Raw genomic sequence first — 1,134,624 nt, 5'->3', positions numbered from 1 at the left:
TTCACCCCTGAAGTGGCTGCAAAATGTATTGATGCTTTACAACAAATTCCTCCAGTGACTTTAGCTGCTAACTGTGATTTTATTGTTGACAATTTTAACAGTAAACTACTCATTGCCCTCGATACAGTTGCACCATTCAGACTTAAAAAGATTAATCCTAAACTCCTTCCCCCCTGGAGAAACGAGGCGCTACAGCAACTTAAGAGAAATTGCCGGAAGGCAGAGAGGAGATGGAGGAAAAGCAAAATAACGATAAATTGTCAAATATTCTGTGCTCAACAAAAGACCTACAATACAGCAATAAGAAATGCAAGAAAGAAATTCTTTTCCACATTAATCACCAATCATAAAAATAACCCAAAAGTCGTATTCTCAACAATAGAAAATGTTTTAAACCCTAATTTAAACAAAACTCCTTTTAACCCCACATACGCTCTCTGTGAGGCATTTGCAGACCACTTCAGAGGAAAGATAGACACTATCAGATGCAATATTTTATCTACCCAAAGTAACACGGTTCTAAATACATCTGATGGTCTATTTGTTCCAGAGGAACACTGGACAGTTTTGTCCTGGTTAATGCTGAGATGCTTGATAAAGTTTTCTCCTCAGTGAGGCCCACCACATGTCTTTTAAACCTGGTCCAAACCCCGTTTTTTTAAAACATTTTATGGATCTTTTAGAGACGAGCTTCTAAACATGATGAATTGCTCTATTCAGAGCAATGTGGACTGTAATGATTTTTAACAATTTCAGACCAGTATCCAACTTACCATTTTTAAGCAAAATCTTGGAAAAACGTCTTTATCCAACTTAATGATTTTATTGCTGCACATAATGTCCTTGAGAAATTCCAGTCCGGCTTTAGAGTAAACCACAGCACCGAGACCGCCCTCTTAACCAAAAGACAAGGACGCACTTCACAAAGTTTCAGACTAACAGATGCAGTTCTCGCCACAATCTCTCATCCTCATGTGTACAGGTTCAGGTTAAGTCTTAGAGTTAAAACATTACATAAATTGTCCAGGAAGAAAACCAAAGGAAAATATCCATGATGCTGCCGTACTTCTGCCTCTGAGCAAATGTCTGATCAAGAGTGAAAGTTCTTTTTGGACTTTTTGAGCCCAGGGCCGATCACAGATGGATAAACTATGGCTTATATAAATTAGTTTTGTCTCCCAGCCAGCAAAACAATAAAGACTCTGCTTGGGTTTGCCCACCTGCTTTACAAGTCAAATTTCATTTTTGACTTGTAAAGGTCCAGCCCACATGGGGCCCACATGGAACCTGAGGACAAACCCACTCATAACCCAGGTGGGCAAACCCAAGCAGAGCCCACAATATTTGCTGGCTGGGCTACAGAATAAAAATGTAAATTTAACAAAACATTTTAGCACTTTTTCAAAGGAAGCCATTTTGAACAGCTCTTATAACATTCTGTGATGTTAAAACAAAAATGTCACTGGTCGGACTTATGAGACTTTTTTTTTTTATATAACATGTGTGACTATGGAAGATGAATTGAGTGAGCAGAAGATGGTAAATAAGAAATACTGGTAGTGAATCCTTTCTTGTCCAGGGCCAAAAAATAAAACTCTCTTGGCTATCCCCTAGACACAGCCCTGCTCGCAAAGGCTGGCTACCTGATTGATTGATTGATTTTTCTAGAAGTTGAATAACATTTGTTTGGTCCTTTGCTATATTGTGAAAGTGGGCATTTATGAAAACATCTATAGCCTGTGTACTGTTGGTAAATTTAGAAGCGTGCGCTGTTGTTATGTTACTCTGACACAGGGGTGGGCAATATTGACAAAAAATATGATTTCAATATTTTTGACTCCTGAGACTTTCTCCCCCTTTCATTTTTCTATTCAGGTGACTTGTGTCAAGTGAAAAGTGCTACACAAATAAGCTTCCATTCCGTCTGTAACACATTCTGTGCATTAATATTTATCTTATCTATATTTTCTTTTTCAGGGGGAAACAGACATCTCATGGTGTCCAGTCCACAGACGCTTTCCTTGACTCCAAACTCAAAACCAGTCAAGCATAGTTGTGTTCTCCAGGAAAAGTCCTTCAGTGGCTATATTCTTTCCATTAGTGAAGTTGTTTATGCAGGAGTTCTACCCATTTCTTTTTACTCATTGTAGCATTCAATCCTTTGCCCGGAGTCTGCATTGTATTTCACAGTAAATTTTCTAGAGTAAATTTAACTCTGAGAGAAGGAGGACCATGTACAGTCTGAACAGAGTAACTGTGAGTTGACTCTCCTCAGAGTGAAACTTAAGAATAGGCAATCTGACACCATGAGTGACAGTAACATGATGTTAAACAGAATATGTTCTTTATTTCCATAAAGACGGTGAGGCCTTACTTCAGTCTGTCACAGACCGATAGATGAATACGCTGGAAAATATGTAATTTAACAAACCTAGTCAAAAGGATTTAAGCAAGAAGTACAATTAGATACTGAAAAGCAAGTTGTTATTATTAATAACTTTTATATTAAAAAATAGAAAAATAAAAGATTGTATCTGATGTAGGGTCATGTGTGTCCCTGTTCCTCTGAGTCATGGTGGACCACAACAGACGTGGACAGGACTGTGGGATTCAATTTTAAGATTCAGTCTAAGGAGAGTCGACTCAGTTACTCTGTGAAGAGTGTGACCAAATACCGTCTGAGAGAGACAGAGTCAAATTTACACTAGAACATTTACTGTGCATGTTTGTAACTTCAACCCTGTGATGAATCAAGATGTTGCTGTTGATTCACAAATCTTCAATTGTCAAACTCCCCTCATACCTCATTACCTCTCTGTTAAACATCCATAAACCCAGCTGCACAGCACGCTCTAGAAGTAACTCAGTTTTAGTGATTTTATTCAAGGAAACATTTATTACATTAGACACATAGTAAAATATAGTTAACACAATTATTCTTGAGGTTTTCCAAAAAAGTTTACCCAGTTTGACATTTTTAGTGATGACAGGAAGTGACACACGTCGAGGTAAACAGTGGTAAAAAGTGGCAAGAAATCTCTTTTCTCCTTTTTCTTCACCTTTGAGGCAGACTTCATGAGGTCGACATTGAGGAACCTTTTGCAATTAGGAAGAGGAGCTTCAGCTTCAGCTTCTGCTCCTTCAGCGTCCGGACAATAGGTGTGTTTAAGATGAAGTGCGCCTCGCCTCGATTCCAGACGAGACCAGGCGGTGGCGTCCAAGGGCGGAGAAAGGCACCTCTAATCAAGTCAGAGACATCTCAGCCCCGAGAACAGAGAGGAGCCTCAGATCACTCAGCGTCTCGCATTTGTTAGAAAGAGTTTGTGAATAAAACTATTTTTAAAGTTTGAGGGCGCATTTCTGCTTCTCCCACACACGCCCCATCACTACAGCTAAAATAACAGACTCTCCTCTTACAGTTTAGGATTAGAATAATAAACTTATGCTTATTTAAATGTAGGCCATATGTTGAACACACTGGCACTTTCTGTCAAATATGAAGCATTTCTGCAGATTTAAGTAGATCTTGGTGATGATGAGAAAAAAGGAGGCAGGAGGCAGGAGGCTGTGGAGCATCAGGGCAACACGTTTCCGATCTAAACACAACTCATCCAATCATCTGTCAGTCCTCTGTCGGCGAACGTGTTTACAGCACTTCATTTCCCACAATCCCTTTGGCCTTTGTAGTTTTGTAGGCAGCCGAGCGAGGCGGAGAAAAGCAACTTCGCTCGCCTACCCAAGGCGCTCCAGCCGCCTCGGTCTCACTAGAATACGGGCACCGTCGCACAGGTGGCGTCAGAGCGAGGCGGGGCCATCTTGGACACGAATCTGACCGGCATGCACCGCTCGCCTGCAGCGCCTCGCTCATCTTAAACACACCTATTCTGACCCTTCCTAATCCAGTGAAGGAACAACCAGGAAGTTACACCACATGATACACAACATGAGCACCTACACAAATGTCATAATGATGTGTTAAATAAACAACTCTTTATAAACTGCACTGTTGAATTATCACTGACTCCGAAAGTTTCAAACATTGTCTGACGTTAACACTGAACAGAGTAATTCACATCCCAGCCAGCAAAAACAATGTGGGCTCTGTAATCAGTGTTTCCTCGAATAAAAGCATTAAATCTGAGCTAACCCCTTATAATACCTGAGCCCGTATAGGACCCGCTATGGTCCGTGCATTTGGATGCAAGGTGACACAAGGGGGCACCCTTCTAACCACCTCCGTGTACATGGGAATTGACTTTCTTCAGAGGAAGACTTTAGGTCAGACACCATGAGTGACAGTAACATGATATTCTGTAACTCAACTATGGTGAAAACAACAAATATAAGAGAAATTATTACTATAGCAAACATAATTGATATACAGTAGATGAAGGTTGAAGAAATATCCATTTATATAATCTGATGTAGGGTCATGTGTGTCCCAGTTCCTCTGAGTCATTGTAGACAGGATTGTGGTAGATCTTTCACAGAAAATAGTTACTATTGTAACTGTTGAAGAAATGAACCTCATGAGCTTCTTCTGTAACATCTGTCCACATCAGTCCTGCTGCACCACGACTCAGAGGAACTGGGACACACATGACTCTACAGCAGAAACAATTGACAAGGGTTTGTTTTTGTAGAATGAAAATCATTAATAATCAACTAATATTTGAATTATATAAAGGATTTTTCACACTTATTCTATTGTTACAGAGAATGTAAGAAGTGTAATGTTCTAAAGCAGAATCTACATGACTTCCTTCTTCACTTCTCAATTTGTGACTGAAGAGCAATGAGGCTTCAGCCTTTTAGCAGAAAATAAAGAGCTCACTATTTAGCGTCATGTTTCTGTCACTCATGGTGTCTGATCTAAAGGGCTCTTATGTAAAGCCCATATAGTTTGACTTGTCAAGTTCCAGCCCTAAAAAATCCACTTATAACCCAGGGATTTACACTGAGAAGGTGTGAATCATCAAACACTGAAGCATTTGCTGTGTGGACTGAGCTTATTCCTCCAGTCTCTCTATGTAAAGCAGTCTTCTGTCCAGCGCAGCTTCAGCAAATCAGTGTTGGTTGTCTGTCAGACCTTTTTCTCTTTTGTCACTATACCCAAGGAGGCGTAACTCCGTTCTGGATGGCTCCGGAACACTTTAAGATGTAATCTCTTCAGCTCAAAGTCTTGTGTCGACCGTCCGAGCCACCGTCGCCACTACCTCCTCTCTGTGCTCAGTTTGCCTGGAGCCACAGCGGCACAGCGCCTTCAGCACCTCTTTGGGCCCCTCTGTCAGGAACATGTAAAGGAAGGGGTCCACCAAAGGCCCCAAGTACAGGAGTAAGTGAGAAACCAAGCCGAGATATTCCACAGCCACTCCCATCTCCAGTGCTTCCAACAACATGCTTAAAATGTATGGCAGGTAAATGATGGAGTAGTTTGCCCAAATGGCAGCGACACCGTAGACGGCTCTCCTGCGTTGCGCTGTGGCAGGATTGGATCTGGAGCATACCAGCGCTCTCCACGAATCCAAGGCGAAAACCAGCAGAAATGGAAATGGCACCAACAAGGCTACGGCGAACCACAGAATGTTCTGTAAAATTGCCAGTGCTAAAATCCCAAATGGGGCAGCCCACTTGAGTGCGACAAAAACTCGAGAGCTCCTGCAGGAGGAGGAGGGCTCCACGCACTGAGGGAAGGCAACCAGAAGATGGCGCTCCTGGGCGATGAAGAGCATGAGGCAGATGTTGGAGACCAAGCCGGAGTAGAAGATGAGGTCTGTGAGGTTCATGGAAGTGGAGAGGATTGAAGGGGAAGTGACTTCAGAGAAGGAGGCACCGGCGGCAGGACGTCCCAGGAAGCTGAGGATGTCCGAGATCAGCAGGAGGGTGACGTGAGGGGGGACTTTACGGCCGTCTGTGAAGGGAAATGTCAGATTATAGCTTGAATGTATAAGGTTCAACGTTACTAGATTTTAAAACAACTCGCGAAATGGCAGAAAACGCACAAATAGTGCTGTTACAACGTTTCATCGTCAACAATATACTGGTGTTAGTGTTTTTGATACATTCATGCAGGCTTGAGTAATCCTGTTTACTTTGGTGAACACTTTGACATTTCAAAATGCAAACTATCATACAATATATTTAACAGGGATAATGTACAAAAATTGTACAATATAAAAAGTGTCCATCCATCCAAATTACACAGTACACACATCTGCTCACTAAGTAAGTGCTTTATTTGTCATTGTACAAGCGTACAACGAAGTAGTGTTCAGGTGTTAGTCCTGAACCGCTGCGACTGAGCCATGCCCCCACTGTGGGTCAACCTGACCAGCATGTTTTTTGGAGGTAGAGGAAACCATAGCACCCGGAGGAAACCTGGCTGGCTGCAGTAAAAAAAAAAAATCCACAATTGCCACAAAAACATGGCAAAGACGCACAAATGTATCCAGTAAAACAATGTGTAATACAGAAGTGTAGCATCTGAGGGTGACCTTTGCCCTCTCCTAAAGGAGAGGTGATCCTGATCTTCGCCGGATAAAGCATCCCGTACTTTACCCCCGGACAGCCACGCAGGAGATCCTTCACCTCTTCACCTCTCTAAACGGCCTAGGAGAGGATATGTTTACCGACCCAGCCGCCGCCAAAGCTTACGCCAGGGACCATATTCTACCTGCTTGTGGCCGTCAAGACACCGGCTGAGTGCCTTACGCTGATGCTGATACACCAATGACTGTGTGGACTCCAGGTGATTGTTTGTACCCCTGTGAGGCTTTGAAAACGTTTATATGTTTATATACGTAAGCAGTTATTAATATATATTCATACATATTGTTCTATTTTATTACTATTTATTATTATTATTATTATTTTTTTTATATTGATAACAGGTATTTGTGTGCTACTCTAATTTGCCAGATATCTTTATATTTATTTATTTTATTATACCATTTTTTCATAATGTTTTCTTTCATAATATTGGCGTTCCCTGTTGGGGCAACTGAAGTTCTGAGGGTGAACTGTTTTGCATGTCACTAATACGCTCTTTTGGGGGGAGGGTTGGGGTCATCTCTGTTTTACTAGGAGAGAAGTTCAAGGGGTATTTTTGTTTGTTTTCTTTGTCTATTTGTCTTTTTTGTTATGTTTTCTCAGCTGCAGTGTTATGTGCATTCAATGTTATTGTTAGGCTGCTGGATTTTCGTGACTGTTTTTAAATGGAGTTATGGCCGCTTCTAGTCTAACTCGGAATCCTACATCTGGACCTCAACCAACTACATTCATTTCTTGGAATGTTAAAGGACTTAATAATTTTGTGAAGCGCAAAAGAATATTTAACCATTTGTCAACTCTAAAACCTGACATCGTTTTTTTTACAAGAGACACATTTGAGCTCAATGCACAGTAAAAGGTTGATACAAAGCTGGCTGCCCCAGGTCTACCATTCTGGGTTTAATTCAAAAGCAAGGGGGGGTCGCTATTCTTATCAAGAAAAATTTTCCTTTTGTTTCTACCAATGTGAAATATGATGTTAACGGTCGCTTTGTAATAATTACCGGTAAAATACATAATACCCCAGTCATCTTAGTGAATGTCTATGCTCCACCTTGGGACAATCCACAATTTTTTACAAGGCTCTTCGGTATGTTACCGGGTTTAGTGACACATCGCCTGATTTTTGGTGGGGACATGAATTTGGTCTTCGATCCCAATCTAGACAGATCCAAACCACGCCTCTCTGCTGGGGTCTCTAAATCAGCTTCTGTGCTTACCACATTCCTTCAAAATTATGGCATCTCTGACCCACTACGTGCTACTGAGCCCACTGCAAAATGTTATTCTTTTTTCTCTCCTGTACATCACTCGTACTCGAGAATTGATTATTTTCTTTTGGATAATACTTTTATTCCAAATGTCTCTAAATGTAAATATCATCCAATTCTGATCTCCGACCATGCACCTGTGCAGGTTGATATCCTTTTTCCAAATGCTGGTGTCACACAGCGTTCCTGGAGATTCGATTCAACATTGCTGTCAGATGAGGACTTTTGCAAATTCGTTACATTTCACATTGAGTTTTTTTTGGAGGTGAACACCACACCAGATGTTTCTAAATCTACTATCTGGGAATCACTTAAGGCATATCTCCGTGGCCAAATAATTTCTTATTCTATCCACACAAAAAAAAAAACAGAGACCAGAGACTGAGGGAACTTGCAGAGCTCATAGCTAATCTTGACACACAATATGCTATCAATCCGACTACAGATTTGTATAAACAGAAGATTTTGCTCCAGTCTGAATTTGAAACACTCTCCATCAAGGAAACAGAGAAGCTTCTCCTTAGAACAAGACATCATGTATATGAACATGGAGAAAAGGCGGGGAGACTGCTATCCCATCAGCTTCGTCAGTCTATGTCACAACACACGATATCAGAAATAAAACTAGATTCAGGCCAGGTGGTCTCAGACCCTCAAGAGATTAACTTGGCTTTCAAGCAGTTCTATCAGGATCTTTATACTTCCCAAACTAATTATTCACAGATTGACTTAGATTCTTTTTTGGAAGGCGTAGATGTCCCAACTATTAATCCTGTCCAGCTCGACTCACTTGAGGGACCAATTACAACGGGAGAAATATTACAAGTAATTAATTCTTTACAAAATGGTAAAGCACCTGGCGGTTACTCGTGTGATTTTTACAAGGCATTTTCTGGAAAATTAGTCTCTCTACTTGGTGATGTTTTTTCAGAAATTCATAGAACTACTAAACTACCTCAAACCTTACCCCAAGCCACAATTTCTGTTATATTAAAAAAGGACAAGGATCCTCAAAAATGTGGGTCCTATCGTCCGATTAGCCTATTAAATGTGGATTACAAGATTCTTACTAAAGTGCTTGCTCTTCGCCTGGAAAAGGTAGCACCTACCATTATACATGAAGACCAGACGGGCTTTATAGTCAACCGTCAATCATACTTTAATACCCGACGCCTATTTAATATCCTATATTCTGACCATTCGACCGATCACGCTGAAGTTATTGTCTCCCTCGATGCCGAGAAGGCTTTCGATTGTGTCGAATGGTCTTATCTGTTTTCTGTCCTGATGAAATTTGGGTTTGGTTCCAATTTTTTATCATGGATGAAAATTTTGTATTCATTACCGCTATCCTCTGTTCGTACCAATCACACAACATCTGATTATTTCTCTTTATATAGAGGCACCCGCCAGGGATGCCTCCTTAGTCCTTTGCTGTTCAATCTGGCAATAGACCATTAGCAGTTGCGCTGAGAGCAGATTTGAGAATTAGGGGGATTTCCCGGGGTAATACTACTCACAAGTGCTCGTTGTATGCAGATGATCTCCTTTTATAGATCCGGAGATATCTATTCCCTCAGCTTTGGAGCTATTGACATCTTTTGGGCGTTTTTCTGGTTACAGATTGAATCTGGGTAAAAGCATACTTTTTCCTGTAAATCAACTGGCAAGGGAGCTAGACTACTCACATTTTTCATTAAAAATTGAACTTTCTACATTTACTTATCTGGGCATCCAGGTGCCCAGTACTTTTAAAGATCTTTTCAAACAGAATTTTGCTCCCTTATTGGAGAAGGTTAAATTGGATTTGGCTCGGTGGTCAATGCTACCCATCTCTCTTGCTGGGCGGGTTAATGCTATTAAGATGGTAGTTTTGCCTAGATTCATGCACCTGTTCCAGATGATCCCACTTCTTCTTCCAAAATCTTTCTTTAAGAAAGTGGATGAAGCTGTGTCTTCTTTTATTTGGGATAGGAAAGTGCCAAGAATTCGCAAATCTTTGCTTCAATGTTCCAAACAGGAAGGTGGCTGGGCCTTACCAAACTTTATGTATTATTATTGGTCTGCCAATATTGTGAAAATATCCATTTGGATGCATACATTTAAAGAAGGCAATGGACCACTCTGGTCTATTATAGAACTGGACTCCCATTCTCCTACTTCTCCTGTTGCGATGATGTGTTCTTCATTACCCGCTAGTCGCAATGTTAAGTTTAAAAATCCGGTGGTCAAACATTCATTGAATATCTGGTTTCAATGTAGGCGGCATTTTGGCTTCAAACATTTGCTGACTTGTTCCCCTATTACATCAAATTCTCTCTTTTTGCCAGCTTTGAGTGACCAGGGTTTCAAAATCTGGTTTACCAAAGGAATAATTTTTCTTTCTGATCTTTTTTCTAAGGGGTCTTTTTTGTCATTTGAAACACTGATGACGGATTTTCAAATTCCTAAAACTCATTTTTTTAAGTATTTACAGGTGCGTAGCTTTGTAGTTCAACACTTTACCACTTACCCAAATTTACCGGCCACTGATCCTTTGGAGGAGTGCTTGCTTTCTCGACCCATGGCCAGAGGACAAATCTCCAAAACATATAACTTACTTCATCATATAAGACCTGAATCTTTGGCGAAAGTTAAAAATGCTTGGGAATCAGATTTGAACCAACAGATCTCGGAAGATATTTGGGACCTTAGAATCAGCCGGTTCACTCATCTTCTATTTGCATACGGCATCGCTTGATTCAATTTAAGGTCTTTCATCGGGCTTATCTGACAAAAGCAAAGTTGGCCAAAATATATAACACTACTGATGACGGGTGCCCAAGAAGTAAACAATCCCCTGCTACTATGGGTCACATGTTCTGGGGATGTGGTGATTTGAACAGTTTTTGGACTGAAATTTTTAAAGCCTTTTCTTTTATCTGTAAAAAGACAATAGATCCTAATCCAATTACTGCAGTTTTTGGTGTTCTTTTGAACCAACAAGGTATAACTTCATTCCAAACTAATGCAGTCGCTTTCTGCTCTCTTTTGGCCCGAAGGTTAATTCTTCTGAAATGGAAAGACTCACACCCCCCCTCTTTCATTCACTGGGTTAGAGAGGTAATGTCCTGTTTGCAGATAGAATATTTAAGATATAGTTTGCAAGGGTCTCAATGTAAATATTATAGAACATGGTCATCCTTCATTGAATTTGTAGAGAGTTTGCCATTTACTGATGTATGACTGTGTGGCTGACTGTTTTGAGTAGCCATTAAAATCGCTTCAATGTCTGCAAGATATGTGCACACTGCAGCCTTTGTTTGTTTTGTTTTTTGTTTTTGGGATGTTGTGTCTTGCTTTTGTTTGTTTTTACTTGTATTTATATACATAATTGGATGTGTATGTGTGCCATTGGCTGGCACGATATGTATGTGTATTAAACCGAAAATGTTTAAATAAAGTTTTCAAAAAAAAAAAAAAAGACAAGCCGTATTCTCCTCCCACCGTGACTTGGGTCCCGGTCATATCGGGTTACGGACTGAATCATTGGTCCAAGAGTCCCGTGGAGGGCCGGCCTGGTATAAAAAAAGCTGGAGAGAGACGCTCTTCCTCTTCTTTTTAAAACGCGCTTCTGAGTTGAGTTGGAAGGAGGAGGAGAAAGAGACGGCAGGATGAGCACATGGCTAACATCCCCCGCTGAACTCTGACCTCTCCTTTGTCTCAGATGGACCACAAGAACTTTAAGTTTGAGCCCGTCGTTTGACGTGATTTGTAACTATCTGTTACTTCTTTTAAGAACATTTGCATTTTTCCTACAAGACAACAACATTTTTGATCGCTGAGCTTTCAGCGAAACCAATTTTGAGTCTTGCTTGACGCCCAAGGCCAGAGGAGCTGCAGACAGGGCCGTGCCTGCATCAGCTGGAGAATCGCTACCCAGAGACCACGACCATAAGGCCGACACCAGGACTTTGGAACGCCGGACCACAGTTGGCGTGGAAACCATTCTCACGGTCGTAAGCGTATCTCACCTGGCTCAATAAGACTCACAGATACTCTTCAGATACAATTTTAGAACATTTTATCTGATTATTCATCCTGTTAGCCTTCTAGGTTATTCTGTTTGCACTTTAATACTTAATGCCGTCTGTTAATTGATTTTGATCATTAAACCTCCATAAACCACAGTTTGCTTTGGTAATGACTGTAACTGCGTTTCCATCAAACAAAATGCGAATCTTTTCAAAATGCGCTAAAGCAAAGCGTATAACAAATGCGAATTTTACGTGTTTCCATCAAGCTGTTCTAGCGAATAACGGCACTGTTGTAACTATGGCAAACCAGAGCCAAAGATGGAGACCGGGCCACAATCTCATCCTCTGTCCACACAAACCTGTCCTTCTTATGCTGGGTTTACACATAACGGCGACAAGTCACGAATGCCACGAATCCACATTCGTGGCCGAGGATCACGAATGTGAGTGATTTGGGGGTAGAGGTTTCACGCGCCGCCACGAACTGTTGCGACCTGTTACTGCGTGTTACGATTAGCCTAATGGCACGAATTATTGCGCACGGTCACGAATATGCGTCCCGCACTGTTACGTGCTGCTGCGTGCTGTTGCGTGCTGTTGCGCGCTGTTGCGTTCTGCTGCGAGTTATTGGGAATTGTCGTGTTCTGTCAAAAATCTGTCAAGAATTGGGCGAATGTGGACAAGATCGCCTGCCGCGCACACCGGGGTGGAGGCGGAGCAGAGACGTCTCGCTCCGCCGTGCGCCCCTGACTCGTTGGGCTCAATAGCTGCACGACTTGGGCTGACTTTACTCCACAGAATAAGCATAAAAACACTACACTCACTGTGCACTCGATCTTCTGGGGATCCGTCGGAGAACTTGCTGCTCTTAAACCTCTTTATCCATGATTCTCACTCGTCTGGTCAGTCCTCAGCTCCATTTGGAAAAACGTCATAATCCACAAAAACAGGCGCCTGTCTCCACCTGCCCCGCGCCCACCGCCGCTTGTTTTACGTGTCTAAGGTTGTAAATAAGCCTTAACTTATCTGTGGTGTAGCTGCTGCAACCACGCGCTGCTGTTTTGGTCAGTGGAGGCAGCGTGGGAGATGCATTCAGGGACCGCGAGAAAGGCACACTTCTTACTGTCCCTTTTTCCCCACAAACGCGGGGAAAATCGTGACAAATATATAACAGTGGGGTTCTCCAGCGGGGGGCAATAGGGGTGGCAGGAACTGGCTCCCAAACATCAGGAGGAACGACCGCAGGAGGAGGAAAAGCCGGCACCTGAGGAGCGGCGGCAGCAGGTGCTGTCCCGGGCCTGGAGCGCGGACTGGCCGAGTTTGTGTGACTTTCCTTTTGCTGCTGCAGGTCCAAAAAAGTACTTTTCGGCGTAGCGTGTGTTTCCATCAATTTTGTGCGTGAAAAACAGTGATTCTGCTCAACGAATGCTGTACGAATGCTCTACGAATGCCCTCACGCTGAATTACGAAGCGCCACTCCTCATCACGAAAGGACACGCTCCGCTGCGAACTCCACGAACAGAGGGTGAATCGTGTCATGTCACGAACTGATGCGTTTTGTTAAGAATCCCATTAAGGCGCGTTAAACCCAGCATAAGCAGCCACGTTACCATGGAAACGACGCTAGCACCAGCGTCTGTTTATTCGCTTCATGACATTTATTCGACAAACTGCGTTTCCATCTCGCAAAATACGCATCAACAGTTATGCGCACAAATCAAAAACCACCTCAAGCGAGCGGATAAACTTTTTATGCGAATTAAGAGTTTAAATGCGAAATTTGGTCTTTCCATCACTCGTAAATTATGCGCAACTTCGAAATGCGCATTTTAGTCCAGTGATGGAAACGCAGTTAGTGTTTATTAGTCCAGACTAAGGGTCCATGTGTACGTTAAAGATCTTACTTCCTTCAGATAAATCTGTAGTTTAGCCTCCTATTCTTACTTTTATTTTGTTCGCTTTTCGAACTGGTGCCCCGTTAAATTTTAAGGCTAATCTACAACCTATTAATTAATTAATTAATTAACAAATTAATTGATTAATAAACCCTCATACACTACAGAAGCCTCAAGGGCATTCTCCTAAAAAAGGCAAACAACGCAACCGAGAGACAGGGACCTCCCAGCCAGCAAAACAATGTGTTAACAAAACCAGCCCACATGGGCCAATACACATGGGGGACACATTGTTTTGCTGGCTGGGTTACACGTCGCCATGACACCATTTTGGAGCCCAAACTCATTTTTTATTATGGAAAATGATTTGGTGTGTTTTTAAAAAAAAATTATTGGCTGTAAAATAGTGAAATATTTTCTTATGTTTATGAACTGTGGTAGTTTTGTGCAGAATGGAAGTGGATTAACATAATTATGCAAACTCAAACAAAAGGATTGAAACAACACAACTGATCACCCTCCCGTATGTGCTAACCTGTCAGAACAACTCAAACGCATTTTCTCCAAGCACGGTGTTCGTACATCACTGAAACTTTTCAACACCTTACGCTCCCTGTTAGTACACCCTAAAGATAAGATCCCCAAGGGCAGGAAAGCAGGCATGGTGTATGGCATCACGTGCGGCACAGAGTGGTGTACACTGCAAAAAGTACCCTACTAAAAACAAGGGAAAAAAATCTTAAAATAAGACATTTTGTCTTGTTTGAAGGAAAAAATTCTGCCAATGGGGTAAGCATTATTTTCTTGCTAAGAATTCTTGTTTCTAGAATATTTTTCTCATCATAAAACAAGAAAGAAACACTAAATGTAAGCAAATAAATAGCTAGAATTAAGCAAAATGTCCTCAGAAAATGGAATAATTTAAGGAAAACATTCTTATTTAGTGAAAAATTGTGGGTATTTTACTTAAATGTTACTTGATTTAAGTAAAATGTTCTAAATTACACACATTTTTGAGCAAAATGTTCTTAATAAATAGTAATATTTAAGGAAAATATTGCCCACGCCCGGGGACCCAACTCCATGATGTGGAGCCAGATGGTCAGAATCACCTGGCCGGAGGATTCACCTATTGTGCATGTTTTTAGTAGTACATATGGGGAGAACATGCAAACTCCACACAGAAAGGCCCCGTCTTGGTGGGAATCGAACCAGGACCTTCGAGCTGTGAAGCTGAGGCTCTAACCGCTGTGCCACCGTGCCACCCACTTTGAAGAATGGAATGTATACTCTATCTGTGAGAATCAGTTCTTAGATCAACAGTTGTTGTGATCTTATTTTTTCTTAAAATAAGAAAAAAATATTCTTTGTCTAAAGCTGAAGAAGATTCAAAAAGTTTTTCTTTCTTGTTACAAGAAAAATTAGCATGTTTTTAGCAAATATATCTGGACAAGAAATGGCTAGATTTTATTTCCTAAAACAAGATTTTTTTTCTCAAGAAAACTTTGCTCGGCAAGACATTATTACTTTTTAGGGAAAAAATAAGAACTTTTTTCTTAAAGTAAGACTTTTTTTACTTGCTTAGAATCCACTTTTTGCAGTGTAATAAGATGTACATTGGGGAAACAGCTCAGCCCTTGGAGAAGCGCCTCTCTCAGCACCGGAGGAAAACATCGTCTGGCCCAACTTCAGCTGTGTTCCTGCACATGGAGGATACGGGCCACTCCTTTGAGGACAGAGATACGTGTCTGTGGGACAAGGAGCAGCGGTGGTTTGAGAGAGGGGTCAAGGAAGCCATATATGAGAGAGCCATGCGCCCGGCCATCAACAGATGAGGGGGACTTAGGTTCAAGCTGTCCAACACCTGAGAGAGAGCCATCCAGAGGATGCCCCAGACACGGCCTGGACCCGGGCCATGTCTGGGGCCCCCGCCAGTGACGTCATCTACCGTGAAATGCTCAGGTAAGAAAAAGAACAGGTGTGTCCAGAATAGTTTAGAAAGAGTTCCATCTTCACATCCTTCAGTGCAAACATGACATCTGTTCAGACGCTCAGGGGTGCGTTTGTTTTGTGTTTGCTTTCAGCCCTGACTTGGAAGCGCTTCCTCTTTAAAAAAAATATATATATATTTTCTTTTTCTTTTTTAAAACTGTTTTCTAAATTAAAATCAGGGCGTAAGGCATTACATTACAGAAGTTGGGCTCTTCCTTTTTGACACTATGATGTAAAAAACGTCAGAGTGTCACAACTCAGTGGTTTTCCAGCAGAGGGCGGAGCAGCTGCTCAGAGAGCAGGATTCAGGAGGATTGCTGAGAACTGCGTGAATGAAGCCAAAAACCACTCTGAGGGTGTTTTTGATAAGGAAATAGCATAACAACATGGCTAAAGGCTCCAAAAAGTCGATTTTGCATGATATAACACCTTTAACGTGGATAAAATTGGCCATGACTTTTCTCAATCTAGTGATGCAATGAATTATTACCTAAAGATAAAGTTGAAAGAAAACTATACTTATGTGTATTAAATATGTTTTTTTTTATCTTCCTCAGCAGGATGATCATCTTTCTTTGCTTTGACGCAAATGATGTAGCCCAAAATCTGTGTGCGTTTGTTTTTGCTGCTTCTGACCTCACACCCCAGCGCCCGCCGGCCACAGCAGGCGCTCCATGATGAACAAACCAAAACAGACTTCAGACGTTTTCTGACCAGCTACAGCTGGGGGGTCTGACTGTGAGGACACTCACTAACCTTTGGACAGGTTGTGGAGCGTGTAAATAGCCGCTCCTAAAGCTGGCAGACCCAGGACCAGACTGAGCCAGCTGACCACTGTGGCCGCCTGCACCGACGCTGAAGGACCGGAGCTGTTGGTCTGATTCTCTGTCAGGCTCCGGAACACATCGTCCACCATACTGACCAACATGAACAGAATCACTGTTATTGTCATTGCAACATAAAACATAAGACTTAGAAGAGATAAATAATAAAGTATAAAAACACACCTCTGACCACACAGCACACGTCTGCTCGCTTGGCTCAGGGTTCTGGCTTTTTGTGTTTGTTTTCAACCTTCTCATCTTATGTCTACTAATGCAGTGGTTCTCAAAGTGGGGGGTCTCAATGGCAGTACAGAGGGGCCCCCAAAACTTCTTTACAAAACAAATACTTTGTGTGTATATAGGAATGAAAAATATATTTATTTTCTATAAAGTACTTCCAGCCATTTCTAGGTATGGAGAAGAGGGCTGCAATGTCACAGACTTGGGAAGGGTTGGACTCATGAATTCAAGAGAGAAGGTACTGGCACTGAGAGACTGGTTTACACCTGGTTTACACCTGGTTCCTCTGGAGCTGAGGCGGATGGACCAGGGATGTCATCTCAAGGCTAAAATGAAGGCTAGAATTGGCAAACGCAGGATTTTTAGGGCACCTATTCCCTCCCTCGTGATGGGGAATGTTAATGCTCTGTATAATGAGATGGATAAACTCTTTCTATTATGAGTGTTTGAAAGTGTTGGTGATGCGGGTGAGTTGGTGGGTGTGTGTGGTATTACTTACTTGTCCCACCAAAAGATTCCCCGGTGGATCCACTGAAGAACGTTCCGGGACGGCCCGAGTGGAGGATCAAGCGGCTATGACACATTTATTGTTTATTTAGGCGCTTAGTTTTGCATGGGTTTTCTTTCCTTTAACTTACGGTTATGTATTGGATGGTTACGTAACTTAGTTTTAATGTTAAATTGTTAGACCCAGTGAGTTTTGAATGGTTTTAGACGATGTAATAGGCTGTTCTGGAGGTACAAAGTAACACCATCCACTGGTTTTAATAATCCATTGGGACAGGGACAGCTACCCATCTGCAGAATTAATGTCATAATATATATACTTTGGAAACGTCCTTGTGTCATCATATCCCATCACCAATAAAACATCATGATCATGTTTTCAGCACAACTTGTTTCACCAAGCATTCTATTCTTTAAACATAACCGTACTCTTACTTGAGTAAACATTCATCTACTTCTGAAAACATGCAGTTGGAAAATATCTTATGTCTATCTATTCCACAAAGAAAAGGTTATATTTGAATTAAATAATATTATCTTCCATTTTTACCTGTAGCGAAGGAGTGCGACGTCCAGACCTGCCTGTATCCACATTATGAGCCCTTATCATGAACCTAATGCTTTGAATAAAGTTAGCTCGAAACAGGAAGTCCATATTTGCGTGCTTGATTGCCGCTCTATGGACGACTTGATAATAATTCTGTTGAGCTGGTTATCCCTCGTGGGGCCTTCGGTCATTTTGACCCGCTGTTATGTTCCGGGCATTTGGATGCAAGGTGACACAATGAGCTTCTTCTGTAACATCTGTCCACAACAGTCCTGCTGCACCACAACGAGGCTTGTTTTTGCAGAAGTCAATAACAATTAACCAATATTTTAATTATATAAAGGATTTTTCACACTTATTATGAAGATAAGATAATCAATAGTTTTTTTATTTACTCTCATTCTAAAAAAAAAGAAGAAAAAGCCAAACCATTTGTGTCTGCTGTAAAGTCATGTTTGACCCAGTTCCTCTGAATCGTGGTGCAGCGGGACTGATGTGGACAGATGTTACAGAAAGAAGACGCTTGTGAGGTTTATTTCTTCAGCAGTTACTATAATAACTATTTTCTCCAAAGTAAAAGTAGATCCACCACAGTCCTGTCCACATCTGTCATGGTCCACTATGACCCACCATGACTCAAAGGAACTGGAAAAAACATGACTTTACATCAGATAATTTATATGTTTTTTTTTTAAACATTTAAAAGCATCAATTGTATGATAAAACATTTTTTACTACATACTTTAGTTTTACAATTCTCAGCAGAAGTTCTGTCTAAAGCCGAAGATCCGTGACTTCCTTCTTCACTTCTCAGTCTGTGACTGAAGAGCAAAGAGGCCTCAGCCTTTTTAAATGACTGACAGTAACATGACACTAAATACCGTGTGTTCTTTACTTTCATTAAGGGGTTAAGTACCTTCCATATTCCTCTTGCGTTCTTTTTATTGTCCATCAACATTTCTTTTGTAATAATCCTTCTTGCACACTCTATAATATTTGTTAACTTGTTTTTATATTTCTTATATTTTGCCTCTGATTCTTTTGTTCTGCTTTTCACAAATGCTCTATGCATTAAATGTTTCTTTTTACATGCATTTTCCAAACCTTTGCTCATCCAAGGACACTTTATTTGTGTTTGTCTTTTGTAATATTTTTGGATTGGGCAGTTTTTATTATAAAGGAATTCAAATATACCCATAAATTTATCGTAGGCGCTATTTGCGTTTCTTTCTATGTATACATTTTCCCAGTTTTGTGCCATTAGATTGATTAGCAAAGCGTTAAGTGTTTCTTCATTTCGTAGTCGTTTTAACTGAATTTCATCTTTAGGCTATTTGCTCTTGTAGTCACTGTCATCTACAATGAAAACTGGTAAATGATCGCTTATGTCATTAATTAATAATGCACTAACTTGGTTGTTTTCAATGACATTTATAAATATATTGTCTATTAATATGGCAGTGTTAATTGTTGTTCTGCTGGGTCTGGTAATTTGTGGAAAGAAACCCATACTGTACATTGTGTTTATAAAATAAACAAATGTGACCAAACGCCAAGATCTGAGACCAAAAATAATATTTCAGTGCTTTAACAGGGCCACACGAGGGTGTATCAAGTTTTGGAGACAAAGAAAAGTCCTATAATTCAACTGAAATTAATCATTATGTATTCATTGAATAGAGGTCAACAAGTCAACATGACCATAAATCCAAGTGCACCATCTAGTGGGTATTTTAAGTATTTCACAAAATAACTAATTATATTTTATGCATGCATTGTCTTGGTTGTATTGTATATAAACTTTTTATATAAGTGTGACATATTAAAAGCACATGAAAACAGGTGTTGCTCCTGTGCCGCATTGCTGGTATAGGTTGGTGTAGGTCATGTGACATCACAGTCTGAAGAGCCTGCCCATTTCTAGTCTAAGTTTAACGCTAATTTCTCTGTAATTTCTGGGCACAAAGTTCAAAGTCCTCTCTGCCAGCACATATGAACTATGGTCTAACTAGTTCCTCATAAAGTGGTGACAATTTTCAAAAACATGAGCATGATGTTGGTCAGTAGAATAAGAATAATGTGGCAGGTTTGCTCTGTGATCAGTCTTGGCTGGTCCTTGGGATTCGTCAGGACGCTCCATTCTCAAAGTCTGAGAATGCCACTTATTACAACTCAAAATATACCGACACATATGTGTACCTCTACTATATGTTACTTTTATTTGATTTTAAAGTCCTCGATCACACACTCAAATGATTATTATTCGTTTGATGTTCAGCAGTTCTACATGTGAACACAGTCATGCATCTATAAAGCAACGGTACTACAGCTAGACCACTAGGTGGCAGTAGATAATCACTTTTCTTTACAAGGACATTTTCCAATGGCAACTTCAGAATGTGGAATAATGTGTAAGAACAGAGATATTCAAAACACTACATTTATTTTTTTCATTTTAATTAATTGTAATAACACCAACACATACAAAAGCAGGTGTGCAATAATGACATGACCAGAAGAGAAAAAAAAGAACTTCTTTTAACTTCCTTGAACTTGCTAATGGTCCTGGGGGTGTGCTTGTTTAGTGTATCTTCATTGAAACTCTGTCAGCGTGAGACTGACCGCTGCTCACTCTTCTGGACGTCTGCCAGCTTCTGTACAGTGCACACAGTGAGCAGAATGGAGACAGTTCAGTAAATAACACAGTGGGGACTCATAACTCACAGCACTCAGGAAGTAATGCATATGTGCAGCAACATAAAGCACCCAACTGTCAAGAGCACACGTGCTCTACAAACTGATTTGAGAATCTTTCATGAATAATGTTTGGGATTATTTATTTATTTTTTCAATCAAAAATGCTTTTAGTATTTGTATTTTGGCCTTTGTGCTGGTTAGTTCATGCACACGCGTGAAAGAGGAAGAAATCAGATTATATAAATATCAGATAATCTGATTATACTTTTTTCATGTCTCGTCAATAATCTGAGAACTCCAGAAATCCGATTATGATCAGATTTTTGGCCACTGATAAAGTGACATGTAAAAGATGTGTGGATGTGAGTGGACCTGTGCAGAGGGCTGCGCAGTTAGCACCAAGCACCTGCCTACACTGTTCATCCAGTAACTTTATTTTCCTTCTTTCCCAAATATAATATGCACACATGTTTGGAGTTGAGATGAGAACATCCCATTCAAAGTTTTAGTCATTAATTCATTATTTCCATGAACCAAGGAAAGTAAAGATTGAGATTGATTGATAGTGGTTCTTTGGCACGCCCCCTTTAGCTCCACACACACTTCACTATCTAAACGTACATGTCACCACCCAAATATACAGCAGTTTGCTTATACAATAGAAAATATACCAGCTTATTCATTTTATTCTGCTTGTTTGGATTTTTTTTATGAAACAAAGCTAGACTTTAGTATCTAAACTATCATTAGTGCGAGAGTGCACGGCAGATGCTCCAGTGTTCATCTGACACTGTTTGGTGTTCTCTCATAGAAGATAAAGGCGTGTCAAAGCGTCTCGGTGTGCGTTGGCCTGAACTCAGAGGAGTGTGGACTCATTATAGTGGGCTATGACAGATTTCCATAACACGACACAATGCTGATCCACCTGTGCAGTAACAGCGAACATGAATGTGTGTTTTTCTCACAGTCTGAAGGGAGAGTAGCTCTGAGCTGAGCGCCTCTCTCAGCTCCTCCATCTCTCCCTCTTTAAGCCTCTCCAGCTCCTTCCTCAGCCTGGACACAAAACAAGTCCCGTTACATGTGGTCCACTGAAGCTATAGCATTGTTCTGTGTGTTTTTATGAGTTTCTGTATCGCTTCAGCCATCATTATGTGACAGTATGATTTTTGTGTGCACCCGCAGTCTATCGATGCGGTTCAGTTTCCTGACTCCGCCCCTCTGACGTCAAACGCCATCGGAGCCGGTGTCATGGCGGCGAGACTACTGTCCACTTTACTACGATGATGCGCACTGTTGCTGTATAATAAAAGCGTCGAGCCCAGCGATGTCATAATGCTGCGAGTATCAGACGAGTAGCGCTAAAATGCTGTGAAAGATTTCTGATTTGCGTGTGGCTAATGCCGGTTTGTTTGTAGCTCTTGGGCGGCTCGCTGTGAGGACTATGTCGCTAAAACTACCTGGTTATTTGTATCAAATGTACAAACTGCAGTTGGTTTACATTTCGTCTGTGTTTCATTTAGGCTCCTGCTGGCACTGGGCTTCCTCTTTGTTTTATGTCTGACTTTGGCGTATGGCTGACTACATCACTCATCTGGCTGGGGTAACCTATAGCGTATTAGGAGACTTCAGCCTTGGAGGTAAATCTATGGAGCTTCTGTTCTGGGAGCTCGGACATGGACAAATTAAAACCATCCGATGGACTGTGCTGTGTGTGTTGCTTCTGCTGTCAGTATGATGCTTTGTTATTATGTTGGACGCTCTGAAACAAACTCAAAACCAGCTTTAGTTATTATAAATAAATGAACTGACATGTTATTTGTCTCTGTTGTTTCAGTCTACAAATCACTGATTTTGCATGGTGAACAGCTTATAGTAGCTCCCACTCAGTTACAATTAGCTTGGTTATTATTTTGAGTAAAACAAAACATGACTTTGGTCAAAGTGTTTTCTGAAATATATTACAGTTTATGAAACGGCTTTATTGGGTTTAAACACATCGATGCAGGTCTCACCTGTGAAAGCAAAGTCTGCTCTTTCTTTTATTGCTGGTATTGTTTGGTCTTACGGCTCATAACAAAGGCATTACAGAGCAGTCTCACACTAAGTTGTGTCTTTGAAGTAAATGTGCTTTATAGTTTTAATAAAAGCTTTTCTTTAACACTCAACAGGATCAATAGAATCATTCTAATAAATAATGCTGGGAAAGTCTTGAAAGTGCACATTCAGCAAAACAAGCCAGGCAAAGGCTTCAATCACTTTAATCCCTTTAGTATAAAAAAAGTATATATATATATATAAAATATGTTCCATAAAAACTTCACAAGTTTGTCTGATGCATACATACGGCCTGAGTGCCTCAAATACAATTAGGTGATGCAATATCCACAACACAAGAAGCTACAAAATATTGCAAATCCCTGAGGTCTTCTGAATCTGAATGTAATGGACACATTTTGAAAAAACATCCTGATAGAGAGAACATCAAATACAGGTGCACAAGAGAAGGAGGAGCATCAGACACAGCAAATGGTTAGACACATAGCATAAGTGCCTAGATCCTGTTTCAATGTTGATGACTTAGGCAATTATGCTATGTGGCTAACGCAATGTACTAATGTTCATTTGACACCAAGCTTTAACACAGCTTGGTGTCAAATGAATATTAGCGCATTGCGTTAGCCACATAGCATAATTAACACTGGAACATTTGCTGTACACCTCATTTGGAAATGGATTTGGAAATGTTTTGAACCGTGAGATAGCTGAACCGTTACACCCCTCGTAAGTAGTAAGTACTTCAATTGATCAATATGTTACCAACAATGGTCAACTCTTCAGTAGGTCTCAATCTATTGTCAAGCTCTCACGTTTTTTAAACTGTCAGTCTTATACTGAGAACACTGTTATTGCCTTTTATTATTATGATTAAAAACATAAAAAAATATACCCTTGAGAAGTTTTACTTTCAGTAGTCAATATTCCTCTTCATTTCCGTACTCTGACAATGTGTTGTCCTTATATTTCTTTTTTAAGTTAATATTTGTGCAATGTTTAATATGGTTACCCAAACCATTCCATTGTGGGACTCCACACACCAACTTGTTCTGGTGGATCCCACCAATGGGACTTTAACACATGCCCTTAGGTTATACCCAGATAGCAAGCCGATGTGGCCCACATCAGGCAAAGATGTGGCACTTGTGGCATTGGTGTGGCCCGCGGGAAACAGATGTAAACCAGAAGTGGGCCATGTAAAACATAACAACACATGGCCCATTAATGGAATAACGTTCATGGGCCACTTATGGCAAAGACATGGCACGTGTGGCCTCAATATCTCCAGATAAACCAGCAGTTAACCAAATGTGGCCCACACGCAAATGACCAACTATGGCCCATTAATGAAAACACATATATGGGCCACTTATGGCAAAGACGTGGCAGTTCCAGGATAGTTTAAACCGGAATAACCAGAGGCAAACCAAATATGGCCCATATACAAAATATCAAAAATGGCCCAAAAATGGCAAAACATCTGTGGGCCAATGGTGGCAAACATACACTGAGAAAAGTTGGCTTAATCTGCAAAATGTATAGAAATCATTTACATCTGCATTTTGCTAGTTGTTCATAATGATATATATTCATTAGTCCAACTATAAATGTTTCATCTGTAACTGTGAATATTTTAAATTGGTTCAACAAAAAAAAGTTCCTGACTTGAATGTTCAAAGGTTCATTGAGTCAATTTAAAACTCTTCATTAGCAGATATGAGCTAATTTAAAAATTTCCATTGAACCAATGTACTTTTAGCCCTCGTGTTGCCTTCGCGGGTCATTTTGACCCGCTGTCATGTTCCGGGCATTTGGATGCAAGGTGACACAAGGGGGCGCCCATCCAACCTTCTCAGTGTAAATGTGAGTTGACTTTCTTCAGACTTAGACTTTAGGTCAGACACCATGAGTGACAGTAACATGACGCTAAATACAGTGAGCTCTTTGTTTGCAGTAAAAAGTCAGAGGCCTCATTGCTCTTCAGTCACAAACTGAGAAGTGAAGAAGCAAGTCGTGGAGCTTCTGCTGTAGACAGAACTTCAGACTTCTGCTGCATGTAAGAGTCATATCATATTCTGAAACGCAATTACATAGTAAAAACATAATTTATGGAAAATTATTATTACAATTACAAAAAGAAAATGAAAATCCTGTATCTATTAAATTTTTTTTATTTACTCTCATTCACAAAAAACATAAACAAACCCAGGTCCCTTGTATCTGCTGTAGGTCATGTTTGTCCCAGTTCCTCTGAGTCGTGGTGCAGCAGGACTGATGTGGACAGATGTTACAGGAGAAGCTCGTGAGGTTCATTTCTTCAACAGTTACTATAGTAACTATTTTCTCCAAAGTAAAAGTATATCTACCACAGTCCTGTCCACATCTGTCATGGTCCACCATGACCCACCACGACTCAGAGGAACTGGGACAAACATGACTTTACAGCAGATACAAATTAGGGTTTGTTTGGGTTTTCTTTTTTTAGAATGACAGTAAATAAAATAAATAAATAAAAAAAAGTAGTTGTACATTAAATGTACATTGGCTCAATGAACCTTTGAACATTCAAGTCAGGAACAATTTTTTGTTGAACTGATTTAAAATATACACAGTTACAGATGAAACATTTATAGTTGGACTAATGAATATATATCATTATGAACAACTAATAAAATGCAGATGCAAATGATTTCTACACATTTTTCAGATTAAGCCAATGTTTTACTTTTCTCAGTGTGTGTACCAACAGTGGGCCATGTCTGGACCACCTTTGAATAATCTGGTTTACTACTGGCTAAGAGTTGGCCCTGTTCTGGGTTTATTGTGGGCCAGATGTGGTAACCGGATATGGACCACGTTATGGCCGATAATCCACGCGGTATGTGGGCCAAATCAACGTGTCTGATGTGGGCCACATCTGGGCCATACCAATTTTGCTATCTGGGTACTGCCCTTCATTTTTACTGAAGAATTTCTGAAAATTACATGGCAAGACATTATTGTTTATTTATTTATTTATTGGTTTATTTTGTTGGATTGTTTGTTTCTCTGGGTCAAGTGATCATTCATGTATACGTCTGTGCCTTTCAATGTTCTTCCTTGCTTCAGCAGTGTAATCTTCTTGTTTCGGTTGGCGAATCGAAAGTTCAGTGCTTGTCCTTTCTTCTTCTTGGAAGAGGGTGGTAGGCCTCCAAGTCATCCACGTTGAGGGTAATGCCATTATCCTAGAGAAAGGCTGCTACCTGTTGTTCAGTGGAGTATGCCTCCTCTTCGCTAATGTCCCCTCCGTGTTTTCAGCGTTCACAGCGTTAGCATATGAACGAGGTCTGATCCCATTGTGACAACATCATTGATCCAATTGCTCCAATTCGTTTATTCTCTTTCCAGGTCCTCTATCATCTTGTCTTTTTCCTTGTTTTCGTCACGCAGCTTCTTGACTTCCTCAATTAAACTTAGTATTTTCTTTTGATCTTCTTGTTCTAGTGACCTCCTAAGCTCATCTTCCTCCTCGGCAGAAATGTTTCGCTTCGGTGCTGGCATTATGAAATGGCTCAAACACTGTTAGGCTAGTAACAATAATATCAAAAAGTCCTTGATTAAGTGACAGCTCAAACGACTGTGTGCAACCACACTCGAAGTGTCACTGAGAAGCAAAGGTAGTGACGCAAATATGCTCTTAGGTTTCCTCCTCGCTCTGAAAGTGTGGCGCTGTGTTGAGTTTGGGGTTTGCCTTCTTCTTCTTCTTCAGTTTGTTGGTGGGTGGCAACCAACAGCTTAGGTGCATACTGCCACCTACTGTACCGTGTGTCTCGGGATTCTGGGTTTTGCCCATAGATATGTTTATGTTATGTTTAAATGTTGCTAGCATTTTAAAAAAAAATATTGAACGGATATTTAACCCTTGTGTCGTCCCCAGGGCCACTTTGTCGATGCGTATCTCTGTCATAGTTTTATCAAATGGTCTGAATTTTCGGATATGCGTTAACATCCATGACTTTTACCAGTACATTTTTTTTTGAATTTTTTGATTATGTGATTACAATGTTATCAGAAAGAGTTACACTCGTGGTCACCTGGGGTCATTTTTGACCCCATTTTGTTTCTCTAATATCTCAGCCATAAAATATCATTTTTCAATAAGTTTGGGTTCTATCTTTAGTGTAGCTTCAGACCTTTTTTTCAGTGTGTAGGCCTTGTTTATGTAAAAAAACACAAAATCCTGAACAAACAACAGCCAGAAAATATCAAAAATCGAATTCTGAGGATAACTCGGACTATCTGGTCAGTTTCCAAGTGGAAATAGTCAAAATGTTGTGTTAATGCAATTTTTGAATTTTCTCATACATTTGAATGAGAACAAATAGTTACACTCGTGGTCACCTGGGGTCATTTTTGACCCCATTTTGTTTCTCTAATATTTCACTCATAAAATAACATTTTGAAATAAATGTGGGTTCTATCTTTAGTTTGACTTCATAAAAATGCACTGATAGTAAATTTACCAGTTTTTATTATTTTTTGGGTCGGTGGGACATGTTTATGTAAAAAAAAGTCAAATTTTGAGCCAAAAATGGCCCTGTAACACTGAAAATCCTGAAGTTGATATAACTCGAAGTATTTGGTGAATTGGGCACTGGGAGAGGCTCAAAGGTAGAGCAGGTTCTGTTTTTGAAAAATGTTTCATTTTTGAATGAGAGCAAATAGTTACACTCGTGGTCTCTGGGGTCATTTATGACCCCGGCAAAATCCCATTCATTTCAATGGACATGAGCCGATCCTCCACTTCATTTGTGCTCCAGATATGAAACCATTATTATGTTTCCATCCCAGAGGACCTCCTTGACATGCACATTCATCAGATTTTGAATTCACATATTTTTACAATAGTTATAGGGCCTAAAGCCTGAAAACGGCAGCAGCTCTCCATTCATTTCAATGGCAGTGTCCTACATGTCTGTGATTCCAGCTATATTTTTGACTTTTTGAATTCAAAACTTTATCACAGATCATAAAATCTGATGCATATCAGTGCTCTGAGTAGTTTTGGAAGAGATCATGACCAAAAAAGATGATTTTGTATAAATAAATGTGCATTTGCTTGGTGTTTATAGAATATCAGTTGTTTGTATAACTTTTAAAGCTTTGTTTTTCCAAATTTCCAATTCTGCTCTACTGTACTTTACTTTCACTGTCAAACTGCACCAAACATTTAATAATTTGATAAAAGTTCATGAATTAAGATGTAAACTCTACTTTGAGCAGATTTTTTGATGAGAATATAGAGACTTTCCTGAAATTAGAGAGTGAGAATCGCAGTTTGGCTATATTTCAAAACTGGGTTATAGCACTGGTTTTTGGGTCCTAAAACTATGAAAAAATGACTGAATTCAAAATTTGGTACATGTGCATGTAGTGGAGGCTCTGTGGAGTGTATATTTAAAAAAGTTATGGATTTGGAGTTGAAATGAAGTTTGTATGAAAGGCAAAAGTCAAAAATATAGCTGGAATCACAGACATGGAGGACACTGCCATTGAAATGAATGGAGAGCTGCTGCTGTGTTCAGGCTTTAGGCCCTATAACTATTGTAAAAATATGTGAATTCAAAATCTGATGAATGTGCATGTCAAGGAGGTCCTCTGGGATGGAAACATAATAATGGTTTCATATCTGGAGCACAAATGAAGTCGGTACAAAAGGTCAAAGACAGAAAACATGGAGGATCGGCTCATGTCCATTGAAATGAATGGGATTTTGCCGGGGTCATAAATGACCCCAGAGACCACGAGTGTAACTATTTGCTCTCATTCAAAAATGAAACATTTTTCAAAAACAGAACCTGCTCTACCTTTGAGCCTCTCCCAGTGCCCAATTCACCAAATACTTCGAGTTATATCCACTTCAGGATTTTCAGTGTTACAGGGCCATTTTTGGCTCAAAATTTGACTTTTTTTTACATAAACATGTCCCACCGACCCAAAAAATAATAAAAACTGGTAAATTTACTATCAGTGTATTTTTATGAAGTCAAACTAAAGATAGAACCCACATTTATTTCAAAATGTTATTTTATGAGTGAAATATTAGAGAAACAAAATGGGGTCAAAAATGACCCCAGGTGACCACGAGTGTAACTATTTGTTCTCATTCAAATGTATGAGAAAATTCAAATATTGCATTAACACAACATTTTGACTATTTCCACTTGGAAACTGACCAGATAGTCTGAGTTATCCTCAGAATTCGATTTTTGATATTTTTTGACTGTTGTTTGTTCAGGATTTTGTGTTTTTTTACATAAACAAGGCTTACACACTGAAAAAAAATAAAAACTGAAAAATGATATTTTATGGCTGAGATATTAGAGAAACAAAATGGGGCACAAGTGTAACTCTACATTATGGGGCACACAAGGGTTAATTAGCCAAATCAACAGTGAACACAAACCTGAACACATATTCAAATTATTAGCCAAATGCTCAGGTCATGACAAACCTGTATTTAAACACATTTGGCTGCACGCCAAAAGACCAAGATTCCTTTCAGAACACAAATGAACATTCCTGTCGATGGGTTTATTCTGATTCACGTTTACATGTTAGAAAAGGAGTAGCCCAGAGGTAATATTTGGGTTTTTAAACACTGGAATATGAGCATATTCAGGTTTTTGCCGTTCACATGGCCGTGCGCAACCGGGTTATTGCTAAAATTCTGGTTATGAAAGGGCTTTTGACTGCATGTAAACATAGTGACTGGTATCCCACAGATGTCTGAGATCAGCAATGGGAGGACTTTTATTATTATACTGTATAACTTCTGTTGCTTCAATTTCAAACCCACGCAGTCAATTATACATAATCTATTAAACTTGTGAAACATTTAAACTCACAAACTATCACTTAAAAGAAAAACACATTTGTAAAGTAGTGATCAGATCACTTCATGTGGAGAGTTGTTTATATGAATGTAACTAAATAAGTTCAGTAATGTAGCCAAGCCAATATTTTGTGAAAGAAAAGTCCAGTGATCCTTTATGGTTTTCAGTTACTTATTTACAGACAATCTACTGTATGTAGCATGTTCGCAAGACAAGATAGGATTTTATTGATCTCACAAGCACTCACAGCAGCCACTTTTTAAATCGGTAGATTTTCAATAAACCAGTATTGGTATCAGAAGAAAAAAAAGCTGGATCGATGCATAAACTTTATTAAATGATTTAAAGTTTAAAACATGTCTCTTTATATTTAGTAATAATCTCCAGTTGAAAGAAGACAATCCGTGTGTCGGACATGACTGACTTTTTTATAGACCACTACTGTTGTGATTAAATCACAGATTACACAGTTTGCCTTTGTGAATATCCCCGATGCCCTCCTCTGCTCACTGAACACTTTTTAACTGACTGCTGCACTCATTCACACTGACACACTTTCAATTCCCCCGATCAATAAGCCAAGAGCCGAACACGTGCTTCAGGGCTCAGGACAGATGATGGCCCCTCAGAAGGATGAGTGAGGTGGGGCCAGTGCATGCTCAGCACTTCCTCAGGCTAATAAGACCATAGGGGAGTGAGATTATATGTTATAGGGCTGACGGATAGAGAGGACATGCGAACTGCAGCCATGATTTAGACCCTGGTCACAGGAAATCACTGGGGCAAATAAAGAAGATGGAACCAGCACAAAAGAAAAGTGGTGATAGTACGGATATTTGGATGTTGAGGACAGTGAAAATCACGGCACATTCTGAGGGAATTAAAATGGGGTTTTATGGGAAATATGCTGATTTTCTATTCTGGATCCTGTATCCTGTAAAGGTTTTATTAAAGAGCAACTAACCCCACCCCAAGAGAGGCACCGAGACGACTCTACAGCTCTCTCTACAAACAAGAGAGGCACCGTGACGACTCTACAGCTCTCTCTACAAACAAGAGAGGCACCGTGACGACTCTACAGCTCTCTCTGCAAACAAGAGAGGCACCGTGACGACTCTACAGCCCTCTCTGCAAACAAGAGAGGCACCGTGACGACTCTACAGCTCTCTCTGCAAACAAGAGAGGCACCGTGATGACTCTACAGCTCTCTGCAAACAAGAGAGGCACCGTGACGACTCTACAGCTCTCTCTGCAAACAAGAGAGGCACCGTGACGACTCTACAGCTCTCTCTACAAACAAAAGAGGCACCGTGACGACTCTACAGCTCTCTCTGCAAACAAGAGAGGCACCGTGACGACTCTACAGCTCTCTGCAAACAAGAGAGGCACCGTGATGACTCTACGGCTCTCTCTACAAACAAGAGAGGCACCGTGACGACTCTACAGCTCTCTCTGCAAACAAGAGAGGCACAGTGACGACTCTACGGCTCTCTACAAAAACAAGAGAGGCACAGTGACGACTCTACAGCTCTCTCTATAAACTAGAGAAATGCCTGCCCAATGAATGCTAGTGAAATGTATGATTTATTGGAGATGGAATATTGCGTCCAGATGTGTTGTGTGGACAGATACTTTTTAGGCTTGTAGAAAAATCAGCATTTAAAAAAAACCATCAGGGAGTGCTACATGTTGGCAGGATCTTAATGTAAAGAGGAGCAGAGGCTGCAGAGGGGTACTCTTTGTAATTGTAATAATAATTTTCCATATATTAAATGTTTTTACTAAATATTTCAGAATATGATGTGACTCTTATGTCCAGCAGAAGTCTGAAGTTATGTTTAAAGCAGAAGCTCCATGACTTCCTTCTTCACTTCTCAGTCTGATGAGTTTAGATAATAAGGAACCAATTATATTGCTTACAGGTAATGATGATAATATGTACAATAAATATGTGTGCTAGTGATGTATGTGTGTGTATATATATGTATACATATATCTGTATGTGTATGAGTGTATATATGTATATATTTATATATGTATATCAAAAACAATAAGACAAATGTAATACTTAATCAATAAGTAAATCAATAGAAGGGTGACTGTTTTTTATATAGGTAATGATAAAAATAATAATAATAATAATAATAATAATAATTTCCACACTCGTAAGTTGTCTTGTAAGTCCCATCAGATTTTCAACCTGTGACATCTAAATGCTTCTAATTATCAGTACTGCTAATCAACAATTGTACTATTGAAATCTGCAAGAACATATCTGTAAATCATTGATATGTAAACTCACAGAGTAGTGTGAGTATGCCCATATATGAGAGAAAAAAAGAAAAAGAAAATTTTGCATATGAACTTATTTGCAAGCAATGTGAAATTTTGCCTGCTGCTGGACTCATGCGCTTCAAAAATATTTATCTTATATTTCTACTGGTTGTATTCTCTTACAAAAAATCCTGAAGCGCATAATAGTATCTTGAATATGGGGTAGGCACATATAAGCTTTCTTGCTTCGGCCTACTCCCTTTGAGTTATTATTTTTTCTTTGGCTTCATGTGACATGAATGTAAATATATTAATGTAAATAATGTAAATAATTGCTCAAATAAATCAAATCAAATCAAATAAAAAAACAGTCACAGACACACTTGTTACAGTGAACAGCAGCTTAAGCGCTCGTTTCAGTCACCACACCTCAGTGAACACCCCTCAGTTGACCTCTTTGTTTTTTAGCCATTATCCACAGTTTTTGTGTGCTCCATACTCCAAGCTCCTCTCAAAATCTTATAAGTATTTCTCTCATTATTTCTAGATCTGTAGCACTGTTTATCCCTCCATCTCAGAGCACAGACAGTAACCTCTACCAAAGCTTGTACCATAAACAATACACTGGAGCCAGCTCGATTTTAACATATTTGTATTAGATACTTTTAATGATTTCATAGGAATTTGCTGTGACTATAGAGTCAAGGGAGCTGGGACAAGACAAAGAGACCACAGATGAAGTTGAGAATAGGCACAAAGAAGAATGGATTGTCCTATGAATCTAGCAATTATGGATTCTCCAGAGTTTGTTATTTGTTCAAATTATAAATGTGTCTTTTATTTATTGTAGGTGGACTCATTTAAATCACCTCAAATCCATAAGAGAGGGAACATTATCCCAAGAAGAGCATCAGCAATAACAATGAAGTATGCTTCCTGGAACACTATTGATCTGCACTCATTTAATTAAATCAGCCAAGTTCCTTTGTGCAGAAGCAACAGCCCAGGACATCCCACCTCATATGAGCGCAAACAGCTCTCTATAACACTTCCTACATATCCAACTATACTTTAAATACATCAAGCTTAAATCTGACCTGTTCGACAAGGAGCAGTCAGAACAAGGGCTAGTTGACAAAAGATAAAAAAGATAAAAATATAAATATAATTTGTTTCAATTGCAAATAGATAGACTGTGAACAAAACTGAAATATGAACTGCTATTACAAGAATCCTGTTGCATTTCAAAACATGATGCAAGAGTCACATCGTCTAACTGAGTGGTTCCCAACCTGGGGCACGGGGGATTGCAGGGGGCCCAGAGCTTTGTCCGGTCAGAAGGCCAGTTCATAAGTATTATTTGAACAAATTAGATAGCAATGCAGTCATTAAAACACTCCTATTTTAGTGTTTTGCTTGAATACACTGGAGGCCATGGCCAAACTACAACTACTACTCTAACTAATACAGACTTTGCAATTTGCAAGTTATGACATTGCAAGTAATTAATCAAGCTTAAAAGTTACGAGAACCAAAATGCATTTGGTTGCCACACCTGACAGACGGTGACTGTCACATTTGTGTCATGCTAATATGTTAAGGCCTAAAAAAAAAAAGTTTGGGTTCTTGGTTGTCAGTTGAGGTCATGGGTCGGTAGGGTTTTTCAGCGCTGTACGAGGGGCGAGCGGGCTGGACTGAAGTTTGCACGGCTTCTCCTCCTGACATGGATTTGAGTATGATTTGAGAGATGCCCCCAGTCCCCCAGTTGTAGTTTAAGATATGTATGAAGATAAGTATTTCACAACAGAGAGGTTTTTTGTTTACAATTTATGTTGATCGTGCCAGCTCCCAGTTTGGGCCTATACTCGTGGCTGCACCAGTGGGGCAAAGTGTGGCCCCGGAGCCGCGGGTTGATCCTTGGATGAACGCCTGAACGTGATGCCAATGTAATGCCGACGTGATGCCGCGGGCGCTCACGGGAACACGAGGGAGACAGAGGCAGACAGGAAGTCAAGCGAGGCAAGAAGATCCAGTGATATTTCAAAAGAAAATAAAACAACTTGGTAGAAACCAGAAATGTGTTCGAAAAACGTAAACAAAATACACACGCGAAGAAGAAGCTTCTACAGCGGACATTTGTACATCCTGGAAGAGGGAATGTATTGCTGTATTTGGATTTGCTGTGCATATGGTGAGTACTTGGAACATGGTTGCATTTCTTAAGCTCATAAAATAAATTTGGGTCGCACGTAAATTGACAGGGTCGGTCGGCAACCGGAACCATACTTTATTCTGTTTTTTATGCCTAAAGTCCTATGTTGCGCACACGGTGTCCTCGTCCGGTGCATCTGTGCTTGGTCCTGTTGGGGGCAACCAGGTAGAGCCACGTGTTAGTCTGGCTGCTGTGGCTCAGGAGGAGCTGTCCGGTGCTGAACCTTTTTCCGCGGCTGTTTTTCGGTGAAAATCTTCTAGCTCGGTGGTGTTGGAGAACCTGCCTCTCTTGCTGCCTCACATTAAGTTTTCCCTGCAGGCTAACGTCATTTCTTTGATCCAGTCGTATAGGTCACTGTTTGTTGATATTCCCACTCAGACGCGTGTGCTCAGTCATGAAATCGTTGTTGGTGACTCCAAACCAATTAAGCAACACCCTTACAGAGTGAATCCAGACAAGCAGGGCCATTGGTAGACACAAGTGGAGTATATGGTGAAGCGTGGCATTGCAGTGAAGAGCAGTTCGCCATGTTTCCTGACCATTAAAGCCAATGGGAAGGACCGTTTTTGGACTGACTTTAGGACGGTCAATGGGGTGACAAGGCCGGATTGGTAGAAGTGAGATAAATGACAATCAAAAACTTGTGAAAGTCACGATATGGACATTTTATATATAATATTGCATTTCAAGCAGCGAACAACTGTAAACCCAACACTTCTCTCGCTCTCTGGAGCGCGTTTGACAAAACAGAGCGGCTTCCCATGGAAAGATCAAAACAGTTGAGATTTTAACATTTCTCTGAGTCTTTAAATGGTCAAAATCGGTTCAATGACGGCTGAGAAACATCCTGTTAAAGTCTTCAATCCGAGAACCAGGCTGTTTAAATGCACATGGGATAAAAAAGCGATTGAAAATAAACCATTTCAACAATGTTGTCCTTGAAAATTTCCATAACGTTAGTGCCTGTCCAGAGAGCTAAGAGTTTCACCTTTCACACAAGGTGAGATATGGTCTGGATTGCACTCAACAGCTAAATCCCCAAAACAGCGCGTTACTCAATGTGTTAAACATTGGTGCTCCCTGAGATTAGCCGTGGACGTGGTCTGTGTGTGTGTGTGTGTGTGTGTGTGTGTGTGTGTGTGTGTACGTGTGTGTGTATGTGTGTCCGTGTGTGCGTGTGTCTGTGTGTGCGTGTGTGTGCGTGTGTGTTTGCGCGTGCGTGTGTGTGTGTGTCAGTGGGCCCGATCTTGTGCGTCAAAATGGAGACGATAGCGTGACATTTTGCGCTCAGTAAGAGCGCACTTTGTGATCTTGCCACTCCAGACTTAGCGCATTTAAGTGGGTTGAGACACACACATTTTCCTCCAACCAGATCAACTCCGTGTCCAGGAGAGTGGTTGTGTGGGGTGAACATGTGCTTTGTTTTGCTTCGCGTTCACGCCAAGCGCGGGCCAAACCGCGCCACAGTGGACGCTGTAGCTCTTTTTCTCTCGAGATGTGAACATCGTTTAGCTCACGATGGGGTAAATAAAGTTTTTAGTTTGACCTGTGAGAGCCTAAGGCTTAAGAAAGAACGCAATGTAAACGAGGAAGTGAATGTCAGCCGTGTTTCAATCAGTGCAGTCACCTCCTCTTGTGACGCCCCTCACAGGTGGCGGAGGCGAATGGCACATATAGCGCCGCCACTCGGAAAATAATTCGCCAAGAGCCTGCGCCGCCCCGTGCGCCGCCACAAGATCTGGCCCAATGTGTGTCAGTGTGTGTCAGTGTGTGTCTGTGTGTCTGTGTGTGTGTGCGTGTGTGCGTGTGTGTGTGTGTGTGCACTTGCCTGAGGCTGGTGGGGTCAGTGAGAGGCTTCTGACTGACAGTGTCTCTCTGTGCGCTCAGAGTCTGGGTAAGGGCCTTGGCTTCACTCAGCTGAACATCCACATCTACAGTACAAAACACTGTCAGTCACGTACATGCAGAGAACAACAGGAGCTTCAAAGTGTGCGAGGAGCTAAAGTGGGCGTGTCAATGAACCACCGCGTTGAACCAGTAGATCATGTGACTGTAAAAATAATTAATTGATGGGTTTGTGTAAGCCTAAAACTTTAAAAAGGATGTTCTCATTATATTTCAAGTTAGGCGCTGGAAAAAAGGAACATAAACGTACTTTAGATGGCAGTATACAGCAAAGCTTCAGTTTGGGGCTGAAAAGCCTCATTGGTTCATGAGGCTTCATTTTGCCCACACTGAGAAAAGTAAAACATTGGCTTAATCTGAAAAATGTATAGAAATAATTTACATCTGCATTTTACTAGTTGTTCATAATGATATATACTCATTAGTCCAACTATAAATGTTTCATCTGTAATGTGAATATTTTAAATTGGTTCAACAAAAAAATGTTCCGGACTTGAATGTTCAAAGATTCATTGAGTCAATTTAAAACTCTTCATTGAGCCAATGTACTTTTAAGATATGACTCTTACATGCAGCAGAAGTCTGAAGTTCTGTCTAAAGCAGAAGCTCCGTGACTTCCTTCTTCACTTCTCAGTCAGTGATTGAAGAGCAACGAAGCCTCAGCCTTTTTACTGCAAACAAAGAGCTCACTGTATTTAGCGTCATGTTACTGTCACTCATGGTGTCTGACCTAAAGTCTCACTCTGAAGAAAGTCAACTCACATTTACACTGAGAAGGTTGGAAGGGCGCCCCCTTGTGTCAGAGTGAGACTTTCGGTCAGACACCATGAGTGACAGCAACATGACGCTAAATACAGTGAGCTCTTTGTTTGCAGTAAAAAGGCTGAGGCCTCATTGCTCTTCAGTCACAGACTGAAAAGTGAAGAAGGAAGTCACGGAGCTTCTACTTTAGACATAACTTCGGACTTCTGCTGCATGTAGCGGTTATATTACATCTTATCAAATGTTGTAATCTGTAAAGCACTTTGTGATACCTTTCGGTATGAAAAGCACTTTTTAAATAAAGTTTGATTAATTGATCATATTCTCAAACTCTGTAGGAAAAACATAATATATGGAAAATAATTACAATTACAAAAATGCTGTATCTAATCTATATATTCTTTTTTAAATTTACTCTCATTTTAAAAACAAAACAAAAAAACAAACCCTAACCATTTGTATCTGCTGTAAAGTCATGTTTGTCCCAGTTCCTCTGAGTCGTGGTGGGTCATGGTGGACCATGACAGATGTGGACAGGACTGTGGTAGATCTACTTTTACTTTGGAGAAAATAGTTACTATAGTAACTGTTGAAGAAATGAACCTCATGAGCTTCTCCTGTAACATCTGGCCACATCAGTCCTGCTGCACCACGACTCAGAGGAACCGGGACAAACATGACTTTACAGCAGACACAAGTGACCTGGGTTTGTTTGTGTGTTTTTTTTTTTTGAATGAGAGTAAATAAAAAAACTTTAATAGACACAGGATTTTCATTTTTTTTTAAATCTTTTTGTACTGGTAATAATAATTTTCCATATATTAGGTTTTTACTACATAATTGAGTTTCAGTATATGATAAGACTCTTGCATAATACATGACATGCAGCTGAAGTCTGAAGTTCTGGCTAAAGCAGAAGCTCCGTGACTTCCTTCTTCACTTCTCAGTCTGTGACTGAAGAGCAATGAGGCCTCTGACTTTTTACGGGAAACAAAGAGCTCACTGTATTTAGCCTCATGTTACTGTCACTCATGGTGTCTGACCTAAAGTCTCACTCTGAAGAAAGTCAACTCACATTTACACTGAGAAGGTTGGAAGGGCGCCCCCTTGTGTCACCTTGCATCCAAATGCCCAGAACATGACAGTGGGTCAAAATGACCCGCGAAGGCAACACGAGGGCTAAAAGTACATTGGTTCAATGGAAATTTTTAAATTAGCTCATATCTGCTAATGAAGAGTTTTAAATTGACTCAATGAACCTTTGAACATTCAAGTCAGGAACATTTTTTTGTTGAACCAATTTAAAATATTCACAGTTACAGATGAAACATTTATAGTTGGACTAATGAATATATATCATTATGAACAACTAGCAAAATGCAGATGTAAATGATGTCTATACATTTTGCAGATAAAGCCAATGTTTTACTTTTCTCAGTGTATGTTTGCCACCATTGGCCCACAGATTTTTTGCCATTTTTGGGCCACTTTTGGTATTTTGTATATGGGCCATATTTGGTTTGCCTCTGGTTATTCCGGTTTAAACTATCCTGGAACTGCCATGTCTTTGCCATAAGTGGCCCATATATGTGTTTTCATTAATGGGCCATAGTTGGTCATTTGCATGTGGGCCACATTTGGTTAACTGCTGGTTTATCTGGAGATATTGAGGCCACACGTGCCATGTCTTTGCCATAAGTGGCCCATAAACGTTATTCCATTAATGGGCCATGTGTTGTTATGTTTTACATGGCCCACTTCTGGTTTACATCTGTTTCCCGCGGGCCACACCAATGCCACAAGTGCCACATCTTTGCCTGATGTGGGCCACATCGGCTTGCTATCTGGGCGGTTTATACTGGTTTAAACCTGTGGCTCTGACGCTCATAATGAAATCACAGCAGGTCTGGGACTAAAACTGTACATGAAATCAAAGAGGAAACACCTCCTGCCTTTGTTTTGGTTCTGTTGGTGCAAAACACAAATCAGTGGTGCACAAAACACATATGTATAGTGACTATCATTACACTTTAGTCAGAAATTCTTCATTTTTTTGTTGAATAAAACTAAATAATACGTTTTGAATATATTCTACATAAAATAATAATATTAAATGCCTCTAAGATAACTTTCTTTTTTAAGTTAAAAACAATGTTTATAAGTATCTTCTAAAATATTATTGAAGGTAGGTAGAGGCAACAGCCCCCCCTGGTTTTCACATCACCAGCCACCACTGATATATATATATATAGGTTTGTGACCATGATGTCATCATGATGTGATGTGAAAAAATCATGGCATGCATGTATAACAGGGCAGCCTGATGGGACAGATCCCTCCTGATAAAACAAAAACAATTCAAGTTGGATTTGACCTTTTCACACACATTTTTGACTTGACTTTGAAATCTAAGGTTGTTATCAAGAATAATTCCAAGATATTTGGTCTCTTTTACTTCTTGAATGATTTCATTATTTATGCTTACTTCAAAGGTGCTGCTGGAAGGTCTTGTTTTGATTGAGAAACAGACAGCGACGGTTATCTTTACGTTTATATTGATATAGAAATACTATTAGACAGTGATGATGGCAGTAGTCCAGTAGTCCTGACAACTTGTGTTGTTTCAGGGAAAAGCCTGTGTCACCATCATGAGACTTCTTTCTGCCTGTGTGGACGAAATCCCAGACTTTCTACACTGAAGACACTTTCAGTGGACTGTGTGGAGCTCCTGCAGACCAAGTGGTGATGAAGACCTCAGAAAGGGGACATCTTTCAGTATGGTCATCTCAGACTTTCACATATGGACACAGGGATGATCATGTACTACACTGACTGGTATAACTAAACTGTTTTGTTGAATACATTTGATTACAAATCTGTACTTCACGTTATGTTCATAATGATTATGGTGTTGACCATTGTCTATCAGCTAATCTCACTGACATGGTCTTCGTGTTCTGTAGCGTGCTGGACCTTTACAAGTCAAACTTAACCCTTTCTACCCTTTTAAAAAAATATATTTTTAGTTACAGATCTTGGATCTTGGGGTTTGGTTACACTGTAGGTCAGACACCTTGAGGCACAGTAACATGACACTAAATAGGGAGCCCTTTATTTTCTGTAAAAGGCCTCATTGCTCATCAGGCAGGCTGAGAAGTGAAGAAGGAAGTCACAGAGATTCTGTGATCGAACATTACACTTCTGCTGGATGTAAGAATAAAATATTGAAATTCAAGTATTCCTTAGTAATAGGTGTGAAAATCCTGAATTTATGTGATTAAAATGTCAGTTAATTATTAATGTCTCTTATTCTACAAAAACAAACCCTTGTCAATTGTTTCTGCTGTAGAGTCATGTTTGTCCCAGTTCCTCTGAGTCGTGGTGCAGCAGGACAGATGTGGACAGATGTTACAGAAGAAGCTCATGAGGTTCATTTCTTCAACAGTTACTATAGTAGCTATTTTCTCCAAAGTAAAAGTAGATCTACCACAGTCCTGTCCACATCAGTCATGACCCACCATGACTCAGAGGAACCGGGACACACATGACCCTACATCAGATAATATATATTGATATTTTCTCAACCTTTATAAGCATCAATTGTGTGATATTAAAAGAAAAATAGAATTTTCTTTCCATATTTGAATTATTTATTGTTTAAGATACTTTAGTTACAGAATTTTCCCCTTACAGTAGAAGTCCTGTCTAACGCAGAAGCTCCATGACTTCCTTCCACACCTGTCACTCTGTGATTGAAGAGCAATGAGGCCTCAGCCTTTTCACTGGAAACAAAGAGCACACTATATTTAGCGTCATGTTACTGTCACTCATGGTGTTTGACCTAAAGTCTAACTCTGAAGAAAGTTAATTCACATTTACACTGAGAAGGTTGGAAGGGCGCCCCCTTGTGTCCCTTTGCGTCCAAATACCTGGACCATAACCATAACATGGAAACTGCGGACAAACCCACTTATAACCCAGGTGGGCAAACCCATGCAGAGCCCACATTGTTTTGCTGGCTGGGGAGCTTGTTCAGATTTAGTTCAGTTTAGTTTAGACACTTCACAAATGTATTGTTTGCTTTATTTAAAGCAGAACTAATTAACTTAGTTAACTTAGAGGCCATAAGCGCTACTGCAGATGTCATGTTGCTTTTTTTTTAACTTATTCATTGTCTGTGAGAGTAAATACTATACTGACAGAAACAAACAAAGGGAGAGAGGGATATTGCACATCCAATACGAGCAATCGCTGTTATTGTTTACTTCTGCAATTTTCGCAGGGTTGTTTTGGTGAATGGTCGGCAACAGCTGATGCATCCAGTCCTCTAACTCGGTTTTATAAAATGATAAATCTGTTACAGCGCAAGAGAAGCAATGCACTGTTTATGGACATTGTTTTTGCAGATCATAGGATTTTAATAAAATGTTTATCAAATATGTGACTGATGTGACGACATCGCGATCACTCGTATTGCACAATAGAGATCATTTTTTTCACTCACACTTGGCTGTAAATACTGCTAAAGTAGCGCTAGCCCACCGTTAGCTTTGCCTGTTAGCCTGTTAACTTCTTCATTATTCTATTAGAGTGTATTGCGCCTCCAAGGGTGGTTTTCTGGCCAGAGACACCAGGGGGAGATGAAAGACCCCCTAATCATCACAGTAACACTTGTATTACCCCCAGAGGTACTATGAAAAGGATTTATTATAGTAAACAAGTTACTTAATTCTTCTTTAGGAGTTATTATGAAGGTGGATCCGGTTCCTTTTACCTTCGCTGATGCAGTCCAGGCCTCGCAGCTCCAGCAGCATGTCCTTCTTCTCGTCCTCAACACTGCTCACATGTCTGCAGCTGTGGCTCATCAGCTCCATCTCTGGTGGAACACAGGCAGTGCAGTGTTTGTTATTTAACATAGCACTTTTTTTTTCTCCAGGGATTGATATTTGTGGTTTGTATATCACCTCATTTCAGGAGACTTTTCTTTAATGCCTTATTGCTGCATGTGCAATTTTTAAGCGACATTCAAACGCCTTTTCGGACGGAATTAAAGCCGTGGTCCATTCAGACCTTTCATATTACAGATTTAAGTAAAGCAGGCGGGTTGGTTTGCTAAAATAGAAACACGTTGCGGTTGGAAACCATAGATGCATTTGATCCAGGGGGAGAAACCCTACTACACGCAGACACCAAACATGTTGGTATTTGTGAATGAATAAGCGTATTGGAAAGATGAGGGAGCACCGTGCTGTTGTAGAGACATACTGACTATATCGGACACATGACTCGACAAAACCTCATAAAATAAACAGTGTAAAGGCTGAGTTTAGAAGTGCGTTTCTCTTGGGGGAACGGTGTCTATATCTCAGTGCACACCCATGTATTGCCCCAGTAGCTGTGTGTTGTAACCTTGCTTGAGTGCCGCCTCCTCCTGGATCAGCTCCATCTGACTGCGAAACACTGTCTCTGTTTCAGCTGTGAGACTCATGTCAGTGTTGAACCTGCAGAGCTCCTCCAAGAACTTCTCCTGCTCCTCAGACCACTGCTGCTTTATGGAGGCCTGGCAAACATTACACGCATGAACAATAAAATACAGACAGTAGGTATTCACTCTAAGTGTCAGACACCCTTTAACCCATCCCGGTACAGGGTTTGTCAGAAATTAAGTAGACTGATGCCCCCTGGAGGTTTTGTGTGTGTGTATAAAAACTATTAAAACGTATATTTTGAAAAATATAAGAAAATAAAGTGTTTTCTTCTAATTCAAACGAACTGTTGCAGTTGACAAAAGATCTGACAAGTGACAGTTTTAATCCCAAAACAGTATTGAAGCCACACAGCGGACATTCAAGTCACAAGAGCAACTGAAATGAGCAAAACTCCAAACCTTAGAGAGCAGCATGCCACCCAGATAGCAAGCCGATGTGGCCCACATCAGGCAACGATGTGGCACTTGTGGCATTGGTGTGGCTGCGGGAAACAGATGTAAACCAGAAGTGGGCCATGTAAAACATAACAACACATGGCCCATTAATGGAATAACGTTTATGGGCCACTTATGGCAAAGACATGGCACGTGTGGCCTCAATATCTCCAGATAAACCAGCAGTTAACCAAATGTGGCCCACATGCAAATGACCAACTATGGCCCATTAATGAAAACACATATATGGGCCACTTATGGCAAAGACATGGCAGTTCCAGGATAGTTTAAACCGGAATAACCAGAGGCAAACCAAATATGGCCCATATACAAAATACAAAAACATCTGTGGGCCAATGGTGGCAAACATATATCAGTGGGCCATGTCTGGACCACCTTTGAATAATCTGGTTTACTACTGGCCCTGTTCTGGGTTTATTGTGGGCCAGATGTGGTAACCGGATATGGACCACGTTATGGCCGATAATCCACGCGGTATGTGAGCCAAACGTGAGCCAAAAGTAAGATATGTAGGCCAGACGTGGGCCAAAAAATGTGTCCACGTGTGGTACTCCAATGGGCCAAATGACGACCACATGTGTACCATCAGTAGGCCATGTCTGGACCACCTTTGAATAATCTGGTTTACTACTGGCTAAGAGTTGGACCTGTTCTGGGTTTATTGTGGGCCAGATGTGGTAACCGGGTGTGGACCGCGTTATGGCCGATAATCCACGCGGTATGTGGGCCAAATCAACGTGTCTGATGTGGGCCACATCTGGGCCATACCAATTTTGCTATCTGGGCAGCAAAGCCAAACATGCCCCCAATGCTCAGACAGACACCAAGAGAGGGATACAGATGAAGCCTTTGGATTATGAGCTCCATGGAGACGCTGGTAATGTCCCGCTCCCAGTACACTTACTGATTGAGACACATAATTTAGAAAAAGATTTTTGGCAATTTTTTGGGAGAAATGTATTGAATTAAGATGGCCTCTGCTTTATTTTAACACTTGTTTCCCACTGTGTATATGGGATCTATTATGAAAAATTTTATATTATTTAATCATTAATGCAAACATCATAAAAATGACCAATAAACGATCAATCAAGATAATTTAATTTATGCGAAGTTGTTTTTGTAGTTTACACATGGCTTGCATTCGAGACATAACTTAGTCCAATTTAGATGTATTTTAGAACCGGTTTAGTCCTTGCCCACATAGCAGACCAATGTGGCCCAGATCCGGTTTCAGACCGGCACGGCTGGCTCACTTCTGGTACGGCAAGTGGAATGTGAGCCAGAGGTGGGCCGGATCTGGCATCGATGATCTGGCACAGATGCGTCATGCCAGAGGTGGGCCAGCTCTCGCATTGGTGATGTGGCACAGATGCGGCATGCCAGAGGTGGGCCAGATTTGGCAAAATTGGCATTTGCCTGATCTGGAAAAAGGAACATATAGGCCCATGTGTTACGTGCTGGTCGAATGGTCGTAGCACGTCTAATTAGTGGATCTAATTTGTTTATTTTATTGTAATGAGCCAGGCGGGCACCGTTTTATCTACACCATCAACGCACAATGCCTGCTGGCTTGCTCTGAGACCTCTTTTTTTGGGCCCTCCTCCTCTCCCTTCTGTCTCCTTAGCTCACCTCACACTGCTCTGACCCTGGTCTACGCTCAGCCCTGACTTACGCTAGTGATACACTGCACGCGTCTTTCAGAGCCGAGCGTCCTGAGTGGCCGAGCTCTCTCGCGCAGAGCGCGTACATGTACACTGTAGGCGAGCGCTGAGAAGCGCCACGCTGTTAACTCCACCTGTTTCTTTGTTGAACTGAACCAGTGGTGTAGTCTTCAATTTTCTAGTGGGTATACTGCATTTTTTAGCAGGCGTGGGGGATAGTCAATTATATGCGCTGAAAAAAATAGCCCGTCACATAGGCTACTATTACTAATATCAAATGTATCAGAGAATTAAATAGATTATAAACCAAACTGTGAATATAAATGTTATTGAAATAACAAGCAATAGACCTATAGGAATGTTCTAGAAATTCAAAGGCTGTAGCTATAGGCTATAAGGCTGTGGGACTGAAGCCAAAATGAAAACTTCAATGAATAAAGCCCAGTCTGCTTTCACCAACCCCTCCACCAGTCAACCACCGGGCTCTCGCACCTGCAAACTCCCCCACACACAAAACCATGCGCGCTGCTTCTGGAGAACGACTCTTCAAGGACATTTTTTTTTTATGAACAGGAGCGCGCGTGGCTCGGTCAGCGCTGTGGGCGGGGCACATCCATTTTTCAGTCTCTGTCAAGGGACAGCTTCAGTGTCTGAGAGTAAAACGCACACTTGGAACAGTCTACGCGGTCTTTCCCGTGGACTTCAGCGCTTTGTAATACAGATTGTTTCCCGCCTGCACCTGTCACTGCCTTTGCCCAAAACCGCTCTCACGCGCTGCCGCAGGGGAGGGAGAAATGCAGTTAAGGGTCCGGCATTGTGGACTCCCAGAGCGGGGATGAACAGGGAAAGTGTCTATGACAGGGAGACGTACGCGACTCCTCCAGCGCTGTGAGGACGGTTAATAAGCCACTATCATTATGAGCTATTCTCAGGCCGGGTTATATTTTGTGCACATGTGCACCAGAGCTGTGCGCAACTGCGCACGAGCACAGCTGAGAGGGAACAGTCGGTCTGTCGGTGGAGACAGAGAAAAAGAGAGAGGGATAAGCCTGTGATCTCTTGTTTTCAGGGGAGGAAATAGTTTGTGGTGGAGTTTGTGCTGGTCTCCAAACGGACAGAAAACGCAAAAATAACACTGTGCAAATGAGTGATAGCCTACGTATCTTTCCCACTTTGTAGATGTTATACGGTAATTCTGCAGGCCTTCTAGTGGTTATACGGCGTATACCTGCGTATCACGTAGACTACACCACTGGTCTGGAGACTCAAACACTTTCACCTTTCGCTGTTTCGTGGACTTCGTAAGTGCGGCTATGTGTCATTTCTGATGAATGAATCTTATGCACAGGGGACTGTGTTATGTATCCTGACTGACTTCATCGGGAGGTCGGGAGTGAGCGGGCGGTGAGACCAGCGGTACGCGGCCTGGGGACCGGGGAGACGAGCTGCTGCTGCTGCTCTGTTTGTTCATCAGCGGCACTGACACTATAACTGACTGTATAAATACAGCCCTTTCTCACTGTTTTACCGTGACAAATATGCAGCCGCTCATAAAGCTGCTTGTATCCGTGTGTGTGCGCACAGGCTACATGAGCATCCGTGTCTGCGTTATGGCTCACCTCCTCTAAGCGGACAACCGCGCTGAAGGGGCTTCCAGCAGGGTCTTAGTGCTGCTTAATGAAATTAACACCATCTGCTCTCACCACGCGTGCGTCAAATGTTGTGCGATACGTCGCTAGTGTTTGGTACAGCCGTACATAGGATAGGGACGCACGGGACGCACTCATCCTCGAGACAAACGTAACGTTGACCTGCAGCGAACGTAAACCGTCAACCGCGGACTGAACGTTTGGAGCTGCTGCCAGAGCCTTGAGGCACATGCACTCGCCTAAACGCGTCCACAAATGGTAAGTTGAATAAATTGTCCCATTAAATTTAACTTCTTGAGGAGATTTCATGTTTTGGTCACTTTTTAGTTATTCAGGGATATGTGGCGAATTATCTGCGCGTTTGTGTTGTAGCCGCGGGGGTTAACGTTTGTACCCAACACTACTTTTTAGAGGTGTAGGGCCTAATCAGCCTAGATATGTATCAAACATGGGTAAAATAAAGTCTTCAACAAAGTTTTCGCTTTACTTATTTTTTGTTTTATTATATTTGACTATTTCAATGTTAACGACACTCACAACGAACTTGGAAAGTTAGTCCAACTGTAACCAACGTTTTCCAAATTCTTAACGTGATTGTTGCCATGACAACGGGCGCGCGCTTGTCTTCGAGCTGAAATTTCTCAAACCTCTGAAACCTTTTTGAAACATAAAGGACTGTTTTAAAAAAAAGGAGGGGCGGGGGGAGAGAAATAATGGGCCCAGCCTGCTTGTAACCAATTGGCCTATTCTTTTCAAATGATCGGCTAAAATATAACTGTACAAAAGCCTGTTTGGGAAGTAATCACGTTAGTAAGTAAATTAACACGAAACACATTCAACATGAAACACATTTACAATGCTATTTTAGTCTCTGTGATGTTTAATGCAAACTCGTTTACCTAGGGTCAAAAAAGACACTTGTAATTCATTATTTCTGGTCTGTAACACATGTTAAGCTGCAGACCAAACTTAGTTGGCTTTTGATGATTAATTTTAATTAACTAATTTTCCCAAGATAAAAATAAATAAAACTCACAGTATTTATGTATTTATAGTCTTTTAACATGTTTTCCCTCTCTCTGTTTTTTCAGATTATTAAAAAAGAAGGCAGGAAAATCTGAGGTATGGATAAAATGTGGAAGTATAATGTAAGAGGGAATGCAAGGAGAAGAGCGAGAAAGAAAGTACAGAAACTGATTGAAAGGGAGCATTGCAGAACAGAGTTGACATATGAGAATTCTGGACCAAGTGAATTAGAGGAATCTGAAATGCTAATTAGTGATGAAGATGAATATGTAGAACTGAGCGAAGCTGATGAAGTGGAGGAGGAACAAGTTGGTGTTGTGTCTGACTGTGGTGCAGAATCCAATGAGAATGATGATCTGTGGAAATCTCTAGCTGAGTGGGCAATACAATATAATATTTCTCATGCAGCTGTGTCAGCACTGCTTGGCATTGTGAAAATGTTTCACCACCCATTACCTAAAGATAGCAGGACACTCCTGAAGACTAGGACACAGTACATTATTAGCAATTTGGCAGGTGGAGAGTTTTATTATTTCGGAATCATGAAAGCCTTTGAGAAAACCCTTGACAAGGTGTGTCAAGTTCTCCCAGATAATCATGTCTTTAAACTTCAATTAAATTTTGATGGCCTCTCTCTTTTCAAGAGTACCAACGCTCAGTTTTGGCCAATTCTTGGAATGATACATGGTGTTACAAAGACACCAGTCTTGATAGGACTTTTCAGTGGTACTTCAAAGCCAAATTCGTTGTCGGAGTATCTTCATAATCTGGTTGAGGAATTGAAAATATTAAAAACTGGCTTTGTCTGCAAACAGAAAACCTTTATTATGATTCTAGATTCTGTGGTGTGTGATACTCCTGCCCGAGCATTTATTAGAGGTGTGAAATCACACACTGGTTATAGTGGATGTGACAAGTGTCATCAAAAAGGTGTGCGAAAATCAAACCGCATGACCTTTCCTGAGGTCAATGCCAGGCGCAGAACAAATGACAGTTTTAGACAGGTAACAGACGACAAACATCACATCCAACATTCCCCTCTGGCAGATCTGGGCATTGACATGATCACGTGTTTCCCATTTGACTATATGCATATGGTGTGCCTTGGTGTAATGAGACGCCTGTTGGATTTGTGGATTGGCACCACCGGCCATTTGCGTTGTCGCATGTCATCTGGCCAGGTGACTGTGGTGTCAGAAAGACTTCTTGCACTCAGAGATTTTGTCACAAGTGATTTTTCAAGAAGGCCACGGGCGCTGACTGAACGATCGAGATGGAAAGCCACCGAATTACGGCAGTTCTTGTTATACACTGGTCCAGTTGTGCTGAAGGACATCGTAAAGCCTCAGATTTACGACAACTTCATGCTGTTGTCAGTGGGTGTGCACATCTTGTTGTCACCAAAGCTTTGCAAAAAAATGAACGACCTTGCTGGCACCATATTGGTTTCATTTGTTGAGCACTTTGGCCAGATGTATGGAGAGGAGTTTTTGGTCTACAATGTCCATGGCTTGGTGCATCTCAGTGAAGATGCCAGAATACATGGGAATTTGGATGCCATTTCAGCTTTCCCTTATGAAAACTTCTTAGGAAAACTTAAAAAACTGGTCAGGAAGCCATGCAGTGCTCTGTCTCAGGTGATACGGAGGCAATCAGAAAGAGATAGTGGTAGCTGCAATGTTGTGAAAGAGGTTGAACAAAAACTTGGAAAAGAGCATGTGAATGGTCCACTGCTGGAATGCTTCTCAGAGAAAGCACGTCAGTTTCAGGAAGTCACTTTTTATGACAGTGCCATTAAGACAAATCTGAGAGATGGCTGTGTAAAAATAGGAAATAAGTTGCTGTCAGTACAAAACATTGTTCTAGACCAGGGATGCATTTTCATTCTGGCCAGTGAATACAAACACGTGGACTGCTTCTTTAAATATCCCATGGACTCCACAGAGTTGGGTATTTATATGGTTTCCAACCTGTCAACAAACATCAAGTGCTACAAAGTCGAGAAGCTGCAGAAGTATGTTCGCTTACCGATTCAATCAAAATTTGTTCTGGTTCCTCTTCTTCACTCTGAAGAGTAGCATTGTTTACCTCAATATGGAACTTTATTTTACACATTTTTATGTGTTATAGCTGATTACAACAAAGAAGTTAAACTCTCCCTTTTTTTTGGCCTGGTGGTAGCGGTAGTCCTGTTTTCGCCCTTTTCTTTTGTTCAGGTTAGTTTGACGGTGTCGGATTTTTTTAGATTTTTTTTTTACTAGGGTGGTAGGGATGTTGGCACTGGCTTCTACGGCCCTGTATAGGGTTGGCCCAGTGACGCATCCTCTGTTTGTTCTGTTCATCCATCAGGTCCACCTTTCTTTCTTTTCTTTTTTTTTGGATGCAGGTTTTATTTCACTAACAAAATGAAGTATAATGTGAAAATGAATGTTTAATGAATAGTATTCATTAAACATGAATATACAGTATTGTGGGGTTTGTCCTTGAGTTGGCTTCCATTGGTGACTTCTTTTTTTCTTTTCTTAGATGTTTCATATTGTTGTTTTTGACAATTCCAACGAAGTTGAGGTTGTGCCCTCAAAGTGGATTAAAAATGGGGAGTGCATGTGGCCAGCTGGCAAACTTGACAATATAAAGAACCCCATCAAAAACCAGCAGCAGCCAGGAAAGGACTGGAGGAGGCATAAGGCCAGAATAATATATTCATCAGGTAAACCTGATTTTAAAAAATTATATACTATGTTTGTTTGTTTGTTTGTTTGTTTGTTAACTTTATTGTCCCCGTAGGGAAATTTGTTCTCTGCATTTAACCCATCCTTCGATGCCGCTGGGGCAACCCGTAAGGAGCAGTGGTCGACGGCAGTGCCGCGCCCGGGGACCCATCTCCATGATGTGGAGCCAGGCTGATGGTCAGAATCACCTGGCTGGAGGATTCACCTATTGCACATGTTTTTAGTGGTAGGGGAAACCGGAGTACCCGGAGGAAACCTACGCAGACACGGGGAGAACATGCAAACTCCACACAGAAAGGCCCCGTCCTTGGTGGGAGTCGAACCCGGGACCTTCTAGCTGTGAAGCGGAGGCGCTAACCGCTGCGCTACCGTGCTGCCACTATAGCAACTGCCTATACTATAGCAATCTACAAAAACAAATATTTAACATCACATTTGAAACATATTTTGTATTTTCAGATGACTACAATCAAGCACGGAGAAAGCTGCCAGAGGCTGTTCTGCACACAGACCTGGGAACAGATGAAGAGGAGTCCCCTAGACAATATAAAAGGAAAAGAGTGTAAGACTTCTATAGAGCAGTGTCTGCGTTAAGATGTGGAGGGGGGCGTTACGGTCTAAATCAGGGGAAGATTTAAATCTTCTCCTCTGGCGTACATTAAGACTTGAAGGCCAGTCACAATAGGCCTTAGCAAAAATACTGAAATATTGTTAATTCCTTTATAAAGTTTTTTATATTCCACATTGTTCACACTTTACCATGACATACTGTGTAATTTGAAAGCCTGAAAAGTTCTTGTGAAATCATTCCACACAAACAACCAAGTCAACATGCTTTGATGCAGTTTTTTCTGTCCCTCTAATGCCAGTAGAGCTCAACAGTCTGTCCTGCCCACTTCTGGTCACGTGCTGGGAGCCAGAGGTAAAAAGTCCCTTTCATGCATTGAAGCATTAAAAAAAGCATTACCTTAAAAGCATTACCCCAGCTAATCAGCTCTGTGCTCTCAGCACGCAACCTGAAGTGGGTGGGACTGTTCAGCTCTATGCGCCCATTTAAAAAAAAAAAAAACAATACTACAGCTGCGGTGAGACTGAGACTACATTTGCCTGCATTGCAAATGTGGGTAACACTTTATTTTACACTTGAGACATTGTAGCCTACCCGCCAAATTATATTGTAATTGTGCAATATTATGTGTGGTTTTATACAGAAGCAAAAACATACTTTATCCTGGAGAAGATGAGAACATGGCGTCATCCAAAAAATCAAAAACTAGGTAAGTTATTTTTAAGCATGTCAGTAAATTTGTTATGGATGTTTTAAAAACTATTTGTTATAACATTTTACAGAGTACAGCCATTGCCCCATGCACCCGTAATACAGAATCACCATGCAAACATCTCAATTCCTCCTCCCTGGTCATCAGACCTTAAGTGCCAAATGTCACCCCTACTTTTCCATAGTGCAAACAACTCCCCTGTCCCTTGCTCCAGCTGCATGACCACTCCAGACCTATTCTTCACTTCACCCAGCCTCCTTCGGTCACCAATTGCCAACATTCATATAGCTACAAGCCCAACCTTCACCCCTCCAACCAGGGCAGTCCACCGCAGCCAGTCCACCGTCAGACGGCCAACACTGTCCCCTCCAACCAGGGCAGACGACCGCAACCAGTCCACCATCAGATGGCCGACGCTGTCCCCTCCAACCAGGGGAGACCACCGCAGCCAGTCCACCATCAGACGACCCACACTGTCCCCTCCAACCAGGGGAGACCACCGCAGCCAGTCCACCATCAGACGACCCACACTGTCCCCTCCAACCAGGGGAGACGACCGCAACCAGTCCACCATCAGACGGCCGACGCTGTCCCCTCCAACCAGGGCAGACGACCGCAACCAGTCCACCATCAGATGGCCGATGCTGTCCCCTCCAACCAGGGGAGACGACCGCAACCAGTCCACCATCAGACGACCCACACTGTCCCCTCCAACCAGGGGAGACGACCGCAACCAGTCCACCATCAGACGGCCGACGCTGTCCCCTCCAACCAGGGCAGACGACCGCAACCAGTCCACCATCAGATGGCCGATGCTGTCCCCTCCAACCAGGGGAGACCACCACAGCCAGTCCACCGTCAGACGGCCAACACTGTCCCCTCCAACCAGGGGAGACCACCACAGCCAGTCCACCGTCAGACGGCCAACACTGTCCCCTCCAACCAGGGGAGACCACCGCAGCCAGTCCACCATCAGACGGCCGACGCTGTCCCCTCCAACCAGGGCAGACGACCGCAACCAGTCCACCATCAGATGGCCGACGCTGTCCCCTCCAACCAGGGGAGACCACCGCAGCCAGTCCACCATCAGACGACCCACACTGTCCCCTCCAACCAGGGCAGACGACCGCAACCAGTCCACCGTCAGACGACCCACACTGTCCCCTCCGACCAGGGGAGACGACCGGAACCACTCCCCTGTCAGACACCCGGCCCGGATCCATCCCTTGCATCATACAACTGAGACAAGTAAGTAATCAATCTGTTAATTTCTAATCTGCAAATTTTATCATTATATATTTATTGTAATATATTTATTCATTTAATATTTCTTTCATTCCAGGCCTCCTTCAAAATGTTCTAATTGGGCATGAAGTTATTTTAGAACAACTCCGCATCATTTACAAAACAGTGCAGGGAATTGGAACTACGAATGAGATGGAGAGCAGTTTTAATCTGGAGATGTTTCCTCTGAACACTGTTGAGGATATAGGAAAGTTAGAGGAACAGCTGCAAAGTGCAGACCTCCAAACTCAGTTGGTAGGTTTCCCAACACATATCCACCATTTTCACTTAGTCTATCTGCATACATGTGTTGGAGAGTAACAGAATACTATGTATTTTAATAGTTATTTAGAGTATTTAGAATACAATTGTGGAATACATCACTGTACTCAATCATTGCATTTCTAGCTTCATATTGCATAGAATTATTAAGAAAGAACTTTTAATTATGGTGGCATGGTGGCCCACCGGTTAGCGCTTATGCTTCACAGCTAGAATGTCCTGCCCCCGCCCCAGTGGGGGCCATTCAGTGTGGTTTGCATGTTCTCCCTGTGTCTAGGTTTCCTCCTGGAACTTGGAAATTAGCTCGTGGCTACAATTTGGTGTTGCATGTTAATATGCATGCAACCTATGTGGCTTATTTTGTCAGTGCGTATTACACACACGTTGCATGGCCAGTGGGAATTCTAATGCAAATTTGCGTACGTTATTTCCCTGTAACCAGCATTAGTCCGGCTGCAGTTATTATATCATATTCACTACAGCGGTTATAGTACCAATAAGAAATTGAGCTATGGAATTCTATGTCTTCAGAAAACAATGGATACAATTTTACAAACTAAAGGAATGTGTTACAAAATACATTTTAAGGAAAGATATTCAGTATTCAATAACTAAATATGATTTCAAAGTATTCTCCCCAACATTGTTTGCTTAATAGAAAACAGTATTTGTTTTATATCTAAGTCAGTTCAGTGAGCTCTGTTTTTGTGATGTCAGATATAATCTGTTTGTGGTGCCCCTTCAATGAATCTAATACAAACTATTATTTCAGGCAAACACACTAGCTCTTAAAGGTGGAACGGATGTTCGGGACAGTGTCTGGCGAATAATGCACACTCTGCTATCTACGTCACTTGCCAAACGAGTGAATATCAGGGGCATAAATGGAAAAATTGGTTTCCAAAGGCTGAAGTTAAGGGAGGTGGTAATTGGTAAGTTGACCTGGATGCATTTACAGTTAGAGGGTAATTAGCATGATATATATACTGTATATATATATATATATATATTTGTATTTTTGTAGCTGCGGTGAGGCGGAACAGATTAACCTCTGGAGCAACAGATCAGGAAATTGAAGGAACCATCAAAAGATGGCTCCATCTGGCCCCTGATAGGGCTGGAGGACGAAAGGCCCGAATGAGGTCATCCATGGGTAGCTGTTAAGCTTAAGGATGCACAATAATTGTCAGCTGCCGATATTATTACTACTACTTATTATTACTGTTCTCATAATTTTTAATTTCTAAATATATTCATTGCAATTTATATCTGTTTACTTGTACCTTTATTTGTGTACTTGTACTTTCTACAAATATTTTTATATGTATTAATGTAGATTGTATTTGTTATTCTTTTGAATGTGAAGTTATATTGTGCATATGTTGTGTTACTTTTATCCAAAAAGATTATTTAATTTAGAAATATATTTATCTCAATCATCAGTTACACACTTTGTTGTCTTTTATTCCAGCCTTATCTGCCACCTCTGGCAAATAAGGCTGAGCTCTGGCCGACCTCTGGCTCAACACTGGCAGGTAAGGCTGAGTTCTCAACACCGGCACATCTGTCTGAGATCTGGCTCAACACCGGCACATCTGTCTGAGTTCTGTCTGAGATCTGGCTCAACACCGGCACATAAGTCTGAGTTCTGTCTGAGATCTGGCTGAACACCGGCACATCTGTCTGAGTTCTGTCTGAGATCTGGCTCAACACCGGCACATCTGTCTGAGTTCTGTCTGAGATCTGGCTCAACACCGGCACATAAGTCTGAGTTCTGTCTGAGATCTGGCTCAACACCGGCACATAAGTCTGAGTTCTGTCTGAGATCTGGCTGAACACCGGCACATCTGTCTGAGTTCTGTCTGAGATCTGGCTCAACACCGGCACATCTGTCTGAGTTCTGTCTGAGATCTGGCTCAACACCGGCACATAAGTCTGAGTTCTGTCTGAGATCTGGCTGAACACCGGCACATCTGTCTGAGATCTGGCTGAACACCGGCACATCTGTCTGAGTTCTGTCTGAGATCTGGCTCAACACCGGCACATAAGGTTGAGTTCTGTCTGAGATGTGGTTTGACACTGGCTCGGCTCTGGCGTGACTCTGGCTACCGGAAGTGGCCCAGTGTAGGACCGTAATTCATCGCGGTATCTGGGCCAGAAGAAAGTTGAATGTGTGGCCCAGATCCGGGCCACACAAAATTTGCTATGTGGGTGGTTACGACCTGGTGGTACTTGGAAAGCATTTTCATTTATGAAGCGGTACTGAGTGAATGAGTCCTACCAGTTGCTCTCTGAGGTGCTCCCTGGTCCTCAGCAGCTCGTCCATGTGCCCGTGAACCTGCTCCTCTCTCCTCTTCATCAGCTCCACCTGCAGACGCATCCCACACAGCTGCTGGCACTGAGGGACAACAGAGGACACAGGGACAATGCGGTATGAAACTACAATCCATGAAACCTGTCCTGTCTTATTTCGCTGACAAAATGTGCTCTTTAGTGCTGAAATGTTCCTAAATGGCTGCTAGTCTAAAGAGAAAGTAGAACGTGTCTGTGTTTGACTCCTCATGTCGCCGTCTTCTTGTGCAAGTTTTCTGCTCTTTCTTCAAATACCAAAATGCTGCTCCTATTTACAGTGCTCTGCCTGGCCTCTCTGCAACCATCCATAAGACGCATCTGAAGCAACTACGAGTCACAACCCAGACAGGGATGTGATTGGCAGAAATAACACGCACTGTAAAAAATACTTTACTTTGAACTTTAAAAAAGACTAAAAAGTAACTTTATTGGACCATGAGTAAATGTGATAAACCAAAACAGCTTTGTGATAATATCAGTAATAATGAATCTAAAATAAATTCGCCCAATACAACAATTTACATTTAGTAAAGGCCAGTATTAGTCACTGTTAAGTTATGAATCATAATAATCACTCAAAACCATGTGATAGGTGTCGGCCGATCGAAATGTTTGTGATCTCTCCACTATAGCTCCAAAACAGGTCAGGATAGAAGCTACCAAGCTCTTCCACGTTTTCCCTATTTAAATATGGTTACGTGAAGTGTTACACTACAAAGTATAATTACACAAAATTAAACAATGTGGATTTTCTAAGCGGATAAAAGGGGGGACTATATTGTAAGGCGTGATAATACCAGGAGTAGTTTGGCATCCGCACAGTAAAGTTTAATATAATAGATCCATGAGATTACTGCGCAGTAAAGTGAGGATTACTGCGCGGATGGTAGCTTCTATCTTGACCTGTTTTGGAGCTATAGTGGAGAGGGGGAGAGGCTAAATGCTAACGCCGTCTGCGCTGTGTTTACGTGATAGAAGGCACGGGGGAAGCCCAGACAGGTCCTAAAGAACTCGTCAAAGCTAAGGTAAGAACATATCTCAGTATGTAAAAACGGTGGCCTATTCCTTTAAACTCTAGGCTATTGCTGCCTCCATTCTTTATCAAAAGTAAATAAAAATGCGCACAGGCGACAAGAAAAGCCTAATCACGTGTCGGATCCTCCCCGTTTCTGTTCATATCACAGACATGCCTATTCGCATTGCATTAGTTTTATCACAGGATCTCGGAGTTCAGCAAAATATAGTAGGTAAGTTGCCGGGGAATTTTTACTTCGCAAATCACTGACATGGCGCATTCGCACAGGATTAACATCACAGACATTCTCCGTGATTATTACAAATCGTATGTGGTCCCTAGGTAAAACTAATCCCGCGCGTATAGGGCTTTAGACTGATAAATAGACAAAAAATCAGCACCACAATCAGAACACAATGATCATTTTCTGACAGCTGTCATAAACCTCCCCGTATCAGTAAACAATGTGGTTATCTCCCTGAATGACACAAACCCCCCCCCACCTCCCTCACCCGCAGGGGACGGTGGATTCAGCCTCCCGTCCAATTACAACAAGCATGTTGAACTTGTGATCTCTTGTCCTCAGTTTGTGCTCGCACAGGAAGAGCCGAGCAATATTTCTAAGAGGTCAATGAGCGTGTCCCGGACTCCTCATGTTGCGCACATGCTAAAAGGTTGGCTAATGTTATCTGGTGGAAATAAGCCATTGATTCCACGGCGCACTCCAAATTGATCTGTAGGGCAGTTGATTAAACGAAGGGAGAGGGATCAAGTGATGTCAATCATAAAGGTCAGAGCATCAATGAGCAGCACCCTTCATGCCAGGAAAACATTTACAAATGGATTGGGTTTACTACTACTACTACTACTACTACTACTACTACTACTACTACTACTACTACTACTACTACTACTACTACTACTACTACTACTACTACTACTTAATCTCACACTCCAGATGAACCGTAAAATACTATGGCGTGACGCTGCATGTGAATAGGGAAATCTTTAACAATGACAATTTAAAACTTTTGCTGTAGATTACTGACAAAAAAATATAAGGACAATTTTCATCAATAAGGCAATGTATGTGTAAATGGAGAGAGCCAAGTTTAAATGTATGGTTGTAATTGTTAACATATACGTAGATACAAAGATTTCCTCATAGGGGATTTTGGATCTTGTTGAAATTCAAATTTTGGGGGATTCAAAAATCAGTAAATCCAGAATTAGATATTGAAATTTTGTTAAAGAGGGGGTAGTATGCTTTTTTTCAATCACATAGCACCAGTTTAAAGCACACTACAATGATGACGAAACCTTCTGTTGGTCTGTAAATGCAGTAAATTAAAATAATTGCCTTGTATACAATTGCTCTCTCAAAATGGCAGCACTGAAAGGCCCCTGTCTCTTATAGAACCTCTGACCCTTTCCGACACGCCCCCTCCACATGCTGTCTGTGGCATCATCACAACACTCCGCTCGTTTTCTCCACAGTATTGAAACTACTATCGGCACATTTTAATTTTTTTTGTTGGAAAGGAGCTACGCTTTATCACTTTGTGAACAATGGCCACACAGGATATGATTTGATATCTTTTGTCTGACCCGGAAAGTGACTTTGGAGACGGTGCTACTGCCATGCCCTGTGGATCTTTAACTAAACCCCCAGAAACTACACCAGGATCTGCAGGAGCCCATGCGCCTCAAAAGACGGACATCTGTGCAGGTGGACAATGGTTATTCGAGGTTACCCCCGTTAGCTTGTTATAATCGACTACAGCTCATTGTTGATGAAAAGTCTGCAATAAACCACAAATGTGTAAAGCCAGGCTCATTGTGTGATCATCATAAAGGCTGCTTTAAGTAGTTGCCTGCTTTATTGACGTTATTTGTGCATAATATGTTGCTTGTTTTCAATGAATGTTCCGAGCTGGCTGCTAGCTTGTCGCGGCTAATAGTGCCTTAGCTCCGGGAGAAAACCACTCGGCTACGACTCACTGTAGATGAAATGTGAGCAATAAACTACAAAATCAACAAGCCAGGCTCCGTGTGTGATCATTGTTAAACAGTTCTTCATGTATGTGGTGGTTTTATTGACTTTATTCGTGCATATTTCTCGTTTTCACGTGATGACTCGAGGTTTAGCTTAGCATTAGCTTTCTCCGGAGGCTCTGTGCATCATCAAGGCCCTAAGACATTCCCAGCGCAGAACCAGTCACTGAAATAAGTGTTCTTGTCACCGGTTTTAATCCTGGGTGTTTCGGTAACAGAAACACTGATGTGTCTTTGTAAAAGTCTCAGAGCTGCTGTGGCTCCGGTTCACAACACAAGAAGCGAATCCTCCACGATGACTCTGACTGTTTACATCTTGGGGCTAGACACAGTGGGGAGGGGGTTCTGCTGAGGAGCAGTGGTTGGTTACTCAGCTGGTGACGAAAGGTCAGAGGCGTCTCCAGGAGGTGGGGGCGTTCCTAGGAGGACTCAGGCAAAGCTATCCCTAAAATGGCTGCCATCAGAGTTTTTACAGATTACTCAAAAATATGTGAATGTGCCAAGGCAACACTTCAGGCATGTTTTTAATGAGGGAATGACATAATAACATGATGTAAAGCTTGAAAAAGTCGATTTTACATAATACCCCCTCTTTAAGGCCAAGCCTATAAAGAGTCTGTAGGAGCTAAGTGGAGCTGTTGTGAAAGAGTGAAATGAAAAACACCTTTTGAGAAAACAGGCCCTTAAGTTATGGTTATACGCACATGTAACTTTGGTGTGACTTTGGTAGTTGAAATCTTCCCCAAAGGAAATGACCATATTTGCCATATTTAATGCCTAAATGTTATATTTTTAATGCCCCAAATTAAAAACAAAAACAAAAAAACATCATGGCATATTTTACAAGATTTGAAAACATTCAATTAAACACAGGAATGATGATGATGTTGATATTCAAAACCAAATTGGACACAACGGACAACTTTTGACTAAACGATTGTGTAAGGTTTCAGTCAGAACCGCAGTTTGTTTTAGACCATTGTTTTGTGTTTTTGACAAATATATGCTGTAAAAAGTAATTGTCTTAAAGAAAAACAACACTTTACATGCTCTTATTTTTTCTGAATTTGGACTTAGTGCCACTTTGAATCTGATTAAATGCTTTTTAACGACCTTTAACTAAATTTTGGCATAATTTATTAAATGATTAATGACTTTCTAAGGCCCCGTGAAAACCCGGTATATATTAGATGTTTTTCTACTGCGTTTTTCTTTCCTGAAAACTTGAAATGCTGAGGTCCACAAAAGCAGATCTGCAGCAGCAACACTTCAGACTCTAGCATCCTCAGCGTCTTCTTCAGACAAGGTTCATTCAGTACAATTGAAATAGAACCTTATAATCCAACATAATATAACATCAAAATAAACATTTGAAAGTATTCGAATGAATGTTGGTCTAAGCCTTACCTTCTTCTCCAGTTCTTCACGAGCTTCTTCATACTTCCGCAAAGAGGCCTTTATCTTCTCATTACACCTGATAACAGCTACCTTCACTGAAACATCACATACATTCAGACATTAGTAATGACAGCAGTGAAAAGGAGTGCCATGTGTGCTAGTGTACATGAATGAGCTATTAGCATTAGCGCTGTAGCTAACTAGCTTCATATAGAAGTGAAATAGTGGCATTAGGCCGTCTCACCTTCTTTAAACCTCTGTGTCTGCTCTGCTAGCTGCTGTTCTGTTTGCAGGATCTGTTGAAATAGAGAATCCAAACTCATGGCGAAACTTTAGAGACCTGTTTCTTTACTGCTAAAAGAGGAGCTAAGGACAGTGGAGTAGGCTAACGGCTAATAGCACAGTTGTCAGGTATATACCAGTTCACAATGTTGAAAAGGGGCAGTGCATTGTGGGTAAGGTCAAAGTTGAAGACCCCATAACTCCTGCCAAAATAAACAATGGCGAATGGGAAAGGGACGCTCTGGGGCCATTGTAGTGTTGTAAATTGTAATTAATGGAGTAACCCTCGTGTTGCCTTGGTATGTTCCAGGCATTTGGATGCAAGGTGACACAAGGGGGCATCCTTCCAACCTTCTTAGTGTAAATGTGAGTTGACTTTCTGAAACTCAAATCTGTAGTAAAACATAATATATGGAGAATTATTATTACAATTACAAAAAGAAAAATATTTGAAAATCCTGTATCTAATAAAAAAAAAAGTTTTTTTTTAATTTACTCTCATTAAAAAAAAGAAAACCCAAACCATCTGTATCTGCTGTAAAGTCATGTTTGTCCCAGTTCCTCTGAGTCATGGTGGGTCATGGTGGACCATGACAGATGTGGACAGGACTGTGGCAGACCTACTTTTACTTTGGAGAAAATAGTAGCTATAGTAACTGTTGAAGAACATCTGTTCACATCAGTCCTGCTGCACCACGTCGAGAATAAAACTATTTTTCTGATTAGATACAGGATTTTCAAATATTTTTCTTTTTGTAATTGTAATATATAATAATATATTGTAATAATAATTTTCCATATACTATGTTTTTACTACATATTTGAGTTTCAGAATATGATATGACTCTTACATGCAGCAGAAGTCTGAAGTTCTCTCTAAAGCAGAAGCTTCCTTCTTCACTACTCAGTCTGTGACTGAAGAGCAATGAGGCCTCAGCCTTTTTACTAAAAACAAAGAGCTCACTGTATTTAGCGTCATGTTACTGTCACTCATGGTGTCTGACCTAAAGTCTAACTCTGAAGAAAGTCAACTCACATTTACACTGAGAAGGTTGGAAGGGCGCCCCCTTGTGTCACCTTGCATCCAAATGCCCGGAACATGACAGGAAAGGACCCGCGAAGGCAACACAAGGGTAGGGTTTTGTAGGGTCCTACAAAAGTGGATGGAAGAGAATTGTACAGTCCATTTAGGTACGCTCACCAATGTTTGAGCAAATCTTGAAGGGTTAACAAGCTGTCATTTGGAGTAATTTTACTACCAATAAACTCCGTAACTAGCATGTTATTCCTGAGATATAAGCACCATTGTCCGGCCCTTATCTGGGCTCTTTCTAGTTCATAAGTAAAAATCCGGTAACACTTTACATTACGGGCCGGTAAGTCCTTGGTACTTACAGTGGTACTTATGGTGGCATTAACATTGGTAATTCTAGGTACTTATTGTGGTTCTTACAGTGGTACTTACGGTGGTATTTACAGTGGTAATTCTAGGTACTTATTGTGGTTCTTACAGTGGTTCTTACAGTGGTACTTACGGTGGTAGTTACAGTGGTACTTACAGTGGTTCTTGAGGTGGTAATTACAGTGGTAATTCTAGGTACTTATTGTGGTACTGAAAGGGTACTATAGTGAGAATTACAAGGTATGTACTTCTAGATACAGTGGTTACTCTTAGTAATGAAGGTTGTACTTCTTGTTTTCCCTAATGCTGTTTTATGTTGTTTTATAGTCACACAATCCTAGAAATTACGTCTGTATGTAGAAATACCACATTTACTACTTATGAATTGCTGCTGTAGTATTCTTGAATTACCAATAAGTACCATAGATGTATCACTGAAACTATCATTTAAAGTACCAAAGTACATAGAAGTATGACCTTCATTACTAAGAGTTACCACTGTATCTCTTAGTAATAAGAGATACAGTGGTAACTCTGTGTCTCCCTAACCCCTAACCCTAATGACTAGTAATTATGACTTTTAGTACCACAATAATAACCTAGTAATTATCCTGTAATTACCACTGTAAGTACCACTGTCATTACTAGAAATTACCACTATAAGTACCACGGACTTACCGGCCCGCAATGTAAAGTGTTAGCAAAAATTCCTTTCAAATTCTCCACAGACTTTCGAAAAATTCAAATAGTAACAGACTTAAAGCACGATGGATGCTAATCAGCTGCGTGCTAACTGCTAGCCCTAGCACGGCAAGCAAAGAAAATACCAAATACTTGAAAACACAAAAAAATGCTTTCACATCTTTTTGGTTTACAACATTTTGGATGCAAATCATGACAAATTTATAATTAATTTATTATAATGTCATTCCCATAAGTCATAAGCATATTAGCTGCTATTGTTCTTTTAAACATTAACCTTTTTTTTTTTTAATGCTATGCAATTTTTTAGTGGGATTGTACTGACGGGCTCCATTGCTTCCTTTAATGGTGTATCTGCTGTACTGTCAAGTGTCTATTATATGTCCTTCATTCAGTGCACTACAGAGTCTGTATTTGAGATTCCACTACGGCTTGGCAGCAAGTGCATTTTTTCCCCTTGCTGTCATTGTCTGTGAGCGCTATCTCTCATATATCTCCTCTCTTTTTATAATGTAGTTTTATAATGTCATTTGTACAATGCATTTTTCTATTCTGCTCGGATATGTCTGTATACCTGTTTGTGGGCGGTCACTTATGTGCATGTGACCACACACATGACCATTAAGACCACCTGGTTACACTCTCTAATTTGCCCCTGACAAAGAACATGCAAGTGGTTGAAACGCGTCGGTAAAGTGATGTCCCGGTAATAAAGGATTTTTATTTAAGTCAGAGTGCCTCGGATTGCCTTCTTCTTCTAAATATCCTGAAAAATGCTCTGGATTATTGGCACTAAATCCCCAAAACAGCGCAGCACTCAATGTGTTAAAAGGGAGTGAGTTGAGTTTCTTGTTCCCTCATCTCTAACACTTCCTTGTTTGAGTGCCGACTGCTTCTCCATTCTCAGGTATAGCTTTTTAGTCGCTTTATTGGCTTTGGCCATGGCCCAAGGTCGTTCCCAAATCTTGTGTCCCTTCAGACTGGATTAAACCTGGCCTGGAAAGTGGAGACGCACGCCTAACCAGGTTGACCAGGCACAGGGCTGCATATGCCAGTGGAAACACCCCTGTAGTTGTCTCCTGAGGGTTAAAAAGACACATTTGAGCAGTGATGCCCACCTGGGTTATAAGTGGGTCTGTCCGCAGTTTCCATTGGGGGCCCCATGTGTGTTGGGCCATGTGGGCTGGACCGGTTTTGCTGGCTGGGTTAAGACGTCCAAAACTTAATGAAACCTAAATAGAGGCAATAGGACCGTTGAACTTGGCCGACTTTTGATGGTTTCATTCTAGTGTCTGACGTGCCTGCACCTGAAGAACAGACTTTGCTATCTGTGAAGCCATCATGCTCGCTGGTCTCTTATCCTGCCTCCCTCTCCTGATCCATTACCACAACACTGTTAAATACTGGACATCAGCCTGACTGCAGTCTGAATATGGCTGTATATAGATCACACTGGAGCCTCCTCAGCGCTCCCCACGGAGACACTGAACAGCCCTGTCATCACAATGTGAGGAGGCGATTAGCACAACATTCATCACTGACTTTACATTAACCTCACATTCTCAGGAATTCTGCCCAGACACGTCAGTTCCATCAGTTAATGGCCTGATGACTCAAATGAAGCTGACATACTGTAGCTTCAGAGAAGCATCTTTCTTCATGTGCAATCAAAGATTAATTTTAAAACCACTTTACAACCACAAAAAAGAGAAATTAGTTTACAATGCTGGTGACTGAGACCACACCAATCCATTCTTTTAGTAAAGTAAACTTAAGGAACAACTGACATGGAGACCTCAAACGACGTTTAAGCATCGGTATAAGTATTATAGCACTGATACATGTGAACATGGGCCTGTAGATACTCTCTGTCACTGATACAGGTGAACATGGGCCTGTAGATACTCTCTGTCACTGATACATGTGAACATGGGCCTGTAGACACTCTCTGTCACTGATACATGTGAACATGGGCCTGTAGACACTCTCTGTCACTGATACATGTGAACATGGGCCTGTAGACACTCTCTGTCACTGATACATGTGAACATAGGTCTGTAGATACTCTCTGATACAGGTGAACATGGGTCTGTAGATACTCTTTGTCACTGATACATGTGACTCCCAAATGGCTCTTTATGTTTTTACATATACAGTTTAAATTCAGGAGAGATTTGGATTCATGGCATGTTAAATGAGCTTTTCGACTACTCCCAGCACAAAACAATTATAATCAAGAAAGACATTTTTTTTTTTTTTTTTTTTTTCATTGCTATAATGAAGTGATTTTGGCTTATAGTGGTGTTGTTTTGTCTTCAAGCCTAATCCACGTTGATTGATCGAGATGGTAGAGCCATTGTTTATTATAGCAACACATGAACTTTTAAAGCTGGTCGTAGTTACATATATGTACTCTTTTATTGACAGTCAAAATCCTCAGTGTTTCTCCCCAGTCCCTCTGCTGCCTGTAGCTCCGCCCTGGTCCTGCTGCGTCTGTAGCTGCTGCAGCCTCGCACTGAGAGAGGGACACAGACTCCAGATATCACTGAAGTCCAAACTTTAGCCAGGACTTTTGTTGTACTTCTGCTTTAGTTGCTTTTGCAATGGGCTCATACACATGAGCAGTAAAGGCCGACATTGCGAGTATCGCCGCTCCGCGTGTGATCGCATTGTTTACTTTTCACTCCACAAACCCAGCGTAACCATAAAACTGAAAATATGAGGTGGATCTTTCTTATTTAAGAAGTGGCTAAAAGCTAGAGATGCACTGACTATGTTTATGAATTGCTTTAAGTATGTAGAGGTCTTGATTTTGTGTAAACAGCAGGTGCAGATGTTTTACCTCCTTTCTCTGCCCAAATCACATTGCACCAGCCCCTTATGGCTCCTCCTGCAGGTGGTGGGTCCACGGAAGGACGGCCTCACGATTCTAACCGGGCCTGTTGGTCTCTCATAAGGGGCTTCTGAACCGCTCTTTGTCTGACCCGTCACCTAGGACCTGTTTGCCCTGGGAGACCCTACCAGGGGCACGAAGCCCCCGCCAACAGAGCTCTTAGGATCATTCGGGTGCTCAAACCCCTCCACCACGTTAAGGTGACGGCTCCAGGAGGGGTTTTGTAATAAATATGTCAATAAAATAAACCTATTCATTTAAGCCTGACTATTTTGAGCAACTTATTTGTACTCATTTTGTCTTATTTGTATATACAAACATATTTTTTTTTCTTCATATTTATGTCGATTTCCTCGCTCACTGTCTCCTGTGAGCCCTTCCCTCACAGTCCCAGTAGATGGCGGCAGTGACCCACCTCTGGCTCTGGGCACTGCCTCACTCTGAAAGCGCAGGACGTAAACCTGCCAACCACGAGAGGAAATGACTTCAGTCATCTCACATAAGAACTGAAGTAAACATGCGTGACAGGCTCAAACCATGCAAATGTTAGAAACAATGATTTTTCTGAGAGGATAGTGGATATCTTATTTAGCTTTTCAGTGGGGAAAATACACGGTAAAACATTGTGGCTTGTTTTTGTGGGGTCCAAAGCTCATTTAGGCAGACAGGAATTAAACATCCTTCGGAAAACACGGTCTGAGAGTTTGTTAAGCACAAGAGGACAATGTGCTTGGGATGCTTTGCAGAAATCCCTTTTTTGGAGAAAACAAATTGTGAATTTGTAAAATAATAAAAATCTTACTGTGAAGACTTGACAGTTAGTTTCCAGGTGAAGGTTTATATGTTAAGAGCTAACTGTCCCAATGAATGAATACATCAGGGAGACCGACAGGGCAGGTCTGCATTGAAACTGCGTTGAATTTCAAACTTCGACCTGAAAACAGATGAATGCCATGATCTGATGAAAGTGATTCTTTATTGCACGGATTCAATGCTTCTCTATTGAATTTCTAAATTCCAATGTATTTTTACAACACATACTAATTCAAAAACTGAACAAGATTCAAATCACGTGAACAAATCAAATATAAATTTCAACAAAATAAAACTGCCAATTTAAACATGGCTCTATTAATCTTTTAGAAAATATTTTTACCCATAAGATGAAAGGGCTAAACCAGAGCTTTAATGTTAAGGTAACAGTTTGTCCCATCTTCAAACTGATGATCAATCACCTGGCTGGAGGTCACCTATTGGTCACCTATTGTGCATGTTTTGAGTTGTTGAGAGAAAAACACAGAAAGGCCTGCACGGTCCGGGGATAGAACCCAGGACTTTCATGCTGTGAGGAAGGCTGCTAACCGCTCAGCCACTGTGGCACATTTGTCTTACACTTCGCGCTTACCGGGTCTGAACCAGGGAAAAACTGTGTCCTGAGACCTCGCCCATGCATGTATGTCCTCTGTAGTGGACATTGGTCTTGAGTCGGTAAGTCCAGCTGTTTACATGCAGTCTATCTGAATCCTAATGCCCTGTACAGAGGACATCCAGAGCTTTATGAGAAAATACAATGGATTTTTATCAGATTTGATGGATCCAAAGTTACTGAGAGGCTCGTTTCAGCAGAACCAGGTAAAGACACATCAATCTTATTCATTGTTGTGGAGAAGGGTGTTTTTTTTTACTTTTGTAAATCAAATGTTTACAAATATTTTTACATTTCAGCCCTTTTTGAAAAAAACATTTCTTTCTATGTCCTTTGTAATGGACATCAGGACTAAATGTGTCTTCTGAAAATCAAGTGAAATCTATATCTCTCAGGGTTACATTAACATAGTTTATTAGTGACAGTAGATTCAGACTTGGAGTTGTGAGGATGAGATGAAGGTCCAGTATTAGAACTGAACTGTGGAGGTAAATGGACTCAACCTATATAGCACCTTTCTACCTTTCAGAGGTTCAGAAGAGGAAGCATCACCTGAGGACACAACACTCACATCTGTAACACGCTCGCATCTGTTACACGCTCACATCTGTAGCACATCTGTAACACCCTCACATCTGTAACACTCTCACATCTGTAACACGCTCACATCTGTAACACCCTCACATCTGTAACATACCCATATCTGTAACACACTCACATCTGTAACACGCTCACATATGTAACATGGCCAGATCTGAAACATGGTCACACCCGAAACATACACATCTGTAACATACACATCTGCAACTCACACATCTGCAACACACTTACATCTGCAACATACTCCCATCTGTAACACACTCCCATCTGTAACATGCTCACATCTGTAGCACATCTGTAACACGCTCAAATCTGTAACACCCTCACATCTGTAACATACTCACATCTGTAACATACCCATATCTGTAACACACCCACATCTGTAACATACTCATATCTGTAACGCGCTCACATATGTAACATGGTCAGATCTGTAACACACACATGTGTAACACACACATGTGTAACACACTCACATCTGTAACATGGCGAGATCTGTAACATGGTCACACCTGAAACATACACATCTGTAACATACACACCTGCAACTCACACATCTGCAACACAATTACATCTGCAACATACTCACATATGTAACACACACATCTGTAACATACTCACATCTGTAACATGGCCAGATCTGTAACACACCCACATCTGTAACATACTCATATCTGTAACGCGCTCACATATGTAACATGGTCAGATCTGTAACACACATCTGTAACACTAACATGCGTAACACACTCACATCTGTAACATGGCGAGATCTGTAACATGGTCACACCTGAAACATACACATCTGTAACATACACACCTGCAACTCACACATCTGCAACACAATTACATCTGCAACATACTCACATATGCAACACACACATCTGTAACATACTCACATCTGTAACATGGCCAGATCTGTAACATGGTCACATCTGAAACATACACATCTGTAACACACTCCCATCTGTAACATGGTCAGATCTGTAACACACACATCTGTAACATGGTCACATCTGCAACACACTTACATCTGCAACATACTCACATCTGTAACACACTCCCATCTGTAACACACTCACATCTATAACACGCTCACATCTGTAACATGGTCACATCTGTAACACTTTCACATCTGTGACACGCTCACATCTGTAGCACATCTGCAACATACTCATATCTGTAACATGCCCATATCTGTAACACACTCACATCTGTAACATACTCATATCTGTAACACACTCACATCTGTAACACACTCACATCTGTAACATGGTCAGATCTGTAACACACACATGTGTAACATACTCACATCTATAACATGCCCATATCTGTAACACACTCACATCTGGAACATACTCATATCTGTAACATGGTCAGATCTGCAACACACACATCTGTGACATGGTCACATCTGTGACATGGTCACATCTGTAACATGGTCACATCTGCAACACACACATCTGTAACACACTCACATCTGCAACATATTCATATCTGTAACACACTCACATCTGTAACACACTCACATCTGTAACACACACATGTGTAACACACACATGTGTAACATACTCACATCTGTAACATGCCCATATCTGTAACACACTCACATCTGTAACATGGTCAGATCTGCAACACACACATCTGTGACATGGTCACATCTGTAACATGGTCACATCTGCAACACACACATCTGTGACATGGTCACATCTGTAACATGGTCACATCTGCAACACACACATCTGTAACACACTCACATCTGCAACATACATCTATAACACACTCCCATCTGTAACACACTCACATCTGTAACATGCTCCCATGTATTACACGCTCACATCAGTAACATACTCACATCTATAACATGCTCAAATCTGTAACACGCTCACATCTGTAACACGCTCACATCTGTTATACCGGTGGAAACATAGGTGTGTGAGGGGTCAGCATCACTTTACATTGATTTACATGCATTTATTAAAGAAGCTCCAAACCATAATGCTAATAACTGTAAAGCTGATTTTAACTTTAAATTAAATCTTAATTTAGCCCACATTCATATATTGCCGTCCATAAATTATATTAATAATTATGATATTGATTAATGTCAGATTTATCAATACAGTAAACACTTAATCATTTATGATTGACATATTTCACCTTTATTGACCTCGTGTCCTCTACCATGAAAATCATAACATTTAAACTAAATTGTAAAATGTTTATTTTAACCCTTTCACTCAAATAAATTAAAATAAAAAGGTGCATTAACCTTTTTTTGTTCAGATCCCAGGAGGCTATTTAATTAAAGTCTGAAATGGAAATTTGTTTCAAATTAGCTTTAAGTGTAAACACTATTGCACTGTTTTGTGTGTGTGTCCGATTTGCTTTGTAATATTGAAATTCATGCTTCTGTTTGCAAATATGAAGAAATGAAACATGTGCAGATATGTTGCGTCTAAAAAAAAAGTATTTGGGTTTTGAAATGGGATTTAAGGGAATGACACATGACTAAAGCTTAAACCAGAACTAAACCGGGACCAAAGCCGGACTAAACCTCAACAACGGCAGGAAACAATCCTTTATTTTTGGCCCATTTTACGCACACTCCTATGTCCGCGCGGCTCTGCCTGTGGTGACTGTGGTGAGAGCGAGGCGCGCAGGAGGCTGGCACTCGCACTCTCCTCTCCACGCGCTACAGCAGTAGTGTGATCCATTTGGTCAGGACGTACAGGCGCAGGAAGCATCGCACCAGCCGCGACTACGATCCTCCAACAGCCCCAGCGAAGGGGAACCGTCTTTACGCGCTCGGACATCAAGAGAGAGCGCACAGTGTCGCTTTTATCCGAGAGGGGACCGACCCAGCAGAGTTTTAGAGCACTTTTGGAGACTAAAGGAGGGGATTTGCGAGTGGTGCGGATCATTCAGAGGAGCGCGAGTAGAAGCTCTTTTCGATGGATTTGACCGTGTTGGAAGTACTTGTTTTGGGAATATAACGGCTTTTAGTTTCTCCTCTGGTTTGAGAATTGCTTTTGTTTCGCTCGGAGAGGACGACCATGATCCTCGCTGCGCTTCACGCCGTGCTGCCGCTTTTAGGTAAGTTTAAGACTCACTGTTAAGGTGCCGGCGTTTGTTTGGAAATGTTTACACGTTTAGAAAATAAAGTGAGGGATAAGCAAGAGTCATGCCGCGTTCAAATCCAATCTGACGCGGACAAAACATTGACCAAAAAAAACAAAGTCCACACAAGAAACGGGACGGAACAGGTCTAGTGATCTAATAAATCACGTTGTAATGAGAAGAAACCGCTTGCAAATTAGGACAAATTCAAGAACTAAAGCCAGGACTGGGCGAACACAATAACTATAGCAAAGCCCAAAGTCTGAGAAATGTGAAATCCTGTACATATTTGACTTCCATATCAAACTGTTTCTGTCCGAACGAGCCCCTTCGCGGTGGACGGTGCCGAGGCGAGGCAGTGCGCTTTCCCCTCCGGAGCGCACACTCACAGCGGTCCCGGTCACACGCACATGACCGGCCTGAGCGATCGAGCGCTCGGATCGTTAGTGAGCAGAGCGTGGAGCAAAAAGCCAATGAAGTCACACACGTGCGTGATACAGATTCAATTCAAACAAACTGTCTTACTTTGTTTGTCAACAAATTGTGTCAAAATAAGACTTAAAAAACACACGCACAAAATCAGGATAAAAACAAGGCTACGGTGGAAGTAATTTAGGGAAATTGTGACTAAAACTACACTGCGCATTCATCAATCTATGCTGCTTTTGTTTTCGGCCGAGTTGGCAAAATCGTGTGGCTCTCAGTCCGATGGAGACGCTAGTGATTTGGGATGGACAGTTTATTGCAGCCTCTTGTTCACATGTCAAACTTTTTTTTTTGACATGTGAATATAATATAAACCAACCCAGGACTAACCTAGGACTTAACCAGGACTAAATCAGGACTTCTTTTGTTTGTTCATTATTTATCTAAGTTACGTCTTGTGTTTTATGTGTCATGTTGCAAGATTGAATCGAAAAGAAAAAAAAATCCTAGTTTGTGAACCTGTTCATTAACAATGGCAATAGATACTCTTCTGAAGTTAATGTCGTTGTTTAGTGGACTAAAAGGTCGTCTTGTCAGATCTGTATTAGCTTCTGTCCTCTGGCTCAGTGATCACTGTCTGTGGATAGATCTTTATTCTCCTCTCATTTGGACTGTTTTACAGTTTACTGAGAACTGCATTCACGTGAACATTTATCTGCAGTGAGATTGAAGTCCCTGCTTATGCATCTTATTTCATGAATATTCTACTGGAGTGGGGGGTGCAAATAGTCTGGAAAAAAGTGTAATCAAACACAAGCAGGGTAATGTACAGATACAGGTATCTTTCAATGAATAAAAATGAAAATTAATCTAATTAGAACAGAAACACAAAATATACAAATGCCAGCATGGGCCGTGCGAAGTGGACAGTCCCAGTGCCCGGTGAGCCCCAGGACAGTCCGGCCCGCCTGACCAGCGCATACACACATTCTAAACAAAACAATCACATTCATATTTAAAATGTTTGCTGCAGCAACTTGATTCCGGATCTGATTGAGATTTGGGTGATTTGTATTGGGATTAAGATTAGATTTGCCATTCACTAAACTCGAGACTGATGCCAGTGTGCACATTTGAACGTTTGTAGAGCAGTTTTTAGACATGATCCGACTGCAGGAGACACCATGCCCCCCAACTTTGATTGGAATAACTGTAAAGCTCTATAAACATATTCATACGCTACGTGAGTCTGACAAAGATATAAGGTTTTTTATGAATATCCTCACTCTTGGTCAAGTTAGCCTCAGTCAGGGGCGTGTCTAGGTCTAAAGTGTTTCCTCTTCCATTAAACTGGTAGAGCGCTCCTCATACGCCCATCCCGAGCTCATTAGACGATCACCTTTTTATGTGGTGCTGCTAATCATTGTTAGCATCTTTACCAAATCCATAACAGTCCTGTAATAAAATAAACCCAATCTGTTTTGTCTTCCATACCTTGCCGACATAATCCAGTCTGCAGTCCATGTTTTTTGTTTTGCATCGGAGCCATTTCTTGCATAAGTTAGAATTGAAAATCAAATGAATGTTAAAGCAGATTGACACTTTGTGGTTGTACTGTTAGTATTGGTTAGTCGGACTGAAACTGGAGCTGTGCACGTCCTGTCCGTCGTGTGCGTGTCCTGTATGAAGGAAAGAGTGACCTCTTTGTCAGGCTGGAGAATAGTGGGGCAGGAAAAAAGCCTTTGTGATATAAGCACCAAACAGCCTGTTAGCTGCCAAAAAGAAAATCAATATGACACAAACGACATTTTCAATGATTGATGCCTGTTTTACTGCTGAAACGGTTGACGTTTGAAAATGTAATGATGCTATTAAATAACTATCCTCATCAAGTCTGTGTAAATGTTATCACAAAGTCTCTGTGAGTGACCAAAAGAGTAGAAAACATGCTGTTCAAACATACATGTAATCCTGGCTCTGTGCTTTGGTTTATCATTACGACGCTCGACGAAGTGTACGCACTGATGGTGCTAAACTTCTTCTACATATAAAGACATCTGCCTGTTTTTGATCTACATCATCTCTGATGCTAATCCGAGAGAGGATCCTCACTTAAAGGGATATTTCAGGATTTTTGACATAGGGCCTCTTTTCCTAGCTATCCAGAGTGTTGCTGATTTCTGGAGATATTTTTTTTGTTATTCAAGCAGTTCTTATGTTTGAAGAGTTTCGTGGCGCTAGGCTAATGCAAGGCTAGTGCATTTCTACGATATTAGCTAGTCTGCATTAAAAACAGTCTGACACACTTCACAGTGCTCCTGAGGCAAATCACTTATAACACCAAACTAACCATATAAATGTCTGTGTCCATAGAATCATTTTAACCATTTTGCATTTAAAATACCGTATATTTGAGCAGCATCAGCTTCGTGGTTGTATAAGCTACGCAGCGGCGGAGTGATCTGCTAGAAAATAGTCCCTCATAATGTGATCATTCATGTGATGCAAGGACAGTTATATTCCAAAAAATATTCTATGGACACAAACATATGGTTAGCCTGGCGTTATAAGTGATTTGCCTCAGGTGCACTGTGGAGCGGGTCAGACTGATTTTAATGCAGGGTAGCTGATACCGTAGAAATGCGCTAGCCTAGCACTAGCCTAGCACCACGAAACTCTTCAAATATAAGAACTGCATGAATTACCAAAAAAATATCTCTGGATAACTAGGAAATGAGGCCCTATGTGAGCAATCCTGAAATGTCCCTTTAACATTCATAGTCCTTTCATTAAAGGGACTATAAGGAGTTTAAAAATGTTAAAACTAAGTATTTTCCTCCCCCTACATGTTCCAGCTATGTCCTAATGTGTAGAAAGAGCTCAGACCTGTTCACCACAACTGCCTCTAATCCTGTACGGTCACTCAAAAATGTGTCACTTCGGCCCGAATTGCCGTCATGCACGAGCTTAATATAGAAGGTGCAGTTACACATATGGCCTGAGGTGGCAGTAGTGAGTGTAAAAGGGCGAACTTGCTTCCAGCCCCTTTAAAGGTCGATTTTGCATTTTAGATTTGTAAAATATCACTTTAAAGCAGGTCCCAAAGAAGAGTTTTTTGGCTCCTGGGCCCAACAGGGCCAATAATGGGCTGACTCAACTCTAGCAAAAAGTAATCATTTAAGAAGGAACACATGATTATTTAAACAATTTACCTATATTGAACAAGTTAACATAACATTCACAATAATTATACACATGAAATATGTTCATTTTAAAGGCACTTGGGTCATGGGCTTTTGCACGGTGGAACATTACAGCAGCGTAAAAAGCTACAGAGCAACAGATAAATGAAAAGGTAAGAGCAGATTCAATTAAACAAGAATAAAACATTCGGTAACACTTACACTACCCTTGATACATTGCACTTGCCAAATTTAGTACAATGTATATATATATATATATATATATATATATATATATACAATAGAATAATGTGTATTAGTACTTTGCAGTTACATAATGTAATGCAATGTAAGACATAACACCCAAACTCTAAACCTAACCTTAAGCCCTGACCCTAGTCTAGTCTAGTCTATGGGCCCGATCTTGTGCATCAAAACGGAGACGATAGCGTGACATTTTGCGCTCAGTCGGGGCGCACTTTGTGATCTTGCCATTCCAGACTTGGCGCATTTAAGTGGGTTGAGACCTACATTTTCCTCCAACCAGATCGACTCCGCGTCCAGGAGAGTAGTTGTGTGGGGTGAACATGTGCTTTTGTTTTGCTTCACGTTCACGCCAAGCGCGGCCGATCCGCGCCACAGCGGACGCTGCAGCTCTTTTTCTCTCGAGACGTGAACATCGTTTAGCTCACGATAGGGTAAATAAAGTTTTTAGTTTGACCTGTGAGAGCCTAAGGCTTAAGAAAGAACGCAAGCCAGCGCAATGTAAACGAGGAAGTGAATGTCAGCCGTGTTTCCATCAGTGCAGTCACCTCCTCTTGTGACGCCCCCTCACAGGTGGCGGAGGTGAATGGCCAATGGCCGCTGGCTGCCCTGCTTTTTGACCACAAACGTGGGGGCCGCCATTGCTCCGCCGTTGCTGCAGTACCTCCATATTGCCGCTAGGCCCCCATTGAAAAGCATTGGACTTTAGACACGTTAAAAACTACTTTAAAGCCTGGTTTCAATTGTTTCAACACTAGACTAGGCTAGATATTCCTCCTGAGATAACGCTGGGTTAATAACAATATATGAAACCAGGCTGGTTTTCGTAATATGATTTTTTGAAATCTCGTATTTAACGAGGCTCGGACTGTTAGCATTGGAGCAGCGCGAGCTACACGTCACGCAAGGGCCGAGTCTACGGTGAAAATCCCGCCCGTATGTCCTTTTTAGGAACATGCTTCGTCAGAGCTGGGGAGGGGGAGCCTGTAAATCCGCCATGAATTGCCCCACGGCCGTGGTCATTCTGGTAAACGGGGAGGAGTGAGCATAAGACGTCCATTATTTTTTACAGTCTATGTGAATGGCACATATAGCGCCGCCACTCGGAAAATAATTCGCCAAGAGCCTGCGCCGCCCCGTGCGCCGCCACAAGATCTGGCCCTATGTCTTATTAAATGATGTACCTGCAAAGTACAAATACACATTATTCCATTGTGTATGTACTACATAGATACAAGTTATTACAGATATCTACAAAGCACATTACATTGTACTAAATTTAGTTAGGTCCAAAGTATGATGGTAGAAAAAATAAAGTAAAATAAAGTGATACCAAACATTCATAACACATTCACTCATGACTGTTGGACTGTTCCCACTGCAGGTGATATTGAAAACCCGCTTGGTAAATGGAGCTATAGCTTTGGATTAAGGGTCCTGCAACATGTACGTGAAAACAAAAGGAAGTTTTTTATCTGTAAAGTTCTACACTGTACCTTCAAACGAGCCGGCCACAGTACGAATGACTTTTAGCAGCAGTCTGGTTCAAATTCTATTACTCATACGAAATATACTTCACTGGCCACTCTGGAAAAGTGCTAAAGTAAGTATTCAGAGCTGATAAAACAGGGGTCTTTTACACAGGGAGCTACTTTTACATTCCAAAACCATCAGAGAGCTGTTTATTCTTCAAAGACTCTTGTGTCACTATGAGACGATGAAGAGGAGTTCAACCTGGAGAGTTTGTAGCCATAATCTTTACCTATACTTTGCCTTATATGCCTCACTGGTTAGGGCTGGGTATGCTTCATTTTTTTCTCCGATACAAGTCAACTTCAATGACACTTGCTTCTTTATACTTCTTTATACAAAGAGTATCCTTCTTCTGAAGGATACTCTTTGCAATACCTATACTAATATGTGCGACATCTAGAACCAGAAAACACAACAACAATGTGTCTGCCAATGTACAATATTGGGTTAATCTCCACTGTCAAAAAATGTGTGAAAAAGGAGAATAATTTTGAAAAAAAATGGGGCAAAAATAGGGAAGATTCTTTTTTATCTGATACCAATAGCATCTAAACTTATTTTTCCAATACCGTACTAGTATCGTTTAACGGTATCCAGCCATACTATGTGGAAAAAGAAAATGTAATATGTGTCTTTTCTTGCAACACACACGGCTTCATTTACCTCTTACTGCAGCAATCCAAAATGCAACATTCTACCACAATGACGTTATTTGTGGTGTTGCCTGGTGTTGACGGTCTCCACTCCTGTTCCACAGTTGTCTTCTCCGCGGCGGCTGACTCCCCTCGCGGCCCCTCCGCTCGCCCGGACTGCGTGAGGGCCAGTGAACAGTGTCTAAGGGAGCCGGCCTGCAGCTCCAAGTACCGCACCATGAGGCAGTGCGCGTCCGGCGGCAAGGAGACCAACTTCAGCCAGGGCGGGGCGCTGGAGGGGAAGGATGAGTGCCGCGCTGCCGTGGACGCGCTCAAACAGAGCCCGCTGTACAACTGCCGCTGCAAGAGAGGCATGAAGAAGGAGAAGAACTGCCTGAGGATCTACTGGGGCATATACCAGACTCTGCAAGGTATTATGGGAAATCATGGGAGCTTTTTTAATGGGTTTATTAAACAAGCCAAGTTTAAAACTTAGAGGCACTTAGAGGCATTTAACCCAACTCAAAAAAGAGAAGAAGAACAGGATCTGGGGGTCAGTAGACTCAGATAGCACTCTTTTGTGTGTTTTCAACACTATTAAAGCAATAGACACATATGTTCTTACCTGAGCTTGGACGAGTTGATATGTAACTGTCTGGTTTTTGTGCGTGCGTCAAGTCTTACACAAAATGAAACGTGGATTTTCTAAGCGGATGAAAAGGGAACTATGTTGTATGGCGTAATGACACCTTAGGAGCATCCTAATTCTACAGAATTTTTTAGTGAGTGAAGATATTGCTGCACCGTAAAGCTCAGGTAAGAACATATGTCAGTTTAGAAAAACGGTGGCCTGTTCCTGAAATAAAAGAAAAAAAACATTACATAAAAATAGTGCATTTACAAAGTTATGACCAATGCTGTACATAATATTAATTGAACCGAAACGGCAGACAAGTAGAAAAAACATGGCCTCCGTTCAGTCTGTCGGACACTGACAGGTTTCTCTGCTTTAGTCCCGTTTCGTCAGAAGAATTAAGTTTGTAAAGTGTAACTGTAGGATATGAGCCCTATCATGTCACAAATGTCTGCTTTTGAACAAACTGTGATTCAAAAGCACAGAAACAGTTATACGTTGGTGACCGCTGCCCTAAACTCTGGGAGAACCGCTGTTACACAGGTTGGGTCTTGTGTTCTTGGTCATAAACATGAGTCCATTTAGGCTGTTGCTGTGGCCGTGACCTCCTCTATCGTTCCTCATGAAGCTAATGATCCATGAGCAGCCCTGGCACTGACCCTATCATCTCCAAGTGCCCATCACGGCAGGGGTCCGGCAGTGCGTCCCAGCTGACCGGCCTGCCTAATCAGGCGTGGGGTCAGGGCCCGAGCTTGATATCGACTGACCCAAATAGCCCTGTCACATGGGGGGCACAGCCAGCGCGTAAACAAAGCACTGCATCATTTGTATCTATATCAGTGCCAGAGGGAGACGTGTGGGCCGTCCCAGGTGCTCACTTCACTGTCCAGGCTCTATTCATGTGGGACAATTCAACCCCCTGGTCTAGACACAACATCTGGAGTGATAGTAGATAGTAATAGCAGTTAGTAGAGCGGATTGTCTTGTGATGGGAGGATCGGCGGTTCCAATCCCACAGGCGTACACTGTTGTTGTGTCCTCAAGACACTTCACCCTGCTTACCTCCAGTGTCTGTGTACACTGGTGTATAAATGAGTGTGAATGGGTGACTGGTGACTGGCGCTGTATAGAAGTGACCATTTATTTATCTGTATTGAAAGGATCTATAACATGCAAAATCAACTTTCTGTAGCTTTTAACCATGTTCTAGTGCTATTTCCTTATCAATAACACCTCCAGAGCGTTTTTTGGCTTCATTCATGCAGTTCTAAACAATCCTCCTGAATCCTGCTCTCTGAGCAGCTGCTCCGCCCTCTGCTGGTAAACCACTGAGTTGTGACACACTGACGTTTTTTACATCATTGTGTCAAACAGGAAGAGCCCGGCGTCTGTAATGTAATACCTTACGGCCGGATTTAAATTTGTAAAAACAACTTTTTCATTATTTCTTTCATTAAAAAAAAATGTCAGTGCTGCCCCTGCGGACAAAACAAACACCCCCTGAGCGTCTGAACAGATGTCAAGTTTGCGCTGCAAGTTGTGAAGAAGGAGCTCTTTCTAACCTACTCTGGACTAGCCTGGCCTTAGCAATCCATAAACTCCGGTCAGGTATAATTTCCCTACATGTACGTCTGGATCTGAGCTCAGTAGCTGCGTTACATCGGTTGAATTTCAGTGAGCGGGGGAGGCGGGGGTTGTCGGTGACGTCAAGCATTTGCGCCGCATTTGCTGGTTGTAGTTTGGCAATGGCAACGGATACGAAAGTAATGGAAGCTCTTCAATCCGCTCTGGCTCGGCTCCCAAATATCCAGAAATTAAAATTGAAGCCTTGGAATGTGCAAGAAATTTCCCCAAGAGTTATGATAGAGTTATGATAGAGTTATGATAGAGTTATGACAGAGCTATGATAGAGTTATGATAGAGTTATGATAGAGCTATGATAGAGTTATGATAGAGTTATGATAGAGTTATGACAGAGTTATGATAGAGTTATGATAGAGTTATGATAGAGTTATGATAGAGTTATGACAGAGCTATGATAGAGTTATGATAGAGTTATGATAGAGTTATGATAGAGTTATGACAGAGCTATGATAGAGTTATGATAGAGTTATGATAGAGTTATGATAGAGTTTTGATAGAGTTATGATAGAGTTATGATAGAGCTATGATAGAGCTATGATAGAGTTATGATAGTTATGATAGAGTTATGATAGAGTTATGACAGAGCTATGATAGTTATGATAGAGTTATGACAGAGTTATGATAGAGTTATGATAGAGTTATGACAGAGTCATGATAGAGTTATGACAGAGCTATGATAGAGTTATGATAGAGTTATGATAGAGTTATGACAGAGCTATGATAGAGCTATGACAGAGTTATGATAGTGTTATGACAGAGCTATGATAGAGTTATGACAGAGCTATGATAGACTTAAGATAGAGTTATGATAGAGCTATGATAGAGCTATGATAGAGTTATGACAGAGCTATGATAGAGTCAAGATAGAGTTATGACAGAGCAATGATAGAGTCATGATAGAGTTATGACAGAGTCATGATAGAGTTATGATTGAGTTATGACAGTGTTATGATAGAGTTAAGATAGAGTTATGATAGAGCTATAGCAATGGTAGAGTTATAATAGAGTTATGATAGAGTTATGACAGGGTTATGACAGAGCAATGATAGAGTTATAATAGAGTTATGATAGAGTTATAATAGAGTTATGACAGAGTTATGACAGAGCTATGACAGAGCTATGATAGACTTATGATAGAGTTATGATAGAGTTATAATAGAGTTATGATAGAGCTATGATAGAACTATGATAGAGTTATGATAGAGCTATGATAGCTGCTTCACTTACGCCTCATTTACACCGAGTACGTTTTGTCCAAGGTCCGTTTTACGTACGTCAATTCACGCATTCTAGTTTACACCATGTCCGTCTGTCTTTAATCCGTCATGTAATAATGCAGCCTTTTAATCACATGTAAATCAGTAATGCCAGGTTTTCTGAGTTTAACATGCAGTATAGGAGCTTATATACATTTCCTAGATTATATTATTATTATATTATTTTTTAGGCAATGCTTAGTGTTAACGGGTTTACCTGCGCCTCAAGAAACATCACATGGAGCTGCCGTTGGTCTGTCTGTGTCCTCTCCTCCTCCTCTCTCATCCTCCGCTCAGGTACTCATCTTTCCTCTTCATTCTTCTGCTTGTCTGTCCTCTGTCCTCCTCTCCTTGTCTCTGTACTCCTCCGATCATCCCCTATCCTTATATCCAATGTCTGAAGCAAACATGCCCTCGGTCCCTGGAGTTTCAGATCATAGCGAGTCCGTGTGAGAGAAAAAGAAAGGCGGGCCGTTCGGTGGGTCTCTGTGCAGTCACAGCGGAGAGACCCGGCTTTAGCTTATTTTGGCTAAATGTCTTCTGAAGAGACGAGACACGGGTCGCGGGCTAAACGTTTTCCAGGAGATGTTGCTATGTTGTTCCGAAGTGGTGTTACGCTGTTTAGCGTCCCACCGAAACACAGAGAAGCAGTTCCGCCTTGACGTCACTGTTAAAACTAGGCCATTATCCGGTGTTTTGCCCTTTTGTGGAGCACATGGCTCATTATGCAGGATAAACAACAGACACCTGACGGACAGGTGTAAACCACCACATGAGTTTATGCAATTCCTATTCTTAAGGCAGACGTACGTAAAACGGACCGTGGACGTAATGTATCCGGTGTAAATGAGGCATTACTTGGGCGCATTACATACGTCACGACCAAACGCTAGCGAAAATCAGATTCAGTCATTTGAAAGGAGTTCACCCCTCCCACCTGATAACGGAGCTCAATTGTGAGGGTCTGGTAAAACCAGGCTAACTCTGGACACGCCTGTTCTTTTTTCTTACCTAACGATAATGTCACGGAGAAAAGCACTTTTGGCTACGAGGACAGGACTTTATTCAACCTTCCTAAAGAAGAGGCCACTCGCCAGAAGTAATTTTTTTCTCTCCGGGATTAAGCGACTATCACCAAAATAGTGTTTTTCTGTGACTGTCTCTGATGGATGTTTGGTGAACCTTCGCCAGAATCAAACTGGATTAACTTTTTTATTTTTTATTTCTGCTACAGTAAAATTGCATGAGTGGAGAGAGGGGGCGGAGTTAACTGAATCTAAGCGTTGTGTCTTCCGGGTTTGAAAAATACCTCCAGAAAATACTGATATTTATCACAAAAATGAGTGCGCCATAGTGGTACAATATATATATATATATATATATATATATATATATATATATATATAGCAGGTTCTAACCCGCCCCGGCCCGCCCCGCAACATTGTTCAATTTTTAAAAACCGCCACGCCTCGCAACCATTAAAAATTACTCGTTACAAATATGATTCGTATGAACAGCACCGGCGTGCCAGACCCGCCCCACAATCAAAGGAGAATTTCACAACCCGACCTGAACCGCGGGCAGACCGCGGGGTCCACGGTGGAACCCGCAACCCGCGCATCACTAATACAGTTCCTTTAAAGTATCCTGCAGATTCCACATTTCACATACTTTTCTGTTTGTTTTTTTGGTATCGCTTTAGATGACGGTGTGCTCAGTAAGTATTAATACCCATTAGTAATCATTTTAAGGTTAGGGTCAGGGCTAAGGTTAGGGTTAGGATATTAGTATATTAACAGATAAAAGTATAATACCTTTGTGTGTTAATACTTTACAGGCATATTATTAACGCCTGTTAGTGCCTTATTAATACTTGACGAGCACACCTTAATATGAAACTTATATGATGTGATATAATGTGCGTTAACACTTTATGATGACTGCTACTATTAAAGCATTTGTAAATACTTATTTCATCATAATGAGGCACTGTGAACTTGCAAAAACTCTTTTGTTTTGGCTCAATGCAGTCATATTCAGGGTATTTCTAAAACATTTGCAAATCTTTCTTCATTTATAAGCAGCTAAAGTGATTACTTTTATTTGTCAGACAATAAATGAGTTTAGACTCAGTTATACAACATGTCTAAACTGAACCATCTCTGACCTGTCCCTGACCTTTACCAGACTCACAGACAGTGTGCTGTCTAATATATAATTATGAAAAAAGTGTTTAACACTGCATTACCTTCTGCTTGATAGTTCAGTGGGTCCCAAGTCTGGCGCACCCCTTGGACCTTTCGTGCATACTTTAAAGGAACAGGCCACTCAGTACATACTGAGATATGCTTTTACCTGAGCTTAGACGAGTGGATGTGTACCTGTCTGTCTTTACGCATGTGCTCAGTCATGCAAAACCACCAAACATGTTGTTAGCATTTAGCCTCTCCCAGCATAAGTGTAGCCCCAAAGAGGGGTTTAGTTAGAAGAAACCAAGCTGTTCAATGTTTTCCCTATTTAAATATGGTTACATGATCAGTTACACGAGAAAGGCCAAATGCTAACACCAGCTTTGGTCTTTTTGCGTTTCTGAGCGCACGCGTAATGACCAGTTAGCAACTAAAAAGACCAGTTAGCAGCTAAAACTCCACATACCCCTGGTTGGGAAACACAGTGATAGTTTGTAGTAACTGATTTATTTTAAACACAAAATGTAGCTCATTTTTTGGAAAAGCAGTTTTATTACACAATGTGGCAAAACCAATGCCAATGTGACATTTTCTTTTTTGATGTCACAGAAGTTTCATCTTGCAGTGTAAAAATAAAGTCCATTTTCCACATTACCCTTGAACACAACAGAAATACTGTATATCCTTAAGAATAAGATAATATTATATATGATATTGGATGTCTCTAATCCCCAGGGAACGACTTCTTGGAAGACTCTCCCTATGAGCCGGTGAACAGCCGTCTGTCGGACATCTTCCGCCTGGCCCCCATCCTCGGTGAGCTCTGCCATCTGCCTCTGCATGCTCTGTGACGCCTCTGTGAGCACCTCTCCTCTGTCCTCCCCTGCCTCGGCCCTCTCTGCCCTCTCGGCCCTCTCTGGCCCTCTCGGCCCTCTCTGCCCTCTCGGCCCTCTCGGCCCTCTCTGGCCCTCTCTGCCCTCTCAGCCCTCTCTGGCCCTCTCTGCCCTCTCTGGCCCTCTCTGCCCTCTCTGGCCTCTCGGCCCTCTCGGCCCTCTCTGCCCTCTCGGCCCTCTCTGCCTTCTCTGGCCCTCTCTGCCCTCTCTGGCCCTCTCTTGCCCTCTCTGCCCTCTCCGGCCCTCTCTGCCCTCTCTGCCCTCTCCGCACTCTCTGCCCTCTCCGCACTCTCTGCCCTCTCCGCACTGTCCGCCTCTGCATGCCCCACAGAAGCTCCTTCATGTTTGCTGTTGACGGGGAAGTGTTGTGCCGGGCGCGGCCTGTAGATGGCGGTATTATTCCCTCATTGGTGTCACTGTGGTTCTGATGGCAAACGGATTTTAGACCATTTTGAAGGAATCTTTGAATGATTGTTGGGTTAAGTTATAAAGGCGAGACGCTGCAGATGAAGAAGTAAGAATACATTTCAAATTGAAACTTTATTTAAAAAATATTTACTGTGACAGACTTGGAATAGTGTCAGGCTTAAATGTATGTACTTGACTGGCTAGACTTGGAATTGTGGTGTGTGTTGGAGCTCCTGTCAGATGTTTCAGCAGAGTGACAACAGTTTATCGAGTCTTCATTTCCAGGTGGGTTTAAGGGAGACTGGGGCAAGTCGAGCCACCCATTACATTTTGATTTTATTTTATTTTTTATCTAAGATTATAGATTTGATCTTGACATAAAGTGACCTCAATTTGTATATATATATATATATATATATATATATATATATATATATATATATATATATATATATATATATATATATATATATATATATAAAACTTTTTCACACAAAAACAGCAGTTACCAAAAAAATCAAACCTGTAGGTCACTGCTGTTTTCCTCTGAAAGCAGATGAACAGTTTTGGGAGATTTCCTCTTGAATACACATCATTAAATGGGGGTCAGAGTAAAGAAGAGATAATGAGTAACTAACTACAGAACATTTGAACAGTTACAGTTTTTCACATGGTTTATTTGGTCGAGACACCAGATAAAAATTAAATATTATACTTAAATTATTCATTTTTTTTGTAGAGACGAAAATTCATAATTGCAGATTTTATGATTCTAAGTGTACATTTCACCTTTAAATCTGGTGGTTCAACTTTCCCCAAGACCACTTGATTTGAAAACCAACCTCTTTAAAACCATACACTCCAGCTGATGGATATAAATAGTACAATGTTGTTTGTATATGATACTCTCCTCTAGATGTTAAACTGGACCTATTAATCCAAATGAAGAATCCAAATGAATGTTTTCCATTTCAGCGGTTTTCCCCGTTGTTTCTCCTGACTGAGCCTGGCTTTTTCCTGGACTGCTCTGAAATGGTCAAATGATTTGCTTTGAATGGAAACAAGTGGATTAACATTGACTTCATGCACTGTCGCTTTGAGTTTGCAGTTTCTCAGACATGACATGCTAAAAAGAAACGATTCTGCACATCTGCCGTAAAAGGAAATAACCATACCCATATTAGAAAGAGCAGAAACACTCATTTATTTGGTTACATTTAACAGTAGAATATTTGGTGGTTTCCAAAATGGTGTCAAGTCCTGGGAAGGAAAGATTGTTGCCATTTGAAAATCAATTGTTAAAAATCTGTCTTTAGACTGATAGGATTCCAAAGAAATGCCCAAAGGAGCATGGTGTTGTGTCAGATTTGAGGAAACTCGGGTTGTTTTCATCGTCACATGACAAATGCCATTCATTACATCAGAGTCGACAGCAGTGAGAGGAAAACGGCGCGTGCACACAGGATTAGGGGTTAAACGTTTGGAGATGTAAGCCGTTTTGATCTGGCACATTTACAATTTGTTTTCATTAATAACGTTTGGAGGTGACTGATCGAGTCTGTTATCTACCCATTTAGAGTTTTGATCCAAAGCAGGACTGGTACTCGGCAGTTGGTCGTAACATTCTGTAGCATTGTCCTATTGGTCAGTGATTCTCAACTGGTGGGTCAGGGCCCAAAAGTGGGTCGCCAATCGTTTCCAGGGTATTTTTTTTTCTCCAACATATATCTTCAATAAAGGGTTAGAAACATCTCAGGATCTGAAGTACCATGGTTGACAACGAGGAATCCATCGTGCAACGTGAAAGATAAATCATATAACACATAACTTTAAGTTAAGTAATAAACTATAAAGACGTTAAACTATAAGGGAATGCGTAAGAAGATTACATTTAAACTATGAGAAAGACAACAATCTGAATCATTGTCCATGAACAGGTTCACATACTGGGAATTGTCTTTGGCACAAACGACATGACCCATGAAAACAAAAGCTGTGATAGAGATAAATGGTAAACTATACAAACTATAAGGCATGCATAAAAGTAGATGAAGATCAAATATGACAAAGATAACGAGAGCACCCGAGAGCACCACGGTGTCTGTTTGTCTGTACCATCTTGAAGGAAATGTTTATAAAAAATGTTTTTGCTTTATAGGTTTAAGCAATGTTTAGTCAATGATAATAATAAAAAACACAGTATTACAAATGTTATTCTCATTTTGCCATGGTGGAACACAGCTGTAGGAGGCTGAGTGGAAAGGTCCATGTGACGGGATTCTGTGGGCGCTGTGGACCTGTCAGTAGTATTTAGTTACTCTCCCAAACAGTAACTGTTACTCTGCAAAGTACTTATGAAGATATTTTTATATTATGTACTTTCATATCAAAGCTGTTCATAGCAACTGAATGAACTGAATGGGGTAGAGTGGGGGAGGCCCCTGTGACCGAACGGTATTGACCAGTATCTGCGCCGCTGTTTTATTAATGTAGGAATACGGCCGTATTCAAAGAGAATGTGGAGGAACAGAGTGGAAGAAACATGTGCCAACGATCAGGCAGAGTTTACACACAGGCACTGTGCAAGTCTCACCGGTCAATCATCAAGCAAAATACTGTATAAGTATATAGTGTATACGTATATATACTGTATACGTTTAGAGGCCCTAACGCAAAGGTCAGAATCAGAATCGTTTTTATTGCCATTGTTTGCAAACAGGTTCACAAACTAGGAATTTTTCTCGGTGAGACATGCAACATCAAACATAAAAACATATAACATAGTGTTTAGATACAAATAGGGGCATGCATAAAGAATATTTAAATAAATAAGATTAAAAAATATAAGAAGTTAAATATGGTTAGACGACAACAATTGACGTTGACATTCTATTGACATAGAACAACAATGGGATTGTATTTACATTGTGTAGGTGTATTTAAAGTGATACAGTGATAAGTGATAGCAGCAGATCTACACTGCGTTCCAAATTATTATGCAAATTTGATTTTTGTGTCAAAAAGGTAAAAAAAACAACAATAATAATGAAACTCATGGATGGTATCGTGTCTTGGGGCTCTATGAATCACTGATATTAATCTCAGAGACCTGGGATGATTAGTTTTCAGGTTAAGCCCAGTTATTGGAAAAACTACTGAAAAAGGGTGCTCCACTTTATTATGCAGATCATCATTTTCAAGCAATATGGGAAAGAAAAAGGGTCTTTCTGCTGATGAAAAGCATGAATAGTTGAATGCCTTGGTCTAGGTATGAAAACCTTCGATATTTCATGAAAGATTAAGCATAATCATCATACTGATAAGAGATTTGTGGATGATTCAGAGCAGACTCGGTTTGTGCAGATAAAGGCACAATATGGATGGTTTCTGCCAGACAAACACATCAGATTATGAGAACTGATGCTACAAAGCAGCATACAGGTATTTGAAGCTGCTGGTGCCTCTGGAGTCTCCCGGACATCAAGGTGTAAGACCCTCCAGAGGCTGCAGTTGTGCATAAACCTTCTATCCGGGCCTCCCCTAAACTGTTAATTGAAGCTGATGAACAGAAACGGCTGCAACGGGCTCAGAAATACATGAGGACTCATTTTCAAACAGTCTTGTTCACTGATACGTGCCGTGTAACCCTGGATGGTCAAATCAATGGAGTAGTGGATGGTTGGTGAATGGCCACAATGTCCCAACAAGGCTGTGACGTCAGTAAGGAGGGGGCCGAGTCATGTTTTGGGTCAGAATCATGGTGAGAGAGCTGGTCGGTCCCTTTAGGCCCTTTTAGGCTCCCTGAAGGTGTGAAAATGACCTTTGAAATATATGTGGAGTTTCTGACTGACCACTGTCTTCTATGCTACAAAATGAAGAGCCGTGCTTTCCCGAACAAGATCTTCTTCATCATGACAACGCACCATGTCATACTGTAAAGAATACCTCTGCATCACTGGCTGCTATGGGCATATAAGGAGAGAAACTCATGATGTGGACCCCATCCTTCCCTGACCTCAACCCTATTGAGAACCTTTGGAGCCTCAACAAAAAAAACTTCTATGAGGGTGGGAGGCAGTTTTCATCCAAACGGCAGCTCTGGGAGGCTATTCTGACATCCTGCAAAGAAATCCAAGCAGAAACTGTCCAAAAACTCACAAGTTTAATGGATTTAAGAATTTTGAAGCTGCTATCACTCAAGGGCTCCTATGGTAAAATATAACTTGACCTGTTATTATTTTTTTGATTGAAATAGCTTTTGATTTCAGTAAATATGACCTCCTAATGCTACAAATTCAACAAATGACCATTTTCAGTTAATTACAAGCTTTAAAATGTATTGAAACAATGGTTTTTACTACATTTATTTTTGGAACGCAGTGTAAGTGTGGACATACCACATAGTGCAATAGATTACATCCATGAGTCTGTAACTAAGTGATTGGGTCTTGCCACTGTTCAAGTGGCGGGATCTATGGATCTTGATAGACCGTAGCCTCCTGCCTGAGGGGAGAGGGGTGAATAGTCCGTGTCCAGGGTGAGAAGGGTCAGCGGTGATCCGACCCACACGCCTCTGGGTCCTGGAGGTGAACAGGACTTGGAGAGATGGAGTTCACAGCCAATCACTCTCTCAGCAGCAGCACAATGCGCTGCAGTTGATGCTTGTCCCGGTCTGTAGCGCCGGGGTACCACACGGTGATGGAGGAGGTGAGGATGGACCACACGATGATGGAGGAGGTGAGAATGGACCACACAGTGATGGAGGAGGAGAAGATGGACTCGATGATCGCCGTGTAGAACTGCACCAGCAGCTTGGTCGGCAGCTTAAGTTTCCTCAGCCTGCGGTGTTCTCTGGAGCGGTGAGCGGAGCGCAGAGAGAGGAAGAAGAAAGGCGCTGAGGGAGAGAGAGGGGGGGAAAGATTCTTGATCTTTGGGTTAAAAATAAGTTCCAACACTATTGATAAATGATCACCAACTGGATTCTCCTCCGCACTGGTCACACACAGCAACCCAGTCAGCCAATGTCGGCCATTCACAAGAATTACCGGCCATTAAAAAATACATTCATAATGAATGTGGCTTATTATCAATAACAATCTACATTTAGACAGAGCTACACAAAGTGCTTTAGTGGGTTCAAAAACACAGCTATTTCTAGTGAAAGAATGACATGAGAAAAATGCTCAAGTCCAAACATTAAGGTGTGCGTGTGGAGACGATGGAGACGGCAGGTGTCGCATGGACATACTCATCTGCACTTTGACTGAGACAGAAGGATCTACTCCCCACGCTGTCCAGATCTGACCACATCAGCTATACAGTGAGGGCTGTATTATGATCAAGTCTCTCACCACTGAAATATTACGGAGGGACAAATCGACAGCACTAAAGTCATCAAAAGGCAGTCTCGAGCGATTCACCACGGCCCACCTCCAAACCCGGCCACTCTCTGAGCGGCTCCAACACCGTAACTAAGCGCAGACTGACCGAGGGAAGCGCCTCTAAACCCGGCCACTCTCTCAGGAAGAGCCGCTGCAGGACAGGCGTCAGTCTGACTGAACACAGCAGGCCTCAGAGAGCATTCCCGACAAATTGTTGCTAAATAATCCTTGTTTGAGTTTCTTGAGCAAACCAACATGCAAACACTTCCCTTTTAGCCAGGTCTGCCAAAACCTGTTTTGGTAAAATGTCATCCTTTTCTTTTCCAGTCTGTAAAGCACGTCCCCATTCTCCTTCAATACCCGGATTCTCAGAACACCATCTGTGTGTCCAAATGACCACATCAACCACCACAGTAATCTCCCAAATGATACAGAGCCAGCACTGCTCTGAAACACGCGCCTCTCCACGTGGGATTACGCCGGAGAGTGGCACACCTGAGCAAATACAATACGGCTCCTCCGAGGCGCTATCTGAGGCGCAGTCTGAGGCCAAGGGGGCATTAGACAAGAGCGTCTGTCCGGAGGTGTGGCCGTGTGAAAAAAGATGACCGTGTATCATTTCCTCCAGAGCGCACAGTAATTGGCCCATGATCATCCCAGTGACGCTAATGTTAAGGATATTTTAGAAAAAAACAGCAAGTCAGTAAATCAATTGTGTAAAATGAGGCCTTTAAGGTGAGACGCTGAGGTGAAGAGGGAAAACAAATACACTTACAGATATCACTTTGAAACATTTGCTGAAAATGACTGATATAAATATATAATATAAAAATGAGGTTTAAATGTGTGGTTTTATTTTGTGACATATCAGTAACAAGGATTTTTTTTCAGAGGGGATTTTGGATCTTGCTTAGTTTTTAAATAAGCTAATTAAAAAAAAAAGAAAAAAATATTTTTGTGTGTTCAAAGCTTAATACGTCAGGTTTGTAATTAGATATTAAAACATCCTTCGGAAGAAAACTTGAAAATATGATAACGTCCAACATTCTGTGTACATGTGAATTAACTTTCTTCAGAGTCCCCGGTGCTCATAGAGAGTTCAGTAACATGACGCTAAATACAGTGAACTCTTTGTTTCCAGTAAAAAGGCTGAGGCCTCATTGCTCTCAGACACAGAGCGACGGACGAAGAAGGAAGTCATGGAGCTTCTGCTTTAGACAAGACTGAATCTAAAGTATGTAGTAAATAAATAAAAAATGGAATGAAAATTCTAATTACCTCCTGAGCTGCAGGGACAGATCCACATCAGAACTCAGTTTTCAGCGAAACGTTTGTGAACATGCTGCGCTGTGACAAAGCGAAAGTATTTCACATGTCAAAGATCTTTAGAAGAGTGTGAGTGCTCACTGTCAATAATAATTTACCAAAACTGTACTAAAAATGTCTAACCCAGAGTGAGCACTCATTTTTCCACAAACAGTCTTTGATTCCTCGTGCTACAGCTGGAGTTTAGTAAACAACAGTCATGTAAGGCCAGCCTCCTCCTCCAAGGTAAAGATGTCTTTCTTTCTGTCACTGCTCTGTTTTGCTTTTCAATTTGCCTAAAAACTCAAGTTCCTCATTCAGTCATGGTTTAGTCCAGGGTTTACAACAGGTTTAGTCCTGGCTCAGACTTGACGCAGACCACAGCTCTGCCATCTCTATTTCAAAAGTTTAATAAGTTCTAGCTTTGTTTCGCTTCAAGAGGGGGTATTATGCAAAATCGACTTTTTCAAGCTTTATATCATGTTATTATGTCATTCCCTCATTAAAAACATGCCTGAAGTGTTGCCTTGACACATTCACGTATTTTTGAGTAATCTGTAAAAACTCTGATGGCAGCCATTTTAGGGATAGGTTTGCCTGAGTCCTCCTAGGAACGCCCCCACCTCCTGGAGACGCCTCCGACCTTTCGTCACCAGCCGAGTAACCAACCACTGCTCCTCAGCAGAACCCCCTCCCCACAGTGTCCAGCCCTAAGATGTAAACAGTCAGAGTCATCATGGAGGATTAGCTTCATGTGTTGTGAACCGGAGCTACAGCAGCTCTGAGACTTTTACAAAGACACACATCAGTGTTTCTGTTACCAAAACACTCAGAATTAAAACCGGTGACAAGAACACTTATTTCAGCTGGGAATGTCTTAGGGCCTTGATGATGCACAGAGCCTCCGGAGAAAGCTAATGCTAAGCTAAACCTCGAGTCATCAGGTGAAAAAATAAAATCAATTAAACCACCACACATATAAAGAACCGTTTAATAATGATCACACACTGAGCCAGGCTTGTTGATTTGGTAGTTTATTGCTCACATTTCATCTACAATGGGTCGTAGCTGAGTGGTTTTCTCCTGGAGCTTACGAGCTAGCCGCGAGGTGCTAACAGCTAGTTTCGGAAAATTGATTGAAAACACGCAGCATAATATGCACTAATAACAATAAACAATAAAACAGGCAACTACTTGAAGCAGCCTTTATGATGATCACACAAGTATGATTTATTGCAGACTTTTCATCAATGAGCTGTAGTCGATTATAAGCTAACGGGGTTAACCTCGAATAACCATTGTCCACCTGCACAGTCGGTCCATGTCCGTCTTTTGAGGTGTATGGGCTCCTGGAGATCCTGGTGTAGTCCATGGGGGTATAGTTAAAGATCCACAGGGCACGGCAGTAGCAAAGAGCGACTAGAGCCTCCAAACAGCAGTTATTTTTCAGGCAAGAGCCCCTTCCAAGCGTCTGGTGTGGAAGGTTCGTCTCCAAAGTCACTTTCCGGGTCAGACGCTGAATCAAATCATATCCTGTGTGGCCATTGTTCACAAAGTGATAAAGTGTAGCTCCTTTCCAACAAAAAAAAATAAAATGTGCCGATAGTAGTTTCAATACTGTGGAGAAAACGAGTGGAGTGTTGTGATCATAGACTGTAAAAAATAATGGACGTCTAATGCTCACTCCTCCCCGTTTACCAAAATGACCACGCTTGTGGGGGAATTCATGGCGGATTTACAGACTCCCCCTCCCCAGCTCTGACGAAGCATGTTCCTAAAAAGGACATATGGGCGGGATTTTCACTGTAGACTCGGCCCTTGCGTGACGTGTCCGAGCCTCATTAAGTACGAGATTTCAAAAAATATTTTTACGAAAACCAGCCTGGTTTCATATATTGTGATTAACCCAGCGTTATCTCAGGAGGAATATCTAGCCTAGTCTAGTGTTGAAAAAATTGAAACCAGGCGTTAAAGTTGTTTTTAAGGTGTCTAAACTCCAATGCTTTTCAATGGGGGCCTAGTGGCGATATGGAGGTACTACAGCAATGGCGGAGCAATGGCAGTGTCGTGGTCATAAAGCAGAGCAGCCAGCGGCCATTGGTTGTGATGATGCCACAGACAGCGTGTGGAGGGGGCGTGTCTGAAAAGGTCAGAGGTTCTTAAAGAGACAGGGGCCTATTTCAAAGCATTCAGTGCTGCCATTTTGAAAGAGCAATTTTATACAGGGCAGTTATTTTAATTTACTGCATTTACAGACCAACAGAAGGTTTCGTCATCATTGTAGTGTGCTATAGACTGGTGCTATGTGATTGAAAAAAGCATAATACCCCCTCTTTAAAGAAGACAGCTGCATTTGCACAGAAGTGGATAATTATGTGCACACACACGTTCATGTAGCTTTTTTTTAGACTTGCTGCGAGTCATATATGGAGATAAAAAAAAGTACTGACATGAGGTACCGCACCGGAGCTTTTCGGTTGGTACCAAGTAAGTACCAAGTACGGTGCCCAACCTTAGTCATGATGGACCATGACAGATGTGGACAGATGTGGAGTAGATCTAACACAGTCCAGTAGATCTACTTATACTTTGGAGAAAGTAGGTCCCGGCGCTCATGGAGGGGACAGACAGCAGCAGACATGACTATAGAAACTCCAACGTCTGCGCTGAGAGGAGTGTTCACAGCAGCAAAGCAAAAATGAATTCACACGTTTACAGCAATGACTATTTTAATTGTTGCACAAAGTGAAAAAAGTCAAGAACAAAGGGTCAAACACAAGTTTATAAATGTTGCTTAATGATGTTGCTTGTGAGTTTATTTTGTCCGCTTGCTTCCGTGTTTTGTCAACCTCCGCCTACCCTTTTGTCTGCGTCTGAAAAAGCTCCGTTTGGAGTAGTATGTGGCCCTCCCCCTCCACCCTATGCCTCACTGTAAAACACAATTGGGGCACCTCGTCTCTCGTGGACACTTAAAACGGAGAGGAAGGGCTAAGGGAGAGAATTGAGATTGGGCCTAAACATATCATGGATCCAAGAGATCAACAACCTTTTGGATCCAAAGAACATATTACTCTTTACTCTACATCTTTATGCTCAATAATTAAAATGATGTCTTTCCTTTAATGTGAAGACTGAACCATAGCTGACTCACAAGTAAACCAGTAATAAACTAGCTCAAAACAAATAGCTGCTGTAAAACCAGAGAATGCACATGCTTGAACTAATGATTTCATTCATGTTCTTATTGTGGAGTCTGGTAGAATCTGTTGAATTATTCAGACATCTACAAGGCAAGGTGAAGTACTACTCTGTTTCTTCATCTCTCTCCCATTCTCTCCATCCCTCTCCATCTCCACGTGGCATCATCCACTTAGCTCCTGTGTGTTTGTCGATGACAGGTCCAGCTGTTTAGTGCTGGCACTCACACTGACCGCAGCACGAGCCAACATCATCATTTAGCTACAGTCTCTCCGGGCGGAGCAGTGGCTGCAGGAGCGCTGCGGGCCAGTCCGTTTACTTATGCACCTGCCATGCTTCAGCCATTTGGCTTTTCCACATTCGCACTTACTTAACATTCAGTCACGTATATTTGACTGTGCCCCACACAAGAAACACAAGGAAAAGAGTAGAGGTGTGTAGAGGCGAGTAAAGGCCATTAGAGATGAGTAGAGATGAGTAGAGGCGAGTAGAGATGAGTACAGATGAGTAGAGATGAGTATAGGCGAGTTCAGATGAGTAGAGATGAGTAGAGGCGAGTGGAGTGAGAGTAAAAATAGGCCAAACTCCCCTTTACGATGTACATTTCATGATGTTTTGTGGAACTGTGTCTGGAACAGATTCAACATTTCCCATATTCATTCGGAATCACGGAATCCCCCTGACAACACTCTGTAACCCACATCAAGTCTGTGTGGATGGACAAAATTAGGGATTCATTCAACTCTTGCAAAAACAGCTCCTACTGACGGGACTTATGACGCATTCACACCAAACCAGATGGAAGTGAAACTGTTTTTTTCACAAAATAAAACCGCACATTTGCCTTTTTTTTAATCTAAAAAAATCCATTTTCCAAACTTGTCAGACATTTTTTACAGTTTTCCCTGTTCATCTGCAGCGCCTCGCCTTGATTCATCATAATATACGCACATATTGGTCTAGTATACTGAGTCAAAGGCTGTTACCAGATCTCAGACAGCAGTTGGGACACAGACCTTTAGTTAGCACGGCCTCCACACGTCGTCCGCTCAGTTTGAAAATGACAGGTCCAGCTGTGCGCGCCCTCCCCCGCCCTCTCAGCACGCGCCAACTCCATCACGTGCCCAGTGAGGGATCTGATTGGCCACGGAGTCGAGGGGTGATTCATCATACTTAACGGTAACGCCAGTGACAGGTCCAAGTCCCCCGCCGCTCATGGAAATCTGCAACTAAATGGGATATTTAGACGCCCTTTAATGAACACATCGTATTTGTGAAAAGAGACAGAGTTTTTTTCTTCATTCATTCATTGATTCATTGATTTCTTTTTGACGCAGATGTTTGGGGCTGGGCCGGTTCTGCTTTATGTAGGTCTGGGTCGGATCGGGCTGATCTAAACTCTACAACACGCCGCAGTCCGCTCTCACACTAAGGTCAATAGACTACGGTAAAAAGCTGTTATAGATCAGTGTTGTGTTGATATTCTTGTGTAACACAATGGTCCGACAAACTAATCAGACTTGGAGCCTGCACAGACCCAGTTTCTACAGAGATGATTAGCATAAAAACAAAGCCCAATCAGGTCAGAGCTGTGTGTGCACTACAGCACAGTCTTCTGCAAAAGACAAATGAAACCTAAACTGTAGAATGCGGACTAACATGATGCATAGATTACAATAATAAGAATGTGTATGGAGAGGGTCTCATCATGGAGCTCTGCTGTAGAGACTGTTTTCCCCAGAGGAGCACGCTGTACAGATCGTGCTGGGAGTTATCCAATCATTCAGAGGAGCCAAGCTGTACTAAAACATATAAGAAACCGCTAAATACAACTATGAAGGTTATGCTAACACCAGCTAAAGCTGCACTAATAGCAGCTAAATGCTAATATCAGTAAAATCCCCTTTTAGACCAGGGGTATGATGTTGTGAAATATTAAATCCGTATGAGCTGCGTGTCAACAGTGAGGGCTGTCCACTCTCTCGTTGCCAATCAGAGGCCAGAGTCTGTTTACGTCACATGAGACACGGGTCAGCGCTTTGGCCACTGTCAGAGGTCGGTCCCAAAACCTATACCTGGTCAGACCGGTTTGGCCTTTGTTATGGAAAAGCTTGACAAAGCGGGTGAAAGAGCCATTCGGCTGTGGAAAGATACCTAAACACATCCAGGAGACCTCTAATGGCTGTCCAATTTTACATAATTTAACACTGTGTATTTTCCTTACATATGATTGTTTAATAAGCCTTTGATAAGCCAGCTGAAACCATGATCAAAACAGAATCAAATACAGTCAAACAGTCATTTTAAGTAGTGATGGGATTTATGGCTCTTTACTGGGAGCTGAGTCTTTGGGATCCGTTCATTTAAAAGAGCCGTTCAAAAGACTGGCTCTTTTTAATATAAAATGTCATAATATAATAACACCAGCCAGATAACTCACTATATCTATGACGCGATTGATGAAAAGCATGATTTTTAAATTGAAATAATCTCAAATTACAATGCGACTGATATATACGCTTTGAAAAACATGTTTGTAATAAAAAGAGACTGAAACTGTCTGACTTTGACTTTAGTGAAAAAAAGCTTTCACTTGTGTGGCCTGCTCCATTGTTGGGCTGTTGTGTCTGATCGGGTGAGTTCTGGGTATAAAAGATGAAGCCACCAAGTCTCGAGCTGTGAGGCAAGGAACAGAGACGGCCAGTCAGTCAAGAGCTTTCAGCTAAACTGGTCTGATCGAAGACATCCTGTAGTCCCCAAATCAGAGCCCTTTGGCCCCATGGCTGCACCCAGATGTTCTGTTTACAAAAAGAATGAAGAGAAGCAGTGACACAGAGCAGCCCTGTCAAACAGACCCAAGTGATGTGCCGGTCAATGGCCAACATGAGCATTATAATACCAAGGACCAGCACAGCCCCGCCCCTGCCCTGGAGCCCCGTCTGAGCGAGGGGCCTGTGAGGCTTGTCAGCTGGGCTCAGGTCGGGTGCTCTGGGGTGGAGGCAGCTGTTGAAGGCAGGACATAGACATCAGTCCTGAGCTCCTGCATGTCGAGTCTGCTGATATCAGGTCCATGCTGGTGACAGTCAATCTCCATGTCAGCATGACAGCACCAACTGGATAAATACAGGCAGGAAGTGGAGCTAAGGTTTCAGTCATTTGAGCCAGACAGCCCAGTAACAGTAGAGCCTCTCGGTTAGACACACCTCGCTCCAGTCGCAGTGTGTTTGAGCCTCTCAGAATCAGACTGTGCACCGAGCGGCTCCACCTGCACAGAGGATTAGAGAGGCTTCACAGCAGACCCAGCCTGCACCTGCCTCTGTCGCGCACGTACATGCAGCGGACACTTTATTAGGCACAACTTTTCACACCCAGACTGCCCTGTTCGGCCTCTGCACCATCGCCGTGAGGACACATGACATGTTTTATATTGTATTCAGCCTGCTGCCAAAGAAAGATTAGCCTTAGTGCTGCTGACAAAGCTTCTTGCAGGCGAAACATCTCTAACTCTTACATAATGCGGGTAGAATAGAAGAATTCCACATGTGTCCACCCTACAGGCCAATGCGGAGTATGTCAAAGCTTTGTTGTTTCTACCTCTGCCCTGTCTCTCATTGGATCTATTTATTTTATACAGTACTTTTCTGCACGCCCAAAGACACTTTACCACTTTAATCACTCCGTGGAAAGTTACCAGCACCGCTGACCTTATAGAGCGAGCCGTCTCAGCCACTGTCATCCCAGTGAGGCGTGCACTTTTTTATCGTGCTATGACCAAACATGAATGAATGAATATTCATGTTTGTGTCAAACTCAAACAGTATGTGTTCAGCCCCCATGGGCTCATATGACACTATCAACATTAAAGCAAGACGCCGCAGGTGCAATGTGGAGATCTCTCTTAACATCTTAGTCTTCATGTCATAGTATAGGGAGGATCGCTGTTATTGTTTATTTCCGTGATCTTCACCGGATGTTTTAAAGACAGTCATGGGGAAAGGCGGAGGTGTTCTCTTATGTTAGAGACTCAGTCGGAATGTATTGGTGTAAACTTTCTACAAACTTGATCTTTACTGTTATTTGTATATATCGAAAACCAACAAGCAAAGCTGATTTCTATGATCATTTCTAGATTTCTAAATCTAAGTCTTACGAAGAATAAAAATCAAGAATTAATGTGAGAAAAGGGTTTTATACTTCAGCTTACACCTTTTGAGCTTTTCTGTATGCCTCAGTGTATACGCCGCAAATTATGCCTGTTTATTTATTTATTTATTTTTGCACAAATTGCTCAGATAAACTAAATGAAATGAAATAAAATAAGCATCAATGAAGAATTGCCAAAAGATCCAAATGTAACTGCTGCAGAGTTCAAAAATGTCTTCATAGAGTCAGTTCAAGAAATCTCATAGTTGTTCAATGCCCCCGATTGACACTATTCCAATAAGCCATGCTTAATAATAAGCCATCTTTAATATACATGAGATAACACAAAGAGAAGTCACTGAGCAGCTCCAAAGCACCCATCATTCAACAGAGGGCGCTATCAGTGTGTTTTTAGAAAAACAAAAAGCTTTTTAGATAAGAACGGTTGTGTCGGTGTTGTATTTCTGGACTTAAAGAAGGCTTTTGACACCATTGATCACAGAATCCTGCTAACCAAATTATCTCATTTTAATTTCTCAGAGAAAGCCATAAACTGGATGAACTTTTTTTTTTAGTCTGAGGGGGCGTGGTGTTGGACAGTGAACAGTTGTAAACCCGACACTTCTCTCGCTCTCTGGAGCGCGTTTGACAAAGCAGAGCGGCTTTCTATATACATATCAAAACAGTTGTGATTTTAACATTTCTCTGTGTTTTTAAATGGTTAAAATCGTTTCAAAACATGAGACAATGATGTCGAGAGAGGAGGAGAGAGGAGTTAATCAGAAAGGAGTGTGTTTCCTAAAACATGCAATATCTCAGTATCTGGAAAAAAAATCTGTGATTTTGAAAAAACTAGCCTCTGTTGAGCTTAGGATTTCTCAGGTATTCTATAACATAGACTATGCTGTGGAGCTACAAATATCAGGAAAAATGGTTGGGATTGTTGGCACATGCAGCTAAATCCCCAAAACAGCGCGGCCTCAATGTGTTATTGTCCATGAGGGTAAATACTACGCTGACAGAAAAGACAAAGGGAGAGAGGGATTTTGAACATTGTGCCATAGATCAATTACACAATGGAGATTTTTTTTCACTCAAACATGGCTGAAAACACGGCTAAAGTGGCGCTAACCCACAGTTAGCTTTTCCGTTAGCCTGTTGGCTCAGCCTTTGACCCCTGAAAGCATGTGATATACTGTAGTGTTATTCTGTTGTGGTAAGATTGTGTAACAGTGTAACAGGCCTGTGGTCATGTACAGTTCTGTAGCAAATAACAAGAAGTCTCATATCAGATATGGAATGGAAGCTTTTCACATGACACAGGTCGTCCAAAGCTTCATACAGTTTTAGGGGATTTGTGCTTCATTCACTCCACGCACGGTGGTGGTAAGCAACAAACGAAGCTAGTTTCCTCTGGGGCAGACTGACTGAACCGCAACTGCACATCTGTGCCAACGGTCCCTCTGACCACCCTATGCCCTTCATTCTTACACAGCAAATGCCCCTGTTTGGTGTGTACATACTTCTATCCTACCACTATGTCCCGCTGTGAGTCTACTCTCTACAGAGTTACACCATGAGTGACAGTAACATGACACTTCAACACCATTCAGAAATCTTTAATTAAGAACTTAGTAAGTCAACTTTAGGGGCACACGAGTGCTTTACACTGAGGGAACAAAATATAATACAGTACATTTCATCAAAGTGTCATCATGACAACAGTCATGGCTTTTAAAGGTTTGTTTGAGAAATAAAGTGTATCTAAAGCAGAATCGTCCCCTGTCGTTCTGTGACAAACTGAAATGAGGCCTCAGCCTTTTTGTTGAAAACAAAGAGTACATGTACTGTACATGTAGTATTTAGAGTATTGTTACTGTCACTCCTGGTGTCTGACCTGAATTTAACTGAGAAAGAGTGATTCATATGAACACTGGAACATTTGCTGATGAGACTAACACAAACGGCTCCTCTTCTGCACACTGCTTCCCTCACCCTCTCCTATGAATGCCCTGCCCTGTGAGTGGACCCTCCTCTTTAACCTCTGTTTGGCCCCTGTGACCTCTGGTTGACCGCTGGTTGTGTGGAGGCCTGTGGAAGGCGGTGGTGTTGAACGCACACATCTCTTACAGAGGGAGGGGAGCAGCCTGGCACCAGCCCAGCCATGGACCTCCAGGACCCCAGTAGGAACAGAAGAGCTCACCCCAACTGGGCCGTACTGGGTAAAACACGCTGCTGCTGCTGCTGCTGCTGCTGCTGCTGCTGTTTGCTTGTGTCACTGTGAATGTTGAGTGGACCCTGCAGTGTGTCATTTGAGTGTACCGTTACACCCCTAAATATGTCTTTGTCTGTGCAAAATGCTGATAGTTTCCTTACTGACGGACTGTGGTTTTCGTTGATTTTTAATGGGGCCCTGAAATGGGTGGGACGGTGCTGACTGTGAAGCTGCGGGGGATTGGACATTTGGAAGAACACTGCTGTGGTCGCTCAGATGGATATCTATGACACAGACATTTCCAATAGACAGACCAAGTGAGAGCAAGTCTAAAGTGTGCCCCTTGTTGTGGGTGGGGCAAACCCACATGTGTGCAATGTCATTTATGTCCCTGCAGAAAAGTCTCACAGGGCGAGGACAGCAAATAGTGTTGCAAAATTGCCCCAACTGCATGAGACTGTGTAGACCTCCATGAGACCTCTTGGAGACCATGTGGAGACTCCGATTAGACATCTCCAACTCAAGTCTTTAACTAGTCTCCAGGCCAATGAGATAGGCCTTTGTATGTGTGCAATCAATCTGAGTTGCAAAGACCTTGTGAAGACTGCCAGTCTTTACAAAACGTAAGGGCCTGTTTTCTCCAACTGAGGTTTTCATTCCATCGCTGCTTTAGTAGCTCCTACAGACTCTGAATGTTGTATTTATATGTCTTTAACTACAGCAAAAGATTACAATTGAATTCAATATTTTCCCTGCTCACTTGCAGTGCCTGTGTGAATGAGCTCAGTACACCATAGCGGAGCAGGCAAGGTTAGGAACAGGGTCGTGTTGGTGTCCGAGAGGATATATGGAGGATAGAGTCTGGACATTATACGCAGGAGAAGTTTATTTACCATCAGTGCAGGACCTGGAGACATTGCGCTAGTCCTACCATTCAAGTCTGGCTATGCTTCCACAGTAAGAGGGATAAATACCCTCTCAGAGCTGAGAGAAGGTGCCTGAGCACCACAGTCAGGGCTATTACAGGCTGACAACTGTACAGCATGACCCAATATGATAAATACCAATTTCATTTTATGTGTTGGAAATATGAAGAAATATGTTTATTATTTTGAGAGGGGAATCTGTCAGACATTTGATTATATGAGTGTCAACATCTTAAAACAATTGAAGCCATTTTAGAGCCATGAAAGGCCCTCCTTCGGGAGCACTGAATGCCGGAATGGCCATCAGTATGGCACGCTAACGCCTGGCGCCCTGGGTGAAGCTATGGGCTGGTTACGTCACACGCCACAGTCCGCTGAATCACTGACAGAGTACTTACAGGTCAGCAGGCTTCAGGGCCACAGGACATGGCTATGCAGGGGAAAGGGCAGAGATAACTGGCATTACTAATGAACAACCTTTTTAAAATACCACATGGGTCATTTGTTAGTATATGGTGACACTACATACTTCCCAACCTTTCCTGTTGTCAGATTCAAACCTTTGACTGCATATCATCATTAAAGTTGTTTTACATACTAATTCATAATTCATCCTAAACACAATTCACTTTTTAAATCTGAAGCACCCCTTGCTATGTGATCACCTACCACTGTAGGGATGTTCATGGTTTACCCATTAACTGTAACCGGTTAATAAGGTTTAGGTTAAGGTTAATTAAAAAAAAAAAAAACAAGACAATGCATTGACATTAAGGCAGTGCATTTCAGTGCTGAGCATTTTAAGAGCATATATGTTGCAAAATAAACCTAATTTAAACCTCAGTCCACCGTTTTGATTGGACAATACAATCATAGAATGCCTCAGTGTTGCTCAAATAAAAATGCAGATAACTTACAATACATTTGTTATTTATGTCAGTAAGGTACATCAAAGGTTTTAAATTAAATCTCAAAGTGTTATCCCTACTCACCTGCATCTCACTTTTGATAAAGTAACAAAGATGACATTGTCCTGCAGGATCTTTTGTCCTTTTTTTTTAAAGCCCATGATGTTTTGTGGCTTGCAGTGTGTGTCGAGGGTTAGGGTAACAGCAAATGTGATACAAACTAGGCAAGGCAAGTTTATTTGTAGAGCACAATTCAAACAAAAGGCAATTCAAAGTTCTTCACAGTTGCATAAAATTACAAGAAAACTGATTAAATCAATCAATATTAGCTGATGGCTAGATGCCTTATGTACATAACCTCGGCCACCGAGTTGGCAATGTTTTCTTGTACTGTCCCTGTTAAATAAACAAATAAATAAAAAAATAAAATAAATAAAAACATCAACATTAAATTGATCAATAACAGTAAAAGGCACGAGTGCAGATAAAATAATTTCAGCCATATGCATGGCCAAATAGAACTGTTTTCTGGATTTAAACATGAGGCCTGAAGACTGTGCCGGTTTGGATTTTTTCATACTGCGGGCAGTAAATCACCAAATTCCCACGGTTTTGCGATATACCGCTCACTGGCATCAGAAGCGTTTCGAAGGTGGGGGGACACATTTGAACAGGGGAGGGGGGCTATCCAAGCACCTGAGCTGCTGTTCTCCTGCCAGACCTGGCGCTTTATGAAAAACTGATTGAATTAGGCTCTTATCATGAGCTGACGCTCATGTTCGCGTGATCATTTATTCAGCTTCAGCCTCTTCACTCCTACCATCACAAACAAACATCTCTGCGCTTCTATCTTCATATTTCCCACAAATGCAGATCAAATTGAGTGAAAGGAGAAAGGAAGCAAACATTTACCTGTCAAAGGAATTGTTCTGATATTATTTGGCTAAGTTAGAGTCCAGACAGCGAGGTTTAACACGCGTGTTGACCGGTTGACCACTCGTGCCAGCCCGGTGCAGTTTCCCCAAACTCACGCTACATCAGCTTCATCACCCGCTTTGTAAACACATCCAAAACTAAAGTTCCTTACCTTAAAGTTACTGATCAGGCCCTTTGTACTGATGAAGAAGGGAAACACGTCCACCTGCCGAGGTCCGTGAAGAGTCCTGCTCCTCCATGATAATCCGTGAAAAAGTCCGAAAACACGACGCACGAGTGTCCTTGTGCTTTGGTTTGGTCAAATCTGCCAGTCCGTCCAACGATCAGCCTCTTGTCTTCGTAGTTTAGCCGTTTTTCATCGGTTTACAGAGCCATGTTTACATTTCAGCTGCTCTGAGGTGACGGTAGCAGAGCCGCATAAACACAGCTACACAAAGTGGAGCGAATGCGCCGCGGAGCGTCGTGGCAAAATTATATTTTAATTATATTTTTTGGCATTATCCACGTCGCGAAGTACGTACGTGGCATCATTTTATGAAATGTGTCTTTGTAAATTCATATCATGTGACATGTCCTGCGTCATGTGACAATGACACATGACCTCTGCAATTAAGCTTTGTACATATATACAGGTGTGTTTTGAGCTTTTTTAATTGTCTGAAGAAGGGCTAAGGCCCGAAATGTCACACTACTCGGTGAGCATTAAAAAAGCTTGGGAGCTACTAAGTTGTGCGGATCTTGCATGTCTGTGTATAACACAATTATTATTTCATTATTTCATTTTGCAACTTCCTTATTCTGTCCTACACAAAAGTTTACACCTGCTTCTCAAACGTGCATATTTTTCGTGCAGTTTTCCTCCTCGAAGTCGTGATAATGCGCCTGCAAACAATATCATTTGCGTTTTCCCCATCTCAAATGTGCATATTCATTAGGTCACATGAGTTGAACTTGTGGAGTGGCCTCGCGGCGTTTATTAGGCCGGCAAATCTCCACGGCACTGGCTTTTCCTCTGCTTTAGTACACACTGCTGTGTTTGTATATGCACAAACGCTGAGTCACTGCAGAACCAATGGTACTAAACAACAGTCCTTTAAAGAAATACACAGCTCATTTTACAGACATTGGGCCAGATCTTGTGGCGGCGCACGGGGCGGCGCAGGCTCTTGGCGAATTATTTTCCGAGTGGCGGCGCTATATGTGCCATCCGCCTCCGCCACATGTGAGGGGGCGTCACAAGAGGAGGTGACTGCACTGATGGAAACATGGCTGACATTCACTTCCTCGTTTACATTGCGCTGTCTTGCGTTATTTCTTAAGCCTTAGGCTCTCACAGGTCAAACTAAAAACTTTATTTACCCCATCGTGAGCTAAACGATGTTCACGTCTCGAGAGAAAAAGAGCTACAGCGTCCGCTGTGGCGCGGATCGGCCCGCGCTTGGCGTGAACGCGAAGCAAAACAAAAGCACATGTTCACCCCACACAACCACTCTCCTGGACGCGGAGTCGATCTGGTTGGAGGAAAATGTGTGTGTCTCAACCCACTTAAATGCGCTAAGTCTGGAGTGGCAAGATCACAAAGTGCGCTCCGACTGAGCGCAAAATGTCACGCTATCGTCTCCGTTTTGATGCACAAGATCGGGCCCATTACGTCTTACCTTTCCCGTCACTTGCTATCAGCATTAGCCTCACTGGCCAATCCCACGATGGCCGCCACATCCTATCTTTGATGTTTGGTTGAGCTGTATCGCTGAGTTGTGTTTCCATCACAAACTTTGGGGATTGTAATTAGTCTGGTGAGATTTAAACCTTTGGTTTATTGAATGCGCTGTAATGAGTTGTGAAATGTAATCCAAACATATCTAACCATGAGACAACCAGCCCCAGTCTCTTCCTCTTACTTTGGGAGTAAACTTCACTTCGGGACCTTTCTACCCTTTTATCAGCTCTGTACTTTATAAAGAAATGTGGAACTCTCTTGGAAGTGTTATCTGTTTGAAAGCTAATTAAAGCTTTTCAGGACTAATTTGGGCCATCCACAGACACTATTCTTTTTATCCACATTTCCACTTTTACTGCAGAGTTCTCTGGGCTCGTTGCTTCAGCGGTAATCTCGAAGTGAGGAGAGCTCCCCTCACAAGCCAAATGAATCATGTCTGAACAAAAACTCTGCCAGGGCTCAGTACGACGCCAATGCAGCACTTCCTGTTGCTCCTATTCCGAGAGATTTGGCATTTTGTCGTGGTTCCACCTTGTTTAATAAAATATTTCATCTCTCAAGTGCCACCAGGCCACCTATATCTAGATCAGAGCAGGACAAAACCAGGTCTAAAATAGATCTAAATCAGACTAAATTATTTGGAATGTGGATGTAAACTAGAAAAGAATAAAATAAATGTAAATGAATTAGCAAAACATAAGTGAAATGATCTCAGATTAAAATGCGTACCACCTGGAGAAGCTCCAGGACCACTGAACCACTGTGCTGTGAGTCCACTTTGGTTGACTGGGTCGTCTCATAATGATGGTGTTGTCCTGTTGATGTGGTCATCTGTGTGGGGTCATTTCCACTGCCAGCTCAGCCAAATGAATGGATGTGGTGATGTCAGCATGAATACCCTGTGGGCAAAATGATCTTGGCCTACCCGTTCAGTAGACCATCCAAACAAAGGAAGACCATACAAACCACATCAGGCCTCACACGATTGGGGAAGTGAACCCGGGACCTTCTTGATTGGAGATGTTGGTCTCTATGCCGCCTCTTTACAACTTAGATCTGTGGTTCCCAACCTTTATCGTCTCGCGTATCCCTTGACTCCATTTCTACTCAAAGTACCTCATAAACTCTACGCTGCAGCCAATTACTTTTTAAAAATGCTCCGCTAAACACTTTTACTAAAAATAACAATTGAAAAGAAGTGTTCTTTTAAAACAAAATTGAAAGTGCTCGCTAAGTGCTCGCGTACCCCCTGGGGTCCCACTGACTTAGATTATCCGTCATTAGACAAATGAAACTTTCTAATTGGAGACATTGTTGTCTGCATCTTCACCATGTTCTAATGTAGTATCCTCAACACAGGGATCACCTGTGCAGTCATTCTTCATATTTAGTCCTTCTCCCTTGCTGCGCCGAAAAAGCAGCAAAACATATTTTGAAAAACAGACATTCCACCTGACCTGTTCTCAAAGAGGAGCATCTTAGGAGCCTGTCTCCTTTGCTTGTTCCCAACAGTTCTCATGACAGTGTTCATATCCTGCATCACTCCGCGAGTCCCTCAGCAAGGAAATGTGAAATAATGTCTGTGTAAAGAAAACACAGTAAGAAGTGAAAGACTGGGCTGGTCACGATTTTGAAGCAGCCTGGAGCGCCCTCTAAAGGCAGCGGTGGGAATGACAGATGATATCAACTGGGAATATAAGATTCCTGCTAACAGCATGCTAGCAAATCAGTGGCGACTCAATGACAGCACTTTGAGCACAGAACGTGCCTGGCGATGGATGGCTTTAAAATGTTGAGGACAGTTCTCTCTAGGACACAAGAACATCCAGGAAGTACAGACTGGAGCACAATGCAGTAGAAGAGGAAATGACCAAAGTGAATGGGATTTTTTGTAAATAAACTATGCCCTGGCTGAGGCTTGTAAAAGGTTCACTGGTGCTGTTACACCAAATATGCCATTTCCCCGTGGCTTCAGCCATAGGAGCCTCCAGCTCCAGGCTGAATGAGCCGCTGCCCTCGCTCGCTCACTTCACCTGGGCAGCGCAACAGCCGCCCACATCCACCAGCTGACTGTAGGCTCGTCTACTCGCTAACCCCGCTCCAACAGACGCACCACTGAGGGCGATGAACCACATGACACATCGCGCTGACGCTGAGGTGAAAGTTATACCGCTTTATATTACAACAAGTGAACTTTTACTGCTTTTACTTCGTAGCTAGCGGCAGCGCTAAAGCATCAGTCTGCACAACAAACACCGACACAGCGCGCAACTGTGCAGGAGACTGAGCACAAAACTAATCCAAGTTTTGTGATGCCTGTAGCTTTATATTTGACAACAGCCGCGTGAAATGTGAGAGCATCTACAAGCTAACCTATAAAGCTAACGGATAGCTACATTTACTGTGAGGCTAAATCCTATGGCTAAATTGACCGGGCAAATGCCCGTGGCTCCGTGCGCGCTCTGCGCTCGTTTGATGCGCGGTTGCGGTCAGTGATAGAGGGCTGACCTCTCCAGGTGGACCATGTGGTCAGTGAGGAGAGGGCTGACCTCTCCAGGTTGACCATGTGGTCAGCGAGGAGAGGGCTGACCTCTCCAGGTGGACCGTGTGGTCATTGGGTGCTCACAGATATGAGCGGTTCTGACATGGTTTCTGCTGATCAGAGACGTTAACGTTGGCAAGTTTACTAAAGCTGAACGTGTCCAAAGAGACGTGCAACTATTGAATCTGCCAAACCATTTGTAAGCTTTTAGTAGCAACTGTAGCCAGAAAAAAACGGATTCCCTTTTATTTAGCATGGTATAGGGTGGCATATTCTGCAGTGTTATTTTTCTATAAATAGTCAATAAAAGTTTAAAATCTATATTTGAAAAAATCAAAAATGTAACAATATTTGATCTTTTTTATTCAAATAGAAGACAGTATCTTCTGATGTACAGACCCTGATTTGGAATTCCACATTATGTACAAATCCTTTACTCTGTGATGAAACTGAAGCCATAAGTAGAACTAAAGTTCTTAAACAAAATGAAAGTTTAGTGTCGAATTAATATAGTTTTCCATCATATGCACTACAAAAAAGTGGATTGTTTGAGTTCATTAATCATAGAATCTACGTGTTCTGTTAAAAAATGCCCGCGTTCCGCCACGGCCCCGTGAACTGTCACCGTTTTCACTATTTGTGTTTGCATGTCTGTGTTAACACGAGAACGCCGTTCAAACATCCACAGTTGGATTTGAATGGTGTCCCCTTCAACATGAGGAAACAATGCCAGTCACTTGCCTTTATACAGTCCCAATCTAAGGTTTAAGACCAGTGGGAAAATTGCCAAATTTCACATTTTTCATGGTTGAATCTTAACAAGGTTCAAAGTAGAACAGCCATCAGTAACAAGAAGAAGTAGGAGTGAGACAAAAAATATTTGAGTCAAGCTTTGACTGAAAGCAACAATTATACTGAAATAGTCTGTTTTTGTAGCTGATCAAACAAAAGTTTGGGACCACATGACTGTAAAAGGCCAAATCATTTCTGTCAGGTTTTCACACTGTCATGACTGAGGCCCTCATCTGTGGGAACCACTGGTTATCGGGCAGCTCAGAGCTGGGGACATTTTTTGGGTCTTCTACTTGATTTCTTTGTTCATTACCCTCAAGATGTTTAAGATATTCATAACGACTGTGTTACTTGCTGAAAGAAACACACTGAATCCACATTTTTGCCTTTTGCTTTTTAAAGGCATGTGGCCCAAAACTGTGGATCAGCTTCAAAAACAGACTATTCCAGTTTAATTGTTGTTTCCAAATAAAGATTTACTGTCTCACTGCCTTTTCTTTGTATTGCAGATTGAAGTTCTAGTTGGAACTAGGGCTGGGCAGTGAATCGAAATATCATCAAAATCACAATCTCTAATTTGGTCAATCTCAATAATCGTCATAGGACTTTATAACAGACCACCATTGTAGCCCAATGTGAAGAACCATTATCTGCAAATGCCAATGTTTTACATAAATATGACTTATGGAATGTTCCAGGAAATGTAAAATATACTGACAGTATTTCCCACATTTTTAGAGTACTTCAACAGGTATTTGATCTCTTGTTTGCATAATGATATTTCTCAAAATGATCTTGGCCTATACCCGTTCAGTAGACCATCCAAACAAAGGAAGACCATACAAACCACATCAGGCCTCACACGATTGGGGAAGTGAACCTGGGACCTTCTTGTTTGGGGATGTTAGTCTCCAGATTCTTTTTGTGTGTGCGTGTGTGTTGGTGTGCGTGTATGTGTGTGTGTGTGTGTGTGTGTGTGTGTGTGTGTGTGTGTGTGTGTGTGTGTGTGTGTGTGTGTGTGTGTGTGTGTGTGTGTGTGTGTGTTGGTGTGCGTGTGCGTGTGTGCTGGGACTGTCTGTGCCTGATGGTCTTGTAGCTAGATTAGGCTCTGTTCTCCTCATTGAAAGAGGCTTAGGACTCGGCCGCCCACAGCGCTCTCTCTGCGCTCTGACAGTGTAAAGGTGCTTTGTGCATGCTGTCATTTTTAGAGCCACTGTTTTTGCATCCAGCTAAGCCCAATGAAAATAATCCCATCCATAGATAGAACAATGAAAATCCCATATACATATGGTATATTTCATGTTAACAGCTACGGTAATACAGCCGTCCCGTCATCAGGCACCAGTCACATATAACAGGAGTGTGGGGACATTAATGTGGCACATACGGCAGCGCCAGGCACAAGCCGTAAAGCCAGTGGAATGGAACAATTGAAATATTCAGCTCATGAAAATTCTGTATTTTTTCTTGATGGTATAACTATGGACTTGTGTAATCCAAATACAGTATGTTTCAGCCACAAAACTCTGTAGGGATATTCACACTTTAGCTCCCCCTTTTCTCCAAAATTAACAATATTTTTTACATATTTAACCCCAGCCTGTTTTATTGAGCTTTTTTTAATAACTAGTTTATTAAAGGCCCTATATCATGCAAAATCGACTTTTAACCATGTTGTTATGCTATGTCCTTATCAAAAATACCCCCAGAGTGCTTTTTGGCTTCATTCACACAGTTCTCAGCAATCCTCCTGAATCCTGCTCTCTGAGCAGCTGCTCCGCCCTCTGCTGTGACACACGTTTTTTTTACATCATAGTGTCAAACAGGAAGAGCCTTACGGCCTGATTTTAATTTATAACAGCTTTTTAAAAAAAATATATATACAGTATATATAAACAAGAAAAAAACAACTTCCACTTCCAGGTCAGTGCTGAAAACAAACTGAGCATCTGAACAGAGGTCATGTTTGCACTGAAGGATGTGAAGATGGAGCTCTTTCTAACCTACTCTGGACACACCTGTTCTTTTTTCTTACCTAACGATAATGTCACGGAGAAAAGCACGTTTGGCTACGAGGACAGACTTTACTCACTCTTCCTAAAGAAGAGGCCACTCGCCAAGTTGGAATTCCGGGATTCAGCGACTATCATCAAAATAGTGTTTTTCTGTGACTGTCTCTGATGGATGTTTGGTGATTCTTCTCAAAGTGGATTAACTTTTATAACCAACGCGAGTCCCCAATGTGATGGAGAGGCCAGGACAGAGCAGTGAGTCAAAACACGTGTGTGTTAGCTTGTGTGTTAGCCATTTACGAAGCTGCGTTGCAAATGTCAACTCCTTATAACTGCATTGTGAAGTAACTTCACTTATTGCTGTGATATTTATATTTCTTGCTGCCAATAATGCATGGGCAGATTCGCTCGGAGAGAGGGGGCGGAGTTAACTGAATCAAAGTGTCTTGTCTTCCGGGTTTGTAAAATGCCTCCAGAAAATACTTATATTTCTCACAAAAAATAGTGCTCCATAGTGGTAGAGGTACAATATATCATATAAATGCCTATACTTTACTTTGGAATGGCTAAAATAGCATGATACAGATCCTTTAAAAAAACATCCATAGTCGGAGCAGATGTTTGTTACACATAAAACATCTAAATAAAACTATTAAAATAAAGGGACTATACGGAGTTTAAAAATGTTCAACAATGTCCTAATGTGTAGAATGAGCTCAGACCTGTTCACCACAACTGCCTCTAAAATCCTGCACTGTCACTCAGAAAGGTGTTACTTCGGGTCTGAAGTGCCGTCATGCACGAGCTTAATATAGAAGGTGGAGTTACACGTATGACCTGAGGTGGCAGTAGTGAGTATAAAATGGCTAACTTGCATCTAGCCTCTTTGAGCCTGGCTCTATCCTGTATTAGGTCAAACTATCAGCAATTTTTACACATAAAATGTCTTCATTTTTATATGAAAACATAAAACGTTTGATAACTTACATTTTATTCTTCATGTGTAATCGACAGCAAAAGTCTCAAATGGATATTTTTACACATATTTTTTTCTTATAAGTGAAAATGTTGGTTGTAGTAACTCATTCATAACTTTCCTTACACGTTCCTAGTATCCCAATCCTTCACAGGTGACTTTTAAAAGACACCGTCCCACACTGCACACTTTAACATTGGTGAAAGTACTTGCTTGAAATGGTTTGAGCTCATGGTTTCATATTTATTCATGAATTCCCACTCTCGGAATGAGCGTGTCTCCATCAGGAGCGGAGCTTGAGGTCGCTGAATACTTGTCCCTCATCCATTATTCAGACTGACCACAGCTGCATGGCCCGAGGAGGAACAGGTGAGACAGGCAGAGAGCAGAGGCCTGGATCCTCACCTGGCACTCTTAGGTCACAATGACAAGGCCCCTGTTTGGATCGATGGGCCTGCATATGTTCCTCTCTCGTTTCTGACTGGGTCTCCATTGTTTCTCCCATCAACTTTAACATATGCTAATCCTCGAGATATCTAACAAATCAGCAGAGGTACTCACTTCAACGTACAATTGTGCAAGGACAAATAAAGCACTAAAGCACTTTTTAACCTGAGTAAATATTTGGGCCACTACTTTTTACTTCTACTTGAGTAAAATTAATCCAAAGTAAGGTTACTCTTGAGTAAATATTTGGGCTGTACACACCTGTGGCCCAGCGCTGTAGACAAAATAATGTCACCTGAATGGTTGACACTAAAAGGACAGAATACTTCCCGCTTCCTGTGTGCAATCCTGCTGTGTTTGACGTACGGCCCAGTGGGGCGTGAGTGTAGTCTGCGGTCTGCGGGGTCAGCTCACTCCACACTGGGGACTTTCCTGTGGGCACAATCAGCGCAAGTGTTTAGAGAGCCAGGCTTCAAAGCTGTCATGGGAGAGAGGACTTCTGCCCGGGAGTATAACGCTCTATTGTGTCAAATCCTGCACAAGCCGTTCCTATAAACTGGTTGGGCCGTAGTTTGTGGTGAGTGTGTAGCTTTGTATTTACAGTCAGAGTGTACTGTGACCAAGCCAACACGTGCATCATACAGTCAGAGTGTACTGTGACCAAGCCAACACGTGCATCGTACAGTCAGAGTGTACTGCGACCAAGCCAACACGTGCATCGTACAGTCAGAGTGTACTGTGACCAAGCCAACACGTGCATCGTACAGTCAGAGTGTACTGTGACCAAGCCAACACGTGCATCGTACAGTCAGAGTGTACTGTGACCAAGTCAACACGTGCATCGTACAGTCAGAGTGTACTGTGACCAAGCCAACACGTGCATCTTACAGTCAGAGTGTACTGCGACCAAGCCAACACGTGCATCTTACAGTCAGAGTGTACTGTGACCAAGTCAACACGTGCATCGTACAGTCAGAGTGTACTGCGACCAAGCCAACACGTGCATCTTACAGTCAGAGTGTACTGTGACCAAGCCAAGACGTGCATCTTACAGTCAGAGTGTACTGTGACCAAGCCAACACGTGTATCTTACAGTCAGAGTGTACTGCGACCAAGCCAACATGTGCATTGTACAGTCAGAGTGTACTGTGACCAAGCCAACACGTGCATCGTACAGTCAGAGTGTACTGCGACCAAGCCAACACGTGCATCTTACAGTCAGAGTGTACTGCGACCAAGCCAACACGTGCATCTTACAGTCAGAGTGTACTGTGACCAGGCCAACACGTGCATCGTACAGTCAGAGTGTACTGCGACCAAGCCAACACGTGCATCTTACAGTCAGAGTGTACTGCGACCAAGCCAACACGTGCATCTTACAGTCAGAGCGTACTGTGACCAAGTCAACACGTGCATAGTACAGTCAGAGTGCACTGCGACCAAGCCAACACGTGCATCGTACAGTCAGAGTGTACTGTGATCAAGCCAACACGTGCATCTTACAGTCAGAGTGTACTGTGATTAAGCCAACACGTGCATCGTACAGTCAGAGTGTACTGTGATCAAGCCAACACGTGCATCTTACAGTCAGAGTGTACTGTGATTAAGCCAACACGTGCATCTTACAGTCAGAGTGTACTGTGACCAAGCCGAGACGTGCATCTTACAGTCAGAGTGTACTGTGATCAACAACACGTGCATCTTACAGTCAGAGTGTACTGTGATCAAGCCAACACGTGCATCTTACAGTCAGAGTGTACTGTGATCAAGCCAACACGTGCATCTTACAGTCAGAGTGTACTGTGATCAAGCCAACACGTGCATCTTACAGTCAGAGTGTACTGTGATCAAGCCAACACGTGCATCTTACAGTCAGAGTGTACTGTGATCAACAACACGTGCATCTTACAGTCAGAGTGTACTGTGATCAAGCCAACACGTGCATCTTACAGTCAGAGTGTACTGCGACCAAGCCAACACGTGCATCTTACAGTCAGAGTGTACTGTCGACCTTAAAAATCAATAGAAAGGCTTACTCAAATGTGGTAAAGTTTGCAAATTGTTCCATTATTGGAATGTCTTCTGCTTATGCCTGGGACACATCTCACACACCAGGATGAAACAATCCTTTTTTCTTTTTTTTAAAAGACTAAATGCAATGTTGGAGTGAATTGTCACTTTGTTTTTGGCTAAATATTTACTCAGACCTACTATTATACTTTCACCCATGTCCTCTATTAATGGGAAACAGTGACACTGGGAATATGCTAGGCTACTATTGATTGTATTTTTTATTTAAACATGTAGCCTACCGTGTTGTTTAAGCCAACTTTAAACTAATGAACTTCTCTGAGGACACACAGCTCTGTATGAAGCTTTGGACTTAGCATCATGTCAGAATGCTTTAGAGCAGATACAAGGCAAACAGTAGATTTACAAGATTAGCATGAGCTTTGAACTGCATTGTTTTCAATGATAAATGCGCTAACGATCGCAAATGTGTCTAATTAAATATGCGCGAAAATGCGACATAACCCCTGGTTTTCACGATTCATTAACATGACAAAAGTGGGCAGAGTAAACGTGAATACAGACATTATCATCACTGTAGTTAGACCTACATGATCATCACTGTAGTTAGACCTACATGATCATCACTGTAGTTAGACCTACATGATCATCACTGTAGTTAGACCTACATGATCATCACTGTAGTTAGACCTACATGATGACACAAAGGTCATGTTTACGTACGTCGTAGCCTTTAGCCTGTTAGAAGCTATGCTAGCGCTAACAAACAAAGTTATAAATCTGGCGTCAGGACGGAGAAAGTTTTGCCACACTCACCACTCAGATGTAGTGACAAATAATCCATCTGTTAATCCTGTCTCAGAATAATGTCCATGGAGGCAGTTTAGTCCAGTTTGTTACAGCAGCAACTTGTGGCTCTGTATCTCTGGGTGTCCAAGTGTCCGCTCCACTTTGTTTAAACTTAGTAAAAACATATTTTCTTTTGAAGACGTGTGAATTTATGCTGGAGGTTCTTTTTTTAGGAGCCACTGTTTATTTTAGATAATTTGAAAAAACTGTTGCCCTAGTCAGGTCAGTGCAGCCCGTCTACACTACTGCTGCATTCAGATGCGCTACCACATTACGGTGCAGTAAATAATTCAAGGGAAAAAATACAAATACAAAAACCATCCCTAGTCAGAGTGTACTGTGACCAAGCCAACACGTGCACCTCCATTTGTCCCAGTTGAGTAGGCCGCGTTCTTCTGACTGATCATAGAGCATTAGAGCTACTGTAAAATCATGCTAAAGGCACACTTCAGAACATTTGTTGTTAAGGTACAACTAGTCAGGTCCTAATCAGACCTTTGAAGCGGGACATACAGAGGGCAAAACGTCATACAAGACGTCATACTAGCTGAGGGGGCAGAAAACCTCTCATGAGAATCACTATTTCTCAGTCTTTATAGCCGTTTTCATAAACATATTTATCACACACAACATCAAGCCAAGTTCGGGTCCGTGTGGATGTTGTTCAGTAGAAGAGAAAAACGGCACTGTTGTTAACGTTAGCATATGTTGCATGAAGCTAACCTAACTTTGTGGGTAGAATGGTCTGTTGTTTAAGTGTTCATCCATGACTCTGTGTCTTTCTTTAGCAGTTTTTTCCCCTGTTTTGTTTTCCATCTGGCTGCTTCTAACATGACCATATATGGGCAATTTCAACTGCTTGTTTTCCCGAGATGTGATGTCATTGTCCCTAGTTGGTGGGTGTTCATGTGCTTTTTATATCGGAAAGTGGGGATTGTGATGACACCAAATAGACACAGTCTTTATTATTGATTAGTGTTTAACTGAGATAACTACTTACATTTGGCTATAACATCTCAAAAGCTAAACTTTATTTTGTTAGATTTAAAATCATCACATACATCTTTTTGCTAGCATTAATGTCATCTCATCTCTCTGGTAACACTTTATAATAAGGTTACATGAAATTAATGCATGTATAACATGAAATAATGCATGATTTCATGATGTATTCATGCATGACGATATCATCAACATGACCTCATGTTCTTTCATAGACGACATTAATTAATTTAGTAACTACTGTAATGAATTCATGAGATAATCTTGTTAATCATGATCTAAGAATCATGATGCATTCACTAAAACATTTTTTTTTTTTTAAACAAAAACATGAACTAATCATAATTATGAAGTGTATGCATGAATATCATGATTCATCATGATTTTTAAGAAAATGTGTTTGCGAGTTTTACCTCAATACAACATTTAATGCTGTAATGAACTCATCATGAGCTAATCCTTAGTTCATTCTTAAATTCATGATGATTGTGTCCCCTGTACTAAAGTGATGCACTTTTATGCTTTGGACAATAACTGAGGTGTTTTTAGACAAAACAAACACGAACATCAAAGACATTATAATTTATAACACAATGCATTATGGGTTTGAATTAAGTTAATGTGTTACAATAATACTCAGGATTATAGTCAAGACATATTTTAAAAATTGGCCTAAAAAATATCGGTGGTACATATCGGCATTGGCTTCAGAAAAACCCATATCGGTCGACTTGTAATGTAAGCATTAGGCAGTGTTTATGTAAGTGTATGTAAGTGTAAGTGAAATGTAATGGACCATTAAAACATTAACTTAATTTAAACCCACAATGCATTGTGGACAGTTATAAATTATAATGTCTTTGATGTTTGTCCAAAAGTGCATCACTTTAGTACAGGGGACACAATCATCATGAATTTAAGAATGAACTAAGGATTAGCTCATGATGAGTTCATTACAGCAGTAAATGTAGTATTGAGGTAAAACTCGCAAACACATTTTCTTAAAAATCACGATGAATCATGATATTCATGCATATACTTCATAATTATGATTAGTTCATGTTTTTGTTAAAAATTTAAAATGTTTTAGTGAATTCATTTTGATTCTAAGATCATGGTATAGATTAGATTAGGTAAAGATTATCTCATGAATTCATTACAGTAGTTACTAAATGAATTAATGTTGTCTATGAAAGAACATGAAGTCATGTTCGGTCATGATGAGTCATGATATCGTCATGCATGAATACATCATGAAATCATGCATAATTTCATGTCATTCATGCATGACTTCATGTAACCTCTCAATGATGTTTCTCTGAGGAACAACAGCTCACAGTAAACTCAAGGAAGTAGCAGAGTGTAACGAAGCTCATATTAGATGATAAAAGAACATATCTGCGGTCAGTTCCAGAGGAACATGGAGATGTTACTGCTTTGCTTTGACTGCAGATTGTCAATCATGAGGTCTTATTATGATAACGCACTGTAGAAACTTGTGTACGAAGTGTGCGGGTGATGTTGTGTCAATGGGAGCGTTTGGTCGGAAGTACTAACCCCTGAACCTTCATACACATTCTACCACCGGTGATACTGTGAACAATATTTTTTACCAGCAACACAGTTTGCTGGACAGTATTTGTTAAGTATGACTCGGCAAATATGTGCAGTATTTGTCTAGCAGTACATTTTCCATAATTGTTAGTGCCAGAATAAGGTAAAATGTAGTCCTGAATGCTGAGTCTGGTCTGACTTGTTTTGCCTTGCTGTGTCTAAACTTTTGTTTGTTGTTGTTTACCATAATTATTACTGAAGGCTCAAGAAAAAAACGACGGTACATCCAGCGAATGCAAACGGATGCAGCTGAGCCGCGCTCCTGTCTGAACTCACACACCGCGGTCTGTGCAGCCAAACCATAAATCCAGCCTTGTCCAAACAACCCCTCAGCGCCACATGCCTCTCTGCGGAGATGAAAATTGGTTCTCCTCCTAAGCGCATTTGCTCTGAGTTCATTCCACATTCACCTCCCCGCGCTAAGATGCAGTGGTGCCGTGCATGTAAAATCTCTTCCAATCACTCTACCTACGCGCTGGCTCCCTCCGCCTGCCTGCCTCCAAATCTCACTTCCAACTCGCTAAAAGTCCATAAGTTGTGCTTTTTTTTCTCCGTGAAATAAACTGCGGGGCATTTCCAAAACGGCTCCGTGTGAAGGGTGAGTGCCACGCTACACCTACTCAGGGAAAGTAAACACTCCGCTTGTTAACCTCGGCGGATGTGACCGGCATTTCTCTGCCTGGAGAGATGAGATACATGCTGGCAGAAAACGATAGCATCGAGTATGTGTGGGAACTGAATATTAGGTAAGAATAAATAGACTCTGATTGTAGTAGCATTTCATCTGTTTGGTAGTCTCACTGTCAGGAGTAGGAGTATCCCCGGGGTGCTCAGCCTTTATTAGACAGAAGAGCTCAGGGTGAAATAGATGTTCAAATGTCGGAGACAGGACACAAAGCTGGCTACTTTTGAAGTCAGTCCGGAAAGCTCCTTGTTTCCACCGTGGTGATGGGGTCGGGGGTTTATTCGAGCTGTTATTGGGCAGAGTTGTGCTCTAAAGTGGGAGTAGGTGTGATGGTTCAGTGAGTTGTTGATGAATAAAGGATCCATCACCTCCTCCAGAGAAAAGCTGGGTGTGATGCAAACGACATGTGTAAACAAGGAAGGTAATAGTTTTACAACGGCATTGGCCACTGTAAAACCATCGGAGACAAATTTGAACAATCCATGCCGTTTTTGCCACAAAACCTTAAAGGAACAGGCCACCATTTTTCCATCCTCAGACATGTTCTTACCTGAGCTTAGACGAGTTGATGTGTACCTGTCTGGTCTTTGTGCCCGTGGAAGAGCTCGGTCGCTTCTAACTTCACATCGTTTGGAGCTATAGGAATATACTGGGAGAGGCCAAATGCTAACAACATCTTTGGTCTTTTTGCATGACTGAGGGCACACAGTTCTTTCATACTTTGATATGTTCTTACCTGAGCTTTGACGAGTTGATGTGTACCTGTCAGGTGTTTGTGTCCGTGGAAGAGCGTGGTCGTTTCCAACTTCACACTATTTGGAGCCATAGGAATACATTGGGAGAGGCCAAATGCTAACAACATGTTTGGTCTTTGTTCGTGACTGAGCACACGCACATAGACCAGACAGGTACGCATCAACTCGTCTAAGCTCAGGCAAGAACATATCTCAGTATGTAAAAACGGTGGCCTGTTCCTTTATTCATTCGCAACTGTTCAGGTTTTAACCATAGGTGAATTCAACATGAATGCAAGTGTCAATCAAACAAGAGAGATATTTTCATTGTGGTTCATTCCTGTTGTGACAGATTTGATTGGCTGTTAGCAAAGTCCCAGACAGTCCAGCTTTTGAACAGATAGAAAAATCAGGAGTGGATGTATGGCCAGGCAAGGTCGTCTCTCTAGCAAAAACCTTGCTACTTATGAGTAATGCCAACCAGGTGTTCTGATGTTTTATCACAAGCAATCCAGTGAAACTGCCCAAAAAGTGACTTACTTTGAGAACATTAATAGAAAGTCTGGGGTCATTTCAAATTGTTGGATCCCAGCTCTGTTTTAAATGCGGCCCTCGTCCTGTGAGCGCCAGTGCATGATTATGATAAGAGCAAATAGAACCAAATGTAAAATGAAAGTGTCCGTTTATGTGTCGGACGAGAGCGCTCCTGATCCCACTGGACGCCCAGCTCATTTCCCTCAATTTTCCCACGAATACTCCCCACTGATCAGTCCAGTGTAATGCGGCCCGAAGTCTTCAGATTGTGCTAAATTATGAAAGTTTAGCAGAAGTTGCGGATGTGCCCACGCGCCGCCTGTCTGCCGCTGTGGCTGTGGGAGTAATCGGGTTAGCCGCCCGTGTGCTGCCAAATCAACTTCTACTTTTAAAACTGGGCTGTAAAGCTGTCGTCTTGTCACAGACTCACCTGGAGCTGCGCTTATTTATCACACATGTTTGAGCACCTGCTGATGTCACCAGGTGGAGGTGGCATTGGTCTGGTCATGTGGAAACACACGGCATACGTTTGAGTCATCCTGGTCACTTTGGTCGTTTCCTCTTCTATTGCTGAGGCGCTTCCATTTGTACTTCCTGAGTTATACATCATCTACACCTGGGATGTCACCATTATTGTGAGTGTAAATATTGCAATTTCATGAATATTCACAATGATCAAAATGAATGAAGCATTACAGAGAGTTTCTTCTTTCAGGCCATTTTTATATTTATTTAAGGGTTTGTTTTGAATGAAAAGCCATTGGACATTCAGCTTCTTATCTTTTATCTTGATGCTTTTATCCTTATGAACATTTTTTTTATATTTAATAGAGAATAGAATTCTATTCTTAGCCTCATCTAGAGGAAGAAAATTGGTGTGAATGTTTTGAACAGATATTTTTTGATTAGATATTCCTCTGATCTCTGTCTCATGAATTCACTATCATTACAAAACCTAAACAAACCTGATTTTTGCCGCGACATGAACACAACGCTGCATATGGTTCAATTGGGACAGTTCCTTTGGAAGTAAAAACTGCAAGAAGTGAGAGACTGGGTTGGTCAAGACTTCGACTTAGCCTGGAGCGCCCTCTGTTGGCAATAGCTGGAACTACCTCTTATAAATGGATTTGTTAGCATTTCACTAGCTGAAAGCGAAACCTATTTCGACTTTGAAGATCAATTACAAAAAAAAGGTTCTAAAAAAAAAAAGATGCATATTTTTTACTGTCAATTCAATGAATTGAATTGAAATGGAATGCTGACAAATCAATGACGCAGTGAAGAACACACTTTGAGCACAGAGCCTGGTCCGCAGTCGCATTATGGGCTTTGAAAATGTGGAGGATAGTTTCTTGATCACTCTGTGACACAGCAACATCCAGGGAGCACAGATGGGAGCGCTTTAGCTGTAGAATAAGTAATGACCAAACGGGGTTACCCAACAGTGAGTGGATGAAGCAAATACTTCTGTTGAATTCATTCAACATCTGACAGGGACAGGAGGTAACACTTTCCTAATGGACCTCTGCCTGATTGGCTGCACTAGGCTCATACTGGCTGAACCCTGTGACATTCTGCACATTAAATGGTGGTGTGAGAAACATGGAGGCGCTGTCAGGCGACCTGTCCTCTCCTAAGTGCTGACTGTTTATGCTAGCTCCTGATAACTCTGTCTATGCTAATCCATTGATCAGCCTGAGGATAGACAGTTTTGTCTGGGACATGGAGATTATGTGAAGCCCCACAGACCTGATGTTTGGCAGATAGACCAGCGGGAACTGGATTGTTTCACATGAGCCCTGAGCTCAGTAGTTAATATATGTCAGTCAGTTGTACTTTATTATCTTGCATACAAACTGAAGAGGAGTGCCAGGGTTAGCAGTTTGGAGTTATTTGTGGGATGATGATCTAATGATGCGGTAGTGAACAAGTCAAAGCTAAGCGGACACATTCGATGTGTGTGTCAGTTCATAACACATTCACCACATGGGCTCTGTTCCATAAATGTGATGGAACAGACTCCAGGACAGACTGAATGTTAGAGTCAGTGAATTATGCTAATGAGCATGTTATCTTTGACGTATCTAGAGAGCACTGTCTTCACCTCTGCAGTGACAGTAAATAAACGTGTGTCTGGAAGGTAACTGCTGCTGATAGTGATGGGTCGGTCACCAACAAGAGCCGGCTCTTTTAGGTGACCGGTTTTATTTTCTTTCTTTTTAAAAAAGAAAGACTCAAGCTCCACATGCACCGCTCTACACTACACTTAGCTCAGAGAGAAAAGAGAGAGAGAGAGTAAGAGCAAGAGAATGGGATCAGCGAGAGAGAGAGAGAGAGAGAGAGTTTGTGCGCGAGTAAAGAACCTGCTGTTTACACAGAATCCAGATCTCTACAAACTTATATTAATCCATAATGGAGTTAGCCCATCTCCAGTGTGTAGCCACTTTATGTTTGAGAATCATCCACCACATATTTTCGGCTTTTTGGTCAGATAGAGTTACGCTGGGTTTGTGGAGTGAGTTTGTGGCGATGCGTCGCAATGTCAGCCTTTTCCTCTTCAAGTGCATGAGTCCTAGCTAGAGTTTGGACTTTGGTGATGTCACAGGCAGCAGAGGGACCAGCGAGAAACACTAATGTGGTCATTTAACATGTACCAACATGGTAGCGTGTACTTAAGTGGAGCAACTGCAGTTGATATTTGCGTTTCTAATAAACAGCAAAGGCCAGAGCAAACTTAGTGCATGGATCCTCATGAATATGCAAACCAAGGCAATGTTGCCACAATGCGCCACATTAGAGGTGGGAAAATGCAAATGATTGTGTTTAGAGCATTGTTGTATTTACTGTATCTCGACTATGTGAAGTAAAACTGCACAAGAAATGAGTATGTTGCTAAAGCAGGTGTAAAGTAACTGTGTACTGCAGTTTGTGAACCAGTGTGATGTTATAAACGTGTTCAAATGTTTGTATGATATAATGTTTGGTTCATTTGCTGAGAAAAAATAATAAGTGTGTTGTTTTGATGGTCATAAAGAAAGTGCACGTTACCTGCTACATTGTTTCCCTTGGTTCTAGATCGAACTGCAGTTCACAGCGGCTGTCCATTAAAAAGGCTCCAGAGTCTGTCCCATCGTCCTTTTAAAGTCTGTCATTCTTATGAAAGCGGCGAGGTCCGAGCACAATGGCAGCGACGTTCTGAAGAGGCACGACGAGCACCTGCCGCTCATCCCAAAGTGCAAACATGTACACGTGTATACCTGCTGGATCCATATTCTCCGCTCGTGGAGTCCATGATGGAAAACCTTATAATCTTCGGACAAACATTCTGTTTCCTGCTGGTGTAGGTGACAGATTTGGCTGTGGTGTGTGCGCCTGTATGTGCAGCAGCTCCTCGGACCTGCGCGTGATACCGCTAACCCTAACATGTGCACGCACACGATTAAACAAGACAACAGACAGAAGTCAGACGGTATCTACAGGCTATTTCTTTAAAGCCAAGAGGATTGGTTTGCTATAATAATGAGTATTTTAATGAATATTATAAGTATTGATTGGGGATATGTGCACAGCAGACTTTAGACTGTGCTCACGCAGTAAAGTCATTTACTCACATTTGTGGCACTAATAATACGCACAGTTCCTAATAGTAAATCAGGTACAACACGCCCACTGGCAAACTTTAAGCACTACTCCCAATTTAGGTCCTGTTTTAGTAAATGACCCTCTAAGGGTTTTGACTGTAAATAAAATAGTACATGCTGTGTACAGACCACTATAAACCATATAATAGCACTGAAAAAAGACAATCTTCTGTTCCTCTTCATTTCTTTCATGATTATAGTTGTTGTTTTGTTTAGGGAGCAGTCAGAAGGCTCATTTAACAAGCCATGAATCAAAATCTTTTCTAAATTTAAAATGTATATGTAAAAAAGTTCAGAGCTGGTGTGGTGTTGCTTTATTTGTCATTATACTGTACAGTTGTTGAGGAAGCAGTGGGCAGCGGCAGTGCTGCACCCGGGGACCCATCTCCATGAGGAGCCAGCTGGTGGTCTGCTCATGGTGAAAACTGAGGTCTGGGCCTGGACGCAGCAGGAGGTGAGGGGAGCGCGGGTCTCTGTCATTGGTGCTGCTCACAGTCAGATGAGGGTTTATAGTGACTGAGCTGGAGCGGAGCACCACCCCCCACACACATAGACACACACACAGACACACGCACGCACACACACACACACACACACACAGAGCCGGACTGACCCCGCCCTCATAGACTCCCTGTGACCTGGATATCAGTTGCTGGGATCGGGCTAGAGCAGCCAATTAGTGCAGCTCTGTGCAGACAGCTCCGACTGTGTAACTGACCTCACAGTGTGTATGATCAAAAACAATGCAGCAGAAATAAAACAAGCTACAAAGGTGAGACAACACTTTGTTTGACTTGGGTGTGTGCTCTGTGAATCCACTCTGTCTGAAAGAGATATTTCAGGATTTGGTGGATTTGCCATGTAAAAGGGTATATTCTGCATGACTGATGCTGGCCGAGAGCGCCCTCTGTAGGCAGCAGCAGTAATGAATACAAGCTTACACTTTTGCTCAAACTGCTTTTACTTAACATCATGCTAGAAAATGGAGGGTGAGAAACATGTCTTGTGTCCAGTGATGGGATCGTGAGCTTCAGTCTTGTGTTCCATTTATGATCGTGTACATGCATGTGTTGGCGCAGGAAAAATAAAACATATCCAGCGATATCCACGCGCTGGTTTGCGGAGCATATGTCACGTGCTGTGTGTATGCACAGGACAAACTCTCAGGAAACAGTGATCAGCTGCTGAATGTTTGTCTGAAGATTAGGAGGTTTGGATCATAGACCCCTCGAGAACATCGTTCAAGGAATATGCACAGGCTCACACTTTAGAGACACTGTGGGTGCGACGCACACCCACACACACACACACACACACCACACACAGACACGCACACACACACACACACACACACACACACACACACACACACACACACACACACACACACACACACACACGCATACCCGTTTATACTACCTAGTGGGGTCCCATGTCAAGACACAGCCTTGTGGGATCCACCCTTTCTGAATGAGCTAGAGACGTCATTTCAACTCCTAAAATCATGATATTTTTTTGCTAACACAGGGGTCACTTTGAACTTCAGATAAACACCAGTTTACTGGGTGTTTACGGGGTCCACCCTTTCTGTATGAGTTAGAGACGTGGTTTTAACTCCTAAAATCATGATAATTTTTATTTAACAAAGCAGTCACCTGAAACCTACAACACACTCGTGTTTTCTAGTCAGTAGGGTCACCCTAACATGACACAGTCTTGTGGGACCCACTCACCCCCCATCCCACCCCCCACTCCGGTCCCCATTATGTTACTTTATATCTGTGTTACAGTATTTTTATTGTCATGACTGGTTCTTTGCTTTAATATGAAGAAAATCAGTGCAACACATCGAGTAATCCTTTTGATTACTCTTTGTCTACTACTACAAAGATACAAATTTGATTTTATAAAACATTTTATTTTATATATACAAATAACTCTTTAGTTTTGGAACTTTGCAAACAGCCAATCAAATCTCAGATGGTCTTTTGAACAGAAACAAAAAGCAGTAGTGGGCGGGTGTCCAGGCAAGTGAAAAACTGTAATGTTAATTAATAATAAAAGAGGAAACAGCTGTTACAAATAAAAGGAATATCAATGATAAAATCACGTCCTGAGCCTGTGCTTTCAAAATGTGTATTTCTATTTAAGTGTCAGATTGATTATTTGAATAAGCCATTTAAGATTGATTCTCTTTATAACTCTTTTTAACTCTTTTTTTTAACTCTTTTAACTCTTTATCGAGCTCTTTTTGCGCTTTTTTTTATTACCTGCATGGATTCGATTATTAATGTAGAACTTAATGCCTGACCAGGTTCGATTTTGAAGTTCTTCTGGAGAGGCCTCAATGCAAGCCATGCAATCGTACTTCCCTGGAACTTTTCCTTCCTGTATGAACGACATGAGGGTCTTCTCCACTGCTCGCACTTCATCAGCTGACCAGGTCCTTCTCACAGGTTCTAGAACAGAAAAAAAATGAATCAAAAAAGAATGGGCGAGACAGTTTTCACACAGACACCAGCTAGATAAAGGAGGGTAGAAAAGTGCTATATACTGTAGGTTGAAACCATTTACCATTCGTCAACTTTGCATTTATAATAATATAATCATATTTAATCAATCTTCATGTTTGTTCTCCATGTGAACAAAGCACCGACCTGTTCCTTTGGCAGTAAAGTAAAATGGATATTAGGTCATTGGAAGTTTGGATGATTTTAGTCTTTTCATTTCGATTTAGTCAACACAAATATCTAAGTGCTGTGTTGCTGTGTCCTCCATGATTCAATGGAATTCCAATAAAAGGATTTTATCAAGATTCAGATAATTTTCCAACCCTAGTGCCTGGCCAATCTAAACTAGACAGCAAATAGGGACGGACATTGCAAATTAGCCTTGGATATAAATGTTGTAGATGTTGTACATGTTCATTGTTCACACATGTCCCTATCAAATAAATGAATAAATAATAAAGTACCTGTTTGATGGGCACCTTCAGGGCCCACATTCCGCTGCTCTCCTTGAATGGTTGATTCTGAACACAGGAAACATAAAAACATAACACCACTAACCAAGTGTGGGTGCCTGATACAGGGTCTCCTGTCTTCCAATTTACTTCTTTTTTTTTTACATCAATTCTGCTACTGACTGGATGAGACAGATGGATATTTATAAGATGTTCAATGCGCAAAACACTACAGACCCTAACTATAAAAACAAAGTAGGTTTTCATAAAAAATACACAATTTTCATTTTTGCCCTCTTTGACTCTGTGTTTACTAGAAAATGATTAATCGATTACTAAAATAGTTGTCGACTATTTCAATAATTGATTAGTTGTCGATGAATTGATTAGTTGTTTCAGCCCTAATATGGACTGAATATTGTCATTATAATCTTTGATAAGAATTGCCCATGACCGGCTTTGTCACAATGACAGAAATTATTAGTGAAACCACTAGGTGAGACATTCAAAATGCAATGAGCTTTATTCTAACTATGTTCCAACTTTCTGCTAACCTACAGTGACTTCCATAAAGTTTCACAGCATGAAAACGCTCACCTTGCAAAGTTGTCTCCAGCCTTTTCTCTGTTTCTGACAAGTCACTATCTTCAGCTTCCACCACTTTCTCTGGACAAACACAATACTATAATTGTTATTACGCTCTTTCGATTTGAGGGAAAGTCTCTTTCATTACCGTGTGTACGTGTCAATTGCCTGGACATTTTGTTTCTATAAACTCGTCCACCATCTTTCTTTTTCCGTAGCTTCATGGTGGACACATTCATCTTCTTCTTTACTGGTTCATCATTTGAGCCATCATAGTAGTCACTCTCAGAGTCTTTAGAAGTACTGGGAACGTTTCTTTTTCTGTACTTTTTTACTTTTTTTCCCTTGGCTGCTTTGTTGAAAATGGCGTCTGACACTCGACCTGCTTCTTCTGTGGATTCTTCCCGCATGGACTGTTTTGACGGACTGTACTTTGAGCCACTGCTCACAGTTAGGCTGAGAGAGTCGTCACCAGAGCCAGGAACCACATCTTCAGAATGAGGAAACGCTTTATCCAGGTACTCTTGAGAAAGCTGCATAGAAGGACAGAACAAATCTGAAGATATATCTATATCTATATAGGTGTCCCTATAGCTATAGGTGTAGCTATAGGTGTAGTTATAGGTGTCCCTATAGGTGTAGTTATAGGTGTAGTTATAGGTGTCGCTATAGGTGTAGTTATAGGTGTCCCTATAGGTGTAGTTATAGGTGTCGCTATAGGTGTAGTTATAGGTGTCCCTATAGGTGTAGTTATAGGTGTAGTTATAGGTGTAGTTATAGGTGTAGTTATAGGTGTAGTTATAGGTGTAGTTATAGATGTCCCTATAGGTGTAGTTATAGGTGTCCCTATAGGTGTAGTTATAGGTGTCGCTATAGGTGTAGTTATAGGTGTCCCTATAGGTGTAGTTATAGGTGTAGTTATAGGTGTAGTTATAGGTGTCCCTATAGGTGTAGTTATAGGTGTAGTTATAGGTGTAGTTATAGGTGTAGTTATAGGTGTAGTTATAGATGTCCCTATAGGTGTAGTTATAGGTGTAGTTATAGGTGTAGTTATAGGTGTAGTTATAGGTGTCCCTATAGGTGTAGTTATAGGTGTAGTTATAGGTGTAGTTATAGGTGTCCCTATAGGTGTAGTTATAGGTGTCCCTATAGGTGTAGTTATAGGTGTCGCTATAGGTGTAGTTATAGGTGTCCCTATAGGTGTAGTTATAGGTGTAGTTATAGGTGTAGTTATAGGTGTCCCTATAGGTGTAGTTATAGGTGTAGTTATAGGTGTAGTTATAGGTGTAGTTATAGGTGTAGTTATAGGTGTCCCTATAGGTGTAGTTATAGGTGTAGTTATAGGTGTAGTTATAGATGTCCCTATAGGTGTAGTTATAGGTGTCCCTATAGGTGTAGTTATAGGTGTCGCTATAGGTGTAGTTATAGGTGTAGTTATAGGTGTAGTTATAGGTGTAGTTATAGGTGTCCCTATAGGTGTAGTTATAGGTGTAGTTATAGGTGTAGTTATAGGTGTAGTTATAGGTGTAGTTATAGGTGTCCCTATAGGTGTAGTTATAGGTGTCCCTATAGGTGTAGTTATAGGTGTCCCTATAGGTGTAGTTATAGGTGTCCCTATAGGTGTAGTTATAGGTGTAGTTATAGGTGTAGTTATAGGTGTAGTTATAGGTGTCCCTATAGGTGTAGTTATAGGTGTAGTTATAGGTGTAGTTATAGGTGTCGCTATAGGTGTAGTTATAGGTGTCCCTATAGGTGTAGTTATAGGTGTCCCTATAGGTGTAGTTATAGGTGTCCCTATAGGTGTAGTTATAGGTGTCCCTATAGGTGTAGTTATAGGTGTCCCTATAGGTGTAGTTATAGGTGTCCCTATAGGTGTAGTTATAGGTGTCCCTATAGGTGTAGTTATAGGTGTCCCTATAGGTGTAGTTATAGGTGTCCCTATAGGTGTAGTTATAGGTGTCCCTATAGGTGTAGTTATAGGTGTCCCTATAGGTGTAGTTATAGGTGTCCCTATAGGTGTAGTTATAGGTGTCCCTATAGGTGTAGTTATAGGTGTCCCTATAGGTGTAGTTATAGGTGTCCCTATAGGTGTAGTTATAGGTGTCCCTATAGGCGTCGCTATAGGTGTAGTTATAGGTGTCCCTATAGGTGTAGTTATAGGTGTCCCTATAGGTGTCGCTATAGGTGTCCCTATAGGTGTCGCTATATGTGTCCCTATAGGTGTAGTTATAGGTGTCCCTATAGGTGTCCCTATAGGTGTCGCTATATGTGTCCCTATAGGTGTAGTTATAGGTGTCCCTATAGGTGTCCCTATAGGTGTAGCTATAGGTGTAGGTGTCCCTATAGGTGTAGCTATAATGTGTTTGTGATGGCACTGGGGCCAATCATAAAGTTGTCCATTCACCCGAGACTAAATGGGTGTCAGAAGTGAGAGGAAAATAAAAATGTAAAGTTGTTGCTGTGAGAACTTACAAATACACTTTCAGTTCTCTCCAGGGGTGGGGCATCTGCAGCAGCATCAGCAAGCATAGAGAGTTGGTTTTCTGTACCATGTTGTGTAGTCTATGGAAGAATGCAATGATTCAAGTTTACACCAAGTTTTGTGGTTTCTTATTAAAGACAAACAAAAAGGAATCTGTGAACTTAAATCAGAAAACTGCTTGTTCATTCAATTCTATTGTGTAAACTTACTGAAATAGTGTTGGTTGTATTGGACTGTAGAATATCTGAGTGGTCAGCATCCATGCAGGTTTGATTTCCAGGAGCATCTTGTGAATTCTATGGAAGAAGAACAGTATTGTCAGTAGATGACTTTCCCAATTTAACACAAGTCAAAAGCATTGCAACAGTTTATTATTTTACCTTTGGCACCTCAGTTGTTTCCTGAGCTGGTTTAACCCCTTTCATTTTGGACTTTGCTGCCGCTTTCCAGGGTTTCGCCTTTTTATTCAATTTCTTTACCTGGAACATATAATGGGACAAACTGAGCAAAAAAATACAAGCCTTCAGCCTGAGGGTTGAAGTAAACTCTCTGCAACACAAAACACTTTACTATATAGTGATCGCTCATTCTAAAGTCCAGGTTACAGACTTTTACAACATTTCATTATACTGTGCTTATAGTTCTTTAGTTGTCCATCATTGCATTGTGACATACTTTGTTTTAAAAGTAATTAAATATATTAAATAAATATTCCAAAGTTGAATGGTGAAAAGTCCCAAAATTGTGTACATAACACAGAAAAGGCATGTTCCTGAAACCAATCTATCAGGTCTTGCATTTTGAGAGGCAAGTTTTTTTTTCTTGCTTGTAAATAAAATATATTTCTGGATCTTATCACTAGAATCCTGATTAATAGCCAGGGTTTTTACTGCCCACTTCTAAATATGACATGGCTTGTCGCTGTAACTGCTGATTGTCACAATAAACAGTATTAATGAAATGCTGCACTCATATGCAGAAGGAGGGCACTAAACTTAACATGATGCAGGCATGAGGTGAGCTACAAGCTTTACATTAGAGCTCCACTTAAACAAAATACTTTAGGACTGAGAGAAATCTGAGACAACACAGGTAAAAAAAAAATACAGTTAATGCTGACTCAAAATAGACTAAAGACCACCAAGCTAAGCTAGCCAACTAGCAGTACTGCACACAAGGACCGCATAAAATGTGTAAAATTTGCAATTGCAGAAATCGAAACTCAAATAAGCTAATATAGCTAATTTGAATAAATATAACAGGAACATTATGATTGACTTACCCTGGTTTCATTTCTGTTGCCTTTCATCTCTGTGTCCGTCGTGTGCTGCAGTCTGCCTGGCCACACTGATTGCAAACACCTGTCCTCCCCTCAACGAGCACATGGAGTGGGGGAGGGGAACCAAGGTGGTCCTTGTGGGGACCGCGATGTGTGTCCTTTTAAAATTATTTATTTATTCATTTGTATTTGATGCTTTCTCATTACAGGCAAATGTAACATGTTTAAAATATTTAAAATAGAAAAAAATGTATAACAAAATCTTTCAACTGTGTGGTCTTCACTCTATAAGCACATGGAGTGGGGGATGGGCGCATATGCGGTGTGGGGACTCGGAATCTCAGGAACTGTGTTTCCTTTTTTATTTATTTTTTATTTCAGATTTTTTGTTGCCATTAGCAGATAAACATAACTTCTTAAAATACTAATAATTAAACATTAACAAAAAACAAACAAACAAAAAACAAGTAGGTCTACATAAGCTACACTCTATAAGCACACGGAGTGGGTGATGGGCGCATATGTGGTGTGGGGCCTCCAAATCTCAGGAACTGTGTTTCCTTTTTAATTTATTTTTTATTTCTGATTTTTTTTGCCACTAGCAGATAAATATAACTTTTTAAAAAAAAATAGTAATAATTAACCATTAACAAAAACAAACACACAAAACACGAGTAGGTCTACACGAGCTGCACTCTATACGCACACGGAGTGGGGGATGGGTGTATGTGCGGTGTGGGGACTCCAAATCTCAGGAACCGTGCTTCTTGCAGTCTGCCATACTGAACGCGCCCACCTGTCCTTCCCTCATGATGGAGTGGGGGAAGGGCATCAAGGTGGGTCTTGTGGGGACTCTGATGTGTGTCCTTTTAAAATGATTTATTTATGCATTTTTATTTGATGTTTCCGCGTTTCAGCAAAATGTAACATGTTTAAAATATGTCAAAGGGGAAAAAACATTACATGAACTGTTTCAACTATGTGGTCTTCACTCGTTGAGCACATGGAGTGGGGGATGGGTGCATATGCGGTGTGGGGACTTGGATTCTCATGAAATGTGTTTCCTTTTTTATTCATTTTTATTTCATATTTTTGTTGCCATTAGCAGATAAATGTAACTTTAAAAAAAAATAGTAATAATTAAACATTACATTAAAAAAAAAACTAGTAGGTCTACAAGAGGGGGTGCCCCGTGTCTGGGGCTAGGGGCTGTCTGTTCCCTCCTTTTCCCCCCCGGTTCCGTTCATTACCTTTATGAACAGCATTTCCGGGCGATTTGGGAACCTCAGGATCTCATCTCTGCTTTAGCCGAGATAATGTTGTTCTGTGTGACCATCAGTGTGTCCTGGGGTGGTTTATATTTATATTGTTACCCATCTTAGATATAAGCTTTAGTCATCTCTTTAACAACTTGCAAATTCAGTTTTCCTAGTAACGTGCAATCTAACGATACTTGCATCACCCATGCAAGAGTTTGTTCTCTGTTACGAAATTAAACAAGACGGTGCGCACCGGTGGGTAGGTGGGATGCTAAATAACAAATAGCCCTCTTGTGCATGTGTAAACTAATATTATTATTATTGTGCTCCTCAACTAGCAGCTCCTACAAAACCAACACTGAGCCACGGTGTTTACCTGATACTGTATGTGCTATGATTGAAAGGAATTGGTAATCTAACATATTGCTAGGTGGTGTTAGCTGCAGCTATGCCAACGCTGCTATATGTCTCGATGGGACACATACTGCCTAAAGATTTTGCTTTGCGCCAACAATTTACATATGCATGTGAAGTACATTACATCATTTTGAGGTTTATTTTGTTTAAGTGGCTACTATGATTTTTCTTTTATGATTAGATGCCATTAGCAGCTCAAGCTTTGGCAAACACTGACCTCAGTCCTAGCTAATATTTCCTTGTTTGGCCATGGCTATTGAATTGAGATGTATTTAAATACAAATAGCACATTAAGTTTATATATAGATTTGTACTAGTACTTTTATGTAACACAATATATTCAAAACACAATATCCTTATGGGGACCGTCCAGTTCCCGCCACCAAGTTACACACATCACAAATGTCCTTATGGGGACCGTCCATTTCCCGCCACTGGCCATTAAGTTACACACACAAGGATCCTTGTGGGGTCCTTGCAGTACCCACTGTTGACCACCAGGACATACACACTTACACACATTTAGTCAGGAAAACTGACCTCCAGGGGCCTTTTCCAGATTTTTACAGAAACGGCATCAGGAACATTAGAATTGCATTTTCCATTGATTTCTATGGTGGGACTTGTGGGGTCCGGGGTTCGGGCCCCACGAGGTAAAACTGGTCCCCATGAGGTGAGTCAAATCTCAGGTTGCGGACCCCACTAGAATATAAAAACGAGAACACACACACACACACACACACACACACACACACACACACACACACACACACACACACACACACACACTCTCAGTGGGGCCCCCTCAGACCCTCCACTGTGGGGCCCCAGTCCCTCTAACTGTGGAAGGTGCAAAAGAGAAAAACTTTGAGCTGCTTTATAAACAAAACATAGTTTTAGTCATAGATCGAAGTATGTGTGTCTGTCCCAAACTTCCGCAGCATGAATAACATGCTTGCTCTCCTCCCCTCTCATGCATGTCCACTGGCTGTAGAGGCACTCACAGCGTTCAGTAGTAACTATAACAGAACACTTGGCCACACCACGGGTTCCTCTTGTACAGTCATGGTCAGAGTCGTCTGATGAGTTAGCGACTGCTGCTGAGTGTTAGCTGAATATGAGTGTCCCGCTTTAGTCAGCGTGAATCAAGCAGATTTTCAGCCTAATGCCTTCCACATAATGGGCCGTACATTTTCATCAATAATGCATATAGTAAGTGGAGTGGTTCTTTTGTCAGTCACCTGTCGGCCTTCTTCTGTTTGACAGCAGAAGCAACATGGGAGGTGGCCACAATATATACAATGCTTTTATTCATGTTTGTAGTGTATTCTGTTTAGTGGGTGAAATGGCTTTAAGGTGAAGATATCATTTTGAAACTTTTGCTATAAATCACTGACATAAATATGAGGGGGAAAATGACGGCTTTTGTTTATTAGGCTTTTTATATGTATATTTTTGATGACAAAATATATATAATGGACAGAGCCAGGTTTAAATGTATAGTTTTGTGACATAACAATCACAAAGATTTGCTCAGAAGTATTTTGAACTTGTCATTTGTGTCAAATTTCTTCAAGCTCAGTAAATCAGGCAGGAATGACATATGTAAAATCCTTGTGGATAAAAGAAAAACAAAAAAAATGGTCAGAATCTTGTTAAGTCCTAGACTGGAAACTTTGTTGGAGCTTCTAAAGTCCTCAGAAAAATAAAGATCGTAAAAGTGTTTGCTCTATCTTTAACTCACTAACATAATGATAATTCACCTGTGAAAAATTGCATCAGTGTTTTCACCTGCCGTGTCACGCCTTGGAGTTCTTGCAGGGTCGGAGTTCAAATTCACTGCCCTTTTTGGTAATCTTGTGGGTTTTGTGTCACAGAATGAGTTGGACGTTCTCCCAAACCCTGTGGAGTGACTTCTAATCGGATAGACCTGGACTTGAGTAATAGCTCATTATGACGCGGCGTGATAGTGTGAAAATAGAAAATAATAGGTTTTGACGACGTCTCATTAATCATGAAGATAGTGGTGGTCAGGGCCGGGCTGGCTGTCGTCCTTGGGGCCAGAGGTGTGTGGAATTGCACCCCCAGCCCCTCTGTAAAGAGTAATGTGGCGGGGCCCTCTGTGTCAGCACTAAAGAGGGGAGCGGGGTGAAGGTTAGACGGAGGCTTTTTTGTGTGGCCTGTGATGCTCACGCCGAGAAGCTTTTTAGGGAATAATGAACACGAAGAGGCAGCAGTAATGTCTATTTATTCCATCTATATATTTTCAATCTGTATCATTTATCTGAGCAGAAACAACTACTTCCTCACTTCCTTTAATGCAGTCCCTGGACCAACAGCATCAAAACTTAAATAAAGCATCATTTTGCTTTCGATACTTTTCCCCCGATGCCATACAGGTATCGTTTAACAATACACATCGCACACATCTCCTTAAACACACTTCATCTTCATCCAGTCTTTTAACGTTAAAGGTGCATTATGCAACTTTTATGTGGAAAAAAAGGTCTATATTTATGTCTCACCAGAAAACCTACAACACAATTAATCCTGGAGCATTGTAGAGACCACCGTGATTGATAGTAAAACGTATACAGCTGCTGGGTCACAAAGCCAAATACACCGCGTTCCAAATTATTATGCAAATTGTATTTCAGTGTCAAAAAGGTTAAAAAAAAAAAGTTTTTCAATGAAACTCATGGATTGTTTTGTGTCTCGGGGCTCTTTGAATCACTGATATTAATCTCAGTGTGTGATGATTAGTTTTCAGGTTAAGCCCAGTTAAGGGAAAAACTACTGAAAAAGGATGTTCCACATTATTAAGCAGACCATCATTTTCAAGCAATATGGGAAAGAAAAAGGATCTCTCTGCTGATGAAAAGCATGAAATAGTTGAATGCCTTGCTCTAGGTATGAAAACCTTCGATATTTCATGAAAGATGAAGCGTAATCATCGTACTGTTAAGAGATTTGTGGATGATTCAGAGCACACTCGAGTTTGTGCAGATAAAGGCACAATATGGACGGTTTTTGCCAGACAAATACATCAGATCAATAGAACAGCTGCTACAAAGCAGCAGACAGGTATTTGAAGCTGCTGGTGCCTCTCGAGTCTCCCGAACATCAAGGTGTAGGACCCTCCAGAGGCTGCAGTTGTGCATAAACCTTCTATCCGGCCTCCCTTAAACTGTTCATTGAACCTGAAGCAGAAATGGCTGCAGTGGCTCAGAAATACATGAAGACTCATTTTCAAACAGTCTTGTTCACTGATGAGGCCATGTAACCCTGGATGGTCAGATGGGTGGAGTAGTGGATGGTTAATATGACCATTTGTCTGCGTACACGGGTGTATGGAGGAGAGTGTGAGTGGGTGAGTGGTACCTTGCTGTGAAGTACTTTGAGGTTGAAAAACACTTTGAATGTATAAGTTGAGACCATTTGACCATGTTTGTGTCAAGTTATTTTTCTTCAAATCCAACACATGCTTTGGGCAAAAGTGGCCACATTTTCTGCCTTTTTGGAGTCAGATCCTCGTTCAGTAGCCACTCGAGCCCTGAATAATCTGTAGCTTGTTTTATTGGACCTTGGATATGAAAAAGAATTGCAATTGAAAGAGAGAGGGCTTCTTGTCTTTGCTCTTTATTGAAAATGGAGCTTTAAAATAATGGGTTGTTTTTAGTGAATGCATCCTTTGTGTGTGAGCTCAGCTGTTGCTCCTGTTACCCTGCTGACCTTTGACCCTGGTTGTGGTGTGTAGCGTTGGCCGGGTATTTCTCGAGTGCCCTCTGCTCTCAGTGCGGCCTCATCTGAACTTGCTTCAAGAAATCCTCCAAACAGCACTCCCACATGTGGCCTTAACGTACGCGCAGATGAATCCTCCTAAATCCTCCGCCCACGGCTCCTAACTCCTCATCCCCCCCTCCCCTACTTCCTCACATCGCCTCCTACTTCCTCACCTTACCTCCTACTTCCTCACATCGCCTCCTACTTCCTCACCTTACCTCCTACTTCCTCACATCGCCTCCTACTTCCTCACCTTACCTCCTACTTCCTCACATCGCCTCCTACTTCCTCACCTTACCTCCTACTTCCTCACATCGCCTCCTACTTCCTCACCTTACCTCCTACTTCCTCACATCGCCTCCTACTTCCACACCTTGCCTCCTACTTCCTCACCTCGCCTCCTACTTCCTCACCTTACTTCCTACTTCCTCACCTCGCCTCCTACTTCCTCACCTTACCTCCTACTTCCACACCTCGCCTCCTACTTCCTCACCTCGCCTCCTACTTCCTCACCTTACCTCCAACTTCCACACTTCGCCTCCTACTTCCTCACCCTACCTCCTACTTCCACACCTCACCTCCTACTTCCTCACCTCGCCTCCTACTTCCTCACCTTACCTCCTACTTCCTCACCTCGCCTCCTACTTCCACACCTCGCCTACTACTTCCACACCTCGCCTACTTCCTCACCTCGCCTCTTACTTCCTCACCTTACCTCCTACTTCCTCACATCACCTCCTACTTCCTCACCTCGCCTCCTAACTCCTCATCCCCCCTCCCCTACTTCCTCACATCGCCTCCTACTTCCTCACCTCCCACTTTCTTACCTCACCTGCCGCTTTCGTACCTCACCTCCTACTTCCTCATCTCCCACTTTCTTACCTCACCTGCCGCTTTCGTACCTCACCTCCTACTTCCTCACCTTACCTCCTACTTCCTCACATCGCCTCCTACTTCCTCACCTCCCACTTTCTTACCTCACCTGCCGCTTTCGTACCTCACCTCCTTCTTCCTCACCTTACCTCCTACTTCCTCACCTTACCTCCTACTTCCACACCTCGCCTCCTACTTCCTCACCTCGCCTCCTACTTCCTCAACTTACTTCCTACTTCCACACCTCGCCTCCTACTTCCTCAACTTACTTCCTACTTCCACACCTCGCCTCCTACTTCCTCAACTTACTTCCTACTTCCACACCTCGCCTCCTACTTCCTCACCTCGCCTCCTACTTCCTCACCTTACCTCCTACTTCCTCACCTCACCTCCTACTTCCTCACCTTACCTCCGACTTCCTCACCTCACCTCCTACTTCCTCAGCTTACTTCCTACTTCCACACCTCGCCTCCTACTTCCTCACCTTACCTCCTACTTCCACATCTCGCCTCCTACTTCCTCACCTTACCTCCTACTTCCACATCTCGCCTCCTACTTCCTCACCATGCCTCCCACTTCCTCACCACCCCCTTAGCACCTGTTCTGGTCTCATCTCTGCTCTGCACGCACCACTGCTGCTCAGATCGATAGCACATTATGGATATGAAGTGTACTGAAGGTCAGCCGTGAGATGAGTTTATTTCTCCAATGGCAGGTCACAGATTTAGGACTTCTGTAAATAAACTTTTGGTTTGTATAACACTTTACAGTGAGACGCTGCAGGAGTTTGTTGGGTTGACATTTCTGCGGGAAGTTCCTCCTTGTTCCCCACGGCCTCCTCCTCCTTGTCTCCTATGACCCCTCTGGTCAACGACATCCTGTAGCGTTTCAGCTGGAGAGACGGGGACGCCAGCGTGACATGAAAGCTCCATTAGTTCCTGTCCATTAGTCCGACTGAGTGTTTGGGTAACATTTGCTGAAGCTAATTACATTTACCACTTAAATAGTGCCGACCTGAGAATTGACCTGGAAGTTGTCGGCGCTGGTAAGGAGTCCCTGAACGCACCATTAACTTCAGATAAACTGTTTAGATTTTTTTTTACAGCCTGTAGATGTGTCTGGAAAGTGCCTATAGAGAAAAATAATACACTCAAGTGACCCCAGACAAACTAGTCAGGAGAAAATAATGGACACACATTGGCTGGCTTCAGAAAGTGTTGGCCCAGTTCTCTCTCATCGCATGAACCTTCACCTGAAAACAAACAGTCTCATCTTCACTTTGAGTTCTGAATTATGGTAATGGTAATATAGTGAATAAGGTGAAGAACATTTAGAAACAAAGGTGGAGATAAAATCATTTATTTGAGCTGAAACAACCAAGTCACTTCCTTTAATTCTGTTCCTGTGTCTGCTTTCAATACTTTTATATACCAGTAGTACTTAAGCTTTTTTATTTTCTAATACCATGCTGGGATTGTTTAACAATACCCAGCTCTACGTTTGAGTATTTCTTTCCGTCATTCAAGTCAATTCATGTAAAATATTCAGAATTCCAGACATTTGTTTTGTATGCGACGCCACCATCCAGCCTCCAAGAGGAGCCTTTTCCGTGTGTGTGAGGGAGCGTGCTCATTCTAAGTGCAGATAAAAGAGTGTTAAGGGCGTAAGAAGTGTGGTGGATTTGAGTCTGATGAGTGGAGCTTGAGCAGAAGAAAAGAGCGCTCTAATGGTTTCTAAACGTCTTTGTTCTCCTGCTCACCATGTTCTCCTCTGAAGTCTCCGCACTGACCAGGCAGTACTAACGGTGTTTGAACAAATCTCTGCCTTCTCATAGGCTGCGTGTACATGAGCTCACAGCATTTCTAAAGACCCTCTCCGTGTGTTTCCAGTGGAATTATGCTGTACTACAACATTCAATAATAACTGCTCAGCACATGGCTACGTACACGCAGATGGAGCAGCCATGTCCACTTCCACTCCCAAGACCAAATGAAACCTGAGGAGGGAACAGAGAAACCTTCTGTGTGATCTGTACAGGTTGTAGAGTCACCAGACGCTCAAGCAGAGTCAAAGTTTAAGCTGTTGAAAACGTTAGTGTTAGCATTTAGCCTCCACACTTTAACCTGCCCATCCTCGCGCAGCACACACTGGATTTTAATAAGGTGAACTTCATATCAATGGTGGTTAGTTGGCATGAAATCAATTTAAAAAAATTTTTTTTAGTGTTTTGATGAAAATGTAATTACATTTTAGTCGAGATTTAGTCAAAAAATGATCTTCAATTTTTGTGTAGTGTTAGTCGACTTTGCATTTATAATGTTCATAATAATCATGGAGATTCTCCCACATGAACAAAGCTCAGAGCTGATCCTCTGGCAGAGAATTTATCTGATCATGATGATCTGAGGCTCTTTTCAGAAGTTTGGATGATTTTAGTCTCTTCTTTTCATTTTTCATCTTATTTTAGTTGACATTAGTCTCATGAAAAACTTTACATTTAGTTTTGGTCCAATTTTAGTGTCAAAAACATCCCTTTGACTAAATGAAGAGTAAATATGTAATGCTGTGATGGCATAATATTATACAAGGTTTACGCATAATGCAACAAGTCAAGAGTGCCACAAATCCACAGAATCATCAATGTGGATGGAATTTGATGATTTGGGCAGAGGCTTCACGTGGTCACGATGTTGTCCCGCACTGGTGTGCCGTCCTACGGGGCATTAGGAACGGTCACGTCCTGTAGGGAATTGGGTGAATGTTGTACCTAGTTTAGTTTATTGGTTTATTTGGTCGGGACAGTGCAATGAACAAATGAACAAGCCACACCGGATTGTAGCCTTGTCTCAAACACACTCACATTCATCCTGGCCTATTGAACATGTTTTTAGTGATAGGGGAAACCGGAGTACTCGGAGGAAACCTACACAGACACGGGGAGAACGTGCAAACTCCATACAGAAAGGCCCCGTCCTTCAAACCCGGACCTTCTAGCTGTGACGCATAAGCACTAATATAAAAAGAAAGCACTCTTCCTGGTCCTTTGTGGAGGCTGCTTTGTCTTCCACCTCCAGGTATCTGAATTGTATGTCAATCTCAATAAAATCAAGTTTGTAAAACATAAATGAACATTTCTAAACACTTCTAGTGCTGCTGGCAGGAAGTGCCAATTCTCAACGCAAACCAAATTCTTCAAAAGTAACGGACGGACTAACCAACCTTGAGAGAAAAACAGGGATTCCTACAAAAAAAATGCTATGACAATTATCCAAAGGTTTTTGAGCAACATTTGAGACACACAAATCCACAGATTTCTTCTTCTGAAACACTGCAGGACAGCGGAGGCTCCCAAGAGGCGCTACACAAAACAAAAAAGGGGGCAAACAAGGAGGTATTCAGGCAAGACTCACAGCTAAGCCACACAAGCCTCTATCCCGACTATTGTTCTGAAAAATTTATGTTCACTGCAGTGTTGTTTTTGGCAGCCCTTTTAGTCTTAGTCTTTTGGACGAAAATGCTTTTAGGTTTAGTCACATTTTAGCCATTTCAAAATGTGATAGTTTTGGTCAGACGAAAATTAAAAAGGTTTTTGTCAAGTTTTCGTCTGTTTCATTATAAGAAGTTATAATTAATTTCAAAAAGTCTTGGAAATTGGGATAAATAATAGCTATCTATTGGCTTTCTATAGCTTTTGACAAACAGATGACACCACGATCGGCACTGGCAGAAGTGGTCGGCCTACTGTGAGCAGTACTTTTCCCAAAAGCCCCCGCTCTCCTCGTCCTCTGATCGTTGCTTCTAGATTTTTTATTTTTTTTACCAACAGCGCTGTCTGCAGGCTACCTACCTCAACTTGCTTTCTGCGTTCATACGCCACGGTATTGAAAACTGTCCTGAGAAAAAATAAAGTCCCTGTGACATGGATGTCAGACGCTCCGAGGAGGATGTACGTGAGCAGTGACCGCCACGGGGAGAGAGAGAAAGAGGCGCCGCTGCCCGGCCGCATCATGAACGCCGCTCCGTGTCACGTTTACCGTGTGTTCTCTCACTCCACGCACAAACTCTGTTTGTAAACGATCTGACGAAAAACTTTCTCCCATTTTTGTCTCGTCTCGTCTCATTTACGTAAACTCGTAAATGTCTCGTCATGTTCTAGTCCCCAAAGAGCTAATTTTAGCTCGTCATCGTTACGTTATCGTCATTAAAAAAAAAGGGGCGTCAACGAAAAGATATCGTTATCATCTTCGTTGACGAAAACAACACTGGTTCACTGGAGAATAAACTGGATTATATTCGTCCACTGAAGAAGGCTGTGCTTCCCGTGTTCTGCTCTGCGTGTTTTAAGTGATCGTTTTGTTTTTTCCCACATAGCCTGTAGTTTTAACATTTCAACAGGGAAAGGACATTTTTTGTGAAGACATTGTCCCCTTGATTTTGAATGTCTTCCCTGTCATGGGAAGTTTTGCATTTGTAAGTGAAATTGCACTGTGTTTCTAATTGATATCCTGATTTATTTCTGTTTCTCTTGTTCACCTGCAGTGTCTCACATTCACGTGTAGAAAGTGGAAAACGCGGCGCCTTCAATAGCTTGCATACTTTTGAATGGTCTTATTCCTTACAGTGCGCTCTTGACACCAGCTCTTATGTCATTAGCAAAAGCCTAGCGGTGCGTTTCAAAATGACACCTCATCAGCATCCGCCCAGCCTCCCAATTAGCTTTCCTTATTATCCCGATCTGTCAGAGAGCAGGGAGCGCAGAGGAGAGGAATCCAGCATCCCCGGGCCCAGTGCAGTCAGCGTACACCCACACAGGCGACCAGAGCGGACTGGGAAATGAGCGCTTCATTCTCACACCTGCAGCTGGAGGACTGATGGAGAGGCGCTGTGGTTTATCCCCCTGCGCGGCAGCTCAATGCGGAGAAAATCCGCTAAGTTGGAGTTCGGCCAGAGAAGTGATAGAGTTTTACAGCCTGGAGTGCACTTGTGTGGGACATATTGATATTGTACCGAAGGGCTGTCAGATGGGGGAGTGGGGATTAGATGAGAAAGTGATTTTTTTACTATCCATCCATTTTCTTGCGCTTTATCCGGGGCCAGGTCGCGGAGGCAGCAGTCTGAGCAGAGATGCCCAGAATTCCCGATCCACACACATTACTCCAGCTGTTCAGGAAGCCAGGCCGGCTCAGAGACACAGACCTCCCCAGGGCGGCGACCAGGAGGCATCCGAAAGAGATGCCCGAGCCCCCTAGCGCCTCAACCGCTGAACTCCTCCCGGGTGACTGAGCTCCTCACCCTGTCTCTCAGGGCGCCCCCAGCCATCCTATGAAGGAAACTCATTCCAGCCGCCTGTATTCCACCACCCTTTCAGTCATTACCCAGATCTCATGAGCGTCGGTGAGGGTAGGACTGTAGATACATAAATAGAGAATTCAGCCGGCTTGGTGCATTATTCACAAAGCATTTCTGATAATGTTCAATTGATATCTTTAATATGGTCTTGAGTAATTCCAGTGCTGTGTTTCCCTATGGGATCAGTCTGTTGTCTCAGTGTGTTGTGTGTGAATCTGCATCAGAACACTGTACTGGCCCTGTGTGTGGTGGGAGTCCTGCCTGCGGTCCTGCTCTCATTAATGGTTATTGCTCTCATTCAGACAGTATTGATCAGACCGATGTCACACTGCCCGTTAGTCATGCAGAGTAGTAATTACTATAGTTTTATACAGTCTACTCTGGGATGGGATTTATGGCTCTTCACGGCGAGCCGAGTCTTTGGGATCTGTTCAAAAGGCTTGCTTATTTTTATATTGTTTAATTCTATGATCCAGCCAGAAAACTCAAATTAAGACCTCACCACAGACGGGCACCTCGTTATTCCAATGGTCTAAAATGTGGATCATTCTTCTAATATTCAAATGGTGCAAATGAGGACAGATTTTACCTGCAGAAGTAGAACACGCTTTCTTATGTGGGGCAAAGTGAAGGAATGTATCGAAACTTTAGATACCAAGTTTGATGCCTGGTGGAGACGGCACCAAAGAAACAATCTTGTTTGGTGCAGCACAAATGAATGATCTTTTATGGAATAAAAATAATCCTTCTGTGGTCCAGGTACACAGCAAATGTTCCCGTGTTTGCAGACTACTTTGTGTAAAGCAGTAAGATGATTGTCCTATCAAAGCCTGTATTATGAAGAGTTTGTTGCACAGCGCGGGCTCCTCTGTGCAAGTGTTTGACCCACTTGTGTTGTTTATCCACCACAAATGAAGGTCACTCCAGATCAATGTCCTCACCCTCCATCCTAACCCGGGGTTCCCCTCTAAACATCAGCGCCAAATGACCGTTCTCGCCCCAAAACAGCAAAACACATTCCAGCTTAAACATGCATTCCATATTGACAATTCTTCTCCCAGTGTAATGGCAAGCTCCTTAAATAATGAATGGAGTTGAGAAACAGCTCGGGGTCAGCAGACAGTGGTCGGGCAGCGCGGCGGCTCGTGTGAATATGATTTGAGGCCAAAGCAGGAGTTCTTTTGTGTGCGGAATTGGCTCTGGCCGTGTGTGTGTGTTAATGAAGGCACTGGGGTCTTTAATATGGAAGTGGGAGCAGCCATATTGCGTTGGCAGCCGTTAAAAGGGAATGAATCTGAGGCCCCGACATTGTTTTTTTTTTAATTGAATAAATAAGGCGGTGTGAATGGGAGTTTTGGTGGAGTGTGTGGGGTGGGGGGAGCGTTTGATTCCATGTAGAGGAGAGAGAGGGGATGGTTTACCGAGCGGTCTCTTCATTCACTTTGGTGTTATCTGAACTGACTAAGCCAATTCCGGAGGTCCCGCGGGAAATATTAATGGCTGGAGAATGGTATAGAATTGAAAAGGGCCGCACAGAAAGACCGAGGCAGTAGAGAGGAGATGCAGAGTGTGAGCAGCACCAGGAAGAGCAGAAGTAAACCCATGGTTGGAGTGGAGAAAGTGGCCTTTCATTCTTTTTAACTTCATACCGATCAGTTTGAACTGTTATAGAACTCTTATACATTGCTTATAGTCTTGAAAGGGTGGAAAATTCCCGAACGATTTCTGGAAATGTACTGGAAACTTTTGCTCAGAAACTTAGGGAATTTGTGAGAATGTCAAAATGCTTAAATAAACTTAGTACTGTTTTTTTTATTTAAGCAGTAAGTAAGTAACGCCATAATAAATCCTTTCCGTAGTCCCTCTGGGGGTAATGCAACATGTTAATGGGTTGATTGGGGGGTCTTCCATCTCCCCCGGTGTCTCTGGCCAGAAAACCACAATTCCGTCATTAGAACAATTAAAACGTTCTCTAAACGATCAATGAAACCTTACTCTTTACAAAGTAGTAAGACCATACTACTTTGTAAAGCAGGGGTGTCAAACATACAGAGATGATTTAATCCAGCCCCTGCCCTGTAGAGCATAGTTCCAGAGTCTGTAAAAAACAGTAAGTCTTTAGCCCATTCCTGTGAGTTATGATTTTTAAAGAATAACCAGAATGCCCATTCTAGCCACTAGGGGGCTTTAAATAAAAAAAAAAAAAAAAGAGTTCCACACGTGTCCAGCAGAGGGCACTGACATAATAAGAGCTCAGGATATGAACAACACATTATATAGGCACATGGTAGATGGACAGTATGCCCCAGGGCGGCTGTGGCTTCAACAGCTTACCACCACCGAGTGTGGAGTGAATGAATAATGACTATGTAGTACTTTGAGGAACTTGTGACACAGGCTTGTAAAGTGCAATACAAGTGTAAGCCATTGTTATTAATGAAGCTACAGTCGAGTTGGGGCTTTGACCAAATCACTGCTTATTATTATTATTATTATTATTATTATTATTATTATTATTATTATTATTATTATTATTATTATTATTATTATTTATTGGAAAAAAAATCTCTATTTTATGCGGCCCACGACCCGCCATAGGAGCTGAATTTCACCCCGCGACCCAAAATGAATTTGGCAGCCCTGTTGTAAAGAGTAAGGTTTCATTGATCACATTGATCAGAGCAGGTTTTATTGCCATGGTCTGAGAACAGGTTCACAAATTAGGATGTTTTCTCGGTGCAAACATGCGACATAAGAATTAAGATAACAATAAGCTAAAAAACGTTCACCGATAAGGCTATGATCATTTAGATACTTAATTGTTCTCATGATGGAACTTATGTTACTCAATGAAATGATGACAATTTGTGGCTTCTTTGAGCAACCTTTACTAATCACACCTGACTGTACACACGTTGCTTTTACTCAAAGGAATAACTCAAATTAGACCAAAACTAAATGAAAAGTTGTCCAGATATTTCCGTGGGCTAAAATAAGACTAGATAAAAATGAAAAGAAGAGCCTCATATGATTTCAATTCTCTGCCAAAGGAACAGCTCTGAGCTTTGTTCATGTGGAGAACAAACATGAAGCAGATCAAATATGATTTTAATAAATCTTAAAAATCCACAATCCATCAACAGAATTATTTGACTAAAATGAAGTGACATTTTCGTCAAAAGACTGATTTAACACTGCTGGGATATTTTGGTGTTTAACTGTTCAATCACATTCTTGAATCTGAGTGTAAAGAAGTAACCTTCACTTCTATTTATTCACATATATTCCCATCATTTTGCAACTCCAATCAATTAGCACATGATTTTACCCTCGTCTTTCTACATGACTAATATGATGCCGTCTGGGCCCAAGTCTTAAAGTACAGACCTAATAAGGCACATTTTCATAGTAGGCCTTTCAGCGTCATTACAGAAGACTCAAAATCACATTGTCTCATTTCCCCTTGACAGTGAAATGATGAAAAAGGCTGGAGTTTGACGTCTTCTCAAATTTAAAACCTCTGGGTTTGTCATCTTTTCACTCCGAGTCCATTCTACTCTCCGCTGCCCACTTACCCGCACTAAAGCCCTGTGGAGTAATGACGGCCCCGTCACTCTCCTGCCATACAGAGGGTCAGTGCAGGGCTCCTCCATTGTTCCACCAAGTGCCGGTGTTCACGCGGTGCACCTGAACACCTCAAAAGCCCGACAGGTGGCCAGGGAACCGAAGGAGGGGGTAATTCAGCAGATTCAAATCTGAGATCACAGCGAGTGAGGGAGTCTGGGCTGGAACAAGAGAACGACCAGAGTGTGGAAGTGTCCAACGGGAAAAGGCGGTAACATTCTGCTCTAAAGGAGTGGGCTTATGAGCCCCCCCCCCCAAACTCAATGGAATAAAAATGTTCATTTCACAATAGTACAAGGAACATAGTGCAAAGGGAACAAAACAGCAATGAATAAAAAACAGCAAAAGGAAAAAAAGATTATACAAGCATAATCAGTCGCAAGTATTTCTCAAACACCTCATTTTAAAGGGGGCCTATTATGCAAAATCGACTTTTTCAAGCTTTACATCATGTTATTAAGTCATTCCCTCATTAAAACCATGCCTGAAGTGTTGCCTTGGCACATTCACGTATATTTTCGAGTAATCTGTAGAAACTCTGATGGCGGCCATTTTAGGGATAAAACGCCTGATTCCTTCAGGAAACGCCCTCGACCTCCAGGATACGCCTCCGACCTTTCGTCAGCCGAGTAACCAACCACTGCTCCTCAGCAGAACCCCCTCCCCGCAGTGTCTAGCCCTAAGATGTAAACAGAGTCATCATGGAGGATTAGCTTCATGTGTTGTGAACCGGAGTTACAGCAGTTCTGAAACTTTTACAAAGACACACATCAGTGTTTCTGTTACCTAAACACCCAGGATTCAAACCGGTGACAAGAACACTTATTTCAGTGTCTGGTTCTGCGCTGGGCCTTGATGATGCACAGAGCCTCCGGAGAAAGCTAATGCTAAGCTAAACCTCGAGTCATCACGTGAAAACGAGAAATATGCACAAATAAAGTCAATAAAACCACCACACACATAAAGAACCGTTTAACAATGATCACACACGGAGCCAGGCTTGTTGATTTGGAAGTTTATTGCTCACATTTCATCTACAATGGGTCATAGCCGAGTGGTTTTCTCCCGGAGCTAACAAGCTAGCCGCGACAAGCTAACGGGAAAATTCACTGAATACAAGCAGCATATTATGCATTGAAAACGTCACTAAAACAGGCAACTGCTTGAAGCAGCCTTTATGATGATGACACACGGAGCCTGGCTTGTTGATTTCGTAGTTCATTGCTCACATTTCATCTACAGTGAGTCGTAGCCGAGTGGTTTTCTCCCGGAGCTAAGGCACTATTAGCCACGACAAGCTAACAACCTTCACCTTCACAACATTCATTGAAAACAGGCAGCATATTATGCACAAATAACGTCAATAAAGCCGGCAACTACTCGAAGCAGCCTTTACGATGATCACACAATGAGCCTGGCTTTACACATTTGTGGTTTATTACAGACTTTTCATCAACAATGAGCTGTAGTCGATTATAACAAGCTAACGGGTAACCTCGAAAAACCATTGTCCACCTGCACAGATAATGTCCGTCTTTGAATGGTATGGGCTCCTGCAGATCCTGGTGTCGTCCATGGGGGTATAGTTAGAGATCCATAGGGCATGGCAGATGCAAAGAGAGAGCCTCCAAACAGCAGTTATTTTTCAGGCAAGAGCCCCTTCCAAGCGTCCGGTGTGGAAGGTTCGTCTCCAAATAATATCCTGTGTGGCCATTGTTCACAAAGTGATAAACAGTAGCTCCTTTCCAACAATAACAATTAAAATGCACCGATCGTAGTGTCAATACTGTTGAGAAAACGAGCGCAGTGTTGTTGTGATGCCACAGACAGCGTGTGGAGGGGGCGTGTCGGAAAGGGTCAGAGGTTCTTAAAGAGACAGAGGCCTATTTCAAGTCATTTGCTGCCGCCATTTTGAAAGAGCAATTTTATATAAGGCAGTTATTCTAATTTACTGCATTGACAGACCAACAGAAGGTTTCGTCATCATTGTAGTGTGCTATAGACTGGTGCTATGTGGCTGAAAAAAGCATAATACCCCCTCTTTAACGAGATTTAGTTGAAAATTAACATTAATTTATTCATTTCCTCACAGACACTCTGTCCATGTGGATTGTACCTGCTTTTAGTGGTAGGAGAAACCGGATTGAACCCAGGACTTTCTTGCTGTAAAATAAGAGTGCTAACCACTGTGCCACTGAGCCGCCCAGAGACTACAGGGCAGCCCTGTGGGACATCTTCTGTAGTCACTTCCGTCACTATAAGATGAGTGAGCAATAGATGTTAAATAAAAAGTTGTGGCAGTGAATCCTGTTTGTAGGAACCTTTTCAGATTTAAAGTGGAGCGCATGACTTATGTTCTGGTGCTCCTGACATGAAACATCAGCCTGGAGAACTGCATTCCTCAGGGAGGCGTACATTTTGAGAAGCACAGTATGGGGTATTTGAACTGTTTAAAGCTGCACCACAAAGCAACTCTCACGTCCCCTTTGCCTCTCTGCAACTGTCCATGCTCTCTGTTCTCTCTCTGTGTCGGGGGTCCGTACATCTAACACAGGAAGCTGCAGGCCCTGGTTGATCAAATGACCAATGGGCACTCAGACAGAAACAACTGCCTGGTTCTCCATTGGAGCTATCTCCTCCATCATCTTTACAACCAGGACCCCTCCTCAGCGCCTCAGCGCCCGGCGCTCAGCCTGACATCTGGACTGTGTCTGTGGGGAGGGGCTCCGAGTGCTGACACTGGGAAATGTTAGCTCTCCGATTGTAAAATGGAACCTATCTAAAGAGGGTCAGGAGCAAGTCTATAAATGCTGCAAACTGCTGAGACAGCACAAGAACACTTTCACTTCAAAACATGAAATCAACTCATCTACGTCCAATCCAAGCAGGCTGAGCTTTTTCTTAGATAGATTCTATGAAAACATTTACATTCCCACATCACATAAAAAAGGGTTTAAGATATCTTTGTTCAGTGGAAACAATAATCAGGACAAATCCCCCCTGCTCGGGTCCTCTACCAGAGGCCTGGGAGCTTGAGGGTTCTGCGCAGTATCTTTGCTGTTCCTCGAACTGCACTTTTCTGGACCGAGATGTCTGATGTATTTCCTGGGATCTGCTGGAGCCACTCCTCCAGTTTGGGGGTCACTGCCCCGAGTGGCCCAACTGAGCCCCTGGTATTTCTCTAGTTTCTCATGTTCCTTTTTCCTGATGTTGAAGTCGCTTGGTATTGCTATGTCGACCACAACGGCTTTCCTCTGCTCTTTGTCCACCACCACAATGTCTGGTTGGTTCGCCATTACCATTCTGTCCGTCTGTATCTGGAAGACCCACAGGATCTTGGCTCGGTCATTCTCTACCACCTTTGGAGGTGTTTCCCACTTTGACCTTGGGGTTTCCAGCCCATACTCTGCACAGATGTTCCTGAACACTATACCAGCCACTTGGTTATGGCGCTCCATGTAAGCTTTCCCTGCAGCATCTTACACCCTGCAGTTATGTGCTGGATTGTCTCATTGGCCTCTTTGCACAGTCTACACCTGGGGTCTTGTCTGGTGTGATAGATCTGGGCCTCTATTGCTCTGGTGCTCAAGGCCTGCTCCTGTGCAGCCATGATGAGCCTCTGTGCTGTCCTTTAGTCCGTCTCTGTCTAGCCATTGGTAGGATTTCTGTATATCCGCCACTTCAGTTATGTTTCGGTGGTACATGCCGTGTAGGGGCTTGTCCTCCCATGACGGGACCTCCAGCACCTCATCTTCTGTTCCCCATTGTCTGAGACATTCACTGAGTATGTCATCTGTCGGAGCCTTGTCCTTGATGTACTTATGGATCTTGGATGTTTCATCCTGGATAGTGGCTCTCACGCTCAGTCTCAGAGTGCTGGATTTGGGGTGGAACCCTCCGTGCATGGTTAGGAGCTTTCGCGTCTTAACGCGAATGCTCCTAACCATATATGTATACGATATATATATTATTTCATATATTTCATTTGATAAGGACAATGCACATTTATGACCACCTGCATTGAAAGAACATTTATATATAGAGATCATAATGAAGGACCGAGTGTTGACCCTTGAGGCCCACCAACAGGTAAATCCAGGAAAGACTATTTGACACTGTTAATGCTAACACACTGTTTCCTTGAGTCCACATAAGATTTTATCCATTGTAGAAAACATTGATTTCTTCTTTGTATTTTTCTATCATATTCAGTCCTCTTAACTCGCTTTTTGGAAACCAATGATGAACCGATTACACAATTAGTCAGTAAGGGAGTCGCTTAGACAATAGCTCTATCTTTTTTTGTGCTTTTGGTCTTTTCAGATGGTAGAGTTCTGTTTACCAGAGGTGGGAGTAAGTTACTAAATGCATGTTGGTCATGTCACACCACAGTCGGCACCTCAAGTCGCACACGCTGGAGTTAGGCCAGACATTCAAACTTATTCTCAAAATATGTTTAATCTGCTTGAAAATATGCAAAAGTACAGGAGCTTCCTTGAAATGTTGCTTTTTAAAATGTAGGTTAATATCAAGAGTCTTTTATACATGAACTGCTTTTCCATACAGTCTTCAACATAAATATAAAATAATGTTTTAGATTTTAACTGACTGTTTCGGAGTCAGGGGTTCCTCTATCAGGAAGCTGAACTCCCTTCCTCCCCTAAGTCCCCACCCCCCACTCCACAACAACGACGAAAGAATGAACTATTTCTATTCAATGTGAAATTAATTGACAATTGAATCTTTGAATCTTGAATCTTTGGATCTCCTGCCAGCCCCTGTATGCTCACAGTTGTTTCTGACCGTCTTCAGTCCCGCTGTAACAGGCCTCTGTGTGTCTGCGTAAAACAGCCATTAATGCCACACCAACGTGTGGGATTTGAGCACCTGCACGTGTGTTTGTGCTCAGCTAAGAGAAAAAAGAGATTTGCATTACACATTCTTGTTGCTCTGTAGCTACGGATGTTTTCCTGTCCTCAATACACGCCTCTGAAGTCTATGAATCTTCTCCTCTTCAATCACTGTAGAAATTGTTTTAATGCATCTGAAGAAAGGCACATTTTCTCCGCCCTTGTCCCGCTGTATTGATGAATGAATGAATGGTTTATTTTGGTTGACTGATGCAATACAATTTCCAAACAGGAACAATAACAAAACACAAACATATTCAACCAAAAAAGGAATAGGCTGAAGCAATGCTTGTTTATGCCTATCCTTATTAAAACCACATAACTGATGCTGAAACAGATTTTCACAGATTATCGCATTAACAAAATAAAAATAAACTATTTGGTGACTTACATACTAAAAATGAATGATACATATACACATCTCCATTTTATACATGCTTGAGGTAATCACTCACAGTCTTCTGTTTAATCATTCTTGTAAATGCAATTAAAGAAGTACACAATTTAAATTCATCTTTTAGTCCATTCCATAGCTTAACACCCTCAACTGAAACACATCTGGACTTCACATCGGAGCTCACTTTAACATTTTCAAAAATAAATAGACCTCTTAGGTTGATTAGAAGCGCTGTGTCGGGAGACCGAAAGAGCATGTGGCTGGTTACCATGTGTAAACATAAATGCACTGGTGTTTTACTGAATCCTGTTCTTTCATCATTAATAAATATAATGTTACAGCAGGCATTGCAAGTTATTGCCCTGAAAAAACTGCGACTGAAGTCTGACTCGTGTCAAGTCATGTGACTGGAGTCTGCACGTCTGTATACAGTCCAGAGCTGCACTGTTGGCAGTGCTGCTGACAGTTGCAGCTGTGCGGATCTGTCTGACGGGGGCAGTATTTCAGGATGGACTGGAGAAATGGCTGTGCGCCTTATCTTTGAAGAGTTAATGTGTTTTTCAAGTGGCTGTGCAGCCGGACGCCTCCTGCACGCTGATTGCGGGGCTTAGAGCGCAGAGCTATGCATTTGTTTGTCCAAGCAGCGCCGGCTTAGGCCCGGACGCTCGGAATGTGTTGGAGTTATTTGGTGTTAAGAGAAAATGGCATATATTTTTTAAAGGGGAAACGGAACAGCGTCTTGCAGCTTAGGTGTAGAAGCACATTTATCTGAATTTATGTCGAGCCAAAGCATTTTGGGGAAACTTCTATTTACGATTTGTCTTTGCATTTGGGATTATATTTGATTCAGTTCCCAATGACCTTTTAAATCAACACTGCATAACACGTCCCTATCGAATAAACACAAGCATTTATTTGATCACAGGTGAAAAATCCCTGTGAGGCCTCAGACTTGACATGTTGGAAGGCCTGTGCTTCATTTGAGTGTGTCATGAAAGACAGCTCCCGTGTGGTCAGTCATGTTAATCTGTGAGGTCAGAGATCACAGAGAGGTTCAGGGAGCGGTCAGCTGTGTGCTCAGTCCCGCCCCCTGACCGCTGCAGGTTCAGGAGTGGGCGCGAGAGAGCAGAAGGAGGGAGAGGGGAGAGAGAAAGGCAAAATAAAGGGGAAGTGTGGTCAGATCCTTCTCCATCACCACCGCATGTTTTTTGATTGATTGATTGATTGTTTATTCCGATTATCAATGTACATTACATACACATGTTTTTTACATTAACATGTGCAGCTTTTACGAAATTTTAACATGCTTTCATTTCATTTACATTTCCACATGCTTCCATATAATACTTTACAAAACTCGAAAAGGAGTGGGAGGAAGTAAACTTATAAGTTCCCATCCCTGTAAGTATCATAATTTCATTAGTGTTATTGGAGCCAGTAGCAGGGCAATGTACAAAACCTGATGGCAACAAACAGCCACCGCATGTTGAGACAGTGTTATTTAAACATGTCCCAGGGAACCACTGGTGTGGCTGATGGATGGTCTGAAGTCTTGACCACTAATTTGTGTGTGAGAGAGTCATGTTCCTGTCACTGATGGTACTGACCTGAGGAGTATCTCTGAAGAGTGTCAGTTCATAGTGGTAGGGTGGAAGCATATACAGTGCCTCTCGAAAGTATTCATACACCTTGAACTTTTGCACATTTTGTCATGTTTACAACCCTAAACATAAAGATTATATTTTGATTTTTTTACTGAACGTTCACACACAAGTAACCGACAACTGTGAAGTGGAAGCAAAATGATACATGATTCTGTTATTTTTCAAAAAATAGAAAACCGAAAAGTGGGGCTTGCATAAGTATTCATACAGCATGAATGAATACTTTGTTGAAACCCCTTTTGCTGTAATAACAGCACAAGTCTTTTGGGTTCTGACTCTACAAGATTTGCACATGTAGAGACTGACATTTTAGCCCATTCATCTTTACAAAACAACCCAAGCGCTGTCACATTAGAAGGAGAACGTTTGTGAACAGCAGTTTTCACATTATTCCACAGATTTTCAATAGGATTTAGGTCAGGACTTTGACTGGGCCATTCTAACACATTAATATGTTTTTATTGAACCATTCCATTGTAGATTTAGCTTTGTATTTAGGGTTATTGTCCTGCTGAAGGTGAATCTCCGCCCCAGCCTCAGTTCTCTTGCTGACTCCAGCAGGCTTTCCTCCAAAATGTCTCTGTATTTGGCTCCATCCATCTTCATAACTATTCTTACAATCTCCCCAGTCCCCGCTGAGGAAAAGCAGCCCCACAGCATGATGTTCCCCCCCGTATATCTTAAACTGGGGATGGTGCACTCAGGACGATGAGCAGTGTTAGGTTTGCTCCATACATAACGTTTTGCATTTGGGCCAAAAAGTTACATTTTTGTCTCATCTGACCAAAGCTCCTTCTTCCACATGGAGCTGTGTCCTCCATATGACTTCTAGCAAACTTCAAACAGGATTTCTTATGGCCTCCTTTCAATAATGGCTTTCTTCTTCCACTCGTCCATGAAGGCCAGATTTGTGTAGAGTACGACTTATAGTTGTCCCATGTACAGATTCCCCCAGCTCAGCGGCAGGACTTCACAGCTCCTCCAGAGTTATCTTGGGGCACTTGGTTGCATTTCTTACCAGTGCTCTCCTTGTTCGGTCTGATATTTTAGTTGAACGACCACACCTTGGTAAGTTGGCAGTGGTGCTTTACTCTTTCCATTTCTGAATGATGGATTGAACAGTGCTCCGGGAGATGTTTAAATCTTGGGAAATCTTTGTATAACTTAATGCTGCTTTAAACTTCTCCATAACATTATCCCTGACCTCTCTGGTTCTCCTTGGCCTTCATGATGTGTTTTAGTGACCAATACACTCCGACCACAGCTCTAAGGGCCTAAAAGAACAGCTGAAATTATACTGAGAGTAGATTACACACAGGTGGCCTCTATTTAATGGTTAGGGCAAGGTGTGAACATTCTGGAGTCATTAGGAATGTTATAAAGGCAATTTAATGCACTCAGAAAATGCTGTATGAATACTTATGCACGCCCCACTTTTCACTTTTCTATTTTTTGAAAAATAACAGAATCATGTATCATTTTGCTTTCACTTCACAGTTGTCGGTTACTTGTGTGTGAACGTTTAGTAAAAAAATCTAAATAAAATCTTTATGTTTAGGGTTGTAAACATGACAAAATGTGCAAAAGTTCAAGGTGTATGAATACTTTCGAGAGGCACTGTATACTGTAGACACCCGGCAGTGTCACATTAACACTGGGACATTTGCTGCGTGTGGTGAGCACAGCTGTGTTCTCTAACACTCTATTCCTATCAATAAACAAACAAACCAAGAACAACTGTAATCGGCAGAGATCTACACTGTCATTTTCACAAGCAATTCTATCAGAATCCATTTTATGTCCAACCTCAGTCCAAAGGCGTCTTCATTTTTCACAGGACCAAATGTGTGTGGTGGGCTTCATTTTCGCCACAGCGATTCCAACAGGAAGAACCATGTCAGAAAATAAAATCACTCATTGTTCATTATTTAGGTTTTGTCGCTGATAATATTGGCTGTTTGCATCCCTTGGTTTGTGAGATCAAGACAACTGTATCTAAACTATCTGCAGAACCAATCCTGGACCAAAGCTAGCTGAAGATCTGTTCCTGACAGGTTTAACCCAGGGACACTGGAGGATGGGGCCATGCATAAATATTCCTCTGCCAGTTTGTCATGTATTTGTTGAATGCAGCAGCAGCCGTTTGGAGAAGGCTCGCTGCAGCAGAAGATGCTTGAGAGCATCTGTTCCTGCGTGGCTGTGGGCGGGTGTCATGGCGGTGGGCGGATTGGGTCTCCTCTACATCTGCCGCCGCTAAACCATGCACACAACAGCTTTTTAATTGTTTACTCTTTTGCTTTCTTGAGGCAAAAAAGTTTGTGGGATTTTTACCTTTTGAGAAAACCAATAATTAGCTTAGATTTAGAGCTCCGATGTCAGTGTCTATTCTTCACGGTGAGGACTTGTACAAATTTGATATAAGTATTTATTTCTACATATTTCCATAATTGTCTTTTATGAATAAACAGAATACACACAAAGCACAGCAGTAGCCCAGATGCAGGGCACTTTTGCACTTAGTTTGACTATCAACTCAATTTTACCAACAGCTGAATGTCTTTCCCACTTTCACGCTAAACTGTCCTGTCAGTGAACATACTGAACATATCAGACATAATTGAGGTTTAAAAACATTATTCTGGGTGCCAGAGCATTGATATTTCAGGTTTTAGAAATGTAATAATGTCTATGAGAGACTGTTTGGCCTCTGATTCCATGTAGACAAACATGAGTCCAGCATGAGGTCATGTTCCAAATGCTTCATTTTGAACCTGCTGTAGATAAAAATGTCTGGTGTTGTTCTTATGTCCGCGGTTAGTGCTCGTGCTTCACACAAACACCAACCGTGAAGGTCCCTGGTTCCCCCCCGACACGAGGGGGCCTTTCTGTGTGAAATTTTGCATGTTCTCCCAATGTCCGCTTAGGTTTCCTCCGGGTACTCTGGCTTCCAATACCACTAAAAACATGCACAATAGGCCAAAATCAATATAGTGTGTGAGTGAGTGGTGGTTGAATAGTAGCTTACCACCACTGAGTATGGTGTGAATGAATAATGACGACTTGAGAAACTTGGTAATGCTGGGTTTGCACATATGCTCGATGCATTACGGATGGAATTTTTCCGGCATTCGTAAAGTTCATAACATGACTTCACGCATCTTAATGGGATTATTAACAGAATCACATGCATTACTGTATATATAATACAGAGGTAGGTTTAGCTCGTAAAATACTAAATTATGTCAGGCTGTGATCATGAGCATGTCCTTTTAAGGTAATGTACCCCTGACTTTCAGAAGCTGCAGCAGATCTCACTTGGCTAATCTCCCATGGAACATGAGCTCGGTCACCTGGAGGTGCTCTGAATGGACTCTGACAGCTTTGATTGGGAGCATGTCTCTTTCAGTTATGGGCCCATGGACTTGGCCGCTCTGATTGGTCCTGACAGGTCACATGGGAGGGCCTCTACGGTTGTGATTGGCTCTGGACAGGGTTATCAGTGCTGGGATGTCAGTTCTCATGGACAGTTTGATGGTTAGCTGGATCGAAGTAGAAGAAGAAAAATTAACAGTTTACAGCTCACCCGAACACCCATATCTTTGGCTGTTTTTAAAAGAAGGAAGGTCATTCCACAATTTAGGAGCAACAGCTTCAAAGGACAAGTCTCCTCTGGTTTTAAAGTGGGTCCTTGGGACAGTGAGGAGATTCTGGCCCGAGGGTCGAAGGGTGCGACCGGAGGAGTGGGGGCATAGCAGATCAGACACACATTTGGGAGCCTGACCATGCAACACGCTAAAAGTCAACTAAAATCTTGAATTCAATTTGAAATTGAGGGGAGCCAATTCAGAGAGTATAAAAACGGGAGTAATGTGTGACCTGATGTGTGAGCATGCTGGATGAAGAGCAGGATAGAATAGCATTATAGACAGATAGTGAGATAAACAGTGCGTGTTTATGTCAGACGGCATAAGCAAGCTCAGGACTGACACCTGAACACTCTTTCGTTGTACACTTGTACAATGACAATAAAACACTTTCTTACTTACTTACTTCATTTGTCTGAATTTACAGGGAGTGTCTTTTGATAAATGAATAGTTACTGCAGTGTAGGCCAGTGATCTTTAGACGTTATTGTCCATACGCAGAATCAGGTCCAGTACAGAAACCTGTGCTGTGAAACCGAACATCAGTACACATGTATATATTTTTTAAATCATATAGTCCGATTATAGCTTCCTTTTCATTCACAAATGCACAAAGTCAATACACTCAACAATGACATTCTCAATAACCATGCTGACACAGCAGCTAAAGCCGAGACATAGCAGTGGCTAGCAGTCACAAACAACATTAAGTCACAGTAGCTACTTTATAAAACAATCTAAAACATAATGTGATTCATAAGCATTTAAACCAATGGCACAGAAAAAACTTACAGCAGTATGTGCCATGGAAACATATGTTATGTTATATGAAACATAATATGTTTTATTATTCTCATAGTTTTATTCTCATGTAAACTCTGAGAATGGCAGCGGCTACGCAGACTAGCCTTTGCACATTAGCTTACCAATTCCATTCATTCTCAGCACACAGATCAACAGTGTGGTGTGATCACGGTAAAGCATCTGCTTTAATGGAGGAGCACATATCTTAAAACGAGTACTTGCAATGGGAAAGAAGAAGCTCATTTAGATATTTAAGCTGAGCTCCATCGTGGCCTCCGACCCATCTACCCACCGGTGTGCGGCGCCATGTTTAATCCCGTACAGGGCTAAACTCCAACCACGGTAACAGAGTTTACAGACAGAGGGAGAACTAGTAATGGATTTTACAGCTGGGTTACAGAGGACCAATTTTAGTTTATTTTTACAAGGTGAGACATAAATGAGTTTTTGCACTGCTCTGTTTTCTCACATTGACACAGATCTGATGCAGTGGGCCATAGGCGCTGGTTGCTGGTCTCCTTACTGAGCAAGATGCTACCTCCGTACACCAGCGCAATCCACGCAGTAATCTTCACTTTACTGCGCAGTAATCTTCACTTTACTGCGCAGTAATCTTCACTTTACTGTGCGGATGCCAAACTACTCCTGGTATTACTACGCCTTACATTATAGTTCCCCCTTTTATCCGCTTAGAAAATCCACATTGTTTAATTTTGTGTAATTATACTTTGTAGTGTAACACTTCACGTAAACATATTTAAAAAGGGAAAACGTGGAAGAGCTTGGTAGCTTCTATCTTGACCTGTTTTGGAACTATAGAGGAGAGAGGGAGAGGCTAAATGCTAACGCCGTCTGCGCTGTGTTTACGTAATAGAAGGCACGGGGGAAGACCAGACAGGTCCTAAAGAACTCGTCAAAGCTAAGGTAAGAACATATCTCAGTATGTAAAAACGGTGGCCTATTCCTTTAATATAGAAGCTGCAGTTACACATAAGACCTGAGGTGGCAGTAGTGAGCATAAAATGACTAACTTGCATCTAGCCCCTTTAAGCATATTAAGTATAGTGGTAAACACACAGCACTCAAAGCTAGCGGCGATAGCATGTAGCATGCAGTTAACTCTGTGGAACCACTTTGTTTTTCTATGTCTCTGCATCTTTATTTTAGTAGTTTCTTTAAGTTGTGTAGCAGTATAGGCGAAAGAACAGCTCTTCCCTTCTTTCCCTAATCGAAGAATGGATCGATTAATTGGACTGGGTTCTTGTTGGTGCCGATACCTGATGTTGGTGTCAAATTTGATACCAGTAATCAAAAGTAGTTACTTACACAATCGATGTAATTCCTGTTGCCCCGACCGAGAGTTGACCATGAATTTAGTATATTTATCTTTGAAGATGGCGTTTGTTTGAATTTGTGATTTGCGGCCGGGATATGGGTGTCACGTGACGGAACAAAAATGGTTTCTTACCAGTTATGCTCACATACATTATTTCAAATGATGAAATAATGAAATAGAGCAGGATACACAGCAGATGTATCTGCGCTCTCACAGATAGACACTCCGCTCTGATTCATGTGAGTGCGCCCTCTATGGACATATGCGGTAACTCACTCAATTATTTATGTAGGAATAATGTTCTGCCTGTTTAACACCGATGCTGACTCCCATACTGTGTAGACATCAGCCTATGGGGAGGGACAGGACTGAATCAGCAGGACAGTTTTCCAAACAGTGACCTGGGCCCATGGGGGGGACAGTATAAGTTTATATCTCAATATAAGGACTGTTTATATGTGTAAGTGTTGCTGAGGATGCAAAGGCTTGACTTTGGTGTCAACATTAGGGGGGGGAGGGGTCCATAAGTGCAGTGAGAACCAGATGTTTACATACACTTCATATAAAGACACGCTTGCATTTTTTTTGTCACTGTCATGAAACCAGAACTTTTTTTTTTTTTTAAAGTCAATTAGACTTCTAAAAAAATATTTCTGTTTGTCAAATACCAGAAGAATGATCATCATTTTTTACAAAACCAAAAGTTTACATACATTTCATTAATATTTGGTATCACTACCTTTAAACTGTATAATTTGGGGTAAAATGTTTTGAATACCTTCCACAAGCTTCTCACAATAGTTGGCAGGAGTTTTTGGTCCATTCCTTTTAACAGAACTGGTGTAACTGAAACACATTTGGTTGAGTGCACACAAGCATTGAGATCAGGACTTTGTGATGACCACTTTAAAACATTGACTTTGTTATCCTGAAGCCACTTTGTAACCAGTATTGGTCATATGCTTTGGGAATTGTCCATTTGAAGACCCATCTGCACCCAAGCTTTGACTTCCTGGCTGATGTCTTGAGATGTTGCTCCTATATTCCCACATAGAGTTCTTTTTTCATGATGTCATTTATTTTGTGAAGTGCACCAGTCCCTCCTTCAGCAAAACAACCCCACAGCATGATGCTGTCTGATGATTGGACATTTACATCATTGTTTTAACCAATGAACCTGAACCTTCAAGTGTCTTGAAATTACACCCAAGGATGAACCAGAACTTCCAAGGACATGACATTGTCATCTGGGCTTTCACAAATTGTTTAAACGTATAGTAATATGTGTATGCAAACTTTTGGTTTTGTAAAAAGTAATACAAAATTGCGTAGAAAATTCTATCTCTCATTCCTCTGGAATTTGACAAGTAGTAATTTTTTAAAAAGTCTTAATGACCTAAGAAAAATAAAAGCAATTCTGTATGTAATGAATAAACACAGTGTCTGCTTAAACTAACACCACCCAAACAATTACATGTCATCATATTTTTAATGGCCACAACATGTAAACATTAACAGGACAGGGAGGAAAAAGTAAGTGAACCCATGAATGAAACAGTCTTGAGGAATAGTCCAAGATTCAACCTGATCTAATCTGCAACTACAGGAAAGCAGTTATTGCTGCAGAAGAAGGGTCAACAGTTATTTAATACAAGGGATCACTGATGTCCGTGTAGGCTCTCAGTCGTACAGGAGTTGTCCATCTTCAGTGAAGGCTCTTGGGTTGTTCTGTACTATGTCGTTGAAGTGTTGAAATTCACTCGGGGGGATGCTAAGGAGAACCAACTTACCTTTTTAGACTGAAGAGCGGTCATAGGGCAAAACAGGCAACTGCAGACAGAGGTTTACAGGGAGGCCACACACACCGACCAATATCTGATGTTTGACTCCAACCATCCGACCCAGGACACACTAGGGCTCATTAGGACAGAGCTAAACAGGTGCCTAAAAGTGTTTCTGTGACTGTAAGCATGTATTGCTGTATTGAGGTAAGTGGTTCCATCTGCCTTTTTTGTGTTCAAACAATGTTTATTATTTAAACTCTTCAGGGTGCTAGTTTTGGTAAGGGCATGTGGTTGCAATTGGACACAAGGGGGCCCTTCCGACCTTCTCAGTGTAATTGTGAATTGACTGTCTGAGTTAGACTTTTGGTTTCCTCTCTATCTTTCTGCAGTCGTTGCATCGTATTTGTTGAATTGTTCTTCCTGCTCATTTATATAATGGTTAGATCAGATGACTCTTCTATCTTTTTCATTGAGTTTGAGCAGGTGAGAAGTGTGAGGGATTATGACTGATTGAAAATGATCCCCTGGGCAGTGACTTGAAACTAAAACCAAATGTGTTGCTCATGTGAAGCACTGTGAAACAAAGTGTGAATAATGTGAGGCCCAGCACAGCACTGTGTGTCTGCTCTGTGATGGTGTGGAGCTGTAAACCTCAGAGGAGCTGAGACATTTACAGGGATACTGTGGGTCGTCATGGTGACCTTTCCCCACAAAACATTATAGGGTTCAGTGGAGGTTTCACAGGACACTTGTCCTTGACATTAGCGAACAACACGTGTTTTTGACATTTTTCACACAGAATAAGCCGCGTGAGGCGTCCCCAAGTGGTCCTTTTTCTAAACCTTATGTACACACTGCAACAATATCTTTATATATGAAAGTGAGTGAGTGAGTGAGTGAGTGAGTGAGTGAGTGAGTGAGTGAGTGAGTGAGTGAGTGAGTGAGTGAGTGAGTGAGTGAGTGAGTGAGTGAGTGAGTCAGTGAGTGAGTGAGTGAGTGAGTGAGTCAGTCAGTGAGTGAGTGAGTGAGTGAGTTTTTTTGTGCTTTATTTGTCATTGTACAACCGTTCAACGAAATAGTGTTCAGGTGTTGGTCATGGTAATTCATTGTGGTCAACCTGAGCCGCATGTTTTTGGAGGTCTTGGAGACCGGAGTGCTCCTCTAAAACAGTGGACAGCCTCCTGGGTTTGTCCCGGTTTCAGAGCATGGTGTCCTGCACTGGACAGCTCCTCCTTCCTCTTGTGCAGCTCCGCTCCACAACAGTCTATCACCATAATATCCTTGTTTGTCCCGTAAAGTGACTCAAATGAGGAGTATTGACCATAAGTCTTCAACTTTCCAAGTAAAACAAAATCTGGAGTGGAATAAGAACTTTTGGATTTGTCATTTAGATAACACAATATTTCAAGTTAATATGAGAATTTAAATCTATATTTAAGTGCAATGAGATATCTGTTTATTTATGGACCTACTCAGATCAAGGGCCAATATACTTTTCTTTTTTTTTTTACCCACAGATTTTTTTCTTTGACGGCTTTGTTATAGTAAAAATGCATTGTTTGCACACAGAAGTGAACACATTTGATTTGCATGCGCATGTGTCCATGTGTTTGATGTGTAAACACATGGACTGAACAGTGTTGAGTGCTTTGCTGCAGCGTGTCAGGCCTGATGTGTGACATGAGGGCTGTGCAGTATGTGTACATTGGAATAGTGACATGCTAATACTCAACAACTACAGTTCCCATGATGCAGTGCAGGGCTGCCCCTAACAACTGGTAGCTAATTCTATCAAAAAGCCTCTCTCTCCCCTCAGCATGTTTTAGTCAGCAGTAGAGGCTAATGCCTCCTGGAGAAGACAAACACAGACTGAACATTATGCCCGGGGCCCTCAGCCTGGGGGCCCTCAGCCCGCAGGGGCCTGAGGGGAAATGTCCACATGTTTGCCCAGGGCTATGATATCTGATATTTGGGTGCATGTTGATTGTGAGTTCCACAGTGTGGAGTCGAGCTGATAAAGTGAGACAAAAATCTGTTTCTCAAACAGACCTGACTAACTTGGAGCCTTTTGTACTAATGCTTTCATTCACTTTGCAGATTTACCACTAATAATCTGAGAAAAGATAAATACATATCCATTTAAATCTTGTTTCCCCCCCAAATTTTTTTTAATTTTTGCTACTGCGAAACTAAAGGATTGTGAATTTAGCTGGATCTCAGTTGTGAAAAGAGACAGATATTTTTTTCCAGATTTTCCTCAAACAAACACAAGAATCAGCCCAACAACGGAGCAGGCCACACAAGTGAAAGCTTTCTGCTCTAAAGTCAAAGCTAAATGCACTAAGACTGATCTGTCTGACAGTCGGAGCCTCTTTTCATTAGATGTGATTCACAGACGTTTTTCAAAGCGTAGAAATCAGTCCCTTTGTTAATTTAAACGATTTCAATCAGAGAACTGTGCCTTTTATCGATTGTGTCTTAGATAGTGTGAGTCTTTTGAATGGCTCTTGAAATGAAAGGATCCCAAAGACTCAGCTCCCAGTAAAGAGCCGTGAATCCCATCACTACCACAAATTAATCTTATTTATAATTATATTAAAGGGGCACTATGAAGCTTTTTATGTGAGAAACAAAAGTTGATATTAGCATTTGTACTTGATTTTTATGTGACCCAGTGGTCAGCATGGCGCCTTTACTTTCTGCCACAGTGGTCCATGGCTGACGGAGCCTCTCAGGTCATGTCCCTCATCTGCTAAACACAACCAAGACAAAAGAGCTGACCATGGACTTGATGCAGGAGTTCACACACTGTCCAACCTGACTCTGTGGTCTTAAAGAGATGTACAGACCACATCAGAGAAAAGCTCAGCAGATACTATTTTCTGAAGAAAGTGGTGTCCTTACCGGTGGACGATGATCAAAATGTTTATTGCTTTTGTGGAGAGTGACTTTGTGTATTGTCTGTTGGTACGAGGCACAAAAAGTCACAATCACGTTCCCCTAATGGGTCTGTAGGACATTTATTTACCTCGAGCTCTGGGCAAAGCAGACCAAATATTATCTCACTCCAAACCTCCACTGGTCAGAGAGTTGGAGACACAGGTGCCCAGCCTGAACAAAAAGGACCAATCATTTGTCTCTACGATTAAATTCATATTGAGATTTTAGACTGTCATTATGGAATATCAATGATTCTGACGTTTTGAGACTGGACACATGAGGGTGATGGTGGGGGCGTGGTTTGAGCTCAGGTGTGGTGGACATGTCTGGATTTGTTGTGGAGAATGATTTTGTGTATGTTTTTACTCACTGCAAATCAATTCCCTCACAAGGACATTCTCCAATACTAAGACTATGTGCTTCTGAAAGTCTGTGGTTAACACTTCATATGGCAGATGGGTTCGAGTCTCGGCTCCAACATCTTTTCTTTGTTCAAAGGAACAGGCCACCATTTTTACATGCTGAGATATGTTCTTACCTGAGCTTAGATGAGTTGATGTATACCTGTCTAGTCTTTGTGCGTGCCCTCAGTCCAAAGACCAAAGATGTTGTTAGCATTTGGCCTCTCCCAGTATATCCCTATAGCTCCAAACGGGGGTGAAGTTAGAAGCGTCCAAGCTCTTCCACGGGCACAAAGAACAGACAGGTACGGATCAACTCGTCTAAGCTCAGGTAAGAACATATCACAGTATGGAAAAATGGTGGCCTGTTCCTTTAAGATAAGAAATGACCTCAGCAACCTCGCTGTGGGAGCAGCTCTTAGAAAACGAGCATCAAAGAAAAACAGGGTTAATGTACGAACAACAACAATGGTAAATGTTAAATGTTGTTATTAAAAGAAGACTATTGCTTGCATCTATCATACAGAGTGTTGTGTGAGCTCTATGTAATTATGTGGAGTATAGGCCTGGACACAAAGGGTTTTCCCTTTGTGGTTTGGAGAATTAATATTCAATTTTATTTCATAAAAAAATAATAACAGTTTTTTAGAGCTTGTGGATAAAATTAATCTTGTACGAAGATATAAACCTTCGCCGAGGTCACCTAATGTCTTATCATGGTCAAATGAGTTGTTTGTGTAAAGTGTCCTTGTCCTCGTAGGTGTCCTCGGACATCTACCATGACTAAGCAAACTTGTTGTGCCCAGAACTGCACGTACTCTCTGAGTTTAAGGCCAAGAGGTACATCTGTTTTGGGAGGCAGGGCATCCGGGGTATAAAATGGAAAACATAGGCTGTATTACTCAGACTTGCGTGGAAAGACGTCCGTTGGAATGCATTTTGAGCTGTAACTTGTATTCTGAATAAAAGACCTCTTCGAAAGAAGTTATTCTCCTGAGTGTCATTTTGAAGTCTCGGATTGGAGCAGATACTTATCTTGAGAACCGAATCTCTTTAAGCTGTTAGATTAAAGAGTTTTACAGAGCCGATGGTCCTGCTGTATCAAACATCACCAAGACGGATGTGACATTTCAACCATTCGGCAGCCCTTCCATTGATCTTTAGTAAAGGCAGCAGTCATATGAGCTACTTGGTTTGGAAGTTGTACAGATTTTTGTGACCTGAAAGACTATTGTCATCAGAAACAATAAACAAAAGTGCATGAGCTGACAGACCGCCCTCACTACAACAGGCCGGTCAAACCAGGCTAGTGTTCCACAAGTACTGTAGCATTCAGCTGTTCTGAACACATATATAGCCACATTAGCATATTAGCTTGCTAGGGCTGGGCAATTTTATTCTAATCACGATTTTTAATAAAGGTTATTGAGATCAATAATCGCATGGTGCATTTTAATGAACAGGAGAATCGGCCAGTTCTGTCGCATTCGGGAAAAAATGTCCCTGGGCTTGTCCTGTCAGGTCAAAAAAGTTTACCTTTGAAGAGGAAAAGTATCAATCGCTATATTTGGCCCATGTGGACTGTTTTTGAGGCTGACTTCTAACAGTGAATTCTAAGTTTGATCATCTTTTATATTTATAAATGTGCTGTTTACTAGTATTTATTTACATACATAGTTGTTAGCGCTTCACTCCGTAAGTCGTGGCTTTGTGAGGCTCTGCAGCCAAGCCATGCGTTGTCTGCTTGTGACATTCTCCAAACACTCCTTTGCAGATGTGTGTGTGTCGCTGTGAGAGGATGTTTTACTGTGAGGCTAGACGAGTGGAGCTTGTTTTTGCTGCTGAGTTAGCCACATCTGTTTACGTGCTAGTCCAGGAAAGACAACATTTATAGTTTTTTTCTTTTAAACAAATAAACTGAATCAAAAATTGAGATCGATCAATATGGGGAACATAATGGTGATTATTTCTTTCCTATAGCTTGCCTTTTTAGTCATCTTTGAGTTGCTTCTTTCCTCTTGGTCCTAAAGAAGTGGTATTTGTGTTCACCTCACGGCCCTTGACTTTATTTTGTCTGTCCTTCTCATGTGTAATACAGCAGCCGTCTGTCTCATGTGACCTCCATGGCTCCACCCCTTGAACTCGTTTGTTGCGGAAACAGAAGTACAACTTACGCGTGTTGGGAAGACTCGTGCTCGTGCATTTTATTTCTTCGCAGCAGTACTCGCACAGAGCAGCGGAGGATGGTGTTAACCCAATCCACTAAGTATGTATGCAATTACTTTCAACATGGCTTTGAGGTATGGACCTTCCAGAGTGTTTACTCTCAAGGATGAGTTAAGGAAATTAAAGTCAAGGTCCAGGTTTGATCCTTCTGTCCTCGCCAAGGGTTCAGATCATTAGCTTCGTTTTACTCTCATTATCAACGTATAAGAGGATTTGTTCTTCCTTCACTGCAGTATCTTACCATCACCATTCATTCACGTACACACATTCCTTTTGTACGCATGTTTTTAGTGATAGGGGAAGCCGGAGTACCCGGAGGAAACCTATACAGACACGGGGAGAACTTGCAAACTCCACAGGAAGGCCCTGTCCAGGGATAGAACCTGGGACCTTCTCGCTGTGAAGCACAAGCACTAACCTCTGAACCGCCACAGTGGAGGTGCTAACACACTCAACTTTTATTGATTCTTTGTCACTAAGTTGACTCCCCTTTAAAATGATATAGGTGGAACAAAGTGTGACTGTCGACTTACATGAGGCTTAACACTTGATTTTCTTCAGTTAAAGTACAGAAAGTCAAATATTACTAAAGTAAAAGTTGTTCAATCAAATGGAAGTTTAATGACTCATAGGAAATACTTGAACGTAGAGATCCTGCTCTGCCACTGAACATGCACTGGATTTGATGTTTTATGCAGCATCAGACTCTCTTTTCAGCTCATGACATGACTCCATATGAAGTACGATCCATCCAAAGATCTTAGATTTATGAGCGAATAAATGCAGAATCATATGAGTATTGACATGTTTTCAGATTCCATGTATTAACAGCTTTCCAATGTTATACACCAAGAATGAAATCCTTAAACAGCGAGCCCTGTGGTTACTGTCACGTGAGCCAATCAGCTGTCCTCATCAATACTATCGACCCGCCCACGGACACAGCATTGATCCAGCAGAGTAACAGCACTGCTATCCTCAGCTAATCTCATCTACATCTGTTGACAAGCTCGTACGGCCAAGCTGGTCTAAATCAGCTCTAAACCAGGACTAAACCAGAACTAAACCAGCTCTAAACCAGCTCTAAACCAGATCTAAACCAGGTCTAAACCAGGACTAAACCAGGTCTAAATCAGCTCTAAACCAGGTCTTAACCAGCTCTAAATCAGGTCTAAACTGGCATCTACCCCTTATTCCGGCGTGTGTCCGACTAAACCAGGGTTAAAAACCACTCTTGGGGAAATTCCTTGCACATTCCAAGGCTTCAAATTTAATTTCTGGATATTTTGGAGCCGAGCCAGAACGGATTGAAGAGCTTCCATTACTTTCATATCTGCCGCCATTGCCAAACTACAACCAGCAACTCGGCACAAATGCTTGACTTACAACCCCCGCCTCCCCCGCTCGCTGAATGGTAGGTAGAAAGTCAACCAATGTAGCGCGGCCACTGAGATCAGACCCAGACGTAAATGTAGGGAAATGATAATTGAGCGGAGTTTACGGATGGCTAAGGCCAGGCTAGTATGGTGGTGTCAGAGGGACCGTTGGCGCAGACGTGTGCAGTTGCGACAGCACTTCGGTCAGTGTCCCCCACGGGAAACTGAAGCTACAAACGCATCTTACCACCACTGAGTGTGCAGTGAACTTACAATTATCTCATGGAAAGCGCTTTGTGACCATGTCTGTGAAAGGTTCTATATAAATAAAGATCTTCTTCTTCTCCTAAAAACAGGCATTAGTTCTTTTTAGGTCTATTGGCTCCCCCTCACTTTCTCCGGCGGTCTGCCAGGAGCCACATGGGCCACTGTTTTCAACTGGACATGTGGGCAGAGTTAGGTGTTTAGTTGACCACTCAGTAGGTTTTTTTTTCTGGAAAGTTGCTTAGACAAGAGCTCATCTCCAAATCTTTTCAACTCCTGAAACCCTCCGATCTGTGTTTGCTACCAGAGTAAAGCAAATTGTAGGATGTTTAGTCCCTTTCTTCAGGGCGGGGCCGGGTCCTCTGCTGGGACATGCGTCCTGAGCAATACATAGATGGATTGATACACGGCGAGTGTGTTGGAGTGATTTGTTTGTGGTCATTCCGCTGCAGAGTCGCCTGATGCCTCGGTCGATCCGGGCCTTCGCTGATAGATGCGCTCATTCGCTGGACGTCAGGAGATAACAGACGTGCACGGATCCGTGCACTTCATACATCAGCTGATAATGCACGTGCTCCAGCCTGGAACCTCTGAAGGAATGGAGATGGGATGTTCTTTGGACAGAGACTGAGAGTGGACTGGTGAAACTAAAACCAAGTCTTAAGTCTTTTCAGTACATTTTGCATGTCCTAAAATCTCACCAACAGTTACGTCATAAGACTTCAGACTCCGGATGTTTTTGAATCAAACCTTGTGTAATCACAGGATCGCGATGGACACGGGCTAAAAAGAGCTCGAGCCAGGCAGCCTACGCCTGCATTTACCTGCCTCTGCTGTTGGCCAAGGAATCCACATGGGACATTTACCATGGAAAATGAATAATGGAACCATAGATAGTTTTAAGCGAAGACACTGCAGATGAATAGGGAAACTTTTTAACCCTCGTGTGGCCCTTAACCTGTTAAAGCACTGAAATATTTTTTTTGGTCTCAGATCTTGGCGTTTGTCACATTTGAGCCCAACCCACTCTGAGTCTCTGTGATCTGATTGGCTTCAGAGTCACACTGTAGGTCAGACACCGTGAGTGACAGTAACATGATGCTAAATAGGGAGCTCTTTATTGTCAGGATAAAGGCTCAGGCCTCATTGCTCTTCAGTCACAGACTGAGAGGTGAAGAAAGAAGTCATGGAGACTCTGCTTGAGAACATTACACTTCTGCTGGATGCAACAATAAAAGATTGAAATTCACGCAGTTCTTCATAATAAGTGTGAAAAATCCTGTATATAATTAAAATATTGGCTCATTATTAAATGTATCGTTTTATTTCATTTTCAGAGGGGATATTGGATATGTTGTTTAGTTTTTGTTTTGTTTTGTACTGGCCTATGCTGGTATGCTGGGCTGGTGGTCAGCTTACCTCTGTGTGAACTCTGTCCAAAGGGAGGTCTTCGTACTCTGTGGCTCTGTCATGGTTGCTGTCCGTACCTGAAGAGTTTATTTGAATAAATTGGAAGAGTCTGTCAGTTGCAAATCTCATAAGAACAGTTTTACATGTTTTATTGTCTTTACTATAATGAGAAAAACTGCTGTGTTTTACATTCCCCGCTCCCTCAGAGAGAACAAACCGCTCCATATACAATGTGCAACTTAAAACCAGCACATCAGAGTAAATATGGAAAAATGACGACGTCCAGACGTCTAGACATTCAGCTGCAGTTTGGTAAAAGCCTGATTCAGCGTGTTGGGGGAGTGCCAGTGTGGTTCCCTGTGTAAATACTTTTACTTCCTTTAAACCAAACTATACTTTTGACAGACACCTTTTTACTTGTATTTAAGTATTATTTTGAAGTGCGCCGTGTACCATTTCACTAGCAAGGACCACGCCACAACAAAGTGCAATTAAGATTTTATTCACAAGGTTATAGTTTAGAGTGAAACTGGGCGAGAGTGTGGGTGGGGGCTCCGTCTCAGATGAACCCAGCTATTCGGGACCCCCTTCTAAGCAGGAGAATCATTGCTGAAATGGAACAGACATGAAGGGAGGGAGGGGTCGACAGTTTCAAACAAACTGAGATGACGAGGCTTGGCTTGGCATATATTGGCTCTTGAGTAATTAGAGGCGTGGTTAGGTGAAAGCAAGAGTGGTTGGTGTGCAAAGTGTGATCCCGAACCTTGTCAATAAATATTGACTCCATGTTTTAATATTACTAACGATTTTGAAGTCTTTTTCTTTTTTTCAACGCCTAGTTCAGGGACGTGCACAGAGAGAGCCCAGGTGGTGCTCAAGCACCTGCCCCCTTGTGCCCTTTAAGTGCCCTTCTCAAGACCTGTTTTTTTTTCTCCCCAATGTTAAGTATTATTTCCCGTGTTTCCCCCATTTGAGAAGATGGTACAGCCCATCTCTGTAAGACGCAGGAGTAAAGTAAACAGCAAATTTGATAACTTTATGACAAGCCAGCGCGACATGACTGGATTATTAAGGGGAATGGAAACGAGAGGAAAGGAAAGGAAAGGAAAGGAAAGGAAACAAAAGAAAAGGAAAGGAAAGGGCGCGTGTTGAGACCGTCCGGACAAAGTCAGCAAGCTGAAGAGGAGACACACGCTCCAGACGAGTCCAGACTAAACTTTAGCCAGGATTCCTGACTGTTTTGTTGCTTTTATCCCAGGCAGATTCAGAGGATCAGATCAGAGGAAATAGTTTGTGAAAAACAGCGACATCAATGTAACCATGTTCTGTAACTCTGCACTGTTTTATCACCTTCTCTCTTCATTATGCATTACTGAAACAGTAAATATAAGGCTGATTATTATGAAATAAAAAGTGGGAAAAAGCTTGGGAAGAGTAGACTCTGTAAAGTTCATTATTTCATGATGAATATTGTTATGCGAGGAGTGGTTGGTCTTACAGTTTCTCTGAAGAGTGGACTTCTCTCCAGTGCAGCTTCAGCAAATTCACATTCACATCTTCTTCTTTGTTTATTTGGCATCGTCTGACTCTCTGTCAGACGATTTCTAACATGATCAAAGTCCAGTCCATGTCGACTGTGATCTTATTCAGAGTCAACAGTAATGATCACAGGAAGTCATTGTTCAGCCCTGGAGCCGGGGGGCGCTGTCATCTCATTAGCTCATCATTAACTAATCTCACTTAATCATCCACTCATCACGTGCTCATTAGCCCTGGAGGCAACCCCACACCCGGCCTTTAGACCGACCCCCACAGACAGCACCCAGACCCCCACAGACAGCACCCAGACCCCCCCACAGACAGCACCCAGATCCCCACAGACAGCACCCAGACCCCCCCACAGACAGCACCCAGACCCCCACAGACAGCACCCAGACCCCCCCACAGACAGCACCCAGACCCCCCCACAGACAGCACCCAGACCCCCACAGACAGCACCCAGACCCCCACAGACAGCACCCAGACCCCACAGACAGCACCCAGACCCCCACAGACAGCACCCAGACCCCCCCACAGACAACACCCAGACCCCCACAGACAACACCCAGATCCCCACAGACAGCACCCAGACCCCCACAGTCAGCAATCTTGTCTTTTATGCAATGCAAAATTAAGAGATGCCAACATACAGAACAAAAACAAGTTTGATAAAAAACTCTGATCGTTCTTGCAGTGTTGTGGATTTTGTTTCCACTTTGTTTTAAAAGGTCACAGTGTAACGCCTCATTTACACCGAGGACGTTCTGTCCACGACCCGTTTTACGTATGTCTGCCATAACAATAGGAATTAAATAATGTGGTGGTTTACACCTGTCTGTCAGGTGTCCGTCTACGGCAGGAATACACATCCATCCTATTTTTGACGGACGCCGGAGCGTCATCAAAGGCAGTAGTTTGTTTATCCTGCATAATGAGCCATGTGAGGGCAACACACCGGATAATGGCCTAGTTTTAACATTGATGTCAAGGCGGAACTGCCTCTCCGTGTTTCGGTGGGACAATAAACAGCGTAACACCACTTCGAAACAACAACATAACAGCATCTCATGGAAAAAGTTTTGTCCATGATCCGTGTCTCGTCTCTTCATCTATTATAGAAAACGCTATCTCAATGGCCGCCGCCTGGGCGCCGCCATGTTTATTTCCCACACCGACTTTGAAGCTAAGCAGGGAAGTGCCTGGTTAGAACTGGGATGGGAGACCGTTCCTCCGAAGCTAAGCAGGGAAGGGCCTGGTTAGGACTGGGATGGGAGACCGTTTGGGAACACCAGGAAGCCTGGCGACAGTACTGAGTGTGTGCGTGGACATCCGCGGCCGGCCCCCACGTGACGGTGCCACCGGCCGCGGGCATTGGCCACGGGTCCATATGGACCGCGGTGCTGCTGTCCGAGGACAACCCGCTGTCACAAAAACGCGCGTGCACGCGCTCTGACTGCCGTGCGTGTGCGCGCATCCAAACAGGGCGATGTGTGCGTGTGTGTATGTGTGTGCGTGTGCGTGCGTGCCCAAAACCTGCTCAAACACGAGCCTCTAATCAAACGCGCTGCTCCGACTGATTTCTCCTCCGTGTGAGTCAAAGCGAAAATGAAACCACTTAACGAGCGCATGGCCTGCACTGCGTAGGTTTTTTTCCTTTTTTTTTTACTTTGCTGCTGTATTTTGCTATTCACGTATTGTGAGCCCAGAGGTACATTTTATTCTACAGCAGTTTTGAAAGCATTGCCAATTTTATTGTAAGGTTATAAATACTGTCTAACAACGATCATTAGGCTATTTCAGTTCAAAACCTACTCATTCTTTTTTTTTATTGTACACTACCGTGATGCACCAAACCACGGGTCCTGCACCGTCACCCAAACCGTTACCGCTGACCCCCTAATATTTATCCATAATTATTCCACTGTCTCTTGAATCCTGTTCCCCAAGTTTAGCGAAAATATTGTCGTACTTTATAAGAGAGGAGCACAGGTGCATCAAACACTCCAATTGCAGTTTGTTTGAAATTTTTTTGAGCCTTCATTCTTTTACTCATTTGTAGTGGCCATAGTTTTTGGAATGGGTTGGGAACCACTGGTCTACAGCTAAACTGTCTGACGGGTTGGACATTTCTTTGTAGTCACTCACAATCTCTGAATATCAAATGTGGAGACTAGCGAGGCCTGGCCAAAGGCCGGGTCTCAGCTAGTATTATTATATTCAGCCAAAATAAGCAAACTAAAGCCGGGTCTGTCCACCGAGTCCCATCGCACGGCCCGGCTTTCTTTTTCTCTCACACAAACTTGCTATGTTTTGAAACTCTGGGGAAACTCCGGGGACTGAGAGCACGTTCACTTTGGACGTTGGATATGAAGATGGTGATGATAGGAGGAGTACAGAGACAAGGAGAGGAGGACAGAGGACACAGACAGACAGCTCCATGTCATGTAAACACAAACACACTAAGCATTGCCTAAACATGAAGTTAAAATGATTGATTTAAAGGCTTCATTATTACATGACGGATTAAAGACATTTGGACACTGTGTAAACTAGAATGCGTGATTTGACGTACGTAAAACGGGCTGTGGACATAAGATACTGGGTGTAAATGAGGTGTAAAGCCTGGGCAGCCTGAGTGACAGAATCCACCTTAGCTTTACTTTAACATGTGACATTACAGCAGTCACTCACTGAAAAGCGTATAGAGACCTGTTGTGCTAATTTCTCCAGATGGATTCCTGATCAACACCCGATCCAAATCATGTTCACTTCACAGTGCCATTAGGCCTACTATTTGTATCCTTCCACCATATAAAGCGGATCTTCCTCCCACTCCTCCCCCTCCTCTCACCTGCCAGCAGAGGTAGAGCCGATCTCATTTATCTTCGAGGCAGACCCGGACACGACGCTTTGTTAAATTAAAAACACATACGCCCAACAGAAGAGTGTGGCGTATGCAGCGCAAGTGTCCGAAGACAAAGCAGAGGAAATGAATCTCATCCATCAGAGGCTGTCCACATCTGTGCCCGGGCCGTCTGTGCCCAGGCCGAGACGACACAGCTCTACAGGCTTTTATACCACAGTCACGCATACACCCGGGGAGACCATGACAAGTCTGCCTTAAACTGCTTCACCATTATTCAGACTTATTTTGCCATTGTGATAAGATAGCAAGTTTAGTTTTGACACCACACTCTTCCCTTTACGCTGGATTCGCACCAACCTGGCTCACTGTCTCTGTTTGGGGGGCAGGGCGACTGTTTGTCTGCTCAGGTCTCCTCTCGTCTGCACTGAAGTGACCTGAACCCCAGACTGAGGCCGATAGCTGCACAGTGCACGTGCACAGAATGTTTGTAGACTACATTTAGTAGTAAGTTGAAAACAAAATGCTGCTGTGTGGTGGTCATCTCTGGTGTGAGGGCGCCACATTTAGAGAGTTTAGTAACTCAAAAGCACAGTAGAAAAGCTCTCCTTCTAATATCCAGCTGATTCATGGGCAGCCGTAACACTAGGCCAGACATGCCAAAAGTTTGGCCGTTTGTTTATTAATCCAATATACAGGAGCTGTCAGGTCTTTTTCCTCCTTTTTTTCCCCTTACAAAGCAGCTGGGGGGAGAGGCTGGGGCGGGGAAAAAAGTGCAGTGCTGTAAACTTAGTTCTAAATAGAATTATTATGTTCTAAATGTCCCAAAAAAGTGACAGACTTTCATGAAAGTTGCAGTTTAGCAAATATTTACTTTGTACACAGCTTATTTATGCGGCTCAATGTGTGTTTCACACAAAATTATTGAGATTTCCGTAGCTCAAAAAGTTTGGACACCCCTGAACTCGGCCAATCACAGCGCTCCTAATGCAGGGAGTCACCCATATGTAGCGGTGTCCGAATGTCCTGAGAGATAGTGTGCAGTAATGGTCACGAGATGGGTCAATATAGACCACAATGCATTGCAAAAACAGCAGCAGCTCTTTGAACTTGACAGTTGTTTAATGAAAACATCTATTTTAATCACATGTCACATATAAACCCCTTAAATCTAAATTATGCTCATGTTAGCTACCTTTAGCTTGAGCTGCTAAATGATCTATAGCTTCCTCTCAGACAGAAAGGCAACATTTTATTCAAGTCGTTTTCTTCATTCATTCAAATCCATGTCAAATAAAAACTTTTTTGACTAATAATTATCCATATATATTTAACTGTTTTACATCCTGCCTTTGTTGGAACTTCAGGACAGTGAGAGGAAGGGGCTCATCCAGGCTGAAGACTCTGGCCTGGGGGTCACAGGTCACTTAAGCAGTGGGACAGGAGTAGGGTTGTGTACTGTGTACCAGCTTGGTATTGGAAAAAAAAGTTAGGTACCACTGGTCTTGAAAAAATATGTATTAAAAAAAAAAAAAAAAAAAAAAAAAAAAAAAAAATATATATATATATATATATATATATATATATATATATATATATATATATATATATATATATATATAGTTTTGATGCCTGAAACCGCATTAAGAATAAATCAACATTATTGTTCTATTTCTGGTTCTAGATGACAAATATTTAACTATAGGTATTGAAAACCAAGTATCATTAAAATACAAAAGGTGGAGAGTCGGAGAGGTGGACAGGTGGAGAGTCGGAGAGGTGGAGAGTAGGAGAGGTGGAGAGTCGGAGAGGTAGAGAGTCGGAGAGGTGGAGAGTCGGAGAGGTGGAGAGTAGGAGAGGTTGAGAGTCGGAGAGGTGGAGAGTCGGAGAGGTGGAGAGTCGGAGAGGTGGAGAGTAGGAGAGTCAGAGAGGTGGAGAGTAGGAGAGTCAGAGAGGTGGAGAGTCGGAGAGGTGGAGAGTCGGAGAGTCGGAGAGGTGGAGAGTCGGAGAGTAGGAGAGGTGGAGAGTTGGAGAGGTGGAGAGTTTAAGAGGTGGAGAGTCGGAGAGGTGGAGAGTAGGAGAGGTGGAGAGTCGGAGAGGTAGAGAGGTGGAGAGTCGGAGAGGTGGAGAGTAGGAGAGGTTGAGAGTCGGAGAGGTAGAGAGTCGGAGAGGTGGAGAGTCGGAGAGGTGGAGAGTCGGAGAGGTGGAGAGTAGGAGAGTCAGAGAGGTGGAGAGTAGGAGAGTCAGAGAGGTGGAGAGTCGGAGAGGTGGAGAGTCGCAGAGGTGGAGAGTCGGAGAGGTGGAGAGTCGGAGAGGTGGAGAGTAGGAGAGTCAGAGAGGTGGAGAGTAGGAGAGTCAGAGAGGTGGGAGTCGGAGAGGTGGAGAGTCGCAGAGGTGGAGAGTCGGAGAGGTGGAGAGTAGGAGAGGTGGAGAGTTTAAGAGGTGGAGAGTAGGAGAGGTGGAGAGTCGGAGAGGTGGAGAGTTGGAGAGTTGGAGAGGTGGAGAGTCGGAGAGGCGGAGAGTCGGAGAGGCGGAGAGTAGGAGAGGTGGAGAGTCGGAGAGTCGGAGAGGTGGAGAGTAGGAGAGGTGGAGAGTCGGAGAGGTGGAGAGGCGGAGGGTCGGAGAGGTGGAGAGGCGGAGAGGCGGAGAGTCGGAGAGGTGGAGAGTCGGAGAGGTGGAGAGTCGGAGAGGTGGAGAGGTGGAGAGCAGGAGAGGTGGAGAGCCGGAGAGGTGGAGAGGTGGAGAGTTTAAGAGGTGGAGAGTCGGAGAGGTGGAGAGCAGGAGAGGTGGAGAGGTGGAGAGTCGGAGAGGTGGAAAGGAGGAGAGGTGGAGAGTCGGAGAATCGGAGATGTGGAGAGTAGGAGAGGTGGAGAGTCGGAGAGGTGGAAAGCAGGAGAGGTGGAGAGTCGGAGAGGTGGAAAGCAGGAGAGGTGGAGAGTAGGAGAGGTGGAGAGCAGGAGAGGTGGAGAGTAGGAGAGCAGGAGAGGTGGAGAGTAGGAGAGTCGGAGAGGTGGAGAGTCGGAGAGGTGGAGAGCAGGAGAGGTGGAGAGCAGGAGAGGTGGAGAGTAGGAGAGTGGGAGAGGTGGAGAGTCGGAGAGTCGGAGAGTCGGAGAGCAGGAGAGGTGGAGAGTAGGAGAGTCGGAGAGGTGGAGAGTCGGAGAGGTGGAGAGTAGGAGAGTGGGAGAGGTGGAGAGTGGGAGAGGTGGAGAGCAGGAGAGGTGGAGAGTGGGAGAGGTGGAGAGCAGGAGAGGTGGAGAGTAGGAGAGGTGGAGAGCAGGAGAGGTGGAGAGTAGGAGAGTGGGAGAGGTGGAGAGTCGGAGAGGTGTAGAGCAGGAGAGGTGGAGAGTAGGAGAGTCGGAGAGGTGGAGAGTCGGAGGTGGAGAGTCGGAGAGGTGGAGAGTAGGAGAGTGGGAGAGGTGGAGAGTCGGAGAGGTGGAGAGTAGGAGAGTGGGAGAGGTGGAGAGTCGGAGAGTGGGAGAGGTGGAGAGTCGGAGAGTGGGAGAGTGGGAGAGTGGGAGAGGTGGAGAGTGGGAGAGGTGGAGAGCAGGAGAGGTGGAGAGCAGGAGAGGTGGAGAGTCAAAGAGGTGGAGAGTAGGAGAGTGGGAGAGGTGGAGAGTGGGAGAGGTGGAGAGCAGGAGAGGTGGAGAGTGGGAGAGGTGGAGAGCAGGAGAGGTGGAGAGTAGGAGAGGTGGAGAGCAGGAGAGGTGGAGAGTAGGAGATTGGGAGAGGTGGAGAGTTGGAGAGTCGGAGAGTCGGAGAGGTGTAGAGCAGGAGAGGTGGAGAGTAGGAGAGTCGGAGAGGTGGAGAGTCGGAGGTGGAGAGTCGGAGAGGTGGAGAGTAGGAGAGTGGGAGAGGTGGAGAGTCGGAGAGGTGGAGAGTAGGAGAGTGGGAGAGGTGGAGAGTCGGAGAGTGGGAGAGGTGGAGAGTCGGAGAGTGGGAGAGTGGGAGAGGTGGAGAGTGGGAGAGGTGGAGAGCAGGAGAGGTGGAGAGCAGGAGAGGTGGAGAGCAGGAGAGGTGGAGAGTCAAAGAGGTGGAGAGTAGGAGATTGGGAGAGGTGGAGAGTCGGAGAGGTGGAGAGTAAGAGAGTCGGAGAGTGGGAGAAGTGGAGAGGTGACGTAGGCCCCTTGGAGCGGAGTGGACAATAGGGAATGTTTTGGAGAGTCGGAGAGGTGGAAAGCAGGAGAGGTGGAGAGTCGGAGAGGTGGAGAGTAGGAGAGTGGGAGAGGTGGAGAGGTGGAGAGTCAGAGAGGTGGAGAGCAGGAGAGGTGGAGAGCAGGAGAGGTGGAGAGCAGGAGAGGTGGAGAGTCGGAGAGGTGGAGAGCAGGAGAGGTGGAGAGTCAGAGAGGTGGAGAGCAGGAGAGGTGGAGAGGAGGAGAGTGGGAGAGGTGGAGAGTGGGAGAGGTGGAGAGTCGGAGAGGTGAGAGTCGGAGAGGTGGAGAGCAGGAGAGGTGGAGAGTAGGAGAGGTGAAGAGTCGGAGAGGTGGAGAGCAGGAGAGGTGGAGAGCAGGAGAGGTGGAGAGTAGGAGAGTGGGAGAGGTGGAGAGTCGGAGAGTTGGAGAGCAGGAGAGGTGGAGAGTAGGAGAGTCGGAGAGGTGGAGAGTCGGAGAGGTGGAGAGTCGGAGAGGTGGAGAGTAGGAGAGTGGGAGAGGTGGAGAGTGGGAGAGGTGGAAAGCAGGAGAGGTGGAGAGTCGGAGAGGTGGAGAGCAGGAGAGGTGGAGAGTAGGAGAGGTGGAGAGCAGGAGAGGTGGAGAGTAGGAGAGTGGGAGAGGTGGAGAGTCGGAGAGGTGTAGAGCAGGAGAGGTGGAGAGTAGGAGAGTCGGAGAGGTGGAGAGTCGGAGAGGTGGAGAGTCGGAGAGGTGGAGAGTAGGAGAGTGGGAGAGGTGGAGAGTCGGAGAGGTGGAGAGTAGGAGAGTGGGAGAGGTGGAGAGTTGGAGAGTGGGAGAGGTGGAGAGTGGGAGAGGTTGAGAGCAGGAGAGGTGAAGAGCAGGAGAGGTGGAGAGCAGGAGAGGTGGAGAGTCAAAGAGGTGGAGAGTAGGAGAGGTGGAGAGTAGGAGAGTCGGAGAGGTGGAGAGTCGGAGAGGTGGAGAGTCGGAGAGGTGGAGAGTAGGAGAGTGGGAGAGGTGGAGAGCAGGAGAGGTGGAGAGTCAAAGAGGTGGAGAGCAGGAGAGGTGGAGAGTAGGAGAGTCGGAGAGGTGGAGAGTCGGAGAGGTGGAGAGTAGGAGAGTGGGAGAGGTGGAGAGTGGGAGAGGTGGAGAGCAGGAGAGGTGGAGAGTCGGAGAGGTGGAGAGCAGGAGAGGTGGAGAGTAGGAGAGGTGGAGAGCAGGAGAGGTGGAGAGTAGGAGAGTGGGAGAGGTGGAGAGTCGGAGAGTCGGAGAGGTGGAGAGCAGGAGAGGTGGAGAGTAGGAGAGTCGGAGAGGTGGAGAGTCGGAGGTGGAGAGTCGGAGAGGTGGAGAGTAGGAGAGTGGGAGAGGTGGAGAGTAGGAGAGTGGGAGAGGTGGAGAGTCGGAGAGTGGGAGAGTGGGAGAGGTGGAGAGTGGGAGAGGTTGAGAGCAGGAGAGGTGGAGAGCAGGAGAGGTGGAGAGCAGGAGAGGTGGAGAGTCAAAGAGGTGGAGAGTAGGAGATTGGGAGAGGTGGAGAGTCGGAGAGGTGGAGAGTAAGAGAGTGGGAGAGTGGGAGAAGTGGAGAGGTGACGTAGGCCCCTTGGAGCGGAGTGGACAATAGGGAATGTTTCTAAACAGATAAAATAGCAACGCATTTGCTGCGGAGTTGGGGCCGGAGTAGAACGGGGCGAACATGGAGAAAAGTTAGGCTGTGAGTTGGAGCTGTACCTGTGTCTGACCTGGCCCTGGGCTGTTTCATTTGGAGGACAGGTCCTGAAAACACGCTGCTTTTATATTCCAAATGAAAAGGGAAAATAGGATCACTTGAGGTGAAGACTCCCCACAAAGACAGTCCCCAGTCGGTCAGCCTAGGAACTGAACCCATGACCTTCATGGTGTGAGGTAGGATCGCTCGTCAATGACCAGACTGTGTGGGGCCTTTCTGTGTGAGCACAGTCATCTGAGTTACCATAAGCCTCCTTCAGACAATGACCTTTGAACTGGCATGGGTAAGCAGATCCTCTGTGCCCCACATGGAGACATGAGTGAATATGACAGATGGACAACACACACCAGAAAAAGAATGCTATATTACAGTAACATTAAGACATCAACAAATCATCCAACGCAGTTTACACACAGGCTTCCAGTTCACGATAAAATCGACCTTGTAGAGAGAAAAAACAAACATTAACATAGTCATTTGTGCAATTTGTTTTCTTCCTGATCATATTAGTGATGTCATTTGAAGTCAAAGTATGTTTCATGTCAATGAGGTTCTCAATACAACAAAGAGCATTCACCTCTTCATTCGGATTTTACGAAAAAATCAATAATAAATCCACCCAAATCACAGAAAGCTGAATGTTTTATAACTGCAATTTGTCTGTCATATTTTATCAGAGTAAACAGATGTATGGCCTGTAGTCCCTGAGCAGCTTTCCCTACGGGGTTCAATGAAGTATACCTTAACCTTAACCTGTTTATATCCTGGCACTGACTCCGAGCTGGTTCTCAGTATAGACTGTTTGTGTGAACAGGCTGCCTCCGGCTCCTGTAGGGGGCGCACTAACAGTCTAGGACTGTCCCCTCTGTGTCGGACCAGAGCTGGCCTCTGACATTGCCTAGCCCCGGTTCAGCCCAGACTTTGCTTGTCAGTATGTAGACTGTAAAGAACAGAGTAGTGAATCATTCCACACCAAAGGGAGGTCAGTGATGTGAGGGAGGGTCCTCTCTGCTGTGAGTGGGGAAGAGAGAAACCTCCCACAAACTCATAAAAACTATAAACAAAATATGTCCGCAAAATGAGGGATTGTTGATTGCTTTTACAATGTTATGTTTTAGTTTCTGTTCTGTGACACCATTTGTCATCTCCAAGGCTTTTGTGAGACGCCATTGGTCATGAGGTTGCTCTGTGACGCCATTGGTCATCTCCAAGGCTTTTGTGTGACGCCATTGGTCATGAGGTTGTTCTGTGATGCCATTGGTCGGCTCAACAAGACTTAGCAACCAGTCTGCCATGTGACTACAAGAGCAGGAAGAAGCTTCTGAAGATCGTCCTCAACGTCCTCTACTCTCTAAACTTATTCTGAGGTAGGGATGAGACGAAAATGACATTTTGGGTCACGATTGTCTTGGCCAAAGTAATTGCAATTAACGATATTATCCTGATATTTTCTTCACTGAACATTGCAGAAATTATGGGAATTAGGAAATGAAATATTCCTCTTCATTGTCTGCTATAAATGTCATATTGAGTGAGACCTACATAAAATAAGCATTTTTTTCAGTAAATTATAAGTATAGAACGAAAATCATCTGTTCTTTCCATAGCCATAATCCAGAACGTCATTATTGCTGGTTTTATAAGGCAAAAGATGCAAAAGAACCACATAACATTAAAAAAATAATTCAAGGCTTGGAAGAAACAGAAAGAAACAAGAGGAAACAGTAAAGCCAAGCGGTGTTACTAGCAAGTATCACATTAATCAATGCACTTTGCTTCCTGGTTAGCAAATATGACAAACGTCTGACTGAAGCATGTTTATTTCAGCATGTTCTGTTGCTTACCCTAAGATGCTGTAGCTTTGCAAATTCCAGGTGGTTGTCTCTCAGACGGGCATACAAGTTGGTAGCACTCGGCGCAGATACTTTTCTTCAAAATGCTCCACATGTGGGAGTTTCATCTGAAATTTTCTTTTGCTGACAATCCAAAAAAAAATCACACACCACAGAGTTTTTAGCGTGAGCCTTGACAAAGATTACAACAAGGAAAGGAAAGGATTGTATTTGTACAGTATAGCGCTTTTCACAGACATGGTCACAAAGCGCTTTATATGAGACAATGTAGCTTCAGTTTCCCCTGGGGGAGACTGACAGAAGCGCAGTCTCGACTGCACACATCTGCGCCAACAGTCTCTCTGACCATTCATTCACACGCACATCATTCATACATGCCTATTGTACATGTTTTGGATGGGGAAATCAGGGGTACCTGGAGGAAACATACGCAGACATGCAAACTCCACAGAAAGGCCTGGTGGGAATCAAACCAGGGACCTTCTGGCTGTGAGGCACGAGCGCTAACCGCTGCGTCACTGTGCTTCCTCCTGTACAAAGTGAGGCTGTCAGGTTTGGGACTTCATGAGCAAGTCTCTCTCCTGTGATCTACACCTTACAGGCTTGTGTGGAGGACATCTGCAGGAGCTCTGAGGACCGGGAGAGGAATGTTACTTTTACTGCTATACTCACTGAAACTCATGACATTCACCACTGCTCACTTATCAATACAGGCCTTTGAGCTAGTTGAGAGCAGCATTTTTAGAATACATTTTGCTGCTATACTGATGATTAACCTTGCGCTGCAAGATGAACTCCTGCGAGATTTGTGATTTTACAAACTCATGAAAATACATCTTGGAAAGACTCCAACCCACAGTGTTTGGGATTGCCGAGAGTGAGCGGGTTTTACACCAACGGCAACAACAAGCACTTATCAATACTAACATCAATATGCTGCTACAGGCTTACAAAGAGTACTGTTTAAGAAGAAGAAATATGGTTTTAGTGTTTTGTTTTGAAACTAGGTGTGATTGCCTAATTCAAGGTGCTATTGGCCCAATCAGCAGCAAAGATTCTGTCCTCGTGCTTTCCAGATTGATATTGCAGTGCTCAATCTACCAACTCAGTTCTCAATACAAATGAAATAAACCTTTTTTACAACTGACAGGGTTGTGCAGGTGTGACATCATGGGCTTGGTCAACAGTGCTTTCTGCAGGCAGTAGGGGAACGGCCTTCAGCCAATGGCATGCTAACAAATCACTGGTACTGTAATGAACACACTTTGAACCCAGGACATTGGATGGATTATGGGCTTTTAAAATACGATCAGAGCACTTCAGCTGAAGGAGAAGAATCGACTAAAGTGAATAGGATCATAAAAGTGTGTGAATGAAACAAATGCTCCTGCCTTCTGTGTAAAGTTTGTGAAGTTCTCCCCATGTCTACAGTGCATAGGTTTCCTCTGTGTTCTGTGGTTTCCCATACCTCCAAAAACATGCTGGTTAGATTGGCCCAAAGTGGCTCAGGACTAACCCAACATCTGATGGAGACAATTTTGTTGTACAGTTGTAAAATGACAAATAAAGAAAAAATGCATTTGAAGATCACAGGAAGTGATCAAAACCAGTACAGTAGGTAAACAAACCTTCTGTCTGACTAAAAGAGCAACCTTCAATAGTTTAAACTCCTAAAGACCCTTTGGATTTTTCTGATTTCCCAGACGCAAGGCTTTTTCCTATTCAGTATAAAGAATCCAGAACCTTGTCTTTTTAGCACATTATCCTCATATTACTATCTACCCCACATTTTCTGTTGACTTGACGGTTTCCTTTGTTGTTTGAACACAGGTCGGTTTGCTGAGCGTTATTGTCCCTGTGTTGCATCTAGGCCACAGATGAGCGAGATCTTGGTGTCCTGCCAGACCACAGCTGAATATTTCAAGAGCCTATATGCTGTATAGCACTGTATCGCTGATAGGGGCAGATGGCAGGGTTCCCAGAATGCACTTGGGAGGACAGTTTGTTTGTTTGTCGATGTGCTGAGATGGTACAGTGTTACTTCCTTGCAAAACTGCAATTGCAATGAAAATGAAATCCCAGTTTTTTACAGTTGAATTACTAGATCACAAGGGCTTCTTTATTTTGTGAATATATTAAAAATAAATCATGGTCCCAATGAGGTCTTCTAATATGTAAACACTGCTTATCTTGTAGCTTAGAGCTCTACGCAACATTTTGAAGATTAGTTTAGCTGTTCACATCTCGATCTTTTCTCACAGGCTAAAGTTCCTGAACGTGGTTCAAATGTGCACTGGAAACTGAACCTTGATTTGAAAACAGATTGAATTGCAATACCTAATAATATTTTTTGGGATTGTTTAGCCCTACTTCCTTATGTACTCCATGGAAGAAACAGCAACACAGAAGGGCATTCCCATATCAATTCCTAACCTTATTTAAATAACAAGACTACATATCCACATACAGTGAGAGCCATATGTTTACATACACGTCATAAAAAGACACATTTGCCTTTTTTTTCTTAGGCCAATTAGAATTTTTAAAATTATTTGTATTTGTCAAATAGAAAAAATAGAGATAGAACTGTCTACGCGTTTTTTTTTTCCTTTTCACAAAGTCAGAAATTTACATACACTAATATTACTATACCTTTAAACAATGTGTGAAAGCCCAGATGGTGATGTCATGTCCTTGGAAGCACAAGTTCTGGTTCATCCTTGGGTGTAATTTCAAGACACTTGAAGGTTCAGGTTCATTGGTCAAAACAATGATGGAAATAACCAGTCATCAAACAGATCAGAAAGAAGGCGGGTTCTGTGTCCCAGAGATGAACGTGCTGTGTCTTAAATGTGAATATAAACCCAATAACAAATGCAAAAGACCTGGTGAAGATGCTGAACCTGGTAAGAGTTTGTCATTATCCAGAGTGAAGTGGAGTTTGCAAATAAAACAGGATAAAGACTTTAAATTTTGGAGACAGATCCTGTGATGGCCATAATGACCATGGCCACATTTGGAGGAAAAAGCCTGTCAAAATCAACTGAACTGAGCCTGAGAACACCATCCCAACTGTGAAATATGTGGGGGGGCAGCTTCATGCTGTGGGGCTGTTTTGCTGTGGGAGGGACTGGTGCACTTCACAAAATAGATGAGATCATGAAAAAAGATCTCTATGTGGAAATATCAGAGCAACATATCAAGACATCAGCCAGGAAGTTAAAGCTTGGGTGCAGATGGGTCTTCAAATGGACAATTCCCAAAGCAAACTGACAAACTTGTTACAACGTGGATAAAAAAGTCAAAGTTTGAAAGTGATCATCACAAAGTCCTGATCTCAGTCTCAATCAAGTAATAAAAAAAATAAAATCTCTCATTTTTCTGGCATTTAGCAAAAATACATTATTTTGAAAATTCTGATAAACCTAAAGAATTGTTTGTTTTTTTCAGGTTTCACGTCAGACAGTGAGAAAAAAATGCAAATGTATCTTTTTATGCAGTATATGTAAACATCTGGTTCTACTGGGAGAGCACAAAAAATGATGAAAAACTGATGTAGTACTCCTTTGATCATTACTACAGTTTTCATCAATGCATAAATACACTTAAATCTGTATGAAAACACAGTATTTTAACAGCTTCAACAGCTTTATAGGTTTCAAATAAATGCTCTTAAGCCTGAGGTAAGGTAAACCTATTTCCTTTGAGCCTTTTTTCATCCCTGTTTATTCCATTGTTCCATTTGAATTTCTTCACTCTATTTGATTGACAAAGATGGATATTCCCCATCAAAGAAAGCACAACCATTATCCGGAAATGCTTCCACCACAAAAGAAGGCGAGGCTGAATAAGGTGAATATGAGCTCAATGTATACACAGAATGATTTCTAAGTAAAAAATAACCATCTCTGACAAGCAAGAAGCCCTAAGAGCCAACAAGAATAAGTCTGATTGACTTATATTTACTCGATGTATTGTCAGTGTTGATTTTGAACATACAAAACTTCACAAAGCACAGAGTATTCCCTGACAGTCAGGAATCTAAAAGCCAATATGTTGTTAGCAAACAAACTAACACGCGAATGAAGCTATTGCAGTCTTATCCTTGCGTGTGTGGAGCAGGTCCCAGCGCGTATCATTACTGCGTGTCTGAAGTCACAGCCCATCAGCTCTGCATAGACGGGCTGCCATTGACACAGCTCCACACATCTATTAGGAGGCTCGATATGACTGACTGCGGGGAGCCAGGCACATTGCTGACGGCAAAGTGTCGGGCCCGCCCCGTGCTCGGACGAAAATCCACTAATCAAGATGTTTGCACTTCATAGGCCAGTGACTCTACAAACTTTTCACAACACACGCGCCTGAAGACATGTGGATTTCTAAAAGGATTCAGAACTGAAATGGTGCTCATTTTGATTGACCGCAGACCCTTCTCTCGCTGGATGGAAGATGCTCCACATAGATTGGTAGCACGTTGTCTGGGAATCTTGCCTGTTGCGACTGCAGTGCTTCCAGCTCAGTTCCATCATTTCAGAAGACGCGTTTTTAAGCAACTGGTGCATAACATGCCCAGCCAAAGTCTTTTGAACCTGGACGTTATTTTCGCCACCATTGTTAAACAAGACTGAAAGTGAGCTTTTTTCTACAACAGTCAGACACTTTGTGTCCCCGGTGAACCTTTTCATAAAGACAAAATCAATTTATGTAGTGATGGGATTCATGGCTCTTTAATGGGAGCTGGATCTTCATTTCAAGGAGCAGTTTGGATCATGAGCCTGAGATCTCCAATTGTCTGAGATTCTGAGACTTTATTGAATGACCAACAACTGCAGGGAGTGGACTTACCTGTTGAAATGCTTGTCATGTAAATATAAATGTGTGCTACAATTAATGCACACAAGCTGTTTTATTGCTGTTAATGTACCTGATCAGTTACATTTGTCAAATAAATGGGTAACACTTTACATTACGGGCCAGTAAGTCCATGGTACTTCCAGTGGTAATTACTAGTAATAACCGTGGTACTTAGTGTGGTACCTAGAGTAGTAAGTACTAGTACTTACTGTGGTACTTACTGTGGTACTAAAAGTGGTAAGTACTAGTAATTACAGTGGTACTTGTTATGGTACTAAAAGTGGTAAGTACTAGTAATTACAGTGGTACTTATTGTGGTACTAAAAGTGGTAAGTACCAGTACTTACAGTGGTACTTATTGTGGCAATTACTAGTAATTACTGTTGTACTTCCAGGTACTTATTGTGGTACTTTAAATATACTATCGTGAAAATTACAAGATATGTACTGTGATACCCTAGATACAGTGGTAACTCTTAGTGAAGGTGGTAGCCTACTTCTTTGATCATCAAGTGATAGTTTCTAGTAGTTAGTGAAACATCTACTTGTATAAAGGAATGTGTATAATATAAAAAACATAAAACAATATTAGGGAATACAAGTTTCTTTATTAATATGGGACAAGAAGCAAAGAGAGGACAGTAGCAATACAGAGCTTACCATTTAATGCATATTTCAAAACAAGTTTCAAGCACAAGAAAAACACTGCAATACTTTACAAGAGTTAAATAAAACACCAGTAATTACATAGTAAGTACTAGGTACCCAACACAAGTTACAGTAATTACACATTAACACACCAGTAATTATACAGTAAGTATCAGGTACTTACCACAGGAACTGGCCCATATTATGACAAGGGACTTTACCATAAGTACCAGTGACAACACCAGTAATTACATGGTACTTAACACAGTAAATGGCCCATATTATGACAAGGGACTTTACCATAAGTACCAGTAATAACCAGGTACTTCTCACAGAAAATGGCCCATATTATGACAAGGGACTTTACCATCATTACCAGTAACAACACCAGTAATTACCAGGTACTTACCACAGGAACTGGCCCATATTATGACAAGAGACTTTACCATAAGTACCTGTGACAACACCAGTAATTACACAGTAATTACCTGGTACTTACCACAGGAACTGGCCCATATTATGACAAAGAACTTTACCATAAGTACCAGTAACAACACCAGTAATTACCAGGTACTTACCACAGGAACTGGCCCATATTATGACAAAGAACTTTACCATCATTACCAGTAACAACACCAGTAATTACCAGGTACTTACCACAGGAACTGGCCCATATTATGACAAGAGACTTTACCATAAGTACCTGTGACAACACCTGTAATTACACAGTAATTACCAGGTACTTACCACAGGAACTGGCCCATATTATGACAAGAGACTTTACCATAAGTACCTGTGACAACACCAGTAATTACACAGTAATTACCTGGTACTTACCACAGGAACTGGCCCATATTATGACAAGAGACTTTACCATAAGTACCTGTGAAAACACCAGTAATTACACAGTAATTACCTGGTATTTACCACAGGAACTGGCCCATATTATGACAAGGGACTTTACCATAAGTACCAGTAACAACACCAGTAATTACCAGGTACTTACCACAGGAACTGGCCCATATTATGACAAGAGACTTTACCATAAGTACCTGTGACAACACCAGTAATTACACAGTAATTACCTGGTACTTACCACAGGAACTGGCCCATATTATGACAAGAGACTTTACCATAAGTACCTGTGAAAACACCAGTAATTACACAGTAATTACCTGGTATTTACCACAGGAACTGGCCCATATTATGACAAGGGACTTTACCATAAGTACCAGTAACAACACCAGTAATTACCAGGTACTTACCACAGGAACTGGCCCATATTATGACAAGAGACTTTACCATAAGTACCTGTGAAGACACCAGTAATTACCTGGTACTTACCACAGGAACTGGCCCATATTATGACAAGGGACTTTACCATAAGTACCTGTGAAGACACCAGTAATTACCTGGTACTTAACACAGGAACTGGCCCATATTATGACAAGGGACTTTACCATAAGTACCTGTGACAACACCAGTAATTACCTGGTACTTAACAGAGGAAATGGCCCATATTATGACAAAGAACTTTACCATAAGTACCAGTAACAACACCAGTAATTACCAGGTACTTACCACAGGAACTGGCCCATATTATGACAAGAGACTTTACCATAAGTACCTGTGACAACACCAGTAATTACACAGTAATTACCTGGTACTTACCACAGGAACTGGCCCATATTATGACAAGAGACTTTACCATAAGTACCTGTGACAACACCAGTAATTACACAGTAATTACCTGGTACTTACCATAGGAACTGGCCCATATTATGACAAAGAACATTATCGTCATTACCAGCCAAAACACCAGTTATTAGGCAGTAAGTGCCAGGTATTTACCACAGGAACTGGCCCATATTATGACAAGGGACTTTACCATAAGTACCTGTGACAACACCAGAAATTACACAGTAATTACGTGGTACTTAACACAGGAACTGGGCCATATTATGACAAGGGACTTTACCATAAGTACCAGTGGCAACACCAGTAATTACACAGTAATTACCTGGTACTTAACACAGGAAATGGCCCATATTATGACTAAGAACATTATCGTCATTACCAGCAACAACACCAGTTACTAGGCAGTAAGTACCAGGTATTTACCACAGGAACTGGCCCATATTATGACAAAGGACTTTGCACTCACTGCCAGCGACAACAACAGTAATTACCAGGTACTTACCACAGGAACTGGCCCATATTATGACAAGGGACTTTACCATAAGTACCTGTGACAACACCAGTAATTAACAGTTATTTTTCAGGAGGGTTAATCATTTGCCACAAATCTCTCTGAATCAAATTTTACCATCTTTTAGTGCGAGCATCCATTAGTTTAATCAGACATGCAAACACAAACATGGTGTCATAGCGCGTTGGTTTGTGGGAATTTTTTAAAAGACCACTTACATTTCAGGACTATAATTAGGCTTACATTTTTTTTAAGAACTGCAGTTCTACTTAGGGCTTTGGTTTCATCACAGAGTGGACAGAAACATAATAAAACGGTAAAAATATTATTACTGTTTTGATTTTTAGAGAGACAATAAAGAGTTTAAAAATGTTAAAATTATGTTACATGTTCCAACAATGTCCTAATTTGTAGAATGAGCCCAGACCTATTCACCACAACTGCCTCTAAAATCCTGCACTGTCACTCAAAAACATGTTCCTTTGGGTCCGAATTGCCGTCATGCACGAGCTTAATATAGAAGCTGCAGTTACACGTATGACATGAGGTGGCAGTATTGAGTATAAAATGGCAAACTTGCATCTAGCCCCTTTAAATATAGATGTTAAACTTGTATTGACAATTTGTAGGAATATAGAATATACAAAAAAAATACATTGGTATACAGTGGTCTCTCGTTTATCGCGGGGGTTACGTTACAAAAAACCCCCGCAATAGGCGAAATCCGCGAAGTAGAAAGCTTCATTAATTTCAATTATTATATACATTTTAAAGCTGTAAAACACCCCACTACACTTTTTATACACTTTTCTCACTAGTTCACACGGGTTCTCCCTCATGCCTGGTGTACACTGTGTGATTTCATTTGTCTAATAAGATTTTTAGATGTCACATTACAGATGTAGGGGTGGAAACATTGTGAGCTGCACTCGTCTCTGCTGTGCGCTGGTCAGTTTAGCCTCCACCACACAGTAAATTATAGCTATCTGTTAGCTTTATAATTTAGCTTGTTGATGCACTTACGTTTCATGAGGCTATTGTCAAATATGAAAGCTACAGTCATTGCAAAGCTTGGTGCTCATGTCCCATGCACAGTTGCGCAGTGTCAACGTAACTTTGCAGACTGCATTTCGCCCGCTGCCACTCGATACTTCATGAATCCAAGCAGCAATAAAGGTTAACATGCAATATACAGAGGTATAACTTTCACCTCATCCCCCCTTTTAAATTGCAGATTGACACGATTCACGTGAATGGTATTGCAAGGTCAAAATGGTGAATTTCGCCAAAAGGTGACAGATTTGCATGTATGTACATCCTTTTTCTGATTCTTCTGCTTTTGATGATTGTTGTCAGCCATGGGACTTTAAAAAATTCGTCAGTCGTCCTTCACTCCACCACCACCAAGGAATTGATAAAAGGTTGCCTCTGCAAGAAAAAGGTAAAATGCATGTTAAAACATGATTAGCCAGGAGTCAGGACCATAGCCAAAATTTAAAAAATACTAAGGTTCAGTTCCCGTCCTCATTTAACATCCACATTAGGTTAAACAAGTCTTTTTTCTGTAGATGATGACGCCTCGTTAGAGCTCTGTAAATAACACTATTTTTGGCGGGACTTAGCATCGTAAAGCTTAAAATGATGCTAGTGCCACTTAATTTTGCACTCTTTATGTAATAAAATCGCCTTTTTTTCCAAAGTCCATTTGCGTTTTATTTTATTTATTGGTTTATATGGTTGGGATAGTGCATGTTAATAATACCTTTCTTTTAACCAACAAAATGTAGTTCAGCCAATCAGTAAATTAAAGGAACAATCCTGGGAAGAAGGGTCCTATACAATGAAGTTTTGCTCAAGGCAATATGAACGGTAGCTTTTGAATGAAATTAAATTTGTATTTATTTTCTAACTCTGACGCACAAGGGATCGTTGAGGACAAAGCTCTGCTATGCATCCGAACACTTGTTCGGATGCATAGCGATATGTTTTAAGTTGCTAATAAGACTCTTTTAACAAGAATAGGAATATTTTGTATTCACTTGTACAATCAAAGACTTCATCATTCAACCATAAAACAAGGTGAAAAGCAATAACTAGGTCTGGACATTGGTGACCTTAACCTCTTAATCCCCACCTGAACTGAACACATTATCCCCAGTTTAGCTTTACCCAAATCTAAAGGCTTCTTGAAAAAAGTGTCAAAACAGCGACAAAAATTAGACAAAAAAAAGCATTGAAAATGTGGCTAAATGTAACGAAAACAGTATGAATAAGTATAAATAATAAAAAAAGTAGAAAAAAGATACAATGCGGCTACAACATGAGGAAAAAGTTTAGTTAAAATTAGTTTTGTAGGCCTTAGCTTTAAAATGAGGCATTACACTGGCCTATAGGCTGTGGTGACTATGAATTTGGGTAAAGCCGAACTGAAGAAAATGTTGGTGCTGGGGGGTTAAGAGGTTAATGATAATAATAATAATAATGCATCGGTTTTATATGGTGCTTTTCTGGACACTCAAATATGCTTTACATTGCATTATTCATTAACTCCATACCAGGTGGTGGTAAGCTACTATTGTAGCCACAGCTGCCCTGGGGTAGACTGACGAAAGCGAGGCAACCAGTCGGCCCCTCCGACCACCACCAACCACTCACTCACTACATTCGCTAGGCTTCCTGGTGTTACTAAACGGTCTCCCATCCAAGTACCGACCAGGCCTCTCCTTGCTTAGCTTCCAAGGTCTGACGGGATTGGGCATCGCAAAGGCGGTATGCCAATGATGGCTATGACCATGTTATTAGTAACAGCATGTCGACAATATTCAATGTTTTTCGGGTTGATATTGGTATACATTAGTGATTGCTTTTCAGAGTGGGGTCACCCTCTTTATTTACAGGGAGGTTGCGGTCTTAAAAGACAAACCAAACTAAAACATAACAAAATTATATCAAAAGAAAAACAATACACTAATTATTTATAACGCTGTTTTAACAACATGATTCAAAAATGGAAATATTTCTCATAAGCATTTAGTATATAAAAGTTCAGTAAAATTCTAACCTACCACTCAAGAGATCCACTTGTAGATGGAGTTGACTTGATGAGGTGACTGATGAGGCAGCTGATGAGACTGGAGCAGGGGAGGAGACAGATTCATCGGTTTCTTCAGTGCACGTCTCCTGGCTGCTCCTGCTCTGGAATGTTAAGCCTCGAAGTATTTCTATACCAGAAGTGTCAAATTTTTGACTCTGCAACATAAACACAACAGACATTTGGCCTCAGTTCAACCAGTTAGGGCAAAACATTTATAATATGTTTTCTTAAAAAGTTTTCTAGCCCAGGAAACAGGTCTTGCCAATTCTTCTTAGTGAGGCAGGGCAACACGGCCATCTTCACACCAGCGGCAAATTTTAAAAATAGTTATTGTAATATATATGCCAGCGCATTTTCTCCAATTCGGATAATACAAAATCTAAAAGCTTCTCGGCTGGTTGTTCTGAAGACAGCAACCTGCCCTGGGACAACAGATGAAAATTAGCCATTGTGGCTAACACTGGCATATTTACATGTGGACTTTGAGGACTCATGTTAATTAATATGCACTGTCCCATCTTAAATAAATAAATGAATAAAATAAGCCTCATTTAAAAGCTAAGACCTACAAAACTCATCTAAGCTTCTGCCTTGTTATGATTTTCGTTTTTGGTTGTGTTTTCACTACGCTTTAGCTGCTTATTTCACATATCTTGGTCACATTCTTATGGCTTGATCGCAGTGACATTACACTACATAAAAAAGGCCCAAACCCGACAAAAAAGCAATGAAAAGGTGAAAAAAATGTGGCAAAAATGCAATGAAAAGTTTATTTATAAACGCAACAACAATGACTAAAACGTGAAAACAAAAACAAGGAAGAGGCTTAGAAGAGTTTTGTAGGTCTTAGCTTTGAAAGTAGATCTCACATTGGCCTATATGCTGTGAGCTTGCCAGTCTAGTTTAGTTTATTCATTTATTGGAACAGAGACATTGTGTACAATATACATCACACTCAAAAAGGAGAGATGCTTTGTACCAGTTTGTGCTAATTTCCACCTGCAGTCCCTGGGCAGGCAAATTCTGAGTCTGAATCAAGAAGCTTTTAGATTTGGATAAAGCTGGAGAAAATGTCCTTGGTTCAGTTGGGGGTTAAGAGGTTAAAGCTTAAACTAAATATTCAGCTGTGCAAGTGTACATTAGCTCTGTTGATTGAAAAAGAGCTAATGTACACTGACATGAAAGAAATAATACTACTGACAAAACTCATGAAAAATATTATTAAAAAATTACCAGTACCACACATAAAGTGCAAGTACCAAATGTCAAGGTTAAACACAAATCAGAAGTTCTAGTCTGATCACACAAATCGAATTAGGATATGCAGGGCTGCCAACTTTTCACCAAACTTTGGAGTGAGACTTTGGTCGGTCCTGAGCTGGGTGGCCTTTTTCATGACGATAGTGTCTCATAATCATATTAAATTCTAAGCCAAAAACAAGTATACATTTTACATGACTGAGCACATCAGGAGCTGCATGATGGATCAGAGGGGGTTTGGCACCACCCCACATGACCATCAGAACCAATTGAAAGTGTGGGAGGACACTCTGAAGGGGGGGTTTGGGGGTCCTCTCCCAAGAATTTTTTTTATAATTCAGATATGATTTCCTGCAATCTGGTGCATTTTAGATCATAAATAATAATTGTAGCTGGTCTATTTACTGGTGTTAAAGAATTATATTTCTGGGCCCCTTTCAAACTGGGGCCTCTCAGCAAATGCCCAGAGGCCCCTTCATCGTTACAGCCCTGCCAAAAGGTACAATGACACAATGGGCCAGATCTTGTGGCGGCGCACGGGGCGGCGCAGGCTCTTGGCGAATTATTTTCCGAGTGGCGGCGCTATATGTGCCATTTGCCTCCGCCACCTGTGAGGGGGCGTCACAAGAGGAGGTGACTGCACTGACATGGCTGACATTCACTTCCTCGTTTACATTGCGCTGTCTTGCGTTCTTTCTTAAGCCTTAGGCTCTCACAGGTCAAACTAAAAACTTTATTTACCCGATCGTGAGCTAAACCATGTTCACGTCTCGAGAGAAAAAGAGCGCGAAGCAAAACAAAAGCACATGTTCACCCCCCACTCCCACACAACCACTCTCCTGGACGCGGAGTCGATCTGGTTGGAGGAAAATGTGTGCGTCTCCACCCACGTAAATGCGCTAAGTCTGGAGTGGCAAGATCACAAAGTGCGCTCCGACTGAGCGCAAAATGTCACGCTATCGTCTCCGTTTTGATGCACAAGATCGGGCCCAATGTCTCTGTTTCTCTGCGTCAGTCATTCCAATTATTACCAACAAAAAGCAGCACAAGCTTTAGAAAATATGAAAATGTGATCTCTGTATTTTGCAGTATGTTAGAGCATGTTTGATGATTAAACTTTGAATGATTATTCATTGTAATAACTACTTTTTCGGAACGGAAAACGGAACCCACGCGCCTTTTTCCCTCCCATGGCCCGGGAGAGCTGGCGCTGGGAGCGTTCGGGCGCTCTCTCTCGCTGTTTCCCAGAGCCGCGCTCCGCAGGCCGCGCTCACGTCCCGTGGGTCGTGCACTCGCAGTCCCTCTGCCACTCCTCTCTCCGTCCGCCCCACTCCAGCAGTGACTTTTGTTTTGCAAAAAAAGCATGCACAACTTAAATGATGCCCCTCCTCCGAAAAGGAATAAAATAATAATACAAAAAATGAGCCGTTCACGACCGACACATCACTAGAGCCGCCGACAGACACGCCAGAGGAGCGGTGGAGGCACACAGACGAAGCAAAGCGTCTGCAGCCGCTCACTTCAAAAAGTCAAGGATATTTTTTGGTTGAGCGTGTGATATGAGGAGTGTGGCGTGAGAGCGTGTGAAGGCACGGTGAAAGCGTGAGAGTTGGCATCCCTGGATATGCTACGCGCTAGTTTATTTTTTAATTTAGCATGTTGCAATAAACGATAGTACACAAATTTTACCTTTTCATACGGAAACTGATACACTGTCCACCTCTGGATATGTTTCATCAGCCCCCTCTTCATCCATGGTGGATCTTCAAGTTGTCTAGCAAAAAAAAAAAAAAAACGTGTAATCTGAAAAGATCAAATTTTGAAATTTAACGACTGCCCCTTCTTCGTACACCGCCAAGTCGGCGCTTCTGCTTTGTGTTGGAAGATACCAATTCACTGAGAGGGGGGAGCGTAAAGTCAATGAATGTCATATCGCCATAATCACTACTATGTTAATTGTGATGAAGAACACTTTTTCCTTACACCTACATTTCGTTTGGGTGATAATGTGACAGACAGTCGCATTAACAGCATATCATACTTTAAACACGTATAGCAATATTGTACACCCCCCTCCCCATCAGCTAAGAATGTACGTATCTAGCTTTGGTGAAGTGCGCGTGCGATTGGGACTTCGTGTTATACAGTCTATGGTTATTCCTCACTTTAACTTATCAAGACATGAGCTTGCTCTTTATTGAGCCATATCAACAGACTGCACAGCCGCAGTCCGGGCTTTTGGCTGCTAGTGGCTAATTCCTGCTACCACCGCCACATTAAAAGAAGACACCCGCTGTACTTACGTGATGATATCCAGCCAACTGATGAACAAACGGGAGGTCAGACGTCGGTGGAGGGGCGAGACGCAGGTGCACAATCACCGGAGGAGAACAGATCCAGCTGCTGGTGCTGCAAGTAAGTCCTTTCGAAAGCTAGCGTAGCTTGTTGTGGTAATGAAAAATGGCGCGCGATGCGCAGTTTGTTTACGAATGTGATTTCGCTGTAGCTGTGTTGTCTTTGACACACATTTTTCTTCATTCCTCTTCCTTTTTGTCTGTCCGAACCTGACTTCAAATAATTGACAAAATCCAAACGCTTTGCTCCAATATAATATTTTATTTGTTTTACATGCATAACACCCTTTCTTCAAATTTAAAAATGAAAATACTGTACTTTTCTAAATGTCATATCTTGGGTTTTAACCTCTTAACCCCCGTCTGAACCGAGCACTTTTGCTCCAGTTTGGCTTTACACAAATCTAAGAGTTTCTTGAAAAAGTGCGAAAATAGTTACAAAAAGAGGATAAAAACGCAACAAAGAAGTGACAAGAGAGTGACAATAACAGGAAAAAGCCACACAAGAATATCAAAAAAGGGACAAAAACGCATCAAAAGAGTGACAAAAAGAAAGAAAGCCAGAAAGAAACAATAATACAACAAATAAGCGATCAAATGTGTAGCTATGATAAATACCACTTGCTGAGTGGGAAATTGCACATGAACTCCACCTCATCTCATATTTTCCACTGGGAAGATGTTACGATGCCTGAGTTCCAGAGATGAGATAACCTTTGATACAACAGAGAGCAGCAATATTTTAATAATAATTTAGAAAAATTAGAACATCACAATACAAAAGAGTGCAGTTTTGTTGATAAAAATCTATATCGTTTATATATGTTGCTTTTTCGATATTAAAACATTTAATGTTGTTATATTGTTATTGTATCAATATCGAGATATCTTTCAGCCCTACTTCTACCTGTAAAGCACGAATGCTAACCACTGCCACCCATAAACATAAATGCGGTGACAAAAACATCTACATAAGCATTTTAGCTTTCAAATGAGCCGTTGACATATAGGCTTTCAGCTCTCAGGTCAAGAAGCTTCTAGATTTGGGTAAAGCCGAACTGCATTTAAAGCTGCAGGGGGAAGAGGTTAGAAAGAATCACGTAATTTTGAATATTTCATTTGATGCTGGTAAGTATACTACTGTAATTTTATTCACTTGACTAATGTATTTATGTTTTTCAGACCAGAGGACTTTGTACAGCCTGTCTCACCTCCAGCTGAGCAAGATGATATTGATCAGCCACTTCAGATGTCTTACTCAAATGAAGAGGAGCTGAACATAGAACAAGATGGAACTATTCTACTGAAGAAGTATGTCCTTACATAAGAGACGAAATCTAAATCTCTTGAAACAGTAGTGGGTAATAGTCAGTTTCATATCTAATTTTCCTTTTTTTATTTTGAAATGTCAATTGAGTTACTTTTCCAACATTGAGTAAACGTTTAAGTGACGCAATACCTTAACATTAATTTAAAAATATTTGTACAATTTCTGTCAAATTATATTATTTTAGTAGTGACATAATTTACTGTTGTCACTTTAATGCACCATTGTCTTTACTTGAGTACACATTATTCTGCCTAATGTGCCAACTTATGTAGTTATTTGTCTGCATGTACCTAATTAGATTTATATATTTTTTCCAAGAATCTCAGAAGACTTGCCACACTGTTTGTGATACATACCAGGACCGAGTCTAATATATCACAGGTAACTGTGGTCAATTGTATTCTGTTGCACTTATGTTTTTAACATGACACAACCTGATAACAAATCTTATTATTATTTATCATTGTTGTACAGCAGTCTTCTCTAATGGACAACCTCAAGAAGCAGATGAAGGACCTGCTAAAGAAACATTCTGGAAATGCCTCCTCAACTCAACTGGAAAGGGATGCCCTGGATGTAATTTTGACCGGTTTGCTGATCCATTTGCTGAGGTGGCAACAACCTTTCTACGGGACAGTATCATGAAGAAACGGCTGGATTCTTTGGAAGCACAGTAAATTCCTGTTGCTCAAATCCTATGCAGAAGAAAAGGTGTGGATTACTCTTACCAAGAGCAAATTGTAGACTGAAAGACATCCCAGGATTTGGTCAATGATTGATGGTGAGCTTTTCAAGTAATACCTCGTGTTTTCTGCCAAACCCGATGCACTGCAGATAATTTTGTACATTGATGAATTAGAGATTTGTAATCCACTCGCGTCCTGTGTTTCAATAAAGAAACTGCCAATGGTGTACAACACAATAGAAAATATAAACCCAAAATGCAGATCAAAACTGGATGCTACTTGCCATGGCAAAATCTGTAGATCTTCGACAGCTTAGGGTGGACCTGGACCCCATATTCAACAGAATTAAGGAGGACTATGGTGCTATATGGTCTTTCTCCGTGCAAGTGCAGATATTGTGAGTGTTCTTTCAGGACATGCAGTTCAAATTCACTGCGGATTCATTTACAAAAACTTTCCAGAGGTATGTATGTGAGACAATGTGACGAAATTGAAAAGGCACAAACAGACTTGCTTCGCAACATTACAAAAAACTTCTGGAATAGGTTGCGTTCACGTGACGTCACAACATTCTAAAGAGCCTATAGTTTAATATTGAGGTGGAGCAACTGACGGTAACTATGTTAACTGTGGTAACTGACAAAATGCATGTTTTATGTCTTTGTTTTTCGGCTAATATCTCAGTCATTACTAGAGGAGTCCACATGAAACAAAAACTGTCACAAAGTTCATTATCTCCTCTGTCAGCACATATGAACTAATGTCCAATTGTTTTCTCTGAAAAGCATCAAAAAGTGATGACAATATGACAAATCATGACTGTGATCTTGTCCAATAGAAAGGACTTTCAGACATAAAAATAATATCACAGGTTTGTGAATCCAATCACGATCAAAAACTGATGAGGAAAAGCATTTGTCAATTTTCGTTTTGGAGATTTCTTACAAAAACTGCATTTCTCCCATTGAGTTGTATTGGCCCTGTCCTCCATCTGACATTATGACATCATCACATTCTAAATCGTGAACGCCACCTATTAACAGGAGGAAGCTAGTGGAATTTCCCGTTTTTGATATGTTTCAACAAACACCACAGGACATTATGCATGTGATCTTAAAGGGTGCAGCACCACTTAATAATATGGGCCTGTTCCTGTGATAAGTACCTGGTACTTACTGCATAATTACTGGTGTTGTTACTGGTACTTATGGTAAAATCCCTTGTCATAATATTGCCCAGTTCCTGTGGTAAGTACCAAGCACTAACTGCATAATTACTGGTGTTGTTGCTGGTAATGACGATAATGTTATTTTTCATAATATGGGCCAGTTCCTGTGTTAAGTAGCTGGTAGTTACTGGTGTTTTCACAGGTACTTATGGTAAAGTCCCTTGTCATTATATGGGTAAGTTCCTGTGGTAAGTACCTGGTAATTACTGGCGTTGTTACTGGTAATGATGGAAAAGTCCCTTGTCATAATATGGTCCATTTCCTTTGTTTAGTACCAGGTAATTACTGGTGTTGTCGCTGGTACTTACAGTAACGTCCTTTGCCATAATATGGGCCAGTTCCTGTGGTAAGTACCAGGTAATTATTGTGTAATTACTGGTGTTGTCACAGGTACTTATGGTAAAATCCCTTGTCATAATATGGGCCAGTTCCTGTGTTAAGTACCAGGTAATTACTGGTGTTGTCGCTGGTACTTACAGTAACGTCCTTTGCCATAATATGGGCCAGTTCCTGTGGTAAGTACCTGGTACTTACTGCATAATTACTGGTGTTGTCGCTACTTCCAGTAACGTCCTTTGTCATAATATGGGCCAGCTCCTGTGGTAAGTACCTGGTAGTTACTGGTGCTGTTACTGGTCCTTACGGTAGCGTCCTTTGTCATAATATGGGCCAGTTCCTATGGTAAGTACCAGGTAATTACTGGTGTTGTCACAAGTACTTATGGTATAGTCCTTTGTCATAATATGGGCCAGTTCCTGTGGTAAGTACCTGGTAATTACTGGTGTTGTTACTGGTACTTACAGTAACGTCCTTTGCCATAATATGGGCCAGTTCCTGTGGTAAGTACCTGGTACTTACTGCATAATTACTGGTGTTGTTGCTGGTCCTTACGGTAGCGTCCTTTGTCATAATATGGGCCAGTTCCTGTGGTAAGTACCTGGTAATTACTGGTGTTGTCACAAGTACTTATGGTATTGTCCTTTGTCATAATATGGGCCAGTTCCTGTGGTAAGTACCTGGTACTTACTGCATAATTACTGGTGTTGTTGCTGGTCCTTACGGTAGCGTCCTTTGTCATAATATGGGCCAGTTCCTATGGTAAGTACCTGGTAATTGCTGGTGTTGTCGCTGGTACTTACAGTAACGTCCTTTGCCATAATATGGGCCAGGTCCTGTGATAAGTACCTGGTAATTACTGGTGTTGTCACAAGTACTTATGGTATTGTCCTTTGTCATAATATGGGCCAGTTCCTGTGGTAAGTACCTGGTACTTACTGCATAATTACTGGTGTTGTTGCTGGTCCTTACGGTAGCGTCCTTTGTCATAATATGGGCCAGTTCCTATGGTAAGTACCTGGTAATTACTGGTGTTGTCACAAGTACCTATGGTATAGTCCCTTGTCATAATATGGGCCAGTTCCTGTGGTAAGTACCTGGTAATTACTGGTGGTGTCGCTGGTACTTACAGTAACGTCCTTTGCCATAATATGGGCCAGTTCCTGTGGTAAGTACCTGGTAGTTACTGGTGTTGTTACTGGTCCTTACAGTAGTGTCCTTTGTCATAATATGGGCCAGTTCCTGTGGTAAGTACCTGGTACTTACAGCATCATTACCGGTGTGTCAATGTGTATTTACTGTGACTTTTGTTGGGTACCTAGTACTTACTGTACTGGTGTTTTATCTAATTGTTGTAAAGTATTGCAGTGTTTTTCTTTTGCTTGAAACTTGTTTGGAAAAATGCATTAAATGGTAAGCTCTGTATTGCTACTGTCCTTTCTGTGCTACTTATTCCATATTAATAAAGAAACTTGTTGTCCCTAATGTTGTTTTATGTTTTATATATTTATACAGATTTATTTATACAAGTACCATATATGTTTCACTGTAACTACTAGAAACTTGATGATCAAAGAAATAGGCTACCACCTTCACTAAGGGTTACCACTGTATCTAGGCTATCACAGTACATACCTTGTAATTCTCACGCTAGTATATTTAAAGTACCACAATAAGTACCTGGAAGTACCGCAGTAATTACTAGTACTTACCACCTTTAGTGCCACAATAAGTACCACTGTAAGTACTGGTACTTACCACTTTTAGTACCACAATAAGTACCACTGTAATTACTAGTACTTACCACATTTAGTACCACAATAAGTACCACTGTAATTACCAGTACTTACCACTTTTAGTACCACAGTAAGTACCACAGTAAGTACTAGTACTTACTACTCTAGGTACCACAGTAAGTACCACTGTTATTACTAGTAATTACCACTGGAAGTACCATGGACTTACCGGCCCGTAATGTAAAGTGTTACCAATAAATGATATCTGATTTGTATTGTTCATGTCAAGGAGCTGCTCAGTCACAAACATATCACTAATGTCATGCCTTGATCTACTGCAGTGGAATTCATGCTGGATTCTTGCTTGTTCTTATCCGTTATACTTGAGATTTTAAACATTGCCTTAATTTTTGTTGTATTGTTTTCAATTGTTTGACTTTGACTGTATGTGCCGTGACTGGTATGGTTCATAGAAATGTGGTCTTTGAACAAAATGACTTGCTCTTCCTCGCAGAACTTGCTCAGGACTCTCTGATGGCTCCCTCTTCCAGATACAATAAGCTGGTGACCGTTCCTTTGCAGTTGCTAACCCACCTCCAGCTCATTGGCAATCCATCACTTCACTTTGAGCCTTGAACTTGAGTGTTGAAGTCACAGCTAAAAATACTCTTATTGTGATTGGCATTCTCTGAAAGCCAAAAAACAGCTTCTCATCCTTCTTTAAATGAGTTGTCCGTAAATGGAGACTGCCAGTCTCGCTGGCCTGAAGACTAGTTGGAGACTCAAGTTGCCGCTGGTCACGGAGATGTCTCCAAAGTGTCCCCTGGAGATAAGGCAAGTCTCCAGGTAGACTCGGTGAAAATGAACAGGTTCGATTTCAGTCTCTGCATGGTTTCCGAGAGGTCTATGCTGTCTCTAGCAGTTGTGGCAACATTGTGAACTAGGGTTGTGCCGATATCGTCGTCCATCGGGATGAATGAGCAACATCACGATGGAGAGCCACCATCGTGATGCCACGCCCCCTCCTGTCAGAAACACGCGATGGTCTTCTGTAGGCATTGTAAACCTACAAACTTTGCAGGGATTGCACTGTCAATTAAATCATGGATATAACTAACATGCAAGCTAGTGTCTGTAGCCTGCCAGAAGCCATGATGTGTTAGCCGTAATTATTACAGTAAAGACGCAGCGCTGCTCTATTTCTGACGCATGGGGCTCTCTCTCTCTCTCTCTGCAGCTCAGAGTTTAACAGCGCGTGGTTTTGCTTTGCTTTGCTTCGTACGGAAACTTAAACCGTTTTAAAATTACGAGATGGCTCTCACATCGGAGCTAGCTGAGCGCGCATGGGTTTGGATTATTCTCACGAAGGACTGAGAGAGGAGAGAGAGGAGGTAAAGAGGCGGTGCAGGAGTTACGAAGTTACGAGCACACGGACCGGGCGGCACGTGGAGCGGGTTCAGAAACGTAGGCTACGACGCAAACGTGTACATGTTGTCCCGTTCACCCACTGTTTCTTAAACATTACGTTAAAATTTAGCAAATGCAAATAATAAGCTCCAATTTACATTTGTGCTAGTGTGATAAGAGCCTTGGTATTGAGGAGCCGATGACGCTCTGAATAAGTCGTTCTCCTTTACGCACGAGTTTTAACACATTTCTGTTGCAAAATTTGTGTTCCATGTTCAGATCATGTTTAGTTTAGATCTATTTATCCTGCAATCTCACATTTTCCGAACATAAATAGTAATATGCAGCATATATATAGGCTATGTAAATGTCTTTAAAAAATGCTTATAATAAGAAATCACAATGGTTCACTGTAAACATCGTCAACGGCCAATTAAGGGGACATCGCCCAACCCTATTGTGAACACTGTTTATTGTCCTCAACCTGTGAGACGTTTCTGTGACGTCCCTGTTTTGTCTTCAAGACCTCAAAGAGACCTACAGAGTCCATATGGAGACTGCATGGAGACTTTTTCAAGTCTTTTGCTGTCTCCGCTGAAATCAAACATGTTAGTTTTAACCGAAACTACTTGGAGACTCGCCTTCTCTCCAGGAGACGTCTCTGAGATATCACCTGCGGAAACTCGAGTTTCCAACTTGTCTCCAAATGTAGCCAAATATGATTCTTGTATAAATCTACAGACTAAATAGAAATGGTAGCTCAAGTGACAGACGGTGGGCGGGGTTTGCTGGGTATGACGCATCTCTCCACAATGAGCCATGAAGTCAGCAGAGCCAAAATGGAGGACCGCTAATGGGAGACATTGAAATAATTGTCTTTGGCACGTTCTTATTGCAGTCCGCGCCAATGAAACTCAATAAATTGTTTGGAATTGGACTGAGGTTTGCGCTAGAGGAGGCAGCGGAAGGATAGAGCGGGGAAGAGAAAGAGACTGTTGCACTACAGGGATCAATTACTAGCAAAGTTTGAGTGATGCTATTTGCCACGGCTAGCGTCGTGTGGGTTTATTGGATTGGGAATTTTTTTTTGAGAAAGTGGAGCGAGGGTATAAGGCCAGGGGAAGATGGGAAAGAACCGGACTTGGAGAGAAAAATAGGAAGATGGGTAAAGTGCTCCCCTGGCTCGATGCATTTCTGCTGGTTTTGCACTTCACAGCGTGGAGGCCATTAAAGCGGACGGCAGTGTAACTCAGCGCTGATAATCAACAGAGAGAAGGGGAGAGATTCACGGGCAGTCGACCACAAGACGCCTTTGTTATAGGAGCTTTTTTGAGCCGGACCCAGTGCACAGTCATTTCTCAAAGTGGGAAGGAGGGAGCCATCAAAGTGCTTTACAAGAATAATCAAGACGCAGTTTTTTTACGGGAATGATCAAGGGGCAGGGGGGAGGGGGGACAGTGCAGAAATGCCAACCTGTTACTAATGTTGTTGTAGTCACGGCTGAGTCATTCGCTAACTACACTCGTGACATCAGCTGCATGTGCCTCATCCCGCAGGGGAGTGGAGGCTGAATCAGTGGGGTTTTGTTGGGGTTGTCATTTTCGGTGTATAATGGCTGCATTTTGTAACTGCTATTATGTGATGACATTTCAAAATGTAATCAAAGATTGTGTAAATACTAATTCTCATTTTACATAATATAATAATCATTTCTAAAACTTTCCAAAGCTTTCCTGATCATGTATAAGCACTTAAATGATAATCATTATTTCATTGTTCAGACCATGACTGTTTAAACCTCATAATACAAAAGCCCAAACACTTTTTCTGTCTGTAGCCGTTCCTTCCTTGTGCCTCACCTTTGCACACAGATGGTGTTCACTGATACTAGTTGAGTTATGAGTTCACAATAAAACCAAACAACTGGACTTACATTTGATTGAGGAGTCGACGTATTTCCTCATGACTGGTTCTGGTGGCCGTCACAGCCACGTCCCACACGGGTTCTGGACGTCCTCCACATGGCTCTATCACAGGTGTACAACCCCTGGACATGCCGTCCTCCATGTCTGTTGAAGGCCGGGTGTACATTGACTCTGTATATAACGTTAGAATAAAACTAATCGTAGCCCCACAGCCCAAGAAGTGATTTCCAGTTCTTGTCTTGTCGACACTTGCTACTGATATGAAGAATATGATGAAATATGCACATTTGAAAAGTGCCACTGTAATACCAACGAGACACATGTCCACTCTAAGCTGGCAGCATTTTTAACATAAGGACAAGTCTTTTCAGACCCAGTGTTATGATTGGAGGTGGAAATCAGACCCAAATGCAAAACAGCCAAAAACTCTGAGGTGAAATTAAACTTAATGGCTAGTCCAAGAACTGGCAAAATAGCAAAAACAAGACAAAAAACTTACAGGCAGGCATGGGAAACCAGAACAGGACAAACACTAAACACAAGCAAACAATGAACCGACAAAGACACAGGGGTCTAAATACAGAAGGAGCAGGGAACGGGTCAAACACATGAGGGCAGGCAGGTCATTAACACAAGGGATGCAAAGCAAAGCACTTTAATAAATCTGGAAGATGCACAAATAAACCAGGAGGCTAATGCAGCAACAGAGGGGAGAGAAAGCTGTGGAGCTAGGACAGGTCAGGTCGTCTTTCCATGGAGATATATGTGTTTTGTCCGTTGATAGTTAGGCATGAAGAGCGTCAAAGTAGGAACTGCTGAGCTAATGAGTGATACCTGTGCCAATGTGCTGCTTTTATTCACTTGTGCTGGACTGGAGGCTGTGCAGCCACCGTGAGCTTCACCCATCCCTCAAACGGCCACGGCTGTCCCGTGGACAAAACAGACGGCTGTCTCGTTCATGTACTGATACACAGTAAAGCTGTGTAGATGCTCGTGTTTACTAAGGCAAAACCAACTGCTTTATAGTGTTTAGCTTATTATTAAGCTATTACCTTGAGTTTGTTTCAATGTCTATGGAGAAACAGTGATGCAGCTTAGTAATAAATGTGTTATTATAAAAATTAGGCCAATTATTTATCTCCTAGTGAAACCTTATATGCTGCTGTCAGACTGTACAATAAGACTGTGAAGTAACGCCGACTGTAACAAGTGAATTTCTCCTTTGTGAGATCAATAAAGGTGTATCTTAGCTTATCTTAGAGTACACATGGTCCCACAATTCCAAAATATAAAAATGTGGGTTTTGTCTGCAGTTGAGATGTGTGTATGTGTATGGTGGGATAGCGTCATAAAACATAAATCATACCTTTACGCTCAAACACTTACTCATGTATTTTCAGCACAGGCTTTTTCTTGTACTCTCCTGAGTATTTATCATGGGCTCCTCCACACGGCTGTGGTCAGGCTGTGGTCAGGCTGTGGTCAGCTGTTTCAATGTGTCCCTGTTGAGTGAGTGATGGATGTGACTGTCAGCGGCAGCAGGAAACAGAGGGGCATTATATTTAAATCAGCCTGCACAAGGACAGGTGAGAGAGGGGGAGGAAGCCCAGGGCGAGGCAGGATCACGGGAGAGTGTGGCCACAGTTAGATAAACAATGTCACAACAATGTCACTTTGATGCTTGACTTTGCTGTTTGTTGCCGATTGTGTTTAGTTCCTATAAATATGAGAGCACCCAAAAACTCTTTTGTGTGTGTGAAAATAGCTTGTTGTGAAAATGAGAGAAAAAAGGTTGTTTCATGCTTGTCCTTTGGCGTCAAAATACAACTTTTACATTATACTCTGTGGAACAAAAAAGGATTTCACTGATAAAATTCCAAAAGGTAAGGTCTTGTATGGTCTGTCCAGTTGTAACTTGGTATTGCAGTGTGTGACTGAAAGCGGGACCAGGTGAGTGTTGTGGTGCACGGGTGTACCACATAACAAAGGCAGGGCTTGACAGAGTGCGCTGTGCTGCGGGGCCGTGTGAGCAGACATCCGGAGGACACCCAGGGCCATCACACACAGCACAGGCCAGATGGCAGAGGGAGAGCCCGGTCACAGGAGAGCAGCTGGAGATGGATGATGATGAGGAGACACAGGAAGGAGCTAATGCCTGGTCTGTGTCCAGGAGGTTCTGAGGAGGCGTCAGGGCGTCAGCTTAAGGCCAGACACCAAAGGGGAGTCAGGGCTGGGAACAGTTACATTTTTTACGATACCAGTAGTTTGATGATTCTTGGTTTTCGAATGATACTCTTTCTGTTACCTATATCAAAATATTTGTCATCTAGAAACAGAAAACAGAACAATAATGTGTGGAAGCTCCGCAGATTTACAATATGTTCATTTCCAAAGTCAATAAATGTGTGAACAATGGGGAATAATATGGAGAAAATAGTGGCAACAATGAGGAAAAAATGGGTAAATATGTCAAACACTGAGAAAAAATAATATATTGGGCTACAGTGGGGAGAGAATGGTGGAAGCTCCTGTATACATTATAACACGTGGTGTTCTAGGGTTTTTAATGGAAGGGGAAAGCAGAGTGCCTTATGCGGACACAGGAGAACATGAACACTTTACAGGAAGGTCCTGTTTAGCCCCGGGACCGAACCCGGGACCTTCTTAGAAGAATAAACCTGAAATAACTAGGCGCTGGATGCTACAATGAGTGGAGATCATTTCTAGAGAGAGAAAAGTGCCATTCCAAGTTCCTGTAGTGATAAATCCCATGTGAAGAAGGGGTTCAGCAGCTTGGTGTCTGGAGATGGGTCCTGCTGTGGTCCTACAGTTGATGGAGGGCTCCAGTGCACACCTCAGTGCAGGATTTCAGACCAGAGGTACCAGACGTCCACAGCGCTGTGCCCGGCTGTCCCTGAGAGCGGACAGAGGTCAGCGCTTGTCGGGGTAATGGGGCTGATGGAGATGAGGAGGGGGGCAGAGGAAACAGGCGACATGTTCATTAATTAGACCCAGGATGAGAGAGAGCAGTGGAGTCCAGATGGCCCTGCGCTGGTGTGTGTGTGTGTGTGTGTGTGTGTGTGTGTGTGTGTGTGTGTGTGTGTGTGTGTGTGTGTGTGCTTGTGTGTGCGTGTGTGCATGTGTGTGTGTGTGCATGTGTGTGGAGCAGGAGCATGTGGCAGGGCAGCAGGAGTCCAGCAGACCAATGCTATGACAGAATAACAGTGGTGTGAACAGGAGGGTCCAGGAGAGAGCTGTGAGCAAAGACTCACAGACCGAGGAGGAAAGTGAAGCGCCTCACTTGAATACATCATGATTTAGTGAAATTATTACGTACATGTTTGTTTGAAGCAGTTTCTTCAACTTTCACCCGCAAACAAAGAAACTGCCAAATGTCCACTATAAGCTATTATTATTTCACTGACTGAATGTCCTCTGGAACGAGTCTCCTCTAAGACTAGATACAATATTGAAAATCCACTTTCTATCTAATATTTGAACAAAATAACCTGGATTTAAGCGGGGGTATTTGTGACCTCTTACACTTCGTACTGCATTCATCTAAAACCGCTTGTTTCGCATAAACCTGCTTGGCTCTGTTCATAATTCACATTTTGTTGCTGTGCAATTGTATGCACACAAAGCCACGGTCCAAAGTATTTGAATGAAATGCGGCCATACAAAAGTCACAACCTAACTCCCAGTCAGTGCAGGAAGTGAAGTTCACAGCAGGAGATCTACTGTGGAAAGGCCACAGTTCACAGGGGCCCCGGGGCCCCTCCTCACTGCTCTGGAGAGAGGCTGGCTGTGTTCAAACCCATCAACACGTTTGGAAAAACAAAAGAATGTTTCTTTTGTGGCTTATTTTTACCCCAACAACTAAAACATGTACATTAGGCTAATTGTGTGTATTTGAGAGCTAGTGGTTGGTTGTGGTCCTAGGTACCCATGGCGCAAATTGTTAGCCTCGATTGTCAGTGTACCCCAAGGCAGCTTACCACCACCGAGTCTGGACTGACAGTCATTGTTCCTCGTAAAGACTGTTGTTCGTTCATATTTAAAGTCTCGGTTTCCCCTCACTCCTCTGTGTGATAAAATGTTTGTTATCTGTGCACAGATGTTTTTCATTTGTGAAATGAACTTCCCCTGTGTAAACCCTGTAAAGTTGATTGCGAGTGGTATTGCATTGTTGAGGGAGTCTTGGCTGTTTGTTTGCATCAATCTCATGGGAGAAACAATTTCCAGCAAGGAGCGCCCGTGACGCTCCTGCATGGCTGATGTAGAACAAAAACATCAGGGTGGATGCAGACTGTCAGTGGAGGAAGTAGCTTAAGGAGCGCTCTGGGAGCAGTAGGTGAAAGAACCAGCAGGTGGAGTGCAGAGGTCGAAGGTCACGGAGCTCTGTGGACACACTTGTCTGGTGCTTGGGAGAGCAGCACAAGTGATCAGTGTGTGTTTATACAGTCAAACCCATGTTCAGGCTGACCTCAGCTCCACTGTGTCCGAGCAGCTCAAAGCACCACCTCCACCCAAGAACTTCCTAACCCTCTCAAGCAAGCAGTTGGAATCAGTTAGTCTGAAAGAGGGGAATTGTGTTCATTCATTTCAAGCACATCATGGTCACTATGTTCAGTGCAAGTGACTTGGAATTGTGAAAAATGTAGATGGAGTTCATGCCGTGCACATTTTAAAGCACGATTAGGAGCGTCGCCGTTCTGAATCTGAAGGAATGCAAGTCTCCTATACATTAGAAACCAGTATGCAGAGATCTAAACAGCTTTTAGTCTCTAATGGTTACAACCTATTATAGGGTTTGCAGAAGACATTGACATTGCAATTTGATAATAGTGATCGTTAAAACTGTACTTTAAAAGGAAAGCTTTTCGCCTTTATTTAAAGAAGAAATGACTGATCTGTTTTGAAGATCAAATCTTTCTGATCCTTACCACACCCACTTCACATGCATTTTTGATCACAGCCTAAATGCACCAAAAGACGATCATTAAAACACTCTCCCCTCGTCCTCCTTATTCCTTTTCTCTCCTTCGCTCTTTCCGACCCCGGGGACGTCAGGCGAGTTAACTTATGAGGGCCCGCCGGTCGATCAGAGACTGTTGCAAAACAACATCAACATCGCTCAACCAACTGACTGATGGAGAGAGGAGGGCAGAGAGGGAAGAGCGGGATGTGAGGGAGAAAGAGGGAGACGGGAGAAGAGAATGAAAGAGGCAAGAGGGGATGGAGAGCGAGAGAGGGGAAAGGAGAGGAGAGAGAGGAGGAAGGAAGAGGAGATAGAGGGGAGAAAGAAACAGGAAAGGAAGGAGGCAAGAGGGGAAGGAGAGAGGGAAGAGGAGAAAGAGAGAAGAAAGAGGAAAGAGAGGGAAGAGGAGAAAGAGAGAGGGGAAATGAGAGGAGGGGGAGGAGAGAGAGAGGGGAGAACGAAACAAGCAAGGAAGAAGGCAAGAGGGGAAGGAGAGAGGGAAGAGGAGAAATGAGAGAAGAAAGAGGAAAGAGAGGGAAGAGGAGAGAAGAAACAAAAAGAGAGATGAAAAGAGGGTTTGTTGATTTGTGTTGTTGAGCCACTACAACACTAGATTTCCACAGTGATGACTATTTCTTCAAATTGTAATCTTCTAACATCTAAACAGCTAGACTAACAAGAATCTGTCATTTCACTCCCCATCCAGTTAGCTTTCTCGTGGCTGGTTTAGGTGATCACATGTTTAAACGTAAAGTATTGTTTAATGTTGGAAGACATGTGGTTAACTGTTGTTTGTCCCGCTGTCTTCAGGAGAGCCGGCCGTGGCGCGAGAGAACAACTGTCTGAACGCGGCCAAGGCCTGTAACCTGAACGACACGTGTAAGAAGTACCGCTCGGCCTACATCAGCCCCTGCACCAGCCGCGTGTCCACCGCAGAGGTCTGCAACAAGAGGAAGTGCCACAAGGCTCTCCGCCAGTTCTTCGACAAGGTCTGACCTCCTCCTCTGCTCCGTCTGACCTCCTCCTCTGCTCCGTCTGACCCCCTCCTCTGCTCCATCTGACCTCCTCCTCTGCTCCATCTGACCTCCTCCTCTGCTCCATCTGACCTCCTCCTCTGCTCCGTCTGACCTCCTCCTCTGCTCCATCTGACCTCCTCCTCTGCTCCATCTGACCTCCTCTGCTCCATCTGACCTCCTCCTCTGCTCCATCTGACCTCCTCCTCTGCTCCATCTGACCTCCTCCTCTGCTCCATCTGACCTCCTCCTCTGCTCCATCTGACCTCCTCTGCTCCATCTGACCTCCTCCTCTGCTCCATCTGACCTCCTCCTCTGCTCCATCTGACCTCCTCTGCTCCATCTGACCTCCTCCTCTGCTCCATCTGACCTCCTCCACGGCTCCGTTTGACCTCCTCCTCTGCTCCATCTGACCTCCTCCTCTGCTCCATCTGACCTCCTCCTCTGTTCCATCTGACCTCCTCCTCTGCTCCATCTGACTTCCTCCTCTGCTCCATCTGACCTCCTCCTCTGCTCCATCTGACCTCCTCTGCTCCATCTGACCTCCTCCTCTGCTCCATCTGACCTCCTCCTCTGCTCCATCTGACCTCCTCCGCTCCATCTGATCTCCTCCTCTGCTCCATCTGACCTCCTCCTCTGCTCCATCTGACCTCCTCCACTGCTCCGTTTGACCTCCTCCTCTGCTCCATCTGACCTCCTCCTCTGCTCCATCTGACCTCCTCTGCTCCATCTGACCTCCTCCTCTGCTCCATCTGACCTCCTCCACTGCTCCGTTTGACCTCCTCCTCTGCTCCATCTGACCTCCTCCTCTGCTCCATCTGACCTCCTCCTCTGTTCCATCTGACCTCCTCCTCTGCTCCATCTGACTTCCTCCTCTGCTCCATCTGACCTCCTCCTCTGCTCCATCTGACCTCCTCCTCTGCTCCATCTGACCTCCTCCTCTGCTCCCATCTGACCCCTCCTCTTCTGCTCCATCTGACCCCTCCTCTTCTGCTCCATCTGACCTCCTCCTCTGCTCCATCTGACCTCCTCCTCTGCTCCATCTGACCTCCTCCTCTGCTCCCATCTGACCTCCTCCTCTGCTCCATCTGACCTCCTCTTCTGCTCCATCTGACCCCTCCTCTTCTGCTCCATCTGACCTCCTCCTCTGCTCCATCTGACCTCCTCTGCTCCATCTGACCTCCTCCTCTGCTCCATCTGACCTCCTCCTCTGCTCCATCTGACCTCCTCCTCTGCTCCATCTGACCTCCTCTGCTCCATCTGACCTCCTCCTCTGCTCCATCTGACCTCCTCCTCTGCTCCATCTGACCTCCTCCTCTGCTCCATCTGACCTCCTCCTCTGCTCCATCTGACCTCCTCCTCTGCTCCCATCTGACCTCCTCCTCTGCTCCATCTGACCTCCTCCTCTGCTCCATCTGACCTCCTCCTCTGCTCCCATCTGACCTCCTCCTCTGCTCCCATCTGACCCCTCCTCTTCTGCTCCATCTGACCTCCTCCTCTGCTCCATCTGACCTCCTCCTCTGCTCCCATCTGACCCCTACTCCTCTGCTCCATCTGACCTCCTCCTCTGCTCCATCTGACCTCCTCCTCTGCTCCCATCTGACCCCTACTCCTCTGCTCCATCTGACCTCCTCTTCTGCTCCATCTGACCTCCTGTCACGTTGTAATCTTCAGTCCTCTTCCCGTCAGAGTTTCTGAAGTGGTCACAGGGGGACGGTCTGTCAAAAGTCAGCAAACATAATCCATCTGACCTCCTCCTCTGCTCCATCTGACTTCCTCCTCTGCTCCATCTGACCTCCTCCTCTGCTCCATCTGACCTCCTCTGCTCCATCTGACCTCCTCCTCTGCTCCATCTGACCTCCTCCTCTGCTCCATCTGACCTCCTCCGCTCCATCTGATCTCCTCCTCTGCTCCATCTGACCTCCTCCTCTGCTCCATCTGACCTCCTCCACTGCTCCGTTTGACCTCCTCCTCTGCTCCATCTGACCTCCTCCTCTGCTCCATCTGACCTCCTCTGCTCCATCTGACCTCCTCCTCTGCTCCATCTGACCTCCTCCACTGCTCCGTTTGACCTCCTCCTCTGCTCCATCTGACCTCCTCCTCTGCTCCATCTGACCTCCTCCTCTGTTCCATCTGACCTCCTCCTCTGCTCCATCTGACTTCCTCCTCTGCTCCATCTGACCTCCTCCTCTGCTCCATCTGACCTCCTCCTCTGCTCCATCTGACCTCCTCCTCTGCTCCCATCTGACCCCTCCTCTTCTGCTCCATCTGACCCCTCCTCTTCTGCTCCATCTGACCTCCTCCTCTGCTCCATCTGACCTCCTCCTCTGCTCCATCTGACCTCCTCCTCTGCTCCCATCTGACCTCCTCCTCTGCTCCATCTGACCTCCTCTTCTGCTCCATCTGACCCCTCCTCTTCTGCTCCATCTGACCTCCTCCTCTGCTCCATCTGACCTCCTCTGCTCCATCTGACCTCCTCCTCTGCTCCATCTGACCTCCTCCTCTGCTCCATCTGACCTCCTCTGCTCCATCTGACCTCTTCTGCTCCATCTGACCTCCTCCTCTGCTCCATCTGACCTCCTCCTCTGCTCCATCTGACCTCCTCCTCTGCTCCATCTGACCTCCTCTGCTCCATCTGACCTCCTCCTCTGCTCCATCTGACCTCCTCCTCTGCTCCATCTGACCTCCTCCTCTGCTCCCATCTGACCCCTCCTCTTCTGCTCCATCTGACCTCCTCCTCTGCTCCATCTGACCTCCTCCTCTGCTCCATCTGACCTCCTCCTCTGCTCCCATCTGACCCCTACTCCTCTGCTCCATCTGACCTCCTCCTCTGCTCCATCTGACCTCCTCCTCTGCTCCCATCTGACCCCTACTCCTCTGCTCCATCTGACCTCCTCTTCTGCTCCATCTGACCTCCTGTCACGTTGTAATCTTCAGTCCTCTTCCCGTCAGAGTTTCTGAAGTGGTCACAGGGGGACGGTCTGTCAAAAGTCAGCAAACATAATGCCTGTCTCTTCGGTTTATCTTGGGTAAAGATTTCTGACAATGCGGGAGACACAAAACACAAAGGCGGCGGCTCTGACGGAGTGTAAAACTGATGTCAGCGGCGTAATTATGAGCCGGCGCGTATATGACAGCGGCCGACTCAGACGCTCCAAACAAACATGACAGGGCTAATACGAGACACGCATATTTGGCTTTGTCAAAAGCAAACGTGGTCCTGCTGAAGGAAGACTGCGGTGCGCTGATTGGGCGGGTGCACTCTTCACTCGTGGCAACTTGGATTCGTTTTTATGGGCCCATAAAAAAACATTTACATGAGCATTCAATTAAATCTTTTGTATACTTGTAAACTATAATCTGCTGATCCAAGCACTGATCCATGGGCTTCCTACAAAAAACTATCCAAGCAATCGACCCTGCAAATGTTCCAGTGTTCGTGTGTATATGATTCACCTTCTCAGTGTAAATGTGAATTACTCTCTTCAGAGTTACAGTAACTTCAGATCAGACACCATGAGTGACACTAAATACAGTGTGCTCTTTGTCTTCAGTAAAAATGCTGAAGCCTCACTTCAGTCAGTCACAGACCGACAGGTGAAGAGGGAAGTCATGGAGATTCTGCTTTAGACTTCATTCTTCAGCTGGATGGAAGCGTTCAAATCTACAATTCTAGTGTATATTTGTAACACTTAAAAAAAGACAGACTGGAGTGCAATGAGGCCTCAGCCTTTTTACTGAAAATAAAGAGCACATGGTATTTTCACTGTGTTTCAAATTATTATGCAAATGATATTTTTCTCAGAGTTTCTAAATTGTCAACTCAAATGACAGTCAGCATCATTTCCAAGTCTTTAACTGATAGAGGATAGTTTCAATGTGAAAAAAATCCCAATGATAACAGTATTTTTTTCAAAAATAAATACACTAAACAGCTCAGCTCTGCCAATCATTTCATTTTACCCACATCGGTCCAATCACGCACCAAGAGGTGGAAGCCGTCACCTGCACCACACACTCTTCCAAAACATTAAAGATGGCGGCGCGGCGACCGCTACACTGTTTTCTTCTGCTCTTTCGTCTGTTTTAAATAATGAAGTAAATAATAAGGCTTCCTGCAGCTTGTACCTGCGACGTATCCAGTGTTGCTCTAATTGGTTGATGCTGTTTGTCAATCACACCCACCGGGAAATCACTGAGATCACGCTCACTCCCAGACTACAAATCTTTGAAATATTTTTGTAAAAGCAGGTAGTTTGGCAGGCCAGGCAAGCTGAAACGGACCCCAAATTGAATGCAAAACATCTACCTTCCCTTTTAACTCAAATTTCTGGTTTCTTACATTTCACATAGGACCATTATTTGATAGCAGCTTCAAAATCCTTAAACCCATTAAACTTGTGAGTTTTTGGAAAGTTTCTGCTTGGATTTCTTTGCAGGATGTCAGAATAGCCTCCCAGAGATGCTGTTTGGATGAAAACATAGATGTTTTGCTTGAGGCTCCAAAGTTTCTCAAGAGGGTTGAGGTCAGGGGAGGATGGGGTCCACATCATGAGATTCTCTCCTTTTAGGGCTGATGTTTGGGTCAAAGGCAGCAGGCTGTAGCTGGCTGACAGTGACTGATAGGGGACCGAACCAGGAGATACAGTGCTGAGTTGGTGCTGCTTCATCATGTTGAGGCACAATGGAAGGTCCAGACATGAACCTGGGTGACCCTCGTCTGTGCAGGTCCCTCCCAAGCACAGTTATGGCATGCTGTTCTGCTCGTGTCCGCTCAGAGACCAGACGGCCTGCTCGGAGCGCAGGAGGCAGACCATCGTGCCGGTGTGTTCTTATGAGGAGAAGCAGAAGCCCAATTGTCTGGAGCTACAGGCCACATGCAAGAACAACTACATCTGCAGGTACGGACCAGGGCTTCACACTTCTACTCACCATTACACCATGCATGTTCTGTTTGATGATGGAGAGAGCGCAGTGACAGGTGACGTGTGTGTATGCAGAGTCTGAGTGAGCACGTTTAGGCTCATAAATGATCAGCACTTGGCTCCCCGCCTGAGTTCACTTCAGCAGTAGCAGCAGCTCACAGTGTGCTCCAGTGCGTCCCAACTCAGGGTATGGGACCCCTAGTGGAGGTCTTCATTTAATCCTAATTGTTGGGAGTCCGTGAGCGCTGGGGCCCCCCGCCTCCAGATCTTTTGCTCAGTTCGGGGAACAATGAAACCATGCGGAGAAACTCACTATGATACAGTTTTATTTAGATTCATATACAGTGCCTCTCGTAGGTATTCATACACCTTGAATATTTAATAATAATAATAATAATAATAAATTTTATTTGTATTGCACTTTACATATGAAAACACATCTCAAAGTGCTACAATTGACACAAAAGCAAGCAAAACAGAAACAGACAGAACATATCAATAGTAAAAACACAAGGAATATTATCAGTTTACTTTTGCACATTTTGTCATGTTTACAACCCTAAACATAAAGATTTTCTTTTTCTTTTTTTACTGAACGTTCACACACAAGTAACAGACAACTGTGAAGTGAAAGCAAAATGATACATGATTCTGTTATTTTTTTAAAATAGAAAAGTGAAAAGTGGGACTTGCATAAGTATTCATACAGCATGAATTAATACTTTGTGGAACCCCCTTTTGCTGCAATAACAGCAGCAAGTCTCTTGGGGTATGACTGTACACGATTTCCACATCTAGAAACTGAAATTTTAGCCCATTCCTCTATACAAAACAACTCCAGCTCTGTCAGATTTGAAGGAGGGCGTTTGTGAACAGCAGTTTTCACATTATTCCACAGATTTTCAATAGGATTTAGGTCAGGACTTTGACTGGGCCATTCTAAACACATTAATATGTTTGTCTTTAAACCATTCCATTGTAGATTTATCTTTGTGTTTAGGGTCATTGTCCTGCTGGAAGGTGAATCTCCACCACAGCCTCAGTTCTCTTGCTGACTCCAGCAGGTTTTCCTCCAAAATGTCTCTATATTTGGCTCCATCCATGTTCCCAACTACAGTAGATCACTGCTATTCTTTCGTAAGTGCTTACCAATTTCAAATTTTAAAAGCTACCACTCTTGCTGAGCCTTATGCCAGTGAAGTTGGATTGGTCTGTTTTGTTTTGCATCACTATGTTTCAAATGAGAGCTATTCATTTTCAATAAGAGGAGCTTCATGTCTTCAACACCTTGAAAAACTGTATATTATCAGTCACAGCTCTATGATTAATTAAGGGTGTTGAAAGAGCATTAATTATAATACTATCTTTATTCAATGATTTTGACCTCAATGAATTGTCAGTATATTCAAATATAGATGGTTTTCAATAATAGTTTTCCTTTTGGGACCCCAGCTGAAGTGGAGTTTAGTCTGTCTCTCGTCCTCTCCTTCCTCTCCCCCTCCTCCAGTGAATGTGTCAGTCCGTGCTGGAAGATTAAACCTGTTCACTCCCCTGCTCCCTCCCCATATGTCAAAGGGAGTTTAGTGCAGCTGACAGGCCCTCTCTCTGCACTGCAGCACACCCCCACCCTCCTCCTCCACCACCTCACAGCGGACCCGGAGCAGCAGCGCTGACTAAACCTTGGCTGCAGTTGCCAGCGCACTTGTCGGAGCCATTTGGAGCACGGAAAAGCTTTTGTATTTTCTCTGGTTGTGGTGTATGAGTGATGTAACGCATTACACAACTCTGGTCCTCGCTCACAGAGGCAACTCGTGTCGGGGAGAGTGACAGCAAAGCAAAATAGGTTGGAGAGGGAAGGCGATGTGTTTCATTTCAATTGTAAATACTTTGATAAGTGAAGAAAAAGGAGACAACCCCAGCAGCGATGTGTCAACGCTCTGTTCCATTCCTTTTAATGAGGCGGCGAAATAAAAATAACTTTCACTTTGACATTTGTCGACTGCGGTAACAACAGTTTGCGGTTCATGTTTTTGTTAACATACACATCTGGTTTAAGCTTCAAGATGTGACAACCCACTTCAATTTCTGAAGTGGAATTACTAAAGTCAGATGGCAACTGAGGGGAAAGAATGTAAAACTGCCAACAAGACAAGTGCAATTTTCTTTCCTTATTGGCAAATAAATCAATCTGACGCTATATGTTGAAATAAGTGTGAAACGTCTCAGAATAATGAAATACCCTGAGACAAATACTCCACTAAATCATGACTAGGCAAAACCATTCCAATTCTAAACTTGAGACATTTAGTTTAATCTAGGCAAAATATTGCCTTTTCTTCATGATGAAATGTATCTTGTGTCGCTGTTAAAACAGTGAGTCTAAAACCAAAGTGTCGACATTGAGCTGCTTTATAACGTCTCCCGGCGTAACGATGTCTTTCACGTTGTGCTGTTTCGCTGTGCTGCTTATGGCTCAACCACAAAATATTCTGTGGACTGATTAACTCAAAGAAGAATAGTTTAGGCGGAACACAGAATGTGTGGAGTAAAAATGGAACAGCACATCACCATCAAAACCCTCTCCTCACTGTGAAGTCTGGAGCAGGAGCATCATTGTGCGGGGCTGTTTTGTTTCCTCAGGGACAACCAGGACAACGTGATATCATCAATGGAATTCACAAGTTTATCACCATATTTTGCAGAAAGACCTGAGACATTCACAACAGTGTACCCCTGTATTAAATATCTGCTGATCCTTCTTTTGCAGCAACAACTGCTTTTCTGTAGTTGCAGATCAGACGCTCACAACGATCAGGATGAATCTTAGACCTTTCCTCTTTTCAAAACTGTTGCTGTTCAGTGAGATTCCTGGGTTCACTTACTTTCTCCTCCCTGTCCTGTGAATGTTTACATGTTATGGACATTAAAAATATGATGTCATATAATTGTTTGGGTGGTATTAGTTTAAGCAGACACTGTTTAATCATTCTTATGATTTTGATGAAGATCAGACCACATTTTATGCCCAATTTAAGCAGAAATGTGAGAAATTCCAAAGCGTTCACATACATTCTCCTCCCACTGTATCTGTGTTTATCTAACATTGTACTTAATTCTCCCCACGGTCCTCTGGGCAGCACCCGCATCAGCACCTATTTTGGGTGGAGTAAGGTGCATAGTTGGCCTTTAAGTTTGAAGTCAGAGACAATAGCTAAAAATAGTTTACAAAAGATGCTACATGGCAGGCCTTTTCCCCACAAATGTGTGTAATTGAATATACGGCAGACAAAATGGATCTCTTTGTCCGATGTGAAACAAACGCAGCCTAACCCACATTGTGACAATTTTACAAAAGTGTTCATGACCATTTAGAGTTTGTGCAATCTTTTCTTTCTGTAATCTGTGCAGGTCTCGTCTGGCGGACTTCTTTGCTAACTGTCAGCCCGAGCCGCGCTCCTCGACAGGCTGTCTGAAGGAGAACTACGCCGACTGCCTCCTGGCCTACTCCGGACTCATAGGTGAGCCCACCTGGGCTAAAATATACTGTATGTGCCCTGTGGGCTGTCAGAAAGGGAAAATAGGCAGATCAATCATATACCAAAGAGATTACATAGCTTCAGAAGTGTCTTTTTATTGAGATTTTTCAAGCCCAAAACTTTTCCCTCATCAAAAACCTACCTGTGGTGATAGTTTTTGTTCATTCCCACAGTTGTGTTTTATCACGTTCACTTCAGTCGTTTCTTTGTCTCCTACAGAAGTGCTCCATTGTATGTTTCCTTGCCTCATGAACATTATAAAGGGGTTTACACATAGGCATCATGCATTATGAATGGTGTTTATCCATCATTCGTGACATTCGTAATATTACTTAATGCATCTTAATAGCACTCTTAACATTCGTGGAGCAAGTTTTTGTCTGCCAAAAAATCTCTCTCGAATGTCACGATTCACTCTCCATTCATGGAGTTAGCAACGGAGCACGTACTTAGAAATCAATATTTTCTTTCACGCTTGTGCTCAAAGTTGACAGAAACCCACACTGTGCCGTTTCCTACCTGCAGAATGCCATCGAAAAGTCACACAAAGTTGGCTAATCTGTGCTTCAGCTGCCGCTCCTCAATGCACTAAAGTCATTCCTCCTGATGTTTGGGAGAATGAGTTGGAGCCAGAAGGCCCGGATGAGTCAAGGGGAGACCACAGCGGAGCCAGACGTCTTACTGCACACCAAGCCGACGTGGCGGAGTGGCAGACGGTCTTGTCCACAGTTGCCCCATTCTTGACATTCTTATATCTTCCTGACAGAACACAACGATTCCCAATGGTCCGCAACAGGACCGCGGGACACATGTTTGTGACCGTGTGTAATAGTTTGTGCCATTAAGAGTAACATGTGGTCACAGGTCACAATAGACTGACAGAACACTGCCCCGAATCATCAAAGTCCACCAACATTGGTGATCATTGGTGATCATTGGTGATCATTGGTAATCATTGGTGATCATTGGTGATCATTGGTGATCCTCGGCCACACATGTGGGTTTGTGACATTGGTGACTTATCGTCCAGAATGACCTCACTTCATGTAAGTGAAGGTATCAGTGTTGCTCATCCTTTTTTGGCCAATAGATTTAGGGCTTGGTCATGTTTATGGGACACATGAAAGGGCAAGACAGACTTTAGTTTTCTAGCTGAGCACATTTGGGATCGGTGACATGCTTGTTCATGATTTTGTGGAGTTTTAAGTTTAAATACTCTTGCAATAGGAATTGTCTACAATGTTCTGCAGTGTGGCTCTAACATCCCTGGGTGAAATGCTACATGAACGTCAGCAAATACTCACAAATCAAACATTATTTTCTCGCTATTGGGTCAATCCCACACAAAGTGTGAAATGTTGAAAAAGTGCATTGATTCAACTCGAAAGTTACCTCATTATTGGGATTTGCAAAGACGGGTGTTTTAGGAAGCAGCATTTGGACCTTCAACATTCAAGGTTTGTCTGCGACTTTCCATAACCACCTAAATCAGACGCGGAGATCTCTTTGACCTGGCCTCGCACCGAACTTTTGATCGCTTCCCAAATCTATTATCCACCTCCGCCCCTCATCTCCACATCCAGCGAACAGCCTTGGCGCTCTGTCCCATCTGCAACAACAAACAGGGGGCTCTTTGGGAGACGTGCCAGCCCCAGAGAAAGACGCATTCAGTGGGACTGAGAAATCACTGAGGGGGCCCGTTTCCACTGCCTCTCCGGCTCCAAGGCTGGGAGTCAGAGGGGATGGAGGGAGGAAGGCCGTACATCAGCTTTGTTATTACTGCGGTTATCGCGCAGATCAGGAGAGCAGCGATAATAGGGTTTAAATATGGGCTTTCGGAGACATCGGCGGTATATTGCAGGAGAGAATTTTGTTTATGGGGCAGACAGATCAGCAGAAGAGATTTAGCAAAGTTAATGTTGGAGAAGGATGTCTTTGCACTCGTAATAAGGGCTTGTAGCTGCAGGGGAAAAAATGCGCTGCACTTTTGGAAGTCTGTGGCGATGTGGGTAACTTTGTGATGGACTTTTTAAACAGGACCAAACTGGAAGTTCTATTACAATTAGAAATAAAGCCAGAGAAGTCTGCCAGCAGCAAAGTGAGTGGACATTTGCCAAGTTTATGGTGAAGTTTATGAAGTGCTAAGCGAAAAACGAGAGGCGGCAATAGTTAGCTGCCAATCTGTGCCGCCAATCACTCACAGAGCATTCGAACTGGTGAAGTGTCCTGCCCAACGACACAATGAAAGTCTACAGCAGCAGGATCTGAAAAGGACATATCCCACTCTGTTATCTGAGCTACAACAACTACGTTATAAAACACATTCACTCAAGTCTTCCTTTCCAACATCAAGGAATGTTCTAGTCCTTGGTCTGTAATAAAAAGGCCTATAAAAGAAGTTGGAGGTGAAGTGCCTTTGTGTCCTTGGGTCCTTGTGTCAGTGAAGCTTTGAACTGTGGACTTGTGAAAGTGTTGCCTCGTTCGACCGAACTCAAGAAGAGGGACATCAACTCCAAACTCTGGCTGATTCCTTCAATAACAGCCTTTATTATTACTCAAGCTCTCAGACGTACGATGGACAGATGGACGTGTGGAACAGCCTTGGTGCAGATCGCTATTATTTCATTACATCCAGATTCCACATCCTCCGGGTTCGCCCCGCAATATATTTCTATTTTAATGATTGAGAAACATTCCACATCCTGTCTCTCCGCTCTGTGGGCCCGCTGCTGTTCCGCCCCGACAACAATACCCATCAACTCCATTTTCAGCTCCGTCAGAGTCCAGTCAGAGTTCAGATCACACAGCGCAGGAAAGAGAACGCCAACAAAGTAAAGACCCTCTGCACTGCCTTTTAGTTCACAACAATGCTACTATTTTACACAAAACAACCTCCATATTTCCACTGTGGCCACAAAAACAACCACACGGCCCGAATCAGATTTTATTGCACTCATTCACCGCCTCATAACTTTTCTCTGAGTCTGCTCCTCACATGCAGAAGAAAAGAAAAAAAAACACTTGTGTTAGTGAAAGAAACTGGGGCATCTAAATAACCCCATAATAACAACATATGAAGTCTAATACTTGATTTAAGCCTTGGTTTTATAAGTCACATGAAAAACAGACAACACAACAGTGGTGGGCTTCATCAGCAACAGAGACGAGTCAAACTACAGGAGTGAGTGAGCAGTCTGGCCATGTGGTGCACACAGAACAATCTCTCTCTAAATGTGGAGAAGACAAAAGAGATTGTTGTGGAATTTCGAAGAGCGAGGGTCCAGCATGCTCCTCTAACAATCAACGGTGCTGCAGTGGAGAGGGCGACCAGCACTAAATTCCTGGGTGTGCACATCACAGAGAAGCTCTCCTGGACCATGCACACTACATCACTGGTCAAGAAAAGTAATCAGCGTCTCTACTTTCTCCGCAAGTTGAGAAGAGCCAGAGTCCCAGCCTCCGTTATGTGCAACTTCTACGTAGGAACGATAGAGAGCATCCTGACCAGCTCCATCACTGTGTGGTTCTTCTACAGAGGGACGATAGAGAGCATCCTGACCAGCTCCATCACTGTGTGGTTCTTCTACAGAGGGACTATAGAGAGCATCCTGACCAGCTCCATCACTGTGTGGTTCTTCTACTGAGGGACTATAGAGAACATCCTGACCAGCTCCATCACTGTGTGGTTCTTCTACAGAGGGACTATAGAGAGCATCCTGACCAGCTCCATCACCGTGTGGTTCTTCTACATGACACATACAAAATGGAGTTAAGAGAGCTATATGTTTTCTCCTTCTGAACATCTGATCTGATCACATCTGTATTGGAAACAGCCTGACAATAAGGCCCCAGGTTCCATTCCTGCACTATGTAAGGCTGTTTTGTGTGGAGACTGTGGCCACAAAAACAACCACACGGCCCGATTCCGATTTTATTGCACTCATTCACCGCCTCACAACTTTTCTCTGAGTCTGCTCCTCACGTGCAGAAGAAAAGAAAAAAAAAACAAACAGTTGTGTTAGTGAAAGAAACTGGGGCATCTAAATAACCCCATAATAACAAAATACTGCACATAATGCACACTGAGGACTTTTTTTTTTTTTTATGAGATAAATGTCTCTAAAATTGTGATAATATAATTGTAACATTTCTCTAAACACAGTATGTTTCATTCAATAAAAAAGTAAAAAATAATATTTTTAAAGATCAAATTGTGTAAAAATACAACAACAACCAAACATATCCAAAATCTGAACCAAACCAAGGCTATAATGGAATTAAGTTAGGAAAATCATAACCAGAAGAATTTTTTTTTTGTTCAAATGTTTATGTTTTAGGTTGAAAATGTGTAAATCTACTGTGACATAAACAGATGCTCGTCATATAATTACAATATCATGAAAAAGTGCATTTACTTCTGTCATTCAACTGTGAAACTAATATATGATAGACTCATTATATGCAAATATGTATAGCCTTTATTTGTTATCATTTTGATTATTATGTCTCAGCTTGTTAAAAACCCAAATTAAAAATCAGAAAATTAGAATATTTTTTAAATGTAAGCCATAATCATCACAATTATAACAAACAAAGGCTTGACAAATGTCACTTTGCAGTGTGTGATATATAGAGATCGGCCGATGCTGATATCCACCACCAACATTTTGGCCCCCAAAAATATATTTAAATATAAAGAACTCTATCTGTTGTGTTGAAAATAGCTGTTCCGCTTCTGTTATAAACAGAGTGTGAACATCGGCACCACCAGAGCTAAAGCAGCAGAGCCCAGGCACGAGCAGGACTGCATTTTACTATCCCTGCACTTTTCCATGGACATAAACACAGCTAAGCGTCTGGAGCCTGAACTCGCAGCTGCCATTCTGTCTTTGAATCATGCACGGTGGAGAACACTGCACACTCGTGTTTCTACCACCCTCATGTCTTTGCTCTTTGGTAACTTCTCTCTCTCCTCTGCCCACAGGTACAGTGATGACTCCGAACTACCTGCGCTCCCCAAAGATCAGCGTGTCTCCATACTGTAACTGCAGCAACAGCGGCAACAACAAGGACGAGTGTGACAAGTTCACCGAGTTCTTCACTGAAAACACCTGTCTGCGTAAGTCCTTGATACGCCTGCAGCAGGTGTCTCTGTGTCCTCTCTCCTCCTTTCTCCTTCTCTCTCTTCCTCTCGCCTCCTCTCGCCTCCTCTCTCCTCCTCTCTCCTACTCCCGCCTCCTCTCTCCTCCTCCCGCCTCCTGTCTCCTCCTCTCTCCTCCTCTCTCCTACTCCCGCCTCCTCCCGCCTCCTATCTCCTCCTCTCGCCTCCTCTCTCCTCCTCTCTACTCCTCTCTCCTCCTCTCTCGTCCTCTCTCCTCCTCTCGCTTCCTCTCACCTCCTCTCTCCTCCTCTCGCTTCCTCTCTCCTCTTCTCACCTCCTCTCGCCTCCTCTCTCCTCCTCTCGCCTCCTCTCTCCTCCTCTCGCCTCCTCTCTCCTCCTCTCACCTCCTCTCCTCCTCTCTCCTCCTCTCACCTCCTCTCTCCTCCTCTCACCTCCTCTCTCCTCCTTTCTCCTCCTCTCACCTCCTCTCTCCTCCTCTCGCCTCCTCTCACCTCCTCTCTCCTCATCTCGCCTCCTCTCTCCTCCTCTCACCTCCTCTCTCCTCCTCTCTCCTACTCCCGCCTCCTCCCGCCTCCTATCTCCTCCTCTCGCCTCCTCTCTCCTCCTCTCTACTCCTCTCTCCTCCTCTCTCCTCCTCTCTCCTCCTCTCGCTTCCTCTCACCTCCTCTCTCCTCCTCTCGCTTCCTCTCTCCTCCTCTCACCTCCTCTCGCCTCCTCTCTCCTCCTCTCGCCTCCTCTCTCCTCCTCTCGCCTCCTCTCTCCTCCTCTCTCCTCCTCTCACCTCCTCTCCTCCTCTCTCCTCCTCTCTCCTCCTCTCACCTCCTCTCTCCTCCTCTCTCCTCCTCTCGCCTCCTCTCACCTCCTCTCTCCTCATCTCGCCTCCTCTCTCCTCCTCTCACCTCCTCTCTCCTCCTCTCGCCTCCTCTCTCCTCCTCTCTCCTACTCCCGCCTCCTCTCTCCTCCTCCCGCCTCCTGTCTCCTCCTCTCTCCTCCTCTCTCCTACTCCCGCCTCCTCCCGCCTCCTATCTCCTCCTCTCGCCTCCTCTCTCCTCCTCTCTACTCCTCTCTCCTCCTCTCTCGTCCTCTCTCCTCCTCTCGCTTCCTCTCACCTCCTCTCTCCTCCTCTCGCTTCCTCTCTCCTCTTCTCACCTCCTCTCGCCTCCTCTCTCCTCCTCTCGCCTCCTCTCTCCTCCTCTCGCCTCCTCTCTCCTCCTCTCGCCTCCTCTCTCCTCCTCTCACCTCCTCTCCTCCTCTCTCCTCCTCTCACCTCCTCTCTCCTCCTCTCACCTCCTCTCTCCTCCTTTCTCCTCCTCTCACCTCCTCTCTCCTCCTCTCGCCTCCTCTCACCTCCTCTCTCCTCATCTCGCCTCCTCTCTCCTCCTCTCACCTCCTCTCTCCTCCTCTCTCCTACTCCCGCCTCCTCCCGCCTCCTATCTCCTCCTCTCGCCTCCTCTCTCCTCCTCTCTACTCCTCTCTCCTCCTCTCTCCTCCTCTCTCCTCCTCTCGCTTCCTCTCACCTCCTCTCTCCTCCTCTCGCTTCCTCTCTCCTCCTCTCACCTCCTCTCGCCTCCTCTCTCCTCCTCTCGCCTCCTCTCTCCTCCTCTCGCCTCCTCTCTCCTCCTCTCTCCTCCTCTCACCTCCTCTCCTCCTCTCTCCTCCTCTCTCCTCCTCTCACCTCCTCTCTCCTCCTCTCTCCTCCTCTCGCCTCCTCTCACCTCCTCTCTCCTCATCTCGCCTCCTCTCTCCTCCTCTCACCTCCTCTCTCCTCCTCTCTCCTCCTCTCTCCTCCTCTCGCCTCCTCTCACCTCCTCTCACCTCCTCCTCTCTCCTCCTCTCGCCTCCTCTCACCTCCTCTCTCCTCATCTCGCCTCCTCTCTCCTCCTCTCACCTCCTCTCTCCTCCTCTCTCCTCCTCTCACCTCCTCTCTCCTCCTCTCGCCTCCTCTCGCGTCCTCTCGCCTCCTCTCTGTTCCTCTCTTCTCCTCTTGCCTCCTCTCTCCTCCTCTCTCCTCCTCTCACCTCCTCTCTCCTCCTCTCACCTCCTCTCACCTCCTCTCTCCTCCTCTCACCTCCTCTCTCCTCCTCTCACCTCCTCTCACCTCCTCTCTCCTCCTCTCTCCTCCTCTCACCTCCTCTCTCCTCCTCTCTCCTCCTCTCGCCTCCTCTCACCTCCTCTCGCCTCCTCTCTCCTCCTCTCACCTCCTCTCTCCTCCTCTCTCCTCCTCTCTCCTCCTCTCGCCTCCTCTCTCCTCCTCTCGCCTCCTCCTCTCTCCTCCTCTCACCTCCTCCTCTCCTCCTTTCTCCTCCTCTCGCCTCCTCTCTCCTCCTCTCTCCTCTCGCCTCCTCCTCTCCTCCTCTCCTCCTCTCGCCTCCTCCTCCCCTCCTCTCTCCTCCTCTCTCCTCCTCTCACCTCCTCTCTCCTCCTCTCTCCTCCTCTCGCCTCCTCTCTCCTCTCGCCTCCTCTCGCCTATCGTCATACGTCTCTGTGCATCTGAAGACAACCTGCTCTCGCCCTCCATGTGTGTGATCGTACGCGTGAGACATTAGAGGTAAAAAGAGCCGTGCCCTAGTGCACCACTACAGGCTGAATGTGCCACTCACTATAAGGAAAGTTGACTTTTTGACCAAGGTTTGGAGTGGTTATGATGCTGAACACTGCTTTTGTCACTTTTCCCAGGTTTTCTTTTGTCAGGTTCAAATGACCTGTTCAGCTTCGTTCGCGCTGCTGTGTCATAAATGAGACATGAAGTATTGGTCTAAATCTGTTGTCATAACATACGTGTGTGTGACCAATTGGATACAAAACAGATTACGTTTTCTCAGGCCCCCAGTACAAGGCAAGGCAAGTTTATTTGTAGAGCACAATTCATACACAAGGCAATTGTAAGTTACATCACAGTTGCATAAAAATACAAGAAAACTGATAAATCATTAAAACATCAACATCAAATGAATCACAGTAAAAGGCAAGAGCGCAGGTAAAATACTTTCAGTGTCATATTCATGGGCAAAAAGAACAGTTTTCAGCCTGGATTTGAATATCGTCAGAGTCGAGGCCTGTCTCACATCCTCATGAAGACTGTTCCAGATTTTATCTTTAGCCTCACCGTGTTTATTATTGACACTGGGAACCACCAGGAGACCCCTCCCTGAGGTTCTCAGGGCCCGAGATGGTTCAGACGGCTGTAACATGTCAGAGATGGACTTCGGTGCTAAACCATGAAAAGACTTGTAGCAAGCAGAGCGTTTTTATATTCTATTCTCTGAGGGACAGGAAGCCAGTGCAGAGACCGGAGACTGGACTAATATGGTCGTATGTCCTGGTTCTGGATGTTCTGCAGCTCTAACAGTGAGCAGGCCGTTACAGTAGTCTAACCTGCTGGAGACAAATGCATGGATAAGTCTCTCTAAGTCTGGTTTTGACACTATTCCTCTGATCTTAGCCATGTTTTTCAGATGATAAAAAGCTGCTGTTATTGCTGTGATGTGGCTGTTTAAACACCTGCTGGTGTTTCTAACCCCCACAGGGAATGTTTTCCTATATATTCCAATATGATCTGACAACCACCTGAATTTATCTTTAGGGGTCCCTTAACCCAGTGGTTCTCAACCTGGGGGTCGGGACCCCCAAGGGGGTCGCGAGACAAATTTGGGGGGGTCGCCAGATCATGTAGATAAAACATACATACTTTTTTAGTGTGTATTATAATATTTTATTGTGGCATGTGTGTGCCATTATATGTTCATAATTTGATGAATTTTATTTGTTTTTTCTTTGTTTTTAAAGAATTATGTAGGCTAATGTTCCGATTTCTCACAGTGTGACCCGGGCGGGGGGTCACGAACCCCTTTAACAGTTATAATGGGGGTCGCGGCTCCAAAAGGTTGAGAACCAATGCCTTAACCCATATATCCTGTCCATGACATGTAGAATTCTGTGTCCCAAATACAACTCATTTTGTGTTATACTGTATATCACTGTTCAGAGATTTGCTCAAAGGGATTTGGGATCTTGTTTAGTTTTGGAATAAACTACTTTTTATGTAAAAAATCTAAGTCAATGTTTTTTGGGGGTGAACTCAATAAATCTGGCAGGATTGAGATATTACAAAATTCTTCTGAACAAACCTACCAAATATTGTTACATCCACTGCAGATTTTGTTGAAAGAGTCGAAAGAAAAGCTCATTTAGGGACAGACTTTCTGTAACGTCTGCACATGCGCCCTGTGCATATATCTCCCGTCTTTAGCCACTACTGACTCCCATAAAGGAAATGACCATATTTGGATTACAGCGTGATCACGGTTGCCTTTCCTGCTACACATGGATAGCAAACTTGCCAACATTTGATTAAATAAGCTTCTTAAAGGGAGTGTTTGGTTTATTTTCTATTTTCTAAGATGTTTTGGGAGAAATCTAGCTAACAATCTCAACATTGACCGCTGTTGGAAAACTGTATGTTTCCATGTGTCGTGCGTCGACATGTACTGTATAAGGAAACTAGAATTTAATGATGGCGTCTGACACTTGGCCTATGAACACTATAGGTGTCACTGGAGACTCAAAAGCCAAATAGTCCTTTTTGGAATTGTGTGAATTTGCGTAAAAAACATAATCAGAGTTAGTTTAGAATAGGGGCTTCTGTTCACTAAAATACTGAGTGTTTAATTCCATGAATTGCCCTTTTCCTCCACTCTTTTGCGGCCCGTTCCACAGTGCCGGTGCACGGACCTCCTTTGTTTTGCCTGTCTACACTTCCTCAGTCCATCACACCAAATGTACCGGCTCTGCTCTCATTGTTCGCCCCGCACTCCATTAGAGAAGCACTTTGCAGCGCCGCGTGAAAACGCATGTAACCCGACTCGGCACTCGCTTCATTGACAGAAAGCTGCTATTTTAAACCCAAAGAGCACAAAGCAGCCCACGTTCTGGGAAAGAGTGCAGCGGAGTGGAGACAATGGCAGCCTCAATTGCTTTTTAAAAAGGAGAGAAAGGTGATTTGAGCCATTTTCAAATTGAAATAATGGTTTTCTGGCCAATTCATTAGTGAGGCTTCATATCACTGTGTGACACTAAAGTCTACGCAGTTTAAAGGTCTCATCATATGCCTTCGTTTGTCTTTATCCAGTGAAACCACAGCAGTAGAGTGTAGCCAATGTATTTACTCGAGCAAGACTTACTTAAAAGTCGGTTTACCTCTGAGTAGAAGTTATTCCTTTCATTACATGAGTAAAAGTACTCCTGGAGAAGGTCACGTGATGTGAAGCAGGCGGCAGTGCCTGTACAGGGCACATGTAAGTAAGCCTTTAAATGGGCCAAAATGCATGACTTTTTTGTAAATATACTAAAGTAAAATAAAAATACTGACGTACATGTTCTTAATCACACAAAGGGAATATATTGACTAATATCTACTTTACATCAGAAGAAATGATCCACTCTCTGTGCCTATATTGTGCTTCTTCTTTTGTTGAGTATTTGGTCATCATTTTAACTTGATCACTATCACCCAATCAATTGATTGAAAGTTTTATTGAAAACAACAATTAAACTGAAATAATGCGTTTATGCAGCTGATCACATGCCTTTAAAAAGCCGGTGTCAGTGGCTCTCGCAGCGCACCATCGCTCTGAGGTGGGACAGTTATTATGAATGTCTTAGTAGATCCTGAGGGTTATGGAACAAAACAGTCAAGTGGAAGACCCATATAATGTCGCCAGCTCTGAGCCGGAGGATCTGATTGGCTGGCTGGAGGATCCTGGACCCAAATGAAGCCGTTACTGGAGCCGACTGCAGCCCAATAACCATCAGTCTGAAGGGCCTCGAAAACAAAACAAAAAAACTCTTCAAAGGCCTTGTCTCATTGAGCAGCAGAACTTTGGACTTTGGAGAGACGCTAGCGCATGTCTGTGGTAACTAGTAGCCTGCATTACAAACAGTCTGACCCACACAGTGCACCTGAGGAAATCACTTATAACACCAGACTACCCATATAAATGAATAATTTTTGAAATATAACCATTTTGCATTTAAAAGAGCTTATAATTGAGCAGCATCAGCTTCCTGGTTGTAAGCTACGCAGCGGCGGAGTGATCTGCTCGGTTACCGGATCTGCTACATGGCACTTCTACATGTGGATTTCTCAAAGGAGCTTTCTACAAATCAGATATGGCAACGTTTGGAGGACGACCCCATGATTTTGATGAGGTTTTTAGTACTTCCAATTTTCTCAACCCAAACCAAAAAATAATGCAAGTCTGCGGGCGTTTGAAATCCACTTTTTGAGTGAAAGTTTGCGTAGGTCACAGTACTTGTCCTAAAGATCCCAGCTCTGCCCACCACGGTCACCGTCCTCTCTGACCACTGCCCATTAGTGTCAGTTATGCTGCCTCTGTCCTTTGCCTATCGGAGCGTTCGGTATTCTCTCGCCCCTCTCCAGTCTCTCTTACACTCCTCCTCCCGCTCCCTCGCTCGCTCCCTCATTAGGCTGGCTCAGCAGTAAGTGGAGTTGACAAGTGTGCAGCGTTTGACACTCTGGCGCTAAGGGGTCATGACTGGAGAGAAAGTGGCCGAGGCGGAGGGAGAGATGAGAGGATGGCTTCTGTTGGGGCCCTCAGAAGTGCCTTTGTCATAGTCATGGGAGATAATTAGAGGGAACGCCCCATCAGTTCAGAAGAGAGCAAACAAATCTCTACACGTCAAAATATAGTGAGGGGTAAGTGATACAATATGTGAATGGGAGTATGGAGCTGGAAATGATGGGGCTGCGCAGATCAATCCAAGTAGACCAATTTTCTCATTGACTTGTTCACATTTACAGGCGTGAGCGACACTTCCATCTGTTATGTTTTTATTTTAAGTTGCACAGCAGAGGTTCACCTGACTAAAGTGTGTGCAGTGGTGAATGTTTCCTCACAGCCTCCAGTCAGGCTGAGTTTGATTCCCAGGTTTCCTCTGGATGCTCTCAGTATAGTAACTAGTAAATTATGACAGCAGTAGAGTGCTGACGGGTTCTACAAAGACACGGCCGAGATCGATCGGAGCTATTAGCATTAGCTTTCTCCGATGGGAATGCTCTGTGCATCTATTCACATCTGCGACTGCTGAACTTTCCCCAAAAAGTTCAGCAATCCCTACTCTAGCGGCCGCTGCTTTGGAGGCGCTGTACGCGTGGGAGCAGCTTGAAATCCCAACACGTGCAGCATCCAGTGTGTGAAAAGCTTCAGAACGCAGCGCCTCAGACACTCCTATAAACGCGTCCACCATAGACTTTTCATGTAAAGCAGACACCCCTGCAGCTTGAGAACCGTGCGGTCTGAAGTATATTCTCTTTAGCCTACTTTTAAAACATTTCTGTTCTGTAAAGCTCTTTGAATGACTTTGGTCCTGACAAATCACCTTGATTTTCTTATTGCTGCTTCTACTGCATAAAGTTCTTATGGCAGACAGAGCAATATTTTAGACCAGTGTTTTTCAACCTTTTTTGAGCCAAGGCACATTTTTTTCATTGAAAAAATCACGAGGCACACCACCAGCAGACAATTTAAAAAAATCTAGCCCTGTAGCCTATATTCAGTCGTTCACATCAAAGTGTCTTGAATAGGAACACTGTATAGTTTCGCTAACCACAATGCCACAGTCACCGCCACCTGCCGCATCCATGCATCACTAATTCTCTTGTTTCAAAGAAATTAGCGACCTAATATGGAGTATTTATTACATGGTTACTCTACTCTAGACCAGTGTTTTTCAACCACTGTGCCGTGGCACACTAGTGTGCCGTGAGATATTGTATGGTGTGCCTTGGAAAATTATCCAATTTCACCTAGCTGCTTTTTGAAAACAAATTAATTGTTTTCCGCAAATAATGTACCGTTTTCGAGTGTCTGTGCTGTCTAGAGTAGAGAAACCATGTAATAAATACTCCATATTAGGTCGCTAATTTCTTTGAAACAAGAGAATTAGTGATGCATGGATGCGGTAGGTGGCGGTGACTGTGGCATTGTGGCTAGCGAAACTATACAGTGTTCCTATTCAAGACACTTTGATGTGAACGACTGAATATAGGCTACAGGGTTACATTTTTTTTATATTGTCTGCTGATGGTGTGCCTCGTGATTTTTCAATGAAAAAACTGTGCCTTGGCTCAAAAAAGGTTGAAAACCACTGCTCTAGACAGCACAGACACTCGAAAACGGTACATTATTTGCGGAAAACAATTAATTTGTTTTCAAAAAACAACTAGGTGAAATTGGATAATTTTCCAAGGCACACCATACAAAATCTCACGGCACACTAGTGTGCCACGGCACAGTGGTTAAAAAACACTGTTTTAGACAATAATATATATGTTGCTTAGTCAGTATTTCCCCATGAACTCGTTTGGCATTAGGTTTGGTCATTGATGTCCTTGAAACACTTGAATATGTAGACGCTGCTAATAACATCAGGCTGTTTACACATGTGAAGGTTACATTCATATCGGCCTCGAGAGACAAGTGTTTGTGCTGTAGGGAACCGTCTGCACCAACTAAACTTTATATGTTACTTTATACAAAATGGAAACATAATCAAATGCAATTGATTGAAGAGACGTGAATGGGGTGTCCTGTAGTGTAGATGATAACAGAGTTAAATGTCAGTGCTACTTCCTGCAGCACTAATGCAAATACCGTCTGAAGCACAGAAATGTCACACTGTGCTTTATGTACTTAGTATAATGTAACAATTAATGCTCCAGGAAAATAAGGTTTTAAATGCTAGCTCACTTTTGACATTTTCTTTAAAATCTTTATGGACCTTATGTGTCTGTACTAAATATAGGAATGAATGAACATTAGCCATGATTAAGCCATACTGCTGAACGTTTGACTCAGTTATGTGAAAATATGAGCATCTGCGACCAAAAGATTGATCCCACGCAATTGTATGTTGTTTTTTTTAACCATGTGGGTAGCAGTGCTGAAGGTCCTCAGTTTGAGTCCTGAGCGGGGTCTATGTGAAGAGAACATGTGTCCATGCAGACGGTTCTCCCTGCGTCTGCGCAAATGCATTCCCCTTGTGTCTTCGCAGACTCTTCTAACTGTGTTTGCGTAGAAAGTACTTCCTGTCACTAGTCAGTGTATCTGTGCAAAACCAGACTCTCCCCATGCACTGCTGGTTTTGTAGGTTTTGGGGAGAAAAAAATCCATCTGGGTTCAGGTCGCGGCACAGTACTGAGTCTGCTCTTTTAAAGGTGCAATATGACATTCTGCTTTCTCTGGTCTCAAAGAAGCCTATGTTGTTGGTGATATTGGATTTGACAGCAACTTTTGATACTGTCAACCATTCTGTCCTCATCACTCGCCTCAGTGACATCGGTCTGCAGTGGTTTCAGTCATGTTTGAGTGACAGAAACTTGAGGGTCATGATGAATGACCTGTCATTCTCCACTGTCCCTCTGACCACTGGTGTGCCCCAAGGCTCCGTCCTCGGCCCACTGTTGTCTTCTCTGTACATGCTGCTATTCAGTATTGTCATTTTGTCATTTGTCTTCTCCCTGTGTCTGCACAGACGGGTTCTGCCTGCGCAGACACAGTCTCCCTGTGTCTGCCCTAACGTCTTCTCCTTGTGTCTGCGCAGACACATTCTCCCTGCGTCTACGCTAACGTCTTCTCCCTGTGTCTGTGCAGACACATTCTCCCTGCGTCTGCCCTAATGTCTTCTCCCTGTGTCTGCGCAGACGGGTTCTGCCTGCGCAGACACATTCTCCCTGTGTCTGCCCTAACGTCTTCTCCCTGTGTCTGTGCAGACACATTCTCCCTGCGTCTGCCCTAATATCTTCTCCCTGTGTCTGCGCAGACGGGTTCTGCCTGCGCAGACACATTCTCCCTGTGTCTGCCCTAACGTCTTCTCCCTGTGTCTGTGCAGACACATTCTCCCTGCGTCTGCCCTAATGTCTTCTCCCTGTGTCTGCGCAGACACATTCTCCCTGCATCTCCCTGTGTCTGCGCAGACACGTTCTCCCTGCCCTAGCATCTTCTCCCTGTGTCTGCGCAGACACATTCTTCCTGCATCTGCCCTGACGTCTTCTCCCTGTGTCTGCGCAGACCGTTCTCCCTGCGTCTGCCCTGACGTCTTCTCCCTGTGTCTGTCAGTTTTCTGCAGTTACTCTCATGTAACATGTAACTTCATATGTACTTTTGCTGTGTCCTGTGCAGGTAATGCCATCCAAGCATTCGGTAACGGCACTGACGTGGCGGTGTGGCAGCCCATTTCCCCAGTTCAGACGACCACCTCCACCACCCCACCCTACCGGAGTCGAACTCGCAACCCCAACCCTAACAGCCTGGACAACCACATCTCGGACCCGGGCATTTACCCCTTCTGTGGAAACCTACAGGTCAGTCAGACAAACCATTCGAGCAGAGCAGATTAAGCTCAGTTTTTGACAGAATCACTGACTTTTTCCATACATGTTTTTCTTGGACCTTCTGTTGAAAAGCCCAATAGCCACCCACAACTAATGTATATGAGCTGATAACATAATGCAAGGATGCTATGCATTTCAGAAGATGTTTAAGGACTCGAGCAGTGGTGGAGGTGAGGTCCTGTGACCAGCTGGTGAAGTGCTGCAGTTTTCATTTTTCTAGTGCAGTGTTTCTCAAGCTATGGAACATGTCCCACTGACTGGGTCACCTGCCATGTTAGACTTTGTTCATTGTCATTAGAAATAACTTTTCCTGTATGTCGAGTGTTTTTGACATCTCTATGACCAGCAGTAGCAAGTCTCCAACTATTCTCCAGGCCGGCCCTTTAAGACACACATTAGATCAGGAATAGAAAGCTTTTGTCATTTGAAAGCTGTTAGCGGCTGCGTTAATAACTTGTCCTCGTTCGTATAGGGCAATAGTAATTATGTTACCTGAGGCCCAGCCAGATCTAAAGTCACAAAATTGCTTTTTCTTTTCTAATGTAAATGAAAAAAAAAAAACATAACTACAAGTTAAACATGGTGAATCCTTTCTGTTATGCCTGAACGCCTGAGGATCTCTCTCTAGCTCTCTGGCCTCTGCCTGGTCCTCATTAGTCTGCGGCTGAGACACAGAACACACAGAGCTTTATCCTCTCAACCACTGTACCACTCAACCACTTCACACACTGCGGAATTTAGCCCACAACTCCCCAGCATTCTGACTGTCCTGGGGAAAAGAGGAGAGTTTAATGGAATGAATAAACGTTGCCTAAATCTTGGCAGGTAGAGTCATCAGTGATGCGCTGAAGGGAGAATGATTGATTTGTCAGAGAAAATATCTCCATCAGGGCCGAGACATGGTTGGTCAATTAGTGGGACAATAGAAGGGAGAGAGAGTGCCTTTATTCATGGAATCTCATATCAACCGTTCTGCCAAACCTCATCATTAAAAGTATTCTAAAAACAGCATTTAGCTTAAGAAAAGTGCTGTTGAGACACTGTGGTGCCTCAAGAGTGTGGCATTTGCCCATTACATTCTGGTCTCAAAAGTCACATTAGCATGAGCCATTTCCATATTTGTCCAGGGCACTTCCTGTCTGCGTGAGTCAACTGTATTCATAAACAAGAGAGGGAGGGGAGGAGGAGAGAGCGAGAAAGACAGAGAGAGTGAGGGAGAGAGAGAGAGAGGGAGGGAGAGAGAGGTGAAGCATAGAGAGAGACAGCAACAATGTGGGAATACAGAAAGACACAGATGGGGGGTAGAGAGAGGGAGAGACAGAATAGTTTGCAAGATTGCAAAATGAGGACAGAAAATCGGAATCTTCCCTGGCTCAGTGTTTACTTTGAGCTCCTCTTGTTTACCCTGAGCTCCTCCTGTTTACCCTGAGCTCCTCCTGTTTACTCTGAGCTCCTCCTGTTTACTCTGAGCTCCTCCTGTTTACCCTGAGCTCCTCCTGTTTACTTTGAGCTCCTCCTGTTTACTCTGAGCTCCTCCTGATTACTCTGAGCTCCTCCTGTTTACCCTGAGCTCCTCCTGTTTACCCTGAGCTCCTCCTGTTTACTCTGAGCTCCTCCTGTTTACTCTGAGCTCCTCCTGTTTACCCTGAGCTCCTCTTGTTTACCCTGTGCTCCTCCTGTTTACTCTGAGCTCCTCCCGTTTACCCTGAGCTCCTCTTGTTTACTCTGAGCTCCTCCTGTTTACTCTGAGCTCCTCTTGTTTACTCTGAGCTCCTTTTGTTTACTCTGAGCTCCTCTTGTTTACTCTGAGCTCCTTTTGTTTACCCTGAGCTCCTCTTGTTTACTCTGAGCTCCTTTTGTTTACTCTGAGCTCCTCCTGTTTACCCTGAGCTCCTCCTGTTTACTCTGAGCTTCTCCTGTTTACCCTGAGCTCCTCCTGTTTACCCCGAGCTCCTCCTGTTTACCCCGAGCTCCTCCTGTTTACCCTGAGCTCCTCCTGTTTACCCTGAGCTCCTCTTGTTTACCCTGAGCTCTGCATGGGTTTGCCCACCTGGGTTATAAGTGGGTTTGTCCGCAGTTTCCATGTGGGCCCCATGTGTGTTGGCCCATGTGGGCTGGACCTTTACAAGTCAAACTTAACCCTTTCTACCCTAAAGAGCCACATCTGGCTACAGTTATGGTCCCGTTATTTGGACACAAAGGGACACAAGGGGGCGCCTTTCCAACATTCTCGTGTACATGTGAATTAACTTTCTTCAGAGTTAGACTTTAGGTCAGACACCAGGAGTAACAGTAACATGACACTAAATACAATGTGCTCTTTGTTTCCAGTAAAGGCTGAGGCCTCATTGCTCTTCAGTTGCAGAGTGACAAGTGAAGAAGGAAGTCATGGAGGTTTTGCTTTAGACGGAACTTTAGACTTCTGCTGTAATAGGAAACTTCTGAAAACGAAAGTATGTAGTAGATACATTAAAAATGGAATGAGAAGTCTAATAATAATTTAAAAATAAATTCACAGTGAATGCTTATAAAGATGTGCACAGGACTGTTGTAGATCTACTTTCACTTTGGAGACAACACTGAGCTCTTTATTTTCTGTAAAAAGGCTGAGTCCTCATTGCTGTCTTATCTGTCACAGACAGATACGTGAAGAAGGAAGTCATGGAGATTCTGCGTTAAAACATTAGACTTCTGCTGCATGTAAGAATGAAAAGAATGAAAGATTGAAACAATCCTAAATGTATGTGATAAAAATGTCAGTTAATTATTAATTACTCTCATTCTACAAAAAAAAACATTGTCACCATGACTGATGTGGATCTACTTTCACTTTGGAGAAAATTGTTGCTATAGTAACAGTTGCACGAATACGAGCGTTGTGATGTCGTCACATCCGTTGGCCATGGAAGGCATTTTATGTTTTCATATTTGATAAAAATGTTATTAAAATCCTATGATCGGCAAAAGCAATGTCAATAAACAATGCATTGCTTCTCTTGCGCTGTAACAGATCTATCATTTTATAAAACCGAGTTAGAGGACTGTAGGCATCAGCTGTTGCCGACCATTCACCTAAACATCCGGCCAAAATTGCAGAAGTAAACAATAACAGCGATCACTCATATTAACCTCATGAGCTTCTTCTGTAACATCTGTCCACATCAGAGGAACTGGGACAAACATGACAGTACAGCAGATACAATAAATATACATACATTCAGGATTTTCACACCAATTACTAAGGAATACATGAATGTCAATCTTTCATTCTTACATCCAGCAGAAGTGTAATGTTCTAACGCAGAATCTCCATGACTTCCTTCTTCACTTCTCAGTCTGTGACTGAAGGGCAATGAGGCCTCAGCTTTTCTACAGAAAATAAAGAGCTCACTATTTTCTCTAAAGTTAAAGTAGATCTACCACAGTCCTGTCCACATCTGTCATGGTCCACCATGACTCAGTAGAATTGGGACACACACTACATTCACCTTTAATAAGCATTTATAGTGCGGAAAACAATATATAAAAGTGTCATTCGAATTTTCATTCCATTATTTATTTATTTACTAGATACTTAAGTTTCAGAATTTTCCTCTTACAGCAGAAGTCCGAAGTTCTGTCTAAAGTAGAAGCTCCATGACTTCCTTCTTCACCTGCCACTCTAAGCTCCTCCTGTGACAATGACCTATATTTTTTAATTTCATTTGCTCAATGTATGCCCCATTTTCCCCTCATTTTTGATGGTTAATATGTTTTATTATTTCACCCCATTTTTCCCTATATTTTACCCAATTTATCCCCTATTTTTGTACCAATTTTGTTTTACACAATCATTCCTCCAAATTTCTCCCCTTTTTCCCCTAATTATTCGTTTTTCACACATTTCTTGACATTGGGGATGAACCTGATATTTGAAATTTGCAGATCTTCCACTGTTTTCTGGTTCGCGACGACAACTATTTTAATATAGGCATGGGAAAAAAGTAATGTTAAGGTATCGGTATCAAAAACCAAGGATCGTTCAAATACTGTAATCTAAAAAAAAAGTACTGTATCCAACCCTGGACAATAATAAAATGCATAGAGCTACATAACGATGTGAATGATTTCCCATTATTTCCACTAGGATACAAACGCCTGTGCTCACTCATCACTTTCTGCTCACTTTTACGACCGCACACTTCTTGTTTGCCGAGTTTGGCGAATGCCCTGTGATTTATAAGCATCGCTCTGCAGCCTGTAGCACTGAGGCAGTGCAGTCTTTCGCTCCCCTCCGTATACCATTGGCCTGGATTCACTTTGACTGAGAAGCAGCTCATCCATTACACTGTCACACCTGCAGCTCCAGGGCAGAGGCCGCCCTGTGTTCACTGACAGTGTGAAGAAGTTTACGAGTGGCGTTGGAACGGGGCTTAAATACAAAGTGCAATGTAAAGTCCGGAGGTGTAAAGAGCAGCTTGGTAAAGTCTCTATGCCTTAAAGAACAGGCTACTGTTTTTCCATACTGAGATATGTTCTTACCTCAGTTAAGACGAGTTGATACATACCTCTCTGGTCTTTGTGCGTGGCACACTCTTTCATGGGCACGCACAAAGACCAGACAGGTATGTATCAAGTTCAAGCTCAGGTAAGAACATATCTCAGTATGGAAAAAAGGTGGCCTGTTCCTTTAAAATCAGTCCATGAATGAATTTTACATTTGTGATTAAAGCCACACTGTGGAACATTCAGGCTGTATGTTGCCACCAGACTAAACTAAGTCCTTTTAAACCCTAAACATAAAGGTGGAAAGTCCAAAAGCATTCAGAAGTCATTAAAGTCAGTGGATCCACCTATTTCATTGCTACAAAGGCACCCACACTTCTCATTTGGTTTGGTGTTTTCGGACATTTCTCTGCCCAGTGTGGCAGGCTTTTTGTTGGTGTGATGCATTTTGTCCCATTTTCCAGATTGTCGTCCGTGTCGTTCTCATCACAACGTCTAGTCTGGGCCTGTTGTATGTTTTTGTTCTCCCTGGATTTAGTTGGAGGAGTGGTGCTCTTCGCTTTGGAGCGGAGTCCAGCAGGCCCTCGTATAGAGTGTTTATGACGGCACATGCAGCCTGTGCTCTTGGCTTGTCCCCTGGTACTGGCTCAACAGTAGTATCAGCATCATCATGCACGAGGACAGGAATCTCCAACCAGTAGCTCTCCAGCCCTTTCTTGGTAGCTCGCCAAAGGCTTTCAAGATTTCCACACAAACTTGATGAGTCACAGTTTAGACACATTTTCTTTTTGTTCTTAACATTTTGACCAGAATCTGCAAACATTTTGTTGAAACACCGTTTGGCTACTAGCTCTAAGGCAGGGGTGTCCAAAGTGCGGCCCGGGGCCCAAATGCGGCCCTCAGACCAATTTATGGTGGCCCTCGGCCTCTTGCTGTATCGGTACACATCACCAGAGATGGACCTTTTTATCTGAAATGTAATAATTCTATACAATTCTAACCTAACAACTAACAGACTGAGCTGGCATGAAGGTTTTAAGCTTAAATAGAGGTATGGCGCACAATTTAAACCTCTGCTAGTCTAAGGTTTTGCGGCACTAACTACCGATCTACGGCCCTTCACCCCGCGTACGCTTCAATATGCGGCCCCCCATGTAAAAAGTTTGGACACCCCTGCTCTAAGGTGAACTTCTCCAAAGTCGCCTTGTTAGAAAAGTGTCTTCAAAGCACCATCTCTGATGGTTTTACATTGTAAAAGTAACTAAAATAGGTCGGAGACCCCTTCTCTGGGACATGGGTCCTCAACAGGCGGTCGGCGGGCCTCTTCCGGACCGCGAGATTTTTCAATCTGGACTGCATCTTGTATAGTCCTAACTGCCGTCATGCACTAGCTTAATATAGAAGGTTCAGTTACGCGTAAGACCTGAGGTGGCAGTAGTGAGTATAAAGACCAATAAAAACATATTTTACTAGAGCTTTTGTTTATGGACCTCAGCAATAGACTTATATATATTTTGGCCATAGAGAAAGTTATATTGTGGAGTATACGCTCTGGCCTCTGCTCAGGACTTTTTATGACTCTGTGGTAGCCTCCACTACGCTGCCGTGTGCTGGGCCCCGGGCAGCACAGAGCGGGACAAGAACAGACTGATCAAGCTGGTCAGGAGGGCCAGCTCCTGTGCCACTCTGTGGAGGAAGTGAGTGACAGGAGGGTGTTAGCCAAGCTCACCTCCATCATGGACAACACCTCCCACCCACTGCACGGGACTGTAGAAGAGCTGTGCAGCTCTCTCAGTGGAAGACTGAGACACCCTCAGTGCAGGACGGAGCGCTACCGCAAAGCCTTCGTCCCCACTGCTGTCAGACTGTACAATAAGACTGTAAAGTAACATGTGCAATAATCTCTGTATCAGCTGCACTTTATTAACTCTGAGTGATCTTCTTGAACGCCGACTGTAACAAGTGAATTTCTCCTTTGTGAGATCAATAAAGGTTTATCTTATCTTATCTTATCTTATACCCTGTGGTTTCAGTCATTCCTGTTGACCCTCTTGACAGAGAGGAAGGCAGTTCAGTTTTTCATTTAATAACATTAGTGACAACATCCAATATTTCATATAATAGAAAACAGTACTTGATTTGACCTCAGAGCTGTGGACACGGATAAATAATGTTTACAGTGAGTATTTACAAAACATACGGTCCTCTCTGTAAAGAAAGCTAATGCAGCTTCAGCCAACTCAGTCCATTTCATAATCATTCATACAGAGCCACAGGGTTTTCCGGAGCTGATTACGGGGCGGATGTGTGGGTTTGCAATCTACACCAGAGCTAATCATGTGTGGTCTGTCGAGGAAAACAGCAAACAAAAGATTCAAGATAGAAATTATATTAAAAATACTGCTGTGATTGCGAATTTGCATATTATTTATTGACATTAAAATGTGTGGAGGAAAACATCAAAAACATTGTGTGAGTGTGATGGAGGTTGTGCCATTGTGTCGAACAATAAGGTTACAGTGGACTTTTTTTTGTCCCCATTTGGAAATCAGTCCTCTGCATTTGACCCATGTCAGGAGCAGCAGAAACTGGCTGGACGATGGATCTATGGGACAGTCCTGCGGTGAGACAAGACTGCTGCCCCTCCAGGCCCCACTGATCAAAACAACAACACACTGACAGAAAAGGCTCACGCTTCGTTTGTGTTGGTCATCATAGACCCATTCAATATCAGAATCGGCTTCATTAAAACTGGACATTATTTCCACAGTGGTCAGCGTTCTCTGCAGAAGGAGCCACAACAAACCCTGGACCACCTGTGAGGGAAGGGCTTCTCCTTCTTCAGTGTAGTTCTCCTGGAGGTTTCTCTATCCTCCTCCTTTTGAAGGACAGTCGAAGAACAGGCGACTGTTCACTGCTCACTTCACTGCTGACTGTTCATTTGGACATTACATTTGTTTGTCTCTAAAGCCCTTATTGATACGCCCTCTCAGGACAAAGACAGGAGTCAGGAGATTTTCCACAAACTCTGATTTTACTAGGAGACAGTGCAGAGGAGGGCGTTCCATGTCTGTTTGATGTCTGTGTCTTGTTTCGAAGCATTTTTTGGCTTCATCAAATCAGCAATAAACTATAATGCTAATGTTAGGTTCCTGCTACATGCTGTGTCAACACATCAACATGAACTCCATTTTGACATGACTTTCTTTGTGTGTGCTAAATATGCTTAGAGTCCACCAGGAAATGTGTAAAAAGAGTGAAAAGACGCACCATTTCTACAACTGACTTCCTTCCCTCTCGCTGGGCCATGCCCCCGCTGGGCCACGCCGCCTTCTTCGTCTGTGTCTTTTCTAGACCAGGATTGTGGTGAGGAGTGTCTCACCAGAGGATCGGTCTTATGTTCTGGTTTGGGTGTTTAAGCTGCACAGAAAGGCCACATTTGATTCAGAAATCAGCCAGTGGAACCAACCTTCCTCATACTGAGAGTGTGCAGTACTTTGGTGTGGTGGTGGTGATGGTGACTGGTGTAGAGCTCAACCAGTGAGTGACAGACTGGGATTAGAACTGATAAGACGCACCATTGCTTTGGTATTATATCAATAATTCCGATTCACCAACAACTCGCACCAGCAAGCTCTGGGAACAAATGAACATCCTTTCAGCCCAGAGTGTCTGGATCTGTGATGAATTAGGACCTGCACCCACACTCTTGGAGCCTCGCATTGTTCATGCAGCCGGGCTTATTTTTAGTACGTCTCGTGCAGTGGTTGGTTTGTGCAAGTGCCCCATAATGATAGTTTCACTCACTGACCATGGTGATATTTCTCCTCTTTTGCAGGCTCAGAAGCTGAAGTCAAACTCTACTGTGGATGGAGTCTTCTGCGTAAGTATTTAAATCAGTAGTAGTAGTAGTAGTAGTAGTAGTAGTTAAATCATATGTGAGCTGTGGCTATTCATCTGAGGACTTCTGGATCATTCATGAGTGAGCAATGGTCTGAATAATGAAAATAGTATTAAAATTGAAAAAAAAAAAAACATTTCCTTTAAGCAAAATATAGTAATGAAGACGAGGTTGAGCTGTTTGTTGATTTGTCTGATGTCTGCACTTCTCCTGAGTGACTTCAGAGGCCTATGTCTGTTAAGTGTTCAGTGTGACATCACACATGATAATAAGCTGCTCCCGGGTCCAAACTACCAAAAACACAACTTTATCTGAATCTCCTGCTGAAATAACAACAGATAAAAACTGTTTTACACCTAATTAGAATAATATGCCTCACCCTTTCTCCAGGCATTTTTATATTTAAAATAGATTATTATAATTAATGCCTGAAAAGCATTACTAAAACAAATGTGATCTTTCTGTGTGATCAGAGGTTTAAAAGACCCTGTATTCGGCTCGACAGCAGTTTACTACCAGCTAAATACAATGTAAAAAAGCCTCATTACTTTAGAGTAGGTGGTTCCCACACTGGAAAAAATGGCACATTTCAAGGCTTGAAATATGCAATAATGCTGATTTTGAGCATTACTGCACAGTCTTGAAATCAGCAACAAGCATTCATTCACTTTCAATAAGAGAAATGACAAAAACACTTGAAATGAGACAAAAAAAAGTTAAGGCAAGAACACTTTCTAGCTCCCTTGGCGATGTGATCGTCCGAGCCCAATCCAAATTAGCAAGAATTCTTCTTCTCAAGCACTTTTAAAGGGATGTTTCAGGATTTTTGACATAGGGCCTCATTTCCTTGTTATCCAGAGTGTTGCTGATTTCTGGAGATATTTTTTTTGTAATTCATGCATGTAATTCATTCTTATATTTAAAGAGCTACGTGGCGCTAGGCTTGTGCAAGACTAGCGCATTTCTATGGTATCAGCTAGCCTGCATTAAAAACAGTCTGACTCGCTCCACAGTGCACCTGAGGCAAATCATTTATAACACCAGACTAACCATATAAATGTCTTTGTCGATAGAGTAATTTTGACCATTTTGCATCTAAAATACCATATATTTGAGCAGCATCAGCTTCGTGGTTGTATAAGCTACGCAGCGGCGGAGTGATCTGCTAGAAAATAGTCCCTCAAAATGCGATCATTCATGTGATGCAAGGTCACTTATATTCCAAAAATTATTCTATGGACACAGACATTAATATGGTTAGTCTGGTGTTATAAGTGATTTGCCTCAGGTGCACTGTGGAGCGGGTCAGACTGTTTTTAATGCAGGCTAGCTGATACCATAGAAATGCGCTAGTCTTGCACAAGCCTAGCGCCACGTAACTCTTCAAATACAAGAACTGCATGAATTACAAAAAAAACTATCTCCAGAAATCAGCAACACTAATTTTTGTTGAAGATATGGACATTTTTTGCCAGTGCAGCCTGAGGCGCAGGTCAACAAACCAAACAGTAAAAAAAGAATATTGGCTTAGGTAAATGCTTGCTGCCTTTAAACTGGGGGACCAAGCCTGGCTCGATCAGGGGCGCTTCAAAAGGGCTGACTGGGTAGGCAATGTCAGGCCCAAGTCCCAAACCCAGGCCCCCAACCTACTAGAGTTTGAATCTGCCAAAATGTAGCAAAAAAAAAACTGTATTTCTGTACTATTTCTACTGCACAAGTCATTTGAACATCCTTTAGTGGAGGCTTTGCACTTTTCCCGACCCACCAATAACCCACATATTAAGAAAATATTGTGCAGGCTTTTAAAAAGGCCCTGCCTGTTTAAAAATGTCTGTTTGTTCTATAGTATTTGCACAAAACGATGCTTGAAGTTGAACCGTTATGATGAGGCTCAGAGTCAAACATTGTCCAGTCTGTAGAGATAGTGGATCACATGTATGTGGAGCTGCAGGTCAGTTCTACACTTCACACTGACGCACGGAGCCATGGTCTCTGTGTGATTCTGATTTGGTATTTAGATTTTCTTGTGCCATTCCGCCGCAGTCTTCTCCCTAATATCGCACAGAGTGACAGCTCCAGATATCTGCCTCAGCCCAACTTTCTCTGGGCTCACCCTGAACATTTAAACCCTTTTATCTCCAAACACAAATGGTCCGTTTTGATGCGACCCGTGTTGCCGAGGCTGATTGCCCGGGTCCTCCTTTGTGAAGTCTGTTCTCTGTAGTTCTTTGAGCCTGGGAGGGTGCGCTGCTTATCTGTGGCCTGCTAAAGTTCACTGGAAATGTCACTGTGAAATAATAAGGCGGCGTGGTGTAGAGGCATGGCATTTGGAACAGGCAGGGGTCCGGAGGAGATGACCCAGACGTTATTAGCAAGACTCAGGCTGAACACGCACACGCCGGGAGGACATGCTAGTTTACGTGTTTTAGACCATGGTGAGGGAGGGGGAAGCATCTGTGTGCGTCTAATTAAACACAAGAGAGGGATGCAGAAATACTATTCAAGACACTTGTTTGTTTGATTCTTTATTTCTTTATCATGTACACAATCATAACACTGATAAAAAGGAAAGAAAATACAATTCAATTAAAATAATACATGATCGAAAAGTAGGAAGAAGTTAAACTTATTTGATCCTACCCCCATTTCCAAACGTTGTCATAACATTCTTCAGTATTGAACATGATGGTCTCTTTGTGTCTATTATACATCACAGTCATTCATCCATCAGTAACAGGACATTACAACAGTCAGTCTTTGAGACCTGGGCCATTTCTCCAAACAATATCATTGGCAGCTCTTCATTGCATTTTATTTTTTTTTAAATTGTTTTGCTTTGAGCCTGTGCTGAGTTTGTTCCTGCAATTTCACTCCATTAATTGTTACTCTTTTTTTTACGTGTTGTTCTGTAATTTACAATTTTAAAGTTTGACATGAAAGTCATTTGTACATATACTGAATAATGTGAAATTCTACAATATCCAAGAGTTTCATCACTTTGTATTTTAGATAAAGAGGATTATCCATGTATCCAGCATGATTGATCAGTCTAATTACTCTTTTTTGTAATACAAAGAGCTTCTGTATGCACTCCCCCATACGAGTGCAACTTATATGGGGTCAAATGTAGACGTAATGCTTTATTTCTGAACTGTTTATCCAGGCCACGCTGGTTTCTCTTTTGGATTATGGTGAAATCCCTGCAAAAACACACCTCCTTAATACTGGATTAATAAACTTGTTTTTACTAGATAGAAATGAAATGATCTGAATTTTACTAACTAAGATTTCTTGACATAACAATATCAGGATCTCAATTCAGCTAAAAACACTTACTCTGCGCAATAAATCAAGGCCAATGATCAAAGTAGTACATTCAGTCTTTTAAGACATGTTTTCTTCTTGAATGTAGCTAAAAAATCCTCAAATCACTGCTTTAATATTACATGTTAAAATACTTCATCTGAAGCAGAGCACACATGCAGTCTGTCTGAGTGCAGTTTCCATTCCGCTCTCTGGTTCATCACAGAACATGGTTTGTTCACGAAGCCCTGAATAATTGTACTGTAATACACGTCAAGTCAAAGGCTGACCGGTTGAGGTCTCAGGACACTTTACACCACATGTTTGGAATGAGGCACAGAGAGCAGTCCTCTGACCCTTTAAAGCTGCATTATGCTACTTTGTGGGAAAGAAAGTTGATGATAGTGAGTGTTTGACCTTTCAGTGACCCAGCGGCTGTATGGGTGGTTAGTATGGCGTCCTTACTTTCCATCACAGTAGCCTCTAGGACTCACCAGGGTCAGTTGTATTGAGGCTTACAGATACACTCCATCCACTAAACCCACCAGGATCCTTTAAAAACAAACCATTCATCCTGGAGCATCATCGAGGAAAATAAAGGTGCTATGTAAGCTCTCATTCAGCCGCTGGGTCACTGTCAATGCATTCACATCAACCTTCTTTTTTCATTACACAACGCACCTTTGAACAAGGGAATGGTAACTTTAGCTTTCTGCAGTGCAAATAGACTCATGGCTCTGACTGAAGGATAAAACAGTGGTCGTGACTGATGCTGGGATTGATGATGAGTGACGCCTCATGGACGTATCAGAAGATCTAGAGTAACACTTCCTCCTCCAGGCAGTACAACATTTCAACAAAGGCTCTTTAGAATGAGGCCTTGCCCTGGTGTATAGGCTGTAAACAAAAACGTGCCAAAAAATTTAACAGAAACATAACAAAGAATGTGACAAAAACATGGCGGAAAAAAGCAATGATAAAAAGCAATAAAACATGACTTAAAAGTAACTGAAAAGCGATGAAAAAGTGACAAAAATGTAACAAAAATCTGACATAATGTGGCGACCACACAACAAAATAGTTAAGTGTTGAAGGTCTTAGCTTTCAACTGAGGCATTACACTGGCTTATTAAAATCAATTAGACGGCACACACATGTTGTTTCAAACGGTTCAGATGCCAACGTTTCCCTGTGTATCTGGAGAGCCTCCTCTCTCATATCAAACGTGTGTGTGTTTTCCAGGATCCTCAGATCGACGGGCCGAGCTCGTCCAACGCCATCCCGCGCAGCGCTGCAGACCTGCTGCGGCCCGGGGCTGCCCCTCTGCTGCCCCCTCTGCTGCCTCTGCTGTGCCTGTGGGCCCTCCCTTTGGCCGGACACTTGTAGCCCTCACGCTTTACCCCCCGCGGGCTGACTGACACATTTGTACAGACGAGGCTGCACAGATCCTCCCTCACTCCTGTCGTGCTTTGTTTTACCTTGAGTCAGTTTTTTTTGTTGTTTTTTTAATCTGTTTTCTTGTTCATTTGATATTTTTGTATTTCAGTTTGCAGCTATGTGTTCACAGTGTTCTGTAACATATGTGTAAATTGGTTGTGTTCCTTAGTCTGAAAAATGAATTTTGAACAGTGGAATGTACAATGTGTATAGTTAGGTTTTAGGGCCACAACTGAAACACAGCCACATGTGTGGGCACAAGTTCTCAAGTGTGACATGGCAGGTTGAAACATCCAGTATTCTATTGTTTTCTCAAATCTGCGCTTTCATTTCTAATCAGAGTAAAAACTCACCCTGACTTTATGGCCTTTTGTCGACTTAAGCGTCAAATTGAGTTTGAAATAACTACAACATGGCGACGTCCGGAAGTTTTCTCACTCTTATTTATTCTCATACATTTACATGTGTGCTATGTACCACACTCTGCAATGACTCTGTGATCCAAATATGGTCATTTCCTTTCTGGGAGACGGCAGAACAGATACAGACGGCATTGCGTTATAGAAGGGGGCGTGGCCTCGCCAAGGGGGAAACAGAATCTTCTAGACATTTTCTGGTGGAATATAAACTTATTTATCACATACAAATGAAGTCAAGTCTAAATCGGGTCCATGTGGATGTTTATTCACAGCAGATTGTTCAGTAGAAGCGACAAAACAGCAGGCGTAGCTAATGCTAGCTAGCGTTAGCACAATGCTAACATGAAGCATCGTGTTAGCATTCTCCGTTATTTATGTATTAATGGGCTGTTGAACCACTTTGCTTTGTATCTTAGTAGTATTATCGTAGTCTTATCGTAGGAGAAAACTATATCCATAATTCAGCATTTGTTAAAGTAGTTTTGGAATAATGATATGGGCGATTCCACAAATGCCGTCTGTATCTATATCCACAGGGCATGTGCAGAAGTGACTCAACTTTAGAGGCGTTCTGGGTTTTCATTCCACACTTTAACCACATCTACACTGTAGCCGCTCCCACAGACTTGGACTTTAAAATTATTTGAGTTTTTTTTCAGAGGGATTTTTGATATAGAAACTCCTTCAAACCCTAAATAAGATTGCAAAGATTTTTACACTAATAACTAGTGTTTTCGAAATCTAAACGAGATCCAAAATAGCTCTGAAAAAGTATTTGCAAATTATAAATCAATAAAACCAAACTTAAATACATTTATTTTATGACATATTATTGACATTTCATCGCTGAAAATATTGGCCATCCTGATGCATAAAATGGCTTATTATTTATATGAAAACAGTACATGACATATATTTACAGCACATCTGTAATCTCTAGCAAAAGTTTCCAGTTGGTCTCTCTAAATGTATGTTTTTTCCCTCCACACCTGCAGTGGCTCAAGTCCTCATCTGAACTGGGTTGTTTTGTGTGGTGAACTTTTCATTTATAATGCTACAGAACATACACCGATCATCTAGGGAGGGTCCAACATAATTTACAGTTTACTTAATGATGCACTTTAAAGCCTTCCTGTGCTGTAAATGAAGCATAGAATCAAATCAATGTGACAGAATTCTGCTGGTTCACAAAACATGTTCTTTTCATTCATCCATTTCTTTGGCAGATAAAACCATTTCAGAGTCCACTGTGGTACCACACTGCAGACGTTTAGATGAAACCATGAGGGTGTTCTCAAACTCTTGACTTGTCGTGTGCATGAATCTCTTCTCATGAACGTGCAGATGTGTGTTGTGGTCCTAATAAACAACTATTCCCTTGTAAGAGTCCACCGGCCCCAAGGGTGAAGGGCTGCTCTCAAGGGGCTGAAAACAAGCTGAGCACAGTAGAAGCAGGACTGGGCCACAGGCAAAAGCACATTATACAAGTATATTTTAGCCTCGTGAACATGATCACACCTGGGGGGTCCTGTGGAAGGTTCTGGCCTCTCATCAGTGATATTGTACACGCTGGAAGTGTCGGCCAGAGCTTTATGGAAGGGAAGGCATACACAGAGAAAGCCAGACCTCTACTGCTTGGTTTAATGTAAGAATGCAGCTGTTGCAACCTTTCCTCATCACAGATACAGGCGGAGCAGGCTTTCACTTCAGTTTGAATAATCCTGTTTACTTTCAATTTGGACGTCCTGAATCTTCAACATCCACAAGTCATCACTGGATGTAATGTTTCTCACTACTAAGTCTTTTCCTTATATAGACTTCATGTGAGTTAAGTGACAAAAACACATGATACGTCCAAACAAAGAGCTGTGGATTCACTTCCAGTCTTCCACAGCCTGTAAGGAGTGTTAAAGACAAGGAGAAAGTCGCTCGACATGACCGAGGAAGTTGTTCATCATTGTGGATAATGTTTAAGTAATTGACAGTGTTTCTCACATGTTTAGTACTTCAACTCTACACATGTTAAAGTACTTTCTGATTCACAAAATCATCTTTAGGGCCAGAGGTTCCATGCTTGGCCCCTGGACCGGACGTTGCCTACATTGTAGAGCAATGTAGAACATTCAAAGATTACTCAAACAGGAGCAAAGCCCAACTCCAAGTGGGTTTTTTGATGAGGAAACAACATAAACTACACACAGTCACATTTACATATTTGTACGTTTACATGGAGTCAAAAATCCTTTCATGACTGGAATATTAGCAATAACCCAGTTGCGCACGTCCATGTAAACACTGGCAAAAACCCAAATATGCTGATTTCACGGTTTTACAAACTGTGGGTTACTCCTTTTCTAACCCGACTATTTGGTCATGTAAAGGTGTATTGGAAATACCCACTGATAGGATCATTCATTTGTGTCTGCGCAGGTTCCATCCATTCAGAATAGACTTTTGAGTACAGGAAGCACACAAAGCACCACACTGGTGCTGCGTCTGGAGGAAACCCATGACTGTATTAGTGTGCTGAGACATGGATATCATGTCTTGTTGTTGTTGGTAGAAAGCATGAGATAGCGTCATGATGTTCTTGTGGAGACGTTGTCAGTTCGTGCTTTGACTACAGTGACCATCTAACAGGTGTTTCAGAAACCGGAAGAGTGATGGCATGTTAACATAGTCAAACTACACACAACTTAAACACCCTTTACAATGACAATTTGTGTCAATCTGTTTGGAAATGTTTACAGTTATTGATGGAAATAACTCTCAAAAAGAAAATCCCAATCAGAACAATGAAAAGTCACTTGATTTAGTTTGGCACATGACTTTTAACGCCTGAATTCTCATGACATTGATTGTGGAGGACATGTCGGGGTCTCAAGGGATTTCTTCTGTTCGGTGTGGGGTCCCCGGGCCCAAAACGATTGAGAACCACTGATGTAAACCATCCTCTTGAACGTGGAGCTCGTTCACCACTGCTCTGGGCGGACACTACGGAAATGCAACGGGACCACGTGTGGCAACCGGGATTTGGACCTCCAGATGGACAAGCTGGAATTGTGTTTTTATAAGCATATATGTATATTTCCTGTATGTACATGATTATGAAATATTACTGCATCTGACAAGTATCAATGTAACTCTCCTACTGTAGGTATTGTTTTGTAACATAGGGCCATTTATGCTTAGTCGGACTTGATTTTGGCGAAGATTATTTTTCTATATTCTGTTAGGATTGAAGGAGCAGCCGTGATAAGCGACTATTTTATTCCTCTAAGACTGTTCGGGGCTGCTAGATTCATTCGTAATAAGAAGTTTTGCAAGAACTGAAAATGTGCATGATGGCGAATTGATTGAACATATTCGACACAATTTCGAAGCTGACTCAAATATTCTCACAAACGAATGCTGGAATGAAGGATTTTGGATAATTGTCTTGACCGTTTTTGTAAAGGTTGTCATTGAAGTCCTACAAGTGAACGTTTGTCGACGGTTCATTAGCTTTTACTATGAAGAGTATGGATTTCGGGACGATGAACAATGCAGGTGGTGACGAATTTTGACTGTGTGTCTCCATCCCATTTGTGGTTTGAAACTTTGCAGAAAACGGCTTTCAGTGGAGCAGCTATCTGCCATCATAAACTTCTTAGCTTGTGAAAATGTAAAATCTACTGTACAAAATTATAATTAAAATGGTTACATCGCCTACAAGTCTCAAGAATGGTATTTCATGTGACGAGGTATACACGACCAAGCACACAAGATGGAGGGAATGTACGTCAGGTCCGTAAATATTGGGACATCAACTCAATTCTTATGTTTTTGGCTCTGTAAAGCATCATAATCGATTTCAAATGAAACAGCAAGCTTAAACTGCAGACCTTCAGCTTTAAAGGGGCTAGATTCAAGTTAGTCATTTTATACTCACTACTGCCACCTCAGGTCATACATGTAACTGCACCTTCTATATTAATCTCGTGCATGACGGCACATCAGACCCAAAGTAACACCTTTCTGAGTGACAGTGCAGGATTTTAGAGGCAGTTGTGGTGAACAGGTCCGAGCTCATTCTACACATTAGGACATTGCTGGGACATGTAGGGGGATGAAAATACATATTTTTTACATTTTTAAACTCCGTATAGTGCCTTTAATTTGAGAGTATTTACATCAAAATTGGATGAACGTTGTAGGAATTACAACCGTTTGTATATGGGACATTTGTCTGCTCAGCTGTTCCATGGCCTGGTGTTTGCTCTTCCCTCATTATCCCATTTATAAGGAACAGATAAGACGTCCAGAGTTCATTTCAAGTGTGATATTTGCCTTTTGGATATCGTTGCTGCTATTTTCATTATGAGATCCAAAGATCAATCACTATCAGTGAAGCAAGCCATTATTAGGCTGAAAACAAACTCATCAGAGAGATAGTAAACACAGTACGCGTGGCTAAATCAACAGTTTGGAACATTATTAGAAAGAAAAAACGCTGTGAGTGCAACAACACCACACTGAAAAAAGTTTTCAGTTGAACCAACTTAAAAAAGCGTTTCAATTGGTAACAACTAATAAATTATGTATTTTCAACTTTTCATTTTATATTGAACCAAACTTACATTTTTAGTCAGATTAAAGTTAAATAATCATTCAATGTTTTCTAAAATATTACTTTCTTTCAACTTACAAAGATATATAAAATTTGATTATTATTTTCTAAAAATTAAACTTAAAAGTCAGATTTATTCTAAAGCTAAATTTTACACAAAAACAACTTAGTATTTTTGACCTTTTTCTTACAGAAACATTGTACATTCTAATCCACATCTATACTTTAGTTCAACTTAAAATTTTGCAACTCCCCCACTCTAAACATTCTCACAATCCTATTCAAACGTTTACGTTGAATCACCTTGTTTTTCAACATTCATCTACCAAAATTACAATATACAAGTTTGTACGTTATTTGCTACTAAATAACTGTAGTCAACTGAAAATATACATGAACAGTGTTTCTCAAACTGTGGTACATGTGCCACTGGTGGTACTCGGGCTTCTTCAGGTGGTAGGAGATCATTTCCATTTTTGACCTATACTTGGCACCTATACTTTGACATTTTTAGGCAATCTGATTTATTATTGACCTAGCACTGAAAAAAAAGATTGTACTGGGTGTGGAGTTTGAGAACCACAGCTTTAAACAGTATACACTTGTTTGTAAGTTTAGTAATGATGTGAAGATGTAAAATAAAGGTCGTAGCTGCAAATTATTTATTTGTAGTAGTAACGTCACATTGATCTCACATTTTTCAGTTTTCAGAACATTGCAATTGAATATTGTACAGCCTCCATGACAATATTCACACGCCAGAGTAGCAGTTCAGTTCGGATTGTTCTGTGCCAGCAATAAACAATCCTGTCTAAACAGGAGGATTACAAAGTGCTTTTGTTGCTTTTTTTGTTTTCTTAAACACTCAGTTTTATAAAACTTTTAAAACACTGAATGCACCAAGATGTAGACAAGCTTAAGATGATCATGCATGCATTTAGCAATTTCTACAGGGCATATGCAGAGCTCCAACAAAAAACAAAAAGAAAACCAGTCATTTACTCCTTTGGTTCAGATTGTACTGCAGCAGGAATAAAAATTGAGATAAAAAAAAACAGACTTCTAGACTGTTATGTTCTGGAATATTAATAAAGTGCTTATTTTTTCAAACTTCTTACAACACTGTCATAGGCTTAGGATGACCATTAATCTGCACTTTGCAGTTTTCCAAAGAGTGTGTGCACTTTTGGGGACATTTTCTGAGAATCTAGCTCCAAAAAAACTTTCTGGAAAACCTCGAGAGTGTGACGGATGCTTTTAGGGTAGGCAAGATTGAGAATGTAGATCAAACTGAGCAGTAGGGCACAAGCAGATGCGACAGAGCTGAGTCCATTTAAGACTGTTACGCCTTCGATAACGATACCAATGTCCTCTGGAGGAAGTTCGAAACATCCTTCTGGTTGAATGGAAAACACCGCTATTGGTCACCTGCTCCAAATCGACCTGAAGGTCATCTTGCGGACTGTCCTATAGAGAGCAGAAAAACAGTGTTAGCTTGATGACATGCATTGGTATCCAACCAATTAGAATTTAGATTAACCGCTGAGTTTTTGAAAAAATAAAAAACACAAGTTACATTTTGTCATTGCTCTCAATTTCTTGTAATTTAAATGGGATAAAGCAGAAGTGGGTACATTTATGCTTTATGCTATGGGCGGCACGGTAGTGCAGTGGTTAGAAGCTAGAAGGTCCCGGGTTCGATTCCCACCTAGGTTTCCGCCTGGTACTCCGGTTTCCCCACCACTAAAAACATGTACAATAGGTTCCCCCTAACCCTCTTCCCCTATCCTGGTTTAATAAAGGTCAATAAATGAAGAAATTGGCGTCCAATGGATAAACAGGAAGTAACTCGCTTCACGGACAATTTCATTTTTAAGCTCTTTTTGCACAAAAATATTACAAATTGGAGTAGAATAAAAAATTTCAAGAAAAATATATACGCTCTGGAAATGTTGCAGGAGGTTTGAGGAGCTGGACCGCCACCGTGGCTTTTGACAGGCTGTACAGGTTTATAGAGGCAATCGCAGTAATTAGGTCAGGGATAATTCAACACATTAGGGTATGAGTTGCATTCACGTTTTAAGATTGTAATTCAGTTGGAGGGCAGGTGCCAATATAACTCTATGGGAGCAAAACAGTTTGAAAGAAATTTCCAAAATGAAAATGCAAAATCCAAACGTTTTACCTGATCACTTAGTGATTTGATTCCCAAACCCGCCATATATTTATTTATGGCTTAAAGTCCTTTCTACCAGCCAAAATCACAAATATGTTTTTGAATATTGTCTCCACTTTTAGACGCCTTTTTGAGGAAATAATTAGGCCATAGTTCATATGAGCTGAAAGAGAGGGCTTTGAACTTTGTGACCGTTTTTCTTTCATGTGATTTGGCTCAAGACTTACAGAATTTATAGAGCACAATTCATACACAAGGTAATTCAACGTACTTTCCAGTTACATGAAATCACAGGAAGAAGGCTGTAAGGAAAAATATGTTACCTACCACAAACTCCTTGACAAGATCACCAGTATCCTCCCCAAGAGCAATGATAAGGGCCTTCAGGAGACACTCTCTTCAGATCGATGTTTTCGGCCTGAAGCATAAATTTAAAAATTAATATCAAGCAGCAATTCGACAATAAGATGAACCTTGGAGAAGGGGTCATTTATGGTTAGTAGGAGGAACTTTTTCTCACATCATGCAATTTTGTTTAAGTGTCAAAGCTAAGAAAAAAAAATCCCAGTGAAACTTGTGGATGGTATTGTGTTGAAGACTCTCGGGTCTGTGATATCCATCATAGACTCCTGTGAGGAATTAGTTTACTGGGTAAGTCCAATTAAAGGAAAAACTGCTGTTCCACATCATTTTGTGCACTATTTTCAAGCAATAAAGAAAAAAATCTCGAAAAGCATGAAATAGTTAGAAATTGCACTTTAATGCCACTCTAATGCCAACATTCTATTCTATTTAAATGCCAATTTAAAATTTTATAACCAATTAGCATGCATATTAAATTGTGACAATTAGGAAAAGTAATGAAAAGCAAAATTTTAGGTTTATTTGCAGTTTGGCAATGTGATGTTGTGATTGTTTGGTGGTTTAGCAGCAAGGCTAAGCTACATTCGTCTTGTGGGCTCATATTTGGGTGAGAAAGATAGACTAAGGTAGACTCAGAACCGCAAAAAAATCTGACCAAAATTGGACCAAAACAAGTCAATTAGTCTGCGCTCAGCTTAAAGCGGGACGGAATCAGGATAATGCAGCTAATTACCTGGTCAAACGTGTGCAGGATAGGAGCGATTTTGGCCCCTGCAGTTCCTTTCTTGGATCTTGCCAATGCCAACAGTCCACTGGAGTAGAGGTCAAGTTTTTCCAAAAACTTTGACTCGAGAGGGAGGGCCACAAGCCTGTGGAACTCTTCATTCACCTGAAGCAAAAGGAGTATTAATGTACAAATTTGCCAAACTAGGCGGTCATCCACCTTATTCTGGACGTTCGCGTGGGCGCCACCATTAATTGTGCCCGCCCCTTTTCTCCTATCAGTTAACATGGAGCTGGAGAAGTCCAGATAAAATCAGTTTCTACACAAAAACAAAGACGTTTTTCGGCCACGCAGAGAAATGTTGCAGTTGACTTGTTGGTGCAAATGAACATTGGCCATTTTACACAAACAAAACATCAGATTTGAGTGGAGAATATTTTCCCTCGTTTTCCGTTTAATGAATGGGCTTCACGCTTGACCGGAAGTGTCTGTACAACGGAAGTGCGGAGACAAAGCAAAAAGAGACAAAAGTGGGCGGAGTGGAATAAGGTACATTACCTCTCACTGACTGAAAAGGGCTGGCCATCTGTCCTTGAAGTCCCCAATCCTAGGCTGCTGGTCAACCACTTCTTGTCATGAGGTACCTGGTGTAGCTCCATCGGCGACTGCGATAACAAGTGGCGTTATTTCCAGTTTAATAACCTTGATTGTTCCCATATCTGTCAGGTCATTAGTTGAACTCAGATTGCAAAAATCATTACCGAAGTCTTTATCCATGTATTGCAGACGAATGTCAGTCAGTCCAAAGGTGTTCTGTAATTCCATTTAGAAGAGTCAATTTCTCAATATTGTTGTCACCAAAGATGACTTTCAGTCGTCTGGAAATCTGGAAAGAAAGAATGCAAAAAGTTATCGCATAAGTACGTAGTAAGTAATAAGCAGTATATATATATATATATATATATATATATATATATTTGGCATCCCCACAGTAAAGTGAAGATTACTGCGCGGATTTCGAATTACTCCTGGTATTATTACGCCTTACAATATAGTTCCCCCTTTTATCCGCTTAGAAAATCCACATTGTTTAATTGTGTGTAATTATACTTTGTAGTGTAACACTTCACGTAACCATATTTAAATAGGGAAAATGTGGAAGAGCTTGGTAGCTTCTATCTTGACCTGTTTTGGAGCTATAGAGGAGAGAGGGAGAGGCTAAATGCTAACGCCGTCTGCGCTGTGTCTACGTGACTGAAGGCACGGGGGAAGATCAGACAGGTCCTAAAGAACTCGTCAAAGCTCAGGTAAGAACATATCTCAGTATGTAAAAACTGTGGCCTATTCCTTTAAGTGGACACCTTTTTAGATCAAACAATCAAAAATGTTCAATATACAATCCATCCACCCTTTTGACAATGAAAAATAGTGTTTTGGAGTATGGCCATCTCAATGATCTCACAGAAGTTAGGGAGTCCTCCTATTGCGCCATGGAAAAATAGCATTCCATGCACGTTTGTAGTGCTTCAGCAGCAGTGATCTTCTTTCACAAATTCAATCTCCACTTGAAAAAGAAAACAAAAATAGTGGAACCCATTGTACTAACAATGCACTTATTAATTTATTTCAACAAGAGTTAAAAGTAGCAGATTAAATAACTCACCTCAGATATTCCTGTCCAAAGTCCTCCAAGATAGGCTGCTTTACAGGATAAATATCAATAACACATCATCTGTAAGAGAAATAAATTTAAATATGTTCACTACATTGTTTTTCCCCAAACAGCCTTTGGTTGATTACGTGTAAAAATCAGATCTGGGGTCATGCCATCAGACTTGCATGTGCAGAATTAAATTCTGTGCAATAGAATAAAAGAAAAAGAAAAATTAAATGTTGTATAATATAAAAGCATTATTATTACTATTTTTATACATCTGCACGATTCACGTGATTCCATGACTGTGGCTAAGCGGAGAACACTTTTTAAACGCGAAGTCGTCAACAGTAAGTACGTTACTATTCTGTGGAATACAGCCAACAGGCCTCTGTGGTAAAGTTATCTGACATGGGTAGAGAAAAATTAACTCACTTGAAATATATTGCATTTCAAGCCTAAACTGGGTTGGTTTATCGTCTGGGGAAAGCGCCAGCATCGTTAACACAGCGAAGTAAAATGCATAAAATAAACACATTTTCGAACGCGGTCGCGAGACATCCATTTATCCACAGACACTTTCACAGCGCAAAGCAACGATAACTGGCAAGTCGTCCAGAATAAAAGTTACACGATTTAACAAACTTACGCACGTTGTCGGGTTGTTCTGACCGCTCGGCGACTTCAGCAATGGCGTCTCTCCAACTGTGCAGAGCGAAGAGAAGGGGGAGGAACCAGGATCCGAAAACAGAGGAAAGAGCGGGCGAAACACGGACGGTGCATTATGGGAGTTGGAGTTCTCAGACTCAGTTCATTGCCGTTTGCACGGCAGAATTCTTGAGTTAACGCGTAACTTAAGACTATTTTGATCTAAAACATAAAGTATGTAGAATTTTGATATATTAAAGGAAAAACTTACCAAAATTAATCAGAAACCGATGATATTCACAAGTAGCGTTTCTGAGAGCGCGGAGATAATACGTCACACACTTGGCGCATATTTGAATGCGTCACACCATACGCAGGAGAAGAACTTAATTTTGAACTTTGGGTCAAAGTAATAAATGACTTTGACCCAAAGTCAAGCAGTTTTAAGTTGTTTGAAACCACATATTTCCTTTGTAGTCAAAACATGACAAATGTACTTTGGCTTTATGTAAATTTGTACCTTGCTTCAACAAGGCCTAAATACACTTATTACAGTGCAAAAGACCCAGAGAATGCGGTGGATGACCAAAGGATTCTTTCCCTGGTGAAGAAAACCCCTTCAGAACAATAGGTCAGGTCTCTCTCCAGGAGGTGGTGTATGTGAGTCAAAGTCAACAATCAAGAGAAGACTTCACCAGAGAGAATACAGACTATTAACCACAAGGTGTAAACCTGGTGAGCCTCAAAAACAGAAGGCAAAAAACTCATAACAGTTCTGAAACAAGATCCTAGGGCAGATGAGACAAAGATCATCTTGTACCAGAGCTCTATCATAGCTCTATCATAACTCTATTATAGCTCTATCATAACTCTATCATAGCTCTGTCATAACTCTATCATAACTCTATCATAGCTCTATCATAACTCTATCATAGCTCTATCATAACTCTATCATAGCTCTGTCATAACTCTATCATAACTCTATCATAGCTCTATCATAACTCTATCAGAGCTCTATCATAGCTCTATCATAGCTCTATCATAACTCTATCATAGCTCTATCATAACTCTATCATAGCTCTGTCATAACTCTATCATAACTCTATCAGGTTTAAACACACATCTCAAGGATGCACTGGGATGCATCATCAGTGATGTTCCTGGGGTCATTGGGGGTTTCGGGTCTTTCAACATCAGACCCCCTCACCCAGGTGACCCATCCGGGAGTGATCAATTCCCGGATTGCATCCCAGCAGCACCAATCCACGGGCTTGCCTTCTTTAACCAAAGCCACCTGGTGGCTTTTTCCGCTGCTTCTGTGATTGAGTGTATTGCTTTCTTCTTAGCTGCTCCAGTCATCCCAAGTCCAAGCAAAGCTTTACTCATGGAGCGTCCGGCAAATCCTCTGCAACCTACTTCCACTGGATCACACTGTGCACGCCACCCTTTGCTCCTACATTGCTCCACCAGTTCAGAATACTTGGCCAGCTTTCTCTCGTGTGCATCCTCCATGTTCTCCTCCCAAGGGACTGTCAGTTCCCACATTATGACTTGTCATATCTCTATCTTAACTCTATCATAGCTGTATAATAACTCTAACATAACTCTATCATAACTCTATCAGAGCTCTATCATAGCTCTATCAAAGCTCTATCATAACTCTATCAAAACTCTATCATAGCTCTATCATAGCTCTATCATAGCTCTATCATAACTCTATCGTAACTCTATTGTAACTCTATCATAGCTCTATCATAGCTCTATCATAGCTCTATCATAACTCTATCATAGCTCTATCATAGCTCTATCATAACTCTATCATAACTCTATCATAGCTCTATCATAACTCTATCATAACTCTATCATAGCTCTATCATAGCTCTATCATAACTCTATCATAGCTCTATCATAGCTCTATCATAACTCTATTATAACTCTATCATACCTCTATCATAACTCTATCATAGCTCTATCATAGCTCTGTCATAACTCTAATATAACTCTATCATAGCTTTATCATAACTCTATTATAACCCTATCATACCTCTATCATAACTCTATCATAGCTCTATCATAGCTTTATCATAACTCTATCATAGCTCTATCATAGCTCTATCATAACTCTATCATAGCTCTATCATAGCTTTATCATAACTGTATTATAACTCTATCATACCTCTATCATAACTCTATAATAGCTCTATCATAGCTCTATCATAGCTCTATTATAACTCTATTATAACTCTATCATACCTCTATCATAACTATATCATAGCTCTATCATAACTCTATCATAACTCTATCATAGCTCGATCATATCTCTATCATAGCTCTATCATAACTCTATCATAACTCTATTATAACTCTATCATACCTCTATCATAACTCTATCATAGCTCTATCATAGATCTATCATAACTCTATTATAACTCTATCATATCTCTATCATAACTCTATCATAGCTCTATCATAGCTCTATCATAACTCTATTATAACTCTATCATAGCTCTATCATAACTCTATTATAACTCTATCATAACTCTATCATAGCTCTATCATAACTCTATCATAACTCTATCATAGCTCTATCATAACTCTATAATAGCTCTCTCATAGCTCTATCATAGCTCTATCATAACTCTATTATAACTCTATCATAGCTCTATCATAACTCTATTATAACTCTATCATACCTCTATCATAACTCTATCATAACTCTATCATAACTCTATCATAGCTCTATCATAACTCTATCATAGCTCTATCATAGCTCCATCATAGCGCTATCATAACTCTATCAAAACTCTATCATAACTCTTAGCTCTATCATAGCTCTATTATAGCTCTGTCATAACTATCATAGCTCTATCATAGCTCGATCATAGCACTATCATAACTCTATCATAACTCTATCATAGCTCTATCATAACTCTATCATAGCTCTATCATAGCTCTATCATAGCTCTATCATAACTCTATCAAAAGTCTATCATAACTCTTAGCTCTATCATAGCTCTATCATAACTCTATCATAGCTCTATCATAACTCTATCATAACTCTATCATAACTCTATCATAGCTCTATCATAACTCTATCAGAGCTCTATCATAGATCTATCAAAACTCTATCATAACTCTTAGCTCTATCATAGCTCTATTATAGCTCTGTCCTAACTATCATAGCTCTATCATAGCTCGATCATAGCTCTATCATAACTCTATCATAGCTCTATCATAACTCTATCATAGCTCTACCATAAATCTATCATAGCTCTATCATAACTCTATCAAAACTCTATCATAACTCATAGCTCTATCATAACTCTATCATAGCTCTATCATAGCTCTATCATAGCTCTATCATAGCTCTATCATAACTCTATCATAGCTCTATCATAGCTCTATCATAACTATCAAAACTCTATCATAACTCTTAGCTCTATCATAGCTCTATCATAACTCTATCATAACTCTATCATAACTCTATCATAGCTCTATCATAACTCTATCAGAGCTCTATCATAGCTCTATCAAAACTCTATCATAACTCTTAGCTCTATCATAGCTCTATTATAGCTCTGTCATAACTATCATAGCTCTATCATAGCTCGATCATAGCACTATCATAACTCTATCATAACTCTGTCATAGCTCTATCATAACTCTATCATAGCTCTATCATAGCTCTATCATAGCTCTATCATAACTCTATCAAAACTCTATCATAACTCTTAGCTCTATCATAGCTCTATTATAGCTCTGTCATAACTATCATAACTCTATCATAGCTCTATCATAACTCTATCATAACTCTATCATAGCTCTATCATAACTCTATCAGAGCTCTATCATAGCTCTATCAAAACGCTATCATAACTCTTAGCTCTATCATAGCTCTATTATAGCTCTCTCATAACTATCATAGCTCTATCATAGCTCTATCATAGCTCGATCATAGCACTATCATAACTCTATCATAACTCGATCATAGCTCTATCATAGCTCGATCATAGCACTATCATAACTCTATCATAACTCTATCATAGCTCTATCATAACTCTATCATAGCTCTATCATAACTCTATCATAGCTCTATCATAACTCTATCATAACTCTATAAAACTCTATCATAACTCTATCAAAACTCTATCATAACTCTTAGCTCTATCATAGCTCTATCATAACTCTATCATAGCTCTATCATAGCTCTATCATAACTCTATCATAACTCTATCATAACTCTATCATAGCTCTATCATAACTCTATCAGAGCTCTATCATAGCTCTATCAAAACTCTATCATAACTCTTAGCTCTATCATAGCTCTATTATAGCTCTCTCATAACTATCATAGCTCTATCATAGCTCGATCATAGCTCGATCATAGCACTATCATAACTCTATCATAACTCTATCATAGCTCGATCATAGCACTATCATAACTCTATCATAACTCTATCATAGCTCTATCATAACTCTATCATAGCTCTATCATAGCTCTATCATAGCTCTATCATAACTCTATCAAAACTCTATCATAACTCTATCATAGCTCTATCATAGCTCTATCATAACTCTATCATAGCTCTATCATAACTCTATCATAGCTCAATCATAGCTCTATCATAGCTCTATCATAGCTCTATCATAACTCTATCAAAACTCTATCATAACTCTATCATAGCTCTATCATAGCTCTATCATAACTCTATCAAAACTCTATCATAACTCTTAGCTCTATCATAGCTCTATCATAACTCTATCATAGCTCTATCATAGCTCTATCATAACTCTATCATAACTCTATCATAACTCTATCATAGCTCTATCATAACTCAATCATAGCTCTATCATAGCTCTATCATAGCTCTATCATAACTCTATCATAACTCTATCATAACTCTATCATAGCTCTATCATAACTCTATCAGAGCTCTATCTTAGCTCTATCAAAACTCTATCATAACTCTTAGCTCTATCATAGCTCTATTATAGCTCGGTCATAACTATCATAGCTCTATCATAGCTCGATCATAGCACTATCATAACTCTATCATAACTCTATCATAGCTCTATCATAACTCTATCATAGCTCTATCATAACTCTATCATAGCTCTATCATAGCTCTATCATAACTCTATCAAAACTCTATCATAACTCTTAGCTCTATCATAGCTCTATTATAGCTCGGTCATAACTATCATAGCTCTATCATTGCTCGATCATAGCACTATCATAACTCTATCATAACTCTATCATAGCTCTATCATAACTCTATCATAACTCTATCATAGCTCTATCATAGCTCTATCATAGCTCTATCATAACTCTATCATAACTCTATCATAACTCTATCATAGCTCTATCATAACTCTATCATAGCTCTATCATAGCTCTATCATGCTCTATCGTAGCTCTATCGTAATTCTATCATAACTCTATCATAACTCTATCATAACTCTATCAAAGCTCTATCATAACTCTAGACTAGGTGATCATTATAGGACCTATTACTGAATGACATTTTTTAAAGTCCATTCCAAGATATTTCCAGTATCATGAAAGACAAGGAACCTGAGCCTTGAAAGGGATATGTCTATATCTCACACACTCAGAGGTTTAGCTCAGGTCAGTTAGGAAACAAAGTGATCAGTGAGGTAGTCAATAAAATATAATCAGGAGTGGTGGAAAGTAAATGCAGGAACAATATACAAATGTTATACTTTTACAGCACAAGTTATTATACTATTATACTATCGTGTGATACTGTACTTTACTTATTACATCTCTGTAACTGTATTAACAGTCAAAGTATTTAGAATTGTATTCAGTTTAGTCCTGACTCTGAGACAGACCTCTCTCTGAGGTTCTCTCTGTGTTTAGTCCTGACTCTGAGACAGACCTCTCCCTGAAGTTCTCATCATGTTTAGTCCTGACTCTGGGACAGACCTCTCCCCGAGGATCTCTCTGTGTTTAGTCCTGATTCTGGGACAGACCTCTCCCCGAGGTTCTCTGTGTTTAGTCCTGACTCTGGGACAGACCTCCCCCTGAGGTTTTCTGTGTTTAGTCCTGACTCTGGGACAGACCTCCCCCTGAGGTTTTCTGTGTTTAGTCCTGACTCTGGGACAGACCTCTCCCTGAGGTTCTCACTGTGTTTAGTCCTGACTCTGGGTCAGACCTCTCTCTGAGGTTCTCTGTGTTTAGTCCTGACTCTGGGACAGACCTCTCCCTGAGGTTCTCACTGTGTTTAGTCCTGACTCTGGGACAGACCTCTCCCTGAGGTTCTCACTGTGTTTAGTCCTGACTCTGGGTCAGACCTCTCTCTGAGGTTCTCTGTGTTTAGTCCTGACTCTGGGACAGACCTCTCCCTGAGGTTCTCACTGTGTTTAGTCCTGACTCTGGGACAGACCTCTCTCTGAGGTTCTCTCTGTGTTTAATCCTGACACTGGGACAGACCTCTCCCTGAGGTTCTCTGTGTTTAGTCCTGACTCTGGGACAGACCTCTCTCTGAGGTTCTCTGTGTTTAGTCCTGACTCTGGGACAGACCTTTCTCTGAGGTTCTCTGTGTTTAGTCCTGACTCTGGGACAGACCTCTCTCTGAGGTGCTCTCTGTGTTTAGTCCTGACTCTGGGACAGACCTCTCTCTGAGGTTCTCATCATGTTTAGTCCTGACTCTGGGACAGACCTCTCCCCGAGGATCTCTCTGTGTTTAGTCCTGACTCTGGGACAGACCTCTCTCTGAGGTTCTCTGTGTGTTTAGTCCTGACTCTGGGACAGACCTTTCCCTGAGGTTCTCTGTGTTTAGTCCTGACTCTGGGACAGACCTCTCTCTGAGGTTCTCTGTGTGTTTAGTCCTGACTCTGGGACAGACCTCTCCCCGAGGTTCTCTCTGTGTTTAGTCCTGACTCTGGGACAGACCTCTCCCCGAGGTTCTCACTGTGTTTAGTCCTAACTCTGGGTCAGACCTCTCTCTGAGGTTCTCTGTGTTTAGTCCTGACTCTGGGACAGACCTCTCCCTGAGGTTCTCTGTGTTTAGTCCTGACTCTGGGACAGACCTTTCTTTGAGGTTCTCTGTGTTTAGTCCTGACTCTGGGACAGACCTTTCCCTGAGGTTCTCATCATGTTTAGTCCTGACTCTGGGACAGACCTCTCCCCGAGGATCTCTCTGTGTTTAGTCCTGACTCTGGGACAGACCTCTCCCCGAGGTTCTCTCTCTGTGTTTAGTTCTGACTCTGGGACAGACCTCTCCCCGAGGTTCTCACTGTGTTTAGTCCTGAGTCTGGGTCAGACCTCTCTCTGAGGTTCTCTGTGTTTAGTCCTGACTCTGGGACAGACCTCTCCCTGAGGTTCTCTGTGTTTAGTCCTGACTCTGGGACAGACCTCTCCCTGAGGTTCTCACTGTGTTTAGTCCTGACTCTGGGTCAGACCTCTCCCTGAGGTTCTCTGTGTTTAGTCCTGACTCTGGGACAGACCTCTCCCTGAGGTTCTCACTGTGTTTAGTCCTGACTCTGGGACAGACCTCTCTCTGAGGTTCTCTGTGTTTAGTCCTGACTCTGGGACAGACCTCTCCCTGAGGTTCTCACTGTGTTTAGTCCTGACTCTGGGACAGACCTCTCCCTGAGGTTCTCACTGTGTTTTGTCCTGACTCTGGGACAGACCTCTCCCCAAGGTTCTCTGTGTTTAGTCCTGACTCTGGGACAGACCCTGAGGTTTTCTGTGTTTAGTCCTGACTCTGGGACAGACCTCTCCCTGAGGTTTTCTGTGTTTAGTCCTGACTCTGGGACAGACCTCTCCCTGAGGTTCTCACTGTGTTTAGTCCTGACTCTGGGTCAGACCTCTCTCTGAGGTTCTCTGTGTTTAGTCCTGACTCTGGGACAGACCTCTCTCTGAGGTTCTCTCTGTGTTTAGTCCTGACTCTGGGACAGACCTCTCCCTGAGGTTCTCACTGTGTTTAGTCCTGACTCTGGGTCAGACCTCTCTCTGAGGTTCTCTGTGTTTAGTCCTGACTCTGGGACAGACCTCTCCCCGAGGTTCTCTGTGTTTAGTCATGACTCTGGGACAGACCTCTCCCTGAGGTTTTCTGTGTTTAGTCCTGACTCTGGGACAGACCTCTCCCTGAGGTTTTCTGTGTTTAGTCCTGACTCTGGGACAGACCTCTCCCTGAGGTTCTCACTGTGTTTAGTCCTGACTCTGGGTCAGACCTCTCTCTGAGGTTCTCTGTGTTTAGTCCTGACTCTGGGACAGACCTCTCTCTGAGGTTCTCTCTGTGTTTAGTCCTGACTCTGGGACAGACCTCTCCCTGAGGTTCTCACTGTGTTTAGTCCTGACTCTGGGTCAGACCTCTCTCTGAGGTTCTCTGTGTTTAGTCCTGACTCTGGGACAGACCTCTCCCCGAGGTTCTCTGTGTTTAGTCCTGACTCTGGGACAGACCTCTCCCTGAGGTTTTCTGTGTTTAGTCCTGACTCTGGGACAGACCTCTCCCTGTACTGGTAACTGTGGTACCAGACGGTGAAGAGACTAGCAGAGCTGTATTAGTCCATTTTCGGAGCGACTGAAGTCAGGACAAATACCTCATCCCTTTTTAAATTAAATGATTCTTGTATTTAAGCAGTAAAGTCCTACTGAGATGAAGCGTCTCATCTCCAAGGGAGACCTGGCTCTGTAACAGTTCAATGCATGAGTCCAAACAAATAATGTAAGCAAAAGATGAAAGCTTAAAGTTTATAAAATGTCGATGATTCTTTGAATAATACGGTGTGTTTTGTGAAGAATAATAAAGTTTCAAAATGGCTTAATAGCTCCAATTTTTTCTAATTGAAAGTCTGTGAGAAAAGTGAATGGGAAATGTTGCTCACTAGTTCATAAATGTAATACTCCCTCACCATTATTCCATCATCTATTCAGTCCTTCTGAATTATAAGTCGCGTTCTTGTACTGATCCTTATTCTCTTTGTGAGTGTTTCTAAGGCCGTCCCTCACCCAGACCTGACATCCTTAATAAATGAATAACAGCCTGGATCCAAATATAATTGGCTGAGCTTCATAACAGGCCTCTTGTTATTCTGCTGATCAATATTACAGGCTGCATCATTGTTGGACAGTTAGCAGAGGAGCTTGTAAACCTTCCATAACATCCGGCTCTCCTGACACCAGAATGAATTAACATGTCTTTAGTGCACATGTGGGAGTGCGGGACGGTCCAGTGAGGCCACTCCATGTCACCATGATGAACTGCTTATGCATACTGATATCACCGTCTGTCCTCGCGGGCCCGCGTCTTTACTAGCACTGGTTAATTGGGCTGTTGTTACAGACAGCAAACAATTTTCATTCCTCCACCAAGCACGTCGTGGAGCACAAGGCCGAGATGCGAGCGCACAGGCTGCAGCAGATTAAGAACAACATTGTTCACTTCCACTTTTTTGGAAAACCTGTTTGTCGCCAAAAATATGGCTATAATTACATTATTAGTGGTAGTTTATTACCTTCCTTTATGCTGCTAAAATCTATAATTTCTTAAATATATAGATACACGTATAAGATCACAGACCTAATGCTATTCAAATCATCATAGTCCTTTGACTGAAGCAGGTCCCAAAGAAGAGGCTTTGGAGTCAGAATAGCCTCCCAGAGCTGCTGTTTGGATGAAAACTGCCTCCCACCCTCATAGAAGTTTTTTTTTTAAACACAATTAGTTAGGAAAAGGAACAAGCAGAGCTCATTGTGAAGAGAGCACTCAGGCTTCTTGGAGAGGTGAAGAGCTGTAGGTTGGAGACCCCTCATTCTCAAAAACACTCTGAAAAGCTATAAAAGTCAGTGTGTGATAAATACAGGGAATGACACACATGAGACGGGGCAGATAAAGAGTGATTAGCACTGAGCTGTGGATGGATGTGTGAAAGTGTGACACGCTGGTTCATTCATTCAGGAGGGGTCAGAACGCCCCGAGCTCTGACCTCACACTGTGGATAATCACACAGCATCAGCCCGGCTCTCCAGCACTGCCTTAGTTTCGGAGGGCCGTGTGGGGCCGGGACAACGCCGAAAATGAGACAGGAGATTTATTTTTGTCAGCTTCTTACTGTGTAGTCTGTGTGTGATTCATCCATTTTCTCATTCAGTATAAAACCTCCAGCTACAGGAAGCTTTAGCCCGTGTGTCATAAGGCGCTGCACTGAACTGCATTTTTTTTTACATTAAATACGACAGAGCTACGTAAATCTAAACAGCTACCAGCCCCAAAGTATTCCTCACAACAGTAAAGTAATGTCCTGATTCTTTAAAAGCACAACATTCAGAGGGCAAAGCAGAGGTGTCTGTGAAGCTAAAAGTAGTTATTACATAACGCTGTACTTTTATTTCTGTTTATAAGTTTTAATCTAGGGATGGGTGGTATCGATAGCAAACAGCTGCTTTTTAAGTATTGATACCAGGTAAAAAGTATCAATACTAATTTGCATATGTAAAAAGAAGTCAATTATAAAAATAAAAGGACGATTAACTTTTAACTAAAGCCTTTGTCAGTATGCAAATGTGGCACTCCTTTTAAAGTATTTCTACATGGATAATATTATAATATTTATACTATTTAGTATTCTGGAAGTGTATAAGTGTAGTGGTATTATAGTCTCGTTCAGCCAGCTCCACCTGCCCGCCCTGCTCTGCCCTTTGCCCCCCTCCTGCGCCCCACTCTGGGTCAGTTGAGTGATTGATGCCCCCTCCAGTCTTCAATCTTTGTGCCATTATGGGCCGACTGTGGCGGGCGATTCAGAGCACAGCCTGTGTCCCAGTGACCGCAGAGCCGGAGGAGGACCACGGCTCACAAAGCACATACTGTCCTTTTGGTCACTCACAATACTGACCAGAGAGGCAGCAGCATGCACCGCTCTGTCAGACAGGCCTTTTTTTATTCTCAGGGATGAAAGGGGCGCACTGGAGAGCCGGGCTGATGCTGTATGATTATCCGCAGTGTGAGGTCAGGGCTCGGGGTGTTCTGACCCCTCCCTCCTGAATGAACCAGAGCGTCACACTCTCATATTCACTCTTTGAGAGTGTATTCTACCCTTTCTTATGCCACAGTCTGGAAACCTTTGATTACACGTCAAATGTGACTTTCAAGTATGTTCTTTTGGGGGGGGGGGGGCTCCATGACTTGCTTCTTCACTTCTCAGTCTGTGACTGAAGAGCAATGGGGCCTCAGACTTTTTACTGGAAACAAAGAGCTCACTGTATTTAACGTCATGTTACTGTCACTCATTTGTCTGACCTTAAGTCTAACTCTGAAGAAAGTCAATTCACATTTACACTGAGAAGGTTGGAAGGGGCCCCCCCTGTGTCCAATTGCGTCCAAATGCCCGGACCAAAACTGGCACCCTGCAGAGGTTGAAAAATAAGTGCAGAACAACCAGTGTCCTCAGCCTCTCCATCTCCTCCTCTTCACCACTGTCAACTCTTCCATTCGCATTCCACACAACCTCAAACGAAACACACAGGACACTTAAACATGTCCAAAAGTTCAGTAGGTGTTTTTGAATGTGTGAAAGTCTATGACCAGAGAGTCCAAGTCGAATGGTTTCTATATGTTTTATACTCATTAAAATCTTGGTACCTTAAACTTTTGTTTTTTAATTGATTGACCTCAGTTTATCATAAAGAACTATCAGAACAATCTGAAAAAAAGATTCCCTAAACAGGGCAGTCACTAATCACTATTGAAATGCGCATTTGAGTAGTAGCTTACAACTTGCGCCTAATACTCTACTAATACTCCGCTAATACTCTGCTAATACTCCGTTAATACTCCGCTAATACTCTACTTATACTCCGTTAATACTCCGCTAATTCTCCGCTAATACTGCGCTAATTCTCCGCTAATACTACTATAATACTACGCTAATACTTTTCCCGATAATGACCCACATTCTATACATTATCCCTTACCTAATACTCTGCTAATTTGCCGCTAATACTCTGCTAATACTCTGCTAGTACTCTGCTAATTTGCCGCTAATACTCTGCTAATACTCTGCTAGTACTCTGCTAATACTCTGCTAATACTCTGCTAATACTCCGCTAGTTCAGCCCAATGGACAGTTATCACAGTGTGCTTTTCCTTACAAAGAGTAAAGGTGGTATTTTGCCTTGATCGCCAGCACATTCATGCTATTGATGCTGCACCACACGCAAACAGAGAGCCAAGGAGGCGGGACATGCGGCTGAGGAGCCAATGAGCAGCACCAGAGCACCAGTGTGCTCATGTGTGTTCCTGTGTGTGTGAGACAGCACAGAGGAGGAGAGACAGGGAGGCAGATACAGGAAACAGCCAGAACAGCGTGTTTAATAAGATAAGATAAGATAAGATAAACCTTTATTGATCTCACAAAGGAGAAATTCACTTGTTACAGTCGGCGTTACTTCACAGTCTTATTGTACAGTCTGACAGCAGTGGGAATGAAGGCTTTGCGGTAGCGCTCCATCCTGCACTGAGGGTGTCTCAGTCTTCCACTGAGAGAGCTGCTCAGCTCTTCTACAGTCCCGTGCAGTGGGTGGGAGGTGTTGTCCATGATGGAGGTGAGCTTGGCTAACACCCTCCTGTCCCTCACCTCCTCCACAGAGTCCAGGGGGCAGCCCAGGACGGAGCTGGCCCTTCTGACCAGCTTGTTCAGTCTGATCTTGTCCCGCTCTGTGCTGCCCGGGGCCCAGCACACGGCAGCGTAGTGGAGAGCAGAGGCGACCACAGAGTCATAAAAGGTCCTGAGCAGAGGCCTGCTCACTCCGAACGACCTCAGTCTCCTCAGAAGGTGGAGGCGACTTTGGCCCTTCTTGTTGGTGTTGTGGGACCAGTCCAGTTTATTGTTGAGGTGAACACCCAGGTACTTGAAACTGTCCACCTCCTCAATGTCCTCCCCCTTTCCTCGTGAAGTCGATCACCATCTCCTTCGTCTTACTGATGTTCAAGTACAGGTCGTTGCGCTCACACCAGTCCACAAAGTCTATGATGACTGACCGGTACTCCAGGTCGTTCCCCTTAGACACACAGCCCACGATGGCGGAGTCGTCGGAGAACTTCTGGAGATGACAACTGTCCGTGTTGTATGTGAAGTCCGATGTGTAGATGGTGAAGAGAAACGGTGAGAGGACGGTGCCCTGAGGGGCCCCGGTGCTGAAGACGACCACCTCAGACTCACAGCTGCGCAGCCGCACATACTGTGGTCGGTCCGTGAGGTAGTCGATGGTCCATGCGGTGAGATGTTCATCCACTCCCGCGTCCTCCAGCTTCCCCCGCAGCAGCGCCGGCCTGATGGTGTTGAAGGCACTGGAGAAGTTAAAGAACATGACCCTAACAGCGTTCCCGGCGTGCTCCAGGTGCGTGATCGCCCGCTCCGACAGGTAGATGACAGCGTCCTCCACTCCGATGTTGGGTCTGTAAGCAAACTGCAGCGGGTCAAGGGTGGGGCTTACCACAGAGCGGAGGTGGGTGAGGATGAGCCGCTCCATCGTCTTCATCAGGTGGGAGGTCAGGGCGACTGGTCTGTAGTGGGCCGGTTCCCTGGCGTGCGCTGTTTTAGGAACCGGGATCAGACAGGAGGTCTTCCACAGGACGGGGACCTTCTCCAGGCTGAGGCTCAAGTTGTAGATACGGCAGAGGACCTCGGAGAGCTGGTCTGCGCAGGTCCTCAGCAGCCTGGGACAGATGCCATCTGGTCCTGCAGCTTTCCCCCGCTTCAGTCGCCTCAGCTCCCTCCTCACCTGGTCCGGTGTGATGGAGAGGGGGGACTGGTGTGGGGGTGGACTGCCGGGGGTGGGGCAGGTGCTAGAGGAAGTCCGTATGGTGGGGGCTGGAGACGTGGGTGCAGGGGGGCTGGAGGCAGGTGAAGGTGGTCGGGGGAGGGGGGCAGTGTCCACTGTGCTGGAGATGTGTGAAGAGGAGGGAGTGGGGGGAGAATCAAACCGGTTGAAATGTTTGTTGAATTCATCCGCCCCGCGCTGGTCTCCATCAGCTGTCCCTCTGGCACTCTGTCCAAAACTGGAGATGTTCTTCAGTCCCCTCCACACGTCCCGTGCGTTGCCCTGTGCCAGCTTCTGCTCCAGCTTCTCGCCATAGTCCTTCTTGGCCTTCCTGATCCTCCACTGGAGTTCATGCTGGACTCTCCTCTGCTCCTCTCTGTCCCCTGAGTTGAAAGCCCTTTTCTTTTGGTTCAGGAGGGCTTTAAGTTCAGGGGTCACCCAGGGGTGGTTGTTGGAGAAACACCGTATCTTCCGTACAGTGTTTTCCACACAGAAGTTGATGTAGTCTGTGATGCAGTGGGTCAGGCCGTCGATGTCATCTCCATGAGAGCTGCAGATCATGTTCCAGTCTGTGGTCTGGAAACAGTCCCTAAGTCTCTCTTCAGCCTCTTCACTCCACACTTTCACAGACCTCTTCTGTGCTGGCTCCCTTCGAACCTTGGGTGTGTAATCCGGCTGCAGTAGGACGAGATTGTGGTCTGAGCGTCCGAGCGGGGGGAGGGGGGCAGAGGTGTAAGCGCCCTTCACGTTAGCATACAGAAGGTCCAGGGTCTTATTGTTCCTTGTGTAGCACTTAACATACTGCGTGAGTGTGGGGATAGTGGCGGAAAGAGAGGCGTGATTAAAGTCACCGGTGATGAGCAGCAGGGCGCGGGGGTGACGCATCTGGGTCTGGGTCACGGTACTGTGGATGCGCTCACAGGCTGCGGCGGCGTCAGCCGAGGGAGGGATATACAAGCACAACACGACCATGTGTGAAAACTCCCTCGGTAGATACCTAGGCCTCATGCTGACGACGATCATCTCCAGGTCCCGGGTGCATATCTGTTCTTTCACGTGCGCGTGGCCGGAGTGGCACCATCTCTCATTCCCGCCTTTCTTCTTTCCGCTCCCCTCCACACACCGGTCTGCGCGCGCCGGTTTAAATCCGTCCAGGGAAACCACAGAGTCCGGTATATTCCCGTTCAGCCACGTCTCCGTAAAGCACATCAGTCCGCACTCCCGACCAGTGCGGCCAGCTCCTCGGTCTTGTTCGCGATGGAGCGTACATTACCCAGGATCACTGAGGGTAGCCATCTTCTCCTCTTGCGTCCACCTCTGCAGCCTCTGCGTTTTCTGCGTATCTCGGCGGGGATCACCGGCCTCTCCACATGCATGAGAGGTGAGTCCTTGAGTCCAAGAAGCTGCTCCCGTGAATAAACAAGAGGGCCGTGTGTGTCACCGTGGCAACGAGAACAACAAAAAGGAGACGCAGATCCCAAAAATGCCGAAGACATCGCAAATAAAAGGGAAAGTGCAACAAAAAACAGCTTCCCCTGTGCACAAATGCACAATGTCTAGTCTACTTGATGAAAATTTAAAAAAAACACGTCTATAAATAAAGATAAAAGCAAAAAGTGTAAGAGAGGTAACAGAGCCAATGTAACTAGCTGCCAGTTAGGGCCGGCGCCATAGCAACCGTGTGTGAGGTCCAAAGTTTGAGCTATTGAGCTGCCAATATGGCGGGTAAGTTCTCTGTGGCACGAGTGGTGGCGCCCTGTGGCGCACAGTGTCCATTGTGAAGGACATACCAGATCAGTGAAACCCCTGAGTTCTTCATTCATTCATTCATTCTAGTCAGACGGTTCAGATACAGAGCTTCGACAATATGAGGCTGTGATGCCAAGACTGTTCTTGGACCGGTAGTGGGTTTGGGAGAGCTGGAGAACTGCAGAAACAAGCAGAAACAGTTGCTGACATGCAGGCAGCTGGGTGGCCATGTGAGGTCAACATTACCAGAAGGACAGAGACGAGCATAGCCATTCCAGCAAGTCCTCCAAATCAATACGTGACTTGTGGTTGTTTGTTTGAAGACTGCAATACGACTGATATGGACATATGACAGAACAGCGCCCACCCTGGCTTGTGGCCATTGTGGAAAATTGTGCTGAATAAAGAGACACGGCAGGGCATTCATTTACATAAAAAATCCGAAGTAAACTTCTTTTTCTGATAACATTCTGTCCTATTTGGTGCAAACGTGGCATACTTCATAATTTACTCTAAAATATCTTTATTCTCACATAAACAACACTTTTTTTTGCTGGGTAGCACAAAGAAAGTGATGTAGGAGCGCAACTTTCAAATAAGTTCGTGAACCCCAGGGAGGGACAATATAATTCTATGGGAGGGCCTTGGAGCCACTGCAGAGGCCCTCAAAGGCTGACATCATTCACAAAATCCGTATTTAACCTATTAGTCACTGTTATTTGTAAATTGATATGTACATTTATGAGGAGGTGATGACAAAAAAGTTATTATTTAAAAACACTGAATTTATATTGTTGGTGCACCAGGGGATTTGGGGGGAATAAAGTAATTTCCAATATTTAAGTTAATTTAGTTTAAACCAAAGGTATCAATGGAAACAGAATCTATATTTCATTATTTATTTTATAATTGAAGCAAAATGTATTTATTTATTTGATTAATATATATTCTCAGGGGATATAGCTTATTTATACCATAATAAAGTTGATAAAGAGTCACTCATGTCAATCTTTTGCCACCTGTTGGACATTGTGTGTAACATCAGTCCAGTCGCCTATTCTCAGGTAAAAGGGCACTTATTTTGAAACTCTTTTTGTTTTTTTTAATCTAATTAGTTATGTTTCTAATAGCATCAATATAAAATGTGCATGTACAAGGATATATAATTGTACTGACAGGTGGTCATTTACACCATACTAACTCTTATAATGGTCACAAATATATAGAGCTTTTCTACTGTCATTTGGCTCAAATCGCTTACAATAGCAGTGGGCACCTGCGGGATTCACTCCACTGTCGCCCGCTAATATGAGCCCTTTCTGTTTCATAATCTGCACCATGATGAAGATAAGAACTCTGTAGCCACATTTTCTTTCTGTCAGTCTTCAGAGAGTCAGTCATGTACAGGTCTGAGTGTTCGAGCAGTGCTTCCAAAGGGCTCAACGTTACACAGAATGTTTTTGATCATAACACTACCAAAGTAAGTACACTTTTTCTGTCAAAGCACAAGGTGAGGCCAAAATGACAACAGGCTGCTGGTACTGCACATGTCATGGTCAGTCAAGGAAATGACTCCACAGTATTCACAGTATGGCCTACACTGAGATAGTACTCAGTTTGTGCCCCTGCCCTGAGTGAGGATTGAATGCATTATTTTTAGATTAACGCCGGTGTAACAGGCCAAAGTATATCCCCTGTTTGGACTATACCCAGGGTTAAAGGGGCCTAGGCTAAATTATACTCCAGGTATATCATACCCCCAGGCCAGGTTACACCCCCACAGTGTGGCTTTAATTCTTTTCTGATGTTCCGCGGGTCGTTTTCTCCCAAACAATCCAAATGCTCTTTCAGTTTGCTTTTTACCCGCATTAACCTATAAATCACAGAGGAACACAGAGCCTGATCCTGCAGATTTCTAATATTTGTGGGCGAACACAAACACCCACATTTACGGCTGGAACAATCAGTGCTTTGTAAATAAGAAGAGAAATGTCTGCTGGCTCTCAGAGTGAACAAACTGCAGCAATAAGTGGAGGTCACGGCACGGTAATAACAGCTGAGGACGGCCAGGACGAGGGGCGGAGTTTAAGCCAGTGTGTTTGTGCAGGGCAAACGCCAAGCCCTGTTACTGCTGACCTTCATCAGTCTTCATCTGTACTGTGTTTTTGAATGAAGGCTCACAGGCTGCTTCTGTTAGCCGCTGCCGTGTTGTCCTGTCCCGTGCGTTGGTTTTCACGTAGGAGGCGATGAGTTTAGTTTAATCGGTCGTCTCTCGCCCAGTTGTGACTTGCCCAAATGCTGCTGCTCGGCTTTTAACTGGCTCTAAAAAGCATGTGCACATGATGTCAGTTTTAAAGTCTATGCACTGGCTCTCCATTCCCTTTCGCACTGAGTTTACAGACCTTTTATTTGTTTTGAATGCCTCCATGGACTCGCCCTCAGTATCTGTGTAACCTGCTGCAGCCCTACTGTCCCGCTCAGGCTCTCGGGTCAGCAGACCACTCTGTCACTAAGACCAAGAGGAACATGGGAGGCGCTCGCTCTTTTTCAGTTGTTGATGCAGTATGGCATGCACTCCTCCCTTAAATAAATCCATCTCTTCATACTTTTAAATCTTGCCTTTACTCGTTGAGAGAGTTGACTTTTGAAAGTATTGTTTGTTGTTTTAAATACTCTGTAATTGTCTCTGTTGTGGGTTTAGTGCTCTACAAACAAAGTTGGATTGGATAAGTCATACGTGCTCACTCCAAGCCTTCACTACTGTCTTGAACCACAGTTTAATCCAACTCTTGTCTTTTATTATTTTTTTAAGCTTTATTTTATCATTATTTACACTTGATTGGGTGAACATGGAAAATGACAATAGTTAAAACGACATAAACAGATACAAAAAAGGAAGAACAAACAAGAGAGAAATAAAAATAATCAGAAAAAATATATTTATGTATATAAAAAAATAACACAGTCACACAAAGGCACAAACAAAGGCTATGGATACTCTTAGATTAAGAAGGATTAAGTTAGATGTTGCAGGACACATTGTTTTAAAGCAGATATGGATTCCACTGGACTCCATATTGTACATTTAAGTACAAACTTAAATGTACAATTTAAGTTTGTACATCTTTTTCTTTTTCAATCTAATTGTTATTAATAACTGCTTGATTTTCAATATTCAAGTTGTACTTCAGCTGAAGTCTTCGGAGGTTTCTTGCTTCTTCACATGTTGGTCTGTGACAGACTGAAGTGTAATGACTCGTCAGTGTTTTTATTAGAAATAAAGAACACATTCTGTTCAACGTCATGTTGCTGTCACTCATGGTGTCAGATTTGTAACTCTGAAGAGTCAACTCAGAGTTACTCTGAGAAGAGTGGGGCCAAATACAGTCTGAACAGAGTCAATTTACTCTACTACATTTACTGTGTACATGGTGAGTTTTCTTCAACACTTGGCAGTGTAACGTTTGCTACATTCAGGGCAAATGATGAATTGGCAGAGGTCAAATGAATATGGTTACTCCCGCTCAGTGTGGATCTATTTTCAATACTGCATTGCAGACTTCAAAAAATCATTTATTAAAAACAGAAAAATCTAGAAGGACACCTGTACATGTGTGATCTTCCACACACACGTGTGCGGCTGAGTAAACACGGATGCATTCCCATGCTGCTCTGCCCTGTGTCAGAAAATCATTACCAGCCGCTCGTCCTCTCGGCGGTAATGGGCCTCAGGTATCGAGCCTTTCCATCGACTCTGGTCTAAAACACAGAAGTTCTTTCATCTTCACACAACGCTACACCAACAAATACAGTGAACGCTGCGCTGCTCTCCGTATGTGGAGTCAGAACACACTTAACCCTTCGCTCTCCAAGCTTTCATCAGCAGAGTCTGAGGAGCACTTATCTGCACAGCTTCGTAGGCACAATCCACTCAAATGTGAGAGCAGTGGAGATAAGTGGGCTTTATGATGAGGCTTTTACTGCCGGCGACACTTTATGAGCCAGTACATGAATTGGAGGTAATTGGTGAGCCGGCCACATCTCACCCGCTTAAGGCTTAATGCTGCTGGAGAAAACCGGTTCAGCCTGTGTGTTAAATGAAAAGTCGATGCGTTTTATTAAATTGCATATCAGTGCCTTTGTCATTGAAAAGCAAAAATGGCTTGATTTTATCAACATATTTTAAATATGTCTTCACATTACCCAAAAGAAGGACCTGAAGTTATTGAAGCTATGTTCAATGAACAGAAATGACTTGATACGATGTTATGTGAGCATGTACACGTCACTGCCAAGGTTCTTAGGAGCTGTAAGTGAGAGTAATAACCAATGACACAGGTGTAAGTGGTAAAAGCAACTTTTAGTTTTTTGTTGAAAATATTTTGAACACAGTGCACCACATTAACAATACCTATGGGCCCAATAACTAATAGAATAAAAACAAGAAATTGTCCCTTAGAAAGGTTCGATCCAAGGTTTGGATCAAAGTTGAAGTATAGTAGTCAGGGGGATTTGTTGGACCAGGTGGTGGACTCTCCATGGTCACTGGGAGGCTCAACATTCGACTGAGAGGCTGACCATCAGCGTGGAATCCCTGGTCACCCTCATTGGACATAAGACCTGGAGCTTCACTTTTCAGGTGTCGATTAGAAAGACCTGACCAGTGCAGAACAGTTTGAAGTCCATGTTCTAATGCAAAGTTATCTATTAGGTTCAGTCAGAGTGGTGTACAGCATTCATCAAAATAAAACATACAATGTGCAAAATACCCTTGATCGCAGCTAGCATGATGGTCACCTCCTGCTTTTTCCACATACACATTAGAAACATGCGAGAGCAGGCTGACCAAGACGGGTTTTCAACAGGAGAAGCAGGAAAAATAAAAATGTTTCTTGGATGGCTCTCCAAACAGGTTTTATACCTTTTTCTCTTGTTTTCCACTCTCATGGGAGAAGCGGACACTGTGCTCAGTCTGTGATTTAGCGATATTAATCCACCTTACGTATTTAGCACACAACTTCCGGTTTCAACAAAAAGAATGTTTGATCTTTTCAAAATAAAATGTACATTACTTATAATCATAAAATAAAAAGAAATAATGATGGAAAACAATGTTTAACACACATTTGAGGCGGGTTGCATAAGGACACTAGTGTTGTCTGCTGAAAAAGAGACCAGGCTGAGAGTGGCCCTTGGTGGTTACAATGTGACTTGGCTTTAATGAAAGGTGATCTATGCAATCCTGCTTGAGGTTTCCCTCTGGTGTGTGTACTGTGAAGCTGGATTAGAGGCTTAGCAATGTCACCTCGGTCACCTCACCTGGTTATCACTGAGAGAAAGCTGAATGACTTTCTATTGCTGTAGACTGTAATTGTAACAATACTCAGGACCTGTGTAAGAAATGACCACTGTTTGACCAGTCAAAGGAGAGAATCTTCTGCTCAGCCGTTGTGTGGAGTGGAGTGAGGAGCAGAGGCCAGAGAAGAAGAACGCGCCAAAAGAAGACACAGTCTCCACATTTAAGTCCAGGCAGTATTGGACAGTTCAGAGTGAAATGGGGGAAGACTCAGAGTGACATTCAGCAAAAAATTGTCAGAGACAGGACTTGAACCTATGACGCTGGGATAGTCACAGTGTTGTGAACGTGGCTGCAGCTTTATCCACAAGACTTTTACATTATTCTCACCATAAAGAACTGATTTGGAAATACAACAGGTGAGCTGATGTGTTGATTTGTATAAACCTCACTGAAATAACTTAAAATTGTCAAACTAGTGTCTGCAGGACACTCTACAGTCATCATGGAGATATAGGTCCCCGGGCGCGGCACTGCCACCGCCCACTGCTCCCTACAGGTCGACCCAGTGGCAAATAAAGTATACAAACAAACAAACAATACAGATGACATTAAGTTTTGGCTCAAATAGAATCTTTTGGTAATAATCCTCAGCTCACATCTGGACTTCTGTAATGCTCTGGACATTGGCCTCCAAACACAGATTCAATGTTTTTTTTGCTGCTGCCTGAATCTTCAGCAACTCTCGACCATCTCACTCCTCTCATGGCTCCAAGTTTTGTTTCGAGTCCTGTTCAAACTGTTTGTTTTCTGTTCTGCACCTCCATATTTCTGTGACACTCTGACCCCTCAGCAGCCCAGCAGAGCCCGGCGTTCTGTCCAGCAACAGCATAGTCAGGGGGAAACGCAACAATGTGCTTAAAAGCTGACCTCAGGGCATTTCTTTCAGACTTTTGGAAACATAGCTACTTTTACTAATACAAGGGCGCTGACGTCAAAGATGACCGATTCGACCATATTTGGTAAACTAGTTAGTTTCCCTTTGATGACCAATTTGACCATGTTAATGCAAGAACTGGTCTTGGCAACATTGTTTTTTGAAATCAGTGCCCTTGAATTCGTAAAAGTAGCTATGATGCCACATTTTTCCCCCGGTTCCCAGGTCACACTGTAGACGGTGGGACCCTTTTGTGGAAGAAGGTCCTTCGATGACGTGTCATCACAGACACGCTACTGTTTAAAGAAAGAGAACATACAGACTGGCCAAAGACACACTGTTTTGTAGCACTTTGTTGTAAATGTGAAAATACACTGTCCCTTCATTTAAAGCTTATTTTTATTGTGCAAAGTACATTAGTGTGCCCAGGTCTTTTGCCTAAACTGTGGAAGTGGCTCCCAGTTGAGCTGCGGTGATCCCTGACCTGCCACTGTTCAAGTCCAGACTAAAGACTCAGGCCTTCCAGAACACCTAACACTGATCTGTTTCATCTGTTTTTATACTTTACGTCATTTTATGCAGAATGTTTTTTCCTCTGTGTTTTTATGTGAAGCACTTTGGTCTGCTATAGAAATAAACCTATATATATATATATAACACACTTTAGAAATATAACTTGACTGATTGATTGATGGGGTAACTGTACGCACGTTTATAGTGAGTCACCAGGGCCATTTTCCCTGAAGCTCCAGGAGACTGACGGGGTCAAAGTTGAACCTTTGAGTGAAATGCTGGTGTCTGTGACTGAAGTATGTATGTTTGTGGTGTGGGTTTCCTTCTCTATGTGCTCTCTACAGCAGCTCTGTCTCTGGGGTAATGGAGGCTCTATGTAAATGATTTCTGACATGAGCACCTTGTTTACGCAGGTTTATGTCCCTCTTCATCACTGCAGCGGGAGGACATGGAGACAGCCAGCTCAAACACGACCATAAGCACAGATCATCGTGGCTGTTCTGCCGAAGAGTCGACTCTTTACTGTAGAAGTCTGTGTTTGAATCCAAACAGAGCTGTAAAGATGCACAGATTCAGCAGGCATCAACATACATCAGCAGATCCATTTATATGCAGAGTGTGCATTCAATACATTTCCATATTTGTGAGTTAAGATGGTATGATGTCATAACCAAGGGACTGTCATGGAAACAGAAAGCACCATATGTGAAAGTAGCATGGACAAATGCTAGTGCAATAAAAAGACACCTCAGGCTTAGCAGCTTTTACAAATAACATATACAGTAAAAACATCAAAATAAAATGGAAAATGAGCTTCAATCCTGAGTTCCTGCTACGCCAGAACTCTTCCACAGTGCACCTTTAATTTGACGTAAAAAAAAGTCCGCAACAGGACATAATGCTTCCTTACCTTGAGACACATTTGTGTCATTCAGCCAAAAAGCACTGGCTTTTGTTACAAATACATTAGTGCCAATAACAGCAGCATGTGCTCACCGCAGAGGCACACCTGGGCAAGTCAAACATCAGGTTAATGACCAGGACAATATCACACATGTTTCACTGGACTTCTGTAATGCCCACAATTCATAGCAAAAGTACATTTTGTATTTATTGCCATTAAATTAAAAAGCTATGTTGTACATTATTTGATTTAGGAACTGAAAAGTAATGAAACACATGTCCCATACTGTTAGTCAATGATCACTCGCTCCGATTCTTATACCTTCTTCATATTTGAATTCTTCAAAATGTCTGTGGAGAAATGAATTGGATTTTTAAATGAGAAACTTCCTATAGTAAAAATCCCAGACTGTTCCCTTTGATTATATCACAGGTCCCCTAAGTGGGGGTCAGGACTTCCTGGGGGGTCGCGGGACACTGAAGTAGATGATTTGCCGTATATTTAAGTGAAAACAGCATATTTTAGTGAAATTAAAGCAAACATCAAAATACAGCATAAAAACTAACATCATTAAACCTTTAATTGTTACAAATGCTTATCACATTTTACAGAAGAGGGTCCCGAGTTGTTGGTTGAGTGATTTTGGAAGTTAGTGAACCCCGGGTCTAGGCTGATGATGCACTTTCCATTTAACACTGGTGTGTGTTACATAGAAACTCATTACTCTTATATCATCATGTAAGCAGTATTAGGAGATCCTTCCAGGACAAAAAACATGTACACTAACATATCAGGACATGGTTTATCGACCGGCGTGTAACCCTGCCCTCTATACATTAACAAAGTCCATTACATGTGTTAATGAGCCGGATGGTGTCACTTCTGAATGCGCAGCTTCAGTCAGAACATGAGGAGTTTACAGAGGGGTCATGTGACCGTCACTTCCTGATCGATGACACAGACCACAGATCAGTTACCAGAGGAAAAAGGGGTTTAATATGAAGAGAGCACTGGATCATACAGGAGTGAGACACAACAGAACAGAGAGCCTATAGGAGGCGCCACTGAGGACATTTACACATGCAGCTCAGAAAGAACCTTTTTATCTACAGAATCTGGCAACGCACAGTATGGGTGTCATTCTTCATTTGAAAAACAGTTTTGGGAAAATACAACAGGGATTAAGGCGAGACACTGCAGGTGAATCAGGAAATAACTACATTTAAAACGTCTGCTGTAGATCACTGACAAAATGTGAGGAAAAAAAACCTCAGCAACGAATTTAAGTAATTTGTTGTATTATTTTGTATTAATGTGTTTGCATATTAGTTACTGAGATTTTTTCAGAGGGAATTTTGGATCTTGTTTTTGAAAAAGCTATTCATAATTGAAAAAGAAAACAAAAGAAAACAAAAAAAAATCACCTTGTTTTTTTGTGTTCAAAGCTCAATAAATCAGGCTGGGAATTAGAAATTTTAAAAAAATCCCTTTGAAGAAACCATCCAAGTATTAATTTCAAGCCTGTGAAGTGTGGAGTCTGTAGAAGTGGTGAGGTCGTGTGCGAGAACTTTTCTTCCAAAAAAGGGAATGAGGGATTTCTGTCTCACCAGTTTTGTCTTTTTCACACTCTGACATGAAAATTAAGATATAAAGGGAAAAAAAATTGCTAGAAATCTCAACATTGCTGACCTGCCGTGTCTCGCTTTAAGCTAATGCTGCAGAAAAGGGCCTGTTTCACAGTTCAGCAGGGCACACTTCTTTCATGGAGGGCTGCATATGGAGTAAGAGACCGGTCCCCACATGAAGTAAAGTTTCTGGAGATGTGTGCCAATCCAACAAGAGGCCTGAGGTTCAACAAAAAATGTTCTGAGGATCATATTTGGACCACTGCAGTCAAGGCTCAGCTAAAGTTTAGGAAGAATAAATAAACACAGCAACTTTTAAACATAATTAATATTATATTATATTAAGTCCTGCAAGTTCATATACAAAACTGAAGTTGAATCCTGCATTGTAATGTGCACTGTAATAATGTACATAATGTGTCCATTAACATAACATGAACATACTGACTTACAGACACACTTGAACATGTAGTGTATCTGTGGTTTGAGAACCACTGATTTTCTCCATGTTTGCTCAGGAGCTGTCCATGCTGTGAGGAGTGACTTCAAAAACAAAGTCAGACGGTCCTGGTGTCATGGAGTGGACATCACTTCAGGGCTGTTTGTCTATCTGTTATAGACCCTCAAACAAACAAGAATGCCAACGTTTAGTAAAGTTTTTAACAGCACCACAGGAGAATCCTCCTGTGATGTTAACCGGGAGCTTTTTGCATTGATGCAGTCGGGCTCGGGCTCCTCAGGTGCTTGGAGCCCCTCTCCTGCTCACTTAAGTCCAGTTCGATATGTCTTAGCAGAGCCTCCAGGCCTTTTTGCTTTAGTTTACTGTCAAATAACGAGTGTGTCTCTCTCTGTCAATATGGCCGACAGAGTGAGGGGCAGGTGGTGGAGCCAGGAGAGCCGCAGGGACGTGAGGAACTCAAAGAAATACAGTATTCTCAAAGCAACTTGGACAATTGGAATACAATAAATAAAAAAACGATCCACAATTATTGACCAAGATGCTTGGACTATACAGTAGTTCTAACATCATTCTTTTCGCGCCGTAAGATGAGATTTGAAGTGCTGGTATTTGTGAGTTCACACAATAAAATCCATCTTGTGCTGCTCCCACTGATTTGTTTAAATCCGAATGAGCAGTGGTTTGGGCCAGTCAAATGGTTCATGGTGAATGGTCTCGCTATATAAGTTGGTACAACAATAGATACTAATTACTAATTAATAATGTGGCGGCAATGGCAAAACATGAGGTGCTGCTACAGACTCACAAGCACACGTAGTATTTTTCAAAATACAGTGCCTCTCGAAAGTATTCATACACCTTGAACTTTTGCACATTTTGTCATGTTTACAAACCTAAACATAAAGATTTTATTTTTATTTTTTTACTGAACGTTCACACACAAGAAACAGACAACTGTGAAGTGAAAGCGAAATGATACATGATTCTGTCATTTTTTTTAAAATAGGAAAGTGAAAAGTGGGGCTTGCATAAGTATTCATACAGCATTTTCTGAGTGCATTAAATTGCCTTTATAACATTCCTCATGACTCCAGAATGTTCACACCTTGGCCTTACCATTAAATAGAGGCCACCTGTGCGTATTCTACTCTCAGTATAATTTCAGCTGTTCTTTTAGGCCCTCAGAGCTGTGGTCGGAGTGTATTGGTCACTAAACAAGCTCATGAAGGCCCAGGAGCACCAGAGAGGTCAGGGATAAAGCTGTGGAGAAGTTTAAAGGAGCATTAAGGTATACAAAGATTTCCCAAGATTTAAACATCTCCCTGAGCAACTGTTCAATCCATCATTCAGAAATGGAAAGAGTATAGCATCACTATCAACTTACCAAGACGTGGTCGTCCACCTAAAATATCAGACAGAACAAGGAGAGCACTGGTAAGAAATGCAACCAAGTGCCCCAAGATCACTCTGGAGGAGCTGTGAAGTCCTGCCGCTGAGCTGGGGAATCTGTACATGGGACAACTATAAGTCGTACTCTACACAAATCTGGCCTTCATGGACGAGTGGAAGAAGAAAGCCATTATTGAAAGGAGGCCATAAGAAATCCTGTTTGAAGTTTGCTAGAAGACATATGGAGGACACAGCTCCATGGGGAAGAAGGTGCTTTGGTCAGATGAGACAAAAATTGAACTTTTTGGCCCAAATGCAAAACGTTATGTATGGAGCAAACCTAACACTGCTCATCGTCCTGTGTGCACCATCCCCAGTGTCAAATATACGGGGGGGAGCATCATGCTGTGGGGCTGCTTTTCCTCAGTGGGGACTGGGGAGATTGTAAGAATAGTTGTGAAGATGGATGGAGCCAAATACAGGGACGTTTTGGAGGAAAACCTGCTGGAGTCAGCAAGAGAACTGAGGCTGGGGCGGAGATTCACCTTCCAGCAGAACAATGACCCGGAGCACAAAGCTAAATCTTCAATGGAATGTTTCAATAAAAACATATTAATGTGTTAGAATGGCCCAGTCAAAGTCCTGACCTGAATCCTATTGAAAATCTGTGGAATAATCTGAAAACTGCTGTTCACAAACGCTCCCCTTCTAATGTGACAGAGCTTGAGTTGTTTTGTAAAGAGGAATGGGCTAAAATGTCAGTCTCTACATGTGCAAATCTTGTACAGTCAGAACCCAGAAGACTTGGGCTGTTATTGCAGCAAAAGTATTCACAAAGTATTCATTTATGCTGTACTTATGCAAGCCCCACTTTTCGGGTTTCTGTTTTTTGAAAAATAACAGAATCATGTATCATTTTGCTTTCACTTCACAGTTGTCGGTTACTTGTGTGTGAACGTTCAGTAAAAAAAATAAAAATAAAATCTTTATGTTTAGGGTTGTAAACATGACAAAATGTGCAAAAGTTCAAGGTGTATGAATACTTTCGAGAGGCACTGTATATGGTGTAGTTTGTTGTTTTGACACTTGGCTGTGATTGGCTATAACAAGGTCACTTGATCCAAGCAGTAGTAAATGTTACTCCAAAAGTACATCCTCTCCCCAAATGTTTTAAACGCCAGACTGATATCAGTGCTGTTTTTATTGAGACTGTGAGATTATGGGTTTATTTTGTTATTGCAACTCGGAAGGCCAAACCTGAGTATTGCATTACCTTTAGGGGACATTACCATGCTGGACTTTTGACTTTCAATTCCCTAATGGCCCATACTGTTGGTGGGAATAGGACAAAACAAAGTTGGACCCATTCAGACAAATGCAGAAACAATTGCAGCGACCATGAACTACAATTCAATCATTCAAATGGAACAAATGCATGTGTTGTTCATGGCTGCTTCAGGTTTGATCATCACAGAGTCAAACCTGTTCCATAAGCCCCACTCAGTCACTTTATTGACGTTGGTGCATATATAATGGTTTCCCAGAGTGTTGGTGGTTGGTCCTTGGATCCGGTGAGGGTGTGGTCAGACACACGTCCCCTGGTGGTGAATGGTATGTTTGCGCTGCTTCAGTCCCAGTCCTCTGTCTTTAAACTCCATGCTCCTCTGAAGAGAGGTGTCCACCAGAGCACTGACCAGAGCCAGACCTGGTTGGAAAAGAAAGTGAGTTACTGTTTCAGTTTCACAGGAGAGTTCATCTGAAGTCATTGAGCTGAGAAGAATTGAAGACACGTTGCCTCTCTTCCAAGATGCAGCTCAGCTCTGTGCAACCACATGACCTCGACTTTACTGACGTCGAAGTGCTCCTAATATTATTACGCCTACAATATAGTGCCCCTTTTTATACGCTTAGAAAATCCATGTTTCATTTAGTGTAACTAGACTTGGATCATGTAACTTTTCACGTAACTGAATTTAAACAGGGAAAACGTGGAACAGCTTAGTAGCTTCTAACTTCACCCCAGTTTGGGGCGATACCTGTGCTGGGAGAGCCTAAAACAACCTTTGCGTGACTGAGCGCACGCACAAAGACCAGACAGTTACGCATCCTCTCATCTAAACTAAGGTCAGAACATATCTCAGTATGTAAAAACAGTGGCCTGTTCCTTAATGCAAAAAAAGAAAATGAAAAAAGATTTAAATTTAGTAGAGCACGCTCCTAACTGCATGCTATTCTAGCTTAAAGCTGCTCTTAGCGATGTCTTTTGGAATTTTTTTCGTCAGTAGGTGTCCGTAGTGAAGTCTGCTGTGCTCCCCTACCACCCCCCTCCCCTCACTCCCCTCTACACCCTAGACCACACGCTGCTCGGATTACATTCAATGAGCTACAGAAATCTCAATAATCTTGTGTGAAGCACATTCATCCACATAAATAAGATATGCAGCAAAGTCAACATTTTGACATGTACATGTATTTGCTAAACTGGAACTTTCATTAAAGTCTATTTTTTGGGGGGCATTTACAACATAATAAGTCCATTCAGAAGCAAGCTTACAGTGCAGAACTTTTTGCATGTGGGGGTGAGGCGTGTGTTGGGGGACGAGGTGAGGGAGGTGTGGCAGCGGTCTCCATCGGTGCTGTTTGCGAGTGTGGCGCATCTAGCGAATGCAAGGTTGCCGGACCGGCAAAACGGGATCCCTTAGAGTAGCTTTAAGGGGTAGCAATTCAGAAAGTCTCTCATTAGCTGTTTAGGCAATCTGAGGAAACCAATTCTGAGCCAGAACCTTGTTCATCTTCTGCAAGATCCAGAAGATGGAGAACAGGAGAGGAAGAGGTCAGAAAAAGGATCAGAGGAAGCAGAAGAGGAGCCAGTGCCAGACAGACATAAGAAACAGCCTGAGTAGAGAAAAGGTGTGGTGTTGAAGATCCTGCACACAATCCATGATGCCAGTTTAAATCCACTGCAACTGTCTTAGCAATATTCTACAAGCTCTGTTCTAATGACCATTGTAAATAATACAGATCAGGACAGGAGAGAAAACCAAGATACACCATCCAATCCTGACGTTACTCTGGAGGACTTGAACTGAACCAACAGTTTTCCTTTCTCTCAGAAACTCACAGTATGTCAGGAAAGATGTACTTAGTTATTCTGAGAGCTCTTCACCTCAGCAGTAATGATGATGACATGGCAAATGGTCTGGGGAAGATCAAGCCTCTACGAAGAAATAAGGGAAGCGTAGATGAACGTACGGTGGCTTCTAAAGCACGCAGCGTTTCTAAACAGTATTCACCGTTTTCTGCCCCGCCCACTTTTGCCAATTTTTGCTTTGTCTCTGCACTTCTGTTGTACAGACACTTCCGGTGGAGCGCGAAGCCAGTTCATTTAAACGGAGAACGAGGGAAAATGTTCTACACTCAAATCCGACGTTTAGTCGATTGATTTGTGTAAAATGTCCAATGTTGTCAACACTGCACCGAAAAACAGCTTTGTTTTGGTGTAACTGATTTTATCTGGACTCCTCCAGTCCCATGTAAAGGCCTATTCATACTATTCAAGACGCGAGAACTTTGTCCTCGCACCCAGAGCTGCGAGAACAAAATGACGTCATTTTGTTCTCGCAGCTCCTGTTCGGCAGGTCTTGCTGACGCATCAGCTCAGCAGAACTTATTTCGGCAAGGCTGCGAGAACTCTGGCTGTGATTGGCTAGTTTTTTAGTGGGTGGGGTTATTTTGGCGGAAGCGGGAAGCGAGAATCCAATGTTTACGTCCTAACACCGGTGCGGAAAACGGGAGACAACATGGATAGTTTTTGCGGCACCGCTCGCGGCAGTAAAATACTTCGCTGAAGGATTACAAGGACACACAAATGGCAACAAAGTCCTGGGGAGAAACACACGAACGTTTTGGGCGAGGACGAAGAGGAAACAGAAGAGCCTGGTGCTACCTGCCTGAAAGAGGCGAGTGATAAAGAAAAAAGTGGTTCAGGCTCGTGGACAGAGGGAGACCAGGCTTGTAAACCTTAGACCTTCATCAAACACCGGGAAACGTCACCAACATGTTCAGTTAAGGTTCTTGGATGGACAACGCCTGTACTGAGGCTACTCAGACGTCACACAACATGGTTTTACCAAGTGACACAGAGGTAAGCTTTCAACCTTTACATTAACGTTTTCTAACATAATAACCAGCGGAGGATGTGCTAAACATGAAGTCAATCTTCAAGATGCAATATCGTGACTGATACATTTTATAATAGTTTGAAGTCAAATGGCTCGTTTTATTTCTGTAATTCCTTGTTTGTTTTGGCTGCGGAAAAAGGGGGCGTGGCAGTTCGGCAGCAACACGTCTGGTGGACCATGAAATGTCAGAGCTCAGACGAACTTTGTTCTCGTTCTTTTTGCCTCAAGAACAAGAACAAAGTTCTCGCGTCTTGTGGAGTATGAAGAGGCCTTTAACAGATAGGAGAAAAGGGGCGGGCACAATTCAAGAAGGTGAATATAACTTCTCTGTTCGCATGGGAGGAAAATGTGCTCTATTAGCCACACAACACTGAACTCTGTCTTTCTTTCACAAATGTCACGTTTACATTGTGGGTCTATGGTGCATACAAGGTTTACTCTACTTTAACAAAAGAATCTGATTACCACGGCTTTGATATCAAGCCCGGGTTGTTAGGTCTGTGGAAAAGGAAAGGACATCTTTTTAATAATATAAATCTGGAATTTGGCAATGAAATGTATTTGTTACTTTAAACATGAAATAAATATTTCTCAAACAATGAAGAGGTGACACACTTCTTAGCTCTCATAATCAAGTGCCTTCCTCTGACAAGTTTGTAAGAGCACTTAGTCAAATGAAGCGGAGTCCGAAGACGTCTTGGTCCATTAAAAAGTGTACGGAACATGTGCCACCCGCCACGTCAGCCGAATTGAAAGAGGTGCATGCTGGGAGAAGACCTCGGCGCTGACAAATGGCCGTAATTGTGCTGGTTTTCCGGCCGATGCGCTTATATGTGTCGGCCAGATGAAGACGCTCAGATGTAATCCAGGCATGCTGCAAGTGAGTGGAGCTTCGTCTGTTGCTGTGACGACTGTGCACCGTTAATGTGATGTCAGGTAAGGACGCTTCATTAGCTAATGCTGACAGAATAATGGACCCTTAAAAGAGAGGATGCGCTTTAAGAAACACGCAATTAGGCAACGGTCTGCTGTCCGGGAAAGTCACTGTGCTTTTAGTCAGAGAGAGAGGACAGGTTTGGAATGTGGAGAATGTCAAATGTGCAGCGCAGTGAGGATCTTTATCCAGTTGTGAAGTTGACCAATGCGCGAGCAGCAGCGGGGAATATCAATATTGAAAATAAATACAGTCATTTTTAGCTGACAACATGCTAACAAACCACTGGCCACATAACCACCACATAAAATAAGCATTGCACCGGGTAAATTTAGTCTTTTTTATACTAAACATAAAAACTAAGATATTGAGGGATAAAACTAGACAAAAATCTCCATATTGACCATTTCACCTGCCGTGTCTTAAAATGAGCACCTGACATTTGATAGTATGTTGCACCAGATTTATCAGGAGAAACTGTTCACAGTGTATCAGTCATGGCCTGACCAAATAAAGGAGTTTGTGCTTTGGCTTTTTAGCGTAATTAGAGACAACAGCACCTGCTTTATGCACCACTTTAGCACACACTATCTATTTAGCACATGGACTGCAGAACTGCTCAGAGGTGATGGTTTATGGGCTTAAAATATGCCTTGGACAGAATCCAGGAAACACAGATCACAGCACTGTGGCAGTAGTAGTATTAATGGCTGAGTATTTGTCTTGAGTACAGAGCAGAGACTCATAAAGGAAATGATTGTATGAGTATTGTATATTTGACACGTTGTATTTGTATTTGACTCTGTATTTTTGTACTATGTAGTGACTTAGTGTGGTTTTACATGACTCTGATTCTTATTTAATTGTTTACTTGGGAGTGGTGTTGTTATAAGCCTAATGCAGGGGTGGCCAACCCGCGGCTCTCGAGCCGCATGCGGCTCTTGGCCAATCAGAGTGCGGCTCTTTGCATGATTGGAGATGTTTAATACAATGCGGCTCTTTGTAAAATAATAGGTAAATATTTCCCATAAACTGTAACAGTCTTTGACCAAAAATCCAACCATAGTCCTACAGACCCTGTTTCCATCTCTACACATGAATGAGAGTCCGTATCTCTCTCCTTTTCGAGGCGGCGTGTAAAAGGAGCCCGTGCAGCTTCACTCACAGCGGGATGTAGGTTAAACAACAGGCAGGCAGATCGTGGCACTGGGATCAGCTTCTGCTTTTCAGGTTTCTGATCAGCTACTCTTTATTTGATGTAATTTGGCCACATATTCACAGAAAAAGATCAAAATTAGGAAATGGAAAAAAGCGGAGCTCTTATGTAGCATATGATGCGAAGCGCGACATCGTAACGCGGAAATACGCAAAGTCATGACTTTTCTTTCACATGTGACAGTAACTGTAACAGATGCAACTTAAAACAGACTCTCGGACGTCCTCCAGAGGCTCCTGGTTAAAGTTCATGAACTTTATGCAGCCTAGAGTGCGTTCTCTGCACAGTCCAGTCAGGACGAAGCTGCAGGCACTGAGCGCACAGGCCAGGGGCGAATCACAGAAGGGGGCTCAGTGGGCAGGGCCCCAAATACAAACACACCCCAGCATAAAAAAAAAAAAAAAAATAATAATAATCTAATTCTGTCTCAGTCAGAGCTGAAAGCACAACATGTCATTTAATATACATGTATTTCAATCTTGGTGAGGAGTAAGACCATTCAATCTAACACAATTATTAAAAAAAAGAAAGAAAAAGGCATAAAGTTATAGTTTATTGTGATTAAATAAAACGGTCACATTCTATTTAATCACAATAAACTACCGCCCCGGAATCTCGCTAATGGTCGGTGCCTTTGTGGCTCTTCACAGGATCAAGGTTGAAAATTTCGGCTCTTGGTCTCTGACTGGTTGGCCACCCCTGGCCTAATGGCTTCTACCTCTCCCATGCACATGCTATTATTATTATTCATTATTTTGTTGTATATTCATACATCCGAATGGATGCTTTTTGTGTTCTTTTTGACTAGTTGTGCTAAAGTGCTAAATAAATACATAAATAAATAAATAGTAGAAGAAGAAATGACCAAAGTGAACACTCAAACATATACATGACTGAATAAACATAGTACTACAGGTCTAGTTTGAAAAGTGAAAAAGGTTGATTTGGCATGATGTGTTTCATTGAAATGCTTCTGGAGTGAAGGCATTCTTTCCTTGTTTAAGATGAGTTTTATTTTTCAAACTTACAACGACATGAAATAATAATGATTTAAAAAATAATGCTGTGCTCTGTGGTTCAGAGAAGACTCTACTGAAGCCATAAGGAAATAAAAACACTACCTGTGTGTGTGATGTGAATTTTAATATAAGTGATAAGATTTTCCTCAACAACTGCACTGCTATAGGTATAGGCGGTTGTTTATTCTTGCTATTGTCACTGGATGTGCAGAGCCACAGATCCTATAAAGCACCAGGGAAGCATTACTTCATTCTTAAACATAGTTCAGTTTCTTTACTGTGGACATACACGACCAGTCAAAAAAATGTTTTCTTTATTTTCAACACTATTTACATTCATTGTGGGATCCTCATTGAGGACATTAAACTATGAATGAACACATGAAAACAAGAAATAACTCAAATATGCTTTATTCAGTTTCTCACTGAGCTTCACCAGATACGGTTTAACAGACGGTGAAGTCAAAATCATTTCTGGCTTTTTAGAAGAATCTGTTTCACATTTTTTTGTCATGTTAAAACATAACTCCACATGCGCTAATGCCTTCAGTGAGAAGCTACAATGTATATGGTCTCCATATAAATGAGAAACCAAAACGTAATACGGTACTAATGATTATATATTTGATACAACAGTTTTGTCTGCCGAACATGGCGTGACCACACTGCGATCACTCGTATTACAGCATCATTGTTGGTGTTTACCTTTACATATCGTCAACACTGTACTTAAAGGAATAGGCCACCGTTTTTATATACTGAGATATGCTCTTACCTCACTTTAGCCAAGTAAATATATCCCCGTCTGGTCTTTGTCCGTGCGCTCTGCCAGGCAAACGGAGCACATACGCAGCCTCTCCCACATGTCACATAGCTCCAAAAAAGCTCACGATAGAAGCTACCAAGCTCTTCCACGTGTTCCCTATTTAAATAAAGTTACGTGAAGTGTTTTCATGCGAAGTATATTTACACAGAAATGTAACGTGTCGATTTTATAAGCAGATAAAAAGGGGGACTATATTGTGAGGCGTAATGATACGAGGAGTAAAACGTCCGCGCAGTAACTCCTAAAGGTAATTGACGGAAGTGAGCGGGGGAAGTCTTTAGGAGTTACTGCGCGGACGTTTTGCTCCTCGTATCATTACGCCTCACAATATAGTCCCCCTTTTTATTATTAAGTTAGTAAAAGGTTGGACTGCATCCTCTGCACACAGGCAGGTATTGATCATCTTCATCTGTGTCCACCTCGTCTTCTTCCCCAAACTCTGATGCTGTATCATCGTCTTTATTAAAAATCTACTCTAAAGAATGCCGAACTGCAAATGCTGTAAATGGAAAATATGAGCTTTGCAGTGAGGACTTTCACTGAGACCTGTACCACAGAGCAGAAGAAGTTAGTCTGGAGGCCTGTGCCAGCGTCTAAGTGGATTCTGGTTGATATTGATGAAAAGAGTCCGGAGCTTATGCAAATGTACACTATGAGCTTCCTGTCAGGATAATAATGCTGTTGTTTAGGACGAGAGCCAGCGCCACAGTGATCATCGGACAGGAAACTGCTTGGTCAGGTCTGAGTGTGAGTCCCACCGGAGAGAGAGGGAGAGACTGTGGAACTCTATTCTGCTGCTCATCAAATAGCCATGGTCTATTAAACCAAAATGCTGAGGATTTCTGTGGTGACTCAGAGCAAATTTGAAGACTGAGGCTGTGTCCAAATGTCCACCCTGGTCCCAAACCCCTGACTCACTAAACAGTGGGAGGAAAAAGTATGTGAACTCTTTGGAATTTCTCACATTTCTGCATAAATTGGTCATAAAATGTGGGCTGATCTTTTCCCAAACATTGTCATATTTGTATTGGCCATAACATGTAAACATTCACAGGACTATGAGAAATAAGTAAGTGAACCTCCTGGTTAAGGATCCTCCAAGAGCTAATTAGACATATTTATACCGAGTTATTTAGAGTCAGGTGTGAACCAACCTGAAGTCCAGTCACAGGTGTGGCTTAGAGCTGCCTTGGGCACTGAAAAACACACACTAGTTAGGAATTGTCTCTTGTTGAGAAGCATTGTCTGATGTGCACCATGCCTCACTAAAAAGAGCTCTCTTAGGACCTACGAGAACAACGTGCTATCGTCAATGGAAAAATTAATTCACAAGTTTAACAAGATATTTTGCAGAAAAACCTGAGGCCATGTGTCCAACAGTTGAATATTTATGGATAAATATTACACATGGATTTGACATGAATGAAGAAAGGGCTTGGGTTATTGCCTTTTTGCTTGAGAGAGGAAGCTATCCATCATTTAACAGCTCAAGCTAAAGGTCAGCAGCTAACATTAGCAACTTTTTTATCAAAACAATTTATAAACAATTAGTTTATTCCAGGAAAACACCAACAATGAAACAGCTGTTTTCAGTCATCCGTGTTCCGTGTTTAGTTCAAAGACCTGTAACAGAATGCATTGTGTGGACTACTTTACTCTCTGGACATTCGGACAAACCGGAGATAGATAAAAGTGTCACTGCAGATTCTTTGAAAGATCATGGAGTGTTATACAAATAAACGATCATATGGTTGTGAGATTAAAGTACACATCCTAAAACAGTCTGCACGTCGACAATCGGCTCTAATTCAAAGTCTATTTCCTGGTGCCACATAAAACTGCAGGTAGGACGACGATAACAGTAAAAACATGCGAGACCGGGGGCGGATTAGGCACTTTCCACTTTCCCAACTTGCTTATGAGGAAACTCTGAGTGGATTCATCAAAGCGTGAAGCTGCCTGCCCCTGCACTGCTGTAACCCGTATCCAAATGTTGTTTTGGCTGAGGGCGCCTGAATGTTCTCTCTCCTCCCACCAACTCCGCAGCCTCCAAAACTTCTAATACCCATTCTTTATCTCTTCTATTTCTATCACAAAGACTGGCGGAAGATCCTTACAGTACCTGGATTTGGGTGTTTTTCCCCCCCCGGTCTGTGTGTGCTGAATAGGCAGATTAGTGAAGAAAAAGCTGCTGGAATCACTTTGTATTGACCCACTATAAGCTCCAGAGACATCCGGAGTAAGGCTGAGCACAATTCCCTCCCAATTCCAAAGCAGTAACTATACGCACAGCCTGCTAAAGACATTAATATCTACGGAGCGAGCAGAACATGAGACTGTAGTGTATAGAGCCGTTTCAATGTCAGGAAATGTGGTTATTAGATTAGGAAACTGAAACGTAACCAGGAAGGCTGTATTTTGTCCTAGTCCCTACATTCCATCCGCCGCCCGCCACGAGCCCACCATATCATGTTTGTTGATAAAGACATAAAGCTTGGAACCTCTGGGTTCTAATCCAGGAGATCCATATCCAAACGCCTCACTCTTACTCGGGAATATTTACTGTGATTAAGCACCTTTTCAGACGCTCAACGATTCAGCTACTTATTCACACTCAGTGGAACAGACATAATCTAGTATTGTAGCCATTAATGCTCTGGGTAGACTGACAGAAGTGTGGCTGCCCCTCTGGCCACCATTACTCACTCACTTATATTCAATATGCCGTGTGTCCGTGAACGAGGTCACTTTTCCTCTGCTCTCTGCCCTGTGTGTCGTGTGTCCGCCCTGCAGAAGGAGAGCAAGGCTGACACACACCAGTCCAGAGCAGACCTCCTAATAATGCCTCAGTAATGCCTCTTACAGATGTGTATCTCTCCCAATGTAAGGAGTCAGCCAGTGGAGTGGGAGGGGTTATGTTAATGTACATACATGCACACATGTGAACACGCCTTCGTCCGCCTACTAGCTGTGAGGCATGAGCACTAACCCCTAGATAAAGCCATCATGAACTTTTTTATCATTCACTTTCCTTAGTTGCTCTAACAGTTTGAGCTTCCTCTTTTATTCTAGGCAATTTAATAAATGGGTGGGTGGTACAGTGGTTAGCACTTGTGCATCACAGCAAGAAGGTTCTCCCAGTGTGCTTTGGTTTCCGCCTCATGTACAATAGGCCAGAGTGACTGTAGTGAGTGAGTGGTTGGTGGTGGTCAAAGGCCTCGCGTCCTTTGACAGTGCATTTTGAGCTACTTGCACCTTTTATCCAATGTGTTGTTTTTTTTTGCTGCGCCATTGCGATTGGCTGCGGAATTGCAGGAAGCGAATGCAGACATTGCATAAATTGCTTAATTTGCATAATCTCATTTGCATAAACTGGTAAAATGCATAAAATGTCATGTTGCATAAACTGTATTCACCTTGTTCCGCCCCGCTCACTTTTGCCTCTTTTTGCTTTGTCTCGGCACCTCTTTTTCCAGACACTTCCGGTCGAGCTCGAAGCCCGTTCATTTAAACAGAGAACGAGTGAAAATATTCTCCACTCAAATCTAATGTTTAGTCGATTGATTTGTGTAAAATGTCCAATGTTTGCAGTCAACACTGCACCGTTTCTCAGCGCGGCCGAAAAACGGCTTTGTTTTCGTGTAGTGACTGATTTTATGTGGACTTCTCCAGCCCCATGTTAACACATAGGAGAAAAGGGGCGGGCACAATTCGGCGGCGCCCACGCGAGGCTCCGGAATAAGGTGGATAAACTGCATAAAGTGGTAAAATGCATGAATGGGTTAATTTGCATAAATTATGTAAATTGCATAAGCTCTTTAAAATTAATCCATTCATCCAATTCATCAATCCTAAATGGCATAAACTCTTAAGTTGCATAAACGGTTTAAAATGCATAAACTAGTTTAATCCCATAAAGTGGTTAATTTGCATAAATTATTAATATTGGTAAACTTATATAGCGCTTTTCCACCTACATTAGGCACTCAAAGCGCTTTACAGCAAGGATCCACTCACCCATTCATACTCTCATTCATACACCAATGTACGCAGACACTGGGGGCAAAGTGGGTGAAGTGTCTTGCCCAAGGACACAACGACAATGTGCACTTTCAGGAGGTGGGATTCGAACCCCTGACCTTCCGATCATGAGACGACCCTCTCTACCTCTCTACAGTTTATTGCATAAACTGTTCAAATTGCATAAATTGGTTATATGCGAAAATCCCTATTAAATTGCATTATATTGCTTTACATGCGAAAATCTCTATTAAGTTGCATAATAGTGCTTTAAAATGCATAAACTGTTTAAATTCCATAAAGTGGTTAATTTGCATTATCTATTTTGCATAAACTGGTAAAATGCATAAAATGTCATGTTGCATAAACTGTATAAACTGCATAAAGTGGTAAAATGCATGAATGGATTAATTTGCATAAATTATGTAAATTGCATAAACTCTTTAAAATTCATAAATCCTAAATGGCAGAAACTCTTAAGTTGCATAAACGGTTTAAAATGCATAGAGTGGTTAATTTGCATAAATTGTTAATATTGCATAAACTTTTATATTCCATAAACTGGTCAAACTGTTGAAAGTGCTTGATTGGCAGAAGCTGCACAAATGGCTGAAAGGCCTGGAGTCTCCCCATTGGCTGGATTCGCACATACACACCAATGCAAAAATTTCAAACTCTCGTATAAAAAAACTGGAAAACTGCAGAAGGCCAATTTTTTCTCAAAACCCACAAGTTGCAGAAGCTGAACATGCACAAAGTGCAGAAATTGCATAAGATGCAGAAAAAAGTGCAGAAAAGCATGGATTTGCGGCAGCCCCATTATAAGTCAATGGGAAAAATCTCCGACATTTTGGCCGATTGCGGAAAAACCGTAAATTGCAGAAGTCCCAAAAGTAATAGCACCCTTCTCCTCAACATGTGGAACATTTTGATGCACAACTTGCATGAATTGCACAAAGCATGAAGGTGCTGAAAGCTCTAGAAAATCGGGAAAAAGATGGAAGAGGAATAATAACTAGAAATGCAATGGCTGCGCCATTGCGATTGACTGCGGAAATGCGGGAAGCGAATGCAGAAATTGCATAAACTCTTCAAATTGCATAATCAAATTTGCATAAACTGGTAAAATGCATGAATGGGTTAATTTGCATAAATTATGTAAATTGCATAAACGCTTTAAAATGCATAAATCCTAAATGGGATAAACTCTTAAGTTGCATAAACGCTTTAAAATGCATTAACTGGTTAAATCCCATAAAGTGGTTACTTTGCATAAATTATTAATATTGCATAAACTTTTATATTCCATAAACTGGTCAAACTGTTGAAATGGCCTCAGTGCTTGATTGGCAGAAGTTGCACAAATGGCTGAAAGGCCTGGAGTCTCTCCATTGGCTGGATTCGCACATACACACTAATGGGACAGGTCCACATACACACTAATGCAAAGATTTCAAACTCTCGTATAAAAAAACTGGAAAACTGCAGAAGGCCAATTTTTTCTCAAAACCCACAAGCTGCAGAAGCTGAACATGCACAAAGTGCAGAAATTGCATAAAATGCAGAAAAAGTGCAGAAAAGCATGGATTTGCGGCAGCCCCATTATAAGTCAATGGGAAAAATCTCCGACATTTTGGCCGATTGCGGAAAAACCGTAAATTGCAGAAGTCCCAAAAGTAATAGCACCCTTCTCCTCAACATGTGGAACGTTTTGATGCATAACTTGCATAAATTGCACAAAGCATGAAGGTGCTGAAAGCTCTAGAAAATCGGGAAAAAGATGGAAGAGGAATAATAATAAAGAACATGAAAACCAATAATTGACTGCAGAAGAATTCCGCAGTCAATCAATAAAGAACATGAAAACCAATAATTGACTGCAGAAGAATTCCACAGCCAATCAATAATAATAATAATAGTGCCATGAGAGGCAAAAACAATGTTCACAATTTCGCTCTATCACATGGGTCATTTGAAAAGCCTGGCTGCATCAGCTGTTGTCAACCATTCACCAACACTCCCGATCAGCATAGGACTAGCATCACAGTCAGTGTGCGCAGTTATTACAACATGCTATGAGGCAAAACCTGTGCGAATAGGGCTATTGAACATAGGACAAGCTTTGTAGCCTCCATGATAACTGCTGTTTGGTTGTACCGCGGACTGCACTCTGCCCACTGAATCAACTATTATTACGGATAATTACTTTACCCCTGCAATAAAAGGGTTAGTTTGACTCATGGGAACAGAACATTCGGTGAGTTCTGGGAGGTTTAGTGCGGAGAGAGAGGAGCACATTATGAAACATCAGAAGAGATTAATATCGAATGCACATCCTGCTCAGTTCAGAGCAGCACACAAACATGACTCCTGATGTTTACACGCAGAGACATCAAGGATTATTCCATAAATATTTACACTATTTAGCATCTTAAGTCGCCGCACATCATAAGAGGCTGTTTTGAAATATGAAGCCGCTCGGTGCGTATCCCATCCAGTCTGTCAGCCAAGGGGGAGAGGCACTTTTCAGCTCCCATCGAGACGCCTGTGCGCTCACCAGGAGGGATGTGCGCACGACTGAGGCTGGAGTTCCCCCATACAGGCGTACCGGACGTCTATCCATCCACACAGCGGGATCAGGTCCCAAAACATGAAAGACTTTCCAGACAGTGCACACAGCTCATCTCTCGCTGCCGTAGACGGATCTTCTCCTCCTCTGTGGAGTACAGATCCCAATTATATTCTTTAAACTCTCCCCCTTAGCCCTCGCTCTTCCCTGAAGGATAGGGCTTAAGGGTTAGGGCTGAAAAGAAATGTGGTTGCCCTCCATTAAGCTGAGAACACATCACGCAATGTGTTTTTGCAGTAATATTCAGTTGTGCTGAGTCTTCCTGAGTCATGACTAGTCGAATGAAGGCAGTGTATACGTGTAACGTGGAGGACAGAAAGACACGACTAGACCCCAGTCGCTTTAAAGTGGACATATAAGTAAGTGCTTAGTGATCTTGAAATACTTTTGTCTTTGATTTCAGAGTCTGGTTGCAAGACATCTGTCTATGGGACAAGATGTTTACACTTCAACTGAAAATGAAATAAATCATGCACTGAAAACGACATGAACAATCTTCATTGACTTGAAATAAAATGGTTGTTGTTTTATCTTAATCAAGCTACGCATCAAATCGCACTGGACTAGAAAGAGAACGGCAACAACACCCGGATATTCAAAGTAAATACCATCTGGACTGACTTTATTTAAACAAAAATGACACAATTTTAGACAATATAACCTTGATATTTCTGTCTGTAGGAGTTTGTTATTACAAGCTTAAAAAAAAAATATATATATATATATAATAAACAACTTAAAATCTACTGTTCCAAATTATTATGCAAGTCATTGTTTCAATACATTTTAGAGGTTTAGGGTTGAGGTCAGGGGAGGAGGGGGTCCAAATCATGAGTTTCTCTCCTTTTATGCCCATAGCAGCCAGTGATGCAGAGGTATTCTTTACAGTATGACATGGTGGGTTGTCCTGCATGAAGATGATTTTGTTTGGGAAAGCACAGCTCTTCTTTTTGTACCATAGAAGACAGTGGTCGGTCAGAAACTCCACATATTTTTCAGAGGTCATTTTCACACCTTCAGGGATCCTAAAGGGGCCGACCAGCTCTCTCCCCATGATTCTGGCCCAAAACATGACTCCGCCCCCTCCTTACTGACGTCACAGCCTTGTTGGGACATGGTGGCCATTCACCAACTATTCACTACTCCACTAAATGAGTCTTCATGTATTTCTGAGCCACTGAAGCCGTTTCTGCTCGTCAGCTTCATTGAGCAGTTTAGGGGAGGCCAGATAGAAGGTTTTTGCACAACTGCAGCCTCTGGAGGGTCCTACACCTTGATGTTCGGGAGACTCCAGAGGCACCAGCAGTTTCAAATACCTGTATGCTGCTTTGTAGCAGCTGTTCTCCTTATCTGATCTGATTTGTCTGACAGAAACCGTCCATATTGTGCCTTTATCTGTACAAACCCCTGTGTCTCTGAATCAGACACAAATCTCTTAACAGTACGATTACGATATTTTTGTGAAATATCAAAGGTTTTCATACCTAGTCCAAGGCATTCAACTATTTCACTCTTTTCATCAGCAGAGAGATCCTTTTTCTTTCCCTTATTGCCTGAAAATTATGGTCTGATTTATAAAGTGGAACATCCTTTTCACTTAACCTGACAACTAATCATCACAGGCCTCTGAGATTGATCAGTCAGTGATTTAAAAAGCCCTGAAACACAATACAATCCATGAGGTTCATTGATTTTTTTTTTTTTTTTTACCTTTATGACATTGAAATACAATTTGCATACTAATTTGGAATACGGTGTAATGAGAAAAGTGTATAAAGTGTGTGGTGAGGGGTTTTACAGCCTTAAAACATATATAATAATTGTAAAAAATAAAGCTGACTTCTTTGCGGATTTCGTCTCTTGCAGGATATTTTTTGAACATCACCCCTGCGATAAATGAGGAACCACAGTAATAGTTTTGTTGCACACACTCGTTGCTTTGCTCCACTCCTCGTGCAGCTGCAGGTGTGGAGAGGACCAGGACGGACTCAAGAGGAGGATGTAGGCGTTGATGTCACTGCCGTTCGGAGGCGGCCAGGAGCGGAGAGAAGTTGAGCGAACAGGCAGAAGATGTGGAATCTGTGGGTAATGCAGCAGCTCTTTGGCAGACTGTTTGACCACTCTGATCATTCTCACCATGGACCCCCACTCTTAGCACATTGAGTGCCAAAAACGGAAAAACTCTTTTTTCGTTCCCATGTGTTGAGTGCCAAAAATGGAAGAACTTGTTTTTGTTGTAAACCCGACACTTCTCTCTTGCTCTCTGGAGCGCGTTTGACAAAACAGAGCGGCTGGAAAGATCAAAACAGTTGAGATTTTAACGTTTCTCTGAGTTTTTAAATGTTTTTTAAACTGATCCAATGACGGCTGAGCAACATCAGAACCAGGCTGTTTAAATGCACATGCCTTAAAAAATGATCGATAACACAAAACAACAAAACAAAACGTGTCAACAATGTCGTCCTTGAAAATGGACTTGAAACTAATATATTTTAGCGTGTTCTGGCCTGTGCTCCCCCATCGCCTTGGTTACAAGGGGAGATAAGAGAAACCCCCATACTGCATTTGTAACGTTTGTGAAGTTTGTTCATGTGTTTATTTCAATAAAAATGTGTTTCTTGAATCCCATTCCTTTAAGACTTCCTGTACCTTCCTCCCATCCCACTATAAGTTGTGCCGAGTATATGTGTCGAGTTATGGACTGAATCGATTGGTCGAGTCCCGCAGAGACAAAGGGGCCGCCCCCGGTATAAAGAACGGGTACAGGAAGCAGTTCCCTCAGTTCGAGTAAGAGTTTAAGTTTTCTTTTGGAGTTCAGACAGACGGAGAAGGAGAGACGGCAGGAAGGGAAAAGCACATGGTGACACCCCCCGCTGAACTCTGACCTCTCTTTGTCTCAGATGGACCACAAGGAGCTTTAAGTTTGAGCCTGTCATTCGGCGTGATTTGTAACTATCAGTTACTTCTTTTAAAAACAGCTTGAGATCGCCCCCCGAGAGACCACGACCAAAGGCCGTCGGACACCAGGACTTTGGAACGCCGGACCACAGTTGGCGTGGAAAACCTTTCTCTCACGGTCGTAAGCGCATCTCACAGACCTGGCTCAACAAGACTCTCATCAATTCTACGCAAACCACCTTACTGACTTTCAGATACAATTTTAGAACATTTTATCTGATTATTCATTCTGTAAGCCTTCTAGGTTATCCTGTTTGCACTTTAATATTTAATGCCATCTGTTAATTGATTCTGATCATTAAACCTCCATAAACCACAGTTTGCTTTGGTAATGTCTGTGTTTATTATTTCAGACTAAGGGTCAATGTGTATCGTTCAAGAACTTATTTCTTTCAGATACATCTGTAGTTTAGCCTCCTATTCTTACTTTTATTTTGTTCGCTTTTTCGAACTGGTGCCCCGTTCAATTATAAGGCTAATCTACAACCTATTAATTAATTAATAAACACATTAATTGATTCATAAACCCTCATACCCTACAATGTTTAGGCATTTGCCTCTTTACATAACATTACTGTCTGTCCAGAGAGGAGAGAGGAGGAGGGAGGAGGAGAGAGGAGGAGGGAGGAGTTAAGCAGAAAGGAGAGTGTTTCATAAAACACTCATTATCTCCGAATCTAGAAAGAAATCTGTGATTTTACAGAGAGCTAAGATTCTCGTGTTTCAAACGGGCCACAGCATATGTCCATAGCTATAATATAGAATATGCTGTAGTGCTACCAATATCATGAAAAATGGTCTGGATTGTATGCAGCTAAACAGCTAAATCCCCAAAACAGCGCAGCCTCAATGTGTTAACAGTCTCTTGACTGAAACAATTGCATGGAGGGTTCTCTGCATTTACAATAAGCAAAGACAGAGATGATCTACTACTCAAAGTTGTGGGTCAATTAGTACACATTTAAATGAAAGAAAATGTGAAAACAAGCCTCTACTGAACCAGTTCATCAATAACTTGTGACAGACAGATGCTGTAATCCGGCTAAAGGAGCGCAGAGCGCCTGGTGTATTCATCGACCCCTGTGTCCCTCGGCCACATCCTCCTTCCCTGTCTGAGTGTGCGTGCATGTGGTTGTTGTGTTTTTTAAAAGAGACAAAGTGTGTCATCATTTTTAGATTGCACTCAAATGCACTACCCACTATAAATGTGTTTTCTGTGTGTATGTGTGTAAGTGTGTATTTGAAAAGCCCTTCTAAGGACATACATTGCAAATTAGCCTTGTGTGTTACTTACTACATTTATTGTTCACACTTGATGTTATTTAATGAATAAATAAATAAATTCACACTAACAGCAGCGGGAGCAAAACGAGCCGCCAGCTCCCATTCATACTCTATGTACACTGGGACAGGAAAGCAATCCCGCAAATACACAAAGCAGCGCGATACGAGCGACTGGAGACAGACTCCACCCACAGCGGGGACAGACTCCGCCCACAGGGGGACACTCCGCCCAGAGAGAGGACAGACTCTGCCCACAGTGGAGACCCAGGGCCAGAGCACAGCTGCAGGAGGAGACAGCGAGGCACTTGGTTCAAGTCTTGACATTAGCAACATAAGGACATTTGAAATATAATGCAACATGGTAATGTCACTTTACTTTACATGAGGCAAAGTAACTAAATGTTATTGAGCCACATGTAACAGCGTCGTTAGCACAGACAGCGTAAAAATCACAGTTACTGCAATTGACATTTTCTATCTTTGCACTAATAACCTTCCCTTCCCCTAGATATGCACTCTCTCTGTGAGTTCACTCTCAGGTGTGAACTCAAAAGTCAAAACTCTTCCTAAAATTGCAGCTTTGTGAAGTGTGTCCTACAGAAATCTTGTGCAGTGTGCATGCAAATGTGATGCGTGTCAAGAAGGGTGTGCTATCAGAGAGAAAGAGTGTAATCACAGTCCACTTGGGACAGAAGGGCTTCACCAGCTGATCACACGAGCCACTCCTCTGACTGCACCCACTGACTGACCTTCACTCACAGCACAAAGCACCAGGCGCTGGCCTCTGACTGTGCATGTTTAAGGGCTATAATGAGAGCCGAAAATCGACTGTGTGGACTTCAGAAGGAAACAAAATGCAAACAAGAAGGCATTTCTCCTGGCCCAGATCTGAACATGCTGTGCTGTTTGTGTTTGCCTGGGTACAGTATATGGGGTCAGTCCGTGGGAACACCTCCTGGGAGCGAGTGAAGAAAGCAGGACAAGCCCCAAACAAAGTGCGCTAATCTGGGCCGTCTCATCCAGGATTCCCCTTGAAGTGGAACCCGTGGAGAAGCCCATAGGAGTGGCATCGTCGGTGGGGAGCAGCGAGAGGGTCCCAAGGGAGGGGGCACTCCGGGAAGGAGCCGAAGCAGTCCAACTGTTTCATATGTCGCTTGTTTTGTACGCACTGTAGTGGCTAACTTTGATGGAGCTATGCAAAAGTCGGTCACTGGCGGCAAACAAAGATGGAGGGTTCAGCGGATGCGGAGGAAACGGTGTAAAGGCCAGCAGATTCCCTGTAAAGCTGTGCTTTGTAATAATGCTACACTAATTTTTAGCCCTAACCCTAACGTATATTTTATTTCATTGTGTGTTTTGTTTGGTTAGGATCTCAGTTTCACTAATTAGAAGAGCATTTGTTCTTAAGCAATACAGAGAGATGTTGCCTTGCAAAAATACAACCCTGAGCTCCTGTGATCAGATGAGCCCGTATAAAACCTCAGCTCCCCACTCTAGTTCATAGGCGGCTTGGGCTTTTCAAGCACAGCCCTCAAAAGTCTGGTTAGTGGCTTTACAACAGAGCTATAAAGCTGACTGTGGGCCACTGCTGCTCTCTCCGCAGGGCTGATCCTTTCGGGTGGGTGCTCAAGCTAGCCCTGTAACACCCACGGGTTATGCAATGGAACCTCCTGTGAAATGTCATAGCTTTGAACTTAAAGCCTTTATATTTCAAGCATGGTAATAAAATCAGATACCTGTTGATTCAGGACTGATGGGAGTCACCCTCTACAGACAAGGCTGAAGAACATCCAGTCTTTGGTGGAGCTCCAGTTCTTGTTGTCCAGTCCTTGTTGGAGCTCCGGTTCTTGTTGTCCAGCCCCTGTTAGAGCTCCAGTTCTTGTTGTCCAGTCCCTGTTGGAGCTCCAGTTCTTGTTGTCCGGTCCCTGTTGGAGCTCCAGTTCTTGTTGTCCCGTCCTTGTTGGAGCTCCAGTTCTTGTTGTCCAGTCCCTGTTGGAGCTCCAGTTCTTGTTGTCCGGTCCCTGTTAGAGCTCCAGTTCTTGTTGTCCAGTCCCTGTTGGAGCTCCAGTTCTTGTTGTCCAGTTGTCCAGTCCCAGTTGGATAGGGGTTCCTCTGCGGATAGGGCTGAAGACTGCAATACTAACATCTGGTTGGTCAGTTAACATTGGAACATGAGCACTATGTTTGGCAGCAGTACAGGGCCATCAACATCTGGAAAAGTTGTTCTAAAAAGAGTTAGTTCTTAAATGTTCTCCTGGCAATTTCAAACCACATCCTTTTAATATAAACTGTAGTCAAAATTACACGTCTGTCAAAGTGCTCAGGAAAGACGCTTCTCTCTCAGTTATCCTGCTGTTTCTTCTGCTCTCCATTGTGGGACTTGGCTCAGAGCTCCTCACAATTTCTCCGATTACAGAGCAACTCTTTCACAGCTGACAAAATGGACTGTCCAACTGAAATCTGCCAGAGGATGTTCTGTCAGTATTTGTGTTGAATAATTTGAAATGTGAGAGTACTTACTGTGATTGTAGCGCTTTATGAATAGATGAATATTTGCCGGTCTTGATTTCAATATCAGTGAACTATCAATGTTAGTTCACAGACTTACTCATACTGTGTAGATTACAGATATGAGAACAAAAGTGACCAAAAGAACCAAAGATATCTGTCATTTTTTGTTTTATTTATTTTGTGACATATTACCACATATTACGATAATAGCGATAATAAATTTAACAAACATTTATATATGGGGAGTAAAAAAAACATAGTTTTTGCGGAAATTTGGCAGAAAATTCCATTTGGTTGTTCCAGTCAAAAAAGTCAATGAAACCCCAGTCTTATGTTTCATGGAGTTATCGTAGCAATGACCAGAACTCCATATTTACTCTAATGGCAAATGGTAATTAATTGTTTAATGGTAATTACACAATTTTACCATATGACCAGGGCAAATGGAAACATTGCTTTTCTCATTGCTTATGCCATAAGGTTTCCACAATATATAGCTTCATACTCTCCACGAAAATCACTCAACAGTGAAAAAATCTGATGTTGTTCATATGACTTTGAAATGTAACCTGTTTGTGATCTCCGGTCTGAACGGGATGTGGCTTGTTGCGCAGTAGAGAGCACGGTGCGCTGCTGTTTGAGGAAGGAAACAGGAAACAGTGCTGCGGATCTGGCAATGTTAACGTTCTGGGAAGCTAAACAAATCAACAACCCAATCATTTTGAGAAGGAAGAGAGACCATTTGAGTTTTTTTGGACTATGAACTTTAGAGGAGCATGAGGTAACGAGAAATGTGTCTCTGTGGAATTCGGCCATGGTGGTAACTTACTGTCCACTCACGTCCATGCAGAATGGAATCTGTAGAGCACCGATGAATGCGACCTGTACGAGTGGACGTTCAGACTGAAGTCGCAGAAGATCAGATACGTATTGGATTTAGGACATCTCCAAGTGGCCTGGGTTGCATTTAAAAACATCGGATCTTTGTTAGTCAAACTGTCATGAAAAGATAAGCTACAGGTCACAAGGGGCAAAATAATGGGAGTTGGGTCACTTCAGCCTGCAGTCTGAATATAGCCTTAGTTACAACGATTATTTTCCAACGGGCATTTTGAATCATATTTAATTTTTTAAAAGAGCAGGAAAAAATTAAGAAACAAAACCTTCACAATATTGTTAATTACAAAACTGTAGAGTCTGTAGGAGCTACTAAAGTGGAGAAGTTGTTTCAAGAGTGGAATAAAAACCTCATTTGGAGAAAACATCTGTGCATGCGCTTGAATATTCTTCTTATCTTCTCCGTCTCCCACAAAGGATTTGGGCACAGGTGTCACCACCTGCATAGCATTTCTGCTTGATGCACTTCCGCCACTGCCTTTTGGACAGCTGCAGGGTCATCAGCCGGGAGCCACCCTTCATAGATGTTTCACTCCTTTAATCCTGGAACATCTCTGGGTGGTGGAGCAGCAGTAGGGACGTCTCCCCACTGCCCCCCCAGCTGCCTTAGGACCCGTTTTCCCCCCACGACTTGTCTTTCCTGTGTCGCCAGAGCCAAAAACTCCCCTGCTCCGCCTCTCCTGCCAGGTCTTTTATTGCCTTTTGCAAGATGGGTCCTCTGATCCCTAACGTCTTGAGGAACTGCTGAGTGGAACATCTAGTGAAGCCTCTGCAGCCGACCTTTGCTGGGAAAATGTGCGCCTTCCATCCTGCTTAAAAGCTCAGCATACTTTTCCTTTTTCCTCTCAAACGCTGCCTCCATCCCGTGTTCCCATGGTATGGTCAGTTCTCCCATAATGACACACTTGGAGGAGTTCGACCAAAGTACGATGTCTGGACAAAGCGTTGTTTTGGCAATGTGCTCAGGAAACTTCAGTTGCCGGCCGAGATCTGCTCTCAGCTCCCACTCCCCTCCTGGTGGCAAGAGAGACCTGTCACGAACCAAGCTGCTGAGTGCTTCTCCTCCTTGCCTGATGAACTGGATGGGCTGACAAGATGAGGATGTTGGTTTGGCCTTGTTCACTTGGAGCCTGCGTACCTCAATCACTTCAGCCAACTTTCGCAGGACTCTGTCATGATGCCATCCATACCGACCCTGTGTCGGATGGATGTAGGATGTAGGATGTGATGGAGGCCTGGGTTTTGGCGGCCACAGGTTGAAAAAGCTCTTCCGTGCCATACCACAGATGCAGATTTTGTGGGCTTGGAAGAGTGTCGTATGTAGCCCTAATCTGGAAGCTTAACCTTTCTTGGGGCAGCTTTCACGGTTCTGCCCAAGTGATGGTCTTTTCCAAAACACCCTCCCACGTCGTCCATTTTCCTTGCACAGACTGGCTCACTGCTTTGAGCCTGTAGCCTTCCTCCTCCTCCTTTGTGACCTCCAGAACAATCATCTTTTTCCACTCTGTCTCATTGGCTTTTGACCACATCTTACTTACTTACTGGATTATACTGTGGATGTTCCCCTGGCCAACTGCCTGTGATGCATCCCATTTTCGTCCAATGAAAACAGTTGGTTTGGCTTTTTTCACGACTGGATCAGCCGAGTCTTCCAGCACCATGACTAGATGGACCTTTTCCAGTTTGTAGCCTAAACTAATGCTTTTCATAGGAAGCTTCAAGATGTTCCTTCCAAACAGAGGTGAATTGGACTGGCAACGGGGAAGGCCAAGCTACTTCCGAATGAAACCGTTTGAAATGATGTTGAATGAATGAATGTTTTAGTTATTTTGGAAGAAATCTCCAGCTCAAGTGGACAAAATGTGTCAAATAAGCATTGCAAAGGTTAGTTAGCTTAGTCTTATTCTTACTCTGCCATAACTAGGACATTAAGGTACAAAACTAGCTTCAAATATTGTCATTGGCATGAAAAATGTTTGTTTTTACCTGCAGTGTCTCACCTTAATTCTCAATTCATAGATTATCTTCCGGGAAAATGTCCTTTTTTGCGAGGCCATTCATGTTTCCTCTAAAACGTGACTTGTATGAACCTCCTGTGTGAACCAAAAGTGTCTCCAAAGTGGCCCGAGGGTGCAGAAAAAAACACTACGGCACACGTGTTGTGTTTGTGGGCAGAAACATAGAATCACAGCAGGCAGTGATTGTTGTTGTGCAGAGCCAACATAGTCACAAGCAAATTGTTTCACGAAGGACAAGGGCAAGGTTTCTGTGGCCATGGCCTTTTGTGGGTCTGTGGCAGCCATGTCGGTACAGAGAAGTACAGAGAGGTACAGTTTTTCTCCCTGCTCCTTTCCACTTCACCACAGAATGACATTTATAGTGTATCAATGATGAGTAGGTCCATTGAAGGAACACTGCAGAAGATCATACCGTAGAATGTGTTTGTCAGTGTTGTTCTAGGGCTGGGCCATTTGTCAAAATAAAACATCACATCTTGTTATTTTTTCTCAGTGTGGACAATTACAATTTTAATCAATTTGATGAAGCAGCAGGGGGCGCTCTCCTGTCAAACGAACATTTTAGAGAAACAAGTGTCTCCTGAACCTCTGAAAGAAACGTTTCAATTTCAAATCCTGTTAACTTAATAACCATTTTACAAAAGAGCTTGTAAATGCTCTGATTGAAAGGAGGTTGCTATGGGTTAATACATTGGAAATATTAAACTACAACAGGAATGCACATATTATAAAGCCTATTGTTTTTCATTTGGAATCGATACAAGAACCAGGTCGGTGAGAGAAATGATCAAGGGCATTGATATGGATAAAAACATCTCAGTTCCCATCCCTACACAGAAGAGTGCTCGCAGTTCCTGACATCCCTCTGTTGGCCTCTCATCACACAGTCTACACTTCACATGAATGCTGATGACGGCCTTTTCTCTCCCTCAAAACACAGAGAATGTTGTAAACCAAACCCAATGGCTCCTGTGAAGATGAGAGCTTCAGAGCTACGCCAACATCAACACTGTGCCCCACCACACATTGTTCGTCATCAAATACACGTTTACTCGTGCAGTGGCGGCTGGTGATGTGAACACCATGGGGGGGCTGTTGACCTACTTTCAATTATATATTAAATAATACTTATTAACATTGTTTTACCCTCAAAAAGAAATTAGGATATCTCTGAGGCATTTAATTTTATTATTTTTAATGAAGAATATCACCAAAAATCATAACTAAGCAATAAAGGAGCATGCACGGAATTTGTGCTTTGGGGAGGACACATTTCTGACAATACATTAAAAGTGCAAAACTAATCACTATACATATTTTTTTGTTGATTTGTGTTTATTTGTTGTCTATTAAAGAGGGGGTATTATGCTTTTTTCAGCCACATAGCACCAGTCTATAGCACACTACAATGATGACGAAACCTTCTGTTGGTCTGTAAATGCAGTAAATTAGAATAACTGCCTTGTATAAAATTGCTCTTTCAAAATGGCGGTAGCAAATGACTTGAAATAGGCCCCTGTCTCTTTAAGAACCTCTGACCCTTTCCGACACGCCCCCTCCACACGCTGTCTGTGGCATCACAACACTGCGCTCGTTGTCTCAACTGTATTGAAACTACGATCGGTGCATTTTAATTTTTATTGTTGGAAAGGAGCTACTGTTTATCACTTTGTGAACAATGGCCACACAGGATATTATTTGGAGACAAACCTTCCACACCGGACGCTTGGACGGGGCTCTTGCCTGAAAAATAACTGCTGTTTGGAGGCTATCTCTTTGCATCTGCCATGCCCTATGGATCTCTAACTGTACCCCCATGGACGACACCAGGATCTGCAGGAGCCCATACGATTCAAAGACGGACATTATCTGTGCAGGTGGACAGTGGTTTTTCGAGGTTACCCGTTAGCTTGTTATAATCGACTACAGCTCATTGTTGATGAAAAGTCTGCAATAAACCACAAATGTGTAAAGCCAGGCTCATTGTGTGATCATCGTAAAGGCTGCTTCGAGTAGTTGCTGCTTTATTGACGTTATTTGTGCATAATATGCTGCCTGTTTTCAATGAATGTTGTGAAGGTGAAGGTTGTTAGCTTGTCGCGGCTAATAGTGCCTTAGCTCCGGGAGAAACCACTCGGCTACGACTCACTGTAGATGAAATGTGAAAACTACACAATCAACAAGCCAGGCTCCGTGTGTCATCATCATAAAGGCTGCTTCAAGCAGTTGCCTGTTTTAGTGACGTTTTCAATGCATAATATGCTGCTTGTATTCAGTGAATTTTCCCGTTAGCTTGTCGCGGCTAGCTTGTTAGCTCCGGGAGAAAGCCACTCGGCTATGACCCATTGTAGATGAAATGTGAGCAATAAACTTCCAAATCAACAAGCCAGGCTCCGTGTGTGATCATTGTTAAACGGTTCTTTATGTGTGTGGTGGTTTTATTGACTTTATGTGTGCATATTTCTCGTTTTCACGTGATGACTCGAGGTTTAGCTTAGCATTAGCTTTCTCCGGAGGCTCTGTGCATCATCAAGGCCCTAAGCCATTCCCAGCGCAGAACCAGACACTGAAATAAGTGTTCTTGTCACCGGTTTTAATCCTGGGTGTTTAGGTAACAGAAACACTGATGTGTGTCTTTGTAAAAGTCTGCTGTGGCTCCGGTTCACAACACATGAAGCTAATCCTCCATGATGACTCTGTTTACATCTTAGGGCTAGACACTGCGGGGAGGGGGTTCTGCTGAGGAGCAGTGGTTGGTTACTTGGCTGGTGACGAAAGGTTGGAGGCGTATCCTGGAGGTCGGAGGCGTTTCCTGAAGGAATCAGGCGTTTTATCCCTAAAATGGCCGCCATCGGAGTTTTTACAGATTACTCGAAAATACGTGAATGTGCTAAGGCAACACTTCAGGCATGGTTTTAATGAGGGAATGACTTAATAACATGATGTAAAGCTTGAAAAAGTCGATTTTGCATAATACCCCCCCTTTAACAGAACAAAGGCAATATGCATTATTTTCAGGTTACGCTTTGATTTCATGAATTAGGTCCAGATCTATTTAAATGTGTATTTTTGTCAGACAAATGATCTGGTCAGAAATAACAGCACGTCTTTCGTTTTGGTAAGTCCTCCCCCAGCAGCTCCTCTGAGGTCCTGAATCTCCTCTCCATCAAATGTCCACGTCCTGGGACAAAACTGTCTGTAGGTAAAGCCGCTGAGCTAGTTAACATCGTAACGCTACCTCCAGCAAAATCCGTTACGACATGGTTTTACACAGATAAAGTAAACTATTATCTCCCTACCTCTCTTATAGCCCACATCAATACAGTGACTACACATTACTATTCTTGAACTAGCTCATCAATATCCTTTCCTTTTCACTCACACATTGGATAGATTGACAGGAGAGGCCCATAATGGACCAGCTGCCACTGCACTGGTGACAATGGTGATGCAGTAAGAGTAAACCCAGAGAGGAGAAAACTCAACTAAAACCAGTACGATCGTTTTAACAGGATTTACTAATAGTTTCAACAATTGTTTGAAGAGATTGTAGCAAATGCACCATCAGAAAGCACACGAGCTGCGTTACAGTTAATCATGAAAAACACATTAGGGCTTTACAATGGAGACAGCTGGCCATCCTGTAGTAAACACAGGGCGAGAGCGGCACAGCGGTATGCAGTGATTATGCAGACCCACTTAGTGAGATGACACTGCATTGTAAAGAGACAGCAATTATGGCCAATGAAGGCAAAAGCAGAGCTCACTAACAGCTCACATGGAGCAGTCACCTCCGCTGGTTAGTGGCACAAAATCAAACGCTAATACATGTTGTGTATGTGCAATAGTTGTACTCATGAAAGATAGAACAAAAGACTGAGAAACAGAGGCATCTTCACCAAATGAACAGGCGACACAGCTGTTGCAGGTTAGAGAAGCTATTAAGTTTGAACAGGCCATTCTGGTGCCCAAAGGGGAAATGTTTAGTGGAGCCCCACCCAAAAAAATGGAGGAGGGGTACCTCATTCAAACTAAATACACTCTTGAAACGACAGCAATAATATTTGTCAAATTAAAATAATAGAGTTTAATAGTTTGTGGCCTTCTTTTCTTTCTCAACTGCCGCTGTGAGCACAGGCACCGGAGAACACTACATGACACTGACGTGTTGTCAGTGAATGTACTACCTTTGTCTCTACACATGTAGAGATTCCTACATGTGTTGTATTATCGGTTGCATTGGCACACATAACATAACTCCTCATCGCTCTCATTGAAAGGGGACATTGTTTGTTTGTCCCACAAATACTGTACAATGTGATTCAGTCACATTGGCTTCACTGTGGTGCCCCTCGGAGACATGTTGCCCTACACGGAGCGCGTTACCAACGAATAATGATACTTGATTGAGATAGTCATTCACACAATGTTATACATTTGCATCTCAAACTTATTGGAGTGAAACATCTGCTTGACCAACCAGGCTGTGACTCTTTTTCTGCTGTACCAGCGACTGAGTCTGGTGACTGTGGCATCAACTGCGTTCTGAGGTGGAGCAAACACGAGGAACCAATCGGCGAAGAGCGGACATGAGTCATTGTTGGGATGTTCTTAGCCGTTCTGCACTAATATTTGTAATATTTCGTCATGGCAACATGAACACAGGAAGTGACCTCCCTCTCTCCTGGTGCAGCTGAATTATTTGCCCTTTTCAGCGAGCTGCATTTGTGATTTCTGCTCCGCGTTGTTTTTCTGGATACTTTTGTACATCTTTACCATGTTTTTGTGGAGGTTTGGAGCAGGGACATGCACATATAGAGCCCAGGTGGTGCTCAAGCACCTGCCCCTTTGCCCTGTGCCCTTTCAGTGCCCTTCTCAAGACCTGTTTTTTTTTTTTTTCCGCTCCCCAATATTAAGTAATATTTCATTTATTGTTCATAGATATTTGCCCTACTGAGCCAACATGTGCTGAAAATACAGTTTTAATGTTCAGCAACTTCAAATCGCGCTTCATTCCTCCTCTGACTCTCGAGCCGCGGCAGAGCTGACACTCCTGATCACAGAAGGGCAGCTGTGCTGTCACCGTGTTTCCCCCGTTTGAGAAGATGGTACAGCCCATCTCTGTGAGACGCGGGAGTAAAGTAAACTAAGTAAATTCGACAACTTTATGAACGAGGCAGTGCGACATGACAGGATTATTAAGGGGAAAGGAAACGAGAGGGCCGACGGGGCGAGGACGTCAGCGCCGCCGCGCGTGTCGAGACCGTCCGGACAGAGTCAGCGGTAAGAAGTCAGTAACTTTAGCAGATCTGTTTTGTCGCGCTATAAAATGGTCTGACAATGAGCTGTATTATTCAGACTAAGTCAGGGCTAAGCGTAGACCAGGGCCAGAGCAGAGTGACGTGAGCTAAGGAGACAGAAGGGAGAGGAGGAGGTGCCTGGGTTCTGGTCTGGACACTGTGCATCTGTGTGAGGAGCACAGGAACATGAACAGCCCAGTGGATCATTGTTGCCCTTTTGTCTTGGTTGAGCACCTGCCCCTCAAATTGTCTGTGCACGCCACTGGTTTGGAGGATAGAATTTGAAGGTAAACAAACTGCTAGCTTATCAGCTAAACCCATTTAAGATCTACAAATATCTTGTTCTGAGACACTGAAGAGGCACCTAGAGCCTCTTCAGGAGGAAGGAGGAGGTGGAGCTGACCAGTGCAGAACACCACGCTCTGAGACGGGGACAAGCCCAGGAGGCGGTGCACCGTTTCAGATGATCAGAGGAGACAGAGGGCAGCTACAGTTTCTCCATCCTCCAAGGTCATGCGGGTCAGGTTGACGAACAGTGGCAGAGCGGCTCAGCCACAGCAGCTCAGGACTGACACCTGAACACTATATCATTGCACGCTTGTACAATGACAATAAAACACTTACTTACTTATGTTCAAACATGATTATAAATCACAAAACTCACCTGCTAAAACTAGACTTTTACATCTTCAAAGTGTGCCCAAAGGTCAGATACCATCTGTATTTACATTGAGCATGCAAGTGGCACATAGAAAATCAGGTTTATAACCATATATGTTAGCATGTAATTGTGGTAATGGGGAAAGGAGCAATGAAAAGCAGATTTTTCTTTCTTCAACCCATATGTAAATAACCTGTCTATCCTACATAATAGACTATAGTTCTTCAATACTAACGTCACACCTGCAAACATGAACATCGAGTGAATGGTTCCAAAAGGTTGAAGGAGACAGGATGTTTATGTCTATACCTGACTGTCCTGGGGGGGAGATCCTTGAGGGCAGTCGGGGCATGTACAGCAGCAGGGTGAGCACTCCCACTCGGCTGCCCCAACACGGCTCCACCGCCACGGGCCTGGGCACCCCCTGTTCACCGCACACAGAACACAAAAACACTACAGTCACAAACATGTACCAGCTGACTGTGGCCACTGCAGCAGCAGAACTGTCAGCCTCTCCAGCTCCTCCTCTTCACCAACAAAGCACTACCCAGAAAATCCACTGTTCTCTTCCCTCATCTCTCTGCTCTGAAAAACATGAAATGAAAAGATGTTTTTGTGTTTTTTATCTTGTGGGTTGTGGTGATTTTGTGCATCTGCATGTTTATTGAGTCTTTGTGAACTGGGGAACATGTTTGCTGCGATTTGACTCGTATTAGTTTGCATAGGATTGCAGACGTCAAGAGAAGATCAGTTACGGACACAAATCCACCCACAGAAACAGAGCAGGGTTGACTTGTTGGTGCAAATTAACATTGGACATTTTACACAAATCACCACTGTACGTCAGATTTTAACATTGTCCCTCATCCTCCCCTAAATGAACGGACTTTGTGCTCTACCAGAAGAGTCAAGACAGAGGAAGTGCCGATCCATGGCAAAAAGAGGAGTAAGGTGAAGAGCTACAAGTGCTTTGAACAGAGGAGATGTCCCGTGATACCTGTGAAATATGCTTCAATATCAAATTATGCACAATATCAAAGCTCTGTTTGGTAACTTAAGATATTCCATATTTGACTTGGCCTTTAATGTTGATGTCTTTTGACATCTCTGGTTGTAGTTGGATGTGTCTACCATGTATTCATTAGCTGGTGTTTTCTCCATAGATGAACTCTAATGCATTCCACATCACAAGCTAGTCAAGATTGTATATCTATGACTCATCATGTGACTTGTGACTATGAATAGCACCTGTGCATGAATAGTCTTTCTGTCTGCCCTGATGAAGACCTAATCGGTCGATACGCGTTGGTGTCCCTCGACAATAAAGGATTTTTTACTTGAAAGTCGATTGTGCCTCTGACCTCCTTTTTCCTCTTCATGATACAATTAAATTCACTGATTTATTAAAGTTCTTAAACCTATTCCCTTTGTCATGTCTGAGTTGTGGTTGTACTGGCCATACAGCCTTTGCTCTGCCTGACCCGTCAGATCTGATCCGGTCAGCAGGAAGGGCCTGGTCAGTACTTGGATGGGAGACCAAGCCAGGCTGAATGTAGAGAGTGAGTGGTGGTCGGAGGGGTTACATTTGTCAATCTACCCCAGGGCAGCTATGGCAACAACACTAGCTCACAGAGTATAGCGTGAATGAACTCCAGTGTAGCACTTTGAGAAACTTGGTAATACAGGCTTGTAAAGTGCAATGCATTCCATTGTTATGATTATTATCATTAATAGTCTGTAATCAGCTGTTCCTGTCGTAGTGATATTCTTCTGTCTGACTCTTTTCACAGTAAAACTCTCCCAGCTTCTGGGACATTGACGGATTTTATTTTGTAAGGACAACAGGAAGCTGCAGAACACGGACATGTCCCTGTTCGCCCCGCCACAGACTGGGAATATATATATCGCCCTGAGGCAGGCCTAGAGCCGAAACGCGTTGGCAATTTTACCTAATCTAGCCATGTTTGAAAATACTTTTTAATATTTTTAGGAGTGCCTCAGTTTGTTTGATTTTTTGCTAAAACGGATCCCTGCACTGAAGAGCACCCAAAAGACTAAACTTATACTTTTTACATCCGAGTAGCACTCCAGCCTCCCAATTTTTTCGACTGGGAATATTTGTTGGTGTGAAAGGCGAGTTTCGACAGTTTGAAAAAGTGATCTGTCATAACACAGACCTGAGAGAAGGCGAGATGCTCGTGTCGATCAGATGAGTTATTTTGGGGATGCGACACTGTCTTTATCAAAATCCTGGAGGGTCCCACAAGATGTCAAAGTTGAGGACGCTTGGACCAGCTCTCCTGCTGCGTCCGAAACCGTCAAATTGTAGCCTCTTAGCACTAACACTAACAACTAATCCCAACAAGTCCTCCAAATCCATACGACACAAGTGGTCGTTTGTCTTATCCCTGAATTCCGACCATATAAGACGTCTACTGCAGTTTATTTATGTTTATTTATGATATAAAGATGATAAGACAAACTACCGGATATGACATTATGACATAGCTGACCCTTCAGCCAATCAGAGCACAGGCTCACCTGCCCAAACGCCCTCAAGCTGATTCACGTGTTTTCATTGGACAGAGCTAGTGTTCATCAAATCTAGTTCAAAAACCCGCAAGCTAAACACAGCTGTAATGTTTTATATTTTTTATCCTTAAAATGACGAAACTGCGAAGAAATGAACGACCTCAGTTTCATCAGGACATTTGGCTGCACGTTCTCCAGAGGAACTCTGAAAGAGACGCAGGACTTTGTGGAGAACAGCAGCGGAGCCGAGGCCTGACTTTGCCGGGATGACGAGAGGAGTTTATCCGCATCATATGCACTGGAACCCGGCGTGGATCCGAGGCTCGCCGCGGTCACCAGACAACCGGACATACGGGTGACACGGAGTCTGACAACACGAGGACGTTTGAGGACAGCGATGGAAGTGATAGGAGAGCTTATGGAGTTGGCAGTGACACATATGGAGGAGAAGAAGGACTCACAAAGACATCAATGGTAAGTAATGCTTTGGTATCGGTGTTGTTGTGAGTAAAATGGCGATAACCTATAGCTTACCCATATAATATAATTTAATATGAGAGCGGTAAATTGTGGCTGCTGCTGCGGTTGGGGAAGTGTGATGCGTAATAGCACAGAGCGCGCTTGGAGAGCCTTTGGCACAGCTGGACGTTCAGTTCCTCCACAGGTGTGGCAGGGCTGAACACCTGGGCCTGTTATTTGCTCACATATATCGCAATTGGGGCTAATTTTGCAAGTTTGTGATTGATTTCTTTGCGTTTGATTTTTGGAATCGTCGTCAAAGTTGTACACTACGTAAAATAAAGTCGAATGTAGTGTGTGAGTGAGTGGTTGGTGGTGGTCGGAGGGGCCGATGGCGCAGACTGGTTGCCTCGCTTCCGTCAGTCTACCCCAGGGTAGCTGTGGCACAACTAGCTTTCCACCACTGAGTATGGAGTGAACAAATAGTGCAATGTAAAGCGTCTTTGAGTGTCTAGAAAAGCTCTATATAAAACAAATGCATTATTATTATTATTATTATTATAACTACTTCCTAACTGACAGCCCAATTCGGAAGCTTCTTGTCATGGCGGATGCTGACACACATCCGGTTTGGCGTAAGACCTCTTACCAATCTACTAATTTCGGACACAGCATCCCTCTCGTCCTGCGCTCCAGTTTGTTTACTTCCTGCACGTGAGTCATCATTCACACCGGTATGAGACACACTCTTATCATGAGGAAGATTTCTACCGGTATAAAAGGTACAGTTAACCCTACTGTGGAGTCTCCATCAGTGACAGGTCCAACTGACTGAAGGGCAGCTTCATCCAGGGCTGTCAGGAAGCTGAACTCTCCCCTTCCCTTCCTCTACTGTATTTGATATTGCTCTGTATATAGAGTACACTTTGCCTTTTTTTATTTATTTTGATGCCAAACCCTGGCCCTGACCATGTACTCCTCTGTTCCTCCTTTCTGTCTTTGTACTATATTTATCTCCACGATACAGTCTCAGCTACCGATGTTCTATCCAATCCCAGCGTTTTTCCAGCACTTTTAGTGAGACGGAGATCTGTCAAACGCATGGATGATCCGTCAGCTTCACAGGTATGAGAGGATCCAGGAGAGGAGAGAGCCTCCCCAGGATCAGTGCTTCACGCTGGGGTCGGCAGAGTGAGTGACAGCCTGCTGCGCTCCGGAACTGGCCCGTCTGCCCACACATGATTTACAAGAGGAAGCTATATACAGTATGTTACGTCACACCAGAAGATTCACTCCAGATCGTCCAGGTAAACTTTACAGAGCACGTCCTCTCTGAGCGTTTGTTGACATCCTGCCCTGACTGAGCTCTGCCTGTCGTCCAATCTAGTATATAATATATGATGTGCGCATTATTCACTGAGCAAGACTGTCTTTATACTTGTTATTATTAAAGTCTGAGAGATAAAAAGGTTTATTGAAGAAATAATCTATGGATGATTGTGGATTCTTTTTTAAAGAGACCTTTAAATGATCTTTTCATCCTCTGTATTAAAACAATTACATTTTGCATGTTTATTTGTAGTATTTTTGATAAGAAAAATGAACTGAGCCAATTTATCATATTAAGTATTAAGTATATTAAGAAAAACATAACAAAACATCCATGCCATTCCCACATGGTCCATCAAAGTTGTTATTTTGAAATCTCCTCTGTGTTTTGAGCTCCAGACAGGACACTGCAGTGTTTTGTGGTAAAATGAAATGGCTGATGCTAACACCATTGTTTTTATTTACAACAAGCTACAATCTTATTTGGTCTTCTGATATTTAGAGGCACATTTTATTCACTTTTCCCCAACTTAATGACAAAATACAGAGCATTTAAAATGTAGAAAATAAGACCTAGTGATTTTACACATCGTGACCATGAAGTGGTGGCACAGTCACCTCCCCAGCTTTGAGAGAGCCGTGGTTTGTGGACACAGAATTCCAAAGAGGTTCTAAAAGCATGCTTCAAGTATAATATCAGACCTTTAAATCCAGTGGCGTCTAAAGAAAGCCTCAGAGCGTCCACTGTGCCCTGCCCTCCTCTCCTCTGGGACCATATGATCTGAGCGAGGCCATATTCATATCAAAGTCCACAGATCGCATTTCCATCGGTCTGAAAACGCCACGAGGAGAGCAGAGCCGTATCGATCTGGTGTGACCCCGCCGCCGCTCCGTACCGCAGGGGTCAGGAGACTGGCTCTGGTCATTACTGTGGTCAGTGGGGACAAGTACAGGAACAAGCATAACAGTGCCCAGGAGAAACCATGCCGATGTATGTACAGGATGTAGTGATCAGGACATGTGTGTGTGGGCTGTGGGCTAGTGCTTTGGGCATGGAAGGAGAAACATGAAGTGTTTCCTCTATACACATTACAGACCTTGTAGTTTTACTACACAATGGTAATGCGTCAGTAACATAATCATTTGATTCAAACATGTTTAAACAGTCAGTATTATGGAGGTTGAGCTAAACGGAGCAGTGACATTCTCATGCAGCTCGAGGGCCTATTTCATCAGGGTCATTGTGTTCGGATTATAGAAGTGGATTTTCTTTAAATATTTCACATTGGCTATTTTCCATTAGACTGATGCAACCATGTAGTCATACGTCAGGCAATAGGGTCCAGGAAGAACAATATAGTATCTGTGAGCTACATTGGCTAAATATTCGTCATAAAAAGAAGTTTTCCACAAATGTGCAGGAGTTTAGGATCATAAGCCGTTTCTGAAAGTGTGGCCGAGCATTTTCCTAATTAGTAATCTCGCATCTTAGTAAGTGATGACATGTGGCCAGAGAAAAAAAAGGTTCTTTGATGAGTTGGGTAAAAGTATAATTTAAAACTTAAGGAAATAAAAATAGCTGTTCTCTATGTTTGGACCACATTGTTTCTCTGGAAAATGTTGTCTCTAACTAACGCGTGTGATGAAAAGTTTGTTACTAAGTTTGTCACGCTCAGATCCTGCAATGATGTCATGAAAGGAGAGAATGATGGTTATGTTTGGGGTCACTTCACTTCATTATTTCTATCTTTATTCACTTGGAGTGTCAAATAGAAACAGATTTTTGCTGTCTTGGATTTGATCAGAAATACTGTTGTGCAGACTGGGTCATACAGTATGAGAATCAGGGAATAAGAAGCCCACGGGTCGGCCACAATCATAGTGTCCAAAACTGTGCAGTTACATGAAAAATCAACCCTCTTTCAATTCAGATTTTATTGTTTTTTCTTTAGACTTTCCAATGTGCTGTTTGAAGAAATCAAAATGTCATGAAGTATGCAGCCTTTACAAGTATACTATGACAAAAGAAATCTGTTTGTGTTTGCCTGTTTTTAATAATGCGGCACAAAACACTTATTTTTCTGTTCATTGCCCCAGTGTGAAATGATAGAAATATTAAAACCTGCTGTATGTGTCCTTATGCCAGTGCTATGGCCCATAAATATTCCCGTTGCGGACACTACATAAAATCCCGGACAATTGTATTCAATTTTCAATGATGACAATTATTTGATTTGATTGTATTTGGATTTATATTGTCCATCCATCCATCTTTGTCCACTTTATCTGGGGCCGGGCCGCGGGGGCAGCAGTCTCAGCAGAGATGCTCAGACTTCCCGATCCACGCACACCTCCTCCAGCTGTTCTGGGGGGACCCCGAGGCGACACCAGGCCAGCTCGGAGACACAGTCCCACCAGCGTGTCCTGGGTCTTCCATGAGGCCTCTTCCCACTAGGTTGTGGGTAAAGACACGCACATCCATAGGTCTAAGTAAGTGTGCAGGATCAAGGATTGAGAAATAATAAAAGATCTGCACAACTTTGTAGCTCCCAAGCTTTTTTAATGCTCACCGAGTAGTGACGTTTTGGGCCTTAGCCCTTCTTCAGAGGTCTTCAGAGGTCGTCTGAAGAAGGGCTAAGGCCCGAAACGTCACTACAGTGACGTGAGCATTAAAAAAGCTTGGGAGCTACAAAGTTGTGCGGATCTTTTATTCTTTTATTATGCCTCTTCCCACTAGGACATGCCTGGAACGACCTGGAGACATTCGAAACAAATGCCCTAGCCACCTCAGCTGCTCCTTTCGACGTGAATGAGCAGCGTCTCTACTCCTAGCTCCTCCCGGGTAGCTGAGCTCCTCACCCACTCTCGAAGGTGCGCCCAGCCACCCTGCGAAGGAAACTAAAATAAATAAACCAATCAATAAAAAATTGTGTCCACGATCTTGTCCTTTTGGTCATTACCCAAATCTCATGACCATAGGTGAGGGTGGGAACTCATCTCCCTCTTCACCACGACAGTCCGATACAGCGACCGCGTCACTGCTTACGCCACACCGATCCGTCTGTCGATCTCACGCTCCATCCGTCCGGATTTATATTGTGTAAAATATCAATCTGCATGGGTGTTTCAACAAGAAGCCAGCCATGACACTTGACTATGGCTGAGCCGACCGCAAAAAAACACCTCAAGCACAGGACATTTCCCCACTTCAGGTTCACGACTCCGTGACAAACCCTCCTGACAAATATGTAACAACAGACTCATAAACATGTTCTTTGCTGCTAAGTGTGTGTGGTACATGTCTGATGTGGGAGTGTAACAGGTTTAACGCCGCACACTCTGCGGGCTAATTAGAGCCTCCTGTGTTTACCCTGGCTTCCCCTGTCAGCAAATCAGCACCAGCACAAATAAACAGGCGCACATAATCTGTGACTCCTGATGAGGAAGCAGCAGACACAACACTGAGTCATCCTGCTGTTTCCAACCATTCCAGTCATTGATTAAAGTCATCTTTAATTGGTTTAAAGTAAGGTCTTCACAAAAAAGGTTTTACTGTTGAATGGGACCAGCTGCTTTGGGTTTAGTATGTATTTATTTATTCTTTAAGTCATACTTTTGGATAGATTCCAGAAGATGACACATTCAAATGCACATGAGCAAGCAAAACTAGAGGACACTTATGAGAGGAGAAAGTGAGGCGAAAGGGAGGGAGTGAAGTGAAAGGGAGGGAGTGAAGTGAAAGGGAGAGAGTGAGGCGAAAGGGAGGGAGTGAAGTGAAAGGGAGAGAGTGAGGTGAAAGGGAGAGAGTGAGGCTAAAAGGAAGGAGTGAGGCGAAGGAAGGAGTGAGGCGAAAGGGAGGGAGTGAAGTGAAAGGGAGAGAGTGAAGTGAAAGGGAGAGAGTGAGGCGAAAGGGAGGGAGTGGAGTGAAAGGGAGAGTGAGGTGAAAGGGAGGGAGTGAGGCTAAAGGGAGGGAGGGAGGCGAAAGGGAGGGAGTGAAGTGAAAGGGAGAGAGTGAGGCAAAAGTGAGGGAGTGAAGTGAAAGGGAGAGTGAGGTGAAAGGGAGGGAGTGAGGCGAAAGGGAGGGAGTGAAGTGAAAGGGAGAGTGAGGCGAAAGGGAGGGAGTGAAGTGAAAGGGAGGGAGGGAGGCGAAAGGGAGGGAGGGAGTGAAGTGAAAGGGAGAGTGAGGCGAAAGGGAGGGAGTGAAAGGGAGAGTGAGGCGAAAGGGAGGGAGTGAGGCTAAAGGGAGGGAGGGAGGCGAAAGGGAGGGAGTGAAGTGAAAGGGAGAGAGTGAGGCGAAAGGGAGGGAGTGAAGTGAAAGGGAGAGAGTGAGGCAAAAGTGAGGGAGTGAAGTGAAAGGGAGAGAGTGAGGCGAAAGGGAGGGAGTGAGGCGAAAGGGAGGGAGTGAAGTGAAAGGGAGAAAGTGAAGTGAGAGGGAGAGAGTGAGGCGAAAGAGTCAGGCAAAAGAGAGGGAGTGAGGTGAAAAGGAGAGAGTGAGGCAAAAGGGAGAGAGTGAGGCAAAAAGGAGAGAGTGAGGCGGAAGGGAGAGAGTGAGCTGAACAGCTCTTTAAAGCAAAACTAAGTAACTCATGCCCCTAGAGGCCATAAGCACCATTGCAGGTGTTTTAAACTCATTAATTGTCAGTGAGAGTAAATCCTACGCTGACAGAAAAGAGACATCCAATTACACAATGGAAATCATTTGTTTCACTCAAACTTGGCTGTTTAAGTGGCACAGTTAGCTTTGCCCGTTAGCCTGTTAGCTTTTTCTTCTTGATTCCATTAGTGTGTATTGGGGCCTCCATACCGTAGACAGCAAAGTTGCAATAGTGGTTTCCTGACCAGAGACACCAGGGGGAGATGAAACCCCCAATCATCCCATTAACACTTGTATTACCCCCAGAGGGACTACGGAAAGGATTTAATAAATTCTAGTTAACAAGTCATTATAGTAAATTATTAAACACCTTAAAGTTATTCTTTAAGATAAGATAAGATAAGATGGTACTTTATTGATCTCACAGATGGAGAAATTGCATTCGATGAGAGAGCATCCGGCAGCAGCACCCATTCAGTGCGCACCACTCTTTTTTTTTCTTTGGTGAAAGATCGTTGTGTCGCGGCCGCCATCTTCACTGTTTTGGTCACAGGAGGAGCACTGGTTGATGGGAAATCCGTAGACGATGACCACGGCGGTGGAGCTCTTGCGCTTGGCCACGATGTTCTTGGCCACACAGGTGTAGTTGGCCGTGTCGGACAGACGCGCCTGCTTGATGATCAGGTCCTCGGCCAGGTCGATGATCTCGTTGTCCTTCAGCCACTCCACCCGCATGACCCTGGAGGATGGAGAAACTGTAGCTGCCCTCTGTCTCCTCTGATCATCTGAAACGGTGCACCGCCTCCTGGGCTTGTCCCCGTCTCAGAGCGTAGTGTCCTGCACTGGTCAGCTCCACCTCGTCCTTCCTCTTCCTCCTGCACAGCTCCCTCCACAGTCTATCACCATCTCCTCGTTGGTCCCTTTTGTTGTTTCCTGTAGCTCCTCTTGTGACGCCTCCTCCGTGCTGCAGGTGTGGGGGCTCTTGGTCCCTCTTCACTGTTCAGTGTCTCAGAAGAAGATGTTTATGGTGAATGGTTCGAAACAAATCTCAATTGTGAAAAGAGCCTGATCTTTTTTTTAGTCAATTTAACCCAGACCTCCCCCAAATGCTACACAGGTGAAAGCTCTTTGCTCTGAAGTCAAAGCTAAATGCACTACACATTTGTCAGACCGGTGCAGCCTCTTTTTATTAGTTGTGGCACAAGATTTGATTCACAAACACGTTTTTCAAAGCATATCAGTTCCATTGTAATTGTACATTATTTAAATACTTATCTGACTGGCAATTTTACAATTTTATACTAAAAGAGCCAGTGTTTTGAACGGCTCTTTAAGATGAACAGATCCCAAAGACTCGACTCCCAGTAAAGAGCCGTAACTAGAGCAAACAGGAAGTGAAGCAACTAATCAGCGAAGGGCGGGCATGTGCCGTTGCCAATGGCCGCTGGCTGCTCTGCTTCGCAACACTAGGCGCCGCCATTGCTGTAGCACCTCCATATCGCCGCTAGTCCCCCATTGGAAAGCATTGCACTTTAGATATGTTAAAAACAACTTTAAAGCCTGGTTTCTATTTTTTGGGGGGGAACTTTCTACAGCTAGATATTTCTCCTGTGATAACGCTGGGTTAATTACAATTAAAGAAACCCGGCAGGTTTTCGAAAGGTACATTTTAGAAATGTTGTATACTAAGGGCCGGACTTTGATTGATAGGCCGTTAGCATTAGAGCTAATGGTGCGACCAAAAGACCGAACTACAAGCCCCGCGAAGACCGAGTCCACGGTGAAGATCCTGCCGTTATGCCCTTTTTAGGAACATGCTCTATCACAGCAGGGTAGGGGGAGTCTGTAAATCCGCCATGATTGCCTCCTCGAACGTAGTTATCATGGCAAACGGAGAGGAGGAGGAGTTGTCTATTATTTTTTATGGTCTATGGTCATTGCAATAATTAGTAGTTAATAGCAGTTCCGCACTATTTGAACAGGATGTCAAAGAGACATGTATTTACAAAGACTCCAACAGATGTTCCACATTGCAGCTTTAAATCCATGTTATTTAAAAGTGAAATGTATCTGTCTGTTGTGTCCGGTTGGAAAGTGGATCTGTTTAAACAGAACAAAGGAAACATGACCTGACCTCTCAAATCCTCTGGTGTACTTTTACACTCTGTCACTGCATACTGTACACATATACATTAAACCTGTCCACCCTGGATAAATAGTGCTACTGTTACATGGAAAATATGAAAAACATGAATATAGCAGAAAATGTATCTTTTAGTAAGGCTAGTGATTGTAAAGCTAGTGATTGTACAGAGACACGTTTGTTTGGCCCTGAGGCGTCTTGAGGAGCAGAGATGGTGAATGGTCTCCCTTATACAGCTATTTTCTACCTTCATTTGGCCTAAAGCACTTTACAGCATGGAACCATTCACCCATTCACTGTCTCGGAGGATGAAGTGTCTTGCACAGTGTGCACCTGCAGGAGCTGCATTCAGACTCACAACCTTCCTTCATGAGACGTCCTGTTCTACCAACTGAGCCACTGTCGCCCCAACTTTTACTGACGTTGCCATCATTCCTGAAAAAATGTAATATAACCATAACATCTCACACCGCGCTGCATTAAAGCCGAAAGGCCAATTCATGCTTCATGGTTACTTGCTTTGTAAGGATCCTACAAGAAAAAAAACTGTTCTTGTAGTGGTGTTTTGTTGTGTTCATTATATGAACAGTTCAAACAGTGGTTGTGAGAAAGGAAAGTGAAAGGAAACAAGTTCTTCTTTTCAGTCAGTGAGACTAAACACAAATGGTGCGGTTAAATGTATGACCCAACATGTAAACTTATTTTGTTATTATTGCTGTGGAAACTGAAGCCTCAGGGGTCGAGGGTGATCAGAGAATTATCATTGTTATTGTTGTAATCAGTATTACTTGTTTGTATAGTACATGACAGACATGTCATCTTCTTTAACGTAAATGCCGTCTTACCAACCATGACCAGCCTTTTGTTGTTGTTGAGTTGGGGGTAGGCGCTAATAAGCTTCTTGCTTCGGGCCACTCCTTTTGAGCAGAATGTATGCTCAAATAATAAATAAGTATCTGTATTCTCGGCCCCAGAGCTGTACAGCTCCTGTTCAGCAGCTTTTGTATATATATATATATATATATATATATATATATATATATATATATATATATATATATATATATATATATATATATATATATATTATAGAAAACGCAATCTCAATGGCCGCCGCCTGGGCGCCGCCATGTTTATTTCCCATACCGACTTTGAAGCTAAGCAGGGAAGTGCCTGGTTAGAACTGGGATGGGAGACCGTTCCTCGGATGCTAAGCAGGGAAGGGCCTGGTTAGGACTGGGATGGGAGACCGTTTGGGAACACCAGGAAGCCTGGCGACAGTACTGACTGTGTGCGTGGTTGGTGGTGCTGCTGTCCGAGGACAACCCGCTGTCACAAAAACGCGAGTGCACGAGATCTGACTGCCGTGCGTGTGCGCGCATCCAAACAGGGCGGTGTGTGTGTGCGCGCGTGTGTGTGTGTTCGTGCGTGTGTGTATGTATGTGTGCGTGCGCATCCAAACAGGGCGATGTGTGCGTGTGTGGGCGTGTGTGTATGTGTGTGCGTGCGTGCCCAAAACCTGCTCAAAAACGAGCCTCTAATCAAACGCGCTGCTCCGACTGATTTATCCTCCGTGTGAGTAAAAGCGAAAATGAAACTACAACTTAACGAGCGCATGGCCTGCACTGCGTAGTTTTTTTTTTTTTTTTTTCTTTGCTGCTGTACCATTTGTTTTCTATTTTGCTTTCACGTATTGTGAGCCCAGAGGTACATTTTATTGTAAAGCAGCTTTGAACGCATTGCCAATTTGATTGTAAGGTTATAAATACTGTCTAATAACGATCATTAGGCTATTTCAGTTCAAAACCTACTCATTATTTTTTTTATTGTACAATACCGTGATGCACCAAACCACGGGTCCTGCACCGTGAACCAAACCGTTAAAGCTGAACCCCTAATATTTATCAATAATTATTCCACTGTCTCTTGAATCCTGTTCCCCGAGTTTAGCGAAAATATTGTCGTAGTTTATAAGAAAGGAGCACGGGTGCATCAAACACTCCAATTGCAGTTTGTTTGAAATAGTTTTTTGCCTTCATTCTTTTACTCATTTGTAGTGGCCATAGTTTTGGGAATGGGTTGGGAACCACTGGTCTACAGCTGAACTGTGTGCGGGTTGGACATTTCTTTGTAATCACTCACAATCTCAGAATATCAAATGTGGAGACTAGCGAGGCCCGGCCAAAGGCCGGGTCTCAGCTAGTATATATATATATATATATATATATATATATATATATATATATATATATATATATATATATTCATATATTAGTCCTAATTTAGTGTAAGTACCGTTTTGAATGTTTTTATTATATATATATATTTCATATATTAGTCCTAATTTAGTGTAAGTACCTTTTTGAATGTTTTTATTATATATATATATATATATATATATATATATATATATATATATATATGTTCTATCTTTAGCTTTTTAGCCAAAAATGGCTGGATAACAGTGAGATTCCTGAACTGGATATTATAGGGAGTATTTGGTGAATTGGTCACTGGTAGAGGTTAAACGTTAGAGTGAGTGCTGTTTTTGAACATGTTGGCAGAATCCCATTCATTTCAATGGAGATCTGAGAATCCTGCATGTTTTTCTGTGTTTGACCTTTTGTACCAGCTTCAGAAATGAAACCATTGTGTATCCATCTGCTGCATGTCCTTTACATGCACATGCAGCAGATTTTAAATTCACTATTTCTTCCCATAGTTTTCGGGCCCAAAAAACAATGCTATAGCCCAGTTCTCAAATGTAACCAGATTGTGATTTCTGTTCACCGAGAATGGCTATCTGTGATGAAATGATGAAGTGTTGGTATAGTGATGCCTTTCAGGACAGGAGTGGTGTGTCCACAGGCGGGCAGCAGCACTCTGATGAACATGTCACAGTACGTTTGGTTGGTTAGTTTTGTTAATAGATTCTCAGACCCAGCATACTGCTGAACCAGGCCCTGGGCTGACACCACTGTAGCACTGCATGGGACAGACTGATACATACTCTCATATCTGTGTAAACACAGGATCCATCCTCTCTCCTATGTTGTATGCAGTTCATTGTGTAATTATTGCCCACAAACCCGCCTCAGTTGCATCATCTTTGTTGGTTGGTACCTCCACAGAGCAGGAGCAGCAGGGAGGACGTTCAGGACATTAAGAGCTCACAGCAGAAGCCAAGTTCTCCTGACACATCCAGGGAAATCACACTCAAACACACAGCTCTGCTTGTAATGATTATTTTTGCTGTTAAAACTAAGAAATTTGTGAAGAAGCTCGGGGCTTGTGAACATTTGGCCTTGTGTACAGTATGTTGGCATGGATTCATTTACCTCTTCTAATGTCACAGTCTGTGTCCTCGGCCAGTAATAAACTCAAATGATCATTCCATTCCAAAAATGTTTATCTTAATTTGTCGCTTAAGTGTGACCTCACACAATAAAAAGCTACTTCCGGGCCAGAGACAAACACAGCAGAAAACTTTATCTGAATCTCTTGCTGAAGCTACAGCAGATAAAACACGTGTTTCACACCTAATTAGAATAATTTAGCTCACCAATTATCCAGATAACATGAAGATGTTTATATTTATTATATTTAAAATAAGCCTTAAAAAAATGATAATGCCAGAAAAGCATTACTCACATTTACTCACAATCCAGAGTAAATGTGATATTTCTGTGCGATCAGATATTTAAAAAGAGTGTGTAGTCGGCTCTACAGGTTCAAATCAAATATAGTGAACAGGGCAAAAGTTCTGTTGGATGCAGAGGTACAGTGACGACCTCATCATGAAGATGCCATCTCCACTGCGCTTCATACAGCCCTCACTCACCTTGAAACAAAGGACTCCTACGTTAGAATGCTGCTTTTAGACTTTAGCTCAGCGTTCAACACTATTATCCCACAGCAGCGAATACACAAACTGCTCCACCTGGGGGTCAACACATCACTGTGCAACTGGCTGCTGGACTTTCTGACAGGGAGACCACAGGCTGTATTGTCCTCCAGAACCATCACACTGAACACGGGGGCTCCCCAAGGCTGTGTACTGAGCCCCCTCCTGTTCACTCTGCTGACCCATGACTGCACTCCAAAGTACGACTCAAACCTCTTCATCAAGTTTGCAGACGACGCAACAGTGGTGGGCTTCATCAGCAACAGAGACGAGTCAAATTACAGGAGTGAGTGAGCAGTCTGGCCATGTGGTGCACACAGAACAATCTCTCTCTAAATGTGGAGAAGACAAAAGAGATTGTTGTGGACTTTTGAAGAGTGCGGGTCAGGCATGCTCCTCTAACAATCAACGGTGCTGCAGTGGAGAGGGTGACCAGCACTAAGTTCCTGGGTGTGCACATCACAGAGAAGCTCTACCATACACACTACGTCACTGGTCAAGAAGAGTAATCAGCGTCTCTACTTTCTCCGCAAGTTGAGAATAGCCATAGTCCCAGCCTCCGTTATGTCCAACTTCTACAGAGGGAGGATAGAGAGCATCCTGACCAGCTCCATCACTGTGAGGTTCTTCTACAGAGGGACTATAGAGAGCATCCTGACCAGCACCATCACTGTGTGGTTCTTCTACAGAGGGACTATAGAGAGCATCCTGACCAGCTCCATCACTGTGTGGTTCTTCTACAGAGGGACTATAGAGAGCATCCTGACCAGCTCCATCACCGTGTGGTTCTTCTACAGAGGGACTATAGAGAGCATCCTGACCAGCTCCATCACCGTGTGGTTCTTTTAGAGAGGGACTATAGAGAGCATCCTGACCAGCTCCATCAATGTGCGGTTCTTTTACAGAGGGACTATAGAGAGCATCCTGACCAGCTCCATCACTGTGTGGTTCTTCTACAGAGGGACTATAGAGAGTATCCTGACCAGCTACATCACTGTGTGGTTGTTCTACTGAGGGACTATAGAGAGCATCCTAACCAGCTCCATCACTGTGTGGCACGGCGCCAGCACTGCCTCCTGCCGAAGGAGCCTCCAGCGCATCGTGAGAGCAGTGGAGAAGATCTGTGGAGCCCCTCTCCCCATGTACTCCACCCGTCTCACCTGCAAAGGGGACCCTTCGCACCCATCACACAGTCTCTTCAAGGTTATGACTTTAGGGAGGAGACTGGGGAATCTACGGGTCAGTTCCAGTCGACTGAGGAACAGTTTCGTACACAGGGCCATCAGGAAGCAGAACTTCCTAACCTCCCTCCCCCCCTCTTCCCCCTCCCCCCACTCCACAATCAAGGATGAGAGAAACATAATTTCAAACCATTCACATGGTTTGACAAATAAATGTATCTTGAATCCTGAATCACTGAACGTATAGTGACGGACTTGACTGTTACAGCACATTCACATTGAGCTCTGTCAAAACCTTTGTCAATTCCAACAGAGGGTTACACTTATGTATTTACTAACTAAGCTCATGAGTTGACGCAGGTCCAGTTGATATTGTTGTTGAACATGAATACTGACTTCTTATTTCCAAAGGTGACACAGTAGTATGACGGCTGCTGCAGTGTAAAGTGAGTGTTTGCTGCAGAGCTGTGAGTCTGAGAGCCTCGTCAGCTCCAAACTCCTGCTGCCAAACACCGCCTCCCACGCTTTCTCTCAAATGTATTTTATTTACTTTTTAAATATTAAGGGCTACTTAGTGCCAGGCCGCGATTCTGCTGAGCGAGTAATGCTCAAATTGGCTTGTTGGCAGCACGGCGTGGCTTCAGTCATCATTTTATAAAGAACTATTGGAAAAATAGATCAGGAGAGAGCAGTTAGTGGGACATGGCTGGAGGGGTATCGGGTTTATTGAGTCTGAACTATAACCTCAGCGAGACATGTCTGAAAAATAATGTCCAGCATCGAGCTGATGTGGAGATATCCACTTACGACGTATTGATATTACTCTGCCCAAGCTTTTCAGAGCTTGCAGTTATTGAGAGGAAGAGTTCAAAGGTTCAAAGGTCAAGCCCTTTGTGGAGTCAGCTGGTTGACTTCTGGCCTTGAAGTAATCGTATCTCCACAAGAACCACCGAGTCCAGCACTGGCTCCTGAAATCCGAGGGGCAGAGAGGCAGATGACCGGGCAGGTGCTCTTTCTCATTGGGACAGTGGTCTGGAACAGGTGCACAGGGAAGCAGTCAGAAGAAAGGAACAGCTCTGCCCCCACAAAAAAAATAAAAAAATAAAATCAATAATCACTAAATATGACTGAGAAAGGACTACAGGTGAATAAAACTCTCCAATTTCAGACTATTTGTTTGTACTAAACGCCTTTTGTAGTAGTTCATGTTCTAGAAGTCGATTTCATCTGAAGTAGGCGCTAATACGACTCTATGGGAGAGAAAGACATTTAATTTCAAGAAAATGTTTTCCCTGATCTTTATTTGACAGTGATCGGATTCACAAACCTGCCACATTATTCTTATTCTACAGACCAACATCACACTCTCACACTCAAACAAGTGCATCTACAAGCTAACCTCTGAAGCTAACTGATACATTGGGCCCATCCCGGCCCGCAGTGATAAAAACAACTTTTTAGCCATAATGAGACTGCACAGAATTTCATGAAGAGAACATCTGTCCAGCAGTTAATACTGGGGGTGGATCCATAATCCTTTGGGGTTGTATTACAGCCATTTCATGGATAGAACAAGGAATGGATTCTATGAAAAAGCTGAATATAACCTCTTAACTCCCACCTGAAAAAACACATTTTCTCCAGTTTGGCATTACCCAGATCTAAAAGCTTCTTGAAAAAAGCATCAAAACAGCGACAAAAACAAGACAAAAAAGTGACAAAAGAGCAACAAAAAAGTGACAGAAGAGTGATGGTAAAAGAAAGTGACAGAAGAGTGATGGTAAAAAAAAAGTGACAGAAGAGTGATGGTAAAAAAGTGACAGAATAGTGATGGTAAAAAAGTGATGGCAACAATGCGAGGAATAAGATCCATTTAGAGCAATCCTGTAGCTTTCAGATGAGGCGGTACACTGGCCTTTCAGCTGTAAGCTCCAGTCAGGATAGTTTTAGATTTGGGTAATGCCGAACTGGATAAAATGCGCTCTGTGAAGGTGGGGGGCAAGAGGTTTAAAAGCTTCTACAAATGGGTAATGATTGTAAACCTCTGAGGACGAGTGCATGACAGACAGCTCAGAAGCAGCCCAGTTCTGGAAGACTTTTGTAAAGAAGAAAGGGCTCAGATCCCTTAGACTAGAACTCAAAGACTCTTGGCTGCTGAGGGAAGTGTCAAAAGCTGTGACACTGGCTTCTTTTTTTTTTTTTTTTTTACAATAATGTAATTTTTGAAAATGTAAAAGCAATTGTGTTCTGTTCCAAGGTTTCCACAAAGCACCCTGTGAACTGTCACTTTTCTGTTCCTGTGAATGTGTTTGCACGTCTGATGTGCTGCCTGTCATCATTTGAAACCCAAACAACTGCCTAAAAGAAAGCATATTTGTGTAGTATCAGTGGACGTGTGCTCCAGGTGACTGAGTCTGCTGTTGTGACATTTAAAGTGGCAGCAGAGTCTGTAGACCCTGTCCTCTTGTCTTCCAATCCAGACGTCCTCTCAGTGTGAGCCCTGAGTGCTGGACAGTCCCCCTGAGCCGATTAGCCTGTCCAAGCATGTCCTCCCAGCGGGCACTCAACTGTCCCGGCTCATCGCGGAGCCCACCCCCTTTTTCCTCGGTGACTGACGCGGTGCTGGCTCTCCGAGGTGTCAGTCCTGGCTCCAAAGAGACGAGTGACTTTGGAAATGTGCAACCAGGGTCAAAATCAGCAAAGAGTCTTCATTCCTGCTCCATCTCCACTGCAGCAGCAGACCCTTGAGCTTCCTCAGCCTCAACACATCCTCATCTTCACTTCCACCAGTGAATAGACCTCTCCTTCACTGGTGTTTGTCCCTGCCAGGGCCTAGCACAAACGTTTATCCATTCGATGTCTATGTGCTCGCAGTTGCCCAGTCTTGTTCCATCAAGGTAGAGATGTTCAAACGTTGTCAGCTGGACTGGGTGATTGGGTTCAGGACATCTTCAGGAGCTGTTTCTCACTCTTGAGGTCCTTTGTAAGACTGTAAGAAGCCTATTTAAATCAACCCCCAAAATGAGAAGAAGCCTCTGAAGGGCTGTGCCATTAATGGGCTGTGCCATTAATGGGATTCCATTACAATTCCGATGACTACACGACACAATTCGAGACAAAGCGATTATTAGGGATGCCTTTACAGTTGTCCATCATACCTATAGTGCAGTTAACTCTTGTGCCTCTGATCCATGCTTTCCTTCTACTGAAGGCAGACAGCTGACAGGACAGCAGCAGGTTAGAAGCCTGACTGCTCACATCTCATAGCTTTCATGTCGCCGGGATTGCTGTTTCTATTCCTTCCTGGACAGCTTTAGATTCTAGCCTGACATGAGACAACAAACGGAGCGCCAAACAATCGTGTGTTAGCTCCACATTCAGTAGCTACACAACATGAATTAAAGCTATAACGCGATACTCACCGCTGAATACTACAGATGCACATCACCAGAGCTTCACGCTTTCACAGAGATTCTGAGCTTAGCAACGGCTAACCAGCACAACACAGCTGATTCTTCTGGACATGCAGGTGACGTCAGAGGTGGGAGAGGTCAACGCACGTAAAAGACCCCCCCTATGGGACCTGGTCTACACTGATTGGCTCTGCATGGGTGAAGGAAGGAAGGAAGGAAGGAAGGAAGGAAGGAAGGGAGGGAGGGAGGGAGGGAGGGAGGGAGGGAGGGAGGGAGGGAGGGAGGGAGGGAGGGAGGAAGGAAGGAAGGAAGGAAGGAAGGAAGGAAGGAAGGAAGGAAGGAAGGAAGGAAGGAAGGAAGGAAGGAAGGAAGGAAGGAAGGAAGGAAGGAAGGAAGGAAGGAAGGAAGGAAGGAAGGAAGGAAGGGCTTTTTATTTCAATGCGTAAATTATGCAAAATCAGAGCTTTTCATGTCGGACAAAAAGCAATAATGTATACATCAATCACCATTATTACATCAAAATGAACTGTGGTTATTTGTTAACATCATTATATCATGAATGATATTATGAATGATCATGAAAGATTTATCCGATGAAATAAGTGATTAATTGACAGCACTAGTCTTATACTACATTCCCTAACTTGTACTTTACGATGGGAGGTGGACATGGAACCACATGGGCGGCGCATCATGGACAACACTTCCCACCCACTGCACGGGACTGTAGAGGAGCTGAGCAGCTCTTTCAGTGGCAGACTGAGACACCCTCAGTGCAAGAAGGAACGCTACCGCAGTGCCTTCATCCCCACTGCTGTCAGACTGTACAACAAGACTGTGAAGTAACATGTGCAATAACCCCTGTATTTAAATACATGTGCAATAACCCCTGTATTTAAATACATGTGCAATAACCCCTGTATTTAAATACATGTGCAATAACCCCTGTATTTAAATACATGTGCAATAACCCCTGTATTTAAATACATGTGCAATAACCCCTGTATTTAAATACATGTGCAATAACCCCTGTATTTAAATCACTGACCTGCATCACTTTATCAACCACTTGCACTATGACGTAAACCTGCACTGCTATAATATTCTTGTTTGTAGTCTGTTTACTTAATTATTTATGGTTTATACTTTTGTCCCAACAAAGTCATTGGTAGTCATTGTACATAAGATACCACTATTTTACTATTTAATCATTTTTTGTTTATTTTCTCACATTTTCTGCCTATTTGCACACCCTGAGTGTTTCTAAGAGCTGTATGTGAGAAGTACATTTCTCCATTGTGAGATCAATAAAGGCAATCTTGTCTTATTTCACAATAAAGCACATGACTCGTGTTTACATTACGGTGAAAAAGAGACAAGTCAGAGACAATGTCCGGAGGACATTTGAGAACAGGGACGATGATGGATCTACCGCTTTATTTGGATTATATGGATGTATGGACAGAACATGTACAGCAGCAGGTGCGAGTGAGGGAGCTGGAGTCTGAGATTAAAGGCAAAGGTGAGATTAATGTGACTTTTTGCACATAAATGCACCGTTTACGTTGCTTTTATGTACAGTATAGTAGTGTAACTACTATGCTATACAGCAGGGATAGGCAAGTTAGCGTCGTGGTACCAAAACACCAAAGGCCGAACCTCACCATTGTAGCCTAAAGTTAAGAACCACACCAATGCCAATGTTGTCCATCAGCGGTTCTAAAGTGGTCCGGCTCCGAGGCCCGCCATTACCCTAATGACAAGCTGCGACCCAAATAAAACTGTAATTTGCCATATATCATATAAAATATTGTATTTACCACATGTTTTGATTGAACAAGCCGTAGATTTGCTTTGAAGACTGAAATTATAATCAAAACAACTCGATAATATTCATTTGAACAGACTCCAGTGTGTTTCCGTGTAGCTTCAGATGGAAAATATAGAAAAGAAGTTCCCTACAGGCTCGCAACCCACTTTTGAGTCCCGACCCACCAGTTGAGAATCACTGTTACACATTATATATGACCAAGTGGGATGTTCTGCAAGGACATTTAAAAAATACAGTATAAAAAGACACTATTTCTCACATGTTTAGAGTACTTTAACAGGTATTTGGTCCGTTATTTGAATAATAATATTTCTCAAAATCATATTGGGGGCCAAAGGTTCTGTGAGGGGGGCCAGATTTAGCCCCCGGGCCTGACGTTGCCTACCCCTGTTATACAGTATAGTAGTATATTAGTGTACTATATTGTATAGTAGTGTATCTACTATACTATACATGAGCATGAGCTTCCAAAGTTTTATGTCTTATGAGTGCAGTTTGGGTTACAATTCTAGGAGTTTGGGTCAGAAAAGTTGTTTTGTCCGCGCCATGCCACGCACCACGCCACGCGCCCACACGCCATGCCACGCGCCCTTTTAGACGACTAATCGTTGGTCAAAGCATGTTTTTGGTCGACCAAGAAAATCTTAACATACATGGCATTACAAAACAAACATATATAAGTTGACAGGACATGTGTAGAGGTGTGGTTTACAGTGTGGTGTGTGTAGTGTGTATATTATTATATAATGTATAGTATTATTATATACATATAATGCAGTTATTACAGTATGGGCAGCTATGTGGCCTGTGAGTTAAACTACCGTAATATGGGGAATAGAATAATATTAAATGCTTAAAGCTTTTAAACTTTAACATGGAACAACAAAGAACAGTTCTGTATAAATACCACAAGTTTAATAAAGATGAAACAAAACCAGTTTTGAGACCACAATCGATACTGGTCCAACATAGGCTTTCATACAAAGGATTTGAATTAAGAACAAGACCAAAGTCAAAGGTGCCTTTTTCTTTGTGCATGACGCTGGTGAAGTGTGTTGCATCCGAACAAACGGACACCTGCTTATTAGAACAGTGCCTTTTGTTTCTATTGGAGGCTCATTGTCTGACCCTACAAAGGAGAGAGATAAAATAACAAGGGCGAGAGGACTAATAAGAGAATCGGCGAGTGTGCAGAGGAAAGGCTTTGAGGAGCGCTGGGGCACAGACGGAGGAGATGACTATCATGTGGGAGATGAGAGCAGGAGAGGAAACACCAATGACAGGCCCAGCGGACGAAAAGGAGAGAGATGACATGACCTCATCACGCAGGGTCAGGAGACAACTTCAGTTCAACTGCAGTAAGTCTAAGTTCAGAATGTGTCAGAATATGAGAAGAACTTTCACATACAGACAAGGACTCACTCAATATTTGCCAATAAAGGGCCTGAAGACGCCTTTTGCACTGGGTTATCCACAAAGCTTGGCACGGCACTTCGTCTGCAAAACACTACAGCGTCCATACATGTATTTCCCACGTGTATTTGTACACACCACACAGCTAAAACTGCCTCATCGTCTTATTTATGGCTCTCATAAATACATAAATCTACCATTATGTGAGTAAATGTGAGGGTACAGGCAGCCGAGCGCAGAGCTCTCCACAGACTCCTTAAGCTCTATCAAAGGCACACGGCACCTGCACTGGCAGTCAGCTCGGGCTCAAAAGGCACTGTTTGCTGCAGTGGAAAAAACACTTCAGATAACAAAATACAAACGTAAAATAACTGGTATGGTGAAACAGCAGGGTTTTTATTAACACTGTGAACTATGAACACATCATGCATGACTGTGGCTTCCATTCATTTCTGGTTGGAGCGCCCTCTGTTGGCTGAGGAGAGAATCAAACAGGCTAAAAACAATAAATGAGTCTTTATCTTAGCCAGTGCCAATGCTGCCACAACAAGCACAATTCATGTAGTGATGGTTTATGGTTTTAAAGAGGGGGTATTATGCTTTTTTCAATCACATAGCACCAGTCTATAGCACACTGCAATGATGACGAAACCTTCTGTTGGTCTTTAAATGCAGTAAATTAGAATAACTGCCTTGTATAAAATTGCTCTCTCAAAATGGCTGTAGCGAATGTCTTGAAATAGGCCTCTGTCTCTTTAAGAACCTCTGACCCTTTCCGACACGCCCCCTCCACACGCTGTCTGTGGCATCAGTGGGGAGGGGGTTCTGCTGAGGAGCAGTGATTGGTTACTCGGCTGGTGACGAAAGCTCGGAGGCGTCTCCAGGAGGTGGAGGCGTTCCTAGGAGGACTCAGGCAAACCTATCCCTAAAATGGCTGCCATCAGAGTTTTTACAGATTAGTCAAAAATACGTGAATGTGCCAAGACAACACTTCAGGCATGTTTTTAATGAGGGAATGACATAATAACATGATGTAAAGCTTGAAAAAGTCGATTTTTGCATAATACCCCCCCTTTAAAAAAATACAGTAGACACTTTCACATTCTGCCTATTACTAATCCAAATCCAGAAAATATGAAATGGAGCATGAATTGTAAAAGCAACAACATAAACATGTCTCAAAACTGCCAGAATGAACTGAAATACTTCTCCAGATGGTCACATGTACAGTATAGGTACGTGTGCACTGCAGTCGCCCCAAAAGATATGTTTAGGGCTGCACTTTTAGAACAAAGGTTTACTGTTATTTTTATGCCTGAGAGTTGACAGTATCTAGTATCATTAGAGTCAATAATATCGTTTATCGCGATACTTTCCTGCATCAATATATCAAACTTCAAATTTGTGATCGTGACAGGCCCACTACCTGTCAATCAGTCAACCACAATGTTTTTGTATGGCTCATTTTCACAACACAGAGCTGCACTACACATCGAAACAGTGCAACAAATGACAAGGGTCCCATTTTAAAGATGAACACATCTAACGACCATGTCATTGCAGTAGGCTATGTCTGGCTACCATGTTCTTGGAAACAATGAGACTGGTCCTTCAAACTTTCAGTCACAGCTTTTCTTTTAAACTAAAGGCGGCTAACTTTTAGACCCAGACCCAGACCTGTATGGGTGGTTAGTTTGATGTCTTTGGTTTCCGTCCCTTTGGCCTCTAGGACGCTCCAGGAACAATTGTTCTTAGGGTTTCTGGTAGTTTTGGTCTGGTAGTGGTAAAGTTCCTAGATAGGAAGCCCATTAGGTCACATCATTGTATCAGCTTTTTGAAGGTAAACAAACTGCTAGCTTATCAGCTAAACCCATTTGAGATCTACAAACATCTTCTTCTGAGACACTGAACAGTGAAGAGGCACCAAGAGCCCCCACACCTGCAGCACGGAGGAGGCGTCACAAGAGGAGCTACAGGAAACAACAAAAGGGACCAACGAGGAGATGATGATAGACTGTGGAGGGAGCTGTGCAGGAGGAAGAGGAAGGACGAGGTGGAGCTGACCAGTGCAGGACACCACGCTCTGAGACGGGGACAAGCCCAGGAGGCGGTGCACCGTTTCAGATGATCAGAGGAGACAGAGGGCAGCTACAGTTTCTTCATCCTCCAAGGTCATGCGGGTGGAGTGGCTGAAGGACAACGAGATCATCGACCCGGCCGAGGACAGGAACTTCTACATCACCGTGGACCACAACCTGATCATCAAGCAGGCGCGTCTGTCCCACACGGCCAACTACACCTGTGTGGCCAAGAACATCGTGGCCAAGCGCAAGAGCTCCACCGCCGTGGTCATCGTCTACGGATTTCCCATCAACCAGTGCTCCTCCTGTGACCAAAACAGTGAAGATGGCGGCCGCGACACAACGATCTTTCACCAAAGAAAAAAAAGAGTGGAAAAAGAGTGAAAAAGAGTGGTGCGCACTGAATGGGTGCTGCTGCCGGATGCTCTCTCATCGAATGCAATTTCTCCATCTGTGAGATCAATAAAGTATCATCTTATCTCTTATCTTATCTTATCTTATCAGTCTGAGGAATTTAAACATTTTATCTTTTGAAAACTTAATCACATTTCCCAGCTGATGCATAAATGTTCGACCCAGCCCCACAGGTCTTGAGTGAGTGTAAAGTTCCTCTCAGGGCTGTGGGTTCAAGGACCAGAGGAGCTCAGAACGGGAACTATCAGATCCCGAAATGAAACACTTCATTTGGACAATCAGCTTTCTCTGTACAAGGCACTAAAGCCTGGAACAGTTTACCACCGAGTCAAACTGGGTCCTTTTCAAACACAAACCTAAAGACTTTGTAATCAGAGGTCAGAAATGTGACCACTGACCATCTGCTCTGCTGTGTTTATATAGTGTTGTGCTGTATTATTATGATATGTGTTTTAAATATGTATTGTTTCATTTTTTTTCCGTAAAGGCCCAACTAGGGACGGACATTGAGAATTAGCTTTGGCTAAAATATTGTAGTATGTAACATGAGTTTATGTGATATAAAAAAAAAGTTGCTGCAAAAGGCGCCGATCCATCGAAAATGAAATATCTGTATATCTGAATATAACAAACTGCATAAAAGTTTGTCCAAATGTTCGGAAATAGCCGCCACAACTGGCTCAGGATGCAAACAAAAAGCAAATGCACCCCTTAGCGTAATAACCAGAAAGAATATAAAATAAAAACATATGTAATGTCCGGATAAACAGTCAGCAGGCGTTTGCCGAGTAATAGTTCCAGAGCTCTGTTGTATAAAAAATATTAATTTCCTTTTTCCAAACAAATGGTTTTGTCGGCGCATATGTGGCAAAATGATAGAATTGGCCAAATGAATGTACATGAAGTGACATCGTACAAAGGCAAATCTTAGCAGAAGCACTGAGCATATTGAGACACTCTGAACAGTGCACTGAGACCCCACCCTAAACCCCACAGGGAGTCTACCATGTTGGGGCCAAAATGAACCAGCTGTACGATTTTACTCTAACAGACTCCACCCTAAGGCAGACTCATCAGGACTCATCTGTGTTGTCACAATGATCCGCTTCACAAGATCCAAAAACACACGGAAGTCACTTTTGACCCAAATTCACCATAGGACTAATGCCGTGTTTCCCGTTGTTTATCGACTCCACCCGAACACATCCGACCTCTTGTCATCTCTGTTCCTCTCGCAAAGATGAATGTGTCTGCTCCCAGCATGGACAATACCTGAATCTGAGCTAAAAAAAATAAAAAAATACCCTAACAATGCTCCAGAGGCCAGCATCATGGGCCTTTTTCTCCAAGTCCTATATTGAGCGGGCCGGGGCGGAGAGGCGAGGCATCGATCTGTAGAGAGGCAGATCCTGGTCATTAAGAGGCCAGGAGAACCGAAGAGAGGAGGGATCGCTGTAATGAAGAAAAGTATATACTATACTCGTACTTCTGAGGACACTGAAAACAACAAGAAAATTGGCAAAAATGTTCAACAGTAAGAAGCCATGAGGGAAGGATTAAGAGACATTCTTCGGTGCGGTTTGGTGAAGGGATATTAATGATGAGGTTCAGGTCGTATGCCCGTAGGGAAATCTGTCCAGTGCCTGCCTGCCCAGGGCTCGAACTCCACACAGACTGGGGAAAATGACGACCCTAAATGAGATCATTGACTTCAAGTTGCTCAAATAAAGAACATTGATCTTGAATTGAAGTATGCTTGGGTAGGTCTGGTGAGCGGCGGAGGCGCAGCTGCAAGTCTGCCCCAGGGCAACTGTTCCCATTGCTTTACCTCCCCCAAATACAGAGAATGAAGAGGAAATTGTCTCTTGTGATGCTGTATTTGACTTGTGTGTGCTTACATTTTTACTGCTTAACAAAAATGAATGAAAAGCGTATATGTTGTTTTACCATAGTCAGTGAGCTTTCCAATGCTAACTGTCGTATAACCGCAGTTAGTCCGGCAACAGTTAAATCACGTTCCATTGGTGCATTCATGTGATCCTCGGGAACTCGTGCGAACGACTTCCCCGGTTGGGGAATGCACGTCAACGGGTCAAGACGAGCTTCCCGACTCACCTGATGGGGAGATCGGCTGATTTGGACTTTTATCGTCTAATGTGTGCTTTTTAGTTACACTGCTAAGTTTTTGAGTTTAGTATTAGTTTGTTATCCTTGTAGTAACAAAATTACGAGTGAAATGCCTGATATCAATGCTACAAATAAGTGAATTTACTTGATATTTCTTTTTAAACTAACAGACTTAACTTTTGAGATGCTAACAACTAGAGGTGGGCATAGATTAATTTTGAAATTAATCTAGATTAATCTAGATTAAAATGGCTCGCTTGAATTCTGCCGAAGCCATTCAGAATATGTGTGCTACCCAAATAATGACTAAAAGTAAGTCTTTGAGAATGAGTTTCTCAAGTCAGGCGGTGCGTTAGACCAGGGGCTCATCTCCTGTTTCCAAGATGCATCACAAACTGCTTGAGAACTTTCTGCTATGATAATTGGTGATGAAAATAATTCATGTTCAAGAAGATGCACTTGTGTTTACTAACTGTTTATTCAGTTAAACATTAATTTTGAACTGTAGGCCGACTACATAAGAGGTCCTGATGAACTGTTTACAGTCAGTAGCTTTGTGACAAACTAAATCTCCTCTTCTGCACAAATCTGACCTGCTAAAGACCATGGGACAGTTGTGGCAGGGGTCCCCAAGTATTTATTTACGGGTAATGTGGGCCATTTTACCAGATCAGAAAAAACAGGCCTCAGTTTGTGAGCGTGGGAATCATGTGCGCGTCTCCTGATTGGTCAACAGTGTCACGTGATCACTGTCACAACAACGCAGTTCATGCTGCTGCAGCTGCTGCTACTACGAGCTTCAACCTGGCGATAGTTCTGTCAAAATGGAGATAAACGTCGACAACACGAAGATGCGGGACGTATTTCTTTGGATTTCATAAGAAAAGGAATCGGGCGGAGCGGAGAAAGAGAAGCTAACGGACTCGGAGAAAAGGAGCAGGAAAGTTCGTCTCCAAACTCCGTAAGTGCTGCGGTTAAACTCTGCTTGCGGTTGAAATTTACCTGGAAAAGGCTCTCGTGAACTCTTGGTGATAAAGTTGCGCGTTTTCGTGTGGGGCTGTTGCGTGTGGGGCTGTTTCGTGTGGGGCTGTGGCCATGAAATGAGTTGCTTATGTCGCTGTTTTGAAAGAGGGAGGCGCTGCGGTGTTTTTCTGTCTTTTTTTCACTCTGTCATTGGCCGCTGCTTCTGTGTGTCGCTTTGGAGACGCTTTATTCACTCACGTTTCTCCTGTGCGTCCAGAAATGGGCATAAAAGTCGTGTAATGTGTGCTGACCATAAAATATCACGGTGAAAGTCGTCATAGCTTGCAGAGTATAGACCCAGCTCCCAACCCAGTTTTGAGAATAGATTAAAGGCGATATTTTTTTCGCGTTAACGCAGCACGTTAACGCCGATAACGGCCCACCACTACTAACAACACATTTAAATGATTATCTGAGCTAAGAGCTAATCAATGATAAAGGACCGTTTTTGTTTGACACATAAAAACCACATGAACACAAACCAACTGGGGACAATGACGTCACATCTCGGGAAAACAAGCACCCCAATCCACATGAATGCACCATATCACTCCACTGCAGACGTTTCCATAGTAACGACAAACAATTGAGCTGGTACTAGCTTCAGGTAAAACAGCTTAAAGTGAAATAACTCCTGCCCAAAACTTAAAAAAAGGTTAAAGATTCTAAAGACTGTTACAGTTTATTGGTGATGTGTACCAATCCTTATGCAAAAAGTCACATTATATTAAACACCCAATATTGCAAAGAGCTGCACTTTTTTCATTGTCCATGATGGATGTGAGACTGGCTAACACCCTCCTGATCAGCTTGTTCAGTCTGTTCCTGTCCTGCTCTGTGCTGCCCAGGACCCAGCACACGGCAGTGTAGTGGATACCCTCAGTCTCCTCCGAAGGAGCTCAGTCTCCTCTGAAAGACCTCAACCTTCTCCGAAGAAGCTCAGTCTCCTCCGAAGGACCTCTGTCTCCTCCGAAGGACCTCTGTCTCCTTCGAAGGACCTCTGTCTCCTCCGAAAGACCTCTGTCTCTTCTGAAGGACCTCTGTCTCCTCCGAAGGACCTCTGTCTCTTCTGAAGGACTTCTGTCTCCTCAGAAGGACCTCTGTCTCTTCTGAAGGACTTCTGTCTCCTCAGAAGGACCTCTGTCTCTTCTGAAGGACCTCAGTCTCCTCCGAAGAACCTCTGTCTCTTCTGAAGGACCTCTGTCTCCTCAGAAGGACCTTGTACAGGGTGTTGGTGTTGTGGGACCAGTCCAGTTTCTTGTTGAGATGAACACCCAGGCACTTAAAACTGTCCACCTCCTCAATGTCCTCCTCTTGGATGTTCACCAGTGTTTGAGATAGAGGTGGGAGACTCGAGTCACATGACTCAACTATACAGAAGAACAACATAAGAGCTGGATTCATTGACATATATCTTGGAGATGCATAAGGATCTGTCACATTGAAATAAACGAGCAGTAGGCGATGAGAATGCCCGATGCAAACCCCTTTCCTCTCTCAGCTGCTCTCACAGTACAAACATGTGCAGGCATGTGTTCACACAGACGTTTGTATAGCCTTTAATGGCTAGCTTACACTGCCACTCTGAAGGCTGAGCAGAATGTACTTTTGAGCAGGGGCGAATCTGAGCATCTCAGGGGCAATGCAGCAGAACCACTGGCAGGACAACTGACAGAAATGTGTATTATTATTATTATTATTATTATTATTATTATTATTATTATTATTATTATTATTATTATTATTATTGTGACTATTCGCTATTGACTAGACTTAAAAGTTGAAATCAATTAGATTTGGTAAAAGTTTGATATTAGCCCAAATTTTCAAAAGTGAAAGTTTGAGGAACCACTTGCATAAGTCGATTTAACATAGTTTGAAAATAGGTATTAACAGTCTCTAACTCGACGTGTGCGATTTAAGGCGATCTAATAACTTGACCCTATGATCCTTGGATCGTGGAACTTCACGACTTGGACTTGACTCTCACCTATGTGCGGTAGTGCCCTCCTCCTGAAGTCCATCACCATCTCCTTCAATCACAGGTGTTTTCTTACACCACTTCACAAAGTCCATGATAACTGACCAGTACTCCAGGTCGTTCTTATCTCATGGAAGGCTCTCGTCCATTTGCCAAAGGGTGAGTTTGCTGAGTGTGCTGAACCCGAGCTGGCCTCCACACCATATGATGGAGGGGCTCTGACCGTGGAGGAAACCAGAGAAGATGGATGGACCACGGCCTCAGTAGACAGGAGAGGAACGAGCGGCAGACTAAAAGCTCAGAGAGATCTAAGCTTAGGCCGGATTTAAACACATGGAAGGTGTTTTATTGTCTTGGTTTTAACCATAGGGCTTTCCGATTAGGAAGCTGGTAGAAGCTTGGCTTAAAAAAACAAAATACAATTAAATATACATTTGGCTAGTAAATCAGTATATCTGATTTAGACACATCTGGCTCCACTACATATAGCACATACCAGCTCTTTTGTTCTTGAAAATATACAGTTCATAAGAGTTTTGGAAATGAGTCAATGTCAACTTGATTTATATAGCATATTTACTTGGACTCTGTGGAGGAGGTGAGGGACAGGAGGGTGTTAGCCAAGCTCACCTCCATCATGGACAACACCTCCCACCCACTGCACGGGACTGTAGAAGAGCTGTGCAGCTCTCTCAGTGGCAGACTGAGACACCCTCAGTGCAGGACGGAGCGCTACCGCAAAGCCTTCATCCCCACTGCTGTCAGACTGTACAATAAGACTGTGAAGTAACGCCGACTGTAACAAGTGAATTTCTCCTTTGTGAGATTAATAAAGGTTTATCTTATCTTATCTTAAAGGGACTAGAAGGAAGTTGTCATTTGTATACGCGCTACTGCCACCTCAGGTCTTAGGCGTAACTGCAGCTTCTATATTAAGCTCGTGCATGACGGCACTTCGTACCCGAATTAAAACCTTTTTGAGTGACAGTGCAGGATTTTAGAGGCAGTTGTGGTGAACAGGTCTGAGCTCATTCTACACATTAGGACATGGCTGGAACATGTAGGGGGAGGAAAAAACAATTTTAACATTTATAAACTTCGTATAGTCCCTTTAAAAACAGCTACATCTGCCCAAAGTGCTGTAAAACAAACATTATTAAGGACAATTAACGACTAAAACAATTACAAGATACAATATGAAACAATAATAAGCATACAAATAAAATACGTAACATCTGCACAACTTGAGTTGAAGACCAGAGCAAAAAGATGGGTTTTCAACAACAACTTAAAAACATATACTGGGCCATTTTAGCATTTAAGGGAACGCTGTTCTAGAGTCTCAGAGCCGCCACGGCAAAAGCCCGGTCTCCTCTTGTTTTCAGCTGAGATTTTAGCCCCCTTCAGAATCATTTGATTGGATGATATCAGTGTCTGAATCACGGATGGACAGAAGCTCTGAAAGGTCAGGTGGAGCCAACCCGTTCAGACATTTAAAAAACATCAACAGTATCTTAAATCGAATCCTAAAGCTGACTGGAAGCCAGTGCAGAGAGGCTGACACAGAAGCTCCCTAGTCCCTGAGAGCAAACGCACAGTCCAGAGAGTTACAATAATATATGCGACACGTAATAAAAGTATTAATGACACGCTCCGGGTCGGCATGAGGCAAATAAGTTTTGACTTTACTGAGCAAACGCAGCTGAAAAAAGGTATTTATGACGACTGAACTTATTTGTCTGTCCAAAACAACCCCAAGATTCCTAGCAGACTACAGCAGTAGCTACTCAACTCGCATGAGTTTTCAAATACCACAATTTCAGTTTTAGAATCATTTAGCTTTAGACAATTTTGAGCCATCCAGCCCTTCACTTCCTGTAAAAGTGAAAGGTCAATTTTATATTTTCTAAAAATTGACCTTAAGGGTAGCATATACATTGAGAACAATACGGGGCCCAAAATGGAGCCCTGCAGCACTCCACATCTGAGTGGGGCAACTCCAGAAGCGTAACAACCAAGGTGAATTGCAAAAGATCGATTTTCAAGGGCCGATAAACCAACTTAAGGTGGTACCTTTGATGCATCCTTTGAACAGGATTGTCGAGGCATGAAAGCAGAATTTCATGGTTGACAGCGTCAAATGCTGCCATTAAGTCTAAGAGCACCAAAACAGTGGATCAGCCTGAATCAACAAGTATTTAAAAACTCTTTAAAGTGCCACCATTGCCTCCAGATAAGTTTGAATTATTGCAAAAGCGAGGCATGTGTAATTGTCAGTGTATGAGTTTTGTTTGTGGCATTTTGTAGGGGTATCATGAGAGAAAAAAGTAGTGCACCCAGCATTTCCTACAATGCATTCTGAAAAGTATTGTGTAAACAGGTCAATGTCGACCATAATGCACTGGGACAGTCAGAGGAGAACGGCGGACAGCAACAGGTCTTTGAACTAAACACATTTAATCACGTGTTGAATGAATAGACTAGATGAATATAAATCATTATGGTGAAAAGTTGCTCACGTTAGCTGCTGACCTTTAGCTTGAGCTGTTAAATGATCGATAGCTTCCCCTCTCTGGCCAAAAGGCAATAATCCAAGCAGTTTTCTTCATTCATGTTAAGTCCAGGTGAAATAAATGACTGATGACTATTTTTCCATAAATATTCCACATAGTAAATGTAGTAGAGTAAATTTGACTCTGTTCAGACTGTATTTGGTCCCACTATTCTCAGAGTAACTGTGAGTTGACTCTTCAGAGTTACGTCAGACATCTGATACCATGAGTGACTGACGTTAAACAGACTCATTACACGTGAGTCTGTCACAGAGTCATGGTGGACCACAGCAGACGTGGACAGGACTGTGGTATCCACAGTTTTAATTTATGTGGAGAAAGTGGACTGACCCTCGAGTGCAGTCTCTGTAACATGGACCTGTCCACATCAGTCATGGTCCACCTTGACTCAGAGGAACTGGACACACGTGACCCTGAAACAACTACACACACACTTGTCTTTTAAAGGTAATACAGGAGGTTTTTTTTGTTCGCCTTGCTATTACAAATTATTAACAGGCCTTGAATCTTACCGTTTAAGTTTTTTATTAGCAGCTAAAGTCCTGGAAGTTCTGTCTAAAGCAAAACAGTGCATGACTTTCTTCATCACTTGTCGGTCTGTGACAGACTGAAGTTTGGCCTCAGCATTTTAAACTGAAAAGATTGTATTTAGTGTCATGTTACTGTCACTCTAATGTCTGATTGTCTAATCTGATTTAGTTTTAAGGCCTCTGCATACTCCACAAGACGCGAGAACTTTGTTCTTGTTCTTGAGGCAAAAAGAACAAGAACAAAGTTCGTCTGAGCTCTGACATTTCATACTCCACAAGACGTGTTGCTGCCGAACGGCCACGCCCCCTTTCTCCGCAGCCAAAACAAACAAGGAATGAACGAAATAAAACAAGCCATTTGACTTCAAACTATTATAAAATGTATCAGTCACGATATTGAAAACATTTTGAAGATTGACTTCATGTTTAGCCACATCTCGCGGTGGTTTATTATGTTAGAAAACATTAACGTTAAAAGCTTACCTCCGTGTCACTCAGTAAAACCATGTTGTTTCATTTCATTTCATTTTATTTATTTCATTCAAAAGTAATGTTGTGCAATCACAATAAATAAAACCGCCAAGCCAACACGGTATGAATGAAACAGAGCAGAGAAGAACAAGTCTTATATCTAATAGTTTCACGTCTGTGTAGCTCAGTACAGGTTTTGTCCATCGAAGAACCTTCACTGAACATGTTGGTGATGTTTCCCGGTGTTTGATGAAAGGGTATGAGATGTGCAAGCTTGGTATTCCTCCGTCCACAAGCCTGAACCACTTTTTATTTTCTTTATCACTCGCCTCTTTCACGCAGGCAGCGCCAGGCTCTTCTGCTTCCTCTTCGCCCAAAACGTCCGCGTGTTTCTCCCCAGGACTTTTTTGCCATTTGCATGTCCTTGTAATCCTTCAACGAAGTATTTTACTGCCGCGAGCGGTGCCTCAAAACTATCCATGTTGTCTCCGTTTTCCGCACCGGTGTTAAGACGTAAACATTGGATTCTCGCTTCTCGCTTCCGCTAAAATAACCCCGCCCACTAAAAATCCAGCCAATCACAGCCAGAGTTCTCGCAGCCCTGCCGAACAAAGTTCTGCTGAGCTGATGCGTCAGCCAGACCTGCCGAACAGGAGCTGCGAGAATAAAATGACGTCATTTTGTTCTCGCAGCTCTGGGTGCGAGAACAAAGTTCTCGCGTCTTGTGGAGTATGAATAGGCCTTTACTCTGAAGAGTCAACTCACAGTTACTCGGAGAAAGTGGGACCAAATACAGTCTGAACAAAGTCAAATTTACTCTACAACATTTTCTGTGCACTGTCTCTGGAATTTAGTTGGTCTTAATCTTAGAAACATTACGTTACGCACACCGGACTCACTCCTTTCTGCACGGCGCAGCGCGAGACGACCTGCAGCGAGTACAGATCGCCAACAGAATCAGTGATTTATAAAATCTATTGAATGAGGGGTGAGGGACGCACGCGGGTGGACATTCGGACACATCCAAGGACTTTCTCCACATTAAGGTGACCACAAATCACCATAGCTAGATTTATTTTGTAACTCTATAACTCTCTTTTGTCTGTTGTAGTATGTTACACTTGTCCCTATCAAATAAATGAGAATAAATCAATCAATGCCTAAAGGATCACATCTCAAACTGGTTTGAGCTTAAAAGTCATTCTTTTTGAAGAACAGTTCAACAGACATAATGTCAAATGTTTGCTCATCATCATTTATTAACACCTTGTTGACACGTATGGCTGTCTCTCAGCAGTATGTCGTCACAAACGGTGCTTTTATACTTGAAAACATCATTTCCAGCACTTTAAAAACTCCATTAGTGCCACTCTGTCATTTCTGTGAAGGAAAACGACAAAAACAGATATTTCAAAATACCAACACTCTCAGGTGTGACGTAAATGTCAGATTCAACAACAGAGCAGTGTATATTTTACAGAAGACACTGGCAGAGCTAGCAACACCTCAAAATAATGACAAACAAAGTAAACATTGATTTATTTAACTACAGGGGGGAGGAGTGTTCAGTACTTTTTCGGTGGCATGATTTGCAAGAAGGTCCCGGGTTCATTCTCAGACTGGGCTTTGCGTGTACAGTTTGCATGTTCTCCCCATGTTCTTGTACTTTGTGTTATTAGCTCTATTATTACAGTGTATTTATAAATTCCACAAATTCCAAAAGTTTTAGCTGTAAGATTGGGACTCGAAAATGTTTTAAATCAGTTGCTCAGAAGAACTATTATCAGAATCAGAATCATATTAGCACCACCTCTGTGGAGCCGTGAAGATCCCTGACCTTGTTGTATTCTCTGCGGCAAAGTTAGGAAGGTGCAAAGAAAGAGGGTTTTCACAGCTAAGGCCAAACATGTGTCTCCAACAGATACGGGCTGTGAAAGTAAAAGGCCGAATAATCCGGAGAGCAAGTCCCTCGTAAATAAAGACCAGCTCTGGGCCTGAGAGAAAGTCCCACTCTGTGAAGGAGAGACTGGACCACGCACATCTGGACATCATGAGTGCGGGTGGTACAGTGTGCACGCAGTCGCACTGATGGTTATTTATCATTGGGGAGCAGGGGGTCGTATGAGCCTATCCCAGTTACTATGGGCCTTCGGCAGTTTACAGGCAAGTTTCCATACAGCACAGTCTAACTCTACACGATTCAACACTCATTTTAATAAAAAAAAAAGTCATGCGTCTTAGTCAAGAACACAGCTCGGACGGGACTTGGCCAGTCAGCAGGAGCAGCTGTCTCCATTGATCAGACTTTATGAAATGGAGTTGAAATGTGTTTACCAACAGAGGAAACTCTGTGATAATAGAAATGGCTATCTGAATAGAATCATCGCTACCCAGCAGGAGCAGCTGAATATGTGGCTCTTCCAATCCACACAGAAAATCATCTCTTCACCAAAAACCCTGAAATGAACTCCTGGCTCGTTGCGCTCCTGTCTGACTTGAATGATCTGCAGTTATTAAGAACCACAGGTCTCATACAAACGCTCCATTCACGTGAACAATGGCTGGGCTAAAGCGTAACCCTCCTCCTGGTGCATTTGTATCCACACAGCGCAGTGCTCTGTGGACACGTCTGTGTGATGAGGAGCGGCCCGGTGGCAGCTCGCGCCTCACTTACACTCTTATTAACTACATAACTCACTCCACTGTCAACACAGGGCTGTTTACCCTTCCAACCACCGCCTGTGCACTTCCATCAGGAGTGTTGGCTCTGACGGGATTTCACCACCTGCAGGCCTCTCAGACATGTTTACTTTCAATAAGCATCATGCATTAATGATTAACACTGTGAGTCAGAGCCAGCGAGCGCCTTCTGAAGCGCGGTAGAATGTCATCCAAACCAGTGCTTCGTTTGGAGAAACCATTCCATCATCTCGGGCTCCACAAGCGACTATCACCAAAATAGTGTTTTTCTGTGACTGTCTCTGATGGATGTTTGGTGAATCTTCTCAAAGTGGATTCACTTTTATAACCAACGCGAGTCCCCAATGTGATGGAGAGGCCAGGAGAGTCAAAACGTGTGTTAGCATGTGTGTTAGCGTGTGTGTTAGCATGTGTGTTAGCTTGTGTGTTAGTGTGTGTTAGAGTGTGTGTTAGCGTGTGTGTTAGCTTGTGTGTTAGTGTGTGTGTTAGCGTGTGTGTTAGCGTGTTTGTTAGCTTGTGTGTTAGCGTGTGTGTTAGCTTGTGTGTTAGCTTGTGTGTTAGCTTGTGTGTTAGCATGTGTTTGTTAGCGTGTGTGTTAGCTTGTATGTTAGCTTGTGTGTTAGCTTGTGTGTTAGCGTGTGTGTTAGCATGTGTGTTAGCTTGTGTGTTAGCATGTGTGTGTGTGTGTTAGCGTGTGTGTTAGCATGTGTGTTAGCTTGTATGTTAGCTTGTGTGTTAGCTTGTGTGTTAGCGTGTGTGTTAGCGTGTGTGTTAGCTTGTGTGTTAGCCATTTACGAAGCTGTGTTGCAGATGTCAACTCCTTATAACTGCATCGTGAAGTAACTTAACTTATTGCTGTGATGTTTATATTTATTTTACTGCTAATAATGCATGGTCAGATCCGCTCAGAAAGAGGGGGCGGAGTTAACTGAATCGAAGCGTCTTGTCTTCCGGGTTTGCAAAATACCCCCAGAAAATACTTATATTTCTCACAAAAATAGTTCTCCATAGTGGTAGAGGTACAATAGATCCTATAAAAGCCTATACTTTACTTTGAGATGGCTAAAATAGCAGGATACAGATCCTTTAAAGTGTACCACTCCTATGTCCAAAAGTCACTTTTGACACTGGTCCATTGCATTTGGCATCATTTTAAGAAGACTTTTTAACGATTCATTTAAGCCCAAATGTAGCAAGTGTTTTCATCATTTTCAACTTAAGAGTTTTACTAAGTTTAACACTGAGATTTCCAGGAACATGACAGACACAAATGTCTAATACTGGGTAACTCTCAGAACTCTGAGGATTCAGGAAATGAAGAACATGTGAGGACTGTCGCAACTTACACAGTGTGAGATAAGGAGTAATAGAATGTCCACCTGAAATGAGAACCAAGCCTACATCATTTCATGCTCAACAGCTGTTTCCTCAGCTTTTGTACACATTTTAGCTAATGTTAAGAATTATGAACTATGTTTGTGAATTTCTTCCATGCGGAATTCTCTTTCCATCTGCAGCTGCTTTTTGACTCTCGAGTTGTGACAAAGAAGTAACTTTTGGGTTGAAATATTAAACTGATGATTAGCCTACTGTACATGTTATAGGTTGGCGGGGAAAGCGGAGCACCTGGAGCAGCCACACCCGGACAGGAAGAGATGGATAAGACCCAGAAAAGCCCACCTTATCCAAGGTCTTTCCGTTTATTTACGCTTTAGCACCTTTCATCTTCAAATCAACCGGGCGCATGAACCTGCAGTGTCTGTCTGAGCCCCCCCCCCCCCCAACATACACGCACTCCCGCGAGGGCCATAAATATTCTTTATCTGCTCCATTCCCGGCCCTTCCATCCATACCCCACACCTCCCCCGCCTAATGAAACCGCCAATCGAGGAATAAATACGCAGCATTAACAGTCCGGATATGAAATTGATCTGTTGTGTGATTTAAATAGCATTATAGAAGCAGGAGCGCCTTGTTAAACGGGGGGAGTGCGGGGGGGGGCGCGGGGGCTGGTTACTGAAGCCTCATCAGCTTTACGAGCCACCGAGATGGTTTTATGGAAGAAACGCGGGAGGTATGGATTTATGCTGATGACTGTGGAGTAGAGGGACTGTGACGTGTGGAGCAGATGTGAAGAGGGAAAAGACGGGGAGGATGTGTAAAGAAAACCTACTCTGTGATGAACTGCGGTGTATGGTCAGTCTCTGTGATCGCCCGAGTGTGAGTAGTGTAACCCAGGTTCAAATCTGTCCCTACTGAGTGCATACACAGCATTTGTACACTAGTTCTCCCGTCCCTGTCCCTTTTAAATCTCCGGTGTAGTGTGTGCCCTTTGACCTCTCGCACCATCCAGTCATGTGATCGTGCTCTGGTACGCAGTTGGCTGAGCATGTGTTTTAGCTTGCTGCGGCGTCTTCCTCATTCAGAGGTGTGGGGAAGCCAGCCGACAGCATTCTCTGCACAGGTTTGTGGCTTTCATCAACTTAAAGGTGCATTATGCAACTTTTAATGCGAAAGAAAGAAGTTGATGTTTGTGCGTTTTTGACCTTGTAGTGGCCCAGTGGCTGTATTAGTGGTCAGCATGGCGCCTTTACTTTCAATTATAGTGGTCTCTAGGAAGCTCCAGGATCAATTATTTGGAAGGTTTTCACAGCTGATGGTGCCATGCTGACCACCAATACAGCCACTGGGCCACTACAAGGTCAAATACGCACAAATATCAACTTATTTTTTTTGCATAAAAAGTTGCTACATGCTAAGCTAGCGGCGCCGAGCGTTAGCATTAGCATAATAGTATTAGCATATTAGCATTAGCATATTAGCATATTAGCATTACTACATTAGCATATTGGCATTAGCATATTTTCATTAGCATATTCACATTAGCATGTGTGCATTAGCATATTAGCTAATACAAATGTTTTTTCGTTCATCTCCTGGTTATTGTAGTCTGTTATTTTGACTTACAATTCATGAACGTGGATCTATGAGATAAAGGGCCCGATCTTGTGCATCAAAACGGAGACGATAGCGTGACATTTTGAGCTCAGTAGGAGTGCACTTTGTGATCTTGCCACTCCAGACTTGGCGCATTTAAGTGGGTGGAGACACACATTTTCCTCCAACCAGATCGACTCCGCATCCAGGAGAGTGGTTGTGTGGGAGTGGGGGGTGAACATGTGCTTTTGATTTGCTTCGCGTTCACGCCAAGCGCGAGCCGATCCGCGCCACAGCGGACGCTGTAGCTCTTTTTCTCTCGAGATGTGAACATCGTTTAGCTCACGATAGGGTAAATAAAGTTTTTAGTTTGACCTGTGAGAGCCTAAGGCTTAAGAAAGAACGCAAGACGCAATGTAAACGAGGAAGTGAATGTCAGCCGTGTTTCCATCAGTGCAGTCACCTCCTCTTGTGACGCCCCCTCCCCACAGGTGGCGGAGGCGAATGGCACATATAGCGCCGCCACTCGGAAAATAATTCGCCAAGAGCATGCGCCGCCCCGTGCGCCGCCACAAGATCTGGCCCAAAGTGTGTCTACATGCACAATGGTAATTAGATTACACAGTACTGTTTATTTTACTGTTTATTAATTATTTATTGAACTAACGCAACTTCAATTTTGACTGGTTTGTCAAACACTTGATGGTTAGTTTTGTAATTTATGCATACATGTAATTATTTAAGAATGTGTACACATGGAATTTATGACTATGTAAAGCTACGGTAATTTTTAGGTTATTTACTGGTCCTGTTTGTTGTACTGCAGGCCAGGTGGTTCTATTCGGAGACTATTGGAGACTATGGAGCTGCTGTGTTCACCTAACATCCAACAGAACCTACAGGTCTGGTAGGGAGGCTGACTGCCTGTCCCCCACACACTCCATAAACTCTGATGGGTATCCCACTCACTTCCTTCTCCTAACAATAACCGTGGACATTTAATTCAACCTCTCAACGAACCCTCATGGGTTGGTGCATCAGGTTTTGGACTCAGTACATTATTTTCTGTTGTGACACTCAAGCCTATTTTGTTTAATCACTTCCGACTCAACCAATAACTTTACAGTGCACTTAACAACCAATATCTGCAGTTGTAAATATTTGGGGGGGGGGTTTCTATATTTGTTCCCTTTATTTCTTGACCGAATCTCCACTGATTTTAGGGCATTAACGTATACATTTTCACAATATTATTATGTCAATGTTTCTCCATAGATTTAAACAGGAAATTGTTTTCTCACCATTTTCTTACAGTACAATTTCCAGCCATTGTGGTGGCGACATGTGCATTTAAGATCCAGCAGACACCAAATGTTTCAGACTCATTATAACATTTGGAAGGTTTTTTTCCGTCCAGATGGATTTTACAATATCTAATTCTTGCCTGATTCATTGAACTTTGAGCCCTTATAAAACAAGGCCATTTCTTTTCAGTAATAAGTTGATTTAAGATTTAAACCAGATACTTACATACTGTATATTCTATTCACCTGCAGTGTCTCCTGGAAAAAAGGGCTGGATTGGCCGTTAGCTCCAATTCACGAGGCTAAAAGTGGATCTAAGTCAGAACAGTAAAAGGTCAAAGCTCCAAAGGGCAGTGATGTGTTTGTGAAGCTGCGAGCACACGGGCACACGGTCTTAAAGCCACACAGCACTTATGGAGACTCTCTCCAGCGCACTGACAAGCGGACAGAGACGTCTGAGTGGCCATTATGAGGACAAGGACGAAGGCCTGTTTGAAGACAACACAACTTAACAGCACTTTGAAGTGCACAGGAACTTACGGAGCGGTGAGAAGGAGAAAATGGTTTGTTTGCACAAGGACAGGAAGGAGACTTTGTTAAGAAAAATAAAAACACTGAGTAGCGAACTTCAGAGACATGAAGAATATCGAGGAGTTCAGCTCACGGATACAACCCTGGCTCACACAAAAGCAACACAAGACTAACCACCTGAACCCAGCATGTTGTCCATTTCGGCTTTATTCAAATCCAAAAGCTTCGTGACTGGAGAGCTTACAGTCTACATTTTTGTCACGCTGTCGCCGTGTTTTTTGTAGCATTTTTTTGTGTGGCTTTTTGTTGCTTTTCAGTCGTGTTTTGGTTGTGTATTCTTCTCTTTTTGTCGCGTTTGTGTTTCTTTTGAAAAATGTTCTCAGCCTTTTTTGTCATGTTCTCATTGCTTTTTCTGTGCTTTTTTCATGCTTTCTTTTTCTAGGCCAGTCTAATGCTTCATTTGAAAGCTAAGACCTTGTAGTGTCTGGAAATATGTGTCAGATCTTTGTGAGTAAAACACAATTTAGGGTGGATGGTAGGTAGGTGGTTAATAATGGTAGGTATTATATAAACATGACTTCTCTTTTACATAGATAGCGGTATAAAGTAAACAGTGACCCTGGAGAGTCTCTTTGCCCTCACTATCGGCTCATGGTAAAGTGAAAACTAAACTTACTTTTTTCTGCTGAGATTACATGAGTAATGTCAACTGTTCCGGGTACAATTTTAGTCACTTTAAAGGTCCTATATCATGCAAAATCGACTTTTTGAAGTTTTTAACCACGTTGTTTTGCTATTTCCTTATCAAAAACACCCCCAGAGTGGTTTATTGGCTTCATTCACACAGTTCTCAGCAATCCTCCTGAATCCTGCTCTCTGAGCAGCTGCTCCGCCCTCTCTAGCGACCAGTGTTGGGAACGTTACTTTTAAAAAGTAATTAGTTATAGTTACTCACTACTTGTTCCAAAAAGTAACTGAGTTAGTAACTGAATTACTCTATAATAAAAGTAACTCGTTACCAGGGAAAGTAACTATTTGTGTTGCTATATGTCAAAGAATTTTGTTTTTTTGTTGTTGCTGTTTTCACAAGTCAATTGAAATGGTTAGAACAGACAGGTGTTCAAAGATGTTCAAAGATGTTCATAGTAACTGAATGAACTGAATGGGGGGTGAGTGGGGGAGGCCCCTGTGACTGAGTGGTATTGTATTTGCGCCGCTGTTTTATTAATGTAGGAATATGGCCGTATTCAAAGAGAATGGGGAGGAACAAGAGTAACATGTGCCAACGATCAGGGCAGACTTTACGCACAAGCATGATGTCTCTCCGTGAAACAATCGACAGCAAATATAAGTTTACATGCCCCAGAAGGTTAGTGGCCTTGCACTGTTCTATGGAGCGGAGAGCGGGGAGAGAGGAAGAAGAAAGGCGCTGAGAGAGAGAGGGAGAAAGACGTGTCTCCACCGCGTCCACTGCGTCTTTGGGTTAAAAATAAGTTCCAACACTACTGATCAATGATCACCAACTTGATTCTCCCCTGCGGCTGCACCGCGCTGTGGGGATGACAAGCCGCGGGTCGGGGACACAAGTAGTTTATGGAGCAGAGAGCGCGATGCAGTACTCTGCACGGACAGTCAGATGTGCGTGTTCTGCTCCGTCAGACTCCGCCCACCCTCTGCACTGCTCTCCCCATGATGACACCGCGGCGCTTCATTCAGCCCAATTGTAACGTGCCACTTTGTTTACCCAGTAACGATAACGGCGTTGTAACGACGAGGAGAGTAATGAATTAGATTACTCCGTTACTGAAAAAATAACGCCGTTACCTAACGCCGTTCTTTTAAACGGCGTTATTCCAAACACTGCTAGCGACACTCTGACGTTTTTTACATCAGTGTCAAACAGGAAGAGCCCGATGTCTGTAATGCAATGCCTTACGGCCTGATTTTAATTTATAAAACAACTTTTTCATTATTTCTGTTGCAAGAAAGAAATAAAAAAAAAAAAAAAGGTCAAAAGTTCAGCGCTGCTCCTATGGACAAAACAAACGCACCCCTGAGCGTCTGAACAGATGTCATGTTTGCACTGAAGGATGTGAAGATGCAGCTATTTCTAAACTATTCTGGACACGCCTGTTCTTTTTTCTTACCTAACGATAATGTCACGGAGAAAAGCGTGTTTGGCTACGAGGACAGACTTTACTCACCCTTCATAAAGAGGAGGACACTCGCCAGAAGTTGGAATTTCTTTCCAGGATTCAGCGACTATCACCAAAATAGTGTTTTTCTGTGACTGGCTCTGATGGATGGATGTGTGAATCTAAACTAACTTTTAACCAACGCGAGTCCCCAATGTGATGGAGAGGCCAGGACAGAGCGGTGGTGAGTCAAAACACGTGTTAGCTTGTGTGTTAGCGTGTGTGTTAGCTTGTGTGCTAGCATGTGTGCTAGCTTGTGTGTTAGCCATTTATGAAGCTGTGTTACAGATGTCAACTCCTTATAACTGTATTGTGAAGCAACTTCACTTATTGCTGTGATATTTATATTTCTTACTGCTAATAATGCATTATGTGGATTAGCTCGGAGAGAGGGGGCGGAGTTAACTGAATCGAAGCGTTGTGTCTTCCAGGTTTGCAAAATACTTAGGTTTCTCACAAAAAAATGTGCTCCATAGTGGTAGAGGTACAATATATCATATCAACGCCTATAGTTTTCTTTGGGATGGCCAAAATAGCATGATACAGATCCTTTAAAGTAAACTATATTGTAATCTGCACTGTTGAGATCTTAAAGCCGTGTGCTGGTTAAACGCTGAAGTGTAGTTTGGATTTGCTTCTTTCCCCTCTCTGTGGATTCGACAATGATCTTGTGTTGTCAGTCATGACCCACAGCTCCTGGCCAAAGATGAGAGCAGGAATGAAGATGAAAAGTGATAACAGAGATCCTGCTTATGTCACTTGGAAAGCCTACACAGATCACAAATGATCACATGTTTTCAGACTGAGGGCTCATAGACGGGTCATTCACTTACTTTTCCCGATTGTTTTGCTGCATTTTCATCCTTGACTCCGGAACACTCTTGTAGTAGAGTGATCTGACACATGTCCTTCTCCTGCGCCGTCTAAACATGCCGTGAAATGAGCTCATGAAGACATTATTTGGATAATGATGCTCCCCATAAACCAGCAGAAGCGCGCACACTGGAGCTGCAGCCTGCTCCTCTGCATGTGTGTCTGGAGCAGATGTGCTGTCTAATTAACCTTGAGTGTAGACAGAGTTCTGGCCCATTGTCTCTCCTTCACAAAGCCAATACACTGTGAACCAGGTATTTACTTACGCTATAACACATGTCTATTTTACCGCTGTTTGACATCTGATCAGACAGGTGAGTGCTTCAGTGGGTAAGAAAATTAAGGGCCTATCTCGCCGGCCTGAAGACTAGTTAAAGACTAGTTGGAGATTGGTAAGAGAGTCAAGTTGCTGCTGCAGAGATGTGCAAACAAACAGGTTCCATTTCAGTGGGCATAGCTTTTGAAAGTCTCCATGTGGTCTCTGCATGGTCTCCGAGAGGTCTACACAGTCTCGTGCAGTTGTGTCGCAAACACTATTTGTTGTCTCAAAGAGTTCTCTCAAAGAGTCATATAGAGTCTCTTTGAGATCTCCTTATTTTGGAGACATTGCAGGGACGTCACAGAAACGTCTCACAGGTTGAGGACGAAATATAGTGCTTACAGCGTTGACACAACTCCTTCAGACATCTCGGAGACCTCTAAGAGACCATGCAGAGACTGAAATCGAACACGTTCAACGCAAGACTCCCTGGAGACAAGGGGAGTCTCCAGGGGACGTCTTGGAGACATATCCGTGACCAGCGGCGACTCTTGTCTCCTAGTCTCCAAGCCGGTATGTGTGCATTCAATCTGAGTAGTACAACGTTGCAGAGAATGCCAGTCGCAGCAGCTCTCTCTAAATCCATAAAACTTGAAGTATGTATATATATATATATATATATATATATATATATATATATATATCCACACAGAAGGGGTCTCACTCCCAGAAGGAACAATAGCAGACATTGAGGACAGTTACAAGTACCTCGGAATCCCACAAGCAAATGGCAACCTCGAAGAGGTGACAAGGAAAGCGGCTACGGCCAAATACCTCCAACAAGTAAGGCAGGTCCTAAGAAGCCAGCTCAATGGCAAGAACAAGTCCCGGGCAATAAACTGCTACGCCCTACCAGTAATCAGATACCCTGCAGGAATAATAAGCTGGCCAAAGGATGAGATACAGACCACAGATGTTAAGACGCGAAAGCTCCTAACCATGCACGGAGGGTTCCACCCCAAATCCAGCACTCTGAGACTGTACGCTAGCCGTAAGGAAGGAGGCCGAGGACTAGTGAGTGTGAGAGCCACTATCCAGGATGAAACATCCAAGATCCATAAGTACATCAAGGACAAGGCTCCGACAGATGACGTGCTCAGTGAATGTCTCAGACAATGGGGAACAGAAGATGAGGTGCTGGAGGTCCCGTCATGGGAGGACAAGCCCCTACACGGCATGTACCACCGAAACATAACTAAAGTGGCTGATATACAGAAATCCTACCAATGGCTAGACAGAGCCGGACTAAAGGACAGCACAGAGGCACTCATCATGGCTGCACAGGAGCAGGCCTTGAGCACCAGAGCAATAGAGGCCCAGATCTACCACACCAGACAAGACCCCAGGTGTAGACTGTGCAAAGAGGCCAATGAGACAATCCAGCACATAACTGCAGGGTGTAAGATGCTGGCAGGGAAAGCTTACATGGAGCGCCATAACCAAGTGGCTGGTATAGTGTACAGGAACATCTGTGCAGAATATGGGCTGGAAACCCCAAGGTCAAAGTGGGAAACACCTCCAAAGGTGGTCGAGAATGACCGAGCCAAGATCCTGTGGGACTTCCAGATACAGACGGACAAAATGGTAATGGCGAACCAACCGGACATTGTGGTGGTGGACAAAGAGCAGAGGAAAGCCGTTGTGATCGACATAGCAATACCAAGCGACTTCAACATCAGGAAAAAGGAACATGAGAAACTAGAGAAATACCAGGGGCTCAGAGAAGAGCTGGAGAAAACCTGGAGGGTGAAGGCATCAGTGGTGCCCGTGGTCGTTGGGGCACTCGGGGCAGTGACCCCCAAACTGGAGGAGTGGCTCCAGCAGATCCCAGGAAATACATCAGACATCTCGGTCCAGAAAAGTGCAGTTCTAGGAACAGCAAAGATACTGCGCAGAACCCTCAAGCTCCCAGGCCTCTGGTAGAGGACCCGAGCAGGAGGAAAAAGAAAGACCGCCCGCGGAGGGTGAGGAAGAGTAGTTTTTTTTTTTATATATATATATATATGCATGTAAAAAAATAAAAAAAAAACTCTTCCTCACCCCCTGCGGGCGTTCTCTTTTTCCTCCAAGCTCGGGTCCTCTTCCAGAGGCCTGGGAGCTTGAGGGTTCTGCGCAGTATCTTTGCAGTTCCTAGAACTGCACTTTTCTGGACTGAGATGTCTGATGTATTTCCTGGGATCTGCTGGAGCCACTCCTCCAGTTTGGGGGTCACTGCCCCGAGCGCCCCAATGACTATGGGCACCACTGATGCCTTCACCCTCCAGGTTTTCTCCAGCTCTTCTCTGAGCCCCTGGTATTTCTCTAGTTTCTCATGTTCCTTTTTCCTGATGTTGAAGTCGCTTGGTATTGCTATGTCGGCCACAACGGCTTTCCTCTGCTCTTTGTCCACCACCACAATGTCCGGTTGGTTCGCCATTACCATTTGGCCGTCTGTATCTGGCAGTCCCACAGGATCTTGACTCGATCATTCTCTACCACCTTTGGAGGTGTTTCCCACTTTGACCTTGGGGTTTCCAGCCCATACTCTGCACAGATGTTCCTGTACACTATGCCAGCCACTTGGTTATGGCGCTCCATGTAAGCTTTCCCTGCAGCATCTTACACCCTGCAGTTACAGTGCCTCTCGTTAGTATTCATACACCTTGAACTTTTGCACATTTTGTCATGTTTACAACCCTAAACATAAAGATTTTATTTTTATTTTTTTACTGAACGTTCACACACAAGTAACAGACAACTGTGAAGTGAAAGCAAAATGATACATTATTCTGTTATTTTTCAAAAAATAGAAAAGTGAAAAGTGGGGCTTGCTATTCATACAGCATTTTCTGAGTGCATTAAATTGCCTTTAAAACATTTCTAATGACTCCAGAATGTTCACACCTTGGCCTAACGGTTAAATAGAGGCCACCTGTGTGTAATCTACTCTCAGTATAATTACAGCTGTTCTTTCAGGCCCTCAGAGCTGTGGTCATAATGAAGGTCAAGGAGCACCAGAGAGGTCAGGGATAAAGTTGTGGAGAAGTTTAAAGCAGCCTTGAGTTATACAAAGATTTCCCAAGATTTGAACATCTCCCGGAGCACTGTTCAATCCATTGTTCGGAAATGGAAAGAGTATAGCACCACTGCAAACTTACCAAGGCATGGTGCTCCACCTAAAATATCAGCACGAACAAGGAGAGCACTGGTCAGAAAGGCAACCAAGTGCCCCATGATAACTCTGGAGGAACTGTGAAGTGCTGCTGCTGAGCTGGGGGAAACTGTACATGGGACAACTATAAGTCGTATTCTTCACAAATCTGGCCTTCATGGACGAGTGGAAGAAGAAAGCCATTATTGAAAGGAGGCCATAAAAAATCCCGTTTGAAGTTTGCTAGAAGTCATATGGAGGACACAGCTGCCATGTGGAAGAAGGAGCTTTGGTCAGATGAGACAAAAATTGAACTTTTTGGCCCAAATGCAAAACGTTATGTATGGAGCAAACCTGACACTGCTCATCGTCCTGAGTGCACCATCCCCAATGTCAAATATACGGGGGGGAGCATCATGATGTGGGGCTGCTTTTCCTCAGCGGGGACTGGGAAGATTGTGAGAATAGTTGGGAACATGGATGGAGCCAAATATAGAGACATTTTGGAGGAAAACCTGCTGGAGTCAGCAAGAGAACTGAGGCTGGGGCGGAGATTCACCTTCCAGCAGGTCAATGACCCTAAACACAAAGCTAAATCTACAATGGAATGGTTTAAAGACAAACATATTAATGTGTTGGAATGGCCCAGTCAAAGTCCTGACCTAAATCCTTTTGAAAATCTGTGGAAAGAATTGAAAACTGCTGTTCACAAACGCTCTCGTTCAAATCTGACAGAGCTGGAGTTGTTTTGTATAGAGGAATGGGCTAAAATTTCAGTTTCTAGATGTGCAAATCTTGTACAGTCATACCCCAAGAGACTTGCTGCTGTTATTGCAGCAAAAGGGGGTTCCACAAAGTATTAATTCATGCTGTATGAATACTTATGCAAGTCCCACTTTTCACTTTTCTATTTTAAAAAAAATAACAGAATCATGTATCATTTTGCTTTCACTTCACAGTTGTCTGTTACTTGTGTGTGAACGTTCAGTAAAAAAATCAAAATAAAATCTTTATGTTTAGGGTTGTAAACATGACAAAATGTGCAAAAGTTCAAGGTGTATGAATACTAACGAGAGGCACTGTATGTGCTGAATTGTCTCATTGGCCTCTTTGCACAGTCTACACCTGGGGTCTTGTCTGGTGTGGTAGATCTGGGCCTCTATTGCTCTGGTGCTCAAGACCTGCTCCTGTGCAGCCATGATGAGCCTCTGTGCTGTCCTTTAGTCCGGCTCTGTCTAGCCATTGGTAGGATTTCTGTATATCAGCCACTTCAGTTATGTTTCGGTGGTACATGCCGTGTAGGGGCTTGTCCTCCCATGACGGGACCTCCAGCACCTATATATATATATATATATATATATATATATCCCATTTAATAAAGGACTTGAATCAAAGTGCCTCCACTCTCCTTTCTTCAGACTCTATTTGTTTGGTGTGTTGGTCAGAAGGAACCAAACGCTGACCACTTTCTGCAGTTGAAGTGCTCTGTTTTTCCTGTATTTTGTTGCATAATACTTTACAAAGTGCCCACCACATTTTTCATGTCCATAAACCATTATTGACCCGCTCTACTCTCAGTCCAAGGCCATTTCTTCTTTGGTTATTCTCAATAGTCATGCAGGTAGTAAAGGTCAGTCACTGTAGCAGGAAAAGCTCCTGAGCGGGAGGTTGGACTCACAGTATGCAAGCACCCAAACAATTACTGTTATAACAATGTGCTCCGTCCCTGAGTGTGCCGAGTGTTAGGCACAAGTGAGGAATGGTTGAGGTTAAGAAAAGCCTATTTAGGCACTGATACATAATGATACAGAATAATAAAGCTTTGCAGATGTGTAAGACATGATGGAATAAGTGTGTGTGAATATGTTTACAAATGCTTTAATAGTGTGAAGTCGAACACTTTTACTTATTATTATCAAGTATTAGTATTAGTATTAAGGTATTGCAAAATGCAGTGAATGCATGTTATGACACTTTGGCCTGCTATTACATAATGTGGTGTTATTACAACAGTTGCATATGTCTTGCATGTGTCTGAAACAATACATAGTCGATGCCTGTATGCCTCCACAAGCAGGTGCTACAGCTGGGCGAGTGTGTAATAGAGGCATTGAACGAGTGTAACCTTGAGTGCTAATTGTGGTGAGGTGAGGCCAGACTCTGCACGTGGCGGTCCAAATGTCCACTGAGCGTGTGCTAAACAGTCACTGAGGCCAGACACAGATGAGAGTCAGTGTGAACCGGGCTGGCTCGCTCTCTTTCATCTGGCTGCCATCCGTTCCCTCTGGGGCCACAGTGACGAAATGAAGGTGATATGGCAAATGTTATGCCAGATGCCTTTCCTGTCACTGCCAGGAAAATGGAGGCAAATGGTCTAGTCCAGTATGTTCTAGTCTAAATTGAATCTTCGTAAAATCTTATTTAGCATCACAAAGAAGCAGTGCCATGTCTACTTGACATAATTGATACATTATAGTGGTGCCGTTTATTCAAAGTTTCTTTTGTTGTTCAAGTTTTCATATTTTATTTTCAAATTACACAAATAATATGGACAGGAAGTAGTCGTTACTCTGGACCACAACTGTCCGGAAAGACAAACAATATAGAATAGGCCTGTTGAAATCAGCCTCTCCAGGTACAGGAGTACAGGAGCTTTAAAGTGGAAATATGAGGCAGAACTGTGGTTTATACAACGGCTGTGAGGCACCTCAGCATTGATGCTTCACGTTTTAAAGTTTAAAATGAAGAAGTACACAAGTATGAACCGCTCTGTGTGTCCCTCGCTGGAGGCACCACTTCATCATTATACACAAATAAATAAATACACCATGTTTAGCCAATAACTGTATCAATGCTATGACACAGTATTTACGGTTGTTTTCTGAGTGCAAAATGGCTCTGAATGGGTCCAGCCAGTACTTCATTTGTAAATGAGTAGTTTCAGGAGCACTTTTGGTCTGAAGTGATGGATTTGGGGAACAGGCCAAATTGAAAATTGTGGGATTGTAGCGGATTGTAGCCGTGGGCAAATTTCCATCCGTCGTCCCCCATCCGCACTCTCATACATTCTGGCCTATTGTGCGTGTTTTTAGCGGTAGGGGAAACCTACGCAGACACGGGGAGAACATGCAAACTCCACACAGAAAAGCCCCGCCCCTGGTGGGAATCACACCCAGACCTTTTAACTGTGAAGCACGAGCGCTAACCGCTGTGCCACTGTGCCGCCCCTGGCACTGGCAAAGAAACGAAATGTAAAATATAATTTCATATTTATCTTTGGGACGGCATGGATAGCAGCTCATGTGTAAGACTCGTTTTAATTTTTATATAGAAGGCCCCCCTGCCTCCCGTTTTACCCCCGAGCTCCTCCCACAGCCTTACACAACAAGGAAGTGCTTTCCTCACTTTATATAGCAAACCTTATCCCTCCATCGCAGGGCGCTGACATCCGCCGAGGCTTCACTGCTACAGAGCCATACACAGCAGCCCACACTGACACCAGTCTGGATATGATTCATCAGCACAGTGAGGAAGGAGGAGGGGCTTAGGGACAGAGAGCACATGTTGAACCAGGAAGAATTTGTAATGTTAGATCATTTTGCAAGTGTAAGACAATGATCCATGCAGAAAATACATGTGAGCTTCCAGACTGTGTTTCCCCAGCTGCTGATCAGAACACAGACATTTTGGAAACAGCTCTGCAACAGTTTGTCCAAACAACACAAACACACAAGTGCTTCCGCTGGTGACTGCAAAAGGCTGCGCACCATCTGACACTCAAACGGAGCGGTGTCCTCGCACTCCTGCTGATGACCACATGGAAAAACTGGACGATTAGCACACAGCCAGTGCTACAGGTCGGTTTGAGCTTATTTTTGTTGTTCTAACACTTCGTTTTTACTTATCATTTAACTGGTTTATATCTCAACTCATAGGAGTCTCCTACCGTGACCCAAACCGCGAGGAAGAGCGCTTGTGGGTAGAGATAGATCGCTAAACCGGTGAGTGTTTGTTTGTTGTCATGCTGCGGTAGCATTGGGGTTAGCCTCCGCCGTTTTGTGTATGGGCGCTGGTTAGTATGGGGTTTCACAAAGTTTATGCCCTGTTTCTTAATTATGTCAACTCTGAATTGAATGTGAATTGACTTATGATCCATATGTGATTAACTTGTGTGAACTCTTAACTGACTGCTGGTTAGTATTTGTAAAGATTAATTGCTAATATTCTAACTAGTGTTATGAAACTGATCTTTGAACACAATCTTTAAATGTAAATGTATTGTACATGTATAGTGCAACTAGTGCTAATAATGTGACATTTATTATTGATCTATCTAAATTATGTGCACATGTGAACGGAATAGTTAGCAACTAGCTGGTGATTTATTAGAGCTTTTGGTCCTGTTCTCCAGGCCAGGTTCTAATCCCGATGGCGAGCTGATGGAGCAGGCCTAGAGCCTACAGTTGGCAATTGCTGAAGAATCGAATCGAATCGCACTCTCCTGCTGGGCTGGTAGGGGGCTCCTTGTAGTCCACGAACTCTCCCCACTCAACTCACTTGCCCACACACACACTATTCCCCAAAACCCCCTCAGACATTTTCCCCTGGACAATTACACCCAACCCAGACGTGGGTTTACCCGGGATTTGTGGAGGGGTTGGGAAGTGGGGTGGTGTGCCTGATGTTGGGTTTTCCCAACGCGGGGTTTGCGGACTTTGGATTATGATCAATGTACGGTTGTATTGTATTGTGCATTTTGTTGGTCATTTGATTTGAATTGTACTCACTATTAGATATCGATTTAAGCGCTTATTTGTTGAATGGCCATTCACAGAATCTATACTATTGGTCACTGTATATATTTTGCACTTTTGTTTATAATTACTACTTCTACTTTATTCTTTAAATACATGGTACCTCTTAAACCGTACTCTTGCCTCTTGTCCACTCCCTCCTAGAGCCGAATTAGATCTTCTGGTCACTAGCCTATGTTGACATTTCCTTTTGTATTCCTGTGTTCCGTAGAAACATAGCCTACTCGCAGGTACTAGGTACGTACTCTATCTATAAATCTATAACAGTGTTATCACACAGGTGCTACATATGCCTTCCAGTATTTTGGAATCATAAACAGAACATGGAGCCACTGATCCCAGAAATCGCAGATACATATGTCTGAAATAAAGCACTGAACTGATTATGTTTGGTGACAGTTTACAAGTGAGCGTATGGTCTTGTACTATATGGAGGACTGACTGCAAGACGTGGCTATGGCGTGGTTTTTTTCTCCTACAGATAAAGGAGAAATGAAAAACTATTAAAAGTAACAGATAGAATCTGATGTAGTTATTTTCTGATGTGGCTATATTTCGTCTGTAATTCCAGGCTCAAGTGTAAGTATTGCAGTATTCACATAGTACACTACTATAAAGTGTTTTCCTGGGTCTGAAAATTGACGTAACGGAAATAATGTTGAATAGTAAAGGACCACCTATTTTGATGTATTGTCGCCTGGCTAAATTAAACAGTATCCTCTCCATATTAAAATGACTATTAAAACAACATACTTTGTCCAAATAGCATGTGAACCATCATTGGAATCAGAGCAAAAAATAGCTTCTATGTAAATTTAGAAGGGAAAAAAAGTGATCTGAGGCACTCAGTTAAGAGTAGGGCTGCGTACCGTTCGTTTTTTTTCGATACCACTACTTTAACGATACCTGCTTTTCGGTACCGGTGCCTTAACGGTACTTTTTTCGATACCTATGTTATTTTAATTGAGTTAAAATAATGTGCATAGGAAAAGTATCATTCAGGAGGAAGTACAAACACGGCACGTCAGAAAACAGGCCGCAGCAGCGTCACCTGTAACTTCATTTTTTGAGCAGAATTCCCACTAAAGCAGTGATAAAAAGAGAGAAAGGACATTATTACCTTCTGAGCTGAAGGTATAGAACAGACCAGATCCACATCAGGCACCGTTTTCTTTCAGATAAACTTTTCTAAACACACTGCGCTGTTCGACTGTGAAAGCGCCTCACGCGTCACAGATCTGTTACATAGTGAGAGCGCTCACTCTGTCAATAAAAATGCACCAAAAATGGCTAATGCAGAGTGAGCGCTCACCTTTTCCAGAGACAATCTTTGATCCCAAATGCTCCGGTGCCATTTGGTGCAGCTGGAGTTGTAAACAACAGCGCGTAACTTCAAGCTCTGCGGGGCTAAAGCTAAAGGTAAAGCCCATGTGTTGTCACTGCTTTTCTATTTGTCTAAGAGCTCTAGTTTCTTATTCAGTCCAGGTTTAGTCCTGGTTTTTAACCAGTTTACTGTAAGCCCTGGTTTAGTCCTGGTTTAGTCCTGGTTTAGTCCTGGCTCAGACCATCTCTGATAATGACTGAAGTGTGAGTAAGTTACAGTTTTGCTTCGCTTCTGCATTTGCGCTGAAGCTGCTCATGAGTTCAGGCTTTTTTAGACTCACTGTGGATCATTTATTGACGTGGGAGAGAAAAAGTACTGAAAATTAGCACCGAAAAAGTTTTTCGATACCGCCCCCTATCGGAGCTTTTCGGTCGGTACCAAGTAGGTACCGTTTAACGGTACCCAGCCCTAGTTAAGAGTCCTTTATTGAATGGACATACCGACGCGTTTCAACCTAGAGAAGATCTTCCTCAGGGCATCTCAATAAAAATAAAAATATAGCTTTTTTTACATATTGAAAACTACACATAAATTGAAATGTCTTTCCTGAAAATATACTTCATAGCACACACTCCAAATTGAGTACAGTTGTAACCTTACTGGTACTCACAATGTGCGCAAAATTTCAGAAGTCAAGGTCCAAATTAGCCTTAGCCATCCGCAAACTCCGGTTAATTATAATTTCCCTACATGTACGTCTGCGAGCTTCATTCAGCGAGCGGGGGAGGCGGGGCTTGTAGGTGACCTCAAGCATTTGTACCGCCTTTGCTGGTTGTAGTTTGGCAATGGCAACGGATACGAAAGTAATGGAAGCCATTCAATCCATCCTGGCTTGGCTCCAAAATATCCAGAAATGAAAACTGAAGCCTTGAAATGTGCAAGGGATTTCCCCAAGAGTTATGATATAGTTATGATATAGTTATGATAGAGTTATGATCGAGCTATGATAGAGTTATGATAGAGCTATGATAGAGTTATGATAGAGTTATGATAGAGTTATGATAGAGTCATGATAGAGTTATGATAGAGTTATGATAGAGCTATGATAGAGTTATGATAGAGTTATGATAGAGTCACGATAGAGTTATGATAGAGTTATGATAGAGCTATGATAGTTATGATAGAGTCATGATAGAGTTATGATAGTTATGATAGAGCTATGATAGAGTTATGATAGAGTCATGATAGAGTTATGTTAGAGTTATGATAGAGTTATGATAGAGTTATGATCTATGATAGAGTTATGATAGAGCTATGATAGTGCTATGATAGAGTTATGATAGAGTTTTGATAGAGTTATGTTAGAGCTATGATAGAGTTATGATAGAGTCATGATAGAGTTATGATAGAGCTATGATAGAGCTATGACAGAGCTATGAAATAGTTATGAAATAGTTATGATAGAGCTATGATAGAGCTATGATATAGTTATGATAGAGCTATGATATAATTATGACAGAGTTATTATAGAGTTATGACAGAGTTATGATAGAGTTATGATAGCTGCTTACATATGTCATGCCCAAACACTAGCGAAAATCAGATCCAATCATTTCATAGGAGTTCACCCCTCCCACCTGATAACGGAGCTCAATTGTGAAGGTCCAGACCCTTGTACGAAGTGCAATGAGTACAAAGGTCTAGGACAGGCAAGGTCCAAGTATGTTGGATTAATAAACGTTTCAATTTTTTGGTGCTATATCTTAGCATTGGGCCTCATTCATGAACATCTTCCTAAAAAACATTTTAAAGTGCGTTCTTACGAAGGCACATTAACTACGGTCCGGGTTCGGTCCTGATCCAGTCCTGGTTCGCCAGGCACTCATGAGAACAGAAATGTGCGTGAGTTCTTGGTGCGAGTTCACGTGATAAGTAGCCCCGCCCTGTGTATAGGTAGTTTTTATAAACAAAAGCCGTATTTGCCAGTACAACGACTCGCTCCAGTGAAGTGGAGGCTTTAACACACTAGTGCCCCCGTGTCACCGGTAATGGAGAAATGTTTACATTTCCGACATTACGCTCGTGTACAGGTGGTGAATGAGACCAGATAAGTAGTGAGCAGACAGATTTTATTTTGAAATACACCAGATGTTCTTTCCTCACGAGACCTGACTTCCTGCTTGGCTCGTGTTTTTCAGGAAACTACGCCAGATTCACGACACGTTCTTAAGTAGGAACATATTTTTACACGTGAATTAGCTCTCATTACAAAATGTTTCAATAGATAGAACCTGTACATCACGACAGGATTTCCTTCTCTTCTCGCGGGTCAGTCCTTTAAACAGATACGGCGGCCGCTGAACACTCCGCCAGGCTAGCCCTCCGAGTAGAGCACAAGCCTTTAGCAGAAATACATTGGTACATTAATTAAAGTAGACTACAAGTGATATTACCAACTTATAAAGGCATCTATACTTCATGATGAGGATATTTACATTCTGCAATGAATTAATACATGATTTAATATGTACAAATATATATGACTCAGAATGTTGGGTCCCATCAGGAGCAGATCGTGAACAGAACTGGAGAGTCCTCCAGATTGTTGTCAGGATTTGTTCTTTCAGAGGAACGTTTTCAGAACATTTTTTGCGAATGCCAAAAATCTTCCTAATAAGGCCTTAAGAACAACTTAAGAACATGGTGTGAACGTTTGTGAATGAGGCCCATTGCACAAACCTCTTTTCCATATTTACCAATGTGCACAATGGTGCATCAGTCACACCCTTACCCTGTAGCAAAATGGACCACAAAAAATATAATATGGATATGGATGGAATGCTTCATTTCAATGCTCGATTTTGTATATTTGTTTGTATTTTTCTGTCCTTCATTAATGTTTTATGTGATGGTGTTCCATGACTGGAATAGATGTTTTTTTGATGGGAGAAGGGCCTGTTTCAAAATCTGTGCCACATGTCTTTATTTGTCAAAATATTATTTTCCTAAAGTAAATGGAAGTGGCGGTCCTGAACAGGTTTTAATCACAGTGGTTAGTGCTGTTAGGGTTGGGCCATATCGTATTGTATATTGTTATCCCGATGTAATTTTTTATATTGTTGTAATTTTTTATATGGCTGTGGACACGATATAATTTATGTTAACCTCAGCTCCATCATCCAGGATGTAAATTGCTTGAGAAGATCATAATTGTGAGGAAATTTGTGTAGTGCTAAATAAAAAGAGGAAACTATCTTTGCATTAATCTTCCCAATAGGCGTAAGCCTGGGATTTTGAAGTAATTTGTCCGTTGTCAATTTTATCGTCAAATATCTCGTTATCGTGATTTCTGTTTTTATATAGTGATAGAGGCCATAACGCCCGGTCCCAGGTTCAGTTCCCACCTGGGTCCCCTCCCTGTGTCTGCGTCGGTTTCCTCCCATGTACTCTGGTTTCCCCTACCACTAAAAAACATGTACAATAGGCCAGGATGAATGAGAGTGTGTTTGAGAGTACGTATGGGGGGGACGACAGATGGAAATTAGCCCATGGCTATGATCTGGCGTGGCGTGTTTACATGCATGAGACCCATGAACATGCACTGTCCAGACCAAATAATGTGAAACAATGGTCAGGGCGTAAAGAAGCAGCAACCTCTCTCTCTCTCTCTCTCTCTCTCTCTCTCGATACAGCTGCTTTTGTTTTTCCTTTTTCTGCGCACAGCCTTTGTGGTTTCTGTTCCACATTGTTTTACTGGATGGATTTTGTTTCTTTTCTGTTTTTGTGGAGGTTTGGCAGATTTGTTTAGAGAGAGTCCATAATGGTCCTGAAGAAAGCAGCTTTTGAAAAGTACATTAACAGCTAGCTTATGACATCAGCTCAACCCATTTAAGACCTGCACAGTGGAGGTGTCACTAGGGGAGCTACAGGAAATAAGGAAGAGACAAAGGAGGAGGTATCCGGGCAAGACTCAGCTAAGCCACACATGCCTTCTATTGTTCAGGCTAATGGACATTCACTGGAAAATAAAACAGATTTACTGCTAAGCTCTTCCCAGGAGATGGTGAAAGACTGTTGTGGAGCCGAGGGAGCTGTGCAGGAGGAAGAGGAAGAAGGTGGTGGAGCTGACCAGTGCAGGACACCACGCTCTGAAACAGGGACAAACCCAGAAATACTAACACTTCATTACTTTTTATGCTTAAACTTGACTAAAACATTTTGAGGCTTCGTCGGACTTAAACATGACTAACATGACTTTCAAATTTCACTCTCACTCTCTCCACACTATAAAAAACTAAATGTAAATTCTTCCACACAAATTCTGAAAACGAGAACAAAAGAGTTGCAGTGTGTGGTTGTTTAACCAGGTATATCAGGCCGAAGGTCAGAGTGTGTCTACATTAACTCCAGTATCCCATTTATTATCATAGGGCCCGACCTTCCTCCTGGTGCAACAACAGCACTGCTCAAGACAAAGTTGGTGTCCTGCAAGGAGTGCTTACTGCAAGGAGCGCTAACTACAAGGAGCGCTAAATTACGACTTTTAAACTCATACTACGAGTTTAAATCTCGAAATTATGAGTTTAAATCTCGAAATTACGACTTTTACACTCTTACTATGAGTTTATATCTCGAAATTACGAGTTTAAATCTCAAAATTACGACTTTTAAAACTCAGAATTTTGAGATTTAAACTCGGAATTTCAAGTTTTTCAGATCCGTGATCAGAGACGTCGGTACGGCGGGACCGGAGCTACAGCAACTCTGGGACATTTACAAAGACACACAGAAGCGTTTATTTTACCTCAATACCCAGGATTAAAAGCAGTGACAAGAAAACGTATTAAAAATGGCTGTATCCACGATAGGAATGTGTTTAGGCCTCGATGATGCATGAGCATTCCCAAAGCTAATGCTACGATCATAGCATCATGAACTTCGATGAACTTTGGATGATCAGGATCATGTGAAAATGGGAAATATGCATGAATAAAGGTAAATAAAACCACCGTCTACATAAAGCATTGCTTTAACAACGATCACACACTGAGCCGGGCTGGTTGATTTTGCAGTTTATTACTCACACTTCATGTACAATTGGCCGTAGCCGATTGCTTAGCACCCGGAGCTAACTAGCTTCTTAGCAGCTCTAGCATCCAGCTCCAATAATGGATCTTGTGGAATTAAGTATTATACACTAAAAACGTCAATAAAGCCAGTAACCACATAATGCAGCCTTGAAGATTATCACACACTGGGTCGGGATTGACGCATTGGTGGTTAATTGCAGACTTTTTTTTTATCAACGATGAGGTGGATTGCACATGCTAACCTAGACTAGCCATTGTCCACCGGCATCGCCCTTTTATCAAGCGGGGAGACCATAGGGGGTATCCATCTTCGGACTAATACAACGTACAGCAGTGTTGTCTAGTGCGTGTTTGCAGGGCTGCCAACTTTTCACCAAACTTTGGAGTGAGACTTTGGTCGGTCCCGAGCTGGGGGGCCTTTTTCATGCCGATAGTGTCCCGTAATCGTATGAAGTTCTAACCCAAAAACAAGTCTACGTTTAACATGACTGAGCACATCAGGAGCTGCATGATGGATCAGAGGGGCTCCACCCCACATGACCTGCCAATAGGTACAATGACACAATGTCTCTGTTTCTCTGAGTCACTCATTCCAATTAATACCGACAAAAAGCAAGTAGCACAAGCTTTAGAAAATATGAACATTTGAGCAGCGGCGGAGGGGACCGGGGCGGAGGAGGAGGCAGTAGGCGCGGTGATGTCGCTTCGGAGGCGGCCAAGAGCGGAGTGAGCTGAGCGAGTGTCGGGGCTCCTGTATCCGCCTCGTCACATACCCACGCGCCTTTTTCTCTCCCATGGCCCGGGAGAGCTGGCGCTGGGAGCGTTCGTGCGCGCTCTCTCGCTGTATCCCCGGAGCCGCGCTCTAAAACCCTTTCTCCGCGGTCCGCGCTCACATCCCGCGCGTCGTGCATTCGAATAATACTGTACAAAAAATGAGCCGTTCACCTCCGCAAACCCGTTCATATCACATCACCAGAGCCGCCGACAGACACACAAACACACGCCAGAGGAGCCGTGGACAGGCACACAGACAAAATAAAGCGTCTGCAGCCGCTCACTGCAAAAAGTCAGGGATGATTTTTGGTTGAGCGTGTGATATGGGGAGTGTGGCGTGAGAGCGTGTGAAGGCACTCAAATGCGTGTGTCTCACGGTGAAACTGTGAGAGTTGGCTGCCCTGTGTTTGATAAACGATGAACTGGATGATGGACAATCCAAACCACAAAGCTAACAGGTTAGTGTAACACGAGCTAAAGAGCTAAAGCGCTAAACAGCTGCTTCTCAGCTTTTAAAGGAATAGGCCACCGTTTTTACATACTAAAATATGTTCTTACCTCACTTTAGTCGAGTTAATATATCCCCGTCTGGTCTTTGTCCGTGCGCTCTGTCGCGCAAACGGAGCACATACGCAGCCTCTCCCACATGTCACATAGCTCCGTCCGCGCAGTAACTCCTAAAGGTTATTGATGGAAGTGAGCGGGGGAAGTCTTTAGGAGTTACTGCGCGGACGCTGTGCTCCTCGTATCATTACGCCTCACAATATAGTCCCCCTTTTTATTTGCTTATAAAATCGACACGTTACATTTCTGTGTAAATATACTTCGCATGAAAACACTTCACGTAACTTTATTTAAATAGGGAACACGTGGAAGAGCTTGGTAGCTTCTATCGTGAGCTTTTTCGGAGCTATGTGACATGTGGGAGAGGCTGCGTATGTGCTCCGTTTGCCTGGCAGAGCGCACGGACAAAGACCAGACGGGGATATATTAACACGTCTAAAGTGAGGTAAGAACATATCTTAGTATGTAAAAACGGTGGCCTATTCCTTTAACGCGACAGATCCAAACAAAGCTTCATCTCAGCGGCAGCAATAATGTTCACGGAGGACTGTGACTTTTTACTGTGCTGCTCCGGGCCGCGTTCAACAGGCTGACGGCCGAAGGAGAGAGGGGGAGATAGAGGGGGACAGGCGGTGTCAGGTGAGGAAGGCAGAGGAGAAGGGGGTTTGCACGGAGCACAACTTTTTTTTGGCAGGAATAGCATGATAAAACAAGCATTTTTAATACCGTCAGACAGGGAATCCTCACGGTAGTGATACCGCAGCATTTTAATACCACGGTATACCTTTAAACCGGTTACCGTCCTATCCCTAGAGACCATACAACATCAACAAATGATACACAATGCAAACTTCATGCATTTGGTTTCTAGGTAAAAGTTTATGTTAAGAAACAAAATTTGGCCAAAACTGAAAATTTAAAAAAATAAAATAAATGTTTTTCCTGCACTGTCTCCCCTTAAGCGCAGCACTTTTATCTTCCTCCACTAATCAAAACTACCTCTCCAGAATCTTCCATATGCAAATGCTCCACCTGCTCTCCCTCTCGCCCTGTGTATGCTTGTTTCGCTCAGCTGTGCGCCCCTCTTGAGTGTGCGTGCTCTACTTTTCTGTGTGTGTGTTTGTTTTGGTGGTGTGTGTGTCCTGGTGCCGACCTGTACCTCCGCCTGATCCTCGCCCACCTCCAGCGCCACAGCCACGGAAGCGAAGGGGCGGCTGGCCATCTGCTGCCGCTCCCTCACCAGCTGCTGCAAAACAGACACAGAGAACATGAGTGAGAGAGGCAGGAGGAGGTGCCTTGCTCAATGGCCTGGACGAGGCGGGGATTTAGCCTTATGTCTATCAAAGTGTCCCCACCTCGAACTTAGAAGTAATCTACAGCCAGGGTGAAGGTGTACAGGACACAAACGGTCTATCATACACTATGTCCTGACAAGGAACGTAGTGGAATGTTGCTGTTTTTTAGAGGCAAAACTGCTGTTAAATGACGCTCCTCATCTCCCTTTTCAGTAACACTTTACATTACGGGCCAGTAAGTGCAGTCTACTTACAGTGGTAATTCTAGATACTTATTGTGGTATTTACAGTGGTACGTACGGTGGTACTTATGGTGGTAATTACAGTTGTATTTACAGTGGTAATTACAGTTGTACTTACAGTGGTACTTATGGTAGTAATTACAGTTGTACTTACAGTGGTACTTATGGTAGTAATTACAGTTGTACTTACAGTGGTACTTATGGTGGTAATTACAGTGGTAATTCTAGGTACTTATTGTGGTACTTAAAGGATACTATAGTGAGTATTAAAAGGTGTGTACTGCGATACTTCTAGATACAGTGGTAACTCAGTCACACAAATCCTAGAAATTACTTCTGTATGTAGAATTTCCACATTTACTACCTATGAATTGCTGCTGTTGTATCCTTGAATTACCAATAAGTACCAAAGATGTATCACTGTAAGTACTAGAAACTATCACTCAAAGTACCAAAGTAAATAGAAGTACAACCTTCATTACTAAGAGTTACTACTGTATCTCTTAGTAATGAGATACAGTCGTAACTCTGTCTCCCTGACCCTAATCCTGACCCCTAACCCTAATTATTGGTAATTACCACTTATAGCACCACAATAAGTACCTAGAATTACCACTGTAGTTACCACTGTAAGTACCACATTTAGCTTCAACAAATCAGGACCTTCAGCACGCTCTGGGGCAGTTTGCAGCCGAGTGTGTAGCGGCCGCGATGAGGATCAGCACCTCCAAATCTGAGGCCATGGTTCTCCACCGGAAAAAGGTGGTTTCCCCTCCACAGGTCGGTGGGGGGTCCTTACCCCAAGTGGAGGAGTTCAAGTATCTCGGGGTCTTGTTCACGAGTGAGGGACGGATGGAGCGTGAGATCGACAGACGGATCGGTGCGGCGTCAGCAGTGATGCGGTCGCTGTATCGGTCTGTCGTGGTGAAGAGGGAGCTGAGTCGGGGGGCAAAGCTCTCGATTTACCGATCGCTCTACGTTCCCACTCTCACCTATGGTCATGAGATTTGGGTAATGACCGAAAGGACAAGATCACGAATACAAGCGGCCGAAATGAGTTTCCTTCGCAGGGTGGCTGATCAGGTGAGGAGCTCAGTTACCCGGGAGGAGCTCGGAGTAGAGTCACTGCTCCTTCACGTCGAAAGGAGCCAGCTGAGATGTAGTAATTAACTGTGTGTTTCGTAAACGCTGCAATATCTTATCTGCTTATCTTATCTTATCTTATCTTATTGTAACGAGATGTTCAGGGTACACAAACATTTCCTACATGTTTTGATGTAGACTAAAGCTGTGTATGTTTAGATATTTTGTTGTAATTTGATATTGTTGGGTGCTGCACAGTGGACAGACCAGTTCTGGGTTGGCTTGGGTACTTGATGTGATTGCAAGATGTAAATGTCCTGGTTAGATTAAAGCCATTAACAGTGAGAATGCAAGGTGTATGAGATGGTCCTCAGGTCAGAGCTCTCCTTGATGCTGCGTCCATTTCGGAGACCTAAGAAAAGTGTATCCCATTGTTCCTACGTTTCCCATGTCTCTGTGTGAGGTATTGGAGCAGTTCTGAACGCAGCAGTGACTTCCTGGCCCGGTAAAACAGTGCAGAATAGTAAGACCCTCTGCTACTACCACGTTAAGGACACACGTAAACAATCTGTTTTGCCGTCCGTGTAAGTCTGTTATATTGTACATTGGATGTGTCGTTGAAATAGACCTGCAGCAGTTCATGAGAATGTGCAATGTTTACCACTCTGCAGCAACCAGCACATAGACATGAGCTCATCTCTTCAGTGTGATCAGACACATCTCTAGTTCTTTTGTTGTACACCTTGTAGTTGCCGTAGAACGAGGGACGTCAGAGGTTGGGGTGAGGGATCAGAGATGTGGATTGGCAGCAGTTGGCTGAGAGTGAGTACGTGTGAACTTTTTAATAAGGAAATGTCAGCTGAACAAAGGCAGAGCGAGGCCAGACCAGCAGGAGGTCCAAACACCGACAAACAGAGCACAGAGAAGGAGCCAAATCTAACACACACACACACACACACACACACACACACACACACACACACACACACACACACACACACACACACACACACACACGAGGAGGGAAGGACGGAAGAGCCTTCATTAGTCTACAAACGTGACTGCACTTTTGGATCACACACAGGCTGTTTAGTATTTTTCACCAACTTTAAGAACCAATCTCAGGCAGCATTTTCTCCTTTTTAAGCTTTCTACACTGCGTTAACAATTATTATGCAGACAGGTATTTGAAGCTGCTGGTGCCTCTGGAGTCTCCCGAACATCAAGGTGTAGGACCCTCCAGAGGCTGCAGTTGTGCATAAACCTTCTATCCGGCCTCCCCTAAACTGAAGCAGAAACGGCTGCAGTGGCTCAGAAATACATGAAGACTCATTTTCAAACAGTCTTGTTCACTGATGAGGCCGTGACCCTGGATGGTCAGATGGATGGAGTAGTGGATGGTTGGTGAATGGCCACCATGTCCCATCAAGGCTGTGACGTCAGTAAGGAGGTTAGTAAGTCATGTTTTGGGCCAGAATCATGGTGAGAGAGCTGGTCGGCCCCTTTAGGATCCCTGAAGGTGTGAAAATGACCTTTGTAAAATATGTGGACTTTCTGACTGACCACTGTCTTCTATGGTACAAAAAGAAGAGCTGTGCTTTCCCAAACAAAATCATCTTCATGCATGACAACGCACCATGTCATACTGCAAAGAATACCTCTGCATCACTGGCTGCTATGGGCATAAAAGGAGAGAAACTCATGATGTGGACCCGCTCCTTCCCTGACCTCAACCCTGTTGAAAACCTTTGGAGCCTCAACAATAAAAACTTCTATGAGGGTGGTAGTTAGTTTTCATCCAAACGGCAGCTCTGGGAGGCTATTCTAACATCCTGCAAAGAAATCCAAGCAGAAACTGTCCAAAAACTCACAATTTTAATGGATTTAAGAATTTTGAAGCTGCTATCACACAAGGGCTCCTTTGGTAAAATATAACTTGACCTGTTAATATTTTTTTGATTGAAATAGCTTTTGATTTCAGTAAATATGACCTCCTAATGCTACAAATACAACAAATGACCATTTTCAGTAAATTACAAGCTTTAAAATGTATTGAAACGATGAGTTGCATAATAATTTGGAACAGTGGATTTTGAGGTTTTTACTATATTTATTTTTGAAAAAAATACTGTTATCACTAGGAAATGTTTTCCACCACATTTAAATGATCCTCTACCAGGTAAAGACTTGAAAATTATGCTGACTCTAATTTGAGTTGACAATTTAGAAAATCAGAGAAAAATGTCATTTGCATAATAATTTGGAACGCAGTGTAAGATAACGTATTGATGATGGGAGAGTGGGAACACTGCGCGATGCCTTGTCCAGCACACCTCAAAGACTCTCAAGGGCGAGAGAGCTGGGAGTTGTACAAATGAAGTAATGTAATGAGTGAAAGCTAACGCCATTACACTACATTGTATTACACTTGCACGACTAAGCGCCACCAGCCCACGTGGAAACACTCTCAGCACATTTGTTGCCCCGCAGGCCTCGTACTGGGCCCACAATATGGCGCTCGTCTCTCTCAGCTGGCCCTGTTTCTACTCCGCTTCAGACATGTTAATGACTTCTTCTCCGCTCGCAGCTCGAGGCGAACCACCTGTTCCACAGCTCCAAACCAACAGTCCCCTGATCGGAGGAGAGCGGCTTCAGCCAGCCAAACAACAGCACACTGGGACAATATCAACATGCTGACAGCCCCGGGTCCTCACGCACAAGCGCTCACGTGGAAGGAGCTCTGTGAGGAGCTCTGTGAGCCAAACGCTGAAGTTTGTGGCGTGGTTTTGTGACGAGAAGGGATTTGTATCGCCTAATAATGCTTTTAGGTGTGTCATTTTTCATCCTGCGGCAGAATGTTTTAGCGTGAGACATCTGTTAGCACCGGAGTGAACCTGAAGTTTTAAGAGAAATGTGTAACTGTTTTCAGCCATTGTGAATCTTTCCATTCCTATTCCTCGGTTTGTTCGTTTGTTCGTTTTTTAAATGGGACTGATTCATTTCTGAACATGCACTGTGACCTGGAAACAAGGACAGAGACAATACAAAACGATCATTTCACTCAAGACAATACATGTGCTTAAAGTAGCACCGACAAACACTTTTCTGTTCAGGTTCTTTTTTACACACAGATTTGTCTAATTCCCAACCTCATTTACTGAGCCCTTACTGAATTCTGAGGAGGATTCTTATTTATTCTGTTACTCGTCTACATTTGAAGAACAAATCTAATAGTTTCTTCTCCTCTATTCATTTTTACTAAGGCTCCAAAATCAGCATATTTTGTGCTGATCACATTGGAAACCTGTCTCTCTCTGCCCCCCCCCTTACCCCCTTCCCCTCTCTATTACACTCTTCCTTTAAATGACTCGCGTTCACATTCCCCTCCCCATGTCCATCTGTTGCTGCTTCTACCGCCGGGTCGCTGTGGCTGCAGCCTGCGAGCACTCGGCAGTTGGTGGAGTGGCTTGTCTCATGAACGGAATGTAGGGGGTTTGAATCCCAGCTCAGATTCAAGACACTTCCCCCTCCTTGCCTCCAGTGTCTGTGTACATTGGTGTATGAATGAGAAAGTGAATGGGTGACTGGTTCCCTGCTGTAAAGTGCTCTGGAGCGCAGCAGTGAGGGGAGGGGCCACACAGGGAGACTGAGTTAGCTACCAACAAAAGTCGTTTTAATATGGTTAAGAATGATATTTGTATTTTTTCTTCTTATTTTATTTGAGTATTTTTTTAATGCCACCAAACTTATGCCCATGGCCACTAACAGTTTGCTTAAAGCGGGACCTGGGGCTCAGACTGTTTCTGAAAAAAATAAAATAATAATCAGTATGCGCACCATTTTGCTCAAGAATATTCTTACTGTAAAAACGTCAGGGGTCAGACCCTGACACTGCTCTCTTTTGTAAATATTACCCTCAACCCATTACACGTTTGTAATATTTTGTCCAAACATGGACCGACTTTGTCCCAAATCTTTTTCTCTGCTCCATTCAAAGAGGAATCATTCACACATGTTTATGACAGAATTCATTCCCTCATCGAGCCAAACCCTAACGTGGTGGAGGGGTTTGAGTGCCCCAATGATCCCAGGAGCTTTGCTGTCAGGGACTTTGTCCCCCACGTAGAGTCTGCTGTGGTAAAATGCCTCTGTAGCTCTCTCTAAATCCTCTCTCTCCCCTCCCTCTCCTTCCCATCCCTCTCCCCTCTCTCTTTCCTCTCTCTCCTCTCCCCTCTCCCTCCTCTCTCTCTCTCCCCCTCCCCTCCCCCCTCTCTCTCTCCGTCCCATCCCTCTCCCTCCTCATCTCTCCTCTCCTTCCCATCCCTCTCTCCTCTCTCTCCCCGCTCTCTCCTCTCCCTCCCCCCTCTCTCTCCTCTCTCCTTTCCATCCCATCCCCTCCATCCTCCCCCCTTTCCTCTCCCTCCTCTCTCTCCCTCTCTCTCCCTCTCCTTCCCATCCCCCCTTCCCTCTCTCTCTCTCTCTCTCTCTCTCTCTCTCTCTCTCTCTCTCTCTCTCTCTCTCTCTCTCTCTCTCTCTCTCTCTCTCTCTCTCTCTCCTTCCCGTCCCTGTCTCCTGTCACACTGCCTGACTGAGCCTACACCTGTAGCTCCAGCAGCTCTTCTCTGTCAGATTCTCTGCTAGCTCACGCAGAACACACACAGGTAATGTGATGTCTTCTCTTGTTAGCTGTCACAGAGAAGTTAGGCGCGCACACGTAACGCCACAGCTAGCCTCCTGCTGCTGTCGGCTCTCATTTGGAACAGCGCCGGTGAGGAGAGAGGGGGAAGCAGATCAAGCACAGGCAGAGAGACAACAAACAAACTGGTGTGCATCACATACTGCAGTGACTCCTACACATCAACTAATGGACCTTCTATTTAGTTTCATGCATGTACTATACAGAGCCTCTCGAAAGTATTCATACACTTTGAACTTTTGCACATTTTGTCATGTTTACAACCCTAAACATAAAGATTTTATTTTGATATTTTTACTGAACGTTCACACACAAGTAACAGACAACTGTGAAGTGAAAGCGAAATGATACATGATTCTGTTATTTTTCAAAAAATAGAAAACCGAAAAGAAGGGCGTGCATAAGTATTCATACAGCATGAATGAATACTTTGTGGAACCCCCTTTTACTGCAATAACAGCACAAGTCTTTTGGGGTTTGACTCTACAAGATTTGCACATGTAGAGACTGACATTTTTGCCCATTCCTCTTTACAAAACAACTCAAGCTCTGTCACATTAGAAGGAGAGCGTTTGTGAACAGCAGTTTTCACATTATTCCACAGATTTTCAATAGGATTTAGGTCAGGACTTTGACTGGGCCATTCTAACACATTAATATGTTTTTATTGAACCATTCCATTGAAGATTTAGCTTTGTGTTTAGGGTCATTGTCCTGCTGACCTCTCTGGTGAGCTCCTTGACCTTCATGATGTTGTTTAGTGACCAATACACTCCGACCACAGCTCTGAGGGCCTAAAAGAACAGCTGAAATTATACTGAGAGTAGATTACACACAGGTGGCCTCTATTTAACCATTAGGCCAAGGTGTGAACATTCTGGAGTCATTATGAATGTTTAAAGGCAATTTAATGCACTCAGAAAATGCTGTATGAATACTTATGCACGCCCCACTTTTCACTTTTCTATTTTTTGAAAAATAACAGAATCATGTATCATTTCACTTTCCCTTCACAGTTGTCTGTTGCTTGTGTGTGAACGTTCAGTAAAAAAATCAATCTTTATGTTTAGGGTTGTAAACATGACAAAATGTGCAAAAGTTCAAGGTGTATGAATACTTACGAGAGGCACTGTATGTAGGAGTGGTCTTTATGTACCCATGTCTCCTCTCTCTAACTTTTCGTTTGCAGTTTTAAAGCTCATATAGTTGCAGGTGGCTGATAAGTATGTGGTATTTCATGGTTGTGGTGCTGCAAATCTGATATGGAGTTTGAGCAGCGCCCTTTTAGCGTTTTGTGAAAGACAAATCTCAACTGCACCTACTGTAACACACACAATCCATTTTGCAAATGCTGAGTAATTTGGTTAAATCCACCTGTTCTGTTCTGTTCATCCCATAGTTGATGAATAGTTGACATGAGCATAAACCATATTCACATTTCACAATGTGTATAGGTGGAGCCTGGTTTGTGAAACAACCAAAGTGCCAAGAATATATCAAAGAAAATGTTTTAACTTCGTCTCTCCTGGTCTGGAAAAGAAATACTGCAAAGCGCTCTATAGCAAACAGCAAGAGCACTTAGTGGTTAAGCTTTGATAGTCCACTGTGTGATCACACATTCTATGTATCACAATATCAATATTTTTGGAATACATTGTGCCAGCCAAGCCTCCCCAAAAGCTTTGGAAACTACTGCTGTATGCAGATTTCCGTTCATTACAGTAAAAAACAAAAGACGAATGAATGAGAAAAACATGTTTGCATGTTCGAAGTGATAACGAAAGGCGAGTTGCACCAAGATGAAAGAGTGGTTGTTAGAAGAATACACCTCAGTCAAAAGTGCGCTATTCAGCACCCGGTATACTTGTGATGGCAAAATGGTCAGTGCTGTGGTCCAGTCCCTGAAGTCACTGACCATCATTCAATAAGCCCCAAGGGTAATTTCTCTGCAAAATCACAATACACTGATCTTAAGTGTACCTGAATACCTAAACTCAAGCTCCTGGTACAGCAGCCGAATCATCAGCCTCCTCTTCACCACCACCACCACCACCTCGTCTCCACACCAGAATGTTGTATCTTCACGGCATTGCTGAACACCTCCTCATTTGTCAGTGTTTTATTAAATCTCTCATGTTGTTCTGTGTCTTGAGGATGGTGACGGAAGCCCCAAACGTACACAAACTAAAGTGAGCATATTCCAGCCGGCTGTCTCCGACAAACATGCTTGGTGAGCTTTTGGCACCGATTCATCCCTGGCTCAGTTGGATGGACAGATGCATAAACAGCCAGTGGAGAAATGAGCGTTTAACAATGGAGCCAATCATACACTAAATGATGTTTGGGAGAATGCGGCCCGGCAGACAAGCACCTGCTCCTCACACAAACCTTCAGCCAGTTCTACAGACTGTCAGATGAATGTGTGCTGTGTCCAACCACAGAGAGCTCAGGAGAAAACAACCAGGGCTAATACGGACAAGTAGTTACGATTTAGCTTTAGCCATAGACTTTTAAGCTGCGAGACTCTTTTCTATACTTTTATAGACTTTTCTAAATGAAAGAAGCGCAGGGTCAGCTGTACTTCACTCGTGCCAGTACCAGCCACACGTAAACAAGCCTTGAAATGGCCTCTAACAATAGGAGGTAGAGCCTTACATTGTAAGTGAAATCTTGATGGTTAAGGTGATTTGATTGTCATTATACAACAATTGTACAACACAATATGTCCTCTGCATTTGACCCATTGTTCCACACCACTGGGACGATCTGTAAGGAGCAGTGAACAGAGGCAGTACCGCGCCCGGGGACCCATCTCTAGATGTGGTGCCAGTGATGGTCAGTGATGGTCAGACTCGCCTGGCTGGAGGATTCACTTACAGGTATTGTACATTATTATAGTGGTATGGGAAACCGCAGTACCTGGAGGAAACCTACGCAGACACGGGGGAACATGCAAACTCCAGACAGAAAGGCCCCTTACGGGTGGGAATTGAACCTGGGATCTTCTAGCTGTGAAGCGCGAGAGCTAATCGTGCTGTGCCCACAGTGGTGGTGATGTGCAGGGTACAGCAGCACAGGTCTAGTGGTTTTCAGCACATGTTGGTGTCAAGGGGAATGAGGTAGCTGATGTAGCAGCTAAAGAGACTCTGGAGCAGCAGGATGTGAGTGTTCGGGTGGCGATGGGGCAGTGTGAGGGTCGTAGCTTGGTTAGTGAGTATATTATTAGAAAGTTAACTGAATCCAAATTAGTGTAAATTCTCGGCATCCAATCTGTGGCAAAAATTCAAAGACTCACAAGACTAAGGCTATATCCAAGACAAAACACTTATATTTTCAGAAACGTCCTTTGTAAGTATGAAGTCCGAAGTAAATGTGTGCGTACACATGGGTCGACTCAGGTCTGTGAAAACGGCGCATTTCATCTGCCAGGCCTGTGTGAGGCGCTGTGATGCTAGCACAGATAATAGAACAAGATGTAGAGGACACATGCGCAGTCAACTTATGTGGAATGTAAACACTGAAAATGAAAGTGATTGAAGGACTTAGGATCTACAGAAGAGACGAAAAGGAGAGTTTATTCTTCAGACGAAACGGGACTAAAGCAGACTCGTGTTTTTCTACTTGTCACCTGTGGCTTGTGGACTGCAGTGAAGCAAAGAGGAGCGGAGTCAAACCATCATAGATCCATGAGGAAAACTCATTATAAGTTCAGTGCATTATGGATAGCAGACACCACTCTGGAGCTGTGATGTCATCGGTTTAGTAAAAGTTGCGGAGATGTCGTAAAAATGGCACCACGTAAACGGCGTCTTGAGATCTTTCCAGTCTGGGACCTAGTTTGGAAAATGTTCGTTTACAGACCCCAAAACGCCAGGCTTGTATACATACAATATCTTTGCGTTTGGTCCTTAGCTTGACTTCGTAGTTCGTATGGACAGGGCCTAAGGGTTTGAGCACTTGGTTAGCGAAATGCTTGGCAAACATCAGGACGGACTTTGTGTCCGGACAATCCAGGAGACACCGGATCTGTTTTAAAAAGTGGCAGCTTACAGAGACACGATACCGTCAGTGATGTGTGCCCCATTACACACAGGAAAATGGAACAAAATGCATCATACCAACGAAAAGTCTGCCGTAAAGAAAATAAGAAATGGGTGCCCCTGTAGCTATATATACACTATTGGTCAAAGGTTTGGTGTCACCCAGGCCAGTTCTATGGCTTCTCTAATCAGCACAATTTTCAGCAGTGCTAGCATAATTGCACAAGGGTTTTCTAATCATCAACTACCCTCTAACACGATTAGCTATGTACCATTAGAACCTCTGCACACCTGTGTAGGTATTCCATTAAGAAATTACCGATTTCCTGCTAGCATAGGCATTCACAACATTAACAATTTCTAGACTGTGTTTTTGATTCATTTATTGTCATCCTCAAAAAAAAAAATCAGTGAGGAGGGTGAGGAAGAGTTTTTATATTAAAAAAAAAAACTTTTCCTCACCCTCTGCGGGCGGTCTCTTTTTCCTCCAAGCTCAGGTCCTCAGTATCTTTGCTGTTCCTAGAACTGCACTTTTCTGGACCGAGATGTCTGATGTATTTCCTGGGATCTCCTGGAGCCACTCCTCCAGTTTGGGGGTCACTGCCCCGAGAGCCCCAAAGACCACGGGTACCACTGATGCCTTCACCCTCCAGGTTTTCTCCAGCTCTTCTCTGAGCCCCTGGTATTTCTCTAGTTTCTCGTGTTCCTTTTTCCTGATGTTGAAGTCGCTTGGTATTGCTATGTCGACCACGGCTTTCCTCTGCTCTTTGTCCACCACCACAATGTCCGGTTGGTTCGCCATTACCATTCTGTCCGTCTGTATCTGGAAGTCCCACGGGATCTTGGCTCAGTCATTCTCTACCACCTTTGGAGGTGTTTCCCACTTCGATCTTGGGGTTTATAGCCCATACTCTGCACAGATGTACCAGCCACTTGGTGATGGCGCTCCATGTAAGCTTTCCCTGCAGCATCTTACACCCTGCAGTTATGTGCTGGATTGTCTCATTGGTCTACACCTGGGGTCTTGTCTGGTGTGATAGATCTGAGCCTCTATTGCTCTGGTGCTCAAAGCCTGCTCCTGTGCAGCCATGATGAGCCTCTGTGCTGTCCTTTAGTCCGGCTCTGTCTAGCCATTGGTAGGATTTCTGTATATCAGCCACTTCAGTTATGTTTCGGTGGTACATCCCGTGTAGGGGCTTGTCCTCCCATGACGGGACCTCCAGCACCTCATCTTCTGTTCCCCATTGTCTGAGACATTCACTGAGCACGTCATCTGTTGGAGCCTTTTCCTTGATGTACTTATGGATTTTGGATGTTTCATCCTGGATAGTGGCTCTCACACTCACTAGTCCTCGTTCTCCTTCCTTACGGCTAGCGTACAGTCTCAGAGTGCTGGATTTGGGGTGGAACCCTCCGTGCATGGTTAGGAGCTTTCGCGTCGTAGCTGTTTATTGCCCGGGACTTGTTCTTGCCATTGAGCTGCTTCTTATGACCTGCCTTACTCGTTGAAGGTATTTGGCCGTAGCCGCTTTCCTTGTCACCTCTTCGAGGTTGCCATTTGCTTGTGGGATTCCGAGGTACTTGTAACTGTCCTCAATGTCTGCTATTGTTCCTTCTGGGAGTGAGACCCCTTCTGTGTGGACTACCTTGCCTCTCTGAGTCACCATCCGACCACACTTCTCTAGTCTGAATGACATCCCAATGTCTGCACTGTGTATCCGGGTGGTATGGATCAGTCAGTCGATGTCTCGCTCATTCTTAGCGTACAGCTTGATGTCGTCCATGTAGAGGAGGTGACTGATGGTGGCCCCGTTCCTGACCTTGGACTAGAGTAAGTATTAAGTCAGATGACTACGCAGACACGGGGAGAGCATGTAAACTCCACAGAAAGGCCACGCCCAGGTGGGAATTGAGCCCGGGACCTTCTGGCTGTGAAGCACGAGTGCTAACTGCTGTACATCAACATGTTGACGTTAAGGAAATGAGGTCTAACTACATAGGTCACTATAAATGTGTTTCCACATATTCTAACTTATGTGTAACTTACTGTGAAATATTTTAGTATCAGTCTGCTATATGATAAAACAAATCATTAAGAGATCTCAAAGCGTTCAGAAGCAGTATCACATTATGTTTTAGTTAAGCTAAACCACAGGAGACAGTCATGTAGACCAGACTCACATACGCTTAAATATTCCATATGAAACACTCTACTTGTGCTCATGTTAAATAAGTACGACCTCTGAGATGCCTCATTAGAGCGGGGCTAGTACAGGATCCTCAATAAACAAATTTACGCTAAAAGACTATCACTTTTGAAGCATTTCATGCTCATTTTAGCTTACACGACAGTATTAAATGGTATTAAAGGGTGTGCTTGGAGGTTGTTGTAAAAAACAACTCTACATTACTTCAAAAATGACAGAAGTCAGTGGAGCCCAGCCTGTCACAGTGAGTCCATGCTGACATAGTACATGCTATATTAGCTTTTGCTTCAAAAGGTTCATAATGTTTTAGCTGAGGAGAGGGCCTGAGCCCCCCCTCACACCCACCAATAGCTTCAGAAGGGTCGGCGGGAGTGTGCTGGCCGGATTGTAATAGGACACACATCAGTACTTTTCATTTTCCTGACTGTTTGAAGGACAGAAATCTGTGGTTATGATGGAGAACTTTAACCCTTGGACTAGAGTAAGTTTTGATGTACTGTGACTTAAAGACACAACTCAATAAACATGAACCTCTGGGTTTGGACCATATCCCTCTAACATGGTTAAAGCCTTTGCCTACAGGGTTTAGTGTAATGTCAGTGACTACATGGAAGTGCCAGCTGTTGTAAGTTTAGAGTGACTAAGTGGTTAGAGCATTCAGCACAGACAAAAGTAAAGAGAGGTGGCAGGCTGGAGTCTCCTAACTTTACTGGCACATAAAGTTATCGTTTTGCTGTTCCAAACACATTGCTGTGGTACTGTTAGATTGGCATGAGAACATACAAGTATCACAGTATGATGCATTCAGGGACACTTTTAGATGCTCTGTAATAAACATTGCAATCGTGATTCAGTAGTTGTTATATTTTTAATATATAACTAACGCATGTGGACCAACGCGTGCACACCAGATTATAGGTTCCACCTGCTTTAAAGCAGTACTACTTATGCCCCTAGAGGCCATAAGCGCCACTGCAGGTGTCGAAGCAAGTTGCGGGTTTTTTTACTCATTAATTGTCCGTGAGAGTAAATACCACACTGACAGAAAAGACAAGGGACAGAGGGATATTGATCATCCATATACACAATGGAGATCATTTTTTTTCACTCAAACTTGGCTGTAAATACTGCTAAAGTAGCGCTAGCCTGCAGTTAGCTATGCCCGTTAGCCTGTTAGCTTCTTCTTCGTGATTCTATTAGTGTGTATTGCAGGAAAGTTGAAATTGTGGTTTTCTGGCCAGAGACTCCGGCGGGGACGAAAGACCCCCAATCATCCCATTAACACCTGTATTACCCCCTAGGAACTACGGAAAGGATTTATGAAGGTAAACAAGTTACTTTAATGTGTAAACAGCAAATCAGAGGTCTGTGGAGCTGAAGGAGTGAAACACTGAGACTCCTCACGAGAGATGGAGAGTCTCTGAGTGAGTCTATGTTATGTCCCTGTAATGGGCGCACCATGAAAGAGACTTTGTCAAAAGTATTTCTTGGTATTTTTTGATGAAATTGAGAAACTAATAGGCAGTAGGATGAAGCCTGTATCGTTCCAGTTTGTTCCACTAACTGAGGAACTACAAACAAGGTTTACAAATAAAGCCACAAGCGGCGATTATCGGCCCTCGCCGACCGCCCTGCCCCCTTTTGTCTAAATGTTTATCTAAATTTACGGTATTGCTACTGCCTTTATGTGTGTTTGTTTTTTCAGTTTTTTCCCTATGGTCTTAGTTTTAGGATTTTTGGAATGTGCTAATGTGCCCTCTCGGCATCTGACGAAGTTTTTGTCAGAAAAAAAACAACAACGTTTTTTTGACAATGCTCTTAATTTATACATTATACCGAGAAAAATGTGTACACCGCGTTCCAATTATTATGCAAATGACATTTTTCTCTGATTTCCTAAACTGTCAACTCAAATGAGAGTCAGCATCATTTTCAAGTCTTTAACTGGTCGAGGATCATATATATATATAGTAAAAAAAAACCTCAAAATCTACTGTTCCAAATTATTATGCAACTCATCGTTTCAATACATTTTAAAGCTTGTAATTAACTGAAAATGGTCATTTGTTGAATTTGCACTATTAGGAGATCATACTTACTGAAATCAAAAGCTATTTCAATTAAAAACATCTCAATAGGTCAAGTTATATTTTACCATAGGAGCCCTTCTTTGAGCAGCTTCACAATTCTTAAATCCATTAAACTTGTGAGTTTTGGACAGTTTCTGCTTGGATTTCTTTGCAGGATGTCAGAATAACCTCCCAGAGCTGCTGTTTGGATGAAAACTGCCTCCCACCCTCATAGAAGTTTTTCTTGTTGAGGCTCCAAAGGTTCTCAATAGAGCTGAGGTCAGGGGAGGAGGGGATCCACATCATGAGTTTCTCTCGTTTTATGCCCGTTTCTTACAAGGCCCTTCGCCAGCCCTGATAGCGCTCGGGCCTAATAAACCAAAGGTTCTCTACTGGAATCGTGGCAGTAGAGAAAAACAGAACTATATTCTTAGACTGATAACGCCATAACCTTCAGTAGTGCTATCCAATCAGTGCACGTTGTTACAGCTCACATATAAACAATAATGAACATCGATCCGACAGAAGCGCAAGAAAATGATGATTGAAATAAATTGATTGAATTGATTTTTATATGTAGTACACTTTTATACTGAAGTTGTTTTAATTATTTGAGAAATTGACTATGTTTCTACAATGTATTCAATTTATGATGGACAAATGAATGCAAAGTAATGGGAAATTGATATGTAGCCTAAAGGTTTTCCAAAACTAATGAATATAGTTTACTCATCTGTGATCGGATCTCTGCTCTGAGCTCCAGACCAAGTGGAACTTTCACTTTAGAGACGTTTGCTTTATTGCTTTATTTATTTGTTAGGGACAGTGCATGTTAATGGAAAAGCAACACTTGGGCTAATTTCCATCCGTCATCCCCCATGCGTACTCTCATTCCTATTGTACATGTTTTAGTCATGGGGAAACCAGAGTACCCAGAGGAAACCCTCGCAGACACGAGGAGAAGATGCAAGCTCCACACAAAAAGGGCCCGTCCAGGTGGGAATCCAACCTTTGGACCAACACTGACCTGACTCACGCACGGACTTCGTAACTATGGACACACAGTTTCCACGCTCACGCAGCAGCCGCCGCTGACACACTGCATTGGTCTGTAGGTGCTGCGGGCTTATAAAACATGTCTAATTATCTTACCACCACGTTTTGGAATCCTTGCATAACTGCCATTGCCTAATTGCAAAACTAGTTTTAACTTGGTATCTCTAGCAACATGACTTCCATAGCTAGAAAAGCCCACATAAAAGAGTATAACGTTTAGTCAATAGTTTGTTAAAACCCAATAACAATGCTGCATCGATTCAGAATCCTTTCACTGGAATTGACGATGCATCTAAAAAAATACTATTCAAAAATACGGCTAAAACTTCACTGAAATCATGACATTAAAGTCTGCACAGTCCGTGTTGCGCCTGAAGTGTGTATGGTCTGAAGCCGCTCCAAGGCATTGGAACAACTTTTTTCATGATGGTCGTGATCTTAAAATGTAAATTGTCCTTTGAGTTAGAGCTGTGCACATCCTTCTAAGTGTTTACAGTGATGAGGTGTGATGAGGATCAGGGCCGCCTGTTACAGTGATGAGCTGTGATGAGGGGTGTGGTGAGGATCAGGGCCGCCTGTTACAGTGATGAGGTGTGATGAGGGGTGTGGTGAGGATCAGGGCCGCCTGTTTACAGTGATGAGGTGTAATGAGGGGTGTGCTGAGGATCAGGGCCGCCTGTTTACAGTGATGAGGTGTGATGAGGGGTGTGGTGAGGATCAGGGCCGCCTGTTTACAGTGATGAGGTGTGATAAGGGGTGTGGTGAGGATCAGGGCCGCCTGTTACAGTGATGAGGTGTAATGAGGGATGTGGTGAGGATCAGGGCCGCCTGTTACAGTGATGAGGTGTGATGAGGGGTGTGGTGAGGATCAGGGCCGCCTGTTTACAGTGATGAGGTGTGATGAGGGGTGTGGTGAGGATCCCTCATCACTGTTTACAGTGATGAGGTGTAATGAGGGGTGTGGTGAGGATCAGGGCCGCCTGTTTACAGTGATGAGGTGTGATGAGGGGTGTGGTGAGGATCAGGGCCGCCTGTTACAGTGATGAGGTGTGATGAGGGGTGTGCTGAGGATCAGGGCCGCCTGTTACAGTGATGAGCTGTGATGAGGGGTGTGGTGAGGATCAGGGCCGCCTGTTACAGTGATGAGCTGTGATGAGGGGTGTGGTGAGGATCAGGGCCGCCTGTTTACAGTGATGAGCTGTGATGAGGGGTGTGGTGAGGATCAGGGCCGCCTGTTTACAGTGATGAGCTGTGATGAGGGGTGTGGTGAAGATCACTGTTTACAGTGATGAGTTGTGATGAGGGGTGTGGTGAGGATCAGGGCCGCCTGTTACAGTGATGAGTTGTGATGAGGGGTGTGGTGAGGATCAGGGCCGCCTGTTACAGTGATGAGTTGTGATGAGGGGTGTGGTGAGGATCAGGGCCGCCTGTTACAGTGATGAGGTGTGATGAGGGGTGTGGTGAGGATCAGGGCCGCCTGTTACAGTGATGAGGTGTGATGAGGGGTGTGGTGAGGATCAGGGCCGCCTGTTACAGTGATGAGTTGTGATGAGGGGTGTGGTGAGGATCAGGGCCGCCTGTTACAGTGATGAGGTGTGATGAGGGGTGTGGTGAGGATCAGGGCCGCCTGTTACAGTGATGAGGTGTGATGAGGGGTGTGGTGAGGATCAGGGCCGCCGCACCGGTGCCATTCAGGACAAATGTTTAGTCGCATCAGTGAAATTTTTTGGCGCACCAAAATGGTCACACTTTTGAGCCTTGCCCTGGGGTCTCTGGCCAGAAAACCACAATTGTAACTTTCCTGCCTCTGGGTCGGAGGCCCCAATACACACTAATGTAATCACGAAGAAGAAGCTAACAGGGCAAAGCTAACTGCGGGCTAGCGCCACTTGAGCATTATTTACAGCCAATGAATAAAGGAAAAGACGGAGTGTGTGTCTTTGGGTCAGTCACTTTTTTCACAGGTGCTCTTCAAGGATCCAGGTACAACATTTGAAGGAACAAGGAGGTGACCCGAGTCACTCTGACATTAGAAAAAAAAAAAACGTATAGTATAATAGTGCAGGGACATTCCAACAGGCCGACGCAGTTCGACCACAAACGTGGTTTGTGAAAGAGCTCTCTGATGCTCCACAGCAGTACTAAATATAATATATATATATATAAATATATAAAATATTCAGTGGACTGATAAACCCAAAGTTGTTCATGTGTGGAGGAAAAATAGCACAGCACATGGCAAGGCAACTTTATTTATACCGCGCATTTCGTACACAAGGCAACTCAATGCGCCTCAACATCAACATCAAAACCCTCTCCTCGAAGCAGGAGCATCATGGTGTGGGGCTGTGTTGTTACATCAGGACCTGGACAACATGCTATCATTAATATAAAAATTAACATCAACCTGCCATGGGACTACGGATGAAAATTAATATATGGCTAACTCCAGCACATTTACATGTTGAAAGAACACATGTTGATTAATGTGCACTGTCCCAATTCAAATAAAGAATACAAAGAATAATAATAATAATAATAATAATAATAATAATAATAATAATAATAATAATAATAATAATAATAATAATAATAACGATCAGGATGAATCTTGGACCATTCCTCTTTATAAAACTGCTGCAGTTCAGTGAGATTCTGGCTTATTCCACACTCTCCTGTGAATGTTTACATGTTTTGGCACATTAAAAATGGTGTACTTACTTTTTCTTGCCACTGTATACAGTATAGCGCTTTTCCACCTACATTAGGCAAGGAGCCATTTACCCATTCATACACCTATGTGTGCAAACACTGTAGGCAAGGTGGGTGAAGTGTCTTACCCAAGGACACAACACCAGTGTGCATCTGCTGGAGCTGGGATTCGAACCCCCAGCCATCTGATCATGAGACGACCCGCTCTACTACTACTGTCAGGTTCTGAAATGATGTACAAAAGTCTACAACATAAAATAGGTGTACAAGCTTGTGACCGATTTTGGACACGATGTTTCTCCACTCCCGTGAGGCCGAGGGAGTCTCTATCAATATCAGTTGTGGAGATATTGGCCTTTTTATCAGACGATAGCCAATATTGTAAAATACCCAAATATCGGCCCAATTTATCAACATATATTGGCTGGGCCCTACTTTTTTCACATAAAAAATTGTATAATGCACCTTTAATGTACATTGTTCTCTCCAAATGAACAAATTAGTAATGACAAAGCTTTGTTTGTGAAGCTCCTCCAGGGAAACCTCTGTCCTGGCCTGAACCCCCTTCACCTCCAGGATGAACCACAGGACCAGCCAAGGCCTTATCTCCTGCATCCCATCCCACGGTGCTTCACCAATCTCCCACACTTTATTAAAGCGAGTTCTCTTAATCAAATGGACCGGCTGAATTCAGACCATTTTTCACTGCCGCACCGCTGATAGAATAACAACGTTTTCTCATCTTCTATGTGCATGGGCTGCTAGAGCTGGGATGGAAAGGGCAGATCAATTTATCATGTGTGGGTTTTGACACCTGACTTTATTATACTTTTGTGAGGTGGTGACAATTAAACACATCAAAATGCATTTGTCACTTTACGAGAGAACAGATTGTTCAAAGTTCTGCTTTTACTTCCGTTCCGCATGTGTTGCATTTTCAAGATGAACCACCTTCAAATCTTTTCGTAGGTTTGCAAATAAAAGCAAATTATTTTGTGCAGTCTTGATGTGGGTTGGTCACTGTCAACTGTTTATGTTGAGATGTGAAAATGCATTATCCAGGCTCGGTTGATAAGTTTGACACTTGTATTGAGGCACAAGAAATGCATACACCAATTATCCGGTCCAACATACATGGGTGGAAAAGAATGTGAACCCTTTGGAATTTCTCACATTTCTGCCTAAATTGGTCGTGAAATGTGGTCTGATCTTTATTAAAATCACAAGAATGTGTAAACAGTGTCTGCTTAAACTAATACCACCCATTTAAAATGTTCTGGCCATATTTTTATTGGCCATAACATGTAAGCATTCACAGTACAGCATGGATTAAGTGAGTACACCCTTAGGTTCAGTTGCTGGTTGACCCTCCTTTGGCAGCAATGATTTCCTCCATACCTTTCCTGTAGTTGCAGATCAGACGTGCCATCAGGATAAATCTTGGACCATTGCTCTTTACAAAACTGTTGCAGTGAGATTCCTGGGATGTCTGGTGTGAATGGTTTTCTTGAGGTCATTCCAGAGCATCTCAGTCAGGTTTAGGTCAGGACTTTGACTGGACCATTGCAGAACACGCATTTTATTCTTCTGAAAACATCCTGAAGTGAATTTGCTTTTATGCTTCAGGTCATTTTCAGCAGCACCCATCCTCTTTTGAGCTTCAACTGTTCTTGAAAATATTGTTATTTCATAATTTTTTACCTCATTCTGCGCTGTGCTCTTGGAGTCATCTGAACAGGGCGGACACTACTTGGAAGTGAAGCAACAGTGAAGCCAGACTGTCTCCATTTATAGACACTTTATCTAACTGTGGATTTATGAACAGACATTTAGAGATGGTTCTGTAACCTTTTCCAGCTTTATACAAATCAATAATTCTTGATCGTAGGTCCTCAGAGAGCTCTTTTGAGCGAGGCATGAGACAATTCTTAACTAGTGTGTGTTTTTCAGTGCCCAGGGCAACTGTAAGCCACACTGTGACTGGACTTCAGGTTGGCTCACACCTGACTCTAAATAACTCTGTATAAATATGTCTAATTAGCTCTCACTTATTTCACACAGTCCTGTGAATGTTTACATGTTATGGCCAATACAAATATGACAATGTTTGGGTGGTATTAGTTTAATCAGACACTGTTTAATAAAGGTCAGACCACATCTTATGACGAATTTATGCAGAAATGTGAGAAATTCCAAAGTGTTTGCATACATTCTCCTCCTGTATGTAATATATGCTGTACTTGTGAAGGTCCTGGTTAATAAACAAAAGGTACACAAATGTAAATCAGACTGGAGATGGAAAGTGATTAGCGCCCACTATAATGACCTGCAGCACGTGAGGACATGACTGCTGAGGCTGGATATGGCCTTCGGGAAGATTCTTCCCTCATTGTATGGCCAGAGAATTATATATGTTGTGAAGTAGATGAGTCTTTGGCCCAACATAAATTAACTTGAATGTGAAGACTGTGTACACAGCACAATGGTGTAGTTACATAAACTATGTTTGTTTTCATATGTGGTATGAAAAACCCTTTACGTACTATTTTCTTTTATACAGAACCAGTCAAATATTTGGAAACCCTTTCTATGTATTAGCATTTCTATATATTCAGCTCTATTTAAATTACGACATTAAACTTTGAATGAACACATGGGATTACGAAGGAAACAAAAAAGGGTGAAAAAACTCAAAATCTGTTTTATATATTTTATATTCTTCAAAATGGCCACCCTTTATTCTTGGCATTCTCTCGCTGAGCTTCATAAGGTCCTTGTCCTGGAAATGGTTTGTGAAGTCAACAGTCTGTGAAGTCCAAACTATTTCTGTGATGACATCGTGAATTTAAAATATAATTCCATATATGTTCATAAATGAACGCCTTCAGTGAGAATCTACAATGGAAATAGTCTTGAAATAAAAGAAAAAAAAAATACATTTCCATCTTTTGAAGGGAGTAACATAATGAATGCTGTTAGCAATTCAAACTACTGATGTCATGCTGTACTTATTTCCTCTCACTCTGACTGTGAGATTTCTGACTACAGCCTCATTTGTTTAAGCTCTGAAAATACAGTGAAGCATTTTGATGCCCATGTTCATAAAGAATTCTCAAACACTCAATATGTGTATCCATTTACTAAGCATTTTGAGCCGGTGATGTGATTCTGCAATTGTTGCATTGCATTTTGTTGTTTGTTAGAAGTGTTTTAAGAAAATATCAGTTCTGACCTGAGTAATGTGCCAAAGCACTAGGAAATTATCCCATAACCCCAAACAATGCATTCCCCTAAAGGAGGAATCAAGTCAAGCACTCACTATTTTGGCCCAGTATAAGGTAACTCAAAGAGAGTCCCTTATTTTCCAGCTCTGTGGCTGCCCTAACCGTGACGATGTACATGGCGGACCCAACACTTGTGGGTTTATTTATACCCACAGGTGGAATTGGTTTGCAGTTGACAGTTGGCTTGCAATTTGATCCCATTCATAAACAACCAAATACAAAAACAATATAATATAAAATCATCCACATACACAAGGATAATAAGCCCTGTTCGCCATGTTTCTGCGTTTTATCTCAATGCAGTGCTGTTGTCTTTGTGGTTTCTTTAAAAGCAATGTTTCTTGGAGTAATCACTTAGATGACATTCAAAACTGCCAATAGGACATGAAAACTTCATAAAAATAATATGTCTTTTTAACCCAATGATATATAATAAATCGTACATTTCTGCATGTTTAAAAATATACAGAAGGGTCAGCAGGTCCTCCCCTGAGACGTTTAGTAGAACTCAGGTGTCATTTCCACTATGTTAGTGGGTTTTATATGAGGTTTTAAACAAGTTGTTATGGATACATTTAATAGACAACTTTAACAGTTGCTATTCCAAATTTTCACTCATTCATTAGTAACCTTTGTGTAATTGGCACTGTATTTTTGAGCCAACTTTATCCAAAGGGCACCAAACTGATCCCCATCTACAATAAGATGAAAGTGCCCCTGCTCCTGGCAGTGCCACAGACACCGTTACACTCACACAGAGCTGCTGTAAATCCTGTCAAACGTCTGAACCGTGCTCCCCTGAGGTTTTAAACCTGCCTAAACACAGAGGGATGTTGTGAGAGTCAAATACTCTCTGTCTGCGGCGCTTCATCTCAAACCAGCTGCTTCAGCCATCGTCTTCTCTTTGGACTGCAGATCAGCAGGAAGCAATTCAGGAATATTAGGGGGATTTTCATTACAAGCTGACACTCACATTTCAATCAGTACAATCCCCAGAAAGTGTATATATATATATATATATATATATTTAGAGGCGTCACTGTCAGCTGCTACTGAACCAGGCTCAGTTATGTGACGGTTATGTCAGACATATGGGTGTCCGACAGACTGTAGATTTCTGAAATGTAAATCACAGAAAACACAACTCCAGATACGTTTTTGATAAGGGAACAATGTGGTAGAGAGCTCTAGCAAGTTGATTTTCTGACTCAAACTTGCAACAAAACATTGACTCCACGACCACAGTGCCAGTCAGTGGGCTGGGCTGCATGTGTGCCCCGGTGTAATCAATGGCAGTTAGCAGGCAGTGTGTCAGGCCTGATGAATGCTTTAATCAGGCTGAGACAGGAGCAGGCTCTTCAGGGCTCTCAGCGATAACTCTGCTCCTCCACAGACAAACTTTACTGTTTTTACTATAGCGTCCTGACACCAGTTTCATGCAGTGAGGCCAGTGGGTAGAGCTTTCAACAAGAGCGATGGGCTGAGACATGGACCTCAGCTGATGTGAAAGCCATTGCAGACAATACTTCGTACCAAAACCAGACAATATTTTGGCTTCTACTGCCATGCCGTGACATCAGCTGCTTCTTATCTTGATTCATTTACAAATACAACAATCATTTACATTTTGGAATGTATTTACTTTTTTGTTTTAGTTCCTTCCATACATTTCTTTTGCTACACTTATCCCTCAGTCCAAAACATCCGCCACTTCACTACTAAAAGAAACAATCAGCAGTTTGCTCTGACACTACGGGATCCCGACATGTCCCAGTTTTAGGTTTGTCTGATGTGAAGGGGAGGGAGGAGGGGCTTAGGGTCAGACTGCTTGTCTTTCCAGGAAGTAAGGTTATGCATTTCTAACCTAAAAAAGTAATACATAGTGATATGTATGTTTTAATTAGGCTGGTAATTAGACATTTAAAAACCCCTCTGAACAAAACCTCAAGAAATTGTAAATTCAAAGACTGTAGGAGCTACTAAAGTGGATCTTTTGTTGCTACAGTGGAATGATTCTCACACTGGAGCTTTGACCGATTACTCACAGAGCCACTGCTGCCCCCTCCACCCTGCAGCTGTAAGGACCAACTTGATTTGTATGAAAATGTTCATGCAAATTTATTGTATGAAATCATGAAATTGTCGGCCTTCATGCTTGGTCGGCGTCCACGGGATTGTCGGCCAAGAACAGTACAGCTACATCTCCGATCAAACGGCAGCAGATGAGCGTGTCAGATGGAAATGTATGAATAGGTGTGACAGTCCACTTCACACTAGAGCTTATACTCTAATGTAAAAGTGCTCGGGCATAACTCCTGAGATCTGCTATTCCAGCGGTGCCATCCGAGCAGAACCATGCCATCCATCTAATACAGCGAACACGGTCTAATCCCATGCAGGCTCATAGAGGAGCCCTGTTGTCCAAGGGGGATGATCTCAGAGCCAATACTGCACTTGAGTTGTATTGGCCTTTGGAGAGATTGCCATTATTATTTAATATTCAGTTTTAGTTAATTACTTTGACAAAAGTACCAGTACAAATCTGCAGGGCAATGTCCCAGTTGTGCATGACATGATGACCGCTACACTATTCATGCCTAGCTTTCTCCTCATTGACCAAATAGTCGTTCTTTTTCCGATTGTGTATTTGTGTATTCATGGCCTATGGTTCCTTAATGTGACAGTGAGAAGTATGACCTGTTAATCCAGCAATCCATGTTCAACTCTTTGGAGCACCTCAAAGTACTGTATTTACTGTACTTGTTTGAAATAGAATGTTGGGATGTGCACTGAATATTTCTTACTGAAATGCAGTCATCAGCACGTCTGGCAACCATTGTACTGACCCTAGTGCATGGTACTGAGAAACCCAGGATCCTAAAGTGATGGAAGCAAGATATTGTCATCATTGTTATGTCCAAAGTACGCTGGTATGTGGCAGTACTGCACATGTGGTTCCATGGTGTAATGGTTATCACTCTGGATGCTGAATTCAGCGATCTGAGTTCAAGTCTCGGTGGAACCTCCAAGTACGAGATGCACCAGGCTGTACCTATTTGATGGCCTGCTCCTCATTGAGCCAAGTAATGGCTACTTTGTTGTAACCAATCTTGCTAATGCTAACTTTATTCTCTGTCCCTCGTCCCAAATCTTAACACTAACCGTCCAATGAGAATATGCATAGGAGTCACTTTTAACCCTAACATAAAAAGTGATATCAGCTTTGAAAAAGGAGAATAAAGCCAGCTGAGCACAGTCTGTGTATTTTGGAGCTGAACAAAGAGCCGCTCACACTCGACTGCGGCTCATTTACATCATAAAACAGAGAAAGGAGAAAGGGTTTGGAGCAACGACATGGGAGGAAATAACTGCACTCTCGTGTTTGGCAACCTCTCTGACAGTGGCTGAGGGGTTTGCACTTTCACCCCACAGCAAGAAGGTCCTCAGTCTAATTCCGGGCTTTGCAGGTGTTTCTCTATGTCTGGATGAGTTTGCTTTGTTTGCTCCATTTCCATCAACTCAAATCATGCACGACAGGCTGAACCTCCAGAGCAGGGACGGGTGTCTTTGTTTTTTTTGTTCCTATAATCTTAACAGTGCTTGATTTATGATACCAATATCTGAAACATACTTTTATAGTGACCTATGCTTGAGTAAAAATAATACTTCTCACACACTGCCAACAAACACAAACACTGCAAAAATAGTTTCTTAGGATTAGGACCACGTTTCTGTCCTGAGACCTTCATCAGGCAAAATGCTTAAGAGCCACTTTTTTTTCCACCTGGGGCTACATCCATTGATTTATGTAATATGATGCACTGCTGTCACTGCTGAATAAATATATACACTTTATAATGTACATATTTTATCTACATTTTCTAAGGTGTGTTTGATGTGTATAAATGGGTTGATCATTTTTGACAGTGTCTCCTTTTGTCTCCTGTGTCTCCACCCCTTGGGTGCCAGTCACACCCTACTTAAGACTGGTCACCTGGAGCTCTTAAGCAATTTGCCTGATGAAGGTCTCAGGCCCGAAACGTTGGCCTAATCCTAATAAACTCTTTTTGCACGGTTGGCAGTGTGCGGGAAGTATTATTTTTACTCATGTACGCACCTGCCTCAAGTAACTGATGTGTGAAGTTTCTCTTCTACAGTTACCTATGCTGCAGTTTTTAGAGAACCATAAACTTGCATGCCATCCCATAACTCACCAAGTATTAACTTGGACTGATTTAACCTTATTTAGTCAGAAAATACATTTTTTTAGTTAGCACCTTGTGACGGTTTTGAGGTTTTCTGTGCTACAGGGGAGTTTGTGTTGGGGTGCCAGCCAGGTATCTCTCCTGACAAGTAGGATATTTTTTATGTTTTAGTTGATTAGTTACCGGTCACACAAGGACTTACACCAGCCTGTATAAACCCTTTTCTTGTAAACGAGGTGAATGACATTAAATGAAACGGTCCACACAAATAATTTAAAGAGTCCAGCAAGTGTATTTACAATTCTAGAAAAAGTGTCCTCAGCAGTGAAATCTGTCCCCTCCCCAAAGTTCTGGGCGGGCAAACATTCAGTTTACTCCCCACAGGGATTGCTCCACAGCACAAGCTGTAGATAAAACATACTGAGATGCAATGAGGCGCTATATACAGGCAGAGCGGGATCACACACAAAACAGAGGAACCAGTCCCACCTCATCCTTATTCCAGCCCCAATCGTCTCTGTCGGAGGCGCCTCGTCTCTGCCTGTCACTGCCTCGTCTCTGTCTGTCACTGCCTCGTCTCTGTCTGTCGCTGCCTCGTCTCTGTCTGTCGCTGCCTCGTCTCTGTCTGTCGCTGCCTCGTCTCTGTCTGTCGCTGCCTCGTCTCTGTCTGTCGCTGCCTCGTCTCTGTCTGTCGCTGCCTCGTCTCTGTCTGTCGCTGCCTCGTCTCTGTCTGTCGGTGCCTCGTCTCTGTCTGTCGGTGCCTCGTCTCTGTCTCTGCCTCGTCTCTGTCGCTGCCTCGTCTCTATCGCTGCCTCGTCTCTGTCTCTGCCTCGTCTCTGTCTCTGCCTCGTCTCTGTCGCTACCTCGTCTCTGTCTCTGCCTCGTCTCTGTCGCTGCCTCGTCTCTGTCGCTGCCTCGTCTCTGTCTGTCGGTGCCTTGTCTCTGTCTCTGCCTTGTCTCTGTCTCTGCCTCGGCTCTGTCTCGTCTCTGTCGCTGCCTCGACTCTGTCACTGCCTCGTCTCTGTCACTGCCTCATCTCTGTCTGTCGCTGCCTCGTCTCTATGTGTCGGTGCCTCGTCTGTCTGTTGGTGCCTCGTCTGTCTGTTGGTGCCTCGTCTCTGTCACTGCCTCGTCTCTGTCTGTCGCTGCCTCGTCTCTGTCACTGCCTCGTCTCTGTCTGTCGCTGCCTCGTCTCTGTCACTGCCTCGTCTCTGTCTGTCGCTGCCTCGTCTCTGTCACTGCCTCGTCTCTGTCACTGCCTCGTCTCTGTCACTGCCTCGTCTCTGTCACTGCCTCGTCTCTGTCTGTCGCTGCCTCGTCTCTATGTGTCGGTGCCTCGTCTGTCTGTTGGTACCTCGTCTGTCTGTCGGTGCCTCGTCTCTGTCACTGCCTCGTCTCTGTCACTGCCTCGTCTGTCTGTCGCTGCCTCGTCTCTGTCTGTCGGTGCCTCGTCTCTGTCTGTCGGTGCCTCGTCTGTCTGTTGGTACCTCGTCTGTCTGTTGGTGCCTCGTCTCTGTCACTGCCTCGTCTCTGTCACTGCCTCGTCTCTGTCGCTGCCTCGTTTCTGTCTGTCGGTGCCTCGCCTCTTTCTGTCGGTGCCTCGCCTCTGTCTGTCACTGCCTCGTCTCTGTCGCTGCCTTGTCTCTGTCGCTGCCTCATCTCTATGTGTCGGTGCCTCGTCTCTGTCTGTCACTGCCTCGTCTCTGTCGCTCCCTCGTCTCTATGTGTCGGTGCCTCGTCTGTCTGTCGCTGCCTCGTCTCTGTCTGTCGGTGCCTCGTCTCTGTCTGTCGGTGCCTCGTCTGTCTGTTGGTACCTCGTCTGTCTGTTGGTGCCTCGTCTGTCTGTTGGTGCCTCGTCTCTGTCACTGCCTCGTCTCTGTCACTGCCTCGTCTGTCTGTCGCTGCCTCGTCTCTGTCTGTCGGTGCCTCGTCTCTGTCTGTCGGTGCCTCGTCTCTGTCTGTCGGTGCCTCGTCTCTGTCTGTCAGTGCCTCGTCTCTGTCTGTCGGTGCCTCGTCTGTCTGTTGGTACCTCGTCTGTCTGTTGGTGCCTCGTCTCTGTCACTGCCTCGTCTCTGTCACTGCCTCGTCTCTGTCGCTGCCTCGTTTCTGTCTGTCGGTGCCTCGCCTCTTTCTGTCGGTGCCTCGCCTCTGTCTGTCACTGCCTCGTCTCTGTCGCTGCCTTGTCTCTGTCGCTGCCTCATCTCTATGTGTCGGTGCCTCGTCTCTGTCTGTCACTGCCTCGTCTCTGTCGCTGCCTCGTCTCTGTCGCTCCCTCGTCTCTATGTGTCGGTGCCTCGTCTGTCTGTCGCTGCCTCGTCTCTGTCTGTCGGTGCCTCGTCTCTGTCTGTCGGTGCCTCGTCTGTCTGTTGGTACCTCGTCTGTCTGTTGGTGCCTCGTCTGTCTGTCGGTGCCTCGTCTCTGTCTGTCGGTGCCTCGTCTCTGTCTGTCGGTGCCTCGTCTCTGTCTGTCAGTGCCTCGTCTCTGTCTGTCGGTGCCTCGTCTGTCTGTTGGTACCTCGTCTGTCTGTTGGTGCCTCGTCTCTGTCACTGCCTCGTCTCTGTCACTGCCTCGTCTCTGTCTGTCGGTGCCTCGTCTCTGTCTGTCGGTGCCTCGTCTGTCTGTTGGTACCTCGTCTGTCTGTTGGTGCCTCGTCTGTCTGTTGGTGCCTCGTCTCTGTCACTGCCTCGTCTCTGTCACTGCCTCGTCTGTCTGTCGCTGCCTCGTCTCTGTCTGTCGCTGCCTCGTCTCTATGTGTCGGTGCCTCGTCTGTCTGTTGGTGCCTCGTCTCTGTCACTGCCTCGTCTCTGTCACTGCCTCGTCTGTCTGCCGCTGCCTCGTCTCTGTCTGTCGGTGCCTCGTCTCTGTCTGTCGGTGCCTCGTCTCTGTCTGTCGGTGATTCGTCTCTGTCTGTCGGTGCCTCGTCTCTGTCTGTCAGTGCCTCGTCTCTGTCTGTCGGTGCCTCGTCTGTCTGTTGGTACCTCGTCTGTCTGTTGGTGCCTCGTCTCTGTCACTGCCTCGTCTCTGTCACTGCCTCGTCTCTGTCTGTCGGTGCCTCGTCTCTGTCTGTCGGTGCCTCGTCTGTCTGTTGGTACCTCGTCTGTCTGTTGGTGCCTCGTCTGTCTGTTGGTGCCTCGTCTCTGTCACTGCCTCGTCTCTGTCACTGCCTCGTCTGTCTGTCGCTGCCTCGTCTCTGTCTGTCGCTGCCTCGTCTCTATGTGTCGGTGCCTCGTCTGTCTGTTGGTGCCTCGTCTCTGTCACTGCCTCGTCTCTGTCACTGCCTCGTCTGTCTGCCGCTGCCTCGTCTCTGTCTGTCGGTGCCTCGTCTCTGTCTGTCGGTGCCTCGTCTCTGTCTGTCGGTGCCTCGTCTCTGTCTGTCGGTGCCTCGTCTCTGTCTGTCAGTGCCTCGTCTCTGTCTGTCGGTGCCTCGTCTCTATGTGTCGGTGCCTCGTCTGTCTGTTGGTACCTCGTCTGTCTGTTGGTGCCTCGTCTCTGTCACTGCCTCGTCTCTGTCACTGCCTCGTCTGTCTGTCGCTGCCTCGTCTCTGTCTGTCGGTGCCTCGTCTCTGTCTGTCGGTGCCTCGTCTCCGTCGCTGCCTCGTCTCTATGTGTCGGTGCCTCGTCCGTCTGTCGCTGCCTCGTCTCTATGTGTCGGTGCCTCGTCTGTCTGTTGGTGCCTCGTCTGTCTGTTGGTGCCTCGTCTGTCTGTTGGTACCTCGTCTGTCTGTTGGTGCCTCGTCTCTGTCACTGCCTCGTCTCTGTCACTGCCTCGTCTCTGTCACTGCCTCGTCTGTCTGTCGCTTCCTCGTCTCTGTCTGTCGGTGCCTCGTCTCTGTCTGTCGGTGCCTCGTCTCTGTCGCTGCCTCGTCTCTGTCACTGCCTCGTCTCTATGTGTCGGTGCCTCGTCCGTCTGTCGCTGCCTCGTCTGTCTGTTGGTACCTCGTCTGTCTGTTGGTGCCTCGTCTCTGTCACTGCCTCGTCTCTGTCACTGCCTCGTCTGTCTGTCGCTGCCTCGTCTCTGTCTGTCGGGGCCTCGTCTCTGTCTGTCGGTGCCTCGTCTGTCTGTTGGTACCTCGTCTGTCTGTTGGTGGCTCGTCTCTGTCACTGCCTCGTCTCTGTCACTGCCTCGTCTCTGTCTGTCGCTGCCTCGTCTCTGTCGCTGCCTCGTCTCTGTCTGTCGGTGCCTCGTGTCTGTCTGTCGGTGCCTCGTCTCTGTCACTGCCTCGTCTCTATGTGTCGGTGCCTCGTCCGTCTGTCGCTGCCTCGTCTGTCTGTTGGTGCCTCGTCTCTGTCACTGCCTCGTCTCTGTCACTGCCTCGTCTGTCTGTCGCTGCCTCGTCTCTGTCTGTCGGTGCCTCGTCTCTGTCTGTCGGTGCCTCGTCTCTGTCGCTGCCTCGTCTCTATGTGTCGGTGCCTCGTCCGTCTGTCGCTGCCTCGTCTCTATGTGTCGGTGCCTCGTCTGTCTGTTGGTGCCTCGTCTGTCTGTTGGTGCCTCGTCTGTCTGTTGGTACCTCGTCTGTCTGTTGGTGCCTCGTCTCTGTCACTGCCTCGTCTCTGTCACTGCCTCGTCTCTGTCACTGCCTCGTCTGTCTGTCGCTTCCTCGTCTCTGTCTGTCGGTGCCTCGTCTCTGTCTGTCGGTGCCTCGTCTCTGTCGCTGCCTCGTCTCTGTCACTGCCTCGTCTCTATGTGTCGGTGCCTCGTCCGTCTGTCGCTGCCTCGTCTGTCTGTTGGTGCCTCGTCTGTCTGTTGGTGCCTCGTCTGTCTGTTGGTACCTCGTCTGTCTGTTGGTGCCTCGTCTCTGTCACTGCCTCGTCTCTGTCACTGCCTCGTCTGTCTGTCGCTGCCTCGTCTCTGTCTGTCGGTGCCTCGTCTCTGTCTGTCGGTGCCTCGTCTGTCTGTTGGTACCTCGTCTGTCTGTTGGTGGCTCGTCTCTGTCACTGCCTCGTCTCTGTCACTGCCTCGTCTCTGTCTGTCGCTGCCTCGTCTCTGTCTGTCGCTGCCTCGTCTCTGTCTGTCGGTGCCTCGTCTCTATCTGTCGGTGCCTCGTCTGTCTGTTGGTACCTCGTCTGTCTGTTGGTGCCTCGTCTCTGTCACTGCCTCGTCTCTGTCACTGCCTCGTCTGTCTGTCGCTGCCTCATCTCTGTCTGTCGGTGCCTCGTCTCTGTCTGCACCTCGTCCCTGTCTGCACCTCGTCCCTGTCGGTGCCTCGTCCCTGCCGCTGCTTCGTCCCTGACGGCACTTTGTCCCTTTGTGCCTCATCCCTGTCAATGCAGTCGTTGTCAGCAGTTCTCTGAGCCCAGGGCCACTGTGTTTCTGCTTGTTCTGACTAACAGCTACAAGCCTCGGATCTATACGGCCTTTCAGTCTGCCTGTCTCTGTGGCCTCTCTAATTAGCTTCACTAATCAATGGAGATTTACACCACCAGGATGTTGGGCCCTGTTGGGACTGCCGAACGTACTATAGCAAGATCCCATCATCCGCGTAATGCTTTGGTCTGTTAGGCCCTCAAAATTAAAATGTGAGTGGTCGAGTGTGTATCCATGTGGCTTCTTGCAGTTTTTGTGAATTTATAAGACAATACATTTGCCTTTGACTGCACCAAAAACCACCAACTGACTGAACTCCCCAATCCCCAAAACAGAACACTGAGTCAAAACCTTGAACACAATTGATGGTTTCTACAGGTCTCTTCTCTTTTTCAGACACAGGGCACTTTTTTCACTCTAAAAACACATTTGTCATTTACAGCAACACGAGACAAATAGAACACATCTTTTTTTTTTTTTCAAAGACACAGTAACAGTCCGATTCAAAATGCCAACCTTTGTTATCAGAGTCTACCATCTGAGCCACTGTTGCCCCTCTGAGGTCCACAAACTGAGCATCCTGACCAACAGCCTGACACAACTAATGCAGTGATTAAGTTACAACAGTCTTCAACTGAACTCTGGAAAAACCGAAACACGTTGCCCCAGATAATGCCATCCCCACTATGAAACAGCACTTAGGCGTTGGCAGCTGAACTGCCAGATAAACAGGAGAGCCCTCATTACACTGGTGTTGAAATCCTTGCACTGGTTCCCTGTTGAGTATTGTGTTCAGTTTAAATTGTTGGTGCTTTCCAGCCCTACATGGTCAGGCTCCTACATTGCTGACCTACAGAAGCCCATGTCTGCACTTACTAATGGTTCCATGTACCTGCTTTAAACCTTGAGGAGAGCGATCTTTCAAAGTTGTAGCGCCCCGACTTTGGAGTGAACTTCCTCTCAGCCGTCAAAAAACACCTAAAAATGCATCTTTTTAGGAAAGCATTCTCGTCCTGCTAACTCTGCACTACCTGTGATTGTAAAGGTTGTATTCTTAGATTTGCTGTTTTTATTAAGTTGTACTACTGTGAGGCACTTTGTGACATAGTCTCTGTGAAAAGCGCTATACAATAAAGTTTACTTACTTACTTTCGCAGAGCTCTAAGTTTTCTTTTGTTGGTTCTGTCTCCAAAGGCTGAGTCACTACAGAGTCACAGACGGTCACTCAGTGTCCAAGGCCCAATGCTTAAGCTATGACACATACGGCTATGACGCAACTGTTCTCCAGATACTTTAACTTTCAAAAGCCATGCACAAACTACATTCAGAAGCTCCAAGATTGTTGTCATGGTACTTTTTTTTTTATCAGTCTGTGAAGGTGTGTGGAATATCCAAGACTAAAACTGCATGACATCATGACATCATGCAGTGGTACTGAGTGCTGAGAGCTCTGGAGGGGGACATGTTGAACTACTATGACATCTGTGACTGAAAGCAAACTGTGGCCCTGGGACACAACATGTACTCAGGCTGTAGGAAACTGAATTCAATATAAAATCTATCTCTCAATCATACATAAACATAATTATAATATACATCTATACATATGCCCTGGCACAACTACACCCAACAGTGACCTAATAACCTCCCATAATATGGAGCTGTTCACAATGTCTGATGAATAAAAGTAGCTGAATCTTCCCCGAAACCGATGTTTCCTGACCAACCACAGAGCAGAAGCTGTGCCTCGTGGCTGTACAGGAATTTAACATCAGTCATCAGGAAATCACTGCCAGACTCTATGAATAAAAAAAATCCCCAAATATCCCTAAAGGGACCCTTTACAAAGCCTGACGGGGTCAGGATATGTACTATTTGATTCAGAAAGTTCTTGTTGTTGTATATAGCTGGATATTTAAGGGTTCTTGCTTTATCACTGAATTGTTGTAAATAAAAAAAAATCTTGGGCGACGACCCCTGACCCTCCTTACGTTCCTTGAGTTTGGTCATTCCACATAGGCTTCGAGTTATGTTATCCTACACTTACTGCCTGTCCACATTTTGATGTACATTCAAACTAAAATAAGATTAACATTAGAGTTACAGAGTAACACTAAACTGTCCACAAGGCATGCTATTTTTTGTTTTTTTAAAAGTGTAACACTGTGCAAGTGTAGCACTGTAAATACTGTAAATCGCTGTGAAGCTTAAAATGATTTGTAGTGGAGGCAATTAGAGCACTGCAATAATCAGAGCGAGTCAAGTAAACTGTCTGAACTTGAGAATGGCCTGCAGCACCACCTCATGACATCAGAAGGTGATTTGAGCTCTGGAGAAGGAAACAGACAAACAACACAAGTCCAGGTGTGATTTTGATGAGAGAACAGCTTTATGACAAAAGGAGGGTTTGGATGTAAACCCGGGACCATCTGTGCTCTCTGGCACAGCGACACGTCCCATACTAAAGGTTAGATCAATGTTGCTCTTGTCCTCTCTGTAAAATAAATGTGTGTGGACATAAACCCTTTTTACAGACATATGAGGACTTCATTATCATTATGGTCTTTTCATAGCCCACTGCCCCTCGTCACTGTTCACTCACTCCTTTTGGTCTCCCCCGGCAACACAGTTTAGCCCATTTAGCATGTGGCCCATTAGTGCTGCGCCCATCTGTCTCTCTGCCTGCCCAACACTCACCACGTTCACATGCTGAGCGCTTCACTGTCCTGTCTCCACATGGCCTCAAGCAACATCAGGAGTCCCCAGACAACTGCACATACTAGGGTTGGAACGATCCACTTTTGTCACGATCCAATATGCATCATGATGCATGCTATATGTTTATTTCAAAATGTGTGAAGAGTTTATCAACCAAATGCCATATGACATCTATTGAAGTGTTAAAGGAACAGGCCACCGTTTTTACATACTGAGATACAGTGCCTCTGGAAAGAGTATAGCACCACTGCGAACTTACTAAGACACGGCCGTCCACCTAAACCAACAGACCGAACAAGTAGAGCACTGGTACGAAATGCAACCAAGTGCCCCAAGATAACTCTGGAGGAGCTGTGAAGTCCTGCCGCTGAGCTCGAGGAATCTGGACATGGGACAACTATAAGTCGTACTCTACACAAATCTGGACGAGTGGCAAGAAGAAAGTCATTATCGAAAGGAGGTCATAAGAAATCCTGTTTGAAGTTTGCTAGAAGTCATACGAAAGACAAAAATTGAACTTTTTGGCCCAAATGTAAAACGTTGTGTACGGAGCAAACCTAACACTGCTCATGGTCCTGAGTGCACCATCCCTAGTGTCAAATATGGGGGGGAGCATCATGCTGTGGGGCTGCTTTATCTCAGCGGGGACTGGGAAGATCGTAAGAATAGTTGTGAACATGGATGGAGCCAAATACAGGGACATTTTGGAGGGAAACCTGCTGGAGTCAGCAAGAGAACTGAGGCTGAGGCAGAGATTCACCTTCAGCAGGACAATGACTAAACACAAAGATAAATCTACTATGGAATGGTTTAAAAAAAAAAACATATTAATGTGTTAGAATGGCCCAGTCAAAGTCCTGACCTAAATCCTATTGAAAATTTGTGGAATAATCTGAAAACTGTTCACAAACGCTCCCCTTCTAATCTGACAGAGCATTAATAATTAATTAATAATAATATTAATACTTATGCAACTTTTCACTTTTCTATTTTAAAAAAAATAACAGAATCATGTATCATTTTGCCTTCACTTCACAGTTGTCGGTTACTTGTGTGTGAACGTTCAGTAAAAAAATCTGACATGACAAAATGTGCAAAAGTTCAAGGTGTATTAGCACTTTCGAGAGGCACTTTCACCTGAGCTTAGACAAGTTGACGCGTAGCGTCTAGTCTTTATACCTGGTATTTAACATGTTGTTAGCGTTTAGCCTCTCCTCCTCTCCTCTATGGGGCCAAACGGGGGTGAAGTTAGAAGCGACCAAGCTCTTCCATGTTTTCCCTATTTAAATAAAGTTACCTGAGCTGTTACATGATCCAAGAAATCCAAACAATTAAACATGTCAATTTTTGTCAACAAAGGTGCAAGAATACCTTAGGAGCAGGAAAAGACAAAGTGCTCAGGACGTCAGTGACAACATTATTTTGAAGGAGGGTGCTCTGTGACGTTTGCGCAGTAGTCGAAGAGCTCTTAAGGTATTCTCCTTCTTCTTCTTCTTCTTCTTCTTCTTCTTCTTGGCTTGTGGCTCTATTTTATCTTGATTCTATGTAAGGAAATGGTCAATGCTCACATTTATACAGAGCTTTTCTACCTTTACTAGGCACTCTAAGTGCTTTACATCAAGGAAACACTCAACCATTTACACTCTCCAATGTACAGGCACTGGACACTGGACACCCCACCCCCCAATCAAATTATCCGTCATCACCCTCCCACCTGCCCAAATGCCACACTGCGTTATCATTTACCCTGACCTCTCATTGGCCGGCTGCCACCATCCCATCAACCCCATCAACCAATTAGACCCCGCGGCTGACCGCTCCACTTCCTGACCTTTGTCCAATTACATGGCTCCGCGAAGGTGAAAGAGCGTGGAGGTCACGCCTCTGACTGGATATGAGCGGAGTAACAGGCCGACACAAGGCCCGGAGAGAAGGGGAGCGTTACATCTTCATAAGGCCGTAATGTGAGGAGATGTTTAATCATTCCCGGGCTAATGCACTGTCAAATCCAATCCCATTCACTGTGGGGGGGCAGAGGGGGGGACACACGGGGACATGAGCACCAATGAACCAGCGGCATGGCATCAGGCGGAGCAGCTGGACGATAGATTCAGAAAAAATAACAGAAGGCATACAGCTCTAATGTAGGGCTTTTTTACGATACCAGCACTTTAACGATATTTGGTTTACGATACGATACCTGAATGACGAGAATAAAAAGTCGCAAAAATAAGAAAATAATTGGAGAATAATTTTGAAAAATAGGATGAAAAGTGTGAGCAAAAAATGACCCAACAAAGTCACTTCCTTTAATGATGTCCCTGGGCAACAGCATCAGCATTTCCAAGGAACGGGGAGAAAATAGGGACAATATAAGAACAAAAAATATATAAGAACAAAAAATAGGCAAATATTGTGGGGGGGGGGGATCATGTATTTGAGCTGAAACAACCAAGGCCCTTACCAAATCGACTTTGTGGAGCTTTTAACCATGTTTTTAAGTGATTTCCTTATCACAATCACCCCCAAAGAGCATCTTGGCTTCATGCAGGAAGTGCCTGAAGGAAGTGCCTGAAGCGTCCACGCTGCCCCTGTACCGAAAACAAACGCACCCTCTGAGCATCTGAACAGACGTCATGTTTGCACCGAAAGCTGTGAAGAAGGAGCTCTTTCTAACCTACTCTGGACGCCTGTTCTTTTTTCTTACCTAATGCTAATGTCATGGCGAAAATACGAAGAGGCCACTCGCCAGTAGGGCATGAACAGACTAGTCGACTTCTGCGTAAGAGTCGACCTCATGTTTACAGAGTCGACGAGTCGTGTGTTTGTCTCTTTCTCCCTCCCTCTCTCTCTCTGCCTAATTTCAACATTAATGTCAAGGTGGAACCTCTATTCCGTGTTTCGGCGGGACAATAAACAGCGTTGCACCATAGCAGACCAGTGGCTAGTTGTTTTTACCGTTAGCGTTCACTTTTTAGTGTCTACATAGAGTTCCACCCGCGTAATCACCTGCGCAGCCGAAATGGAGACTCTCCACCGTCAGCACCACGGCCCGACGCACATGCAGGATTTAAACTCTTCTCTCTCACGGACTTATTCACGTGGAATCAACCACGAGCAAACACTCTGGGACCGAAAACTCGTTTACTTCAGACCTTCGATTTACAAGGAAGATAATCCTACAGTACAAAGGAGTACAGATGAGGCCAGGAGGAGAGAGCAGGAGAGAGGGGGAGGACGTGGATCTGTTTGTTTCTGGAGGTGCAGGTAAACACTGAGAATGGCCTAAAAATAAAGTTAAAACCTAGGAAATGGAAATAAGCCACTATATTGTATAGTAACTCAGAAAATACGCTGTAAAACCTGATTACATGTGAGCCGACATTATTACATGACGGATTTGGACGTGAACATATTGTACTTGTTGTTAATTAGGTGTTATTCCTCCGTTGTTCATATGATGACTTCATCAAACGATGAAAAAATCAGTAGTCGTTCAGGCCCTACTCGTCAGAAGTTGGGATTTCTTTCTGGCATTCAGCGACTTTCACCAAAATAGTGTTTGTCTGTGACTGTGATGTTTGGTGAACCTTCACCAGAATCACAGGGGATTAACTTTTGTAACCAGTGATGATGGAGCAGCCAGAGCCATGGTGAGTCAAAACCTGTATTAGCGTGTGTGTGTACTCAAAAATGAGTACTCCATAGTGGTAGAGGTACAATATGTCATATAAATGCCTATAGTTTACTCTGGAATGCCTAAAATAGCAGGATACAGAACCTTTAATGTTGCCCCTGGACAAACAGCATAGAAATGTTTTTTTTGTTTTTGTTTTCGGGACCTACTTTCAATACTTTGATTTGTTCATTCGGGTAGAACCTGAACTTCCCAACACCATACTGGTATTGTTTAACAGTTCCCAGCCCTACTCTCATGTTTGCTCACAGAAGTCCCTAAATCTGCCCTAGACAGATTAACCTCTTATTACAACATGGAATGAGGCATTTTGTGCTGCAATAAAACATTGGAGCGTTTGGATTCAGCCACATTTATGTCAAAAACAACCAAGGCTGGGTCGTCCAAAGTGAAAGACGGACAAGTTCAAGTCAAGTCGCAAATGCTATCCTCTTAGGTGTTTGTAGAGTTTGTAAATGTGATTAGATTTCCATCACACAGTAGAGGGAGAGTGGTTTGATGTGATTGTTAATGAAATTGTGTGCAGTTTTGAGAAGAATCAAGAAGCCAAGTAAGTTTAGTCTTGATCCATTGGTCGAGTCCTTTAGCCCCATCTGCATGTGTTCATTGAAAAAACATTATCACAAGAATTCACATAACAAACGTGCATTGACACATGAAAAATGAGTGCAACGCAAGCTCTAATTTTGTGAGGGGTCCGCGAGAGAGCATAATAAAAGATGGCTCAGTGGCACCCCCTCAAACAGGCCGTTTGCATGGAGTCAATGGGAGCCCGGTCAGAAGAAATGTCATCGTACAAAGGTGACACTGACCAGGAACATAGACCACGTCAGGACATGTAAATACTGTAGTATTATGGCCCCGCCCTAAGCTCTACAGGAAGTCGGCCATTTTGGCCTGAACTTCGAACCTTCAAAATTGTTCCTCTCGATCTTTTGACACCTGATCCCTGAGTTGAGATACTTAATCTCAGTGGGACTTTCCTGGTTAAATAAAGGTCAAATAAAATAAACAGTGGGGACTTGCGCCGGGGCAAGGGTCGAGCGCTTATAATTTATCTTGTTTCTCTTCCTCTTGCTTTGTCTTCCCCTTTCTCTCTCCCTGCCTTCCTTCCCTCGTTCATTCCTCCCTCCCTTCCTTTCTTCCATCCTTCTTCCCTTCCTTCCTTCCTCCGCTCCTTCCTTCCCTCCTTCCTCTGTTCCTTCCTTCCTTCTTCCATTAATTCCTACCTTCCTTCCCCCATTTCTTCTTTCCCTCCCTCCTTCCTTCCTCCCTTCCTCCTACCTTCCTTCCACCCCCCTTCTCTCCTTCATCCTTTCCTTCTCTCCTCTCTCTCTCTCTGTCTCCCCATCTCTCTGTTATTCTAAAGCTGCCGAGCCCAGCACTCTTCGCCACAACAACACAGCCCCATCTCATTAACAATACCCTCCGTGCGCCAATATATTCCGCTCATCAGCCGTGCACGAGCAGGTGCACGCACACGCACACGCACACACACGAACACACACACACACACACACACACACACACACACACACACACACACACACACACTGGCTCGCAGTGGTGCGCAAGAGTCAGCAGCTTCAGCCCTCATCTACACTCCTCTTTAACAAGGACTCAATCAATCCCTGATCGATCACTTACAGAAAGCCTGGAGGTGGACAGTAAAGAAGTCAGAAGATATATGTCTTTATAGTTTCTTCAAAATAACAATTCAGTGGCTTTAGATGTTAAAAAGAAATGATTATTTGTTTAGTTGATATGGACAGAACAACAGCATTGGACAAACCAGATCCCCGTTTTTAGTGTTATAGCAAAACTGCCCATTTGCAACGAGGTTAGGACTATACAGTAGGTATGACAAATATTTGGATGGAAAACATGGAAAACAATTGCAGAAACACTTTTTATGCAAATATGTCAAATAATGACTGATGTATTGAAATCAGAAAGGACTTTCCATCACATGTTTAAGTCACTGGCCTCCACTCTGGTAACTGTGAAGATGTATCAGGCCCAGGTCATGGAATTGTAGTCTCAATCTATACAGCGCTTTTTCCCATTCACTCTCACTCACACACCAGTGTCAGACACTGCAGGCAAGGTGGGTGAAGTGTCTTGCCCAAAGACACAAGGACAGTGTGTCGTCTCATGATCAGAAGGTCCTGAAGATATAGATTTGTTTTCACACGGAGGTCAATGTGGAGCATTTTAAGCTAACATCTTAGTTTAATGTAAGAGTATAAAAAAGACAAAACTTCACTTTGTCCTGAAGGACAACGCTATAATCCAAATATGGTCATTTCCTTTCAGGGAGCCGCTCGTACGAAAGACCAGAGTAATGTTCCACTCACGCAACAGCCTCCACTGTAGTCGCTCCTTCAGACTCCAGACTTTACAGACTCGGACTTGACAATATTAAGGTTTTTTTCAGAGGGATTTTTCTAATATCCAATTCCTAGTCTGATTTATTGAGGCGAAATTAGATTTCTTTCTTTAAAAAAAAATATATATATATATATATTATGAATACTTTATTCAAAAACGAAAAAAGATCCAAAATCCCCCCTCCATTTAAGGCATAAAATGCCCACTTTAACGTAAAAACATAAAATTACAGAAATTGCAATACATTGTTTTCTCATATTTATGTCAATAATCTCTAGCAGAGGTTTCACACTAAAATCACTAAATGATATTCTTTTCCCCACTTTACGATGGAATACGAGTCCACACTGAGAACGGCCGATCTCGTGAGATCTGGGAGCTGGATGGGCCTGGGTGCGATGGGAATACCAAGAGTCGGGTGCATGGATTGTGAGTGATTGGTTGCTGGTGTAGCTTCTGTCTGTCTGCCCCAGGTCAGCTGGAGTTTACCCCCAATGAGTGTGCAGTGAAAGATAACGTGACCTTTTGGATAATAGTACAAATAACACTCCTGTCCCATTACTATCTCACAAAGAAAACTGCAAAGATAAAATCGAGGAAAAGACTGTGATGCAGCTGTAGGAGAGCAGTGCTCAGTGCTGCTTGGAATAAACCACGTCTCAGTGATACAGGTATATAGAAAAAACTCTTCCTCACCCTCCACGGGCGGTCTCTTTTTCCCCCTGCTCGGGTCCTCTACCGTCGGCCTGGGAGCTTGAGGGTTCTGCGCAGTATCTTTGCTGTTCCTAGAACTGCACTTTTTTGGACCAAGATGTCTGGTGTATTTCCAGGGATCTGCTGTAGCCAGTTTGTATCTATACACACATATATGAATATAAATATGAATGATATATATACAGGCTAAGCAACGCCCTCTCGCCAGTTGTGCAGTCAAAGAGTGCAACAGCAAGATGAGAAGATGAGTCCTTGCATTTGGAGCAGGGCTGTCCTGGAGAAAGATCTGGCTCTCAAACGTCTGCTGAACATTGCTGATATTCACATGAGATTTTTTATTTTATTTCAGAGGGATTTTGGACCTTGTTTGGTTTTTAAATAAGCTAATCTGTCTATTTGTTTTATTTTGGCCTTGCTCAATGAAGCTCAGTCAAGCTGGGAATTATATATTTAAAAATTGAAAAAAAATCCTAATTATTCTGTCAATATTCATAAATGAATAATCGTGGGAAGTCAGCCAATGTGGCGCGATGTTGTAGTTACTTCAGGATATCTCCGGCTCGCTCAGGACAAAACCTCATGAAATAAGCATCGGCATACTCTGACATGAAAACTAAGATGTAAAACAGAAAACTAGTAAAGCAACTTACTGTCTACTGTGTGAAAAATCAATGTTTTCATCTGCCGTGTCTCATATGTTTGCAACAGTGAAAGAAAAAAAGTTGCGTAAAGTGTCTGGTCAGCGAGTTGAGGCCGGCCTGTGTGTCTCCACACTCAGCATCATCCCCCCACAGCCTGCAGGCCTTCATTTGAGATCTTTTAACAAGGAGCCGGTCAGTCAATGTCTGATCAATAACTATCTGCCCCCCCCCCCCCCCCACACACACACACACACACACACTTATTATACTACGAGGAGCTGGGGGTATTTGTTGATCTCTGCCAGCGGTGCCAAGGATGGAAATGAAAAACCCAGCGCGTTTCGGTCCCAGAGCTGGCAGCCAGGCATCGGTCAATAATGCCCTGGGAGGAATAAATTATTCTGAGGCGGAGAGGGAGAATGAAGGACGGGGTGGTGAGTAAAGCTCGCTCGGGATCAAGAATTACCTCGTCACCTCGGTCAAACTGAAACTACTCCGTCATTATGGACATGAGCTCAGCTATGTCAGTAACTCACTCATGTTTACTGACAGCTAATCACACATGGAAATTTGACAGAGAAACAGAAACAGTCATTTTTGCTTTTTACCTGAGGTCCCCATGGTAATTGTGATAGAGAGAAAGAGAGAAGGAAAAGGGAAAGAGGGAGGAAGAAAATTGAGATGAAGGGAGATAGAGAGAACGAAAGGAGGAAACATTAGAGAGAAAACAAAAGAAATGGAATGAGATAGTGAGAGAGAAAAGAGGGGAAAGGAGCGGAATAGGTAGAAAGAGACAAGGAACAAGGTGAGAGAGAAAGAGAGGGAGTCATGCTCCCTCTCTTTCTCTCTCTCCTTGAGCGGGAAATGCAAAGAATGAAAAAAAAAGAGAATGAACATGAGAAAAAACACAAAGAAAGAGAAAAATTAAATGAAAGCAAGATGAAGAAGAAGGGAAGGGGCACAGAGAGAGAGAGAGAGAGAGAGAGAGAGAGAGAGAGAGAGAGAGAGAGAGGTCTGGGGATGGTGCAGGAGAGAGGCAGAGTGAGAGAGGCAGAGTGAGAGAGGCAGAGTGAGGGAAGCCAACAGTGTGTCCAGTGAAGAAGCCAGCGCAGCACTATTGGAGTGGGCCTGAGCTAAAGCGTGAGGGGATGTGGAGCTGAGCGGCTCAGAACCACCCAGTCTGCTCTGGGTCATACTGGGTTTAAGTCAAGCGGTCTGATAATGTGAGGGACGGCAGGTCAAACATCCATTCCTCCCTCAACACCTTAGTTTGAATGTCAACATGAGCCTACACGTTTGGATAATTCACCATATACTGGTGTAAAAGGTCATGTACAGAATCAGAATAACTTCCTTACACACCCCAAACTTTACAGTCAATGAACCTGACTGCAAGTCAAGTGTAATGCGTTTTAATGGCACAAATGCAAAAGTACATATATGTACTATATATGTAGTGTATTATTCAAGCATCTGAAGCAGCTGTAGTTGTGAGCGATGTTTTACACTGGACACTGAGACAGTGGAGTGGATCAGTCGTATGATCAGAACACCAGCATTTGAGCTTGAGGAGGCTGAATGTGGGGGATTATTACTATAATGATGGCTAATCACTGTAAGGCCCTGGGGCCCAAATTAGCCCTCCAAACATGTCCCCCGCTGGGGGATGGGCTGCAGGCAATAATAACCAACAGGAAATAAGGAAAGAACAGGATTCTTTCCATTATTTAGCAGTGGTCCTCAACTGGTTTGGTTTCGGGGCCCAGAGTCACCCTGTGAGCCACGACCCAAATCCGTCTGAGACATGGAAAATATAAAGTCAAATGTTGTCTTTTCTTCAGAAATTGTTGTTGAATAAGAACATAAGCCAAAAAGCTGAAATGATAAGAACAACCCGATAACACTCATTTAAACACACTGAGTGCCAAAAACGGAATAACATTTTTTTATTATTACTACAAAACAAGACGCTCAAATACACATTATGTGTGATTTTGGTAGCTCTGTGATGAAGAAATGAAATAAATGACCATCAAACACTTGAAAAGTCACGATCTGGACATTTTATATATATTATTGTATTTCCTTTCTTTTTTTTTTAGTCTGAGAGGGCGTGGTGTTGCGTAGGGAACAGCTGTAAACCCAACACTTCTCTCGCTCTCTGGAGCGCATTTGACAAAGCAGAGCGGCTTCTCATATACATATCGAATCAGTTGAGATTTTAACATTTCTTTGAGTTTTTAAATGGTTAAAATCGGTCCAAGGACGACTGAGAAACATCCTGTTAAAGTCTTCAATCCAAGAACCAGGCTGTTTAAATGCACACGCCATAAAAAGAGATCGAGAACATGCGTGTTTCAAAACATGAGACAATAATGTCGTCGAAAATTGACTTGAAACAAATATATTTAGGCATTTGCCTCTTCATATAACATTAGTGTGACTCCACAGAGAACAGAGGAGAAGAGAGGAGAGAGAAGGACAGAGGAGGACAGAGGAGGAGAGAGGAGGACAAAGGAGGAGAGAGGAGGACAGAGGAGGAGAGAGGAGGACAGAGGAGGAGAGAGGAGGATAGAGGAGGGTAGAGGAGGAGAGGAGGAAAGAGGACAGAGGAGGAGAGGAGGACAGAGGAGGACAGAGGAGAGGAGGAAAAAGGAGGACAGAGGAGAGAGGAGGAGCGAGGAGGACAGAGGAGGAGAGGAGGAAAAAGGAGGAGAGAGGAGGAGGAGGAGAGGAGGAAAGACGAGGACAGAGGAGGACAGAGGAGGACAGAGGAGGAGAGGAGGAAAGAGGAGGACAGAGGAGAGAGGAGGACAGAGGAGGACAGAAGAGGAGAGGAGGACAGAGGAGGACAGAGGAGGAAAAAGGAAAAAGGAGGACAGAGGAGAGAGGAGGAGCGAGGAGGACAGAGGAGGAGAGGAGGAAAAAGGAGGAGAGAGGAGGAGAGGAGGGAAAAGGAGGAGAGAGGAGGAGAGGAGGACAGAGGAGGAGAAAGGAGAGAGGAGGACAGAGGAGGAGAGGAGGAAAAAGGAGGAGAGGAGGACAGAGGAGGAGAAAGGAGAGAGGAGGACAGAGGAGGAGAGGAGGAAAAAGGAGGAGAGAGGAGGAGAGGAGGACAGAGGAGGAGAAAGGAGAGAGGAGGACAGAGGAGGACAGAGGAGGAGAGGAGGAAAAAGGAGGAGAGGAGGACAGAGGAGGAGAGAGGAGTTAATCAGAAAGGAAAGTGTTTCATAAAACCACGGTTATCTCTGGAATAAAAAAAGTGATTTTGATCTAAACTAGCCTCTGTTTAGCTTCGATTTCTCAGGAACTGAGCCACGTAGAATTAAACGGTTTTCACCCACAGAGAGCTTAGAGGCTCACCTTTCAAACAAGCCATACACAGTTAATGTCCTAGAATAAATTTGACTCTGTTCAGAGTGTATTTGGTCCCACTCTTCTCAGAGTAACTGAGTTGACTCAGAGTTACACGTCAGGTTAGAAAATCTGACACCATGAGTGACAGTAACATGACGTTAAACAGAATGTGTTCTTTATTTCTAAAAAAACGCTCACGACTCATTGCACTTGAGTCTGTCACAGATGAAGAAGCAAGAAATTCAGCTCGGCCTTCAGCTGGAAGTACAAATTAAATATTGAAAATCAAGCAGTTATTCAGAACAATTAGATTAAAAGAAATAACAGAACTGTTTGAAGAAAAAACAAATATTGTATCTGATGTAGGGTCATTTGTGTCCCTGTTCCCCTGAGTCATGGTGGACCACAGCAGACGTGGACAGGACTGTGGTATCCACAGTTTTAATTTGGAGAAAGTGAACTGACCCTCGAGTGCAGTCTCTGTAACATGGACCTGTCCACATCAGTCATGGTCCACCCTGACTCACACGTGACCCTGTAACAACTACACACAAATTAAAGGTAAAAAGAAAGTATTTTGTTTGTTTGTCTCGTTATTACAAATTATTAACAGGCCTTTGAACGTTACCATTTAAGGTTTTTATTTGCTGATGAAGTCCCAGAAGCTCTGCCTAATACAAAACTTGCATGACTTCCTTCTTCACCTGTCGGTCTGTGACAGACTGAAGTGAGGCCTCAGCACTTTATACTGAAAACAAAGAGCACATTGTATTAAGTGTCACGTTGCTGTCACTCATGGTGTCTGATTGTCTAATCTGAAGTTTTACTCTGAAGAGAGTCAACTCACAGTTACTCTGTGAAGAGTGGGACCAAATACAGTCTGAACAGAGTCAAATTTACTCTACAACAATTACTATGTAGCATATTTCCATAGCTATAACATAGAATATGCTGTGGTGCTACAAATATCATGAAAAATGGTCAGGATTGTTGGCACTCTACAGCTATATCCCCAAAACAGTGCGGCCTCAATGTGTTAACAGACTCTAGTAGTGATGATGGTTTTTTTTTCTCTACATACATATTAAAATAAATGAATTCTGAGAATGGTCCCAACCCACCAGTTGAGAACCACTGATTAGAATATATGTTTTAAAGCTATTTAACCTTTTGGTAACACTTTACATTACTGGCCGGTAAGTCCATTGTACTTACAGTGGTAATTACTAGTAATGACAATGGTACTTATTGTGACACTAAAAGTGGTAATAACTAGTAATTGGGGCTAGGTTTAGGGAGTCACAGAGTTACCACTGTATCTCTCATTACTCTCTTCTATTTACTATGGTACTTACTGGTAATTCAAGGATACTACAGCAGCAATTCATAGGTAGTAAATGAGGTACTTCTACAAACAGAAGTAATTTCTAGGATTGTGTGACTGTAAAACAACATAAAACAGCATTAGGGAAAACAAGAAGTACAACCTTCATCACTAAGAGTTACCACTGTTTCTAGAAGTACATACCTTGTTATTCTCACTATAGTATCCTTTAAGTACCACAATAAGTACCTAGAATTACCCCTGTAAGTACCACCATAAGTATCTAGAATTACCACTGTAAGTACCACCATAAGTATCTAGAATTACCACTGTAAGTACCACCATAAGCACCACTGTAAGTACCACCATAAGTACCTAGAATTTCCACTGTAAGTACCACAATAAGTACCTACAATTTCCACTGTAAGTACCACCATAAGTATCTACAATTTCCACTGTAAGTACCACCATAAGTATCTAGAATTACCACTGTAAGTACCACAATAAGTACCTACAATTTCCACTGTAAGTACCACCATAAGTATCTAGAATTACCACTGTAAGTACCACAATAAGTACCTACAATTTCCACTGTAAGTACCACCATAAGTATCTAGAATTACCACTGTAAGTACCACAATAAGTACCTACAATTTCCACTGTAAGTACCACCATAAGTATCTAGAATTACCACTGTAAGTACCAAGGACTTACCGGCCCATAATGTAAAGTGTTACTAACCTTTTTTTAAGCTACTTTTCAGATGCTGGTTGATACAGTTGAAAATCCCCTATGGCCTAGTGGATAAGGCAGCAGCACATATGCTGGGCACTGGCAGGATCGACTTGCTGAATGTCTCTCTACGCTTCACTCCCATCCAACAAAAAGCAGAACAAAATAATGCAAAGTCAGTGCAGCAGAATATCTACGCACACAGCCCTTTATGACGGTCCAAATAAAGATCTAAGAAAGTTTGTCCCGTAGCGCCGCATTAGCATAGCGCGCGGACACTTGTAAGTTGACTAACGCGATTATAAAGTTCCCTGTCCTTTAGGTATGGGCGGTAATAAGATGTTGGGTGAAGCTGGCTGCGCTGTATCTGCGTGTGAGTGTGTAATGTGAGGGCCCCGCGGCTGCGTGGAGCGGCTCATTATACAGGCAGATTCCTATCTCCTCTCCCCGCGGGGCCGTTACAATCACAAAATTATCGATTGGCTCCGCTTCTGCAAACAATGGCGGCGAGTAAAGGCGTGATTGAGTAGATTTGCGAGCGGCCTGCTTTAGACGCTCATAAAAATGTGTTTAATGCGCGAGTCGAAACAGCAGCAGTGATTCACGTCGGATAACTTCCCCCTAATCTGGTTCTGGGGAGGGAAGAAGAGAAATAAGAACAAACAAAAAAAGAACTAGAAGACGTTTCCCAAAATGTACTGTTCGTTTTTTGCATCAATTTGTCATATTTGGAACTTCTTTGGAAAGTTTATCCGATGTTTTCTGAGGACACAAAGTAACTCTGCAACATCAACAGGCACTTCTCTACATGCATTCATTTGTTCTCAGGTATATAGTATATTTGTATATTATTTCATATACAGTAGTGATCTGTGCTCCCATTTATGATCCAACATGAGTTAGAAGTGACACAGGCCACCTGTCAGCAGGCCTCACCCACAGCTTTTAAACTGCAAATTCACAAAACACAGATTTTAAACAGTTTTAATCAGTCGAAAATTAAAGTAATACATAATTTTGAAAGTTGAATAAATGATAAAAAAAAAAAAAAAAAATCTCTTGGCTTTTTATAGCTTTTGACAAACAGATGACTCCACAATAGGCACTGGCAGAAGTGTCATTGTGAACAAGACTTTTCCCCACAGCACCCGCTCTCCTCCCCAGCCAGCAAAACAATGTAGGCTCTGTATGGGTTTGCCCACCTGGGTTATAAGTGGGTTTGTCCACAGTTTCCATGTGTGGCCCATGTGTGTCGGCCCATGTGTGCCCACATTGTTTTGCTGGCTGGGTATTAATAATATAGATATATTTTACCTGAGAGTACAATGACAGGGTTTATGGATATAAAACAGCCCGGGGTAAATTATTAACATAAAGATATTGGTTTAACACATGCAGGTGTGACAAATGACTGTGTGTTTTTGGTGAGGAGGTCAGCTGCAATATAAAGATGTGAATGAGGAAATGTAAACAAAGCTGTTCAATTATGTCCGCTCGAGCGTGGCGCCGCGATGGGCATGTATTTTTAAAGAGTGATGTTATATTACGGACAAATGCAGCCACAAATTATTAATCTCCTCGGAATATTCTCCTAAAACTTCAAACATTATGTTTTTCTGTCTGATAAACATTCAAGACTAAAATGTCCAGCTAATGTTTGGATGAACGGGTCAGTGAGAGGTCTGTCCCAGGGCAGTGGCTTTCATCACTGTGGGAGCCTGAGCAGAAGAATGCTCCATTTGAGGTTAATTAATCATTTACAGTAATTACTAAACCGTGGCTGGTTACGACGAGAAGGGCATCTGTAAGTAAGTGTCATTGTACTCTGGGTGCTGGGTTTGTTCCTGTGTCAGAGCGGGGTGTCCTGCACTGGTCATCTCCGTGCTTTTCCTCCTGCGCAGCTCCCTCCGCTCCACAACAGTCTTTCACCATCTTCTTTCAGAGTGTAGCAGATGAATAAAATCCATCTTATTCTCCAGTGAACAAACATTAGTCAGAACAATAGTAGGGACAGAAGATTTTTGTGGCTTAGCTGTGAGTCTTGCCCGAATACCTCCTTGTAGCAGCTATGTAAAGAATCCAAAACATTAGTTTGTAGTATGTCGGGTAAGAGTTGTGTTTCAGGCACAGTGATGGTTATAGCATATTGTTAGATTGTAGAAATATCACAATGATCAATTCTGTTGTTCAGAAGAACTTCATTGTCACTGTGTACTGCTACAGAAAGTAGTTAAACAACAAGCTGACATTACAACGTTCTGAAAACAAAAATCATTAATAATGGTTCATGGCTATTTATCAGAGAAAGAGCTGCTGAACAAAAGTTCTGTCTGAGTCTGGTGCGAGACCTGCTGACCCTGTATATGAGTGTGTTTACATGCTCTCCACTCTCCCGGGAGTTTTTCAGATTCCTGTTGTGTCTTTGATCGTCTAAACGATAAACAGGAGAGTAAGCAGCTAGGTTAGCCTACTGTTAATAAAATATGAGCTTTCCATCTCTATTGAAAACGGTCAAGACACTAGGCTATTCACAATTTTCAGGCGTACATAAAATGATCCCAGCATTTAAGCATATTTGGCTGGATTAGTAAAGTCAAACATAAAAGTTTCAGTTTGTGGGGCCAAAGCGACTCCACCGCAGCTGTGTCCATAAACAGTTGAGCTCGTTGAGCTAGCTAGCTAGCAGCGTAAAAGTGAAATAACTCCTGCCCACGAGTGCCGCATGTCGGTGTTTACTCCCACGGAAAAGTGCCGGGTTAGTCCTGTTGTGATTCTGTGCTGATGTTGTTTGGTTGCGCCTAACTGAGATCCTCGTACTAGCTGCAGAGAATGACTCGCTCTGAGACGAGCCTTCAGTGACCGGCTAATAACCAACATAAAATAGTCCCGGTAGTCTGGCATATTTAGTGAGTTTAGTAAATGAAAAAAATATTGTTATAAATGTTACGTTTGTGAGATCATGGTATAAGCGGATTAAACAACGAGGAGCTGTGCATTAGACGGTTATAATGCACGACGCTGAGTCAGGAACACCACGACGCTCAGCGGAGTATATATAACCATCTAATGCACGGCTCCTCGTAGTTTAATCCTTAATTACAATATAGTGCTCTTTATATCTGCTTAGAAAATCCACATATTTAATTTTGTGTAACTATACTTGGATCGTTCTGCTCACAGAACTGTATTTGAAAAGGAAAACGTGGAAGAGCTTTGTCGCTTCTAACTTCACCCCCTTTGGCCCCATAGAGAGGAGGAGAGGCTAACTGCTGACGACATGTTCTGTGTTTTTGCATGACTGAGTGCACGCGTAAAGACCAGACAGGTGCGCATCAACTCGTCTAAGCTCAGGTAAGAACATATCTCAGTATGTTAAAACAATGGCCTGTTCCTTTAAGAAAGAAATCTGATAAATGGAGTGGATGGTGCAGATCGGGACAGCCATGCTTCTGCCCAGGGCAGCGGTGGCTATGCGTGGGGGACTTGTGGGGGTTAAAAGTGCCACACAAACAGAAATCCCTTTCGTTTTAAGACTGTTGCACGAGTTGATGAGGGACTGTTTCCCTTATAGATCCATAAAGGTGTCTAAGCGCTGATATCTTGTTCAAATAAGGGGAAGGCCAAACAAACCTCTGCACCAGACCCACCCCAGCTCATATATACCAAATACTATATGAGCTCTATTTGTCCCACAGGGCACACCGAGGTCTCACCGAGGTTTCACTGAGGTCACACAGAGGTCACACTGAGGTACGCGATGCACATAAACCACTGCTGTCACTTCACAGCAGCTTTCAACTCCCACCTCAGCGTGTACTTCTTAGACAGGGCAGAGGGTTCTATTTCTGTGGCCCGGGCGGTGGCGAGGAGGTGTTTGAAGATTCAGAGATGGAGCCGGAGATAGAAGAAGGCGACGCGCTGTTCCAGGAAGACCAAACACGAGCCCGCGGAGCGGGGAGATGCTGAGGGGAGATAGACTGATACGCCGCTTTCACACGCCGTCAGGGCAGCGATTAGAAACGCGCCGCTTCACCAGGAATCGGAGAGGACTGGGAAGTGTAGCTTTGTTGGAAATAAAAACAGAAGGTTCAAAAACATTCTGTCAAACCTGGAGCACAGTTTAAGAAAAAAAGAGTTCACTGTAACTTAATGTGTTGGAAAAAGGGGATGTTATGATGTTGCTTGGTTAGTGCGCCCCCTGCAGGCAACAGCAGAGGGAATTGTCTGTCTTAATAAGTACAAACTTATGGGCTCTAGAGATGATTTTATTTCTTATTCAGCATAATATAGGACAGTGGCCTTGAATCTTTTCACACCAGCTCATGAAATATTTAACCTTCCTGGTACCAAGAGGCCGGGATCCAGATCCAATCAGGACTAAACCAGGTCAACAACCACTCAAAAACAGACCTAAATGTGTCATTTGTGTCTGCGTGTAGAAAAGACATACATTATTTGGAAAAATCCAATTAAACAAAACTTTTGAAACTCGATGAATCAATAATCACAGTACCTTGGAATGGAAGAAGTATATTCTGTATTCATTATTGCTATGAGGCCAACATGAAAGACTGTCATTTTAATAATTTGCTCGCATTTATCAAAATGACAGTCCGAAAGTTTGCAAGATAAGGAGAGAGACAGAATTAGAGTGAAGGATCCAGCTCCTGGTTGGACCTGAAAGCCCGTTGACAGGAGAGCTCGTCTCATTGGTCAAAGTGGCGGCACTGGGGATTGTGATCCGCGGCTGAGATCAGCAAAAAGAAAATATGATACACAATATCTCCATTTCCGCTTTACCCAAATCTAAAAGCTTCTCGACTGCGGCTTAAAGCCAGCATAACACCTCCTATGAAAGCTACAAAACTGATCTAAACAGATCTTTCTCCTCATGTTGTTGCCGCGTTGTTGTCACTTTTTCGTCACTTTTTTGTCACTTTTTGTCACTTTTTGTTGCTTGGTCCCATTTTCAGTGCTTTTTGTGTCACGTTATTGTAGCTCTTTTGTTTTCATCCCCGTTTTCATCTAGTTTTTGATGCGTTTAGATTTGCGTAATGCCAAACTGGACAGAATGTTCAGGTGGGATTTGAGAGAGGGCCACAGTTAAACACGGAGACGGACGATGGTCATGAAGATCTTTGTTCATTGTTTGATAACACACACTCCAGAGATAGACATGTTGGGAAACACAGGTACAGTGTTATAGTGACCAAACGCCATCATCAGCTTTGAAACAGGATAACCGATGACAGCAGTGTCCTCTGTGTGAAGAGCCTTTCTGCTGAGAGCCCTCTCTGCTCCCGACACATCACACACTTCCTGACACAATGCTCCAATCAGAAACAAGGACAATAGACTCTCCAAAGCAATTACCCAATCAGAGGCTCAAGAGCCGGAGCTTCTGACGGAGAGGACGTGTGACTCGGATTCTGTCCTCTGCCCTGGTCTTCACAGATGTAACAAGGGCGGCTTTTGCTCAAAGATGTTCGCAACATTTATTATCATGTGATTTTACAGACATGTTGTTAAGGCAATTTGGGCAAGATAGATAGATACACCGCGTTCCAAATTATTATGCAAATTGTATTTCAGTGTCAAAAACTAAAAAAAAACAAAAGTTTTTCAATGAAAGTCATGGATGGTATTGTATCTCAGGGCTCTTTGAATCACTGACATGAATCTCAGACACCTGGGATGATTAGTTTTCAGGTTAAGCCCAGTTAAGGGAAAAACTACTGAAAAAGGATGTTCCACTTTATTAAGCAGACCTAGCCTGGCTAACGCCAGACTAAAATCACAAGTGATATATAGTCTGGGGACCACCAATTCATTTTCTTGTAGGAGATGTGTGGTTTACGATCGTCCATAGCCGTTTATTGGGCGCTACGAATGTCTATCATGCGTCTGCACGTAGCAACAGCCAATCGTATCATCGTATCCGATGACGTAGCCGCTGTAAACTTTCGAGCTAAACTATTTAGAACACGGCCTGAAGCTTGATCGAAAAATACCATCGCGTCTGCTGCTGTCATATTTGATCCGTAATTAAAGTTTTTTTTTAAAAATCCATAAATAAACTACAAGCTTCCGTATATCGAATAGCGCGTCATCATCTTACCGTCCCTCCTCGTTCTGTGATTGGTTCCCAAATCCATGCGAAAATCTCGGCCATGGTCCCCAGGCTGATGTGCAGTTCGAAATGATTCGAGCGCACACAGCAGCATGGCATTAGCCAGGTTAAAGCAGACCAACAAGCAAAATGGGAAAGAAAAAAGATCTCTCTGCTGATGAAAAGTATAAACCTTCTATCCGGCCTCCCCTAAACTGTTCATTGAAGCTGATGAACAGAAACGGATGCAGTGGCTCAGAAATACATGAAGACTCATTTTCAAACAGTCTTGTTCACTGATGAGGCTGTGTACCCCTGGATGCATGAATAGTGGATGGTTGGTGAATGGCCACCATGTCCCAACAAGGCTGTGACGTCAGTAAGGAGGGGGCGGAGTCATGTTTTGGGCCAGAATCATGGGGAGAGAGCTGGTCGGCCCCTTTAGGCCCTTTTAGGCTTCCTGAAGGTGTGAAAATAACCTTTGAAAAATATGTGGAGTTTCTGACTGACCACTGTCTTCTATGCTACAAAAAGAAGAGCCATGCTGTCCATGTCCTGCTGTAAAGAATACCTCTGCATCACTGGCTGCTATGGGCATAAAAGGAGAGAAACTCATGATGTGGACCCCCTCCCCTGACCTCAACCCTATTGAGAACCTTTGGAGCATCAACAAGCAAAACTTCTAAAGGTGGGAGGCTATTTTGACATCCAAACAGAAACTGTCCAAAAACTGTTAATTTTTTTTTTTATTATTGAAATAGCTTTTGATTTCAGTCAATATGACCTCCTAATGCTACAAATTCAACAAATGACCATTTTCAGTTAATTACAAGCTTTAAAATGTATCAAAACGATGAGTTGCATAATAATGTGGAACGGTAGATTTTGAGTTTTGACTATATTTGTTTTTGAAAACTGGGAGATTTTTTCAACCACATTTAATTGATCCTCTACCAGTTAAAGACTTGAAAATTATGCTGACTCTCATTTGAGTTGACAGTTTAGAAAATCAGAGAAAAATGTAATTTGCATAATCATTTGGACGCGGTGTAGATCTTTATTGTCATTGTACAAAACACTGATAGAGCTCTCAAAATTGTCATGCTCAATGACACAATGACAAAGGATTGAACTATTGACCTTTGGATCAGTGGCAAGCGGCCACTGATCCAACGGTCACTGACCTACTGTCACTGACCTACGGTCACCGACCTACTGACCTACAGTCACTGACCTACAGTCACTGAACTACAGTCATACTCCTGGAGGGTGAAGGCACCATGGTGCCCGTGGTCGTTGGGGCACTCGGGGCAGTGACCCCCAAACTGGAGGAGTGGCTCCAGCAGAAATACATCAGACATCTCGGTCCAGAAAAGTGCAGTTTTAGGAACAGCAAAGATACTGTGCAGAACCCTCAAGCTCCCAAGCCTCTGGTAGAGGACCCGAGATTGGAGGAAAAAGAGACCGCCCACGGAGGGTGAGGCAGAGTAAATATATATATATATATATATATATATATATATATATATATAATATGTATATACATATATATGCATGTGTGTGTAAGTATATTTATCTCTCCATCTCTCCTTCCATCTCTCTCTTATACTTTCCTACTTGATTCTTGTATCTGCTCCATATGTCCCTACAGTTCCTTAAGATCAATCTCTTTATTAACTTTATTAACTCTTTATTAACTATTGTAACTTTCAGAGAAAACAAAGCTAAATAAAAAAGCACCCAAACAGCACACACACATCTGCACACTCTACTACACGCACACGCCTGCATTTGTTGTTTTATTTGTAACTGCCTTCAGTATGTTTTAGTCTGTTGTCATTGCTCTATGTTGTTATACCTACTCTGTAATGAATAAAGGTTAAATTAATAAATGAACAACAAACTATGACTGTGTTACAAATAACACATGTGTTATCCTCAAAGAGACATGCAGGTGTGTTCACATATACATGTTTTCTGATTTAAAATGTGCTTTTGTCACTTTAAATGAAAGTGTAAATTCATTGGAATAGTGTTAATTGTTCTTTTTGGGGCCTGTTTGATCTGTGGACTTAGGGACGCTCAGTTTGATAATCTATCTTGATCACTGGTAAATGTTCTGAATCCCTGACCTCTGGATAGATGGCCGCGTCTGGCCGGCTATTTAGTGCACAGTTATTGAATGTGGTGAAAGAGGAAAGCACTGTTAGCTTCATTTCTATACTTTTGGCACGGTCATAACTAATACATTTTATAAATCCGGACAGTTTTATGCTCTGAGCTCTAAATGCATCAAAGCCTTTCCTGATGTTTTGGGGCCATGTTCCTGAAAAAAACCCGTCAGGTGATTTCCTAACTGAATCCAAGTGCCTTAATAACTGTCAGTCATTATCAAACGCCCATAAATCTCTCACAGGTTTTATGTGAAATAAGCAGCTTTGGCCCGTCAAAATAACCGGCGCGGAGCCCGCCTCAAAGTGGCATAACGCGTGGGAACGGCCATTTTTCACAGCGTAATGACGGACCCGACTCGGACTGAGGAAGACGGATGGGGCCGCATTAGAGTGGTGTTTATTAATGCGGCAGACAAAGGCGCTGAGTAGTTCGTATATGCACAATAAATCTATCTTTTTTCTGAACAAACGGGCTAGCGGGAAAGGCCCTGGCACACCGGCGGCTCTTTGACTCCGGATCCATTTGCAAGTCAATGTGTTTTCATTTCCAAAGCCGCCGTTATTCCGAGCACAGACCTCTGAGTCTGGCAGCGGACTTTCTGAGCTGAAACACTGGGAATAAGAGTGTCCCGGTTTAGAGGGGTCAGTGTTGTTTTTGTGTTTCATAATTCATGAACAAATCAAACAGGGCAAGGATGAAGCGATGGCCATTTAAAATGACCATAATGTTGAAGTAAAGGAAGCTAAGCATGACTGACAGAACAGAGATATATACAGAAACACCTAACACGTTACACCTAAACAGGAGCGCATATGTGCCATCATCACAAACCGCTAAACTGAAGGCTGTAGGCCCTCCACATCTGCAAAGTTACATCCTCCAAAACCACATGAAGCCTGTGTGGCTTTGTAAAGGGTTCTCCGAGTCCTGCTGATGACCAGGCTGCGGTGAATAGATCCAGTGCTCCAGACAAATGTGTAAGATCATTATCATAATCCGCCTCAAAAGCATTGTTTCTAAAAAAGGTACAAGCATAAAGTTGTCCAGAAAAAGCCCAAACACGGGCCTCAAGTCAAACACACGTGAGTGCTTTAGCCATGTATGGAATGAGCCTATGGCCGACACTGCACCGCTTTTTTAAATCTGATTCTTTCATTTTATTATAGAGCAGCTTTGAAAAAAGACAGCATTGGCATTTTTCTGAGACTATAAATACTGCCTACTGATGAACATTTGGACATTTTATTTAAAAAAACAACCATGAGAGGGCTGAACCATTACACCCCTAATTTTAACGGACACAAAGTCTGTAAAAAAATATTTGAAGTTGTGTTTGTGTTAAATTAGGCTATAGGAATTGAATATTGAAAAGTCCTTGTGCAAAATATTCAATACAAGACTGTGGTGTCTGTAGGTGACACCAAGGCGATATCCACACGAAGACAAAATACTTATATTTTCAGAAACTTTCTTTGTAAGCCTGAAGCCAGCTCAGTAAATGTGCATCCACATGGGTCGACTCAGGTCTGTGAAAACGCCGCAGTTCATCTGCCAGGCCTGTGTGAGGCGCTGTGACGCTAACACAGATAATAGAACAAGACGTAGAGGACACATGTGCAGTAAACTTTTATGGAATGTAAACAGTGAAAATTAAACTGATTCAAGGATTTAGGATCTACAGAAGAGACGAGGAGGAGAGTTTATTCTTCAGACGTAACGGGACTAAAGCAGAAAAACCTGTCAGTGACTTCCCAGATAGCAAGCCAATGTGGCCCACATCAGGCAACGATGTGGCACTTGTGGCATTGGTGTGGCTGCGGGAAACAGATGTAAACCAGAAGTGGGCCATGTAAAACATAACAACACATGGCCCATTAATGGAATAACGTTTATGGGCCACTTATGGCAAAGACATGGCACGTGTGGCCTCAATATCTCCAGATAAACCAGCAGTTAACCAAATGTGGCCCACATGCAAATGACCAACTATGGCCCATTAATGAAAAAACATATATGGGCCACTTATGGCAAAGACATGGCACGTGTGGCTTCAATATCTCCAGATAAACCAGCAGTTAACCAAATGTGGCCCACATGCAAATGACCAACTATGGCCCATTAATGAAAACACATATATGGGCCACTTATGGCAAAGACATGGCAGTTCCAGGATAGTTTAAACCGGAATAACCAGAGGCAAACCAAATATGGCCCATATACAAAATACAAAAACATCTGTGGGCCAATGGTGGCAAACATATATACCATCAGTGGGCCATGTCTGGACCACCTTTGAATAATCTGGTTTACTACTGGCCCTGTTCTGGGTTTATTGTGGGCCAGATGTGTTAACCGGATATGGACCACGTTATGGCCGATAATCCACACGGTATGTGAGCCAAACGTGAGCCAAAAGTAAGATATGTAGGCCAGACGTGGGCCAAAAAATGTGTCCACGTGTGGTACTCCAATGGGCCAAATGACGACCACATGTGTACCATCAGTGGGCCATGTCTGGACCACCTTTGAATAATCTGGTTTACTACTGGCTAAGAGTTGGACCTGTTCTGGGTTTATTGTGGGCCAGATGTGGTAACCGGGTGTGGACCGCGTTATGGCCGATAATCCACGCGGTATGTGGGCCAAATCAACGTGTCTGATGTGGGCCACATCTGGGCCATACCAATTTTGCTATCTGGGTTTTACTGTCAGTCCAAAAACACAGACTGACTCGTGTTTTTCTCCTTGTCACCTGTGGCTTGTGGACTGCAGTGAAGCAAAGAGGAGCGGCGTCAAACCATCATACATCCATGAGGAAAACTCATTATAAGGTCAGTAGATTATGGATAACAGACACCACTCTGGAGCTGTGATGTCATCGGTTTAGCAAAAGTTGCGGAGACGTCGTAAAAACGGCGCCACGTAAACAGCGTTTTGAGATCTTTACAGTCTGGGACCTAGTTTTCAGACCCCAAAATGCCAGGCTCGTATACATAAATTATCTTTGCGTTTAGTCGTCAGCTTGACTTCGTATGGACAGGGCCTAAAGACGAGATGTTGGTCAACAGGAGGTGAGAGACCTGCAGCAGCCACAGTGTGCTGTTTATGGCCGGACAGGACCGCCACTAGCCTGGCCTTAGCCATCCGTAAACTCCGGTCAATTAAAATGTCCCTACATGTACGTCTGGGTCTGATCTCAGTGGCTGCGTTACATCGGTTGACTTTCAACCTACCATTCAGCGAGCGGGGGAGGCAGGTGTTGTGCGTGACGTCAAGCATTTGCGCCGATTTGCGGGTTGTAGTTTGGCAATGGCGGCGGATACGAAAGCAATGGAAGCTCTTCAATCTGTCCTGGCTCGGCTCCAAAATATCCAGAAATTAAAATTGAAGCCTTGGAATGTGCAAGGAATTTCCCCAAGAGTTATGATAGAGTTATGATAGAGTTATGATAGAGCTATGATAGAGTTATGATAGAGTTATGATAGAGTTATGATAGAGTTATGATAGAGCTATGATAGAGCTATGATAGAGTTATGATAGAGCTATGATAGAGTTATGATAGAGTTATGATAGAGCTATGGTAGAGTTATGATAGAGCTATGGTAGAGTTATGATAGAGTTATGATAGAGCTATGGTAGAGTTATGATAGAGTTATGATAGAGCTATGGTAGAGTTATGATAGAGTTATGATAGAGCTATGGTAGAGTTATGATAGAGTTATGATAGAGCTATGGTAGAGTTATGATAGAGTTATGATAGAGCTATGATAGAGTTTTGATAGAGTTATGATAGAGCTATGGTAGAGTTATGATAGAGCTATGATAGAGCTATGATAGAGTTATGATAGAGCTATGGTAGAGTTATGATAGAGTTATGATAGAGCTATGATAGAGTTTTGATAGAGTTATGATAGAGCTATGGTAGAGTTATGATAGAGTTATGATAGAGCTATGATAGAGTTATTATAGAGCTATGAAAGAGCTATGGTAGAGTTATGATAGAGCTATGATAGAGCTATGATAGAGCTATGATAGAGTTATGATAGAGTTATGATAGAGCTATGGTAGAGTTATGATAGAGCTATGATAGAGCTATGATAGAGTTATGATGGTTTCAAAGGAGTTCACCCCTCCCACCTGATAACGGAGCTCAATTGAGAAGTTCCAGACCCTTATACGAAACAAAGTAAGTACGAGGGTCTGGTAAAACCAGGCTAGACCGTCACACTGAGGTATGGTAACATTAACAGGTGCAGATGAGGTAAACCACCATGTGCGTGTTGAGTTTAGATTGTTCAAACCTCACTTTGGGACTTAATAATGCTGGTGATGTCAGCCTGCTCCCTGGTAATCAGATTGAGTGTCCATTGCCCTCTGTCCCTTCCCCAGTCCCTCCGGAAGGACATTACTGTGATCCAATGTGCCTGTCTGTATGTGTGAGCTCATTAATGTGCAGGAAATGCTTTCATATAATACAATATCAAATGGCAGCGTCATTTCCTGATACAGTCAGTATAAACACACTTGTTCCCAGGCCAGTGTTTATCCCCGGATCAGAAGATCAGCACCTCTTCGGGAATTTCACAAACTTTTCCGAAAAAGGGTTTATACAAGTCTAATTTATAACGTTTTAATTAAAAGCCTAAATACTGTATGGCCCAGTCTTGTGTGTCAAAACGCAGTCTATAGCATAACATTTTGCGTTAGGGAGGTGTGATCTTGCCACTCCAGAATTAGAGCATTTAAGGGGGAAGTACTGGGGTGGACTAGATGGACTACATGTTTTGAACAAACGTTTTTAACAAACATTTTGACTATTTTATAAACTTAAAGATGGTCAACCATGTCATTATTTAGATTTAATGCCAATATAATGCATTTTAATGCCCCATGATGCCCACCTGATTAATGAATGAGTGAGAGAGAGCAGAGGCCACTTTGATACAGTATTACTGTCCAAATAACATTAGCAAAGTAATCTTGGTACACTACAAACCATTTATATAACAAAAATTTTTGCTTCTTGTTTGTAGCAAGTAGCGACTAGTATTGCTTAACCTGTTAAGGACCACCTATTTTGATGTCCTCCCCAGATAGCAAAATTGGTATGGCCCAGATGTGGCCCACATCATACACGTTGATTTGGCCCACATACCGCGTCGGCCATAACGCGGTCCACATCCGGTTACCACATCTGGCCCGCAATAAACCCAGAACAGGTCCAACTCTTAGCCAGTAGTAAACCAGATTATTCAAAGGTGGTCCAGACATGGCCCACTGATGGTACACATGTGGTCGTCGTTTGGCCCAGTGGAGTACCACACGTGGACAGATTTTTTGGCCCACGTCTGGCCTACATATCTCACTTTTGGCTCACGTTTGGCTCATATACCGCGTGGATTATCGGCCATAACATGGTCCATATCCGGTTACCACATCTGGCCCACAATAAACCCAGAACAGGGCCAACTCTTAGCCAGTAGTAAACCAGATTATTCAAAGGTGGTCCAGACATGGCCCACTGTTGGTACACACACTGAGAAAAGTAAAACATTGGCTTAATCTGAAAAAAATGTGTAGAAATCATTTGCATCTGCATTTTATTAGTTGTTCATAATGATATATATTCATTAGTCCAACTATAAATGTTTCATCTGTAACTGTGTTAAACTGTGTTAAAACTCTTCATTGAGCCAATGTACATTTAAGGTACAATTACTTTTTTTTATTTATTTATTTTATTTACTGTCATTCTAAAAAAGAAAACCCAAACAAACCCTAATTTGTATCTGCTGTAAAGTCATGTTTGTCCCAGTTCCTCTGAGTCGTGGTGGGTCATGGTGGACCATGACAGATGTGGACAGGACTGTGGTAGATCTACTTTTACTTTGGAGAAAATAGTTACTATAGTAACTGTTGAAGAAATGAACCTCACAAGCTTCTCCTGTAACATCTGTCCACATCAGTCCTGCTGCACCACGACTCAGAGGAACTGGGACAAACATGACCTACAGCAGATACAAGGGACCTGGGTTTGTTTATGTTTTTTGTGAATGAGAGTAAATAAAAAAACTTTGATACAGGATTTTCATTTTCTTTTTGTAATTGTAATAATAATAATATTTTCCATATATTATGTTTTTACTACGTAATTGCGTTTCAGAATATGATATTACTCTTACATGCAGCAGAAGTCTGAAGTTCTGTCTACAGCAGAAGCTCCACGACTTCCTTCTTCACTTCTCAGTCTGTGACTGAAGAGCAATGAGGCCTCTGACTTTTTACTGCAAACAAAGAGCTCACTGTATTTAGCGTCATGTTACTGTCACTCATGGTGTCTGACCTAAAGTCTCACTCTGAAGAAAGTCAACTCACATTTACACTGAGAAGGTTGGATGGGCGCCCCCTTGTGTCACCTTGCATCCAAATGCTCAGAACATTGGGTCAAAATGACCCGCGAAGGCAACACGAGGGCTAAAAGTACATTGGTTCAATGGAAATTTTAAAATTAGCTCATATCTGCTAATGAAGAGTTTTAAATTGACTCAATGAACCTTTGAACATTCAAGTCAGGAACATTTTTTTGTTGAACCAATTTAAAATATTCACAGTTACAGATGAAACATTTATAGTTGGACTAATGAATATATATCATTATGAACAACTAGCAAAATGCAGATGTAAATGATTTCTATACATTTTGCAGATTAAGCCAACTTTTCTCAGTGTATGTTTGCCACCATTGGCCCACAGATGTTTTGCCATTTTTGGGCCATTTTTGATATTTTGTATATGGGCCATATTTGGTTTGCCTCTGGTTATTCCGGTTTAAACTATCCTGGAACTGCCATGTCTTTGCTATAAGTGGCCCATATATGTGTTTTCATTAATGGGCCATAGTTGGTCATTTGCATGTGGGCCACATTTGGTTAACTGCTGGTTTATCTGGAGATATTGAGGCCACATGTGCCATGTCTTTGCCATAAGTGGCCCATGAACGTTATTCCATTAATGGGCCATGTGTTGTTATGTTTTACATGGCCCACTTCTGGTTTACATCTGTTTCCCGCGGGCCACACCAATGCCACAAGTGCCACATCTTTGCCTGATGTGGGCCACATCGGCTTGCTATCTGGGTCTCGCCTGCCTAAATTAAGCAATGGCAATGGCTTGTTGTTGGCAAATGTAAAATATCATGCGGAAGATGGAAACTTTAAAGAGTGGCGTCAGGCGCAGCAGCTCATGGACCTGTTCAGGCTTTCTCCAGGACAAATGTGATGGGAAGCTCTGCTACTACACCGTACAGAGATAAAGTCTAAGAAATGAAACAGGCGAATGATGGGAAGTCTTTATACGGAAGCACTCGGCCGCTGTATTTCACAATAAAGCACATGGCTGAGTTTAGAAACATGTGGATGTATTGGGCGAAACAAAGCCTGGGGGATATTGGTGATCACTCACAATGATAGAAGAAGAAAACTAAAGCTTTATATAGACTGTATGGATGCATGAGGACATGAGGACAGTACATGTTCAGCAGCAAATGCAGGAGTGAAGCATGAATGCACCGTTCATTAGTTCTTATGTATTAGTAGTTGTTGCATAGTAGTTGAGCCCCCCTGGTTTCATGTCAGATGAGTGCACTTTGGGTCAGTTGATGACTCAGGGCATGGTTTTGGACGACCGATTTTTTTGGGGGGGCTGGGACCAAGACTAGTGATGTCACATAGCAACAGCGTGGGTGTTAGCATTCCCAGCGACTTATGGTTTATGCATGATATAACTAACTATACATCATATTTTATTAATATTTAACTCTGCTCAAGGTGAAACTATTATTTCCAAAGTCATCAATAAAAAGTGAGAACAATAAGTTGCATTGCGCTCCTCTGATCCCACCGCCTTCTGCACCCTTCCCCTACATTTGTTTATCTGGTATCTCTTCATCTATATTTCATACTTTGTTCACGACACATATTAGCTGCTATGGGTGCTTGTCAGACTCCCCCCTAAAGGCCGATAACTCATTTATCCACTCCCCCATTCATTTCCTTACAGCAATAACATGTTGACTGGCGCTGAATAATCCTGGATATTAAATTCCATCATTCCTCCACTAGCATCCTGGTGGCTAAAATGTTAATAAGCAGGCTAATAAAAGGCTCGGCAGTGTATTTAGGCAGTCATGGCTGGATGGGCTGCTGCAGGGGCCTGGCGTTGTTTGTTTTGAAGAGCTAATAATGGCGCGGCAGACTTATAATTATGAAGTTAGTGAGGTGAGGAAATGAGATGGGCAGACAGCAGGGGAGCGGGCTGTTGGAACGTCACAATGGACTCCCAAACGTGACTGAATAAATGAGAATTTATAAATGAGATATTTATCATCTGCTTAAATGAAGTTTCCCCCAATATGAAAGAAAGTCATCTTTTGGATAACTTGTTTTTTAGTCAGTTTATACACAATATTTAAACAAATAAAGCACTTACAAACATTTTCAAATCAATTTCTATTTATGTAGGTTGTTTCTGTTTTAGATTTTCTCTAGTTTATATTTTTTACTATGTGTATTGTAACATTTTAAACATAATATATAATTGACTTTGATTTACACACAAAAAAACTTTTTATGTGTTTCCAAAAAACACATAAAGAAGATTAAAATAAATAAAAATAATAATAAAATATGATAAGACAACAACAACTTGACATAGAACAACAGTATGAGTGTACAGTGGGTTACAGATGTGCAGGTGAATTAAAGCAGCACTAAGTAACTCATGCCCCAGAGGCCATACGTTTTTTTATTCATTAATTGTCAGTGAGAGTAAATACTACGCTGACAGAAAAGACAAAGGGGCAGAGGGATATTGTACCCTAGAGATGCGCTGATCGGCTTCTTTTCTGACACGCACCAACCCGACCCGCTGTAATTTGAACCCGACCCACCTGACCCGGAGAAAAGCCTCTCAGTTTGCCGACCCGACCCGCGCACATTGAAAAACTGCTGCCTGAGTCACGCTGCAGCTGGATATCACTCAAACGAGAGCGCATCACGTGACAGCGAGTTTACAGGAGTATTAGCACTTGATGCTTTGTTTTGCTACTTACTGCACCGCTGAGGAACCGTTGAAATCGCTTATGGACTTATCAGGAAACAAGGAGCAGAAACTATCATGAGGCTTTACCTCCACCACGTCATGGACGAGTCTTTCTGTCAAGTAAACGGAGTTTGGACAAAAGTGGAGGAGCTAACCTGACGCTAACCCCAGGATTCCACATCATCCGCCTGTGCGCTCGGCTCCACTCCGCTCCGCCCCAACTCCGAACGGCTGCGACATCAACGCCCACTGTCTCCGCTTCAGTCCGCCCCGGTCCTCTCCGCCAGTGCTCCAGCTCCACGAGGAGCACGCGCACAAAGCAACGACTTTGAGAAATAAACCTCCCAATAAAATAATAAACAACTATTTATGAGCATGCGAGCTATACCGCGTTGAAGCATGAAGCCTGTGCCCCCCTCATGCGCGAGGGAGAGAGAGGCAGAAAAAAAGTTACATGAACGAAAGCAACAGAAGCTTAATCGGGTCGTGTGATTGTTTTTGTGATAACAAACTCCCCAGAGGGAATTATCGAGGTCACTTTGTGTGAAATAGTGACATTTTCGTTAAAATAAAGTCCGCTCGGAGGGTATTTACTTTGAAAATACGGATATTGTTGTCGTTCTCTTTCCCGTTTGATGCGGTCTGAACTGTGGAGCTTGATCCGGCCGGAGCTGACGGGGCGCAGACGGACCTGAAAATAGGGTTGATCCGTATTTTTATTGTGGCGAGGCGGAGTGGCCAGTGGTGTAGTCTTCAATTTTCTAGTGGGTATACTGTATTTTTAGCAGGCGTGGGGGATAGCCAATTATATGCGCTGAAAAAAATAGCCCGTCACATACTATTACTAATATTAAATGTATCAGAGAATTAAATAGATTACAAACCAAACGGTGAATATAAATGTTATTGAAATAACAAGCAATAGACCTATAGGAATGTTCTAGAAATTCAAGGGCTGTAGCGAGACTATAAGGCTGTGGGACTGAAGCCAAAATGAAAACTTCAATGAATAAAGCCCAGTCTGCTTTCACCAACCCCTCCACCAGTCAACCACCGGGCTCTCGCACCTGCAAACTCCCCCATACACAAAACCATGTGCGCTGCTTCTGGAGAACGACTCTTTTAGGACATTTTTTTATGAACAGGAGCACGCGTGGCTCGGTCAGCGCTGTGGGCGGGCGTGGCTCGGTCAGCGCTGTGGGCGGGCGTGGCTCGGTCAGCGCTGTGGGCGGGGCACATCCACTTTTCAGTCTCTGTCAAGGGACAGCTTCAGTGTCTGAGAGTAAAACGCACACTTCCAACAGTCTACGCGGTCTTTCCCGTGGACTTCAGCGCTTTGTAATACAGATTGTTTCCCGCCTGCACCTGTCACTGCCTTTGCCAAAAAACGCTCTCACGCGCTGCTGCAGGGGAGGGAGAGAAGCGTTCGGCAGTGTGGACTCCCAGAGCGGGGATGATGAACAGGGAAAGTGTCTATGAGACGTACGCGACTCCTCCAGCGCCGTGAGAACGGTTAATAAGCCTCTGTCATGAGCTATTCTCAGGCCGGGTTTTATTTTGTGCTCATGTACACCGGAGCTGTGCGCAATTGCGCACGAGCACAGCTGAGAGGGAACAGTCGGTCTGTCGGTAGGGATAGAGAAAAAGAGAGAGAGGGATGAGCCTGTCATCTCTCGTTTTCAGGGGAGGAAACGTATCTTTTCCCACTTTGTAGTGGTTATACTAATTCTGCAGGCCTTCTAGTGGTTATACTGCGTATACCTGCGTATCACGTAGACTACACCACTGGAAGTGGCGGAGAGGCGACGTAGGCCCCTCGGAGCGGAGTGGACGATGTGGAATGTTTCTGAACGTTCAACATAGCAACGCATTTGCTGCGGAGGTCGGGGCGGAGTGGAACGGAGCGGAGCGGGGTGAGCACGGAGAATGTGGAATCTGGGGGTTAGAAGTTGCCTTCCTCAGGTTAGTAAGATGCTGTGTCGTATTATTTTAGTTTTACCTTGCTTCTTGTTGATGCATTACTTTCATCACATGTGCGTGTCATTATGTGCTTGGGCACGGCTATTGTGACGCATTTGTAGCGGTGATCAAAGTCATACAGAAGCGATAGGTCTGGTGACATCTAAACATAACATGCTAATGACATGTTTACCCCTAAAACTTGTGGCATTTATGGATAAGAATGCACTGTATGTTGTAAGCCAACAATATAAGGACAAAACAAAAAAAAAGTGCACTTTGTAACCCGACCCACCCGCACCCGAGGTCGGTCGTAATTTTGAGGTACCCGACCCGACCGAATCCACGGGCCCCGTGGGTTTCGGGTCAACCCGCGCATCTCTGTCGTACACCCAATTGACCTTTCACAAAACCACGCCCCAAAATGCCACTGAGCAGATGAGCTAACCATCAAAAACCCTACCAGACAAAGAAGAAGAAGCAAAATGGTGAAGCATCTGCCTGTGGAGGATGTAAATCGGACTTGTGTGCTCGTGGACTCGTGAAACGTCATCACGTGTGGCCCAAGCCCTGTTCCAGTTCTGCAAGGTTGCTGTAAATTTCGCTTTTACCACATGGAACCACTTTGGATAAACCGAGGTGGGCAAACCCACATTGTTTTGCTGGCTGGGTGGGGAGAGTGTGTGTAGAGACTGACTTTGCTACTTCTAAAAAGAAATAGATCGTCTTTTTCTGGTGCAGGGTTTTCTGTTTCTGTTGTCGTATACACCATTTTTGTGTGCAATGTTGATAAATGAGGACCACTGGCACATGCTTTTAGGACAATAAAATCAATCCAACCTATCCAACAGCCAAAGACGAAATAGAAAGGTTTTTGGTTAGAGAGCTATACCATTGGCCAACATGGGTCACAATGTGTGCTGCCACTTCAGAACAAGGCATTCTATCACATGCTTGTGCCATTGGATGTAAAATACATTGGTGTTGGAGATCAGTGTCACAATGAATCTGATGGAAACAAAAGCCATTGGTAATGTGCCATCCTATCACTGTGCTAGCTCTTTCCTCCTACGTTTAAACCTGCTTCCGCTCTGATGTGTGCATTCTGTCACCTGGCACCTGTGGAGACCCCCCTCCTCCGCAGCGCTGACAGATGGCGGGCGGGCGGGCCGGCGTGCGCACAGTCTCCCAGCATGCTGTGGGAGTAGTGCTGCGCGTGTGATCTTTGCCTCAGTGTTTACATGTTTACAAGGGCAGTACCAGCGCCACCACCACATTAACAGATGCTTCCTGTCCGTCAGCCAATCACCACGCAGCACCGGCGTAACCCGCGGAAACGCAGGCGGGAATTGTCAGTCAAGCGCAACCCTTGAACTCAGCTGAAGGGAAAGACGCATGTAGGCGGGTATAGTTGGAGCAGGTAACTTACCTGTGTCATGTACTGGTTATCACACAGCTATTAACTATTAACTAGTTATCACATTTGATCAGGATATTACATGATGTGACTTCCAACCTGCAGAGGCATGTGACTATGTCAGCTGATGGCGGTGGTCCATAGACGTGAACGGAGCACTCAGTCAAGTAAAAACTATAATGAGATCATTACGAATGATGACTACTAAAAGTTTAGATTTATTTTATTATTTATTGTTTGCATTAGCTACTTAGATTTGTTCAGAGGGATTTGGGATTGTGTTTAGTTTCTGTAAATCTGTAAAAGAAAAATCCAAATTTGTCTTGCTTTTTTGTGTTCAAGGCTCAATAAATCATGCATTAGATGTTAAAAAATCCCTCTGAACAAACCTTCAGAATATTGTTAAGTCCAAGCCTGGAAAGGGTGGAGTCTGTAGAAGTGACTAAAGTGGTGAGGTCGTTGCATGAGTGGAGCAAAACCTCATTTTGAGAAATTCGGCCTGAAAGTCTCAGTAGGGTCGAGACTGTAAAAAGGCTTTTGGCTCCTGAAATGGCTTCAACTGGCTTTTTGCTTTTTCAACTGGCTCTTTGGCAGAAGGCCAGTCCAAGAGCCTGTGTGGTGTCACTTGACAGTGAAAGGGGCTTTCACTGTCAAGTGACACCACACAGGCTTATGGAGAATACAGCGCTTTGAAAAAATGATGCATGATGTCATTACAGAGCAAAGTCTGCATAACCTATGGTTCAAGCTAACTGTTTTACTTTTGAGCTCACATTAATAACATGTTCATGGTAAGGGCGTCTTGTAAAAGGAGGGTTAGCAGATTGAAACCGCAGGTGCACATGGTTGTCCTTGGACAGGACTCTTCACCCACCATTGCCTCCACTGGTCATCAATGGATGACAGTGCGGACTGAGAAAGTGTTCGTGGTTCCTAGATGTCAGGCAGTGGTTCCCAAAGTCTGGGTCAGGACCCCTTGGCTCGCGGGACACTCAGGTGGGGATGATTTCAAGAATATTTTTTTAATTCATAATTTGACAGCTGGGTTTTTTCCCGCTGTCACACACACTTCTCAATCACTGCTGATCAGGCTGTTGCAGGTGCCGTTCTCGTGAGGCTATGTGACTGAGTTCAGGCTGGAGAGCGTTTTGTATTTCATTTTTGTTAAATTACGGGATAGTACTAAAATACAAGAAGACGATGGGGAACAGGGGGTGTATAGTAGCCAATACAGCTGAGGAGCTCAGTTACCCGGGAGGAGCTCGGAGTAGTCACTGCTCCTTCACGTCGAAAGGAGCCAGCTGAGGTGGCTAGGGCATATGTTTCGGATGCCTCTTGGTCGCCTCCCGCGGGAGGTGTTTCAGGCATGTCCTAGTGGGACAAGGCCTACAAGGCCGCTGGTGGGACTATGTCTCCGAGCTGGCCTGGTGTCGCCTCGGGGTCCCCCAAGAACAGCTGGAGGAGGTGTGTGTGGATCGGGAAGTCTGGGCATCTCTGCTGAGACTGCTGCCCCCCCAAAAGCCAATTTTCGGGCTCGCCCTCTCTTGAAAGTCTTATGCACGAGGACATTTCTGTCGTATTTCCCAGAAAGGAAATGACCATATTTGGATACAGCGTCATTATGGATACAGCCTGACCTATCAGGATGTGCAGAAACAAAATATGTGACTATTTGTGAACGAACGCGCAAGGGATAGAGTTTTGTGAAGCGATGTGTTCTCTACTTCCTGGATATCTTCGCCTCATTTGCGACAAACGTTATAAAATAAGCAGCATACTGGGGAAGATTTGGGGATGCACCGATACCACTTTTTCTAAAACCGATACGAGTACGAGTACTTTGATTTAAGTACTTACGACATACGATACCGAATACCGATACGAGTACAAGGCATTTTCTTCAACATACTTCCTTTTTTCACAGCAGATTGGTTTGTAATTAGTTAATTTACTCATGTACATTCCCTTAAGTAAAGTAGGCGACACATTTAGAGCAGTTATATTAGAATTGTGCTGATGCCATTTATTTATTTATTTATTTTATTTTCATTCAATATAATTTTTAATTTTTATTGCACTGTCCATCATAGACAGAAAAGCCCATGTCCAAAAGCTCCCCAATGCCTGTGCTTTATTCATGTATGTATTTTTATTTAACAATAGTATTGAGATGAGATACTTAAATGGTCTCTTTTCGTTTTTACTTCAGCTCTGTGTAGATTTTCTCGTGTGTTTGTAGCAACTTAGCGAGCAGCTACAGCGTTTTAATTGTTCTGCTGAAGCTCATTGGGCATAATGAGCTGGGCATAAAACGGCGTCAGAATGGTCAAAACTGCTAGCCGCGAGTTAGCAACGTTAGCATGTATGTTGTAAACACTGCAGACGCTGCAGCACCAACAACATTTAGCTCTGGTTAAATCCAGCACAGACTCTGATTTAGAGAGCGGAGTCTGTAATAAAGTCAGCTCTATGTGGATTATTGTATTTGAACTAAAGAATTCTCCAGTTTGTTGCTATTTTCTCTCCTCAGCTGAGAGGTGCGCCTCGTAGGTGCGCTGGCCGCACGTCAAATGTTATCGGTTTCTGGTATCGGGACCTCATGAATGAGTACGAGTATGAGTACAAGCGTGAGGTATCGCCCTGATACCCGATACTGGTATCGGTATCGGTGCATCCCTACACAGTAAATGTTGTAGAGTAATTTTGACTCTGTTCAGACTGTATTTGGGCCCACTCTTCTCAGAGTAACTGTGAGTTGACTCTCTTCAGAGTTACACGTCAGGTTAGAAAATCTGACACCATGAGCGACAGCAACGTGACGTTAAACAGAATGTGTTCTTTATTTGTAATAAAAATGCTCACGACTCATTGCACTTGAGTCTCTCACAGACCGACAGATGAAGAAGCAAGAAATCCAGCTCGGACTTCAGCTGGAAGTACAAATTAAATATTGAAAATCAAGCAGTTATTCAAAAACAATTAGATTAAAAGAAATAACAAAACAGTTTGAAAAAAAAAAAAAAAAAAAGCTCCAGTATTGTTTCTGATGTAGGGTCATTTGTCTCCCTGCTCCTCTGAGTCATGGTGGACACAGCAGACGTTGACAGGACTGTGGTATCCACAGTTTTAATTTGGAGAAGGTGGACTGACCCTCGAGTGCAGTCTCTGTAACATGGACCTGTCCACATCAGTCATGGTCCACCCTGACTCACACGTGAACCTGTAACAACTACACACAAATTAAAGGTATTTGGTTTGTCTCGTTATTACAAAATATTAACAGGCCTTTGAACGTTACCATTTAAGGTTTTTATTTGCTGATGAAGTCCCAGAAGCTCTACCTAATGCACAACTTGCTTCCTTCTTCACCTGTCGGTCTGTGACAGACTGAAGTGTGGCCTCAGCAATTTATACTGAAAACAAAGAGCACATTGTATTAGGTGTCACGTTACTGTCACTCATGGTGTCTGATTGTCTAATCTGAAGTTTTACTCTGAAGAGAGTCATTTCACAGTTACTCTGTGAAGAGTGGGACCAAATACAGTCTGAACAGAGTCAAATTTACTCTACAACATTTACTGTGTAGTAAGTTTAGGACTTTATTATACTCTGACATGAAATCTAAGATCTTCAAGAAGAAACAAGCTAAACATCTCCACATTGACCACTGAGGGAAGAATCAATGTTTTCACCTAACCTGTCTTAAATGGCATTAACAACAAATAAACCCCCATATATACAGTGCCTCTCGAAAGTATTCATACACCTTGTCATGTTTACAACCCTAAACATAAAGATTTTATTTAGATTTTTTTTACTGAACGTTCACACACAAGTAACAGACAACTGTGAAGTGAAAGCAAAATGATACATGATTCTGTTTTTTTTTTTTTAAATAGAAAAGTGAAAAGTGGGGTGTGCCTAAGTATTCATACAGCATTTTCTGAGTGCATTAAATTGCCTTTATAACATTCCTCATGACTCCAGAATGTTCACTCCTTGGCCTAGCGGTTAAGTAGAGGCCACCTGTGTGTAATCTACTCTCAGTATAATTACAGCGGTTCTTTTTAGGCCCTCAGAGCTATGGTCGGAGTGTATTGGTCACTAAACAACATCATGAAGGTCAAGGAGCACTAGAGAGGTCAGGGACAAAGTTCTGGAGAAGTTTAACCCTCGTGTTGCCTTCGCGGGTCTTTTTGACCCGCTGGTATGTTCTGGGCATTTGGATGCAAGGTGACACAAGGGGGCGCCTTTCCAACAAATGTGAGTTGACTTTCTTCAGAGTGAGACTTTAGGTCAGACACCATGAGTGACAGTAACATGACGCTAAATGCAGTGAGCTCTTTGTTTGCAGTAGAAAGGCTGAGGCCTCATTGCTCTTCAGTCACAGACTGAGAAGTGAAGAAGGAAGTCGTGGAGCTTCTGCTCTAGACAGAACTTCAGACTTCTGCTGCATGTAAGAGTCATATTACATCAAATCAAATCTTGTAATCTGTAAAGCACTTTGTGATACCTTTTGGTATGAAAAGTGCTTTATAAATAAAGTTTGATTGTTTGATCATATCCTGAAACTCAAATCTGTAGTAAAAACATAATATATGGAAAATAATTACAATTTCAAAAATGCTGTATCTAATAAAAAATGTTTCTTTTTTTTTTTAAATTTACTCTCATTCTAAAAACGAAAACCCAAACAAACCCTAACCATGTGTATCTGCTGTAAAGTCATGTTTGTCCCAGTTCCTCTGAGTCGTGGTGCAGCAGGACTGATGTGGACAGATGTTACAGAAGAAGCTCATGAGGTTCATTTCTTCAACAGTTACTATAGTAACTATTTTCTCCAAAGTAAAAGTAGATCTACCACAGTCCTGTCCACATCTGTCATGGTCCACCAGGACCCACCATGACTCAGAGGAACCGGGACAAACATGACTTTACAGCAGATACAAATGGCTTGGGTTTGTTTTTTTTGTTTGTTTGTTTTTTGTTTTTTTTAGAATGAGAGTAAATAAAACTTTTTGATTAGATACATGATTTTCAAATATTTTTCTTTTTGTAATTGTAATAATTATTTCCATATATTATGTTTTTACTACAGATTTGAGTTTCAGGATATGATTAATCAATCTTTATTTATAAAACACTTTGCGTAGCAACAGGTATCACAAAGTGCTTTACAGATTACAACATTTGATATGATGTAATATGACCACTACATGCTGCAGAAGTCTGAAGTTCTGCCTAAAGCAGAAGCTCCACGACTTCCTTCTTCACTTCTCAGTCTGTGACTGAAGAGCAAAGAGGCCTCTGACTTTTTACTGGAAACAAAGAGCTCACTGTATTTAGCGTCATGTTACTGTCACTCATGGTGTCTGACCTAAAGTCTCACTCTGAAGAAAGTCAACTCACATTTACACTGAGAAGGTTGGAAGAGCGCCCCCTTGTGTCACCTTGCATCCAAATGCCAGGAACATACCAGCGGGTCTAAAAGACCCGCGAAGGCGACACGAGGGTTAAAGGAGCGTTAAGTTATACAAAGATTTCCCAAGATTTAAACATCTCCCAGAGCACTGTTCAATCCATCATTTGGAAATAGAAAGAGTATAGCACCTAAAATATCAGACCGAAAAGGGAGAGCACTGGTAAGAAATGCACCCAAGTGCCCCATGATAACTCTGGAGGAGCTGTGAAGTGCTGCTGCTGAGCTGGGGGAATCTGTACATGGGACAACTATAAGTCGTATCTACACAAATCTGGCCTTCATGGACGAGTGGCAAGAAGAAAGCCATTATTGAAAGGAGGCCATAAGAAATCCTGTTTGAAGTCATAGAAGTCATATGGAGGACACAGCTCCATGTGGAAGAAGGAGCTTTGGTCAGATGAGACAAAAATTTAACTTTTTGGCCCAAATGCAAAACGTTGTGTATGGAGCAAACCTAACACTGCTCATCGTCCTGTGTGCACCATCCCCAGTGTCAAATATGATGGGGGGAGCATCATGCTGATGAGCTGCTTTTCCTCAGCGGGGACTGGGGAGATTGTAAGAATAGTTGTGAAGATGGATGGAGCCAAATACAGGGACATTTTGGAGGAAAACCTGTCAGCAAGAGAACTGAGGCTGGGGCGGAGATTCACCTTCCAGCAGGACAATGACCTTACCCACAAAGATAAATCTACAATGGAATGGTTCAATAAAAACATATTAACCCTCGTGTGGCCTTCGCGGGTCTTTTTGACCCGCTGGCATGTTCCGGGCATTTGGATGCAAGGTGACACAAGGGGGCGCCCTTCCAACCTTCTCAGTGTAAATGTGAATTGACTTTATTCAGAGTTAGACTTTAGGTCAGACACCATGAGTGACAGTAACATGACACTAAACACAGTGAGCTCTTTGTTTCCAGTAAAAAGGCTGAGGCCTCATTGCTCTTCAGTCACAGACTGAGAAGTGAAGAAGGAAGTCATGGAGCTTCTGCTTTAGACAGAACTTCAGACTTCTGCTGCATGTAGTGGTCATATTACATCATATCAAATGTTGTAATCTGTTAAGCACTTTGTGATACCTTTCGGTATGCAAAGTGCTTTATAAATAAAGATTGATTGATCATATCCTGAAACTCAAATATGTAGTAAAAACATAATATATGGAAATAATTATTACAATTACAAAAAGAAAAATATTTGAAAATCATGTACCTAATCAAAAAGTTTTATTTACTCTCATTCTAAATAAAAACAAAACAAAACAAACAAACCCAAACCATTTGTATCTGCTGTAAAGTCATGTTTGTCCCGGTTCCTCTGAGTCATGGTGGGTCCTGGTGGACCATGACAGATGTGGACAGGACTGTAGTAGATCTACTTTTACTTTGGAGAAAATAGTTACTATCGAAACTGGTGTCAAAGAAATGAACCTCATGAGCTTCTTCTGTAGCATAAGACAAACATGACTTTGTCCACATCAGTCCTGCTACACCATGACTCAGAGGAACTGGGTCAAACATGACTTTACAGCAGATACAAATGGTTAGGGTTTGTGTTTTTAGAATGAGAGTAAATTAAAAAAAAAAAAAAAAAAACTTTTTTATTAGATACAGCATTTTTGTAATTGTAATTATTTTCCATATATTATATTTTTACTACAGATTTGAGTTTCAGGATATGATCAAACAATCAATAAAACTTTATTTATAAAGCACTTTTCATACCAAAAGGTATCACAAAGTTCTTTACAGATTATAACATTTGATTTGATGTAATATGAGCCCTACATGCAGCAGAAGTCTGAAGTTCTGTCTAAAGCAGAAGCTCCATGACTTCCTTCTTCACTTCTCAGTCTGTGACTGAAGAGCAATGAGGCCTCAGCCTTTTTACTGGAAACAAAGAGCTCACTGTGTTTAGTGTCATGTTACTGTCACTCATGGTGTCTGACCTAAAGTCTCACTGTGAAGAAAGTCAACTCACATTTGTTGGAAGGGCGCCCCCTTGTGTCACCTTGCATCCAAATGCCCGGAACATGACAGCGGGTCAAAAAGACCCGCGAAGGCCCCACGAGGGTTAATGTGTTAGAATGGCCCAGTCAATGTCAGACAAACGCTCTCCTTCTAATGTGACAGAGCTTGAGTTGTTTTGTAAAGAGGAATGGGCTAAAATGTCAGTCTCTACATGTGCAAATCCTGTACAGTCAGACCCCAAGACTTGCTGCTGTTATTGCAGCAAAAGTGGGTTCCACAAAGTATTCATTCATGCTGTATGAATACTTATGCACGCCCCACTTTTTCGGTTTTCTATTTTTTGAAAAATAACTGAATCATGTATCATTTTGCTTTCACTTCACAGTTGTCGGTTACCCCTCGTGTCGCCTTCGCGGGTCTTTTTGACCCGCTGTCATGTTCCGGGCATTTGGATGCAAGGTGACACAAGGGGGCGCCCTTCCAACCTTCTCAGTGTAAATGTTAGTTGACTTTCTTCAGAGTTAGACTTTAGGTCAGACACCATGAGTGACAGTAACATGACGCTAAATACAGTGAGCTCTTTGTGTCCAGTAAAAAGTCTTAGGCCTCATTGCTCTTCAGTCACAGACTGAGAAGTGAAGAAGGAAGTCATGGAGCTTCTGCTTTAGACAGAACTTCAGACTTCTGCTGCATGTAGTGGTCATATTACATCATATCAAATGTTGTAATCTGTTAAGCACTTTGTGATACCTTTCGGTATGCAAAGTGCTTTATAAATAAAGATTGATTGATCATATCCTGAAACTCAAATATGTAGTAAAAACATAATATATGGAAATAATTATTACAATTACAAAAAGAAAAATATTTGAAAATCATGTACCTAATCAAAAAGTTTTATTTACTCTCATTCTAAATAAAAACAAAACAAAACAAACAAACCCAAACCATTTGTATCTGCTGTAAAGTCATGTTTGTCCCGGTTCCTCTGAGTCATGGTGGGTCCTGGTGGACCATGACAGATGTGGACAGGACTGTAGTAGATCTACTTTTACTTTGGAGAAAATAGTTACTATCGAAACTGGTGTCAAAGAAATGAACCTCATGAGCTTCTTCTGTAGCATAAGACAAACATGACTTTGTCCACATCAGTCCTGCTACACCATGACTCAGAGGAACTGGGTCAAACATGACTTTACAGCAGATACAAATGGTTAGGGTTTGTGTTTTTAGAATGAGAGTAAATTAAAAAAAAAAAAAAAAAAAAACTTTTTTATTAGATACAGCATTTTTGTAATTGTAATTATTTTCCATATATTATATTTTTACTACAGATTTGAGTTTCAGGATATGATCAAACAATCAATAAAACTTTATTTATAAAGCACTTTTCATACCAAAAGGTATCACAAAGTTCTTTACAGATTATAACATTTGATTTGATGTAATATGAGCCCTACATGCAGCAGAAGTCTGAAGTTCTGTCTAAAGCAGAAGCTCCATGACTTCCTTCTTCACTTCTCAGTCTGTGACTGAAGAGCAATGAGGCCTCAGCCTTTTTACTGGAAACAAAGAGCTCACTGTGTTTAGTGTCATGTTACTGTCACTCATGGTGTCTGACCTAAAGTCTCACTGTGAAGAAAGTCAACTCACATTTGTTGGAAGGGCGCCCCCTTGTGTCACCTTGCATCCAAATGCCCGGAACATGACAGCGGGTCAAAAAGACCCGCGAAGGCCCCACGAGGGTTAATTGCGTGTGAACGTTCAGTAAAAAAATCAAAATAAAATCTTTATGTTTAGGGTTGTAAACATGACCAAATTTGCAAAAGTTCAAGGTGTATGAATACTTTCGAGAGGCACTGTAGCACTTTTCTGGACACTCAAAGATGCTTTACATAGCATTATTCATTTACTCCGTACTTGGTGGTGGTGGTAGGCTACTATTGTAGCCACGGCTGCCCTGGAGTAGACAGAAACGAGGCAACCAGTCTGTACCATCGGCCCCTTCCGACCACCACCAACTACCCACACACTTCGCAGCCAGCCGACAGGGCAATGTCATGCCAATGAGGCGGCACCTCAGCCAACGACAGATCAATAGGCAGGTAATTAGCAGTGATCAGCTGAGATTAGGGCAGACCAGAACTTTGGGGTGAGCAGGGCGTTAGAGACGCTCTTATTCAAAGGTGTTTACCCACAGGTGAGAGTAGCTGTTATTAAAGGGGAGGAGCTGGGCCAAGCTCATCCTCTCCTTGGGGTCTTTATCTGGGCTGCGGGCTGAGCAGAACCTTAGTTTGCTTTTGGATGAGAGGCGAAACATTCAAGACTTCAACGTACAGAGAACAGAAGATGACTCAAGAACCTTCAATGAAGATGGACAACTCCTGTACGACTGAGAGCCTACACAGACATATTCACTCAGTACATTCACCCAGGCTTCCTGGTGTTTAACAAATGAACAAACAAGTACCAACCAGGCCCTTTCGGTTTAGCGTCTCAGGTCTGATGGGATCAGTCAGAGCGAAGGCAGTATGGCATATGCATTTAAAAGGAAATTGTTTGTGAAAACTAAGCGAGAGAATGAGGAGAAAATGAAATATCTTAAGGTGTAGATGTATCCCTAACACACCCACCAACATGAAGAAAACAGCTGTGCTCAGAGAGAGACCAGAGAGGCCAGGCTGAAGAACCGTACAATGGTTAGATGAAACTCTCCAACATCATGAGGGTGCTCAATTGCCAGTGACAGCCGCACTAACTGGTGCAGCAGATGCTTGTTAATACGTGTTACTAAATCAAAGGAAATCTGCAGAGATTACACACTGCTAATTTCCCAAACGATCTGTGTGTGGGAAACCATGTCAATACATTTCACGCTTCAACAACAAATCGGAAGAAAGCCCTGAGGAGCCTGGTGGGTACAACAATGCAGCGTGTTTGTGAGACACTGTTATTCAACTTAAACTGTGAAACTAATATATGACATAGACTCATTACATGCAAAGTGACATATGTCAACCCTTTGTTTGTTATAATTTTGATGATTGTGGCTTACAGTTCATTTTTAAAATATTACAATTTTCTGAGATTTTCAATTTGGTGTTTTTACAAGCTGCCATGACAATCAAAATGATAACAAGTAAAGGCTACATATGTCACCTTGCATATAATGAGTCTATAGTATATATTAGTTTAAGTTGAATAACAGAAGTAAATACACTTTTTCATGATATTCTAATTATATGGCGACCACCTGTGTTTTGTTTAGTCCTCTGCTGGAACTTGGGCAGTCCCACTTTATTCATTTTTTGTTTCTTGTGTAGACCTGGATTTGTCCCGGTTGAGATTTGGTTTGACCTGCAGTAATTCAATTTCCAAGTGGACAGGTCTTACATAATTATGGCTTACAAACACCTCAACATTGATATTGTAATAGAGAAAGAATGCTGCCAAGCTCTTCGGTGCTCGAGTTGCTGTAGCCATTGAACCAGCAAAATGATGACACTGTGTCAGAGAGGTTGGGACAGTCTAATTCCTGCAGACGACCTCATTAGAACTCACATTAGTGCAGTCTGAGAGAGGCAGCTGCATGCCTACATAAAGGAAACAAAGTGTCTTGACCCAGAAGACACAGAAGTTAGAATAACTCGTCACGACCCGCCTGTGCAAACGGGCTTCTTCTTAAAGCTGTACTAAGTAACTTGTTTACCTTAATATATCTTTTCCGTAGTCCCTCTGGGGGTAATACAAGTGTTAATGATGATTGGGGGGTCTTTTATCTCCCCCTGGTGTCTCTGGTGAGTTTGCAACTTCGCCGCCACCGGGTCGGAGTCACCAATAATGGAATAACGAAGAAGTAAAACAAAAAAAACTAAAACTAAAGACAGGCACACATTTAGTTCACTAATAAAGCAAGAATAATGAATATCAAGTGTGCAACCAACTCTGAATCAGTATGAAGTCACTCTCTTCCTAGCTACGCTTCAGTCAAACACCATGAGTGACAGTAACATGACTCTAAATACAATCTGCTCTTTGTTTTTAGTCTATCATAGACTCACCGGTGAAGAAGGAAGTCATGGAGTTTCTGCTTTAGACATAACTTTCATACTTCTGCTGGATGACTGAAACTTCAGTAGTTCACACAGTGAAAATTAAAAAAAAATGGAAACTGGCACCTTTACCGCTACTTTAACGTAATCATTGTGAATTTCTTACTTGATATTTTAGATTCAGAATTCAGTTCTACAGCCCATGTATAAAGTTCTGTCTAAAGCAGAATCTCCAGGACTTCCTTCTTCACCAGTTTGGTCTCTGACTGCCTGAAGAGCATTGAGTCCACAGCCTCTTTACTGAAAACAAAGAGCACTTGTATTTAGTGTTATGTTACTGTCACTCATGGTGTCTATGACATTGTTGGCAAAAAAAACAATGTCAACAAAGCCAATGACCCCAGCAATGCCAATGACAATGCCAGCAGTAGTCGTGAACAGGCTGAGCAAGAGGGTCACTGCTCTAACCCTGCAGACACTGAGCTGACCAACATGATAAATCACTTTTCTCAGCAGGAGTGGAGCTACCATCACAGCACCAGCCTCATCCATCCTGCACTTCTCTGAGTCACCTGTTGTATGGACACCTCACAGAGCTCTCCGCTCTCTCATTCATCACTATGGCAGCAGCGACTGTCCCCTCCTCACCTTCCTATCATACTATAGGCCAGGGGTCCAACTCTCTTGGAGCAGGGACCAAAATGATCAAAGCACAGGTGGATCAGAACAAACGAACTAAACAAGCCCTTTTGCTGAATAGTAATAATATTAGAATAGTAATAGTGTTTTATTTTATTTCTGAGCAAACCAAATGTATTCAAGAAGCACATTTCAAGTGTGCAGTACAGAAAGAACATTAAAGCTGCTGTAACCACGCGCTGTTGTTTTGGTAAGTGCGAGGCAGTGTGGGAGATGCATTCAGGGACAGCGGGAAACGCACACTTCTTACTGTCCTTTTTTTCCCCACAAACGCAGCGGGGGGGGGGGGGGGGGGGGGGGCGGGGGGGCGGGCGCAATAGGGGTGGCTGGAACTGGCTCCCAAACATCAGGAGGAACGACCACAGGAGAAAAGCTGGCAGAACAACTTCAGCACCTGAGGAGCGGCAGCGGCAGGTGCTGTCCCGGGCCTGGAGCGCGTGACTTTTCTTTTGCCACAGCAGGTACGAAAATGTACTTTATGACGTCGCGTGTTTTTCCATAAATTTTGTGCGGGAAAACAGTGCGTCTGCTCTACGAATGCTGAATCGTGCCTATGTGTAAACCCAGCATAAAACCAGAGTGAAAGGGTTAAGTTTGACCTGTAAAGGTCCAGCCCACATGGGCCAACACACATGGGGCCCACATGGAAACTGCGGACACACCCACTTATAACCCAGTTGGGCAAACCCACGCAGAGCCCACACTGTTTTGCTGGCTGGCCTTAAACTAAACACTTTATTTATCCCACCGCGCTTTAACACTGACTGTGTCCGGTGTCCCGAGAGAAAGATGTACAGCTGGTCCCTGCTATGGTGCGGATCTGCACATGTTCACCACTCCTCTCCTTTGCCCTTGCCTCTTTCCGGTTGCGGAGTCTAGTTGGAGGAAAAAGGTTGTTGAGTCTGTCCAGCCCACTAATGCACCTGGTCTAGAGAGGGAAGATCTCACAGTGCACTATAGTACACTATAGTCTGTGTTTTAGAAACACAAGATTGGGCCCTCAGGCGCAGGCTGCAAACATTTTTTATATCTCTTTGTGTCATTGACAAAGAAGGGAATTTAACATAAACCTACACTTTTTATCAGTGCTGGAATTCTGATGACCTTCTCTTCTGATTACCTGTCAAAATTGCAGTTCATGTGGAATTTGAATTCATTTATGGGAATCTAGAATAGTCTACTACATAAGAAAAAAAAATACAGAAGCCACTGAATGTCCAATGAGAAAACATAATGTCCACTTAACAAGATGGAACTGGAATTCGAGTGTGTTTAACTTCTGAGATGTAAAGTTTTCCATAAGGCTAAGAACCGGAGCCCCAGATGCACGAGGGCTGCAGTCCTCAGACGAACTGCACTATCTGCACTGAAGTTCAAGAGTCAGACTGAGATTTACGATCTTTAACTACAGCATAAATAAAAGTTGCACACTATGTAGCCTACTTTGGATGGTTTTCATGCAATGCAATGTGCAAAGGGAAGAATGTGAAATTCTTCTGAAGTTTGTTGAAGCTCTATTGGTTTAACGGAAAATTTGCAAATAAATGTGTAAATAGAATACTCATAAAATAACATCTCAGCATAGCAAAGAATCTGTTACTCCATAAGTATTACAGCTATGGTCAAATCCTTTGCAAATATACCTGAGGCAGGATCCTCCGGTGCAGAGGCTCAGCCCCATCTTGTGATTAGGAGAAATGGGCTACAGTGGGAACAACATACACTAAAAAAAGACACATTTGCATGTTTTCCTCACTATCTCACAAGAAACCAGAATTTACTTTTATTTTTTTAGGTCAATTTGATTATTTATTTTTTTAAGTCTATTTGCTAAATGCCAGAAGAAGATATGCTTTTTTAGAAATGTTTTTGCTACTTTTTACACAGTCAGAAGTTAACATACAAGATTACCATACCTATACTATACCTTTAAACAATTTGGGAAAGCCCAGGTGACGATGTCATTGCCTTGGAAGCACAAGTCTGGTTCATCTTTGGGTGCAATTTCAAGACACTTGATGGTATAACGTTCAATGGTTAAACCAATGACGGAAAGTCATTGCTCTTGAAAATGTTGAAACATGAACACAGGTTGTTTATTTACAAAGCAGAGCCGATTAATGAATCAAAAATGTGGCCATCTTATTTCAATGTTATTGAAATTGTTTCAATAATTTTTAATTCAGCCTTAGAACTGAAGTACAGTATATTGAGCGGATGCTTTAAGGTCTGGACTAAAGCCTCTGGAGGTCCGGATCTGGACCCAGGTCCGCCAGGTGGGGACCCCTGCTGTAGAGCCTATAGAGTGTAGACACTCTTTTGCTTTACAATAACATGCATTATTGTCTAATCTTCAGTGTGTCACTGGGATTAATGTGTAGCCACAGCTGCCTAAGGCCAGACTGATAGAAATGAGATGGCCTTCAGCCCAGTGCAATATAACAGCCCTTCTTTTTGAGCTGGAGGGTGACTGCTCTTCCACTGAGCCATGAGCCGGAAAAAAAAAGACAGAGTTATTATATGCATTTCATATTCGGCATGAGGGGGAAGGTATATCATCAGTCACAACACTGTGTATGTGGCCACAGCCGTCCATGGTTTTTAGACTGACCTACCTCTCACACCACTCCCACAGGCCCTGGTATTCCCTTACGGCTACAAGGTAATAGGTCGACCTGCTGTGCTCCATATATGTGACAGAATTAGCAGTAACAGTATAGAAGTATTTATTGCCAAACACATACAGTAGACTGACTGGCCACTGTCTCCTCCCTGACCCGGCTGCTTCCAATGTCAGTTAAAAGTTTCCTCAGATGAACTCGGCAGCGACTGAGTGTTCTAATGAAAACAGCTGCATGCTCCATTACAGCCACATAATTAAAGGAGGATTTCTCCCACAGTTTGATTAAAAGAGTTTGCCTGCACACTCACATACACCCACTCGCACATAAACAAATCAACAAAGATGGCGTCCTTCTCCGGGCGAGGTAATGGCGCGAAGGAGAGAGAGCACAGTCCGTTTCGAAGGCTCATGTCCACAGGGGGTTAATGTCTCCCCCGCGGAGGATGGGACAGGCTCCTGTCCACAGGGGGCTAATGTCCCCCACGCGACGGGACAGGCTCACTACAGCCAATGCACAAGTGAATCACGACGAGTGCAGAGAGGGTTAGGGTGCTCACGTTGTTTGGCCTCTGCACTTACTCTCTTGTCAAGGATGGTTTTGTTGATCTGAGTTCTTCAGTTCAGCTGATTAGCCATTTGTAGAATGAAACCACATTGGGAAAAAATGTGCCTGTAGCTCAAGGTTGCTACATGAAAAACGTATATAAATCAGGAAGTGTGGATCGGAGCACTTCAGCAGTAGAAGAAACAACCCAGCCAGTCATTGTTTTGCTGGCTGGGAACCAAAGTGAACAGGATCGTTCAAATCTGCAGGAATGAAATGAAATACTACTCCATGACAAGGAGATGTTAGAACATGATTTAAGGCGAGACACAGCAGGTGAAAACATTTGTGGTCAATGGATGTGTTTTTAGCTATAGTTTCTCCCTTAGTCTTAGTTTTCATGTAAGAATACAAAAAAAGACTAAACTTACCCTGTACCATGCTTATTATGTGGAGATTTCCAGGAGGTAACAACATCACACAGATAAAGCCGGGTTCCCACGCTCACCATCATGGCAACGTGTAGACAGGCAGCAACCTCCCTCTCTCTCGGCACAGCTGCATTTTTTGCCTTTTTCTGTATTTGTGGTTTCTGTGTTCCACATTGATTTACTGGATCCTTTTGTACGTCTTTGCTGGGTGTGGTGGATTTTTTTTTACTGCAAAGACTCCATAATGGTCCTGAGGAAAGCAGCTTTTTATAAGTAAACAAACAGCTCGCTTATCAGCTAAACCCATTAGAGACCTAAACATTTCTTCTTCACACTGAAGAGGCACCAATAGCCCCCACACCTGCAGCACAGAAGAGGCGTCACAAGAGGAGCTAAACAAAAATGGGACAAAGGAGGAGGCATCCGGGCGAGACTCACAGCAAAGCCATACATGCTTATTCTGGCTAATGGACGTTCAATGGAGGATAACAGATTAACTTGCTAAGCTCTTTCTAGAAGATGGTGAAAGACTGTTGTGGAGCAGAGGGAGCTGCACAGGAGGAAGAGGAAGGAGTAGGATTTGACCAGTGCAGGACACCCCGCTCTGAAACAGGGACAAACCCAGGAGGCGCTGCACAGTTTCAGAGGATCAGAGGAGACTGAAGGCACCCAGCCAGGTTTCCCCCGACCTCCAAAAACATGCTGGTCAGGTTGACCCACATGGCTCAGTGATGGGTGGCACGGTAGCGCTGCAGTTAGCGCTCGTGTTTCAAAGCTAGAAGGTCCCGGTTTCAATTCTCACCCCTGGATGGGGCCTTTCTGTGTGGAGTTTCATGTTCTCCCGTGTCTGCGTAGGCTTCCTCTGGGCACCTCCCCTCCCTGAAGTTCTCGGGCCCTGAGAACCTCAGGGAGGGGTCTCCTGGTGGTTCCCAGAGTCAATAATAAACACAGTGAGGCTAAAGCTAAAATCTGGAACAGTCTTCATGAGGATGTGAGACAGGCCTCAACTCTGACAATGTTCAAATCCAGGCTGAAAACAGTTCTTTTTGCCCGTGAAAATGACAAGTATTAAAGTATGTTATCTGCACTCTTGCCTTTTACTGTAATTCATTAATGGTATGTTGATGTTTTTATTGATTTGATCTGTTTTCTTGTAATGTTATGCAACTGTGAAGCACTTTGAATTGCCTTGTGTATGAAATGTGCTCTACAAATACACTTGCCTTGCCGACTCTGGTTTCCCCTACCACTAAAAACAATAGGTGGATCCTCCAGCCAGGTGTTTCTGAGCACAGCTACACCTCACATTGAAACCTTCACTCTGCCTTTTCTTCCCTCTCCCCCTCTCCGACTTGGTGCTCTCCCACATACGAGCGGGACAGTTGAAGCAGACACATGCATAAAGTTTGCAAAACACACAATTCTAGAAAATAAACACAGTCCTGATCTTTTGTTCCAATAGCCTACAACATCATGTCCAGAAATAAAAGGCTTATAAGAGCACTCTACACATCACACAATTTTAGTCAGTATTTACCGTGTCTGCCTCATATTCACAGACAAACTGCAGAAACAGCTGAAGAATCAACACAGCCATTGAATTGATTGTGTGATTTTCTTTTTAATGTCTAATTCCCATCCTGATTTATTCAGCATTGAATGAAAAAAAAAAAAAAAAAAAATATATATATATATATATATATTATTTTTTTCTTCTCTTATCATTAGCTTATTAAAAAACTAAACATGATCTTGAAGAATAACGTCGTTACTGATATACGGTATAAACAAAATAAAACCCATTAAACCCTATTAATTCTTTGTTACACTTTATTTTACACTACCGTGAAACATTGTTCCTATTTAGTACAATGTAATCTGCTAAATAGTCTTTTATAAATTGTACCTTTGTAGCACATATTTATTAGAACTACTGTATTAGTACTTTGGAGGTACATAATGTATTAAGACATAGGAAAGGAAGAACCTTTCACAGTCGCAAAGCGCTTTACATGGATCCATAATAGTAATAATGGCTTATACTTGTATAGCGCTTTACAAGCCTGTATCATCAAGTTTCTCAAAAGCCACACTGTCGTCATTATTCAGTCACTCCAGACTCGAGGGTGGTAAGCGTCATTTGTAGCCACAGCTGCCCGTGGGTAGACTGACGGAAGTGAGGCTACCAATCTGTGCCATCAGCCCCTCCCACCGTAACACCAATAATAACATTCCATACATTACTGGATATGTTTTTACTATACCTTTCAGTTTCAGAATATGATGTGACTCTTATATTACAGCAGCAGTCTGAAGTTCTATCTAAAGCAGAATCTCCATGACTTCCTTCTTCACTTCTGTGACTGAAGGGCATGAGGGCTCAGCCTTTTTACAAGAAACAAAGAGCACACTGTATTTAGCGTCATGTTACTGTCACTCATGGTGTCTAACTCTGAAGAAAGTCAATAGCGTACCGCACGAGTGCTATTTTTAGACCGCAAGGCCGCGTGACGTCAGCAGCACAAACCGGAAGGGGGTCAAAATAGAAGCGCGCTCGCTGACTATTCATGCTAACACTGCTTGTTTTCTGCCGGTTTTTGCTCACACTACAAACATGCCCAGTAAACACTGCTGCTACGGAACGTGCAGAAACGACTCTAGACACTATGACCGGCCACATATGAAGGAGGTTTTTTTTATTCGTTTCCCGAAGCCGAAAACCCAGAGGGATAAATGTGAACGGTGGGTCAACTTGTGCGGACGTCCAAAAGACCAGTTCAACGCCAGCAGCGTGAAACCATTTACCTTCATTTGTAGTAAACATTTTGTTGGGGGCCATGGTCCTACAGATGAAAATCCGGATCCATTGCCGGCCACAGCCTGCCCCGAAGAGGTAAGCCATTTCGATAACTTTCTTTTTTGGCTTGGCGTTTGTCCGTACCGCTACTGTTTGGCGAGAATGAATGACGTGAAAAAAGTTTTTAAATGGTCTCTGCCACTGTTGTTCTAACCTGTGTTGTCAACAGCGTGATTTTTTTTGCCTCGCAAGTCAATTGTGATATTGATGAGTAGTCTTTTAGATTCTGTCTGTATGCTTCTGTCAGTCTACCTCAAGGCAGCTGTGGCTACAGCAGCAGCTTACCAACACCCAGTGTGGATTGAATAGTACAATGTAAAGCGTCTTTGAGTGTCCAGGAAAGTGTAAAACCGATGCTTCATTTATTTATTTTGTTGAGAGTTGAGATGTGCCTGAAGTAAGGCCTCACCTGTGAGATGTATAAGAAGTTATTTTTAGAAGGGATAAGCGGAGTTTTTGAGGAGATTATTAAAGAATTTTGGTGTATTGTTGCAGATTGAACGTATCAAGCGGAGGAGAAAAGCACCAACACCGAGGCCATTCGCAAGCACTCCAGCGACAAAAAGAAGGAAAGTGGTGGACTCAGCAAATACTGATCTGGAGGCAGCAAACATCTTGTTGGATCTCAGTATGATCTCACCCCTAGATGTTGCTGACACAGAAGAAAATGAAGTAAGTGTTCAAAGATATTTATTGATGATGCAGTGTAAATCTGATTGTCATATATTTCAATATGTGAAAAGGTCTTTGAGTATTTGCTCTATCAAACAACAAATTGTGGATATTAAGAAATTGGCCTCTTAATATACACTTTTGGTGGACTGAAGCAATGTTTGAAAATTTCAATAATCACAAATTTGAGGGCCACTGAAATCATCCAGAAAAGAAAAAATGTTTTTTATACACAAGCTAATTCCTGATCTAGTCCACTAAAATTCTAATTTATCAAGTACATTTGTAGGCCTATAAATCTGTACCAATATTAATGTACATGTATCTTTGTTTTTCTGTCAGGCTAACTGTGTAGGGATTCAAACAGAAGCTCTGGAACCCTGCTCCAAATGTTCAAAGGTGATGGTGGATGTTGGCTGTCAGACTGTATATGAACGATACATGCTGCAGTCCAAGATTGAAAACATCATACTGAAGAATGAAGCAACTGTATCGAGATCCGGGCTTTCTTCTACCGACGTGCCTCCAAGTGATCCGAAACCTGAAGATGAGGCCCTCCTGACTTTAGGTGATGTTAAAGATGATGCCAGAAAAATGAAGTTCTTTACTGGACTTTCGTTTTTACACTTCATGGCCTTATTCAACTTCCTCGGCCCCGTGGTAAATAACCTTACTTACTGGAACAGTACTGGGAAAAGTGAGCAGAGTTCAACTGAGAAGAGGAGAAAGACAAAACCAATGGACGAACTATTTATGACTGTTGTTAGACTACGTCGTGGCTATTGCTTTTATACAATGTCATTCTTATTCAAATTATCGGAGTCCTCAATAAGGTCAATATTTACTACATGGCTCCAATTATTGTACTGCCACTTTAAAGAGGTAAAACTGTTCCCAGATAGATCTGTCCTCAAGAAATTTATGCCTAAATCATTCAAAGGGTTCAAAAATATTCGGTGCTCTGTGGACTGTACAGAATTCTTCGTACAAATGCCTCGTAACTTCTCTCAGCAAGGAAACCTATTCTCTAATTATAAGCACCATCACACATTTAAGTGTTTGATAGCTGTTGCTCCTAATGGCACTGGTGTGTTCGTTTCAGATCTATACGAGGGTGCTATAAGTGACAGAGACATATTTGAACAAAGTGGCATATTGGAGCATTTACATCCCGGTGATCTTTTGTTAGTTGATCGAGGCTTTACTGTGAAAGATTTACTCATGTCAAGACAGGTCAAAATGAACATTCCTCCATTTTTGAAAGGTCGGGATAAGCTCACACCCCAAGAAGAGCTTCTGACAAGAAAAATAGCAAAGGCACGTATCCATGTAGAGCGATATAACGAACGTATTAAGAAATTTAAACTGATCTCCGGCACGATTCCATTGTCTCTAACTCCACTAGCAAGTCAGGCTGTTTTTGTTGCTTGTTGTCTTGTTAACTTTCAAGATCAGTTGGCAAAGTAAATAAAAGATGTGCTACAGCTTTACGGAAGTTGTAAAATGTTCTAATTCTGCACATTTAATCCAAAATCTATCAATAGGGGGGTCATCTCAATATTACTATAATGCTTAAAGGCAATCATATTACCAACAAGCGACCCTATCCAATTTCATTGTGAAATATACACTTGAACTTTTGAAAATGTATAAAGTTATTTTCTCTAAACATGAACTTGTATGTATTCTTTCTTTTTTGTTTGCATATAAGGGCAATTTATAAACTATATCCACAGAGAGAATAAAGGTTTATTGCAGAGAGGACAGTTGTGCACTATTGCCTTCATTGTGTATATGTACAGTGAAAGCAATAAAGAAGGATAATAGAAAATATTCTAAGTTTTGAGGTAATGAGCAGATTAACATAGACTTGATTTCATCTTGAGATGAAATCTCAAGATTTTTTACATAAAACTAATGAAATGCATACACATGAAATGATCTTTTAAACATTTTATGTCAAAAGTTAATTGTAAATCATTATGAATAACAATGAAATACCTGTAAATAACTGATCATTTCCGTGGTAAACATTTTTATAGCATCAAAACGTCACCATTGTCTAAAGTAAATGTAATCAAAGTCAATTTTAACAATAAGCTCAGGCAAAAGCTGAGCAGGCACTTCTGCTGTAAAAAATGTTTGGTGAAAGGTCTACAGGTCTACAGTAAACAAGTTCAAATGAGAACAGTAAAAAAAAAAAACTACATTCAATGTCAATACTGTGTTGATATTTTATCCGGGAAGAATGAATGGTATTAGATTACGAGGGGCCCTCATTTCAACCAACTCTGGCATGACAACACAGCTCCACAACTTACAGTTTGAGTTAATAATGTCAGCAGTGAAATGTGAATCGGAGTAGATTCTCTCAATGGAAGGATCTCCTTTCACTGACCACAGGACAAAGTCACACCACTCAAGGCCTGTGACACCAAGCTGATACTGAACTTGGTAATAGTAGGGATGAGAACGACGCAAAACAAGTTTATTGTCACTAATCGTGAAACAGGTGGCTTGGATGTCCTTGTTAGTAATTTCTCCAGAGTTGTACTGATCAACACATTCCTGAGGAGATTTCTTCTGAAGAAGCCCTAAAATTTTGATTTCAGCAAGACCAAAACTATTTGTGGAGGGATCATATGATAAGCCATCAGGGCTACAAGCCAGTTGTGGAAGCCTGTGTGAAACAAACAGTCCGGTCTTCTCACAAGAGAAGTCAGGAACAGTCTTTTTTTTAAACAGCACATAACTGTCCCTTGCTCTGTCCTCGTTTTTGATTCCTTCATTCATCTGTTTTGTGGTGATTCTGTCGAGGCCCCACACATTTTTGCGGATGTATTGTAGCAGTCTTAACTTCACCGCAGGACTCATTTTTTGTTCACAGTTTGCAATGACCTCCCAAATCTTGTGAGCCTCTTTACATGTGGAAGCTGTCATTCTGAGGTATCTTTCTGAATACCAAACATCTGAGGATGACTGCTCAACAGTCCCTGGAATCATCGAACTGATGCATTGCACACTGCACTTGGGTAGTAAGTTGGCTTCATACACACTACGTAAGCTGGTGATGACATCCCTGTGGCTCTCTGGCAAATCATAGTCTTCATAATGGTATACAAGGACTGTTTCCCACATACTGATAACACCAGTTCCACTGTTTGCAGCCTGTAACTCAGTCAAGAAGGCATTGACATCCTCATTTTTGACATGACTGCCATCTGGACGCGGATCGAAAGATTTTACTTTAGATGGAGGGAGTTTACCATACGATTTTGCATTGATGCTACCAGGATTTTTTCGTTTCCGACCCCGTTTCCACTCACATGGTAGGTCTGTACAAGCCGGTGTTCTCCCAGCATCAGTGTCGACAACTTTTGTCAGGAAAAGAAGAAGGGCAGCCACGTGACTACACCGCCCTAGGGCTGATGCTTTACAACTACACGTTGCACTTAAAACTGCACCACTTACAGGCGACATCATGGTGCTCATTTTTCATAGATGCATCAACCTTTGCTTTGTATACTATAGAATTATGAGTCTGCCTTACTTTGATATCCTGAACAAAGTTTGAGTCAACATACTGCCAGCCACGGCGCAGAGATTTTTCAGTGACAACTGAAGTTATGTCATTCTCCTCATCACTGTCTTCTGTCTGATTAGTGGGAAGAGTGGGCAGAGATTCCACCAGCCAGTGATACACGTGGCCATAGTTGTACAGTGGTGGGATGTTCGATGGTCGGAACTCCTTCCAATCATGAGATTCAAGAGCAGTTTGTGGATTCTCAGTATGGGTATTTGCTAATTTCTGGTACCATTTCCCTTTGTCAACTGATACGTCAATGTCTGCTGCTTTCCCTGATGCAATGCAATCTTTACATCTGAAAAATACATAAAATGACACAAGTTCAATCATGAGACTTATGTAGGCCTACAGGCACTAGTCCTGCACTACGCCCTAGACATTATTTTGAATAACTATCTATATATATGTATGTGAAGCCCCCCTATTTACTGCTAGTAGGTGCTTCTACTGCCTTGAATGACATCTATCTATCTATCTATCTATCTATCTATCTATCTATCTATCTATCTATCTATCTATCTATCTATCTATCTATCTATCTATCTATCTATCATAAAAGTCATATGTAGGCCTACTTTCTTAAAACACATGTAAGACATGTTCAGCCTCTGCCTTTTTCATTTTTCATTTTTCTGTTAATGCTTACAGGTAGGCCCTAGATCCAACTGATTCACTTTTTCTGTAGTATGGAAACAGCCTTAGGGGAAGGGTAAAATAATTGAGAGAATAGAGATTTTATTAAAAATTAAGTGTTGTTGGTTGTGACCGAGTAGCATTAGCGATCGCTAAACAAAAAATAAATAAATAAATAATGATGATATAAATTACCCCCAACAACTGTCAAGACAACCAGAGGACATAATATATATGACAGACAGGATATAGGGTGGTAAAATATAGCTTGTTGAAACTGCAAAATGTCAGTATCAGTGGCGTAAGGCGATGTTTTGGGGGAAAAAATGGTGTCGATAACAATCTACCTCTGGATCAGGTCGGCTCTTTTCCCCGTCTTTTTCAGCCCTCTACACTCAAGCCATCTAACTGAACATTTGTATGTTCTTCTACTTCTATACCAGTGAATCTGGCACCGGGGACATCATTCTCGGACAGAGTGAGAAGATTTAGCTCAGTAGACATCTCGTCCGTAAACTGTTTACATTCGTCTAGCATGAGTGACAGGCGCGAGTTTGACCCCCCTAGCAACCGTTGCTAGCTTAATGAATATTAATGAGAAACGGTGACGTGTATCGTGCGGTACGCTATTCACATGGACACTGAGAAGGTTGGAAGGGCGCCCCCTTGTGTCCAATTGCATCCAAATGCCCGGAGCAAAACTGGCACCCTGAAGAGTTTAATAAGTTGTGTAAACACAAAAAGGCAGATGGAACCATTTACCTCAATTTCATTTCTTACAGTCACAGAAGCACTTTTTACAGTGGACTCACGCACTACATTCATTCTAGCCTATTGTACATGTTTTTAGTTGTTGGGGAATCTGGAGTACCCGGAGGAAACCTACGCAGACACAAAGAAAACATGCAAACTCCACACATTTTTCCCTTCATATTTATATCAGTTCAGCTAAAGTTTCAATCTCTACATTTAAATTGTTTCCATATTCACCTGCAGCGTGTGGCCTTAAAGCTCCTTTAAGCAGCATGCTGTCATTATCCTACAGTAGAGTTCAATCCCGGTGGCAGAATCATTCTGTAAACATTTATGGTCATTTGCGGCCGCTACCTTGATACATTCAGAATCCGACTTGTTCAGGATCCAATACTCTGTACAACGGCTATATGACTGATAAAACATTGTTTCACCCTTACCCAGGAACTGCCTTTGAGTTTTATCGGCACAGAACCAATAAAAAGCTCATAAAACGGCAACAGAAGTCGATATTTCAGGCGGTACGCTGCGAGATAGCCGTCAGTGACACGCTGTCCTCAGATGACTGGGTTACGGACAACGGCGAGAAAAACAAAATGTCCTCTCCATCAGCGCAGACAGGCAGAGAGGGCGAACGCCGAATCAGGACCAAATATGAGCCATTCCTCAGCTTTATGTGAGCCAGACGTCAGGAAGGCGAGGTAAGAAGGCACCTATTGTCCGATCAGAATGGGCCTGATGACCTGGACACAACTCTGGCTCTCCATAGAACCCGTCACGCACGGATTTTAGAGAAGACAGACTGATGAGGTAAAAGCTAACGGAGGCGGGATTTTAAGGTAGCGGCGGTATAGTACAGAAATGATACAAATGCTTTTTCATCCATGTAGCAGGTTCCATCTGTCCTTTCTAAGTGCTAATGCCATGCTTTTCACTGAATTATTAAAAGCTCTGTTTCTTTACCACTGAGACAGCAGGAGATGTCTGAGTTTATGCTGTTGGCAGTTAACCATTCTTCAGGAGAACACAGTTTTAGACGGTCTTCGGTTGTTGGTGCAATTTTGAGAACTTTTCACCATGCAAAATATAAGTATTATATATTTGGGTTTAAATTAAAAATAAAACACTTGCTTAACCTGAAAATTATATAGAAATCATATAAATCGATTTTTTTCAAATTGATCATAATGATATATCCATTAGACCAACTGTAAATGTTTCATCAGTCACTATGAATGTTTTAAAGGTCCTATATCATGCAAAATCGACTTTTTGCTGGTGAACGACTGACTTGCTCAGCTGTGTCGTCACAGCGGAACGGAAGTCTGTAATGCGATGTCTTACAGCCTGATTTCAATTTGTAAAACAGCTTTTTCATTATTTCTGTCGTAAGAGAGAAACAAAAAAAAAAAAAAAGGATGTGCCCGAGGTGCTTCCAGGTCAGCTGGGGCCAAAACAAACACACCCCTGAGCGTCTGAACAGACGTCATGTTTGCGCTGCAGCTGTGAAGATGGAGCTCGTTATAAACTATTCTGGACACACCTGTTCTTTTTTCTTACCTAACGATAATGTTACGGAGAAAAGGAAACGCGTTTGGCTACGAGGACTTTATTCAACCTTCCTAAAGAAGAGGCCACTCGTCAGAAGTTTTTTCTCTCCGGGATTCGGGTACTATCAGCCAAAATACTGTTTTTCTGTGACTGTCTCTGATGGATGTTTGGTGAATATTCGCCTGAATCAAAGTGGATGAACTTTTAAAACCAACGCGAGTCCCATAATGTAAACAGCGATGGACCAGAGTGGTGAGTTTATCAAAACGCCTGTTAGCGTGTGTGTGTTAGCGTGTGTGTGTGTTAGCGTGTGTGTTAGTGTGTGTGTTAGTGTGTGTTTTAGCTTGTGTGTTAGCTTGTGTGTTAGTGTGTGTGTTAGCGTGTGTGTTAGTGTGTGTGTTAGTGTGTGTTTTAGCTTGTGTGTTAGCTTGTGTGTTAGTGTGTGTGTTAGCTTGTGTGTTAGTGTGTGTGTTAGCTTGTGTGTTAGTGTGTGTGTTAGTGTGTGTGTTAGCTTGTGTGTTAGTGTGTGTGTTAGCGTGCTAGCTTGTGTGTGTTAGCGTGTGTGTGTTAGTGTGTGTTATAGCTTGTGTGTTAGCGTGTGTGTTAGTGTGTGTGTTAGCTTGTGTGTTAGTGTGTGTGTTAGCGTGCTAGCATGTGTGTTAGCGTGTGTGTTAGCTTGTGTGTTAGCCATTTATGAAGCTGTGGAATGGCTAAAATAGCAGGATACAGATCCTTTAAATTGGTTCAACAAAAAAAAAAAAAAGACTTATACGTTCAAAGATTCACCGAGTCAATTTGAAATGATTCATTAGCAGATATAGGCCAAATTAAACACTTGACGGGTCACTCTACTTTAACCTTATGAATATCACATATTATAAAATACGTATTTCATCCATTATTACAGTGAACTCAAGCAGGTTTCCCACATTTAAACATGGTTTGCTCATCTGGGTGATAGACTATTAAGAATAGTTTGGACTGTTTCTGTTCATGAGCTTCAATGAACAGTTTAGGGGAGGCCGGATAGAAGGTTTATGCACAACTGCAGCCTCTGGAGGGTCCTACACCTTGATGTTCAGGAGACTCCAAATACCTGTCTGCTTTGTAGCAGCTGTTCTATTCAGCTGATGTATTTGTTTGGCAGAAACCGTCCTCATTGTGCCATCTGCCTGCTCAAACCCATGTGTGCTCTGAATCATCCACAAATCTCTTATCAGTATGATGATTACGCTTAATCTTTCATGAAATATCGAAGGTTTTCATACCTAGACCAAGGCATTCGACTATTTCATGCTTTTCATCAGCAGAGAGATCCTTTTTCTTTCCTATATTGCTTGAAAATGATGATCTGCTTGATAATGTTGAACATCCTTTTTCAGTAGTTTTTCCCTTAAATGGGCTTAACCTGAAAACTAATCATCACAGGCGTCTGAGATTGAGGTCAGTGATTCAAAGAGCCCTGAGACACAAAACCATCCATGAGTTTCATTGAACTTTTTTTTTTCACTTTATGACACTGAAATACAATTTGCATACTAATTGTTAACGCAGTGTACTTCTGGGTCCAACTGAATTTTAGTCATATTCACTTTATTGGGATTTAGCTGATGTAACCTGCTGTAGAGCTGACTACATTAAACATCTGATCACACAGAAATATCTCATTTACTCTGGATTTTCTTTAGTAATGCTTTTCTGACATGAATTATCTATTTATGTTTTTACATACACAATGAAGTCCTGTTTTAAATATAAAAATGTCTTCATTTTTCGTGGAGAAATGGTGAGATATATTATTCTAATTAGGTTTAAGTTGTGTTTTTTTGCTGTGTTTGTCTCGGGAATTCTCAACAGTTTGGACCATGAAGCAGCTTATTATTGTGTGTGATGTTGCACTTAACAAATGTATATATAGAGACGGCATCGCGTCAGACAAGGGGGCGTGGTCTAGCCGAGGGGGAAAAAAAGTATGTTTTGTGAAACACAATTTGTCATGTCTTTTTAGCCATCATGGTGGAATATAAACAACATATTTATCACATACAAATAAAGTCTGAATCAGGTCCATGTGGATGTTTTTTTAACAGTAGATTGTCGTAGCTGGCCGTAGCATGTAGCATGATGTTAACAATAAGCATCATGTAGCATTCTCCACTGTTCTTCTGGCGAACACAAGTTTGACTTGTCCAGCCACATGGGCCAACACACATGGGGCCCACATGGAAACTGCGGACAAACCCACTTATAACCCAGGTGGGTAAACCCATGCAGAGCCCACATTGTGGGCTCTGGGCTGGGCTGGGAGTCTCTGTTTTCGAAATTTCACGGTTTTTGTTTTTTTTAAGATCAATGTCAACTGGTCTGACCATGACTGTCATAAACTGATTTGTTCTCCTGCTCAAGTAGACCATCCTAGCGTAAAGAATCCATTAAATGTGTACAGCAGATTGGCGTGGACAGTGTGAAGGTGAAACTGCGGCTGATAGATGTTCAAACATTTGTGACTCTTGTGTTTGTTTGTTTTCGACCCATCCTTCAGCCTTTAGATGTAACTCTAATATCCAAGTAGATTTTGCTTAGATGGCACTTGGTGTGGCATGTTTGAGTGCCCGGCATATACTGTAACTTACTGCTTTCAAGTAAAGAATGACTTTTTAAAAACAATATTCCATGAGTTATCTGATGTGTTTGCTCAGTTTTGTAGTTGACTTTGTAATATAAAAGAGTTGAAAAGCCCCATTTGTTGGAGTGTTTGTTGATGAAGACTTCAGCAGAAAGCGTCTCTAATCAGTTTAACTAAATAATCAACAGCGCCTCAGCCTCCTCCGTCTCCTCGCAGCTCCCCCCGCTCCCCCGCTCCTCGCGTCTGTGCTGCACACGCCTTAATTGGAGCTAAATTGTTGTGCATTGGAGAAATTAGAGGCTGTTGGCCTTGTTTTATTGGCTGTTTGCGAAAAGTTCATTAAGCCTTTAAACAGAAGTGACGGCAGTGGAGCGGGATGTGCTCTGCGGCAGAGCGGTCCTTTCAGACCAGATTACCATCGGCAGGTAAGGTAACTCTCTCTCTCAATCGGGAAAACTTCATGTGTGTAACAGCTTATTGAATGTAAATGCTGTCATTTAGAACAGGAGAGCCGAGAAATCAAATGTGTCACCCACAGAATTCCTCAAAAAAAATCCTGTATAAACACAAACTGGGATTTCACAGCAGACCATCAAGCCCTTCTTAGTAAACAGACTCAATTTAACTTGGCCAAAGACACTCTTGCTCGGTTTACATCCTACTTGTCTGATAGAAGACAGTGTGTGAGTGTGGGTGGCACAGTGGTCACAGAGGGGCTGATGGTGCAGATTGGCAGCCATGCTTCTGTCAGTCTGCCCCTGGGACGGCTGTGGCTACAATTGTAGTTTACCACCGCTGAGTATGGATTGAATGAATAATGACTACAGTGTGGCGCTTTGAGAAACTTGGTAACACAGCCTTGAAAAGTGCAATAAAAGTGTAAGGCTGAGGGACCAATAGTGCATCAAAGCAGGGAGACGGTGTGACTGCGTCCACGTGGAGGCTCAGCCACTGAGTGACTGAGACCTGGGGGCACTTTGGGGGCACCACAATAAGATTACAAGAGCCAGCTCTGGCGTTCAGCCTAAAACGATAATAATAGAATATCCTGCAATGGTCAGCTTCCTAAGCTCCTCCTCCCTCTTCCTCCTGTAGCTCCCTCCACTCCACAACAGTCTTTCACCATCTCCACGTTTGTCCCTGTTTTTTTCTCCTGTAGCTCCTCTTGTGACGCCTCCACTGTGCTGCAGGTGTGGGGGCTCTTGGTGCCTCTTCAGAAAAAGGTAAACAAATTCAGCTGTACCAGGAGAGAGGTAGGTCACTTCTTGTTTTCATGTCACCATGATGAGAGAAGAAGTATCGATAAGAGTAAGTCCTTAACGATACCATCCCTCAGTGCTGGAGATGGGGCTATACAAGCTTGGAAAGATGAGTAAAATGCAAAGGTTTCACATGTATTTCACAAGGATAATCTCATAAATATGACCTGTGATTTATAGCCAAATCTGTAAATTAGAGCACCCAATAAACTCATTCAGACCAACATTCCACTGTGATGCAATGTTTCATTGTGTCAGTTAGCAAGACAACTCAATGGAGAACGATTTATACTTCTACTTTCATCACACTGTATGTTCTACAATACCGTCATTTCATGTTTCTCAAGTGAATTAGAGACTTGGCACATATTCACAGCCTCGATCTAAAAACGAGCACAAAAGCAAAACTATTTTGATGTAATTCGCTTCACGTAAGACTTTTGTTGCAACAGAGGCCTAAATTAGAAACCGGCGTGTACAATGGTGGAGTGTTTTACAGAGGAGTGTCGACTCCAAAGCCCTCCTCTGAAGTGGCCATTCAAAGTTCTCCTCGCGAGTGCGCCGTGGGGGAAATCTTCTTACGGCGGATTAGGATGATCATTGTCCTGGGGATTATCATCTGACATGGATTTGGTTTGTGTGGATATGTTTAGTAACACTCCCAGAACCTCACACCCACTGGGCACAAGGCGAGGAGCCCAGCCAACAACGCGGAGGAGAGGGGATTGTTCCAAACCACGGGACGGAAGGGCCGCTTTACATATGCACAATTACTACACAAACTACTTTTCTTGACCACATCATTGTTTTTCATCCACATTTTGAAACTCCAAGCAGTGTAAAACTAAAAGGCTGTTGGATTGAGATGTCCCGGTGTTTCTAATGACCTCTCATTAGTGACCACGTGTGACCAAAGCAGGACCACGCTCTGAATCAAAGTGCAGCCATTATACCTCACACACAATGGGAAAGAAAGGCATCTGACAAACTCAAGTCACACATTGTTTAAAGCTGGTCAGAGGGATACAGCCCTCTTGAAATTTCAAAAAAATATTGGGACAGGACTCCATCAGATATTTTGTTGCCAATAGCCAACAGGGCTGTAAGAAGTGAGTTGACAAGAAAAGATGCAGTAACGGTCCAAAGACTGACAAAAAGGAGACCTGGCAGGGGAACAGCGGGGAGGAAGGGGAAGTAAAAAGGGAAAATAATAATAATCATGAATAATATAAAAGTAGGAGGAGGAAGAGAAAAGGGGGTTTCGTGGCGTCAATGACAACACACGGTTACACTCCTTTTATTTAGTCCTTTTATTTAATCCTCCTTCCCCACCTGTACTCCACTAGTCTCTTCTATTGTGTTGTGTGTTCTCCTCACTTATGTTAATATGCACTTTATGTCTTATATGTCCATCACTTTATGTCTGTGTAATATGTGTCACCTAAATAAAAAATATAAAGTATAAAGCCATCGGGAATCCATTATCTACCAGTGCTGCCATTTTCAGCGGCTGTAACTGACGTGAAGTGTCCAGAAGTACAAGGCAGTGCTCAGAGACATCGCCAAAGTGGGAAAGTGTAAACACAACCTCTAATGTTCAAGTCAAATAAGCTGAAATGTTTTGACTTAATCTCACTACAAACATCACTCTCACCTGGGACGCTTCAGTTTTATGCCGTTTCGGAATTTGACAAAAAATAGCAATATGGTACGAACTTGGGTATTAGCCTAATTGTGCACAAAGTGTAGTTGTGAAAATATTAGACATGTCTCAGAACGGTCATTTGGGGAAAGTCCGCCATGTTGTGAAGTATTTCAAAAACATTACGTGGCTTAAGTAGTTACTACTTTTAACAGTCCTCAATCAAGTGCTGATTAGTGCTAGTGTACTGTGCATGAAGCTCCGTGACTAGAGATTCTTAGCTTTCAAATTAAGGGTATATTGTATCTTGTGTATCTTACAGAGCGTTGAAGCACATCGACTTTCCCTGTTTTCCAACTTGTATTGCAAAAGTCATTGACATCAACAAAGGTATGTGTTAAAAATTGACTTATAAAAGAATTGATGCTGAACTGACACTTTCAAAAATATCTAATATCACATTTTCTTTGAGTCAACAAATGAAGGAGCTACAGTCACTGTACTGTACTGTACTGTACTGTACTGTACTGTACTGTACTGTAGATACAGGCGTCGCCATGACACTGAAAAGCACTCGTTTTGCTGTAGTGGAAAGTAACGAAGTAAAGCAAGCACTTATATCTGTGAGCAGACTGTTAGTGTCATGACCCTCAATAAGTCCAGACTCAGAGGTCACTGACTGACTCACACTGCAACCGGCACATTAACAGGATAACAATGTCCCTCACTAGTATTCTGACACTAAAGCTAAGATGAAGGAGAAAACAAGCTAAAATCTCAACATTGAGCACTGTGTGAACAGCATGGCACAGTGATTAGCACCTGTTCTTCACAGCTAGAAGGTCCCCGGTTGGATCCCTGGCCAGAGGAGTTTGCAGGTTCTTTGTTTTTGTAGGTTTCTTCTGGTTTCCTCTACCACTAAAAACATGTACAATAGGCCAGTGTGAGACCAATTTTAGGTGACCCTCTTGTGGATTCAGTGTTTGTGGCCAGAGATGATCCTTGAATTATTTTGACACAATTCTAGCTTGAACAACATTTTATTGTGAGACAGAGGTGGCCTTTTGTTTATTTATATCATAGATAAAGGTGTGGAGCGCGGTTTAAGCCTCTGCTAAATTCACCCATGGTAAAAGTTTGGACACCTCTTCAACTTTGCCTGGCCTGCCAGACACTCCTCCTTTCTGTTCAAGAGAAGAACCGTCTGGACAGCTCCTCGCAGCCTATCATTTCACCATTTTACCCACATCGGTCCAATCGCGCACCAAGAGGCGGGACTTCTGCTCTTTTGTCTGTTTTCAATAATTTGAAAAAAAATGTAGTCCCTAAAATCGGAGCAAAAAACAGCGTTCGAAGCGCTTCTCGTAAAGAAGGACGTTTTTGGAAAGGCTTGTTGCTGCGACGTATCCAACGTTGCTCTGATTGGTTGATGCCGTCTGTCAATCACGCCCACCGGGAAATCGTGGAGATCATGCTTGCTCCCAGACTACATGTCTTTGAAATATCTATGAGAAAGCATGTAGTTTGGCAGGCCAGGCAATCTTCAAGAGCTACAGTCTTAATTAGGATAACAGCTTCAACTTTCTTACAACTTCTAAGCTTTTTCTATTTGATCCAGAGTTCATTTTGAAAATAAATTGTAATTCTTTTTTTGACAAAAATGTAATTAAGTTTTCCATGTAAATGTAGGTGACTAAATTTAAAATCAATTAAGCCAACTTAACATTCATACAGTCCCAATCAAACGTTTAAGACCAGTAGAACTTCAATAAGGAAAAAGACTAAATGGCAGTCAGACCAAAAAATACATAAAAACAAATAAACTGAAATAGGCTGTTTTTGCAGGTGATCAAGATCTTAGGACCACATGCCTTAAAAAGGCAAAATCTGAGCAAAAATGTGGATTCAGTGTCTTTTTGTGTCAGGTTTTCACACTGTCATGACTTTTCCCTGATGGCAAAAGCAAAAAAACTCTCTGATCATAGTCCGGTTATTGAGCTGTATAAGCACAAAGAAGTCATTTAGAACGTCTGAAATGATCCTGATTAAACATGTTCAATCATGTCGCACTGCTCTAAACATGGACAAAGCTGGACCTGTTCCTTCTGCAGTGGGATGAAATGTTCTGAGGCTCTTTCTGTGTCAGTGGAAGTTTTAGTCTCATCTTTTTATCTTAGTCTAGAAAAGAATTAACTGCAGATTTTTGTTTTAATCTAGTTTGAATTGACTTTTTAACATCAAAACAATGGCTTTGAGTAAAATCATGACGTAATATTTGAACTGAGGAAACACTGGTGTGTGTGCCTGTTTAGGGTCACTCATCACTCCCGTACACATCACCTTGCACCAGCCCCTAAAGTGTCTGGTCCAAAGAGCGGATGAAATTAAGGTGAACAAGGCAAACCGGAGGCTCAGGTGCAGAGTTAAAAATACACCCCATCCCTCCAACATGGTTCAACACTGACCATTCGTCAGCCTGACAAACCACAGCGTATCCACCGCGATCACAGGCGGATAAAGCATGGTTTCGGGCTGCAGCGCCAATGAAGATATATTATTACCGACAGCTAGCCTATAACAACAGGCATTTCCCGCTTCACACCCTAAGCGGCTCGGACAGGCGAACAGCAGCGTGTAAAACCATATCAGGATGTCCGTATGGCCTGGGGGAAACGTCCTTGTCCTGTCCTCCGACACGCTTGCACCCACCTGTTTCCCACGGCCCGCCTGCCGCTGCCGATTCTCTCATTCCAGTGCGTTTGGAGCGGCCGCTAAACACAGCGCTAATCTGGTTACCCGGGCAAAGAAGATAGCGCCAGGCGTCATTAGCATTTAAGCATTTATCTCCACTGTGATGGACGGCCTGTGAATTATGAGGTGAAGGGGACCGAGGGCATGAGGGGAGAGAGGGGAGAGAGGGGAGGGGGAGGTTGTACACAGGTCCAAAGCAAAGCATGGTATGAAATAGGGATGTACCGATCCGATATTCAGTATCAGTATCGGTAGCCGATAAGGCTTTCTTAGAGTATCGGATTGGATTTGATGACTGGACAGGTCCGAAACAAGACGGCCGTGAATCTGTGGTCATGGATATGCAGCGGCTCCAGCCTGCAGGTATACCACAGCGCTTTGAGGTTTTTCTTGCAGATCCAGGACTACAGATTCACGGCCTTCATGCCATTGCTAAGCTAGGATACTGATTTGATTTATTCTTATTATTGTGTCTTGCACATAAGTAAGTGCCCAGCCCTTGTGGGCTTCCAGGACACATTTCAAAACAGAATTCAGATGGAGCTGCCAAAATAAAATCACAGAAACTGTACAATCAGTCAAAACAGAACAACATCCACCTCACAGAGGAGGATATAAATTCATTTGCCTACAACACCTGCTTCTGAAAAACTTTCTAATTTAAAATTCAAAACTAAAACCAAATCCTCTTTCATGTTTATATATAAAAAAAGTTGCTACTGTAATACCCATTGGCAATAATATATAATGATATATGTTATATAAAAATATAATAATACAAAAAGACTGCATCGGCTCGGTATCAGCCAGATGAAGTGACAAAAAGATCGGATCGGGAGCTCAAAAAAGCGGATCGGTACATGCCTACCATGAAAGGTACTTCATTCTTGATTGATCCTGTTTAATTTGCCCTTTTCTTGTTCTACTGCTGAAGCGCTTACAATGTTATACTTCTGGATTTTGTTGCATCATAGAGGGAGCGCAAACACAGTTACCCACATTCTAAAGGCCACAAAGCTTCACCTCTGAATAGGGATGGGTACTAAAACTCAATATCATGACGGCCCCGGGGCCACATGTGCCGGTTCACCTGGACCGATAAGCTCCATCTTTAGCAGTCTTCTTAACCGGGGTCGCTGCGTTGCCGCGCGCTCAAAGAATCACGCTGAAAGGTTCATGCCCAGGACCCTGCACAAGAGCACACGGTCGCATCCAAAGGCTTAGTTTTCTTCATCTGTTGTAACCAGCTCAATGCCAGCAACAAACCTCTCAGCATCTGCAGGGTGTCTCCATCTGCACGGTCATCTCGCCTCTGAGAGTACCAATGTCCTCTTTTGCCTGTTGTTGAGAAAACCTCCAAATTCCTCCCGGATGGCCTCAGTCTTCGCATCCATCGTCACATTGAATTCCGTCCAAAACAATCTCAGCTCCTCCCGACAGAGTCCTCCATCTGCGCACCGACTGACCGCAGCCTCTCCGTCATGTCGCCCTCCTCGCTGGCCTTTTCCTTCAGTGCAACCATGTGACTGTGTGTAGCTTACGCATTAGCCTGTGTAGCCCGCTGGCCAGCCTTGAGTAGTAGAAGTTCTTGAATGGTTGTCTTGGTATATTTACGTGTACCTGTCGACATCCTAGCAAACGGTATCCAAGACCCGCGACATACCACCAGCTGGTCTGATCAGTCTCAAATATTTGAGATTTGGCAGAGCTGCCCGAGAACACAACTAGAGCATTCTAGGGCAGTGAAAGTCAGCAGGAGTCATTTGTTGCACAAACAGCGAACGCGGTGGCGAGAACGCACTCACACGTGCACGCTCCCACGTGCATGCTCCCACGTCAGATCTACCAACCTGTACACATTTTGACACCCAAGTCTGCATGTAGTGTACGAAATGTTGCTCTGAAAGTTCACAAATATATCAGAGTTACATTAACCGAAAATTTGCCATCATTTACAAATTATAAGGCCATTTGTCATTTTGACGGATTGAAAATCAAGCCTTAATTGAAATAAAGAGCTCTGCTGGTTTTCAGAGCGTGCGGGGCTCTCTCTAAAAACAGCTTCAATGTTTCACACTGCGTCTTGTTTTGGATGAACTTTGACAAGTTGGATCACTGCCTAGCTCGCTAACTTTCCTGACCCGGGCACGAACAACAACACTGGGAAGAAAACGACGATGCAAACGCAGTTAAAGGCTTATTATATCCTTCTCATCTCACGTAAGTCTCAGGGCGAGCTCATCTATTTCTCTCTCTCCCTCCAGCGTGTGTGTTTCTGAGGATGGAAGCCTAAATACTGTCCCACTGTTTCTTAAACATTACGTTAAAATTGAGAAAATGCAAATAATAAGCTCCACTTTACATTTGTTTCAGTGTAATATGAGCCTTGATATTGAGCAGGTGACGCTCTGAATAAGTCTTCCTCCTCTGAGACTTTTACGCACGAGTTTATACACATTACTGTTGCAAAATTCACACGAAAAATGATTATCTCTGTACCAGTTCAATAATCCCTCCTGGAACCCCCACCTTCATGTGGCGGAGGGGTTTGAGCACCCGAATGATCCTGGGAGCTCTGTTGTCGGGGGCTTCGTGCCCCTGGTAGGGTCTCCCATGGCAAACAGGTCCTAGATGACGGGTCAGACAAAGAGCTGTTCAGAAGCCTCTTATGAGAGACCAACAGGCCCGGTTTGAACCATGAGGCCGTCCTTCTGTGGACCCAACACCTGCAGGAGGAGCCATGAGGGGCTGGTGCAATGTGATTTGGGCAGCTCCAACAGCTGCCCCCACGACCCGGCAACGGAAAAGAAAACACCAGAAAATGCACCAAATTACCATCAAATTATGTTTATAACAGTAAAAACCTACTGGTGGTGCACCCCAGACAAGCCCCTCAATATAAAGCTTCACTATGTTCTCTTGTCACCTCGTCTTTGGTGTAGAAAGTAGCCAGACCACTTTTTCTGTGGTACATGCCCCATTATAATTCAGCTGTTTGGGTATTTCACTTAAAGTGCAGGGTTTGCTGCACCTTTTATAGGTTGGTCAAATAAATTATTTGTTCATAGTTTGTTTTGTTTATTCTTTGTCTGTTAAAATGCACCAACATGCAGGAAATCCTTGCACTTAAGGCGAGACACGGCAGGTGAAAGTATTGATTTTTCACGCAGTGGTCGAAGTGGAGATTTTTATCTATTTTCCTCCCTTTACATCTTAGTTTTCATGTCAGAGTATAAAAATGACAAAACTCACCCCGCATGATGTTTATTTTATGATGTTTTGTCCGTCTGCGAGGTGGGGGCAACCCGGAAGTAGCTGCTGCGCTGCGTAGAAACGCCGTCTTTCAAGCGGGTATTCATTCATAAATATTGACAGATTTTACATCCACGTGTGCTGCGAAGGGTCCCCGTGATGACGCTTTCACCCAAATATGGTATTTTTCCTCCTACCTGTTCAGGCCTGGTGCGGAAGAGTCGAAGAACGGGCCGCGCGTGCGCACTCGCTACAAAACTTCAGGGCTGCTGGTTTTCTCTGAATGAGAGAAGCCGCACTCGGGCAGCGGGTGAGTCCTTATAGTAGCTCCCACAGACTCCAAACTTTCCATTCTGAGACCTAACAATATTTTTAAGGTTTTTCAGAGGGATTTTTTAATACCTAATTCCTAGCCTGATTTATTCAACTTTGAAACCAAAAAAACAGGCGAAATTTGAGTTTTTACAGATTTTTTCACTGATGATTAGTTTATTGAAAAACTAAACAAAATATCCAAAATCCCCTCTGAAAAAATCTTAGTTACTAATATGTCAATAAAATAAAACCATAAAATTTAATATGGCTCAATTCATTATTTTCATTTCGTTGCCCAAAATATAGGCAATTTAGGCAATTTTAATGCTCAAAATGCCTTATTTTTTTGTGAAAACATAAAATGACAGAAAAAATGCAATACATTTTTTTTTTATATCTGTAAAGTTCAGCAAAAGTTTCAAATTGATATCTCTACATTTATTTATTTTCCCTATTCACCAGCAGTGTCCCGCCTTAAAACTTTGCACTGCCTTTAGATTGTGAATTGATTTACAGTCTCCCAGCTTGCTGAATGATTTGGTAAGTCTCACCTTGGTTGGGCCTTGTTTTCACTATGATCCAATGTGGGGCTAGAAAAAACTACACGTATATTTTTGAAAAAAACTACTTCGGGCAAAAAATGGCGCGAGCGATAAAAAGACGGTGATATGGACGGGTGCCCTGCGGTAAAGTACTCAATTCTTTTTTTACAAAGTTGGCAGGTCAGCCACGTGCTTGTTCCCTCCCGGTGTTGACTAACTGGACACAAGCCGAGTGTGACAGTGTGGAGAAAACAGACTGTGGCTCGAGGTCATTATTTTACTAAGTTTTCATGAAGGCTCTGTCTCATAGATACAGCCAAATCTAACCAACAGCTGAGACTTTTTTTTACCTCCCATACAATAAATGTATGCGCAAATTGGAAATAAATTGGGTGCAAATGTAGAGTAATAAAAAAAAAATAACGGCCTGGGTTATATTGCCTGTACAGTAGTCTATGGTTTTGCCTTTTAAAGAAACGACAAGAGTACCTTTAAATTACCGGATCGATAAGGAGTATTGATAAATCGTTGACGATAACCATCCCTACCTCTTCATTCTGGTGTGGTTTAGTTAAAAAACAGAACAAACAGTTTGTGTTAGAGGGACTGACTTTCTCTGGACATAACACAATGATATTCACCTTTCGTCCCAATGCATCAAAGTCAATAGTGTTAATCTCAGAACTGAAGTTCGCCCCATAGTGTTCGAGTTACTCCAAAATGGTGGAGTATGTTGTATGCACCGTACCATGTGACTTTGTCCAACCTGAAAGCTCTCCTAATGCTGTGTGTAAGTCTTTGACGATGACTTTTACAAAGCAACTCATACAGAGACAAAGACCTTTGAAGTAGAAACTCATTACATTCATTTACTCCACAGCTGTGTACGGCTTGCTTCAATAGCTCTGACATTATTAGAAATAGAACTGAAAGACTGATTGGAATTAGCAAGAGCTGTAACAATGTCCTCTCCAAACAAAAGACATGTCTAACCCTGTGGTTCAGAGCTGCACAAACATGTTCTGCAATGTGACTTCAGCATCTCACAGTACGTATCGTGGAAAAACTGGATACTGGAGACGACCAAAAGCCTCACAGTACACAGCAATGTTCGAGTGTTAATTTGACACTGTTTGGTGTCAATATGATTCTCACCATCTCAGGGTAAATGTGAAGTTAGACTTCAGGTCAGACACCATGAGTGACAGTAACAACATAATGCACCCTTTATTTTCAGTAAAAAGTGTGTCCAAGTTCCTCTGAGTCATGGTGGACCATGACACATGTGGACAGGACTGTGGTAGATCTAGTTTGACTTTGTAGAAGTATACTATAGTATACTATAGTAACTGGTATTGAAGAAATGAACCACTTGAGCTTCTTCGGAAACGTCCACATCAGTCCTGCTGCACCAACTGAACTGGGACAAACATGACTCTACAGCAGATACTACTTACATGTGTTATGTATTTAATCTATCACAAATCATAAATAAACAAGTATAACAAAGATATGTTACTAACAAACACGTGTCTTTCCTGCTTGTATCCAGCAGAAGTCTGAAGTTCTGTCTAAAGTAGAATCTCCATGACTTGATCTGTGACTGAAGAGCAATGAGGCCTCTGCCTGAAAATATAGATGTATTTCGTGTCATGTTACTGTCACTCATGCTGTATTGTGTTATGTATAACACATATAGAGCTCCACACAGCTCTATATGTGAATATAGTGTGTCTATATTCTCATATAGACACTGTTCTGTGTCTATATGTGAATCATATAGACACAAAACAGTGTCAAATTAACACTGGAACATTTACTGTGCAGAAAGAGTTACAAGAAGAGTGCCAAACTAACGTGGCAGACATGTAGAATGCCAGGATTTGGATAAAGGTAATGGGAGCAGAGGGAAATGACACGCGGGTTAAATGACACATGCGAACAGCTAATTAAGAGTAAGAGTAATAAGAGAAGAGAAGAGTGAGAAAAGATGAGAGGAGGAGCAGGGGAGAAGAACTGTGTAGATAATAAAAGGGAAAGATCCCTCAGAGACAAAAACACATGTGCACTTGTGTTTTGTTGCATTCAACTCAAAACTCTATCTTTGCTTTTAGAGCCTGGAAATCTTCATGAGTCATTCTGATGGCTTTGGCATTCAAGTCATCTTTTTAATAAATATATTGTTTCGTAATTGCCAGAATCCAGTGAGTGTTCTCTGTGTTTTTAAAGCCCATGGACCCTGTGCTCTAAGACAAAAAATCTTTCTTGGCCCATTCGCCGTAACAAATATTATTTACATTTTGACTTGCATTCTACATGGGAGCCTTGTTTTAACCTGATTCCTGTATTCCACAGCAGATGTACTGTACGCTCCATTGAGGCCCAACCCCATTAGAATTTCAAAGTGGCTCCTTGTCGTTTGATCTCGTATCCAACACTGATTGTTGCTTATGAAAAAAAACGACAGTCTGAGAACAAGCAATTAACAATGAGACGCGTTCCTAATAATGCACACGGGCCTCGGTGGATTCAGCAGCGCTTCTGATCCATAATTAAAGTGAACGCAGCCCATTTTCACCTTCAGTCGGGGAGCACCCACGGGAGTAGCTCACTAGAGAACACAGCCGCTGGCGCCGCACTGAAACAGGTGTGGAGGACCCAGAATAGACTTTACAAAGTGATGATCTGACACGTCTGTGGATTTGTTACAGGCATCAGCAGGAACAGGAGAGTTAGGAATGAACTTTAGAAGACATCTGTAAAAGGTTCCGTACATCCACAGTGTTCTGGAACTGAGCGAGCTGTTTACTGGAGTCCGGGCGGGGGCAGGCTCCTTTGGCTCAGGAAATATTTCAGTTCAACTATAGGCTGCACACAAAAGGATTTATGTTGGAGACCACTCAGGCCTTGTCCACACATAGCAGGTTAGTTATTAAACCAACCAAAAACTTGAGTCCATACCAATGGCTGCTCTGCTTTTTGGCCACAACACTTGGGGCCGCCATTGGTCCACCATTGCTGTAGTCCCTCCATACCGCCGCTAGCACCCTTTGAAATACATTGGACTTAAGACACGTGAAAAACAACTTTAGAGCCTGGTCCCTAATTTTCTTAAACTTTCTACAGCTAGATATTGCTCCTGTGATAACACTGGGTTAGTTACAATTAAGGAGACCAGGCTGGTTTTCGTAAGAAAATGTTCTAAATCTCGTACTAATGAGGGCCGGACTGTTAGCATTGGAGCAGCACGAACTATACGTCACACAAGGGTGGAGCCTACAGTGAAGATCCCGCCCTTATGTCCTTTTTAGGAACATGCTTCGTCAGAGCTGGGGAGGGGAGTCTGCAAACCTGCCATGATTTCCCCCTCGGGCGTAGTCATTGTGGCAAACGGGGAGGAGTGAGCAGGAGACGTCTATTGTTTTTAACGGTCTATGGTCCATACAGCCTCTATTTTTTTTCTTCTTTTTTTAACCCCATCCACTGCTAACCCCAAATACAGCATGCATTGTTTAGTGCATTCATTGGTGTTCAGTGTCTGCAGTGCACCACACATTCAGCTTTGGGCACATGCATGAACTCTACGCACTGTTGCAGCCTTACATATCTGCCAAAAAACTTCTGAAACTACTTACCTTCACAAACTACATATTTTTTTCTGTTTTTCATAATCCTCTGTCAGATAAATAGTGCAGTGTGTAGAACATTTGTTGGACTTTTCCATCGAGCACACTGTTCTCCGGCCATTAAAGTTCACATTATTAGTCACATTATTAAGACACCAATTTACAAAAGAAAATGACATACTGACTGGTGATCGCAGACTGTATACTGGGCCCGTAATAACTCCGACAACGGCAGGAGAGAGGATTGAGACATTCGAATGTTTGCACTGAAAGTTGTGAAGAAGGAGCTCTTTCGAACCTACTCTGGACGCCTGTTCTTTTTTCTTACCTAACGATAATATCATGGAGAAAAGTGTGACTTTATTCAACCTTCGTAAATAAGAGGCCACTCGCCAGAAGTTGGAATTTCTCTCCGGGATTCGGCGACTATCACCAAAATAGTGTTTTTTTGTGACTGTCTCTGATGGATGTTTGGTGAACCTTTGCCAGAATCAAAGTGGACTTTGCACTTTATAACCAATGCCAGTCCCATAATGTAAACAGCGATGGACCAGAGCGGTGAGTCAATCCAAACGCGTGTTATCTTGTGTGTTTGCCATTTATGAAGCTGTGTTGCAGATGTCAACTCCTTATAATCATGAAGTAACTTCACCGCTTGCTGTGTATTTATATTTCTACTACTGGAAAAGTTGTATGAGTGGAGAGAGAGGGCGGAGTTAAATGAATCTAAGCGTTGTGTCTTCCGGGTTTGAAAAATACCTCCAGAAAACACTTATATTAATCACAAAAATGTGTGCTCCATAGTGGTAGAGGTACAATATATCATATGAATATACTTTACTTTGGAATGGATAAAATATCAGGATACAGATCCCTTAAAGTGTTCCTTCGCCTGCGCTGTTGGACGTGAAGCAGAAGTTGAATTTGTAAAAACACAGTTCTGAGGCGTCCTGCTGTTTCTAAATGTCGCATGTGTGACGTCAGAGCAGATTTTGTGACATTCAGCCTAAAACTCTGGTTATTTATGTTCACACTCAAACACATAACTGGAGTTTTCCAAAATCATCATTTTGGCCGGACCTTTTAGAAACCTAAAAGGACTTTTAATGTAAGAAATCTGCAGTTTGATGTGGATGGATAATAACTTGGTTTTGTGAGACACTCTGTGTGGACAAGGCCTTACAATCTGCCAGTTTAAAAGGCAGTTTTAGAGTGGTCCCTATTTTGCTTTTCAACATTTTTTCATCATACAATATTGAAGTCACCATAAAAAATGTGTTATATATACTAACTGAACTGTGGAGGTTCTGAGCGTTCAAATGTTGTAAGTTTACCTTGTTTGTGCCCACAATGCAGCTTTAGCTCAAAAAGCATTTGCTTACAAAACAAAGTGCTTATAAAAACATCCGGAGTCACCACAGTAAGGAATCCCTTCCATCTTAGTTGAGTTTTGTTTGGAAGATCCAGAGCCTCATATTTCCTCTTTAGAGCCATAACTTTCACGACTCGTGTTTTCAGGCTGTAATTCCACATGATAAAAAGTCCAATATATTTTCGACATAAACCGCCCAGACCTGCACACAAGCGAGCGCACCATACATCTCCAGTGAATAACAATATCCATAATATCTACACGCAGCAGATGAATGTGGGGGTACAGGGCGTGCATGGAGAGCCCGGCGCACTGTGACACAGGCCGTTTGTCTTCATAACCATCACAGCAGCGCTAAACACATGGAGATGATAAAAACCCGCGCACTGCTAGCTCTATTGATTAGCATTGTTAATTTTGCGCTTGGTGGTGCGGGCTAACAGGGCGCCGCCGGTGAGAGCGGACGGATTTGTCCAAAGAGATATCAATTTAAAACCTTTGCTGAACATTACTGACATAAAAAGTCCTGTCGCAGGCTTCCGTATAAAAATAAGGCGTTTTATGCCTAAAAAAAATGCCCAAATTGTCGATATTTAAATGTATGGTTTTATTAGACGGATCGGTGCGGCATCAGCAGTGATGCGGTTGCTGTATCGGTCTGTTGTGGTGAAGAGGGAGCTGAGTCGGGGGGCAAAGCTCTCGATTTACCGATCGATCTATGTTCCCACCCTCACCTATGGTCATGAGATTTGGGTCATACAGATTTGGGTCATACAAGCGGCCGAAATGAGTTTCCTTCTCAGGGTGGCTGGGCGCACCCTTCGAGATAGGGTGAGGAGCTCAGTTACCCGAGAGGAGCTCGGAGTAGAGTCGCTGCTCCTTCATGTCAGAAGGAGCCAGCTGAGGTGGCTAGGGCATCTGTTTCGGATGCCTCCTGGTCGCCTCCCGCGGGAGGTGTTCCAGGCGTGTCCTAGCGGGACAAGGCCTGGTGAAAGCCCAGGACACGCTGGTGGGACTATGTGTCCGAGCTGGCCTGGTGTCGCCTCAGGGTCCCCCCAGAATAGCTGGAGGAGGTGTGTGTGGATCGGGAAGTCTGGGCATCTCTGCTGAGACTGCCGAGACCTGGCCCCGGATAAAGCGGAAGAAAATGGATGGATGGATGGTTTTGTTAGTATATTAGATTAGTGGTTCCCAAAGGTTTTAGTTTTAAGTGCCTTCTTTTGCACTCTACAGAGCCCCCTGCCTTGAGGGCATTCCCAATTATTTTGAAAGTGATCATCTAAAAACATTTATTTGTAAAAAGACACATTTTGTGCTCTGAGATGTATACAACTGCATAAAATGTGTTTGAATCACTTTTCTTTTCATAATAATATTCAAATTCTATTCTCAACTTCATTTGAAATCTGCAATCAGTACAAACTTGTGTTTGTATCTTATTCTTTCCTCAGGCAGATATTTATCTTGTAAGGGATTGTTTTCTGTTCATATCTTATATGTAATAATGTTCATCACAAGGGGAATGGGGAGGAAAAAATGTGTGCACTGGCAAACAACTGTAGAATAATAGTAATACCACCCCCTGGTGGCCAGGATCGACTCCAAAAGACACTTTGGAAACAGGATTCTACTGTAACTCCACACAGAAAGGCCCTGTCCAGGTGGGAATCAAACCCGGGACCTTCTAGCTGTGAAGCACTAACCACTGCGCTGCCGCACTATGATCTCTTGTGTATTTTGTCTCTTGGGCAAGACACCGCCTTGCCTCCAGCGCAGTGCTTTGACGGTTGTTTTTTATTGATCTTGTTTCAGACGTCTTTTAGTATCACTCCACCATCTCTGATCAGTCACACCCACTGAACCCGGGGAGTCATTTTTTTCCTGCCCTTGCTCTGTGGAGGAGAGAAGAGCTTCCTTGTGGGAGAGCAGTGTAAGAGCAGGCACTATGAAACTGGAATAGATTTCTCAAACATGTGTGAACAGCTCAAAACACAAACAACTTTGTAAATGAAAGGAATATCCTCCTCTTACATGGCTGGAAAGTGATCACTGCAGAATCAAACAGCAGCAGCAGAACAGTGAAGGTCATCTGATCCATACAGCAGGTGCACAGACCTGAGCGTGTCTGACATTCTCTCCATGTCACTCTGCTAACCCCCTCATTAGCATCGTAGCATGGAGCTAACGTCTCCAGGGTTCCCTCCTGACATTTCCAAAGAACACTTCCGCAGGACTTTTCTATAATGTAAGACTGTACGTACAGAAATGTCACACTTTGCTCTGAGCGTGTACAGTGGACTCTGTCTCTTTGTTTTATTGCCAATTCAGCTAAATGCAAACACAAGAAGAAAGGAAATAATTTTGAAACATTACAAATGTAACATTATACTGTGCCTGTCCAAAGTACTAATACACTTTTGCACATTTTGTCATGTTTACAACCATAAACATAAAGATTTTATGTTTAACTGTAACTATCCAGGATGAAACATCCAAGATCCATAAGTAGGCTACATCAAGGACAAGGCTCCAACAGATGACGTGCTCAGTGAATGTCTCAGACAATGGGGAACAGAAGATGGAGGTCCCGTCATGGTAAGTAAGTGAACCCCTGTATTAAATATCTGGCCAATCCATCTTTTGCAGCAATAACTGCTTTTCTGTAGTTGCAGATCAACGCTCCCAACGATCAGGATGAATCTTGGACCATTTTACAAAACTGCTGCAGTTCAGTGACATTCAGACCATCTGAAGGCCACGCCAAGTGAGGTTGTCAACTTCTGTGGACTAATTACAATCTGTCAGAAGATTTATTTAGTATTTTCCCCAAACCATGTGCCGTATTTCAGCATGTGCCTGTGCAGTGGTGATGGGTGAGTATGAAACACTGCAGCATCTGGTAAAGCCAGAGGTGATCTACATCTGCTCCCATCCATTTAGCGTCATTTGGTCCGAGGTAATTGGTCGGTGAGGCTCGCTAATTAAAGGGGAATAGCCTTGTTTATGGGCCAAGATGCTTGTTATGAGACGACTTAACAGACAGGTGGCGTGTGTGTGCGTGTGTGCGTGCGTGCGTGTGTGTGTGTGTGTGTAGGTGTGTGTGTGTCAGGAGGATCACAGTAGCGTGGCTTAAAACAGAAGTACTGGTCCTACCTCTCGTCGTCTTGAGGCCCAGCAGGTCTGCTTGATCTTCCACAGCACCGCGGCCCCCAGCAGCAGGGACAGGAAACAGCTGGAGAGGCAGAGCAGCTTGCATTTTAACAGTTTTACAGGAAATTGTATTCTGCATTGCTTAATGATGGTGGGGTGCCCAAAGTGTGGCCCGGGGACCAAATGCAGACCTCAGACCAATTTTGAATCTGAATCGGCCACATTACCAGAGATGGTCCTTTTTATTTCAAGTATAATAATGATAATATTAAAGATGTTAATATTAGGCTGCAGTTTCATTCCAGTGGAGACAGTTCCACAGTGTAGCCCCCTTAAAGGAGAAGCTGGACTGTCTGTTGGGAGCACACAGTCCCCGCTGACAGAGGCTCTGGACAGAATTAGGGCCCCAAATCTGATGAGAGAATAGGGAATGCTGTGTGAGTGAGAATTATTATATAAAAATGTATTAATATATATATGAGAAAAATGTATAGTTTTCTGCAATTTTATATTTCACATAAAAATAAAACATTTTACACTTATTTAGTTTTTTAATACGTTTGGAATAAGTTTTTGCCTTTTTTTGCTCAAAGCTCAATAAATCAGGGTGGGAATTAGATATTTAAAAATCCCTGAAATAGACTTAAAAATGTTGTTAAGCCCAAGTCTGTTAAAGGGACTATAAGGAGTTTAAAAATGTTAAAATTAAGTATTTTCCTCCCCCTACATGTTCCAGCCATGTCCTAATGTGTAGAATGAGCTCAGACCTGTTCACCACAACTGCCTCTAAAATCCTGTACGGTCACTCAAAAATGTGTCACTTCGGCCCGAATTGCCGTCATGCACGAGCTTAATATAGAAAGAGCAGTTACACATATGGCCTGAGGTGGCAGTAGTGGGTATACAATGGCGAACTTGCTTCCAGCCCCTTTAAGTTGGGAGTCTGTAAGTGCTGAGATCGTTCCATGAGTGGAGCAAAAACCTCAGTTTGAGAAATCCAGCCCTAATGTGCCCATGCGTGACACATTTCTCCAGTTCGTCTTAATGGGCGGCTCGCAGAAAGAAAAATACCATATTTGGATAATTCTCGGGCACCCTATAGGACACATGGATGTAAAATATGTCAATATGTGTGAATGAATGCGTGACGGACAGCCGGTTTTGTGAAGCGAAGTTGTAGCTACTACTATCGACAAAACACCATAAAATAAGCATCGTACGGAGTAAGTTTTGTCATTTTTATACTCTGACATGAAAACTAAGATGTTAAGGAGGAAACTAGCTAAATAGCTCCACTTCAACCACTGCGTGAAAAATCTACCTGTGCATCCCAGTGGGTTCTCATGGTTGGGAATCAGCATAACAAAACCAAGTCTAGGAAACACTTAAAAGATTTGAAGAAAAATGATCAGAGTAAACTCAAACTAGGGCCAATGAAGGTCAGTACTGTCCAGGCCTGTTTTATCGAGGGGCTAAAGCTTGATATGACCTCATTAACCAGCTGTGAATCCTATTAACTCTTTAGGGTGTCTCTCAGTACAGTGCATTCAAGCTTCTGAAACACACGACTGTGAACTCCCCTATACTGGGACATCAGTGTGATCTTTGTATACATCCCTCTCGCTCGTCCCAAAACCACCCTGAAAGACATGATCCGACCGCGGAGAGCTGCCCTCGGGCCAGTTTACCGCGCTGTCATCTGCACTATGTGCCCGGCAGAACAAGACAAAGGGACACTTCCAGGCAGATCGGCGAAACAGAGGACAGAAAACCGCAGTGCTGACCGCAAGCGGCTGGGGATTTCAGCATAGACCAAGGGGACGAGCGGGGTCAAAACTCCACACGATGCTCCAGGACAAAAACAAGCTCTCAAGTTCCCCCCACAACACACAGTCACACACTCAGCGTTGACTGTCCGAAAGGGAGACGGCCAGGGCAGAAGCAAGAGGGCAGAATGTTGCTTTTGTTAGAACGGTCAGGTCGTGCTCCTGAATGTTCCTACATGCACAAACTGTCAGGTCCAATCGGTCTGTCATAGACCTGATTCAAAGCAGACGTTTCATCAGGAAATGTTCACTGCCTTATTGGCTTTTCTCACTGGAGGAGAGATGTGGAGATGCTGCAGAGATTTTGATTATATATTCTATTATTTAGATTATTTACTCCATGCTTGGTGGTGGTGAGTGACGTTTGTGGCCACAGCCGCCCTGGGGCAGACAGACAGAAGTGAGTGTCAGTAGCTCAGTTGGTAAGTGCATAGATCCAAAGGTCAAAGGATTCTGTCAGTCTGCCCCTGTGCAGCTGTGGCTACAAATGTAACAATAACTTCATTGTTCACAACATTAGACATTTTGACCGAGGGTGCTTAATATTAATAACAATACATACGTTTTATATAAAGATGGGTGTGCTATCGTAGGTTGTAGGCGAGCTGATCCAGGTGAGTTTTGAGCATTTTTTTGTAGGCGGTCAGTGAGTCTGAATTTCTGATGTGGATGGAGAGTGAGTTCCAGAGGGTGGGGACGTCTCAGAGACATCTCCGTGACATCTCCATGACCAGTGGCAACTGGAGTCTCCAACTAGTCTCAAGGCTGCTGAGATAGGCCCTTAAACTTTTGCACCCCACTGTCGCTTTCTATGGAGTGGATGAATAATTTTAACAGTGAGTGCTGTGAGAAGCTTTAACTCAAGCGTGTTAAGTCAAATAAGGTGTCACACAAGTGTCTTGCCCAAGGAAACAACAAAGAGTCTGGATTCAAACTGCACACCTTCATTAGATGACCTGCTCTACCATCAGAGCCACTGTTGCCCCACCCACTGTCTAATTAAGTCTGCAACACAGAAAAGTCATAAAAGCCATTATATGTTTGGGGGGAAAAATGTACACCAGCCCTAGTAACAACTCGTCTGCACAAAAGAGTGAAGCAGCAACAAAGTCCTATGTGGAGGAGATTTGATAGCTGAAATGTTCAGGTGTCTGGGGACAAAGCAAAAACAAACCACCTCATGCACTGTACAGACATGTCCTGCAGAGAGTTCATCCTCCACACAAACAGCTGCACAATGGGGCTCTGTCCACTTGGACAACACTCATATGGACAGGCCGAGACGATGATGGCGACAGCATGTCGGACAAGAGAGAGGGACAGAGGACAGGGGCTGGACTGTTCACACCTGACCTCTGCGGTCCACCCATGAACTGTCCACACACGACTCCTCCCGAGCACCACTGACCTGGAGAGCGTATGGATGACCTTCAGATACATGCCATAACCCACAGGACCATCTTTGTTCTGTGAGGTGTGTGCGGTGTGTGAGGGGTGTGAGGGGTGTGAGGTGTGTGAGGTGTGTGAGGTGTGTGAGGTGTGTGAGGGGTGTGAGGTGTGTGAGGGGTGTGAGGTGTGTGAGGGGTGTGAGGTGTGTGAGGTGTGTGAGGTGTGTGAGGGGTGTGAGGTGTGTGAGGGGTGTGAGGTGTGTGAGGTGTGTGAGGTGTGTGAGGTGTGTGAGGGGTGTGAGGTGTGTGAGGTGTGTGAGGTGTGTGAGGGGTGTGAGGTGTGTGAGGGGTGTGAGGTGTGTGAGGTGTGTGAGGTGTGTGAGGGGTGTGAGGTGTGTGAGGTGTGTGTGACGGAGTGACCCCGTCCGAGCCCGCGGGAAAGATACCGCGACCCACCTAGGACCTAACGCACACATCCACACTCACCTGTTGCTCGTTCCCGTTTTCCCTCCGTCTGTTCCGCGTTTGCGAAACGCTAGTAGTTCAACGTCCATCGCGGGGGTCTTGGGTGCACACTAGGCCGTCGCTGAACCATCTCCCTTCCATAACCCCGTGGTCCACCAAACATTCTTCCATAACTCCATGTTCCCCATCCATGTCCCCACGGGCAAACCGAGCGTCTGCACTCTTCCGGGTATATTGCGTCACACGTGGGACGCCGGCGCATGACGTCATCATGGCCAGCCCAGTTTTCCATTAGTTAATTATAATAAAGTTAAAGGGTAGTTTCTGGGCTCTGTGATTATGCTAAATTAGTTAGATTGATATTCTGCGTGTGTATTAAATTGTTCAGGACTGGTTGATACTGTTTTAGTGTAGTAAACAGTAAGTTGGTGGTGATTGGCTGAGGGGAGGGGCCAATGAGTATAAAAGAGGGGCGCCCTCTCACCCCATCCAGTCTGCGTTGGTCCATCTACAAGGGAGGTAACTATGAGAGCCTTGTTTGCCTCATTATTGTAAATATTGAAAATGTAAATAATGTATTGTTTGTTTGTTGTTGTTTTTTTGTAGTAAGCACCTTGGGAACGTCGTTTGTATAAAGTAAAAATAAAAAGATGGTGTTATAAAAAACGTACAACCTTGTCACGCCGTTTCTAACACTATCAGCCATACGAGCCCCGTCACAAGTGGTGTCAGAAGTGGGATGGCTGGCAGGGGAAAGAAACGACGTTCCCAACGGCGAAAGCTTGAGGAGGAGGAGGAAGAGGAGCTGGACGCTGCCGAGGAGTCCGGAGCGGGTGCTCAGCCCCTAGGGGAGCTCCTTGACCTAATTGAAAGGTTTTATGGCGACTCAGCAGAGAAGAGAGGAAGGTCTGCTTGGCGAGCTACGCGGCCTCCGGGAGACATTGCATCCAGCCACTCCTCGGGAGGACAATTTCGGCGGGGAGGAGACCCCGAGGACAAGCAGTCCGCGGGTAGCACTACCGACACCTGCACCTAGGAGAAGACGGGAGAGTGGTTCTACAGCTTCGCACCGTCCGCAGGAGGGGAGCTCTGGTGATCTGGGCCTAGCACAACCCCAGGTGGAGCAGAGACCGTATGCAGGGGAGCCGAAGATCCCGCCTTACCAGATGGGGGAGGATATCGAGAACTATCTGTTGCGCTTCGAGAGAATGGCAAGGACCTGGAGGTGGCCAGAGACTGAGTGGGCCTGTCGCCTTGTGCCGCTCCTATCGGGGAAAGCTTTGGAAGCGTATACAGCCATGGATGAGGAGGAGGCGCACTGCTACTTGGATCTGAAAGCTGCCTTGCTTGCCAAATTCGACATATCCTCGGAAACATACAGACAGCGGTTTCGTGCCTCGACTGTTCCGCAGGGAGAGACGCCGACTGAGACCTACCATCGTCTGAAGGGCCTGTACCGGCGGTGGGTTCGTCCGGAGCAGCTCACCAAGGAGCAAATCGGGGAGATCATCATCCTGGAGCAGTTACTCCGCGTCCTGCCTGCAGAGGTCCGCACCTGGGTCAAAGAGCATGAACCACAGGATGGCCTGACGGCAGCGAAGCTGGCGTTGCAGCACCAGAACGCACGGCGAGGAGGACCTCCACGCTTCACCAGCTCAGTGCCACGACCGGCTCCGCAGTCTGTCCCGGCCGGGAACACCGGAGAGTCCCGCTATGACTCACGAGGTACAACCGGCTCTGCCACAATCCAGCCAGTATCCGGTAAGCCTTTTCTTTGCTATCACTGTCAGCAACAAGGACATAAAGCCTCGGTGTGTCCAGCTCGAAGGGACAAGCTCACGGGTGCCTGCTATGCACCTCGGGCAGAGGGTGAACTGTGTACCAACCAGGGCTTGAAGGAGCATACATTGAGAACTGTGACTCTGAATGGCCAACAGGTGACAGCACTGTTGGATAGCGGCAGTTTTACTTCTCTGGTGAAGAAGAACTTGGTACCGGTAACCTGTGTTGATTATGGCCTAAAAACTGACATAGTTTGCGTCCATGGGGATAGTCATGCATATCCGAAAGCTGAAGTGACGGTGGTGATTGATGATCAACCATATTTAATGACTGTTGCTGTAGTGGACAATTTACCTGTTGACATGGTTCTGGGCACTGACTTACCTGTGCTCCTGGGCCTGTTACAGAAAACAGACTGGGGGGTTGTTGGGGATGTGACTGAGTGTGATGTAACTGGCAATGTTTCATGTCCTGTGGTGACTAGGAAATGGCTTCAGAACCCCTGCCAAATTTTGATGATAGCCTTTTTGAGGGGGGCACCAAAGGGCCAAGAAAGTCCAAGCGGCAACAGCGTTTTGAAAAACAGCTAATGCTAAATGACAAGGCTTCGGACAGCCTAAATGTTGATGTACTGTGGGAAGTACCAGAGAATATTGCAGAGTTACAGAGGCAGGATGTGACATTAAAAACCTGTTTTCAAAAAGCGAATGCTAGCGTCAACACTCATGCTAATGTTACTGGCAAAGAACAGTTTATCATAATGGAGGGGGTGTTGTATGTCGATAGCAATGCTCATAGACGTCTGGTTGTCCCTGCGTCTTGTAGGCAATTGGTAATGCACGTTGCGCACACGCTCCCCTGGGCAGGGCATTTTGGCCGTCACAAGACCTATTTACGCGTCAGTTCTCGGTTTCATTGGCCCGGTATGTACAATGACATCCGCACATACTGCGTCACATGTCCTACCTGCCAAATGACATCTCCTGTTCGTAAATCTGATAGGGCACTCCTTCATCCGCTCCCAGTTATCCAAACTCCGTTCCGCAGGATAGCAATGGACATTGTTGGGCCATTAGTCAAAAGCGCACGGAGTCACCAGTACATTCTCGTGGTCTGTGATTATGCTACCAGATACCCCGAGGCGTTTCCTTTACGTACCATCACTGCTCCTGCTGTTCTCCGGTGCCTGGTCCAGTTGTTCTCGAGGGTTGGGATCCCAGATGAAATCCTGACAGATCAAGGGACTAATTTCACCTCTCGTTTGTTGCAGCTGTTTCACAAGCAGTTGGGGATCACCGCCTTGCGAACCACCCCCTATCATCCTCAAACTGACGGTCTCGTTGAAAGGTTCAACCAGACGCTGAAAAGGATGCTTCAGAAGTTTGTAAGCGACACAGGGAGGGACTGGGACAGATGGTTGCCATTTGTTCTCTTTGCCTATCGGGAGGTACCGCAGGCGTCAACTGGATTTTCGCCTTTCGAGCTCCTGTACGGGTGGGATGTGCAAGGACCCTTGGATTTGCTGGATAAAGCATGGACTGCATTGGAACCCAAGGCCAGCGAACGGAGTATTGTCCAGTACGTACTGCAAATGAGGGATCGCCTGTCCAGGTACCGGGTTGAGGCTGAAGAGAACCTGAAGGAGGCGCAAAAGAAGCAGAAGACCTGGTATGACCAACAGGCCAGGCGAAGAGATTTCCAGCCAGGCCAAAAGGTCCTCTTACTGCTTCCCTCCTCCAACAGCAAGTTGTTGGCCAAGTGGCAAGGCCCATACACCATCACCAGGAGGATGGGACCTGTGACCTACGAGGTGCATCAGCCGGATAAGAAGAGGCCCAAGCAGACCTATCATGTGAACCTCCTGAAGGAATGGAAGGAAATCTCCCCAACCCTTCCGGTACCGGCATTCCTGGTGAGGGAGGAGGAAGTGGAGGAAGAGGAGGACCCTGGTGTTCCGGTAGTGACAAATGCTTCCGAACCTCTCATCTCCCACCTCTCGGTTGACCAGGCGGCTGACCTTCAGAAGATTTTCCGAGACATGCCATCACTCTTCACCGCGGAACCTGGCAGGACCACCTTGATTGAGCACGTGATTCGGCTGAAGGACCGCAACCCTGTCCGTCAACGGCCTTACCGTGTTCCTCAGCAGTTGGTGGCACAACTCAGGAAGGAGGTGGAGTCGATGCTGGAACTTGGGGTCATTGAGCCGTCAACTTCGGAGTGGTGCAGTCCAGTCGTGATTGTCTTCAAAAAGGATGGGTCTCTGCGCATTTGTATCGATTTTCGAAAGCTCAATTCCATTTCCGAGTTTGATGCTTATCCTATGCCAAGGATAGACGACCTCCTGGACCGCATTGGCTCTGCAGCCTTCATCACGACCCTGGACCTGTGTAAAGGCTATTGGCAGGTGCCGCTGGAGCCCTCCAGTAGACCCTACACCGCGTTCAGGACACCAGCTGGACTGTTCCAGTTCACAGTAATGCCTTTCGGTCTGCATGGTGCCCCTGCAACTTTCCAGCGCCTTATGGACAGAGTGCTTCAGGGCTGTGACACGTTCAGCGCAGCTTACCTGGATGACGTGGTGGTTTTCAGTAGTTCCTGGGAGGAGCACGTCCAGCACCTGAGGACCATCCTGGGGAAGATTGAGACGGCTGGACTGACCCTGAATGTCGCCAAGTGTGAGTGGGCCCGCCATGAAACCAGATACCTGGGCTATCAGCTGGGAAGAGGAGAGGTACGACCCCAGATGGATAAGGTTGAAGCTATCCAGAAGTGTCCTCGTCCTCGAACCAAGAAGGAGGTGCGATCGTTCCTGGGCCTGGCTGGATGGTATCGGAGATTTGTGCCACAGTTTGCCAAGATTGCAGCCCCACTCACTGCCCTGACCATGAAGGACCAAAGGAACCCAGTGGCTTGGACTGGCGAGTGTGAAACTGCCTTCAGCACCCTGAAAACTCTCCTCTGTTCCTCTCCAGTGTTGCGCAGTCCGGATTTCAGTCGCCGCTTCCTGGTGCAGGTGGATGCCTCAGATGTAGGCCTTGGGGCGGTCCTTGTCCAAGGGGAGACCGGAGCGGAGCAGCCCGTTTTGTACCTGAGCCGCAAGATGTTGCCTCGAGAATCCAGATACTCCGTGGTTGAGAAGGAGGGACTCGCCATCAAATGGGCTCTGGAGAGCTTGAAGTATTACCTGCTTGGGAGAGAGTTTGATCTGGAGACGGATCATCGAGCGCTCGCATGGATCAACTCGATGAAGGACCATAACAGCAGACTGACGCGCTGGTACCTCTCGTTGCAGCCCTTCAAGTTTGTAATCAAGCACCGGTCGGGGAAGTCTAACCTGGTGGCCGACTACCTTTCCAGGTTGCCAAGACTTTGTCAACCTCCGGGAGGAGAAGGATGGTGTGACGGAGTGACCCCATCCGAGCCCGCGGGAAAGATACCGCGACCCACCTAGGACCTAACGCACACATCCACACTCACCTGTTGCTCGTTCCCGTTTTCCCTCCGTCTGTTCCGCGTTTGCGAAACGCTAGTAGTTCAACGTCCATCGCGGGGGTCTTGGGTGCACACTAGGCCGTCGCTGAACCATCTCCCTTCCATAACCCCGTGGTCCACCAAACATTCTTCCATAACTCCATGTTCCCCATCCATGTCCCCACGGGCAAACCGAGCGTCTGCACTCTTCCGGGTATATTGCGTCACACGCGGGACGCCGGCGCATGACGTCATCATGGCCAGCCCAGTTTTCCATTAGTTAATTATAATAAAGTTAAAGGGTAGTTTCTGGGCTCTGTGATTATGCTAAATTAGTTAGATTGATATTCTGCGTGTGTATTAAATTGTTCAGGACTGGTTGATACTGTTTTAGTGTAGTAAACAGTAAGTTGGTGGTGATTGGCTGAGGGGAGGGGCCAATGAGTATAAAAGAGGGGCGCCCTCTCACCCCATCCAGTCTGCGTTGGTCCATCTACAAGGGAGGTAACTATGAGAGCCTTGTTTGCCTCATTATTGTAAATATTGAAAATGTAAATAATGTATTGTTTGTTTGTTGTTGTCTTTTTGTAGTAAGCACCTTGGGAATGTCGTTTGTATAAAGTAAAAATAAAAAGATGGTGTTATAAAAAACGTACAACCTTGTCACGCCGTTTCTAACACTATCAGCCATACGAGCCCCGTCACAGAGGTGTGTGAGGGGTGTGAGGCGTGTGAGGGGTGTGAGGTGTGTGAGGTGTGTGAGACGTGTGAGGTGTGTGAGGCGTGTGAGGCGTGTGAGGCGTGTGAGGCGTGTGAGGGGTGTGAGGTGTGTGAGGGGTGTGAGGTGTGTGAGGGGTGTGAGATGTGTGAGGTGTGTGAGGGGTGTGAGGTGTGTGAGGTGTGTGAGATGTGTGCGGTGTGTGAGGGGTGTGAGGTGTGTGAGGCGTGTGAGGGGTGTGAGGTGTGTGCGGTGTGTGAGGGGTGTGAGGTGTGTGAGGTGTGTGAGACGTGTGAGGCGTGTGAGGGGTGTGAGGCGTGTGAGGCGTGTGAAGGGTGTGAGGTGTGTGAGGGGTGTGAGGGGTGTGAGGTGTGTGAGGGGTGTGAGGGGTGTGAGGTGTGTGAGGTGTGTGAGGTGTGTGAGGTGTGTGAGGCGTGTGAGGGGTGTGAGGCGTGTGAGGCGTGTGAGGCGTGTGAGGGGTGTGAGGTGTGTGAGGTGTGTGAGACGTGTGAGGTGTGTGAGACGTGTGAGGTGTGTGAGGGGTGTGAGGCGTGTGAGGGGTGTGAGGCGTGTGAGGTGTGTGAGGCGTGTGAGGGGTGTGAGGCGTGTGAGGTGTGTGAGGGGTGTGAGGCGTGTGAGGGGTGTGAGGGGTGTGAGGGGTGTGAGGCGTGTGAGGGGTGTGAGGGGTGTGGGCGATGCATATTTGGGGCTTAAAATTAAACAGCCCTAAGATTAGGCACTCCTGGTCAAAACGTCAGGGTGAACAAAGAAGATGACATGATCTCTGAAAGGCCTGAAGTTACAGATGAGATCAGAAAGGTTTGACTTTGGCGTCTGCATGGTCAGTACCTGGAGATGCCTCCCCAGATAGCAAAATTGGTATGGCCCAGATGTGGCCCACATCAGACACGTTGATTTGGCCCACATACCGCGTGGATTATCGGCCATAACGCGGTCCACATCCGGTTACCACATCTGGCCCACAATAAACCCAGAAACCAGATTATTCAAAGGTGGTCCAGACATGGCCCACTGATGGTACACATGTGGTCGTCATTTGGCCCAGTGGAGTACCACACGTGGACACATTTTTTGGCCCACGTCTGGCCTACATATCTCACTTTTGGCTCACGTTTGGCTCACATACCGCGTGGATTATCGGCCATAACGTGGTCCATATCCGGTTACCACATCTGGCCCACAATAAACCCAGAACAGGCCCAACTCTTAGCCAGTAGTAAACCAGATTATTCAAAGGTGGTCCAGACATGGCCCACTGATGGTACACACACTGAGAAAAGTAAAACATTGGCTTAATCTGAAAAATGTATAGAAATCATTTACATCTGCATTTTACTAGTTGTTCATAATGATATATATTCATTAGTCCAACTATAAATGTTTCATCTGTAACTGAATATTTTAAATTGGTTCAACAAAAAAATGTTCCTCACTTGAATGTTCAAAGGTTCATTGAGTCAATTTAAAACTCTTCTTCGAAAATCCTGTATCTAATGCAATTTTTTTTTATTTTTTTTAAAATTTACTCTCATTCTAACAAAGAACACCCAAACAAACCTGAATTTGTATCTGCTGTAAAGTCATGTTTGTCCCAGTTCCTCTGAGTCATGGTGGGTCATGGTGGACCATGACAGATGTGGACAGGACTGTAGTAGATCTACTTTTACTTTGGAGAAAATAGTTACTATAGTAACTGTTGAAGAAATGAACCTCATGAGCGCCTCCTGTAACATCTGTCCACATCAGTCCTGCTGCACCACGACTCAGAGGAACTGGGACAAACATGACTTTACAGCAGATACTAATGGTTAGGGTTTGTTTGTGTTTTTTTTTTTTTTTTTTGAATGAGAGTAAATAAAAAAACTTTAATTGATAATTGATTGCTAATTGATTTTTTTTCTTTGTATTGAATTTGTAATTGTAATAATAATCTTCCATATATTATGTCTTTACTACATAATTGAATATGATATGACTCTTGCATGATACATGACATGCAGCAGAAGTCTGAAGTTCTGGCTAAAGCTGAAGCTTCACGACTTCCTTCTTCACTTCTCAGTCTGTGACTGAAGAGCAATGAGGCCTCAGCCTTTTTACTGCAAACAAAGAGCTCACTGTATTTAGCGTCATGTTACTGTCACTCATGGTGTCTGACCTAAAGTCTCACTCTGAAGAAAGTCAACTCACATTTACACTGAGAAGGTTGGATGGGCGCCCCCTTGTGTCACCTTGCATCCAAATGCCCAGAACATTGGGTCAAAATGACCCGCGAAGGCAACACGAGGGCTAAAAGTACATTGGTTCAATGGAAATTTTTAAATTAGCTCATATCTGCTAATGAAGAGTTTTAAATTGACTCAATGAACCTTTGAACATTCAAGTCAGGAACATTTTTTTGTTGAACCAATTTAAAATATTCACAGTTACAGATGAAACATTTATAGTTGGACTAATGAATATATATCATTATGAACAACTAGCAAAATGCAGATGTAAATGATTTTGATTTTGATTTTGATTTTGCAGATTAAGCCAATGTTTTACTTTTCTCAGTGTATGTTTGCCACCATTGGCCCACAGATGTTTTGCCATTTTTGGGCCATTTTTGATATTTTGTATATGGGCCATATTTGGTTTGCCTCTGGTTATGCCGGTTTAAACTATCCTGGAACTGCCATGTCTTTGCCATAAGTGGCCCATATATGTGTTTTCATTAATGGGCCATAGTTGATCATTTGCATGTGGGCCACATTTGGTTAACTGCTGGTTTATCTGGAGATATTGAGGCCACACGTGCCATGTCTTTGCCATAAGTGGCCCATAAACGTTATTCCATTAATAGGCCATGTGTTGTTATGTTTTACATGGCCCACTTCTGGTTTACATCTGTTTCCCGCGGGCCACACCAATGCCACAAGTGCCACATCTTTGCCTGATGTGGGCCATATCGGCTTGCTATCTGGGTCTTTGGTGAGTACTGAGGGATTTTTGTAGCCTGGTGAGACCAGAATGATTCCCCTCTATATTTTTTTATACAGAGGGGTATCAGTCTGGAACCCCAGCTGGCGACATCAGAAAAATTAAAACGAGCTTGTTCATGAACAGTGTCACTCAGGGTCACGCGGAAGTCTCTCAATACCAAACTACAAACAGTGCAGGAGAGAGGTGAATGACCAAAACACATGTAGGTGAGTGTCATGGCTCATAATCCTGCACCAATATTAACACAACACCGCTAATAACAACCGCCCTTTGCTGATTGGTTAACTCCACTTCCTGTTTGCTTGTGTATGTACCGCTGTGGGAAATTTAATTGATGCTGTGGTGACCAGACTTAAAGAGGCTAGATGCAAGTTCATGATTTTATACTCACTACTGCCATCTAAGGCCTTATGCGTAACTGCAGCTTCTAATTTAAGCTCGTGCATGACGGCACTTGGGACCCGAAGTAACACCTTTCTGAGTGACAGTGCAGGATTTTAGAGGCAGTTGTGGTGAACAGGTCTGAGCTCATTCTACACATTAGGACATGGCTGGAGCATAAAATACTTAATTTTAACATTTTTAAACTCCGTATAGTCCCTTTAATGACCTGCTCTATGGAGGTCTATCCACAGACTTTAAATCATGTTCATATTGAGAGGTGAAGGCCAAGGTAAAACCTTGAGCCTAAAAAATATCCATATATATTTTGTACACTTTTCAAATGTCCATGTTACATCCACTGTAGCAACTGGACGACTGGCCTGAAAACGCTCCCCCTTCTACCCCATAAGCCCCTCCCATTGGGCATCTTCTTTTACAGTAAATAACTATTGGGGCAATTAAAGACACAATAAACAAGCACAATATTCAAGCAAGTTACAGAGCTCAAATATTCAATGATATTCATGCTTCTAAAAGTGGTTCCACAGTGTGCATCACATGATCAGCACTACGGCGTGAACAGCTCTCATATTGCCACCAGGAAGTACTGCCTCCGTTTAGCACAGACACACTGCATCACTAAGAGTAATGTTCCCATTCATTGTCAGCCTTAGAACATTTTAAATCGGGTAACTCTAGTGAAAGGTATGTGATATATTGACTTTCCAAACATACATAGGTTTGGCTGGTATGGAGCCGGCAGACAAGTTTGCTAAACAGGCTTTGTGAGCGGCAAATTTGTCTAAAATCTCAAAATCAGAGGTTAAGTTAAAGATTAAAAAACATGTTGAAAAGATGTGGCAAGAAGAATGGGATAGAGCAAATAATGCTGAGGTTGGTCAGGGTTGACATGTAGGACGCTGTCAAAAAGTAAAGGTAATGTTTACAACAATAAGAATAGGACACACAGCACTAAATAAAACATTACATCTGAAAACATAACTCTGGAAACTGTGAGATTTGTAATATGCCAGAAACAGTGGGGCAGGTCTTCATGATGGGTAGGAAATATGAAAGTGAATGGCTTTTAATAAGAAGCAAAATCGAGGACATTAGGGAAAGTTTTATCTTAAATCATATTTTATGGAAGCCTTTGGATCATAGAGTGATTAAATATGTTTGAATATATCGTCCGACAGACTGGCTCTGCCAGTGTTACTAAAAAAGTCATGTTTCTGGTGTTTGTGGATCAGGATACAGGTAAAACTTGGATTATGAAAAAGTGCATTCACTTCTGTTATTAAACTTAAACTGTGAAACTAATATATGAGACTCATTACAAAGTGAGAGATGTATAGCCTTTTCGTTTTGTATTTGTTAACATTCTGAAAAATGATTAATTATAAATCTCATAAAATTAGAATATTTAAAAAAAGGATTGTAATCATCAAAATTAAAACAAAGGCTTAACATATGTAATTAGTCTATATCATATATTAGTTTAACATTTTAAGTTGAATTGCATAAATAAATGAACTTTTGAATGATAGTGTAATTTTCCGAGCTTCACTCCTCTGGTCATCCACAGCAGCTCTGTGGATGACCAGAGGAGCCGGGTGCTGGGTGTGCGCTCACTGATAGTCCACAACAGTCCCGCTTTGTCTCGTATCCCCGCTCTGTGCTGTGCAGTTTCCAAACAATGGCCAATTTAACATTCACCACAAAACACACCCCAAAGACCAATGAGGATCGCTCGGACCCCAGTGTGGTGTGAATTTACTCACTCTAATGGACCACAGGCCGGGGCTTAGCCATAACTGCCACTGCCCAGTGGATAATGGTGGACATTACCAGGGCATTAGAGGGAGATGAGGTGATGGTCCCACAGGGCTGTGAACACTTACCGCAGAACCGCTCACTGGGTTTAAAGCCTTTGGACAAAGGTTTAGCTGTTAGACTGACTTCAGTGTTATGTTCAAGAGGTGCAACTGAGTGTTTACATTTATTTTTTATTTATTTAAAGTTTTGCTTTGTGATGACTCATGACCAGGAAGCACACCCTTTAATGACAATATTCTTCTGAAACTCGTCATCTTTTATTAAGTAAATCCAGATGTTGGTTGGTTGATTGAGAGTTTTTTTTATTTTTCTGGTTAATAATGTGCTAATATTACCCAGTTCAATTGGGCTGTGTCTGGTTTCCCGATTGTGCTACAAAATAGCTCAAATGACCACACATGGGTGCATATCTTATTATACTCTCATTATATTCAGACAAACACTACATTGATGTAAATATCCATATGCTGCTGCTCGAGTCCTGACAAGAACCAGACATACTAGTCCATATTAGTCCAGTGCTCCAGCCTCTTATCCTTTTGCTTAGAGAATAGACTTAAAAACAGATCTGCTGGTGCACAAGTCTCCCCTGAGCGAGTAAGTCATTGTTCACTAACCTTGGCGTGCTCCATACTTTTTATATGTGGACATGCATATACATATCCAGCTCCACTGACAACCAAATCCCACACAGTTGATAAACCCAGACTACATTATCGGTCAGAATGATGTCTGGTGTGGCTCAGTTAAAGTGACACCGTTTTCTGAACCAGCCCCGTGTCCTGGTAGAGGCAAACATCAACACAAACTAATGAGCGAGTAACAGCCACTGAAATCTCTGAATTATCCACACAAATGTCCTCAAACTGAACACAAACCGAGACCAAACTACCATGAGCCGCTACCAATGTATTTGATTTTCTCAAGCGTTCCCTCAGTAATGAGTTAGTCACTCACTGTTGTTAAGATGGAACGTTGTGTCAATAGTACTTTGACACTGCTGCGGCCGATGTGTAGGACGAGCAATCACAAATAACTGAGGTTTACTGAGATCACTTTTTATGCTATAATTGATTATTATTTTGATTCTTTTAAGTTGCAATACCTTAAGTGCAGTTACAGCTTTGGCCTGTAGGGGCAGTGTTATAAAAAGAGCAACACAGTCTGCTGGAATGGCGCTACCCTTTAACTCATTGATTGCCAATGACGTCTACAGACGTCAGTTAGGTTGTTCAGTGAGGATGGTGCAGTAAAGCGTCATGCACATTTCATGAAAAAGATCTTACGTGTAGACATTATTTTATTGAGTCAGCAGGTGGCAGCAGTGCTCTTTGGATGCGATCACAGGCAGAAGTAGAAACCGCGGCTACTTGTTTTGACATACCGTGATCTCAGACGAGGGAAGGACAGGTGACAAGAGTAGGAGACGATCCAGAGAGAATGGCAAAACGTAACGAAAAATACAGACAACTTGCACTTGAACAGGTTTTGGTTAGCGGTGGTTCTTATTCAGTGTGAGTGTTGGATCATGGTGGAGGAGGAGGATCAAGGAAGCAGACAGGTATAAGACCTAAAAAACGCTGACAAGCATGCTAAAAATGCTAACCCCGAGCCCACATCCACTAGTGTCCAGCGGCGCACACGAGAGAGACACTGTTTTTGCCTCTCTCTCACTTGCTTCTGTTTTATAGAAGGAAACCACTGTTGAGATGTTTGAGGTGTCACTAAAGCAAAACATATAGTGTCAAACCCGCCTACTCAGACCGTCCACCTCAGACCCTCCACTTCAGACCCTCCTCCTCCTCAGACCCTCCTACTCAGACCCTCCTCCTTCTCCTCAGACCCTCCTCCTCAGACCCTCCTCCTTCTCCTCAGACCCTCCTCCTTCTCCTCTTCAGACCCTCCTCCTCAGACCCTCCTCCTTCTCCTCTTCAGACCCTCCTCCTCAGACCCTCCTCCTTCTCCTCAGACCCTCCTCCTCAGACCCTCCTCCGCCTCCTCAGACCCCCTCCTGTGGCAGGAACAGAGCTTCTTCTTGTAGCCTGATGTCTTATTGATCTCCTCCGCTGCCTCTGGGCTTCATGTGCTTGCTGCTTGCTCCAGCTCCACACCTGTGTTTGATATGTGCTCTGTTGCTGATTGTCCAAACTACCACCTTACACCAGCCATTACGAGCACAAGCCTTGCAATCCCTCAACAGCCGGCCCCCAGACCCACTCAACCCAAAATACCAGGGGTCACAGAGGCTTTTGCCGGGGCTCATGGGAAACTGATCTACTCTTTTCGAGCCCTTAACCATGTTCAGTCAAACCCAGTAGTTTTGAAAAGTCCGACATCACAGCAGCAGATGCCTCACAAATGGTCAACTCCACACAAACCAAGGTTTTATTATTAAACTGTGTCACAGCGGAGCTGATAATACCCCACAGGCACATCACCTACAGTCGTCCTACAGTCGGGTACATTATGGAACATTCTGTGTGACCATGCCATTGGCGGGCAACTCATTTTCACAATAATAACTTTATGAATATTGAGCAGCGGGCCGGATTAACTTGCTTGGCGGGCCGGACTTGGCCCCTGTGCCGGGTTTGCTGAAACATGGCTATCACGTCTATATAGGGCTGCTCGATTATAGAAAAAATAATAATCACGATTATTTTAGTAATAATTGAAATCGCGATTATTCAAACGATTGTTTGTTGCCTTAAAAAAAAAAAATCTTTATTTTATTTATTCATTTTTATTATTATTTTAAAAAACAACTATGGACTACATTTTCTTTGGACAATAAAAGCTTTTTTTTAATATGCTCAGTTTCTAAACTAATCATATAGGGACACCTGCCCCCTGCTGGCCAGCCCTCACACCTGTCCAACAGAGCCGCGCGGCCTGATGACATCATCACACAGCGCTAATGTTTTTATGTCAAACCAAAGCCTGAGCGTTTAACACGTGAAATACGAAGGGAACAGAAACAATCATCACAGCAGCATGAAGTAATAAGAGTTTGTTTGAGCTCCGTTGATCTGCTCCTGAAGAAGAGTTTTAGACTTTTCTGCTAAACAAAACCAGGGCCTGAGCAAAGGCATCGAGGCTTCTAAACAGCTGTTCTCCTTTCAGCACAAGGTGAGCACTTAACATCTCAAGAGTTAGGTATAAAAAACATTAGTACAATATTATCTACAGTTCTGTCACGCTGCGCTGGTGTTTCAGCTGATCAGACGCGTCACAAAAACCGCGCAGGACGGACTTTTTGCGCTTTGGATGGACGAGCGGGAGGGCATCCTTAATAATCGTTTGTTCTCGATTATGCTATTTTTGTGATCGTCTAGTGTAATAATCGAAATCACGTCCGTTTCCTCACCGCACATTATTCCAATCAAATAAACAAACACTTGCTTAAAAAAATGTCCTTTGTATACTTTAATTGAAATTTAAATAGATCATTTCATAGGCTATTTAAAAATAATAATAATAATTTAAATCTCTGATGTCAATTGTCCATTCACAGTAAGACCTACCTGTCTTGCACTTCATACTTTTACACATACGTGTATGTTTCCTCTACCACTAAAAAACATGTACAACAGGATCCTCTTCTAGGGCCAAGACTCCACTGATATAGAGATTCTGAACTGGGGTTTTATTATTGTTATTTTCTATTAATTGATCAGCTCTACAAATGCAATGACAAATGAAGACACACACAAGTCCCAGAAAAGGACTAAGTCAGTTTGGCTAAATAAGCCATTAAAGGCATTATGACAGCAAAAACATACACAATTTCTCCATGGTGTCCCTGTTTGGAACGAGTAAACACCAGAAAACAAGCAGTCCTCCGCTGGCCTGCGGAGCGCCCTAAGCCTCGCAGCCTCTCCACTCAGCCGTGCAGCGTGCCACGTTTCTGAGAGGAGCTGGCGCTGGAGATGGAGAGTGCAAATCAGAGAGCCGCACGCTGGAAGTAATAGGACTTAAACTCCAGCGCACTGTCGCCAATTAGCATCCGCTTTCCGAGGCACGAGCCATAAACGCTGCTTAATTACGGCCTCTTTCGGCGCCTCAATTAGAGATGAGAGGACTAACATGGAGAGGGGATGGAGAGGGGCAGCGGGAGGACGCTATTAAGCAGCTAAATGAACAGAGTACAGTCAGATCACAGTACGGGGCTATGGAAGTTCATTAGAGGAGTGACTAATAAGCCCAACTTTTGTCATGCTGCTGCAGACATGGTTGCTTTAGTCAGTGTATCAGCAAAACAGAGTTAAAGGTCCCAGATTTTGGATTTGTTCAGCTTTTACACCTGTACTTTACACACATTAGTATTTGTTATACCTTTTAATTACGAGGCAGAGAGACAGGACCTTTAAATATTTCACTTTACTTTTTAAAACTACTTCTATTTTGTTGTGTTAGCACTGATCTTCAGACCCCAAAGGAGACGTGCCCCTGGCCTACAGAAACACCACACCAAACACTCCAACGCTGACGGCCCAAGTAAATCCCAGTCAGCGGCCTCTACGAGTAAAGCTGTGTTCCCAAAGCTGCAACTGTAAAGCCCGACAGCCGTGCGCCAGAGCAGCATGGACAGAGAAGTGGTGATAGCACGAAGTGACCACAGCGTGTGAAGCCACCTCAACGCCACGGGCACAACTCCAGGACCCGCGGGAGAGGAGAGTAATCCATCCACGGGAGAGACAAAGAAGGAGCTGAGCCAGTGTTTAGAGAATAGCCCTGGACATGCAAATGCAGTGAAGGGTAAGGAGTACTTCATTGTCCCAAATGTGTCCTCAGCATTTGACCCATCCAAAATGATGACTCTGACATCAACTTATTCAGGATAATTGGACTTCTATTTCTATTCATTATCCTGTCTGATCCTGAGCATTCCTATTAAACAGAATCAGAGTTTGGCTTTGTTGTCATGGTGACTGAGGGGCCTCTCTGCCTGCTCTACAATCTGATGGGACTTGAAGGACTATCGAAACATTGACCATCTACAGTGAGTCTTTGACTGAAAGCAATGGCTGTGAGCGCCTGACCTTATTTGTATCAATAAAGGATTCTCTTATCTTATCTAAAATGATCAAGACTTTGATTATTAATGAGCCTCCCCCTCATGACATCAGCAGGTGGACCTAAGTTTGGAGTTTTTCGAAGGTGCTGACTTTGTGGTTTTGGTCCCATGTCTTGGTCAGGGCTGGTTAAATGATCCTGTCCTTTGAGTCAAACTGAATGAAACATGATATCTTACATAAGCCCTTAGCACCTTCTATTACACAACACTCAACTGGATCAGCTCCGTTTTCCACACGTGACCTTTCCTCTCAGCAAACAAAGTGACTAATGGACACGCTCTCCCGGCTAAGCTGTCCCCAAATGATGACATCACAGGGCGAAAGGTCACATGTGTCTTCTGGGCAGGCCCTGGGCGTTCTTCATGTTAGCAGCAGAGGATTAAAGGGCGTGAGTGACATTTACGGAAAAATCATCTCAAATGTGAGATTATGATCACTGTTCAAATATTGTCTACATTTCTCAGATAAAAAGAAAGTCTGGTACTTTAACAGTCCCAAAACACATAAAGACTTGAATGGTTTAAGTGGAACAAGTGATTTTATCGCATATATTAACAAGTGTATCGTTAGTTTACGGATGTTTTTAATTCATGCACATTTTAAACATGATTTCCTGTCCTCAAGAAGAGAGTGAAGTTAGAAATATGTGGTCCTTCAAATACACTCCGAACATTCAGTCTGAAACAGGGCCGTAGCCAGTATTTAAAAAACAGTGAGGTCCGGATAATTCTTTAAACCGGGGGGTCTGGGGGTCCTCCCCCAGGAATTTTTTTTAAAGATTCAGATATAATTTCCTGTATTTTAAGTGATCAAAAACACTTTTGTCTCATCCTTGAGCCATTTTCAAAAATTGCTTTTTGTTGCACCGTTTGGGACCAGGAGCCTGAGTGAATGTGGTGAGTGAGTGGATGGTGGTCGGACATGCAGATGGTGCAGACTGGCCTCACTTCCATCAGTCTATCCAAGGGCAGTGGGTGCAGCCGTGAACCCCCTGAAGTGTTAGGTGACGAGTCACGTACCCCCTACTTTGACATGAGGAATATCACAAAACAAAATATCTATTTAATATCTATTTCATCCATTATTACTGTGAAGCAGGTTTTCCAAACAGTTTTACTCGCCTGAGTGAGAGGCATTAAGAAGGTCTTGTCCTAAATAAATAATGAAATATTAAATGAAAATTGTTTTGAAAACGAGGCTGTGGCTGTGAATGGGTAAAGCTGAGGGTTCTGCTTTGGCTCATTCTGAACATCAGACTCTGCGCTCTGGCCCCGCCCCCTCTGCGTCGCCCTCACTGGCCCCGCCCCCTCTGCGTCGCCCTCACTGTCAAACCACCGGTAGCTACAAAGGTGAATGCGCTGGTTTAAGCTTAAAGCGAAGATCATTTACACGCAGGACATTCTTTGCATGAGTCAGAAACAAAGTGAGCAGCAGAGGAGGAGGCGATGATGAGGCGCAGACGCTTCTCCTCTCGCTCCTCTGATCAGAATGAGGAAAACTCCTGTTGTAAATCGAGGTCACCGTGACGGCGCGCGCACTGGCTCCTCTCTCTTTATGACAGAGAGCATAGAAATTGCATCTCAATCAAACTTTGGCGCGGTTCATGCGCTGCTGTTGTAGTGAGGCTGACGCACAGCCGCGCCCCCGCCTCCGCCGAGTTTTACGCACTCGGGTCCAAACCCAGATAGCAAGCCGATGTGGCCCACATCAGGCAAAGATGTGGCACTTGTGGCATTGGTGTGGCCCGCGGGAAAAAGATGTAAACCAGAAGTGGGCCATGTAAAACATAACAACACATGGCCCATTAATGGAATAACGTTTATGGGCCACTTATGGCAAAGACATGGCACGTGTGGCCTCAATATCTCCAGATAAACCAGCAGTTAACCAAATGTGGCCCACATGCAAATGACCAACTATGGCCCATTAATGAAAACACATATATGGGCCACTTATGGCAAAGACATGGCACGTGTGGCTTCAATATCTCCAGATAAACCAGCAGTTAACCAAATGTGGCCCAGATGCAAATGACCAACTATGGCCCATTAATGAAAACACATATATGGGCCACTTATGGCAAAGACATGGCAGTTCCAGGATAGTTTAAACCGGAATAACCAGTGGCAAACCAATTATGGCCCATATACAAAATACCAAAAGTGGCCCAAAAATGGCAAATAATCTGTGGGCCAATGGTGGCAAACATACCATCAGTGGGCCATGTCTGGACCACCTTTGAATAATCTGGTTTACTACTGGCTAAGAGTTGGCCCTGTTCTGGGTTTATTGTGGGCCAGATGTGGTAACCGGATATGGACCACGTTATGGCCGATAATCCACGCGGTATGTGAGCCAAACGTGAGCCAGAAGTAAGATATGTAGGCCAGACGTGGGCCAAAAAATGTGTCCACGTGTGGTACTCCAATATGTACCATCAGTGGGCCATGTCTGGACCACCTTTGAATAATCTGGTTTACTACTGGCTAAGAGTTGGACCTGTTCTGGGTTTATTGTGGGCCAGATGTGGTAACCGGATGTGGACCGCGTTATGGCCGATAATCCACGCGGTATGTGGGCCAAATCAACGTGTCTGATGTGGGCCACATCTGGGCCATACCAATTTTGCTATCTGGGAAGCAGCTCATGAGGTCCGGTTTCAGAGTGGACACGTTTAGGTTCAGAACAAGCTCATCCACGTCTGAACTAGAGGCTCTTCCGCCTGTAGAAGCGCGTGTTTACAACATTCATCTGCGCAGGATTCAATGTGTAAAAAAAAAAAAAAAAAAAGAAGCTAAAATTTTACCGAGGTCCGGACCTCGGTGACCTCAATGGTAGATACGGCCATGGTCTGAAAACAGAACATCTCAGACCAGATGTGTTAGCAGCTCCGACACTGACGCTGTGTCCTTGAGCAAGACACTTCAGTGTGAGTGGTTGGTTTTGGTGGTGGGAGGGGCCGGTGGTGCAGATTGGCAGCCTCGCTTCTGTCAGCCTGCCCCAGGGCAGCCATGGCAATACAATTGTAGCTCTCCACCGATTGAGGAGTGAATGAATAATGCCTGCACTAAGGCGGGCTTTACGAAGCACTCCTGAGCAAACAAGTGCAGTTGATATTTGCACAAACTCAGTGGATAAGATCTTATGAATATGTAAAATGCATTCAGCACACAGTAAATGCTGTAGAGTAAATTTGACTCTGTTCAGACTATATTTGGTCCCACTCTTCACAGAGTAACTGTGAGTTGACTCTCTTCAGAGTAAAACTTTAGATCAGACAATCAGACACCATGAGTGACAGCAACGTGACACTTAATACAATGTGCTCTTTGTTTTCTGTATAAAGTACTGAGGCCACACTTCAGTCTGTCACAGACCGACAGGTGAAGAAGGAAGTCATGCAAGTTTTGCATTAGGCAGAGCTTCTGGGACTTCATCAGCAAATAAAAACCTTAAATGGTGACATTCAATGGCCTGTTTGTAATAACGAGACAAACAAACAAAATACTTTTTTTTAACTTTTAATTTGTGTGTAGTTGTTACAGGGTCACGTGTGAGTCAGGGTGGACCATGACTGATGTGGACAGGTCCATGTTACAGAGACTGCACTCGAGGGTCAGTCCACCTTCTCCAATTAAATCTGTGGATACCACAGTCCTGTCCACGTCTGCTGTGGTCCACCATGACTCAGAGGAACAGGGACACAAATGACCCTACATCAGACACAATACTGGAGATTTTATTTTTATTTTTTCAAACAGTTTTGTTATTTCTTTTAATCTAATTTTTTTGAATAACTGCTTGATTTTGTACTTCCAGCTGAAGGCCGAGCTGGATTTCTTGCTTCTTCATCTGTCAGTCTGTGACAGACTGAAGTGCAATGAGTCGTGAGCGTTTTATATTAGAAATAAAGAACACATTCTGTTTAACGTCATGTTACTGTCACTCATGGTGTCAGATTTTCTAACCTGACGTGTAACTCTGAAGAGAGTCAACTCACAGTTACTCTGAGAAGAGTGGGACCAAATACACTCTGAACAGAGTCAAATTTACTCTACAACATTTACTGTGCAGCTCTGGTTACCTATTCCACAAAGTTTTCCACGGCCGTGCCCTGTGCGCTCCGCACTTCACAGCGTGTATCCAGTAATGGAGGAGCGCATGGAGGGCTGCTTTTATTGTCCGTGCGCCTAAATGTACACAATTAATTCTTTGAAGAAAATCATCAAAGGCAACAGCCTTTTTTAAAATCCTAAGATTCAGATAAGAAGACTGATTTAAAGCTGTATATTTTGATTCATTTGCAATTAATTGTGCCATGGTTTTAGGCTCTCTCTGTCACATACACATACCGGGGTACTCACTGAGGTGGATGTGGTCCTCCTTCACACATGTACACCATGGTTTTAGGCTCTCTCTGTCACATACACATATACCGGGGTACTCACTGAGGTGGATGTGGTCCTCCTTCACACATGTACACCATGGTTTTAGGCTCTCTCTGTCTCACATACACATACCGGGGTACACACTGAGGTGGATGGTGTGCTGAGTGGCAGGATCTGGCCCCGAGCTTAAAGACTGCATCCAGACTGGTTTAAAAAGTGCATCATTAGGTCCACAGTGCAGGTGTCTGTGAGGATTTCACTCAGTCTAAACAGGCACCAGTATGGCATAGGTGAGTCATACCTGAATGCAAATGTGGATTCTATTTTGGACCTGAAGTTTAGCACAATGTCTGACACTCTCAGGAGTGTTAAATAAAAACATTTTTGCCACATGAAGTCAGACTTGATCTTCATGAATAATACCATTAAAGGATCTGCATCCTGCTATTTTAGCCATCCCAAAGTAAAGTATAGGTATTTATATGATATGCTGTACCTCTTCCGCTATGGAGCACTATTTTTTGTGAGAAATATAAGTATTTTCTGGGGGTATTTTCCAAACGCGGAAGACAAGACGCTTCGATTCTGTTCACTCCGCCCCCTCTCTCTGACCGGATCTGCCCATGCATTACTAGCAGTAAAATAAATATAACTAACAAGCTAACACACACGCTAACACACAAGCTACAACACACACGCTAATACATAAGCTAACACACAAGCTAACACACACACTAACACACAGGCTAATACACACGCTAACACACACGCTAACACACACGCTAACACACACACTAACACACAGGCTAATACACATGCTAACACACACGCTAACACACACGCTAACACACACGCTAACACACAAGCTAACACACAAGCTAACACACAAAGAACAGGCGTGTCCAGAATAGTTTAGAAAGAACTCCATCTTCACATCCTTCAGTGCAAACATGACCTCTGTTCAGACGCTCAGGGATGCGTTTGTTTTGCGTTTGTTTCCAGCCCTGACCTGGAAGCGCTTCCTTTTTTTTTTTTTTTTTTTATATATATATATATATATATTTAAAGCTGTTTTCTAAATTAAAATCAGGCCGTAAGACATTACATTACAGAAGTTGTGCTCTTCCTGTTTGACACTATGACGTAAAAAACGTCAGAGTGTCACAACTCAGTGGTTTTCCAGCAGAGGGCGGAGCAGCTGCTCAGAGAGCAGGATTCAGGAGGATTGCTGAGAACTGCGTGAATGAAGTCACAAACCACTCTGAGGGTGTTTTTGATAAGGAAATAGCAAAACAATATGGTTAAAAGCTTCAAAAAGTCGATTGTGCATGATATAGGACCTTTAAAGCAGTCGAGTCTTTCAGTAGCATGGTGGCTGAGTGGTTAGTGCACTTGCCTCATGACAAGAATGTCTGGGGTTTAATTCCTGTGTGGGCCTTTGTGTGTGGACTGTATGTTGTTCCAGTTGGTCTGTGTGGTCTTTGACCCAGTGCCATCTCAGCGAGGTCTAAGGAGCGTTATTAGGCTAACCAATAAGAAACATGGCGGTTTATTTTCAACATGGACTGGCCGCCGCAGAGGCGAACCCCATTGAGAATGTTTGGGATGTGCTGGAGAAGACTTTGCACAGTGGTCACACTCTCCCATCATCAATACAAGATCTTTGGACATTGCATTTTGGCATAAAATCAATCAATTCATGAAAATAATTAACACATATTTTGTACAATCCCCAATTTTCCATAATTATTCATTGCTAATAGTAAAAAAAAATAGACTGTCTCATTCTCTCCATGGGAACGCCAAAGGGTTCACACACTAGGCAAAACAGGAAAGTAGGAATAGGAAAGGAAAGTAACAAATTACCTGCAACGATTTTATCTATTTATATTTGTATCATGCCAGGACAGTAGGTAGGGGACGGTGTGTGTGTGTGTGTGTGTGTGTGTGTGTGTGTGTGTGTGTGTGTGTGTGTGTGTGTGTGTGTGTGTGTGTGTGCGTGCGTACGTGCGTGTGTGGGTGTGTGTTGCTTTCTCATTTAAATGAGTGTATTTTTGTTTCCTTAAACTGTCCACTATATAAGCACACATGTGCTTCCAATGGAAATAGTATGTAAAGTATTGAAAGATGCACAACCCAATAAAAAAAAATCTTTGGACATTGCTGACGCTTATTGAAACAATCTGTGTAATTTAAAGTCAAACTCCTTTCGTCATTGAGGAGTACCACATACAGACAGACGTACCTGAAGAAGGTGATGAAGAATTGCACCAGGTCCATGATGGAGTTGTGCTGAGAGAAGGCAATCTGAAACACACAAATATGGATACAGAATCATGTAAAGAATGAAACAAATGTTCTAAGAGCAAGCTCAACCAGTGAACCACACAGAGCACCTGACCTTTCAGAGTGGACTTACAATGCAATGATGAAATCATGTTGTTTAATAAAAGATTAGAAGAAGAAGAAGAAGAAGAAGAAGAAGAAGAAGAAGAAGAAGAAGAAGAAGAAGAAGAAGAAGAAGAAGAAGAAGAAGAAGAAGAAGAAGAAGAAGATCTTTATTTATATAGCGCCTTTCACAGACATAGTCACAAAGCGCTTTACATGAGACAATTGTACATTCACTCCATACTCAGTGGTGGTAAACTACGTTAGAATAGAAGCTGTTACACAGCTGTTACACTGATAAAGCATTGTCATATATATGATAATTCCTCCATAGAGAGCCACACATAAACCCAAGTGAGTAAAAAAAAAAGTGCAGTATATTACTGTCACTTTTTGCAGATTTGCTGATAACATGGTCCTGATTATTCTGATGGTAAAAAGTTTCATTAGACCAATCAGTTCAGGTCTGGACAGATTTGTTCTAGTAACAAATAAATGCTAAAGTGAAGCGTGGCAGCTTTAAATCAAAGCTAATGACCATGAAGCCTGTTCATTCAGCTGGAAACACACACTTTAGCTTCACAAATATAGTTTACATGAGCTCACCACCAACCTTTGTGCATGTTAGCATGTTTATTCTCTTATTATTTAAATGGTAGGCAGAAATGCTTGCACATGGAAAATATATCTATAAATTGTGAAATGGTTAGTCTCATAGCACAACTGCTTAAAGCAACAGTGAGTGTTTTAATGTTTTACACATAGATTGCATATAACTGACCACCTGGGTCTGAAGTTTGAAGGTAACATATTTCAGCAGCTGATCACTGGCGATCACTTTGACCAATGAGACGAGCTTTCCTATGAGGTTTGACCAATGGGCGCTGGCTGCTCTGCTTTATGCCCACGTCACTAGAGGCCGCCATTGCTGTAGTACCTCCATATCGCCGCTAGTCACCCATTGAAAAGCATTGGAGTTTAGACACCTTAAAAACAACTTTAACGCCTGGTTTCTATTTTTTCAACACTAGACTAGGCTAGATATTCCTCCTGAGATAACGCTGGGTTAGTCACAATTTAAGAATTGTGATGGGGTGGGACTGTTAGCATTGGAGCAGCTCGAGCTACATGTCACGCAAGGGCCGAGTCTAAAGTGAAGATCCCGCCCTTATGTCCTTTTTAGGAACATGCTTCGTCAGAGCTGGGGAGGGGGAGTCTGTAAATCTGCCATGATTTCCCCCACGACCGTAGTCATTATGGTAAACGGAGAGGGGTGAGGAGAAGCTGTCCATTTATATATACAGTCTATGAGGTTTGACCACATCTCACACATAGGGATGGGCCAAGATCTCGCGAGATCATACATTTACGTTTGAGGAAGGAAGTGGTAGGCTTAACAAAATAGTAACCTGTTTAATGTAGCTCTACTGTTTCTGGCACAGACTTGTCTAAATCTGTATCCCCTGCTTCTCCTCCTGAAATCAACTTTTGAGCTTTAAACTGTTAATTATTACAATTGCAATAGGAAGTTTAATCAGAATACACCTTCTAAAAGAGCCACATGTATTACCCTTGTTCAAATATAAAGCTACATGCAAAGCCAGGTTAGAAGTCATTAATTAAATAGTAAAAATGAATGTATAAAAATGGCTTCTGATCCAAATGTTAAAACATATTCAGTTTTGTTCTGCTTATTATGGGTTGGGTTCACTTCTAATGGCCATAAACATCAGTTTGTTCACCATAACCTGTTTATTTTACAGTAGAGTAACTTAAAGGGGGGGTATTATGCAAAATCGACTTTTTCAAGCTTTACATCATGTTATTAAGTCATTCCCTCATTAAAAACATGCCTGAAGTGTTGCCTTAGCACATTCACGTATTTTCAAGTAATCTGTAAAAACTCCGATGGCAGCCATTTTAGGGATAAAACTCCTGATTCCTTTAGGAAACGCCTCCGACCTCCAGGATACGCCTCCAACCTTTCGTCACCAGCCGAGTAACCAACCACTGCTCCTCAGCAGAACCCCCTCCCCGCAGTGTCTAGCCCTAAGATGTAAACAGAGTCATCATGGAGGATTAGCTTCATGTGTTGTGAACCGGAGTTACAGCAGACTTTTACAAAGACACACATCAGTGTTTCTGTTACCGAAACACCCAGGATTAAAACCGGTGACAAGAACACTTATTTCAGTGTCTGGTTCTGCGCTGGGCCTTGATGATGCACAGAGCCTCCGGAGAAAGCTAATGCTAAGCTAAACCTCGAGTCATCACGTGAAAACGAGAAATATGCACACATAAAGTCAATAAAACCACCACACACATAAAGAACCGTTTAACAATGATCACACACGGAGCCTGGCTTGTTGATTTGGAAGTTTATTGCTCACATTTCATCTACAATGGGTCATAGCCGAGTGGCTTTCTCCCGGAGCTAACAAGCTAGCCGCGACAAGCTAACAGGAAAATTCACTGAATACAAGCAGCATATTATGCATTGAAAACGTCACTAAAACAGGCAACTGCTTGAAGCAGCCTTTATGATGATCACACACTGAGCCGGGCTTGTTGATTTCGTAGTTTATTGCTCACATTTCATCTACAGTGAGTCGTAGGCGAGTGGTTTCTCCCGGAGCTAAGGCACTATTAGCCGCGACAAGCTAACAACCTTCACCTTCACAACATTCATTGAAAACAGGCTGCATATTATGCACAAATAACGTCAATAAAGCAGCAACTACTCGAAGCAGCCTTTACGATGATCACACAATGAGCCTGGCTTTACACATGTGTGGTTTATTGCAGACTTTTCATCAACAATGAGCTGTAGTCGATTATAACAAGCTAACGGGTAACCTCGAAAAACCATTGTCCACCTGCACAGATAATGTCCGTCTTTGAATCGTATGGGCTCCTGCAGATCCTGGTGTCGTCCATGGGGGTATAGTTACAGATCCATAGGGCATGGCAGTTACAAAGAGATAGCCTCCAAACAGCAGTTATTTTTCAGGCAAGAGCCCCGTCCAAGTGTCCGATGTGGAAGGTTCGTCTCCAAATAATATCCTGTGTGGCCATTGTTCACAAAGTGATAAACAGTAGCTCCTTTCCAACAGTAAAAATTAAAATGCACCGATCGTAGTTTCAATACAGTTGAGACAACGAGCGCAGTGTTGTTGTGATGCCACAGACAGCGTGTGGAGGGGGCGTGTCGGAAAGGGTCAGAGGTTCTTAAAGAGACAGGGGCCTATTTCAAGTCATTTGCTACCGCCATTTTTAAAGAGCAATTTTATACAAGGCAGTTATTCTAATTTACTGCATTTACAGACCAACAGAAGGTTTGGTCATCATTGTAGTGTGCTATAGACTGGTGCTATGTGGCTGAAAAAAGCATAATACCCCCTCTTTAAGAAACGATACAAATTCTTACATTCTTACCTCCCCATAGTAGGCACTGGCTTCACCATTCCAGACCATATAAGGGAGAAAAGTAAGTAAGAAAGAAAAGGCTCTATTTACAGCCCCGTGAATAAGTGTGCATTTGTAGGAACAGACTGAGATAACCAACAACCAAATGCCGCACTGAAACCGGAATGACAGAATTTTTTGACCGGTGTTCACACAGAGTCACCCGATACCTCCTCCTTGAGCTCAGCAGCTGGTACTCTGAGTACAGTACATGTGTGTGGTCAGAGAGGATGCTCCTGGTCTGTCTCCTCCAGGCTTGTTCATACAGAGGGGCAGGAGCAGATTTACAAACCAGCTGGTGACTCCGTATCTGAGGATAACTAAGATGGCGGGCGTCTTTGCTAAGGGGCTACGTTACAAATACCCAGATTCTCGCCTAACTCAATGGAAGAGAACTGACAAAGAACACAAATAAAAGGAATAGTCTGTGACACTGCATAATATTGGTTAATCTTATCAATCAATCTATCAATCAATTTCCTCCAATACATTACAATGAAATACAACAAAATATTTTTCATTTATTTTAACAAATTATGTCCAACTCTCGCCTCGTGAACCCAATCTAACGGGTTTTCTGACCTCCCCCGACCCTTTTCAATAAAGAAAAGTGTCAGTGTCCTTTTATTGTAGACAGCCCAACTGCACCTGTTCAATACTGATTGACTGACTGACTGACTGACTGACTGACTGACTGACTGACTGACTGACTGACTGACTGACTGACTGACTGACTGACTGACTGACTGACTGACTGACTGACTGACTGACTGACTGACTGACTGACTGATTGATTGATTGATTGATTGATTGATTATTCCAAATTCAATGTACATTGCATACTGTATACACATTATTTTTTTCGCATTCATATGTGCAGCTTTTACGACATTTTAACATACTTTCATGTACATAATACTGTACATAAACTGGAAAGGAAGTGGGAGGAAGTAAACTTAGAAGTTCCCAATAGTAGGGCAATGTATAACAACTTGACGGCAACTCTTAGCACAATGATCCCAGCCAATCCCAGTAGCAGCAGGCCGACAACGCAACGACACACCAGCAACGCACCATAAAAGCACCGATTACCCTCCAACAAGGACCCCATGTTCAGTCAGTCAGTATTGAGTTGGTCTAACTACCACAGATTTACAGATGACAGATTTGTGAACAATATTTGGGAGAAATAGGTCTATTGTGTTTATAGAAAAAGTTTGATATATTTTTAATTCACCCCATGAAAAATGAGAGCAAAAACTAACGTATTGTTATGTTTGTTGAGTGTAGTTTGAGACTTTTGAAACTATAATACAGGATATTAGCGGAGGTTTTCAAATGTTAAAAGAGTCCAATTCAGTGGTTTCAACCTGTGTGTTTTGGAGCACTTTGTCCCACTGAGCAGTTCCACCTCCTCTTAACCTGCTGTAAACCTGCTGAGTGCTTCATCCATCACTCAGAGCGCGCAGTCTGGGGAGGCCTAGTACCTGAGATGGGTGGTAACAGCATGGAGTGGGTCAGCGAGTCGACGCTAGAGAACTATAGGCTTCCATCAAATGTAGCTATATAAAACTACAACACGGGGCACTCAACTACTGCTACTCAGCACACCTGGAGCTTGGAGATTGGAAACACAAAAGCAGAATAGACCTGGCTCAGCGGGGACGGTGCGCTTGGAGCGACTGATCTGTGGCTGTGACCAGCTGGAGAGGACAGTCCCACGAGCAGAAGCCGATGACACGCTTTTTCAATTCTTTTCAAAGACCTGCAGTCTGGTTGTCACCATTATCTCCATGAGTACTGAAGGCCATGATTGACGGGTGGATTAACCAATCAGAAGAACACATGGTCCGTCCACGCGTAACCGTGTGAAAAAACATTAGTTTTATCATTTTCATACTGAAACTTCTAAACTTTACTATAGACCGGTGACAGAACTCTTCATTCTGACTGACTTAAAGGATCTGTATCCTGCTATGTTATCCATCCCAAAGTAAAGTATAGGCATTTATATGATATATTGTACCTCTACCACTATGGATCACTATTTTTTGTGAGAAAAATAAGTATTTTCTGGGGGTATTTTGCAAACCAGGAAGACAAGCTTCGATTCAGTTAACTCCGCCCCTCTCTCCGAGCGGATCTGCCCATGCATTATTAGCAGTAAAATAAATATAAATATCACAGCAATAAGTGAAGTTACTTCACGATGCAGTTATAAGGAATTGACATCTGCAACACAGCTTCATTATGGCTAACTCACAAGCTAACACACATGCTAACACACACGCTAACATACAAGCTAACACACAAGCTAACACACAAGCTAACACACATGCTAGCACACAAGCTAACACAATAGCTAACACACAAGCTAACACACAAGCTAACACGCATTTTGACTCACTGCTCTGTCCTGGCCGCTCCATCACATTGGGGACTCACGTTGGTTATAAAAGTTCATCCACTTTGAAAAGATTCACCAAATATCCATCAGAGACAGTCACAGAAAAACACTATTCTGTTGATAGTCACTGAATCCCGGAAAGAAATTCCAACTTCTGGCGAGTGGCCTCTTCTTTAGGAAGGTTGAAAAAAGTCCTGCACCTCTCGTAGCCAAACGCGCTTTTCTCCGCAACATTATCGTTAGGTAAGATTAAAGAACAGGTGTGTCCAGAATAGTTTAGAAAGAGCTCCATCTTCACATCCTTCAGTGCAAACATGACATCTGTTCAGATGCTCAGGGGTGCGTTTGTTTTCAGCCCTGACCTGGAAGAGCTGTTTTATAAGGCTTTACAGGCTGTAAGGCATTACATTACAGAAGTTGTGCTCTTCCTGTTTGACACTACGACATAAAAAGTGTCAGAGTGCCAGCAGAGGGCGGAGCAACTGCTCAGAGAGCAGGATTCAGGAGGATTGCTGAGAACTGCGTGAATGAAGCCAAAAACCACTCTGGGGGTATTTTTGATAAGGATATAACAACATGGCTAAAACAGGGGCTTAAACAGAATTGTAGATCCCATATATTTTTTTTTAATCGACGTCAATACCATTGATAGTTTCTCTTATTGATACGGTTCTTTATCGTAAAATAGGCTATTTTGACATAAACTTCCTCAAAACATTTTTATAAGGCTAATGTAGAATGGTTACTAAAATAACGGGATTTAAAGCTATTTCACTGGCAGACACACTATTTTTATGAACGAGCGTCGAAGGATTCTTAGCCCTTTGGTGTCGTAGTTTCTGAATGATATGAGCGAGCGGCAAAAGCACATGTTTCAGCATGTGCGCTTTGTTTTGGTTCTTAATAACGTAGCAGCTGCACGTATGAGCGTGTATAAAGAGGACAGATTCAGACAGGATCATTACAACGTCACCAGACTCAGTCACCTTGAGTCTCTCTCTCTAAAACCAAAAAATCAGGTTAGAAATCTAAGAGTGATCATGGACTCAGACCTGAACTTAAACAGCCACATCAAAGCAATAACATCAGCAGGTTTTTATCATCTGAAAAACATTGCTAAGATCAGAGGAATAGTGTCAATACCAGACTTAGAGAGACTTATCCATGCATTTGTCTCCAGCAGGTTAGACGACTGTAACGGCCTGCTCACTGGCCTCTCTAAACCAGACAGCTACAGAACATCCAGAACGCTGCTGCTCGAGTCCTGACAAGAACCAGGAAATACGACCATATTAGTCCAGTGCTCCGGTCTGTACTGGCTTCCTGTCACTCAGAGAATAGAATTTAAAACAGCTCTGCTTGTGTACAAGTCTTTTCATGGTTTAGCACCAAAGTACATCTCTGACATGTTACAACCGCATGAACCATCTCGGGCCCTGAGAACTTCAGGAAGGGGTCTCCTGGTGGTTCCCAGAGTCAATAATAAACACGGTGAGGCTGTGTTTCAGTTCCATGCAGCTAAAGTCTGGAACAGTCTTCATGAGGATGTGAGACAGGCCTCAACCCTGACAATGTTCAAATCCAGGCTGAAAACAGTTCTTTTTACTGATGTATATGACTGAAAGTATTTTATCTGCACTCTTGCCTTTTACTGTAATTGATTAATTTTATGTTGATGTTTTTATTGATTCTATTTGCTTTCTTGTATTTATGGAACTGTGAAGCACTTTGAATTGCCTTGTGTATGAATTGTGCTCTACAAATAAACTTGCCTTGCCTTGCCTAATGTGGATCCTAAAACATCGCAGACGTTTGGGATGGTGCGAGTGGTGCGTGTATCTGCAGGCCTGTATCTGCAGGCCTGTATCTGCAGGCATGTATCTGCAGGCATGTATCTGCAGCGGCTCCGCGTCTGCGGGTTTATTATATAAAAAAGCTGCGGCGCAAAGTGGATCAATAAGAGGCGTCGTTAATGAAGGAGTCACGCGGTTCTGATTACTCATCAGAATTGGTTCTCTTTGTAGAGATAAACTCGGTGCTGCTCCAGTGGGACAAAAGAGCCACTACAAGGAGGCCGAAGAGCCGCATGCAGCTCCGGAGCTGCGGGTTGCCGACCCCCATGATAGGCCCTTGAATACAATAGGCCCCTGGGCTCCAGCCACTGCTAGCCCATTGGTTAAGGCGGCTCTGGATATACTGTAGGAGCTCTAAAGAGGGGGTATTATGCTTTTTTCAATCACATAGCACCAGTCTATAGCACACTACAATGATGACGAAACCTTCTGTTGGTCTGTAATTGCAGTAAATTAGAATAACTGCCTTGTATAAAATTACTCTCTCAAAATGGCTGTAGTGAATGTCTTGAGATAGGCCTCTGTCTCTTTAAGAACCTCTGACCCTTTCCGACACGCCCCCTCCACACGCTGTCTGTGGCATCAGTGGGGAGGGGGTTCTGCTGTGGAGCAGTGGTTGGTTACTCAGCTGGTGACGAAAGCTCGGAGGCGTCACCAGGAAGTGGGGGCGTTCCTAGGAGGACTCAGGCAAACCTATCCCTAAAATGGCTGCCATCAGAGTTTTTACAGATTACTCAAAAATAAGTGAATGTGCCAAGGCAACACTTCAGGCATGTTTTTACAATACAATGCATGACGGGTAATGGCTGTGCGCCCCTGGTTTTAAACAGAAAGCCCGTGCTTGTGTGTTGCTGTAGTGCATCTGTCCGTACTTGTGCACTGTAAGTTGTGATAAGAAAAGGTTGCACAGAAAAATTGCAGACAGAAAATTGAATTGAAAGTTAATTGAGTAACAGTTCTGTCATAAGAACAATTAAAATATACTCTAAATGATCAATGAAACCTTTACTTTAAAAGTAAAGTTTGCTTTGAAAAGAGTACGGTTTCATCAATGGCTTAGAATAAAGTTTATTCTATTTATTATTTTACAATTATTATTTTGAATATTTTTTTCTATGTTGAATTTTTTCACTACTTACTTTAGTTTCAGAATTTACAGCACATGTGCAAAGTTCTGTCTAAAGCACAATCTCCATGACTTCCTTCTTCACCGTCAGTGAGTCACCTGAAGAACAGTGAGGCCTCAGCCTTCTTACTGAACATAATGGCCATAATGTATTTAGCGTCATGTTACTGTCACTCATGGTTTCTGACAGAAGTCTAACTCTGACAAACCCGGACCATAACGGTAGGGGCTCAGGTATTTTAGGGGCTACTGATTTAGAGAAAACTTTACTCTAAGTCATTAATGGAACCATACTACTTTCTAAAGAGTCAGGTTTCATTGATCATTTAAAGTAAACTTCAATTGCTCTAATGACGGAACTGTTCCTCAATTAAATTGTGGCAATTTGTGTGTGCAATTTTTTTTTGAGCAACCTGCTTGTGCCTGTCCTTGGGTGTTGCTATAGTGCTTGTGCCTGTAAATGTGTTGCTATGTGCTTGTGCCTGTACGTGTGTTGCTATAGTACTTATGCCTGTACGTGTGAGTTGCCGTAGTGCTAGTGTGCCTGTACGTGTGTGTTGCTATGTGCTTGTGCCTGTGTGTTGCTGTAGTGCTTGTGTGCCTGTATGTCTGTTGCTATGTGCTTGTGCCTGTATGTGTGGGTTGCTGTAGTGCTAGTGTGCCTGTACTTGTGTTGCTATGTGCTTGTGCCTGTATGTGTGTGTTGCTGTAGTGCTAGTGTGCCTGTGTTGCTATGTGCTTGTGCCTGTATGTGTGTGTTGCTGTAGTGCTAGTGTGCCTGTGTTGCTAAGCTCTTGTGCCTGTACGTGTGTGTTGCTGTAGTGCTAGTGTACCTGTGCGTGTGTTGCTATGTGCTTGTGCCTGCACGTGTGTGTTGCTGTAGTGCTTGTGCCTGTACTTGTGTGTTGCTATGTGCTAGTGCCTGTACGTGTGGGTTGCTATAGTGCTTGTGCCTGTACGTGTGTGTTGCTATGTGCTTGTGCGTGTGTGTTGCTGTAATGCTAGTGTGCCTGTACGTGTGTCTTGCTATGTGCTTGTGCCTGTACGTGTGAGTTGCTGTCGTGCTAGTGTGCCTGTGTTGCTATGTGCGTGTGCCTGTACGTGTGTTTTGCTGTAGTGGTTGTGTGCCTGTATGTGTGTGTTGCTGTAGTGCTTGTGTGGTTGTGTTTGTGTGGTTGTGTAGTTGTGGTTGTGTGGATGTGTTTGTGTGGATGTGTTTGTGTGGTTGTGTAGTTGTGTGGATGTGTTTGTGTGGTTGTGTGGATGTGGTTGTGTTTGTGTGGATGTGTTTGTGTGGTTGTGTAGTTGTGTGGTTGTGTTTGTGTGGTTGTGTAGTTGTGTGGATGTGGTCAGCTCAGCAGAGGCCATTGTCTGTTCACTCACTGGAGTTTTAAGAGCATTACTATCACAGACATCATTGTTTTCTGTGGGAGCTCCTCTGCAGCTGCTCAGCCACTGACACAAAGACGAGAGTCACACTCACAAGGCTCAAAGTGCAATGCTAGGAACAAGGATACAGCATTATTTGATACCAGCTGGGTCTGTATTTGAATTTGTTATATATACAGTCAAAAAGCAGTTGTTCAGAACTTGTTCTTATGAGCTGCTGTGAAGTGAAGATCAATAAAGTCTTATCTATCTTCTCTAAAGCTCGAGACCAACGTTTTCACGATTCCCATTGGTGGGTCTATTTCACATGTGTAAACCGCACATGCAAGTTTGTCAACAAATGACAGTCAATCATATCTTTCTTGACCCAAAAAATTAAAATCACTCTGTGACTTAATCTATAAATGAAAACAATATAGGTGTATTGTTGTGTGAAGAAGTTTCATCTTAATAATTACTATTGATTTTTATAGTATATTCTTTGGAAATATCAGAATTTTTGCATTTTGTTTTGTCCGTTGATTTACATCAGAACTAAATCATAACTGACTGTAGTCTTAGACTGGTTCTGAGAATAATTTCAGACTATTTTGATTGCTTGTTGTTTCCCAACCAAGGGTATGGGGACCCCTCCTAGTACCCCTGGAGGTATTTGAGAATGATTTCAGATTACAAAAGAAAGAGAAACTGAGTAGAATTTAGAGCTGCTCGATTATAGAAAAAATAATAATCACGATTGTTTTAGTACTGATTGAAATCACAATTATTCATTATCAACGATTATTTCTTGCCTTATAAAAAAATCTTTATTTCATATATTAATTTTCATTATTATTTTAAAAAACAATATGCACAACATTTTCTTTGGACAATAAAACGCTCACATTTCTAGAGAGATACCTGCCCCCCCCTGCTGGCCAGCCCTCACACCTGTCCAACAGAGCCACGCAGCATGATGACATCATCACACAGCGCTAATGTTTTATGTCAGACCAAAGCATGAGCCTTTAGCTCTTAACTCAAGACTTAGGTATAAAAATATGAGTACAATGTTACTAACAGTTCTATCACGCTGCGCTGTATTTCAGCTGATCAGACGCGTCACACAATCCGCGCAGGACGGACTGTTTGTGCTTTGGATGGACGAGCGGGAGGGCACCCTTAATAATAGTTTTTTTCTCAATAATGCTATTTTAATTTATTTATTTATTTAAGATGGGACAGTGCATATTAATTTACATGAGTACTCAAAGTCCACATGTAAATATGCCAGAGTTAGCCACAATGGCTAATTTTCATCTGTAGTCCCAGGGCAGGTTGCTGTCTTCAGAACAACAAGCACAACAGATATGAACAAAAGACAAGATAAAATGGTTAGTAAAAAGACATTATAAACAAAACGACACGGACTAATAAGACATTTTAAACACTATTGGTAAACAGCCTACATGTTCACACTGTGACTGACTTTTCAGTCAAAGGTTTGATTGTGAGAGTATATTAGATTCTTTTTGAATATAACTATCAAATAGTCGTTTGGTAGGTCACATTAATAACATTGGAAGATCCCTGAGTTAGGGGGTAGGGAGAGTGTAAATGAATGACGCAAGGGTAAGGTTGGGAACCACTGGCTTATTGGTGTATTTATCCATATACAGCTGTTATTATGTACTGTATGTACATGTTCAGCATCTGCCTATGGACTGCAGATATAAATTAGCCTTGATGCTATAACCTGGCGCTAGTCATCTGTGCTGACTTTGTTTTAGCCGATGTGAAATGGTCACTGTTTAGATAATCACATACTGTACCATTACCATTATGATCAAGAATAGCATTATTACAAAGTAAATTTACTCTTACATCTGAACCGACGCTTGGCAGTCTTCACAGGTCTGACACATCTTTCCTTCACATTAGACCTGGGAATGCTCCTAATAGCCTGAAAGCTGAGTCTTTGTCTTGACTTATCCCTCTGAGAGCTGGAAGGAGGAGCGAGAATGGCCAGGGATCAGCCACAAAGGGCTTAAGAGCTTTACAGGCTTTCGTACAGCAGGTAAAACGGTAAAAACACCCACCCTGACAGTAAAAATCAGTGCAGAAAAGCTGATTCTACTCCACAGGGACCCAGCATTAACACCGTCATCAGGAGAGAGGAGAGAAGCTGGCTCGGCACCTACGCCAATGCAGCAATTTATATAATTACTACCGACAATATTATTATAAATGCTAACACTGAGGGACACGCACACACAATGCTAAAGGAACAGGGTACAAACCACTAACAGGGAAATGAATTCGATAATGACTCAACACTGGCACTAAAACACTCGGCTGCGGTCCGCCTGCCATCACTTCAATTTACTACGACTGCAGTCAGGCAGCCAGTCGATCGCCTCAGGACCACGCCCCAAAGTCTGGCTGGTAGCATAAAACAAATCACTACCAAACGAAGAAGACTTTCTGCTGTTTTGAGTATTTCATCAAACTAAAATAAACTGAACAACAGGGCTGGGCTGGCCATCGGGCCTGTACTTTTGGGCCGGTCGGACCAGATGAGTGAACAGGCCTACACTGCATTACACCAGATCTGATGCATTTTATTCAGTATTGCTAATGGTCTTGATCATCGAAAATGATTTTTTCAGAGGGCCGGTCTTGACCCAAAAGTCCCGGGCCGATTCTCTCTGCCAGTCCAGCCCTGCTTACCAACAACTACACAGCAAATGTTCCGATGTTAATTTGACACTGTTTGGCGTGTATGAGTCCAGCCATCTCAGTGTGAATGTGAATTGACTTTCTTCAGAGTTAACTATAAGTCAGACTTCATCTATCTATCTGCCTGCGTATGGTGGCGTTTGCTTAAAGCAGTACTAAGTAACTCTTCCCCCTAGAGGCCATAAGCGCAACTGCAGGTGTAGTAGCAAGTTACGATTTTTTAACTTATTAATTGTCTTGGAGAGTAAATACTACGCTGACAGAAAAGGCGAAGGGAGAGAGGGTTACTGTGCATCCAATTATACAATGGAATTTTTTTTTTTCACTCAAACTTTGCTGTAAATACTGTAAAGTGACGTTAGCCCGCAGTTAGCTTTGTCCGTTAGCATGTTAGCTTCTTCTTCGTGATTCTATTAGTGTGTATTGCTTTCTCCGGACCGGTGGCAGACAAGTTGCAAACATGGTTTTCTGGCCAGAGACACCAGGGGGGGATGAAAGACCCTCCAATCATCCCATAAACACTTGTATTACCCCCACAGGGACTACGGAAAGGATTTATTAAGGTAAACACGTTACTTAGTACTGCTTTAAGGGCAGGTCTGAATCAATTCTGGGGGCTTGGGACCAGACTCATCTAATAAATGACTTGTTCCTTTGTTTAAATTGTTTCAGGTCAATTTTGCTTCTTGTTGTGTTTAATAATGTAATAACTGTATGTGTGTTATAGATGTGGGCTCTGCATGGGTTTGCCCACCTGGGTTTAAGTTTGACTAGTAAAGGTCCAGCCCACATGGGGCCCACATGGAAACAGTGGACAAACCCACTTATAACCTAGGTGGGCAAACCCATGCAGAGCCCACATTGTTTGCTGGCTGGGAAAATGCTCGGAAAAAGAGCATAATACATCTTCTTTAATTTTAATTTTATTTAATTTTTGTTTTTCATTGAATGTACAGTATGCCTTTGGCTAACAGTTACTCTAAAGAGTTATTTGTTAGTTATTGTTACTCGTTACTTCTCAAAAGTAACTGCGTTGGTAACCGAGTAACAGATAAATATAACTGGATAAAGTACATATTGAGTTACAAACAAATTTGCAAAGAAATGTTGGAGCAGACATAGGTCTGTTTTAGCCTCATAATCACCAAAGCTTCAGAGCCAGGGTTTACTTTCAGTTTGACCCAGAGCTCAGTTACCGACACAAGCAGCAAACTCAGAAGTCAACAGCTACAGCAGTAAAACATGTGATCTGACACTAGCCACACAAGACATGTACCAAACAACATGTCCAGGCTTATGTCAGCCCCTGTTGCCATGTGTTAAGTCGATAGATGAAGCACAAAGTAAAAATACATCTCTGCACTGATTCACCCACAGAGCCACAAACAGCTCCTGTACTTCACTTCTGTCATGGCCAGCTCTTAATCCATACAAACAAGTCACCAAATAATGAAGTATATCTGTAGAAAACACTCCTGTGTCAGACTGCATTTGTTTCAGTTTGACCTCTGACCCGGGACTTAGACCAATGAACGTGTCAGGTCCGCCTCTGATTGGTCCCTTGTGCATTCACTCTTTCAGCCAGTCAACCTCACTCCGGTCATGTTCTTTCTCACTTCCTGAAACACTGAAAACTGATCCTTAGAAAAACGGACATGAGCTGGATCTGAGGGAGCACAGTTTTTCTGTGAGCCATAATAAAATAATGAGCTCTGTTGCTAAGACAGAAACAGGAACGCCTCTCACAGAGGAAAGAGTAGTTAGATGACTTGTTACTGGGATGTCAAACACAGTTACGAACGTCGTTATTTATAAACACTGTTATTCCCCTCTGTTCATATGTACACCCAACAGTGTGTTAGCACTGCCTGTCTGGGCCATAAAGCCCTGGTTAAGTGGATGTTAAACAGCTCTGTACAAGTGTGCACATATGGCCCTCTGCAGCACATGTACATGAGTGAACCGCTCCGCTCATTAGCCCTCATGAATATGCACACTATAGAGCGCCACAGCCTACGGTAAAGAACAATACCAAGCTCAATGGTTGAACATGCTCACACTTGATGCATATTAGGCAGAGTGCTGGAGATGCATTCAATGAGAGGGGGCTGAGAGAAGCCGAGGTGATAATGGACACAGTTAATGCCAGGATTCAATTTTCACTAAAAGATGGAGGAAGGAGGAAACAACAAGCACTTAATGCTCTGACATTTTAAAAGAAAACTAGCACAAGACCATTTGTGAACATGCAAAACTCTTCACGTCTGCTCTTTTCAATTATAAGGAGTGAGACTTCATCTTGTAGGACAAGGAAGACACAAGGAGACACTGACAGCAACGTAAACACCGAAGCTCTGGAGGAATACGAAGAAAAAGGCTCCGGGGTCGGGTTTGGAGTCTAAACTGCCAGTTTATTGACTCCTTTGCTGATGAATCTAAAAGTGCAACAATAGGGTTATTAATGCCAGATTCACCCTCCCGCTATATTTCATCTATCCAGCCCCTCCCCCCTTTTTTCCTCTTGGCTTTAGCGCTGACCACTCATTTTACTGTGGTCAATACAAGGTCAGGGGTCTCCTCAGTGTGCCCACAAAGCTCTGACGGCTCATTCGGATCCTCTGCAGACCGAGGCACTTTCTCCATGGTCTCCAGGTGGACAGACAATTTGCCCTGATCCATCAGTTTGACTAACCAAATGTCTTGGCCCTTTATTGACATATAATTCTCAGTAGATTTGAATAACAGCCCATGTAATCCATCCATTTAAACTGGACTGGGTTTTGGTGAAGTTGAGGACATTTCGCTTCTAGTCACATAAGCTTCGTCTTTGCCCTTTAGGTCATAAAATGCACTATTACCCAAACTGGAGTGGACAAAATAAGACCAGGACTCATCTCAGGCGGAGGAAACCAAAACAAATTTTAAAAAAAGACAGAAAGAAAAATAGATGGGGGACAAGGCATGATTGTGTGTTTCTAAACGCAGACTATTGTAACTCTTTGCACTTGCAGGAGCGCACTTTGCGTTCTTGCAGAGCCAAACCTGACGCATTAAAGGAATAGGTCACCGTTTTTAAATACTGAGATATGGTCTTACCTTAGCTTAGACAAGGTGATGCATAGCTGTCTGGTCTCAGTCACGTAAACACAGCACAGACAGCGTTAGCATTTAGCCTCTCCTCCTCTCCTCTATGTGGCCAAACAGAGGTGAAGTTATAAGTGACCAAGCTTTTCCATGTTTTCCCTATTTTAATACAGTTACATGAGCTTTTACATGATCCAAGTATAGTTGCACAAAATTAAAACATGTCAATTTAATCTAAGCGGATAAAAAGGGGAACTATATTGCAAGGCGTAATAACACCAGAAGCACTTCGACATCTGTGTAGTAAAGTTGAAGTGCTTTTAAGATATTACTACACCTTGCAATATCCATCCATTTTCTTCCACTTGTCCGTTGCCGGGTCGTGGGAAATCTCATTGCACCAGCCCCTATGGCTCCTCCTGCAGGCGGTGGGTCCACAGAAGGACGGCCTCACGACTCTCAGGCCTCTTGGTCCCTCATAAGGGGTTTCTGAATATAGTTCCCTTTTGAAAATCAAATCACCGTTTAAAAACGGTGGCCTATTGCTTTAAGTGGGCAGGACAGACTCCTGTAGCCAATGGCGACTGAGGGCAAGGGAGGGGGTGGTGGGGGCTCTCTGACACCGTAGATCAGTGGCACGCCCCTGACGCCAAAACAGCTTCAACACTACCAACAGTTTTCAGCGGCTGACGGCATCGTGCACGTGTTTGACGCGTTTTGGAGCAGGCCACTTGCTGTCTCTGGTGCGCACTGTTATGAAATACAATTGTCCTAGTCATGGCGGTAGATGCTGATTGGCAGCCACACCTTTGTCTGTCAGGGCAGCTGTGGCTCTGAACGTAACTACCCAACTAGAGGTTGACCAATTTCGTTTTTTCTAAGGCTGGTGCCAATTTATTTTTGGCCAATGGCCAATTTGATCAGATTTTTCCGAAAGTCACATTTTACAAATGTTTAACTTGAGGAAAATCAAGGTGCCTCTCCAGCCGGCGTTCATACAGGGAGAGAACATCGAGGATGTGAGGACTTATAAATGTCCTGGATGAAAAACTGGACCCCAAATACCCTCTAAAAGAAGTGGCAGAGCGAGAGTTTTTGGTTATGTCACTTCCGCTACGTTCCTTTTGTCAGTTAGAGTTTGTGCACAAGATCAGGGGCCTCATTTATCAAACTGTGCGTGAGACTCTGACTTTGAAAGTGCGTAGGAAAGTAAGGAAAAATTCTGTACGCAAAGTTTGTTTCCAATCTATAAAACCCTGCGTATGCGGCGGGACGCACACCTGAGCGCAATCTTTCCTTCGCTGATTACACCTTGAGCAGAAAGCTGCGGACCTCACGCCACGCCCTCTGCCCGCCTCCATTTGACCATAAAAGGCAATGCAAAGTGACTTATGAATGAGATTTCCCTAAACATGAGGCGATAATGAGTGGGTTTTACCGAAGGCGAGGTGCAGAGAGGGAGGGGCTGATGCTGCTGCAGAGAGGGCATATTACATTACATACATATTCCATCAATACAACTTTTCAAAACACATGTTTAGAACGTAAAGAAGAGCCTTAAGTGTCGGCTAGATTTGCCATTAGCAAGATTTGGATTTGCCAATAAAACACGATAAACTGTGGAGCATTTCAGTCAAACTCCAGATTGCACACGCTGTACATTAGGTCATGTTCTGTGTAGGATGAAGCAGCGGTTCGGCCCGGGTGGAGTGAGTGAGGAGAGGTCAGTGTCTGGGTGGAGTGAGTGAGGAGAGGTCAGTGTCCGGGTGGAGTGAGTGAGGAGAGGTCAGTGTCCGGGTGGTGTGAGTGAGGAGAGGTCAGTGTCCGGGTGGAGTGAGTGAGGAGAGGTCAGTGTCCGGGTGGAGTGAGGAGAGGTCAGTGTCCGGGTGATGTCTCAGGAGGGCGTGCAGTGGAGCCGTGGTGCCGGTGCGCACTGCATAAAGACGGCCTCGTCTGAAGGTCATGTGACCCGAGCTTTGGACCTAAACCCAGTTGGTCAGACTTATGTCTAGAGATGACTCAAAGCACTGGACAGCGGGGTCATTCCTGCTTCCCGTTTAAAAGGCTTTAGGGCCAGTGCGCATACGTGCATGTGTACGAGCGCGCACCAATATTCACAAACATCGTGATAAGTTGCTTATTTCATTCTAACCTTTGTAATTGCTGAAGAAAGTAAATTCAAACCATTTCAAACCTAACCAAACCAAACCTGACTTCCTCAAACAAGTCATGTCTCTGCTCTCCCGTCTCTCAGCAGTGTTTTTGAAAAGTGCGTACCTCGAACGGGAGCTATTTAGTTTGCGTGGAGGAGCGCAATGTTTCACGTTCAGTTTGTTTTCTATAAATACCAACTTTGGTGCAGAGGAGCGGCTACGCAAAGTTTTGGCCTCATTTTGTGCGCAGCAAGCTTGATAAATGAGGCCCCTGGCCCTTAGACTTCCAGACATCACATTAAGCGACTTTTGACAAAGTTTCCTGTCAGTTTATCTACTTTAGACAGGTGCCTCAGAAAGTCCTGGTCTGGGCTGGACTTGTGTGCGTGGAGTTTTTTATGTTCTTCCCGTGTCTGCCTTTTAGTTCTTTGGTCTCCTCTACCACTAAAAACATGTCCAATAGGTTTCTTTCTGGGTCCAGGTGAACGGTGTGTTTGAGAATGTGAATATGGGACAATGGTTAATCGGTTGTGTCTGGCACGTTATCATTATTGCACCTAACTGAATAAATCCCTGGAATCCGATAGATAACTTGTTCTCCAGATCACTTCACTCAGTGAGTGCACTCTGTGTCTCCAGTTTCCCCTGTGGTTATTTGCTCTAATGCAGGAGCGGCTCGTCAGAGAGCTAGCTCCTGCCACTTATTACGTTTGTTTGGGAGAAGGATATCTGATTAGGGGCAGTGTCCGATTAAATGATGCCAGCGCGGGGGTATAAATAAGAGAGACGAAGAGTGGAGAGGAGCAAATCGAATCAAACAATCAAGCGACCAATCACGCAGTCGAGAGTTGATCTGGGGTAAAATGGCGGCGCGGCCCGACAGGAGCTTTTCATCAGCGCCCATACAGGCCAGAGCGTGGGATGGGGACCGGCTGAGAGAATATGCTCACGAGAGATTCAAGGACACATTATTCTGAACAAGTGGACAATATCGTTACGGAAACAAGATTGCTTTTCCCAGTGTTGGTGTTTCTCAGCTGTAAGTAACAATCAGGGGGAGAGTTTAATAGTTGGTGATAATACAACACTGTGAAAAACAGAATGAATCCTGATTTCAACAAGATCAATAGTTCTGGACCAGTGGTTCACAAACTTCACACAAGTACCACGTCACACAAAAGGTTGGCTTTCCGAGCAACACTACGACTGAACCCGGTCTATACCAGGTCTATACGCGGTCTATACCAGGTCTACCCGGTCTATAACAGGTCTATACCAGGTCTATACCTGGTCTATACCTGGTCTACCCGGTCTATACCCGGTTTATACCAGGGCTATACCCGGTCTATACCAGGTCTATACCCAGTTTACACCAGGTCTACCCGGTCTATACCAGGTCTACCCGGTCTATACCAGGTCTATACCCGGTCTACACCCAGTCTATACCAGGTCTATAACCAGTCTACACCCGGTCTACCCGGTCTATACCCGGTCTATACCCGGACTATACCAGGTCTACCCCGTCTATACCCGGTCTATACCCGGTCTATGCCAGGTCTACCCGGTCTATACCAGGTCTATACCCGGTCTACCCGGTCTATACCCAGTCTATACCAGGGCTATACCCGGTCTATACCAGGTCTATACCCAGTTTATACCAGGTCTACCCGGTCTATACCAGGTCTATACCAGGTCTATACCCGGTCTATACCAGGTCTATACCAGGTCTATACCAGGTGTATACCCGGTCTATACCAGGTCTATACCAGGTCTATACCCGGTCTATACCAGGTCTATACCAGGTCTATACTCGGTCTATACCAGGTCTATACCAGGTCTATACCCGGTCTATACCAGGTCTAAACCAGGTCTATACCCGGTCTATACCAGCTGTAAACCTGGGCTGAATCAGGACTAAACTACAACCACACTGAAAGAAATAACTATTAACATTTACTTAGAAAAATACTGTAAGGTATGTAAGTACTTGCATGATGATATTTGAATTAAATTGCATTACTCTAAATCAAGTAAAACTCTCTTGCCTTTATCAAGTAAAACCTAAATGATATTTGTAAATAAATCTTGAAATACCTTGAAATAAAGAAGTAAGGTGTATGTGATATTTTGGATATTTCTTTGTGTGTGTCATAGAAATACTGAGTAACTTTTATGTGTGCTGATCACATTCAAATGCTATGTATATTGTATCTGTTGCATCAGTTTATTTATTCTTATTACAAAAATAATCAACCCTCGGGTGGTCTTTGCTGGTCATTTTGACCCGCTGTTATGTTCCGGGCATTTGGATTCACTATAGTGACTGTTCATTTCTTCAACAGTCACTAGAGTAACTATTTTCTCCAAAGTAAAAGTAGATCTACCACAGTCCTGTCCACATCTGTCATGGTCCACCATGACCCACCATGACTCAGAGGAACCAGGACACACATGACCCTCCAGCAGATACAGATGACAAGGGTTTGTCAAGTTTTTTAGAATGAGAGTAAATAATGAACTAATATTTTTATTATATAAGTGATTTTCAAATACTTCTTTTTTGTAATTGTAATGATAATATTCCGTATATTCAATGTTTTAACTACATATTTGAGTTTCAGAATATGATATGAAGAGAGGGGCTGAGCTGTCAACTGATCACCACCTGGTGGTGAGCTGGATCCGCTGGCAGGGGAGGAAGCCGGTCAGACCTGGCAGGCCCAAGCGTGTTGTGAGGGTCTGCTGGGAACGTCTGGCGGATCCCTCTGTCAGTTCTGTCAGTGGGGTCTTCAACTCCAACCTCCGGAAGAGCTTCACCCAGATTCCGAGGGAGGCTGGGGACATGGAGTCCGAGTGGACCATGTTCTCCTCCTCCATTGTCGATGCGGCTGCTCGCAGTTGTGGCCGTAAGGTCTCTGGTGCCTGTCGTGGCGGCAATCCCCGAACCCGGTGGTGGCGCCCGGAAGTAAGGGATGCCGTCAAGCTGAAAAGGAGTCCTACCTGGCCTTGTTGGCTTGTGGGACTCCGGAGGCAGCTGAGAGGTACCGGCAGGCTAAGCGTGCTGCAGCTCGTACGGTCACAGAAGCAAAAACTGTCTGGGAGGAGTTCGGAGAAGCCATGGAGGAAGACTATCGGTCGGCCTCGAAGAGATTCTTGCAAACCGTCCGGCGCCTCAGGAGGGGGAAGCAGTGCTTCACCAGCACTGTTTACAGTGCGGGTGGGGGGCTGCTGACCTCGACTGGGGATGTCGTCGGGCGGTGGAAGGAGTACTTCGAGGATCTCCTCAATCCCGACGTCACATCTTCCGATGGGGAAGCAGAGGGTGGGGACTTGGAGGTGGGCTCGTCCATCACCCAAGACTGAAGTCACCGAGGTGGTGAGAAAGTTCCTCGGTGGCAAGGCTCCGGGGGGGGATGAGATTCGCCCTGAGTACCTTAAGTCTCTGGATGTTGTAGGACTGTCTTGGCTGACAAGTCTCTGCAACATCGCGTGGCGGTCGGGGACAGTGCCCCTGGATTGGCAGACCGGGGTGGTGGTCCCTCTCTTTAAGAAGGGGGATCGGAGGGTGTGTTCCAATTACAGAGGGATCACCCTCCTTAGCCTCCCCGGTAAGGTCTACTCCAGGTTGCTGGAGAGGAGGATCCGGCCGATAGTTGAACCTTGGATCCAGAAGGAACAATGCGGTTTTCGTCCTGGTCGTGGCACACTGGACCAGCTCTATACCCTCCGTCGGGTGCTTGAGGGTTCGTGGGAGTTCGCCCAAACAGTCCACATGTGTTTTGTGGATCTGGAGAAAGCGTTCGACCGCGTCCCTCGTGGTGCCCTGTGGGGGGTGCTCCGGGAGTATGGGGTCCGGGGCCCTCTGCTAAGAGCTGTCCGTTCCCTGTAGCAGGAGCTTGGTTCGCATTGCCGCAGTAAGTAAGACCTGTTCCCGGTGTGTGTTGGTCTCCGCCAGGGCTGCCCTTTGTCACCGGTTCTGTTCATTACTTTCATGGACAGAATTTCTAGGCGCAGCCAGGGGCCGGAGGGTGTCCGGTTTGGGAGCCTCAGGATCTCGTCTCTGCTGTTTGCGGATGATGTTGTTCTGTTGGCTTCAACAGGCCAGGACCTTCAGCACGCTCTGGGGCGGTTTGCAGCCGAGTGTGTAGCGGCCGGGATGAGGATCAGCACCTCCAAATCCGAGGCCATGGTTCTCCACCGGAAAAAGGTGGCTTCCCCTCTTCAGGTCGGTGGGGAGTCCTTACCTCAAGTGGAGGAGTTCAAGTATCTCGGGGTCTTGTTCACGAGTGAGGGACGGATGGAGCGTGAGATCGACAGATGGATCGGTGCGGCGTCAGCAGTGATGCGGTCGCTGTATCGGTCTGTCGTGGTGAAGAGGGAGCTGAGTCGGGGGGCAAAGCTCTCGATTTACCGATCGATCTACGTTCCCACCCTCACCTATGGTCATGAGATTTGGGTAATGACCGAAAGGACAAGATCGCGAATACAAGCGGCCGAAATGAGTTTCCTTCGCAGGGTGGCTGGGCGCACCCTGCGAGATCGGGTGAGGAGCTCATTTACCCGGGAGGAGCTCGGAGTAGAGTCGCTGCTCCTTCACGTCGAAAGGAGCCAGCTGAGGTGGCTAGGGCATCTGTTTCGGATGCCTCCTGGTCGCCTCCCGCGGGAGGTGTTCCAGGCATGTCCTAGTGGGACAAGGCCTCGTGGAAGACCCAGGACACGGTGGTGGGACTATGTCTCCGAGCTGGCCTGGTGTCGCCTCGGGGTCTCCCCAGAACAGCTGGAGGAGGTGTGTGTGGACCGGGAAGTTTGGGCATCTCTGCTGAGACTGCTGCCCCCGCGACCCGACCCCGGATAAAGCGGAAGAAAATGGATGGATGGATGGATGGAGAATATGATATAACTCTTTTTTTTTTTTTTTTTTTTATTGTTTTTTTTTATTGCAAAAAGTGCATATTTTACAGATGTGCAGAGAGGACACAATACATTTAAAGAAAATAAAAAGAAAAAAAAAAAAAAACAGAAAAAGAAAAGAGAGACAAAACAACACACATGAGGTATGGCATAAGCCAGTAGACTATTTTAAGCTACAATTCGTACCATTAGTGCCACTGTCAAATACAAACACCACAACTACTATCACCACCACCACCACCTTCCGTACCCAAACGCCGCTGTCGCACAACCATAACCACCACCATCACTATCACTACCACTACCACCACTACCACCATCCACACCAGCATCACCACCACCACCACTACTAAAATCAAAGATTTGAGTTTATAACAACAGATGACAGATGAATAGAAGAGAAGAAAAAAACAGAGAGAAGAAAAAAAAAAAAATAATAATAATAATAATAATAATAATAATAATAATCATAATAATAATCATAATAATAATAATAAAAAAGAGAAAATAATAATAATAAAAAAGTAAAATAAATAAGATATAAAATTAAAAAAAATATATATATATATATAGAAATAAATAAATAAAATTAAAAATAACGTTTGTAATTAAATGTGTGGCATTCCTCTCATATATGGCTAGTTTAGCCATGTCGATAAGGGCAATGTCCGCCCACTGTTCCCCACGCGTGCGACACCCAGGCCGGCACCCGCGGTCGCTCACTGTTGATCCCCCGCCAATCCTGATTCTTACTTTCTCCCTTTACAGTAGGTGCAAGTGTGTCCCTAAATAAAGTGAGGTGCATTAAAATGGGCATCGAGCTCATCCTATTCTTTGTGTTCTCCCTTTTGCAGGGTTTCTCGGTATGTCCCTAAGTAAGGTGAGGTGCATTAAAATAAGCATTGAGCTTACCCTAGTCTTTATGTTTTTCTTTTTTTTTTTTTTTTTTTTCCCTTTTTCCTTCTTTTTTCCTGAGCTAATATGATGCGTTAAAAACAGTGGCAGGGTGCCTTGGCAAGCTACACCTTAGGGCCAGCCGGGGAAGAGGCACGCTGGCAGGGACCAGAGGCATCTATGCACCATCGAATGCCAAAGCAGGCCATAGATGATCAGGATTGTAATTGGGAAAAATAAATAAATAAATAAATAAATAAATAAATAAATAAACAAAATAATAATAATAAATCAATAAAAAGACAAAAATAAATCAATAAACAAGGCAAAATAAAAACAAAACAAAAATTAAACTAAATTCAGAAGTGAAGACAAAATTAATAATAATAATTAGAATAAAGAGAGAGAGAGAGAGAACTAAGAAGTCTACTGGTGGTGGTAAAAAAGGGGAGTTGAGGCTTTGACAACTTACACTGCGTTCCAAATTATTATGCAAATGACATTTTTCTAAGATTTTCTAAATTGTCAACTCAAATGAGAGTCAGAATAATTTTCAAGTCTTTAACTGGTAGAGGATCATTTAAATGTGGTGGAAAAAATTTCCTAGTGATAACAGTATTTTTTTCAAAAATAAATATAGTAAAAACCTCAAAATCCACTGTTCCAAGTTATTATGCAACTCATCGTTTCAATACATTTTAAAGCTCGTAATTAACTGAAAATGGTCATTTGTTGTATGTGTAGCTTTAGGAGGTCATATTTACTGAAATCAAAAGCTATTTCAATCAAAAAAATATTAACAGGTCAAGTTATATTTCACCATAGGAGCCCTTGTGTGATAGCAGCTTCAAAATTCTTAAATCCATTAAAATTGTGAGTTTTTGGACAGTTTCTGCTTGGATTTCTTTGCAGGATGTTAAAATAGCCTCCCAGAGCTGCCGTTTGGATGAAAACTGCCTTTCACCCTCATAGAAGTGTTTTTTGTTGAGGCTCCAAAGGTTCTCAATAGGGTTGAAGTCAGGGGAGGAGGGGGTCCACATCATGAGTTTCTCTCCTTTTATGCCCATAGCAGCCAGTGATGCAGAGGTATTCTTTGCAGTATGACATGGTACGTTGTCATGCATGAAGAGGATTTTGTTTGGGAAAGCACGGCTCTTCTTTTTGTAGCATAGAAGACAGTGGTCAGTCAGAAACTCCACATATTTTTCAAAGGTCATTTTCACACCTTCAGGGAGCCTAAAAGGGCCTAATGGGGCCGACCAGCTCTCTCACCATGATTCTGGCCCAAACATGACTCCGCCCCCTCCTTACTGACGTCACAGCCTTGTTGGGACATTGTGGTCATTCACCAACCATTCACTACTCCATTGAGTTAACCATCCAGGGCTACACGGTGCTCATCAGTGAACAAGACTGTTTGAAAATGAGTCCTCATGTATTTCTGAGCCACTGCAGCCGTTTCTGTTCATCAGCATTCAATTAACAGTTTAGGGGAGGCCCGGATAGAAGGTTTTTGCACAACTGCAGCCTCTGGAGGGTCCTACACCTTGATGTTCGGGAGACTCCAGAGGCACCAGCAGCTTCAAATACCTGTATGCTGCTTTGTAGCATCTGTTCTCCTAATCTGATGTGTTTGTCTGGCAGAAACCGTCCATATTGTGCCTTTATCGGCACAAAACGGAGTGTGCTCTGAATCATCCACAAATCTCTTATCAGTATGATGATTACACTTAATCTTTCATGAAATATCAAAGGTTTTCATACCTAGAGCAAGGCATTAAACTATTTCACGCTTTTCATCAGCAGAAAGTCCCTTTTTCTTTACCATATTGCTTGAAAATGATGATCTGCATAATAAAGTGGAACACCCTTTTTCAGTAGTTTTTCCCTTAACTGGGCTTAACCTGACAACTAATCATCCCAGGTCTCTGAGATTCATGTCAGTGATTCATAGAGCCCCAAGACACGATACCATCCATGAGTTTCATTATTATTGCTTTTTTTTTTACCTTTTTGACACAAAAATCCAATTTGCATAATAATTTGGAACGCAGTGTATACTAACAACAGCAACAATAATAGAAATGACAATAATAGCAGAAATTAAGAAATTATAAATGAAAGTGTTTCAGATATGGGGTCCATATTTCATTGAAGGTCGATATATACTTCTGTTTGTGGGCTCTATTCTTTTCTGTTATTATATGATCAATGATAAAATTTATCCAATGGGTGATGTTACATGCTCTTTTATTTTTCCAATTTTGGAATATTATTTTCTTTGCGAAAATTAGAGAGGTCAGGAGAGCAATGTTATATTTTGTTGGAAGATTTATTTGTGCGCTATCTCCTAAGAGACACAGAGCAGGGTTTAGTGGGATTCTGTAATTCAAGATGGTGGATAAATTGTCAGTGACAGCTGTCCAGAAGGAATGTACCGGTTGACACTCCCACGTGGCATGTAAATAGGTGTCTATGCTCCCTAGAGTGCATTGAAAACATGTGTCTGTGTCTGTAAATCCCATTTTGTTCAGTCGGCTTTGTGTAAGATGTGTTCTATGGATCGTTTTATACTGTATTAGTTGCAGGTTATCATAAGTAGTAATAAAAGTATTTCTACAAATGGAATTCCAGAGGTCGGGGTTGAGAGGAATGTCCAGGTCCTTTTCCCATTTAGTAGATGGTATTGTTAAGTGATTATTTAATGATATAATTATTTTATGGAGTTTTGATGTGATCTTTTTTGTATTTGTTATCTTTAAAATCTTGTTGGTCAGAGCAGATGGTAGTAGTGTGTTTTCAATAATACTAATTTTGCTTTTAATCGTATTTTTTAGTTGTTGATATTGGAGAAATTGTTCTCTTCTGACGCCATACCTCTGGATAAGTGCAGTGAATGATATAAAAGTGTCATTTACAAATAAATGGTGGAGGTGAGAAATGCCCTTTTCGTGCCAATGTGGGAAGTGAATGGGGGAGTTATGTATTTGAAAATCAGGGTTGTGCCAGATGGGAGTGTATTTATTTGGTAGTAATGAGGAGTTAGTGATCTTGTTGATTTTCCACCATGATATAACTATTACATCCAGCAGACGTCTGCAGTTTTGTCTAAAGCAGATGCTCCATGACTTCCTTCCTCACTTCTCAGTCTGTGTCTGAAGAGCAATGAGGCCTCAGCCTTTTTACTGGAAAACAAAGAGCTCACTGTATTTAGCGTCATGTTACTGTCACTCATGGTGTCTGACCTAAAGTCTAACTCTGAAGAAAGTCAACTCACATTTACACTGAGAGGGTTGGAGGGGCGCCCCCTTGTGTCACCTTGCATCCAAATGCCCGGAACATAACAGCGGGTCAAAATGACCCGCAAAGACCACACAAGGGTTGATTATTTTTGTAATAAGAATAAATAAACTGATGCAACAGATACAATATAAATAGCATTTAATAAAGTAATCAATTTTTGTATGTGATCAGCACACATAAAAGTTACTCAGTATTTCTATGACACACACACAGAAATATCCAAAATATCACATACACCTTACTTCATTATTTCACATAAGATTTATTTACAAATATCATTTAGGTTTTACTTGATAAAGGCAAGAGAGTTTTACTTGATTTAGAGTAATACAATTTTATTCAAATATCATCATGCAAATACTTACATACTTACAGTATTTTTCTAAGTAAAGGTTAATAGTTATTTCTTTCAGTGTGGGGAAGCTCATCTCATTGGTCAGAGTGATAGCCCGAAGGATTCTCGTTTAGTGTCTGAGATCAGCAAAGTGAGGGACTTTAGAAAAAATATATAATTATTCAATATTACTTATGTTTCGTCAAACCAGGCGCTCAACAAAACCTGAAACAAAATTAGTGAAACATTTAGGGCCCGATCTTGTGCCTCAAAACGCAGACGATAGTGTGACATTTTGCGCTTAGTCAGAGCACACTTTGTGATCTTTCCACTCCAGACTTAGCGCGTTTATGTGGGTGGAGACGCACATTTTCCTCCAACCAGATCGACTCCGCGACCAGCAGAGGGTTGTGGGGGAGTGGGGGGTGAACATGTGCATTTGTTTTGTCTGGCCTTCACGCCAAGCACGGGCCGGTCCGCGCCACAGCGGACGCCGCTGTAGCTCTTCTACTCTCGAGAAAATAGTTTAGCTCAGGATGGGGTAAATAAAGTTTTTAGTTTGACCTGTGAGAGCCTGTCATGTTTAAGAAAGAACACAAGGCAGCGCATTGTAAAGGAGGAAATGAATGTCAGCAGTGTTCCCATCAGAGCAGTCACCTCCTCTTGTGACGCCCCCTCACAGGTGGTGGGGGTGAACGGCGCATATAGCTCCGCCAGTCGGAAAATAACTCGCCAAGAGCCTGCGCCCCTCCGTGCGCCACCACAAGATCTGGCCCAAAAACTTATAGATATCACTTTAAATAGATACAATTTATTGTAATGTGTGGACATTCTTGAAATTAGAGCATTTTTTCATGGACCTACACAGTAATTAACTGTAATTAATTGTGTTTAATTAATTTTCAGAAGGGTGATTAATCCGATTATATAACTGAATGGATAATGTCATTTTTGGATCTGAGTGTCTTTGCTCTGATGGGACTGAGCTTATGGCCTTAAAGGAATAGGCCACCGTTTTTACATACCAAGATATGTTCTTACCTAACCTTAGTCGAGTTAATATATACCCGTCTGGTCTTTGTCCGTGCGCTCTGTCACGCAAACGGAGCACATAAGCAGCCTCTCCCACATGTCATATAGCTCCAAAAAAGCTCACGATAGAAGCTACCAAGCTCTTCCACGTGTTCCCTACTTAAATAAAGTTACGTGAAGTGTTTTCATGCGAAGTATATTTACACAGAAATGTAACATGTCGATTTTATAAGCAGATAAAAAGGGAAACTATATTGTGAGGCGTAATGATACGAGGAGCAAAACGTCCACGCAGTAACTCCTAAAGACTTCCCCCGCTCACTTCTGTCAATAGAAGCTGCGTGACTTGGAGGAGCAGCTGCTCAGAGAGCAGGATTCAGGAGGATTACTGAGAGCTGCGTGAATGAAGCCACAAACCACTCTGGGGGTGTTTTTGATAAGGAAATAGCATAACAACATGGCTAAAAGCTCTAAAAAGTCGATTTTGCATGATATAGGACCTTTAAGGCCAATGTGCAGCTAAAGTTGGTCCTCTTCACAAACAATTCCAACACTCCAGATTGATATCACAGAGCTAATGTTAAAAAATCAACATCACCCATCTGCGCACTTCATCTTTGATCTGCCCACCACTCTGGGGCCCCCCTACACGTGACTCTCCCAGTCCACAGCATGCCTACATGTTATTATGTTATATCTGCACTTCAACCATATGTGTCTCATAACAAAAGAACCATTTTAATTCAGGACCATTGATGGGATGGTGCAGGTTTTGTTGATGTTTACTTCACCGAACACAGTTTGACATTTGAGACATGGATATAGTGCATTTGGAGACCAGGTCACAGCTACAACATGACCCTGCTCAGTCCATCTCCACACAGCTTTAAATGGACTTCTCTTTGTGTGTGGTAATGCGTGTGATGTGTGCACAGGAGGAAACAGAGGTGGTGAAGGTGAGCTGCAGCGGAGGGTGTGATCCGACACCTCTTCATGCCCTGGAGCAGCCCCCCGTCCTAGGTGAGGTCAGGGCAGCGGCCATGGTCGACTGAACACCAGACTATTTCAGCTCGATGACTCACACATGTGCCAAAATAGCCCTGGTGTTGGATTTGGTGTCAAACAGGGCAGTGCCATCCTGAAAACATGTATGTATTACTCGACATCATTTATGCACACCACTTTACAGATGTTTCAATTTTTTGTGCAAACAGGATTTACTGCCAGTACTTATTATTCATCATCTTATTTCTCACTCATTTCATCTTCCACCGGTGGTCCACTGGTAAGTGTGTACTCTGCACTCAGAAGCTGTGGCCCATTAGGTACTGTGTATAATTATTTAACTGCCCTGTTTTGTATTGTATAACTGTGATTGCCTAATTGCAAAAATGTATTTAAAGCAGTACTAAGTAACTTGTTTACCTTAAAGCCACACCGCGTAGAAATTTACCCAATAAATACAATTGAAATACAAGCACCAGGAGAGGGTACGTCTCCAGCTCGTCTCCATGGAGATGTGACTAAAGGCAGTAGAATTTGAGATTTAAACAGGTTAGTTTGTCATTCAAATCCATTATGTTATTACACACTGCAGTAACAGCATTTTCATTGTTGGGCTGGTCATTAGGAGCATGTTTAGTTTTGCTGGCAACAGTATAGTCCAAAATGTTACGCAGTGTACCTTTAATGAATCCTTTCCGTAGTCCCTCTGGGGGTAATACAAGTGTTAATGGGATGATTGGGGGTCTTTCATCTCCCCCTGGTGACTCAGGCCAAAAAAACACAATTACAGCTTTTCTGCACCGGGTCGGAGTCACCAATAAACACTAACAGAATCACGAAGAAGAAGCTAACAGGCTAACGGGCAAAGCTAACTGCGGGCTAGCTCCACTTAAACAGTATGTACAGCCAAGCTTGAGTGAAAAAAAATATCTTCATTGTGTAATTGGATGAACAATATCCCTCTGTCCCTTTGACATTTCTGTCAGTGTAGGATTTACTCTCACGGACAATTAATGAGTAAAAAAAAATGTTTTTTCCTTTTTTCTCCACACATGACGTTGTGTGTTCCTCCCAAACTATTCAACTTTGGGACCAACGGTCCAATGAATATTTGTCCGGTTGTGCTGTGGAACATCCAAGAGCTCCTTCACAAACCAAAGTTGGACCATTCCTCTTTACAAAACTGCTGCAGTTCAGTGAGATTTCTGGGCGTTCACTTACTTTCTACACGCTGTATTGTGAACGTTTACATGTTATGGCCAATAAAAATATAATAAAATGTAAATGTTTGGGTGGCATTAGTTTAAGCAGATACTGTTAACTTATTCTTATGATTCTGATGAAGATCAGACCACATTTTATGACCAATTTAGGCAGAAATGTGAGAAATTCCAAAGCGTTGACATACATTTTTCTCCCACTGTATCTAAAATTGGCTAAAGGCACACATGTATTTTCTTTGGAGGTTTGACCAGCACTGTGGTGGTTAATCTTGATTACCACCACACTTCCACACTTCCTGACACCGTGTCTCAGTACCTGTCAAATGTTTCCGTTTTGTCCCAAAGATCGATCCCTCTATGCATATCTGTATAATATCTCATTATACCTCATCCGCAGGTCCGTGTGAGGCGGCTGCCCTTTGCCGGCGAGAGGAGCCAGGGGAAGGTCATGGGGGTGCGCTGATCAGGTTTCACCGCGTCCGCGTGATAGGCCTGATCTGTGTAATTATCTTCTCACTTTTCACCGCAGCAGATACAGCAGGCCTGATAACGCAGGGTAATGGGAAATGCATAAGCAGAGGGAGATCGATGGACAAATGAGCCGCGACCGGGAGCACGACACGCCGCAATAAACGCCAACATTTATATCCCCCATATATTCAGCCAACATCAGGCTGATAATGGGCGAGTTATGGAGGACGGGTATTAGCTCTGTGTGAATGGCACTGATTATCTGGGTTACACATTAACTCCATACACTTTGATAGGTGGACTAAAAGGCGCCATTGTGGCGCATTGATCACCGCCTTCCGTCATGATGGTCAAATAGGCTTTGTCAAAGTCTCTTTCATTTACTGAGACAAGTTTAACAAGTTTACAGCTCCCACCCAAATCTCTGAGCCCCCCCCAACTGTGCCAAAGTGACAGCTTAAAAAGATATTCACAAGCATTAACTTGGATTCCAGAAGGTATTAGTGGCCATACCGCCTATGCTATGCCCAATCCCGTCAGACCTTGGAAGCTAAGCAGGGAAACACCAGGAAGCCTAGCGAATGTAATGCGTGAGTGAGTGGTGGTCGGAGGGGCCGATGGCGCAGACTGGTTGCCTCGCTTCCGTCAGTCTACCCCAGGGCAGCTGTGGCTACAATAGTAGCTTACCACCACCGAGTAAGGAGTGAATGAATAGTGCAATGTAAAGCGTCTTTGAGTGTCCAGAAAAGCGCTATATAAAACCAATGCATTATTATTAAATCAACATTTCTTATTTTAACTACCTCTGATACATAATGAGGTTGGTATGCTGTTGCCACAGTCGCCCTTGGGGCACAGTGACAGAAGCTGCATACATCTAAGCAGATTAAAAACCTTAACAGATATTGTAAATTGATTTATTCTAAAATAGGAAACACTGACTTGGAAGTATAAATAAAATGATTTGTTATGGAGTGGAGTGGAAATAGCTTAATAGGCCTATGTGAGTGACAGACACACAATCTTTAAATAAAAAATGGTGAAAAAAGTTGGTATCATTCACCCTTTAACCCTTCATTCATACAGCAACTTAATGCACTGATAAGAGCGAGCATGGGGCTGTGAGCACAGTATCAAATGTTGCTTTTCAAGAACAGGATCATGAAAGATGCATTGTAAAGAATTATGCTTAATAAGAGGACAGAATAGTGCTTACGGAGCCATTTCCATTTCCATACAATAGCCATTGTGTGATACGTCATAGAAATATGTACACATTCATGAATAAGCAGATTAACCGGTGATGTGACTGTGAAGGTGTGGAAGGTGAACCCCACTGTGCTGTCAGGAAATAGTTGCAATGCAACGCTGTTAGCATGAACGCAGTGGCAACCTTACTTTAATTCTTCACTCTTGTCCACTCCAGTCACAAGGAAGGCTCCACCAACAGTCCAGTGTGCATTGTATTCACTATGCCAAAGCATCCATTTCCATCGTCCAAAATGTGCAACGTGTAACCTTTTGATCATTCATATATTTTGTGTTTCATTGATTTAATTTGCCTGGTCAAATATGGTGTGAAAAAGTTTTAGCTGGACTGCAATGTATTAAATCACTAATCTGCTACCAGGGCGGAACCTACAAAAGCAAACAGGAAGTGGAGTAAACCAATACCAATGACCCAATAGGTTCAGTGGCTGAGGGAGCGGCCTGGGCCCATGTGGTCGTCATGCAGTATGATATATGTGAGAATATATACATTCTCACACATATCATACCCAACACACCTGACAACTATTATTTTATTTCCTTCAGAGGTATTTTTTACTATCTAGTTCCCAGCCTGATTTATTGAGCTTTGAACTAAAAAAACAACAAGGCAAAATTTGATTATTATTAGTTTTACATGAAAACATAAAATTACAGAAAACTTGCAATACATTTCTTTTCTCATATTTCTGTCAGCAATCTACAGCAGAGGTTTCCAATGGATATCACTATTGTTTCCCCCTATTCACCTGCAGAGTGTCGCCTTAATGTTAACCTCCCACTCTGCCTGAACCCTGAGAGGAGGTAACAGCTGAACAATGGCTGCTCAGAGCCAAATCACAAACACATGTAAGTGTGTGTGTTCATGAAGGAACCACCGCGGCGCACATTTCCAAGTCTGGCAAGTGAAGAAAGTTGATTTAAACATTTATTTGAGTGTATCATGGTTTGGCAGGAAAAGACAAATATTATGGATCATTTTATGACGAATATTACATTTTGGCTAATGCTTTTGAAACACTGAGAGAGTTTGTGCAATACAGAGGCAGAAACAGGATCTCGGGACTTTACCCTTCAGACTTACGCCATACGCAGTGAATGTTGCTCTTAGTTTCTGAGCATTTCATTAATGCATTCATTATGATTCTTTTTATGGCCACAAATGCCCTGGTGGTAAACTGGTGTTATTAATGAATACATTCCATTAGTTACTGGTCAGCCATTGTTTAAGCCACGCTGCAGAACTGTTTTCATTCAGAGTTGTTTTGTCAAAAGAGTTTTTACTTCTGATGCCGACACCAATACTGGGGGTTTGAGTATCTTCCGATATCCGATATCAACCGATACCAAGAGACTTTCTTAAAAGTGGCATTCTCTAAGTGAAAAAGTGAATGATCCTCTTCTTGTCATGATGTTAGGGTCAATTATCACTTATATCTATTAATAAACTAATGGAAAAACATTTAGTAAGGATTACTGGATTTTTGACACTATCTGTGGGATGGGCTATTTTACATGAACACATTGAGTGCCGCGCACATAAGGGGATTTAGCTGTTGAGGGCCAACAATCCAGACCATTTTTCATGATATTTGAAACACCACAGCATATTCTTTGTTATCAGTATGGACACATGTTATGGCTTGTTTTAAAGACAAGAATCTAAGGTCTACGTAGGTGAAATGTTTTATCAAACACTCTCCTTTCTGATTAACTCATCTCTCCTCCTCTCTCCTCACTGGAGTCACACTAACATTATGGGAAGATGCAATTGCCTAGATATATTTGTTTCAAATCAATTTTGTATTGAAGCACCGTGTGTTATCAATCGCCTTTTATCCCGTGTGCATTTAAACAGCCTGGATCTGAATTGAAGACTCACCCCGGACTTTTCTCAGTCGTCCTTGGACCGATTTTAACCATTTAAAAACTCAGAGAAACGTTAAATCTCAACTGTTTCAGTATGTACACGAGAAGCTCTGCTTTATCAAATGAGCTCCAGAGAGCGCGAGAGAAATGCCCAGATCCTGTCTCTTCACAAGTTTTTTATCGTCATCTATTTTACTTCTGTTCATCACAGAGCTACCAAAATCACACATAAGGTGTAATAGAGGGTCTAGTTTCGTAATAAAAAACCCGCAAAAAAGAGTTTTTCCACTTATGGCACTCAATGTGTTAACAGCTGATCATTACAACTGTCAAAACTAACTCAGTGATAGAATTCAATATGTATTTGTGCATCTACAGCATGCCCATATTCACTTAGATTTAGCTGGTAAAAGCGGTGTTTTTAAAATGGCCTACTGTAGACCTTGCATCGTTAGATGATCAAATCTCAATTCTATGTAATTTTGACTGATGATATTTTCTATTCTTAGATTGCAACAATATTGATGTTTTTTTAATTAATATTAATATATTAAAATTTAACATGGTTAAAAAAAAATATATATATATACATACAGACATATATATATGTATATATATATCCGGCATGGGAAGACAAGCCCCTACACGGCATGTACCACCGAAACATAACTGACGGGGCGGATATCAAGAAATCCAACCAATGGCTAGACAGAGCCGGACTAAAGGACAGCACAGAGGCTCATCATGGCTGCACAGGAGCAGGCCTTGAGCACCAGAGCAATAGAGGCCCAGATCTACCACACCAGACAAGACCCCAGGTGTAGACTGTGCAAAGAGGCCAATGAGACAATCCAGCACATAACTGCAGGGTGTAAGATGCTGCAGGAAAAGCTTACATTGAGCGCCATCACCAAGTGGCTGGTATAGTGTACAGGAACATCTGTGCAGAGTATGGGCTGGAAACCCCAAGGTCAAAGTGGGAAACACCTCCAAAGGTGGTCGAGAATGACCGGGCCAAGATCCTGTGAGACTTCCAGATACAGACGGACAAAATGGTAATGGCGAACCAACCGGACATTGTGGTGGTGGACAAAGAGCAGAGGAAAGCCGTGGTCGACATAGCAATACCGAGCGACTTCAACATCAGGAAAAAGGAACACGAGAAACTAGAGAAATACCAGGGGCTCAGAGAAGAGCTGGAGAAAACCTGGAGGGTGAAGGCATCAATGGTGCCCGTGGTCGTTGGGGCGCTCGGGGCAGTGACCCCCAAACTGGAGGATTGGCTCCAGCAGATCCCAGGAAATACATCAGACATCTCGGTCCAGAAAAGTGCAGTTCCAGGAACAGCAAAGATACTGCGCAGAACCCTCAAGCTCCCAGGCCTCTGGTAGAGGACCCGAGCAGGGGGAAAAGAGACCGCCCGCGGAGGGTGAGGAAGAGATTTTTATATATATATAAATATAAATAGATATAGATATAGATATAGATATAGATATAGATATAGACATAGATATAGACATAGATATAGATATAGATATAGATATAGATATAGATATGCAGCCTATTTTATGCAGGTTTCATATGTGTCCTTACTTTTGACCCTTCGTCTTTGTGTGTAGTTATTACAGGGTCACGTGTGAATCAGGCACTTGAGGGTCAGTCCACTTTGTCCAAATTAAAACTGTGGATACCACAGTCCTGTCCACGTCTGCTGTGTCCACCATGACTCAGAGAAACAGGGACACAAATGACCCTACATCAAGTACAATACTGGAGCTTTTTATTTTTTCAAACAGTTCTGTTTTTTCTTTTAATCTAATTGTTATGAATAACTGCTTGATTTTCAATATTTAATTTGTACTTCCAGCTGAAGGCCGAGCTGGATTTCTTGCTTCTTCATCTGTCGGTCTGTGACAGACTCAAGTGCAATGAGTCGTGAGCGTTTTTATTAGAAAAAAAAGAACACATTCTGTTTAACGTCATGTTACTGTCACTCATGGTGTCAGATTTTCTAACCTGACGTGTAACTCTGAAGAGAGTCAACTCACAGTTACTCTGAGAAGAGTGGGACCAAATACACTCTGAACAGAGTCAAATTTACTCTACAGCATTTACTGTGTGCTAGCTGCTCCACAGTGGAGACTCAGGAGTCTCTTCATTCTCACTGAGGCTCTGAGGAATCCCTGTCCTACTGCACACCCAGTGCTTTAGCCCAGTCCTTTTCTAAATGTGTGTGTTATAGAGAGCCAGTCTGACCTGTATCTTGATGGGCCAGCTGAAGTTGGACAGGTGGATGTAGAAGGTGACGTTGTGGTGGAGTCTGAAGTTGAAGCTGTCACAGGAGAAGGAGTCGCGGTGCTCTCTGATGTTGGTTCTGCTGATGAGGAACAGCTCTTCTTCTGATATGATCCCAGCTACCAACAGACACAAACAAAAGTGCGCTCAACATGACATTTCTGACACACTCTGGAGTGGGCCGTGAGTGTGAAAGCTGCTGACCTTTCATTACTCTCTTGTTTTTTTTGAGGAAATATATGCATTTTTTATAATAAGGTGCAGCAGATATAAAAGATACAAGTTTTTTATAGTAAAAAAAAAAGATCCTGTGCCTTAAACCAAAGTGAAAACGTTCCTTTGCACCTGGCAGTCATTCAGTTGAAATGATTAATTTGCAGAACTTTGCTAATGGCCATGTAAAATGGACAAAACGTGTCCACCTCCTTGTGAACTGGAACGCCACACTGGAGCCTGCAGCATGGAACACGGCTTTATCCTAATTGGAATCATCAGGGAAGAAACAAAAACGTCCCAAACTGTAAACAGGGGCTGATGTGTTCCGGGGAAGGGAAGTCCCCAGGAGCAACCAGGAAGAGGTCTGCTAAGGACACTAGACCGGCAGCTACAGTCGAATTCTTCTGGAGACCAAACTATGAGGCTGAATCATAAGCAGACAGCAGACACAGTGAGGCACCGAGGGTCATGGTACTGTTTTGTTGTAAATGACCATGTGCATTTGACCCATCCGTCTGCACTGTGGGGTACGGCTGAGGGATTCATCACAGAGGCTGCGCGAACTTTGAGGTAATGTCTCCCGTAAATAGCTACATATCCAGGCTCTATGGGGTCGGTAAAAGAAATGCATGTTCTTTTACATTTTTTCTTAGAGGGACTATACGGGGTTTATGAATGTTAAAACTAAGGATTTTCCTTCCCCTACATGTTCCAGTCATGTCCTAATGTGTAGAATGAGCTCAGATCTGGTCACCACAACTGCCTCTAAAATCCTGCACTGTCACTCAGAAAGGTGGTAATTCAGGAAGCAAGTTAGTAATTTTATGCTCACTACTGCAACCTCAGGTCTTATGCGTAACTGCAGCTTCTATATTAAAGGGATATTTCAGGATTTTTTTACATTTTTGGGCCCCATTTCCTAATTATCCAGAGTGTTGCTGATTTCTGGAGATATTTTTTTGGTAATTCATGCAGTTCTTATACTTGAAGAGTTACGCGGCACTAGGCTAGTGCAAGGCTATTTCTTTGGTATCCGCTCCACAGTGCACCTGAGGCAAATCACTTATAACACCAGTCTAACCATATAAATGTCTGTGTCGATAGAATCATTTTTGGAATATAACTGACCTTGCATCACATGAATGATCACATTTTGAGGGACTATTTTCTAGCAGATCACTCCGCCGCTGTGTAGCTTATACAACCATGAAGCTGATGCTACTCAAATATAAGGTATTTTAAATACAAAATGGTTAAAATTATTCTACCAACACAGACATTTATATGTCTGCATCTTCTCCCTGTGTCCGTGTAGGGTTCCTCTGGGTACTCCGTTATTTCCTACCACTGAAAACATGTACAATAGGTCAGGATGTTTGAAAGTGCATGTCGGGGACAAAAGAAGAAATTAGTCCACAACTACAATCCCGCGTGGCATTTTTACATGCATGAGACGCATGTGTGTTCATCAACATGCACTGTCCTGACCAATTCATGAAATAAATAGAATCAATTATTTTACAATTGTAGTAATGAAAAGACAGAACATAATAAAACAAATGAATAAAACAATAATAAAACCAAAGATATTGAGTATTATTGGTGTTGATATAGACAGCTTTGAAAACATAATTATTCTGTACATAGCTAATAGCTTTGTTGTTATTACTGTTATTATTTTATAACAGCAATAACAACGACAACAACTATTATGGAGGTCATCATCACTATCACAACCGTTCTGTCAGTAAAGCTAGAACCAGCTTATGGCTCATCATCATCATGAGCTAAACCTTAAATATTACGGTACAAATCATATCAAATATCACAAGTTCTGGACAAGAGCCTTTTAGTGGTGCAGAAGAAACAATTGTTGATGTGTTATTCTATTATTCACAAACCATGACTGTAGACCAGGGGTAGGCAATGTCAGGCCCGGGGGCCAAATCCGGCCCTCCAGCATAGAAGCTCTGGCCCTCACGATGATTTTGAGAAATAACTTCCAAGGCCTGTTAGTCTCTCAACCCCACCTGAACCAAGCACATTTTCTTCAGTTTGGCTTTACCCAAATGTAAAAGCTTCTTGAAAAAAGTGTCAATATAGCAACGAAACAAGGATGAAAACCAAAAAAGTGACAGAAAAGTGACAAAACTCAAGAAATAAGTGACAAAAAAGCAGCAATGAAGCAACAAATGGACAACAAAAACACAACAAAAAATCTACTTAGGCTTTAAGCTCCTAAAGCTTTCTGATTTGGGTAAAGCTGAACTGGAGAAAATGTGCTCTGCTAATGTGGGGGGCAAGAGGTTCAAGTACTCAAAAATGTAAAACATGCAGTCAGTTCCTTTACATTTCTTTGAAGAACAGACACTTAAGTAATATATGATGTACAACTGGCATTTGTTGAAAGTAAAAGCTTTACTTCGGGTTGGAGTGGCCCTCAGTCTTTTGACGATGAAGAAAATCGGCCCTCCACAAAGCAAACTTGCCTACCCCTGCTTTAGACTTTGTGTAACACATTTTATTTTGCAAAACAATGTAATTTAAACTTCTTCCCATTAATCACCAGAATTATGTTTGCTTATGTTTCTCTAGTCTCTTTTTTTCTGTAATTGAGAATTTCGGCAACTTGCTAAACACATGGCCGCATGTGAAGCAGACGCTTTGGATTGAGCTTGTTTCCAGCAGATCATCGATGTTAATCCTGTGACACAGATGAGGAGATTTCCATGTTCTTGTGTGAAGTACGAGGTGCAGCCAGAGTTCACACGACGCTTCAAAGGCCTCATTTAAAAGGTTCTTAATGTTCTCCCTGTTCAGAGAAAGGGGATTTGTTTTGAGGTCCCCACACGGTCTGGGGTTGAACCTGGGGGCCTGTGCACTAACCATTATGTCACCACACCACTGTCTATCTTTAGATCATATCACCACGCAATACAAAACCCGAACACCTTAAGAACGTGGAAGCCTTTGTTTTGAGCTTTTTTTCCTGATTGGCTTTCCGCTTTGTACTGTCTTGGAAGGTGGTATTGGAAAGAAAGTGTGTATGTGTGTGCATGTGTGTGTGTGTGTGTGTGTGTGTGTGTGTGTGTGTGTGTGTGTGTGTGTGTGTGTGTGTGTGTGTGTGTGTGTGTGTGTGTGTGTGTGTGTGTGTGTGTACCTGTGGAGCTGAGGGACCAGCTGATGTTGAGGTTGAAGTTGTTGGAGGCGTTGATGGACATGTCCAGGTTCTTGGTGGCCTGAAAGAAGGACAGGACAGAATCAAATGGATAAAAGTATGAAAGTACAGAAGTATGAAAGTACAGAAGTATGAAAGTACAGAAGTATGAAAGTACAGAAGTAGGCACATTTAAGATGTCATTACAGTCTAGTATAGCTGACTGTTTGCTTACACTTAATGAGCAAGAGCAATCCCATTTTTGTTTTTGTAGCTGTGGTGATATTGATTTTGAAATTTTATGGACAAACAACATCAACTCTTACATTCTTTTTATCAATCCCAGACATATCTGGACTAACTCGCCTGAACCCTTGACCCTCCATCTACTCTGAAAGGAGACCGACGCGTTGTACAATGCGATCTTACCCAAACTCCATCTGAAAGTTATTGTGCGAAAACTAAAAGTGTGTTTTCATCGACTGGGTCCAAGAATCTGTCTACACGCCGGTGATCTGAGCCGCACTCGCTCGAGGCACGGAGATAGAAGAGAAGCTGAACTTTAGAAAATCCATCCAAATGCCAATTGGAAATTCTATAGCGAAACAATTCCCATTCTAAACATTAGCAGATCTTTCAATACTTACTTTTATCATTCAGCTATTGATGTTACAGCGGTGCCATTGCTATGGGGCCCAGTGGAAAATGATGTCTGGTGAGCCCTCATTTTCAAACTACACTGGAGCAGTGGTTCTTATACCAGTATCATTTTTGGACACTGGTGTAATATTTTCACTACAGCTAATTTTGATTGGAGTCAGGACCAGGGGCAGACAGAGTTCGCAGCTAATGCTTCGCTCAGTGTCACTCAAAGCAGCAGCCAGCAGCAGAACTGTGATAACAAAAGCTAATGATTTCAATATCTTATGTTTCATTATCTTCCGGATGGACGACGACCCACAGATTTCTGTGAATCTATATTCAATAAAAGGATTAAATTAGCTTTAAATGAATTTGACTTATCGGCCAAAGGTTGTGATTCTGAAGTATTTTCAAGAAGTCAATTATATCGGCAAATATCATTACTGTGATAATTCTTTTCTGTATATATCATGCTATCATTATTTGGCCATATCACCCTGCCCTAATACTAACACTGTCTGTTAAAATAACCGTTTTAGCTTTTTAGGCTTATCTAATGTCTATTCAACAATAATCCATGGGGAAAATGCAGTACTTAAGACAAATTATTTTCTTATATAGGTCTCCTTTAGTGTGACGGTGAGTCCCGACGCCATATCATTTGAGAACCACTGCACTGGAGCGCCTAAAGAGCACATTCATGAGTCACGTCTTGTGAGTAAAAAAAAAATAGATGCTGAATCACTTTGTTGAATATTACAATGATTGCTGATGCAAATGTTGTCCATGGTTAGCACTCTGGACTCTGAATCCAGCGATCCGAGTTCACATCATGATCTCTGAATACTGACTGTATTTAACTTTCCTACTTCAGAATGTTAGCAACTGTGCCCTGTTATTTATACTGAACTGTAGTCTCTAAATCTGCCAAAAACATCTCCTTGGAATGTGCTGCAGAATCCGAGATCCAGACTTACACAAAACACCGCATGGTTTCACTGGGGCTTGAACCCAGGACCTTCTGCGTGTAAAGCAGACGTGATGACCACTACACTATGAAACCTTCCTTAAGGCCTACCTTTCTCCTCATTGACCAAATAGTCACAGCCAATTCTATTTTCCCATTTCTGATTTGTATCTTCTTGGCAGAACTATGGCCTGTTAATCCAGCAATCCAAGTCCAACTCTTTGGCGCACCTCAAAGTACCGCATTTAATGTACTCATTTCAAATAGAATGTTGGGATCTGTGCATAATGTCTTACTGAAATGCAGTCACCAGCACCTCTGGCAACCATTGTACTGACCTTAATGCAAGGTATTAAACCCAGTATCATCCAACTCATATTAACAACTGAATCAAATTGTACAAACTGCATTGAACAACACAGTGCCTTGGTGGCCATGTTCTGTATCACCCGGGAAACCGTTTGTTTTCAGGACAATAGGTGATAATATCAGTGAGCTCTAAAGCAATGTTACAATGACATGTCTGTCAGCTCCAATTGCTGAAATAGTCATCATCTGTGAATATTTACAGCAAATGAATGAATGTCGAGATGAATAGTGACGATTCATATCAGCATGGTAATCTGAGTGGTCAATACCAGTCCAGTATTGATTGAATGATGTCATTTGAAATGGCAAGATATGTCAGTATTGACCCCGATTACACTTAACCATGAGTTCAACCCAGCACTTCGTGAAGTTACTTTTCTCAGTGGAAAGTCAAAGGAATACATTCAATACAGGATTTGTTTATTGAAAATGTGCTTGCGTCTTTTGATCAGATCAGAAATATCAAATTCCTAATGCAGATTTTTTTTTGATATTTACAAATACAACGTTTTATTACTCTCCAAAGAACGGCTTTCCAAATGTTTCATGGGGTGAATACAGCTTGTGATCGGTGCGGCCAAGAACAGGCTTCACCAGTTCAAAAATGTTGAAACTTTTCTAACATAACAGTTAACTGGTATGATATTTGTGGAACACAGTTACACTCCAACCTCTTTTTGGAGTACCCCCAGTAACGGCTAATCTGACTAACAAGCAGAAAACTGTCAGCAAATTGATTCCAGTGCTATCTAGAAGACTGATACTACTAAATTGGAATAAGAAAAACCCTCCAACCTATATTAATTTGATACATGATGTTATGAAGCGTGTTCAATTGGAAAAAATCAAATTTGAATTAAAAGGGAAACTGGATGATTTTTATTGAAGCATTTAAACATGCAGATATGTGATTGGGTGTGAATGAATGGCCTGCCCCCCTCTCCTTCTGTTTTTTATTATTAGTAGTACTTTCTCTACTTTTTATGACCATGCAGTAGTCTGTTTTCAGATTTGATGATCAATACTTGAAATACTGTGGTGACATGTAGGTCATACCTGCTCTGGAGTGGCCATGAAGTTGATGGCGGTGTAGTAGCGGTCGTCGTCCTGCAGCAGGCTGAAGGTGAACTGGTAATCGATCAGCAGGTTGTCTGAGGGCAGACAGACAGAGCTGAAGGTTAAGGTGCTTTTATTGTCATTATACAACTGCATTTGACCCATACTTCGATGGCACTGGGTCGACCCGTAATGATCACCTTGTGTGCATGTCCCGCATGGTCTGGGAATGGAACCCCTTTGATGACCCTTGATGATCTCCAGAGCAGCCTACTCTTATTCTTGGGCTGCGTTCAGCAGCTCAAGAATAAGCACAGCACAGCACAGCCAATCCAGACAATTTGTTTGTATTGCTATTCTTAGGTTGATTTTCTTTCTCTTTTTTAACACACTTGATTTATTCACTGTATGTCCTTCCCACAGACATAACCATTCACAGATGAGCAAACTGTGTTTGTAGCTGACGTCTATCCAATAGTGCCAAACAATGCTGTTTGGGAAGATTGTGTCTATTATTGAGTCCATATTTAGTTTATATCATCAGATTCTATATCCACACACAAATAGATTTGCTTTTTTTATTCCCCCTCTAACGTTCACTGATGACCCCATTGTTTCAAAAGCATTTTAGGATGTTGGCCACCTCAGTCTCGGAGGCGTGAATTTTACCAAACACTTGAAGTGTACATTTGAAGGTGGCACTTAGAGCAAACACTGTCATTCTGCTGAGGACGATCCCACAGTGTCACCATCAAGCGCTCGCATATACAAAAACATGACTACAGTCACTGCGCGGTGTATTATCAAAAGTTGAAGCTCAGAAAGTTTAGGGCCATTGACTTTCCGAGCCACTCCAATCTGGGGCCACTTTAGCGATGGATGCTCACTGGATGGGTTTGAAGAGGTGAGTGAGACTATGCTTTGACTGGATGAAGGAGAATGTGCACTCCAGCAAATACCACAATACATTTGTCATGTTTAAAGCCACAGTCAATTTGCATAACATTTCACTCACTAAATAGAATAAAAACAAGCATTTATTTGATTGCAGATATTGTTTTCGTTCAGATATACCGGAGCATTTTTTGCAGCTTATATAGCTTGTCTCTGCTGAACAAGTTCATCAGTAACTTGTAACAGATTGACGCTGTTAACGTACAGGACACATTTCTGTCTGTCTCTGCTTCATCGTGCAATGTTTCATGTTAAGAAAGATAATGCTTAACTGCTGCTACTTTTTGCTTTTAAAAAATGTTGAAAACCCAATGCTAATCAACAGGTTTTGCCCAGGTTTAGGTTTGGTTCCTCCTCTGCTCGTCCACCTAGTCCCGGGCTGCGGAGTGTGTGAGCTGAGGTGTTCTCTGGCAGACAGGAGGTCACACTCTGCCTCACAGAACAGAAGACGTCAGCTCATACTCAGCGGTGATGGATAGCCTGTAGTGATGCCTGTCATTGAGCCGTGATGGATGGGGGTGTCCAGGCTGAAGGTTTATGGAGCTCAGGCCTTCACTGGGACAGAGGGCACAGGGGAGGCACACGGGCAGTTAGCTGTCTCAGTCAAGGATGCATGATGGCAGGGATCCCCTTCAGGTCTGGAGCTGTATGGCTCTCCAGCTCTTTTCATATAGCTACAAATCTCCTTTTGCTTGATGAGTCAAACTGTAGATGCATTTTCCTTTGGTCAACCTGCTGAACACACTCAGCAAACATTTAGGTGGATATAATAAAGTACAAAGGGGAGTCGCTCCTTGTCACACTGCCCTTAATGCCTTAATGACGTTGAAACATGTTATGAAGAAATACAACAACTATGATTGAGAAAGTACTACAGGTGCATTAAACACTCCAATTCAAGTAGATTTTATTTCAACCTGAAAAGACTCACAGAGACAGACTGCATGAGAAAGTTTTATTGAACATGAATCATGATTGGGGCTCAGACCCCGGCCGGCGGAACATTGCAGTAATGATATGGAATACATGGCGTTGATAGATAAGAGAGAGATAAGAGATGGTACTTTATTGATCTCACATATGGAGAAATTGCATTCGATGAGAGAGCATCCGGCAGCAGCACCCATTCAGTGCGCACCACTCTTTTTTTTTCTTTGGTGAAAGATTGTTGTGTCGCGGCCGCCATCTTCACTGTTTTGGTCACAGGAGGAGCACTGGTTGATGGGAAATCCGTAGACGATGACCACGGCGGTGGAGCTCTTGCGCTTGGCCACGATGTTCTTGGCCACACATGTAGTTGGCCGTGTCGGACAGACGCGCCTGCTTGATGATCAGGTTGTGGTCCACGGTGATGTAGAAGTTCCTGTCCTCGGCCGGGTCTATGATCTCGTTGTCCGTCAGCCACTCCCCCCGCATGACCTTGGAGGATGGAGAAACTGTAGCTGCCCTCTGTCTCCTCTGATCATCTGAAACGGTGCACCGCCTCCTGGGCTTGTCCCCGTCTCAGAGCGTGGTGTCCTGCACTGGTCAGCTCCACCTCGTCCTTCCTCTTCCTCCTGCACAGCTCCCTCCACAGTCTATCACCATCTCCTCGTTGGTCCCTTTTGTTGTTTCCTGTAGCTCCTCTTGTGATGCCTCCTCCGTGCTGCAGGTGTGGGGGCTCTTGGTGCCTCTTCAGTGTCTCAGAAGAAGATGTTTGTAGATCTCAAATGGGTTTAGCTGATAAGCTAGCAGTTTGTTTACCTTCAAAAAGCTGCTTTCTTCAGGACCATTTTGGACTCTCAAAGTAAACAAATCCACCAAACCTCCACAAAAACACGGTAAAGACGTACAAAAGTATCCAGAAAAACAACGTGGTTCGCTGAAAAAGGCAAACAATCCAGAATCTTCCTCCGGAGCCTGGACACTGGTGGTGGTAGGACAAGACGAGTGCAGCTGGTCGATGCGACGAGCAGAGCCTGAGGAGAGGCCAGGCGGGGGAGGGGTGGAGGTGGGGCGCAGCACAGTTGGGAAACGGCTGATTGATTGACGGGGCATCTTAAGAATTGGATCCTGGACGATGATTGGCTGAAGCGGAATAAGCGGCTGTGATGATTGGCTGATGCGAAGTTGCGGCTTGCGCTGAGGCCGTGATTGGGTGATTAGAGAAGGCAGCCATTGATGAGGTGATGAGCAAAGGCCGCAGGTACATCTTCCAGGTTGAATTTGCGCTGAAGCTTCATTTTAAATAGACACTTATTAACAATTATTGTCATGTTTTCATTTGTGGGGGGCACAGTGTTGGGCTACAGCGTGTGCGAGAGGAGGCTTCAAGGAAAAAGGTTTGGGAACCACTGCTCGACTATATAAGTAAATGAGGCGTTAGGGACTAGGGTGGACATTCGGACACAGCCATTGGTTTAATTGTGTATTAACTCCTAAGCTCAGTACATGAAATGCAGAGCCACAGAGGTCACAGCTAGTACAGTATTTAAATAGAAAATGCTCCAAACAACAAACAGAAACCACATCTCGAATATGAGTCATGGGGCATGTGGAACTATAGAAATCCTTTGGGGAGCTGCCTGGAAAGGGTTGAAGGTAGGTTCCGAGTAACTGGTTGGTGATTCGTATATGCGCCATTTTAACTGTGAAGACTCCATGACAGCACATGATCAGAAAGAAAAACCTCTGAGAGCAGGCAGCAGGATGAGGAGGACCCTATTCCATCACGAAGAGAAGCCATTATAATGCCAAGGGTCGCCGATTCAAAAGAGAATTTTTTTATATTCAGTGTGACATTCATGAAGGACGGGCAATCTTACAGACTACCCATGTTAGTTACTAAGTTTTCTGGTCTAGGATTTATTGATCTTTACTGTCGATAAAATGTTGTGCCACAATAAATGAAAGAGGCTTCAACCGCCTGCCACATCATGTTTATGTCAAGTGTTTGGACTGTTAGACATGGCTTAGACATGTTCCAACACAGTATCAGTGCTCATATGAATGTAAATATTGTACATTTGTGTACGTTCATGTTTGTGGTGTTAATCGACTTGCTTCACCTATGTGAGCCTACACATGACTTTTTCTACTGTCTCAAGGACGTGTACAGCTCTTGTCCTTGTACTATTTCTTTTGGACTTTGATCATGTGACTTGTCTTGCATCATGTGACGCATCATACCACATGACCCATGTAATCAACTTCTCTGTATATGTACAGGCGTGTTTTTAGTTGTCTGAAGACGTTCTTGGTGCCCGAAACATCACTACTTGGGGAGCTATATTCAAAAGCAGTTGTGTGGATCCCACATGTTTTCTTCATGTTTTAGACATACCATGTGGCTCAGATGGTTAAGTGGGTTGGCGAGAGGGTGGCAGTTTGAATCTCGGCTTCCGCAGATGCACACTGCTGCTCAAGGCCTGGTCGTACATTTCTGAGGTGGTACTTGAAACAGCTGGTTTGTGTGTGCATTTGTGTGATTGTCCTGAGATGTGATTGGTTGAGAAACAACTGTGATTTTATGTGGTGTATTGTAGGGCCGCAGAGCACATTGCCAAATGTTTGTTGTCGAACTATTAAGTGATGCAATTTCCATACCACAAAATCACTTCCATCTGAGACTGACACTGTTCTTTTTGTTACATGGCCAGAGTTTAAATCGGAACTTATTTCGTTCTATTTTAGTATTTTTCACCTCATGTTGTGTTTATTGTAGTTTTGTTTACCCTCTTAACTCCCACTTTGGCTTTACCCTAATCAAAAAGCTGCTTGGGAAAAAAGCACCAAAACAGCCCCAAAAAATGAGGAGACAAGGATGTAAATGCAACAAAAATGTGACAAAAGTTCAACAAAAATGTGACAAAAACTCAACCAAAATGTGACAAAAATTCAACAAAAATGTGACAAAAATTCAACAAAAATGTAACAAAAACTCAACAAAAAATAACAAAAATTCAACAAAAAGTGAAAAAAAAAAAAAAAAGAGACAATAAAAAAAACATAAAAAAGGAGACACAACACAGCAACAACGCAAGGAAAAAGATCTGTTTTGTGGGTCTTAGCTTTCAAATGAGGTGTTACACAGGCCTATATAATAGCCAAAGAGGACAGAATGCATTTGGTTTAGGCGAGTGGTAAGAGGTTAATGAACTCTGTACCTGTACAGCACTTTGGGGCAGTGATGACAGTTTTGTTAATGTGCTTTATAAATAAATCTGACCTTGACCCACTTTTAAGTTTTGTTTTGAGAAAATGTATGGCTAGCTTATTGCTTATCATTTTTGTTTGAATGCTGTATAACTTGTCTTGTTGTTTGGTAAAATATCGGCAAATAACTAATTCATTAATGAAGACATTTATTTTACAAACATTTCACCACAAAACATTTAGCTTCTTCATAGGCTGGGTCCCATTAGATCAAAAAGTGGGCGATCACGCATGAGAGTAGCAGTTGTTCAACATCTCCACAGTCTCAAGGCAAGTCGAACACCTGTGCATCGTCATTTCTCTATTTGAGTGGGACAGGGCATGTTAAAGAGTATTATGCTTTTTTCAATCACATAGCACCAGTCTATAGCACACGACAATGATGACGAAACCTTCTGTTGGTCTGTAAATGCAGTAAATTAGAATAACTGCCTTGTATAAAATTGCTCTCTCAAAATGGCTGTAGCAAATGTCTTGAAATAGGCCTCTGTCTCTTTAAGAACCTCTGACCCTTTCCGACACGGCCCCTCCACACGCTGCCTGTGTGGGGAGGGGGTTCTGCTGAGGAGCAGTGGTTGGTTACTCGGCTGGTGACGAAAGCTCGGAGGGCGGAGGCGTCTCCAGGAGGTGGGGGCGTTCCTAGGAGGACTCAGGCAAACCTATCCCTAAAATGGCCGTCATCAGAGTTTTTACAGATTACTCAAAAATACGTGAACGTGCCAAGGCAACACTTCAGGCATGTTTTTAATGAGGGAATTACATAATAACACGATGCAAAGCTTGAAAAAGTCCATTTTGCACAATACCCCCCCATTAATAAATGCATTTGAGATTCGTACGCACACCACACTCTCATTCATCCTAGCCTAATGTACATGTTTTTAGTGGTAGGGGAAATTGAAGCATATGGTTTTGAGCGTCCACTTCCAGTCTACATGTTGCTCCCATCGAACATTCCCGGCAGAGTTAACCTTGCTTTCTCTGCGCTCCCACACTGCTATAGATTGTGTATTATCCAGCCCATATCACATTCCATTATGAGATTCCTGCCCCGCGCTGCTATCCATAATCGCTTTGTTGTTTATCACTTCCATCCCGGCGGGTCAGGTGCCCTCATCTTTTGCATTACCCCGTCTCCGTGACCTCTGCTCCGGGCTCGTATACAATCTGTCGCCCTTGTGTTTCCAGACCGCCCCCCGCTCACTTCCCGCTGCTGCGTCTGCGAGCTGTGGCCAATGGCAAATAATGAGTTGTTAACAAGCATTTAATGAAAGCGGGCGCCTTACACGGGGACAAAGTGACATTGTCCAAGTTCACGCTTGTTTGGGGGAATTCGATTGGCGACAGCTTGCAGGAGCATGAGGTTATTATGTTTTTGGATGTGTTTTTCTCACACAGGGTTATTGTTTCATATAGGCAGAATCGGCTCGTATGCGACAGTAATGCGATCAGCCATCTGTGAAGCCCACCAATTTGCTGTGCACAATTTGGATGGGGAGATGGGGAGCGTGAATTGTGGGGTTTCAGCTATTGTGAAAACATTTTCGACATCCTGAGCGACAAAATATAAAATGCGTTGTTCTCTTTAATTCACAAAGTCTGGATTAGCATATTGAAAATGCTGCACTCAGAAACTGTGAGATCTGAATAAAGATTATATTGACACAGCACAACAGCATCTCCAGCTCAGTGTAGAACAGCATCTTACACTATTGTCTTTTTGTCCCCTAACCCTCCCTCTCGGCCTCCCCCTTAACCTGTTACCTGGACAGTTTAGGGTTAGCAATCATGCATATCCAAATATTCAAGCATATTGACAGGAGAGTTTACAGACTGTATGCCAGTGTGACACCTCATTTGAAAGCCAAGAATTCTCGTTTCTAAAACTATTTGTTGTTCCTAGCCCTAAACCTCATGACCATAGCCCGAGCCCTACACCGAAACCTAACCCTAACCCCCTGATCAAGAGCAAGTAACAGTTTAAATTAGGTTTACTACAAACACTTAGAATGTAATACAATTAAACAGGCCCTATTGTTGTCCGACAAATCCATTAATGACTTAGTAGTAAAAGTAGTAGACGTTTCCAAAGAGTGTTCTGAGTTTGCCTCTTCATAAAGGCTAACCATAAACATCTCCATTAAGACACTTTGTGGCCTTTGTTGTAGATACTTTCCCTCATTAATTCTGCTCTTTGCTCTGACTGGGAGTGGTCATAGAGTCCCTTTAATGAACTTAAACCAATGAGCGAAATCGCAATCTCAATTGGCACAATGAATTATGGGATCCCTCAGAGGTCAATCGGACGTATATTTTAACAGCGCTGCAGACGAGAGAGTGCAGATAAATGTAGTTTAAATGATTTGTTTTATGTCTGTATGATGTTCAAACTTACTAAACTGAGTCAGAGGCTCAGGTGGAGGAACCAGAGCTGAGTCGCCATGTTTTTAGACGATGAATGTGTGGAAACGCGGGCTATCGCTAAGCGGCTACAAAGAGGACACAAGACGGAGAAACTTTTGCAGATCCTTGAAAATTCCTTCAGTGAAACGGGTCGGGGAGATGGATGGAGTTTGCTGCTGCACCTACGATGTGCTTGTGCCGTGACATCGATGAAAATAGCATCATGTCCGCGACAGACTTTGCTGTGAGTCTGGAAGTGTAGAGCCACTTTACAAAGGTCCGCACTGGGACTTGAGGGACTTTTTTATTACATTATATTTTTGATCTACTTTATGCATGCCCTTGAAGTTTAAAAGTTTTTATAGTTTGTTATTTATCTATGTTTTATGTTCCATGTTGCACGATTGTGATTGTGTCGGATTATTAACAAGGTAAAGCTTTCAGTTTCTGCACATCTGGATGGTGAGGGAAATGTTTTACTTCAGTGCCAATTACGAAGTACAGTTTCTTGAAAACAGAGTGCGTTTTCAGAAAAGATCCAACAAATTACACATGAAGTATGTTGAACAGGGCACATAGAAGGTGCTGTTGCACATGTTTTGCAGGGTATGTTTATTGTTTCCTTTGCTGCATGACTTTATTCAACTTCTAGGCATTTGCCATTTAGCCTTTCCTTCATACACAATCATCGTAATCGTAATTCCTCCTCCCCCCATACAATGCTGAGAGAAAACATGTTCATGTAGTAAGATAACTTACTTGCTTTTTTATATTACAATTTATATATAGTGTGTAATTTTCACCCAATAAGTCGACATTTAATTTTTTTAATGACTTGTTAATGTACCACTGTTATGATGCCTGTAAATAATCTTTATTGATGCATATTTTACATTGGAGCACTGGGAGATGGCGCATTTATCCCGATTGACCTTTGACCGGAAGCGCTTATTGAGTCTATTTAGAGTCATACCATTTTGGATTAGGTAGTATACCGTATTAGATAAGGTAACTTTAACCATATTGGATTAGGCAACTCAAACCGTGCTGGAAAGGTAAATAAACCATTTTAGGTAAGGTAACTCAAAACTGTTTTGAATAAGATAACATAGACCATTTTGGATTAGGTAACAAAAAAAAAAAAAAAGTTTCCGATAATGTAACAATAATGAACGTGTCAGGAGCGGTGCATGACCACAGTGGAGTCCCTCAGTAAGCTGCAAGAGAAAGAGCCTATACTGTGCATGTTAACACAGGCCTTGCGTATGTCCAGACATAAAAAAGCTGCAGTGTACAGTGTATGCCATGAGTCTGCATGGAGAAGTTGCTGGTGTAAACTGGTCTCAGAGACTGGATGGCGGGATTTCTCCGCCGGAGCAGTAATTAGCTCACGTGACCCACGCAGCCTGTTCTGACAGAGCTAATCCCGCAGACTGAGCGGACGCGGGAACACACCGGCTTTACCGTAATTGGGTTTGTCCCATTTGTGAGGATTTGTTTGGCACAAATTCACGCATCAATTTGTAAATCCAACAGCGAGTTTGGGATCTGCGCTGATTGGAGCCGTTTTGAAACTTGCGCAGACACGGATTATACGATGGAAAATACCAAGAGCCTTAAAAAATGAGTTTAGTCAAATGAAAGTAAAATTGTGTTCCCTCCAGGTATAAACAAGTTGCCACAATAGGATGGTAGAAATGTTTGCGATGTCCTTGGGCAAGACACTTCGAACGTGTGAGGGGCATAGGTTCAGAATGCCTTCCACATCTAAGGTAGGATTATTCAAAACACTGAATGTGTATCCTACTTACTTTCAAATGTCAATCTTTTGAAAATCCTGAAATCTTTAATGATCAAATTTAGTAAATATTATCCAATAAATCAAATCAAGCGGATAATCGAAACTTGAAGCTGACGTGTTCCCACAAAACATGAGCTGGTACATGCTAATATTTGAAATGCCCACAGTCACTAGCCTGGCTAACGCCAGGCTGATATTTAGTCTGGGGACCACCAATTCATTTTCTCGTAGGAGAGGTGTGGTTTACGATCGTCCATAGCCGTTTATTGGGCGCTACGAATGTCTATCATGCGTCTGCACGGAGCATCGTATGAGATGACGTATGACGTACCCGCTGTGAACTTTCGAGCTAAACTATTTAGAACACGGCCTGAAGCTTGATCGAAAAATAGCGTTGCGTCTGCTGTCATGTTGGATCCGTAAATAGACTTCTTTTTTTTTAAATCCGTAAATAAACTACAAGCTTCGGTATATTGAATAGCTCGTCATCATCTTGCCGTCCCTCCTCGTTCTGTGATTGGTTGCGAAAATTCCGGCCATGGTCCCCAGGCTGCTGTGCAGTTCGAAATGATTCGAGCGCACACAGCAGTCTGGCTCTAGCCAGGTTACACAGTCACAAGGCAAACTGTAAAATTCAGATTCAATCAAAATATTCTGGTATATTAAAAACGTATTTATTTGAAAACACGTTCAAAAGGACTACAAAGCTTGGTTTAAACATCGTTTTTTGGGGACACTGTCAGAACTCAGCTCACAGTGGATGACGGGGGTGTCCCAGAGGGCTGGGTACTGTTACTTTTCTTTCGATATTGATGCTTCAACAACACTTGCTTTTCGATTCAGATACCGGAATTATGCTTTTTTCGATACTTATACTAAAATATTTATCATCTAGAACCAGAAAACAAAACAATAATGTTAATTTAATCCATAAAAGACCATTTCTTTTATATTTGTATCATTTATTTGAAAAACTTGGTCTCTAAATATATCTTATTTTTCTGTACTTGCTTTCCATACTTCATTACATTCTCCTGATATCCTGGTCTCATTTAACGGTCACCAGCCTTACCCATGACAGAAGATTGCAACGTGGGAGAAAAGTTCATGAGGCCATTTGGTTTATAGCTAATGGGATCTCTGTGTAAAACTTTGACTTCTCCAACAGTATCTCTGCGTACGCCAAGACACTTCTATTATATGATGAGAATTAACTGAAAAACACTTTTGACGGCTTCGGGCCAGAGTTTGCTGACACAAAAGGGATTTAATGACGATAATATTATTGGATTGTCACAGGCTGTGAAGTGCAAAAGGAAGAGATGAAATACTCGCACATGTTTTTATTCAGTTTACGGCTTCAGCATCTGCGCAGAATAAGACTTTGGCAGTTTTCCACAACATTTCTGCTCCCGCTAAGAAGCCTTTTCTGGCGAACAGTCACAAGTGATAACATTTGAACTACGGAGGGTTTTGACACAGTGCCATGCTCTGACTGTGACGTGCTCTGCTTTATGTTAACCACATGATTCTGAACAAGGAAACTACAAGCCCAGAAGGAGGGACAGAACATCCAAGATGTTTTTACTCGCTGGAAGACACGGCAAACCCTTGATAACAACAGTAGTATGTTTATTAAAGGAATAGGCCACCGTTTTTACATACTAAAATATGTTCTTACCTCACTTTAGTCGAGTTAATATATCCCCGTCTGGTCTTTGTCCGCGCGCTCTGTCACGCAAACGGAGCACATACGCAGCCTCTCCCAGTTGTCACATAGCTCCGAAAAAGCTCACGATAGAAGCTACCAAGCTCTTCCACGTGTTCCCTATTTAAATAAAGTTACGTGAAGTGTTTTCATGCGAAGTATATTTACACAGAAATGTAACATGTCGATTTTATAAGCAAATAAAAAGGGGGACTATATTGTGAGGCGTAATGATACGAGGAGTAAAACGTCTGCGCAGTAACTCCTAAAGGTTATTGACGGAAGTGAGCGGGGGAAGTCTTTAGGAGTTACTACGCGGACGCTTTGCTCCTCGTATCATTACGCCTCACAATATAGTCCCCCTTTTTATTTGCTTATAAAATCGACATGTTACATTTCTGTGTAAATATACTTCGCATGAAAACACTTCACGTAACTTTATTTAAATAGGGAACACGTGGAAGAGCTTGGTAGCTTCTATCGTGAGCTTTTTCGGAGCTATGTGACAACTGGGAGAGGCTGCGTATGTGCTCCGTTTGCGTGACAGAGCGCGCGGACAAAGACCAGACGGGGATATATTAACTCGACTAAAGTGAGGTAAGAACATATTTTAATATGTAAAAACGGTGGCCTATTCCTTTAAGCAGGAAAGATTTAAAACAAAATTGGGCCTGGCTCAGTACAAACAGATTTCCAGCAGGTTCTTGCTCTGCAGAACACACAAACACAGCATCAACATCAGCTCTTAACTCCACACGAAACATACTGTCACAGACAAAAGGAGGAACACGCTGGTGAACACGCTGGTGAACAGGCTGGTGAACAGGCTGGTGAACACGCTGATGAACAGGTTGGTGAACAGGCTGGTGAACAGGCTGGTGAACACGCTGGTGAACAGGCTGGTGAACAGGCTGGTGAACACGCTGGTGAACACGCTGGTGAACAGGCTGGTGAACAGGCTGGTGAACACGCTGGTGAACACGCTGGTGAACAGGCTGGTGAACAGGCTGGTGAACACACTGGTGAACACGCTGGTGAACACGCTGGTGAACACGCTGGTGAACACGCTGATGAACAGGTTGGTGAACAGGCTGGTGAACAGGCTGGTGAACACGCTGGTGAACAGGCTGGTGAACAGGCTGGTGAACACGCTGGTGAACAGGCTGGTGAACACGCTGGTGAACACGCTGGTGAACAGGCTGGTGAACAGGCTGGTGAACACGCTGGTGAACACGCTGGTGAACAGGCTGGTGAACAGGCTGGTGAACACGCTGGTGAACAGGCTGGTGAACACGCTGGTGAACACGCTGGTGAACACGCTGGTGAACAGGCTGGTGAACAGGCTGGTGAACAGGCTGGTGAACACGCTGGTGAACACGCTGGTGAACACGCTGGTGAACAGGCTGGTGAACACGCTGGTGAACACGCTGGTGAACACGCTGGTGAACACGCTGGTGAACAGGCTGGTGAACACGCTGGTGAACACGCTGGTGAACACGCTGGTGAACACGCTGGTGAACACGCTGGTGAACACGCTGGTGTGTCCGTCACTGGTGGTCTCAACAATAGCCGTGGGCAGGTGTGTCACAGTCTTTTTAAAAAATCCAGGTGTGACCAGAATTAAGTTTCACTTTTGTGACAGTTTTATCATTTTATCATTTCAGAGAAAAGCCGGTACATAAGAGTCTTCTGTAAATTATTATTAACTATTTTGATTATATTTTGTTACTATTTAAGATATCAGTGTTTTAAACTGAAGAAAACATGGTGAAAAAGTGCACTCAAAGAAAGACGTTCTCGGGTTCAATCACCATCACTGTCATGTGATGTAAAATACAGATTATTCATTATGCACAGCTGACTTCTTTTCAAGAGCTTTACGTTGTTTGAGAGCTACCAGTTAAAAACAAATCCTAAAAGACTTAAAAAAGCTTTATTTTAAAGTCGTACTGAGTCACAAGAGCAGAAATAACTGTATTTTTAAGAATCAATTTCAAGAGTATTCAGTGTTTTACATCTTACTACTGGGCATGCCCCAAAGGGCACCTGGGTGAGCACGGGCACCACATTGGTGACCCCTCCCTACACCTTCAGGCACTAGTGAAAAAAATATTCTTCTTTAGTTTGTGGGAAACTGAGTCAGCCGACTTCAGGCCCTGGCGCATTGTGGCAACATTGCCTTGGTTTGCATATTCATGAGGATCCATGCACTAAGTTTGCTCTGGCCTTTGCTGTTTATTAGAAATGCAAATATCAACTGCAGTTGCTCTTTGCTCCACTTAAGTACACTCTACCATGTTGGTACGTGTTGAAACGCTAAGGCCCTTGTTGCACTTCAGTCTGTCACAGACCGACAGATGAAGAAGGAAGTCATGGAGATTCTGCTTTAGACAGGAATTCATCCTGCTGGATGGAAGCATTAAATTCTGCCACTCTTGTATAAAGTATATTTATAACATTGACACAGAGAAAGTTGGACTCATATATACATATACACACATACAGTGTCAAGTGAACACTGGGACACTAGCTGTGTAGTAACCAGTTGGCCAGATGTTTTTTCAACAGTATTTTCATGGACAGCTCTCTGATGATCTCGCCTTTTTACTGAATGCACTTTTTCTCAGAGGAACTACTCAGTTTCCTCAATCTGCCCATCCAGTCACCTGCTGTGAGAGTGACGCTGTTGCTGACAAAGTGAGTGGAGGAGATGACTCATCATGAATTGTGTTGTGTATAAGACAGAGGTTTGAATACGTACATACGTTGGTGCTTGGATGTTGCAGTGATGACACTGTCCAGTATTTTATTGTCTGTTTGTAAAGTTATTTTATGGGCTTTAGTGTTGTTCGTTTGGCTGAGACCAAGTTGTTTAACAGTACTGTAGTTTATTTGAGATAGGACCATGGAATGTATTATTACTGCCTGCGGAGATAGTTGTGACCTGGTGAACTGCAAGTTTGAGATGTTGAATTTGGCTTTGTTACAGACTTTATTTACTTGAGATTTTTAAATTCTGATGCCCCTTGTATAAAGGAGATGCAACTTTTTTAAGCATCTCCTTTATACATCCTTTCAAAACAACTCCTTCCTCAACATCTGCATCATTTATTTTAGTCACAAACTTTACGAGTCACTAAACTTTTGCATCCTCCTGCTGAGCTTCTCCCCAGAACAACAGCTGCATTCTTTCAAGGCCTGGCTTCTTCTGTTCTTTGCTTTCTTTTCTGCCATCACATTTTTTCATATCACCCGACTCCCCCTGTCCCCATCTCTGCTAATGCGGCTGTCATTTGGACCTATCAAGACGCAGACTTTTATGAGCACTTTCCTTCCATTGACATTTGAAGATAATATTGACCCCCGCCGCCTGTGTTCCACAAAGTACAAGGAAATAGATGGCTTTTAAGGCTCACATTTATAGCCGCTCTTCCCCCCGGCGAGCGCGCTCGAGTGTGCGTGGGCAGCTGGAGAGTCTTGTTCAAACAAACTTAGGCTGATGCGGCGACGGCTGTAAAGATAACACAGAGAAAGGACAGGACGCGGAGGAGTGGAGCAAGCGGCAGAGCAAACACACGGTAAAAGGGACATAAAACACTGTTTGGATTTTGATTTGCAGATAGAACATGTTCACAAATGTGGGTCGTAAAAGATTTGGTGCAGTCGAGTGGTAGGATCTCTCCATGTGCGTACACATGGAGAGATCATTTCCCGAGTGCATAGAAGTGGGATGCGGCCACATAAGAGCCACATCTACTGGACACGTATTAAGTACTCCATTTGCAACATGAGTGGATAATTAGGACCCGTCCCAGGGGCTCTGTAGGGCATTAAAAAGCACACTGAAATAAATAAATTGTATTACTCTAAATCAAGTAAAACTCTCTTGCCTTTGTCAAGTAAAACCTAAATGATATTTGTAAATAAATCGTATGTGAAATAATGACGTTCACATTTACACTGAGAAGGTTTGAAGGGCGCCCCCTTTGTGTCACCTTGCATCCAAATGCCCGGAACATAACAGCGGGTCAAAATAATCAAAGACCACACGAGGGTTGATTATTTTTGTAATAAGAATAAATAAACTGATGCAACAGATAACATATAAATAGCATATAATAAAGTAATCCATTTTTGTATGTGATCAGCACACATAAAAGTTACTCAGTATTTCTATGACACACACACAGAAATATCCAAAATATCACATACACTGTACATCATTATTTCAAGGCATTTCAAGATGTATTTACAAATATCATTTAGGTTTTACTTGATAAAGGCAAGAGAGTTTTACTTGATTTAGAGTAATAAAATTTAATTCAAATATCATCATACAAATACTTACACACTTACATTATTTTTCTAAGTAAATGTTAATAGTTATTTCTTTCAGTGCATTAGAAGTCTTTAAACCAATTGTTAAAGGCCTTAAATGTGTTTGTGGCATTGTAGATATAGTGGGGGTGCAACAATGCACAGAGCCACGGTGTACCGACAATATAGACTAGTAATGCATGGGTTAGCGTTTTTTTCAGCCCGCGGGTCCCGCATTTGAAGCAGGTTCTAACCCGTCCCGCGCCCGCAACCATTAAAAAATATGTGTTACACACATGACCAATATGAACAGTACCGGCTGCTAGAGGATAACATTAAATCACTATTTATCATACTGGGTCAGGCAGTACAGTCGTACTATCTCTGTCATAGCCTTGACTGTGGTGCTCAGACTCTCAGCCACTGAATGTTTGCTTGTGTATCAGTGTGACGCTCTGAGAGGGTATTTATCCCTTTTCTGTGGAAGCATAGACAGACTTGAATGGTAGGACTAGCTCAATGTCTCCAGTTCATGTCTCCGTGTCCCGCACTGATGGTAAATAAACATCTCCTGTGCAGACTGCTGCCTATTCTTCATCTATCCTCTCCAACACCATTGTTAATTCTCTAACACCGGCGTGTCATCCCCTCGTGCGCGCTCTCTCTCTGCAGAGCGCTGGGCAGGAGGAAGAGAGGAAGAGAGCAGAGGTAACGCCAAGTCACACACAGTCACACATACTGTGGAAAATAGGAGACATGAGCTCCACAAAAGCGTTCTCTGGATCACAAGCTGCAAAACGCTGCTTGTTTTATGAAAATCCGCCGTATATTTAGGGCAAAAACCTGCTGTAAAGATGATGGAATAAGATGTGACTGAATTCAATGAATGGGTGGCAAAGAGTGGCCGCGACTGGCATTTTTTGACCCGCCCAAACGGTTGAAATGTTCGTTGAGTTCATCCGCCCCGCGCTTGTCTCCATGAGCTGTCCCTCTGGCACTCTGTCCATGTCGGGAGATGTTCTTCAGTCCCTCCACACGTCCCATGCGTTGCCCTGGGCCAGCTTCTGCTCCAGCTTCTGCTCCAGCTTCTCCCCATAGTCCTTCTTTGTCTTCCTGATCCTCCACTGTACTTGTGCTGGATTCTCCTCTGCTCCCCTCTGGCCCTTTCCTTCTAGTTCAGGAGGGCTTAAAACTCAGGGGTCACCCAGTGGTGGTTGTTGGAGAACCACCGTACCTTCCGGGTCTGTACAGTGTTTTCCACACAGACGTTGATGTAGTCTGTGATGCAGTGGTTCAGGACGTTGATATCGTCTCCATGAGAGCTGCAGATCACGTTCCAGTCTGTGGTCATGAAACAGTCTCTCAGTCTCTCTTCAGCCTCTTCACTCCACACTTCCACAGACCTCTTTTGTGCTGGTTCCCTTCGCACATTGGGTGTGTCTTGCGGTCTCAGGTAGACGAGATTGTGGACTGAGTGTACGAGCGGGGGGAGGGGGCGGAGGTGTAAGCGTCCTTCACATTAACATAGAGTGAGTACATGCTAATATGGGCCCGATCTTGAAACATAAGATCGGGCCCATGAAGTCTATCATTAACCAACAATTGGTTCAAAAGTTTTGGAAATCCACAATGCTTTCTTTTTCTATTCATTCTGGACAAAAATCCTGATTGTATACTATAGTCTGTATGGCGATCCGTACTATATCTGCTGTTATGTTTCGTGATAGGGTTTGTATTGTGACAAAAGTATATCATCCCATTCCCAAGCTTTCGTCCAAGTCAGGACCCTTGGTGGACCTGATAGCCCTGATTTGATCGTGTTCCAGGCCGAGCTGGTTCTAGAAAGGCCAAGTATTTTATGAGGTGGTACTTAAAGTGTGACAATCACTGGTAAAGCCTTTATTCTGTGGAGACAGGGGCTCAGTGGTTAGCACTTTCACATCTAAAAGGTTGGCCTTTCGAGTCTAGCTTGGACTGGTGACACTTTGTGTCCTTGGGCATGACACTTTACCACCTTTCATGTGTATGAATGTGGGTCAGTCTTGGCTTTGCTGCTTAGCCACCACTAAGCATGGAGTGAATAAAGAACAGTCTCTTGCGATGCGCTTTTTGACCTACTGTAGATCTGTGAAAGTGTTATGGAAATGAATTCAACTCCCATTCTTTATTTGTATTTAACACTCAAGGCAGGCCTTGTTTCTCCCCAGCAGATGGTCGATAACAAACATTATTGTATTCTTTTGTGTCCAAAGCTATTATTATTTAAACACAATGCTCTCTCAGTGTGTTGTTGTTGATCAGAAGCATATTTTCCCGTGGCGCCCGGTGCTGTGTGTCCTTACCACAGTGATTGCTGCGTCCTTTGAGCGTCCATCATCCAAACAATGATAGCCCACTCACACAGAGGGCTATTGACATTGACAGGACTTGAACTCTATTCCACCTCAGAATATTAATACAGGCAAGTACGTGTGTGTGAGTGTGTTTACCAAAGACTCTAGACACATGTGGGAACCTGTTATCTGTTGAGACAGAATATCCCTGTGTATGTTTTATATTTTAAATTCTTCAAAATGGCCTCCCTTTATTCTTGGCATTTTCTCAGTGCACTTCATAAGGTGGCAATCGGAAATGGTTTAACAGTCTGTGAAGTGATAACCATTTCTAGAGATGACATCATGAAACCCATTGAGACAATGTCAAAAGTGCAAAGCCGTAATCAAAGCAAAAGAAATTAAGAATTTGTGTTCCTTCATAAATGCATGCCTTCAGTAATTTAGTCTTAATTAGTAATGCAACGATTCACTTTTGTCACGATTCGATATGTATTATGATATGAAGGTCACGATTCGATTCGATACACTGAATGCGCTGAAAAAGAAATGCAAGATCTATTCTTTTTTTAAATATGATTTTGCTGACAAGCAAAAATCCTTAAAGCTGAATTCCACTATCTGCTGTATTGTATCAAAATAGGTTCTAGTGCAAATATTCAAGTGCTAAGCTCTTTAGACCACTGACACTTACTGGGCCTACTGCAACATAGGGTTACCACAAGGACCACACATGGCTTTGAGTCAACTGGCTGTTTTAACAAGCTTCTCTGATCCTCTGGCTGCAGTGATGACTGGGAGAGCCAAGTCGCCTGGCCATCCGGAGAGACCAATACTTGTCCTTCATAAGCTGAACCATAATATAGGCGACAAACTGCAATTCTTTAGTCAGCTGCTCTAAACCCTGACCTCCCTCCAACTCACGTACAAGCAGGCGGTTATACAAGGTCAGTATAGACAAGGAATGGTCAGTGATTCTATGCACGTTAGCCAACAGTGCATCCACCATTCTGCTGCCTCTGGAGGGACATGTAGTTTCCCATAACAGAGAACTGGATGGACTGGTCCTCTTATGGAAGGGCAGCACAGCCAAAATGTTCACGATCCTGCATGGCAGAAAGCCGTCTGCAGCTAACAGAGGTTTTAATGGATCTATGGGCCTGGCAAAAGCAGCCTGGTTTAGGTCCCCCACATCTGGGAACAGAAAAAGATCCATACAACTGTCAAAATGTGAGGGGGCTGGCATATTGTCGGATCCGGACTCCACCCCAAAAGCCTGAGCTGTGCAGCTCTTTAAACTGAAGCAACACACTACCAGGCTCCTCTTCAGACGCCTGTCATGCATAAACCATATGTTTGAGCTGTGTATTTTGATAAATATATTGATAAAAATACACAGCTCAAACATAGAAAATCAAATAAAATGAGGCTCCCATGGTTTAATGACACTCTCTGGGACATAATGGAACGGAGGGATAAAACTCTCAAGGTTTCTCTTAAAACTAAATTAACCACTGATCATTACATCTATAAATCTCTGAGAAATAAAGTTACCATTCTGCTTCGAAAAGCAAAAGCACATTTTTTTCTTTGAGAAGGTGGTGGCAGAGCAGCTAGTGGAGCATATCGACCACATTGATGCATTACATCCCTGCCAGTTTGGGTTCAGGAAAAGATACTCCACAGAGTCTGCATGTTGCTACTTACTAGAAGACATCAAATCTAGTCTTGATGTTTGTGGTGTGGTGGGGGCGGACTTTCTGGACTTGAGAAAGGCCTTCGATACAGTTAATCACCAGCTTCTCATTAGCAAACTATCTCTTTTTTCTCTTGACTCAAACGCAATAGCATGGATTCAATCTTACCTTAATGACAGACAACAATGTGTTGCGGTTGACAATAAAAAATCATCTTTAAGACCTTGCGATGTGGGAGTGCCACAAGGTTCCATTCTGGGCCCCCTGCTGTTTACACTATACATAAATGACCTGCCAACTGTCTGTAAGAGAAAAAATATTATGTATGCTGACGACACAGTGCTATATGCACATGGCAAAACTGCAGAAGAAGTCGCTCAAAAACTGACCAATGAGATGAAGAAAGTTTCTTAGTGGCTGAAAAACTCATGCCTCACCATAAATTTAGATAAGACTGTTTCAATGTCGACATAAAATACAATATTGCCTGAAAATCTTAATTGATGGACAAATCCAGAGCAGGTAAAATATTTAGGTGTCATATTGGAACCAAATTTAGGCTTTAAAAAGCACATAAAAACTGATCAAATACAATCAAATTTAATATGGCACAGTTCGGACACATTCGAAATTCCCTTACAATCGAGGCCTCAGCAGCCGACCTAAATGCAATGATTGTTCCACTTTTTTTTTTACTGTATGACAAGTTGGTCACAGGCTTGTAAATCTGCCCTCAGGCCACTTGAGTCATTATATAAAAGGTCTCTAAAGATTCACGATAAGAAAGGCAGACGATTCCATCACTGTCATATCCTCGTGAAACACACATTTCTCAGCTTTGAAAATGTGATAATCCACACAAGTCTGTGTTTGATATATAAGATCCTCCATGACACCGCTGCTCCTCCACTAAAAGAGTTCATCTCTCTGGCCTCAGACACAACAGCTCGAATAACTAGATCTACAGTGCGAGGCGAATGCAGGATCCCTAAACGAAAGACAGCACTTGGAAACTCAGTTTTTTCTGAGCGGCCACTCATCAGTGGAATAAGTTCCTACAGAGCTGATACCAAGCACAAACTCTTACATGTTCTCACGCCTGGCTCTCGTCAAATCAAACTGGCACCCACATGTGACGGATGTATGTGTGTGTGTTTTATCTGTATGTATGCGAAGATTTGCTTTTACTATTATGAACTTGGTCGATGTAAATGCCATTATCCATGTATGCATGATGTTTTTATGTATTTTACTATAACATCAGCCTGCCCAGGGACTACAGGTGGAAATTAGCACTTGAGCTATAACCTGGTACAATGCATCTCTCCCCTTGAGGTTAATGTTTATTGTACACTGTCCCTGTTTATCTAAATAAATAAATGAACCTGTGAACCACTTGGCAAAGCAATATACCAGACACAGTCTCTTCATAACACTGAAAGCCATCACCCCGAGACGTGTCTTCTTCCCTCTTACAACAGGGAAGTGGCAACGACTGTCTTTAATGGTTTTCTGCCTCGTTCTGAATAGATCTCACAGATGGAGAAATTACATTCGATGAGAGAGCATCCGGCAGCAGCACCCATTCAGTGCACACCACTCTTTTCTTTCGAAAGTTACAGAAAAGTAAAAGCAAGTCTTAAGCACATACACACACTTTAACACATAACACATTTTTTGGATGATACACAATACGTGCGGAAAGCACGGTGGAAATTTTTCTTCGATACAAAAAGGGAGGGGTGGTGGGGAGGGGTGAAAGGCTCAGCACCTTCAAACCTGCCTTCACACCTGCTCTTAGTACTTCAGTTAGGTAGTTCAGCTGCTGAGAAGAATGCCCTGCAGGGAGTGTTTAAAGGCGCCCAGAAAATCAACCAAAACTGCCAACAAAAGAAGACATTTTTGAAGTAAAAATCTTCATATCCGTCACATCTTCTGTTTCAGCTTCTGCCATCAGGCAGACGCTATCGGACTGTAAAAAGAAACTATCTCAAACTATCCAGCTACTGAATGCAAGTCATTCCTCTGACTAACTAAATGTTTTATTATTTTGCATTTTCGTGCAACAACATACAGTTTTTTTTTGTTTCTTTAGCTTTTAGTGTGGTACTTGTAATGTGCTTAGTATCCTAGTGACCACTTATACCAGCCTGTGGCCTTAAAGGGACTAGCCGGAGTTTAAAAATGTAAAAATTATGTATTTTCTACTTGCTCCAGCAATGTACTAGAAGCCCAGACCTATTCACCACAACTCCAAAAGTGCCGTCATGCACAACGAGTATAAAAATGACAACTTTCAACTTGTTCCTTTAGAATTTAATGTTTATGACCATAAAAAACAAAACTTTCTTTTCTCATATGTCAACCTGCTCGCACGTAGAATTAAAATGATCAATGTGCACATGGCACGCAGGTGCCTTTGTAGCGCAATCAGGTAGTGTGTCTTAAATAATTATGCCGTTAAACATGGAATATGTAACTGGGTGGAGAGATAGTCTTTACTTGTTAGAGAACATTTGCTCGAGATTGCAGAGCCTGAACGCCTACAAGAAAGCCTACGACTCAATGCCACACACTTCATCATCATTGAATGAGCCTATACAACGTCAACAGAACTCTAAGAGCCATTGAATCTCCATCAAATGTGGCTTATACCATGGTCAGTGAGAATTTGAATGCTAACTGGCGTGCATTATCTCCATATGACACCGATGTGCGTCGAGCACATAAACTGTATAATACACGGCTCCTCCTTGTTTAATCCTCACATTCACCACTGCTGTTCTGCACAGGTCTGAACCCGCTCAGCCAAATAATCAACGAGACTATAAAACACTTCCCCAACCTGGTTGACACATAGTGAAAGACTGGAGAAAGGCACTTGAGCATGTGCAGACGTTATATTTTTCCCCTAATGAGGTTTCCATTTCACTATTGCAACAGCATCTCCACTGCTACAGACTGCACACTTTACAGTCCTGGACTTAACAATATTTTGAAAGATTATTAAATATCTATTTCCCAGCCTGATTTATTGACCTTTGAACCCAAAAATCAAGGAAGAATTTGAACTTGCACAGATATTTTTCAATTATAAATAGCTTGTTCAAAAACTAAATAGTCTCTGAAAAAGTCCCCTCTGAAAAATCAATTATTTGCATCATCGAAAAACATACATTCAAATCTGGGTCTATCCATTATTTTGAATTTTGTCGCTGAAAATAAAGACATAAATGTCTTATGTTATTATATCAAAACATAAAACGGCAGAAAACTTGCAATACATTTTGTTCCTTATATTTATATCAGTAATGATCTGTGAAGTGTCAGCCCCCGATTCACATGATGACACATAACACTGGGAAAGTATGAGAGGAGATGGGAGAAGAACTCAGGTGTGTACTCACAGTAGCATGTTCCTCGGAGCGGGTTGCCCTGGTAACGGTTCTCTGAGTCACATCTGCAACAAGGACACAGATGAGACAGTCACGGTCATGTGATTTTGTGTCTTTAGCTTCATTAGCTGTATATTCACACACGCTCATTCAACACAAGCCTTACAGTGAACCTGTAATATCCTGCTTGTGCGTGAGGACTGTGCTGGTCTGTAGGGATGGGCAAAGTGAAACTTATTTTTGCTAATCTATTTTCATAAAATACCTGTTAGCATTAGCATGTGTTTCGTTCAGCTGTTTGTCAGAGCTGGGGTTCGTACACGCAGTTTAGACTCTACACATCCTGTACTGTGCACTTGTTCTTCCTTACATGAACTATTGCACTGAGGTCTGGGGTAACACCTACAAGGCCCAGCTGATGACTGTCTATAGGCTTCAAAAAAGAGCCATTAGAATAGTGAATCATGCTGGTTTCAGGGACAATACAAATGCACTGTTCCTTAGATCGCAAATTCTGAAACTCGAAGATTTCGTCAAATTTAAAACGCTAATAATAGTATATAAAGCAAGACATAACTTACTTCCAAGCAATTTCCAAAAAATGTTTAATAACAGAGATGGGAAATACACTCAATCCACTCAATCTAAAGGTACACCACCCTGAAAAAACAGACCATTACACATAGAGGTGTGAGCCTATGGAATAATCTAGATGACAATTTAAAAAGTGCTAAAAATGTATATCTTTTTAAAAGAGAACTAAAAGCCATTATCTTTAAGACCTACGCTGATGGTTGACAACCAACATTTCTTGAATTACTCCTTCTGGAGATCTGTGAAATTATACAACTGAGACATAGTAACAGACCTTGCAAACGTTGTCATTGATATTGCTGCTCAATATATTTAGAAGTTAACCAGGGCAGGCGAGATGTGGTTCTGCTGGGCTGAGAGGCCCCTCCCTGCCCAGCAGACTCATAAAACCTCGTCTTTTAAAGCATCTCACAGCTTTGGATCCAACACCTCAACAACACAGTCCACTAGTTAGGGCAGCTGGGGGAGGGCTTGTTGGTTGGGGCTACTGCCCTTTCCTAACTGGCCCACTCCACACCCTGGCTTTTAATGCACCACACTATATAGGGCAAAAAAAATAATAATAATAATACAAAAATAAAACAACCAACACTTGTACATAAAGATATTATAGTGGCAATAGTAATGACGACAATTGTTTTAGCAGGATCTCAGTGTCTAATAAACAAGATCCCACTTAATCTCGGAATATTAAATATGCCTGTAAAATAGTATAATATTGTAATATTATAATATTAATTTGCAATATCTAGGATGTCATCAAAAATAATAAAAACAAATAATTTATAATGATGGTAATAACATTTAAATATTAATAATAATAACAAATTCATTTGTTTTGTATGATCATGATTCATAATTCTCATTCCTGATATATGCAATAGCATAAATGTAAATCTTAAACGCAGTTGTATGAGCCTGGGTTTGGAAAATCGAATACATGAATTTTCTTATTTCTTTATTTTCTTGTTACTTGTTTAGTATCGAATAGGAAATGCTAGCTATGGAGTCTATGCGTTCCACTCATGTAATTTCATTTTCCTTTTATGTGCAAACTTCTTCTTGGTTGTGGATACAGTCCTCATGTATATCTGTAAATGGTAAACGTTTATTATGTTGAATGTGGGGTAGGCGCTCATAAGCTTCTTGCTTCAGCCTACTCCTTTTGAGCATCTGTGACTGGTTGTATATGTGTATTTGTAAATCAGGTAAATGTAGTTGCTCAAATAAATTAAACTAAACTAAACTAGACGAGCAACGTTTGCAAGAGCAGCAATTTTACCAACTGGGCTCTCTGGACACACTGACGCTCTGCACTGACACTCTACACAAAGCCCTGTGGTTGGACCCAGGTTCAGCACAGACACATTGTAGTAGATACAAGTACTTTGAAACACCTGCACTTTGGAACTTCGAAACAGTGTGAAGACGCAGGTTCAAGACAGCCATCCCTACTGGTCTGCCAATTTAGAACACACCTGAAGCGCCCTCTATTGGCAGCAGTGGGACTGACACATGATGACAAGATTTAATTTTAGCTAACAGTGTTAGGGGGTTCGAATCCCACCTCCTGAAAGTGCACATTGTCATTGTGTCCTTGGGCAAGACACTTCACCCACATTGCCCCCAGTGTCTGCGTACATTGGTGTATGAATGGGTGAGTGGATGAGCTGTAAAGCGCTTTGAGTGCCTAATGTAGGTGGAAACGCGCTATATAAGTTGAGACCATTTACCATTTACCATAACACTATTTCCTGCTAAATGAGGGCCACATTTCCTTTTTAAAAAATAAAATCAGGTATTATTACAACGGTATCGATTAAAAAGGATTTTTTTCTGTTTTTTGGTTGAAACACAGTGTAGGGGGTGAAACTGCGGCGGCGAGAACACTGATAATGATTGTCCTCATGTTTGAAAGTGCTTTTTCCAATCCAAAGTGTTGAATCATTCTTTGGCTTAGTCATATGCCAAAACAATGGGGTCATAGAAAAGTGTGAATGACATTTCCTTCTCTGCTCCATCTGAGCAGACTTTGATGCAATGTAATTGGCTGCAGTGACCTTTGTGTGCAGCTAACGCTCTAATGCCCAGTTTATCTGCACTGCGGTGCAATTAGCCACAAAAAGCATTGATTTAGTGGTAGAAAAGTGATAAATGTTTCAGAAGAGAGGATGGGGAGGTGTTTAGGACTCATAAAGATGATGTGAAATTTAACAGCTGAGGTAATGGGAACGGTACGAGGCAGAGAGCTCAGGACAAAGGTGGAATCATGTGTTCTTGGAAATGGGAACAGAATAAGGCCGTTTTCACATAGGTTGGAGCGCCTTGTAGGACGACCCGAGTTCGCCCGAGTTTTAACTGCATTTACTCCAAAGTTAGTTCAGTCTGTGTTCACACTCGCCCGCACCAAACATCGTACCATCAGCCACGGAACAACGATCAGCTGTTCATGATCTTATTCCCATGACAACGGGCTTCGACCTGTCAGTGTGTAGACATGTGCGCACGTACATGCACACTTTCCCGATGTTATGCAATGGTCACATCTCTCCCTCGTGGTTAAATACATTGAAGCAGATATAGGTGAAGTGAGGAGAAATGCTCTTTAATCTGCTCATGAAGAGGAAGGTTTCACTGCAGCAGGAAGGAAAAGACGGGAAAGACAGTCAGGTCCATAAATATTTGGACTTACGAATTACAGCCTGAAGTCACCAGACGCTGGATTTCATCCCTGGTGATGCTCTGCCAGGCCTCTACAGTAAATGTCTTCAGTTTCTGATTGTTCTTGGGGCATTTTCACTTCAGTTTGGTCTTCAGCAAGTGAAATGCAGCTCAAGTGGATTCATGTCAGATGAATGAATGAATGATCATTGAGTAACATTTCACTTCTTTGCCTTAAAAAGCCCTTTGGTGGCTTTGGCAGTAGCTTTGGGTCATTGTCCATCTGCACTGTGAAGCGGCGTCCACGCATTTGGCTGAACATGAGCTCATCATATTGACCCAAACTCTTCAGAATTCATGCTACTCTAATCAGCCTCCTGTTTTTGAGAAAATAAAAGTACTCTTTAAAATTGTCCATATCTGAGCTCAGATGATTTAGTCCAGCCGGCTAAACAGAGTCAGTCAAAAGTGGTCGTTAGTGATGGTGCGGTATCGTCCTACCGCACAGTTGCAGCAGTTTGTGGTGAGAAAATGTCCAGTTCCCCAGCCGAGGGTTGATTTGGTTCAAGTGGACAGGCTCGCCATCTCCCTCGTCAGGAACAATTCCAGTTCCAAAGGTCAGGCATAAAAAAACCCACTAGCATCACATAGATGGCAATGGGGAGGCGGGCCTAGCTGTGTCGACCAATGAGAAATCATCTTTTCTTTTTAGACCAATTACAGGCGTTCATGGGCAGAATATGTTTGATTGACATATTGATGAATTACATTTGGACCATAGAAAAATATAGATTTTGGAACCACTGGGTCACAGAGGGAAGAGCAGACACCTGGCCATGGAACATCTGAGTGGCCAAATGTCACATTTGGTCCCTTGAAAAGTGAAGCCTCACACACAAACGCTTGTAATTCCTACACCTACACCAATACTCTCAAATTAAAGCTGAAAGGCTGCGGTTTAAGCCCATCTTTGGTGTTTCATTTGAAATTGATTGTGGTGGTTTATAGAGCCAAAAAGTGTTTCCAAATTGAGACAATGTCCCAATATTTATGGACCTGTGTACCTTGATGATTTAAAGGTGATCCTCTTTGCCTCGTAAGAGCAGTAATCCAAACATCCTCATGCAGAGTGTATATTCATTATTTCTTCGTGCAAAAAAGAGGCATCAAAGAGAGAGTAGTTGAGCCTGACGTAGGCCGCATTCACACCACACCTGCTCCGACCCACAGTGCGGCTCAGGCCGCTCCGAGACCTGCTGTTTCAGCCGCACCCGACTTAGACGTCTTAAACACACGGCCCACGGGCCAAATGTCATTTATGTTGGCACACGAGATGATTTATTACTTGTATTGTTGCGGCACTGCCTTCATGTGCGCTTTTACCAGCCCGCTCACGCTCAGTCCTGCTGTGCACAGAAAGCAGAGCAAACGCTGCAAACAGGTCAAGACTTTGGATCTAAAATCATGCACGGATCACAGCTCAGCCCTAAAAGCTGAAGAGTTAGGCGTGTAAAAGTTCTTTCTGCAAAATAAAAAAAAAAACAGAAAATAAACTTGCAAAATGTTGTTGTTTAAAGATAAACACAAAGTCTTAAAGATAAAGAGATCCATGTCTCTCTAGAGAATTATTTAACAACAATTTCTGGAGGGCGATTAATTCATATTGTTAGATCAATTATTTGTCTTTCAAACTGTATAAATAAGTATGAAACCAGGCTTTTGTGCAGAGATTCACAACAGAACAAATGGCAGATCATTAGAGTGACCACAGGGAGGGACAGGGGTCAGCGCACAATAACAACAGCTCGTGTCTCAGACGCAACTAAAGTTTCACCTGAAGTATCCGGGAGGACGACAAACGTTCTTTGTTCAGCTGTGACATACAGTATGTATGTATGACATACTTTCAATTACATTTTTTTTCTCCCTCTGTGCATGTTTTGTACTCCGGGGAGTAACGTGTACCATGATTATTTTATTTAAGTGAACATCCTCAAAACTTTATAGTGCACTCCTTTAATTATTTTTAGTATCTCAAATTTTGGTAATTTTGTGAGATATTTTTGTTTTTTAAGTAGAAGTTAATTAGGTCACAATCTATTTTTAGCCTGAAACACGGACTAATTAGCGCAAAATTGTTGATGTTTTTTCAAAATCTTTTTTTATTTAGCCCTCGTAGGAAGCTGGGCCATGGTGTGTCCTCTGATTGTGACACACAGGCCATGGTGTGTCCTGTCGCTGTGTTACAGGTTTGTTAAGGGTTTTAGAGTAAAATATAAAAATATATCAATTCTGGTACTACACATTTTTATGCTGTATTTTATTTCTGCTATATTTTCAAATCGTAAATCCAAATAAGCCAATTAGTAAACAACAACCAAATTATTTAAATTAGAGAGTATTGTGTACAATTCTATACATTTTATTTTAAATTTAAATATTGTATACTTTACATTTAAATGAGCAACGTGCGTGCTGCCCTCGTAGGGAGCTGGGCCATGGTGTGTCCTCTGATTGTGTCTCCTGTCGCTGTGTTAAAGGGACCTGGCATTAAAAGAACAGTACCAGAGTCTGGCCTCTGTGGGACCATCCCAAACACGCTACACATGGACATAATCATAATCCAAATCTGTTGGAACTCAAGGAAACAGCATAACTACATGATTAAAAGCTGAAAAAACACAATTTGGAAACATAGAACCTTGATCCAAGTCGTCTGTGCAAAGTATAAACCTGTGTGTTTTGTGCTTAGTTAGTGAATATCCAAACTACTAAAGCGTTGCTTTAAAGCTGCTCCATCAGCCCTCTCCATGCCTGCGTTTATCGGCAGACTTTATACGCAAATTAAAGCTGTTTATAGGCTCTCCACAGACTGACCGCAGCAGCATCATGGCCTCTCAGGAAGAGGATATGCTACAAATGTCCCCGTAAATCAGGCAGGGGGGTCAAGAGTTTTCTGCAGAACAAATATGGCGGACAGTGAAGGAGTGGATTCTATTGTTGCAGCAGGACTTGGATTGTTTCATCTCATCATTCAGTCTCGGTGCCAGACCTCCCCTTGTACAATGTTCAGATGATCAGAACTGTTAGTAAAAGACACAACACACAATTATACCGTCATTTAGGGCTACAAGCTGCTACTTTTTTCCCACACTTTGAACTTCGCAGTTTATACAACGGTGTGACTAATTTGTAGATTTTTATGGTCATACTGAATATTGTGTCACGTGTTGCCCAATCATTGTCTTCCTCCACATCTGTCCACTGGAGTGGGGCAGCAGGATGCCCTCTAAATGCGTTTCATTCTCTCACTAAAACAATATGGAGCGTTCAGTAAAAAGTGGGTTTCGAAGCCAGTCGTGAGCAGTCATCAGAAACTCTTCTTCCCGTTTGGGGCAAAACAACAAATTTCTTTTTAATTCTTGTTTTTTTCCCCAGCCCTAATGAAAGATGTAATTATGGAATTTATTTCCTTGAAAAAGACTTTCGGTGGTGTCAGCGGGAAACACTGAAACAAATAAATAAACTTAAAAAGCCTGATCATCTTCATCAGAATTATTCTACCAATTAGATACAACTTAAGATCACTGTAGTTACCATAGACCGTTAAAAAGAGCAGACACAATGACTACGTTCGAGGGGGGAATCATGGCAGGTTTACAGACCCCCCCTCCCCAGCTCTGATGAGCATGTTCCTAAAAAGGGCATAAAGGCGGGATCTACACTGTAGACTCGGCCCTTGTGTGACGTGTAGTTCGCACCGCTCCAATGTGAACAGTCCGACCCCCATTAGTACGAGATTTATAAAATGTTCTTACGAAACCCAGCCCGGTCTCTTTATTATCACAGGAGGAATATCTAGCTCTAGATAGTTCCAAAAAAATTGGGACCAGGCGTTAAAGTTGTGTTTAAAGTGCAATGCTTTCCAATGGGAGACTAGCAGCGATATGGAGGTACTACAGCAATGGTGGTTGTTAGTGTTGTTGCCAAAAAGCAGAGCAGCCATTTTATCTATTTTATCTTACACAATTGTTTTTTGTTTGCACTGATATAACAACCTAAATATTTAATTTTACAGCTTTGAACCTTCAATAGTTTAAGAGAGCCACATTGTTTTGCTAGCTGGGTCAATCATAGATAGCTGCAGAGCCGGAGCCGAGACAGATCTACCGTGAAAAGCAAATCCACCGTGATAGTGTGCCCTCTGCTGGTAAAAACGGATATACATCGGTATTTATTTCATGTTTTACAGTTGTATAGTTGGGATTATTTTGTGGAATTTAGAATGTGTTGATATGTAACTTAGTTTAGGCTACATGTACTATTATTTGGGTTATTTTATGAAATTAAATCTGTATGTTTTACTCAAATATTTCATTGTATTTTGTAGAACAGCGCCTTCATTTGTTCAACAAGGGACAGAGACAATATTTTGGAAAACATTTTTATTGTGGTAACAGGCCATTGCGAACCTGGCTAATGCCATGCTGCTGTGTGCGCTCGAATCATTTCGAACTGCACAACAGCCTTGGGACCATGGCCGAAATTTTCGCATGGATTTGGGAACCAATCACAGAACGAGAAGGGACGGCAAGATGATGACGTGCTATTCAATATACGGAAGCTTGTAGTTTGTTTACGGATTTAAAAAACAACAACGTTTATTTACGGATCAAACATGACAGCAGCAGACGTGACGCTATTTTTCTATCAAGTTTTAGGCCATGTTCTAAATAGTTTAGCTCGAAAGTTTACAGCGGCTACGTCATACGTCATCGGATACGATGATACGATTGGCTGTGGCTACGTGCAGACGCATGATAGACATTCGTAGCGCCCCGTAAACCACACCTCTCCTATGAGAAAATGAATTGGCGGTCCCCAGACTAAATATCACTTGTGATTTTAGTCTGGTGTTAGCCAGGCTAGGCCATTCATGTAATCAGTAAAGAAAAGGCGATAAATCACAGGGTTAATAATGTTAGCTTGCAGATGCAACAACAAAGTAAAAAATAATATTTTGCAGCCAGCAAAACAATGTGGGCTCTGCATGGGTTTGCCCACCTGGGTTATAAGTGGGTTTGTCCGCAGTTTCCATGTGGGCTCTGCATGGGCAAACCCATGCAGAGCCCACATTGTTTTGCTGGTTGGGAATTGTACCTTCAGGGTCTTCCCTGTTTCCTAAATTCAGCAGCATCTTTCTGTCAACTTCGCTAAAACAAAAGATCAACACTGATGTCAATAATGTGTAAAAATGAAATGTTGTAATTCTGGGCTAAAAATCAGTGGCGGCTGGTGATGTGAAAACCAGGGGGGGCTGTTGCCTCTACCTACCTTCAATAATATTTTAGAAGATACTTATAAACATTGTTTTTAACTTAAAAAAGAAAGTTATCTTAGAGGTATTTAATATTATTATTTTATGTAGAATATATTCAAAACGTATTGTTTAGTTTTATTCAACAACAAAAATAAATAATTTCTGACTAAAGTGTAACGATAGTCACTATACATATTTGTGTTTCGCACCACTGATTTGTGTTTTGCACCAACAGAACGAGAACAAAGGTAGGAGGTGTTTGCTCTTTGATTTCATGTACAGTTTTAGTCCCAGACCTGCTGTGGTTTCATTATGAGCCTCAGAGCCACAGGTTTAAACCCGTATAAACCGACAGACAAATGATCTGCTCAGAAATAATGTGGAGCTCACGTATAGACGAGAGTCCTCCTCCTCCTGTAGCACCTGGAGCTCCACCTCTGTTTCCCTCAGTGAATGAATGATGTTCTCCTCTCCTGTCGTAGCTCCTCCTCACGGTCCTGAATCTTCTCTCCATCAAATGTCCACGTCCTGGGACATGTCTGTCCAAGTCAGCGAGGGTTGTCCCAAAGTGTAATATAAACAAGCAGCAGCTAAAGCAGACGAGCTAGTTAGCATCGTCATGCTACCTCCAGGAAAGTCCGTTTAGACGTGACTTCTGACGGAAGAAAGTTGTCCCAAGTCCATTAGTTTGACTAAATCCTTTCACCTCCTCTCAGGAAACAACAGAAGCTTCTCCGGTCTCTCAAATGAGAAGTTTTTCCTCCGATCGTCCGTGAGCTCAGAGCTGCTTCAACAACGAGCTACTCATGTTTGTTTACAGTAGAGCTTCCTCGTCTTTCACCTGTTAATTCTCCGATGGGCGCTTGGCCTCAGCGCCCATTGGAGAATTATTATTGCGCGTCTCTGAGTGGTTGAATTAATGATATACAGTGACGTTTTTATACCATGGTAGAGCGTCATTGGTTAGATCGCGTGGGCGCTGTTCCTCACCGCCCCAAGCACAAAACTACACATTTATGAAGCTGTTACAGCGGTTACAGCACACGATGAACCAGGCAGACAAACTGACACGCTCCTTCACCTCCGCTCCCCCTCCCTCCAGTGTAAAAAACACCTGTACATAAGACAGTCAGGATTTTGCTAAACTTAAAACGTTTTATTTTATTTGCAAAATTGATAGGAGGGGCGGCGCCCCACCGCCCATAATGGACCAGCCGCCACTGCTAAAAATGATAATAATAATAATACGGTCAACACTTTTTTTTAAATTAGATCTGTCCTTTATTTATCCAGGATAAAACTCGTTGAGATTAAAAATCTCAAGAGTGTCCAGGCCAAGATTCTTTAAAATTAAAATAGGCAATAATTTGCCACAGAAAGTAAAAGGTACCCGTAATACATAATTATGAATATATAATATATTTTCTTTACAGCCTGCAATTGCATTTTTTGGGTGGCATGTAATTGGGATTATTTATTGTTTTTACTCATTTACAACTAGCATAAACGCTATCTTAAGCACAAAATTAATGTGTCCTCTTATCTTTATCAAACAACATTAATGTGCCATGTTAGCTTTATCAAACAACAGAAGAAAAAAATGAAATAACTCGGTTAAAGTCTCACGTTCGTTAAGTTGATCAAACGGTATTAGATCAAACCTAACACGGTCGTATATCCGTCTTTACCAGGAGAGGGCGCACTATCACGGTGGACTGGCTTCACGGTGTTTCTGTCTCGGCTCTGGGTCTGCAGCTATCCCCTACTCGGCTGGGATCTTCTGAGAATGGTGTAGTTTGAAGATCATGGTGCGCGGATACTCGGTGTCAACGTCGCTGGTCCTCTCTGAAGGCTGATAGATCCTGGGCGCTGTCGTCTCAGACATGATTCCAGCTTCAAGAAAGTTTTGTTTTGGTTGTAAGCTCCAGAGTGCGCCTGCGCGGCACCTTCAGCAGATGAGACGGCGGCTCATAAGGCTCACTTTGCCTAAACCACGGGCGCGGTAATCCACCAAGATAATGTATTTTTTCAAAAACAAGATGGCAATATTATTATCGTCAACATTTTTCCCGGGGTTTACCGCTACACCAGTAACCGTGACATCCCTATCTACAGCAAATTTTTCAAATTGATATCGCTACATTTAAAAAGTTTTCCTATTCATTTACAGTGTCTCGACTTCACTTACATGGGGAAACAAAGCCTTCAAAGTCCTTGTTAATGCCGTCTCTGGCTCTGGAGCTTGGAACTGTTTGGAACTAAGCAGCAGATAATTCCAGGGCCACCACTTACACACGCCTCTGAACTAACGCGCCACTAACTCACACTTGTGTGAATATTCTGGCTGCTCTATCCACCTCTACAACAAACCACTCACTTGCAAACATTTTCCCAAACACCCAATAGATTTTTGGCAGGAGTAGGATTATACTATTCCAGTCATCTAATTCAATCAGATGTGCAGACAGACAACAGCATCAAGCTGTGATGAGTCTCTGAGGCGTGGGTCTAGAATGCAGACTTGGAACTTTCTGCAGTCTCATGTAATCCTCAGGGCTTACAGTCTGGACTCTCTCCCACAATAACACACACAGGAGTGGGAGAGAGCTCTGCTCTGTCATCCAAGACTCAGTGATCAACACAGCCAACAATAACAGACCCGGGATCAGAAATATTGTGTGTGTGAAAAGGAGCATTACAAAGCTCAGGTTGGATTCCTATCAATGTGAAGAGAGTGTTTTATGACAGCACCTGTCTTATCTTCATGTTGTGTTTTTAAGTATGCATTATTAATGGTGCTGCTGTGGAGAGGGTAACCAGCACTGAGTTCCTGGGTGTGTACACCAAAGAGAACCTATCCTGGTCCAAAAACACTACAGCTTCATCGGCACTGTGTTCAATACGGATTTACAATCAGTTTAAAGCCCTTTCCATTAACGCACTGAACTTGCACACAGATACTTCTCTTTCCGCCTTTCCCTGACCCAACCAACTGTTTTTTAATCCAAAATCTTTTAGTGATTTATAGTGTTCGCGGCATCGTCACAACTGATGAGAGCGCGTGCGGACCATAGAGAAACTTGCTAAACTCAAACCTGTGCATGCATGTTTCACTGGATTATATTTCAATGACCAGTTGACGGAAAGTCAATTTAACTGTCATTTAGTAGCAGTTAAATTGCTACTAAGGCATTGTAGCATTATGCTGTGTCCACACCAAACGCGGCCGGCGCCTCCAAAGCGTCAGGTTTACATTTAAAATAAATGGAGGACGCGCTACGGGGGGGCGTCAAGAGGTTCCACAGCGCGTCATGCGCCTCCTGTGTGTCGCGTTTTGAAGCTTATTGCGCTTGGTAAGCTTCTGACGCGCGTCCAGCGCGGCCGAACTGTTGAACTCTTTGGAGAAATTCGCGAGCGTTGGCCAATCAGGAGCTTTCTCCAACAGTGACGTACGTTGTAGCTGAGCCACCGAGGCAGATCCTATACCAGCCCCACAGATGTCAACAAGTCACAAGTCACGGAGGTTTAGCTTCATTGTGAACCGGAGCTACAGCAGCTCTGGGACTTTTACAAAGACACACATCAGTGTTTCTTTATCTAAACACCCAGGATTAAAAGCGGCGACAGGAAAACTTATTTCAGTGGCTGAATCTGCGCTGGTAATGTGTTTGGGCCTCGAGGATGCCTGTTGTAGACATAGACTCTAAAAAATGGACGTCTTCTGTTCACTCCTCCCTGTTTACCATAATGACCACGGTCGTGGGGGAATTCTTGGCGGATTTACAGACTCCCCCTCCCCAGCTCTGACGAAGCATGTTCCTAAAAAGGACATACGGGCGGGATTTTCACTGTAGATTCGGCCCTGACGACGTGACGTGTAGCTCGCGCTGCTCCAATGCTAACAGTCCGAGCCTCATTAAGTACAAGATTTCAAAAATTCTTTTTACGAAAACCAACCTGGTTTCATATATTGTGATTAACCCAGCGTTATCTCAGGAGGAATATCTAGCCTTGTCTAGGGTTGAAAAAATTGAAACCAGGCGTTAAAGTTGTTTTTAAGGTGTCTAAACTCCAATGCTTTTCAATGGGGGCCTAGTGGCGATATGGAGGTACTACAGCAATGGCGGCCCCCAGTGTCGTGGTCATAAAGCAGAGCAGCCAGCGCCCATTGGTTGTAGCATTTCCACCAGAGAAAGCTAATTCTAAGCTAAATCTCTGGTACTCATGTTAAAATGAGAAATATGCACAAATAAAGTCAATAAAGAACAATGATCACACACTGAGCTGGGCTGGCTAATGTTGTAGTTTATTACTCACATAATCTACAATCAGACTTTTAATCAACAAGGGACTGTAGCAGGTAGCCTATATTTCAGGCAAGAGCTACTTCCAAGATGGCTACGAACACACTCGCGCGGCCAGAGCGTCGTGACATTTGTGACAAGTGTCTGACCTTAGTAAGCACTAGGGATGTCACGGTTACCGGTGTAGCGGTAAACCCCGGTAAAAATGTTGACAATAATATTTACTGTCTTGTTTTTGAAAAAATATTTTACCGCGGTGGATTACCGCACCCGCGGTTTAGGCAAAATGAGCCTTATGAGCCGCCGTCTCATCTGCTGAAGTTGCCGCGCAGGTGCACTCTGTATCTCACAACCAAAACAAAACTTTCTCGAAGCTGGAATCATGTCCGAGACGACAGCGCTCAGGATCTATCAGCCTCAGAGACCAAGCCTGAAGTGTAGACATATTTTGGGTATTTTAAGAAAGCTGAAGGACAGTTGATAGAAGACAGTTTTCCTGTTTGCGGAACGTGCAGGAAAAAGTGTCTCCAAATGCAGCAATACTTCGAACCTCTGATTCACCTGCGTGACCGTCTCCCACAACTCTATAGCAATTAAGCTAACGTTAGCGTTTTAGCTGAAATGCTGATGTGGGACTTTGGGTTGCGGGAGAATGTAACGAGTCGCCCCATAGTGCGGCTGCAGCGCCACCGCCATCATAAGCCGTGTCGCGGATACCTCTGTACAATGGCACAATGCGTTACGGGGCTCCCAGTGGCAGATTCACTTTCGCCGCAGTATTATGAATTTAACAATGATAAGATAAGATAAACCTTTATTGATCTCACAAAGGAGAAATTCACTTGTTACAGTCGGCGTTACTTCACAGTCTTATTGTACAGTCTGACAGCAGTGGGGATGAAGGCTTTGCGGTAGCGCTCCGTCCTGCACTGAGGGTGTCTCAGTCTGCCACTGATCACTGTCTAATGGCATTTTCCCAAATCTGCAAAGCGAAAGCTCACTGGAAGGACACAAACTGAGGACAATTTTCCTGATATAGACGGTTTATGCAATAACCTTGAAACGATCAACACATCGTTTTAGTTCCTTTACTTTGATGTGAAAAGTTGCACTTTTGATAAGGCTTTGTCTCTATTTTTTTTATGTAATAAGCACTGTTAAAGTTTTTGAAACTATTTCAGTTTGTGTAGGACTATCAATGCTTTCTGAACATATTAACACACATTAAAAAAAATACCGTGATAATACTGAAAACCGTTATAATTTTGGTCACAATAAGCATGAGGTAAAATATTCATACCGTCCTAGTAAGCACAAGCGTCCAACTACGGGCTTTAGGCGTGTTTTTGACGCCCAAAACGCGTTTGGTGTGGACGCAGCATTAGGTACAATGCCTAATGCCCAATTCAAACTTTTTAAAACTATCCCATTCCAGCCTCACATCAGCCCAGACGATTCCACAACTAACACAGAGTCTACCTGGAAATATACACAAGAGGAAGTTCAGATGGATGATTGTTGACAGTTTTTGACAGCCACTGTGTGTGAGCGAACAACGGACCCACCACCGAGTTTAGCCTGCGGTGTTGACTGAAGTCTACAACTTTTAAACACTGTGAACACACTAAACACACTCAACGTCAAATAGTGTCAGGCGCTAATAATATTCACCAAATCCTGTCCTGGTTCACCGCAGACAGCTGCTAAGAGTCTGTTCTCTAACAGTGGATCTTATGCAAATGATGACTTAAGTTTCGTTCTTGTAAAATGTAAATAAAAGTGTGAAATGTTGCTATAAGTTCATAGATTTCCTTTATAAAACTTCCAGATGCTGCTGTGACTATCAATGCATGACCTGCTTTATACTGTCATATATTTAGGTCATAGTTCATGTTGAATGAAATGTCACGCAGCAAAACTGTCAATAATTTCACACTCGTGCGGAGATCGGAGAGTTTAGAAACCTTGAGGACAGCCCAGCAGCTTGTGGGATTGTTCTCAGCTCTTTGTGGGCTGATGAGGAACACCCCAAGGTTCCTCTGCTAAAGGAGGTATTAAGCATCACAGCTCTTTTTCTAACTCCCTCCTGGCTGCACTGACACATGTAGATGCTCCTTGTCACGGCTGACGATGTCGCGTGTCCAGGTCAACGATAAGGAGAAGAGGATCCTAAGCTTATTGAGACTTTTTACACGCAGCCATATTTGTAAGTGGAGGCTTCAGACTCTGCACTTTCCAACTTCCCCATGTTAAAGAGCTATGGTAATAGAGTTATTTGGGTGAACTTTGTCATTTTGCTGCATATATTACTTTACTTTATCAATAATGGCAGCTGTGATTGCTTTCCGTTGACCCCTGAGAGGTCACGTATACATGCTTTATCCAACATGCATTGATATCCACCATGTGCAGTTTGTTATCCAGAAAGTGTGTACTTACGAGATCTTGACCCATGTGAGCCCGGTTTGAACCTAAAGAGAGACTCACATTGGCCTGACCTGACCAGGGCAGGACCATGACTGTGTGCACATGTTAGCTGTCACATCCAATCAATCTCTGCTATTACTCTCCTACCGCTGCAAGGGTACTTCAGAACACCACTCGCACACTTTTAACACAAGTATAACCGCTGAAATATATCGCTTCTTTCGAATTTATATATTTCATGGCAATCTGCAGAGAAGTACCAGGAGCAGTGTTCTTTTTCTAAGTACAAAAAAAACAAAAGGCACAAGAATGTCTGTTAGAGGCGTGTGTGACAATAGGTGGACGCCCTTCCAACCGTCTCAGTGTAAATGTGAATTGACTTTCTTCAGAGTAAGACTTTAGGTCAGGCACCATGAGTGACAGTAACATGACACTAAATACAATGTGCTCTTTGTTTCCATTAGAAAGTTTGAGGCCTCTTCTGCCTGCTCCACCTGATGTCATTCTGGAGCCACACATGACATCGTGCATGTGACCAGAGCTCAGACTGTCCGCCCTGCTCTACCAAAGGTAAAATAAGTTTTCTCTTATTTAATTATTGTATATCAGGGTATTATTTAGAATCAAACGTTACACAGTGCAGATAATTATTCATTACAATTTGTCTTCTTCTTGCAGTCTCTTAAGCCATTTGACACTTTTTTTTGGTCTTCATGATGTACTTGTCATTGGGCCCAACACAGAAAGACCTGGCTCAGAAGTTTAAGATCCACCAATCCACCGTGAGCCCTATCATCACCACCTCGGCCAACTTTCTCTTCAGAGTGCTTGCTGCGATCGGCATTTGGTTGGATGAGGAGACCATTAACCCTTTAACCTGTTAAAGCGCTGAAATATTATTTTTGGTCTCAGATCTTAGATCTTAGCATTTGGTCACATTTGAGCCCAACCCACTCTGAGTCACTGTGATCTGATTGGTTTCAGAGTTACACTGTAGGTCAGACACCGGGAGTCACAGCAACATGACACTAAATAGTGAGCTCTTTATTTTCTGTAAAAAGGCTCAGTCCTCATTGCTCTTCAGTCACAGACTGAGAAGTGAAGAAGGAAGTCATGGAGATTCTGCTTTAGAACATTACACTTCTGGTGAATGTAACGATAAATTCAAGTATTCCTTCATAATGAGTGTGAAGAATCCTTTCTATAATTAATATATTGGTTAATTACTAATGACTCTCATTCTACAAGAACAAAAACAAACTCTTGTCATTTGTATCTGCTGTAGAGTCACATCTGTCATGGTCCACCATGACTCAGAGGAACTGGAAAAAACATGACTCTACATCACATAATATATATGGATGTTTTTTTTAACCTTTAAAAGCATCAATTGTGTGATTAAAAATAATAATCAGAATTCAGAAATAAAAGGAGTTTTAGACTTCTAATGTCATTCTTTATTTATTTACTATATACTTTTTTACAGTTCTCAGCAGAAGCTCCATGACTTCCTTCTTCACTTCTCAGTCTGTGACTGAAGAGTAATGAGGCCTCAGCTTTTTTTTTTACAGAAAACAAAGAGCTTTATCGTCATGTTACTGTGACTCATGGTGTCTGACCTAAAGTCTGAAGAAAGTCAATTCACATTTACACTGAGAATGTTGGAAGGGCACCCCCTTGTGTCACCTAGCATCCAAATGCCCGGAACAGCGGGTCCTATATGGGATCAAGTATTTTAAAGGGTTAAACGAGGTGAAACACTAACCACAGCGCTTTTGAAAAATATGTTATTATTGTGTTGCTCACGTTCATGAGCAGATACGACAAAGGTCACATAAAAAACAAACATATATTCTCCTGCAGTGTGGACACAGCCTGCAAGTCATTTACACAGCGATTATAAGCGTCATAATGACCCATTGTTTCAACCACAAAAGGCTAATCGCTCTGGCATAACCTCTCCCACCAGCAGAAACTACCTCTGCCCACGCAATGGACACAGATATAACTGCTATTAATATGCATAAGGACGAGCATTCTGGACCGGATCAGGTCTAATCACACCTCCGGAATGGCTGATTGTGAGGCTGTTACAATACAAGCGTAATCAGCGCCTCATTAAAATACATGGGGAAATGTGGCCAAATGTGGGCGTGGAAATGAAAAGAACTGGCCTAAATAAATACACTGATAGTCCGGTCACAGGAAAACTACTGGCCAGTGTCAGTTAGTGATGCGCGGGTTGCGGGTTACACCGCGGTCCCCGCGGGTTACCCGCGGGTCGGGTCGGGTCGGGTCACAAAATTCGTATTTGATCGCGGGGCGGATTGGGGCGGGTCAAAAAATGCTGATCGCCCAGCGCCACTGCTGCAGGGTCTTGACATAATATGAGGCGGATTTTCATAAAACAAGCAGCTGTTTGTGACCAAGAGAATACTTTTGCGGAGTCTAGTATCTCCTGTTTTTACGGAATGCTCCTCTGTGCTGTGCAGTGTGCACGAGTTTGCGCAGCGCTACCTCTCCTCTTCCCCGTCTGCCCCTCTCCTGCTGCTCTGAGCAGGTGAAAGGGTGCAGAATAGATCATGTGACACACCAGTCTCGTTCATTTTGAAATGAATAAAATTAAAGATTTTAAACAAAGAGCTTACTAACACGCCTCATTGCTGACTCTTGGAGTATTACATCTTGTTGTTTTAGGCAACTTTTAAGCACATTTTTGGGCGGAATTAAAGCCGTGGTCCCTTAATATAAATAATGCGTACTTTTTAATGGTTGCAAGGGCTATTTTTATTATTAATATTTTTATCACTGTGCATTATCAGCTTATAAAAACTTACTTATTAAGCTCTCCTCCTACGTAGGCCTTCACGTAAAGCAGCGCTACTACGGCGCGAAAACATCGCTAGCTTGCCACAAAGCCACAGATACAAAAAAAAAACAAGAAGATGGAGGAGAAGATTCGGGGGAAATTGCTGTCAGGGGATTACAAGTTGAAGAAAAAAGCAAGTCAATGTTCTACGTCTAATGTTTGGGAAAGGTTTTCTGAGGTGGTCTCAAGTGCAGGAGGAGAAGATAGCAGCACTGGCTACGTTAAATGTAATACCTGTGACAAATTATACAAACATGACAGCCACAAGACGGGCACATCCAGCATGACAAGACATGTTTGTGCGGCCAAGAAGAACCATGGGGCGACGGCGACTCAGACAATCACATCTTTTATGAAAAGCACAAGTGTTCCATCTCAAGCCAAAACTGATGTCATCAACGCTTGTGTTGACTTATGCTGTCAAGATTTGCGCCCGTTTGACATCGTGTCTGGAAAAGGATTTCGTAATGTAGCTCAGTGCTTCATTAATATAGGAGCTCGTTACGGACGTGTGGATGTCGGTAGTGTGCTCCCTCATAGGCAAACCGTTTGCGACAAAACTAAAGTGATGGCTGTAGAGAAGAAAGAAGTTCTTGCAACGGAATTAAACAAAGCTCTGGACTGTGGTGGGATTGCTATTAACACTGACATGTGGACGGACGAATTCAACAAACGGTCATACACTGCATTTACAGGTCACTACATAAACAAGAACTGGAGGCTGGAAAGTCGTGTCATAACTACAGCTGAATTTGACTCTACTCTAAAGAAGACAGCATACAACCTTCACGAGCAAATGGTTAGAGGAATAGGCCACCGTTTTTACATACTAAAATATGTTCTTACCTCACTTTAGACGTGTTAATATATCCCCGTCTGGTCTTTGTCCGTGCGCTCTGTCACGCAAACGGAGCACATACGCAGCCTCTCCCACATGTCATATAGCTCCGAAAAAGCTCACGATAGAAGCTACCAAGCTCTTCCACGTGTTCCCTATTTAAATAAAGTTACGTGAAGTGTTTTCATGCGAAGTATATTTACACAGAAATGTAACATGTCGATTTTATAAGCAAATAAAAAGGGGGACTATATTGTGAGGCGTAATGATACGAGGAGCACAGCGTCCGCGTAGTAACTCCTAAAGACTTCCCCCGCTCACTTCCGTCAATAACCTTTAGGAGTTAATGCGCGGACGTTTTACTCCTCGTATCATTACGCCTCACAATATAGTCCCCCTTTTTATTTGCTTATAAAATCGACATGTTACATTTCTGTGTAAATATACTTCGCATGAAAACACTTCACGTAACTTTATTTAAATAGGGAACACGTGGAAGAGCTTGGTAGCTTCTATCGTGAGCTTTTTCGGAGCTATGTGACATGTGGGAGAGGCTGCGTATGTGCTCCGTTTGCGTGACAGAGCGCACGGACAAAGACCAGACGGGGATATATTAACACGTCTAAAGTGAGGTAAGAACATATTTTAGTATGTAAAAACGGTGGCCTATTCCTTTAAAGAGCTGCATGACTTCGGAATACATCCTGATCGTATACAAAAAGTCATGTTTGTAAGTGACCAGGGAGCGAACATAAAAGTGGCCCTTCGTAGCTACAAGTGGATTCCATGCACAGCGCATGTCCTCAATATCATTCTCAAACACACATTTGACACTAAGGACAGCCCAGCATCTATGCATGATGTGACAGAAGTGATTGACAAATGCAAAAGTCTTGTGAAATACCTTAAGAAATCCGGTACCGTAGTGCAGCTCCCACACGCTGTCATACAAGAATGTGAAACCCGATGGAACAGCAAAGCCGCAATGATGCAGTCGGTCATTAAGCAGTTCCGTGAAATTCAACAAGCCTTGCAGGAGAAAGATCAGCTTCACAGAAATGATGGCGTTCAGCAAGACTTATTGAACACAATCACAGAGTTTTTGCTACCCTTTAAATCTGCCAGTGAGGAGCTGGAAGGCGACAGGTACCCCACCATTCATCTCGTTGTGCTTTGGTTTTTTAAACTGAAAAAACACTGCGAGCCTCAGTACGATGATCCGGAGTACATGGTCCATATTCGAGCGCGGGCTGCGCAGCTGCTCAGCGAGAAACTTTCCCTTGGCGTCACGCAGAAACTCGGAACTCTTCTTTGTCCCCGGTTCAAATCACTGAAAATGTTCCCAGCCGACGAAAGAAACGCCGTCTATGACCAGGCTAGACGTCTGGTCAAGGATTTTATCAGTGCGCCTTCATCAGTCCAGACGGAGGAATCTGAAGCGGCGGCTCCAGGTAAGGCCACCAGCAGTTTAATTACTTTTGCCATTGCGCGCTATTTGAGCTATATCTTTGTTGTAATTACAGCAGTGACAGTCTATAAATAATAATAGCTAATTGTAGAATATTTTACCACTATTGCAGTTGATGAGGAAAACCAGGGAGCCAAAAGAAAAAGAGCGTTTAGCGAGTGGGAGGATGAGGATGAGGAAGCGACCGAGAAAGACGAGATCCAGCGGTACATCGAAAGCCAGTTTTGCTGGGATGGGGTGGACGTTCTAGACTTCTGGCACTCTCAGGCAAAGGCCTTTCCTTTGCTTTCCAAGGTGGCAAAAATGATCCTTTGCATACCAGCCAGCAGTGCGTCCAGCGAGCGCACATTCAGCTCTGCTGGGCGCGTGCTAGAATCCAGGCGAAACAGACTGAATCCGGGCACAGTTGATGCAATTTTATTTTTGCATAGCGCTTATAAAAACTCCCAGTAATTTTTAGGCTAAATTTTGTTGGATCTGTATCCTAAAAGTTCCTTGGTTGTATTTAAAAGCCCAGATCAACACATAGCCTGTTTGTTTTCCTTGTAGCCTAAAGCCTTTGTTACTTTAACATATCGTGAGACTCATTTTATATTTCTATTTGGTGTTGTCTAGTCGGTGCATAATGCAGAACATGTGATATGATAGAGCCTGCCTTACGTTGTTGAGTTGAACACTGCTGGCGCAATCGCGCATTGTTATCAGCACTTTGTAACGTTTTATACGTTAATTAATATGCCTTGTTTTTCATGAAACATAAAGGTTTGGTTCATGTAAAATGTTTGATGCCTGCCTGCTACAATTGGCTCCATTTTTGCGCATCTTTTTTCCGACAGAAATAAAAATGAAATCATTGTTTGTTTCTATATGCATTTGATTCTTGCGGGGCGGGTCGGGTCGGGTTGTAAAAATTGGTGCTCCGGTGCGGGGCGGGCTGGGGCGGGTGAGGTAATGCCACATGAGCGGGACCCGCGGGCTGTAATAAACCCCGACCCGCGCATCACTAGTGTCAGTGCATCTAACACTATGGCACAATCACAAAGGTGTCTCTACGGACGCTGAGGAACATCGGAAGGTGAGGATGAATGAAATGGAGAAGAGCAAAGAGGAGTTTGCAATGAGAATGTTAAAGGATCTGTATCCTGCTATTTTAGCCATTCCAAAATAAAGTATAGGCATTTATATGATATATTGTACCTCTACCACTATGGAGCACTCATTTGTGTGATAAATATAGGAAGACACAACGCTTCGATTCAGTTAACTCCGCCCCCTCTCTCCGCACATACAACTTTACCGTAATATAAATAAACAGCAATAAGTGAAGTTACTTCACGATGTAGTTGTAAGGAGTTGACATCCGTAACACAGCTTCATTATGGCTAACACACACACACTAACACACACAAGCTAACACGCGTTTTGATAAACTCACCACTCTGGTCCATCGCTGTTTATGTGATGGGACTCGCGTTGGTTATAAAAGTTAATCCACTTTGATTCTGGCAAAGGTTCACCAAACATCCATCAGAGACAGTCAGAAAAACACTATTTTCGTGAAAGTCGCCGAATACTGGAGAGAAAAAACAACTTCTGACGAGTGGCCTCTTCTTTAGGAAGGTTGAAAAAAGTCCTTGTAGCCAAACGCGTTTCTTTTTCTCCGTGACATTATCGTTAGGTAAGAATAAAGAACAGGTGTGTCCAGAATAGGTTAGAACGAGCTCCATCTTCACAGCTGCAGTGCAAACATGACATCTGTTCAGACGCTCAGGGGGTGCGTTTGTTTTCGCCCCAGCTGACCTGGAAGCACCTCGGGCACATCCTTTTTTTTTCTCTCTCTCTTTGTTTCTGTCTTACGGCAGAAATAATGAAAAAGCTGTTTTTACAAATTAAAATCAGGCCGTAAGCATAGAGTTAAGACATTACATAACAGACGTCGAGCACTTCCGTTCCTCTGTGACGACACAACTGAGCAGGTCAGTCGTTCACCAGCAGAGGGCGGAGCAGCTGCTCAGAGAGCAGGATTCAGGAGGATTACTGAGAACTGCGTGAATGAAGCCAAAAACCACTCTGGGGGTGTTTTTGATAAGGAAATTGTATAACAACATGGCTAAAGGCTCTGAAAAGTCGATTTTGCATGATATAGGCCCCTGATATAGGCGAGGTATTATGCTTCTTTCAGGTATTGGGAATAATTGAATGTTAATCATTCTCTTACATTTTAGGCTAGCTGCAGGGTCTTAGTGTTTAAGTTTATGACAGACGTAAAATCTCCACAGGATGTCATAGCGATTGTTCTGGCGTTGGCACAACCACTAGTTGTGTCTCGAAAAAAGGCCCCAAAATATTTTTCCCTTTTCTAAAAAATGTGTTTCCTCCGTGCCAACTCAGAGGGTAGTGTCTGTGTTTTTGTTTTTTTTGCATGGAACTTTTAGGCTTTAGGATTTGTTTGACAGGCTGGATTACATGCTCGGTAGGAGGAGCAAGGTGTGCCATTAATTTTCTACACCCCATCCAGCCATCACCATGAATGGGGTGAAATCAGTGCCGGCGTGGCTAATCGGGAGAGTCGGGAGATTTTCCTAAGGGCCGGTCGGGGAAAGGTCCGGTCTGGCCACTGATTTTGCCTGGCTGCGCGCCTCCACAGTCATGGCTGCAGTGTAGCAGCCCTCACTGGGCTGATCCGTACATTGGGTGGCCTGATCAGTGGCTATGGAAGATATTTTTTTTCATCAGACTTTGAATTTTAAATAAGCTTGAATTTTTCTATTTGAATTTATTTAGCCATGAAAAAAAAAATCAATTATATTTAAAGACATATTCTGACACTGCATATATGGCAGTACAATGTGAAGGAATTACTTTAAAATATTTGATATTTATACTCTTTACCTTGCTCTGTCCTTTTTCCCCATTACAGCACAGCCGTGTCCTGTATGTTTGAAAATGTTTCCCACTGACTTAATACAGCGACATGCTTCATCATGTGGGGAAACGTGTCTATTTTATTTACTTTGGCTTCATTCTCAAACTTCCGTTTGTCACAGCAAAAATGCCTGTGTCAGACCACAACCCTTGATTTTTTTTGTTCACCTTTATCTGCAGTAACATCTGCAACAGCGTCCAGTGAAGAGGCTGCAGCTATTCCTGGACCCTCCAAATCATCTACTGTTACTGAGAGTAAGTTGAGCGGGTTGGAAAAACCCCCAATAATGATTAAATGTAGATATTAACAATCTGTGAATCTATTATTATAATTGTTATCATTTTGTATTCTATGATATTTCTATATTGTACGCTAAAAGGTTTGTTTTTATGTTGCTCCCAGAATGGTTATCTGCAAAGACCCAAGCAAAGTCATACTGGAGTCTGCTGAACATCATCTGAAAGCTCATGAAAAGGAAAAGCCATTCACTCTTAGCATGGATCTTAGGAAAAGTCCTGCAGAGCAGGACATGGCCCTCATCTCTTTTTATAAGCAAACAAATGTGGAATGGGCCCATCCATTAAAATGCCAACTGGAAGGTAGATCATATTGAAATCTGTAGTTGTCTTGCAAATGCAATTCTTCAATATTTACTATTGTGAGAGGGGATACTGCTGGAGGTCTTGGTGTTACACGCTTCCTCTTCTCTACATGCATCGAAAAACTAAAGTCAGGTTTTCACATACATTTTGGTATGTATTTTCTGTCTGTGGCACCATGCAGACATGCTCCTCTTTGCTATTTGCATTGACAAGCATCCACATTTAGAAATATTGACAGACATACACTCAACTCTCAACCAAATGCAATGTATTTTTTATTTGTTGTGTAAAATAATTGTTTTTCGACAGCAAATACCAGTGTCACTCAACTTTTTGAAGGGTAACCAGGCCATCTGGTGCCAGCAGCTTCACACTTTCTGGTTGAAAGTGACCTATTCCTCATGGCAGGGCGTATGATGGGTCACTCCTTCCTCCACCCTGGAGGACTGCCCTGACTTGGACATCTGCGACACCATCAAGCTTGTATGTTTTTTTTTTTATTTTATTTTTGCTAAATCCCTGAGTAGTGCTATAATCAACTGAAACTAAGTTACTAGTACACTGGATTGTATTAATTTGCCCAATTTCTTTTTCCTTATTTTGACCTATATTGGTGATTGAAAAGTGATTGAAAAAGCAGTAGCTGCACAACTGGTTGACCATCTTGAAGCCAATCAGCTTCTCCACCCGCAGCAGTTTGGTTTTAGACCTGGTTATTCAACCGAAATGGCAAACTGCTGTCTGATTGAGAACATAAAAAAGTCTCTCGATAGAAGTCAGGTGGTAGGAGCAGTATTTTTAGATCTTAAAAAGGCTTTCGAAATGGTCAGCCACAGCCTACTCTTATCCAAATTGCCATATTTCAACATGTCTACGGAGGCAGTGAGCTGGTTTGCCTCATACCTTCAGGATAGAGAACAGTGTGTTAAAGTTGCCCAGTCCAAATCATCACTTATAAACATCAAAATGGGTATTCCTCAGGGCTCCATACTGGGGCCCTTGCTCTTTAGTCTCTTCATAAATGACCTGCCCTTAACCTGCTCCGGTGCCCAATGCCAACTTTATGCGGATGATGCCGTTTTTTATGCCCCCGCAAAGTCACTGGAGCAGGCAGCGGAGGTTCTGTCCACATGTATGGCTGAGGTAAGTCAGTGGCTCAATCAAAATCAGTTGGTGCTAAACTTAACAAAAACTGTTTCCATGTGTTTCTCTATTAGAAAACAAAACATTGATCAAAGTTTCAAAATATATTTGCAAAAATAAAAATATACAATCTGTGACTGAATTTAAATACCTTGGATTGGTCCTCGACCCCCAACTAAAGTTTGATAAACATATCAAGAAAATCTCACAGACAATACAAAGAAATTTAAATTGTTTTAAGTTAATTAGACATTATATTCCATACCAGGCTGCCCTCTTGTACATGCACGCTATGATATCTATTATAGAAAACGCAATCTCAATGGCCGCCGCCTGGGCGCCGCCATGTTTATTTCCCATACCGACTTTGAAGCTAAGCAGGGACGGGCCTGGTTAGAACTGGGATGGGAGACCGTTCCTCGGATGCTAAGCAGGGAAGGGCCTGGTTAGGACTGGGATGGGAGACCGTTTGGGAACACCAGGAAGCCTGGCGACAGTACTGAGTGTGTGCGTGGTTGGTGGTGCTGCTGTCCGAGGACAACCCGCTGTCACAAAAACGCGAGTGCACGAGATCTGACTGCCGTGCGTGTGCGCGCATCCAAACAGGGCGACGTGTGTGTGCGCGCGTGTGGGTGTGTTCGTGCGTGTGTATGTATGTGTGCGCGTGCATCCAAACAGGGCGATGTGTGCGTGTGTGTATGTGTGTGCGTGTGCGTGCGTGCCCAAAACCTGCTCAAACACGAGCCTCTAATCACACGCGCTGCTCCGACTGATTTATCCTCCGTGTGAGTAAAAGCGAAAATGAAACTACAACTTAACGAGCGCATGGCCTGCACTGCATAGTTTTTTTTCTTTTTTTTTTTCTTTGCTGCTGTACCATTTGTTTTCTATTTTGCTTTCACGTATTGTGAGCCCAGAGGTACATTTTATTCTAAAGCAGCTTTGAAAGCATTGCCACTTTTATTGTAAGGTTATGAATACTGTCTAATAACGATCATTAGGCTATTTCAGTTCACAACCTACTCATTATTTTTTTTATTGTACACTACCGTGATGCACCAAGCCACGGGTCCTGCACCGTGAACCGAACCGTTAAAGCTGAACCCCTAATATTTATCAATAATTATTCCACTGTCTCTTGAATCCTGTTCCCCGAGTTTAGCGAAAATATTGTCGTTGTAGTTAATAAGAAAGGAGCACGGGTGCATCAAACACTCCAATTGCAGTTTGTTTGAAATTGTTTTTTGCCTTCATTCTTTTACTCATTTGTTGTGGCCATAGTTTTTGGAATGGGTTGGGAACCACTGGTCTACAGCTGAACTGTGTGACAGGTTGGACATTTCTTTGTAATCACTCTTAATCTCAGATTATCAAATGTGGAGACTAGGCCCGGCCGAAGGCCGGGTCTCAGCTAGTTTTCACATATATCATACTGTATGACGGCATGGGCACAGGCCACTCCCTCAGTCACTAAACGTATTGGATCATTATACGATCAAGCAATAAAAATCATGGACAAAAAAACAATCCGTTACCATCACTGCAATGTTCTCGAGAAGCATAAACTGCTAAGCTTTGAAAACTTTGGCAAGTTGTGTTTTCTCAAACTACTATTCAAATGTGTCAATAATCTTGTCAATAATCTTACACCCGAGCCACTCAGTTCATTTATACAGAGACAAAACTGTAACAGAGTCACCAGAGGCTCCATCAATCACAACTGTACCATTCCATACCGGAAAACTGCATTTGGTCAGTCTGCCATTTCGTTCTCTGGTCCGAAGCTGTGGAACTCACTACCCAGAGAACTTAAAACCATATCTGAGTTTAAAATGTTCACTTCTAGGGTTAAGTCCTGGCTAAAAACAAACCAAAGCTGTACCCATTTGTAAATAGCACTGAGTCTGTGTGAATGTAGGTGTGAGCACATACAGGGCCAGATCTTGTGGCGGCGCATGGGGCGGCGCAGGCTCTTGGCGAATTATTTTCCGAGTGGCGGATCTGTATGTGCCATTCGCCTCCGCCACCTGTGAGGGGGCGTCACAAGAGGAGGTGACTGCACTGATGGAAACACGGCTGACATTCACTTCCTCGTTTACATTGCGCTGTCTTGCGTTCTTTCTTAAGCCTTAGGCGCTCACAGGTCAAACTAAAAACTTTATTTACCCCATCGTGAGCTAAACGATGTTCACGTCTCGAGAGAAAAAGTACTACAGCGTCCGCTGTGGCGCGGATCGGCCGCGCTTGGCGTGAACGCGAAGCAAAACAAAAGCACATGTTCACCCCCCACTCCCACACAACCACTCTCCTGGACGCGGAGTCGATCTGGTTGGAGGAAAATGTGTGTGTCTCAACCCACTTAAATGCGCCAAGTCTGGAGTGGCAAGATCACAAAGTGCGCCCCGACTGAGCGCAAAATGTCACGCTATCGTCTCCGTTTTGATGCACAAGATCGGGCCCACAGTGTTTATGAGTGTGACTGACAAAGTCACAGGGCGGCGCGTGGAGCGGGTTCAGAAACGTAAGCTACGACGCAAATGTGTACATATTGTCCCGTTCACCTACTGTTTCTTAAACATTACGTTAAAATTGAGCAAGTGCAAATAATAAGCTCCGATTTACATTTGTATTAGTGTGATAAGAGCCTTATTGAGGGGGAGTTGACGAATAAGTCGTTCTCCTCTCACACTTTTACGCACGAGTTTTAGCACATTTCTGTTGCAAAAGTCGTGTTCCGTGACTGTTCAGATCATGTTTAGTTTAGATCAATTTATCCTGCAATCTCACATTTTCCTAACATACATAGTAATATGCAGCATATATATAGGCTATGTAAATGTATTTAAAAATGCTTATAATAAGAAATGGACGATATGGTTCACTGTAAACATCGTCAACGGCCAATTAAGGGGACATCGCCCAACCCTAGTAACTATGTTGATTGTATCGTCCCTGATAAATAAATAAATAAACCAAAAAAATACAATAAATAAATATGATCTGTTCTTTAAGCTGGAAGGAGATTCAGGTGTCAGAGAAGGATAAAAAGCAGATCCAGGAGTTAGCCTATGCTTGGGACCTCCCTTCTTTGAATGAAAAAAACAGGAAGTGGGTTTTTGAAAAGCTTTTACTTCATGCTGAAAGTGAAAGGAGTTTCTGGTTGAATAGTGCCAGCTTTCAGTGGTCTCAAATGTTTGCATACCACTGTATCAACGCATTTCCCTGTCTCTTCTTCATAGGTGATTGGACGAGTTATTAGACAGACAAAGCAGCTCCGTCGGGGACTGAAAGAAACACTATTATGGACAGTGCTAAGAAAAAAAAGACCAGACACAGTAGAAATGCTGCTCTCAAAAGAGGGAGCAGAAAACATTTGCCCTGAGGTCAGTTGTTTAAAGGACACTCACAGTTGGCACTGGTCTCCCCTGATGCCCTTGGTGGTGCAGTGACACTTCCCGGTGTTGGCATGGCATACATTTGCATGGTTGTTGCACTGACAGGCTGTGGACAAAATAAGAAACAAAATAGTTACTCAAAAGAAAGAAGAAAAGACAAAAAAAGGAGAATTTTACAAAAATTCCCTCTTTCAGCTTTTCACGATTTATGCCACTTACTGACATATTTCTCAAAAACAGGACTCTCTTGTGCTGTTTTAGGTCTAAACTTCCTCCCACCAGAAAATACCTGTTGAATGAACTTGAGAGTGTTTGTGTTTCTTTTTTGAGGTGGTAGTTTATATAATGAGCAAAACAAAAATCTGTATAGTAATGGTCTCGCGTTTGTAAAACAATATTTGGGTTTCCAGTGTGCCGTGTGTGCACCTTTGGTCAAAAAATCTTAACGCTCTTATGAAGCGGGAACAGGGAAAATGTTTGAATTTTAAATAATTAACAAATAGTGCATTTACACGTGCAACAACAATGCTTTTCAATGCAGAGCCCATGCAAACATATAGATATGTGTTTGATTTTCAAATTGGACGCCTTGATTTGTGAAGTGGGTCAGAAGAATTATTTTTATCTTTTTATTTCACATAAGTTGCCAACAAACAAGACAATCTATGTGTTTTTTCCCCTCATGTCCCACCCACTTCCCTTTAACAAAACACACCAAAATAAATAAAGCAAAATAATAATAACAGGAAAATTAATTCTAAATAAATAAAAAATGCATTGTTACACTTAGCAATATGAATAGCAGTAATAATCTTTTTTTTTTTTTTCTTTCTTTACACCATTATTATTATCATTATATTATTATTATGTTAATAATATTAATAACTACTGTTTTATTGTTTTTCTCTTCAATTTCATTCCATTGTTTTATTCCACTTTCTTTCTTGATTTCTTTCTTTTTGTTAATGAATTGAATGAAATTTGGAGGACATTCATCCTTCCAGTATGCATTTCTTTGCAAAATACGTTATAGTAATTAGTAATCTGCATATCTGGGTCAGAAGAATTTGATTCTCTTCTTTTTTTTTGGATAATCTGTAATCGTGAGAGTTTCCACAGCGGAGTTCAAACACTGTGTCCGATGTGCGTTTTTCAAACTGAGAAAATAGTTCTGAGAGAGCGTGGAGTGTGGTGAGGAGAGGAGGAGGAGCATTCGGTAGCCGATAACATGCAGGGGAGAGCGGGGTAATGTGGGACAGTGGGCAATGTGAGACACCCCCTGTATCTAGGCAACGGAATACATTAGTGGTCATGTGACCATTATATTTTTAAGCCCCTTCCACACCACACGTGCCAGGTTGGAGAAGTTGGTGCTGGTGCTGTGGTAAGTATGTTTCTTTCACAAAAATGTGTTTATCGCATGTAAAAGTAAATTTTCTTGCTGAGAACGTTATCAAGTGTTGTGTCAAAACAAATTGCTTCAGATAAGAAAACTTATATTACACATGTTGATGAACTTCCAACATATAAACCCATGTGCTTGATGCAAGTTAAAGATTAGCCTGAAATGCTAGAGATGTGTTTTTCTAAAATGGTGGTTGTGGGGTAAAGTAAGACAAATGCTATGGGGTAAAGTGAGACATTGGACCAGATCTTGTGGCGGCGCACGGAGGGGCACAGGCTCTTGGCGAATTATTTTCCGAGTGGCGGAGCTATATGTGCCATTCGCCTCCGCCACATGTGAGGGGGCGTCACAAGAGGAGGTGACTGCACTGATGGAAACACGGCTGACATTCACTTCCTTGTTTACATTGCGTTGTCTTGCGTCCTTTCTTAAGCTTTAGGCTCTCACAGGTCAAACTAAAAACTTTATTTACCCCATCGTGAGCTAAACGATGTTCACGACTCGAGAGAAAAAGACCGGCCCGCGCTTGTCGTGAACGCGAAGCAAAACAAAAGCACATTTTCACCCCACACTCCGACACAACCACTCTCCTGGACGCGGAGTAGATCTGGTTGGAGAAAATGTGTGTCTCCACCCACTTAAAGTGCGCTCCTACTGAGCGCAAAATGTCACGCTATCGTCTGCGTTTTGAGACACAAGATCGGGCCCATTGTCTCACTTTACCCCACCATGAAGCACAAGTTCAGTCAAGTCTTAAACATAATTTAGTGTAATATTACCTTACATGTGTTTTTTTTAATGTCATAAACATCGCAGTAAAGACATTGTGCCGAGGAATTACACCCGGAAAACAACATGGGGCCAAACACCCCTCAGAGAGATGGAAAGTGCAGCGACGGAGGTCATGGAAGGGCAAAAGTCTTTGAGAGAAGTGGGCAGAAACATCAACAAGACAACTTTGCAAAGATTTATTAAGAAGAAACAGAAAGGGGAAGCAAAATCAGTGGCCTGGAGTGCTGTAGCTGAGGCCTAAAGGATTTTGGCCAAACATATGAAAGATTTAGCTGACCAGTTTCACGGCCTTGCTCCAATTAAGTGCCGTGAACTGGCTTATGAATATGCAGAGAAGAATAATATCCCTGTCCCCACCAGTTTGACAGAAAAAAAATGTGCATGTAGGCTAGGGTGTGCAAGAGATGACATGATTCTGTATGTTAATTTAAGTCACCACAAGTAAAACATTATAATAATGAATTCTCAACTCTTTAGGAAAAGACTGGTTTAGCAGCTTTCTAGTACGTTGTCATCTCTCTGTCTGAACTCCAGAGACAACATCCCTGGGAAGGGCTACAGCCTTTAATAAAACTACAGTGGTGGAGTTCTTCGATAATCTGGCTGCAGTAATGGACAGGTGACAGAATTAATTCTTTAGTTGCAAAGGTGTTATGGATGCTTTACCTGCAAGATTGGGTTTTAATTCTGATAAGGTTTTTCCCTTGCCTCTCTTGTGTGCAGGAACACATTCCCTGCACACATGATATACAATGTTGATGAGACCGGTGTCTTTACGGTCCAAAGCCACGGCAGGTAAGCTATTGGCAGAAAGCTGAAACTATACTATTAGTGATGTTGTGAACCTGTGAACTGGAAAAAGCAATGGACTGAAATGAGATACAATGTAGTAGCCATGCCATTGATTCTAAACTTTCTATTTGATTCAGATCGCGACAGAGAAAGGCAAAAGGCAAGTTGGCTCGATTACATCAGCCGAGACAGGGGAATTAGTTACAGTGGTATGTGCAGTCAATGCTGCGCGAAATGCCATACTTCCGATGATGATCTTCCCCAGAGTTCGCTTTGAGGCATTTATGACAGGAGCACCTCCAGGAGCCAAAGGGGCCTCCACCAAAACAGGGTGGATGAATGAGATCACCTGGCCCGAGTTCCTTGAGCACCTGATAATGCACACTCAGTGCACTCCTGACCATCCCATGCTGCTAATCCTTGACAACCTTAAAGCTCACATCTCCCTAAAGGCAGTAGAAAAAGCAAAGAGCAGTGGTATTGTTCTCCTCACCTGTCCACTGCACACATCCCATCGCATGCAGCCTCTCGACGTGTCCGTGTATGGCTTGTTCAAGAGCCTATACAGCCGAGCTCTTGATGGGTGGATGAGGTCTAATCCTGGCAAAACAGTCTCCATCTACCAGATTGCAGGTCTTGTGAATGAGGCCTTCTTGTCTGCAATGACACCACGGAATATTACTTCCGGATTCAAGTCCACTGGGATTTTCCCATATAATCGAGATATTTTCCCTGAGGAAGCATTTGCTCCATCCATGGTGCCGGACCGGCCAAACCCTGAGCTGAAGCCTGCATCCACTGGTCCATCCACTTCAGATGATCCATACCATCCATACCCTGCAGATGGACCACATGCTGCAGATGAACCACTTCCTGATGCTAGTCCATCCACTTCTCATGGTCCACATGGATGTGCCTCGTCAGCTGACTCACATTTGCCACGTGTTCCCACTCAACCTGGATATGTATCTCCTTGTGAAATCCTGCCACTTCCCAAATGTCCTCCCAGAGCACAAACCAAAAGAAAGCGTGTGAAGACAGCCATTCTAACTAATACTCCTGAGAAGCAGGCAATAGAAAAGGCTCATGAAGAGAGACAAAAGAACCTGGCAAGGAAAAAGCAAAACAGCAAAGAAAGGGGAAAACCGAAAAAGCGAGCACCCAAAAAGAAAATCATAGATAGTAGCTCTGAGGAGAGTGATTTCCCTATCCCATTGGATGATGAGTTTGAGAGCACTGAGGATGAGAAGTGATCCGGATAACATAGATCTGAACGTGGGTGACTTTGTCCTGGTTAACTTTGCCACCAAACGGAGTCTCTGTGTCTCTGTTATGTTGGCATGGTTGAGACAGTTGAAGAGGATGAAATACTCACACAATTCCTCAGAAGAATCCATGGAAACAAAGTGTGGGAGAGACGCACGTTTGCGAAAAAAGAAAACGATGTGGCACATGTTGCAAAAGTTGATGTGGTGAAGAAGCTGCCTCAACCAAAGAGGGCTGGAGGAACCACTCGGAGAGATCAACTCTTCACCTTTCCCTGTAACATGCAGGGCTGGAATGTTGAGTAGGCCTTGTAGAGTTAAGTTAGGCTAATGTTCTAATCCAGGTGGGTCTATCCTATGTCCTGAGTCCCAGGCTCTTCTAACTGGTTTTGAAGGTCCTATGTTCTGGACCCCAGCCTGTGTGTAGTGGCTAGTTCTGATTATGGGTCCATGTTCTGACCCTGAGGCTGTGTAGGCTACTAGCTGTAGCCTAGTGTAGCTGACACCCACACTTTGAATGTTAATAAAAACATTTTGAATGAATTACGTTGTACTTGATTGACTTTTAAGACAGCTGACAGTTTACCCCGTTGGTGGGGTAAACTGAGACGCTTTTTTTTGGACAAATCATATTTCCGTTGCCCTTTGTCCTAACATACTAATCATTTCCATTTCCTGGGCAACATCCAATGAATTAATGGGAAATGTGTTAATTTTACTTTAATTTTTTATCATTTTAGCTCAGCTTGAGGGGAACAAATTGTAAAAACTGTACCACATTACCCCGCTCTCCCCTAAGATTATTTCTCTTCAAACAGAAGACAGATATTTCAGAAAAACTTCGTAGAATTTGAAAAGATATCTGGTTACTTTCAGAATCGTACTGGCTAGCCGTGGTTAGCTAAAAGAGCTAGTTAGCATCTCGCAGTTCATCCGTGAGCAACGCGGGCAGCACAGTGAGACTGGACGTGCATTTACGGTGTTGCCTATCACACGTAAGATCATTCTTTTTCTTTCCAGAAAACTGACACCTCATAAAACCAACTAAGCTGATATCTGGTTATTTTCAGAACCATACTGGCTCCTTGTGGTTAGCTAGACGTGCTAACCAGCAGCGCAATTTGTACATGAGCACCTGCGGGCTGCCCAGTGAGACGTTGCTTTGTAGCCGTGTGTTGTGGATGAAGTGCATTCCCAGAGACCATCTGTAATACAGGTAAGATATTTTGTAACTATGCAGCTTTTAAAGCTCATTTCTACTGAGCTCATTGTAATGCCATACCTTCACTTGCTGCAACGGCAGTTGTGTCAGATTTCAAATCTGCAGTTTCACTGTGTGCACGTCAATTTCAAACTGTGAGAGAACTCACATCCCACTTAAAGGAGCATATAGTGGAGAGAAGAGCCGTGGCATGTCCAAATGCGGGCTGTAATAACACATTTACTGTCAAATCTTCATTTACTGCTCATATGTCCAGAAAACACAGAGCCTGTTCAGTAGATGACATAAGGAAACAGTTCCTCAGTTAACATGTGAGGACATTCTCCTGAACCCAAATAATGACACTGAAAATGAAAGCATGGAGTTGCCAGATAATTTCAGTGAGACTTTTCTAAAGAATGCATGTCTATTCTACCTAAAACTACAAGGACAGCTCCTTCTTCCAGCCTCAACAATCCAGACAATTGTAGAAGAAATGCACAATGTCCATGAGTTGTGACAGGATTATGCCTTAGGTAAACTCAGAGCACTTTTGAAAGATGACTTGACTCCAGCAGATGATATTATTACTAAAATCTGTGATTGTATTAAAGACTCTTATAAAGACAACATATTCCAGAACTCAGCTGTTCAAAAACACGCGTAGAGCCTGTAAAAGTACCATTAGGAAATGATGAAAATATGATAGAAAAGTTTGCTTATTTCATACCTGTGACTAATACAATCAAAGGTTTGTTAGAGTTGTTAGAACTTTGGGACATAAATGATGGACAAAACTATAAGTCTAACCAGTTCTTCAATGACAATCCAGGATGTGTGAAACTAATTCTATACCAGGATGCATTTGAAATTGGCTCGGCAAAAAAGAAACACAAAGTTGTAGGAGTCTATCTTTCTGTGGCAAATTTACCAAGCCATATCCACTCCAATACTAATCAACATGTTGTACGTGTACTGAAAATGACCTAAAACATTTTGGAATTCCCAATATTTCTAAATTGGTGACTGATTTAAAACACTTGGAAGAGAATGGAATAAGTGTTGCTGGTGAAACTGTCAAAGGGGCTCTCTATTGTATTGCTGGGGACAATTTGGGTTCGCACAGCATCGGTGGCTTCACTGAAAATTTCAGTCTGGCTCTTTACTTTTGCAGGTACTGTGAGGTTACAAGGGATGAGTTTATGAGTGATTCAAATGTATGCGGCCCACGGTGTACCCCTGAAAAGGATGATACTGCGATTGATGGTTTACAAGCAGAAGCAAATCAAGCCATTAGAGGCATAAAGGCCAACTCTGTTTTTAACACACTGAAAGCTTTTCATGTTTTCAAGCCAGGCCTTCCACCTTGCTTGGGACATGATATATTTGAGGGTGTCTATGATGGTGCACTGTTCCTGAAGTATTTCATCAAAAGCAAGAAATGGCTAACGTATTCACTTTGTTAGTGAAATAAGATGAAAAACCTCTAGCTTAAGTAGAAGGCACAGTATTGCTGTCATGGTTCTGTCTATTTGTGTTCTGTCCCCTGTTTTGGTTTGGTTCTGTGTCAAGTCTTTTATTTTGTCATGTCTGTTCTGTCCTAGTGGTTTTGCTTTGCTTCCCTTGTGTTGATTACCTGTCCCGCCCTAATGTGTTTCACCTGTTCCCTGTTCCTTCTGTATTTAGACCCCTGTGTTTTCCCTTGTCCTTGTCGGTTCCTTTGTATTCTATTGGTGCGTTGTGTGTGTGTCCTGTTCCGTGTTCCTGCTAAGTGAGTTTTGCATTTTTTGTCTGTTCTTGGCCTTTGCCATTAAATTTCCTTTGAACCTGTTTTTGGCTGTTTTTGCTTTTGGGTCGAATCCCCACCACACTCGTGACAATTACAGTTGCAAAGAAGATGGTGGCAAAATATCCTAAATCCCTTGAGGATGTAATAGAGGGAGATGTGATTGGAACTGGTTATGACTCTCTTGTAAAGCAAATGCAGTGTAGGATAGAAAATGAGAAACGTCCTGGTACCCCCAAAATGATCAACAGTAAACAGCACACCGATTCTAATGACACCGATGTAATCCCTCCAGAAAAGAGAGCAGCAATCCAAGATACTTACGGGTGTGTAAAGGCCTATTCATACTCCACAAGACGCGAGAACGTTGTTCTCGCACCCAGAGCTGCGAGAACAAAATGACGTCATTTTATTCTCGCAGCTCCTGTTCGGCAGGTCTTGCTGACGCATCAGCTCAGCAGAACTATTTCGGCAAGGCTGCGAGAACTCTGGCTGTGATTGGCTGGATTTTTAGTGGGCGGGGTTATTTTGGCGGAAGCGGGAAGCGAGAATCCAATGTTTACGTCCTAACACCGGTGCGGAAAACGGAGACAACATGGATAGTTTTGCGGCACCGCTCGCGGCAGTAAAATACTTCGTTGAAGGATTACAAGGACACGCACATGGCAACAAAGTCCTGGGGAGAAACACACGGACGTTTTGGGCGAGGACGAAGAGGAAACAGAAGAGCCTGGCGCTACCTGCGTGAAAGAGGCGAGTGATAAAGGAAAAAAAAAGTGGTTCAGGCTTGTGGACGGAGGAATACCAAGCTTGTACATCTGAGACCCTTTCATCAAACACCGGGAAACGTCACCAACATGTTCAGTGAAGGTTCTTGGATGGACAAAACCTGTACTGAAAGCTACATTTATATATAAATCTTTATTTATATATAAATAAAGATCTTCTACACAGACGTGAAACTATTAGATATTATAAGACTTGTTCTTCTCCTCTGCTCCGTTTCATTCATACCGTGTTGGCTTGGCGGTTTTATTGTGATTGCACAACATCACTTTTGAATGAAATAAATAAAATGAAATGACATGAAACAACATGGTTTTACCTTGTGACATGGAGGTAAGCTTTTAACGTTAACGTTTTCTAGCATAATAAACCAGCGCGAGATGTGGCTAAACATGAAGTCAATCTTCAAAATGTTTTTAATATCGTGACTGATACATTTTATAATAGTTTGAAGTCAAATGGCTCGTTTTATTTCTGTAATTCCTTGTTTGTTTTGGATGCGGAGAAAGGGGGCGTGGCAGTTCGGCAGCAACACGTCTTGTGGAGTATGAAATGTCAGAGCTCAGACGAACTTTGTTCTCGTTCTTTTTGCCTCAAGAACAAGAACAAAGTTCTCGTGTCTTTTGGAGGATGCAGAGGCCTTTAAGTTTGTAACATTTCTTCCACGTAGAGAGAGCCCAGAAAACCAGCATGACAAAAAAGAAAAAATGAAGAAGATGGCTAAGGAAACTGGCGCATATCCAGAGATGATCAAAACTCTCATGAAGATGACCTATTATAGCCAGCATAAAGATATCAACCAAAGGAAAAATGTAAAATATCTCCATAGAGAATGGCCACTTCTCTTTGATGACGTTGGCATGAATATTAATTTCAAAGAACTAACGGGAAATGAACTGAAATAATGTTTTGTGGGCAATACTGATCAGAAATGGAAAATGCTCCTGCATTACATGAACACCGTGTGCAAATACAAATGTAAAAGGTTCCTTGAGGATCTGACCAAGTATAAAGTCTTGAGAGGACAGCTGAGTGGATGCTCTGAGGACACAAAAGACACGGTGCTGCTTCTGCTGTCCTACTTCGAGGACAGAGAAGATGCCTTGTTCAGCGACATAGACCAGACATGCCTGGCAGGAGAAGACTCACACCATCATTGTGTGTGGTGAGAAAACATTCTTATTTTTATTCCTTTGCTTTCTTTTGTCCATTCTTTTGACCCATTTCTGTATTGATGCCAAGCAATCAAAATAACAACAAATTCTCAGCGTTGTGAAATGTAATTTTACTTGTATTTCACTCGTTTTTTTGTTTTTCTTTTTAAAGGACAATCCTGCTATTCTGCAAACCGGTTTATGCTGAGTGTGGATCGTATGATAGTCCAGGACAACATTACCTCCTTTGTGTCGGCCATTTCCATGATGTTTGGGAGCTATTATTGCTTCAACATTCATTATCCAATACAACTGGCTTCAACTCTGGAGTTTCTGCAGAGGTATGTCACTTTATATTGCTTAATCCATCGATATGTGATGTGAATGGCGTTAAAATAATTAAATTTTAAGAAGACAACCGCTGATGATTGTTATCAATAATCGTAATGGATTGGATTTATGTAGCTCTTCTGGACAGACCTCGCCCTTCATTTTGATTCATTCTTAAATAATTTCTAATTAACCTCTTTGATCATCAACAAGCATTCATCAGTCAATCATCCTGTATGTGCTCATTTTGGAATGTGGGAGGAAACATGCAGACACAGGGAGAACACAAACTCCACACAGAAAAGGCCCTTATTTGCAAACAGCTAGGACTCAACCTTTCTCAGTGTGTGTGACTGCTAAGCACCACCGTGATGCCCGTTTAATTAACCTTTGATTAATACAATTTACTTTTTTATATATCTCAGGTGTTTTTTCTCCATCAACCCAGAGAAGGGCACCAAAGTAGAGAAAAGCAAAACCAGTGAACCCCGGAGTCCTCATCTTGATTCAAGAACTTTCAGCTCATGAGTGGTGTGATGTCTGAATATGGACTGAAATAAGTAAGGTTTGTGGCATGCGATGACGTACTACGTCGTCGTGATGTTCTACTTTTCAAATTTGTTCAGCAGCTGTCCAACTTTGGCGCACGTCCAATTACAATGTTTGTTTTTGACGAGAGGAGTGCGTCAGTGAGTGTTTGAAAGGAGGCGAGCGCTCGTTTTGTGTGAACAGTGAACAGCACAACTGTTCGGTTGTGAAGTGTAATTTTGGTTACCATTTTCATTGGCTGTTTGGCTAACCAATAAGATTGTTTTAGAAGGTGAACATGAATAGAATTTGGAAACTTTATTAAAGGGGGGGTATTATGCTAAATCGACTTTTTCAAGCTTTACATCATGTTATTATGTCATTCCCTCATTAAAAACATGCCTGAAGTGTTGCCTTGGCACATTCACGTATTTTTGAGTAATCTGTAAAAACTCTGAGTCCTCCTAGGAACGCCCCCACCTCCCGGGGACACCTCCGACCTTTCGTCACTAGCCGAGTAACCAATCACTGCTCCTCAGCAGAACCCCCTCCCCACTGATGCCACAGACAGCGTGTGGAGGGGGCGTGTCGGAAAGAGTCAGAGGTTCTTAAAGAGACAGAGGCCTATTTCAAGACATTCGCTACAGCCATTTCGAGAGAGCAATTTTATACCGAGAGAAAAAGGCAGTTATTCTAATTTACTGCAGTTACAGACCAACAGAAGGTTTCGTCATCATTGTAGTGTGATATAGACTGGTGCTATGTGATTGAAAAAAGCATAATACCCCCTCTTTATGATTATGTGGAGCTGGAGACAATGTCACAAAGGTCATCACTAAAGGACTCAAAAGAGCGAGTGGGCAAAGAGGAGCGCTTACATGCAGAGCGACAGAGCAACAGCTGCTCCATTCTTCACATTACTAACAGATTGTGACAGAAAGTGATGCTTGGCAATGACCTGCAGTAGCACAGGAGAAAATGCTAAATGTAATGTAAAATTGATCAACCACTGTTGGTACAAGGTCGCAACAGTTCACAACACCACACGGTGCCTCAAGGTCAATCTAAATGTGTGGCATTGTCGTTACATGTATTCAAGAACGTATTCATCACATCTTTCTTAGGTTGACGATCTGTTCATCAGTGTTGAATCATTGTAGACTCCTGGACCCAATATGGGTTTTAAAACCCAATTTTGCAAATAACAATTATTTTTAAATTTGGAGGAGAAACCTATTCTTCCAGGAACATTGTAAAGTTTTTTTTTGTTGGCAAAAAAAGAAAGAAAGAAAGAAAAACAACTCTTTTCCAAGCAATTTATGGAAGGTAGGCCGTGTCTAATTACAAGTGCAAGAGACAGAGAGCGCGTTTAATCAGTTTGTTATGTAGAGGCCCAGCGTGATGTATCTGGAAGATTCCGCCGGTAATTTGGGCCCTAAATCACTTGTGCGTGGAGCCGTAATGGCCGCCGCAGCCCGGGACGCTCTTGGAAGAGAGGGAGCTGCTCTGACTTTGGGCTTTGTTCTTATTTGGCTCGCAGACAGGTCCTGTAATAAAGAAGAGGCGAGTGGGAGGTCAAGGTAAAGCGGAGAACGGGTATAATGAGAGGAAAACAACGGCTTTCTCCCCGGCGTTCTCCTCGGGGAAGAAGAGGCGCCGGGCTGATCACTTTGAAGGGAGAAAAGTAGGTTTTTTGAATAAAGTTTTTGCCTGGTGCTCTGGGTGAGCAGACAGATGTGTTTAAAAGGTCTAAAGATGTACTTTGTATTTTACATCGCCTCTGAGGAACCTCTACGCATTTAAAGTTTTATTCATGTTGTATATATTTTCATGGTGTCTGTGTACCCAAACAGCGAAACAATGTGGACTCCGCATGGGTTTGCCCACCTGGGTTGTCCGCAGTTTCCACGTGGGCCCCATGTGTGTTAGCCCTGGACCTACACATCGTTTTGCTGGCTGGGATAGGCTCTCAGTCGTACAGGAGTTTTCAATCTTCAATGAAGGTTCTTGAGTCATCTTCTGTACGCTGCAGTTGAAGTGCCGAACGTTTCGCTTATCACAGTGGCGCAGATGTTAGAGCGGGTCGTCTCATCCCGATCGGAAGGTCGGGGGTTCGAATCCCACCTCCTGAAAGTGCACATTGTCGTTGTGTCCTTGGGCAAGATACTTCACCCACATTGCCCCCAGTGTCTGCGTACACTGGTGTATGAATGAGAGTATGAATGGATGAGTGGATCCTTGCTGTAAAGCGCTTTGAGTGCCTAATGTAGGTGGAAAAGCGCTATATAAGTTGAGACCATTTACCATCATCCAAAAGTCTTCGTCAGCGACACTAAAGTGTCAGCTCAGCCTGACTACATAAAGACCACAGGGAGGAGTTTAGCTTGGCTCAGTCCCTCCCCTCTCTACTTTCACCTAAACATCTTTGTAGTTCTATTTCTTGTAGTTCTCACCGAACTCACACCTGAGTTTCAGTCTGAACGGCCCTAATCTCAGCTGATCACTGCTAATTACCTGCCTATTGATCTGTCATGGGCTGAATGTCAGCCTCATTAACATAGCATGACAGAGCTCTCAAGCCTGGGGCGCAAGAGGTTACTGCACCGTGGAGACAAGTGACATCTGAGTCCACTATTCATGCTTATGGATGGATTCTCCTTCACAAAAAATCCTTCTTTGACTCCTCTTTCAAACCAAAGTTTTTCTTCAGATAATTTTAATCTCTCTGTCCTCAAAGGAGTGGTTGGGGCTTTGAGGTGGAGGCGAACAGCCGGCTGAGGGCCGCTTGTGCTTTCTCTGCTTTATCAACACCACAGGGTTGATGATCGTAGCTGACGTACTACCATTGTTAATTTGCCAATAATCATTTTTTTTTTTTAAATGAAAGCAGAGACTTTGACCTTTGTTTCGGTCCATAGCTTGTGGTTATCAGAGTAGTACATGTTCTGTGGGACAGTGAAGATTGTTGAAAATGAGCAGAAATCCCAGCCGAGGAAAGAGCTGTCAGGCAGAGTTAATGTGACACAGTGTGTTGCTCATGAGTCCAACCTACTCAGAGTAACTGAATGAACTCTCTTCAGAGTTACACTTCAGACACAGTGGTGTAGTCTATGTTAAGCTGGTATACGCCGCTGTATCACCACTCAGAAGCCTGCAGGGTTGCTGTATACCCACCAAATACAAAGATATGTATCACTCATTTGTGTAGTTATCTTTATTTTTGCGTTTTCTATCCATTTAGAAACCAGAACAAACTTAACAACACACATTTCCTCCCCTGAACACGAGTGAAGGGACCGGCATCGCATCCGCTCACTTTGTCTCTCACCCAACGCCAACTCACTGCACAATGTCTCACTCTTTTCAATATTATTCTAACCATGTGGCCTAAAAGTGAAAGATAACTTCAGGTCACATCTGTTATATAAAAACTCTATATAATGAATTAGCCTAAGTGAAACAAAGGCATCCCACTCCCAGCTGCTTATTCTGATGTTATCAGTGCATATAAGCTGAACCATTCCTCACTCGTCCAAAATCAATATAGTTTTTTAATACAGTCTCAGTCTCAAACTCATGAACTCAAGTGAAACATGGGATGTGGAGGGTCTGCGAGAGCTAGAAATGAATTTGAGCAGCCGCTCTAAGATTTTACTTTCATGGTTTGGAAACGGGCTCATTCAGGTATTTCACCTTTAAAAAGCAATCAATCCAATCACTTTATCTGCAGGGGAAGTTACGGCAAAACAAAACAGCAAAGACATTTCACAAGTTACTTTGGAAACTGACCTGAAGGACAATTCACCATTTTCATAAAGCAAAACTCTGCTAACATTTATCCTTTCTAATGCTAATGTATTCCCACAGCCAGTGTCTCCAGCACAAAGGAGCGCTGAGCAAAGCGCTCTGAAAAGGATGTCATTTGAGACGCAGCCGTACTCTTGACGCACCTTGAAGGAAACAAAGAGCGGATTCAATAACAAACACCGCTCCTTAAAATCACATTGACCCGACTGAGCGACAGAGAAATCTAACGAGCGACGTACAATGAGGAGTCGGTGTCTGCAGACTGAGGAGAGGGCTTTTAGCAGAGGGAGGACACAGGGATCACAGGTGGGGGAGCAGCGGGGGTCACCCAGCGCAATCCATTCAAAGGCACCCGAGGGGCACGGGCCGGGAACCAAAAGCACTTCAGACAGGGGAGAGGGAGAAAAGTGAGGGAGAAACACTTGGAGGGGCATGAGTGACAAGGGAGAAGCAAGGGAGAGACTGATCAGCATGGGAAATGTATGGGAGAGAGAGGAATGAAAGAAAGAGACGAGGGGCATAGAAGAGACAGAAAAAGTAGAAGAGAAAAGAGACAGAAGTAAGAGGAGAGAGAAAGAGGAGAATAGGAGAGAGAGAGAAAGAGAATAGGATAGAAAAAAAGAGGAGAACAAGAGAGAGAGAAAAAGGAGAATAGCATAGAAAAAAAGAGGAGAACAAGATAGAGAGAAAGAGGAGAATAAAAGAGAGAAAGAGGAGAATACGAGAGAAAGGAGAATTGGAGAGATAGAAAGAAGAGAACAAGAGAGAGAGAAAGAGGAGAAAAAGAGAGAAAGAGGAGAATTGGAAAGAGAGAGAAGGGGGAGAATAGGAAAGAGAAAGAAGAGAAGTGGAGGAGAGAGAGAATAGGAGAGAGGAGAAGAATAGGAGAAAGAGAAAGAGGAGTGGAGAGAGAGAAAGAGGAGAGAGACAGAGGAGAAAAAGAAAGCGAGAGAAAAAAGAGAATAGGAGAGAGAAAGAGGTGAATAGGAAAGAGACAGAAAGAGGAGAATAGGAGAGAAATAACAAGAGAGAAAAATCGTATTAAATTTTTCTAACCAGACCTTTAAGAAAAATCCTTTTCCATTTTGACATTTACACCTCGTTCTGTTTACAAAATGTGCAAAAAAGTAAGTTACACACAAAATTATTTAAAAAAGGTTAAAAAAAAACTGTCCTGCCTCAAGCCCCCAACCGTCCTCAAACTCCTCCAGCCTCATGTCCATCTGGTCGACCCCAAACTCCAGCATTTTCACAAACAGCACCTCAGTGCTGACCTGACTCTGCCCCAGCACCTCCCCCGTGCTCTGGTACACGGCCATCTTTGCATGGCCCTTCCTCTTACTCTCCAACAGTTCACCAAGATCTTCTGCACTGTGAACAAGAGAGAGGGAGGAAGGTCTACGCACTGTCACTGCCACAGAGCAGAAGAGACCAGGTTGTTGATGATCAGTACCCTCCTCCAGACACTTTGGGCAGTAACCACCTCCACCTGCTCAGCCGCCCTTTAACCTGCTCTACAGTCTGGCCCAGACCTTTTGAGTGTGGCCAGGGCCCAGGAAACTTCCTTTTCTCCAACAGAGTCCCCTGGCAACCTCAGACTGCACAGATCCTCCCCAACCAAGATGGCCTCGCCCTTATCTCAGTTAATTCTTGCACTCGACACCCCACAAAACAGCTGGACAATGTAGGCAACAATGTCAATGTCCCTTTGGGTGTCCACAAACTCCATAACATCATCAGCATAGGCAGACACCTTTAGCCCAGGACACTCAGGAAACTGCACCCCCCTCAGGTCTGACCTGAGCCTGTGTAGAAACGGCTCTATGGTCAGAGAGTAGAGCATCCCTGATCAGGAGCAGCCCTGCCTGATGCCCCTGCCCCACACCTAATGGGATCACAGAGCTTCCCAATGATTTTCAGTATACTGATGTTACACAGTAAATGTCCGAGAATAAATTTTACTCTGTTCAGAGTGTATTTGGTCCCACTCTTCTCAGAGTAACTGTGAGTTGACTCAGAGTTACACGTCAGGTTAGAAAATCTGACACCATGAGTGACAGTAACATGACGTTAAACAGAATGTGTTCTTTATTTCTAATAAAAACGCTCACGACTCATTGCACTTGAGTCTGTCACAGACTGACAGATGAAGAAGCAAGAGATCCAGCTCGGCCTTCAGCTGGAAGTACAGATGAAATATTGAAAATCAAGCAGTTACTCATAACAATTAGATTAAAAGAAATAACAAAACAGTTTGAAAAAAAAAAAAAAGCTCCAGTATTGTATCTGATGTAGGGTCATTTGTGTCCCTGTTCCTCTGAGTCATGGTGGACCACAGCAGACGTGGACAGGACTGTGGTATCCACAGCTTTAATTTGGAGAAGGTGGACTGACCTTCGAGTGCAGTCTCTGTAACATGGACCTGTCCACATCAGTCATGGTCCACCCTGACTCACACATGACTCTGTAACAACTACACACAAATTAAAGGTTTGTTTGTTTGTCTCGTTATTACAAATTATTAACAGGCCTTTGAACGTTACCATTTAAGGTTTTTATTTGCTGATGAAGTCCCAGAAACTCTGCCTAATGCAAAACTTGCATGACTTCCTTCTTCACCTGTCAGTCTGTGACAGACTGAAGTGTGGCCTCAGCACTTTATACTGAAAACAAAGAGCACATTGTATTAAGTGTCACGTTGCTGTCTCTCATGGTGTCTGATTGTCTAATCTGAAGTTTTACTCTGAAGAAAGTCAACTCACAGTTACTCTGTGAAGAGTGGGACCAAATACAGTCTGAACAGAGTCAAATTTACTCTACAACATTTACTGTGTACAGTACAGTGTCCGCATGTGTGTAAAGCTAGGGCTGAACCCAAAGACTCCCATAGTCCGCCAGAGGTACTGATGTTCAACCCGGTCAAAAGCCTTTTTCTGGTCTATAGAAATCAGACCCAGGTTAATGCCCAATGAGCTGGAGACTTCCAAAACCTCTCGGGCACACAGTCGATCTGGTCCGTGTGGATGACCGATGACATGACCTGCCGAAGCCGAGACGCCAAGACCTTGGACAGGATCTTGAACAGAGCACTGACACTGGTCTCCAGCTCTTCAGCAACTGAAGGTCACCCTTCTTTGGCAGCAGGGTGAGCACGGCTCTCCGGCAGCTCAAAGGCAAACCGCTGGTCAGGAGGTGAATAAGTCCTCTCCCAGGATGTCCCAGAAGAAGAAAAATCTGCCAGGAGCCCATCAAGGCCAGGAGCTCTGCCTTTGTGTAGGCTCCCCACAAACACTGTCAGCCAACGTCAGAGGAGCTGCTACTTTGTGGTTCTTCTCCGTGCTGACTTGAGGTAAAGCCTCACCAAACTGCATCATCCCATTGGCTCATCCACTAAGCTCTGATGAGAACAGTTCTTTGTAAAAGAGGAACGCATGACTCCAGATTTCACATGAGTCTGTGATGAGGCTCACTATGTCGGAGCACAGCGACTGAGTGACCTTTTGCAGACCATTCTTCTTCTCCGAGTCAAAGAAGAACTGGGATGGCGCACCCATCTGAGAGAGCTCCATATGACGGGAGCGGATCAGAGCCCCCTGTGCAGAGGTGCCCGGCAGGTTGGTCAAAACAGACTTTTTAGATTTGAGGGACTGTAAACACCCTCAAATCTAAAGCTAGTAAAGCTCGGTTTAGGCTCCAAATCCTGGCTTAATTTAGGCACAAGTCAAGCTGCGATTATTGGGTTTCATCAAAAGGACACTGAGCTTGGCTAATCTCACTAATTCAAGACAGTTTCAACTAATTAGCACTTGCCACGTACATAAGCAAACCACACTGACGATCACAGAGTTCATTGAGAAACCATGGCCAAGCGTGGACGCACTGCAGACTTCACAGGACGCCAGCTTTGCTCCTCTATGTTAGCTCCATAGGTAGAGCGCTGGGCTCCCAATCACGAGACAGCAACATCGATCCCAACCTCGCCTTTTTTTATTTTGGACTGGGCACCAACTGGGAAGAACATAAATCGGCACCGATGAATTTTTTTGGGGACTTTCTCTTCTTTTTTTTTCAAGAATTCATACAAAAAAGAGAAAACACTGTTGACACAGGTCATGAGGGTTGGTCCTGTGGGCTAAGGTTCCTTTTATAGGACAAACTTTTTGATGACACACAAGGTAATTAATATGTCACACAACTTTGTATTTCACAGATGAGAGACAAAGACAATGTTTTTTTCACATTTTTGTGGCCAACATACATTTTGGCCAGATGATGGCGCTAATACCCCGCTTTTGTCATTTACATTGCCCCATTGGTGTTGGATTCCACGAAGAAGAAACATAGCTTGTTCTCAGTCTGCTCTTGGCCTGGTCCGGACCAGGCTGTTCTCTGACTATGTTTCCATAGTAACTGAGCCAGACTCAGAGTGAGCCTGGTTTATGAAACCGAAAAGACGACACAATAAGCCAGCTTTATGAAACAGCACTCTGGTCTCGCTGTGGCGCGGACCGGCACTCGCTTGGCCATAAAAGAGAAACAAAAATCGCTCCTTACACACACACACACTCCAAATACCCCACCAGAACCCAGAGAGAGAGAGAGAGAGAATAGGAGAGAGAGACAGAAAGAGAGTATGGAAGAGAGGCGAGAGGGTCATCATGTGAGAGAGGAGAGAGAGACAGGACAGTTTATGGGAGACAGATGGGTTGAAAGGAGAGAAAAGGAGTTGGAGAGAAAGATTGGAAAGGTTGAGAGGGAAGAAAGTTAGAGAAGAGGAGGAGAGAGAAAGAGAGGAGAGGGTGAGGGAGGGTTCAAGAGGCGAGACACAGACGGAGCAAAAGTCATGGAACAGCCATGAGCGTTTCAGGCTGCTGCCAGCGGGGTCAGGCTCCCACAGTAATCTGAAACAACACACGGTAAATGCAAAGCGAGCAACATTTTACTCACAACACACATCCTACATCAGCATGACCTTCTGATCACAAGACAAATCCAAACTGTTCTTAACCCAAGGATCTGGCAACCCATCAAGAAAAATAGTGTTGGAAATGTAAATAAACCAATATTACTACAGTATTGTGTATCAGTGAAACTAATATTTGAGAATATGTTGTCCTCAGATCGAGGAACAGACAGGTCATGTTTGTGAAATATTTACAAAATAATCCTTCCTTTAGAAGCCAGGTCCAGACGACGTCATGTCATTTAGCATCACATTATTTAACAAACCCAGTCAATAGGTCGATGATTTTTTCCATTTAAAAAAGGCAGCCGACCAAAAACAAAACACTACATAAATTTCAAACTTACAGAGAAAGTACCGCCTGGTGGTGCGAAGCGGAGTGCTGATGCAGGAGGAGGCGGTGCTTTTGTCAGTGTCATGATCTGAGGTGAGACACAGGTCGGAATCTTCATGGAAACGGCTTTGATTTAGCCACAGCACGAGGTGAACATGAGCGGCGCACTGAACTGAATCAGACTCAATCAATAGCAGTAATGTAGTGCCCTCTAGTGGTCAGTAGCCTGGTAAACCACACCCACTTCTTTTCCGCGCTGAAGAAGGTGGGTCTGGACATACACGGTAAACAAGTGAAGTGGTGGCTGAGGTCGAACCAATCACGACCGTCACAGAAAAATGACTTTACTTTAACTTTTTTCTTTATTTGATCAGGGACAATGCACACACAACATTAGTCTAAGAGAGAAGAGATGTCATGTGCCACGTTATAGCAAAAAATGCTCATTAAGTCAAACTTAACCCTTTCTACTCTGGCTTTATTAGGCCCGAGCAACGGACACGCAGTGTCCCGCGAGGGACTCATTAAAACCGTTAACGGGGGACGAAAACGCAAGAATTCACGTAGCAAACGTGAACCGATATGCAAGTAACAGGGGTCAAAACGTAGTGCTCCGCAAGCTCTAATTTTGGGTGGGGTTCGCGAGAGAGAATAATAAAAGTTGGCTCTGTGGCGCCCCCTCAAACAGGCAGTTTACATTGACCCAATGGAAGAGCGGTCGGAAAAAAAATCATCGTACAAAAGTGACATTGGCCAGGGACATAGACCACGTCAGGACATGTCAAAAATGATATTATGACCCCGCCCTAAATGCTACAGGAAGTCGGCCATCTTGGCCCGAACCTCAAACCTTCAAAATCGTACCTCTTGAACTTCTGGCCCCTGATCCTTGAGTTTTCAATGGAAAGCCTCCAATTTTGGCCAACATGTCCCAAACCCATGTGGCTTTCAAAATCATCAACTACATTTTTTTTAAACTATTGGGCGTGGTCATGACAAGGCCGCAACTGAGAGGCCATTTTCAGCAAATTTCAAAGCCTCATATCTTTCACAGACTTGGCCGGATTGGAACGGACCCAATCCAGCGCACGTGCACATTCCCCACCTGGACCTAATGGTGTGCACACGCAGCCGCTAGCGCCAAAAATGACTCACTGGCGCCCCCTCAAGGTTTTGACTTTAAAAATTCATATAAAAAAAACGGGATGGTATGGAGGTGTGGAAAAAATCATACAGACCTTGTCTGTGATGGGGAACAACATATCAAAACCACGGCTCTCTGAGTAATGTTGTTGTGGGAGATAAATAATGGCCGAAAAATCGTTTCCATTATTATTAGGCCCGAGCAACGGACACGCAGTGTCCCGCGAGGGACTCATTAAAACCGTTAACGGGGGACGAAAACGCAAGAATTCACGTAGCAAACGTGAACTGATATGCAAGTAACAGGGGTCAAAACGTAGTGCTCCGCAAGCTCTAATTTTGGGTGGGGTTCATGAGAGAGAATAATAAAAGTTGGCTCTGTGGCGCCCCCTCAAACAGGCAGTTTGCATTGACCCAATGGCGGAGCGGTCGCAAAAAAAATCATCGTACAAAAGTGACATTGGCCAGGGACATAGACCACGTCAGGACATGTCAAAAAGGATATTACGACCCCGCCCTAAATGCTACAGGAAGTCGGCCATCTTGGCCCGAACCTCAAACCTTCAAAATCGTACCTCTTGAACTTCTGGCCCCTGATCCCCGAGTTTTCGATGGAACGCCTCCAATTTTGGCCAACATGTCCTAAACCCATGTGGCTTTCAAAATCATCAACTACATTTTTTTTAAACTATTGGGCGTGGTCATGACAAGGCCGCAACTGAGAGGCTATTTTCAGCAAATTTCAAAGCCTCATAACTTTCATCGACTTGGCCGGATTGGAACGGACCCAATCCGGCGCGCGTGCACATTCCCCACCTGGACCTAATGGTGGGCACACGCAGCCGCCATCGCCAAAAATGACTCACTGGCGCCCCCTCAAAGTTTTGATTTTAAAAATTTGTATAAAAAAAACGTGATGGTATGGAGGTGTGGAAAAAATCATACTGACCTTGTCTGTGATGGGGAACAACATATCAAAACCACGGCTCTCTGAGTAATGTCTTTGTGGGAGATAAATAATGGCCGAAAAATCGTTTCCATTATTATTATTATTATTACGTCTTTAATCTCAATTTTGACCCCCTGAACATTAACGAAAAGTCAATTTTATTTGACCAAATGATCAAAGTTGGTGTAAAATTTACTATTTTCAAGTCTGCGAAAGAAAGGGCCCAACGGCGCCCCCTGTGCACATTACATGGACGGGAAAAAATTAGTTTCACGAAAGTGAAAACAAAGTTCATATTCTGATTCTCCATGTCACACTGATCAGAAAAGTCAATCACAACATGCCTCTATCTCGCTTTATTCTTTTATAATTAGGCCCGAGCAACGGACACTAGTGATGCGCGGGTTGCGGGTTCCACCGCGGGCCCCGCGGTCTGCCCGCGGTTCGGGTCGGGTCGGGTCGTGAAATTCTCCTTCGATCGCGGGGCGGGTTGGGGCGGGTCAAAAAATGCCGGTCGCGGGCACTCTATGCCTCCGTACGCGCATTCATTGAATTCATTCACAACTTATTCCGTCGTCTTAACAGCAGGTTTTTAGCGTAAATATACGTCGGATTTTCATAAAACAAGCAGCGTTTTGCAGCTTGTGATCCAGAGAACGCTTTTGTGGAGCTCATGTTTCCTATTTTCCACCGTATGTGCGACTGTGTGTGACTTCGCGTTAGGCCGACCTCTGCTCTCTTCCTCTCTCCCTCTTGCCCAGCGCTCTTCGGAGGGGGAGAGAGAGAGAGAGAGAGCGCGCGCGCGCGCGAGGGGCTGACACGCCGGTGCTGTTCATACGGATCATAGTTGTAACGCGTAATTTTTAATGGTTGCGGGTGCGGGGCGGGGCGGGCTGTAAAAATAGAACAACGTTGCGGGGCGGGCCGGGTCGGGTTAGAACCTGCTCCAAATGCGGGACCCGCGGGTTGAAAAAAACCCTGACCCGCGCATCACTAACGGACACGCAGTGTCCCGCGAGGGACTCATTAAAACCGTTAACGGGGGACGAAAACGCAAGAATTCACGTAGCAAACGTGAACTGATATGCAAGTAACAGGGGTCAAAACGTAGTGCTCCGCAAGCTCTAATTTTGGGTGGGGTTCATGAGAGAGAATAATAAAAGTTGGCTCTGTGGCGCCCCCTCAAACAGGCAGTTTACATTGACCCAATGGCGGAGCGGTCGCAAAAAAAATCATCGTACAAAAGTGACATTGGCCAGGGACATAGACCACGTCAGGACATGTCAAAAAGGATATTACGACCCCGCCCTAAATGCTACAGGAAGTCGGCCATCTTGGCCCGAACCTCAAACCTTCAAAATCGTACCTCTTGAACTTCTGGCCCCTGATCCCCGAGTTTTCGATGGAACGCCTCCAATTTTGGCCAACATGTCCTAAACCCATGTGGCTTTCAAAATCATCAACTACATTTTTTTTAAACTATTGGGCGTGGTCATGACAAGGCTGCAACTGAGAGGCCATTTTTAGCAAATTTCAAAGCCTCATAACTTTCATCGACTTGGCCGGATTGGAACGGACCCAATCCGGCGCGCGTGCACATTCCCCACCTGGACCTAATGGTGGGCACACGCAGCCGCCATCGCCAAAAATGACTCACTGGCGCCCCCTCAAAGTTTTGATTTTAAAAATTTGTATAAAAAAAACGTGATGGTATGGAGGTGTGGAAAAAATCATACTGACCTTGTCTGTGATGGGGAACAACATATCAAAACCACGGCTCTCTGAGTAATGTCTTTGTGGGAGATAAATAATGGCCGAAAAATCGTTTCCATTATTATTATTATTATTACGTCTTTAATCTCAATTTTGACCCCCTGAACATTAACGAAAAGTCAATTTTATTTGACCAAATGATCAAAGTTGGTGTAAAATTTACTATTTTCAAGTCTGCGAAAGAAAGGGCCCAACGGCGCCCCCTGTGCACATTACATGGACGGGAAAAAATTAGTTTCACGAAAGTGAAAACAAAGTTCATATTCTGATTCTCCATGTCACACTGATCAGAAAAGTCAATCACAACATGCCTCTATCTCGCTTTATTCTTTTATAATTAGGCCCGAGCAACGGACACGCAGTGTCCCGCGAGGGACTCATTAAAACCGTTAACGGGGGACGAAAACGCAAGAATTCACGTAGCAAACGTGAACTGATATGCAAGTAACAGGGGTCAAAACGTAGTGCTCCGCAAGCTCTAATTTTGGGTGGGGTTCATGAGAGAGAATAATAAAAGTTGGCTCTGTGGCGCCCCCTCAAACAGGCAGTTTACATTGACCCAATGGCGGAGCGGTCGCAAAAAAAATCATCGTACAAAAGTGACATTGGCCAGGGACATAGACCACGTCAGGACATGTCAAAAAGGATATTACGACCCCGCCCTAAATGCTACAGGAAGTCGGCCATCTTGGCCCGAACCTCAAACCTTCAAAATCGTACCTCTTGAACTTCTGGCCCCTGATCCCCGAGTTTTCGATGGAACGCCTCCAATTTTGGCCAACATGTCCTAAACCCATGTGGCTTTCAAAATCATCAACTACATTTTTTTTAAACTATTGGGCGTGGTCATGACAAGGCTGCAACTGAGAGGCCATTTTTAGCAAATTTCAAAGCCTCATAACTTTCATCGACTTGGCCGGATTGGAACGGACCCAATCCGGCGCGCGTGCACATTCCCCACCTGGACCTAATGGTGGGCACACGCAGCCGCCATCGCCAAAAATGACTCACTGGCGCCCCCTCAAAGTTTTGATTTTAAAAATTTGTATAAAAAAAACGTGATGGTATGGAGGTGTGGAAAAAATCATACTGACCTTGTCTGTGATGGGGAACAACATATCAAAACCACGGCTCTCTGAGTAATGTCTTTGTGGGAGATAAATAATGGCCGAAAAATCGTTTCCATTATTATTATTATTATTACGTCTTTAATCTCAATTTTGACCCCCTGAACATTAACGAAAAGTCAATTTTATTTGACCAAATGATCAAAGTTGGTGTAAAATTTACTATTTTCAAGTCTGCGAAAGAAAGGGCCCAACGGCGCCCCCTGTGCACATTACATGGACGGGAAAAAATTAGTTTCACGAAAGTGAAAACAAAGTTCATATTCTGATTCTCCATGTCACACTGATCAGAAAAGTCAATCACAACATGCCTCTATCTCGCTTTATTCTTTTATAATTAGGCCCGAGCAACGGACACGCAGTGTCCCGCGAGGGACTCATTAAAACCGTTAACGGGGGACGAAAACGCAAGAATTCACGTAGCAAACGTGAACTGATATGCAAGTAACAGGGGTCAAAACGTAGTGCTCCGCAAGCTCTAATTTTGGGTGGGGTTCATGAGAGAGAATAATAAAAGTTGGCTCTGTGGCGCCCCCTCAAACAGGCAGTTTACATTGACCCAATGGCGGAGCGGTCGCAAAAAAAATCATCGTACAAAAGTGACATTGGCCAGGGACATAGACCACGTCAGGACATGTCAAAAAGGATATTACGACCCCGCCCTAAATGCTACAGGAAGTCGGCCATCTTGGCCCGAACCTCAAACCTTCAAAATCGTACCTCTTGAACTTCTGGCCCCTGATCCCCGAGTTTTCGATGGAACGCCTCCAATTTTGGCCAACATGTCCTAAACCCATGTGGCTTTCAAAATCATCAACTACATTTTTTTTAAACTATTGGGCGTGGTCATGACAAGGCTGCAACTGAGAGGCCATTTTTAGCAAATTTCAAAGCCTCATAACTTTCATCGACTTGGCCGGATTGGAACGGACCCAATCCGGCGCGCGTGCACATTCCCCACCTGGACCTAATGGTGGGCACACGCAGCCGCCATCGCCAAAAATGACTCACTGGCGCCCCCTCAAAGTTTTGATTTTAAAAATTTGTATAAAAAAAACGTGATGGTATGGAGGTGTGGAAAAAATCATACTGACCTTGTCTGTGATGGGGAACAACATATCAAAACCACGGCTCTCTGAGTAATGTCTTTGTGGGAGATAAATAATGGCCGAAAAATCGTTTCCATTATTAGGCCCGAGCAACGGACACGCAGTGTCCCGCGAGGGACTAATTAAAACCGTTAACGGGGGACGAAAACGCAAGAATTCACGTAGCAAACGTGAACCGATTCGCAAGTAACAGGGGTCAAAACGTAGTGCTCCGCAAGCTCTAATTTTGGGTAGGGTTCGCGAGAGAAAATAATAAAATATGGCTCAGTGGCGCCCCCTCAAGCACGCAGTTTACATTGAGTCAATGAGAGCCCGGTGGCAAAAAAATTCATCGTACAAAAGTGACATTGGCCAGGGACATAGACCACGTCAAGACATGTCAAAAATGATATTACGACCCCGCCCTAAATGCTACAGGAAGTCGGCCATCTTGGCCCGAACCTCAAACCTTCAAAATCGTACCTCTTGAACTTCTGGTCCCTGATCCTCGAGTTTTCTATGGAAAGCCTCCAATTTTGGCCAACATGTCCCCAACCCATGTGGCTTTCAAAATCATCAATTCAAATTTTGTTCCATTATTGGGCGTGGTCATGACAAGGCCGCAACTGAGAGGCCATTTTCAGCAAATTTCAAAGCCTCATATCTTTCACAGACTCGGCCGGATTGGAAAGGACCCAATCCGGCGCGCGTGCACATTCCCCACCTGGACCTAATGGTGTGCACACGCAGCCGCTATCGCCAAAAATGACTCACTGGCGCCCCCTCAAAGGTTTTGTCTTTAAAAATTCGTATAAAAAAAACGGGATGGTATGGAGGTGTGGAAAAAATCATACAGACCTTGTCTGTGATGGGGAACAACATATCAAAGCCACGTCACTCTGAGTAATGTCTTTGTGGGAGAAAAATAATGGCCGAAAAATCATTTCCATTATTATTAGGCCCGAGCAACGGACACGCAGTGTCCCGCGAGGGACTAATTAAAACCGTTAACGGGGGACGAAAACGCAAGAATTCACGTAGCAAACGTGAACCGATTCGCAAGTAACAGGGGTCAAAACGTAGTGCTCCGCAAGCTCTAATTTTGGGTGGGGTTCGCGAGAGAAAATAATAAAATATGGCTCAGTGGCGCCCCCTCAAGCACGCAGTTTACATTGAGTCAATGAGAGCCCGGTGGCAAAAAAAATCATCGTACAAAAGTGACATTGGCCAGGGACATAGACCACGTCAAGACATGTCAAAAATGATATTACGACCCCGCCCTAAATGCTACAGGAAGTCGGCCATCTTGGCCCGAACCTCAAACCTTCAAAATCGTACCTCTTGAACTTCTGGTCCCTGATCCTCGAGTTTTCTATGGAAAGCCTCCAATTTTGGCCAACATGTCCCCAACCCATGTGGCTTTCAAAATCATCAATTCAAATTTTGTTCCATTATTGGGCGTGGTCATGACAAGGCCGCAACTGAGAGGCCATTTTCAGCAAATTTCAAAGCCTCATATCTTTCACAGACTCGGCCGGATTGGAAAGGACCCAATCCGGCGCGCGTGCACATTCCCCACCTGGACCTAGTGGTGTGCACACGCAGCCGCTATCGCCAAAAATGACCCACTGGCGCCCCCTCAAAGGTTTTGTCTTTCAAAATTGGTATAAAAAAAACGGGATGGTATGGAGGTGTGGAAAAAATTATACAGACCTTGTCTGTGATGGGGAACAACATATCAAAGCCACGGCTCTCTGAGTAATGTCTTTGTGGGAGAGAAATAATAGCCGAAAAATCATTTCCATTATTATTATTATTATTATTATTATTATTATTTTGGTGCGCCTTTGACCCCAATTTTGACCCCCTGAATATTAACGAAAACTCAATTTTATTTGACTAAATGATCAAAGTTGGTGAAAAATTCAATATTTTGAAGTCTGCAAAATCACACTGTGCATAATGCCTCAGTGGCGCCCCCTCAAGTCTGACCCCTATTCAAATGGAGGCATGAGTTTTTGGCCTAAACCTATGTTATTCGGTACAGTGATAGAGCACATCAAGACAAACGTAAAACGTCATTATAGCTACTTCCTCTGACAAACCGGAAGTCGGCCATATTGGATTGAAAATTTTACCCAGCATTTCTTCGCCTGACATTTTTTCAAGTCACTCCCAGGATTTTGGACCAAATGACATTTAACTTGGTGAGTGCAATCTAGAGGCGTAGAGCTACAATAATCAAGCTCTTTTGTTCAGATATCTGTTACGGTGTGTCTCTACCGCTCTGCTAAAAAACATGCTTTTTCCGCGCCTCTTTGACGACAACTCACAAGGGCATGCAAATTCAGATCACACTCATCTTTGGATCACATTAGCCCCTCTGTGGATCGTACTGATTACCCTTGATAATTGTACAATTTTCACAAAAATAGCGCCCCCTACCTATACCTTCAAAATTACACTTGCACGAAAGTGAAAACAAAGGTGATATCCTGATTCGGCACGTCGCACTGATCAAAAAAGTCTATTACAACATGCCTCTATCTCGCTTAATTTTCTGTGTAATTAGGCCCGAGCAACGGACACGCAGTGTCCCGCGAGGGACTAATTAAAACCGTTAACGGGGGACGAAAACGCAAGAATTCACGTAGCAAACGTGAACCGATTCGCAAGTAACAGGGGTCAAAACGTAGTGCTCCGCAAGCTCTAATTTTGGGTGGGGTTCGCGAGAGAAAATAATAAAATATGGCTCAGTGGCGCCCCCTCAAGCACGCAGTTTACATTGAGTCAATGAGAGCCCGGTGGCAAAAAAAATCATCGTACAAAAGTGACATTGGCCAGGGACATAGACCACGTCAAGACATGTCAAAAATGATATTACGACCCCGCCCTAAATGCTACAGGAAGTCGGCCATCTTGGCCCGAACCTCAAACCTTCAAAATCGTACCTCTTGAACTTCTGGTCCCTGATCCTCGAGTTTTCTATGGAAAGCCTCCAATTTTGGCCAACATGTCCCCAACCCATGTGGCTTTCAAAATCATCAATTCAAATTTTGTTCCATTATTGGGCGTGGTCATGACAAGGCCGCAACTGAGAGGCCATTTTCAGCAAATTTCAAAGCCTCATATCTTTCACAGACTCGGCCGGATTGGAAAGGACCCAATCCGGCGCGCGTGCACATTCCCCACCTGGACCTAGTGGTGTGCACACGCAGCCGCTATCGCCAAAAATGACCCACTGGCGCCCCCTCAAAGGTTTTGTCTTTCAAAATTGGTATAAAAAAAACGGGATGGTATGGAGGTGTGGAAAAAATTATACAGACCTTGTCTGTGATGGGGAACAACATATCAAAGCCACGGCTCTCTGAGTAATGTCTTTGTGGGAGAGAAATAATAGCCGAAAAATCATTTCCATTATTATTATTATTATTATTATTATTATTATTATTTTGGTGCGCCTTTGACCCCAATTTTGACCCCCTGAATATTAACGAAAACTCAATTTTATTTGACTAAATGATCAAAGTTGGTGAAAAATTCAATATTTTGAAGTCTGCAAAATCACACTGTGCATAATGCCTCAGTGGCGCCCCCTCAAGTCTGACCCCTATTCAAATGGAGGCATGAGTTTTTGGCCTAAACCTATGTTATTCGGTACAGTGATAGAGCACATCAAGACAAACGTAAAACGTCATTATAGCTACTTCCTCTGACAAACCGGAAGTCGGCCATATTGGATTGAAAATTTTACCCAGCATTTCTTCGCCTGACATTTTTTCAAGTCACTCCCAGGATTTTGGACCAAATGACATTTAACTTGGTGAGTGCAATCTAGAGGCGTAGAGCTACAATAATCAAGCTCTTTTGTTCAGATATCTGTTACGGTGTGTCTCTACCGCTCTGCTAAAAAACATGCTTTTTCCGCGCCTCTTTGACGACAACTCACAAGGGCATGCAAATTCAGATCACACTCATCTTTGGATCACATTAGCCCCTCTGTGGATCGTACTGATTACCCTTGATAATTGTACAATTTTCACAAAAATAGCGCCCCCTACCTATACCTTCAAAATTACACTTGCACGAAAGTGAAAACAAAGGTGATATCCTGATTCGGCACGTCGCACTGATCAAAAAAGTCTATTACAACATGCCTCTATCTCGCTTAATTTTCTGTATAATTAGGCCCGAGCAACGGACACGCAGTGTCCCGCGAGGGACTAATTAAAACCGTTAACGGGGGACGAAAACGCAAGAATTCACGTAGCAAACGTGAACCGATTCGCAAGTAACAGGGGTCAAAACGTAGTGCTCCGCAAGCTCTAATTTTGGGTGGGGTTCGCGAGAGAAAATAATAAAATATGGCTCAGTGGCGCCCCCTCAAGCACGCAGTTTACATTGAGTCAATGAGAGCCCGGTGGCAAAAAAAATCATCGTACAAAAGTGACATTGGCCAGGGACATAGACCACGTCAAGACATGTCAAAAATGATATTACGACCCCGCCCTAAATGCTACAGGAAGTCGGCCATCTTGGCCCGAACCTCAAACCTTCAAAATCGTACCTCTTGAACTTCTGGTCCCTGATCCTCGAGTTTTCTATGGAAAGCCTCCAATTTTGGCCAACATGTCCCCAACCCATGTGGCTTTCAAAATCATCAATTCAAATTTTGTTCCATTATTGGGCGTGGTCATGACAAGGCCGCAACTGAGAGGCCATTTTCAGCAAATTTCAAAGCCTCATATCTTTCACAGACTCGGCCGGATTGGAAAGGACCCAATCCGGCGCGCGTGCACATTCCCCACCTGGACCTAGTGGTGTGCACACGCAGCCGCTATCGCCAAAAATGACCCACTGGCGCCCCCTCAAAGGTTTTGTCTTTCAAAATTGGTATAAAAAAAACGGGATGGTATGGAGGTGTGGAAAAAATTATACAGACCTTGTCTGTGATGGGGAACAACATATCAAAGCCACGGCTCTCTGAGTAATGTCTTTGTGGGAGAGAAATAATAGCCGAAAAATCATTTCCATTATTATTATTATTATTATTATTATTATTATTTTGGTGCGCCTTTGACCCCAATTTTGACCCCCTGAATATTAACGAAAACTCAATTTTATTTGACTAAATGATCAAAGTTGGTGAAAAATTCAATATTTTGAAGTCTGCAAAATCACACTGTGCATAATGCCTCAGTGGCGCCCCCTCAAGTCTGACCCCTATTCAAATGGAGGCATGAGTTTTTGGCCTAAACCTATGTTATTCGGTACAGTGATAGAGCACATCAAGACAAACGTAAAACGTCATTATAGCTACTTCCTCTGACAAACCGGAAGTCGGCCATATTGGATTGAAAATTTTACCCAGCATTTCTTCGCCTGACATTTTTTCAAGTCACTCCCAGGATTTTGGACCAAATGACATTTAACTTGGTGAGTGCAATCTAGAGGCGTAGAGCTACAATAATCAAGCTCTTTTGTTCAGATATCTGTTACGGTGTGTCTCTACCGCTCTGCTAAAAAACATGCTTTTTCCGCGCCTCTTTGACGACAACTCACAAGGGCATGCAAATTCAGATCACACTCATCTTTGGATCACATTAGCCCCTCTGTGGATCGTACTGATTACCCTTGATAATTGTACAATTTTCACAAAAATAGCGCCCCCTACCTATACCTTCAAAATTACACTTGCACGAAAGTGAAAACAAAGGTGATATCCTGATTCGGCACGTCGCACTGATCAAAAAAGTCTATTACAACATGCCTCTATCTCGCTTAATTTTCTGTATAATTAGGCCCGAGCAACGGACACGCAGTGTCCCGCGAGGGACTAATTAAAACCGTTAACGGGGGACGAAAACGCAAGAATTCACGTAGCAAACGTGAACCGATTCGCAAGTAACAGGGGTCAAAACGTAGTGCTCCGCAAGCTCTAATTTTGGGTGGGGTTCGCGAGAGAAAATAATAAAATATGGCTCAGTGGCGCCCCCTCAAGCACGCAGTTTACATTGAGTCAATGAGAGCCCGGTGGCAAAAAAAATCATCGTACAAAAGTGACATTGGCCAGGGACATAGACCACGTCAAGACATGTCAAAAATGATATTACGACCCTGCCCTAAATGCTACAGGAAGTCGGCCATCTTGGCCCGAACCTCAAACCTTCAAAATCGTACCTCTTGAACTTCTGGTCCCTGATCCTCGAGTTTTCTATGGAAAGCCTCCAATTTTGGCCAACATGTCCCCAACCCATGTGGCTTTCAAAATCATCAATTCAAATTTTGTTCCATTATTGGGCGTGGTCATGACAAGGCCGCAACTGAGAGGCCATTTTCAGCAAATTTCAAAGCCTCATATCTTTCACAGACTCGGCCGGATTGGAAAGGACCCAATCCGGCGCGCGTGCACATTCCCCACCTGGACCTAGTGGTGTGCACACGCAGCCGCTATCGCCAAAAATGACCCACTGGCGCCCCCTCAAAGGTTTTGTCTTTCAAAATTGGTATAAAAAAAACGGGATGGTATGGAGGTGTGGAAAAAATTATACAGACCTTGTCTGTGATGGGGAACAACATATCAAAGCCACGGCTCTCTGAGTAATGTCTTTGTGGGAGAGAAATAATAGCCGAAAAATCATTTCCATTATTATTATTAGGCCCGAGCAACGGACACGCAGTGTCCCGCGAGGGACTAATTAAAACCGTTAACGGGGGACGAAAACGCAAGAATTCACGTAGCAAACGTGAACCGATTCGCAAGTAACAGGGGTCAAAACGTAGTGCTCCGCAAGCTCTAATTTTGGGTGGGGTTCGCGAGAGAAAATAATAAAATATGGCTCAGTGGCGCCCCCTCAAGCACGCAGTTTACATTGAGTCAATGAGAGCCCGGTGGCAAAAAAAATCATCGTACAAAAGTGACATTGGCCAGGGACATAGACCACGTCAAGACATGTCAAAAATGATATTACGACCCCGCCCTAAATGCTACAGGAAGTCGGCCATCTTGGCCCGAACCTCAAACCTTCAAAATCGTACCTCTTGAACTTCTGGTCCCTGATCCTCGAGTTTTCTATGGAAAGCCTCCAATTTTGGCCAACATGTCCCCAACCCATGTGGCTTTCAAAATCATCAATTCAAATTTTGTTCCATTATTGGGCGTGGTCATGACAAGGCCGCAACTGAGAGGCCATTTTCAGCAAATTTCAAAGCCTCATATCTTTCACAGACTCGGCCGGATTGGAAAGGACCCAATCCGGCGCGCGTGCACATTCCCCACCTGGACCTAGTGGTGTGCACACGCAGCCGCTATCGCCAAAAATGACCCACTGGCGCCCCCTCAAAGGTTTTGTCTTTCAAAATTGGTATAAAAAAAACGGGATGGTATGGAGGTGTGGAAAAAATTATACAGACCTTGTCTGTGATGGGGAACAACATATCAAAGCCACGGCTCTCTGAGTAATGTCTTTGTGGGAGAGAAATAATAGCCGAAAAATCATTTCCATTATTATTATTATTATTATTATTATTATTATTTTGGTGCGCCTTTGACCCCAATTTTGACCCCCTGAATATTAACGAAAACTCAATTTTATTTGACTAAATGATCAAAGTTGGTGAAAAATTCAATATTTTGAAGTCTGCAAAATCACACTGTGCATAATGCCTCAGTGGCGCCCCCTCAAGTCTGACCCCTATTCAAATGGAGGCATGAGTTTTTGGCCTAAACCTATGTTATTCGGTACAGTGATAGAGCACATCAAGACAAACGTAAAACGTCATTATAGCTACTTCCTCTGACAAACCGGAAGTCGGCCATATTGGATTGAAAATTTTACCCAGCATTTCTTCGCCTGACATTTTTTCAAGTCACTCCCAGGATTTTGGACCAAATGACATTTAACTTGGTGAGTGCAATCTAGAGGCGTAGAGCTACAATAATCAAGCTCTTTTGTTCAGATATCTGTTACGGTGTGTCTCTACCGCTCTGCTAAAAAACATGCTTTTTCCGCGCCTCTTTGACGACAACTCACAAGGGCATGCAAATTCAGATCACACTCATCTTTGGATCACATTAGCCCCTCTGTGGATCGTACTGATTACCCTTGATAATTGTACAATTTTCACAAAAATAGCGCCCCCTACCTATACCTTCAAAATTACACTTGCACGAAAGTGAAAACAAAGGTGATATCCTGATTCGGCACGTCGCACTGATCAAAAAAGTCTATTACAACATGCCTCTATCTCGCTTAATTTTCTGTATAATTAGGCCCGAGCAACGGACACGCAGTGTCCCGCGAGGGACTAATTAAAACCGTTAACGGGGGACGAAAACGCAAGAATTCACGTAGCAAACGTGAACCGATTCGCAAGTAACAGGGGTCAAAACGTAGTGCTCCGCAAGCTCTAATTTTGGGTGGGGTTCGCGAGAGAAAATAATAAAATATGGCTCAGTGGCGCCCCCTCAAGCACGCAGTTTACATTGAGTCAATGAGAGCCCGGTGGCAAAAAAAATCATCGTACAAAAGTGACATTGGCCAGGGACATAGACCACGTCAAGACATGTCAAAAATGATATTACGACCCCGCCCTAAATGCTACAGGAAGTCGGCCATCTTGGCCCGAACCTCAAACCTTCAAAATCGTACCTCTTGAACTTCTGGTCCCTGATCCTCGAGTTTTCTATGGAAAGCCTCCAATTTTGGCCAACATGTCCCCAACCCATGTGGCTTTCAAAATCATCAATTCAAATTTTGTTCCATTATTGGGCGTGGTCATGACAAGGCCGCAACTGAGAGGCCATTTTCAGCAAATTTCAAAGCCTCATATCTTTCACAGACTCGGCCGGATTGGAAAGGACCCAATCCGGCGCGCGTGCACATTCCCCACCTGGACCTAGTGGTGTGCACACGCAGCCGCTATCGCCAAAAATGCCTTTAAGTGGCTTGTAAGTGGCCCGCCCATCCTCCGTGAAAATCGCCAGAGGTCTTAGCCTGGCAGTATGCTGGCTTCTGTCAGAGGTTTCTCCTGAAATTCGCCAGTTTTCCAAATTTCCCCCTTTCTTCACAAAAACTACACTTTTGGACTCGTATATACTTATACTACCCCTCTGTCACAGACATCAGCTTTAATTTGGACGTTTTTGCCTCCAAATTCACGTTTTTCTCAACTGTACAATCACAGGAAGTTCAATTCGACTGTTTCCTGTCCGTCTCTCTCTGTGTTCCTCATACTATATGGGTCTTACCAAATAATAGCTTCAATATCGAGGGTGCTGCAGGGCTGAAACCCCCTCTCAACGATTCTTTGGGCAGCCAGGAATTTACCCCAATTACAAAATGATACAATATATTATTTTCTAAGCTGTTAATCCGTTTCCTGCAAACACACAAGTGCGGAGTCTCTCATGACATTTATTTCACATCCGCTATATTTTTCTCAGCCTAAGTAGCTCCATTGGTAGAGAGCTGGGTTAGTGTACAGGAGGTTGCTGGATCAAATTCTGACCTTGACTCTTTTTCATTTTTTTTTTCTTTGGACTCAGCACTTTCTGGTTAGAACATGCATCGTCGCCGATGGTTCCACACTCATTAAAAACAGGGAAATTACCCCTCCAGTGTGTTGCTGGGATCAAATTTCAGCCTGTGAATTTAGAAAACCCAAGCAGTCATCAGGCCCATGTTTGCTTGGAATTACAGCTCAGTGATAGCATGTTCGTCTCAAGTGAAGGAGGTAACTAGTCCAAACACAACCTTGACACTTTCATATTGCCTTCACCTTTTCCATTGCCCGCTGCACACATTGTCACAGCCTAAAACACATGATTGCGGGACGTTTCGTAGCAGTTCACTCAACCTGAGTAGCTCCATTGGTAGAGTGCTGAGCTAGTGTGCAGGAGGTTGCAGGATCAAATCCCAATCTAAACTTTTTTTTATTTCCTTTTTCTTTTCACTCAACACCTTCCGGTAAGAACATGCATCATTGCCTATGGTCCCACACTCATTAAAAACGGGGAAAAAACCTCTCCTCCAGTGTGTTGCTGGTACAAAATTGCAGCCTGGGAATTTAAATAAGCCAAGCTGTCATCAGGCCCATGTTTCAAGTGAAGGAGGTTGCTAGTCCAAACACAGCCTTGACACTTTTCTATTGCTTTCACCTTTTACATGGGCCACTGCACACATTGTCACATGAGTACAGCACGTTTCATAAGATTTGCTATGCCCGTGTAGCGTTATTGCTTGTGCATTGGGTTTCCAACCATGAGATTGCTGGGTCAATTTTGACCTTTGCTCTTTTTTTTTTTTTTTTAACCGCACCTACGGTCCCATTCTCATGAAAAACGCTTTCATATGCGTCACTAAAGAGCTAGAAATGGGGGGATCGTAGGAAAACAATTGAGGCAACACAAGGGAAAATGTCGAAAACAATCGAGGACATGTATGGGGGGGGCATGACTTGAAGCTACCTCTCTCCTCCAGTGGGATGCTGGGAACTAACTTCTGCTCGATAACTTAGACAAAACTAGCGCACATCACAGTCCAAGTACCATGGAGCTACAGCTCAGTGATAGTGTACTTGTCTCTGGTGTAGGAGGTTGCTGGTTCAAATATGGCTGTGACACTTTTCTAATGCTTTCTCTTTTCTTGCCGGCATTTTAATAGGATTATGATACAGTGAAGTCTGGCAGTGATTTTAACAGTGTATACAGTGTTAAGAGTTTCTGCAATTTCAACAGTTCTTACAGTTTCTGCAACAAAATAGGGATTTTTGCAATTACAACACAATTATGCCACTACATAGGGATTTTCACAATAGCACTATAATGCAATTAAAGGGACTTTCGCATATAATGTACTGTAATGCAACTTAAAGGGACTTTCGCATATAATGCACTGTAATGCAACTTAAAGGGACTTTCGCATATAATAAACTGTGATGCAACTTAAAGGGACTTTCGCATATAATAAACTGTAATGCAAGTTAAAGGGACTTTCGCATAAAATGCACTGTAATGCAACTTAAAGGGACTTTCGCATATAATGCACTGTAATGCAACTTAAAGGGACTTTCGCATATAATGTTCTGTAATGCAACTTCAAGGCACTTTCGCATATAATGTACTGTAATGCAACTTAAAGGGACTTTCGCATATAATGCACTGTAATGCAACTTAAAGGGACTTTCGCATATAATAAACTGTATTGCAACTTAAAGGGACTTTGGCATATAATGCACTGTAACGCAACTTAAAGGGACTTTCGCATACAATGTACTGTAATGCAACTTAATAGGGATTTTCGCGTCAAAATGAGCGAGTTCAATCATGGAGCTCGCAAGGACCTAGTGTGATGAAGAGTGGTCGCAAGGGACGAGAGCAGAGGTGGTAGCAAGGGACGAGAGCGAGCGGGGTGGTCGCAAGAGACGAGAGCGAGTGGGGAGTGCGCCAGGGGCGAGGGCCTTTATCGCCGCGCGCGGCTTTAATTATTATTATTATTATTATTATTATTATTATTATTTTGGTGCGCCTTTGACCCCAATTTTGACCCCCTGAATATTAACGAAAACTCAATTTTATTTGACTAAATGATCAAAGTTGGTGAAAAATTCAATATTTTGAAGTCTGCAAAATCACACTGTGCATAATGCCTCAGTGGCGCCCCCTCAAGTCTGACCCCTATTCAAATGGAGGCATGAGTTTTTGGCCTAAACCTATGTTTTTCGGTACAGTGATAGAGCACATCAAGACAAACGTAAAACGTCATTATAGCTACTTCCTCTGACAAACCGGAAGTCGGCCATATTGGATTGAAAATTTTACCCAGCATTTCTTCGCCTGACATTTTTTCAAGTCACTCCCAGGATTTTGGACCAAATGACATTTAACTTGGTGAGTGCAATCTAGAGGCGTAGAGCTACAATAATCAAGCTCTTTTGTTCAGATATCTGTTACGGTGTGTCTCTACCGCTCTGCTAAAAAACATGCTTTTTCCGCGCCTCTTTGACGACAACTCACAAGGGCATGCAAATTCAGATCACACTCATCTTTGGATCACATAAGCCCCTCTGTGGATCGTACTGATTACCCTTGATAATTGTACAATTTTCACAAAAATAGCGCCCCCTACCTATACCTTCAAAATTACACTTGCACGAAAGTGAAAACAAAGGTGGTATCCTGATTTGGCACGTCGCACTGATCAAAAAAGTCTATTACAACATGCCTCTATCTCGCTTAATTTTCTGTATAATTAGGCCCGAGCAACGGACACGCAGTGTCCCGCGAGGGACTAATTAAAACCGTTAACGGGGGACGAAAACGCAAGAATTCACGTAGCAAACGTGAACCGATTCGCAAGTAACAGGGGTCAAAACGTAGTGCTCCGCAAGCTCTAATTTTGGGTAGGGTTCGCGAGAGAAAATAATAAAATATGGCTCAGTGGCGCCCCCTCAAGCACGCAGTTTACATTGAGTCAATGAGAGCCCGGTGGCAAAAAAATTCATCGTACAAAAGTGACATTGGCCAGGGACATAGACCACGTCAAGACATGTCAAAAATGATATTACGACCCCGCCCTAAATGCTACAGGAAGTCGGCCATCTTGGCCCGAACCTCAAACCTTCAAAATCGTACCTCTTGAACTTCTGGTCCCTGATCCTCGAGTTTTCTATGGAAAGCCTCCAATTTTGGCCAACATGTCCCCAACCCATGTGGCTTTCAAAATCATCAATTCAAATTTTGTTCCATTATTGGGCGTGGTCATGACAAGGCCGCAACTGAGAGGCCATTTTCAGCAAATTTCAAAGCCTCATATCTTTCACAGACTCGGCCGGATTGGAAAGGACCCAATCCGGCGCGCGTGCACATTCCCCACCTGGACCTAATGGTGTGCACACGCAGCCGCTATCGCCAAAAATGACTCACTGGCGCCCCCTCAAAGGTTTTGTCTTTAAAAATTCGTATAAAAAAAACGGGATGGTATGGAGGTGTGGAAAAAATCATACAGACCTTGTCTGTGATGGGGAACAACATATCAAAGCCACGTCACTCTGAGTAATGTTTTTGTGGGAGAAAAATAATGGCCGAAAAATCATTTCCATTATTATTATTATTATTATTATTAGGCCCGAGCAACGGACACGCAGTGTCCCGCGAGGGACTAATTAAAACCGTTAACGGGGGACGAAAACGCAAGAATTCACGTAGCAAACGTGAACCGATTCGCAAGTAACAGGGGTCAAAACGTAGTGCTCCGCAAGCTCTAATTTTGGGTAGGGTTCGCGAGAGAAAATAATAAAATATGGCTCAGTGGCGCCCCCTCAAGCACGCAGTTTACATTGAGTCAATGAGAGCCCGGTGGCAAAAAAATTCATCGTACAAAAGTGACATTGGCCAGGGACATAGACCACGTCAAGACATGTCAAAAATGATATTACGACCCCGCCCTAAATGCTACAGGAAGTCGGCCATCTTGGCCCGAACCTCAAACCTTCAAAATCGTACCTCTTGAACTTCTGGTCCCTGATCCTCGAGTTTTCTATGGAAAGCCTCCAATTTTGGCCAACATGTCCCCAACCCATGTGGCTTTCAAAATCATCAATTCAAATTTTGTTCCATTATTGGGCGTGGTCATGACAAGGCCGCAACTGAGAGGCCATTTTCAGCAAATTTCAAAGCCTCATATCTTTCACAGACTCGGCCGGATTGGAAAGGACCCAATCCGGCGCGCGTGCACATTCCCCACCTGGACCTAATGGTGTGCACACGCAGCCGCTATCGCCAAAAATGACTCACTGGCGCCCCCTCAAAGGTTTTGTCTTTAAAAATTCGTATAAAAAAAACGGGATGGTATGGAGGTGTGGAAAAAATCATACAGACCTTGTCTGTGATGGGGAACAACATATCAAAGCCACGTCACTCTGAGTAATGTCTTTGTGGGAGAAAAATAATGGCCGAAAAATCATTTCCATTATTATTATTATTATTATTATTAGGCCCGAGCAACGGACACGCAGTGTCCCGCGAGGGACTCATTAAAACCGTTAACGGGGGACGAAAACGCAAGAATTCACGTAGCAAACGTGAACTGATATGCAAGCAACAGGGGTCAAAACGTAGTGCTCCGCAAGCTCTAATTTTGGGTGGGGTTCGCGAGAGAGAATAATAAAAGTTGGCTCTGTGGCGCCCCCTCAAACAGGCAGTTTACATTGACCCAATGGCGGAGCGGTCGCAAAAAAAATCATCGTACAAAAGTGACATTGGCCAGGGACATAGACCACGTCAGGACATGTCAAAAATGATATTATGACCCCGCCCTAAATGCTACAGGAAGTCGGCCATCTTGGCCCGAACCTCAAACCTTCAAAATCGTACCTCTTGAACTTCTGGCCCCTGATCCCCGAGTTTTCGATGGAACGCCTCCAATTTTGGCCAACATGTCCCAAACCCATGTGGCTTTCAAAATCATCAACTACATTTTTTTTAAACTATTGGGCGTGGTCATGACAAGGCCGCAACTGAGAGGCCATTTTTAGCAAATTTCAAAGCCTCATAACTTTCACAGACTTGGCCGGATTGGAACGGACCCAATCCGGCGCGCGTGCACATTCCCCACCTGGACCTAATGGTGGGCACACGCAGCCGCTAGCGCCAAAAATGACTCACTGGCGCCCCCTCAAAGTTTTGATTTTAAAAATTTGTATAAAAAAAACGTGATGGTATGGAGGTGTGGAAAAAATCATACTGACCTTGTCTGTGATGGGGAACAACATATCAAAACCACGGCTCTCTGAGTAATGTCTTTGTGGGAGAGAAATAATGGCCGAAAAATCGTTTCCATTATTAGGCCCGAGCAACGGACACGCAGTGTCCCGCGAGGGACTAATTAAAACCGTTAACGGGGGACGAAAACGCAAGAATTCACGTAGCAAACGTGAACCGATTCGCAAGTAACAGGGGTCAAAACGTAGTGCTCCGCAAGCTCTAATTTTGGGTGGGGTTCGCGAGAGAAAATAATAAAATATGGCTCAGTGGCGCCCCCTCAAGCACGCAGTTTACATTGAGTCAATGAGAGCCCGGTGGCAAAAAAAATCATCGTACAAAAGTGACATTGGCCAGGGACATAGACCACGTCAAGACATGTCAAAAATGATATTACGACCCCGCCCTAAATGCTACAGGAAGTCGGCCATCTTGGCCCGAACCTCAAACCTTCAAAATCGTACCTCTTGAACTTCTGGTCCCTGATCCTCGAGTTTTCTATGGAAAGCCTCCAATTTTGGCCAACATGTCCCCAACCCATGTGGCTTTCAAAATCATCAATTCAAATTTTGTTCCATTATTGGGCGTGGTCATGACAAGGCCGCAACTGAGAGGCCATTTTCAGCAAATTTCAAAGCCTCATATCTTTCACAGACTCGGCCGGATTGGAAAGGACCCAATCCGGCGCGCGTGCACATTCCCCACCTGGACCTAGTGGTGTGCACACGCAGCCGCTATCGCCAAAAATGACCCACTGGCGCCCCCTCAAAGGTTTTGTCTTTCAAAATTGGTATAAAAAAAACGGGATGGTATGGAGGTGTGGAAAAAATTATACAGACCTTGTCTGTGATGGGGAACAACATATCAAAGCCACGGCTCTCTGAGTAATGTCTTTGTGGGAGAGAAATAATAGCCGAAAAATCATTTCCATTATTATTATTATTATTATTATTATTATTATTATTTTGGTGCGCCTTTGACCCCAATTTTGACCCCCTGAATATTAACGAAAACTCAATTTTATTTGACTAAATGATCAAAGTTGGTGAAAAATTCAATATTTTGAAGTCTGCAAAATCACACTGTGCATAATGCCTCAGTGGCGCCCCCTCAAGTCTGACCCCTATTCAAATGGAGGCATGAGTTTTTGGCCTAAACCTATGTTATTCGGTACAGTGATAGAGCACATCAAGACAAACGTAAAACGTCATTATAGCTACTTCCTCTGACAAACCGGAAGTCGGCCATATTGGATTGAAAATTTTACCCAGCATTTCTTCGCCTGACATTTTTTCAAGTCACTCCCAGGATTTTGGACCAAATGACATTTAACTTGGTGAGTGCAATCTAGAGGCGTAGAGCTACAATAATCAAGCTCTTTTGTTCAGATATCTGTTACGGTGTGTCTCTACCGCTCTGCTAAAAAACATGCTTTTTCCGCGCCTCTTTGACGACAACTCACAAGGGCATGCAAATTCAGATCACACTCATCTTTGGATCACATTAGCCCCTCTGTGGATCGTACTGATTACCCTTGATAATTGTACAATTTTCACAAAAATAGCGCCCCCTACCTATACCTTCAAAATTACACTTGCACGAAAGTGAAAACAAAGGTGATATCCTGATTCGGCACGTCGCACTGATCAAAAAAGTCTATTACAACATGCCTCTATCTCGCTTAATTTTCTGTATAATTAGGCCCGAGCAACGGACACGCAGTGTCCCGCGAGGGACTAATTAAAACCGTTAACGGGGGACGAAAACGCAAGAATTCACGTAGCAAACGTGAACCGATTCGCAAGTAACAGGGGTCAAAACGTAGTGCTCCGCAAGCTCTAATTTTGGGTGGGGTTCGCGAGAGAAAATAATAAAATATGGCTCAGTGGCGCCCCCTCAAGCACGCAGTTTACATTGAGTCAATGAGAGCCCGGTGGCAAAAAAAATCATCGTACAAAAGTGACATTGGCCAGGGACATAGACCACGTCAAGACATGTCAAAAATGATATTACGACCCCGCCCTAAATGCTACAGGAAGTCGGCCATCTTGGCCCGAACCTCAAACCTTCAAAATCGTACCTCTTGAACTTCTGGTCCCTGATCCTCGAGTTTTCTATGGAAAGCCTCCAATTTTGGCCAACATGTCCCCAACCCATGTGGCTTTCAAAATCATCAATTCAAATTTTGTTCCATTATTGGGCGTGGTCATGACAAGGCCGCAACTGAGAGGCCATTTTCAGCAAATTTCAAAGCCTCATATCTTTCACAGACTCGGCCGGATTGGAAAGGACCCAATCCGGCGCGCGTGCACATTCCCCACCTGGACCTAGTGGTGTGCACACGCAGCCGCTATCGCCAAAAATGACCCACTGGCGCCCCCTCAAAGGTTTTGTCTTTCAAAATTGGTATAAAAAAAACGGGATGGTATGGAGGTGTGGAAAAAATTATACAGACCTTGTCTGTGATGGGGAACAACATATCAAAGCCACGGCTCTCTGAGTAATGTCTTTGTGGGAGAGAAATAATAGCCGAAAAATCATTTCCATTATTATTATTATTATTATTATTATTATTATTTTGGTGCGCCTTTGACCCCAATTTTGACCCCCTGAATATTAACGAAAACTCAATTTTATTTGACTAAATGATCAAAGTTGGTGAAAAATTCAATATTTTGAAGTCTGCAAAATCACACTGTGCATAATGCCTCAGTGGCGCCCCCTCAAGTCTGACCCCTATTCAAATGGAGGCATGAGTTTTTGGCCTAAACCTATGTTATTCGGTACAGTGATAGAGCACATCAAGACAAACGTAAAACGTCATTATAGCTACTTCCTCTGACAAACCGGAAGTCGGCCATATTGGATTGAAAATTTTACCCAGCATTTCTTCGCCTGACATTTTTTCAAGTCACTCCCAGGATTTTGGACCAAATGACATTTAACTTGGTGAGTGCAATCTAGAGGCGTAGAGCTACAATAATCAAGCTCTTTTGTTCAGATATCTGTTACGGTGTGTCTCTACCGCTCTGCTAAAAAACATGCTTTTTCCGCGCCTCTTTGACGACAACTCACAAGGGCATGCAAATTCAGATCACACTCATCTTTGGATCACATTAGCCCCTCTGTGGATCGTACTGATTACCCTTGATAATTGTACAATTTTCACAAAAATAGCGCCCCCTACCTATACCTTCAAAATTACACTTGCACGAAAGTGAAAACAAAGGTGATATCCTGATTCGGCACGTCGCACTGATCAAAAAAGTCTATTACAACATGCCTCTATCTCGCTTAATTTTCTGTATAATTAGGCCCGAGCAACGGACACGCAGTGTCCCGCGAGGGACTAATTAAAACCGTTAACGGGGGACGAAAACGCAAGAATTCACGTAGCAAACGTGAACCGATTCGCAAGTAACAGGGGTCAAAACGTAGTGCTCCGCAAGCTCTAATTTTGGGTGGGGTTCGCGAGAGAAAATAATAAAATATGGCTCAGTGGCGCCCCCTCAAGCACGCAGTTTACATTGAGTCAATGAGAGCCCGGTGGCAAAAAAAATCATCGTACAAAAGTGACATTGGCCAGGGACATAGACCACGTCAAGACATGTCAAAAATGATATTACGACCCCGCCCTAAATGCTACAGGAAGTCGGCCATCTTGGCCCGAACCTCAAACCTTCAAAATCGTACCTCTTGAACTTCTGGTCCCTGATCCTCGAGTTTTCTATGGAAAGCCTCCAATTTTGGCCAACATGTCCCCAACCCATGTGGCTTTCAAAATCATCAATTCAAATTTTGTTCCATTATTGGGCGTGGTCATGACAAGGCCGCAACTGAGAGGCCATTTTCAGCAAATTTCAAAGCCTCATATCTTTCACAGACTCGGCCGGATTGGAAAGGACCCAATCCGGCGCGCGTGCACATTCCCCACCTGGACCTAGTGGTGTGCACACGCAGCCGCTATCGCCAAAAATGACCCACTGGCGCCCCCTCAAAGGTTTTGTCTTTCAAAATTGGTATAAAAAAAACGGGATGGTATGGAGGTGTGGAAAAAATTATACAGACCTTGTCTGTGATGGGGAACAACATATCAAAGCCACGGCTCTCTGAGTAATGTCTTTGTGGGAGAGAAATAATAGCCGAAAAATCATTTCCATTATTATTATTAGGCCCGAGCAACGGACACGCAGTGTCCCGCGAGGGACTAATTAAAACCGTTAACGGGGGACGAAAACGCAAGAATTCACGTAGCAAACGTGAACCGATTCGCAAGTAACAGGGGTCAAAACGTAGTGCTCCGCAAGCTCTAATTTTGGGTGGGGTTCGCGAGAGAAAATAATAAAATATGGCTCAGTGGCGCCCCCTCAAGCACGCAGTTTACATTGAGTCAATGAGAGCCCGGTGGCAAAAAAAATCATCGTACAAAAGTGACATTGGCCAGGGACATAGACCACGTCAAGACATGTCAAAAATGATATTACGACCCCGCCCTAAATGCTACAGGAAGTCGGCCATCTTGGCCCGAACCTCAAACCTTCAAAATCGTACCTCTTGAACTTCTGGTCCCTGATCCTCGAGTTTTCTATGGAAAGCCTCCAATTTTGGCCAACATGTCCCCAACCCATGTGGCTTTCAAAATCATCAATTCAAATTTTGTTCCATTATTGGGCGTGGTCATGACAAGGCCGCAACTGAGAGGCCATTTTCAGCAAATTTCAAAGCCTCATATCTTTCACAGACTCGGCCGGATTGGAAAGGACCCAATCCGGCGCGCGTGCACATTCCCCACCTGGACCTAGTGGTGTGCACACGCAGCCGCTATCGCCAAAAATGACCCACTGGCGCCCCCTCAAAGGTTTTGTCTTTCAAAATTGGTATAAAAAAAACGGGATGGTATGGAGGTGTGGAAAAAATTATACAGACCTTGTCTGTGATGGGGAACAACATATCAAAGCCACGGCTCTCTGAGTAATGTCTTTGTGGGAGAGAAATAATAGCCGAAAAATCATTTCCATTATTATTATTATTATTATTATTATTATTATTTTGGTGCGCCTTTGACCCCAATTTTGACCCCCTGAATATTAACGAAAACTCAATTTTATTTGACTAAATGATCAAAGTTGGTGAAAAATTCAATATTTTGAAGTCTGCAAAATCACACTGTGCATAATGCCTCAGTGGCGCCCCCTCAAGTCTGACCCCTATTCAAATGGAGGCATGAGTTTTTGGCCTAAACCTATGTTATTCGGTACAGTGATAGAGCACATCAAGACAAACGTAAAACGTCATTATAGCTACTTCCTCTGACAAACCGGAAGTCGGCCATATTGGATTGAAAATTTTACCCAGCATTTCTTCGCCTGACATTTTTTCAAGTCACTCCCAGGATTTTGGACCAAATGACATTTAACTTGGTGAGTGCAATCTAGAGGCGTAGAGCTACAATAATCAAGCTCTTTTGTTCAGATATCTGTTACGGTGTGTCTCTACCGCTCTGCTAAAAAACATGCTTTTTCCGCGCCTCTTTGACGACAACTCACAAGGGCATGCAAATTCAGATCACACTCATCTTTGGATCACATTAGCCCCTCTGTGGATCGTACTGATTACCCTTGATAATTGTACAATTTTCACAAAAATAGCGCCCCCTACCTATACCTTCAAAATTACACTTGCACGAAAGTGAAAACAAAGGTGATATCCTGATTCGGCACGTCGCACTGATCAAAAAAGTCTATTACAACATGCCTCTATCTCGCTTAATTTTCTGTATAATTAGGCCCGAGCAACGGACACGCAGTGTCCCGCGAGGGACTAATTAAAACCGTTAACGGGGGACGAAAACGCAAGAATTCACGTAGCAAACGTGAACCGATTCGCAAGTAACAGGGGTCAAAACGTAGTGCTCCGCAAGCTCTAATTTTGGGTGGGGTTCGCGAGAGAAAATAATAAAATATGGCTCAGTGGCGCCCCCTCAAGCACGCAGTTTACATTGAGTCAATGAGAGCCCGGTGGCAAAAAAAATCATCGTACAAAAGTGACATTGGCCAGGGACATAGACCACGTCAAGACATGTCAAAAATGATATTACGACCCCGCCCTAAATGCTACAGGAAGTCGGCCATCTTGGCCCGAACCTCAAACCTTCAAAATCGTACCTCTTGAACTTCTGGTCCCTGATCCTCGAGTTTTCTATGGAAAGCCTCCAATTTTGGCCAACATGTCCCCAACCCATGTGGCTTTCAAAATCATCAATTCAAATTTTGTTCCATTATTGGGCGTGGTCATGACAAGGCCGCAACTGAGAGGCCATTTTCAGCAAATTTCAAAGCCTCATATCTTTCACAGACTCGGCCGGATTGGAAAGGACCCAATCCGGCGCGCGTGCACATTCCCCACCTGGACCTAGTGGTGTGCACACGCAGCCGCTATCGCCAAAAATGCCTTTAATTGGCCTTTAAGTGGCTTGTAAGTGGCCCGCCCATCCTCCGTGAAAATCGCCAGAGGTCTTAGCCTGGCAGTATGCTGGCTTCTGTCAGAGGTTTCTCCTGAAATTCGCCAGTTTTCCAAATTTCCCCCTTTCTTCACAAAAACTACACTTTTGGACTCGTATATACTTATACTACCCCTCTGTCACAGACATCAGCTTTAATTTGGACGTTTTTGCCTCCAAATTCACGTTTTTCTCAACTGTACAATCACAGGAAGTTCAATTCGACTGTTTCCTGTCCGTCTCTCTCTGTGTTCCTCATACTATATGGGTCTTACCAAATAATAGCTTCAATATCGAGGGTGCTGCAGGGCTGAAACCCCCTCTCAACGATTCTTTGGGCAGCCAGGAATTTACCCCAATTACAAAATGATACAATATATTATTTTCTAAGCTGTTAATCCGTTTCCTGCAAACACACAAGTGCGGAGTCTCTCATGACATTTATTTCACATCCGCTATATTTTTCTCAGCCTAAGTAGCTCCATTGGTAGAGAGCTGGGTTAGTGTACAGGAGGTTGCTGGATCAAATTCTGACCTTGACTCTTTTTCATTTTTTTTTTCTTTGGACTCAGCACTTTCTGGTTAGAACATGCATCGTCGCCGATGGTTCCACACTCATTAAAAACAGGGAAATTACCCCTCCAGTGTGTTGCTGGGATCAAATTTCAGCCTGTGAATTTAGAAAACCCAAGCAGTCATCAGGCCCATGTTTGCTTGGAATTACAGCTCAGTGATAGCATGTTCGTCTCAAGTGAAGGAGGTAACTAGTCCAAACACAACCTTGACACTTTCATATTGCCTTCACCTTTTCCATTGCCCGCTGCACACATTGTCACAGCCTAAAACACATGATTGCGGGACGTTTCGTAGCAGTTCACTCAACCTGAGTAGCTCCATTGGTAGAGTGCTGAGCTAGTGTGCAGGAGGTTGCAGGATCAAATCCCAATCTAAACTTTTTTTTATTTCCTTTTTCTTTTCACTCAACACCTTCCGGTAAGAACATGCATCATTGCCTATGGTCCCACACTCATTAAAAACGGGGAAAAAACCTCTCCTCCAGTGTGTTGCTGGTACAAAATTGCAGCCTGGGAATTTAAATAAGCCAAGCTGTCATCAGGCCCATGTTTCAAGTGAAGGAGGTTGCTAGTCCAAACACAGCCTTGACACTTTTCTATTGCTTTCACCTTTTACATGGGCCACTGCACACATTGTCACATGAGTACAGCACGTTTCATAAGATTTGCTATGCCCGTGTAGCGTTATTGCTTGTGCATTGGGTTTCCAACCATGAGATTGCTGGGTCAATTTTGACCTTTGCTCTTTTTTTTTTTTTTTTAACCGCACCTACGGTCCCATTCTCATGAAAAACGCTTTCATATGCGTCACTAAAGAGCTAGAAATGGGGGGATCGTAGGAAAACAATTGAGGCAACACAAGGGAAAATGTCGAAAACAATCGAGGACATGTATGGGGGGGGCATGACTTGAAGCTACCTCTCTCCTCCAGTGGGATGCTGGGAACTAACTTCTGCTCGATAACTTAGACAAAACTAGCGCACATCACAGTCCAAGTACCATGGAGCTACAGCTCAGTGATAGTGTACTTGTCTCTGGTGTAGGAGGTTGCTGGTTCAAATATGGCTGTGACACTTTTCTAATGCTTTCTCTTTTCTTGCCGGCATTTTAATAGGATTATGATACAGTGAAGTCTGGCAGTGATTTTAACAGTGTATACAGTGTTAAGAGTTTCTGCAATTTCAACAGTTCTTACAGTTTCTGCAACAAAATAGGGATTTTTGCAATTACAACACAATTATGCCACTACATAGGGATTTTCACAATAGCACTATAATGCAATTAAAGGGACTTTCGCATATAATGTACTGTAATGCAACTTAAAGGGACTTTCGCATATAATGCACTGTAATGCAACTTAAAGGGACTTTCGCATATAATAAACTGTGATGCAACTTAAAGGGACTTTCGCATATAATAAACTGTAATGCAAGTTAAAGGGACTTTCGCATAAAATGCACTGTAATGCAACTTAAAGGGACTTTCGCATATAATGCACTGTAATGCAACTTAAAGGGACTTTCGCATATAATGTTCTGTAATGCAACTTCAAGGCACTTTCGCATATAATGTACTGTAATGCAACTTAAAGGGACTTTCGCATATAATGCACTGTAATGCAACTTAAAGGGACTTTCGCATATAATAAACTGTATTGCAACTTAAAGGGACTTTGGCATATAATGCACTGTAACGCAACTTAAAGGGACTTTCGCATACAATGTACTGTAATGCAACTTAATAGGGATTTTCGCGTCAAAATGAGCGAGTTCAATCATGGAGCTCGCAAGGACCTAGTGTGATGAAGAGTGGTCGCAAGGGACGAGAGCAGAGGTGGTAGCAAGGGACGAGAGCGAGCGGGGTGGTCGCAAGAGACGAGAGCGAGTGGGGAGTGCGCCAGGGGCGAGGGCCTTTATCGCCGCGCGCGGCTTTAATTATTATTATTATTATTATTATTATTTTGGTGCGCCTTTGACCCCAATTTTGACCCCCTGAATATTAACGAAAACTCAATTTTATTTGACTAAATGATCAAAGTTGGTGAAAAATTCAATATTTTGAAGTCTGCAAAATCACACTGTGCATAATGCCTCAGTGGCGCCCCCTCAAGTCTGACCCCTATTCAAATGGAGGCATGAGTTTTTGGCCTAAACCTATGTTATTCGGTACAGTGATAGAGCACATCAAGACAAACGTAAAACGTCATTATAGCTACTTCCTCTGACAAACCGGAAGTCGGCCATATTGGATTGAAAATTTTACCCAGCATTTCTTCGCCTGACATTTTTTCAAGTCACTCCCAGGATTTTGGACCAAATGACATTTAACTTGGTGAGTGCAATCTAGAGGCGTAGAGCTACAATAATCAAGCTCTTTTGTTCAGATATCTGTTACGGTGTGTCTCTACCGCTCTGCTAAAAAACATGCTTTTTCCGCGCCTCTTTGACGACAACTCACAAGGGCATGCAAATTCAGATCACACTCATCTTTGGATCACATTAGCCCCTCTGTGGATCGTACTGATTACCCTTGATAATTGTACAATTTTCACAAAAATAGCGCCCCCTACCTATACCTTCAAAATTACACTTGCACGAAAGTGAAAACAAAGGTGATATCCTGATTCGGCACGTCGCACTGATCAAAAAAGTCTATTACAACATGCCTCTATCTCGCTTAATTTTCTGTATAATTAGGCCCGAGCAACGGACACGCAGTGTCCCGCGAGGGACTAATTAAAACCGTTAACGGGGGACGAAAACGCAAGAATTCACGTAGCAAACGTGAACCGATTCGCAAGTAACAGGGGTCAAAACGTAGTGCTCCGCAAGCTCTAATTTTGGGTGGGGTTCGCGAGAGAAAATAATAAAATATGGCTCAGTGGCGCCCCCTCAAGCACGCAGTTTACATTGAGTCAATGAGAGCCCGGTGGCAAAAAAAATCATCGTACAAAAGTGACATTGGCCAGGGACATAGACCACGTCAAGACATGTCAAAAATGATATTACGACCCCGCCCTAAATGCTACAGGAAGTCGGCCATCTTGGCCCGAACCTCAAACCTTCAAAATCGTACCTCTTGAACTTCTGGTCCCTGATCCTCGAGTTTTCTATGGAAAGCCTCCAATTTTGGCCAACATGTCCCCAACCCATGTGGCTTTCAAAATCATCAATTCAAATTTTGTTCCATTATTGGGCGTGGTCATGACAAGGCCGCAACTGAGAGGCCATTTTCAGCAAATTTCAAAGCCTCATATCTTTCACAGACTCGGCCGGATTGGAAAGGACCCAATCCGGCGCGCGTGCACATTCCCCACCTGGACCTAGTGGTGTGCACACGCAGCCGCTATCGCCAAAAATGCCTTTAATTGGCCTTTAAGTGGCTTGTAAGTGGCCCGCCCATCCTCCGTGAAAATCGCCAGAGGTCTTAGCCTGGCAGTATGCTGGCTTCTGTCAGAGGTTTCTCCTGAAATTCGCCAGTTTTCCAAATTTCCCCCTTTCTTCACAAAAACTACACTTTTGGACTCGTATATACTTATACTACCCCTCTGTCACAGACATCAGCTTTAATTTGGACGTTTTTGCCTCCAAATTCACGTTTTTCTCAACTGTACAATCACAGGAAGTTCAATTCGACTGTTTCCTGTCCGTCTCTCTCTGTGTTCCTCATACTATATGGGTCTTACCAAATAATAGCTTCAATATCGAGGGTGCTGCAGGGCTGAAACCCCCTCTCAACGATTCTTTGGGCAGCCAGGAATTTACCCCAATTACAAAATGATACAATATATTATTTTCTAAGCTGTTAATCCGTTTCCTGCAAACACACAAGTGCGGAGTCTCTCATGACATTTATTTCACATCCGCTATATTTTTCTCAGCCTAAGTAGCTCCATTGGTAGAGAGCTGGGTTAGTGTACAGGAGGTTGCTGGATCAAATTCTGACCTTGACTCTTTTTCATTTTTTTTTTCTTTGGACTCAGCACTTTCTGGTTAGAACATGCATCGTCGCCGATGGTTCCACACTCATTAAAAACAGGGAAATTACCCCTCCAGTGTGTTGCTGGGATCAAATTTCAGCCTGTGAATTTAGAAAACCCAAGCAGTCATCAGGCCCATGTTTGCTTGGAATTACAGCTCAGTGATAGCATGTTCGTCTCAAGTGAAGGAGGTAACTAGTCCAAACACAACCTTGACACTTTCATATTGCCTTCACCTTTTCCATTGCCCGCTGCACACATTGTCACAGCCTAAAACACATGATTGCGGGACGTTTCGTAGCAGTTCACTCAACCTGAGTAGCTCCATTGGTAGAGTGCTGAGCTAGTGTGCAGGAGGTTGCAGGATCAAATCCCAATCTAAACTTTTTTTTATTTCCTTTTTCTTTTCACTCAACACCTTCCGGTAAGAACATGCATCATTGCCTATGGTCCCACACTCATTAAAAACGGGGAAAAAACCTCTCCTCCAGTGTGTTGCTGGTACAAAATTGCAGCCTGGGAATTTAAATAAGCCAAGCTGTCATCAGGCCCATGTTTCAAGTGAAGGAGGTTGCTAGTCCAAACACAGCCTTGACACTTTTCTATTGCTTTCACCTTTTACATGGGCCACTGCACACATTGTCACATGAGTACAGCACGTTTCATAAGATTTGCTATGCCCGTGTAGCGTTATTGCTTGTGCATTGGGTTTCCAACCATGAGATTGCTGGGTCAATTTTGACCTTTGCTCTTTTTTTTTTTTTTTTAACCGCACCTACGGTCCCATTCTCATGAAAAACGCTTTCATATGCGTCACTAAAGAGCTAGAAATGGGGGGATCGTAGGAAAACAATTGAGGCAACACAAGGGAAAATGTCGAAAACAATCGAGGACATGTATGGGGGGGGCATGACTTGAAGCTACCTCTCTCCTCCAGTGGGATGCTGGGAACTAACTTCTGCTCGATAACTTAGACAAAACTAGCGCACATCACAGTCCAAGTACCATGGAGCTACAGCTCAGTGATAGTGTACTTGTCTCTGGTGTAGGAGGTTGCTGGTTCAAATATGGCTGTGACACTTTTCTAATGCTTTCTCTTTTCTTGCCGGCATTTTAATAGGATTATGATACAGTGAAGTCTGGCAGTGATTTTAACAGTGTATACAGTGTTAAGAGTTTCTGCAATTTCAACAGTTCTTACAGTTTCTGCAACAAAATAGGGATTTTTGCAATTACAACACAATTATGCCACTACATAGGGATTTTCACAATAGCACTATAATGCAATTAAAGGGACTTTCGCATATAATGTACTGTAATGCAACTTAAAGGGACTTTCGCATATAATGCACTGTAATGCAACTTAAAGGGACTTTCGCATATAATAAACTGTGATGCAACTTAAAGGGACTTTCGCATATAATAAACTGTAATGCAAGTTAAAGGGACTTTCGCATAAAATGCACTGTAATGCAACTTAAAGGGACTTTCGCATATAATGCACTGTAATGCAACTTAAAGGGACTTTCGCATATAATGTTCTGTAATGCAACTTCAAGGCACTTTCGCATATAATGTACTGTAATGCAACTTAAAGGGACTTTCGCATATAATGCACTGTAATGCAACTTAAAGGGACTTTCGCATATAATAAACTGTATTGCAACTTAAAGGGACTTTGGCATATAATGCACTGTAACGCAACTTAAAGGGACTTTCGCATACAATGTACTGTAATGCAACTTAATAGGGATTTTCGCGTCAAAATGAGCGAGTTCAATCATGGAGCTCGCAAGGACCTAGTGTGATGAAGAGTGGTCGCAAGGGACGAGAGCAGAGGTGGTAGCAAGGGACGAGAGCGAGCGGGGTGGTCGCAAGAGACGAGAGCGAGTGGGGAGTGCGCCAGGGGCGAGGGCCTTTATCGCCGCGCGCGGCTTTAATTATTATTATTATTATTATTTTGGTGCGCCTTTGACCCCAATTTTGACCCCCTGAATATTAACGAAAACTCAATTTTATTTGACTAAATGATCAAAGTTGGTGAAAAATTCAATATTTTGAAGTCTGCAAAATCACACTGTGCATAATGCCTCAGTGGCGCCCCCTCAAGTCTGACCCCTATTCAAATGGAGGCATGAGTTTTTGGCCTAAACCTATGTTATTCGGTACAGTGATAGAGCACATCAAGACAAACGTAAAACGTCATTATAGCTACTTCCTCTGACAAACCGGAAGTCGGCCATATTGGATTGAAAATTTTACCCAGCATTTCTTCGCCTGACATTTTTTCAAGTCACTCCCAGGATTTTGGACCAAATGACATTTAACTTGGTGAGTGCAATCTAGAGGCGTAGAGCTACAATAATCAAGCTCTTTTGTTCAGATATCTGTTACGGTGTGTCTCTACCGCTCTGCTAAAAAACATGCTTTTTCCGCGCCTCTTTGACGACAACTCACAAGGGCATGCAAATTCAGATCACACTCATCTTTGGATCACATTAGCCCCTCTGTGGATCGTACTGATTACCCTTGATAATTGTACAATTTTCACAAAAATAGCGCCCCCTACCTATACCTTCAAAATTACACTTGCACGAAAGTGAAAACAAAGGTGATATCCTGATTCGGCACGTCGCACTGATCAAAAAAGTCTATTACAACATGCCTCTATCTCGCTTAATTTTCTGTATAATTAGGCCCGAGCAACGGACACGCAGTGTCCCGCGAGGGACTAATTAAAACCGTTAACGGGGGACGAAAACGCAAGAATTCACGTAGCAAACGTGAACCGATTCGCAAGTAACAGGGGTCAAAACGTAGTGCTCCGCAAGCTCTAATTTTGGGTGGGGTTCGCGAGAGAAAATAATAAAATATGGCTCAGTGGCGCCCCCTCAAGCACGCAGTTTACATTGAGTCAATGAGAGCCCGGTGGCAAAAAAAATCATCGTACAAAAGTGACATTGGCCAGGGACATAGACCACGTCAAGACATGTCAAAAATGATATTACGACCCCGCCCTAAATGCTACAGGAAGTCGGCCATCTTGGCCCGAACCTCAAACCTTCAAAATCGTACCTCTTGAACTTCTGGTCCCTGATCCTCGAGTTTTCTATGGAAAGCCTCCAATTTTGGCCAACATGTCCCCAACCCATGTGGCTTTCAAAATCATCAATTCAAATTTTGTTCCATTATTGGGCGTGGTCATGACAAGGCCGCAACTGAGAGGCCATTTTCAGCAAATTTCAAAGCCTCATATCTTTCACAGACTCGGCCGGATTGGAAAGGACCCAATCCGGCGCGCGTGCACATTCCCCACCTGGACCTAGTGGTGTGCACACGCAGCCGCTATCGCCAAAAATGACCCACTGGCGCCCCCTCAAAGGTTTTGTCTTTCAAAATTGGTATAAAAAAAACGGGATGGTATGGAGGTGTGGAAAAAATTATACAGACCTTGTCTGTGATGGGGAACAACATATCAAAGCCACGGCTCTCTGAGTAATGTCTTTGTGGGAGAGAAATAATAGCCGAAAAATCATTTCCATTATTATTATTATTATTATTATTATTATTATTTTGGTGCGCCTTTGACCCCAATTTTGACCCCCTGAATATTAACGAAAACTCAATTTTATTTGACTAAATGATCAAAGTTGGTGAAAAATTCAATATTTTGAAGTCTGCAAAATCACACTGTGCATAATGCCTCAGTGGCGCCCCCTCAAGTCTGACCCCTATTCAAATGGAGGCATGAGTTTTTGGCCTAAACCTATGTTATTCGGTACAGTGATAGAGCACATCAAGACAAACGTAAAACGTCATTATAGCTACTTCCTCTGACAAACCGGAAGTCGGCCATATTGGATTGAAAATTTTACCCAGCATTTCTTCGCCTGACATTTTTTCAAGTCACTCCCAGGATTTTGGACCAAATGACATTTAACTTGGTGAGTGCAATCTAGAGGCGTAGAGCTACAATAATCAAGCTCTTTTGTTCAGATATCTGTTACGGTGTGTCTCTACCGCTCTGCTAAAAAACATGCTTTTTCCGCGCCTCTTTGACGACAACTCACAAGGGCATGCAAATTCAGATCACACTCATCTTTGGATCACATTAGCCCCTCTGTGGATCGTACTGATTACCCTTGATAATTGTACAATTTTCACAAAAATAGCGCCCCCTACCTATACCTTCAAAATTACACTTGCACGAAAGTGAAAACAAAGGTGATATCCTGATTCGGCACGTCGCACTGATCAAAAAAGTCTATTACAACATGCCTCTATCTCGCTTAATTTTCTGTATAATTAGGCCCGAGCAACGGACACGCAGTGTCCCGCGAGGGACTAATTAAAACCGTTAACGGGGGACGAAAACGCAAGAATTCACGTAGCAAACGTGAACCGATTCGCAAGTAACAGGGGTCAAAACGTAGTGCTCCGCAAGCTCTAATTTTGGGTGGGGTTCGCGAGAGAAAATAATAAAATATGGCTCAGTGGCGCCCCCTCAAGCACGCAGTTTACATTGAGTCAATGAGAGCCCGGTGGCAAAAAAAATCATCGTACAAAAGTGACATTGGCCAGGGACATAGACCACGTCAAGACATGTCAAAAATGATATTACGACCCCGCCCTAAATGCTACAGGAAGTCGGCCATCTTGGCCCGAACCTCAAACCTTCAAAATCGTACCTCTTGAACTTCTGGTCCCTGATCCTCGAGTTTTCTATGGAAAGCCTCCAATTTTGGCCAACATGTCCCCAACCCATGTGGCTTTCAAAATCATCAATTCAAATTTTGTTCCATTATTGGGCGTGGTCATGACAAGGCCGCAACTGAGAGGCCATTTTCAGCAAATTTCAAAGCCTCATATCTTTCACAGACTCGGCCGGATTGGAAAGGACCCAATCCGGCGCGCGTGCACATTCCCCACCTGGACCTAGTGGTGTGCACACGCAGCCGCTATCGCCAAAAATGACCCACTGGCGCCCCCTCAAAGGTTTTGTCTTTCAAAATTGGTATAAAAAAAACGGGATGGTATGGAGGTGTGGAAAAAATTATACAGACCTTGTCTGTGATGGGGAACAACATATCAAAGCCACGGCTCTCTGAGTAATGTCTTTGTGGGAGAGAAATAATAGCCGAAAAATCATTTCCATTATTATTATTATTATTATTATTATTATTATTTTGGTGCGCCTTTGACCCCAATTTTGACCCCCTGAATATTAACGAAAACTCAATTTTATTTGACTAAATGATCAAAGTTGGTGAAAAATTCAATATTTTGAAGTCTGCAAAATCACACTGTGCATAATGCCTCAGTGGCGCCCCCTCAAGTCTGACCCCTATTCAAATGGAGGCATGAGTTTTTGGCCTAAACCTATGTTATTCGGTACAGTGATAGAGCACATCAAGACAAACGTAAAACGTCATTATAGCTACTTCCTCTGACAAACCGGAAGTCGGCCATATTGGATTGAAAATTTTACCCAGCATTTCTTCGCCTGACATTTTTTCAAGTCACTCCCAGGATTTTGGACCAAATGACATTTAACTTGGTGAGTGCAATCTAGAGGCGTAGAGCTACAATAATCAAGCTCTTTTGTTCAGATATCTGTTACGGTGTGTCTCTACCGCTCTGCTAAAAAACATGCTTTTTCCGCGCCTCTTTGACGACAACTCACAAGGGCATGCAAATTCAGATCACACTCATCTTTGGATCACATTAGCCCCTCTGTGGATCGTACTGATTACCCTTGATAATTGTACAATTTTCACAAAAATAGCGCCCCCTACCTATACCTTCAAAATTACACTTGCACGAAAGTGAAAACAAAGGTGATATCCTGATTCGGCACGTCGCACTGATCAAAAAAGTCTATTACAACATGCCTCTATCTCGCTTAATTTTCTGTGTAATTAGGCCCGAGCAACGGACACGCAGTGTCCCGCGAGGGACTAATTAAAACCGTTAACGGGGGACGAAAACGCAAGAATTCACGTAGCAAACGTGAACCGATTCGCAAGTAACAGGGGTCAAAACGTAGTGCTCCGCAAGCTCTAATTTTGGGTGGGGTTCGCGAGAGAAAATAATAAAATATGGCTCAGTGGCGCCCCCTCAAGCACGCAGTTTACATTGAGTCAATGAGAGCCCGGTGGCAAAAAAAATCATCGTACAAAAGTGACATTGGCCAGGGACATAGACCACGTCAAGACATGTCAAAAATGATATTACGACCCCGCCCTAAATGCTACAGGAAGTCGGCCATCTTGGCCCGAACCTCAAACCTTCAAAATCGTACCTCTTGAACTTCTGGTCCCTGATCCTCGAGTTTTCTATGGAAAGCCTCCAATTTTGGCCAACATGTCCCCAACCCATGTGGCTTTCAAAATCATCAATTCAAATTTTGTTCCATTATTGGGCGTGGTCATGACAAGGCCGCAACTGAGAGGCCATTTTCAGCAAATTTCAAAGCCTCATATCTTTCACAGACTCGGCCGGATTGGAAAGGACCCAATCCGGCGCGCGTGCACATTCCCCACCTGGACCTAGTGGTGTGCACACGCAGCCGCTATCGCCAAAAATGACCCACTGGCGCCCCCTCAAAGGTTTTGTCTTTCAAAATTGGTATAAAAAAAACGGGATGGTATGGAGGTGTGGAAAAAATTATACAGACCTTGTCTGTGATGGGGAACAACATATCAAAGCCACGGCTCTCTGAGTAATGTCTTTGTGGGAGAGAAATAATAGCCGAAAAATCATTTCCATTATTATTATTATTATTATTATTATTATTATTATTTTGGTGCGCCTTTGACCCCAATTTTGACCCCCTGAATATTAACGAAAACTCAATTTTATTTGACTAAATGATCAAAGTTGGTGAAAAATTCAATATTTTGAAGTCTGCAAAATCACACTGTGCATAATGCCTCAGTGGCGCCCCCTCAAGTCTGACCCCTATTCAAATGGAGGCATGAGTTTTTGGCCTAAACCTATGTTATTCGGTACAGTGATAGAGCACATCAAGACAAACGTAAAACGTCATTATAGCTACTTCCTCTGACAAACCGGAAGTCGGCCATATTGGATTGAAAATTTTACCCAGCATTTCTTCGCCTGACATTTTTTCAAGTCACTCCCAGGATTTTGGACCAAATGACATTTAACTTGGTGAGTGCAATCTAGAGGCGTAGAGCTACAATAATCAAGCTCTTTTGTTCAGATATCTGTTACGGTGTGTCTCTACCGCTCTGCTAAAAAACATGCTTTTTCCGCGCCTCTTTGACGACAACTCACAAGGGCATGCAAATTCAGATCACACTCATCTTTGGATCACATTAGCCCCTCTGTGGATCGTACTGATTACCCTTGATAATTGTACAATTTTCACAAAAATAGCGCCCCCTACCTATACCTTCAAAATTACACTTGCACGAAAGTGAAAACAAAGGTGATATCCTGATTCGGCACGTCGCACTGATCAAAAAAGTCTATTACAACATGCCTCTATCTCGCTTAATTTTCTGTATAATTAGGCCCGAGCAACGGACACGCAGTGTCCCGCGAGGGACTAATTAAAACCGTTAACGGGGGACGAAAACGCAAGAATTCACGTAGCAAACGTGAACCGATTCGCAAGTAACAGGGGTCAAAACGTAGTGCTCCGCAAGCTCTAATTTTGGGTGGGGTTCGCGAGAGAAAATAATAAAATATGGCTCAGTGGCGCCCCCTCAAGCACGCAGTTTACATTGAGTCAATGAGAGCCCGGTGGCAAAAAAAATCATCGTACAAAAGTGACATTGGCCAGGGACATAGACCACGTCAAGACATGTCAAAAATGATATTACGACCCCGCCCTAAATGCTACAGGAAGTCGGCCATCTTGGCCCGAACCTCAAACCTTCAAAATCGTACCTCTTGAACTTCTGGTCCCTGATCCTCGAGTTTTCTATGGAAAGCCTCCAATTTTGGCCAACATGTCCCCAACCCATGTGGCTTTCAAAATCATCAATTCAAATTTTGTTCCATTATTGGGCGTGGTCATGACAAGGCCGCAACTGAGAGGCCATTTTCAGCAAATTTCAAAGCCTCATATCTTTCACAGACTCGGCCGGATTGGAAAGGACCCAATCCGGCGCGCGTGCACATTCCCCACCTGGACCTAGTGGTGTGCACACGCAGCCGCTATCGCCAAAAATGACCCACTGGCGCCCCCTCAAAGGTTTTGTCTTTCAAAATTGGTATAAAAAAAACGGGATGGTATGGAGGTGTGGAAAAAATTATACAGACCTTGTCTGTGATGGGGAACAACATATCAAAGCCACGGCTCTCTGAGTAATGTCTTTGTGGGAGAGAAATAATAGCCGAAAAATCATTTCCATTATTATTATTATTATTATTATTATTATTATTTTGGTGCGCCTTTGACCCCAATTTTGACCCCCTGAATATTAACGAAAACTCAATTTTATTTGACTAAATGATCAAAGTTGGTGAAAAATTCAATATTTTGAAGTCTGCAAAATCACACTGTGCATAATGCCTCAGTGGCGCCCCCTCAAGTCTGACCCCTATTCAAATGGAGGCATGAGTTTTTGGCCTAAACCTATGTTATTCGGTACAGTGATAGAGCACATCAAGACAAACGTAAAACGTCATTATAGCTACTTCCTCTGACAAACCGGAAGTCGGCCATATTGGATTGAAAATTTTACCCAGCATTTCTTCGCCTGACATTTTTTCAAGTCACTCCCAGGATTTTGGACCAAATGACATTTAACTTGGTGAGTGCAATCTAGAGGCGTAGAGCTACAATAATCAAGCTCTTTTGTTCAGATATCTGTTACGGTGTGTCTCTACCGCTCTGCTAAAAAACATGCTTTTTCCGCGCCTCTTTGACGACAACTCACAAGGGCATGCAAATTCAGATCACACTCATCTTTGGATCACATTAGCCCCTCTGTGGATCGTACTGATTACCCTTGATAATTGTACAATTTTCACAAAAATAGCGCCCCCTACCTATACCTTCAAAATTACACTTGCACGAAAGTGAAAACAAAGGTGATATCCTGATTCGGCACGTCGCACTGATCAAAAAAGTCTATTACAACATGCCTCTATCTCGCTTAATTTTCTGTATAATTAGGCCCGAGCAACGGACACGCAGTGTCCCGCGAGGGACTAATTAAAACCGTTAACGGGGGACGAAAACGCAAGAATTCACGTAGCAAACGTGAACCGATTCGCAAGTAACAGGGGTCAAAACGTAGTGCTCCGCAAGCTCTAATTTTGGGTGGGGTTCGCGAGAGAAAATAATAAAATATGGCTCAGTGGCGCCCCCTCAAGCACGCAGTTTACATTGAGTCAATGAGAGCCCGGTGGCAAAAAAAATCATCGTACAAAAGTGACATTGGCCAGGGACATAGACCACGTCAAGACATGTCAAAAATGATATTACGACCCTGCCCTAAATGCTACAGGAAGTCGGCCATCTTGGCCCGAACCTCAAACCTTCAAAATCGTACCTCTTGAACTTCTGGTCCCTGATCCTCGAGTTTTCTATGGAAAGCCTCCAATTTTGGCCAACATGTCCCCAACCCATGTGGCTTTCAAAATCATCAATTCAAATTTTGTTCCATTATTGGGCGTGGTCATGACAAGGCCGCAACTGAGAGGCCATTTTCAGCAAATTTCAAAGCCTCATATCTTTCACAGACTCGGCCGGATTGGAAAGGACCCAATCCGGCGCGCGTGCACATTCCCCACCTGGACCTAGTGGTGTGCACACGCAGCCGCTATCGCCAAAAATGACCCACTGGCGCCCCCTCAAAGGTTTTGTCTTTCAAAATTGGTATAAAAAAAACGGGATGGTATGGAGGTGTGGAAAAAATTATACAGACCTTGTCTGTGATGGGGAACAACATATCAAAGCCACGGCTCTCTGAGTAATGTCTTTGTGGGAGAGAAATAATAGCCGAAAAATCATTTCCATTATTATTATTAGGCCCGAGCAACGGACACGCAGTGTCCCGCGAGGGACTAATTAAAACCGTTAACGGGGGACGAAAACGCAAGAATTCACGTAGCAAACGTGAACCGATTCGCAAGTAACAGGGGTCAAAACGTAGTGCTCCGCAAGCTCTAATTTTGGGTGGGGTTCGCGAGAGAAAATAATAAAATATGGCTCAGTGGCGCCCCCTCAAGCACGCAGTTTACATTGAGTCAATGAGAGCCCGGTGGCAAAAAAAATCATCGTACAAAAGTGACATTGGCCAGGGACATAGACCACGTCAAGACATGTCAAAAATGATATTACGACCCCGCCCTAAATGCTACAGGAAGTCGGCCATCTTGGCCCGAACCTCAAACCTTCAAAATCGTACCTCTTGAACTTCTGGTCCCTGATCCTCGAGTTTTCTATGGAAAGCCTCCAATTTTGGCCAACATGTCCCCAACCCATGTGGCTTTCAAAATCATCAATTCAAATTTTGTTCCATTATTGGGCGTGGTCATGACAAGGCCGCAACTGAGAGGCCATTTTCAGCAAATTTCAAAGCCTCATATCTTTCACAGACTCGGCCGGATTGGAAAGGACCCAATCCGGCGCGCGTGCACATTCCCCACCTGGACCTAGTGGTGTGCACACGCAGCCGCTATCGCCAAAAATGACCCACTGGCGCCCCCTCAAAGGTTTTGTCTTTCAAAATTGGTATAAAAAAAACGGGATGGTATGGAGGTGTGGAAAAAATTATACAGACCTTGTCTGTGATGGGGAACAACATATCAAAGCCACGGCTCTCTGAGTAATGTCTTTGTGGGAGAGAAATAATAGCCGAAAAATCATTTCCATTATTATTATTATTATTATTATTATTATTATTTTGGTGCGCCTTTGACCCCAATTTTGACCCCCTGAATATTAACGAAAACTCAATTTTATTTGACTAAATGATCAAAGTTGGTGAAAAATTCAATATTTTGAAGTCTGCAAAATCACACTGTGCATAATGCCTCAGTGGCGCCCCCTCAAGTCTGACCCCTATTCAAATGGAGGCATGAGTTTTTGGCCTAAACCTATGTTATTCGGTACAGTGATAGAGCACATCAAGACAAACGTAAAACGTCATTATAGCTACTTCCTCTGACAAACCGGAAGTCGGCCATATTGGATTGAAAATTTTACCCAGCATTTCTTCGCCTGACATTTTTTCAAGTCACTCCCAGGATTTTGGACCAAATGACATTTAACTTGGTGAGTGCAATCTAGAGGCGTAGAGCTACAATAATCAAGCTCTTTTGTTCAGATATCTGTTACGGTGTGTCTCTACCGCTCTGCTAAAAAACATGCTTTTTCCGCGCCTCTTTGACGACAACTCACAAGGGCATGCAAATTCAGATCACACTCATCTTTGGATCACATTAGCCCCTCTGTGGATCGTACTGATTACCCTTGATAATTGTACAATTTTCACAAAAATAGCGCCCCCTACCTATACCTTCAAAATTACACTTGCACGAAAGTGAAAACAAAGGTGATATCCTGATTCGGCACGTCGCACTGATCAAAAAAGTCTATTACAACATGCCTCTATCTCGCTTAATTTTCTGTATAATTAGGCCCGAGCAACGGACACGCAGTGTCCCGCGAGGGACTAATTAAAACCGTTAACGGGGGACGAAAACGCAAGAATTCACGTAGCAAACGTGAACCGATTCGCAAGTAACAGGGGTCAAAACGTAGTGCTCCGCAAGCTCTAATTTTGGGTGGGGTTCGCGAGAGAAAATAATAAAATATGGCTCAGTGGCGCCCCCTCAAGCACGCAGTTTACATTGAGTCAATGAGAGCCCGGTGGCAAAAAAAATCATCGTACAAAAGTGACATTGGCCAGGGACATAGACCACGTCAAGACATGTCAAAAATGATATTACGACCCCGCCCTAAATGCTACAGGAAGTCGGCCATCTTGGCCCGAACCTCAAACCTTCAAAATCGTACCTCTTGAACTTCTGGTCCCTGATCCTCGAGTTTTCTATGGAAAGCCTCCAATTTTGGCCAACATGTCCCCAACCCATGTGGCTTTCAAAATCATCAATTCAAATTTTGTTCCATTATTGGGCGTGGTCATGACAAGGCCGCAACTGAGAGGCCATTTTCAGCAAATTTCAAAGCCTCATATCTTTCACAGACTCGGCCGGATTGGAAAGGACCCAATCCGGCGCGCGTGCACATTCCCCACCTGGACCTAGTGGTGTGCACACGCAGCCGCTATCGCCAAAAATGCCTTTAAGTGGCTTGTAAGTGGCCCGCCCATCCTCCGTGAAAATCGCCAGAGGTCTTAGCCTGGCAGTATGCTGGCTTCTGTCAGAGGTTTCTCCTGAAATTCGCCAGTTTTCCAAATTTCCCCCTTTCTTCACAAAAACTACACTTTTGGACTCGTATATACTTATACTACCCCTCTGTCACAGACATCAGCTTTAATTTGGACGTTTTTGCCTCCAAATTCACGTTTTTCTCAACTGTACAATCACAGGAAGTTCAATTCGACTGTTTCCTGTCCGTCTCTCTCTGTGTTCCTCATACTATATGGGTCTTACCAAATAATAGCTTCAATATCGAGGGTGCTGCAGGGCTGAAACCCCCTCTCAACGATTCTTTGGGCAGCCAGGAATTTACCCCAATTACAAAATGATACAATATATTATTTTCTAAGCTGTTAATCCGTTTCCTGCAAACACACAAGTGCGGAGTCTCTCATGACATTTATTTCACATCCGCTATATTTTTCTCAGCCTAAGTAGCTCCATTGGTAGAGAGCTGGGTTAGTGTACAGGAGGTTGCTGGATCAAATTCTGACCTTGACTCTTTTTCATTTTTTTTTTCTTTGGACTCAGCACTTTCTGGTTAGAACATGCATCGTCGCCGATGGTTCCACACTCATTAAAAACAGGGAAATTACCCCTCCAGTGTGTTGCTGGGATCAAATTTCAGCCTGTGAATTTAGAAAACCCAAGCAGTCATCAGGCCCATGTTTGCTTGGAATTACAGCTCAGTGATAGCATGTTCGTCTCAAGTGAAGGAGGTAACTAGTCCAAACACAACCTTGACACTTTCATATTGCCTTCACCTTTTCCATTGCCCGCTGCACACATTGTCACAGCCTAAAACACATGATTGCGGGACGTTTCGTAGCAGTTCACTCAACCTGAGTAGCTCCATTGGTAGAGTGCTGAGCTAGTGTGCAGGAGGTTGCAGGATCAAATCCCAATCTAAACTTTTTTTTATTTCCTTTTTCTTTTCACTCAACACCTTCCGGTAAGAACATGCATCATTGCCTATGGTCCCACACTCATTAAAAACGGGGAAAAAACCTCTCCTCCAGTGTGTTGCTGGTACAAAATTGCAGCCTGGGAATTTAAATAAGCCAAGCTGTCATCAGGCCCATGTTTCAAGTGAAGGAGGTTGCTAGTCCAAACACAGCCTTGACACTTTTCTATTGCTTTCACCTTTTACATGGGCCACTGCACACATTGTCACATGAGTACAGCACGTTTCATAAGATTTGCTATGCCCGTGTAGCGTTATTGCTTGTGCATTGGGTTTCCAACCATGAGATTGCTGGGTCAATTTTGACCTTTGCTCTTTTTTTTTTTTTTTTAACCGCACCTACGGTCCCATTCTCATGAAAAACGCTTTCATATGCGTCACTAAAGAGCTAGAAATGGGGGGATCGTAGGAAAACAATTGAGGCAACACAAGGGAAAATGTCGAAAACAATCGAGGACATGTATGGGGGGGGCATGACTTGAAGCTACCTCTCTCCTCCAGTGGGATGCTGGGAACTAACTTCTGCTCGATAACTTAGACAAAACTAGCGCACATCACAGTCCAAGTACCATGGAGCTACAGCTCAGTGATAGTGTACTTGTCTCTGGTGTAGGAGGTTGCTGGTTCAAATATGGCTGTGACACTTTTCTAATGCTTTCTCTTTTCTTGCCGGCATTTTAATAGGATTATGATACAGTGAAGTCTGGCAGTGATTTTAACAGTGTATACAGTGTTAAGAGTTTCTGCAATTTCAACAGTTCTTACAGTTTCTGCAACAAAATAGGGATTTTTGCAATTACAACACAATTATGCCACTACATAGGGATTTTCACAATAGCACTATAATGCAATTAAAGGGACTTTCGCATATAATGTACTGTAATGCAACTTAAAGGGACTTTCGCATATAATGCACTGTAATGCAACTTAAAGGGACTTTCGCATATAATAAACTGTGATGCAACTTAAAGGGACTTTCGCATATAATAAACTGTAATGCAAGTTAAAGGGACTTTCGCATAAAATGCACTGTAATGCAACTTAAAGGGACTTTCGCATATAATGCACTGTAATGCAACTTAAAGGGACTTTCGCATATAATGTTCTGTAATGCAACTTCAAGGCACTTTCGCATATAATGTACTGTAATGCAACTTAAAGGGACTTTCGCATATAATGCACTGTAATGCAACTTAAAGGGACTTTCGCATATAATAAACTGTATTGCAACTTAAAGGGACTTTGGCATATAATGCACTGTAACGCAACTTAAAGGGACTTTCGCATACAATGTACTGTAATGCAACTTAATAGGGATTTTCGCGTCAAAATGAGCGAGTTCAATCATGGAGCTCGCAAGGACCTAGTGTGATGAAGAGTGGTCGCAAGGGACGAGAGCAGAGGTGGTAGCAAGGGACGAGAGCGAGCGGGGTGGTCGCAAGAGACGAGAGCGAGTGGGGAGTGCGCCAGGGGCGAGGGCCTTTATCGCCGCGCGCGGCTTTAATTATTATTATTATTACGTCTTTAATCTCAATTTTGACCCCCTGAACATTAACGAAAAGTCAATTTTATTTGACCAAATGATCAAAGTTGGTGTAAAATTTACTATTTTCAAGTCTGCGAAAGAAAGGGCCCAACGGCGCCCCCTGTGCACATTACATGGACGGGAAAAAATTAGTTTCACGAAAGTGAAAACAAAGTTCATATTCTGATTCTCCATGTCACACTGATCAGAAAAGTCAATCACAACATGCCTCTATCTCGCTTTATTCTTTTATAATTAGGCCCGAGCAACGGACACGCAGTGTCCCGCGAGGGACTCATTAAAACCGTTAACGGGGGACGAAAACGCAAGAATTCACGTAGCAAACGTGAACTGATATGCAAGTAACAGGGGTCAAAACGTAGTGCTCCGCAAGCTCTAATTTTGGGTGGGGTTCATGAGAGAGAATAATAAAAGTTGGCTCTGTGGCGCCCCCTCAAACAGGCAGTTTACATTGACCCAATGGCGGAGCGGTCGCAAAAAAAATCATCGTACAAAAGTGACATTGGCCAGGGACATAGACCACGTCAGGACATGTCAAAAAGGATATTACGACCCCGCCCTAAATGCTACAGGAAGTCGGCCATCTTGGCCCGAACCTCAAACCTTCAAAATCGTACCTCTTGAACTTCTGGCCCCTGATCCCCGAGTTTTCGATGGAACGCCTCCAATTTTGGCCAACATGTCCTAAACCCATGTGGCTTTCAAAATCATCAACTACATTTTTTTTAAACTATTGGGCGTGGTCATGACAAGGCTGCAACTGAGAGGCCATTTTTAGCAAATTTCAAAGCCTCATAACTTTCATCGACTTGGCCGGATTGGAACGGACCCAATCCGGCGCGCGTGCACATTCCCCACCTGGACCTAATGGTGGGCACACGCAGCCGCCATCGCCAAAAAGTCCTTTAAATGGCTTTTAAGTGGCTTGTAAGTGGCCCGCCCATCCTCCGTGAAAATCGCCAGAGGTCTTAGCCTGGCAGCATGCTGGCTTCTGTCAGAGGTTTCTCCTGAAATTCGCCAGTTTTCCAAATTTCCCCCTTTCTTCACAAAAACTACACTTTTGGACTCGTATATACTTATACTACCCCTCTGTCACAGACATCAGCTTTAATTTGGACGTTTTTGCCTCCAAATTCACGTTTTTCTCAACTGTACAATAACAGGAAGTTCAATTTGACTGTTTCCTGTCCGTCTCTCTGTGTGTTCCTCATACTATATGGGTCTTACCAAATAATTGCTTCAATATCGAGGGTGCTGCAGGGCTGAAACCCCCTCTCAACGATTCTTTGGGCAGCCAGGAATTTACCCCAATTACAAAATGATACAATATATTATTTTCTAAACTGTTAATCCGTTTCCTGCAAACACACAAGTGCGGAGTCTCTCATGACATTTATTTCACATCCGCTTTTTTTTTCTCAGCCTAAGTAGCTCCATTGGTAGAGAGCTGGGTTAGTGTACAGGAGGTTGCTGGATCAAATCCTGACCTTGACTCTTTTTTCATTTTTTTTCTTTTGGACTTAACACTTTCTGGGAAGAACGTGCATCGTCACCGATGGTTCCACACTCATTAAAAACAGGGAAATGATCCCTCCAGTGTTTTGCTGGGATCAAATTTCTGCCTGTGAATTTAGAAAACCCAAGCAGTCATCAGGCCCATGTTTCAAGTGAAGGAGGTTGCTAGTCCAAACACAGCCTTGACACTTTTCTATTGCTTTCACCTTTTACATGGGCCACTGCACACATTGTCACATGAGTACAGCACGTTTCATAAGATTTGCTTTGCCCGTGTAGCGTTATTGCTTGTGCATTGGATTTCCAACCATGAGATTGCTGGGTCAATTTTGACCTTTGCTCTTTTTTTTTTTTTTAACCGCACCTACGGTCCCACTCTCATGAAAAACGCTTTCATATGCGACACTAAAGAGCTAGAAATGGGGGGATCGTAGGAAAACAATGGAGGCATCACTAGGGAAAATGTCGAAAACAATCGGGGAAATGTATGGAGGGGGCATGACTTGAAGCTACCTCTCTCCTCCAGTGGGATGCTGGGAACTAACTTCTGCTCGATAACATAGACAAAAGTAGCGCACATCAGTATCAAACTACTATGGAGCTACAGCTCAGTGATAGTGAGCTTGTCTTTGGTGTAGGAGGTTGTGACACTTTTCTAATGCTTTCTCTTTTCTTGCCGGCAATTTAATAGGATTATGATACAGTGAAGTCTGTCTGTGATTTTAACAGTTTATACAGTTTTAAGAGTTTCTGCAATTTCAACAGTTTTTACAGTTTCTGCAACAAAATAGGGAACACAATTATGCCACTACATAGGGATTTTCACAATAGCACTATAATGCAATTAAAGAGACTTTCGCATATAATGCACAGTAATGCAACTTAAAGAGACTTTCGCATATAATGCACAGTAATGCAACTTAAAGAGACTTTCGCATATAATGCACTGTAATGCAATTTAAAGAGACTTTCGCATATAATAAACTGTAATGCAACTTAAAGAGACTTTCGCATATAATAAACTGTAATGCAACTTAAAGAGACTTTCGCATATAATGCACTGTAATGCAACTTGATAGGGATTTTCACATGTAAAGCAGAATAATGCAACTTAATAGGGATTTTCGCGTCAAAATGAGCGAGTTCAATCATTGGGCTCGCAAGGACCTAGTGTGATGAAGAGTGGTCGCAAGGGACGAGAGCGGAGGTGGTAGCAAGGGACGAGAGCGAGCGGGTGGTCGCAAGAGACGAGAGCGAGAGGGGAGTGCGCCAGGGGCGAGGGCCTTTATCGCCGCGCGCGGCTTTAATTATTATTATTATTACGTCTTTAATCTCGATTTTGACCCCCTGAACATTAACGAAAAGTCAATTTTATTTGACCAAATGATCAAAGTTGGTGTAAAATTTACTATTTTCAAGTCCGCGAAAGAAAGTGCCCAACGGCGCCCCCTGTGCACATTACATGGACGGGAAAAAATTAGTTTCACGAAAGTGAAAACAAAGTTCATATTCTGATTCTCCATGTCACACTGATCAAAAAAGTCAATCACAACATGCCTCTATCTCGCTTTATTCTTTTATAATTAGGCCCGAGCAACGGACACGCAGTGTCCCGCGAGGGACTCATTAAAACCGTTAACGGGGGACGAAAACGCAAGAATTCACGTAGCAAACGTGAACCGATATGCAAGTAACAGGGGTCAAAACGTAGTGCTCCGCAAGCTCTAATTTTGGGTGGGGTTCGCGAGAGAGAATAATAAAAGTTGGCTCTGTGGCGCCCCCTCAAACAGGCAGTTTACATTGACCCAATGGAAGAGCGGTCGGAAAAAAAATCATCGTACAAAAGTGACATTGGCCAGGGACATAGACCACGTCAGGACATGTCAAAAATGATATTATGACCCCGCCCTAAATGCTACAGGAAGTCGGCCATCTTGGCCCGAACCTCAAACCTTCAAAATCGTACCTCTTGAACTTCTGGCCCCTGATCCTTGAGTTTTCAATGGAAAGCCTCCAATTTTGGCCAACATGTCCCAAACCCATGTGGCTTTCAAAATCATCAACTACATTTTTTTTAAACTATTGGGCGTGGTCATGACAAGGCCGCAACTGAGAGGCCATTTTCAGCAAATTTCAAAGCCTCATATCTTTCACAGACTTGGCCGGATTGGAACGGACCCAATCCGGCGCACGTGCACATTCCCCACCTGGACCTAATGGTGTGCACACGCAGCCGCTAGCGCCAAAAATGACTCACTGGCGCCCCCTCAAAGTTTTGACTTTAAAAATTCATATAAAAAAAACGGGATGGTATGGAGGTGTGGAAAAAATCATACAGACCTTGTCTGTGATGGGGAACAACATATCAAAACCACGGCTCTCTGAGTAATGTTGTTGTGGGAGATAAATAATGGCCGAAAAATCGTTTCCATTATTATTAGGCCCGAGCAACGGACACGCAGTGTCCCGCGAGGGACTAATTAAAACCGTTAACGGGGGACGAAAACGCAAGAATTCACGTAGCAAACGTGAACCGATTCGCAAGTAACAGGGGTCAAAACGTAGTGCTCCGCAAGCTCTAATTTTGGGTGGGGTTCGCGAGAGAAAATAATAAAATATGGCTCAGTGGCGCCCCCTCAAGCACGCAGTTTACATTGAGTCAATGAGAGCCCGGTGGCAAAAAAAATCATCGTACAAAAGTGACATTGGCCAGGGACATAGACCACGTCAAGACATGTCAAAAATGATATTACGACCCCGCCCTAAATGCTACAGGAAGTCGGCCATCTTGGCCCGAACCTCAAACCTTCAAAATCGTACCTCTTGAACTTCTGGTCCCTGATCCTCGAGTTTTCTATGGAAAGCCTCCAATTTTGGCCAACATGTCCCCAACCCATGTGGCTTTCAAAATCATCAATTCAAATTTTGTTCCATTATTGGGCGTGGTCATGACAAGGCCGCAACTGAGAGGCCATTTTCAGCAAATTTCAAAGCCTCATATCTTTCACAGACTCGGCCGGATTGGAAAGGACCCAATCCGGCGCGCGTGCACATTCCCCACCTGGACCTAATGGTGTGCACACGCAGCCGCTATCGCCAAAAATGACTCACTGGCGCCCCCTCAAAGGTTTTGTCTTTCAAAATTCGTATAAAAAAAACGGGATGGTATGGAGGTGTGGAAAAAATCATACAGACCTTGTCTGTGATGGGGAACAACATATCAAAACCACGGCTCTCTGAGTAATGTCTTTGTGGGAGAAAAATAATGGCCGAAAAATCGCTTCCATTATTATTATTATTATTATTATTATTATTATTACGTCTTTGATCTCAATTTTGACCCCCTGAACATTAACGAAAAGTCAATTTTATTTGACCAAAGGTTCAAGGTTGGTGTAAAATTAACTATTTTGATATTCGCAAGACAACACTTTGAACAATGCCTCAGTGGCGCCCCCACAAGCATGCCCCCAATTCATTTGGAAGCATGCATTTTTTGGCCTAAACCTTTGTCTTTGAGTACAGTGATAGAGCACATCAAGACAAACTTAAAACATCATTATAACTCCGCCCTCTGACAAACAGGAAGTCGGCCATATTGGATTGAAAATTGTAACCTGAATTTCTTAACCTGATATTTTGTCAAGTCACTCAAAGGGTTTTGGACCAAATGACATCCAACTTGGTGAGTGCAATCTAGAGGTGTAGAGCTACAATAATCAAGCTCTTTTGTTCGGATATCTGTTACGGTTTGTCTCTACCGCTCTGCTAAAAATCATGCTTTTTTCCCGCCTCTTTGATGACAACTCACAAGGGCATGCAAATTCCAATCACACTCTTATTTGGATCACATAAGCCCCTCTATGGATCGTACTGATTACCCTTGATAATTGTACAATTTTCACAAAAATAGCGCCCCCTACCTATACCTTCAAAATTACACTTGCACGAAAGTGAAAACAAAGGTGATATCCTGATTCGGCACGTCACACTGATCAAAAAAGTCTATTACAACATGCCTCTATCTCGCTTACTTTTTTATATAATTAGGCCCGAGCAACGGACACGCAGTGTCCCGCGAGGGACTAATTAAAACCGTTAACGGGGGACGAAAACGCAAGAATTCACGTAGCAAACGTGAACCGATTCGCAAGTAACAGGGGTCAAAACGTAGTGCTCCGCAAGCTCTAATTTTGGGTGGGGTTCGCGAGAGAAAATAATAAAATATGGCTCAGTGGCGCCCCCTCAAGCACGCAGTTTACATTGAGTCAATGAGAGCCCGGTGGCAAAAAAAATCATCGTACAAAAGTGACATTGGCCAGGGACATAGACCACGTCAAGACATGTCAAAAATGATATTACGACCCCGCCCTAAATGCTACAGGAAGTCGGCCATCTTGGCCCGAACCTCAAACCTTCAAAATCGTACCTCTTGAACTTCTGGTCCCTGATCCTCGAGTTTTCTATGGAAAGCCTCCAATTTTGGCCAACATGTCCCCAACCCATGTGGCTTTCAAAATCATCAATTCAAATTTTGTTCCATTATTGGGCGTGGTCATGACAAGGCCGCAACTGAGAGGCCATTTTCAGCAAATTTCAAAGCCTCATATCTTTCACAGACTCGGCCGGATTGGAAAGGACCCAATCCGGCGCGCGTGCACATTCCCCACCTGGACCTAATGGTGTGCACACGCAGCCGCTATCGCCAAAAATGCCTTTAATTGGCTTTTAAGTGGCTTGTAAGTGGCCCGCCCATCCTCCGTGAAAATCGCCAGAGGTCTTAGCCTGGCAGTATGCTGGCTTCTGTCAGAGGTTTCTCCTGAAATTCGCCAGTTTTCCAAATTTCCCCCTTTCTTCACAAAAACTACACTTTTGGACTCGTATATACTTATACTACCCCTCTGTCACAGACATCAGCTTTAATTTGGACATTTTTGCCTCCAAATTCACGTTTCTCTCAACTGTACAATCACAGGAAGTTCAATTCGACTGTTTCCTGTCCGTCTCTCTGTGTGTTCCTCATACTATATGGGTCTTACCAAATAATTGCTTCAATATCGAGAGTGCTGCAGGGCTGAAACCCCCTCTCAACGATTCTTTGGGCAGCCAGGAATGTACCCCAATTACAAAATGATACAATATATTTTTTTCTAAACTGTTAATCCGTTTCCTGCAAACACACAAGTGCGGAGTCTCTCATGACATTTATTTCACATCCGCTGTTTTTTTCTCAGCCGAAGTAGCTCCGTTGGTAGAGAGCTGGGTTAGTGTACAGGAGGTTGCTGGATCAAATCCTGACTTTGACTCTTTTTCATTTTTTTTTTCTTTTGGACTCAGCACTTTCTGGTTAGAACATGCATCGTCGCCGATGGTTCCACACTCATTAAAAACAGGGAAATGACCCCTCCAGTGTGTTGCTGGGATCAAATTTCAGCCTGTGAATTTAGAAAACCCAAGCAGTCATCAGGCCCACGTTTGCATGGAATTACAGCTCAGTGATAGCATGGTTGTCTCAAGTGAAGGAGGTAGCAAGTCCAAACACAACCTTGACACTTTAATATTGTCTTCACCTTTTCCATTGCCCGCAGCACACATTGTCACAGCTTAAAACACATGATTGCGGGACGTTTCCCAGAAGTTCCTGTGCCTGTGTGGCATCGTAGCTTTAGTGTTGGATTCCCAACCATTAGGTTGCTGGATCAAATCTGACGTAACTTTTTTTTTTTTTTTTTTACCGCGCTTATGGTCCCACCCTCATGAAGAACGCTGTCAAAATATGCGTCACTAAAGAGAAAGAAATGTGGGGATAGTAGGGAGACAATTGAGGCAACACTGGGGAAAATGTCCAAAACAATTGGGGAAGTGTCGGGGGGTGTGAGGTGGGGGGTTGGCGGTGGGGGGGGGGACATGACCTGAAGAATTCTAAACTGTAAATCCGTTTCTTGCAAGCACTCAAGTACGGGATCTCTCATGACATTAACTTTACATCTGCTGATTTATTCACTCAACCTGAGTAGCTCCATTGGTAGAGTGCTGAGCTAGTGTGCAGGAGGATGCTGGATCAATTCCCAACCTAAACTAATTTTTATTTCCTTTTTCTTTTGGACTCAGCACCTTCCGGTAAGAACATGAATCATTGCCTATGGTCCCACACTCATTAAAAACGAAAAAAAACCTCTCCTCCAGTGTGTTGCTGGTACAAAATTGCATTCTGGGAATTTAAATAAGCCAAGCTGTCATCAGGCCCATGTTTCAAGTGAAGGAGGTTGCTAATCCAAACACAGCCTTGACACTTTTCTATTGCTTTCACCTTTTACATGGGCCACTGCACACATTGTCACATGAGTACAGCACGTTTCATAAGATTTGCTGTGCCTGTGTAGCGTTATTGCTTGTGCATTGGGTTTCCAACCATGAGATTGCTGGGTCAATTTTGAACTTTGCTCTTTTTTTTTTTTTTAACCGCACCTACGGTCCCATTCTCATGAAAAACGCTTTCATATGCGACACTAAAGAGCTAGAAATGGGGGGATCGTAGGAAAACAATTGAGGCAACACTAGGGAAAATGTCGAAAACAATCGAGGAAATGTATGGGGGGGGGGGGGGGCATGACTTGAAGCTACCTCTCTCCTCCAGTGGTGTGCTGGGAACTAACTTCTGCTCGATAACTTAGACAAAAGTAGCCCACATCACAGTCCAACTACTATGGAGCTGCAGCTCAGTGATAGTGTGCTTGTCTTTGGTGTAGGAGGTTGCTGGTTCAAATATGGCTGTGACACTTTTCTAATGCTTTCTCTTTTCTTGCCGGCATTTTAATAGGATTATGATACAGTGAAGTCTGTCTGTGATTTTAGCAGTTTATACAGTGTTAAGAGTTTCTGCAATTTCAACAGTTCTTACAGTTTCTGCAACAAAATAGTGATTTTTGCAATTACAACACAATTATGCCACTACATAGGGATTTTCACAATAACACTATAACGCAATTAAAGTGACTTTCGCATATAATGCACAGAAATGCAACTTAAAGGGACTTTCGCATATAATGCACTGTAATGCAACTTAAAGGGACTTTCGCATATAATGCACTGTAATGAAACTTAAAGGGACTTTCGCATATAATGCACTGTAATGCAACTGAAAGGGACTTTCGCATATAATGCACTGTAATGCAACTTAAAGGGACTTTCGCATATAATGCACTGTAATGAAACTTAAAGGGACTTTCGCATATAATGCACTGTAATGCAACTTAAAGGGACTTTCGCATATAATGCACTGTAATGCACCTTAAAGGCACTTTCGCATATAATGCACTGTAATGCAACTTAAAGGGACTTTCGCATATAATGCACTGTAATGCAACTTAATAGGGATTTTTGCGTCAAAATGAGCGAGTTCAATCATGGAGCTCGCAAGGACCTAGTGTGATGAAGAGTGGTCGCAAGGGACGAGAGCGGAGGTGGTAGCAAGGGACGAGAGCGAGCGGGGTGGTCGCAAGAGACGAGAGCGAGCGGGGAGTGCGCCAGGGGCGAGGGCCTTTATCGCCGCGCGCGGCTTTAATTATTTTTAGTCTCAGATCTTGGTGTTTGGTCACATTTGAGCCCAACCCACTCTGAGATTTCTCCTTTATAAGCACTATTTGTGCGATTAAAAAAATATATATAAAAAGTCCTGTCTAAAGCAAAAGCTCCATGACTTCCTTCCTCACCTGTCGCTCTGTGACTGCAGAGCGATGAGGCCTCAGCCTTTTACTGGAAACCAAGAGCACACTGTATTTAGCGTCATGTTACTGTCAGTCATGGTGTCTAACCTAAAGTCTAACTCTGAAGAAAGTAATTTCACATGTCCACTGAGAAGATTGGAAATGCGCCCCCTTGTGTCCCTTTGCGTCCAAATACCGGGACCATAAATGTAGCCAGATGTGGCTCTTTAGGATAGAAAGAGTTAAGTTTAACTTGTAAAGGTCCAGCCAACATGGGTCAACACACATGGGGCCCACATGGAAACTGCGGACAAACCCACTTATAACCCAGGTGGGAAAACCCATGCAGAGCCCACATTGGGTTTTTTTTGTGGCTGAGAGGGACACTCAAATCATTTTCTTTGAATGTGTTTTGATATATCATCTGGACATGTAAGTCACATGTCACACACGTCATCGAAGCATAAGTAGCTCTTTGTCATTTTTATTCAGTAAAAGTAACTGGGTAACAACAGGTTGGAAAACCCATCCCTACAGAGGCTAAAGGTATTCTACAGTTTTATGCAGGCCTGGTTTTGTGATCCACAAACACTTACAAAAAATTTGTAAGTTAAAATATAACCCTCGTTTTTGTTCCAATTCTTCCAGAGACACGGAAAGTCTCTGAAGTGGAGCATTATCATTGACATTCTCTGAAGTGAACAAATCCAATTCTCACTCTCCGAAATGAAAGCTTCTGTGTGCAAATACGACAGGTGTCAAGATACTCTGTGCATTTCCAATCACTGGGACTCACTGGGCTGAGGTAATCAGGCGCCCAGAGGATGGTTTCACGATCACTTTAAAGAATAAGCTTTTGTACTTTACATTCTGCATATATGAAACAAATAACCCAGTCTTTCAGATTATACAAGACATGTTTTTGAAGAATCATGGGGCTCATCCAGAACATTTCCATCCACAGTGAGCGGACAAGTGGAGTTCCAGAGGGGTTAACGGTGTGAGTGAGGCAGTCATAAAGAAGGAGTCAGGAGGATGAATAAAAGCACAGGCAGGCGAGGGGAGTGCGTTTGCTGACAACACCGAAATAAGCAGCAATAAAGAGAAGCTGATCTCTTAGCAAAAAGCCTGATTTGGTATCAATCATATTTTTCCATGAGCAAGGTTCTGAGGGCAGCACAATTTCTCACACCACTGACTGCAAGGCTTGCGCCGTGGCTACAAGTGCCATCCGTCCCTCTGACAGGGAAACATAGGGACCAGGGTTTGTGCTCATGTGGATTCTCAACTACATTTAGACCAGAGTTTGTAGACTTGATTGTTTGGATCACAAACAAGTGCAGTGGGCAACCTGTATCAGAACATGCTCTATGATTGTGGTCGGGAGAACCTACCTCACGGATTAGCCTCTTAAAGGAATAGGCCACCGTTTTTACTTACTGAGATATGTTCTTACCTGAGAGAACACAGTTCTAACGCTCCGTCCACACCAAACTCGTTTTGGCGCCTCCAAAGCATCAGGTTTACATTTAAAATACATGGAGGACGCGCCTCCGGGGGGCGTCAAGATGTCCCGCAGCGCGTCACGCGCCTCCTCCGCGGCGCGTTTTGAGGTTTTTCGCGCTTGGTGAGCGTTTGACGCGCCTCCAGGGCGCCGAGCGCGGCCGACGCTCGAGTTGGGAAATGTTGAACTTTTTGGCGAAATTCGCGAGCGTCGACCAATCAGGAGCTTTCTCCCCATAGTGACGTACGTTGTAGCTAAGCCACCGGGGCAGATTCTACGCCAGCCCCACAGATGTCAACAAGTCACAAGTTACGGACGTAGCTTCTTTGTGAACCGGAGCTACAGCCGCTCTGGGACTTTTTTTTTTTAGAAAGACACATCAGTGCTTCTTTATCTAAACACCAGGATTAAAAGCGGCGGAAGTACCGTTGAAAGCGACTCTCGTGCGAGCGCAGCTCCTGGAGCAAATGGTGAAACTCGCCAAACAGAGAACGCCTTCGGACGATCTCATGAATCCAGACACGGCGCCGACGAGCCCGTAGACGGCGTTGTCTGGCTTTATGAAGTAATAACAGCCAAGCCACTCTCTCTATGTCATCCATGTTGATAACTGATAACTGACAACGGCTCCCAACGCGCTCCACGACGACGCTCTTGACGCGCGTCGAGAGCGTCTTGACGCTTGGTTACCAGCGTCTGACTTGAATGAGCACAGGCGTCCAACAACGGGCGTGACGCGCGTTTTTGACGCCCAAATCAAGTTTGGTGTGGACGGAGCTTAAGAACATATCTCAGTATGTAAAAACGGTGGCCTATTCCTTTAAAGGGGAGTCAAATCTTTGGAATGCATTCATTTAAAAGACTGGCTCATTTTTATCTTTTTTTTTAAGAAGCTCATGCTCAGATACATTTTAGTGATTGGCTCAGTTACATTTGTGCAGAAGAGCATAACAGAAGAAGATGTCAAAGAGTCGTTGCATTGTGTCACAAATGCTTGTCCAGTAGAACCAACTGAAGGTAGAGTTGGAAAACCACCTAAACACTAGAACACAGTGCTGTGGGAACATATTTTGGTTAGGGGGTGCTGAGGGACAAGATTGCCCCCAAAAACACTTTTTTTCTGTGCTTGTTTCCCAATGACTAATGTTATGCTGGGTTTACACATAGGCACGATGTGTTACGAATGCCACAAATCCACATTCATCCACAATTTGATGATTGGGGGTAGAGGTTTCACGCGCCGCCACGAACTGTTGCGACCTGTTACTACGTGTTACGATTAATGGCACGAATTATTACGCACGGTCACGAATATGCGTCCCGCACTGCTGCGTGTGGTGGCGCGCTGCTGCGGGTTATTGGGAATTTTTGCGTTCTGTCAAAAAATCTGTCAAGATTTGGGCGAATGTGGACAAGATCGTCTGCCGCGCACACTGGGTTGGAGGTGGAGCAGAGACATCTCGCTCCGCCGTGCTCTCCCCTGATTCGTTGGTCTCTTGCCAAAGCGGGTTAAACAAAATACACCAGCTCAGCGTCAGGCCTGTCCATATAGGTCGACTAAAGAATACAATAGTTTTTCACAGTCTATGGGACAGTCACTCCAGTTCAACCCCACTCCTGTGGGGGGGGGAGCTCTTTGCCCTGGTATGTTGTTATTTTTGAAGTTTAGTGATTTTTTTTTTTTTTTGCGACACCTGCTCACCTGCTTCACCCATTCTCCAGCAGAGGGCACATGTTCAGCAGTAAAGATTTCAGAACAATCTAAAAACAAACGACCAAATTCGCGAACTGTCAGGAGGACTCTTACGCGCAAAAAAGTCCCCAGTTCTGTTCATGCTCCTGATGGAACACACCATTTTCATAGTAATAATCCAATATCATTTAATAGAAAAAGTGCACCGTCTTGATCAATTCCAGGAAACATGTACATTTAATTATAATAAAATACAAATACCCTGTTAGTTGAGAAATAAGTGGGAAATATCGCTCGATAAAACTGCAATGAATGCTACAGCTTATAAACAGGACTAAATGCACTGCACTGTCGTTATTTGATATACGCACATTGAATTGTTTACTGTCGGTGATTCCGCACTACGCTGGGGGAGACTCGCTGTCAGGTCCATAAATATTGGGACATCAACTCAATTCTTTTGTTTTTGGCTCTATAAACCACCATAATCGATTGGAAAATAAAACGGGGGGTCGTAATGGGAAATAATGGGACAAGTGTCTACTCAGATGTTCCATGTCCAGGTGTTTGCTCTTCCCTCATTATCACATTTATAAGGAACAGATAAGACGTCCAGAGTTCTATCACTATCAGTATCCAAAGATCTATCACTATCAGTGAAGCAAGCCATTATTAGGCTGAAAACAAACTCATCAGAGAGATAGCAAACATATTAGGCGTGGCTAAATCAACAGTTTGTAACAAAAGAAAAAACGCTGTGAGTGCAACAACACCAAAAGACCCAGAGAATGCGGTGGATGACCAAAGAATTCTTTCCCTGGTGAAGAAAACCCTTTCAGAACAATAGGTCAGGTCTCTCTCCAGGAGGTGGTGTATGTGAGTCAAAGTCAACAATCAAGAGAAGACTTCACCAGAGAGAATACAGACTATTAACCACAAGGTGTAAACCTCTGGTCAGCCTCAAAAACAGGGGGGGAAAAACATCCTAGGACAGATGAGACAAAGATCAACTTGTACCAGAGTGATTTGAAGAGAAAAAATATAGAGAAATAAAGGATCTGCTCATGATTGCAAACATCCACCTCATCAGTGAAACATGGTGTTGCAGCATCATGGCATGGGCTTGTTTGGGCCAATGGAACTGGTTCACTTGTATTTATTGATGATGTGACTGTTAACAAAAGCAGCAGGATGAATTCTGAAGTGTTTGGGATAATATACAGCATATTCAGCCAAATGCTTGGACACCGCTTCACAGTGCAGATGGACAATGACCCAAAGCTACTGCCAAAGCCACCAAAGAGCTTTTTAAGGCATATAAGTGTAATTTTATTCAATGGCCAAGTCAATCGCCTGACATGAATCCAATTCACTTGCTGAAGACAAAACTGAAGGGAAAATTTCCCAAGAACAAGCAGGAACTGAAGACAGTTGCAGATTAGATAAAATAAGGCTTTATTGATCTCACAATGGAGAAATGTACTTTCTCAGAAACACTCATGGTGTGCAAATGTAAGAAAAAAAACAATTAAATAGTAAATACTGGTATCTTATATACAATGACTACCAAGGAAGTGTTGTACAGTCTGTCAGCAGTGGGGATGAAGGCCTTGCGGTAGTGCTCCTTCTTGCACTGAGGGTGTCTCAGCCAGCCACTGAAAGAAAAGTACATTTTTCTTTTCGGATTTTTTTAGTTATTCGTTTTGGATTTGCGGTTTGCACACAGCACTTCTTGTGTCCTTTTATGGTACATGAGGCAGTGACATATGCTAATTAGTCCTTGCAAGTCAGCATTCACTAACCGCAGAACACAGGCGTTATTATTTTTATTATCATTTTGAGCTCTGGAGTCGTAAGCAGACTTCATTAAAACACTACTCCATGTGTGTTTTCAGTGATGATATAACATGATAACGTGCTCCAAAGCACAAACATGTCATATTTGCGTACATGAAGGACCTAAAAGAACACAAGTATTGACCCTGTAAATTTCTGAGGCCCACGTGAGCTCTTCCTGCATGAAGCCAAGTGGTTTATACTGCTGATAATGGCCCATTAATGCCCCTTTTTATCAGCGTTGACAGCATGAACTTCAGCTGACTCAGACCATTCGTTGGCCTTCATCCTCCTAACCACGTGTCTTCAAACTACTGATCTACTGACGAGAGGATGAGGAGAAGGCCACAGGGTCAAAGACCTGAAGGCACTCTGTATGAGGGTTAATGGCCTCTGCTCTCGGGAGCCTTTGATTGTAGAATGCCTCCTTCAGCACGAAAGGGATGGAAGAGAAGCTTGAAAGATGGATAGATTTGGCATTTATCAATCTGAGCGTACGGTGCGCTCAAATCATGCACCAAGTCAGGAGGTGGTGTACATGATACACCAATATTAACTTAACACTAAACAGCGCTGGAGAACAGTTTTTAACAGCGTGAATTGCGTTGCCACATCGCATATCATCCACATTGATGATTTAAACATGAAACAAGGCTTCAGCGTTAATGTTTATGGACATGCATGCACATGCTCCGCAGAGGCTCAGCCCGGACCAGAGACACTGGAACCTGGGCAGCGGGCCATAGAGACACACATGGTGTTTTTTTGTAACATATTTTATTTTTTAACAAAAAACACCCACTGCCGTGTACCGTGTAATGGGAAACCGGGACTCACCTGGGTCTTCGCGAGGCCCTGCTCCGTGTTCTGGCTGGTTTGAGCGTCATGTCTGTGGACCGTATTCCGTGACGCGAGTAGCCAAAGTGTCAAACAAATCCTTCGACAGCTCCGCAGCTTTCTTCGGTCCGGATGGTTTGGTAAGGTGGTCAGCTCTCCGCGCACCTGTTTCCTCCCGGAGGAAGGCTCTGAGAGTTCTGCCCCCGGCTCCAGCGCTGAGTCCATGGAGTTGACAGCTGCTTTTCGCTGGTTCAGATCATGGTCCAGAGTCTGCTCGGACTGCAGCGTTACATCCATGCCTTTTCGTTTTACCACACACATTTTTTATAATGTGATCAAATTGTATACCCTTCTTTATATTGGCTATTTAGGCCTTCAGTTTATTTAATAATTATTATTAGCCAATCCAAAAAAAAGAGGGGGAAAAGAAATAGGCTGAGGTGAATGTTGGTTACTGACAGATTCTTTAATTTTCCTCATGCACAAAAATATCATATGTGTTGTGTTAAAAACAACTCTGTATCATTTCCTGGTTGGAGAAATGTTCTTTTTTTGAAGTGTTTCGTGCGTGCGGTATGGATTAATTAATCTTGTTTCAATTTATAAAATCTTTGCAGAGGTCATAACTTGGACTGACATGTGTTTTCTGTCTTGTCCTCCTTAGGTAAAATGTTTTCGTAAATGTTCTTGTATTTTGGTCCAAATGATTATCTAACCTATAGGGTTAACGATTAATGGCTAAGAAAACATGTTTTGCCCAGTTCTCTACACTTCTCTGTGTTTAAAGTCTAAGAGTTACGTATTATCTGTGTTCAGGGGTCGAGAGCTGTGTGTCGTTTTGGGACACGACAGCCAAGCCTATATAAACATTGGATGTGCAACTGGTCTTTAGACTTCCGTGTTACGTCCGTAGAAGCATGTTGAGCTTTAACATGTATTCTGTGACATCTGATTGAATAAATGACCTCAAGAAGGAAACCATTCTCCTGAGAGTGATTTCGATGTGGACCGGAGCAGATGGCGAACTTAGTTACGCACCTTTTTAATCTTAACAGTTTTTGTTGACCGCCGACGTGATATTTTTGTAACAAATCGTCCATAGACTTTTTATAACACGAGTCCGACAGAGCAGCCCTCCATCTCCGCTGCTCACACGAAGGTACAAAGGTCCAACAGCGCAGCCCATCCCATCCCCGCGGCTCTCACGAGAAAGTTCCAGAGGTTACCGGAGTCTCCGTAAAGATCCCATCCCACACGACAGGCCGGCAAAAGGAGAAGGTGACGCAGAAACCTATTTGTAAAAAATTCTGTTAATTGGTTTAAAAACAAATTTTGTTGTTGTGGGTTAAAGAGGGGCTTTACGTATACATTTTCGTAAATTAATTAATAGAATAAACTAGTTGTATTTTTTTAAGAAAAATAATAAGAAAACACTTGAATACCGTGCTGATTTTTTTTAAAGTAGCTACAAGAAAAGAAAGAAACAAGGGCTTTTTGGGGCACGAGAGAAAATAAACAGGAGAAAAGCAAAGTACCGTGCTGTTTTTAAAATGTTGTTTTTTTGGCACGAGAGAGAAAATAACAAAAAAATAGTATACAGCTGTATAATTATAACAGACTGTAGGTTTTTTTAAGAAAAATAAATAAAAACAATATAAAAATAACTGAACGTTCATTTTTTAAAGAGTATAAGTAAATAAACAGTACAGGGAAAGTGTAGGGACAGATGATAGTAGGCTATAGGCGTTTATTGCAAAAAAAACTACATTAAAAGATACCATATGTTTTGTAATAAAAAGTGTAAGTAAATAGATAATAAAACAGTGTAAAAATAAATTAGTAATAAGAATAATAAACGTAAAAATAGCATAAAATTAGTAATCAAAATGACCAGCAATTAGTCTAAAAATAGCAATAGATTTATTTAAAGAAAAAAATGTGTACATGCTGTTTGTTGCTGTGATTGTGGCTTTGTATGTGTGTATTGAGTTATAGTACGTAAAGCATGTTCGAAGAGGTGTGACAAGAGCCTTGTTATTGAACGTGCCGACCTTTGAGCGTCTGCCTGATAAGAAGGCAGGAGAAAAAACCTAGACGATAGATTTGATCTACATGTCCAATCTGGATATACATGGTTTGAATAATCCAAATAACAAGATATACTGTATAAGCGTGGTTGTGTGGAGGAGAACAGTATTGGGCGAGTGCTTGGAGTTTTGACGATGCATTTCGGTACTGGTGGTTATGGCTTTGAAGCGCTGGGTCTGTGTCGCATGCAGCTGTTCCGGAGGCGTGGCTTGGTTTGCGCTGCTTGGGTTGTCATAGGCTGCGTTTGGCAAAAGGTAAACACATTTGAGTTGCCTTTGGCAGAATGTAGGCTGTGACTCCTGGTGTGGTGTGACGTGGCTGTGTTTTTGGGGCACTGGTGTGCGATGCTTGCTCGTTGCGTGTTTGGAGCTGTGATAGCTGGTGTGGAAATGTATTGCAATGTTTTTGGATGGCTTGCCCATTGTTGTTCTGACCTACACAATTGCATAAACTAAAAATATTAAAATAGAAAATGAATTAAAGAGTAGCCTCCCCCATTCTCTTGTATTTTGTAAAAACATATTAAAGCATATATATTAGATAGTTTCCCCTCCCCTCGTCTCCCACAGTGACCATGCTGTGGGGAAAATCATGACTCCTCCCCAGCTCTGACGAAGCATGTTCCTATAAAGGTCATATGGGCGGGATCTGCAGTGTAGACTCGGCCCTTGTGTGACGTGTACAATGATGACAGTCCGACTTTCAGTAAGTGATTGAGACTGGAGGCGATATGGAGTTACTACAACAGTGGCAACCTCTAGTGTTGTGAAAGAAAAAGAAAACAGAGCAGTCAGCGTCAATTGGTGCAGTGTGTGTTTGATTCAGCAAAAGTGCGTATAGTTTGAGAATAGTTTGACAATCTTGTCTTTCCTCATTTGCACATAAGGATGCTTTTGTGGCTTGAGTGCTTGCTTGTGGTGACTGATGTATTTCCCTATTTAATCTTAATAATATGTATATGCTTTGGATACTAGAATAATCAAACTTATTACTTTTATACTTAGATTATAAGTAAAATGAGATAAATTATGGTAAAACATATAAACAAAAAACATTATTTTGTTTAATAATAATAATAATAATAATAATAACAATAACGATAATAATAGTAATGATAAAATTAATATTAATAATTATTAATAAAATAATAACAATGGTTTCAAATTTTATGATCATAAATGTTTTATAATAACGATAAGTAAAACTGACCAGTGCGATTTTCTGTTTCTTTTAGATAAAACGTAGGAGACAAGATAGGGCGAGACTAAAGGACAGCCCATCCATGAATATTCAAACATTCCTGAGGTAAAAATTAACAATAACAAAACAAAATAAGAGATCCAAAATAATCAGCAATCCATTTTAGCAATCCATTTAAGAATTAAAATTGATTGGTTAAGTTAGTTGATTGATTGATTGATTGATTGATTGATTGATTGATTGATTGATTGATTGATTGATTGATTGATTGACTGACTAATTAATATAAAATAAAAACAAACAACAAATTTAAATAAATAAAATAAAATAAAACAAAATACATAAATAAATAAATTAAATTGAATAAAGTAAAATAAAATAAAAACTTAACTTGATTAAGGCTTACATATGTAGTAAAAGATAAAAACATTAGTATAAAGGATGTCTCAAATTACCACACAAAGCCAATTAATATTATTTTGGAACAATAAGATTCTGCAAAATGAACCCGATCCTAAAAAGGCCAAATTCAATCGCTCTATTATACAAGATTTACTGAAAAAATACGCCCAAAAAGGCTTGATCCACAGAGGAAAGAATGCGATTGCACCAACAGAAGACCAATGGAGAAGTATCATGCAATACCACGAAGGAAAAGTCCTTCACTACAAGACCCATTCCATCCGTACCTTCCGGGGAAGAAGACTGAATGAACTAAAACTCAAAGACCATCAGAAGAAACAAGCCCAAGCTCGGAGGATGCAAAAATGGGCGAAGGAAATGCTGGAAAGGCAAGAATTAAGAGACTTGTCATCAATCCTTGTAATGAAACCGACGGATGAAGATAAAAAAGTGACATTTAAAACAAAGCCTCTCCCGAAGAAGATTTTGAAGACACCCTCAACAACCGTTTACATATTAGAAGGAGACAAAGGACACGGATACAACACACGCTCACAACAATCTCCAACACGGCCAACCTCTCCAACGACATATGATCATGATGATGATGTAACAGAAGAATATAATAAGGCATTCATTAATGGCGTTATTGATCCTCTGCCAGATGCAAAAGCAGAACCACGATCAACATACTCTGCTACAGTCTATCCATTAAGAACAACGGACAATCAACAAGTGATGTATCAACCATTTACGCTTAAAGATTGGAGCGCCTTGATGCTGGTGTTGCCAAAACTAACAAAGGGCGGAGTCCCCTGGATGAGAGCACTTCTTAAACATACGGCAGGAGACAAATTATGTTGGGGAGACGTGCACGCGGCCTTGACAAAAGCTGCAGATGAAACAGTCGCACATAACGTCAAACGTGCAGTGGAAATTAAAGTGCGCATGAACTTGCAGAAAACTGTTTCCATGCACATGTTTCGAAACGCACTCGAAGAAGAATTGAGAACAAGATTCCCGTGCATCATGACTGATGAACTTATGTCACTGCGGATGAAGGATGATGAAGACTACTACAGCTACAAACAACGTGCTAAAGCCCTGTATCATGATGCAACAGGAGAGCCAATTCAACCAGGAACTGGTATAACAATCATGTTCTATTCCACCTTGGTCAAGGGAATGCCAAAATCAGTGCAGAATGCATTGAGTGATGTGATTGGCTTATATACTAAATCTGAAGAAGAATTTGATGCACATTGCAACCACAACGTCACCAAGTGGTTGAACAACAACAAAGAAACTGACTCTAAGAAGAAAGAACTTGAGTTAGCAGCAATAAAACTACAATTGCAAAAATTGCAAGCACAGTCTGAAGACATGAAGAAAGAAAAGACGTCTAATGTTATGACAGTCAAACAAGATCTCACTGAAGGAAATGTGCCAATAACAACTGAGCAATTGGCAACTGCCATCAAGATGGTGATGCAAGCACAAGGGACACTGTACAACACTGTACAACAAAACCAGCCTATCTATTACACCGCCCCATTTGTTAACACTCTAGAAGAAGAAGAACAGGAACAGGAAGAGGGCGAAGCAGCTTTGGAAGAGGACAATATCCATTGCTGGTTGGATGAGAAATGGTTGCAAAATGACAACTGGTCTTACCATCAAACATGAGCCACTGAAAACAGTGAGGTTGGCTGTGCAACGCTTGACAAATGCTGATAAGAATCACCATTCAAGAAGTTCTACCCCTGGGGTTCCAGGGGAAGAAGAGAGGGAAGAAGAGAGGAAAATACAGAGAAGAGAGGGGAAATAGAAACAAGAAAAGATATATAAAAAATAATTATTAAAATTTTGATTTTTAACTTTTTGCCTTATCTATCTTTATATTTCTGACATTTTTTGAATACATTCATTAGGATCAAAATTCAAAACCATATATACACAGAAGTTTGAATCATTATAGTATTCACTATAATTTTGCAGTACGTTCAATCAATATTTTTTGGATGTAAAACAAAGCATATTTGAATAATACTCTTGAAAAATAAAATGGGGTGCAAAAGAAGATCTTACATACTTAAGGCTGAGCTAAAAGACATTGTTGCATATAGTTAAATATCAGATGAACTGCCGGATGAATCTCTTCCATTACAGGACAAGGACGCACCTGTAATTGGAGAGGCTGGACTTGATAAAGACTGTTGAAAAGAGACTGGTCATTACCTAAGAGAGAGATCTATGACTGTCTCTTCCACAAGCTGAACCAAAGGTACTGTAATTCACAAAAACACCATCCAAGTACAGGAAAAGACACTTTTAGAACCAAGTAAAAGAGCATGTGCTAGTAACCTCTGCTCTAGGGAACACAGAAGACCGAAGCTACGTCAGATTAAGGAGTAAGTGCTTGTAACCTCTACTCCAGGTACACAGATGATCGTGGTCACATCTTACATCTTACACGTGACCAGAAGAAGCTGTTTCCATCATGAACATTATAAAAGTAAATCCACTTAAGATGAGTTGCTCTCAATGTACGTTGATATGTCCTTTCCTAACGATATCAAATGTGTTTGTGTTTAGCCTATTGATGTTGTTTAGAGAACGATTGGAAATGAGTCCTGAAAATTTTACCAAAAGTTTATTTGTCTTATAGCTTTATCCATCCATCTTGGCATCAGCAAAACATTAACTGAAGGCGACATGTCGATTCCATTTGAGACACCGGAAGCCCTTCTAAAAACGTAGAATGCAATGCCCAATTAGATCTATTAACATGGCCATGACGAAAATGATGATGACTCAAATTGAATTTCAAAATTGATAAAAAGCTTTGGTTTTAATCCAATTATTTGAACATCACTACTGAAGATGGGTGTATAATTCTATAATTTTAAAAGAGAGATAGCGATTTGCGTCTCAATGTCAAGTGCATCAAGATATTATGAATGTTTTGTTTTTTAGTGATTACCTGTATTCAGGTAATCAAGAGAGGAAATTATGGATTAATTAATCTTGTTTCAATTTATAAAATCTTTGCAGAGGTCATAACTTGGACTGACATGTGTTTTCTGTCTTGTCCTCCTTAGGTAAAATGTTTTCGTAAATGTTCTTGTATTTTGGTCCAAATGATTATCTAACCTATAGGGTTAACGATTAATGGCTAAGAAAACATGTTTTGCCCAGTTCTCTACACTTCTCTGTGTTTAAAGTCTAAGAGTTACGTATTATCTGTGTTCAGGGGTCGAGAGCTGTGTGTCGTTTTGGGACACGACAGCCAAGCCTATATAAACATTGGATGTGCAACTGGTCTTTAGACTTCCGTGTTACGTCCGTAGAAGCATGTTTTAGCTTTAACATGTATTCTGTGACATCTGATTGAATAAATGACCTCAAGAAGGAAACCATTCTCCTGAGAGTGATTTCGATGTGGACCGGAGCAGATGGCGAACTTAGTTACGCACCTTTTTAATCTTAACAGCGGCCACCTGATTAAGAATATTTTGGGTGTTTCATTTAAATGATGCTAGGATTTCTCTGTGGCATTTACCATTAGATCCTTCTGCGTACGGAAAGATCTGAGCGGGAAGCACAGGTTCATAAATGCCATTCGCACTCTAGCGTATATCGCAAATACACCTACGCATACACCATTTTTGTACACAATGTTGATAAATGAGGGCCAATGGCACTGACTTGAACAGGTTTTGGTTAGCGGTGGTTCTCAAAAGAGTGCTGGATTATGATGACAGAGGAGGATCAAGGAAGTAGACCCCCTAAAGGTCTCATTATACTTCCCGTGCAGAGTTTAGACGCATGGATGGACGCTAGTGTCCTTTCATACTCTGTTTGGCAGCTGCAGACTGTCCGCACAGTTTAAGTTTGTATTCTCATTTGAATTATGTCATGCATACTATACCAGATGACAGTCGAAGTAGAAATTGTGGCAACTCAACTTCAAAGTTTTTCTGACACTAACCTCATGTTTATGCAACTATTTCTCTCCAAGAATCATTTACCAGGTGTTGATCACAATGGTCTTTGTGTCCTGAACCATTTAAATGTCCATACCTTTGTATTTCTGCCACAAGTCGTTGTCCTCGCACGTAGATCGAAATCGTGGACGGACATGTTCTGCATGCACCACTGTCATGTTTTTTTTTTTTTTACAGAATTTTAGTGGGGCTGAATGGGACCCGCCGATCTCTATTTATTAAATATATGGTGCCAACGAATCTTTGAGCCCCTGTGCAATGATCTCCCCCGTTTGATCTACTGGAAGGTAGGTGGTTCGTAAACAACTTTTGAGAGCCCAGTTCCTGCACAGTTAAACTCATGTATGGCTGAAGAGATCGACTGAACCAAAGGTCGTAGAAAATAACAAAATTATATTGGGTATCGGCTACAAATATCCGATACTAAACCGATACCTGTTTTGGCCAATTAAATTTTAATGAATATAAACATGCTGCACCTTGTTTTGAGGCACTGAAACTGGAGAATTCCGTCGCTCAGTTAGTTTTGTATAATTTTCCCCCTTTGGAATACTGAGTAATTGTCCAAAGAACCCTAAAATTCGAAGACATAGTTGATAGCCGCATTGTGACATGACGGAACATTCTCCCGAACAGATCGCTATAGTCCTGGTGTCAGGGCTGCAGAGCGGGCCCCGATAAGCATCATGCAAAATTTATGAGCACAATAAAAGTCTCGATCGGGAGATGCCAGTGGCAGAGAGGCATTCTGCACTTGCACTGCCGCTCGCACTAGATAACAAGCACCGGCGCACCAAATACAAGCGCAGCTGCATGGGAAATATATGGGCCGCAGTGGTGCCTTAGAGAGCGCACCCAGGGCAGTACAGGTATTATGTTTCTGGAGCAGGGCAATCATATTTTACTGGAGATGTGGAGATGCGGGGTCTCATATATAAGTAAAGAAACATGAAGTAATGTCAGTTAATGCCTCATAAACACTGGGAGAGACTGTTATGACAGAAAAGGTCAAGGTTCCTTTGCACAGATCACATCGTTATACAATATAAGTAGGGATGGACTGATATGAAAATTTTCTGCCGATATCCGATATTTGCCTCGCTGCTGTGGCCGATATCTGATATTTGCCGATATTTATTTCGACCTTAAAAATCAATAGAAAGGCTTACTCAAATGTGGTAAAGTTGGAAAATTGTTTCATTATTGGAATGTCTTCTGCTTATGCCTGGGACACATCTCACACACCAGGATGAAACAATCCTTTTTATTAAAAAAAATAAAAAGACCAAATGCAATGTTGGAGTGAAATGTCATTTTGTTTTTGGCAAAATATTTACTCAGACCTACTTATTATTATACTTTCACCCATGTCCTCTATTAATGGGAAGCAGTGACACTGGGAATACGCTAGGCTACTATTGAATGTATTTTTTATTTAAACATGTAGCCTACCATGTTGTTTAAGCTAACTTTAAACTGATGAACTTCTCTGAGGACACACAGTTCTGTATGAAGCTTTGGACTTGCAAAAAATAGCATCAGGTCAGATGTGAATATTTAGAGCTGGTTTAGAGCAGACAAAAAGCAAACAGTAGATTTCCAAGATTAGCATGAGCTTTGAACTGCATTGTTTTCAATGATAAATGCGCCAACGATCGCAAATGTGTCTAATTAAATATGCGCGAAAATGCGACAACGCCTGGTTTTCACGGGTCATTAACATGACAAAAGTGGGCAGAGTAAACGTGAATACAGACATTATCATCACTGTAGTTAGACCTACACGATCATCACTGTAGTTAGACCTACATGATGACAGAAAGGCAATGTTTACGTACGTCGTATTCTTTAGCCTGTTAGAAGCTATGCTAGCGCTAACAAACAAAGTTATAAATCTGGCGTCAGGACGGAGAAAGTTTTGCAACACTCACCACTCAGATGTAGCGACAAATAATCCATCAGAAAATGATTGCTGTTAATCCTGACTCAGAATAATGTCCATGGAGGCAGTTTGGTCCAGTTTGTTACAGCAGCAACTTGTGGCTCAGTATCTCTGTCGTGTCCAAGTGTCCGCTCCACTTTGTTTAAACTTAGTAAAAACATATTTTCTTTAGAAGATGTGTGAATTTATGCTGGAGGTTCTTTATTTTTAGGAGCCACTATTTATTTTAGATAATTTGAATAAACTGTTGCCCTAGTCAGGTCAGTTCAGCCCGTCTACACTGCTGCTGCATTCAGGTGCGCTACCACATTACGGTGCAGTAAATAATTAAAAGAAAAAAATATATATCAGCCGATATTTCCCATATCGGACCGATACCGATATGTGAAAAAATGACAAACATCGGCCGATAATATCGGTGGCGCCGATATATCGGCCATCCCTAAATGTAAGGACATGAAGAGAAACAAATGCACAGCGTAGAACAAAACCATCTGTAAGTTTTCTCAGTCGACTGACACAGCACTCATTCCCCGACAGAAACTGACCATACAGTGTATAGTAAAGAACCAATACACCTTGAACTTTTGCACATATTGTCATGTTTACAACCATAAAAACAAAGATTAGATTTTGATTTTTTTACAGAAAGTTCACACACAAGTAACAGACAACTGTGAAGTGAAAGCAAAATGATACATGATTCTGTTATTTTTCAAAAAATAGAAAAGTGAAAAGTGGGGCGTGTACAAATATTCATACAGATGAATGAATACTTTGTGGAACCCCCTTTGACTGGGCCATTCTAACACATTAATATGTTTTTTTTAAACCATTCCATAGTAGATTTTTCTTTGTGTTTAGGGTCATTGTCCTGCAACAGCAGGTTTTCCTCCAAAATGTCCCTGTATTTGGCTCCATCCATCTTCCCAACTATTCTTACGATCTTCCCAGTCCCCTCTGAGGACCGCTGCCCCATAGCATGATGCTCCCCCCCCCATATTTTACACTGGGGATGGTGCACTCAGGACCATGAGCAGTGTCAGGTTGCTCCATACATAACGTTTTGCATTTGGGCCAAAAAGTTCAATTTTTGTCTCATCTGACCAAAGCACCTTTCACATGGAGCTGTGTCCTCCATGTGACTTCTAGCAAACTTCAAACAGGATTTCTTATGACCTCTTTTCAATAATGGCCTTCTTCTTCCACTTGTTCATAAAGGCCAGATTTGTGTAGATACGACTTATAGTTGTGCCATGTCCAGATTCCTCCAGCTCAGCGGCAGGACTTCACAGCTCCTCCAGAGTTATCTTGGGGCACTTGGTTGCATTTCTTACCAGTGCTCTCCTTGTTCGGTCTGTTAGTTTAGGTGGATGACCGTGTCTTGGTAAGTTCGCAGTGGTGCTATACTCTTTCCATTTCTGAATGATGGATTGAACAGTGCTCCGTGAGATGTTCAAATCTTGGGAAATCTTTGTATAACTTAATGCTGCTTTAAACTTCTCCACAGCTTTATCCCTGACCTCTCTGGTGCTCCTTGGCCTTCATGGTGTTGTTTAGTGACCAATACACTCCGACCATAGCTCTGAGGCCCTCACAGAACAGCTGTAATTATTCTGAGAGTAGATTACACACAGGTGGCCTCTATTTAATGGTTAGGGCAAGGTGTGAACATTCTGCCGTCATTAGGAATGTTATAAAAGTAATTTAATGCACTCAGAAAAATGCTGTATGAATAATTATGCTTTCAAAAATAACAGAATCATGTATCATTTTGCTTTCACTTCATATATTTTTTTTTTCTAATTGACCTAAAAAAAAATGTTAATACTGGTTTTATGTCAGTAAAATGACAGTGTGAAAAAAATGCAAATGTATATTTTTAGTGTATGTGCATTTTTTTGATAAATGATGAAACCGTTTCTGTGGATCTGATGCTGAACTGTGAAATGCAGTTCACCGAAGGTTAGACAATGGAAAAAGGCACAAAAGACCAGATGTGGGCCTTGGATAAGTCTTTGATCTAAAACAAACAAAACAAGAGGATGCTATCTTCTGACCCCGGTCCCCCCAGATAGCAAAATTGGTATGGCCCAGATGTGGCCCACATCAGACACGTTGATTTGGCCCACATACCGCGTGGATTATCGGCCATAACGCGGTCCACATCCGTTTACCACATCTGGCCCACAATAAACCCAGAACAGGTCCAACTCTTAGCCAGTAGTAAACCAGATTATTCAAAGGTGGTCCAGACATGGCCCACTGATGGTACACATGTGGTCGTCATTTGGCCCAGTGGAGTACCACACGTGGACACATTTTTTGGCCCACGTCTGGCCTACATATCTCACTTTTGGCTCACGTTTGGCTCATATTCCGCGTGGATTATCGGCCATACTCTTAGCCAGTAGTAAACCAGATTATTCAAAGGTGGTCCAGACATGGCCCACTGATATGTTCGCCACCATTGGCCCACAGATGTTTTGCCATTTTTGGGCCATTTTTGATATTTTGTATATGGGCCATATTTGGTTTGCTTCTGGGATAGTTCCAGGATAGTTTAAACTATAGTTTAAACTATCCTGGAACTGCCATGTCTTTGCCATAAGTGGCCCATATATGTGTTTTCATTAATGGGCCATAGTTGGTCATTTGCATGTGGGCCACATTTGGTTAACTGCTGGTTTATCTGGAGATAATGAGGCCACACGTGCCATGTCTTTGCCATAAGTGGCCCATAAACGTTATTCCATTAATGGGCCATGTGTTGTTATGTTTTACATGGCCCACTTCTGGTTTACATCTGTTTCCCGCGGGTCACACCAATGCCACAAGTGCCACATCTTTGCCTGATGTGGGCCACATCGGCTTGCTATCTGGGACCTGTCTAACACTAACTATGTTCCTATTTTTTTAATTTAATTTATTAATTTGTTAAAGTTTTGCATGATAAATGTGCAAAAAAGAGAGTTCTTGCATGGTATTACATTTTTCTTTGACTGTTAGCAATAAAGTTTAGTTAAGTGGTTGCAAACCACAACTTATTGTTTAAACTCTTCAGGGTGCCAGTTTTGGTCCGGGCATTTGGACACAATTGGACACTAGGGCTCAATCCGAAACCATCAAATTGTAGCCTCTAAGCACTAACACTAGCAACTAACTCCTTAACCTTTCATGGGGTCAACTGTTAGACCTCTATGCAGTTAGTGAACTAGAGCTTCAGCAGCATTTGCACAATCCGTCCGTCCTTAAACAGGGGAAAGGGAAGTGACATCATCAACAGCTGTTTTACTTCTTCTTTAAAGTTATTGGTGGAGTGAGGCCAAACAAAAGTGCATGTCGCCCCCTACTGTACAGTGTCCAACAACAACATAGTGTCCAAACAAAGACATTTAAGGAGAAAAAAAAATCCAAATGATCCAAACATTTCCCTTTAGTGTTATTTTATTTCAACAGCTGTTTCTTAAAGCTACATTATGCAAATGATCCATGTGGCTTAAGTTTCTACTAAATGAAAACAAAAGCATTTAATCTGTTTCCTGAGTTTACTCTTTAACACTGACATGTGACTGAGCTGTGGGGACGACAACATGGATTTTGTCACTTTTATAAAGTTTGGCTTGTGCAGAATCTTACTTTTTAATTAATATTATTTTTATTATTAAATGTGCTCCTGTCAATCAACAGTGGTTGCGCATGAATCACTCGAGGGTGGGGGCGAGGGGGGTGGGGGGGATTGGCGCAGTGGCTTGTGGGATGGCACATAGCTCCTAATCACCGGTTAGTTAGCACCAGAGGTCCCTATGCTAAAGTGGCCATGATAGTTAGCATCGAGGCTCCTTTTCCTAACTCCTTCCTAACTGACTTACCAATTCGGAAGCATCTTGCCATGGCGGACGCTGACGCACATCCGGTTTGGCGTAAGAGCTCTTAGCAATCTGATGGTTTCGGAAGGAGCCTAGGGCATCTGTTCCGGATGCCTCCTGGTCGCCTCCCTTCCAGGCATGTCCATGTGGGACAAGGCCTCGTGGAAGGCCCAGGGCACGCTGGTGGGACTATGTCTCCGAGCTTGCCTGGTGTCGCCTCAGGGTCCCTCCAGAACAGCTGGAGGAGGTGCGTGTGGATCGTGAAGCCTTGGCATCTCTGCTGAGACTGCTGCCCCCGCAACCCGGCCCCGGATAAAGCGGAAGAAAATGGATGGATGGATGGATGGATGGACACACTGACCTTCTCAATGTAAATGTGAATTGACTTTCTTCAAAGTTAGACTTTAGGTCAGACACCGTGACTGACAGTAACATGACGCTAAATACAAGGCTGATGCCTTATTGCTCTTCAGTCACAGACCGAGAAGTGAAGAAGGAAGTCATGGAGATTATGTGTTAGACAAAACTTCCATACTGTGGCTGGATGTAAGAATAAAAGATTGAAATTCAAGTATTCCTTTGTAATACGAATGTATCCTGTATATAATTAAAACTTTATTATTAATTACTCTCATTCTTCAAAAAAAAAAACAAATACAAAGAAAAGCCTTGTCATTTGAATCTGCTGTAGAGTCATGGTGGACCACGACAGATGTCGACAGGACTAGAATAAAGAAAATATTCTTTATTCTTTGGGAGCCCCATATAGCTCCCATAAGTGGTCGCTAGTCTTCCTGGGGTCCTGACATAATAAAATGGAATACATGAACGTTACATATTTGATATATATCACACAACCATAGTACGCATATAGGACATGGTTACAATTGCTCACATGTATGGAGCTAATTGACCTTTTCACCTAAAATAGTTCCTATAGTAATTAGGGGTACACCCTAGGGTGCACTCTATATTTCTTAATATTTAGGCTGCATGCGTGTATGTGTGCAACCAGACAGGGCGCATGTGGGTCATTACTTACAGCTAAATTGAAAGCTGTAGACAATCCACACCTGTACAGCTAAATCCTCCAGAAATACATGAAATCGGTGTGTCCTTGTAATAGCTTGTCCTGCAGATGGCCAGGCTGCGGAAAATTATAGATCCAGAGCATCATGCATTGTCAGAGGCGCAGACAAATGCGTAAGATCCAATCCTGGTCATAATCCGCCTCAAAAGCTTGATTTCCAACAACGCCCTAGCTGAATGTTGTCCAAAAACAGCCCTAACACGAGCTTGAAATCAAACGTGCTGCTGGGTGAGTGCTTTAGCTGAGCACATTGTATTTAGTGTCATGTTAGTGTCACTCATGGTGTCTGTTCTGAAGTTAACTCTGAAGAGAGTACACGCAACACTGGGACATTTGCTGTGCAGGTTAGCTAATGATGGCTCACAGTGGAGGACTATCTGCCCTCTGTCCCTCACAAATCCCTCACCTCTCCCTTTCTCAGCCCTCACCTCACCCTCTTTCCACCATCACCTCTCCCTTCCTCTTCCCTCCTTTGCCCCTCACTCTCTCACTCGCCCTTCCTCTTTCTCTCCCCCTCCCTCTTCTTCTCTCCTCCCTCCTGCCTCTCACCTCACTCCGCACCTCCTCCCCCTTCTCTCCCCTATTCCTTTCTCCCCTCCTTCCTCCCTCTCTCTCTCCTCTCCTCACCTCTCTCCCCTCCCCCTCTTCTCCTCTCCATCTTGCCTTCTCCCTCCTATCCTCCACCCTCCCTCTTCTCCTCCTCCTCCACCCCCCACTCCTATCCTCCTCCCTCTCTCCCCTCCTCTTCTCCTCCCTCCCTACATCTCTCGTCCTGTGTCCAAACGGATTAAGCTACAAGTGTGTTTTAGTGAAGGGGTCCGGCTTTAGTTAACCTTGGAATTAAAGCTGAACTCTGAGGCATGACAAGAATTCCTTCCAAATCAATTGTGGAGCAGAGAAAAAAATCCCCAGGCATTTGAAGGGCACCGGGCCAGTAAGGCAGGTGAACGCGAACAAAAATGACAAGTGCCCACTCTGCAGCCAGGAGAAAGTTTTTAGGGGCTGGTTTTAGAGAGTTCTTAAGCTACATTCTCTGTCTAAATCATCAGAACAAAACAAAAATATAGCCGCAAGTGGCGATTATCGGCCCTCGCCGACCGCCCTGCCCAAAGCCCCCTTTTGTCTCCCTCAATCTAAATTTACGGTATTGCTACTGCCTTTATGTTTGTTTGTTTTTTAAGTTTTTTCCCTAGGGTCTAAGTTTTAGGATTTTTGGAATGCGCTAATGTGCCCTCTCGGTATTTGACAAACGTTTTTGTCAGAAAAAAAAACAGTTTTTTGACAATGCTGAGAACTCTGCTCTTAATTTATACATTATACAGAGAAAAATGTGTACACCGCGTTCCAAATTATTATGCAAATGACATTTTTCTCTGATTTCCTAAACTGTCAACTCAAATGAGAGTCAGCATCATTTTCAAGTCTTTAACTGGTAGAGGATCATTTAAAAAATTCAAAATCTACTGTTCCAAATTATTATGCAACTCATCGTTTCAATACATTTTAAAGCTTGTAATTAACTGAAAATGGTCATTTGTTGAATTTGTAGCATTAGGAGGTCATATTTACTGAAATTAAATTTCATTCTTAAATCCATTAAACTTGTAAGTTTTTGGAGAGTTTCCGCTTGGATTTGTTTGCAGGATGTCAGAATAGCCTCCCAGAGCTGCTGTTTGGATGAAAACTGACTCCCACCCTCATAGATGTTTTTCTTGTTGAGGCTCCAAAGGTTCTCAATAGAGCTGAGGTCAGGGGAGGAGGGGGTCCACATCATGAGTTTCTCTCCTTTTATGCCCATAGCCAGCCAGTGATGCAGAGGTATTCTTTACAGCAGGACATGGTGCGTTGTTAATGCATGAAGAGGATTTTGTTCGGGAAAACACGGCTCTTCTTTTTGTACCATAGAAGAAAGTGGTCAGTCAGAAAGAGGTCATTTTCACTCCCTCTGGGAGCCTAAAGGGGTCGACCAGCTCTCTCCTCATGATTCTGGCCCAAAACGTGACTACGCCCCCTCCTTATTGACGTCACAGCCTTGTTGGGACATGGTGGCCATTCACCAACCATCCACTACTCCATCCATCTGACCATCCAGTGTTACACAGCCTCATCAGTGAACAAGACTGTTTGAAAATGAGTCTTCATGTATTTCTGAGCCACTGCAGCCGTTTCTGCTTCAGCTTCAATGAACAGTTTAGGGGAGGCCGGATAGAAGGTTTATGCACAACTGCAGCCTCTGGAGGGTCCTACACCTTGATGTTCGGGAGACTCCAGAGGCACCAGAAGCTTCAAATACCTGTCTGCTGCTTTGTAGCTGCTGTTCTATTCATCTGATGTATTTGTCTGGCTGAAACCGTCCTCATTGTGCCTTTATCTGCACAAACCCATGTGTGTCTGAATCATCCACAAATCTCTTATCAGTATGATGATTACGCTTCATCTTTCATGAAATATTGAAGGTTTTCACACCTAGACCAAGGCATTCAACTATTTCATGATTTTCATCAGCAGAGAGATCCTTTTTCTTTCCCATATTGCTTGAAAATGATGATCTGCTTGATAATGTGGAACGTCCTTTTTCAGTAGTTTTTCCCTTAACTGGGCTTAACCTGAAAACTAATCATCACAGGTCTCAGAGATTAATATCAGTGATTCAGACACAATACCATCCATGAGTTTCATTGAAACCTTATTATTTATTTTTTTTACCTTTTTGATACTGAAATACAACTTGCATAATAATTTGGAGCGTGGTTTATGAATTTGTATCATACTATATCTGAAAACTGAAGCATATTTTTAAATTTTACTTAGGGTTGAAAATCCTTAGTTTATCCAAGTGGTTCCTCACTTCTCTAGATCTTCTTCACCAGGTTTTCCTCGGAGGAGATAGAAAAAGCACATGTTGCTGAATTATGGAGTTTAACCGGTTTGATTCTCCCCCCACTCCCTCCTCTTCACACGTCTCCAGCCCAAGGACACTGCCCCCCTCCCCCGACCACCTTCACCTGCCTCCAGCCCCCCTGCACCCACGTCTCCAGCCCCCACCATACGGACTTCCTCTAGCACCTTTAATTTTCGTAAAACTAAAATGTGTACTCACCATATAATTCCTATAGGGGGCGCTATCGCACCAAATTTGAATTTTGCCTAATGAGAGTGTTTAGGACTGTGACTATAACGCCTGACAAAAAATAATCAAAATCGGGCTTCACATGTGCGAATGGGAGCCATTTATTGTTTGCGAAAAATTGCAAAATACTTCGTCCAGTTTGCGGCATAAAAAACATAAAACTTAGAAAAGTAATTTGGATAACTTTTAAAGTTCTACTTCTGAAGATTATTTTCCACCCAAAATTAGCTCGTTCCGATAAATGGTCTAGGAGGAGATAGATTTTGTACGAAGTGAAAAATAAAGGCAGATTCCCGCTTTGCGGGGCTTTCATCCAAAATGGCCGACATCCAATATGGCGGACGGCGTTGCCATAATAATGTTTTTTTCTCAACTTGTCATGATGCACGTCTGTACCGATTTGTAGGATTCTAAGACAAACGTAATTTTTGCCCGCGTCCTATCTCGTAATGTTAAAAGAACTCTATACAAGAGGCCCTTCGCCAGCCCTGATGGCGCTCGGGCCTAATAAAAAAACACTCACAGCTAATACTGTATGTATGCATTGAAATTATGTGAAACGTAAAAGTTCAAAGAATAAACATAATTTCAGGTGCAACTAGTCCAAGACTTCCCTTTGTAAACTGAATGCACTGCAGGTGAACAAGGGGATCTTATTTATCATTTGAAACGTTTAGATTACTGACTGAATATGAGGTAATTATACAGTATATTGTATGTTCCTTTCATGTAAGGTTTTCATATAGAGAAAAAAAAAAACATTTCACACGTGAAAATGTCCAAAATTGCCAATGTTTTCAGCGATAAAATATGGATTATGGATTTATTTTGTTGATATGCTAGTTTAGTTTATTAAAAAACTAAACAAGATCCAAAATCCCCTCTGAAATAGTCTGTGTTACTAATATGTCAATAAAATAAAACCATACATTTTAATCTGGGTCTAACCACTATTAAGATTTTGTTGCTGAAAATATAGGCAATTTTGGCCATTATCATGCACAAAATGATTTATTTTTATATGCAAACAGAAAAATGACTACATTGATATGAAATGAATACATTTTTTTCTCATATTTATATCAGTAATGTTCAGCAAAAGTTTCAAATTGATATCTCTTCATTTAAGTTTTTTTCCCTGTTCACCCGCAGTATCTCACGGTAAGACTGAAGACCTGCCATTTTGAGCTACGACCTAAGATTTTCGAATGATTGTTCATCGCACAGTGTCCACCTGGCTTAAGGCGCTGCTGTCTCCAGAGGGCGCTGTTTAAAAGTGGCCACTCCCACACTGACCCTGTGAGATTTGGTTATGGTTACATATAAAGAGCAGCCCTCAGCCTGCGCTCTGTCCCATGTACAGCATCCATCAGCCTGGCCCGGGGGACACACAGCAGTCAGTGGCGGAAATAAGAAAATGATTAAGGGTCCTTTAAAGTCACGCCTGTGTCACGGCCAAAACCACACGGAGACTGATGTGAGCCGGGCAACTCCTCACTGACTTCCACTGTAACACACACACCTACACTTTACAGATGTGGCAGATTGCATATTACTCTGGAGCAGTGTTGGGCAAGTTACTTAAAGCTGCTCTAAGAGATCCCGTTTTGACGGTCCGGCACAGATGCATTACCAATAAGCGCCTCTAGATGCACCACCATGTGGCCACACAAGCAAACAGAAGAAGACCAGCGCTGCACCTCCCTCACCCGTTTATAATAATAGATCCATGCCTTCACCTCACAGCACACCCCCCAACACAGAGTTCACTACTGACACCTACTGATGAAAAAAGACTTCACTTAAGGCAGCTTTAAGAACTGAAACTCATGTGTCAAACAGTTGACACTGATGAAGATGCCTTCAACAATCTACAAAATGCAATGTAAGTATTACTGTTTTACAGGCTTTATTTGGGATGGTACTGAAAGGGGCACTAAAATGACTTCATTCAAAAGGATTGACAGGGATGATGACACATGGGACGAAACTTGGACTCCGGATACAGAGACACAATCACAGTCATCCTCAGAAGATGAGTCGGAGGAGGTTGATCTCTCACAAGAACACGAGACCATTGAAGCCCCCACTGATGTGGATGAAGCAGAAGACCTGGATCCTCAAATATGCATTAGGTATGTGTGTTATTATTATTTCATCATTTAGTAATGCTAAATGCTAAAACCAGCTTTGTGCAGATGTTGCGGAGAGTGTCACCACTGCGTTCGTAGAGGATTTAGCTTCATAGCATTTTATTACGGAATTAAACGAATTAAACGAAGGAAAAATAAATTCAGCAGCTCATGTTAAACTTGTGTCTCGCCACTGAACTACTACGACAGACGTTTAACATGAGCTGCTGTGTTTAGTTTCCCCTCTGCTTCGTTTGTGCTACTGCTAACACTAAAAGATTTCGAAGAGATGAGGCTATAGTCACGGTGATGCCCGTGTTGTCATTATGTCCCTGATCCACGAGTGACACCCGTTATGGAGTAGATCAGGTTTTAAATACCCCGTCTGGTTTCATCCCTAACAGTTATTACTGATCTAAGGACTCCCAACTAATAATATTAATATGAAATACTAAAAAACCTCCCAGTTAAGTTGTTTTCATTACAAGGTTTCCAAGAGTCTGTTTTCCATTCAAAGTTACATAATCACCATAAAACACCACAGCCACAAGCACATTAATGAAAAACATTTATATACAGTGCCTCTCGTAAGTATTCATACACCTTGAGCTTTTGCACATTTTGTCATGTTTACAACCCTAAACATAAAGATTTTATTTAGATTTTTTTACTGAACGTTCACACACAAGTAACAGACAGCTGTGAAGTGAAAGCAAAATGATACATGATTCTGTTATTTTTCAAAAAATACAAAAGTGAAAGTGGGGCGTGCATAAGTATTCATACAGCATTTTCTGAGTGCATTAAATTGCCTTTATAACATTCCTAATGACTCCAGAATGTTCACACCTTGGCCTAACCATTAAATAGAGGTCACCTGTGTGTAATCTACTCTCAGTATAATTTCAGCTGTTCTTTTAGGTCCTCAGAGCTGTGGTCGGAGTGTATTGGTCACTAAACAACATCATGAAGGTCAAGGAGCACCAGAGAGGTCAGGGATAAAGCTGTGGAGAAGTTTAAAGCAGCATTAAGCTATACAAAGATTTCCCAAGATTTAAACATCTCCTGGGGCACTGTTCAGTCCATCATTCAGAAATGGAAAGAGTGTAGCACCACTGCAGACTTATCAAGACACGGCTGTTCATGTAAACTAACAAACTGAACAAGGAGAGCACTGGTGAGAAATGCAACCAAGTGCCCCTCCTCTGGAGGAGCTGTGAAGTCCTGCCGCTGAGCTGGGGGAATCTGTACATGGGACAACTATAAGTCTTACTCTACACAAATCTGGCCTTCATGTACGAGTGGAAGAAGAAACCCATTATTGAAAGGAGGCCATAAGAAATCCTGTTTGAAGTTTGCTAGAAGTCATATGGAGGACACAGCTCCATGTGGAAGAAGGAGCTTTGGTCAGATGAGACAAAAATTGAACTTTTTGGCCCAAATGCAAACCGTTGTGTATGGAGCAAACCTGACACTGCTCATCGTCCTGAGTGCACCATCCCCAGTGTCAAATATACGGGGGGGAGCATCATGCTGTGGGGCTGCTTTTCCTCAGCGGGGACTGGGGAGATTGTAAGAATAGTTGTGAAGATGGATGGAGCCAAATACAGGGACATTTTGGAGGAAAACCTGCTGGAGTCAGCAAGAGAACTGAGGCAGGGGCAGAGATTCACCTTCCAGCAGGACAATGACCCTAAACACAAAGATAAATCTACAATGGAATGGTTCAATAAAAACATATTAATGTGTTAGAATGGCGCAGTCAAAGTTCTGACCTAAATCCTATTGAAAATCTGTGGAATAATGTGAAAACTGCTGTTCACAAACGTTCTCCTTCTTATTTGACAGAGCTTGAGTTGTTTTGTAAAGAGGAATGGGCTAAAATGTCAGTCTCTACATGTGCAAATCTTGTAGAGTCAAACCCCAAAAGACTTTCTGCTGTTATTGAAGCAAAAGGGGGTTCCACAAAGTATTCATTCATGCTGTATGAATACTTATGCACGCCCCACTTTTCGGTTTTCTATTTTTTGAAAAATAACAGAATCATGTATCATTTCGCTTTCACTTCACAGTTGTCGGTTACTTGTGTGTGAACGTTCAGTAAAAATATCAAGATATCATAGATATCAATTTGAAACTTTTGCTGAACATTACTGATATAAATATTAATATACATCCATCCATCCATCCATTTTCTTCTGCTTTATCCGGGGCCGGGTCGCGGGGCAGCAGTCTCAGCAGAGATGCCTTAACTTCCCGATCCACACACACCTCCTCCAGCTGTTCCAGCGGGACCCCTGAGGCGACACCAGGCCAGCTCGGAGACATAGTCCCACCAGCGTGTCCTGGGTCTTCCACGAGGCCTTGTCCCAATATTAATATTAATATAATAAAAATGTATTGCATTTTTTCAGTCATTTTATGTTTTCAAATAAAAATAAGGCATTTTGCCTATATTTTGAATCCGTGTACCTTTCGATCATTAGTTATTCCGTTTCAAAATAAAATCAGAAAAACAACATTTCCATTTGTTTTTTTGTTTTTTTCCCTTTCTAAACTTGAATTAGAAAAAGAAATCTTGTATACGTCAATGTCAATGTGTTTGTTTTAGTTCTAGTTGTTTTTAATTCCCCTCCAAAATTATGACGTTACTATTATTTCGTTTTATTATTGTTTGCGACACCGGAAGTGAGGAGAGACCTCAGCTCAGAGCCGCTCCTACACTTGTTTGGAAAGTTTTATGCAGATACTTTTCAAAAATTTGGCAACACATGCAGAGATCAGAGATGCTTTATATTACCACGGAGGGAATGGTTGCTCAGAAATATCCGTGAGGAGATTCTGCTTGGAAAACAACCTTAAAAAGCTGGGCAGACACTGTGCGTCTCTGTCGTGCAGTGTACGGGGGCTACGAGCCACGAATAGCTGCTCACGACGAACGTACGAGTGAAAATCGCACGGTCACAAGGTTTTCAAACATGTTTGATATTGTTTGCGAGTCGTGCGGTCCTGGCCCTGTGGCAGCGACACTGAAGCCGGCGGAAAGCAGCGCGAACACGGGGAAATGCAGCTGCAGGCGCCGGGAGGAGAGGCACACGCGTTATCAGTCCCGTCGTCAGACGTCAGTCTTAAGGGGGGCATATGAAATCCACGGGGGGCACATTTACTATTAAGTACATATTTTTCATGTGGTGTTCACGTAGCCCTGGCGCACACTAATCATTACATTAAACATAATCAACAGCAAATATGACCAGACCAACTCCAGCTGCAACATGAGTCCTCGTGGCGGAAACGTCAGTATGATGCAGGTGGCATTTCTCCGAGCTGAACCTCCTCATCAACACATCCTTCAACTCAAACTTGAGTTTATGAGAGTGAGGTCCTTTTCAAAAGCAGCTGAATGTTGCGTCTGTGCAGATACTGCACCGATGCAACGAAAACACGTTTCTGAGTGTGGAAAACGACCGGACTCTGAGGCTGTAGAACGAGCGCCTGTACCCCCACACCCCCACACCTCCACCCCACCGTTTTTGGACCCTGAATATGGCTCGGTCAGTGCTGTGGCCGCGTCCACTTTTCAGTCTCTCTCAGCTTCACTAAAGCTCCAGTGTCTGAGTGTAAAACGCACACTTGGAACGCGGAGTCTTTTCAGCGCTTTGTGGTAAAACACACACGAGCACCGGTCACTGCCTTTGCCAAAAGTCTCTCACGAGCCGGGACGGGAAATGAGCATAAAGAGGCCGACATCGTGGACTCTCAGAGCGGAGGATGATCGTTAATGCTCCTCTATCATATCAGCTATATTTTATTTTGTGCCCAGACAATACGGGAGCCGTGCGCAATTGCGCACGAGCGCAGCTTGGAGGGAACCGTGCCAGAGAAAGAGAGAGAGGGATGAAAGGCCTCGGTGTCAGGAGAGGAAATAGTTACTTGTTGTGGAGTTTGGGCTGGTCTAATCAGGCAGAAAGCGCAAAAGTAACAGTGACACGTAGCCTGTCTTTGCCCAATTTGTAGTGGCTTCTCGTGGTTATACAGCGTATACCTGCGTATCACGTAGACGACACCACATGGGGGGCACAAGCATCTTGGGGGACGGGCACGGCCCCCTATGGCCCGCCCATAGCGACGGGTTATTATATTTTTTTTTATTCCTCTTCGTCACTTTAGTTGTGCATGATTACTTTGCAAAACAAAAGTCACTGCTGAAGTGGGGGGACGGAGAGAGGAGTGGCAGAGGGACAGTTTGGGAATGCACGACGGGAAAGGGTTTTAGAGCGCGGCTCTGGGGAAACAGAGAGAGAGCTCCCGAACGCTCCCGGCACCAGCTCTCCCGGGCCATGGGAGAGAAAAAGGCGCGTGGAGTCCGTGAGTGACGAGGCAGGAGCCCCGACTCTCACATCTTCCACCTGTTCGCTCAGCTCCGCTCTTGGCCGCCTCCGAAGCGACATCACCGCGCACTGCCTCCTCCTCCGCCCCGGTCACCTCAGCTGCTGCTGCCGCACGAGGAGCTCAAAGTGAACAGCAACGAGTTTGAGAAATAAAAGTCCTAATGACATAATAAACAACGGTTACAGCGGAGATCGCGTTGAAGCTCGACCTCTTTTGCTTAAGTTTGTTTTTGTTTCTTGCGCGAGGGAGAGAGAGACAGAGAAAAACTTACTCATCATTTCCAGTAGCAAATCAAACCGAAGCAGTAGTGAACAAAATAACGGAAGTTGTTTTAGCAGTGTTTGTTTCCACTGCAGAGCAAAGAAATGGGTCAATATTTTATTTAGAATGTTTTGCCTTTCCAATTTAATTTAGAAAATGGAAATACAATAAAACAACCACATAATTAGTTTTTCTGATTTTATTTTGAAACGGAATAACTAATGATCGAAAGGTACACGGATTATTTTGGGCAACGAAATCAAAATAATGAATTGAGCGAGGGGATTTTGAATCCGTGTACCCTTCGATCATTAGTTATTCCGTTTCAAAATAAAATCAGAAAAACTAAATATATGGTTGTTTTATTGTATTTCCATTTTCTAAATTAAATTGGAAAGGCAAAAAATTCTAAATAAAATATTGACCCATTTCTTTGCTATGCAGTTGAAACAAACACTGCTAAAACAACTTCCGTTATTTTGTTCACTACTGCTTCGGTTTGATTTGCTACCGGAAATGATGAGTAACTTTTTCTCTGCCTCTCTCTCCCTTGCGCAAGAGGGAAACAAAAACAAACTTAAGCAAAAGAGGTCGAGCTTCAACGCGATCTCCTCTGTAACCGTTGTTTATTATGTCATTAGGACTTTTATTTCTCAAACTCGTTGCTGCTCACTTTGAGCTCCTCGTGGAGCTGCAGCAGCAGCAGCTGAGGTGACAGGGGCGGAGGAGGAGGAGGCAGTGGGCGGTGATGTCGCTTCGGAGGCGGCCAAGAGCGGAGCTGAGCGAACAGGTGGAAGATGTGAGTGTCGGGGCTCCTGTAAGCCGCCTCTCACTCACGGACTCCACGCGCCTTTTTCTCTCCCATGGCCCGGGAGAGCTGGTGCTGGGAGCGTTCGGGAGCTCTCTCTCTCTGTTTCCCCAGAGCCGCGCCCTCTGCCCTCTGCCACTCCTCTCTCCGTCCACCCCACTTCAGCAGTGACTTTTGTTTTGCAGAGTAATCATGCACAACTAAAGTGACGAAGAGGAATACAAAAATATATAATAACGTGTGTGTCCTCTCCTCCTGGCGCCTGCAGCTGCATTTCCCCGTGTTCACGCTGCTTTCCGCCGGCTTCAGTGTCGCTGCCACAGGGCCAGGACCGCACGACTCGCAAAAAATATCAAACATGTTTGAAAACCTTGCGACCGTGCGATTTTCACTCGTACGTTCGTCGTGAGCAGCTCGTAGCCCCCTGTACACTGCACGACAGAGACGCACAGTGTCTGCCCAGCTTTTTAAGGTTGTTTTCCAAGCAGAATCTCCTCACGGATATTTCTGAGCAACCATTCCCTCCGTGGTAATATAAAGCATCTCTGATCACTGCATGTGTTGCCCAGTTTTTAAAAAGTATATGCATAAAACTTTCCAAACAAGTGTAGGAGCGGCTCTGAGCTGAGGTCTCTCCTCACTTCCAGTGTCGCAAACAATAATAAAACGAAATAATACAACGTCATAATTTTGGGGGGAATTTAAAACAACTAGAGCCAAAACAAACACCTTGACATTGACATATACAAGATTTTTTTTTTTAATTCAAGATTAGAAAGGGAAAAAAACAAAAAACAAATGGAAATTTTGTTTTTCTGATTTTATTTTGAAACGGAATAACTAATGATCGAAGGGTACACGGATTATTTTGGATATATTGTTTAGTTTTTCAATAAACTAATCATAAGTGAAAAAATCTGTAAAAACTCAATTTCAGCCTTGTTTTTTGGGTTCAAAGCTGAATAAATCAGGCTAGGAATTAGATATTAAAAAATCCCTCTGAAAAAACCTTCAAAATATTATTAAGTCTAAGACTGGAAAGTTTGGAGTCTGTGGGAGCTACTATAAGGGCTCAGGCGCTGCCCGAGTGCGGCTTCTCTCACTCAGAGAAAATGAGCCCTGAAGTTTTGTAGCGAGTGAGCATGCGCGGCCCGTTCTTCGACTTTTCCGCACCAGGCCTGACCAGGCCTCTCGTAGGAGGAAAAATACAATTTTTGGGTGAAAGCGTCATCACGGGGACCCTTCGCAGCACATGTGCATGTAAAATCTGTCAATATTTGTGAATGAATACCCGCTTGAAAGACGGCCTTTCTACGCAGCGAAGTAGCTACTTCCGGGTTGCCCGCGCCTCGCAGACAAAACATCGTAAAATAAACATCATGCGGGTGAGTTTTGTCATTTTTATACACTGACAGGAAAACTAAGATGTAAAGGGAGGAAAATAGATAAAAATCTCCACTTCGACCACTGCGTGAACAATCAATACTTTCACCTGCCGTGTCTGGCCTTAAAAACACCATCCAGGAATGGAAAGAGTCTGACATCACTGCAAACCTACCAAGACCCGGCCGTCCTCATAAACTTACTGACCGAACAAGGACAGCACTGACCAGAGCTGTTACCAAGAAGATGAACCTGGATGAACTGCAGAGAGCTGTGGCTCAGGTGAAATGTGAAAACCCCACTGACACAAAGCAGTACCCACCGTGGCAGGTCCGTCCGTTGGTTGGGTCCCCGTAGTACCCGGGCACACAGCTCTCACAGTGGGGGCCCGAGGTGGAGTTCTCACAGCGCTCACACACACTGCTGTCGACACACTGGCTGTGCCCGTTGCACTGGCACGCTGCACATACAGAGACACGACAATACAAGGGTCAGCACACGCTAAAACTGGAGAAGCAATAGAACGCAACAGTCACTGCAGTACCCTGTCTTTAGTGGCTCTGTTCTTTTGGGATTAGGAATATTCTGATGCTTGTGGCAATAAAAACATATACACGCTGACATTCAATTGCACTTATGCCCTTTTGGCTCACCTCCAAGTTTTTAAAATGTGTGTTGCCAACAAAGCCATTGGTTTTAACTTGATACTCACTTAATACTGCTATTCTCCCTTTCCTCGGGGGAAAGAGCAGGACTTGTTGCAACACTTACATTTTGGAGAACAGCGGCCCTTCCAGATTGAGATACGTGCCTGAGTCCTAACCCAAATCCACACCTCGATCTTAACCTTAACTTCAATGAGGAGTTTGACATCAAGGGCCCGATCCTGTGTTTCTAAACGCATGCTTTAGACTCGTGACTTAGTGCAGTAAATGGGTTGAATGGGGGCTGGACAGACACCCATGGCCAATGGCAAAGTTATGTACAACAGTGGTCCCTCCCCAAGCTTTTTCCTCCTACAGACCAATATTTATGTGCGGAATGCGGGTGAACGGGGATGTGGCTGTGAGGGCGCACGTGCTGGTGTTTTGATCACGGCGTGTAGAGCCCAGAGCTTCACACTCCTTAATGCCAGAGCAGCTCTCTTCTCTTCTTAGCTCTGTTCTCTTACTCTTGAGACACAGCCAATGTTGAACACACAGTGGAATAAAGTTTGCAGTATGAGCTTCAAAAAGCTGAACGAAGTACATGAGGCCGTGCAATGTTAAAGAGGGGGTATTATGCTTTTTTCAATCACATAGCACCAGTCTATAGCACACTACAATGATGACAAAACCTTCTGTTGGTCTGTAAATGCAGTAAATTAAAATAACTGCCTTGTATAAAACTGCTCTCTCAAAATGGCTGTAGTGAATGTCTTGAAATAGGCCTCTGTCTCTTTAAGAACCTCTGACCCTTTCCGACACGCCCCCTCCGCACGCTGTCTGTGGCATCAGTGGGGAGGGGGTTCTGCTGAGGAGCAGTGGTTGGTTACTCGGCTGGTGGCGAAAGCTCGGAGGCGTCTCCAGGAGGTGGGGGCGTTCCTAGGAGGACTCAGGCAAACCTATCCCTAAAATGGCTGGCATCAGAGTTTTTACAGATTACTCAAAAATATGTGAATGTGCCAAGGCAACACTTCAGGCATGTTTTTAATGAGGGAATGACAGAATATGACAGAAAAACATGGTGTAAAGCTTGAAAAGGTCGATTTAACATAAAGATGAGAGAGAGAAGGTGAAGTGCTTGTTGCCGTCAGCTCCACGCCTCAGTGAACCCCTGTCTTTCTACTTTCTACTATTTGTCTGCACGCAGGATGTCACTCTAGTCTGCGCTAACGCTGTTGTTGCGGTAGGCGGAAGATCTGGCCCCAAGTCTCCAATCCCAATCCAAACCCTTAACTCCAGGAGAAAATAGCAGTGACACACAGAGTTGTGTGGCTGGGGAACATGGATACCTCTGGCGTCTGGAAGTACTGCCGCTCTCCGGGGCAAGAACGAGCTGACCCTGTCACATTAGTTAGCTGTAATCTATTACTGCATGAATCACCACTTTTAGTTTTGTATGCTGAATTTTATTCTTTCTTTTTTTTGCCTTAAAATGCAAAATCGACTTTTTCAAGCATTACATCATGTTATTATGTCATTTCCTCATTAAAAACATGCCTGAAGTGTTGCCTTGGCACATTCCTGTATTTTTGAGTAATCTGTAAAAACTCTGATGGCAGCCATTTTAGGGATAGGTTTGCCTGAATCCTCCTAGGAACGCCCCCACCTCCTGGAGACTCCTCCGAGCTTTCATCACCAGCCCAGTAACCAATCACTGCTCCTCAGCAGAACCCCCTCCCCACTGATGCCACAGACAGAGTGTGGAGGGGGCGTGTCGGAAAGGGTCAGAGGTTCTTAAAGAGACAGAGGCCTATTTCAAGACATTCGCTACAGCCGTTTTAAGAGAGCAATTTTATACAAGGCAGTTATTCTAATTTACTGCACTTACAGACCAACAGAAGGTTTGGTCATCATTGTAGTGTGCGATAGACTGGTGCTATGTGATTGAAACAAGCATAATACCCCCTCTTTAAGCCTTTTGCATGGTGAAAAGGATGACAATTGTCAAGTGAAGTTGTGTATTTTTGCAAACATAAGGGAGAATGAAAGATGCTGCAGTTACACATTCTTTTGGGTTTTGCTCTTCCAGTCTTTTCTCATTTGAATCCTACGTCATTGACTCTTACTTCTGCCACCTTTAATTTCAGCACAGCTTCATGGTTAGTATTTCCCTGACCTGGACACTGGATGAATGCCCAGCTGAAGCCTCTGTCTGCAGCGCACAGGCTGTGGTCCAGTCCCATGTCTCGGCCCCTGAGCGTCTGTGGGCCTAGAGGCCGTTGCCTGCTGCTGGGGAGGGGCTTCATGGGCCCTCTGTCGGAGCCCTCCATGCACACGCCTCTCCCAGTCTTGGATGGGTCGCCGCACCAGCCACACTCCACCCGCTCCAGACACTCCGAGCAGCTGTGCAGGCCCCAGCAGGTCTCCGCTGGGGAGAGAAGAGACAAAGCTCATTTACTGTATATGTATCATGCATCCATTTTAGGACATCACAACATTCTAAAGCAGGGGTCCTCAGACTAATCCTACCCTACATACCCTGACTTGTAGAGCACAAATCCCTGAGTATGTAGAAAAAAAAGTGGGTCCCATTCCTGTGCGGAGTTATGATTTTTTTTTAAACTAAATAACCAGTATACTCATTCCAGCCACTAGAGGGCAACTTAAATACACAATAAAGGAATACTCAGTGTCCAGCAGGGCCACTGACATAAAAAAGAGTGGAGTGAATGAATAATGATCTTTGAGAAACTTGTGACACAGGCTTGTAAAGCACAATACACAATAAGCAGTCTTTGGTCACATTACACAATGATGTTTTATTTGAAAATAATAATAAATGGAATACCTGTGAGGGAGGGGGGAGAAGAGACTAACGACAGCACAAATAAACCTTTTCCAATTAATTCCAATTAATTAATTACATAAGGTTTAGTGCGATTCCGTTTCTTTTTTACCAGCAGACGTTGCTGAACACGGCGTAAAGCCAAGAACTATTTTACTGTCAAACTTGTTTATTTACACAGTTAAAGCTGCAGTCCGGAGTTGTTACGTTTTGGTGCTTTTTCAAACGATGCACCTTCCCTTGTCCCCGCCCTCCTCCTCCTCCCTCATAGGAGCTCGCTCTGAAGGCTCATGTGCGTTTGTTGACAGTGAAACTGCTGCTCCGTGAGGAGGCAAGCTCCTCTTTTGCAACATTTCACCATCGCCAATCTCACACCTGAACATATGGAAGCCCGTTTCCGCCATGTTAAAAAATAAAAGCCCAACAGGAAGTCGAAATTACGAGATTTAAAGTCATAATTATGTGTTTAAAACACAAAATTTCGAGTTTAAATCACGAAATTACGAGTTTAAATCTCGAAATTACGACTTTTAAACTCGTACTACGAGTTTAAATCTCGAAATTACGAGTTTAAATCTCGAAATTAAGAGTTTAAATCTCGAAATTACGAGTTTAAATCTCGAAATTACGAGTTTAAATCTCGAAACTACGAGTTTAAATCTCGAAATTACGAGTTTAAATCTCGAAATTACGAGTTTTTAAGAGTTGTAATTTCGTATTTACAATTTTTAAACCATAATGCGCATGCGCAAATTTTGCCGCTTCAACGATGTAGACGGACGTGGACAACCTCGGCAAAACAAACGCTGAATTACCCGCATGTTGAATATATTGGTCTTTAAAAGTAAGTACATTTGGAAATAGCTGTATTTTCCTGTGTTAAATTCTGTGATTGTATTTAGTAACCCAAAGATCGCAACATGCGGAGTAGCGAGCTAGCATAGCATGTAGCTTTCATACTACAAAGGCATCACTTTACCGAGAAAATATGCGGCACACACTTTTTGAGATTATACGTACACGTTCTACTATAAATTAACAAGCACATGTATTTGGTAACCACAATAATATTAGACATGGTCCGTGAGCCTTTTGCTGGTAATTGTACACTTCGTCCTCTAGGTGTCACTGTTTTATAATAATTAATAGGAAGGTGGAAACATAACGTATGGGGTGGGAACCCGTCGGAGGAAGCCCAGTTTATTTACACTACAAACTAGATTATCATTAGGGAAGTTCTACATGGGTAATAAACTTCAGTAATTACTCTCCCGTTTCTACATTTTAAGTTGTTTTCCATATTAATTTTGAATCAGTACAAGAATCAATGGTTCTGCATTATGTTACTGTGAAAGTGCCATTAAATAATAATAAGTGACCTCCCTCTCTCCTGGTGCAGCTGAATTGTTTGCCTTTTTCAGCAAACCACGTTGTTTTTCTGGATACTTTTGTACGTCTTTACCGTGTTTTTGTGGAGGTTTGGTGGATTTGTTTACTTTGAGAGTCCAAAATGGTCCTGAAGAAAGCAGCTTTTTGAAGGTAAACAAACTGCTAGCTTATCAGCTAAACCCATTTGAGATCTACAAACATCTTCTTCTGAGACACTGAACAGTGAAGAGGCACCAAGAGCCCCCACACCTGCAGCACGGAGGAGGCGTCACAAGAGGAGCTACAGGAAACAACAAAAGGGACCAACGAGGAGATGGTGATAGACTGTGGAGGGAGCTGTGCAGGAGGAAGAGGAAGGACGAGGTGGAGCTGACCAGTGCAGGACACCACGCTCTGAGACGGGGACAAGCCCAGGAGGCGGTGCACCGTTTCAGATGATCAGAGGAGACAGAGGGCAGCTACAGTTTCTCCACCCTCCAAGGTCATGCGGGTGGAGTGGCTGAAGGACGACGAGATCATCGACCCGGCCGAGGACAGGAACTTCTACATCACCGTGGACCACAACCTGATCATCAAGCAGGCGCGTCTGTCCGACACGGCCAACTACACCTGTGTGGCCAAGAACATCGTGGCCAAGCGCAAGAGCTCCACCGCTGTGGTCATCGTCTACGGATTTCCCATCAACCAGTGCTCCTCCTGTGACCAAAACAGTGAAGATGGCGGCCGCGACACAACGATCTTTCACCAAAGAAAAAAAAAGAGTGGAAAAAGAGTGGTGCGCACTGAATGGGTGCTGCTGCCGGATGCTCTCTCATCGAATGCAATTTCTCCATCTGTGAGATCAATAAAGTATCATCTCATCTCATCTCATCTCATAAGCTCACATTTCACCCACTTTTCACAGCAGGAGAACACAGGCCAGAAGATGGAAGAGCTCTCTGATTATTTAAGGTCAAGACATGTGACTGAGGAAATAATCCAGCGAATGGAACAAGAGAAGGTAGGCAAAACATTCTATTATGATACAGAACAATCATATACAAACACTGATAGAATCGATAAGCATTGTTATTTTTTTTCTCTGTATTTTTCTATAGATTGACCAGACTGTAATAAAGCTCATGTCTGATGAAGAACTTCAGGAGTATCTACCATCGTATGGAGATCGAGTGGCTGTATTTGGATACTGTCGGTGTCAAGAGCAAGACCCGAGCAGTCGCAGGTCCAAACTTTTTGAGAGACTTAAAGGAAAGCTTACTAAGAACTTAAAAGACACTACAGCAAACAAAGAGAAGCAAGGTGAAAATAGTGGTAGGAAAAGCAACAGAAAAGTTGAGCTGGGTTGGCTGAATTTTAGAGAGAAAGAACAGGCTTATGTGCATATGCGCACTAAAAAGGGGGGTGGAACCCGAAAGGAGAGTGTGGCCAAGAAAAGTACAAAGAAAGACCTTATAGAAAGAGCACTACAGCTGTTTTTTCCCAGGAGAGTAAATGCAGAAGGCAATTGTTCAGATTTTGAAATAGATTTAACTGACTTCCAGGAACATCCTTTGCCTGATGATGTTACTGTTGAGGAACTGTATGAAAGAACCAAATTGCCTGTACTGAGGTTTTACTTGAAAACCAAAAAGAGGCAGACAGACACAGACCTGCTTCTTGAGGAGGACCTCAGCACAGATTCTGACTCAATTATTCATCCTGAGGTGCAAACACACTCCTCAGACACTGCCAATACATTTCCTTTGGAGGTCAATACATTGGATGTGACTTATGTTGTTACCACTGAGCCTAGTCATAATGATGGTGAAACTTTGCAAGAACAAGAAATAACACTTATCGTGAATGACTTGGAGGACCGTGGGATTGTTACTGTCCGCACTGAGGGTCTTTTAGAAACGGAAGCCGTACCTGATCTTGAAGATACTTTGCCTCTTACTGATGATGAATCGTTGCCCTCTGTTTTATACATACCTGAAAGACCTAAAACTATTGTTGCAGTTCATCGAGGACAGATCCTTAAAGAGCTAATCCAAGTGTTTTCTGAGGAAAGTTTTGTGGATAAAACCATTGGCTTTAAAGTAATTCTTCCTGATGGAAAACTAGAAAAAGCAATGGATGATGGCGGTGTTTTAAGGGATGTGCTGTCAGAGTTTTGGAATGACTTTTATGAGCAGTGCACCATGGGGACGGACTTCAAAGTGCCAATCATACGACATGACTTTGGTCAAAAGGAATGGGAAAGCGTTGGTCGGATCATTGCTTTTGGTTGGAAAAAAGTAAAGTACCTTCCAGTCAAACTTGCTCCTGTTATTCTTGAGCAAGCCATCACTGGTGGTGTTGAGAGCAACCTATTAAATACCTTTCTGAAGTATGTGCCACAGTCAGAGCGAGTGATGTTTCAGTCATGTTGTTCAGATTTTGGAAATGTTGACTTGGAGGAGTTAGTCGAAGTTCTTGACATGCATAACTGTCGCAGACAACCAACAGAAGGCAACATACAGCAAATACTACAGGAGCTTGCTCATCAGAAACTTATTCAGGAGCTTTTATAATTGAGCAGTGGAGTAGTGTGCTTGAGGATGTGAAGTCCGAGTTGAAAGGGATTGCAGGTGCCTATGCTGCCTTACAGCCAACATCAAGAAAAATTATGAGCTCAATAACTTACCCAGATAACCCAAAAGCCAGTGAAAAACAAATTATGAAATATGTCAGTGCATATCTTCGAGAGTGTGACCCGGTGCACCTGTCCAGTTTTCTCAGGTTTTGTACAGGGTCAGATGCGTTCACAGGAAAGGCCATTACCGTGTCATTCACAGAAATGAATGGCTTTCAGAGGAGACCTGTTGCTCACACTTGTGGTTGTGTTTTAGAGCTGCCAGTCACTTATGACAGTTACCCTGATTTTCGCCATGAAATGAACAGTGTGTTGGAGAGCAACATCTGGATTATGGATATTGCATAACTTTAGCCAAAACCAACCAGTATATTGTGTATATGACTGGTTCAAACTTAAAGTTGAGAGGTTTAAATGTTAAGCGTTCTGTACCATTTAAAGCATTTTTGCACTATTTTTTCCACGTACATAAAATGACCCTTTTTGCATTAATTAACACTGTTTAAGTTTGCCTAAAACTGTGGCTCTCATACTTGTCACACCAAGTGCCATTTCAGGCCTAGACCAAGATCCAATCAGGACAACAGGGGTCTAAAATAGACCCAAATTGGACCAATTTGTAAACCTAGATAAATGTATTATTTATCATTATTTATTAACTTTCTCCAATTAAAGTTGTGTAATTTGCAGATGACCCCAAAAAAATTGGTACTTGAGTAAGCCAAATATCCTGTTTGAGAATCACAGATTCTGTCATTGTTTTCATTAAGTTGCACTGTTCATTAGCTGGTCCATTTTTCTCTTTGTTTTCATTTCAATTTTGCCTACATTTGAAGATATTGTTCAGGCACAAACATCTTTTGTTAGGCAATGTTTATGCATTTTAAAATGTGCAGGAAGCCTAAAAACATTTGATTAAAAAAACTACTGTACTTCTGTTTGGTGTGGTCATTCTGATCAGAATTGTATCATTTTCTGTCTCCTGTCTCTTGAGATCTTGTCTGAGGTTTTAGCTCCCTTGCATTTCATACATGAAAAACCAAAATATTGTATTTGCATTTATTGATTAATCTGCCACTCACAACATGTATCTTGCGCAAATCATACACTCACAGTTTTGAGCATTATTTTTTGGTCTTACAGTAGTATAGTGTGTCATAAAATGTAATTCACTGCTGTAATTCAATATTGATAAGCTCTCTTAACCGAATGTAGACGTCGATAGTTTTGTACACATCATTTGATATATATAAATTATGCTCAGACATCAAGTCTACACAGATTTTGAAGACATCTTCATCACATGGAAATGTTTTGAAGGAACATTCTTCAAGGCAGAGTGAGACTTTCTCCATAGGTACAGGGTGCAAATAATCTCTACCCCCATACAGATGTGGAACTGCATACAAAATGTATGGACGTCCATGGGGTGATCTTGAATTGTTGACTTGACGGACACGGTGGTTATTCCAAGTCAGTGCAACCTCATTAAGTTCGTCCTATGACAGATAAAACACAACAACAACATGAGTATAGATTTACACATATGAATGGAACACACCTGTTATGGGGTGAAAATAATAACACTGTCTCATATCATTAAAAGAGTTAGGACAAAACAATGTTGAACGTGAATATTCATGATGACCAAAAATATGCCTGCCTGTATTAATTCCATAAAACAGAATTGGATCAATGACTTATCCAAAAACGTGTCTGAAAAATGCCCATCTTCTCTTAGTTTGTCAAAGAGCTCAATCCAATATTGAACACATTCACTTCGTAGGGTGAGCCACCATCATTCAATGCGTTGGTTTCCCGTGCTTGGACCTAATGATACAGGGTCTGTCTCATGGTTTGTAGGATAATGCAAAAAACGCACAAATTCTCCTATATGGCCATTTTCTGTTCCCAAGTCAAGCCTGACTCGAGCTGGACAGCCACCCGCAGCGACCACTGCATCCATGAAGTAGCCAGCTATTATTTTGGGGTTATTGTTTGTTTTGTAGGCTTCAAGCCATATCATCTTCCTGGAGAAGCCGTCGATGCAACCGCTGATTGCTATTCCAAAAGGCTTGATCTTGTCATAGCCATCTATGTGCCAGACATAATTTGGCCCCCTACTGTGGTATACTCTCCTTCGTAGCCTGTTTCTTGACCGGAGATCAACACCCTCACTGTCCAATAACCGCATCAATATACGAACAGTCTCCCTGTCGGTCACAATATTGTTTACCCAGCATTTTTGGTGCATCCATCGATAGCCGTGATATTGTCCAGATGTCTCCAGCTGCTGCTCAATGAATGCGGCCACTTCAGCCACATCTGTTTTATTTTTACGTCTCCACAGGCCATTGTTGCTCAAAATCCGCTCGAGACTGCGTTTGCTTAAGTTGATTCCATGAGAATGTTCAAGTAAATGCAGTATTTCGTTTGTCGTAAAGCCATCTGCAAAGTACTTCTTCGCCAACTCGCGCGCCATGTTATTGAACGAAACAGGATGTCAACCTTCTTCTTTTAAATTTCCGCCAAGTGTAGTGCTAGAATACGTAATGCTGCCACCTATCGTTATAAATGGGCAACATAATTTGGACCATCATTGACTCCAACAAACTCGTAATTACGACTTTTAAACTCGTACTACGAGTTTAAATCTCGTTATTTCGAGATTTAAACTCGTAATTACGAGTTTTAAAAGTCGTAATTTCGAGATTTAAACTCGAAATTTCGAGATTTAAACTCGTAAGTTCGAGATTTAAACTCGTAATTACGACTTTTAAACTCGTAGTACGAGTTTAAAAGTCGTAATTTCGAGATTTAAACTCGTAATTTCGAGATTTAAAGTCGTAGTAGGAGTTTAAATCTCGAAATTACGAGTTTAAATCTCGAAATTTCGAGTTTAAATCTCAAAATTACGAGTTTAAATCTCGAAATTTCGACTTCCTGTTGGGCTTTTATTTTTTTAACATGGCGGAAACGGGCTTCCATATGAACATTTACCCATTTCTGTACAAACATTACCTACGATTAGCAGTCCTAAAACTAACATGTATTTGAATGAAAATAAATCAAACTGCTGTTGTCTTTGAAGTGTTTGAAATGAATACACAGGCCTCACATTTTCACCAAAATAAGGAAAATACAAAGAAGCATAGAAAATAAATAGAATAAATAGAAATTGTTGCCTTAATGTTTGGTGCAGCCCTGTGAGGCGACTTCTGTTGTGATATTGGGCTATACAAAACCATTAAACTTGAAACTTGAAAATATACCTCTAAAAATAAATACAACCCTTCAATAAATGATGCTTAAATGTGATTAATTCATTACAAAGACTACAGAAAACTTGATTAAAAATTAGGGCTGGGACGATTCACTTCCCAGCCAGAAAAACAATGTGGGCTCTGCATGGGTTTGCCCACCTGGGTTATAAGTGGGTTTGTGCACTGTCATGGCATGATGCAAAACGTATGCATCATGTAGTGTTCTCTGGAGCCTGTGCTCACGGGCTCAGCCCATTGGTCAAACAACCCAGTACTCATTATTCCGAAAATGTCCCATTGAGTCAGGGTGCCATCAGCCTGACATCTCTTTAGTCAGATAAAAAGGACCCATTGGTCCGAAATCCTGCTGGTCCGACCATAGACAGCGGAGATGTGCTTGTTAATTAGTTACAACATTAATTAACTGTTTTAATGTATTGATTATTATCATAAAAATATATGGATTATTTTAACGTTAACAAAAACTCTGAAATTTATATAAATGTCATGTGCAATAGCTATTCTCTTCAGCGGACAGCGTGTGAGTTGGTAAACTCTGAGCTCCGCTGTTTATGGTCGGACCAACAGGACTTTGGACCAATGGGCCTGTTTTTTTCTGACTGAAGAGACGTCGGCCTAATGGCACCTCTGCTCAATGGTACATTTTCGTAATAATGAGACGTCAGACTATTGGGTTGTGGGACCAATGGCATGGCACCGTGCTCACAGCAGTGAGTGAAAAAGGAAAGAGGGGAAGGCGCAGAGAGAGACATCATGTCTGAGCTCATGTTCGCTGCAGTTGCAGAGAAACTCGGGGTCCAGGGGGCACTACTGTATCTAAACTGTAACATCTAAAGTCAATTCACTTAATTCTACAAATATTCTAGCTGTAGTTTTGACAGTGTGTTTTAAAGTAGATACAAATAAATTGCCACAAGTGCTCATTTTACATGGGAGTCACTTTGAAAGTCAGTCTTTTCTGCAACAAAACATGTTCAAACGGCAAGGAACTAAGAACAATACAGTAGGTGGCGGCATGCACCTTATTTTGGTTTGCATTCTGCCATGAAGTTGAAGAAGAAAAAGGAGCTAGGCACTGAAATCAACCTCTACATATCCGGACCGGTTGCCCAAGGGAACATTTTTTCCAAAAGCCCAGTAAGATCCGTGACAACATGACACAATTGGAAAGAATGGGCAAAACAAAAAACACACAAATAAAAGCGGTGGACAATCGACTTTCAGCACGTGGAGCAGATACAGGGCAGCACATACATTTGCTCTCTGCATTTTGTTGGTGGGAAAGGTCTACGTCCGAGAATGACCAGCCAATACTAGCAACTCGGGCTACATTATTGAAAAAAATAATAATCACGATTATTTTACTCTTATTATACGGCTCTTCACAACGTAAGTAGAATGCTCCATCGATTTGAATGGGATTTTCTAACGTTCGACCGGTCATTATTTTCTGATAAAGGACCTCTGAAAAAAATAATGACCGCTGCCATTGGCAACGGAGTTCGAAGTCTTTCATATCACTCCGTAGTCCGGTCACTTGTCCTAACTGAAAAAAATCAGCGACGAGCTTTCAGCGACACCCTGCGGTCTAAAAAATTAGTGACTTTGAAGTGAATTTTAATATTTATGGCGAGTACGGGGATTTTGAGCACTGGTGGGAGGCCGAATGTAACAATTCGCCATAAAAGAAAAACCAAGAAGAACAGGAGGAGAAGACCAGTAAGCGACATAAACTTCTAACAGCTAGCGAGATTAATGAAATTGAGGAAAACCGACACGAGAAAAGTACCAAAAACAGTACAGTTTGGGCTATGAAAGTCTTCAGTGATTGGGTAAAAGAGACCCAAAACACGTCTGTTGCCGAAGATGCAGACGGATTGAACGAATTATTAAGATCATTCTACCCATCCGTGCGAAACAGCGCCGGAGATGTCTACTCTGTGGTGAGCTACACTGCTCTGCGTTGCGGAATAAGCCGCTATTACAGCCATTTTAACATCCTCAAAAACCTGCTATTCAATTCCAGCAACAAGTATACACGTCGGTCTTAAAGGCACATCGCAAGAGTGGCAAAGACACCAGCCAGCATCATCCGCCCATCTCCAGCGCTGATTTAAAGAAGATCAAGGATTCAGGGGTCCTCTCTACAAGCACAGCCATCGGCCTTGTAAGAAAAGTATGGTTTGATGTCAAGTTACACCTTGCACGTAGAGGAAGGGAGGGTAACCGAGACCTAACACGGGAGTCTTTCCACTTAAAACGAGATGAAAATGGAAAAGAATACATCACATTATCCCACAATGCAGAAACGAAAAACCACAAAGATCCCAGGGATCCGATGCAACAGATGTATCGCGGGAGCATTTTTGCTGAGCCAACCAACCCAAATTGCCCAGTTTCAAGTTTTAAAAAGTATCTTTCCCATTGCCCACCGGATGCCGCTCCATTCTACCTACACCCTCTGAGAAAGCCACAGGATGCCCTCAACCAGCAGAACATCTGGTATTCCAGGGAGCCCATGGGTTATAATGCACTGGGACAAATGATGCCAAACATCAGCAAGGCAGCTGCACTTTCGACGCGCTACACCAACCACAGCCTGCGCAGTACAGCTGTGCAGCTACTGTCAAAAGCCGGCCTGCAAACCAGGGAGATCATGACGGTTACCGGACACAGATGCGAGACCAGCCTGAAGAGCTACTGGGCTCCCACAACATCCGACCGGGAGAAGTGGAGCCAGATCCTTTCTGGTGAGTTGCTAACGCTATTGCCTAATGCATTTTCCCGATCTAGCTAGCCTATTCAGCATGGTATATGCTCTGTTTCCAGATGCGCCTGCCACTATCTCTGTCCCTGTCCCTGCGAGAGAAGTTGGGGGAATCGCTCGTGAAGTTAACGAGAGTGCGACTTTCACCATACCCCGAGATGCACCACCATTCCTCCTCTCCAACTGCACCTTCAATGGGAACGTCCAGTTTAACATCAATAAATAGCTAGCCTCGCTGCTACTAGCCTAGCTACACTGCCTGGAATCACAACCAACGTTGCCAAGCAACGCGCAAACTTTTGGGAACTGTGTTATGTGCCGCGGAAATCATTAAATATTCTTTTGGCCATCATAAAAGTGCAGTAAAAGTTTATTTTGTGTGTGTTTAGTTGGCAAATAGCCGTATAATAAGCGAGATAATGTATAGAACGCTGGTCATTATCGGGAAAATAATGACCAGCATCGGGGTCCGGTAAGTACATCTATAGGTATTAATATGACTTCTTCATATTAAAAAAAGAAGTCTATCTTTATTTTATTAACTTATTAATCAAAAACTATGCTTAATATTTTCTGTTTTCTGAACAGTCACAAAGTACAAATGATTTCAACTATGCCTCGATTGAGGAGAGGTCTCGTTTTCACACCTGCCCCCTGCTGGCCAGCCCTCACACCTGCACAAGTAAACTGAGCAGCGCGGCCTGATGACATCATCACACAGAGCTGTTTGTTTTTATGTCAGGCGAAAGCATGAGCCATGGTTAGTTTGTCAAATGTATTGTAAATGTTGAAATTGTCAAGTGTGATTGAAAATGCATCATCTGCATAATCTTATGCATAATCTTCATGGGCCAGATCTTGTGACTGGCGCAGTCCGTGCACAACTCTAAACGCAACATGGTGCACGCGCGATCTTGCATGTGGCGCTAAAGGCTGCGGCACTAGGGAGAGGGCGTTATTTAAGAAAAAGAGGCCGACTGTGTTCATTACAAGCAGCACTCGCGCTACTCTTCTATGGCAGCCTTCACATTATGTTCCTCTTTACATCCCACTGCCTTGTCTTCTTCCTTAGAATCGATGTCAAATTGAAAACAAAAGCGAAAATACTGCCTCTCTGTCCCGCCCGCTCATCTTGATCTGCAGCGAGTGGCTGCAGCAGTGGATGGACACTTTTATTTCTTTAATCTTTACTAAACATCACGCATGTTACGCGTGTACAAGAGAACCCCCCCTCGCAACCCACGCCTTCCGCAGGTCTGGGGAAAGCATGGGGAGGAGGGCGGCACCACAACATCGCAATGCGAGTCTGTCCCCCCCTCCTGTCCTGCCCACTTTTTGCGCCAGGTATGACACTGAAGATTGCAAGGAGCGCCACCCGTCTGCGCAGTCGTCTGCTCTACAGCCTGCGCTATGAACCACAAGATCTGGCCCCATGTCTCCAGGTCCCACACAGTTGGTAAATAAACTTCTCCTGTATAAGACAACCAGACTGCTGCCTATTTTTCATCTATCCTCTCGAACACCATTGTTAAATCTCTAAAAGTATGTATAAAGGCTTTTAACATATCTAAACCAAGGAGAAGGCTCATCATTACAAGATCCTGTACCTCCGCTAAGGGACAACGAAATCATATATGACGCCACCTGAATGTCAAGTAGCCGATGTCCAATTTTTAATCAGGATGATAACGTTTCGGCATGAGCCTTCATCAGATCATTCTCATTTTTTCATCAGCATTTACATATACACGCACAAGTACAAGTACATGCGCGTGTGCCTTTTCATGTAATGACTTTATCCTATGGCAATTTACATTTATCCTATGGCAAATGACTTTATCAATCATACATTTAGCAACAGCATATTGTGATTAGTCTCATTGGCAAAAGAGAACTTGTTACGTTTTAATGTTTCAATCAATAATCCAACATCCTCCCTGGCATGTGGAATCACGCTTTATATTTTAATATGACTCACATGTCTGAATGGAAAACCAAAATCATATTGGACATTTCATAACTTCTGACACCGTTTTTCAACATATTACATTTTTAGCACACAGCTCAAAGCAAACACTAAATGTCATTAGCGCTCAGATATGAAGCACTTCTGTGTAATTCTCCAATAGCTTTTAGCCGTCACCTGTTTATTGACCTCAGCGTTTACAAGAAAATTGCCTTTAGTTGGTGACATGAGGAGAAATGCATTTGTATGCAGGACTCGGCGGTGACATTCAAAAAGACTGGTGCGTATTTATAACTGACACGCTGCTTTAATGGAGTGACATTCTGTGAGAACCAACATCCACCGAGCGCTGATGCCAGGCCGAGAGAATGAACGCAAACCAAAACCAAAATGTGGGGATTATTCATGTGAGCAAAATATACTGTACATACAGTAGTGATGGTAATAATATGCAGAGGTGGGAGTAAGTCACTAAATGCAAGTCTCCAGTCAAGTCCAAGTCGTGAAGGTCCAAGTCCCAAGCAAGTCCAAGTCCATTAGTCATGGGGTCAAGTCAAGTATTGCTTTAGCCCCTGCTCAAAGTAGATTCCGCACAGCCTTCAGTCCTGCTTTCACCGGGCTCTCCGAGTCTGACTCTCCCACCTCTGATAATTAGAGCTGAAACAATTATTTTTCTATTGATACGTTTTTGTATTAATCAATTCATTAAGTTGGTTCCCTCTTTTTTTAGCACAAATGTTATTAAACAACACACAAATAAAAACAGACAAAGTTATGGTGCTTTATTAGTCATTATACAAAATACAACGAAATTTGCCCTCTGCATTTGACCCATCCTTCGACACCGCTGGGACAACCCGTAAGGAGCAGTGGGAGATGGCAGTACCGCGCCTGGGGACCCACCTCCAGATGTGGAGCCAGAATCACCTGGCTGGAGGATTCACCTATTGCACATGTTTTTAGTGGTAGGGGAAACCGGAGTACCCAGAGGGAAAGATTTATTGAGATAAATGAAAAAGGACTGTTCTGGCTGGTGCAGCCAGATGCCTTCGATCCAAAGGATTTGTTTCTAAGTTAAAAATGTGTTTATGTAGTGACAATTTTAGTAAAACAGTAGCGTTGTGGGAGCTTTGACAAGCCTAACATATGTTTTAAAAGTGATATCAGGGTAAATTCCAATCTGGAATTTTGACTAATACAAAATGTATAAATTATAATGGGCTAAAATGAAGACGAGTCAAACATTAACACTGACCTCAGTGCAGAGGCTGTTTTAAACATGTCCCTGAGCTGCATGTGACTGACAGCCCTGAATTATGCACACTGCTTTGTTTCATTGTACCTTTTGGCAGGGCTGTAACGGTGAAGGGGGCTAACTGGGCATTTGCTGAGAGGTCCCAATTTCAAGGGGGGCCCAGTAAATGAATTCTTTAACACCAGCAAATGGACCAGCTAGAAGTATTATTTATGATCTAAAATGCACAAGAAAGCAGGAATTCAAATCCGAATTATGGGGGATATTTAGTAGTATTTTCTTGAAACATAAGACTTTAAGACACTTGGTTTTGCAGCACACTTTCATTCCACCACGTGCAAGAGATGGATGTCAATCCTGTGTCATGGCTTAAAGTTGACCAACTGTGTTTCTTCAAACCATTTGATTTGATGATTTATGGCCCAGGCTTATATGATCAATTTGTTGTTCCTGTTCATGTATTTTTTTAATATGTCGCCTCATGTTGCGTCTTCAGTGAAGTCACCTCTTCATTAAGGTTGAATAAAAAAATACATGGAAAACAGTTTTGAAGGAAAGTGTTTGTTTTTAGTTTACAACAAAACCTTTATTAACAGAGTTAAATTAGCTCCAGCTATGTGGACCCAAATACAGCCCGAAATTGGTGTAAAATGTACTCCTATTGTGACATTTTTGCTATCCTAAGTGCAAAACTGCATGACTTTCTCGGAGTATTCAGTCCTCATAAAGAAAACATGGCCGCAGTGCCATGGTTCTGGCGATAAACTGGATTAATGGCTCAAAATGCAAAGCTTTTTAGGGGACAATAATGAATACGTCCATGTTTTGTTGCAGCGCCATAACTCTGTGGTCAAATGTAAAGACACCGACTTTTGAGTTAACCAAAATGCAGTTTACAAATGCTTCTACTCTACTACTCTATTAATATTATTATTATGTGTTACTTGTACTTGTTTACCCATCACATATTCAAAAGCATACTGCAATATGCAACTGCCATGTTTATTCTGAATATGTTTATGAATTTGTATTAAAGCACAGTAAACCACACAGACGTTGTGCCGGGGGGCACTCCTGTTTGAGAGACCTGCTTCAAAGTCCTGCTTCAGTTCATGTGTGTAATCGTCGTCTCAGTGAGGGGTCCACAGAAGCACACAGCCCGGAGCCTCTCTCATATCCGCCTTGTTTATCACCAACAAATACGCTGTGAACGTGGCAAACTGTGGGCTCTTTGTAGCACCGACCGCACACAGCATCTGAAACGCACTTGTGCTTAGATTTTCACACACGCCCGAAAGGTAAGAGAGACAGAGATCCCCAATAGACTTTGATCTGTATATTCCGAGAATATACAGGTCAGAATAGCATATTGCAAAATCAATGATACCACAATAGTGGTTACTGAACAATCACGTCATTTTCTCAACACAAATACAGTATAAGCATCTAATATCAGCACAGTGATAAAAGTTCACAAAGTCCTGCATCTCATTCATTAAGGAAAACAGTATAGAGTATGAACCAGACCGCACAACAGAGCGCACTATGGCAGTCACTCGACAAAAGCAGCCCTTATCAACATACCATTTTGACTGGGTGTATGTATGTGAGTCCTCCAGCCACCATCCCTACACTCTGAAGCTAGGGGGCTGAATTTCTCCATTTTTCTTTCATAAGCAGCTTCCAGGTTTTCCTCCCTCAGTACAGTCAGTTCAGCAATGACAACCACCTTAGCAGAATTTAACAAGATAATGATGTCTGGCCTTTGGAAGGTTGTTGTAATCTCAAGAGGAAACTTCAGCTGCTGGCCGAGGTGTACTCTCATTTCTCAGTCGTGACCAGGTTTCAGGAAAGACCATACGTCCTGCTGGACTGCCTTTGCCTCATCTCCTGGTTTGGTGACGCGTCCAGTACCACACCCAGGCACTCCAAGAAGGGTACTCTGCACAGATGTCCACAACCCGCAGACATAGGTACACAACCTTAGTGTTCACTGTGGTAAACCCTCTCGTTCACTGGGGTGAACTCCAGCACATGGAGCTCACACCAGCCTGCCACCTCTCCCCGCAGGCAATGCGGTGTCGAACCTCTCTCCAAGAGTTGGGTTTCAGAGCCCAACCTGTACTTGGAGGTCAGCCCAACAAGCCAGTACCTCTCAATGTTACACGTCCCAACAGCCAGACCCCTACGGCTCCCTGTTCAGATGGTGAGTTGGTGTTGGGGTCATCAGACGCTCACATACCAGCCCCAGACATCGTTTTCCAGACATTCTTATGTGACTTGGTTCTGTCAGCACTAAGTAAGTAAGTGTTTTATTGTCATTATACAAGCGTACAACAAAATAGTGTTCAGGTGTCAGTCTGCTGCGGCTGAGCCGCACTGCCACTGTGTGTCAACCTGACCCGCATGACCTTGGAGGTCGGGGAAACTAGCACTCAGAAGAAACCAAGCTGGCTGCTCTGTCTCCTCTGATCCTCTGAAAAGGTGCACCGCTTCCTGGGTTTGTCCCTGTTTCAGAGCGTGGTGTCCTGTACTGGTCAGCTTCACCTCCTCCTTGTTCTTCCTCCTGCAGGTCCCTCTGCTTCACAACACTCCACTACGCTCATATCAATAAAAAATATTATTGTTTTGCATGCTCATGCTGGGAGTTGCATTCTCATTTGTCTGGGCGTCTGGATTGAAATGTATTTTCGATAGCAATACGACCACCCTCTCCTTCCAGCCACTGCAAAGCCCTCTCATTTCTGATAGCAGCTGTTGTAACCCCACACAGCAGTTTTTTTGACTCAGACTGCTTGTTGTGTTAGCGTCACATTGCAAACCTCCTGTTTAACCAGCAGGTGCAGCGCAGCCATGTCTCCTGTCGTCGTAGCTCACCTCCGCTCTTTGTTTACCGCCTGCTGTCTGATTGGATTACACTTGAACATAGGTTTGTGCCTCTGACATGGGCGAGCGCGCCGGATGATGGTTATGTTGTTGTAACTGATATTGGTTTTGCCGCTGAGAGAAATTGCCTTATTTTCTCCTCCGCAATCTTTTCCCCCCGGCGCTCCATCTATCCGCCCCGATTCCTGTCTGCTGCATTCACACTGAGGAGAAGTGAAAGCAGCTTATGGGCCCTTCCACTTGATGTATTATGTATTGCACCTACTGGATCTGTATGCTACTAGCTTCAACTGTCAGCTAAGTGTAGCAGCAAATGGATGACAGCAGTACCACCAAGACTAGGGCTGAACCAGGGCTTTAAGATAGACACATCGTGCAAACGATGGCTTGTATACCTGTTTTGGACACCTGTGTGTTGACATTTCATATTTTCAAAATTAAACTAATGTACATGCAAAATATACCTTATCAGCATATACCTTATCTGATTTAGCATCAGAGTTTGAGAGTTTACAGTGGTATGCAAAAGTATCTGAACTTTTCGACATTTTGCCATGCTATGGACCATAAACATAAATATATTTAATTGAAATTTTATGTGAAAGACACACACAATTGTGAAAGGGGGGGTATTATGCAAAATCGACTTTTTCAAGCTTTACATCATGTTATTATGTCATTCCCTCATTAAAAACATGCCTGAAGTGTTGCCTTGGCACATTCACGTATTTTTGAGTAATCTGTAAAAACTCTGATGGCAGCCATTTTAGGGTTAGGTTTGCCTGAGTCCTCCTAGGAACGCCCCCACCTCCTGGAGACGCCGTCACCAGCCGAGTAACCAACCACTGCTCCTCAGCAGAACCCCTTCCCCACTGATGCCACAGACAGCGTGTGGAGGGGGCGTGTTCTTAAAGGATCTATATCATGCTATTTTAGCCATTCCAAAGTTAAGTATAGGCATTTATATGATATATTGTACCTCTACCACTATGGAGCGCTCATTTTTGTGATAAATATAAGTGTTTTCTGGAGGTATTTTTCAAACCCGGAAGACAAAACGCTTCAATTCAGTTAACTCCGCCCCCTCTCTCCACACATACTTTACCGTAATATAAATAAACAACAATAAGTGAAGTTACTTCACGATGCAGTTATACGGAGTTGACATCTGCAACACAGCTTCATAAATGGCTAACACACATGCTAATATGCTAACACACAAGCTAACCCGCGTTTGGTTGACTCACCGCTCTGGTCCATCGCTGTTTACATTGTGGGACTCGCGTTGGTTATAAAAGTTAATCCACTTTGGTTCTGGCGAAGGTTCACCAAACATCCATCAGAGACAGTCACAGAAAAACAATATTTTGGCTGATAGTCGCTGAATCCCGGAGAAAAAAACAGCTAGACGAGTGGCCTCTTCCTGAAAAAGGTTGAATAAACTCCATAGCCAAACGCGTTTCTTTTTCTCCGTGACATTATCGTTAGTTAAGAATAAAGAACAGTTGTGTCCAGAATAGGTAACGAGCTCCATCTTCACAGCTGCAGCGCAAACATGACTGATCTGTTCAGACGCTCAGGGGTGTTTGTTTTGGCCTCAGCTGACCTGGAAGCACCTCTAGAATTAAGACATTACATTACAGACGTCGAGCACTTCCGTTCCGCTGTTACGACACAACTGAACACTCAGTCGTTCACCAGGAGAGGGAGGAGCAGCTGCTCAGAGAGCAGGATTCAGGAGGATTACTGAGAGCTGCGTGAATGAAGCCACAAACCACTCTGGGGGCCAGATCTTGTGGCGGCGCACGGGGCGGCGCAGGCTCTTGGCGAATTATTTTCCGAGTGGCGGCGCTATATGTGCCATTCGCCTCCGCCACCTGTGAGGGGGCGTCACAAGAGGTGGTGACTGCACTGATGGAAACACGGCTGACATTCACTTCCTCGTTTACATTGCGCTGTCTTGCGTTCTTTCTTAAGCCTTAGGCTCTCACAGGTCAAACTAAAAACTTTATTTACCCCATCGTGAGCTAAACGATGTTCACGTCTCGAGAGAAAAAGAGCTACAGCGTCCGCTGTGGCGTGGATCTGCCCGCGCTTGGCGTGAACGCGAAGCAAAACAAAAGCACATGTTCACCCCCCACTCCCACACAACCACTCTCCTGGACGCGGAGTCGATCTGGTTGGAGGAAAATGTGTGTGTCTCAACCCACTTAAATGTGCTAAGTCTGGAGTGGCAAGATCACAAAGTGCGCTCCTACTGAGCGCAAAATGTCACGCTATCGTCTCCGTTTTGATGCACAAGATCGGGCCCTGGGGGTGTTTTTGATAAGGAAATAGCATAACAACATGGCTAAAAGCTCCAAAAAGTCGATTTTGCATGATATAGGACCTTTAAAGAGACAGAGGCCTATTTCAAGACATTCTCTACAGCCATTTTGAGAGAGCAATTTTATACAAGGCAGTTATTTTAATTTACTGCAGTTACAGACCAACAGAAGGTTTCGTCATCATTGTAGTGTGCTATAGACTGGTGCTATGTGATTGAAAAAAGCATAATACCCCCTCTTGAAGAGAAATGAAATGCATACATTTTTTTTATAAATAAAAAAATGAAAAGTGTGATGTACATAAGTATCACTGTTAACAAGGTTCTGATTTATGTTGAATTTTGTGTGTGTCATTAATGTATCAAAAGGTATTATTTCTTTTTCCCCTAGTTTCACTTTCCATTCCCATAATATCTATATAAAGAGCCCCAGCAACGGCCTAGCAACCAATCACCATTCACCTCCCCCTGGTCTCTCCACCAATCAGGAGTTGGTATCCCCCATCCCAACTTTCTGCTAAGTCAGTGCGCAGGTATCATCCCTCGGGAACACACGCTCCATCCTCCCTCCCGCAATTCCGTGGAAACTCTTCGTTTTCTTCATTTATGTGTTCATGCGTCCACGAGAATGTAAGTCATGTCCTATATTGCCTGTGTATTGTTTTATAGTAATAGTATTCATCATAGTCCGTAATCTAGTTGTGTTTTATAGTTTCATCGTGTTTTCTTATGAGCGCGCGACGCGCGTTACGCGCAGGCCTCGCTCTAACCACGTGGTGCACGTGTTACGCGCACCACTCTCTCTCTAATCACGTGATGCACGTGTTATGCGCATGCATCCCAGCCATAGCATCCAGCTAAATTCAACTGTCGCTGTTCCAAGCCTAATTATATTCCGGTTTTGTATTTTGGGTTAATCATCACTGTTTGTTTTAATGCTTCTTTGAATGTAGTTCAGCCATCTCTTATTTATGTCAATTTATACTTTGGATAATTTATTATTTTAGATAGAAAGCAGCTATTCATATTTCCTATTATTGCATTTCTTTTATTGTTTTCACTTAGCCTCAAATATCATCACTCATTATTCTTTTATTGTGTTTATAGAAACCATGAATCAAATGAATCACATGAATCACCAGTGCAGTCAATAAAGAGTGGCAAATGAGTGTGAATCCATTGTTTCTTATTGTTCTAACCGGACAACCTGGAGAGATTGAAGATTTGGAACCAGTTCTAAATACAGTCCTTATCTGAGGTCACAAGTTTGGGTCTCCTTCCCGACACCTCCTTCACAATCACCCTCCTTTCCTTTTAGTGCAAGTAATTGCTTTGAAAAGTTGCCTGATGATTTCTGAATGATCACATGTTGACCCAATGACTAGAAGTCTACCTGTGTAATCTAATGTCAGTTCAAATATATTTGCTCTGTGATGGAGTCAGAGGTCTGTTAAAGCGCTGTCTATCTGTTTTGTGAATTTCATTGTCCCTTTAACAGATTCTGTCAAACGTGTGTGGGGTAAAAAGGCGAGCCGTTTCCAGGCCTGTGGTCAGTCCAGCTGTTGCAGTCGGGGTAACATGGAGAGTGTCCTCAGGTTGTGAACTGACCGGAAATGTGAACTGCTGTAAATATTTTGGAATTTTTTTCTCTCTACACGTTTGGACACTGGCACAATAAACACCATGTGGCACAATAAACACCATGAGGACCATCCCATTGGCCTGGTTTGCGCTACAGAGATTGTGTCTGAAGTCGATAAAAAAGTACCTGTATGACATTGTTGGGCAGTTTTTTTGTAAATGTGTCCGTATAATCATAGTTCCTACATGTAGGTGTAACACAGGTAGGAAATGTGCTATATTTCCTTTCATGTCTTCCCCTTACATTTCCTGCGCTGTTGCGTTTCATTTCGCGAGCGTAACGTCACTTGCTATCATATTTACTGGCCCAGGTGGGGTGTGGGTGTGTTGGGGGACTGGGGGGGGTATTTAGTGGCCCAGGTGTTGGGGGATATACTGGGATGGGGTGGGTATAGGTATGCTGGGGGGGTCTAGGGAGTGTTGAGGGTGTGTAGGGATATTCTGGCCTGGGTGGGATGGAGTGTCTTGGAGGTGTGTGGGGGTATACTGGCCTGTGATGGGGGGTCTGCGGAGGTCTGGGGGGTGTTGAGCGGGGGTTAGGGATATACTGGCCTGGTGTGATGGCAGATGTTGGGTAGAGGTTAGATCGGGCCCAAAAAATCAAACCCGACAAGACCCAACCCAATTAACTTCAATTGTCGGTTTGAGCGGTTTGACGTAAATGCGCAGTGCATTTAGCTGCAGCAGCTCCGTGGGTGAGAGGTACGTGGCTACGTGCACGTGTGCAGTAGCGCACATACCTGGGCAGGCTGAGAGATGTGGGCGGCGTGGAGCAGGTTGTGCCCGAGCCGCAGCTCAATGTCTTTGTCTCCTCTTTGCCGTCTCTCTCTCCTCCTCCTCCTCCTCCTCCTCGTTCATAAACATCGTGCTGCATTTACAAAAGCCGTAACAGGAACCAAACTGCTTATTTATCCACTGTAAATGAAACGCTGTCCAGAGAGGAAGTGAATAGTGATGATTAAGCTCCTCCCCATGAGCCTCATAACTCCACAGAAACAGCCTCACTAGGTTTTGGAAATACATTTTCAGGGTAAATACTCAAAATTCAGTTTGAACTGTAAAAATCACAAATGTTTCCTCCTCCATCAGAAGAAACCACAAATATCGAAAAAATCTGATTTTAAAGTGTAACGGCAGATCCACGAACAGGTGAGTTTATTATGAGAGTCAATGTGGCAGAAAATGACACTAACATGAGATTAGGGAGAAAATTAGTTTTTACATAAAAACTAAAAAAATATCAAAATCAAAGTTACTACTGATCTTTGACATACCCAAGGGTGTTTTAAAATGTTAATGCGAATTCTGACATGACTAATTATATATATGGAGAATGAGCCATTTTTTGTGTTATTTTTAGTCTCGGGACCACCAATTCATTTTCTCATAGGAGAGGTGTGGTTTACAATCGTCCATAGTCGTTATTGTGCGCTAAGAATGTCTATTATGTGTCTGCATGTAGCCACAGCCAATCGTATCATCGTATCAGATGGCATATGATGTACCCGCTGAAAACTTGCGAGCTAAAGTATTTAGAACACAGTCAAAAGCTTGTTATTTTTTTTTACGTTTTCTCCATAAACAAACTACAAGCTTGTATGTGGAATAGTGCGTCATTGTCTTGCTGTCCGTCCTCGTTCTGTTATTGGTCCCCAAACCCATGCGAACATTTTGGCCATGGCTATGCAGTACAAATGCAGGCCAGGTCCCTAAGTCTTGGATGGTGAGCTGTAGATAGGCCTGGAGCCCAGGCCCAAGGATCTCCACCTCTCAACCCTGAACTCCAGCTGCCCTGGTCGGGCCGGTAGGCGGCTTATAGCCAAACCCCTTGCCTCGCATCTTTGCGCTATCTCATCCCCCTCACCGTGTGGCCGGATAAACATAAGAACTGTCACTATGAACTGTAAATAGTTTCATATAAATTGACCTTGTTTAAGAACTCTCTTTATGAATTATTTTCTAAATTAGTTGTGAACCAATGAACCAAACCAACACTGTTTGTTGAACTGTCTTGTTGCACTTTCTTTTGAATGGCCATTCCTAATATATTTTTTGTCCGACTGTTTATTTGTTTACTATCCACTGTAAATATATAAATAACACCTGCACCATTTAAAATAATTATTGGCCTCTGTGCCATCTCTCCGAAAGTCGTACTCTAGACCTCTGATTAGCCCAATAATAAGAACGTAAAAAAGTACACTAGCTAAAATACCTGCTACTCAGCTCAGACTGTATTACAGGGATATGGAGGCTAATGAATCACAGTCAAACCCCCAGCCCACTCGACAGTGTTCTGCCAACAGCATCCAAAGTGTTATTTTAATGTATGCATTGTAAATGCACCTATCAGCACTAACGCTGGCATTCACTGTGCAGGGGCCTTATTTTAAAAAAAAACAAACAGTTAAATTAGTTCAAAATGAAGCTGCAAGATTGTTGAGAACACATCACACCTGTGCTAAAGTCTCTCCACTGGCTTCCTGTTGAGTTTAAAATCCTACTCCTCACATTTAAATCCATAAAGGGTTTAGCTCCGCTCTATCTCCAAGATGCCATCACTCCATATCATTCCATATCAGCCAACCAGAGACTCCGCTCTCCAAACTCAGGGCTACTAGTGATTCCTCGAGTCTCCAAAATCACTGTAGGAGGCAGAGCCTTTAGCTCCAAGCTCCAGTTTTATGGAAAAAACTCCCAGCCCACATTAAAGAAGCAGACACAGTTCCTACATTTAAGACTAGGCTCAAAACGTACCTCTGAGAATGAGCTTATAACCAGGTCAGTTAGGTAAATCTCTAACCCACAGCCTGAAGGAGGAACACTGCTGTGGGAAGTACGGTCCACTGAGCGCTATCCTCTTCTTCTTACTGCAGACTTTGTCTTATTATGATACAATATTTCTTTTTCACCTCCAGGTGTTCCAGGCATGTCCTAGTGGGCCAAGGCCTTGTGGAAGACCCAGGACACGCTGGAGGGACTATGTCTCCGAGCTGGCCTGGTGTCGCCTCGGGGTCCCCCCAGAACAGCTGGAGGAGGTGTGTTTGGATCGGGAAGTCTGGGCATCTCTGCTGAGACTGCTGCCCCCGTGACCCGGCCCCGGATAAAGATGAAGAAAATGGATGGATGGATGGATTTCTTTTATCTGAAGTCTGTTCATTACTATTCACATGGTGTCTCCTGTCCCACTCCCCCTCGGGAGAGCCTGTCTAGATCGAACGGAGGAACGCGGCTGAACGGAGGAACCCCACCTACTGGAATTGGACACTAAGGACTGGATGTTCTGTGATCTTGGCCCGTCTGCTCAGGGACTCCCATCGGCTCTGGGTCTATAGCCTCCCGGCCTCTCCTTCTGTGGTTCTCCCAAAGGTTTCTCTTTTGTCCCCCTGGGTTTTTGACTTTTTTCCTGGCTGTGCTGGAGAGTCTAAAGACAGGGGACACCCTATGTTTGCCTGGATACTTAATGATACAGTATTTACACAGCGTCATTGACTTGAGTCCTGCGATGTAGAAGCCACATTTGAAGAACTGTAGGTATACTATCACAGTGTCAGGTTTCTGCAGATTCATTACTGAATGCAATGCTAATGCCCACATTAGCATAATATAAACGAGTCCAGTGAAAGCCTCAAACAATGAGCAAGACTCATCCACAGCCTTTTCAGACCTAATCCAAAGATACATGACAACAAAACACTGAAAACTACGAAGTCTATCTACATCTGCAGAGAATGCTAACTTAGCTCACTGATGTTAGCCTAGTTTTCTTTTCTTTTACAGAAAAGCAAGAATTACTGCAGCTCCAATATCATTCAAAGTAGCGTTTTACAAGCACCAAATAAACGTGAATAAAGTTTACCTGTTTGCCTGAGCAGCGGAGAGAAGCATGGAGTCTGGAGGGGCGTAAACATGGGCGGGGGAGGTGCGGTCTGAATCAGGAAGGTGGGGGTTTGCAGGAAGCGTAATGTACATCATGAAACAGCAGCAGTATAATATAGTACAGGACTATCTTATAAATCAGTAATTCCGGACTGTAGCTTTAATGTTCGATGCAGCCCTGTGAGGAAACTCCTGTTGTGATATCGGGCTACAAAACCATTGATTGATTGATCGATCATGGTGTCTGATTTTCTCACCTGAAGTTTCACTCTGAACAGAGTAAACTCACAGTTTCTCTGAGAAGAGTGGGACCATATACAGTCTGAACAGAGTACATTTAAAGGAATAGGCCACCGTTTTTACATACAAAAGCAAAACGTCCGCGCAGTAACTCCTAAAGGTTATTGACGGAAGTGAGCGGGGGAAGTCTTTAGGAGTTACTACGCGGACGCTGTGCTCCTCGTATCATTACGCCTCACAATATAGTCCCCCTTTTTATTTGCTTATAAAATCCACATGTTACATTTCTGTGTAAATATACTTCGCATGAAAACACTTCACGTAACTTTATTTAAATAGGGAACACGTGGAAGAGCTTGGTAGCTTCTATCGTGAGCTTTTTCGGAGCTATGTGACATGTGGGAGAGGCTGCGTATGTGCTCCGTTTGCGTGACAGAGCGCGCGGACAAAGACCAGACGGGGATATATTAACTCGACTAAAGTGAGGTAAGAACATATTTTGGTATGTAAAAACGGTGGCCTATTCCTTTAATATGTGTGGACATGTGCTGGGATTGTGGACAAAGGGGCCACAAAATGGTAGCCTGATAAACCACACCCACCTTCTTTCTGCACGAAAGAAGGTGGGTCTGGCCACGCACGGTAGACAAGTTGTTGATTGGCGGCTAAGGCCTAGCCGAACCAATCACGACCGTCACAGAGAAATGAGAAGGTTACGTCACTCGCTGCACCTCTATGTTTTTAGTTCAATTAACGTTAACATCAGCCAAAACTAATCATTGGATGAAGTAGTCAAGGATTTTGCCTCGCGTTCTCCGCGTGAGTTTATATTCACTTCATATTTTTTTAATTGGACACAGCTGTCGTCACGTCCGCTAATCGCTAATTGGTTTATTTCACTGACAATCTGTGCGCGTTAGGCCCGCCCGTTCAAACTGCTCCAATTGCTCCGTGACCAGACTAATTCCCTGCATGGAATGGACAGGGAAGAGTATGGCAGAGCCAGGCAAGCAAAATGGGGCAGTGGGGGAGCCTACTTGTCCAGAGGGGACATTTCCGGCCGGGTATGGGATCGACTCTTGGAACAAGTGGAAGGTTGTATGTCTGGCCCCCCTCTCTGTGGAAGATGTCGAAGACATCTATCTTTTTGGGCTTATGGTAACAGGGTACCTGCTTATTGGACTAGGAGTTGCCCTGGTTTATCGCAAAGTTGGCAAATTGGCAGCAAAAAAGGAGACCCCTCGGCTGTCAACCGAAATTAAAGAACGTTTTGAAGCGGTAAGCGCCAGCGTGATGGAGTTACAACGGAAAGTAGCGAACAGTGAGGAACTGATTAAGGACCTTTCTTCTCGTTACGAGGAAGGATTACGGAGGATGGATTACATCTAGGCAAAGTCAGGGGAGGCGTCTCGGGAGATCTTGGGACAGATCTCGGGGCTTTGCAGAACTTTGGATGGACTGAGAAGGCCACTACCTGCTGCGGATGTCTGAATAATGTTGAAGATCGGTGAAAAAAAATCACATTGATTTACTTAAAGCTAAAATCTGAATAATTTTCATCCTCCATGGAACACAGGAGAGCAGCTGGGCCGTTATCTTTCCTGTTCAATGTCTACATCCCACACCAAGGCCAAGCCACGGGGGAAAGGGCTGATAGGACTGATAGGACTGACGCCGGGCTGATACACAGACATAAACATCTCAAGGTTTTTTTCTGCAGAGAAGCCTCATACTGCACAACACGAAATGTCCCGCCCCTATACTACCCCCCCTCTCTCTGAGTCCGCCTCACCACTACTAGCCCCCACCACCCCTCCCTTTTTGTATCAGAGAAAAATTTCCACCGTGCTTTCTGCACGTACTAATGTGTTATGTGTTAATGTGTGTGTATGTGCTTAAGACTTGCTTTTTCTGTAACTTTCGAAGAAAGTGCACACTGAATGGGTGCTGCTGCCGGATGCTCTCTCATCTAATGTAATTTCTCCATCTGTGAGATCAATAAAGTATCATCTCTCATCTCAACTGCATTATGGGAGCTGTCAGGTGGCAGTTTTTTACTGTAAAAAATATGGTGAAAACTGGTAGCAGTGGTTGGCAGTTTATCATAAATTTTACTTAATTATTAATTACTCTCTTTCTAAAAAAACCCAAAGCCTTGTCATTTGTGACTGATGTAGAGTCATGTGTGTCCAGGCTCCTCCGAGTCATGGTGCAGCAGGACTGCTGTGGACAGGACTGTGGTAGATTTACTTTTACTTTGGAGAAAATAGTTACTATAGTAACTGTGTTGAAGAAATGAACCTCATGAGCTTTTCCGTAACATCTGTCAGTGTCCACATCAGTCCTGCTGCACATAAAACATTTTCCTCATGTGGCTGTTTTTGTAATTGTGATTAAATCATCATTATAACTGCCAGCAGTCATTTTAATATACTTTTTGTGTGTGTTAAACTTACCAAATAAACTTAAAGGAGCATTTGGGACACTGCTCCACGTCAGCTTGTTTCATATAGTCACAAGAGAGTGCAATTAAAGTGTGCCTGCGCTCCCAAACTTTCCCCGGTGTCCGCGGGCCGACGGTGGACTTAATTATTTCAGAGGAGTGTACACAGTGCCCCAGACAACATGACGAATGCCCAGGGCCCCAGGACCATCGATCCGCTCCGAGATGACCCACTTCAACTCACATCTGCACAAACACTCAACAAACTCGACAAACTGCTACCAACTCCACTGCGCAACAAAAGAACAACATCGTGGATCTTACTGCAGTCTGGACACAAGGGATTGTGGGTAAATGTTGTTTTTTTAACTTGCCTCAATTGTATTGCTTACAGTCACAGAAACACTTATTACAATCCAGAGTTAAAAGTTCAATAAAGTCTATCTTGCCCTACATGTTCCCTATACGTTGTAATCACTATCCGCTGAGTCCTTCCTCGCATAATTGCGCGTGTCCAGAGCCTTCTCCTCAGGTTGTTCATGTTGTTCACGTTGTTGTTGACACCAGTTGCTTGTCGGCGTGGTGAATGGGCTAATGCGCCGTGGCTCTCCCCGGAGCGCTGGATGAGCAGCAGCTTGCATCACTTCGCCAAAGGTTGCAACCGTTAATGTTCCTTTCCTGAAAACAGCAGCAGGGACTATGAACGTCTCTGCCTCTTTAGTGCTGCCAGAACACGCCACGCTAAAGTGGATTTACCAGAGCCGGTAGATATGAGGTTGAAAAACATGACATTCCACGAAAGTGTCACAATTCCAGAAAGTGTGGACCAGTTTAGTGCAACACTGTATTTGGATTAATCGTTAACGTGGAAGAGTCTAATCAGCAGACTTTAGTTTAGATTGTATTTGGTCCCACTCTTCTCAGAGTATTTGTGAGTTGACTCTCCTCAGAATGAAACATAAGAATAGACAATCAGACACCATGAGTGACAGTAACGTGACACCACATACAATGTGCTCTTTGTTCAGAGGAACAGGGACACACGTGACCCTACATCAGATACAACACCAGACATTGTTCCTTCATATTTTTACATTTTTCTTTCTTTCAATCTAAAAGTTATTAATAACTACTTGCTTTCTAGTATCTGATTTGTACTTCCTGCTGAAGTCCTATTGAGTTGGTTCGTCAAATGACAAAATTTCCAGCTTCTTCATCTATCGGTCTGTGACAGACGGTAAGGCCTCAGGATCTTTATTGGAAACAAAGAACACATTCTGTTTAACATCATGTTACTGTCACTCATGGTGTCTGATTGTCTATCCTTGAGTTTAAATCTGAAGAGAATCAACTCACAGTTACTCTGAGAAGAGTGGGACCATTTACAGTCTGAACAGAGTCAAATTTACTTCAGAACATTTACTATATGTGATCTCAGGTTCAGCTGCAACAGATAAAGGTTTGTCTGAGTTTCCATGAAGCCGATTCTGAAGTGTTTAGGTAGATGCTCCGTGATTCCATCCCAGTCTTTTTTTTGTCACGTGGCTGGCCTCCAGAGGTACTCTGAATGTTGGAGAAACTCTGTCCACATAAAATCAAATATTTTTGAAGGTCGATTATTGTGTTTTGTTCTAATGTGGGGCAGTTTGAGCAAGAATATGTTGTTTGACAATTGGAAAGTAACATAACTTCCTTCACCCACACCTTTAGCCGGGTAAATCAAATCGCACTCATAATATTAGTAAAACAATCATTCATGTTTTATATATATTTTATATAAAGTGTTATGCACTTTGTGACCATATCTGTGAAAGGTGTTACACAAATGAAGTGCTTTCCTAAAGTTTACACACCCGTGTGAATCCCAGACTTAGTTCAACAGACTTTGAGCTCCACAGGTATTTCTACTCCCGGAGAACTCTTTTCTCCCTACAGCAAAAACAAAACAAAACACACACACACTAACAAGCTTCGCCCAAGCAAGACAAATACATAAAAGGGTTGTTGTCATCATCCGGTGTTAGCATATGTCAGGGTCAAGCTCAGCTTTATTAACCCTTTCTACTCTAAAGAGCCACATATGGCTACAGTTATGGTCCCGGTATTTGGACACAAAGGGACACAAGGGGCGCCCTTGCAAACTTCTCAGTGTACATGTGAATTGACTTTCTTTAGATTTAGACTTTAGGTCAGACACCATGACTGACAGTAACATGACACTAAATACAGTGAGCTCTTTGTTTCCAGTAAAATGGCTGAGACCTTATTGCTCTTCAGAGACAGACTGAAGAGCAATGATCAAAACTACCAATGTCGTGGGGTAAACTCACTAAGACCATTTATATCTCATTCTTAACACTTCACTGATAGGGTGATACGTGGTTGAGTCCAAAGCTCCAATCCCAGAATCCAGAATAGAGTTTCATACTCTTCGGCACATTGACTTGTGTACGCAATGTGTGGTATTAATAAACATACAAAAAAAAAACTGCATACACAGAAAACACTGTGCTAAAATGAAAATGTGGGTCTGGTGGTTCTTACCCTGGCAGTCCTGGGTCTGCCACTCCAGACACTGCCCGTAAGGGAAGGACACGACGTACGCCGCAGTCTCCACACAGCGCTGGGTGCTCCCACACCACATGCACTCCATGGGCTGGCTGGTGCAGTTCCTACAGCTGGTCCTGTGGGAGCAAGGCAGTCTGCAGGGCCGGGCGGCGGGCCTCTCTACACGGCCTGGAGAGGAGGCACATCCAGGGGAAAGGTTTCAAAAGGTGTTCAAAGAGAGACATGTAGGACAATGAGTATGGAGAAGAGGAGGACATAAAATGATGGTGCAGAAGAGGACATATATGGTGCAGAGGAGGACAGAGCACTATCGCGCAGTAGAGGACAGAGGAATATTTATTTGGTCTGGACAGTGCATGTTAAAGAACATACATGGGTCTCATGCATGTTAACAAGCCACACCAGATTGTAGCCTTGGCCTAATCTCCATCCATCGTTGCCCATGCTCACTCTCAAACACACTCTCATTCATCCTGGCCTATTGTACATGTTTTAGTGGTAGGGGAAACCGGAGAACCTGTAGGAAGCCTACGCAGACACAGAGAGAACATGCAAACTCCACACAGAAAGGCCCCGTCCAGGCGGGAATCGAACCCAGGATCTTCTAGCTGTGAAGCACAAGCGCTAACCACTGTGCTACCGTGCGTATGGTGCAGAGGAGGAGAGTATATGGTGCAGAGGTGGGCAGGGTATATGGTGCAGAGGAGGAGAGTATATGGTGCAGAGGTGGAGAGTATATGGTGCAGAGGTGGGCAGGGTATATGGTGCAGAGGAGACCAGAGGTATATGGTGTAGGAAATAGAGTATATGGTGCAGAGGAGGACAGAGAGTATATGGTGCAGAGGAGGACAGAGAGTATATGGTGCAGAGGAGGACAGAGAGTGTATGGTGCAGAGGAGGGCAGAGAGTATATGGTGCAGAGGAGGGAAGAGAGTATATGGTGCAGAGGAGGGCAGAGAGTATATGGTGCAGAGGAGGGCAGAGAGTATATGGTACAGAGGAGGACAGAGAGTATATGGTGCAGAGGAGGACAGAGAGTGTATGGTGCAGAGGAGGACAGAGAGTATATGGTGCAGAGGAGGGCAGAGAGTATATGGTACAGAGGAGGACAGACAGTATATGGTGCAGAGGAGGACAGAGAGTGTATGGTGCAGAGGAGGACAGAGAGTATATGGTGCAGAGGAGGACAGAGAGTGTATGGTGCAGAGGAGGACAGAGAGTATATGGTGCAGAGGAGGACAGAGAGTGTATGGTGCAGAGGAGGACAGAGAGTATATGGTACAGAGGAGGGCAGAGAATATATGGTGCAGAGGAGGACAGAGAGTATATGGCACAGATGAAGAGGATGGAGAGGCCAGCTGGAGCAGAGGATGCAGATGGTCCCTCACCGGCTGGCTCTTCACAGATGAACCCGTCCGTGCTGGCCGTGCAGGGCTTGGCCTTGAGCGACGACACCTCAGCCTTGTCCATGTAGGCGCAGAACCCTGAGTCATTTGGTTCTCCCGGTAACCAGCGCAGACTGCTGTTGGTGAACGCCGACATGTCCTCCCAGCCCCAGTACGAGACGTTGATCTTCCTCAGGCCCACCCAGGGAGACAGCTTCTTAACAATTAGATTAAAAGAAACAAAACAAGTATTTTTAATTTGAACAAATAGCTCTAGAGCCATATCTGATGTAGAGTCATGGTGGACCACAGCAGATGTGGACAGCACTGTGGTACCCTCAAGTGCAGTCTGCTGTAACATGGACGTGTCCACATCAGTCATGGTCCACCCTGACTCAGAGGAACTAGACACACATGACCCTGTAACAACTACATATACACATTTCTCTTGTAAAGGTAAAACAGGAGGAGTTTTTTGTATGCCTTGTAAGCAGTGTTTTTCTTCGGTCTGTAAAAAAAAGGGTATAAAAAGTGAAAAAAGCCATTACAAATTATTAACAGACCTTTGAATGTCACCATTTTAGTTTTTTTTTTGCTGATGAAGTCCTGGAAGCTCTGTCTAAAGAAAAAACTTTACATTTTATACTGAAACAAAGAGCACACAGTATATAGTGTCATGTTACTGTCACTCTAATGTCTGATTGTTTAATCTGAAGTTTTACTCTGAAGAGAGTCAACTCACAATTACTGTGTGAAGAGTGCACTGTAAAGGTCTGGGCTGAAAACAAACACAAAACAAACGCACCCCTGAGCGTCGGAACAGGTGTCATGTTTGCACTGAAGGATGTGAAGATGGAGCTCTTTCTAACCTACTCTGGACACGCCTGTTCTTTATTCTTACCTAACGATGATGTCACGGAGAAAAGCACGTTTGGCTACGAGAGGTGTACAACTTTTTTCAACCTTCCTAAAGAAGAGGACACTCGCCAGAAGTGTGTTAGCTTGTGTGTTAGCGTGTTGGCGTGTGTGTGTGTTAGCTTGTGTGTTAGCGTGTGTGTTAGCTTGTGTGTTAGTGTGTGTTTTAGCGTGTGTGTTAGCTTGTGAGTTAGCCATAATGAAGCTGTGTTGCAGATGTCAACTCCTTATAACTGCATCATGAAGTAACTTCACTTATTGCTGTGATATTTATATTTATTTTGCTGCTAATAATGCATGGGCAGATCCGCTTGGAGAGAGGGAGAGTTAACTGAATCAAAGCGTTGTGTCCTCCGGGTTTGCAAAATACCCCCAGAAAATACTTATATTTCTCACAAAAAATAGTTCTCCATAGTGGTAGAGGTACAATATATCATATAAATGCCTATACTTTACTTTGGGATGGATAAAATAGCATGATACAGATCCTTTAAGGCATACAGTCCAGGAAACAGGTATCACAGAGTACCTTTTGTAATTGTAATAATAATTGTCCATATATTTAATGTTTTTACTACATATTTGAGTTTCAGAATATAGTATGACTCTTATATCCAGCAGAAGTCTGCAGTTAGCTGGAGGCTAAATGCTACAATAACTTGCTCCAAGTGTCTCCTAGTTTTTTTTTTGCGTCTACATCAGAGAAATTAAGCAATGAGACAGGCATCAAACTGTGAAATAGTTATACTTATAATTACTTATATATACTTTTCAATTCTAAATCTGGATATGAAAAATTGTAATCACTTAAGAGAAATAGGCTTGAATCAAACCATTTGCATGAATAATTTTACAACAATAGCTGAAAACACATGTGCTCCTGATCTAAACATAGACAGTGCACAAAGGCTGGAGAATCTGGCTCACTTTGCAGTGTGGACTTGTTACAAAAACAAAGGGGAATAATGAGGCCTAATTGTGCTCACAGAAGCAGTGTCCCAGAAAAAATGGAAACAATAATTGAGAGTGCACTGAGCCCTCTCATATACAGTATCTACAGCACTAGAATGTGCCCATAAATGTGGAGCATGTGAGGGAAGACGGAAACGGATTTCACCATATAGTGCTAGATGTTCAGGACTGAACCCGATCTTTTTCATGTGAACAATTCAACCTGGATTAGTGACGCTCACAACAAGTGGATTTTTTCAATGACTCTTTTATTGAGCTCGCTACTGTTTTTGTTTTGTCAATATTAACCAATTTCTTGGTCAAAATGACCAGTTCATATTGGTTGGAGTTACAGTTATATTAACCATTCTGTGTTTAAGGTGCAGTGTGAAAGTGGGGATCAATCACAAACCGTGGACCACATACTGACCAGCAGCCCAAAACAGCAGAATGCACCAAAACAGACGTAAGAATACAGTGCCTGTTACATCCCTTTGGGAGCCATATCGTTTTACTGAATGGAGATCACACGTGTCTGCATTGAACCCCGTCCATTCATGGTCCAGGCCTGTGTGAGGCGCTGTGACCCTACCACAGATAATAGAACAAGACTGTAAAAAGCGAATGCACAGTTAACTTTTTATACCGTAAACAGTAACAGTGCAGAGAAAATAAAACTACTTCATGGATTTAAGATTTACGATTTACTTCGGAGCCGAGGAGGTGCGTTTATTCTTCAGACGTCGCGGGACTAAAACAGAAATACTGTCAGTCCTAAAACACAGACTGAATGGAGGCTAACGCTGCTGTGTGTTCGCCGTGAGGCAGAGGAGAGAAGGATTGTGCTTTTAAAGATTTTGGATAACGGACACAACTATGGGGTTGTGATGTCATAGTTTTGGTAAAAGTTGCAGAGACGCCAAATCAATGGAGCCATGTAAATGGAGCTATTTAAATGACGTTTTGAGATCTTTCCTCTTTGGGACCTACAGTCAACATTTTGCATTTAGTCTTGGTGTGGACAGGGCCTCAGATTTCCTAAGCACTGATAACTGTAGATTTAATTTCCATTGTGGCGTGTGCAAAGAGAAGGCTGGAGGGATTAGTAGTATCCAGCACTACTGTCAGGCGAGCCTTGACTTGGATAAACTGCAAGATCCGCAACGCACAGGAATAGTGTGACCCAGATGATTTAACCATAAGGATCCCATCAAGCCACATTAATTATGTAATGTCATCTGAGTTGATTTTATTCTGACTGGCTTTGAGGGCTTATAAAGGAAATATTTGCCCACATCTGGAAGCTATGTCAAAACACAGATTCATGTGTTCCGCGAAGTGACTAATCATTGTTTAAATGCTCATTATAATTATTCCGCTCATACATCACTGTGTGTCTCAGCATGTGCTCAGATGCTTCAGGTAGTGCTTTTATGAACTGCTTTCAACAGCAGTAATTGAGAGACTTGTATCTGACAGTTTGAGTGGAGAGAAAGTGTACTTCAGCCTGTTTGTTGTTAGACTTGTTATTCTGCACATGCTTGAGCTGAAGTAAACAAATGTCAGTCCTCGTGCTGTGTTTCACTTGGTTTCATATGGCACTGGAGTGTAAGAGCTTGTAGCCATGTTCTAATGTGACATCCTCAACAAAAACAGACCTGTGGTGTTGTCAGTTTGGAGTTTGCATAGACGACCGTAGCGACTGCTGGAGGAGGTGCCAAGTTCTTTAACCATGTTTGATGGTTTTGTTATAGTTAAGGTGCTTTATTTGTCATTAAACAACATAGTGCAACGAAATTTGTCCTCTGCATTTGACCCATCTCTCGACACTGCCGGGACGACCCGCAAGGAGCTGTGGGCGATGGCAGCACAGCGCCCGGAGACCCATCTTCAGATGTGGAGCCAGGCTGATGGTCAGAAGCACCTGAACCAAAAGGCTTTGTGAATAGCCTTTTAACTTCACTCTGTTTGAAATGATCCTTTACACACCTATTCAATTGAAACTTTATTTTGCACTTTAAACATCTTGGTTTTGTGTCACTTCCCTCTTTTTTAAAAATGTTAATCTGTCGATTAGTTAGTCAATGAATTGAAATGATCATTCTCTCGTCCTTGATTGTGGAGTGTGGGATGGGGAGTGAGTGTGGGGCGCACAGGGAGGGCAGGGAAGGCAGGGAGTTCAGGTTCCTGATGGCCTGGTGTATGAAATTGTTCTTCAGTTGACTGGAGCTGGCCTGTGGATTCCGCAGTCTCCTCCCTGAAGGCATCACCTTCAAGAGACTGTGTGATGGTGCGTAGGGTCCCTAGTGATTCTGACGGCTTTGTGGGTGAGATGGGTGGAGTACATGTCCTGAATGGAGGGGAGAGGGGCTCCACAGATCTCCTCACGATGTGCTGTCCCCGTGCCACTCACTGCCTATCATACATTTCAGTCTAATTATATCCAAGAGAAATCATGATCGTTTATGATAAACATCAGTTGCATAGTCAAATTCTCTGTACAGATTAGATACTTTAATAAATGAAGATACTGTAAGTCACGATAAGTCATGACCTTTCCAGTCTCTGTCTTATAGATACCTCCTGGTCCCTCTCTTCAGCGTCTCCCTGGCCTGTATATGTGCTCCTTCCTCCCTGCCTCATTTCATGACTTTTCACTATTGTTTAGGTTTGGAGGGAGGATGAAAGCCTGAGAGCCCGGGGTCTCCTTCAAAGCCCCAAAATGGCAATCATCACAACATTCACCTTCAATCATCACAATAGCTGCACAGTGGCGCAGCGGTTAGCAGCTCGAAAGTCTTGGGTTCGATTCCCACCTAGACTGTGTGGAGTTTGCATGTTCTCCCTGTGTCTGTGTAGGTTTCGCCTGAATAAAGGGGTCATCATGGGCCTTCAAACATGTAGTAAAAAGAAGCGTGATTTGCAAAATATCCAGCCACTATGGCAAAAAGTGCACCGCCTCAAGGCTCTTGAAAATCTTCAACTCCAGCAGAGGGGTGTTTTAGTGTTTTAGCAATAATTCATCTAAATGTAGCAGAAGGATGTGAGCGAAGAGAAAGGAGGCTGTGTAGCACCTTCTCCTCGCTCACAGTGACACACAGAGGTTGTTGCTCAGGGTGGACTTGAGTTGCTTTGCCTTTGCACAGCTCTCGTCTCTGTCCTCAAACTTTACAGTAACCTTTCTGTCTGTGACGGACAGAGGACACGTCTGCATTGTCAGCAGAAACGCAGAAAATAACTGTGTTTTCAGCCACACTAAATTTGTTTATTTGTGTTTTTTTTAAATAGTGTTTGTGTGCTTTCGGTTTGTCAGCGACGCCCTCTGGCTGACCTTGCTGTGCAGCTGGGCCTTCCCGAGCTGGTCCAGGATGTAGCTGACGTGGGCGGCGGTGAGTAGAGAGGCCATGTTCCCTCCCTGGTTCTTACAGAAGTGCTGAGCGTTGTCATAACTGTCTTTTGAGGAGTTTATCTGCAGGCACACCTCTTCAACATGGACCCAGCCCTCTTCACACGCCTGACCTGTACATAGCAAACACATTCAAAAGCTTTTACTAACATCCCCTTGTGAGTCAAAAGTGTTACATATTTGCACCAATATTATTTTGACACATCATGCTGGTAGTGCGTTTGACTGCAATTAGTTTGAACAATTACATTACAGCCCGACTTTTAATGCACCATACAAAACAAGGCACATAGTTAGAATATGTACAAATCAATCAACAATAATGCAAGCAAATAAAACAAGTACAAACAACTTTGCAGTGGAGATGGGATTGACATAAATTCATTCATGTACTTATCAGTGCTGTGAATGTCTTTTAAAAGGACTGAGGACTGTTTGCTCTTCAGTCACAGACTGAGAAGTGAAGAAGTAAGTCATGGAGCTTCTGCTTTAGACAGAACTTCAGACTTCTGCTGAGAGCTGTAAAACTAAAGTATATAGTAAATAAATTATCAAATGAGGAGTCTAATTAAACTCTGCTATTTCTGATTTTTGTTTTAATCTGACAATTGATGCTTTTAAAGGTTAAAAAAATATCCATATATATTATCTGATGTAAAGTCATGTTTTTTCCAGTTCTTCTGAGTCGTGGTGGGTCATGGTGGACCATGACTGATGTGGACAGGACTGTGGTAGATCTACTTTTACTTTGGAGAAAATAGTTACTATAGTAACTGTTGAAGAAATGAACCTCATGAGCTTCTTCTGTAACATCTGTCCTGCTGCACCACGACTCAGAGGAACTGGTACAAAAACGACTCTACAGCAGAAACAATTGCCAAGGCTTTGTTTATTTTAATTATATACAGGATTTTTCACAGTGATTGTGAAGGAATACATGAATTAACATTATCTTTTATTCTTACATCCAGCAGAAGTGTAATATTCTAACGCAGAATCTCCATGACTTCCTTCACTTCTCAATCTGTGACTGAAGAGCAATGCGGTCTTAGCCCTTTTACAGAAAATAAAGAGCTCACTATTTAGCGTCATGTTTCTGTCACTCACGGTGTCTGACCTACAGTGTAACTCTGAAGCCAATCAGATCACAGTGACTCAGAGTGGGTTGGGCTCAAATGTGACCAAACGCCAAGATCCAAGTTCTGAGACTAAAAATAATATTTCAGCGCTTTAACAGGTTAAAGGACTCTTTTCTATTCAAATGATAGACGAGCATGATTTATATGTTATTGGGAATACGGGGTAGGCACTTACAAGCTTTCTTGCTTCAGCCTACTCCTTTTGAGTTTTCAACCAGCAAAGTGGAAAATATGATCAAATGTACAAAATGTATGCCTAAGTAAAGTAACACAGAACTTTCACTCAAATTCTTTTCTTTCCAGCTCTGATTGCAGACCTTGTGGTGCTGCCTTTTGCCTCATTATCTGTTGAGCTGAGTCTCTGCCCAAACATTGGCATATCCTGCCCATATTCAGCCATGGGAACGAGAGCAGCTGAGTCCACCAGTCACACAGCTCTTCAATTACACAAAACGAGAGGGGGCAGAGAGCGCACAGTCCGTGTTTATTCTGGACCGCGGAGCTGCTTAGTCTCACATGCAATCTCCTCCATCAGCAGCCCAGGGAAAATACCTGCCCGCTACGTTTTATTTTTATCATCAGGAGACGCAATGAGCCGTGTTCAGGCCAAACAAGAGCACGCGGGATGAAAGGGCTGACGGAGCAGGATAAATATGGGATTGGGTTGCCGTCTGAGAGTAGGAGCAGAGATAAACACGCGTGACCGTAGAGAATCCTGAGTCCAAACAGTGGTCACAGACAGGGGACCCGCTTTCACCGCTCGTATTCATCATACAGTATTTGTAATCGCTGCCTTTTCAACACAGGAGCTGAGCGCAGGGAGGATTACAGACTTCTTTTATTTTATTTGGAAATGATAATGAGCAGCTGAAAGATCTTTTGGTTTGATTTACAAGTGCGTAATAATAACCAGCTTCAGGCAGCCTTAGGGGCATTTCGACAGGACCGGAACAGTTCGGTTCACTTGAGACCAGTTCATTTAGGGAGGGCCAGCCCCCGCAAGTGCCTTTAGGGTAAAGGGTCTGGGTTGTTATGGGAGTGGCCTCGGACATTCATATGCATGTTACAGACAACAACCACAGCCTGATATCACTGAGCTTCAGTCCTGCATCACTACACCTTTGTATATGCTAAATTTGGCCATTAGGTGGGGCAGAGCGCATCTACAAAAAAATACTATGTGATTAGTCTATATTATGCCTTTTACATTGAACAGCGATAGGAAAATCATATGTACAGTCACGAGAAAAAGTAAGTACACAGTATGGAATTTCTCACATTTCGGCCTAAATTGGTCACTAAATGTGCCCCGTCGTGAGAACCAGGACACAAGTGGGCTGACTCAGTTTCCCACAAATCGAGAAAGAAGATGTTTTTTTTTATATCGGTGATTTTCGCCTTTTTTATAGAATCTTTTAATTGAGCTCACGAAGAAGCTTCACCATGTTTTAGATAACAGCATTGGTGTATTTAAAAGCGTGAAATCTGAACAAGTCGGAAAAATAGCGCCGTGGGGGCGTGACTTCATGATAATGCAACACTTCCCCGTGTGTCTCACGCAGGCCTGCTGCTGTTGCTAACGCTAGTGATGTGCCGATCGTGTCGAGGCTTCGAAGCGTGTGCCGAGTAATCTAGAGGAGTGTCTATTGAAGCACGCATCGATGCGTGTGTTGATCACGTGTGTGGTGGCGTTCGAAGCCTCGGGAAGTGGCCGTACCACATGACTGATTCAGGAAATGATTCGCGGTCATTAGTAACACAATGACCGAAGTAACACAAGCACATTTTCCATCACAACTCTATAAATTTGCAAATTTAGTCTTTCAGCCCCACCATTTATTGTAAGCACTCAGCATGTTATACATGCTCATGGACCTGTCCCTTTTTAAATCCAGATTAAAGACTAATATTTTAAAACTTGCTTTTTATACTTAGAGCACACTGAATTGTGTCCAGGTTGTAAATATTTGGTGTTATTGTTTTTATCTTTCTGTGAAGCGCTTTGGTCCTCCTGGTGTTGTTGTAAAGTACTATATAAATAAACCTTTACTGATTGATTGATACATTTCTTGTCCACATGATGGCGTAGTGGAGCAAATAAAGCACCTTGATGCTTCGAACCATGTGTGATGCAATTGGCTGTGAGGCTTCAATGCTTCATGGGGATTCATCTTGCCATCACTAGCTAACGCTCTGAATAGCTAGATGCTAATGCTGCTGGAACACTACTACAGAAGTTTGTTTTTCTGCGTGAAACCAGTGACCTATTCCAGGCTACCAGTGCGACTGATGATGCCCTGGCTGTAAGCATGCACAGCGCCCCCTGCTATTTGCATAGTTTTTTTCTTTTCTTTGATTTGTCTTGCTTTTCTCCCCGTAAAGCTGTAAAGCACAGGGGGGAGAAGTGGGTATGGGTTACCTAAATTAGATGTAAATGAGCCCTATTGTCACTCCGAGCCGAGGTGAGAACTGCCCAAAAGTTTAGAAGCTGTTTTGTCAGCTATTAGAAAATCGAAGAGGTTAGCTTCAACTGTTAACCGATTCTCCAAATATGATCAGATTTCCATGTGTTACACATAATTGGAAAGCTTGGAGACAACACTTCTATGGTCTATGTCTCACTCAAAATGCCCAAAAACCAAGTTGTGTCCTCCATTTCCATGATAGGTCACCAATGTGGTCTGATGATTGAACAGTGTCTGCCTGAACCCCCACCCAAACATTTACATTTTATCAAGGCAAGGCAAGTTTATTTGCCAATTCAAAGTGCTTCACAGTTGCATAAATACAAGAAAGCAAATAGAATCAATAAAAACATCAACATAAAATTAATCAATTACAGTAAAAGGCAAGAGTGCAGATAAAATACTTTCAGTCATATGCATGGGCAAAAAGAACTGTTTTCAGCCTGGATTTGAACACTGTCACATATTTTTATTCTGCCGTACAAAGGAAAAACGCAGTAACTGCTCTCTGGGTCAAAATGAGAAAACTGCTGTTGTTTTGCTTTCTGGTATTTTATTTATTATTTATGTTACTAAATTATAATCAGAATCAGCATCAAATATAATTTGAGTATTTGATATGTAAAAGTAGTTTGTGTATTACTTTGTTGTGGTAAGGGGAATCCATATACTGTGTACAGAGTGGTTGCACAGTATGTAACTCATTTTATAATAATTTTGAGTTGAATCAAATTTATTTAACCCTCGTGTGGCCTTCGCGGGTCTTTTTGACCCGCTGGCATGTTCCGGGCATTTGGATGCAAGGTGACACAAGGGGGCGCCCTTCCAACCTTCTCAGTGTAAATGTGAATTGACTTTATTCAGAGTTAGACTTTAGGTCAGACACCATGAGTGACAGTAACATGACACTAAACACAGTGAGCTCTTTGTTTCCAGTAAAAAGGCTGAGGCCTCATTGCTCTTCAGTCACAGACTGAGAAGTGAAGAAGGAAGTCATGGAGCTTCTGCTTTAGACAGAACTTCAGACTTCTGCTGCATGTAGTGGTCATATTACATCATATCAAATGTTGTAATCTGTTAAGCACTTTGTGATACCTTTCGGTATGCAAAGTGCTTTATAAATAAAGATTGATTGATCATATCCTGAAACTCAAATATGTAGTAAAAACATAATATATGGAAATAATTATTACAATTACAAAAAGAAAAATATTTGAAAATCATGTACCTAATCAAAAAGTTTTATTTACTCTCATTCTAAATAAAAACAAAACAAAACAAACAAACCCAAACCATTTGTATCTGCTGTAAAGTCATGTTTGTCCCGGTTCCTCTGAGTCATGGTGGGTCCTGGTGGACCATGACAGATGTGGACAGGACTGTAGTAGATCTACTTTTACTTTGGAGAAAATAGTTACTATCGAAACTGGTGTCAAAGAAATGAACCTCATGAGCTTCTTCTGTAGCATAAGACAAACATGACTTTGTCCACATCAGTCCTGCTACACCATGACTCAGAGGAACTGGGTCAAACATGACTTTACAGCAGATACAAATGGTTAGGGTTTGTGTTTTTAGAATGAGAGTAAATTAAAAAAAAAAAAAAAAAAACTTTTTTATTAGATACAGCATTTTTGTAATTGTAATTATTTTCCATATATTATATTTTTACTACAGATTTGAGTTTCAGGATATGATCAAACAATCAATAAAACTTTATTTATAAAGCACTTTTCATACCAAAAGGTATCACAAAGTTCTTTACAGATTATAACATTTGATTTGATGTAATATGAGCCCTACATGCAGCAGAAGTCTGAAGTTCTGTCTAAAGCAGAAGCTCCATGACTTCCTTCTTCACTTCTCAGTCTGTGACTGAAGAGCAATGAGGCCTCAGCCTTTTTACTGGAAACAAAGAGCTCACTGTGTTTAGTGTCATGTTACTGTCACTCATGGTGTCTGACCTAAAGTCTCACTGTGAAGAAAGTCAACTCACATTTGTTGGAAGGGCGCCCCCTTGTGTCACCTTGCATCCAAATGCCCGGAACATGACAGCGGGTCAAAAAGACCCGCGAAGGCCCCACGAGGGTTAACAAACAAATCCAATATGAACTTAGATTTTAAACTTTCAACAAAAGTAATATCATTAAATATATCAAAAACATTCAATGAACCATACAAATTAAGCCATTCTATTTGGCAACTTATATAAATAAATAAATAATATGGTGAATAATATCAGTTTAACTTCTCAGCACTCATAAAAGTGTGCCCAGAAACAAAGTATTTGAGAGTGATGTCTTCCAGTGCTGTAGAGGGACTATTGACCACAGCTGTCATTGCAGTTATCAAACACCAGTTCTTATTTCGCGCTGTAAAGTTATCCACCCATTACACTGCGCGGCTGATGTCATGTTCTCGCTGAAGTGCTTTCCGTCCTGCAATTCCCTCATGCCAAACCACAGATATGTTTTTTTTGTGGCAGACAGTTGTTGTTGGGGGGGGGGGGGGGGGGGGGGGGGGCATTATTACTTTCTGTGGATCCACACTGCGGATGGACAGAGTTTCACTTGTTGCCTTTTCAGCATCAACCCAGTAATGATGCCTTGCTTGCTCTGCTCTCTTTTTGTGAGTCTCCCACTGGCAACAGGTGGGGCAGTCAGGGGTGGAAAGGCTATTTGGGGGTGCTTGATGTTGCGACGTGAACATTTTGCTTCATGAAGGCTTCACATTCCTCTTCCCCAAGCTTTGTGAAGCTAATATTTTTCCCTTTTACAATCTTCCTGTGCACTTCATAAGAACATTTGTGGTTTTTTTACGGGTGGGACTTTAACGTGTTAATTTTGATTATTTAATTACAATGATTTTAACGTGTTAATTTTTTAAACGCAATTAGTCTTATTACCCCCGATTTCCCCCCCGGAACTCCCGAGCCTGGAACCTTTCAATTTCCGTGTTTCTGGTACGCCCGTATATCTGACGCAGATCCGCTCACAACAGCGATGGACGGTTTAGTTTAGTTTTAAAAATGTCCTGATGGTCGATAGACAGCTGTACTGCTGTGTGCAGGTTGTGTTAAAAGAGTTCTCCTTCCACCGTAATTACTCAAGTCTAAAATGCCATCTCAATGTAAAACATGTTGGACAAACAAAGAGACGTCCTGGATGCTAATGTTAGCATTAGCCTCAAACACAGACGTCCTGGATGCTAATGTTAGCATCAGCCTCAAACACAGAGACGTCCTGGATGCTAATGTTAGCATTAGCTTCAAACACAGATACGTCCTGGATGCTAATGTTAGCATTAGCCTCAAACACAGAGACATCCTCGATGCTAATGTTAGCATTAGCCTCAAACACAGAGACGTCCTCAATGCTAATGTTAGCGTTAGCCTCAAACAAACGCTGCAGCCAGCCCACTCTGAGCCATTACTTTGATATAAATGTGGTATTATTATTACTGTTTTTAATGTACTCTACAAGTTACATGAGTGATCAGAGTTCCTAAAACACTTGAAAGATAAATAGCTATAAATGCACTTTGCCTCTGTTTAACAATAATGAACACATTTGTTGAACTCATGTTTCTATCTAATTATTACTATATAATTATTGAATAATTTAAGTGAAAAAAATTGTTGTTTTTGGTTTTCGATTAAAATGCGATTAATTACAGACCTGTAATTAACTTGATTAAAAAATTCTAATCGAGTCCCACCACTAGTTTTTTTGTTTTTATGTAGTCTTTATGCATCTACCTAATTGTGACGTCGCTTGGTAGATATCTTGTTTGGAGCATGTTCTCATCTGTAATGGCTGATGTTTGGATGAAAGGACTCTATGTGTTTGTGTATGGGTGCTGTCAGTTTTGTTTGTAGGTGCTTGTCTTCCTCTATTTTTATAACTGTCGTTCTTGGGATTATATCCTAATGTAGTAAAAAAAAAAAGTATATTTGAGTGATCTGTTCCTCCTGCTCAGTTGAAGTGTTTTGGTTTATGTTGAATTACTCGATGTTAAATTATTATTATTATTTTTTTCGTTATAGGTGATAATCTTGTATCATTCAAAAATGCATTGCATGACTTCTGCTATTATATTTTTGTTGCATTGTTTTTTGCATTTTGTTCCACAAGACTTCAGTAACTGTACATTTTCGGCTGCAATGTCTGCACCTTCCCTTTCCTCTTTATTTTGTAGTGCATATGTCAAAATCTTACACAACACTTTCACTGACGGTTTTGAAAGGGATGATTTACTATACTCGTCTCAAATAGAATGTTGCGATCTGCACATAATGTCTCAATGATCTGCAGTCTTCAAATATGCCAATAATATCTCCTTGGAATGCACTGCAGAATCAAAGAGCCAGACTGACACAAAACATGGCATAGTATGGCTTTCGACGATTGCTTGTAGTTGAAGGTGTACCTCTGAATACTGGCTGTATTTGACTTTCCTACTTTAGAATGTTAGCAATGTATTTCCATTATTGTTGAATCCAAAGTATGCTGAATATTGTCGGTATTGCATTAGTGGTTCCATGGAGTAATCCATGGAGTAATGGCTACACTGTAATAAGTGTTTCCTTGAATAAAAGCAATAAAATTGAGCATTTGACTTTTTGCTTTCACACAACTTATTTTTCAACCTCTTCAGGGTGCTAGTTTTGGTCCGGGCATTTGGACGCAATTGGACACAAGGGGGGCGCCTTTCCAACCTTCTCAGAGTAAATGTGAATGGACTTTCTTCAGAGTTAGATTTTAGGTCAGACACCATGAGTGACAGTAACATGACGCTAAATACAGTGAGCTCTTTGTTTCCAGTCAAAAGTCTGAGGCCTCATAGATACAGACGGCATCTCGTCATAGAAGGGGGCGTGGCTTTGCCGAGGGGGAAAATAGAATCTTTAGAGAAACACAATTTTCCCTCTTTTTAGCCATTTTCTGGTGGAATATCAACTTATTTATCACACATAAATAAAGTCAAATGTAAATCGGGCCCATATGGATATTTTCTCACAGCAGATTGTTCAGTAGAAGTGAAAAAACGGCAGTTGTAGCAAGCGCTAGCTAGCCGTTAGCATTAGCCCGATGCTAGCATGTAGCATGAAGTTAGCATTCTCCGTTATTCATGTTTTTATGGGCTGTTGAACCACTTTGCTCCTCCCCATGTCTTTGTATCATTATTTAGTATAAACTATATTCATATTTCAGCATTTGTTACAGTAGTTTTTGAATAATTAGAGAAAATATACATTTTTTCAAAATTGTTTTCCCCCTTAACTGTTTTCAAAAATGACCATATATGGGCGATTCCAGAGATGCCGTCTGTATCTATTGCTCTTCAGTCACAGACTGCAGTGAAGAAGGAAGTCATGGAGCTTCTGCTTTAGATAGAACTGCAGACTTCTGCTGGATATAGGAGTCATATCATATTCTGAAGCTCAAATATGCAGTAAAATAAAATATACGGAAAATTAATATTACAACTATAAATAAGTAAAATGTGAATATCCTGTATATAATTAAAAAATTAGATTGATTACTCTCATTCTAAAAAAACAAACCCCCGGTTCCTCTGAGTCGTGGTGGATCATGGTGGACCATGACAGATGTGGACAGGACTGTGGTAGATCTACTTTTACTTTGGAGAAAATAGTTACTATAGTAACTGTTGAAGAAATGAACCTCACAAGCTTCTTCTGTAACATCTGTCCACATCAGTCCTGCTGCACCACGACTCAGAGGAACTGGGACAAACATGACTCTACAGCAGATAAATATTACAAGGGTTTGTTTTAATAATAATCTAATTTAATCACAAAAAGGGTTTGTCACAATTATTAAGAAGAAATAATTAAATGTCTGTCTTATTCTTACGTGCCGCAGAAGTCTGATGTTCTGTCTAAAGCAGAAGCTCCATGACTTCCTTCTTCAATTCTCAGTCTGTGACTGAAGAGCAATGAGGCCTCAGCCTTTTTACTGGAAACAAAGAGCACATTGTATTTAGTGTCATGTTACTGTCACTCATGGTGTCTGACCAAAAGTCTAACTCTGAAGAAAGTCAGTTCACATTTACACTGAGAAGGCTGGAAAGGCGCCCCCTTGTGTCCAATTGCGTCCAAATGCCTGGACCAAAAGCACCCTGATGAGTTGGAAAACTTAACTCAATTTTATTGCTTTTATTCAAGGAAACACTTATTACAGTGTAGCACTTTGGACTTTGAATCCAGTCATTCGAGTTTAAATCTTGCTGGGACCTTATTGGACATCAATTATGCTAATCTGATAGAAAACAATAATATTTGAGCATATTTGATGACTGCTACACAACTACATAAATTCTTCTTCAAATTATAGCCTCTAGTAGGGTTGGGCAATGAATTGAATTTTAATCTAATCGAGATTTTAATAAAGGTCCATCACGATAATAGCTTGGTGCATTTTAATCGAGGATAATTGGCCAGACCAGTCTGGGAAAAAACATGCACAGTGCAATGCTGTAGCGCCTGTCAGGTCAATCCCTGGGATACACTCGTCACATGGCCTAAACAAACAGGAAGCAGGGATGATGGTACATGCTGCACAAAGAGTGATTTTAAGTGTGAAATCAGTTACAAAGTTGCGCTGACTCGTCTAAAGGGCGAACAGAAACACATGGGGAGTTGACAGAGGACCAGGACGAGCACAGAGATGAAGAGTTTAAACCTAACAGTGAACTGTCAATTTGATCGTCTTTCTTACTAACAACTGTGCTGTTTAATCATTCCTTTATGTATGTATTTGCAGATGTTTGTGTGTTGCTTGGCCAGCTGAAGGGGTCCATATGCATGATGATATCGTAACACATTGAGTGTCAAAAATATTTACACTGAACTGCAGTCTTAAAATCTGCCAACTACATCTCCTTGGAGTGCAGTGCAGAATCCAAGATCCAGATTTACACACAACATGGCATGGTTTCACTGGGGCTTGAACCCATTTAAGACGTTTTTCATTATTTTCCTACATCCAACGACTGCGAGTAGTTGTAGGTACATGCAGCGATCCAACCAAATATCTCTGGTGGAATCTATGAATACTGGCTGTATTGGATCCTCCTACTTCAGAATTTTAGGAACTGTGCCCTGTTGTTTATCCTGAACTCGTGTCTTCAAATCTGCCAAAAACATCTCCTTGGAATGCGCTGCAGAATCCGAGATCCAGACTTACACAAAACACCACGTGGTTTCACTGGGGCTTGAACCCAGGACCTTCTGCGTGTAAAGCAGACGTGATGACCAGTCTACACTATGAAACCTTCCTTAGGCCTACCTTTCTCCTCATTGACCAAATAGTCACTGCCAATTCTATTTTCCCATTTCTGATTTGTATCTTCTTGGCAGAACTATGGCCTGTTAATCCAGCAATCCAAGTCCAACTCTTTGGCGCACCTCAAAGTACCGCATTTAATGTACTCATTTCAAATAGAATGTTGGGATCGGCGCATAATGTCTTAATGACCTGCAGTCTTCAAATCTGCCAAAAACATCTCCTTGGAATGCACTGCAGAATCCAAGAGCCAGACTGACACAAAACATGGCATGGTTTCACTGGGGCTTGAACCCAGGTTAAGATGTTTTTCGTTAGTCTTGCTTCCGACCATTGCTGGTAGTTGAAGGTGCAAACGTATGGTTCCATGGTGTAATGGTTAGCACTCTGGGCTCTGAATCCAGCGATCCGAGTTCAAATCTCGGTGGAACCTGTGAATACTGGCAGTATGTGACTTTCTTACTTTAGAATGTTAGCGATTTATTTCCATCATTGTTGAATCCAAATTATGCTGATTTTTGTCAGTATTGCACTCGTGGTTCCATGATGTCATGGCTAGCACTTTGGACTTTGATTCCAGTGATCCGAGTTTAAAGCTTGCTGGGACCTAATCGGACATCAATTATGCTAATCTGATTGAAAACAATCGGAGCACATTTGACGACTACTACACAACTGCATAAATTCTTCGAAGCGTCAGCTCTTTGGAGAATAAGATGTCTTTTTGATTATTTTACATCAAGTTATTGGAGCTGTATTCAACGGCGACTGTTGTGGTTCCATGGTGTAATGGTGATCACTCTGGACTTTGAATCCAGCAATCCGAGTTCGAGTCTCGGTGGAACCTCGTAGTCACTGCTCTCTTTAGCCAGTGGATTGTGAGTTTGGTGTTCTGTTGCTCTGGAAATGCACTTGTCAAAATCTTACACAACAGTGATGGTTTTGAAAGGGACGAAGCCCAGATGATCTGAATCTTTCATCGAAAGCAAAAAACAATCAAAGGTGATAATGAAATTAAAAAGTGCATTAAGGCTACAACTTATGAAATACTTTCTAAACTTTAAACGCCTGGCTAACACAACTCATAAGAGTTTCTTCGATTTGGATTGAAAGAGCCCAAGTCCATATGCATGATGACATCTTAACACACTGAGTGCCAAAAACAGAAATACTGTCCGCCACATATTGTGGCCAGTGTCTGCGCAGTCGTGGCATCCAGCGCTTCTGCGGGAGCTACTGCATTTGCCTGTAGTCGTAAATTCAAACCTGTGGTTCCATGGTGTAATGGTTAGCACTCTGGACTCTGAATCCAGCGATCCGAGTTCAAATCTCGGTGGAACCTCAGAAGCCTGGCTGTGACCTTCCTCATTCATAAAGTTAGGAACTGTGTTCTGTGGTTTACACTGAACTGCAGTCTTAAAATCTGCCAACTACATCTCCTTGGAGTGCAGTGCAGAATCCAAGATCCAGATTTACAAATAACATGGCATGGTTTCAATGGGGCTTGAACACATTTAAGACTTTTTCATTACTTTCCTAAATCCAACGACTGCGAGTAGTTGTCGGTACATGCAGCGATCCAACCACATATCTCGGTGGAATCTATGAATACTGTCTGTATTGGATCCTCCTACTTCAGAATGTTAGGAACTGTGCCCTGTTGTTTATCCTGAACTCGTGTCTTCAAATCTGCCAAAAACATCTCCTTGGAATGCGCTGCAGAATCCGAGATCCAGACTTACACAAAACACCACATGGTTTCACTGGGGCTTGAACCCAGGACCTTCTGCGTGTAAAGCAGACGTGATGACCACTACACTAAGAAACCTTCCTTAGGCCTACAGTTCTCCTCATTGACCAAATAGTCACTGCCAATTCTATTTTCCCATTTCTGATTTGTATCTTCTTGGCAGAACTATGGCCTGTTAATCCAGCAATCCAAGTCCAACTCTTTGGCGCACCTCAAAGTACCGCATGTAATGTACTCATTTCAAATAGAATGTTGGGATCGGCGCATAATGTCTTAATGACCTGCAGTCTTCAAATCTGCCAAAAACATCTCCTTGGAATGCACTGCAGAATCCAAGAGCCAGACTGACACAAAACATGGCATGGTTTCACTGGGGCTTGAACCCAGGTTAAGATGTTTTTCGTTAGTCTTGCTTCCGACCATTGCTGGTAGTTGAAGGTGCAAACGTATGGTTCCATGGTGTAATGGTTAGCACTCTGGGCTCTGAATCCAGCGATCTGAGTTCAAATCTCGGTGGAACCTGTGAATACCGGCAGTATGTGACTTTCTTACTTTAGAATGTTAGCGATTTATTTCCATCATTGTTGAATCCAAATTATGCTGATTTTTGTCAGTATTGCACTCGTGGTTCCATGATGTCATGGCTAGCACTTTGGACTTTGATTCCAGTGATCCGAGTTTAAAGCTTGCTGGGACCTAATCCGACATCAATTATGCTAATCTTATTGAAAACAATCGGAGCACATTTGATGACTGCTACACTACTGCATAAATTCTTCGAAGCGTCAGCTCTTTGGAGAATAAGATGTCTTTTTGATTATTTTACATCAAGTTATTGGAGCTGTATTCAACGGCAACCGTTGTGGTTCCATGGTGTAATGGTGATCACTCTGGACTTTGAATCCAGCAATCCGAGTTCGAGTCTCGGTGGAACCTCGTAGTCACTGCTCTCTTTAGCCAGTGGATTGTGAGTTTGGTGTTCTGTTGCTCTGGAAATGCACTTGTCAAAATCTTACACAACAGTGATGGTTTTGAAAGGGACGAAGCCCAGATGATCTGAATCTTTCATCGAAAGTAAAAAACAATCAAAGGTGATAATGAAATTAAAAAGTGCATTAAGGCTACAACTTATGAAATACTTTCTAAACTTTAAACGCCTGGCTAACACAACTCATAAGAGTTGCTTCGATTTGGATTGAAAGAGCCCAAGTCCATATGCATGATGACATCTTAACACACTGAGTGCCAAAAACAGAAATACTGTCCGCCACATATTGTGGCCAGTGTCTGCGCAGTCGTGGCATCCAGCGCTTCTGCGGGAGCTACTGCATTTGCCTGTAGTCGTAAATTCAAACCTGTGGTTCCATGGTGTAATGGTTAGCACTCTGGACTCTGAATCCAGCGATCCGAGTTCAAATCTCGGTGGAACCTCTGAAGCCTGGCTGTGACCTTCCTCATTCATAAAGTTAGGAACTTTGTTCTGTGGTTTACACTGAACTGCAGTCTTAAAATCTGCCAACTACATCCCCTTGGAGTGCAGTGCAGAATCCAAGATCCAGATTTACAAATAACATGGCATGGTTTCAATGGGGCTTGAACCCATTTAAGACTTTTTCATTACTTTCCTAAATCCAACGACTGCGAGTAGTTGTCGGTACATGCAGCGATTCAACCACATATCTCGGTGGAATCTATGAATACTGTCTGTATTGGATCCTCCTACTTCAGAATGTTAGGAACTGTGCCCTGTTGTTTATCCTGAACTCGTGTCTTCAAATCTGCCAAAAACATCTCCTTGGAATGCGCTGCAGAATCCGAGATCCAGACTTACACAAAACACCACATGGTTTCACTGGGGCTTGAACCCAGGACCTTCTGCGTGTAAAGCAGACGTGATGACCACTACACTAAGAAACCTTCCTTAGGCCTACATTTCTCCTCATTGACCAAATAGTCACTGCCAATTCTATTTTCCCATTTCTGATTTGTATCTTCTTGGCAGAACTATGGCCTGTTAATCCAGCAATCCAAGTCCAACTCTTTGGCGCACCTCAAAGTACCGCATTTAATGTACTCATTTCAAATAGAATGTTGGGATCGGCGCATAATGTCTTAATGACCTGCAGTCTTCAAATCTCCACAAAACATCTCCTTGGAATGCACTGCAGAATCCAAGAGCCAGACTGACACAAAACATGGCATGGTTTCACTGGGGCTTGAACCCAGGTTAAGATGTTTTTCGTTAGTCTTGCTTCCGACCATTGCTGGTAGTTGAAGGTGCAAACGTATGGTTCCATGGTGTAATGGTTAGCACTCTGGGCTCTGAATCCAGCGAGCCGAGTTCAAATCTCGGTGGAACCTGTGAATACTGGCAGTATGTGACTTTCTTACTTTAGAATTTTAGCGATTTATTTCCATCATTGTTGAATCCAAATTATGCTGATTTTTGTCAGTATTGCACTCGTGGTTCCATGATGTCATGGCTAGCACTTTGGACTTTGATTCCAGTGATCCGAGTTTAAAGCTTGCTGGGACCTAATCGGACATCAATTATGCTAATCTGATTGAAAACAATCGGAGCACATTTGATGACTGCTACACTACTGCATAAATTCTTCGAAGCGTCAGCTCTTTGGAGAATAAGATGTCTTTTTGATTATTTTACATCAAGTTATTGGAGCTGTATTCAACGGCAACCGTTGTGGTTCCATGGTGTAATGGTGATCACTCTGGACTTTGAATCCAGCAATCCGAGTTCGAGTCTCGGTGGAACCTCGTAGTCACTGCTCTCTTTAGCCAGTGGATTGTGAGTTTGGTGTTCTGTTGCTCTGGAAATGCACTTGTCAAAATCTTACACAACAGTGATGGTTTTGAAAGGGACGAAGCCCAGATGATCTGAATCTTTCATCGAAAGTAAAAAACAATCAAAGGTGATAATGAAATTAAAAAGTGCATTAAGGCTACAACTTATGAAATACTTTCTAAACTTTAAACGCCTGGCTAACACAACTCATAAGAGTTGCTTCGATTTGGATTGAAAGAGCCCAAGTCCATATGCATGATGACATCTTAACACACTGAGTGCCAAAAACAGAAATACTGTCCGCCACATATTGTGGCCAGTGTCTGCGCAGTCGTGGCATCCAGCGCTTCTGCGGGAGCTACTGCATTTGCCTGTAGTCGTAAATTCAAACCTGTGGTTCCATGGTGTAATGGTTAGCACTCTGGACTCTGAATCCAGCGATCCGAGTTCAAATCTCGGTGGAACCTCTGAAGCCTGGCTGTGACCTTCCTCATTCATAAAGTTAGGAACTGTGTTCTGTGGTTTACACTGAACTGCAGTCTTAAAATCTGCCAACTACATCCCCTTGGAGTGCAGTGCAGAATCCAAGATCCAGATTTACAAATAACATGGCATGGTTTCAATGGGGCTTGAACCCATTTAAGACTTTTTCATTACTTTCCTAAATCCAACGACTGCGAGTAGTTGTCGGTACATGCAGCGATTCAACCACATATCTCGGTGGAATCTATGAATACTGTCTGTATTGGATCCTCCTACTTCAGAATGTTAGGAACTGTGCCCTGTTGTTTATCCTGAACTCGTGTCTTCAAATCTGCCAAAAACATCTCCTTGGAATGCGCTGCAGAATCCGAGATCCAGACTTACACAAAACACCACATGGTTTCACTGGGGCTTGAACCCAGGACCTTCTGCGTGTAAAGCAGACGTGATGACCACTACACTAAGAAACCTTCCTTAGGCCTACATTTCTCCTCATTGACCAAATAGTCACTGCCAATTCTATTTTCCCATTTCTGATTTGTATCTTCTTGGCAGAACTATGGCCTGTTAATCCAGCAATCCAAGTCCAACTCTTTGGCGCACCTCAAAGTACCGCATTTAATGTACTCATTTCAAATAGAATGTTGGGATCGGCGCATAATGTCTTAATGACCTGCAGTCTTCAAATCTCCACAAAACATCTCCTTGGAATGCACTGCAGAATCCAAGAGCCAGACTGACACAAAACATGGCATGGTTTCACTGGGGCTTGAACCCAGGTTAAGATGTTTTTCGTTAGTCTTGCTTCCGACCATTGCTGGTAGTTGAAGGTGCAAACGTATGGTTCCATGGTGTAATGGTTAGCACTCTGGGCTCTGAATCCAGCGAGCCGAGTTCAAATCTCGGTGGAACCTGTGAATACTGGCAGTATGTGACTTTCTTACTTTAGAATTTTAGCGATTTATTTCCATCATTGTTGAATCCAAATTATGCTGATTTTTGTCAGTATTGCACTCGTGGTTCCATGATGTCATGGCTAGCACTTTGGACTTTGATTCCAGGGATCCGAGTTTAAAGCTTGCTGGGACCTAATCGGACATCAATTATGCTAATCTGATTGAAAACAATCGGAGCACATTTGATGACTGCTACACTACTGCATAAATTCTTCGAAGCGTCAGCTCTTTGGAGAATAAGATGTCTTTTTGATTATTTTACATCAAGTTATTGGAGCTGTATTCAACGGCAACCGTTGTGGTTCCATGGTGTAATGGTGATCACTCTGGACTTTGAATCCAGCAATCCGAGTTCGAGTCTCGGTGGAACCTCGTAGTCACTGCTCTCTTTAGCCAGTGGATTGTGAGTTTGGTGTTCTGTTGCTCTGGAAATGCACTTGTCAAAATCTTACACAACAGTGATGGTTTTGAAAGGGACGAAGCCCAGATGATCTGAATCTTTCATCGAAAGTAAAAAACAATCAAAGGTGATAATGAAATTAAAAAGTGCATTAAGGCTACAACTTATGAAATACTTTCTAAACTTTAAACGCCTGGCTAACACAACTCATAAGAGTTGCTTCGATTTGGATTGAAAGAGCCCAAGTCCATATGCATGATGACATCTTAACACACTGAGTGCCAAAAACAGAAATACTGTCCGCCACATATTGTGGCCAGTGTCTGCGCAGTCGTGGCATCCAGCGCTTCTGCGGGAGCTACTGCATTTGCCTGTAGTCGTAAATTCAAACCTGTGGTTCCATGGTGTAATGGTTAGCACTCTGGACTCTGAATCCAGCGATCCGAGTTCAAATCTCGGTGGAACCTCTGAAGCCTGGCTGTGACCTTCCTCATTCATAAAGTTAGGAACTGTGTTCTGTGGTTTACACTGAACTACAGTCTTAAAATCTGCCAACTACATCTCCTTGGAGTGCAGTGCAGAATCCAAGATCCAGATTTACAAATAACATGGCATGGTTTCAATGGGGCTTGAACACATTTGAGACTTTTTCATTACTTTCCTAAATCCAACGACTGCGAGTAGTTGTCGGTACATGCAGCGATCCAACCACATATCTCGGTGGAATCTATGAATACTGTCTGTATTGGATCCTCCTACTTCAGAATGTTAGGAACTGTGCCCTGTTGTTTATCCTGAACTCGTGTCTTCAAATCTGCCAAAAACATCTCCTTGGAATGCGCTGCAGAATCCGAGATCCAGACTTACACAAAACACCACATGGTTTCACTGGGGCTTGAACCCAGGACCTTCTGCGTGTAAAGCAGACGTGATGACCACTACACTATGAAACCTTCCTTAGGCCAACATTTCTCCTCATTGACCAAATAGTCACTGCCAATTCTATTTTCCCATTTCTGATTTGTATCTTCTTGGCAGAACTATGGCCTGTTAATCCAGCAATCCAAGTCCAACTCTTTGGCGCACCTCAAAGTACCGCATTTAATGTACTCATTTCAAATAGAATGTTGGGATCGGCGCATAATGTCTTAATGACCTGCAGTCTTCAAATCTCCACAAAACATCTCCTTGGAATGCACTGCAGAATCCAAGAGCCAGACTGACACAAAACATGGCATGGTTTCACTGGGGCTTGAACCCAGGTTAAGATGTTTTTCGTTAGTCTTGCTTCCGACCATTGCTGGTAGTTGAAGGTGCAAACGTATGGTTCCATGGTGTAATGGTTAGCACTCTGGGCTCTGAATCCAGCGAGCCGAGTTCAAATCTCGGTGGAACCTGTGAATACTGGCAGTATGTGACTTTCTTACTTTAGAATTTTAGCGATTTATTTCCATCATTGTTGAATCCAAATTATGCTGATTTTTGTCAGTATTGCACTCGTGGTTCCATGATGTCATGGCTAGCACTTTGGACTTTGATTCCAGTGATCCGAGTTTAAAGCTTGCTGGGACCTAATCGGACATCAATTATGCTAATCTGATTGAAAACAATCGGAGCACATTTGATGACTGCTACACTACTGCATAAATTCTTCGAAGCGTCAGCTCTTTGGAGAATAAGATGTCTTTTTGATTATTTTACATCAAGTTATTGGAGCTGTATTCAACGGCAACCGTTGTGGTTCCATGGTGTAATGGTGATCACTCTGGACTTTGAATCCAGCAATCCGAGTTCGAGTCTCGGTGGAACCTCGTAGTCACTGCTCTCTTTAGCCAGTGGATTGTGAGTTTGGTGTTCTGTTGCTCTGGAAATGCACTTGTCAAAATCTTACACAACAGTGATGGTTTTGAAAGGGACGAAGCCCAGATGATCTGAATCTTTCATCGAAAGTAAAAAACAATCAAAGGTGATAATGAAATTAAAAAGTGCATTAAGGCTACAACTTATGAAATACTTTCTAAACTTTAAACGCCTGGCTAACACAACTCATAAGAGTTGCTTCGATTTGGATTGAAAGAGCCCAAGTCCATATGCATGATGACATCTTAACACACTGAGTGCCAAAAACAGAAATACTGTCCGCCACATATTGTGGCCAGTGTCTGCGCAGTCGTGGCATCCAGCGCTTCTGCGGGAGCTACTGCATTTGCCTGTAGTCGTAAATTCAAACCTGTGGTTCCATGGTGTAATGGTTAGCACTCTGGACTCTGAATCCAGCGATCCGAGTTCAAATCTCGGTGGAACCTCTGAAGCCTGGCTGTGACCTTCCTCATTCATAAAGTTAGGAACTGTGTTCTGTGGTTTACACTGAACTACAGTCTTAAAATCTGCCAACTACATCTCCTTGGAGTGCAGTGCAGAATCCAAGATCCAGATTTACAAATAACATGGCATGGTTTCAATGGGGCTTGAACCGATTTAAGACTTTTTCATTACTTTCCTAAATCCAACGACTGCGAGTAGTTGTCGGTACATGCAGCGATCCAACCACATATCTCGGTGGAATCTATGAATACTGTCTGTATTGGATCCTCCTACTTCAGAATGTTAGGAAATGTGCCCTGTTGTTTATCCTGAACTCGTGTCTTCAAATCTGCCAAAAACATCTCCTTGGAATGCGCTGCAGAATCCGAGATCCAGACTTACACAAAACACCACATGGTTTCACTGGGGCTTGAACCCAGGACCTTCTGCGTGTAAAGCAGACGTGATGACCACTACACTATGAAACCTTCCTTAGGCCTACATTTCTCCTCATTGACCAAATAGTCACTGCCAATTCTATTTTCCCATTTCTGATTTGTATCTTCTTGGCAGAACTATGGCCTGTTAATCCAGCAATCCAAGTCCAACTCTTTGGCGCACCTCAAAGTACCGCATTTAATGTACTCATTTCAAATAGAATGTTGGGATCGGCGCATAATGTCTTAATGACCTGCAGTCTTCAAATCTGCCAAAAACATCTCCTTGGAATGCACTGCAGAATCCAAGAGCCAGACTGACACAAAACATGGCATGGTTTCACTGGGGCTTGAACCCAAGTTAAGATGTTTTTCGTTAGTCTTGCTTCCGATGATTGCTGGTAGTTGAATGTGCAAACATATGGTTCCATGGTGTAATGGTTAGCACTCTGGGCTCTGAATCCAGTGATCCGAGTTCAAATCTCGGTGGAACCTGTGAATACTGGCAGTATGTGACTTTCTTACTTTAGAATTTTAGCGATTTATTTCCATCATTGTTGAATCCAAATTATGCTGATTTTTGTCAGTATTGCACTCGTGGTTCCATGATGTCATGGCTAGCACTTTGGACTTTGATTCCAGTGATCCGAGTTTAAAGCTTGCTGGGACCTAATCGGACATCAATTATGCTAATCTGATTGAAAACAATCGGAGCATATTTGATGACTGCTACACTACTGCATAAATTCTTCGAAGCGTCAGCTCTTTGGAGAATAAGATGTCTTTTTGATTATTTTACATCAAGTTATTGGAGCTGTATTCAACGGCAACCGGTGTGGTTCCATGGTGTAATGGTGATCACTCTGGACTTTGAATCCAGCAATCTGAGTTCGAGTCTCGGTGGAACCTCGTAGTCACTGCTCTCTTTAGCCAGTGGATTGTGAGTTTGGTGTTCTGTTGCTCTGGAAATGCACTTGTCAAAATCTTACACAACAGTGATGGTTTTGAAAGGGACGAAGCCCAGATGATCTGAATCTTTCATCGAAAGCAAAAAACAATCAAAGGTGATAATGAAATTAAAAAGTGCATGAAGGCTACAACTTATGAAATACTTTCTAAACTTTAAACGCCTGGCTAACACAACTCATAAGAGTTGCTTCGATTTGGATTGAAAGAGCCCAAGTCCATATGCATGATGACATCTTAACACACTGAGTGCCAAAAACAGAAATACTGTCCGCCACATATTGTGGCCAGTGTCTGCGCAGTCGTGGCATCCAGCGCTTCTGCGGGAGCTACTGCATTTGCCTGTAGTCGTAAATTCAAACCTGTGGTTCCATGGTGTAATGGTTAGCACTCTGGACTCTGAATCCAGCGATCCGAGTTCAAATCTCGGTGGAACCTCTGAAGCCTGGCTGTGACCTTCCTCATTCATAAAGTTAGGAACTGTGTTCTGTGGTTTACACTGAACTGCAGTCTTAAAATCTGCCAACTACATCTCCTTGGAGTGCAGTGCAGAATCCAAGATCCAGATTTACAAATAACATGGCATGTTTTCAATGGGGCTTGAACACATTTAAGACTTTTTCATTACTTTCCTAAATCCAACGACTGCGAGTAGTTGTCGGTACATGCAGCGATCCAACCACATATCTCGGTGGAATCTATGAATACTGTCTGTATTGGATCCTTCTACTTCAGAATGTTAGGAACTGTGCCCTGTTGTTTATCCTGAACTCGTGTCTTCAAATCTGCCAAAAACATCTCCTTGGAATGCGCTGCAGAATCCGAGATCCAGACTTACACAAAACAGCACATGGTTTCACTGGGGCTTGAACCCAGGACCTTCTGCGTGTAAAGCAGACGTGATGACCACTACACTAAGAAACCTTCCTTAGGCCTACATTTCTCCTCATTGACCAAATAGTCACTGCCAATTCTATTTTCCCATTTCTGATTTGTATCTTCTTGGCAGAACTATGGCCTGTTAATCCAGCAATCCAAGTCCAACTCTTTGGCGCACCTCAAAGTACCGCATGTAATGTACTCATTTCAAATAGAATGTTGGGATCGGCGCATAATGTCTTAATGACCTGCAGTCTTCAAATCTGCCAAAAACATCTCCTTGGAATGCACTGCAGAATCCAAGAGCCAGACTGACACAAAACATGGCATGGTTTCACTGGGGCTTGAACCCAGGTTAAGATGTTTTTCGTTAGTCTTGCTTCCGACCATTGCTGGTAGTTGAAGGTGCAAACGTATGGTTCCATGGTGTAATGGTTAGCACTCTGGGCTCTGAATCCAGCGATCCGAGTTCAAATCTCGGTGGAACCTGTGAATACTGGCAGTATGTGACTTTCTTACTTTAGAATGTTAGCGATTTATTTCCATCATTGTTGAATCCAAATTATGCTGATTTTTGTCAGTATTGCACTCGTGGTTCCATGATGTCATGGCTAGCACTTTGGACTTTGATTCCAGTGATCCGAGTTTAAAGCTTGCTGGGACCTAATCGGACATCAATTATGCTAATCTGATTGAAAACAATCGGAGCACATTTGACGACTACTACACAACTGCATAAATTCTTCGAAGCGTCAGCTCTTTGGAGAATAAGATGTCTTTTTGATTATTTTACATCAAGTTATTGGAGCTGTATTCAACGGCAACCGTTGTGGTTCCATGGTGTAATGGTGATCACTCTGGACTTTGAATCCAGCAATCCGAGTTCGAGTCTCGGTGGCACCTCGTAGTCACTGCTCTCTTTAGCCAGTGGATTGTGAGTTTGGTGTTCTGTTGCTCTGGAAATGCACTTGTCAAAATCTTACACAACAGTGATGGTTTTGAAAGGGACGAAGCCCAGATGATCTGAATCTTTCATCGAAAGCAAAAAACAATCAAAGGTGATAATGAAATTAAAAAGTGCATTAAGGCTACAACTTATGAAATACTTTCTAAACTTTAAACGCCTGGCTAACACAACTCATAAGAGTTGCTTCGATTTGGATTGAAAGAGCCCAAGTCCATATGCATGATGACATCTTAACACACTGAGTGCCAAAAACAGAAATACTGTCCGCCACATATTGTGGCCAGTGTCTGCGCAGTCGTGGCATCCAGCGCTTCTGCGGGAGCTACTGCATTTGCCTGTAGTCGTAAATTCAAACCTGTGGTTCCATGGTGTAATGGTTAGCACTCTGGACTCTGAATCCAGCGATCCGAGTTCAAATCTCGGTGGAACCTCTGAAGCCTGGCTGTGACCTTCCTCATTCATAAAGTTAGGAACTGTGTTCTGTGGTTTACACTGAACTGCAGTCTTAAAATCTGCCAACTACATCTCCTTGGAGTGCAGTGCAGAATCCAAGATCCAGATTTACAAATAACATGGCATGGTTTCAATGGGGCTTGAACACATTTAAGACTTTTTCATTACTTTCCTAAATCTAACGACTGCGAGTAGTTGTCGGTACATGCAGCGATCCAGCCACATATCTCGGTGGAATCTATGAATACTGTCTGTATTGGATCCTCCTACTTCAGAATGTTAGGAACTGTGCCCTGTTGTTTATCCTGAACTCGTGTCTTCAAATCTGCCAAAAACATCTCCTTGGAATGCGCTGCAGAATCCGAGATCCAGACTTACACAAAACAGCACATGGTTTCACTGGGGCTTGAACCCAGGACCTTCTGCGTGTAAAGCAGACGTGATGACCACTACACTAAGAAACCTTCCTTAGGCCTACATTTCTCCTCATTGACCAAATAGTCACTGCCAATTCTATTTTCCCATTTCTGATTTGTATCTTCTTGGCAGAACTATGGCCTGTTAATCCAGCAATCCAAGTCCAACTCTTTGGCGCAACTCAAAGTACCGCATGTAATGTACTCATTTCAAATAGAATGTTGGGATCGGCGCATAATGTCTTAATGACCTGCAGTCTTCAAATCTGCCAAAAACATCTCCTTGGAATGCACTGCAGAATCCAAGAGCCAGACTGACACAAAACATGGCATGGTTTCACTGGGGCTTGAACCCAGGTTAAGATGTTTTTCGTTAGTCTTGCTTCCGACCATTGCTGGTAGTTGAAGGTGCAAACGTATGGTTCCATGGTGTAATGGTTAGCACTCTGGGCTCTGAATCCAGCGATCCGAGTTCAAATCTCGGTGGAACCTGTGAATACTGGCAGTATGTGACTTTCTTACTTTAGAATGTTAGCGATTTATTTCCATCATTGTTGAATCCAAATTATGCTGATTTTTGTCAGTATTGCACTCATGGTTCCATGATGTCATGGCTAGCACTTTGGACTTTGATTCCAGTGATCCGAGTTTAAAGCTTGCTGGGACCTAATCGGACATCAATTATGCTAATCTGATTGAAAACAATCGGAGCACATTTGACGACTACTACACAACTGCATAAATTCTTCGAAGCGTCAGCTCTTTGGAGAATAAGATGTCTTTTTGATTATTTTACATCAAGTTATTGGAGCTGTATTCAACGGCAACCGTTGTGGTTCCATGGTGTAATGGTGATCACTCTGGACTTTGAATCCAGCAATCCGAGTTCGAGTTTCGGTGGAACCTCGTAGTCACTGCTCTCTTTAGCCAGTGGATTGTGAGTTTGGTGTTCTGTTGCTCTGGAAATGCACTTGTCAAAATCTTACACAACAGTGATGGTTTTGAAAGGGACGAAGCCCAGATGATCTGAATCTTTCATCGAAAGCAAAAAACAATCAAAGGTGATAATGAAATTAAAAAGTGCATTAAGGCTACAACTTATGAAATACTTTCTAAACTTTAAACGCCTGGCTAACACAACTCATAAGAGTTGCTTCGATTTGGATTGAAAGAGCCCAAGTCCATATGCATGATGACATCTTAACACACTGAGTGCCAAAAACAGAAATACTGTCCGCCACATATTGTGGCCAGTGTCTGCGCAGTCGTGGCATCCAGCGCTTCTGCGGGAGCTACTGCATTTGCCTGTAGTCGTAAATTCAAACCTGTGGTTCCATGGTGTAATGGTTAGCACTCTGGACTCTGAATCCAGCGATCCGAGTTCAAATCTCGGTGGAACCTCAGAAGCCTGGCTGTGACCTTCCTCATTCATAAAGTTAGGAACTGTGTTCTGTGGTTTACACTGAACTGCAGTCTTAAAATCTGCCAACTACATCTCCTTGGAGTGCAGTGCAGAATCCAAGATCCAGATTTACAAATAACATGGCATGGTTTCAATGGGGCTTGAAACCATTTAAGACTTTTTCATTACTTTCCTAAATCCAACGACTGCGAGTAGTTGTCGGTACATGCAGCGATCCAACCACATATCTCGGTGGAATCTATGAATACTGTCTGTATTGGATCCTCCTACTTCAGAATGTTAGGAACTGTGCCCTGTTGTTTATCCTGAACTCGTGTCTTCAAATCTGCCAAAAAAAAATCCTTGGAATGCGCTGCAGAATCCGAGATCCAGACTTACACAAAACAGCACATGGTTTCACTGGGGCTTGAACCCAGGACCTTCTGCGTGTAAAGCAGACGTGATGACCACTACACTATGAAACCTTCCTTAGGCCTACATTTCTCCTCATTGACCAAATAGTCACTGCCAATTCTATTTTCCCATTTCTGATTTGTATCTTCTTGGCAGAACTATGGCCTGTTAATCCAGCAATCCAAGTCCAACTCTTTGGCGCACCTCAAAGTACCGCATTTAATGTACTCATTTCAAATAGAATGTTGGGATCGGCGCATAATGTCTTAATGACCTGCAGTCTTCAAATCTGCCAAAAACATCTCCTTGGAATGCACTGCAGAATCCAAGAGCCAGACTGACACAAAACATGGCATGGTTTCACTGGGGCTTGAACCCAGGTTAAGATGTTTTTCGTTAGTCTTGCTTCCGACCATTGCTGGTAGTTGAAGTTGCAAACGTATGGTTCCATGGTGTAATGGTTAGCACTCTGGGCTCTGAATCCAGCGAGCCGCGTTCAAATCTCGGTGGAACCTGTGAATACTGGCAGTATGTGACTTTCTTACTTTAGAATTTTAGCTATTTATTTCCATCATTGTTGAATCCAAATTATGCTGATTTTTGTCAGTATTGCACTCGTGGTTCCATGATGTCATGGCTAGCACTTTGGACTTTGATCCCAGTGATCCGAGTTTAAAGCTTGCTGGGACCTAATCGGACATCAATTATGCTAATCTGATTGAAAACAATCGGAGCACATTTGATGACTGCTACACTACTGCATAAATTCTTCGAAGCGTCAGCTCTTTGGAGAATAAGATGTCTTTTTGATTATTTTACATCAAGTTATTGGAGCTGTATTCAACGGCAACCGTTGTGGTTCCATGGTGTAATGGTGATCACTCTGGACTTTGAATCCAGCAATCCGAGTTCGAGTCTCGGTGGAACCTCCTAGACACTGCTCTCTTTAGCCAGTGGATTGTGAGTTTGGTGTTCTGTTGCTCTGGAAATGCACTTGTCAAAATCTTACACAACAGTGATGGTTTTGAAAGGGACGAAGCCCAGATGATCTGAATCTTTCATCGAAAGCAAAAAACAATCAAAGGTGATAATGAAATTAAAAAGTGCATTAAGGCTACAACTTATGAAATACTTTCTAAACTTTAAACGCCTGGCTAACACAACTCATAAGAGTTGCTTCGATTTGGATTGAAAGAGCCCAAGTCCATATGCATGATGACATCTTAACACACTGAGTGCCAAAAACAGAAAAACAGTCCGCCACATATTGTGGCCAGTGTCTGCGCAGTCGTGGCATCCAGCGCTTCTGCGGGAGCTACTGCATTTGCCTGTAGTCGTAAATTCAAACCTGTGGTTCCATGGTGTAATGGTTAGCACTCTGGACTCTGAATCCAGCGATCCGAGTTCAAATCTCGGTGGAACCTCTGAAGCCTGGCTGTGACCTCCCTCATTCATAAAGTTAGGAACTGTGTTCTGTGGTTTACACTGAACTGCAGTCTTAAAATCTGCCAACTACATCTCCTTGGAGTGCAGTGCAGAATCCCAGATCCAGATTTACAAATAACATGGCATGGTTTCAATGGGGCTTGAACACATTTGAGACTTTTTCATTACTTTCCTAAATCCAACGACTGCGAGTAGTTGTCGGTACATGCAGCGATCCAACCACATATCTCGGTGGAATCTATGAATACTGTCTGTATTGGATCCTCCTACTTCAGAATGTTAGGAACTGTGCCCTGTTGTTTATCCTGAACTCGTGTCTTCAAATCTGCCAAAAACATCTCCTTGGAATGCGCTGCAGAATCCGAGATCCAGACTTACACAAAACACCACATGGTTTCACTGGGGCTTGAACCCAGGACCTTCTGCGTGTAAAGCAGACGTTATGACCACTACACTATGAAACCTTCCTTAGGCCTACATTTCTCCTCATTGACCAAATAGTCACTGCCAATTCTATTTTCCCATTTCTGATTTGTATCTTCTTGGCAGAACTATGGCCTGTTAATCCAGCAATCCAAGTCCAACTCTTTGGCGCACCTCAAAGTACCGCATTTAATGTACTCATTTCAAATAGAATGTTGGGATCGGCGCATAATGTCTTAATGACCTGCAGTCTTCAAATCTGCCAAAAACATCTCCTTGGAATGCACTGCAGAATCCAAGAGCCAGACTGACACAAAACATGGCATGGTTTCACTGGGGCTTGAACCCAGGTTAAGATGTTTTTCGTTAGTCTTGCTTCCGACCATTGCTGGTAGTTGAAGGTGCAAACGTATGGTTCCATGGTGTAATGGTTAGCACTCTGGGCTCTGAATCCAGCGAGCCGAGTTCAAATCTCGGTGGAACCTGTGAATACTGGCAGTATGTGACTTTCTTACTTTAGAATGTTAGCGATTTATTTCCATCATTGTTGAATCCAAATTATGCTGATTTTTGTCAGTATTGCACTCGTGGTTCCATGATGTCATGGCTAGCACTTTGGACTTTGATTCGAGTGATCCGAGTTTAAAGCTTGCTGGGACCTAATCGGACATCAATTATGCTAATCTGATTGAAAACAATCGGAGCACATTTGACGACTACTACACAACTGCATAAATTCTTCGAAGCGTCAGCTCTTTGGAGAATAAGATGTCTTTTTGATTATTTTACATCAAGTTATTGGAGCTGTATTCAACAGCCACCGTTGTGGTTCCATGGTGTAATGGTGATCACTCTGGACTTTGAATCCAGCAATCCGAGTTCGAGTCTCGGTGGAACCTCGTAGTCACTGCTCTCTTTAGCCAGTGGATTGTGAGTTTGGTGTTCTGTTGCTCTGGAAATGCACTTGTCAAAATCTTACACAACAGTGATGGTTTTGAAAGGGACGAAGCCCAGAAAGCAAAAAACAATCAAAGGTGATAATGAAATTAAAAAGTGCATTAAGGCTACAACTTATGAAATACTTTCTAAACTTTAAACGCCTGGCTAACACAACTCATAAGAGTTGCTTCGATTTGGATTGAAAGAGCCCAAGTCCATATGCATGATGACATCTTAACACACTGAGTGCCAAAAACAGAAAAACTGTCCGCCACATATTGTGGCCGGTGTCTGCGCAGTCGTGGCATCCAGCGCTTCTGCGGGAGCTACTGCATTTGCCTGTAGTCGTAAATTCAAACCTGTGGTTCCATGGTGTAATGGTTAGCACTCTGGACTCTGAATCCAGCGATCCGAGTTCAAATCTCGGTGGAACCTCTGAAGCCTGGCTGTGACCTCTCTCGTTCATAAAGTTAGGAACTGTGTTCTGTGGTTTACACTGAACTACAGTCTTAAAATCTGCCAACTACATCTCCTTGGAGTGCAGTGCAGAATCCAAGATCCAGATTTACAAATAACATGGCATGGTTTCAATGGGGCTTGAACCCATTTAAGACTTTTTCATTACTTTCCTAAATCCAACGACTGCGAGTAGTTGTCGGTACATGCAGCGATCCAACCACATATCTCGGTGGAATCTATGAATACTGTCTGTATTGGATCCTCCTACTTCAGAATGTTAGGAACTGTGCCCTGTTGTTTATCCTGAACTCGTGTCTTCAAATCTGCCAAAAACATCTCCTTGGAATGCGCTGCAGAATCCGAGATCCAGACTTACACAAAACACCACATGGTTTCACTGGGGCTTGAACCCAGGACCTTCTGCGTGTAAAGCAGACGTGATGACCACTACACTATGAAACCTTCCTTAGGCCTACATTTCTCCTCATTGACCAAATAGTCACTGCCAATTCTATTTTCCCATTTCTGATTTGTATCTTCTTGGCAGAACTATGGCCTGTTAATCCAGCAATCCAAGTCCAACTCTTTGGCGCACCTCAAAGTACCGCATTTAATGTACTCATTTCAAATAGAATGTTGGGATCGGCGCATAATGTCTTAATGACCTGCAGTCTTCAAATCTCCCAAAAACATCTCCTTGGAATGCACTGCAGAATCCAAGAGCCAGACTGACACAAAACATGGCATGGTTTCACTGGGGCTTGAACCCAGGTTAAGATGTTTTTCGTTAGTCTTGCTTCCGACCATTGCTGGTAGTTGAAGGTGCAAACGTATGGTTCCATGGTGTAATGGTTAGCACTCTGGGCTCTGAATCCAGCGAGCCGAGTTCAAATCTCGGTGGAACCTGTGAATACTGGCAGTATGTGACTTTCTTACTTTAGAATTTTAGCGATTTATTTCCATCATTGTTGAATCCAAATTATGCTGATTTTTGTCAGTATTGCACTCGTGGTTCCATGATGTCATGGCTAGCACTTTGGACTTTGATTCGAGTGATCCGAGTTTAAAGCTTGCTGGGACCTAATCGGACATCAATTATGCTAATCTGATTGAAAACAATCGGAGCACATTTGACGACTACTACACAACTGCATAAATTCTTCGAAGCGTCAGCTCTTTGGAGAATAAGATGTCTTTTTGATTATTTTACATCAAGTTATTGGAGCTGTATTCAACAGCCACCGTTGTGGTTCCATGGTGTAATGGTGATCACTCTGGACTTTGAATCCAGCAATCCGAGTTCGAGTCTCGGTGGAACCTCGTAGTCACTGCTCTCTTTAGCCAGTGGATTGTGAGTTTGGTGTTCTGTTGCTCTGGAAATGCACTTGTCAAAATCTTACACAACAGTGATGGTTTTGAAAGGGACGAAGCCCAGAAAGCAAAAAACAATCAAAGGTGATAATGAAATTAAAAAGTGCATTAAGGCTACAACTTATGAAATACTTTCTAAACTTTAAACGCCTGGCTAACACAACTCATAAGAGTTGCTTCGATTTGGATTGAAAGAGCCCAAGTCCATATGCATGATGACATCTTAACACACTGAGTGCCAAAAACAGAAAAACTGTCCGCCACATATTGTGGCCAGTTTCTGCGCAGTCGTGGCATCCAGCGCTTCTGCGGGAGCTACTGCATTTGCCTGTAGTCGTAAATTCAAACCTGTGGTTCCATGGTGTAATGGTTAGCACTCTGGACTCTGAATCCAGCGATCCGAGTTCAAATCTCGGTGGAACCTCTGAAGCCTGGCTGTGACCTTCCTCATTCATAAAGTTAGGAACTGTGTTCTGTGGTTTACACTGAACTGCAGTCTTAAAATCTGCCAACTACATCTCCTTGGAGTGCAGTGCAGAATCCAAGATCCAGATTTACAAATAACATGGCATGGTTTCAATGGGGCTTGAACCCATTTAAGACTTTTTCATTACTTTCCTAAATCCAACGACTGCGAGTAGTTGTCGGTACATGCAGCGATCCAACCACATATCTCGGTGGAATCTATGAATACTGTCTGTATTGGATCCTCCTACTTCAGAATGTTAGGAACTGTGCCCTGTTGTTTATCCTGAACTCGTGTCTTCAAATCTGCCAAAAACATCTCCTTGGAATGCGCTGCAGAATCCGAGATCCAGACTTACACAAAACACCACATGGTTTCACTGGGGCTTGAACCCAGGACCTTCTGCGTGTAAAGCAGACGTGATGACCACTACACTATGAAACCTTCCTTAGGCCTACATTTCTCCTCATTGACCAAATAGTCACTGCCAATTCTATTTTCCCATTTCTGATTTGTATCTTCTTGGCAGAACTATGGCCTGTTAATCCAGCAATCCAAGTCCAACTCTTTGGCGCACCTCAAAGTACCGCATTTAATGTACTCATTTCAAATAGAATGTTGGGATCGGCGCATAATGTCTTAATGACCTGCAGTCTTCAAATCTCCAAAAAACATCTCCTTGGAATGCACTGCAGAATCCAAGAGCCAGACTGACACAAAACATGGCATGGTTTCACTGGGGCTTGAACCCAGGTTAAGATGTTTTTCGTTAGTCTTGCTTCCGACCATTGCTGGTAGTTGAAGGTGCAAATGTATGGTTCCATGGTGTAATGGTTAGCACTCTGGGCTCTGAATCCAGCGAGCCGAGTTCAAATCTCGGTGGAACCTGTGAATACTGGCAGTATGTGACTTTCTTACTTTAGAATTTTAGCGATTTATTTCCATCATTGTTGAATCCAAATTATGCTGATTTTTGTCAGTATTGCACTCGTGGTTCCATGATGTCATGGCTAGCACTTTGGACTTTGATCCCAGTGATCCGAGTTTAAAGCTTGCTGGGACCTAATCGGACATCAATTATGCTAATCTGATTGAAAACAATCGGAGCACATTGGATGACTGCTACACTACTGCATAAATTCTTCGAAGCGTCAGCTCTTTGGAGAATAAGATGTCTTTTTGATTATTTTACATCAAGTTATTGGAGCTGTATTCAACGGCAACCGTTGTGGTTCCATGGTGTAATGGTGATCACTCTGGACTTTGAATCCAGCAATCCGAGTTCGAGTCTCGGTGGAACCTCGTAGTCACTGCTCTCTTTAGCCAGTGGATTGTGAGTTTGGTGTTCTGTTGCTCTGGAAATGCACTTGTCAAAATCTTACACAACAGTGATGGTTTTGAAAGGGACGAAGCCCAGATGATCTGAATCTTTCATCGAAAGTAAAAAACAATCAAAGGTGATAATGAAATTAAAAAGTGCATTAAGGCTACAACTTATGAAATACTTTCTAAACTTTAAACGCCTGGCTAACACAACTCATAAGAGTTGCTTCGATTTGGATTGAAAGAGCCCAAGTCCATATGCATGATGACATCTTAACACACTGAGTGCCAAAAACAGAAAAACTGTCCGCCACATATTGTGGCCAGTTTCTGCGCAGTCGTGGCATCCAGCGCTTCTGCGGGAGCTACTGCATTTGCCTGTAGTCGTAAATTCAAACCTGTGGTTCCATGGTGTAATGGTTAGCACTCTGGACTCTGAATCCAGCGATCCGAGTTCAAATCTCGGTGGAACCTCTGAAGCCTGGCTGTGACCTTCCTCATTCATAAAGTTAGGAACTGTGTTCTGTGGTTTACACTGAACTGCAGTCTTAAAATCTGCCAACTACATCTCCTTGGAGTGCAGTGCAGAATCCAAGATCCAGATTTACAAATAACATGGCATGGTTTCAATGGGGCTTGAACCCATTTAAGACTTTTTCATTACTTTCCTAAATCCAACGACTGCGAGTAGTTGTCGGTACATGCAGCGATCCAACCACATATCTCGGTGGAATCTATGAATACTGTCTGTATTGGATCCTCCTACTTCAGAATGTTAGGAACTGTGCCCTGTTGTTTATCCTGAACTCGTGTCTTCAAATCTGCCAAAAACATCTCCTTGGAATGCGCTGCAGAATCCGAGATCCAGACTTACACAAAACACCACATGGTTTCACTGGGGCTTGAACCCAGGACCTTCTGCGTGTAAAGCAGACGTGATGACCACTACACTATGAAACCTTCCTTAGGCCTACATTTCTCCTCATTGACCAAATAGTCACTGCCAATTCTATTTTCCCATTTCTGATTTGTATCTTCTTGGCAGAACTATGGCCTGTTAATCCAGCAATCCAAGTCCAACTCTTTGGCGCACCTCAAAGTACCGCATTTAATGTACTCATTTCAAATAGAATGTTGGGATCGGCGCATAATGTCTTAATGACCTGCAGTCTTCAAATCTCCAAAAAACATCTCCTTGGAATGCACTGCAGAATCCAAGAGCCAGACTGACACAAAACATGGCATGGTTTCACTGGGGCTTGAACCCAGGTTAAGATGTTTTTCGTTAGTCTTGCTTCCGACCATTGCTGGTAGTTGAAGGTGCAAATGTATGGTTCCATGGTGTAATGGTTAGCACTCTGGGCTCTGAATCCAGCGAGCCGAGTTCAAATCTCGGTGGAACCTGTGAATACTGGCAGTATGTGACTTTCTTACTTTAGAATTTTAGCGATTTATTTCCATCATTGTTGAATCCAAATTATGCTGATTTTTGTCAGTATTGCACTCGTGGTTCCATGATGTCATGGCTAGCACTTTGGACTTTGATCCCAGTGATCCGAGTTTAAAGCTTGCTGGGACCTAATCGGACATCAATTATGCTAATCTGATTGAAAACAATCGGAGCACATTGGATGACTGCTACACTACTGCATAAATTCTTCGAAGCGTCAGCTCTTTGGAGAATAAGATGTCTTTTTGATTATTTTACATCAAGTTATTGGAGCTGTATTCAACGGCAACCGTTGTGGTTCCATGGTGTAATGGTGATCACTCTGGACTTTGAATCCAGCAATCCGAGTTCGAGTCTCGGTGGAACCTCGTAGTCACTGCTCTCTTTAGCCAGTGGATTGTGAGTTTGGTGTTCTGTTGCTCTGGAAATGCACTTGTCAAAATCTTACACAACAGTGATGGTTTTGAAAGGGACGAAGCCCAGATGATCTGAATCTTTCATCGAAAGTAAAAAACAATCAAAGGTGATAATGAAATTAAAAAGTGCATTAAGGCTACAACTTATGAAATACTTTCTAAACTTTAAACGCCTGGCTAACACAACTCATAAGAGTTGCTTCGATTTGGATTGAAAGAGCCCAAGTCCATATGCATGATGACATCTTAACACACTGAGTGCCAAAAACAGAAATACTGTCCGCCACATATTGTGGCCAGTTTCTGCGCAGTCGTGGCATCCAGCGCTTCTGCGGGAGCTACTGCATTTGCCTGTAGTCGTAAATTCAAACCTGTGGTTCCATGGTGTAATGGTTAGCACTCTGGACTCTGAATCCAGCGATCCGAGTTCAAATCTCGGTGGAACCTCTGAAGCCTGGCTGTGACCTTCCTCATTCATAAAGTTAGGAACTGTGTTCTGTGGTTTACACTGAACTGCAGTCTTAAAATCTGCCAACTACATCTCCTTGGAGTGCAGTGCAGAATCCAAGATCCAGATTTACAAATAACATGGCATGGTTTCAATGGGGCTTGAACCCATTTAAGACTTTTTCATTACTTTCCTAAATCCAACGACTGCGAGTAGTTGTCGGTACATGCAGCGATCCAACCACATATCTCGGTGGAATCTATGAATACTGTCTGTATTGGATCCTCCTACTTCAGAATGTTAGGAACTGTGCCCTGTTGTTTATCCTGAACTCGTGTCTTCAAATCTGCCAAAAACATCTCCTTGGAATGCGCTGCAGAATCCGAGATCCAGACTTACACAAAACACCACATGGTTTCACTGGGGCTTGAACCCAGGACCTTCTGCGTGTAAAGCAGACGTGATGACCACTACACTATGAAACCTTCCTTAGGCCTACATTTCTCCTCATTGACCAAATAGTCACTGCCAATTCTATTTTCCCATTTCTGATTTGTATCTTCTTGGCAGAACTATGGCCTGTTAATCCAGCAATCCAAGTCCAACTCTTTGGCGCACCTCAAAGTACCGCATTTAATGTACTCATTTCAAATAGAATGTTGGGATCGGCGCATAATGTCTTAATGACCTGCAGTCTTCAAATCTCCAAAAAACATCTCCTTGGAATGCACTGCAGAATCCAAGAGCCAGACTGACACAAAACATGGCATGGTTTCACTGGGGCTTGAACCCAGGTTAAGATGTTTTTCGTTAGTCTTGCTTCCGACCATTGCTGGTAGTTGAAGGTGCAAATGTATGGTTCCATGGTGTAATGGTTAGCACTCTGGGCTCTGAATCCAGCGAGCCGAGTTCAAATCTCGGTGGAACCTGTGAATACTGGCAGTATGTGACTTTCTTACTTTAGAATTTTAGCGATTTATTTCCATCATTGTTGAATCCAAATTATGCTGATTTTTGTCAGTATTGCACTCGTGGTTCCATGATGTCATGGCTAGCACTTTGGACTTTGATCCCAGTGATCCGAGTTTAAAGCTTGCTGGGACCTAATCGGACATCAATTATGCTAATCTGATTGAAAACAATCGGAGCACATTGGATGACTGCTACACTACTGCATAAATTCTTCGAAGCGTCAGCTCTTTGGAGAATAAGATGTCTTTTTGATTATTTTACATCAAGTTATTGGAGCTGTATTCAACGGCAACCGTTGTGGTTCCATGGTGTAATGGTGATCACTCTGGACTTTGAATCCAGCAATCCGAGTTCGAGTCTCGGTGGAACCTCGTAGTCACTGCTCTCTTTAGCCAGTGGATTGTGAGTTTGGTGTTCTGTTGCTCTGGAAATGCACTTGTCAAAATCTTACACAACAGTGATGGTTTTGAAAGGGACGAAGCCCAGATGATCTGAATCTTTCATCGAAAGTAAAAAACAATCAAAGGTGATAATGAAATTAAAAAGTGCATTAAGGCTACAACTTATGAAATACTTTCTAAACTTTAAACGCCTGGCTAACACAACTCATAAGAGTTGCTTCGATTTGGATTGAAAGAGCCCAAGTCCATATGCATGATGACATCTTAACACACTGAGTGCCAAAAACAGAAATACTGTCCGCCACATATTGTGGCCAGTGTCTGCGCAGTCGTGGCATCCAGCGCTTCTGCGGGAGCTACTGCATTTGCCTGTAGTCGTAAATTCAAACCTGTGGTTCCATGGTGTAATGGTTAGCACTCTGGACTCTGAATCCAGCGATCCGAGTTCAAATCTCGGTGGAACCTCTGAAGCCTGGCTGTGACCTTCCTCATTCATAAAGTTAGGAACTGTGTTCTGTGGTTTACACTGAACTACAGTCTTAAAATCTGCCAACTACATCTCCTTGGAGTGCAGTGCAGAATCCAAGATCCAGATTTACAAATAACATGGCATGGTTTCAATGGGGCTTGAACCCATTTAAGACTTTTTCATTACTTTCCTAAATCCAACGACTGCGAGTAGTTGTCGGTACATGCAGCGATCCAACCACATATCTCGGTGGAATCTATGAATACTGTCTGTATTGGATCCTCCTACTTCAGAATGTTAGGAACTGTGCCCTGTTGTTTATCCTGAACTCGTGTCTTCAAATCTGCCAAAAACATCTCCTTGGAATGCGCTGCAGAATCCGAGATCCAGACTTACACAAAACACCACATGGTTTCACTGGGGCTTGAACCCAGGACCTTCTGCGTGTAAAGCAGACGTGATGACCACTACACTATGAAACCTTCTTTAGGCCTACATTTCTCCTCATTGACCAAATAGTCACTGCCAATTCTATTTTCCCATTTCTGATTTGTATCTTCTTGGCAGAACTATGGCCTGTTAATCCAGCAATCCAAGTCCAACTCTTTGGCGCACCTCAAAGTACCGCATTTAATGTACTCATTTCAAATAGAATGTTGGGATCGGCGCATAATGTCTTAATGACCTGCAGTCTTCAAATCTGCCAAAAACATCTCCTTGGAATGCACTGCAGAATCCAAGAGCCAGACTGACACAAAACATGGCATGGTTTCACTGGGGCTTGAACCCAGGTTAAGATGTTTTTCGTTAGTCTTGCTTCCGACCATTGCTGGTATTTGAAGGTGCAAACGTATGGTTCCATGGTGTAATGGTTAGCACTCTGGGCTCTGAATCCAGCGATCCGAGTTCAAATCTCGGTGGAACCTGTGAATACTGGCAGTATGTGACTTTCTTACTTTAGAATGTTAGCGATTTATTTCCATCATTGTTGAATCCAAATTATGCTGATTTTTGTCAGTATTGCACTCGTGGTTCCATGATGTCATGGCTAGCACTTTGGACTTTGATCCCAGTGATCCGAGTTTAAAGCTTGCTGGGACCTAATCGGACATCAATTATGCTAATCTGATTGAAAACAATCGGAGCACATTTGATGACTGCTACACTACTGCATAAATTCTTCGAAGCGTCAGCTCTTTGGAGAGTAAGATGTCTTTTTGATTATTTTACATCAAGTTATTGGAGCTGTATTCAACGGCAACCGTTGTGGTTCCATGGTGTACTGGTGATCACTCTGGACTTTGAATCCAGCAATCCGAGTTCGAGTCTCGGTGGAACCTCGTAGTCACTGCTGTCTTTAGCCAGTGGATTGTGAGTTTGGTGTTCTGTTGCTCTGGAAATGCACTTGTCAAAATCTTACACAACAGCGATGGTTTTGAAAGGGACGAAGCCCAGATGATCTGAATCTTTCATCGAAAGTAAAAAACAATCAAAGGTGATAATGAAATTAAAAAGTGCATTAAGGCTACAACTTATGAAATACTTTCTAAACTTTAAACGCCTGGCTAACACAACTCATAAGAGTTGCTTCGATTTGGATTGAAAGAGCCCAAGTCCATATGCATGATGACATCTTAACACACTGAGTGCCAAAAACAGAAAAACTGTCCGCCACATATTGTGGCCGGTGTCTGCGCAGTCGTGGCATCCAGCGCTTCTGCGGGAGCTACTGAATTTGCCTGTAGTCGTAAATTCAAACCTGTGGTTCCATGGTGGAATGGTTAGCACTCTGGACTCTGAATCCAGCGATCCGAGTTCAAATCTCGGTGGAACCTCTGAAGCCTGGCTGTGACCTTCCTCATTCATAAAGTTAGGAACTGTGTTCTGTGGTTTACACTGAACTGCAGTCTTAAAATCTGCCAACTACATCTCCTTGGAGTGCAGTGCAGAATCCCAGATCCAGATTTACAAATAACATGGCATGGTTTCAATGGGGCTTGAACACATTTGAGACTTTTTCATTACTTTCCTAAATCCAACGACTGCGAGTAGTTGTCGGTACATGCAGCGATCCAACCACATATCTCGGTGGAATCTATGAATACTGTCTGTATTGGATCCTCCTACTTCAGAATGTTAGGAACTGTGCCCTGTTGTTTATCCTGAACTCGTGTCTTCAAATCTGCCAAAAACATCTCCTTGGAATGCGCTGCAGAATCCGAGATCCAGACTTACACAAAACACCACATGGTTTCACTGGGGCTTGAACCCAGGACCTTCTGCGTGTAAAGCAGACGTGATGACCACTACACTATGAAACCTTCCTTAGGCCTACATTTCTCCTCATTGACCAAATAGTCACTCCCAATTCTATTTTCCCATTTCTGATTTGTATCTTCTTGGCAGAACTATGGCCTGTTAATCCAGCAATCCAAGTCCAACTCTTTGGCGCACCTCAAAGTACCGCATTTAATGTACTCATTTCAAATAGAATGTTGGGATCGGCGCATAATGTCTTAATGACCTGCAGTCTTCAAATCTGCCAAAAACATCTCCTTGGAATGCACTGCAGAATCCAAGAGCCAGACTGACACAAAACATGGCATGGTTTCACTGGGGCTTGAACCCAGGTTAAGATGTTTTTCGTTAGTCTTGCTTCCGACCATTGCTGGTAGTTGAAGGTGCAAACGTATGGTTCCATGGTGTAATGGTTAGCACTCTGGGCTCTGAATCCAGCGATCCGAGTTCAAATCTCGGTGGAACCTGTGAATACTGGCAGTATGTGACTTTCTTACTTTAGAATGTTAGCGATTTATTTCCATCATTGTTGAATCCAAATTATGCTGATTTTTGTCAGTATTGCACTCATGGTTCCATGATGTCATGGCTAGCACTTTGGACTTTGATTCCAGTGATCCGAGTTTAAAGCTTGCTGGGACCTAATCGGACATAAATTATGCTAATCTGATTGAAAACAATCGGAGCACATTTGATGACTGCTAGACTACTGCATAAATTCTTCGAAGCGTCAGCTCTTTGGAGAATAAGATGTCTTTTTGATTATTTTACATCAAGTTATTGGAGCTGTATTCAACGGCAACTGTTGTGGTTCCATGGTGTAATGGTGATCACTCTGGACTTTGAATCCAGCAATCCGAGTTCGAGTCTCGGTGGAACCTCGTAGTCACTGCTCTCTTTAGCCAGTGGATTGTGAGTTTGGTGTTCTGTTGCTCTGGAAATGCACTTGTCAAAATCTTACACAACAGTGATGGTTTTGAAAGGGACGAAGCCCAGATGATTTGAATCTTTCATCGAAAGTAAAAAACAATCAAAGGTGATAATGAAATTAAAAAGTGCATTAAGGCTACAACTTATGAAATACTTTCTAAACTTTAAACGCCTGGCTAACACAACTCATAAGAGTTGCTTCGATTTGGATTGAAAGAGCCCAAGTCCATATGCATGATGACATCTTAACACACTGAGTGCCAAAAACAGAAATACTGTCCGCCACATATTGTGGCCAGTGTCTGCGCAGTCGTGGCATCCAGCGCTTCTGCGGGAGCTACTGCATTTGCCTGTAGTCGTAAATTCAAACCTGTGGTTCCATGGTGTAATGGTTAGCACTCTGGACTCTGAATCCAGCGATCCGAGTTCAAATCTCGGTGGAACCTCTGAAGCCTGGCTGTGACCTTCCTCATTCATAAAGTTAGGAACTGTGTTCTGTGGTTTACACTGAACTACAGTCTTAAAATCTGCCAACTACATCTCCTTGGAGTGCAGTGCAGAATCCAAGATCCAGATTTACAAATAACATGGCATGGTTTCAATGGGGCTTGAACCCATTTAAGACTTTTTCATTACTTTCCTAAATCCAACGACTGCGAGTAGTTGTCGGTACATGCAGCGATCCAACCACATATCTCGGTGGAATCTATGAATACTGTCTGTATTGGATCCTCCTACTTCAGAATGTTAGGAACTGTGCCCTGTTGTTTATCCTGAACTCGTGTCTTCAAATCTGCCAAAAACATCTCCTTGGAATGCGCTGCAGAATCCGAGATCCAGACTTACACAAAACACCACATGGTTTCACTGGGGCTTGAACCCAGGACCTTCTGCGTGTAAAGCAGACGTGATGACCACTACACTATGAAACCTTCCTTAGGCCTACATTTCTCCTCATTGACCAAATAGTCACTGCCAATTCTATTTTCCCATTTCTGATTTGTATCTTCTTGGCAGAACTATGGCCTGTTAATCCAGCAATCCAAGTCCAACTCTTTGGCGCACCTCAAAGTACCGCATTTAATGTACTCATTTCAAATAGAATGTTGGGATCGGCGCATAATGTCTTAATGACCTGCAGTCTTCAAATCTGCCAAAAACATCTCCTTGGAATGCACTGCAGAATCCAAGAGCCAGACTGACACAAAACATGGCATGGTTTCACTGGGGCTTGAACCCAGGTTAAGATGTTTTTCGTTAGTCTTGCTTCCGACCATTGCTGGTATTTGAAGGTGCAAATGTATGGTTCCATGGTGTAATGGTTAGCACTCTGGGCTCTGAATCCAGCGATCCGAGTTCAAATCTCGGTGGAACCTGTGAATACTGGCAGTATGTGACTTTCTTACTTTAGAATGTTAGCGATTTATTTCCATCATTGTTGAATCCAAATTATGCTGATTTTTGTCAGTATTGCACTCGTGGTTTCATGATGTCATGGCTAGCACTTTGGACTTTGATTCCAGTGATCCGAGTTTAAAGCTTGCTGGGACCTAATCGGACATCAATTATGCTAATCTGATTGAAAACAATCAGAGCACATTTGATGACTGCTACACAACTGCATAAATTCTTCGAAGCGTCAGCTCTTTGGAGAGTAAGACGTCTTTTTGATTATTTTACATCAAGTTATTGGAGCTGTATTCAACGGCAACCGTTGTGGTTCCATGGTGTAATGGTGATCACTCTGGGCTTTGAATCCAGCAATCCGAGTTCGAGTCTCGGTGGAACCTCGTAGTCACTGCTCTCTTTAGCCAGTGGATTGTGAGTTTGGTGTTCTGTTGCTCTGGAAATGCACTTGTCAAAATCTTACACAACAGTGATGGTTTTGAAAGGGACGAAGCCCAGATGATCTGAATCTTTCATCGAAAGTAAAAAACAATCAAAGGTGATAATGAAATTAAAAAGTGCATTAAGGCTACAACTTATGAAATACTTTCTAAACTTTAAACGCCTGGCTAACACAACTCATAAGAGTTGCTTCGATTTGGATTGAAAGAGCCCAAGTCCATATGCATGATGACATCTTAACACACTGAGTGCCAAAAACAGAAAAACTGTCCGCCACATATTGTGGCCGGTGTCTGCGCAGTCGTGGCATCCAGCGCTTCTGCGGGAGCTACTGCATTTGCCTGTAGTCGTAAATTCAAACCTGTGGTTCCATGGTGTAATGGTTAGCACTCTGGACTCTGAATCCAGCGATCCGAGTTCAAATCTCGGTGGAACCTCTGAAGCCTGGCTGTGACCTTCCTCATTCATAAAGTTAGGAACTGTGTTCTGTGGTTTACACTGAACTGCAGTCTTAAAATCTGCCAACTACATCTCCTTGGAGTGCAGTGCAGAATCCAAGATCCAGATTTACAAATAACATGGCATGGTTTCAATGGGGCTTGAACCCATTTAAGACTTTTTCATTACTTTCCTAAATCCAACGACTGCGAGTAGTTGTCGGTACATGCAGCGATCCAACCACATATCTCGGTGGAATCTATGAATACTGTCTGTATTGGATCCTCCTACTTCAGAATGTTAGGAACTGTGCCCTGTTGTTTATCCTGAACTCGTGTCTTCAAATCTGCCAAAAACATCTCCTTGGAATGCGCTGCAGAATCCGAGATCCAGACTTACACAAAACACCACATGGTTTCACTGGGACTTGAACCCAGGACCTTCTGCGTGTAAAGCAGACGTGATGACCACTACACTATGAAACCTTCCTTAGGCCTACATTTCTCCTCATTGACCAAATAGTCACTGCCAATTCTATTTTCCCATTTCTGATTTGTATCTTCTTGGCAGAACTATGGCCTGTTAATCCAGCAATCCAAGTCCAACTCTTTGGCGCACCTCAAAGTACCGCATTTAATGTACTCATTTCAAATAGAATGTTGGGATCGGCGCATAATGTCTTAATGACCTGCAGTCTTCAAATCTGCCAAAAACATCTCCTTGGAATGCACTGCAGAATCCAAGAGCCAGACTGACACAAAACATGGCATGGTTTCACTGGGGCTTGAACCCAGGTTAAGATGTTTTTCGTTAGTCTTGCTTCCGACCATTGCTGGTAGTTGAAGTTGCAAACGTATGGTTCCATGGTGTAATGGTTAGCACTCTGGGCTCTGAATCCAGCGAGCCGAGTTCAAATCTTGGTGGAACCTGTGAATACTGGCAGTATGTGACTTTCTTACTTTAGAATTTTAGCTATTTATTTCCATCATTGTTGAATCCAAATTATGCTGATTTTTGTCAGTATTGCACTCGTGGTTCCATGATGTCATGGCTAGCACTTTGGACTTTGATCCCAGTGATCCGAGTTTAAAGCTTGCTGGGACCTAATCGGACATCAATTATGCTAATCTGATTGAAAACAATCGGAGCACATTTGATGACTGCTACACTACTGCATAAATTCTTCGAAGCGTCAGCTCTTTGGAGAATAAGATGTCTTTTTGATTATTTTACATCAAGTTATTGGAGCTGTATTCAACGGCAACCGTTGTGGTTCCATGGTGTAATGGTGATCACTCTGGACTTTGAATCCAGCAATCCGAGTTCGAGTCTCGGTGGAACCTCCTAGACACTGCTCTCTTTAGCCAGTGGATTGTGAGTTTGGTGTTCTGTTGCTCTGGAAATGCACTTGTCAAAATCTTACACAACAGTGATGGTTTTGAAAGGGACGAAGCCCAGATGATCTGAATCTTTCATCGAAAGCAAAAAACAATCAAAGGTGATAATGAAATTAAAAAGTGCATTAAGGCTACAACTTATGAAATACTTTCTAAACTTTAAACGCCTGGCTAACACAACTCATAAGAGTTGCTTCGATTTGGATTGAAAGAGCCCAAGTCCATATGCATGATGACATCTTAACACACTGAGTGCCAAAAACAGAAAAACAGTCCGCCACATATTGTGGCCAGTGTCTGCGCAGTCGTGGCATCCAGCGCTTCTGCGGGAGCTACTGCATTTGCCTGTAGTCGTAAATTCAAACCTGTGGTTCCATGGTGTAATGGTTAGCACTCTGGACTCTGAATCCAGCGATCCGAGTTCAAATCTCGGTGGAACCTCTGAAGCCTGGCTGTGACCTCCCTCATTCATAAAGTTAGGAACTGTGTTCTGTGGTTTACACTGAACTGCAGTCTTAAAATCTGCCAACTACATCTCCTTGGAGTGCAGTGCAGAATCCCAGATCCAGATTTACAAATAACATGGCATGGTTTCAATGGGGCTTGAACACATTTGAGACTTTTTCATTACTTTCCTAAATCCAACGACTGCGAGTAGTTGTCGGTACATGCAGCGATCCAACCACATATCTCGGTGGAATCTATGAATACTGTCTGTATTGGATCCTCCTACTTCAGAATGTTAGGAACTGTGCCCTGTTGTTTATCCTGAACTCGTGTCTTCAAATCTGCCAAAAACATCTCCTTGGAATGCGCTGCAGCATCCGAGATCCAGACTTACACAAAACACCACATGGTTTCACTCGGGCTTGAACCCAGGACCTTCTGCGTGTAAAGCAGACGTTATGACCACTACACTATGAAACCTTCCTTAGGCCTACATTTCTCCTCATTGACCAAATAGTCACTGCCAATTCTATTTTCCCATTTCTGATTTGTATCTTCTTGGCAGAACTATGGCCTGTTAATCCAGCAATCCAAGTCCAACTCTTTGGCGCACCTCAAAGTACCGCATTTAATGTACTCATTTCAAATAGAATGTTGGGATCGGCGCATAATGTCTTAATGACCTGCAGTCTTCAAATCTGCCAAAAACATCTCCTTGGAATGCACTGCAGAATCCAAGAGCCAGACTGACACAAAACATGGCATGGTTTCACTGGGGCTTGAACCCAGGTTAAGATGTTTTTCGTTAGTCTTGCTTCCGACCATTGCTGGTAGTTGAAGGTGCAAACGTATGGTTCCATGGTGTAATGGTTAGCACTCTGGGCTCTGAATCCAGCGAGCCGAGTTCAAATCTCGGTGGAACCTGTGAATACTGGCAGTATGTGACTTTCTTACTTTAGAATGTTAGCGATTTATTTCCATCATTGTTGAATCCAAATTATGCTGATTTTTGTCAGTATTGCACTCGTGGTTCCATGATGTCATGGCTAGCACTTTGGACTTTGATTCGAGTGATCCGGGTTTAAAGCTTGCTGGGACCTAATCGGACATCAATTATGCTAATCTGATTGAAAACAATCGGAGCACATTTGACGACTACTACACAACTGCATAAATTCTTCGAAGCGTCAGCTCTTTGGAGAATAAGATGTCTTTTTGATTATTTTACATCAAGTTATTGGAGCTGTATTCAACAGCAACCGTTGTGGTTCCATGGTGTAATGGTGATCACTCTGGACTTTGAATCCAGCAATCCGAGTTCGAGTCTCGGTGGAACCTCGTAGTCACTGCTCTCTTTAGCCAGTGGATTGTGAGTTTGGTGTTCTGTTGCTCTGGAAATGCACTTGTCAAAATCTTACACAACAGTGATGGTTTTGAAAGGGACGAAGCCCAGAAAGCAAAAAACAATCAAAGGTGATAATGAAATTAAAAAGTGCATTAAGGCTACAACTTATGAAATACTTTCTAAACTTTAAACGCCTGGCTAACACAACTCATAAGAGTTGCTTCGATTTGGATTGAAAGAGCCCAAGTCCATATGCATGATGACATCTTAACACACTGAGTGCCAAAAACAGAAAAACAGTCCGCCACATATTGTGGCCAGTGTCTGCGCAGTCGTGGGATCCAGCGCTTCTGCGGGAGCTACTGCATTTGCCTGTAGTCGTAAATTCAAACCTGTGGTTCCATGGTGTAATGGTTAGCACTCTGGACTCTGAATCCAGCGATCCGAGTTCAAATCTCGGTGGAACCTCTGAAGCCTGGCTGTGACCTCTCTCGTTCATAAAGTTAGGAACTGTGTTCTGTGGTTTACACTGAACTGCAGTCTTAAAATCTGCCAACTACATCTCCTTGGAGTGCAGTGCAGAATCCCAGATCCAGATTTACAAATAACATGGCATGGTTTCAATGGGGCTTGAACACATTTGAGACTTTTTCATTACTTTCCTAAATCCAACGACTGCGAGTAGTTGTCGGTACATGCAGCGATCCAACCACATATCTCGGTGGAATCTATGAATACTGTCTGTATTGGATCCTCCTACTTCAGAATGTTAGGAACTGTGCCCTGTTGTTTATCCTGAACTCGTGTCTTCAAATCTGCCAAAAACATCTCCTTGGAATGCGCTGCAGAATCCGAGATCCAGACTTACACAAAACACCACATGGTTTCACTGGGGCTTGAACCCAGGACCTTCTGCGTGTAAAGCAGACGTGATGACCACTACACTATGAAACCTTCCTTAGGCCTACATTTCTCCTCATTGACCAAATAGTCACTGCCAATTCTATTTTCCCATTTCTGATTTGTATCTTCTTGGCAGAACTATGGCCTGTTAATCCAGCAATCCAAGTCCAACTCTTTGGCGCACCTCAAAGTACCGCATTTAATGTACTCATTTCAAATAGAATGTTGGGATCGGCGCATAATGTCTTAATGACCTGCAGTCTTCAAATCTCCAAAAAACATCTCCTTGGAATGCACTGCAGAATCCAAGAGCCAGACTGACACAAAACATGGCATGGTTTCACTGGGGCTTGAACCCAGGTTAAGATGTTTTTCGTTAGTCTTGCTTCCGACCATTGCTGGTAGTTGAAGGTGCAAATGTATGGTTCCATGGTGTAATGGTTAGCACTCTGGGCTCTGAATCCAGCGAGCCGAGTTCAAATCTCGGTGGAACCTGTGAATACTGGCAGTATGTGACTTTCTTACTTTAGAATTTTAGCGATTTATTTCCATCATTGTTGAATCCAAATTATGCTGATTTTTGTCAGTATTGCACTCGTGGTTCCATGATGTCATGGCTAGCACTTTGGACTTTGATCCCAGTGATCCGAGTTTAAAGCTTGCTGGGACCTAATCGGACATCAATTATGCTAATCTGATTGAAAACAATCGGAGCACATTGGATGACTGCTACACTACTGCATAAATTCTTCGAAGCGTCAGCTCTTTGGAGAATAAGATGTCTTTTTGATTATTTTACATCAAGTTATTGGAGCTGTATTCAACGGCAACCGTTGTGGTTCCATGGTGTAATGGTGATCACTCTGGACTTTGAATCCAGCAATCCGAGTTCGAGTCTCGGTGGAACCTCGTAGTCACTGCTCTCTTTAGCCAGTGGATTGTGAGTTTGGTGTTCTGTTGCTCTGGAAATGCACTTGTCAAAATCTTACACAACAGTGATGGTTTTGAAAGGGACGAAGCCCAGATGATCTGAATCTTTCATCGAAAGTAAAAAACAATCAAAGGTGATAATGAAATTAAAAAGTGCATTAAGGCTACAACTTATGAAATACTTTCTAAACTTTAAACGCCTGGCTAACACAACTCATAAGAGTTGCTTCGATTTGGATTGAAAGAGCCCAAGTCCATATGCATGATGACATCTTAACACACTGAGTGCCAAAAACAGAAATACTGTCCGCCACATATTGTGGCCAGTGTCTGCGCAGTCGTGGCATCCAGCGCTTCTGCGGGAGCTACTGCATTTGCCTGTAGTCGTAAATTCAAACCTGTGGTTCCATGGTGTAATGGTTAGCACTCTGGACTCTGAATCCAGCGATCCGAGTTCAAATCTCGGTGGAACCTCTGAAGCCTGGCTGTGACCTTCCTCATTCATAAAGTTAGGAACTGTGTTCTGTGGTTTACACTGAACTACAGTCTTAAAATCTGCCAACTACATCTCCTTGGAGTGCAGTGCAGAATCCAAGATCCAGATTTACAAATAACATGGCATGGTTTCAATGGGGCTTGAACCCATTTAAGACTTTTTCATTACTTTCCTAAATCCAACGACTGCGAGTAGTTGTCGGTACATGCAGCGATCCAACCACATATCTCGGTGGAATCTATGAATACTGTCTGTATTGGATCCTCCTACTTCAGAATGTTAGGAACTGTGCCCTGTTGTTTATCCTGAACTCGTGTCTTCAAATCTGCCAAAAACATCTCCTTGGAATGCGCTGCAGAATCCGAGATCCAGACTTACACAAAACACCACATGGTTTCACTGGGGCTTGAACCCAGGACCTTCTGCGTGTAAAGCAGACGTGATGACCACTACACTATGAAACCTTCTTTAGGCCTACATTTCTCCTCATTGACCAAATAGTCACTGCCAATTCTATTTTCCCATTTCTGATTTGTATCTTCTTGGCAGAACTATGGCCTGTTAATCCAGCAATCCAAGTCCAACTCTTTGGCGCACCTCAAAGTACCGCATTTAATGTACTCATTTCAAATAGAATGTTGGGATCGGCGCATAATGTCTTAATGACCTGCAGTCTTCAAATCTGCCAAAAACATCTCCTTGGAATGCACTGCAGAATCCAAGAGCCAGACTGACACAAAACATGGCATGGTTTCACTGGGGCTTGAACCCAGGTTAAGATGTTTTTCGTTAGTCTTGCTTCCGACCATTGCTGGTATTTGAAGGTGCAAACGTATGGTTCCATGGTGTAATGGTTAGCACTCTGGGCTCTGAATCCAGCGATCCGAGTTCAAATCTCGGTGGAACCTGTGAATACTGGCAGTATGTGACTTTCTTACTTTAGAATGTTAGCGATTTATTTCCATCATTGTTGAATCCAAATTATGCTGATTTTTGTCAGTATTGCACTCGTGGTTCCATGATGTCATGGCTAGCACTTTGGACTTTTATCCCAGTGATCCGAGTTTAAAGCTTGCTGGGACCTAATCGGACATCAATTATGCTAATCTGATTGAAAACAATCGGAGCACATTTGATGACTGCTACACTACTGCATAAATTCTTCGAAGCGTCAGCTCTTTGGAGAGTAAGATGTCTTTTTGATTATTTTACATCAAGTTATTGGAGCTGTATTCAACGGCAACCGTTGTGGTTCCATGGTGTACTGGTGATCACTCTGGACTTTGAATCCAGCAATCCGAGTTCGAGTCTCGGTGGAACCTCGTAGTCACTGCTGTCTTTAGCCAGTGGATTGTGAGTTTGGTGTTCTGTTGCTCTGGAAATGCACTTGTCAAAATCTTACACAACAGCGATGGTTTTGAAAGGGACGAAGCCCAGATGATCTGAATCTTTCATCGAAAGTAAAAAACAATCAAAGGTGATAATGAAATTAAAAAGTGCATTAAGGCTACAACTTATGAAATACTTTCTAAACTTTAAACGCCTGGCTAACACAACTCATAAGAGTTGCTTCGATTTGGATTGAAAGAGCCCAAGTCCATATGCATGATGACATCTTAACACACTGAGTGCCAAAAACAGAAAAACTGTCCGCCACATATTGTGGCCGGTGTCTGCGCAGTCGTGGCATCCAGCGCTTCTGCGGGAGCTACTGAATTTGCCTGTAGTCGTAAATTCAAACCTGTGGTTCCATGGTGGAATGGTTAGCACTCTGGACTCTGAATCCAGCGATCCGAGTTCAAATCTCGGTGGAACCTCTGAAGCCTGGCTGTGACCTTCCTCATTCATAAAGTTAGGAACTGTGTTCTGTGGTTTACACTGAACTGCAGTCTTAAAATCTGCCAACTACATCTCCTTGGAGTGCAGTGCAGAATCCCAGATCCAGATTTACAAATAACATGGCATGGTTTCAATGGGGCTTGAACACATTTGAGACTTTTTCATTACTTTCCTAAATCCAACGACTGCGAGTAGTTGTCGGTACATGCAGCGATCCAACCACATATCTCGGTGGAATCTATGAATACTGTCTGTATTGGATCCTCCTACTTCAGAATGTTAGGAACTGTGCCCTGTTGTTTATCCTGAACTCGTGTCTTCAAATCTGCCAAAAACATCTCCTTGGAATGCGCTGCAGAATCCGAGATCCAGACTTACACAAAACACCACATGGTTTCACTGGGGCTTGAACCCAGGACCTTCTGCGTGTAAAGCAGACGTGATGACCACTACACTATGAAACCTTCCTTAGGCCTACATTTCTCCTCATTGACCAAATAGTCACTCCCAATTCTACTTTCCCATTTCTGATTTGTATCTTCTTGGCAGAACTATGGCCTGTTAATCCAGCAATCCAAGTCCAACTCTTTGGCGCACCTCAAAGTACCGCATTTAATGTACTCATTTCAAATAGAATGTTGGGATCGGCGCATAATGTCTTAATGACCTGCAGTCTTCAAATCTGCCAAAAACATCTCCTTGGAATGCACTGCAGAATCCAAGAGCCAGACTGACACAAAACATGGCATGGTTTCACTGGGGCTTGAACCCAGGTTAAGATGTTTTTCGTTAGTCTTGCTTCCGACCATTGCTGGTAGTTGAAGGTGCAAACGTATGGTTCCATGGTGTAATGGTTAGCACTCTGGGCTCTGAATCCAGCGATCCGAGTTCAAATCTCGGTGGAACCTGTGAATACTGGCAGTATGTGACTTTCTTACTTTAGAATGTTAGCGATTTATTTCCATCATTGTTGAATCCAAATTATGCTGATTTTTGTCAGTATTGCACTCATGGTTCCATGATGTCATGGCTAGCACTTTGGACTTTGATTCCAGTGATCCGAGTTTAAAGCTTGCTGGGACCTAATCGGACATAAATTATGCTAATCTGATTGAAAACAATCGGAGCACATTTGATGACTGCTAGACTACTGCATAAATTCTTCGAAGCGTCAGCTCTTTGGAGAATAAGATGTCTTTTTGATTATTTTACATCAAGTTATTGGAGCTGTATTCAACGGCAACTGTTGTGGTTCCATGGTGTAATGGTGATCACTCTGGACTTTGAATCCAGCAATCCGAGTTCGAGTCTCGGTGGAACCTCGTAGTCACTGCTCTCTTTAGCCAGTGGATTGTGAGTTTGGTGTTCTGTTGCTCTGGAAATGCACTTGTCAAAATCTTACACAACAGTGATGGTTTTGAAAGGGACGAAGCCCAGATGATTTGAATCTTTCATCGAAAGTAAAAAACAATCAAAGGTGATAATGAAATTAAAAAGTGCATTAAGGCTACAACTTATGAAATACTTTCTAAACTTTAAACGCCTGGCTAACACAACTCATAAGAGTTGCTTCGATTTGGATTGAAAGAGCCCAAGTCCATATGCATGATGACATCTTAACACACTGAGTGCCAAAAACAGAAATACTGTCCGCCACATATTGTGGCCAGTGTCTGCGCAGTAGTGGCATCCAGCGCTTCTGCGGGAGCTACTGCATTTGCCTGTAGTCGTAAATTCAAACCTGTGGTTCCATGGTGTAATGGTTAGCACTCTGGACTCTGAATCCAGCGATCCGAGTTCAAATCTCGGTGGAACCTCTGAAGCCTGGCTGTGACCTTCCTCATTCATAAAGTTAGGAACTGTGTTCTGTGGTTTACACTGAACTACAGTCTTAAAATCTGCCAACTACATCTCCTTGGAGTGCAGTGCAGAATCCAAGATCCAGATTTACAAATAACATGGCATGGTTTCAATGGGGCTTGAACCCATTTAAGACTTTTTCATTACTTTCCTAAATCCAACGACTGCGAGTAGTTGTCGGTACATGCAGCGATCCAACCACATATCTCGGTGGAATCTATGAATACTGTCTGTATTGGATCCTCCTACTTCAGAATGTTAGGAACTGTGCCCTGTTGTTTATCCTGAACTCGTGTCTTCAAATCTGCCAAAAACATCTCCTTGGAATGCGCTGCAGAATCCGAGATCCAGACTTACACAAAACACCACATGGTTTCACTGGGGCTTGAACCCAGGACCTTCTGCGTGTAAAGCAGACGTGATGACCACTACACTATGAAACCTTCCTTAGGCCTACATTTCTCCTCATTGACCAAATAGTCACTGCCAATTCTATTTTCCCATTTCTGATTTGTATCTTCTTGGCAGAACTATGGCCTGTTAATCCAGCAATCCAAGTCCAACTCTTTGGCGCACCTCAAAGTACCGCATTTAATGTACTCATTTCAAATAGAATGTTGGGATCGGCGCATAATGTCTTAATGACCTGCAGTCTTCAAATCTGCCAAAAACATCTCCTTGGAATGCACTGCAGAATCCAAGAGCCAGACTGACACAAAACATGGCATGGTTTCACTGGGGCTTGAACCCAGGTTAAGATGTTTTTCGTTAGTCTTGCTTCCGACCATTGCTGGTATTTGAAGGTGCAAATGTATGGTTCCATGGTGTAATGGTTAGCACTCTGGGCTCTGAATCCAGCGATCCGAGTTCAAATCTCGGTGGAACCTGTGAATACTGGCAGTATGTGACTTTCTTACTTTAGAATGTTAGCGATTTATTTCCATCATTGTTGAATCCAAATTATGCTGATTTTTGTCAGTATTGCACTCGTGGTTTCATGATGTCATGGCTAGCACTTTGGACTTTGATTCCAGTGATCCGAGTTTAAAGCTTGCTGGGACCTAATCGGACATCAATTATGCTAATCTGATTGAAAACAATCAGAGCACATTTGATGACTGCTACACAACTGCATAAATTCTTCGAAGCGTCAGCTCTTTGGAGAGTAAGACGTCTTTTTGATTATTTTACATCAAGTTATTGGAGCTGTATTCAACGGCAACCGTTGTGGTTCCATGGTGTAATGGTGATCACTCTGGGCTTTGAATCCAGCAATCCGAGTTCGAGTCTCGGTGGAACCTCGTAGTCACTGCTCTCTTTAGCCAGTGGATTGTGAGTTTGGTGTTCTGTTGCTCTGGAAATGCACTTGTCAAAATCTTACACAACAGTGATGGTTTTGAAAGGGACGAAGCCCAGATGATCTGAATCTTTCATCGAAAGTAAAAAACAATCAAAGGTGATAATGAAATTAAAAAGTGCATTAAGGCTACAACTTATGAAATACTTTCTAAACTTTAAACGCCTGGCTAACACAACTCATAAGAGTTGCTTCGATTTGGATTGAAAGAGCCCAAGTCCATATGCATGATGACATCTTAACACACTGAGTGCCAAAAACAGAAAAACTGTCCGCCACATATTGTGGCCGGTGTCTGCGCAGTCGTGGCATCCAGCGCTTCTGCGGGAGCTACTGCATTTGCCTGTAGTCGTAAATTCAAACCTGTGGTTCCATGGTGTAATGGTTAGCACTCTGGACTCTGAATCCAGCGATCCGAGTTCAAATCTCGGTGGAACCTCTGAAGCCTGGCTGTGACCTTCCTCATTCATAAAGTTAGGAACTGTGTTCTGTGGTTTACACTGAACTGCAGTCTTAAAATCTGCCAACTACATCTCCTTGGAGTGCAGTGCAGAATCCAAGATCCAGATTTACAAATAACATGGCATGGTTTCAATGGGGCTTGAACCCATTTAAGACTTTTTCATTACTTTCCTAAATCCAACGACTGCGAGTAGTTGTCGGTACATGCAGCGATCCAACCACATATCTCGGTGGAATCTATGAATACTGTCTGTATTGGATCCTCCTACTTCAGAATGTTAGGAACTGTGCCCTGTTGTTTATCCTGAACTCGTGTCTTCAAATCTGCCAAAAACATCTCCTTGGAATGCGCTGCAGAATCCGAGATCCAGACTTACACAAAACACCACATGGTTTCACTGGGACTTGAACCCAGGACCTTCTGCGTGTAAAGCAGACGTGATGACCACTACACTATGAAACCTTCCTTAGGCCTACATTTCTCCTCATTGACCAAATAGTCACTGCCAATTCTATTTTCCCATTTCTGATTTGTATCTTCTTGGCAGAACTATGGCCTGTTAATCCAGCAATCCAAGTCCAACTCTTTGGCGCACCTCAAAGTACCGCATTTAATGTACTCATTTCAAATAGAATGTTGGGATCGGCGCATAATGTCTTAATGACCTGCAGTCTTCAAATCTGCCAAAAACATCTCCTTGGAATGCACTGCAGAATCCAAGAGCCAGACTGACACAAAACATGGCATGGTTTCACTGGGGCTTGAACCCAGGTTAAGATGTTTTTCGTTAGTCTTGCTTCCGACCATTGCTGGTAGTTGAAGTTGCAAACGTATGGTTCCATGGTGTAATGGTTAGCACTCTGGGCTCTGAATCCAGCGAGCCGAGTTCAAATCTTGGTGGAACCTGTGAATACTGGCAGTATGTGACTTTCTTACTTTAGAATTTTAGCTATTTATTTCCATCATTGTTGAATCCAAATTATGCTGATTTTTGTCAGTATTGCACTCGTGGTTCCATGATGTCATGGCTAGCACTTTGGACTTTGATCCCAGTGATCCGAGTTTAAAGCTTGCTGGGACCTAATCGGACATCAATTATGCTAATCTGATTGAAAACAATCGGAGCACATTTGATGACTGCTACACTACTGCATAAATTCTTCGAAGCGTCAGCTCTTTGGAGAATAAGATGTCTTTTTGATTATTTTACATCAAGTTATTGGAGCTGTATTCAACGGCAACCGTTGTGGTTCCATGGTGTAATGGTGATCACTCTGGACTTTGAATCCAGCAATCCGAGTTCGAGTCTCGGTGGAACCTCCTAGACACTGCTCTCTTTAGCCAGTGGATTGTGAGTTTGGTGTTCTGTTGCTCTGGAAATGCACTTGTCAAAATCTTACACAACAGTGATGGTTTTGAAAGGGACGAAGCCCAGATGATCTGAATCTTTCATCGAAAGCAAAAAACAATCAAAGGTGATAATGAAATTAAAAAGTGCATTAAGGCTACAACTTATGAAATACTTTCTAAACTTTAAACGCCTGGCTAACACAACTCATAAGAGTTGCTTCGATTTGGATTGAAAGAGCCCAAGTCCATATGCATGATGACATCTTAACACACTGAGTGCCAAAAACAGAAAAACAGTCCGCCACATATTGTGGCCAGTGTCTGCGCAGTCGTGGCATCCAGCGCTTCTGCGGGAGCTACTGCATTTGCCTGTAGTCGTAAATTCAAACCTGTGGTTCCATGGTGTAATGGTTAGCACTCTGGACTCTGAATCCAGCGATCCGAGTTCAAATCTCGGTGGAACCTCTGAAGCCTGGCTGTGACCTCCCTCATTCATAAAGTTAGGAACTGTGTTCTGTGGTTTACACTGAACTGCAGTCTTAAAATCTGCCAACTACATCTCCTTGGAGTGCAGTGCAGAATCCCAGATCCAGATTTACAAATAACATGGCATGGTTTCAATGGGGCTTGAACACATTTGAGACTTTTTCATTACTTTCCTAAATCCAACGACTGCGAGTAGTTGTCGGTACATGCAGCGATCCAACCACATATCTCGGTGGAATCTATGAATACTGTCTGTATTGGATCCTCCTACTTCAGAATGTTAGGAACTGTGCCCTGTTGTTTATCCTGAACTCGTGTCTTCAAATCTGCCAAAAACATCTCCTTGGAATGCGCTGCAGAATCCGAGATCCAGACTTACACAAAACACCACATGGTTTCACTCGGGCTTGAACCCAGGACCTTCTGCGTGTAAAGCAGACGTTATGACCACTACACTATGAAACCTTCCTTAGGCCTACATTTCTCCTCATTGACCAAATAGTCACTGCCAATTCTATTTTCCCATTTCTGATTTGTATCTTCTTGGCAGAACTATGGCCTGTTAATCCAGCAATCCAAGTCCAACTCTTTGGCGCACCTCAAAGTACCGCATTTAATGTACTCATTTCAAATAGAATGTTGGGATCGGCGCATAATGTCTTAATGACCTGCAGTCTTCAAATCTGCCAAAAACATCTCCTTGGAATGCACTGCAGAATCCAAGAGCCAGACTGACACAAAACATGGCATGGTTTCACTGGGGCTTGAACCCAGGTTAAGATGTTTTTCGTTAGTCTTGCTTCCGACCATTGCTGGTAGTTGAAGGTGCAAACGTATGGTTCCATGGTGTAATGGTTAGCACTCTGGGCTCTGAATCCAGCGAGCCGAGTTCAAATCTCGGTGGAACCTGTGAATACTGGCAGTATGTGACTTTCTTACTTTAGAATGTTAGCGATTTATTTCCATCATTGTTGAATCCAAATTATGCTGATTTTTGTCAGTATTGCACTCGTGGTTCCATGATGTCATGGCTAGCACTTTGGACTTTGATTCGAGTGATCCGGGTTTAAAGCTTGCTGGGACCTAATCGGACATCAATTATGCTAATCTGATTGAAAACAATCGGAGCACATTTGACGACTACTACACAACTGCATAAATTCTTCGAAGCGTCAGCTCTTTGGAGAATAAGATGTCTTTTTGATTATTTTACATCAAGTTATTGGAGCTGTATTCAACAGCAACCGTTGTGGTTCCATGGTGTAATGGTGATCACTCTGGACTTTGAATCCAGCAATCCGAGTTCGAGTCTCGGTGGAACCTCGTAGTCACTGCTCTCTTTAGCCAGTGGATTGTGAGTTTGGTGTTCTGTTGCTCTGGAAATGCACTTGTCAAAATCTTACACAACAGTGATGGTTTTGAAAGGGACGAAGCCCAGAAAGCAAAAAACAATCAAAGGTGATAATGAAATTAAAAAGTGCATTAAGGCTACAACTTATGAAATACTTTCTAAACTTTAAACGCCTGGCTAACACAACTCATAAGAGTTGCTTCGATTTGGATTGAAAGAGCCCAAGTCCATATGCATGATGACATCTTAACACACTGAGTGCCAAAAACAGAAAAACAGTCCGCCACATATTGTGGCCAGTGTCTGCGCAGTCGTGGGATCCAGCGCTTCTGCGGGAGCTACTGCATTTGCCTGTAGTCGTAAATTCAAACCTGTGGTTCCATGGTGTAATGGTTAGCACTCTGGACTCTGAATCCAGCGATCCGAGTTCAAATCTCGGTGGAACCTCTGAAGCCTGGCTGTGACCTCTCTCGTTCATAAAGTTAGGAACTGTGTTCTGTGGTTTACACTGAACTGCAGTCTTAAAATCTGCCAACTACATCTCCTTGGAGTGCAGTGCAGAATCCCAGATCCAGATTTACAAATAACATGGCATGGTTTCAATGGGGCTTGAACACATTTGAGACTTTTTCATTACTTTCCTAAATCCAACGACTGCGAGTAGTTGTCGGTACATGCAGCGATCCAACCACATATCTCGGTGGAATCTATGAATACTGTCTGTATTGGATCCTCCTACTTCAGAATGTTAGGAACTGTGCCCTGTTGTTTATCCTGAACTCGTGTCTTCAAATCTGCCAAAAACATCTCCTTGGAATGCGCTGCAGAATCCGAGATCCAGACTTACACAAAACACCACATGGTTTCACTGGGGCTTGAACCCAGGACCTTCTGCGTGTAAAGCAGACGTTATGACCACTACACTATGAAACCTTCCTTAGGCCTACATTTCTCCTCATTGACCAAATAGTCACTGCCAATTCTATTTTCCCATTTCTGATTTGTATCTTCTTGGCAGAACTATGGCCTGTTAATCCAGCAATCCAAGTCCAACTCTTTGGCGCACCTCAAAGTACCGCATTTAATGTACTCATTTCAAATAGAATGTTGGGATCGGCGCATAATGTCTTAATGACCTGCAGTCTTCAAATCTGCCAAAAACATCTCCTTGGAATGCACTGCAGAATCCAAGAGCCAGACTGACACAAAACATGGCATGGTTTCACTGGGGCTTGAACCCAGGTTAAGATGTTTTTCGTTAGTCTTGCTTCCGACCATTGCTGGTATTTGAAGGTGCAAACGTATGGTTCCATGGTGTAATGGTTAGCACTCTGGGCTCTGAATCCAGCGAGCCGAGTTCAAATCTCGGTGGAACCTGTGAATACTGGCAGTATGTGACTTTCTTACTTTAGAATGTTAGCGATTTATTTCCATCATTGTTGAATCCAAATTATGCTGATTTTTGTCAGTATTGCACTCGTGGTTCCATGATGTCATGGCTAGCACTTTGGACTTTGATTCGAGTGATCCGAGTTTAAAGCTTGCTGGGACCTAATCGGACATTAATTATGCTAATCTGATTGAAAACAATCGGAGCACATTTGACGACTACTACACAACTGCATAAATTCTTCGAAGCGTCAGCTCTTTGGAGAATAAGATGTCTTTTTGATTATTTTACATCAAGTTATTGGAGCTGTATTCAACGGCAACCGTTGTGGTTCCATGGTGTAATGGTGATCACTCTGGACTTTGAATCCAGCAATCCGAGTTCGAGTCTCGGTGGAACCTCGTAGTCACTGCTCTCTTTAGCCAGTGGATTGTGAGTTTGGTGTTCTGTTGCTCTGGAAATGCACTTGTCAAAATCTTACACAACAGTGATGGTTTTGAAAGGGACGAAGCCCAGATGATCTGAATCTTTCATCGAAAGTAAAAAACAATCAAAGGTTATAATGAAATTAAAAAGTGCATTAAGGCTACAACTTATGAAATACTTTCTAAACTTTAAACGCCTGGCTAACACAACTCATAAGAGTTGCTTCGATTTGGATTGAAAGAGCCCAAGTCCATATGCATGATGACATCTTAACACACTGAGTGCCAAAAACAGAAAAACTGTCCGCCACATATTGTGGCCAGTGTCTGCGCAGTCGTGGCATCCAGCGCTTCTGCGGGAGCTACTGCATTTGCCTGTAGTCGTAAATTCAAACCTGTGGTTCCATGGTGTAATGGTTAGCACTCTGGACTCTGAATCCAGCGATCCGAGTTCAAATCTCGGTGGAACCTCTGAAGCCTGGCTGTGACCTTCCTCATTCATAAAGTTAGGAACTGTGTTCTGTGGTTTACACTGAACTACAGTCTTAAAATCTGCCAACTACATCTCCTTGGAGTGCAGTGCAGAATCCAAGATCCAGATTTACAAATAACATGGCATGGTTTCAATGGGGCTTGAACCCATTTAAGACTTTTTCATTACTTTCCTAAATCCAACGACTGCGAGTAGTTGTCGGTACATGCAGCGATACAACCACATATCTCGGTGGAATCTATGAATACTGTCTGTATTGGATCCTCCTACTTCAGAATGTTAGGAACTGTGCCCTGTTGTTTATCCTGAACTCGTGTCTTCAAATCTGCCAAAAACATCTCCTTGGAATGCGCTGCAGAATCCGAGATCCAGACTTACACAAAACACCACATGGTTTCACTGGGGCTTGAACCCAGGACCTTCTGCGTGTAAAGCAGACGTGATCACCACTACACTATGAAACCTTCCTTAGGCCTGCATTTCTCCTCATTGACCAAATAGTCACTGCCAATTCTATTTTCCCATTTCTGATTTGTATCTTCTTGGCAGAACTATGGCCTGTTAATCCAGCAATCCAAGTCCAACTCTTTGGCGCACCTCAAAGTACCGCATTTAATGTACTCATTTCAAATAGAATGTTGGGATCGGCGCATAATGTCTTAATGACCTGCAGTCTTCAAATCTGCCAAAAACATCTCCTTGGAATGCACTGCAGAATCCAAGAGCCAGACTGACACAAAACATGGCATGGTTTCACTGGGGCTTGAACCCAGGTTAAGATGTTTTTCATTAGTCTTGCTTCCGACCATTGCTGGTATTTGAAGGTGCAAACGTATGGTTCCATGGTGTAATGGTTAGCACTCTGGGCTCTGAATCCAGCGATCCGAGTTCAAATCTCGGTGGAACCTGTGAATACTGGCAGTATGTGACTTTCTTACTTTAGAATGTTAGCGATTTATTTCCATCATTGTTGAATCCAAATTATGCTGATTTTTGTCAGTATTGCACTCGTGGTTTCATGATGTCATGGCTAGCACTTTGGACTTTGATTCCAGTGATCCGAGTTTAAAGCTTGCTGGGACCTAATCGGACATCAATTATGCTAATCTGATTGAAAACAATCGGAGCACATTTGATGACTGCTACACAACTGCATAAATTCTTCGAAGCGTCAGCTCTTTGGAGAGTAAGATGTCTTTTTGATTATTTTACATCAAGTTATTGGAGCTGTATTCAACGGCAACCGTTGTGGTTCCATGGTGTAATGGTGATCACTCTGGGCTTTGAATCCAGCAATCCGAGTTCGAGTCTCGGTGGAACCTCGTAGTCACTGCTCTCTTTAGCTAGTGGATTGTGAGTTTGGTGTTCTGTTGCTCTGGAAATGCACTTGTCAAAATCTTACACAACAGTGATGGTTTTGAAAGGGACGAAGCCCAGATGATCTGAATCTTTCATCGAAAGTAAAAAACAATCAAAGGTGATAATGAAATTAAAAAGTGCATTAAGGCTACAACTTATGAAATACTTTCTAAACTTTAAACGCCTGGCTAACACAACTCATAAGAGTTGCTTCGATTTGGATTGAAAGAGCCCAAGTCCATATGCATGATGACATCTTAACACACTGAGTGCCAAAAACAGAAAAACTGTCCGCCACATATTGTGGCCAGTGTCTGCGCAGTCGTGGCATCCAGCGCTTCTGCGGGAGCTACTGCATTTGCCTGTAGTCGTAAATTCAAACCTGTGGTTCCATGGTGTAATGGTTAGCACTCTGGACTCTGAATCCAGCGATCCGAGTTCAAATCTCGGTGGAACCTCTGAAGCCTGGCTGTGACCTTCCTCATTCATAAAGTTAGGAACTGTGTTCTGTGGTTTACACTGAACTACAGTCTTAAAATCTGCCAACTACATCTCCTTGGAGTGCAGTGCAGAATCCAAGATCCAGATTTACAAATAACATGGCATGGTTTCAATGGGGCTTGAACCCATTTAAGACTTTTTCATTACTTTCCTAAATCCAACGACTGCGAGTAGTTGTCGGTACATGCAGCGATACAACCACATATCTCGGTGGAATCTATGAATACTGTCTGTATTGGATCCTCCTACTTCAGAATGTTAGGAACTGTGCCCTGTTGTTTATCCTGAACTCGTGTCTTCAAATCTGCCAAAAACATCTCCTTGGAATGCGCTGCAGAATCCGAGATCCAGACTTACACAAAACACCACATGGTTTCACTGGGGCTTGAACCCAGGACCTTCTGCGTGTAAAGCAGACGTGATCACCACTACACTATGAAACCTTCCTTAGGCCTGCATTTCTCCTCATTGACCAAATAGTCACTGCCAATTCTATTTTCCCATTTCTGATTTGTATCTTCTTGGCAGAACTATGGCCTGTTAATCCAGCAATCCAAGTCCAACTCTTTGGCGCACCTCAAAGTACCGCATTTAATGTACTCATTTCAAATAGAATGTTGGGATCGGCGCATAATGTCTTAATGACCTGCAGTCTTCAAATCTGCCAAAAACATCTCCTTGGAATGCACTGCAGAATCCAAGAGCCAGACTGACACAAAACATGGCATGGTTTCACTGGGGCTTGAACCCAGGTTAAGATGTTTTTCGTTAGTCTTGCTTCCGACCATTGCTGGTATTTGAAGGTGCAAACGTATGGTTCCATGGTGTAATGGTTAGCACTCTGGGCTCTGAATCCAGCGATCCGAGTTCAAATCTCGGTGGAACCTGTGAATACTGGCAGTATGTGACTTTCTTACTTTAGAATGTTAGCGATTTATTTCCATCATTGTTGAATCCAAATTATGCTGATTTTTGTCAGTATTGCACTCGTGGTTTCATGATGTCATGGCTAGCACTTTGGACTTTGATTCCAGTGATCCGAGTTTAAAGCTTGCTGGGACCTAATCGGACATCAATTATGCTAATCTGATTGAAAACAATCGGAGCACATTTGATGACTGCTACACAACTGCATAAATTCTTCGAAGCGTCAGCTCTTTGGAGAGTAAGATGTCTTTTTGATTATTTTACATCAAGTTATTGGAGCTGTATTCAACGGCAATCGTTGTGGTTCCATGGTGTAATGGTGATCACTCTGGACTTTGAATCCAGCAATCCGAGTTCGAGTCTCGGTGGAACCTCGTAGTCACTGCTCTCTTTAGCCAGTGGATTGTGAGTTTGGTGTTCTGTTGCTCTGGAAATGCACTTGTCAAAATCTTACACAACAGTGATGGTTTTGAAAGGGACGAAGCCCAGATGATCTGAATCTTTCATCGAAAGTAAAAAACAATCAAAGGTGATAATGAAATTAAAAAGTGCATTAAGGCTACAACTTATGAAATACTTTCTAAACTTTAAACGCCTGGCTAACACAACTCATAAGAGTTGCTTCGATTTGGATTGAAAGAGCCCAAGTCCATATGCATGATGACATCTTAACACACTGAGTGCCAAAAACAGAAAAACTGTCCGCCACATATTGTGGCCGGTGTCTGCGCAGTCGTGGCATCCAGCGCTTCTGCGGGAGCTACTGCATTTGCCTGTAGTCGTAAATTCAAACCTGTGGTTCCATGGTGTAATGGTTAGCACTCTGGACTCTGAATCCAGCGATCCGAGTTCAAATCTCGGTGGAACCTCTGAAGCCTGGCTGTGACCTTCCTCATTCATAAAGTTAGGAACTGTGTTCTGTGGTTTACACTGAACTGCAGTCTTAAAATCTGCCAACTACATCTCCTTGGAGTGCAGTGCAGAATCCAAGATCCAGATTTACAAATAACATGGCATGGTTTCAATGGGGCTTGAACCCATTTAAGACTTTTTCGTTACTTTCCTAAATCCAACGACTGCGAGTAGTTGTCGGTACATGCAGCAATCCAACCACATATCTCGGTGGAATCTATGAATACTGTCTGTATTGGATCCTCCTACTTCAGAATGTTAGGAACTGTGCCCTGTTGTTTATCCTGAACTCGTGTCTTCAAATCTGCCAAAAACATCTCCTTGGAATGCGCTGCAGAATCCGAGATCCAGACTTACACAAAACACCACATGGTTTCACGGGGGCTTGAACCCAGGACCTTCTGCGTGTAAAGCAGACGTGATGACCACTACACTAAGAAACCTTCCTTAGGCCTACATTTCTCCTCATTGACCAAATAGTCACTGCCAATTCTATTTTCCCATTTCTGATTTGTATCTTCTTGGCAGAACTATGGCCTGTTAATCCAGCAATCCAAGTCCAACTCTTTGGCGCACCTCAAAGTACCGCATTTAATGTACTCATTTCAAATAGAATGTTGGGATCGGCGCATAATGTCTTAATGACCTGCAGTCTTCAAATCTGCCAAAAACATCTCCTTGGAATGCTCTGCAGAATCCAAGAGCCAGACTGACACAAAACATGGCATGGTTTCACTGGGGCTTGAACCCAGGTTAAGATGTTTTTCGTTAGTCTTGCTTCCGACGATTGCTGGTAGTTGAAGGTGCAAACGTATGGTTCCATGGTGTAATGGTTAGCACTCTGGGCTCTGAATCCAGCGATCCGAGTTCAAATCTCGGTGGAACCTGTGAATACTGGCAGTATGTGACTTTCTTACTTTAGAATGTTAGCGATTTATTTCCATCATTGTTGAATCCAAATTATGCTGATTTTTGTCAGTATTGCACTCGTGGTTTCATGATGTCATGGCTAGCACTTTGGACTTTGATTCCAGTGATCCGAGTTTAAAGCTTGCTGGGACCTAATCGGACATCAATTATGCTAATCTGATTGAAAACAATCGGAGCACATTTGATGACTGCTACACAACTGCATAAATTCTTCGAAGCGTCAGCTCTTTGGAGAGTAAGATGTCTTTTTGATTATTTTACATCAAGTTATTGGAGCTGTATTCAACGGCAACCGTTGTGGTTCCATGGTGTAATGGTGATCACTCTGGACTTTGAATCCAGCAATCCGAGTTCGAGTCTCGGTGGAACCTCGTAGTCACTGCTCTCTTTAGCCAGTGGATTGTGAGTTTGGTGTTCTGTTGCTCTGGAAATGCACTTGTCAAAATCTTACACAACAGTGATGGTTTTGAAAGGGACGAAGCCCAGATGATCTGAATCTTTCATCGAAAGTAAAAAAACAATCAAAGGTGATAATGAAATTAAAAAGTGCATTAAGGCTACAACTTATGAAATACTTTCTAAACTTTAAACGCCTGGCTAACACAACTCATAAGAGTTGCTTCGATTTGGATTGAAAGAGCCCAAGTCCATATGCATGATGACATCTTAACACACTGAGTGCCAAAAACAGAAAAACTGTCCGCCACATATTGTGGCCGGTGTCTGCGCAGTCGTGGCATCCAGCGCTTCTGCGGGAGCTACTGCATTTGCCTGTAGTCGTAAATTCAAACCTGTGGTTCCATGGTGTAATGGTTTGCACTCTGGACTCTGAATCCAGCGATCCGAGTTCAAATCTCGGTGGAACCTCTGAAGCCTGGCTGTGACCTCCCTCATTCATAAAGTTAGGAACTGTGTTCTGTGGTTTACACTGAACTGCAGTCTTAAAATCTGCCAACTACATCTCCTTGGAGTGCAGTGCAGAATCCAAGATCCAGATTTACAAATAACATGGCATGGTTTCAATGGGGCTTGAACACATTTGAGACTTTTTCATTACTTTCCTAAATCCAACGACTGCGAGTAGTTGTCGGTACATGCAGCGATCCAACCACATATCTCGGTGGAATCTATGAATACTGTCTGTATTGGATCCTCCTACTTCAGAATGTTAGGAATAGTGCCCTGTTGTTTATCCCGAACTCGTGTCTTCAAATCTGCCAAAAACATCTCCTTGGAATGCGCTGCAGAATCCGAGATCCAGACTTACACAAAACACCACATGGTTTCACTGGGGCTTGAACCCAGGACCTTCTGCATGTGAAGCAGACGTGATGAGCACTACACTAAGAAACCTTCCTTAGGCCTACATTTCTCCTCATTGACCAAATAGTCACTGCCAATTCTATTTTCCCATTTCTGATTTGTATCTTCTTGGCAGAACTATGGCCTGTTAATCCAGCAATCCAAGTCCAACTCTTTGGCGCACCTCAAAGTACCGCATTTAATGTACTCATTTCAAATAGAATGTTGGGATCGGCGCATAATGTCTTAATGACCTGCAGTCTTCAAATCTGCCAAAAACATCTCCTTGGAATGCACTGCAGAATCCAAGAGCCAGACTGACACAAAACATGGCATGGTTTCACTGGGGCTTGAACCCAGGTTAAGATGTTTTTCGTTAGTCTTGCTTCCGACCATTGCTGGTATTTGAAGGTGCAAATGTATGGTTCCATGGTGTAATGGTTAGCACTCTGGGCTCTGAATCCAGCGAACCGAGTTCAAATCTCGGTGGAACCTGTGAATACTGGCAGTATGTGACTTTCTTACTTTAGAATGTTAGCGATTTATTTCCATCATTGTTGAATCCAAATTATGCTGATTTTTGTCAGTATTGCACTCGTGGTTTCATGATGTCATGGCTAGCACTTTGGACTTTGATTCCAGTGATCCGAGTTTAAAGCTTGCTGGGACCTAATCGGACATCAATTATGCTAATCTGATTGAAAACAATCGGAGCACATTTGATGACTGCTACACAACTGCATAAATTCTTCGAAGCGTCAGTTCTTTGGAGAGTAAGATGTCTTTTTGATTATTTTACATCAAGTTATTGGAGCTGTATTCAACGGCAACCGTTGTGGTTCCATGGTGTAATGGTGATCACTCTGGACTTTGAATCCAGCAATCCGAGTTCGAGTCTCGGTGGAACCTCGTAGTCACTGCTCTCTTTAGCCAGTGGATTGTGAGTTTGGTGTTCTGTTGCTCTGGAAATGCACTTGTCAAAATCTTACACAACAGTGATGGTTTTGAAAGGGACGAAGCCCAGATGATCTGAATCTTTCATCGAAAGTAAAAAACAATCAAAGGTGATAATGAAATTAAAAAGTGCATTAAGGCTACAACTTATGAAATACTTTCTAAACTTTAAACGCCTGGCTAACACAACTCATAAGAGTTGCTTCGATTTGGATTGAAAGAGCCCAAGTCCATATGCATGATGACATCTTAACACACTGAGTGCCAAAAACAGAAAAACAGTCCGCCACATATTGTGGCCAGTGTCTGCGCAGTCGTGGCATCCAGCGCTTCTGCGGGAGCTACTGCATTTGCCTGTAGTCGTAAATTCAAACCTGTGGTTCCATGGTGTAATGGTTAGCACTCTGGACTCTGAATCCAGCGATCCGAGTTCAAATCTCGGTGGAACCTCTGAAGCCTGGCTGTGACCTCCCTCATTCATAAAGTTAGGAACTGTGTTCTGTGGTTTACACTGAACTGCAGTCTTAAAATCTGCCAACTACATCTCCTTGGAGTGCAGTGCAGAATCCCAGATCCAGATTTACAAATAACATGGCATGGTTTCAATGGGGCTTGAACACATTTGAGACTTTTTCATTACTTTCCTAAATCCAACGACTGCGAGTAGTTGTCGGTACATGCAGCGATCCAACCACATATCTCGGTGGAATCTATGAATACTGTCTGTATTGGATCCTCCTACTTCAGAATGTTAGGAACTGTGCCCTGTTGTTTATCCTGAACTCGTGTCTTCAAATCTGCCAAAAACATCTCCTTGGAATGCGCTGCAGAATCCGAGATCCAGACTTACACAAAACACCACATGGTTTCACTCGGGCTTGAACCCAGGACCTTCTGCGTGTAAAGCAGACGTTATGACCACTACACTATGAAACCTTCCTTAGGCCTACATTTCTCCTCATTGACCAAATAGTCACTGCCAATTCTATTTTCCCATTTCTGATTTGTATCTTCTTGGCAGAACTATGGCCTGTTAATCCAGCAATCCAAGTCCAACTCTTTGGCGCACCTCAAAGTACCGCATTTAATGTACTCATTTCAAATAGAATGTTGGGATCGGCGCATAATGTCTTAATGACCTGCAGTCTTCAAATCTGCCAAAAACATCTCCTTGGAATGCACTGCAGAATCCAAGAGCCAGACTGACACAAAACATGGCATGGTTTCACTGGGGCTTGAACCCAGGTTAAGATGTTTTTCGTTAGTCTTGCTTCCGACCATTGCTGGTAGTTGAAGGTGCAAACGTATGGTTCCATGGTGTAATGGTTAGCACTCTGGGCTCTGAATCCAGCGAGCCGAGTTCAAATCTCGGTGGAACCTGTGAATACTGGCAGTATGTGACTTTCTTACTTTAGAATGTTAGCGATTTATTTCCATCATTGTTGAATCCAAATTATGCTGATTTTTGTCAGTATTGCACTCGTGGTTCCATGATGTCATGGCTAGCACTTTGGACTTTGATTCGAGTGATCCGGGTTTAAAGCTTGCTGGGACCTAATCGGACATCAATTATGCTAATCTGATTGAAAACAATCGGAGCACATTTGACGACTACTACACAACTGCATAAATTCTTCGAAGCGTCAGCTCTTTGGAGAATAAGATGTCTTTTTGATTATTTTACATCAAGTTATTGGAGCTGTATTCAACAGCAACCGTTGTGGTTCCATGGTGTAATGGTGATCACTCTGGACTTTGAATCCAGCAATCCGAGTTCGAGTCTCGGTGGAACCTCGTAGTCACTGCTCTCTTTAGCCAGTGGATTGTGAGTTTGGTGTTCTGTTGCTCTGGAAATGCACTTGTCAAAATCTTACACAACAGTGATGGTTTTGAAAGGGACGAAGCCCAGAAAGCAAAAAACAATCAAAGGTGATAATGAAATTAAAAAGTGCATTAAGGCTACAACTTATGAAATACTTTCTAAACTTTAAACGCCTGGCTAACACAACTCATAAGAGTTGCTTCGATTTGGATTGAAAGAGCCCAAGTCCATATGCATGATGACATCTTAACACACTGAGTGCCAAAAACAGAAAAACAGTCCGCCACATATTGTGGCCAGTGTCTGCGCAGTCGTGGGATCCAGCGCTTCTGCGGGAGCTACTGCATTTGCCTGTAGTCGTAAATTCAAACCTGTGGTTCCATGGTGTAATGGTTAGCACTCTGGACTCTGAATCCAGCGATCCGAGTTCAAATCTCGGTGGAACCTCTGAAGCCTGGCTGTGACCTCTCTCGTTCATAAAGTTAGGAACTGTGTTCTGTGGTTTACACTGAACTGCAGTCTTAAAATCTGCCAACTACATCTCCTTGGAGTGCAGTGCAGAATCCCAGATCCAGATTTACAAATAACATGGCATGGTTTCAATGGGGCTTGAACACATTTGAGACTTTTTCATTACTTTCCTAAATCCAACGACTGCGAGTAGTTGTCGGTACATGCAGCGATCCAACCACATATCTCGGTGGAATCTATGAATACTGTCTGTATTGGATCCTCCTACTTCAGAATGTTAGGAACTGTGCCCTGTTGTTTATCCTGAACTCGTGTCTTCAAATCTGCCAAAAACATCTCCTTGGAATGCGCTGCAGAATCCGAGATCCAGACTTACACAAAACACCACATGGTTTCACTCGGGCTTGAACCCAGGACCTTCTGCGTGTAAAGCAGACGTTATGACCACTACACTATGAAACCTTCCTTAGGCCTACATTTCTCCTCATTGACCAAATAGTCACTGCCAATTCTATTTTCCCATTTCTGATTTGTATCTTCTTGGCAGAACTATGGCCTGTTAATCCAGCAATCCAAGTCCAACTCTTTGGCGCACCTCAAAGTACCGCATTTAATGTACTCATTTCAAATAGAATGTTGGGATCGGCGCATAATGTCTTAATGACCTGCAGTCTTCAAATCTGCCAAAAACATCTCCTTGGAATGCACTGCAGAATCCAAGAGCCAGACTGACACAAAACATGGCATGGTTTCACTGGGGCTTGAACCCAGGTTAAGATGTTTTTCGTTAGTCTTGCTTCCGACCATTGCTGGTAGTTGAAGGTGCAAACGTATGGTTCCATGGTGTAATGGTTAGCACTCTGGGCTCTGAATCCAGCGAGCCGAGTTCAAATCTCGGTGGAACCTGTGAATACTGGCAGTATGTGACTTTCTTACTTTAGAATGTTAGCGATTTATTTCCATCATTGTTGAATCCAAATTATGCTGATTTTTGTCAGTATTGCACTCGTGGTTCCATGATGTCATGGCTAGCACTTTGGACTTTGATTCGAGTGATCCGAGTTTAAAGCTTGCTGGGACCTAATCGGACATCAATTATGCTAATCTGATTGAAAACAATCGGAGCACATTTGACGACTACTACACAACTGCATAAATTCTTCGAAGCGTCAGCTCTTTGGAGAATAAGATGTCTTTTTGATTATTTTACATCAAGTTATTGGAGCTGTATTCAACGGCAACCGTTGTGGTTCCATGGTGTAATGGTGATCACTCTGGACTTTGAATCCAGCAATCCGAGTTCGAGTCTCGGTGGAACCTCGTAGTCACTGCTCTCTTTAGCCAGTGGATTGTGAGTTTGGTGTTCTGTTGCTCTGGAAATGCACTTGTCAAAATCTTACACAACAGTGATGGTTTTGAAAGGGACGAAGCCCAGATGATCTGAATCTTTCATCGAAAGTAAAAAACAATCAAAGGTTATAATGAAATTAAAAAGTGCATTAAGGCTACAACTTATGAAATACTTTCTAAACTTTAAACGCCTGGCTAACACAACTCATAAGAGTTGCTTCGATTTGGATTGAAAGAGCCCAAGTCCATATGCATGATGACATCTTAACACACTGAGTGCCAAAAACAGAAAAACTGTCCGCCACATATTGTGGCCAGTGTCTGCGCAGTCGTGGCATCCAGCGCTTCTGCGGGAGCTACTGCATTTGCCTGTAGTCGTAAATTCAAACCTGTGGTTCCATGGTGTAATGGTTAGCACTCTGGACTCTGAATCCAGCGATCCGAGTTCAAATCTCGGTGGAACCTCTGAAGCCTGGCTGTGACCTTCCTCATTCATAAAGTTAGGAACTGTGTTCTGTGGTTTACACTGAACTACAGTCTTAAAATCTGCCAACTACATCTCCTTGGAGTGCAGTGCAGAATCCAAGATCCAGATTTACAAATAACATGGCATGGTTTCAATGGGGCTTGAACCCATTTAAGACTTTTTCATTACTTTCCTAAATCCAACGACTGCGAGTAGTTGTCGGTACATGCAGCGATACAACCACATATCTCGGTGGAATCTATGAATACTGTCTGTATTGGATCCTCCTACTTCAGAATGTTAGGAACTGTGCCCTGTTGTTTATCCTGAACTCGTGTCTTCAAATCTGCCAAAAACATCTCCTTGGAATGCGCTGCAGAATCCGAGATCCAGACTTACACAAAACACCACATGGTTTCACTGGGGCTTGAACCCAGGACCTTCTGCGTGTAAAGCAGACGTGATCACCACTACACTATGAAACCTTCCTTAGGCCTGCATTTCTCCTCATTGACCAAATAGTCACTGCCAATTCTATTTTCCCATTTCTGATTTGTATCTTCTTGGCAGAACTATGGCCTGTTAATCCAGCAATCCAAGTCCAACTCTTTGGCGCACCTCAAAGTACCGCATTTAATGTACTCATTTCAAATAGAATGTTGGGATCGGCGCATAATGTCTTAATGACCTGCAGTCTTCAAATCTGCCAAAAACATCTCCTTGGAATGCACTGCAGAATCCAAGAGCCAGACTGACACAAAACATGGCATGGTTTCACTGGGGCTTGAACCCAGGTTAAGATGTTTTTCGTTAGTCTTGCTTCCGACCATTGCTGGTATTTGAAGGTGCAAACGTATGGTTCCATGGTGTAATGGTTAGCACTCTGGGCTCTGAATCCAGCGATCCGAGTTCAAATCTCGGTGGAACCTGTGAATACTGGCAGTATGTGACTTTCTTACTTTAGAATGTTAGCGATTTATTTCCATCATTGTTGAATCCAAATTATGCTGATTTTTGTCAGTATTGCACTCGTGGTTTCATGATGTCATGGCTAGCACTTTGGACTTTGATTCCAGTGATCCGAGTTTAAAGCTTGCTGGGACCTAATCGGACATCAATTATGCTAATCTGATTGAAAACAATCGGAGCACATTTGATGACTGCTACACAACTGCATAAATTCTTCGAAGCGTCAGCTCTTTGGAGAGTAAGATGTCTTTTTGATTATTTTACATCAAGTTATTGGAGCTGTATTCAACGGCAACCGTTGTGGTTCCATGGTGTAATGGTGATCACTCTGGGCTTTGAATCCAGCAATCCGAGTTCGAGTCTCGGTGGAACCTCGTAGTCACTGCTCTCTTTAGCTAGTGGATTGTGAGTTTGGTGTTCTGTTGCTCTGGAAATGCACTTGTCAAAATCTTACACAACAGTGATGGTTTTGAAAGGGACGAAGCCCAGATGATCTGAATCTTTCATCGAAAGTAAAAAACAATCAAAGGTGATAATGAAATTAAAAAGTGCATTAAGGCTACAACTTATGAAATACTTTCTAAACTTTAAACGCCTGGCTAACACAACTCATAAGAGTTGCTTCGATTTGGATTGAAAGAGCCCAAGTCCATATGCATGATGACATCTTAACACACTGAGTGCCAAAAACAGAAAAACTGTCCGCCACATATTGTGGCCAGTGTCTGCGCAGTCGTGGCATCCAGCGCTTCTGCGGGAGCTACTGCATTTGCCTGTAGTCGTAAATTCAAACCTGTGGTTCCATGGTGTAATGGTTAGCACTCTGGACTCTGAATCCAGCGATCCGAGTTCAAATCTCGGTGGAACCTCTGAAGCCTGGCTGTGACCTTCCTCATTCATAAAGTTAGGAACTGTGTTCTGTGGTTTACACTGAACTACAGTCTTAAAATCTGCCAACTACATCTCCTTGGAGTGCAGTGCAGAATCCAAGATCCAGATTTACAAATAACATGGCATGGTTTCAATGGGGCTTGAACCCATTTAAGACTTTTTCATTACTTTCCTAAATCCAACGACTGCGAGTAGTTGTCGGTACATGCAGCGATACAACCACATATCTCGGTGGAATCTATGAATACTGTCTGTATTGGATCCTCCTACTTCAGAATGTTAGGAACTGTGCCCTGTTGTTTATCCTGAACTCGTGTCTTCAAATCTGCCAAAAACATCTCCTTGGAATGCGCTGCAGAATCCGAGATCCAGACTTACACAAAACACCACATGGTTTCACTGGGGCTTGAACCCAGGACCTTCTGCGTGTAAAGCAGACGTGATCACCACTACACTATGAAACCTTCCTTAGGCCTGCATTTCTCCTCATTGACCAAATAGTCACTGCCAATTCTATTTTCCCATTTCTGATTTGTATCTTCTTGGCAGAACTATGGCCTGTTAATCCAGCAATCCAAGTCCAACTCTTTGGCGCACCTCAAAGTACCGCATTTAATGTACTCATTTCAAATAGAATGTTGGGATCGGCGCATAATGTCTTAATGACCTGCAGTCTTCAAATCTGCCAAAAACATCTCCTTGGAATGCACTGCAGAATCCAAGAGCCAGACTGACACAAAACATGGCATGGTTTCACTGGGGCTTGAACCCAGGTTAAGATGTTTTTCGTTAGTCTTGCTTCCGACCATTGCTGGTATTTGAAGGTGCAAACGTATGGTTCCATGGTGTAATGGTTAGCACTCTGGGCTCTGAATCCAGCGATCCGAGTTCAAATCTCGGTGGAACCTGTGAATACTGGCAGTATGTGACTTTCTTACTTTAGAATGTTAGCGATTTATTTCCATCATTGTTGAATCCAAATTATGCTGATTTTTGTCAGTATTGCACTCGTGGTTTCATGATGTCATGGCTAGCACTTTGGACTTTGATTCCAGTGATCCGAGTTTAAAGCTTGCTGGGACCTAATCGGACATCAATTATGCTAATCTGATTGAAAACAATCGGAGCACATTTGATGACTGCTACACAACTGCATAAATTCTTCGAAGCGTCAGCTCTTTGGAGAGTAAGATGTCTTTTTGATTATTTTACATCAAGTTATTGGAGCTGTATTCAACGGCAACCGTTGTGGTTCCATGGTGTAATGGTGATCACTCTGGGCTTTGAATCCAGCAATCCGAGTTCGAGTCTCGGTGGAACCTCGTAGTCACTGCTCTCTTTAGCTAGTGGATTGTGAGTTTGGTGTTCTGTTGCTCTGGAAATGCACTTGTCAAAATCTTACACAACAGTGATGGTTTTGAAAGGGACGAAGCCCAGATGATCTGAATCTTTCATCGAAAGTAAAAAACAATCAAAGGTGATAATGAAATTAAAAAGTGCATTAAGGCTACAACTTATGAAATACTTTCTAAACTTTAAACGCCTGGCTAACACAACTCATAAGAGTTGCTTCGATTTGGATTGAAAGAGCCCAAGTCCATATGCATGATGACATCTTAACACACTGAGTGCCAAAAACAGAAAAACTGTCCGCCACATATTGTGGCCGGTGTCTGCGCAGTCGTGGCATCCAGCGCTTCTGCGGGAGCTACTGCATTTGCCTGTAGTCGTAAATTCAAACCTGTGGTTCCATGGTGGAATGGTTAGCACTCTGGACTCTGAATCCAGCGATCTGAGTTCAAATCTCGGTGGAACCTCTGAAGCCTGGCTGTGACCTTCCTCATTCATAAAGTTAGGAACTGTGTTCTGTGGTTTACACTGAACTGCAGTCTTAAAATCTGCCAACTACATCTCCTTGGAGTGCAGTGCAGAATCCAAGATCCAGATTTACAAATAAAATGGCATGGTTTCAATAGGGGTTGAACCCATTTAAGACTTTTTCATTACTTTCCTAAATCCAACGACTGCGAGTAGTTGTCGGTACATGCAGCGATCCAACCACATATCTCGGTGGAATCTATGAATACTGTCTGTATTGGATCCTCCTACTTCAGAATGTTAGGAATAGTGCCCTGTTGTTTATCCCGAACTCGTGTCTTCAAATCTGCCAAAAACATCTCCTTGGAATGCGCTGCAGAATCCGAGATCCAGACTTACACAAAACACCACATGGTTTCACTGGGGCTTGAACCCAGGACCTTCTGCGTGTAAAGCAGACGTGATGACCACTACACTAAGAAACCTTCCTTAGGCCTACATTTCTCCTCATTGACCAAATAGTCACTGCCAATTCTATTTTCCCATTTCTGATTTGTATCTTCTTGGCAGAACTATGGCCTGTTAATCCAGCAATCCAAGTCCAACTCTTTGGCGCACCTCAAAGTACCGCATTTAATGTACTCATTTCAAATAGAATGTTGGGATCGGCGCATAATGTCTTAATGACCTGCAGTCTTCAAATCTGCCAAAAACATCTCCTTGGAATGCTCTGCAGAATCCAAGAGCCAGACTGACACAAAACATGGCATGGTTTCACTGGGGCTTGAACCCAGGTTAAGATGTTTTTCGTTAGTCTTGCTTCCGACGATTGCTGGTAGTTGAAGGTGCAAATGTATGGTTCCATGGTGTAATGGTTAGCACTCTGGGCTCTGAATCCAGCGATCCGAGTTCAAATCTCGGTGGAACCTGTGAATACTGGCAGTATGTGACTTTCTTACTTTAGAATGTTAGCGATTTATTTCCATCATTGTTGAATCCAAATTATGCTGATTTTTGTCAGTATTGCACTCGTGGTTCCATGATGTCATGGCTAGCACTTTGGACTTTGATTCGAGTGATCCGAGTTTAAAGCTTGCTGGGACCTAATCGGACATCAATTATGCTAATCTGATTGAAAACAATCGGAGCACATTTGACGACTGCTACACAACTGCATAAATTCTTCGAAGCGTCAGCTCTTTGGAGAGTAAGATGTCTTTTTGATTATTTTACATCAAGTTATTGGAGCTGTATTCAACGGCAATCGTTGTGGTTCCATGGTGTAATGGTGATCACTCTGGACTTTGAATCCAGCAATCCGAGTTCGAGTCTCGGTGGAACCTCGTAGTCACTGCTCTCTTTAGCCAGTGGATTGTGAGTTTGGTGTTCTGTTGCTCTGGAAATGCACTTGTCAAAATCTTACACAACAGTGATGGTTTTGAAAGGGACGAAGCCCAGATGATCTGAATCTTTCATCGAAAGTAAAAAACAATCAAAGGTGATAATGAAATTAAAAAGTGCATTAAGGCTACAACTTATGAAATACTTTCTAAACTTTAAACGCCTGGCTAACACAACTCATAAGAGTTGCTTCGATTTGGATTGAAAGAGCCCAAGTCCATATGCATGATGACATCTTAACACACTGAGTGCCAAAAACAGAAAAACTGTCCGCCACATATTGTGGCCGGTGTCTGCGCAGTCGTGGCATCCAGCGCTTCTGCGGGAGCTACTGCATTTGCCTGTAGTCGTAAATTCAAACCTGTGGTTCCATGGTGTAATGGTTAGCACTCTGGACTCTGAATCCAGCGATCCGAGTTCAAATCTCGGTGGAACCTCTGAAGCCTGGCTGTGACCTTCCTCATTCATAAAGTTAGGAACTGTGTTCTGTGGTTTACACTGAACTGCAGTCTTAAAATCTGCCAACTACATCTCCTTGGAGTGCAGTGCAGAATCCAAGATCCAGATTTACAAATAACATGGCATGGTTTCAATGGGGCTTGAACCCATTTAAGACTTTTTCGTTACTTTCCTAAATCCAACGACTGCGAGTAGTTGTCGGTACATGCAGCAATCCAACCACATATCTCGGTGGAATCTATGAATACTGTCTGTATTGGATCCTCCTACTTCAGAATGTTAGGAACTGTGCCCTGTTGTTTATCCTGAACTCGTGTCTTCAAATCTGCCAAAAACATCTCCTTGGAATGCGCTGCAGAATCCGAGATCCAGACTTACACAAAACACCACATGGTTTCACGGGGGCTTGAACCCAGGACCTTCTGCGTGTAAAGCAGACGTGATGACCACTACACTAAGAAACCTTCCTTAGGCCTACATTTCTCCTCATTGACCAAATAGTCACTGCCAATTCTATTTTCCCATTTCTGATTTGTATCTTCTTGGCAGAACTATGGCCTGTTAATCCAGCAATCCAAGTCCAACTCTTTGGCGCACCTCAAAGTACCGCATTTAATGTACTCATTTCAAATAGAATGTTGGGATCGGCGCATAATGTCTTAATGACCTGCAGTCTTCAAATCTGCCAAAAACATCTCCTTGGAATGCTCTGCAGAATCCAAGAGCCAGACTGACACAAAACATGGCATGGTTTCACTGGGGCTTGAACCCAGGTTAAGATGTTTTTCGTTAGTCTTGCTTCCGACGATTGCTGGTAGTTGAAGGTGCAAACGTATGGTTCCATGGTGTAATGGTTAGCACTCTGGGCTCTGAATCCAGCGATCCGAGTTCAAATCTCGGTGGAACCTGTGAATACTGGCAGTATGTGACTTTCTTACTTTAGAATGTTAGCGATTTATTTCCATCATTGTTGAATCCAAATTATGCTGATTTTTGTCAGTATTGCACTCGTGGTTTCATGATGTCATGGCTAGCACTTTGGACTTTGATTCCAGTGATCCGAGTTTAAAGCTTGCTGGGACCTAATCGGACATCAATTATGCTAATCTGATTGAAAACAATCGGAGCACATTTGATGACTGCTACACAACTGCATAAATTCTTCGAAGCGTCAGCTCTTTGGAGAGTAAGATGTCTTTTTGATTATTTTACATCAAGTTATTGGAGCTGTATTCAACGGCAACCGTTGTGGTTCCATGGTGTAATGGTGATCACTCTGGACTTTGAATCCAGCAATCCGAGTTCGAGTCTCGGTGGAACCTCGTAGTCACTGCTCTCTTTAGCCAGTGGATTGTGAGTTTGGTGTTCTGTTGCTCTGGAAATGCACTTGTCAAAATCTTACACAACAGTGATGGTTTTGAAAGGGACGAAGCCCAGATGATCTGAATCTTTCATCGAAAGTAAAAAAACAATCAAAGGTGATAATGAAATTAAAAAGTGCATTAAGGCTACAACTTATGAAATACTTTCTAAACTTTAAACGCCTGGCTAACACAACTCATAAGAGTTGCTTCGATTTGGATTGAAAGAGCCCAAGTCCATATGCATGATGACATCTTAACACACTGAGTGCCAAAAACAGAAAAACTGTCCGCCACATATTGTGGCCGGTGTCTGCGCAGTCGTGGCATCCAGCGCTTCTGCGGGAGCTACTGCATTTGCCTGTAGTCGTAAATTCAAACCTGTGGTTCCATGGTGTAATGGTTTGCACTCTGGACTCTGAATCCAGCGATCCGAGTTCAAATCTCGGTGGAACCTCTGAAGCCTGGCTGTGACCTCCCTCATTCATAAAGTTAGGAACTGTGTTCTGTGGTTTACACTGAACTGCAGTCTTAAAATCTGCCAACTACATCTCCTTGGAGTGCAGTGCAGAATCCAAGATCCAGATTTACAAATAACATGGCATGGTTTCAATGGGGCTTGAACACATTTGAGACTTTTTCATTACTTTCCTAAATCCAACGACTGCGAGTAGTTGTCGGTACATGCAGCGATCCAACCACATATCTCGGTGGAATCTATGAATACTGTCTGTATTGGATCCTCCTACTTCAGAATGTTAGGAATAGTGCCCTGTTGTTTATCCCGAACTCGTGTCTTCAAATCTGCCAAAAACATCTCCTTGGAATGCGCTGCAGAATCCGAGATCCAGACTTACACAAAACACCACATGGTTTCACTGGGGCTTGAACCCAGGACCTTCTGCGTGTGAAGCAGACGTGATGAGCACTACACTAAGAAACCTTCCTTAGGCCTACATTTCTCCTCATTGACCAAATAGTCACTGCCAATTCTATTTTCCCATTTCTGATTTGTATCTTCTTGGCAGAACTATGGCCTGTTAATCCAGCAATCCAAGTCCAACTCTTTGGCGCACCTCAAAGTACCGCATTTAATGTACTCATTTCAAATAGAATGTTGGGATCGGCGCATAATGTCTTAATGACCTGCAGTCTTCAAATCTGCCAAAAACATCTCCTTGGAATGCACTGCAGAATCCAAGAGCCAGACTGACACAAAACATGGCATGGTTTCACTGGGGCTTGAACCCAGGTTAAGATGTTTTTCGTTAGTCTTGCTTCCGACCATTGCTGGTATTTGAAGGTGCAAATGTATGGTTCCATGGTGTAATGGTTAGCACTCTGGGCTCTGAATCCAGCGAACCGAGTTCAAATCTCGGTGGAACCTGTGAATACTGGCAGTATGTGACTTTCTTACTTTAGAATGTTAGCGATTTATTTCCATCATTGTTGAATCCAAATTATGCTGATTTTTGTCAGTATTGCACTCGTGGTTTCATGATGTCATGGCTAGCACTTTGGACTTTGATTCCAGTGATCCGAGTTTAAAGCTTGCTGGGACCTAATCGGACATCAATTATGCTAATCTGATTGAAAACAATCGGAGCACATTTGATGACTGCTACACAACTGCATAAATTCTTCGAAGCGTCAGCTCTTTGGAGAGTAAGATGTCTTTTTGATTATTTTACATCAAGTTATTGGAGCTGTATTCAACGGCAACCGTTGTGGTTCCATGGTGTAATGGTGATCACTCTGGACTTTGAATCCAGCAATCCGAGTTCGAGTCTCGGTGGAACCTCGTAGTCACTGCTCTCTTTAGCCAGTGGATTGTGAGTTTGGTGTTCTGTTGCTCTGGAAATGCACTTGTCAAAATCTTACACAACAGTGATGGTTTTGAAAGGGACGAAGCCCAGATGATCTGAATCTTTCATCGAAAGTAAAAAACAATCAAAGGTGATAATGAAATTAAAAAGTGCATTAAGGCTACAACTTATGAAATACTTTCTAAACTTTAAACGCCTGGCTAACACAACTCATAAGAGTTGCTTCGATTTGGATTGAAAGAGCCCAAGTCCATATGCATGATGACATCTTAACACACTGAGTGCCAAAAACAGAAAAACTGTCCGCCACATATTGTGGCCGGTGTCTGCGCAGTCGTGGCATCCAGCGCTTCTGCGGGAGCTACTGCATTTGCCTGTAGTCGTAAATTCAAACCTGTGGTTCCATGGTGTAATGGTTAGCACTCTGGACTCTGAATCCAGCGATCCGAGTTCAAATCTCGGTGGAACCTCTGAAGCCTGGCTGTGACCTTCCTCATTCATAAAGTTAGGAACTGTGTTCTGTGGTTTACACTGAACTGCAGTCTTAAAATCTGCCAACTACATCTCCTTGGAGTGCAGTGCAGAATCCAAGATCCAGATTTACAAATAAAATGGCATGGTTTCAATAGGGGTTGAACCCATTTAAGACTTTTTCATTACTTTCCTAAATCCAACGACTGCGAGTAGTTGTCGGTACATGCAGCGATCCAACCACATATCTCGGTGGAATCTATGAATACTGTCTGTATTGGATCCTCCTACTTCAGAATGTTAGGAACTGTGCCCTGTTGTTTATCCTGAACTCGTGTCTTCAAATCTGCCAAAAACATCTCCTTGGAATGCGCTGCAGAATCCGAGATCCAGACTTACACAAAACACCACATGGTTTCACTGGGGCTTGAACCCAGGACCTTCTGCGTGTAAAGCAGACTTGATGACCACTACACTATGAAACCTTCCTTAGGCCTACATTTCTCCTCATTGACCAAATAGTCACTGCCAATTCTATTTTCCCATTTCTGATTTGTATCTTCTTGGCAGAACTATGGCCTGTTAATCCAGCAATCCAAGTCCAACTCTTTGGCGCACCTCAAAGTACCGCATTTAATGTACTCATTTCAAATAGAATGTTGGGATCGGCGCATAATGTCTTAATGACCTGCAGTCTTCAAATCTCCAAAAAACATCTCCTTGGAATGCACTGCAGAATCCAAGAGCCAGACTGACACAAAACATGGCATGGTTTCACTGGGGCTTGAACCCAGGTTAAGATGTTTTTCGTTAGTCTTGCTTCCGACGATTGCTGGTAGTTGAAGGTGCAAACGTATGGTTCCATGGTGTAATGGTTAGCACTCTGGGCTCTGAATCCATCGATCCGAGTTCAAATCTCGGTGGAACCTGTGAATACTGGCAGTATGTGACTTTCTTACTTTAGAATGTTAGCGATTTATTTCCATCATTGTTGAATCCAAATTATGCTGATTTTTGTCAGTATTGCACTCGTGGTTTCATGATGTCATGGCTAGCACTTTGGACTTTGATTCCAGTGATCCGAGTTTAAAGCTTGCTGGGACCTAATCGGACATCAATTATGCTAATCTGATTGAAAACAATCGGAGCACATTTGACGACTACTACACAACTGCATAAATTCTTCGAAGCGTCAGCTCTTTGGAGAATAAGATGTCTTTTTGATTATTTTACATCAAGTTATTGGAGCTGTATTCAACGGCAACCGTTGTGGTTCCATGGTGTAATGGTGATCACTCTGGACTTTGAATCCAGCAATCCGACTTCGAGTCTCGGTGGAACCTCGTAGTCACTGCTCTCTTTAGCCAGTGGATTGTGAGTTTGGTGTTCTGTTGCTCTGGAAATGCACTTGTCAAAATCTTACACAACAGTGATGGTTTTGAAAGGGACGAAGCCCAGATGATCTGAATCTTTCATCGAAAGCAAAAAACAATCAAAGGTGATAATGAAATTAAAAAGTGCATTAAGGCTACAACTTATGAAATACTTTCTAAACTTTAAACGCCTGGCTAACACAACTCATAAGAGTTGCTTCGATTTGGATTGAAAGAGCCCAAGTCCATATGCATGATGACATCTTAACACACTGGCTCTTTCTCAATTGCGAGGATCCGTCCTCCGTTTGGCCACTTTGTTGACGTCCTCGGTGGCGGCTCCTCCAAAACGGAGCGGAGTGTCCTCTCCCCGCCGCCTTTGAGCTCAAATGGAACGGCCTCCGGAGCGAGCGGCTGCGTCAGGTCACGTGTCAATCTATGCTCATTAAAACAACTGTTTTATAAATAACAGAGGCCAGGAAACTGTTTATGTGGAACACAACTTTTTTTAAAGTGAGTTCAAACTAATAAAGTTTTGCGAGAAAAGAAAAAAGAAACTATGCTGCAGTGCATCATGGGTAATTTCAGTTCTCCGAGGCAGCGGAGGATCCACTGCTGTATCCTTCGTAAATGAGCCAAACGGAGGAGTCGAGCTGCGAGCGGGCGAGTGGTCCAGGTGAAATGGAACACCACTTGGCGGCGCCGTGATGACGCAAATGACGTCCGAAGTGGTCGAGACGCCGAGGATCCTGGCAATTGGGAAACAGCCACTGAGTGCCAAAAACAGAAAAACAGTCCGCCACATATTGTGGCCAGTGTCTGCGCAGTCGTGGCATCCAGCGCTTCTGCGGGAGCTACTGCATTTGCCTGTAGTCGTACATTCAAACCTGTGTTTCCATGGTGTAATGGTTAGCACTCTGGACTCTGAATCCAGCGATCCGAGTTCAAATCTCGGTGGAACCTCTGAAGCCTGGCTGTGACCTCTCTCATTCATAAAGTTAGGAACTGTGTTCTGTGGTTTACACTGAACTGCAGTCTTAAAATCTGCCAACTACATCTCCTTGGAGTGCAGTGCAGAATCCAAGATCCAGATTTACAAATAACATGGCATGGTTTCAATGGGGCTTGAACACATTTGAGACTTTTTCATTACTTTCCTAAATCCAACGACTGCGAGTAGTTGTCGGTACATGCAGCGATCCAACCACATATCTCGGTGGAATCTATGAATACTGTCTGTATTGGATCCTCCTACTTCAGAATGTTAGGAATAGTGCCCTGTTGTTTATCCCGAACTCGTGTCTTCAAATCTGCCAAAAACATCTCCTTGGAATGCGCTGCAGAATCCGAGATCCAGACTTACACAAAACACCACATGGTTTCACTGGGGCTTGAACCCAGGACCTTCTGCGTGTGAAGCAGACGTGATGAGCACTACACTAAGAAACCTTCCTTAGGCCTACATTTCTCCTCATTGACCAAATAGTCACTGCCAATTCTATTTTCCCATTTCTGATTTGTATCTTCTTGGCAGAACTATGGCCTGTTAATCCAGCAATCCAAGTCCAACTCTTTGGCGCACCTCAAAGTACCGCATTTAATGTACTCATTTCAAATAGAATGTTGGGATCGGCGCATAATGTCTTAATGACCTGCAGTCTTCAAATCTGCCAAAAACATCTCCTTGGAATGCACTGCAGAATCCAAGAGCCAGACTGACACAAAACATGGCATGGTTTCACTGGGGCTTGAACCCAGGTTAAGATGTTTTTCGTTAGTCTTGCTTCCGACCATTGCTGGTATTTGAAGGTGCAAACGTATGGTTCCATGGTGTAATGGTTAGCACTCTGGGCTCTGAATCCAGCGATCCGAGTTCAAATCTCGGTGGAACCTGTGAATACTGGCAGTATGTGACTTTCTTACTTTAGAATGTTAGCGATTTATTTCCATCATTGTTGAATCCAAATTATGCTGATTTTTGTCAGTATTGCACTCTTGGTTTCATGATGTCATGGCTAGCACTTTGGACTTTGATTCCAGTGATCCGAGTTTAAAGCTTGCTGGGACCTAATCGGACATCAATTATGCTAATCTGATTGAAAACAATCGGAGCACATTTGATGACTGCTACACAACTGCATAAATTCTTCGAAGCGTCAGCTCTTTGGAGAGTAAGATGTCTTTTTGATTATTTTACATCAAGTTATTGGAGCTGTATTCAACGGCAACCGTTGTGGTTCCATGGTGTAATGGTGATCACTCTGGACTTTGAATCCAGCAATCCGAGTTCGAGTCTCGGTGGAACCTCGTAGTCACTGCTCTCTTTAGCCAGTGGATTGTGAGTTTGGTGTTCTGTTGCTCTGGAAATGCACTTGTCAAAATCTTACACAACAGTGATGGTTTTGAAAGGGACGAAGCCCAGATGATCTGAATCTTTCATCGAAAGTAAAAAACAATCAAAGGTGATAATGAAATTAAAAAGTGCATTAAGGCTACAACTTATGAAATACTTTCTAAACTTTAAACGCCTGGCTAACACAACTCATAAGAGTTGCTTCGATTTGGATTGAAAGAGCCCAAGTCCATATGCATGATGACATCTTAACACACTGAGTGCCAAAAACAGAAAAACTGTCCGCCACATATTGTGGCCGGTGTCTGCGCAGTCGTGGCATCCAGCGCTTCTGCGGGAGCTACTGCATTTGCCTGTAGTCGTAAATTCAAACCTGTGGTTCCATGGTGTAATGGTTAGCACTCTGGACTCTGAATCCAGCGATCCGAGTTCAAATCTCGGTGGAACCTCTGAAGCCTGGCTGTGACCTTCCTCATTCATAAAGTTAGGAACTGTGTTCTGTGGTTTACACTGAACTGCAGTCTTAAAATCTGCCAACTACATCTCCTTGGAGTGCAGTGCAGAATCCAAGATCCAGATTTACAAATAAAATGGCATGGTTTCAATAGGGGTTGAACCCATTTAAGACTTTTTCATTACTTTCCTAAATCCAACGACTGCGAGTAGTTGTCGGTACATGCAGCGATCCAACCACATATCTCGGTGGAATCTATGAATACTGTCTGTATTGGATCCTCCTACTTCAGAATGTTAGGAACTGTGCCCTGTTGTTTATCCTGAACTCGTGTCTTCAAATCTGCCAAAAACATCTCCTTGGAATGCGCTGCAGAATCCGAGATCCAGACTTACACAAAACACCACATGGTTTCACTGGGGCTTGAACCCAGGACCTTCTGCGTGTAAAGCAGACTTGATGACCACTACACTATGAAACCTTCCTTGGGCCAATTTCTCCTCATTGACCAAATAGTCACTGCCAATTCTATTTTCCCATTTCTGATTTGTATCTTCTTGGCAGAACTATGGCCTGTTAATCCAGCAATCCAAGTCCAAATCTTTGGCGCACCACAAAGTACCGCATTTAATGTACTCATTTCAAATAGAATGTTGGGATCGGCGCATAATGTCTTAATGACCTGCAGTCTTCAAATCTGCCAAAAACATCTCCTTGGAATGCTCTGCAGAATCCAAGAGCCAGACTGACACAAAACATGGCATGGTTTCACTGGGGCTTGAACCCAGGTTAAGATGTTTTTCGTTAGTCTTGCTTCCGACGATTGCTGGTAGTTGAAGGTGCAAACGTATGGTTCCATGGTGTAATGGTTAGCACTCTGGGCTCTGAATCCAGCGATCCGAGTTCAAATCTCGGTGGAACCTGTGAATACTGGCAGTATGTGACTTTCTTACTTTAGAATGTTAGCGATTTATTTCCATCATTGTTGAATCCAAATTATGCTGATTTTTGTCAGTATTGCACTCGTGGTTCCATGATGTCATGGCTAGCACTTTGGACTTTGATTCGAGTGATCCGAGTTTAAAGCTTGCTGGGACCTAATCGGACATCAATTATGCTAATCTGATTGAAAACAATCGGAGCACATTTGACGACTACTACACAACTGCATAAATTCTTCGAAGCGTCAGCTCTTTGGAGAATAAGATGTCTTTTTGATTATTTTACATCAAGTTATTGGAGCTGTATTCAACGGCAACCGTTGTGGTTCCATGGTGTAATGGTGATCACTCTGGACTTTGAATCCAGCAATCCGAGTTCGAGTCTCGGTGGAACCTCGTAGTCACTGCTCTCTTTAGCCAGTGGATTGGGAGTTTGGTGTTCTGTTGCTCTGGAAATGCACTTGTCAAAATCTTACACAACAGTGATGGTTTTGAAAGGGACGAAGCCCAGATGATCTGAATCTTTCATCGAAAGTAAAAAAACAATCAAAGGTGATAATGAAATTAAAAAGTGCATTAAGGCTACAACTTATGAAATACTTTCTAAACTTTAAACGCCTGGCTAACACAACTCATAAGAGTTGCTTCGATTTGGATTGAAAGAGCCCAAGTCCATATGCATGATGACATCTTAACACACTGAGTGCCAAAAACAGAAAAACTGTCCGCCACATATTGTGGCCGGTGTCTGCGCAGTCGTGGCATCCAGCGCTTCTGCGGGAGCTACTGCATTTGCCTGTAGTCGTAAATTCAAACCTGTGGTTCCATGGTGTAATGGTTTGCACTCTGGACTCTGAATCCAGCGATCCGAGTTCAAATCTCGGTGGAACCTCTGAAGCCTGGCTGTGACCTCCCTCATTCATAAAGTTAGGAACTGTGTTCTGTGGTTTACACTGAACTGCAGTCTTAAAATCTGCCAACTACATCTCCTTGGAGTGCAGTGCAGAATCCAAGATCCAGATTTACAAATAACATGGCATGGTTTCAATGGGGCTTGAACACATTTGAGACTTTTTCATTACTTTCCTAAATCCAACGAATTCGAGTAGTTGTCGGTACATGCAGCGATCCAACCACATATCTCGGTGGAATCTATGAATACTGTCTGTATTGGATCCTCCTACTTCAGAATGTTAGGAATAGTGCCCTGTTGTTTATCCCGAACTCGTGTCTTCAAATCTGCCAAAAACATCTCCTTGGAATGCGCTGCAGAATCCGAGATCCAGACTTACACAAAACACCACATGGTTTCACTGGGGCTTGAACCCAGGACCTTCTGCGTGTGAAGCAGACGTGATGAGCACTACACTAAGAAACCTTCCTTAGGCCTACATTTCTCCTCATTGACCAAATAGTCACTGCCAATTCTATTTTCCCATTTCTGATTTGTATCTTCTTGGCAGAACTATGGCCTGTTAATCCAGCAATCCAAGTCCAACTCTTTGGCGCACCTCAAAGTACCGCATTTAATGTACTCATTTCAAATAGAATGTTGGGATCGGCGCATAATGTCTTAATGACCTGCAGTCTTCAAATCTGCCAAAAACATCTCCTTGGAATGCACTGCAGAATCCAAGAGCCAGACTGACACAAAACATGGCATGGTTTCACTGGGGCTTGAACCCAGGTTAAGATGTTTTTCGTTAGTCTTGCTTCCGACCATTGCTGGTATTTGAAGGTGCAAATGTATGGTTCCATGATGTAATGGTTAGCACTCTGGGCTCTGAATCCAGCGATCCGAGTTCAAATCTCGGTGGAACCTGTGAATACTGGCAGTATGTGACTTTCTTACTTTAGAATGTTAGCGATTTATTTCCATCATTGTTGAATGCAAATTATGCTGATTTTTGTCAGTATTGCACTCGTGGTTTCATGATGTCATGGCTAGCACTTTGGACTTTGATTCCAGTGATCCGAGTTTAAAGCTTGCTGGGACCTAATCGGACATCAATTATGCTAATCTGATTGAAAACAATCGGAGCACATTTGATGACTGCTACACAACTGCATAAATTCTTCGAAGCGTCAGCTCTTTGGAGAGTAAGATGTCTTTTTGATTATTTTACATCAAGTTATTGGAGCTGTATTCAACGGCAACCGTTGTGGTTCCATGGTGTAATGGTGATCACTCTGGACTTTGAATCCAGCAATCCGAGTTCGAGTCTCGGTGGAACCTCGTAGTCACTGCTCTCTTTAGCCAGTGGATTGTGAGTTTGGTGTTCTGTTGCTCTGGAAATGCACTTGTCAAAATCTTACACAACAGTGATGGTTTTGAAAGGGACGAAGCCCAGATGATCTGAATCTTTCATCGAAAGTAAAAACCAATCAAAGGTGATAATGAAATTAAAAAGTGCATTAAGGCTACAACTTATGAAATACTTTCTAAACTTTAAACGCCTGGCTAACACAACTCATAAGAGTTGCTTCGATTTGGATTGAAAGAGCCCAAGTCCATATGCATGATGACATCTTAACACACTGAGTGCCAAAAACAGAAAAACTGTCCCCCACATATTGTGGCCGGTGTCTGCGCAGTCGTGGCATCCAGCGCTTCTGCGGGAGCTACTGCATTTGCCTGTAGTCGTAAATTCAAACCTGTGGTTCCATGGTGTAATGGTTAGCACTCTGGACTCTGAATCCAGCGATCCGAGTTCAAATCTCGGTGGAACCTCTGAAGCCTGGCTGTGACCTTCCTCATTCATAAAGTTAGGAACTGTGTTCTGTGGTTTACACTGAACTGCAGTTTTTTTTTTTTTTTTTGTAACTTTCTTTTTATTGTTTTTAAGTTTTGAACAATACAAACATGGGATACTTGGGATATTAAAAGTAAAACTTTACCAACAAAATGGTTTTAACAATGTGAAGTTGAAGTGAAAATTGTCCATTTCTCCCATTTTTCTTGACACTGCTCTTCTTGAGTCCTCAGTCTATGGGTCAAAATCTCCATCTCCAAAATTCCTTTCACAATTTGTAGCCAGTCTTTAGTTGTAGGTGGATCCATTCTGTACCATTTTTTGGTAATAGCCTTTTTACATGCTACTAACAGTATTTTAAGTAAATATTTATCATTTTTTTCCACATTACCCTCCATGAAATAACCAAAATATAACAGTAAACATGTTTTAGGAATTATATAGCCCAATATCTTCACAATTGTAGAATATACCTCTTCCCAAAATGATACGAGTTTTGGACATAACCAGAAAACGTGTGCGTGATTCACATTGACCTCTCCACATTCTCTCCAACAGGGTTGAACCCTAGATACATATTTGGCTGTAATTTTAGGAGTGATAAAAAATCGAATTATATTTTTCCAGCAATGTTCCCTCCAAATTCTCGAAGAGGTAGTTGATTGTTGTGTTCTCCAGATATATATCCATTGCTCTTCTGAGACAGCAAATCCTAGTTCTTTTTCCCATTTCTCTTTTATGTCCAAAGTGTTACAAGCCCTCCTCCCCAGCAAGTGCTTGTAAATGGAAGACGTAGTTCTATATTTTTTAGAATGGTATATTCCGACAATTATTTTAATAAGATCATTGTTATTGTGCTCGACAATGTGTTTTTTATTTTCTTACCATAAAAGTCCCTTAATTGTAAGTACCTGAAGTGGTCTTGATTTGTTAAGGCATACTGCTGCTTTAATTCTTGAAAACTTTTAAAGTAGCCATCCTTAATTAATACGCACCAAGATGTTATCCCTTTATTAACCCATTGTTTAAATATCAGATCCTGAGTACCAGGAGTAAAATTTTTATTATAAGCAGGCCACTGAAGTATAGGGAGTTCTTTTTCTAGTTTGTATTTCCGTATTACACTTAGCCACATTCGTAACGTAAAACGAGTTACTGTATCTACTTGGTTAAGCATATTCTTTATTGTATCAGTCTCTGCAATAATACTTGAGATTTCTCTTCCTTGTATCACTTGTTCTATATTTTTCCATTTCGCAACATAGTTAGCATCACAACAATTTAATACTGGAGTAATTTGAGCTGCGTAATAGTACTCTTTAAGATTCGGCAGTGCCATGCCTCCCCTGTCCTTTCCTATTTGGAGTTTTTCAAATTTTATTCTAGGTTTTTTACCACTCCATATAAATCTTGATATGAGTTTGTCCCATAATTTAAATTGCTTCTCCGGTATTTCTATAGGAAGTGCCTGAAAAAGGTAAAGAAGGCGAGGCAAAATGTTCATTTTCACGATGTCAATTCTGGAACTAAAATCCAGAGTGAGAGTGTCCCATTTTCCTAAATCACATCTTATTTCCTGATCAACTTTGGAAATATTTACCTCATACAGTTTCTCCAGATTTTTTGTTAATTTGACTCCAAGATAGGACATAGTGGTAGCGTTCCAATTCAAACTATATCTACCCCTAACAGTTTCAGATGGGGAGTAGTTCATTGTTAATATTTGTGTCTTAGCCAAGTTTAATTTGTATCCAGAGTAAAACCCGTACAACTCCAAATTATGAAGAAGAATGGGCAAAGATGTTTCTGGATCGTGTAAATAACATATTACATCATCTGCAAATAATCCCACAACATGTAAATCATTTCCAATCTGTATACCCTTGATTTGTTCATTTTGTCTAATAAATTGTGCTAAAGGTTCTATATAGATAGCAAATAATGTTGGAGATAGACTACATCCTTGGCGCGTTGAGCGTTCAAGCCGTATGGTTTTGGTTAAATTACCGTTGACTTTTACACGAGCCGTGGGTGATTGGTAAAGTGTCTTGACACACTGTACCGCCTTTGCATTGAATCCGAATTTGTTCAGGACTTCGTATAAAAAGACCCAACTAACGCTATCAAACGCTTTCTCTGCATCAAGACCTATTAGTACTGCTCTATTTTTCCCTTTTTTAATGTGATCTATAATATGAAGGCTCCTTCTAATATTATCCTTGGTTTGGCGACCCTTAATGAATCCAGTTTGGTCCTCGTCAATAATATCACCAACAAATGTTTCCATACGTTTAGCTATAATAGAAGTGTAAATCTTGTAGTCTACATTAAGAATGGATATCGGTCTAAAATCAGCACATGTCTCAGAATTCTTCTTTTTGGGAATAACAGTTATAATCGCTTCCCTCCAGGATGGGGGAAGGACCCCTTGTTCTAGTGTGTAGTTAAATGATGCTTGCAATGATGGTATAAGTTCAGTACAAAAGGATTTATACCATTCTGATGGTAACCCATCACTGCCTGGTGTCTTGTTTGTTTTTAATCTACCAATTGCCTTCTCAATTTCAATTCTTGTTATAGAAGATGTTAATAATTCGTTTTGTTTATTTCCTATTGAGGGTAAATCTAGAGTCTGTAAATACTTTTTAATTTGTTTATTATCTGCAGAGGGTGGTTGGCTGTACAATCTTTCATAATAATTTCTAAATAATTGTTCTATTTCTTGAGGTTCATGTGTAAATTGGGATGTTTTATCATCCCTTAGTTTATAAACGGTTCTTTCTGCTTGTTGTTTTTTAAGCCTTCTAGCTAATAATCTAGTTGCTTTAGGCCCCACTTCATAATATGATTGTCTTAGAAATTTAGCTTTCTTTTCCAATTCTGAGGTTAACATTTTATCTATATTGTCTCTTACTTCTTTAATTGTTGGTAATAAGTCTGGATTTAAATTTTCCAATTCCCCTAGTTTTCTCTTTTCTTTTTCATAAATTTCCATCTTGGCCTTTTTGAGTGATACAGTTTTGGATATCAATTTCCCCCTTATAACAGCTTTTAAAGCATCCCACAAAATGGATGGATTAACCTCCTGATTATCATTTTCTTTTAAGTATATTGTAATATCTTGTTTAATTTCTTCCTTGATTACTTTACTGTTCAAGAGTCCTACATTAAGTCTCCATAATATATTACGCACTCTAGGGTTAAGTTTTAGTTTCAATGTCAACAATGAATGATCTGATACAGTTGTTTCTTCTATTTTACAATCTATTACTCTGTATAGATCTAGATTATTCATGAAGAAGTAGTCAATTCGTGAGTAGCTCTTATTTGGTGCTGAGTAATGAGTATAATCTTTTTTATATGGATTTAATTCCCGCCATGTATCTACAATTCCAAATTCCTCAAGAGAGGTTTTAAATTTTTTAGAAATTGGGTTTTTGAATCGCCTACTGTTTGTAGTGTCGAGGTTAATGTTCATCACAATATTGAGATCACCACCCCAAATCAGTATTCCTTCCATTTCTGATATTATTTTGCTGGTGAGATTTCTAAAAAATTGTTTGCTACTATTAGGTGGAGCATAGACGTTAACCATTGTTACTTTTTCATTTTCCAGAATGCCTTTTACAATAATATACCTCCCATCCTTATCAGAAAATTCTTGGAGACATTCAAATTTTACAGTGTTATGTACAAGTACTGATACTCCCCTTTTGCAACCATGTCTAAAGATGCTGTAATATAGTTTTGTGTAGCCAAATCCCTTCAACTTTTCGTTTTCTTGTCTAGAAAGATGGGTTTCTTGTAAGTAAACAATTTGAGCCTTTTCTTTCCGCAATATAGAAAATACCTTTTTTCGTTTTATAGGACTATTAATTCCATTCACATTCAACGACATTATCTTGATGTTATTTTCCATTATTTATATGTTGTACAGGTATCAAGTTGTTCCATTCCCAGTATCCCAAACACAAACGTAAACAAACAACTAAACATCCTATGAACACAAAAAATAGAAACTTCCAAAAGAAGGGATACCAAAAATCCCTTTTTATCCCTGTTGGTGGGTAGAGGGTGAACTACCACACTAATGTGGAGGCCCTCCCTCTTATAAGAAAAATCCCCAGCCAGTGGCAACCTTCCCATACCAGAAATGTCCAACATTCAGTTAGCCTCTAGTAGTCGGTGTTCTTATAATATCAAACTACTTATAAGACCTATTAATGCACTATAATTTAGAAACCTTGTTAAATTAACCTGTTTTTGAAATGTAACATTCAAAGATGTATAGTCTTTCTGAGAGAGTCTTCAATTATGATATCTTTGTTTACATCACTTTGAGTTACGGCGAAACTCCTCCAGCCTGTCTCTCGCTCGTTGACCCACACCGTCTCCTCCACCGACGCGTCTCCAGGGCATCAGCTCCTCCAGCCTCTCCTCCGCTGCTCTCCGTCGGTCAGCTCTCTTCGTCCAAGTCAGTTTGAATCCCCTCCTGATCAGATCTTGCGCCGCCTCGTCCGCACTGTTGTAGATCCGTAGTCCGGAATCCCAGAACACTCTCATCTTCGTGAAAGGCGTTTGAAATCTGACGCCCCTCTCCTTCAAGGCAGCTTTTATTGGGCCATAAGCCTTGCGCTTTTCCATCGTGTCAGACGCATAATCATTATCAAAATACAAACGCTTGCCATCAATCTCAATCTTCTGTTGCCAAGCTTTCTTGAGCACCAGTTCTTTAACTTGAAACTGCAAAAAGTTAACTATTATAGATCTCGGGGCTACTGTGGGAGCTGGTTTCGGAATCAGCGCTCTGTGTGCTCGCTGTATTTGAAGTTGAACTCCGTCCGGTAGCTTGATATGTGCTCTTAACAACTCAGTCACAAAATCAGCAACAGATTTACCTTCTTTTTCTTCTGCGACCCCATATATACGGAGGTTGTTTCTCCGCCCTCTGCTCTCCAAATCCACAATCTTGTCGTGCATTTCGTTGTTTTGTTTGATTGTAGAAAGCAGTGCCTCTTTCATTTCAAAGCAGGATGTTTCAAGGTCTGATATGCGCGACTGGGCCTCGGCTATGTTAGCATTCTGGGTGTCAAGGTTCTGTAGCGTCTCTTCCTTGAACTCTTTGAGGTCATCTTTCATAGTTTTCCTCATTTCCTCCTTAAATTCTCCCAGTTCGTGCTTTATGTCTCGTTTGAAATCCAATAGCTCTTTGGTGAGAGACGAGATGCTTTCGAGTAATTTACCTTGTTGGGCGGCTAGGTAAACGTTAGCATCTCCGCTGTTAGCATCTCCGCTGTTAGCATCTCCACTGTTAGCATCTTCGCTGTTGGCATCTCCGCTGTTAGCATCTTCGTCGCTAGCATCGGCCGTTTCTTCGACGGTTTCATTTGCCTTTGATATATTCTTGTCGTTCCTTCGTTTTTTAGGCATTGTCCTCCTTTACGTTGTAATCCACAATGATTTTAAAAGAATCTGGTATCTCCTGGAGGTAGTTTTATCACCGACTTTACGGAGCTCTTTACAGTGCGTCCATATGCAACTCGCCTCACACCGGAAGTCCGAACTGCAGTCTTAAAATCTGCCAACTACATCTCCTTGGAGTGCAGTGCAGAATCCAAGATCCAGATTTACAAATAACATGGCATGGTTTCAATGGGGCTTGAACCCATTTAAGACTTTTTCATTACTTTCCTAAATCCAACGACTGCGAGTAGTTGTCGGTACATGCAGCGATCCAAACAACTTATCTCGGTGGAATCTATGAATACTGTCTGTATTGGATCCTCCTACTTCAGAATGTTAGGAACTGTGCCCTGTTGTTTATCCTGAACTCGTGTCTTCAAATCTGCCAAAAACATCTCCTTGGAATGCGCTGCAGAATCCGAGATCCAGACTTACACAAAACACCACATGGTTTCACTGGGGCTTGAACCCAGGACCTTCTGCGTGTAAAGCAGACGTGATGACCACTACACTATGAAACCTTCCTTAGGCCCACATTTCTCCTCATTGACCAAATAGTCACTGCCAATTCTATTTTCCCATTTCTGATTTGTATCTTCTTGGCAGAACTATGGCCTGTTAATCCAGCAATCCAAGTCCAACTCTTTGGCGCACTTCAAAGTACCGCATTTAATGTACTCATTTCAAATAGAATGTTGGGATCGGCGCATAATGTCTTAATGACCTGCAGTCTTCAAATCTGCCAAAAACATCTCCTTGGAATGCACTGCAGAATCCAAGAGCCAGACTGACACAAAACATGGCATGGTTTCACTGGGGCTTGAACCCAGGTTAAGATGTTTTTCGTTAGTCTTGCTTCCGACCATTGCTGGTATTTGAAGGTGCAAACGTATGGTTCCATGGTGTAATGGTTAGCACTCTGGGCTCTGAATCCAGCGATCCGAGTTCAAATCTCGGTGGAACCTGTGAATACTGGCAGTATGTGACTTTCTTACTTTAGAATGTTAGCGATTTATTTCCATCATTGTTGAATCCAAATTATGCTGATTTTTGTCAGTATTGCCCTCGTGGTTCCATGATGTCATGGCTAGCACTTTGGACTTTGATTCCAGTGATCCGAGTTTAAAGCTTGCTGGGACCTAATCGGACATCAATTATGCTAATCTGATTGAAAACAATCGGAGCACATTTGATGACTGCTACACAACTGCATAAATTCTTCGAAGCGTCAGCTCTTTGGAGAGTAAGATGTCTTTTTGATTATTTTACATCAAGTTATTGGAGCTGTATTCAACGGCAACCGTTGTGGTTCCATGGTGTAATGGTGATCACTCTGGACTTTGAATCCAGCAATCCGAGTTCGAGTCTCGGTGGAACCTCGTAGTCACTGCTCTCTTTAGCCAGTGGATTGTGAGTTTGGTGTTCTGTTGCTCTGGAAATGCACTTGTCAAAATCTTACACAACAGTGATGGTTTTGAAAGGGACAAAGCCCAGATGATCTGAATCTTTCATCGAAAGTAAAAAACAATCAAAGGTGATAATGAAATTAAAAAGTACATTAAGGCTACAACTTATGAAATACTTTCTAAACTTTAAACGCCTGGCTAACACAACTCATAAGAGTTGCTTCGATTTGGATTGAAAGAGCCCAAGTCCATATGCATGATGACATCTTAACACACTGAGTGCCAAAAACAGAAAAACTGTCCGCCACATATTGTGGCCGGTGTCTGCGCAGTCGTGGCATCCAGCGCTTCTGCGGGAGCTACTGCATTTGCCTGTAGTCGTAAATTCAAACCTGTGGTTCCATGGTGTAATGGTTAGCACTCTGGACTCTGAATCCAGCGATCCGAGTTCAAATCTCGGTGGAACCTCTGAAGCCTGGCTGTGACCTTCCTCATTCATAAAGTTAGGAACTGTGTTCTGTGGTTTACACTGAACTGCAGTCTTAAAATCTGCCAACTACATCTCCTTGGAGTGCAGTGCAGAATCCAAGATCCAGATTTACAAATAACATGGCATGGTTTCAATGGGGCTTGAACCCATTTAAGACTTTTTCATTACTTTCCTAAATCCAACGACTGCGAGTAGTTGTCGGTACATGCAGCGATCCAACCACATATCTCGGTGGAATCTATGAATACTGTCTGTATTGGATCCTCCTACTTCAGAATGTTAGGAACTGTGCCCTGTTGTTTATCCTGAACTCGTGTCTTCAAATCTGCCAAAAACATCTCCTTGGAATGCGCTGCAGAATCCGAGATCCAGACTAACACAAAACACCACATGGTTTCACTGGGGCTTGAACCCAGGACCTTCTGCGTGTAAAGCAGACGTGATGACCACTACACTATGAAACCTTCCTTAGGCCTACATTTCTCCTCATTGACCAAATAGTCACTGCCAATTCTATTTTCCCATTTCTGATTTGTATCTTCTTGGCAGAACTATGGCCTGTTAATCCAGCAATCCAAGTCCAACTCTTTGGCGCACCTCAAAGTACCGCATTTAATGTACTCATTTCAAATAGAATGTTGGGATCGGCGCATAATGTCTTAATGACCTGCAGTCTTCAAATCTGCCAAAAACATCTCCTTGGAATGCACTGCAGAATCCAAGAGCCAGACTGACACAAAACATGGCATGGTTTCACTGGGGCTTGAACCCAGGTTAAGATGTTTTTCGTTAGTCTTGCTTCCGACGATTGCTGGTAGTTGAAGGTGCAAACGTATGGTTCCATGGTGTAATGGTTAGCACTCTGGGCTCTGAATCCAGCGATCCGAGTTCAAATCTCGGTGGAACCTGTGAATACTGGCAGTATGTGACTTTCTTACTTTAGAATGATAGCGATTTATTTCCATCATTGTTGAATCCAAATTATGCTGATTTTTGTCAGTATTGCACTCGTGGTTCCATGATGTCATGGCTAGCACTTTGGACTTTGATTCCAGTGATCCGAGTTTAAAGCTTGCTGGGACCTAATCGGACATCAATTATGCAAATCTGATTGAAAACAATCGGAGCACATTTGATGACTGCTACACTACTGCATAAATTCTTCGAACCGACAGCTCTTTGGAGAATAAGATGTCTTTTTGATTATTTTACATCAAGTTATTGGAGCTGTATTCAACGGCAACCGTTGTGGTTCCATGGTGTAATGGTGATCACTCTGGACTTTGAATCCAGCAATCCGAGTTCGAGTCTCGGTGGAACCTCGTAGTCACTGCTCACTTTAGCCAGTGGATTGTGAGTTTGGTGTTCTGTTGCTCTGGAAATGCACTTGTCAAAATCTTACACAACAGTGATGGTTTTGAAAGGGACGAAGCCCAGATGATCTGAATCTTTCATCGAAAGCAAAAAACAATCAAAGGTGATAATGAAATTAAAAAGTGCATTAAGGCTACAACTTATGAAATACTTTCTAAACTTTAAACGCCTGGCTAACACAACTCATAAGAGTTGCTTCGATTTGGATTGAAAGAGCCCAAGTCCATATGCATGATGACATCTTAACACACTGAGTGCCAAAAACAGAAATACTGTCCGCCACATATTGTGGCCAGTGTCTGCGCAGTCGTGGCATCCAGCGCTTCTGCGGGAGCTACTGCATTTGCCTGTAGTCGTAAATTCAAACCTGTGGTTCCATGGTGTAATGATTTGCACTCTGGACTCTGAATCCAGCGATCCGAGTTCAAATCTCGGTGGAACCTCTGAAGCCTGGCTGTGACCTCCCTCATTCATAAAGTTAGGAACTGTGTTCTGTGGTTTACACTGAACTGCAGTCTTAAAATCTGCCAACTACATCTCCTTGGAGTGCAGTGCAGAATCCAAGATCCAGATTTACAAATAACATGGCATGGTTTCAATGGGGCTTGAACCCATTTAAGACTTTTTCATTACTTTCCTAAATCCAACGACTGCGAGTAGTTGTCGGTACATGCAGCGATCCAACCACATATCTCGGTGGAATCTATGAAAACTGTCTGTATTGGATCCTCCTACTTCAGAATGTTAGGAACTGTGCCCTGTTGTTTATCCTGAACTCGTGTCTTCAAATCTGCCAAAAACATCTCCTTGGAATGCGCTGCAGAATCCAAGATCCAGACTTACACAAAACACCACATGGTTTCACTGGGGCTTGAACCCAGGACCTTCTGCGTGTAAAGCAGACGTGATGACCACTACACTATGAAACCTTCCTTAGGCCTACATTTCTCCTCATTGACCAAATAGTCACTGCCAATTCTATTTTCCCATTTCTGATTTGTATCTTCTTGGCAGAACTATGGCCTGTTAATCCAGCAATCCAAGTCCAACTCTTTGGCGCACCTCAAAGTACCGCATTTAATGTACTCATTTCAAATAGAATGTTGGGATCGGCGCATAATGTCTTAATGACCTGCAGTCTTCAAATCTGCCAAAAACATCTCCTTGGAATGCACTGCAAAATCCAAGAGCCAGACTGACACAAAACATGGCATGGTTTCACTGGGGCTTGAACCCAGGTTAAGATGTTTTTCGTTAGTCTTGCTTCCGACGATTGCTTGTAGTTGAAGGTGCAAACGTATGGTTCCATGGTGTAAGGGTTAGCACTCTGGGCTCTGAATCCAGCGATCCGAGTTCAAATCTCGGTGGAACCTGTGAATACTGGCAGTATGTGACTTTCTTACTTTAGAATGTTAGCGATTTATTTCCATCATTGTTGAATCCAAATTATGCTGATTTTTGTCAGTATTGCACTCGTGGTTCCATGATGTCATGGCTAGCACTTTGGACTTTGATTCCAGTGATCCGAGTTTAAAGCTTGCTGGGACCTAATCGGACATCAATTATGCTAATCTGATTGAAAACAATCGGAGCACATTTGATGACTGCTACACAACTGCATAAATTCTTCGAAGCGTCAGCTCTTTGGAGAGTAAGATGTCTTTTTGATTATTTTACATCAAGTTATTGGAGCTGTATTCAACGGCAACCGTTGTGGTTCCATGGTGTAATGGTGATCACTCTGGACTTTGAATCCAGCAATCCGAGTTTGAGTCTCGGTGGAACCTCGTAGTCACTGCTCTCTTTAGCCAGTGGATTGTGAGTTTGGTGTTCTGTTGCTCTGGAAATAAACTTGTCAAAATCTTACACAACAGTGATGGTTTTGAAAAGGACGAAGCCCAGATGATCTGAATCTTTCATCGAAAGTAAAAAACAATCAAAGGTGATAATGAAATTAAAAATTGCATTAAGGCTACAACTTATGAAATACTTTCTAAACTTTAAACGCCTGGCTAACACAACTCATAAGAGTTGCTTCGATTTGGATTGAAAGAGCCCAAGTCCATATGCATGATGACATCTTAACACACTGAGTGGCAAAAACAGAAAAACTGTCCGCCACATATTGTGGCCAGTGTCTGCGCAGTCGTGGCATCCAGCGCTTCTGCGGGAGCTACTGCATTTGCCTGTAGTCGTAAATTCAAACCTGTGGTTCCATGGTGTAATGGTTAGCACTCTGGACTCTGAATCCAGCGATCCGAGTTCAAATCTCGGTGGAACCTCTGAAGCCTGGCTGTGACCTTCCTCATTCATAAAGTTAGGAACTGTGTTCTGTGGTTTACACTGAACTGCAGTCTTAAAATCTGCCAACTACATCTCCTTGGAGTGCAGTGCAGAATCCAAGATCCAGATTTACAAATAACATGGCATGGTTTCAATGGGGCTTGAACCCATTTAAGACTTTTTCATTACTTTCCTAAATCCAACGAATGCGAGTAGTTGTCGGTACATGCAGCGATCCAACCACATATCTCGGTGGAATCTATGAATACTGTCTGTATTGGATCCTCCTACTTCAGAATGTTAGGAACTGTGCCATGTTGTTTATCCTGAACTCGTGTCTTCAAATCTGCCAAAAACATCTCCTTGGAATGCGCTGCAGAATCCGAGATCCAGACTAACACAAAACACCACATGGTTTCACTGGGGCTTGAACCCAGGACCTTCTGCGTGTAAAGCAGACGTGATGACCACTACACTATGAAACCTTCCTTAGGCCTACATTTCTCCTCATTGACCAAATAGTCACTGCCAATTCTATTTTCCCATTTCTGATTTGTATCTTCTTGGCAGAACTATGGCCTGTTAATCCAGCAATCCAAGTCCAACTCTTTGGCGCACCTCAAAGTACCGCATTTAATGTACTCATTTCAAATAGAATGTTGGGATCGGCGCATAATGTCTTAATGACCTGCAGTCTTCAAATCTGCCAAAAACATCTCCTTGGAATGCACTGCAGAATCCAAGAGCCAGACTGACACAAAACATGGCATGGTTTCACTGGGGCTTGAACCCAGGTTAAGATGTTTTTCGTTAGTCTTGCTTCCGACGATTGCTGGTAGTTGAAGGTGCAAACGTATGGTTCCATGGTGTAATGGTTAGCACTCTGGGCTCTGAATCCAGCGATCCGAGTTCAAATCTCGGTGGAACCTGTGAATCCTGGCAGTATGTGACTTTCTTACTTTAGAATGATAGCGATTTATTTCCATCATTGTTGAATCCAAATTATGCTGATTTTTGTCAGTATTGCACTCATGGTTCCATGATGTCATGGCTAGCACTTTGGACTTTGATTCCAGTGATCCGAGTTTAAAGCTTGCTGGGACCTAATCGGACATCAATTATGCAAATCTGATTGAAAACAATCGGAGCACATTTGATGACTGCTACACTACTGCATAAATTCTTCGAAGCGACATCTCTTTGGAGAATAAGATGTCTTTTTGATTATTTTACATCAAGTTATTGGAGCTGTATTCAACGGCAACCGTTGTGGTTCCATGGTGTAATGGTGATCACTCTGGACTTTGAATCCAGCAATCCGAGTTCGAGTCTCGGTGGAACCTCGTAGTCACTGCTCTCTTTAGCCAGTGGATTGTGAGTTTGGTGTTCTGTTGCTCTGGAAATGCACTTGTCAAAATCTTACACAACAGTGATGGTTTTGAAAGGGACGAAGCCCAGATGATCTTAATCTTTCATCGAAAGCAAAAAACAATCAAAGGTGATAATGAAATTAAAAAGTGCATTAAGGCTACAATTTATGAAATACTTTCTAAACTTTAAACGCCTGGCTAACACAACTCATAAGAGTTGCTTCGATTTGGATTGAAAGAGCCCAAGTCCATATGCATGATGACATCTTAACACACTGTGTGGCAAAAACAGAAAAACTGTCCGCCACATATTGTGGCCAGTGTCTGCGCAGTCGTGGCATCCAGCGCTTCTGCGGGAGCTACTGCATTTGCCTGTAGTCGTAAATTCAAACCTGTGGTTCCATGGTGTAATGGTTAGCACTCTGGACTCTGAATCCAGCGATCAGAGTTCAAATCTCGGTGGAACCTCTGAAGCCTGGCTGTGACCTTCCTCATTCATAAAGTTAGGAACTGTGTTCTGTGGTTTACACTGAACTGCAGTCTTAAAATCTGCCAACTACATCTCCTTGGAGTGCAGTGCAGAATCCAAGATCCAGATTTACAAATAACATGGCATGGTTTCAATGGGGCTTGAACCCATTTAAGACTTTTTCATTACTTTCCTAAATCCAACGACTGCGAGTAGTTGTCGGTACATGCAGCGATCCAACCACATATCTCGGTGGAATCTATGAATACTGTCTGTATTGGATCCTCCTACTTCAGAATGTTAGGAACTGTGCCCTGTTGTTTATCCTGAACTCGTGTCTTCAAATCTGCCAAAAACATCTCCTTGGAATGCGCTGCAGAATCCGAGATCCAGACTAACACAAAACACCACATGGTTTCACTGGGGCTTGAACCCAGGACCTTCTGCGTGTAAAGCAGACGTGATGACCACTACACTATGAAACCTTCCTTAGGCCTACATTTCTCCTCATTGACCAAATAGTCACTGCCAATTCTATTTTCCCATTTCTGATTTGTATCTTCTTGGCAGAACTATGGCCTGTTAATCCAGCAATCCAAGTCCAACTCTTTGGCGCACCTCAAAGTACCGCATTTAATGTACTCATTTCAAATAGAATGTTGGGATCGGCGCATAATGTCTTAATGACCTGCAGTCTTCAAATCTGCCAAAAACATCTCCTTGGAATGCACTGCAGAATCCAAGAGCCAGACTGACACAAAACATGGCATGGTTTCACTGGGGCTTGAACCCAGGTTAAGATGTTTTTCGTTAGTCTTGCTTCCGACGATTGCTGGTAGTTGAAGGTGCAAACGTATGGTTCCATGGTGTAATGGTTAGCACTCTGGGCTCTGAATCCAGCGATCCGAGTTCAAATCTCGGTGGAACCTGTGAATACTGGCAGTATGTGACTTTCTTACTTTAGAATGATAGCGATTTATTTCCATCATTGTTGAATCCAAATTATGCTGATTTTTGTCAGTATTGCACTCGTGGTTCCATGATGTCATGGCTAGCACTTTGGACTTTGATTCCAGTGATCCGAGTTTAAAGCTTGCTGGGACCTAATCGGACATCAATTATGCAAATCTGATTGAAAACAATCGGAGCACATTTGATGACTGCTACACTACTGCATAAATTCTTCGAACTGACAGCTCTTTGGAGAATAAGATGTCTTTTTGATTATTTTACATCAAGTTATTGGAGCTGTATTCAACGGCAACCGCTGTGGTTCCATGGTGTAATGGTGATCACTCTGGACTTTGAATCCAGCAATCTGAGTTCGAGTCTCGGTGGAACCTCGTAGTCACTGCTCTCTTTAGCCAGTGGATTGTGAATTTGGTGTTCTGTTGCTCTGGAAATGCACTTGTCAAAATCTTACACAACAGTGATGGTTTTGAAAGGGACGAAGCCCAGATGATCTGAATCTTTCATCGAAAGCAAAAAACAATCAAAGGTGATAATGAAATTAAAAAGTGCATTAAGGCTACAACTTATGAAATACTTTCTAAACTTTAAACGCCTGGCTAACACAACTCATAAGAGTTGCTTCGATTTGGATTGAAAGAGCCCAAGTCCATATGCATGATGACATCTTAACACACTGAGTGCCAAAAACAGAAATACTGTCCGCCACATATTGTGGCCAGTGTCTGCGCAGTCGTGGCATCCAGCGCTTCTGCGGGAGCTACTGCATTTGCCTGTAGTCGTAAATTCAAACCTGTGGTTCCATGGTGTAATGATTTGCACTCTGGACTCTGAATCCAGCGATCCGAGTTCAAATCTCGGTGGAACCTCTGAAGCCTGGCTGTGACCTCCCTCATTCATAAAGTTAGGAACTGTGTTCTGTGGTTTACACTGAACTGCAGTCTTAAAATCTGCCAACTACATCTCCTTGGAGTGCAGTGCAGAATCCAAGATCCAGATTTACAAATAACATGGCATGGTTTCAATGGGGCTTGAACCCATTTAAGACTTTTTCATTACTTTCCTAAATCCAACGACTGCGAGTAGTTGTCGGTACATGCAGCGATCCAACCACATATCTCGGTGGAATCTATGAATACTGTCTGTATTGGATCCTCCTACTTCAGAATGTTAGGAACTGTGCCCTGTTGTTTATCCTGAACTCGTGTCTTCAAATCTGCCAAAAACATCTCCTTGGAATGCGCTGCAGAATCCGAGATCCAGACTTACACAAAACACCACATGGTTTCACTGGGGCTTGAACCCAGGACCTTCTGCGTGTAAAGCAGACGCAATGACCACTACACTATGAAACCTTCCTTAGGCCTACATTTCTCCTCATTGACCAAATAGTCACTGCCAATTCTATTTTCCCATTTCTGATTTGTATCTTCTTGGCAGAACTATGGCCTGTTAATCCAGCAATCCAAGTCCAACTCTTTGGCGCACCTCAAAGTACCGCATTTAATGTACTCATTTCAAATAGAATGTTGGGATCGGCGCATAATGTCTTAATGACCTGCAGTCTTCAAATCTGCCAAAAACATCTCTTTGGAATGCACTGCAGAATCCAAGAGCCAGACTGACAAAAAACATGGCATGGTTTCACTGGGGCTTGAACCCAGCTTAAGATGTTTTTCGTTAGTCTTGCTTCCGACGATTGCTGGTAGTTGAAGGTGCAAACGTATGGTTCCATGGTGTAATGATTAGCACTCTGGGCTCTGAATCCAGCGATCTGAGTTCAAATCTCGGTGGAACCTGTGAATACTGGCAGTATGTGACTTTCTTACTTTAGAATGTTAGCGATTTATTTCCATCATTGTTGAATCCAAATTATGCTGATTTTTGTCAGTATTGCACTCGTGGTTCCATGATGTCATGGCTAGCACTTTGGACTTTGATTCCAGTGATCCGAGTTTAAAGCTTGCTGGGACCTAATCGGACATCAATTATGCTAATCTGATTGAAAACAATCGGAGCACATTCGATGACTGCTACACAACTGCATAAATTCTTCGAAGCGTCAGCTGTTTGGAGAATAAGATGTCTTTTTGATTATTTTACATCAAGTTATTGGAGCTGTATTCAACGGCAACCGTTGTGGTTCCATGGTGTAATGGTGATCACTCTGGACTTTGAATCCAGCAATCCGAGTTCGAGTCTCGGTGGAACCTCGTAGTCACTGCTCTCTTTAGCCAGTGGATTGTGAGTTTGGTGTTCTGTTGCTCTGGAAATGCACTTGTCAAAATCTTACACAACAGTGATGGTTTTGAAAGGGACGAAGCCCAGATGATCTGAATCTTTCATCGAAAGTAAAAAACAATCAAAGGTGATAATGAAATTAAAAAGTGCATTAAGGCTACAACTTATGAAATACTTTCTAAACTTTAAACGCCTGGCTAACACAACTCATGAGAGTTGCTTCGATTTGGATTGAAAGAGCCCAAGTCCATATGCATGATGACATCTTAACACACTGAGTGCCAAAAACAGAAAAACTGTCCGCCACATATTGTGGCCGGTGTCTGCGCAGTCGTGGCATCCAGCGCTTCTGCGGGAGCTACTGCATTTGCCTGTAGTCGTAAATTCAAACCTGTGGTTCCATGGTGTAATGGTTAGCACTCTGGACTCTGAATCCAGCGATCCGAGTTCAAATCTCGGTGGAACCTCTGAAGCCTGGCTGTGACCTTCCTCATTCATAAAGTTAGGAACTGTGTTCTGTGGTTTACACTGAACTGCAGTCTTAAAATCTGCCAACTACATCTCCTTGGAGTGCAGTGCAGAATCCAAGATCCAGATTTACAAATAACATGGCATGGTTTCAATGGGGCTTGAACCCATTTAAGACTTTTTCATTACTTTCCTAAATCCAACGACTGCGAGTAGTTGTCGGTACATGCAGCGATCCAACCACATATCTCGGTGGAATCTATGAATACTGTCTGTATTGGATCCTCCTACTTCAGAATGTTAGGAACTGTGCCCTGTTGTTTATCCTGAACTCGTGTCTTCAAATCTGCCAAAAACATCTCCTTGGAATGCGCTGCAGAATCCGAGATCCAGACTAACACAAAACACCACATGGTTTCACTGGGGCTTGAACCCAGGACCTTCTGCGTGTAAAGCAGACGCAATGACCACTACACTATGAAACCTTCCTTAGGCCTACATTTCTCCTCATTGACCAAATAGTCACTGCCAATTCTATTTTCCCATTTCTGATTTGTATCTTCTTGGCAGAACTATGGCCTGTTAATCCAGCAATCCAAGTCCAACTCTTTGGCGCACCTCAAAGTACCGCATTTAATGTACTCATTTCAAATAGAATGTTGGGATCGGCGCATAATGTCTTAATGACCTGCAGTCTTCAAATCTGCCAAAAACATCTCTTTGGAATGCACTGCAGAATCCAAGAGCCAGACTGACAAAAAACATGGCATGGTTTCACTGGGGCTTGAACCCAGCTTAAGATGTTTTTCGTTAGTCTTGCTTCCGACGATTGCTGGTAGTTGAAGGTGCAAACGTATGGTTCCATGGTGTAATGATTAGCACTCTGGGCTCTGAATCCAGCGATCTGAGTTCAAATCTCGGTGGAACCTGTGAATACTGGCAGTATGTGACTTTCTTACTTTAGAATGTTAGCGATTTATTTCCATCATTGTTGAATCCAAATTATGCTGATTTTTGTCAGTATTGCACTCGTGGTTCCATGATGTCATGGCTAGCACTTTGGACTTTGATTCCAGTGATCCGAGTTTAAAGCTTGCTGGGACCTAATCGGACATCAATTATGCTAATCTGATTGAAAACAATCGGAGCACATTCGATGACTGCTACACAACTGCATAAATTCTTCGAAGCGTCAGCTGTTTGGAGAATAAGATGTCTTTTTGATTATTTTACATCAAGTTATTGGAGCTGTATTCAACGGCAACCGTTGTGGTTCCATGGTGTAATGGTGATCACTCTGGACTTTGAATCCAGCAATCCGAGTTCGAGTCTCGGTGGAACCTCGTAGTCACTGCTCTCTTTAGCCAGTGGATTGTGAGTTTGGTGTTCTGTTGCTCTGGAAATGCACTTGTCAAAATCTTACACAACAGTGATGGTTTTGAAAGGGACGAAGCCCAGATGATCTGAATCTTTCATCGAAAGTAAAAAACAATCAAAGGTGATAATGAAATTAAAAAGTGCATTAAGGCTACAACTTATGAAATACTTTCTAAACTTTAAACGCCTGGCTAACACAACTCATGAGAGTTGCTTCGATTTGGATTGAAAGAGCCCAAGTCCATATGCATGATGACATCTTAACACACTGAGTGCCAAAAACAGAAAAACTGTCCGCCACATATTGTGGCCGGTGTCTGCGCAGTCGTGGCATCCAGCGCTTCTGCGGGAGCTACTGCATTTGCCTGTAGTCGTAAATTCAAACCTGTGGTTCCATGGTGTAATGGTTAGCACTCTGGACTCTGAATCCAGCGATCCGAGTTCAAATCTCGGTGGAACCTCTGAAGCCTGGCTGTGACCTTCCTCATTCATAAAGTTAGGAACTGTGTTCTGTGGTTTACACTGAACTGCAGTCTTAAAATCTGCCAACTACATCTCCTTGGAGTGCAGTGCAGAATCCAAGATCCAGATTTACAAATAACATGGCATGGTTTCAATGGGGCTTGAACCCATTTAAGACTTTTTCATTACTTTCCTAAATCCAACGACTGCGAGTAGTTGTCGGTACATGCAGCGATCCAACCACATATCTCGGTGGAATCTATGAATACTGTCTGTATTGGATCCTCCTACTTCAGAATGTTAGGAACTGTGCCCCGTTGTGGTAACACTTTACATTACGGGCCAGTAAGTCCATGGTACTTCCAGTGGTAATTACTAGTAATAACCGTGGTACTTAGTGTGGTACCTAGAGTAGTAAGTACTAGTACTTACTGTGGTACTTACTGTGGTACTAAAAGTGGTAAGTACTAGTAATTACAGTGGTACTTGTTATGGTACTAAAAGTGGTAAGTACTAGTAATTACAGTGGTACTTATTGTGGTACTAAAAGTGGTAAGTACCAGTACTTACAGTGGTACTTATTGTGGCAATTACTAGTAATTACTGTTGTACTTCCAGGTACTTATTGTGGTACTTTAAATATACTATCGTGAAAATTACAAGATATGTACTGTGATACCCTAGATACAGTGGTAACTCTTAGTGAAGGTGGTAGCCTACTTCTTTGATCATCAAGTGATAGTTTCTAGTAGTTAGTGAAACATCTACTTGTATAAAGGAATGTGTATAATATAAAAAACATAAAACAATATTAGGGAATACAAGTTTCTTTATTAATATGGGACAAGAAGCAAAGAGAGGACAGTAGCAATACAGAGCTTACCATTTAATGCATATTTCAAAACAAGTTTCAAGCACAAGAAAAACACTGCAATACTTTACAAGAGTTAAATAAAACACCAGTAATTACATAGTAAGTACTAGGTACCCAACACAAGTTACAGTAATTACACATTAACACACCAGTAATTATACAGTAAGTATCAGGTACTTACCACAGGAACTGGCCCATATTATGACAAGGGACTTTACCATAAGTACCAGTGACAACACCAGTAATTACATGGTACTTAACACAGTAAATGGCCCATATTATGACAAGGGACTTTACCATAAGTACCAGTAATAACCAGGTACTTCTCACAGAAAATGGCCCATATTATGACAAGGGACTTTACCATCATTACCAGTAACAACACCAGTAATTACCAGGTACTTACCACAGGAACTGGCCCATATTATGACAAGAGACTTTACCATAAGTACCTGTGACAACACCAGTAATTACACAGTAATTACCTGGTACTTACCACAGGAACTGGCCCATATTATGACAAAGAACTTTACCATAAGTACCAGTAACAACACCAGTAATTACCAGGTACTTACCACAGGAACTGGCCCATATTATGACAAAGAACTTTACCATCATTACCAGTAACAACACCAGTAATTACCAGGTACTTACCACAGGAACTGGCCCATATTATGACAAGAGACTTTACCATAAGTACCTGTGACAACACCTGTAATTACACAGTAATTACCAGGTACTTACCACAGGAACTGGCCCATATTATGACAAGAGACTTTACCATAAGTACCTGTGACAACACCAGTAATTACACAGTAATTACCTGGTACTTACCACAGGAACTGGCCCATATTATGACAAGAGACTTTACCATAAGTACCTGTGAAAACACCAGTAATTACACAGTAATTACCTGGTATTTACCACAGGAACTGGCCCATATTATGACAAGGGACTTTACCATAAGTACCAGTAACAACACCAGTAATTACCAGGTACTTACCACAGGAACTGGCCCATATTATGACAAGAGACTTTACCATAAGTACCTGTGACAACACCAGTAATTACACAGTAATTACCTGGTACTTACCACAGGAACTGGCCCATATTATGACAAGAGACTTTACCATAAGTACCTGTGAAAACACCAGTAATTACACAGTAATTACCTGGTATTTACCACAGGAACTGGCCCATATTATGACAAGGGACTTTACCATAAGTACCAGTAACAACACCAGTAATTACCAGGTACTTACCACAGGAACTGGCCCATATTATGACAAGAGACTTTACCATAAGTACCTGTGAAGACACCAGTAATTACCTGGTACTTACCACAGGAACTGGCCCATATTATGACAAGGGACTTTACCATAAGTACCTGTGAAGACACCAGTAATTACCTGGTACTTAACACAGGAACTGGCCCATATTATGACAAGGGACTTTACCATAAGTACCTGTGACAACACCAGTAATTACCTGGTACTTAACAGAGGAAATGGCCCATATTATGACAAAGAACTTTACCATAAGTACCAGTAACAACACCAGTAATTACCAGGTACTTACCACAGGAACTGGCCCATATTATGACAAGAGACTTTACCATAAGTACCTGTGACAACACCAGTAATTACACAGTAATTACCTGGTACTTACCACAGGAACTGGCCCATATTATGACAAGAGACTTTACCATAAGTACCTGTGACAACACCAGTAATTACACAGTAATTACCTGGTACTTACCATAGGAACTGGCCCATATTATGACAAAGAACATTATCGTCATTACCAGCCAAAACACCAGTTATTAGGCAGTAAGTGCCAGGTATTTACCACAGGAACTGGCCCATATTATGACAAGGGACTTTACCATAAGTACCTGTGACAACACCAGAAATTACACAGTAATTACGTGGTACTTAACACAGGAACTGGGCCATATTATGACAAGGGACTTTACCATAAGTACCAGTGGCAACACCAGTAATTACACAGTAATTACCTGGTACTTAACACAGGAAATGGCCCATATTATGACTAAGAACATTATCGTCATTACCAGCAACAACACCAGTTACTAGGCAGTAAGTACCAGGTATTTACCACAGGAACTGGCCCATATTATGACAAAGGACTTTGCACTCACTGCCAGCGACAACAACAGTAATTACCAGGTACTTACCACAGGAACTGGCCCATATTATGACAAGGGACTTTACCATAAGTACCTGTGACAACACCAGTAATTAACAGTTATTTTTCAGGAGGGTTAATCATTTGCCACAAATCTCTCTGAATCAAATTTTACCATCTTTTAGTGCGAGCATCCATTAGTTTAATCAGACATGCAAACACAAACATGGTGTCATAGCGCGTTGGTTTGTGGGAATTTTTTAAAAGACCACTTACATTTCAGGACTATAATTAGGCTTACATTTTTTTTAAGAACTGCAGTTCTACTTAGGGCTTTGGTTTCATCACAGAGTGGACAGAAACATAATAAAACGGTAAAAATATTATTACTGTTTTGATTTTTAGAGAGACAATAAAGAGTTTAAAAATGTTAAAATTATGTTACATGTTCCAACAATGTCCTAATTTGTAGAATGAGCCCAGACCTATTCACCACAACTGCCTCTAAAATCCTGCACTGTCACTCAAAAACATGTTCCTTTGGGTCCGAATTGCCGTCATGCACGAGCTTAATATAGAAGCTGCAGTTACACGTATGACATGAGGTGGCAGTATTGAGTATAAAATGGCAAACTTGCATCTAGCCCCTTTAAATATAGATGTTAAACTTGTATTGACAATTTGTAGGAATATAGAATATACAAAAAAAATACATTGGTATACAGTGGTCTCTCGTTTATCGCGGGGGTTACGTTACAAAAAACCCCCGCAATAGGCGAAATCCGCGAAGTAGAAAGCTTCATTAATTTCAATTATTATATACATTTTAAAGCTGTAAAACACCCCACTACACTTTTTATACACTTTTCTCACTAGTTCACACGGGTTCTCCCTCATGCCTGGTGTACACTGTGTGATTTCATTTGTCTAATAAGATTTTTAGATGTCACATTACAGATGTAGGGGTGGAAACATTGTGAGCTGCACTCGTCTCTGCTGTGCGCTGGTCAGTTTAGCCTCCACCACACAGTAAATTATAGCTATCTGTTAGCTTTATAATTTAGCTTGTTGATGCACTTACGTTTCATGAGGCTATTGTCAAATATGAAAGCTACAGTCATTGCAAAGCTTGGTGCTCATGTCCCATGCACAGTTGCGCAGTGTCAACGTAACTTTGCAGACTGCATTTCGCCCGCTGCCACTCGATACTTCATGAATCCAAGCAGCAATAAAGGTTAACATGCAATATACAGAGGTATAACTTTCACCTCATCCCCCCTTTTAAATTGCAGATTGACACGATTCACGTGAATGGTATTGCAAGGTCAAAATGGTGAATTTCGCCAAAAGGTGACAGATTTGCATGTATGTACATCCTTTTTCTGATTCTTCTGCTTTTGATGATTGTTGTCAGCCATGGGACTTTAAAAAATTCGTCAGTCGTCCTTCACTCCACCACCACCAAGGAATTGATAAAAGGTTGCCTCTGCAAGAAAAAGGTAAAATGCATGTTAAAACATGATTAGCCAGGAGTCAGGACCATAGCCAAAATTTAAAAAATACTAAGGTTCAGTTCCCGTCCTCATTTAACATCCACATTAGGTTAAACAAGTCTTTTTTCTGTAGATGATGACGCCTCGTTAGAGCTCTGTAAATAACACTATTTTTGGCGGGACTTAGCATCGTAAAGCTTAAAATGATGCTAGTGCCACTTAATTTTGCACTCTTTATGTAATAAAATCGCCTTTTTTTCCAAAGTCCATTTGCGTTTTATTTTATTTATTGGTTTATATGGTTGGGATAGTGCATGTTAATAATACCTTTCTTTTAACCAACAAAATGTAGTTCAGCCAATCAGTAAATTAAAGGAACAATCCTGGGAAGAAGGGTCCTATACAATGAAGTTTTGCTCAAGGCAATATGAACGGTAGCTTTTGAATGAAATTAAATTTGTATTTATTTTCTAACTCTGACGCACAAGGGATCGTTGAGGACAAAGCTCTGCTATGCATCCGAACACTTGTTCGGATGCATAGCGATATGTTTTAAGTTGCTAATAAGACTCTTTTAACAAGAATAGGAATATTTTGTATTCACTTGTACAATCAAAGACTTCATCATTCAACCATAAAACAAGGTGAAAAGCAATAACTAGGTCTGGACATTGGTGACCTTAACCTCTTAATCCCCACCTGAACTGAACACATTATCCCCAGTTTAGCTTTACCCAAATCTAAAGGCTTCTTGAAAAAAGTGTCAAAACAGCGACAAAAATTAGACAAAAAAAAGCATTGAAAATGTGGCTAAATGTAACGAAAACAGTATGAATAAGTATAAATAATAAAAAAAGTAGAAAAAAGATACAATGCGGCTACAACATGAGGAAAAAGTTTAGTTAAAATTAGTTTTGTAGGCCTTAGCTTTAAAATGAGGCATTACACTGGCCTATAGGCTGTGGTGACTATGAATTTGGGTAAAGCCGAACTGAAGAAAATGTTGGTGCTGGGGGGTTAAGAGGTTAATGATAATAATAATAATAATGCATCGGTTTTATATGGTGCTTTTCTGGACACTCAAATATGCTTTACATTGCATTATTCATTAACTCCATACCAGGTGGTGGTAAGCTACTATTGTAGCCACAGCTGCCCTGGGGTAGACTGACGAAAGCGAGGCAACCAGTCGGCCCCTCCGACCACCACCAACCACTCACTCACTACATTCGCTAGGCTTCCTGGTGTTACTAAACGGTCTCCCATCCAAGTACCGACCAGGCCTCTCCTTGCTTAGCTTCCAAGGTCTGACGGGATTGGGCATCGCAAAGGCGGTATGCCAATGATGGCTATGACCATGTTATTAGTAACAGCATGTCGACAATATTCAATGTTTTTCGGGTTGATATTGGTATACATTAGTGATTGCTTTTCAGAGTGGGGTCACCCTCTTTATTTACAGGGAGGTTGCGGTCTTAAAAGACAAACCAAACTAAAACATAACAAAATTATATCAAAAGAAAAACAATACACTAATTATTTATAACGCTGTTTTAACAACATGATTCAAAAATGGAAATATTTCTCATAAGCATTTAGTATATAAAAGTTCAGTAAAATTCTAACCTACCACTCAAGAGATCCACTTGTAGATGGAGTTGACTTGATGAGGTGACTGATGAGGCAGCTGATGAGACTGGAGCAGGGGAGGAGACAGATTCATCGGTTTCTTCAGTGCACGTCTCCTGGCTGCTCCTGCTCTGGAATGTTAAGCCTCGAAGTATTTCTATACCAGAAGTGTCAAATTTTTGACTCTGCAACATAAACACAACAGACATTTGGCCTCAGTTCAACCAGTTAGGGCAAAACATTTATAATATGTTTTCTTAAAAAGTTTTCTAGCCCAGGAAACAGGTCTTGCCAATTCTTCTTAGTGAGGCAGGGCAACACGGCCATCTTCACACCAGCGGCAAATTTTAAAAATAGTTATTGTAATATATATGCCAGCGCATTTTCTCCAATTCGGATAATACAAAATCTAAAAGCTTCTCGGCTGGTTGTTCTGAAGACAGCAACCTGCCCTGGGACAACAGATGAAAATTAGCCATTGTGGCTAACACTGGCATATTTACATGTGGACTTTGAGGACTCATGTTAATTAATATGCACTGTCCCATCTTAAATAAATAAATGAATAAAATAAGCCTCATTTAAAAGCTAAGACCTACAAAACTCATCTAAGCTTCTGCCTTGTTATGATTTTCGTTTTTGGTTGTGTTTTCACTACGCTTTAGCTGCTTATTTCACATATCTTGGTCACATTCTTATGGCTTGATCGCAGTGACATTACACTACATAAAAAAGGCCCAAACCCGACAAAAAAGCAATGAAAAGGTGAAAAAAATGTGGCAAAAATGCAATGAAAAGTTTATTTATAAACGCAACAACAATGACTAAAACGTGAAAACAAAAACAAGGAAGAGGCTTAGAAGAGTTTTGTAGGTCTTAGCTTTGAAAGTAGATCTCACATTGGCCTATATGCTGTGAGCTTGCCAGTCTAGTTTAGTTTATTCATTTATTGGAACAGAGACATTGTGTACAATATACATCACACTCAAAAAGGAGAGATGCTTTGTACCAGTTTGTGCTAATTTCCACCTGCAGTCCCTGGGCAGGCAAATTCTGAGTCTGAATCAAGAAGCTTTTAGATTTGGATAAAGCTGGAGAAAATGTCCTTGGTTCAGTTGGGGGTTAAGAGGTTAAAGCTTAAACTAAATATTCAGCTGTGCAAGTGTACATTAGCTCTGTTGATTGAAAAAGAGCTAATGTACACTGACATGAAAGAAATAATACTACTGACAAAACTCATGAAAAATATTATTAAAAAATTACCAGTACCACACATAAAGTGCAAGTACCAAATGTCAAGGTTAAACACAAATCAGAAGTTCTAGTCTGATCACACAAATCGAATTAGGATATGCAGGGCTGCCAACTTTTCACCAAACTTTGGAGTGAGACTTTGGTCGGTCCTGAGCTGGGTGGCCTTTTTCATGACGATAGTGTCTCATAATCATATTAAATTCTAAGCCAAAAACAAGTATACATTTTACATGACTGAGCACATCAGGAGCTGCATGATGGATCAGAGGGGGTTTGGCACCACCCCACATGACCATCAGAACCAATTGAAAGTGTGGGAGGACACTCTGAAGGGGGGGTTTGGGGGTCCTCTCCCAAGAATTTTTTTTATAATTCAGATATGATTTCCTGCAATCTGGTGCATTTTAGATCATAAATAATAATTGTAGCTGGTCTATTTACTGGTGTTAAAGAATTATATTTCTGGGCCCCTTTCAAACTGGGGCCTCTCAGCAAATGCCCAGAGGCCCCTTCATCGTTACAGCCCTGCCAAAAGGTACAATGACACAATGGGCCAGATCTTGTGGCGGCGCACGGGGCGGCGCAGGCTCTTGGCGAATTATTTTCCGAGTGGCGGCGCTATATGTGCCATTTGCCTCCGCCACCTGTGAGGGGGCGTCACAAGAGGAGGTGACTGCACTGACATGGCTGACATTCACTTCCTCGTTTACATTGCGCTGTCTTGCGTTCTTTCTTAAGCCTTAGGCTCTCACAGGTCAAACTAAAAACTTTATTTACCCGATCGTGAGCTAAACCATGTTCACGTCTCGAGAGAAAAAGAGCGCGAAGCAAAACAAAAGCACATGTTCACCCCCCACTCCCACACAACCACTCTCCTGGACGCGGAGTCGATCTGGTTGGAGGAAAATGTGTGCGTCTCCACCCACGTAAATGCGCTAAGTCTGGAGTGGCAAGATCACAAAGTGCGCTCCGACTGAGCGCAAAATGTCACGCTATCGTCTCCGTTTTGATGCACAAGATCGGGCCCAATGTCTCTGTTTCTCTGCGTCAGTCATTCCAATTATTACCAACAAAAAGCAGCACAAGCTTTAGAAAATATGAAAATGTGATCTCTGTATTTTGCAGTATGTTAGAGCATGTTTGATGATTAAACTTTGAATGATTATTCATTGTAATAACTACTTTTTCGGAACGGAAAACGGAACCCACGCGCCTTTTTCCCTCCCATGGCCCGGGAGAGCTGGCGCTGGGAGCGTTCGGGCGCTCTCTCTCGCTGTTTCCCAGAGCCGCGCTCCGCAGGCCGCGCTCACGTCCCGTGGGTCGTGCACTCGCAGTCCCTCTGCCACTCCTCTCTCCGTCCGCCCCACTCCAGCAGTGACTTTTGTTTTGCAAAAAAAGCATGCACAACTTAAATGATGCCCCTCCTCCGAAAAGGAATAAAATAATAATACAAAAAATGAGCCGTTCACGACCGACACATCACTAGAGCCGCCGACAGACACGCCAGAGGAGCGGTGGAGGCACACAGACGAAGCAAAGCGTCTGCAGCCGCTCACTTCAAAAAGTCAAGGATATTTTTTGGTTGAGCGTGTGATATGAGGAGTGTGGCGTGAGAGCGTGTGAAGGCACGGTGAAAGCGTGAGAGTTGGCATCCCTGGATATGCTACGCGCTAGTTTATTTTTTAATTTAGCATGTTGCAATAAACGATAGTACACAAATTTTACCTTTTCATACGGAAACTGATACACTGTCCACCTCTGGATATGTTTCATCAGCCCCCTCTTCATCCATGGTGGATCTTCAAGTTGTCTAGCAAAAAAAAAAAAAAAACGTGTAATCTGAAAAGATCAAATTTTGAAATTTAACGACTGCCCCTTCTTCGTACACCGCCAAGTCGGCGCTTCTGCTTTGTGTTGGAAGATACCAATTCACTGAGAGGGGGGAGCGTAAAGTCAATGAATGTCATATCGCCATAATCACTACTATGTTAATTGTGATGAAGAACACTTTTTCCTTACACCTACATTTCGTTTGGGTGATAATGTGACAGACAGTCGCATTAACAGCATATCATACTTTAAACACGTATAGCAATATTGTACACCCCCCTCCCCATCAGCTAAGAATGTACGTATCTAGCTTTGGTGAAGTGCGCGTGCGATTGGGACTTCGTGTTATACAGTCTATGGTTATTCCTCACTTTAACTTATCAAGACATGAGCTTGCTCTTTATTGAGCCATATCAACAGACTGCACAGCCGCAGTCCGGGCTTTTGGCTGCTAGTGGCTAATTCCTGCTACCACCGCCACATTAAAAGAAGACACCCGCTGTACTTACGTGATGATATCCAGCCAACTGATGAACAAACGGGAGGTCAGACGTCGGTGGAGGGGCGAGACGCAGGTGCACAATCACCGGAGGAGAACAGATCCAGCTGCTGGTGCTGCAAGTAAGTCCTTTCGAAAGCTAGCGTAGCTTGTTGTGGTAATGAAAAATGGCGCGCGATGCGCAGTTTGTTTACGAATGTGATTTCGCTGTAGCTGTGTTGTCTTTGACACACATTTTTCTTCATTCCTCTTCCTTTTTGTCTGTCCGAACCTGACTTCAAATAATTGACAAAATCCAAACGCTTTGCTCCAATATAATATTTTATTTGTTTTACATGCATAACACCCTTTCTTCAAATTTAAAAATGAAAATACTGTACTTTTCTAAATGTCATATCTTGGGTTTTAACCTCTTAACCCCCGTCTGAACCGAGCACTTTTGCTCCAGTTTGGCTTTACACAAATCTAAGAGTTTCTTGAAAAAGTGCGAAAATAGTTACAAAAAGAGGATAAAAACGCAACAAAGAAGTGACAAGAGAGTGACAATAACAGGAAAAAGCCACACAAGAATATCAAAAAAGGGACAAAAACGCATCAAAAGAGTGACAAAAAGAAAGAAAGCCAGAAAGAAACAATAATACAACAAATAAGCGATCAAATGTGTAGCTATGATAAATACCACTTGCTGAGTGGGAAATTGCACATGAACTCCACCTCATCTCATATTTTCCACTGGGAAGATGTTACGATGCCTGAGTTCCAGAGATGAGATAACCTTTGATACAACAGAGAGCAGCAATATTTTAATAATAATTTAGAAAAATTAGAACATCACAATACAAAAGAGTGCAGTTTTGTTGATAAAAATCTATATCGTTTATATATGTTGCTTTTTCGATATTAAAACATTTAATGTTGTTATATTGTTATTGTATCAATATCGAGATATCTTTCAGCCCTACTTCTACCTGTAAAGCACGAATGCTAACCACTGCCACCCATAAACATAAATGCGGTGACAAAAACATCTACATAAGCATTTTAGCTTTCAAATGAGCCGTTGACATATAGGCTTTCAGCTCTCAGGTCAAGAAGCTTCTAGATTTGGGTAAAGCCGAACTGCATTTAAAGCTGCAGGGGGAAGAGGTTAGAAAGAATCACGTAATTTTGAATATTTCATTTGATGCTGGTAAGTATACTACTGTAATTTTATTCACTTGACTAATGTATTTATGTTTTTCAGACCAGAGGACTTTGTACAGCCTGTCTCACCTCCAGCTGAGCAAGATGATATTGATCAGCCACTTCAGATGTCTTACTCAAATGAAGAGGAGCTGAACATAGAACAAGATGGAACTATTCTACTGAAGAAGTATGTCCTTACATAAGAGACGAAATCTAAATCTCTTGAAACAGTAGTGGGTAATAGTCAGTTTCATATCTAATTTTCCTTTTTTTATTTTGAAATGTCAATTGAGTTACTTTTCCAACATTGAGTAAACGTTTAAGTGACGCAATACCTTAACATTAATTTAAAAATATTTGTACAATTTCTGTCAAATTATATTATTTTAGTAGTGACATAATTTACTGTTGTCACTTTAATGCACCATTGTCTTTACTTGAGTACACATTATTCTGCCTAATGTGCCAACTTATGTAGTTATTTGTCTGCATGTACCTAATTAGATTTATATATTTTTTCCAAGAATCTCAGAAGACTTGCCACACTGTTTGTGATACATACCAGGACCGAGTCTAATATATCACAGGTAACTGTGGTCAATTGTATTCTGTTGCACTTATGTTTTTAACATGACACAACCTGATAACAAATCTTATTATTATTTATCATTGTTGTACAGCAGTCTTCTCTAATGGACAACCTCAAGAAGCAGATGAAGGACCTGCTAAAGAAACATTCTGGAAATGCCTCCTCAACTCAACTGGAAAGGGATGCCCTGGATGTAATTTTGACCGGTTTGCTGATCCATTTGCTGAGGTGGCAACAACCTTTCTACGGGACAGTATCATGAAGAAACGGCTGGATTCTTTGGAAGCACAGTAAATTCCTGTTGCTCAAATCCTATGCAGAAGAAAAGGTGTGGATTACTCTTACCAAGAGCAAATTGTAGACTGAAAGACATCCCAGGATTTGGTCAATGATTGATGGTGAGCTTTTCAAGTAATACCTCGTGTTTTCTGCCAAACCCGATGCACTGCAGATAATTTTGTACATTGATGAATTAGAGATTTGTAATCCACTCGCGTCCTGTGTTTCAATAAAGAAACTGCCAATGGTGTACAACACAATAGAAAATATAAACCCAAAATGCAGATCAAAACTGGATGCTACTTGCCATGGCAAAATCTGTAGATCTTCGACAGCTTAGGGTGGACCTGGACCCCATATTCAACAGAATTAAGGAGGACTATGGTGCTATATGGTCTTTCTCCGTGCAAGTGCAGATATTGTGAGTGTTCTTTCAGGACATGCAGTTCAAATTCACTGCGGATTCATTTACAAAAACTTTCCAGAGGTATGTATGTGAGACAATGTGACGAAATTGAAAAGGCACAAACAGACTTGCTTCGCAACATTACAAAAAACTTCTGGAATAGGTTGCGTTCACGTGACGTCACAACATTCTAAAGAGCCTATAGTTTAATATTGAGGTGGAGCAACTGACGGTAACTATGTTAACTGTGGTAACTGACAAAATGCATGTTTTATGTCTTTGTTTTTCGGCTAATATCTCAGTCATTACTAGAGGAGTCCACATGAAACAAAAACTGTCACAAAGTTCATTATCTCCTCTGTCAGCACATATGAACTAATGTCCAATTGTTTTCTCTGAAAAGCATCAAAAAGTGATGACAATATGACAAATCATGACTGTGATCTTGTCCAATAGAAAGGACTTTCAGACATAAAAATAATATCACAGGTTTGTGAATCCAATCACGATCAAAAACTGATGAGGAAAAGCATTTGTCAATTTTCGTTTTGGAGATTTCTTACAAAAACTGCATTTCTCCCATTGAGTTGTATTGGCCCTGTCCTCCATCTGACATTATGACATCATCACATTCTAAATCGTGAACGCCACCTATTAACAGGAGGAAGCTAGTGGAATTTCCCGTTTTTGATATGTTTCAACAAACACCACAGGACATTATGCATGTGATCTTAAAGGGTGCAGCACCACTTAATAATATGGGCCTGTTCCTGTGATAAGTACCTGGTACTTACTGCATAATTACTGGTGTTGTTACTGGTACTTATGGTAAAATCCCTTGTCATAATATTGCCCAGTTCCTGTGGTAAGTACCAAGCACTAACTGCATAATTACTGGTGTTGTTGCTGGTAATGACGATAATGTTATTTTTCATAATATGGGCCAGTTCCTGTGTTAAGTAGCTGGTAGTTACTGGTGTTTTCACAGGTACTTATGGTAAAGTCCCTTGTCATTATATGGGTAAGTTCCTGTGGTAAGTACCTGGTAATTACTGGCGTTGTTACTGGTAATGATGGAAAAGTCCCTTGTCATAATATGGTCCATTTCCTTTGTTTAGTACCAGGTAATTACTGGTGTTGTCGCTGGTACTTACAGTAACGTCCTTTGCCATAATATGGGCCAGTTCCTGTGGTAAGTACCAGGTAATTATTGTGTAATTACTGGTGTTGTCACAGGTACTTATGGTAAAATCCCTTGTCATAATATGGGCCAGTTCCTGTGTTAAGTACCAGGTAATTACTGGTGTTGTCGCTGGTACTTACAGTAACGTCCTTTGCCATAATATGGGCCAGTTCCTGTGGTAAGTACCTGGTACTTACTGCATAATTACTGGTGTTGTCGCTACTTCCAGTAACGTCCTTTGTCATAATATGGGCCAGCTCCTGTGGTAAGTACCTGGTAGTTACTGGTGCTGTTACTGGTCCTTACGGTAGCGTCCTTTGTCATAATATGGGCCAGTTCCTATGGTAAGTACCAGGTAATTACTGGTGTTGTCACAAGTACTTATGGTATAGTCCTTTGTCATAATATGGGCCAGTTCCTGTGGTAAGTACCTGGTAATTACTGGTGTTGTTACTGGTACTTACAGTAACGTCCTTTGCCATAATATGGGCCAGTTCCTGTGGTAAGTACCTGGTACTTACTGCATAATTACTGGTGTTGTTGCTGGTCCTTACGGTAGCGTCCTTTGTCATAATATGGGCCAGTTCCTGTGGTAAGTACCTGGTAATTACTGGTGTTGTCACAAGTACTTATGGTATTGTCCTTTGTCATAATATGGGCCAGTTCCTGTGGTAAGTACCTGGTACTTACTGCATAATTACTGGTGTTGTTGCTGGTCCTTACGGTAGCGTCCTTTGTCATAATATGGGCCAGTTCCTATGGTAAGTACCTGGTAATTGCTGGTGTTGTCGCTGGTACTTACAGTAACGTCCTTTGCCATAATATGGGCCAGGTCCTGTGATAAGTACCTGGTAATTACTGGTGTTGTCACAAGTACTTATGGTATTGTCCTTTGTCATAATATGGGCCAGTTCCTGTGGTAAGTACCTGGTACTTACTGCATAATTACTGGTGTTGTTGCTGGTCCTTACGGTAGCGTCCTTTGTCATAATATGGGCCAGTTCCTATGGTAAGTACCTGGTAATTACTGGTGTTGTCACAAGTACCTATGGTATAGTCCCTTGTCATAATATGGGCCAGTTCCTGTGGTAAGTACCTGGTAATTACTGGTGGTGTCGCTGGTACTTACAGTAACGTCCTTTGCCATAATATGGGCCAGTTCCTGTGGTAAGTACCTGGTAGTTACTGGTGTTGTTACTGGTCCTTACAGTAGTGTCCTTTGTCATAATATGGGCCAGTTCCTGTGGTAAGTACCTGGTACTTACAGCATCATTACCGGTGTGTCAATGTGTATTTACTGTGACTTTTGTTGGGTACCTAGTACTTACTGTACTGGTGTTTTATCTAATTGTTGTAAAGTATTGCAGTGTTTTTCTTTTGCTTGAAACTTGTTTGGAAAAATGCATTAAATGGTAAGCTCTGTATTGCTACTGTCCTTTCTGTGCTACTTATTCCATATTAATAAAGAAACTTGTTGTCCCTAATGTTGTTTTATGTTTTATATATTTATACAGATTTATTTATACAAGTACCATATATGTTTCACTGTAACTACTAGAAACTTGATGATCAAAGAAATAGGCTACCACCTTCACTAAGGGTTACCACTGTATCTAGGCTATCACAGTACATACCTTGTAATTCTCACGCTAGTATATTTAAAGTACCACAATAAGTACCTGGAAGTACCGCAGTAATTACTAGTACTTACCACCTTTAGTGCCACAATAAGTACCACTGTAAGTACTGGTACTTACCACTTTTAGTACCACAATAAGTACCACTGTAATTACTAGTACTTACCACATTTAGTACCACAATAAGTACCACTGTAATTACCAGTACTTGCCACTTTTAGTACCACAGTAAGTACCACAGTAAGTACTAGTACTTACTACTCTAGGTACCACAGTAAGTACCACTGTTATTACTAGTAATTACCACTGGAAGTACCATGGACTTACCGGCCCGTAATGTAAAGTGTTACCCCTGTTGTTTATCCTGAACTCGTGTCTTCAAATCTGCCAAAAACATCTCCTTGGAATGCGCTGCAGAATCCGAGATCCAGACTAACACAAAACACCACATGGTTTCACTGGGGCTTGAACCCAGGACCTTCTGCGTGTAAAGCAGACGTGATGACCACTACACTATGAAACCTTCCTTAGGCCTACATTTCTCCTCATTGACCAAATAGTCACTGCCAATTCTATTTTCCCATTTCTGATTTGTATCTTCTTGGCAGAACTATGGCCTGTTAATCCAGCAATCCAAGTCCAACTCTTTGGCGCACCTCAAAGTACCGCATTTAATGTACTCATTTCAAATAGAATGTTGGGATCGGCGCATAATGTCTTAATGACCTGCAGTCTTCAAATCTGCCAAAAACATATCCTTGGAATGCACTGCAGAATCCAAGAGCCAGACTGACACAAAACATGGCATGGTTTCACTGGGGCTTGAACCCAGGTTAAGATGTTTTTCGTTAGTCTTGCTTCCGACGATTGCTGGTAGTTGAAGGTGCAAACGTATGGTTCCATGGTGTAATGGTTAGCACTCTGGGCTCTGAATCCAGCGATCTGAGTTCAAATCTCGGTGGAACCTGTGAATCCTGGCAGTATGTGACTTTCTTACTTTAGAATGATAGCGATTTATTTCCATCATTGTTGAATCCAAATTATGCTGATTTTTGTCAGTATTGCACTCATGGTTCCATGATGTCATGGCTAGCACTTTGGACTTTGATTCCAGTGATCCGAGTTTAAAGCTTGCTGGGACCTAATCGGACATCAATTATGCTAATCTGATTGAAAACAATCGGAGCACATTTGATGACTGCTACACTACTGCATAAATTCTTCGAAGCGACATCTCTTTGGAGAATAAGATGTCTTTTTGATTATTTTACATCAAGTTATTGGAGCTGTATTCAACGGCAACCGTTGTGGTTCCATGGTGTAATGGTGATCACTCTGGACTTTGAATCCAGCAATCCGAGTTCGAGTCTCGGTGGAACCTCGTAGTCACTGCTCTCTTTAGCCAGTGGATTGTGAGTTTGGTGTTCTGTTGCTCTGGAAATGCACTTGTCAAAATCTTACACAACAGTGATGGTTTTGAAAGGGACGAAGCCCAGATGATCTTAATCTTTCATCGAAAGCAAAAAACAATCAAAGGTGATAATGAAATTAAAAAGTGCATTAAGGCTACAACTTATGAAATACTTTCTAAACTTTAAACGCCTGGCTAACACAACTCATAAGAGTTGCTTCGATTTGGATTGAAAGAGCCCAAGTCCATATGCATGATGACATCTTAACACACTGAGTGCCAAAAACAGAAGTACTGTCCGCCACATATTGTGGCCAGTGTCTGCGCAGTCGTGGCATCCAGCGCTTCTGCGGGAGCTACTGCATTTGCCTGTAGTCGTAAATTCAAACCTGTGGTTCCATGGTGTAATGATTAGCACTCTGGACTCTGAATCCAGTGATCCGAGTTCAAATCTCGGTGGAACCTCTGAAGCCTGGCTGTGACCTTCCTCATTCATGAAGTTAGGAACTGTGTTCTGTGGTTTACACTGAACTGCAGTCTTAAAATCTGCCAACTACATCTCCTTGGAGTGCAGTGCAGAATCCAAGATCCAGATTTACAAATAACATGGCATGGTTTCAATGGGGCTTGAACCCATTTAAGACTTTTTCATTACTTTCCTAAATCCAACGACTGCGAGTAGTTGTCGGTACATGCAGCGATCCAACCACATATCTCGGTGGAATCTATGAAAACTGTCTGTATTGGATCCTCCTACTTCAGAATGTTAGGAACTGTGCCCTGTTGTTTATCCTGAACTCGTGTCTTCAAATCTGCCAAAAACATCTCCTTGGAATGCGCTGCAGAATCCGAGATCCAGACTTACACAAAACACCACATGGTTTCACTGGGGCTTGAACCCAGGACCTTCTGCGTGTAAAGCAGACATGATGACCACTACACTATGAAACCTTCCTTAGGCCTACATTTCTCCTCAATGACCAAATAGTCACTGCTAATTCTATTTTCCCATTTCTGATTTGTATCTTCTTGGCAGAACTATGGCCTGTTAATCCAGCAATCCAAGTCCAACTCTTTGGCGCACCTCAAAGTACCGCATTTAATGTACTCATTTCAAATAGAATGTTTCGGACAAAACACAGCATGGTTTCACTGGGGCTTGAACCCAGGACCTTCTGCGTGTAAAGCTGACTTTATTACGATGATTATATTTAATCAGGCTTTCAAAACTCAACATTTACTTTGTACTTTACAGTGATGATAAGGTAGATTAGTAAGTTTCATTAGTAATTGAAGAATGTTGTGATACTTTGGCTTGGGAGATGGTTACGATGAACAGGTTGATCTGATTTGTTCTTGACTTGGCGGTGCAGGAATGATTCTCTCCTGTCGCACTTCTGACAGACCAGAGCCACAGAAAACACTCAGCATTAGAAAGTGCAGTTACACCAAGCGTGTTGTTCTTTCCGATCTTGTTTGCACAGTCGCTTACGTTTCTTCCCTGAATCTTTCTGAGTTGAACGAGGACATGAGGGCTATCTGTGTCAGACACCGCCAGAAAATCTGACTCTCTGCCATGAATCCGCTGATGACCGCTGTAAGCTTGTCAACAGAACCGTGAGGAGCAGTGCGTCTGGGACAGCTCCACTGACACTGCTTGGCCGAAGAACAGACGCTTCAGCCAATCACATGATTAAAAAGACGCGCGCTGCCGGCATGATTACTGAGTGACAGGGGAGAAAGCATAGACTGTTAAAATACCGTCAATGGGAGAAAAAGAGGATCCTCGAAAACAGGACGATTCCGTATTTCCACGTGACGGCTGGCAAAACCTAAATTGCGTGTATGGTGCACGGATTGAGCCCTCATGTTTAAATTTAGATATAAAAATGACATACCTGATTACCATGGGTCAAATGCAGAGGACAAATTTCCATAAAGTTCACTTCAATCTGAAGTACTTAAAAGGCCAAGTCTTTAAAGTTACATGTGAGTAAGTTTAACTGATTACAACACCTCTGCTGGGTTGCCAAGTTGAAATAATGCAATAAATTAAAGTGAAATAGAGATGTGAGTTAGCAGAAAGTTGAACGCGCCTGGGGAAGCAGCTGGGAATCTCATTTACCTGTGCCAAATCCCCACTTATTGTGTTGCTCCTTGAAAATGAGCTGCATTAAATCTTATCCCTGGGACATATACATAAATACATACAGTTAGGACCAGGCGAGCGCACAGGCGGCCAGCACCTGCAGGTTTGCACTGCTGAGCTCTTCTTTGCAAAAACAAAGCACTCGATAGAGACAAACTTTAGATGAGGTCCAATAGCAGTTTTGGTAGGTGTAGTTTTAGTACCAGTGAATTGTTAAAGAGGGAAGCACTTTAACATGTGTAGTAGTGGTAGTACTAGTAGTCTTAGTATTAGTACTAGCAGTAGTAGCAATAATAGTATTTGGGGTAAGAGTATAGAATAGTAGCACCGCAGAAAGTTTGTGTTCACACAGTAAATGCTGTAGAGTAAATTTGACTGTTCAGACTGTATTTGGTCCCACTCTTCACAGAGTAACTGCGAGTTGACTCTCTTCAGAGTAAAACTTCAGATTAGACAATCAGACACCATGAGTGACAGTAACGTGACACTTAATACAATGTGCTCTTTGTTTTCAGTATAAAGTGCTGAGGCCACACTTCAGTCTGTCACAGACCCACAGGTGAAGAAGGAAGTTATGCAAGTTTTGCATTAGGCATTAGAGCATCTGGCACTTCATCAGCAAATAAAAACCTTAAATGGTGACGTTCAAAGGCCTGTTAATAATTTGTAATAACGAGACAAACAAACAAAATACTTTTTTTTTAGCTTTAATTTGTGTGTAGTTGTTACAGTGTGAGTCAGGGTGGACCATGACTGTTGTGGACAGGTCCATGTTACAGAGACTGCACTTGAGGGTCAGTCCACCTGCTCCAAATTAAAGCTGTGGATACCACAGTCCTGTCCACGTCTGCTGTGATCCACCATGACTCAGAGGTACAGGGACACAAATGACCCTACATCAGATACAATACTGGAGTTTTGTTTTTGTTTTTTTTCAAACAGTTCTGTTATTTCTCTTAATCTAAATTTTTTGAATAACTGCTTGATTTTCAATATTTAATTTGTACTTCCAGCTGTTTCTGTGCTTCTGCCGCTCTCAGCTTGAAGTTTGCTGGCAAGACACACGCTCCTTGTTGGAGGAGCGTCACGAACGTATCTAGATAAAACCAATATGAGCGCGTGAAATACAACGCAACTTGTGTTTATCCTTTGAACTGCTTTTATCTGTGGCTTCTATGCCCATCGTGGTGCCTGGTCCTAGAAAAATACCCAGCCCAATGACCTCTCGAAAATCGAACAAAAAAGTATGAATGTGATCAATCTGATTGGGGAGAATTCCCTAGATCAGTGGCCCGCAACCTTTTCAGCTCTGGGGTACCCCTACATATTGTTTTGTTATAACCCTAATGTTTATAATGTGATCATATGTCTCACATAAAAAGACCTGTTTTGACACTAATTCAGGAACATTGATAGGATGGTGCAGGTTATGTTGGCCACAATAACCTTTGAAAAAGTCTTTCTTATTTAATAATCCATATAAGCTGTAGCAGGCTTAATACAGGTCAAGGGCCATATTCTATTACTACTTTAGCTCAGGCTGGTGAGGAAGCACCAATGGCCTAAATTGTACTATTTTGACTATTAGTAAATATATCTATTTCCAACATAAATATAACATATAACACATTTAGTCGACTTTGCATTTATGATGTTTATTATAATCATATGTAATCAAGGTCCTGTGCTTCATGGAGATTGCCCCACATGAACAAAGCTCAGAGCCCCTCCTCTGGCAGAGAATTTAAATGATATGAGGCTCTTTCAGACTATCATTGGACGTTTGGTTGATTTCAGTCTATTCTTTTCATTTTTATTTAATCTTAATTTTTTGACAAAAATACATTTTACAAAATTATGACTAAATATTTTAGTCGATGAAATGAACACTGCTGGGAAACACTTCCATGTTCTGGAGTGATGCTGTCATTGCAGCTTGTCAGGCTCCATACTGTCTGCAGTCCGCCTCACCTCAGGGCACACAAGTTTGTTTACATCCATAGATTCCACTTTGTTTGTTTTTTATCGCATCTACGAGGCTAAACGGGACACAAGTCGGGAAACAAGAGCTGAATGCGGAGTCTCTGTGCTTTTATCTTCATTCGTATTGAGTTCTGTTTTGCAGCCTTGTCCCCTCCACTCCACTCCTGTCACACTCTGCCCTTGCTGCATGTCCACATGTAAACTTGACTACACAAACTACAACCTAGCCTGGTTTTACCAGACCCTCGTACTTACTACGTTTCGTATAAGGGTCTGGAACTTCTCAATTGAGCTCCATTATCAGGTGGGAGGGGTGAACTCCTTTGAAACCATTGGATCTGATTTTCGCTAGCGTTTTGTCGTGACATATGTAATGCGCCCGAGTAAGTGAAACGAGCCATCATAACTCTATCATAAATCTATCATAACTCTTGGGGACATTCCTTGCACATTCCAAGGCTTCAATTTTAATTTCTGGATAATTTGGAGCCGAGCCAGGATGTTTTGAAGAGCTTTCTTTTCTTTCGTATCCGCCGCCATTGCCAAACTACAACACGCAAATCGGTGCAAATGCTTGACTACAACCCCCGCCTCCCCCGCTCGCTGAATGGTAGGTAGAAAGTCAACCGATGTAACGCAGCCACTGAGATCAGGCCCAGACATACATGTAGGGAAATCATAATTGATAAGAGTTTATGGATGGCTAAGGACAGGCTAACTACAACCCAACTTTTGATTTCTGCTTATCAGTCACTTGTTATTTGTGGAGAAATACTTGTGGGACCAACATTCTGGCCGCTCATGCTCGCTAACGCAGTTGTTGTCATCGGTAGAAGTGGTGTCACTCTTGTCCTCGTCGCCACTTGTGAGAACCTCAATGACCGCGGCACAAGTACTGCTTGCATGAGTTTGTGTCTGACCTGCTGTGATATCCTTCTGGCTTGATGGGGTGTCAGCCAGTGAGTCCTTTAAACTTCAATATTTTTATTTGTATATATATATATATACAGTGCCTCTCGAAAGTATTCATACACCTTGAACTTTTGCACATTTTGTCATGTTTACAACCCTAAACACAAAGATTTTATTTTGATTTTTTTACTGAACGTTCACACACAAGTAACAGACAACTGTGAAGTGAAAGCAAAATGATACATGATTCTGTTATTTTTCAAAAAAGAGAAAAGTGAAAAGTGGGGCTTGCATAAGTATTCATACAGCATGCATGAATACTTTGCTGTAATAACAGCACAAGTGTTTTGGGGTCTGACTCTACAAGATTTGCACATGTAGAGACTGACATTTTAGCCCATTCATCTTTACAAAACAACTCAAGCTCTGTCACATTAGAAGGAGAGCGTTTGTGAACAGCAGTTTTCAGATTATTCCACAGATTTTCAATAGAATTTAGGTCAGGACTTTGACTGGGCCATTTATTGAACCATTTCATTGTAGATTTATCTTTGTGTGTCATTGTCCTGCTGGAAGGTGAATCTCCGCCCCAGCCTCAGTTCTCTTGCTGACTCCAGCAGGTTTTCCTCCAAAATGTCTCTGTATTTGGCTCCATCCATCTTCAAAACTATTCTTACAATCTCCCCAGTCCACGCTGAGGAAATGCAGCCCCACAGCATGATGCTCCCCCCCCCATATTTGACACTGGGGATTATGCACTCAGGACGATGAGCAGTGTCAGGTTTGCTCCATACATAACGTTTTGCATTTGGGCCAAAAAGTTCAATTTTTGTCTCATCTGACCAAAGCTCCTTCTTTCACATGGAGCTGTGTCCTCCATATGACTTCTAGCAAACTTCAAATAGGATTTCTTATGGCCTCCTTTCAATAATGGCTTTCTTCTTCCACTCGTACATGAAGGCCAGATTTGTGTAGAGTACGACTTATAGTTGTCCCATGTACAGATTCCCCCAGCTCAGCGGCAGGACTTCACAGCTCCTCCAGAGTTATCTTGGGGCACTTGGTTGCATTTCTCACCAGTGCTCTCCTTGTTCAGTTTGTTAGTTTGCGTGAACAGCCGTGTCTTGGTAAGTTGGCAGTGGTGCTATACTCTTTCCATTTCCGAATGATGGATAGAACAGTGCTCCGGGAGATGTTTAAATCTTGGGAAATCTTTGTATAACTTAATGTTGCTTTAAACTTCTCCACAGCTTTATCCCTGACCTCTCTGGTGTGCTCCTTGACCTTCATGATGTTGTTTAGTGACCAATACACTCGGACCATAGCTCTGAGGGCCTAAAAGAACAGCTGAAATTATACTGAGAGTAGATTACACACAGGTGGCCTCTATTTAATGGTTAGGCCAAGGTGTGAACATTCTGCCGTCATTAGGAATGTTATAAAGGCAATTTAATGCACTCAGAAAATGCTGTATGAATACTTATGCACGCCCCACTTTTCACTTTTCTATTTTTTGAAAAATAATGGAATCATGTATCATGTATCATTTTGCTTTCACTTCAAAGTTGTCTGTTACTTGTGTGTGAACGTTCAGTAAAAAAAATCAAAATAAAATCTTTATGTTTAGGGTTGTCAACATGACAAAATGTGCAAAAGTTCAAGGTGTATGAACGAGAGGCACTGTATATATATATATATATATATATATATATATATATATATATATATATATATATATACATACACTGTTCACAAAAACTTAGGGCACACTCAAAAAACACATCCAAGATGTCAAATAATTCGATTTTTCGGATGAAAATCTTTATTCAGTGTAGGGCAATGTGTTGAGAACAAAATAACATAAGAATGATAAATGGAAATCAAATTCTCAGCCCCTGGAGGTCTGGATCCAAAATTATAGTCAAAATCAAAGTGACAAATCAGGTCAGTGGTTGATCCAAATTCTGTAGAAATTCCTCAAAACGAGTCTGTATCATCCTCAGTAGTGTGTGTGGCCTCCACGTGCCTAAATGCACTCCCTACAACGCCTGGGCATGCTCCTGATGAGACCACGGATGCCCTCCTGAGGGATCTCCTCCCAGACCTGGATTAGAGCATCAGTCAGCTCCTGGACAGTCTGTGGTGCGACGTGGCATTGATGGATGGACCGAGACATGATGTCCCAGATGTGCTCTATTGGATTTAAGTCTGGGGAACGGGCAGGCCAGTCCAGAACATCAATACCTTCATCATGCAGGACCTGCTGACACACTCTTGCCACATGTGGCCTGGCATTATCAGGCATCAGAAGGAACCCAGGGCCCACAGCACCAGCATATGGTCTTACAATAGGTCTGAGGATCTCATCCCGGTCCCCAATGCCAGTCAGGGAACCTCTGGCTCGCACATGGAGGGCTGTGCGGCCCTCCAATGAAATGCCTCCCCAGACCATCACTGACCCACCACCAAACCGGTCATGCTGGATGATGTTGCATCAGCAGAACGTTCTCCAGGGCGTCTCCAGACTCTGTCACGTCTGTCACATGTGCTCAGGGTGAACCTGCTCTCATCTGTGAAGAGCACAGGGCACCATTGGCCAATCTGCCAATCGCTGTGTTCTCGGGCAAATGCCAATCGGGCTGCACGGTGTTGGGCAGTAAGCACCGGCCCAACTTGTGGACGTCGGGCCCTCATACCACCCTCATGGAGTCGGTTTCTGACCGTTTGAGGACCAACATGCACATTTGTGACCCTCTGGAGGTCATTTTGTAGGGCTCGGGCAGTGCTTCTCCTGTTTCTCCATGCACAAATGAGCAGATAGCGGTCCTGCTGCTGGGTTGTTGACCTCGGTCGCCCCCCCCCAGGTCTCCTGGTGTACTGGCCTGTCTCCTGGTATCTCCTCCATGCTCTGGACACTGCGCTGGGAGACACAGCAAACCTTCTTGCCACAGCACGACTGGACGTGCCATTTTGGATGAGCATCACTCCCTGAGTGACTTCTGTGGGTTGTAGATGCTCCTCATGATACCTCTAGTGGTGAGAACACTGGACACATGCAAAAGTGTTCCAAAAATACGGTCCAAAGGATGAAGACAGGGAAATGGTCTGTGGTCACCACCTGCAAAACCATTCCTCTTTTGGAGTAATCTTGCTAATTGCCTCTCATTTCCACCTGTTGTCTGTTTAATTTCCTCAACACCAAGTGAAATTGATTCACAATAAGCGTGGCTTCCTAACTGGACAGTCTGATATCCCAGAAATTTGACTGACTTGGAGTTACATTGTGTTTTTTGAGTGTGCCCTAAGTTTTTGTGAGCAGTATATATATATATGTATATATACACACACACACACACACACACACACACACACACACACACACACACACACACACACACACACACACACACACACACACACACACACACACACACACACTTTTTTTTAATTGCAAAAAACATTAAATCCTTAAATCAGAACATAAAAAGAAGACGTGCACAACATAGGCAACCCAGCGAGTCCTTTGATTCTGACCTTGGTCTTTTACTTCTCTGAAGCCAGGAGAGCATAGTCTAATGTTCATTGTATTTTAACCGAGCAGCTATGGTTGCATGTGCTTTTCACTTGAAAAAGGTATGGGCAATGTAGACTCTGCTCTGCGTGGGACAAGCATTGTGAAGGGGGCTCTGAAAAGCTGCAGAGCAGCCAACGGATTAAAACAGATTTGCAAATGACGCTAAAAGCACATTCTTTGCGCACAGAGAGGTGAGCTATTTTTGGAAATGGTGGTACTGAGTACTGGTGCGTACCGGGCCACTTAAAGCACTGATAAAAATGGGCTAAAGGCCTAAATACTTCTTTTTCAAGTATAATGTCAAGGACTGCCGCAACCTCGATCTGGTCTTTGTGCGTGCGTTCAGTCACTTAAAAAGACCAAAGATGTTGTTAGCATTTGGCCTCTCCCAGCATATTCCTATGGCTCCAAATGGGGTAAAATTAGAAGACCAAGCTCTTCCACGGGCACAAAGACCAGACAGGTACGTGTCAACTCATGTAAGCTCAGGTAAGAAGATATCTATGCAAAAACGGTGGCCTGTTCCTTTATATAGCCTATCCCAGATTGACTTTAACAGCATGTTTCCATGTTTGCCAATTAAAAACTCAGAGAAACGTTAGACTCTCACCTGTTTCAATCATTCCATGAGAACTCACTCGGCTTTGTCAATCGCGCTCCATGGAGTGAAAAATATCTGCCAGTTCTCCTCCACAGTTTTTCACTGCGTAGCGCCACACACCCTTGGACTAAATGCTTTATGACAAAATAAATCTTTGAATTTATTATTTAATTTTGTGACGAAACCAGCTTAAAGTAGTATCTAACTGGGTTGCATCTGAATTCGAACAATTAAGCTGAATGTTTTTTGATAAGTTAGCCCTATTTGGATTTGTCATAAACCATCAAGACAGATATAGTTGAAGCTGCGGACATTTTAAAATCAGCTCAAGAAAGCCGCAACCCACAGCACAAGATTTAAAATAGCCCAATTGTGCGGGCACAAACCGCAGACCTGGCAACTCAGCTGCTGATGCACTCTCATCTCTCGTGTGCAAATCCGCGCATTGATATAAATTTATTTGTCCAATCCCCAGTGGACACCGATTTGGTCACACTGGTACCATACTGGAGAAAATAAATAATAGAAAATACAAAATGCTTTCAGAGGAGGAGATGATGTGCATACCATGCCGCTGGGCATCTTTTTCTGGGAGATATTAATTAGTCCCCCCATGTATTCTCTATGGCAGAGCACTAAAATGCCCAAAACCTGAAACCCCACACACATGACACGACAGGGGGAGCTTTACAGCGGTGTGGCTTTTCTAAATTACATGTAAATGAGCTCTATTGTCACTCCCAGAGAGGTGAGAACAGCCCAAAAGTTTAGAGGCCGATTCCTCTCTTTGACATATTTCCAGTTCCTAAATTCAACTTGCCACATCGTCTCCAAATATGATCAGATTTCCATGTGTTACACATTGTTGGAAACTTTGGAGACGACACTTTCACAAGCTCTGTCCCGCTCTACATGCCCCAAAACCCAGTTGTGTCCCCCGTTCTCATGATGGGTCACATATTTTACTGAAGATGAACCTGGTACACAGGTAACGTATAGGTTATGCAAACGTACTCTCCAATACAACAAAAGCACAAGCTCGTTGCACACCCATCTGAAGAGCAAGCACCCGCCGCTAATGCTAGCTGAGAAGCAGTCGTCTCAAAAGTCGATCAGCAGCTTCACTAAACGGACTGTGCTGGCAGACAAGCGAAGACTTGTGAATTTCATTGTTAAGGACGTCAGGCCAATCGGCACAGTGCATGGTAAAGGCTTCAGAGAACTAGTGAACTTTATTTATTTACTTTATTGAACCAAACTATGTCATCCCCACGTACTGTACACTGTACAACGGCCTACACGGAGACATGGAAGAGGAGATGAGAGGAAAAAGCGCATTACACTAATGACAGACCTATGGACTTCACCGAACATGGAACCATACATTACAGGATTAGCCCATTATATCACCAACACATGGGAACTAAAAGCCAGGGTCCTGTGTACAACGCTGATGCCTGAGAGACACACGGCCTCTAACATCGCTGGTCACTTAAGTAAAATCATTGAAGAATGGGGGATAAACGTGTTTTGCAACATGCACGACAATGCCAGTAACGTGAACTTGGCGCTGGAGCTCTGTCAAATGCGTCCAAAAGATTTGGGATGCAGCGGACACAACCTACACCCAGCGATAAAGTCCGGTTTGGTCTTACCTGACGCGGCAAAGACAGACGATGCATCGAGGACAGTTGTCAGCCACTTTTGCTGCTCTGCCCTGGCTACGTGTGCTCTTGTAACCCTGTCAATTTTGCCCCCAATAAAGCCCTGAAACGAACTTTAATGCAAGCATTTAAAAATACAATACAATATCTAGTTTGCCACTAGGGAGCAGTGCACAGTTAACCGTTTTTCTTCTGCTGTTCACTGGCATCCATCTTGACTCGAGCACATGAGCAAGAACCTGAAAAACGTGATCCAGAGCATAAATAAATATAAAGATTAAAAATAATTTAGAAACCAAAATATATTCTCGAGGTTGAACTGCATTGAAAGAATTGAAATTAGACGACACTAAAACATTGTAAATCATTTTGTGTTGATTAGCTTGAAGCTAAAAATGGTGAAATGACTAAAAAATGCACATTTCAATGTTACAGTGGATTACAGTGGACAAAAAAAACAGTCTGGCTATCTACAAGTGTTACCCCACAGGTACATTGTGTAGTGTTTTCTCGTTTTTCTCCAGTGATTAATTATTTTGAAGGGAAATAATTTTATTTTGAGACAAGTATGCCCATTTTGAGTTCATGTGCTACTTTTTGTCAACTTTATTTTTTCTTTTTTAAGCTGAATTATGTGAATATGGACTATTAAGTAGTGCAAAGGGAATAAAGACATTTAGTTGAACATTAATAATAACATTAATAACATTAATAGTAATAATAATAATAATAATTTTCGGCACATTTTTGTGTAGACTGTTTTTTTTAGAGGCTTCTTCCAGTTACGGATCCCTGGTGTTCCTTCCACTGAAGTTGGATTCCTCTCTGTTCGCCCTGGTGCCTGGTTCCCTCGTCCACTGCCTCAACTAACAGCGCTGCAGTGGTCCCGTTGGGTGGTTTGACATGGACGCTAAATATTGAAGGGGTGGTTGGACATTTAAAATTGAGTACACTCAAGACTAACAATCTTTTTGGAAAGATTTTTTTTTTTTTTGTACACTAATGTCATTTTTTGGAACTGAACTAAATATTGAATTATGAATAAGAACCACACTTAAAATTCAATTTGTTGTCCTGAGCTTCATTTGGAATGGAATCTACAAGTCTTCTGATGGTCGGTCTGATGAATGTTACATTGCAACATTGGTCCTGGGCAAACAGCTTTGACATTGGTCCTGGACTCTTAATTACTTGGTGATATCAGATCCACCTCTTCTGACCAGTACATAACCAACCTACCAACCAACGCCTACCCTAGATTCTTAACCTGCCTTCTAGCATCGTAGGGTTACACTGTCAAAATGCGTCAGTAACAACTCGGCATGAAAACAAATAAACTCCAGTCCGCAGATATTCAACCGTTACCATGCTCCATGCTCTGCAGTGCAGGCTGTACTTGCAGATGATGCAGTTACAAAACCAGCTGTCCAAAATAAACTTACAATGAGAGCTTTGCAGCGGGAATTTCTTGAACAACTTGTTCCAGTCCTGCAGACTTTGGCCAAAGCCATTGACGTATTATGAGGACGAACTGCACGTAGGACTTTCCTTTATCCACCCTGTGATCCTGAACATGCTCAACACTACGCTGCACACTGAGGCCTCTGATCGGACAACCGTGCGCGTATTTAAAAACACAGTCTGACAGCACCTTGAAACATGATTCAAACTGGACACTGATGATCTAACCAAGTCAATCCCAGCTGTGACAGCACAAGAGAAAACACATACAGCCACCTGGACGTCCTGCCTCTGGACGAGAGCGAGCCACTGAACGCAACAGGTGCATGTAGCATGTTGCTCATTCAACCTCAGGGCTATCTCACAAAGCCTTGCATAGGTTTTAGACCGCAAATAATAGGCTAATAACAAAATACTCACATCTGCTTCCATTTATTTTGGTTTCCATCAAGTGCTCACGTCTTTGCACAAACATTATAACAGTGCTAACATTTATGTTGGCACTTAAATATATTTGATTTTTACTACAATTTTATTATGGCGTTCCCTTGATTATTTTAGTGCTTTAGGTCGCATATTGTAGGCAATATTTTTCAACACTTGCAAGGATGTCCCCTCTGTGTTTCTTTAACAACAACAAAAAAGCAACAAAAAATAACAACAGTAAAGCAGTAAACGTTTTAAGTTGTTCCCTACTTATGTGCTCAATGAAAATGCAAATGTATCCCAGACATATTGTTAAAATCAGGACGAGTGCGGCTTTAGCGCTGAGACTTGAGACATTTTACACATGGCATACATTTGACAAAGGGAATATAATATTGTGTGAGCAGGGGGAGGATTGTAGCTGATGTAGTGTTTGTTAGGTGTCGGTGAAGAAGACAGTGAGCAGGAGGGAAGGACGGAGAGAAGAAGGCCCGTCTTGAGCTGGACTGTTTGGCACGCATTTCCATAGCAGAAGAAGATGGGCCACAGTGCCACAGCAACAGCAGGCCATATGTTCTTTTGCCCCAAATCCCAACTGGACAACTCGTTGCAGTGGTGGGCCTGAAATGAAAGGTGCTTTTCGTGCTTGGCAAGGCTCGCAAAGACATATCTGGCCGTACCGGCAACCAGTGTGCCCATGGAAACACCACCACAAGACAGCGTGCCAGGCTCCACTCTGCACACACAGATGACTTCATTTTTCTATTTGTCCAAAACAACAAAGGTGGCCATGGAGGAAGAGTGGGACAGCGGCTAAATTAAAATGCGTTCTCAATAATACGACTCTTAATTGTAAAGGAAAAAAAAATAAGTTTGAAGTTACATCTAAGTTTAAAAAAGCTTAATGTTGTTGTTAACGTTGCTGTTTAATGTTAATAATGATGACGTCATCAACTAGTTTAAGTTGACTCAACTAGTATGCACATGAAGTGGACTTTTAAAAGTTGTTCAACCCCTACCGACTGGTGATTATCACATTGGTGTGAAAGGGCCCCACAGGCCATCATCAGGTGGGACAAACAGCCCGGGCTATATACAAGTAACCCACCAATAGTGGTCCTTCACCTGCCACAGGTGGAGTGAACAGGTGGGCCGTGACCTGCGCTTGTATACACTCAGAAACCAACACTAGGTGCTCAGGTGAATACCCATCCAGAGCAAAATGAAATGAACAATATAAACACCACATTACAAGACAAGTGGAGTGAGTGCTAAAACTTGTGATTTGAAAGGGAGAAGGCTTCACAACAGAACTCACTAAAGAATCACAAGAAAGAAGTCAAAATAGAAGTGAAGAAAACACAAATGCAAAAACACATTGATGATATGAAAAAGGTTGACTATGCTTCAGCTTGTACTGTAGCAAAGGACAGCACTGATGCACTGTTGATGCCTTCATAAAACAAGCCTGGACCCACATGATCTACAGGAACATTTGTTGGCCTTTGCTTGTGACAAACGAAGGGATTTAACCGAGAGCGCTCACAAAGTTGGACAGCGTCTCCTGATAGGCCGTGTTTGTAACAGTGAAAACAGAACACTGCAGGTAGACTTTACAACCACCGAGAGAGAGAGACCTTTGTGTCAGCCTAGAACATTAAACCTTTGTCACCACCATCCAGTGAAAGGTAAATGACACTGAATTCTCTAGTAAACAGTTTGGCAGAGCTTCCCCCCCCCCCCCTCCCTGGGAGAATCTGGACTTAGATTTATTAAATTCTTTTAAGTATAAGTAGTTGCGGGCTTGTAGTATCTGCAGCAGCTGCAGCAGAAAGGAAACAGATTTGTGATGAGCTCAACATGGGCTGAACACAGCAGTCGGGAGAAGGAGAGAAAGTTTAGATCAAAGTAAAGATCTACAGGGAGAGAGTCCTTCGCCGCATGTTTTTGGCAGGGTGTACATTTGCTAATTACAAATCAAATTTACAAATAGCTCAGACTTCATTAGGCTCTGCTGAGAATTTGCCCAGACGCCTCCAAATAATTAGTGAGGAGGTTCATATTTCAGAAAATAATTACTGATCTCGTGCATCCTGGGGGTTTTCTTTGTAAGCTGACTTGGCAGATAAAGTGGAAATGCACTAATATGAAATATACTACAGTCACTAAAAATACCTGATTCTCTTTTGGCTAGCATTTGTTGCCGGAGAGAATTAAGTAAGAAACTGACACCATTGGGGTCAGCCCTATGTTCTCCTGTCCTGGGCGCAGTGGTTAGCACTTGTACTTCACAGCTAGAGGGTCCTGGGTTTGATTCCCCCCTGGACGGGGCCTTTCTGTGTGGAGTTTGCATGTTCTCCCCGTGTCTTTCCTCCGGGTATCATTGTTCATGTTTATTAACATGCACTGTCCCGACTGAATCAACAGTGTTTTACAGATTGAAACATTTCAGCCATTGAAAGTGTAATCAATGTTGACAATTAAAAGTATTTTTTTGTTGAAATATGAACTATGAATCAATGTTTTTTTTCGATGTATGGGGTTAAAAACCCGGGATATTTGAATTAAATTCACAAGCGCCTTCCTCCTTCTCACATTTTTGCATCTTGGTAAACACAGAGGAGACAGGGATGACAAAACTGGTAAGTGCTCATACATTTCTTAACTTAAATTGTCATCTTGGATGTGATCAGTAATTTAAATGGCCACCGGACGCTGTAGGCTATTTATTTGTTATTTGTTAATCACAAGCTAACGTTACTAGCCTAAGCCACTAAAGAGAACTTACATGTTCCACACATCCCGGTAACATGGCGGGGCATGATTCATTCACAATCCTGTTATAAATTAAACTGTAAAAATACTTCAAATAAATCTGTCTTTTTTTGCCCCGTAGTGTCGCATTTTTTGTTTTTTGAGTAGCCTGTTTGTAGTCAAGCACTTTGACTTGTCGTGCATGAACTGTTCTACAAAAATTTCAAAATAATACATTCGCCATGAGTCAAGACTACAACTTAGCCAATGTTGTAAGTAGGGCTGAACGATTTTGCCAAAAATCAATATTGCGATTTTCCGCTAATACGTTTTTGTTGCAATACAATTAAATATTTACAACTGATTTAATAAAGTATTACTTACTCTAAAGTCCTTTATAATCAAATGGAATATAATTCCAAATAGTCCACATAGTCATTTAGCCTACATAATTTCCAATAAGCTTATATTGAATTATTATTTTTTTGTAAATAGCCTAAACAATTTCTTGCTATTTGCTCTTGTGTATTAGTCAGTGGTTGTGAGATAAGTTCTTATCTTTATCCAAAACATTCCCAAACATAAGCCTCCAAAAGTGAGCCACAAAGGACTCTCAACAAGCAGCACAGGCTCAGCTTCATCTCTGTGGAGGCAGAGACGTGTGAATCTGGAGGAAAGTTTCTGAGGACACAGCAATAGTCCTTAGCGGTGGCTGCATTATACACGCTGATATTTTCACATCCACGATCTACCGTGCACCTTAAGTAGACGGAGAAGTAAACAAAAGCACATTTTTTTTGCTGTGTTTACAACATACTCTGTGGGCCAAAATACATTTACTCGACAACACCAAAAACTCAGCTTTAAAGTAATGACAGTATCTAAAACATATGTGTGTGATGTTGATCAGCTGAAAAGACTTTCAGCCAAATGATTAAAATCCATGAACACAACAAATTACTGGAAATTCTACAAACATTGCAGACGAGCATGACATTTACAGAAAGAATCCTGTTGCATCCGAGTAGCACTCAGCACACCACATTTGCTTGCCGCATTTGAACGACATGTGTAGGTCCACCTTACCTGGTACGGCCTGGCACTGCTTCTGCTGCCCCTCCCACTGACAGAGAGGGCTGAGGGAGCAGCTCCTGCAGGTGTCCAGTCTGAGGCACTCCTGCTCCTGTCTGCTCTGGCACCGTGACCACTCCCTGACCGACTGCAAACACAACAACCACAGTGATATGTGTCATTAAACTTTCTATTGGGATTCTCTCCACAGACCAATTAATGATGAAGCCTGTCCCTATTCACCTCATTCAGGACGCTCGCGTGGGCACCGCCATTAAAGGGATTTCAAGATTTTTGACATAGGGCCTCATTTCCTAGTTATCCAGAGTGTTGCTGATTTCAGGAGATATTTTTTTTTGTAAGTCAAGCAGTTCTTATATTTGCACTAGGCTAGTGCAAGGCTAGTGCATTTCTACGATATCAGCTAGTCTGCATTAAAAACAGTCTGACTCGCTCCACAGAGCACCTGAGGCAAATCACTTATAACGCCAGACTAATGATATAAATGTCTGTGTCAATAGAGTAATTTTAACCATTTCGCATTTAACGTACCTTATATTTGAGCAGCATCTGCTTCGTGGTTGTATAAGCTATGCAGCGGCAGAGTGATCTGCTAGAAAATAGTCCCTCAAAATGCGATCATTCATGTGATACAAGGTCTGTTATATTCCAAAAATTATTCTATTGACACAAACATTTATATGGTTAGTCTGACGTTACAAGTGACTTGCCTTAGGTGGACTGTGGAGTGTGTAAGACTGATTTTAATGCAGTGTAGCTGATACCATAGAAATGCATGAATTACAAAAAAAATATCTCCAGAAATCAGTAACACTCTGGATAACTGGGAAATGAGGCCCTATGTCAAAAATCCTGAAATATCCCTTTAATTGTGCCCCCCCCTTTTCTCCTATCTGTTAACATGGGACTGGAGAAGTCCACATAAAATCAGTCATTACACGAAAACAAGTTTGATAGTGAATCTCAGTTTAGGGACAACCGTGAACATGATGTGAACAGAGGCTGGGGTCTGAATGAAAAACAAGAGAGTGGACCGCCCTCACTATTAACATGCAGGTCATACCACTGTCGAAAAGTTACTACAACTCTGGTGTTAGCAACATTAGCATGTTGCTTACCTTCACAGTATGTCTTTTGGAGGCTTCTTTCCTCTAGTATTTGCTTTGGCACCTCTGAATAGTTCCATAAACCCCACAAAAAGGCAGCATTTTTCAAAATACAAAACTTTTCAGGCCGTTCTGTTTTTCTTTCACTACAGTGTGCACATCTGTGCGATCTTATGTGTACTGGAAACCCTGGCCTGTACTGGGTGGAGTAGTTATGTGACAAGGCGAATACTTGCGGGATACAAGTGTGTTATGTGGAACCGTGGCTTTTGTTCTTCCTAGAGCTGTTTAGTGCGGTCAGACCCAATTAGGCGAGATTCCCACCTTACCTTCATGCAAGGCAAGGCAAGTTTATTTGTAGAGCACAATTCATACACAAGGCAATTCAAAGTGCTTCACAGTTGCATAAAATTACAAGAAAACAGATCAAATCAATAAAAACATCAACATAAAATTCATTAATTACAGTAAAAGGCAAGAGTGCAGATAAAATACATTCAGTCATATGCATGGGCAAAAATAACTATTTTCAGCCTGGATTTGAACATTGTCAGAGTTGAGGCCTGTCTCACATCCTCATCCAAATATAGCGGCATGAAACTGAAACGCACCCTCACCGTGTTTATTATTGACTCTGGGAACCACCAGGAGGCCCCTGTCTGAGGTTCTCAGGGCCCGAGATGGTTCATACGACTGTAACATGTCAGAGATGTACTTCGGCACTAAACCATGAAATGACTTGTACACAAGCAGAGCTGTTTTCAATTCCATTCTCTGAGAGACAGGAAGCCAGTGCAGAGACCGGAGCACTGGACTAATATGGTCGTATTTTTTGGTTCTTGTCAGGACTCGAGCAGCAGTCTTCTATCCTGGGCCACATCGTAACCACAAAATATTCAAACACTGTTCACTTTTTGCAATCTTGTGTTCCCCCATCCAACACAAATGTTTAGGAATAATATGTTAATCATTTGTGTTGTAAAATAGAAAGTTTTTGTGCTTTTACAGAAGAGTGGGCCAATTAATCTATATGTTTTGTGCAGTGACGCGTTGTCCTTATTCAGGACATCCACCGTGATAGTCCATGGATTGTTTTAAATCCTCCACATCCTCTTTCAGCTTTTGTATTATGTCCAGTTTTTTTAGCTGTTGCTGCATCGCTTCCATAGCCTCACACATTTGGCGAATATCAATGGAATGTCTGTTTTGGTGTCGCTCGAGCCGAGCTCTTGCCTTCCGTGTTTAGGTTCTGGTTAAGTCATCATGTAAAACTTTTCAATGTCTGACTCTGTCAGAAATTGTCTCGTTACCAGATGATTCCAGTTTTGATAAATGTGTTTATTCCTTGTTGACACTTGGTTGAAGGCCATCACTTCCTCTGCCACCATCACATAATTTACTTTTTTGACATTTTTTCTAAAAAATCCAAAGCCTGGTCGCTAGCTTGCACGAACGTTCTGGTATGAGGTTGATTCCTATTTTGCATATTTCCTATGTTGTTTTAATACCATTTGCCCAATACAGCAGTACACAGTGTAGAAAGATTTGAATCTTTCATGACGGTCCCATCTTCCCTTCTTTTTACACCGCATTCCACTCTTCATTTTGAGTGATAGCTGGGCCCTGGAGTTACAGCACAGCAAAAAAAATTGTAAAAAATAGTCTCCTGTGGATATAAAACGGTTTTCATGATTTTCCTTGTCTTCCAAACAAAGATTTAGGGCCCGATCTTGTGTTTTAAAACGCAGACTATAGCGTAACATTTTGAGTACATTTTCAGATTTTGCTACTCCCATGTTCCCTAAGTGGGAACATGGGGTGGAGAAACACCCATGGCCAACCTGATTGGCTGTGCCAGTGCGTCATTACGCACATGGCAACAAAGGGGGTTCCATTCTTAATGTAAATATTCATATTCACACTAATTTACCAAGTTAGAGTTAGTTTGTACTATTTGCAGCATTATTTCTTCTGAGAATGTCTTCCATATCCAAGTAAAATTGGTACTGCATGATATCCTTTACAGAATTGGAAATCAATCAAATTGAATCATGAGGGCCTTGTGAAGAGAATCAAACCGAGTTGATACCCAGCTCTAGTGGACACGATTGATATGGGAGACACTCATGTTGTGGTCGAATTATTTGTAGTCTGTAATGAACTCTAGCCTTAGACGAGAATGGGCAAACACATACTGAGCTCCGCTTGGATTTGGTTGCAGTGTCAGGGTGACATTCTCCCTTGGTTCCTGAGCTCCTGATCTTTCAATAAAACATGCTCTTGTCAGCTCAGCACACTCTCATATAATTGCAAAGATAATTAAATTTGACACATGAATCAAGAACATTCTGTTTCCAAATCTTTCCCTACGGTTTCATTCCTATAAAGTATCAAAAGTAAACTTGAACTTTTTAAATCATTCTTATTTTCACCTATGATCACAACAGTCACAACTAAAACTGAGATTCCTTCATTGGCAGCCGCTTTTATCCAGACATCAGTTTATTTACTCAGATAATGGAGCTGTCGTTGCCATAAATGTCGACATTTATGGCATTTAATATAGAAGTTCTGTTAAAGGAATAGTTCACCGTTTTTCCATGCTGAGATATGTTCTTACCTGAGCTTAGACGAGTTGATACGTACCTGTCTGGTCTTTGCGCATGCCCGTGGAAGAGCGTGGTTGCTTCTAACTTCACCCCGTTTGGAGCTATAGGAATATACTGGGAGAGGCCGATGCTAAAAACATCTTTGGTCTTTTTGCATGACTGACGGCACACAGTTCTTCCATACCGAGATTTGTTCTTACCTAAGGTGAGACGAGTTGATACGTACCTGTCTGGTCTTTGTCTGTGCCCGTGGAAGAGCGTGGTAGCTTCCAACTTGACCCTGTTTGGAGCTATAGGATATATATACAATTCCTTTAAGTTTTTAATGTGGAAGATCCGCTATTGAATAATCAAACAAAATTATTTGTTTTGTTTTTATCGCTTTCACCACAACATGACTTTGGCGCACCACTTTAGAAAAGTCTGAAATGATCCTACTAACAGTGTTTACTGCCAAAAGACTTGTCATCATTTCATTTGAATTGCATCCAGAGAAGAAAAGAGACATCACAACTGTTAGAGGTTTTGTTGTTTATTGCTACTAAAACATGAGTTGACCTTTATAACTTGTACTTACCCTAATCATAATTCTATGGAAGCCCGTTTCTGCCATGTTAAAAAAATAAAAGCCCAACAGGAAGTCGAAATTTCGAGATTTAAACTCGTAATTTCGAGATTTAAACTCCTACTACGAGTTTAAATCTCGAAATTACGAGTTTAAATCTCGAAATTACGACTTCTAAACTCGTACTATGAGTTTAAATCTCGAAATTCTGAGTTTTAAAAGTCGTAATTTCGAGATTTAGACTCGTAATTTCGAGATTTAAACTCGTAGTACGAGTTTAAAAGTCATAATTTCAAGATTTAAACTCGTAGTATGAGTTTAAAAGTCGTAATTTCGAGATTTAAACTCGAAATTTTGTGTTTTAAACACGAAATTATGACTTTAAATCTCGTAATTTCGACTTCCCGTTGGGCTTTTATTTTTTAACATGGCGGAAACGGGCTTCCATATAATTCACTCAAATGAAGACAAAATATTTATTACTGTTATGTCAGTTGTATGAAGATGTTATAGTAGCAACAAACAACAACAAAACCTTTAACAATTGAGATGCCATTTCCCGTGGCTTCAGCCATAGGAGCCTCCAGCTCCAGGCTGAGTGAGCCCCGCTGCCCCGCGCTCGCTCACTTCACCTGGGCAGCGCAACAGCCGCCCACATCCACCAGCTGACTGTAGGCTCGTCTACTCACTAACCCCGCTCCAACAGACGCATCACTGAGGGCGATGAACCTTTAGCGCTAAAGCATCAGTCTGCAGTTACACACAGCGCGCCAACTGTGCATGAGACTGAGCACCAAACTACTCCAAGTTTTGTGAGTCCTGTAGCTTTATATTTGATAATAACCTCGTGAAACGTGAGAGCTAACCTATAAAGCTAACGGATAGCTACATCTGATATGAGTGAGCTGAAGCCGAGACTGTCTCTCCAAAGCCACTGCGCGTCACAGTTTCTAACTTTACTTTATATCCGGGAGGAGGACATTGAGGAGCAACAATAAACAACAATAAACTGGACTGGTCCCACAACACCAACTGAGGTGACTGAGGTCCTTTGGAGTGAGCAGGCCTCACACATTTTTTGTTATAGTCTGTTTACCTTATTATGTGTTATTTATTACTGTTTAGACATTTTGTCCCCACAAAATCCTTGGTAGTTATTGTACATAAGATACCACTATATACTATTTAATCGTTTTTTTCCCCCCGTTTTCTGCCTATTTGCACACCCTGAGTGTTCCTGAGAGCTGAACGTTTAGTTACACTTACATTACTTACATTACAATATGTAATGTAAGTAAATTTGGTAAATGGACTCAACTTATATAGCACTTTTCTACCTTCATCAGACACAAAGTGCTTTACAGTAAGGAACCACTCACCCATTCACACGCTAATTGATGCACCAATGTATGCAGACAGTTTCTCCATTGTGAGATCAATAAAGGCTTATCTCAACTTATCTTATCTTTAGTCTCACACAAACTCATTCCCTACCTATCTCACACTCCAGGACCAAAAGCTTGTTTGCTTCAGACCTTGGATTTACAAGGAAGATGATCCTAACAGTACAACAGATACAGAGGAGGCCACGAGGACAGTGAGACAAACAGAGGAGAGAGGAGATGTTGTCTGTTTGGAAGAGTGGGTGGTTGGGTGGGCGGGAACTGCTTTTAATCTGTAAAGCACTTTGTGTTACAACTTTGTATGAAAAGCGCTTTATAAATAAAGTTTTGATTGATTGATTGATTGATGTTCCTGGAGGTGCAGGTAACACTGAGCATTGCCTATAAATTAAGTAAGGGATAATGTATAGAACACTGGTGATTATCGGGAAAATAAGTACCGAAAGGGCAAATCGCTCTGCCTATTATATGGCCATTTGCCAACTGAACACACAGAACATAAACTTCATACACTTTTATGAAGGCCAAAAGGTTTATTTAATGACTTACGCAGCAAATAGTTCCCAAAAGTTGCTTGGCAACGTTTGGCTAGGCTAGTAGCAGCAAGGCTAGTAGCTAGCCTAGCTACTTAGTTGGAGAGGAGGAATGGTGGTGAATCTCTGGGTAAGTTGAAAGTCGGACTCCTGCTAACGTCACGAGCAATTCCCCCAACTTGACACAGTGACAGGCACAGAGATAGTGTCCGCTACTAAGTCTGTGCGGAGTGATGTGAAAGACCTGTATTACAAGCACAAACTCTGTTGTCATTGGCAGTGGTCATTATTTTTTTCAGAGGTCCTCTATCAGAAAATAATGACCGGTAGAACGTTGGAAAATCCCATTCAAATCAATGGAGCGTTCTGCTTACGTTGTGAAGAGCCGTATAATAAGTTAAAATAAAATACGCCTCTATATTGTATATTAACTGCATGACAGATTTACATTAACAGTGTTAGTATGATGATGAATAAGTCGACCTTTAAAAATCTGTAGTTGTTCGAGCCTTAGTATGAAGTCTGAGTGGTATACACATTTGTGACAGTGTTTCCTCAATAGCCCACCCCTCCTCCACCTGCAAAATTGTCAGAAGAAGCCTTGAAAACTACAGTCATTAAGCCCCTTCTAAAGAAGAGTACCATTGATGCCAAGGAACTGCACAACTACCGGCCCACATCAAACCTGCCATTTTTAGGAAAAGTCCTAGAGAAAGTAGTATATCAGCAGCTCACTTACTTTCTCCTGTCTAACAATGTGTTTGATACTTTCCAGTCAGGATTTAGGCCTCACCACAGCACTGCGACAGCTCTGATCAAGGTGACTAATGATATCCGCATGAACACCAACACAGGTAAGGTCTCAGTTTTAGTTCTGCTGGACCTGAGCGCTGCCTTTGACACAGTGGACCACGGGATCTTACTTCACAGGCTAGAAAACTGGGTGGGACTCTCTGGTACTGCTCTAAACTGGTTCAATTCCTATCTCGAGGACAGGATGTACTTTGTCGAAATTTGCAACTGTGTCTCAGACAAAATTGCCATGACGTGTGGAGTCCCCCAGGGGTCAATCTTGGGACCCCTCTTGTACATGCCGCATTGGGTCAGCTAATAAACAGCAACAAGGTGTCGTACCACAACTATGCAGATGACACTCAGATCTACATGTCACTGATACAGGTGAACATGGGCCTGTAGAAAACTCTCTGTCACTGATACAGGTGAACATGGGCCTGTAGATACTCTCTGTCACTGATACAGGTGAACATGGGCCTGTAGATACTCTCTGTCACTGATACAGGTGAACATGGGTCTGTAGATACTCTCTGTCACTGATACAGGTGAACATGGGCCTGTAGACACTCTCTGTCACTGATACAGGTGAACATGGGTCTGTAGACACTCTCTGTCACTGATACAGGTGAACATGGGTCTGTAGATACTCTCTGTCACTGATACAGGTGAACATGGGTCTGTAGATACTCTCGGTCACTGATACAGGTGAACGTGAGCCTGTAGATACTCTCTATCACTGATACAGGTGAACATGGGCCTGTAGATACTCTCTGTCACTGATACAGGTGAACATGGGCCTGTAGATACTCTCTGTCACTGATACAGGTGAACATGGGTCTGTAGATACTCTCTGTCACTGATGCAGGTGAACATGGGCCTGTAGATACTCTCTGTCACTGATACAGGTGAACATGGGTCTGTAGATACTCTCTGTCACTGATACAGGTGAACATGGGCCTGCAGATACTCTCTGTCACTGATACAGGTGAAAATGGGTCTGTAGATACTCTCTGTCACTGCATCCAACAGATCAGTTTGTGGATGGAAAACAATTTTCTCCAACTGAACTCAGACAAAACTGAGATTATTGACAAAAAATCAGGTTTGAAATCTAGGAATAATCATGGACTCGGTCCTGAACTTAAACAGCCTCATCAAAGCAATAATATCAGCAGCTTTTTACCACTTGAAAAACATGGCTAAGATCAGAGGAATAGTGTCAAAACCAGACTTAGAGAGACTTATCCATGCATTTGTCTCCAGCAGGTTAGATTACTGTAACGGCTGCTCACTGTCAGAGCTGCAGAACATCCAGAACGCTGCTGCTCGAGTCCTGACAAGAACCAGGACATGCAACCACACTATTTATTGAGGATGTGAGACAGGCCTCAACTCTGACAATGTTCAAAGTCAGGCTGAAAACAGTTCTATTTGCTCGTGCATATGACAACTGAAAGGATTTGATCTCTTTTACTGTAATTCATTAATTTTATGTTTGATGTTTTAATGATTTTATCTGTTTTATTGTCATTTTATGCAACTGTGATGCACTTTGAATTGCCTTGTGTATGAATTGAGCTCTACAAATAAACTTGCCTTGCCTTGCCTTTTGTTATGCAGCGCTAGTGAGTGCTAATCATCGATTGTTAGACTAGCATCTTTACCTAGATAGAATACAAAATAAAATGAATATGAATGCTATAGTGACGTCACTCTGTGGTTGTGGTCTGATGGTCTCTAAGCGCTGCCAATAGAGGTTTGTCACCCCTCTTTCAGAACCAGTACTATTTCAAATGTGCACTTGACGGCATATGTGTATGGGTCTTGGCCCAGGTGCTGTGACACTCACCACAGAGCAGTTACTGTGTGCAGAGATACACCTGCGCTCCTCGCACCACTGACACCCATGGGTGCTGCTTGTACAACTGCCACAGTCTGCCAGGGGGTAGCACTGCTCATCTGTGCTCACTGTCAAAGAAAGAGAATATACACATATTTAATATTAACAACGTTTCCATTGGGAACATTGTGCTGATCCATATTATATCCACACACAGACTAGAGGGATCTCATGGGCATTGGGGAATATTTGACTGTGCACAGATGTGAGAGACATTAGACAGCACTTAGCATAAGTGTCTGCAATCGTTCTGTACACTAGAGGCATGAGACAACCCGCTCTACTACAGTCTCAGATGTAGAGCACCACGATCAAAATATTAAAATGCCTTATTGTGTAGCATAGAAAAGTATCCAAAGTAATGAACCCACATGACAAGCCTTAATGTAGTTGAGCCACCACCGCCCCTCGCTCATGACGAGGCATCACATAAAGGACAAATGGTTGTGTGTGTACATCCGTGTTTGTTTAGTAGCTGGTTTGCACACAGGGTCCGGTATACCAACTACCAGTGTGGTTCCTTAGGCCTTGTCCACGTAACAGAGTATCTCATAAAATGAAGCACTTTATAGTCGGCTATTTACAACCAACTACAACCAACATGTTCCTCGCAGATGCCAGGGACACACTGCCAGATGCTGGGAGAATTTTGAGATAGAAGTAGGAAGGAATGGCGAGATGAATGAACTCACGGTCCTCGTTGCTGCCGTTGTTGGAGTTAGTACGTCCTCACATAGAAGGACTGTCTACAGTCTGCTTTATTTTATACTTAAGTTTTCTATTAAATTTAATTTACTTACTGAATACAATATCAACAGGCTTCCAGCCCCCCACCCAATCCACCTAAGACATTTAAAAATCTTCTGAACAACAGCAGCTTATATTTATACATTTTGGAGGCCACAAATAGAATCTTGGGACTTTCACCCAAGAAGCTTTGTCAGCAACACTAAAGCATTCTGGCCACAGGCATAATTAATGAAGCCCAGTGGGAGGGGTCAACTTGTCGTTGTCCCACCCCTATTTATTTTAAAGACTGCTCTCAACCTACAGATAAACGAACCTCTGAGTTTCAGTCTCAATGACCCTTTGTGACTGAAACTCCTGCTCCTGACCTCTGCTCATGCTGGTTGAGGGTTGGGAGCACAGTACCGTACCTTGTTTAGGGGGGCAGAATGTGGCGGGAGAGCTGAGATCATGCAGCAGGGGATGCCAGGTCACACATGCACCTTGGACCCAGTGGCAGCGCACCCCCGGCCCGGCCGTGGCACACCTGAGTGGGTCCGAGAAGACAACGCAGGAGGGGGGCGTGTAGGCCAGGACTTTGTTCAATATCACACCAGAGAATCCGCCGAAGATGTACATGCGGCTGAGGGCAGAGAGACAAACAGGGACATAAATATGTGAGTGATTATGCATAGGTAGATTAGAACTCTTTATTTGGTGAGGTGAAGAAACGATGAATGCATGAGGACTCAGAGCGCAGGATGGGTCTTGAATTATGCCCTGCATTTCCGCATATGCAACATTTTTCCCGAATACTTAAGGTGGTGCTGCTTTATGTCTGTTCTACAAAAAAAAAGACTTGGTACTGTTTTATGTATTCACAGTACTGCATCAACACTAGTCTGTGGATTTGAAAAGCACGTTTCAACATGTACATGTAGTACTATGAGGTTCCACTGAGATTTGAACACAGATCGATGGATTCAGCAATCATTGGATGTAACAAAAAGGATAATATTATATAACGTACTTTCCGAAACTGTATCCTCCTTCCTACCCACTAATTCTTCTGTGAATACTCCTCCAGAAGTTCCTTCAGTAGAGACATAGAGCTGTGGCTTTCAGACCGACCTTCCCTTAACCCATGGAACAGACACGCAACTTCATCAAGTTTGACTGATGATACTTTAAACCAATTCTATCTTTTGAAATATTACAAGTGGATGTGAGTGGATTTGGAGTTATTTTCACCTTCAGGACATTGGATAAATAATCCAAAATGTTGTTCCAAAAACCTTAAAGATCTTAAAAACCTTAAAGATTAGGACAAAGTGCGTAACGATACCACCTACCTCGTTCTACCGTACATTTCACACACATGGGTGAACTATCTGGATCAATTTGATTGATTTTCTCTCTTGAGTATTGTAATCTATGGACCATTTTGTATTGGATTAGGCACCTCCATATGCATATATGGAGGTGGTCTTTATTTTTTGTAAAGCTTGTTGCCATACATCATCATGTAAGGGGGTACCAAGCTCTTTCTCCCAATCTCCTTTAATTTGAGCAGTAGAAGGAATGGTCGACAGTGAGTTATAAACAAGTGAATTCCTCTGTGGTGATTCTAGGAATTCACTCAAACTGATCCAATAGGTCAAGCTTAGTCCTCTGATATTGTGGCAAATAGGAATGGACATAATTTTGTATCTGAAGATATCTAAAGAAATGACTGTCTGGTAGAGAAAACCTTTCTTGCAGTTGTTGTAGTGTCATAAAGGGGAAATTGAAATATAAATCTTTCAGGGCATATGATACCAACTCAAATTACACACAAATTAAAAGCACCAACAACACAAGATGGGTGGAAAGAAGGATTAGATGAAATGGGTAAACACAGTGACAGTGGTTTAAGTTTAAAATTCTCAATAATTTGTTTTAAAATCTTATCATACTATGAATTACAGGATCATTGTTATATAGGGACCCGGCTAAAGTGGTGGGTGACAGCAGTACCGCACTAATAGAATAAGGAAGGAAGTCCTCCCGCTCCATTTGCACTCCCTTGGGAAGTAAAGCTGTATCATCAAGTAGTCTTTCTGTAGCCTTTTTTGATTGGAATTTAATAAAGAAATCGGTCTGTACGAGGTTACTTGCTCCAGGTCCTTTCCTTTTTTAGGCAGTACAGTAATTACTGCCTCGTAAAGTGTTGGTGGTAATGATTCATCTTCATATGTCTGATTTTACATTTTAAAAATGTAAAATGGCACCTGCATGGCACACCTTTGTAGCACAATCAACCACCTCACTGGTAATGAATCTTAAATAATTATCCACGTCGCCTGACCCACGTGGGGTCAGACCCCATACATATGGAATATGTACTGGGTGGAGAGATAGTCTCTTGCTGTCGGTAGGCTTGGAAGTGAAGCAACAGTGAAGCCAAACTGTCTCCATTTATACACAGTTTATCTCACTATGGATTTACAGACATTTAGAGATGGTTCTGTAAGCTTTTCCAGCTTCATACAAATCAGTAATTCTTGATCGTAGGTCCTCAGAGAGCTCTTTTGAGTGAGGCATGATTCAAGTGGCAAGGGCAGCTGTTAGTCACACCTCAGTAACTGGACTTCAGGTTGGTTCATAACTGACTCTAAATGTCTGCATAAATGTGTCTAATTAGCTCTTGGAGAATCCTTAGCTAGTGGGTGTACTCACTAATTCCACACTGTACTGTGAATGTTTACATGTTATGGCCAAATCTTGTGTCTCAAAACACAGACGATAGCGTGACATTTTACGCTCAGTAGGAGTGCACTTTGTGATCTTGCCACGCTAGACTTAGCGCATTTAAGTGGGTGGAGACGCACATTTTCCTCCAACCAGATCGACTCCGTGGCCTGGAGAGGGCTGGTGAACATGTGCATTTGTTTTGCTTCGCGTTCGCGCCAAGCGGGGGCCGGAGGCTGTAGCTCTTTCTCTCTCGAGACGTGAACATCGTTTAGCTCACGATGGGGTCAATAAAGTGTTTAGTTTGACCTGTGAGAGCCTTACCCCCAGATTCCACATTCTCCGTGCTCGCCCCGCTCCGCTCCACTCCGCCCCGACCTCCGCAGCAAATGCGTTGCTATGTTGAACCCCGGGATTCCACATCATCCGCCTGTGCGCTCGGCTCCACTCCGCTCCGCCCCAACTCCGAACGGCTGCAACATCAACGCCCACTGTCTCCACTTCAGTCCGCCCCGGTCCTCTCCGCCAGTGCTCCAGCTCCATGAGGAGCACGCGCACAAAGCAACGACTTTGAGAAATAAACCTCCCAATAAAATAATAAACAACTATTTATGAGCATGCAAGCTATACCGCGTTGAAGCATGAAGCCTGTGCCCCCCTCATGCGCGAGGGAGAGAGAGGCAGAAAAAAAGTTACATGAACGAAAGCAACAGAAGCTTAATCGGGTCGTGTGATTGTTTTTGTGATAACAAACTCCCCAGAGGGAATTATCGAGGTCACTTTGTGTGAAATAGTGACATTTTAAAATAAAGTCCGCTTGGAGGGTATTTACTTAAATACGGATATTGTTGTCGTTCTCTTTCCCGTTTGGTGCGGTCTGAACTGTGGAGCTTGATCCGGCCGGAGCTGACGGGGCGCAGACGGACCTGAAAATAGGGTTGATCCGTATTTTTATCGTGGCGAGGCGGAGAGGCGACGTAGGCCCCTCGGAGCGGAGTGGACAATGTGGAATGTTTCTGAACGTTCAACATAGCAACGCATTTGCTGCGGAGGTCGGGGCGGGGTGGAGCAGAGCGGAGCGGGGCGAGCACGGAGAATGTGGAATCTGGGGGAATCTACGTCGCCTCTCCGCCTGAAGTGGAGACAGTGGGCGTTGATGTCGCAGCCGTTCGGAGTCGGGGCGGAGCGGAGTGGAGCCGAGCACACAGGCGGATGATGTGGAATCCCGGGGTAAGGCTTAAGAAAGAATGCAAGACAGCGCAATGTAAACGAGGAAATGAATGTCAGCGGTGTTTCCATCAGAGCAGTCACCTCCTCTTGTGACGCCCCCTCACAGGTGGTGGAGGCGAATGGCACATATACAGTAGCTCCGCCACTCAGGAAAAAAATTCGCCAAGAGCATGTGCCCCTCCGTGCGCCACCACAAGATCTGGCCCTGTGTGTCTATTGTTGTGATTTTAATAAAGATCAGACCACATTTTATGACCAATTGAGGCAGAAATATTTGAACGTTCAATGGGTGTACACCATTTTTCCTCCCACCATGAAGAGACTTGTGCACAAGCAGATCTATTTTAAAGTCTGTTATATTCCGTATTTCCTGGTTCTGGTCAGGACTCGATCAGCAGCATTTTGGACATACTGTAGCTGTCTAACAGCATTTCCTTTCACTAGAATACTTATAATTATTAAAGATTAAGTTTCATTCTTTACTTCTTCCATCCAGGATGGAAATCTTTCGTAAAGACACTGCGTAACATTTACACTGTACTGACCATCAGTACAAAGCATACTCCTAATGACCAGCTCAACACAGAAAAAAGAATGTCTATGTCAACTTGCTTTGTCACCCGTCGCTCTAATGTGGTCTCAGTTTTTCTACAGAAAATAAAGAGCACCAAGCACACTATATTTAGTGTCATGTTACTGTCACTGCTGTAGTAATTTTGAAGAGAGTTCATTCATAGTAACAGCGGTAAGTTGGAAGCATATACAGTATACACCAAACGGTGTCAAATGAACATTAGCTGTGTACTACTGTGAACAAGTATGCACATGTATTTAAACAGGTGACATGGTGTACCGTTGGTTACACTGACCCGTTGCTGACCACAGCAGAGTGTCCATAGCACTGCACGTCCTGAAGTAGAGCAGGTCTTGGGAGGACTGTCCACTCATCGCAAGCTGAAGAATAAAAGACAAGTCTCTCAGACCCATAGAACAGTGTTTCAATGTTGGGGGTAACGTTTATACGTTACAAAAGTAACGAGTTAACAAAAAATATATGACTTTTTCAGTAACTAAGACATATAACATATTACTTACACAGTAATATTATAATAATAATAATAATAATAATAATAATAATAATAATAATAATAATAATAATAATAATAATAATAAGAATAAGAAGAAGAAGAAGAAGAAGAAGAAGAAGAAGAAGAAGAAGAAGAAGAAGAAGAAGAATATTGTAATAATTTAAGTAACTCAAGTTACAAGTGAAATTAAATGGCTTGTATAGATGCACAAAAGAAAAAATGCCAGACTCTGCCCAAATAAAATGCAGCACGTGACCGGAGGTGTGTAGGTCAGACTACAGCTGACTGTTCTCTCCCTGGACAGGACCATTCACCCCTCTCCCCTCAGGCAGGAGGCTACGGTCCATCCAGACCCGTACCTCCTGCCACATGAACAGTTTTTTCCCCTCCGCCATCAGACTCATGAACGATAACAAGACCCAATACTCTGTATCAGACTCATGTACAGTAATAACCTGTTCTAGCCATTTGCACTGCTCTATTGCACTATGTGGTCAGTCCACACTCGTCTGCTGCTAACACTCAATGCATCTGTATATACACTCATGCTGCTTTTCATATCAAATTGTTGTTGTCTTTATCATATTTGTATTTGAATCTTTTTATATATGCCCTTATAGTCTTATAGTTTCAAAGTTGTTATAGTTTATTATTTATCTAAGTTTTGTGTTTTATGTTTCATGTTGCACAATTGAACCAAAAACAAATCCTAGTTTTGTAACATAATGCACATGTGTCTGCATGTATATCTTTGAGTAAGACACCAGCAGCAAAAGTTTGCAAAGAAAATTACCATATTTGGATTACACAATCATGCTGTCGGCACTTCATAAAAAAAACATTTCCCAACAATATGGCATCACTGCAAAACTACCGAGACCTGGCCGTCCTCCTAAACTTACTGACCGAGTTACCAAGAAGCCTATGATGACCCTGGATGAACTGCAGAGAGCTACAGCTCAGGTGGGGGAAACTGTCCACAGAACAACTATTAGTCCTACACTCCACAAATCTGGCCTTTATGGCAGAGTGGCTAGAACAAGCCATTTTTGGACGAATGGGGTGAGTGCACGGGAAGTATGGGGGTGTATGTTAAAAATCGTGTGAACAGTGGGGGGAGAGAGGGAGAGAGGATAAGTACGTCTCCATAGAGGGTTGTAACAAAGTGTGAGTTCGGTCTAATCTTTACTTTGACATTAAAACTAAAATGTTAAGGGAGAGTTTTCACCTGCCTTGTCCGGCCTTAAATTGTGTGTGTTCATTGCAATATGCTACAGGATAAATAAACATTTTAGTTACTCCCTGCCTCATTAACAGAACTAAGCAAACATTGACTTTGCTTTCGATGTCCCCGAACACCTTCATAAAGCGCCAGTGTCTCCTCTTTGGTGGGGTGATTAACTCTGCTTGATTTTACAAGGCGCTAATATTTTTATGCCCCCACTGTGATCCGAGCGTATTAATATGCAAATGACGGCGCGTTAGTGCACAAGTGCCATTTAGCCAGACGAGGCGGGACTGGGTTTAAACGGCGGGGCGGACAGCGGGGGAGGGGGGGGGACAGGTTGGTAATGGCCTCGTTAGCGTCGGGCTAAGTGGGGGCACTTGTTTTGGAGAGCGGGATGTGGCGGAGGGCAATGAGAGGAGACAGGGGAGAGGAGGGATGGATCGGTGCGAGTGCAGCACTGACAGGGCAAACTGTAATCAGAGTAAAATGTCAATAATAATGCACTCCTTTGTATTTGGACACAGATCTCAAAGTGATTTAAAACAGAGGGGAATATGTTCTGCTTTTGTTGATATGGTGGACAATGTGTGTACATTATGTTTAGGCCACGTCATGAAAAATAATAAAGGGCCAATGGTTGTGGAGATGTAACCATATTATTTCATTATTTGTCCAATAACACACCAGGACTGGTGTTTTGATTCATTCAGACACATTTAGGAACTTAGCATTTGGAGCTCAACAGTCCCACATATATCTGACGGTGCCGGAAGTCATAATCCCATTCATGATCTCCATAGACTGTTGAAGTGGTCTGCGCAGTAAAGCTTTCCTCACCATGAGCTGATTAAAGTGCATTTCTCCTCGCCTAGCGTACACCAACCTCACTGTATTTAACCACGAGAGAAACGAGCGACCACCGCATAACATCAGGGAAGTGCACATTTACAGGTTGATGCCCGTTGTCATGGGAACATGGGAATACGTTTGTTGAACAGCTGATGGTTGTTGCGTTGCTGATGGTGCGACGTCAGGTCCGAACACGTGTGAACACGGACCAACACAGTTGAAAGGGTTTCGGGTCGATCCAGAAGGCGCTCCAGCAATCCGCCTCATATTTTCAGTTTTATGGTTAGAGAGAAAAACTTTTTTTTTTTTCAGTGCCATAGGCTTATAGTGGTCTGTGTTGTCTGTTGTCTTTAGGCGTTAAAGTTCAGTTTTGGATTCAAAGATTCCGTTCAAAGATTCAAAGATTGTATTGTCAATTCATTGATAGGAATCAAAATGTTTATTTTCTCAAGTCCTTGGTGTGGAGCGGGGTGTGGGGAGTGAGGCGTGGGTGCACAGGGAGGGCTGGGAATGGATGATTAGAGTGAACCTGACCCCCCATCAAACTCAAATTTAAATGAAAAATATGTCAATCGTTTGTGCTACGTTTGTTCTGTTTTGTGGTGTAAAAATCTTTTTTGTGCTGTTACGGTTTTTGAGATATTAATGATTGTTTTATTGGTCAGATCTGAGGTCACACTGCTCGTTATAAAGTTCCAAAACGGGTAAAAATGGTGTCACCGCTTCCTCTACATCTGTACTGTTTTGTGCTGTAAAGATTTCCGTTTGTGCTGGTTCGGTTTTTAAACTATTACAAACTTTAGAGCCTTGAGGCGTTCACCCTCGTCCTCCTCTGAGGCGCGCGCACGTGTCAGAGGCGCACGGCAACACACACTGCATGCAAAAAACAATCATCAATATCTCAAAAACGGTAACAGCACAAACAAAGATTTTTACAGCACAAACGATTGACATATTTTTCATTTAAATTTAAGTATGATGGGGGCCAGGTTCACTCTAATGAAGGGATGCAGTTGAGCTTTCTGATAGCCTGGTGGATAGAACTGTTCTTCAGTTGACTGGACGTGGCCCTTGAAGGCATGAAGGGTCTCTGGTGATTCTGCCGGCTTTGCGGGTGAGACGGGTGGAGTACATGTCCTTAATAGAGGGGAGAGGGGCTCCGCAGATCTTCTCCACTGCTCTCACGATGCGCTAGAGGCTCCTTCGGCAGGAGGCAGTGCTGGTGCCATGCCACACAGTGATGGAGCTGGTCAGGATGCTCTCTATAGTCCCTCTGTAGAAGTTGCACATAACGGAGGCTGGGACTCTGGCTTTTCTCAGTTTGGAGGGTGGTGGAACCATTGTTTATTATAGCAACTCATACTTGCTGGTACTACTTTTTATCAATCTACTTTTTCATCTACAGTTAAATCCCGGTGTTAGTGTTCACTGATGTTTTTGATCTTGCACCCGCTATTTAGCACCTGTCTTGATAAATGATCCCATCAGAGTGGTAAACTGTGTCCAGAAAATTTGATGTGCAGATTTTACAAGTAGCTTAGATTTCCAACTAAAGGAAGTAGCCCAGCTTTCTCTTTGACAAGGGTACACTAAAAAAAAAAGCAGATTTTGCATATGTCCCCGTCAAATCTGTCACTGAAATGTACTTGAAGAGTAGATTTCTTTCCTTTTGTTCATAAACTCTTCTCTCTCTCCCTCTCTTGCATTGAAACGCTGAGCTGTCACACCATAGATATGATCTGCCCCATACACACACGCATCATGTGGGAGTTTAATTTCCTCTCAGGATATTAGAGAATGGTGCAATAACACACGGAGGGAGGCTGAGGGATCACCGAGCCCATGACTGACAGCGGGATGTTATCTCCACTGAACGACTGAGGTCTGTCGACAGAGGAGTTTTCACTGTTTTGAAATATTGCATATACAGTGGGAAAAAAGTGAGTACACCGTTTGGAGTTTCTCACATTTCTGCCTGAATTGCTCATGAAATGTGATCTGATCTTTATTAAAATCATAAGAATGATTAAACAGTGTGGATTAAGTGAGTACACCCTTAGATTCAGTTGCTGGTTGACTCTCCTTTGGCAGCAATGATTTCCTCCATACTTTTCCTGTAGTTGCAGATCAGACGTGCCATCAGGATGAATCTTGGACCATTGCTCTTTACAAAACTGTTGCAGTGAGATTCCTGGGATGTCTGGTGTGAATGGTTTTCTTGAGGTCATTCCAGAGCATCTCAGTCAGGTTTAGGTCAGGACTTTCTTCTTCTGAAAACATCCTGAAGTGGATTTTGTGCTTCGGGTCAATTTCAGCAACACCCTTCCTCTTTAGAGCTTCAACTGTTGGACAGATGGCCTCAAGTTTTTTGCCAAAATATCTTGATAAACTTGTGAATTCATTTTTCTATTGATGATATCATGTTGTCCAGGCCCTGAGGCAACAAAACAGCCCCACACCATGATGCTCCTGCTCCAGACTTCACAGTGAGGAGAGGGTTTTGATGTTGGTGCTGTTCCATTTGTCTTCCACACATGACATTGTGTGTTTCTCCCAAACTATTCACATTTGGTTTCATCAGTTCACAGTATCTTTTGCCAGTCGTGCTGTGGAGCATCCAAGTGCTCTTTTGCAAACTTCAGACATGCAGCGATGGCTTCCTCCGTGGCGTTCTCCCATGAACCCCATTCTTGTTCAATGTTGAACGTATTGCATAGCTGACACTCTTGGGTTCTTTCTTTTTTTTTACCTCACTGAGCATTCTGCATTGTGCTCTTGGAGTCATCTTCATGTAGCGTAGTTATAACAGCCTGTAACAGTTATATTCCATTGAATTGTGAATTTAGCATGTCTTTTTAAGTTGTCATATTGTCATTTATGTTCATAGTTGTTGTTTATGCTATGGATGTTTTTTGTTGTAGACTGCATATGTGGGGCAGGACTGCTGTCGGGGCTAGTGCTATTTAGTTTTATGTGCCAGATAAATAAATGGAGTTAAGCGCGATCGCCTCCTCAAACTGTGACCAACTGTGAGTCCTGCAAGTCCTTTCAAAGAATAGTTAAAAAACACAGGGTTCACCACACACCAGCCACATTTACAGGGCGGACACTCCTTGGAAGTGAAGCAACAGAGCCAGGCTGGATTTATGAACATCAAGACTTTTAGAGATGGTTCTGTAACCTTTTCCAGCTTTACACAAATCAATACTTCTGGATCGTAGGTCTTCAGAGAACTATTTTGAGCGAGGCATGGTGCATGTGATTTTAATAAAGAACACTTTGTGAAAATCCTTTTATACTAGTAATAATCTCCTTCTCTGGTTCTCCCCAAGGTTTCTCTTTTCTCCTGCCAGGCTTTTGAGTTTGTCCTTGCCGTGCTGGAGAGTCTAAGGACTGGGGACACTCGCGCCGCTCGTCGCCACCTGCTGCTGACGCTTATTGGACATTATTATGTTTGCCTGGATACTTCATTCACCTGAACTTTAAATTGTCATATTTATTGCTCTGTTTTATTGCCTTAATGTTTGGTGCAGCCCTGTGAGGCAACTTCTGTTGTGATATTGGGCTATACAAAACCAACTTAATAACAATAATAATAATGCCTTGCACTTGTATTGTGCTTTACAAGCCTGTGTTACCAAGTTTCTCAAAGCGCTACACTGTCGTCATTATTCATTGACTTCATACTCAGTGGTGGTAAGCTACTGTTGTAGCCACAGCTGCCCTGGAGTAGAGTGACGGAAGCGAGGCAACCAGTCTGTGCCATTGGCCCCTCCGACCTCTAACCACTCACACGCTACATTCACCCATGCTTCCTTGTGTTCCCAAACGGTCTCCCATCCAAGTACCAGCCAGGCCCTTCCCTGCTTTGCTTCCGAGATCATTCAAGTAACAAAAACCTGTCAATAGTGTCTGAATGAATAAATGATAAATGATAATAAATAAGCAAAGTCAGTTTCAGTGTTTAATTCTTACTTCCAGCAGAAGTCTCAAGTTCTGTCTAAAGCAGAATCTCCATGACTTCCTTCTTCACCTATCGGCCTATGACAGACTGAAGAAGAGCAATGAAGCCTCAGCCTTTATTTTACTGAAAATAAAGCAAGTGTAACTCTGAAGAGTCAATTCACATCGCATCAAAGTTGTAAATGTTTGTATTGTGCCTCGACCACATTAATAACAAAGGCTGGAGAAGAGAAAACACTTCACACAAATGAGTTGACTGTAAGCATCTACAAATTTCTTCTAATGTAACTTTCATAATCAAGTGCAATAAGGCTTTTGTTCCGTCACTCGCGCTGTAGGCCTGTCTCTGTGTGTGGGTGCCTTTGTAATCACTTTATTTCCCCCCTCCCAAATCTAATTAGACGAGCGTGAGGGAGGGGCCGTGCCGGTGGGGAGGGAGACAGAACAGAAAAGAATTAAATCCAAATGAAAAGTGCCTCGCCGCGCCGACTCGAATCAGCTAATAAACGCTGCGGCCGCCATGACACCCCTGCGAGGTGAGAGGAGCGCAAACAAATTAGAGTTTCCTCCCTCCGACTGATCAGGGAGGAGGAGCGGGGGGGGCGTTGGGGGTCCACAGGTGGGGGTTAAGTCATTATCTCACAGACGGGAAGGGAACACCGTTTATTCAGTTCAATTGATTGTTTTTGTGAACTAGTGATGGACGCCTCGACACCAGGAAATCACATTTATCATTCTGTACTAGAATCAATGATAATACTGCATACTCCTTTTTAATTATGGTCAGACACGGTAGGTGAAAATATTGATTATTCAAGCAGTTCCCACCATGTCCAGAGCTACCCGTTTCCCCTGGCCAATCTCTGGGGCTTCATCACTGCCTCTTCCAGTGTAGAGTTGGCACTTCCAGGCATAGGATGTGCCGGCATCTGCTCTAATCCAAATTTTCAGACCATACTAGGCGGGTTTACTGTGCATATATTGCTGAAATTTACAACGGCCTCTGAAGGGTACGAGCTGTTCATCGACGCACACATCTTCCCCTGGATTGAACATCAGTGGGAGTCGTTGCACCCACATCTCCCACATGCTCCGGAAAGTGGCAAGCTTGTCTGTCTGGCTGTGAGGGCATGTCTGCCGATCATCAAAACAAATGCTTCCATGAGTCTTTTGGAAACGTTTGGCTGACATAGTGGCCCTGAAGATTGCTCTTCCACTTTCTTTGTCCCAAAGACTTAGTATGGCTTCCCCATTAGACCAGTACACGCCTGCCAAGATGAGAAGTCCCATGTATGCCTGAATCTCCTGGGCATCGACATCACACCATCCTGTAACTGAACGCCTGCCAAATAAATGTGTCATTTGCACGATAAGATCAATCATTTCAGTGGTAAAAAATAGGTCGAAAGCAGATGGCACATCCACAATCCTTGAAATGTTCTGAAAAATCTAGTTGGCCCTGGAGTTACGCCTCATGTCGCCCTAAAATAACGTAGAGTTTCAGCATTATTTGAAGACCAAAACGGCCCATTCTTTGCTATCCACTCAGTCCCAGGTTGAATAGCATCTTCAGCGTTGTCTTCTCTTTCAGAGGCCGTTTCAGTGTCACTGTGTGACGTGGTCTTTTCAAGTTCAACACTCCCTCCTCGTCAGATGTCTCGTCTGATGAATCGTCGGATCAATTGTCTGATGAGTCATTTGATGAGTCGTCTGGTGGCTCTTCTGCTGACTTATTTCTTCTACAATCATTGATGAATTCTGCAGCTTCTTTGGGCGTGTAAAACTTCTTCATATTTGTTCCTGTCCTAGCTCTTTACCCTCTGATGCTCCTTGACAAAATGACCCCTGAGTGTGTCTTTGTTTGTCCTAACCACAGGACAGTTTGTAATCAACCATTTCTTTGAAAGAGAGATCAAGCACATCTGAGGGCGACCTTTTCACCCCTCAGGGGACACGTTTGTTCTTACAGGACATTCTTCCTCTATTTCATTTATCACAAAATTCTATGTGACAAATGTGGGTGGGTAGGTTTTCTACGGAAGAAAATCGGTTTAATCTGAGAGTATTCCTATTTTTTTTTTTTATTGAAATGCTGACTTTGCAGAATGCATAGAAAATGCATAGAATGTGGCAATAGAAAGCTCTGTTTATAATGGAAGTCAATGGGAAATCTCTTTGACAACATTTCTGACTCTACATAAAAAAATGCTAATGCTGGAAAATTATTTTTGGTGCATATCTTACATATTCAAGGATCTAAACCCAAAATCCAAGACCTCTACCTTTTATTGTTCATAACATAGTAAGGTTTTCCTGTTATTTTGTAATACAATGTTCAATAATTCCATACTTATGCATGCATATTAAAGGTTACAATGAGAGAGAGAAAAAAAGTTTGTTTTTTTGTGTAGAATTCAAGTGGTTCAAGAGATTTACGCAAAAAAAAAAAAAAGCATAACAAAATCTGACTGTATGGTCATTTTATGGCTGTTTTTAGGCGTGCACATTTTTGTACATTCGGGTACATTAGTGGAAAGTTGTAAATCTGACTGTCACTACAGAAAAACTACAAATGCTTCAAATACATTTTTGGCTCATGTTTGACAAATGCAAGACTCTAAATTCCACTAAAGTCCCAGCTCTGTGCTTTTCATTATTCAGAAAATATTGAAGGTTTTGTGTTTTTTGGTCTTGAAGTTGACATAATGGAACTGGCATTTAAAGGGTTAAAATCCATAAAATTGTTTAATGTTTGGCATTTTTGGAAAGACATCAAGTAGTTCAAGAAATGTATGCAAAAATTATTATTTGTAAATGTGCTATGGAAATAAACTTGACCATGATTTGTTGGCATATTGTGAATACAATACAACTGAACTTTAACCTCCTGAAAGTTTGTGCATCCACACAAAGAAAGTGAACTGGTCCTGACTAGTTTTAACTGGACAAGTCTTGTTTTCGACGGGTCCAGGATGTTTTTGAGACGACTCAAACTGGTTCCGACTGGTTGGAGACTGACCCAGATTGGGAACTTGATCAGACTGAATTTCAATTTACAGTTTTTTTTGTTGGCTCAACTGGTTTGGACGGACCCAGAGTGGTTTAGAACGGGTACAGACTGGCTTCAAAATCTGACTTACATAAATGCTCTGCTACATTGCAGTAAAAAACAAAACATTGAACTATTAGCAAGACTATTTTGGCCAGAGCCTTGTCAAAAATCAACCACAGTAAATCCAATATCTGCCACAGAGCCGCCCCGAGGTGAGCCTGCCACAAACTAATCAGAGCCCCCCCCCACTAAGTGAATCGAGGGAGGGATTCTACAGGTGGCACAGATTCATTACCACCACAGACAGGAAGGGAACAATGTTGTGTACACTTGATTTGCCGCTCTGTCAGAACTACTTCGAACTAATTTCCTGAAGAAATCTCTCAATTAAATTCACTGACAAAGTGAACACAACAAACCTTTCCTGATGGCTTTGGTTGGAAGAGAGCAGGCACCTGGGGAAATGAAGTCTTACCAAAGGTTGCAAAGTTTCTACAAGATGCAAACAAGAATGTAGGGTCAAATTTGAGAGTTGCAAAACTTCATTTTCACATTTTGACATTTAAGAAGACTACCAAAGATTAAAAATGCTCAAAATGCTGAACAATTAGTGACCTATCAGCCACCCATTCATGTTTTTGCACCATAAAACACTTCACATGCTAGAAGTGTGAGGGCCATATCATCAAAACGTAACACAACTTTCCTAAACTTAAATTCTACCTAATCCTCTTTCTATCGAGTGGTAGAACAAACAGCAAAGTTCCATTTAATGATTTTGTTTTATCACACTGTGATTGATTAAATTCATCTGTCTCTAACTCAGATGCTCTGACCAATACTCTCCAAGGAGTGGGCTGGGCCAGTGTCTGACAGATTTGCATAAACAGAGCAGACCTAAAATATAGACTTTGAAAACAATATAATATTGATGAATATGGACACAAACATGAAATGAGTCTGTTCCGTTTCTAAAATCTCTTCTTTGTATCAGCCACAACAACACTGTCCTCCTCAACCCTGGTGTCACAAATGGACTTTTCATCTCTGCTGTGACGGTTATTTCAGTGTAGAACTATTAAATCTCTTTTTTATTCAGTTTATATCTGTGCATAAACCTCTAGTTATTCCCATTAATTCTCATATATATTCCTGTTAATTCCCATACATTATCAGTAATTAACTTGGAAAATGTCAACATTTTTGGCACTGGAATATCAAAATGGTTCTAATAGGTTTCAAAATCACGACTTGATTTGGAAATACTTACTTCATATACAGAAATGAAATTCCCTATTTTTAACAAAGCTCTCATTCTGTCCCTTCACTGCCAGGGTCTCAGCACCAAAGTCCACCCATTCAAATAACTACCTTGGATTGAACACAAAGTCGAACCTATAATGTTAAAATCAAAAGAAATCTCACCGATATCATAGGCCAGGAAGTCTGCAGAGAAGCACTTGGCTCCGTTGCTCAGTGACGTGTCGTTGTGAGTGTTTCCACCAAACACCAGCAGGGTTCCGCTCAACAGCGCCATCGAGTGGAGGTGCCGCGCCAGGCCGCTCTCCTTCAGGATCCACCTGCACAACAGAGACCACACGGGCTACTTTATATTCATGTTACTGTATTTGACGATGAGCAGAAACCACACGGGCTACTTTATATTCATGTTACTGTATTTGATAATGAGCAGAGACCACACGGGCTACTTTATATTCATGTTACTGTATTTGATGATGAGCAGAGACCACACGGGCTACTTTATATTCATGTTACTGTATTTGATAATGAGCAGAGACCACACGGGCTACTTTATATTCATGTTAATGTATATGATAATGAGCAGAGACCACACAGGCTACTTTATATTCATGTTACTGTATTTGATGATGAGCAGAGACCACACGGGCTACTTTATATTCATGTTACTGTATTTGACAATGAGCAGAGACCACACGGGCTACTTTCTATTCATGTTACTGTATTTGATAAGGAGCAGAGACCACACGGGCTACTTTCTATTCATGTTACTGTATTTGATAAGGAGCAGAGACCACACGGGCTACTTTATATTCATGTTACTGTATTTGATAATGAGCAGAGACCACACGGGCTACTTTATATTCATGTTACTGTATTTGATAATGAGCAGAGACCACACGGGCTACTTTATATTCATGTTACTGTATTTGATAATGAGTAGAGACCACACGGGCTACTTTCTATTCATGTTACTGTATTTGATAATGAGCAGAGACCACACGGGCTGCTTTATATTCATGTTACTGTATTTGATAATGAGCAGAGACCACATGGGCTACTTTATATTCATGTTACTGTATTTGACAATGAGCAGAGACCACACGGGCTACTTTATATTCATGTTACTGTATTTGATGATGAGCAGAGACCACACGGGCTACTTTATATTCATGTTACTGTATTTGATAATGAGCAGAGACCACACGGGCTACTTTATATTTACTTTACTTGAGGTTAGAAACGTCAGGACAGGGTGGGTCAAAAAAGGTGAATGCTCAAACAGATCTCATCAGCCTTAGATGACGTTTGTGTATTTGAGACGGATTTTCTAAACATAAAAACAAGGGCTTAGAGGAGGGGAGGGGGCAGAGCTCATTACTGAGAGGAGGGGGAGAGCTCAGCACTGAGAGGAGGGGGATAGCTCAGCACAGTGAGGAGGGGCAATGTTCAGCACTGAGAGGAGGGGGAGAGCTCAGCATTGAGAGGAGGGGGTTTGGCTCAGCACTGAGAGGAGGGGGATAGCTCAGTACAGTGAGGAGGGGGATGCTCAGCACTCTGCAGCACATTTAAAAAAGTGATACAATATAAAAATGCACAGTGCTGGGGACAGATTATTGCCAAAAAAAATATATATATATCAGAAAGGCGTCCAAAAGTGATGACAATATTCAAAAACATATGTGTGATGTTGGTCAGTAGAAAGGACTTTCAGCCGTAAGAATAATGTGGCAGGTTTGTGAATCCAATCACTGTCAAACAATGATCAGGGAAAATATTTGGACATTTTCTTTTTTGGACATTTCTTTCAAAGAACGTTTCTCTCCCATGTTGTTGTATTGGCACCTGCTCCAACTGAAATACAATTCTATAACATGAGCTATTGAATAGCTGAATTGAATGTATTATATAATATGTTAAAAAAAACGCAGCACTGCCTGTGCTTTTGTTAAATGCATATAAATATTAGAAACTGTTCATAAATGAAGTCAATGTAATGTCCTCTCTGAGGATGCAACAGTTAAAAAGAAACAAAACAAAATGTATACATTGGTTGGATATACGCCATAGTTGTTTCTGCTTTTTGTAGCTTGAAACATTTTACCTTGAACTGCTTTAAAGTGACTCAGTTATATAGACTTTAAAAGATATGGCCCTTTATACAGTATTGTGCATTGTTTAAGAATATAAGAAATTGCATTTTGAATTTGAATAAGGGCTGTCAAGCATTGTTAGATATTTGTATTCACTTGATACATATTAAACAATATTATATTCAGTCTTCTTGAATCCCGAGTAATTACAATACACTACGATAGATTGCATGTGATACTGTTTGGTTTGGGCCGCACAGATTTTTTTTCTGTAATTTTAATAGGGCATAAATGAGTTGGCCCTGCAAGACATTTTAAAGCATTACAGGCTGCATCATGGAACTAATGAGTTGCTTTGCATTTTTCCACAATGTCCATGCCTATTTAAAACGGGAATAGTCTGCACACTCATTTATCTCGCTTCTATGCAGAAATTTGTGTATGTTCACACAAATCGTTATTTCATGTGTTAAATGTGTGGTAAATGGGGAGCAAGGGATCCTTCAGAAGGAGAATATTTTGGTAATTTAAGCAACAGTCAGCAAAACAATGTGGGCCCCACATGGGTTTGTCCGCAGTTTCCATGTGGGCCCCATGTTTGTTGGCCCATGTGGGCTGGACCTTTACAAGTCAAACATAACCCTTTCTACTATGGTAATATTATTATTAGTCTCAGATCTTGGATCTTGGCGTTTGGTCACATTTGAGCCCCGCCCACTCTCAGTCTCTGTGATTTGATTCACTTCAGAGTTACACTTTAGGTCAGATACAGTGAGTGACAGAAACATGACACTTAATAGTGAGCTCTTTGTTTCCTGTACAAAGGCTGAGGCCTCATTGTCTTCAGTCACAGACTGAGAAGTGATGAAGGAAGTCATGGAGATTCTGCGATAGAATATTACACTTCTTTTTTTTTTTTTACCAAAATTTCTCCCAATTTCCCCCCACTTTTTTTTTCCAATGAATCCCCTATTTTCCCACATTTCTTGCCATTGGAGATTATATTGTAAATTTGCAGATCTCACTCACAGTATTGTTCTGTTTTCTGGTTCAAGATATGTTGAGATATTTTCATGCAGGTATCGGCATGAGTATCAGTATCGAAAAAAACAAGTACCGGTAAAAACCTAATGATACCCAGCCCTGGTCATGATCTGTCTATGAAACAAAGTCACAGTACTGCCATAACACACATTCCTCAACCTATTGTGGCATGACCTTTGGGAAAAAGGCGATGTCCCAATATTATCTCTGTGGATTACGTCTTTAATGGGTGCATGTCGTCTAGTGTTTGCCCTGAGAGGCGTACAAGTGCATGAAGGAAGCGCTGTGCTCTGTTTTCACAAAGTATTAGAGCGCAGTGACACTTTAATCTGTGCTCTCACTTTGGCAAACCACCCCGGTGTCGACTAATGAAAAAGTCCACTGGGGAAAGGGGCAGAGGGGTGCATCCTGACACATGAGAAGGCGAAGGCGTTAAGACTCAGAAAAGAGAACAATAATGTGTGAAAGATCTGCACATTTACAATATCGGGTTCATCCCCAATATCACAAAATGTGTGAAAAATCGAAACAATTTCGTGAAGAAAATGAGGTTAAAGGAAAAAAAATGGGGGGAAATGGGAAAAAATTGGGGGAAATATGGAAAAATGTTTACACTTTTGAAAAAAAAAAATAGAATACGAGAAAAAAAGGGCAAAATTAAGATAATTTTGTGTGAGAAAAATGATCATTTGAGGCCAACACTCTGAGTCACTGTGATTTGATCGGCTTCACAGTTACACTGCCAGTGCTGCTAATTGTAAAGCTAATTCTGCTGATTGTATGTTGACAATTGTAACTACATTAGGATAAAAGTTAACTCACAAACATGTACAGGTTTATAGTTGTGTTTTGAAACTCAGAATACTCAGGAAGGATTGTTTATCTGTAAATGTAATGTCTAACTGTAAGATCATGAAATGCAAATATAATTTACATGAATACTTGATTCAGTCTACTCTATTTGAGCTTCCATGAACTGTATGATTGTGGAATTTTGATTAAAAAAATAAATAAAAGTTAACTGCTCAAATAAAGCTTCCTCCACTCCAGTCGCCTCCTCTCTCTCCTTCTCCATCTTTCTCCTCCTTCTCCCCTGGCTCTGACATTATTCTTCACCTGAGGGTCACCTCTGAAACTCCGCCGCACAGTTGAGCCAGGATGAATATAAACATATGGCTATCACTGCTCACTTTTAGAATGCAATGTGGGAAATTTGTGTGCACTACTTTTTTCTCTCTGGAAGATAAAGACTGGGGGAGAAAGAGAGAGAGGGGAAGGTGCAAGAGAAACTGAGGGGGAGAGAGAAATAGGGAGGAAGAGGAGAGATAGAGATAAAGTAAATAAATAAATAAATAAATAAAATAAAGATAGAGAAAAAGAGAGGAAGGATGACACAAAGAGTGGGCGAAAGAGATAGGCTGGGAGAGAGTGGTCGGAGGACAACACAGGGACATGAAGCATAAATCACGGAAACCAGGGACACAATTCGGTTTTGGGGCATTTTGAGTTGGACATAGATTATGAAAGCGTAGTCTCCAAGCTTTTCAATGACGTGTAACACATGGAAATCTGATCATATTTGGAGAACCTGTGAACACTTGAAGCTAACCTCTCAGGATATCTCTAAGCAGAGAAATTGGCTTCTAAAGTTTGGGCTGTTCTCACCTCTCTGCTGCGGGAGTGACAATAGGGCTCATTTACATCTCATTTAGAAAAGCCATACCCGCTGTAAAGCTCCCCCTGTAACGCCGTAAAGCACAGGGGGGAGAAAAGGTGAGAAGCAAGAAAAAAAGGTTTGCAAACAGGTAATATATAAATAAATATCTCTTGCATAAATCCACTTCCCATAGAGCCGACCTCTACAGCAACTAGCAACACAATGACAACTAGCAACATTATCCCAACACACACACATTTGACCAGAGGGAAAGAAGAACACACACGGTCACACAAACAAATCCAACCCACTGAACACACCACGTTAGCTTACAGCGCCTCATCACAAAGCAAACAGACACCATGGCTCAGCGGCCACCAGCCAAAATACACAAACTTTCACTCACTCGTCTGAAGTAGCCTTTGCCTGCCTTCTGCTCAGCAAACTCGGTCACTATTGTGATCAAATCCAGTTTCCTCACTTAGTTATTTTCATAACACATCTTTCTGTCTTAAAACACGCTCTGAAGGAGCTGCCTCGGGAAACGTAATGGTCAGCAGGGGGTGCTGTGCATGCTAACAGCCAGGGCATCATCAGTCGCACTGGAAAAGTTAGCCTGGAAAAGTTCACTGGTTTCACGCAGAAAAACATCATTTGGCTATTCAGAGGGAGAGCAGCAGCGGCCTCCGTCAGACACACACAGGGAAGCGTTACATGATATTGAGCCACACACACAATGACACGCCCCCATGGCGTGCTATTTCTCTGACGAAACAAGACTTTTTCAACCTGATAATTCCCACTTTTAAATGCACCAATACTGTTATCTAAAACATGGTGAGGCTTCTTCATGATCTCACATGTGTTCGAAATGACAGTGTGCTCTTGTTTTTCAGTAAAAAGGCAACATTTCACTTCAGTCTGTCACAGAGCAACAGGTGAAGAAGGAAGTCATGGACCTTCTGTATGGAAGGAGGAGATAAGGGGAAAGAGAGGAGAGCAAAGACCACGAGAAAAAAGGCAGAGACAGAACACCAGATTGGCAGGAAAAGAAGAGTGAGAGGAAAGAGAGGGGCAGGGGAAGTGAGAGAGAGAGAGAGTGAGACAGGCAGAGGAGAGAGGGAGGTAGAGGTGAGAGAGAGGAAGTTAGAGAGAGGGGGTGGGAGGGAAAGTGGAGTGATTCAGATAGAGAGGGGAGAGAGAGAGGGGAAGGGAGGGAGGGAAAGGGGGAGAGGGAGTGAGAGAGAAGGAGAGTAGAGAAAGGAAAGGAGACCGGCCGGTGTTCAAGTGGATGAGCCTCAGGTGTTGCTCTTGCTTTGTGGGATGAAAGTCCGGGACAAGCCCCAGTTTTGGGCAACACAATGATCCAGGTTCGGGCCACTCCAAACAGTCCAGTTTTGAAATAAACAATAGCGATAGGGAAGACAAACATATCTGCAATAAAACACACTTACACAACACAACACACTACGCATTAAAGTAGACTGTTGTTTTCACTCTGCATTAACCGGCATGAACATAGCCCCACAGCGCCTCCTGTTGACCAATGTCACACAATCCTGTGGGGATGACCCACCTTTATTTAAGGCGAGACACTGCGGTGAATAGGGAAAACATTTAAATTACAGATGTCAATTTGAAACTTTTGCTCTAGATTGCTGGCATGAATGTGAGAAAAAAATACATTGCAAGTTTTCTGTCATTTCAAGTTTTTATATAAAAACAAGGTGTTTTATGCCCAAAAATGCCCCAAATTTAGATGTTTTTTTAATGAAATCTGAATAATGGATTGAGCTACATTCAAATGTATGTTTTTTATTTTATTGATAAATGAGTAACCAAGACTTTATCAGCTGGGATATGTTTTTGGTTTCCAGGTGAAAGCTTATATGTTTAGAGACACATTTGTCACAAAACCTGAAAACATTTTGTTTTGCCTGTAGTGTCTCTCTTTATCCAGGAAGAATCTCATTGAGCTCAGTAATCTCTTTTACAAGAGTGCCCCGGGCTATTGACAGTCCTTACCATGTTCTTGTGTGGACGTGGTATCGGTACATGTGGTCCACCAGGCCGTACTTGTTACTTCCCAGAGCCTTGTATCCTCCATGAAGGAACACACATCCACTGGCCTCATCATAGACACTGCTGTGGCCATACCCCCCCTGCACCAGCGCACCCCGAGTGGTCAGCACCTGCCAAGAACTCTGACCTGAAACACACCACAGACAGAAGGTTAGGGTAGACTAAATTGTCCTGATAATGCAAAGTATTCGTAGTAGTCAGTAGCGTCAGGATCAAGGATTAGTCTATGTTTTAGGTGATGGGGGAGAGCATAGCACCTGAAGGAGACACAGGGAGAACATGCAAACGCAACCCCACTTCAACCCCACAAGGCAAGAGTACTTCCTACACATAATATGCTTTTTTTCTTATAATATATTGCTTTGGACATGATTCCATTCATATTTCACAATTTGTAACTAAAATGTATTCTGTGGAGCAGTTTTCCTTCCACTTTGCATGCAAGCACCTGGATTAGGTGTTGACTGCCCTCTGCTGGTAACAGTAGGGTGTGCAGTGCTTTGAATTCTAGCAACATGACTACAGTGTTGTTAACATGATATGAATTTGGAAACTGGTAAGCTGTCTGACCGACTTTGATTTTTGATTAATTTGAAACCTTCTCAAATATCATTGCACTTGGTCTTATTAGATTTATGTCAATCCACTTTAATTTAGTCAATTCAATTCTCTTGTACCCCTGCTTTCTGCGTAAAATGCGAGCTAAATTTCTTCCACTAGAACATGTACAGAAAAGAAATGATTGCTTACATGAATAATCTTTTACATCAGTTCTGTTATTGTCATTGAGGTGGTTGCTTTTGTTCTAAAATTGTATTGACTATGATTAATTATCTGGTGTGTGTGAAATCCTGCATATGATTTGTCCGTGCACTTGCAATTAATCACTTCTGAAATACATGCTCACTGTGACCAACTCCTATTGGTGTATAAATGCATTCCCAGTTCGATTGTATTACTTTGAAGGGCTGAGACGCACTCGGAGCACATGGCTACTTAATATACGTGTAATATATGTGTGTAAACAAACTGACGTACTTAAGCTCCGATTACAGCTGTAGGTAGGGATGGCAAGTGGAACCGTATGTCTCCTTCATTGACAATGATTTCAAGGCTGCAGATGCACGCGTCACTTTCACTTCATCACAAACTGAAGTCTCCGCGGTTTTGGGATCCGTGTTGCGTGTTGGAACAATTTCGTCTGAATATGTCCTCTCTGTAAACGTGTGGCTGTTACGTACTAAAGAACCAAAACAATGCTGAAACATGTGCCTGCCGCGGGTTCAGTCCTCGAAATTGCCGGTGCACTTCTTCCTTACGGATGGAAAGGGGGGACACTGTGGGACTTTGATGGGGACTTGATGAAGTGGCTTCTGCAGTGAGTGTGGAGGAGCGGGTGTTGGGGTCCTTGATGGTGGGGGGGGGTGATGGGGGGAGCAGGGGCGGCTGGAGTGTCTAGAGAGGAGTGAAAGGCTTATGGGTGCTTGTGACGGCACTAATGTGTATTCACATATTCAGGCTCTGAGCGAGGGACTGGTCCTTCAGAGCCTGGGCCGCCTTGGGTTTGTAGTTGGTGATGTTCTGAAGACCACGCAACACTGCAGCAGAGTCGTTAGAAGTGAACGGCTGCTGGAGACGCTTCGAATACACAGATTTATACACACTTTCTCCACTTCCCTGCTAAAGCGGTATCTTGCCTCTCTGTTGCAGGTCCTGTCCTCACTCCTGCGCAGAGTTTGGGTGTGAGCCAGGGCTTGTCATCGTGATAACAAACTCTGTGTGTTGGAATGATGCACTCCTCATTGAAGCAAACGTATGAAGTCACAGTGTTCGTATATTCATCCAGGTTGTTAGAAGCAGCCTTTAACACTTCCCAGTCTGTTGCAGCACAGGGGACAGCGTGGTACGCACTGCTTATTGTGGTGTAACAGTGATCTAACATGTTCTCCTCTCTGGTAGGGCCTTTAATAAACTGTCTGTACGTGGGTAATTCCTGGCAAAGATTCCCTTTGTTAAAGTCACCAAGCACGATAACAGAGAGAGAGTCCGGGAAAGTCCGCTCCACATGTAGTATCTGAGCGTGTGTGCTATAAGTTGTGATTAGTAAAGGTCGCTCAAAAAAATTGCAGACACAAATTGCCACAATTTAATTGAGTAACAGTTCTGTCATTAGAGCAAATGAAGTGTACTTTAAATGATGAATGAAACCTTACTCTTTTCAAGGTAAAGTTAGCTTTGAAAAGAGTAAGGTTCCATTAATGACTTAGAGTGAAGTTTTCTCTAAATCAGTAGCCCCAAAATACCTGAGCCCTTATAGGACCTGCTGTTTTGGTCCGGGTTTTTCAGAGTTAGACTTCTGTTAGAAACCATGAGTGACAGTAACATGGCGCTAAATACATTATGGCCATTATGTTCAGTAAAAAGGCGGAGGCCTCACTGTTCTTCAGTCTGTCACAGACCGACAAGTGAAGAAGGAAGTCATGGAGATTGTGCTTTAGACAAAACTTTGCACATGTGCTGTAAATTCTGAAACTAAAGTAGAAAGTGAATACATTAAACATGAAAAGTTTGAATCAAAGAAAAAAAAAAAGACGACATTGATGCAGATAAAGGTTGAAAAAAAAAAGTCCAAATGTATTATCTGATGTAGAGTCATGTGTGTCCCGGTTCCTCTGAGTCATGGTGGGAACATGGCGGACCATGACCTTTGACTGTGTAGTCAACAGTTACTAAAGTAACTGGTGCTGAAGAAAGGAACCTCATGAGCTTCTGTAACAGGGGCCTGTCCACATCTGTTCTGCTGCACCATGACTCAGAGGAACTGGGACACACATGACCCTAGTCAGGTAATGGATTGATATTTCTTTCAACCTTTATCTGCATAAGTCGGGCTTTTTATTTTTTAAACATCTGTTTATAATTGTTCTCATGTTATGTTTAATTTAATCACTACTTACCATAGTTTGAGAATTTACAGCACATGAGTAAAGTTCTGTCTAAAACAGAATCTCCACGACTTCCTTCTTCACCTGTCGGTCTGTGACAGACTGAAGAACAGTGAGGCCTCCGCCTTTTTACTGAGTATAATGGCCATAATGTATTAAGCGTCATGTTACTGTCACTCATGGTTTCTGACAGAAGTCTAACTCTGAAAAACCCGGACCATAACAGCAGGTCCTATAAGGGCTCAGGTATTTTAGGGGCTACTGATTTAGAGAAAACTTTACTCTAAGTCATTAATGAAACCATACTACTTTGTAAAGAGTCAGGTTTCATTGATCATTTAGAGTAGGCTTTATTTGTTATAATGACAGAACTGTTGCTCAATTAAATTGTGGCAATTTGTGTCTTTTTTTGAGCAACCTTTACTAATCACAACTGACAGTGCACTGAGCCGCGTGCACGTCTGCGACCGACGGAATATAAATAGCAGCCAGAATGAATGAGAGGGAAGAATTACCCATGAAATTAGTATATTAATATATATCTTCACTGGACTAAGTAGAGTGTGTTTTGGGCCTGATCATTGCGGTGCTCAAATTGCCTTCACTATGACACATCCCTTGCTAAATGACAAAACATTATAACATGAGTGAAAGCTTGAATAAGTTGATTCCTCTAATGCACAGGAGTGGGATGAACTTGATGACTTTGAACTTCCAGACGCCTTGGCTGCTTCCTCTCACCAGTTAGGAGCCAAACAACGCAAGCACTTTTTTCTTCCAGAGGTTAGAGAGAAAGGGAGAGGGGGGGAGAGACATGGCCAGAGGTGGGAGGTAAGCGCTGAGCAAGGAAATGAGATTTGATTGTATTTCCAAAACAAGCCTTTATTAAAACAGCACAATGAATACAAATGAATTTATGCAAAATAAAGCTCATATTACATCATCCGAGCGGCGCCCCGCAACAAACACGCAAATAAACAAAAGGATGTGCAGGAGGGAGTGGAGAGCAGGGGAGTGTGGCGTCATAAATATCAAAGGCACCCAAAGACATGAAAGAGAATGAGATATAGGGCTTCTTGGCGTTGTGAGAATAATTCAAGGCATGTACACTAGAGGGAGTAGAGAGCAGAGATCAGAATGTCTCTGTCCGTGAGCTCCAGGAGAAGTGTCTCTGGTGAGAATGCTGCCTTCGACGCACGAGGACATCTGTGGAACTCAGTGGAGCTAGTTTTGAAGGGGGGGGTTGGCTGTGTGCCCCATTCACAAACTGTCACGCTTCTCGTCATATATAACTTTAATCTTCCTGTTTGTGTGCGGTACCTGTGGCCAAAGAGCACTGCTGTTACCTCATCCAAGTGTGTGTGGAAGTGAAAAATTTCAATTTTCCTTTTGACGGTGCAATTACCTGTATTTTTATTAGGACGGTCAAGTTAAAGCTTTTTGGGATGAAGACAAGACACGGCAGGTGAAAATAAAGGTTTTCCTGCAGGCCCACTCCTTTATCTCCAGCACATGTGACCTGAAAGTCATTATCGATCCGGTCAGTTGGTCTCAAAAGCCGTCCCAGGGCTTTTCACAAAGATTTTTAAAAATAGTTTTTAGTTTGTTGATAAAATGTGAGCCGGTATCGTATTGCTAATGAATGTATTCATGACATTAAATTGAAGTGAGATTAAGTGTCATTAATCCAATTTCAAAAGTAGGATTAACCTGATTTAAACATGTATCGATGGACAGCACTCATTTTAATTAATTATTGGACACCAGGAAGAATAACAACTGCTTAAAACTCTAGCACCAGGGCGGAGCCGCCGCTGTGAGCTCTATTCACCTTATTCCGGAAGTTTGTGTGGGCGCCGCCATGAATTTGGTTAGACATCGAGCAAGCCTTTTGTAACTCATCTCAAATCTCTGATCTACCGTTCATGAGTCAATCAGTTAAAAAACATCCACTTTACGAATCTTTAACAATATCTCTGACTCTGACAGCCTGGTGGAAATTTGACAGAATTACTAACACTAACTTTGCTCCGTCCAATCATACTCCAATTTGGAATAACCCAAACTTCAAGATAATTGTTTTTTTTTATTGATGAGAACATCAATAAAAAAAAACAATTATCTTCAACAACATTCAACAAATATTCATTTCACGTTTTGGTCCAGAAGGATGGCATCGAGAGCAAACCATTTTTGAACTATCTCCAACTCAAATCATCCATAACTTCGGCGCTCAAAACCTCCACCATCAACTTAAATGTATCTACATCAATCTCAGACATCGTCAATATAAATACAACTAAAAAACGGCTTTCCAAAATCTACAAATTTTCCGAATGGGATTTTCTTCAGACATTTGTAAGAACTGCACTCAGAATACACCCGACACCTATGTCCATGCCTTCTGGCATTGTTCTCCCACTCAACAGTTCTGGGAAACAGTAACATCACTTTCCTCTCATATGGGTTTCCACATCCCAATGTCCCCTGCCCTTTGCTTACTTGGCAACTGATCTCAACTAAACACCACATACTCAAATACCAACATGCTCCTAGTAGCCCTAGCCATCGCCATGAAGACTATCCTCATGAACAGGCAAACTAGGTCAAACATAAACATTGCATTTGAAAAATCTTTTGAATGATCATATCTCAATACAAAATATCCAAAATGATTCAATTCAACCCATTACAGAACCTCCCTGCATCTGGTCACCTGTTTCCACATTGCTACACTCTACCACTATACAAACCTAAGCATGTCATTCCATTCCTTCCATCAGCCCATCCCCCCACTATGATTTTCAATTGTTTATTTATTTTTTATTTCTCTCTCTTTCTCTCTCCGCTTCAAACCCCTTCCTTCTATTTTGAATCGTTACTTACCCATTGTCTTTTGTTGTTACCATTTCCTCTATTGGTATTTATATTTTATTCTGTTTATTTGTAGCAATGTTATTATACAGTGCCTCTCGAAAGTATTCATACACCTTGGACTTTTGCACATTTTGTCATGTTTACAACCCTAAACATAAAGATTTTTTTTTTTTTTTTTTTTTACTGAAAGTTCACACACAAGTAACAGACAACTGTGAAGTGAAAGCAAAATGATACATGATTCTGTTATTTTTCAAAAAATAGAAAAGTGAAAAGTGCATAAGTATTCATACAGCATTTTCTGAGTGCATTAAAGTACCTTTATAACATTCCTAATGACTCCAGAATGTTCACACCTTGGCCTAACCATTAAATAGAGGCCACCTGTGTGTAATCTACTCTCAGTATAATTTCAGCTGTTTTTTTAGGCCCTGTAGAGTACGACTTATGGTTGTCCTATGTACAGATTCCCCCAGCTCAGCGGCAGGACTTCACAGCTCCTCCAGAGTTATCTTGGGGCACTAGGTTGCATTTCTTACCAGTGTTCTCCTTGTTCAGTTTGTTAGTTTAGGTGAACGACCGTGTCTTGGTAAGTTGGCAGTGGTGCGTTACTCTTTCCATTTCCGAATGATGGATTGAACAGTTGCTCCGGGAGATGTTTAAATCTTGGGAAATCTTTGTGTAACTTAACACTGCTTTAAACTTCTCCACAGCTTTATCCCTGACCTCTCTGGTGTGCTCCTTGGCCTTCATGATGTTGTTATTCTGAGAGTAGATTACACACAGGTGGCCTCTGTTTAACCGTTAGGCCAAGGTGTGAACATTCTGCCGTCATTAGGAATGTTATAAAGGCAATTTAATGCACTCAGAAAATGCTGTATGAATACTTATGCACGCCCCACTTTTCACTTTTCTATTTTTTGAAAAATAATAGAATCATGTATCATTTTGCTTTCACTTCACAGTTGTCGGTTACTTGTGTGTGAACGTTCAGTAAAAAAATCTAATTAAAATCTTTATGTTTAGGGTAGTAAACATGACAAAATGTGCAAAAGTTCAAGGTGTATGAATACTTTCGAGAGGCACTGTACATGTTCCAGCCATGTCCTAATGTGTAGAATGAGCCCAGACCTGTTCACCACAACTGCCTCTAAAATCCTGCACTGTCAATCAAAAAGTTGTTAAATTCGGGTCCAAAGTGCCGTCATGCATGAGCTTAATATGTTCAGCTACACGTATGACCTGAGGTGGCAGTAGTGAGCATAGAATGTCCAACTTGCATCTAGTCCCTTAAACATCTTAGTTTTCATGTCAGAGTAGAAAAAATGCCAAAGCGTACCCGTACAATGGTTATTTCATGACGTTTGTCATTGGTGAGGCGGAGATATCCCGAAGTAGCAACAACATCACTTTGCAAAGCCGGCTTTCCGTCGCGCAGTCATTCACAAATATTGACATATTTTATATCCACGTGTCCTGCAGGCTCCCTGAGACCACGCTATAATCCAAATATGGTCATTTCTTTCCTGGGAGCCACCCATACGAAAGACCGGAGAAATGTTCTTGCACAAACGTTGTAAAACTTCAGGGCCGCTTTTCTCAAAATGAGGTTTTGACCATTTTTTGGTATAAAATGTTGCACTATTACATGAAAACACAGTAAAATGGCAGAAAACTTGTAATACATTTTTTCTCATATTTATGTCAGTAATCTACAGGAGAAGTTTCAAATCCCCCTAATCACCTGCAGTGGACTGTTCTCATATCAAATCCTTATAGCCATGGTTCCGGTGGATTCAGTGGTCTACATTACGTGTCATATATTCACAGCTCTCTAATTGCTGCGGCCTGTGTTTCAGAGCGGTCATTAAGTCCTCTCAGCTGCTCTTAACTCCGTCTCCTACGATCTGACGCCTGTCGAGCAACTTCTGAGGCAGACGCCGGAGGGGGAGGAGCGCCAAACAGGAGAGGTGAGAGGAGACGGGACAGGGGTGAGGAAAGGACACACTGTGAGGAGAGAGGAGAGAGGGACGTGCTGAAAGGAGGAGAAAAGGTAACGATAAGGTCTGGACAGGGAGGCGCAAAGGAGGTGGAAGATGAAAGGAAATAGGAGGCACTGGTCGAGGAGGGAGGGGAGGAAATGAGGTGGGTAGAACAAGGAGGAATAGAAAGAGCTCATAATTTGGAAAACAAGGAGGTATCGGAGAAGAGGGGAGCAGAGAATGAAGAGATTAGCAGGGATGGAGGAAAAGAATCACAGATATGAGGACAAGCAGGAGGAAAGAAAACAAGGAGGTTAGGACAGAGGGTGGGTGGCCATCGAGCTCTTCACCCTGTGTCTGTGAAGCTGATGACCACAGGCCAGAGTAGGGATGTAGACTGAACGAACTGATCCACCTGTCAATCCCACGCTTCCTTCTTCCTAGCCTGATAAACCACACCCACCTCTTTCGATTTTGGATCCATAATTTGATGCTGTTGGTCCAGGGTCAGCATTAAAGGAAGTGACTTGATATTTTTTTCACCATTTTTTGCCCAGTTTGTATTCATTTTTGTTCCCAATTTTTCCCAATTGTTTTCCATCATTCTTTAACCCCCAATTGTTTCCTTGTTTTCCCATTTTTTCAAATTATATTTTCCCTATTTCGTCCATTTTTATTTATATATATATATATATATATATATATATATATATTTTATTTTTAATTTTTAATTTTTTACTCAATTTATTCTTTTTCCTCAAGTTTCTACACGTTTTTGTTCTTATTTTATTTTTGTTTTCCCAATTTTTCCCCCTCATTTTCTAATTATATTTTCCCCATTTTCTCCTTATTTTATTACACATTTTTACTTATTTGTGTCACAATTTTCCCACATTTTTTTCCTCCAAATTATTCCCCATTTTCCACACATTTTTTTGACATTGGAGATGAACCCGATATTCTCCCTCACATTATTGTTCTGTTTTCTAGTTCTAGACAGTATTGGTATGGAAGTACCAGGATGTGCCGGAGTGTCTCCCAGAGAGCCCTCAGTTATTGCCTCGTCGGAGAAGAGACAGATGTCCTCACTGTGATAGATGACCATATCTGTGTGTGTCGCGCAAAGCTTAGGGTGTTCTTCAAAAATAGGCAGACGCCTCCCTCTAGTGGACAGACTGGGGAAACATCAAGCTGCTACACAGCTTCAAAATGAGAGCGTTGACTGTGACTGAAACAGAAGTTAAGTGTTAAAATAGAATTGGTCAGAACTTGTTATTTATTTGTTTCATTATATATGCATTAATCCAGCATCCAATGATTTGATCAAAATTTAGTAAAAAATCTTTTGACATTGCTAGAGTTCTTGATCCGTTGTATGTTTTAAATGTAGTATCTTATCAATTGCAAGTCAGAGAAATGTGTTTCATAATGAGAATGGACCAGCCCAGAAGAGCACATAAGTCCATCCTGTCCCAGCGCTCTGGATCACACGCATCTACAGGCCAGTAACACACTGCATTACATGATACAGATGTGACCCTTCATCATGCTTGGACCATGCACTGACCCCTTTCTTTTGTTTTGAAACATGCAGGCGTCATCAATAGCACAGTCTGACTTATTTAGTTTATTTCATACAGTACTTTTTACTTCTGCTTGAGTAATATTAAAACAAAGTATCTTTACGCTTGAGTAAAAAAATACTTGCCTCTATGAGTAGGGCTGATATGGTGTCGGGTTTCTGGTGTTTAGGTTCTACTGGTATTGAAAAATTAAGTGTTAAAAGCAGGTACCCGGAAAAAAAATCGTACTTAGATCCTTGTTTTGATGTTTTTTGATTACTTATATTTCCTGACAGTGAAGATGAACTCGATATTGTAAATCTGCAGATCTTCCACACACTATTGTTCTGTTTTCTGGTTCTAGTCAACAAATATTTTAGTATAGGTATCAGAAAAAGTAACATTCAGGTATCGGTATCAAAGACCAAGTATCGTTAAAGGCAATCAGTCTGTGCCTTCCCTGCTTAGCTTCCAAGGTCTGAGGCTCTGCTTATTTGCAAAGTTCAATCTAAAGCCTAATTTGTACAGGATTACAATGACCTCGGGACCTCAGGTAAAAAGTAAATATTTCTGACGTCCTCGAAGTTTGTGTCCTTGCAAATTTGCCAAGTCAGTAACTGATATTTACCTTCAGGGTAAGACATTTCTTTTCTCACTAACGCAAAGCTCATAAACAAACCTGAGAGTTAGTGCTCGCATCAAGAATGAATAACAGGCCTGCTGTCAGTCAGTGTCATCAATCAGTGTTCATCAGAAAAAAGTCCATCAAATGGACTGAATTACTGACATTGTGGATCCCATGTGAATGCACATAAAAATGACCGACATCCTGAGGACACATTTCAGTTTTACCGACGTCTCCGGGTAATTATAATCCCTTAACTATCTGTGACTGTTATCACCATGCAATGTGTATCTTCTTAAAACTGAGCAACAACTTATTTTCAATGTATTTTTTTATTATTATCTTGGGTTAACGTTTGGATCTCCGCTTTCTAAGGAACCTAAAGAAAACAAAGCCTTTACATGAACAAAGCTTGAATACAAACTAGGGAATAACTCAGAGATGACTTTTGAAAAGCTGGCTCTCTAAAGATTGAGCGTGGCCTGTGGAAATGTCAGCGACTTCCATCAATAAAAAACTATTACTCCCGATCAATACAACACCAGTCACTGCTTTTCAGAGTCCGACTCGCTCTCCAGTCACTTAGAGTCTGAGTCAAGTCCGAAAATCAGGTCTCTGAGCAAGTTAAAGCTGAGTCATCGATACCAAAAACCTGGTTTCCTGGTCCTGGTTCAAACATTTCAAAAGACGTAATAAAGTAACATGTAACTTCTCAGAACAGCATCTCCACCCAAACAAATACATGTCACAGACAATTCAGCAAAATGAGACAGGAGTGATGTGTTGACTGAGATGTGCCACCGCTCCCCATTCGAACATGTCTCGCCGGGACATTGATGCCATTCCGACTGGACGACTTTAACTCTACTGCATCATCAATGGAATTTAACAGGAACATACATTATCAAACTAACTGGGACTGGAGTCATGCCCATTCGGCATCGCACATTATCCCGAGATATGGACTTGGCCAGGGTCAGACTTCAGACTCGAGTCGCAATTTTCGGGACTTGAGACTTACTTGACCAAAGCTCCAAAAAGACTTGACTTGGGACTTGCGGTTTGTGACTTGAGACTTAACTTGAGGCCAATGACTCTCAATGACTTTCTATGACTTTATAGTTATTATTTATTTCAGTGAAACTGTTGATAGAACAGGATTCATTGCGTCGACGCTTCCTGACGGAGCGTCTAATCAATACAGCGCGAAAGGGCAGAAGGAAATGTGTGTTTCTTTGGATGCATTAAAAGTTTTCTACAGTGAGTGAAGAGGTGACGATTCATAGACATTTATTAAGGACAGGAATTGTTTGAAACAATTACTGAAGTTACGGCGCAGACAGGAGCCTCCAGAACGACTATGCGTAAGAGCTGGATTAATGACAGATATCTTAGGGGCTTTCAGTTTTTTAAGGCGTTCTCATGAAAGTTACAGCATTTAGAGGTTATTTTCCGCATCCACACAGAGCCCAGTGACAGCAGGACTGAAGGCAGTGCGGAATCTACTATGAGCAGGGGCGAATCTGAGTATACAGGGGCCTCCCCACCTTTAGCAGTGCCTTCTCAACCAGAAATGGAAAAAGGGGTGGTGGTACTGCCTCTATGCATAAACACTCTTGCCACCAAACCTATTTTATTTGATAAATACTCGAGTTTCGAGCACCACGCAATTATTTTTAGTAACCCCCGATTTTATGCATCACTATCTACACTGCGTTCCAAATTATTATGCAAATTGGATGTTTGTGTCAAAAAGGTAAAAAAAAACAATAATAATGAAACTCATGGATGGTATCGTGTCTTGGGGCTCTATGAATCACTGACATTAATCTCAGAGACCTGGGATGATTAGTTTTAAGAGAAAAACTGCTGAAAAAGGGTGTTCCACTTTATTATGCAGATCATCATTTTCAAGCAATATGGTAAAGAAAAAGGGTCTTTCTGCTGATGAAAAGCGTGAAATAGTTGAATGCCTTGTTCTAGGTATGAAAACCTTCGATATTTCATGAAAGATTAAGCATAATCATCATACTGATAAGAGATTTGTGGATGATTCAGAGCACACTCCAGTTTGTACAGATAAAGGCACAATATGGACGGTTTCTGCCAGAAAAAAACACATCAGATTAAGAGAACAGATGCTACAAAGCAGCATACAGGTATTTGAAGCTGCTGGTGCCTCTGGAGTCTCCCAAACATCAAGGTGTAGGACCCTCCAGAGGCTGCAGTTGTGCATAAACCTTCAATCCGGGCCTCCCCTAAACGGTTAATTGAAGCTGATGAACAGAAACGGCTGCAACGGGCTCAGAAATACATGAGGACTCATTTTCAAACAGTCTTGTTCACTGATGAGTGCCGTGTAGCCCTGGATGGTCAGATCAACGGAGTAGTGGATAGTTGGTGAATGGCCACACTATCCCAACAAGGCTGCGACGTCAACAAGGAGGTGGCAGAGTCATGTTTTGGACCAAAATCATAAGGGAGAGAGCTGGTTGGCCCATTTAGGCTCTTTTAGGCTCCCTGAAGGTGTGAAAATTACCTTTGAAAAATATGTGGAGTTTCTGACTGACCACTGTCTTCTATGCTACAAAATGAAGAGCCGTGCTTTCCCTAACAAAATCCTCTTCATACAGGACAACGCACCATGTCCTGCTGTAAAGAATACCTCTGCATCACTGGCTGCCATGGGCATAAAAGTAGAGAAACTCATGATGTGGACCCCCTCCTCCCCTGACTTCAACCCTATTGAGAACCTTTGGAGCCTCAACAAAAAAAAACTTCTATGAGGGTGGGAGGCAGTTTTCATTCAAACGGCAGCTCTGGGAGGCTATTCTAACATCCTGCAAAGAAATCCAAGCAGAAACTCTACAAAAACGCACAAGTTTAATGGATTTAAGAATTTTGAAGCTGCTATCAAAAAAATACTGTTATCACTAGGACATTTTTTCCACCACATTTAAATGATCCTTTACCAGTTAAAGACTTGAAAATTATGCTGACTCTCATTTGAGTTGACAGTTTAGAAAATCATAGAAAAATGTCATTCGCTTAATAATTTGGAACGCAGTGTATAGACCGCCCAAAAGATGTCCCCTCTTAATTAATGAATTCTCAGAGTTTCTATCAATTTTACATAGCTCTTTTAATATGATAATTCTAACCAGTGATTTTAAACTACACATAGACAACCTCTTAGACCCCATTTCAACCGAGTTTCTGAATGTTTTATGGACTTTACACAGCAAGTCACGCAGCCAACTCACGAGAAAGGACACAGTCTGGACCTGGTCATCACGTATGGCCTGTCCCTGGTTATAACTTATAACCAGAGCGAGTCCCTAATGTGATGAAGAGGCCAGGACAGAGCGTTGGTGAGTCAAAACACGTGTTAGCATGTGTGTTAGCTTGTGTGTTATCCATTTATGAAGCTGTGTTGCAGATGTCAACTCCTTTTAACTATATTGTGAAGTAACTTCACTTATTGCTGTGATGTTTATATTTATTTTACTGCTAATAATGCATGGGCAGATCCGCTCGGAGAGAGGGGGCGGAGTTAACTGAATCGAAGCGTTTGGTCTTCCGGGTTTGCAAAATACCCCCAGAAAATACTTATATTTCTCACAAACAGTAGTGCTCCATAGTGGTAGAGGTACAATATATCGTATAAATGCCTATACTTTACTTTGGAACGGCTAAAATAGCATGATGCAGAGCCGTTAACTCGTTTAAAACAAATCGGCCTCTCTGGAGCTGTCCACAAATGGTTTACATCCTACCTCACAGTCAGGACATTCATGGTAAGTGTGGATACCTGCTCCTCAAGTGACCATGAAATCACATGTGGCGTACCCCAGGGTTCTATGTTAGGCCCAGTGCTTTTTAACCTGTATATGCTCCCTCTTGGTGATGTCATCAGGAGACACGGGGTCAATTTTCACAGTTATGCTGATGATGCACAGTTATACATCTCCATGTCTCCTGATGATACCAGGCCAATAGATGCACTGTTTAACTGCAATTTTAGATATCAAATCCTGGATGGCAGAAAACTTTCTCCAGCTTAACGAGGACAAAACTGAAATGTTAATCATCGGCCCTGAGAGAGAGACTTTTACCCAAACTACAGTCACTGTCTATTAATCCTTCCTCACAGGTGAAGAACCTGGATGTGATCTTTGACTCTGAGCTGACTTTTATTCCACACATTAAGAATATCACAAAGAGTTTTTACCATCTAAAGAACATAGCCAGAGTCCGCCCCATTCTCTCTCGGGCCAACACGGAGATGCTAATGCATGCTTTTATCACCAGTCGTATCGACTACTGTAATGCCCTGCTTTGTGGTCTTCCCAAAAAGAGCATCTCAGGTCTACAACTTTTACAAAATTCACCAGGACCAGGAGGCGGGACCACATTACACCGGTTTTAGAATCGCTGCATTGGCTCCCCGTGTGTTTCAGGATCGATTTTAAAGTTCTTTTAATGTTTTTTAAATGTCTTAATGGTCTTGGTCCTTCTTATCTTTCAGAACTGCTTTTACCTTATGAACCTTAACGGCCCCTTCGCTCCTCCCGCAGGGGTCTCCTAGTTATTCCTAAAGTCAACAAAAAGACTATACATATATATATATTATTGTTTTTTTTATTCCATTTTGTGGTGATTTTAATATTAATTAGACTTTGACTTTAGCCTACATTTTCAAAATCGCCAAATCGTAGATTAAACACATTTTGAAAAGAATTAGGCTTAACACTGACATTTGCGACTTGAGGTGACTTGCCGGCTAAAGAAAGACTTGACTTGACTTGACAAAAGCTATGACTTCAGCTCGACTTGACTTCACTTGACCCCATGACCAATTGACTTGGACTTGCTTGACATTTGGACCTTCACAACTTGGACTTGACTCGAGACTTGCATTTACCTCTGCTAAGAACTGAATACTGTCAGCAGAGCACCCGGAACTCTTGTGGAAACCCGTCCACCTGCTCTGGTCGGGCCGGGAGGAGGCTCTTTGTCACAAACTCCCCTGCCTCGTCTCACACTCGGTCCCTCCAGACACTTTGGACGCTCGGGTGTGAAATATAATTGAACCATCAAATGTGTTGAATTTTGTTGCATTCTGAATAAAGTAACCTATTTATTGAATGACCAATTGGTGTTTTGTAAATACTCTAAGTTGTGTGTTTTTCTCTCAGTATATGTGAGGCGCTCAAATAGCTGCAGAAGCCCTCTTCCCACCCACACTCACCGATGAGGTACTCCTGCACTTCGCTGAGGTAGCTGTAGACAGGGGAGTAGCCGAAGAACACGAGCATCACGTGCTGTCCATCCTCCCGAGTGACAACATGGGCGCTGTGTCCCTCCAGGGGGCAGAGGGGCCCCGGGACTGGCCTGAGCGGAGTCCACACACGTCTGGGGATGTTGAAGCGCCACAACTCATCTGTAATGTCAGCAGCACCAACCTCCAGCTTCCCCCCAAACATGTAGATATCGTCCTGCGAGCAACACGGGAAAGACAATTCAAGAGTGCACATGACCCTGGGTGAGGCATTTTCTTTTGGCCGACTGAGCATTTGTATTTCAGAGTCGATTTTTCTGTCTGTTGATAGAGAGATCACAGCTGGAATGAACGGCAGTTGAAGGTCATCGCTTTTCTGACCACATTCTCAAAAACAAAAAGTGCACACTCAAACGGATTAAGTTCAAAAGAGTCTCAGAGTATCAATCTGAACATGTGTTGAGGCCTGTTACATGTGTTAAGTACTATGGTACATTTTTCACATAATTCTTTTAATATATTTTTGTTGCACTCTCGTTTTGTACATTTTTTCATATCCCAGCTCCTCACCTCTGGCTCTGGCTCCTCTCACATTTGTGTGCAGTTGGGTTTTTGCTTAGTTTGGAGGTGTGTCTCGACTAGGGATGCACTGATTCAACACTGGTATCGGATATGGGAGCCAATACTGGAAAAAAATACACTGTTGGGAATCGGCTACAAACATCCAATACTGAACTGACACCTGTTTTGGCTTTCACTGCTTTAAAAACACAACTTTCACCAACTAGATCCAAGTGGATATGGACAATATGGACAAGCTGCACCTCATTTTCAGAATATGGAGAATTCAATCGCTGAGTTAGTTTTAACCTCCACAAATCTATTTTTGATCGCTGCGCAAAATGCCGCAACTAGCAACAACATGCTAATGCTAGCAGTAGCATGCTAATGTTGACGTCAACTAATCAAGGCTGGGAGAGAAATTATGAGTGAGTTGATGTAACCAAATATAAGGTCCAAGTATAATAAGTAGAAATGTCCAGTGATCCTCGTGTAATGTTTTTTTTCCATTAGTTTAATATGAGATATAATGACTCATTGATCTGACTCACTTTTTCACTAATAGCAGCAACTGTTTACAAAGTCTATTGGCATCGGTTAATATTGGATATTGTTTGAAAAGAGTAAACACAGTTGTTTGACAATAAATGGCTTCACACGACCACCATAGGTGAACAAAAGTTATTGGGCCGGATCTTGTGGTTCATAGTGCAGGCTGTAGAGCAGACAAATGCGCAGACAGGTGGTGCTCCTTGTGATCTTCAGTGTCATACCTGGTGCAGAAAGTGGGCAGGACAGGGGGGGACAGACTCACATTGTGACGTTGTGGTGCCGTCCCCTCCCCATGCTTTCCCCAGACAAGGCAGTGGGTTGCGGGGTAAACATTGAAGCGCACAAAAAATAACGAAAGAAATAACGCCGTCCCTCCTCTGCGTACTGCCACTCACTCTAGATCCAAGAGGAGCGGGCAGGGAAACAAAGGCAGCAGCCTCGGCGTTGGACACCTTTTGAACGCACAAATTTACCAAATGAAAAGGATTGAATTGATCATAAACTATCATATAGGGTGCAGAGGAGTTGCAGACGTATGCAGTAGTTGCAAGCTTATTGGAACATTTGCGCTACAGTTATTACAGGATTTTTGGAGTCTTGGAAAACGCTTGATGTGTGCCCTATTGAGCTGTACACGAGGAGCAACACTGTAAAAACACTGTTGTTGTTTTGGTGTATGGGGTGTGCGCGTTGATCTGCTGTACCAAAGTACGTTCAAGCAGACTTTTCAAGGCAATTTCATTTTTGTTTTCAATTTGACAGGATACATGGATTCTGAAGGAAGAATTACAAGGCAGCGCGATGTAAAGAGGTAAAACATGTGAAGAGCAGCTGCTTGTCACAAACACACCTCAGTCGGCCTCTTTTTTTTTTTTTGAATAACGCCCTCTCTGCCACAAGAGCAAACCCAGCACCACATGCAAGATCGCGCATGTACCACATTGCGTTTTGAGTTGTGCACGGACTGCACCAGGCGGAAGATCTGGCCCATTGGATCATTTATATTCTTTGTAAAATCCACAAACCAAAACAATCCAAAAGGTTGCCAGGGTATGTACATTTATGAGCTCAACTGTATTGGGGCTCGGAGTGGTCAGGGGTTCATCTTTTTGTTTCTAAAGTAAGAACTAAAAACAAATCATCATGATATATTCAAGTGGAAGAAATAAACGAATAATACATTGAAGGTTTTAACCTTTACACTTTGTCTGTGTCTTTATAAATATGTGTGTCTTTGTTTGCTCGTAACATCCAAGCCCCCGACAAGCTGGACAGGAGCTTTGTTCTCTTGGTGACGAATGTCCCTAAATCCCTTGTGCAAACATGTATCTCTCCCCAGGCCCCTCCCCTAGGCCTCGCATTACTCAAACTTTAACTTATGTCTGCGGTTCATTACACACACAAAAGTCCCACAACTGTCTGCTTTAAAGCAGTGGTTCCCAAAAGGCGGTCACAGGACACTGAAGTGGGGGTCACAAGATGATTTAGACAGAGAGAATATTGTTAACATTTCTGACATTGAATGTGATGTATTTTTGATTGAAATCTGCAGATCTTAGTGAAATTAAGCCACATATCAAAATACAGTGTCTAAACTAACATAATGAAACTGATTTTTTATGTTTTTCACCTTAAATTTGGGAGTTTGGGAACCACTGCCCCAAAAATGAGGCTGCTGGTGAAACATTGATTTTTCCTGCAGTGGTCAATGTTGAGATTTAGTTAGTTTTTTTCCCTTAACATCTTAGTAAAGGGAGAGTTTGGTCTGTGTTTTACTCTGACATTAACGGAGTAAACATCAGACCAAACTCTCCCATAACTATTGTTTATTTCATGAGGCAGTATGGCCTAGATCAGAAACGTGCTCTCTTGCAGCCTCAGTCTCCGTGTGTTGTATCAAAGCATTCTGTGTGCGTCCAGAGCACAGAGCGGGGCGAGAGGTGAGCGGCGGACTGGCAGCCGGACTCTCACAGGACTGGAGCAGTGACAGAGTAATGAAAACTGGCTCTCCCTTTAAAGTGTCGCCTTTCACGAAACACACTACACAGCTGTCTGTCTGCGTCAGGAAGGAAAGCAACAGTGGTGAGTAGAATGTTTTTTGTTGTTGTCATTTTTCCATCACCATTGGCAATGACGTTTATACTGGGACTGGCACATCTGAATAGCTTTACATTTACAGCACAGGACGCATTTGAACTCGTCATACATCATTCTTCATGTGTTATAAATTTTAATTGGCTCAAGTACTGCATTTAAGTTCAGTTTTTGAGGATCTTTATGTTTCTCGTGTAAAATCAGCAATTTTTAGCTTATTTCTTGATCAAAACCAAAGTCTTCAAATGACAAATTCTCAGATCCAGTGCTCTCGGACCCGCTGATTTGGGCATGTGGGTTTTCCGTTGATTGGACTGGATCTCAAATGGTTGTGCTTTTGGATTGGATGTATTTACTTTACTTTATCTTTACTGAAAAGGACAATACTAAGTATAAAAATAAAACCAAGTATTTTCCTCCCCCTACATGTTCCAGCCATGTCCTAATGTGTAGAATGAGCTCAGACCTGTTCACCACAACTGCCTCTAAAATCCTCCTGGATTGTCTCTTCAAAAGGTGTTGATTCGGGTCTGAAGTGCCGTCAAGCATGAGCTTAATATAGAACCTGCAGTTACGCATAAGACCTGAGGTGGCAGTAGTGAGTATAAAATGACCAACTTGCATCTAGTCTCTTTAAGGGACAATGTACAGAGACTGTAGTGGCCAAAATGTACCACCTGGCCTATAGGTGTCACTACTGGGTTATGGGTGTGACCTCTGCCTATTTAAAGGGTGTAATCAGGCTGTGATGTGTTGCACCTGTGAGGAGAAGGGGGCTGCTTCCGAAACGGGCAGATTGCTAAGAGCTCTTACGCCAAACCGGATGTGCGTCAGCGTCCGCCATGGCAAGTTGCCTCCGAATTGGTAAGTCAGTTAGGAAGTAGTTAGGAAAAGGAGCCTTGATGCTAACTATCATGGCCACTTCAGCATAGGGACCTCTGATGCTAACTAACCAGTGATTAGGAGCTATGTGCCATCCCACAAGCCACTGCGCCACATCCCCCCACCCCCCTCGCCCCCACCCTCGAGTGATTCATGCGCAACCACTGTTGATTGACAGGAGCACATTTAATAATAAAAATAATAATAATTAAAAATTAAGATTCTGCACAAGCCAAACTTTATAAAAGTGATAAATCCATGTTGTCGTCCCCACAGCTCAGTCACATGTCAGTGTTAAAGAGGAAACTCAGGAAACGGATTAAATGCTTTTGTTTTCCTTTAGTAGAAACTTAAGCCACATGGATCATTTGCTGCTGTAGCTTTATGAAACAGCTGTTGAAATAAAATAACACTAAAGGGAAATGTTTGGATCATTTGGATTTATTTTTCTCCTTAAATGTCTTTGTTTGGACACTATGTTGTTGTTGGACACTGTACACTAGGGGGCGACATGCACTTTTGTTTGGCCTGCACTCCACCAATAACTTTAAAGAAGAAGAAAAGCAGCTGTTGGTGATGTCACTTCCCTTTCCCCTGTTTAAGGACGGACGGATTGTTCAAATGCTGCTGAAGGTCTAGTTCACTAACTGCATAGAGGTCTAACAGTTGACCCCATGAAAGGTTAAGGAGTTAGTTGCTAGTGTTAGTGCTTAGAGGCTACAATTTGATGGTTTCGGATTGAGCCACAGGCTCCTTCCGAAACCATCAGATTGCTAAGAGCTCTTACGCTAAACCGGATGTGCGTCAGCGTCCGCCATGGCAAGTTGCCTCCGAATTGGTAAGACAGTTAGGAAGTAGTTAGGAAAAGGAGCCTTGATGCTAACTCTCATGGCCACTTTAGCATAGGTCCCTATGCTAAAGTGGCCATGATAGTTAGGACCTCTGATGCTAACTAACCAGTGATTAGGAGCTATGTGCCATCCCACAAGCCACTGCGCCAAATCCCCCCACCCCCCTCGCCCCCACCCTCGAGTGATTCATGCACAACCACTGTTGATTGACAGGAGCATATTTAATAATAAAAATAATAATAATTAAAAAGTAAGATTCTGCACAAGCCAAACTTTATAAAAGTGACAAAATACACATTGTCGTCCCCACAGCTCAGTCGCATGTCAGTGTTAAAGAGGAAACTCAGGAAACGGATTAAATGCTTTTGTTTTCATTTAGTAGAAACTTAAGCCGCATGGATCATTTGCATAATGTAGCTTTATGAAACAGCTGTTGAAATGTATGGATCATTTGGATTTATTTTTCTCCTTAAATGTCTTTGTTTGGACACTATGTTGTTGTTGGACACTATACAGTAGGGGGAGACATGCACTTTTGTTTGGCCTGCACTCCACCAGTAACTTTAAAGAAGAAGAAAAGCAGCTGTTGGTGATGTCACTTCCCTTTCCCCTGTTTAAGGACGGACGGATTGTTCAAATGCTGCTGAAGGTCTAGTTCACTAACTGCATAGAGGTCTAACAGGTGACCCCATGAAAGGTTAAGGAGTTAGTTGCTAGTGTTAGTGCTTAGAGGCTACAATTTGATGGTTTCGGATTGAGCCACAGTCTTTTGACCGTGTTATGTGGAAATAAAGGACATGTTGCTGCACATATTCTGATTGTTGGGCTCATTCAGGAAGGAAACACGCGTCCGAAACTTCTACCAAACTGGTGCATCCTAGTGGCTTTGTGGCACAGGGCCACTGGCTTCTAAATAAGCCAAAAGACTTCTCTGTTTGATGGGAAGAAGTTGAGTCTCCTGTGGATCTTCCTGTTGCTAAAGGAAAAGCGGCAGGTGGCTGTGTGGTGACTCTGGATAAAGAAGAGAGGAGCAACAGCAAAAGGCCAGTGCTTGGTAGGCTTGTCTTGCACGGACAGTTCCTCCAACTTTGGACATCATTGAACATGCTCATCTCATTAAGATGAGTATGATTCAACTGTGGTCAACTATTTGAAAAAGGACTCTACAGGATAAGCTTTATGTGAATGAGATGAGTTAGTGCTTAAAAACAATGTCTTCACACAAAAGACTGAGCTCATCTATTCATGCAGCTCGCTTGGAAGTTAAAGCAGAAATAGCAGCACTTTTGGTTTGGAAAGCTGCATTAATGCAAAAGCATGAACTTGAAGAGAAAATGGCAGTTCTTAGGAGGAAAAGAGAACAACTTGAGTTTGAAATCAAAATGGCTGATGTTAACATTAAACTTGCTTCACTGAAGTCAACCAGGCGACATAAGACTGTCTCCAAGGAAGTGAGCATAAAAGAAAAGGAAATTAAATAGATTCTACTAAAAGATACTAAAGCAGAAACCCCACATTGCCACGAAGTTGTTCCACTGCTACCTCCCCCAGAGACTACCTCTCCTGCCACCCCTAGTGACAATACAGGGGTGGCATCCCAGCCTTGACAGAGGCTGGGATGAGGGCCTCCCAGCCTCTGTCAAGGACACTACTCCAGGCATTTTTGATCAGCTCTTCAACGTTCCTGCTCCATCTCAGGAACAAGATTACATCTCCATCTCCAAATCTCCAATGGCAAGTCTAATCCCTCTAAAGTTGTGGATTCCTCTGATGTGGCTTACAGCAAAGGTATAGGGCCAAGTGCTGTGGAAACCCTATTGGGAAAGGGTTTGCGAAGCCCTCTGAGGAAAGGTCAGGGCAGGACAGGCCTCCATGATGTTGGTTCGAATGTGGATAGAGGGAGCATGCTGAAGAGATGTGAGTTTACAGTTGATGTTTTGCTGGATTTGGATCTGGAGTTGAGAGGATCTTGCATTCTTGTAATGCCTATTTGCCCATGGTTTTTAAGACTTTCTAAAGAAGCTCAAGATCGTTTCCACCTTAAACGACCAAAGGCATACAAACGGAAACGATGGAAGTCATAAATTCAGGACGTTAAATATAATGCTTATTTGTGACTCCAAATTGACTCATTTATGAAATGCAAATTAAGTAAAACAAAAATGTATTGAAGGTTTTGTGCATGTAAAATATGTCATTTTGTTTTATTGTAAGCTAAAGCATTTAGAGAAAAGCAAAAAAACTTTAATGTCCTTACATACACTGTACATTCTAGCCACTGTGAATATACATGTAATTGTTCTGGCTCATGCAGAGACAATTAAGGGGCCGGTGTGTAGTGGCCAAAATGTACCACCTGGCCTAGAGGTGTCACTACTGGGTTAAGGGTGTGACCTCTGCCTATTTAAAGTGTGTAATCAGGCTGTGATGTGTTGCACCTGTGAGGAGAAACAGTCTTTTGACCGTGTTATGTGGAAATAAAGGACATGTTGCTGCACATATTCTGACTGTTGGGCTCATTCAGGAAGGAAACACGCGTCCGAAACTTCTACCAAACTGGTGCATCCTAGTGGCTTTGTGGCACAGGGCCACTGGCTTCTATAGAGACATTAAGCTCGTAGAGACAGTGAATATGTGAAATTAAAAGAAAATAAAGAAAACATTGAGAAAAAGAGAAACATTATTGAGACACAAACATTTCGATATTTAAAGAAATAGAACCTGCCTTTGTGTTCAATATTGCTTATCTGTGGGCTTTTAGTGTAAACAGCTAATTCCATCTCCATGGTTCCCACCCAGGAGCACATGGGCTCGTGAACTAGTGCAAAACATTGAAAGTTGTGGATTTTGGGGCCTTTTTTTTTTTTCCAGGTATTGATCTCATAACCCTGTCTGCTGGCATTGTTCTAGAGTCTCCTGAGTGTTGGATGTGACCCTGACAAGCTGGTACAAAGTCGTTCCATATTGTTCCACTGACTCCACTGCCTCTCTATGGATTTTGCAGACAATTGCTTCGTCCGGCTGTGGCATGCGGACATCGATGTTCATTACAGGCTGTTTATTACAGGCTGAGCAGGAGAATCCATAAGACATTACTTACACAGCACTGTACCATACCTGTGCCATAATTATAATGATTTAGACCTTTGCTTACAATAAACCACAATAAAGTCACTTCCACAATGAGTCTTGTACCTGGTGTAGGGCCAGGGAGTGTCCATATCTGTGCAGCGGGCCGTTGCTCACCGGAACCACATCCCACGTTCTGCTGGACAGGTCATAGCTATGGACACAACAACATGAGTTACACTTCAACACTCGCCGGTTCTTATCGTACTCAACTCCAATATTTGCAACTTTTTTTTGTTTTTTTCAGGGCTCATAAACCTGCCTTGGGCCGTCTCAGTATTGATAGTTCATCATTTAACATCAATCAATTATAGCACCAGTTTATAGCACACTACAATGATGACAAAACCTTCTGTTGGTCTGTAAATGCAGTAAATTAGAATAACTGCCTTGTATAAAATTGCTCTCTCAAAATGGCTGTAGCGAATGTCTTGAATTTTCACTTTTGGATCCAGCCTCACCTGCTTTTGAATGTGTGTTTCTTTTTCTTTTTTAGTTAATGCCTAAAAAGGTCTAAATTCTCAGCCAGCAAAACAATAGGTGTGATTAAGATGAGCGAGGCGGCTCACAGCACATGTCTGAAGTCCTGTCTAAAGCAGCAGCTTCTTGACTTCTAGTGTCATGTTACTGTCACTCATGGTGTCTGACCTTAAGTCTAACTCTGAAGAAAGTCAATTCACATGTACACTGAGAAGGTTGGAAGGGCGCCCCCTTGCGTCACCTTGCGTCCAAATACCGGGACCATAACTGTAGCCAGATCAGTCTGTTTAGGGTAGAAAAGGTCCAGCCCGCATGGGGCCAACACACAGGGGGCCCACATGGAAACTGTGGACAAACCCACTTATAACCCAGGTGAGAAAACCCATGCAGAGCCCACATTATGTGTGTTCAAGATGAGCCAGACTGCAGACGCACGGTGCATGCCGGTTAGATTTCTGTCCGACTTGCTCCAGAGGCTCTGGTGTCACGGGCACGTGGGGCACGGAAAGATCGTGAGACCCCAACGAGACCAGCCGACTTGATCAGTGCTGCATCTCACCAAAGGTACGGCAGCGGCTCCACGGCCCCGTGCATGATGGGAAAACGCCCACCTGTCCGCGGCTCACGCTCAGGTGATTGGATACGAGTCTGCTGTGATCAAAAACATGCTCCTTTCGGCTATGACCCCCCCAGACTTTTGAACCGAGCACTTTCTAAATGTACAACAGGTCATTTTGTCCCAATTGTGGGGATGCTTTCATCTTCTTTTGGTGAACTTTGGTGATTTTAATGATATTTAAGTGCTGATAATGATAATAAATTAATAGCCTAAATGTAATTGTTAAACTGGTTTAGGCGAAAATGTGGACTTAAGTATTAAGAATAACTTTAGACTATAGTTCAAGCTTAAACTTTTTTTAATGATGTTGTGTCTGTAGTATATGGCACGGATGAAATTGGCTTTTCGCTTTCAGCAGTCTGACTCGGATTAGTGCAGTAGCTCGTGATCCTGGTGGTCTGTGAGGCGACTGTTTTGCCGGTGGCTGTCTTAAAAATTAGGTTTTGAGTGGGCTGTGTTGATTGTGGAGGATTGAGGAGGTGAGCCTTTTGCCCTCCGGCGTAGTGCGCATGTGCGGGATCTCCGACAGTCAACAATAACATTCAACATGCTTATATCATTCAAGTACCCAGCCCTATCTGCAGCTCGTCTTACTTGAGGAGCATGTAGTAGTCGGAGTAGTTGAAGGCGTAGCCCCCGACCACCCACATGAGCCCGCGGTGCACCACGGCCTGATGGGACGCCCGGCCGAGGGACAGGGCTGAGCGCGTCACACCAGGCAGCTCCCAGAATGCATCAGCAGAGGGGACGGGCAGGGAGCAGTCTGGACCTGTGCACAAAAACACCAGGATGTACATGCAGCATTCATGTGCTCTGGGAAATCAGGAAAGGCCTGTTGTCCTCTCAAACAGTGTGCGCTTTGGGCTTTCTTTAGACACTTTAAACACAATTTAAGTCAACACCAGTGATGTAGCAGATTTCCAGAAATATAAAATCTTGACCAGATGTCCCAAATGTATGGAGTCTGTTTCTTGACATATATGTCATTGTCTCCAAAGTTAACATTGATGTCAGTCATTGAGCCTCTGAGATAGCCCACACATTTCTTGCTCTTTCCAGCACCTGGCAATACATCGTTTGGCTTCCAAAAGACCAATATTGATCAGAGTCCTAATGTACATATTTAATGTACAAAGTATGGGATTAAAAGGAATCACTTTTCCAACAACAATGAAACAATGGCCCCTTTGTCTGGGAGCTTGATACAATGCCTAGTTAACCATTTATATTGAAGGAGTTTAGATTGCACATTGATTTATATCATCAAATACTATGTAAACTTAGCTGCGCTATTGTATCACATACAAGGGCCAGGCTTAACACTTGTACTTCAGATGCTCTTCTTATTGACCCCTGAGTCACTGCCGTACTCAGAGAGGAAGACACGGCTCTCGTCACTTACCATTTTCTTCATGGTATTGCATTGTGATCAGGGCATTTTGTTGGTGGGTGGAGTGGTGCTGGTGGTGGGATGGACCCCTGTCCATAAAGTCTGTCTATTTTTCACAATAGAACACAATTGTTCTTTGATCAGTGTAAGTTACTCTGGGGCTGTAATGTATTCTATATTGGTAGCTACATTCTTGAAACAGCAATATGTAACACGAAACACATAACATGCTAAGGATGTAACTGAGTTACACTTCTTTGAGTTGCTTAAATCCTTTGGCAAGACATGGACTGAGATGGCAGTGATACTGCTGAGCGAGGCAGGGATTTCCTTTTCCTTCTCTTTCCCATTCTCTCATGTTTTGTTTTGAAGTTGATTACAAGTTTGTACCTCCAGTTACTGGAATTGTAACGACCAATGTATTACCATATTATGTGTAAGTACTATATTATATTCCTCAGTTACAGAAAAAGTAATGTATTTTTGTAACTTGTTTACTTTTGTAATACGTGAACCCCAATACTGTTTCTGATGTAGCAACAAACGCAGTGTGTGAAATTGTGGAAATACACTAAAATATTCCATAGTTATTACTATATAGGAAGTGTTGCTCATTCATGCCTGTAGAAAAGCTGCACAATGTGCTGTCTGTGCTACGCCGCAGCGCCCCCTCAGTCTGTGCTCTGCTTTCTGAGGAGGTGGTATTGATTTACTCTCGTCAAACATAACAATATTAATTTGATATTTGGACACTGTGTATAAAAAATCATGGTAAAACCTGTAAGTACATTTTAAGAGTCAGCATGTTGGAAGTGACCGCATGTAGAAAACGTTGTTAGCAGGCTTATGTAAAACATGTTCTAGAGACTTGGCTAAAAGCTATATGTGTTCATTGCCTGGCTCTGCAATACTATTCCCTGTCCATCCCACACAGGGAAGTTATTCTGGTCACGGAGCCATTGGAGCAGTATGAATGGGCTGACCTAACGCACACAGATTATCAGTGAAATAAACCAATCAATCTGCTACATCAGAAACAGTATTGGGGGTCACGTATTACAACAGGAAACAAGTTACAAAAATACATGACTTTTTCTGTAACTGAGGAGTATAATATAGTACTTACACAAAATATGGTAATATACTAGTCGTTACAATTCCAGTAACTGGAGTTACAAACTCTCCCCAAATAAAATGCACTACAGTTGGACACTTGTGTGCAAGATCTGCAGGAGCTTGTAGTCAACTTCAAAACAAACACGACAGCTGTGCGTCAAGAAGACAGCTGTAGTCCAATTCAGAAAACATGAACTGAATATAAACTGACGAGAGCATGGAGGCAAAATCCTAAACTTCTTCACCCATGATTAGTTTTGGCTACTAACATCTGCGTGTGACGAAAAACTTTAGATTTTATTTGTTTCAAACATGGTTCATTAATGCATAATACATTACAGTGGGCATTTTACAAATGTAATTCATGTTATTTTAGAAGTTACAAAGTGATTGTTATTATAAAGATGTCTAAAATGTGCATGCACAATATGAGCTGCATACAGTGTTTGTGAGGAGGCGACTGATGAGCTGTGTGCATGACGACATGTGACACACTTTTTATTTCATTTGTGCAGAACTGCCAGTGGTCAACACGTCTCCTGGTCCTTCTCTCTCCTCGCACTCAACACAGAACACAATACCGAGATCACTACAGGTTATCACAGGCCCAGGTCAAATGTTGAAGAGACCCACACCCCCTACACAAGGTTAGGAGACAGCATGAACACAGAAAAATAAACCACGTGGTTATAAAGTAGGACTACAGCTCCGAGAACTCACCATGTAAAAGTGAAATAGAAATGAATGATTGGAAAGTTACTTTGAGCTCACATGCTGCATTTTCAGATGGGTCAAAGTGAGACAGCGGCGCCCCCCAGTGGGTACAAAAGGCAGGTGTTTCCTTCAGGACAGATGGACTGTGGTTTGTTACAACAGTATTGGATTTTTCACCGTATTTTTCACATTTTTATGCTCATCCAGCATTTTACCAAATTAACCTGAATATTCTGGGAAATATTTCATGCATTGATTAATCAATTAATCAAGACCTTTGACAGTGTTATATTATGGGTTAGCATTTGACAACATAAAGTTTCTCAGGGTGAAATCAGGACAAAGGCAGAAGAACCGATGTGTGTGTACAAACCTGATATTGTATCAGGTAGCCCCTGCACTTGCAACTTCTGTCCTCATGGGGGCAGTCTCTACTAACGCTGCATTTAAAAGGGAGCATTGCCCCAGATGTGAGCAAAAAAAGTTTACATCTAATGTTGGTCTTTCTCACAACAATAGTAATGTTCTTTTATTTTTAATGATTTGTAAATGTCACAAGTTTGACCATTTGTGATTCCTCGTTTGAACACTAAGAACCTCCGGGTGAATAAGGAAAACATAAAATAAAATGGTGATATCAATTTGAAACTTCTGCTGTAGATTACTGACATAAATAAGAGGGGAAAAAAGCATTGCATGCATTCTTTAATTGTATGTTTCCACATAAAAATAAAACATGTTATGCCTGAAAATGATCAAAAATGCAGATATTTTCAGCTACGAAATCTAAATAATGCACAGACCCAGGTTTAAATTGATTGTATTATTTTGTTCATGTATTAATATCTAAGATCTTTTCAGAGAGGATTTGGGGTGTTGTTAAGTTTTAGAATAAGCTAATCAAAGTGAAAATAATATATAATTTTAAAAAAATCTCACACATACCGACCGATATTTAATGTTTGAATCCAACCATCCGCTCCAGCACAAACTAGGGGTCATTAGGACGCTCCAATACAGAGCTAAACAGGTGCCGACCAGTGCAGAGGGAAAGACCAAAGAGGAGCAACATGTCCAGAGAGCCATTTCAGGCTGTGGCTATCCTAACTGTGCTTTCACTAAAGCACAAAGGGCAACAAGACCTAAAGAGCAAGACAGACAGACCACAGAGCCCAGAAGAAAGGCAGTCTCCTTGCCATATGTACACGTCAGGTCACAGAGAAACTTCAGAGCTTTTAGGCAACACAGAATTCCAGCTTACCACAAACCAGTGAACACTGAGGCAAATATTAGTTCATCCCAACGCCGCACACGCCGGGGGCGTGTCATTGTGTGATTTTTGAAATAAGGGGTGAGGTTACATTTATAAAACTTCTCACTCCTTTTTGGACATGTACATGTACAAGGGACCTGACAAGTTTTCTTTTGTTTTCTTGATTTATAACAGCCTTTACGTTTAACATTTTGTAAAGGTGTGTTGTGTTGCTCACATGTTCAAAATACAAAGAAAGAAAACACTTCCCCGTGAGTCTCACGGAGGACAGCTGCTGTTGCTAATGTTCTGAATAGCCAAAAGCTAGCGCTGTAATACTACTACAGAAGTTTGTTTTTCTGCATGAAACCAGCCCTGGCTGTAAGCATGCACAGCGCCCCCTGCTGTCCATTACGTTTCCCAAGCCAACTCCTTAGAGCGTGTTTTAAGGATGTAGCGCGGATTTGCATAACTCCACAGAGCCAGATCTGGCTACAGTTATGGTCCCGGTATTTGGACGCAAAGGGACACAAGGGGGCGCCCTTCCAACCTTCTCAATGTAAATGTGAACTGAGGCCTAACAAAGCTTTGTTTTATGCAGTCAGGTTGTTTTATAAAGAGCAGTTGAAGCATCATCATCGCACTGGAAAGGCTTTTCTCTTCATACACATACTCACTTAAGAATAGTCAATATATTAGATCAGGTTATTCTGTAAACCTATGTGTGTTCAGTCAAACTAAAGCTCTGCCTCTGCAGTAGCTGTTCCTGTGTGTGTGTCTTAAGCGATGCTTGACCTCACAGACTGCCCAGGGAGCTTCCCAGTGTTGGAAGCCGAGTGTGGCAGCTGGGTGGCGCTGAATCATTCGAGGATATCTTTTGATGAATTTCGCCTGTGCTTTGCTCTGTCCTTCCATAATATTTCAACAGCTTTAATTTTGCATCTGAAATCCCGTTACAGGCGCAGAAGGACATCCTAAGGTTTATCACCTGTCTGAGTTATTGTGCAGATGAGTGAGGTTTGTCCGTTTGACACCTGCACGTCGATTGATAATGTGACACAATATTCATAACAGTTTTGTAATGTCCGATAATTGTTGTGAATGGCCAACAGCCGTCCAAAAAAAGAGTCTAGGACAGGGGTGCCCAAACTTTTGGTTTCCAAGGACAAAATGAAAAAGTGCCTGCGATGTCAAGTGTGAAACACATATTACTGCATGCAATAATAGTTACTTTATTTTATTTTTCGATAGCCTATACATTTGCATTTGATTCTATCTCTGCAAATAATATGCTGTATTAAAACAAATGTTAACTCTGACAAAAGCCTAATTTTAGTAGAACAAAATCAACAATTGTAGCAATATAGTGCAAGCACCTACTGTGACTGAACCTCATTCATTTGTTAACTCAAAGAAAATGCAACATTAGATCATTTTGAAAGTGTCAGTTCAGCATAAATTCTTTTATAAGTCCATTTTTAACATGTACCTTTGTTGATGTCAATGACCTTTGCAATATAAGTTGGAAAACTGATAAACACCAAGACACCAAACAGCGCCCCCAATTTGACGCTGGTGGCCAAAAAGTGGACTGCATCCATATTTACCATTGAGGATGAATATAAGTGAGTTACGCGTCATTTACACCGGATACGTTACGTCCATGGTCCGTTTTACGTACGTCAAATCACACATTCTAGTTTACACCGCGTCCGTACGTCTTTGATCCGTCATGTTGCCTTTAAAATAGTGTAGCCTTTATTACATGTTGCTACAATTTCAACTTCATGTTCAGGCGAAAAGTTCAGGTTATTTGTTGTCGTTGCTTTTTTACTGAGCTTCAAACGTGACGCAGGTTGTGTCTGTGCCGTTGGTCAGTGCGCGTTACCACCATTGGCTGGCTACCACACACCGAGGAGAGAACAAAAAGAAGCGAGTCGGCGTACTTGTAACATCTCAGCTACGATTGGAGTGTTTTCCGCAATATTTTCTGCGACCTTTTGCTTGGGTGACATGGGAAAGTTCCTCTGGACTTCTTTTTCCCTTTTGAGTGGGGATTTATTTTGTGTATGGGGGGAGAAAGTTATGAACACTTATGTGATATTAGTCCTTGTTTATTTTCAATACACACTTGCAAAACCCACATGTTCTGTCTGTGTTGGTGGTGTTCAAACTATGTCATACATACAAAAGGGTTTATGCCATGTAGTATATGTCCTTGTGAGGATTGTAGCATTGTAATAAAACTCACCGACTATAGCATAGAATACACAGCGATACATACCCCTTAATCCTATACGTCAGGAGGGAAACCTGACTGGCACCCCTAAGAGTGAACCTAACAATAATAATAACAATAATAACAATAACAAACAAACTGTCAATCCGTCACAAGTACTATTTCTTTTATTGTTCTTAGATATTTGCCCTACTAAGCCAACATGTGCTGAAGGGCTTGAGCCCCTGCCCCTTTTGCTCCATGCCCCTGAGAAGTGCCCTTTCCCTCCATACCTTTTATCTATTTGTTATATTTTGTTTAACCAAAGCTTTGTCAGGGTCCTTATCGTTGGTTTTGTCCCAATAAGCCTTATTAGCTTATATTAATAAATCAAATCAGAAATGAACCTGCCCTGTGAACATGTTAGTTCATCGTGTGTTTCATCTGTATTTTGAGCTCCTATACAGCTCCTTTTACTAAACACAATAAATAATATAGTTACTAAATATAAATAAATAAATAACAGAATGGATTCGAAATAAATGTGATTGTGATTAGAATTTAAAAGGAGCGGGAACAGTCGGTTTGTCAGGGGTCGCGGGGGTGTAGTGCCCATTTGGTTTTTGAGCCCCTGCCCCTCTGTAGCTCTCTGCACGGCCCTGCAGTATAGAGTGGAAATGTCCAGCAATATAAAAATATAATATAAATCTTTATGGACTGGAGAGACAAGTTTCCTAGTATTTTGGACATTAAACAAACATAGGCCTAGTTCACGTCATTGTGTATGTTGTGTTATCGGTTTGTGTCTGGGTGATCGATGCAGTCGCACATAAGCATTAGTGAGTATTGTGGTCATTGCGCCCATAACCCTATGCAGTTGTCAGTGCCAGTCTTGCAAATAAATATACGTTTAAGACAAATCATGAAGATATACCCTAGACAAGAGTATTGTTTGTAATAATACATTGCAATTCATTTAAAAAAAATTACATGAATTTTAGTATATTTATCGTTCGTAATATTTACATAAATACATACAGTTATTGATTTAATTAATATCCATTAAAACTGCACTGCTTGCCTTACTCAAAAAGTCACCGCACGCCACTGATTGCTACATTTCTAACCCATCTATCCACACTTTCATCAAACGTTATACTACTAGGAGACTTCAATATTCACATGGAACGTGTCAAAAACACACTCACCAAACATTTTACCTCCTGCCTGGACAGTTTTGGATTTCAACAGTTTGTCAATTTCCCCACTCACAATAAAGGACATATTCTGGACTTAATCTGCTGCTCAGGATTAACACCATCAGACTGTAAAACTGACCACCTCCCATACATGGACCATCTACTTCTCTCATTTAATGTTAATCTGCCTCTTACCAAATCCAACCCACCACGCACCACACATTTCCGTAAAGTAAAGCACATTAACCCGGACAATTTCACCTCTCTTATCCATAACCTCCCCAGTGTTGATAGTCTTTCTACAACAGATGAGATTCTTACACACTACAACACAAACCTCCATAACATTCTCAACACTCTGGCCCCACTCAAAACCTGTTCTGTCTCCTTCATTCACACAGCACCCTGGTTCACTCCCACTCTCAGGCAATTTAAAACAAAAAGCCGCCAACTTGAAAGACTCTACAGAAAAACGGGACTCACTATTCACAAAGACATGTACACAACCCACATTCTACAATATAAGGACTCCATCTCCAAAGCCAAATCCATATATTACTCAGGTTTAATCAGCTCAAATGAAGGTAACTCCAAAGCACTCTTTTCACTCATTTCAACCATCACAAAACCTCCTGACTCTCTTCCATCTCATCTCTATTCTTCTGATTTCTGCAATGCCTCAGATTTCTGCCTCATTTTTCACCTCTAAAATCCAGCACATCCACCAGCAACTATCTCCCTCATCTTCTCCTAACAATCCTGCTCCATCCTTCTCAGCTCCAACCCACCCGCTTTCCACCTTCAGCTTACCATGTGTCATCCAAATCTCCACCCTTATCCAGAAATCCAAAACCTCCTCCTGTCAACTTGACCCCCTCCCCACTGTCCTTGTTAAAGCCTCCACTTCTGCACTTCCCCCTCTCATAACCAACATAATTCAAGCCTCCATTACTACTGGTACTGTACCCTCTCCACTCAAAACTGCCGCTGTCACTCCCATTCTCAAGAAACCTGGCTCTGATCCTTCTGACCTCAATAACTTCCGCCCCATTTCAAACCTTCCCTTCATTTCCAAACTTCTTGAAAAAAACGTTACTGCCCAACTCCACACCCACCTTTCCTCCAATAACCTGTATGAACAATTTCAGGCTGGCTTCCATTCCCTCCATAGCATTGAAACTGCCCTCCTCAAAATCACCAATGACCTTCTCCTCTCTGCTGACTCCGGTTCACTCTCCATCCTCCTCCTGCTCGATCTCCTACTGGACAGACTCTCTTCCATTGGCATCACAAACACTCCCCTCTCCTACATTTCTGACCGCACCCAGTTCATCCAGCTCAAATCTTTTACTTCCCGTTCCTTCCCCGTAACTTCAGGTGTTCCCCAGGGTTCTGTCCTCGGCCCCTTACTGTTCCTAATCTACCTTCTCCGTCTTGGTCACACTTCAGAAAACACCACATACACTTTCACTGCTACGCGGATGACACCCAGCTCTACATCTCCAGTAAGCCAAATTCCACACTCCCACCCTCCTCCATGCAACTGCCTCCATGAAATAAAGTCCTGGTTCACTTCTAATTTTCTCAAACTGAACAGCAATAAAACTGAACTCTTTCTCATTAGCACCAAATCCACCCTAAATAAAATCAGCCATCTCTCCATTCCCATTGATGGCTCATACATTTCCCCTCCCCTCAGGTAAAGAGTCTGGGTGTCATCCTTGACAGCACCCTCTCCTTCACCGCACACATCAATAGCATCACCCGCATCGCCTACTTCCACCTCAGAAACAACCACCAGCTCCGCCCTTCTCTCTCCCCTCACACCACTGCCATACTTGTACACAGCCTCGTCACCTCCCGTCTCGACTACTGCAATTCCCTGCTGTTTGGTCTCCCTCAAAAAACTCTCCATAAACGCATCAGTGAGTATTTTAGCCATAGCGCCTATAACCCATAAATACAGTTATTCATTTATTTTGCATCACTTCACTAAAATATTAACTATAACTAGTATATTTTATACTGATTTTCGGGCATAATGATCGCATCATCTCAACAGTGTATTGTTTTTATTTTCCCGCGGGTGCACTTAAAATGCATCAGAATACAGTAAATCAAATATGATTTTTTAAATTTTAGGGGGGGGTCTCCCTCCTTATGTCCCATGCCACTGCTTGCCTAAAAAAGTCACCGCATGCCACTGGCGCTTAGTACATTTGATAGTATAAAACAAACAAACAAAAACACGGGGAGAACAGCCCTAGAGTTTACATCACCAGCCACCACTGGGTTGTTTGTGTTCACTCTTGTGCCCCACTCAACTTTTCATACTAGAGACGCCACTGGTTATGTTGCTCTTATTAACAACATATTTGTTGGTCAAAATGGAACTTTCTACTACTTTACAGAGTACTTTACAAGTCATAACACCAGCCTCAAACAAATGAATACACAGGGATAAAACAACATGTTTATGCAGTCAACCAACATAATTGTTTCGGTAGGCCAAATTTGGCCCGCGGGCCCCACTTTGGGCACCCCTGGTCTAGGAGAACCATTGATTCCAACCTTCAAAAATGTATGTATGTACATGTTTTGTCTTTATTTTGCGTAGAGGACCTTTAAAGGAGTCTCAGTAAACCTTTCCCCTGTGCTTTCTCTTCCAGAGTCTCCCTTTAAAGTACCACAAGTGGATGGCTGCGTTGCGTTGCGTACCTTGCCAGCTGTCGTTGCACACGCACTGTTTTCCCCCGGTGAGGTCACAGTGTCCGTGGTCGGGGCTACCGCAGTGGTCAGAGCAGTAGGGGATCTGACAGGCCTCTCCTTTCCAGAACTCCTCACACTCACAGTACACCTGCGAAGATGACGCAGTCCCCGGGCTCACACCGACGCAGCGCCCATGACCCGAGCAGTTCTGAGGGCACGAGTTCATCCTGGAAACACATTTATTATATACAAATACTCTGGATGTACTTTGGAACACCTCTGCAGTCGCCCATAGAAACACATTTTTGGAAAAGAGTTCTTGACCAAGGCCCGAGATGTGTGAACTATTTTAAAATCTTGATGGAAAATGGAAGTCTCTCGCCCTCTACAGGCAACAATTGGAAGTGAAAAAATCTTGAAAAGCTTAACGACAACATCATTATTCTGTTATATAAAAACGGTCGTGGCTGTCACCACACCGTGTGTTGTGCCAACTGTATTTTGAGGATTTTTTAAAACTGCTAATTATTTTCTACTTCAGCAACATGTAGGCCTGTCACGGCAATTACTAATATTCACTTACCGTTTGATAAATGACAGATAAACATTTTTGGGCCCAATATTTGCCGTCAGTATATGTATTTGCATTTTTTTCCTTTTTGCCGAATGTAATACTTTATTTTTTTCCCCAAGGTTAGCTATTTCTCATTGTATTTCCGGGTCATTGTAGGATGTTTTAAGATTAAGTACATTCTTTAAGTTTTAGAGCTAGTTTCTGTTGCATTACAGGGTCTTCAGTAATATCGTATATAGTAACAGTTTCCTGCCTCAGTCTATTGAACTGAAAATTTTATGGTGAGAGGCCGAGCTACATTAAACTCCGCCCCCTCCTTACTGACGTCACAGCCTTGTTAGGACATGGTGGCCATTCACCAACCATCCACTACTCCATCCATCTGACCTGTGTGTACACCCAGTGTAGATGATGACTCAGGTTGGACTTACGAGCAGATGATGACTGTCAGGTTGGATTTATGAGTAGATGATAACTGTGAGATTGGATTCTCCAGTAGATGATGACGTAAGGTTGGAATTATGAGTAGATGATAACTGTGAGATTGGATTCTCCAGTAGATGATGACGTAAGGTTGGAATTATGAGTAGATGATGACTGTGAGGTTGGACCTACGAGTAGATGATGACTGTGAGGTTGGACTTATGAGTAGACGATGACTGTGAGGTTGGACTTACGAGTAGATGATGACTGTGAGGTTTGACTTACGAGTAGATGATGACTGTCAGGTTGGAATTATGAGTAGATGATGACTGTGAGGTTGAACTTACGAGTAGATGATGACTGTGAGGTTGGACTTATGAGTAGATGATGACTGTGAGGTTGGACTTATGAGTAGATGATGACTGTGAGGTTGGACCTACGAGTAGATGATGACTGTCAGGTTGGACTTATGAGTAGATGATGACTGTGAGGTTGGACTTACGAGTAGATGATGACTGTGAGGTTGGACTTACGAGTAGATGATGACTGTGAGGTTGGACTTATGAGTAGATGATGACTGTGAGGTTGGACTTACGAGTAGATGATGACTGTGAGGTTGGACTTATGAGTAGACGATGACTGTGAGGTTGGACTTACGAGTAGATGATGTTAAAGCCTGTGAGGTTGTAGGCCGCGTCGCTGAAGAAGTGGAGCAGGGCATATCCAGATGTAGTAGCCACCTCTGGGGCTGATTCGTTCCCCATGTTCTCAGGGACCATCAGACCACTGAGGACACAGGAGTCACACTTAGCAAACACACACAACTTTGGTGGCACATGCTGCTGTTTGTGCCATCACAGTTTGTGTCTTGAGAGGTGAACATTTAGGCCTGTCAGTGACTCAGTATCCCCAACGTGAAAAAACAAACAAAAACTGGTATACGGCCCAGCACTTGGTGGCGAAATTCTACTGTATATCTGCATTCATTACTATATCAAACATACACTTTGACAGCCCTAGCATTAGATCAGAAACTGTCTTATCAGCCTCTGTCTTCCAACGTATTTCCATACCTGAAAACAGCGATGAGCGGAGAGAAGATGGAGTCCCCATCGTAGACATACATGTGGTCCCAGCTGCACTCTGTGGCAAAGTGACTGAAGCGCAGACGCAGCACTGAGTTTGGCCTGTCATTATGATGAAATAATGTGAAGGAAATTGAATTGGAAACCACTTAGAAACAACAAGATCTCCTTTTGAATGTTAATAGCGGGGTGATACATTCTCCCTGTGCTAATGCACTTGTACTCACTGTCCCTCGATGAGCCAGGTGCACTTGGTCTTGTATTTGTAGTTGACTGGTCCATCTGTGAGAGAGCCCGAGCGCTCTGTGATCCTGGAACACAAAGAGGAAAATGGTTCGATAAATGAAACTCTTAATAGTTACAGTCAGGTCCATAAATATTGGGACATCAACTCGTTTCTTATGTTTTTAGCTTTGAAAAAAAAAAAAAAACATATGTGGTTAAACAGGCTTTCAGCTTTAATTTGAGGCTATTTACATCCAAATCGGACGAACAGTGGAGGAATTACAAGCGTTTTTTTATGTGAGCCTCCCACTTTTCAAGGGACCAAAAGTAATAGGACAAAACAACAATTATGAATCAACTTTTTAAATATTTGGTGGCAAATTCTTTGCAGTCAATTACAGCCTGAAGTCTAGGCATAGACGTCACCAGTTTCAACCCTGGTGATGCTCTGCCAGGCCTCTACTGTAAATGTCTTCAGTTTCTGATTGTTCTTGGGACATTTTCCCTTCAGTTTGGTCTTCAGCAAGTGAAAAGCTGCTCAATTGGATTCATGTCAGGTGATTGACTTGGCCATTGAAAGTGGCCCGTCACTCTGGTACAAGTTGATCTTTGTCTCATCTGTCCTAAGATGTTGTTTCAGAACTATAAAGGCTTTTTAGATGTTTTTTGTCAAACTCTAATCTGTTTTTGAGGCTCACCAGAGGTCTACACCTTGTGGTTAATCGTCTGTATTCTCTCTGGTGAAGTCTTCTCTTGATTGTTGACTTTGACACACATACACTGAACTATTGTTGTGAAGGGTGTTCTTCACCAGGGAAGAATTCTTTGGTCATCCACCACATCTGTCATCCGTGCTCTTCTGGGTCTTTTGGTGTTGCTCAGCTCACCGGTGTGTTCTTTCTTTTTTATATTACAAACTTTTGATTTAGCCACGCCTAATATGTTTGCTATCTCTCTGATGGGTTTGTCTTCAGCCTAATAATGGCTTGCTTCACTGATAGTGATACCTCTTTGGATCTCATATTGAAAATAATACAACAATATCCAAAAGGCAAATATCACACTTGAAATGAACTCTGGACTTCTCATCTGTTCCTTATAAATGGGATAATGAGCGAAGAGCAAACACAAGGCCATGGAACAGCTGAGCAGCCAAATGTCCCATTGCTTTTGGTCCCTTGAAAAGTGTGAGGCTCACATAAAATCATTGTAATTCCTACACCGTTCATTCAATTTGGAGATAAATTTTGGTTGTAAAATACTCTCAAATGAAAGTTGAAAGCCTGCAGTTTATGTACATATTTTTTTCATTTGAAATTGATTGTGTTGCAATAGAGTCCCTGGGAGGGGTACTACATGGTGCTCCGACTGGGGAAGAAGGCCGTGTACTTTGCACCGATGTTGGGCCAAGACAACGGTGAGAGACCTGTCCCCGACCCGAAGGTGTAGGGACACGACCCTCTCGTTCACTGGGGTGAACTCCAACACGTGGCGGCAATTTGTGTCTGCAATTTTTTTGAGCAACCTTTACTAATCACAACTTACAGTGCATGTGGACAGATGGCGGATGATTGTGTAATGGCAGAGGTAATCCAGGCGTGTATGGCCGAGTGCTCTGGACTGCAGATTACACATGTGTTTAATCTGTGTATAATCGCACACACGTTCATGTGTAGCATTCACGTTTAAGGTTAAGTCTCAGAGGACAAAGGTTTGTGCCAACAAGAAAATACTAACATTTCTATTCATCATTTCAGATAGTCAATGATAATGTTCGCCAACAGAGCGCACATGGACCGGAGGAAAGCAGCTTAAACAGGCTGAACAATAAAAGCTGATTCCAAAGAAAAAACAGTTTGGACATCACCAAGCGGAGCAGAGTTTGAACTCTTGAGAGGGGGTTAATATGCAGAGAGTGGTGCATTTGTAGTTTATGTGTTCCATGTTGTTTTACTGTACACCTTTGTACATGTTTACTGTATTTTTATGAGGTTCAGCATTTTTTATTTTTTTACTGCAGTGAGTCTGTTCTAACTGTGAAGGACCCAGATTAAAAAAAAAAAAAAGACATTTGAAAAGACATTTGAAACCTACACATTTCTTCTCCTGAAACACTAAAGAGGCACCCAGAGCCCCCACAGCTGCAGCACACTGGAGGCGTCATAAGAGGTGCAACAGGAAACAAAGACGGGACAAACGAGGAGGTATCCGGGCAAGACTCACAGTTAAGCTACACAAGCTTCTATGCCTACTATTGTTCTGACTAATGTACGTTCAATGGAGAATAAGACGGATTATATTCGTCTGCTTTTCCCAGATGGTGAAAGACTGTTGTGGAGTGGAGAGAGCTGTGCAGGAGTAAGGAGGAGGAGCTGACCAGTGCCAGACACCACACTCTGAAACAGGGACAAACCCAGAAGGCGCTGCACCGTTTCAGAGGATCGCTAAAGGAGGTTCTCCAGTTTCCCCGACCTCCAAAAACATGCTGCTCAGGTCGGACACCAGAATGCAATTTCGTTATACAATTGTACAATGACAAATGAAGCAGTTACTTATTTACTTACTTACTTTTAAAAGTCACTTGTAATGTTTCCTTGATACTCCTCTTAAAAACTAACTCATTTCATTACTGCACTATTTTATTATGAAAGGAACGTAGAGTACTCGTGCAATAATGAACCAACGCCTACACTAGAAAATTAAATCAACCCAAAAGATGGAAAACAATGTTATTGTAATAGCTGCTGCCTGCAACACCAGCGCGACATGAGTGAATTCAGATGATTGTCCAGGCTTATTCTTGTTGTGCCTGATTATTTTTTTTAAAATCTGTTCTCATTCTAATCTGTGAATGCTGCCACTCCAGGATTAATATGTATCTATCTCCTCTCTGGGCCTCTCATCTGCAGACTCTGTCCGACACAAATGACACAGAAAAGGAGCCAGAGAATGGGCCTGACGTTTTGCAATTCTTCATATTTTGGTGGGGCAATACCCAAGGTGATAAATAATTATAATTTTGGGTCGAAATGGCAATTTGTGATGAATATGAAATGAAATAATAGGAGATGGTCAGCCCCATTCATATTAATGATCCTCTGTACGAAGCCTGTTCCTTAAAAGGGCAAAAAGGGCTCCAGAGCCTGTCAATCATAAATTTAGGCTTCAGCTTTTTATTCCCGATATACAAACAAGCATGGTTAAAATATGACACCTAGTCCGGTGTTGTCACATGGGTCATAGCAAGTTTTAGAAAACTCTTTGGAGCCAGGCTTTTGAGCAGTTTAAACGAGCTCCCCGCCATGAGGACCAGAGAGAAGGGCTTTCCTCGCCCATTGAGATAGACACTGCTAGGACACTAAGGAGACATCCTGGTAGCCTTATTATTATTTATTTCTTACTAGACAGAGGTCATGTCTAAATGACTCTGACTCTCGTTTTACATCACCACTATGCAACAATAAATCACCCCTTAATGTGAAATATGACATAATAGTAGACTATACGTAAATTAACTATTCCTGAATGAATCTGCTAGCTGCAAAGAGGCTACATATCTTTGATAGCTATCAGGCCTTTCACATCAAAAGCTGTTACTACAGCAGGAATATGCAGAGCGAGGTGGTTGTGGCCTGTTGGGCGCCCTGGTTGACCAATCTATCCAGCACCATTCACTGAAATTGCAAAAGTTGGACAAATTAAAGACGATAAGCGTTAATTACACTCGCCTCATCTTTATTGCAATGTACTCTTGACTTGGTTCCTTTCCACAGCAGGTACTCTGTGGGTCAAATCTCACTGGCCACGCTAGAATGAAATAGAATGCATGTTGTTAGAAAACTTATATTAGTTGCGAGTGCCTGTTTCCATATTAAATCACTCCGCTAGGAATTGATAAGATGTGATCACTGTCCAGCCAGCCATTCCTGCTGGAACTTTGCCAAAGGCTAATCATCTCTTGAAAAGTTTTTTATCGATCCAATCACAGGCCACATTGTCACGACAGGAAGACCACATAAACTTGTAAACATAAAAGAAAATCACACAACTTCATCAAAAATAGGAAACAGAATTTTGCACTATTTCGAAAGGAGAAGAGAAAGGAGCAGTCTTTGTTCACCAAACCTACAAAGAAGGCAACAGCAGCAATGGAGACATCTTTAAAGGTAGCACACATGCTAGTCAAGCACACAAAGCCTTAAACTGATGGTGTCATGGTAAAGGAGGGTATGACCGTGTGGCCGACACTGGTCGTTGATCATAAAAATAAGACTTGGAGAGTGACTGTGCTGTCTGAGCACACTGTGGAACAGCTGGATTCAGACATTCAGTGATGCAAACAGTTTTCCCTTCAATGTGAAGAGTCGGTGGCTGCCAGCATTACAGCCCAGCTTGCTGATTTCATTTGTATGATCTTTGAGGACTTCTCAACCAAGGAAGATAATAATAATATATAATAAAAACTACCATCAGAGTAGTTGATGTTTGCAATGCAGTAAAGGGTAAAGTAAATTTTGTGGAGAAAAAGATAAAAACTGGTGTCCCTAACAACAAATGGGATGCCTGCTACGACGGGCCGTAATTCATTTTTTAAAGCGCACTGTAAAAAGGACCCAGACTTTCCGAGGATTCTGAACTATCACTGCATCATGCAACAACAAGCTATATGCATCAAGGATATGGATTCTGACCATACCATGGGTTCGGTTGTCAATATTATCAAGTCCATTAGAGCAAAATTAAATGGACAGCGTGAATGGATTTACAGATGCATTAAGGGTCTGAGCTGGCCTGGTGCCGCCTCCTGCCCATCCGCTGGAGTAATGTGGAGTCTGGGCATCTCTGCTCAGACTCCTGCTAATGACTCCATGCCTCATCAAGTTTTTGTGGCGAAAATGACACAGATGATTCATATTAGTCGCCGCTCTACTGACCCATGCATCGTAAAACCACTAACTTCCTTGTTTACAAAAAACGCAGCATGCCGCTTGCGTCATATCCGGCTTTTCTCTGATTGGTTAATATGCTTGTCAATCACACTGAAACCTCCCCGTTTTTCATAACACAAGCTACATTCTGGCTAATTATAATAACTCCAATTAGCAATGAAAATAATTTACAACTAACTATTGTAACCTTTGAAGGCTTGTGCTTATTGGAGTCAAACACGCTCTGAAAATGTAGCCTGGCATGAGCCAGATTATCTTCCATGCTAAGAGATACATGGGAATGCAGTCTGGTTTTGTGCGATTTGAATTTCGCTGACTCCAGAACCAAGCAGAGCCAATAATAGCACAGGGCGTTGTTTGTGGATTACAATCATCATAATCACGTAGGATATAAACGCAAAGTGTAGGTCGCTTTGAGTTTGATTGATCTCTCTCTTTCAAACTGCGATTGTTAGCCCCGCCTCGAGTCTCGATTTGGAAATTATGTCCTATTACCACTGTCTTTATATGTATTTATAAATACATAAATAAAGTCAGTCTGGGTTTTTACCAGGCTACTGCACACGTGTCTGCTCAAAGTGTGTTCTGAAGCGTTGCGGCATCTTGGAAGTTGCCAGCTTTATTGACGTTATTTGTGCATAATATTTCCCAGGATTGTTCCGTGCTGGCAGCTGTACTTTCTAATAAGGGAATCTGTAGTCTAGCCAACTCTGGATGCTCACTATACAATTGGCTACGGCCAATTGTATGAAAAGTGTGCAATAAACAACGAAATCAACATGTAGTGTGTGATCATTGTAAAATGGTTAGTGTGTATTTGTTTTCACATGATCGATTAGAGCTTTAGCTAGTAGCATTAGCTTTGGAAACACTCTGGTCATCATCAAGGCCTAAACACATTACTTGTTGCCACTTTTAATCCTGGGTGTTTAGGTCAAATAAATATTGACATGTGTCTTTGTAAAAGTCCCAGAGCTTCTGTACCACTGGTTAACAACACGATGAAGCTAATACGAGCGATCACTGTTATTGTTTACTTCCGCAATTTTCGCCGGATGTTTTGGTGAATGGTCGGCAACAGCTGATGCATACAGCTCTCTAGCTCGGTTTTATACAATGATAGATCTGTTACAGCGCAAGAGAAGCAATGCCCTGTTTATGGACATTGTTTTTGCTGATCATAGGATTTTAATAAAATGTTGGTCAAATATGAAAATGCCTACCACGGCCAACGGATGTGAAGACATCGTGATCGCTCGTATGCTCGATGACTATTTACATCTGCTCCGCCTCTATGTCATTGGGGGAAAGCTCCTGATTGGTCGACGTGCTGCAAATTTGCCGCGCTGGACGTGCATTAAAAGCTTGAAATCTGAAAACGAGCAGCACAAGAGGGAACTCTAGATGCTCCTAGAGACACATCCACCGCAGGCTTTGCATGTAAACCAGACCCCATGATGCTTTTGCGGTCTGCACATACAGAGCAGGAGCTGCAACTGTCAAAGCTTTTGCCCCCTTTTTACTGAGGCACTCAATCAGCTTTCAGGTTATCGGTGTTTCAGTAGATAGCACATTGCTCATTAGCCTCTGATCTGCCTTTTAAATTTTTTTTTTTTTTTTTGAAAAGTCTAGGGTAGATTTTCAATTGTGCTCCATTGTTTCAAATATACACAATGGGATAGCCACGGCTCCATCTCAGCTCAGTTAAAGTCACTCCACGTGGCTGTAATCCTCACTCTGATCCTGTCAAAACGCCGCCATCTTTAATGTTTTGTAAGAGGGGTGGTGACAGCAGCCGCCCAGATGGTTCTTCTTTTTAACAGAAAGGAGGAGTGTCTGGTTGGCCAGGCAAATTTCTCCCACGGCCATTGAACAAATCCCCCTCCCCCTCACATACACAAACACACACACACACACGCACCATTACTAAGTAGCCACAGATCCACAAGCCTGTGCTTGAGTGTAATGATGCCCTTTGGTTAACTGTGGTCAGGGCAGGATTAGCTGGACCAGCACAGATGGCGTCGCTCTCCAGTCGTGTCATCCTGCTCCATGTGCACAGCTATGCCACAGCCAGTCAGCATGAGAAGGCTGGGTCTCCTCGTAGCTTGTTCTAACCTTAAATGACTGTTGTTTAGGTTTGTTTTATTAATCCATTGCCAGCCTGTCAAATGGAGAGAGTGCTCTGTTTGTGGATTAAAAACAGGCATAATCTGTGCTCTACAATTGAAGTGTAGGATATTTTGCTTCGTCTGTGACACTAAAGAATGCTCCGTGTGATGCAAACTGAATCAATCCAATTCATTCAAGATGCATAAGCTCAAATTACCGATACAATGTGCTTTGAGTAATGCCTCTAGTTACAATGCAAGTTCAACACATACGAAAGCCATGACATCATCCCATTTGCCACGGTTCTCCAATTTAGTACACTATAAACGTCAACAATGTGGTTATTTCATATACATAAATAGAGAAAGTAAAAAATGTAATAATGACGTCACTAACCGGCACCCAAGACTTCCGGGTAAAAGCTATCATCTGGCATCAAATATTACTACAGTTTTGCTTTGTTTGGAGAATCATTGAGCGTAAGATATTTTTACTCTAGAAAGGGAATTGAGATTGGGTCTTAGGCTCCATCTGAAACCTGTCCTGATCCTAGCTCCTCATCCTTTCACTGTTAAGGCCAAGGGACTGGCGGCACAGTGGCTTATGGGATGGCACATAGCCCCAAATCACCGGTGAGTTAGCACCAGAGGTCCCTATGCTAAAGAGGCTATGATAGTTAGCATTGAGGCTCCTTACCCAAACGCTTTCCTAACTGACTGCACTATTCGGAGGCTTCCTCTCATGGCGTCCACAACCCTGAGGCCTTTTGACTGTACCACAGAGTACATGAGCGGTGAAAAACACACTACAATTTGATCAGTGCCCTGGACTCTGTGGAGGAGTTGAGGGACAGGAGGGTGTTAGCCAAGCTCACCTCCATCATGGACAACACCTCCCACCCACTGCACGGGACTGTAGAAGAGCTGAGCAGCTCTCTCAGTGGCAGACTGAGACACCCTCAGTGCAGGACGGAGCGCTACCGCAAAGCCTTCATCCCCACTGCTGTCAGACTGTACAATAAGACTGTGAAGTAATGCCGACTGTAACAAGTGAATTTCTCCTTTGTGAGATCAATAAAGGTTTATCTTATCTTATCTTATTATCTTATCTTATCATCTGTAAGGAATAGTCAAGTCTTTGCAAAATATGGATTTTGAAACACCTTCACTCAGTGGTAGGACAGCTTGAGCAACGTTGTGTAGCAGAGTGGAGGTTACTATAAAATAAATAAAATAAATATGTTGCCACAACGCCACCCAGTATAACTGGGAAATACCTTACAACAAGTCTAAGGCACACAAGTTCGTTAAAAGGACCGGGCAGAGGCAAATGATTTACAAAAGCGTGTTTTGTTTTATTATACAAATTAAGTTTGGTTTCTTAAAAAGTTCATTTTGGATGTTTCGTTCTTTAAAAGCTGGTTCCAGGACGTACAGAAGAGAACAGGTTGACAGACATACAGGCAGGGGAGGCATGATGGTGCTGCCAAGACCCTGCAATTACATTTAACATGAGTACAGAATACATTTTACAGGTGCCAGAAACAACAAAGATCCTACCAGGTAGCGAAAGCGAAGCGAGACACCCTACGAGCCCGCAGACCCCGGACCACGTCCAGCTATACGGCACCACTCGGACCGGCATCAGCAGCGCTATGTGAACAGTAGAAACTTACAAAACGTACCCGCATGACAAGACACAAGCTGCGAACACGCTTACCATCGAGGCATGGAAGTTGCATACAAAGTTGGCGGCCTTAAGCCTACGTCGCCGGCTTGACGCTCCCGACACGACGCACAACCAAGCAACCCCAGACTAGCCGCTAGCGGAGCCCCGCAGCAGGTGTGACGTCAGAGAGGTGAGAGGGCAGGTGATGGGGAAGAGGCCCCTTTTATAGTGCGCCCCCTACATTCTATTGGCTTAACGCAGGGACACCTACCCCACCTCACTACAGTTGGAAGAATGAAACCAAATTCTCTGACACACCACAGTAATCTTTGAAAACTAAAGTTTCTTTCTCCTGAGGAAACCTTCAAGTACAAGTCAAAGTCCAAATGGAGCAGCTGCACCAGACAGTACACCTCCTACTCCTGACAAAGTTCCCTTCTCCTTAATTGATTCCCTGCTTGATTCCAACAGTCAGGAAGAATCTAAGGAAGGAGAAGCAGAGGAACTGACTCGGAAAGTCAGACATGAGGTCCTCACGTACTTAGGTGAGAAGTCCATTTCCAAGGAAATGTCCTTTTTTGTCAAGGTTACCAAAGTCCTTTGTCTGTATACCAAGCACTTCCACTAATGTTGTACTGTTATAATAAGGCACAATATTTATTTGCAATTTAGACAGAGCACATGCGCTGTGCTCCTCTGGACGCACAGAACCTGAGCCCATGCCTCCAAAGTAAACGTTCCTCCACCTCTTTCTCCCGTTTTCCAGGTTTCCCCCAGCAGCCTCCACCCAGGGTGGCCCTCCTGCCCATGACACTTTGCCACGAACTGTAGAGCTAACTTAACCCAGCCTTTGCTGGAGGGGCATTTCCCCCATCTCCACCAGGAGAGCTGGCACTGAAGTGGTACGAAATGCACCACAATGCACTCTAAGTGCTTTAGCCTGCACCACATCTAGTTTGGACAGGTTAGTTTTGGCTGCATTGGCATAATCATGGCTCTATATCATTAGCAGCAGGGCTTTATCAGCTCCTGGGTTTGTGCCAGCAAGACACTGCAGTACATTTATAATTTCATGACACTTGTCTGCCACTTCAATTTCCAGGTCACCCAAAGTAAACCCCCAAATATGTAGATGACCTACCCCTTTCTAGTGCTTGCCCATACAGCTGCAGACCTTCATTGATTGACTGCGGAATTCTTCCGCAGTCAATTATTGGTTTTCATGTTCTTTATTATTATTGATTGACTGCGGAATTCTTTCAGCCATTTGTGCAGCTTCTACCAATCAAGCACTTTCAACAGTTTGACCAGTATATGGAATTTAAAAATTGTATGCAACATTAATAATTTATGCAAATTAACCCATTCATGCATTTTACCACTTTATGCAGTTTATACAGTTTATGCAACATGACATTTTATGCATTTTAACAGTTTATGCAAATTTGATTATGCAATTTGAAGAGTTTATGCAATTTCTGCATTCGTTTCCGCATTTCCACAGTCAATCGCAATGGCGCAGCCATTGCATTTCTAGTTATCTATTGTCCTCTTATGACCAAAGACAATAAACTTAGACGTCTCTACAGAAATGTTAAGACCCCACTTGCTGGTCCATTCCATAACCTCATTTAACGCATTCTATTAAAAAAACACAAACCAAGTATTCCTCCTCTCCTTCCACACAGCCCCATCATCAGCAGAAAGAGACATTCCATAGCCTGACCCCAATTTATTAAAAATATCATTTATCATCACATTGAACAAAACGGGACTAATTACATTTCTTTGAGTCGTTCCTTTATCAGGACATACTGTTTCGGACATCCTGCCACCTACCCTGACCGGAATTGTTGAAACTTTTCAATATACAAAAAGACGGCAGTGAGCACCTCTTTACAGGCTATTGCTTTTTTAACATCAACATCCAATGATAAGACTGACTCCATGGTACCCCTCCCCACCCTGTTACTATTTTCATGTTAAAGTACACTGAAAAAAGGGAAATTGTGCCTCTTTAAATCTAAATAAAATAAATATCTACATTTAAAATGAATCATTTATGTTTCACTGAGAAACAATATTAAATGGGGTCATTTCAACTTATGGTAAACGCTTATACTGACCAGTGTTTGAATCACTTAACTCCAAAGTGTTTGAATGGCATACACTCTAAATGTTAGAAATTTGTTTGGCAACCACCAGAAGTTGGTGCTCCAAAGTATAATTACACAAAATTAAACAACGTGGATTTTCTAAGCGGATAAAAGGGGGAACTATAATGTAAGGCGTAGTAATACCAAGAGTAGTTTGGCATCCGCACAGTAAAGTGAAGATTACTGCGCAGTAAAGTGAAGATTACTACGTGGATTTCGAACTACTCCGGGTATTACTACGCCTTACAATATAGTTCCCCCTTTTGTCCGCTTAGAAAATCCACATTGTTAATTTTTGTGTAATTATACTTTGTAGTGGAACACTTCACATAACCATATTTAAATAGGGAAAACATGGAAGAGCTTGGTAGTTTCTATCTTGACCTGTTTTGGAGCTATAGTGGAGAGAGGGAGAAGCTAAATGCTAACGCCGTCTGCGCTGTGTTTACGTGATTGAAGGCACGGGTGAAGACCAGACAGGTCCTAAAGAACTCGTCAAAGCTAAGGTAAGAACATATCTCAGTATGTAAAAACGGTGGCCTATTCCTTTAAGCCAATCACATAGCACGACAATTTAACGTATTTCAAAGCAGGTTGGTCTACATTCAGGAGTGCCAATAAACGCACTCAACGTAAGTGAAATTGCTCGGCCTTGAGACGAGAGCGGGGTTCAGAGTTTGCACCAGGCGGAGGGCCACTTTGCTGCAGCTTTAGGTTATATTTTCCTGTTGTGTCCTCGGGACTGAACATTATTATAGTCAGCAGTACGTTCGCAAAGTCATCTAATGCACATCCATGAGGCCGCATCACGGCACTTCAAAGGCTTTTACAAAACCATGCGGTGCTTCAAACAAGTGACTTAGTAATTTATCATGCTTAAGATAAGACATGTAGGTCACTGTTGTAAGAGAAAGAGCAAGTGTGGCTCTTTTTTGTGGGTTAAATGCGAGTCGGCGATAGACACGAGTTCATCTGCTCAGACTGAAGCAGGGTTTGATGATGTTTTCTCTTTTTCCGCTTCTCGCCTCGTCCCTTAAAGCAAAGTTTAGCGATCTCTCTGTCACAGGCCAGAGACACGTCTGTGCCTCTGCAGAAGGGTAAAAAGCCGGTGTTTTCCTCCGCGTTCTGAATGCAGAAGCTCCGCATAGTGGCGGCGCTGCAGCCTCGGTGTGCGTTCTCTCATTGAGGCAGATTTTTTGCTTCGCGTCAAATGGTTTTGGTGTGTTGGCCTTCAGAGCAAGGTCATCAGAAATTCTCTTCTCAGTGCGAGGGCTCGGAACATTTCTAGAATGCAGTCAGGAAATTGAGTAAGCTTTGATGACATGGTTATGCCATGTCATTGCTCTTATAACAGAACCATTGAGGATTCAATGCAAACCACAGTGTCAGGTTTTGACTTTTTCCATGTCTTGTATCTTAACAGATTCCTGCAGAAGAGGACATTCATTTAGATCAGAACATCCACACCCGTGGGCTCAAGTGGTTGGTTGCATTTTAACACTTACTGTAAATGTTTTCTAAAATATGCATATTAGTTTTTTTCTTATGAATTGATGTATTTAAAGGTTATGGAATAATTTATTTATCATCCATGAACAATAATGCCCCATGGACTGAATCATATTGTCTAGTGTAAATGCCTGCAGCTTTTGCCTTTTGTTGTTGTAATGATTTGGCCGTCTTGATGCATTACCTGATTCCAGTGGTGGGAGACTCCAGTCAAATGACTTGACTCAGACTTTTCAGGACTTTGAGACTTCAGTTGTTTGCGTAAGCTCCAAAAATACTTGACTTTACTTAGACCTGAAAATTACTGTGACATTATATTTATTGTCTGTTGAAAGGATTCATCAAACAGGATTCGTAAAACCAGCGCATATATGTTTATATATGGTAATTAGCCACATGTGTTTTCGGTTTCCCAACACAGCGCTTTTAATCAGTACTTCTTAGAAGATCCTGAGGGGGTTATGAAACAAAGAAGGGTCTTCCACTTGACTCTTTTGTTCCATAACGCTCAAGATCTTTGAAGAAATTCCAAAATAACTGTTACTGTATCCCACCTTATGCAACAACCCGATCACGCACACGAGAGTTTGTTTGCCTTTGCCATCAGGACGTCATGACAGTGTGAATACCTGACAGAAAATGTGTATTTGTTGTTTTCAATAAGAAACTTTTTTTTTTGCATATTGAATGTCTACTTAGAACCTTAGGATCCAACCATGCAAAATATGAAATTTTTTTAAACTTTTGATCGGGACTGTATTCTTCTTATAGGTAGGTCAGAGCATTTGTTCTACTATGTGAGCTAATTCACTTGCTCATGTCAATGTCCCCAAAGTGGCAACATTTCACTCCCATTAACAAAGACTTGCTTCCTAACATCCATGGTGATGAAGAATCTCACCTCTCAAGTAGTACGTCCTGAATTAAAAAATAATAGCAAAATGTTCTGCTGATTCTCAGATCAATAGTGAGTTCCTAGAAACTCAGTGAAACAGAAAGGGGTTTATTGAAAGAAGACACATCTTAATTTTTGTCATAATATTGCTGTATTCTGAACATGATTCATAAATATCTGTTGTGAGCAGTGATCTGTGCTTTTAAAATTGGAAAGATGTGATAATCTAAGGTGAAACAATGGCATGTGTTTGGGTTCTATTGCATCACGTTCTATCCCTTTACTGAGTTTTTCTTTAATAATTTCGGACATGGATGAAAATGCTGTGGAAGAGGCCATTTACATCTGGAAAATGGCCTCTGTGGAAGAGTGTTCCAGAGTGTCAGAGTGTTCCATCACAAGTCTCTTTCAGCTGAGGACAACATTGTCCTTGAAGGAGTGAAAGGTCTGGTGATTTGGCCCGTGTTCCCCTGGCTGTTGTAATGCTCTTCAGACTGCTCTACTGCCTAAATATCAGCTACTCCTCCCACCCTCCGCTACACAGCTGAGGTACTACAGAAAATAATCATGGAACTTGATGGCAGCAAACTATCGAACAAGGAACTTGGTCTGAAGAACAAGCTGTTTCAATGAACTTGATTAAAGGTAACATTTCAGTTGAAAAGCAATCATTCAGAATAAACAGTTAGCTATGTTTGTTTTCTCATTGGTTGGTATTGGACCAACATTTTTTTTTAGCTACACATTGCATGCACCAGCTTTTGGTTAAGCATAGTACAATAATAATACTTTGTTTGCCATATATCAACTTTTTTATCTTAACTGTTTTCATACTTCAGAATGGCAGAGGCTTTGGCATGCTTGACTATTGTTCTGGGGTCCATATAGTTAGACTTGTAAAGGTCCAGCCCACATAGGCCGACACACAACTGCGGACAAACCCACTTATAACCCAGGTGGGCAAACCCATGCGGCGCCCACATATTTTTGCTGGTTACTTATGACCAAATGAGAGAGGTAAATGTTTCAGTTGTTACTGAAATGCACTTTTTAGAAATATTATAAATATTATTTGCATCTATTTTTTTTCTGGTAAGGGATACCATGGTATCACAGGGTATAACATTGTGTCATATGGGATGTCATGGTAAAAAAAAAAACTAAATTATTTTCTCCATATCGATTCGATTACATTTTTAAATTTTATTTTAATGATAAAAACAATAAATGTGACCTTTCCTGGACTGAAAACTGTGGCTAACTCTGTCCTGCTGCAGCAAAGACAAGCTCCACACTTCTCACCTCACAGTACAGAGTGCCTGTTTCACAGTTACCAGGACCCTCGGCGTCTCGACCACTTTGGACGGATCCACATCATCACAGCGCCGCCAAGTGCTGTTCCAGTTCACCCCCTCGCAGCTCCACTCCGTTTGGCTCATTTATGAAGGATACACCTGTGGATCCTCCGCTACCTTGGAGAGCTGGATATTGCATAATGCACTGCAACCATGTTATTTACTTCCCTTTTCTCCCAAAACTTTATTTGTTTGCACTCACTATAAAATGAAATTCCACGTTTGTGCAACAATATATTGTAATAATAAAATCATTGGTAGAAGTGTTGCAGGCAAGTAAATATGTAAACATTAGGTTTATATAAAATGAAGTTGTCAACATAAGTCTGCAATTGTAGTCTATTTGTGATAAACTGGACCTGCTAAATACAGATATTTTAATTGAATAACTTGAGGAAACTGAAGAAATATTATGGTTTTATTCAGGCCAAAATGTTCAAACTTGAAGGCATCCAACCAAAACCAGTTTAAAAATAGCTTTTATTCATTAAACAGTTGTTTGTGTAAGCATGATTTAATATTTTATCACATGATTTGACCTGACACAGCCGCTCCGGAGACACTGGGCTCTGTTTTGGAGGAGCCCACCACGCAGTGTTTCCAGGTCTGTGCAGCCAAACCCGCCCAAAAATATTTGAAAACCGCGGAAAATATAATTCAATATTGTTTACTAGTTAACAGAGCCCATGTGCTCCTACCATGATGAGAAACCGCCCCTACCTCCCTCCCTTAGTGAAAAAGCAGCTTACAGAGCCTTGGATTTGCCTTCGAAATAGTGATTTTGATCAATTCAACATTGATTACAGCAAGGCAAAAAAATGCAGACAGTTTTTTTCACCCGTGGAATGGCTTTAAAAACCATGGACCTGGCAACCCTGCCACCACGGAGGACGTCAACGAAGTGGACAAAGGTGGAAGGATCCTGGCAATTGAGAAACAGCCAACATCTAAACCAGGGGTGCCCAGAGTGGGTCAGCCCTTATGCTGCGTCCACACCAAACTAAAGCCCGTAGTTGGACGCTTGTGCTTACTAAAGTCAGACGCTTGTCACAAATGTCAGTGAGCGTCAAGACGCTCTGGCCGCGCGTCAGCTCAGAGGGTGTTCATAGCCATCTTGGAAGTAGCTCTTGCCTGAAAAACACCTGCTCCAGTTCATTGTTGATTAAAAGTCTGCAATAAACCACAAATGTGTGAAGCCCGGCTCAGTGCATGGTCATCATAAAGCCTGCTCTATGTTGTTACGGCTTCATTGACGGCACTAGTTCATAATACTTGTTTTCACGGGAGAAAACCGGAGCTAACTGAGCTAACAAGCTATGGTTTTCTCCCAGAGCTAATTGTAGATGATGAGTAATAAATGATATAATCAAACTCAGCCAGCCCAGCTCAGTGTGTGATCATTGTTCTTTATGTAGATGGTGGTTTTATTGACTTTATTTGTGCATATTTCTCATTTTAACATGAGTACCAGAGATTTAGCTTAGCATTAGCTTTCTCCAAGCACAGATTTAGCCACTGAAATACATTTTCTTGTCGCCACTTTTAATCCTGGGTGTTTAGATTAAGAAACACTGATGTGTCTTTGTAAAAGCCAAACCTCCGTGACTTGTTTACATCTGCGGGACGGCAGTGGATCTGCCCGGTGGCTCAGCTACAATGTACTCACTGTTGGAGAAAGCTCCTGATTGGTCGACGGTCACATATTTCTCCAAAAGTTCAACATTTTGGACGCTCCGGAAGCGCGTCAAAAGCTTACCACACACAGAAAGAGCTGCGGGATATTTTGACGCTTCCCGAGGCACGTCGTCCGTGTATTTTCAATGTAAACCTGACGCTTTAGAGGCGCCGGCCGCGTTTGGTGTGGAAGCAGCGTTACAGTACAGATGCAGTACACTTTTTGGCCACCAGTGTCGAATTGGGGGCCCTGTTTCGCTCCTCCCACAATGTTAAGGAAACACTGTTGTTGCTCCGTGTTTATCAATCACAGAGCGTCGTAGTACGTCGACGAAGTAAGTTATTAACGAAGTAAAACAAACTGCAGTCCAAAAGTACAAAGTTTGATATTTGGTGTTGGACTTTTGCCACAGGTAACATTTGTTTAAATGTAGCATGTTATTACACAGATAGAGTAAAATGCAAATATATACCAAAAAAATAATAATAATGTAACAATTATTAATTGCAGGTATATATGATTCACACTTGAAATAGCTGAAGGGCGCCCCTGATCTAAACACACACATCTGCAACGAGCGCATGGTTTGTGTGCGGAGTCTCGCAAGGCCACAACTTCACTGAGTTTACTTAAAGGGGGGGTATTAAGCAAAATCAACTTTTTCAAGCTTTACGTCATGTTATTATGTCATTCCCTCATTAAAAACATGCCTGAAGTGTTGCCTTGGCACATTCACATATTTTTGAGTAATTTGTAAAAACTCTGATGGCAGCCATCTTAGGGATAGGTTTGCCTGAGTCCTCATAGGAACGCCCCCACCTCCTGAAGACTCCTCCAAGCTTTCATCACCAGCCGAGTAACCAATCACTGCTCCTCAGCAGAACCCCCTCCCCACTGATGCCACAGACAGTGAGTGGAGGGGGCGTGTCTGAATGGGTCAGAGGTTCTGAAAGGGACAGAGGCCTATTTCAAGACATTCACTACAGCCATTTTGAGAGAGCAATTTTATACAAGGCAGTTATTCTAATTTACTGCATTTACAGACCAACAGAAGGTTTTGTCATCATTGTAGTGTGCTATAGACTGGTGCTATGTGATTGAAAAAAGCATAATACCCCCTCTTTAATATGTATGAAAAAATACTAGTATGGTATTAGTGCAACATCGCGTGGCGGTCGGGGACAGTGCCCCTGGATTGGCAGACCGGGGTGGTGGTCCCTCTCTTTAAAAAGGGGGATCGGAGGGTGTGTTCCAATTACAGAGGAATCACCCTCCTTAGCCTCCCCGGTAAGGTCTATTCCGGGGTGCTGGAGAGGAGGATCCGGCCGATAGTTGAACCTCGGATCCAGGAGGAACAATGCGGTTTTCGTCCTGGTCGTGGCACACTGGACCAACTCTATACCCTTCATCGGGTACTCGAGGGTCCGTGGGAGTTCGCCCAACCAGTCCACATGTGTTTTGTGGATCTGGAGAAAGCGTTCGACCGCGTCCCTCGTGGTGCCCTGTGGGGGGTGCTCCAGGAGTATGGGGTCCGGGGCCCTCTGCTAAGGGCTGTCCGTTCCCTGTATGACCGCAGCAGGAGCTTGGTTCGCATTGCCGGCAGTAAGTCAGACCTGTTCCCGGTGCGTGTTGGTCTCCGCCAGGGCTGCCCTTTGTCACCGGTTCTGTTCATTACTTTTATGGACAGGGGCCGGAGGGTGTCCGGTTTGGGAGCCTCAGAGTCTCATCTCTACTGTTTGCGGACGATGTTGTTCTGATGGCTTCAACGAACCAGGACCTTCAGCACGCACTGGGGCGGTTTGCAGCCGAGTGTGTAGCGGCCGGGATGAGGATCAGCACCTCCGGGGGAGGTGTTCCAGGCATGTCCTAGTGGGACAAGGCCTCGTGGAAGGCCCAGGACACGGTGGTGGGACTATGTCTCCGAGCTGGCCTGGTGTCGCCTCGGGGTCCCCCCAGAACAGCTGGAGGAGGTGTGTGTGGACCGGGAAGTTTGGGCATCTCTGCTGAGACTGCTGCCCCCGCGACCCGGCCCCAGATAAAGCGGAAGAAAATGGATGGATGGATGGATGGTATTAGTGGGACTAAAACTAGTTTATGCGAGTTTGTAGTTGATTTAACTTTAAATTCCCCAGGTCTTTCTCTCTTAATGTGCCTTCCTGCTTCTGATTCCCTGGGCTTGATCTGACAGGCGCTGCAGCATTGTGACAAGATTATCCTGACGCTTATAAAAACACCACACAATTATTAGATGGACCTTCAGTAAAATCGCGATACTCATGACATTCTATATCTATGGGATCATAGGGTAATTTGAGATGTTACTTACTTGAATCGTCCTTGGCAGTGCTGGCAGCGCTCTCCCACCCAGCCGTGGTCGCACACGCAGCTCCCGTTCAAGCAGGAGCCTGAGTAGCAGCTTTTGGGGCAGGTCAGGGGTGTCATAGTGGAGCCCTGCATTCCTGGGACCAGGGTCAACACTACCACCACGAGCAGCATCTCCAGGTATGTTCTCCACACACACCCCAGGATGCACTCCAGTGTCCCGTCACTTAGTATTCCTCTTAGATGACTTTAAACTACTCCCATTGGTGTGTGGAATAAGCAAATCAGGCATGTAGAAGCCCTAAGTGGGAGAGGATTTTGGATGTGGAAAGATTCGGTGAGACAGACTCAAGTTAGTTTTAAATAGTTTTAAAGAACTTCTAATTCTTAATTAATTTGCTCAGTTACTTAAGATACTACAATGAGTCTGATACATTAATGGGTCCCTCCAAAAGGTCCAGCATGTTAAAGGTCTTATACCTGATTTATATTTTTTCCTAAAATGGGGAATACATTTTGATATTTCAGTATAAAATCAGACATTTGTGGAAAAAAACACCACTGTGCAATGTTCATCTGATTCTAAAGACTTGTATTGATGATGAACTTGCACCTATGATAAGGGATATGAGAAATGTGCAAGGAAAATCAGTTTACAACTGAAAATGTTGACACTCCCTTATTCATTGTTTTCAAAGGAGCCAGCAGTTGTTTATTTTAGGCTGTAAATAGCTGTGCAGTTGCCTCTTGTCAAATGTATACCCTCCCAATCTTTCCAAATATTCCAGTTCAAGCAACATTCCAAGGTGGCAGTATCCGGAAGTGAGATCTAAAACGTATCCATTGACTCCTCGGTAAATTCCAACTCTGACTGACAGTGCTGTAATCCAGGCCAGTTCCAGGGCACGTGGTGTGCTGCAGCCTGTGGGAGCGCGGTAATACCCAGCTCCGACGCACCACACCTCCTGTGGTTGTGGACGCAGTCGGTCTGACTGGCTTCTGCTCGCCCAGCCTCTGCCCGACAGCTGCTACAGGAAGGGGGAGGGAGAGCGAGGAGAGAGAGGAGATGGGTGGAGTCAGGAGTGGAGGATGGGGAGGAGAGAGGATGGGAGGAGTCAGGAGTGGAGGATGGGGAGGAGAGAGGATGGGAGGAGTCAGGAGTGGAGGATGGGGAGGAGAGAGGATGGCAGGAGTCAGGAGGGGAGAGGAGCGGGAGGAGAGAGGATAGGCGGAGTCAGGAGTGGAGGAGAGAGGATGGGATGAGTCAGGAGGAGAGGATGGGGAGGAGAGAGGATGAGTGGAGTCTGGAGTGGAGGATGGGGAGGAGAGAGGATGGGAGGAGTCAGGAGTGGAGAGGATGGGTGGAGTCAGGAGGAGAGCATGGGGAGGAGTCAGGAGTGGAGAGGATGGGTGGAGTCAGGAGTGGAGGATGGGAGGAGTCAGGAGTGGAGAGGATGGGTGGAGTCAGGAGTGGAGGATGGGGAGGAGAGAGGATGGGAGGAGTCAGGAGTGGAGAGGATGGGTGGAGTCAGGAGGAGAGGATGGGGAGGAGTCAGGAGTGGAGGAGAGAGGATGGGGAAGAGAGAGGATGGGAGGAGTCAGGAGTGGAGGAGAGAGGATGGGATGAGTCAGGAGGAGAGAGGATAGGAGGAGAGAGGATGAGTGGAGTCTGGAGTGGAGGATGGGGAGGAGAGAGGATGGGAGGAGTCAGGAGTGGAGAGGATGGGTGGAGTCAGGAGGGGAGGATGGGGAGGAGAGAGGATGGGAGGAGTCAGGAGTGGAGAGGATGGGTGGAGTCAGGAGTGGAGGATGGGGAGGAGAGAGGATGGGAGGAGTCAGGAGGAGAGGATGAGTGGAGTCAGGAGGGGAGAGGAGCGGTAGGAGAGAGGATAGGCGGAGTCAGGAGTGGAGGAGAGAGGATGGGATGAGTCAGGAGGAGAGGATGGGTGGAATCAGATCCCTGAAAGGTGAGTAAACCAGGGCAAAAAAAACACTAAAAACTACCAAGTCTGTGTAAGCTCTCAGTCGCATCTTCAATGAAGGTTGTTGAGTCATCTTCTGCACTCTGTAGTTGAAGTGTAGAACGTTTCGTCTCTCAAGTATCAGTTCACCTGTAGGTAAACATCTTTGTAGATGGAGTGGTTCACCCCCACCTCAAAGCCACCGACCACTCCTTTGAGGACATGGAGGTTACATTTTTAGCTTAAGAAAGAAAACGTTTTACAAGTTTGATGTTTTATTATTATGAATTGCCTGTTTGAATTTCTGGCTACTGTCGTCAATAAATCTGGCTCTAGACCGATTACTGCTGCCTCTCTGGTTTGATTTTCAACTTCGGCAGATTGGTGGAGGATGGGGGCAGTCTAGAGAACCGATCTACTGCTTGAATTTTGGGTTGGATTTTTAAACTTCAACAAAAGCCAAAAGGACTCTTTTAAAATGATTAATGAATGATTGAATGAATGATTTTCATCATTTACGAAACACCAGAATTCAGGAAATAAGGGACTGAGGCCTCATTGCTCACAGACTGACAGGTGCAGAAGGAAGTCGTGGAGATTCTGCTTTAGACACAACTTCATACTTCTGCTGGATATAAGTATAAGTACACACAACTGTTTGTTACTAACTAGTTCAAGAGGTGAAAATATTTCTATACCATATTATTTATGATTAATTAAATAAACATGTAAATAGTATCTGCTGTAGAGTCATGTTTGTCTCAGTTCCTCTGAGTCGTGTGCAGCAGGACTGATGTGGACAGATGTTACAGGAGAAGCGCATGAGGATCATTTCTTCAACACAGTTACTATAGTAACTGTTGTCTCTAAAGTCAGACTAGTGCTGTATGCACTGAGCTAACAATAAGGGGAAGAATGTAATAACCAGCCAAGTGTGTGATGCTTTATTACATTCCCGGGCGGTTCCTACAAGGTGTGCATTGAGGCTGTAGGCAGCGTCCTTGTCAAATGTACTGCACAGAATATTCTTCAGTGCACTTCCACAGGTGAGCTCACGCAAGCTCAGACAAACCAGTGTGAGTGACAGGCACACTTTTGAAACCAAAATGTCACAGTCTGAATAAAACGCCACACAACAGTACAACAGAAACATTTATTTTCCATATCCAAATCACGTAGTTAGTCCATCAGTACCAGAAGCTATGGAGCTTCATAGCAAAGAGTAAATGACAGACAAATCAACTGGTTTGGACTGCTTCTGTCTCTGTAGTTTGTCTGTGATTTTTCCATCTTCATCTCAGTACGCAGTGGTAAATGCACAGGGCGAGTGTGGTGCAGTTTGAAAATATAATTTGTAACAAAAGGAGAATCTTCATTCTTAATGTTCATAAACATCCCAAGAGTCTGCTTTAAATAATATTTAGTCTAAAGCAGACCTCTGTACACACGTCAACAGGGCATTTTGCCCCATGAATTGTCAATGTGCTGTTTGTGTCTGTAACACTCTTCTCAATTGTTTTCTGGAAGTTTCCCAAAGGCAAGATGATGATGGGATGTCTGTTTAGATCCTGCTTTAATGCCGTCATCTTCTTGATTTAAAACACTTGAAAGTTCACTGTCCATGCCAACCACGGCTATATCCGGCAGGCATGTTCATCACAAAAGTACGCTCCGCATAGAGCAAAACAAAAAGTTGCAATGTTTTAAATCTAGAAGATAGAATTAACTACCGCGATGAATGAGAATTTGCTCCAACCGTTTCCATGTTTGTAATAATCGCAGTTATATTCCTTTCTGAAGTCTGTGGAAAGGTGAAAAAAAACCTTTCTTCCCGGTCATATTCATACAAGGTGCGCGCCGTCAGCGTAAAAGTCCGTCATGTTGCACCCGTCATTACGAATGTCTCAACTGCAATAGTGTGTCCTTGACTCTCATTGGTTGCTGGTAGCCAGGTCTCTGTTTGATTGGCTAAGTATCTGGACATGTGTGGGCGGACACGCGGTGGGACTGAGGAAGCAAACAGTCTCTCTGGGCACCGAAATGGCAGCACTCTCCCCATGTTTACAGTGAGCCAGTGCCCTGAGGTGCTCCTGGGCCTCTTCCAATAGTAATGTTGCTTCCACCTGTTGTTCCCCCAGCACAGGTGAGCAGGGTTTAGACACACACTTTGCTCTCATGTTCATGATGTTGGATGTAGTTGGCATCGTTTGCATACAGGACACTTCGTCGTCGTACTGACAAAGCACAGAGGGGATGATGGGAATTGAGGACGATAAAAATGTGTGTTGATCCTGAATGGTTTGGCGAAAGCTGCAGTTGTTTCTCTGTGGATGTAAAGCGAGCGTTGACTCCATCTGAACAGAGGGCCGTATGTGGAGGAGAGTGTCCTGTCGAAGATCGCTAAAGTGGCACTCCCTCTTGGTCTGGAACCTGCAAAATAAGTAAAGGTCAGTAAATTCAAAAGATATTTCTGTATTCATTTATTGATAATTCACAAACTCATCTTACAATATACTACAGCATATACTGTATACCGGTATCTAGTCCCGGATCAGCAGTAATTAACCTGTTACTCAGGGGGTTAAGTTTAGGATTAGGGAGGGAAGCATGATGTCAGCGGTGTTTCACTCACACAGATCTCACACATATTTTTAGAAACTAGAATATCTGATCTGATCCTCTGATATGTTTTAACAGCAACAAGAAAGTCAAAATTGAGTCTTCAGAGTTGTCTGGAGCCTGCCTCTCCTCTCCACAGCGAGGAACAGGGGTGGAGCTGACACAGGCCTCAGAGGGACTGGGGCCCCACAGCAACAGGGTCTGAGGGGGCCCCACAGGGAAACACAAAGACAGGATTTTGACTGTCGCCGTATAAAAGGCTGATTTAAAAACAATATTGATGCCTAAAATACATCAGATTACGCAAAATTGTATCTGTTTAATTGAACATGTCCTGGACCCCAGACTCCTTGCATATTGTACTTAAAGGGGCTGGAAGCAAGTTCGCCATTTTATACTCACTACTGCCACCTCAGGCCATATGTGTAACTGCACCTTCTATATTAAGCTCGTGCATGACGGCAATTCGGGCCGAAGTGACACATTTTTGAGTGACCGTACAGGATTTTAGAGGCAGTTGTGGTGAACAGGTCTGAGCTCATTCTACACATTAGGACATGGCTGGAACATGTAGGGGGAGGAAAATACTTAATTTTAACATTTTCAAACTCCTTATAGTCCCTTTAACCTGCTGCACACAACATTCAAGGAGTATTTCAAACAAGACTGAGAAAAGTGTTATACTGTATAATGGTTTAAACTTCTTTTGAAAATGAAGTAATTTAAAGTAATATAATACACCTTCTGTTCCAGAGAAATCTACTGTATAGCCTGTACAGGTATGCACCGCCTTCTAGAGTTCCACCACCTCCCAGTGGCCATGACGTTTTTGTTTCTATCTTTGAATGGCTCAACTTTGGTGTGATATGGAATGTACAGTGGGAGTTGAACAGTTTGTGAGATATTAGTTTAAGCAGACAGTTTGTTCATTCTGAGGATTTTGATGAAGCTCAAACCACATTTAGAAAACAAAAGCATGTTTGCAACATGTAATGTACAACATGTAATCCAGTGCGTTCTTTATTGCGTTGGCGTTTCATACGTTTATTGAAGTGTATACAGTCTGATCCTAATGCCTGGGCTCGGGAAAGGCATTTCAAACCAAGCTGCTGCCCAGCCAACAAAACAATAGGCTCGCTAGATGAAGTTGCGGATGATCGGCGAGAGTAGCTGACGCAATGGGATAGAGAAAAAAAGTCTGAAATCCATCTGACCGCTCCACATGGGCCAACACACATGGGGCCAACACACATGGGGCCAACACACATGGGGCCCACATGGAAACTGCGGACAAACCCACTTATAACCCAGGTGGGTTGTTTTGCTGGCTGGGTCCTTGTCATAAAGCTTTTCCTCCACTTTCCACACATTGTCTGTTTCACTTGTGTCTTTATGAATGGAATAACCTGTTCCAGCCAATTGCACTGCTCTATTGCACTGTGGTCTGTCCACACTTACTGCACATCTGTAAATACACTCACACTGTTCTCACATGTCAAATTGTTGTTGTCTTTATCATAGTTTATTTTAATCTTCTTTATGCATGCCCTTATAGTCTCATAGTTTTAAGTTTTTATATATTTGTTATATATTAGTACACAAAAGCACATTTATAGGAACAGTAACGGTCCTGCACAGAACCATCAAGCTCCCAGGCCTCGATCTGAGCCTGGAAGGATGAGACCAGTGGGAGGGAGAGGCCTGAGCCGTTGTGCAGCCAGGATAGTTCATCACCATACGTGGGCTATCTAATGTTTCTCTTTACCTTTGTTTTGCTTCTGTGTCCTTTTTTGATGAATCCACTTCCTGGAGGTGATGGTAGGCAGGACCTGACTTTGATCCTCCCGTCTGATTAAGTCTTTTTTTAGGTGTGGATGGAGAAGTGCATAACATTGACCAGTGTCGAGCCTTATGACTTAAACTTTGGGATGAGCAGCCCTTTCTGAAACATACAATAAATCAACAAATCAATATATTATATGGAATCAAATATAGATTTGAACATTTGTAATATTTATATATTCACAATTACAAAAATATTTACATTATATAACAGAATGAGCTCCACACTTGGCAGGTTTCATACATTGTTCATACATTGTTAATATTTATCACACTTAAATGATTTGATATAGACAGTTATAATGTCACACAAGGACATTCCTCGTCAATACAAAATGCAGAGAATCCAAATGATTAAGGGAAAGACAAATCCAAACCTGTCCTGCCCTGTGTGGAAAAGTAACTTTGCATCAATAACTGAGGTCAAGTGATTACGATAACTGGTGATGAGTGCACAGAGTGCATGAACTCCCCTTTGAGGTCACACTAAAGCATCTCAATTGGATTTAAGTCTGGATTTGACCTGACCACTACAAAAAATTGATGAAGTTCTTTTTGAGCCGTTCATAAGTGGGTTGTTTGTTTGTTTGTTTGAGATCCTGGTCCTGCTGCATGGCCAAAGAGCGCTTGAGCTCAAGAGCTTGAACTGATGGTCTGACGTTCTCCTCCAGGACTGGCAGACTGTAGAATTGACTATTCCATCAATGACGGCAGGTTGTCCAGGTCCTGAAGGAGCGAAGCCCCAGACCGTCGCACTGCCACCTCCATATCTCACGTTTGGCATAAGGAGTTAATCACAACTAGTCAGAGGTTTGGATTCTTCTTTCCCTAAATAAATGTGATAATCATTTGGAAACTGCATTTTGTATTGACTGGGAATGTCTTTGTGTGATACAAAAAATGACTTTATGATAAGAATCATCAAGTGTGATGAATATAAACAAATGTGTGCAATCTGGGAGGGGGTATATTCTTTTTAATGGCACTGTAACCTAACATCATCTTACCTCAGCTGCTTGGCTGTCCCACTGCTGAAGCAGGACGTGTTGCAGGGCGAGTGACAGGAAGTGCAGTGACTGGACTGGGTCTCACGATACTGGAATTGCCTCTTGCAATACTGTCAAAAAAGGAAACAATACATGTGTGATACTTGAGTAGTGGGACAAAACATGTCCTCATATTATTATTACTGTATATGTTTAGGATCTGTGTACTGGAGCTATTTACAAGCATGTGAAGCAAAACAAAACACCTAAAAAACACGAGGAATTTTGTTTTTGTCTGTTTAGGAACACATTTGTGTGTTTTTAGAAATATTTTTATAACTATGATCTGTGTCGGACACAGAGCTCAAATGGATTCATGTGGATTAAAATACATTTTGCATTGTTTGGACATTATCTGATTTTTCCTAACTACATCAGATGCATACTTTACTTCAATCTTTATTCCATGGAAAATGCACAGACATTATATGCAGCGATAAGCAGTTGTGCTCAAAAGTTTACATACCCTGGCTGATTTTTGGCCATTTTTCAGTGAATATAAAAGATAACACAAAAAGTATATATTCTTTTCACTCATAGTTAGTGGTTGTGTGCAGCCATTTATGGTCAAACATTTGAGTTTACTCTTTTTAAATCATAATGATAATTGAAATGACCCTGATCAATGACCCTGATCAATAGTTTAAATACTCCAGTTCTTAATACTGTGTATTTGGATTGTTTTGTGGTAGTTGTGGATGGGCCTCTTTATTTCCTCAGATGGTAAAACTGGCCATTCTTTTTGGTAAAAAGCCTCCAGTTCCTGTAATTCCTGGGCTGTCTTGCATGAACTGCACGTTTGAGATCTCCCCAGAGTGGCTCAATGATATTGAGGTCAGGAGACTGAGATGGACACTCCAGAATCTTCACTTTATTCTGCTGGAGCCAATGAGAGGTCCACGTGGCCTTGTGTTTGGATCGTTGTCAGCTTACAGGCTGATGAGACACTTTTACTCCAGTATTCTTTTATAACATGACCAAGATCCCTGTAGCTCACAAAGTCCCATTTTGGTTTCATCATTCCAAAGGACATTGTTTCAGAAATGTTGAGGCTTGTCTCTGTGCTGTTTGGCATATTGTAAGTGGATACTTTGTGCTACTTTAATCTGGTGACTTGTCCATGCATCCCATTTTTCATCAAGTGCCTCCTTATAGTGCATCTTGAAACCACCAAACCACTTTTTTCAGAGAGTCCTGTATTTCAGCTGAAGTCATTTTGTGGGTTTTTATTTACATCACAAACAATTTTCCTGCCGGTGGTTTCAACAGAATCCTGCATTTTCTCTTAGAGTCTGAACACTGCTGTTTGATACTCTCAGCACCTTGGAATCTTTTTTTATTTTTCCTTTCCAATTTTATACAGTTCAGCCACCTTTTATCGCAGATCCTATTTCGCTTTCCTCATGACTCAGAAAGCAGAAACACCAGTGCAGCACTGGATGAAAGATGCTTGGGTCTGTCAGGAGCCCAAAAACTCGCTGACCTTTTAAACACACAAAATAATTACACACACAGGTCAAAATGTGGGCTCTGCTTGGGTTTGCCCACCTGGGATATAAGTGGGTTTGTCCGCAATTTCCATGTGGACCCCATGGGCCAACAGATGGGGCCCACACGCAAACTGTTAGCCCACATTGTTTTGCTGACTGGAAGGTGAGGATGCTTAACTTTAGCAGCCATTCAAACCCCCTTGTGTCCACTTGTGTGCATTTATCAGGCCAAGATCACCAGATTATGTCAACTTTTGATCGGGGTAATTTTGGTAGTTTCTTTTTTCATTATGATTTAAAATTAGTAAACTCTGTTGTTTTGACCATAAATGGCTTCACACAACCTCTAACTATGAGTGAAAAAAAACATTGGGCCCAATCTTGTGTCACAAAACACAGAAGATAGCGTAAAATCAGTAGGAGCACTTTGTGATCTTTCTGCTCCAGACTTAGCGCATTTTAGTGAGTGGAGACACACATTTTGCTCCAACCAGATCGACTTCGCGGCCGGGATAGGGGTTGTGTGGGAGTGGGGGGTGAACATGTGCATTTGTTTTGTTTCACGTTCATGCCAAGCGCGGGCCGATCCGCGCCACAGCGGAGGCTGTAGCTCTTTCTCTTGAGAGAGACATGAACATAGTTTAGCTCACGATGGGGTGAATAAAGTTTTTAGTTTGACCTATGAGAGCCTGTCATGTTTAAGAAAGAACACAAGGCAGCGCAATGTAAAGGAGGAAATGAATGTCAGCAGTGCTCCCATCAGAGCAGTCACCTCCTCTTGTGACGCCCCCTCACAGGTGGCAGAGGTGAACGGCGCATATAGCTCCGCCAGTCGGAAAATAATTTGCCTGCGCCCATCCGTCCGCTAGCACAAAATCTGGCCCATTTTGTGATATCTTTCATATTCTCTTAAAAATTGTCAAAAAGTCCAAAATTCTGCCAGGGTATGCAAACTTTTGTATCTGCCGTTAGTTAGTAAATTGTCTTGTGTTTTGTTGTTTGTCATGCAGTAATGGACAATAAGATCTACAGCGGGGGGCCCAAAGTGGGGCCCGGAGAGTGACCTATTTTTATGCCGCGTATGGTTAATGCTAACTCTCTCCTGTTCATCGATGGTAGATAAGGATACAGTACACTTTTTGGCCACCAGCGTCAAATTGGGGGCGCTGTTTTACTCCTTTCACAAAGTTAAGGAAACATTTTTGTGGTTTCCCACTTTCCCATTTTTCCAACTTTTATTGCAAAGGTCATTGACATCAACAAAGGTTCATGTTAAAAATTGACTTATAAACGAATTTATATAAAAAAATAAAAAAATAAATAAATAAATAAACGAATAAACTTTCAAAATGATCTAACATGGCATTTTCTTTGAGTCAGCAAATGAATGAGGTAAAGTCACTGTAGGTGCTGTAAATACAGGTGTTGTTGTTTACATTTATTTTGCTACAATAGTTGATTTTACAATCAAAACAAGGCTTTTGCCATAGTTAACATTTGTTTATTGTAATGTTATTTGCATAGATAGAATCAAATGCAAAATAAAAAAATAAAATCAAGTAACTATTATTATTACTGTGTTTGGCCCTTTTTCATTTTGGCCCTCGGAGACAAAATGTTTGAGCACCCCTGATCTACAGCATCCTCAATATCCTCCATCACCAACACATTCAAATCAATGTGTGCAAAAGAAGTTTGGAACAGATGTGTGGCGCTTTCATTATTACAAACTATATTATGGTATGATGTTGATGTTTGAAAGGTCAGACTAATCATAGGCCAATAAATAAGAGTCATTTTCTGTGTAACGTCAGTTGGGAAATGGAGCAAATGCGGCACATTTATTCATCACTAATGATTTACATCGCTATTTGGACCAGAAAACATCCGCAGTTTAGCGCCTCTCCACTCACTCAGTGAAACGTTCTGAGCTGATGAGCCGCTCTGACACACTGATACCACACGCTGAGTAAAGCACTTTTATAGATATTTGACACTTTTACAGAAACAAGCTCCGACACAGTGTTTCCAAGCAATCTGCTTCAGGAAGAGCCAAGAGCTCCGGAGACCATCACTACTATAGTGCAAACACTTTTTTTTCCTTTACACTTTATTCTTCTGATGACTTCAATGTCTTACCTGATGCATCTGCAAGTTGCTGTTGGGCGTCCGGGTCTCGTCCCTCAGTGAATTATGAGAGTTGTAGTTCTTCACAGAGCGGCTTTCCTTCAAGTGGGCCTGGAGCTTCTCTCGGTCTTGCCTGCACGACAACCCATGACATGTTACATTTCTTTCACAGTTTTTCCCCTTCTCAAAAACAAACATGCAGTCGATTTAGTCACATTATACAAGAACTACAGAGCAAGGTTCCAATGCTTCTAAAGTCACCAGAAACACAACCGACCAACTCCCGAACATCTGGTTTTCTCTTCCCTTGGACTGCGCCTTTCTAATATCCTGAAATGAATCCCACTGAAAACATGAGGCAACCTATTAAGATCAGTTCATCGGAATAAACGCAATATGAAAGATCGAGAAAGGGTCTCTGAGGAACGGTCGCAAGTTCCTCCTACTTCATCAGCAGATACCGAAGATTCAGTGGACATTCTTTTGTTGTTTTGTGTAGTGACTGTAATATTTTTGGTATGAATTGAAATTGACAATGTTAAAGCTGTGTGAAACCAACAGAGCCAGCAAGTTTCTAACCGCGCTTTAAGAAGGAACAGAGAGTTTATGGGGCTTTGGCTGTGGGCTTTTAGGAAGAAGCGACGTCTTTAAAGACAATCTTGTCGCTGTGAGTCCAGCAGTGGATACACGGCAAAAAGTAATCTTGAAATTGTTTTATTGTTATTTATTTCATTACTTGATAGATACAAGTGTGGACAATAAACATGTAACACACTACAACATTTATAGCCAAGGTTTCTGACACATGTTTTATCTTGTATTTTAAACACTCTATTGTAATTTTCTTGTAATAAGTACATTTGTCATTGATTTGAGACTCTACGATCTCAACGATTCTGTCCAGGGGGCAAGACATTTACACTTACATTACAATGTTTTAGTTACTTCCTAGAAATCTCTGCCTTGCTCACGTCATAAGCTAAGCACTGCAAAGGGTCAGTTTGGTCTCTTTTGGAAACTCTGACACGGAAACCCTGATGTGAAGGGAGAAAACTATCTCAAAACAGCATGAACAATCAGTGTTTTAACACTTGAACTAATATTAGAAAAAGCAATGTAACTGATGATTATAGGCTGCTTCTGTTTGGTGTGTAGCTACAGTGTGGGGGACAGGACTCACTTGTTGCGGTAATACAGAGCCATGCAGATTATCCCCAGCAGGCTGATCGCCATGGTGATGGAGGTGATGGACAGGACTTTCCTCTTGTAAACGTCTTTACTCTCTGCAAAGTCAAGCATGTAGTCAGTCAACAAGTGCACATTTACAGTGTTAAGGATGAGGAGGGCAAGGAAGGGAGCAAAATAACGATAAAGGATAAGAAGAATAAGAAAGGATGGACCGTAGTCAAATGAAAGTTCAGAGGATTAACCAATATGTTTTTTGTGGGAATTATGGTCATTTTATTGACAAACATGAAGTAGGGAGGTTCATAAACATGTGGGAGTAATCTGTCAGAAAAGATGAGAATGAGTTTAGGCTGCATCTAAAAAGTATACAACCTCCTTCTCCTTATCGTTGACCTGGACGTGCGTCATCGTCAGCTGTGACAATTGCATCTAAATGTGTCAGTGCAGTTAGGAGGGAGCTAAAAAAAAGAGCTGTGATGTTTGCTTTAAAACTTCTTTAGCAGAGGAACCTCGGGATGTTCCTCCTCAGCCCATAAGGAGCTGAGAACAAGGTTTCTGAACTCTCCGCACGAGTGTGAAATATTGATGATTTACTGTGTGATGTTTAATTCAATAAAAACATGAAGTATGACCTAAATATATGACAGTATAAAGCAGGTCATGCAGTGTTACAGCAGCATCCGGAATTTTTTATGAAGGAAATCTATGAACTTATGGCAACATTTCACACTTTTGTGAGTTGTTTATTTAACACATTATTCTGACATTTGTGAAGTTGCTCGGATTACATTTGTGTGGTAATTGTCGTTAAACTTGTATATTGTACGGCGTGACTTCCTGGTTGTTCCTGCGCTGGGTTGGGAAGGTTCAGATCGTCCTGACGCTGAGAAAACCGCGCTTTCTCATGGTCGACCTCATCACGTCACCTCAAAGGTGAAGGAAAAGGACAAAGGAGCTCTCTTTGTAGATGCAGCCCTACATTCATTCATTCAATCTTTCATTGTTTGCCAAAAAATAAAAAAATAAATCAGGTACAGGCCATTAATGTGTGATATTGAAGGATTATGTCCTGAGCTTACTTTGTCTTGCTCAATGTACCCTTTATTTTAATTCTTCCAAACACCCATTAATATGATTTACAAGTATTGTTTCTGTACAAGTATGGCATCAGACCTTGTCCATAGTCACAGTGAGATGACTAGGGCAGAGGACATGATCTGGCTCAAATGCTTTTTAACTCAAATGTTCAGTCAAGTTGACTTTTTATCTTTGATAGTTAATGCTAATGTTACTGTGTACTTCAGTTCAGAGTCATTAGGAGCCGCTTAGTAAAAGCGTTCTGTATGGTAAAGGTGGAATGAGAAGTAGTCTTACCCATGAACTCGATGCCCAGATGATCTGCATGTGTAACAGCAGCAGCAGCAGCACAGAGGGAAGACAAAAGGAGAGGACAGTTACTGGTATTGAAGTCTTTAATATTTGTAACGTTCACTATTACTACTATTTACATGTGAAGTCTAATCCCACTTGGAAAAAGATTCTACTCCAATCCGTTTTCCCCCAAACCTGTTAAAACAGTCTGGTCCCAGTCACATGACACTGATCCAAATGTCCTTTGTGGAGCAACTTCCGGCCAGTAGGGGGTTCACCTATGGCTACAGGGGCCCAGTTAGCCCCATTTAGCCCAAGGTGCTTTCAGACCAAACTGCTGTTTTGGAATTAACTGTGATGTCCTATTTATAGTAGTGCTTGTTTTTAAACAAGCACTACTATAAAGAAGTTTAGTGCTTGTTTGACTCAGCGGCTGTATGGGTGGTTAACATGGCACCTTTACTTTTCATCCCGGTGACCTTTAGGATGCTCCGGGATGAACTGTAGGTTTTCTATATATACGTTACAAATATACAGTATACGTATCCACCACGTAACCATCAGCAGTGACAACCTGCTAGAAACCCTGAAAAACATTTGGTCCTGGAGCGTTGTAGAGGCCAGCAGGATGAAAAGTGAAGGCCATGTTAGCCACTCATACAGCTGTGGTCACTGAAGGTCAAATATGCACTAATGTCCACCATAAAGGCCACCTTTACGGGGCACATCCATAACAAAGTCATAATGGTGCATGTATTGTTGCTGTTTATACAAAGCTTGGTCTTGGTCATCGATGAGTCCATTCGTTACTTCATGTATAATTCTTGTGTGTATTTGTTCATGAAGCCTGATGAAATCACGTTCATTCATGATAAACGATGCACTAATTCCCTTATTTGCAGAGGTGGGGAGAGTGGCCAAAATATTTACTCAAGTAAGAGTAACGTTACTGTAAAATAATTCTTCTCAAATAGAAGTAAAAAGTAGTGGCCCAGATAGTGACTCAAGTAAGAGTAACAAAGTACAAAGCATCCTTTTCTCCGAGTGACTGAGCTTACAGGTCTGATTCATGTTTCAGTTCTGACATAAATGATGAGAAACAAAGCATAAAATAATGTGATAATTATAATGTTTTCAAAAAAATAAAAATCCCATAAAAAACATATAAAACGAAATCACAGTACAGATACAAAAAATCCATGTAACTGAGTACTACCCACCTCTGCTGACTTTAAAGTGACTGTACACCATTTATTCATCAACATTTGAATTCCTTACTTGGGTCGGAGAGGATGGAGTCGGTCTTGGGGAGGAACTGATCACAGCGGATTCCCTGGTAGCCTTCCCGACATCTGCAACCACAACAGGGGTCAAGGTGAGTCAATGAAGAAATGCACAACATGGATCGGCAGAGGTAGATCAGAACACAGCATGTATGACCCTGCTGAGACCAGTCCTAATCCGCACAGAGCGACTGGGGCGTCAGGACTGTGTGTTCTGGATTCAGACTGTTCCATCCTCACAGTCAGCAGTGCGGCTCTATTGCTCCATCTAGTGGCCGCAAGAACACACCACAGCCCCATTCACTCCACAGCACCATCAAGTGGACAGAAACATGTGGTACAAGCTGAGTGCATGACTCGGAGTCAGTGCAGTTATGTCACGGTGAGTCCAGGGTGTTTTTAGGGTCAAGTGATTGGCCATTGGGACCAGCTTCTGCTTCCAACTCACTCAACTATTTAGAAACATTATAACAGAGACCGTTTTAAATGTATGGTTCGATTTGATGTATTAGCTACACTGATTTTTTTTCAGAGGAAAAAAAAAAATCTGCCTCCCTGTTCAAATTGTTATAAGTCCAAGTCTGTAAAGTGTGGACTCTGCAGGAGCTACTCTAGTGGAGGTGTTGTTGCAAGAGTGGCACCAAAGTCCTAAAAAACATCTGGATAGAATATTGTCTTAGTGACACATTTGAACAAATGACGAGCTCTGGCAGCCATATTGTGATCGTCCTTTCCTGGCACCTGGCACAATGTAAACCAAGAGGAAACGCCACTCATTTTGACATTTTATCAATGTTTTTATATGACTTTCTATTAGCATTAGCCTCACCAGCCAATCCCAAGATGGCTGCCATGTTTGCTACGTCAACGAGTCTTACGTCCGATCTAGAGTTTTACAAAAGACCTTCAAACCTCATTTTCAGAAAATAGTTTTGTAACTTCTGCACATGCACGTGTACATTTCAGCGTCATCTCGAGCACATTCCGCAGTGCACATGGATACAGAATGTCAATATTTGTGAAAGCTTATGTCTTTTATTATACTCTGACATTGAAATTGAGATGTTAAAGAGATTATACGGAGTTTGAAAATGTTACAATTAAGTACTTTCATCTTCCTACATGTTCCAGCCATGTCCTGATGTGTAGAATGAGCTCAGACCTGTTCACCACAACTGCCTCTAAAGGTGTTAATTCAGGTCCAAAGTCCCGTCATGCACGAGCTTAATATAGAAGCTGCAGTTACGCATAAGACCTGGGGTGGCAGTAGTGAGTTTAAAAATGACTAAGTTGCATCTCGCCCCTACCTGTTCAGGACCGCCGTCCCCGATCAGGGACTGATTCCAGTTCCATTGGCTTGCATACAGTATTTAGGCAAATTATATTTCAACCAATATAGACATGTGGCACAGATTTTTAAACAGGCAATTCTCCCCAAAACATCTATTCCAGTCATGGAACACCATCACATACATCAAAACATTAATTAAGGACAGAAAAATTAAAAAAAAAAACATGAAAATCGAGCATTAAAATTAAGCATTTCTTATCCATATTAAATTATTTGTGGCTCAATCATAGGTTGACTTTTTTGGGTCCAAAATACTCAAGTAAAATATAATTCAAAAAAATTTCAACAAAACACTCTTTTTGGAAAATTTGGCTCATTATTTTCAATTTTCACGGTCAGAAATTACCTAAAAATACTCCACAAATGAGAAAATCTTCTTGTAAACAAACTTTTTTGGCAATTCCAGTTCTGTTCCCTTAATCCTAACGACTATTCTCTTCAAAATGAGCCATTTCCCAAAGAAATACATTGATATTTGTCCTGGCAGTGCTCAGTGGGTGCCAGAAGCACATGTTAGCCACATGTTAGCCACATTAGCATTTAGTCACAAACTTGTCTAAAATGTCCACAGGGCCAATGATTTCACAGTTGACAATGGTACATCTGAGTGAAAAGCGTAAAAATCAGTCCCATTGTGAATTACAATGGGACTGATTTTTATGCATGGGTTTTGATTTTAAGTTTAAATCAAAACCCATGCACCCAACTGAACAAACCTCTAGCTTTCATTGCAAACGGCAACTCTTAGCATGAGGCCCGAGTTTGCTCGGCAATAAGAAAAAGCCCGGCGGTGGTAAGACAAGCTCCAGCTGACACTTTCCCAATACGTCTTGTTCTATAACACACTCCCGAGCATGAGTGAGAGGGAGCAGTTGCCATGGAAACAGGCCAGTCTGGGGAGTTTGAGCGCACAGCCAACACGGGCACAAGTATTATAAAGAATATGAAAAGAAACAAGTCTCCCAAGACTCCGATCTACATAAACTCGCGGCGTAGAGAGACGGCTTTGAGGGAGAGTCAGATAAATCAAAGCAGGGTAAAAGAGAGGTGGGATGGTGGAATCCAAGGCCGAGCACGCAAGCGGGCGCATCGGGAGGCGGGCGCATCGCGAGGCGGACAACGCTGCACGGACGTGTACCTGCTGCCGTCACTTCTAACCTTGAGCCATCGCTGTGTCTTCTGTATGTGCTGTGCTCTTCCAACCGCATTCATCCACATCGATGAAGCAATCCTGTCAAGCAGTGTTCCGGCGTGACAGATGTGGTGGCGCACACAGAGCCCTCCTGTGCTTTTTATTATGTAGTAGAATACACTGAACTCAGTGAGATGACTTAAAATACTTATACTTAAATAATAATCCACTGTACAATGTTTAAAGTGACAGCTAAAAGTACTGGGCCTCATTCACAACACATTCTTATGCACAAATCTGTTCTTAACATTCACAAACTGAGCTGAAAAGAACATAAGAACATATGTCAGTTCTGTTCATGGTTCAAAGGTGTTTTGAATTTAAATATAATTCTATTTGTACACACCAGTACAATATCTCAAACTTTAATAATAATAATAATAATGCATCGGTTTTATATAGCGCTTTTGTGGACACTCAGAGACGCTTTACATTGCATTATTCATTCACTCCATACTCGGTGGAGGTAAGCTACTATTGTAGCCACAGCTGCCCTGGGGTAGACCACCGACCACCTTTCACTCATTCACTCACTACATTCGCCAGGCTTCCTGGTGTTACCAAACGGGATTGGGCAGAGCAAAGGCGGTACGGCAACACTTTTCCACTGACAAATAAAATGATTAGAACTGTCAGTCAGTTCCTGGTTATTCAGGTGAACTAACTCTAAGCCGAGGAAAAATAGCTTCTTCCTCCATCATGAGGACGATCTTGAAGAATGTGGGATCTCGAGGTACAGTACTTGTAACTGTCCTCAGTGTCTGCTATTGTATGGACTACCTTTCCTCTCTGGGTCACCATCTGACCACACTTGTCAAGTCCCAAAGATATGATATGTGCAAAAACCTTTCAAAATAGCTATTGTACTGTTTTTGCTGTGGTGTGTTCTTGTTCCATAATTCAGTAGGATTTAAAACTAAAGCAGGAGACACTGATTTTGATTAAGAAAACACTGTTTTGACTGAACTTGGCCACAGTCTGACTCTGTGCCCACACTGAACAGGTAAACAGGCTGTTTGTGAATTTTTTTTTTTTATTCCTTCCTTCCTCACTGTGATAATGAAGCTCCCTGCCGTGCTGTACTTTATTTCTGCCCTGCACTGTCGGGAGAGTTTTCTTCTGCTTCTTCAGGTGCAGGTGTGTGAGTATAGTCAAAATAGAACTCAGTGAAGGCATCTGTTTGTAATAATACAGAAAGTAAAATGCGCAGTGCTCCTTCCCTCGCTCCCTTGTGGGACATTTTCCTCGAAGCATGAGAAAAAAGAGAGAATAAGCGCTGATCCCATAGATTTGTCGTCTGACATTCAGAGTAAATAGTTTTGTTGTTGCCAATCCATTTTTCAAGCTGACACGGCCTTCTTGTTAGCAGGCTTGTAGCGAGAAGAATTTCATTGCCAACAAATCGATATGGCCAACTTATCAAAGCTGTCAAATCGTTCTCTTGGTTTGAAAGTTTGTTAAAGTGGATTTAAGGACAAGCTCTCCATGTAAATTTCTTTACTGGTACATAAGACTGACACTGAAGTTGACTTTGAGGAGCACAAATCAGAAGCTGCACAGTCACAGAGATCAATAGTCAATATGTTATGGGGTGACGACGTCTTTAGAAAGCCACACTCAGTGTATTCAAGGGAGTCATGGGCGCATGTTTGCGGATGAAGTTACAAACAAAGCTGAGGCCACTGTGTTTCTGTCCAGCCTCACGTCATGATTAAATCTCCTTTAAGACATGTTTGTAATCCACTGTGTTCTTTATTGTGTCCACGCCCGTGTTTTCATGAGTTTATTGAAGCGTATAATTCCTCTGATCTGATTCAAACCAAGCTGCTGCTTGTCGTGAAGCTTTCTTCCTCTTTTCAGGTGCTGTTTCCATTTCACTTGTGTCTTTATGATGTAGTAGAGGGGGTTATGTGGCTCCAAATCCAGACAGATGATCTGTGTCCTTTTTTCCCACAAATGTTAGACTCCACTTAATCCTTACCCACATCCACGCACTGTAAACAGTGGTTTGGAAGGTATACTCTTCAGAAATAGAAGTGTATACTAAATGAAGACTTTTTTACTTTTCAGTGACCCAGCGGCTGTATGGATAGTTATCACAGTGCCTTTATTTTTCCATTACAGTGGTCTAAATAACGCCTCAGGTTATAATGATTTTTAGGGTTTCTGGCAAATTTCCACGACTGATGGAACCATCTCTATGGTTACGCATATGTATCATACCGGAAAACAACCAGAAACCCTAAGAACACACCTAAGAACACTGACCCAAGAGTGACCTAGACATAGAAATCACCGAAATGACTATAGCTTTGAGCCTGCTCCTACAAATACATTTTGTTAGCCATCGAACCCCAGACCTGATTTAAAATGAACGTTCTCTTGTTCCCATTCTAACAATGGGCCCGTGGCTGGTCTCCCCATCCGGAGCAAGCTCACAATCACGGAGTCCTCAGCATACTTCAGAATTAACCTGTTCATATTGGCTCTGCATCATGCTGGTGTAGAGGATAAAAAGCAGAGCGGACAGGACCACCCTTGTGGTGAACCAGTGGAACTGCAGACAGGGTCAGCCAACACTCCATTGACTGGATGGTGTTAAAAGCTGAGGTAAAATCCACAAATAAAAGTCTGGCGTCATGTCAAACGTTATGTCAGAGTTTGATGGAATGGACAAGGGAATTGTGCATAAATGAGTGTCTTTACATGCACTCGAGTATCCTGGTTTTTAGGCATATCCTGGTTATGACAGTATTCTGGATATGATGTTTACATGCATCTGAGAAAACAGGACACTCATATCCCTGTTTACATGAGCTACTACAGTATCCTGGATATATAGGCTCCAGAGAGGGGCGGAGCTAGTGACAAATATGGTAAGGAGCTAAATACTTAAGCAATGTTGCTAATGCATGACTTTTTCCAGACATTTCCCCAGCACAGGGACAAGAACTGTCCAAGGAAGCACTTATAACAGTTCTTTTCCAGCTTCAGCAACAGACGTGAGAATTAAAAAAATAAAATAATAATTGGTTTGATCCAAGAGCAGTGCTGACTTCCACTGGAGTTACCATGGAGCAAAAAAGTAGATTTTTTTTTTTTCAGGATACGTCAATGTTATAGTTAATTGTTCATTTTTAGAAGATACAAAGTTTTAAAAACCCAGGTGCCAGATGAAACCATTTCAAAAGTTTGCATATGCTCAGAACGTGACCAGTGGTGAAAACCCAGGGTACTGTGTTTACGTTACAGTATCCTGGAAACTGTGGGAATATCCCAGTGAGAACATCCTGGTTTCTATTAACTTGGATATTGGCTTTTCCAGGAAACTGAAACCAGGATTCTTTGTTTACATGAACCAGACAAAACCAGGAAGCTTCAAACCCCCATTAATAACCTGGATACTTGAGTGCATGTAAACACACTCATTGTGGAATATAATTGTGGCGTTTTATGTGCAATGACGCACTCTTCCGCTTTTCATGAAATACGTGTAAAACACTCACTTTTGTCCAACTGGAAGGAGATAGCTTACTTGTCTGTGAATTTACCCACATCGGGCCTACGTTGGTTAAGTGATAGAGTATTAGCTCCGGCGGCTCCTCAAACGCACAAATCCTACTCATTCAATGATCCTGTTCTGTTCTGGACCTCAGGCATAGTAAGACGGGAATGCTGGTTCTAACCTCCCCAATGTTGCACTTATTGGCAGTGGAAAATAAAGCACCATCGTATTACAAAGCCTTCCATCTCTGGCATTTTGTTTAGCTCCCCTCTGAGCGTGGAGCCACATCCTGCCCAGCTTCGTTGGTGCTTATTTCAATTAATAAGTCATATTTATTGAAAGGGACTCCGCTAAAGGGAATCAATGCCTTATTTACACTTTTCAATAGTCTTTGGGCGGAGCTGCGATTAACTGGGCAATAAAACCAACACCTGCTATAACTCAAGATGGCATTTACGAGCAGTCCTTACACTTTGGTGCAGTCTCCTTTAAGGAGAAACCATTTATAACAGAACTAACAGGAAAATGAGAACAGAGATGTCTGCGGATTGTAAGTCATTCCTTAAGGCAAGACAGGTGACAAATGGATTGTTCACACAGTGGTCAATGTCCGATATTTTTTAATGTCAGAGTGTAACGCACTATTTACAAAGGTTATTTTATGACATTTTGTCGACACGTACGCTGGCTGGTTTCCCACGCACAAATACAGACCTGTTTGGTATCCACGTGTAGCACATAAGGCGTAAATACAGCAACTGAGCCGAAACAGACACATGCACAGACGTTACAGAACTGTGCACTTATGTTGTGCCCCCACCCCAGGCCCTAAGTAGCACAGGGGTTAGGCTTAATGGATATAACAGAGTTCTTAGTTTATTAACAACGTAAAGTACAGTAATTTAGGTTTAGGTAGTCAGCCCATAGGTTCAAGATTTAGAGATGCATCATGGCCATTCTGCCCAGTTCATGGTAATGGTCCTGTGGTTTTGTGAAAATAAGATTGCATATTGCTCCTCCTATGTTCTTTAAAAGGGACTAGCAACACACCTCCACAGTGCTCCAGGGCCTGTCAATCAACGCTTCAGGCTTCAACGTCTTATTTCCACAGAACAAAAACCAGCGTGGTTAAAAATATGAGAGGTTGCCCTGTGTTGTCACATGGGTCACAGCGATCTTTAGCGAAAAGACAACTCTTTGAAGCCAGGCTTTAAGCTGTGTCTGGGAAGAGTAAATCTTTATTAGAATCAATTTTTAAAACCAGTTGTCCCTGGTTTTAAAGCAACATCAGCTCCGCGCCATGAGGACCAAAGAGAAGCGCATTCCTCACCCTCCGCTTCAGCGCCAATGGAGCAAAGTAAAGTTATAACTGAAAGCTATAACTTAAAGCGAAGCAGGCTACACATCAGAGGAAAGCCAATGTGGTTGCCATAGCAACACCAAGTGATTGCAATCTCAGGAAAAAGTAACAGGAGAAAGTACAGTACTTGGGAGGCCAGCCATCCACTCCTACTTGTTGTTCTTTAAAGGAACAAGCCACCATTTTTAAATGCTGAGATATGTTCTTACCTTAACTTAGACGAGTTGATATGTGGTTGTCTGGTCTTTATGCGTGCCCTCAGTCACGTAAACACAGCACAGACGGCGTTAGCATTTAGCCTCTCCTCACGTTTTTTCCTATTTAAATATGGTTACATGAGCCTTTTCACTGATCCAAGTACTACAGTACAAGAACTATACTGCAATATAGTAGTAAAGGAGACAATATGGTTCCCCTTTTTATCCGCTTAGAAAATCGACATGTCTAATTGTAACTATATTTGGATCGTGTAAAGGCTCACGTAACCATATTTAAATAGGAAAAATGTGGTAGAGCTTGGTCGCTTCTAACTTTACCTCCGTTTGGATCCATAGATGAGGAGAGGCTAAATGCTAAGACCGTCTGTGCTGTGTTTACGTGACTGAGGGCACGCGTAAAGACCAGACAACCACATATCAACTCGTCTAAGTTAAGGTAAGAACATATCTCAGTATTTAAAAACGGTGACCTGTTCCTTTAAGTTTTTGTGAAAACGACATAGATTGTTTACATTTGTCTCCGCTCTGGTTGATGCTTTGTAACACCAACAACTTCCTTGTTTACAAAATATGCCCACCAATGGAGGCGGGACTAGTGTTGTAGCCACTCCTAAAAGTGCTGGTCCGATGCCTGCTCCCAATGATAGGAAACAGGCATCGGCCCAACGTTCCTAGCTTTGTAGTTCACCAATTACACTCTATAGGAGATAATGCTCATGGATTTATGCAAGCACATCTTTAAATGTGCATTTGCTGTGTTTCAATTTAAAGCTTGTGGAAAGGAAGTCCTAAGTGGCAAAAGGAAAGACTAATGAGGGGTGAAAATTAATGAGCCTGTACAGTTCCTGCAGGGAGTCTAAACTCACATAGTAATACGGCATTATGGCTCTCTGAATATTATTTATAGAGATATAGTGTTTTGCAATTCCCAGAGTCACAGCAGTTGTTTTTAAGCACAACAATGTGCACAGTGTGCTGTAAACTAAAAACAGCACACTCTCTACCAATTGCTCTGGCTCGGATATTGTTCTTTGAATGTGGAATGTGTTGAATTTTAAAGTTCTTTTAATGGTTTTTAAATGTCTTAATGGTCTTGGTCCTTCTTATCCTTCAGAACTGCTTTCACCTTACGAACCTTCAAGACCCCTTCGCTCCTCCGGCAGGGGCCTCCTAGCTATTCCTAAAGTCAACAAAAAATATTACGGCCCTCGCCTCTGGAACGACCTGCCGGAGGAGCTCAGGGCTGCAGAGAACGAAAATGTATTTAAGAGCAGTTCAAGACCCACCTTTTTAGCTTAGCTTTTGACTGACTAATCTATTTATTTAATCCTAATATATAAAATATATATATGGGAGGTTGTGCCATACGTATTGTTTTAAATGTTGTAATCTGTAAAGCACTTTGTGATACCTTTCAGTATGAAAGCGCTTTATAAATAAAGTTTGATTGATTGATTGGGCTGGCTATATTTAAAATGTATTTTTTGCAGCCCTGGACGTCCAAGATCCCCCATACTTCACGGTCAGAATGTTGGGACTGCTTTAAAAAGGCACGATCTCAGCTGTCACTTGGCACTCTCGGAGGACAGATGAGGCAAGATCCTAATTCAAAGTTAGTCAGCTACAGTACGGGTCAAAAGTTTGGAAACAGTTTTGTTATTCCTGTATTGCGGAGTGTGGAGTGAATGAAGAGCAACATCTCTATGTGACTCATCTCTGGGTGACTTGTGTTGAGTTTGAAAGAAAAACAGATTCTTCCAAATTGCCTTTTGCTTTGATTATTGCTTCGGCATTTTTAACATTTTCTCAGTGAGCTTCACGATGTTGTCACAAAAAATGCTTTTGACTTCACAGACTGTTAAACCATTTCAAGGGCAAGGACTTTATGAAGCTCACGAAGAAAAGGCCAAGAACAAAGGGAACTCAAAATATAAAACATATTGGGAGTTATTTCACCCTGTTTCCGACATAATCCCATGTGTTCACAGTTTTGTCATAAGTAAACCCTGCTCTGCTCCTCCCCTGCCCTCCCTCACCTGGCTTTCCCCCCTCACCCATGGCCCTCCACACAAGAGATCATTTTTATTATAGATTTTTTGTATACATTATTATTATTATTATTATTATTATTATTATTATTATTATTATTATTATTATTATTATTATTATTATTATTATTATTATTATTATTATTATTAATATTGATGTCATTTAAGATACAACTTTGTGGCTGATTGTACGTGTAAAATCACCAGGTCCTCACGCTGTCATCTGTGCTCCCTGATTGTTTGGGTCGAGTGTTTCCCTGCCCTGGGATTGACCTGACAGGCGCTGCAGCATTGCGGCGTCCATGTTTATTCTGGCCAATTCTCCTCGATTAAAACGCACCACGCAATTATCGTGATCGACCTTTATTAAAATCTGGATTAGATTAAAATTCGATGAATTGCCCAGCCCTAATGTCATTATTATGTCTTTAATCTATTGTATACAAAATATGGGGGGGGGGGTGCAGCATGGCAAGGCAGTCTCTGTGATACTGACACTACACAGAGAACATTGCTTGCTATTCACTCTCTCTATAAATGCCCATCTCGGGTTGCCCGTCGCATTATTGGCAATGGAATTTCTTTTGGCTACCAAACAATACTGATAGTGTAAAGCAATGAAGAAAGCTCTGATTTGGACCGTTTTAACGTTTTATTTCTATGGTTTTAACTGATGGAAAGTGAGCTCGCTGTTTGAAGGTGGCACATCTAGCGAGAAAATGTGGGGATGCGATCACTCTGGTCCGGCAAAATAGAATAGATTAGATCTTCAGTGAGAATTGTACAATGTGTTGAGAAAAAAGAAAAAACATAAATAAAAGATAAATAAATAAACCAAATGGACCTGCATAAGGTGCATTTGTTATTTTTGTTTTTTTGCAAAAGCATTTTACACAAACAATTCAAACGTCACTGTCTGTAAAACTTTGATATATCTGTTTTCTTAATGAAATATTAGCCCAAGGTAAAAGTTGGACCTGCCTCTGGTGTTGTGTAAATAAAGAGCACCTTAATTGTTGCAAACGTGTGTGCATTTAGTCGTCCAATAAAAATTTTGGTTGACCACGACATCATCGACCAATTAGTCGACTAAACGACCAAAAGGGGGCCAAAAGGGACTAAATGACCAAAAGGGGGCAGCACTTGACCTGAAGCACATCACTGCAGGTCATGCTACATCCATGTGTGTGCTTTGAACGGCCAGTGGATCTGACTGACTGAAAGTGTGACGAGTGTGGTATGTGACAGACTCTAACACAGGTCACAGCATCAGGTTGCTCTTTTGTCTGCCCCACAATGTGCACACATGTGTATGTGCACGCTCACATACGTGAACGTGCACATGTGAACAGGCACTCTCCCGTGCAGGTCCATCAGTCATGCTCTGGCCCCATCGCTCTGCGTAACAAGCTGACAGCACAGAAACGAGACCCTCCGCTGTCTGTGTCATCTGTGCTGACAGATTCTCCTTCAGCCTATGGTCATGCTCATGCCTGGACTGCCTCTGTACGAGCTTCCAGCTGCAAGGCAGTAAAAGGCAGTTCAACTGCGACCTCTGACTCACACAGACAGCTCAGTGTAAAAAGGGAAGGATGAATGAATAAGTAAAATAGTCCACAAATGCTACTGTGCTTGGTAAGGGAATTATGTTTGAGTATAAACATGAATATGTCCAGAAGCACGTGCTTTTTCAACCATCCCTGGTATGTTGCTATTGGAACAGATACTAACCAACATAACCAACAATAATCTTTTTAGAAAAAGAGATTAATGTTGGAGCAGTGAGCTGCCAGTCGGGCTGGCACTCGGGGACCCACCTCCATGATGTGGAGCCAGGCTGGTGGTCAGAAACACCTGACTGGAGGATTAACCTATTGCACATGTTTTTACCACAAACCAACGCAGACACGGGGAGAATATGCAAACTCCACACAGAAAGGCCCCGTCCAGGTGGGAATCGAACACGGGACCTTCAAGCTGTGAGGCACGAGTGCTAGCTGCTGCGCCACCATGCTGTATATATACTAACAAACATATACTAATGAACATATACTAACATTTAGCACGGCAGCCGGCAAATCAAACTTTAGGGAAAATTTAGAGATAAAATAAATGAAAAGCTTCCCTCGTCTTGTCCTGAGGTAAATCCAGCTGTAGAATCATTGTCTCCATCTGAAGTTTTAGACAAGTTTATAATTGCAGATGAATCCGAGATCAGTCGTTATGTCCTCAAAAACCACAACTTGTCTTCAAGATCAAATTCCAATTAAACTCCTTGAAGAAATTACTCCTGAAACATCAGACACCATATTGAAATAATAAACTTGTCTTTAGAAAATGGGTTTGTGCCAAAGTCCTTTAAATATGCTGTTATTAAACTACTTTTGAAAAAAAACTAATCTCAATCCTGTTTTTTTTTACCCAACTATAGGCCCATATCTAATCAGCTTTCCATTTCAAAAGTCCTTGAAAAAGTAGCCCCACCATCCCCCCTCGCCCTGACAGACTCTCCCACCCCCATCTCCATTGTGGACTCCTTCCGTTTCCTGAGCACCACCATCACCCAGGACCTCAAATGGGAGCCAACCATCAGCTCCCTCATCAAGAAGGCCCAGCAGAGGATGTTCATCCTGCAGCAGCTCTGGTCCATCCTCTACTCCTCGATCACTGTGTGGTCCATCCTCACCTCCTCCATCACCGTGTGGTCCATCCTCACCTCCTCCATCACTGTGTGGTCCATCCTCACCTCCTCCATCACCGCGTGGTACCGCGGCGCTACAGACCGGCACAAACATCAACTGCAGCGCATTGTGCTGCTGCTGAGAAGGCGATTGGCTGTGCGCTCCCATCTCTCCAGGACCTGTTCACGTCCAGGACCCGGAGCTCTGGGTCGGATCACCGCTGACCCTTCTCACCCTGGACATGGACTATTCACCCCTCTCCCGTCAGGCAGGAGGCCAGAATTCTTCCAGACCCATACCTCCCGCAACTTGATCAGTTTTTTCCCCTTTGCCGTCAGACTCATGAACGATAACAAGACTGAATACTCTGTATCAGACCACATGCACCATGTGGTTTGTCCACACTCACATCTGCACCTGCACATCTGTAAATACACTGTTGTTTTGTGTCAAATAGTTCAGTCGTCAAATTTGATTTTAATCTGGTTTATCCATGCCCTTATAGTTTAATCATTTTTACGAACAGATACATTCTGGCCTGTGTCAAGGCAGTGTTTCAGCTGGTAGCACTTGCCTCACAGTTGAGGTTGGGTCTTTGTGCATATCCCTCTGGGTCTGTGTCCCTAAAACATGCACAATAGGGTAGTTCTACAACTCTGCAGTCCTGACCATGAATCCCGTCGAGAATGGATCCCAGAAACCTGGCAATTGAAATTACAATAACACTTATACAAATCAGGGATCGCTCATGAAAATTAGCAGTTTTGCTCTGGCACGTTTACAATTTTTGTACAACTTATATATGATTGATCATTAATGTGTGTTGTCTGTCATTGTCGTCTTGTTCATTAGTATTAATAGCCTTCTCAAGACAATACTGCCACGTGATTGGCCCCAACCACTAGTGGTTCAGAAATAAAACCAATCAGTGAGAGCAGCACAAGAGACTTGTTTGTTTGTGAACTCCCATTTACCAGTTTTCTACTGCTCTGGCAGTTTGCCCTGAAGCACTGGTTTAAGTACAGTATGATTCATGTGGAAGGACCAAAATGCAGAGTATAAAATTCCCTTTAGGACAATAACTCAACAAATACTCAGGCCGACCCATGGGTATGGGCCGACCAGCCGACTTCCAAGGCCATCTGTTGGAAAAGGTGCCAAATCGTGTAATTTTTATCTTTGTTTGTTTTCCGCAATCAATACATCTCACTACCTCTCCTGGCCAGAGGAGCAAACTTCTGAGGCAACGCAAAATACAGACTGGATTTGTAATACCCGGGTTAGGTAAGTGTGGAATGGCAGAAAAAACGGAGCAGAGTTCTATGTATGGAATGGATTTGCTGAGCTCAAACTCACCTTGGGCACAATTGGCAAAGACCGGCACAGAAAATTCTAAATATATGCTGTACTGAGAAGCCCTGCTGTTACAGTCCATACACATGTACGTGTGTGCAGCACATGTTCACACTCGCTCCCTCCCCCCTCTCAAGGTCACGGAGTGACCACATTCTGCTAATGGCCATTTTAAATAGCAGTGCAGTCAAAATCTCATTAGACATCTGAATTGAGCAGGAAAACGTTGTAGCCAATGGTGCACACTGCATATCAATTCAGTTTATTTAGGAAATGGTTTGGTTTTGGATCTCAACAGAAAACATTTGTGGCACTTTATCCTAACACACTCCCTCCTCTCTCTGCACCTCTCCCCAGTGCTCACTCCTCTCTCTGCACCTGTCCCCAGTGCTCACTCCTCTCTCTGCACCTGTCCCCAGTGCTCACTCCTCTCTCTGCACCTCTCCCCAGTGCTCACTCCTCTCTGCACCTCTCCCCAGTGCTAACTCCTCTCTGCACCTCTCCCCAGTACTCCCTCCTCTCTCTGCACCTCTCCCCAGTGCTCACTCCTCTCTGCACCTCTCCCCAGTACTCACTCCTCTCTCTGCACCTCTCCCCAGTACTCACTCCTCTCTCTGCACCTCTCCCCAGTGCTCACTCCTCTCTGCACCTCTCCCCAGTGCTAACTCCTCTCTGCACCTCTCCCCAGTACTCCCTCCTCTCTCTGCACCTCTCCCCAGTGCTCACTCCTCTCTGCACCTCTCCCCAGTACTCACTCCTCTCTGCACCTCTCCCCAGTACTCACTCCTCTCTGCACCTCTCTCCAGAACTCACTCCTCTCCCTGGACCTCTCCCCAGTACTCACTCCTCTCTCTGCACCTCTCCCCAGTGCTCACTCCTCTCTCTGCACCTCTCCCCAGTGCTCACTCCTCTCTCTGCACCTCTCCCCAGTACTCACTCCTCTCTGCACCTCTCTCCAGTACTCACTCCTCTCTGCACCTCTCTCCAGTACTCACTCCTCTCTGCACCTCTCCCCAGTACTCACTCCTCTCTCTTCACCTCTCTCCAGTACTGACTCCTCTCTGCACCTCTCCCCAATACTCACTCCACTCTCTGCACCTCTCTCCAGTACTCACTCCTCTCTGCACCTCTCCCAAATACTCACTCCACTCTCTGCACCTCTCTCCAGTACTCACTCCTCTCTCTGCACCTCTCTCCAGTACTCACTCCTCTCTGCACCTCTCCCCAGTACTCACTCCTCTCTGCACCTCTCTCCAGTACTCACTCCTCTCTGCACCTCTCCCCAGTACTCACTCCTCTCTCTGCACCTCTCCCCAGTACTCACTCCTCTCTCTGCACCTCTCCCCAGTACTCACTCCTCTCTCTGCACCTCTCCCCAGTACTCCCTCCTCTCTGCACCTCTCCCCAATACTCACTCCACTCTCTGCACCTCTCTCCAGTACTCACTCCTCTCTGCACCTCTCCCCAGTACTCACTCCTCTCTCTGCACCTCTCCCCAGTACTCCCTCCTCTCTGCACCTCTCCCCAGTGCTCACTCCTCTCTCTGCACCTGTCCCCAGTGCTCACTCCTCTCTGCACCTCTCCCCAGTGCTCACTCCTCTCTCTGCACCTCTCTCCAGTACTCACTCCTCTCTCTGCACCTCTCCCCAGTGCTCACTCCTCTCTGCACCTCTCCCCAGTGCTAACTCCTCTCTGCACCTCTCCCCAGTACTCCCTCCTCTCTCTGCACCTCTCCCCAGTGCTCACTCCTCTCTGCACCTCTCCCCAGTACTCACTCCTCTCTGCACCTCTCCCCAGTACTCACTCCTCTCTGCACCTCTCTCCAGAACTCACTCCTCTCCCTGGACCTCTCCCCAGTACTCACTCCTCTCTCTGCACCTCTCCCCAGTGCTCACTCCTCTCTCTGCACCTCTCCCCAGTGCTCACTCCTCTCTCTTCACCTCAGTACTGACTCCTCTCTGCACCTCTCCCCAATACTCACTCCACTCTCTGCACCTCTCTCCAGTACTGACTCCTCTCTGCACCTCTCCCCAATACTCACTCCACTCTCTGCACCTCTCTCCAGTACTCACTCCTCTCTGCACCTCTCCCCAGTACTCACTCCACTCTGCACCTCTCTCCAGTACTCACTCCTCTCTGCACCTCTCCCCAATACTCACTCCACTCTCTGCACCTCTCTCCAGTACTCAATCCTCTCTCTGCACCTCTCCCCTGTACTCACTCCTCTCTCTGCACCTCTCCCCAGTACTCACTCCTCTCTGCACCTCTCTCCAGTACTCACTCCTCTCTGCACCTCTCCCCAGTACTCACTCCTCTCTCTGCACCTCTCCCCAGTACTCACTCCTCTCTCTGCACCTCTCCCCAGTACTCCCTCCTCTCTGCACCTCTCCCCAATACTCACTCCTCTCTCTGCACCTCTCTCCAGTACTCACTCCTCTCTGCACCTCTCCCCAGTACTCACTCCTCTCTCTGCACCTCTCCCCAGTACTCACTCCTCTCTCTGCACCTCTCCCCAGTACTCACTCCTCTCTGCACCTCTCTCCAGTACTCACTCCTCTCTGCACCTCTCTCCAGTACTCACTCCTCTCTCTGCACCTCTCCCCAGTACTCACTCCTCTCTCTGCACCTCTCCCCAGTACTCCCTCCTCTCTGCACCTCTCCCCAGTACTCACTCCTCTCTGCACCTCTCTCCAGTACTCACTCCTCTCTGCACCTCTCCCCAGTACTCACTCCTCTCTGCACCTCTCTCCAGTACTCACTCCTCTCTGCACCTCTCCCCAATACTCACTCCACTCTCTGCACCTCTCTCCAGTACTCACTCCTCTCTGCACCTCTCCCCAGTACTCACTCCTCTCTCTGCACCTCTCCCCAGTACTCACTCCTCTCTCTGCACCTCTCCCCAGTGCTCACTCCTCTCTGCACCTCTCCCCAGTGTTAACTCCTCTCTCTGCCCTGCATGGACCCTCTCCCAGGGCTGTTTGTCTGAAGTATGTGAGCTTTGTCAGTGACAGCCCGTGTAACTGCAGATTATTCAATGCACTATTTCCTCAAGTTATAACCAAGAGGCTAAACTTGATGGGTGGATTTATTGGTCCATCTGCTGTGGCGAGTGCTTCCTGTGCTCCTCTTACTCGTACCTGCTCTGCTTGAACCCTCCTTTAGTGTTGCCCCTGAAGCGTATTATCATTAAACAGCAGCAGTTTGCTGAGAAAGTTTAGCTTTGTGTCTTCTGCTGTCCTGGAGAACGAGTACAAGACGAACCGCCTGCTAACGTATTGATCCTGCCTGCGCTGTGATCGCCTATTAATGAAAATATATCTCTGCAAGTATTCGACCAATATTCACCAAATAGACAACAATTGAAAGCCTGAGAGACACAGCGCAACACTGTGGGATCTCCAAACAGTTAAATGGTTCCGCATAAGCATGACAGAATTCTTTAAATATGAAAAAATGTCAAATGTGAAAGTAGAAAGCACCTTTATACCATTACATACAGTATTCTCATTCCTTAAGGAGCTATTTACACTATGATTGAATGGATAAATAAGAATATTTTTTAGTTGTATTAATACCATACTAAACCACTTTCAAGGTTTTTCTACTGTAGTCCCTCACCCCTCTCCTTTTATAATAATACATGTTGGCTTAACTATATATTCAACATTATTCTTTCTCTTGTTGCACTAGCTTCCCTCCTCATTCACACCAAAGTGTGAATTGAATGAAGTGTCCAGATTTTAGGAGTGTGGTGATAAATTCAGAACTGGAAGAAGTGATTCCGTGGTACATAACCAAACTGCGGCTCGGGCTGCAGGGTTCATTTGCATCTATTTGCATGGCATTAGCACTTCAAACCAGCTGACTTGAAAGACTGAAAGTCTTATGAGGAAGACCAACAAATGACAGTGGCCCGTCTCTTGTATGCCTATAACCTCACGTGTGTCACATGCACACTGTTAACAATTCTGCAACAATTCTGCAATGACAAAATATACTGCATTATCATTTCTATGGAGATTTTTTTGTTTCAGTAACATGTGTCTGTGTTTAAATATGTGTGTGTGTGTGTGTGTGTGTGTGTGTGTGTGCGCGCGCGCGCGTGCGTGCTTGCGTGCGTGTGTGTGTAATGTAATGTGTGTGTAATCAGATTTGTTTGATTTTGTTCATGCGTAATTCATCAAGCCTCTCTTTTATTTATTTATTTTCTTCTGTCTTTAACATAAACTCCATCAGCTCAAAACTCCATGAGCCTGACTTTATTTGACTGTTTACTCACACTGATGGCTGAGCTCTGGCTGACTTAAAGTAAACGCTGGTTCTGAGAGCTGCTTTGCTGATTATGTTCCTAAAAAAATGTTTTACTCTAACATGCCCAATGAGTACATTTTCTTGCATATGTCCAATTAGTTACTAAGTAGTACTCTTATCATATTAATCATGTTACTTTTGCAGAGATGTTACGAGTAACTATAACTAATTACTGTTGTGAAGCAATGTTCCCAACACTGTAGAAAAGCCATTCTAATAGAGTTGATACACTGTAAATTCCAACTAAGGTCGCAACATGAAATAAAGTGTTATAAGTACTAGGAGACCGGAAATTTTCAGCATTAACCCTCTATTCCATGCAAGAGGTACATTTTCAAGAGAAATTTGTGATTAATTGCTTTTCCGTTTTACAGCAACATGTTTCTGCTCCAAAAACAGGGTTTTGCCAGTACTGACTAACTTTACATGATGCCAGTAATGATTAGTTGTCGTCCTGTTGTGCTCACGCTCATTATAAAGTATCCATTATCAGATTCTGTCCCACTTACTAGGATTTGCCAGTTTTTTATAATATCGGCTGAACATTGGCTTTACTTGCTTTTCTCTTTATCCAGTACATGGTTTTAGTAACTCTCACTAACCCCCCCAGTGTCCTCTACTGCCCCCCTGTAACGGGAACTTGACTGTCTAGTAATTGTAACTGACAAAACTAAGCTGTAACCTGTGCTGCCCGTGATTGGCTCAGGTCATATGTCACATGTACAGAATGAGCCAATCAGGTTGCTCTGAACTGTTTTGAATTCAAAAGAGAAGTGTTCAACAGCCTCAGTGTATCATCAGCAGAAACAGCAGAAAACAGGACCTTTCCTGTTTTATTTCTCATTAATCGACATAAGGTGAGTGTGTCTTTGGATACATTTGTGTTTGCTCTGAGAGTTTGATGCATTGTTGCTATTTTCAATAATTTTTTTAGATTTGAAAAACCTCTACCTTACAACACATTTATTATTTAATTTGGTGACCGCACAGTGGCCTGTCTAATACTAGTGATACAAATTTAAGTAGTAAAGCTCCAGACCTGTCATTTAAAGACAGAAAATAGATACTTGAGGGTAATTTACTTAGTGTTCTCGTGCAAAAGTGCAGCAGCAGCACAGTCATGTTTGTATATTTTACTCATGGATCATCTACATATTAGCTTTGGCTCTATTACTGTAATACTCACTATTTCAAATGTTAAATCAGGTGCAGCCTGTCCACAACTAATACTGCTGGTTATGATTAAAGATTTTCTTTTATTCCCAGACAGTGACAGCTGTGAAGATTTAGAGACTGACTCTGCATCAAGGCTGAAGGTAAGACTGCACTGATCAGTGTTTTAAACAGCATGTCATTTAGTAAAATAATCTTTGAAATGGTTTGTGTGTGTCCAGTGTCAGACTGAGGAGTCCAGCTGTGGAAAGACCTGATGAGACGGAGCTGAACACACTGAGGTGAGACACTCAAATGTTTGTGTCAAAAACATTTTATCTGTGGTTTGGACTTTAGTATTAGTACAGAAGTGTTTAGACTTCAAATATAATATAAATATATAAATATCAATCCTGATTTTTTTATATGATAGTTTATCCTTTTTGTCAAAAAACTCTGAGGAAGTCCACAGTCTTATTTACCTGTTTTTACTGAGCTTACTGATTGTAATTCTTTGTTTTACTGAAGTCTGAACTGCTGTGAAAACTCTGAGACCATCTCAGAATCCAGGCAACAGGTAAGAGGGCACTCATCGTTATATTCCGATAAAGTGGCCATAAGTTGGATGTGAAATAACATTTGTGAATGGTTTGTGTGTGTCCAGGGTCAGACTGAAGAGCAGCTGTTGAAGGATCTGCTGAGGCTGGAGCTGAAAACACTGAGGTGAGACAGAGTCAGAGCTGAGATGTTTGAATGAGACAAAGCAACATTTCACCTGTAGGTTTTGGTCTTGCCATAGGGACTTGTGTCTAAAGTATTTTTGTTGTTTTTATGTCTTACAGAAATCTGACCAGGCTGATGAAGACTTGACGGTGATTTACAAAGATGCCCTTCCTCCTACTGTGAGTTTGCAGAACCTGCTGCATTTACAGAGTCTATGTGGAACCTTCTGAGACACTTCAGCTCCTCGTCTTCATCGGCTCAGTACAGACTAATCCACCTGTTTGGACTGATGTGAACTATAACTGCAGAAATACAGATGTTCTATCATTAACTGCACCTAAAAATGTAAGTGTTTTACACTGTGTTAATGTTAAATAAATTGACTTTATAACTACACTTTGTTTTGCTTTATTACAACATTTATATCTTGTACTAAATTTGTAAAACTTCATTAATGGGAATAAGCAATAAACCATAAAGGGAACAGGAATATTCCAGTAACCATTACTAAGAATAGTAGTACAGGTTAAGGCCATATTTAAGTCACAAAAGTAATCAGTACTTGGAATTCCCAGTTGCCAGTACTAACATGTCTAGTAATCAGAACTTGTATCATTAGTAATGAATACTGTGAAAGCCGTCTTAATCATACTAGGGTTACTAGTAATCATGGCTTAACATTGGGAGTAATAGTTATGCATCGGGTTTACAACTTATTCCAATTAAGTGCAATGAGTTGGAATTTACAGTGTAAGACCTGACTTCTACAACCGTTCTGAGGGCAGGACCCCTTAACCCCTGACATTAAAGTGCATTTTCTATTTATATTTCTATAGGTAGTATGTTAAAATGATGTATTTTCCTCCCCCTCCATGTTTCAACCATGTCCTAATGTGTAGAATGAGCTCAGACCTGTTCAGAAAGGTGTTACTTCGGGTCCGAAGTGCCGTCAGGCACGAGCTTAATATTGAAGGTGCAGTTACACATAAGACCTGAAGTGGCAGCAGTGAGTATAAAAATGACCAACTTGCATCTAGTCTCTTTAAGCTAATACATGAGGCTAATTGATGACATCGTTGATATATTGCCCACTGTGGGGTGACAGCCGCCATGGCCACATATGAGGTGCCACAGAAAGGGCTTCATTTATGGAGACACAGAGCGAGTGCCAGCTGGGAAATAGCTTTTAGCTGTTTGTGGCTGTTTTGCACCTGATATACTATTTAAAATGGCTTGAATTACAGTTTTAGAGCCCAAAATCTGATATGTAAATGAGAAAATGCTGCATGAGTTATAAATGCATAAATGACTGCTGCTGATCCATGTGTCCACCTGTTCGATCGCCCTGCCATTTATCTGCACAGGGTCATGAGTTACAGGCTTTTTGGGTTTCTTTGGTTTCTTATATTACAGTAACAGCAGTATTGGGTCTGAACCTTTTCACTTTGGTACTGGTACTGGTAATGCTTGTGAAATAAAATGCCAATTTCTACATATCCTGCCTTTACTGTCGGAGCCAGGCTCTGGAATAATTTACCAACAGACTTAAAACTAAAAACAAACGATACCACATTTAAGATGAAATTAAAAAAATCTTAAAATCCACTAAACATTGTTCTCATAAATAACATAATGATTAACATGTATGATTTCTTATGTTATCATGACTTGTGTGTCATGCATGTCATGTTTTAATATGTACTGTTGTTGCTTTAATGGACAGGTGCTGTAAATTAGCACTTTGCTAACGCACTAAAATCATTGCATCTGGTTTGCCCAATGTACATGTGATGTCCGAAATAAACGAATAAAAAAAAAAAAAAATTTAATCGTAAGTATTTCAAAAGTAAGTAGTGTTCAATCATGTGTCTCGTCTTTTAGTTATTGTTTTTGCTAAAACACTACAGATGACAAGAAACAACTAATACCATCACAGATGAGAGGGTGGGATCTGTGCTCCATTCCTCTGATGTAACACTCGGCCGAGCTGCCAGCTTGTCATTCAGGAAGTGACTGAGCGCACACTGCTGGGCCGCCATCGCTCACGTGCCTCTTTCCTCCCAGTCATCCTGGGCTTATCGGCACACCACACCCCTCCGTCCCCTGCTCTGGCTCTGCTTTATGTCCATCAGTAAAGGTGTCTTGAAGAGTGTCTTTATCCTGTTTGCTCCTGCCGTTGAAGTGAGCTTTTGGATCATATTGTTTGTTTTTTCACCACATTTTCAAACTCCAAATGGCGTAAAGTTGAAAGATGCTGGAGTGAAGTGTCCCTGGTGATGGCGATGTTTGTAATGAGAGGAAGAGTGGCCAAAGCGCTCCGAATCTCACAAAATGGGAAGGGAAAGACCTCTGAAAAACTCTGAAATCTCACACAGTGTTAATATTTCTTTGAATTAAAAAAAAAAAAAACATACTGATACAAGACACAGATGTATCAAATGTTTTGTTGCCAAGTCAACCGAGTCGTGAGAAGTAATAAAACTATGGGCTGGCAATAATCTGTTTTCATGAGAGAAAGGAGCTAGAATCCAAGCCTCAAGGAGATAATTCCATAATAACCATCCTGTTTATGACTGAACATTTCTGAAGGAGATAATTCTCCCTCTTGAGTATAACCACTCTGTCCATCACAGAAAATCTCTCAACCTTTCCAGGTAGTACATTATTCCTAGCTAACACCATAATAAGTTATTCATAAAATGAGTAAAAAGCAAACATAATGATACATGTAAGCAGAGATCCCATCTGTCCGTCACATTAGACTGACCCTGTTGATCATGGTCCTCTGAGGCATTACTAACTGTAGGAAGGTGAGCTGTATTCTCCAGTGGGACGGCCTTCTTTGTCCTCTATGAGGCTGGGTCATTAGTAATCTTTTAAGTGTAAGGCCACTGCCCTCCTACATCTGTAACTGCATCACACAGAGGAGTGTTGACTCTTACGTTTGTATTCAAATGATCATTTGTTTCTCACTGTTCCATCTGCTGCACAGAACTGGGAAGAAGGGCTTTAGTTTACTCTGCTCCTTATATGGAACAAGTTTAAAAGACTGGAAATAACTGATTCCATTGAACACTTTAAATCCAGATTGAGACACTTGAAACAACCTCTTTGAATTGTAACTGTTTTTCATAACTTATGTAATTTTATATTGAGAATTGTAATTACAATTGTAACTGTCTCTCGTGCTGCCTCTTAAGGGCCTGTCTCACCGGCCTGGAGACTACTTGAAGACTAGTTGGAGACTCGAGTCCCCTGCAGCTAAGGCGAGTCTCCAGGTAGTCTTGGTGAAAATAAATAGGTTTGATTTCAGCTGAGACTTTTCAAAGTCTCCGACAGGTCTCAGAGACATTGCGGGGACGTCACAGAAATGTCGACAACAAATAGCAATTTTGCCACAGCTACTTGAGACCATGCAGACTTCTTCAAGTCTCTCCACAGAAATCAAACCTGTTTGTTTTCACGGAGACTACCTGGAGACTCACCTTTTTCCTGTGACCAGTGGCAGCTCTGGCCTGTAACTACAACGCGTTCCAAATTATTATGCAAATGACATTATTCTCTGATTTTCTACAACTTAAATGAGAGAAAGCATAATTTTCAAAAATAAACATAGAAAAAAACCTCAAAATCTACTGTTCCAAATTATTATGCAACTCATAGTTTCAATACATTTTACAGCTTGTAATTAATTGAAAATGGTCATTTAGGAGGTCATATTTACTGAAATCAAAAGCTATTTCAATCAAAAAAAATCTTAACAGGTAAAGTTTTATTTTACCATAGGACCTTCTTTGAGCAGCTTCAAAATTCTTCAATCCATTAAACTTGTGAGTTTTTGGACAGTTCTGCTTGGATTTCTTTGCAGGATGTCAGAATAGCCTTCCAGAGCTGCTGTTTGGATGAAAACTGCCTCCCACCCTCATAGATGTTTTTCTTGTTGATGCTCCAAAGGTTCTCAATAGGGTTGAGGTCAGGGGAGGAGGGGGTCCACATCATGAGTTTCTCTCCTTTTATGCCCATAGCAGCCAGTGATGCAGAGGTATTCTTTACAGCAGGACATGGCGCGTTGTCATGATGAAGAGGATTTTGTTAGGGAAAACATTGCTTCTTTTTGTACCATAGAAGAAAGTGGTCAGTCAGAAACTCCACATATTTCTCAGAGGTCATTTTCACACCTTCAAGGATCCGAAAGGGGCCGACCAGCTCTCTCACCATGATTCTGACCCAAACATGACTCCGCCCCCTCCTTACTGACGTCACAGCCTTGTTGGGACATGTTGGCCATTCACCAACCATCCACTACTCCATCCATCTGACCATCCAGAATTACACGGCCTCATCAGTGAACAAGACTGTTTGAAAATGAGTCTTCATGTATTTCTGAGCCACTGCAGCCGTTTCTGTTCATCAGCTTCAATTAACAGTTTAGGAGAGGCCGGATAGAAGGTTTATGCACAACTGCAGCCTCTGGAGGGTCCTACACCTTGATGTTCTGGCGACTCCAGAGGCACCAGCAGCTTCAAATACCTGTCTGCTGCTTTGTAGCTGCTGTTATATTCATCTGATGTATTTGTCTGGCAGAATGAGGTTGGTCCTCATTGTGCCTTTATCTGCACAAACCCATGTGTGTCTGAATCATCCACAAATCTCTTATCAGTACGATGATTACGCTTAATCTTTCATGAAATATCGAAGGTTTTCATACCTAGACCAAGGCATTCAACTATTTCACGCTTTTCATCAGCAGAGAGATCCTTTTTTTCCCATATTGCTTGAAAATGATGATCTGCTTAATAAAGTGGAACATCTTTTGTCGTTTTTCCCTTAACTGAGCTTAACCTGAAAACTGATCATCACAGGCGTCTGAGATTAATGTCAGTGATTCTGACATTAATCTGATTAATCTAATTCTGATTCTGATTCTGAGAGCCTGAGACACAATATCATCCATGACTTTAATTGAAAAACTTTTTTTTTTTTTACCTTTTTGACACTGAAGTACAATTTGCATAATAATTTGGAACGTGGTGGAGTCCCCAGGCCAGTAAGATAGGCCCTTTGTATGCGCTCAATCAATCCGAGTTGCGGAGACGTTGCCAGTCACTGCAATGCGACTTTTCTGGCTAAATAAAGGTTAACTAAATAAGTAAAATATGACTATCCCACGCAGGATCAGTTCCACCTTTACCTCTCTAAAAAGTAAAGATGCCATGCTGAGGCAGTGCAGTGGGAGAAGCTGAACCTGGCCTTGCTACAAACGCACTGACACAAATTATATGCGACATTTTGATTTACACTGGAGCGGCCGTTCAGAGCGGAAGCCCATTGAACGCAGGTCGATATACAGTGTAGCAGGAAGCGCCCACAGGATTTAAACAGTTATCAACATGCAAATAGAGCATGTGCTCTTAGATATCGACCACACGCCTGATCCCAGGGGCCCTGCCCTGACACACCCTGACACATCACAACAAAGCAGAGTCCATACTTTTGGAGTTCACTGTGCAAGATGCCGTCATGGGGCCCTTTCTCTAACCCTTTAACAAACGTGAGGAGGATCAGAACAGTCAAAACTATATGATTGGTGTAGGCAACATTTCAAACCATTTTAGTTTAAAGGGCCTATATCATGCCAAATCGACTTTTTTTTAGCTTTTAGCCATGTTGTTATGCTATTTCCTTATCAAGAGTGTTTTTTGGCTTCATCCACGCAGTTCTAAACAATCCTCCTGAACCCTGCTCTCTGAGCAGCTGCTCCGCCCTCTGCTGGAAAACCACTGAGTTGCTCAGCTGGGTCGTCAGAGCTTTAGTAGCTCCTACAGACTCCAAACTCTCTAGTCTTGGTCTGAACAACATTTGGAAGTTTACTTTTAGAGGGATGTTTTAATATCTAATTCCCAGCCTTATTAATTTAGCTTTGAACCCCCCCAAATTAAAATCTTTTCAGACCCAAAATCCTCTCTTGAAGCTAATATATCAACAAAATAAAAGCATTATTTTAAACCTGGGTCTATAGACGGATATCAAAACAACTGGTAAACTCATGTAGTACTGCTACACGATTGACACGCTTTTGTAAATTGTGTAACTTACTGGCAGGTGTGCACCCTTTTCAGAAGAATAGACGACACTTACGGAGAGACAAATGGTGTGAAGTTCAGATCAAAAATGCACCCGTGCCACGATTGGGATCTGCTGAAAATACATGTTTTTGCACTTCTGCAGTGAAACAGTCAGGTCTCTGATGCCTGACGCGCAAACAGACCACAGCAAACCTTGTTGGGAGGGTCAAGAGGTAGCCTGGCAGAAAGCCAGAATGACTTTGTTGTATGTTTTTATACATACATATGCTCTGGAATTGTGGTAATAGGATGCAATTTCCAAATGGAGACTGGAGGCGGGGCTAATGATCGCTGTTTGAACGACAGTGAACCAATCAAACACAAAGCGACTTACGCTTTGCGTTTATGTTCTCCTCCATGATTGTTTGTATCCACACGTGCAGTCGAGTAAATGTTCGGGTGAAAGCCCTCAGAGCAGCTTCTGCTGTGGCTTTAAGGACAAGTCCAGTCCATTTATAACAGAAGAAAGGGCACTGGTAAAAGATTGTTGTGTCGCGGCCGCCATCTTCACTGTTTTGGCTACGGCCCGGAGGAGCACTGGCTGATGGGAAATCCTAACGCAGAAGATGACGCACCATTAACTCCCGCCTCCCGTGCTCTGATTGGCTCGTCTTGATTTTACCTGAGTCAGCGAGACTCAAGTCACACAATTCCAGACTGATGAAGAGAAACTGTCGTCAGGATCCTGATTCAGCCTGATCAGGGAAACTCTGTCTGTCGCCAACGCACTATTAACACGCAACAAAATGCGACACATGTTCCCTCTCTCTTCAGTAATATGTGTGTTATGTCTTCATGATAAATGCACATGTTTAAAGCACTGTGCGGTTTGAGAAGAGCATTTGCATTTTGGTCTTGTCTTAAATAAGAATAATGTGGGATTTTCCATCATGACCACCTCTTGTTCCCCTTGTGTCATTTCTGCTCTTTCTAATTTCATGGCTGCTTTGTGCCAATTGGTTTGTGGTGTGTGTGTGTGTGTGTGTGTGTGTGTGTGTGTGTGTGTGTGTGTGTGTGTGTGGGTGTGCGTGTGCGTGTGCGTGTGCGTGTGCGTGTGCGTGTGCGTGTGCGTGTGCGTGTGCGTGTGCGTGTGTGTGTGTAAGCAGCTCAGTATGCAGACAGCGGCCCCTGTGTGTGACCCCGGGGCCTTCCTCCGTCAGGTGGCACTGGTGCATGTCTGACTGGCCAAGGGGTCAGTCAGGACAACGGCCGCCACATCAAAGACATTTTTATACTAAACCTGCTAAAGAAACATGATCACAGTTAAAGGCGGGATGTGTAAAGGGCCCATGTCAGTGGAGGAGAAGATTATGGCATTGGTGTGAAAAGGCTTTAAAGACACACACACACACACACTATGACTGTGTGCGATGTGTGTCCCATTACACATGGGAAAATGAAAAACAAAATGCAGTACACCAACGAAAAGTCTGCAGAGAAATGCCTGAAAACAAAGAAGAAAAAAAGATGCTTTCACAGTTAAATGTATTTCGTCTTATGCAGTGGGAAGTTGCAAATGATTTTTGGGACAATATGAAACGTTGCTTAAATGAACTGCTTTACAAAAGGGTGTTTTTCTGTTTTTTTTTGGTCTGTTTTCGTGTCCCTTCTCCAGTCCCATTTTAAAGGGATATTTCAGGATTTTTGACATAGGGCCTCATTTCCTAGTTATCCAGAGTGTTGCTGATTTCTGGAGATGTTTTTTTTGTATTTCATGCAGTTCTTATGTTTGAAGAGTTTCGTGGCGCTAGGCTAATGCAAGGCTAGCACATTTCTATGGTATCAGCTACCCTGCATTAAAAAAACAGCCTGACCCGCTCCACAGTGCACCTGAGGCAAATCACTTATTACACCAGGCTAACCATATAAATGTCTGTGTCGGTAGAATAATTTTTGGAATATAACTGACCTTGCATCACATGAATGATCGCATTTTGAGGGACTGTTTTCTAGCAGATCACTCCACCGCTGCGTAGCTTTTACAACCATGAAGCTGATGCTGCTCAAACATAAGATATTTTAAATGCGAAATGGTCAAAATTATTCTATCGACACAGACATTTATATGGCTAGTCTGGTGTTATAAGTGATTGGCCTCAGGTGCACTGTGGAGCGGGTCAGACTGTTTTTAATGCAGGCTAGCTGATACCATAGAAATGTGCTAGCCTTGCATTAGCCTAGCGCTACGTAACTCTCCAAACAGAAGAACTGCATGAATTACAAGAAAAAAATATCTCCATAAATCAGCAAAACTCTGGATAACTAGGAAATGAGGCCCTATGTCAAAAATCCTGAAATATCCCTTTAACTGACGAGGAGAAAGGGGGCGGGCACAATTCATGGCGGCCCCCACACGAACCTCCGGAATCAGATGAATATAACATGTTGTTTTCTGAGTAGCACTACGTTTTCTGTGGAACGGTGAAGATTGTTGAAAATCCTGGGAGACAGTCGGGAGGGGAGTTTCTGAGAAAAGCGCTGGCAGTCAAAAAGTTATGACACGCTTTGATCAAACATGTTCATGGACACTCGTCATTTGAACACTAAGAATCTCTTGAATTAATCCACTAGCATCAGATAAATACAAGCTCTACGGATCCCTCCAACAAATAGGTCATTCAATTTTAATTTTGGAATGGATTTCGGGATCAAAGCTGTCAGCCCTGGACATTGGTCTCAGTGTTGGCTTCTTAGCTCGTCTTCTGTTTGATTCCGATCAGGAATATGAGGAAGGCCCCATGAGGCGGTGGCTGCTGGGGTCTGCCTGAATAACTAAAATGGTGTTGACCAAGCGTTCGAAGGACAGCTACAATAGATGAAATAATTACACCAGTACTTCTTCAGCACAGATTCTTCATCTCACACATTCATTTTGGTTCCATAAACACTCGGATGTCGATGGGAAAGTAGACTATAAAATCAATCGGCCAAATTGATAAGGCAATCTCTTCGATTTATGATGAAGGCAGTTACACACATTAAGCCACCATACATTCACTTTGGAAAAAAATCCGCTCATTGCTAAAAAAGTCATTAATCTCTTTGCCCTCTTATTGGCTTCTTGCCGAGTTGGGGGAAAATATTATCTAAGGGCCCGGGTTATTTCCTGGTTAGCTGAGCACCAATGATTGAACGGAGGAGCGTGACGCCTCCAGGCTACAGCGATGGAGGGAGCACAGGCGCGAGGGTCCGAGTGTGCCGATTCGCACACACAAACACTCCCGATCACCTCCCCCGTGCCGGTCCACAGACCACAGGCAGGACGCCGGAGCTCTTGGGGACAATTGCACCCATTTTAAACAACCCCGGAGCATCCTGGTACTGCACGGTTGAATTATGACACAAAGGGAAAATTGTTGCACAAGAGATGGCCTTTCATCTGGCGGATAAAAATGATTCACGCGGTGACAAATGACAGCGCAGAATGTCTCTCCACGCCAGATCAGACTCCACTTTTACAGGCTGATTTGTCTCAATTTGTAGCAAACACAAATTGAGTGAGATTATGCATTGATCCCGGGCCCAGGGTGAATTCTGTCAGTGGATTGTTGATGGGAGCAAATGAATGTCTGACTACAAGCCAAGCAATGGGCCATTTAGATTTTTATGTCCGTGTTAATGCGTGCCAGCATGCCTAATGCATCTCCTGAGAAAATGTCCACAACCCTGTTAAGACTCATCTGATTTCTTTACATGCTCCTGAGATTAGTGCACAATATACAATATGGGCCTGGCCTTGTGTTACTAAACACAGGTTTAGACTGACGGGTAGCACTCTGTGAAATCTTAACTTTCATAAAGGGATGCACCGATACCAGTATACAACATGCTTGTACTTATATTGTACTCATTAATGTGGTCCTGATACCAGAAACCAATACCACTTGTCGTTGAGGAGAGCAAAGAGCAACAAACTGGAGAGCTCTTCAGTGTAAATATTCCACATTGAGCTGACTTTATTACAGACTACACTTCCTAAATCAGAGACTGTGCTGGATTTAACCAGAGCTAAATCTTTCTTTATTGTGAACCAGTGGCGCTGGGTCTGCAGTGTTTACAAGACCAGCAGCTAAGGTAGCTAACTAGCTAGCGGCTAATGATTCTTAAGTAGCTTTATGCTCAAGGAGGAATATCTGTAAAATTAATTCAGCGACTAAAAAGTACTACAGTCATGAAAATGCAAAATAAAGAGATAGCATGTCCATATGGAGCAAAATGTAGCTGCAGCAAACATAATCAAATCATGTAAACTAATTACTAACCAATCTGCTGCGAAGAAGTCTGTCTATAAACCATCTATGTACTTTTAAAAAAAGGTAAAAGAGACCTTTTATATATATAAAAAAAAAAACTCTTCCTCACCCTCCGCGGGCGGTCTCTTTTTCCTCCTGCTCGGGTCCTCTACCAGAGGCCTGGGAGCTTGAGGGTTCTGCGCAGTATCTTTGCTGTTCCTAGAACTGCACTTTTCTGGACCGAGATGTCTGATGTATTTCCTGGGATCTGCTGGAGCCACTCCTCCAGTTTGGGGGTCACTGCCCCGAGTGCCCCAACGACCACGGGCACCACTGATGCCTTCACCCTCCAGGTTTTCTCCAGCTCTTCTCTGAGCCCCTGGTATTTCTCTAGCTTCTCGTGTTCCTTTTTCCTGATGTTGAAGTCGCTTGGTATTGCTATGTCGACCACAACGGCTTTCCTCTGCTCTTTGTCCACCACCACAGTGTCTGGTTGGTTCATTACCATTCTGTCCGTCTGTATCTGGAAGTCCCACAGGATCTTTGCTTGGTCATTCTCTACCACCTTTGGAGGTGTTTCCCACTTTGACCTTGGAGCTTTCAGCCCATACTCTGTGCAGAACAGCAGTGGGGAGAGGGCGTCTGCTTGGAATATGCCACATTTGATCGTGACTTTGCCACTAGCCTCAAGGGTGGTTTTTCCATAACCTCATCGAGTTTGTAATGAAGGCTCTTAGAGTCCTGGTGATGTGGTATAGCTCCAAACATTCAATGATCCAAGTGTGTGGCATTGAGTCGTAGGCTTTCTTGTTATCAGTCCATGCAGTGCTGAATGGTACAGTATATATTCTATGTCATGATGGGCCAAATGCATCCTCCCCTGCCATCTATCCTTTCATCAATTTGTTCATTGCCAGGTGGATTTCCACTTTAGCTTTTGGAGAAAGAAGTATATTATTTGCTTATCTGTCAGTGTTAGTAAATGTTGCTGTCACAGGTTAAAAATCCAATGGGAATAAAACTGTGGTGCAATAAAACAAAGTCGGGTTAAAAGGGAATAAAACAACAATTTATTACTGGCCAGTAAAAAGTCAAAATAAAATGTGAAAGGGCTAAAAAGTAGAGGATATAAAAGGACTAAAAAGCTAAAAGGAGTGTGTGCAAAAGTGCTTTCGGTGGGGGGCTCTGTGTGGGGCTCTGTGTGGCGGCGGGGGTCACGGGGCCAACCTCGGGGCACGTATGCCCGGAGAGTCCTACCGCTCATCCCGCCGCGCCTGTCCGGGTGGCAATCGTCTGCCCTCGACGCCGCGTACGCCCCTTGTCCACGAGCTCGTCCTCCTGCCCTCCGACAACTGCCCGTCCTGGTCCTCCCACTGTCCGGTGCTCGCTCGCTCGTTCATGCGTTTGTCTGTCTGTCTGTGCATGCCGTCGCCGTCTCCTGTGGCCTGCGCCCCTCCACGCCACCACTCCTGCCTCCGTCCTCCGTCTCCTCTCTCCCCCTCTTCTGGTCTCTGTCCGCCTTATGTACCATTGCCTCAACTAGGCACACCTGCAGCAGTCAGCGGGCAGGGGCGACGCTCCCAGGGCAACGAGCTTTGCTGGGTTAAAAACGGTTTGAAACCATCCATCCATCCATCCATCCATCCATTTTCTGCCGCTTTATCCGGGGCCGGGTCTCAGCAGTCTCAGCAGAGATGCCCAGACTTCCCGATCCACACACACCCCCTCCAGCTGTTCTAGGAGGACCCCAAGGCGACTCCAGGCCAGCTCGGAGACATAGTCCCACGAGTGTGCCCTGGGTCTTCCACGAGGCCTTGTCCCACTAGCACATGCCTGGAACACCTCCCGCGAGAGGCGGCCAGGAGGCATCCCGAACAGATGCCCTAGCCACCTCAGCTAGCTCCTTTCGACGTGAAGGAGCAGCGACTCTACTCTGAGCTCCTCTCGGGTAACTGAGCTCCTCACCCGATCTCGAAGGGTTCGCACAGCCACCCTGCGAAGGAAACTCATTTCGGCCGCTTGTATTTGGGATCTTGTCCTTTCGGTCATTACCCAAATCTCATGACCATAGGTGAGAGTGGGAACATAGATCGATCGGTAAATCGAGAGCTTTGCCCCCCTGGAGCCAGTTTAAAACCATGCATAATAAAAACACACTAAAAGCAACATAAAACCCAGTCCGCTCGTGCCTGTGTCATTACTACATTTAGTTTGAATTGTATTTGTGATATTAAGAAAGAGAATGACAACAATATGCATTAGTCTCATAGCACTTTTGTTTTGTTAGTTGTTCATTCAGTCCATACTCAGTAAGTGATGTCAGTAGTCACAGCTGCCCTGGGGTAAACTGATGGAAGTGAGCCTGCCATTTTAGGCGATCGATTCATCCAACCATTGAGTGTTGCCCGACCCTGCTAAGCTCGCAAAGGCAGCATGGCCTTGGAACTGAACACGGGCAGGAAAACTCAGGATAAAACACTCGCAACACTTCGGTACGCATGATCAAGGCTCACAAGAGTGAATATGTTACACACGCAGGTCGCCATGGAAACAAGCACCTAAAACCTGGGCACACAGTCTGCTTCCTCTTGAAGATATTCTCTTGTCATACAGGAAGTGTATTGACATGCTGGGTTCCAGAGTATGTTTCAAAAAGAGTAGAGACCATACCCCACCCCCAACAGAACCATGTACTCTGGTGGTACCACCATACCCCACCCCCAACACAACCATGTACTCTGGTGGTACCACCATACCCCACCCCCAACACAACCATGTACTCTGGTTGTACCACCATATCCCACCCCCAGAGGACTGAGACCTCAAACACAACCATGTACTCGGTGGTACCACCATACCCCACCCCCAGAGGACTGAGACCTCAAACACAACCATGGACACGTCTGACCTGTCCTTTATGTAAAACTATTCACACAAACTCAACCTATTGCATCTTCATCAAGGTGGACGTTGTTTTGGATAAACAAGCTGTTATGGACAACTATTCATCCTTAGACATTCTGCAATCCACAGCTAGGCCAGTTTAAGTGCAATTTCTCCATCTGTGAGATCAATAAAGTATCATCTTATCTTATCTTATCTTATCTTATCTTATCTTATCTTAATACAGTTCTGTGATAGTCGACCACACAGTACATGCATACACACGCGTGTCATTCTACCATTCTACTCACTAATGCATGTTTAACAACAGCACACGCTTTCAAAACCACCTGACATGGAAGTCTAGCTTTGGGACGACATTTTGCTGAGCCACGCGAGACAGCAGACACTGGGATGAAAACAAATATTGTTTTTATATTCACTTTTTGGCAACAACCACAATACAGGAAGCTAGGCAAAGGAAATATGAATGTAATAGCACTTTCACAGAACAGAACATCTGAGGATAATACAGCGCAGACGGTCATGCTGTGTGGGAATGGCCATAGATTTCACTGTCCACACCAGATTTGCCACGTTATGGTTTCATTTACAATTTAAAATAATGTTTGTGTATGAAGAACAGACATTAAGAGTGAATGGATATGGCATTTGTATCATTTCTCTATCATTATCATGTTATAAGATGATGTTTAGTGGCCACTGGATGTTCAAGCCACAAAAAGCATCAATGATTTAGAAAATTAATTCAAACTCTAGACACTATACACTGTACGCTAAATCTTATCTTAAGTAAAATCTCCAAAGGTCTGTACATTCTCACGAGGCTTCGACCTAAATGTGGTCGATGGTTGACAACAGATTTGCGATGTTTGAGGCTAATGCTAACAGCTCTAGGAAAAATACATTGAGCAAGCTAACGGACTCTGAACAGTTTCCCAGACTTTCCGACTGTCCACATATGCTGGGATCAAATCCTGCTTCTCCTTTTGATTTCGATGGTCACAGTGAACACACTGTGTCCAGAACTGACCGGTTTGAGCTATTTCAAGGACTGGGACTTTAACTCATTTCTATGAATTAATGACACTGATTAAAAGAAAATCAGTTACAGAAACATTTACAACAGTCTTTCCTCGCGGCCGATTCACCCTCTCTTTTTACTGCACAGGAGCAGCAGGTCACTTCGCTCTCTCTTTCTATTTCATTCTCTCTTTTTTCTTTCTCCCCCACTCTCTTTCTCTTTCATTCCCTACCTCTCTCTCTCTCTCTCTCCCCCCTCTATCCCTGTCTCTGTCCGCCCTCCCCCCCTCTCCCCTCACTCACTGCCACACTCTAACTTTCTCTCCCCTTCTCTCTCCACCCTCTCTCTCTCCCTCCCTCTCTCTCTCCCTCACTTACCACCTCACTCTCCCTCTCTCTCCCCCTCTTTCCCCCTCTCTCTCTCCGCCCTCTCTCCCCACCCCACCCCTCTTTCTCTCTCTCTGCCAGCCGCTGCTCACTCCTCCAGGGGTTCATTCTCACCATGCCCGTTTACCTTTCCTTTGATGCATATTTGAGTGACACTGCCTTTGTTAGCCTTGATCTTAGCCTTTGTTTAACTTTCATGTTCTGTAGAAGAAAAAAAATATATACCTGAAAGGTGTGTGACAATGACAGGCACTAAGTGCTGATGTCCAGCTGGTGAATTTGCGAGTAAAAAGTGTGCTCCCCAGTGCAGCGCCCCCTAGTGAGCTGCACCTCCAGTGCTGTCAACAGAAAACCAAGAATTGCCTCCAAACGGCCGAGGACGAGCGCACTTACTTGCAGTGCTTGTGCGGCCCGCTCAGAGTCTCGATGACGAAGCACTCCCCTCCATTCAGGCAGTAGGCCAGGTCCTTCTCGTGGCATGGCTTGAAGTGCTCCGAGTGCAGGGGCGGCACGCTGGGAGAGGCTGCACACACAACACACAGGGAGTTAAGACAGACAGGTATGGAGGACACACTTTACACACACACATGGACACACTGTGCTTCATCTTTGCATGGATTTACAACTTACAACTGCGCTGATTTGTATCTCGCTGCATGCTCGGAGCGCCCTCAGCGAGAAGCAGTAGGGACTGTCCCGTCCTTGCACACAAGGTTTCCTAATCAGCTAATGGCATGCTCACAAATAACAAACGCAGATTAAGTCCAGAACTGCTCATGTCCATCATGTCCAGTGATGGTTGTGTTCGATCTGTACCACCACAACATCCTCGACAAGTAAATCACAGGTTAGGATAGGTACAACTCAAAAAACTCAACATGTTTTGGGTCATTATGTATGAAAAACGAGACTTGTTATTGGCTTGGATAACAAGTCTCTTAAACTTGTACTTAAAATAGATAAGTCAAAGGCCCGACACCTCCCTTGCAGGGGTCACTGTCAAAGAAATGCTAAAAACTAGTCTGAAACTTCATAACATGGATCCAAATATTTTATAAAGATGGGCAGTGGTTTTTCCCACAAATGTTTAGGTTTAAAATATATAAAAAAGAGGACAAGACATTTTTTGTTCCTCCACTAGAAAAAAAGTGGAAAAGGTAGGGCCTTTAAGAATGGACAAACAAATATGCAGATATTTTTAATTTGACCTAACGCTAACCAAAATAAAGTAATAATGCAATTATTCAATATATTGTCTATAGTAGAGAGTATATATTCTCGATGTTTGTTCCATAGTTCTGCAAATGTACAGGTGATTGTTTTGCCGGTCGAAAACTTCAAAGTTCCAGGCTGAAATGAGGTCCCTGAATGAAGCACCTGCATTTAGCTCTCAACAAATGATCCCAGCCTTTGCAAAGATGATGACCATTCAAATTGCAATGTTTTGATTGTGTTCCGATCGACCCGGCGGCTGATTCCCCATGGATGCAGAGCGAGGGTTTCCCCCAGCTCCTCGGCCGCAAGAACAAGTGTTGCAGCCAGGGGCCCATTGTTTGTTTGGAGCACGAGATGTCACCCGCTCAAGATGAATGTGGGACTCCTAATAATGTGTCCCGCCATGATGAATGGGCTGTGGTCACACTTGTGCAGGCGGAGAGTGTGCCTTGTCCCGCTATTCATCACCGCAGAGAGGCAGCGGACTGGAGGGGGGGACTGGGAAGGGCCCTCTGAAACATTCCAAGAAAAAAACTATTGAGCACAAACTATTGAAGTAAGTCAACAAAATTCATCAACCACTGGGGGAAAAAAAGGCGATCCGGCTATTTTAACCACCACTTTCACTTCATCACGAGCTAAAGAGTCGGCTGCACGTCGTATCGAGCCCGTCTGAATCCGTCCTCTCTGAACGCTTAAAAATGTGCAGCTGGCCATCGTTCAGAGCAGAAAAACTAATGTCTATATAGGGATCAATACTTTTTTCTGATACCTATTCTTAAAGGGACTATACAGGGTTTAAAAATGTTAAAATTATGTATCTTCCTCCCCCTACATGTTCCAGCCATGTCCTAATGTGTAGAATGAGCTCAGACCTGTTCACCACAACTGCCTCTAAAATACTGCACTGTCACTCAAAAAGCTGTGTCCATCGCCATGCACGAGCTTAACATAGAGACTGCAGTTACACGTAAGACCTGAAGTGGCAGTGGTGAGTAAAAAAATGACAATGTCCCTTTAACTAATGTTTCCCTTTTTTTCAAAATGTTTTCTCAATTTCTTTCCAAAATTTTTCCATTTTTTTTTTTTTTTCACCTTGAGTATTATATAGCCTATTTTTATTTATTTGGGAAGAGAGACAAGAGAAACCATAAATAACTGGATCCACAACATAAATGATCAATGGTGTTGATATATATATATAAAAAAAACTAAAAAACCTCTTCCTCACCCTTCACGGGCGTTCTCTTTTTCCTCCAAGCTCGGGTCCTCTACCAGAGGCCTGGGAGCTTGAGGGTTCTGCGCAGTATCTTTGCTGTTCCTAGAACTGCACTTTTCTGGACCGAGATGTCTGATGTCCTGGGATCTGCTGGAGCCACTCCTCCAGTTTGGGGGTCACTGCCACTGATGCCTTCACCCTCCACATTTTCTATACATATATAAACATCTCAGAATCATTCAGAATATTTATAATTATATTTGACACGCAAACTACTATTTATTTGAACCTTCAGGAAGTCGCCGAGAGACGCTTCGCCGTGGCGTGCGAGCCTTCCTAATCACTGGGTTCATATACCATTCTCCTGAGAGCCTCTTATTACTGGCACAGACATAATTACTGTGTCAGAGCCGCCGCCTGTTTTTATCTGCAGGAACGTAACCAATTATTTGCGAGGTGGTCTGTATCTGCCCAGGTCGAGGATGTCAGCGCCCGCCTCGTCCCTTCATCAGCGGCGGCTCCGTGGGGCTAGAGCCCACTTTTATGTGTGATCAGCACACATAAAAGTTACTCAGTATTTCTATGACACACACACAGAAATATCCAAAATATCACATACACCTTATTTCATTATTTCACATAAGATTTATTCACAAATATCATTTAGGTTTTACTTGATAAAGGCAAGAGAGTTTTACTTGATTTAGAGTTATACATTTAATTCAAATATCATCATGCAAATACTTACATACTTACAGTATTGTTCTAAGTAAATGTTAATAGTTAGTTCTTTCAGTGTAGGTAACCACAGATTACACATGTATTATAGGGCTGACTGACAGCTGTCATTCTGACCAAACCCTGCTTAGTTTACAAGATCAGCCAATAGCACAAAGCACAAGGGAATAGCACGTTTAAAGGGGTGATGCTTTTGTCCACGTCCATTGTAATGAGCTTGTAATGTCTTAAACCTTATCACGTTGTTTAGATTCAGGAAAATAGAGCATACGGAAATGTTTTGGTTAAAGCTAAGGAATCCATTTCAGTTTTATGTAGCGGTGTAGATTTATTTCGCCTACGTTGCAAATGTGTTTTTTGAGAGGAAAGTGCAGGCGGTGAGCACTGTATTTAAATATAGTACCATTTTTATCAGTCGATAATGTAAAATCTTAGAATCTGCCATTTGTGCCAAACATAGTTTTATTCAATGCTAATAACACTTTATATTAAGGGGACAAGAATTCATGCATTCATTAATCATGACTTCATCATGTATTAACATGAGCTCATGAATTTTCAATAATAAATGGAAACACTTCAAAAAAACGGCATTTTAATAAATCATGAACTAACAATTAATCCTGAACTATTCACACTCATACTTAATTACTACTTCATTCTATAGTAATTAATTATTCATGAATTTATACACTTAACTCACTCGTAAATGATCGTGAGTAATTAATCATAATGAATTCTGTGCAGAAGAATCAAATGAGAGCAAGGACCGAGCTTTGTATAAAGCTGCAAAATCAAACTCATCATGAGTTCATTATGAATGTGCCCCTTAAAACTAAAATGTTGTATCTTTGAAAACTTAAAGAATATATATGAAGCTATACTTTAAGAGAACCATTATAAACAAAAGAGAGAAAAAAAGAAAAGAAAAGAAAGAAAGAAAAGTCAGTTATTCCTTTGCTGGTGTTTTTGTATGACTTTATTCAACTCAGTCCTAGAGGTTTTCTTCATATTTCATTTGTGCTGCTTTATATAAACCTGAGCTAAGGTGTTTAAAGAGGGCCAGGGTCACGGTTAGAAAGGCAGAACAATACAGAATATAATTCTTTTTAAGAAATATTCTCAAATATGTCACTTGCTGTTAAGTAAAGTAAAACATGCTGCTTGGATATAGTATCATCACATTCATTTCATAAGTCATTCTGTTTGAGATATAGGCATTAACAAGTGTTAAACTAGTCGCATTTGTTGAGTTAGTCTCTTCAAACATAGCTTTATAATTTTTTAAGTTTTCAAAGATGCAGTGCTTTAGTTTAAAGGGGCTAGATGCTAGTTAGCCATACTCACTACTGTGTAACTGCACCTTCTATATTAAGCTCGTGCATGACGGCACTTCGGACCCGAAGTAACAGCTTTCTGAGTGACAGTGCAGGATTTTAGAGGCAGTTGTGGTGAACAGGTCTGGGCTCATTCTACACATTAGGACATTGTTGAAACATGTAGGGGGAGGAAAATACTTAGTTTGAACATTTTTAAACTCCGTATAGTCCTTTAAGGGGCACATTCTTTATGAACTCACGATGAACTAATAGTTTGATTTTACAGGTTTATACAAAGCTTGGTCCTTGTCCCTGTCTGTTTCTTCTGCACAAAGAAATTCATCATGATCATGATTAATTACTCATGATCACTAATGAACTTATTTATTCATGAGTATAAGTACAAGGAACTAAAGTTAATTCACTGTTAAACCACCATTATTGCTGAGATCTTCCTTTTCATCAGTGTCACCTGCCTTATATGTGCTCCTTTTATTTGGAACATCTATCTGCAAATATAATCATTCTGAAGTACTTTTTCCTGACACTGACATGGCTTTTTATCCACCGATAGTTTTGATCTCTCTTTGTTCCTATATAAACACAATTTCCTCCGGCCAGCATTCGTATTAGATTTTCAGCTTCAGCTTTGTCAATAAAATGCTCTCCATTCCGCTAAAACTGTGACAAATTCAGTCGTCAAAGATGCAGCCGAGCACATTCACCGATATCCACAGAGGCTCCAGTCTGCGGATGAATGTATGTGCTCCGTGAAATGGGCTATTGATTGAATTACAGGACTGTAGCCCCTCTGCCTGACCAATGTGGGCCCAGTTTTCCACAGCGTTTTGCTTTCTCACAATCAGCCCCGCACCTCCGTCCACACGGCGTTACTCAGCCAGCACATGTGTGTAATCAACACGGATCAGTGCCCCCTAAATGGACTATTCACAAGACGCCACGGACGCGTTAGGACTGGATTCAGGCTGAAATGGCCGACCCCCAGCGGCAAAGCCAAGGCGCCGGCGCATGAATGTGCCCAGACAAAAGTGTTTTCCATAACCGTGGCCTCATCGCTGACACCATTTTATGCTTGGATGGGTCTGATGTTTTTCATTGAGTTCCTTGAATGCAAAAAAAAACATAGTTCTGTAGCTTTAGCCGCACAAGAAATGTTCTTTGTCGTGTCCATGAGTGAGCTCCGTGCGTCTGTTGAAGAGCCCAGTTCTGCATACTTTACGGTTTGGTTCAAATTAAAGGTGACACACACATACTTGCTTGTGTGAGTCATTGACCCAGGTCAGGTCATTCTTTAGTGAATCAGACGCTCTTGCATTGGTGATTTTAGATTTGTGGGCACAGACAGACACTCTCAGACAGACCTTCAGTTTGATCCAAGGAGGAGCGACGCTTTGCTCTGTGCAACACAAACACTCTGTCTATTCCAAAGGTTTCTGCAAAGTACAGTCAGGCTGCCTTCAGTTTGTTGCTGGCATCGGAGCGGTAGGTTGGCAGTAGGTTGGTAGTAGGTTGGCAGTAGGTTGGCAGTTGGTTGGCTGTAGGTTGGCAGTAGGTTGGCAGTTGGTTGGCAGTAGGTTGGCAGTAGGTTGGCAGTTGGTTAGCAGTAGGTTGGAAGCTGGTTGGCTGTAGGTTGGCAGTAGGTTGGCAGTTGGTTAGCAGTAGGTTGGCAGTAGGTTGGCAGTAGGTTGGCAGTAGGTTGGGAGCTGGTTGGCAGTAGGTTGGCAGTAGGTTGGAAGCTGGTTGGAAGCTGGTTGGCAGTAGGTTGGCAGTAGGTTGGCAGTAGGTTAGCTGTAGGTTGGCAGTAGGTTGGCAGTTGGTTGGCTGTAGGTTGGCAGTAGGTTGGCAGTTGGTTAGCAGTAGGTTGGCAGTAGGTTGGCTGTAGGTTGGCAGTAGGTTGGCAGTTGGTTAGCAGTAGGTTGGCAGTAGGTTGGCAGTAGGTTGGCAGTAGATTGGCAGTAGGTTAGCAGTAGGTTGGCAGCTGGTTGGCAGTAGGTTGGCAGCTGGTTGGCAGTAGGTTGGCAGTAGGTTGGCAGTTGGTTGGCCCTAGGTTGGTAGTTCATTGACTATATCGCATTGTACAGCAAAATAGTGTTCAGGTGTTAGTCCTGAGTTGCTGCAACTGAGCCACTCTGCCACGGTGGATGAACCTGACCAGGCGGTCGGGAAACCGTAGCACCCAGAGGAAACCTGGCTGCCTTCAGTCTCCTCTGAAACAGGGCAGCGTCTCCTGGGGCACCTGAGCGTAGTGTCCTCCACTGGTCAGCTGCACTTCCTCCTCTGTCTCTTCCTTTTGCACCAGCTCTCTCCGCTCCACAACAGTCTTTCACCATCTCTGGTTCTATGTCATATCTCCTGCAATGATCTTCTTATGGATGAATGTCGGCGCGGCCAGTGAGGTTCGTGAGGCTGGGGACCGAAAAGAGCCTGGCTGTTAGATGCATTAGGTGATTCTGGGACCACTGAAGCCGGGGTGCAAGAGAAGCCAGCACGCGGGGCGTTCGCGCAAAAAGGAACTTGCGCACCAGGGCACCACTTGTGGCTTTAATTTGTTGAATTCTCCAGTGAACGTCCATTCGCCAGAACAATAGAAGGCATTGTGTGGCTTAGCTGTGAGTCTTGTTCAGATACCTCCTTGTGTGTCCCTTCCTTTTTCCAGTAGCGCCTCTTGTGACACCTCCACTGTGCTGCAGGGGGGGCTCTTGGTGCCTCTTCAGTGTCTCAGAAGAAGAAATGTGTAGGTCTCAAATGGGTTTAGCTGACAAGCTAGCTGTTTAGGCTAACCCTTTAAAAAGCCGCTTTCTTCAGGACCATTATGGATTATTTGCAGCAAAAAAAATCCACCGAACCTCACAGAAACATGGCAGAGACATACGAACGTATCCAGTAAAACAGCAAACAGAAAAAGGCAAAACAATGCACTGTAGCAAGAGAGAGGGAGTCATGTAATTGTCACTGATGATGTCTGACCTAAGTAGTAACACTGATTCTAGAGTACTTTTCAGTTTTTTTTCATTAATGTAAGTAACACCCTTCTAGTTTGCAGCGCACACATTAAACAAGATAAACCAACAACCTGCAGTGTCCAGAGCCGTGAACAAGGCACCAACAATTAGCTGAGCTGGTTTTGGCGACAGTCGTTGGGTGGTTTACGCAGCATTAGCCATCTCAGTGAGAACAGCATCTGTGACATCTCAGAGAGTAGATGACCTGATATGTGGGATTGGCCCTTGTTTATTTCACAGTTCAGGCTGTAAGCTGGCAATAAAATATCACTTTTCGAGCAGTTTGGACAAGTGATCCAATCGGAATGAGGGGAAAAAAAGAATTGAGCAGAGCAGATAACTGGTCGACTCATCGCTTCAAGTGGTCATCATAAAAGCCAATGTCACTCTGTGCAATTGAGTCGACAGAACCGATCGTTTCAAAACAATTGGCAGAGACTGAAGGCGTCAATCTGAGCATAGGAAAAGGGGCCATGTGACGATGGGGAGAGAGGTTCAGGCGCAGAGGGAGAATGGGGTGATAAGTGGTGGTGAGCAGGAGGAGTACACGTGGATCAATACACCATTGGACACTCTTCATGCTCCCCACTCTCTATGCCTTTATAGCCCTCAGCCTTCAGGAGAAACTCTCGGTGCTGTCAGGGCTCTCCCTGAAGTAGACCGCTCACAGAAAGGCCAGTGTGTAGTGAGGGGATTTTGGCGCTCTTCTCTCCCAGATGGGTCTATACAGTTTTCATTTCAGACAAATTTAGCAGAGATTTTGATTGATGACTTGTTGAATAAGCTGTTCTACTGCTCCGGCACAAAACAACCACTATAATCAAGCTACGCACCAAAGAGAACAGAGCATTATCTCTCTTCATCACTATAACTTGGCTTCTTTGTTGTCTTCAGGCGTTAGAGTTGACTTTAGGAGGTGGTGGAGCCATAGTTTAATATACTGTAGCAACAGGCACACTTTTAGAGCTGGTATTACATGGCTGAGTGGTTAGAGCTCTTGCTTTGCAGCAAAAAGGTAATTGGGAACTTTATCAAATGATTATCGATTAACTGTTAACCACCGACTTTGTATCATTGTGTAGGACATGATTTCCCCCCCCCCCCCAGTAATAATCATGAAACATTGTTAAATGGTTGGATTATCAACCAAAATGCACATATAGGTTTTTAAACTTAAGATGCCACATTTGATGCTTATTTGCACTTGGATTGTGCTGTAAGTTAGGGGAATATACAGTGATTAGTTGTTTATACACTTTTTCAACGATTAATGGTGATTAATCGTTTGAATCATGAACATCCCTACTCCAGATGTCACTAAAGTCCAAATCTTCGCCATGTGTGGTGTAGTCTGCTAGGAAGATGCTTATGTGACTAGAAGAGAAACATCCTCAACTTTACCAAAACCCAGTCCAGTCGATGATTGCACCTTTTCTACGATGGATACTCCCCGGATAAATGAGAGCCTTCACAAACACATGTATGGCAATGTTTCAGACTCTACCCCACCTCTCTCTCTCTATGTGACAGAAAGTGATAGACAAGAACAATGCTGCGTGATTGAACCGGTGGAGTGCTGGAGCGGAGAGATTCTTGACCTGAATGAGCTCAGTCGTCTAATCAGCTGTTCGGCTCTCGATCTCAAAGGCTTCATCATCTGCATGTCTGAAACCCACACAGCCACACGGCCTCGCCCACAAGTTCTCCGTGAACTTCTCACGTCGTGCAACTCGATACAGATATTTTCATGTCAATCCAGACAGTGTTCCGAGAAAACAGGTCAAGTCCTGACCGCGTGATATCGCGGAAAAAGGTTTTGATTTGAGCTTTGTTAACCACGTAATACATGGACTGAATGTTATCTATTAACAGGCGGCAGCGTGCGGCGGAGCGTTTTGCGGTGCCCCGGCCTTTTCTATGCAGAGCTGGCACCACTGTCTGCTGTAAAACCAGCCGAGGGAGCAGGCGCCGTATTCACCTCCACATTAGGCAGAGGCAGTTTGCGATCAGAATCTCTCTCGCAGAATGGAGCCCAGGGACACAAAGCCAATGCGCCGCTATCGCCACAGTAATGAATTTCCCCAGGACTGTGCTGCAGACGAAGGTGGAGGGGAGGGCGCTTTTTTATTTTATTTCTTTATTGGAGCGTTTCCGGGGCTGAAGCGGCAGGTCGCTCGGACTGACCCTGGCTCAGACGAGAGCAGCTCGGGCCTATCTTCTCTGAGCAGACGACACCCCCTGAACCTGCCACAGTCACCTCGTCCACTCGCCTGCCTCACTGGCACTGACTCATCTGACACTGGGCAATTCAGTCTGCTGCAGGTGATCTGTGTGTGTGCTGCAACAGTGGGAGAGGGAGGGAGGGAGGGAGGGGTACTGCAGTTTCATCAAGGGGCCAGTTTCAGATTAAGGACAAACACTAGCTCATTCTTTACATTAAACTTATAAACGTTCACCTGGGAACAAAAAAAACAACAACGTCCTAATCTTCATAATAACATGTGTAATTACCCATCAATTCAGAAGTGGCAAGATGACAGGATGTAATGGCCACTGTGCTTAATATGAAGTTGGATATTCATTCATTGACAATGACAAGAGCGATAATTGCTATGATCAACAACAATAACCATTAATTATTACTATTAATTAGCATGCTGTGAAAATGATGCGAAATGCAGCTAAAACTTCTTTGTCAGTGCTAATTCTGCTGATTGTATGTTGACAATTGTAACTACATTAGGATAAAAGTTAACTCACAAACATTTACAGGTGTGTTGTTGTGTTTTGAAACTGACACAGAATACTTAGGAAGGATTGTTTGTCTCATGAAAATGTAAATGTAATTTACATGAGTAAGGGGGCGGGACTTGTAAGCTTCTTGCTTCAGTCTACTCTTCCATAATTTTGGAGAAAGAGAGAGAAACAGAAATGTTGCCGGCTCAAAAAACTACTACTACTATTACTTCTACTAATGTTTCTCCAGTCCTTCTGTGGACCCACCACCCGCAGGAGGAGCCATAAGGGGCTGGTGCAATGTGAGCGTCTGAGGTCTGACGGGTCAAACCGAGCAAAGGCGGGATGACCTCATAATAATGCATGTAATTGTTGCTTAGCATCAAAAAGGAGCAGAGCTTTTCTTTTGGATTCAAGAGAGGGTATTGATTGTAATTCCTGCTTTTCTATTAAGAACCTTCTCATCTGGTGCAACTTTTGATTAAAACCCAATCCACAGAGCATGAAACTGGGGAGCTAAGTGATCTGAAGGTTGGAATACTCAAATCACCTTTGGATGAAGGCGCCGGCGCTGTCAGGAACTTGTAAAGTGTAAGCCATTATTATTTAGAGCTTGAAAAGTGTGGAAGAAGACACATATCTACCTTTGTGTATTTCCAGCTGTTCCAAAACCTCTGTTCTATTTCCCCCCAATCTCTTCTATTCATCATTATAGAAACAATGATGCATTTTGTTCAGTGCATAATTACAACATGATGTCGTTTTTTCTTTTGGGTCTAACCAGCCTGTCTGGTCTGTAAATAAATATAAAAAGTGACAGGTTGCTTGAACAGCCTTTTGAAATGAAAGCGTCCATCTCCCTTTACAGCGCTCCATCTGTCGTTTGAATGCACCGCTTCCACATGGCGAGCCCCACGCCTGCTTCTGCACAGGCTCCCCATTCTCTCCCTCAGCACTCCCTGCTTGGCCACTGTCTGTGTCCATCCATCTGAATAATCTGTGGATGGACAGCCCACTCGTTTCTTACTCTGTGGCACCGAGCTTTCCCCACAGAAAGTCTCCATTTCACCACGAGCGCGGCGCATTCAGAGCCGGACACTTTTAGGGGACAGCGCCATTGTCCAATAACACATGGAGGTGATTACGGGGAGTCCATTCGGAAGGCGGAGGCGGTGAATAGGTGTGCCGCTATCTTTATTGAATCTGCGTGTAATAATGATACCGTCAGACACGAGCGGGCCGCGGCGGCGCTGCCAGGGACTGACACTACATCACCCACACGCCACAAAACCATTTGGACTCTGGAGAGAGGCCTCGTGCTACAACACATCACACTGTACCAATGTGAAGTGGCACTTGACCTTACAGGATACAGCTCGATACAGCTAAAGGTTCCTATAATGTCAGTGTTTATAGTGATGATGGAAGAAGAAGGAGATGACGTGACTGAGGCCTCAGTTCGTCTAAATGATTTATTCATGAACTTATGTGGGTTCAAGACATTTTTAAATATTCAAAGGTGTTGGAGATATTGGATGTTCTCCAAAGAAGTCTTAATACAGAGATGCAAAGAAAGGCAGAGACGCTGGATGTCTGACATGGGAGAAGTTTACTTACCATCAGAGACTCTCACCACACTATGGTGGTCATTCAAGTCGAACTATGCTTCCAAAGAAGAGGCTTTAAATAATCCTAGAGTTAGAGTCAAATCTCTTTTAGCTTAAAGTCATAAGAATCATTCATAATGTTGGTTTTAGGGACCATACAAATGTGTTTTGATTATATGAGATGTTTTTAACATCTTTAAACTTTAAACCACCTTTAAAAGTGTGTGTATCTTCCAAGCAGGAATAACACTGTGGACTGAGTTTAAGAGACTGAACAGACACTAGGACACTTTAAAAGAACATGTAAAGACATTATCTTTATAAAGTATGCTAGTGAAGTATCATAATTACTATTACATTTATAGACTTTTGTGTGTGGTTGCCTGGATATGAATATCAAAGTATTATAAAGAAAGTTAAGACCCTAATGTATCATTGAGCATTGACAACAGTAAGTTTAGTGCATTTTGAATTCATTTTGTGTGAAAGTGAGGTCAGCTTGTTTGTTCAAATTTACATGACTATGGACAAAAAAAACATGTTTCCAATGTTAAATGTTCATGGATTGTACGGATGTATACATGTCTTTTTTTTCTTTTTTCTTTCCCTTTTCCTGTCAATATTAAGTGTATGACTATAGGCAGATAGTTATAGTTATTTGGTATGGCAGAGCTGAGCGATTTTGAAGTGTGTATATTTTTGTATGATCAGAATGAAAGAGAGATGTGCCTTGGTATACTGTAAGTCTAAAGTACCATATGGTATTTTGGTAGACTGTAAATATTAAGTCCTTTATTTTGTACGATCATAAACGATTTATATAAATATACAAGCAGAGACTCTGCATCGGTTCTTGCATGAGAGATAAGGGGCAGGTTCTTCATACTCCTTTTGAAACAAAGTCTTGTTTTTGTTTTCTTCTGTAAAAGTGTTTGAAATACTTTTCTGCTCAAATGGATAAATAAATGAAAAACTCACTTTTGCTATCAGGGCTCTGGTGCCTCTCAGTGTTTCAGAAGAAGACATTTGTAGGTCTCAAATGTCTTTAGCTCACACGCTGGCTGTTTGTTTATTATTTATTCATTTGAGAGGATGCACCATCTCGTCATTCTGGACTCTCTGCAGTAACCCGTACAGAAGCATCCAGCAAAACAATGTTGAACACAGAAACCACATGCAGTCCACAGAAAAAGGCAAAAAACACACACTGTGAAAAAATACTGTAACAATACGTCATTTTTTATAGTTATGAACTGTTTTCTGAAGAAACAGCTGCCAATTCCCACAGGAAATGACACAAATATATGTTCAGGAAGTCTAAGTTTAAATTTTACAGTATAATGCAATATTAATCCAACTCAGACACATACTCAGGCCTCTTGTCATCTCAAGATCTCAATTCATTTGAGGACAATCATAAGTCATCTGGAGCTGCAGCTTACTTTACCTGACAATTTTTATATATTTTTTTGTGGTGAAGAGGGAGCTGAGTCGGGGGCAAAGCTCTGGATTTACCGATCGCTCTACGTTCCCACTCTCACCTATGGTCATGAGTTTCCTTCTCAGGGTGGCTGGGCGCACCCTTCGAGATCGGGTGAGCTCAGTTACCCGGGAGGAGCTCGGAGTAGAGTCGCTGCTCCTTCACGTCGAAAAGAGCAGCTGAGGTGGCTAGGGCATATATTTCGGATGCCTCCTGGTCGCCTCCCGCGGGAGGTGTTCCAGGCATGTCCTAGTGGGAGAAGACCTCGTGGAAGGCCCAGGACACGCTGGTGGGACTATGTCTCCGAGCTGGCCTGGTGTCGCCTCAGGGTCCTCCCAGAACAGCTGGAGGAGGTGTGTGTGGATCGGGAAGCCTGGGCATCTCTGCTGAGACTGCTGCCCCCGCGACCCGGCCCTGGATAAAGCGGACATGGAGGAGGACTTTCACATGGATCATTGCTTTCCTCTTGAGAAATAAGGTAAATGTTTTCTCTCTATAGTACATGTCAGAACTTTTGGCGATGAGATCACTGTATCTCTCCACTCTTTATCCACTAAAAGACACTTTGTTCAGACAGCCATGGCATTAAAGGACAGTGGAAAATGCCTTTAGTCACAACATTAATCAAGTGAGATAGTTGACCTAGTTATTTTATAATATTTTATCCATTTATTTTATGTTTGTTGGTTAAGTGGGTGATTGACCTTTCTGATTTCTGACAATGACCTGACACTAAAAACCCAACTGTACATTTTTGAGTAGCAGGAGGATCATCTTACACTTGAGAAAGGCTCCTCGGCCACAGTGTTTGACAGCACCTGAACATCAGCTAAATACTGGATGGATGGTGGTTGGCTTGAACACCATTAGTCGACAGGAGCATTGTCTATTGGTGGAATTAAAATGTTTATTGATTCATATTTTTATATTACAGTCTCTGGCAATGAAAGGCCTAGTGACAAATGGAAGTCTTAACATCCACTAAGTGATTTGCCAAGGCGAAGCTTCAAGTGTAGTCTTTCTGCATATCATCTTTTCAACCTTGAATACCAAGAGGAAGTGTCTGTGACCTTGGTTTTCATTCAGAGGTATGTAAAAAATATCAAAATCTAGATGCATAGTGTTACTGCGATAAAACAAAACAATGCAATTAAAATGCGTGTTGCTCATCATTTAGTTGTTTTCTTGTCTCCAGACGTTTCATCAGTATCCACCCCAAAAAGGGCTCCAGGGCAGGTCGAGGGAATGTCGTTTTGAAGAAAACTGGTGAAAACAATAAAACAGTGACTGTGGCAACCCTGATTAAAAACCTTATTGACCATAGAAGGGGATTTATTTAAACATTTCCACTTTCTCTTAAACATGTTTTTCTCATTTTTTTTTTTTTTGCATTCTTTATTAAGAGACAGGTTTGGTACTGTTGAAACATATTGTTTTTTAGAATGTTTAAAATTGCTGATTTGTAGTTAAAATGTTTTGAATAATATTGTTTGATGTACTACGTTTGAATTTCAGAGATCTATGTTCATTTGAAAATGTTCAATAAAGCACTGATTCTAGGGATTATATTTGAAGTCTTATTTTGAAAAGCCCAGTTGCTTCTATCAGTATGACACCATAGGAAATTAATATTGTAGTTTACCTTTGAATATGATTGCAGTTCACCGTCAAATTTTGCCAGAACATCTTATGGTAACTCCCGTAAAAATATAAATATTTATAGTTGAATACTGTGACATTTAATCGGTGCCAAGCTGTTATTTTCAGTACTATTGCAGTATTGTGAATTTTTGCCTGCTCTTTACCGTAAAATTCATTTCGGTGGTGAACTACGTTTTGTAGCCACAGCTGCCCTGGGTTAGACTGCAAGAAGTAAGGCTGCCAATCTGTGCCATCGGCCTGTCCGACCACCACCACTCAGTACACTACATTCCCCCAGACTCCCTGGTATTCCTCCCTGGTATGCAGTCTCCTGTCCAGATACAAACCAAGCCCTGCCCTGCTGGTCTCTGACGGACCGGGCAGTCTGTAGAGTAATATGTCTCTGGTGTTCTAAAATGAAACACATCTAATACTTAGTCTACAGCTTCTAATCACTTAAAGGGGGGGTATTATGCAAAATTGACTTTTTCAAGCTTTACATCATGTTATTCTGTCATTCCCTCATTAAAAACATGCCTGAAGTGTTGCCTTGGCACATTCACGTATTTTTGAGTAATCTGTAAAAACTCTGATGGCAGCCATTTTAGGGATAGGTTTGCCTGATTCCTCCTAGGAACGCCCCCACCTCCTGAAGACGCCTCCGAGCTTTCGTCACCAGCCGAGCAACCAACCACTGCTCCTCAGCAGAACCCCCTCCCCACTGATGCCACAGACAGCGTGTGGAGGGGGCGTTTTGGAAAGAGTCAGAGGTTCTTAAAGAGACAGAGGCCTATTTCAAGACATTCACTACAGCCATTTTGAGAGAGCAATTTTATACAAGGCATTTATTTTAATTTACTGCAGTTACAGACCAACAGAAGGTTTCGTCATCATTGTAGTGTGCTATAGACTGGTGCTGTGTGATTGAAAAAAGCATAATACCCCCTCTTTAAAGGACCTGAGGGCTCTGAGGACTGATACATACAGATGAAACTCGGAAAATTACAATATCCTTAACAAGTGCATTCATTTCTGTTATTCAACTTAGACTATGAAACTAATATGATATAGACTCATTACATGCAAAGTGACATATGTAGCCTTTATTTGTTATCATTTTGATTAGTATGGCTCAGCTTGTAAAAAAAAACAAATTATAAATCTCAGAAAATTTTAATATTTTGAAAATGGAGCCATAATCATCAAAATTATAACAAACAATGACTATACATATGTCACTTTGCATGTAATGAGTCAATGTCATATATTAGTGTCACATTTTAAGTTTAATTACATAAATAAATGCACTTTTTCATGATATTCTCATTTTCCGAGTTGACTGTGCCGAGTCTGTGTGTTTCTGAGTGGAAAGAGGAAGAAGGCACTATACCTACAGTCATCTGACAAAAAGCGCTCTTGATAATGAAGATACAAATGAAGAGAACAAGATGCACAAGAAACAGGGGCCCTCGGTGTGCGTCTGTCATAATCAGCATCATGCAGCACAGGAGAGCATCACTGTGGATAAACATCGGTTCTAAAAAAGCGCAGTAATAATATGCGTATTTACTTGGGAATACTTCCATTTGAACAGTTCACATCCCTCTCCTGGACCTGGTCTCAATAGACCATTCCTAACAGACCATTGTAAACCGACCATTCTCCAGCAAAACCTGGAGAGCGTGACAAATGCGGCGCACACAATGATGTTTTAAGTGATTGCGGTGCACAGTGGTTCCCAACCGCAGGGGGCCCTGGGATTGCAGCCTGGAGTCTCGTCTGATCAGAGCGGAAGCGAATGTAGCCAATTATAATTTTTTTTATAAAACAGGGATATACCACATGTATAACCCTTATTACCATGGTGTTGCTGCTAATTCTGCAAAAGTACTATGTTAGCTAAAAAGTACTATTTGAGCCTAAAGGCAGGTTTATATCATTAGGTACAGCATATCATTAAATTGTTTAGAATATTAATAATATTCATGGGGAAATTGTTATGTAGATATTAGTCATCTGGACCATGCTTTCTCATGGCAGAGGAATTTAGAACGTGGCAGTCCAAGTGTTAAAAACAACTATCCCCGATCCTCCAAGAAACTGTGTAGATGTGTGTCCGAAGGGGGTACCATAAAAAATAATAATACTGTGCCTATACGTGATACAATCACCAATACATTCCAAACTATATTTTTAATCTTCAAAAGTGTCCACTGGCCAGGTGATGGTTTATGTGTTTTATACATGCCTTTCCAATGACATCCCGCACAGTTCCGGCCGCCATTTTGAATACCAAAGCAGCATTATGCAGTACTACCACAATATCTCTACTCAGGATGAAAATAAAAGACAAGACAGAGGCCTTTTTATGTACTTGAAATCATTGCTGAAGTAAAAACACGGCCCCATGTGATATAACCAGCAAGCTGTCTGTCAAGCTACAGCAGAATTTGCTAAAGATCTGCTTCACTAAATGACCACATCACAGAGGAAACAAAAACCTTTCTCTGGATTTTTACAGTTTGTCATGTCAACAGAGTCTCAGTCTGAGTCAGTGTTTAAGCTGCTCAAGACTTTAGCATGCTACCGGTTGGCATGCTACTGGTTAGCATTAAGCTTCGACTATTGACAGTTGATTCAACTGTAAATGGCTACAGCATCTATGAACACTGAGGAAATACTACAGGAACAGCTCAGCTCTGACCTCGGTCACATGCTGTATCCAAGGCTAGATGTTTGTGGTTCAGGGCTTTCTGTTGGAGAGGTCAGAGCTGAGCTGTTGAAGCTAAATGCTAACCAGTAGCATGCTAACGTCTTGAGCATCTTAAACACTGGCTCACTGGTTTCTTCACATAAACGTGTGTCTCTGGGGCCGTGTTTTTACTGTTATCTTCTTGAGCAATGATTACGAGTACATAAAACTGTCAATCAGTTGTCTTTCAACTAGAGATATTGGTACATGTTGTTGTACTGCATAACTTTACTTCGGTTTTCAAAATGGCCACCATAACAACAAAAGTCACATGACTGAAAGGCATGTATAGAGTATGGTTCACTGTGTGTGGAAGCGACCAAAATGAAGCAAACATAGGTTCAAAGGAGCCAACATTTTTTTTTTACTTTTTTTTATTTTGCTGCATGTGTGTGTGTTTTAGCTCCAAAAATATTAAGAATAAATGCAAAGACAAAGTAGGTTTGAAGCCGTTTATGCGCTTTGAGAAACTTGGTAATACAGGCTTGTAAAGTTATTATTATTATATTTAGTGCAATGAACCCCTGACTTTTTAAGTGACTTACAAACACATTTCTTCAATAACATTTTCTTGTATATAATATAATGCATCTACTCTATATCCTCCAGCCAGATGATTCTGACCATTAGCCTGGCTCATCATCTGGAGATATCGAAGGACAAAGGCAACAATAAAGTATACAAATACAAAATCAATATATTGAGGGAGCTAAAGAGAGAAAGATAACAGAGCTTATGGTAGAGATTCATGCCTTATGTTCCTTGTAAAAGCTTTCCCCCTTTAAAATGAGCATTCTGGCTCCTATGAAAGAGCCCCATCACTCAGCCTTTTCTCTGTGAACATTGTCCAGTCTCACTTGAGCAGATCAACCCCCTCTGCATTGTGCCCACTCTCAGCAAAAAACAAAAACCCTCCCTTGATTAAAACTCAGTTAGTGGCTCATCAGTGTTTAGCTGAAAGTGACTTGCTCTTAATAAAATAGGACAAGAATGCTGCAGTTTTGCAGTGGCAGCCATTTAAAGCTAATTCATCTCGAGTGGATTGCATTGCCAGCAAAGTTAAGTTAAACACAGTGAGACGTGACTTTGGTCCACTCCAGTCTCAGCGTTATACTGTACTGAGCAGTGGTGGGAACAGGGCCCTGAATCAATACTTTCAATATTTTTATGAAATAATAATGAATACATTAAATGGATTAATTGATGTTAAAAGGATGAAGTCTCTGGACAGGGCATGGACAGACAGGAGCTCAGACAGAAGCCATTTAAACATTTAAAAACAATCTAAAGAATCTTGAAGTGGATTCTGTGACAGACAGGGAGCCAGTGCAGACAGGCCAGCACAGGTGCATTTTGGACCATTTGCAGCCTGTTTATGGACGCTTGGTCCAAACCACAGTACAAGGCATTACAATAATCTAAAGCAGAGCTAATGAGGTCATGCATGGCTTTGTCAAGTTCGTTTGGGGGAATGTAAGATTTCACTTTACTTAAAAGCTTTAAGTAAACCCGTTAGTTTGTACAACAGGTCAACATATTACTGAACATAATTACTTACTGTATGGCCATATGTATCGGATCGGCCCCTGAGTATTGTGATGCACATTGGATTGTGACAAAGGTGTGGTCCCAGCCCTCTACTGAGGAGTCTGTTACAAAGTTACACTCCCTACACCTGTACCCTGGGGCCTGTTTTTAGTGGTACCCTGTGAAGCACAACCACTGTACCACCGGGCCGCCCAGTTAGCACTCTCACTTCACAGTAAGACGGTCCTGTGTTCCATCCCAGGTCGAGTGGGGCCTTTCTTCTCTAAAACATGCATAATAGGCCAGGACGAATGGGTGTGTTTGTAAGGGAATAATGACTACACTGTGGAGCTTTGAGAAACTTGGTTACACAGGCTCATGTGTAAAATGTCTTGATGTGAGGATATTGATAATGGCGCTGTCGTCTCATGATTCGAAGGTTGCTGCCTACTGAAGGTGCCCACTCGCTGTGTCCTTGGGCAAGACACCTCACCCACCTTGTCTCCAGTGTCTGCGTACATTGGTGTATGAATGAGTGAGAGGGTCCTTTACTGTAAAGTGTAAGTGGAAAAGCACTATAGAAGATGAGACCATTTACCGTAGTGACATAATAATATCAATGAATGTGTGTTTTGACGATCACGGATTAACAAATTCAGTTATAGTGCAGTGACAATAAAGTATCATTAATGATGTCTGCTTTACATCAAGGAACCATATACACAGGAAAACATCTATGTCGCTAAGGGCATAATGATTAAGCATCTTGCCCAAAGATACAATAACAGTATGCACTGGCAGGAGCTGGATTGGGCCAGGGTCAGCAGAAAAATACTCTACAGTCCTTTCTTCTGCACAAGTGCTGCTTCTGCGAGTGTGTAATCTGTCTCTCGTCTGTCATCAGTCTAAGTGGTGATCATGGTGAGATTCCATCTCACTCTGACAGCTCTGATCACCTCCTAATGAACAGTTAATGTACAGATCAGTGCGCTGATCTGGAGGAGTGTGCACCGGGCAGACTGAGGTACACAGCTCTACAACGAGAAGCTAGCCTATCAGCAACATCACAAAAAAGCTGTGGAAGAACTTCAATTGTCATGTTACTATCCATGAATATATCACATACTGCAGTGTCCTAAACTGTCAAGAGATTTGATCAATGGAGGCTTATATCTGTTTCACCATGTCTCATGCCCAGTGGCAGTGTGCGATTCCTGGCCTGTGTTAGTTGTGGTGCTGATGTTGTATTTTGTTGATCAGACATTGGCTTAGTTGTAACAAGAGGAGGCTCACTCCACGTTTGTGTTACAAAATATCAGACATTGCCTGATCACCTCGTCTTTGGTGATAAGATGGTTTTATTTAAAAACTATCTGTACGACCTAAGACCTGTGATTATGACCTATGACCGATGATTTTATGAGTGATCGTTCGTCACAGACAGCCAAATCGTGCAGCATACAAACGGCTTTAGACATAACATGCACATAGTAACAGGGAGCCCGTCCTACCCCAGACCGGTTTTAGGCCAAGTCTGAGGAGAGGTGACCCATGTTTTATATGTTACAAATGTGTTCAATGAAGTAAGTGAGCTTAGTGAGTGCTCTGCTGTGAAGAAGTCTCTTGGTGAATGTGGATGAAAGTGACATTTGCTTGGTCTATTTAAACTGACAGACAATTGAATGGAGCAGGATCTGCCTCCTTCACCTGCTTCCTATTCTATCGTCATCAATGGACCATCTAAATGTATGAGATTAGCCCGGCCGACTTAAGCTCTAATAATGTGGACATGGAGTGTGTCACGAGCGGCTTTACTTTACAGACAGGGAGTGGGAGGACTCGCTTAAGCCATGTTTTTTTTCTCTACTGTGAATGATTTCTTCTGTCTGTTTTCTGTTGCAAAGTAAAAATAAGCTCATTTTTACTTTGTAACAGAAAACAGACAGAAGGCAATGGTAAAGAAAAAAAAATGACAGAGAGCGAGAAAGAGAGTTTAAGCCTTTTCCATATACCACAGTTAACCCAATACACTTCAGTACGCATTTACTGTTTCCATTTCAGTACTCTCTTACTGACAAAACAAAGCCAAGGAAGTCTGCAGGCTGCTAGGCCTTTGGATGCAGTTGATGCTAAAGAAGCGATTAAAATGGCTGGCCAGCACACGTGACTAACACTAGTGTTTGTGAAAATGGCCTCTTGTTTGATTGAGCTCCTTACTTTGCTTTGCACAGTGCATGATAATGAACACATCTGAGACTTGGGTAAACATGCCACTAGCTAAGGGCTATTGCAAAGTCACAGGCACAGTCTCATTCACCATGACCATAGAGGTCAACACTTCTGCTCAGTTGGCGGGTAACAGAAGTAAAAGTTCCTCTCATTTTATGCACTGGCTTTAAAAAAAAATGGAATATGAAGGCTAACTTACTTACGGATATTACAATAAAACACAAAATACTTGAAATTATGGCAAAATGCTTTTAAAACGTTTTAGTTTAGGATTGTGTGTTTATGTCAATGAGATAGGACATAGCTGATATCCCAGTTTTCGAGAAGTCAATGCATGAAATAAATGGGATTTTGACTTCTAGCATCCACCAATGACCGGACGTGTTGACCTCTACTGTATATGTTTTAAGCGGTATGGTAAAGCAGAGCATCTGACAGGATCCTGTACAGACAGAATCACTGTGCCGCCCATTAAAACCTGGCGAAGCCGGGAATGATCCGATCTTGCTTTGCCTGTGTCACAGAGCTGTATTTTCTCTCCTCTGGCCAATCAGACGCCAGCACACTATTGGCGTCATGTTTAGCTGCAGCTCATGCTCCCTCTGGGGAATTATCTGGTCAACCCTGGTCTCACATACGGGCACCAAGTCCAAATGACTGATGCGTGAGATAAGGATGCTGCCAATAGGTCATGTTCATGTTCTAGAATTCTGCTTCAGTTGGAGCAGGTGCCAATACAACTCTACGGGGAGAGACAGTTTTTCAAAGACATTTCCCTGAAAAAAATGTCCAAACATCTTCCCTGATCATTATTTGACAGTGACTGGATTCACAAACCTGACTCATTATTCTTATGGCTGAGAGTCCTTTTTACTGACCAACATCACACATATGTTTTTGAATATTGTCAGCACTTTTGGACGCCTTCATGATAAATAATAAGACCATAGTTTATATGAGCTGGAGGAGAAGTCTTTGAACTTTGTGACAGTTTTTGTTTCATGTGATTTGGCCCTGGAATTTACTGAGAAATTAGCAACAAACTGTGTCTAGAAGACTAGACAGTTTCCATAGCTACCGCCAAGGAATTTTCAGCTGCTCCGCCTTAATTTTAAACCATAGGCTGAGTGAATATAGAATGTGGTGATGTTGTGTAGATGCAACCTTTACATCTGTAAAGTGTGACATCACACACGCAATAATAAGAAGTCAAACAAAACTTGATCAAAATCTCCTTCTGAAATAACTGCAGATAAAAGGCCAACAACTGTATAGATAGAACTGTATAGAAGAATAATGCATCTCACCGTTTCTCCAGGAAAAATGTTTGTATTTAAAATAAGCCATCATTCATGGAAAAACATAATTTGATAATTAATACCAGAAAAAGCATTTCCAGAACATCCTTCAAGAATATCCAAAGTAAATGTCACATTTCTGTGTGTTCAGATGTTTAAACTGAGCCTGTGGTCCACTCTAGAGCAGGTTCAAATCAGCTGAATTATTATTGGGAATAGGGCTAAAGTTCCATTGGACCCAGAAGTTAAAAGATGACATAATCACGGATTGATCGTTTTTAGTGCCATAACTTGAAGGAAAGCAACCGCGACGATGTACTGTTAACAAAGCCGTATGTTAAAGGGACTTTACCCAGGACGGGTGCCTCTCTTAGCCCTGACTATGGTTCCCAGGACGGATGCCCCTCATAGCCCTGACTATGGTGCCCAGGACAGGTGCCTCTCTTAGCCCTGACTGTGGTGCCCAGGACAGGTGCCTCTCTTAGCACTGACTTTGGTGCCCAGGACAGGTGCCCCTCATAGCCCTGACTATGGTGCCCAGGATGCCTCTCTTAGCCCTGACTATGGTGCCCAGGACAGGTGCCTCTCTTAGCCCTGACTTTGGTGCCCAGGCACTGTGCCTCTCTTAGCCTTGACTTTGGTGCACAGGCACTGTGCCTCTCTTAGCCTTGACTTTGGTGACCAGGCACTGTGCCTCTCTTAGCCTTGACTATGGTGCCCAGGACGGGTGCCTCTCTTAGCCCTGACTATGGTGCCCAGGGCGGGTGCCTCTCTTAGCTCTGACTATGGTGCCCAGGACAGGTGCCTCTCTTAGCCCTGACTATGGTGCCCAGGATGCCTCTCTTAGCCCTGACTATGGTTAATGGTTAATGGCTATTACTAATGGCTATTACTCAGGAGAAAGAATGGTAACGTGCGGGGTGCCTCAGGGCAGCTGCCTTGGGCCTTTGCTCTTTAATATTTACACAAATGAAATGCCACTGGCTCTTGATAAAACTAAAATAGTAATGTCTGCTGACGATTCTACTCTGTATTCATCAGCAAAAGACATAATAGAACTGCGACGAGTATTAGGTGAAGAATTAAAGCAGGTGTTAAAATGGACTCAAGAAAACAAATTGATATTAAACACGTCAAAAACAGTTGCAATGGTAGTTGGGTCTAACAATAACATTAAATCAGATCCAGAATTAAAACTTGAGATAGAAGGAGTTCAAATAAATCAGGTATATGAAACTAAGCTGCTGGGAGTTTTAGTGGACAGTAAATTAAACTGGACCAAACATATAGAAATGATAGGGGTAAAAATGGCACGGGCGATCTCAATGATAAAAAGATACAAGCACTGTCTTACACAGCAATCTACTAAACTAATCACACAAGCGCTGGTACTGTCCTTCTTGGACTATTGTCCAATAGTCTGGTCAAATGCAACATCTGAAGGAATAAAAACCTTACAAGTAGTACAGAACCGAGCAGCTCGAATGGTGCTAGGCTGTGACTACATGACAAGCACAAAAGAAATGCTGAGTAAACTAAAATGGTTGTCAGTGAAAAACAGACTCTTGTACTCTCTGTTATCCTCAGTAAAAAGTATTATGTCGACTAGATGTCCAAAGATCACTTATGAAAATCTCCTGTTCAGCCACGAGAAACACAAATATAAAACCAGACATGCAACGGCCAGAAAATGTATCTTGCCAACAGTAAGATCGAATAGCATTACGAGGACCTTCACATACAGAGCTATGCAGGCATGGAATGGACTTCCAGATAGTCTAACGTTAGTGGAGGACAAGAAGAGATTTACATTTTTACTGAGAAAACTCTTACAAACAAATATGGATTGAATTTGGCGAATGAACGTGTCATGTGATATTCCTTTCTGAATGCAAATATGTACTAATTTTATGTACAGCTTTTACAGGATTTTAGTAGGATATCCAAATGTACTGATACACAATTTGTATGGATTTAAATACTGTTTATACTTTTTGTGAATGGATTTAGTGGGACCCCAGGAAGAATAGCGACAGCATGACTGCGCTAATGGGGATCCTTTCAATAAACAAATAAATAAACAAATATGGTGCCCAGGACAGGTGCCTCTCTTAGCCCTGACTGGTGCCCAGGCACTGTGCCTCTCTTAGCCTTGACTATGGTGCCCAGGACAGGTGCCTCTCATAGCCCTGACTATGGTGCCCAGGATGCCTCTCTTAGCCCTGACTATGGTGCCCAGGATGCCTCTCTTAGCCCTGACTATGGTGCCCAGGACAGGTGCCTCTCTTAGCCCTGACTGGTGCCCAGGCACTGTGCCTCTCTTAGCCTTGACTATGGTGCCCAGGACAGGTGCCTCTCTTAGCCCTGACTACGGTGCCCAGGGCGGGTGCCTCTCTTAGCCCTGACTTTGGTGCCCAGGACAGGTGCCTCTCATAGCCTGACTATGGTGCCCAGGGTGCCTCTCTTAGCCCTGACTATGGTGCCCAGGACGGGTGCCTCTCTTAGCTCTGACTATGGTGCCCAGGACAGGTGCCTCTCTTAGCCCTGACTATGGTGCCCAGGCCGGGTACCTCTCTTAGCTCTGACTACACTGTAATAAGTGCTGCAGACCAAACTTTGGTTTGAAACATTTTAATTAGTTACTAAGTACTTATTTTTTTATAAATTTAAATTTTTGGTTGACAAATAAGTACTATATATCATTATTACAGCACCATAAAAAATACAGATTTTATTGCTTTAGGTGAAAACACTTTAAGTATTTATTTTGTCTGAGTGGTGGCCCTGTAATGACAAAACTAATATAATGTGTTGATCGAACACAAACTTGGCCCAGGGGGCGGGTTTAGGCTGACTTTCAGACCGGTTCAAGCCGGTCTGGTGCAACGTCTTCTTGGGAGCTGAGCAGCAGAAGTGCCTTCGCCATCGCGGTGGATCCAAATATTTTCCAGGTGAACGAGACAAGGTACGTGTATCCTTTACTGCAAACGGTGGTTATCTTGTTTGTCAAATTTGTCCAAAAAATTAGTTCGACATACATGCTCAAAGCTAGCATTAGCCGATGTTAACATGTTGTTGTTGGTCGCTAGAAAGAAATGGTTTGGAAAACTTTGTTGCGTTTATGTGTTATGTGTTTTAAGATACTGGTGAATGAATTTGGTTTAACATTGTAAGTGGCCGTGAAAGCTAGCGCGTTGGGGAGGAGGACTATCTGAACAGAGAGGATAATACTAAAGTCTATATACACACACACACACACACACACACATGTACGAGCCAGTGCGTCCCGAGAGGCCTTGATAAAAGCCAGGAATATTCACGCATCTCTAAAAATCAGACACGTGTAGGCGAAACGAAATTGCGCTCGGATCTAACGCACCACAACAGTGTTAGCTCAACGAGCTCAGAACCAGAGTCCCGCACAGTGTTCAGTGTTGTTTACTCTTGTCAGTGATGTAATGAACGCGTTCATATTTTGGGCGAACGTGAACTGAACGCACAGTGTTACTGCCTGATGAACGAAACCATGAACGCGTTCATTCTGGTGTCTGGTGTCATTCCCGTTCTATTTACGTCCGTTCAATATGGAGCCAGATTTCTTATATCTGTGATTTAACACCGCGGATCAGTGAATGTAAAACCCGCCGTCACAGTTTACCAGCGGTTCGTTCTAAACTCTGGCGGGTCCACGGTGTAGCTCGCGCTCGCTCCGCCCCCGCGCCCACGGCCCGACTGTGTCCAGTTTTGTGGCGCTGAACTCTGCTGTTTATGGCTCTGGCACACGCCCTTGCACACCGGTAACCAGCGGGTCCGCACGGTGCCCGCGAGTAGCCACAGAGTGAGGTCACGAAGCGAGTTTCCCTTGTGTAACGTCTGTCGCTCCAAACTCCTCTGCTCCGCGTGCGCTCATTTACATAAAGACACAATGTGGAGTTTTTTTAACTACAAATTAGCTCCTAAAACAATCTTATTCACATGATTAATTTACCAAATGAACACACATGCAATTGAATATTTGTAGCTTCATTTTCCACCAAGAATTTACCAATTAAACTAAAAAAATAAAATAAAATATGATTAGCAAAGATAACCAAAATCCACTCATAAAACAGTGACAGGCTGACATGACATAGCTGCATAACACTAAGAGAGGATAATATTTTTAAGTCATGGCTGAAGTCAACTTTCTCCAGCTCTACCAAGGTTGGCAAAAATGCATTTAAAAATGCATCAGATTGTTGCTTTATGAGCGGGGAAATATACGTCTCACCTTTTTCACCTCGATCCATTTTCATGCCTGAATAACAGCTCGCAGCAAAAAAAAAAAAAGAACTATGAACTAGTTCATTTTTGGAACTATGAACAAACTATTAATTATATACAATTATGAACTATGAACGAACTAGTTCATTTTGAAATTTGTGAACTGAACTTTGAAGTAGTTCATGTAGAAAATGAACTTTCCCAACACTGACTCTTGTTCTCCCCTCATCAAACGCACACTTTATTATCTCCAGTTCACCCTGCGTCACCGTAAAGTTGTACAAAAACATATAGTAAACGTGGTGCGGTATCAGTTCATGTTTGTGCTAACCTCAGGTAACTTCTCCCCTTTTTGTAAGATTCTAAGTGAACGTTGTTGTATGGCCTCATTCGGTAGGGGGGACTGTGCATCGATTCAAACTGTTAGGGCTGTAATATTTATCATTAGCCTAAACTTCGTTTATGATAACAATGGATAAATTCACTTGTTAAATAAGCTCTCAGAAAAAAACTCAGGGTGTGCAATAATAAGACAGGAATACAGCAGATGATGCGTAATGTAAAAAAATACTGGAAAATCTGATTATTTTGACAAATGACATTCCACTGCCATGTTTTCTAGATAATGCATTAACTTGGGGAGGGGACCTCTGTGTAGGTTCTTAGGTGTTGTCCATCGTAGACAGAGTCCCTCTAGTCCTCATCTGTACTCAGAGGTGGAGTGTCGGACGTTTCGCTCTTTGTCCCACTTAAGCTTTTTGTGCAAATGGACGAGCATATATTATCCATATGTGCATCGACTGTGTGTATATTTCTGTCTAACAGTTAATTTCTTCTGTTAACAGACTGGTGACTTACTGATACCTAAAAGACCTGACGGTGGACCAAGATATGATACAGGTCAAATTAACTTTGCTGTGCTTTTAAATATGGGTGACTTTTATAGTTTTTTTTTGTTTATTCTTTTTTTTTACATATAATTTTACAGTTCAGCTTTTTCAAGAGACAAAGAAGAAAAACAATGTGATAAATGACCTGATGTCCCAAACCTTCAGCCTACAAAGGCAAGAAGCTTTATCTGAAGGATCCAATGTTGCTACTCTACTTGATCAGTGGCCGGCCTTTTTAGATGAATCTCAGGTGTGGCTCTAAAATGTTGTTGCATTTAAGTATGTATTTACATGGTTGTGTATCAAAAATGTTTTTTTGTTCTGCAGATTTGTGAACAATTGCAGCAGCTTGCTGGCATATCTCTGGAGCCAACGTTTATCCGAGAACACAGCCAAGATGTTCTCACTATTCAACTCAAAAGGTGGCACTCGGTGAAAAGATGGTTCAGGTATATACTTTTACAATGTATGAACATTTTACACTTACAATGTGAATTATTGTGGGTCCCTGGTTTGTGGTAGGGGATAAAACATGTCTACAATAAATTTGAATGAAATTCATGTGTGTTATAGAGTCCATCTTCAAAGGTTGAAAAGAGGAGAGACGTTTTGCTGAGATGTCTCATGGCGTACATTGGGGAGAACCAGGCTGACCTCATTTGTGATGACCAGGTAACAACTTTTACAACTTTACAACTTTCAGTGTCTTGAAAGGGCTATAGGGCTGGAGGCAGGACATGATCAAGAGAAATAAGATTAAACTAAAACTAGTGATTATAAGTTTAAAAAATGTGGTCCTGCTGTGGCTTAAAGTTCAAGAACAAGAGGAATGGCACGTGAGACGATAAACTAAGGGTTATTGTGTAAATGCAGCTCCACTTGCAGATTTCTGTGATGGGATAGGTTAGGCTGTTTAATCAGCCCAACACGGTTAAGCTTGGCTGGGACATGCCTGCACTATTGTCATGAAACGCTCAGCTGATTTATCACTTTGTAAATATACAGAATGTGACAATTCTAAGTGGCACTTACAGCACCAAATGTATTTTCCAAGATTGTACTTGGTGTGAAAATTATTGAAAACCATTTATCTGAAGGTAAAAAATGTGGTCTTGAAACACTAAACAAACTGTCAACTTTAAACATTATTTGTCTCTTTAAACAGACCAACGGGTTCACTGAGGATCTCAGCGCCTCCCCAGTGATGATCTTCACGTCTCCAGAGACCTACGGGATCAGGATTGATGGCCAGCCAGTCTTGAAAGGTTTGGTCACGTTGCGTTTGAACACAGAAGATGGTGCACATACTGTAGCTGAAACACACGTTTGAGTGCTTTGACTTGCCTAACTACAAAACTAAAAAACTACAAAAACAATGCACATGTAATAGTATTGGAATTCTGACTGACCATGGCATAAAGAATTACTTAGTGTTATGGCTATTAAACAATACATTGTGATGACCTCCTAATCTGGGAAGATTGTTCAATACAGTGCATTAATTTATTCTTCTGTTCTTGGTAATAACATGTAACATGTAAATGTTTAGTATTGTGATGAACATTGGATTACATTTGTAAAAAAAAACAAAAAAAGGTTTATAGTAAAAAAAATATTCCAGTCCCTTGTTGGCTTTGATGATGGCTTCCTAGCTCAAATCACTGTTATTCGGTTGTATAGTGTGACGTCACAGCTCTACTTCTGGGTCCGTACCAGTCGGCAAATATGCAAGACAAAACTCTTCAAAACCACAAGAAATATTTCTGAAACTCAGCAGAGAGTTACTGAGCCTTCTTATTTCTCAGACTCATTAGCCAAAAATGCTACACCTACTGCTACAAAAGTAATATTAAAGTCGCTACTTCTGGGGTTAGCGTAGCTGCTGCGCCACCTCGGACATTAGCATTTTTCTGCGCTAAACCCGGATGTAGCGATTTCGGTAAATATTACTTTTATAGCAGTAGGTTCAGCATTTTTGGCTAATGGGCCTGATAAAAAGGTCTGTTCAGTAACTCTGTTGAGTTTCAGAAATATTGATTGTGGTGTTGAAGTTTTTGTGTAGTTTCTCGCACATCTGCCGGTCTATGTGGATCCGGAAGTAGAGCTGTAACGTCACTCCGCTACATCATAACCATAGCAACGCATAACAGCTTAAGCAAAATAAGAAAGGCATAGCTTGTGAAGCCAGGTGAATGAGAGAAACGCAAGCTTCCTAGCATTCTTGGGATATACTTAGCATTGCATGATTTTATTTCACTACTGTATTATATTTTATTGTTGTTGTTATTATTTTTGGTTAAGAAAAGGGCTTCATTGTTACCGAAGAAAATAGGAACTTTGCTGCTGCTTACATGTTCAAATGTGTTTGGCTTTTATTGTGTAAAAAATTGGATTTTTTTTTATTTTTGGGGGGGGGGGAATTTGATTCTCAATAAATGTTCAACGTTGCAGAAAAATAACTTTGTTTTTGGTATTACATTTAAGTTATAGTTAATTCATGGTCAATGATATAAAATGAAGATGCATTAATCACCAAAAAAATGTTTGAACACAAAGATAATAAACAAATATGGTGCCCAGGACAGGTGCCTCTCTTAGCCCTGACTGGTGCCCAGGCACTGTGCCTCTCTTAGCCTTGACTATGGTGCCCAGGACAGGTGCCTCTCATAGCCCTGACTATGGTGCCCAGGATGCCTCTCTTAGCCCTGACTATGGTGCCCAGGATGCCTCTCTTAGCCCTGACTATGGTGCCCAGGACAGGTGCCTCTCTTAGCCCTGACTGGTGCCCAGGCACTGTGCCTCTCTTAGCCTTGACTATGGTGCCCAGGACAGGTGCCTCTCTTAGCCCTGACTACGGTGCCCAGGGCGGGTGCCTCTCTTAGCCCTGACTTTGGTGCCCAGGACAGGTGCCTCTCATAGCCTGACTATGGTGCCCAGGGTGCCTCTCTTAGCCCTGACTATGGTGCCCAGGACGGGTGCCTCTCTTAGCTCTGACTATGGTGCCCAGGACAGGTGCCTCTCTTAGCCCTGACTATGGTGCCCAGGCCGGGTACCTCTCTTAGCTCTGACTATGGTTCCCAGGACAGGTGCCTTTCTTAGCCCTGATTATGGTTCCCAGGACGGGTGCCTCTCTTAGCCCTGAATATAGTTTCCAGGATGGCGTGTCCTCCCACTGTCTGGGGGCGGCTGGGGCCATTGGATACTTAGCATATGCAGCCCACACATCCAGAGGAGTGCAGTCTGTTAGTGATCTGAGAGCACACGGCTCTGCAGGCGACAGTTTCACTCTCCAAATGTGAAGAGCTGGTGGGAGGAAGGAAGACCCATGAGCCCTTTGACACTGAGGCAGTCTGTGTACACTGGAGAGTGATGGACAGATGCATGTGCTCACTCACGTGGGCATTCATACTGCTGTTTTATTATTCACATAGTACTTTCACCATTTACTTTTACATTTCGCTTTTTTGTTATTAATTCTTCTGTTGCTAATGTTGTTATAGTTAGTTATAGTTAATACAATGTCATAAAAATAATGAGTTCAAATGAGTTTCTTCAAATGGAGCCAGATCATTTGGGATTATTTGTTGTAGTCCAAACTTGATTGTAAACTGCAAACTTTCTAAAATATGATAAGATTTACTTTATTGATCTCACAATGGAGAGACTCACTTACATCAGCTTTCAAGAATCTCAGGGGGTGCAAAGAGTTTGGAATTGTGCAAAGACAGGTGATTGTAAATATAGGGGTATCTTATGAACACTGATAATAAATAGTATTGGCCAGTTCTTTCAAGCGGCAGCGTGACCCAGTTTACACTATTAGCCTCCACTAGGCTAATCGGTTAGACTTGAGTTACTAATTGAACATAACACTATGCTGCCACCGGAACACAGATGTGGTCTCTTTAGTTTTTCCATCATAACTGTGTACACAGTAGAATATAACGTGGCATAATGGATTCACTCTATTACAATGATTGAAATGGGTACGAAGCCTTTATATTAAGAGTCACCGCAAGAAAAAGTTCAATTCCAAAACACTGCCTGGTCATGATGTGACTGAAAATACCCATTGATACCCATAGAGAATTCCCATAGATGGAAGTGTAGTGAGCAGCTCTTGGCTCACACAGGGCTTATCTGACGGCAGTAATGAGCGTGCATGTAAACAGCTGCCTTTGAATCACTAATGAGACACTTTCATTTGATCAAACACATGCAAATGACCAGACAAAAATCCTGCTGTGCAACTGGAAAAGTCACACTTAAATGTCCATTATTGATCATGACAATGACTAATGACTAAAGATGATGATAAATGGTGTTCAAATTACAGAAAACAATCTGTTTAATGTCAAATGAGGTTATATTTCAGAGGCGGAACAGCAGAATGAAAGTGTATCCAGTTGGAGAACAATTGTTTTGCTGAATTCGACCACAGTGATATAGTGCTCAGTGTGGCTAATGCTACAACCTCACCCTGCCTCGCAGACAGGCTCCAAACCCCTTTATCAATAAAGCACAGCCCAACTGGCACCTCTTTGCCGAGCTGCAGGTCCACGTAGGTCCCCGGAGCTCAAAGACCACATGCACAAGGCACAAGGCAAAATAATCTCCTTGTAAAATAATTAATAACTAATTAAAACCAGACAAGCTGAAAACTCCTGCTGATGTGATGACTACACAAGTTACAGTGTGCTAAATAATGACGTTTCCATAGAGAGGATTTACTTTGAAAATCCAGATGTTGCCGGTGTTCTCCTTCCCCTTTGGTGCTAAACTGTAGCTGAAAAACGCTGTTTCATATTTTTGTCGGACAGGACTGAAGCAGCAGGCTAGGCAATGGAGGCCTTCAGAGCAGGTCAAAGCATTAACTATAATAGAAAACTATTTACACCGGAGTGTGGAGTGGAGCGAACTGGAGTACATGGAATCTGTCTGTAAATTGCAAGTCGTACTCAGTAGTGCTCCCACATAATATGTTTGTTCACACACTGACACACTGACTGCTTTAAGAAGTCTGTCACAGTTCCACGTGACTACAGGCCCATAGTCTGAAAGAACAAAGATTAATCTAAATCATTCAGAGATTCAGAGCACACACGGGTTTGTGCAGATAAAGGCACAATATGGACGGTTTCTGCCAGACAAACACATCAGATTAAGAGAACAGCTGCTACAAAGCAGCAGACAGGTATTTGAAGCTGCTGGTGCCTCTGGAGTCTCCCGGACATCAAGGTGTAGGCTGCAGTTGTGCATAAACCTTCTGTCCGGCCTCCCCTAAACTGTTCATTGAAGCTGAAGGTGAGTTTTGTGATGCATAATGGCTGCCCTTCGCCACCTATGTCTGCTGTGGAAATGCAGTTTATGCCATGGTCACTTGACTCAATCGCTGGTAGAGCGGTGAGTCTGGCGTCCAAGCAACTATTTAGCACTTGTCTTGATAAATGAACTCTTCTGCGTGTTACCTGCTGTGTATAAAATGTGTCTGCTGCTTGTTCTGTTCCCGAGTGTTGTTCTGTCCCAGTCAGTCTGTGCTTATTCATGTATCACACTGTAACATGAGTCGGTTCCTCTTAATATCCCTGTCATTGTAGTATATAGCTCTATGATCCATTCCGCTGCAGAGTTGAACTGACAGCTGTCTGCACGGACACTTATAGCTCAGTGCGTCATTGAATTTGATAGACCATATTAAGATAATGCATTTGCCCTTCTCCCTGAATACACCGGGGAGTAAAAAATGAAAATAGCATTATACGAAGTGTGAATAGACTGTGAACTGGCGCTCTCTGAGTCATGCAGCTGCCCGTGTCACACTCAAGCGGTGCTGCAGCTTTCAACTCCATCATTTTGGTGTTTTTGAATTTATTCTGGAAATAATTGGCCTGAGCCTTGCAGGTGCGCCGTTTGTAAGATGAACACACAGAAACAAAGGTTTTTCTTATTGTTTAAGATGTTGAGACATTCAAAAGAATCTTAGAAGGGAAGTACAGCATATATTTAAAGGGAAAGAGGCAGAGAGCTCACAGGATGTCCACAGTAGCAGAGTGAGTATGTACTGCATGTATATTGTTTAAAATAAGTCCTCCTGGATAAAACAACCGTATTGCAGTGATTGCCTATTTTTATCTGGCAGTTGTAATAGCCAATTAAAAAATGCCACAGTGGAAATGTCTGACTTGTCCTCCCTCCTCCCATCACCTGGTGATCTCTGACCCCCCCCCCCCCCTCCCCCCGTCCTCAACGCTCCCATCACACAGAGAAACCATCCATCAGCAATGGCCACTGTCACGCAGCTGCAACACCACCGCACACTTGACTTTGCAGATCACCTTGTCACTCACAAACACACCAATGCAGCTGCTATTTGGCTGCACTGTCATATGGATCATTTATTCTAAGTATAGCTGTTGCTTGCAGTTATGCAATAATGTGAAATATTGCTTATTAAAAGGTGCAAATCAAATCCCGGCTGGATATTGCATTAGCGGTAATGGCAGCACAAGATGATTATCTAAGAAAGAGCAGGTGCCTGCACACTGACTGCTAGTGTCGCACGCATCTGTTTAGAGACAGGACGCAGAAACGAACGCAGGAAAAGAGCTCGGAGGACTCACATAAGGCTGGATGGAGGTTTTGGACCGCGGTATAACAGTGTGATCTAATTTGGTCATTTATATTTTCACCATGGGGTGAAATTAATGACAAGGCTTTGTAAGACAAAGCTCCATTTTCTACATCCTGCCAGACACTCTGACCATCAGCACCGGAGTCCCTCAGTGCTGTGTACTTTCTCCCTAGCTCTTCTCCCTATACATGAGCTGCTGACCTCCAGATGTCAGACCGTAAAACTGAACTCTCCTCCATCACCGTGTTCCATCCTCTCCTCCTCCATCACCGTGTGGTCCATCCTCTCCTCCATCACCATGTGGTCCATCCTCTCCTCCATCACCGTGTGGTCTATCCTCTTCTCCATCACTGTGTGGTCCATCCTCTTGTCCTCCATCACCATGTGGACAATCCTCTTCTCCATCACTGTGTGGTCCATCCTCTCGTCCTCCATCACCGTGTGGACAATCCTCTTCTCCATCACTGTGTGGTCCATCCTCTCGTCCTCCATCACCGTGTGGTCCATCCTCTCCTCCATCACCATGTGGTCCATCCTCTCCTCCATCACCGTGTGGTCCATCCTCTCCTCCATCACCTTGTGGTCCATCCTCTCCTCCATCACCCTGTGGTCCATCCTCTCCTCCATCACCCTTGTGGTCCATCCTCTCCTCCATCACCCTGTGGTCCATCCTCTCCTCTATCACCGTGAGGTCCATCCTCTCCTCCATCACCGTGTGGTCCATCCTCATCTCCATCACTGTGTGGTGATGGATGGAAACTGCCTTCCATTTGCACATACTTTCCTCACTTCCTTTACTCCTGGCCCTGACCAACAGCATCAGAACTTAGATCTAAAGATCTTTTCGATACTTTCATTTCTTTGATCCTGGTAGAACCTAAATTTCTTTTCCGATACCAGACTGGCCCTATACATGCATATGTACTGTATATAATATCCACACTTACATCTCTCGTTGTATTGTATATTTGAAAAGCCACCAAATCCCATTGTTTTTGTTTTGTTGGTACATGTATATTTTATATATTAAATGTATATCTCTATTGTTTACCGTAGTCTTTTTTTCACTCCCAAATATAAATATGTTTTAACAGGTTCTGCTTTTCCTCACAAATATAACACTCATTCTCTTCATTTTTGACCGTTTTTTTTAACAATAAAAATAGCCCCTGCATGCTCAGATTCACCTCTGCTCAAAGTCGATTCCGTCATACTGTCACTGTTGACTGTGGCTGCATAAAATACTAATACACTGATGTTATGGACAACATGTCCCTCCTGCTCTGGTAGACGTAAAAAAATAAATGTATGTTCTGTACTGCTGTCACAACTGGACAGATTTCCATCAGTTAAAATAAACCTTTATTCCTTGGAAACAACCTCTGGCCATCTTTTCAGTGCCATCACAAAGCCTCAGTAATTACCGCCTGTGTTTGATATGATGTATTATTGACTCAAAGTGTCCCAGGGTCCTCTGATGTGACAGATCATCTGCTGTTGTGGTGAAAAGGTTAATAAGATGATTAAGAATGTAGACGACACTTCTGAGAGAGACCTTCCCCAAAACGGATAGAACAGCTTATCCTGACCCAGTGCTCCATGCATCATCCCTCATTCACACACAAGGCCACGCCGTGGCGACTTCATTATCTCCCACGCCAAACGGTGATTTCCTCCACAGAGACCCCCCACGGAATCCTGCAGCTAATCCATCCGTCAATGCGTGGCCAAAGACGAAGCTGCTGCAGCCTGACGGTAAAAAGGGGAGTATATAAATCCAGTCTTCTGATGCGGTTTTGCTGGGAGGAAGCATGTGTACGGAGGACACCGGAGACTGAAAGATCACAGGACAGAGGCACGGAAATCCCAGCTGCTTTTGGGATTGGGTTGCACCACAACCACCGGATAAAATCAAATTGTTGTAATCTTTACGAACGTGTGGCGCGAGACCCATAATATACAGGTATATGATACACAGGACCTTTTCTGTCTTTAAAATCACCATGTGCACCTTTTGAATGTTGGTAAGGCGCTATATAAATAGATAATGATTGATTGATTGATTGATTGATTGATTGATTGATTGATTGATTGATTGATTGATTGATTGATTGATTGATTGATTGATTGATTGATTGATTGATGATGTTTGATGCATGTGAAAACACTCGACTCAAAATTAATCTGGGACAAAACCAGCTGGATCCTGAAAAAAACATTAACGTTAAGAATATAAGGCAAATCGGAAACCGTTTCCCAAAGCCCTATAGCCCACCGACAGGCTCTCAGGATGGATTGGATGAAGTGTCACCTCAGTGATGCTCTCTCAAGTTGAATAATTACTTTTGGCAAAATGTAAACAAAATGTAAATAAAGCCACTGAGCAAAAGTGCCGTCAGAGATTTCCTTTTCCTTGGCTTTCACCAATGTCTTGTGTTTTGTTTTGACTACATTAACTACACCCAACAGCAGATCTTATACACCAACTTCCAACTTGATCTGGTGCTGTATTTTATTTGGCTGGAGTTTGGCTTCTTTTTGTTCATTCATTTAAATGCACTTGGAAGTCGAGTTACGCAATGTATTGACTAATATATTCCCCTATTTTATGTAAGTAATATGTGCCCAGTCAGTTCTCACCTCTCTCTGCTGCTCATGACAATAGGGCTCATTTACATCTCATTTAGTTAAGCCATACTCGCTCCCCCCATAAAGCACAGGGGGGAGAAAAGGCAAAAAGCAAGAAAAATGTGCCATCAAAGAAAAAAAAATAGGTTTGCAAACAGGTAATATATAGATAAATATCTCTTGCATAAATCCACTTCCCATAGAGCCGACCTCTACAGCAACTAGCAACACAATGACAACTAGCAACATTATCCCAACACACGCACATTTGACCAGAGGGAAAGAAGAACACACACGGTCACACAAACAAATCCAACCCACTGAACACACCACGTTAGCTTACAGCACAACAATGGGCTCATCAAAAAGCAAACCGACACCTTGGCTCAGCGGCCACCAGCCAAAATACACAAACTTTCACTCACCCGTCTGAAGTAGCCTTTGCCTGCCTTCTGCTCAGCAAACTCGGTCACTATTGTGATCAAATCCAGTTTCCTCACTTAGTTATTTTCATAACACATCCTTCTGTCTTAAAACACGCTCTAAAGGGGGAAACGTAATGGTCAGCAGGGGGCGTTGTGCATGCTAACAGCCAGGGCATCATCAGTCGCACTGGAAAAGTTAGCCTGGAAAAGTAACAGCAGCCGTCCTCCGTGAGACACACGGGGAAGTGTTGCATAATCATGAAGCCACGCCCCCACGGCGTGCACTACTTCTCCGACTTTTTCACCCTGAGATTTCATGCTTTTAAATATACCAATACTGTTATCTAAAACATGGTGAGGCTTCTTCGTGAGCTCAACTAAAGAATTTTCATAAAAGCGAAAATCACCAATTTTTCCCAAAAATATATTCTTTCTCGATTGGTGGGAAACTGAGTCCCACCAATCGTCTCTGGTCATGAGAGAGTCTGGGTTCAAGCTCCTGGAATGATGGCCTTGTCTGGACAATTTCCAACACCATTAAAAAAATTAAAAGAACAAAAAAGAACACACGCATATAACCATCCAAAGATCTTGATATTAGCACAAAGTCGTTAGTAGTAGTCATCTCCAGAAGTTCTCCGACGACTCCGCCATCGTGGGCTGTGTGTCTAAGGGGAACGACCTGGAGTACCGGTCAGTCATCATAGACTTTGTGGACTGGTGTGAGCGCAACCACCTGTGCTTGAACATCAGTAAGACGAAGGAGATGGTGATCGACTTCACGAGGAAGCCACTGCCGTACACACCGCTGAACATCCAGGGGGAGGACATTGAGGAGGTGGACAGTTTCAAGTACCTGGGTGTTCACCTCAACAATAAACTGGACTGGTCCCACAACACCAACGCCCTGTACAAGAAGGGCCAAAGTCGCCTCCACCTTCTGAGGAGACTGAGGTCGTTCGGAGTGAGCAGGCCTCTGCTCAGGACTTTTTATGACTCTGTGGTGGCCTCTGCTCTCCACTACGCTGCAATGTGCTGGGCCCCGGGCAGCACAGAGCGGGACAAGAACAGACTGAACAAGCTGGTCAGGAGGGCCAGCTCCGTCCTGGGCTGCCCCCTGGACTCTGTGGAGGAGGTGAGGGACAGGAGGGTGTTAGCCAAGCTCACCTCCATCATGGACAACACCTCCCACCCACTGCACGGGACTGTAGAAGAGCTGTGCAGCTCTCTCAGTGGCAGACTGAGACACCCTCAGTGCAGGACGGAGCGCTACCGCAAAGCCTTCATCCCCACTGCTGTCAGACTGTACAATAAGACTGTGAAGTAACGCCGACTGTAACAAGTGAATTTCTCCTTTGTGAGATGAATAAAGGTTTATCTTATCTTATCTTATCTTAAAGCGACGATATTAAAAGGAGTTCCATCTTCAACCGGGGCAGCAGCAAGACATTTTTGTGTTCTAAACAAAAATGTTTGATGGTGCCCCTATTAATGAAGTTGAAAATGGGAAGATTTAATCACGTGATACCGACTGACGAATGAGGAGCAAGTTACGGCATAATAGCGTAAACAAACTAAAAGCTGGTTCTGGCTGAATATCCACTGCCTTCCTTTTTCACTTGAGCACAGGCACCACAGGACACTACATGTCACTACACTGGTCAGCTCCCTCTTCCTCCTGCGCAGCTCCCTCCACGCCACAACAGTCTTTCACTATCTTCTGGAAAGAGCATAGCAGGCAAATATATTCTGACTTATTCTCCAATGACCGAACATTATAGTCAGAACAGTTGTAGGAATAGAGGCTTGTGTGGCTTAGCTGCGAGTCTTGCCCGGGTACCTCCTCATTTGTCCTTTTTTTGTTCCTCTTGTGACGCCTCCACTGTGCTGCAAGTGCGGGAGAAATGTGTAGGTCTCAAATGTCTTTAGCTCATAAGCTAGCTGGGTCCTTCATGGCTAGTACTGACTCTGCAGCACAAAGTCCACTGAACAAAATGTACAAAAGCATCCAGCAGAACAATGTGGAGAAGAAAACTGAAACTATAAAAAGGAAAAGAACGCAGCTGTACCGAGAGAGAGGGAAGTAGCTGCTTGTTTTCCAGAATCTGGAGTTTGAACAGAGGAGTCTAGACTGTTCCTGTTCATCTTCAGTTTGATTCGGTCACACCGAGCCAGTCGGGGTCAGACGAGGGATTATACAATGTTCTGCACAAAATCATTTCCATTTCAATGAAAACAAACTGTCTGAATGGTCTGACCCTTTTCCCTTTCCCCCAGTCAGTCCTCCTTCAAAGCCCTGCTGTGATCTGCCAATATCGGAGACCCTGGATAAGACCTGCCCGTGCGTGATAATGAAATCCATCCAGGTGCGCTTGATTTGCATTCCAGGACCGCCAGCCTCTGTCTGAAGATTATGCATTTGCTGACAGCCACGAAGGGGATCATTTCCGAGGCCACTGCTTACTAGTGTGGAAAATCACTGCTCCGAATTCCGCATCGAGCAGCAAAATAAACACAGCGCCATCAATCCATTACTTTCCTTTGTGCAGATCTTTTTATACCCCCCCCACTTTCTTCCCCCCTCTCGCAGATCAGAGATAGAGGTATCATTTTTCGTAACCAGTGCAAACATCCAATATTTCTTTTTTTCCCTCTGCATAATGCGCCTTTGGAGCAGATCTGATTCGGGAGATGGCTCTATCCACTCTGCCGGAGTCTCGCGGACATCTCTCTCTGCCATCGTTCCCAAAATAAATAAAGGCGCGTCGGCTGCGTGCACTGGCGAGGACGCGTACGGTCTGATGCATGAGAGATAAGTGCGGCGGCAGTGCCACAAAAAGTCCCTTTCAAGACAAGAATCACATGTGAGTGGCAGTTAGCGGCTCTTTGATGCTTGATTAGAAGGACTTGGGGAGATCTGAGCAGCCTGCATTAGGAGCACACACAGTTCCCTGATCATGTGGGAGTTCAAGACTTCCGCTTTCATGGTACAAGACAACATTTGTCCACTAATACTGTGACTAAACAAAAATCCTTTATGTTCCCGTTTGACGGGAGATTGAATTTTAAAGCCAGTTCCAGTTCATTATGGGGAAATGCTCACGGTAGGACAGAGGGTCTATATGCTTATGGTGTCTTAAAGGTTGAGCGGTGGTGCATAAAGCATGCACAAACGGATTATTGACCTGCGAGGTGCTCCTGACCGTAGTGCAGTGGCTCACTGCCGTTACAGCATTGACATTTACCGAATATCCACACAAAAGCCACCAAGACCAGTGATTTGTATCATTTTCGCTTTATGTCACTTGTTGGGCCATTTTGTGCGGCTTTTTGACAGACGATGTAAAGATAGTACATGAAATGACCTATGTAGAAATCACACTATTCAACCTAAACATATGCTCAGGCTATGTCCTCCACTGTTGACTATATGTATTCAGGGGGCGTGCTGGGACTGGGACCTCATTTCAGTCTGCGCCACAGCGAAACCTGCTGTAGCTTTTTCTCTCTCTCGAGACACAAACATTGTTTAGCTCACGATGGGTGAATATAGATTTTAGTTTGACCTGTGAGCCTGTAATGCTTAAAGGAACTAGACAGAGTTTAAAAATGTTAAAACTAAAAAACTCACAAAGGTGTTACTTTGGGTCTGAAGTGCCGTCATGCACGAGCTTATAGGAATAGTTCACAGTTCTTCCATACTGAGATATATTCTTACCTGAGTTTAGACAAGTTGATACGTCCCTGTCTGGTCTTTGTGTCCGTGGAAGAGCTTGGTCGCTTCCAACTTCACCCCGTTTGGAGCTAGGAATACATTGGGAGAAGCCGAATGCTAAAAACATGTTTGGTCTTTTTGCGTGACTGAGGGCATGCGTGAAGACCAGACAGGTACACATGAACTCATCTAATATAGAGACTGCAGTTACCGTAAGACCTGAGGTGGCAGTAGTTAGTATAAATTGACCAACTTGCATCTAGCCCCTTTAAGGAAGAACACAAGGCAGTGCGACGCAAAGGAGGAAATGTATGTCAGCGGTGCTCCGTCACCTCCTCTTGAGACGCCCTCTCACAAGTGGCGAAGGTGCATAGCGCGGAGCGCGGAAAATCTCAATTTGCTAGAGGGCACAAGATCTGGCTCTTTGTGCCCAAAGAACAAGATCCGCTGATGACCTGAACATGCTGAATGACCAGGCTATTCCATCAGTGGGTTTCTTCTTCTTGGATGGCACGGGGCATATTCCAGTATGACAATACTTAATATAAAGCATGACCTGAAGGCAGTACACATGCTTCCATTTCAATATGAACTATAAAAACACAAATACTAATCGAGATTCGATCATAAAAAAAGTGTCATGGCAGTGCAATTAAAACTTTGACTTTGTGTTTTTTTTTTCAAAGGGCCATTAAACTATAAATCAGATTTACTTGTTTTTGTTAGAATTAATTAAAGGATTTATGCCCAAAAAATACTGATAGCAGTTGAAAAAAGTGGCGTGCTACGCCGCTAGCACCACAGGGTATTTGAACACACAAGAGTGTATCTTCCACTTCTTCCAATGTATAAATAAATTAATACCCCATCCCCACAACCCCACAGATATTTCAAATACACTCGCATTCATCCTGGCCTATTTAGTGGTAGGGGAAACCGGAGTGCCCGGAGGAAACCTACGCAGACACGGGGAGAACATGCAAACTCCACACAGAAAGGCCCCGTCCAGGTGGGAATCGAACCCTGCACCTTCTAGCTGTGAAGCACAAGTGCTAACCACTGCGCTAACATGCTGCCATCCATGCTGAAAGTAGCAGAGCCTATCAATGATTACATGGACACTTGGAAACTCTCAAAGCGCGCGAGCAAACAAGTCTTTCCTCAGAGATCATCAATACACAACAAGAACACACAACCACGAGATAAACGCCTCCAACACAAGAACAGCCCATTCTGGACATCCTCTTCATCAACTCCTCCTACAAAGCCGTCTGCAGACCTGTCTTAATCATTCATTTCAAAGTGCAACGCCTCCAAAACTTTCACCATGAATGATCTTTCAACACACTTCATGCAGCAAATGGACAAAGTACAAGTGTTCACGGTTCTGTTCATTACTTTTATGGACAGAATTTCTAGGCGCAGCCAGGGGCCGGAGGGTGTCCGGTTTGGGAGCCTCAGAGTCTCATCTCTGCTGTTTGCGGACGATGTTGTTCTGATGGCTTCAACGAACCAGGACCTTCAGCACGCACTGGGGCGGTTTGCAGCCGAGTGTGTAGCGGCCGGGATGAGGATCAGCACCTCCAAATCCGAGGCCATGGTTCTCCACCGGAAAAAGGTGGCTTCCCCTCTGCAGGTCGGTGGGGAGTCCTTGCCTCAAGTGGAGGAGTTCAAGTATCTCGGGGTCTTGTTCACGAGTGAGGGACGGATGGAGCGTGAGATCGATAGACGGATCGGTGCGGCGTCAGCAGTGATGCGGTCGCTGTATCGGTCTGTCGTGGTGAAGAGGGAGCTGAGTCGGGGGGCAAAGCTCTCGATTTACCGATCGATCTACGTTCCCACCCTCACCTATGGTCATGAGATTTGGGTAATGACCGAAAGGACAAGATCGCGAATACAAGCGGCCGAAATGAGTTTCCTTCGCAGGGTGGCTGGGCGCACCCTCCGAGATCGGGTGAGGAGCTCAGTTACCCGGGAGGAGCTCAGAGTAGAGTCGCTGCTCCTTCACGTCGAAAGGAGCCAGCTGAGGTGGCTCGGGCATCTGTTTCGGATGCCTCCTGGTCGCCTCCCGCGGGAGGTGTTCCAGGCATGTCCTAGTGGGACAAGGCCTCGTGGAAGGCCCAGGACACGGTGGTGGGACTATGTCTCCGAGCTGGCCTGGTGTCGCCTCGGGGTCCCCCCAGAACACCTGGAGGAGGTGTGTGTGGATCGGGAAGTTTGGGCATCTCTGTTGAGACTGCTGCCCCCGCGACCCGGCCCCGGATAAAGCGGAAGAAAATGGATGGATGGATGGACAAGTGTTCACTTTGCTGGGAGCCAGATCTCACCAGCCTGGCCCTCGGGAAAATTGCAAAAAAAGCATTTTCTGTGTCTTGCTGAACAATGGCCACACATTTATATTTGCCAGCCTTTCTGCGGCAGTTTATTTGTTCTTGTGACACAGCGACACAGTGTGCTGGTTAACTAATCACTCTCCAAGTTTGGAGGCCCTACGTGATGGCTCATTTTCCATATGTAAAAGAATAAGTGATCTAAAACAGCTGCAAATGCCAAGACATGAATCCCTCACACATATTATTCCGTTATCCTCGTGAGCAGACGCAGCCACACCCGTAGTCATATTAATGCATGCGTTCAGTGTTTTGTGAAGATGTTCAATTATGCATGTGTGATAATGGGCTGTCTGAAGTATGCATTTGTCTCTCCTGTGTTGTTCAATGGGCTGTTCCTCTCTATGAGATTACCTGTAAATAATTGCTCTGTTGTGGATGGGAAAGGTTAATGAAGTCATTTAACACACAGCCGCAGACTCGCTTCTGCGAGGCCATCCGCACGTCCAGGCTTTAAGCTTTGGTGGCTCATACCAACATGGGCCGACATGTAGAGGACATGACTGAACGGATTAGGGCCCGACCAACATGGATTTTTGGGGTCCAATACCGATATGAAGGGGCCTGGCCGAAAGCCGATATAAAGTTGTGCTCAACGGATACATACTCTGGCAGAATTTCATCATAGGTCTTGTTGATTACAAAAAGTGCCCCATACCTACTGTGAAATATGGAGGTGGTTCTCTGATGCACTGGCTCCAGCAGAATAAAGTGAAGGTTCCGTTAGTGTCCATCTTAATCTCCTGACCTCAATGTAATTGAACCACTGTGAGGAGATCTCAAACGTGCAGTTCATGCAAGACAGCCAGGAACTTACAGGAACTGGAGGCTTTTGGCCAAGAAGAATGGGCAGCTTTACCATCAGAAAAAATAAAGAACCTCATCCACAACTGCCACAAAAGACTCCAAGCTGTCACTGATGCTAAAGGGGAAATACACAGTGCTAAAAACTGGGGTATGCAAACTTTTGATCAGGGTCATTTTTTATTATTTTCTGTTTTCATTATGATATAAAAAGAGCTCAGAAGAACTCAGTTGTTTGACTTGGCTTCACACAACCACTAACTATGAGTGACAAAAAATATTTTATAAAATATCTTTATTCTTTGAAAAATAGTCCAAACATCCACACTTTTGAGGACTACTATATAGGAAGATATTTTAAGTCATTCATTTTAATGTCATTTTTTAACCTCTCAATTGTATTATTATTGTGGAGGTTTCTATCATCGAAATATAAAGAAATGTCTCTATTAGAGGTCGACCAATGTGGGACTTTCCAAAGCCGAGGTCAATATGCATCACTGATATTTCTTTTTTAAATGTCTCTTCTACAATCCTGTATATGAAGCTGCTAAACATGTTGAACTGAGACAGCAGGGGGCGCTGTATATTCATGTTTAGTAGGTACTTCAAAATCAGTAGATTCCAAAACATAAAAGTCTCTGTCTGTTATGATTCTGAAACTATACACTAAAGTCTACAACATAAAATATATAAAATAGGTGCACAAACTTGTGACTGATTTTCACCGTGATGTTTCTCTGCTCCCCTGAGGTAAAAGCTCTGAGATCCTGTTTCAGCGTCAGCTTTTATCCTCAGGCATGAGGCTCATCAACATTAGCCTAAAGGAGAGCTGAGGTGTTGCATCGATGCTTTTATCGGTAGATTAGTTTTCTTTTTCAGTGACGGAGCGCCAGGCAAAACTCGTTTCATTGCTTTTGGTGCGTTGTACTTGCATGTGATAAATAAACTTGAACTTGAAATGTCACCTGTGTTCTCGCCGGCTTTATTCCACCTCCTGCCGCTGTTACTGTTCTACTTTAATATGTACCAGCGGAATGACAAATCTGTGCCACTCCTGCATCATGACTGAATCTGAACTGTTGTTTTTCATTCAAATGTGGCCATTAAAAAGCATTACATTTGACTTGCTTCTGCCTGTATGGACCCTGAATAATGGTCAATAATTCAGTCAGGACAGTAGAGAGCAGCACAACAATTTTAAGAACGTGGACCAAACACTGTCACACAAGAACAATACGTTTAATGCTAGTATATAGAAGTATGAATATGAATCTGAGGTTCTGACTGTGGTTTCTTGTGTATTTAAATGTAAATGAAGTGATCTGCAACTGACAATCAAAAGGCCCATTAACCATACGTCATTTCTTTACTTATTTAAAGGTGCATTATGCAACTTTTTATGGGGAAATACAAGTAAATATTAGTGCCTATTTGAGTTTTCAGTGATCTAGCGGCTGTATGGGTGGTAACATGGTGCCTTTACTTTCCATCCTCTAGGGTGTTCCAGGACCAATTGGTTTTCAGGGTTTCTGCTGATGGATCTGTCCCCATGTTTATGTATACATTCCATCTTGAAAACTTACCAGAAACCCTAAAAAACCTGAAGTAAAATTGGTCCTGGATTGCCACAGAGGCCACTGAGATGGAGAGCAAAGGGTTTGGCTTTTGTGTTACTAAAGTACTTATATTGGTCATGGAAGTTTTAACCCTACACAATTGATACTGTTTCCCCAACTGTAAGGCCCTGTTTTGGAATGTGTTTTGGATGTGAGCAGAAATAACAGTTTTGAATGGCTTTGTGTGCAAGGACCTGCTGAGACTGAACCTGTGAGTCAAAGAGGGCTCAGACAGTGGTGGCAGGAAGCTTAACAATGTTTGTACAATATGGAAAACCTGAGTAGGACTTTCAAAAACATGCATTGCACCATGTGCAAAACAACAACAAAAAACAAGAGGCTTTTCAGTGCAAGCAATCATTGTTTTCATTTTTTACATATATAATAATATGTAAAAAAGCAAGCTGCTATAACGAGACCAGTGACATTAATGGCTGCTGACTTAAAAAGCAGAGAGCAAGCAGCTTTTTTGTCCCCAATTTTTAGGGTTTTGGTCATTTTGGTCTCTTAACATGATGGGCCAGATCTTGTGGTGGCGCACGGGGCGGCGCAGGCTCTTGGCGAATTATTTTCCGAGTGGCGGCGCTATATGTGCCATTCGCCTCCGCCACCTGTGAGGGGGCGTCACAAGAGGAGGTGACTGCACTGATGGAAACAGGCTGACATTCACTTCCTCGTTTACATTGCGCTGTCTTGCGTTCTTTCTTAAAGGAATAGGCCACCATTTTTACATACTGAGATATGTTCTTACCTCACTTTAGACGTGTTAATATATCCCCGTCTGGTCTTTTTCCGTGCGCTCTGTCACGCACACGGAGCACATACAAAACGTCCGCGCAGTAACTCCTAAAGACTTCCCCCGCTCACTTCCGTCAATAACCTTTAGGAGTTACTGCGCGGACGTTTTGCTCCTCGTATCATTACGCCTCACAATATAGTCCCCCTTTTTATTTGCTTATAAAATCGACATGCTACATTTCTGTGTAAATATACTTTGCATGAAAACACTTCACGTAACTTTATTTAAATAGGCAACACGTGGAAGAGCTTGGTAGCTTCTATCGTGAGCTTTTTCGGAGCTATCTGACATATGGGAGAGGCTGCGTATGTGCTCCGTGTGCGTGACAGAGCGCACGGAAAAAGACGGGGATATATTAACACGTCTAAGGTTATGTAAGAACATTTCTTAGTATGTAAAAACGGTGGCCTATTCCTTTAAGCCTTAGGCTCTCACAGGTCAAACTAAAAACTATATTTACCCCATCGTGAGCTAAACGATGTTCACGTCTCGAGAGAAAAAGAGCTACAGCGTCCGCTGTGGCGCGGATCGGCCCGCGCTTGGCGTGAACGCGAAGCAAAACAAAAGCACATGTTCACCCCACACAACCACTCTCCTGGACGCGGAGTCGTTCTGGTTGGAGGAAAATGTGTGTCTCCACCCACTTAAATGCGCTAAGTCTGGAGTGGCAAGATCACAAAGTGCGCTCCTACTGAGCGCAAAATGTCACGCTATCGTCTCCGTTTTGATGCACAAGATCGGGCCCGATATGTTAAGATGCACTTTTACCTGGAAATATTTAATCTTCACAATAACTTGTATAACACGTTGAGTGCTGCGCGGTTTTTGAGATTTAGCTGTAGAGAGCCAACAATCCAGACCATTTTCATGATATTTGCAGCGCCACAGCATATTCTATGTTATAGCCATGGCCACATGCTCGTTTGAAAGGTGAGACTCTAAGCTCTCCGTAGGTGAAAACCCTTTAATTCTGCCTCGGTTCCTGAAAAATCCTAAGCTAAACAGAGGCTAGGTTTTTTCTAGATTCGGACATAATTAGTGTTTAATGAAACTCTGTCCTTTCTGATTGACTCCTCTCTCCTCTCTGGATGGACCCTAACGTTATGTGAAGAGGCAAATGTATAAATATATTTGTTTCAAGTCAATCTTCAACGACAACATTGTTGACAAGTATTGAAGCACTGCGTGTTATCGATCGCCCTTTTAGCCCGTGTGCATTTAAACAGCCTGCATCTGAATTGAAGACTTTAACAGGATGTTTCTCAGTCGTCCTTGGACCGATTTTAACCATTTAAAAACTTTACTTTTTTCCCCCACAATTTTCCACACACATTTTTCACAAACAAACAGCTTATTTTTTTAAAAACTAAACAAGATATCCACAATTCCCTCTGAAAAAGTCCACACAATAAAAACAGAAAATTAAAGCTGGCTCGATCCTATTAACATTTTGCCACTGAAAATGTTTATGCATAAAATGCCTTATTTTTTAATAAGAAAAACATAAAATGACAGAAAACCTGCAACACATTCTTATCTCATATTCATGTCAGGAATCTACAGTAAAAGTTTCAAATTGATGTCTCTAAATGCAAAAAGTTTCCTGTATATGATCTGAACCAGGGTGAGCCACTCGGCCTCCATGCCACCTACTATTATAGGCTTTTATTAGTATTCTGGTAACCCTGACCTACCATTTGACCATCATTTAACATGAGCTCTTTCTCTGTTTACACATTAAAATGCCAGTGAGCGCAGGAGATGGATTTGGCATGTCGATAAGGGCGCCGTAAATCCGAGCTAATAAAAGCGGGAAAGTAGGCTGAACCCCATTAGCCTAATTGTAAACGCAAGGAAGCTTTATAGACGTACCGGAGGAATCGGGCCTGGAAATAAGTTGTCAGCGGCAAGGTTGGTGCTGTGTGCAGTCAGCATCATTCCAATGAGTGATTTCCTCCACACGCTCACACGGCGCTGGCTTTAGACTGGCATCATCAGGAAATAAGGCAATGCGGGTCAGCGGGTCAGTGTCAAATCAACAGCCAACTCTATTACTGCATTTACACATGCACAAGAGTAACTAGGATGGGGAGTCATTCAAGAGAGGGATTTAGGTGAAGGTCAAAGTAGAATACTGTCGTTATACACTGAGTTTTCTTGTATTTGACTAAAACATCACCAGGACCAAGCTGGAGGTTTAGCTTGTAGTTTACATGACACACTCCACACAGAAAGGACTATTAGGAGAGGAGAGGTGAGGAGAGAGGGAGGGGTGAGGGGAGAAGAGAAGGAGGGGTGAGGAGGTGAGGGGAGGAGGAGCGGTGAGGAGAGAGGTGAGAAGAGAAGGGTGAGGAGAGGAGGTGAGGGGAGGAGGAGCGGTGAGGAGAGAGGTGAGAAGAGAAGGGTGAGGAGAGGAGCTGAGGAGAGGAGAGAGGGGAGGAGGAGGGGTGAGGAGAGAGGTGAAAAGAGAAGGGTGAGGAGAGGAGGTGAGGGGAGGAGGAGCGGTGAGGAGAGAAGAGAAGGGTGAGGAGAGGGGAGGAGGAGGGGTGAGGAGAGAGGTGAGAAGAGAAGGGTGAGGAGAGGAGCTGAGGAGAGGAGAGAGGGGAGGAGGAGGGGTGAGGAGAGAGGTGAGGAGAGAAGGGTGAGGAGAGGAGGTGAGGGGAGGAGGAGCGGTGAGGAGAGAAGAGAAGGGTGAGGAGAGGGGTGAGGAGAGAAGGGTGAGGAGAGGAGGTGAGGGGAGGAGAGAGGGAGGGGTGAGGAGAGTAGAATAGAGTGCTGTGCACACACACACACACCTACACACACGCACGCACGCACGCACGCACGCACACACACACACACACACACACACACACACACACCTACACACACACACACACACACACACACACACACACACACGCACACACGCACGCACGCACGCACACACACACACCTCTGCCCTGACTTTGTTGTGGACATAGAAGCAGCTTTAAAGCCCCAAAGCCCTGGAGATGGACCCAGAACATCCATGCATTATTCATCCGTGTTGTCCTCATCCAAAGACCACTGGAGCTGCTTGGTGCGGCCATATTAGGCATATACAGAGTAATACAGAGTAATGCTGTTTTATAGCGATCTGTGCAAATATTGACACCTCTGGGGCTCAGCACAGAGTCTGTGTGCACTTTCTCAGCAATGCTCCAAGTTAAACCTACACCAGCTGGAAGTGGATGGAGGAGGGAGACGTTTTTATGTAAGGTCTTTTATGGCAGCGTAAGCCACTTTGTTTGGGAGCCCGAGAGAGATTTAGGTCACATGCATACGGTCATGCTGTATAAATGATCAAAAAGCAACATCAAAGATTAATTACATATGTTATTAGCTTGTTTCTTTTCTCCTGTGCATGTTATTAGTCACAAAAAAAATCTGAGGATGTAACTACTGTATTTTGATTTCTCTCTTGTACTCAACCTATTTGAAAACATTTGTGTTCAAATGTTAATCAGATCTATTATGATCTGTGATACAATGGACATAATTATGTCTGTTCACCTTGATTAAAGATTTGTCGAAACCAGACAAATGTTGTCCATGCAATCATGTGTTATTGTCAGATTTAGTGAGTTTAATTCACATGCACACTGTCACTGTCAAAGGTGTTCATTCAGGTCCAAAGTGCCGTCAGTCACAAGCTTCATATAGAACCTGCAGTTACGCGTATGACCTGATGTGGCAGTAGCGAGTATACAAATGTAAACTTCCATCTCGTCCCTTTAAGACAGAAAACTGAGTAAACAATTGAAAGATGTCACAGCCTCTTCAGTTCTGCCTTAGGGAGAAAGGTTTGCAGAGTTTCTATCCAAGCCAGTCACTGACTGAACGGAACGGAAGCTCATTTGTGCTCTTTTCACAAGACACAAGTCACACACGGTGGTGGTAAGCGACGTATGTAGCCACAGTTTCCCCTGGGGCAGAATGACCGAAGCACAACTGCACTCATCTGTGCCAACCAACATTCATTCACCTATTGTACATGTTTTATAATGGTGCACAGCAAATGCTACAGTGTTAATTTGACACTGTTTGGTGTCTATGATTCACACAATCTCAGTGTAAATGTGAATTGACTCTTCAAAGCTTCAGTAACTTCAGGTCATGAGTAACAGAAACTTAAATACAATGTGGGCTTTATTATAAATCATTCATAATATAAAAAAAAAACAAGATTTTCACCTCTTGAACCAGTTACTAATCACTAACACTTCTTACATCCATCTGAAATCTGAAGTTCTGTCTAAACTCTCCTCAAAGGCCCGTCTGGGGATCAAACCAGGGACCTTACTTCTGTGAAGCACGAGCACTAACCACTGTGCCTCCCATGAAGAACAGCCTCAGATTCAGATTCAAAAAACGTTATTGATCCCTCAAGTGCAACCTCAGACAAACGCATCACAACACTCCAACAGTACAGACAATAGTAGACACATTTCAAAAAGGTCAATGTCACTTAGTAAACACACTCCCCTCAGAATTCAACAATTCAGTGACAGAGGGGACAAAAGAGTTGGAGAAACGATTTGTTTTCTGAAAAGGTCCATGAAAACGACGTCCAGAAGGCATGAGCGAAAACCCAGAGGACAGGGCACGGCGAGGCCGACCCAAGATACATCCAGATTCATCCACCAGGCTGTTCAGAAGCTTAACATTCCCTCTCTTTCCTCTGCAGCCTGTTTCTACAGAGCTAACTATTGGCCTTTTGTTCCACATTCTCCTTCTCTGAATGTGCTTTATGCATAGCAACAAAAAAGATCCTTGTACCTCGTTCCTACAAAAGATGTTATCAATGTAGTTATAAGAATCAGCAGAGAATGAAATCAAACTGAAACAAAAGGCTTCTCATGGAAGGGTTTGTACAGGGATATAACAACATGGTTAAAGCTCTTAAGAAAGAGCGCATTCTGCACATCATTATGTGTGTTGACATAAACAGGCTGTTAAGCACTGTCTAGTCAGAAACGTTCCTCATCTCCTCATGAACTTATTACAGAGGGGCTTATATAAAGCAACGCATCAGCTCATTGGTCACGTTTCCGAGTCAGTTCTTTCTGATGAGAAGAGCTGAAAACCAAGCCCAGACGTTTAATCTCACACTGCAGGAACGTTAACCTGCTAACAATCCAGGCACACATTACCACGTCGCTCGCTAATGACTTGACCTCCAAGAATCACATGAGAAGGATCCATATAAACCACGTAGCCATGTTCCTGAATGGAAGGTGGGCCCTGCTCAGGCCGTGGTGTGCAGACCAGGACAGATGACTGGCGTGCGGCGTCCATCCCTCTCTGTCCAATTCTTATTTACGGTCCCTCATTTATCCACTGGTGCCGAAAATAGAGCGTGTTCCATGCGGCGGCCAGATCATCTGTCTTGTGTGCACAGTGCCACTCTCGCCTGTCCTCCTCCGCTTCTTCTTACTGATGTCTGAGCTGTTAGATTTCACACGCTGCGTTGCTGAGTGTCTGAGTGTTTTTTATGTTTTGAAACATTTACATTTATGTTAGTGTTAGAAATAAGACTTCACGTCAGAGGGGGTCGAGTCAACCTGACTCCTAAGGGAGTGTGAGCAGAGTTTGCCAGTGTCCACTGCAACAGTCCGACGACAGGATTGGCAGCGTTATCACATGACATGAGTTAAAAATCATCATGTCTGAGCTTTTCACCAGGTTGAAATGTTGCTCCCATGTCAAAAACAGTAGTATTGTGCATCCTTTATACCGTTTTGACTAATTGTATTCACTTTGGTAATTTCTTCGACTGCTTCTGGATTATATTGCCTCACTGATGAAACATTTTTAAAGCTCGTGTTCCAGGATGAGGCCTGTTCTGAGCATCACTGCGCTCAAAGTGTGTTCATTGTAGCGCCATCGAGTTGCTAACAGGCTGCTAACAGAAACTTTCACTATTTCATTCCACTGCTGCCTTGAGCTCCAGCTGAAAGCCTAGCCATCCCTAACCTCTGTGACTCAGCATGACTGTCCAATGGCTGCTGGCTGCTCTGCTTAGTGACGACGACACTGCTGTAGTACCTCCATATAGCCACTAGTAGTACCTCCATTAGGGTTGTGCCGATGGACGATATCGTCCATCGGCGATGGATGAGCAACATCACGATGGAGAGCCACCATCGTGATGCCACGCCCCCTCCTGTCAATAACACTCACTGGTCTTCTGTAGGCCTTGTAAACCTACAAACTGTGCAGGGATTGCACTGTAAATTAAATCACGGATGTAACTAATATGCACGCTAGCGTCAGTAGCCTGCCAGAAGCCATGATGTGTTGCCGTAATTATTAAAGTAAAGACGCAGCGCTGCTCTGTTTCTGACGCGCGGGGCTCTCTCTCTCTCTCTCTGCTGCTCAAAGTTTAACAGCGCGTGGTTTTGCTTTGCTTTGCTGCGTATTGAAACTTAAACCATTTTAAAATGAGATGGCGCTCACATCGGAGCTAGCTGAGCGCGTGGACTATTCTCACGAAGGACCGAGAGAGGAAAGAGAGAGGAGAGAGAAAGGCGGTGCAGGAGTTACAGCACACGGACCGGGCGGCGCGTGGAGCGGCTTCAAAAACGTAAGCTACGACGCAAACTTCTAAATATTGTCCCGTTCACCCACTGTTTCTTAAACATTACGTTAAAACTGAGCAAATGCAAATAATAAGCTCCGATTTACATTTGTATTAATGTGATAAGAGTCTTGGTATTGAGGAGTTCACGCTCTGAATAAGTCATTCTCCTCTCAGACTTTACGCACGAGTTTTAACACATTTCTTTTACAAAAGTCGTGTTCCATGACTCTGTTCAAATCATGTTTAGTTTCGATCCATTTATCCTGCAATCTCTCTATAGGCTATGGAAATGTCTTTAAAAAATGCTTATAATGAAAAATGGACGATATCATCGTCCATCACGATGGTTCACTGTAAACATCGTCAACGGCCAATAAAGGGGACATCGCCCAACCCTAACCTCCATATAGCCACTAGTGTCCCATTGGAATGCATTGCACTTTAGACACGTTAAAAACCACTTGGTGCTTAATTTTTAAAAAACGTTCTACCGCCGTATTGGGAAAAAGTCATTGTATTGGGAGCATTGGTCCTCTAAAGGTATAAACACTATTTATGATCTATATGAAGATGGTATATTGTTATCATATAACCAGCTGTTGCAGAAATATGATTTGATGGGTGAAAGTAATTTCTGGAAATATTTACAGATAAGAAGTTGTATTAGTTCAGTCTCATGTAGTTTAAGTGATAATCAAATAACAAATTATATGAAGCTCCCATTGTTAAAACGCAGAGCTTCTCAGTTCTATAAAGTAGCTACTCTTGCCATGAGTACTGATTCTGATAGCCTGAAATTGAGTTGGCAAAAAGACCTCGGTCACGAATACGAACCAGACAAGTGGGAAAAAATAGTTGCAGAGTGTGGTAAATATGTAAGAGAGGCCAGAAGCAAATTTATAGACTATAAAGTATTGCACAGGTATTATTTTACTCCATCAAGATTATATAGAATGAAACTACTGGGGAACGACCTATGTTGGAAATGTAGAAGTGAAAAGGGAACTTTTATTCACTGTATTTGGGACTGTGCATTAGTCAGACCTATCTGGGTTAGGGTCTTAAGTATTTTAAGCAGTTGGTTTGGCTCAAACATACCATCATGTCCAGAGCTGTGTTTGTTAGGAGACAAAAGTTGCCTGCCAAATGTTTCTAGAAAATATTTCTCTGTGATCTCTATGGGTTTAATAACAACCTGTCGAATTATTTTAAGACATTGGAAGGCACCAAAGGCCCCAAGCATACAGGAATGGGCCAGTGCGATGACTGAAATTGTGTCATATGAATGTATGCTAAGAAGATTGGATGACTCTTTGAAGGAGGGGGACAATGTGTCACCATGGGACAGATTTTGGGATCATATAAAAGTAAATGGACACCCTAGCTAAAATAAATAAATAAAAGAATCAACCTGTTTTAGACCAGACCATGTATTTACATTTTTCTTTCATTTTCTTTATTGTAAAGACTGTTTTTGGAAACATGTACCATGTCTATGAAAACACAATAAATATTTGAATTATAAAAAAAGCTAGATATTCCTGGATTCTGCTGGATTTGTTTAAGAATTAAATGGTATGAATGCTATGGTTATGACCAAACACGTCACGCTAGGGCGGAGTCTACAGTGAAAATCCTACCCTTATGCCCTTTTTAGGAACATGCTTCGTCAGAGCTGGGGAGGAGGAGTCTGTAAATCTGCCATGATTCCCCCCTCGAACGTGGTCATTGTGGTAAATGGGGAGGAGTGAGTGACGGTCTATTAATATGTCGATGGTCCTATCCTTCAGGGCCTATCTCACCAGAGGTCCCCATGCCATACCAGCTGAGAACCACTGTCCCAGGTTATATAACAATACTTCGGGGCACCTAGGGACTCACCAACACATTCCTTGATAAAGGGACTTGGTTAGTCAGGAAACGTTGGGGTTTCTGAGTCAGGGAGGTCCTGCTGTTTTGATTGTCTTTTATAATTACAATCATGAATAAATCATCATTTTTAATCATGGACTACATGATTCACGGACTTGTGTTCTGTGCGTTGTGCAATGGCATGGTGAATGGCATCATAGATCAGCCGTAAACAGGGGCTGGATCAGGCCTGACCTGCTCTTAATGGGATGGTGTTTGGGTGATGGATGAACTACAACACGAATAGAGAATGGATTTCCCCAAAGCAACTTTAAACCCACGAGCTGCAAATCAAAGTCACGCCGTAGCTTTGGGGGTTTACTTTATATGACATCCAATGAATATAACCCACTCAGACAATCAACTGCACGCTAAAAAAAACGCTCCCCTGATCATCCCACCATGACTGCTCCCATCTCTGAGATCAGCGATACAGGCAACTGCAGCTTATCTTAACCAAGCTCAACATCTTGCGATCAATCAAACGGAGATCAGGAAGATCGCTGAGCCGCTTTTCAGCACGGTGCTTTTTCCACTGATCCGCTGGAATCATGCATGCAGTTTGGAATGGAGTTTGAAGGAATAACATGGATTCTATTAAAGTGACAGTCTTTAAGATTGCAAAGTGAGGAAAAAGTGGCGCAGATTGCTTGTTCAGTATCTCCATGAGGTTTCGCTGTTGTCTTCCTCAGCACTGCCAGCTTTGTGTGGAATAAACCAGCCTTTTGACGGAAATGTCTTTTATTCCAGATTTAGTCTAATAAGTCTCTTCAATTTAGTCAGCTCTGTCTTTATAATATTTATTATAATCATATTTATAATGCGTGGCTCCTCGTTGTTTAATCCTGACTTAATCAAGGTCCTCTGAACACAGCACAGCACTGTTCCTTTGGCCGTGAATTATGTGCCCTTTGTTTAACCAGGAAAGTCCCACTGAGATTAGGAATCTCATTTCCAGGGGAGTCCTGGTCCCAGAGGGGAATCCATTGTACATGTTTTAGTGGTAGGGGAAACCGGAGCACCTGTGTGCCTACACAGACATGAGGAGAACGTGCAAACTCCACAGCAAGGCCCCGTCCAGGTGGGAATCCAACCCGAAGCATAAGTGCTAATTGCTGTGCCACTGTGCTGCTCATGGTTTTTTTATTACTTTATTTGGAAAAAAATAATCTTAATTTTTTTTTAACCAATTTTAAGTCAGTCTGTTTCCATTTAGGGTCATTTTGCTCGTTACACCAAACTAACATTGTTTTTATGTGTGACGTGAAGAAGTAAATCTTCAGATTAGGCAATAATAGACCTCCTTTCTCTTTTTCGCCCTGTTCGAACTTTAATTTTAACTCTTGGTTTGTTGCCGTCCCACAAAAACATCCTCAACTGAGATTCCCATCATTGAAAACTCTTTTCTTTTGGATAGGTAGATTCTGGAAGAGAAATATTCAGCGTGATTAAATAGTTGTATTATCCTTCTTTTTCAAAGAGAAAAAGAGGTCCATCTTGTCTAACTGTATTCTGTAACTCTACATAATTGTATTGGTACAGGTTCTCTAAGTGATTGAGTTTTTTTAATCCCCAAGTGCCTGACCTTGTCTCGTGTCCATTTTAAATTAAATAGTTTCTGACAATCATTTTCAAGATATTCCCCTATTTCCATTGCTTCAGTCTTATTGTGGTGTCATTTATAACCAAAGATCTCACCATATTCATTTATTTCTTCTCGTAGTGCCGGTAAAGTTTGTTTTATATCAGTAATGTAAACTATGATGCCATCAGCATACAGAGCTAATTTGAGTTCATCTTCCTGTACTAGTTTCAATCTGATTTTATTCAGCAAAAAATATTACTTATTTAACTTGACGAATGTAGTTTAGTTTATTAGACAGGGACCATACACCAAATACAAAGTTCCTTACGTGTACGTTCAGTCTTATCTTTCCTTGAATGTACCAGACTGAGCTGATGCTGCTGTCCATCTGCAGTGCACCATATTAACACAATCTAAATAACGGCACTAACAGTGGATCCTAATGAAGAGTTTCCATGTCCAAAGCCTAACCCCAGTCGAGAGGGGGGATTCTGCTGCTGTATCTGTGCACGCTCTGTCAAACTTTCAATTTCAATCTACACCAATGAACAATTCTCCTGCTCGTCCTCTGCGCAGGCTGGGATTACGGCGAGATTCGGTCAGAGCCGGGGGGGCGTGGGGCCGTGCTCAGAAACCACTGAACACATCTGCGCTGGGAAAACTTTCAATTTACAATTTGAAATCTCATTAGAAAGTGGAATGTTGTCATTTTGTGTTGATTGGTGATTGCATGCATAAAATCACATTCCAATTTTGTGGTAGAACCAGAGCTCAAAGACAGAAAGCTCACAGACACAGGGATACTTGTTAACTACTGAGGCCCTGAGCAGCTCTGGGTATTCATCCATGGGACACTGTTGAAGTGAGAATCCGGATTCAGATCTGTATTTCATTCCGAAAGTCACACTGAGATTCAGGACTCTTTTTCAGGTAAACAAGTCTTAGTTTCATCTTTATTAACTGCTTGAACTCTAGCCATAATGTTTCCCATGTGCAGGAGACATTTAAATAGTGAACATATTCAATAAAGGGAGGGGTATTATGTAAAATCGACTTTTTCAAGCTTTACATCATGTTATCATGTCATCCCCTCATTAACTTAAACATGCCTTAAGTGTTGCCTTGGCACATTCACATATTTTTGAGTAATTTGAGTAAACTCTAATGGCAGCCATTTTAGGGATAGGTTTGCCTGAGTCCTCCTAGGAACGCCCCCACCTCCTGGAGACGTCTCCGACCTTTCGTCACCAGCCGAGTAACCAACCACTGCTCCTCAGCAGAACCCTCTCCGGCAGTGTCCAGCCCTAATGCTGGGTTTACACATAACGACGAAGAGTCACGAATGCCACGAATCCACATTCGTGGCCGAGGATCACGAATGTGAGTGATTCGGGGTAGAGGTTTCATGCGCCGCCACGAACTGTTGCGACCTGTTACTGCGTGTTACGATTAATGGCACGAATTATTACGCACGGTCACGAATATGCGTCCCGCACTGCTGCGCGCTGTTGCGTGCCGCTGCGAGCTGTTGCGAGTTATTGGGAATTGTCGCGTTCTGTCAAAAATCTGTCAAGAATTGGGCGAATGTGGACAAGATCGCCTGCCGCGCACACCGGGTTGAAGGCGGAGCAGGGACGTCTCGCTCCGCCGTGCTCTCCCTGACCCGTTGGGCTCTTGCCAAATCGAGATAAGCAAAAAGCAAATACACCAGCTCAGGCCTGTCCATATACTGGAGAATAGCAATAGTTTTTTCAGTCTATGGGACAGTCACACCAGTTCAACCCCGCTCCTGTCAATGTGTAACACGGGCAAACGCAGACTGAGTCTATCAAGACACATCACCAAGCGCACGCGCTTCATGTCAGACAAGTCCGTGCAACAGCCGCACAATTTGGGCTGACTTTACTCCACAGAATAAACATAAAAACACTACACTCACTGTGCACTCGATCTTCTGGGGATCCGTTGTAGAACTTGCTGCTCTTAAACCTCTTTATCCAATGATTCTCACTCGTCTGTTCAGTCCTCAGCTCCAGTTGGAAAAACTTTATAATCCACAAACACAGGCCTGTCTTCACCTGCCCCGCGCCCACCGCCGCTTGTTTTACATGTTTAAGGTTGTAAATAAGCCTTAACCAGCAGCTCTGAGACTTTTACAAAGACACACATCAGTGTTTCTGTTACCGAAACACCCAGGATTAAAACCGGTGACAAAAACACTTATTTCAGTGGCTGGTTCTGCGCTGGGAATATGTTTGGGCCTTGATGATGCCCTGATAGCATTCCCTCCAGAGAAAGCTAATGCTACAAGCTAAAGCTCAAACGAGAAATATGCACGAATAAAGTCAATAAAATCACCACATACATAAAGAACTGTTTAACAATGATCACACTCTGAGCCTGGATTGATGATTTTGAAGTTTATTGCTCACATTTCATCTACAGTGAGTCGTAGCCGAGTGGTTTTCTCCTTGAGCTAGCAAGCTATTAGCCGCTAACAGCTAGCTCTGAACGATTTATTGAAAACAAGTGCCCTTTATGCACTGATCACATCAATAAGACAGAACATGAAGCAGCCTTTAGGATGATCACACAACAATGAGCTGTAGCTGATGGTAGCATGCTAACGTGGGTAACCTTGAATAACCATAACCTGCACAGATAATGTCCCTGGGGAGATCCTGGTGTAGTCCATGGGTATAGTTAAAGGTCCACAGGGCATGGCAGTGGCGAAGAGGGACTAGAGCCTCCGAACAGCAGTTATTTTTCGGGCATGAGCTCCTCCGCTGTGGACACAGAGCCTCTGAACTCGCAAAAGTTTGTCTCCAAAGTCACTTTCCGGGTGTGTACGCAGTGTAGCTCCTTTCCAACAGTAAAATTAAAATGCACCGAAAATCGATCAGAGTTTCAATGCGCGTGGAGGAGACGAGAGAATGCAGTAGTGTTGTGATGATGCCACAGACAGCGTGTGGAGGGGGCGTGTCCAAAAGGGTCAGACGCCAATTTCAAGACGTTCACTACAGCCATTTTACAAGAGCAAAATTATTCAAGGCAGTTATTTTTATTTACTGCATTCACAGACTAATATAAGGTTGCATCATCACAGTAGTGTGCTATAGACTGGTACTATTTGAAAAAAGTATAATACCCCCTCTCTAAACTTATACGTATGCACAAATGTGCCATCAGAACTAAAAATTCCAAACGAGCCTATGGCTCATTCCTATGGACTCCACCAACAGCTGAAGTGTTGGCAGACTTGGAATACTTTTCAAATGTCACTCACTACCCCGGCTTCAATGGATATTTCTGTGGTCTTCCAGAAAGATGATTTCATTTATTTGCCCAGACAGGAGATTGTCTTATCTGACTCTGTGCACATTTCCCACATTGATCGGTCTTATATTTCCTGGATAAACAATCATCATGCCTATAGGTTAGATTCATGTGACATCACAACATTCTAATGAGCTTATAGTTTAAAACTGAGGTGGATCAGCTCAAAATCCCATTGTGGTAACTATGGTAGTTATACATGATGCTTCATGCTAGCATATTGCTACATGCTAGCGCTAGCATGGTTTTTCACTTCTACTGGACAATCTGCTGTTAAAAAACATCCATATGGGCCCAAGTTAGACTTGATATTATTTGTGTGTGATAAATATGTTAACGGCTAAAAAGAGTGAACAAATGTTTCCCAAAACATACACGATCTAAACATGCTGGTGTAATTAAGGTTTTTTAATTGGAGTTGTACCCGGAGCCATCCATCAGAGATGTAGAATCCTCTCATTATTTTTATGAGTCTCAAGGCTCTCGTTTATCCTTGAGACTGGAGTTTGTTCCCATGTGACCCGGGAGAGCTTTCACAGTGAATGGTGCTGGATTCCCTGTTCTTTGGTGGACAGGAAGTGAAGGTGTAAATGACTGGTGTGTGAATATTGTAATCTATGACGAGAATAGCAGCGCTGCAAATGAAATGTGTGCGGAGGGATTGCATCAGGTGATGAGGCAACACTGGACTGGGACTCCCTCTGATTGGACTGGAGCGCCAAGGAAGACAGCAGATGATATTAGACGGCGGAATGAGATATGAATAAAGTGCAGCTATGATTTGTACTTTAATAAATGATTTCTTATAAATGCTGTGGACATAAGCAGAAGCCTTAAGGAGAACAGCGTCTCCTTCAGCATCAACTTTCATGCAACAACAAAGACGTTGTATTGCACCGTGTCGGTGTTTCGTCATATATTTGGGGGAAATTGCATTTTCAAAAGACATTTCCTCAAAGTGCTTTTTCTTTTTTTTTTACTCATCGTGACAACAACATTCAATAACATACAATACAGAGATGGAAAAATGTTTACTTTTTCTTTGTTTTGTTTTTCAAACTTTCTGTTTTTCTGATTTTGTTGCTACTAATATGGGCAATTCATATCCAAATGACACTAATTAGTAACCTAAAAGAAAGGTAATGATGAGATCATGAGTTTCCACGGTGAATGGTGCCAAAGTCAAGGCCTTAAATGTCATTTAAAAATATTAAATTTGATTCAAATCTAAATTTCTTGGAAAAGATGACATAAAAGCAAAATAATGTTCTAAAACATATCCAGCTACAGTTTTAGCTGAAATCTGTTTCCTGTTGTGTCCAATTCTCTTTCTTATGTTTGATGAAATGTTTGCAAGTCTTCAGAAATACATATCTCTGAATGATGAAATATAACACTTTGTAATAATGGTACATGACTTCATACATGATTTTCATGAACTTATGCATAAATTAATGTATTATTTCATGATACATTCATGCATCACTAACTCATGACAAACATGGTCACATGTTGGTTCATGGATGACATCATCCCTGTACCCATGTACATGAAAATCTTAATAATTCATCATAATCCCGAGGATCACATAAGAATTGCATGAATTCACTAAAACGGTAATGAAATGAAAATAAAACATCAACTCAACCAGTCATGATCATGAGGATCATACATGAACATCATGACTCATATGGAGGAAATCTAAAACATTAAAATAAATTATGAAAACAAAGAGATAAAATTTATGGCAATCATGAACTTATCATATACATCATGATTTCATTATGATTGTGTCTCCTCAACTAAAAGTGGTTCATTATCCTAAACTTTTGAACCTGTTAAAGACCAGCTCTGGAGATCTTATTTGGTGATGCTGTACGTAATAATTTGTCATAATAATAATAATAATAATAAAAAATTCCACACAAAAATTCAAATTGAGGAAACAATTCAGAAATCATTGCTTCTTCTTCAGGACTAAGCTGGTCTTTAACAGGTTATAATGTTTAGGGTAATGCACCACTTTAGTTAAAGGGGCTAGATGCAAATGGGCCATTTTTAGAGTTCATTCTACACATTAAGACATGGCTGGAACATGTAGGGGGAGGAAAATACTTAATTGTAACATTTTTAAATACCCCGTATAGTCCCTTTAAGGAGACATCATTTGCAAGTAGATATGAGTCATGCCTGGCACAGCCTCCCATATATATTATATATTAAGACTACATAAATCGATGTCAGATAAAAGCTAAACTAAAAAGGTGGGTCTTGAGCCTGCTCTTATTCTCTACAGTTTAAGTGAATTCATGATATTCTTATGTGATCCTCATGATCATGATGATATATTAAGAGTTGCATGTACATTGATTACAGTAGTTACACATTTAATTCAGGGATGAAGTCATCCATGAACCATCATGTGATCATGTTTGTTAAAGAGAAGTCATGATTTAGTAAAGCATGAATGTACCATGTATCATGCATTAATTCATGCATAAGTTTATGACAATCATACATGAACTCATGTACCATTATTATAAAGTGTTACCCCAATTTTGTTCCCCCAATTCTTCGTTTGTCGCATTGAAATATAGAATTTGGGCATTTAAAAGCATTTCATTTGACTTACTTCTGCCTGTATAAACCCTGGGATGTCATTACTGTCATGGCTGGTTGATTTGTAGTATTTTGATAATGCGGCCAGTGGGTTGTGTTTGTTTGTGTCTTGTTTAAAGTGACCGGCATGAAGAATACTTGGATGTCAGCTGTTAACAGTAATGTGTGTTTGTCATTGTAACGTGTCTCTGTGCGTCCCGGCTCCAGCGTCTCCATCTGTCCTTTGGCGCCTGTCCCCTCAGAATCAGAATACTGATGCGTGAGGTCAGTGTGGAGGTCAGAGGCTGGCCTGGGTGCTAATCGTGCCCTCCGCAGTGGGACAGGGCCACAGGTCAGTCCCTGTACCCGCGGGGACAGAGAGGGCACAGTCTGACCCTGCAGCTGCATTATACTCCAACATCCAAAAGTGTTTCTATGGTTACCGCTTTCGCTCGTTCCAGGGCAAAAAGACTGCGGTTATTTTCAAGGCCTCAAATATATGTCTTTGGAGGCTTTAGAAAACATTTGAGGGGGGCTGCGGGCCGTGGACAGTGTTCAGAGGTTAGCTGTTGTCGTGATTACATTGTCCGTCCTTGGAAACTAAATCCAGACCACGGTTATTAGCATGTCTTAGAGCGACCACCTCAGCCAAAATGAAGGCCTTCAATGCCACTGAAAAGCATGACAGTTATTTTACATGAGCATTACATCTACATTTCTTGATCTTTTATGCCATAAGTTCATAAAACATACAGAACGTGTGCTCCAAACCAAAGCACATTCAGATGCATGTTTTAATGACATTTTCAGGATTGATTTTATTCCGTTTTGCACAATTATTTTGCCCAATTTGTCATAAATCAATTAATAAAATGTAAAGATTTGTTGCATCTGAGGCATTAACCTCTTAACAAATGCTTTTTCTCCATTTCAGCTTCACCCAAATCTAAAAGGTTCCAGCCTATAGGCCAGAGTAACACGTCATTTGAAAGCTAAGCTTATCCACATTGTTGCCTTTTCTTCTATTTTCATTTTCATCCTTGTTTTTGTCCAATTTTTGTCACTGTTTTGACACTTTTTTTCTACTTGGTTCAGGTGGAGGTTAAGAGGCAAAGATAATTGTGCACGTAACTGCAATTTAGACCTAAAGCTGCAGTAAAACAACCTGAAATGGTTCCTTTGGTATTCCCCAGACTTGATCTGAGGAGCTTAAGGCTTCACGGCTAAAGGGGACTTTTAGTTTCACCTTGGGATGACATTGTATGGCGTACAACGGACAGTCCTCTGGGGCATGGTATTATCTTCTATAGACCTTCACCTTGTCTATGTTTTGTCCTTGAGTTGTCCCTGCGGCACTGCTCAAACCGTACCAAGCCCATCTCAAAGTTTGTGTTATAGGAAGGAAAAAGGAGCAAGTGGGTATTCACTCCTGTTAACACGCAACATATTCATGAGAGTTACGTTTCCCCTGGCTGAGCTTCAGTCTTTTGAACAGTCCGGGCTCTTCGACTGGTAAGCCCTCAGAGAAGCTGGGTTGAAACTCAGGTGAACCCTGTCTCAGCTCTTTAAGACAAGGCTTTCAGTGCTCATACACTTCACTTCCATTTGGCTACAGCTCACTGGGGAGTGCAGCCCAGGCGGCGGGAGGGCAGCCAGGGGTCAAAGAGTCAGAGGCCTGTACCCGTGAATGGAGACTACGACTCACAGTCAGCCTCTGACCATTACAGATAAACATACTAGTGGACTCACCACCACTTGCTTGACCTTGATGTTAGTAGTAGTAGTAGTAGTAGTAGTAGTAGTAGTAGTAGTAGTAGTTTATTTGGTCAGTACATTCTTTTAAACACGTACGAAACGACTAAAGGGCTTAGGCTGGAGTTACTATTTATTATGCCTGACCTAAGGTTTTCTCTGCTGGTGGACCCTCTCACCAGAAACCCTACAGCTATTGATCCTGGAGCGTTGTAGAGACCACTGGAGTGTTGTAGAGACCAGTGTAATCAAAAGTGAAGGTGCCATACTGACCACTCATACAGGCGTCAAGGTCAAATCCTTTTTTTTTTGGTACAAAAAGCTGCATGATGGACCTTTAAGGGCAACAAGATCATGTATTTTCAACAGTTTAACTCTACAAAATAGGGTTGGTGTTGGTGCATTGAAGTCTGCTTTTGTGAAGATTCTCACCACATTTTTTTTAGAGTAGGACAATGTATTGTATCTGTAATTGTTTCCCCATATATCGAAACCATTTTTTTCAAGTGCAGTTTTCATTTTGCCAATTACAGCAATAGTTTTTGCTCATTTTGTTTTTAATATAAAAGTTTTCCATCAATGGTAACTCCTCAATTTCGATATAATTATTATTCTTTTATCAACTCATATGTATGTACGTATCACAATTGTTTTAAAAAGAATAAATAAACAAATCTATTTGTGTGTTTCTGGTACGCCCGTATATCTGACGCACATCCGCCCACAACAGCGATGGACAGAGACGCTTCGCTCGGCCCGTTGGGGACTCAGTTTGGTTTTAAAATCGTCCTGATGGGACGATAGACAGTTCTGGATGCTAATGTTAGCGTTAGCCTCTTTGCATGTAGCATATTTTGTTTTACTCAGTTTAGATCTGGTGTAGAAAGGAGCAGTTTTAGTTTAGGACCCAATATAGAGCCTTGTGGAACCCCATATGTATTTTTTATATATATTTTTTTTTTTTTTTTTACTTTCCAGCCGGGCATATGCAGGTCCACTGACACCAAACCTTTCAATCCTTTTTAAAAGCCTTGCCAGGTCTATGCTGTGACCACATTTACCGACTCTTCCTCCACAGTAATTATAGCTCATGTTTTATTCACGGTGCGGGACTTAATGCGTGATAGATGGCGCGTGGCAGAAGTGGGACGCGGGATGAGCGTTTTTTTATTGGGATGGGGGGCGGGTGAAGCAGACTGATGTTCGCTTTAGTCAGGCCTACAGCGCTGCATTACCGAGGGTGGTCCTCCGCGGGGGGTGGACAGGCTGGGAAAGAACAGAGAGCTGGGATTAGGTGGAGCCGCTCACGACAAATGAGTTTCAACATGATGACAAGGCAGCAGCAGCATTCCAGCATGGTGTAGTGCATCAGGCCAGCACACGATTGGACAAAACACCAATCTGGGATTGTTCTAACTCAGCCCACAGTTTTATTTTATTTATTTATTTATTTTTTTAGCTTTATTTGACTGGACAGTTCTGACTGAAAGGGTTGGAAGAGACATAACCAGAGAAGGACTCAACTTGACCTTGAGAGAGCCTTGCTTCCTTTGGCTTCTGCCCATCAAAAGTCACTTCAGTAGAATCATGTTTGTCTGCACTTCAGTAAACTCTTACACTGTGCAAACTGCAAACTATTATCACTGCTCAGAACAAACTACGAGCGTCTGATTGGTCATCGCTGAGCGGGTTGGGGTGATCCCCGTACGCTCGCATCATTACATTAAGGTAACTGTGACTATTACAAGTATAATGCAAAATAAAGCACTGTAAATATGAGGTGGATTTTCATAAAACAAGCAGTATTTTGCAGCATGTGATTCAAAGAAGCCTTTTATGTCGCTGAATAGGGAAAGAGTGTGTGAGCGCTACATTTATTTGAGAAAGATTAAAGCTGCGGATGTTTTTTTCTGACAACTCCATAAAAAGCCTCTTCGCCTCTTGCAAATTTGTAACTTGTTCCTGCATGAAGCACCATGATGTTTAACAGCAGTTTTAGAAATTTATAAGCAGCTCAATGCTCAACTGCAGGAAAAATAAAACTATAGGCCAAATATGGAATATTAAACTAGCAAACTGAATCGCATTATCAGAAAATCTCAATTAGGTTTTTTGTCAAAATGGTGCATCCCTAATGCAGATTCAGAAAATAATCACTATAACAATGCCCTAAACTGACACTGACATTCACAGTCAGACTAATATCACAACGTTACCATTCACTGCCTTTCACCAGCCATCAACCATTACTTACTATAGACCATATGTAACCCACATGACAATAAAGGGATATTTCAGGATTTTTGACATAGGGCCTCATTTCCTAGTTATCCAGAGTGTTGCTGATTTCTGAGTTCAGACTAACCATATAAATGTCTGTGTCGATAAAATAATTTTTGGAATATAACAGACCTTGCATCACATGAATGATCGCATTTTGAGGGACTATTTTCTAGCAGATCACTCCGCCGCTGCGTAGCTTATACAACCACGAAGCTGATGCTGCTCAAATATAAGGTATTTTAAATGCAAAATGGTTAAAATTATTATCAAAGGATCAAAACAAAACAATCAAACACAATATCCAGCCATAGTCTGAACATCATTAACACATTGATTATACTTGGGGGGTCCACAAACCCCAAGTTTGGAGGACCCCCGCTAGCAAAATCGCCCTCACAAAAACTGTAGCGGCAGATGGTTCAAGGTCTCAGAGGCAAATATTGTGTTCATCTGAAGGCATTTAGTTTTGTAAGTCAGAGAGACAGGATCAGAGCTCATTCAAAATTCGTTTTTTTAAATAATAGTTCAAAAATAAGCTGAAATGACCATTATTCCTGGAATGACTACTCAGAAGTTTGGGGTCACTTAAAATGTCCTTATTTTTGAAAGAAAAGCACAGATTTTTTTTTTTTTTAATGAGGATACCATTAAATGAATCATAAATACAGTCTAGACATTGTTAATGTGAATGGCTATTGTAGCTAGAAACGGGTGATTTTTTAATAGAAAACCTACAGAGGTGTGCGTCATTAATTATTAGAAAATGATGATGAAAAGTGTTGATTAGAGAAGCTGTAGACCTGGCCTGGGGGACCCCAAACTTTGGAACAGTATTGTAACTCTTTATTCACTCTTTATTATTGAGTTTTATGAGCATACTGAGATGAGGAAGACGAGGAAGACACTAGTTTGTTTGTGTTTTGAAGAGTCTTCTGAGCACCATGCACTCGCCCCCATCACGAGAAAAAAGAAATAAATCTGGTGATCTGGCACAGGAGGACGGTGAAGACTGTCACCAATGACTCTTCTGGTCAGATAAAGTATTATTTATTCTTTTTCATTTTTTAAAGCAGCACTAAGTAACTCGTGCCCCTAGAGGCCATAAGCGCCACTGCAGGTGTCGTAGCATGTTGTGTTTTTTTACTCCTTAATTGTCCGTGAGAGTAAATCCTACGCTGACAGAAATGACAAAGCGACAGAGGGATATTGTACATCCAATTACACAATGGAGATTATTTGTTTCACTTAAACTTGGCTGTAAATACTGTTTAAGTGGCGCTAGCCCGCAGTTAGCCTTTCCCGTTAGCCTGTTAGTGTCTTCTTTGTGATCTGACCCGGTGGCAGTCAAGTTGCAATTGTGGTTTTCTGGCCAGAGACACAAGGGGAAGATGAAAGACCCCCTGTATCACCCCTAGAGGGACTACGGGAAGGATTTATTAAGTTACTTAGAATTGCTTTAAAGGATGATTCAGAGGATGTGTCTGCAGACAGGGAAGTGGCCATGAAAGTGGATGATAAACTGGGAACTTCTAAGTGATTTGGAAAGATTTCAGCTTTGAAAATTACTTTAATGTTCGGACTATTGCGCTCACCTGAATACAAGCCGCACCAAATAAATTTACAAAGGACTTTCCAATGTATCATTCACTTTCATGGCCATTTCCCTGTCTGTAGACACCATCCTCTGAATCATCCTTTGAATGCTCTGTCCTGACACAGGAAAAAACATTCTCAAAGAGCTTTCTCATGTGCTCTTTAATGGATATAAGCTACCGGTTCAACATTTCATTCCTGTATCGGTTGCTCTTCTTAATTAGTGTAGATAGTGTCTGGGCCTTGCATGTTCTTGTTCTGCCCTGATGGAAGCTTAAAGGGATGGCTGGTATCAATGGGCTCGGTGGACTAAGCCCCTCCTGTCATTTTTCTAAAAAGATTGTATTTCTCATTTTTAATTGTTTATTTAATATCATAACTAATAGCCTAATGTCATGAATGTGTATAATCATCATACTACTAGTTTTCATTAGCCCTGTGCTCAAACACACACAAACATGACAGTGACCAGTAGATGGCAGTCACACATGGTCCCAGCACATACACACTGGGACTGGTTTGAGATCCGTCCTGGAGCACGAACAGCAGGGCTCCTCATTGGTCACATTCACTCGCACGCAGCTCCTCAAAACACTGAGAGAAACTAGGAAAGAATATACCGATGTTCTTATTTTTTTTGGACTGGTCTTTGCAACGGGACTTTTCGCTGCGACACAAGCTGAAGTGTGGAAGCTGCTGTGATTGTGTGGCGTTTCAAAGAGTCTAAAACAGACGTAAGGACGAGAGAGACTCCATGATACTGGGCGAGTGGTTTGACTTATACTGTTTACTCTGCGGTTCTGCCTGAGTTCAGCACTGTTCACTTTCAGCAGGACTTAAATGACTCGTTTGTTATTCATTTTGTGCTCAGGGTAAATGCATAGTTAGTCTGCTGTTTAAATGACGTTATTTCGCTGTTTGACTGTTTGCCTTGTATCTATAGCCACATGTCTGATGCTCTGAGTCTGAATGACAGTTGTTTGTGACATTGGTTCAGTTGGTGTTTGCTGATATGGGGTTAAATGCTTCTTTTAAGTCTGACAACTGCAGATCTTATTGTAAAAAAAAGTAACATGTGTGCAGTAGTCCCACCTAGAGTTAGCATCACTGGAAACGCATGTGCGACATTGTGTATTAATTATTATTATTGTGATTGTTATGGCACAGATTATTCCATTGTTGAAAATATGCAGATTGACTTGACCCTTGTACTTTTGTGCTTTGTATTTTACTGCTACATATTGAACTTCAGTAGCTGCTGCAAGTGTTTGTTTGTGTAAAGAAGAACCAGAGCATGGCAAGTCCAAGACAAATCTCCCTTTGGGTCAATAAACCAACCGTTCCTTTTCTCATACTCCTCTGTATCTCTTTCTCCTGCCCAAAAGTCAGCCTTAGCAGTGGATATGCAGTGTTATCGAGCAAGAAAACAAACCAAAAAGTGTGGAAAACAAGAGTAGACCACTATTATCACAATATTAGAGAGGAGCTGTCTCGAATCAAGAGCTTGTCTTAATTAAAGCAGATTGTATGCATAAAAAGATCATTTGTGTTTAATTGCAGACTTTATGATTTGAAATGACAAACTCATTTACAGCTGGGTTGTGACTAATCCCACAGTCCTATTCTGTGGCGTTTCCCCCTTTCCTCCAAATGTGTTCCTGCTCCACAGGCTCAGCCCGGGCCAGGCACAGAGTGATCTGAATGAAAGATTTGTGTGTGTCTGCAGCTGAATTCTCCAGATAAATCACGGCTTCCCTTCATAATTACGGCAGACACTGTTCGGTGCTGCCCAGCCGCTGTGAACTCAAATCTGCGTGGCCACTCAGACGTGAAGCAGGCCTTTAAAGGCTCGGATGGCACGCTCCTAACAGTCGTCAAATTGTATTTAAAGATGAGGTTCACAGGGAAATACTAAGTGACTGTGTGGATGTGGATTCATGAACGGCAGAGTGAGGAGTGTGCAGTGAAGTGCATATCCCTGTTCCAAGGACTTGGAGGGCCTTGACATGGCTATTACCGCTGCAGCAACAAAATCAATCCCAACTGAACATGTAGCTGCATAGGGGACCACGGGCCCTCGGTGACCGCCCCGCCCAGAGCGCCGCCGTCTCCCGTCATCCGAGATAATACCACATGCTATGGCCACAGTTGTTTATCTTTCACATTCCACTGAGTGTTGTTATCTGAGGCAGCAGTTCCTAAAGTCCCCAGATGAAGATCAAAAAGAAAAGTATTGATCATGTAAGTACTTGATTGAAAACAGCACGGATTTGGGAATTGTGCAATTACAAATGACTTGAACAGATTTAAAATGGTATTTTGCTTGATATTTTCGATATTATGAACTTCTACTAATAATTCAGATAACTTTTACCCAGATCATTCGTTCTGCTGAATGCCCGAGTATAGGTAGAGACGTTTACAAAAATGGCAAATTCCTGCTTTGCATGAATCCAGTATGGGTGAGCTCCAATATGTTTTGCTTGACACGCTTGTACAAAGCCATGTACAAAAAACTGTCAGGGTTGTGAAGTGAGGTAGGTGCCCTGTTCTTCTTCTGCAGAACAAAGTGGCCTCACTGTTTGCGACGCAACCATGCCGGACCAGCAAAACGGGATCGCAGGTTTACAAGTCAAATCTGAGATTTTTGATTGGTCCCTTGCACCTTTTTTCTGATTAAAGGGACTATACAGAGTTTAAAAATGTTAAAACTAAGTATTTTCCTCCCCCTACATATTCCAGCCATGTCCTCATGTGTAGAATGAGCTCAGACCTGTTCACCACAACTGCCTCTAAAATCCTGCACTGTCACTCACAAAGGTGCTACTTTGGGTCCGAAGTGCTGTCATGCACGAGCTTAATACAGAAGCTGCAGTTACACATAAGACCTGAGGTGGCAGTAGTGAGTATAAAATGACTAACTTGCATCTAGCCCCTTTAACCATAATTTGACTTGACTCTGGATCAATCGCTCAGGCCTTGATCTTCTGGACGTTCTGTGTGAATTTCTCTCTGTAATTTAAAATCTGTAAAAATAATACAGTGGATATTTAAAAGGTGAGTTTTTCATTTTGAATTTAAAACACTTTGTGTAATGTGCAATGAATACTCAGTGTCTGAAATTCAAAAAACAGGTTATTTCAGTGTCAAAGCAGAACATTCTCAGACAATTAAAATGCACTCTGCTGACACAAACAATCACTGTCAGGGCGGTGCAGTGCGATTCTAAAAGGCCTTTCACGATCTCTGGTGCTCGCCTAATACAAGGCGGAGTCCACACGACTGACACTGGAAAAGAGCCACTGGTTTTGTCGTTAAACCAGTAAATATTAGGACAAAACAGAACAGCACATGAGTATTTAACCTCTTAACCCCCGCCTGAAACCAGCACATTTTCTCCATTTCGGCTTTACCCAAATCTGAAAGTTTCTTGAAAAAAGTGTCAAATTAGCGACAACATTGAAAGGAAAACCAGGATGAAACACAATTAAAAAAATGCTCCCAGAAAAGCAACCAAAGTGTGACAAAAAAAGTGATGAAAAAGTGGCAAAAGTCCGATGACAACAAAATACCCATTTAGATCCTTCTGTAGGTGTTATCTTTCAGAGGAGGCGTTGCACTGGCCTGTAGGCGGTTAAGCCGAAAAAGAGAAAATGTGCTCGGTTGAGGCGGGAGTTAAGAGGACTCCTAACAGTTGTTTTGCCGCTCTTTTATTTTTATTTTTCAAATTGTTCTTAGGAAATGTTTGTTTCAAAATGAGCTAGTTCCTCTGCTGCTAACCCCGATAACACAAACACCTTCTGTAATCATTTCATTAGTGAGGTTATTTAATGTAAAAATAAATAAACAGCACACAAGTGATGCTTTTGTTTGTTTGACCCGCCATTCTATAAGATAAGATAAGATAAGATAAACCTGTATTGATCTCACAAAGGAGAAATTCACTTGTTACAGTTGGCGTTACTTTACAGTCTTATTGTACAGTCTATACCAACACCATCTTCAGACTCATTTGCCTTTAGCACCAAGACTCATTGTGGAATGAAGCATGTGTTGATGGCAGGACGTCACTTTTCTACAGCTGTGCCATCAAATGTATGGATATTTAAAGGTTGAACTTCGTGCCTCTTAGGAAACAGGAATCACTTTGTTTTGGTTGCATTTAGATCAAGTGTTTTGGCCTGCTCCTGCTCCTGCTCCTGCGTGTCCTCTGGAAGCGCTCCAAAGCTCTAAGGCACATTCTTCTCAAACACGCCCTCTGGCTTTACCGCTGCCAGTGCTTCCTCCGCCTTTCCTCCCCGTGTCCTCTACTGTTCCTTCCTCACCGCTCCCCTGTCCAATTAATCCACACTTGTGCCACTGCGTCTCTTCCTTGACCTCATTTCCGCCTATCACCGCCCGGATCAATCAGCCTTCGAGATTAGCCGCAGCCCCCGTCCGCACTCCGGCAGCCGGCAGCGATGGAGTCAGTCTGAGCGGCGATAACAATCCCCGCCCGGCAGCCGTATAGAGAGAACCTGTCCAGCCGTCGCCCGGCGCAGCAGGTCGCAAATTAAAAAGCAAAGCCCCTGCGCGGCGTCTCAATCAGAGGCGAGTCCGGAACGCGGTGTTCAAGGAGGCACTGGACATTAGCCGACTGCAGCCTCAGCGCTGTCGCTATAACACTGTCACTCTCAAAGGGCCAAGGGAGGAAAGACAATTGGGAAAAATGGCAAAAACATATGAAGGGCATGGAATAATCAGCCCATGTGTCACAAAGAATGGGGACCTTTTCAGTGTAATAATATGTAAGATTATTATAGGTCTTATTCATTCCTTTTTGTATATTTCATGTGTTCTATTCTAAAACTACGCAGACAGTTAGAACCCGGGACCTTTCTGCTGTGAAGCACAAGCGCTAACCACCAAAAGTGAGTTGTGGAACCCTTTTCAGTTGTTTTTTAATAATGACTTCAGCATTATAGGATTAATACGTGTGATCAGTGATCTGTGGGAAGATACATGATTTCACATCATTTTAACACGTTCAGTCACTGGGTTATCTGAAACTGACATCCATTTATCTGTATCAGGTCAGGTTTTTGTGCTAAGCGGATAAAACAAAAGAGATTTTCCACTAAATCAGTACCATCTACATCATAAGGGACACCAAAATATCTGCATAAATGCAAATGATGTTCCAACCAAACCCAGTCTCCCCATAATTGTGGACAGACCAGGACGAAGACATTGTAACGACAAAACTCTTCGGCAAAATGTGATGTTTAGATTCAGCACATAAAAACTGTCCTGAATCAGCTCATCGGACTTTGATGCCGGATTTGCTCAGTGGCTTGTTCGTGAGTGAGAAGTGGAGATTGTTGTCTGAAGTCAGACTCACAATCCTGAGGGCGGCATATGTGCTGCAGGCTTAACCTGTATACCCAGGGGCGGATCTCGAGGGGTGGCAACTGCCACCCCTAGTAAAGTCTTGCCACCCCAGCTGCCACCCCATTGATCTCTTGTGATGTCTCTCATATGCTCAGTAAGCTTTGGGTGCTTACAGGGGCTCACTCTCACTTGGTACTTTGTAGACAGGACAAAATATTATAACAACTTTATAGCTAAATAAGGAGCCAGGTGCCAACTCCTGTGACTCTCAAGCCTCTACTTATTTTATGGACAATGCTACTATTCGTATATAATTTTGGGGGGCTCAGGTGGCATCGAAGCCGAAAAATTGCATTGCGTACCCCAGCTCTAAACATTCGACATTGTAAATGTCGAAAAAATTGTGTTGCCACCCCAGAAATGATCCTTGACCCTGCTTGCCACCCTGTGATTTCTTTTCTAGATCCGCCCCTGTGTATACAATTTCTCAGCACTAGTGTTTTTTACTCATTCTGTAAATTCATGGGGATAAGAATGTCTGACACAAATGTAACTAGAGCTTATTTCCCACATTCGAACGACTTTGTGACTGATTGGATTCCGCGCATGCTTTTTCCCCGGTACATCGTCGCACGTCATGTTATTGGTGCACAGATAATTGATCCCAGAGTCCAGCTGAGGACAGATGTAGCAGCTGTATACGCTGTGAGTTAACAGCCTCAGTATCGGTGGGAGTAGGAGGACGATGAAGCGTGTTCCTGCTCAAACTCAGACTAATGGAGTGTCTGCGGCTGTGAGCACATCTGACAGCAGGAGGACAAGCACCTGTCCCGGGCTTCCTACAGCCAATCACTAATGTCTCCACTAAGGCCCTCCACCTCTCCCTTCAGGCACCTCCAAGTGAGTGGGCTGCTGGCACTTTCCTGGTCTGTTCATATTCTGATCGTCTGCGCTCCACCCTGTGAGTGTTCGGTTTTGTAAGCAAAACAACAGGCTGCAGGAGCTAAATGTAGCACATTTTAAAAATCAATAACACAGAGAACACCCTGATTCACTGAAATCGTGCTGCTAATTGATTCACATGATGTGGAGGAAGTATTGTGAGAGCCAGAAGTGAGTTTATGCCGTCTTTCATATCTTCAAAACTCAAGGAAATAGAAAAGACGAGCTGCGATAGAGATCTCGCAGTGTCCGAGTGATCCATCCTCTCGCTGTAGCTACAGTCTCTGTCCGGCAGTCAAGAGCAACAGTTTCCAGCACTTGAACACAGCGGCAGATGGAGAAACAACCAGTCTCAAATCTCTTGGAACAAACTGTGCTGATGATCAGGATTCATCAGTGATAAAAGTCTTTATTTATGCATGCTATAGTGATTTAAAATGGCTTATTCTTTGTTTCTCTGAGCCTATGTTTGGTTTCAGGACATGTTGCTAATCGCCTGTAGTTTGGTGGATGTTTTTGACAGTCGTGCCCTGTGAAGAAGGGGAGGCAGATCCACGTCCTCCGCCTGTTCACTCAGCTCCTCTCCGCTCCAGCCGCCTCTGAACGACAGCGACATTAACGCCCAGTACCTCATCTTCAGTCCGCCGCTGCACGTGCACGAGGAGCTCCAAGTGCGCACCCACAGACCAACGAGTTATCTACTAGTAAGATCATAAATACAGTGCCTCTCGAAAGTACTAATACACCTTGAACTGTTGCACATTTTGTCATGTTTACAACCATAAACATTAAGATTTTATTTAGATTTTTTTTACTGAAAGTTCGCACACAAGTAACAGACAACTGTGAAGTGAAAGCAAAATGATACATGATTCTGTCATTTTTCAAAAAATAGAAAAGTGGGGCGTGCATAAGTATTCATACAGATGAATGAATACTTTGTGGAAACCCCTTTGACTGGGCCATTCTAACACATTAAAATATATATTTTTTAAACCATTCCATTGTAGATTTATCTTTGTGTTTAGGTTCATTGTCCTGCTGAAGGTGAATCTCCACCCCAGCCTCAGTTCTCTTGCCGACTACAGCAGGTTTTCCTCCAAAATGTCCCTGTATTTGGCTCCATCCATCTTCCCAACTATTCTCACAATCTTCCCAGTCCCCGCTGAGGAAAAGCAGCCCCACAGCATGATTCCCCCCCCCCCCCCCCCCCCATATTTGACACTGGGGATGGTTCACTCAGGACCATGAGCAGTGTTAGGTTTGCTACATACATAACATTTGCATTTGGGCCAAAAAGTTTAGCTTTTGTCTCATCTGACCAAAGCTCCTTCTTCCACATGGTGCTGTACTCTTTCCATTTCTGAATGATGGATGGAACAGTGCTCCGTGAGATGTTCAAATCTTGGGAAATCTTTGTATAACTTGACGCTGCTTTAAACTTCTCCACAGCTTTATCCCTGACCTCTATGGTGCTCCTTGGCCTTCATGATGTTGTTTAGTGACCAATACACTCCGACCACAGCTCTGAGGCCTCTGTATTAGTATTTTCGAGAGGCACTGTAACTATTTAGGGGCAAACGAGCTGTAAACTCCAGGCACAGAGGAGATTACTTTGAAGTTACCCAACTTCTCTTTCACGATCACAAGTCTTTTTTTCCCCTTCTGCATCCGAGGGACAGAGGCAGAAGGTTACGTGAATTAGAGCAATAAAAGACTGTCACTCCTTCGAGAGACAAAAACAGTACAGGGCTCATGATTGTTAACGTTCAAGGGCCAGGATTTGGAAATGAACCGACATGATCCAGTCCATGTTTTGAAAATTCTCAGTCCAACGAGGACCATCGAAAAGAGGAGCAAAACAGCGGAGACTCCACCCAATCACACTAAACTGGGATAACTTCCTGGTTCTGCGCTGTTCCTTGCCAAACGGATTACCATGACAAGAGTGTTTGAAGAGGATTTATTATTATAACTCATTATGAGCAGCTCATTGAACTTGCTCCTTGCTTTGGTATAAACAAGAGCTCTTTGAAATGAGAACTCTCCGTGTCCCGTCACTTTCCCCAACCCCCCTCTGTAGAAGTCACTGAAGCTAATATAGTCTACCTGCAGCAAAAAGCCAAAAGGTTACCGTCCAGCCCACATTCATCACAACCACATCGATTTGCTGCGCATTGACAACCCAATGTAATTTTTTCCTTTAGCTGACATATTGGACACGTGCAACCTTTAATCCGCGTAATGGCCAGGAAAGGTTAGCAAAGGGTTAATAGACTAGAGCTCTAGCCCCAGGCCCGGGAGCCGCAGCGCAGGAATCATGTAAATTTATCACTTTTGAAAAGCCAGGCCCTTCACTTGGACTGTAATTGATTGGAGAGGCGGCGGATCTGATGTGGTATAGATGGGAGAGCGTGTAAAGTTATGCAGAGCTCATTAGTGCAAGTATGGCCTCATCATCGCAGGTGTTTGAGAGGATCACCTCGTGTGCCGCTGGGGCACGTGCGCGCACACATGCTGTTTGTGAGTTTAATTGTGTCCAAAGGGAACACAAACTGTGTTCCACCGTAGCACAGGTCCCAGAGTGGCCGGTGATAGGACAGGGGCTGCAGCCAGTCGCTCTTTCTTCAGCTTTGTGCTGCAGTGGTTCCCCACCTTAGATCATTTATGTATATGTCAAGTAGCCCCTATATCATGGGTGCAGCCTAATATATTGAAAGGGATCAACTAAAAGTCCTGTGTATAGTGGGAAAAAGATGATGTGTTCAAATCAAAGCTAAAAGTATCTCCTTTGCTAAGTGCTGGCGTACCACCAAGGGCCCCCCTTGACCCTGGGTGGAAAACACTGTCGTACTGAACTGTAGGGCAGCGGTTCTCAACCAGTACACCTTCGGGACCCACTGTCACCATAGTGTGAATGTATAGTGTAATGTAGAAGACTGTAGTTTGACTGTTGAATAAGCATCATTTTAACAGACAGCTATTCCATACTTTTGTGCTACATAAATGTAGGGTAACTTTATAATAATGGTACATGAGTTCATACATGATTTTCATGAACGTATGCATGAATTAATGCATGATTTCAAGATACATTCATGCTTTACTAAATTGTGACTTCTCAGGAACAAACATGATCACATGATTATGGACGACTTCATCCCTGATTTAAACGTGTAATGAATGTACATGAAAATCTTAATGATTTATCATGATCATGAGGATCATGCATGAACATCATGACTCTTATGGTGGAAATCTACTTGTAAATGATGTCTCCTCAACTAAAGTGGTGCATTATCCTAAACTTATTAACCTGTTAAAGACCACCTTAGTCCTGAAGAAGAAGCAGTCATTTCTGGATTGTTTCCTCAATTGGAATGTTTGTGTGGAAAAAACAATTCACATTTTTTTATTACAAATTTATTACAAGTACAGCATCACCAAATAAGATGAGCTGCTCTTTAACAGGTTAAAAGTTTAGGATAATGCACCACTTTTAGTTGAGGGAACATAATTATAATGAAATCATGACGTATTAAGGATTAGCAAATGATAAGTTCATCATGGCCGTAAATTTTATCCTATAAAGTTTTACTTTGTTTTCTTGTCCATCATTTACAAGTAGATTTCCTCCATATGAGTCATGATGTTCATGTATGATCCTCATGATAATGACTGGTTGATTATTTTATTGTCATTTCGTTGCCGTTTTAGTGAATTCATGATATTCTTCTGTGATCCTCATGATCATGATGAATCATTAAGATTTTCATGATGAATCATTAAGATTTTCATGTACATACATTCATTACAGTAGTAACATGTTTAATTCAGGGATGAAGTCATCCATGAACCAACATGTGATCATGTTTGTTAAAGAGAAGTCATGATTTAGTAAAGCATAATGTATCATGAAATAATACATTAATGTATGCATAAGTTCATGAAAATCATGCATGAACTCATGTACCATTATTACAAAATGTTTTCTCACTGAAAAGCGTCTTGATCTTTCTGACTTTGTAATTCAACTCCATTTAAGGCTCCAATGTAAAAAAAAGAAAGAAAAAAAAGGCACTTAAATACTCAAACAAGTATGATCAAAAACATGTTCAGCTGCAATTAGAATTGTCCCCACATTCCATCAGACAGAGGAATCTCATTTAGTGAGTTTCCTCTTTAGTACAGAGCAAGCCCCCGGACATCTCAGCTCTCAAATTGCCTACAAAACCTAGCAGCTTGATTTAAAAAACGATTTAACACCAGCCTGAATCAGCATCAGAGGGAGCACAGAGAGAGAGGTTCCTGAGCTCCTGCTGTCGGCTCATTTAGATAAAGCCGCCTTTAGCTTTGTTTGAAAACATTTCCACACCAGTCACCTGCCATCCACCACCTGTAAGTTGTGTTTTACAAGGTCTTAGCTTTCAAATGAGGCATTGTGACACTGGCCTATAGGTAGTGTTCTGTGTGGAGTTTGCATGTTCTCCCTGTCTATAATCCGGTGTGGCTTGTTTTCATGCATGAGACCCATGTATGTTCATTAACACGCACTGTCCAAATAAATAAACCAATAAATACAATAAAAATAAAGTATGCTCTCCAGTCGAGAAGCTTTTAGATTGGGAGGAAATCTGCTGGGATAAATAAGGTGGGGGTTAAGAGTTTAAACTATGAACACGTGGGATTCTGGAGGAAACAAAAAGGGTGAAATAACTCCAAATATGCTTCATATTTTAAACTTTTCAAAGTTTTCACCCTTTATTCTTGGCATTTTCTCAGTGAGCTTCACAGTGTAGTCCCTGAAAAAGTTTTTCAGCCACCTGTGAAGTGAAAACTATTTCTGCTGACTAAATCGTGAAGCTCGCTGAGAAAATGTGAAAAGTGCAAAGCCGTAATCAAAGCTCTTTGGGTGACTCGTGTCATGAGAAAAGTGCCACACAAATATGCTTCCATTCCAAAGCTATTTTAAAGAATCTACTTCACCTTTTTATTCAAAATATCATTCCAACTCAACTGGACTATTGTAAGATTATATGGGCCAACGGCAAAAGTAAAGATCTAGAAAGACTGTAACTGATGCAGAACAAAGCTGCCCGTTTGGCCCTGAACTGCCCTTTTAGATCCAGTGGAAAAACTATACACTCCCATCTGGGCTGAAGGCGAAAGATCAGGCTTTAGCTTCATTGTTATTCTTTACTTGGAACATTTTAAAACTCAATAATCCTATGTTTTTATTTAGTCAATTTAAAACCAACAGAGAGTCACATAACACTACACATGCATCACGGTGGCGCAGTGGTTAGCGCTTGTGCTTCACAGCTAGAAGGTCCGGGTTCGATTTCCACCCGGAACGGGGCCTTTCTGCATGTTCTCCCCGTGACAGCGTAGGTTTCCTCCAGGTACTCTGGCTACCCTACCACTAAAAACATGTACAATAGGTCAGGATGAATGAGAGCGCATATGGGGGACAACGGATGGAAATCAGCCCACGGCTACAATCCGGTGTGGCGTATTTACATGCATGAGACCCATGTATGTTCATTCACATGCGCTGTCCCGACCAAATAAACCAATAAATAAATAAAAAGGGCGTTTTTTAATTCCCAAAGCAAATACACATTTTCTCAAAAGCACTTTTGTCTATAGAGCTATGAAGGGATGGAACGTCTTGCCACTAAACCTGGTTCAAATAGACCACAAATCTGTTTTAAAGAACAATTGAAGAAGTATATTGGTGTGGATTATCTGTGAGGATGCAGAATGATGTCAAGTTTGTGCTTGTTGCATTTTCTTTTTATAATGTATTTTATGTCTGTTGTCTGTCATATTGACAGTATTTTTGTATATGTGCTTTCAATAAGGACCCCAGGAAGACTCGCTGGCTGTAAAGCACAGCTACTGGGGATCCTAATAATAAACTAAACTAAAAATTCCATCTGTGCTCATTCCTAAATGAATGCCTTCAGTGAGAATCAACAACTGAAATATTCTTGGAATAAAAGAAAGACCAATTCATTACAAAAGTGTTTCCAAACTTTTCACTACTATCAACCATCAACATACATAGCACTTTTCTACCTTCATCAGGCCCAAAGTTTAGCTTTACAGTGAGGAACAGTCACCCATTCACTCTCTCCTTCATACACCCATCATGGGTGACCCATGTAAGCAGACACTGGAGGCAAGGAGGGTGAAGTGTCTTGCCCAAGGACACAATGACAGTGTGCATTTGCAGGAGCTGGGATTCAACGTGAAGGGATGGAACGTCTTGCCACTAAACCTGGTTCAAATAGACCACAAATCTGTTTTAAAGAACAATTGAAGAAGTATATTGGTGTGGATTATCTGTGAGGATTCAGAATGATGTCAAGTTTGTGCTTGTTGCATTTTCTTTTTATAATGTATTTTATGTCTGTTGTCTGTCATATTGACAGTATTTTTGTATATGTGCTTTCAATAAGGACCCCAGGAAGACTCGCTGGCTGTAAAGCACAGCTACTGGGGATCCTAATAATAAACTAAACTAAAAATTCCATCTGTGCTCATTCCTAAATGAATGCCTTCAGTGAGAATCAACAACTGAAATATTCTTGGAATAAAAGAAAGACCAATTCATTACAAAAGTGTTTCCAAACTTTTCACTACTATCAACCATCAACATACATAGCACTTTTCTACCTTCATCAGGCCCAAAGTTTAGCTTTACAGTGAGGAACAGTCACCCATTCACTCTCTCCTTCATACACCCATCATGGGTGACCCATGTAAGCAGACACTGGAGGCAAGGAGGGTGAAGTGTCTTGCCCAAGGACACAATGACAGTGTGCATTTGCAGGAGCTGGGATTCAAACCCACGACCTTCCAATCACAAGACGACCCGCTCTACCACCTGAGCCACCGTCACTTTAGACGGACACTGAAGAGGAGAAGGAATTTCCCTCTGAACTTAAAAACAAAAGAGAGTATTTTGTTGAATATTCATTTTCCTCAGAAATGCATTTGCAGATGCACAAATGAGACGGACAAGGACATAAGACTGAGATTGATGGGAATGTTTGAACTTTGCAGGCAGGTAATTAAAATCTGCAGAGGACGCTGTGTTCCCTTTCACTGCCGTCTCTGCTCTCTTTCATGTTTATCACGCAGCGGCCTCCGTCTCCTCTGCAGGCACTGACCTGCCCCGCCCGCTCCTGAACGCACCGCGAACTGAGGCCTATTCAAACACGTCCAAAAGAAAGAGCCCTATAGAGACAATCCCAAGGACGTCAGCTCTTCGGCAGAGCAGAGGGAGAGGAGCGGCAGGTGGAAGAGCCTTAGAAAAACATTCACAGAGCAAAGAAAAAAAGAGTAAATTTGTCTTTTTAACGAAGTACTGTGAGTGCATTTATATGGAGGTTAATGGAGCAGAGACAGAAGCTCTTGTGTGGCTTATTCCAACAACTCCCAAGGTTCACACTTGTGGGTATGTTTGAAGACATTAGTGGTGATGATTTTTCTGCTGTTATGAAGGTGAAGGCAGCCCCCGCCACAATAAAAGGGATGGTAGATTGTCAAAAGGCTGAATGCGAGATTGAAAATTGAACTATACCAAGTGATTGTTGTCACTTAAGCCAGTAAACGATGTAACCGAGGAGGGTGGGTAATGGCTGTGGTACAATCAAATTATGTCAATAATTCATAATAGTAATAAGCAGAAGAAGAAGAAGAAGAAGAAGAAGAAGAAGAAGAAGAAGAAGAAGAAGAAGAAGAAGAAGAAGAAGAAGAAGAAGAAGAAGAAGAAGAAGAAATGGTGAAAATGAGACCAGGTCACACAGGTCAGTTTGTGATCCATTAGTTTCCATAGTGATGATCATAGAAATAACATGCGGGCAGTTAGCAAGTCCATTAGCCTGCAATGTATTTTTCCTATTGCCGCTAGCATTAGCCATCAAACATCACAAATTCTGAACGACCCACATGTTTTCAGCGACCACTTCATTAGAAATCATTACTGAATATACAGACAAGAATGTGTCAAAATTCAACAATCAGTTTAGTAGGTCTTAGCTTTCAAATGAGGCACTGTTACACTGGCCTATAGGCTGTACGCTCTCTTTAAGATTTGGAGAAAAGGCACTCGGATAAATAAGGTTTTTTTTAGGTCATATCTGACCACTTAGTGACACCGCGATATGAGGGGTAACATGGTGCCTTTACTTTCCCTTTACCGGTGTAACGTCGAGATGCACTTCTTTGTCAAGCTGCACTGACAGAATCAATGTGCATGTGCACATGTCTTTGTCTCTCATTAAAAACGAGTTATTAACAGCTGGTAAACTTTGTTTTGCATAATATTACGTAACTAAAGAGCAGCGACTCTTTCCTTAGCAACTTTTATTACATTTAAACGGTCATGCTTTCTGAATATTGACAAAACTTGTCCTTTTTTTGTTTTTAAAGCCTATATTTTACTTAAAGGCAAATTGTTTTAGCAGCTATGTCATTTACTAATTACATGTAGAATAGACTGCCTAATTCGACAGTAAAAATTATGAAATCATGTTATTTGCTGAAAAAGCAGAACTCGATGGCTGAATGTAAAATGACTCGATAGTTCTGCACATGCGCAGCAACGAGAAGTAGTGCAACTCAACAAGCCGTCTGTTTCGATTGTACACCGGCCTCTAGGTCGGTTTTCACTTCTGCTAGACCTGTGTCCATGGTTACGTATTCATTTAATCTCCACCAGGATAGAAAGCAAAGCAAACCTTTCTATTTGCGTTGGTTCTGGTACACCCGCATATCTGATGCCCACAACAGTAATGGACGGAGAGGCTTCACTCGGCCCGTTGGGGACTCAGTTTAGTTTTAAAAACGTCCTGATGGGACGATAGACGGCTGTACTGCTGAGGAGCTCGGAGTGGAGTCGCTGCTCCTTCATGTTGAAAGGAGCAGCTGAGGATGTCTCTGATTTGAGTTCTGTTCTAATACAAGACCAGTGCAAAGCCCACGTGAAAATAAAACCAGGAAGTCTTTGAGTTCAGAGAATGATGGTGAAACAACCACAACAAACAAGGTCAATCAATGATTATTTTCTTTTTTCCCTTTCTCCTTCCTCCTTCGTTCTCCACTGTCTTTCTTTCTTCATATAACTCAATACAGATCTTCATTTTACATTCTTTTGGTTGAGAAAAATCAGAACAAACAGGATTCTTGCGCTCGAGCAATAATGCCAACTGTTTCTGCCTCAATATAGTTCAGTGTCCTCCTATACATATCTCCACATTTATTCATCTTTTCTCCCCTTTTCACCATGTGCACAGACCCCGAGATAACTCCTTTCTAAGAAAAACAAAAGAAAGTAGACACAACCCTAAAAAGAAAATGCTAATACATAAACAAGTGCATGATTAAATAGTATGCAGTACTTTTGTGCCTTCCTCCCTTCCACACTGCCATCCTGCCTGACTGCACCCAGTCTACGTAGGAACCCCGGAATGAGCGTGACGAGATGTGCGCGCTGTGAACTGTGACTGTCAATTAGCCACACTCAGGCAGCAGCTAATACAGCGCGCCGAGCGGGGTGGAAATAGACGGGGCTCTATGGAGACACGTCAGAAAGCATCAATCAGCCTGGCAAAAAGCGTAAAGGTAACCCAGGCTCCCCGTCCTCCCTCCCTCTGTGTTCTGTGGACCGGGGATTTAACGGGCTGCCTTTTATACACTAGCATATTGTACACATCATGAAGTATACTACTCGGTCTGCAGTAAAGGTACAGACAATACTTGGACCAGGGCAGAAGTTTTTTCGAGCAGGGGGAAAATGTGAAAGGGAAGAGGAGGAGACAGGAAGTTGGTTTGGAGGTTTTAGTTTAGTTTTGGACAATTTTGGACAAGGTTCCTATTGTGGAGTCATCTGATCGTCCAAATCTGACTGAAACATCACTAAAACCTTTGTCTGTTATGGCGACGCGTAAACCAGCAGCAGCCTCCTTCTCTCTTGGTACAGCTGCTTTTTTTGCCTGTTTCTGCAAACTGCATCTGTGGTTTCTGTTCCACATTGTTTTACTGAATACTTTTGTACGTCTTTGCCTTTTTTTCTTTTTTTTTCACTGCAAAGGCTCCATAATGGTCCGGAAGAAGCAGCTTATCAGCAAAACCCATTTGTGACCTACACATTTCTTCTTCTGAGACACTGAAGAGGCACCATGAGCCCCCACACCGGCAGCACAAGAGGAGCTACAGGAAACAAGGAAGAGACAAAGGAGTAGAACACGGTGAAAGAGCGGAGGGAGCTGCGCAGGAGGAAGAAGAAAGAGGAGGAGCTGACCAGTGCAGGACACCATGCTCTGAAACAGGGACAAACCCAGGAGGTGCTGCACCGGTTCAGAGGAGACTGAAGGTCAAAAACGTCCTGCTCAGGTCGGCCCACAGCGGCTCAGGACCAACACCTGAAGTTGTTGACAAGAAGTAAAAAAGTGCTTTATTTGAGTTTCTGTCCGACTAAAACGCGACCAAAAGAGTTGCCAAAACCAATACTGGTTGAACACTTTTATCAACCAGCCAAGTGTACAAACTTCTTTGTGATTTATGCAGAAATAAAAAGGCCACAGGGGTCTCTGAGAAAACCGTGCAGAATAATCTATGTATTAACTGTAATGCCAGTCCTGTAGTCGCCAGTGGGGTGATGTTTTAGTTGGTTTGGAGTTTAGAGTTGTTCATTTGTTGTTTATTTCTCCTCCTTTAAAGACTGTTTCTGTTTTGTTGGCTGAGGGTTGAGTTTGTTGCAATAGTTTCTCGCCTGGGTTTAAGCATGGCCCGTCAGCTAATCGATTTAGTGAAATCTACTTCATGTCCAATCCAATTTCCACCTCCACCATCCTTTGGAGGAAAAGGAGGAAATCTGTTTCAATAATATCAACATTTCAATAGTTGCGCTGGAGTGTGTGAGGGTGAGGATTATCAGACTTGTTTATTTGGTCGGGACAACATTTTTTCTACCTTCATCAGGCCCACAGCGCTTTACCGCAATGTGACACATGCAATTTCAGTCCTACTGGCTTCTGAAGACCCTCATATTGGATTACTTTAAAGGCCTGAGTCACACGGCTACTTAATATGCACCTACTTTCACTCCTGATTACAGATGTTGGGTTCAACTCTTTCCTCGCAGTAATGAGGTTTTTAGCAGAGCTTCCTCAGTGAGTGTATTTACAACCTGCTGTGGACGTTAGCTCTTTATTCATTCATTCATTTATTTATTTATTTATCCAGGAACCAAGGTGATGGCTGTACTACAGAGATGGTTTGGCCGTTGATATAGTGATTTAAATGAGTGACTGAGTGATGCTGACAGCACGTATTGTGAAAGTGAGGAGTTACAGCTTCATGTAAATAAAACCATTTGAACTGTGATCTATGTCCTGAATGCAAGTGTTGTTATGGAGAATATAGGTTACACCGATTTCTGTGAATAATGGGACTTGATCTCTTGGTGATGTTGCCCTGTTTAGCTGAGGTGGTCTCTGTCATTGGAGTGGTGAGTGTCCATCAGATGAACACCTGCCTGCCAGCTCCCGTGGTTAATGGACCATTGTCAGAGTGCACTGCAGTGGAACAAGCTAGCAAGCAATCGAGAAAAAAAAATAGAGTCATCTAGTGAGTAAGCTATTGATCTGCGAGTAACTACTGCAAACAGCTCCAATTCAATGTCCAGGCAAGATGTCAGGGCCAGTCGTCAGTGAAGAACTGGCACATGGAACATCAGCGAGACGTAAAGGAAGGAGCGAGCGCTTCCATCGCAGACGCTGCCTGGAAATAACTGTTTTCAGTCGGTTTTGTTCAGTTATTGCATAAATCACTGAGATGATTTGCTCGTTTACCTACCGTTGTGATAATGAGGTATAATAAGCATGAGATTATAATTAGGTTATTTGGTGAAAGGAAAAGTGGCCACATGCCACATGCCAAAAAAAGTCTAGTCTAACCTTCGCTGAAGATGGTCATCTCCTGTACGACTGAGAGCCCACACAGACATCGAGTCTGTTGTTTATATTTATTTATTTATTCTTTTTTTCTTCACATTGATGAAGAAGGTCAAAATGAGGAATAGTCCCTTTAAAGGGGAAATGGCAACATTATCAACATCCATAAACCATGACCCTGGTGCTCATTATGTGTTCTTTGCAGAGACATTGATTTGATCTACTGCTACTATGCTCAGCATGGAGTGAATGAACCCCCCTCCCTCTCATGTGAAGCACTTTGGGTGGGTTTGTGTCATATGGAAAGCACTATACAAATAAGATTCCCTTCCCAAGCCCTTGACTTTTTTATTCATTTATTTAAAAGAAAACGTTTTAATATATACTTTTAAACATGAACATAGGCTTACTGCTGCGCCATTGCGATTGACTGCGGAATTGCGGGAAGCGAATGCAGAAATTGCATAAACTGTTCAAATTGCATAAATTGCTTAATGTGCATAATCTAATTTGCATAAAATGGTAAAATGCATCAAATGTCATATTGCAAGAACTGTATAAACTGCATAAAGTGATAAAATGCATGAATGGGTTAATTTGCATAAATTATGTAAATTGCATAAACTCTTTAAAATTCATAAATCCTAAATGGCATAAACTCTTAAGTTGCATACACTCTTTAAAATGCATTAACTGGTTAAATCCCCTAAAGTGGTTACTTTGCATAAATTATTAATATTGCATACACTTTTAAATTCCATAAACTGGTCAAACTGTTAAAATGGCCTCTGTGCTTGATTGGCAGAAGCTGCACAAATGGCTGAAAGTCCTGGAGTCTCCTGATTGGCTGGATTCGCACATACACACTAATGCAAAAACTTCAAACTCTCGTATAAAAAAACTGGAAATCTGCAGAAAGACGATTTTTTCTCAAAACCCACAAGTTGCAGAAGCTGAACATGCACAAAGTGCAGAAATTGCATAAAATGCAGAAAAAAGTGCAGAAAAGCATGGATTTGCGGCAGCCCCATTATAAGTCAATGGGAAAAATCTCCGACATTTTGGCCGATTGCGGAAAAAACGTAAGTTACAGAAGTCCCAAAAGTAATAGCACCCTTCTCCTCAACATGCGGAACGTTTTGATGCATAACTTGCATAAATTGCACAAAGCATGAAGGTGCTGAAAGCTCTAGAAAATCGGGAAAAAGATGGAAGAGGAATAATAATAAAGAACATGAAAACCAATAATTGACTGCGGAAGAATTCCGCAGTCAATCAATAATTAAAGCCACAGGGTTAGGGTTAGGGTTAGGCAAAGACCTATATTACTGGATAGGCCTCGATGCCCTGAGTCACTCTTGTAATATAGTGTTTTAGGCACTGGGGAGGGGCCTTGGTCGATGACGAGCACATCAATGTTGTGCCATGCCTGGATTTTTCACCTTTTTTCATGCGAGCAGTAACAAATGTGCTGCTTTCGCGGCACACGCCTATTTCACCGGACAGGTCGGGGTGCCGGGAGTCCCCTGTTACTGTCTGATGCATGGGGAGCGCTCCGCGCTCTGTTTCTTGAGCGCTACGTGCTCTGCCTGTACAATTACAATAGGCCCGAGCCCTACAGGCAGCTCGGGCCTAGTAATAATAATAATGCATTGGAATTATACAGCACTTTTCTGGATACTCAAAGACGCTTTACATTGCATTGTTCATTCACTTCAAAGTCAGTGGTAGTAAACTGCTGTTGTAGCTACAGCTGCCCTGAGGTAGACTGACAGAAGCGAGGCTGCCAATTTTCACCATCGGCCCTTCCGACCACCACTAACACTGCATTCTCACAGGCAAGATGGGTGAAATGTCTTGCCCAAGGAAACAACAACAGTGTGGACTTGTGGGAGCTTTGATTTGAACCCCAGCCTCTTTGCTCGTATGTTTATACAAGTCATCAAAGCTGCAGCGCTTCAGTTTAAGGAGCACATTCAAAATGAAGTCATGGTGAACTAGTCATGACATAATTTTTTGTTTTAAGTTTGGTCCTTGCTACCGCTTGTATCATCCGCATAAGAATTCATCATGATCACGATAAATGAATCATTATCATTAATGAGTGTAATGTGTATTTCATCATGAAGCATCATGAACTCACATGAATTCATAATGAATTAATCCATGAAGTCATGATGAATGAATGTACTCTTGTTATAAAGCGTTAGCGCCATCCTTATCATACATATATGAATAAAACAAAATGAGAAGAAAATGCTATGGGCTCTTCAAGGTGACGGTAGATCACCTGCAGTATAGGCTTGTTCCGCGTCCTCCGCTGCGGCGCAGACAGATGTTGTTTCTCATAAAAACTGTGCTGTCCACATTTAGCCACACGTCTCTCACTGTGCTTATTTACTGGAGCGTACTGTGCTTAAACACCACCCTGTGTCATCTGGCAGGTGACCTTTGGGAAGTTTGCTAAGATCCTTCCCTCTTTTTCTGCCACCGTTAATGTGGAAAGGTTGAACACGCACTCTTAATAAACACATTTCTCACTTTTGTGTGATATTTGTTTACTTGTAGAGCCAAATTGGGTGGTGCTGGCGGACATGACCAAGTGTTTGCAGTTTGTGGGAGAACAGTGGTTGCACATTCATCCCAGAGACCGGGGGAAATGCTAATGGACTGCTAGCCTGCCCATTTAGATTAAGTGATAACAATGCTAAATCTGGCGGAGAGGCCAGCAAATGTGAGCGCTGGAGATGGGACATAGCGCTAATATCATGTTGCTTTAATATGACTGTCACAAACGCTTCTAGCCGCGGTGTAGCTCCTGTAATAACTTGACAAGGACAATTAGGGAGAAGTGGGCTCACACTACAGATGTGCCAGGTTTCATTGGCGTCACCACAGTGTGGGAAAAAGGAATCTCTGTGATTAAAATAGCAAACTCCAAAAAGTTTATCCTCACAAAGTGTTGCCTTTGTCTAAGAATGTAAGAATGTGTGTCATGTTTGTTGTCAATCCTTAAATGGTAATAAAGATTTTTTTTTTTCTAGTGGTTATTCAAACTTTACAGGCTTGGACTTAACAATAGTTTGAAGGCTTATTCAGAGGGATATTTTTATTGTCTAATGCCCAGCCTATTTCTAATTTTTAAAAGGATTAGTTTATTCATAACTAAACATGATCCAAATCCCCTTTGAGAAAATGTTTGTTAGTTTTTTTTGTCTTGTTCATTTTTACGCACAAAATGCCTTATTTTTTATGAAAATATATAATGACAGAAAACTTATATTTATATCAGTAATGTTAAGCAAAGGTTCAAACGGATATCACTAAATGTAGCTTGTTTTCCTGTTCAGCTGCAGCATCTCCCCTCACACGTCAGTGATGGAGACAATTATTGTACCACCCGGGGAACCGGGACTTTCTGCTGATGTAAAATTAGTTGACTATATATATTTTTGTCTCTTCCTCCACCGGCCCATGTTTGGCTGCTGATGGATTCCACACAGGCCCATTTTGTGCTCGAGTTCCCCGCGACTGTGTTTCCTCAATGCTCTCCCACTCCCTCACTTTTCCACTCCGCCAGGCACGGATCCCTTCGACCTACAGCGTTACCATTTCAGCTCCTTTTGTGGCCTATGAGCAGACAGCAGGAACGCAGACATCCGTGGTGAATCTTTGGCAATGCCTTTAACGGCGGGATCAGCCATGTTCCACACGCACACGTGTGAGCCCGGACCACACGTCCACTTGGAAAGAAACCACCGCACAGACGTGATTACTGACAGAGGAGTAAAAATAAGTGCAGGATTAGGAGCAGCCATTAGGGCACACTGTGGCGTCATGAGGCAGCCCTGTGCACAGTCGCTCTCACCACTTCAGGACGCTCTGTCAGAAATAATCAGCTCTGAGCGAACGCCAAGGAAAAGTCAGCTGACAAAGACTATTTCTGTGGCACTGATGTCCAATTTATTCCTTTAGTGTGGTAGCTTTTCACGGAAGTTAGCCGAGCAGGTGAGACAGGTCTCTTCTCCGCAGTCATTTTTACAATTTAGTGTGTTTTTCATTGAGGGCTTGCTCTCTGCTGCCCTGTGTCAGTCCGACAAAAGTGTGGCAGCTCATGTGTTTTATGTAAATGTCAAATTGCTCGATATTGTCGACTACAGGCATAGGTTTTCCATCAGTGTTGGTTCTGTCATCCCAGATCCAGAAGCTTCGTCAGCTGCAGTGAGGATCTCCGGCAGCAGACTTTTAAAGCATTGCTTTAACAAGTACCACCCATACACTCACAATCTACCCTGATCTTATTCCTGTAGAGCAGCCTCTGTCTCATGCATTTATAGGTTAGGAGTAGTAGAGACCCAAAAGTGGGTCCCGCAAACCCTTATTAGTGGGTCACAAGCCTTTCTCTGGGAACATTTCTTATACTGAAGTCTGTTCACATGTCTTCCCATGAGTTGTTATTGTCATGCTTTTCGCTTTATAAGTTTATTCAAAGATTAAATCCAGAATAATGTGTGGACAAATGCAGTATTTTTTTATTGAACACAGATTCCAACTAATGTCGCTCATTTGTTCTTAATGCATTTAAGTTCATATGGCCAAAACAGTTTAGGACAGCTAAGCTAACCTCGCAACAACTGCCACCCAGGCAACAGAGAGTTCAGTTTGGAAAAAGCAGAAGAATCTTCATTGTGTTGGTCTATATTCCTACCACGAAGGTCTATATTCCTACCACGAAAAGCAAAATGTTTAGTGTCACAGACGGAACATAAACACTTAAACTGCAGTGTACAGATGACGGCTCAAGAACATTTGTCTTTGGCTGTGTCTATGCCCTAACCCCTAGTTCACCACAGTATAGTGTACTGATTCTGTCTACTGATTCCACTGCTTTGTCCTTGAAAGCGTGATGTGACGTGCAGAAAGTAGTGAGGCCCAATGTCCGAAACACCAGCAGAATGAGAGACTACAGATTCTATACGTTTTTGAAATTCCAGATTTATGTATTCAAATTCAGGAGACCATGAAATATGCATGGTTTAATATTAGTCAGATACTTTCTATTTCACATGGATTTGACTTGAAAGAAGAACATGGCATGGATGATTGCCTTTTTGCCGGAGGGGGGCGCTATCGATCATTTAATAGCTTGGGCTAAAGGTAAGCCGCTAACATTAGCACCAGCTATACACTCTTTGTGCATAGCATCTGCTCCAAGCTTGTTTTGTACTATGTCAAATAAATCAATCAATAATGGCAAAAATCGTCTGGGGAAGGGCCGTAATAGTTTGGATAGTGTGGCAGACAGCGGCGTGAGTGGAAGGCCTGCTGGTGGAGCGCAGGTATGAGCCAGAGAGACTAATGCAGCGTTCTGACCTGCCTGATGAGCTGAGACTGCAGGATGCTTGCGGGGCAGACCTTCTCCTGACCCTCTGCTGTAAATGCCACACGCGAACGCCGCTGTTTGAGGAGATCGGCGCCGCAGACGAGCCGGGACGGGGGACAAAATGCTCATCCCGACCTTTAGCTGACAGTTGTTCAGGTGACTGCATCCCACAGAGTTTGAGAATAAAACAAAAGGCAGGTGTGTGGAGTGAAAAAGATGGACAAATCCATCTGTGAATGATTATTGACACACTGGATCTCCAGAGCGTTTCCCCTTAATGAGATACTTATGCTTTGTGGACACTTGAGTAACTATGCAGACTGTTTTTTCTCCATGAATGTATTGGAAAGGCGTTTGGACCACTCTGTGGTAATGACTAGCTGCAAACCCCTGACCCCATTAGATTGCAAACTGCACAAGGAGACATACGCCACGGAGCCGAACTATTAAAATATAGAGAAGACATTCGCCAGTGGAGCAAAAACAACAACTCACCAATATGAGGCAAACTCAGGCCATTTCACAAAGTGCTCAGACCTTCCCTTACACCCTGGTCACTCTCCACTACAGGTCTCAGGAGTCCACAACATATTTCAATGCACAGTAAAGTCAGGAGGTGACATACAGAACACTTCTGACTAATAGATTAAGGGGGAAAACTGTTACTGGAACACACACTCATACTAAAATTTGTATCAAAATTATTATTGTTATTAACGTCTATCTTCCTACCTTTTGTATTGTAATGATGATGATGTAATTACTGTACATTTTTATTTGTATTTCTATAGTCACTTGGAGTTACCTAAATAAAAAAGGAAAAATAAATAAATAAATCAAAACTATGGAAAGCATTTAGCCCATATTGTTAGAATAATAATAAAACATTGATAAGCTGCTTCTGATTTGTCCTGCTGAACCTGCCGTGCTGCGCTCCCTCCAGCCTGTCGCTGCCCTCTCACAGAGTTTCTATCAAGTTGGAGCACAAGCATGAGAGAAAACAGTGATTCCTACACTACGATGCTGTAAGAATGCTCTCACGCTGAACTACGAATCTTGAAATTTGTGACTTTTTGGCCTAAAACATCCTCCATGAATGTCACTGATGCGCTCTATTAAGACACTGTGTCACGAATAACATTCATTTTATGTTTAAACTATTTCCCACAACGTTTGAGGGAGCAGAAATACTTTCCCCCAGATGTGGGGTTTAATCTGTCGGTTGGTTAAGTGCAGCCCATGCAGCTGCGGAGGGGAAATCCAGCAGCATGTACATTTTGAGATTTGACATATTTTTTTTATCCTCACAATCACATCGCAGCTGCAGTTAACATGGACAAAAACAGAGAGTAAGTGAAGCAAGTTGGACCACCTCAGAGCCGTGACGTCTATGATGTTCAACACCAGGATGAGTTCTTGGACGTGTCTGAATGTAAAGCAGAGCGAGTAACAGCCCAGGCCTCTGCTCCAGTTTCCCTTCGCTCACTTCATAATGATGCCTGCACATCAGACCTCATTCTCCTCTGCTCTCCCCCACTCACGCCGACCACATGTCCTATGTCGTTATGGAAAGACCTAAAAAACTAATGAACAGAAGGAACAAGTGAGGACCGGAGCTGCTAACTTGTTTCTGCTTGTGGAAACTGAATGTGGAAATACTGGACATGGAGTGATGAATTCTGTACCGTGTAAAATGTTTGAAGATGAGATAAGATAAGTCTTTACTGATGCCACAATGGAGAAATTCACTTGTTACATTCAGCAAAAACACTCAGGGTGTGCAAAAAGACAGGAAATTAAATTGAGTAGTACATAGAGGTATCTTGTATACAATGATTACCAACACTTTAGGGGGTAAAAATTACAACAACAAAAAGTATCATATAAAAATATAAACAGACTATGAAAAAACCCTAACCCACACACTTTGAACCCTTTATCCCACTGTGAGTTCCACATTGAGACTGAGAATGGAGCTGGCTCTGGTATTGAAGAGCGGAAATGTGATCATGTGATTATTTAGCATTTACCATAGCTATACTAGAAATTAACTAGAAAGGTTTGGTGTCAGGGGCTTAGCACATGCTTGGCTAGAAAGTTATCCCAGTGACCAATATCAGTATATAAGGCAAACATAAAGCACAGTGTTCCTCAGGGCTCCGTTTCAGGACCTAAACTGTTTATTATGTACATGCATGATATCAGTGAAGTGCTCTGCAAACTACAATGCATCTTATTAGCTGATGAAACCAGTTTGTACTCGTCTGGTCTGCTTTTGAATACCGTAGATACATTGTGTCTCTTTACTAAAAAAGACTAAAAAAAAGAAACGGTTATCATTTGTGTTGTCTTAACCATCCCTGATCCCAATCAGAGTCCGCTCTCCCGCCTGGGCTCACATCATATGGTTGAAGTGTGTGTTAAATGCAAAGGTTGTCTGAAGAAGGGCTAAGTCCGGAGGGTCACTCGGTGAGCATTTCAAAAGCTTGGGAGCTACACAGTTGTGCGGATCTTTCATTTCTTGTTTCTTTGTTCTTCCTGTTTTTTTCCATCCTGCACACTGCCACAAACTTAAATGCAAACGGTCACATTTATACACATTTACACCCCAGTGTGCACAGGCCCACCGTCTGCGGCGCTGCAGACTTCCACACCTCGTGTTCTGGGGCGGATCTGCCGATGAGTGGAGGAGCTTTCTCACATTCAGCTGCTCCACTCCACATTTTGGATGCCGTCCTTACACACAGCGTCACCACTCCATGAGTCTGAGCACACTCCAGTTTACTGAAAGGTAGCGATTATCCACTTTCCACCGTCACGTCAGGACGTCAGGCGGGGAAGATCTGACACACACAGTTCCTGCTAACGTTCCTCTTTCCGCACGTGCCAATAACGAGGGACGGGGAAAGGACTCTGTGATGGCAGTCAGGGGAAGGGTGCATTTAAAGGCTTCGTTCAAGCAACACATAATATTTTAGAGACATCAGAGTGAATCAACAACAGTGTCAAATATAAGGGGAAATGCCTTGGAAGATTTCCAACTTTGTTTTACAGTTATGATGATATGGACATGGATTGAGAACACTTTTTAATCTTCTTCTAATAATACTGTGGATATTAAAGGGGCTAGATGCAAGTTGGCAATTTTTATACTCACTACTGCCACCTCAGGTCTTATGCGTAACTACAGCTTCTATATTATATACAGTGCAGGATTTTAGAGGTAGTTGTGGTGAACAGGTCTGAGCTCATTCTACACATTAGGACCTGGCTGGAACATGTAGGGGGAGGAAAATACTTAATTTGAACATTTTTAAACCCTTTAAGCACAAATGAATGACATTAGTTGGAATCTGTGCTCAATATAATATACTGCATCTGTCCACATTATTATTGTGGATTTAAGCTTTGAATATACTTATAAAACAAAAAGCATGACTATAAAAACTCATGGGAAGACATGTGAACAGAGTTCAGTGTAACTTTTGAAAGAAAAGTTCCCACGGAAAGGCTTATGACCCATAACTCACCAGTTGAGAATCAATGTTCTAAAGAGTCAACAGTCTTAGTATGTTTTCCTCCCAACCTAAGTGTCCAGTTATTTAAGCTAAAACAACCAAGTTGATACCAGTAGAACCTAAACTTTTTTTTGATACCATACCGGTATCATTTAGGGGGTGTGCCCAGTATTTGGTGGTCCCCTGACTGGAGGGAAGTAAAATATTCAAGGCGGCCCGTGAGAATCATCTCCGATAATGCCATGTGCCAAGGGAAAGGGATAAATGTTTGTGAAGGACAAATTCTCCAACAGTGAAGACCCATGACACCATTAGTGAAGATCGACTCAGTAAAATGGAGCTGATTTCTCTTTCACAAGGTCACAGAGGCAAATTACTCCGGGGTTTCACCTCACACTTCCCGGGCACGGATGATTGGGATTTGCATTTTGAGTCTTTGAAAGCAATGGAACATGTCCTCCTTTTATTATGGCTGGGTTTAAATTAGGTTTAAATGATAGTAGAGCAGGGTTAAAGTGTTTTTTTAGACAGTGCTTTCCTCTGGCTTGTTAAGCAGTGATAACCGGAGCCTGGGTGAGGCGTACACGCGTGTTTCGGAAGTCTGTGCTCTTTGTGAATCCAGCTTTACCTTCCACATGTGCGTCAACACAACCTCGCTCTTTATTCAGTGCAAAGGTTGTTTGCTAAGGGAGCAGAGAGCTTTCCAAATTCGTCCAAACCATTTCACACTGTACCTTTGAGCCTCATTCTCCGACTGTACACACATCTAAGTGCAGTGGATTAAAGCAATCTTTTTAAATTCTGCTGAATTCAGTTGGAAAGCCAAGCTGGGACAGGAGATCAGTGTAAAAAAAAAAAAAAAGACAGAGGAGACTGGAGGCAAACAGAAGAGGAGCAGCATTGGCGGAGAGTGTAAACACGTTTGAGCGTTTGACAAAGTGACAGTGCTCTCAGCTCACTCCAACATCCTTTTAATAAAGCCTCCCATCTGACGGGGGCCTGAGTGTGTGAGGAGGCGGACCACTGTACTGGGTGGTATCGCAGTCTCCAGCTCCATGCTTTACAAAGACATGTGGGAGCATGTGGGTCCCTGACGGTCAGGATTCACCAACCTAAAATATATGGCAGCTCAGCGGAGCACATTTAGCTCACACTGAAGAGTAAGAAACAGCGCCATCTTCAACAGATGGATCACACAACTCTTCAATGACAGGTGAGAGAAGTGCTGAAGTATGTTCTGAATGATACAGGAAGCTCTGCTGACTCTAACCTTCTCAAACCCATCACCAAATCCAAGCACCGGACCTTAGGGACTGAGCCTTTGCGATTGAGCCCCATCTTTTGGAACTCATTCCCCATCAATATCAGAAACTCACACTCACTGACCACTTTGAAAACACTGCCTAAAACACCTGTTTCCACTCGCATGCTACCTGATGCCTTACATATCGATTTTGATGCTTTAACATGTAAGCCATAAGTGGTAAGCTCCTATTGTAACCACAGGTGCCCTGGGGCAGACTGACAGAACCACCACTGCTCACTCACACAGGCAAACACACTCTCATTCAGCCTGACCTATTGTACATTGTACAAACCGGAGTGCCCAAAGGAAACCTTCTCAGGCACAGGGAGAGCATGTCAACTCCACAGAAAGCCTCCACTCGGCCCGGGATCGAAGGCGGGACCTTCCAGCTCTTTATGAAAAGCAACAGCACATTTACCCAGGGGCTGCACGGAGGGCTTTGGGTTGTGAACCGATCCACACCCAAAGAGGGGCAAAAGGAGCCGCTCTTATCTGCAGTGGGTCAGGCTATGCATTGATTGGATAAGGGAGGCTTCGCAGTCTTTTGATTCTGAAATCAGGGAGAGAGACAGTCACTGAAACATGCACGAATGAAACCATTCCAGGTCATTCAGAGCCAGTTTTGCATCATTTAAGATGATTAAAAGAACGTTGAAACTGTGGCTACATCCACACAAACACAGCCTTTCAGAAACTTTCTCTGTAAATACGGAGCCAGCTCAGTAAATGTGTGTGTCCTCATGGGGTGACTCAGGTCTGTGAAAGCGCTGCGATACTTCAGGGACTGGATGGAGGCGAACTCTGCTGGGTTTTTCTCTGCGTCACTGTGGGGAAGAGGAGACGAGGATTGTGCAGTAAGGGGAATTCTAAGGTCAGTAAATGATGGATAACAGACATGAAGCCACGTAAACGCTGCTTTCAAATATTTCCAGTCTGGGAAAATGTTCCTTTACAGACCCCCAAAACGCCAGCTGCGTATGGATGATGCACTGGATTGATAAAAGATTTTTGCATTTAATCCTGAGCTTGACTTTGTGTGGACAGGGCCTTAGTCCAGCAGCATCACTCCATTTAAAGCGAAACTTGTTTATTCTCGTGCCACTGCTCTCACTAAAATACAAAGGCATTACTGTGTGCACATGGCATTTTAGCACTGTCGGCTTCCAAGGCAAGTTATTATAAAATGGTTAGGGAATTATCTTATGGTTATTATCTCAGGATCAGACAAGATCATAAAATGGACCTCATAAAATCCGCCTGACTCTCTATAATCATTGAGATACAGCAATAAACGGCGCCACAGCTGCACACTTTTAAAAGTAGAGTTTACAGCATCGTTCTGCAAACAGAGAGGCTCCAAGTGGACCACAGTGGGGCTGACACAGGCCTGCAGAAGCTGAACTGGAGGGAGCTCTTGTTCTGAGTCGATCGATCGTCGTATTTACAGTCAAACAGAAGCCAAGACAATGAGAACGCTGTAACACTTACTGGAGCGGCACGACACAGACAGAGCGGAAATGAAACAGACAAGGGCCTGTCGCACATGTCTCACTTCGAGCGCACTGTCCTGTCTGTGGACAAAGTCACTAAGCCCTCCTTGTCTGTGTGGAGGTCCTGGGGGAGAGACTGGTGATGGCCTGAGTTCAGTCTACCCCCTGGCAGCGGTGACTTCAGTGTGAATTGACAGACATACAGGGGTTTGGAGTCATGGAATAATGGAGAATATTCATCCAACTCATACTTGTTAGTAGTTTTAGAAGGCCCCGCTCTGAGCGACGTGTGCGGGGTCTGCAGTTCGGACCCGTCGTCTGCGCTGTCAGCTCTGCACTCATTGGTTCCTCTGGAGGGAAGCTCTGCTCAGGCTGAGAGATGAACAGCCCCCCTGTGGTCAATCCAAGGGGCTGACCACAGCTGCTTTTCGCTGGTTCAGATCTGGTCCAGAATCTGGTCTGAAGGCAGCGTTGTAACCACGCTTTCATTTCGATTTTTATAATGTCCACATTTTATTTATTTACATTTTTATATTTTCAGCCTGTTTAAAAACGGTCACCCTTTTTATTAGTCAAATCAGGCACATTTCTGTATGAATTTTTTATGAGAAAAAGTGTGAACTTTTTTTTTCCAATGCCACAGGAAGTCACATGACTGCAATAGAAACAGACAATGCACAAATGAAAGCTCAAAGAGTGAAATAGTGAGACTGGGCTGTATAGACGTTATAGAAAATCGCTTATTGGGGCTTTGAATGTTGTATTTAGATAAAAGAGACTTGGGTTTAAGTTGCACCCACTGACATTTGTTTTAGACTAAAGCTGACGTAATTATTTATCTTAAAGAGGCTAGATACAAGTTGGTCTATTTAAACTCACTACTGCCACCTCAGGTCTTATGTGTAACTGCAGCTTCTATATTAAGCTCGTGCGTGACGGCACTTCAGACCCGAAGTAACACCTTTCTGAGTGACAGTGCAGGATTATAGAGGCAGTGGTGAACAGGTCTGAGCTCATTCTACACATTAGGACATGGTTGGAACATGTAGGGGGAGGAGAATACTTAGTTTTAACATTTTAAAACTTCGTATAGTCCCTTTAAATGCATTGACATGTTGGAATCAAACGGCCCTGATGTGTTGGCACAAACATGTTGTTTCTTGGCTTGTGTTTATAACCTGCACCTCTTCAGAGCAAACACCAAGGCTTCTACACTCGCTCCCTAAATTGCAGCTTCTCCGGTCCTGCCTGATCAGAGTGACACGCTGTAGTTCTCCAGGGAAGCACTTGATCCTCTGCTGTTTGCCGATATGTGATTTTCAGCATGTTTTTTTTTTTTTGAGTCTAAGTGCACATGTCAGGCAGTCCCCGCGCTGTGAAGCAGAGCGTGACGTTTTCCGAGATGGTCCCAGGAGGAGCTTATAGACATTGAGGAGCGGCTGGGTGGATGAGTGGGGGGTAGATTAGAGCTGCGGGCCAAAACAAGCCAGCGTGTGACACTCCTGAATGGCCTCCAGTGTCTAAAAGGGCTGCTTCGCTCAGGATTTAGTGCCATGGCTTTGGGTGAAGACGAGCGCTTTTCCATTTCATCTGCAACTCGCTCGGAGCCGGCAACCCCCAAAGTGTGGTGAGAGTGGCTGCCGTTTATTGGAGGTTGAAAGGATTAGTGATGTTGATGCTCGCACAGGCATTGGACACTATTTGACGCTCGGGAATCGGGAAAAACAATTACATTTTGTGATATTTATTTAGTACTAAGATGTGAAGGGAGAAAAGTATACATCAGGTTTTAGAGACAAAATACTCAATTTGGCAGGGCCATACCGACTGATTTGAATATAGAGCAAATCCACCGTAAAATATGCATGTCAATGGTCTTTGGGGAACATGGTGGAAACATTTGTTAAAACCCACAGCCAACATTAACAACAAAACATTAAGGAATAGAAAATGGCTAAAAGAGAGCTAATTCTCACTATGACAGAGCGACGATCAAACAGCGCGTCATCTACCTGTGTTATGCAACCCGTGTTCACAGAGTAGTCCACTGGGGAAGATCAAAGTGAGACGGATGCTAATTTTGTTCTGCTTTGGGAAGACTCGGCAAGTGTTTTGTAATAGTACTCTAAAGCATTTAGAGCAGAAATTAGCTTAGAAAATGAGTCACAGAGGCCAACTGGAGGAGTCTTCAGCACCCTGGACAGCTCCTTCAGCAGGTAACACAGCACAGCCTTTGGAGCAGGCTCCTCCGCAGAGAGCAGTGCAGACTCTGGGTCAAACTGGAGGAGCCTTCAGTACCCTGGACAGCTCCTACACTAGGAGCCAGCACAGAGGCAGACTTCAGCACCCTGGACAGTGCATTTGTTAACCATGAATATAGACAGCTCTCACACTGTGTGAAACCAAATGGGATTACCGAAGAGTACCATGGACAGCTACTTCAGAACCACTGTCTAGGTACAGCACTCTGGACAGCTCCACACCATTGCTCATGTAGTTCTTTTGTCTGGCATCAATTGGAGCAGCCCTCAGCACCCTGGACTGCTCATTAATGACTTTTATTCAAGCTGCACATCTTTTTTTTTTAAGGAAGCCCCCGATAGATTTGGGGCTCTCTGCAAATGTACATTTGGTTTATAATTAGACACGGTGCTGATATGATTGCTCCTGGTGTAATGTTGGGCAAAGCAAAAACAAGTTAATCCACAGCGGATACTAGGTGGGTATGTGTTAAAGTGCTTTGTGATCTCTAAACAATGAATGCTTCTCATGATCTGCCATAACTGTTCCAGTCTCGAGCAGAACCGCAAATCCATCCTGATGTTGTCTCTGTCTCCTTCCAGTCCGTGCTAAATACTCTGAGAAGAAGGAGAAATAGCTGTCTGTTTGAGAAAGACAAAAAAAACGCTTGATTGGGCCTCATGGGTAAACTTTGCAGTATTTTGGGGGTGTTTGTGTCGTTAATCTCATGATTCACCAAATGTAGTGAATTATTTGGAAATGTAATGAGCTGTGACAAATGGTTTGCTCAGTGTTGAAAATAATCCCTCTGATAAACACTACAGCTATTCTCTCTGTTTTCTCTCTAAACTCTCTTCTGTGCAACAATTAGAAAGCAAGAAAATAAATACACCTCCTTCAAAATTGGCAGAATATGTGAATAAAACTGACTGGCTGATCCTGTTTGTGATTGTGATTGTATGTACAGTTTATGTACAGATATCCTTTTGTTGCTGAGCTTTGGGCACACTTATTACTTCTTAGATGTGACCAATCCTTGATTACATCTAGTATATTGTTTCTAAAACTTTGTGAGACCAACAATCTCTTTCTCTTACCACATATTTAGAATAGAATAGAATAGAATTGTCTACCAAGGTAGAAATCAATGGCCGCTGGCTGCCCTGCTTTTTGACCACAAACGTGGGGGCCGCCATTGCTCCGCTGTTGCTGTAGTACCTCCATATCGCCACTAGGCCCCCATTGAAAAGCATTGGACTTTAGACACGTTAAAAACTACTTTAAAGCCTGGTTTTAATTGTTTCAACACTAGACTAGGCTAGATATTCCTCCTGAGATAACGCTGGGTTAATCACAATATATGAAACCAGGCTGGTTTTCGTAATGTGAATTTTTGAAATCTCGTACTTAATGAGGCTCGGACTGTTAGCATTGGAGCAGCGCGAGCTACACGTCACGCAAGGGCCGAGTCTACGGTGAAAATCCCGCCCGTATGTCCTTTTTAGGAACATGCTTCGTCAGAGCTGGGGAGGGGGAGTCTTTAAATCCGCCATCAATTCCCTCACGGCCGTGGTCATTCTGGTAAACGGGGAGGAGTGAGCATAAGACGTCCATTTTTTCTACAGTCTATGGTAGAAATTCATCTTTGGCTCACCGACACACAGAAATACAAGATTATGGACAATACATACATGCCCAATATGAAACAATAAAACAAAAACACAGTGGGAAAAGAGCAGATCCAACAATGACAATGATCGATTCACGTTTGAT

The 1,134,624-nt window shown here is 42.8% G+C and overlaps 4 protein-coding genes and 2 long non-coding RNA genes across 8 annotated transcripts in view; 2 read left to right on the top strand and 4 right to left on the bottom strand.

Moving 5' to 3' along the window:
- Positions 1–20,361: 20,361 nt before the first annotated feature.
- LOC306965525 lies at positions 20,362–59,348 on the bottom strand. The gene is made up of 3 exons (XR_013793033.1): positions 59,312–59,348; positions 21,504–21,591; positions 20,362–20,495 (listed from the first exon to the last, which is right to left on the bottom strand). It is a non-coding gene; the product is annotated as an uncharacterized lncRNA (long non-coding RNA).
- Positions 32,398–56,122, bottom strand: LOC306965083 (coiled-coil domain-containing protein 172-like; the record flags this gene model as incomplete). The annotated part of the gene is made up of 6 exons (XM_079559327.1): positions 32,398–32,452; positions 35,783–35,885; positions 41,396–41,497; positions 42,031–42,181; positions 54,764–54,880; positions 56,105–56,122. The coding sequence occupies 6 exons, from the start codon at positions 56,120–56,122 to the stop codon at positions 32,398–32,400; spliced, it is 546 nt and encodes a 181-aa protein (XP_079415453.1).
- Positions 59,349–69,258: 9,910 nt separating the features above from the next.
- On the top strand, positions 69,259–245,692 carry gfra1a (gdnf family receptor alpha 1a). Of its 2 annotated transcripts, XM_079559950.1 has the most exons (11): positions 69,259–69,700; positions 75,887–76,192; positions 82,220–82,300; positions 98,945–99,034; positions 208,091–208,269; positions 213,022–213,194; positions 216,627–216,736; positions 221,739–221,873; positions 232,076–232,257; positions 240,611–240,655; positions 245,219–245,692. In XM_079559950.1, exons 1-11 carry the CDS (start codon positions 69,661–69,663, stop codon positions 245,360–245,362), a joined length of 1,485 nt encoding a protein of 494 aa, XP_079416076.1. In that variant the 5' UTR covers positions 69,259–69,660; the 3' UTR covers positions 245,363–245,692. The 2 variants fall into 2 exon arrangements, with proteins under 2 accessions (XP_079416076.1, XP_079416077.1); XM_079559951.1 differs by lacking the exon at positions 98,945–99,034 and having other exon boundaries at positions 69,261–69,700.
- A 38,559-nt stretch (positions 245,693–284,251) lies between these two features.
- Positions 284,252–982,707, bottom strand: atrnl1a (attractin-like 1a; the record flags this gene model as incomplete). The annotated part of the gene is made up of 30 exons (XM_079559364.1): positions 284,252–284,373; positions 313,432–313,546; positions 374,830–374,922; positions 488,594–488,672; positions 515,181–515,242; positions 552,086–552,243; positions 555,501–555,579; positions 558,532–558,626; positions 581,346–581,398; positions 609,893–609,986; positions 717,911–718,048; positions 720,409–720,660; positions 750,312–750,503; positions 751,724–751,937; positions 756,918–757,105; positions 847,576–848,666; positions 894,629–894,761; positions 903,509–903,613; positions 904,703–904,914; positions 909,095–909,185; positions 919,837–919,991; positions 926,491–926,674; positions 941,790–942,036; positions 949,955–950,042; positions 951,582–951,756; positions 961,595–961,812; positions 963,240–963,368; positions 963,656–963,769; positions 963,895–963,978; positions 982,538–982,707. 30 exons carry the CDS (start codon positions 982,705–982,707, stop codon positions 284,252–284,254), a joined length of 5,130 nt encoding a protein of 1,709 aa, XP_079415490.1.
- Positions 982,708–985,640: 2,933 nt separating this feature from the next.
- The window catches only part of nrg3a (neuregulin 3a), a 558,282-nt gene continuing 409,298 nt past the window's right edge, over positions 985,641–1,134,624 (bottom strand). For both annotated transcript variants that reach the window (XM_079559922.1, XM_079559921.1), the window contains exons 2-9: positions 1,032,419–1,032,548; positions 997,456–997,529; positions 996,181–996,204; positions 994,799–994,901; positions 993,631–993,751; positions 989,963–990,072; positions 988,879–989,055; positions 985,641–986,924 (exon numbers count right to left, since the gene is read on the bottom strand). In XM_079559922.1, the coding sequence (XP_079416048.1) occupies positions 986,426–986,924; positions 988,879–989,055; positions 989,963–990,072; positions 993,631–993,751; positions 994,799–994,901; positions 996,181–996,204; positions 997,456–997,529; positions 1,032,419–1,032,548 (1,238 nt within the window). In that variant the 3' untranslated portion in view covers positions 985,641–986,425. The remainder of the gene's footprint in view (positions 986,925–988,878; positions 989,056–989,962; positions 990,073–993,630; positions 993,752–994,798; positions 994,902–996,180; positions 996,205–997,455; positions 997,530–1,032,418; positions 1,032,549–1,134,624) is intronic.
- On the top strand, positions 1,060,389–1,061,158 carry LOC306965526. The gene is made up of 3 exons (XR_013793034.1): positions 1,060,389–1,060,411; positions 1,060,536–1,060,634; positions 1,061,128–1,061,158. It is a non-coding gene; the product is annotated as an uncharacterized lncRNA (long non-coding RNA).

The sequence above is a fragment of the Gobius niger genome (assembly GCF_951799975.1).
Source record: "Gobius niger genome assembly, chromosome: 7".
Classification (NCBI taxonomy): domain Eukaryota; kingdom Metazoa; phylum Chordata; class Actinopteri; order Gobiiformes; family Gobiidae; genus Gobius; species Gobius niger.
The sequence above is the reverse complement of the archived record's forward strand: the minus strand, read 5'-3'. Positions and strand labels throughout refer to the sequence as shown.

What these genes read in the sequence shown, in the direction of transcription:
- gfra1a (XM_079559950.1), top strand. Translation starts at nt 69,661, where the DNA reads ATGATCCTCGCTGCGCTTCACGCCGTGCTGCCGCTTTTAG. An exon ending in AAGAACAACTACATCTGCAG is followed by an intron (nt 213,195 to 216,626) that starts GTACGGACCAGG and finishes TAATCTGTGCAG; the next exon opens with GTCTCGTCTGGCGGACTTCT. An exon ending in CTGTGGATGGAGTCTTCTGC is followed by an intron (nt 240,656 to 245,218) that starts GTAAGTATTTAA and finishes TGTGTTTTCCAG; the next exon opens with GATCCTCAGATCGACGGGCC.